Here is a 903,291-nt window from a genome sequence, read left to right on the forward strand (position 1 = left end):
AAAGATAATGTATATATTGATTCATTTGTTCACCATGCATTCGTCTATTAAGGTTCCAGGCCTCATAGCAGGAACAAATAAATGTCTTTAATCTTCAAGAAGGTTATGGTCTAGTTGAAAAATTGAGATGTGTACAGAGAAAATGACAAAGATGTGCTATAATAGCCAGTGCATTGAGTGTACACCAGTGAGGCACCTTCCTCTGACTGGGGAATGGAGTAGTCAGAAGAATGGAAGACTTCAGAGGAAAAAGACCATCTGAGGAGAATTTTAAAGGATAAATAATACTCAGATAAACAAGAGGTGGTTGACATTTTAGGCAACCGAACAGTTACGTGCAAAAGCCAGAAGGTGTTAACAAAGCACCATCAGGAATTTATAGTTTATTATGCATGAGCATAGGGTGGACAGGTGTGGGATGAAGATGGAAGGATGATCGAGTGCTGGATCATGATGTGCCTTTGGTTTTTTAAAGAATTTTGGATTTTATAATTTGGGTACAGGGAAAACCTTGTGGGATTTTTAAGCAGGAAATGGTGAGATTTACACTCTAGGGAGCTCACCAAATACTGTGTAAAGGATGAGTAAAGATCTAGGCAGGAAACCTACTGTGTAGACTAGATGAGATAGAATTTGCTAGTTGAATCAATGGCTATGTTGGTAGAGAGGAGACATTTGAGAAACACTTGGATGATACTTTTCAGAGTATGTTCTGTGGCACAGTGATCACAGAAGATAATCTTTGGAAAAAACCCTTCCAAGCTATTTGGGAAAAGCTTCATATTATGTCTATATTTGGGATTTGCAAGGCACTTCAGCTGTATATTGAAGATTCTTAGAAGTTTGCCTTAACCCAACATTTCCCAAACACATTTGCGCACTGAACTGCAATATTTAAACAACAAAAACAAAAACAAAGTCTCCAAGGAGTATAGTTTGGGAAACCCTTTTTTGGAAATGGAATAAGCAAGTTTGGGCCAACCAAATGAGAGGGAACAAGGGGAAAATCTGCAGCTAATGAAGATTATATTTATAATAATACAGACGGAAAAGAGCAAGTTTAAGGGGAGAAAGGAGATTACATACCTAGTTTTGACAACAAAGTTTAGGCACCTGCAGTATGGACATTTACATGGAGATATCCAGTAGATTGGTCAGGAGACATCGAGTCTACAGATAGTGGTTTAGGAGTTAGCTTGCAAATAGCTTTTGAAATCATAGATGCTCATGAGATTTCTTGGGAGTAAGAAGAATAAAGGGCAGAGGATGCAACACCTCTCTGGGGAATAACAAGTGTTTAAGGGGTGGGTAGAAGAAGAGGGTGTTAACAGAGAAGACTGAGAAGATGTGGGACAGAATATCAATGATGTCATATCCTATAGGGGGATCAAGAATGTTGAAGTTCCAAATGAATTCTTTAGAACTGATGTAAGAAAGTCATTGGGACCTTCCTTAGATAAGTTTGAGTGAAGAGGTCAGAAACTACTTTGCAATGAAAAAGACAGGAGGGTAGTTGAGAAGCTCTAGTAGAATTGTTCCAAAAATCTGGAGATGAAGGGGGTGATAACACCTTAATACAAGAGGGTCATTTAGTTAGGTTAATTTAATTAACATCATTAAGTATTGTAAGTATTGATTATTGAGGATGGAGTGGGGAATGAGGAACATGTGCTCCCCGTTACCAGTTTCCTAGCAGGAAGGGAACATTGAAAAAAAGAATCTGTTTGAAAAAATGTTCATCTTAGTTCCTTTCAACTTCTTTTTTTGCAGAGTTAGACCTCTCTTCTTGGAAATGCCTACAATAACCAAGGCCAAATAATTCTAGTCCCATTATAATGACAGGTAAAGATGGTGGCACCCTTATCTCACAAATGTGGAAAGTAAGCCATGGTGGCTCTGACTTGTCCAGTAACTCATAGCTATTAGTTGATATGGCTAAGACTAGACTCAAACTTTTTTTTTTGTATTTATCAATCATATAGCCATGGAGTAAAATTTAAAAGAATTTCTAATATGTAGGCAGCGTGATTAAACTAATCCCTAACTAAAATACAGAGTTACCAATTTATTATGAAACTTAAGATTTGCAAATTGACACTTAATACCTCTGTCAGCATCAGTTCTGAACTTTAGAATACTTTCTTCTGAAATGATTTAGAAGTTAGAGGGAAAAATTCTTCAAGATGACAAAATGGAGTACAGAATTAAATAACAGTACACGTTATTGAATAATTATTATGTGCCTGCCAGTATGCTACAGGCTTTAAATGTAATCCTCACAACAGACCAGCAAAATAGGTGGTATTATCTCTCATTTTACAGGTAAGAAACTTAATATACAAAATTTAAGAAATTTGTCCATCATACCATAACCATTAAGAGAGAGCCTATAGCCATACCCAAGTCTTGTTGACTCCAAAGCAAAAGGCTTTAGCAAGGGAAGGTTCTAACAAACTGTATCAATTTTCCTCCTCCCTCCCTCCCTTCCTTCCTTCCTTCCTTCCTTCCTCTCCCTCTCTCTTTCCCTCTCCTATCTTTCTTTCTTTTGGCCACACCTGGGGAATACAAAGTTCCTGGGCCAGGGATTGAACCCACACCACAGGAGTGACCTAAGCCATAGCAGTGACAATGCTGGATCCTTAACGCATTGAGCCACCGGGGAACTCCTTTTTTTTTTTTTTTTTTTAAACATGGAATCCAGTAAGACTGGTGGTGGTGATCTGGAAGATATGTCATCAATCCAATTTACCACGTGCTGTGGGTATTCCTGGAGACAAAGCAAGATTTTGGAGGGGCAGGGACTTGTTTGAAGTGTATGAGGAAAGTACCTCCCTCCAATGAGTGAAAGAGTTGGCAATTTTTTTTTTTTTTTTTTAGAGTTGCACTCACGGCATATGGAAGTTCCCAGGTTAGGGGGCAAGTCAGAGTTACAGCTGCTGGCCTATGCCACAGCCAGAGCAATGTGGGATCCGAGCCACGTCTGTGACCTACACCAGAGGTCACAGCAATGCTGGATCCTCAACTCACTGAGCTAGGCCAGGGATCAAACTTGTAACCTCATGGTTCCTACTCGAATTTGTTTCCACTGTGCCATGGGAACTCCAGAGTTGGCAATTTTAAATAACTCTCAAACATTCTTCCTTATATATCCACTAGTGTCTGAGGGCCTGGTTGACAAGAAAAACTTGGGGGTGGGGGCAAATGGTTAGGAGGAAGAGGTGTTTTTCTATCCTATGTTAGATAAGGTGACATCAACCTAGTAAACCATACCTCTATATGCCCTCAATTAGATGCTTTGCAAGTTGTTCTTTTCCAACAGCAGCTATCAGTATACATGATTTCTGAACTCTGTTTAGCTGGCTAGATATCATCCTTCCCCTTGGAGAGGAGGAGCCAGATGTATTATTTCTGTTGTGCATTTGGCCAGGAGTTATGGGCGTGTGTAGACATGCCTTTGGTGTATTTGTGTGTAATTCTCTTTCTTTGCCTTTGTGGGTCTGGACTTTGTAATAGGTAAGTTCATGAACGTATTCATAAGGAACTCAACATTTGAGATACATAAATATTCAAAGAATACATGGAAAAACAAGATGAAGCCCAGGCTTATTTTCAAAGTTTCGTGCTGTGTAGCAGAAATATACATGTTTTAATGAAATCATCTTTGTACTAGTGACATTTTTGAGAGGTGGAAAGAACACCTCTGAATTTTTTCAATAGCTTTTGGAAAAATCCATGTAGCATATTTGAGTTTGAGCCATTGTTTTTTTTTTTTAATAATGATTTTTATTTTTTCCATTACAGCTGGTTTACAGTGTTCTGTCAGTTGAATGATATAATAGGCCTTCAATATAAAAAGTGTATAAAATCTAATAGAAAGACTTATTTAGAAGATTATGTTGTGGTAGCCCAGGAAAGCTAGCTCTGTAGTGTCAGAATTTTATTTCCCCCTTGAACCGAATTAAAATTGGAAGGGGGAGGGGAAGGCAAGTCAGTGTTAAAGCCAGGAGGTTGAATCATCTAAGGAAATGAGTCAGTGGCTATGAACCATAACTTTCTTTTTTCTGAAGTTTTGACTTTGAGAGCTTAATGTTAAATTATTTTAAAAACCTTCCTTCCTTGCTACAAGTGAATTTAAAATAGTTTTTTAAAAACTTTTTTAATATTAGTATTTGGGATTCATTCATTATTTCAACACATATTTGGTAGAATACAGAGATATTAAAAGTAGTAGTTGTATATACTTCAAACTAAGAAAGTACATAGTGATCTGTTAACAGGGTGTTATGTCAGTATCTTTGTCTTTATATTTAGCTCTACGTAACCAATAGTGATTCTTAATCAGCTTTTAAAACAAAAAATTTTTTTGGTCTTTTTTGCCTTTTCTAGGGCCACACCTGGCATATGGAGATTCCTAGGCTAGGGGGCTAATTGGAGTGAGCTGAAGCCACCAGGCTACGCCAGAGCCACAGCAACACCAGATCCGAGCCACATCTGTGACCTACACCACAGCTCACGGCAATGCCAAATCCTTAACCCACTGAGGAAGGCCAGGGATCGAACCCGCGACCTCCTGGTTCCTAGTCGGATTCATTAACCACTGAGCCACGATGAGAACTCCTAAAACAAAATTTTTGAGGTCAATAACCAATGACTCATTTATAGACTTAGGACAAACCTGGGAGGCTGGTGTCTATTGTCACATCGTATTTCTATTTGATACACTAGAGTTTTTTCCTAAGCCATGAATTGTTTCTTAGGAACCTTCAGCCTGTAACTGAAATGGACATATTGCATTATGGCTCATTTTTGAAACTTTAAAAGTCTGACTGTATTATCAGATTTGAGAGTAAAGAGAGGTAGGTATCTTAAAGTAAACACTAATACTGGTGAATGGAAAATTCTTAGCCTTTTGTGGTTGATTGCTTCTCTTTATTATTTGAATTCTTTTATAAGATTGAATTACATTTTTCATTCTTTCCGATTCATAGATAATACCTGACTTAGGATAGCGATTGCATTTCACACAAGAACCTAATATTCAGAAACCTACTTGAGGAATCTTTAGCCCTATTTTTTTTTGTCATTGAGACAAACGAGTTATAGAACAAAACATTAAAAATTTTTTTTGGGGGGGGTCACACCCGCACCATATGGAGGTTCCCAGGCTAGGGGTCGAATCGGAGCTGTAGCTGCTGGCCTACACCGCAGACACAGCAACACCAGATCTGAGCTACGTCTGCTACTGACACCACAGCTCACTGCAATGCCAAATCCTTAACCCAGAGTGAGGCCAGGGATAGAACCTGCATCCTCATGGATACTAGTCAGATTTGTTTCTACTGAACCATGATGGGAACTCCTATATTTTTAATATATGCTAACGGGTACTCTTTTATCATTTGGATATCTCATTGAATAGAATATAGACTTTAGCACAGCAAAATTTCTAAATTACATCCTGGGTAACTAATCTTCCAGTTAGTATGATTGGCAGGGTTATTCCTTCCATAGGCTTGTTAATATTAATGTTAATGTTTCTTTTTCCACACCCATGATGATTTTTAGGCTGTTTTTGTTTGTTTGTTGTTTTTTTGGTTTTATTTATTTTGGTTTGTTTTTTTCTTGATGCATGTCCCATGCTAATAAAACCTAAAGTATGCTGCCTACCGGTATACCTCAAAGTCCATGTTGCTTTCCTGAGCTTCAGAAGAGAGAATTAGGAAACTGTGTGGCTTTTGGATTCTGGATTACAGTATTAGAAATACTAGAGGAATTAGGCTCTGGAAACATCCTGTGTATGATGTTTTGAATACCATTCTTAGCAGAGAGGGATGACATATGGAAGAGATCTCCCTCTTTTCAAATAGGTCACATAAGATAATTCCTACCTCTTCGCAGGCATTTTTAGGGCCCTGCCTGACAGGGTTGGTGTAGGAAAAGAGCATAGGGTTCTTGGTTTTTGTTTTTTTTTTTTTTTTTTTGTCTTTTTAGGGCTGCACCTGTGGCATATGGAAGTTCCCAGGCTAGGGATCGAATTCGAGCTATAACTACCGGCCTACACCACAGCCACAGCAACACAGGATCTGAGCTGTGCCTGCCACCTACAGCACAGCTCACAACAATGCCAGATCCTTAACCCACTGAGTGAGGCCAGGGGTCGAACCCACGTCCTCATGGATACTGCTCAGGTTTGTTACAGCTGAGCCATGATGGGAACCCCAAGAGCATAGGGTTTTGAGTCAGACAGACCTAGGTTGGAATCCCAGCCCTGCTACTCAATAGCTAAGTGACATTGGAAAGTTTATCTCTTTGACTGTTTTCTTTTCTAAACATGGGAATGGTAATGTTCACCCAGCAAGATTTTATCATTAAAAGTGGTAATTTTGGAGGAAGTCTCCGGCATAAACATCTGGCATGATAATCACTCAATGGATGTTAGTTCTATTTTCCTTCTTCCCTTGAATTTAATAATTAAAAAAATTAAAGCAGAAATAAAATTCAAAATTTATGCCAGCATCATTGAAATACATAAAGATGAAATTATGACTAGGATTTGTATTAAAATAATCTGGGTGTGAGGAGTGGATTTATAGCTGAAACCACATTGATCATGAGTTGGTAATTCTTTTTTTTAAAGTTACAGAAGTAACTCCTTTTTTTTTTTTTTTTTTTTTTGGTCTTTTTGCCTTTTCTAGGGCCACTCCCACGGCATATGGAGGTTCCCAGGCTAGGGGTCTAATTGGAGCTGTAGCCGCCAGCCTATGCCAGAGCCACAGCAACGCAGGATCCAAGCTGCGTCTGCAACCTACACCACAGTTTATGGCAACGCCAGATCCTTAATCGCCTGAGCGAGTCCAGGAATCGAACCCGCAACCTCATGGTTCCTAGTCGGATTCGTTAACCATTGAGCCACCACGGGAACTCTGAATTGGGAATTCTTTAAGTTGGGTGAATGGGTGTTCATCATTTGTATATTTGAAATTATCCATAATGCAAAGATTAAAAATTATGCAGGGAGTTCCCGTCGTGGCGCAGTGGTTAACGAATCCGACTAGGAACCATGAGGTCGCGGGTTTGGTCCCTGCCCTTGCTCAGCGGGTGAACGATCCGGCGTTGCCGTGAACTGTGGTGTAGGTTGCAGACGCGGCTCGGATCCCGCGTTGCTGTGGCCCTGGCATAGGCTGGCGGCTACAGCTCCTATTAGACCCCTAGCCTGGGAACCTCCATATGCCGCGGGAGCGGCCCAAGAAATAGCAAAAAGACAAAAAAAAAAAAAAAAAAAATATGCTGCACCTGAAAACTATCTAGTAAACAAAAACTTTCTCAAGGTGATGAGGAGCTGTTTGTTGTATTGTACCTTTTCAGAGATGATGACTGAGAATAGGTACTGCTGATTTATGAATGGTGGGAGTTTTTCCCCTTTAACTACACAAAATGTGTAGTCACCAATTCTTTGCCTAAGAGGAAGGAATGTCAAGAGGGAAGTCTGAAAAAAATCCTGGAGAGGTTTAAATGCTTTTGTCTAATTATCTGAGTCACTCCTCAGGGTGGAGGTTCTGTGGCATGGCTCTCAGCCAACATAATTTTCAGCTGGAAAAAGAGAGCAGTTGAACCAGAAAACACAGTAACCAAAATGACTGCTATGACATGCAGACATTTTCTCTGTTTTCTCAGGCTAATAATGGATATGTGCTAGTGGTTCCTATTCTACATCATGTTAAATTTTCTAAGAATGAATGTATACTGAGTTACAAACATAACTGAAAAAATTCCAAAGAGTGAGCAGTTTGACCACTTACTCATAGAGATGTGGGTGTTCTATACAGCATTGAGATGTAGAAGAAAAAAACATGGATGACTTTTTTGAGATGAATGAGTGATTAAATGCACATTCATTACTGCAGAAAGCAAAAGATCTATTTTTTAAAAATCTCTGCAAATCTTGTTGGGGGTGATTTCTGGAGATGAATGTTTTTGAGAAAATTTCCTGGAAAAAGGAATTTGCTGTCAATGGACTTAAACAACTGACATTCATAATACAGGAGCATAATTTGATTAATGTACTTTGTATCTCAGTCAAGTTTGGTATTCTTGATTGTTAATTGTAGACTTTTATTATTATTATTTTTACTTTGCTTTTTAGGGCTGCCCCTGTGGCATATGGAGGTTCCCAGGCTAGGGGTCGAATGGGAGCTGCAGCTGGCTGGTCTATGCCACAGCCACAGCAAGGAGGGATCTGAGCTGTGTCTATGACCTACACCACAGCTCACAGCAATGCCGGATCCTTAACCCACTGAGCAAGGCCAGGGATCGAACCTGAGTCCTCATGATGCTTGTCAAATTCATTTCCTCTGAGCCAGGACAGGAACTCCAATTGTAGACTTATTTTTAAAGAACAAAATTAGAAGTCAACGGTCAATTCAGGGAGAACAGGGACTTTCTCTTTTCTCTTCTACATGTATCAAGTAATTCTATCTTTCTGGAGGATGTTGGTATCCTTACCAGAACCTGGTGCAGTAAAGTGATATTGAAATAACTTTTCCTTAAAGTCTCAATTCAGGAATTATGACCATTCAAAAGTGACAACCTGTCTGTAGAATATTACTGTGAAAGAGGTATGAGCAAAATGCTAAAGGTACCCAAAGGGTTGCAGGTGGTGAGAGAAGGAGGCCAGGGAAGGAAGAGCCCTAAAAGGGAACTAACATTCATTGAAAACTTTCTAATGTGGGAACCAAGTTTTTAAATGTACTTAATTTATCTTGTGAGAACTGCTTAAAGTTACTAGTGATTGACAGTGGTTTTTCCAGAGTCAGACTGTCTGATTTCCCATCCTGGCACCTTCTAGCATATATGGCTATGAGACCTTGGGCAAGATGCATAGGACATAGTCATACTAAAAATATTCATTTGTAAATCTGAAATTTAAATTTCACAAAGTGTCCCTTATTCTAACGGACAACCCTATCACAGAGGATTAAATTACTAAAATCTTAGAAGTTACCTATAACTGTATAGGTACATGCAAGTGCTTCCCAAATGTTAGTCTTTAGTTTTGGAATTACCGCCCCTCTCCCCCTTTTGTTGGTCTTTTTAGGGCTGCACCTGTGGCATATGGAGGTTCCCAGGCTAGGGGTTGAATTGGAGCTACAGCTGCCAGCCTACACAGCAGCAACAGTAAGGCGGGATCCGAGCCACGTCTGCAACCTACACCACAGCTCACAGCAATGACGGATCCTTAACTCACTGAGAGAAGCCAGGGATTGAATTCTCATCCTCATGGATACCAGTCAGATTTGTTATCACTGAGCCATGACAGGAACTCCATGGAATCATCCCATTTTATACAGGATGGAAAACCCAGATTAAATAGTTTGCATTTTTCTCCATGGTAAAAAGTAGTCTATCTGAATTGTAAAATGCTGCAGTGACCTTGGAAAAATAGTTTGGCTGTTCCTAAAAATGGTAAACAAAGAGTTACTATATGACCTAGCAATTAAATCCAGCCCACACTCCAGGAGAGCAGATTAAAGAGAGATACAAATACCTGGAGATGGGGGACACTGAGGGCCACCTCAGAGGATGTCTACCATAGCATGGAGTGGTCATCTGTCCAGATCAGGACAGAGGGTATATCAGAGTTTACTCTGAGGGGGTCACACATCTCTTCTTTATTTTTTATTTTTATTTTTTTGTCTTTCTAGGGCTGTACCCAAAGCATATGGAGGTTCCAGGCTAGGAGTCCTACACCACAGCTCACAGCAAGGCTGGATTCTTAAACCACAGCTCACAGCAAGGCTGGATCCTTAAACCACAGCTCACAGCAAGGCTGGATCCTTAAACCACTGAGCGAGGTCAGGGATTGAACGTGTGTCCTCATGGATGCTAGTCAGATTTGTTTCCACTCAGCCATGATGGGAACTCCAAGCCATGATGGGAACTCTCCATCTCTTTTTAGAATGAAAGCAAAACATTAATATATAAAAATTTGCTAACAGACCTCTCTTTTTAGTTGCAGTAAAGGAGAACCAAATGCTTACAGAATAACTTAAACATACTGCTATGAAGAACTGAAACTCGCTCCTTAATGTTCAATGTTTTCATTTCCTAGACTCTCTGACCCTCAAAGAGACGAGCTTCTGCAAAAAGCTGTAACTGATGGGAGATAAGTGTCTACACATCTCAGCTGACTGTTTATTAGATGTATGTTGGAACTATCAAGTGAATGTTAATTTTTGTGCATAAAAAGTCTCACATGAATTTATTAGCTGTAAAGGGTATGTTACTGTTTGAAAATAAATAATGGAAGCATCTATGTATATTCATTTGGAATTTTTTTTTTCTGTAGCAAACAACAACAAACAAACAAGACAGGCAATTATAGCCTAAACAATTAAGGGCTTATTTTCTTCCATAGTTTAAGTCCAGAGATAGGAAATCCTGGCCTGGTATGGCCTAGGGATGTAATCAGGGACCTTGCAATCTGTGTTCTACCAGGCTGTAATCCTTAACGGGCTGACTTGTCTATGATCCCATGATGCTTGCTGCAGCTCTGGGTACTGTGCCCATCTTTAAGGCAAAAAGGAGAAGGTGCACAGCACTGTTGGCCAGACCTATATTACATGGCCTCTCCTAGTTCCAAAAGAGGCTCAGAAAATAGGCACTGAAATTTCTTCCTTTTTTTTTTTTTTTTTTTGCTTTTTAGGGCCTTATCTGCGGCATATGGAATTCCCCAGGCTAAGGATTGAATCAGAGCTGTGCCTACATCAAAGCCACAGCAACACAGAATCTGAGCCAAGTCTGAGACCGACACCACAGCTTACGGCAACTCCAGATCCTCTGAGCAAGGCCAGGGATCAAACCCACATTCTCTAGGATTCTAGTTGGTTTTGTAAACTGCTGAGCCAGCAGTTAATTTTTCTAGCCTTGCTAGTGGAGAGGACAAGGATAAAACAGGTTGAGAATGGGTTTTGAGTTAGTTTTGTCAAAGGGAAATAGTCAAAAAGTTGAGAAATACTGCTTTAAATGTTCAATAGGACTTGGAGAAGCTGAGAGGAGGAAATTAGATTAGCAGTACAACATACACAAAGGATGAAATGAACACTGTGGATTGCTTCATGGGACACTGAGGAGTCCAGACCTATAAGGTGGAGAATAATGTTGAGAAGTGATGGAAATTGAGTGTGGAGCTTAGCTTGGCTATAGTGATTAACAGGGCATTGCTAAAAAGTTCTGAGCAGGAGAATAATCTATGAAGAAAGGGATGAGAAATATTTGGCAATATGAATTATAAGGAAGTGAGCCGGGAGGTAAGAAAGCTAGGAAAGTGCTGTGATAATGCAGTTGTGAAATGCCAGTTACTAAGGTCGAAACATATGTCATTCTAATATTCAGCCATTTTTGACTTGTGTCATTAGATTCATTTATGCTTGAGGTGATGGCAGGATGTACAAGTGGAAAAGTCTGGTAATAAATAAAGAGAGAGGACACAGACTTTCTAAGAGTAGAGTATTGGAGAAAAATGTGAAGATCTAGGTAAACGAAGATACTTTTTTTTTTTTCCTCTTTTTTCTTTTCAGGGCTGCACCCATGCCATATGGAAGTTCCCAGGCAGCAATAGCAACATATGATATGAGCCACATCTGTGACCTACGCTGCAGCTCATGGCAACACCGAATCCTTAACCCATTAATCGAGGCCAGGGATTGAACACACATCCTCATGGACACTAGTTGGATTCTTAACCCTCTGAACCACAACAGGAACTCCTAAAAGTAGATACTTTTCATTCTATATTTCCTGGTTGATTTCATTTCTTTTTGATGCTTAAACTGACACTTGCCAATGGCTATAACCCCTACATTTCATTGAATATGAAACTCCACTCTTTCATATTCAACTGCTCACAGGACAACTGTGGACTCTTCCAACTCACTAGGTCAGAAATAGGTATTTTTTCCTTCATTTCCTTTGCCTTAGCTCTCTCACACTGGCCTCACATTCTTTGTCTCATTTAGTGCTAGCAATATCCCACTAGCTGATCATGCTAAAAGCTTTGAACTTGCCTTTGATGGATCTCTCTTTACTCTCTACATTCTTTTGCTTATAGGTCTGATCATTTCTGCCTCTTGAATCCATCTTTCCTCTCCATCTCCCACTGCCACTCTCTTAGTTTAGTTTCCCTTCTCACCTGGATGAAATGCTTTTTACCTGGTTGGATCTGAGCAAAGGAACATCCATATTGCTACCAAAGGGATAGTTTTGAAATTCAAATATGACCTTGTCTTTTTCTTGCTTAGCCCCTTTTAATGGCTTTCAATACATAATGAATAAAGTTGAAACTTGTTACCAGAGCTTAGAAGAACTCTCCACAGCCCTCACTTTATCTCCAGTCTCACTTCCTCACACCTCCTTGAGCTCCCCTAAGTTCCTCCACATCAAATGTCCTGTCCTTATCCAAACATGCTATGCTGTGTCCTTGCACTCACTGTCCCCTTAGCCTGAAATGGCCATGTCCACATGTGAACATTTTGGTCATCTTTTAGCAATATCTCCTTCTCTGAAAACTTCTCAGATGTCAGTCGTGCCCTTCTTTCTGCTCCCATAGTAATTTGCATTAACCTTTAGTAGAGCACTTAACACGGTATATGGTTGTTATGTAAGTGTTTTTCTTTGGACAATGTGTTCTTGGCAGGTCCTGGTGTAGAGTACAGTGCCTGGGTCATGGTTGGTGCTCAGTGCATTACTATGAATGGGGATAAGTTATCCTCAGGAAAAAGATTAGGATGAGGGAGAAAGGACCAATCCAAAGGGCATGCTCATAATTAGAGGAGGGGGAAAAAACCCAACAGAGGATGAATCAGAGAGCTGAAGCAAGACTCATTCATTTACCACGCTGTAGAGCACTGTATTGGGTGTAAGGAAGTAGGGTGATATGTTAAGCTAATGATGTGTTTGTTTTGGCTTAATTTTGTCTCTAGGTTACATCCAGTCCAGATAGCTAAAGCAGAACTTTTCTCTGTTGCTTTGGTTTATAGTTTCAAAACAACTCTTATAAGTACTGTCCTCTTTTCTTAGGATAGTACTTAGGTTTTTGTACAGAAGTATGAGTTAATTTTAATTTGGTGAGGATATCTACAGAGGGAAAATATCTGAATCTAAAAATCCCAGAGATACGTTCCTTCCTAGACCCTCACCAAGTTGACACAGGCCCATTGTCAAGTTTTGAAATTATACACACTTTTTGGGATGTTATTGCCCATGATCACTGTTGGTCTCCCAACTAAGCTCCTGGAGAGTGAAAGCGAGTACCAGACATGATATGTAATCTCTTCCATGCTCATCAACCACAGAAGTGACATTATTGCATAAAATCTAGAGGAAAACTAATAACCACTATGCTCCAAATATTAATTCCTGTTATAACTTAGTGTTCATACTTCACTATATATTTAAAAAAACCTTGATTTTTTGTGTGTGATTTTGTAGTCTATTGATTGACTTAAATATGCATCTACAGCAACACCTGCATTGAATGTTTACTTTAGTCTTCCTATTCCACCTGTTATTTAGGTAGTCACTATATCCATATATTCTGTTCTGTGTTTGATTTTTTTACTTCCTATTGGTCTTGACTCCTAGGACTCTATGAACTATTTCTTTTGGGGTTTGTACTATATGTGTTTGATTATTTCCTAATCCAATTTTCCAAGTCATAGCTTCATCAAACTACTTCTCCTTTCACTAGCCTATCTTACTGCCAACATCTGCTCTTGGTCAGTTGCCAAGTGACTCATGGTATCTCCTGGCTTATTCAACTTACCCAAAATCACCCTCTTGAACTTTTTTTCTTATTTTTTTCATTCTTTTGAATTTTTCTCTTTGAATTTTACCTTCTCCAGTTCCCCATTAAGTATCTCTTTAAAATTATGAAAGTGATCCGTGGATGTAAAATTTGGAAAACGCAAAAACAACAGGAGTGGGAAAGGAAAATAATCTCTAGTTTCACCACCCAAAGAAATCTACTGACATAGATATTTCTACTCTTTTTTCAATTTTTTCTTAGAATTAAAATGTATTTCTCAATGTTATAGACTCAAACATAATTTGTAATGGTACTATATGGTCCAATTTTAAGATTACAGTGTCACTTTTCAGCTAGAATATTAAATTAAAGAAAAAGATTACTAACACAAGGCTAAATTGCTTTCTAAGACTGTTAAACCAATTTATGTTCCCAACAATAGCATGTTAGTGCCAATAACCCTGCATTTCTCCCAGCAATAATTATTAATTCTTGATAAGCAAAATTTTCTCTTTAAAGATTATCAAGAGCCCTGAAAAACATCAGCAATGAATTCTCGTAGCTCAGAGTGAGAATTTAGGAGTTAAAGGGAGCTGAAGAAATCATTTAGTCTAGTTTCCTCATCATTCAAATGAAGAAAAGATTCTCCAGTTGATTTGCCCAATGTCATAGGCAAATAATGATAGAGTAGGGGCTAGAGTTTAGGTTTCTTGAGATGTGGTTCATTTTTCCCCCCATTCTGTTCCTTAAACTGGTATGAAATTAAGCCTCATTTTGTATTTGATATTGCTTTGAATACAGCTTTTAGGATGGATTAGCATAACAGAAACTTTTACAGTTGTTTTTTTCTCCCAAATTTCCAGGAGTAGTTTATCACTTAGAATTGTTTGGCTACAAATAGAAAGTTACCAAATAATACTGGCTTAAATTCATCTTAATGTCATGAGAATTCTAATATATTTGTTACTTAATGCTGCATAACAAATCATCCCTGAAACTTCATGGATTAAACAGCCATAATAATTTATTCTTGTCCATGATTTCAAGAATTCAGGAGCAGTTTGACTAGGTAATTCTTTCTTGAGGCCCTTGATAAGATTGCTGTCAGTTCCCATGGTTGTCATCATCTGAAAGCTTGACTGGGGCTGGAGGAGATACTCCCAAGGTGGTTTACTTTCATGATTGGCCAATTGGTGCCAGCTGTTGGAAGGAAGTCTTATTTTCTCTCTATATAGGCCTCTTCACAAAGCTCCCTGAATGTCTTCAAGGGATGGCTACTAGCTTTCCCCAGGGTGACCAAAATGAAACAGCAAAGCAGAAGCTGCAATGCCTCTTAAGATCCAGCGTCTAAAGTCACACAGCAACACTTCTGTTCTATTCTACTGATCACACAGGCCAGCCCTGATTCTCTATGGGAGGCACTACTCAAAGGTCTGAATACCAGGAGCTGACAACCAACCTGGATGCCGGCCACTACAGTAAGAAATCCATAGGTAATACGGAGATTCATGTATGTTATGGATCCAAGCTCTTTATCATCTTATCAGTCTACCATCCCTAGTCATGAACCTCTGTTCTATGGTTGAAATGTGGCTGTGGTACTGCCAAGTGTTACTTTCAGGTATCAGACTGGAAAATGGGGGAAAAGAAATAAGAAATACAGCACACTACATTCCCTCATACCATATACAAAAATAAACTCAAAATGGGTTAAGGACCTGAATGTAAGACCTGAAACCATAAAACACCTAAAAGAGAACATAGACAGAACACTCTGACATAAGTTGTAGCAATATTTTTTTGGAGACATCTCCAAAGGCAAAAGAAATAAGAGCAAAAATAAACACATGGGACCTAATTAAACTTAAGAGCTTTTGCACAGCAAAGGAAACTATTGACAAAACGAAAAGACAACTCATGGAATGGGTTTGCATTTTTGCAAAGGATGCAACTTGACAATGGGTTAATATCCAAAATACACAATGAGCTCATACAATTCAATATCAAAAAAACAAACAATCCAATAAAAAAAATGGGCAACACACTTGAACAGACATACAAATGGTGAATAGGCACATGAAAAGATGTTCAACTTTGCTAATTATTAGAGAAATTCAAAACCGCAGTGAGATATCACCTCACACCTTTCAGAATGGCAATCATCGAAAAGTCTACAAACAGCAAATGCTGGAGGGGGGTGGAGAAAAGGGAATCATTGTACACTGTTAATGGGATTGGAAAGTGGTAAGCCACTATGGAAAATAGTATATAGTTTCCTTAAGAAATTAAAAATAGAATGACCATATGATCCAGCAATTCTTGGACATATATCCAGAAAAAATGAAAACATGCATTTAAAAAGATATATGGCAACACTGAAAATCAACTATACTATAATAATTTTTTTTAATTAAAAAAATAAAAAGATACAAGAACCTGAATAGCGGCACTATTTACAATAGCCAAGACCTGGAAACGACCCAGGTGCCTATGAACAGACCAATGGATTAAGAAAATGTGGTATATACATGCATGCGTGTGCACGCGCGCACACACACACACACACACACACACTTTGGAATATTACTCAGCTATGGAAAAGAATAAAATGATGCCATTTGCAGCAATGTGGATAGACCTAGAGAATATTATGCTTAATAAGTCAGAAAAAGATAAATACTATGTATGACATCACTTATATGTGGAATATAAAAAAGAATACAAATGAATTTATATGCAAAATAGAGGCAGATGCACAGATATAGAAAAAAAAATTTGTGGTTACCAAAGGGGAGAGGGAAGGGGGAGAGGCAAGTTAAGGGTATGGGATTAATAGATACAAACCACTATATATAAAATAGATAAGCAACAAGGATATACTGCATAGCACTGGGAATTAGACCTAGTAACTTGTGATAACCTATAATGGAATATAATCTGCAAAAATTACTGAATTAATGTTTTGTACACCCGAAACTAACACAATATTGTAAGCCAACTATACTTCAAATTTAAAAAATACTGCACACTTCCTATTGTGTCCTATTGGTCAAGCTGTGTCATGTGATGTGACCACACCAAGCCACCAAGACAGCTAGGAAGTTGTTTTTAATTTTTATACTTTCTTTAGTAGAGACAGGCAAGTGAGAAGTGTGTTTGAAGTGTTGGCTGGTCAGCCAGCATGGAGGGAAATAACACAGAATTTCCCTCTTAGAACTGTTTAGAGTAAAGTGATTACAGGCCTAATTTGAAAAGAACTAAAAAGATTAAGGATATACAAAATAATGCTGACTTCTAAATGGTTTTATGTTTAGCTTTCTGCTATACTAGATTTATGGTATTCTACAGATGTTTTAGTTTTATCCTAGCATCATAAAAACATGATTTTTATTTTAATGTAGATGTCATGCTACATATGTATAACTGCATAATGCTTATATTTATGTCATATTTTCTTCTCTACCAGTAACAGTCAAAATTTACAGTTGACAGCAATATGAAAGTGCTTTGCACAGTTTCTTTTGTGGTTCAGCAATTAATGAACCCAACTAGAATCCTTGAGGATGTGAGTTCAATCCCTGGCTTCACCCAGTGGGTTAAGGATCCGGCGTTGCTGTGGCTGTGGTGTAGGTCGGAGGCTGCAGCTTTGATTGGACCCCTAGCCTGAGAGCATCCATATGGATGGGTTCGTCCCTAAAAAAAAAAAAAAAAGTCGTTGCCCTTGAGGAATTTATAATCTAGTTGGGGTGGTAATAGGATCACCCATGAAAATACATAAGCAAAGGAAACATACATACTATATATACATATAATATATAATATATATAAAAATAACAAACTTTTTGGAAAAGATAAGAGTATAATGTTTCAGGAAATAAATATGAATCATTTGAAATTAATTCTTTGAGTTAAAGGGACCAACTCAGGTAAGACAGAGATAATGAGTTACAGAAAAAGAAGCAGAAAGGTAATTTGCATGATTTCAGTTCCAGTAGGAGAGGCGATGGTCATATTTTTGCTGCACTTTATTTCTTGGTGTTGTTCTGGAGTCAAAAGCTCTTATGTGCCTTTGGATTGCACTGAAGGGTGTTATATTTAAATAGGAGATTTGACACACAATATACATTTATCATAGAACACATAGTTGAGAATATGTAATACAGAATCTCTAAGAGTCTTCCACGTGGGAACCTGCAGAAGATATTCCTATGCCCAGGGTCAGGCTAGGGGTCAAATTGGAGCTGCAACTGCCGGTCTACACCACAGCCAAAGCAACACAAGATCTGAGCTGTGTCTTTGACCTACACCACAGCTCATAGCAATTCTGGATCCTTGACCCAGTGAGTGAGGCCAGGGATTGAACCCGCCTCTTCATGGATACTAGTTGGGTTCATAACCCTCTGAGCCACAATGGGAAATCCAAAATGTTCCATATTTTGATGGGGGTCTGGGTTATGCAAGTGTATGTTCTTGTTAAAACAGCAAATATATGCATTGTCAAAATTCAGCAAATATTAAACATTGTATATACATTCTACATTAACAGCTGTAAATAAATCTTGAATTCCAGTTAATAACAGGCAGGAAATATTTAGGGGAAGTGTACAGATATCTACAATTTTTAAATGCATGAGAAATATAATGAATAATGATAGAGTGATGGATAGTGTGATACAACCAGTATAATAAAATGGAAATGATTGAATCAAGGCAGTATGTATACAGGTGTTCATCCAACAATTCTTTCAACTTTACTGTTCATTTAAAGTTTTTCAGGAGTTCCCATTGTGACTCAGCAGTTAATGGACCCAACTAGTATCCATGAGGATTCAGGTTTGATCCCTGGCTTCATTCAGTGGGTTAAGGATTGGGCGTTGCACTGAGCTGTGGTATAGGTCAAAGATGTGACTCAGATCCCACGTTGCTGTGGCTGTGGTACAGGCAGGCAGCTGCAGCTCCAATTCAACCCCTAGCCTGGGAACTTCCATATGCTGTGGGTGTGGCCCTAAAAAGACCAAAAAAAAAAAAAAAGTTTTTCATAGTGTGATATTGAGGGCAAATGCCCTTAAACCTTCTTTGATTTGCTCTGGCTGGGTGTATCCTTTCTTATTAATATCTCACATAAATGTTCAATCGTTTCCTCTCAGGGGAAGCTATGTCACATTTTTCAGAATTTATATAATGTCTAATCTATTTCACAGGAAATTAATGAATGGCCCTCAGCATAGATATAACTCACTTTAAATATTAGGAGAATGATGGTATATTTTGATACATTTTGTCTTGATATACTATGTTCATGGTGGAATATTCCCAGGGATATTGGGCACAAAGCCAGTTGCATGCCCTGCTCAGGATTCAGGATTTTTCATATCTCTTACGACACCAAAATAAACTGAGGCTTAATGACTTTTTTAAGACTGAGACCCAGCAATCCCACTCCTGGGCATATAGCCAGCCAGACAAAACACTCATTGAAAAAGATGTATGTACCTCTATGTTCATTGCAGCACTATTCACAATAGCCAAGACATAGAAACAATGTAAATTCCCATTGACAGATGAATGGATTGAGAAGATGTGGTCCATATATGCAATGGAATACTACTCAGCCATAAAAGGACAAAATCATGCCATTTGCAGCAACGTGGATGGAACTAGAGACTCTCATACCGAATGAAATAAGTTAGAAAGAGAAAGACACCGTACGATAACAGTTATATGTGGAGTCTAAAATATGACCCAAATGATGTATTTACAAAACAGAAACAGATCATGGACATGGAGGACAGACTTGTGTTTGCCAGGGGGAGGGGGAGGGAGTGGGATGTATTGGGAGTCTGGGGTTAGTAGATGAAAACTGTTGCATTTGGAGTGGATGGGCAATGGGATCCTGCTGTACAGCACAGGGAACTATATCCAATCACTTGTGATGGATAAGGATGGAGGATAATGTGAGAAAAATAATGTATATATATATATGTATAACTGGATCACTTTGCTGTACAGCAGAAGTTGGCAGAACATTGTAAATCAACTATAATAAAAATAAATAAAATTTAAAAAATTTTAAAAAGATTAAGAAAAATTCCTGTTATGTTAGCAGGAGACCTGGTACATCAATAACACTGGTATCAAGTGTTATTTCAGCATCAAAGTCTGCCCTCTTTTCACTTAACTAGTTTGGAATTCAGTAGCCTAATAGACCAGGAGTGTGGGTTGTGGGGCATCTTTATTCTAGGAAAAGCCAAGTTAAGCCAGGACCATCATTCCAATTCATTCCCTATCTGAGGTTCTGTGTTGATTTATTGTAAAATGACTGCCAAGGTTGGCGAACAGAAAGGCCAGTCAGTTGAGATGGCTGAGGTCCCCCTTGACTGGGTCTGGGAGGAAATGGATGATGGAGAAGAGAAACCAAAAGATGAAGGTTGGATTAAGGCAGACTCAGACTCTTTTATAAATCAGATTTAAACTCCTGTTTGGGCTACTTCCAAGGAGGGGAAAAGTAGCTAATGAAAAATCATACACTTCAAAGCAGGTGGACTTGGCCAAAAAAAAGAAACCCTTGGTGGTGGAGATGTAATGCATAATAAAGAATTGCTTTAAGTTGCAGATATTGCATTGACTAATTTTAAATGTTTTAAAAACCTCACAAACCATAGTATTTTATTTTTCATAAAAAGGCTTTTGCATTGGTCACCTATGCTTTGGGTTTAGTATTCCAAAAGGATTTGCTCTCTCTACCCACCTCCCTCTCCTCCCCACCTCTCTCTCTCTTTCTCCCTCTCTCTCCCTCCCTTCCTCCTTCCCTCTCCCTCTTTCCCTCTCTCTAAGTGTCTACTACAAGCCAGGCACTGATCCAGGAGCTGGCAATGTGTGGTGCCCAAACAGGCCAAATCCTTCTTGTCTGGAGTTTAATCTAATGAGAGAGGACAGTGAAGAAAGAAAAGAACAAATATTTCGGAAGAGTGAAATTCTTCCCCTGAATTGTTGTGAGAGGCCTTTCAGAGGAGGTACCATTTGAACTGAGACCCAAACATTGAGGAGGAATCAGCCTTGGGGTGACTTTGGAATAAAGAGTTTAATGAGGACACAGCCAGTGTAAAGACGCTAAGTGGGAAGAAGAGCCAACATGTTCCCAACATGTCTGAGATTGGGAGAGAGGTCATTTTTGCTGCATTAAGGAAGTGTCCATGTATTCCTATTCCAAGAAGAGTTTTTTGTTTTTGTTTTTGTTTTTTTTTGTTTTATGGGTTTTGTTTTGTTTTGTTTTGTTTTGTTTTTTGCTTTTTAGGGCCACACCTGTGGCATATATGGAGGTTCCCAGGCTAGGGGTTGAATCAGAGCTGCAGCTGCCAGCTTATGCTACAACCAGCAACACAGGATCCAAGCCGCATCTGCGACCTACACCACAGCTCATGGCAACACTTTATCTTTAACCCACTGAGTGAGGCCAGGATTGAACCCCCAACTGGTATTGGGTTCTTTAACCGCTGAGCTATGAAGGGAACTCCTCAGGGAGAGTTTTAGATCAAGAGGTGATATTGCATTTTTATCAAATCCTTTTATAGCATCTAGAGACATAGTCATACATATATAACTTTTCTCCTATCAATATGGTACATTATATTAATATGTTTGCTAAGATTAAACCAAACCAGCATTCCTAGAAGGAAACCAACTTGGTGTATTGTTATTTTAATATGATGCTGGGTTCTGTTTGCTGACAGTTTAGGCTTTTTGACATTGATAATCATCAATAATGTTGTTCTGTAGTTGTTTTGTGTGTGTGTGCTATCTTTGTCATATATTTTGGCATCAGTGTTTTATTTTTATTTTTTAAGGCCACATCCATGGCATATGGAAGTTTCTGGGCCAGAGACCTACACTGCAAGAGTGGCAATGATGGATCCTTTAACCCACTGTGCCAGCCGGGGATTGAAGCTATGTCTCCTCAGTGACCTGAGCAGCTGCAGTTGAATTCTTAACCCACTGACCAGTGGGAACTCCAGTATCAGTGTTATCAATCTATGTCATTACAGATGAGCACTATAAATAATATTATAAATTAATTATTATAGTTAATATAGTTACTATTATAAATTAATATACAAAATAGTGAGATTAGTAGTAATATTATAAAGAATTTACTTTGTAAATTATTAATAATAATTTCCTTTACCTTTCTATGCAAGGGAGCCGTTTAAATAGCATCTTTAATGTCTTTAATAATTTGATATTCTGGTTCTCAGCCTTGGTGAAATATTGGAGTCATTTGGGAGCTTAAAAACTTTTCTATCTTCCCTATTATCAAGAGTTTCAAATTTATGGAGTTCCCGTTGTGGCACAGTGGTTAATGAATCCGACTAGGAACCATGAGGTTGCGGGTTCGATCCCTGGCCTTGCTCAGTGGGTTAAGGATCTGGCGTTGACGTGAGCTGTGGTGTAGGTTGCAGATGGACCCCTAGCCTGGAACCTCCATATGCCGCGGGAGTGGCTCAAGAAAAGGCAAAAAGACAAAGTTTTAATTTCTTCTGTATCTGTGACTATTTTTCCATGTTTCATTTATTTTGTGTATTTAAGATTTCTCTTTTCCCCTTGATTTGTTAGACAACATTTTATTTGCCCTTTTTTTTTTTGTTTTTTAAAGCAACAGCTCTTGAGATTTATTTCTACCTTTTCTGTTTTTAAATTCATTAATCTCTACTTTTACCTTTACTGCTGTATTCTATTTTCCTTAGAAAAGAAACAAAAATAAACCTAACATAGTGAATGTCACAGTTTTCATTTTTTCTTTCATTTTTATTTAGGCATAATTATTATCTAAGACTATGAGATTCCCTGGGATCACTGTTTTAGTTGTACCCCTAAGATCTGATTTGTAGATTTTTTTTTTCCTTTTTAGGGCCACACTCGTGGCATGTGGAGATTTCCAGGCTAGGGGTCGAATCAGAGCTACATCTGCCAGCCTACACCAGAGCCACAGCAACACCAGATCTGAGCAGTGTCTCTGACCACAGCTCACAGCAACGCTGGATCCTTAACCCACTGAGTGAGGCCAGGGATCAAACCCGCAATGTCATGGTTCCTTGTCTGATTCATTTGCGCTGCGCCACAATGGCAACTCCTGATTTGTAGGGTTTTCATTAATGCTATATTTCAGATATTCTGAAATGTCAACTTTTATTTCTTCTTCTTTTTTTTTTTTTTTTTTTTTTTTGCCATCTCTAGGGCCCCTCCCGTGGCATATGGAGGTTCCCAGGCTAGGGGTTGAATCAGAGCTATAGCCACTGGCCTACGCCAGAGCCACAGCAACTCGGGATCCGAGCAGTGTCTGAGACCTACACCACAGCTCACGGCAACGCCGGATCCTTAACCCACTGAGCAAGGCCAGGGATCAAACCCCCAACCTCATGGTTCCTAGTTGGATTCGTTAAGACTGAGCCACGACGGGAACTCCTATTTCTTCTTTGATCCAAGAGTTTTCTCTTATGGATGGGATGGTTGATACTATACTTAATCCTCTATTTCTTTAGCCAATATCTATTAATTCTCTACTGTGAATACTGATAAGATTAGTACACATTATTCCTCTTTATCTCCCTTCCCTTTCCTTTACCACATCATCTTAGTTATATTATCTACATTATATTATTATAAAAAAGATTATAGTATGTTTTTTGTAACTTAACTATGCCTATATTCTCATTAATTGATTTCTCAGTTTAAAGAAGTCTGGAAACACTGTTCCCAAGAGCTCTTTCTGAAAAAACTATCAGAAAACAAATTTCAGGCAACCAAGACATGTATGGAAAAGCTACAGCAAAGATGTACCTGTGAACTATTTAATTGTGAGACTAGAACTAAACAAAAAAGTGGAAATGATGGTTATAGAACAAAATGTAAATGCTATAAACTCTGCCAAAGTGAAAACAATCTGAATTTTTAAAATTGTTAAGGAAATAGGGAAAGTAGAAGGTAAAGAATACTGATTTCTCTATCTTTCTAGCTGAGGGCCACCAGACTTCTTTAAAGAATCACGTTATTTATAAGGGAGAAAAATCAAATTAGCCCCAGATTTATCTATAACAGCATTCAATATTAGACAGAGAGTATAGCAGTATCTGGAAAATTCTCCCAAAACGAGTGTATTCCAAACCATCATTCACTTCTAAGGGCAGAAAGCAGTTTTGAACATGTGAAGAAGTCTGGTGGCCCTCAGCTAGAAAAGAAAAAAACAGAGAAAATAGAGAAATCAGTGTTCTTTACCTCCTCCTTTCCTTATTTCTGTAACAATTTTTAAAAATTCAGATTGTTTTCACTTTGGCAGAGTTTATAGCATTTACATTTTCTTCTGTAACCATAACTTCCACTTTTGTTTTAGTTCTAGTCTCACAATTAAATAGTTCACAGGTACTTCTTTGGTGTAGTTTTTCCATTCTTGTCTTGGTTGACTGAAATTTGTCTTCTGATAGTTTTTTCAGAAAGAGCCCTTGGGAAAAGTATTTCCTGGGTGTTTGTAAAATAGCTTCCTGCCTTTAGAAGTGAATGATGGTTTGGAATACATTCTTTCTGGGAGAATTTTCCAGATACTGCTATACTCTCTGTCTAATATTGAATGTTATAGAGAAATCTGGGGCTAATTTGATTTTTCTCCCTTATTAACGACATGATTTTTCCCTTCAACCCTTTCCACACCCTTGGGCACTAAAAGAATGTTTATTTTAAAGTCTTTTAATTTCAAAGTCTAGTAAACTGAGTATGACTATAATTGATCAAGATTTTTGTGGGTCATAGCATGTAATTTCCATTAGTAAATGCAAGTCTTGTCTTATTCCAGGAAAATTTTCTTGAAATATATCTTTCAATGTTTGTTCTCTTCCATTATTCACGTTATCTTCCTCAGGTCCCTTTATTTTGTGAATATTGAATTGCCTACTCTGGCTTTGATATTTACAAATTTCTCTCTGAACAATTTGGTCTTTGTTCACATTTCATTCTGTACCTTTTTCTCATTTCTGACCCCTATGTTCCATACTGTATTTTTTTTACCCTTACCCTGTTTCCAGTTTTGCATGCATCTCCTCATGATTTTACTTTTTTCTTTTTTCATTCCTTTTTCTGAGCTCTGTCAGCTTATGTTTCATCTCCTTCAGTCATCTCAGCCTCCCTTCTCTGAGTGTTATTTCTTTGTTTCATGCTCATTTTCTGGAAACAATTGCTCCATTACCTTCTTTTTTTTTAATTTAAGGCAAAATATGTGTTTAGAATTTTCATCTGCTCTGAGGTAACATTTTCATGGTGAGTGGTGGCTATGTTCATCAACATTTGTTTTTCTGTTCATTTTTCATTTTTTTCCTTGTATCTTTGTTGGTTCCCATTTCGTTCCTCATCTTTGAATGGGGAGAAATCTTCCTAGATTAAATATTTATTTACAGGAGGTTTGTGTTGTGAAGGGGCCAAGGACACCTCTTATATCATCAAGAATTTTTCCTTTGACCCAGGGTTTTGCCAGTGAGATATTTCAGCCTTTTCTTCTTCCTAGCCGCTGCAGATAGGCAGTGCAGAGCTGTTCACAATACAATCTCTTTTTTCTCCTTGTGAACCTGATTTGCTGTGAATGGCTTGTTTGTGGGGTTCTAGTTTAGCTCTACCTTTTCTGCTACTCAAAACCAAACTAGGTCCAGGGAAACTCATGCTACTTGACTACCCATCTGTACTAATCAGCTAGAGCTGTTATAACAAAATACCACCAATCAGGTGGCTTAAAATACAGAGATGTATTGTTTCACAGATCTGGAGGTTAGAAGTTGGAAATCAAGGTGTTGGCAGCGTTGGTTCCTTCTAGAGCCTGTGAGGGAGTATCCATCCCACACCTCCATTCTAGCTCCTGGTGCCTGCTGGCAACGCTGGGAAGTAAATGCATCACTGTTACATCTGTCTCCAACATCACATAGCATTCTCCTCTCTGTGTCAAATTTCCCTTTTATAAAGACATCAGCCATTGGATAAGGGCTCACCCTAATCTAGTATACCTTATTTTACCTTGAGTATGTCTGCAAACCCTATTTCCAGATGTACCAGAGGTTAGGAGTTCAACACATCATTTAGGGAGACACAATTCAACCCATAACACCACCTTTTTCCTGCTGCTGTACCAACAGAGCCACTGATGTTTCACCTCAGTGTGCGCATCTCATTGGCAGAGCTATTAAGCTCTTTCTGAGATATGCAGCCTTGGGTGCCCTCTCTCAGCTTCCTTTCATGTCTTTGTTCAGACTTCACTGCTTTTGGTACCTCTTCCACCCATTTTGTGGTTAAATTAAAAAGATTTTTTTTTTTTTGGTGTTCCTGTTGAGGTGCTGCAGAAAGAAAGCCAACTAGTAACCATGAGTTCACGGGTTTGATCCCTGGCCTGCCTCAGTAGGTTAAGGATCTGGTGTTGCCCTGAGCTGTGGTGTAGGTCACAGACGTGGCGTGGATCCTGCGAGGCTGTGGCTGTGGTGTAGGCTGGCAGCTATAGCTCCGATTTGACCCCTAGCCTGGGAAACTCCATATGCTGAGAGTGAGGCCCTAAAAAGAAAAAAAAAAAAAAAAAGATTTTATTTTTTTGAAAATGAGATTTTTATTCCTGCCTCTTTTTCCTTTGGTTTTCAAGAGATGACAGAAATGCCAATTTTATGTGACATCTCCCAACTGGGAATGCCTTTGTTCTCCCTCATTTTTAAGGAGTCACTGCTACATTGAATTGAAATAGAAAGGAATGTACACAATTTTTAGTACTTATTTCAGTAAATTATTCTTCTAGTCTCAACCTGGCATGCCAGTTCTAACCAACACTAATTCATAGGTAGGAACTAATAGAATTTACTACAGGGAGACTTAAAAATCTTTCATAAGGATCATATTGAGCTGATACACAATTGTAATGATTTTTTACATTTATATAACAATCAGTGTCATACTTCTTTATATGATAATTAGAAAGGTAATATTTATTTTTCTCAGTATTTAACAAGTCTGTGTTTCATCTTTAGAATTATGTAGAGTGGAACATTTTTTTTTTAAGGTTTAGATTATTTTTGCTCTAGTTGGACCTTTCTAAAAATAAACATTTTAAGAAATCTAAAACTATTCTGTCAACTTAACAGATTCATTTCCAGGAATAACCACCACTTCTTATGTATGAAATATTTAAAAAAAATTGTAGCCTCCAAATATTCCTGGAATCTGCTGATTTATTGAGATTTATTCTTACAATACTTTCTACTATGGCCTACTAAATACTTAATTTCATTAAATGCTAATAACAAGTCTGGCTTTTCAAGTCTCTCCAAGCTTGTCAATTTTGAATTATTACCACTTCAGTTGCACTGTGATTCTTCTGAATGGCAGAGTCAGCAGTTACATTCTGCTAAGTAATGGATGCATTCGACATACAGAACTGCTCAGAATTACAGAGCACACGAAGATGCTCATTTTAACCATTTCTTTGCTTAGGACAATGAGCAGTAAATTACAGTTGCGCAAATGATTTTTGCTGGGGTCGGCATTTGGGGAAAACATTTGTGTGCTTTTTAATTAATTAATTAATTTTCATTTTCAGCTGCCCCTTGGCATATGGAGTCCCCACGTCAGGTATCAGATCTGAGCTGCAGTCACAACCTAAGCCCCAGCTGAGGCAATGCTGGATCCTTAATCCACTGTGCTGGGCCCAGGATTGAACCTGCGACCCAGTGTTCCCTAGATGCCGCCAATCCTGTTGCACCACATCGGGAACTCCTTATGTGCTTTTAAAATAACAACATTCCTGGGCTACCACTAACCTAATCACACCAGAGCCAATGTGCACTGTGTTCAGATCTTGGTTCTACAAGCTGTGTGAGCTTGGGCAAGTTTCTTAACCTGTCTGTGCTTCAATTTCTTCAACTGGAAAATGAATGGGATCAAATGGTGTTGGATTAAATGGGTTAACATATATAAAGCATTCTGAACTCTGTCTGGTCCACCTGAAGCACTGTAGGAGTGTTAGCCATCATGACAAACATTAGTTATTTTGTTCATTTTCTCCCTGGACCTGCAGCCAAGCTAGCACAGAAGCAGCTACTGACTAACCACACTGAGAATTACTAGCCTAGTGCTTCGTAGGTATTTAGAAACCACTGTTAAAACAATGATTAGAGAAGTTGTGTAGTAGGAAGGACACCCAACTTGAATCCTCACCTCAATATCTACAAGACAGGAAGTTGCATTCAAGAGAGAAAAAGCCTCAAATCTCCAAGAACAGTGTCTGGCGTGTGGGTGCTCTGTAGCTCTTAGTGGAATCGGAGTAGTTCAGGAAGCTATTTCAGAGTGGGAATGTTTGCACCCCTTATTCCAACTACAGAGAAGGGAGGGTAAGGTACTGATCACCAAGGAATGGAGAGACTCTAAAAGGGAAAAGTCAACTTGTGACTCTGCAAGCAAATAAAAATTGCTGGTCGAGGAAATAAGCATGTGGCAAAAATGAAAGAGATTAATATGGGCAAGCTACTGTATCCGATCTCTTCTGTAAATATTTTCACTCTTGTGAGTAAAATTTCTCCCTTCTTTCTTAGGAAGAATTTAGGATTTTTTTAACAATTAGATGTTTGGCTTCCATCTCTGTCTGTGTGGAAAAGCCCATTGGGGTATTGTGGCCTTGTTTGTGTCTCCCCTCAAGCCCCAACCCCCTTCCTTTCCACAGACCTCAACTTGCTACTCCTTGTGAGCTATTTCAGTTTTCCTGTTGGGGAGGTGGGCAAGACTTATAAAGCTATTTTGTTTCAGGTAACAGGAAGCCTGGGGATTGGATGGAAAAATGAGAGCCCTGTTTAATAAGTCAGGTGGTGCTATGGAAAGAACAAAGGCTTTGGAGGTAAAGACCAATCTTTCAGTTAAGGTTCCAGGATTTACAAGCTGGGTGGTCTTAGGCAAGTTAGTTAACTGCTCTGAAGCACATTTTTCCTATCTGTAAAACGGGACTAATATTTTTCTAACCCTGTTGTAAGGATTAAAAATAATTTGTGTAAAATGCTGGGACGAAGTAGGCCCTAAACTAAGAGTTGTTTTTCTCACTGTTAACTGAAGACAGAAGCCTCTGACCTGATTCTTTTTAAGCCAGCTTGATATTTCCTGTCTCTAGCAGTGAGAGGAAAACTAGAAATAAAACATAATTTTATATACGAAGATTCTATTCAAGGTCTCTATGCATTATGGGATAACAGAGGATCTACATTTTTAGAAAATCATCTATTTTGTCAAATAATCAGAACACTATAGCCAATTGCTCATAAGAAAACAAATGGTTTGATGTTAGCTGAGTAGCAGCATAAAGTAAGATTTAGATGCTAAGGGCGGAAACTATCTTCTGTAGGTTTCCCGGAAACAGCTGCTCTGGTGTGGTGTACACAGGAAGTGCTGAAAGTGCTTGTGAAGTATTTTACTGAAGTGCACTTTACACATATTTATACACACATACATTTTTATAACTCATTTCTGGACAGTTGAGAATGAATCTTAAGAGGAAAAAAAATGTAGTCAAGCAAAGCCTTTCTTAGGGTTGTCAAGGCTAGGCTTGAATACTGATTCATCCTTTGTCATTGTCAAGACCTCCTGGTGCTGCACGAACAAGCAAGCCTGGGTAAGCAAAAAGATGGGAGGGAACTCAACACCAAGGCAACCTCCTGTTCTGCTAGGGCCTGGGCTTCAAGTAATTTTCTTCTACCTATGTTTTAATTTTCTTTAGTGAACATACTTTTATACTTTTAAACCCTGATCTTTCTCCTTCAGTCATGGATATGCAAGCGCATATGCATCCCCCACCTACGCCTTCAGGACACAGACATCCTATTACAGAGGCCAATATGACTAGGCTGAAGCTAAACTAAAACATTAAATGTAGGACTAAGGAGTTCCCTGGTGGTCCAGTGGTTAGGATTTGGCTTTTTCATGGTTTTGGCCTAGGTCAGTCTCTGGTCTGGGAACTGAGATTCCACATCAAGCTGCTACATGCCATGGCAAAAAAAAAAAAAAAAAAAAAGTAGAACTGAAAGACTGAACAAGAGAGTCCTCATTTCATCATTCTCTTGGGATTTAAGTACTGATATGTCAGAACAAGATCTAAAGAGTTCTGATTCTTTCACATACAAGCTGGATTTACAACTTTTGTTCACAGTCCTGAATTTTGGCATTGGTTAGGAATACCACAAAACATATGAAAATATTTTTATGCAACAGGTTTGGATTTTTTTTTTTTTTTTTTTTTTGTCTTTTTGCCATCTCTAGGGCCATTCCTGCGGCATATGGAGGTTCCCAGGCTAGGGGTCGAATCAGAGCTGTAGCCACCAGTCTACGCCAGAGCCACAGCAACTCAGGATCCGAGCCACATCTGCAACCTACACCACAGCTCACAGCAATGCCGGATCCTTAACCCACTGAGCAAGGCCAGGGATCGAACCTGCAACCTCATGGTTCCTAGTCGGATTCATTAACCACTGAGCCACGACGGGAACTCCAGGTTTGGATTTTTAAAATCAAAAGTTACATGAGCAGATCATGTAGAGTTACACAGTTTTTGTATTGATTATCTACTGCTGCATAACAAATTACCCTAAAATTCAGTGGCTTAAAACAAGGAGAAACATTTATTGTCTCATAGTCTGTGGGCCAAGAGTTTGGGAAAAACTTAGTTGGATGGTTCTGGGGTCTTTCTGGGTCATTCATGAAATTGCAGTCAAGATGTTGGCCAGGGCTGCAGACATCTGAAGGCTTAACTGAGCTGGAGGATCCACTTTCAAAGTGCAGCTTATTCTCATGGTTTGCAATTTGGTGCTGAATATTGGCAGGTGGCCTTGGTTCCCCACCACATGGGTGTCCCCATAGGGCTGCTTGTATATCTTCATGGCATAATAACTGGCCTCTCTTAGATCAACCAATTCTCAAAAGAGCAGGATGGAAACTGCAATGTCTTTAATAACTTAGCTTCAGAAACCCCATTCCATTCTTTCCATGTATGCTGTTGTTTACATGGGTCAGGGCTATTCACTGTGGGAGAGCACTACACAAGTGTGTGAATACCACCAGACAAGAATCAGAGGCTGGCTACCCAAGTACTGCAGAATTTGATACAAAAAAACATTGATTTTTACATCTGTGGAGTAGAGATGGGGGTGGTGTGTGTGTGTGTGTGTGTAGATTTCCTTCTCTCCTGAGATAACCATCTTCAACTTTCTTTGGGTATGCATACTTTTTTTTCTTTTTTTTTTCAGGGCCGCACCTTCGGCATAAGGAAGTTCCCAGGCTAGGGGTCCAGTCGGAGCTGCAGCTGCTGGCCTACACCACAGCCACAGCAACACGGGATCCAAGTCACATCTGAGACCTATACCACAGCTCATGGCAACACTGGATCCTTAACACATTGAGAGAGGCCAGGGATTGAACCAGCATCCTCATGGATACTAGTTGGGTTCATTAACTGCTGAGCCACGAAGGGAACTCCCAAGAAGTGTCTCTTTAAGAGGTAGATTCTGATCTGAGTTTAAAGGGCTGGAGGGGAGGATATGGAAAATTTTAGGCAAAGACTATAAAAGGAAGATAATTATCTAAAAAAGTTAGGCAGAAGCTGGGGATGGGATGGGGTTGGGTGTCTCTTAGGGAAGATTTCAGGGAAAGAACCACATCCTGTGTAGCTTAAGCAAAAAATGGGACCTGATTAGCTTGTAGAAGTGAAATCCAGGCTCCAGACGGGGCTGGATGCAAAGCTCTATGGTGTTGGAGGGGAAGGCCCTGCCTCCACGCGGTAGACAGATTCTCTACAAGGGGTGAGCAAGACCCACTTTCTTCTAGCTCAGTGACCAGAGAGAAAGTTTTATCTGAGAACTTGGATTTTAAGAGGTTTGGCTCAACCTGGGTCACACGTCCACTGTGGCCTTGGACGAATGGGGGATGCTCTGGCGGGGTGGGGGGAGGGGAGGGTCAGCTGACTGAACCACCTGGATGGGTTCGCCACCACCAGGAGGGCTTTCACTCCCTGCAAGCAGGGCAAAGGATGCTGGGCACAAGAGGGTCGTAGCTACAGGTCGTAATGCTCATCCTGTGGGCATCCATACCTTCTGTTCCAGCTTGACACCAGCCCTCCAAGCCCACAAGACCCTCTGCGGTGTTTGTGAAGTCACAAGAATTCCTGGAAGTCCCATCATACACCAGATAGTTGTCAAGGGGACAACGTATGGACAGTTTCTTTGTTCCCAGAGATTTGGAGCTATGACAGAATTCAGTGAATATGAGATTAACAGAACAAAGAGCAGGGTGAGGGTACTGCCCAGAAGGCAGTCAGTGAATGTGGTGACTGGAACCATGTGGGGTCTGGCTTCAAGTTGGAGGGAGTCCAGTGCTGGGCAGGTCACAGTGGACTAGTGGTTAGTTATCCCAGATAAAATGCTGACCTGCTAGTACTGAGTAACCTGTGTAGCCTCATTTCCAGTGTCTTTCCCATGTACCATATGTGGTCTTTAGCTCACTGGACTATTATTCTTTCTCTGTAGTAGAACAATCTCAGGGACATTTTTAGAGAGCTGTTTATTTACAGGGAGAATTAGCACACATCCTATTCTTGATGTGCAGGCTTCAAAGTCTTCTGGGTGAGGAGGCACCAGGGGCTGGGGCACGGACCAGAGGAAAAAATGAGCCAGGTTACTAGAATGCTTTAAAAATCCCTTTCTGCTCCAGATAAGTGGCTAATTAAATCTGGGGTTGGCTCTTGGAAAAATGCCAGTTATGGAAACGAGCATCTGTTGATCACACTTTGCCTCGGATGCTTGGCGCCTGCCTAGAGCCGTGATGGAGAGAAAGTGAGGAGCCGTGCTAGCACCACAAGCAGCCCTGGGAGGAGGAGTGATTCATCATATTTACTTTGAGGCATTCATCTTGTTACAAGATTAATTCAGTAGAATTCAACTTCCAGAGAAAAATGGACCGTTTATTGTTTTAGATTCAAGCTTATGCATAGCAGGTGGATTTTTTTTTTCCAAATTGCCTCATCTGACATTTCCTAGAAATGTAAGCTAACATGATTCCATTTTTTTTTTCTTTTTTTTTTTTGGCAACAGGAACGTTGTATTTGAACATTCTACGAGTCACTTGGCAGGACTGGGAATTTCGAACACTTAACTATCGTGCTTGAGCTTGAGCTTGATTTTGTCAAGTGATTTATAACTGTGTGACAGTCCTTTTTTAGATCTGGAAATCATCTCAGAAAATTTAAGTCTTTTGCCAAAGGTCACTGAATAGTGTACACATTAGAGCTGGAGACTAATGGATGTTGATTAGAATCCAGTTCTCTTGTATCTCAGTGTCACTTGGAGGAAGGGACGGTAATTTGCGATGTATGTAACTTTGTTTAGCACTGCGAATAAGTGTAGATTTTTGACACCCATCTTCTGCTGGCCTTTCCTCTGATGCTTCCAGGGCTTCCTTACTATGATGTCTGTTCCTACCATAAATGAGCATGGAAAGCTGCAAAACACCTTTACTTTCCTACTAGAAGCACAGGTTCCTGCCGTGTTGGGCATATCCAGCAGGCAAATCCACTCTGCTCACAGTAATACTATACTCCAGGTAATGATGTCCTTTGTTCTTTCCAACTGGAGTTGGGTAGGCCTAAGCAAATTAAATCCAAGTGAGTGCATTGGTTAATGACTTTTTAATTATTAGATGCCTGATTCCTATCAGTTGTCTCTAATATACCACTTTAATTCACTATTTTAATATATTTTTCTGTATTCCTCTGGGGATTTCTTTATTCAATAATCTTTTAGGTTACTCTTTAGTGTTTTGCTTGTTTGTTTTTATGTGTCATAGATTTTCCCCGTATTCCTCTATATCTTTGGGATTATTTCACGTATGCAGTCTTTTCTTTCTTTTTTAAGGGCTGCACCCGTGGCATATGGAGGTTCCCAGGCTAGGGGTCAAATCGGAGCTGTAGATGCTGGCCTATTCCACAGCCGCAGCAATACCAGATCTAGCTGAGTTTGCAACCTACACCACAGCTCATGGCAACGCTGGATCCTTAACCCACTGAACGAGGCCAGGGATTGAACCTGCGTCCTCATGGATCCTAGTTGGATTCATTACTGCTGAGCCACAATGGGAACTCCCAGTCTTTTCTTATGAAATTTCCGATACTTTAAAATAACTCTTAGGTTGATAAAATTTAGGCATTTACTAAGAGTATGGGTTTGAGAAGAGATGAGACAGTGGATGAGTTTGGATTTAGATTTATTTACTTAGGTGCCTCTAGTATACCTACATGGATATGACCTAGATGCACTTGGAAATGGCCTTTAACGTAGACAAAAGTTCAGAGCTAAATATAAATATTTGGAATTATCAGTTTAAAGTTATCTGTGAAACCATGAGAAGAGATGTAAATATGTGAAGGAGAAAGTGTAAGTTGAGAAAAGGCTGGTTTTCTAAGTGCAGCTAGTGAGGTGTGAATGGCAGTGGAGAGTCAGGAGGATATTGTATTCAAGGAGATTGGCAGTGAGAAGGTGGGAAGCAGAACTGAGAGTTTTTTCAGGATGGAGACCATTGGCCATGTTTCTCAAGGAGAAACAGGGTGGCTGGGGCAGGGGTGGGGGAGGAATTACTGGCAAGGGAGATAAAGAAGAAAGAGGATAGAGTCTTAGATGGTCTGAGGATGGAGTCTTAGATACCACCATGGATGCTAGTCAGATTCGTTTCCGTTGAGCCATGATGGGAACTTCTGGTCATGGCATCAGAAACACCCCGTGGGTCTTGGAAGTGGGTATACATTCCTTCAGCTGGAAGGAAGGAGGTGAGTGAAAATGTCAGTTAGGAAGGAGAATGGAGAGAAAGGGCAAGAGCTCTCAGTCCTGGTGTCTTTCCCTTCTTCATGAAGCAGGAGGTGTGCTCTTCTACTGAGTATGAGGGAACACTGGTCAAGTTTGGAAGCATCTTTATAAATTGAAATATGTGGTGTACATAGAGCCTGTGGAACTTATATGTTACATTTCCATTTTGGAATCAAAGTCATTTTTCAATTCCTTATGGAGCCTAAAACATCATGATAAAGAGTCAGCAACTCACACCAGAAGCCATGGAAGCATGAGGGTCCCCATCACTGTTTGTAAAATTCATCCTAGGAATTTTCTGACCAGCTGGTCTAATGTAGCAAATCTATGCAGATCTTCTGCAGATCTGATTGATGGCTGAGTAATTTGTGCCTTAACTAACCTGATGAATTGACTCACTCTTTGAGAAGGTTGTATCTTTGGAGATGCAGGAAAAACTCCTTGGGGTAGGGAGTTCCCCTGAGAAATGTTGGTGTTCCTGCAGTAATCATAGACTGGAAAGCCTTTTATTGTGGGGTGAGTGTGACAGCTAAGAAACGGAAAGAAATAAATATGAGTCACACAGAAACCACATTCCATGACCTTCAGGTGCTGTCAATCACATTCAAGAAAGTGTTGCAAGGAACTTCAATATCAGATATTTTATATTAATATTCACAATTGCTATATACCTTAGTTTCACCTCAGATGAAATGAAGCAAGTATGTAGTTTCCCTTTCCTTCTCTGATTCAACATACTTGCTGCTACACAAGGCAGAAAGCCCTTTAGCAGAGTAATCAGCCATGAGGGGAATGACGGGGGAGGAAACATAGGCTTCTGAATCTCAGTGGAGCCCTTGGAATTTTAAAACTTGCTCTATTTTCCTTTGGGACTTTTTACCTTTGCCCTGGGTTTTCCACCTCAGAGCCTAACTTGGAGTAAGCCTAGAGCAGGCTCCCCCACCCCCAATCACAGAATTTGCCTGTTCTTGTCTGGGTTTCACACCGCACCTCAGGGTTGGGTACAAAGTAGCTTGCCAAACCTCAGGAATGGCCTGCCACAACCTGTTTATTGTTGGCCAGTGGCCAACTTTGGAGCCACTGGTGCTGTAGCTCTCCAGGTCCTGTTCACTGGTCCATTCAGTTACACACAGGGTGGGGGAGGTGGAGGGGGCCCCGTCTGGGGTGACTCGGCCCTTCCTTTGGCCAAACTAACAACGCAAGACCCTTCCATATAGAGTGAACCATGTGAAAAAGTTATGGAAAATTATAGCAAGAAGCTGTAATAGGAAAATGTTGCCTTTACTTAAAATTTCCCAACTTTCCTTTTTAATTGATTTTTATTTATTTTTTATTTTTGTCCTTTTAGGGCCTCACCCATGGCATATGGAAGTTCCCAGGCTAGGGGTTGCATCAGAGCTATAGCTGCCCACCGATACCACAGACACAGCAACGCCAGATCTGAGCTGAGTCTGCAACCTACAACACAGCTCATGGTAACACTGGATTCTTAACCCAGTAAGCAAAGCCAGGGATTGGATCTGCATCGTCATGGATACTAGCGGGGTTCATTACTGCTGAGCCACGATGGGAACTCCCCAACTTTCCTTTTAAAAGAAAATCAACTAATTAGCATTTATGGGTGCTGGCCACTTATGGCCTCTAAATACCTTCTATGGCTTTGTAGTGCTCTTTGTAGTGTAGGTCTGAATGTGCCCTTGAACCTCATCTAGTTTTCCACTCGCTGTGGCATTTGTCTCCTCTGCCATGTCCTGAATCCTGATGAACCTCTAGAGAAAAGGAGATTCTCTTGCAGACGCAGATCCTGAGGATTTTTCCCTCTGGTGCTGACAGATGGGAAAGACCTCGGCCTCTAACAGACTCTGTCTACTCACTGTGTCCACCATCCAAGGCTGGAGAGGCAGCAAGCTGCTGTCACGGCTATGGTGACGATAAAATTCCATGGACAGCCTCTGCCTCCTGGGCATGTGCATCTTCCTTCCCATTTTTATTAAGTGCTGTTTTCTCCTGAAGCTTCAAACACCAGCAGTGTCTTACTTACTGTTGAACTTCTCAAGACTAGTACTTTCCTCCCTCTGAAGAACTTAAAAAGCAGGCCATTTTCCTCTTTTTCTGAGAATTTTGTTCAGCCTCTAAGCAGGCAGGTGAAAACAGCATACTAATTTTATGGTCTGTAAGCTGATCTCCCCCCTCTTAACCTGATCAGGTGGCTGACAGGACTCTTGTGCATCAGGGTGGAGGTATGGGGTTGAGAGCTTGAGTGGAAGTGCTGTTCTGAACATGGGTGTCTGGCGAGGGCTGGGGAATTGCTGCGGTAATCTAAAATCAACAGAAGAAGCCATCCAGGGCCAAGTACAGGGCAGAAATCAGGGTCATGGGTTACAAATTGATCAGGGAAGAAAATTATGAGCCTGCATAAAGCTTTTACAGAGCTCGATTCCAGGAAATAAGGCAAATGCCTTTCCAAAGTAGTTAATTTAAAGCTAAAGCTTTCAGAACTTTAGCAAATTTTGTTCTCCATTAAGTGGTTGGGAATGTGGTGGACATTTGTCCAGTGTGTTTCTTTTCTGCTCAACATGGAGGCAATTCCCCGTATGTGTCCTATTGGGGTGGTGCAGTGCTCCACCATGTATCAAGGTGACCCCCCCCTTTCCAACCCCGGACATTTAGGGTAGGACCCTGGCTTAGCCAGTCAGACCCTCCCCTTCTGGACTTTGAATATCAAGGCAGTAAAGCAAAGATTCAAAGATTGTTGAGAAACCATTTGTGGTGACAGTGTTGTGCTGTGGGCAGCAGTGGGGGTACTAGCAGGGGTACTAGCTGAGGCATGACCTTGGCTGTAGTCCCTACTGCTCCTCTTCTCTTGGTGTACAGACAATTTTCTGAGCCTTGTTCTCCAGCCCTCCCATTCATCCTATGAACTCTTCAATATCCTCCCAATACATTCCAGCTTGGATAAAATGAACAAGGCCATCTTCTGTTGCTTGCAACAAGAAGTAGATTGGGCCATCTGCTCTTCCTGTCTCAGATTTAAAGAGGTGTTTCCACAAAAATAAACTCAAAGTGGCTTAAAAACTTAAATATAAGACATGACACCATAAAACTCCTAGAAGAGAACATAGACAAAACATTTTCTGACATAAATCATACCAAGGTTTTCACAAGGCAATAGAAATAAAAGCAAATGTAAACAAATGGGACCTAATCAAACTTGCAAGCTTTTGCACAGCAAAAACCATACACAAAATGAAAAGACAATCTATGGAATGGGAGAAAATATTTGCAAATAATGTGATCAACAAGGGCTTTCCAAAATATACAAACGCTCATTCCAAAATATACAAAACTCAACAAACAAACAAACAACTCAATCAAAAAAACGGGTAGAAGAACTAAATAGACATTTCTCCAAAGAAGACATACAGATAGCCAACAGGCACGTGAAAAGACGTTCAGCATCACCGACGATTAGAGAAATGCAAATCAAAATGACAATAAAGTGTCACTTACTGTCAGAATGGCTATCATTAAAAAGTCTACAAATAATAAATGCTAGAGAGGGTGTGGAGAAAAGGCAACACTCCTACACTGCTGGTGAGAATGTAAATTGGTGCAGCCACTAAATGAAAGGTCCTAAAAAAGCTAGAATTGCTGTATGATCCAGCAATCCCACTCCTGGGCATATATCCAGACAAAATTTTCATTCAAAAAGATACATGCACCCCTCTGTTCATATTTACAGTAGCACTATTTACAATAGCCAAGACATGGAGACAACTTAAATGTCCATTGACAGATGAATGGATTAAGATGATGTGGTACATATATGCAATGGAATACTACTCCAGCCATAAAAACCCAGAAATAATGCCATTTGCAGCAACATGGATGGACCCAGAGATTATCATACTAAGTGAAGTAAGGCAGAAAAAGAAAGACAAACATCATATAATATCACTTATATGTGGAATTTAAAATATGGCACAAATGAACTTACCTATGAAACAGATAAAGACTCACAGATAGAGAGAACAGACTTGTGGTTGCCAAGTAGGAGGGGAATAGGGGAGGAATGGATTGAGAGTTTGGAGCTAGCAGATGCAAACTATCATGTATAGAATGGATAAACAACAAGGGCCTACTGTATAGCACAGGGAACTATATATTCAATATCCTGTGATTAAACTATAATGGAAAAGAATACAAAAAGATGTGTATAAATTTATATGTGTATATATATATATACATATATATAAAAAACTGAATCACTTTGTTGCACAGCAGAAATTAAAACAACATTGTCAATCAATTATATTTCAATAGGAAAAAAAAAAAAAAAGATGTTTCCCGTGCTGCTAGTTGGTCTCTATTTAGAATGGTCTGGCAAGCAAGCATGGTATGCCCCTTCACAGGACAGCAGCTGTATTTATTGATTTGAAGAGAAATCTAGAGTTAGGGTTTCTGGCATGTTCCCAAAGTGGACACAACTAGCTTCATGTAGAAAGAAATTTGAGTATGGGTCTTAAATAGTCAGTGTTTGCAGGCATGAATCCCAAGACACAGACCTTGGTGGCAAGGAAAACTGAGTTTTTTCACGTAGTTTTGTTCTGTTTTGTTTGTTTTGGCCATGCTTATGGCATGTGGAAGTCGCCGGGCCAGGGGTGAAACCTGCACCACAGCAGTGATCTGAGTCACAGCAGTGACAACACTTGATCCTTAACCCATTAGGCCATCGGGGAACTCCCTATGTATTTAAGTCAACTTAACTTCACCTCACTTTTTCATACACAGCAAGAGGGAAATGTATCCACAAGCATACCTGATCACCTACAGATCCTTCACACCTCAAGGGCTGTTTAGAAGCCCAGGATCCCATACTGCCAAGATACTGGGGAAGGCCCACTGGTCTTCAGTCCTTGGACTATATTGGTGACCTCTGAGACACCCACTGTCCTGGCCAGTACAAACCTGCAGACTCTTTCTCCTCCTGAAGCACTTGAAGCACAGGGACCTTTGGTAAGCCTGCTACCTAGAGGTCTATCTCCTTGGGTGTATCATAAAGCTAAGTCTTTGAAGATTTGTTCACCTCCTCAGGGCATACAGGGATGGCTCTCATCCCTGATTCTTGAGGAACCTGTAGACCTCTGTCCTTTTCTCCTGTCTCTGGGAATTGTTTATTTTGATGAACATTCTACTTTCTTCATCTTTCCTTTATAGGTTCCCCACAATCCCCCATTGCATACACACTCCACAAATTAATCTATGGCTTAAGGTTTTGAAAACAAAAGTCAAGAAGGAAAATACATTGCAGACAACTTGCGCTTTGCTCTCTGCCACAAGCGTCCTTTGAGACGGGGAAGAAAAGAACCTGTTCTTTGCTCAAATTGTAGAAGGGAGAGAGGGGGACACTGTGGGGTGGGAGAAAAATAAAAATAAATTCATAGGTTAAAAAAGTCTTGTCAATAGCATTTAAAATTAATGCGGGGGAAAAAGAAAACAAAAGCGCAGAAAGGCTATCATCTGCCAAATAGAAGGGTTAATTGGTTTTGTATTTGGTGTCACTACCTTCTGTGATTCCCTAGTTTCCCAAGTGATGCAGCTTCATCTCTAAGTTCTTCTGGTAAGAATAACGTCATCACCTCCTTTCCCACTCTAACGTTTTAGGGTGAGGAGTGAGGAGCGTTTCTTGTCTTTCTTCTGTACACCAAGTCAGCAATTCTAGCTCACATTAACATTAACATGGGACTTCTACTCCAGCTGGAAACAAATATTTGTGTTACAAATGAAAGAGCATATAATCCACAACTGAGCTTCTTCCTGAGCCCCATGCTCAAGCTGCTTCTCTGAATAGAGTGCACTCATTACAGACTCTCCAATCTTGAGTAGCAAGGCAGCTTAGTGGAGGTATCTCTGCTGGCATATGAGCCCTAATAATTAACTGATACATTAAAAACAGGCAGATGTTAAAAGTTTTTATTTGTTACAGATGCTAATTCTGAGAAGCTAAGACGTAACATTTTGAAAACTTACAGGTCTAATTCATTCCATACCTATGAAGGCTGGATTCTGGTAAAACTGATGAATCACTAGAGGAGGGAAGGTCAAGTCTTCATAAAGCCATAATCACAATTGACTTTGAGTCACAGAAACTCTGATTCAATGAGCTTAAACAATAGGCAGATTTACTGTTCCATTTATCTTTTTTTTTGGTCTTTTTAAGGCCTCACCTGTGGCATATGGAGGCTCCTAGGCTAGGGGTCAAATGGGAGCTATAACTGCTGGCCTATACCACAGTCACAGCAATGCCAGATCTTAGCTGCATCTGTGGCCTACACCACAGCTCACAACAGTGATGGATATTTAACCCACTGCTCGAGACTAAGGATCAAACCTGTGTCCTCATGGATACCAGTCAGAGTTGTTTCGGCTGAGCCATGGTAGGAACTCTCCATTTATCATTTTGCTTATTATTTTTTGGCTGCAACTGCGGCATGCAGAAGATCTGGGGCCAGGGATGGAACCCATACCACAGTAGCAACCCAAGCCACGGCAATGACAACACTGGTTCCTTAACCCACTGAGCCACCAGGATGCTCCCTGTTGTTCCATTTAAAAGGCCATAGATGGGTTGGTTCTAGCATCGGTTAATCCAGGGGCTCGGTGACGTCTTGGAAGAACCACACTCTGTCCATCTGTCCTCTCTGCCACCATCTATGTGCTGGCTCCTCCCTTATGGTCCCGCAACAACTGAAGCACTTCTGAGAACCAAATCCCAGCAGGATTTCCGGAGTCAGAGGAAAGGAATGGTTAACTGTTGCCTGTCACTCTTTGTGAGGCGACTGTGATAACCACTACACTACGGAAGTGGGGCCTGGCTTGTCCGTCACTCTTTAATAGCAAGAGAATTTCTCCCAGAATGGTGCCCCCCCACCCCACTGCCCCAGCAGATTTCTCCCCATGTCTCATTGGCTAGAAGTGAATCGAGAGGACTGCCTCAGGGCTTGACCCACTGGGCTCTTTCCATGGCACTTGGCCATGGGGACCAAATCCAGTGTTTCCCAAGGAAGGAAGGGGTAGATTTAGACAGGCAACCAGCAGTGTATGTACATCATGCCAGCTTATCCCCCATGCACTAATAAATGGGTTGTAAATGAATTTTCTGGAATGTAGGTCGAATGTATGATGTTAATGGCCAGATGTTTCATTTGAACCTTCATCAATCTTCAAAAGTAACAAAATAATGTAGAATGAGTTCCTTAATGATGTGGGTTTCTCTTAATCCAGATCATTTTCACCTATGTCAGAGACGTCTTAGGAGGTGAGGCCATGTTAAATAATTTGGAAGCTCCTACTTCTTGAGGGTCACCCCGATTCTCAGACATCTTCCCCAGCTTCTCTTTAGGCTCTTCCAGTCACTGTCTCAGCATCTTTGTCCTTTGCTCTTCACTGTGGTCTCTACACACTGACTCCTCTGGAGCGGGCAGCTACTTATGCGATGCTCCTATAGCAACCATGTGAATTACGCCCCAATATGCAGTTTGGTTCTTTCTTTCAGATTGATGGATATTTTCAATTGGGTATATTGCTAATAACCCAGATTCAGCACACTAAAGGCATCATACCTTCCCTCATACTCTCCAGCTTTATTCCCCTCACTTATTTATTTATCTTTTTTAGGGCCACACCTGCAGCATATGGAGGTTCCCAGGCTAGGGGTCCAATTGGAGCTATAGCCACCAGCCTACACCAGAGCCACAGTAACATCAGATCCAAGCCAAGTCTGTGACCTATACCGCAGATCATGGCAACGCAGGATCCTTAACCCACTGAGCAGGTACCAGGGATCGAAACTGCATCCTCATGGAGGCTAGTCGGAGTCATTACTGCTGAGCCACAACAGGAACTCCTATTTCCCATATTTAATCAAGACCACCAAACTCAAATCCTCTCTTCTTTGTGAAGCAATTTCTGATTGTCATTCACCCAATAAAATAATATGTATCAAGTGCCTGTTCTGGGCCTTAACTATCACAGACCAGAGTATAAGGTGTGTGCAAGCCGCCGAGTCCTGGTCCCCCTGGATCATGCATCCCTGTGGGGTGATGTATCAGGTAATGACGGACCATCTTGGCAGACGGCGGTCTCTTGTCTCTGCTCTTCTAAAACTTGCACTGTTTCTACAATAAATATACAGCAACAGCACAGGCTTACCTTGAAGACAGTTTGGCTATTTTAAGTACTTAACACGTAGTAACTCATGTAGCCTTCACAACAACCTTGTGAGGTGGCACTGTTTCCCCTACCACCCTTTATACAGAAGAGGAAACTAAGACACAGAGAGTTTAAGAAATTTGCAAAGCTAGTTTACAATGCTAGTAAGTGATGAGTTTGCTTCCTTGAAAGCCAGGAAAGTAAAATGATAATAAATACTATGTTGGGTAAAAATAAACTACTAAACTTAAAAGAATGTGATTTTTAGTAAACCTACTTTTAAATTTTCAATATTTTCTCAACTATATCAATGTCCCGGAAAAAAAAAGTTAGAAAATACAAGAAACATCTCTGTAAGGATGCACTTTTTTTTTTTTTTTTGCTCTGGGCACCAGGATAACTTGACACAGGATTGTTGGAGTTTAAACTTTTGCTATTTTGTCCATCATGAGTTTTTTTGCATTGATTTTGATTCTTTAAATATTGCATTAAAATATTAGGTATCTTAATTACCAAATTTTTGGCACCCTTTTAAGTTTTTTGCCCTCGGTGAGTGTCTCACTCTAATCCTTGCCTTAAGGTGTAGAGCTGGGGGTTCAAATTGAGGCAGTCTGGCTTCAGGTCTGTACTCTTGACCACTGCACAACTCATGTCCTAGATGTGTTGATTTTTATATCTACATCTACATATCACTGCTCATTCCAATTAAACTGAAAATGCCTTGAGGGCATGGACCATTTATCCTACTACCCTCTGTTCCTAAAGTATCCTGGCACATAGGGTGCTTGATAAAGTTTGGCTAAAAGGGAGTCAAAAGAGGCTTTTCTAGTGAGCTAAAATTTACATCCTCACTTAGGTACTTTCTTTTTTTTCTTTCTTTCTTTCTTTTTTTTTTTTTTTTTTTTTTTGTCTTTTTGCCATTTCTTGGGCCGCTCCCACAGCATTTGGAGGTTCCCAGGCTAGGGGTCTAATTGGAGCTGTAGCCACCAGCCTACACCAGAGCCACCGCAACGTGGGATCCGAGCCATGTCTGAGACCTACACCACAGCTCACGGCAACGCCAGATCCTTAACCCACTGAGCAAGGCCAGGGATCGAACCCGAAAACTCATGGTTCCTAGTCGGATTCGTTAACTGCTGCGCCACGACAGGAACTCCTTCCCTAGGTACTTTCACCACAGCATGTAGTTTTGCTTTCTTTACTACAATTTCCCTCTTACACACTGCATTTTAATTTTATAAAAATAATTACCTGAACAACCTATCTCATATAAAGATGATGAATGAACACGTATGAACAAAAACATTATGAAAATAATATGCTTTCTTCAACTCAGTGTTTTCTTTCCTTCTTTCTTTTTTACTTTATAGCCACACTTGAAGCATATGGAAGTTCCCCAGCCAGGGGCCAGGGATTGAATCCAAGCCACTATGACCTATTCTGGCAATGCAGGATCCTTTAACCCACTGTACCAGGTGGGGATTGAACTGTACCAGTCAGTAGGGAGGCTTGCCTTCACAGCGACTGGAGCCACTGCAATCAGGCTCTTAACCCACTGTGCCACAGCAGGAACTCCCCCAGTTTTCCTTTTTTTTTTTTTTGGTCTTTTGTCGTTGCTATTTCTTGGGCCGCTCCCGCGGCATATGGAGGTTCCCAGGCTAGGGGTTGAATCGGAGCTGTAGCCACCGGCCTACGCCAGAGCCACAGCAACGCGGGATCCGAGCCGCGTCTGCAACCTACACCACAGCTCACGGCAACGCCGGATCGTTAACCCACTGAGCAAGGGCAGGGACCGAACCCTCAACCTCATGGTTCCTAGTCGGATTCGTTAACCACTGCGCCACGACGGGAACTCCCCCAGTTTTCCTTTTAGTGAAACTTTTTACCTTTTGCAGAAATAGATAGCCTTTGGGAAGAACATCTAAAGTTTTATTTTTGGAAGTGAACATATAAGTGTAGTAAAGAGAAGGTAGAATGTTCATTGACATAATTATCAGCTCTTTCGTTACAATATAGCAGTTTCTGAAGTACAACACTTCCCCACAAACTGGAGCTCTGCTCATTACCTCCTACACCCTGCTGTGAATCCGTTTCACCTGTGGGTGTACCCGCTCAGTGCAGCAATGTCACCCCTTGTTGGTTATATTTTCTCTAGCACTCCTTCTGGGAATGACAGAAGGGGATGAATATTTTATTCTCCTGCCACTGAACTTAGAAATGTGGCTGTTTTGGGGGAATGGGATCAATGATGAATGCAGCAATGTCTTCATTATCTAAAAGCCTTTGGGAGCTCCTCAGGGTTGGAGTCTCAAAGGCAAATAAAGGAAATGCATAGCACCTGGGAACTCTCATAGCAGGTGGCTTCTGGCCGTGGGGGGCGGGGGGGGGGGTTCCTCTGGCCAAGCATCGACGTTGTCAAATTCCTACACCCTCTTGCCCATCCTTGGGCTAGATTGAAGAAAAATACAACTCACTCTGATTTTTCTGTGTGTTAACGTCCTCTGAGCAGATTTTAGTAGCTTTTGGATTTTATCTTTGAGTATTCTATAGTTACCAGAATTATTATTATTATTATTATTATTATTATTATTATTTTGTCTTTTAGGGCTGCACCTGTGGCATGTGGAAATTCTCAGGCTAGGGGTTGAATTGGAGCTGCAGCTGCCAGTCTACACCATAGCCATGGCAATGCCAAATCCGAACCCAGTCTTTGACCTACACTGCAGCTCACAGCAATGCCGGGCCAGGGTTTGAACTCTCATCCTCACGGATACTAGTTGGGTTCGTTAGTGCTGAGCCACAGTGGGAACTCCTAATTACCAGAATTCTATAACGTACTACACTACGTTATAGAATTGATTTCCAAAAGAGTCTTTAACAGAGTAGAGTCAGGCAAAGTGTCACTTGTTGGAAATTTAAGACTCATATGGGTGTCCCCTCAGGCTCAGAAGGGAATGCAGTACTGTACTCAGGCTAACGCAGAAATCACACTGTTACATGGCAAAATCTGAAAGGCTAAGGAATTACCGAAAGTCTATAGCTATTAGAATTTGCCTAATTTTGTGAGGAAACAAGGTGTAAGGAGAACTGGATAGAATCGCGAGTTTGCTCTAAAGGTGGTTTTCCTGAACATGATCCTCCCCATCAGATCTGTGCCCTGAACACCCTGCTCTATCTTTGGTGCAAACACATCCTCACATATTTAGGGGGGAGAAGATGCGCTCCTGAAAAGCATATTATTTTCGTGGCACAGCCCTTGGCCACTCTGGGGGCACATCTGTATTCATCACTTAAACCAGCATAGACTATGATGAACTTAAAGCTTAATCTTAATCAAGCTTAACCAAGACTCAAGACCACTGTAACTTCTAGTTTAACAACCTGAGCAGAGAAAATAGTTTAGTAGGTCATCTGAGTGAAAGTGGTGAGAGATGGTCTCCAAACACACAAAGGAGAATTAGCAAGAGGAGTCGGTACAAAGTGAGAGAAAAGGTAGCAAAGGGTGGGCAGTGGGAGGGTCTGGCGCTGAAGTCCTGATGTGGATGTGACCTCTCTGAGTTCTCAGGGAAGGCGGCAACATATTGAAAGTGAGGCAGCCAGAACTCCGTCTGAGGTAAGCCAAGATTGGACCAGGCACAGCCGAAATCAGCCAGTATCCTTCCTCCCGCACGGAGGCTCGTTCTGTGTACCATGGCAGGGCGCTTGAAATTTAGAGACAGAAGGGTTTAAAGTTCAATTCCAGCCTTAAATTTAGATATCAAAAGGCTAAGAAAGTAACAGAGGGGGCGGTCTGGAAGGATGCGATTCAAGAAACACGATCTGGGGAGCCCATCCCGGTGCCAGCCGTGGGGCCGGGGACGCAATGCGGCCCTCAGGGAGATGTGATGTGTCCAGGATCAGGTATCTTACACCCCAGTTCACTGGGTTTCCAAGATTGGACGGAGTTAGTAAATGGCAAGTACACTTTCAGAACCATGTGCTAATATATGCGGAAATAATAACTAGAAAAAGCTGCAGCAGTAGGACTCTGGTTTCTTCCTCTACTTTAGTGGCACTGCCCACACTTCAAGTTAACCTTCCATCTTTCAGGCGCTGCTTCCTTAGTACCTGCCTGACTTCTCTCCTGTTGAGTGAGCTCTGCTCTACCACAAATTTGCCTCCCTAGAGAGCTAATTATAAGCCTGTATTTTAGTGCCTACTTACAATAAGAGCTTATGTCAAATGCAACATATATCTATATCAAAATTGCAAACGGTGTAATTCTAAAACAGTGATGAAACAGTGCTCTTGGATATATTCACCAAGTAATGATTCAAGGGAGTTGAAATAGGTCTGGTCAGGTTAGTGCTAGCCAAGTGGATCTGAGTAAGTTTTTACTGACAATAAACATCACGATAGTGATGAAATGGCCTAGTGCAAGTTTATTTGGGACAATTTCTAGCTATATAAAGAGGCACACCTGTGCTCATTAAGATCGGAGCTTGGGCTACTGCAGCCTTGTAGGTAAGTTCACACCTTTGCAGGCCCATGGGGTTTTTGTTTTGTTTTGCTTTTGTCTTTTGTCTTTTTTAGGGCCACACCCACAGCATATGGAGGTTCCCAGGCTAGGAGTCAAATCGGAGCTACAAATGCTGGCCTTTGCCACAGCCACAGCAATGCAAGATCCGAGCTGTGTCTTCGAGCTATAGTACAGCTCACAGCAATGCCAGATCCTTAACCCACTAAGCGAGGCCAGGGATGGGACCCGAAACCTCATGGTCATTAGTCAGATTCGTTTCCGCTGCGCCACAATGGGAACTCCAGGCACAAAAAGTTTCTTCTCCATCTTGAGAAATAATGTTTCTGATATAATAGTAGCTAAGACTATTTGAATGTTAGGTCTTAAGGTTTTCATCACAAATTTTCTTGCTAATGTTACAATCTCTTTTAGGCCCTTTGGTCTCTTGAACCAGTTCTGAGTGGCTGGGATGCTATTATCACTTTCCCTTCTCTGTTTCAAGGGTCCGAGGTGTAAGGGGAATAGAAATAGAAATAAGAATAGTTGCAGTGTTTCCCTATATCTTGGATTTTGAAGAGAAAACTCAGATCTTCCAAAACATCTTTTATCACCTGCTCAAGGTCTAGAGCACTATAGAAATTCCCCTTTCCTTAGAACAAAACCCATAAAACCTCTGTTCAGAGCTCCCATGCACCCTTCCCTTGTGTTTATAGATGGGGACATCTGTGGGACCACATATCTTCAAGCCTAACTGCAGATCCCTAGTTTTGGTGGGATTGTATAAAACCCTGTATTGCTGATAACCCTCCTTCTGTCTTCCAACTCAAAGCAGGGTTGAAGTTTTTATCAAATTGATAGCCAGGGAATGTTTTACATACTCGACTTTTTCTTACCATTTTGTTCGGGTTTCAGCCTGGTGTTTCTACACCTGCTGGGTGAGGAGGCCGTGACTCACCTGGAGGGAGGATGTCATCCCATGGCCACGTCCAGGGTGCTGCAGGATGATTGAGGCATGTCTCCTTTGGGCTTGCTGCCATTTTGTTCCTTCCCTTGTTCTCCCTTGGTTATTTACTTGGCTACTTGCTCCCAAGAAGAACCAGTCAGTTGAGTATTCAAATATTAATTCCTCTTTCTACACAAGTGGCCAAGCGGGTTTTTACTGGCAATGGAGACTCCTGCCTGAGGAAAGATGGGGGTGGGGAAAAGGGAGACTGAGGTGAAAAGACAAAGGGACCTACAGAAAATAGCTTTTCTGTCTGGTGGCAATTTTTGTGACACTTTTCCATTGTCCATGACCTTTGTGTGCAAGTAGACTAAGAAAATAGAATAAACTCCTGTTCCTCAGTTTGTGCCAAGAAGCTTCCTCCTGCTGCTGCAGCACCATCCACTTGGCTCATTAGAGCTCAGAGAGGGACCTGACCCCTTGTCATCTGACTCCTGTGAGTCCCATTTCGTACATAACACCTCCTCCCTTCACCCTCTCTCAGGCTAAGCATTTGCCCAGAACTCTGGTGGCTACAGGCCATGTACGACTGTGGGAGGAGCTATCTGGAAGGAAGCAGCTGGAGTCAGGGGAAGGGTGGAAGCTGTACATCAGGCACCCAGTTCCTCCTGAGGCTGTCACTGCTCTGCCTGTTCTCAGGGGCTCGCTTAACCTGTCTCCTTCCTGTGGGCACCCCTGGAGCTGGGCGGCTTGAGTACATTTCTTACCGAAAACTTTTTGTCTCTTTTTGAATATAGTTACTAGTTTATCAAAAGTTATATCCAAGAGTAGTGTTAAAATCAGGTATTTGGAGTAGTTAGTCCTAAACTCAACCATACATTAAGGTCATGGGAACAGAGAAGGGGAGAAGTTGGCTTAGAAATACATATTCCAGGACCAGATGGCTTTATGGGTGCATTCTACCAAAATGTTAAAGAATTAACACCATTCTCCCCCACCACCACCAAAATCTTCCTGAAAATTGAAGAAAAGGGAATTCTTCTTAACTCATTCTATGAGGCCAGCATTACCCTGATACCAAAGCCAGGAAAAGATACTACAAGGAAAGAAAACTACAGAGCAGGCCTTGTTATGAATACAGATATAAAAAAATACTACCAAATTGAATTCCACCACATATTAAAAGAATTATGTACTGTGACCAAATGAGATTTATTCATGGAGTGCAAGGGTGGTTCAGCATATGAAAATCAATCAGTATAATATACTACATTAACAGAATGAAGAAAAACCCCATAGGATCATCTCAGCTGATGCATAGATGATCAGCTGTCAATCATTTGACAAATTCAACACTCAGTGACTAAAACATTTGATAAACTGGAATAGAAGGAAATTTCTCAACATGATAAAGGTCATATGTTAAAAACCGACAGCTAACCTCATACTCAATGGTGAAAGACTGAAAGCTTTTCTCTTAAGACCAAGAGTGAAACAAGCATGCCCACTTCTATTCAACATAATACTAGAAGTTTTAGCCAGTGCAATTAGGCAATAGAAAGAAAATACATTCAAGTTGGAAAGAAAACACTAAAATTATTTCTGTTCACTGGTGACACAATCTAATATGTAAAAAATCCTATGGATTACACCCCACACACACACACCCAGTTAGAGCTAATAAAAAATTCAACAGTTGCAGGGTACAAAGCAACATGCAAAAAAAAAAAAAAAATCATCTACGTTTCAATGCACTAGCAAAGAAAAATCTGAAATGGAAATTAAGAAAATCATTCCATTTACCAGGGTGTCAAAAAGAGTAAAATACTTAGAACTAAAATTTTAACTAAGGAGGCTAAAAACTTGAGCATTGAAAATTACACAATGTTGCTGAAAGAAATTAAAGACTTTAATTTAATAAATAAATAACATCTTTATCATCTTTAATAAATAACATCTTTTGTTAATGTACTGGGAGATTTTATATTAAGATGAAGATGCTATTCAAATTGCTATACATTCAATGCAATCTCTATTAAAATCCAAACAGCATTTTTTTCCAGAATAGAAAAATTCATTCTCACATTCATATGGCATCTCAAAGGACCTGGAATAGTCAAAACAATCTTTTAAAAGAAGAACAAGGAAGAACAAAGTTGGAGGTCATACACTTCCTGATTTCAAAACTTACTACAAAGCTCCAGTAATCAAAGAAGTGTGGTACTGACATAAGGACAGACATATAGATCACTGGGGTAGAATAGAGATCCTAGAAACAAGCCCTTGCATGTAAGATTAAAAGATTTTTGGCAAGGGTGCTAAGACCATTCTGTAGGGAAAAGACAGTCTTTTCTTTTGGAAAAATTGGATATCCACATGCTGGATTTTCTTATACCATATACAAAAATCAACTTTGTTTAGGAAAAAGGACCTAAACTTAAGAGCTAAACTATAAAACTCTTAGCAGAAAACATAGGAGAAAGTCTTCATGACACTGGACTTGGCAATAATTTCTTAGATATGACAACAAATGCATAGACAAGAAAAGAAAAAAATAGACAAACTTGGGCTCAACAAAATTAAAAACCTTAGTGCATCAAAGGACACTATCAAGATAGTAAATAGAACTGGGGAAAATATTGGAAAACCATATATCTGATAAGGGCTTAATATTTAGAATATATTAAAAACTCCTAAAACTCAATAGCATAAAAAACCAAAACAACTGAAATGAAAAATGGCAAAGGGCTTGAAGAGACATTTCTCCAGAGAAGGTATACATATGGCCAATAAGCACAGGAAAAGATGCTCAATATTAGTCATGAGGAAAATGCAAATCGAAACTACAAAGAGATATTACTACACACCCCTTAGGATGGCTATTGTCAAAACAAAGCAAAACAAAACGCCCCAAATGAAAAAACAAACAGAAAATTACAAGTGTTGCTAAAGATGTGGAGAAAGTGGAACTACCATGTTTTGCTGATGGGAACGTAAAATGATGCAGCTGTTGTAGAAACCAGTTTGATAGTTCCTCAAAAATTTAAACAGAGCATTATTATGTAATTCAGCAATTCCACTCCTTGGTATATACCCCCAAATAATTGAAAGCGGGCACTGAAGCAGAAACTTGTACACCAATGTTCATAGAAGAATTACTCACAATAGCCAAAAAGTAGAAATAACCCAACTGTTTACCAACAGGGGAATGGATAAACAAAATGTGGTAGGACACTATCACATAATGGACATTATTTAGTTATAAAAAGGAATGAAGTTCTAATACATGTTGTAATATAAACGAACCTTGAAAACATTATGCTAAGTGAAGTAAGCCAAACACAAAAGGACAAGTGTTGTATGAGTCAATTTATATACGGTACCTGGAAAGTAGCATATAGATTACCAGGAGATAGGGGTGGGGGAGGGAGAAATGTGGGGTGATTTTAAAGCAGTTACAGAGTTTCATTTTGGGATAATTAAAAAACTTTTGGGAAATGGACCGTGGTGATGATGGAATAACATTGTGAATGTACTTAATGCCCCTGAATTGTACCCATAAAAATGGTAAAATGGTCAGTTTTATATTAAGAATATTTTATCGTGGTAAGAAAATTTTTTTAATACACATACCAGAGCCTCACTCTTAAGGAGACTGAAAGGCTGATGCAGTAAATATGGGGTGGGAGCCTAGAATAGAGTCTGCTTCTTTATTTTGGAGGCATGAGAAAGTTCCCGGGCCCTGGATCAAATGTGAGGCACAGCAATAATGGTGCTGAATCCTTAACCGCTAGGCCATCAGGGAAATCCTGCATTTTCTTTTAAATACCTTCTTGTCTTTCTCAGGCCTTGGAAGTTTAGGATTTAATCTTTGTCAGCTTCTGCCAAGGAAACTGACACCAGCCTGTGAGGAAATGTTCACCAGTCAATGAGGAATACATTTTTATTTTATACATTTTTATTTTTATTAAGTGTATTAAATCTTATTTTTTCTTTTTTTACCTGTAGCATATGGAAGTTCCAGGAGAGAAGTCTAATCAAAACTGCAGTTGCAGGATTACAAACCACAGCCACGGCAACACTGTGGATCTGAGCCTCATCTGCGACCTAGACCACAGCTTGCAGCAACATGGGTCCTTAACCCACTGTTCAAGGCCAGGGATTGAACCCACATCTTCATGGACACTATGTCATGTTCTTAACCAACTGAGCCACAACAGGAACTCCTAAGTGTACTAAATTTAAATTGCTGTTTTTAAATCTGAGTTTTTCATGACCAACATTGTTTAGGTATTAAGGTGTCCACTCATTTATGGTGACAAGAGTCAGGTTGTTTTTTTTTAAAACATCTGTACTTGGCAAAATAACTCCCCCCAAACTATAAAATTTTACTAGTTTGTAAATCTCCAAAGGCTGGAAACCTTTGCTCCAGATGTCAACTGGCTGAAGATATGGTGACAGAGATGGCTGCTGCTATTTTTTTTTATTTGTGCAATAAGAAATTGAAAGGATCTCTGTGTATTTCTGTTGTTCCTAGGATCCTTGAGCAAAATATGGCAGAGTTGAATTGACAGTATTAGAATGTTATTTCTCTGACTGCCTGTTGCAATGTTCTTCCTCATAGGTGGAGGCAGGCCAGGAGGGTAGAGAACAGGATCTCTTCCTGGGGAACATGCGGAGAGAAGAAATGGCCATGAAGCCCCTCCCCCACTTCTTCCTGAGGTTAGGGGCTGAGGAAGGGCAGGGGCCAAAGAACAGCCATTGCTAAGGGATGCCTTTGCTGACTATAGGGTGAGCAGTCTGTGGGAGCCACACCCACCCCGCCCTTTAGGCGGATTAATTACTGAAAAGTGCTTGGGCAGCACAGAGGCCTGGAGCAACTCCATGGGCTGCTGCTCAGGCATGTGTGGGAGCTGGCATTTCTGAGACACTGAGGCGCTCCCTGGGAGGCTGTGGAACAAGAAACAGTTCTTTCCAGAATGTGGTGCCTTGTTTTCAGGATTTATCCCAGGAGCAGAGAGATGGTTCAGGGGATTCTCACACAGGACTTTTTACCTCCAGAGAGAAGTTAAGTTTATTTTGTCATAGGACTTGTAAGATGTCCTATGAGTTGCATCAGATTTAAGTTTTGCTTTGTTGTTTTAAAAGTTTCCATTCAGGTCATTTATACGTAAATAAGATCATATAACCTGTTCTGTGACTGCCTTTCTTTCTTTCTTTTTTAACCTAACAGTGTTCCCTGGAGTTCTTTCTGTGTTTGTACACAGAGGCTTTCCCCATTTTCTTTAACGACTATATTCTTTCCAGATTATATAGCTATATTACCACTTCTTTTTCTTTTTTTTTTTAGGGCCACACCCACCCACGGCACATGGAAGTTCCCAGGGTAGGGGTCTAATTGAGCTGTAGCTGCTGGCCTACACCACGGCCACAGCAACTAGGGATCTGATCCATGTCTTCGACCTACACCACAGCTCATGGCAATGCTGGATCCTTACCCATCGATCGAGGCCAGGGATCAAACCTGCATCCTCACATACACAAACTCGAGTTCTTAACTTGCTGAGTCACAACAGGAAATCCCTGTATTACAGTTTTTTTACCTATTGAAGGACACAGAGGTGGTTTGCCATTTTTCAGCATGACAAACAATACTGCAAAAAACATTCTTGTACACAAATTTGTGTGCTTATATATAAATATTCCTGAAGGATGTATTCCTAGAAGTAGCATTTCTGGGCCAAAAGGCATGCACATTTAAATTTTGGGTAAATAATATCAAAGCTTCTCCCTGAAAATTCTGTCCTAATTTATATAGCCACTAAAATATTCAGGATACTGGGACATTATTAATTTAAAAAATTGCCAAAATCATGTGCAGAAAAAGCTGTGACATTTAAAATTACATTTCTCTGATTTACCAGTTTCACTGGGCATCTTTTCATGTCTGTGGACAATTTGAATTTTTTTTTCTTTTTTGGCCACACCCCCAGCATGTGGAAGTTCCTGAGCCAGGGATCAAATCCGAGTTGTAACCTATGCCACAGCTGCGGCAACATTGGATCCTTAACCCACTGTGCCACAGTGGGGACTCCCCATTTGGATTTTTTGGAGCATTTTCTTGAAGGATAAAAATACAGAAATGTATTCAAGTCCTAAGTGTACTGCTGAAAGAATTAACACAGGTGAGCTCTTCTTGTAACCACACCCAGGTCAAGTAATAGAATATTGTCAGACTTTTCCCCCCTTCTCCCAAAGTAATTACATTCCTGTAACCTAACTCCTAAAGATTAGCCATGCCTGTTTTTGAAATTCATATAAATGGAATCATACAACATGCACTCTTACGTCTGGCTTCCTTCATTCAACATTATGAGTCATTCGTGTACTTGCCCATAACTATAATATATGCATTTACATTGCTTATTATATTCTATTATGTGAATATACCACAATTTATTTACTGATGGACATTTGGGTTCTTTCCAACTTTTAGCTATTAGCAAATAATGATGCTGTAAAGTTTCTTATGCATGTCTTTTATTTTATTTTATTTTATTTTTATTTTGCTTTTTCTAGGGCAGCCCTCTCGAAATATGGAGGTTCACAGGCTAGGGGTCGAATTGGAGCTGTAGCTGCAGGCCTACGCCAGAGCCACGGCAACTCGTTATCCGAGTCGCATCTGCAACCCACACCACAGCTCACTGCAACGCCAGATCCTCAACCCACGGAGCAAGGCCAGGGATCAAACCCGCAACCCCATGGCTCCTAGTTGGATACGTTAACCACTGCGCCACGACGGGAACTCTAGGCATGTCTTTTATAATACATGTGCATACATTTCTATTGGGTATATATCTGGGAATGAAATTTTGGGGTCATGAGGAAAGTTCTATGAACTTGGCCAGTTATCTTTGTAAATTTACTATGATTATTCCTTGCACATTAATTATGGTGTGGTTTTTATGTGTTCTTATTTACTCTGGATGTTAATTCTGTGCTATCGCTGTTTTAAATGTTTTCTCCTGGTCTTTATTTATATTGCCTCTTATTTCACCAAGTTTAAAACTTTTATGCAGTCAAATCTATGAATCTTTTTCTTTATAGCTTCTGGAGTTTATATCTTGCTTAGAAAGTCCTTTCCTATCTCAAGACTGTAAAATATTCTCTCATTTCCTTCTAATACTCATTCCAATTCTCACATTAGGGTTTTTAATCAGCATGGATTTTATGAGGGTGAGAGTCAGAGATTAATTATTATCCAATATTTAGAAGGTGAATGAAATTATACCATTTGCTGCCTATATTTTTAGATTTAATTAATTAATTAATTTTGCATTTTAGGGCCGCATATGCAGCATGTGGAGGTTCCTAGGCTAGAGGTCCAATCGGAGCTGCAGCTGCCAGCCTACACCACAGCCATAACAATGCAGGGTCTGAGCCACCTCTGCAACCTACACCACAGCTCACAGCAATGCTGAATCCTTAACCTACCGAGTGAGGCCAGGGATAGAGCCCACATCCTCATGGATACTCATTGGATTGGTTACTGCTGAGGCACAGCAGGAACTCCTGATATATTATTTTTTTAAATTTCAACATAGGTGATAACATCAAAGAGACAAGATTGTCACTGCCAAAAATTTTTTAAAAATGTTTTTTCTTTGGAAGAGTTCTCCCTAGCTTAAGCCTGAGTTAGGTTTTAAATGGGGCAAATATTCTATATCAGTTGTTGCTACCCCAAATGCCATGCTTACAAATGGTCAGTGACTATTTATTCATTTATTGTGTATTTATGGATCTTGTTTTTTTTGGGGGGGGGTTGTTGGGTGTTTTTTGTTTTGTTTTGTTTTGTTTTTTTGGCTGCCCTATAGCACATGGAGTTCCCAGGCCAGGGATCAGATCTGAGCTACAGTTGTGACCTAGGCCACAGCTGCAGAAATTCTGGATCTTTAACCCATTGCAGCAGGCCCGGGATCCAACCTGTGCCCTGGCACTGCATAGATGCCACCAATCCTGTTGCACCATAGTGAGAACTCCTATTTATGGATCTTTACAGTGTGGTTCCTATGGACTTCTGTGTCTAATGAAGAGGAAGACTACATTCTGGAATCTTCCAGGTAACCTGAAGCACATTGGTTCTGGGTTCTCAGGTCAGGAAAACCACAGCTGCTTCTTCCCTCCTGAGGCTCCAGATCCTTTCAATTGGAGTAGATGCTCCAAAGAGGTTATGTGCTCTGAGTCCATCCTCAGTACAGAAGGGGGTCTGGTATATACACTTTGTCACAAATCCCCTGGGTCACATTTTGTTTATAGACATGACTTCCTCAAATAAGGCTGCCCACTTAAGAGAAACAATTTCACTGACCACTTGGATGATGGGTATAGGGTCACATATGGAGAAGTGTGTTTGAACTCAGTCTGTTCTCCCCTTCTTGTCTGAAATGCTGCACTGGCTCATTGTGCCTATTAACTGGTGGTGCTCAGAATTGTCTGGCTATTCGCAGACTCTCCAGTTGCTCTCAGTGGGAGGTGCTTTTGTTCTGGAGGCCCATCCTCTTTGAAACCTTTTTCTTTACACGCTTTTGGGAAGGCTGATTACTTGCGATTGAGTGTTATAAGTCTGGATCTTGAGCTGGGATGAGGAGAAGAAACACACCTCACCCCCTTGCCTCAGTCTGACAAAGAGCTCGGTTTCAGGCTGGTGAGCTGCACATGCAACTGTGAACCCTCTGAGCTCGTTTGCTTGGAAATTGCTCTGCTGGCCACGCACCCAGAAATGTAAGCAAAAGTGGCCCGAAATCACTCATTTTGCTGCCTGCATTCTTAGTTTCACAATTTAAGGATTTGGTTGGTGCCTGTCCTAAAAGTATGGAATTTTCTCCTGTTTGTGACACATAGCATTGTGTGTGTGTGTGTGTGTGTGTGTGTGTGTGTGTGTGTGTGCATGCACGTGTGTGCACACGCGAGTGCAGAATACATGGGCTTGTCTGCACAGGTATGTTTTCAGCAGAACTATTTATACTTACAGGCTGGCAGTGATCAAAGATTGTGGTGTATGGCGGGTTTTGATTTCCAGAATTGTCTTTTTGTATATGTAGGTTGGCATCTTTGAAGAAACGTGATGGATCCATTTTGCATGTGTGTGTAGCTGATTCACTAAGTAGAGGATCCTGCCTCAGAAATATCAGAGGATCCTTTACTTTGAAGAGGTCAATGTGTCTTTTTTTTTTTTTTTTTTTTTTTGCAGGAACAGGTGTATTTGACCACACACTGGGGGAAGTGGGGGAAGTAAAGACCTGAGCTTTGAGGAAGTCAAGCTGGAGGCCCTCAGAGGTGGTTATTTATATCAGAGTGATGTGTATTGAAAGCCAAAGACTTTCATTCCCCCACCATCACGGAGCTGATTTAGAGAAGAGGAAGGGCGTGTATTTCGCCTTCTTAAATATCTGCTGCAAGAACTTCTGGTGTGGGTCAGACTGCTCATGATCCATGCACAGGCTTTATGGTAGATGAAAGGGCGTGTCATCAATCTTGTTTCAACTACTTTGTACATAAAATGGCTAACTTCTCATTGGTTGACAGACTGTGTGACTTCATTCTTATTTCCTTTCGCAAGATGCTCCCTATATACCCCCCATGTGAACAGCCTGTTGTGCATGTTTGGGGTGGGGGAGGAAGGACCTTACATTGTCTAAGCTCAAAATAAGAAAATCAGACTCTAACAACAACCCAAAACAATGCATTAGAAACTCTTGTGGTGCCACTAACATAAATGAAGTCTCACATAATTAGCTTTCATTTTATATCTCTTGCATTGTAAAATCCCTCCCTGCCCACACCCCACCCCCATTCAGGCTCTTTTGGTTATGAGAAATGAGTGTGTTTTAGGACCAACATGTCAGAATTATGAGGAAGAAACTTGGCAGTGGAACAAACTATGTGATACGCTTGACAAGAACTGAGAAACGACCCATTTCAGGTTTTCTGAGGCAGCCTTTCATTTTTGGTTCAGCAATATAGCCCAGAAGCCACAGAATGGGAAGCACCGTTGCCAGCACCATGAGGGTCATAAAGAGTAAGTCTTTACTAAGGAACCAACGCAGGAGATTTCTGTACAGAAAAATGAGGTGTCTGTAGGAGAAGAACTTAGTCCTGCGTCCACCAAGGGTAGGTGGAAATTGAAAAGAGAGCACTCATGATCGGTTGTTTCAAGTGAGAAGACCAAGATGCAGAACCCCCAGAAGGATGGAGCAGTAAGAAAATGTGAGGTGGTGGGAAACATGAGCACGTTGACACAAATGTTCAGCTCTTTCTGGGTTTGCCTAATCCCAGGCCTTTGGAGTTTGCCTTTTACGAGGGTAAACATGGTTTAATAGTGAGCAAATATTAGTTCACGTAATTCAAACCTGTTGAGCTGAACAGGAAACGTTCAAGGGAAATCTGCAGGTGCCTGCAAGCAAGGGTGATGTTGGAAGAATCTTAGCATATCAGTGCCTTCTCCCCCAAGAGGAGTGTCCCTGGAATGAAGCCACCAACGACAGGAGAGGAAACAGACAGCTTGTAAAAAAAAAAAACCAGGAGCAGTGGGAGAAGGTTCTGAACTGATTAATGAGCTGCTCACCCTGGGGAGGGTGTAAAAGGCATCTGGGATATTTGCATTTTTGTTTGTTGATGGGAGGAGGACATCTCATAACTCTCTCTCTCTCCCTAATTCATTCAGGACACGATATTTCCAAGACTACTGCCATCTCAGGGTTAGAATGTGTTTTCAGCTTCATTCCAGCTTTCATCACACAGGCATGTTTTTTAAAAAAGATGATTCCCATGTGATTTAAAAAAAGAAAAGCCAGCCTCCCTTCTAAAAATCCAGTTTTGTCCTGCAGATGCGTTTTTTTTTCCCTTGGAGGGGGCCATGTGATTGCTCCCCTCCTCACCATCCTGCATTCTCTTCATTCCAGGGCCCAGTCACATTGGGATGGAAGTCCTCATCCTCAGGCTCAGAGTGGTGAATGGGAGGCGTGCCTTGCTCAGCCCCAGAGTGGAGACAAATGGGTGTGGAATTCACCATAATCTATGGCAAGAAATGGTACGGTTCCATGAGGGAAAAATAAACAAAGAGCTGATGGAAAATTAATCTCATTAGGGAGATTTGTTTGTGGTGACATTTGAAATGAGGCAGAAAAATGAGTAGAATTTTGACAGATGGCAAAGAGTGTCGCTAGTGTTATTAGAGTATTAACTAACATTCAATAATATCTAAATGCTTTTGAATCTATTCAGAACTCTAATAAAAGGTTTTGTGAGTCCTCAACCCAAGTGGTTTGAATGGGGATCACCACAGACCCCTGGCTCCAGGCTCAGGTGTGTGACCCAGATTAGCCAATAAGAGAATCACATCCCCTTAGCACAGTTATTGGTTCAGAGGTGAGCATGTGACCCAAGTTGGGCCAATCCTGGAGCTTTTCTGGAACCACTGGGGAAAAGGCATCCTTTCTCTGCTGGGGTTGCTGAGCTGGTAGGATATTATTTAGGAGCTGCAAAAGACCTGTTTTGTTACCACAGAGGGAGAACCTGCAGGATGGAGAGATTTTTGAGTACCTGGAGCCAGTTGTGCCTCCTGAAACTCTACCTAGGACTTTTCAGTCACTTCAGCCATTAAATTCACTTTTTTAAAAAATTCACTTTTTAGTAAGTCATTTTGTGCTTAGCCCTTGAAAACACAAACATCCTAACCAATACGGAAGAATTTAAATAGTCTGCTTAAACAAACAAACAACCCCAGTGGGGCAATGGTGTCACAGATTTACAGAGCAGGTTCCTAGCACAAAGAGATCTTCCTGTTGCTAACATTTCTAGGTCTCAGTGACTAAAATATTGGAGACATTATTCTTAACCCCCCTGGTCTGAGGCCTCTCACCAATCTAGCTGACTCCCGTGTGCTGGATATTTTTCCATGAATCAGAAATGAAATATGTAGTGCTGTAGCCACAAAGCAATGGAAACAGCTCGTTTGCCTTTTGTGTCTCTCCAAGCTCTGTTTTTTCTGGGTCACACGTTGTAAGTGAAGAGTCATAAGGATAATCCTGTTTGGATACATTAACAGTTGAATAGACTATTGAGAAAAGATTTGTTAATCATCAGAAGCAAATTCACCCCAGAAGCATTGCAGACAAAGAGTGCTCCAATTGCCTTGAGCCAACTCATTCTCTGCCCCTTCAGGGAAAACTCTTGGATGTTTGAATTAACTGCCACATTTGGAAATGTGGAGGATAATTGCTTTAATTGACTGCTGACTATGTCCTTGGTACTAAGAATAATATTTCACCTACATTCTTTCTTAATTTCATCGACTCTATGAAGAAGGTCCTAATCCTATTTTACAGGTAGGGAATGAGACAGACACTACCAGGTGCTACCCAATATCCATCCTCTCCTTGGGGTTCCTTACTGAAAGATAACCCCATGTGGTTACTGCTTCTAGTTCGAAGTCTCTGCTTCATGCTTAGGTGATTACTGCAGACATTTATCATGTTGCAAACATCTTATCATGTCTCTCCTGCAGCTATGGATGGCCATGTGGTATGGTTCTGGCCAGTTAGACTTGAGTAGTCTTTTGGGGATTCCCAGGAAAAATATACTGATATGGACACTGCCCCTTCCTCCTGGTTTCTTCCTTCTCCCTGCATGGAATGTGGGTATGAGGCTGGTGGTGCTGCAGCCATCTTGTGACCTCTGGGCAACCATAAGGAAAACAGCCATATTCTGAGGGTGACAGGGCAAGAAGAGAGAAGGAAACTGGGATATTCTGACATTGCAAAACCACTGTTTCTGCCACAGGTGGCCTACTTTCAGATTTGTTATATGAAAAAAAAACATGATTTGGCAGCACAGTAACATTGGGTTTCTGCTACCGGCAACTAAATACCATCCCTTACTGATGCAGGGAAACTGAGCTAAAGGAGTTTAAGGGATTTGCTTGCATTTCTGTATAAAGTGGTGAGTCTAAGCTAAATGAGACATAGTACCCAGCCTTAAAGAGTTCAAGCCGAGTTTGGGAAGCAGATACATAAAGAAATAATTATAGTATAATGTCACTAGTATACCAATATGATTTGCTTAGGGTATCATGGATGCCAAAATAAAAACAAAAGACAGAGAGTCAAAAGTGGAACAAGAGTTAGCCAGGCAAAGCAGAGAGGTGGGAAAAGAGATTACAGCTTGAATAAAAGGTATGGAAGTGAGCTATAGCATATGCAGGGAGCTGCTATGAGTTGTTGGAGAATAAAGTATGAGGCAGGCAGTGGTGAAAATTGCAGCTGGGGGGATGTTCCATTTTGCTGTTGCTGCCTAATAAGCCATCCCCAAAACTTAGTGGCTTAAAACTATATTTTATCATTTCTGGTAATTCTGCAGTCTGAACTGAGTTCAGCTGGCTAGATATTCTGTTCATGGAATATCTGTTGGGGTTGGAACATCCAAAAAAATTTCTAACTTCCAAATCTGGGGCTTCCACTGGGATACATGGAAGAGATGGGGCTCTCTCTCTTTCTCTCACCTCTTCATGTGGATAGCTACAGGGATTCCTCCTAGCATTATGAAATCAGGGTACATGGCAAATGGCTTCCAACTGAGGGAAAGAGGAAGCTTCCAGTGCATTTAAGGTGTGGGTTCAGAAGTACCAGAATATCATTTCCATTGCACTCTGTTGATCAAAGCAAGTCACAGGCTAGGCCTGAGTAGGGGGAGGATGTAGCTTCTATTTCTTGATGGGAGGAGCAGTACACACACACAGGGAGAGATGAATTAACAGTGGTTCTCTTTGGCGGCTACCTATCACAGAGGTGAGAAGGATGCAGATGAAGGACAAACTGGTCCACTTGTCGGGTAGGTTGATGTGAACCCTGACCTGGGGGGTTTGCCTTGCTTCATATTTGGGATCAGAAAGGAAAATACCTCTCAAACTGCCCCGATTTATCAGAATATAACAGACAGAGTAGTGTGATTAGGGAGAGGAAGGGCTGGAGCTTGGTTTCTCTGAACCCCCTTCAGTTTCCATGTGGTTTAGACCAGATGCCGTGGTTCCCATGTCTTGCGGGAGATGGTTGAGTTGAGAATCAGAGGGGTCCACGGTGGTGGGGGGCAAGGAGAACTCCCAGCAATAGCTGGGTGGGCCTCTCAGGTCAGGAGCTGGAGGGGAGCATGGCAGAGTGCCCTTGGGGTCAGAATGGCAGGGAAGATGAGCAAGTTGAGTCCAGCCGCCTCACAGTGGGAATCAGTGAGAATCTGGAGGATGTGATAGGGATTTGAGCATTTTATCTTCTACCCTTCCAACTCTCACCTACCAGGGTCACAAAAGACAAAGCCCCTCCCACCCAGTGAACTACCCAGACATTGCATTGGAGAGCATCTAGGGGAAGCGTAGACTGTGCCTGAAGGGACAACTGTTTTTAAATGGTCTCCTCATAGCACTTCCTGGACATCACTGAAATTAACCAGCAAGAGAGGCTCTGGAGGAAGAATAAGTTATAATGAAATAAAGAACCACGTTCTGTAAAGTTACAAAGACATCATAGGAAAAGTGACAGATGCAGCAGGGCAGTTGCCTCTGTGGGAGAGATAGGGAAGGGGGGGATCTGTGGGGCGCTTTGGCTGTTTTAGAGATAAGGCTTTATCTCTAAAGTTAGGGGATAGGTATGGGTGTTGTTACATTTTTTATGCCTTTTTGTGGGTTTAAAATTGTCCATAATGTAACTTTTTGCAAAGCTGCCATTCTGAATAGAACTGTGAGCCGCCAATGCCAGGTTTAGGTCTTGAACATATTGCATGGGAATGGGAATATAGAAAGCGGCTTGAAGTGGAGTTAGATCTGATTGTTGGAAAAATCACCCAGGCTGGATATGAAGAGGACAAGAGTAGAGACAATGAGGTCAGTGAGCAGGCTGCCACACCAATCCCCTGAGGGGTGACAGTGACCTGACATCCCAGGTGACATCCCAGGTTAGGATGGCTTAGGAGTCAGGCTGGTAATTAGGACCTGGTAATTGACAAGATAAGGGCAGGAGGGTGGTGTGAGTGAGTGGGAACCCCACCCCCAGTGGCTGAGATAAGGGAATCCAAGTGGAGGACTTATTTAGATGAGGAGGTGAAAAGATCACTCTCAGGACAGGTTGGGCTTGAGATGCCTGTGGAATGTCCTGGGGGAGGATGGATGCCTGAGTCTGGACCCCAGGGAGGAGATCTGGGAAACCTCAGCACAGATGCAGATTGGAGCTGCAGAGGGAGGTGAGATCCTCTGAGGCAGAGCAGGTAGGAGAATAGCAAAGAGGAGGCTGGATAGACCAGGGTGGAGCATCCTGTCATGCAGAGAGAGAAGCTCCATCTTCTCCAGCTCTGCAGCACCCCCGGCCCTCCCCTCTGATGAGCAGAAAGAATGGCCAGCCCCAGCCACCTGCTGTGATGGGTTCCCCTCACTGGTCTCCCCACTGTATGGCCCAGTCCTTCCAGCCCTTGCCCATCCTGTTCTCTATTTGCTGTCCCGGTTGGCCTGTCTGATGGCTTGCTCTCCTTTGTCTCCAGAATTATTAAAAGGGCCAGAGAGAAAGGGTTTCTTCCACCACCAGATCTGAACTGAGATTCTCACTCATGAAGCAGAAGGCCCAGCAATTCCCCCAGGGCCTGTCTCCTTCAAGAACAGAGCACAATAAAGGCCAGTCCCAGAGCCCCCTCTGCACGAGCTGCCATGTGGAGGAAGAGTATATAAGGCAGTTAATTGTCTAGTTGGCCCCTTTGCCTCAGCCTCCCATCTCCCCCTTTTTTCTTAATAAATAAATGCAAGGCCATATCAGCTTTTGATTGTCCCCGTTGACAACTTAGGCATCCTCTTTTCTACCCAGTCCCTGGAAATCTCTTTGTTTCTCACATTTTGAATTTTGATGTGAAGTTTAGACTGATTTGGGCAGGAATGGCTCTGAGCTCTAGGGGGGGAAAAAGTGTTTCTGTCTCAAATTGGAATTGAGAATGTGAGAAAAGTCAAAACAACAAAGCTGCATTTCAGAAATATCAATTTCTCAAAGCATTTCTCCAAAAATGTAGATTTCAATTATGGAATGAAAATATATTGGAGGGAACATTAGAGCTATGAAATAAGATAAGCAAGAAAGGAAAGTATTCATACAGAAAGCATTTTAATGACTCATTCCAAACTGCTGTGGCATCTATCTCCTCTGAGATCTTAGAACTGCTTTTGGAGTGATTTACTTACCAGCCGCTTTGGAACTCGCCTGAATAAACCATAACCTTCTGCTCTAAAATATGTGCCAAGAAGAACAGGTATGTGCAAATGAGCAATCTCCATTCTCATGATCTTTCTTTTCACTCAGTTGTTCAGGAGAGAGCAAAACCTCCATTGGTTCATTCCCCTGCCTCCAGACTGAATATCCACCATCTCAGAAAGCAGGCAGCCATTCTCTATCAAGCACTCCTAGGGAAACTTGCTCACTGCTTTGGTATTTGGTTTCCTTTTCTTGAGCATCTGATCGTTTTTTGATGTGCCCTCTAGTTCTGGGGACCCCTCATTGCCACCACTTTTATTCTTGGCTTGCCCTTGTGGGATGGTAGCCCTGACCCAGTCCTTCTATCTGTCCTCATTTTGGGTCAGGTGACGGTTAGCTGATTGGATCAATAGCCTGGGGGAGGGATGTGTTAGCGAGGTCCTGAGTTGAATGTAGTGCTTTTCCCAAGTAACATACTTGCATTTTTAATAGGAGTCTCCTGGGGGAGGGGGAGTGTTCATTTCTAGACATTAAAACAAGCTGGTGTGTGCATGTGTGTGTGTGTGATGGGAGGGAGAGAGAAGAAGAGGAAGAGGAGGAGGAGGAAGAGCGTGGCTACCATTTGTCAATGCAGCAAGAAGAATGCAAGAGTAGCCTTTGTCCCTCCCATCCAGAGATGACCACTGCTAATATCTTGGCATATATCCTCCCAAGCACCCAGTGTTATAGATATGAACATCCTTATCTCTAGCAGTCAAATTTAGACACTTATAAAACTCAAAAGTTGTACACATAGTTTCTATATGTACCATTTAGTAACACTTACACTCCTGCTCCAGTAATCGCACTTGTAGGAATTTATGCTAAAGGAGAAACTAAAATGATAAGATATCATTAGCTATTATGTATTGAATTTTAATTGTGTACCAAGGGTTTTACATTGACTCATTCCTACACCAGGCCTACAAAGCAGATAACATTATCCTTCACTAAATAGGATGGAGAAGGGAAGGACCTTGTCCGGGTCATTCTGGAGCTGGGGCTCAGTGAGTGTGGAGGAAGGAAATCCCAGGAAAAAAGCATCCTCCACCTGGATCCTCTCAGAGATGAGCATACCCCTTGTCCCAGAGTCTCCTGTCCTCTCCAAAGGCATCAAAAACCCTGGGTGGGAAGCATGTGATCCAAAGTCTTGCCCTCACCTTTAGGGGTGGGTGATAGCAGATGACAATGCCTGTTGCGCCTCCTGCCTGTCCAGTTTCAGCTCTTCCTTGAAAGCACCTCTTCCAGGAAGCCTTCTCTCAAATCTCTCGGATCAGTTCTGCCTCTCTTTTCTTTCTTCCCTTGCAGGGCTGGAGCTACCTCATACAGTTTGGAAGAGAGTCTACCGCCTTCCAGCCTGCCTTAGTGTTTCTCAAAATATATTCTTAGGGTCCCAAGCAGAGGTCTCTGGGGAGCTGTTAAATGTGCAGACTGGCTCAGCAGGTTTAGAACCAGACAGTGTCCATGAGGATGAAGTTTGATCCCTGGCCTTGCTCAGTGGGTTAAGGATCTGGTGATGCTGTGGCTGTGGGTGTAGGTCACTGCTGAAGCTCTGATTCAACTCCTAGCATGGGAACTTCCATATGCCACAGGTGTGGATGTGAGAAAAGAAAAGAAAAAGTACAGCCCAATTGACTTAGATTGTCTGTTGGGGGCCCAGGAATCGGCATGTCACAAGCATTTAGTTGGGGGCAGGGACACTGCTCTGGTGCCTACACCTCCTCAGAGCAAGGACTGTCACATTCTCCTTGAGTTCCCCGGAGCACAGAGCACTGGGAGGTACAGCAGGCATTAGTGTTTGGTGGATTCCTGCAGAGATGTTTTTCTTTAGAAGGAAATGAAAGTGGAGGAGGTAGAAAACGTGGGTGTGGAATAACGGAAGAGGGTATAATTTGAGAGCTTCTGCCAGAGAGTAGATGAGATGGGAAATCTCGAGGGTGGTTTGGGATGCCCACTTTGGGGTCCTTTGAAGACGTATTCAGTCAGTATCTTTTTCCCTCCTTTTTATTCCCACAGATACATACTTGAGTCCCAGGATTTTTTTTTTTTTTTTTTTTTGAAATCTGGACTTTCAATGCCAGAATGAGTAATTGTGTATAAAGTGGGTCACAAGGAAGTGATAACTAATGCACAGACTATTTTAACTGCTGAATCAGAAATCTCTATGCTACATTATGAAATATGCGGGAAGGAAAAATAAGCAGATGATAGGAGTGGAAAGAATCCTAAAATAATATTTTCACAAACAAATTCTGGCCCAACGTACGCCGGAGGGGTGGGGGAACTGCAATAATCCGCACTTCTGAGAGTGGAAGAATTGAAATAGAATTGCCGAACTGGCTAACTTTCTGAATGACATCAGACCTTCTGAGGCACATGACCACACAAAGCCACAGCCTGAAAGGCTTGGGCAACGTCTTGGGTCATCTTAGTCACTCTGCTTCCTAGCACAGGCGGGCAGGGCTTAAAGAAAGCAAAGACAAAACGAAACCCAAATGGAATTTAAAGTTGTCTTCTGCTTGCTCCTCTTAAACAAACAAAACCTATCTTTTCAGTTTAACTTTGTTTCATAGATTTTTTTTCCCCTTGTGGCAAAATACGCACAACATAAATATTACCGTTTTTACCATGCCTAAGTGTACAATTCAGTGGCATTGAGTACATGTGTGGTGTTTTGCAACTATCACCACTATTTCTAGAACTTTTTCATCAACCCATACGGAAACTCTGTACCAAACAGGCAACAACTTGCCACTCTCGCTACCCCACCAGTCCTTGGTAAACATCCTTTTAATTTCTATCTTTAGGAATTTGCCTATTCCAGGAACCTCATACAATGGGAATAACATAATCTTTGTCCTTTGGGAGACAAAAAAAAAAAAAAAAATCTTTAGCCCTTTTCAATTATCATCCTGTTTTCAAGGTTCTCCCATGTTACAGCAAGTGTCAGAATTCTGTTCATCTTTATGGCTGAGTAACATTTTATACCCGTATTCATTTTTTTCTGGCTATACTTATGACATGCAGAAAGTTCCCAGGCCAGGGATGGAACCCACACCACAGCAGTAACCTGAGCCATACCAGTGACAACCTTGGATCCTTAACCCACTGAGCCACCAGAGAACTCCAGTATTACATTTTCTTTATCCCTTCATAGGCTGGTGGACAGTTGGGTTGTTCCACCTCTGGCCTTTGTAAATGATGCTGCTATGAGCACTTGTGTGCAAGTGTCTCGTTCAGTCCCTATTTTCAATTCTTTTGAGTATATACCTAGGAATGGGACTGCTGTATCGTATGCTAATTCTGTGTTTAATTTCTAAGGAATGACAAGCTGTTTTCCACAGCAGCTGTACCATTTTACAGTCCCACAAGCACATAGAAGGGTTCCAGTTTTTCCACATCCTGCCAACACTTGCCGTTTTCCATTTTTCAAAAATAATATCCATCCTGGAGTTCCCTGGTGGCCTAGTAGTTAAGGTCTTAGTGTTGTCACTGCAGCAGCTTTGGTCATTGCCGAGGTATGGTTTCGAACCCTGCCTCAGGAAATTCTGCGTGCCACAGGAGCAGCCAAAAAAAAAAAAAGCCATCCTAATGGTTGTGAAATGGTATTTCACTGTGGTCTGGATAGATTTTCAAACAGAAGTCATACCAAGGGCATGTATTTTAGGTAATTTCACATAATTTAGGTTTTGAACAGAAACTAAGAATCATAACATAGGCTGAAAATAATGATAAGGATGTTTGTAATTCATCTGAATGCTCACAGTATCTTTTTATTTATCCTGTTTTTGGTGTGAGGTTCTAAATTGCCCTCCCATAGACTCTTCTTGTGTATTACTTAATTTTTCTTCCTGATGTAAGTTTCAAATTTTATCTAGTGTTCTAAAAATAATTTGTGTACATGACATTCAGAGATGTGTTCATCTCTGATGACGACTGTTCTTACATATGGTGCCTTATTGCACCAATTCTCAAGGTTGAACACATTCTTTGCATTCCATTGTTAAGTTCTGCAGCATTTTATAGTCATAAGGAACAAAGATAAGAAGCTGTTTCTTTGAAGTTGACCTGTGTGGTCTTTTCTTAAAACATTTGTTATAGTCCAATGACAGACCTAATATATTGAAATACTCTGTTAAATCTTAATTTTCTTTAGGCATAATCGACACATTTGATAAAGAGAGATCTTTCAGGAGTTTCTGTCGTGGCTCATGGGTTATGAACCAGACTAGTTAGTATCCATGAGGATGTGTGTTTGATCCTTGGCCTTGCTCAGTGGGTTAAGGATCTGGCATTGCCTTGAGCTGTGGTGTAGGTTGCAGATGTGGCTTAGATCTGGCGTGGCTGTGGCTGTGGTATAGGCAGGCAGCTGCAGCTCTGATTTGACCCCTAGCCTGGGAACTTCCATATGTTGCAGGTGTGGCCATAAAAAGCATAAAAAAAAAAAAAAAGAGAGAGAGAGAGAGATTTCATGAACACTTGGTTAATAAGAATTTGAGTGCGTGCTATGAGCTAGCCATTGGACTAGTTGCTGGACACACACTGGTGACTAAACAGACCTCTTGGCATGTGGTGGACATTTCCAGAAAGGGATATGTCTATTGTTCTTACAGTCTTCTTGACTAATAAGTTAAAGGATAGCTCATAAAACTTCAGAGATAAATTTGGCCCAGGATCAGATTGTACTTATTGAATTGACTTTTACGTGATTGTCCTAAAAGGATTTGAGCTAGCTTATAAAAGATACATACAATATTGTTAATATATAGAAAGGTAGAATCCAGATCAAGTAAGAAAGGTAGAAACATGCTTGCCCTAATTGGCATATGTTTGACACAATTACTGTTATATAATTACTCTGTTTGACACAAATCTAGGGATTCCTTTGCTTGGAGAAAAAGAATTAATGTGGATTTCCACAGTAGAGAGAGGCTCATTTATCTCCTAGAACAAGAAGCCTGAAATTATGAGGCCCAGGGCTGGCTTGGTAATTCTCTATTAGGAATCCAGGTTCGTCATCTTTCTGCTCTACCATCCTTAGCATGTAGACCTTTGTCCTCATGCTCTCACCTCGTGGTCCCCAAATGGTTGCTGTACCTCAAGGCAGGAAGAAAGGAGAAGGGTCAAGGGGCAAGAGCTTCCTCCTACTTTTCTTTTTTATCCAGCCAAGGACAATGAAGGATCTAAGGTTTCATCCTGTTTGCCAGCTAAGAAGTTAGCCTGCTGTGCTTTCATGGTTGCTGGCAGAAGTCATGAGACTCCTGGGTGAGAGGCAGCCACCCTGGTTACTCAGCACGCAGCCAGTAGCACGATTTACCGTAGTTCTCCTTGCCCTCAAGTCCCATAAGGGCCATCCAGATAGGCCCACAGGAATGCCTGCACACCCACTGGGTTGCCTCATGGGAGAGGAGCCTGAACTCAGGGACCCTAGATCTTACGCAATGGGCAGCAGGCAAGCCTGCCCTTTGCTCTGGAAAGACCGTGTCTCTGTCTTCCAAGGCCTTGTGCTATTCAAGCATCCTTGGGAAGATAAGCCCTGGTGCTCAGTAAGTGCCTTTGCTTGCAAGGTATACAGAACTGAGAAAGACCATGGAGAACTATCTCCCAACCAGATCCTCCCCTGACTTCTGCCTATAAGTTACTGGCCAGAACTATATCATGGCACCATCTCTAACTGTTGGGAGGCTATGAAACTGAGTATTCTCCCAGGGCAATACTCTAAACAAAACAGTGGTCCTGTTCAGAAGGAAAGGAAAACAAGAGATGGAGCTTCTCACAAGCAGGGAGAGAACTGTGCCTCCCCCCCACTGTGTTTTTATCTGTGTAGCCAATGTCTTTTTTCCTGCTTTTTTATGATGCTTTATTGATCCTGCCGGAAGGAATTTGTACAACTTAGAAGAAAACTCCAGTCAAGTATCATTTTGCAAATTTCAAACGAACCATTGGTAGTTTAGTGCAGAACTGAAATGTCACAACTTATTGTAAGCCTGTGACTCCTTAGAACTTTCCCCATTAAAAAAAAAAAATTGTATTCGTTATTTTTATAGGTCTTTTTTAGGGGGGGTGAGGATAACAATTCTTTTCATTTAAGAAAATGCTTATGTCCTGAAATTTCTCCCAGTCTTTGAGTATCTATAGCTTAAGAGACAGGTTCTACTTTGCAAACAGATAAGTGTTTGGTAAGAGGTTTATAAATACACCTTTTCTGGTTTCATTTATTTTAAGAGAATTTTTTCACCTCATGACAGTCTTTTGGGGCTGACAACGTTACTATAGTAACCATGCTCCAAAATGCTGGTTGCCAGTGGATATTGATCCCTAGCACCTCTCCTAGGTGCTCACTCCCCTGTAGGATGGAGGCCCTGCTCAGAACCCAGGAACACATGCCGGGTGGCGCTTGGTATTATAACAGACACCTACTGGCTCTTCCTCCCAGGAACCAGTCTAAAGATTCCATTGAGAACCCTGGCCTGACCCCTGGCATCAAGGCTTAGGTTTCCACCGTTAGCAGACAGAGGCAAAACTTCTTTGTTTCCTTTTTAGCTGCACTCTGATAGCTCAGGAACTCAGTCCATGCCAACACCTAAGGCACTGAGGGAAAATTTTGAATGTGAATGGACATGCCTCCCCCAGAGGCAGAGAAGTTTGCAAATTACTTTTCAAAGCCCTTATGGTATGATTTTGACATAAAAATGCCTCTTTCCCGAGAAGGAAGAAGAGATTTTAATCTGGGCGGTGCCTTGGGAGTTTAATGACAGAGCAGAATCTGGGGGTGTTGTGGAGGTGACTGTCAAGGTTGTGGTGGGGTGACTGCAGATGGGTTGACTTCTCATCTCCACAAATGGGGGAGCGCCTCCCCTCTTAAGCAACATTCTGTGTGTGAGAAGGGGGTGGGGAGGGCTTGTTGGAGAAAGTAGCCCTGAAAACTCCATTCTCCTTGCCAAGAATTAATGGACTGTCTTCAACGTGCATGAGAATCTGTTCAGTGAGGGGACCAGGGGAGCCAAAATGAGGCCTCCACAGACCTGATTTGGCACCGACCTATCTCTGTGTGAGAAGCTCTGGATGTGTTTATTTTACTCTCTGCTGTGATTAAGGAAAAAACAAACAAAAACCCTGCAAAGGTTCATTGAGACAACAGTTGGTCACAAAAACGGAATTTGAACCAAGATAACGCTGGTTACATTTTAGCCACATGTTCCCGAAGCAGCCGGGGGCCCTAACAGTTGAACACATAGCCTTTCATAGATGTAAAAGTACTCAAATGATCATAGACTTTATATAAATAAAGGAATCTGCCTACACACACATGTGCACACAGTGATATCTTTGATATCTCAGGAACAACCGAAGGAATTAAAGGATGCCGAGACCAAGTGAGATATTTCACTTTCTTGTCCTCTTAGTCCTGTATTGTGAGGGCCAAACGTGTTGGTAGAGTGGAAATCCAGGGAGAAACTCCTCCCCAGTCACTTAAACTGACAGCCAGCCTTGATGGAGCTCTGTGAGCCAGGCACTCTTCCTCAGTGCTCTCTGCTAGGGTTGCCTCACAGTCCTTTCAGGTGAAATGCTAGCATTGGTCCCTGCTTTACTGTTGGGGCAAATGAAGCACAGAGAAGTTTGGTGACTTGCTCAGCATCACACAGCTAATTGTACAGGACCGATGCTTCTTCTGTAAAAAGATACACAGCCCCCCTCTAGCTTTGTGGCTCAGCGTTCTCAGGGTAAAATGCTACAGCAGGAAAGGGAGGGGAGATCTGGCTGGGATATACCAAAGGGAGAAAAACAAGGGAGGCTCTTAAAGTCCAGGCAAGGCAATGCCTCCCATGACAGGGCAATGGCTCATCAGTGAGATATCAGTCAGGCTCCCCAGCCTCAGAGGCCCGTCCAGGGTTTCTGTGCTGCCCAGAGCATGTTGCTTAATCGCCTGTGGGGGAGCTGCAGCCCTGGAAAGGAGCCTGGGCTGTGGGGCTGCCAGGACCTGGCTGGTCTTCTACTCCAAGACAGAGGAGAATATCATTCTTGGGTAAAATCTCCTTCAAATGACCTTTGTGAGAGAAGTCCTGTCTGCTTCAGCATCTGCCTTCCTCGGTATGTCCTCTGAGATGCAGCCTGCCGCCCTGACATCCTCAGGTTCTGGTAATGGTGCTTCTAGGGGAGTGAAGTCCCTCCCAGCATTGCTGGTCTGCAGGGATCCTGTCATGCTGACAGCAGTGTGACACCTGAGTACAGACTGGCTTTTCAGCCACATGCACCTCTTTTTAGTTTACACTGCCTCTTTCCCCTGGAGAATCAAGCTGTGTTTAATCCAAATAATAGGTATGAAATGTTTGGAATTGTGATGTCACTGTCTGCTGTTGGAAATTGAAAGGCAGAAGTAACATATGCCAACACATTCCCTCAGAATTTCTCTTTTTCTTTTCTTTCCTTTTTGCTTTTTAGGGCTACACCTGCAGCATATGGAAGTTCCCAGGCTAGGGGCTGAATCGAAGCTGCAGCTGCCGGCCTACACCATTGTTCACGGCAATGCTGAATCCGTAACCCACTGAGTGAGGCCAGGGATGGAACCCGTGTCCTCACGGAAATCAGTTGGATTTGTTTCCACTGCGCCACAATGGGAACTACCGCTTGGAATTTCTTTACCTGCCCTTTCAACATAGTAACAGAGCCTCTTAGATCTCAAAACTTGTCACCAATGAACATGTAGTGGTCCAAATGATGAATGCTTCTATCTTTAAAATATGCATTATTATATAATTATTTGGTTTAAAAAATATGGATAGATTTAGAAAAAGATGGCTAGATCATTTAACAAACTTTCTAAATCCAAAGTCAAGCCCTCCTGGTTAAACCTATATTATGTCTCATTGGTTTGGTTTTAAATGAATGATTTAAAGAATAATTTATCTGTTCCTCTAAAGACTTTAATTTTTAAAAAATCCAACTGGGGATAATTGTTCACATCTGCCTAATGATGTTTCTATTGGAAAAGACATAGGAGAATGTACATTTTTGAGTTACAATAGCTTTCAGTTTATAATTAAAATCAAAATGGGAAAATTCAAGTGAAAGACCTAGATATTTTTGAAAGGTGTCCTTTATGTGAGGATTCAAGGTAACGCTTTTTATAAGCATTATCAGATATTGATTTTTTTTCTTATTTTTTCTGCTTTTGTGCAGGCGAGGTAGGAAGAAGCAGATGTTTTGTCTCTGATGAGACAATAATTCACTTCTTTATTATTGATTTGCCTTATGTGTGCTGTTCATTGCTAACTGAGGCCTGCAATGCTGTCTGTGGGGTCCAAAATGTACAAGAAAGAGTCAGAAGGCCTTGGGAGAATTGAAAAAGAAGTCATTGCCCTGCCCTCACTCAGTCACCAAAAATCATGCCCTGTCATCCATGGAGATTTGGAGACTAGTCCTCATGAAATTGCTGTTTCTGACCCTCGTCCTTGTTGCCCCCCAGGCCCTTACCCATGGGATTGAGAATATTAATGCCAGGAAGAGGTCAGACATTGATATTGAAGAGCAGACCTGTGTTGGAATGAATGCAGTTCTAGGGCGAGACTGGTGAATGAAGAAGGGTAAGTATGAATGAGGGCTGACTAGAGCATGACAGAGAAGAAGGTCAAAAGTACCACATGTTAAGCTGAAGCCAAGGTTTTTGGGTTTTTTTTTCTCTTTTTTTGGCCATCCCCATGGCATATGGAGTTCCTGGGCCAGGGACCAGATCTCAGCCAGAGCTGCTGGACCCTTAACCCACTTAACTCATTGTGCCAGGCCAGGGATTGAACCTGAGTGCTAGGGCTCCAGAGACACTTCTGATCCTGCTGCACCATAGCAGGAACTCCTGAAGCCAAGAGTCTAATGAAAGATTAAGGTGTTCTAATAAAAGACAGCAAGTGCTCAGCAAATGCTTCTCAACTGGATAAATCAGAAGATGCTGGTCAGGGGATCCTTGGCGGGTGAAGGTGCAGAGGCAACCAGCTTGGGATGTTAAGGGTCTGCAGAGAGTGTAATTGCGGCTTGAACTGGGGGCATCCTTGGAAGAGTAGGTACCAAGCAACAGGAACAGAACACCGAAGCTGGGCTTGGTTAAGTGGGATGGGGCAGAAACTGCTAATGGCTTACCAGTATCTACTCTCCCCATTGTAACACAACCCAGATTTTAAACTAGATGACAAGGTGCCCAGTTGAAAGACAACATTAGTCAGTCATATTTGCAGCTGGGATGGCCACTAAGGTATAAACAGAAGTTGGAACTATATTCAATATCCTGTGATAAACCATAATGGAGAAGAATATGAAAAAGAATATATATGGTATACATATGCATAACTGAATCACTTTACTGTAGAGCAGAAATTAACATAGCATTGTAAATCAACTACATCTCAATAAATTTTTTTTAAAAAAGAGTTATAAGTGGAGGTTGTTGCACGGGGGGTGGGGGGCGCTCTTCTGTGAAGAGGTGATAGAATACTAACATACTTGTATTTTTCCCTTTTCCCTTCTTCCTGTGCCTTCCTAGAAACGAAAGATCAATGTGATGGTTAGATCTTCAGCTATTGAGTCATGTAGTGAATTTGAAAATGGAAGCCATATCCTAAGGACAGCAGAACAAAAAGATAGAGGAAACCTGGAACATTGATGACTCTGTAGCTCCCATACCACTCAGAATTCAGCCTTCCTTTGTATGAGAAATAAGATATTATCTTATTGAAGCTACTATTATTTCCTCCTTCACCTGGGACATCACAAGCCTAGGGATCTTTGGAAGGTTTCAAACAAAGAGTGAAGAATTAGGGATTTTATTTGTTTAGTTTTTGGTTGTTTATTTTTTAAGTTAAATAGGCTGTAAAATAAAAGTGTTTTAATTTGAAAAAATAGTCTCTGAGCTCTATCATAAAAGGAATCAAGGGGTTATATATTATTGTATTATGTATTTATTTGGCTTAAACAAAAAGAGGGTTTTATTTGCTTATGTAATTGAGAAATCCAGAAGTTGGGTGGGCTTAGGTAAGGCCATCTCTAGTAGCTGGATAAGCCAACCAAGATTCAGTGTCTTTCCATTTCTTCTGAGTCTCCCACGGTTTTTCTTAGATTGTCTCATCTACTGACCACAAAAGCCCAGAAGCCCTTGGCAAAGTCTCCTTATATCTGGACCAGGGGGCTCTCCCCAAACCAGTCACTGTGGCTAGGGTAGCTAGCACACTAGAATCTCTGGATGGTTTGTACTTACCAAACTCCACCCAGAAAACTTCGGTTAGGTTAATTCCTCTCAACTGCATGGCTGGGAAGGAGGGGGCCCTGTTAAGAAAGGGGAAAAGGAAATGCATATGGGGAGGCCACCAATGGCTCTACATCTCTCCTGGCCATTCTTACCATGTAGTGCTATTTCAACGGCTTCAGTTTTATAAAAGGCAAAGGTCTTTTGCTTCCAGATTCATTTGTATTAGCCTGAACGCCAATATTAGGCTTACTGGTTGGGAGTAAGGCATGGGATTGCCAGAGAAACTTTGCTACTCTTCCTTTCATTCATTAATTCAGAAGTAAGTGTTTCCTGAGTACTGGATATACATTCAGCAAGTCCTGCCTGAGGGGATGAGCACATATTAAGTCATGGGGATCAGTGGCTCTAGCACACAGGGACATACATACTCTTCATGAAGGTCAGGAAGCAAGTCTGAAGGCATGGCAACTAGGACAGGTAAGTCTTGCTATGACTAGGAGCTGGGCACTGGATGATGCCCAGAGAGAGTGAACCTGTGTGGGTCCCTAGACAGGGCCCCTGGGTAGGATACTGGTTCTATGCACCCAAGGAAGGGAAAGCAGGATGGGGGTGAAAATAGGGACCTCAAGTGGTGACTTACCAGTGCTGGATTTTATTTTATTTTTTATTTAAAAATTTTTTTAATTAATTAATTTTTTTTTTTTTTTTTTTTTTTTTTTTTTTTTTTTTTTTACAGCTGCACCTGCAGGTATGGAAGTGCCTGGGCCAGGGGTCAAATCAGAGCTGCAGCTGCAGGCCTATGCCACAGCCACAGTCACACCAGATCAGAGCTGCATCTGCAACCTACACTGCAGCTCATGGCAATACCTGATCCTTAATGCACTGAGGGAGCACAGGGATTGAAGTCATATCCTTGCGGATACTATGTCGGGTTCTTAACCACTGAGCCACAGTGGGAACTCCCCAGTGCTGGATTTTAACTAGGGTTCTGAATCCTTCTAGGTAAGGAGTCTCTGGGAGGAAGATAGGTAGAGTTAGTGGTGCTTAATTTGGGCTTTGGGAATGTTTAGGGGATAAAATGCCAGGAAATGAGGGAGAAGTTCCTGAAGCTCCCAGGGAGAATCTCTGCCAATACAGCATGTCTGCTGCTCTCCAGACCCTGGGATAGCTTCTTGGGGGTTTTCCATTTATCCTGACACAATTCTTTTTTCCTGTAAGAGTTAGAGAATAAGGGCTCCTTAACCCAAATAGTTCACAGCGTGGTATTGTCTCTATTTAAAATCATCTCCCGTGGGGTTCAATTAACAATGTACATGTCAAATTATGTCACATCCATTAGCTGCTCTAATTTGGTCAGGCTGGGTCAGGCAGTCCCTGAACTGACGGAGCTCTGGACCTCCCAGGAGACACAGCGGCGGTGCAGAGATGTCCTTGGCTTAAGCCCCATCGGCGCCTGATATCTTACTAGGAATTACCAGGCATTGCTACGTGGAAGGTCAGCCTCATGACGGAAGTGACCTGTCATCAGTCCCCTTTATCAGAGCTCTGCCGCTGGAGACTGGAGTTGGTGGGTCTGAATCCTGGCTCCATCACTTAGCAGCTACATGATCTTGGGCAAGTTCTTTCATTTTTCTGAGCCTCGTTTTCCACCTTTGTAAAATGAGAATACTCCTAATGCTTCATTTAGAGGGCCATAGTGAGTATTAAATGTGTGTAAAATGTTTGGCAGAATGGCTAGAAATTCATAACAACTCAAAGCTAGCTGTTTACCAGTAGTATTCGTAATTCACCTTTTGTCTTGTAAAAGTCCTTCAAAACTGGGGCTCCTCCCATGATCACCCACCAGGAATATTTCAGCAGCTCTCCAGAGACCAAGAGAGGCCAGGCAGCCCTTTCTGGAGGGTAGGAAGTGTAGCCTGAGGAGTCACAGTGGTATTTCAACATAAGCATTATTTAAAATGTGGCAAGAGCAGCTGTGACTTTGAGACTAGCTCTGTATGGGTACAGAAGGTTTCTTTCTGCCTAGGGGGTCACAGCATGCCCTTGTGTGGCCATGCAATGGGTCTGCCAAGTTCCAGTGAGGCAGACATAAGGGTGCCACCGTATTCTCCCTTTGTTATGGCAGTAAACTGAGGCACGGAGAAGCCTACACACTCGGGTGCAATTGTTTCCCTGACCTCTCAAAGGACAAGTGAAACTGGGCTAATTACAGAGCTGGAGAATCTCCTGCCCAGATGACGAGAGGCTGAGGCATTTGGGTCAGAAACCACAAAGGAAGCCAATACTGGGGAAGCCATCTGGGGTGACTTTATATGCACAGACTATGCTTTTCACTCTCTTCCTCATCAAAACCCTCAAGCAGGGTTGGTGGTGGTGTACCTTGGTGGGTACATCCAGGAGGCGGTGTATTACAGGAAAAGCCCTGGATTCTATTCAAGAGCCCTGTACTTTAACCCCAGTCCTGCCCAATCAGCACTTGTGACCTTGGACAAGTTACTTAACTTAGGATTGTACTTCAGAAACAGAAGCGAGGGGTTTGGATGATACCAGTGGTTCCCAAACCTGACTGCTCAGGAGAGCAGTGTGTTGGGGGTAGGGTGGGGAGGTGAGGTCTGGAGCCTCAGAATCTGTATTTTGAATGTGTTCAAGGTGATTGTCAAGACCAGTTACCGCTGGGAACCCTGGAGCAGATGCTAAGATGCTTCTTAGGGCTCTAGTGTTTTCTGACTCCAAATCTTCTTTTAGTATATTCTGCACAATTCCACACAATTCCACCCAGAGGAGATGTCAGCCCTCATAGTGAACTCCCATGGGAGACTCAGTGTGTAACCCCAGGGAGCAGCCAATGCAGCAGAGCATGTGGCTTGGTGTGTGAGAGAGGGTTCCAGGGCTAGGCCTGTTTCTTAGCTGGTTTTACCTTGGAGCCTGTGAACTGGGCTCCCCTGGAGCCTGAGGAATTTTGGCCCTGACTGCGATCATCCACTGCTTTGTTCCTGAGGGCCCAGGCCTTCTCGCCCCTGTGCTGTTGTCTGGGACATCCAACACAGCTGCCCCAAGTCCAAAGAGCAATCCCCTAAGGGCCCGCGACCTACATGTGAGCTTTTGAATTCTGTCATGAGTCTCCAACTGCCCCAGAGTCACAAAAATGCCTGTGTTTTAACGAGGAGTTATAGAATGCTAAGGCTAGAGCTGCCTTTAGCTCTTCTTTCAAAAGCTTCAATTAGGGGTTAATCCTGACATTCTTTGGCTTTAGTAAATGGAGAGGAGGTTCTTGTGTTTGGTGGGGGACCCTAGGAAGGAATAACTCGTGGCTCTCAGGGCTGTCTTTGATCCGGGAATGTGTGTCTAGATTGCCTTTGAGTGGCAGAGAGAGCAGGGGCGAGGTGGTCCTTGCAGAGCACCCAAGCAGGAGGCGGGCTGCGTGGCTGTGTGTTGGGGCGGGGGGAGGAGAGGGTGTGCTTTAGCCAGTGAGGTCAGCCACCACCTGCTCTTGCTGTCATTGCTATGCATGGATGCTGGCCTATTGTGGGCAACCCTTCTGATTCTTTAAAGAAGTCAGCAGCCTCCATTTTACCTGAAGTCTCCCAATTTTATTATTTTTTAAAATGTATTTATGTATGTATGTATGTACGTACGTATGTATGTATGTATGTTTACAGCCGCACCTGAAGCATATGGAAGTTCCCAGGCTAGGGACTGAATTGGAGCTGCAGCTTCTGACTTATGCCACATCAACACCAGACCCTTAACTCACTGAGTGAGGCCAGGGATTGAACCCACACCCTCAGTAACACTGTGTTGGGTTTTTAACTGAGCCACAACAGGAACTACTAAATTCTCCCAATTTTAAAATGATGACATCTTGAATTGAGAAAATCCCTTAGACCAAGGAAATATACCTTCTAGCCGTAGTCTGAGACTCTGAGTAGAAAACCTGGCCTCAAGGACTGGCCTGGGTGTGCTCTAATATTCTGCTTCCAAAGAATCAGAACCCCTTAAAGGAGGCTATTAAGTTTGAAGAGCTAAATCCCCCTCCTCGGTGATTTCCTTAGTGAAAGGCAAAGGAAGGCTCTGGTTTTCCAAGGCTCTAGAAATGCCCTTTCTCCACTGCTGTATAGATCCATCCCCTTTCCCACCCTCTCTGCCCCTTGTTCCCAACAACTCCTAATGACAACCTACTCCTGGACATCACTGGCCATGACACTCATCATACAGACCATCTCCTCTCCCACCGAGAAAAACATTCCAACCCAAAGAAAGCAAGAGTAACTTATAACATGAAAAGATAGCCTCAGCCTATCACTGAAGTAGTTTTTTTTTTTTTTAATTTATTTTTTATTTTTTTGGCCTTTTGCTTTTTAGGGCCACACCCAAGGCATGTGGAAGTTCCCAGGGTAGTAATCAGAGCTGCAGCTGCCAACCGCAGCCACAGCCACAGCCACAGCAACACGGGATCCTTAACCTACTGAGTGAGGCCAGGGATCGAACACACATCCTCATGGATACTAGTCAGGTTCATTTCCCCTGTGCCACAATGGGAACTCCCTCACCGAGCTTTTAAAGGTTAATCATTTATGTACTTTGGTACACCAGCAGAAAAAAATCATTCATGACACATATCCTATTGGGTAAGTAGTGGCTCCAGTGGGAAAATCTTGAGGTGGCATTTTTGTTTGGAAGCAAGGGAATAGCTAAGGCTACCTTGTATGTTAAACTCTCTTTATGCTTAAATTGCACGTTTATTTAAAAAACAAAGAAAACATCTGGAAGCGGGGCCTTGGCCCTGCCATTGTGATTGGTCAGGACGTGGGCAAGGACAGCAATATAGGTGGAGACCCCCCTTCTTCTAGCTGGGGAGGGGGATGGGCAGGAGGGAGTCCCAGGAAAAGCAGTGTGAATCCTAGTGCTCAAGAAAATATTCAATTTGTGGCTGTCATCAAAAGTACAAATAGCAAATGCTGGAAAGGATGTGAAGAAAAGGGAGCCCCCTTACACTGCTGGTGGGAATGTAAATTGGTGCAGCCACTATGGAAAACAGTATGAAGATTCCTTAAAAAACTGAATATAGAGCTACCACATGATCCAGCAATCTAACTCCTAGGTATATAAACAGAAAAGATGAAAACTTTAACTCAAAAAGATACATGCACTCCAATGTTCATAGCAGCACTATTTATGGTAGCCAAGACATAGAAGCAACTCAGGTGCCCATCAACAGACAGCTGGCTTAAGAAGACATGGTATAATTTCTCCACAGAAGACATATGGATGGCCAAGAGGCACATGAAAAAATGCTCAACATCACTAATTATTAGAGAAATGTAAATCAAAACTACAATGAGGTACCACCTCACACTGGTCAGAATGACTAACATTAATAAATGTACAAATAACAAATGCTGGAGAGGGTGTGGAGAAAAGGGAACCTTCTTATACTGTCGGGGGGAATGTAAATTGGTACATCCACTATGGAAAACAGTATGGAGGCTCCTCAGAAAACTGAATATAGAACTGCAATATAATCCAGAAATCCCACTCCAGGGCATATATTTTCATAAAACTATAATTAAAAAGATACATACACCTACATCTATGTTCACCATAGTACTATTCACAACAGTCAAGATATAGAAACAACCTAAATGTTCATCATCAGATAAATGGATTAAGATGTGGTATATACGCACATTGGAATACTACTCAGCCACAAAAAAACAAAGTAATGCCATTTGTAGCAACATGTATGCAACTAGATTTCATACTAAGCAAGCCAGAAAGAGAAAGACAAATGCTATATGATATCACTTATATGTGGAACCTAAAATATGGCACAGATGAACTTATCTACAGAACAGAGACAGACTCATGGACATGGAGAACAGACTTGGAACAGACATGGAGAACAGAGAGGGAGTGGGATAGACGGGGATTTAGGGGTTAGTAGATTCAAACTATTACGTTTAGAATGGATAAGCTATGAAGTCCTGCCATATAGCACAGGAAACTATATGAAATCACTTGTGATAGAACATGTTAGAAGATAATATGAAAAAAAGAATGTATATATATGTATGAATGGATCACTTTGCTGTACAGTAGAAATTGACAGAACACTGTAAATCAACTATAATAGTTAAAAAATATGGTATACATACACAATAGAAAGTTATTCAGCCATAAAAAAGAATGAAATATTGCCATTTGTAGCAACATGGATGAACCTACAGAATATTATGCTTAGTGAAGACAAATATTCTATGATATCACTTATATGTGGAATATAAAAAAACAAATGAATTTATGTACAAAACAGACCCACAGACATAGAAAACAAATGTTATGGTTACCAAAGGGGTCAGGAAGGGAGAGAGAGAAGGGCAAATTAGGAGTATGGGATTAGCAGGCACACACTACTATACATAAACCAGATAAGCAACAAGGATTGACTGCATAGCACAGGGAATTATAATGAATATTCTGTAGTAATTTATAATGGAATATAATCTGCAAACAACCACACTCAAATCACTTTGTTATACATCTGAAATGAATATAATATTGCAAATCAACTGTACTTCAGTTTAAAAATACTTAATTATAAAAAAATATTCAATTTGGAAGTTGAGGATCTTAAGTCTAATACCTGAAAGTGTCCTGGACCAAGAGGACGTATTCTTAGCACCAGGCTGAGCCATTCTAGATAAAACCAAACCTGTTCTTTGGCAAAGGTCAGTGGTAATGTCAGTAATGTCCTAGACACCTGCTCCCATGGGCTCCTTCCGACAGGCAGCCAGATGGCTCATTATGACCAATATTTAGCCCTCCAGGTCCCGTGACCTGGCTTGTTGGCCACAAATAGCCTGGGAGACAGGGACTTAACTCCACTGGTCAGAGTGGATCCCAGGGGAACATGCCTTTGAGTCCCTTCTTGGGATCAACACACTCAAGGAAACCTGGAGAAAAGTTTACTTTGAAGTGACTTCTAAACTAACTCTAGAAAGTAGAATCAAATGAAACATTTACTACTTGCCAGGAAGTAGTTGAATTTTTTTCTCCACCATCATGTTATTATTTGGTATTATTTTAAGTAAGGGATCCATGTGTAACTCAGGACGTTTCAATATTTAAAACTAAACAGCAAGTTCCTGTGTGGCACAGTTGGTTAAGGATTGGGTGTTGCCACAGCTGTGCTGCAGGTAGCAACTGCCATGCAGGTTTGATCCCTGGCTGGGGAACTTACACATGACATGGATGTGGCCAAACATAAATAAACAAATGAACAAACCTAACACTGACCCTTCACTAAGTTGGTGGTTGTCATCACCCTTAATAACTGTCTCCGCAGCCCATCATTCCTTTCCGGAACACCAGTCATCAGGAACTGGCAGGAACTCACAATGTTCTTGCTTAAATTTATCTGTTCACTGATGGTTTGACTGCCTTTTTTCCTTTGACTTTTTAAGCAGTAGTAATTCAACACTGAAAAGTCATGTGATGCTTGTAGCTTTTTATTAATTAATTAATTTTTGCCCTCACTGGCAGCATACAGAAGTTCTGGGGCCAGGGATTGAAACTGCACTACGTATGTGACAATGCCGGATCCTTAACCTGCTGAGCCACCAGGGAACTCCTGCTTGTAGGTTAAGTTTCTCCCCAGGAACAAAAGAATCTGGTAGGACATACACAAAGGTATAGACATACACACAGGTGTGGACCTGCCTTCAGAGGCATGCACAATTATTATTTGTTAGTTGGAGAGTATGTTTGGGGAATGAGGGGACCAGAAAGCCACTGCTGCAGAGGGGGTGGTCCTCACCGTGGTTTCACCTGTCCTAAGCCACCTCCTTGCAGTCACCGCTGGGTGTGCACCATGCTCCCCTGCCTGGCCTCACCCAGCTCACCCACAGTGCTTCCGCCTCCGCCCACCCCGGGCCTGGGTGGCCAGGAAGTCCAGCCACAGCTGAGCCTCTGAGCTGATCATCTTCAATGGCCCCAAAGGCGGGAGGCACTTGGTGACAACTAGGGCAGGCCTGAGGCTTGGGGCACTTCACGGCAGGATCATCTCTATGCTTTTCACTTGGGTTTAGAACTCCATTGGATTCTTTTGTCTCAAATGTCTGCAGGTCTCCTGAAGGCTGGTCTGTTCAGCCATGTCTTAGTCGGCTAGACACAGATGATAAGATGGTGGATGAGACAAGAGGTTTGGTAATGTCAGTTGTTGGTGGTATGAGATGTAGACGATATATGTGCAATTTCTCAACACGCACGTGGCCTCAACACTTGCATATGCAGCATCTTAGCATCTTGAGAACAGAGTGACTTCTTTAATCTTTTTTTTTTTTTTCAAGGAATGATAGTAATAAAACAAGACTCATGACGTCTGAGAACAGTTATTTTCCAGGCATTAGCGCAAGACCATGAGGTTCAATGTGAAAGAGTCTCTGCCCTCTACAGTTTTGGAGTTTCAGTGGAAAGAGATTCTTGCTGAAAATCCAAATGACTCTTGCTTCTCATATCAGGGTCCTTATATCTCCGGGTAAAGCAGCAGCCTTCCAAGGAGGGTAACAGTACAGAGCCACAGGCTTAGCACAGTCTGCAACTTCCTGGAATCAAAGATCCTCAAGGATTTGGAGGGAACATTAATTTTTTTTTCTTTTTTGGCCACACTTGTGGCATGTAGAAGTTTCTAGGCCAGGGACTCAACCCACACCACAGCAGTGACAATGCCGAATCCTTAACTTGCTGAGCTGCAGGAGAACTCCGATAATTATTTTCTTAATTAAAATAATCACAAACTTATCCTGGAGTAGTGTACAAACACCACATAGCCCTTCCAGCCCCAACTGCAACTCCTCCTCCACCCATGTCTCCTCAGTAGAAAAGGTGCTGCTTCTTAAGACAAGGATACAGGAGGGACAGAGGGCAGGTAGAGAAGAGGGAGGAAGCAGGGACAGCCAGAGGGCCAGGCAGAAAGAGGGCAGAGGCATCGAAGGGGTGTAAACCGCAAGGAGCACCCCTAACAAGGGGAGGTTACAGGCCTTCCTGTGCAGGCCCAGGGGTCCTTGGCTAGAGGGAGGGACAAAAAAAAAAATGTCTTTGGGGACCTTGAAAACCTCATCAGCTCTTCATTTAGTTTCAGAAATGGGGGTGAGACAGTCACTGAGAGCTCCAGACGGAGCAGAGCAAGCCAGCTCTTCTGCGGCCTTGCTGCTTTGAAGTTCTCGTCCGTCCACTCTTTGAAGGAAGCAGGGAGGCTCTCCAATGCCCGAAGCCGAGAAGAGAAGCCGGGCAGAATAGAAAGAGCCGAGGAGGCACGCCATGCCCTCTAGCATGTCAGCCTGGCAGGAAGCACCTCTGAGTAACTTTGGTTTTAGTTGGAAACCTTTGTCGTGTTCCCCCGTCACAGCAGCGGCAGCGGTGGGGGGGGACTGTGGTTAGCGCTCCTCCTTTCTTGCAGTGGACAGGACCAGGAGGCGGGTCGGGGGAGGGAAGAAGCCATGGATGACCTGAGAGGAGGTGGAGGTCACCACAGATGGCTTTCAGTTCACGAGAGCATTTCTGCTGTGGGGAGAGCAAGGGGCATTCGCTTGTGGAACAAGCGGCTGGAGGTTCCAGATGAGGGGGCCCGCCCAGGCCTCCTGACTTGTGGCTTTAATTATCCAGTTAGTCATTGGTTTACTGTCATCCAAGTTTAATAAGCTTGACTGTGACCTGTGAGCAAAAAAGTTGCCCAGGCCAAAAAAACAAAACAAAACAACACCCTGCCCCCCAAAAAAACAAACCCCAATCACTCTGTGTAATCCAGCAGGTAGGGCATTTGGAGCCCTGGAGAAGTGAGGGACTGCCTGCCTCTTCCTTTCATTTCTATTTTTAGTGCTGAGATCTTGAACAAGGGCCTCAGGCACAGGCCAGTCCAGTTAAACTGGCAACATGTTAGAGCTGAAGGCCTGTAACTGCTCAGACAGAAGGTTCACCAGCACAGAGCACCCACAGAAAGCGGAGCCCGGATCTCCAGGCCAGAGAGGCTGCGGCTGAGGTGCTGCTCACCCGGTTTTCCCTGGGGAAAAGGCAGGCCCCTGCTGGCCCTGGGCCCTGGGCCATGCCCTGGGGAGGAATGGGCATGCTTGGGTGGCATCCTCCTGGATGGGGACAGGCAGGGTTTTGTCCCCCCATCTTGGAGCACAGCCTGTAGCTCAGTGTACAGATCGGGCTTCCATTATGGGAAATCTGATCCTCAGGCCTGAACACTCTGCTCTTTGTGTTTTACACAACAGGATGGTCCTGCTTCTCGCTCAGCTCAGCTAGTCTCCTGGCTTCGGCTTCCTTCCTGGGCACCTGACGACTGGCGGTTTACTGTGACTCACGGCCGCTAGATCTGCTGGGCTTATATTTCCACCATCTCACCAGAGCAGCCGGGACCCATCTCCTGGGCACAGCTTTCCATACAGAGGCTGCCAGGCCAGCAGGAGAGGAGACCTCCATCCATCTGTCAGCATTTGAATCATTGCATCCACACACACTCCTCTTCCAACCACCTGGGCTGTTTTGGTTCCCCTGAACCATGCCAGCCCCAGGCACTGGGTGGCCTGCTCCCTCTGAGGCAGGGCACATCCCCTCGAGCACTCTGGGAGCCCCACCACGCTGGTTGCTTTATGGGGTCATCTTTGCAGGGGGTTCCAGATACTCTGGCCTCCTTCCTGGTAGCTTCACACGTCCTACGTTGCCTGAGTTCTGAAGGTGTTCAATTCAGTGAAAAATGCAAGGGTCTTCTGAGCACTCAGCTCTGTGCCTCACACTGTGGAGGAAGCATAAGTCCTGGCAGGGGGCGGGGGCAGGGGGGCAATTAAGAGTCATCCAAGATGGGTCTACCCAAAGGGAGACCCAAGAGAGAGAAGTCCTCTGTCAGTCAGACTGGGGAAACCCGGTCATTCAAAACACGTTTTTATATTAAAGCTGCTGAAAAATCCTGTCATAAAGAAATTCTGCCCCCTTTTTTAACCCACCATTTCCCAAACCCACCTCGATAATTGACCACAGCCCCTTACCATAGCATACAAACTGACATCTCAAGAACTAATGATCATCTTTGGAATACAGTTTAGGACATGATTTAACAGTGGTTTTTGACCTAACCAGGCATAATCTCTAAGGAGTATTTATTTGGACATAGGCGGTGGTGTTGGGCTGGTCACAAAGAGAGGGCGGTGCCATTGGCGGTTAATGCACAGGGGTGGGGGTGGGGTAGTCCTGCTACACTTCCTGCCCCGCAGCCCCAGCCTCACTAAGCCAAGAAGTCCTCCCCCAAAGGCCCAGGGCGCTCCCCATCCCACACACCAGCAGTGGTTGGACAACTGCTCAGCTCTGAGTCTCCAAATTCCATCTGCAGGTCCAAACACCTGGAGGATATCTTCTTGGTCCCCTGGTTCCTTGCTTCCTCTCATGGGCATGTCTGCATGGCCTTACTGGAGAGGGTTCACCCCTTTTCTGGGTCTGGCAAAAGCAAGCAGAGGGCAGGGCTCCACAGTTCTAGCTACTCTGGGGATAAAAAAGGGGGTGTTCAAGTGGATCTTGGGGGGATAAAGAGGAGGGAGCTCACTTTCCTGAAAATCTTTCTCCTCACCTCACGTGGCTGGGGTAAAGGTGCCCCATGGCCCAAGCCTCAGAGGAAACACCTGGCGCTTAGCCAAGATCAGGTGACTTGAAAAGGGAGGAGAGAAGGGCGGGTGCAGCCCTCCACCCTTCCGGCAGCACAAGGAGCAGAGACACCGCCCCCCACCTCCCCCGGGTCCCCAGTCTGCAACACAAAGTCAGGGGATTCGGCCTGTCCCTGCTTCTGTCAAAACAGAAAACGCCCATGGCAACCGGTTGGTGTTACCTGAAACGCAGAATGTATTTCACAAAAGTAGGGTGGCTGATTGACAGTCACCCCAGGAAGATTCTGGCCCTGGGCCCACGAGGCAGCAGGTCCTTCTTGGGGTTGGCGGGGCGGGTTTCTGCCGAGCTACGGGGGTTTTATGCAGGGAGGGGCCTCGGGGCTGGGCCCTGAGCCAAGGGCGGTGCCCCAGGGGGAGCAAAAGGGCAGTAGCCAGAGGGCGGCTGCCACTCCTGGGGGGATGGGGGACAGTTTGACTCAGTGAGGGAAGCAACGCCTGTAAATTTGCTCCTTGCAGGACAAGTCCCATTCCTGCATCTCTCACTGTAAATATGCATGATTGAATGGTGTTCTCTGAAGCAGTTCAAAATGATCCTCTTTCAGTCTCCGACAGTGCTGTAAATAAATTGCTTCTGTGCCTGTTTCTCCCCTTCCTTTTTTTCTCTTAGAATTAGTGTGCGTGATGGGTAGCGTGTTTTTAATTTCAAAAGTGACCTTTAGTGCAAAGTCCTGCCAAGTGTGCAGCCCAAGAGCCTCATTCTATGCACATGGACCGCGAGATCGAGTGAGGTCAAATTTGAGGTCACCCTGAGAATAAACTGCCAAGCCAGGGAGAGAACCCTGGTGCCCCATTCCTTGGGCATTCAGCCTCCCAATTCACTATTTAATACCCATTGAAGTAAAATGTTGATTTTTCTCCCTATTAAGAAGAATGATTAATTTGAGGTGGGGGCAAAAATGCCTTTTAATATTATTTTTATTTTGATTAATAATTTTATTTATATATGTATAATATTCATATTTATAAACACATTTCAATTTTTATTTTGATTAGTAATTTTATATATGTATATATTCATATTTATAAACACATTTCAATTTATTTTGATTAATAATTTTATTTATATATGTATATATTCATATTTAGGCCTTTCAATATTAAATGAAAGCAGTGTCTCAGGAGCATCTGGGGGTCACCTGGCTCTCTAGGGGAAGGAAACTTCGACTTACTATTTACTAGTTCTAGAGGAAGGTAACTTTATTCCAGGGGAAGGTAACTTCGTTCTAGGGGAAGGTAAATTTGACTTAACTATCTACTATTTATTCAAAGTCTAGATGTGCATAATTCTGTAAAATTAGATGAGACTATGTAGAAACTGTTAAAATGTAAATGACTTTTCTGTTGAGTAGAGATGCAAATGATTTCTATCTGGTAGAAAAAAATAACTCCCAAAGTTCTAGTTTTTAGTTCTAGTTTTGGTGTACAAGAGTAATATTTTGTATCTAACTTTGCATTCTTACTTCAGCATTCCTTTTTGTTCTCTGAGTGCCCCAGATTTTTGTTCTCATATCCTCTATAAGCCAGCTATGTCACCCCTTTACATTCTCTCTTAAAATAAATGAAATCATGGGCACATATTCACCATCTCTGTCAATGTGTTTGTATTCCTCTTCCTCTAGAGTCTCCATCAATCCACTTCCAGTTTGAAAAGTATACCAAACACCTATCGTTGATTCTCTGACCCAAGTGACATCAGGGGGATCTAGGGATATGTGCTCAGCAACTTTGCAGAGTAAAAGAAATCTCTATGATTGTCAGAAACACACCAGAACTGTCAAAATATATAAATAACACATTACTCCCAGTAATCTCCCTGCTTCCTCTCTCACAATTTAATCATGCTGCATCTTTGATCAGGGTCTGGGGGCTTGGACCTCAGGATACTTGCTACACCTTCAGTCCCTGCAACGCACTTCCGCCCACACACACAGAGTCATATCCATGACCCCACCACCCTGGGCCCTGAACCTAGTCCAAGCATTTGTCCACTTAGTTGTGGGCCAGCCAGTGAAGGCTCAGCCCAGACCACCAATAAGATGCCCTATCTTGGCGAACTTGACCAGGAGACTTAGAGCAAACACTTGCTAGTAGAGGAAACACAGACAAAGCGGATATGTGAGGTCCTGAAGCAGCAGACATGTCCTGACTTGCCCCAGTGACAAAGCATGAAGGTAAGGATGGATGGGACCTGCTGCTCAGCTGGCAAGATGACAAAGTGTCTGTTTTGTAGGGCTGTGCTTGATCTTGAAAGACCTCTTGGTTCCTGAACTATGTCTGTGGCTTTGTCAGGCTCCACACAGGTTCTGTGTGGTTTGTTTTGGGTTGCCATTACTGCTATCATTTGGTCTACGGCCCTTACTTCATTATCTATGTGTGGCCTTAAAATAAACCCTATAATGCTTAAGGAAACAATGGATCACTGCTCCTTCCAGTTTAAGACCTGACTTACCTTCTCAAATAAGTTAAATAATAATGCAGCACTTTTTATTACCTTTTGTTCAGTCAGCTCTCTCCAGGTTCATTAAGGGTCGTCTAGGAAAGAGTAAATTTCCCTGCTTAGAGCTTCCCTTCCCCTCTGCATCCCTCCACTCATTTCTGCTTGGTCATTCATTCACTCATTCATTCTCTTCGCAAGCACACATGAATTCTAAAATGAACAAGGCGGGGAGTTCCCGTCACGGCGCAGTGGTTAACGAATCCGACTAGGAACCATGAGGTTGAGGGTTCGATCCCTGCCCTTGCTCAGTGGGTTGACGATCCGGCGTTGCCGTGATCTGTGGTGTAGGTTGCAGACGCGGCTCGGATCTGGCGTTGCTGTGGCTCTGGGACCCCTAGCCTGGGAACCTCCATATGCCGCGGGAGCGGCCCAAGAAATAGCAAAAAAGACAAAATAAAATAAAATGAACAAGGCAATATCCATGCTTTGAAGGAGCTCACAATCTTGCAAGTAGAGTGTTAAGATTTGGGTTGGTTCAGGAAGAAGAGAAGGATGGGTGCTGATGAACCCTGGGGTGGGCAGGGGTGGAGAAGGCCATTCCCTGGCTCCATAGTCTGCACTGGCAGCTTTTCCTCCTGTCTCTCCCACCAATGCTGGCTTTCATGCCTCTGGCTTGGAATCACATGTAACTAAAGTCACATGTTCAAATTGTATTCATTAAATGGTGGCTTCAGCAAATTTCTGGTGCTGCTTCTGATGCTTTTCTATAACATATCGTTAATGTTTGTTACTATAGAGTGTTTGATATGTTTAACCCTGTGGCTCAGATTCTGTTAGTCTGTAAAGTTTTAATGTTGAGACCTCGGGTCTTGATTTTTTAAAATCAGGATTATTCTTTATTTATTCCAGGCCAACATATCTTTTCTCCTCTAGGTTGAACCCTGGAGGGTCCACAGTCCTGATTTTTCTGGGAGAGGACTATAATTTTAACTGACTTTAGAAAAATGTTGTAAGAAGTGTGCCGTGAATGCAAAGACCTGACCCTAAATTCTTAGCCCCACTGCAGAACAACTTAAATTCCCAACAAGCCTCTAAGCTCACGTGTCTAAGCACCCAAACTGGCAGGTGGAAGGGAAAAGGAGTCACCTTTTTCTAAGGGTTGGCCTCTCAGGCTTGGTGCAGAAGCTACTCTCTCGGGAGGTGGGGCACATTCAGCTGGCCAAGCGGCAGATAAGACAGGCAGCCTTGGCCAGGAGCATGTGTGGAAGTGAACCCACCTGTGTTCCGTAGATCACAGAAGTTTACAGAGGCAGTGGGGCTTTCACCCTGGCCATTTCCACTCTTCCATGAGGACCAGTGCCAGTGCTGGTGACTTCAGGGCAGATTTGGTCATTTTTCTTTGGGGGCAGGGGGTGGTTGTCACTGTGATGCCCTGTGCAAGTCCCTTAAATGGCAGGTCTAAGTCCCAGCTTGCTTCTTGAGAGAGAATGCCAGCTTCAGAAGGTGATGGTGACACAGAATGATGATGTGGATGATTTTCTTGGGGGATGGGGGTTGGGGAGGGGCAGGGGTTGCCTTTTTGATCCTGGGCTGGGATGACTTTCAGAGACTTCTGGCAGATGTGGCCCCAGCCTTTCCCTTGAGGTGGAGCATCTAGGCATTTCCCTGAGGCCTCCAAGCCCTGAGGCAGTTGTGGGGGTGGGGGTGAGGGGGTGCTGATGGCTGTGCTCCCCACCCAGCTATGCGGGAGACCTACCTGCCCATTTTGCTGATCCAGATCAGCAGGGAAGTGAGGTTCCCCTTGGACACATCTAGCCCAGGCCCCTCACCCCTGACTAACTGTTTTTTAAGTCAAGCTCACCGAGAGACTGGCCATGATTTCACATAAACCATGGAGATTCAGAAGGCAGGCTGAATGTAGCAGATTTAAAAACTTTGTCTGGGCTGCTTGATTGTTTTCTTTGGAGCATCACCCCTCCCAACTCAGTGTGAAGGCTGACCCCACCCAGGATAGGACCTGGTGACCCAGGCAGGCTGCTCAGCATAGACAATTCACCCTGTCAATCAGCTGTGCCTTCAGAGATAGGCCCAGGCGCCAGTCAAAGAAAATTAGTCCCCAGGATTTGTACTGAAACTATTGGAAAGGAGGTTCTGGCTTTCTACAGGGCTTCGTAGGCTGGAGCTGTGTGATCCTGTGGCTCCAGGAGGCCATCTGGGGACAGGGAGCAAAACGGAGAGACAGTGCTGATGGCTGTTCAGCTGTTTTACACCTGAATCCAGCTGTGTGCAGAGCCCCTGGATTTTCCAGTTAGATGAGCTAATAATTACTGTTTTGTGTTTAGGTCCATTTGAAATGGAATTTATATTACTTTCAATTAGAGACCTGAGTGCTGGCTGGCTGAGATTTACAGCAATTTCTATCCATCTAAGAAGATGTGTTTCTCTAGGTAAAGGAGAGAAAAGAAGGGTATGGGGAAAGAATAAAAGAGAAACCTGGCTGAAGAGGCAGGGGTCTGTAAAAGGCTGCTTGTTAAAACCTTTCCCCTTCCTCCATCATTACCATGTAATCTGGCTCTACTGTGCTTTTTGCAACACACTCTTGAAAAGGAGATCCTGAGAGGCGTGCTCTGGTCCTGCAGAATTTTTGGACCAGAGTGAGGTTTTCTCCCCAAGGATCCCTTGTATGAATCCTTCCAGAGATTGTTTGGAGCTGATGGCAGTGGCCATAGGGAATGGTGATCTGGATCCACACCTACAACTTGGAAAATAATTCTTGGAGTAAGTGTTCCACGACCAGAAGTTTTCAAATCCCCAGGGGAAAAAGCAGCCTTATGCTCTAACCAGGTGCCATGTGAGAATTAGATGTCATTTTTTTTGACGACCCCACCATCCACCCCCAAATGGTTAAAACCAGGCAGAAATCTATTTCTTTCTCATGTAAAGAAAGTCAGGGCTTTAGCTTCAGGAAGCTGTCAAGAACACATATCTTTTTCTCTCGTGTTCTCATCATTCTCAGCTTTTGGTGTATGCCTCCTGTTATCCCACTCCTGCCACTCTCCCTCCCACCCCTAAACACCACATTTGCTCACATCATTGGACAAACAGCCAGCAAGGGAGGCTGAAACATACCCTTTACTCTGTGTGCCCGCTAAATATCGGGGGTTCACTATTAAAGAGGAGAGGTCAAATGGATTCTGGGGGACACTAGGAGTCTCTGCCATATAGGTTACCCCATAAAGGGACACAGCCAAACTCCTCACAGGAACTGCTCTGCTGCTAGTGATGCCAGTGAGGGTGAAACCAAGTTCCCTAAAACCAAGTTCCCTTGCTGAATTTACAATTAGCCTCTTTATGCAAAACTTTATTCCCTTTTTGTCCCTCCCCTGTTCTCCTCAGGACTGAGGAGTAGTAAAGAAAAGGGGGGATTGAAACCTTGCAGGACCCTCTGGGGCCCTCCTGGATACAAAATCCCCTCTGTGCTCTTCCCCATTTCTTTTTTTTTAGAAAGACTTTATAATCTCCCAGGCTTTCCTGGAGTTCCAAAGAGCAGACTCAAGCAGTTACTAATTAGGGAAGTGAGGGCATGCAGACACAAAGGAAAAGCATTAAGTAGGAAAAGTAATGACAATAAATAGTTCAGAGATTAAAAAGAGTCCTAGCTTCACCTCGAGAGATATACATGAGATTCTGACACATATCTTTAAGTTGTTTTGCAGAAACTAAGACACCCCACCCCCAGGTGGAGGATGGTAACTACCTGCTGAAACCCCAGACTGGTTGGAACTAGAAGGTTGATGATTGAGATTCCTATTACCTCATCACAATCTGAAGAATGTCATCTACATTGCAGCCCTCCACACAAATGCCTAAAAAAACCCTTCCCTGAAAGCCATCAGGGAATTAGGTTCTCCTGAGCATGAGCTGCCCTTTCTCCTTGCTTGGTGCCTGCAATAAACGCTGTATGTTCCTTTACCACAATCCAGTGTCAGTAAATTGGGTTTGCTGCTTGGCCAGTGGAATCAAGTGCAGTTTGGTAACAAAGACCACTGAGAAAAAGAATAATTAATTCCACCTGCATCAATTGTATGTGTAATGCCCTCCTGTTATAAACACTAAGCAATGGCCTGGGACCACTGGGGGAAATATTCTCCCACTCATCACTATTTGTCCTGCTCATTCTGGGGTCTCTGCCCTTAGGGAGCAAGGCCTCAAATCTCATCTCAATTCCTTAAGGACAGCTGGACTTCCTGGAGCCGTAGAAATGTCTTAGGAAACTTCCAGGACACGAGGAAGCAGGCCAGGAGCTGTGTCCCTACTTGACCCCGTCTCAGCTGAGATCACACAATAGCAGGTTTCTTAATGAAAAAGTAAAGTGGGAAGAGTTTCTTGATGTGTTTCACCCCCAATTGATATGACTAAGTGGACCATGGAATTCCACACAAGTTGTTGGACCCCTCGGCTCCTCTGTAGCTTGGGAGAGATGTGGCCACATTGGCAGGTCATTCACAGTGAGGCAACTAACTGTCAGAAGGAACAAATCCAACCTCCTCACTCACTGCTTAATATTTGCAAAGTTCTTAAAAGACTGGGTGGAACTTAGGGGCTCAGTAAATATTAATAGAATATGGACTTGAGTATTTCTGGGTGAGAAAAACACTTATTAGTCATTATTATGATTTTGTCAAATACTTATTACACATCTACCATATAGAAAGGACCTCACTAAGATCCACAGAGGGTCACAGAGATGAAAAAAATAACATCCTTGCCCCCAAGGAATTTATTGTCTGGTAGTGAAGATAAGAAGTGCATCAAAAGACTGTTGATTTCATGTCAATTACCAAAAACAAAATAAAAAATAATCAAGAGAAGCCAGGATCCTACTTCCTGCATTTGTAATTTTAGGTGTCTTTGAAGAGGCTGGTTTCTAAATCCCAGTGTCTCTCTCTTGGAAGTGATAATGAAGATTGGAAGTATTTCACATGGACCAGGGCTTGGGGAGCTGCAGGTAGACACGTGGAAACAGTAGCAGTGGTGCCTTCTGTTCATCTGTCACCTTCCACTCCCTAGCTGAGCCTCTGCTTCCAAGGAGAGAACGAGGACCTTTGTGTCTTCCCAACCCCCTCCCTCCCTTGCACTCTGTGCTGATGAAAGCAGTGATAGCTTTGAGTTGTGTGGCCCTTCCTGAGAACTGGTTTTACATCCAGTCTTTCTTGGGAATGACAGAGTGGAACAACTGCCTTTTCAAAGTGGCTGGTTCAGGTTATATTAATCTTCACATGAGCTCTTCCTAGGAAATGTGATGAGGGAGAGGACAGAAGGCAGCATAAAATACCCATGGGAGAGTAAAACAAGATGCCAGAAGACCTGGGGAAAGGTCAACCATTTCCAGAGTCTGCTCCTCTGCCACCAGAGAGCCCTCTGATCTCTGGGGGCCATGTGCCCCAGGTCTATACATTGGGCAGCCCTCTCCCTTACCCCAGGGCCACGGCCCTCCTCACTGCACTGCAAGCGTGTGTGCTCAGCAAACTGTAACCTACATCCATGGGGGCTGCAAAATTGTCTGCATTTATGTCTCATTCATTCTTCGACTCATTTATGCATTCTCCATTTATTCAGTGTTTATTGAGTGCCTGTAGGTGCCACCTGGAAATCTTGCCTCCATTTGCTACCAGGAAGGGTATGCGTTTGCATTGACTTTTCTGTACAATTAGTTTCATCTCCCAAGAGTGGTTTTGAACTTGAAAGTAGATGTTACAACCTTTTTTGAAGGCTGTGTCTTGTGTTCTCAGGGAGGGGACCACTTCCCCAAAGAAGTTGTACACATCCTGGCCCCAAACACCCATTTCCATGCACCTCCTTGGAAGACCCAGAGGCATCTTTGCACAGCCCTGGGTTGTCCCCAGGGAATTTGGAACCACTTGGCTTCAACTAACAAGGGCTCTTTGTGTCCTTGGGGCTGAGTCACCTGACAGGTCTGAAATGTAACTTCCCCCTTTGGGGCCAGGGAAATAGAATCCGAAAAACTAGAAGGATGGGTCAAATTGAAGATAAGATTTTTTTTTTCTGTCTTTTTGCCATTTCTTGGGCCGCTCCTGCGGCATATGGAGGTTCCCAGGCTAGGGGTCGAATTGGAGCTGTAGCCACTGGCCTACACCACAGCCACAGCAACACGGGGATCCGAGCCCCATCTGCAACCTACACCACAGCTCATGGCAATGCCAGACCCTTAACCCACTGAGCAAGGCCAGGTGTCAAACCCACAACCTCATGGTTCCTAGTTGGATTCGTTAACCATTGAGCCACGATGGGAACTCCAAAGATAAGATTTTAAGGAATCAAAGTAGAGTGTTGTACTTGGTGATTAAAAGGGGGGAAACATGACAAAGAAGAAGGAATCCCGTCTCGATGATGTTGTGTGTGAAACAATCTAGAGAGTTCTTTTGGCGGTAAGCTCTGTGAATCACTGGCTGATCTAGCAGCTGGAAGCCTGAACAACACTTGACAATGTTGGCAGAGTCATGCGTGTTTAGCGAGGGAGGTGGGAGGCCTCTGGGCTTGTCACAGGAAAGGGCCATATCTGAAACGTTAAGGCTCAGTTCTGGGTCACACTTTAACTTATCAGAACAATCCCTCAGGAGGCTGGTGTTTGTGCAGAAATCACGCCCTGTGAGAAACCACTGATGTTCAGTCTATTTATGGACTTGAAAACTTCCTTCAAGCAGTTGATTTTGGTCAGGTGGAAAGGGATCCTGGATGGAAGAAGGGCTCCCTTTTTATCACATCACAACCTGCAGCCCCTTCTCATCAAAATGTGATCTGCATTTTCTGTGCCCTTTCATGTCCTCCTATCTCAGAAGCATTGTTCCTCCTTCTTTTTGGAAGTTGACCTCATCCCCTCCCATCTTCTCTAGGACATACCCTACCAGTTACCACCTCTGCCAAAATCTTTAACTTTTCCTTCTCCAACTATCTGATTCCCATGAGGCTGCAAATATGAGAAAAAGGATGATCTGGGTACTTACTATGTGCCAGGTGCACTGTGATTTACCTGCCGTGTCTTGATTAATCCCTGCACCAACCCAATGAAGCAGGAGATAAGCTTTCCACTTATGGATGAGGAAATGGAGGCTTGGAGCAATTCAGTGACATTCATTCCCAAGCCCATGCAGTTGCCAAGGGATAAAACTGGGATTCCAGGTCCACCTGCTTCTAAGACTCTGAACCTCACTTGCATTCAGGCTATTAAACACTCTCTTCCCCTTTCCAACCAAATTCCTTTAAAGAAGTTCCTTTTCATGTGTCTACTGCCTCACCTCTGTTTATTTGTCTGGCCATGCCTGCGGCATGCACAAGTTCCCAGTCCAAGGATCGAACCTGTGCCACAACAGCCACCCCAAACTGCTGCCGTGACAGTGCCGGATCCTTAACCCGCCGAGCCACAAGAGAACTCCTCCTCATCTCTCACTTACTCCTTGGCCTGCAGAAGTCTGCTTTCTGCAGTCAATCTCTGCAGAAACAGCCCCCCAAGGGTCGTCAGAGACACGAAGATCAATCCCAATAGCCTTTCCTCAGTTCTCATTCTGTGCAGCATTTGACATTTCTTTTTTTAAAATTATTACTCAGTGAATTTTATTGCATTTATAGCTGTACAATGATCATCAAAACCCAATTTTACAGCATTTCCATCCCAAAAGCCCAGTGCATTTCTGAACACACACCTCTTTCTCCCTTCTTCTGTGTCTGGCTATGCTCATCCATTCCCCCTACTTCACTGCTCATTTTTCTCATCTTCATCTTAGGTCCCTCCTTCCAAGTATCACTAGTCATTTTAAACGATATGAAGACTCAGCTGATACTGGAAACCAGGAATCTGTGTGTGAGAGTTCCCTGGTAAGGTAGGGGTAAGATATGGGGTGCAAAGAATTGAATGTTCTGGGAAGTACCATTCCAGTGGGCCAATGGTCCTCACACTATTATCAGGTGAAGTTAGAGGAGGTGGGGGAGTTATAGAACAGAAGCAAGAGGACCAGGAAGGGAAATTGGTATAGTCTCAAAAAGCAGAGGAAGATGGAAGGGCAGAGGCAGTGGTTAGGGAGTAAGATAGTGAAGTTCAAGGAGGAAGCAGGCTGAGATCCTTGGAAAAGGTGACCATGATACAGAGCAGGTGCATATTGCTAGAATTACAGGAGCACTGTGGAATGTCAAGGAATTAAGGGCCTAGGGTTTTAGCCGGTGGACATCATTAGGAGGTCCACCGAGACTCTGACATTCCCCCAAATCATGGCAGGAGGTGGGCTGAAATTCCCTGCCTCATGCCTGCAGCCCATGTGAAACTGTGTCCTCAGCAGCAGCAAGATTTTGTACCCCTGGGGCCCATCTTCAATTTTCCAGTTTGCCATAAGCTTGATGTTCCTGTTCCAGTTAAGGAGGGGCATAAATCCAGTGCTGTGCTGAGTGACACAACTCCAGGAGTGCCCTTTAGATGGAATCCCCAGTGGGGCCTGAAACCACTCCAACAGCACAGTGCTTAGCACACAGAGGCACTTAATGAACCAGCAGATGAACACATGAATTCCTTTCCTGGGCCTCTTACTCCAGTTCAGTTCAGCAGCATTCTGTGAGCATTTACTGAAGCTGGGCTTCATGGGAAGGATTTAGACAGATCAAGATGAGAGAAGGGAGCAGAAGAACAGCCTGCTGCCCAGAAGCTAATATTCTTGGTAGTTCTAAATTAGGGTAAAAACTCAGAGGGTTCCAAATGCAGCCGTAACTTCTCTCGTCTGGGCTCAAGCTTTGCACATCTCTTTCATAATCCCAGAAACTCTTTAGTTTGAAAAACGACAGGAAGTCAGCCTTGACAAGACCGCTCAAGAATATCTGGCCTCTTGCAGTTCCCGTTGGGGCTCAGCAGATTAAGAATCTGACTAGCATCCATGAAGATAAGAATTTGATCCCTGGCCTTGCTCCGTGGGTTAAAGGATCTGGTGCTGCCACAAGCTACAGTGTAGGTTGTAGATGTGGCTTGGATCTGGCATTGGTGTGGTGTAGGCCAGTAAACACAGCCCCCTGATTCGACCCCTAGCCCAGGAACGTCCAGGTGCCACAGGTGCAGCCGTAAAATGAAAAAAATAAAATAAAGCAGCCATTTCCCTTTATTCCATCTTGTTCTAAGGGGTGATGCCATAGTAGAGCAGGCCTGATGATGGGGCTTGACAGAGGCATGGAAGCCAAAGAGAAGCACTTAGGATAGTGGTGAAGAGTGGACTGATCTAACAGACTACAGGGAATCCTTTTACATAGACCCAGCCTCGGTGTGCAGGTGGAGGAGAGAAACCCAGAAACCTTCTGCTGGAGGTTGATCTGCAGCCCTGGAGCCCAAGGACTCCCCAGAGACCCTGGAACTGAGCTGCTACAGCCATAACTGGCATCCCTGGGACACGTTTTCTTGCAGACATGTTGGATGATATTGTAAAATAATTTGGGGTGGGGGGGCTGCATCCACAGTATATGGAAGTTCCCAGGCCAAGGATCAAACCTGAACCACCTCAGAGACAACTTGGGATGCTTAACCCACTGCGCCACAGTGGGAACTCCAATATTGTTAAAAAATTTTGACTTAGTGTTTATAGACTGAGAGAGCCACAGATTTGTAGCTTCTCTGGGGACTGGGGGGAACCCTGAGGTGCTCTAAACTGAGATATTGTAGCAAAATGGTCTGTGCTGGTTACACAGAGCTCGGGCCTGATCGTTCGCACCCCTCTCCACGCCCATGACATCCCTCACACTCAGCTACTTACACTGCACTTTCACTGCTGTTTTTCTTGCAGTAGAGAAAGTTGCCCTTAGCTATCAAAAGTGATTTTTTCCACGCTGGACTTCCTGGCATCTGCTGGCATTTGAATTTGTAATTGCAGACATGAGGCACCTAAGGACTCAGGAACCCCCAACTGCAGGACCCACCCCTGCTCCCCATCTGCTTGTCTTCTGTATCCTTGCATGTTGCCCACATTCTCTTCTCAAAAGCAGACACACCTTTGCCATGTGATGAAGATCATGACTATCAGAAGCCTCAATTTAAAAATCCTAGTAGAATTAAATATAAAACTACTGTATGATCCAGCAATCCCACTCCTGGGCATATAATTGGACAAAATTTTCATTCAAAAAGATACATGCACTCCTATGTTAATTGCAGCACTATTCACAATAGCTAAGACATGGAAACAAATTAAATGTTCATTGACAGATGAATGGATTAAGAAGATGTTGTACATATTCATATGAAATACTACTTAGCCATAAAAAAGAACAAAAAAATGTCATTTGCAGCAACATGGATGCAACTAAAGATTCTCACACTAAATGAAGTAAGTCAGAAAGAGAAAGACAAATGCCATATGATATCACTTATATGTGGAATCTCAAATATGGCATAAATGAACCTATTTATAGGAAGAAACAGACTCAGGGACATGGAGAACAGACTTGTGGTTTCCGAGGGGGAGGGGGAGGGAGTGGGATTGACTGGGAGTTTGGGGTTAGTAGGTGCAAACTATCGCATTCAGAGTCGATAAGCAATGAGGTCCTGCTGTATAGAACTGGGAACTATATCCAATCACTTGTGATGGAACATAATGGAAGATAATATGAGAAAAAGAATGTGTGTGTGTATATATATATATATATATATACACACACACATATATATGTATAACTGAGTCACTTTGTTGTGTAGCAGAAATTGACAGAACATTGTAAATCAACTATAATAAAAAAATGTTTAATCCTAGTAGAAAAAAAGAGTTTTTTTCTCTACCTCTGAAAATCAATCCCAGAAAAGGATGCTGGCCTCATGTGGGTCATGAGTCTTAGAGCTGAGAAATGTTTTCTTTTGAACCCAGCACTTAAATAGCTGGTCATTGTTTTAAGCAGGTCACAAATTGTAACTTATTTAATCTCTGTTTTTAAAAAAAACCAACCTATGGTTTACATTCCATCACAGTCTCCATTGCAAATGAAGAAACTGAGGTAAGTTAAGCTGCTTTCCCAAGGCCACACAGTTACTCATTGGTAGAACTGGAATTTGAACCCAGGCCTTCTGGCTCCAGAGTCCACACCTGTACCTCCATGCTATGACTGTACCCCCATGCTATGCTTGCACCCTTATCTCATGGCTGTACCCCCAAGCTATGCTTGTACCCTCATGCTATGGCTGTGCAGGCTTTCACTAGGGGAGAGATTTTCTCTAGAGGAGAAAATTCTGGAATTACACAGAGCATGATTCACATTGGCAACAAGGAAGGCTGGCATGTCCTTTGGGCCAATCACTGCTGTTGGGGTGCATGGGAGATTGCTGGTGGCTCATCTCTGGTGAGTTTGGGCTGGTATCATGACTGACAGAACCCCTGTACCACATCTACTGGTGGAGGAGAGGTTCAGGCAGACAGTGGTAATGTCTGACCGTCTCAGGGGCATTGAGAGCAGCCAAGGCTACAGCACAGCCTGTCTTCCTGCTCCTTAAACATGTCAGTTCTGAAACAGCCCCTGGGAGAGATATTCTGGCTCAAGGTCTCTTTTTAAAAAGAAATCACAGATTCAGGAGTTCCTGTTGTGGCACAGTGGTTGACGAATCCAACTAGGAACAATGAGGTTTCAGGTTTGATTCCTGGCCTTGCTCAGCGGGTTAAGGATCCAGCGTTGCCGTGAGCTGTGGTGTAGGTTGCAGACGAGGCTTGGATCCCTCACTGCTGTGGTTCTGGCATAGGCCGGTGACTACATCGCCAATTGGACCCCTAGCCTGGGAACCTCCATATGCTGCGGGAGCGGCCCTAGAAAAGGCAAAAAGACAAAAAGAAAAAAAAAAAGAAAAAGAAATCACAGATTCAATCAACTAAACAATAAAAGATTAACAGAAATAGCTCAATGTCAACAACACAAAATGATCTAAATCAGTGTCTATTCAATCTTCCCCCCCCCGCCACAATTCTCTGGGTCAGCCATTGGTGCTGAGCTCAGCAGGGGGACATCTCCCAGGGTGATTTATGTGGCTGCCTTCATCTGGGAACTTGGGTGGGGCTGGCCAGTCTAAGCCTCCTGATCGAATCGAATCTGGTGGTCAGTGCAGCCACTGGCTGGGCTTCTGCCTGTATGAGCTCTGTAGGAGCGTTCCTCCTAGGACAGCTGCTCTGAGACTCTCCCTCTGTGGCCCTGACTTCTAAGGGGGTGAGGATTAAAGCTGAAAGGCCTTTTGAGGTGTGAGCCAGGAAGTCACATGCCATCAATTTTGCCATATTCTACCTGTCAGGCAAGTCACAAGACCAGCTCAAGACTCATTGAAAAGAACTGAAAAAAATAAAAAAATAAAACAAACAAACCAGGAATTTCCACTGTGGCTCAACATGTTATGAGCCTGACTAGTATCCATGAGGATGCATGTTCAATCCCTGGCCTCACTCAGTGGGTTAAGGATCCAGCATTGCCGTGTAGCTGTAGTGTAGGTCATAGACATGGCCTCAGATCCTGAACAGCTGTGGCTATTGGGTAGGCCAGCAGCTACAGCTCTGATTCTACCCCTAGCCCAGGAAATTCCTTGCACCACAGGTGTGGCCATTAAAAAAAAAAAAAAAAAAAAAAAAAAGGATTGTACTGGAATGAGAGGAATTCTGGGCTATTTTTTTTTTTTTTTTGCAATCTACCAGATTTTATTTTCTATAACTTTTTTCTTCCCCCATAAACTTGGTATGTGTCTAGCACACAAAGAGGACAACTCATAGTATGTGTGGGAAAGTGTGGCAAACCCTGCTAGTTCCCTACTCATTATTCATTCGCCATTTCTCTCTTTTTTTTTCAGGGTGGCAATGTGCCCAGTTGTAAATATGCACCTTCCCAGATTCCCTAACAGCTGGGGTGAACATGTGACCCAGTATGGGCCAATGAAAGTAATGAGAAGTCACCCGGCAGGGCCTCTGGGAGAGTTGATATTTTCTTAATAAAAAGGGAACAGGCTCTGTGGCCCTTGCCTTTTGCTTTTCCCCTTTCCCACCTCCTTCCTTCCTGGATCCTGTACATAACCCTTAGGGGTGGACCATCGGTCTGGAAACCAGGCAGATGCTGTGAAGGATGGCAGGACAGGAACACAGAAGAAGCTGGATCTCTGATATTCACCACGGGCCTGGATTCCTGACTTCTGACCTCCTTGTTGCTTGAGAAAAATAACCCCTACTTGGTTACGTCACAGTTAGAGCTGTGGATTCTGCTACTGAAATGGGAAGCAAAGAGGAGATGACATTGGGAAGAGGGTGGCAGGCTGGCAGTGAAGGGCTATGACCTTGAAGCAGACACTGAAGCTGCTGTGAACCCTGAAATGCACTTCTGTCTTTTGTTACGTGTGTGTGTGTATCTGGAGGTGCGTGAGTTTGGATATATGTGTGTTTGGATATGGGGGTGAATATGTGCTTGGGAGAAAGTCCTAGAGATGTTGCAAGATTTAAAATCAAACCAGAGTCTCGATTTTGAAAGGCTGAAATCGTAATGTTGAAAGTGAAATGGCATGTTTAATGGTAGTGACTGTAAACCTTGTACTTAGATTTTTTTTTTAAAGGATATGTCAGGATAGGGGAGCACAGTTTCACCGCCTGGAGGTTCAAGTTGACCACAAAGGCTGAGCATGAGCTCACAGAGTGAGGTGTGAGTGCCGGGGGCTCTGGCTCACCCTCTGGCCTTGATGATTATCTAGGATCCAGAACAGAGAGCAGACAGTCCAGCCTCTGTGCACAGGCAGAGCACTGAGAGCCAGCCTTGTGTTCATCTCAGGACCGGTACATGAAGCCCATCCAGAGGAAGATCCAGAGATCTGGGAAAGATTGACTCAGACAAGAGAAGACATGGAGGGGCCCAGAACAGTCTTAACTGTAATAAGTCATCCATCACAGCGTATAAACCACACCTAAAACTTAATGTCTTAAACCGACAATAACCACACATTTGCTCACGATTCTGCAGCCTGAGCGAGAGAGATTTTCTTTTCTCTGCCCCACGTGGTGCAGTGGCATGGGCTGGGCTCATGGATGCATTTGCAGCCAGCTGGCAGGGTGATTGGGGCTGGGAGGCCATGATTGCTCCACTCACATGTCTGTTGCCTTAGCTGGGGTGGTTGGAATGGCTGTGGACTGGCCTCTTTTCTCTCATCCTGCTCTTTCTCCTTCTCCATATGGCCCCTCACTCTCAAGGAGACTAGGCTGGGCCACAAAGCCCAGGTCAGTCTTAGGACAGCAAGCCAGTGAAAGTAGATGCTGCCAGGCTTTTCAAGGCCACACTGGAATTTTTGTCACATTGTACTGAACCAAGCACATCAGAAGACCAGCCAAGATACAATGTGGAAAGGAGACCATGTAATAGTGTAAATTGAGGAGTGTGATTCACTGACAACTATTTTGTAACAGCCGATCAAAGTAACCAATATCTATTACTTCTACAGACTTTATAGTTCACACAGGTATTTTCTTGCACCAACTAATATGATTCTTACCACTAAGATGAGAGATGGTCAGTGGTGTGCTGATAAAACAAAAAAGTAAACCAACAAAAAACCCCAGTTGATAGCATTTGTCAATTTTCATGATGTCAATATGCCCACCACCATGGCTCATTTGAAGGGATCTATGTGAGATCACTGGGTGCAGAGATAAGAGGAGTCATGCTCATTACCTGGTTCCAGCACATCATCGTACACAGTAGACACCATCTCTGCATGCAGATAAGGTTAGGGGACTTCCTCAAAATCACACACATCCAATAGTGGCAGATTTGGGACTCAACCCAGATCCAGATCGTTTGCTTTGGCTACATCATCACCTTGTCTCATAGCAATTTTCTTCAAATATCTGAAAGACTGCTACAGAGAAGGAGCTATCACCTATTTTGCCCTAGAAGGCAAAACAAGAGTCAACGTAAGTTTTGGAGAGACAGACTTCAGTTTAAGCAAGTCTGTGAAAATGGATTCCCCCATAATAGAGTCATCCAAAGATAATGAATGGCTTTGTGCCACAGGCTTGTCCCTATCATAAAGTGCCTGCCAGAGGCCAAATCTTTGAAGTTTTCTGAATTAGAGGAGAGGGTGAACGAGATAACTGCTAAGACCTCATTTATGTCTTAGATTCTAGTTTTAAGAATGTCCTGAACTTCCAAATCTGGAATCACTTAATGTCCTTTTGAGAACAAAGAAGGCAAGGGAAGGGGGGTGGGGAGAGGGAGGGAGGGAGAGAGAATGAGTGTTAAACCTGGGAAGAGCTCGGCCAGATAAGGAGTCCCACTCCTGGAGAGCTATGTCCAGGGTTGGGAAATGGGCCTTCATACCCTGGTCCAAGTGACAAGACATATGACTCATGATATAGAAACACAATATTTGTTTTATCTCAAGACAATTCAAATGGCAGCAGACAGCCCCAGACTTGTGTCTGAAATGTTGGGATGGATGTTCTCAGTGTAGTAGAATGCAATCCCTAATATTGCCTGGCTGTTGAGATAATGCACTTTCTTTCCAAACAGGCTTCTCTAATTTTTCTCAGACAGAGAGCTTGCTGAGGATTTAGCATTTAGTCTCTTTGGCTCAAACCAGAACCCAACTGCCGCTCCTCCTGGCCCCGCTGCCCCAGCGCTGCAGGAGTCGAGAGGGTCTGCTTGAGGGTCTGACAGTCTTGGGCACTTCCCCCTCAGCCCTGGGGGCTTCCTGAAGCAATTAAAGTTTCTGGTTTTATAATGAGAACCACAAAACTGGAAGCTTTCCCAAAGGAACAGCTCAAAACTTGAGGAATAAATCTCGGCATTTGGGAATAAACACCTGGGACATTTCCTGGGATGACTCAGGCTTCACCAGCCATGCCAAGAAATTACACGGGTAATCATAAAGCCTGGGAGCTTCCAGAGAATGCCCGAGACGGTTACTGAGGGAGATAACTCATCTCTGAGAACATGTCTTTCAGCTCGAATTTTGCAGAAGTCCATGCAGCTCTGATTCTGAGGCGCTATTATTTCCCTATGCTGAACCCAAGAAAGGAAGGCAAGTTGACTGAGGCAAGGATGGCCCTGCTCTTTCAGCAGGCAGCTCCCCAAACTGCAGCCAGCCCCATCGAAGACTTTCAAGGACACATTCACCTCAAGGTTCCCATGTGCCTGGGTGACATGCTCCCTAAAGTTCATTCATACGCGGAAGTGTCTGGAACAGCTGGGATGGACGCGAAGTAAGAGGCAATGCTGGTCTCAAGAGCCACTCATAAGGAACCACCTTCTATTTATGCACAAACCAGCACCAGTTCTGGAGACCAGGGAGACCCTCTTAGTCTCAGAGCACCTTCAGGGTACCCACTGCTCTTCACAGGAGGAGGTCTGACAATCTCAGGGAAACAGAGTGACAGCCATTGCATTTGAGCTTCCCATTCCCATGTCCTCACTCCCTCAGTTCCAGGACCAGGCTGGAACTGAGACACAGACACCTTGGGCCTGGAGCCAGCTCAGGGCTTTGGCTGTGGGGCTGCTTCATGAGACCTAAGTTCCTTTTTCTCCCTGCTCATTCCCTTCTTCACTCCTCTCGTCACCAACCTCAAAAGACTAGAATCACAGTCCTTGTGGAACTTAAAGACCCTGAGAACTCCAACACTTGACTTTATAGGAGAAGCCCAGGGATGAGGATAGATGCTAATTTTTGAAGGACAGTCATCTAGTTGATAAAAGAGTTACTCATTAGCCACTTCATACCATGAACATTTTCAGTGCATGACCCTCTTCCCCCCTTCTTTCTTTCCCAACAGAGTGTGGAGGCCAGCCTCCAAGATCGCTCCTAGGTACCCTGCTCCCCTGGTATTCACACCCTGGCAGAGCCCCGTCTCCTCCGAGTCAACGTTGGTCTGTATGACCAATAGCATATAGCAGACATGTTAGGAGACTAAATCCTAAGAGTTCTCATCACAAGAAAAAAATTTTAATTTCTTAAATTTTGTACCTATGTGAGATGATGGGTGTTTATTAAATTTATTGTGTAATCACTTCATGATATATGTAAGTCAAATTATTATGCTGTACACCTTAGACTTATCAGTGTTGCATGTCAATTATATCTTAATAAAAGTGGAAGAAAAATAAAAGATTACAGCAGCTATGACGGGATGTCGCTCCTGGGATTAGGTTATATTTGAGACTGTGGCTTCCACCTCAGGCTTTCTCTCTCTACCTCTCTCTCTCATTACTTGTATTGGGGGAAACAGATGCCGCTTCATGGGGACACTCAGGCAGGCTATGAGATACTCACACTGGGAGGAACTGAAGTCTCTGGCCAGCAACGAGTGGGGAAGAAAGGCCTGCTGATAGCTATGTGGCTGAGCTTACAAGCAGACCCTTCCCCAGATGAGCCTTCAGATGATTGCAGCCCTGGCCAACAGCTTAGCTGCAGCCTCATGAGAGACCATGAGTCAGAACCACCACCTGAGCTGCTCCCAAATTTCTAACTCACAGAAACTGTGAGATGATAAATGTTTGTTGCTTCAGCTGTTAACTTTAAGAGTAATTTTTTACATAGGAGTAGATAAAAATCCTGGGTTGTTTTTTTTTTCTGTTTTTTTTTCTCTTTTTTCTTCACCTCTTAGGGAGAAATAGATGGAGACAAAAATCCCAGCTTAGCAATCAACAAGGCCTTGTCCTACACAAATTTAAGAGATGAAATTGTGGAGTTCCCTGGTGGCCTAGCAGTTAAGGACTCAGTGTTACCACTGCTGTGGCTGGGGTTACTGCTGTGGCCCGGGTTACCTCTATGCCTCAGGGTCTATCCTTGGCCTGGGACTTCTGCATAATGCAGGAGCAGCCAAAACAAAAGGGGGGGGGGGTATTTGTGAAATTGTGACAAATTAAAAGAAAAAAAGAAAGCTTCTTCAGAGGGCTGTGGTAAGAGCCTCATAGGCACAGAATCAAGTGTCTTTCCAGGCCTGAGTGAAAGAATTCCAGCCAGGGGGCTGCTAGAATGCACCCACTCCCTTTAGAGAAGTTATGAACATGTGGCCATTGCAAATGCTAACCACATATGATGCCTTATGTATAAACCTTACTGAGCTTTACAAGCAGAGTTTCTTGTTGGTGATTGCTCTGTGATTTAAGGGTTATGCCCCAATTTAAAGGTGATTTCCCATGAGTATAGCTTCCCAGTTGGGATGTGACATTTTCAGAGGCTGCAGCAAAGACAGGGGCTGCTCTCAGTTTCCCCTCCCCTCCTCTGTTCACCCTCAAGGGAGACCAGCCCAGCTCTGTCTACCGTATACACACCACCAAGAGAATAGGCTCTTTGAAAGGTGCCTGGGCAAAAAGCATGCTACAAATGCCTATATCCAACAGAATATGGTCACCCAAATGGTCCCTCTAATAGACTCATTCATTGGAGGATCCAAAACTGCAGGATCCTTAAGCAACAGCTCTACCCTAATGCATGCTAGCCTATGTGCTCAGAGGTGAGCTTTGTCTTGTGTTCTCTCCAGAAAACCTATAGCTCAAAGCAAAACAGGCTTTCAAGTGCCCAGCATTTGTTTCCTAAAATATAGCTAAACTAGGTTAATGCCTTTTTATTTTTATTTTTTTGTCCTTGAAGTATAGATTCAGAGCCTCTGGGAAACTTCCTAGCTTCTTATTTTAAAGATCCAACAAGAATACAGTTGCTACCTTCCTTTCGGGAGGGATTTCAGTTCCACACCCTGGAAGGAGACAAGCCAGAGAAGTGGGCCCAACTGGCTCTGCTGGGTCAGTTAGAGATGGTGAGTGTGGGCAGTGCTGGCTCTGCACCAAACTGGTGTCTTACTGCACAAGATAGCGCTTGGTTCATCTGGTACAGCTGGGGCAGGGCCGGAGGTGCTCTCGGGACCTATTGTGTGGGAGCCAACAACCTCATCGCTCCAGCTGTTCCTTGGTCTTCTAAAGGAGACCAGGAAGTAGAAGAAAATGAAGAAGTTGGAGCCAGAAGTCAACTTCCGCCAACAGAACAATGGGTGCCATTGTGCTTCTCACCCAGGCAGCAACTGCTCTCCAGGAGCATATAATAGAATTATGCACACACTGTGACCTCATGAGAACCGCCCCATGGGAACTTCTGGATGCAGTCTTTTGGAGTCTGAAGGATCTGGGAGACCATTCCAGTAAAAGAGAGATTCCGTAGAAAAGTTAGGGAGTGGCCAGTTCTTGGGTGACCTCTCTAAGAGAGAGAAAATGTAAATCTGTATTTTAGAAGTTTCCTCCAAATCAGTGCAAACCTTTCTTAATGCAAAAGCCATGCTTTCCCCTTAATATTAAGGGGAAAGCTTCCGGAAATCTTCCAAGGACAGAGGCTAAACAGCTACAAACCTCCCAGGAAAGGGGGAGCCCCTCAGAGCTGGGAAGCTGTTACTTGATGTGTGCTTTGAACTTGCCTGAACTGTGCTTTGAACTCTGCCAAATCTCCAAATGGGGGGTCCTGGGTGTGTGATGTGACCCTGGGGCTTCTCAGAGGGAGGCCAAGGACTAGTCACAGAGGCAATGTAGTATGCTAATAAGAGCATATCACTTGAGTCCTGCCTCAGAAAGTTCCTCAGCTTCTCCTAGCCTCTGTTTCATCTGCTTTACAGAGATAATATGTACTTTATGAAGTTTTTTTTTTTTTTTTTTTAGTGAGACATTAATGAGATAATATATGCTAATGAGGTTTGAAAACTGCAAAATAATCCATTTAATTGTGCCGGATCTACTACATCAATATTCCAGTGACTCGGGGTCAGTAGGGGTAGTCTTGTCATGTGCCCACACCAGGTTAAGACCTCATTGCCAGGCCTGAGAGAGCCCTGCCCTACCAAATGATGAGAAATCTCCAGTGGGCAGATTTACTAGTCCTGCAAAGCTGATGAGTGATGCTGCTAGATTCGGTTTTAGTGCCTTCTTTTCCCTCAGTCCATCTAGTCTTGCTTTCTCTCTACAAAGGTGGTATCTGTGTTCTGTTTCTCATAACCTGTGGTATTAACAGATCAAGAGACTGTTTTCCAAAAACTCACTGACCCAACTAGCCCTGACCCCAATCCCAAGTGCCTACTAGAAATTACTAACTAGATGTCCACCGTCCTTTAAATCAAATTTTTTAAAAAGGATATCTTTCTCTCAAAATAGTTCCAACTCTCCACTCTGATAAGTTAGTAAATAAAGTATTTATGTATTGATTTACCCTTTACTCTCCTTTAGTCCCTATTCCAACCTGTAACCAAAACCTCAAACATCTTCCTTCAAAATGGGAAGTCCCCTCATTCTTTCCAGGTCTTCTCCTGCTACCCTGCTTCAAATCTTCCTCCTCTGATACCTGGATTCCTGTCTCTACCTCTTACCACCTCTTCACCTCCAATTCTCTCTCACCCATGTATCTGAACACAATTTGATCTTTGTATCAGTTAAGATAGACTAGGCTATGCTGCAGTTACAAATGAGTCCACAATCTCAGAACCTTAACACTGAGGGCACTAAGAGGGTTACGTCTTATTTACACTATGTATATTATCCATCACAAACTTGCTCTGGCTCTGCCCCGAGTTGTTCTCATTTTGGGATCCAAGCTGATGAAGTGTGCCCTGTTTGGGACAGTGATATTTTCAAAGCAAAGGAAAAGGAGAACGTGGTGAGCCATGCTCTAGTTATTGAAATCTTTGCCTTCTTTTTCACATTTCATTGGCAAAAACATCACATCTCCAAGTCTGCTGTCCTCTGGGGAGGTATGTATAATCCTTCCAAAAGGAGGGGAAACATAACTGTGAATACCGCTACAATCTTCCACAGTGCTCACTTCATCTTTCTGTTTCCCTGCTATGACTCAAATGCCATGTGCTGAAACCCCAGCCATCGCACCACCCAGCCTAGTCTCTCTAGCTCAGAGAGATTTCTCTTTTCTGTGGCCTTTGGTTGACTCTATAACAAATAGCCCTCATCCTAGATTTGTTTTAGGTGTCTATCTGCCCATAGCCCTTTAGGTGACCTTGTGATTCACTATTCTGGCTGCAGCTGACTGGACTTTCAGGGATGGCAAGTGATCCAAGAACAGCCAAATCTAGGCTCAGAGAGGCCTGGGAACTGGGTCAATATATGTAGAAAGAACCACCAAATTACCACCAAATATAGAAAAATATACTGTTTAAGATGGCAGTTAAAGCTGAAAGGATGCCTTGAGGTGGAGTCACAGCAGGTGGAAGCCATGGGCAAATTGAGATTAGGAGAGAACTGAAACTCAGCTCATTAAAGAGAGGAGAAGGGGACAAAAGCACACAGAGAGAGGGGACTGGGCCTTCCATGAGAGTAGGAGAAAGCACTCCAGGCCTCAGTGCCATCTCAAGCCAGTGCCAACCACATGGACTCAGGATAAATTCCTATTTCCTTGAGACGATTTGGGGTGTCTCTGTCTTCATTATCAGGAAATCTTGAATAAAGCCACTTTGAGTCTAGAGAAACATCAGTTGTCAACTCATTTCCCACAACTTTAGTTTGACCTTCCTGATTAGACTGTAGGCCCCTCAAAAACAATGTGCCCTTGTGTTTTCCATGATCCTGGCACAGTGCAGGCCACCATATGAATTCTGCCAATGGCTTTCCATCAATTTCCACATAGTTTTGTATCATTATCACTGTCATCTTCTTTGTACCCAATGCTAGAAAATCAACCCAAAGCATTATTGTTGAAAGATGAGAAAGGAAATACAAATATCTTAGCCAGGAAGGAGTCTCTCTGCCCACGTGGCACAGACTTCTGGGACCTTAATCAGTATGCTGTGGACCATGGGCACAAAGTGGGCTTTTCAGAATTGCTGTAGCCCAGTCCCTAGCCTCACATTCAGGTCCCTTGGTGTGAACTGCTGGGCCCCAGATTCAGCCTCATAAAAATGGAGTTAACATCTAGTTATAGTAAGGGGTAAAGAGTGAAAATGAAGGCTTATGGGCAGAACAAGAAGCAACACAGATGCTTAGGAGCAAGAAGTCTTCACTCCACTCAACAAAATTCCCCAGGTGCTCCAAGCAGCCTCAGTCTGGAGCACGGTGATATGAGACAAATAGTGAGCAGACAAGAAGAGCCAGCTAACATGGCTTGGCTGGCCCACCTGCTTCTGCAGAGACTTTGGATGTCTTTTGTTCCTTTTCCCTGATCCCTTCTGCCTAATTTCTAGAGCAGAAAGCAAAGTGTTTGGGGAGACAGGGCCAGGAGAGACCACAGAGTTTTTTCATGTGTGTGTTTGCACATACACAAGAATCATTCAATAGAGAAAGGCTTTGACTGCACCACTCAAAGGATTCCTACCCATCTAGACATTGATTTTCTGCTGGAAACTGAAACAATGTAGAGATGGTAGGTAGGTAGGTAGATACTCACAAATAGGCCTTGTCAGTTAATGTCAGCCTGAAATGGAACGGGACCCTCTGGGGTCCTCCCAGGTACAAATCCTTTCTTATTAGTAGGAAGTAGGCTTCATTCAGCCTCCCTGACCTTCCCTGAGTTCCAAAAGGCAGATTCAAACAGTTGCCTATCAGGGAAGGGAGGGGAAGCAGAGACAAGGGATGAGCAATCACAAAACAATAGTGCGGCCATGGGGGCAGGGTCCTAGTTCCTCCCAAAGGAACACCCATAATAATATCTTTGAGTTCTTCTGCAGGATCTGAGGACCCCACCCAGATGGAGGATGGTAACTTCAGGATGAGCTGCAAGATTCTGGGAGCACCGCCCTGTTACCTCACCACCAACCCATCAGAAGAAAGCCTAAAACACCAGAAGTTAAGACTCTGACCCCCTCCCCAAATGATTCTCCTGTTTAAAACTTTTCATGGTTGAAGAGAATCTTTGAAATTGGTTTTTGGACATGAGTCCACCTTCTCTCCAGCATGTCAGCCTCCTAAAGAAAGCAATCTCTCCTTTCCAACCAGCCCTTGCCTCTTGTGTTTCAGCCTGCAAGCAGTGAGCAGCTGAACCCGAGTTCAATAATAAACCTATCACCCTTAGGAAAGGTCCTTGCTTAAATGACACTCAGGAGGAGAGCAGACATGCCCTTTCTTCAGCTCTCACTCCCTTTGCCACTGGTTGTCTGCCTTCAGGGGGAAAGAGGACTCCCTGGCTTCTCTGTTGAGAGCAATGACCAAGGGAGACTACAGCTGCTCCTAAAGTCTTCATACCCTGGCTGGAGCACAAGAGAAATTGTTTGAGACAAGTGGCTGTTACCAAATGCCTCTGACAGTCGAGGGACCTTTTATTAGTTGCTAGGGTTGCCCTAACAAAATACTATAAACTGTGTGGCTTAAGCAACACAAATTTTTTATCTCAAAGTTCTGGAAGCCAGAAGTCTGAGATCAAGGTGTCAGTGGGGTTGGTTCCTCCTGAAGGCTGTGAGAAGCTCTGCACAGTGGCCCATGAGGTTATCCAAGGTATGATTACTCCTTGTCAAAAAAATTGAGAGCTGGCAGGGAGAATGGGTCCCACACCTCTCTCCTAGCTTTGGTTGTGTGGCTGGCAATCTTTGGCATTCTGTGGCCTGGAGAAATTGCCCCCACCTCTGCCTTCATCTCCACATGGTGTCCTGCTTCCAAATCCCACCTCCCATTTTAAAAATAAGGACACAAATCATATTGGATTAGGGCCCGCTCCAATGACTTCCTTTCAATTTGATTACTTCTATAAAGAGTCTAACATCAAATAAGGTCACATTCTAATGCACCTGGGGTTTAGGACTTTAACATATATTTTGGTGGAAGGGACCTAATTCAACTCATATCAGGTGTCACTCTTCTGCCTCCGCATGCTGAGGGCCAAGATCTGCACTCAGCCTGGCCAGTCCCTGAGTTTTATAACCAGACACACTGACCTTCTCCCTTTGCATCTTGACTTCTTGGACTCAGCCAGAGTCTAAGGAGAGAAACCAATTAAAGTCTGCCCAGCTTGAATGCAGGGAGGGTCTCTTAATGATTCTTGTGGTTTCTCCAAGTTGGTGCACATTCTCAGCTTTGCCTGATTATTCTAACTCTTTGCACCTCCTTGGGAAGGGGAGAAGAAGCAAGGAAGGCTGGTTGCCTCCCCGGCCTTCCCTCGACTCTGCAGGGGGACTCTTGCCAGGAGCCACAAAGGGAAGGTAGAAAGAGCTCAGAGAACGTTTGGGCTATGAGCTTGTCATTCATGAAGGCAGAAACACTGAGGTCAGGCTTAGCTCTGGTGTGGGAGTCAGGAAATAGAGGAGGCCCAGGGAGCAAGGGCAGGATAAGGGGACAAGGGAGGGGACAAAGGAGGCTGGGAAAAGACAAATTATTATTATAGACTTTTCTATAAAATAGTTTGTGGATAGTACCTATAAATAATCTCTTCATTAGGCTAAAAGGAAGTTGGGTGTAATAGCTGGGGTTATATTTGGCTTTGTATAACAGAAAATCCCCAAATAATAGAGGCTTTGTGAAGATTGACCTTTATTTCTCAAGTCTGTAAAAGAAGTTTGGAGATAGGCAATACAAGGCTGGTGTGGCAATCCCGAAATCATCAGGAAACCAGGTTGCACTTACTACACTGCTCCCCCAGCTTCAGCCTGCCTCCTCACGGTTCATGATAGCAGCTCAGCCTCTAGCCATCATCACATCCAGATTCCAGATAACAGAAAAAAGACCTCTCAGAGACCCTACACATTACTTAGTAAGGTGACCATATAATCTTTTCACTGGGTAGCTACATACCTAGAAAAAACTGTGAATATATTGTTGAGAAAAGAAGAAAGAAGGTTGGAGGGCAAGCAGTGGTCTTCGCCATCTCACTGCATAGGAAGGGAAAATAATTATCATTTAAACTCCCAAACCCACCCTTGAGAAAAGGATGCTTCTGCAGCATAAATTCTTTGTGTCTTGGAGCATCTCCTTCCAACCTCACAGTTCACTGTGTTTGAATCATCCTTCAGGTCTCAGCTTCAACCTCAGTCCCTCAAAGAATCCGCCCCTTACCCCTTAGCCTGCATCAGCCTCCTTGCCTTATGTTCCCATTGCACCTCGTGCTTCTCCTTCAAAGCCCTTTGCACCCTAGTCATTACTGAATTAGCTGAAGTTAACTGTGCAAGGACTGGACCATAAACTAGACCGTAAGCTCTAGAAGGGTAGCGACTCTGCCCTGCATGCCATCATCTCTGTAGTTGATGTAGGGAAGGAATAACTTCCTTCTATCCCTTTAGGTTCTGTAGCTGAACCTAAGAACTAAACTGACATAAGACAGATTAACAGGGGAAAAGAAGACAATTTGTTGTAATATTTTTACACGTACATAGGAACCTTCAAAAGGGAAACAAAGGCCTGAAGAAGTCAACGGCTCCAAAGCATACTACTTTTTGAACAAAGAAGAAGACATGGTAGGGATGTAACAAGACAAAGGGGTTTGGGCTGGGGGCAGGAAACTGTGGGCCAGTAACTAGAAAATATATGGGCAAAATAGTGGAAGATAAGGGTCGTTTTAGTAGAATTGTTTGTACAGGTCCGTTCTGGCATCTTCTCCCAGTCTCTGGTAATAAGAATGTTCTTCTCGAGACTTGTGGCTGCCTGATGGGAGGGGGAGGGAGTAGGAGGGATCGGGAGTTTGGGCTTATCAGACACAACTTAGAATAGATTTACTAGGAGATCCTGCTGAATAGCATTGAGAACTTTGTCTAGATACTCATGTTGCAACAGAAGAAAGGGTGGGGAAAAAATGTAATGGTAATGTATACATGTAAGGATAACCTGACCCCCTTGCTGTACAGTGGGAAAATAAAAAAATTATATAAAAAAAAAGTTCTTTTTAATCCAGGACACAATAAAAATTTACACATTAAAAAAAAAAAAAAAAAAAAAAAAGAATGTTCTTCTCTTCCCGGAGCAAAGAGAGCACCTTTCTTGGGGGAAAATTTTGTGGCCTGCTTTTAGGGTAGGTCAGAGAGCCCTTCCTGCACTTGCTCTTTCTCAGGTGACTTCAGCTCAAAACAATCAATGCAAGCGGCATATTTTGGCGAGACATGTTCTGAACCCCTCCACAGACCCTCCATAAATATTTGTTAATTGACTGCCTTTGAGTGATTAGAATACAAGAGGGGCCCCAGATTCAAGTCCAATGAGACTTTCCCTTAATGGACTTTGGCTGAGACCAGGGAGGATTGGATCTTCCTGTGCTGCCCACCTGCCCGGGTCTGGGCAGCAGCCTGAGTGCCCACAGCCACATCAGGAAGGGATGTGATTGGGGATGTCAGACCAACCTCTCTGGGGAGACGTCCCATGCCCAAGTCCACTTTAAGAAGCCAGCCCTGGCCAGAAGTACACCCAGAAGGGCAGGGTAGCAGAAACTGCTGCAGTGCAGGTGAGCTTCGGATTTCAAAATGTAACCCGCTGCCCACTTACATTTGGGGAGAAGTAGACTGCTGTCTTCTCCTTGGTCTGATCCCACATCATCCCCAACTCTAAAGGGGAAGGAAGGGTTGTGTGGTGGCTGGCGTCCCGGGCTGCAGGCAAATTGGATCATACTCAGTTTTGTGAGAACTCTGCCACACCCTCACCATTTTCAAGACTTCCTAAAATCAAGAAGACATCAGCTCAGGCTTAGGGAGAGAGGTTTGGGGTGGGGAGTCTTCCTGAGGTCATCTTTTTGAGATGGAGTCTATTTCCACAGCACCCAAGCCAACGGGCAGGACCCTTTCTCCAGAAGGGCCCCCAAAGCCTCCCCTCTGAGGGAGGGGCAGTCTGTGCTCTGCCTGGGACCAGGGGGTTTCCAGGAAAGAGAGTGGGGGGCCCTGGGAGAGCCCTTACGGGTCATGATGCTGTTGGGCCCCCTCCAAGCACCCCCAGACCTGGGAGAGGTGGGGCGAGAGGGGAGAAGTGAAAACTTGGCTCCGAGCTGTCAGGCCAAAGGTCGCCCCTGTGCCCTGTCCTTCTCCAGCCACCGTGAAGAAATTAGTCATCACAAGCTGGACGTCCTCCAACCACTTCTTCTGACTAAGAAGCTAAAAGCAATGTTTGCCCTTGGTCTGACTCGGGGATTTTCTGGGGCAGGGCTGAGAGGATTACATGCTGGAGTTGTCTCCTCCTGGTTGGCAAGGGCTGAAGATGGAAGAATGTTTGAGTATGTTGTGAGCCTATTTTTAAAGCATGGGTGACTTGAAATCTGCCACGGTGGGTGTATTGACGCTGTGGAAATTGGCAAATACTATAAATTAAGGGTTTTTCTTTCTTCTTCCTGAGAGCTCTTTCCCAGCCACACACTCATGCAGGAGGAGCTCCGAGGGGGCTGGGGGAGGTGGCAAGGGGACCATAGCGTGAGCAGTGCTAAGGGTGCTGGTGCTTTCCCAACATCTCCATAACGTATGTCATCCTTGGCTTTCAGATATTTCTTTGGGGTCAGTGTTTTCACTGTGGAAACATCTATGGTTGCCTCTGCTGCTCCACCAGGCAATGTGAAGACATTTGCTTTCAGCTGCGCCTCTGCTAAAGGGCTCCAAAAGCACAGCTTCCAAGGGCAGCAGGCCCCTTTTAGAGCAGCAAGAGAAGGAAAACCTGGGGTGGTGCCTTTAATGGCAACAAGTCAATGGAAAAGTAGGTATGGGCATCCTGATCACCAAAGGTTGGCTTCCTTCAAATCCCCTGATAAAATCAGCAGTCCAGACCAGCCAGTTAAGGCCACAGGTGATGTTTCCTATGTAAGCAGATCCCTCTGCTTCAGATTTCATTTTCAGAGGTCACAAAACTTTGAAAAGGAAGCAAATTATTTTTCATGACTAGGATAATAAAGGAGACCAGGACTAGTAGAGAGAGGTTCTTAAATTTCACCTTATTGGTCAATCTGGAGAAGGGGGTGCTTCCAGAAAAAATGGGTTTCTAGAATTTGTCAGAGAAATTTGGATTCCAGAGGCCTGCAGAAGTGGTCAAGCACCAGCCTTTTAAATGGCCCCCACTTCTACTCCATGATTCTGCTGCTGGTAGCCTGAGGACCACATTTGAGAAAAACTGCTCTAAAGAGGGAGCTCAGGAGGCATTTTGTAGATGGACTGACCCCTAAGGGGGACCCTCCCCTCCACAATGGATTAGCCACCTGCAGCCAGAATGCCTCAGGGCCATGCCCAGCACAGGGGCAGACTCTGCACCCAGGCTTCTCCTCTGGGAATCTAGGGATGACAGTGAACTTGTCTCTGGGCACAGGTGCAAAGAAGTCCTCCCCGTGGACTCAGAGAACCCTCTGGGAACAACTGAAAGCCGTCAAATTGGTTGTGCTTCTTGAAAGCGCCTTAAGAGTTTAGATTTACAAGGCCTAGCAAAACTCGTCTCAGCAACTCAAATCTACTTGCAAAGATGAGGTGGCAAGGGGCTACAGCATCCCACAGAGAGGCTCACTCCTGCTCCACACATTCCCTCTTCTCCCTGTACCCTATCCCCAGGAAGACATCCCATTTTCCAGACAGTCCAGCCCTGCCGTGATACCAGAAAGACACAACATCAGGCTCCTCCTCTGACCACTGTACACATCTCCTCTGAGGAGACTTCTACTGTAGTCCTGCCTCAGCTGTGCTCTTCTACCTAAGCCCACTTCCTGTTTCCATTTCTAAGTCATAAGCTAGGCTTACAGTTGGTGTGATTCACTCACCCAGGAGGCCCAGCCCTGTCTCCTCTGAGAGACCATGGCTGCCTCTCAGGGAGATCTCAGAGGGTGCAACTTGGGACACACACATATTGTCCTTGGCTTTCCAGGAGGCCAAGGCCCAGAAGCTTGGCCTGCCTGGAAAAATCTGTGACTTGCTTGCATTTCTCTGCTGTGCTGATGCCCAGGCATTCAGTTCCTTGCAGGGACTGGACAAGGACACTCTTGGAAGACTCTTTGCAAAGGCCTCTTTGGAAACCTTGCTTTTCCAAGGGGCCAAGCCTGCCAGATAATCATCAGGCAATGGCTAGGACTCCTTGAAGAAAATGTGAACAAGACGCCATTCACAAGCATTCTCTCATGGAAACCAAATTTCACAACAAGGAGGAAACCACAGGAGCTCCCGTCGTGGTGCAGTGGTTAACGAATCCAACTAGGAACCATGAGGTTGTGAGTTCGATCCCTGCCCCTTGCTCAGTGGGTTAACAATCTGGCATTGCCGTGAGCTGTGGTGTAGGTTGCAGACGCGGCTCGGATCCTGTGTTGCTGTGGCTCTGGCGTAGGCTGGCAGCTACAGCTCTGATTAGACCCCTAGCCTGGGAACCTCCATATGCCACGGGAGCAGCCCAAGAAATGGCAAAAAGCCAAAAAAAAAAAAAAAAAAAAAAAAAAAGGAGGAAACCACAGCTTAGATGTGTGCTGGTGTTCAGCATCCTGGGTTCACTTGAAGATAGACAGGCACAGGACTTTGAACAATTTTATTGCCGTCTAAGCAGTTTGTTCATGATCTCCACCACTCAATGGAGAAATTACTCCAGTGAAACACTGAGTACTAAGGAGGAGCCGGAGAATGATTTAGTCAAGGTCAATGTGCCACGTCAGCATTGGACTGCTGTTTTTGCCTTTCGATTGCATTCTATAACCTTTTTTTTTTTTCCTGTGAAAATGTATCTTAAACTGGAACACACCTGAGATGGTACAGAAAATGCAGGGCTTCAATATTTGCCCCATGCCCCTGAGTGATCTGGGCATTAAGGGAAGATGCTGGGACCAGGGTCTTGGGGCAGGGTCACTGCAAGGGTCACCCATGTTGCAGACACCTGCACACCACATCTTCTACAGCAGGGGAGGGAAGAGGAGAGGGAAGAACAGGCAGAAAAAGATCCAAAGACTCCTGTAACTGAGCAGGACACTATGAGGCTTTCCTGGGACAGACCCCTCCCCATATACCCTGCCGAAGCTCCTCTCTGAAGTACCTAGATGACAATATCTGATACACATTTTTCTTTCTTTCTTTTTCTTCCTTTCTTTCTTTCTTTCTTTCTTTCTTTCTTTCTTTCTTTCTTTCTTTCTCTCTTTCTCTCTTTCTCTCTTTCTTTCTCTCCCTCGCTTTCTTTCTTTCTCTCTTTCTCTCTTTCTTTTTGGCTTTTTGGCTTTTCAGGGCCACACCTGTGGCATATGGAGGTTCCCAGTTTAGGGATCAAATCAGAGCTGTAGCCACTGGCCTACATCACAGCCACAGCAACACAGGATCCAAGCTGCATCTGCAACATACACCACAGCTCACAGCAATGCTAGATCCTTAACCCACTGAGAGAGGCCAGGGATCAAGCCCACCTCCTCATGGATGCTAGTCAGGTTCATCAACCACTGAGCCATGATGGGAACTACTGATACACATTTCTCGAGTTGTTTTATAGATGCTAAAACCCTCACCAAATGAAAGAAATTAACTATGTGATGACCATGAACACACCCAAGCCTACTGCTACCTAAGGATGGATAATGTTAACCCCTGTGACACTGCCCTGTGACCTCAGAATCAGCCAATCAGAACATTCTGCATGAGCTGATCCCATACTTTTGACTCTCCTCCCTACCTGGCCTTAAAAATTCTTTTCTGAAACCCATCAAGGAGTTTGGGCATTTTGAGAACTAGCTGCCTATTCTCCTTGTTTGGCACCCTGTGATAATCACTGCACTTTCCTTTGCCACAACCTAGTGTCAGTCGATTGGCTTTACTGCACATGGGTGAACAGATCCACCTGTGGTTTGGGAACCAACCTGCGAGACAGGGATGCGGGCTGCTCTCCTGAAAGCCCTCAGGAGGGCAGAGCCCTGGCTCTCCAGAGGGCATGGGCCTGATCACTATGAGATTATCTCCAAAAAGAGAAACAGGTACAGAGAAGCAACAATGTCACATGCAGATCTACAGAAAAGCAAATGCAAAAAACGTCATCCTCTTAATTATTGAGGCATAAGGAAATAGGACTACTCATAACCTGCTTATATTGTATTAAACAGGTTATAAACAGAATCTGTTTATATTTCCATGGAAATATAAACTAGAAACACTTGGTTGGCAAGTTGGTAGGGAATGTCTGAGGCTCTGTGTTCATCAAATTCTGGGCTTTCTTCCTGGACATACATGAAGACTACATTTCCCAGCCTCCTTTTCAGTTAGGGATGGTCATCTGACTGAGTTCAGAACAAAAACAAGGTAGCTGAGGAAGTGACATGCGTCACTTCCAAGTCTGGCCCTAAAACCACCCATGCAATTCTCCATGCTATGGCTAGCTCTCACCCTTTCTCCCTCATTTTCTCCTTCTCCCCCTGCCTATAGGCTGAAATCAGAGGATCCAGGAAAGAACTCCCAGGTGATGGGAAGTGGGGAGCCATCACAAGAACAAATCCTGATTCCAGATGACTCCACCTCCAACCACACCACCTGCATTGAACTGCAACTTAAGAGAGAAGTAAATCTTTACTGTGTTAAGCCACTGAGATTTGGGGGTGTTATCCTATTCTCACTGATGTAGTATCAACATCCTTAAACATATCTATAAGCTTTGACCTAGCAATTGCATTCTTTGGAACATTTCCTAAGGAAATAACTAAGATAGTCACTACAGTATTAATTATAACAGCAAAAAAAAAAAAAAAATTGTAAACAGCATTAATCATGAAGACCACAGCCTGGGAACCTAGTAGAAGATTCTTTAAATAAATAGTACAGCTCTGAATAGAAATATTAGACACTTAATATCATCGAAATGTATTTCTTGATATGAAAAACCTTCATGATAGAATATTAGGTGAAAACGAGCAAGTAACAACACAATATAACCATTTATATATGAATATATATGCATAGAAAAAGAGTCTGAAAATATACCAAAATAACAGTGATTATTTCTGGTATTAGGATTATAGATGGCTTCTTTATAAATGTCTCTTTTCTACAGTTTCATGTTTTTCTGCAATCAGCATATATTTCTTGAGTTCAAAAAGTTTTTTTTTAAGTACACTTTTGGAAATGGGTGGGTCTCCTTTGAACTTGAAGGCTGGCCTTGCTCTCTCTGGGTGTAAGTGTATTGTGTGCAAAGGAAATCTAGGTCCCTTGGATGCTCTACTGGTCAGGAGCTAAGGTTCAACATCTGTTTGATCTTTACCACAGGGAGCAGTGCTAAAGCCCTTCGCACTGTTTCCAGGCTCAATTCCACTCACAGAAAAAAAAAAAAATTTTTTTCTTCTTCTTCTTTTTGGCCATGTCCATAGCATACAGAAATTCCTGGGCCAGGGATCAAACCTGTGCCAAAGCAGTGACTTGAGCCACTACAATGGCCAACCAGGAGTTCCTGCTATGGTACTGCAGGTTAAGGATCTGGCATTGTCTCCATAACATGGGTTGGATACCTGTACTAGCAGGTTAAGGATCCAGCTTTGCCACAGCTATGGTGTAGGTTGCGGCTGCAACTCAGATTCGCTCCCTGGCCTGGGGAACTTCCACATGCCACAGGTGTGGCCAAAAATAAAAACGAAACCAAAAAACAAAAAACAAGGAATTCCAGACTTCTCTAGATTTACAGAAGAAGTTGCCTTTTCATTATAATGTTTTCTAGGTTTTCCGCAAAGAACCAATGGGCCCCAGAAATCTCTTCTTTTGAGGTCCTAATTTGGATGGTTTTGGAAAACCATGGTCACAGATGCTCCTTCTCTCCAGAGTTGCTGGGTGATACAGACCCTGCCCACACTGCACAGAACAGGGCAGGAAATTACACTCTAACCATAGGTCTTTATTCCGAAACCCAGCAGCCTCACCACAAAATGAACTCAAGAGCCCTGAGGCCTCTGTGCCCTGATACACAAGATCAAAGAGTCTCATGAAATCTCTCCTAGTGAACTTTGAGCAAAAAGTAGGACTGCAGGTTTTTGTTTTGACCTCCCAACCACACAATCATGCCAGAATTAAGTTGGGACTTCCAATTTTTTTCCTGCAAGATGACTCCCTGCCCTTTTCAACAGACCCTCACACAGAGAGAATAAGCCTCTGAGGTTTCCTGTTGTGGAAAATTCTTTGTGTTCTGTGACAGGACCATATATTAACACAACCCATGACTAAGCTTTGTGTGTAGTAGGCCAAGGCTGTTTTAGTGGAATGTAATGCCTTTTTGGCAAGTCATGTGTCCCCCAAATGAAGACATGTAAGGAAGGAATAACTTATTTTTGACATGAGATCCTGCTGGGCTGCCCATGTCAGAAAAGGGTGCTTCCCTGGAGCAAATGACTGAAGCCCAGGACCTGAGAGTGCTGACAAGATCACCTTCATAATTCTTTTCCATTCCTCCCTGCCTTGCAAGGTCCAGCCAAAGAAAGTATCCACAAAATCCTCCATGGGCAGAGCAGCCCACACCAATGTCTTTCTTGTCACCAAATCCCTCTCCACTGAAAAGGCTGCGTCATGCAATAGCCAACCCAAGAGCTGAAGGAACACTTTCTGGGCCAGTCAGTCTCATCAGTGCCCAGCTTACCACTGCTCGGGGGTCCCATCTACTCAGGTCTCAGCCCCTGAAGATTCCTCTTTCCCCAGGTATTGGGAACCCAACAGAGTAGAAGCTAAACACAGAGGCATCAGAGCTGCATGCTGTGTGATCTTCAGCAAGTCACTAGCTTCCTCAGAGTCTCGGTCTCCTCTGTACCCAGTTCCTCATGCATACAATGGTCTTAAGACTTGTGAGAATTAAATGAGGGAACTCATGTAATGCACTTGGCACTCAAAAAACTTAATGCTTCCATTTTCAAAGGTGACCCCCAAGTTCTTCAACATGCCTCCTATCTAGAAGAAGTGCTCCATGTCACCTTTCGGTGGATCTGGTCTCTGATCAGGAGAACATAGGTGAGAGATACCCCCAAACCTCCAGAAGCTTGGGCAGCACTTCAACCCTGCCTCACTCTTGGAAACCAGAGGCCACATTGTGAGGCAACCTGGCCACCGAAGGGCTGTGTTCTGGTGGAAGGGTAAGCCAACACTCAGCAGAAAAGCCAACTCCAGGCACAGCCACCATCTGACTGTAACCATAGAAATTGGAGATCAGAAGCCCTGAGAAGAACCACATCACTGATCCCAGTCAATCCCCAGAACCACCAGGGATAAGAATAAAATAATTTTTGTTTTAAGTTACTATTGTAGGAGTTCCTGTTGTGGCACAGCAGAAACAAATCCAACTAGGAACCAGGAGGTTGCGGGTTTGATTCCTGGCCTCGTTCAGTGGGTTAAGGATCTGGCGTTGCCATGAGCTGTGGTATAGGTCACAGACGTGGCTCAGATTTGACATTGCGGTGGCTGGAAGCTGTAGCTCCCACTGGACCCCTAACCTGGGAACCTCCATATGCCACGGGTGTGGTCTTAAAAGGCCAAAAAAAAAAAAAGAAAGTTACTATTGTAACTTAAAATTGTTGTTCCTGTGATTTGTTGCTCTGAAGTCTTTACTTGTTGCTTTCAGGAGTTTCATGCTCATCCAGGAGATCCTGGACCTCACTCACGAGCTGGACTCTCAGTCATGCTGCTTCTTCCTCCCAGCCGTGTATAGTCAGGTACCCTTCACCCCGATATGAGTGTAGGTCTCTGAATACAACTGTGGACCAAATTCAAGTTTTCTTTCCCGAAGGAACTTCTCAGCTCCCCAGTAGTATTCAAGTGCTTTCAATGAATCATTTGGGAGGACAAATTCTGTGACAGAACAGCCTCTTATAATCACATGCTTCCTTGTTCAGTTCACTATATTTTCCATTTATGTTAAATCTTATTTTTCCAAACAGAATGTCAGTTTCTTGAGGTCAGGGGCCCTGTTTTCATTTGAAACTTTTTTTGTTTTTTTGTCTTTGTCTTTTTGGGGCTGCACCTGCAGCATATGGAGGGTCCCAGGCTAGGGGTCTAGTCGGAGCTGTAGCCACCAGCATACACCAAAGCCACAGCAACACAGGATCCAAGCCCTGCCTGCAACCTACACCACAGCTCACGGCAACACCGGATCCCTAACCCACTGAGCGGGGCCAGGGATTGAACCCGAAACCTCAGGGTTCCTAGTTGGATTTGTTAACCACTGTGCCATAATGGGAACTCCTCATTTGAAACTTTTTGAGTGAATTGTAATTTTTTGGGAAAATAGTGATCATAACTAGCTGGAATATGATGAGTCTGTAAAAAGCCTAAGTCTGTAATGATTCTCAAAATGGACAAAGAGTCAGGTATGCTGGAGGAATGTCCCACGGCCCAATGTGAGTCAATTGGTGCCTGGACTCTCCGTAAAAGAAAGGAGTATATGGGAGTCAATTGTTTTTTTTTTTTTGTTAAAACACAGTCAAGATGGTTCATATATAAGAAGAGTTCAGGGGTTGGGGAGTTTCATTTTTTTCAATGTTGTCTCCTTACTGGATCATTCTAGCTGTTTACTAGAGTCTGCCTGAGATGTAAGAAATACTTTACCAACTGAGTTGATAACTGCAAAAATCTTGACACTCAGGTCTGTCATTAGATTGCAGGAATAATCAGGCCTGAAGGAGAGTCAGTGGCTGGGTTGGGGCTGAGGGAATCATTGGTGGTCCTGGGGAGTATGGTGCATCCCCCTCCAATGGCTCTTCCACAAGCTCCACCTGGAAGCATGTCACATGATGTCTCATGGTCTGTGGAACCATCTCCATGCAACTGCCAAGCAGGAGGCTTAACCTGCTCTGTGACTGTGGCTTCTGTTGGTCAATCACCCCCCGCCCCCTGACCCTGGCCCCACTGGGACAACAACAACTGTACCCACCTCCTGGCTGGGCAGTGGTGTCCCCTCAGTGCTCCAGAAGCTTTCTGTACTCATTTTTATCACAACCCTTATTCTCCTGTGCTATTAGCTGACTCTCAGCTTCCAGAGGGTATTTATTCCCTCATTCATTCATTCATTTTTGGCCACACCCTCAGCATATGGAAGATCCTGGGCCAGGGATGAATCCTGGTGGTAGCTACAACCTACAACACAGCTGTGGCAATGCTGGATCCTTAACCCACTGTGCCACAGCAGGAACTCTCTGGAGGGTCTTTAGAGTCATTTGTTTTCTTCTTCCTGCTCCTTAGAAGCAGCAGGACATCCTCAATAAAGTCTTAAATGAATAAGTAAGCGAATGAATGAATGAATGAATGAAGTTTTCACTATATCCTTATAGATTTCAATTAGCACAAACTATCTGTTTTTCCCCAAATGTGCCCTGTCTCCTTTACTCTAAGGGGACTGTGTCTTACAGCAGTGTAGCAGCAAGATCAGATGCATAATTTGTAGGATTCAGCGGAAAACGAAAAAATGTACAGTCACAGTCTCTACCAGGCCCCTACTTCAAAGCCACTCAGAAGTTCAAACTTATGACAGCAGAGCCCTCAAACCAAGCACAGGGTCCTTCCAAGCACTGGGCCCTGCATGACTACATAGACCACACATCTGTGAAGTTGGCCTGTGTTAGCAGCTACCTGCAGTTTGTCTCAGCCCTGCATGCCACGCCCCTCCTTGTGGTAATGGCAGCTTTTATTTCTACGCCACATGTTCGGGACCAAGGAGGAGGAGGGCATGTGATTCCTATCTGGCCAATGAGAGCACTGCATCCTCCTGGTCATGATTGGTTGGGGAAAGGCACGTGACCCAAGCACAGCGAATGAGACTGGTACCTCAGAATTGTGCTATAGGAGAAAAGGTATCTTTTTGCTGCTAAGTCTGCAGGAAGTAAGCTGAGAATCCCTGGGGGCTTGCTAATTGGGGAAATCCTGCCTACAATGAAGTGACAGTGAAAAATCAGAGCTGAGAGGATGAGGCACTGAAGGTAGAGCTTCTAGGCAGCATCATTGAAGCAGCTGATTGAGCTGACCCTCTGGACTTCTCCTTTTTTTATTTGTCTAAACCACTAAATTTCCATTTTGGCCTAAACCAGCTTACCTCGGGTTTCAGTCACTTGTAATCAAAACGGTCCTGACTAATGGGTCAGAGCTTAATAAATACCTTTCAGTTTGAGTAATAGACCTGCAGAGCTTGAAGGAATCCACTCTTTAGTTCTATTGCTCTTTTCGCTTGGTTCCATTTGACTTGAGAATCAGAGCAAGAAATAGAATAGCCCAGGGAGACTGTGACTGCATTATTAAAAGGAGAATTTAATAATAGGTTAAGAGTGTATCACTTGCTTGTGTTGTGTGTAAGGAGACAGGATGAGGAGCAGCGGGTGGAAGGCTTTTTTGCTCTGGAGATATGAAAACAAACTTTTTATGCTAAGAATTGTGACTTTTATAATTAGGAAAGAATAATAATAAAGTTTATGGTTTCAAAGGATTTGAAAAGACACCACTCAAGCCACTTCAACTTTCCAGAGACTGGGAGGGTGACTGACAGTTTCATACAGGTGACTGACCAGCCAGGCTAAGTCTTCCTGTAAAGCCAAGCCCTGCAAGGTACTTGCCTCCAGGTGAGCCCTGCTCTCCCCCAGCCAGGACTTAGCCTGCCTGCGGCCCTCTCTACTCAGAGGGGCTGTACCAAGGCCACTTGTGTTTAAATGACTTGGGCCTAACCATACCCCACCTGCATCCTTTCACATTTCTTTTGGAATCCTGAGCATATCCTCAGATGGCTGACTCTACTGCCAACAGCAAACATTATCTATCCTCTGGATATGTTGGCAGGAAAACCAGATTTGTATACCTCCAGGGGAGCCAAAATCTGGAAAGCAGTTAATTTCCTCATGATCTCATCACAGTCATCCTTCACCTCTGCCCAGAGTGAGAGCCTTGTCTGTGCTCTGCACAGCTCTCAGCCCATCTTTGCTCTCTCACCCCTCACCCCACCCCCACTGCTGCCACATGCTTGTCTCCCAGTGCAGCCTTTCCTGACAACCCCGTTCTCCTGAGAACTGCCTCTCCATCCTACTTCAGTGGGCAGATTCTTCACTGACTCCTTTTTGCCTTGGTTGAAACTAGATCTTTCCAAGGATACCACCCTTCCCTGTGGCCCTCCCACAATTCTCAAGTGGAAACTTCCTGTGCCTCTTCCCACTGCTACTCCTGCCAGCTTACTGGGGAAGTTGAATTTTCTTATGGGTGTCCTAGCCTAAAGTTGTTCACCTCCTCGACCTCAGGGACCCTTATACTCTCCCCACTTCAACCATGTCCACATCCTGTATGTTCTCCAAACCCAGAACTGAAATATTAAACCTAACCTCCCTAAAGTTGGTTATCAGCACTCACAAGGTCAAACATCAACATTTTACTTTATTGAGACTTTTGGCCAATGGTCCACTCCATTTTCCCCAAATTCTCGCATTCAACAAATATCTCCTGAGTCTAGCCATATGGCAGGTCCTGCCAGGCAAAGCCTATGAAGCTTCACTCAAGTAGGGAGATGCTTCAGTTACCTACTGCTGCATAACAAAGCTCCAAAACTTAGTGACTTCAGACAACAAAGACTTATTATGTCTCACAATCTGTGGTCAGAAATTGGACAGGGCGAGGTTACACAACTCTTCTGCCTTTCCAGGTGTCAGCTGGAGTCACTCGCTCATCTACATTCAGGAGGCATCACTATGTGACGATGTCAGGGCTCCTCCACAGGGAACCTTGGGCTTCCTCACAGCATCTGGCCTCAGGGTAGTCAGCCTTGTTACACAGGAGTGGAAGCTGACAGGCCTCTTAAAATTTAGGTCCAGAACTTGGACAGCATCATTCCTGCTGCATCCATCAGTCAAAGCAAGTAACAAGTCAAAGCCCAGTCCAGATTCAATGGAAGGAGAATCAGATCCCATCTCTTAATCAGTGGAGCAGCATAAACATACAGTGAAAGAAGGAATTTATGGTGGCCATTTGGAGAGGTTATCACCTACAGAGGAGGGAGATGGTAGACATAGAGACAGTAAACAGAAAAACGCCAGATAGTAATGAGAGCTGCTCAGAGAATTGAAACAAGTTGATTTGACAGAGAACCATTGAGTAGCTCTTGTAGATTGAGGGGGTTTTCAAGGAAAGTCTGTCTGAGGAAATGATTTTTTTTTTTAATTTTTATTTTTTGGCCATACCCATTATCATGCAAAAGTTCCCAGGTCAGGGATCAAACCTGTGCCACAGCTGCAACCCAGGCCATAGCAGTGACAACGCCAGATCCTTAACTCCCAGCACCACAGAGGAACTCTGGGGAAGAAATATTTAAATTCCAACTTGAAAGGCAAGAATTGCCAGCTGTGTGAGGACCAGGCAGGAGGAAGCTCTAAATGGGAAGGAGCTGGGTGTGTTGAAGGAAGAGAAAGTAGAGTCATGTGTTAGGAGTATAGACAATGACAGGGTGTGTGTGTGACTAGAAATGAAGTTGGACGAGTAGGAAGGGCCAGATTGAATGCACTGGGGTAAGAAGGTTGGATTTTATTCCAGGAGGAGTCGATGGAAAGCCATTGAAGGGTATTAAGCAGAGAAGGGACCTGATACAACTTACAAAAAGGTCCCTCTGGCTGCTATGTGGGAACAGGTGGTGAAGTGCAAGTGTGGAAGCAGCAAGACTGGTCAGGGGGCTACTGTGGAATCTGGGACCAGGAGATGGTGGCTTGTTTGGCTGCTGGATGTGGAGAGGAGAAGAATGGAGATATATTTGGGGGTTGGGCCATCAGCAAGAGCCTTCTCTGTCTTGGTTCAGGTCCTCTTCTTGACTGGGTGATCACTGCAAAAGCCTCCTGCCTGTTCCTCACCAATGCTCCCCACAGCCAGCTGTCATGGTTAGTGCCCCTCCCTAAACAGCACCTTAAAGTTTTTAAGGTTATTTTAAATTCTGAATCTTTGCATAAGAGCCAGCCCTTCATCACATGCTCTGCTCCTCTCCCCACTAAGACTTGTTCCCAGTCCCTGTTCCACATTCGCCTTTTGCTCCAGCCTTATCTGACCATTTGCTGCTCCCTGAATACATCCTAGTTGATGATTCTGTGCCTGGCACATGCTGTTTCTTCTCAGAATATTTCTTCTCACCCACCTCCATTTGTCATCCACCCAACTTTTATGCCACCTTCAATCTAACAGGTATCACCACTTCCAAGAAGCCTTCCCTAAAACCCCAATTTTATTTAGATTTCTGTGCACTTAGCACAGGGCACCACAGATGTCCACCTCCTTGTCTGTCTCTTCCAACTGAGTATGGGCGCCTTGAGGTCTGGAACCTAGCAGAGCGCTAGTGAAGTGAAGGGAGGGAGAAATTTAAGAGAGCTGATGCTATCGTGTTTGTCATGATCCCTTGGATCCGAAGACGGGCATTACAAGGTCAAATCACAGCAGAAAGATGGATATGATAGACCCTTTTGAAACCACATAACTCAGATTGGGACTTGAACCCATGGCTGGGACTTGAACCCAGCCAAAAGCCAGATTAGTGCTTGAACTCACTGTATTTTCATTGAAATCACACACCTGGTATCAGAGTTTACTGAAGTTCAGGGTTTTTGTTTTTTGTTTTTTGTTTTTGTTTGTTTGGTTGGTTTTTTGGTGTATTTTTTGTTTGTTTGTTTGTTTGTTTTTTGCTTTTTAGGGCCACACTTGTGGAGGTTCCCAGGCTAGGGGTCTAATCGGAGCTGTTGCCACTGGCCTACACCACAACCGCAGCAACACCAGATCCGAGCCATGTCTGTGACCTACACCACAGCTCACTGCAAAGCCGGATCCTTAACCCACTGAGCAAGGCCAGGGATTGAACCTGCATCCTTATGGATGCTAGTCAGATTCGTTAACTGCTGAGCCGTGATGGGAACTCCGAAGTTCAGCTTTTCAATGTCTCGGCGCAGAAGGAATTCAGGGAGAGGCACAGTGATAGGTAAGAAGTAGATTTATTGAGATGCAGACTCCAAAGGCAGAGTATGTTCCATCTCAAAAAGCAAGAGAGAGGCCCCCAAATATGAGGTTGTTAGTTTTAATGGACTGGGTAATTTCATAGGTTAAAGAGTGGGAGGATTATTCCAACTGTTTTGGTGAAGGGGTGGGGATTTTCAGGAATTGGGCCAGCTGCCGCCCACTCTTTGGCCTTTTATGGTCAGCCTCAGAACTGTCACAGTGCCACCGGGGTTGTGTCACTCAGCTAATGTGTTACAATGAGTGTGTAATGAGACTCAAGGTCCACTGGAGGTCAGATCTTCCGCCATCTTGGACCTAGTTGGTTCTACTCAGTTTTTGTTACATTCTCAATGGCTATTTAATTCTTTAAGGGTCATGTCCTGCCCCCTTTCCTCCTGCTTTACTTTTACAGAGTTCCCCCTTCTCCCAGGGCAATTCTGGGAGGTTAGACTCACCTCTTGAAAAAGGGAAGAACTCAGTTCCCCTGTGCTCATGATTCTCCAGGAGGGATCTGCCCTCTGTACACACAGTGTATCTACATCATTGTTGAGGAGGGTAGTGACTGCTGGGACAATTCAGGCTGCATTTCTGCTGGGAGAGTCTGAAATCCTACTGCTGCCAACATAAAGTTCACTGTAATGTTTAATGGTAAATATTACGAGCTGCTGACTTTCAAATCTATATCAAGTCCTGGTCCTTGCACTGAACTTCAGACTCAGAAATCTGAGTACCTGATGGACTTCTCTTCCTGGATGTCCCTCAAGCTTGGTAGGTCTAAAATCACTCATCATCTCTCTTATCATGTACATCAGTGACTGAACGAGTCACCCATAAGTATTTGAGTCCACTCTCTTCTTCATTCTTATTGCCAGGATCCTGGCCCAAGGCCTTGGCACCTCTTGCCTGTACAACCACATCAGCCCCTTCACCAGCCTCCCTGCTCTGGGCCTGTCCTTCTCTGGGTTCTAGGGGATCTGCCTGGAATGAAAATCTGATCTTGTCCCATCCCATCTGAAACTCTTCAACTTCCCAAACCAGGTTATCAAACTTTAGTTTGCATCTGAATCACCTTGAGAACTTCTTAAAAATGCAGCTTTAAGCTGCATTCCAGACCTGATAAATCCAGGATCTGTTGAATGAAGCAAAGGGATGCACATTCTTCACATTCTTAATTCTCCAGGGATTCAGGTAGCGTTGAGGTAGATCCACCCTAAGACACAGTTTGATTCCTGGGAGAATCCAAGCTCCTAATTCACTTTAACATATGTCCCCTTCCTTCATAGGTGTGGTCATGGCCACTTCCTTGCCTCACCCACCACCTCCCTCCCCACCCACCCTGCTGTGCAACGTATTTCTCGTCTTTGACCTTGGCTACGTCTTGCCTGTTTCCAGAACGTCCTCTCTGAATGATTCCTCTGGGTAACGAAACCACCGAATTCCTCTAAAACTGAGTTCCCCTGCTGAGTTTATGATTAGCCTCTCTATCCAAAACTTTATTCACTTTCTTATCCTGCTCCTGTTCTCCTCAGGACTAAGGAGTAGCAAACTGAGCAGGACCTTGTGGGGCCCTCCTGGATACAAAAGCCCCTCTGTTCTCATTTCTTGTTTGTAGAAAGACTTTATAATTTCCCAGGCCTTCCTGGAGTTCCAAAGAGCAGATTCAAGTAGTTACTAGTTAGGAAAGTGAGAGGATGTAGACTCAAAGGAAAAGCAGTCAAGCAAGAAAAGCAGTGATAGTTCAGAGTCCCAGTTCTTCCTCAAGAGATACACGTAACAATCTGACATGTATCTTTGAGTTGTTCTGCAGAAAGTAAGATATCTCCCATCACCACTCAGGTGGAAGATAGTGACTACGTGCTGACCACATACACATAGACCAGACTGATCAGATACCAAAGGTTGATGATCCAGATTTACAAATATCACTCTCACAACCAATCAGAACAAAGTCGTCCCTGAAAGCCATAAGGGAGTTTGCATCTTTTGAGCACCAGCTGCTTGTTCTCCTTGCTTGGCACCTGCATGAATGCCATAGTTTCCTTCACCACAGCCTAGTGTCAGAAAATTGGCTTTGCTCTGCAGCAGGCAAGCAGACCCAAGGTCAGCTCAGTACCAGTAAATCTTACTCAACTTGGCAACTTCCTACTCAAATCTTCAGCATTACCCGGCTTCTAAGAAATGCAGAATTGCAGGCTCCACCCCAGTCCTACTGGATCAGACCCCAGGTGATTTCTATGCACTTCACAGAAGAAGCGCAACTTTATAATTTGGCTCCAGAAGCACATCTTCCAGGAAATCTTCCTAGATTGAAACACCTCCATCACTCTTCCTCCAAACTAACTTGGGCATCACCATGATGCACTTGTAACAGTTCACAAGTTAGGATTCCCACAGTCCAGCTGCAGAGAACTTTCATATTTAAAGTACTGCTCAAAGAGAAATTTCAATTCCCAAGTGTCCCTAAAGTCAAGGGGACATCACTGTCTTTCTCATGGTCCCATTCCCTGTCTTGGTACTTCTCTCCCCTTTCTTCTCTGCCGGTGCTCAGCCCCACAGGAGGTGGTCCCAACCCATCTGGGTCCCCTGCCTCACCTGGCCTCTCAGGTGATGCAGTTCTTCTCCTGAGAACCTGGCCATGTGCCATGGTGTCCTCTGTCCTCAAAGAGTGGGCAGACAGAAGTGTGCCCTCGGTGGGTCAGAGCCCCAGGCTGCAGTCGAAATGCTTCTTGACGTGTCTGCCTCTCTAACTTTGAATGGCAAGGGTCCTGCTCATTGCTGACCACCTGATATTCTTCACAGTGTGGGGAGAGAGACAGCATGGGAGCCAGAGTACTGTTCCCATAAAAGGCTCTGCCACTCACTGCCATGTCACCTTGGGCATGTCCCTGAGCCTTTCTTAACCTCTAGTTCTTGGTCTGTAAAAGACAAATAGTAATACTTTCCTAGTCTACCTCACTCCTTCCATGAGACGTTTCTGCTGAGCCATGACTAGGCCCAGATATAGTGTGTGTGTACATACACACATAAATGCGCGCGCATGCGCGCGCGCACACACACACACGCTCCCTCTCGGTGCCATTCATTGGCCCAAACCAAACAGAGCAAGGCCTCAGTCTTTCCATCACCCTTCCATGTTGCCATAAAGGTGCCCACGAACGTTCAGGCTGACGCTCTCAAGAGCACTGACAATGCCAAAAAGAAAGGCAAACACCAGGTTCTTTTAAGGTCATACTTCACAGTCATTGCCCGGTTTCTAACTGTGATGATGAAGCATGGTTAGTTACATTGGCAAATTTGGTCACAGAACTGGAACATTTTTATGAGCCTCAAAGGCATGTTAAACAAGTGTAGGTGGAGCCCCAGATGTGATGTGTAAGCCAAAGATCTAGAACAAGTGAAACCAGGCAGGACCCTGTGGGGCCCCTCTGGATACAACAGCCTTCCCATGGCCCCCATTTCTTGTTTGTTGGAAAAAGGCTTCAGCCTCCTAAACCTTCCCTGAGTTCCAAAGGGCAGATTCAAACAGTTGCTAACTGGGGAAGGGAGGGATGCAGAAACAAAGAGTGAGCAGCCAAGAAACAATAGTGCAATAAAATGGAGTCCCAGTTCCTCTTCAAGGAATATATGGAAAAATATATCTCTGAGTTTTTTCTACAGGAACCTTGGTGCCCACCCAGGTGGAGGATGCAACTTCAAGCTGAGGGCGAGTCTAGGAGCACTGCCCTGTTACCCACCACCAACTAATCAGAGGGAGGTCACACACTCCGCAGCCCCACATAGAAACAAACGCAAGTGTGTACCTATAAAAACTTCTCCCTGAAAATCGTTGGGGAGTTCGCGGCTTTTGAGCAGGAGTCACCTGTTTTTCTTGCCTGACCCTGCAATAAACCTTTCTCTGCTCCAAACTCCAACTGTTTCTTTGGCCTCACTGTGTGTCAGGCATGCAAACTTGCATTGGGTAACAGCAGGACCATCTGCCACTATCCCTTTGGTTTCATTGTAGCAATGACTTCAGTTGGCATTATAGATGAAAGTACACAGGAGGGAGAATCCTGGGGTTCTTTTGTGAGGGATGTAACATGCAAATACAAATAAAATGTCCCGATGGACAAGTGAGATGGAGAAACAGAGAGGGGGGCCAAGTCCAGGTCCGCCGTCTGCCAGCGGCTAAAACAGCCAGAACAAGAAGGGTAATGCAGCTTTGCAGCCAGAGCTCTGAACGAGGGGGGACTCAGTCCCTCGGCATCCACATGAGTGTCTGCTCTGGCGATTGTCCTTCTGGGGCAGGCTGGGCCACGAGGAGTGTCCTGGAGCCATCAGCACGCACAGAGGGATGTTGCCCAGTGGAACCAGAGCTTCCTCTAGCAGAAGAGCAAGGGTCTGCAGGCCCTGGAGCTTGGGGGCTCGCCTAGGACATCTATGTGTCTATCTCATCTTTTTCCTGCTGGGCGCAGTGCTGGAAGGTGCTGGGAGCTTGTACGGGGCCAGAGAACACAGACTTTACTTCTGGAATGGTTAGAACTCCTAGGCGGAAGGGAGATCCTCTCCTCCTCCCCACCCTCATTTTATTAACCAGGATTTATGACACACTTCCTATGTGCCAGGCAGGAGAGAAGGCACTTGCCTTATGTAGTCTTCTCCCAGAGGTGAGAATGAGACTGAGGAGCTCATGCAGCTGTCAGAACCTCAAGCAGAACCCGAGCTTCTGACTTCCAGCCCCACGTCCCTCACCTCAGGGGCCTTTCCTACAGCATTCTCAGTAAGCGCCCATCAGAGGAACTGCCTGTGGTGGAAAGAATTTGAGAATATCTGCATGTTGTGTCCCTTTTGGCTTTAGGATGTTATGAGCTAAACAAACAAACAAACAAACACCACAGAATACCCATGGCCTGAACAAAGAAGAAACAAACCCAAAGAGTTAAAGCAGTGAGTTAATAATGCCTGGGATTGAGAACAGCATCTCTGGATGTTCCTCTGCTTTCCCCTCATGACCCCAACATGACTGCAGCAGCTCCAATGTCACGTCTACCCATGGTAATGTCCAAAGATAGGAAGATTCAAGTACTCATCTTATGTTTTGTTTTGAGAATGAGGAAGACCTTCCTGAAGTCCCCATGCCTTACATCCCTTCATAAAGCAAAGGGTCCAAGGGAATGGCTAAACCAGCACTCCTCCCAGGGCTGGGGAAGAGATCACAAAGCTCACAGGCAGGTATCTAACCAAACAAACTCCTGGTTATTTGAGCAAAGAAGTGGGATGGGAAGGGTACTGATTAGGAAATCAACCAGGTCTTCCAAACCCTTTTTGAAGAGCCACACAACACATTTGTATAATTAAGAGTAGAGAAACCCACTTTACTTCTTTGAACCCAATGCTTCCCAAACTTATTTTTCCTGGGAATTCTGATTCACTTCCTGCAGGCATGCTGAGAAAACCTGGATCCCACCTTGCTGTTTGTCCTCGGTGAAAGTGCTCTGTGTGAATGCCAGAGAATATGAGAACAGCTGCAATTTGAAAGGGAGAGTTTCCGTTAATCCAAATAAAGGCAGGCACTTTCCGTCTTCAGCAGGCTCCTTTTGTTTTTTGGCCATTCCAAATGAACAGGTTTAAAACATCACTTTTAGTTGCATTTCTTTCCACTAACCTTGCCACCAGAGAGAAATAAAATGATGGCTTTTAAAAATGGTTAAAGAGGGACCAGTGATATGAAACAGAAACTGACTCACAAACATAGAGAACAGACTTGTGGTTGCTAAGGGGGAAGCAGGGTGGAGGAGAGATGGACTAAGAGTTTGGGATTAGGAGATGCAAACTATTACATACATGATGCGTAAACAAGGTCTCACTATATAGCACAGGGAACTATATTCAATATCCTGTGATAAGCCATGATGGAAAAGAATAGAAAAAGAATATACATATGTATGACTGGATTACTTTTCGGTACAGCAGAAATTAACACTTTTTTTTTTTTTGGCTGCATCCATAGCGTGCAGAGGAAGTTCCAAGGTAGAGATTGAACCTGTGCCGCAGCAACAACCTGAGCCACAGCAGTGACAACACCAGATCTTTAACCCACTTGGCTTTCAGGGAACTCCAATAAAGCATTTTAAATCAACTATACCTCAATCAAATCAATTTTAAAATAAAGAGGGACTGATGGTGAGGTCAAGCCAGGACTGCGTTTCCTCCCATTCTGCATGCGCGTCAGAGCAGCAAAGCCCGTAAGGATGCTCTCCTTACTTCTCAAAGGCTTGTCAGAAGCCTGGACAGCTGGCAGGCAGCTCTCACAAGGCACTCAGCTCTGCCAGCCTTGATTTCCTCCTCTCCTCCCTCACCCTCAGGTTTTCCCACCCCCACTTCTCTTTTGTGCCTCCTCCCCTGTTGTTGGACAATTCTAACCAGTTTACAAAAAGGAGACCTTGAGGTTTCTTTGTTACAGATATTTGAATGAAAAGAGAAACCCAGCTTAGCCCTCTGCTTAGGAGAAAACGGGGCGTGGGGGGTGGGGGGTCCCGCATCCTGGCAGGTCCTCAGAATCACAAAGGGCAGGGGTTGGGCCAGCAGGAAGGCCACTCTTTCCATTTGAGGTGACCAAAGCTCAGGCTGGTCACAGACAGAAACAGAAACACAGTGTTTCACAGATACAAACACTGTTCTCTCTCCTGTTCATCCTTCGTCCTCCTGGGGGCTCACCATTTTTCCTGTTCTTGTACATGGGTTTTAAGAGGCAAGGCTGTTATGCAGGCATAGGAGGGAAGGCCAGTCACCCTCAGCCACTGCTGGCTTCCTCAGACAAGATGTCCTGCAAGCTGACAAGCTGAGGCCGCTGGGCTAGTGTCTGGTGGGACAGATTGGGTGGTGACGTCCATCTTGCTAGGATGACAGAGAAGAGCTCAGCTCATTCTACCTGATTCATCCAGATACAAGAACTATACCACCACCATGTGTACCATTTGCAAAACTGAGGTTCCCAGATACCAGGGTTGTAGGCAGGCCTGTGATGGACCTGGCACAGGCTTTAGTAGTCCCTCCTCCACCCCACAGTATGTCCTCCTTCTCTGTGGCTTCGATAGCTGCCTGGTTGAGCCTCTCCACACCCTGGATTCTCACTTCCCTCATCTCTGTCTCCCCTTTCTTTGACCCCCATGTCCAAAAAATGTCTGCTATCATCCACTTCTCTCCACTTCCATGGTCTTTGCCAGAATTTAACCCCCACCATCTCTTGCCTGGATGGTCAGCCACACTTCCACTCTTCACGGCCAGTCCACTCTTCACACCACAACTGGTGTGACCTTGAAATGTCATCTGCCTGGAACCCACTGGTGGTCTTCCATTGGCCGAAGACCAAATTCTGAAATCTGTACGGTGACCCATATATCCTAGCATTATCTGGCCCCTGCCTGTCATCTGCTTCCCACCGCTCACTATGCCCAGTCATGCTGGCCTCCCACCAGTTTTGAGAAGGGGTGGCTTCATGGGTCTGTGACCAGTGCAGACACAAAGGGCCCTGTACTCAGAAAGGGGGCCCTGGTGCTTGGGGATTAATGCTCTGTGGTCACCATCCTGACTTCTATGTCTGTTGTACCGCAAAGTAATTCAGTCATACATATGTATAGTCTTTTTCATAGTTTTTTCCATTGTGGCTTGTCACAGGATATTGAATATAGTTCCCTGTGCTATATAGTGAGACCTTGTTTACCCACCCTATATGTAATAGTTTGCATCTCCTAATCCCAAACTCCCAGTCCTTCCCTCGCCCACCCCGCTTCCCCCTCGGCAACCACAAGTCTGTTCTCTGTGTCTGCAAGTCTGTTTCCATTTCATACCCCATTATTAAAAACCATCATTTTCTCTTTTTTCGGCCACACCCATAGCATATGGAAGTTCCCAGGCCAGGGAAAGAATCTGCACCAGAGCTTCAACCTACATCACAGCTGTGGCAACGTGGATCCTTTACCCACTGTGCCACAATGGGAACTCCCTGAATTTCTTAGTTACTGTCTTTGAATTTGTCTTTTATAAATGAAGTCTGATGGGACAATAGAACACACCATCTGCACTGGGCTTAGAGCCTCAATGCTCCTCTGGTCCCAACCCCTGCTGCCTCCCTGCTCTGAGGGTCTCCAGGTCCCACCAGGCCTCCCCTTTGCTCCCCTTCTCCTCTTCCTCCCTGTGGCCATTGTCACCTTCTGCCAGAAGCAGTGATCAGTACAATGGCAGGTGAGGCCCACATTCTGCTGTCACCCTTCACCCTGAGCAGGACAATAGAGGGGGCTGGAGACAGGCTCCTAATGTGACAATGCAGCAGCCATCTCCACCAAGGCTGGCAGCCCCACAGCACATTTAACAGGTGATGACGGGTGTCTTGCCTCCAATCTGCATCCCTGTATAAAGCCTGTCCTGGGACAGAGGTAGCAGTTCTTTGGGGACCTCCCATCGCTGTGGGGTGGGGAGGGGAGCCTGTGGGAAGGGGAGATTGCCTGTCCCACCCCTGGCTGGGGGCCTGCATTTTCATTTGCACTAGGCTTACCACATTTCACAGCCAGCTCTGCCTCTGAGATTCCCTGAGCCGCTGCCTGGACCACTCTTTCCATGGGTGGTTCTTTCTCACCCTGCAGGTCTCAGCTCACAGATCACCCCTCAGATCATCCTGCCCTGCTCCCTCCCCAAAGTAGGTCTAAACTGTTCTTTTTGCTTTCTTCAGATCACACTTTGAAGGAATAGTTTTGTTCACAGGGCTTGTATATTTCTTAGAGTGACTGATACAGCCCTTTAAGTCACTCATTGGCACAGAGGGGACCTCCAGGGAGACAAGGTAAGTGAGCAGAAGAGTGTGGCTCTGAGCTGACTGACGCCCGAGTTCCTTCCCCAGCCTCACACTTGCTGTTGCCTCTCCTGCCCTCTCCGATCTCTCTCGGTGCACAGAGGGAAGGTCCTTGTCTCAAGAAGAAAAGAATGATTCCCTCTATGTTTCTGTTCAGTGACACACTTTCTCCTGGGGTGGGATGGGAGCAGGAAGGACTTGAGAAAAGATATAAGAAGTTCTTTGTTTTAAAATAGCAGAGAACTGCTGGTTGGTAGTCTCCCCAATTTTTATTTATTGAAATGTCTGCCTCTAGTTCCTCTTGAGTTCATGATGGACAATGGAAAGCCTTGCGGCCACTGTAGAATCAACCATGCATTCATTCAGTGAGTCTTTATGCAGCACCTCAGGGGCATAGCCTGGGAACTGATTAACTAGGAGGTCCTGACCCTACTGCACAAGCAGGATCCGGAAGCCCCCAACTGCATGAATCAATGCCTGTTCAGTTGGTGTCATGGACCGAATGCTTGTGTTCCCCCCAAATTCACATGTTGAGGCCCCAGTTTCCAATGTGATGGTATTTGGAGATGAGACCTTTGGGAGGAATGGGAATTAGGATTAGATGGGGTCCATTGAAATTAGCACCCTTATAAGAAAAGACATTGGAGAGTTTTCCCTTACTTTCTCTGTCTCTCCCTTCCTTCCATCCTCCGTGTGTGTGTGTGTGTGTGTGTGTGTGTGTGTGTGTGTGTGTGTCTGTGTCTGTGTACAAGAAGGCAGCCTCCTGCAAGCCAGGAAGAGAGGAAGAGCACCCTTTCCAGAAGCTCTCTCCAGGAACTGACTTGCCAGCACTGTGATATTGAACTTCTCAATGCTCCAGCACTGTGAGGAAATCAAATCTATGGGATTTTGCTGTGGCAGCCTGAGCAGACCAGACTGTGGGATACCTGGGAGGTGCCATGGGGGTACCTGGGGACTTGGCACTTGGGGCAGCGGCTACTCAAGTAACAGAAAGATTTCAGCATATTTTAACAACTGGTGCAAATATACTGTGATGTACCAGAACTGTTCATGGAATTTACATTACAAAGGAGGCAAACATGCAAAATAAATAGTATGTCAATGGTTTTATGTGCAATGAAGGAAAAAAAAGGGCAGAGGAGAGATGAGGTAACACCATGGAAGAGGGAGCTTGCTATTTCATGTTGTAGGAAGGAGTAAAGAGAAGGAAATGGCATGTTCTGCATTCTTTGAGGGCACTTTCCACAAGTTACACACTACACTTAAAGCCTATTGCTCAAAACTTAGTCACACAGCTGCCACACCTTGCCGCAAGAGAAGACGGGAAATGCAGGCATCATTCTGAAAAGCCATGTGCACAGCTACTTGTGGGGAAGTGAAGTCCGTTACTGAAGGTGCAGAGAATGGATACTGGGGAATAACCAGACACAGTATGGGAATAACATGATTGGATTGTGTGTAGAAAGATAATTTTAATAGATCTGTTGAGACTCCATGGGTCACTCATGTTTGTGGGTGTCCTATGAGCAGAGAAACCAGCTGCATTTTTTCTGGACTATCTTTGTAAGGATGCTGGTAAAGCGAATTTCCTGGAAGACAGAGTGTTTCCTTGTGGAGCAAAGTGCAGGGGTGTTGAGTGTCCAGGATAATAAAGATAACATTTCCATCTGTAGAAGAGGTCGGGACCTATGGACCATTATGAAATATGTGGGTTCCCTCCTGTAATATAACCCACCGCCTTCTCAGGTGTCACTGGCCCCCTTGACATTGACCTGTGGGAACTGGGGCCCAGGAAAGCAACATAAACATGCATATTTATTTCATTATTCCCAAGTATTGAAGGAAACTGCTAGCTTTATAATGAAGAAATCTGGCCAATACCATGTTCACTAAGGGGTCAACCTACGCAACCAATATGGGACAAAGTGACATCATGTGCCCTTAGTGTAAGGCCCTGAGAAGACTCAATACCATCTGTTTTCTTGTTTAAAAATATATAGCTTGGAGTTCCCATTGTGGCTCAGTGGTAACAAACCTGTCCAGTATCCGTAAGTATGCAGGTTTGATCCCTGGACTTGCTCAGTGGGTTAAGGATCCAGTGTTACCATGAGCTGTGGTGTAGGTCGCACATGTGGCTTGGATCTCGCAGTTGTTGTGGCTGTGGCAAAGGCCAGCAGCTGTGGCTCCGATTTGACCCCTAGCCTGGGAACTTCCATATGTTGTACATGAGGCCTTAAAAATCAGTAAAATAAAAAACATATAGCTTGATTCTAATGATGAGGAAAAACAAATCCAACCAAGGGCTATGCCATAAAAATACTAACCTCATGAAATCAGAAAAGGATGGGGGAACCCTTCTTCACTGCAGGGAACTAAACAGACGGGGAAGAGAGACCCTGGCTGGGTGTGAAGGCGCAGTGGCTTGGAGACGTTAAAAGTCACGCATCCACATTTCTGTTTAATGCCTCAGCCAGCAATGACTCAGTGAGGGCTACTCGTTACAAAGTACACTGAGACTTGCTGGGCAAATCCTTTAACAGCATTTCTGTCCTAAAACTCAAAGACCTGCGCACCCCCAGTTGCAGAGCCCCCTTCCCGAGGTAGGCACCCTCTCAACTTCTCCTTCAAGCCTCACTACAGCAGGGGCTGTCAAGCCACTTAAAGCTCAAGCCTGGCTTTCCAGAAACAGCCAGGGACCTAGAAATGTGTTACTGGAGGAAAGAAGGAAAGGGAAATATAACCAGAGGCCGGCCCACTGGCACCCTCTCCTCTCTTTCTCTCCTGAGAACAGAGGGCCCCCTTTCCTTACTCTGATCCTTTGTCATTCTCACTCTCTGTTCAGGGGAAGTTGAGTCTGTGGTTTATCTCTGAGTTCTGGAATGAGTCAGACATGGGTTTGGATTCCAGAGTCTGCATCTACCAAACAGGAAGAATAACACGTCTTCCTGAGAGTAAGTGAACATCGGTGAGATAACACACCGTGCTTAGCATGTGAGCAGCGGAGAAAAGGGTCAGCTCTTCTTCCGGAGGAGTGTCTGAACAAGGACGGGGACTGGGCATCTCCATTCCTGGTGCCTCTCGGGCCACCCTGGGGAGGTTTCCAGTCACAGAGCCGAAGGCCTGAATGCTGTGGGGAGGAGGCTGGAGGAGGGTCTCTGGGACTTCACTTGTGTAAGCTGCACACCTAAAATAAGCCCAGGAGGAAGACTTTGGGAATCTCCTACCATCTTCACTGTGAATGTCCTATTTATAAAGCTGAGTCACGGCAGCCGTTTTTTCACAGCCACCCAGCATGTGGAGACAGGCTGTAACAGGAAACAAGGAGCACGCCCAGGAACAGGGGCCTCACCCACCCGCAGGCCGGGGGGACGCCCTGGGTCCAGCCTGGCCCGGCTGCTCCGCTCTTGGAAGCACCTGGACAGGCTCAGGACACTGGCGTTTCTGGACCAGGTTTTCTTGCTCTCATCCCACTGACCCCGTTTCTGGCTTCTTTCCTCCAAAATAACCTGCTCTGTTTGGGGTTATAAACTTCCAAAGGAAGTCTGGCCTCTTCACTGCCTACTTACAAGCAGGGCCAGGCCCATCTCCCTCTGAGACCCAAGGGATCCAGCATCTGAATGGACTGAGGGCATCTGGCTACTTGTCCACATGAACACCCTGGCCTGCATGCCTCTGCTCACCCCAATCTCTGTGTGAACAAAGCAAGTCCTAGGAGTGATTCCTGAAGTTCACGTGTGTGGATGTGGAAAGGCAGGGAAGGGGCCAGTAGGAGCACAGAGGTCAGCCTAGCCCAGTGCCCTGGCCGTGCTGCTCAGCCTGTCCTGGGGAAGCCCTGGAAGGAGGGGGGCTTCCTCACTTGCCAACAACTGGAATCGGGGTCACTAAGCCCTGCCTGCCCCAGCAGCCTGTCAAATGCTGTGCGGGGCAGAAGGCAGCCCACTTTCCCCGCCTCTCAGGTGTGCGGAGAAGTTTCCAAACCAGAGTGACTTTAACAGGCGGCCACAGTTATTCATCAAACAAGGCAAACCAGCCGGGCTAAAACGTTCTCAACCCGACTCACCCTCTGTCAACTTCCTTTCAGGATCAAGTGTGGGGCCGTCACCCTGGCTGTGCCTTGTGGATCTACCTCTGACTCACAGGAGTCCTAGGGATCCTGGAGGTCCAGACCCCAGGAGTTCCTGGGCCCCCTTGCTTTGGGTGCTGGGGTTGCAGCAGCGTGGGTGATGAGGGTGGCATGGGGTTGGGTATCTACCACTTGGTCAGTGTGGGCCACTGCTGGGAAGGGCTGCTCCCAGGTGCTTGAGCTCCTCCCCCATCCTTTGTCAGGTGACCAGTGGTCCCCAGGGCTTTGGGCAATACTACTGGATGGTGGGGCTGTGGTCCAGCTACCCTTCTGGCACTGAAGACTCTGGCCATATACTGTCTCTGAGAATTTCTGGGCCCCTCACTGACCTCCTACCCCCTCAAAGTCCCCTTCAAAAGAGTCTTCCCCTTTCCGCTGTCTTCCTCCTCCTAAATCCCTCCCTCTCTCTTTGGGTAGAATCCCCTCCCCTCCCCTTTTTTGTCACCACAGAACATTCAGCCCCCTTTTCTCCCACCACAAGGGTCTGTGGCCTGACTCCAGGTCTGTGACGCTGTGGAGACCCAGATAGTCACCTCCTAGAGGCCCGACCCCGCCCCACAGTAGGAGGAAGAAACATTTTCCACTCCTACTGCATCATCCCCCCACTGCCCGTCATCCACCCACCCCAGATATTAAATGGGGGGGGGATTTCTTCTTATTGCAGCAATGGAAAAGCAAAAGGTCAACGTGAAAAAAAAAACAAAAAACGAAGGCTCCAACAAATTAGAACTGATAAGGATCAGTAAGTTTGCCAGATATAAAACGACCAGGTACAAATCGACAGGATCTCTCCCCAGCCATCCCTGCAAGGAAATATTACTGAAAAGGTACCATTTGTGACAGCAACAGGACTACAAAATATTCTATACAGGAACTTCCATACAGAAACTTTGAAAATTCTCATAAAGGAAATAGACAATGACCTGAGTAAATAGAGCCCATTCCATGTGTTTGAACTGGATGCCCTAAGATAGGCTGACCTCTCTTGGGTGACTATAAAGACCTAACTGAATTCACGATTAACCTATAAATTCAGCACAATCAAAATTCCAGTTGGATTTCTTTTTGAGGAATAACAAATAAATAAACTTTTAAAAAGAAGAGTAAAGAAGGGAGACTGGCTCAATCCAACAGGCTACAAACCCATCATAACAGAGCTGAGTACTGGCTCAGTGCCACAGAGACCAGTGGGACAGAATAAGAAACACTGCAACACACTTACAGACAGTATGTGTTATATATACATATCACAACATCACATAAAAACACACCTCAGCAGGTTTAGCCATGAGTTAAATTTTTTTGGGATATTCTGTGACCCCATTAACCATTGTAACAAGCACACCTGAGGAACAGCCTTGATAGCAGAAACCTGAGGTCCCTGCATGACTCAAAATGAACTATGTGAAAATGTCCCTGTGAAGAGAATAGCCCTTAATGTCCACAGGCTTAACTTTCTGGACCTGCCTCCCAAAGGCAGCAGCAACAACACAAGATGTAAGCTGTTGAGGCCCAGAAAGCTGAAGCAGTCCAGGACACAAAACCACAGGAGACCAGCCCTCTCCACATGAAAATCAGGCAGCTGATGAGAAGGTGAGCTCCACCTGCCAGAGGAGCTGGAGGGTGAGCCAAAAAGGAGAGGGACTGAGGCGGAAATGAAAGACAAAGATTCTACAAAGCAGCCCCATTCTAAGTGTCCAGCAACTTTTACTTCAACTAATCCATGCAGCTGTTCAACTCGCCTGAATTCGCAAAAGCATAAACAACTTTAAGAAAAATATGGCATAAAAAGAGAATCTCATAAATTGTGTTTCCATTCTCTTTACCCATCACTCATTTAGCACTTCTATGAAATAATATCTTTTCCCTCTGTTTTAGGCAGGATTAGTCTAGGTTGTGCTGTAGTAACAAACAAACCCCAGCTCAGAGTGGTTTTATCTTGATACCTGTTGAAGCTACAGTAAGGGGTGTGGCAGGTTCAACACACTATAGTCTCTGTTTTCATATGTTTGAAAATTTCTGTAATAATTTTTTTTTTAAATCTTCATGGCTTAGAACAACAAAATTTTGTTTCTTGTTCCTACTATATGCCCACCATAGAGATTCCCATTTGTCCTCTCTGAGAGGCACAGGCTAGTGAGCTTCTGCTGTCTGCTGCATTGCTGGTACACTGAAGAGGAAAAGAACCCTGGAAGTGTGGCGGGGAGAGGTGGCATGTGATGATACTTAATGCTTTTGCCTGGAAGCAAAACCTACCGTGCTACTAATGTTTCATTGCTAAAGCAAGTCACAGAACCACAATTCTGTGGCTCAGGAAAATATGGCTCACCTACATGCTCAGTAGGAGAACTGAAAATATTTGGTGAACAGCATTAATGACTGTCACAGCTTTGAAGACATGTGAATCTAGGAATTAAAGGCTAAGAGGTGCTCTGATACATCAAAGTTTTTATGAGTGGATTTCAATAGTACCCCACCCAAAGGCTCAGCTTTTGCCTTATGATAAAACACTCAACATTATACCAAGATTGGGAGTTCTACAATGTCAAGAACAATTTGTCTTTATCTTTCTTTCTTTTTTTTTTTCTGTCTTTTTATGTCTTCACCAGCGGCATATGGAGGTTCTCAGGCCAGGGGTCTAATCGGAGCTGTAGCCACCAGTCTACACCACGGCCACAGCAACGTGAGATCCAAGCTACATCCATGACCTACATCACAGCTCATGGCAACATCAGATCCCCAACCCACTGAGCAAGGCCAGGGATTGAACCTGCATCTTCATGGATACTAGTCAGATTCACTTCTGCTGAGCCATGATATGGGAACTCCTGTCTTTACCTTTCTAATGCAGAGCACCTGTTCTGTCCCTACCAGATACTAAATTCAGATCTGCTTGGAAGCAAGCAGTGTGACCCACCAGACATTTCTTACGTAACCCATTTCTCATCTTTGTTCCTTCCATTACCAAACTCTGTTTTAGGTCATTTCCAGGTAGAGTGGGGAGGGGCTGCTGCTTTCCTAAGCCATGGGGTTATTGAGGTGGTCCTACATGGCCAGTCTTTCTCAGCCGAGAGCCCTGAGCCTAAACTTACTAATGTCAGGGGCTCGAGAAGGGAACCTCCAGCCCAAAGCACACATCATACAGGTGAGGAAATGGAACCAAAGCGAAAGTAACAATTTCTATTTGCTTTAAGAGTCTATCACTGGCAGTGTGCCTGGTGGTGTCCTGGAACTGTCTCTTGCTTCAACAGTGTTAGGACAGATAAGATCCCATCAAGCCCCTTCTTTCAGCCTCCGACCAGCCTTCGATCTCTTTTCCAGTTGCAACCTTCAGAATCAACCAAATATACATCCTCTGCCCTCAGGACCAGACAGCACCATTTTTTGAGGTTAGTTCCTTATTGTCCATCGACCGTGAGCTCCCAAATTCATCAGAATTGTTCCACCGAGAAGAAAGCCGTCACCAACTGCCAACCGCCTGGTCAACGGGTATATGTGGGCCTCCCACACCTACCTCTCCATGGGCGTCTTTCCACCGCAATGATGTGGTGCTGGAGGGCCTGGGCCACTTCTTCCATGAGTGAGTCGAGGAGAAGCGTAAGGGCCCTGAGCGTCTCTCAAAGATGCAAAACCAGCACAGTGGCCTCACCCTCTTCCAGGACGTGCAGAAGCTGTCCCCAAGATGAGTGAGGTGAAAGCCTAGACAGCATGGAGCATGGAAGCCACCACAGTCGGGGAGAAGAACCTGAACCTGGCCATTTGGGTCTGCCTGCCCTGGGTCCTGCCTGTGCAGAGCCCCAGCTCTGACTTCCTGGAGAACCTCGTCCTAGATGAGCAGGTGAAACTCATCAAGAAGATGGGCGGCCAGGTGACTAATCTCCCAGACTGGCAGCATCCAGGTGGGGCTGAGCAAGGAGCTCTTTAAAGGCTCACCCTCAAGCATGACTGGCAGCCTCCTGAGCCCAGGGAGCTCTGGGGAGCCCCTGTGCACCCCAAACTCCTACCTCCCACCCCCCCATTCCAGTGTCAGGTCTTCTGCCTGTGCCTCATGCTGCAGCCACTGGGCAGCTTTTAAACTACCCTGGAGCCCTTGCCCAAGCCTTGGACCAAGTGGAAACAAATAAAAAGAAAAAAGTCTCTGACCTATGTCCCTTTGCCTTAGCATTCTCCAAAATGCTTGTGGCTGAACTGACTTTGCAACTCCAATCTGCAGCTCTATCTGCCATATTGTGTCCAGCCATGCTGTAAATTGCCATGTGTTCAACAAAAGTAAAATTAACAGAGAGAAAGAGTTGTTTATATCATGCCGACAATTCTGCCTGCTATTCCACTCAGTGAAGGGACATGAATCTGCTGTTCCTGGTGGGTCTTGGCTCCCGCCTCCTTCTCATCAAAGAACCAGCCAGACTTAGTGCAGCTCTAGCACAGCCCCTAAGACACAGGCCAGTCCTTCACCTGGGGATCCAGTGTAGAGACAAGACTCTGTGCTAACACTGGGGGCGGGGCTGGGGGAGGAGGGGCAGGAGTGAAGGTGGTCCTGGTAGAAATGGTGTCACGGTCTCTATGACATGCCAACTTCTGACTGGACTTCCAAGGGTCACTGGAACCATCCTCACAGTCCTTAGATCCTGAGCCTGGGTGTGATGCGATCTGCTGGAGTTGGGCTGCCAGGAAAGAATCCATTCAGAACAGCACATGTGTTCAGTTACCCTTTGGTGAGCTCTTGCTGAAGCATCTTACAGGCAAGGGAGCATGGAGAGAATGAAAACCTAAACAACTCTATTCATCACTAGACTACAAAAATCATTGAAATATTGATGAATTTAAAGGCTTAATGACCCAGCAAAGATGGGAAAAAATGCTTAAATGCAGATCTCAGTCACTAAAAATGCATTTTGCATGCCACATTTACCTCCAATGAAAATGGGGAGAAATTACATTCAGGGCCAGATTGCCGCAGCTCCCAGGGAGGGTGGGTTAGAAAAGCGAGGGACAGTCCTCACTGAGTGCCCAATGAGGTGAGAGTTCTCAGGGGCTTGGCTGGTCTTTCTGTGGAGCCTGGTGGCTGTCACCATTTAAAACTGCAGCCGATTCGCCACTCCAGAGACTCCCGAACTGTGCAAGATGGAGGAAGCACTTTCCCAAAAAACTTCTGCTCACAGGGTAAGATGCTAGAGAGTATCTGGCTTGGCGGAAGCATCAAGAGGTAGGGCAGCTGGAGAAAGGCATATGGTGAGAAACACTGAGGGGATCAGCTTACTGGAGAGACATTAGTCTCCTACCAAAGCATGTTTCTTCTCTCTCATCAGACCTCAGTACTGCATGAGCTTGCTAGGGCTACTGTAACAAGTACAGGAGACAGTGTCGCTTAAACAACAGAAGTTTATTCTCACAGTAATGGATGCTGGGAAGTCTGAGGTCAAGGCGCCGGCAGGGCTGGTGTCCTCTGAGGCCCCTCTCCTTGGCTTACAGACAGCCACCTTCTCCCTGCATCTTCACAGCATCTTGCTTCAGCCCATCTGTGTCCACACCTCATTCTGTAAAGACACTAGTCATACTGGATTAGACCTCATTTTAACTTAAGCATCTCTATAAACTCCCAGTTTCCAAACCAGTCATGTTCTCAGGTACCAGAAGTTAGGACTTCAACATATAAATTGGGGGAAGTCCATAATTCAGCCCACAACAGTTACTAAATGATTATAAGAATACCTCCAAAAATGTCTTGGGCGGTATTTTGTTTTATAGAGGAAAGTAAAAGTTCACAGGGTATGGAGTGGCTTCTGCTTTTCTAAGTTATTTGATTCAATAAAACTCCATTTCACAAGGACCCCCACTGGCCTGGAAGGTGAGGGGAAACACTGGAGCTGCTAGCCATGAACCAGTGCTGGGAGCCACAGCAAGGAACACAGCCCTCCCAAACCTCGATTTCCTCATGTGTGTAACGAAGGAATGAAGTGGGGAGCTGGATGTGGTGACTGGCACCCAGCCCACTTCTTCAAGCTGTCCTGTGTGGCAGCGACAAGAAAACGGAAAACTGCACTTCTCGGATTCCTTTCCAGCTGGAGTTCTGGTTAGGAATCAGGTCCCTGAGGTAAGCCGCTGTAGTGTGAGACTGGGGGACAAAAATGAAGCAAGGCCGCCTTCCTGTCGCCCTTTCTACAGGCCTGGCCAATCAATCCAATGGAAAGGAGGTATGGAGGCTGGAGTTAGCATTTCAGCATCTCATAGCCAGGCAGAGGGGCTCCAGAGCAGAAGTGAGGCCACAGAACAGAAGTGCACTAGGAATCTCTCCCAAAGATATGCTGGTAAAATATGAAAAACGTGCACAAGCACGTTCATTGCTGCCCTGCTGTAACAGAAAAGGGCTAATAACAACCCTAGTGGCCATGCATAGAGAACTAAGTGAATAAACTGCTATAACCACACACACAACTGCAGCTCTGTGGAGGAAGACAGATACTATTTCCAAACATTGCTATGGAGTCACAGTCAGGACATAAAGTTAAGTGGAAAAAGGAAAGTGGACAAAAGGTATAAAGTATACTTCCACTTGGAAAGGGGGATAGCTATGTATATTTAAAAGAAATCTTGGAAGAATAAAATAACAAAAAAGAAGGAGTCCCAAAGATCTTTAATAGCAAAAACAGTGTGACTAAGATGTTAGGTCCTGACCTCTGGTAGTGAAAGTAGAAACAAAGGGACAGCCCCCAGGCCTCTGTTTCTCCACGTCAGTTTGTCGGTTCGAGTGAGAGAATGAGGAGGAAACGAGCAGAAGGGCGATGAGCATAGGCTGAGTGTCTGTCATTTACAGCACCTGGGCCAGGCACTTAAACTCTATAGTTTTTCCTTTAATCTTATACAGTTTCACTTTGAGGTAGGTATTTTTATTACCCACATTTTACAGATAAGGAAAGCAGAGCCAAGAGAAGTGAAGCAACTTGATCAGATTCATGAAGCAAGTAAAGTGCCAGAAAGAGGTCTCTGCCCAGGCCTGTGGGAGCCCAGCTATAGACTCAGCCTCTTCCTGGGTCCTGGATGGCACTCTTAGGCTGTGGCCACAGGGCGATGATACTTCCTCAGGACCCCAGCTTCTGTATCCTTCCTTCCTGTGCTCCCAGAGTGGGGCGCGCCAGGCTGGGCTGTGAGAGAGGCATCTCTCCCAACTTCTCTTCTACCTCTGAGCCCCCTGAATGTCAATTCGATTGTGTATCAAAATTGCCTGAGGAGCTTTAAAAATTACTGATGCAGGAATTCCCATCATAGTTTAGTGGTAACGAACCTGATTAGTATCCATGAGGACATCGGTTCGATCCCTGGCCTCACTATGTGCTGTGGTGTAGGTCATAGATGTGGCTCAGATGCCACCTTGCTGTGGCTGTGGCGTAGGTTGGCAGCTGCAGCCATGATTCAACCCCTAGCCTGGGAACTACCATGTGCCACAGGTGTGGCCCTAAAAAGAAAAGAAAAGAAAGGGAAAAAATTACTGATGCTCAGGATCTACCTTCAGAGATTCTGATTTAATACACATGGGCCACAGCCCAGGCATGGGGTTTTTAGAAGCTGCCCAGGTCATCCCCATGTCTAGCAAAGTTTGAGAACCACGGCTCTGAGCTCTTACTGTTTTCAGGTGTAGTCAGGTCCAGAAGCATTGGCATCACCTGGGAGTCTGTTAGACCTGAGAGTTTCTGGCCCCAACCCAGACCTACTGAATCAGAAGCTAGTTGGGGGAGAGGGGAATGAAGCAAAGAGGGCCAGTGATCTGCATTTTCACAAGGCTTCCATGTGATTCTATGTGCCCTAAAGCTTGAGATTCACGCTCTAAGCAGCAAGCTAGGGAGGACAGATCCTCAGGCGCCCTGTTTGCCTGGTCAGCTATCACACATCTGTGGTGTTTATTACCAAGTAAGATCAATTTGATGGTTCCAGATAATGAGACTGTCCAGGCCTTTCCCTCAAGACCAAAACTTTGAAGCCTGTAAGAATGGGCTTAAATGTGATTTGGAATCAAGTGGAACTCACTGTAACTTCTTAGAAAGAGTGCAAAAACTGCCGAAGGCATCAGCAGAAGCTGAGGGAGACCTCGGCCCTCAGGGACAGATGGATGGGGGTGGACAGCCCAGGTGACTCAGCAAACTTACCTGCCAAGGCTTCTTGACTTGAACGGTTTATTAATTTCCTAGGGCTGGTGTAATAAATTAATAAACTTACTGACTTCTATACAACAACAGACATCTATTCTTCCACTGTTCTGGAGAACAGAAGTCTGAAATCAGGGTATCAGTGGGGCTGGTTCCTCCCGGAAGGTCTGAGGAAGAATCTGTTGCATGCTTCTCTCCTGGCTTCTAGTGACTCCGGACCACCTTTGGGGCTCCTAGGTTTGTAGACAAATTGCTCCAATCTCTGCCTCTCCTTTCCCTCATAAGGGCAGTCACTGGATCTTGGGCCCACCCTGGATCCAGGATGATTTTATCTCAAGATCCTTCACTTAATCACATTTGCAAGGATTCTATTTCCAAATAAGGTCGCGGGTTTGTGGAGCATAGGGGTGGGGATGATAGAATTTGGATGTATTTGGGTGGCGGGGCTGCAATTCAACCCACTGCGAATGGGAAAGAAATTCCACTTTCTCCCAGTAGCCTTCCCTACTGCTGATTCTGAGCAGAGGGATGACTCAGTTTCCCTCAGGGCAAACACGATGGGCCTGGAATTCAGCACTAATTACTGTCTTCACTGAGTTTCCCATCATACAGAATGCTTTCCTGTGGCTCACTGAGCCTTGCCACAAAGCTGGGCTATCTCTGTGCTGCTGTATAAAGGAGGAGACTGAGGCTCAGGGAGACTAACTTGCCTAGGAAGTGGTAGCCCTGCGCTCTAACTGGGCTGCCCCTTCTGTTGACATCAGCTGCTGTCAGGAGTCATGACTGAACCCGATTGTCTTCAAGGGAGTTGGCGGCTGGGGGATCTCTTACCTGAGACCAATGGTGTAATCAAGATCCAGCATCGTGCCAGCCAGCTTATCAGCAGAGGCTCCTGGGGGATGGTCTGGGCACTTCTTTCCCTCTCTCAGTTTCCCACGACCTCCTTCAATGCCGGTTCTCAAACATAGAGATGCCTGTGGGAGCCAGGTGCTTGGCCTCTGGGAGGAACCCACTAAATGAACAGAATGATTTTTTTGTTTCTGGCCCTAGCTCAGCAGGAAACCTGTTTGATATACACAACTGAATAAAATACACCTATTTCTGGGACTTAATCCAGGGGACCCACAGGCACACTTTGATGTGCAATGAAAGCAGAAGCAGTGGGTTTGGACCCTAGTCTCTTCATTCTTGTCAACTCAACAACAGATGGAGGGAGTTCCCACTCTGGCTCAGTTGGTTAAAAATTGGACTAGAATCCATGAGGATGCAGGTTCGATCCCTGGCCTCGCTCAGAGGAGTTAAGCATCCAGCTTTGCTGTGAGCTGTGGTGCAGGTTGCAGATGCAGCTCGGATCTGGCATTGCTGTGTCTGTGGCAGGTGTAGCTCCAATTCAACCCCTAGCCTGGGAACTTCCATATGCCTTGGGTGCGGCCCTAAAAAAATGAAAAACAAAACAAACAGAAAAAAAAAAAAAACAATGGATGGAAATCTGTAACCAAGCAGCCAGGAGAGTGGTGTGGTGCTGGTACCTTCAGCTGGGTGTCTAGTTTTCCATGGGTTCCGCAAGGTCTGGACTGTGATGCGATGTTGAGTTCCTCTTCAGGGTCTTCAAAGGTCTCAGGTTGGCTTGCTTACCTCAACCATGGCTGCTGCTGCCTCTTCTAGGAACTCAGAGACATGTGGGCTGAATGACCCTGGTGTCCCAGCTCAGGACTCCTGCATCCCTGTCCTCTGCTGCCAGCTCTCGGCCTTTGGGTTTCTAGCCATCAACATGACTATACCACCATCGCGTCAAACTCTGGAATTAAAAACATCAACCTAGCTCCCCCTTCTAAAGAGTTCCCCTTTCTAACCTTCTCCATCTGCTTAACAGAATCCCCTAGAAAGACGTCACTGCTTGGCCTCTATAGTCAATCTCTGAGCACAAGATCAGGGGTGGGGGGGAGTTATAGATCTGGATAGGTGAGGAAGGGAACACACATTTTTGAGCCCTCACAATGATGAGGCAGACCAGGGGCTGGATCCTAACTCACTGATCTTCTCAATAATCCAGTGAGTCAGGGAAAGTATTACTGTCTCAATTTCACAGCTGAAAAACCAAACTCAGAATGATCCAGGGCTGTGGGGCCACACAGCCGTAAGGCAGAGATCAGAACCAACCTGAGTTCTTTGCTCTTGGCGGTGCTGCTCAGCCTGATTTATGCTTCCTTTGGTGACTCCCAGGCTGCTGCTTCTCTGCTGCCTTAGGCTAGTGCTACCCTAGCCCAGGCCTTTGCCAGCTCCCTCCTGGGTAGGAGTAACAGCTTCCAAGCTATTCTCTGCATCTGCTCTTTTCTGCTGCAATTTGCCTGTGTCCAATACTTTATATTTCAGTGCCTGGCTCAGAATTGAACTTGGAGTAGACACAAAGCACATTTTGGTTTTGTTTTTTTGGTTTGGTTTGTTTTTTTTCGGCTGCACCTGTGACATGCATTAGCTCTTGGGCCAGGGATTGAACCCAAGCCACAGCAGTAGCAACACCAGGTCCTTAACCCACTGTGCCACCAGGGAACTCCTAGAACATTTTCTTAATAGAATGATATAGGTCTGGTGCAGTAGGAAATTATTTTCTAGCATCTAAATATGAGTTTTGATCAGTGTCACCTGCGGGCGCCTTGAGAGGATGCAGTAAAATCATACCAGGTCCAGAGTAGGTTGTAATGCGGTTGACTTGTTACCATTCATAGTAATGAAGGGTGAGGATGAAACTTCCACAGAAAGTTGAGAGCTAAGCTACAGCACTTACCACGGCCAACAGCTTTAATCTCCCATGACGAGTCTATAGCCAGTCTGTTTCCCTACTGCTGTACAACTTCAAGTGAGGACAGAAAGCCCCAGGGTGTTTATTACCTACGAGTCAATGGAATTGCTGGATTCTCAGGTGCCTTGGATGAAGAAAGTCAAGTAACTTCAGTCTAACCTGACCTAGGAATGCACACCTTAAGATGTACATTTCATGCAAATCAATATTACAGTGAGGTACTGCTTCACACCATTGTGAAAGTCAGAATGGCCATTATTAAAAAGCCTACAAATAGGAGTTCCCTGGCAACTCAGAGGGTTAAGTATCCGGCCTTGTCACTGCTGTGGCGTGGGTTCAATCCCTGGCCCCAAATACATACACACATACACGTATAACTGAATCACTCTGCTGCACACCTGAAACTAATACAATATTGTAAATTAACTATACTTCAATTTTAAAAATGCTTAAAAAAAGATGTGCATTTCTTTTTTTTTTCTGTGTGAAATAACCTTAGATATTTTATTTTATTTTATTTATTTATTTTTTTATTTTTATTTTCCCACTGTACAGCAAGGGGGTCAGGTTATCCTTATATGTATACATTGCAATTACAGCTTTTCCCCCACCCTTTCTTCTGTTGCAACATGAGTATCTAGACATAGTTCTCAATGCTATTCAGCAGGATCTCCTTGTAAATCTATTCTAGGTTGTGTCTGATACGCCCAAGCTCCCGATCCCTCCCACTCCCTCCCCCTCCCATCAGGCAGCCACAAGTCTCTTCTCCAAGTCCATGATTTTCTTTTCGGAGGAGATGTTCATTTGTGCTGGATATTAGATTCCAGTTATAAGTGATATCATATGGTATTTTTCTTTGTCTTTCTGGCTCATTTCACTCAGTATGAGATTCTCTAGTTCCATCCATGTTGCTACAAATGGCATTATGTCATCCTTTTTTATGGCTGAGTAGTATTCCATTGTGTATATATACCACCTCTTCCGAATCCAATCATCTGTCGATGGACATTTGGATTGTTTCCATGTCCTGGCTATTGTGAATAGTGCTGCAATGAACATGCGGGTGCAAGTGTCTCTTTTAAGTAGAGCTTTGTCCGGATAGATGCCCAAGAGTGGGATTGCAGGGTCATATGGAAGTTCTATGTATAGATTTCTAAGGTATCTCCAAACTGTTCTCCATAGTGGCTGTACCAGTTTACATTCCCACCAGCAGTGCAGGAGGGTTCCCTTTTCTCCACAGCCCCTCCAGCACTTATTGTTTGTGGATTTATTAATGATGGCCATTCTGACTGGTGTGAGGTGATATCTCATGGTAGTTTTGATTTGCATTTCTCTTATAATCAGCGATGTTGAGCATTTTTTCATGTGTTTGTTGGCCCTCTGTATAAGATGTGCATTTCAGAGGGGAAGGTGGAGTTCATAGAGATGAGTTCTGGGTGCTTATCTGACATAATCAGGAAAGTGTACAAGCTTGAATCATAGATATTCCCTTTACCAACCTGGGTGTAGATAGAAGAGTATGGCGTTAGGAGGTCTCAGTGAAACATGGTAAATGTCCTACACAAGTGACCAGTTGCCAGTTACCAGACACAAAAGCCACACCTGATTCTTCTCTTTGCAGGAGAGTGTCACTGCCAGGGGTCTACCAGACTCCCAGCCTTCAGCCCACAGAGCAATTCCAAAAATTCTGACAAATGCGTCCACTCCATTTCTGATTACTACTCATCATCACCTGACTTACCTGTCATACCACACAGCAAAGATCTGGGTTTTTTAAAATATGGAGGGCAAAGAGAGGAAAGAATAGATGTGCATGGCTATGAATGAGTATTTGGAAAAGCAATGAAATTTACAAGGGGACCACAAGTCTGATTTTCTTTTTCCTTTTTTGGGGTCTTTTTTGGCTTTTTAGGGCTGTACCCGCATCATATGGCAGTTCCCAGGCTAAGGGTCCAGTCGGAGCTGTTGCTGCTGGCCTACACCACAGCCACAGCAACTCCAGATCTGAGCCCTGTCTGTGACCTATACCACAGCTCATGGCAACTCCAGATCCTTACTTAACCCACTGAGCGAGGCCAGGGATCGAACCTGCAACCTCATGGTTCCTACTCAGATTCATTTCTGCTGCACCATGATGGGAAGTCTTTTTTTTTTTTTTCCCCCTTTCTTATGGCTGCACCTACAGCATACTAAAGTTCCTAGGCTAGTTGAATTGGAGATGCAGCTTTTGGTCTATGCCACATACACAGCAATGCCTGATCTGAGCTGCATCTGCAACCTACATCTCAGCAATGCTGGAGTGAGGTCAGGGATTGAACCCACATCCTCATGGATACTAACCGGGTTCTTAACCCACTGGGCCACAATAGGAACTCCCAAAGCTTTCATATTTTATATGAAAATCTAGTTGGATAACAAAGGTGCTAGACTCAGCCTTTCAAACTCCTTCTCATTGAAAACAAGCTGGTACAGCCTTTTTGTAGGATAGTTTGGAAACAGTGATTAAAATTTAAAAACAAATCTCTTTGACCTAACAGTTTCACTTCTAGGATTCCTCCCCCATGTATAATAATGTTAACAATAACAACAAAAAAGTGAAGCCAAAACAAAAATACACACATATATGTGTAAACATTTCTTTCAGCATCATTTGGAAGAGCACAGGACCTGACAATTAAAATGTTCTTTAACAGATGATAGTCAAATAAACTCTGATACAACCAAAATTTAGATTTTATAAAGTCATGAGAGAGAATGAGGTAAATCTGTACGTGATAATATTCAATACGGAATGTGTTACAAGATACCTTAAGTGAAAAAGGAGTGGGTACAGCCTGTACAGTATGTGTAGCATATAGTTGCTTCCTTGTATATAAAAAGGTATCAAAGCATTCACTCATTTATTCAAACTAAATTACTGGTAAGTGCCTCCTCTCCATGTATTTACTTTTATTGGGTTTATTATAGATTTTATCTATGTTGGTCTAAGAAGCGATGGTGCCATCATCTCCAAGTCAAAATAAAGAGAAAGGGGATTAAGATCTTGGTGCCTCCTTATACCCTCAGGAAAAAAAATGGAATAGAATTGCTACCATCGCGTCCCTTCATTATCCTCCTCACTGAAATATCCTACTCCCTTTAAGCTGGTACGGATGGCTTCTTGGGGATGGGTTGTATGCTTTTGAAAAATCTATAATACTGAGTTTGGTGCTGAGCTCTTAAGCCATTTGTGGGCTGAAAAACAGCTGGGTTCTAATTTTCATCCAGCAGTGTAAACTAAGGGGTGAATACGGGAGAGTATATAAAGAAAAAGATTCCACCTATGTTTCCAGGGAATTTCCAGACCAAGAGTATGGTGGAAGCAGCTGGACCAGTGCATTAGAGACCATGAGGTTCAGCTCCATACACTTAACCTTGGAACAGTAATGTGATGAAAAGCATATTCTCATGAGGGACGTCAAAATAGTTTCTAGTCTCTTGGGTTTGGTACCTTAACTCTCTCAAGGCGATAGAGCATAGTGAGTTAAGAGAAAGGCTCCACAGCCAGCTTCCAAGATTGGGTCTTGGTGATGATCATGTATTAGCTATTTGACTTTGACTAAGTTACTCTCTGGTCTTACTTTTCTAATCTGTGAAATGGACATAATTCCAGCACCTATCTCCTAAATTTGCCATGATGATGAAAAAAGTAAACAGACAAAATACATACCACTACTTAACCAATGTTACTATATCCTTAAAAGCTAATCTGTTTCAGAAAAAAAAATCATATTTCTGAACAGTGAGCATTAAAAGCTTTAAATCTCTCACTGCTCCTCCCTCTCCAAGCTCCCTGAGGCCGAGAATGAAAATAATGGACATGATCTTTGTCTCCTAAATTCAACAGAGCAGTTTTTCCTAGCCATGTTGTCTACTGCAATGCAAATTAATGTAAACTATTCATTTTATCTCAAAATCATTTCAGAATCCCACAGTCATTAATTTCAAACCCAGACTTGCCTTTGTACTTAATTACTCCCTCTTCTCTCAGGAGTTGAGAATGTAGCACTTTCACTCATTTACCTTGGTGGTGGCGGCAGTGGCAGTGCTTGAAAGAATCCAACAGAGCATTGGAATTGATGTGTCAGAAATTCCCATCTGCTCCTGCAGAAAAGAGATACCCTCTCAGTCGAGTTTCTAGGACATGGCAGTTTCCCTGCCTTGCTGGCAGGATATGGGGTTCCAGAAAAGGAGGTAGTTGGAGGATCCTGAGCAAGCCCTTACCTGTCTATACCTGAGTTTCATCAGCTCTAAAACAAAGGAATTGAATTAAATGGTGCAGTGGTTCTTTCCAAGCTAAAAGACTACAAAGATATGAACCCTGTCTCAGGAAGCTGGGCTCTTTTTTGTTTTGTTTTGTTTAACCTATGCTGAAATACTCCCCTCTGACCTTAACACTGCCACATGCCTAAATACAAAGACCTGGTGAAATAATAATAACAGATCCCAGTTACTAAGTACCAAGTGCTTTATATACATCGTTACATGAATGCTCACAATAAATCTTTGAGGTAGCTATTAATTTTTCAAATACCCAGAGAGAACCAAACGGAAGGCCAAAGTGGGAGCCTAGATTCTTCTCTGTAAAAGAGGAACCTGGACTGGATGGGTAAGGCCCCTTCCAGCTTTAAACCATCTGTAGTCTAGAGTCAATTGCATTTTCCCCCAAAGTCAGCCGCATTTGGGGTGGTGGTCCTGGAACTGAGCAATTCCTGTGGGGTTCTCCCTGATATACAAAGTATGAAATGGCAACATCATCCTTGGCCTTCTACTTTGCAAATTTGTTTTGTGTTGGCCATGCTGGTTTTATGAAGCAGCTTGTGAAGGTGCTTAGAGACCTTGAGAGCCTCCAGGGAACACATTCTGTACATTTGATTTAAACCTCCTCCCTTCCTCTAAAAAAAAAAAAAAAAAAAAAAAACTCAGCCCCCTCCACAGTTTCACTCAGGAGAGAGATTCAGCTGAGTTCCCCTCCTGTGGCTTTTCAGCTTGCGTCAGGCCGCTGGGCAAGGCTGAACCAGAGCTCGGAATGACGTGACCTCACTTTTGGTGTCTGGTTTCAAAGCACTTATTTAAGGCTCTGATTCTACTGCAGCTGCACATTTTCTGCGCCATTCTCTTCCATCCCTGCCTTAAACGTTTCAGTCTACCCAGCCAAGCTCTCTCTCTCTCCCCGTTTCTCTCCCACACATATTCTCATTCATTCCCCATCTCTTTGAAGATGTTTCATAGTTGAAAATAAACACATCAAAATTAAGACGGTTCCCTGTGACAATAAAGCATATACAGAAGTGAAAGCCAGAGTTCTTAAAACCTCAGTCATTAGGGAATGTCTTTGAAACCATCCTCCTCTTTACAAGGCTGAGAGCTACAATAAATACAACTCGTCAGAGACTCAGACATACTCAGAATGAGAAAGGCACACATTTATTATGAGCAGCTGCATTCATCTGAGTTCCTGGAGGGGTGTGGGGGAAGACTGGCATTCATTCACTGCTCTGGAAGAACCTGATGCCATCTGCACCCAGAGAAGCTTGTTCCCAGCACCATGTGTAGAACCCATCAGGCAGGGACATCTACACAGACATGACCAACTTCTCCAGGGAGCTGGGTGCACTGGGCCACCAGGGGCTGGACCCAACCCTGCATCCTGTTCTCTCCTTGGATCCACCAGCATCTCGGAGTGGGCGGGGCCGTGGAGGAGGGCTTCCAGAGCAGTTCTCCATCCTCCTACTCCACACCACTCCTCCCCCAACCCCAACCCTCCAAAGAAACATTTTAAGGGCCCTAAGTCTGCAGTCTGCCTTCCAGGTGGAAGAGGGGCAGGGCCCAGCCAAGCACCTTTAAACCCCTCATCCCTCAGGGATTAAAATCCTGCCATCTGTGAAAAGAAGGCACCACTTTATTTCCGTCTGGGCCATCACTTGGGTGGGGCTTTCCTTCTAGATAGTTTTTAACAAATAGAAATACAGACCACGCAGTTAAATTTGAATTTCAGATAACAAATATGTTTTGGTATAAATATGTCCCCAACACTGCAAGGGGCATGCTTATACTAAAACATTTTTTTGTTATTTATCTGAAATTCAAATAGAACTGGGTGTCCTGTAAGTTATCTGGCAACCATACTCCCCTTAGTCTTCTCTCCCCCCAGGCCTTTCCAGGGAGTGTTTATTTTTGCTGTGTGTGCTCATACAGAAAGTTTTCACTTCTGATTCTCCTGGGATTCCTGGCGAAAAGGCAAAGACTTCAGGCCACATCCACTGAATGTGGTAAGACCCAGAAATACACATTTTACCAAGAATCTAGGTGCTTCTGATGCATATTTGTATGTTATCTATTGCTTCCTAACAAATATCCCTAAAACACAGAAGCTAAAAACAACCAACACTGATTATCCCAAAGTTCCTATACATCAGGAAGGTGGGATTGACTTAGCTTTGGGATTCTGGCTAAGGGGTTCTCATGATGCTGTAATCAAGGTGTTGGTTCAGGCTGCAAACACTTCCAGACTGTGCCTGTGCTGGAGAAGCTGCTGTCAATCAGGTCTTTTTTGACTTTTAGCTGAAAACATTGGTTCCCCATCACATGGCTCTGCTGGATTTTCCCCCAAGCTAGGGTGTGTGTGTGTGTGTGTGTGTGTGTGTGTGAGAGAGAGAGAGAGAGAGAGAGAGAGAGAGAGAGAGAGAGGGAGAGAGAGAAAGAGAGACTGAGACTTTTTAAGACAAATCCAAATCCAGACTAAGAGAAATTATCCATATTGAGAGGCAGGAATCTTTGGGGGCTGTCTTAGAGGCTGTCCACCACCACTGTCAAGTTTGATAATGACTATTACAGATTAGTCCTCAACACACTGCAACCAAAACCACATTTTAGAAATAGGAGACAGTCCCCATTGTGGCCCAGAAGAAACAAATCTGACTAGAATCCATGAGGATGCAGGTTCAATCTGTGGCCTTGTGCAGCGGGTTAGAGATCCGGCATTGCCCTGAGCTGTGGTATAGGTCACAGAGGAGGCTTGGATCCTGAGTTGCTGTGGCCGTGGTGTAGGCTGGCAGCTGTAGCTCCGATTGGACCCCTAGCCTGGGAACCTCCATATGCCATAGGCACAGCCCTAAAAAGACCAAAAAAAAAAAAAAAAAAAAATTAAAAAATGGGAGGCAAAGCCTTTTTTTTTTTTTTTTAATTTATAGGGCCGCACTCAAGGGAGTGGCATATGGAGGTTCTCAGGCTAGGGGTCCAATCAGAGCTGTAGCCGCCGGCCTACACCAGAGCCACAGCAACTCGGGATCCGAGTCTCGTCTGCGACCTACATCACAGCTCACAATAACGCCGGATCCTTAACCCACTGAGCAAGGCCAGGGATCAAACCCGCAACCTCATGGTTCCTAGTCAGATTCGTTAACCACTGCGCCACGATGGGAACTCCGACTTTCTTATTTTGTTCTTATTTCCACCCCTCCTCCCCATGTACCAGTTGGGAATTTGAGACAACAATGAGGAAGTTAGAAAAAATGAGAAAGGAAAAATAGTCAAAATGACAATCTTTGGAGAAAAGCCAAACGTTAAATTTTAAAGTAACTGCAAATATTGAGTAGAAGAAAATTATATGCAAATCTCATGCACATATAGATGTGTCCTCTTTAAAAATCTTAGCACTCAATGTGACTCTTGAAGTGTCTCCTATGAGGACTTTTGGAAACATAATAACATAAGGTGACTAGTTTTCCCAGAACTCTCCCCTGTCCTGGAAAACCCTTCAGTCTCAAGCATATTGAGATGTCGGTCATCTTAACATAAGGCCAACAAGAAATCACATCAACCTTTAGACTGACAGGTCCACTTAGTGATGTAGTGGACAGAGTGTGGCCTTTGAGCTAGAAGCCCACTGGTGTGTGCCCTCAGCTGTGACCTTAAGTTATCTTACCTTGTAGGTAAGTTAGGCCCCATAAATCTGCTTTAGTGAAGCTTAAATACAATGATGCACATGGAAGTACTTTGTAAACTGAGAGGGGCTGCATAGATACTCTTCACTGCTCTTTTGAAGAGAAGACCCCTACCCTAGAGTGAAAGTTAGGCAAAAAATGTCACTCCTTTACACTTTTGCAATCAAATCTGACATTTTCTCTTTCAATTATGTGGCTGTGCTGACCTCCTGAAAATGTGAACACAGCACATAAAGCCACATGACACATTGTTTTTTGTGTGTGTGTGTGTCTTTTTAGGGTCGCACCCACAGCATATGGAAGCTCCCAGGCTAGGGGTCCAACTGGAGCCACAGCTGCTGGCCCATACCACAGCTACAGCAATGTCAGATCAGAGCTGTAACTTACACCACAGCTCATGGCAATGCCAGATCCTTAACCCACTGAGTGATGCCAGGGAGTGAACCTGCGTCCTCTTGGATACTAGTCAGATCCATTTCCGCTGAGCCACGATGGGAACTTACAACACATCTTTAATCTTCATTTTAATTTGCAATTTAATCCCAAAATTGATTTATACCATTCCCTCCAGAAAATGCTTTGCTATCAAAAAGGACAGTCATCTCTATCTTATCGTCAGTGACAAGCTTCCCAGAAAATCTGTGCAAAGCCTTGATAGGGAAGACATGATCATTTCTCACAACTCTGAGGGTGTGATTCCCTCTCTGGGGAGAAAACCTGTCACCAGCATCGCTCCTCCCCTCCCCCTCCTCTACTTCCATTGCTCCTGGCTCAGGAGATTTTTTTTTGTTGGTGGTGGTGAGAAAGGCAGCAGTCTGTAAATTGTGTTGAAGTGTTCATTCCTTCTCTTTTTCTCTTCTGTCTTTACCAGTTCTGGGCAGGCCTGCATAGTGATATGATGCCAATTCTTGAAATCAAAACAGGCAATGCCATTTTGAACTGACTAGTTTTCTTTGAAGTGGGCCAATTAGCAAGAATGGCCACAATTTGTGCTTTGTCCATCATTCTCCTCCACCCACCCCTGCATCCTGACTATGTGCCCCAGGCACCCACAAATATCCTAGATTGATGATGGTGCAGAAGAAAGCCCATCTGTCTGCTCTGTTCCCTGCCACTTTGCAGCCATATAACCTAGAACCTTTCTGGGCCTCAGGGGAGAACTGTTTCCTGCAGCATGGTGTGGTTTGCACAGATCAGATCAGGTTAATGTAAACAATAGATCTTTAAAAACCTTAGCGTGTCATGCAAACATAAGGTATTTCGTTTTTATTAGAGTCTTTCCTTTGACATGCTTCAGGTTATCTGGCCAGCTGAGCATTCCTAGAGTATTATTATTTACATCGTATACTAGATGAGAATTGCTACTGACTGACTTTAGCAAGCCTCCCTAATAATTATAATAATCTTTTTTTTTTTTTTGCTTTTTAGAGCCACACCCATAGCATATGGACATTCCCAGGCTAGGAGTCACATTGGAGCTGCAGCTGCTGGGCCTGCACCACAGCCATAGCAGTGTGGGATCCGAGCCACATCTGTGACCTACACCACAGCTCAGAGCAACACTGGATGCTGAACCCACTGAGCGGAGCCAGGGATCAAATCCAAGTCTTCATGAGTACTAGTAGTGTTCGTAACTCACTGAGCCACAACAGGAACTCCCATAATTATAATAATCTTAATACTGCCACAAAGCTGTTGCCTTACGGTTTCTGTTTTGTAGTTCTAACACTTAAGAGGCTGCTTTTTGCTCCTGTGCTTTAGACCAGTCTCCAAGGTGTGTCCTTTCCTTAATATTCAAGATGGTGATACTTCAGTTTATGAAGTATCTTTTCATATGATATCATCTCTACATAGAGTGTTTTAAAAAGTCTATTTTTGAAGTCATCAGTTCTACCACAATAAAACTGATTTTTTAAAAAAACGAGCTAGGCTTAAGCAAACCTTAAGCAAGTACCATAATTAAAGCGGGAATTATAAACACATTTTTCCCCAGTTAAGTTGCATGCAAGCTTATAGTTAATATACAATTAAAAATTGCAACCATATCAAAATGACAGAAGAAAAAAAAAAGTTCCCCTATCACCCTACCCACCTGATACAAGTGAACAGACTGAAAATAAAACTAAGCAACTCATTTCACCACAGCATTTTTCTTCTGAAGGAGAAAGGATGGGAGACTAGGGCTCAATGACACAACCTTATTTTGTGCATCTCAGGAGGGGTTAGGGTGAATGCTGTACACAAGCGCTCTCTTAAACATTCTTGATTTTTCTGGGCAGAGACATTGTGAGGGTTAATTTTATATGTCAGCTTGGCTGGGCCACCTTTTTCCTTGGATCTCACAGATGAGTCCAGGAAGTCATGGGACTCTCCTGGGCTTGGAGATGTGCTTCTGGGGCGACTGATGAACTGGAGCAATTTCATCCCCATTCCTACAAGGGAAGGCCAAGCAGGCCAGAGGCCTGGGCTCTCTCGTCACACTCTCCTTGCCCGGCTCCACATGGAAGGAGAGTCAATAGTGCCATTCTTTTTGTTACAGAATAACTGTCTCATTTTTCAAGGCTATCTGGCAAATTATACCTGTGCTCTAGAGACACTGGTAAGACAAAGTCGTAGAATTTCTCCAGCCTTTTATCAATTAATTACAAACCTACTTAACAGCCTTGACCCTGCCTTATGCACACACACACTATCCTACTCTCTGCTCACATTTCACAGGCCTTGGAACAGATCTTTATCTAAAGCAAAGCTCCAAGTGACAATATTAGCTATTAGCCTGGGTCTTATGTTAGCCCTGATCACATTAAGCATGATCACATAAGATAGAACTTGACATCAAATTTGATAGTCCTGAGCCCATCCATACGCAACCCCACCATTTAATCTGGTTTCCTCTTTGTTGCTAATTTAATTCTCCTACAACTACAGCCAATTTTCTGTCAATCAGGTCTTTAAAATTAACCTAGGTCTTGGAAGTTCCCATTGTGGCTCAGCAGGTTAAGAACCCAACATAGTGTCTTTGAGGATGTGGGTTTGATCCCTGGCCTCGCTCAGTGGGTTAAGGATCCAGTGTTACCACAAGCTGCAGTGTAGGTCACAGATGCAGCTCAGATCCAGTGTAGCTGTGGCTATGACATAGGCCTGCAGCTGCAGGTCCAATTTAAACCCCAGCCCCAGAACTTTCATATGCTGTACATGCAGTGGTAAAAAAATAAAATAAAATAAAATAAAATAAAATCAACCAAGGTCTCTATTGTGGGAGCAGTAAGTGAATGGTTGTCTTATATCTTTCATAAATTAGCCCCTGCAAGAGTCAGAGATCATTCTAGAAAATTTTAAAATTCATGGTCTTATTTTAGATTTTTTTTTCTCAACTTGGTTTTAGGATGCTATATAGTCACAACATAAGGACCTTGGATATCCCATACAAGAAGTCAAGAATTAATTTTAAAAATCTTATCCATTTATTTGGAATAATAGGATGTGAATATAAATTATAATTGACAATTTCAACTCTGGTGATTAAAAAAAAAAAAAACTAGGCTCACTTCAGTCTTTTAAAGTCCCTTACTGTCATGATGATTGCATCTAAAGTTCAGTAAAACGTGTATCTCGTATAAGGTCTGCACCCTTAGGGTCAGCTCTGTTCCATTTCAGAGCCCCCCTCTGCCACATGCCTGGAAGGGGAGGTTTTATTTTGCATTAGTATTACTCTCAGTGGCCCCTCCAGAGCTGGTACCCTCCCTGGCCTTTCCAGCTCTGCCCTATCTGCTGAGCTCTGCTGGGCCTTCCAGACCTGTCCCAGTGCAGAGGATGCTGCTCCCTTCCTGTGGGCAGGGTCAAAGTGGGGCAAGTATGTTTCTTACACTGGCCTCTTCACTTTCTGACGCATGTAGGCTAGACCCAGGTGTCAGGCTTTCCTGAAAGCTGTATAACTAAAGGGAATTACAATAGAAGAGGTCAAAGTTAAAATGCTACACTAAATGAAGGCTTTTCCCGGTACCCAAGGAAAGTAGCAAGGAAGTTTTTTAACCTTTCATAGATTACAACTTTTGTTCCTAATCTTGCTCTCAAGATCTCAGATCTCACCTAATACATACTGTAACTCCCCCTCCACTTTTCAGGCAGCCCCTTAACCGCAGGGGTCAGTCCTGCCCCAGAAACCACCTGCTCTCCTAAGCAATTAAATTTCTCAACAATTTGTCATCTCAACTCTAAATAACCCTATTATGGGGATGGAGAGGGGGAAGCCTGAACATTTTCCAGGTGCAAAGGTGGTGGGTCTGTGCTTCTGTAACACAGTGAAATCACTCCCACAATGGGTTTGTATTTCTTCATTTTAGCTTTCTGAGTGGTTTTATGATGTTTAGTAGTTTGATAAGCTGAGATTTCCATAGTATGATCAGCGACCAATATTATTCTAAGAAGCTTGTAAATCAACTGCTAAGATGATTTGGCTGTACTATGGGCAAAATCATGACTTAAAAAGCAGATTACTTCTTTGGAAAAGGAGTGGTTGAGAAGATCGTAAGATAGGGGTAGAGTGTGAAAGGCAGAAAAGTTTAATGGCTGTACCAGTTAGGACCTGCTCCACTGCAGGGAAGAGAACTCCAACCTCAAACTAGCAGAACAAAGGTAATTAGGTTATATAACTGGGGATATAACAGTCCAGGGGATGGAGTTGGCTTCAGGCACGGCTGGCTTCAGAGGCTCAAACTGAATCATCAGGACAGTGTTCCGATTTCTCTCTTTGCATCTAGATTCTGCTTGTCTGTGTTGATTTTATTCAGGGGCAGCTGAAGTCTTATTTTATCCTTGGCATTAATGACTCCAGAAAAGAGGAAGTGCCTCTTATCCAGGAGGGCTCTGTGACATCTACCCCTAAACTGCTGGTTTGGTCATGGGGCAGGCAGAGGGGTCAGTTCAGTGGGTTCTAAGAAATCTGGTCTTCATCACTGAGTTGGGAGAAGCATTTTAAAGAAAGGGAACCCTTTCTGATGTGCACAAGGGCACGATGTAGAGCCCTGACTCCACCAGGATGCTCCAGGAACACCTACATGACTATTTCTTGTTTATCCTGAGTCCACAATGGATCCTGAATCCATCCCTTCCTCTCCATTCTCACTGCTACTGCTTGAGTCCAGAACTCCCCGTGGCCCCTGCCCCCAATCTATCTAGCTTGGACTGTTGTTAATGCTTCCTTCCTGATCCCTTTGCCTTATGTTTTTCCCCCTCTGGACTGCTGCCAAAATCTTTCTAAAATGATTTGACCCAGTGACTTGTTTAATATCCTCTCCTTGCCTATAGACTATCAGTTGACTCATGGATGTGGCATCCAAGACTCTCCACGTCCTTCACTGCACACACCTTATGTTTCCACAACACAGAAACCACCACGTCTGAAGCAGTTGCATGTGTCTGTCTAGAACACCTGACAGGTTGTCCAATGGATTCCAATTCATCACTCAAATGTTAACTCAGTGGTTCCTTCATAAAATGTCCCCTGATCAACCCAGGCAGAGTTAACCGTACTGTCCTTTGTACTGCTGCTGTAAGTAATTGATACCTCTATTACTGCACTTTCCCCAGAGTTGCAGTTATTTCTGCATATGTCTACCACATTCTGGATGAATGAGCAGCTTAAGCATACAGACTGTATTTTGTTTGCTCCTAGCACCTAGTAGAGCACCACTGTAAATCTAGGACACCTGCCCTAGTACCTGTTTCTTAACTAAATTGAAAGAGTGAATAAACGTGTCAAATGTTTCAGTAGTCATGGAGGGTGGATTTGAGAGGGAAGTAAAGAGAATTTAAATGTACTAAGGCTCTTTTACATTAGGTGAGGTCACCTTACACATGTGACCTCAGCTTCAGGTTAAGTGTGGAAGAACTTTAAGAGCAACGAGCTCTATTTCATTTGCTGTCCCCTTTACAGTATCCTGAGGAGTCTCCAGGAACTTCTCTGCCAAGTTCTGTTCGTGCCTCTGTGGCCTCTGTTAGTCTGCTGCATGGGGACTCTTTTGAAGGGAGCTATTTCTCTGCTACGTTTGTTTGTTCTGTTTTGTTTTGGTATTACATTCTGCTGGGAAGTACCAAATCAGCGGTGCCTTTCATCTTACTAACATCTTACAGGGTATTTTTGGTAAGAGTAACCTTTCGTGTCTTTTCCCCTGTGACTTCTTACTCCCTTCCTGTAATGAAGGTGGAGTCTCAAGAGGAAGTGAACAAGTCAGAAGTAAATGCCAGGCATGCTGCTACACTGGGAATCCCTCCTTTCTGACAGTCAACACTTTCGTTTTTCCTGGACCACGTTATGTGTTGTTTATTCAGGATGACATCTTTTGCACCTCTAGTTTGCCAGTGTTTACCAGTCTGAACTTTCAGAGCCCAAAGTTGAGGCTTACTCTGGGGAGATCCTTCTTCCCTACCCTTGTCCGCATGTATTATCTGGTTTAACCATCACCACAGTGCTATCTAATAGATGGCCTTCTTGTCTTACAGAGAACACTAACACTCAGAGAATTTAACTTGCCCAAGGACATACAGTGAGATTAGAGGGCAGTCAAGTGGGCCATTTTCTCCTTGGGAGAAAAGCAGAATGTTCGAGTGGGAGCAGAAGGGAAGGTGAGTGGATTTAGAACAGATCTGGGGCTATCTTCTAGAGCTAACTGGGAATTTTGTTCCTACGGGCCATTCTAAACCTTTACTCTTCTCTCTTCCTTGGAATATCAGGTTAAAACTAGACACTTATTTCAGACAGAGTAACAGACTGAATGTGGGTGTCGGAGAGATGCTTGAGCATAAAAAAAGAGATCTGAACGACAGAATTAAAAAAAAAAATCCTCATGACAAGATTTAGAAAGATGACAGCTACTTTAGAAGTACATTGTACCTGTATTCATAAATGTTAATGAAATCCACTGAATTCTCTGGTTAAACATTTATTATCTGTGGGAGTGTAAAACTTGTTTTTCCTGTTTTTAAGTTTCAAGATGCCATGCCATGTTCAATGTCATTGTATGTGATGAGATTACTCTTTACACTTATTTGGAATGTAAATATAAAGCTTCTCATCTAAGTTTTGGATAAAACATGCTGGTTATATTTGGTGCCCCCCAGTCTGCAGCTGTACTGCACATGCAGTACAAGCAGGTTTTCAGGACACATTCCTAAAAGAACAAGGTCAGGTACTAAATGTAGATACGTGGACTGTTTGTATTGCACACACATAACTCTGGCAATGATTTATCAAAGCACTGGTGAGCCAACATGTGGACCTGGAACTCAGACTGTTAATGCCTGGACTTCAGTAGATTAAAACTGGAAATAAAAGTTAACTTTTTAAAAATTACTCAAAAGTGTTTAAAAGCACTGACCCATCAAAGGTTCAAGACTGCCAGTGATACTTCATTAGAGCTAATGACATGCAGGAAATGTGCTAAGTACTCAACATTTAACCCTGTAAAAAATGCATCTAGAACAGCTTTTTTAAAAGCCTTAGTTTTGTTTTGCAAAGAAGAAATATCATTGTTTCTATCCTTGTGAATATTAAAAAGTGTGAACCTATCCTTCGAAGTAAATTGGTGTATTGTAGGTAATAAATGTTTCTAAAAATTAAGACCAGCTACATAGTGTCCAAGACAATCTTTTCCATCAATTGCAAACAAAAAGCCCTTGAAAGTTTAATATAATGCAGTTAAGCACTTGTGCTGTTTTATGCTGATGGAGAAGCAGATACAATTTATGGTTCTGACTCATTCTTATCTGTTGATACAGACAGAGTCGGTCTGAAGGATTAGTTAAGCTAAGCTCCTGCATCCCACCATATATACTGATCATACAGTAAAAGATCATTTATCTAGGAGGCAGCTGTGACAGAAGTATTTATTTTATAGCCCCTTGCTCTTTTAGAGAGAATACATAAAAAACTCTGAAAGTAATTAGGCAGATACATCAAGCTCCAGACTTCAGAAAAATGACCTGGTGCTGTACATTACCTGCTACTTATCTGGTCTCAGCTTAACACAGGTAGGAACCACAGAAGGAAGAACTGGCTAAGGGTCCAGGATGGTGGAATTTTGGTGCTCCAGCCAGCAAACCCAGGTTCCTTATTTGGAAGTGAGTTTTTCCTGTTTCTGTTGGCCTCAATGCTCATGGCACTTGCTTTAGAACTGTAAAAAACGAACAGCAAAGGTTTTCCTCTACCTGTTTTCTTCTTTCTAGACGTGCTTGTTCAACTAACAGCACCCTGGAACAGTGTTCTCAGACTCCTCCCACCCCAGGGGCCATTCCCATCATGATGGGGCAGTGATGTTCACATGAGCCCTACCTATGCTATCAGAAATGTGCCCAGCTTTCCCACTGCAACACAGAGTTGCATTATTAATTACATTTTCCCAGTACTCACACATAAGTAATCCCATCTCTTCTATAATCACAACATTTATTGGAGGCTTACTGTGTGCCAGGTACCTAAGTATGTTGCATGTGTTAAATATGTATCGCATGTGTATTACATGGCAAACCATGAGGCAAACTATTATGATCCTCACCTCACCTAGGAGGAAATCGAGGCAGAGACGCACAGCTAAGGAAATGGCAGAATTTGGATTTAAATCCAGATAATCTGGTCTCAAAGTTTGTGTTCTGATACAGTTTTCAGAATGCCTGTGAGAAAAACATTATCATAGAGATTATTTGCTCTAACATGTTTTTAAATCTATTACTTGAAGGAGTTCCCGTCGTGGTGCAGTGGTTAACGAATCCGACTAGGAACCATGAGGTTGCGGGTTCGGTCCCTGTCCTTGCCCAGTGGGTTGACGATCTGGCATTGCCGTGAGCTGTGCTGCAGGTTGCAGATGCGGCTCGGATCACGCGTTGCTGTGGCTCTGGTGTAGGCTGGTGACTAGGGCTCTGATTAGACCCCTAGCCTGGGAATCTCCATATTCCGTGGGAGCGGCCCAAGAAATAGCAAAAAGACAAAAATAAATAAATAAATAAATAAATCTATTACTTGAAAACGATCCTGTTATTAATAATGAATTACATAAAATATTCTTCACAACTGATGGACTCACCAGGCCTTCACTAGAACTTCAACAACACATAAGGACCTAACACAATGTTGTAAATGACTCCAGATACCTAAGAGTTTTAACCGGGTTTCAGGATTTATGCTTTTCTACCCAAAATCATTTAAAGTGAAAAATTTGTTTTTCCATTACTTAATTTTCAGTAAAATTCTGTTCCACAAACTTTTTCTAATTAAAATATAGCCTGAAGATCACTATGGTATTATCAATGAATCAAAAATTCTCTCAAATCCTGATGTTCCTTGAGGAAAAAGTAAAACTGAAAGTTATAGAAGTGGCCTAAGCTATAGAACTGTGATATAGCCAAAGACAGAGCTTCAGTCTTTTGATAGGAAAGCTACTTACTACTCTAGCAAAGAAGGTATACTGGTTTGAAAAACTAATTAAAATTAATTAGAAGTTTCAAGTACTTCATGCATTACATAAAAGGCACTTTCAAGGTGAATTTAATTTTCAAAACTTGAACTAAATTCGCCTTCTAAATGTCTGTCTCTCACAGGACAATAGCAGAGAAATGGTTTATAAATTGCAATTTATGTAGCTTTATGAACAACATTCAAAAATTCAGGTGTATCAGAATTCAATAAACAGAAAGATAAATCAAATACACTTTTGTAAGAAAAAACAGTTTCACTAAGACTACTGATATGGTCTGAATATTTGTACCCACCCACCCTCCATTCATATATTGAAACCTATTCCCCCAATGTGATGGTATTTGGAGCTGGGGCACTGGGAGGTGAGTAGGGCATGAGGGTGAAGCTCTCATAAATGGGATTAGTGTCCTATGAAAAAGACCCCAGGGAGATTCCTTGTCACTTACTTACACCATGAGAGGTCACAATAAGACAGCTGCCCATGGGGAAGTGGGCACTTGATCTTGGACTGCCTAGCCTCCCAGAACTGTAAGAAATAAATTTTTGTTGTTTATAAGCCACCTAATCTATAGTATTCTGTTAGAGCAGCCCAAACGAACTGAGACGACTACGTTATATTCTCAAAGCAACTCATAACTAGGTTCATTCTTTAAAAATCTAATTTAGTTTGCCTTTAAAATTCAAGTGATTCCTTTTCAAAATATTGCTTTAACAACTTCCTGTCTATAAACTTTGAAGACGAAGTCAAGCAATGCCATCTACAGGGAACCTTTAGAACAACAGTCATTTCTATGACCCACACTCTTAAATGAATACAATACCTGTAGTCTGAGTTAATATTGTATTTGGCCACATTTAACAAAAAAACCTTTCTCAACAAGTTAAAAAGGTGCTGTGTAAAAAACCCCACTAACAATTATTCTGGATTGTTAATACTTCTTTAAAATAATTTAACCTAACTTCACTCCCAAATTCACCACACATATGATCCATGGACTTCTGGTTATGAACTGTAGCAGGTTAAAATTTAAAGCTATGTTACCTCAAACACCTTGAAAGATATAATTGATATAAAGGGGAGATTCATCATTGGAGGCTACACCAGTAACAATTTTCTTTTCCCAGCTCATGAATTTGCTTTTTTTTTTTTTTTTTTTGGCCACACTTGTGGCATGCTTAAGTTCCTGGGCCAGGGATCAAACCTGCACACCAGCAGTGACTTGAGCCACTGCAGTGACAAACCAGACCCTTAGCCCTTTGCACCACAAGGGAACTCCTTTCCTCTTGAGCAGCATTACCTTTACCTTCTTGGCCAGATTCTCAAAATTTTCAAGTATTTGATTTCTAATGCTCAGCCCTGCTTATTTTAAAACCTCTCATTTTGCAGACGATTTCACATCAGATTCAAAATCTCTTTCCCTCCCTTTATACTATAGACCCACTCTAACCACAGTTTGTTTTTGTATTTCTCCCACCTTTTCTTTGTTCTCTTCTTGGGAAGTAGATGCTAAAAGAGGTTTCCTTATTGCAACAGATCTCAATTTAGGCTAAATCATCCAGGGCCCTTTAACAAAAATAGCTTCTGATTTAACTGGACTGGATGGGGCCTGAACATGCTTTTTGTTTGCTTTTAATTTCCCATATGCAGCTAATTTGAGAAACACTGCCTTACTGGGGGTAGGGGAGCCTCTCTAATTAGCTATCACTGCATTGTGCTAAGTGGCTCATGGGTTTATTGTGTACACTGGCAACTCCTACTTGTCTGGGAGACCAGAGACTCATTCCTGAGCAGTCCCTCCTAGTACTGGCAGTCTCTTAAAATCTGTGAGTCAGCTATACTCTGGCTGACCTCCAACCAATGGCATCCCACCTCACTCATCTTCTCACCTGCCTTTCAACCTCCTCATGTTGCTGCAGAAGTTCTCTAGCCTCCAAATCATCTATCACTTCTCTGGATGGTAGGATCCATTTTTAACACCTCTCTGCCTGACAGTCTTACACTACTTCTCCAATTCCATTCCCACGCTCCTGAACTAAATGACAGATGTGTTTATCTGCTGGGTAAAGACAAACACTCTCAGGTGGAAAAAATGCTAGTCTTCTCTCTTGCAGGAATCCTGGATCTCGAATTATTTCCTTGGGCCTCCCTCCTGTGGTTTCTGAGTACAAGCGCACCTTGTTCCTTCCTTCAAAGGACTAAATCCCTTTCGCCAACACCGCATTTCTCCAAAAGACCACTTCCGGGCCTCACCAGCTGTCTCTGCGATGTTAGTTGGCGACAGGGTGTATAATATAACCTGGCACCCTCAGTAAGCCCTGCGTAGCTCTGGTCCTACCGATGTGGCTCTCTGATCTTATAATGTGGGAATTGGTACTTTTTAACCTCCAATTCAGCCTAATTCCAGAATAAGAAAAAAGTTACACTTGACTTTGTTAGAGATTACTTAATTCTATAGTCAGCAAAGTCAATTCCCCAGAAACAACGGTGATGCATGCATGCAAGTGACTGTGCACAGAGGCTGACCTCAGCCCAACTCCTCCACTGAGTTTTGAAGTATAAGGTGCTCCTGTCAAAGTGAGGGGCTGGGCATTCACTGCAGGAAAGTCAAGAGGCACTCCAGGCCAAAGACCTTCAGGTTCTGCATTTTAGAAGTACAGTGAAAAGGGGAGGAGGATGAAAGGGATCTGAGGAATCTGAATGGACTACTATAGCTGGTCAATGTCAAACTAATTTCTTGCAAGTTCTGTTATGAAACAAGCTAGACAATAATCATTTGTTCTAAGACTTCACTAATAATACCTGACATCATCTGTAACTAACAGTATCATATACTCAGGTTACACTAACTGCTTAGTAATATGCCGCTTTGTCAAAAGCTAAAGGCAGTTTGAAAAACAAACAAAAAACCAAAAACTAAAAACAACAACAACAAAAAGCCCCCAGCAGAACAAATTTTAAAGATTGAAGCAAGCTTGAAGGAAAAAAAGCTGTTCTCTTGATGTTAACCTTTAATTTCTCTAAGTAGGGCTGCTTTGCTCTTTCTGAAGAGCAGTCACTTGCTTTAAATGTTCATTTTCTCCAAAGCTATTTCTGAAATATTCACAAAGTCACAGGATCTCAAGAAACAATGTTTATTTTAACACATAGTATGTGCCACCTAGCACTAATGCCTGTAAGTATAAGAATTCCATCTGGTTATTATTATGCTTTGGAACCAGTCTTACTGAAATCTTGATAGATCAGTCTGTGATTAGATGATTATCACGAGAACATAAAACAGACTACACAGAATCAAAATCATTTGGTAAATGTATAAGAATTACACTTGTAGTTACTTAAAAACCTTTCTCGGTTTCACATACACAAGTTAACACTAGTGATTTGGGCCACATTTTCCTGGAAGGTATACATGAGAAAAAGTGCATAAGCCACAAAAGTGCAAGAGCCTGAAGATGGGCTTTTTATTCTCAAATAAAAAATTTTGTAAAGATACTGTCTCCTCCCTCTCAATCTCCTGATTTCTTATTTTCATCTTTTCCAACTGACTACAGTATAATTTACTAACTCACATAGACATGTATGGTGGAGGAAAGGAAAAGAACTTTGGCCAAAAATTTTTTTTTTTTTTTTTTTAAGTAAAAGAACACTTAAATATTAAAGCTATCTTAAAAGCAATGAAGTGGAAGACACATTTGATAAAAAGCATTGTATACATGTTTGAAAACCTTCTTTTAAATTTATTTTGAAGACAAACTAAAATTTACTGATTTGAATTTAAACATTATTAAATAGTACTAGATACCTCTCTTTAGAAACTGGATCAACTTATCTCTAGTTTCCTGAAAATATGCCAAGTCAACCATGCTATTTCACTGTCGATTTCTGGCAGACTTTAGGCTAACCTCAGTACCTATTTTTATTTGAGGAGTGGCTGACACACAATGTTTCTTTTAAACAGAACTTGATGCTGAGCTATTTCAGTCCCACTGGTAGGCAGGCAGGCAGGCAGTCATCTTTTGTATTGCAGGCAGCCCATGGTGGTTGTCTATGTATCAGATCCCTAAGGACATGCTGGAAAAATCTGTAAACACAATCTTCCCATGTTGTATTCACATGCTCCATTCAAATCGTTTGCTTACCAGAAGATTTCATGATGGAAATTTCTATAAGAAAAAGATGGAAACTTTAAAAGATTAATTTTTTTTAAACTGGGTACTTAATATTAGGTAATATGCCAAGTAATGGCTAAATGCAATTCAAAGACAGCCACGCAATGTGTTTAGAAATGTTTCTTTGCTAATGCCTAAAGTATGAGCAACCAAAGAAGAAACAGATACACTGGACAACATCAAAATCAAAAAGCTCTATGCTTCAAAGGACAGATAATAAAGAAAATAAAAGGAAAAGCCACAGAATGAGAGAAAGCATTCGGAAGTCATGTATCTGATAAGGGCCTAGTATCCAGAATACATAAAGAATGCTTACTACTCAACACTGAAAAGATAAATAACCCAATTTAAAAACAGGCAAGGGATGACGTATCTCCCGTGGCTCAGCAGGTTAAAATCTGGCATTGTCACTGCTTTGGTTCTGGTTAGAGCTATAGCACAGGTTCAATTCCTGGCTCAGAAACTTGCACATGCCATAGGTGTGGAAAAAAAAAAAAATACGCAAAGGCTTTTGGTAAAAATGTATAAGTGACCAATAAGTACGTGAAAAGGTACTCAACATCATTAGCCATTAGAGAAATAAAAACAATGAGATTACCACTTAGTACCTACTAAGGTAACTACAATAAAAAAGATGGATGATGATCAATGTTAGTGAGGATATGAAGTAACTGGAACCCTGAGACATTGCTGATGGGAACAGAATGTGTATAGCAGCTTTGGAATAGTTTGGCAATTCCTCAATAAGTTAAAAGTAGAGTTCCCTTGTAAGCTAGCAATTCTATTCTAGGTAAATATATATAAACCCAAGAGATTTGAAAATGTATCACACAAAAAAATTTTACATGAATATTCAGAGCAGCATTATTCATGAGAACCAAAAAGTAGAAACAATGGAAACTGCCCATGAACTGATGAATGGATGGATAAGATGAGGTAAATCCATACAAAAGAATATTATTCAACTAAAAAAGGAATAGGAAGTAACTGCTAACAGGTATGAAGTTTCTTTTTGGCGTGATGAAAATGTTTAAAATTAAAAAGTGCTAATGGGGAGTTCCCGTCATAGCGCAGTGGAAATGAATCTGACTAGGAACCATGAGGTTGCGGGTTCAATCCCTGGCCTCAATCAATGGGTTAAGGATCCAGCATTGCTGTGAGCTGTGGTGTAGGTCAGACATGGCTCAGATCCCACATTGCTGTGGCAGTGGCATAGACCAGCAGCTGTAGCTCCTGGGAACCTCCATATGCTGCAGGTTCGGCCCTAAAGAAACAAAAGCCAAAAAAAAAAAAAAAAAAAAAAAAAAAAAAAAAAAAAAAAAGTGCTAATGGCTGCCCAATTTTCTGAAGTGTAAACTTTTTTAAAAGAGTAGACCTTTTTTTCCCTTTTTCAGCTGCACCCTCAAATTCCTGGGCCAGGGATCAAATCTGAACCAGAGCTACAACCTATGCCACAGCTGCAGCAACACTGGATCCTTAAGCCAATGTGTTGGGCCAGGAATCAAACCGCATCTCCTCAGAGTCAAGCCAGATTATTAACCCACAGTTCCACAGGGGAACTCCTCAAAAGGTAAACTTTATGATATGTAAATTATATTAAGTTTTTTAAAAAGTAAATTACTCTTTGCAAGAAAAAAAAAAAGCCTTCGTTTTTAGGAAAAATAAAATCTTTATGCCTCAAAAAAAAAATTGCAACTTTTAAAACTACACAACAGCTTCAGCTAAAACTGACTCTTTTAAGACATGAAACATTTTAAATTTATCTTTTTATCTCTAGCACTATGCCACATAATGGCCGATTTGAATTACTAATCCCACAGCTCTTCGTTCCTTTGAGTCCCAGTATCTAATCTTTATTCCCAAAATTACACATTGTTTGCTTTTGGCTAGAATTCACGTAATCAGAAAATTTCATCACAAACAAATTCAACCAAAGGAAAGATAACAGAAACAAGCGGAACTTATTAAATTTAGTACTCTCAATTCATAAAATTGTTCTTGTCCCTGCCTTATACCAGTCACATATTCAGGAAGTGCTAGGATACAAAAATGGAGATAAAATTCTTTCAGCTTCAAACTCTAGGCATCAGAGATACAACATGCATAAAATGTAATTACTATAACAGGAAGCAACCAAAAAGGGGGACATATCAATTCTATTTAACTGAGTACATTTTTCTTTACTGGACAAATCTGCTTGTTATAGTTTACTTTGACTATTAAAAAATCTGGTTGGAGGAGTTTCCATCGTGGCTCAGTGGTTAACGAACCGACTAGGAACCACGAGGTTGCAGGTTCAATCCCTGGCCTTGTTCAGTGGGTTAAGGATCCAGTGTTGCCATGAGCTGTGGTGTAGGTCGAAAACATGGCTTGGATGCCGAGTTGCTGTGGCTGTGGTGTAGGCGGCAACTATAGCTCCAATTAGACCCCTAGCCTGGGAACCTCCAAATGCCACGGGTGAGGCCCTAGAAAAGGCAAAAAAACAAAAAACCAAACCAAAACAAAAAAATCTCGTTGGATAAAGTTCACAAAGGTCAGAAGTGGCATTTTAAAACCTCTAAGAGATAACAAAAACTTATAAATAGCTAAGTCACTTGTCTAAGGTAATGCTCAATTATAAAGCTGTATATATAATTTATAGCTGAAAAGGGCAAAACAGGGCTGCCTTATTTTAAAGGTAGAACCTAAAGCCAGGTAGGTTAGGCAATCTTAACCCTGAGACTTAGTGCCTGAGTTCAGGGAATCATCATAGCTATTTCCCCACATGAAAATTAACATCGAGGGAATTTCCCACTGTGGCTAGCAGTAACAAACCCAACTGGTATCCATGCGGATGCAGGTTCAATCCGTGGTCCTGCTCATTGGATTAAGGATCTGGCATTGCAGTGAGCTGTGGTGTAGGCCAGCAGCTCTAACTCCAATTCAACCCCTAGCCTGGGAACTTCCATGTGCCGCAGGTATGGCCTTTAAAAAAAAAAAGAAAGAAAGAAAAAGGAAAAAGGAAAAAACAAGAAAATTAACATCTAGATCACACATAAACTCAGAGACAGCATCCAGCATATGAAATCTTCTCAGAGGATGAAGAGCCAAAAATGTATTTACCGATTTTTTCTTTCTGATGTATAAAATGTGAATATCTTCACTTCGATATTCTTCATCATGTTTTTCCAAAGGAATTTTTTCAAAGTCAAAGTCTAATTGAAGGAGCTATAAATTTAAAAGAGATAAATTTCAAATTCAGTAACATAAACTATCTTGTGGTGCTAGAAATCAGAAGGGTGGTTACCTTTGGAGTACCGAGTGAGGAGGAGCACATGAAAAACTGAGCTAAGCACTTGATACATGTGCATTTTCCATGTTATAACTCAATTGAAACTGACTAATAATAAAAAGTTAAAATTATACACTGTTTCAAAAATTCATGAACATTCTTCATATTTAAGAAAAACATGAGAATAAAAATCCATTTCACCATATAATATGAAGAGTCACTTTACCCAAAGTAATTCTCTCACAGGATAAAACTGCAGGACTATACACATGGACCCTTAAAAGGAGTCACTTGTAATATGATGGATTTTTGCCCATAAAAAGGGTTTGAGTGACAACTGGAGGAAGATGAGTGAAAGATAAATGGGACTCTATATACTACTTCTGCAACTTCCTATGGGCCTTTAATTCAAAAGAAAAAAAAAGGAAAGAAAAACCCCGAAAGAGGTATAATATCTTGGGTAAAGCTATCATAAAAATACAGTGGAAAACACTGAAATAAAAACATAACATCTGTCATGTTTCTATGATGTAGTCTCCAAAAAAGTACATAGACATCAGTAATATGTTCCCAAAAGCCAACATCATGTTTAATAAAGAAATCCTGAAAACTTTCTCTGGAAAGACAAAGGTGTGGCCTTATTATTTTACATTGTTTTACAGATACAAGACCAACAAATTAGAAAAGAAAAATAAAAGGTCAGAAAAGGTGAGAAATGGGGAGGGAGGGTTATTAGAACAATGTGCTATGAAGAATCCTCTCATTGGGTTCATACAAACAGTATGAACCCTACTCAAAATTACCACAATATACCTGAACACAAAATCACATATAACCTCTCTGAAGGGTAATCGCTACAAAGATAGAACTAGTAGAATACTCACCTCAAAATACTTTTTCTCAATTTCTGGATTTTTTCCCATTGTTCGTTGTTCGTAACAACATATAATACAAGTATCGGATCCACTGAGATCTTTTAGGGTTTTCACAAGTGGCTCCAAAGACTGCTCAAAAGGAATGTAATATTTATGACTTTTAAAAATTTATATTACTTTAAAAGGGGTAGGGGAAGTGGAGGGGTAATTATAACTCCTCTACAATTTATCCAATTGTATCAATTTCAGTTTTCAGAGAAAGGATGCAAGTGACTGAATTTTGGAGTACCCATGGATAAACAAATGGAATTAACTGTACAGTTTTTTTTTTTTTTTTTTTTGTCTTTGTGCGGCATATAGAGGCTCCCAGGCTGGGAGTCAAATCTGAGCTGTAGCTGCCGACCCACACCACAGCCACAGCAACTCAGGATCTGAGCCTTGTCTGCAACCTACACCACAGCTCCCGGCAACACCAGATCCTTAACTCACTGAGCAAGGCCAGGGATAGAACCTGCATCCTCATGAATACTAGTGGGGTTCGTTAACCACTGAGCCGTGATGGGAACTCCTAATTGCACTCTTAAAAACTGTATTTACTAGAGTTCCCTTTGTGGCTCAGCAGGTTAAGGACCTGATATTGTCTCTGTGAGGATGTGGGTTCAACCCCTGGCCTCACTCAGTAGGTTAAGAATCCGGCATTGTCACAAGCTATGGCGCAGATCAAAGATATGGCTCGGATCTGGCACTGCTGTGCCTGTGGTGTAGGTTGGCAGCTGCATCCCCAGTTTGACTCCTAGCCTGGGAACTTCAATATGGTGCAGGTGGGGCCACTAAAAACAAAACAAAAAATTTTTTCTTTAATTTAACAATCAATAATTTCCCTATAATTCTGACCCTAATTTGAACATAAGTTGGCTCAATGCCCATTACTTAAAAAATGAGTGATGTCTACAATATACACAAACTGATATTTAAAAAAAAATCCTATAAATGTAATAAATTTTGCCACAGAACAATGAATTCTTTACAATACAACTTAACAGTTAAAATCACTAATGTCATATTAAATTTACTTGGAATAGCTAAATAAAAAAAAATAACAATAAAAAATCTTAGCCTTACATAGGAGATCCAAAAGGCAAAATCCTTTAAAAATTTTATAGAAGCCTCTAGTAAAATGCATATAACACTTTTCTCAAAATGCTTCATGGGCCTCTATGTTAAAATCATGAGTGTGTAAGTTGTAGTCCGTGGTGACTTTTATTTTCTCTTTACTGTATCATCAATTACAGAATAAATTTGCATTAAAAGATGTAAAAATGCTTAGACATGTGTGCTTTAGAACCCATGGAAAACGGTGTATGCAACCTCTAAACGAAGAAATTTCACTCATTACTCACCTCTTCGTAGTATATGCAGTCAGCCATCAGTATGTAGTCTGGTGGAGAAGGAAAGTCTTCTATTTCTTCCCCCCTTAAAAATGTCAACCAAATATTTTTCACTGTTGCTTTAATAACTTAAAATATTCTTGTTTTATAAACAAGACCCAGAAAATTCCCTTCGAATTAACCGTACTTACAGTGAAACACAATTTAAAGCAAACTACAAATCGTTATCTAAAAAAAGCTTAAAGGCCATACAAACCATTTCAGTACCTTGGCTTGAATAGAACCAGTGACAAGATGCTTGTTCATATTAATATTCATCTTCAGTAAGTCCTGCAATTCCTCAAGATCGGTGACTATGACATCTGCCCTATAAAATAACATTGATTGAGGTAGAGGCACAAGGTTGGGAAGCCGGTAATGGCGGTTTCTCCAACAAAGCGCCGTCCCTTCCCGCCAGCTCTTACCCGAGGGTAGCAGCCATGAGCCCCACCGCCCCGGTGCCAGAGCCCAGCTCCAGCACCGACCGCTGGCTCAGAGTGTGGGCCCCATCGCCGGAAAACCCGGGCGTTTCCAGGTATTTAGAAAGGACAATGGCAGCGTCCCAAACAACGCAACCCACGCCGCCGGAGCCATACTGCTGCAGTCGTAACACCGTGCCATCTCGCTTCTCCAAAACTCGCACAAAGTTCAGCAGCGTGTCCTCCTCGGATGACTCCAGAGTAGCCGCCATCGCTGCCTGGCAACAAGATGTGGCGCACACAGTGACATCACAACCATGCGCACAGCCCCGCTCCTCGACTGGCTTGGGGCCCCGCTTCTCCTGGCGGAGGTGTTGGCGCCAGAGCGCATGCGCGAAGGCAGAGAGCCCGGAAGGCAAGGCTCCACCAGAGTGCCTACCCCGTGGCCAGGGCTTCCCCTAGGAGCGGAACTGACACGTTCTTGCCAAAATTTCAAGTCTGGCTTCAAGAACTGACAGTTTAGATCAATTTTCCGGACAAAGCTAGTATTATAATCTGCTCTTAAAAAAAAAAAAAAGCCAACCTGAGTATTTTTACCTGGTTGGAGACTGATTCACACAGCATTTGCCGGCCTTAAATCCAGGCAGCTTCCAAGATTCTACCGAGGATAGCTATCATCCTACTAATTTTAAATTTAGGAGGATAAGATTTTCTAACATGCTAATTTTTCATCTGAATGCAGTAACAGTGAAGGTAAAGTTATCCCTCCAAAGTTTACATCACTTGAATTCTTTAGGATTATGGAATTTTAATTGCACAAAATAGGGAAAATAATTTATTTCTACAGAACTCAACAATCTTACCCCCTTGTTCCATATAATGAAAACACATATTTTAAAAGTCTTTAAAAAATTAAGACTTGGGTGATTTATTAATCTTGTTAGAAACTCTGATACAAAGCACAGTAAAAGGCCACTGACCAGTAAATAAACAACGTGGCTTCTGACTACTTTACAACTGCTGCTGTGGCACTGAGAGCAAAACACACTTTTTCATCACTTTGAGGGAAGGAGTCCAAATCAAATGGCAAATAAAAGTTTTACTCACTTTTCTGATTAAAAAGTTTAATAAAGCTTTAAGTATATGCTGGTTTAAATATTACCAATCTAAAAAAATATTTTAAAAAATTTTATTAACACAGGATTTACAGGGAAAGTTATTAGGTTTTCAAGGCAATGCAGTTGGTTCCTAGGCCATAAGAAACTTGTCCTCTGAATTCATGAATTAGTAAAGTAGCAGATTGTATTATAGGCCTTAAGTCACATAAACTTATATACATTATTAGCACTGTCTTTAAATATACAATATAAACAAAACTGTACATATATGGCATATTAACTTTACATCCCAAAACAATAGGCAACTCGTTAGCTAAAGACATCATAGTCTGCAAAAACAAAAAGGCACATCTGTATAAGATATATGCCCTTTTTCCCTCTATGATTGGGTTAGGTAGTCTGTTTACATTTTGACAAAATAATAAACACAGTGCATTCTATTATTTTCATTCTCTTTTTCATTTTTGTCTTCAGCAGCAAATTCTGGCATTTAAGACATGGCATTAAAGAGTTTAAGAACAGTGGGTGTTATTCACAATTTTCCTAAATGTAAAAACTAGATGTAAAAACTAGAAGATGGTCAAAGAGGCTTAAAAAATCAGTATCACTCACCCCCCCCATACGTGTGTAAATTCACTGCCTTAAAAAGTCATCTATTACTCAAATTTGAAAAATTCCACAAATGCACTATCCCCTTTCAGTGCAATCAATTATCACTTTAAACCATATTTTAGCAGAGTCTACAGTGCAAATATAATTTCTTTATACTGGCCTTTTGGCAGCACTGAGGATCTAAGACAAGGCAATGCTACTGATCACCTGAGGATAATGGTAAAGGACTTCTGTATTTTCATTTTTCCAATTTTTAAAAGCTTATTTGATCAGTAGCATTTTTGTAAGAGCATTATTTTTAAAAAGTACTAAAATACTATGCATTTTTGAATAAATTAAAAAAAAACTTTACAAATACCATTCCAGTGTCAATGACTACATATGGCTAAGGTCATTGAGGAGTTTCTGCATTTTCTAGCAAAGGCAGTCTATACAATGGGGGGTGCGAAAGCTCCCGTTTATAAGTCTTTGGTGGCAGTTTTGGTAGGTGAGGGCTTGAATTCTGCCTTGGTGGAATGGGGGGGGCTTGAGGATGAGCGAGATTATTTTGACTAGAACTGAGCACATAGCATCGACGTGGTACTCTTGGAGATGGTGTGCTTGGAGGAGTGTTTGGAGAATTTGGACACATACTAACATCTCTGAACCAGTCTGGATCTCTGTGAAGATGTCCCAGTGGAGGTGGCTGGAGAGTGAATGGACAGTTTATAAAGTGTTCTGGAGGCCGAAGGGGAACCGGTGGAGGGGTATCAGGAAGAGGATCTCTTGGCGGTGGTAGAGGTGGACTAGGCAGAGGTCCGTCAAACACACCAGTAGGAGCAGGAACTCTGGGTTTTACCTTTGGAGGAGGAGGTTGTCTTGGCGGAATAGCAGGGGGGTCATCATCGGATTTCATATTTCCCTCAAAAACAAAAATATTAAATTATACTTCTGTTCTCCTGAAAAATTTGTGAGAAAAAGTCTTAAAAAGATTGAAAAATTCTTGCAAGTTAAATCTAGAAAGTCCAAAATACATTAATCTGGTTTAATGTTCAGATTTATGAATAAATTACTCCCAGCCTCACTCAAGGCTCAGTTTACTATTTTTATATATGAGATGTTTTAATTGAAATCTTAGAACATAAAGCCTCAGATTACCTTGTTTTGCATACACAGTTTATAAGTTTATGTATTTTAATTATAATAATGGGCAAGTGAGTGAAAAGAATACATAGCTTTTTAGACATGAAAGGACATGATATCAAGAGGACTTAATATGTATCCAAATATACCTTATTTGGTATATCAAAAATATCTTAATATACCAAATTCTAGTTTTTGGTCACTGACTTCTACTATCCTCAGTGAGGCTGAAAGTGGGAGTTTTTTAGTTGTTTTTCTTTTTTTCTTTTTATGGCTGTACTCGCAGCATATGGAGGTTACCAGGCTAGGGGTCCAATCAGAGCTGCAGCCACTGGCCTATGCCACATCCATAGCAATGCGGGATTTGAGAGCTGCGTCTGCAACCTATACCACAGCTCATGGCAATGCCGGATCCTTAACCCACTGAGCAAGGCCAGGGATCCAACTCACAACCTCATGGTTCCTAGTCAGGTTTGTTAACCACTGAGCCATGACAGGAACTCCAAAGTGGGAGTTCTTAAAATATGATATGATCCAGGGATCAACAGCATCAGCACTAGAAGGGAACTTGTTACAAATGCAGGAATTCCCATGGTGGCTCAGTGGAAACGAATCCGACTAGTAACCATGAGGCCTCATTCAGTGGGTTAAAGATCTGGCACTGCCATGAGCTGTGGTGTAGGTCACAGACATGGCTCGGATCCTGCACTGCTGTGGCCAGCAGCTGTAGGTCCGATTAGACCCCTAGCCTGGGAACCTCAATATGCTGTAGGTGAGGCCCTAAAAAGCAAAAAAAAAAAAAAGGAAAGAAATGCAAATTCTTGAGCCCCAGATCTACTGAATCTGAAACTCTGGCCATCTGGTTTTAACAAGCCTTTCAGGTACTTCCGGTCAGACTAAAGTTTGGCGAACGCTCTGAATACTAAAATTCTTTCCATCTCTATCAGAAATAAATGGACTTCTGAGTATCTGTGAATCTTCCCAGCTTCTTTTTAAGAAAGAGTATTACGAGGATTAAACAATTATTTAAAGTATTTTTAAAATAAAACCACCTAAATGTTTAAAAACCATAAAGGGTGGCCAAAGTATAATCGACAGACTCTTTATAAGAACAAGCAAGTTCTGAGGATTCACAGCTTTGATTAAGTTAAGGCAAACCTAAGTCCTGTTGACTACCTTGGAATTTGAAGCATCATGATCAAACTTTTTTCGAGGAGGAAGCGGAGGAGGAATCAGTGGCTCTTCACTTAGTTTATGTAAACTACCACATGAACTGAAGAAAGACTCTGGAGGTAAAAAAAGATTAGTTTAACCACAATTCACAAAGCAGTTATAAGACAAAACTTTATTTCAATCTTTGATCAACCAACCTCCACTATGGCCAACCTCTGCTATGGCCTCAGTCAGGCTGTATTGCAGCTGACTATTGGTTTAGCCATCCTCTCCATTAAGCTGAAGGCTTGCTTTTTGAGGGCAGTGTGTACTTATTTTCATGTCTGTAGCATCCAGCACAGTGGTAGTGCATGTTAGGTACTAAGCTAAATGAAGATACACTATTTAATTAAGATCCAAATCTTTTTATAATCTAAAACAGACACAATAAGTATATTTGTCTATATAAACTGTAGTAAATCCCAGAGAAAGATCATTCATAAAGGGAGACCATGCATTTCTGAAGCAGCTATTATTGGATACATTTCTATACAGGTAATAAAACCTTCCATAGGGTAGGGTTGTACCACAGAACTTTTCTCTTTGCAAGTCTGTCACTGATAATATACAACCACATTAAAGGAAATTTACCAAACAATAAAAGCATTAGAGGAGATATCACCCCTAAATATGCCAATCAGACAAAGAATAAGAACTTTTTTTTGGCCACGCCTGAACCTGGAGAACTCCTTTTGATGATGATGAATCCATCCCATATGATTTAGTCAGCCAATTCCAGCAGAGTACTCCAATTCCAGTCAAGTGGACAAAGGACCTCTCACTTTCCTAACATGATCAGATGTTTATTTACCTCTCTTTCATGCATGCAGTCATGTGCTTCATTGAAAAGCTGACCTTACCCCTTAACTCCAGAGATGGGGCCTGATTAGCATTCCCTCAGCCAGAGTAATTGGTTTAGCTATGGGCATATAACCTAATTCAGACTACTGAAATCTGAAAGGAGGTTTGCTAGAAGCTGCTGAAAAGGAAGTTCCTTGCTCTTTCGGAAGTCTGTCAGTCTTTCTCTCTACCTCCCTCTTCTTTCTTACTTGACTGAACAAAGAAGTACATAATCTTTATTACTCCTGCCACCACTCTTACGATCCTGAGGAAACACAGCTTTAGATAAAGCTGATAACCTGGATAAAACAATGAAGAGTCAGAAAGAAACCTGGTCTTTAATATCATGGAACCAATGAATCAACCAGACTTAAAGAAGTCTTCCTCCAGAGTTCCAATTACCTGAGTTAGAATACTTTCTTAGTATTTAAGGCAGACTGAGTTGAGTCTTCTCTTCCTTAACAGAAGCACATACACTTGTGGAAATAGAAAATATCATAATGATAGTGGGACAGCTACAAACATTTCTGAATCTAAGCCTGACTCTACAGTCAGACCACTTAATCATTACATACGTTTCTCCATAGAAGGCACTCAATAACCCTTGTTCAAGTGTGAACTTCAACTTTATTTTTTATTAAATAGCCTTTCTCCACAAGATTATAAAAGTCTTGTGAACATTTAAAATAACTTCAGTATTCCAAACTAGTGAAAGTCATTTTAGCACACAATTTCTGTAATGTTAGGTAGCTGTGTAAGTTACTTTCAATATTTTACCATTCATTCATCCATCCATTCAACAAATATTTATTGGGACTCTGCTATAGTGCCTGCCACTAGTAATATGTAGGAAACAAGAAGCAAAAATTCATGTCGTAATGGAGCTTACATTCTAGGTTGATAAGAAAGAATAAGATAATTAAGGAAAAGCATAACTGCTATAATAAAGGAACAACTATTAGGTAGGAAAGGGGGAATAATTTTAAACAGGGTAATTAGGGAAGACTCACTCAGGTTACCCTGAGCAAGAGCCTGAAGAACGAGGGAGCATGCCATGAGGCCAGATGGGTAAAGAGCACTCTAAGCAGAGGGAATAGCAAGAGCAAAAGTCCTGATGTGGGAGTGTGTTTTGTTCAGGAGGCCAGAGAGCTGAAGCAGAGTGAGTGATGGGAGGGAACAGTAGGTGATGAAGTCTGAAAGATCAAAGGAGGCCAAACTGCATAGCACTTTATGAGTCCTTTTTGAAAGAACTTTGGCTTTTACTCAAAGTTGGTAAGCCACTGGCTTTAAGTATAGGTGCGACAAGTCTAACCTACATACTAAAAAGACCTATCTGCTGCACTGAAAACAGACTGAAGTGTGGAAGGTGGGAGGTCAGGATGCTACTATAATAAGCCAGGTAAATGATTATGGTTGCTCGGACCAGGACGGTAGCAGTTAAGATGGTTAGGTCTTGAATATATTTTGAAGGTAAATAAGACTTGCTCATGGATCACATCTGGGGTAAGAGAAAAAAAAAAGTAGTAAAGGAAAACTCTAATATTTCTGGCCTAAAAAATTAGACAAATATGATTACAACTGAGAAGAAGAGGCAACGGGAGGGACGACTTTAGAGGGGATGATATCCAAATAGAGATAGTGAATAGGTCATTGAATAGATAAGTCTCAAGGTAAAGAAAGAGGTTTAGGGTAGAGAAAAAAACTAGGGGATTATCATCATATAGATGATACAACACTGAATGAGACACCAAGTGAGTGAGAAGAAAAAGATTCAGGGGCTTAGGGCCTTCCAATATTAATAGGTTGGGAAAATGAAGAGGACCCAGCAAGAGAAACTAAGGAGCTAAAAGTAAAGTAGAAAAAAACCAAGAGAGTGGGATGAACAATGTGATCTTCATGTATACATTTTCTTCACAAAAATTTTTTGGCATTTGGTGTTAACAAAGGCAGAAGCTTTGTCTTTGTTGTTTGCCACTGAATCCTTAGTACTTAGCAGAGTAGCTGGTACAAAATAATCAATTTGCTATTGAATGAATAAGACCAAAGGGTGTCAACATATTTTGCTTTGTTATGTTGTTTTTAGATTTCTTTCCAAAAGGATCACACTATACATCAATCTGCAAGGGATAAGTAAGGTACCTTACTTATGAGAGCACCTTTTAACACAGGCTTGCTCATACTTAGATGTAAACTGTCTATTCACGTCCACTGTTAATGGAGTCTTGCTGTTTATCTCCTATGTGAGCACATCTCATACTTAGAGTTTCTTTCAGGTATTCAGAATCTTATACAGTTATTCTCAGTATTTTCTACTAAAATTCAAAATAAAATTTTCTTTATCACATGGCAAGTGTATTTTAATAATAACCGTTCAGAATAATGTCTAGAACTCCTGGTTCTAAAATGACATAGTGGAGGAGGAGGAGCAAGATGGTGGAGGAATAAGAGGTTGCGCTCATCTTCTCCCAAAAACACATCAAAAAAACACATCTACATATAAAATGACTCGTACAGAACATCAACTGAATGCTGGCAGAAGAACTTAAACCTCCAAAAAGGGCAAGAAACTCTTGACATAAATGGGTAGAACAAAAGAAAAAAGAGAGAGAGAGAGAAAAGCGATCAGGACAGGACTAGCATTCCTGAGAGGGAGCAGTGAAGGAGAAAAGGAACCCACATCCTGGGAAGCCACCTAACTGACGGAAAGATCAGCCAAATCAGAGGGACCTTAAAGTCCCCGAGAAAAGTGCAGCAGCTGGACTGAGAATGGCAAAGCAGAATGAGAGCCTCACAGATCATCTGAACCACTGGCCTAGGACCATAGCCTAAGATGCTCAGGTGGCACTGGGCACTGAGATTTAGGCTCTAGAGGTGAGTCCTGGGGAGAGGACTGGGGTTGGCGGTGTGGAGACAACCTAAGGGGCTAAGGAGCAATACACCACGGGTGGGGAAGTGGTGTGCTACTGGCTGGGGAGTAGAATGCCAGAGCAGAGGGAACTCGGGAGAAGGTCCACACCTGCAGGAGAGGAAAGGTGCCATTGCTGGGGAGAGCAAGAGGAGGAGGGGCAGACCGCCATAGGAAACTTCCTGCACCCAAGTGTGTGTGAGTGCACGTGCCGGAGGGATCTCAGAAGGTAGGGCAGCTCTGGCACAGGCTATGGGCGGCGAGAAGCCTCTTGCTCATTTATGGGAGACCAGGCACTACTTGAGCAGGGCACTGATGGCCAGGCACCTCTTGTGTGGGCTAAGGGCATCAGGGGGCTAAGTGCGACATGATGCCTCTTGATGATCTAAAGGCGGCAGGGACAAACTTCAGGAGTCGGCTCAAAGGCCAGAGGGAGGCGTGGCTTGCCACCACTGCAGGCCTGTCACCTCAGGGGTTGGCAAAAAAGAAAAAAAGAGGGCACTGCAACAAGCACCATACGATGTTGCTCTCACTCTCCTGGGAACACACCCGCCCTGCAGCTGCCACTGCCAAACGCTCTGGGTGGTGCCCAAATACTTGGTCACTGGACCCTACAACTAGGAGCAGCTGGTGCAACACCTCCTGTGGGGGCTAAGCAGGACGAGGTCCTTCTTGCATGGTCTACAGGAGGCGGGGGCAAACCACTGCAGTTATCTCTGGCTCCAGAGGTGGGAGTGGCTTGCTACCACTAGGGGTCCGTGAACAGACATCACTTGCAGCACCATTCACCTCAAGGGCACCAAAGAGGAGGGCATTGTGACCAAACACCTCCTGTTGATGCACTCAAACCCCTGGGAACATACCCTCCCTGCTGTTGCCACTGTCAAATACTATGGGCAGTACCCAAATGCCTGATCTCTGTCACTTTCCAGGATCCTGCAGCTAAGAGCAGCCTATGCAGCACCTTCTATGTGGGCTAAGTAAGATGGATTGCTTCATGCAAGGTCTACAGGTGGTGGGGGCAAACCACTACAGTTATCACTGACTCCAGGGAGTCATGGCCCGCTACCAACAGGGGTCCCTGGACAGGCACCACCTGCAGTTCTAATCACCTCAGAGGAGGGCACTGCAATTGAATACAAGCTGTTGTTGCTCTCACTCCCCTGGGAACTCAAACACCCTGCTGCTGCTACTGCCAAATGCTCTGGTCCTCGTAGATCTGCCTAGAGCTCATTACCACTTCCCAGGGCTCTGCAACTAGGAGTTGCCTATGCCAACTTCCTGAAGGTCCTTGTTGCTGGTAAGAGCCCAATGACCAGGCACTGACTGTTGGCCCTACCCATTGCCTCCTTCTCCTGAAAACACACTGAACATCCTGGGGATAACAGCCTGCTCACACCAAAGAAAGAGACAGCAAATATTCAAACTCCCACACCAAAAATAAATAGTAACACCCCCCAAAATACAAAGGGGTGCTCTTGCATAGAAGTAGCCTTACAAGACTACAGTTTGGCTTCCCCGAACTCACAGAAAAACACGAGCAAGATGAAGAAGCTCAGAAACCATTCCCAGTTAAAGGAACAGGAAAATTCACCTAAAGTAGTCAACAATGAAACAGACCTCTGCATCCTGAAAGACATTGAATTCAAAAGGGCGACAGTGAAAATACAGAAGGAATTAAGGCCGAATATCAAGGACTTAAGAGAGGATATGAATAGTAGTGCAGATTCCTTTAGAAAAAATAAGAAAATATAAGGAGGAGCCAAGAAAAACTAGAAAATTAATTTGCAGAGATGCAAACAAAGCTAAAGGCAATAAAGAGCAGAAGGAATAATGCAGAGAAATGAATTAGTGACGTGGAAGATAGAAAAATAGAAAACACCCAATCAGGACAGCAGACAGAAAACCAAATGAAAAAGCATGAAAGCAATATAAGAGATCTATGGGATAATATAAAACAGGCCAATATACGCACAATAGGAGTTCCAGAAGGAGAAGAAAAAGAAAAGGGGATAGAAAATATATTTGAAGAAAATATGGCTGAAAACTTTCCAAATCTAAAGGAAACTGATATCAGGATACAGGAAGCAGAGAGGGCCCCAAACAAGTTGAACCCAAACAGGCCCACACCAAGACATAATAAGAATGGCAAAAGTTACAAAGAGGATTCTAAAGGGAGCAAGAGAAAAGCAAAGCGTTAATTATAAGGGAACCCCCATATAGCTATCAGCTGATTTCTCTACAGAAACACTACAGGCCAGAGGGGAGTGGCAAGATATATTCAAAGTGCTGAAAGGAAAAAAATCTGTGGCCTAGAATACTCTATCCAGCAAGAATATCATTCAAAATAGAAGGGGAAATAAAGAATTTCTCCAACAAACAAAAGCTAAAAGAGTACAGCAACACTAAACCCATTCTAAAAGAAATACTGAAAGGGCTTCTCTAAACAAACAAACAAACAAACAAAAAACCAAAGAATTAGGATGGAGGAAACCACAAATGGAAAACAATCACTTAAATAAGGCAGCATGCAGATCTAAACATGAAGATATTTAAAAAAAAAATACATCAAAATCATAGAATGTGGGGAAGGAAAGTAAGATAATATAGACTCTTTTTTTTTTTTTCTTTAAATAATGTGTTTGAGCCTATATGACTATCAGGCTAAAGCAAGCAGATACAGGAAGGGGTTAACATACTTAAAAATCAGGACAACCACAAATCAAAACCAAACATTACATTCACAATAACTAAAAAGTACTCAAGCATAAAATAAATGGAAATCATCCAACCGAAAAATGAAGAGAAACACAGAATCAACTGGAAAACAAGGTTTAAAATGGCAATAAATACATATCTATCAATAATCACCTTAAATGTCAATGGACTAAATGCTCCAATCAAAAGACACAGAGTGGCAGACTGGATAAAGAAGGAAAAACCTTCAACCTGCTGCCTACAAGAGACTCACCTTAGGGCAAAGGACACATATAGATTGAAAGTGAGGGGATGGGAAAAGATATTTCATGCCAATGGACAAGACAGGAAAGAAGGAGTTGCAATACTCATTATCACACAAAATAGGCTGTAAAATGAAGGCCATAAAGAAAGACAAAGAAGGACACTATTTAATGGTTAAAGGATCCATTCAAGAAGAGGATATTACAGTCATCAATATATAGGCCCCTAATATAGGAGCACTCAGAAACCTACAATAAATACTAACACACGTAAAAGGAGAAATTGATGAGAATACAATCATAGTGGGAGACTTAACACCCCATGCACATCAATGGACAGATCCTCTAGATAGAAAATCAGTAAAGCAACAGAGATCTTAAAGGACACAACAGAAACGTTAGACTTAATCGACATTTTCAGGACATTACATCCAAAAAAGTCAGAATATACAGTCTTCTCAAGTGCACATGGAACATTCTCAGGGATCAATCACATACTGGGGCACAAAGCTAACCTCAACAAATTGAAGAATATAGAAATTATGCCAAGTATCTTCTCTGACCACAATGGCATGAAACTAGAAATCAACCACAGGAAAAGAACTGAGGAAAAACTTACTGCATAGAGACTAAACAACATGCTACTAAAAAACCCAACAGGTCAATGAGGAAATCAAGAAACAAATTAAAAAAATGCCTCGAGACAAATGATAATGAAGACACAACCACTCAAAATCTATGGGAAGCCACAAAGGCGGTGCTCAGAGGGAAATTCATAGCAAGACAGCCCTTCTTCAAAAAAGAAGAAAAATCACAAACAACAACTTAACCCACCACCAAAATGAATTAGAAAAAGAAAAACAAACAAAACCTAAAGTCAGCAGAAGGAAGGAAATCATAAAGATCAGAGAGGAAATCAATAAATTAGAGATTCAAAAAACAATAGAAAAAAAATCAGTAAAACCAAGAGCTGGTTCTTTGAAAAGGTAAACAAAGTTGACAAACCTCTGGCTAGACTCACACCAAGAAGAGGAGAGGAAAAAACCCAAATAAACAAAATAAGAAATGAAAAAGGAGAAGTCACAATGGATACTACAGAAACACTAAAAACCATGAGAGACTATTACAAACAACTGAATGCCAACAAATTTGACAACCTAGAAGAAATGGACAACTTTCTAGAGACTTACAGCCTGCCAAAACTGAATCGAGAAGAAACAGATCAACTGAACAGACCAATCACTAGAAATGAAATTGAATATGTCATAAAAACACTTCATGCAAATAAAAGTCCAGGACCAGATGGCTTCACAGGTGAATTCTACCAAACATACAAAGAGGAACTTATACCCATCCTCCTTAAACTTTTCCAAAAGGTGGAAGAAGAAGGAACACTCCCAAAGACATTCTGTGACACCACCATCACTCTAATTCCAAAACCAGACAAAGATACCTCCAAAAAAGAAAACTATAGGCCAATATCTTTGATGAGTATAGACGCAAAAATTCTCAACAAATTTTAGCCAACCGAATCCAACAACATATAAAAAAGATCAGACACCACGACCAAGTGGGCTTCTTCCCAGGTTCAGAAGGATAGTTCAACATATGCAAATCAATCAACATCATACACCACATTAACAAAAGAAAAGTCAAAAACCACATGGTCATCTCAATAGATGCAGAAAAAGCATTTGACTAAGTCCAACATCCATTCATGATAAAAACTCTTACCAAAGTGGGTAGAGAGGGAACATACCCTAATGTAATAAACGCCCATTTACAACAAACCCACAGCAAATGTAAAACTCAATGGAGAAAAGCTGAAAGCCTTCCCACTAAAATCTGGAACAAGACAAGGATGCCCACTCTCACCACTGTTATTCAACATAAGTATTTGAAGTCCTAGCCACAGCAATTAGAAAAACGAAAGAAATAAAAGGCACCCACATAGGAAGAGAAGACGTAAAACTGTCACTGTAAGCAGATGACATGATACTACATATAGAAAACCCTAAGGACTCAACCCAAAGACACTTGAAGTGATCAACAAACTCAGCAAAGTAGCAGGATATAAGATTAACATTCAGAAATCAGTCACGTTTCTGTATACTAACAGTGAAATATTAGAAAAGGAATACGAAAATACAATACCTTTTAAAATTGCACCCCCCAACAATCAAATACTTGGGAATACACCTGACCAAGGAGGTAAAAGACTTAAATGTTGAGAACTAAGAAACATTCATCAAGGAAATTAAAGAAGATATAAAGAAATGGAAAGATGAGAAAAAAGAATGTATACATATAAGTGTAACTAGGTCACCATGCTTCACCGTAGAAAATCGACAGAACATAGTAAACCAGCTACAATGGAAAAAAATAAAAATCATTATATTAAAAATAAAAAAAATTAAATTTAAATTTAAAAAAGAAATGGAAAGATATTCCATGCTACTGGGTGGGAAAAGTTAGTATTATGAAAATGGCCGTACTACCCAAAGCAATCAACAGATTCAATGCAATCCCTATCAAATTACCCATGACATTTTTCACAGAAATAGAAGGAACAACCCAAAAACTTATATGGAACCACGAAAGACCCAGAATTGCCAAAGCAATTCTGAGGAACAAAAACCAAGCAGGAGGCAAACCCTCCCAGACCTCAGGCAATATTACAAAGCTGCACTAATCAAGATAGTGTGCTACTGGCACCAAAACAGACATACAGACCAATGAAACAGAATAAATAACCCAGAAATAAACCCAAATACCCATGGTCAATTAATCTTTGATAAAGGAGGCAAGAACATAAAATGGGAAAAAGACAGTCTTTTCAGCAGGTGCAAATCAATGAAACTAGAACACATCCTCACACCATGCACAAACATAAACTCAAAATGGCTGAAAGACTTAAATATAAGACAACAAACCATCAAACTCCTGGAAGAGAGCATAGGCAAAACATTCTCTGACATCAACCTTACAAATGCTTGCTCAGGTCAGTCTCCCAAAGCAACAGAAATGAAAGCATAAATAAACCAATGGGACCTTATCAAACTGACAAGTTTTTGTACAGCAAAGGAAACCAAAAACAAAAAGATAACACACAGAATGGGAGAAAATAGTTTCAAACGATACAACGGACAAGGGCTTAATCTCTAAAACATACAAACAACTTAGACAACTCAACAGCAAAAAAAGCCAACAACCCAATGGAAAAATGGGCAAAAGACCTGAATAGACATTTCTCCAAGGAACATATACAGATGGCTAACAAGCACTTGAAACAATGCTCAACATCCCTGATGATTAGAGAAATGCAAATCAAAATTACCATGAGATACTACCTCACACCAGTCAGAATGGCCATCATTAATAAATCCACAAATAACAAATGCTGTAGGGGGTGTGGAGAAAAGGGAACCCTCCTGCACTGTTGGTGGGAATGCAAGCTGGTACAACCACTACGGAGAACAGTATGGAGGTACCTTAGAAAACTACACATAGAACTACCATATGACCCAACAATCCCACTCTTGGACATATATCTGGACAAAACTTTCCTTGAAAAAGACATATGCACCCTCATGTTCACTGTAGCACTATTCACAATAGCCAAGACACGGAAACAACCTAAATGTCTATCAACAGATAATTGGATTAGGAAGAGGTGGTGTATATACACAATGGACTACTACTCAGCCATTAAAAAGAACAAAATAATGCCATTTGGAGCCACCTGGATGGAACTAGAGACTCTCATACTGAGTGAAGTAAGTCAGAAAGAGAAAAACAGATACCATATGATATCCCTTATCTCTGGAATATAATACATGGCACAAATGAACTTTTCCACAGAAAAGAAAATCATAGACTTGGAGAATTGACTTGTGGTTGCCAAGGGGGAGAGGAAGGGAGTGGGATGGATTGGGAGCTTGGGATTAATAGAGGCAGACTATTGCCTTTGGAATGGATAAGCAATGAGATCCTGCTGTGTAGCACTGGGAACTATGTCTAGTCACTTATGATGGAGCATGATAATGTGAGAAGAAAGAATCTATACATGTATGTGTAACTGGGTCCCCTTGCTGTACAGCAGAAAATTGACAGAACACTGCAAACCAGGTATAATGGAAAAAAAAAAATCATTATATTTTCTAAAAAATTTAAAAAAACCTAAAAATAAAACGACATAGTGTTACGGGTTGAATTTTGTACGTCCCCTCTCCCCGCAACAAATCCTAACCCCAGTACTTATAAATGTGACTGTATTTGGAAATACAGTCTTTATAGATATGTAATCAAGTTAGGATGAAAGTGAGCCCTAATTCTGTATGATTGGGTCTTTAATAAAACAGAAGAGACAATGAGATACAAGAATAAGATGATCATGTGACAATAAAGGCAGAGATCAAAGTGATATATCTACAAACCAAAGGATGCCACAGATTGCCAGTAAATGCCAGAAGCCAGAAGAGGCAAGGAAAGATTCTATCTTACACACTGCTGAGGGAGTATGGCCCTGCCAATACCTTGATTTAGGGCTTCCAGCCACGAGAACTAGACTTTAAGCCACTCAGTTTGTGGTGCTTTGTTACAGAAACACTAGGAACTAACATATATAACAAAAATATTTCCACTGCTAAACAACAAGGGAAGTAAGAAACATACACAAACTTCAGTGAAGCCAGGAAATATCTGAATCCCAAAGCTTTAATACATGAATGTGGACTACAAGGTACATGAAGGAGACAAATGGAGGAAGATGAAGCCCAAATGTCTACAGTCAGTGGGGCCAACAAACAGCAGCATATTTACCCCCATAGAACCAAAAGAGGGATCAGGAATTAAAGGCACTTGGACAGTGGAAGGCATTGGTATGAAAAGGTAAGACATGATTAAGTCTATATAAGGGGCAAGTAGAACCCAAATCCATATTCTCTACTTAGGCCAGGAAACCACCATGTTTCTACCACTGCAGAAAGCTGGGGTTTTTATTCTCTGGACAATTGAAATTTTAGACTTGGGAATACTTGTTTGTGTTGAAAACACAGATTTTCAACTAAATGCAGACACCTCTCAGGCAGAAGATCCAGAGATCTTTCTTTGGAGAAACTAAATACTCTTAGAGAAAAGGTCTCATAGATTCTGACATTTGGGGATTACCTAAGTAAAAAAATTCTCATCACTGTATTACTCTACAGTGAAATGCACAAGTCAACAAGCTCTGCCCATGTATAGCACTTCCCATCAGTTTATACTGCCTCGCTCTAAAATATGAACAGAAAGCTAAGAATACCAAACAAGAAAGGAAGGCCTCCAATATGGAAGACAACAGACCATAACTAATAGAGAAAAGAAACTCAGAGAAGAAACAATACCAGAAACAAATTGTTTGTTTTTTTTTTAGGGCCGCACCCGTGGCATGTGGAAGTTTCCAGGCTAGGGATCCAATGGCAGCTGCAGCTGCTGGCCTACACCACAGCCACAGCAACATGAAATCCCAGCCGAGATTTCAACCTGTACTATAGCATGGCAACGTCAGATGCTTAACCCACTGGGTGGGGCCAGGGATCAAACCCACATCTTCGTGGATATTAGTTGGATTTGTTTCCGCTGAGCCATGACAGGAACTCCCCAGGAACAACATTTTTTCACAAACTGAAAAAGGGACTTTTTCTAGTTACCATCGTGGCCCAGCGGAAACGAATCCAACTAGGAAGCATCAAGTTGTGGGTTCGATCCCTGCCCTCGCTCAGCGGGTTAAGAATCTGGCGTTGCAGTGAGCTGTGGTGTAGGTCACAGATGCTGCTCAGATCTGGCATTACTGTGGCTGTGGGCTGTGGTGCAGGCTGGCAACTGCAGCTCCAATTTAACTCCTAGCCTTGGAACCTCCATGTGCCGCAGGTGTGGCCCTAAAAAGACAAAAGACAAAAAACAAACAAATAAACAAAAAACACCAAAAAACTGAAAAATGACACCAGAATAGGATGATATAATAACAGCATGGAGTTTCCTGCTGGCTCAACAGGTTAAGGATCTGGTGCTATCGCTATTGTAGTCTTCTAGAAATCTCCCAGAAAACAGAACAAAGAGATGGACAATAGGAGATAAGAAACAGACGATTAATCTAGGATGTACAGTAAGGAAAAGAAGCTCCAAAAAGGAAATCGGAGAAAATGGCAAGGAAGAAATTATTAACAAAACAATACAGGAACAATTTCTAGAAATTAAAGATGTGAATCTCTAAATATAAAAGGTTCATTAAGGAGTTTCCACTGTGGTGCAGTGGGTTAAGAATCTGACTGCAGTGGCTCAAGTCACTGCAAAGGTGTAGGTTCAATCCCCAGCCCAGTGAAGTGAGTTAAGGAACTGGCATTGCCTAGCCATGGCACAGGTCACAGCTGCAGAGCAGGTTGCGGCTGTAGCTTGGATTTGATCCCTAGTCTAGGAACTTCCATATGCCATGGGGCCAGCCATTAAATACATACATAAATACATACATACATAGTTCATTAAATAGGCAACAAAATGAAAAAAGACCCACATCAAAGTAGATCATTGTGAATATATATAGATCATTACAAATAAAGAAAAGATCCTAAAAGTTCCTTGAATATAATGTGGCAGAGACTTCTGTCCTCCAGCACACCCTTCTCTTTCTTCTTTTAGTAAGAGAATGCCATGAATTTTAGCAAGACAAAAAGGCCTCCCTTGTAGCAGTGCCCATGTGACTAAGTTTTACCCAATGGGATGAGAGCAAGAGTGATATGCACAACTCCCAGATCAAGTTTTTTTTAACAAAACTCCTTGCCCTCCATGTTCCTGATGGAAGGAAAAGGGTAATAACTTGAATCAGTTGCTTAAGACTCAGAGATGGAACTCACGTTTTGAGCATCCTGGATTGCCCTGCTAGCTTATAAAGCAGACTTGTCTACTTGCCCTGGCTATTCTGAGAAATAACCTTCTATTTCATTTAAGGCACTGTATTTTTGGGTCCCTTTACTACAGTAAGTAAACTCCAGTTTTCAAAAAAAGAGGATTAAGAATGTACGATTATACATATGATCCAGCAATCCCACTCCTGGGCATATATGTGGACAAAACAGTGATTCAAAGGGGCATATGTACCCCAATATTCACTGCAGTATTATTCACAACAGTCAAGACTTGGCAACGACCTAAATGTCCATTAATATGAACAGATTACATATACACAATGAATACTACTCAGCCATAAAAAAGAACAAAATAATGCCATCTGCAGCAACATGAATTCAACCAGAGATTCTCATACTAAGTGAAATAAATCAAGGAGAAAGATAACTACCATATGATATCACTTACGTGTGGAATCTAAAATATGGCACAAATGAACCCATCTGCAGAACAGAAACAGACTCACAGATACAGAGAACTGATTTGTGGTGGCTAAGGGGGAGAAAGGGAGGGACAGGGCTAAACAGAGTTTGAGGGTAGTAAATACAAACTATTTTATTTGGAATGGATAGGCAACGAGGTCCTGCTGTATAGCACAGGGAACTATATCCAATCTCCTAATATAAATCATAATGGAAAGGAATTTTTTTAAAAGTATACATATGTATAACTACGTCACACTGCTGTACAGCAAAAATTAGCACAATGATATAAATCTACTATAACTTTTTCTTCTTTTTAGGGCTGCACCTGCGGCATATGGAAGTTCCCTAGTCTGAGAATGAATCTGAGCCACAGCTGTGACTTACACCTGTGGCAACATCAGGTCCTTTAACCCACTACACGGGCCAGGGATCAAAATGGCAGCTCCACAGCAACTTGAGTCGCTGCAGTCAGATTCTTAACCCATTGTGCCCAAGAGAGAACTCCTATAATCTGAAAAAATAATTTAAAAAAGAATGTAAGGTTATTGACAAAAGGATTTTTGTCTATTTTGTTCAGTGCCATTTCTCTCATACCTATAACAGTGCCTGCATATAATAGGCATTTAAAATTATGCACGAACAGTTTATGAGTGAATGGTATCAGACTTTTTTTTTTTTTTTTTTTTTTTTTTGCCCTTATAGAGGATCCCAGGCTAGGGGTCAAATGAGAGCTGCAGATGCCAGCCTACACCACAGCCACAGCAACTCCAGATCCGAGCCACATCTGTGACCTACACCATAGCTCATGGCAATGCTGGATCCTTAACCACTGAGCAAGGCAAGGGATCAAATCTGCATCCTCACGGATACTAGTCATGTTCATTACTGCTGAGCCACGACGAGAACTCTGGTATCAGATTTCTAAACAGGAAGTATGGAAGGTAGAAGATGGCAGGAAAATGCCTTAAAGATTCTGAGTGAAAATGATTTAATATTCTATATCCAGCCAAACTATTAATAATTAAATGTGTAATTACAGTTTCAGAAATGTAAGAACTTAAAAACTTATATTCTATGTATCCTTTCTCAAGTAGCTACCGGAGGATGTACCTACCAAAATAAGGATCCAACACGAGAGAGAGAGATGAAGGGAATTTCTGGGATGACAACAAAAGAAAGTTCAAGGATTTCAGCTGGGTCAGAGGACAGGATAGCAACCAGTCCTAACTGGAGCAGGATGATAACACAGTATCAGCAAGGAAGTTTCCAAGTTAAAAAGCAAAAAAAAAAAAAATTCCTGCTAGCAGTTCCTGCTATGGGGCAATGGGATCATTGGCATCTCTGCAGCACCAAGATGAAGGTTTGATCCCTAGCCCACACAGTGGGTTAAAGGATCCGACACTGCCACAGCTGTGATGTAGGTTGCAACTGTATCTCAGATCTGATCCCTGGCCTGAGATCTCCATATGCTGAGGGGCATCCAAAAAAGAAAAAAAAAAAAAAAAAAATCTTGAAAACTTCCTTAAATGGTCTGACTTAATGGAAAACTGTGCTGTAAGAGGATGTGGAAGGACTTAGCAACAGAGGTTTAAAAAAAACTAACAAACAAAAATCCTAACGATTAATGAAGCTACTCTTAACTTCAGGAAACACAGCTGTATAAGAAATGAAGCATCATCATAATATACACTCTTTGACTGAGCAATGAATAATATTTTCCCCAAATGTGGTAAATATACTAAAGAGTGAAATACACATATACCACAGAAAGAAACAGGTAAATACTGCCTAAAATAAATGATTCAAGAGAAAGAGAAATATAAAAACATAATTTAAAAATGTGGAAGTATCACTGGAGAACAGGAAAAGTGGTGAGGAGACACGGGGTAGAAAACTCCTCTGTTAATTTCAAGTTTTTAGCAGTATTTGCCTTTTCAACACATATATCATCATGATAAACATTTTAAAATTAAAGAATTAAATATTTAGGAGTTCCCCTTGTGGCTCAGTGGTAATGAACCTGACTAGTATCCACGAGGATGCAGGTTTGATCCCTGGCCCTGCTCAGTGGGTAAAGCATCTGGCGTCACCATGAGCTGCGGTGTAGGTCTCAGATGTGGCTTGAATCTTGTATTGCTGTGGCTGTGGCATGGGCTGACAGCTGTAGCTCTGATTTGACCCCTTGCCTGGGAACTTCCATGTGCCTTGGGTGTGGCCCTAAAAAGGAAAAAAAAAAGAATTAAATATTTAAAAGAATAAACTTACTTTTCTCACAAAACAGGCACTCTCTTGATACTATCTAAATGATACACATTTTACTATGATAGAAGCAGAAGTTCTCCATGGGAATTATTCCTGAAGCTGCTGTGTCCCTTTGGGTTATTTTGTTTTAGATAAATGACCACAGGAAAAGAGGCGACAGTATTTTTTTTTTTTTTTTTTTCTGCTTTTTAGGGCCGCACCCACGGCACATGGAGGTTCCCAGGCTAGGGGTCGAATCATATCTACATCTGCCAGCCTACACCACAGCCACAGCAACACCAGACCCAAGCAGAGTTTTCGATCCACACCACTGCTCATGGCAATGCCGGATCCCCGACCCACTGAGCAGGGCAAGGGATTGAATTCACATCCTCATGGATACTAGCGGGATTTGTTTCCACTGTGCTACAATGGGAACTCTGAGGTGACGGTATTTATGTCATGATATAATTAAGAATGGCAGATAGTTAAAAGCAGAAATGCTGCTTTAATCTAAAAGGCTCATGAAAAGAAATAAGTAATCAAGGCTATCTTGGGAAATTGATTAACATAGTATTATCCATTCAGGAAAATGAATCAGAAGTAGTGGGGAAAAGGAGAGGCAACTGCTATGAAATCGCTGCTCATTCAGTATGCTAGGTGCTCTACATACTTGTCTCATTTGATTCTTAAATTAAGAGATGCTAAGGAATTTGTTCAATGTCATACAACCCCTGGAACATAGATAGGTTAGAAAATAATGAAAACAAACTACAGTAGAGTTTAAACAGTACCTAGTTGTAAGCAAATAATTCATTTGTAAGAATTTCATTTGTTTCTTAAATTTTTAAAATGTTGCTAAAATCAAAAATATTCACATACAATTTTAATCACTCAATTATTATCTTTATAGTCATTTCATTAGACTCAACTCAAATTCTTACTTACTTGAATGTGGCAAGAGGACTGGAGCAAAGATGCTATTGCTTCCTATTGGAATGAGAAAAATTAATTTGGTTTTATTTTTAAAATATTTGCTTTAAGTAACATATATATTAATATACAGAGTCCGGAATTTCATCAACATCTTTTGCTGTGTTAGTTTTTAAAGAATGAACTTGGTATACTTTGTACCAGGAATATTTTTCCTTTCTCAGCAGAAATAGTTCCCTATCAGTCTCTTTTTAAATTTCCTTCACAGAACTTACTGGTTTCATTCTCTTTTTCATTGTCTACTGCTCCCTTTAGAGTAGAAGTGGGGCCCCAAAAGGTTCTAAATAAATCTTTGTTGAATGAATTAGAAAACAAAGTGTAAAAACAATGCACAAATCATATTTACTCCCCTGTGTTAATCACTATTTTCATATTTAGATGTCGCTTTTCATACTAATATAGTCTGCAAAGGATAATACAATTTCCTCACTAAAATAATGAAAAGAATTATCTGAAACATGAGATTCCTTTTTTTTTTTTAGCCAAATAGTTTATATCAAATACATACCACAGGAACTGTTGAGATCCACATCTAAAAACACACTAAGGTCTGAAGAAGCAGATACTGGTGGAGTAGATGGTGTGTTTGGAGAGGTTGGTGCTGACACTGTTGATTCAAGGTCTGTTTCAGCAATCCGACTAAAGCTTATTTTACATGGTTCTCTTTCTAATGGTGTTGGATGGCCTCGTAAAGTACCTGAGGTAGAGCCATGTCGGCCTGTATTAGGCCTTATTCCAGGAGATTTTAAAGAGAAAGTTGATTTCCTAGGCTAGGAAAAGCAAATACAATTACCATTACTAATTTGCATGTACTTTATATTTTATGATTTAGCACTATCTTACTAATACTTAGCATATAGTTAAAAGAGTTACAATAAATGCCACTCTGCAAGGACCGTATGTAACATTCTACTAGAACACTTTGGATTTGATTGGCTTGATTTTAAGCTAGACTTGAATATAAGAAAACCTCTTTTCATACTGCAGAAAGAAAATCTGTTTGAAAACAACAGTCTGCTCCCCAAACACTTGAACCTAAACTTTAGGACAATGATATCAATTTTAAAATATTTACTGTGGGCATAATATATGCAACATATTATGGTAGGTGCTTTAGGGGAAAAAAAGACCTTTTCTTCTTCCTAATAATAAATGACCCACCTCTACAATGGCACTTTAAAGTCTTTGGAAAAAATTGCTATCATTGTCTCCCACCTTCAACTTTAGGTCCCTTTAAAAAATTCTCACAGTGGTAATAACCTAATGAAAATGCATAAAATTCAGACAACCTGAGCTAAAACCTCAAGCGTACCCATATCTAGCTAAGCAGCTTCGAAAAAGTTATCTCCTCTGAGCCTCAGTTTTTATGTTTGTAAAATGAAAGTAAGATCAATATCATACAGTTGTTGTGGAGATAAGATAACATGAAATTGCCTGGCCTAAAGTTGGTGGGTTATAAATGTTTTACCTCCTTCCACATCATGCTTGCTTTCAGCTACTTAGAAGTGCTCTTCTACTACTTCTGGTGTCACTGAAAACCCAAGAGCAGCAAGAAACTGCAGTGGAAAATTTTAGGGAAAGAAGTGGGTTCCAGTGGTAACTACGAAGAGTGGTGCTCAGAATCATGGTCAAGCCAGAAGAACCATAATATATCTCCTTATTCCTTCCCAGGTCTTTTCACTTTCTGTTCCATCAGCTACTTGTCATTTAGGTTCCCCTTTCGCACGGCTTTTCCCCATATACTAGGAAGAATTAAAAATGGACCAATAACTACAATGAGGTGCCACCTCACACTGGTCAGAATGGCCATAATTAATAAGTCTACAAATAACAAATGCTGGAGAGTGGGTGGAGAAAAGGGAACCCTCCTTCACTGTCAGAGGGAATATAAATTGTCACAACCACTACAGAAAACAGAGTATGGAGGTTCCTCAGAAAACTGAATACAGAACTACCATATGATCCATCACTCCCACTTCTGGGCATATATCCAGACAAAACTACAATTCAAAAAGATAGATGGGGGAATTCCTGCTGTGGCTCAGTGGTAACAAACCTGACATGAGGATGCAGGTTCAATCCCTAGCCCCATTCAGTGGATTAAGGATCTGGCGTTGCCATGAACTATGGTGTAGGTCACAGATACAGCTAGGATCTGGTGTTGCTGTGGTTGTGGTGTAGGCTAGCAGGTGCAGCTCCAATTTGACCCCTAGCCTGGGAACTTCCATATGCTGTAGGTGCAGCCCTAAAAAAAAAAAAAAAAAGATACATGCACCCCTATGTTCAAAGTGGCCCTATTCACAACAACCAAGACATGGAAACAACCTAAATGTCCATTAACAGATGAATGGACTAAGATGTGGTTCATATACACAAAGGACTACTACTCAGCCATGAAAAAGAAAGAAATAATGCCATTTGCAGCAACATGGGTGCAACTAGAGAGTCTCATACTAAATGAAGTTAAGTCAGAAAGAGAAAGACAAATACCATATGATATCCCTTATATGTGGAATCTAAATGAGGCACAAATAAACCTATCTACAAAACAGAAACAGAGTCACAGACATAGAGAACAGACTTGTGGTTGCCAAGCAGGAAGGGAATGGAGTGGAATGGACTGGGAGTTTGGGGTTAGTAGATGCAAACTATTGCATTTGGAGTGGATAAGCAATGAGGTCCTACTGCACAGCATGGGGAACTATATCCAATTTGTGATAGAACATGATGGAAGGTAATATGAGAAAAAGAATGTATATAAGAATGAATGGGTCACTTTGTCGTACAGCAGAAACTGACACAACATTGTAAATCGACTATACTTTAACAAAAAAATTTTCTAAAAAATGGATAGCTAAGTGGCATTAAGATAAAGGATAAACCAAATTTTTTTAAAATGCTGACATTTCCCCCCACCCTATATGTAACTTTAGAATAGTATAATAATGCAAACCAAAACATTTAAAAATAGCTATTCAAGTATATTACAATTTTAATGGAAATAAGTCTGTTGAACATTAAAGATAACATTTTTTTTTTTTTGGTCTTTTGGGGCCACACCTGCGGCATATGGAAGTTCCCAGGCTAGGGAATGGAAGCTACAGCTGCTGGCCTAAACCACAACCACTGCAATGCAGAATCCGACACCTATCTGTGACCTGCACCACAGCTCATGGCAATGCTGGATCCTTAACCCACTGAGTGAGGCCAAGGATCACACCCGCATTCTCATGGATACTGGTTGGGGTTGTTAATCACTGAGCCATCATGGGAACTCCCAACATTGTTTTAAAAAACAAATTTTTCCAAAACTGTAATGGACTTACAAATCGAGGTGGCTGTTTGCAATTTCGGGGTTCAATTTCTAGTGACTTGTTGAACAAATAATCTGTAAACTCTTTTTCAGAAGAATTTCCCATGGGGTTAAGGTTTTCAAAGAACCTCTGGAATGAAATATATATCCATAAGTACATATTTTAATTTTATTCAAACGTTTACTTCATCAGTTTAATTCATATCAACAGATTAACAGATAGATCCTAATGTCTGAAAAGTCCCCAAGGTTTACTGATTCCAAACTATTTTCAGATAAAACCATATCATTTCCATGAAACTTGTATATTCTAGTCTTAAAGTTCTAATAAGAAGATGAACAGGTTTTCATCATTACCATCTTAATGGCTCAGTATCACCCAGTTAACATTCTGATTCTTTGTAACAACAAAATGATCATCAGCAATAAGCTAGCTACCAAAAGTGCTTGCACAGTATTACAGGTATAATCCACAATGAAACTTTGATGATTAGAAAAAAAGTAGAGATAAATCGGGTTAAAGTCTATTGAAAAGTGATTTTAAGAATAATTTCAAACTTAAACATATTTGTGCTAGCCTCTAGCAAAGTAATTTTGTCTTTATTAAAAAATATTTTCTGGGAGTTCCCGTCATGGCACAATGGTTAACGAATCTGACTAGGAACCATGAGGTTGCAGGTTCAGTCCCTGCCCTTGCTCAGTGGGTTAATGATCCGGCGTTGCCGTGAGCTGTGGTGTAGGCTGCAGATGAGGCTCAGATCATGTGTTGCTGTGGCTCTGGGGTAGGCTGGTGGCTACAGCTCCGATTAGACCCCTAGCCTGGGAACCTCCATATGCCGCGGGAGCGGCCCAAAGAAATAGCAAAAAGACAAAATAAATAAATAAATAAATAAAAATAAAATAAAATAAAATAAACCGAATTGAAACAACAACGCTGTCAACTCAAAATTCTATGTGCAGCCAAACTAGTCTTAAACAAAAAAAAAAAGTAAAACAAAAAAAGATTTTCTAATTTAAGTATTTAAGTAGAAAACTTAGATCATTTAACAAGGTGCAATAAGAAAAATAAACAATATCTCCAACTAGAGATCTCACTATTAACATTTTATTATTGGAATATCTTTCCAATGTTTTAACCATATGTGTGAATACATTCACATATACATACACTGCAATTTTTTTCCTGCAAAATTGTGTTCACAAGATAGTTTCTAACCTTTTAAAAATATTCAGTTACTTTTTTCATATGGTTTATTTACTTTAACACAAATTTTAACTCTATAGTATTTCATTAAATGGGTGTTCTAGAATTTATTTCACAAAAAAAAAAGAAAAAAGAAAAAACAAATTGGAGTTCCCGTTGTGGCTCAGTGGTTAATGAATCCGACTAGGAACCATGAGGTTGCGGGTTCAATCCATGGCCTTGCTCAGTGGGCTAAGGATCCGGTGTTGCCGTGAGCTGTGGTATATATAGGTTGCAGACGCGGCTAGGATCTGGCGTTGCTGTGGCTGTGGCGTAGCTGTGCTCTGGCATAGGCTGGTGGCTACAGCTCCAATTAGACCCCTAGCCTGGGAACCTCCATATGCCACGGGAGCGGCCCTGGAAATGGCAAAAAGACAAAAATAAATAAATAAATAAATAAATAGAATTTATTTCACTAATCTCTATTTTAGGTGTGCATATAGGTTTTTTGTTTTGTTTTTGTTTTTGTTTTGTCTTTTTCTAGGGCCGCACCGGCAGCATATGGAGGTTCCCAGCTAGGGGTCGAATCGGAGCTGTAGCCGCTGGCCTACGCCAGAGCCACAGTAACGCCAGATCCGAGCTGCGCCTGCAACCTATACCACAGATCACAGCAACACCTGATCCCTAACCCACTGAGCAAGGCCAGGGATTGAACCCACAACCTCATGGTCCCTAGTTGGATTCGTTAACCACTGACCCACGATGGAAACTCCAACATATAGGTGCTTTCTAATTCTTTGCTATAATAATTATTGTTACTGTTATTATCACCTTTTTGTATATAAAATTTTTTGTACGTTTCTGATGACCTTCTTAGAAAAAATCCTTAGAAGCAAATTACTAGATTTAGCTTGATTAAATTTTGAAGTGGTTTAGAAGCACATATAAAAATAAGTTCTAGGCTTTAGCAGCAGAGGCAAAACGAGCTTTAGAACTTCTAGTATAAAATTCTTCCATTTTTCAGACATTCTGCCAATTCAAGAAAATTATATTACTTCTTTAATAATACTGCAACAATTTGTTCTAATATTCAGGTTAGCTAATTAAATCATATGAACCAAGAGTAACTGAAAGACTTTTTATAAAGTTATAATCTTGACTTTCTCATCCTTTGCTCTATTTTTAAACACTATTTAATTTGGTTAACTATGGTTTGAAAGTGAATAGCTAATTTATCTACATTTTAAACTTACTTTGGGTCAATCATAATGAAAGCATTCTCTACCCCTCACCCTCAAAAGAATGCTTTAAATGATGGTAGGAAGTCTATACCAGACCACAAAACCCTTAGGAATTACTGAGACATGAATGCTAAAAGAACTATTTCATTACACTTAACTACAATTTAACATTATTTCTGGGAGGAAGTACTGTGTGAACTCTAATCTGGGCTTTAAGAACATTTCTTAACGTTATGAAGCACCACATCCCAGAGGGCTGGCTAAATGGTGAGGGAAGGGGATGAAACAGGTGACCATTTTCTTTAGAAAAAGTATCTGTCTCTATTTTCATAATGGTGTATTTTGGGTCACTCTTTCTTAGGACTTTAGGGTTCTTTATTTTGAACTTGGAACAAAGAACAGTTACCATCTAACAATTTAGGAGGTGGGAGCAATGGTAACCATTTTCACTCAACATGCCCAACCTGCACACTACATCTCAAAGTGTAGCACCATTTTTAATGTAAAAAGTGAACTTATTCTAATATACTCTGAATTTCAAATAAGTATAATACAGTAAAATTCACTTACTACAAATATAACACCATAATGTACTCTAATTTAGAAGATATTTTACATCTTATAGTACCCACAGAACCAATAAAATATTGCTCAAAATAGAATATTGAGAATGTTAAAAAATCATTTTTACTAGCATACATTGATATATGATATATATGATATGATACACCACTCTCCCAATCCCTTCCCCTATTTAAACACAGTCTTATAAATGGATTAATTACCTAATGTATATATTGGGATATGAAAACGTCTAAAATGTCTATCAATCAGTGACAGTAGAGTTTCTTTTTCCTGCATGGTCATTAGAAAGCTTCTTTCATTCCATCTTGTCAATCACTTTTGGGAAGTGTTAGTTAAACCACTTGCACAAAGAAGCAATTGTGTCAAGACAAACTGCCTATACCACTGATAACTGCAGATTGTTAGTGCAAAATATCTAATTTTCAACATTTCTACCTATTATTAATTCATTACATTATTTTCATAGTAAAATACCACATAATGTGTGATTATGGTACTTCTTAGAGAGGGCAGAGTTTTTAACACATTTTCTTTTAAAGACAGGAAAGAAAATATTTACCCTCATTTCTGGTTCTATCCGTAAACAGTAAGGTTGATTCTGATACTGCTGAATTTCTCCAGTAATTTCAGCTACTTTCCTCCTCTTACTGAAATTGATTAAATCTTTCCCTTTCTTTTTTAAAAAATCATTATTCCCTTCTTCAGTCTTCAGAATATTTGTTAAATATATTCCTAGTAAAAAAAGTATTTAAAAAAATTTTTAAATTGGTTACTTAACCATTTGGGAAAACAACTGTTTGTAAAGTTGAAAGACATCCTATAACCCAGCAGTTCTACTACTAAAATCTGATACACTTAATAATTAATTCTACATTAAGAATATTTTTTTACACAGAAACAATTCAAAATTGAAAGAAAATTAGGGTTTATAAAGAGCTTAATTTGCCATTTCTTAGATTAATAGTATGAAATAAAAGGGATGACTCATTTGCAAAGCCTAATTTATGTGTTAAATCTAATCTGACCATTTTAATATTTACTTATAAATAGTTAATGCCAGTGATCTTAAATGATTACTCATCAATAAATTAATTTTAAGCCAATTCTAGTTAATAGGACCACAGGTTTATAAACTAATTCTGCTCTTCCGAAGTCTGAAATTCAGACTTAGAAAAAGAATTATTCTTCACTTTGAGACATGAAGAAAGTTTCTAGTTCCTCTTTCATAGTCACTGCCTTTTTTTTTTTTTTTTTCAGAGCTGCACCTGCGGCATTCAGAGGTACCCAGACTATGGGTTGAATCAGGGCTGCAGCTGCTGGCTTATGCCACAGCCATAGCAATGCCAGATCCGAGCCAATCTGCGACCCACACCACAGCTCATGGCAACAGTGGATCCTTAACCCACCGAGCAAGGCTACAGATTGAACCTGTGTCCTCCTGGTCACTAGTCAGATTTGTTTCCACTGAGCCACAGTGGGAATTCCTAATTGCTGCTTCTTTTAAATAAGTGGCTCTCAACTGGGGGCAATTTTGTCCCCAAGAGGACAGATATTTGGGACTGTCTGGAGACATTTTGGGGTGTATGCTTTGGCTGAATGTTTGAATGTTCAAAATTCATATGTTGAAATCCTAATGCCCAATGTGACAATTAGAAGGTGAAGCCTTTGAAAGGTGTTGACATCATGAGGGATAGCCCTCATGAATGAGATTATTGCTCCTACAGACGAGACCCCCACAGAGCTCTTTACAACTCCATGAGGTAATTACCATAATCTTCATTTTATAAAGTTTACACATAGAATTTAAGTTTCATTCATCAATATAGACAGCTATGATAAAAGTGGATGTGCTCAGATATTAAAATCAGGACAATTTGCTTCTAAAGGTTGGGATCTTTTGGCTATGTAACATACACTCCCTCAAAATATATATCTATATTTAGTAACTTACCAAAAAAAGGCACACAAGGTGGATTGATTGACTTAAGTTTCACTAGATATTTTTTAAAATGATCTTGACTTAATTCCACAGCTTCATCCAAAATTTTCCTTTTTCTTTCCTGCAATGCCTTTAAAATAATAAATTGAGTATAATTTTTTTAACAATTCAGTCATGTTTTAGAGATGCAGAGCTTTCAAATCTATTAAATTTTGCAAATACTTGAAAAATAATTTTTTAAAATTAAGAGATGAGTAGTATTCTTATCTGCATTTGCTAGAAATGATTTATCTATAAATATAAAACATTAAAACTTAGTTTTTTCTAATATAAATAAGAGATTAAATAATAAAAAATTCCTCAGAACCTTATTAGTTATAATCTTGATTAGCCAGAGTTTCAAGTTACAGCTATAGGAGTAAAACATAATCACAGGGCATTCAAATATTTTTCCACTTAAACACCTTTGGGGGCTAAGGATAATAAAGTTTTGGTAAAGAGTAGGCTTTTGGAGGGAGATAAGAACTGAACAAAAATTTAGTAAACCAAATAAGCATTTATTTTATCTTTCATTATTACATTTTCTTATTAAAATTATTATTTTAACCTGATAGCTACACACACACACACAAATTGACAGCATACATTATACTTGATAGAATTCATTTCCTCTAAGTTTTGGTGACTGCATTGTAACTTTTATTTAGCATGATACAGAAGACCTAACTATCATAGATAAAAAATAAATAAATAAATGTCTAGGGACTGAAATGAAAAACTGTCAATATGTGCAGAAGAAATCACTGTCCATGAAGAAACCTTAAAAAAAAATCAACATATAGAATGTTAATGAGAGAATTTAGCAATGTTGCTGGATATAAAACCAAAAGGCAAAAGCCAACTGCATTTCTACATATCAGCAATAAAGAAAACATTATAAAAACAGTATAATTCTAACAAAAGAGCTGTAAGATCTTTATCAAGAAAACCATAAAACTTTATTAAATGAATAAATAAATGGATGTACTATGGCCACAGTTAGGAAGGCTCATTATTGTAAATATGTCAGTTCATAAATGATTATGATCACTACAATTCCTATTAAAATTACAACTCAAAAAAACCCTAAACTTAAACTGATTCTAAAATTTATAAGAGCAAAGGGTCAAGAGCAAGTCACTCTTGAAAAAGAATGATTAGCGGAGACCTGCCTTATTATACCTTATCATGAACTAATGTAAAAATATGGTAATTTAAACATCTGGCACTAGCACAGGAATACTTGAATACATCAAAGGAACAGGACAGAGGGATCAGAAACAGGCCCACATATTCTGGACACTCAATTTATGACACAGCTAGCACTATAGCTCAATGGGGAAAGAATGGATCAATAAATGTGTGGGATCAATTGGCTAGCCAAATAGGACAAAAAATGAAATCAGACTCCAACTTCTCCCCATACTCAAAACTCAATTCCCGCTAGATTAAGGACTAAATGAAAAAGAGAAAATGTTAAGATAACAGAGGAGCATCTATTATACAAGACACAAAAAGTACAAATTACAAAGGAAAAAATAAGTAAATGTGACATTAAGAATGTTTTTATCAAAAGACATTATAAAAATGATGAAAACAGAAGCTTCAATCTGAAAAGATATTTACAACACCTATAACTAACTAGGAATTAAAATCCAAACTCACACAAATTCATGAGAAAAACTCAACCAAAAAAAGTTTTAAAACTTCCAAAATACAAAGAGACAATGTGTATCTTAAAAGAGGTTCAAACTCATTAGAAATCAAGGAATTATAACCCCAAACCATGAGACTGGAAAAATTAAAAGAACTGATAATATCAAGGGTTGAATGGAGAACAACTAAGAGCTCTCTCTCATGTTTCTGGAAGGAGTATAAACTGGTACAGTTGTTTGAGAAAACAACTTGACATTATCTAGATTATCATCCTATAATCGTACTTTTAGGTCTACAATTTAAGAGAAATTTGTGCACTTATATACTAAGATATATGCAGAAAATGTTCATGATAATATTCCTGATAACCACCCCACAATGGAAATAAGTCATATGATCATTAATTAATAGTAAATAAACTTTGGTAAGGTTATTTTTATAGTATGATATAGCTATGAAAAAGAATGAACTACAGTTGTAAGAAACAACATGGATAATTTTAGGAATATAATGTTGCATGAAAAAAGTCTTGGATGAATTATATTCATATATAATTAGGAAACATGCAGAATGAAACAACATACTGTTTAGAGATACTAAGAATAAAACTACAGAAAAATGTAAGAGAATGATAAGCACAAACTTAAGCACAGTAGTTGGTTCTGAAGTGGCAATGAAGGAGATGGAATTGGGAGTGGTTCTTAAACTGGATGGCAGATACTCAGGTGTTCTTTGTATTTCTATTCTTTATACCATCTACATATTTTTATATTGTCTTATATTTGACATTTTAAGAAATTAAAGCTTAACCTCTCAAAATGAATATATTCAGTTTTCTAAATGAGATGTGAAATTATTAGTCTATTAGACAATAATTAATATTTGACTATTAATATCTTTAATACATAAGTCCATACAAATCAATAAAATGCAAACACCCAAACAGAAAAATACATACATGAAAGTAATTTAACCCTCTACTCCCCTCTAATCACAATCCACTGTAAGAGCCAATGTTAAGGGAGTTCCCGTTGTGGTGCAGTGGATACGAATCTGACTAGTATCCATGAGTACGTGCGTTTGATCCCTGGCCTCAGTCAGTGGGTTGGGGATCGTGGTTGCCGTGAGCTGTGGTGTAGGTCACAGACACAGCTCGGATCCCGCATTGCTGTGGCTGTAGTATAAGCCAGCTGCTGTAGCTCTTGATTCAACTCCTAGCCTGGGAACTTTCATATGCTGTGGGTGTAGCCCTAAAAAGCAAAAAAAAAAGGAAAAAAAGAACAATGTTAAGAAAAGAATCCTTCCATACTCCTCTCCATGCTTGTTCAACTCTGTCTTGTTACATCAAAATGAAATTACATAATACTCATTATTCCAAAGATTTTTTAAATGACTTTCCCCCTAAATATCACAACTATTCTTTCCAGACAATACATATAAATCCTATTCACTTTTTTTCTGTAGCTGATCAATACTCTACACCATAGATACAGGATAACATAGTCACTCGTTCTATTTGTGAACATACAGCTTGCTTCTAGTTTTCTGCTACTACAATCAATGCTGCAGAAACTAGATCTCTGTGCCTTAACTTTACAGTGCAGTGCTTTTATTTCTGAGTCCAAAACTGTGTATTTTAATTTTAGACTGTCAGATTACTTTCCACTAAGATTTTAAAGTTCACATTCCCAAAGGCAATATATTTGTATGGCTAAGTCTCTAACTTTTCTATAATTTCTGTATCGTCTTAATTTTTGATAACAAATACTAAACAGAGACTACTTTATAATTTAAAAATCTTATTTAAGTTTTATCGAGGGTTCTCTCCATGTTACTCTTTCTTTGGCTATACATGAGAGGTGATTAAAGTATTTTGCATATTTATGTTTAAAATTCTTTGTAATTTATATGAAACTATCAACAAATGCACCATTGAGAAAATTCATTTGGAACTTCAGTACATTTAGATAAGCAAATTAAATAGTCACTAATCCATATTCTGTGATGAATTCTAGGCTTACTAGTATATAGTGATGTGTTTTTCTAACATGATGATGTCACTGTGTTTAAAGAATAAAATGAATTTATAAAGTACTTACTCAAAAAGATCTGTGGTAGAAGGAATCTCTTCCACAATAATTTTATTTCCCCCCGAAAGGATAAAATATTTAAGCCTAAAACTTACCTCAAAGGTATGATCTAGTCTATAAACTGACACTGAATTTACTGCACTGACGATCTCCAATACACCATTGAAATTATTCAAATCTTGAAAAACTTGCAGAATTTCTATAATTCTACTCAGTACTGCCACCCGTTCCTCAAAATTTTCTGCTTCCACAATGCACCTAACAAAACAAAAGTCACAGGTTAGAGAGCGATTTCCTTGCTTCACATAAAAAGAAGAATATATTTTCAGACAGAATTTTAGCTTATATATGACAATATTATAGAAGTATAATATTAAGTAATAAGACAAAGTAAAAACTTACTTTTCAAACCAGAGGGTGAGATTTGTGGTGTGACGAATCATTTTTAATAAATTTGGAGAATTTATTTCTTTATCTTCTTTGGTCCATACACTCCCTACAAGTTCAGAAGGTTGGACTTTCCTGTTGAACAAAAAATAAATAAATAAAAAATAAAAAATAAATCAATGCAACTTAACCTACAAGAGATAAGTATCAAAATTATTTAAAGGTCTCCTAAAATTTAATAAGAAAAAGACAATTAGCCTAAAAGATAAATGAACAAATATCCAAGCAGGTAATTCACAGAAGAAATGGAACTGAATAGCCCCGAACACAAAAAAATACTTAATCTCTTATTCAGGGAAAAGAACATTAAAACACAATGAAACCCCATTTTATTCCCTTTGGTCTAACAAAAGTATAACACCAAATGGATAAAACTGTGGAAAAAAAAGGGGTGTGCAAGAAAAACTGATACAACCACCTTGTAAAATAATTTGACCACATCTCGTAATACTGAAGGTACACAAACTAAATCATCCAGCAATTCTACATCTGGGTATACTCTAGATCACCAGGTTATAAAAAAATATTTACAAGAATATTCACATAAGCACTATTTGCAAGAGTGAAAAACCCCATATAACCTAAAGGTTAATCAACAAGAGACTAGATAAACTGTGGCGTATTCATAAAATGGAATACCATACAACAATTAAAATAAACAAACCAAGGGTTAGTTATACTCATCATCTCAAACAAATACCAGAAACAATTTAAGTAAAAAACAAGGTGCAGAATGATGCATAAGTATACACGGCTTTAAAATGTGCAAAATAATGTTACATATTGTTCATGAATGTGTACATGTATATACATTATAAAAAATATATAGGAACAGTAAATACTAAATACAAGATAGTGGCTATTCTTTGGGAAGAAGAAAAGGAATAGGATTGGAGAGAATTACACAAAGGATTTCAATTTTATTTATAATGCTTTTGTTGTTCATGAATCCTCATTATCATTTTCCACATTTTCTGAATATTTAAACATTTAATTAAAAAAATCAGACCAAGGAGCTCTCGTCGTGGCTCAGCAGAAATGAATCTGACTAGTATCCATGAGGACACAGGTTCGATCCCTGGCCTTGCTCAGTGGGTTAAGGATCTGGTGTTGCCATGAGCTGTGGTGTAGGTCGCAAACATGGCTCAGATCTGGTGTTGCTGTGGCTGTGGGGTAGGCCAGCAGCTACAGCTCCAATTGGACCACTAGCCTGGGAACGTCCATATGCTGCAGGTGCGACCCTAAAAAGACAAAAAAAAAAAAAATCAGATCAAAGAGCAGATTAAATTATTGTATACAGTGACTTGGGATAACATAATTTTTAAAAAAATTAACCAGTGGCATCGCCATCAATGTCCTAGAGACTTGGGTATTAATAATAATAACAGAGTTCAACAGATTTGAGTACAATGGGGACAGTTTTACTATTATTTCACTAAAAAATTTAGTTTACAAACAATGTCATGTTTTATGTATGGTGTGCTTCTTTCATAATACATTTACCACTTAACAAAGGTATATCTATGTTCTGAAAGTTTGTCCACATAGGGCTAAGTGCTTTTTTCCCCCCTAATGTCCATTCATGTAACACAATAAGGAAAAATTTTGATTCTGATTCGAACTAATAAGTTCCTTCATTCTCACCTATCGTAAATCCCACAACAGAGATACAACCTAAACGTCCATCAACAAATGAATGGATAAAGAATACGTGATATTTACATACAGTGGAATATTACCCAGCCATAAAAATGAATGAAATTCTGTCATTTGCAACATGGATGAAACTAGAGGGTATTATGCTTAGTGAAACAAGTCAGACAGAGAAAGACAAATACTGTTATTATTTGTATATGGTATCTAAAAAATATAACAAACAAATGAATACAGCAAAACAGAAACAGACTCATAGGTATAGATAGCCGACTAGTGGTTACCAGTAAGGAGAGAGAAGAGGGTAGGGCATGATAGGGTTAGTAAGGGATTAAGAGGTACAAATACTATGTATATTATAGATGGTCTACAGGCACATGAAAGGATGCTCCTCATCACTAATTATCAGTGAAATACAAATTAAAAACTACAATGAGGTACCACCTCACACTGGTCAGAATGGCCACCAACAAAAAGTCTACAAATAACAAATGCTGAAGAGGGTGTAGAGAAAAGAGACCCCTCCTACATTGTTGGTGGGAATGTAAGTTGAAGCAGCCATTATGGAAAACAGTATGGAAGCCCCTTAAAAAACTAAAAATAGGGAGTTCCCATTGTGGCGCAGTGGTTAACGAATCCGACTAGGAACCATGAGGTTGCGGGTTCGGTCCCTGCCCTTGCTCAGCGGGTTAAGGATCCAGTGTTGCCGAGAGCTGTGGTGTAGGTCACAGAGGATCCGGTGTTGCCATGAGCTGTGGTGTAGGTCACAGACGCGGCTCAGATCCCACGTTGCTGTGGCTCTGGCATAGGCCGGCAGCTACAGCTCCGATTTGACCCCTAGCCTGGGAACCTCCATATGCTGTGGGAGCGGCCCAAAGAAATAGCAAAAAAAAAGAGACCCAAAAAAAAAAAAAAAAAAACCTAAAAATAGAATTGTCATATGATCCAGCAATCCCACTCTTGGGCATATATCCAGACAAAACTATAATTCAAAAAGATACAGGTACCCAAATATTCATAGCAGCACTACACATAATATCCAAGACACGGAAACAACCTACATGTTCACTGACAGATGACTGGATAAAGAAGATGTGATGGATGAAATATATTTACACAAAATAGTACACTACCCAGCCACCAAAAAGGATGAAATATATACACAAAATAGTACACTACCCAGCCACCAAAAAGGATGAAATAATGTCATTTGTAGCAACATGGATAAACCTAGAGGTTATCAGAGTAAGCCAAATAAATCAGAACGAGAAAGACAAATACCATAAGATATCACCAATATGTGGAATCTAAAATAAAACACAAATGAACATATCTATGAAAAAGAAACAGACTCACAGATAGAAAGAACAGACTTGTGGTTGCCCAGGGAGAAGACAGGTGGTGGAGGGAAGGATTGGAAGTATGAGATTAGCAGATGCAAACGATTATATACAAGATGGATAAACAACAAGGTCCTACTTTGTACTACATGTAATATCCTGTGATAAGCCATAATGGAAAAGAATATGAAAAAGAACACACAGATACAAAATTGAATCACTTTGCCATATAGCAGAAAATAACACATCATTGTAAATCCACTATACTTCAATAAAAAGTTTTTAAAGTAATATGCATAAAATAAAAAAGCCACAAAGATATACTGTACAGCACAGGGGATACAGCCTGTATTTCATAATAACTTTAAATAAAATAGCCACAAAATACTGAATCACTATAACATATACCTGAAACTATATTGTTATCAACTATAATTAAGAAAACTGTTCTTGTCTTTTAAAAAAAAAAATCTAACCATACCAACGAAAAACACCTAAACTACAAATTATTTAAACTATAACATGAGGAGTTCCCGTCGTGGCGCAGTGGTTAACGAATCCGACTAGGAACCATGAGGTTGCGGGTTCTGTCCCTGCCCTTGCTCAGTGGGTTAACGATCCAGCTTTGCCGTGAGCTGTGGTGTAGGTCGCAGATGCAGCTCGGATCCCGCGTTGCTGTGGCTCTGGCGCAGGCTGGCAGCTACAGCTCTGATTAGGCCCCTAGCCTGGGAACCTCCATATGCTGCAGGAGCGACCCAAGAAATGGCAAAAAAAAAAAAAAAAAAAAAAGACAAAAAAAAATTAAAAAAAAAAAATACAACATGACACTGAATCAAATCCTGACAACCTATACCGTGTGTGCTAAATTCTGAATGGCACAGCCAGAGGAAATCAGAAACCCAATATTTATTTATTTATTTATTTATCTTTTTGTCTTTTTAGGGCCGCACCTGTGGCATATGGAAGTTCCCAGTCTAGGGGTCTAATTCAAGCTGTTGCCACCGGCCCATGCCAGAGCCACAGCAATGCCAGATCCAAGCCGAGTCTGTGACGACCTACACCACAGCTCATGGCCAATGCCAGATCCTTAACCCACTGAGGGAGGCCAGGGATCGAACCTGCAACCTCATGGTTCCTAGTCGGATTCGTTTCTGCTGTACCTCGACAGGAACTCAAGAAACCCAGTTTTAAAGAAGGTGAAGTTTTACATCTAGTGCCATCCTACAATCTCTGTTAACACTCAACTTTATTCTTGCTTTTCCCTGTGTTATCTCAACTCTAAAAGAAATGGATGCTAATCAGGATAACTTAAGGGTGTTTAATTTCTTTTTTTCTTTTTTCTGTCTTTTTAGGGCCTCACCCATGGCATATGTAAGCTCCCAGGTTAGGGGTCAAATCGGAGCTGCAGCTGCTGGCCTACACCACAGCCAAGCCAGATCGGAGCCGCATCTGCGACCTGTGCTGCATGCAGCAATGCCGGATCCTTAACCCACTGAGTGAGGCCAGGGATCAAACCCACCAGTTGGGTTTGTAACCCACTGAGCCACAAAGGGAACTCCCAGTGTTTTATTTTAAAAGGAGCTCCTGAATGCAGAAAAGTTTTTGGTAGAATGATAGTGTTACAGGTTTCTTTTTCGACCAGGGTTGACAGACGGTTATCTGCAAGGCTTGCCCTCTTTTTTTGCAAGGCTTCTACTCTTCACAGGAGCCTGGGTTGTAAATGAAAGAAGAAAGCTTAAGTTAGGAGGAAGGAGAGAATAGAAAGAGGCTAATGCACTGGGAAAGGAAAGTATTTAAAAAAAAAGACAAGCTGACAAAGCAAACTGAAAAGAGAGAAGACTGTGGTTAGAAAGGAATGAGATGTGTGAGTTAGCAATTTTGGAATAAAATTTAGCGTGATGGTAAGATTTAGAATATGACCACTTTTTGTGCCTGACTTGGAGTAGAGAATGTCACTGGAAGTGATAAACCCATGAAACTAAAAGATTAAGTTGTAAATGAGTGACCCATGTAGACACAGGGCAATGGCCAGAACTGCTTTATATATAAAGACAAATGATGGGATACAGATAAAAGTAAACAGCCAAGAGTATTTCTAGTGATCCTTACAAATAAAATAGTTCAGAAATTTTCAGTATTATGGTTTGTCATCATTCTACTTAAATGATGTAGAAAAAACATACTTTTCTTTAAAGTAGATATTGACTTCAAATAAAGTATTTGAGATTCCTTAAAATCTAAGAAATCTTACTCCTTTAAGAATTTTGTGGAATTCCCATCATGGCTCAGCAGAAACGAATCTGACTAGTATCCATGAGGACACAGGTTTGATCCCTGGCCTCTCTTAGTGAGTTAAGGATCTGGCGTTGCAGTGAGCTGTGGTGCAGCCTGCAGACGCGGCTCGGTTCTGGCATTGCTATGGCTGTGGTGTAGGCCAGTGGGCATAGCTCCAATTAGAGCCCTAGCCTGGGAACCTCCATATGCCGCGGGTGCAGCCCTAGAAAAGACAAAAAAAAACCCCAAAAACCAAAAACCAGAAAACCAACATGTGATAAGACTTTCACCTGCAGAACAGACAGTAGTTAAATACTATGCTATGAGCTTTCTTCTCAGCCCACAAGAAAGATATTTTTACTTATGAATTAAAAAAAAAAAGACTCATGAATAATTTTCAAAATGTTCTGAAAATAGAGGTGTTCAAGGTTTTTGAAAACAGAGCAGCAAATTAATGTTGTCTACCTGTAGAGATCAGATTCCAAAAGTGTTAGCTGACGTGCAATTTCTATTGGATGAAGTGTCATGAGATCAAATGTTTCAAACTGTCCTGGTCTACTGATATGCCATTCAATTGGGGGAGGTGGGCTTTCAAAGGTAATATTATGGCTTATTCCATTTGCCTGAGCTTGTTTCTTCCTCTTGATAATCTTAGCAATTGACTCTACCCATTTCTTCATAGCTTTCCCTAGAAAAAGACAGACAAAAATGCCTTTTATTTGACAGATGTAAATTCAAATCTTCACACAATCTTTAAATTTCATCCACATTCAAAAATTATCAACCCATGGCCACTTTTTGTTTCCTCTAACCCCACTCATAGCCTCCTTCCACTCCTTTTGTTATTTCAAAGCAAGTCTGAGATGTCACATCATTTCATTCACATTTAAGCATGAAATCTAAAAGTTAAAGACTTAAAAAAAAATATCACATATAAATATGATAACTTCTTAATATCATCAAATATCTAATTTAGTATTCACATTTCTCAGTCTGTCTCCTGTTTCGGTTTTTTTTTTTTTTTTTTTTTTTGGTCTTTTTGTCTTTTTTAGGGCATCTGGAGGTTGCCAGGCCAGGGGTCTAATTGAAACTGTAGCTGCTGGCCTACACCAGAGCCACAGCAACGCCAGATCCGCCAGATCCGAGCAGCGTCTGTGACCTACACCACAGCTCCCGGCAATTCTGGATCCTTAACCCACTGAGCGAAGCCAGGGATAGAACCCGCAACCTCATGGTTTCTAGTCGGATTCGTTTCCGCTGTGCCTCGACAGGAACTTCTGTTTTCTTATAGTTGGTTTATTTGAATTAGGTTCTGAACAAGATCTACACATTGCATTGAGTCAATGTGTCTCCAGGTCTCCTTTAATCTACAGGTTCCCCTTTTATCTCTCATTTGTGCTTGTAATCTTTTTGTCTTTTTTTTCTAGGGCCACATCTTAAAAAATGGCATACGGAAATTCCCTGACAAGTGGTCGAATTGGAGAAGCAGCTGCCAGCCTACCCCACAGCCACAGCAATGCAGGATCTGAGCTGTGTCTGTGACCTATACCACAGCTCATGGCAACACCAGATCCTTAACCCACTAAGCATGCCAGGGATCAACCCATGTCCATGTGGATACTAGTCAGGTTCATGATTGGCTGAGCCACAAATGGAACTCCTATGCTTGTAATTTATTTGCTGTAATTCAATCACTTGCGGTGTTTCCCATCTGAATTTTGCCAATTCCATCCCTATGAAGTCATCTGCCATGTTTCTCTGTCCTTGTATTTTCTGTAAATTAACACAGAGGGATTTGATCTGGCCCAGGATAAACTTTTAACATATTTGTAAGAATGTTTGTAAGAATGTTTCCAACCCAAGGTACAATGTCTCTCTTTTTACTAGAAGTTGAGAAATGGTAATATTCTATCATACCTTCTTCATTTATTAGCTGCAATACTTCTATAAAAACTTATCGACTATTTGGTTATCATGAGGTATAACTTGTATAAGACAGGCTTTTAAAAAAACATTTACTTGTTTTACTCTGTATTTTAGAAGCCTCTTAGACCACATATAGTGTTTTCAATAAGAATATTATTTAAAAATTAACTTAGTACTATAAACAATTAAAAATTAACTTAGTACTATAAACAATTTTAAAGGACACATGATAAAAATGTGTTTTAAACATCTCAAAATTGAAACAAAGGAATCACAATCTCTATGTTAAGTTAAATTCCCCTTAAAAACAAGCAGGAGATGAAATAAGCTAGACTTAATGATTTTTTTTTTTTTCTTTTTAGGGCTGCACCTGCAGCATATGGAAGTTCCCAGGCTAGGAGTCAAATTGGAGCTACAGCTGCTGGCCTATACCACAGCCACAGCAAAGTGGAATCTGAACCTGGTCTGTGACCTATACCACAACTCATGGCAATGCTGGATCCCCAACCCACTGAGCGAGGCCAGGGATCAAATCTGGATGCCCATGGATACTAGTGAGATTCGTTTCTGCTGAGCCACAATGGGAACTCCCAATAATGATATTCTTAATTAATGCACTATACTACCAGAGAAAACATGAACTTTCTTGATTCAACCACATACATTTGATAACATGTACATTTGTGTAATGTTCCCTGCCTACAGTTTCATCTCATGGGCTGTATTCTAGAATTTTAGGTAGAAAACTCCAAAAATACACCAAAAACTTTGTCCAAGGGAAATAAATATTATTTAAGACACTGTTAACCATTTAAAACTAAAGAATAAGATTAAGGTGGATAATAAAACATAAAATTACATAAATATTTAATTAAAGGAATGATAGTCATGAGATGAAAGAAAATTAAAAGGCTTAAATTTATTAAAGAGGAGTTTTTACTTCTTGAAAAGATTCTTCTAAAAAACCTGAAAGGGCAAGGTTCTAAGACTTCAGACTTACTTCATATGTAAGCTTCCTGGAGTTTATAAAAGCTATTCCAAATGTTATTTCTGCTTTTTAAAAGTGAAAAATAGAAGTTCCCATCATGGCTCAGTGGTTAATGAACCTGACTAGTATCCAAGAGGACATGGGTTCGATCCTTGGCCTCGCTCAGTGGATTAAGGATCCAGCGTTGTCGTGAGCTGTGGCATAGGCTGGCAGCTATAGCTCCGATTCGACCCCTAGTCTGGGGACCTCCACATGCCGCGGATGCAGCCCTAAAAAAAAGACCAAATAAATAAATAAGCAAATAAATAAATAAATAAAAGTGAAAAATAGTTTAGCTTCCTAAATTAAAAGTCACAAATTTTTTAAAAAACTCATGTGCAACAGAAGAGTTAATCAAACCTTTAAATAATATACCTCTTACACTTGAAATGAAGGATTCTAGTCTTTCAAGCAACTCCAAATCTCTTTCAAAGTCATAAAAATGATGTTCAACCCAGTGCCGAAACACATTTAAGATCCTGACAAAAAGGAAAGAAACACTTTTTAGAGAAACTCAAGCATTAGATTATATTTCTTTCACTTCTCTAATGCCGTGGTGATACCTTTACACACAAGGACGAACATAAAACTCAAGAGTCTCTAATTTGTATTAAATTAATACCTTAAGTTCTTCAATAATAGGAAGACAGCATGTCTCCAGACTTTAATATTCAAAAATTATACTTTCAAAAAAATTTATAAGCATAAAAATTGTGGCTTCTGTACTTAATTATCCATTTATGTTCCAGAAAAGTATTTTCTTTATTCATGTACAGAAAATTCATACTTTATTCAGTATAAAAGCTACTTTAAGTTCTTAAATTGTAAAAGGATTTTTTTAAAGATCTAAAATTTGATGTATTTCCCACATAAAATGGAAAACCAACTAAGATTCAGTGTACTTGGATCTAAATTCAAGTACTTTTATCAAATTTCTTTGTAATGTGAAGATAGGTTCAAATTATTTCAAAAGACAAAAATATTTCTGACATAGAGCTATTTGGTTCTGCAATGCCTCAAAAATAATGACTTATAACCTTGCAAACAGAGATTTAAGCAATCTAAACAAAACACTCCATTCTCCACCACATCAGTGTAAATGAATTATATTAGCATTTTTTTTCCTTCATTATTTCAAGGAATGATTATTTCTAGGTTAGCTTCCCATCACCCCCACAACTGTCAGACAAGTTTTTCTCCCAGACTAAAAAAAAATTTACATTACCAATGCTTTACTGTAATAAAACAAGTGCTTGGTTATCTCAGTGACATAGAGAATATTTCAAAGAAATCACAAAATTGTCTGCTTCTAGGCTAGCACTAGTTTTCAAATAACTTTGCTTCCACTTTCTCTACTTCCTAGTTTCTTGGAATCAAATTAAGTCCAATTAAATAAATTAAAAATCATGCAAAAGAAAAAATCTGATAATTAGATTTCATCAAAATCAAAACTTTCTGTTCATCAAAAGATATTGTTAAGAAAAGTAACAGACAGAGAGTTCCCTTAAACCACAGTGGATTAAGAATCCAACATTGTCACTGCAGTAGCCTGGGTTGCTGCTATGGACACGCTGCCGGCAGCTGTGATCAAGAATAAATAAATAGGAGTTCCTGTCATGGCACAACGAAACGAGTCCAACTAGGAACCATGAGGTTGCAGGTTCAATCCCTGGTTTCACTCAGGGGATCAAGGATCCAGCATTTCCAGGAGCTGTGGTATAGGTCACAGATGCGGCTTGGATCTGGTAGTTCTGTGGCTCTGGCGTACACCGGCGGAAACAGCTCCAATTCGACCCCTAGCCTGGGAACCTCCATATGCCATGGGTGCGGCCCTAAAAAGACAAAAGACAAAAAAATAATAATAAAAATAAAAGAATAAATAAATAAAAGTAACAGGGAGTTCCCGTTGTGGCTCAGCGGTAACAAACCCGACTAGAATCCATGAGAAAGTGGGTTTGATCCCTGGCCTCTCTTAGTGGGTTAAGGATTTGGTATTGCCATGAGATGCCCTGTTTCAACCCCTAGCCTAGGACCCTCCGTATGCCCCAGGTGCAGCCATAAAAAGACCACACACACACACACACCCCTGGAGTTCCCACTGTGGCTCAGCACAAACGAATATCACTAACATCCATGGAGGACACAGGTTTGATCCCTGGCCTTGCTCATTGGGTTAAGGATCCAGTGTTGCTGTGAGCTATGGTATAGGTTGAGATGTGGCTCAGATCCCGCATTGCTGTGGCTGTGGCACAGCTCGGATTCAACCTCCAGCCTGGGAACCTCCACATGCCGCTGGTGCAGCCCTAAAGAGATGAAAGACAAAAAAAAAAGGGGGGGGGGGAGTTCCCCTCGTGGAGCAGTGGTTGACGAATCTGACTAGGAACCATGAGGTTGTGGGTTCGATCCCTGCCCTTGCTCAGTGGGTTAACGATCCGGCGTTGCTGTGAGCTGTGGTGTAGGTCACAGATGTGCTCGGATCCTGTGTTGCTATGGCTCTGGTGTAGGCCGGCGGCTACAGTTCTGATTGGACCCCTAGCCTGGGAACCTCCTTTTGCCACAGGAGCGGCCCAAGAAATGGCAAAAAGCCAAAAAAAAAAAAAAAAAGGTAACAGACAAGCCAGAAAATGGGAGAAAATATACGCAAAACATTTATCTAACAAAAACTGGCATCCAATCCTACTCAACAAACTACTACAACTCAATAATGAAAACACAACTCAAAAATATAGGCAGAAGATTTCAGTAGATTCTTGACAAAATAAGTATGAACAACCAATAACAGACAATAAAAAGCTCTCAACTTCATTATTCATCAGAAAAACACAAATTAAGAAAGAGATACCACTATACCCTATACCCTACCTGTTTATCTAGGGTATAAAGATTGACATCACTAAATGCTGGTAAGGATGAAGAACAACTGCAACTCTCAAATATTGTTGATGAAAGTGTAATATATAGTATAATCACTTTGGGAAAAGATTTAGCAGTTTCTTTGAAAATGAAACATACACCCACCCTGTGACCCAGCCATCACACTCTAAGTTATTTACCTAAGATACATGAAAAATATTTTCATGAAAGACTTAAAAAAATAAAGTTTATAATGGCTTAATTCATAATAATCAAAACCTAAGAAGAATCCAGTGTCCTTCAGTAGGAAAGTGAATAAACGAACTGTGGTATATTCATAGGATACCACCTCAGCAATAAATAAAACAAATACTGATACAAGAAACAACATGCTCAAAAGCATGTTGAGTACAAGAAGTCAGATAACAAGAGTACATATGAATCCGTTTATACGAAATTCTAAAACAGGTAAACTAATCTACGTAGGAAGACGAAAGCTGTATTGGGCAATGAGAACAAAAATTGATTAGATTGGGCATGAGGGAACTTTCTGGGGTGATAGTAACATTTTATACCTTGACAGGACTTTGGATTGTAGAGATATATTTATTAAAAAATCAAAGTACACTTAAGGTGTGTGTTTCATTATATACACATTTTAGAACAAGAGAACAATAAAAAATACTGAAATATTTATTAACAGCAGATCTAGGTGGTATATTTATGAGTGTTTACTATAAAATTCTTTCAACTTTAAAATTTTGTAACACAACGTTGTAAAAAGTTACTATCATTATAAAAATTACTATCATTGCTAACAATTTAACAAATTTAACACCTTGGCTTGGATTTTAAAACCACTGTCAACTCTATCCATTCCATATAGTAATCTCATTCACTACTATTAGCAATACAGTGTCTGCATTCATCGAGTAATTTTCCTTACCTATTTCCTCTGCACTTATTCTCATTTCTGCCCTCTTGCCTTTGTTCATACTATTTCCCATGACCATGAAGATCAACAATCACCTTTCTGTCTATCTAAATCCCATATGTTCTTTGGGGGCAATTTTAGGTTTTACCTCTTCCAAAATGCTTTCCACAATTATGCTAGCCTAATCTTAGGTATTCCTGAAATTTTACAGGGATGTATTTTTCTAAGTCACTTAAACTTTTTTTTCTTTTTTTGGCCATTCTTACATGTGGAAGTTCCCAGGCCAAGGACTGAACCTATGCCACAACAGTGACCTGAGTTATAGCAGTGACACCAGAGCTTTAACCTGCCAAGCCACCAGGGACTCCCAAACACTTAAACTTTTAAAGTAAAATAATATATAACTATTCATGTACCCTTATCTCCAATAAAATCATAATATCACAGTGGCAAAGTGATATTCTGTTATTTTTGTATTCACCATAGTTATAAGTACAGAACTGAGAACACATAAAGTGCTTAGAAATAAAGAACATACATGGCTGAGAGTCTAAGATTATATTCTGCCCTAATATGCAAACTTGTAAATGTATGCCTCATGTTAAGGGGCTTAATTTGAGTGTAGAGTAGTACAAATGCATCATAGCTAACAGAAAAAAATTAATTACTTCTTTACTGCTCCTGGGTAAATAATGTCATCTTTCTATACAAAGAATGATATATTAAAAGATTTGGCTGAGAGACATATAGCTGGGAGCACTATCATTCCTCTAAAACTGCATTTGTGGAGTTTCCGTTGTGGCGCAGTGGTTAATGAATCTGACCAGGAACCATGTTGCGGGTTCGGTCCCTGCCCTTGCTCAGTGGGATGATGATCCGGCGTTGCCGTGAGCTGTGGTGTAGGTCGCAGATGCGGCTCAGATCCCGCGTTGCTGTGGCTCTGGCGTAGGCTGGCGGCTACAGCTCCGACTGGACCCCTAGCCCGGGAACCTCCATATGCCGCAGGAGAGGCCCAAGAAATGGCAAAAAGACAAAAATAAATAAATAAATAAATAAAAATTAAAAAAAAAAACAAAACTGCATTTGTTTGTAGCAATTATCCTGGAAAATAAATAATTAATATATGCAATTTCAAAATTGCAATTTATTGGACAAAATTAATTAACCTAACATTTACAGACAAAAAAACTGAGATCATATACAATTAATAAGATATCTCAGTTTTTCCATGGAAAAGGGTAGATAATATTTGGTTTTCACTAGGACTATAAATAAATTTAATCAAAGGAGCTTCCAAATTTCTTATTTTTTTATTTTTATTTTTTTGTCTTTTCAGAGCCACACCAACAGCATATGGAGGTTCTCAGGCTAGGCGTTGAATTTGAGCTGTAACTGCCAACCTACACCACAGCCACAGCAACTTGGGATCTGAGCTGTGTCTGCAACCTACACCACAGTCCATGGCAACACCAGGTCCTTAACCCACTGAGTGAGGCCAGGGATCAAACCTGAGTCCTCATGGATACTAGTCGGGTTCATTTCTGCTGAGCCACAAAGGGAACTCCAGCAGCATCCAACTTTCAATGCTTAGTGGTAAAACAAACAAACAAGCAGGCAAGCAAGCACTGGCTTAGGAAATTAGTTAAAGATTTGAATCCTACCTTACCATTCCCTTTATATGACCTACTTCAAATTACTTTATCCTGCTACATTTCGAGTCTTTTTTTTTTTCTTTTCTTTTTTTTCCTTTTTAGGGCCACACCCATGGCATTTGGAAGAGCCCTAGCAGGCTAATGCCACAGCAACTGAGGATCCGAGCAGCGTCTGCAAACCATACCACAACTCATGACAACACCTGATCCTTAATCCACTGAGCAAGGCCAGGGATTGAACTTACATCCTCATGGATACTAGTCAGGTTCTTAACCCAGTGAGCCACAACAGGAACTCCCTTTTCAAGTCTTTCTTATACAAGGTGGAAATGGTAATTGTGTTGTGAGGACAAGATAAAAAAGATAAAGCACTCTGACACACAGAAGAACTTAACAACTGGCAGCTGCTGTTACCAAATACATCTTTAGAAATTACTGAAATGACGTTTTAAATAAAATAACTAGTATATCTCTCTCTTATGGGAGAAGAGTAGGGAAAGAACTAGAACTTTCATAAATATTACAAACTGTAGAAAAGCCCAGGATTACTAGATGATCATAATTGGACACAAAGAAAAAAAGGGGAGGGGGGAGGTTGACCGTAGACAAATTCATATGAAATTTAAAAATTTTTACTTAATAGGCATCCTAGTCTGTAAGCATACCACCACATGCTAGAGAAATCTGATGCATAACACAGTATATTTTAATTATATTTCTTCAAGAAATTAAGAGTAGCTTCATTCAGAAAGAGTTTTGGAAGTTTAACTTAATTGCTATGAAATTAACAATAATACCTTCATGCGAATTAAGAGGTAAGAACTTTTATGCTAACTATATATTGAAAATTAAATGGTACACAAAAAATATAATATTCAGGCCAAACCTAAGTTGTACTGGTTGGACGTATTCCTTGCGAAATCTTTTAAGGTCTGCACTGATAGGCTGCTCGCCTTTCTCTACTGCCAATTTATCTGCTTCAGTAGGTTCTGGCTCTGGAATTTCAAATCTAAGAAGAAAAGCAAAATGAGAGAAATTTTTTTTTATATGTAGAAATGGGAAGGATTTTAAATACAGCAGGAAAAAACTTTAAGCAAACTTCCTACCACTTATGTGACAAATGCAATTACTGATAAATTTCTTTTAAAGCATTACATATTATAAAAAAAATCACCCTATGGCTATATAGTCCTAAGGCTTTATATTCTTACTTTTACGAGAAAAAACTTCGATAACTAACACTGACCAACACAGAAAAGGTCAGTGGCAAAGATTCAAGAAAAGAATCTATTAAGAGTATGATATTTTTAAAGAACCTAACAGAGATAGCTTATCTAATAATCTGTCCTTAATATTTATTAAAATGAAAGTAAATATACATTTATTTAAATAAATGAATATTAATCCATAAAGAAGACCCACACTGAATTTTAAATAATACTTTAAAAAGATAGCTAAGTGCATGGGTTAAAAAAAAAAAAATCAAAGTTTAAAAAAAAAAACCCTTTCCCAACTATAGAAAATATAGCTAAAATATAAGTCTACCATGTACTTTCCTTATTTTGGACATGGATAGGCAATGAAGTAAATCCTCATAACACATTATACTGACTCAGTCTGGTATACTTAGTTTCACTGAACAACAAACATAATGACATACGTCAAGATAAAATTCTGGTAGTCAGTTTTAAAATGTTCTTATTTTGAAGTCTGGATTTTGTATTTTGACACCTATAAAGCATTTAAAGTACCACTAATACACTCATTAAAAAGGAAAAACTCAAGCAGAAACTTAATTTTAAAAATAAAATCGAAATAAAAGAAATATTTTTTTTAGGTCTAATAATGATATTGTGACTATGCCTTTAATAAGAACACTTATTTTTTTAGAAATACAGATGAAAGAAATATGTTGTCAAAGGTTTACTTCAAAAGAATCCAGGGGTCAGGGTGTTCAAACCAGTAGGGAAACAGATGAAACATGAGTTGATAATTTTTTATTTTTTAAAGGCCACAAATGAGGCATATGGAAATTCCTGGGGCTAGGGGTCAAATTGGAGCTGCAGCAGCTGGCCCCATGCTATAGCAACACCTGATTCGAACTGCATCCATGACCTACCCAACACCTTGCAGCAACACCTGACCCTTAACCCACCAGGCAAGGCCAGCATTGAACCTGCATCGTCATGGACACTATGTCATGTTTTTAACCCGCTGAGCCACAAAAGGACTCCAAGCTGGTAATTACTGAAGCTAGATGATGGACAAATGGGATTTATTATATTTTTCTACTTACTCTTATGTATGTTTTGAAATTTTCCACAATAAAAAGTTTGTTTAAATAGTAAAAAGTCTCTTTTAAGGAAGTATTGTTTTATTCAAGGAAAAAGTTTCATTGAAATTATAGTTTTTTAATCCTCTAAAACTGGGTCTTTCTGATTACAACTATAAAAATTGCTAAGACCTGAAAAGATCTTTGTTATAAACAGGGATTTCAGTAAGTGAACTGTTTGAGGAGAAGAATAACTTGACTGCAAATTTAAAGTCAAATAAATTATGTTTAAAAACTGAGTATATATACTAGGTTCTTAGCACTTTGCAAGGTACAAAATAGTTAAATTTTAACCAAAAGCAAATAGATGTGACATATTCTTACCGTTCAATCAGTAAGCTTAGCAATTCCTGTGGTTTACAAAATGAACGATACGTAGTAAGAAAAGTACGAACAAAATTGGGATCTGAAAAGGCAGAACATAAAACAAGTTGCATGTTCAATTTATTTAGTTTAATTAATTCAAAGTAGCATATTTTGGAGGCCTTCCTTTTTCCTTTTATTCTGGCTCCTTCCACTGTTGTGCTTCCTGACAATTGTGGTATTTCTGGGTTTTTTTTGTCTTTTTAGGCTGTACCCATGGCACACAGAAGTTCCCAGTCTAGGGGTCGAATCAGAGCTGTAGATGGACCTACAGACATGACAACACCAGAACCGAGCTGCATCTGTGACCTACACCAGTTCATGGCAACAATGGCTCCTTAACCTACTGAGTGAGGCCAGAGATTAATTATGCATCCTCATGGACACTAGTTGGTTTCTTAACCTGCTAAGCCACAACAGGAACTCTCAATTGCGGTATTTCTCGATAAAGAATTTTTTTTTTTTTTTTTTTTTTTGTCTTTTTAGGGCCACACTTGTGGCATATGAAGGTTCCTAGGCTAAGGGTCTAATTGGAGCTGTTGCCGCCGGCCTATGCCAGAGCCACAGCAACACGAGATCCAAGCCACATCTGCAACCTACACCACAGCTCACAGCAACGCCAGATCCTTAACCCACTGAGTGAGGCCAGGGATTGAACCCGCAACCTCATGGTTCCTAGTTGGATTTGTCTCCGCTGGGAACTCTAGGATTGTTTCTTGGTAAAGGATTGTTTTCAAATTCAACATTCATGAAAATAAAATTTTTATATCTAATAATTAATGAATTTAACATTACAGAGATAACTACTTATTTCTTTTGATTCTGCAGCGTTCTTTTTATGTTTTAAAGGCAATCTTTTTTTTTTTTTTTAAGGCCTTAACATTTTTGAACATTCTTGAAAAGGTTTTAGATTCTCGGCCCTACATAATTACTTTCACATACCTGCATACATATGATAAGTTAACCTTTCAATTAATTTCACTACAGTTCCTCCTTTAATAATGGGGATTCCACTTCTACTTTGCAAGTTGTCTTCAAAAACAATGTTTTCTTCAGAGTCCTTTACCACAAAACGATACACTTCAGGACTTGGTAATCTCAGTGGTTGTTCATTTTCTTCCTTCAACAATACTGAATCTAGCATTCGATCCAGAGTACTACGATAATGAAGAGAAATAAGTGCTGCCATCCAATTACTTTTCTCTTCAGCAGACTTAGCAGCGAATATTATGCTGTTTTCATCTTTGGATACTAATTCAAAAGCATGTTTGTACTCACAAGTATCTTCTTTATCACATATTTGTATTTTCCTCATGACAAATTTTTCTTTTAATCTGTATTCTGCATTACTGTATCCTGGAAGGCGTGACTGGCTATGATTGGGTTTGCAACTAATCATTAAGCCATCAAAAAGAAAAATATGTCGTTCATGTTTAGCACCAACTCTTGTCAATGGGCCTTCCATAATAAATTCATTACAACACTGTCCAATATCTTTGCCTTCCCAGCCATCTATGTTTTTCTGAATTTCATTCATTTTTTTAATAGCCAGGTGTTTGCTTCTTAATTGACGATTATAAAAAGGGCAAACAGGATCCCTAAAAAAAAGAACAAGATAAATTTAGCTTATTCAATGGCTAAGCAATCTTAATTGCTTTAAGTATAAACTACTTCAAATCAAGTAAAAAAACATATTAAATAACCAAACACTAGATTTTGCATACAGCATTTACTTTCTTCTGATAACTTTCCCACTAAATGATACATGCCTCAATTTCATTACTGTGAAAGAGAAATAGTAGAGACTCTAGATGTCATTCCTAAAACTGATAAGCATGAGAATTACCGTCATGCCTCAGCAGAAACAAATCTGACTAGTATCCATGAGGACACAGGTTCAACCTCTGGCCTCACTCAGTGGATTAAGAATCTGGTGTTGCCATGAGCTGTGGTGTAAGTCGCAGATGCGGCTTGGATCTGGCATTGCTGTGGCTCTGGCGTAGGCCAGTGGCTACAGGTCCGATTCAGCCCCTAGCTTGGGAACCTCCATATGCCACAGGAGAGGCCCTAGAAAAGGCAAAAAAAACCCAAAAAACAAAGTCAGTTTTAAAAAACTAAAAGACCAAAAGAAAAATGTAAAACAAAAGTATAACTTTCAAGAATGCAACTATCACTATAAGTAACACTTCTTTAGAAAACTAGGTATCAGACGTAAATGAAGTATTGCAGAAGCATTATATTTTCAACAGTTTGCAATTACCCAGGTCGGCGTCTAGGTGAATGCTGCTTGTAAATTCGGTCCATACTACCTTGGAGGTTCAAGAGAGCTGTTATAGCTTGGTTCAAACACTCTCTGTCTTCCTGCTCTTCACTACATGCTTTCAATTGCTAAGAAAAATCAAAAAGAAAAATTAAACTTCCATTGTTCAAGTCTTTCCCTTTCTCATAATTAGAAGCAGCAACAAATAAACTTTAAATTCATTTTAAATATACTGACTAAAACAACTATAATTTATATAATTATGTATGCCTCCTGATCCTTCAAACCAACCCTCATTCTACATATGTAAATACAATAGAGATGTAAAGTATTATTATCATTGAAATCAGAAAAAAAAACCAACTGTGATAACCCTTTGGACATTTTTCGTGTATATAAAAATAGTTTAAAATATGTAAAACATAAAGCATTAAAATTACTTTTGTTAGGTAAAAATAGAGAAAGTAAGATAAACTATATTATTTCACATTCTCTAATATTTAAATTCTTAAGTTTTAGATATTTCTAAAGGTGTGCACATCTTTGTTATACAACACAATCAACTATGCTAACTTTAGCACTTCAATCTACCATAAACTTTTCTACAGGTAGCATCTAAGATTCAACTGATATTTTTTACAATATAAAATTCAACTATTCTAGTAAATATCAAAAAAAAATCATGAAAGTTAATATCTTATCTTACTGATCCTTACAAGTAAGATTTATAATTAAAAACTGCACTGTTGGAACTCCCATCATGGCTCAGTGGTAAGGAACCCAGACTAGTATCCATGAGGACTCGGGTTCGATCCCTGGCCTCTCTCAGTGGGTCAAGGATCTGGTGTTGCTATGAGCTGCAGTATAGGTCATGGACCCAGCTTGGATATGGCGTTGCTGTGGCTGTGGCATAGGCTGGCAGCTACAGCTCAAATTCGACTCCTAGCCTGGGAACTTCCATGTGCTGTGGGTGCAGCCCTAAAAAGACAAAAAAAAAAAAAAAAAGCACTATTAATTCTAACACCTCTGGCTTTATTTCATATATCCAAAAATTTCTCTTGTATCTCACTCTCAAAATGGAAGAAAACGTACCTTATAATAAATAATTTAGATTGGAGGATGCTCCAGTGTTTCATTTGAAAGAAGTGTTCAAAGTAGAGCATTATAGAGATTATACAGATATAATAACATTTATGTGAGAATATGAAAAAATTATAATTGCTTCAGAAAATTGTTTGAAATGTACTCTATTTCGTGATCTTGAGCTACCTTTCTAGAAATTCTGTGACAAATTTTCCTTATGTTCCAAGAACAATCTGAAAACCATTCAGCAACAGTTCTTCCTTAGCAAAGAAATCAATGGACATTGTTTAGGTACTAGGTCCATTACTTTTCTTTATATGTCTAGAAACTATTTTTCATATGGCACACAGAGCCATCTTACATTTTTCAAGATACTTGTAGAAGTCTTGCTATCAAAGATTTGCATATAAATAAAGTGACTACCATCAAAACTAAAACCTTCACCTTTTTTTGGGGGGGGTCCTTTTTTTTAGGGCCACTCTCATGGCATATGGAGGTTCCCAGACCAGGGGTCTAATCGGAGCTGTAGCTGCTGGCCTACACCACAGCCACAGCAACGCCAGATCCAAGCTGCGTCTATGACCTACACCACAGCTCACAGCAACACCGGATCCTTAACCCACTGAGCAAGGCCAGGGGTCGAACCCACAAACTCATGGTTCCTAGTCGGATTCGTTTCCACCGTGCCACAATGGGAACTCCCTTCATCTTTTAGATTTAAGAAATAAAAAATTGAAAGGATGAAAGAAAAAAGATAAAATACCACAGGAAATCTGAAAAGTAATCAGCGCTTGATCATTCTGAGTTCTAGAGGCAAAAATTACTACCAAATCATTTAGTTTGCTGTTTTAAAGATTTCTTACAAAAAGACTCTTTTTTGGCTCCATTCTAAAATACTTCCTTAGTAAATATGGGTATTGATGATATAAAATGCTTATTTAGTTACAGGTTTTTTATTCTTACTGCTTTTTTGATCCGAATTTCCAAATTACTCACCAATAATGAGGTTCTACCAAAATGAGAACTGCTTTTCAATTTAAGTGTAAGAGAATACTAAATTTTTACTGTCCACTTGTTCTTAAGGCTGTCAAATTCTTTCATATAAATGGCCATGTTATTTCTAAATATCCATGAATAATTACAGTCTTCAAAGAGAAATAAATTCAGGATATTTAAAGCATAGGACTTCCTAGTGATAAAAGTAAGTATACAGAGCAATGACCTTTAACATAAATGGCTCTCTACATATCTGCCTCTGTCCCTCCTTATCTACCTGGTGAATTTAGTCTCTATGATACAGTTCAAATGCCTTCTCCCTATGAAGTTTTTTCCTTCTTTCTCTCCCTTAATTTTTTCTTTTGAAATAATATCAAATTTGTAGAAAAGCTATAAAAATAATACAAGTAACTCCAGTATACTCTGAGTCACCAGTTTTTATTTGTTTTTCTTTTCACTGCCCCACCTGCCACATATGGAAGTTCCCAGGTTAGGGGTCCAATCGGAATCAGAACTGCAGCTGCTGGCCTACAGTCAGAGCAACATGGGATCCAAGCCATGTCTGGGACCTACACCACAGCTCACAGCAACGCTGGATCCTTTAACCCACTAAGTGAGACCAGAGATTGAACCAAAATCCTCGTGGATACAAGTAGGGCTTGTAACCAGCTAAGCCACAACAGGAACTCCCCGAGTCACCAGTTTTTAACACTTTGCCCCAAATGCTTCACTATTCTGTGTGTGACTGAATGTGCACTTCCTCCCTGAACTATCTGAGAGAGGCTGTGATACAATCCTTTCAGTTCCTTGCCGAGTAAGGAGAACCACTGCTAAACGGAGTTGTTTTTTGGACTATCAGAAAAATTCAAACATATCACAAACTATTCTCAAATAGTTTTTACTCCTTTACTCCTTTAGTATTTCAGCAGTGTGTCTTAGAGCAAAGATATTCTTCTATGATACAGTGATCAACTTCAGGAAATTTAATATTAGTAATGTTCTATAATCTAATTTACAGTACATACCCAATTCAGTTAACGTCCCAATACTGTCCTTTAGGGTAATCTTCCCCCCAATACAGGTTCCACAAAGTGCTGTACTTAGCTGTCATGCTTCTACTGTCTCTTTTAAGCTAAAGTAGTTCCTCAACACTTGTCTGTTATGGCTCTCCCAAATAAATAACACCTACATACCAGAATGGTAGGATAAACCATTGCATATCCACACCCATATAAGTTTTTTCCTAACTTTCCTAGTCAGAGTTAACTATTCTACCTCAGTAATCCCACAGTACTACTTCTGTTACGCACTTATTATAATGTAATTATCTGTCTGATGTTCATCTTCTTTACTAAACCACGAACTCCTTAAAGCTTGGGAATATATTTCAATCATTTTTAGCATAGTACCCACACAATGGTAGGTACCCAATAACGTAATCAGAATGAGTGAATAATTTTGTTAAGTATTTAGACAAATAGCAACAATGAACATTTATTAAGGTCTTGTTCTATGCATATTCTTTTTTTTTTTTTTAGGGCTGCACTTGGACATATGGAAGTTCCCAGGCTAGGAGTTGAATCAGAGCTGCATCTGCTGGCCTATGCCACAGAAACAGCAATGCAGGATCCCTGAGCCACTGATCAAGGCCAGGGATCGAACCCACATTCTCATGGATACTAGTGGGATTCATTTCCACTGTGCCACAACAGGAATTTGTGCAGATTCTTTTATGCCTTAGCTTATTTTAATATTTGTGACAACTCTGTAAGATAGGTACTACTATTCTATGCATGTTACAGATGAAAAAACTGAGGCACCCAAGATGAATGGCAGAATCTATAGTCAAACCCAGGAACTCTGACTTTAGGGTTCATATTCTTTGTACACTATTACACTAACTCTCTACAATGACACCAAACACAACTATGCAAAATACTACACTATACCAAAATCTGATGACCACCAGTTAAAGGGGTGAAAAACGAACTGGATAATTACATTGTTTAAGAACTAAAATGAAAGACAAAAAAAAAAAAAAAATGACATTAAAAAAGTAATAATTAAAAAAAAAAAAAAAAAAAAAAAAAAAGGAGTTCCTGTCGTGGTGCAGTGGCTAACGAATCCGACTAGGAACCATGAGGTTGTGGGTTCAGTCCCTGCCCTTGCTCAGTGGGTTAACGATCCGGCGTTGCCATGAGCTGTGGTGTAGGTCTCAGACGCGGCTCGGATCCAGCGTTGCTGTGGCTCTGGCGTAGGCCGGCGGCTGCAGCTCCGATTCGACCCCTATCCTGGGAACCTCCATATGCCGCGGGAGCGGCCCAATAAATAGCAAAAAGACAAAAAAAAAAAAAAAAAAAAAAAGACATTAAAAAAATAAATAAATAAAATAAAAAAGAACTAAAATGAAGTAAATGTGCTCTGGAAAAGACGCTGGAGAGAATAAATGCCCTTACAATATAAGCTTTATACTAAGTAATAAAGTGGAAGTGATCTTTCATTAATGTGTCGTATCTCACAAGCTTGACTGAAAAATATATTCCTTGCTTACTTGGTAATCATTATTCTCAGTTGTCTTTAAGTATATCTGGCCCAAGGTTTTACATTTCATCTAAGTTCTTAACTCTATGAGACTTCACTAAAATACTTAGATACTTCTCCTGAATTTCTTTTCTTTTCTTTGTCTTTTTGCTATTTCTTTGGGCCGCCTCTGTGGCACATGGAGGTTCCCAGGCTAGGGGGTCTAATCGGAGCTGTAGCCGCTGGCCTACACCAGAGCCACAGCAACGCAGGATCCGAGCCGCGTCTGCGACCTACACCACAGCTCACGGCAAAGCTGGATCGTTAACCCACTGAGCAAGGGCAGGGACAGAACCCGCAACCCCATGGTTCCTGGTTGGATTCGTTAACCACTGCGCCACGACGGGAACTCCTCTCCTGAATTTCTATAAAATGATGTTTCTATTATAGATATGTGTACCTAAAACAAGGGAAATTATAATAAATTATGAAGGAGTCTCTAATTCATTATGCTGGGAGTTCAGTCTAGATGTAAAGTAATATATGTGATCAACTCTTTTTTCAGGAATAATAAACTTCTCTTGGGAGTTCCTGTTGCAGCTCAGCAGTAACAAACCCAACCAGTATCCATGAGGACGTGGGTTTGATTCCTGGCCTCGCTCAGTGGGTTAAGGATCTGGTGTGGCCGTGAGCTGTAGTGTAGGTCACAGATGTGACTCATATCTGGCATTGCTGCGGCTGTGGTGTAGGCCAGCAGCTATAGCTCCGATTCGACCCCTAACCTGGGAACTTCCATATGCTGTGGGTACTGCCTTAAAAAAACAAAAAACAAAACAAACAAAAAACTTCTCTCTAGACTTTCATGAAAATAGAATTTTAGCAATTTGGTGGGAAATTCAACTCATCAAAACCTCACTTTTCTTTATGTGCTTTTAAAAAATGTACATTATCTTCCTCCAGATGTCCTTAAGTGATGTGTCAATAATGAAAGAGTAAATATTAGGTAGTAAAATATTCCTTGGAGTCTTTATCAAGAGTCAGAATATTTCTTTCAATAAACATTATCTCAAGATCTTGATGTTATGAATACACTTACACACATACACAAAAGAATACAAAGACAGGGACAAAGTAAATGTTACATAATGTTAACAGTTAGTCAATCTAGATGAAGGGAGCTCACTATACTATTCTTATAACTTTTTTCTGTGTTTCTCAAAGTAGGTTTTAAAAGTATTACCTAAAGAAACTCAACTGTCTCAATGAAATATTGGCTAATATTTCCCAATGAACCTCATTAAAGTTATTAATAATAGGTCTTCCTGTTAAGCTTTAAACTAAATTAAGATGGATTAAGCACTCTTAACAGGAGAATCTTTATTTTCATTACTAAATTTCCAAGGAATGACCAGATTTAGAGAATAAAAGAATGTTACTTGGTTTTAAATAAACCAATTCTAAAGTGAGAGTCAATATGTTCTTGGTAACAGAAGGATAAACACAGATTTTGTTGCTTAGAATATGAGAAGTATACTATAGAGATTTATAAATCAGTCTTTTTCCTCTTACATAAGGATTGAAATATATATTAAGAAAAATACTGAAATTTCCACCGCAGCACAGTGAGCTAAGAATATAACTGATGCATGCAACAGCTCAGGTCGCTGTGGAGGTGCAGGTTCAATCCCCATCCAGTTCATTGGGTTAAAGGATTTGGCACTGCCAAATGGCACTGCCAAACCCAATGGATTCGATCCCTGGCCTGGGAACTGCCATATGCCGTGGGTGTGGTCATTGAAAAAAAAAATCTAAAATTTAGCTGAGGAAAATAAGCAAATGAAAGCCGTTTATGATTAACCCCAGAGAGACTTAAATTGGAAAAGAACAAAAAAGAAACATATTACCTTTTAAAATACAAACTTTAAAATATTGCTACAAATAATAATAATCTAACAATGTACTGTAAAATAATTTAAGGCATACTACATATCAAATCCTATAATTTCTCACAATGTAGTTGTTTTTCTATCTTGCTAATCATAAATTCTAATTCTGGGAAAGAAAATTCAAGTAATACTTAAATACCATGTCCACAAATACATATCCCTTGGTATATGACTGAGGCAGACACCTCCAATTAAAACTACCATAAAACCACTCCAGGACTGTGTTATCTATTCCCAAAGGACATAACAGCCTTAAGTCACACTGGTCCAAACTGCCTTCTTATGGTTCTTGTCCCAAAACAAGCTTACATGAAATGAAATCTCTTTTGGATGAGTACTTAAGCCCAAACTGTATCACAAAAAGGCAATCTACAGAATGGAGAGAATATCTACAAATGATATAGATGATAAGGTATTAATATTCAGAATATATAAAGAACTCCTATAATACAATCACAAACTACAAACAAATTCACAAAAAAATGGCCAAAGGACCCGAACAGACATTTCTCCAAAGATATACAAGCAAATGAAAAGCAAATGAAAAGATGTCCATCTCATTAATCATTAGGGAAATGCAAATCAAAACCACAATCAGATACCACCTCGCATCCATAAGGATGGCTACTATCAAAATTAAAAATTTAGAAAATAATGAGTGTTGGCAAGGACATGGAGAAACTGAAACTCATGTGAGCTGTTGGTGAGAATGTAAAATGGTATAAAACTGCTATGGGTTATCATACACTGCTTTCTCAAAAAATTAAAAATAAAATTACCCTATGATCCAACAATTCCACTTCTGAGCATATATCCAAAATAACTGAAAGCAGAGTCTCAAGGCCATATTTGTTCATTGATATTCAAAGCAGCATTTTTTTTTAATAATGATTTTTATTTTTTCCATTAGAGTTGGTTTACACTGTTCTACTAATTGAGTCAGATGTCCAATCAGCAATATATGTTTCCAAATATGTGACAGTTGTGCTTATGGTGTAATTATGTAATTGCACCTTATATAAGTTAAAGAAATATAAAAAAGATATTTATAGGAAAACTCAATCAAGTAATTTTAAAGGCAAGTCTTTTTTTTTTTTTTTGGCTGCACCTGGGGCACATGAAAGTTCTCAAGCCAGGGATTGAATCCAAGCCGCAGCTGTAACAATGCCAGATCCTTAACCCACTGTGCTGGGCTGGGGACTGAACCCACACTGACATAGAGACAACACAGGATCCCTAACTTGCTATGCTACAGCAGAAACTCCTTTTTTTAAAAAAAGCAAGTTTTTTAAAAAAGGTATAGGGAAGATAATAGTAAAAGATTTGTAAAAATTATAAAAAACTTAGATTCTGCCCTCAGACTACTTTACGAGCATCTTCACGTTTATGTACCACCTAAAAGAAATGGATAATAGAAATCATAATGACAATTTTTATGACAAGCAAGATTTATACTCAAAGAAAAGGGTTTTTACCTTAAGTCAACCAATTAGCATATAAATACCTATAAATGTCCATTCGTATGGGTTTTATGTGTTTATTAAACTGTACATATTTCTTTCTGATGCTTTGATTTTTAATTAAATGATCAACCACTAGTCCCAATCACAGTGGCTAAGAGTACTTGGAGTACAGCAATTAACTGGTAGTAAACTGTGGCTTCAGGATGAGTCAGGTCATCCTGATTTTAAACGCAGACCTCAGGGACTTTAAAAACCAATCATCCAATAGGGGAAAAAAAAAAGCATCAATTGTAGTCAAGCCACAATTTTTTTTTTTTTTTTTCTATTTCTTGGGCCGCTCCCGCAGCATATGGAGGTTCCCAGGCGAGGGGTTGAATCAGAGCTGTCGCCACCGGCCTACACCCCTACACCACAGCTCACGGCAACGCCGGATCCTTAACCCACTGAGCAAGGGCAGGGACGGAACCCGCAACCTCACGGTTCCTAGTCGGATTCGTTAACCACTGCGCCACGACGGGAACTCCCACAATTTTTAAATATTGGTAACTGTTAGAAAGCAACTATAAGACTATAGATAGGATTTCCAATTAGACATGAACATAATCTAAAAAATTTTAGGAATCCAAATATACATCTGGAGGTGCAAATGTATTATTCATATGACGGCTACAGTCCTTTTTATGAGTTCTTTATGGATCCATTAGTCTCCATAGTGATATAATAAAATCAAATTGCCCATCTATATGGGCACAAAAGCTGGTGAACTCCAGCCTCACTCATTATGGGTAACAAGACTTCATAAAAACAGAATTCTTGAGGTAGGGATTCATTAGAAATCATCAAATGGGAGTTCCCGTCATGGCGCAGTGGTTAACGAATCCGACTAGGAACCATGAGGTTGCGGGTTCCGTCCCTGCCCTTGCTCAGTGGGTTAACGATCCGGCGTTGCCGTGAGCTGTGGTGTAGGTTGCAGACGCGGCTCAGATCCCGCGTTGCTGTGGCTGTGGTGTAGGCCGGTGGCTACAGCTCCGATTCAACCCCTAGCCTGGGAACCTCCATATGCCGCGGGAGCGGCCCAAGAAATAGCAACAACAACAACAACAACAAAAGACAAAAGACAAAAAAAAAAAAAAAAGAAAGAAATCATCAAATGAATTCTTTGCCTAGATGCCTACAAATTATTAGAGTTATTCTGGCTTTTATTTTAATTTTTACTAATGAGTGAGATGGAAAAAATTTTATAAATAGATAAAAGCCTTATAAAAGGTTATCCAAAAGACCAATAAACCTATTCTCAAGTTCATTAATAATCAATAAAATAGAAATTCAAAATACTATAAATACACCATACGACAGAAATTTAAAAATACGTAAATATGCATGGAGATATCACATACAATCTGGTAGGAGTGTAAACTGTATAACCCACTTTGGAAAACTGCCTGACATCATCTATTAAATTTGAAAATATGCACACCCTATGACCAGCAACTTCAATCCTGAGTATATGCTCTAGAGAAACAAAAGGCATGCACATGTGTGGACCATGAGATATAAAAAAGAATGTCCATAGTAAGAGTTATCATTATTAGCAAAAAACTGTTGTTCATCAACCAGAATAGGATAAACAAGTCATGATTTATTCAAACAATGCAAGAAAATTGAACTAGAAAACATACAATAACATCAATGAACCTTACGAATATAACATTCAGAGATACAAGACATAAAATAGTATATATATACTATGATCTAATTGATATAAAGTCCAAAAGCAGGCTACATATATTTTTAGTTATATATAGATAGGCAGCTAAACTGTAAAGAAAAGCAAAAAAGTAGCTGCTATTAAAGTCAGGGCAGTGGTTTCTTCTGGTGAGCTTACAAATTACATTTATTTATCATAAAACATATTTATATTTTTACACTTTTTTCTAAGTATGTTACATATCATAATAAAGTTAATACTATATAGTAGAACCTTTAGGAATTCAATATATTTTTATGTGTACTAACCTTTGCAAAAAAAAATCTGAACAGGCTGCCGAAACCAACAACTCAGTATAGTTATAGGATCTATATGTAGATAAAGATAGGAATGCTATAGACAGATACAATATCTATATATATAGACAGTAGTGCTTTAAGGCTTCAAAGGATGAATAATAAAGAGACCACATCACAGATCTTATCCGTGAAATGAAACTCTTTGATTTTACTGTAAATTTATTTTCTTGACAAGTTATAACAAGATGGAAATTCAGAACAATGCTATGTATAAAAGTTATTAATTACTTATATAAGAGTTAAAGTATTGTTACTGTGTGTCTCCAAAACCAAAATAACATTTAAGATACTTTATTTTTAGGAATAAAAAGTATTAAATATAACATTAGATAAAAAGTTGTAAGTTTCATAAATGCAAGTTTTTTTTTGGCTTAGGAAATTTTCACCTTACCTTTAATAATTCAAAATAGTGCCAACAATGATACACTGGCACCAACATTAGGCGGGGAAGAACATAGCGAACTGCCTCTTTAAAGCCATCAGCAATGGACTGCAAAGCAAAAAGACATAACAGTTTATCTCTGATATCAAGGCTATATAACAGCAGTGCCTAACACAAGTAGCTTTGCAGAATATAAGACCTAGGGAGTTCCCGTTGTGGCACAATGGGAGTTCCCCCTGTGCTAGGGCTATGCATTCATTATTCCATTTAATAATTCTCCCATGAAGGAGCCTCTGAAAACAAGTAGTATGTGTTACTTATTCTTGTATTGCTGTTGAAGGTAAGGTTTAGAGAAGTTAAATAACTTGTCAATATACAGAGTGACAGTTAAATCAGTACTATCCCATAGAACTTTCTGCATTGATGGAAGTATTTTGTATTTGCACCATCCAATCTGGCAGCCACTGGCCCCATGGGGCTCCTTCAGCATTTTGAAGTATGACTAGTTTTGGGAGTTCCTATTGTGGGTGCAGGGGAAATGAATCCAACTAGTATCCATAAGGATGTGGATTCGATTCCTGGCTTCACTTAGTGGACTAAGGGTCTGGCGTTTACATGAGTTGTGGTGTAGTTCACAGATGCGGCTTGGATCTGGCGTAGCTGTGGCTGTGGCTATGGGGCAGGCCGGCAGCTATAGCTCCAATTTTACCCCTGGTCTGGGAACTTCCATATGCCAACGGTGTGGCCCTAAAAAGCAAGAAGAAAAGGATACAAGATACAAATGCATCAAAACTAAAATGGAAAGCATGTTCCATACTGAAATTAAAGGGCTGTAAATCAAGCTTTTTCTTCCTTTAAGTTATTAAATAAATTTATAATACACTTCATCTTTCATAGCTAAAATAATTTTAACAACAGTCTTCTCAGCTTTTCTTCAAAAGCTTTGGCTTCCACATACCCTAAAGGAATGCTGAATGTAAGTACCTCACCACACATTTTTTATGTTACTTTTATTTGAAATGTTTTAAGTTTAAGTAGGTACAAAGAATGTGTTTTGGTGGATGTAGTACCTTGTAGATGTGATTTAAATATATTTCACCGAACAATGATTAAATTAATTTCAGATTTAAACTTAATCTATGAAAAACATGCCATGTAACTATATTGATAATAGTATTGTAATCTTCACTGTCAGAATAAAATAGCCAGATCAGACTTAATTTTTGCAGCAAGTCTGACTTCATTCTTAAATTCAAATACACATGTTAATGTCACAGTCTCAAGTATAGGAAGCATCTGGAAGAACCTCTAACTGCTTCTAATATAGTACATTCAGATATGAGAACTTCACAAGGCTCCTCGCTCCTTTATTACAATGTTCAATGAATGATGAAGTACTTTTTTTTTTTTTTGTCTTTTCTGTCTTTTTTTAAAGGGCTGCACCAAGGCATATGGAAGTTCCCAGGGTAGGGGTCTAATTGGAGCTGTTGCCGCCAGCCTACACCACAGCCACAGCAACACCAGATCTGAGCTGAGCTGTGTCTGCAACCTACACTACAGCTCATGGCAATGCTGGATCCTTAACCCACTGAGTTAGGCCAGGGATCCAACCTGCAACCTCATGGTTCCTAGTCAGATTCATTTCCAGTGCACCACAATGGGAACACCAAAGTATTTTTTTTTTTTTAAAAGGTAATATCCACCCTTGTTACACCACCTCATTTCTCTTTTTAAAATTTATTTAAAAAAAATTTTTAATTACTTTTTTGGCCATGCCCATGGCATGCGGGAGTTCCAAGGTCAGGGATTAGAACCCAAGCCAAAGCAGTGACAAGGCTAGATCCTTTTTACCTGTTGCAACACCAGGGAACTCAAACCTTCTCACCTCTTAATTCTTAGACATGACCAGACAAAACAAAGACAGATACGATATTTCGGCCACCAAGAGTTTTTATTTTTTTATTTTTTGTCTTTTTTTTGCCATTTCTAGGGCCATTCCTGTGGCATATGGAGGTTCCCAGGCTAGGGGTCCAGTGGGAGCTGTAGCTGCCGGCCTACACCACAGCCACAGCAACACAGGATCCGAGCCGCGTCTGCGACCTACACCACAGCTCATGGCAATGCTGGATTCTTAACCCACTGAGCAAGGCCAGGGATCGAACCCGCAACCTCATGGTTCCTAGTCAGATTTGTTAACCACTGCACCACAACAGGAACTCCAAAAGTTTTTAACATAATCACCCCACCCCCTGCTTTTGGAACCCTTTTTGCTTTGTATTCAATACATTTTTTTTCCCTAGATGGTGCCCTTTAGATCATTAGGTATTTAACTAATGTTTACTTTATGGTTTATATGAATATATAAGATTTAACTTAAAAACATTATTCCTGGAGTTCCCACTGTGGCTCAGTAGTTAAGGAATCTGACTAGCATCCACAAGGACACAGATTTGATCCCTGGCCTCGCTCAGTGGGTTAAGGATCCAGCATTGCCATGAGCTGTGGTATAGGTCGCACATGTGGCTTGGATCCAGGGTTGGTGCAGCCAGCAGCTACAGCTCCTATTTGGCCCCTAGGCCTGGGACCCTCCATATGCCACAGGTACAGTCCTAAAAAGCAAAAAAAAAAAAAAATTATTCCTTCATTTAAGTATATTTTTAGGAGTAATATATATTCCGAATTGACAAATTTTTGAATAGAGTAGAAGTAGAGGATGTTAAGAATGGAAATTCACAATAGAGTAGGCAGGGAGAAGATGCTAAGTTCAGTTTTTGAAGTCCCCATGGGATATCCGAGTGAATTACTTTAAAGGGCAGCTGGTTATATGAAAGTGTATACATACACACACGTTCAGTGCTCAAAACAGAGTTACGGCTTAAAAATACAAAAAGGAGGTCACCAGCATATAGGTAATAGTGAGAAATTAAAGGGTATGTATAAAGTTCCCAAGGACGGCACAGAGGAACAGAAAAGCAGGGGCTGAAAACAAATTACTATCTATAATCAGAGTAATACCTACAACTAGTAGTATCATAGGAGTCAACTGGACAAGAGGTCTACTAACAAATACTACAGTATAAATATGAAATCAAAATATCCATGGGATTTGGCAGTGAAGTTCACTGTCAAGGGCAATTTTTAGTGTTGTATCCTGATTAGAACACAGATGCAGCAGATTAATGGAAAATCATAAAATAAAAAGTAGTATGAAGACAACTGGTTACAAATGGGGAAAAAAAAAAGAAGGGGGAGCAGCTAGAGTGACAAAGGTTTGTTTATTTATTTGTTTGTTTTGGGACAATAACAATTTGACCATATTCACATGCTAAAGGAGAAGAGCCAGTCTAAATACAGGAAGTTTCTCAATAAGTAGTCAAGGGTCATCAATGCCAATGTAACCTTCATTAAATCTGAGAGAGTAAAAATATAACTTTGTCTCTCTCCACTTACTCCTGTTTTATCTAACTGCATTACTAAAGCAATTAACTTGCATACTCTCCACTGATATATCTATCTCCTTTAAATTACTGGCCTAATAGAGAAATCTGGATGAGACTATAGGAGGATATTCTCTACTCTGTGATTGCAGTTTTATCTCCTATAGGGAATAAGATCCTGAAATAGCTCTCCATATTAATATCTATATTTCAAATACAGAATGTACCAGATTTTTCTAGTCAACCAGTATCTGTGATGGAATCCTATAAAACAGTTCTACATTAAGGACAAATTACAAGTAAGTAAGACAGAAAAGAAAAAATGACCTAGAATAGGCTTACGATTAACTGATTTTGAAGGACTGGTGAAATATTTCTTTAGTTACTTTATAAAAAAAATAACATTCAATTTAAATTTACCTGAAAGTGTAGAGCCACTGCAGGTCTGGCCATCAACTTACTGAAATGTTCATTAAATTCTGGTGAAAGAATATCCTGTGATAACGTTTCATAAGGATCAAATGCTTGCTCCTATTTTTTTAAAAAGGAAAAACATGTTATATTTAAAAGAACAGCTTTTCTACTAATATGGCATATATTACTGGCAAATTTTTACTCAAGTCCTCCATCCATTTATATATATATTTTTTTTTTTAATTTTAGGGACAAATAATAACTATGGCTGTTACTTTGAAATTTTTTTTTAAATGTAAGTAATGACACCGAGCGACAGATGATATAAGGGAATGGTCTTAAAACAGGTCACTGACTTTGTGGTCACAAGGATCAAACTACTAAAATGCTTATGCACATTTACTCCAGGTAAACAAAAGGTGTATTTATAGTAAAAGAAGGCTAGGATTTGAAATTTCAGTAAAGGTTACTTAGGTTGAAAGGAGTTTACAATTAGAATACTTTCAAAGGAAACAAAAAGTGATACTACTGCTGCTTTATCCACTCTACATTTTTTCCAAATTAGAAAAAGAAAGCAAAGACTAATAAACAGTCAAATAACAAAACAGAAACTGCCCATATTTTGTCCGATGCTTATAGTAAAATAAATTCCTATTATTTTATAATAATCAATGTCCCCAATACTTAGAAGTAAGATTTTTCATTTTTGTATATTAAAAATAAGTATGTTTTCCAGAAAATAACAAATGTTGGCAAGGATAAAGAATTTGGAACTCTTATCCATTGCTGGTGGGAATGGAAAATGGCATAGCCCCTGTGAAAAATACAGCTTGGCAGTTCCTCAAAAGCTAAACAAAGAATTACCATACAACCTAGCATATATTTACTCCTAAGTATATACCCAAAAGAAATAAAAACAATGACTCAGATACTTGTTTGTTTACTGCAGCATTATTCATAACAGCCAAAAGGCTGGAAAAAACACAAGTGTCTATCAACAAATAAATGGATAAACAAAATGTACATACACAAAATGGAACATTATTCAGCCACAGAAATGGATGGAGTTCTGATAAATACTATGACATGGATGAACCTTGAAAACATTACACTAAATGAAATAAGCAGATAAAAAGAATATTGCAATGATTCTACCTTTATCAAATATCTAGAATCAGCAAATTCACAGAAATAGAAAGATTAGAGATTACCAGGGGTTGGGGAAGGGAAAAAAGGGGAGTTACTGCTTAATGAGTACAGAGTTTCTATGTGGGGTGATGAAAAAGTTCCGGAACTAGATAATGGTAGTGGGTATAACATATCATATTGTGAATTTAATTAATGCCATTAAATTGTATACTTTAAATGGTCAAAATGGCAAATTTTGTTGTACGTTTTACCACTAAAATAAAATAAAAATTAGAAAATATACTAAGTTTTTGAAACATGATTATCTTTAAGAGTACACAAGCAACCAGGCTATGAATATACAAAATATAAAAACTTTCTTATAAGAGCAAGCCTGAATATTCTGGTTAGGCATCAGTGACTGAATATTTCTACAATTATCAGTTTCACTCTCTACAAAATGGATACAATACAAGTGGATCTCTACCTATAGAAAAATTAGGAAGAGATCATAAAATTAAGAAATTTACATAAAATATAAAGAAAGCACTTTTAACACCTGTTTTCCAAAAGAAATAAAAATAGCCGATAAGTATGAAAAATATGTTCAATATCACTAATTTTTTTAAAAAAGCAAAATTAGGAGGCGTATCAAGATGGCAGAGGAGAAAGACATCACGTTCACCTTCTTCCAGAAGCACATCAAAAAAACCTCACAACTACATGTAAAACAACTTGCACAGAACATCTACTGAACACTGGCAGAAGAACTTAAACCTCCAAAAATGACAAGAAACTCTTGACATAACTGCATAGAACAAAAGGAAAAAGAGAGAGAAAAGGAATCAGGACAGGATTAACATTCCTGAGAGAGAGCTATGAAAGAGAAAACGACCTACATCCTTGGAGGCCACCTAACCGACTGGGAGATCAGCCAAGATGGAGGGACCTCAAAGTCACCAAGAAAAGTGCAGCAGATGAACTGAGGAGGGCAAAGTAGAGTGACAGCCACACAGATCATCTGCACCACCACTCCGGACACCGTAGCCTGAGATGCTCTGGTCGGGGCTGGACCCTGAGACTTAGGCTCCAGAGGTCAGTTCCAGGGAGAGGGGTAGGGTTGGCTGTGTGGGACAGCCTGAGAGGCTAAGGAGCAGTGTGCCACAGGTGTAGGAGTGGTGTGCTACGGGCTAGGAAGTGGAATGCCACAGCAGAGGAACCCAGGAGAAGGTCTGGGACCACAGGAGAGGAAAGGTGCCATTTCTGGGGAGGGCAAGAGGAGGAGGGGCAGACCACCATCGGAATCTCCCTGCCCATGCAGCTCTGATTCAGGCTACAGGTGGCAAGAAGCCACTTGCCTGGGCTATGGGATACTGGGAGCTTCTTGTGCAGGCTACAGGTGGCTGGGGACCTCTTGTGCGGGCTAAGGGCAGCAGGGGCAGGGGTTAAGTGTGACATGGTGCCTCTTGCGTGATCTACAGGTGGCAGGGACGGAACTCAATGGTTGACTCAGAGGCCAGAGGGAGGCATGGCCTGTCACCACTGGGGGCCTGTGAGTAGGCTCCACTTGCAGCCCCAGTAACCTCAAAGGTTGGCAAAAAAAAAGAGGGTACTGCAACCAAGCACCAAACGTTATTGCTCTCACCCCCCTGGGAACACAACCACCCTACAGCTGCCACTGCCAAATGCTCTGGGCAGAGCCCAGACGTTTGATCACTGTTCCTTCTCAAGACCCTACAACTAGTACCAGCTTGTGCAGTACCTTCTACATGAGCTAAACGGGATGGGGAATTTCATGCAGTGTCTGCAAGTGGGGGGGCAAATCACCACAGTTATCTCTGACTCCAGAGGTGAGCATGGCCCACTACCACTGGGGATCCCACTTGCAGCCCTAATCACCTCAAGGGCACCACAGAGGCAGGCATTGTGACTGAACACCATCTTGCACCCGTGGGAGCACAATGGCCCTGCTACTGCCACTGCCAAACCCTCTGGGCAGTGCCCACACGCTTGATCTCTGTCACTTCCCAGGATCTTGCAACTAGGACCACCATGGGCAGCACCTTCTGTGTGGGCTAAGTGAGACGGGGTGCTTCTTGGTGGTCTGCAGGCGGCGGGGGCAAACCACTGCAATTATCACTGACTCCAGAGGTGGGCGTGGCTTGCTACAGCTAAGGGTTCCTGAACAGGTAGCACTTGTGGCCCCAATCACCTCAGAAGAAGGCACTGCAATGGAACACTATCTGTTGTTGCTCTCACTCCCCTGGGAACTCACACACACTGCTGCTGCCACTGCTAAATCCTCTGGACACCTTGAAATCTGCCTAAGGCTCATTACCACTTCCCAGGACCCTGCAACTACGACTAGCCTGTGCCACCTTCCTGCAGGTCCTTGCTGCTGTTAAGAGCCCAGCAAGCAGGTACTGACTACCAGCCCTACCCATTGCCTCCTTCTCCCCAGAAACACACTCAGCACCCTGGGGATAAGAGCCTGCTCACACTGAAGAAAGAGACAGCAAATATTCAAACTCTCACACCAAAAATAAATAGTAACCCACTACATAATACAAAGGGGTGCTCTTGCATAGAAGTAGCCCTCCAAGACCACAGTTTAGCTTCTCTAAACTCACAGAAAAAGAAAAACACGAGCAAGATGAAGACGCTCAGAAACCATTCCCAGTTAAAGGAACAGGAGAATTCACATGAAGCAGCAAACAATGAAACAGACCTCGGCAGTCTGACAAACACTGAGTTCAAAAGAGAAGCAGTGACAATATGGAAGGAATTAAGGCTGAATATCAAGCAATTAAGAATGGATTGAGCATTTCTAAAGGAATGCAGGTTCCTTTAGAAAGGAACTGGAAAATATAAGGAGGAACATATAAAAATTAGAAAATTCATTTTCAGAGACACGAACTGAGCTAAAGGCACTGAAGAGCAGAATGAAGAAAGCAGAAGAATGAATTAGTGACTTGGAAGATAGAATAATGGAAATTACCCAATCAGACAGGAGGCAGAAAACCCAATGAAAAAGCATGAAAGCAATATAAAAGATCTATGGGATAATATAAAGTGTATAATATAAAAAGTGTTCTAGGCATAAAAGGAATTACAGAAGGAGAAGAAAAAGAAAAGGGGATTGAAAATATATTTGAAGAAATTATGGCTGAAAACTTTCCAAATCTGAAGGAAACTGATATCAGGATACAGGAAGCAGAGAGGGCCCCAAACAAGTTGAACCCAAATAGGACCACACCAAGACATATTATAATAAAAATGGGGGAGTTCCCATCATGGCTCGGTGGTTAACGAATCCAACTAGGAACCATGAGGCTGCGGGTTCAATCCCTGGCCCCACTCAGTGGGTCAAGGATCTGGCATTGCCGAGAGCTGTGGTATAGGTCACAGACACGGCTCGGATCTGGCAAGCCGTGCTGTGGCTGTGGCGTGGCTACAGCTCCGATTCGACCCCTAGCCTGGGAACCTCCATATGCTGTGGGTGCGGCCCTAAAAAGACAAAAAAATAAAAATAAAAAAAATAAAAATAAAAATGGCAAAAGTTAAAGAGAGGATTCTAAGACACCAAGAGGAAAAAAAAGCATTAATTATAAGGGAACCTCCATATACCTATCAGCTGATTTCTCTGCAGAAACACTACAGGCCAGAAGGGAGTGGCAAGATATATTCAAAGTGCTGAAAGGAAAAAAATCTGTGGCCTAGAATACTCTATCCAGCAAGAACATCATTCAAAATAGAAGGGGAAATAAAGGATTTCTCCAACAAACAAAAGCTAAGAGAGTACAGCAACACTAAACCCATTCTAAAAGAAATACTGAAAGGGCTTCTCTAAATAAAAAAAAAGACATAAGAAGAAATAGGATGGAAGAAACCACAAATGGAAAACAATCACTTAAATAAGGCAGCATGCAGATCTAAAAGGGGGGGGGGAACTACTGTAAAAGTGATGATAAACCCAAGGAACAGCAAAAGCACAAACATGACGATGTTAAAAAAGGACTTCAAAATCACAGAATGTGGGGAAGGAAAGTAAGATAATATAGACTCTTTTTTTTTTTTTTCTTTAAATAATGTGTTTGAGCCTATATGACTATCAGGCTAAAGCAAGCAGATACAGGAAGGGGTTAACATACTTAAAAATCAGGACAACCACAAATCAAAACCAAACATTACATTCACAATAACTAAAAAGTACTCAAGCATAAAATAAATGGAAATCATCCAACCGAAAAATGAAGAGAAACACAGAATCAACTGGAAAACAAGGTTTAAAATGGCAATAAATACATATCTATCAATAATCACCTTAAATGTCAATGGACTAAATGCTCCAATCAAAAGACACAGAGTGGCAGACTGGATAAAGAAGGAAAAACCTTCAACCTGCTGCCTACAAGAGACTCACCTTAGGGCAAAGGACACATATAGATTGAAAGTGAGGGGATGGGAAAAGATATTTCATGCCAATGGACAAGACAGGAAAGAAGGAGTTGCAATACTCATTATCACACAAAATAGGCTGTAAAATGAAGGCCATAAAGAAAGACAAAGAAGGACACTATTTAATGGTTAAAGGATCCATTCAAGAAGAGGATATTACAGTCATCAATATATAGGCCCCTAATATAGGAGCACTCAGAAACCTACAATAAATACTAACACACGTAAAAGGAGAAATTGATGAGAATACAATCATAGTGGGAGACTTAACACCCCATGCACATCAATGGACAGATCCTCTAGATAGAAAATCAGTAAAGCAACAGAGATCTTAAAGGACACAACAGAAACGTTAGACTTAATCGACATTTTCAGGACATTACATCCAAAAAAGTCAGAATATACAGTCTTCTCAAGTGCACATGGAACATTCTCAGGGATCAATCACATACTGGGGCACAAAGCTAACCTCAACAAATTGAAGAATATAGAAATTATGCCAAGTATCTTCTCTGACCACAATGGCATGAAACTAGAAATCAACCACAGGAAAAGAACTGAGGAAAAACTTACTGCATAGAGACTAAACAACATGCTACTAAAAAACCCAACAGGTCAATGAGGAAATCAAGAAACAAATTAAAAAAATGCCTCGAGACAAATGATAATGAAGACACAACCACTCAAAATCTATGGGAAGCCACAAAGGCGGTGCTCAGAGGGAAATTCATAGCAAGACAGCCCTTCTTCAAAAAAGAAGAAAAATCACAAACAACAACTTAACCCACCACCAAAATGAATTAGAAAAAGAAAAACAAACAAAACCTAAAGTCAGCAGAAGGAAGGAAATCATAAAGATCAGAGAGGAAATCAATAAATTAGAGATTCAAAAAACAATAGAAAAAAAATCAGTAAAACCAAGAGCTGGTTCTTTGAAAAGGTAAACAAAGTTGACAAACCTCTGGCTAGACTCACACCAAGAAGAGGAGAGGAAAAAACCCAAATAAACAAAATAAGAAATGAAAAAGGAGAAGTCACAATGGATACTACAGAAACACTAAAAACCATGAGAGACTATTACAAACAACTGAATGCCAACAAATTTGACAACCTAGAAGAAATGGACAACTTTCTAGAGACTTACAGCCTGCCAAAACTGAATCGAGAAGAAACAGATCAACTGAACAGACCAATCACTAGAAATGAAATTGAATATGTCATAAAAACACTTCATGCAAATAAAAGTCCAGGACCAGATGGCTTCACAGGTGAATTCTACCAAACATACAAAGAGGAACTTATACCCATCCTCCTTAAACTTTTCCAAAAGGTGGAAGAAGAAGGAACACTCCCAAAGACATTCTGTGACACCACCATCACTCTAATTCCAAAACCAGACAAAGATACCTCCAAAAAAGAAAACTATAGGCCAATATCTTTGATGAGTATAGACGCAAAAATTCTCAACAAATTTTAGCCAACCGAATCCAACAACATATAAAAAAGATCAGACACCACGACCAAGTGGGCTTCTTCCCAGGTTCAGAAGGATAGTTCAACATATGCAAATCAATCAACATCATACACCACATTAACAAAAGAAAAGTCAAAAACCACATGGTCATCTCAATAGATGCAGAAAAAGCATTTGACTAAGTCCAACATCCATTCATGATAAAAACTCTTACCAAAGTGGGTAGAGAGGGAACATACCCTAATGTAATAAACGCCCATTTACAACAAACCCACAGCAAATGTAAAACTCAATGGAGAAAAGCTGAAAGCCTTCCCACTAAAATCTGGAACAAGACAAGGATGCCCACTCTCACCACTGTTATTCAACATAAGTATTTGAAGTCCTAGCCACAGCAATTAGAAAAACGAAAGAAATAAAAGGCACCCACATAGGAAGAGAAGACGTAAAACTGTCACTGTAAGCAGATGACATGATACTACATATAGAAAACCCTAAGGACTCAACCCAAAGACACTTGAAGTGATCAACAAACTCAGCAAAGTAGCAGGATATAAGATTAACATTCAGAAATCAGTCACGTTTCTGTATACTAACAGTGAAATATTAGAAAAGGAATACGAAAATACAATACCTTTTAAAATTGCACCCCCCAACAATCAAATACCTGGGAATACACCTGACCAAGGAGGTAAAAGACTTAAATGTTGAGAACTAAGAAACATTCATCAAGGAAATTAAAGAGGATGCAAGGAAATGGAAAGATATTCCATGCTCCTGGGTGGGAAAAGTTAGTATTATGAAAATGGCCATACTACCCAAAGCAACCTACAGATTCAATACAATCCCTATCAAATTACCCATGACATTTTTCACAGAAGTAGAACAAATAATTCAAAAACTTATGTGGAACCACAAAGACAGAGAATTGCCAAAGCAATCCTGAGGAACAAAAACCAGGAGGCATAACTCTCCCAGACTTCAGGCAATATTACAGAGCCACAGTAATTAAGACAGTGGGGGTACGGTAACAACACAGACATAGAGACCAATGGAACGGAGCAGAGAACCCAGAAATAAACCCTGACACCTGTGGTCAATTAATCTTTGACAAAGGAGGCAAGAACATAAAATGGGAAAAAGACATTCTTTTCAGCAGGTGCAAATCAATGAAACTAGAACACATCCTCACGCAAAAATAAATTCAAAATGGCTTAAAGACAAATATAACAGAAGACACCATCAAACTACTAGAAGAGAACAAAGGCAAAACATTCTCCAACATCAACCTTAAAAATGTTTGCTCAGGTCAGTCTCCCAAAGCAACAGAAATAAAAGCAAAAATTAAGCAATGGGACATAATCAAACTGACAAGTTTTTGCACAGCAAAGGAAAGCCTTAAAAAAAACCCAAAAAGATAACACACAAAATAGGAAAAAATAGTTTCAAATGATGCAACGGACAAGGGCTTAATCTCTAAAATATACAAACAACTTAGACAACTCAACAGCAAAAAAGCCAACAACCCAATGGAAAAATGGGCAAAAGACCTGAACAGACATTTCTCCAAAGAAGATATACAGATGGCCAACAAATACATGGAAAGATCCTCAACATCAATGATGATTAGAGAAATGCAAATCAAAACTACTATGAGGTACCACCTTGCACCAGTCAGAATGGCCATCATTAATAAGTCCACAAACAACAAATGCTATAGGAGGTGTGGAGGAAAGGGAACCCTCCTGCACTATTGGTGGGAATGTAAATTGGTACAACCACTATGGAGCATAGTATGGAGGTACCTTAGAAAACTACACATAGAACTACCATATGACCTAGCAATCCCACTCTTGGGCATATATTCGGACAAAACTTTCCTGAAAGGACACATTCACCCACATGTTCACTGCAGCACTATTCACAATAGCCAAGACACGGAAACAACCTAAATGTCTATCGAAAGATGACTGGATTAGGAAGAGGTGGTGAATATACACAATGGACTATTACTCAGCCATTAGAAAGAACAAAATAATGCCATTTGCAGCAATATGGATGGAACTAGAGAGTCTCATACTAAGTGAAGTAGGTCAGAAAGACAAATACCATATGATATCACTTATCTGGAATCAAATATATGGCACTAATGAACCTTTCCACAGAAAAGAAAATCATGGACATGGAGAACTGACTTGTGGTTGTTGCCAAGTGGGTGTCACTGGGAATTGGGGGTTAAGAGATGGAAATTATTGCCTTTGGAATGGATAAGCAATGAGATACTGCTGTATAGCACTGAGAACTATGCCTGGTCACTTGTGATGGAGCATGATAATGTCAGAAATAAGAATGTATACATGTATGTGTGCCTGGGTCACCTTGCTGTGCAGTAGAAAATTGACAGGATACTGTAAACCAGCTATAATGGAAACAATAAAAATCATTATAAGAGAAATAAAAAATAAAAAAGCAAAATTTAAAAACAATGAAATGCTGGGTTTTTTTCCCCACTAGTGGGAATGCCCAGAGTTAGTGAAGATGTGAGAAAAATGGTGGTCTGCATATACTAGAACTTATCTGGAAGTAAATATGGCAAAATGTTTCAAATTCTAAAAATGTATCTTTTCTTTATTACTACCACAATTTCACTTCAAGGACTGTCCTAAAATTACTAGGCATGAAGGCATTATATACATTTTTTGCTACCGTGTTGTTTGCAATAGCAACAAAAAATTGAAACAACTTGCACACTCAATAATAGTAGATAGTTAAAATATGTCATAGGGTCTCCATATAACATGATATTTTCAGACTTTAAAAACCGTGTTGAGGAAGTTCATGCCATGGCACAGTGGGTTAAGAATCAGACTGAAGTGGTTTGGGCCACTGTGGAGGTATGGGTTCAATCCCTGGCCTGGGAACTTCCATATACCCTGGGTGCTGCCACGAAATTTAAAAAAATAAAAAACCCCAACTGTGTTGAAGTATATTTATCAACATGGAAAATGTTCATGATATTGAATGATAAAAAAGGTTATAAAATAGTAAGATCTTATTTTTGTAAATATACACAAGTTTGTATGTATGTATAGACAAATATTTATAAGGATAAATAAATCTCAGAAGGGTAACTAATCGACTACTGAAAAACAAAGTGATTTTTGACTTATTATACTTATCTATATTTTTCTAAATACTTTTACAATGAACTATATTATTTTTACAACCATTTGAAAGACAAAAATATGATTTTCACTTTGGGAAAAATATATAAACTTCCTTTTTCATTTTTAGAAATTAAAATCCACAAGAGCTAAACAGCTATGGTCAATAAAATTTCTTCTCTTTCACCTTAAATGCACCTATCATTAAAAAAAAAGACCCTAAACATTACTACTTTACAAAGCATAAATACACTATAAAGTATCAGTATAAATTCAATGTAATTTTAGTTTACTATTGGTTAAATCTTAGATATTTTTTATAGCAGCCAACAGTATCTTCTAATTTTCACAAAGAATGTCTTACTAAATGTCTTAATACAGCACTTAGGACTTTAATGCAAAAACATATTTGTAAACTTACTTCTGCCAAATCTTCAAAACAGCTGCCAGCTAAGGGATGAGGGCTGCTTTCATCAGTCATTTCAACTGTGTCTTCAACCAAACCTAAAAGTTTCACCGTCAATTCATGTATATCTAAAATGTTACTGAAAATCTTTTCAATATCCTAAAAAGAAAAAAACAAAAGGAAGGTTAAGATATGTGAGATTGAGAATTTCATTTAAAAATTACAATATAAGTTATAAATGGTAAGGGTATGTTTTCCCCCAACTGCATACCAGTATATTTCAAAACGTAAAATAAATTCTAAATTATAGCAAAAGGTCGATCATGAAGAAAGGGGAATAAAAAACCTCTTGGATTACACAGAGTAAATTTATTAGAAAATATAGATTCTAAATAATTTTGTTCAATAATTCTAAAATCTCATCTCGTGGATGATTCTAAGTAACTCTTTACATAAAGAATCTGGGCATTTGAGTATTTTTAAATTGCCTAAGTTACTAAAAGTCTTGATCAAGGTCTCATAGAGCTGATTAATGACAAAAGCTGGCCTTAAAATGAAGATCTGACTCCCAATCCAAACACAAATTAGTTTTGCAATTTGTGGCCTGTCTCTTAAATTTGAGGAGCTTGGTTTCATTCAAGATAAAAGTGTGAATTTTATCTGGGTTACAACACGTTAAGGCCTCTGGACACAAGAAGACCATATGACTAGAGTCCTGTGGTGCAGTGGGTTAAAGATCTGGCCTTGTCACTGCAGCAGCTCAGGTCCCTGCTATAGCATGGGCTCAATCCTTGACATCACAGATTGTGGACCCTGACAGACTTGAGTTTAGGTCCTGGCCCCACTACCTGCTAGATGAATGACCCTGGATTAGGACTGTAACAACAATAATGACAGCTAATATTTCTTTGTCACTTACTACATTCCAGGTACTACCGGTAAGTACTTGACATATAATTTCATAACAGGCTCATTAGATAGATACTACCATCATCCTTATTGCATGAATGAGGAAAGAGCACAGAGCAGTTAAGCAATTTGCCCAGGGTCACAGAGCTGGTTTATTAATACTGACCTCATAAGGTTCTTAGGAAGATTAAATGAGCTGATTTCTACACAATGGTCTTCGCATATATTAGGCCCTCCACAAATGTGAGCTTACTAAAGATAAAGCAGTAGCCCCCAAAGGAGTAAATTAAGATCAAGAGTCATTCATTCTTTTATCAAATATTTACTGAGTTCTACGCTCTGATCTTAGATGGTTTTATTTCAGAAATTTAGTCTCATTTACACTGAAAAAGCGTAGTATAGAGAAAAGACATTCTGTCTCTTGACCTTCCATATTATATTAAATTTTTTCTATCAAATCAGTACAAATTCAGTGAAAACAGACTCATAAAAATTAATTCCTGAGGAATGAAAACTGATAGGATGCAGAAAAGGCAAAGAGGATAGTATCAGCTACCAGCAATTGTTACTAACTAACAGCATTTGTTAAGTTTTTATTCTTCATACCAATTATACTGTGGTATTAAAAAAAACAAAATTCAAGTTCAACATGTATAACTAACTTATGTCAAAACTATTTTGTGTCAATTTCAATAGTAAGGTAGAAATGATAATACTTGTTCTACCTAGCTCAGAGAATTATTAAGGGTCACACAAAATAGGATAGTACTTTGAAAAACATAAAATGTTGAATACTTAAGGCAGTGTGTCCAGTAGGAGTTATTATTAAACATTAAAATAAACATGTGTTTTTTTAAAAAGGGATAAAAACCAATTAAAGCATTTTCATTTTCTGAAACTCATTCTTCTGGAAAAGAATGAAAAAGCTAAATCAGTTTCTAATCTTAAGCACTCAGCCAGCTTTGTATGAGCATCATTCCTTTTCACTCATGAAATAGTTACCTGGGTGAGTTCAAGAAGTAAAAGAAAGACTGACTATTTAAAGTGAAAGACAGCTACTCAGACATCTAAGGAAAAATAGATCATGTAAGAAAGGAAGGAAAGAAGTATCTAAAAATACATATATATATATATTTTTTATAAAACAGTATTTGTCTAGCTAGATTCCTTAGAGCTAACTTTAGGAACTACAGAGGTAATAAAAAGACAAGTCTCCCTGGATCCCATTCTACTCACCCCGTTCCTACCCTGTTTTCCAACAGTGTAGCTCTGCTTTTGTTTATATGACATTCTTTACAAACTTTTATTCTTAAAAAGTTCCACTGTTAAAACTTTAAACTATTGCCTTAAAGTCCGTACCAAAAGACAGGGAAAAGCAAAGTCTTTCTTTTCTAGGCCATACTTTATTTTACCATCCTCGAATGAATGATTATAAATCTCAAATACTCCTCAGCAGAAAAAGATTTTATTGCAGTTAATCTCCCTAGTTTTGGGTCTAATTTTCATTGTCACTGCACTTAATGTTAGTTTAACAATTCACATATTAAAAAACCCACAATTTCCCCAATGTTCATAGTAGTGTTATTTACAACTGCCAAGATATGAAAGCAACCTAAGTGTCTCTCAATAGATGAATGGATAAAGATGTGCTGTATATATATATGATAGAATACTACTCAGTCATAAAAAATAAAATTTTGTCATTTACAGCAACAAAGATGGACTTGGAGGACTAAGTGAAGTAAGTCAGACAAATACTGTATATCACTTGCACATGGAATCTATAAAACAAAAAACTAGTGACTATAACAAAAAAGGAGACTCAGACATATAGAACAAACTAGACACAAAGAACAAACTAGTGGTTACCAGTGGAATATAGCCAATATTTTATAATAACTATACATGAAGTATAACCTTTAAAAACTATGAATCATTATGTTGTACACCTATAATACATAATATTGTGTATCAACTATACTTCAATTTTAAAAATCTAAAAAAAAATTAAAAAATAAACAGACAAACAACCTTGCCCCACAGTACTATATAAAAAAATATTTTTGTTTTACATAAACTATATAAAGGTACTATTTATGATTTTAAGCTACTATCTGACTTTTTAGCATAAAAAGAACTTCAAACCCAAAACGGTACTCACAGAAGGTTTAAAAAGCTTTCTGTCAGAAAGAAAAGCTTCTCGAAACACTTTTATGATCATATTTAGTTCCCGTAGATACTGCCTTTCTTCTGCAATTTCAGTTCTGACAAGGTCGTAGTAGTTTAATTCACCTGAAGAACTAGGTTCATCTTCACAGAGAGAAACCAAGCCTATGTCATCCTGATCAAACATGTCCATCAATACCTAAGAAATATAAATCAATAATAAGCTTATTTTCCTTACTGTTATAAGACCATTTCAAAGCGCTCAGAATTAAAACATTATTAAACAATGAGGGAGTTCCCGCTGTGGCTCAGTGGTTAACAAACACAACTAGTATTCATGAGGATGTGGGTTTGATCCCTGGCCTCCCTCAGTGGGTTAGGGATCCGGGGTTGCCATGAGCTATGGTGTAGGTTGCAGACACGGCTCAGATCCCACATTGCTGTGGCTGTGGTGCAGCCTGGCAGCTGTAGCTCTGATTTGACCCCCTAGCCTGGGAACCTCCATATGCCATGGCTGTGGCCCTAAAAAAAAAGAAAAAAAAAAAAAAGAGTTGTATTATAGGCTAAATTTATAAGAGAAAATTCAAAATAATAAAAATATTAAAAGTTGAAGGGGGATAGTAGTAAAATAAAATTGGATATGAAAAAATAAATCTTCTAGTGAAATACACATATATACACATACATATGTATCTGTATATATAAACATATGCGTGTATGATATACATACATACACACACATAAACACCTCTATGTAACAGCAAAAAGAGTATTCCTTCAGAGAACAACAATTTGAGCCAAAATTCCAGTTGAACCACTTACTTGTGATTTCAGGCAAGTTATTTATTCTTTTGAAAGTCAGATCCATTATATATAAATTTAACTGATCAAAAGAATTCAATGAGGTAAGATTCATAAATTGTATACTATTAAGTCCGGCAAACAGTAGGCACTAGAATAGTATACCATTCAAAATGGTAGTTTTTTTGTTCTACCATAACTTTATGCACTTGAGTAGAGTTCAAAAGGAGAAAAACGATAATGATACACAAAGTATATTAATACTATGATGCTTTACTGATACATATTTACTATATCAACAACTGCTATTGAGTTCATTTCTTAAAATCAAGCATCCACAGGTGCTTATTAAACTTCTATACAATTTCCCATTTCAGAAAATAGTAAAAATTGCTATTATGGATTGAAGTCAACCAACAGACAAGAACTAGCTGTATATCAAAAGCAACAGGAAAAAAGGCGATCATACTTTTTAGAATTAAAAATAGTTTAAAAAGAAAAGAAAAATTGGACCTACTTAATTATATACTCAAGACTAGCAGAAAATCACTTTCTCAGAGTTTGGGAAAAAAAGAAACCCCAGAAGGTAGAGAGGCCTGATGGAAGACTGGTCACATACGGGAGGATTAATCAAATAAATATATTAAGAAAAACAAGAGCCATATTTCTCACCATCAGATAAGGGAGTTACAAATGTAAAAAAAGGGAGGCTGAAATGAATCCCGTGGTATTCAAACTGGATTGAAAGGATCTGTGAACGTATATAAAGATAGATAAGAAATAGATAAGCTATGAGATCCTGCTATATAGCACAAGGAACTGTATCTAGACACATATGACGGAACATGATAGAGGATAATGTGAGAAAAAGACTATGTATATGTGTGTGACTAGGTCACTATGCTTTTCAGTAGAAAGTGACAGAACACTGTAAACCAACTATAATGGAAAAAATAAAAATCATTAAAAAATGTACGGAGTTCCCTTTGTGGCTCAGTAGTTAACGAACCCGACTAGGATCCATGAAGATATGGGTTCAATCCCTGGCCTTGCTCAGTGGGTTAAGAATCCAGTGTTGCCATGAACTTGGTATAGGTCGCAGACGGGGCTCAGAGCCCACATTGCTGTGGCTGTGACAGAGGCCAGCAGCTGTAGCTCTGATTCGACCCCTAGCCTGGGAACCTCCATGTGCAGCCCTAAAAAGCAAAAAAAAAAAAAAAAAAATTAAAAAAAATAACATTTACAAAAGTAAAACAAAGAGAAATAAATATAGAGGTGTATGGATATATAATATGTGTATACATACACAAACACACAAATACACAACCCTGCCCCCCCCCATACACACAAACACACATGCTTTCCCTAATTCTGGCCTCTAAGAGATCAGAGCAGTTACATTCCAATAGCAATGTGCTCACGCAGCACCAAGATCTTAGTTTCTAAATACCATTCTCAGAGTTCCTGCCATGGAGGAATGGGTTAAGAATCTGAATGCAGTCGTTCAGGTCGCTGAAGAGATGTGGGTTTGATCCCTGGCCTGGCGCAGTGGGTTAAAAGACCAAGCATTGACAAAGCTGCCTGGCTCGGACTCAAACCTTGGCCCAGGAATTTCCATATGTTACAGGTGTGGCCATAATATTAAAAACAACAACAACAACAACAACAAATTACATTGAAAACAAATAAATACCATTCCCACCTAAGAGGAACCAGGACTTTTCAGAAAACAACTAATTTCAGTCAGACTTGAGCAGCAGGTAGAGAAAAAGTTGAACCTGGACTATCTTGTGTCAAAAGACAGTGTTCAGGAGTTCCCATCGTGGTGCAGTGATTAACAAATCCGACTAGGAATGATGAGGTTGCGGGTTTGATCCCTGGCCTTGCTCAGTGGGTTAAGGATCTGGCGTTGCTGTGAGCTGTGGTGTAGGTGGCAGACCTGGCTTGGATTCCGCGTTGCTATGGCTCTGGAGTAGGTCGGCGGCTACAGCTCCAATTAGACCCCTAGCCTGGAAACCTCCATATGCCGCAGGAGCAGCCCTAGAAAAGGCAAAAAGACAAAAAAAAAAAAAAAAAAAAAGAGTGTTCAAAGAATGACAGAGGCAGAGAAGCCAAATTGAAGGAGCTCCTGTTGGTCAAATCTGGGGCAATGTGAATATCAATATAAATAATGAAGTACTGGGTTATACCCCTTGAACAAGAATCAATGAATACATATTAAAATAAACAAATAAATAAATTTAAAGTGTGTGATGAAGAACGAGATATTTATACAGCCTTAAAACATTCCAAAAAGTATTTACTAATTACAAGAGGGAAAGGAGTCCTTTAAAGTAGAGAAGCCTAGAAAATAAGCTCTTAATCAAGTGATCAAGAATATCATCAGTAATGGGACACATCAAAATTGTGTCATGTGAGAAAATGCAATGAAAAAAACTTCTAACATATTCCTGCCACACATCCATAACCTGAATTTTATTGAGACAACATCAAAAAAAACTAAAGGAGCATTTTATTTTTTTTATTTTTTTTTTTTAAACTTCTTTTTTTTTTTTTTTTTTTTTTTGTCTTTTGGTCTTTTGTTGTTGTTGTTGCTATTTCTTGGGCCGCTCCCGCGGCACATGGAGGTTCCCAGGCCAGGGGTTGAATCGGAGCTGTAGCCACCGGCCTGCGCCAGAGGCACAGCAACGCAGGATCCGAGCCGCGTCTGCAACCTACACCACAGCTCACGGCAACGCCGGATCGTTAACCCACTGAGCAAGGGCAGGGACCGAACCCGAAACCTCATGGTTCCTAGTCGGATTCGTTAACCACTGCACCACGACGGGAACTCCTAAAGGAGCATTTTAAATGATAACCTGTATTATCCTTAAAAATTTCAAGATCATTCAAAATTGGGGAAGAATTAAGAACTGTTCTAGATTGAACAAGGAGAAAAAAGATACATGACAACTAAGCACAACACATGATTCTTAACTGGATCATGTTGCTATTAAAAAAAAAATCACTGGGACAAAGAGCAAAACTTGAATGGGGTCTGAGGATTAGATAATGTATCAGCATTCATTTCCTAGGCTTTGACTGTCATAGTGTGGTCATAAAGAATGTTTCTGTTTGTAGGATACACTAGATTATGTTGGCAAACTACTTACTCTCAAGTGGTTTAGGGCACAGGGGAGTACTTTCATCGTACTAGCAACTTTTCCAAAAGCCAGAGATAGAAACAAAGTCCACCCCTCACCCCCACCTCTGACCCCACCATGTAAACATAATTTCAGAAGTCAACATCACAATAACAAGGAATTTCTACTATAAAATTTAAGTGAAAAAATAATTTTTGAAACTATGGCATAGTACAATGGCTTTCAATCATAACTGCACATCAGAATACCTGGGACACCTTCACAAATTTTGAAAATACTGGTTTGGCCCCAACACAGGTCAAACAAATCAGAATCACTAGGGATGGAGTTCCCGTCGTGGCGCAGTGGTTAACGAATCCGACTAGGAACCATGAGGTTGCGGGTTCGATCCCTGGCCTTGCTCAGTGGGTTAAGGATCTGGCGTTGCCGTGAGCTGTGGTGTAGGTGGCAGACGCGGCTCAGATCCTGCATTGCTATGGCTCTGGCATAGGCTGGCAGCTACAGCTCCGATTAGACCCCTAGCCTGGGAACCTCCATATGCCGCAGGAGTGGTCCAAGAAATGGCAAAAAGACAAAAAAAAAAAAAAAAAAAAAAAGAATCACTAGGGATGAAATGCAGGCCATCAGTATCTTTGATGGTAATTCTGATGTGCAAAGTAGAGAACCACTGGCCTTGTCAGGTCCTTGGGGTCATTCACCCTTAGAGGTCTAGTTTAGGCACCTTCTCGATGAAATGTTCCTGGTCTCCCCCATGCCAGAATTAATCACTTTCTCCACTGCACCTATGATTTATTCATATAATGGTTCTAATTAATTGCGCAGCAATTATTTGTATATAATAGTTTTATTTCCCACTAAAATAATTCCCTCTAAAATAAGGATTGCTGATTTGTTCACTGCTGTACTGGCAATGCTCAGTGCAATGACTGGCACATAATAGATATTCAAAAATGTTGACTTAAAAAGTAAGAAGAAAAGGAGAGAGGAGTTCTCGTTGTGGCTCAGAGGTAACAATCTCCCAACTAGTATTCATGAGGATGTGGATTTGATCCCTGGCCATGCTCAGTAGGTTAAGGATCCGGCATTGCTATGAGCTGTGGTGTAGGTCACAGATGCGGCTTGGATCTGGTGCTGCCACAGCTGCAACAGCTCCAATTCAACTCCTAACCTGGAAATGTCCATATGCTGCAGGTGTGGCCCTAAAAAGCAAAAAAGAAAGAAAGAAAGAAAGGAGGAAAAATAGGGAAGAAAAGGAGAAGAGAGGAAAATGAAATATTCAATTTCTTTCTTCAGTAGCTTACAGTCAGGAAGAAAGAAGGTAAATAAAAAAATTATCAGAAGGAAGTAACTTTAGCATTGCAAATTCTTTTTCTACCTGTGCCCCGCTGAACTATTCTGTGAAACCAAACTATGTTTTTCAAAATTACCTCTTATACTTAAAAGTATCTACATGCTCTTGTACTTACTCTCCTTCTAAAAATACAAAACTCAAACCACCTTTCTTAAACTGGTTTGAGATTCTGGATGTTTTTCCCTATAGGTAAAAAATTCTTGATGTCTTGAAGAAAAAGAGACTCTCATCCTGTCATATGCTAAAAAACCTGAAAATATAGCCTGTAAATGGTAGCCTGTAAAGCCACCATTTTTCTGTCTTCCAACACCAGGAATTATAAAAGTCACTAATATAATCATGTATTATAAAAACGTATTATAAAAACCAGGGCTAAGTCACATATAGTCACTATCATTCAAGTTAAGTTTAAATACCTTTTAACACTTACCTTATCTGCACACATTGACACTTTAATGTCTTGTTGGGATATTTCATAATGTCGGATATTAAAAACATAATTACCAGCCAATTTCAAAATATCAGCTGAGATATACTCTAGTACAGCCACAATATACAGGGATACATGGTAGTCCACCTTGTACCCTAAAACTTCCTGTTGGAAAAAAAACAAAAACAATTTAATTCCAAAAAATGGCAGCACTGTCAACTAACAGTTAAGCACTTAAAATTTTTATTTAACATTCTTACTTAAAAAGAAATTTCTGTAAACCAAATATCTAAACTCATAGGTACCTCAGGATGTAAATCTGATCTGGCCCAGTGTCAGGATTTGATGTTGTTTTGTTTTAAAGAGACATCTAATCTAACAAATCTGCCTTTGGTATCAAACAAGAAGAGATAGTTGATTCTAAGACAGAAATCTTAGGCTGAACTTCACTGAAAACCTCTTGATACATTATCCAAAATCCATTTGTCAAATATCTGCTATGTTCAAGGGTTAATCTAGTTAATAGCCTCAAATTACAATGGTTTCTATTGAGGGAAGGGTCTTTTTTTTTAATTCTTTTTTTCCAAATAAATTTTATTGCAGTATAGTTGACTTAGAAAGTTGTGTAATTCTTTTTATTTTATGGCCACACCTGAAGCACATGGACATTCCAGGGACAGGGTTTGAATTTGAGCCACAGCTGAGACCTATGCCACAGGTATGGCAACTCCAGATCCTTTTAACCCACTGTGCCAGGCTGGCAATCAAACCTGTGCCATAGCAGAGACAATGCTGGATCCTTAACAACTAAGCCACCAGAGAACTCCCTTAGACAGGTCTTGAAATTATTCTCAAGAGGTATTCAAATCCATGCACACCAATTATTTTCTACAGACTAAATAATATTTCCTAGCTTACTTTTCCAATGTATGTAAGAATACCTGATACAGGAGTTTACATTGTGGCTGAGGGGTAACAAACTCTACCATCCAAGAGAACATAAGTTTGATCCCTGGCCTCGCTCAGTGGGTTAAGGATTCAGTGTTGCCGTGAGCTGTGGTGTAGGTAGGTCACAGACATGGCTCAGATATGGCATTGCTGTGGCTGTGGCATAGACTGGCAGCTGTAGCTGCAGCTCCTGTTCAAGCTCTAGCTTGGGAACTTCCATATGCTGCACATTCAGCCCTCAAAAGACACACACACACACAAAAAAGACTATCTGATACAGATTAATTTTAAAACATTTCTGAACTCAGTAGCTTTTGTATTATATATTTCCTTAATCAACAAAAAGTTGAAAGTGAAGGGTAAGCAGTCATCAGACTGCCACGAAGATGTGTTCTTATTGCTAACTTTTAATATTATTTGAAAAGCAATCTGGCTTTAGGAAAGTAAATTTATTTTTGTTTTATACACATATGAAGAAATCTTTCTATATATGTATGTGTATATACAAGTACACACACATTCAAGTGCACATGCACATATACAATAACACAGGCTATGTTATATATAAATATACAAATACTACATAAAGTATTATTTGTTATTAAGAACTTCCGCAATGGTATTTCTGTTGTTTTTTTGTTGTTGGTGGTGGTGGTTTTTTTGAATTTTTTTTTTTTTTTTTAACCTTCAATGAAGGATGGATTTTATCCACAGGCAGCAAGAGAGGATTTCTTCGTTTTCGTTTCTCTATGGCAGACTGTGCATCAGCAATAGCCCATTTATCAATTGGATGAGGAAAAGTCTTCTGAACTCGTTCCTGTTCAGATCACAGCAGAACAATTGTTAATACAGGTACTCATAAACAGAAAATTCATTTAAATTAAACTTTTACCATCTTTAACACTAGCAATTAATAGTAACATAACATGTTCTGATTATTGTAATAAATAAAATTTTTATAAAAAAAGATCAACCTATCAAGATTTTTCCACATAATTCCCATGGGTAAAGAAAAGGTAAAGTTTAAATAGAAAACTTTACATGTAAACATTATTAAGATAAAACTGGAAAAAGTAATAATATTAGAAGAGATTAAAGCAAGCATGTAATACTCTATCATTGATTTTAAGAACAAAGTTCCTAAGGTCAAAATTGTTTACCTTGCGGAAGTTAACTTGTTATTAACAATTATACAGTCACTCTCCTGCTAATCTCAGAGCTTCAAATATAGAAAAGAATTTTAAAAAGAAGAAATTTCATGTACCTCTTAGAGGACAAAGTGCATGGAAGAGCTCAGAATGGCTTAAGGAAATACATCTCCTGGCAAAAATAATCCAAGTCTTTTATGTTACTATCATGGTTCATCTAATTTAAAATATAACCAGTAATTGACACGAATAATGAAAAGTAATAACTGAATTAACCTCGAATTTACCAGGATTTCCTATTTTTAAAATTATATTCTCAGCTTCTGAAAAGTATGCTTTTATTATATTTATTTATATCCACTTACAGCAGAGAACAGGGAAACCAATGCTTTAATTAGCAGAGTCCCTGAAAATCTTAATAGATTTATTATTCTAAATTAAGATTTCCTTTTATATTGGAAGTTGCTGCCTAGTAAGGAACAACCTTCAAAAGAAAAATGATATAAACAATAAAATGTCAAAGTAACTTCTGAAAGCTATACTGACAGATATTTGTAAAAATCTAGAAATACTCTCATGTAACTGGGCCAAAACAGCTATTTCAGCACCAAATTACACAGGATCTCTTATATATATATATATATTTTTTTTAATCAATGAGTAAATTACCCTTATACTAGTCCTTTATTGAAGTAATATTTATATGGAGTAAAAATGCACTGATCTTAAGTGAACAACTGAACAAGTTTTAAAAAATGCTCACACCTGTGTAACCATAAGCCTAATCAATACTACAGAAAATTTCTATCAACTTAATCTCACAGGCAGCCTCCATCCTGATTTCTATCACCATTACTTTTAGCTATATCTGACTTTCCTCTAAATGATATTACACCATATATACTCTTCGGGGTATAACTTTTTTTGCTCTATGTGTTATCTGTGGATTGTAACTATGTTACTGTGTATATCAATAGCTTGCTCTTTAATTTTATTATTAAGTAGTATTCCATTTTATAAATCTACCACAATTTGTTTACCCATTTTCTTACAGATGGAAATTTTAGTTGTTTCCAATTTTCGCCTATTATGAATAAAACTGCTTGGACAATTATGTGTCAATCTCTTTGTGAAGCTATATTTTCATTTCTCTTGAGTTAAATAATCAGGGGTAAAACTGTTAGATCATAGGTTAGATATATTTTTAACTTTATAAGAAGCTGCAAACAATTTTCCAAGGTGGTTATGCCACTAGCAATGTATGAGACTTCTAGCTGCTCTACATCTCATCAACATTCTCTGTTATCAGTCTTTAATTTCATTCCTTTTAGTGAGTGTGAAATAGTATCTTATTGTTGTTTTAATTTCTATTTTCCAGATAAATTATGGGCTTGAGTACCTTAATATGCTTATTGGCCATAAGTATATACCCATTTATGAAGTGTCTGTTCAAGACTTTTGCCTATTTGGGTGAGCAGGGTATCTTTTTATTATCGATTTGTAGGAGTTTTTAACATATTCTGGATATAAGTTCTATGTAAGGAATACATATTGAAAACATGTTCTCCGAGTCAGTGACTTTCACCTTTTTTATTTTTGCACCAATTTTATTCTTTTATTCTTTGATACCATGTTTTGAGTCCTCTTTAAAAAAATATTTAACCCCAGCTTATAAAGATATTCTTTTGCATTTGCTTCCAGAAACTTTATAGTTTTAGCTTTTAAGATTATACATCTTGAATTAATTTTTTTTTTTTTTTTTTTTTTTTTTTTTTTTTGCTTTTTAGGGCTGCAGCTGTGGCATATGGAAGTTTCCAGGCTAGGGGTCAAACTGGAGCAGTAGCTGCTGGCCTACACCATAGCCACAGCAACATCAGATTCAAACCACATTTGCAACCTACATCACAGCTCACAGCAATGCCAGATCTTTAACCCACTGAGCAAGGCCAGGGATCGAATTCCTGTCCTCAGGGATACCAGTCAGGTTCTTAACCCGCTGAGCCACAACAGGAACTCCTGCCTTGACATTTTGACAAAAATGAACTAACCACAGGAGTTCCCTGGTTGCTCAGTGGGTTAAGGACCAGCATTGTCACTGCTATAGCTCTGGTTACTGTTGTGGCACAAGTTTGATCCCTGGCCCAGGAACTTCCACACGCCATGGGTGCAGCTAAAAAAAAAATAATAATGAACTGACCATATATCCCCCATATGACTTCAATGGTTTTAGTTTCCATAATAATTTAGAATAATATAGATTTAGATATAAAAATTACTTTGTACAGTAATTCAATGACTTTTTGAAGTAACAAAATAATTTTTACCTCCACATCTTGAACAGTCCTTGGTTGGGCCAGGCATAATTTATTAAGCAGCTGAAAAATCAGCTCTTCAATATAATAGAGAGACTCTTCATTTGCTGAGAGATTGGGATGTACTTGTTCCTGAACCTTAAAGAAAAAGTTCTCAATATAAGTACAGGCAAAAGGATATTTACTGAACAAAAATTAGAGAATATTATATATAATTAATAGTATTTTACCAGAATGGTTAAAAAGAATATACACACAAAATATTCTACACAATTTCAGAGGAATTATGGATACCCCTTGTTAATTAATAAACCTACTAGAAAATATGAACACTACGTCATGAATCCTAGCAACAGAGGTATCTCTGTAACCATACTACTTTACAAGTGACGGAGGATAATGTGAGAAAAAGAATGTATACATTATGTGTGACTGGGTCATTCTGCTGTACAGTAGAAAACTGACAGAACACTGTAAACCAGCTACAACGGAAAAAATTAAAATCACTTAACAAGTGACGAAGGTGCTCTATGAAGTAGGTGCTAGTCACACTGCTTTTATAGTGAAATATGCTCCTTTTTTCTCACCACATAGCTGTGCTGGGCTCTTTCATTGTTAAATTTCTTAAAGTTTGAACCTAGTAATACACCCTAAAAATAAGCTAGTCAAACTGAACATCAGGTACAAAAAGGTAAAAAATAGTGCCTAGCATTATCATAGGTATCATGTAAGTATTTATTGAAAGAATGATTAAGAGTATTTCCCATCACGGTTCAGCAGTAATGAACCCAACCAGTGTCAGTGAGGACGCAGGTTCAATCCCCAGCACTGCTCAGTGGGTTAAGGATCTGGCGTTGCCATGAGCTATAGTGTGGGTTGCAGACATGACTCGGATCTGTGTTGCTGTGGCTGTGGTGTAGGTGGGCACCTGCAGTTCCAATTCAACCCCTAGCCTGGGAACTTTCATATGCGGTGGGGTGCAACCCTTAAAACAAAAAAGAATGATCAAGACAAATAAGTACTGTTCTAACTTTTTATTCCATGGTCCAGTACCACTGACATAAAAAGTAATAAAAAATTTAAATAGTCTTACAGTTATTTTGGAAAACTGATGCAGTAATTAAAAATATTCCCACAAAGAAAAAAACAGCATGAAGTTGATCACTTCATCTAAGTTCTCAAAATTTAGCATAAAATTGTTCACTATAGTCTCTTGCATTTTCTAAGTTCATAGAATCTTTAGTGGAGTCCTTTTTTTCATCAATATCAGTTATTTTTGTGTGTTCTTTCTTTTCTTGATCAGTCTCTCATGGGTTTATTAATTTTATTAATCTTTTCAATAACCAACTTTTTTTGGCTTTGTTTGCTTTATATTTTATTTATATGTTTCATCTTCATTTTTTCTTCTGCTTTTTATTCTTTTTTTCTAACTTTTTGAGCTGGATACTTAGCCCATCATTTTCAACCTTTCTTCTTTTGTAATATTTACATTTTGTCTAAAAACTATATTTGTAAAAAATTCAGAAATCTTGATATGGGAAATTTTTGCAGTCATCCATTCAAAAATAACTTCTAATTTCCAAATGGTTTTTATCTTTAACTTTATTTATGTATTTACTTTATTTATCTTTTTATATGCCCATGGTATATGGAAGTTCCCCGGTCAGGGACTGATTCTAAGCTGTGACTGTAACCCACTCCAAAGTTGCAACTTAGGCCACAACTGTGGCAATGCTGGATCCTTTTAACCACTGTACCAGACCAGGGATTGAGCCCACACCTCTGAAGCGACCTAAGCCACTGGGTACCCAGATACTTGGTTAAATATTATTTCTGAGTGTCTGTGAGGGTATTTCTGGATGAGATTAACATTTGAATTGGTAGACTGAATAAACCAGACTGCCCTCCCCAATGTGGGTGGACCTCATGCAATCCACTGAAGTCCTGAAAAAGATTCTGATATGAAAAGTCATAAAACAACTATACAATGTTAAAATTCCTCCCATAAATATTAATAAGGACATTAATATGACAAAGAAAATTAGCCATACTTTGCACTTGCACAGAATTTATCTCAGCACCCTCAGACAGTAAAATAAAATTACCACATCAGAAGAAACCCACTTTTCATATTTTTCTGAAAGGTTAGAAAAAGAGCAATTAAAATAAATTTCAGTCTTTAACAGTAGATTAACAAGTCAGATCTATACTTTAGTTACAATGTATTTTCGCATTACCAGAATGTACTTTCTTACACATATGCTGTAAAAATAGTCATAATACTAATGATTCATGCACAGACACATATAAAAGCATAAAACTTTATTTTTTAAATTTATAAACACTAGATTTGACAAATTTTGGAAATGTTATTTCCCAATATATATATATTTCAGTTCCCTATATTCACAATCAAATAAAAAAATCATGCTAGTGTACTTGTTCAATCAACTAACATTAGAGTTTCTGGTACAATGTAGAAATACCTTTCAATACACAGTGTGTGCATTTATTTATGCCAAATTCTTTACTCCACTTCCAAGATTTCTGCAAGTGCCTCAACACCAGCTAAGAATAATGGAAGTTTTGTTTGTTACGAAAGAGTTAAAATTCAATTTAAAAAGAAAAAGCAATAAATTTCATTCTGAAGATATACACTAACAACTACAAAATATTGCTGACAGAAATTTTTAAAAACCTAAATAAATGAAAAGATCAACTTTATGAGTTGAAAGACAAATATTGTTGTCAATTCCCTTCAAATAATCTATAAATTCAACACAATCCCAATAAAAATTTCAACAGGTTTTTTTTTTCCCATAGAAATTGACAGGATAATTTTAAAATTCCTATGAAAATACAAAGGTCCTAGAATAACCAAAACAACTCTGAAAAAGAACAAGTCAAAAGGCTAAAGCTACCTAATTCCAAGATTTTTATAAAGTTTATAATAATCAAAATAGTGTGGTATTGATGTAAAGATAAGCAAAAAAGATCAATAGAACAAAACAGGGAATTCAGAAATAAAACCACACACAAATTATTTTGATAAAGGTGCAAGGGCCTTTAGCAAAGGAAAAGGGATAGCTTTCTCAATAAATGATGCAGATAACCATATGCAAAAAAACCCCATAATGTATGCAAAATTATCTCCTCATATATAAAAATTAACTCAAATAGATTATAGATCTAAATGTAAAACTCAGAACTAAAAAACTTCAGGAAGAAAAATATTGTAACCCTGGATTACCCAAAGACTGCTTAGATATGACACTAAAGAACAGTCTGTAAAAAAGCAAATGGATAAAATGGACCTCATAAAAATTTTAAACTTTTGCTCTTCAAAAGATAATACCAAGAATGAACTGAATATAATCGGCAAAACCGATGAATTAATAACATTTTATAGTAATAAAACAATGCATTTTGGTCTTTCAAGAACTGAGGCTTTTTTCCATATGAGTTATAACTTAATATCTTTAATTTTAAACTATATTAATGTGTATACTGAATCCTATAAATTGAAGCCATCATTTTTTAATAAATAACACTAGTATGACAATAGTTGAAGTAAATTTTATTTTTTTATTTATTTACTTATTTATTTTAAAGCTGCACCTCTGGCATATGGTAGTTCCCAAGCTAGGGGTCAAATCAGAGCTGTAGGTACCGAATGATGCCACAACCACAGCAACTCTGGGTCTGAGCTACATCTGCAACCTATGCCACAGTTTGTGGCAACACAGGATCTTTAACCTACTAAGCAAGTCCAGGACTTGAGCCCTCATCCTCACAGACACTATGTCAGGTTCTTAACCGCTGAGCTATAATGCAAACTCTGAAATAAATTTTTTAAAAAATAGCATTTTTTTTCTTGTCAAATAAACAGCTTTATCAGGAATTACTGCCTAAATATGTATTAATGTATTAGCTATACTTTTAAAGGTAAAGCTGCTATGGTATTTAATGCATATATAGAAAGCGAGAAGAAATAAATAGGCTGCAGACTAGTTAGAGAGAATTTAAAATTAAGTTAGTTTTGAAAAATGATGTTGTAGTATATGGGTTCTAGAATATTTCCTTATAAAAATTCTGGAGATCAGATAGTTGTAACCTACTTAATCTCAGATGACAGATATTTTGGACTAGTACTAACAACATAAACATGTTAGGACTAGTATATACGTTGCAGGTGGATTCATGGGAAGAATGAAAACCTAAACTATATATAGTTTATAATCCATAAACTGTTTTAGAGTATTCAAAGAAAAGCTTCCATTAATTACCCTCAACACTGCTGGATCAAAAATATTTTACAGAATTATGGAATGTTAACCCAGAATTCATTTTGATTCTTGGATGTATACTTTATACTTTCTTGTTTACATATGGGTTTTTTGTTTTTAAAAATTATTTTGTTAAAAAAAAAAAAAAGGAAAGAAACCATCCCAATTGGAGCTGCCATTGTGATGCAATGGAATCAGCAGCATCTTGGGAGTGCTGGGACACATAGGTTTGATCCCCAGCTCGGTACGGTGGGTTAAGGATCCAGTGTTGCCACAGCTGTGGCTTAGGTTGCAACTGCAGCTCAGATCTGATCCTGGCCTGGGAACTCCATGTGCCATGGGGTGGCCAAAAATGGAGACAAAAATCCCAATAAAGATTCACTGCTGTTAAAAAAAGAGACAATATTTTAAAAAAATAAAAAAGCTACAGACTAAAAGAAAATCTTTGTAGATCAATTATCTGATAGAGGATTTTATTCAGACTCATAAAGAACTCTCAAAACTCAGCAATAAAAAAACTAAACAGAGAGTTCCCACTGTGTCACAGCGGAGGCACAGGTTCAATCCTTGGCCCAGCACAGTGGGTTAAAGGATCTAGAGTTGCCAGAGCTGTGATGTAGCTTGCAGCTTCAGCTCAAGTTCAATCCTTGGCCCAGGAGCCATATTACGTGGGTGAGGCCATAAAAAAAACAAAACAACTCAACAAAAATGGGCAAGAGATCTAAACAAACAGTTCACCAAATATGACATACAGATGGCAAATAAAAATATGAGAAATGCTCAGTGTCATTAGTCATCAGGGAAATGCAAATTAAAACAATAAGATACTAGTATTCCCCATTAGAATGACTGAAAATAAATACCAAGTGTTGGCAGGAGGAACTGAAATTTTCATATATTGCTGTTGGGAATGTACAAGTGTACAACAGTTTGAACAGAAAACAGACTGATAGTTAAAAAGTTAAACAGCACATCTACTACCTGATCCAATTACTCTTTGGTAATTACCCAAGAGAAAAGGAAATATCTATCCTTACAAAGACTTGTACAGAAATGTTTAGAGCAGCTTTATTTGTTATAGCCAAGATATGAAAGTCAAATGTACATCACCACCTGAATGGACTTTAAAAACAAACAAATAAACCAAAAAAAACCAGCAATAGGAATTCCCATTATGGCACAATGGGATGGGAACACTGGGAAGCAGATTCAATCCCTGGCCCAGCACAATTAGGTTAAGCATCTGGCATTGCTGAGCTGCAGCGTAGGTCACAATTGTGGCGTGGATTTGATCCCTGGCCCAGAAACTCCATATGCCAAGGGGTGGCCAAAAAAAGAAAAAGAAAAAAAAAAAAAAAAAAAAAAGGTAGTATATCCACACACTGGAATGTTACTGAGCAATCAAAAGGAATGAACTATTGCTATATGCAACAACATGAACAGATCTCAAAAGAATTATGCTGAGTCAAAGGCAGCAAGCAAGAAAAGAATATATACTGTGTGATTCCATTACTTAAAAAGCTCTAGAAAAAAGCAATCTACAGTGATAGGATGAAAACCAGTGATTGCTTGTAGATAAGGGATCAGGAGGATGGGAAGAATTATAAACAGTCAAGAGAAAATTTATGGGGATGAAGGATATACTATCTTTATTATAAATATTTTACTGAAGTACACATACATAAAAACTTACCAAACTAAACACTTTAAATATGTGCAGCTATTGTATGTCAATTACATTCCCAATTAAGTTATTTAAAATAATATAAAAACATAATATCCTAAGCTGGCATTTTCCTGATAAAGGTATATAATCAAAAAATGAAACCACAGTTGTAAACCATAAACATATTTCTTATGTTTTTTTGTTTCTTCCTATTTCCACACTCCTTTATTCCTAACACACAGGTAATTTAGCACCATGCTTTGCATAAAGAAAGCACTGAGTAAATAGCTGCTAAATAATTCATGGTAACAAACAGATTTCTTAGACTTGCTGATACCTGCAGACTGAGAAAAATTAATAACTCCATAAAAGTTGTTTTTATTTCATTGGATATGTACCCAGAGACCCAGATATTCTATATAACATTAGAAATGAGGGTATTCCCACTCTACGTTCCTCTATTCCCACTGTCCGCTAACATTCACTTCTCACTTAGATTTAGTGTTCTTACATAGGTTCTTTCTTGACAAGCTTTCAAGGTAGGTTTATTTAAAATATAGAAAATACAAGTTAGGAATCTCATTCTGTTTAGCTTAATATCAGGTAAGGGCTTACCCTAAAATAATCAAAACATGCAGGAAAGACTATTAACTGAAACTTAAAGTTTTGTCATTAAAACTTTCCTTGATTGGAATGAAATGGTATATGATCTCTAAGAACCTTTCCATACAGTCAGGCCATTAGCCTGTAAAGCCAAGAAAGTACAGGCTAAATCAAAGGTTCCCAACTTGTTCTAGTGGCAGAGCATTTGGAAGTCACAGTGCTCCTAGAAGAATATGAAATATTAAGATAGTTATCCTTCATCACAGACAGCAAGAATATTAATAAAAATGACTATAAAACTTAAAACTATAGGCACATATTTCTAAGTAAACAAAAGTATCATAAGCTGTTTACCCCATAAAACCTGTATTATCTCTTGTTCCTTTATTTTATTTTATTTATTTATTTTGTTGTTGTTGTTGTTGTTGTTGTTGTTGCTATTTCTTGGGCCGCTCCCACGGCATATGGAGGTTCCCAGGCTAGGGGTTGAATCGGAGCCGTAGCCACTGGCCTACGCCAGAGCCACAGCAACGCGGGATCCGAGCCGCGTCTGCAACCTACACCACAGCTCACGGCAACGCCGGATCGTTAACCCACTGAGCAAGGGCAGGGACAGAACCCGCAACCTCATGGTTCCTAGTCGGATTCGTTAACCACTGCGCCACGACGGGAACTCCATTGTTCCTTTATTTTATAATTTTGCACTACTCATTAGCAAGTAAATTGCAGCAGGCACCACTGACTTAAGAAAAACCTGGGAGAAAAAAGTAAAATTTAAAAAAAAAATTAACACTGTTTTTTTTTTTTCCCCTGTGACCTGGGAAAAAGATCACTATTACTAAATATGTTTTATTCAGTCAAAGTTTTAGACTGCCTGGGAAAAATACCCATGACCTTTATTTAGCATACTTCTAAAACTACCACATGCACTCTTTCTTAAAGAACATCTGCTTGCAAAGTGCCTGTACTCAAGGAATAAATAAAGCACGTTCTCCTTGTCTACTTCTCCTTCACAACTGCCCTCCTCCCACTCTACTGAAGAAAGGCAGATCTCTTGCTTATCCTCAGTTTCATTGTCGTGTGCTACCCTCCAGTGCAATAAAAAGTAAATAAATAAATTCTAGGGCACAAAACAGACAATGATAAATATCTTTCATTTAAGTACCACCTTCCTTCTTCAATTCATTAGCCTACTGTCAAAAAATACACCGTAATGAAGGAAAAAGCTCAGGAGAATAAAGACTTTTTTTTCTCCACCTTTAAAAAATACTAAATAAAGGCAATATTACCTCATTTTATTCAGGAGAAAAAACTTAAAGCAAGTTTTCACACCTTATTTACCTTTCTATGTTATAATTAGAATTCAGAAGTGACATGGTTGGCATGTGACATGTATTAACATACTCATTTGAACTGAAAAATTAAGTCAGATTTTGTCTGAAAGAAGATAAATATGATAGGCTGGGTGGCTTGACAACTAAAACTGACCTTACCAATTAGGTTATGTGGGGATATTTCCCAGAAAATGAATGAGTTTGGTAGGCAGAATTCTAAGGTGGCTGGGTGGCTCCCAGATTCCCACACCAGGTATACATGCCCTGTATACTTCGCTTGCCTTGAATGTGGGCAGGACCTGTAAATATCATCAGATATCACTTCTATGATCATACTACCATATATGGCAAAGGTGACTAAGGTCTGTGATCAGCTGACTCTGAGCTAACCAAAAGGGAAATTTCTCTGGGTAGGCCTGACTTAAACCAGGTGAATCCTTTAAAAGAAGGTTTACAAGTGTGATACATTAACAGCAGCAGATGCACTCCTGTTGGTCTTGAAGAAGCAAACTAACAAGTTATAGGGAGGGAGGGTCATGTGTCAATGAATGGCAGCAGTCTCTGGAAACTGAAAGGAAACAAATTCCGCCAATAACCACATAAGCTTAGAAGAGGACCTTGAGCCTCAGATGAGTCTACGCCCAAGCTAGAACCTCGATTTCAGTCTATGGGACTCAAAACAAAGAATCCACCTAAGCCATATCTGGACTGCTAACTTACAGAAACTGTGACATAATAAATGTGTGCTGTAGTAAGCCATGAAGTTTTTGATAATCTGTTATGCAGCAGCAGAAAATTAATAAAATGAGCTAGTTCTTAAACTCCAAAGATTTAATAAAAATATATTTAAAGAATGAAATAAGGTAAAATACATTTTATGAATAAATACTGTCACACAGCTAAGGTATACTGACATTAATACTGTTTTTATTTTCCCAATCTTTCTTGGATATATTGGGCTAAAAAAGTACCTCTGAGTGGGATTTCCTGTCATAGCTCAGTAGTAACAAACCTGACTAGTACCCATGAGGATGTGGGTTCAATCTTTGGCTTTGCTCAGTGGCTTGCTGTGGCTGTGGTGTAGGCTGGCAGCTTCAGTTCCAATTCACCCCTAGCCTGGGAACTTCCATATGCCACAGGTGAAGCCCTAAAAAGAACAAATAAACCAACAAAAAATGTTTAAAAAAAAAAAAAAAGTACCTCTGAGTAAAAAAGTGAAAAAGTAAGAGGAATAATAACTACTCACATTTGACAAGTCCTGGAAAAGCTAGAAAATGAAAAAGTGAGTCCCTCTAAAGACCAGATAACAAATCATTTTCCAAGTTAGATGCTTTCCAACTTTTTGCCTTAAACAAAACTGAAGGAAAACCTAATTGAGTTTCTGGCTGAAAGATCATTAAGAGTAATTTTTTGATAGATCACAATACAATTTTGGCATATAATTTGAAGAAGTTTATAAAATGAGTTTGACTGCTTTAAAATTTTCAGGACTTTTATTTACAGAAACGGAAAACAGGAATGGAACTGATGCTGAACTGATTCACTACAGCAAGAATCTATCTAGTTTTAGCAGTATATAATATTTACCTATGAAACATAAACTAATTTAAACATAATGCAAACAGTACATAAACACTGTAAGTCAACTATAATGGAAAAAAATCTTAAAAGTGAAAAAAAAAAAAAAAAAAAAGAGGAGGCACTAAAGTCCTGGTTCCCCCAGACTGAAAAGAAAAAAAAAAAAAAAAAAAAGGCTATATAGATGTCACTGAGCAATGTGCTTCAATAAAGCCTTATGATTGTTTTTCAAAATTCATGATAATTTGTTATTTTGCTCAACTATGCACTACTAATAACCAAAAGGAAGGTTTTTTAAAAAGCTTTATGATCACTGGGGAATTTTTAAAAAAATCAACATATACACATTTTTGTTGTTGCAAATAAGTACAAATACAAAGGAGAGATCAAAGACTTTTAAACCTAAAGATATAATGAATATAATCAGGAGGGGGAAGTAGAAAGAAAAGTTCACAGAGAAGAAAGAACAATGTAAAATTTGCAACCATTAAAAATGCACACTGTCATGTATATTGTAAAAGGATGAACGGTGTGTATCAAATTGTTATAGTATTTAGATTTCATTGGGTACATTTAAAAGACCAATGGGGAGTGCCCATTGTGGCTTGGGTTAAGAACTCAATTAGTATCTATGAAGAGGTGGGTCTGATCACTGGCTTCACTCTCAGTGGGTTAAAGGATCCAGCATTGCCGTGAGCTGTGGTGGAGATGGCAGATGCAGCTCAGATCTCACACTGCTGTGGCTGTGGCATAGGCTAGCAGCTGCAGCTCGGATCAGACCCTTAGCCTGGTAACTTCCATAGGCCGCAAGTGCAGCCTAAAAACAACAAAAAATAAAGACTTTTATTTTAAAACATCAGTATTTAGAATACATACGAAAGTATATCCTCTGAAACTATTTGAACTTAGAGATGAAAATTTTTAAATATGTAAAAAATATGCTAATTTTTCAAAATTCTTTTGGGATACATAGCAAAAAAGTTAGATAATTCCTTTTAGGAGAAAGAAGCAAGACGATGTTGATTAGACATGAACCTGGTATGAGAGAGAAGGGACAGATGATGCCTAGGTTCTGGCTTGAGAACTGAATAGTGTATCATTTATACTGGAGACAAAGTTTTATAGAAGATGAAAATAAGTTTGAACTAGGACATGCCCTGAACATTTACATAGGAAAGTCCGGGAAGCAGGAGTAGCACCAGTTTTAGACAGGATGCAAGAGAAGGCCTCTTCGGGAAGATGTCTGAAAACTTAAAGGAGGTAAAAGGGCCACTCATGTTTTTAACAGCAGGAAAATTGTTCTAGGCAGAAGAAACACCAAGTATAAAAGCCCTGAGACTAGAGCACGTCCATGTGTTGCAGGTATGAAGAGGCTGGTGTGGGGGCAGGAGTAGAGCAAAAAAAAAAAAAAAAAGATCAGCAGTAAATGAGGTCAGTGAAGTAAAGTGGAGAGAAAGACAACATCAAATTGCAGAGGGCCTAGCAGGCCACTGAGAGAACTCTTATTTTGAGAAGCACTAAATGAAGTTTTGAACAAAGGAATGACATGATCCTCCTTATTTCTACTGTGTTGAGAAAGACTGAATGGAGCAAGAGTAGAAGAGAGGAGACCAGTTAAGAGGCTACTTTAATACTCCCAGAGGTTGGTGATAATGAATTGTTCCCAGCTGGTATAAGTGGGAGAGTAAGAAATGGTGACTGAATATTGCTATAGTGTGAAGTAGAGCTAAAAGGATTTGCTGACAGATTAGATATGGGTTATAGCAACTAGAATGATGCAGTAAGCCATTAACTAATGGGGGAAATATTACAACAGGACCAAGTTTTCAGGAGAAGAGAAGGAGCTCATTTTCAGTTGAGATGCCTATCCCCTATCTTTGTGGAAGTGTCAAGAAAAAAAGTGGACATCCAAGCTCAGGAGAGAGGTCTGAGCAAGAAATATAAACTGGAAACTGTCAGATACAGATGGCGTGTGAAGCAATGAGGCCTGGTGGTATTACCAAGACATCTACTAGCAATAGAAATAGAAACAGACACAGTAAATAGAAACAGAAGTCCAAAGACTAAACTCTGGGGAGGTCAGGATGATGTAGTCAGGAAGAGATCAACAAAGGAGGAGACCTAAAAGAAACAGGGAAAAAACTAGCAGAGTTTGGTGTCCTGAAAGCTAAATGAGGAAAGGATTTCAAGGAGGAAGGGATTAACTATCAACTGCTGCTAATGGGTCAATTTAGAAAGAATTACAAAGTGGTATTAAGTAACAGGTAGTATTTGAGTTCACAAAATGTTTTAATGAAGAAAACTGGAGTAATTAAAACTTGGAGGAGACAAGTGCATACATCTAGATCTCAATGTTATTTTCACTGTGCTACTTTATTTCTACACATTAAAATGTGAAGTGTATAACACCTTACATATTTCAAAAGCTTTCTACTTACTATACTGTGTTCTTATATATAAAAAAGGAAAAGAATTTTAGGTTGTTAATTTTTAACATGACTAAATGAGATAATGCTATATCCCTTAGTTCCATCAAACTTTCTCCCTGATTCAAATATGCAGGCTAACAGAGAATATAATCAAACTACTGTTCCCTTGAAAGAAAGGCCATAGTTAATATTAAAGATATATACTTGATTTATATCAAGTGGTAACACAGGTAATGCTTTGGATATTCTGCATAAAACACTTTAATGGAATATTATTGCTCCAAATATACCATACCAAATTAAACTGAAAACAAAAGACAACTACTAAATCATGGCTGACAGGAAGCTAAATGCAACAAGCTAAAATGCATTCCTATGCTCATCCAGTTTGGTTAAATGCCCTGGGTCAGTTTGGGTCATTATTAGTTTGGATAATTCCAAATAACTCCCTTGAGTTCTATTGTTATACTCAGTGGCTTTAGGAAATTCGGAAGAGGCCTTATGTCACAAAACTCATAGTTTCTCCTACTTCCTTCTGTTGGAGTCATGTTTTCAAAAAAGCAATTGTTACCAAGTTAATCTAATTAATTCGTAACATAAACAACCCTATAGGACTTCTATTCTCAGACAGAGAACTTAGCCTGGGTCTACACCATAGTCTCTAAACTAGCTGATCTTCTTTTCACTTAGTCTTGACTCTTTAAGTCATGTTCCTACCTGTCCCTAGGCCTTGTGAGTCCTTTCTCCCCTTTCCCTTGTTTCCTTAATTCCTTGATCTTTCAGATAATTGTTTACTGTCTATCTGCTCCAGGCCCCTCTGCCACAGCCATTTAGAACGGAAGCTTTATGAGAGCAGGGGCCTTGCTGGTACCTTAATATCAAGAATAAACATTTGAATATACCCTCCAGAACTCACAAGTGTTACTTCCTTAAAGATGACTTTCTTGACCTTCTTATGTCGGTGACACCAATTTCATTTTCTCAAAGGACCTCTATACTTTTCTTCTGGGCCCCAAGAAAAATCCAGTGCAATTCTCTAAAACAGTTCCAAGAGCTTTTAGCACTAAGGCATAAACACTAGAATCTTTAAGATCTCACAAGAGCATTTCCGAATCAAAATGCTCCACGCTATTTTTCCCTACCACACATCATTATTAATTAACCCAGACATTCTCTCACACCTCTTGAATTTTAACTGATACCTAAGAGCAAACTATAATGGTTGAGGTGTGAAGTTGGTATTTAATCTGAATCAAATTAGACTCAGGAACAAGGTAATTCTACCAATTCTCTCCAGCTCTCTATGACATTTGTAACTACAGATAAAAACAAACAAACAAACAAACAAACAAACAAAAACAAGCATTTTCTTTTCCATGGCTAGCCTGGTATCATTTACAGAAAAGGCATCTACAAGGGAAATATCAGGGACTAAAAAAACCTGCTGAAATGATTATAAGGGATGTTTCCCATAGGTAGAACGCTTACAATGATTTTTTTTTTAGCATACAATCAAATAGCACATGCCCAAAGTACCATAGGCATTTCAAAGACACACGTAAAAAGCTCCATTTACAATTACATCCCACACTCTTTTTTTCCTCCAAGTAATATGATAGCTTCAGTGTTCTTGGGGAGTAGTGATGAAGGCATTTACATCTCTGGCTCTTTTAGGTAAGATACATAATTTAGCAGTAAGGTTAACAATGCACATATAATCCATTAGTAACGTCATCTTGCTCTACTTTACCCTTTATAGTACTCTATGTATTTAAAAGCTCTACGTGAAGTCTGTTTTAAAAGTCAAAGAACAAAAGCATAACAAAACAACACATTTCTATTTCCAAAATTATTTTTCCTTAAATCTATTTCTCAATGTTCTACATAGTGAAATGAATATTTAATGCTGGTTTTAAAAAATCCCTTGCATTTTCAAAGTCAGCAACAGTAACTTTGTCAAATATATGTATTTTTTGGTTTAACTAGGTGTTCTTTGGTGCACCTATGCTTGAACATTTATTTGATTACTGTCTGTTGACTTAATTTCCAAATCTGTAAGATTAACTTAGAAATTTTTTTGTCTGGTATAGATGTAAAATTTAATCAGCAGGAAAGATAACCCAAAACTTACTGCTTATGTTCCTATAGGATATTAATAAATTTTGCATTCAACACAACAATCTTAATATTCTTTTATTAAATTGCCTTTAAATGCCTACCTCCTCCAATTTTCATATAAAGTGGCTTTAACATCTTCACTAATAAGCTGGGTCTAAAGAACTTAATACATGTTCATTTATACTGGCATAAAAGCCATGATTTTACCTTTCTGAAAATCATATTTTAATAGTTGTAGAGGTTATACCAAGATGTCCAAGTGAACTAAACCCAACAGAGCTAATTAAACAAGCTTGCTTTTTTCATACACACGGATATTCTTTACAGAACTTTGAGCTCATAATTACTATCTCATTTATATAAACCAAAACCTCAAAGTTTAGAATATTCAGTCTAGGTGATAATCACCTTTAGACAAGGCCTTTGCTTTTATTCATGTTTGTATTCTTAGGGTTCAGCTTGGGTGCCAAGTACCTAAATAAAATGTCTCCAATAAATGTTAAATGAAACTAGTGCACACATGTTCATGTTCAATGGCAACACCAACTGGAGGAGAAAAATCCTACTATTGCTGCTTCTACTATTAATTCTAATATGCCCTGTAACAATCTGGTCAGCTGAAAGAGAATCCAAATTCTAGATGCCTTGAATGTGAAGATAGTGACTCCACTTACGTGACAGGAATTCTCACGGTACAAAGACACAGGTGGCAGGTACATAACAGAATTTTATACAAAGAAAGAGTGAACCATGAGCTCCTTAAGAGCTACAACTCTTTTTTGTTTGTTTGTTGTTTTTTAAGGCCACATCCACTGCATAAGGAAGTTCTTAGGCTAGGGATTAAACCAGAGCTACAGCTGCCAGCCTATACCACAGCCACAGCAACTAGGGATCCGAGCCACATCTGTGACTTATACCACAGCTCACATCAACGCCAGATGCTTAACCCACTGAGCGAGGCCAGGGATCGAACTCTCAACCCCATGGATCCTAGCTAGGTTCATTAACCACTGAGCCATGAAGGGAATTCCAAGAGCTACAACTCTTAGCAAGCACTACAAACCTACCTGTTGCAATACCACAAAAACCACAAAACTGAACATAATCCGAACTACTGACATCAAAATTTTTCCAAAAATAAAAAGTCTTCCATGGTAATATACCTCCATTCTAGAATAACAGTAAATTAATAAATTAAATAGAAAATGCTTTTTGATTTCACCTTAAAAGACCAGATTTTCTTAGCTGTATCTATTCCAAAAGCAAAGGATATATAAGAACTGTGGACTAAAACAGTAGAGATCTACAAGGTATCTGAATTCCAAGAAAACAAGCACAACATATAAATGCAAATTAGACTCAAAGCAATAGATTAGGATTGGATTCTAGCCCTAGCCTTGTTTCCAGCCTAAACTGAAGATATAAATCTCTATCTGTGCATAAAGGATTAGGGTCAATGCTACTTACTAAATAAGTTATGCAACACATACTCAAACACTATTTGCTGCCAGAAAGCACTAGTAGGTAAAGACGGGCATCACACTGCCAATAATACAGGCCTACCTGATAACTGCACTCACACTTCTTTCTATGTGGGGGAAGGTTCAATTACCATTTAAGTATTTTCCCCTTTGCTTTTAATTCAGGCAGTGTTCATTATCACCACTCAGCACACTTTCCATTCTTTCCCTCTCCTTATAGAATCAGGCTGTCCAGAGGAAGTAGGTCAATTTAATACTTTAACACCTAGTATACCTTGAAATGATAACTGTCTAGCTGCTCCTAGCCACCTCCACCAAATTCTTTAAAAAGATATTAGTGTTTGGCCCAAGAAAGGCATTCTTTGCAAAAATTATGAAAATAATGGCAAATCTGAAACTCTGAATGCCTGAGGAAAATGTTTTTAACTTTAAAATATACTACTTACTTTATTTATTTATAAAAATTTAATGTTTAAAGATTTATTTTCCACGAGTTCCCATTGTCGCACACCCGGAAACGAATGTGACTAGTATTCACGTGGATGCAGGTTTGATCCCCGGCCTCGTTCAGTGAGTCAGGGATCCAGCATTGTCGTGAGCTGTGGTGTAGATCACAGACTGAGCTTGGATCTGGCATGGCTGTGGCAGGTGCAGCTCCAATTCGACCTCTAGCCTGGGAACGTCCATATGCCGTGGGTGTAGCCCTAAAAAAACAAAAAGAAAAGAAATTATTTTCCAAGGGCAGTCTTTTAAATTAATGTTTATTCTTTCCTTATTATTTTAAAATTTATTCTTAGTTATTTTGCACAAAAGGCATCTGCATCAATGGCACGGAAAACCCATGTTCAGCAGGTTTGGTATCTTTTCCTGCACTGATTTACAGTCTTTAATTTGTCTTGATCTTACAAAAGGTTTCAATATAAAAATGACAGTATGATTATTACCTAAATTCAGATGAAAACTGACATCATCTACAGGAGAGATGCACCCTAGCGATGCACCCAACCTTAAGACTAATTTTTAAGAGCTGCTCCTTTTCTGTCCCCTTAAAATGATTCTAAACTCTAAACTGCACTCAGTGAAGAAACTGACCGAATTTTATAGGGGAAATCGCTCGTAAACAGGTGGGATGCCTTTTGCAGGAACGGAGAAGGCACTTTAAACTTACCTCAAGAATTGTTTTTACAAATATCATGGCTCACTGACATTTCGCACTCCTGAAACGCATCCATCTTATTGTTAAAAAAAAAAAAAAAGGACTACCTCTTAAGTGAGAGGACACCCTTCACGAGCGAACTGCCGAAGGGAACAGCCCCAAAGAACTTAATTAAAAGTTAATTACCTGGCCTGAAAATGTGCTTTTGTTTTAGAAACTAAATACCAGCGGGACTTTCTCTTGCCCTGAATCCAGCCTGAGGACAACAAATTGGTCAACGGCGGAAGTTGCCTGACGAAATGACTGCAACATGAAATCCAGTTTTATGATCACAACAAAACCTTCCTTCCGGGGCCAGGCAAAAACTTGAGATAAACGTCCTTTTGGATGCAACAGGCAATCGCAAGCTCCCCCCGCCCCCCCCCGCCCCGCCACCGGCCGGGGAGGAAGCGCTCGGCCTCGGACCCGCAGAGAGGACGTACAGCTCCCCATCAGAGAGTCCGAGGGGCCGCGGCCCGCACCCCGCCCTCCAGGCGCCCTTCTCGGCCCCGTCACCTCCCTCGGTCCCCGCGGCCGATCGGACACCAGCACTGACCTTCCGCAGGGCCGAGACTAAGAGTCCCCGCCATTTCGGACTGTTCTCTTCGCTGAAGAACTCGTAGGGCTGCGGCGCCTGCTGCATGGCCCCGGCCGCAGAGCCTCCACATCGGGGTCGGCCCGCGGGCCGAAATGGGCCGGGCCGGTAGCCTGACAGGCAGGGCTCTGGCTGCGTCGCCTCGCCGGCCGCCGCCGCCGCCTCCCGCCCGGGCCGGGGCTACGGCCGAGGCTGCTCGGAGGCGGCGCCGGCGGGCGGGGGCTCCGGGGGCGGCTTCCTCGGCCCGGGCGGCCTCGCCTCGCGCCGCGTCCGCAGAGGAAGCGCGGCGGCCTCCTTTCCCGGCGGCGTTGGCCCGCTTCTCGGGCGGCTCCTCCTCCTTTGTCTGCGTTCGCAGCCCGGCGGGGGTTCAGCTGGCCTGGACCCTGCTCGGACTCCCGCTACGGCCGCGGCGGGCGGAGAACTACGGCGACAGCGGCGGCTTGTCTCCTCATCGCCTCTCCTCCGCCCTCCCAACCGGCAAACGCCGCCCGGCCCGGCCCGGCCCGGCCCGCCCGAGTCACCTCCAGAGGGCCCTGGGGACCGAGCGGGCGTGCGCGTCTAACGAGCGAGCTACACTGCAGCGCGCAGAGCGCTGACCGCCGCCGCCGCCCCTTCAGCAGCCGCGCACAGCGCCCCAGGGCCGCCGCGGAGCTCCGGATCCCAGCAGCGGCGGCTCGGCCCGCCCCCTCCGCCCGGCACTCATCCCTGGGAGCCGGAGTAGTCCTGCACGGAGCATGCGCGCCGCGAATGTGGCAGAGGCGCCGGCCAGGCGCGCGGGCCCTGCCCCAGGAGCGCCCCTGTCCTGGACGCTTAATGGGCGTCTGTTCCACATAGACTTCCCTGCTTGCTGACTGCGTTTTACACACACTCTCCCCCCTCTTGATCTTCCCCAGACAATCCTGAGTCGGTGCTACTCCTCGAGCCCAAGGACTCCAGTCGTGGGAAGCAGTAAAGGTATTTGTAAAGAAAAGGGCTTTCTGTCTGGACAGGATATTTAACGTACTTGTGTTCCACATGGCGTTTTTGTATATGGGCAATAGTAACTATATCATACGGTGGTGGTGTGGGGATTGAAGGAGGCGAGGCGTGGAAAGCCCTTAGCGCACAGTAGGGCCAAAAGGGGCAGATGACAACGTTAATTAGGCTTAATCCTTCACTTGCATGAGCCCCTATGTTCACAAAATTATCGTTTTTGTAAAACTTTTCATATTTTTGCATTGTTTTCTTCTCTCTTTTTTTTTTTTTTTCTTTTGTCTTTTCAGGGCCGCACCCGCGGCATATGGAGGTTCCCAGGCCAGCGGTCCAATCAGACCTGTAGCCGGCAACCTACACCACAGTCACAGCAACTTGGGTTCTGAGCCACGTCTGCGACCTACATCACAGCTCAGCGCAACGATGGATCCTTAACCCACTGAGTGAGCCCAGGGATCAAACACCGCAAATCAGGTTCGCTAACCGCTGAGCCACGAAGGGAACTCCTGCACTGTTTTCTTAATGGTGTCCTCCAAATTGCGTAGGTGTGGTGTCAGATCCCACAAAAGCTGTGTCCGCCCTTGGGGCCCAGCCATGCTCATTAGCAACCCCGAAAATGTCCCGACTTTCCTGCGATGAAGACTCTGGAAACTTGATCATTATTTTTTGTTTGTGCTTTTTTTTTTTTTTTTTTGTCTTTTTGCCACTTCTGGGCCGCTCCCTGGGCATATGGGGGTTCCCAGGCTAGGGGTCTAATCGGAGCTGTAGCCGCTGGCCTACACCACAGCCACAGCAACGCGGGATCCGAGCCACGTCTGAGACCTACACCACAGCTCAGGGCAATGCCGGATCCTTAACCCACTGAGCAAAGCCAGGGATCGAACCTGCAACCTCATGGTTCCTAGTCGGATTCGTTAACCACTGTGCCACGAAGGGAACTCCAAAACGTGATCATTAACATGAACGTTTCATCCCACTAAAGATGCTGAGCACATTCGTGAATTACAATAGACTGCTCCCAGCCACAGCAGTTAGGGAAAGGAAAAACAGGGTGCAAAAAAGGTCTGTGTTACACTTCAGTTCCAGGATCAGTAGCAGAGCAGTTATCTTTCCTTAAAACAGGCACCATTTGTTATTTTGTCAAAATCAGAATGGCAGCGTTGGAAAATTTAGATCATTTTTTCTAATCCAAGTATTCCCTGAATCAAGAATCTTTTCTAATAGATTAGCAACAAAGATACACTGTACAGCACAGGGAAATATAGCCATTGTTTGTAATATCTTTAAATGGGGTATATATAGTATATAAAAATATTGAATCATTATGTTGTACATTTGAAACCCATCATATACTGTAAATCAGATAAACTTCAATTTTTAAAAAAATCTCTTCTAATAAATGGCCCCGCCCACATTCCACTGTACTTAAGATAAAAGATAGGATAATGAAATGCTTGTATTTCTCGAGTTAATCTTTCAATCAGTGAGGGCAAAGACCTTGTCTTGTATAGAGTGTCTTTTCTCTCTATTCCTGAACTCCAGCCATAAAACTGCTAGGCTGTCAAACTACTAGACTGTCGTTGTGTTTTCTTATAGGAGAGTAAAGTTGTTAACAGGAAGTTTCTTTTCTTTCTTTTTTTTTTTTTTTGTCTTTTTGCCTTTTCTTGTGCCGTTCCCTTGGCCTATGGAGGTTCCCAGGCTAGGGGTCCAATCATAGCTATAGCCACTGGCCTACGCCAGAGCCAGAGCAATGCAGGATCCGAGCCGCGTCTGCGACCTACACCACAGCTCACGGCAACGCCGGATCGTTAACCCACTGAGCAAGGGCAGGGACCAAACCTGCAACCTATGGTTCCTAGTCGGATTCACCAACCACTGCGCCACGACGGGAACTCCAGGAAGTTTTATTCTTGGCTAAAGATATTACATGGCTTCTCTGGGCCAAATCTTGCCTGAAGACACATTTTGTTTAGCCAAAGTTATATTTAAAATTTAAAACTGCTGTTAATTTTTAAAATTAAGAGATTTTATATAAAAATCTGGATTTCCAGCTTCTCTGTGACAAAGATCTGGCAACACTGGGCCAGATCCCTTGCACTGCTTCCTGCAAAGAAATAATCAGCAGGCAGTCGGGTAGTGGCGGCTTCTTTAGAAAGATATGCCATCCCATATTTAGTTGGCTATACTCCCCACCTGGCACTCTTCACCCCTTTATGTAATCTGCCCAGTCTCTACAGGCATCTGAGTTGTGATCTCTGGGCTAGGCAAACAGAAATATGATACACATGCATTTGGAAGATAATTCAAGAATGACACCAGTAATAAGTTTCCCAACCAGACAAACAGGCCACCTAAAAAAAAATGTTCAATACCCTATGCTCTACACTAGGCTAAATTCCAGATGTGTCAAATCTTTAAATGTAAAAAATAAAACCATAAAATGTTATAACTTAAGGGTACAAAGACCTTTCTACTATTACATAAACTATAGATTAGTAAATTCTATTTTTTTTTTTTTTGTCTTTTTGCTATTTCTTTGGGCTGCTCACGTGGCATATGGAGGTTCCCAGGCTAGGGGTCGAATCGGAGCTGTGGCCACTGGCCTATGCTAGAGCCACAGCAACGCAGGATACGAGCCGCGTCTGCGACCTACACCACAGCTCATGGCAACGCCGGATTGTTAACCCACTGAGCAAGGGCAGGGACCTAACCCACAACCTCATGGTTCCTAGTCAGATTCGTTAACCACTGCGCCACGACGGGAACTCCAAATTCTATTTTTTAAAAATGAAGAAAAAAAAAAATCATCACAAGCCAAGACAAAATGCAAATAACAAACTGGAAAAGAATCTTTGCAATTCATTTCCTACAAGTCAATTTCCCTGATGTCTAAAGGAATTTCTACAAATTAATAAGACTAAAACTTAATAAGGAAAAAAAGGATAAAGGATAAGAAAAGCCAGAAAAGGAAATATAAATGTCTTAAACATTAAGGAAGCTCAACTTCCTTCATATTACAAAAAATGCAAATCTAAATTATACTGTTATTGGAGTACCTATCGTGGCTCACTGAAAACAAATCTGACTAGTATCCATGAGGATGCAGGTTAGATCCCTGGCCTCGCTCAGTGGGTTAAAATCCAGCATTGCTGTGGCTGTGGTGTAGGCTGGCTGCTACAGCTCTAATTAGACCCCTAGCCTGGGAACCTCCATATGCCATGGGCATGGCCCTAAATATATATATATGTATATATATATATAAATTAAATAAATAAATAATGCTGTTTATTAGTGTTCCCTTGTGGTACAGGAGGCTAAGGGTCAAGTATTGGCATTGCCAGCAGCTCAGGTAACTGATGTGGCACGGGTTCAATTCCTGGCCCAGGAATTTTTATGTGCCGTGGGCGTGGCACCCCCAAAATTGTACCGTTATCATTTTTCACTTACCGGAACAGCACGGATCAGGAAGTTTGATTATACATTATCTTGGTGAGAGTATGGGGCAACAGGTACTCTGATACATAATTGGTGAGACTGGTAAATTGGTTAAATCTCTGTCAAGAGCAACTTGACAATATCAGAGTTGCACAGGCACATAGCCTTTGAAACAGTAAATTCTAGGAATATGTCCTATATGTATATTTGCTCATATGTCAATGACTGTGTGCAAGATTATTCATTGTAGTTTTATGACAGCAAAACCAAAAGAAACGAAAAAAACCCTAGAAATAAACAATTTAAAGAATCATCAGTAGGAATAAGGGACTGGCTCAACAAATAATAAATCCAGAGAATGGAGCCTATAAAGTCATTTTTTTTTAAGTTTAGGGCCTCTGCCCGGGCATATATAAGTTCCCAGCCTAGGGGTCGAATTAGAGCTACAGCTGCCTGCCTACACCACCACAACCACAGCAACCCTGGATCTGAGACGAGTCTGCGAATGCCACAATGGGAACTCCTATAAAGTCATTTGAAAAGAACCAGGCCACTCTGTTCAGGCCACTTGAACATTATCCAAAATATGTCAAAAAGTGAAAAAGCAGGCTGTACAATCAGTATGCAGTGTATACTACTGCAAATGGAAGCAGAATATATTTTCTTATATATAAATACAGTATTTGTGCAAGGCCGCACAAGATATTGACAATTTTTGCTGCCTCAGAGATAGAACTGGGTGGCTGGAGGAGAGAGGGAGACTTTTCATTGTGCACTTTTTTATGACTTTTGAATTTTCAACTATATGAATGTTCTACTTATTCAAAATATTCATTAAAAGCCACTTTTAAGTGAAAAAAATCCAACCTCAGTGTAAATACTTGCTTAGAGTGTTAAAAAATAGAAATATTAAACACATTGATAACCCTAAGAGAGAGGGCCTATGGATATATCGCAAAAATTCAAAAATAAATTTGAGTTAAAATAAATATGCTACCATATTAATACTTTGATAATACTTTTACTTGTCTTTTTAGAATTCAGAACAGTTTTAGGGAGACAACTTGAATAACCAAAGCACATCTCAGATTTTAAAATGCAGTAAATTTATGCCCATCCAGGGATGCTAAAAAAAATAGGAAGGGGAGGAGGCAGTAAAAAATTAACCACTAATATTTTCCCACTGAAAAACATTTTCAAGAAGCACTTACTCAACATTTCTCTCATTTACCCTCTTCTACTTCCTCAATTTACTTAAAGCTACAAGTGCTGCCAGTCCGGAGCAAACCAAAGCAACACCATGGGAAATAATAAATATCTTACTCACTTTCATGGTTCATTGCCATAGCTAACTCTGGTCCTCTTACAGTCCACCTGCTGGAAAGAAGCTGGAACCCACTCAGATCATTTGTGCTACAACCCTATGGGAAGCTGATGCCCAGAAGCCCAACTCCCTATAAGAGGTACATACCAAAAAAGTCTTCCCAAGAGGAACTATAGTTCTGTGTGAAATTCCAAAAGAGTGATGTATCTATTGGACACCCTCCCCTGGCCTCAAAAAAGCACTGTTATATATATATGTTATAAATATATTCTGCTATGGAACAGAAATAATGTTCCCTCATGCTCTGGGGTATGAAAATGACACTGAGGTCAGCCAGATATTGCCATTACCAAATGGAAAGCCATTCTTGTAGGTAAGAAAGTGCTCCACTTTTTACCCCTAATATAAACTATTCTACCTCATTTTTATATTATATGCAAGTACAAGGGTTTTTTTTTTTTGATTGTTTGCTATCTAAAGCCTATGACAGTTCATGTTTCACACATAAAACTTATTTGAATCAGAGTTTATGAGACTAAAAATTATGTTCAAAACACCAAGGCTCATTAAATATTTTAATATTAGTATACATTTTTTTCTCTCTCAGAAATACACAAAACTTTTAAATAGTATATCACTATTCCACAACAAAACCTTACTGACATAAATACAAAATGTTTTACAAAAAGAATAATCGACACATTTAAAACACTTGCAATAATTTTTTCACTTGTATTTTTGGGAAATATAATAAAGACCCAAATGGAATGAGGGTTGCTTTAATTAAGACAATTATCTTTGTAATTGCAGTCTTTCACAGCTTATCATATATGCAGTCTTAATGCTGATGAAATAGAGAATTGTATATTTCCAATCTCTGAATAATCTTATAATGAAACAGAAAAATACCCTGTGTGTCATATTTCTTGGAGGAATCAGTTGTTATGAAGAACCATTAGGGCTTGTTTTCTAACGGCTTTCAGTATAATGCTCATCCCAAGTGTCAAATAACTGCCTAGTCTATTTACCTGGGATGTGCTATTCTTGAACATGAGCTCATGATGTGTAGCCTTTCAAATTAATTGATGAGGTAGCTCAATCACTGTAATCACAAAGGCTTGAAGTGAAAAGGAGGAAAATAGGAAAGTTTTCACATTAGCCAAAATGCACATCTTTCTAACTCATCCGTCACACATTTTTGGAGAGGTGAGAGAAAAGAAGAAAAAAATGAAGAGTGGAAGAATGAGTAATTCAGAGAGAGTATATGTGAGGGAATAGATGAAAGTGACTTACCTAAATGATGGTTCTGTAATAAGTTTCCCTGTATTCTATTACATGTTCATCTGTGTTTCTATTTTCCCACATTCTAAATTTCAAGAATCATTTCAACATATACCACATACACACACACACACACACACACACACACACACACAGAATACATAGTATACAGTATGGCACTGGGCAAAAATTTAAAATATTAGTGAAGTACACATGACTGTAAGGCACTTTTGCGGTTTACAAAAGTGAATGCCTCAAAATTAGGTATTTCCCCAAAATGAAGAAATAGCCTCATAAACATCTATAGGATTCTAGAAAAATCAAGTAGGCATGAATCATTAGTGATCTTGGCCAACATGTGAGAATGTTGGTGTAACTGAAGAACAGAGATATAAGAGTTAAATGCTATTTTAATTTACAGCATTCTGTATGTCAGTGTCAGGATTCTAAGTTCTTTTAGTTTCTCAACCACCGAGGACTAGAGAATAGGCAAAGCACTCATAGTGGACAGCTATTTAGATTTAGTGATGACACCAGACCAAGTCAGTTTTAAAGAAACTGGGAATAATAAAGGCTTTTGAGTTCCTTTTGCAAAGTTAATTTTTTACAAATACAGATAAGATAGAATCTTAAACTACTTCAAGATATTAAATTTCATGTATTTTTTAAATGAAGAATTTTAAATTCCCAAATACAGAAGTTGTTGCTCTAAATAATGTGAGCTTTTCTAAAACTCTTCAAAATTAAAAGGAGGTCTGTAATCTACAATATAATCTATTTTCTTGTATAGGAAAGACAAAAAGGCTTAGATATTACAAAGCCAAAACATTAAGGGAATAATCACTTTTTCATACTGTCACTCCCAGAAATTCCAAAAAAGCCAAATGTCTGGCTCATGGTTGGTGAGGACAAGCCATTAACAAAATCAGGAATTCAGGACAGATAACAACTGTATCTTTTAAAAGAGCATGGATTTAAAAAAATTATTACTTTCACTTTACATCACTTTAAAAATTGAGTGGTTATCTAAATGATATACCTAAAAATGATATTTTTAAATAATCTTTCTTAAAGAATGCAATTGGTACATTCTTATTACTGAATGTGGAGAATAAGATGCATACCTAGTTCCTTTCATTATTTACAGTTTAAATCTTTGTTGCACTTCATCTGCAATCATTCCAGAAATTGCAAGGGAAGAAGTGGCAGCAGGAGAAGGTGCATTTCTCACATGAAGAATGCGATTTCCAATATCCCCAACTCCTCCATCAAATACAAAATCTTCTATGAGATTTCCATCTCTATCCAGGGCTTGGGCTCGTACTCCAGCTGGACCTCTGCAAAAGCAAGAGTGGCAATCATCTGACTGGAAGAGACAAGACATTGGACATATGTGTCAGTGGTTTCAAAGTATTGTTTTTTTCTTTTTTTGGCTGCCCTGAAGCGTATGGAGTTCCCAGGCCGGGGATCAGATCCAAGCGGAAGTTGCAACCCACACTGTAGTTATGATCTATGCCACAACTGCAGTGATGCCAGATCCTCTAACCCACTGTGCCACACCAGGGATCGAACCTGTACCCTGGACTGCAGAGACGCTGCTGATTCCATTGTGCCAGAGTGGGAACTCCTCAAAGTATTGTTAAAGCAATAAAGCCTTCATGCTTCTAAATGCACAATTATGTGAAAACCTAGTAAGTTTGTGTTTAAACAAAGGCTGTCAGCTGTAGCTTGTCAAACTTAAATCCTTAGCCTAGAGCATAATGCCTGTCCCATAATGGTGCTAATAAATGCTTATCACTGAATACACAAATGGGTTTATTCTGAAGTAGTAGATAAATCTGTATTTAATCAGAATCATGTATTTTAATTTAAATTTATAAAGTGAATGTATTATAAAATCAATCAATGGAAATAATAAGGTTCTTTCTGATTAATACAAAACAAGGAAAGCAAGAGTTATGTGTTTCTTTTTTTTTTTTTTTTTTTGTCTTTTGTCTTTTTGTTGTTGTTGTTGTTGCTATTTCTTGGGCCGCTCCCGCGGCATATGGAGGTTCCCAGGCTAGGGGTTGAATCGGAGCTGTAGCCACCGGCCTACACCAGAGCCACAGCAACGCAGGATCCGAGCCGCGTCTGCAACCTACATCACAGCTCACGGCAACGCCACAGCTCACAGCAACGCCGGATCGTTAACCCACTGAGCAAGGGGCAGGGACCGAACCCACAACCTCATGGTTCCTAGTCGGATTCGTTAACCACTGCGCCACGACGGGAACTCCGAGAATTATGTGTTTCAATTGCATTCCTATATCTGCTACAGAATTCTATCTATTTTTGTGTTTTGTTTTGGTTGTACACTATTAACATTTATGGAGAAAAATATTTGCAAATAGCAGTAAATTCTTTTTTTTTTTTTTTTTTGTCTTTTTTGCCATTTCTTGGGCCGCTCCCGAGGCATGTGGAGGTACCCAGGCTAGGGGTCCAATCAGAGCTGTAGCCACTGGCCTACGCCACAGCCACAGCAACACAGGATCCAAGCTGCGTCTGCTACCTAACCACAGCTTATGGCAACGCCGGATCCTTAACCCACTGAGCAAGGCCAGGGATCGAACCTGCAACCTCATGGTTCCTAGTCGGATTTAGTTAACCACTGAGCCACAACGGGAACTCCAGTAAATTCTTTTGTAGTTTTTTATTTTTAAGAATTTTGCCTTCAATATGAAGATAACCTTCAATTAATTAAACAGAGATGACAGGAAAAGCACAAAAATGATAGCATGTTAATAATAGCATGTTAATACAGTAAGAGCCTTTAATACTAAAAGTTCTGTTTTGTAAACCTGAGTTTAAAAATTAGGTGTTTTTTTGTTTGTTTGTTTTGTTTTGTTTTTTAGTTTTTAAAATAGTTAAAGTTTACAGATGAAATCTGAACAGATATTTTTGGAGTCCCAAAGCACCTCCACTGAAACTATTTATTCAAGAAAACCCAGTTTGAAAACAGTTGCCTTATACACACAACCAAGACTCAAGAAATCAAGTAACAATATTAAACATTTTTTAAATTGATTCTGGGCCAATGTACATACATCCTTGAGGAAGATACAAAGAAAAATATGAAATATGAGACTTCAGCCAGGCTGAGGAGAGATCCACAACAACAGCTATTTTTTTTACCAAGTGCTTACTCCATGCTAGGTATTCTCTCATTTAATCCTTACAACAATTCTAAGAGGGTGATATTAGTTTATATTTAACAGCAAAGAAAATAGAGGGATTAAGTAACTTGCTGGAAGTTACATAGCTATAGAGAGACAAATAAGAATTACAACAAGGATGAAAGTTTCCATCCTAAAGGTAAGTAATCTGTTTATAGAAGTTTGCAGGGAATCTGGACAGATTTTTGAGCTCTAAGGATTTCCAAGTAAGAATCAAACCCAATACCTATAACACAAAAAGACAGAATGGGACTGAAGCTGAAATTCCTTAGGGTAAAGATACGTATTACAGCCTTTCAGCCAGTGTGTGGTCCATTTTGTATACTCCCTATCTGTAGCTTCTCTCAACTGGCCAAAGCAGCCTTCCTCCTCTCTTCCTGGGCAACATTCCTGTTGCTGCATCTCTATGAGTTGTGATCATCTCCACAAGTATTCTTGTCCCTCTCATTTTATCTGGCAGAAGGCCAATATGTAGGGGATACACAGTGGCATGACTAGCCACTGACGTTGAGTGTGCAAAATAAAAATTTTCCTCTCTGCAGAGGTTTAGCAGTACATTCTCCTTACTCCTTCTAAGCAAATGGATGCTGATGAACTACAGTTAAAGATGTGTCTGTACTTATTTATTCCTCTTACAAACACCAACTATGTTCCCAATGTCCTCTACACTCCTGTCCCAGTATTCAAAACCTATAATCCAAACTGTAAAAAACAATATACAATATTAAGTTTTTCTAAGGATCTCACTTTAGTTCAAACTAAAGTAACTTTTAACATGAAATGTTTAAACTATCAAATTCTTCATGTTCCCCATTTTTTCAGCACTAAATGCAACTCTAGGGGTTTTCTTTGCATGAATACACATAGGCATTCTCCCTCAGAATACCTCAGCTTGAGATGAAGACTATAATGCAAAATTTCAGGTAAGATAAGCCCTAAACATCTTGAGGGCCAGGACTCAATCTTGTATAACACCCCTAACTTTGCCCCCATGTCTAGATTTGTGCCTTATACATAGGAAGTATTCAATAGGGCTAGAAATTTTTAACTGTTTAAATTCTTTTAAATTTTATTTATTTATTTATTTATTTTTGGCTGCCCCACGGCATATGGAGTTCCTGGGCCAGGGATCAGATCCAAGCTGGAGTTGCGACCTATAGCATGCTGCAGCACCGCTGGACCCTTACCCCACTGCACGGAGGTGAGGGATTGAATCATTGAATCCGTGTCACAGTGCTCCAAAGATGTTGCCCATCACTGCGCCACAGCAGAAACTCCTAAATTCTATTTTAACAGCTAAAAGAACAAATGATTCAGCTAATTTAATATCCGTGAATTCGGCTATATTTAACCATTTATTGCTATTTGTATTTTGCCATATTTGTAGCTAAATTTAATGGGAATGCACACCCTAGACCCTTAAATACATCTAGAAACAACAGGTGAATATGTTAACTAATGGCATTCATTCATCTGAGAAGTGCTGTACTTACTGCTATGTAATTCTGTGGTACATATATTATCCTTCGGGCTGGAAAACAGCTATGACAGGCTACAACAGACACCGTTGGCCAGTTCCAAACAGGATAATTTAGGGCATTTTATAAAACTCACCATGGGATCTATTGTTAATCTAAAAATAGAAGTCACATGAGCATATTTAAATTGGGAGTGGTGATACAGGGCAAGCCAACCATTCCATCTCAATTTCCAAATGCACAGGAAGGGTATTTTTGTTACTAATATTCAACCAAACTGAACTTCAATAGAGAACATGATTTTTCTATGTCCAGTTTTTTAACTGTGTTGACAATTTGGTTTAAGGCGTAGATCATTTTGAGCCTTTGCAAACATCTTGGGAGGGTTTAAATTACATGACTATTCAGTAACGGGGACGGGGCAGGGGGTGGGGGGAGAGTTTTATGCCTCCATTAAATAACATAAGTGTTTTAACTGTGTTATTCAAATCTTCAAATTACCCTGATTTTTACTCTCTCTAATCTGTTTAAAGTGAGTGAGAGGGAGAAGTGTTAGTTTGAAGCAGGATCCAAACAAGACTGGATCTACATTTTAAGTTAATTTCTCAGCTTAAAGTCCCTATCAAACTGGTGGTACAAACTCAAACTCCACATACTTATGAGGGCAGGTCCAGGGTTCTAGATTTTTAGGAAAATTTTTTGAATAGACTTTTCACTGAGGACATAGCCCTTCCAGAGTCCCTGGTTTTACAAAGGGATCTCAGTTCCAACTTTTTACCTTTTACAGACCCACCAGCACTTGAGTGGCAATTACAATGTAAGTCCTGGAGTTCCTGCCATGGCACAGTGGGTTAAGAATCTGACTGTAGCAGCTTGGGTTGCTGTGGAGGTGTGGGTTTGATCCTTGGCCCAGCACAGTGGGTTAAAGGATCTGGCATTGCCACAGCTGCTGCATAGGTTGCAGCTATGGCTCAGATTCAATCTCTGGCCTCGGAACTTCCATATGCTGTGGGTGTGACCATAAAATTAAAAAAAAAAAAAGTCCCTAATGTTTGATATTTTGATTTGCATAGTGGATACATGAGTTTATACAATTGTCAAAAATTCACTGAGCAATTAAGATCTACATGTTTTATTGCATGTAAATCACATATCAATTAAAAATAAAACTCAGTTATATTTACATCAAAATCAGAAAATTCTCCCCACCCTTTCAGGTCAGCATCAGTACTAATGCTTCTTAGTACCTGGGTTTTCAATTTCCTCTTTGTTTTCATTTCTGGGATGCCTTTACTTTCTTGTACTCTCAGCTATAAGAATTTCAAAGGATTTTTATCATATTTTTTCCAGACTCTCTTACTATTTTTTAGTGTGAGGGTTATCAAATTCTCTACACCAGTGGCTCTCAATCAGGGGAGATTTTGCCCCCTAGAGGACATGGCAATGTCTGGAGACATTTTTGGTTGTCATACTAGGGAAGAACATCCTACAGTGAACTGGACAGTCCCCTACAACAAAGAATTATTTGGCCCCAAATGTCAACAGTACCAAGACTAAGAAACATTTTTTTGCAAAAGAGTCTAGATCACCTTTATTGCAGAACTGTTGGGCTTTCACCCTTGTGTTTCACAATGACATAGTGCAATCTTTAGCTATCACTTATGATGAAAATTTCAATAGGAATTCCCCCAAGATATTTTCAAATGAAGTGCGGGGAAAAAGGGGGATTTTGGCATATATGTCTTCGTGTTTTACATCTGTATAATGCTAACAGATACAAAATTCTGCTATATGATCATGTCAAAAATTAAGCACAGAACAAATCAATAAATAATGACATTTAATAATGATAAGTTTATACACCTAATACATATATTTGACAGGTTATAACTTTACATTCCAATGTAATATTTGCCAGTAAGTTATTGCTCAAGATGCTCTGGCTAGGCAATAAGAAGTCAAGCTGGTTTCCCTTTAGTGGTTACTGCTATTAAAGGACACCATTCTGAGCTAAACACCCCACTAAAAGTGCTGCTTTGGTTCTTTTTTACTCTCTATAATTGCTTAACATGCTCTGCCCCAATATTAATAATAGAGCGTTTATGGTGTTACTACACTGGTTGCAAGATAGGTAGGACTTGGGCTTTAAAATGTGGGCAAGCCTATTGATCTTATTATTATTTTTATTATCTAAGATTCTAGGCATATAGCAGAGAATATTAGTATTAGTATACAGAGAATAATAAAATGAATTTTTTACCAATTTTCTTACCAAGCAGCTTAAAAAATAAAGCATTACAGATCTGATAGAAACCCCTGTCACACTCTCTGGATTCTCATCTCTTCTCTCCCTGGAGAGAACCATTCTCCTCAATTAAGTGCCTCTCATTCCCAGTTCTGTTTTTATTTTCAATTACATGTGCAAGCCATAAAAATATGTGGTATTGCTGAAACTTGTATAAATGGTATCGAGCACAACTTCTAAACTTCCTTTTTTTTAAATTTCCTGCATTTAATAGCTATAGGGATCGAATGGAATTGCTGAATGTGTTCGGCTTCTCTGTCTCCAGAGAGAAACTTATCTGTGATTGGGTAGAATCTGTCCCCAAAGGCACCTGCCTACAGTGCCATATGCCCTTTTCTACTACATGTAATTGAAACTGGTAACTGAAATTCATATCCTTTCACCCAGAAAAAAGAGTATTCACCAAAACCCAGAAACCCCACATCCAGTTCTACCATATGAAATTCAATGATCTAAAGAGTTTTCCTCAGGCTTCTACAAAAGGGTGGTAATCAAATCTGGGTAGTGAATTCACTGCAGAATTCACTATGCCCACCTACTGTGTTTTCTAAGGAAATTAGTAGTAATAACAGACATTAGATTTGACCAATCTATTTTCAGACATTAAACATAACAAGTCTGCTAAAGCAGACCACTGACAACACAAAAGCCTTTATTTATAGGTGAGTGAAAGAACATAAAGCCTAGATATTTTTATACCTTCCATTTTAGAAAGTGAGTAGAGGGGTAGAGAAATAAGAGTAAAAACATGAGCTGGGTTTTAAAAGTCCTTCTAAGGATTCAAAGAGGCTGGTCTGAGAAAGATACGTGAGAGTCAGATTTAGACCAGGACGCTCCCTGAGGGAGACAGCTGATGTGATTCTGGCCTCTGCCCAGATAGAGTCAAGCGGCTGACATTTTATACCAGGCAAGTTCAGCAGCTGCTACTGAGGAGACAGACACTTAGTGCTCTAGAGATTCACAGAGGGATGAATTCAGGGAGGAGAGGATCTCAAAGACTACTGCTGATTAGGTCTAACCAATGCCTGGATCAGAGGAAAAGGTGAAATCCTAGAAATATAACCACAGAGAAAAGAAAATTGCTTGTGTGGTATTTAGGACAAGCTATACATAGATCAAGTTCAGAAAATTTTTTATCTGCAAGAAAAAATTTTTTTATATAAGTAATCCTTCCTTTTCCCCACCCTGGAACAAGGACTTACACTTTGTTACCATATACAATTTCCCATTTTGGTTCTGCAAATAGTCCTTCAGTGGAAGAGGACCCAGGAAAGAACATAAGAAGTATAAAGGAAGCAAGGTAAGATGCCAGATTAGTATAGCATGTTTCTAAAACTTTTTTGTCTTTTGTCTTTTTTAGGGCCGCACCCTTGGCATATGGAGGTTCCCAGACTAGGGGTCAAATCAGAGCTATAGCCGCCGGCCTACATCACAGCCACAGCAACGCAGGATCCAAGCCGCATCTTCGACCTACACCACAGCTCGTGGCAATGCCAGATCCTTAACCCACTGAGCAAGGCCAGGGATCAAACCTGTGTCCTCATGGATACTAGTTGAGTTTGTTAACCACTGAACCACAACGGGAACTCCATGTTTCTAAAACTTTTAAGAATCAATCAAAATATAGCGTCTTAATGTGTTTATGACCTAGTTAGGTAACATGGTGATCAATAATCTTAAACAAAATTAAAGTCTGAAGGCTTTGGAATCACAAGAATAAGTGACCAGGGAGATTTAAAAAAAGTTCAGGCGTGATGTTTTACCTTCAGACACCAAGTTGAAGGTAGCATCACGATACAACTACAATGGGGAGTTCCCTGGGGGTAGGAGCTTTCACTGCAGCCTACACTCAACCCCTCGTCTGGGAACTGAGATCCCACACCAAGCCACTGCATGCCTCAGCCAAACAAACAAACAAACAAACAAAAAATACAACTGCAATGGAGACTTCGGCTTAATGATGTAAAGTACCCTAGATAATTATAAATGGGCTTAGTTTAAGCACTGAGGGCCATGGTGCAGCAATGCCCTAGCTGCAAGGGGAATGAACAACTTATTGGGAGAGAGAGAGAGGGCACATACTCAGTGGACGCACTGATTCAAAGTATGCTTATGGGTCGCCGAGTTAGAACCACCTCCCAAGTTCCCTCAGGTCATGACTGTACTGACAACCTTTACAGATTTTCCTTACCTAAGTATGTCACTGATAGTAATTTCAGGGATAAACTTTTGAAGGTGCTTCACTGTTGCACTGAGAAAGCAAGCTTTGTACATTTCATTAACTCCATAGGAAAAATTCTGGAACACCAGTTTCATCAAGCCACTAAAAACAAAGAAAATAAAATCTCCATGAGAGAAGGGAATTCTTTATTTTATTATAAAACACTTTATACTATTAGATTGGGGGAGCAGCACAGAAATCTAGTAAAGTCAGAAAAACCACATATTAAAAGAAAATCAAATTTTGGCCAATGTAAGAAGAAAACTTCTTCCTTCCAACTCCACAAATAAACATCTTTCAAACTCAAATTCCCAGGGAATTCTGGTTTCAAACTAGGATTCAATAAAGCCTGCCAACATCAAAGCTTTCTAATGCAATGGTACATGCTTTCAAAACACACCTAAAAGGCATTACCGATCTTTAAATCCGGGCATTAAACATGTGGGACACTTAGCCTACTTTTCTTTAGTCAGCCAGAGGTAAGATACTCTAGTAAGAAGAGATTCTCCAATGGGACTCTGTAGGGCCTATGTATATATGCGTTTTCACAAGCACACATGCCAGAAGCCCCATCCCAAACCTGTTTCAGAATCTGCACAGGGTGAAACTAAGTATAGCTTCAAAAGCTTTCTAGTGATTTTGATGATGTGAAACCCTCTGGAAAACAAACTGCTAAAAGAACAAAATACTTCATTCTTTCTTTTTTTAATTTTTTTTTTTTTCTTTTAGGGCTCCACCTGTGGCATATGGAAGTTCCCAGGCTAGGGGTCGAATCAGAGCTACAGCTGCTGGCCTACACCACAGCCACAGCAACACCAGATCTGAGCAAAGTCTGCAACCCGCGCCATAGCTCACAGCAATGCCGGATCCTTAACCCACTAGCAAGGCCTGGGATCAAACCCGTTTCCTCAGGGATACTAGTTTGGACTGCTTCCGCTGCACCACAAAGGGAACCCCCTCCCCCTTTTTTTCTTTTCTTTCTTTTTTTTTTTTTTTTTTTTTTTTTGTCTTTTGTTCTTTTAGGGCCACACCTGCAGTATATGGAGGCTCCCAGGCTAGGGGTCTAATCGGAGCTGTAGCCACCAGCCTACGCCACAGCCACAGCAATGCCAGATCTGAGCCACATCTGTGACCTACACCACAGCTCATGGCAATGTTGGATCCTGAACCCACTGAGCAAGGCCAGGGATTGAACCTGCAACGTCATGGTTCCTAGTCAGATTTGTTTCCGCTGAGCCACAACAGGAACTCTGGAACGCCCCCCCCCCCCACCTTTTTTTAAATGGCTGTACGTTCCAAGCCACAGCTGAGACCTATGCTGCCACTGTGGAAATGCAGGATCCTTTAACGCAGTGTGCCAGGCCAGGGATCAAACCTGTACCTCCACAGTGACCCAAGCCGTTGGAGTCAGATTCTTTACCCACTGCACCACAGAAGGAGCTCCCCTCATTTCTTTAAAATAGCAAACAATCTGCACTCCAGGTGAACAAAATAGTATTTTAGTTTTTTACAAAAGGAAGTAACTTTAGTTATCAGCAGTTTCTCCAGAGGTTTTCACAATCATGGTGACTGGCCTGAAATAATCATATTAAAGTAAACTACTGACTTTTTTTTTTTCAAACTCAACTAGAAGGTTATCAAAACAAGATTTGGATTGTCAGATGTGTGATCACTCTTGGCTCTTGGTCTTGTTCTTTTTAACCAAGACATCACCCTGGCTCATCAAAATTGTCTTGAAGTAGTTAAAATGCTAGGTTTATTCCACAAAGCTCTTAATTTGGATTAATTAAAAAAACCAATATATCAATTACAAACTTGAGGATGTGCCCATTAAACAGAATATTAAGAAAGAAAAAATTTCCCATATTAAAAATATAAGCACATAAAATCATTTTTTTAAGGAAATAAAATTACCTCTTGAGAATTATATCCATAATATCTCTGGCACTGAAGTCAAAGGGTCTGTAGCCCTCGCGTTTAAAGGCAAGAACTGCATTCGGCCCTAGCCAAATACTGCCATCCATCCTTGGTGTGAAGTGAACTCCTAGGAAAGGAAATCGGCTATCGGGGACCTATGGATTTAACACAGCAAAGAACTATTAGCCCCATTTCATACTGCATTTAATTACATATGCCAATACTCAACTGCAACATAAAACACTTTCTTCCCATGCATTTAATTTGCATTACTTTTGATCTGAACTCAGATATACTTTTCTATTTACATGCTTCTGCCTAGAAATACCACACAGGAAACCTGATGCTATGACACTAATGCATTGTCCCATCTATTCCTCCTTCTGAGTAAAGAAAAAAAAAAAAACTGTCCTACTTCAGGTTATTTATTTCCTACCTCTGCCCACCCTCCACCCTCCACCCTCCCCCCAACTAGAGACATATGTGGCTGACAAGTAAAATCAGAACTGCCAGAAAAAAACACCTTCATAGCTCAGGCTTTTGTAAAGTGGGAATGTAACAGGGTGAAGCAGATGAAATGTAGGTTTTGGCAAGGTGAAAAATACTAAATAGCTGAATATTGGTACTTCAACCTAGTAGTTCCAGAACAAAAAATGAACTTTTCATTGACGTGGCCCTGTCTTCTTTTCCATGAAGCTAAAGAGTGGCCACATCTCTTTAGTTTTCTGCACTTACAGACAGTGAACTGAGAAAGAAGGCTGGGATCTGGGCATGATATAAGGGAAAGTTCTCTTACGAGTACCCCTTTCACCAGAGAGAAGGAAGAATTGGGTTCTTTCTGACAGACCTTCCCATGGTGCACTCAAGCCTTCATGTACTTGTGGGCAAGTAATTATAATTTAATGACTATGTTATCAGAATAAAGAGTTAGGGACTTAACCACAAAAGAAACAGGTGAAATGTTTACACCAAAAGCTCTTCAAAACGTCTCTTCTTTTTTAAATAAACTTTATTGGAGTATATTTGACTTACAATGCTGTGTTAGTTTCAGGTATACAGCAAAGTGAATCAGTTATACATATACATATATCCATTCTGTTTCTCCATATAGGTTGAGAAGATTATGGAGAATACTGACTAGAATGTTGAGTAGATTTCCCTGTGCTATACAGTAGGTCCTGGTTAGTTATCTATTTTATATACAGTAGTGTGTGTGTGTTAACTCCACCCTCCCAACTTATCCCTCCCCACTATGGTTTCTCCTTTGGTAATCATAAGTTTGATTTCAAAATCTGTGAGTTTGCTTCTGGGTTTTTTGGGGGGTGGGCTGCAGCTGCAGCATATGGAAGTTCCCAGGCCAGGGGTAGAACTGGAACTGCAGGTGCCAGCCTATACCACAGCCACAGCAACACCAGATCCAAGGTGTCTGTGCCAACTACATTGCAGCTCATGGCAACCCTGGATCCTTAACCCACTGAGTGAGGCTAGGGATTGAAATCATATCCTCATGGATATTAGTCGGGTTCATTATCCGCTGAGCCACAAGGGGAACTCCTGTTTCTGAACTATAAATAAGTTCTTTTGTATCATTTTTATTAGACTCCACATATAAGTTTTATCATATGAAAGTATCTCTTACGTCTAGCCCCAGGAAAAGTTTTTGTTTCATTCCCTTTTTGCCCACAACCATCTTGAGAAGGCAGAAGTATCATTACCTACCGGATAAATATTTCCTTTTACAAGATAACGTTTTTCTGGTTTCAAGAGCAGGTAATCTCCCCGGAATGGTACAATTCGAGGATTGGGATTGCAGCCACTCAGCTCTGAAATACGGTCCGAGTAAAGTCCTGCACATGTCACAACATACTGACAACGAACCTCCTCTCCCTAGTGCAAGGGAAAAGAAGTGTTACTTGTGGGAAAAAGAAAGAAAAGGGATAGAAAAGATGGTAAGGGTACAGATGCGGATTTTTGTTTTCTTTTTATTCCTTTTAAAAGAGGAAATTAAATACAAATATCAGCGAAGTAAATTCTCAAGCATTTAGATGGCAGCTAGATACTTAGGATCGTGCCACACAAGAGGATGTTACCTTAAATTGTGTACTTTAACCTAGAGATACAGTGGTTGACCTAGCAAGGATCTCTAACAGGACACACACACACACACACACACACACACACACTCACCTATTTTAGTAAGACTGAGCATGGAACTTCTTAACTACTTGTGGCATGAAGAAGCAAACTCAACTTAGGTAGCCCCCAACCATGCTGGCCTCCTTGGTATTTCAGACAGCTTCTCCTGTCTTATCTAGGAGTAACTATCCTGTTACTCTTAGGTTGCTTCACACTCAGTAATCTTGCTCAATTCCAACTGTAATCTACCCAACAACCAATTCCGCCTTCCTGATCATTATCTACTATTCAAACTGAGGCTATTTTTGAAAACTCATCCATTCAATCCACATTTACTGAGAACACACACTGGAGTCAAGGTTTGCTTTAATGACTTAGGACACTGTTAATCTTAGGCTGCTGTGTTTTCCCCAAAATTTTATTTTGTGATTATCATCTATATATTTTTAGCTTTATCCTGCCAAGTTTAACCAATTTGCAATTCTATTTCCTAAATAATTTCACTTAACCCTAATTCACTACCATACTCTAATTTCTATCACTTTATTTCTTCTACAGTAAACAACAAACACCTCTTGCTCCAGGTAATTTCTTGTTCCTAGATTTCCTTCCCAGAGGACCTGTTTCTGAAGTCTTGGCGTTTTCACCTGCCTCAATGTTCTCTTTCTCTCTAGCCCTTTCTGATTCAGCCTTATTCTGTCTCTGTACGCATCCTATTTTTGCCTACCTACAAAGGTAAGCCTCTTTTCAAGAGTTATACAAGTCATCCTCTGGCAAAAATCAGATGAAACTTCATTGTAGTGAATTCAAATTAGCTAGACTAACCCATGAAAGTTTTTAAAACACTTGAAGTCAAAAGGACTATGTCAACAAAAACAAAAATGCCTTCTTCTAAGGTGTTTAATATCTTTCCTGTTCATCTAGAGTTATATACCGGAAATACAAGAAGTATTTTTTTGTGATATAAATCTACCAGTTCCTGCTTGAGAGGCCAGCAATTCTTCTGTTCTTGGAACATAAAATGAAGAAAAGCCTCACAATAAATGTTAAGATAAGAGTATTTGTAGAATGGTACCAAAATGCAATAACCAAGAAGTTCTATTTTAAAAACTCAAAGAATAGTTTCAAAGAAAGAAATGATTAAAATTTGTCACAAGGAGTTTCTGTCATGGCTCAGCAGTTAAAGAACCTGAATAGCATCCATGAGGACGCAGGTTCACTTCCTGGCCTCGCTCAGTGGGTTAGGGACCTGGTGTTGCCATGAGCTGTGGAGTAGGTTGCAGATGTGGCTTGGATCCTACATTGCTGTGGCTGTGGCATAGGCCAGTGGCTACAGCTCAGATTCAACCCCCAGCCTGGGAACCTCCATATGCCAAAGGTGCAGCCCTAAAAAGACAAAAGACAAAAAAAAAAAAAAAAAAAAAAAAAACAAAAAACTGTCATAAGTCTCTGAAATTAGTTTATGCTATCCATGAAACAATAAATTCAGCAGCACATTAATTTCATGTCCAAAACGGAAATTTTGAATTTCCAATGAGTGATATATTTGTTCAATCATAATTTCTTCAAAAATAAACTATGTATCTCTATTGCCATTTCATAAGTGAAAAATACTTTCCCCATATGCAATCTATAAATCTTTAGTTTGCAATCCTCTCCCAAAAGTTTATCTTAAAAATTCCTTTTAACCTGTCATAAAAGCATATTCAACTTGGTAAGTTGACTCAAAATTTAAAATTCGATTATTTAACTGTACGAAGGGGAAAATGCCAAAATAAAAAGCAACTATAGCAACTGTGAGTTAAATATGTATCCAATGGTTTCCCATAGGCCCCTGCATACCTTGCCATACTCTAGTGAAAATATTCCTTAGATGAGGGCAGGGGCAGAAACAGGCTTTCAGTCCTTTTTTTTTTTTTTTTTTTAGCTTTATAAAAGTTTTTAGTAAATGTTTCCATCAGTTTATTTTAGGTATTCCTTAAAAAGAAAAAAATCACAGGTTTAATGCTAATACTTTAAAATAATGTACACCAAAGAAAGCCAACTCTCACTCATGCTACAAGTTGGTCTATATTCTCTTTACTTTTGTTCGACAGATAATCTTCAATAATTTCTACAAAGGGATTTCTCTTCGACAGAGTACATGCACAAAGTGAAAGTGGCCAGCAACTTTATGAAAATAATCCGAACCGTACCAAGAGAAGCCCATTGCTACTTAAGCCCCTCCCCTAGTCACATTCATCACTAACAAACTCCACAAAAGTCATTATTTCTTGAATGAGCAAAAGGTTTAATCTCTCCTCGTGACTTGGTGCTTAAATAATTGTCTGGAAAATTCTCTTGAAGTTGGTATCTGTTTTAGAGAGCTCTTTATATCCAATATCGTTTTAATCTACTGGGACAACCAAGCCTGCACCATGAAGTCTGTTATGGTTTTATCTCCATGTTTCAGCTTCATGGTTCTTTGTTCCAATGAGTAATCCAGTTCTCTGGCTACTTCCTTAAGCTTTTCATCTATATTTTTCAAGAGACTAGTTTTCTTTTTATCTGTTACTTAAGTTTTTTCATCAATAATAATTTGACTGCAGCAAACACTTTATCTCCATTTTGACCAATTACACAATTTTTCCTTGCTTCATCTATACAAAAATATACAGGAAGTTCATCAGGAGACTCCCTGAAATACATGGGGAACAGAGTTTTCTTAGCTCCAATATTAGTGGTCTGGAACTCAGGAGGGTCACAGTAAAATCTCCAGTGAAAGTTAAAATCAGGCTTGCTGATTTTTTGTTCATTATATTTTCTAGCAAGAGTATTGTAAAGGCCCACTCACTAATCGAAGCCCAGGCCTTGCAGAAAAGTGAAATCAGCTGCCTTCCCAGGATCAAATTCTTTACAGAAGTTTCAGAAGTGATAGATCTTCAGGCAGAGAAAGCTTATAATGAGTTTCAATTTTTTTTTCTTTCTAAAGTCACTGGAGACATCAGCTTCACAGGATTTACTCTTCACCTCAATTGTTTTTTCACACTGCTGCCCCTCCCCACCAGGTCTGCACTTCCACCGCTACTGACCATTCTGCTTTTTAATGCTTTTTTGAATGGAGACCTGGTTGCTCTGCTAGGTGACCCAGCAGCTCTGATGATAATCAAAGTGTGTGGCCAACAGCAATGTTTTATGGAGACTCTGATAGGTCCCTATAGGTGGAATCACAGCACAAAACCTTAGGATTTGGGAAGAAAGTCATACCACCCTCTGGAGGTAATTATCCTCCTTTTGAGAAAGTGCTTCTGCCTTTGACTCAACACTTGACTACAGGTCACCAAGTTACCATGTGAACTACTCATAATGAACCAGGTATTGTCTGAGACACCAAGCTGCAAAACTGGGTGTGTACACAAAGCACTCTGTCATCCAAAAGAAATAGAATATTCAAGATTAGGGTTGTATGGTCCTGCAGGCACATAAAAGTGGCTCAGATCCCCATGTCCTCTACTCCTGCTAAATGACCTCCTCCTCTCAAACTGCCCCATGAACATTCTCTATGATCAGCTGACCAAGAAGAAAAAAAATCAAGCCTGGTTTACAAATGGTTCTGCACAACATTCTGGCACTTCTAATGGCTATAGCACCAGATCTGCACTCAAGAGTGGCCTGAAGGACTGTGGTGAAAGGAAACCTTCCCAGTGGGCAGAACTCTGAATGTCATACTTGGTTATCCCCCCTAGAAGAAGGGATGGCTAGAGGGGTGGATCTACACTGCTTCATGTGCAGTGACTTAATGCTTTGGCTGGATGGTCAGAAAAAGGAGCTCTGGAGAAAAGACATGTGAATGGACCTCTCCAAAGAGGCTCAGATAAGAAAGATATCTGAGTTTCATGTGAATGCTCATGGCAGAGTGATCGTGGAAGAGGAAGATTTTAATAATCAGTAGACAGGATGACCTGCTCTGTGGATATTAGCTAGCCTCTTTCCCCGGGCACCTCTGTCCTCACCTGATGGCCTCATGAACAAAATGGTTATGGCAGTAAGAAAGTTCAGCAACATGGACTGACTAGAGCTGATCTGTTTACAGCCACTGCTGAATGCTCAATCTGCCAAGAGCACAGATCAACAGAGCCACTCATATGGTCCCTGGACCACTTCAATTAAAAACAAAAGGCAGCATTCAGTCCTTACTGGAACAGACTTGCTCTGCATATACATCTGTCTTTCCTGCCTACAATGTTTCTGTGAAAACTGCCATCCACGAACTTATGGGATGCCTTATTCACTCTTACTGTATTTTACCAGAAGCATTACTTCTGACCAGAGAATTTATTTTACAGGAAATGAAGTGTAACAATAGGTTCATGCTTGTGGAATGCACTGATTTTACCATTTTCCTCACCATCCCGAAGCTGCTGGGTGACCAAAAAGTAGAATGGGCTTTTGAAGATCCAATAAAAGCACTAGCTGCCTGGCAACATCTACAGGGCTGGAACAATGTCTTCTAGGGTTCTCTACATGCTCTAAACCAGTGACTAATCTATGGGGTTGTTTCTCCCATTGACAGGATTCACAGGGCTAGAAATCAAGAAGAAGAAATATGAGTAGCTCCTTACTGTTACAATAATCCACTAGTGAAACTTTTGTTTCCTATCCCTCCAACTTTCGGCTCTGATGGTCTAGAGGTTATAGTTCCCAAGGGGGAAATGCTTCCAGTAGAGAATAAGCAATGGTTCCATTAAGCTGGAAATTGATATGGACACACCTGACTATTTGGGGTTCCTCTTACCTGTGAATCAATAGGAGACGGGATTACTATACCAAATGGGGTCCTGACTCACAAGGAGAAATGGAGTTGCTAGCACACAGAAGGCGTGGGGATGAGGAAAAGGAGCATGTCTGGAATGCAGTTCTCCCAAGATACGTCTTAGTTTCCCCAAGTATTATTTATTTATTTTATTTTATTTTTTCATTATGCCTGGTTTACAGTGTTCTGCCACTTTTCTACTGTACAGCATGGTGACCCAGTTACACATACAGGTTACAATCTTTTTTCTCACATTATCATGCTCCATTGTAAGTGACTAGACATAGTTGCCAGTGCTATACAGCGGGATCTCATTGCTTATCCATTCCAAAGGCAATAGTCTGTACCTATTAACCCCAAGTTTCCAATTCATTCCACTCCCTTCACCTCAGCAACCACAAGTCTATTCTCCAAGTCCATGATTTTCTTTTCTGTGGAAAGGTTCATTTGTGCCGTGTATTAGATTCCAGACATAAGTGATATCATATAGTATTTGTCTTTCTCTTTCTGACTTACTTCACTCAGTATAAGAGTCTCTAGTTCCATCCATGTTGCTGTACATGGCATTATTTTATTCTTTTTATAGCTAAGTAGTATTCCATTGTGTATATATATACCACATCTTCCTGATTCAATAATCTGTCAATGGACATTTAGGCTGTTTCCATGTCTTGGCTATTGTGAATAGTGCTGCAGTGAACATGCAGGTGCACGTGTCTTTTTCAAGGAAAGTTTTGTCCAGATATATGCCCAGGAGTGGGATTGCTGAGTCATATAGTAGTTCTATGTATAGTTTTCTAAGGTATCGCCATACTGTTTTCCACAGTGGTTGTACCAATTTACATCACCACCAACAGTGCAGAAGGGTTCCCTTTTCTCCACACCCTCTCCAGCATTTGTTATTTGTAGACCCATGTATTATTATAAAAGTTAATGGAAACTACCACAGCCCCAAACAGGCAGGGATGCTAATGGCACAGACAGTTCAGGAAAGAAAGTCTGAGTTACCCCACCAGACTAGGAACCATGACCAGCTGAGATGCCTGCCAAGGGCAAAGGGACTATGGAATGAGTAGTGGAAGAAGTAAATTATAAATATCAGCTATGACCACATGATTGACAGAAATGAAGAGTGTAGTAGCTATCAGTACGTCCTCCTTACTTTGAAATAAATATACTTGTCTATATATTACCCAATTCTTTCTTTATCCTCATTGTTATGGACTGAATTGTGTCCTTCCCAAATTCACACATTGAAGCCCTAACTCCCAATGAGAATGTATTTGGAGACAGAGCCTTTAGGAAGGTAATTAAGGTTAAATGAGGTCACAAAAGTGGAGCCCTAATCTAATAGGGCTGGTGACCTTATAGGAAAAAGAGATACCAGGGATTGCTCTCTCCTGCCCTTTCTCTGCATGTGTACATACCTATGAGGGCAGAGGGAAAAGGCAGTCATCCACAAAGCCGAGAAGAGAGACCTCACTAGAAACCAACCCTGATGGTATCTTGATCTTAGATTTCTAGAACTGTGAAAAACTAAATTTCTGTAGTTCAAGTCACCCACACTATGGCACTCTGTTACGGCAGCCCAAGACCACCAGCACACCCGTCTCTGTCATGTCCCCATTAATTAACACAGGGTTTCTCAACTTCAGGACTATTGACATTTGGGCCAGATACCTCTTTGTTGCAGGGGCCTGTCTCTTGCATTGTAGGATGTTTATCAGCATCCCTGGCACCTACCCACCAAAGGCCAGGAGCACTGCCTGCTCCCATCAGTTGTGACAATAAAATTATCTCCAGGCATTGCCAAGTGTCTCCTAGGGGGCAAAATCACCTCCAGTTGAAAACTACTGATTTAATATAAGATGCTTAAATAGTGGTTAACTCATATCTCAGAATTTAAGTTATAGGATCTCCAAGGGAGAGTATGACTCAGCTAGGAAAGAAAGGAACATTAATGATCAATAACGTGGACTTCGTATCTTCTTCAGAGAGTAAGCACCCCTTCGGGTGTATGAAAGATTTGTCATACCTTGTGGATGGAAGCATAATTTTTCTATTGTCTTTATTTGGAAGTTAAATGCAGTTACAAGAGGTGTGAATGGATGCCAGGTTGAAAAGGGATAGATTGCAGAGGGTTATACTGTGTCAACTTGGTTAAGCTGGGAATAATGCTTCCCAAATATGGTTCCACCTTAAAGCTGACCAAACAGGAAGTGCATATGATTTTGGCAGACAGAAGTAAAGCAGCAGACACTGTTCTCTGAAGGTCATACTAGTCCAATGAAGTGACAAACACTCACTGCCAGGTAAATTATGGTTCCATATTCAGCTCGCTTCCTAACTACTGACCGCCACTAACCAAGTGCTGCCCCAGCCCACACTTGGGTATGGAGAGAAGCAAGAGCTCCCCATATCTCCTCATAAGCTTCCTGTTTGCAGCCCCACTTCAGCAGCTGGACACACTGGGCTTCTCAGACTGGCTGGAGATGCCTCCAATATATCAACTTCCCCAGATCCTTTCAAAATTGTGTAAGGCCTAATTCTTATAATAAATTCTACCACACTCATTAAACACCACCACACTCTGGACTAGACTCTAATGGTTCAGTGAACACAGAGCTAATGTAATGTCTCTATGCCATTCAATAATTCTTGTTTTAGACTATGAGACAATAAAGGAAAGCAGTCCACCTCTCTCTGCACAACCTGTTCCCCCCTGCCCCACAAAGTCTTCTAATTACTAGAGTTAATAAGTTAATGTAGAGAAGTAGACGGAGCAATAAGACATCTATCCATTTTTATTACTCCAAGTGCTTGCAGTCCTATTCTTTGCTGCCACAATCATTTTATGAAGACATTTCCAAGTTGAAACCCTCTTAGAATGAAAGTTGTTCCATTAACCTTAAAGAATTTCTCGCAAAATAACATTTACATTAGACAAACTTCATTCAGTGACATAATATACAAAACTATGGTTAATTCAACTTCTTAAGAAAGAAGACAAAATGACAGTAAAGTAGCTGAAAGTAGTTTTGCTTAAGAATCTTTACCTTAGTATTCCTTATAACAATCGGGTATTTCATCCCTGAAAGAAAATTAGTGAAATAATTACGGTTAGGAAAAAATGCCTCTATTAATTGCAATATTATACTAGTAATAAATTTAAAGGATTGTCTTCTGTGACATGATTGCCCCCCACTTTTCATTCTAAAGCTTTTTACCAAGTAACAAGATTGAACTAGGTCATATCTGACAATATATAAAACTCTGGCATGTTTTTTTAGCGTATTTTCTTTTAATTCATTTAATCTCCGCTTATAAAACATTCCCCATATCAGCTCTAACACAGGCAGTCCCACTTTTCTCTGAACTGCAATCCTAGAAAACATGTTGTAGGATGGATCATCATAAATCATTATGTATTTTTCCATAGACTAAAGCTATGGCACTTGTTGTCCAAGTGTTAGTTACATGAATCCTTGCAGATACTTGGTTGTGTAGAGAGGCAAGAGTTATGACAACACAAAATTTCCAATAATAAACCATTTATAAAATTAGTTTCCAATCAGACACATGGGATCTCAAGGACCTATAAAGCATATAGACAGCAGTAAGTAATATATTCTACTTGCTTATAAATTTGATTGATTATGCTACCTACTTAATCTCAATTATTTAACAATTTTGCTCATCTTAGAATTTAGAAGGACTCTGGGAGAATGACTCAGATAGCCCAGATCTCTTAAAAAATGTGTTATGAAGAATGAACTGAGCACTATTTTTTTCCCCTCCTCAAAGTTCCCAGTAGGAAATCTAAGGCTTACAAACTAATTCATTTGGTTTAAAAAAAAAAAAAAAATTGTCCCCAAAGCAAAACAAAACGCACTCTAAGTACAGGCATATGGGGGTATGGTAGTTCAGAATGGCTGAGTCATGTCCTATAGCCACACAGTTTGATTCAGTAAGATGGGTGATGCTAAAATCTGCATTTTTTTTTTTTTTTTGCTGTACCTGTGGCATATGGACGTTCCCAGGCCAGGGACTGAACCTGCGCTGCCGCAGAGACAATGCCATAACCTGCTGCATAACAGGTATTTTTTAATGAGCATCCCCAAGGGATTCTGACTCTAACCCACTGGATAGGGAAGTGTTTGGAGGCTACTTTGCCATGAACAGCCTTGGGGTTGTAGCACCAGTCAGAAGTGTCCCACCAGGACCTGATTCTATCAGCACAAGACTCACTAGCAGTCCCAGTTCTCCTATGTTCAGTCTCACCTTCAGCCCTTCTGCACCTGCCTCCCACTTTGCACCCTTCTCTAGTCTAGCTCCTGGTGGCCCTCTTATCAGCACTACCCTAGCCAAAAAACAGTCCCGTTTTTTCAGAAGTCGACTTGGAGTTCCTGCTGTGGCTCAGTGGTTAACAAACCCGAGCAGTATGCATGAGGATTCTGGTTTGATCCTGGCCTTGCTCAGTGGGTTAAGGATATGGTGTTGCCATGCTATGGCTGTAGTGTAGGCCAGCAGCTGCAGCTCCAATTTGACCCCTAGCCTGGGAACTTCCATATGCCATTGGTCTGGCCCTAAAAAGACCAAAAAAAAGAAAAAAAGAAAAAAAAGAAAAAAAGAAGTCAATTCAAATATTCAAAAGAAAAACAAGGAAAGCTTACCATCTTTATGTCTTGAAGGGCTTTCTTTAGCCATTTCAATATCTTCTACTTCAAAACTGGTCAAAACAGAGCCACCTGCTTCTTGGAAATCCTGGGCAAATGACAAAGCCACCTGCCGATAGTCCACAATGCCAGTATATGGACAATCAATAGCCATTAGACCCTAGGACAGGGTTGTGGAAAAGTCAAGACAATACAATTAAAATCACTGAGGATAGATTGTTCAATAAATTTGATTTTTGGCTGAATCTGTTTACTATTTATATTGATGGATAACACACATTAGCCTTTTCTGGCAAACATGATAGTCTTAAAGAAAAATGAAAGCTTGCTCCATTCAGTGCCTAAATTTGATATTGCATAAAGATACAATTTGTCTAACAGATAAAAGAAATAATACTAGCTAAATAAGAAACCCTCTACAGTTAGAAAACAATTTTCCTCCTTAGAGGAGTTAATTTTGCTAGGCTCTTCCAGCTGCTACAATGAGGTGTTTTTAAAAATACTTTTATTAAAGTATAATCGATTTGCAATGTGCCAATTTCTGCTTTACAGCAAAGTGACTCATACATATATATATATATATTTTTTAAATATGATTTTCCATCATGATCTATCCCAGGAGACTGGATATAATTCCCAGTGCTATACAGTAGGACCTCATTGTTTATCCATTCTAAATGTAATAGCTTGCATCTACTAACACCAAACTCCCAGTCCATCCCACTCCCTCTCCCTCCCCCTTGGCAACCATAAGTCTATTCTCTATGTCTGTGAGTGTGTTGGTGTTTTATAGATAGGTTTATTTGTGCCACATACAATGAGTTTTTCAGTTTTATTTATTCCTCACCAAATGTGATTCTGATTCATATTTGATTCTGAGTCAAATTCTGTTTCACCAATTATATTTTAAATAAACTGCACTGAGATTTTCCCAGTAGTATATATGTGTCATGCACACTCAATGAGAACTCAGACTTGTTCACAATGTTTGCAAAGTGTTGATTCGATTTGCTGCAGACTCCTATCTTTAAGGCTACAAATACTGAATGGAAATTTGATGTGTTTAATCAGACTTTCTCTTCAGGTAATATGAGAAATTAACAGTCTAGGTCTTTTATTGCTATGTTGGGGTGGGTGTGTGTTTTGCCACTCAAAACACATTTATTTATTTTTATTTTTTTATCTTTTTGCTATTTCTTTGGGCCGCTCCCATGGCATATGGAGGTTCCCAGGCTAGGGGTCCAATCAGAGCTGTAGCCCCCGGCCTACACCACAGCCACAGCAACGCAGGATCCAAGCCGCGTCTGCAACCTACACCACAGCTCATGGCAAGCCGGATCCTTAACCCACTGAGCAAGGGCAGGGACAGAACCCGCAACCTCATGGTTCCTAGTCGGATTCGTTAACCACTGCGCCACGACGGGAACTCCTCAAAACACATTTAAACTCTATAGATAAATGACTTACAACCATACCTATTTAATTTTTTAGAATAACACTGAATGTGCATTAGCTTTTTCTAATTCTGAAGAAAAAGATACAAGCAGAATTTCACACACTAGGTATTGACTATATTTTTGTGAATCCTTGGTAATGGCACCATTTTCTGTTGCCTTATTGTATGTAAGGGTATATTGGTTCTCCCATTCAATTTCCCCTAATGGGTAGTCTGGTTCCCAGGATAACTAATGCCCAGAAATCGAGTGCGACTGGTAAATGCTGCCATTCTTCTGTGTGGCCAGCCTAGCACTGCTGTTGAAGTTTTAAAATGACATCTTGTAATATTATCTTTTCCATTTCTTTCTACTTAAATTTTTTTTACTGAAATATACCATAATAAAGAATGCAGAGATTAAGTACAATGTGATGTATTTTGAAGTATTTAAATACAATGATGTATTTATGTACTCATGGTATGTTGATACTATTATTTTATTTTATTTTTATTTATTTATTTTTGCTTTTTAGGGCTGCACCTGCAGTATATGGAAGTTCCCAGGCTAGGGGTTGAATCAGAGCTTCAGCTGCTGGCCACAGCAACAGCAATGCAGGATCCCAGTTGGTCTGCAACCTACCCCAAAGCTCATGGCAACACTAGGTCATTAACCCACCTAGGAAGGCCAGGGATAGAACCTGCATCCTCATGGATTTTAATCAGGTTCATAACCTGCTGAACCACAACAGGAACTCTGATAATATTATTTTAAATATCTCATTCTAGAGTTCCCACTGTGGCACATGGGGATCGATGGTGTCTCTGCAGCGGCAGGGATGTAGGTTTGATCCCCTGCCTGGTGCAGTGGGTTAAGGATCCAGCACTGCCACAGCTGTGGCACAGGTTCAACTCCAGCTTGGATTTGATCCCTGGCCCAGATCTCCATATGCCACGGGTGAGCCAAAAATAAATAAATAAATACATAAATTCTCATTCTGAGTTTACTACTCCACCCTCACCCCAGTACATTTACATGTTTGGCCTTTAAAGCTTTTGACTCTGACTTTGCCACTCATCCCTGATCAGTGCTTCCAAATGGCCAGATGCCACTAAGGGTGAAGGCTCACAAAACTCCCCACAGTCTCTTTTCACAAATTGAATGCAGTATTTGGCAAACTTCCTCATTTTCCTGACAGCCTTGCTTCTAGAATATGAGAGCATTTGCCAAGAGGAGGAAATCATTCCTTCTGTTTCAATACAGTAGATACATATAAGATTCTATATTAGAACCTAAGAGTGTCTGAAATCCCCATATTCACAGATCACTAGATATAATTCAACTTCAACCTAGACATAGTATTTAGGGTACAATAACTTTGGAAGATAACTTAGGATAATACTAAGAGTTTAGTCATAAAAAAACTTTCTTTTTTAAAAATATTTTATTTATTTATTTTATTGTCTTTTAAGGGCCACATCTGTGGCATATAGAGGTTCCCAGCCTAGGGGTAGAATTGGAGCTGTAGCCACTGGCCTATACTACAGCCACAGCAATACAGGATCCGAGCCACATCTGCAACCTGCATCACAGCCCATGGCAATGCTGGATCCTTAACCCACTGAGTGAGGCCAGGAATCGAACCTGAGTCCCCATGGATGCTAGTCATATTCGTTTCCACTGAGCCACGGTGGGGAACTCCCAACAAAAAACTTTCTTACATACCATAAAACTGCGTGACAAGTATGATAACAGAGGGGTAAAAACATGCTGTAGAAATGCTTCCTATCAATAGTTTTTAAAATCCCAAGTATCCTCCTTATTCATCTTATACTCCTATAACCCAGCACATGCCTGACACACAGAAGGCATTCAAATATTTACTGACTGAACCTTTGGGGGCTGTCTTAAAACATACTAGATTTCCCCCACTCTAGACCTTCCCTAACAGGTCTCCCTTCTCCTTCCCTTTCTAGTCTTGGCTGTGACCTTCCTCACAATTTAGTGGTATGTGTACATGGGGGGAAGGTGAAGAGAGTCACTGCTGTTGAGCAGTCTCAATCCAATCCTCAGGTCCAGGGCAGGGCTGGGGGACAAGCTGGTGGCATGTCAGCCTGCAGGCTGGGCATGTACAGCCCAGGTTAGCAGGTCAGAGTTTGAAACCTGAGGTCATGGCAGATCAGGTAACTGGAAAAGAACCAGGCAAACAGGACACGGAAAGTCAGGGGTTACAAGTCAGTCAGGATAGAGGAACAGAGGAATGTGGGGCTGACCAACGCTGTTAAAGAAAAGGCATAGCTAAAGTTAGAGGAAGCAGTCAGGATTTAACCACAGAGAATGCTCTCAAGAGCTATCGTTAAAGGTCAAAGTTTATAGACACAGTTAAAATTTTTCCAACATGGGAGGAGAGGGAGTGGGATGGACTGGGAGTTTGGGGTTAGTAGATACAAACCATTACATTTAGAATGGATAAACAGTAAGGTCCTACTGTATAGCACAAGGAACTATATCCAATCTCTTGAGAAAAAGAATGTGCATATATATATTATATATAACTGAGTCACTTTGCTGTACAGCAGAAATTGACAGAACATTGTAAATTAACTAAAATAATTTTTTTTTTAATTTTCCAAGATACTCCCCTAGGGGCTCTTAATTTTCTTCTTAAAGAGATCTGATCCAAGAAGCCCTTTTAGAGTTCCCCTGATAAACTGTTTCTTTCTGGAGGGCCCGAAAGAAACAGAAGTGGTCCTGAACCATGGAAGTTTGGCCACCCATTCCTGGTAGTGGTGGTCAAGTTGGGGGAAAAGGGAGGAATTTACTCAAGGAACCTTTATGAAATAACGAGAGCATATTTTCCACTATATATTGCCACCCCTAAATAATCTAGATATTGATAATCATAATGTGATATTCTGTAAAGAAGATCACTACTGCAGAGGTCTCAGACAAAAACAGGAAAGTTACATGATTTATTTGTCTTTCAAGGGGAGGGGTCACCCCTGAGAAGAGTTTCCTAGATTCTTGGACTAAGCTAAAAGCTCTCCTTTACATAGGTACAAGATGGTATCAGTTCTATCAGCATTATTATCACTGTATTAAAATTCTATCTTGGAGTTCCCATCGTAGTGCTGTGGAAACGAATCTGACTAGGAACCATCAGGTTGCGGGTTGGATCCCTGGCCTTGCTCAGTGGGTTAAGGATCTGGCATTGCTGTGAGCTGTGGTGTAGGTCGAAGACGCAGCTCGGATCCCGTGTTGCTGTGTCTGTAGCTCCGATTAGACTCCTAGCCTGGGAACCTCCATATGCCACTGGTGCGGCCCTAAAAAGACAAAAAGACAAAAAAAAAAAATTATATCTTCTGCCACACTATAACTTCCTTCAGGATGATGGTCATGTCTTTCTCATCCTCATAACTGCAGCATTTGGCACAGAGTAAAGAAGAAAATGTTGGTCAAACTGAACAGAAAAAACAGTATCAGTTCTCTGTCAGATCTGGGAGGAAGCGACTCTTCAGGAGTTGTGTGACCTTGGGAAATTACTTTAACCAGTTTCTTCACTTATAAGACACAAAAATATATGTAGATACATAATCTGGTTATCTATATACACACACTTCATCTACCTCATTCTAATAGGTGTGAGGGTCTCATGGTCAGGTGCACAGAACAGTATCCAGCCTCATCCTTAACCTTTCTGGTGCATGGAAAGTTGTTCTCTTGTTTACTTTTTTCATTTTTGGCTGCACCCGTGGCATGTGGCAGTTCCCAGGCCAGGGATCAAACCTGAGCCATATCACTAACCAGAACCACAGCAGTGACAATGCCAGATCCTTAACCCACTGTACTACCATGGAACTCCTGTTGTTGTTGTTGTTTTTAACAGTAAGGCATGTTATAAAGAACCATAGATTCCTATTTCTACTTTTTTCTGTCTTTAAAACCCCTCACAAGGATACACAAAAGAAAATGATTATTGTTCCAACTGATTAGCTGGAATCTTTCAAATCCCCCAGATTTCAGTACCACCATGAAACCAATAATCCTCTTTTCCAAACTCCACAATCAATACTGTTTTTACATCATGACCAAATCTACAGTGGGGTCAGAGGCTCACATGTCCTGCTTTCATTTTGAACCAATCTTAAAGTTCAAAGAAGAAAAGCTTCTCATTAGCACATAAAAATAGAAATACACCTTTTGGAGGAGGTTATAAATTCTTTTATTCTCAAATGGCAAGGTAATACTTGATAGAGATCAATTAGATTCTGACATCTTAGCTTTATAACCAAATCCCATCAAAGTCACATAAAGCTATAAAACAGCAACATGTCCAGCTGTTTTATAGTTAGGAAGCACTCAATAGTTTTTGAAAGCACTTCATAGATAAGGGACGGGAAGTGAGTTTAAATTCTTCTTTTTTTTTTTTTAAGTAGACTTGATTTTTTTTTAGAGCAGTTTTGGATTCACAGAAAAATTGTCCAGAAGATACACAGATTTCCCATGTATTTCCTGCCCCCATATATGCACAGCCTCCTAATCTCTTTACTTGAATAGTATTATTTGTTCCCTTTAAGTATGGCATCAGTATAAACAATCAGTTCTGCTATAGACTGAATGTCTGTGTGGCCACAAAAATCCGTATTTGAAACCTAATCCCCAATGTGATGGTATTTGGAGGTGGGGTTTCTGAGAAACAATCAGGACACGAGGATGGATCCCTCATGAATGGGATTAGTGCCTTCACAGAAGAGACTCCAGAGAGCTCCCTCAGCCCAAATGCCATGTGAGCACACAGCTAGAAGATGGTTGTCTGTGAACCAGGAAGTAGGTCTTCACCGGACATAAAATCTTTCCGAATCTTGATCTCAGATGCCCAGCCTCTAGAACTGTGAGAAATAAACTTCTGACATTTAAAAGCTACCTGGTCTACAGTATTTGGTTGTATTAGCCCCAACTGACTAAGACAAGCTCTTATGAGTCATTCACAGCTCTGGTTTTAAGATATCCTAGGATACATCTATAAAATTTTTAAATAGCCTATTTTACTCAACCAAGGAATTGATACAGCTTAAAGGAAATAAACAGAGTAACATAATGAATTACAAGCAAAGCATGAGCAAAGAGGGAAAATATAAACCAGGAGGAAAAAAAAAAAAACAAACTGAGTTATATTAACAGAAAAGTTCCCAAGTATCTCAAATGAAACTAATTTGAATTCACTAGAATTTCTGCTTAAATAAGCACAAAATAATATCTACCAATTCTTGAGGAGTAGCATATGCTGGATTCCTTATACATACTACTGTATTTAATTCTCAGAACAACTTCATTTTACAAACGAGGAGTCTGAGGTTTAGAAAAATTTTAATCCACTCCAAGTCAGCAGCTGTTAAATAGGCAAATAAAAGATTTAAATTTATGGGAATTCCCATTGTGGCTCAGTGGAAATGAATACAACTAGTATCCATGAAGATACAGGTTCAATCCCTGGCCTCGCTCAGTGGGTTGGGGATTTGGCATTGTTGTGAGTTGTGGTGTAGGTCACAGACATGGCTCAGATCCAGTGTTGCTGTGGCTGTGGTGTAGGCCAGCAGCTGTAGCTTTCATTTGACCCCTAGCCTGGGAACTTCCATATGCTGAGGGAACACCCCTAAAAATAAAAAAGCAAAAAAAAAAATTTTTAATTTATGTCTGTTTTCTCAACCACCACATTCTGCTGGCTCACCTTATATCAGATTCTACTTTATGAGGAAAAAAAGACAATATAGTGAAATGGAACAAAGAATAGTATGTCAAAATTCCCTGAAGTCTAGAAATTACTGACCTACGACATACTAAAGTATCAGAAAGAAATCAAGTATTCTATACTTGGTGGTATAGTGGTGAACAAAGCTGCCTTCCAAAAATAAAGTATAGGAGTTCCTATTGTGGCACAGAGGAAACAAACCCAACTAGGAACCATGAAGTTGCAGGTTCAAAACCTGGCCTCGCTCAGTGGGTTAAGGATCCTGTGCTGCCGTGAGCTGTAGCATAGGTCGCAGATTAAGCCAATCCCTCGTTGCTGTGCCTGTGGCATAGGATGGCAGCTGTAGGTCTGATTTGACCCCTAGACTGGGAACCTCCATATGCCGCAGGTGTAGCCCCCCCAAAAATAAATAAAATAAAATGAAATATAACAGACTTTGGCCTCCTACCTTAAGGCTGCCCTCTCTCCCATGTTCAATTCCATCCTATGTACCAGAATTTGATAAGCTTTCCTAAATCAGCATATTTTGCATGTTATTTTCTTGCCCACATCCTTCAGTGGTTCCTACTGTTGAGATCGGGTGCAGGCAATCTTTTCTGTAAAAGGTCAGATAGTCAATATTTTTTCCATTTAAGGCTTAGAATCTTTGCAACTATTCAAGTCAGCTATTTGACATAAAAGCAGCCAGACAATACAGAAATGAATAAGTATGGCTGTATTCCAATAAAACCTTATTTGTAGACACTGAAATTTGAGTTTTATATAATTTTCATGTGTCACAAAATATTATTATTCTTTTAATTTTTTTCAACCATTTAAACTAGCTTATTGGTCATTAAAAACAGGTGGTGGGCTGGATTTGGTCCACAGGCCATAGTTTGCCAGTCTTAAGACCATGTAGCATTTGCCCAAAGCTTGAAAGGAATAACCAAAATCAGATAGTCAATGAATGCGTCTTCTTTTTAAAAAAATCATTCATTCACCATTTCAGAGAGATAAGAAATATATGGGGAGAGGAAAAGGGAGTAGAAGATCTATTCCCACAAGCAAAACACTTTGCTTATTCTGAGTCCCAGGGGAAGCAAAGGTGAGGTTTGCTGGAAGATGCCATGATTTTTTTCTGCAGGAAGAACTCATTCAACACTATCTGGATTCCTAAGTACCATCAGTCTCTTGGGAACTGTATACTAAGTTAGAAAACAAATATTTTAATCCAACTTTAACTGTACTACTAAAGATAACTTAAGGGAGAAAATCTCTATGTTGTCTTTTTGTGAAAGGATGTGAGGCGGCTTGTAAAAACAAACAAACAAAAAAGAAACACATATAAAACAATATATACTAGCATTAAACATTGAGCCAAATAGATATATGGATTAGAAGGGAAGAAATAAGTTACTATTTGGAGACAAAATGATTGTACATAGAAAATACAAATGAATTTATAGACAAACTATTAGAATCGATAAGTGAATATAACAATCAAGATGGATATATGGTCAAAAACCAATTTTATTTCCATATATCTGTAACATAAAAGGAAAAAGTTAACTTTAAATGACAATAATATTTGAGAGTATTAAAAAATCAAATACCTAGAAATAAATCTAAGACATGTAAGATCTCTACACTAAAAATTATAACACATTTTTTCAATAAAGATTCAGATAAATGGAGTAGTATGCCATGTTCATGGTTTGAAAGATTCAATATTGTAAAGATGCCAAATGTTTCCAATTACATTGACCTACATAGTCAGTAGGTCATGTTCATACAAATACCTACATAGTCACAACAGGTTATCTTGTAGACTTCAGCAAATTTATTATAAAATGTATACGGCAATGAAAAGATCTAAGAATAGATCTCAGAGCCAAGACAACATTGAAGAAGAACAAAATTGAAGGACTTACTGTACTAGATATCTAGCCCTATTGAAAAGCTATAGCAACTAAGACATTATGGTAGTGGTACAAGAGACAACAGAAGAGAACACACTGCAGACATGGAGATCACTCATAGTCACCTGATATCACAAAGGTAACACTGCAGTGCAGTGTGGAAATAATAGTCTTTAAATATTTATATATGAGGGGGGAAAAATGTACCATGACCCCTAACCTCATACAATAATCAATTCCAAATGGATAGTAGATTTAGATGCAAAGGTAAAATAATATAGCTTTTAGAAAAAAAGCATAGGAGGCTATCTTCCTGATGCTGAAATAGGCAAAGATTTCTCACAGTACAAAAACCACTAAGCATAAAAGAGAAATATATGCATAAATTGATAAAATGATTATTTATATTAAGACTAAGAACATCTATTTACCTAAAGACACTGTTAAGAATGAAAACACAGGAGTTCCCGTTGTGGCGCAGTGGTTAATGAATCCGACTAGGAACCATGAGATTGAAGGTTTGATCCCTGGCCTTGCTCAGTGGGTTAAGGATCCAGCATTGCCGTGAGCTGTGGTGTAGGTTGCAGACATGGCTCAGATCTCGCATTGTTGTGGCTCTAGCATAGGCTGGCAGCAACAGCTCCAATTCAACCCCTAGCCTGGGAACCTCCAAATGCCGAGGCAACGGCCCTAGAAAAGGCAAAAAGAAAAAAAAAAAAAAAAAAAAAAAAAAAAAGGAATGAAAACACAAACCACAGGAGTTCCTGTTGTGGCTCAGCGGAAACAAACCTGTGTAGCATACTTGAGGACGCAGGTTCAATCCCTGGCCTCGCTCAGTGGTTGAGGATCTGGTGTTGCCATGTGCTGTGGTGCAGGTCCCAGACATGGCTTGGATCCCACCTTGCTGTGGCTCTGGCGTAGGCCAGCGGCTACAGCTCCGATTTGACCCCTAGCCTGGGAACCTCCATATGCAGCAGGAGTGGCCCTAAAAAGATAAAAAAAAAAAACCCACAAACCACAGAGTTTTAGAAGATATCTACCACATATAAATATACATAGACAACAAAAGACACATATTCAGATTACATAATGAGCTTACCAAATTAATAAGAATTAATAATTATTAAAAAAGACAGCCAACCCAAGAGAAAAATGGGCAAAGGACTTAGCTCTTTCACAAAAGAAAATATCTAAATGGCCAATAAACATATGAAAATGTGTACAATTTTATGAGTCAACAGGGAAATGTAAATTAAAACTGTATTATACTATATACCCACAAGAATGGCTAAAATGAAAACAACAAAGAGTATCAAGTGTTGGTAAGGCTAAGGAGCAAATGAACTCTCATACACTGCTGATGAGAGTATAATTTCAGAAAAAATGCTATGGAAAACTCTTTGGCAGCACTTGCCAAAGGTAAACATACATATGAATTATGACCTAACATAACTTCCCTCCGAGGTATATACCCAATGGAAGTGTGTACGTGTATTCACCAAAATATATTACTACAATGTTCCTAGTAGCACTCTTCAGAATAGTGCCAAACTGAAAACCACTCAAAATGCCCAACAAAGGTATGAAAAACAAGCTATATTTATACAATGGGCAATTACACATCAATGACAACAAATGAATTACAACTATATGCAATACTATGGATGAATTTTATAAACAATACTGAAAAAAAGAAGTCTGGACACAAATGAGTGCATATTATATGATTCTACCTACATAACATTCAAAAATCTATGTTATAAAAGTCAGGACAGTGGTTATCCTTAAAGGAAAGGTAGTAACTAAGAGGGAGCATAAAGGGAATACTGGGAAGCTGATAATGTTCTGTTTCTTCATCTGGGTGCTGATCACAATGAAAATTCATCAAGCTTTCCATTTACGATTTTGGATGTATGTTATCATTCAATAAAAAGTTCAAAAAAAATCAGACAGAAAACAAGGGTGGAAAGATAAGGTGAAATGAAGAGGGAAGGTATACAGAAAAATAAAAATGTATACTTAAGGCACTAGATATTTGGCAAGAGTAGGGCACAAATGTGTCTCTGCTTAGAGACAAGGCAAATAGGATGATGCAATCAGTTAAATAATTCATAGTGTCCACAGATTAAAAACAAGCCAGTTGTGTCAAGAAGAACAAAATTATTCTTAGAACTGAGATCTGAGAGAAATTTCTCCTGAGCATTCTCAAAGAGATGTTGTTTGATAGTGAGCCTATGTCTTAAATCACATCCTTATAGTAGAGGCCTTAGTGAGTAACACCATGAATCTCTCCATAGGCTGGTGCCATAAAACCAAAACACAACTCAAGGAGAGTAATTTGGGGTCAAGGAATAGGATGGGGAGAGAAAAACCCTGGAAGGTAGGTATACCACAATTTGATGTTCTGGAGAGATGTACAGGAATGAATAATCTATATATAATCCAGGCTCTCTCCCTTAAATAGTGTTTCCCTGAAGCAAGTTTTTGATAAGCATTGCCTAACAGTGAGTTCAAGGTCACACTTGCTAAGACAGGTACCCAGAGTAAAGCTACTGTATTATATAACTAAACACTGGGGAATGGGGAAAAAGGAGATACATCAACTCACAGGGGCTGGATGGATAGCCTCTAAAAGACTATCAAGCAAAGTTGATATGCAGAGTAACTATTATGTTATTACTCATGTCTCTATCACAAATAAAAAAACAAAGATCTGATTTTCCCCACCACATGTTTTAAGCCAGACAGTCTGTAACTCACCCTTCACACATTCCTGAAACAGATCGATCACATAGTGTAGCCACCCTCCTCGAACAATTCCAGTGGCTCACCATGCCTAGTGGATAAACTTCAAAAGTTATTATCATGAATATCCGGCCCTTTATGTGGGCGTAATTCCACCTTTCCAGTCTCATCTATTATCTCTCGCTAAACACACAACGATCCAACCACATGTGATCACTCAGTGCTTTCCAAATATGCCATATAGTCTCAGACCACCTCTTGACTCTTCGGATCTGGTACTTTCTCATAGGGAAAGAAGAAATTAGGTATCCAGAGTTTATGACAGTGTGTCTTAGGCCTGTCACCTTAATGCTACTGTGAACTGGATTACCTGTTTCTATGATTCCTGCTTCCTGTAAAGGACCCTCAGCCTCCATGTCAAAGGACTGAGCCTTAACTGAAAATGTCCCTCTGAGTTTGTGTGTGAGGTTAGTGAATTGCTTACCCTACAATATGGTTCCTTCTTTTTTATATCCTCCTGCTGGATCAGCCTCAGGCCCTGAACACCATTCTGCAGGCCTCTCTCATATAACGCCTGAAGTCTGGGAATTTCTTCTTGTTCAACAGCTACTATAAGCTTAAAAAGAAAAAAACATAAAGAATATGAATAAACACATCATTAGCTATGAAAGATAAAGTCAATGGAAAATCATAAATTATTGCATGATAAAAATTGGTGTTTGTGGGGTTTTTTCTTTTTTTCTTATGCACCTACTGCATATGGATATTCCCTGGCTAGGGGTCGAACCGGAGCTTGTAGCTGCAGGCCCATACCACAGCCACAGCAATGTAGGATCAGAGCTACATCTGAGACCTACACCACAGCTCATGGCAATGTTGGATCCTTAACCCACTGAGCAAGACAAGGGATCGAACTCGTGTCCTCATGGATACTAGTTAGATTTATTTCCACTGAGCCATGACTGGAACTCCAAAATTGGGTTAATTTTTTTAAAACTGGGGTTTTTTCTTCATGTATCTATTTCTCCCTTTCTTCAAGACTTCACTTCTTCCTCCTTCCTTGTCTTAAGGCTGCTTTAAAACAGGCAAGCTATAGGCTCAATTTTCATACCTGCTATCACAGTCCCCACCTGCATCTTGGCCATAAGTATCACTATCACTCCCTCCATTCCAGAGGGGGAAAAAAGCACAGGTTGCTGAGTCTTCATATTTAAAAAGACCCAGTACATCAGAAAGACAGGCAGTATTCAGAATAATGGGATATCACTAACAGAAAACTATTTTATCTTTTGGAACAAAGTACATTACAAAGTATTTACTAATTGCTGCAAAGGAAAAAAACAGAAAATTCATCAACTTTACTCAAGACATTTTTTCTGTTTATTTCAGGGCAAAGAATCTGTTTATGGTAGTTTCCTTCTTACTCAACAGCTATCAGCCAAGGAAAGAACAGATGATATTCGTAAGTATATTAGAATTCAAAAATCACTATTTCATAGCAAGGAGTCAACCAAATTCCATGAAGTAATACTTTTAATTAAGGTGTAAAGGTTATTTAAATCAACAAATAATTTACCTTAAAAAGATGTGGAAGCTTAGGACACTATCAAGAAAGTGAAAACACAACCCACTGAATGGGAGAAAATATCTGCAAATCATACTGCTGATAAGGGTTTAGTATGCAGAATATATAAAGAACTCTTTCCAAACTCGTATAGACTTCCAAATATAAAACAAATAAGTCACAGCATGGTGACTATAGTTAATAGTACTGCATGGCATATTTGAAAGTTTTTAAGAAAGTAGATCTCAAAAGTCCTCTTTACAAGAAAAAATTTTTTTTACTTTGGTGACATGTGTTAACTAGACTTATTGTGTTGGTAATTTTGCAATAAATATCAAATCATTTATGTTGTACATCTGAAACTAATATACTGTCATATGCTAATAATACCTCAGTTTTAAAAAATAAAAGTGCTTCAAACTTGAAAAAAATAAAAAGAAGTTGGGAAAGGGCAGACACTCAAAGGCTCAAATAAATGACTGAACCAGGAAAACTGCGAAATCAGGTTGTAAGTCACACTGACACCACTATGGCCTGGAAGCAGCAATCTGTCAGTTAATATCTGGAGTTGAGCTGAGATGGGTTAAAAGCAATGATCTGAAAAGGAAATATGAAGTACCGTTCAAGGCTCAAGAAAGAAGTAGGCTCTACAGAACTCAAAGCATACTATGTGCAGGCATAGAGCCTGGTATATTTCTCAGAAGTGTTCAGTGGATGTTGGCTCATTCCCTTGGCTTAAAGGATGGGGGTAAAAAAAAAGAACTCATAACTCAACTATAAAAACTATAAATACAGTTTTATATCTTGCTTTTTTCACTTAACTACTATGTCAGGACCATTTTCCCACATTATTAAAAAAAAACCTTAATAGCATCTTTAATAGTGACAATGAACTCTAATTCTTAAAAATGACACAGAAAGATTTTTTGTTGTTGTTGGTCTTTTTAGGGCCACACCCTTGGCATATGGAGGTTCCTAGGCTAGGGGTTGAATTGGAGCTGTAGCCGCTGGCCTATGCCACAGCCACAGCAACCCCAGATCTGAGCCATGACTGTGACCTACACCACAGCTCATGGCAATGCCAGACCCTTAATTCACTGAGCAAGGCCAGGCATCGAAACTGCATTCTCATAGATACTAGTCAGATTTGTTTCCACTGAGCCATGATGGGAATTCCAGATATGAAAAGATTTTTAAGGGAATATTATGAACAACTATATGCCAACAAATTAGATAATCTATGTGAAAGGGGCAATTTCTTAGAAAGATACAAACTTTTGAAACTGACTCAAGAAGAAAAAGAATATCTGAATAGACCCGTAACAAGTAAACAAATTGAATCAGTAACTTTTAAACTTCCCACAAAGAACAGCTCAGGCCTCACAAATGCTACCAAGTGTTTAAAGAAGAATTAGTATCAATTTTTCATAAACTCTTCCAAAAAACAGACGAGAAGAGAATACCGTCAAATTCTCTGAGGCCAATTAATTCTCAAACCAAAGACATCAAAAGAAAATAAAACTGCAGATCAATATCCCTTATGAATACTGATGCAAAAATTCTGAACAAAATACTAGTTAAATTGAATGCAGCAAACATATAAAAAGGATTATATACCACAACAAAGTGGGATTTATTGCATAAATACAAGATCTATTTAATATCCCAGAGTCAAATGTAATATATTCATATTAACAGAATAAAGGACAAAAACCACATGACTGCCTCAATAGAAGTAGAAAAGGCATTTGAAAAATTCCAATGCCTTTTCATGATTAACAACACTCAACAAACTAGGGGTAAAAAGAACTTCCTCAGTCATATAAGGGGCATCTACAAAAAACACAGAGCCATCATCATACCTTAGTGAAAAACTAAATGCTTTCTCCCTAAAATCGGTAACAATACAAGGATAGTCACTTTCACTACTTCAACACTGTATCAGAGATTCTACCCAGAGAAATTAGGCCAGAAAAAAATTAATCAAGAGTTCCAGCTGTGGAGGAGTGGGTTAATGATCCGGCTTGTCTCTATGGCATTGCCAGTTCGATCCTCAGCCTGGCCCAGTAAGTTTAGGATCCAGCACCACCACAGCTGTGGCCCAAGTCACAGCTGTGGCTCGGATTTGACCCCTAGCCTGGGAACTTCCATATGCTATGGGTGCAGCTTAAGAAGGAAAAAAAAAAAAATCCAATTGAAGAGAAGTAAAACTACCTCATTTGCAGATGACATGATCCTGCATACAGAAAATCCTAAGGAATCCACACATACAAAATAACCTATTAGACTAATTAAAAAGTTCAGCAAAGTAGAAAGATAAAAAAAATCAATATACAAAAATCAACCATATTCTATACATTAGCAATTAATAAACCAAACTGAAATTAAGAAAACAACTCCCCCTCACAAAAGCATCAAAAAGAATAAAACATCAAGGAATAAAACTAATGAAAGAAGGGTAAGACCTGTACAAAGAAAAATATAAAACACTGTTGAAAGAAACCAAAGAAGATCTAAATAAATGGGAAGATATTCCAAGTTAACAGTTTGCAAAATTTAATACTGTTAAGATGGCAATACTGCCTAAATTGATCTATAGATTCAATATAATCTCTATTAAAAATTGCAACTGCCTCTTTGGAGAAACTGAAAAACTACCCTAAAATTCACATGGAAATGAAGGTGCCAGGAATAGCCAAAACAATCTGGAAAAGGAACAAATCTGGAGGACTCATACTTCCTGATTCCAAAAATAATAAAGAGCTACAAAAAAACAAGATAGTGTGGTACTGGCGTAAGAGCAGGCACGCATGAATGGGAAAGAATTGAGAATCCTAAACAAATCTTACATTTATGCTCAACTGATTTTTGATAAAGGTGCCAAAACAATGTAGAAAGCAGAGTCTTTTCAACAAATAGTGCTGAGACAATTGGACATCCACATGCAAAAGAATGAAGCTGGGCCCCTTCCTCACACCATACACCAAAATTAATTAAAAAGTGGTCCTAGGCTGGAGGGATATGTATAGGGGGTAAAGTGGGGAGCTCTACTTTCAGTGGCAGGGTCTGGGGAAGGGGCACTGGGCCAGCTGGGAAGGTAGTAAGAGGTGCCCAAAGCAGCCAAAGAAGCAGGCCAAGGAGATGCATGAGGAAGATAAGGTATTCAAGCAGAAACTAAAAGAAGAGCAGAGGTAACTTTAGGAGCTAAAAGCGAAGACTGCAGAGAAGACCCTCCTAGTGACAGCTAGAATTAAGAAATCTGGCAAAAAGTAAGCTGTTACTTGTGCTGGAGGTAATGGTGATCCTTAATTCCATTCCTGTTTAAACATCTGGATTCCCTGCCATAACATCTGTTGCCACCTATAGCTAGAAGGAAGTGCTGTCTTGGAGCTTGATATATATTTAAGAATAAATTTCTGGGAGTTCCCCTTATGGCTCAGAGGGTTAAGGACCCGACACAGTGTCTGTAAGGATTCTGGTTTGATCTCTGGCCTCGATCAGTGGATTAAGGATCCGGCGTTGCCACAAGCTGCAGTCTAGGTTGCAGATGCAGCTTGGATCTGGTGTTGCTATAGCTATGGCATAGGCCTTCAGCTGCAGCTCTGATTCAACCCCTAGCCCGGGAAATTCCATATGCCACAGATGCAGCCCTAAAAAGAAAAAAAAAAAAAAAAGAAGAAGAAGAAGAAGAAGAAACTTCTGTTAAAGTTAAAAAAAAAAAAAAAAAAAAAAAGAAAGAAATCATACAGTGGCTCATCTTCTCTTTAGTTCTCCTCATTCAGCCATTTCTACCTTAATCTGTGAGCTCAGAGTAAACCCAGCCCAGAATCCGGCTAAAATCTGTTCTGCAGTTTTTATTCTAGCTCCAGTTCTGCATCACTTAGAATTATTTTTATTTTTTAATTTAATTTTTATTTATTTATTTTTTTTGCCTTTTTTTTAGGCCCAAACCTGAGGCATACACAGGTTCCCAGGCTAGGGGTCAAATGGGAGCTGAGGCCCCCAGCCTACACCACAGCCACAGCAACGCAGGATCCGAACCTCGTCTGTGACCCACACCACAGCTCATAGCAATGCTGGATCCTTAACTCACTGAACAAGGCCAGGGACTAAACCCACGTTCTCATGGGTACTAGTGGGGTTCGTTGACTGCTGAGCCACGACAGGGACTCCTGCACCACTTAGAATTAAACCAACTACTTTGGGCAAAAAAAAAAAAAAAAAAAAAGGATCATAGATCTAAATGTCAGAGCTAAGGCTTTGACATTAGAAGAAATGTAGGAACAAATTTTCGTGATCTAAGGTTAGGCAGTGATTTCTTCAATATGACACTACAAGTATACATACAAAAAAAAGGGAAAAAAAAAAGATACACTTAACTTCATCAAAATTAAAAGCTTCTGGTGTTCCCACTGTAGCACTGTGGGTTAATGATCCAGCTTGTCTCTGTGGTGTTGACAGTTCAATCCCCAGCCCAGCAGTGTGTCAAGGATCTGGTGTTGCTGAAGCTCTGGTAGGTCACAGATGTAGCTTGGGTTCCATTTCTGGCTCAGGAACTTCCATATGCCTCGGGTGCAGCCAAAAAGGGGGAAAAAAGTTTCTGGGAGTTGTCTTGTGGCACAGCAGGTTGAAGATCCAGCATTGTTACAGCAGTGGCTTGGGTCACTGCTATGGCGCAGGTTTGATCCCTGGCCCAGGAATGTCCATATTGCCATGGGTATGGCTAAAAAAAATTAAAAGCTTCTGTGCTTCAAAGGATACCATCAGGAAAGTAAAAAAAGAGAAATTCCTCTGTGGCTCAACAAGTTAAGAACCCAACTAGCATCAATGAGGATGCAGGTTCAATCCTTGGCCTCACTCAGTGTGTTAAAGGATCCAGCGCTGCCACAAGCTGTGGTGTAGGCTGCAGATGCTGCTCAGATCCCATGTTCCCGTGGCTGTGGTATAGGCTGGCAGCTGCAGCTCTGATTCGACCCCTAGCCTGAGAACTTCCATATGGGCGCACATGCGACCCTGAAAAGAAAAAAAGAAAAAGAAAGTAAAAAAGAAAATCTGTAGATTAGGAGAAAATATTTAGTAATATGCAAAATATCATCATTACTATTATTTTATTTTAAAACAACACATTTTAATATTTTAGTATTATTTTAGTAAAAATCAAAAATCATAAAAAAAAATCATATAAATGATAAAGGACTATATCCAGAATATATAAAGACCAATACAACTCAACAATAAAAAGACAAATAACTCAATTTTAAAATGGGCAAAAGATCTGAATAGACATTTCTCCAAAGAAGGTAAATGATTGCCCAATATGTATATGAAAAGATGTTCAGGAGTTCCCAACGTGGCTCAGTGGTTAACAAATCCGACTAGGAACCATGAGGTTGCAGGTTCGATCCCTGGCCTCAGTCAGTAGGTTAAGGATCCTGTGCTGCTGTGAGCTGTGGTAGGTCGCAGATGTGGCTCGGATCTCATGTTGCTGTGGTTCTGGCATAGGCTGGTGGTTACAGCTCTGATTAGACCCCTAGCCTGGGAACCTCCACATGCTACAGGTGCGGCCCTAGGAAAGACAAAAAAAAAAAAAAAGAAAGAAAAGATGTTCAGCATTATTAATTACTAGGTTTAACTACATAAAAACCACAATGAGGAGTTCCCATTGTGGCTCAATGTAAATGAATCTGACTAGTATCCATGAGGATGCAGGTTCGATTCCTGGCCTTGCTTAGTGGGTTGAAGATCCAGTGTTGCCACAAGCTGTGGTGTAGGTTGCAGATGTGGCTTGGATCTAGCATTGTTGTGGTGGTGGCATAAGCCAGCGGTTACAGCTATGATTTGACCCCTAGCCTGGGAACCTCCATATGCCGCAGGTGAGGGCCTAAAAAGATAAAACAAAATTAAAAAACCACAATGATATAGCACTTCACACCCACAAAGATGGCTAAAATAAAACTGACAAAAATGGACAATAACTAGTGTTCATAAGGATGTGATAATAATGGAATCCTCATTAATTACTGATACGGATGTAAAATAGTACAACACTTTGGGAAACAGTTTGGCACTTGCTCAAAATGTTAAACATGTAATTACCATATAACCAAGCAATTCAACTCCTAAGAATATACCTAAGAGAAATGAAAACGTAGGTCTACACAAAAACTTTCACATCAATGTCCATAGCAGCATTATTCACAACAGCCAAAAAGTGGAAACAACTCAAATGTCCATCAACTGATAAATGGATAAACAAAATGTGTTATGCTGATACAATGGAATAAAAGCAATGAAGTACTGATTCATGCTGCAAGATAAATAAACCTTGAAAACATTATGCTAAGTGAAAGAAGCCAATCACAAGACAATATATTGTATGATTCCATTTATAGGAAAAGTCTAGTTTTTACAGACCTTATATATGGATACAAAGAAAGAAAAGCTGGGTATTTTTTTAATCAACATTAAACATTACTAAGAAAACTCTATAAATAATTCAAGGCCCTAGTAAAATGCCATACCTTGCCACATTGCTTGTAGGAAATCCCCTTTTGGTTACAGTACTCATAGATGAGGGCTGCACCTTGCACACATAATTTAGCTTTCAGAGATTCAGGTTTATAATAAATTCCACTATGTATGACACCACTGTTATGTCCAGTCTGATGAATAGCTATAGAACAAGAGAAAAAGGTTAACAGAAAGTACATGATTCACATAAAAACCTAATAAGTAGGGGAACTTAAACTTGCAGTTGAGGCTATTAGAAACCACTATTTAAAAATCTGCCTGAGTTTGTTCTTATAGTCAGAGGACTGGTAGCTTCCTCTGGCAACCAACCATGCTGTTTATATCACATTCAGCTACAGCTCTGGTGCACAAACTCCTCACTACTAGCAAAGCACTTCAAGAGCCGACTGTAAGCTGTCTGCCTTCTGCCTCAGAAGCTTTACTAATGTTTGCAAGCAGAAGGACTCAACATCCCTAGGGACATCTTTCAGCCAATAAGGACAGAAGCTAATGGATAAATGAGCCCAATCCTGGGAAAGATTAGGTAGCTCCTCGAAGGTCTCAGGGGAATCAAGCTGCCAACTGCAACCTGGAAAAGGCACTCTCAAGTGATCTTTCCTCCTTCCTGGTTTATTTTCCCCACTCCCTCACTCCTACTTCCTCGGAAAACTTTGCTAATAAATCACCTACACCCAAGTCCCAGTCTTAGGCTCTGTTTTCTGAAGAAGGCTGAGACACTACCACTGACATTTGGCATGAAAGATGCAGAACTGAGAAGAGGAGCAGATGCTGAGGTTGAGCAACACTGAAAACATACATACCTAAATCCTTCTCCTTTTCCAGAACACCAATGGAAAGTGCTGGATGTCGCAGGATGAGGGCTCTGGCAGAGGCAAGCCCCACAATTCCGCCACCGATAATGACTACATCAAATGAGCTTTAAGAGAATGCACCTTTAAGAGAATGCACCTTTAAAGTAATGCATGTTTACAAGAGACTTTATTTTCATCTCAGTGGACAATTAAACTATTAATTTGTAATCATTAAAATCAAATATTTATTGGCCTAAATGAAGAAACCTTAATAAGTTACATGCATAGATAATCAGCCACACCAGCAGACAGAGTGGCTAGTTGCCCAAGCTGCTCTAGGTCTCTATAATAAACACTCTGCCTAGGCAGAGTGATAAGTGATCACTCTGTGTTAAGTGTCATACTCTTCTCTACCACCTATTTTAAAATTCAAGTGCAGTATTCTTGAGGATAATTTAACATTAATTCATTAACACCTTAGTGCGCAAAAACTTATAATATTTTTTTCTGTTGAGGAGGAAACAATAAGAATACCAAGCCTTAAGGAAACAAGTGGTCCAGAAATGGGCTCAGGATGACAGTTTTAGCCATAATAACCCTAACTACACAACCATTTAAAAAATTAAAAAGGGTATGTGTGGTCTGTCTAACTCTTAAAAGATTACCATTAGCACCAATCTCATGGTCAACAAATCTAGTTCACAGGAACATGGCCAATCTGCATCTTTTTTTTTTTTCTTTTTAGGGCCACACTCATGGCATATGGAGGTTCCCAGGCTAGGGGTCCAATCGGAGCTACAACTGCTGGCCTACACCACAGCCACAGCAACACGGGATCCAAGCCACGTCTTCGACCTACACCATAGCTCACGGCAATCCTTAACCCCCGAACAAGACCAGGGACTGAACATGCATCCTTATGGATGCTAGTCAGATTCATTTCCACTGAGCCACGATGGGAACTTCCAATGTATTTCACCCTCTCCTGCATTATGTTATTTCAGTGTAAGTCCTAAACATCATCTGTAAATATTTCAATACATTATTTCCAAAAGGGCTCTTTAAAAGGCACACACAATGCTGTTACTTTTTTTTTTTCTTTCTTTCTTTTTACAGCTACACCTGCATCAGATGGAAGTTCCCCGGCCAAGGGTGGAATCAGAGCTGCAGCTGCAGGCCTACGCCACAGCCACAGCAACAGTGGATATGAGCTGCATTTGCGACCTATGTTGCATCTTGCGGCAACACAGGATCCTTAACCCACTGAGCGAGGTCAAGGATCAAACCCCGTATCCTCAAGGACGCTATGTCAGGTTCTTAACCTGCTGAACCATAATGGGAACTCCAATGTTGTTATTCTAACTAAAAAAAAATTATCAGTTTTTCATTATCATCAAACATTCACACTAAAAATTTGAGAAGAAAACAGGAGAAAATCTTTGGTATCTAGGGCTAGATGAAGTGTTCACACCAAAAGCATGATCCATAAAAGAAAAAAATTGATAAATTGCTCTGCAAATGACCCTGTTAAGAGGGTAAGAGGACAACAAATAAATTGTGAGAAAACACTTATTTGTGAACTATATAGCTGACAAAGGACTCATTTCTCATATACATAAAAAACAAACAAGTCATTTAGAGAACAGGCAAAAGATATAAGCAAACATTTCATCATAAAGAATAGATATGATGGCAATAAAGAACATGAAAATACGCTCAGTACCTTCAGTCATTAGGGAAATGCAAACTAAAACTACAATAAGGTATCACCAGACCCCTTTCAGAATGGCTTTTTTTTTTTTTTAAGTGATAACTAAACATTGATGAGGATGAGAGGAACTAGACCAACCACACATTGCTGGTAGGAATGTAAAACAGTACAGCCATTCTGGAAAAAGAGCATGGCAGTTTCCTCAGAAACTATACCTGTGCGTACTACACGTCTTAGCAATTGCACTCTTTGGAATTTATCGCAGAGAAATGAAAACTTAATGTGCCTACAAAAATCTGTACATGTGTTCATAGCAGCTTTATTCATAATAGTCAAAACTGGAAATAGCCCAGATACCATTCAACTGGTTAAGCAAAGTGTAATACATCTAACACCACAGAGTGCTACTCAACAATTAAATGGAACCCACTATCAACACAGGCAACACCTTGGATTGATTGCAAGGATATTACGCTGTGTGAAAAAAGCCAATCTCAAAAGGTTACGTATTGTGTAATTCCACTTACATAACATTCTCAAAATTACCAAACCATAGAGCTAAAAATTTGTGGTTGCCAATGGTGAGAAAAGGTGGAGAGATGAGGTGTGAACACAAAGGGGTGGGTAACAAAATCTCTGTACTGATGGAACATTTGTTTCTTAATTGTGGTGGCAGTTACCCAAATTAACACATGTGATTAAACTGCATAGAAACACACACAAATACACAAATGAGTGCATTTAAATGATGAAATCTGAACAAGGTCTATGGATTGTACCAACGTCAATTTCCTAGTTTTGATACTGTATTACAGTTATGTAAGATGTTATTATTGGGGTAAATTGGGTGAAAAAGGCTACATGAGTACTCTCTGCTCTTTTTAAACTTCCTATGGATCTTTAATTACCTCAAAATAAAAAGTATAAATGAAACTTCACTCACCTTACTTTTCTTCTCTTAAGAAAAAGTTCCTAAAAGAACTGTCTACATACCCACACGATGAATCACTAAATCCTATTCCACTCTAACCCCTCTCCAATCTACTAATACATAGCAGCCAGAGTCAACTTTTGAAACATCAACATTTAATCACTTCTTAGAAATCCTCTAAAAGACTCCTAGCGGTCTTAGAACAAGGTTTCATACATAGTTAACACAAAAACCCTGCTGTGGTGCAGCCCCTCTCCACACGGTCTCTGTTCCTCTAAGCTCCAGTCACACTGATCTTGCTCACATTCTAGTTCTCTCAACAACCAAAAACTTTCCAGCTTTGAAACCTTCGCATAAACCATTCCCTCTACAGATAGCAGAGAAAGTCTCCAAACTTCGAATCACAGGATGCTGAATTCTGCAGGGTTTGCCTAGCAACTAACTGAGCTGCTTCTCACAGGGGCAACTCTATGCAGCATGTGTGTGCCAAGAACTGATTTAAGACCGGTTTCAGACCTTCCAAGTAAAACCATGGAGGCCAGCGAATAAACAGCCTATTTGATTGTTTACAGTGTGCTAGGTCCTTTAATCCCGCAAACGACCACCTACGCAATAGACTAGGATCCTATTCACAGCTGAGCCTTTAAGGAGCTTAAGTAACCCTCCCAGAGTGGACTAGGAGGTGGTGGATTTGTATTCAAAGCCTCAAGTATTCTTGACCTCTACTCAACACTGCCTTTCTTACTCTTTTCCTCACAGACACTACGAACGATTCCAGCAGGTAGCTCCTGGGATCAGAGGTTGGAGCCCGGGCTGCACAAGATCTCGACCTTCTCTCGCGCCTAGGACAGGGAAACAGAGCAAGGGCAGAGGTCCAGCACCAGGCACTTCTGAGAGAAGCAGCGCAAGCGGCGGGGGCGGGCCAGCGGCTACTCACCTGGTGCTGGCTCTGCGGCCACCTTGGCACAACAGCCAGAGGTTCCCTGGCGCGGGCGCGCCAGCAGCGAGGAAGCCTCCGGAGAAAGCCCCGCGGGCACGTCCGTAGACGCTGCCCAGGTAACGCAGCGCCGGCACCATCACCGGTGCCCCACTCCTACCCTGCCTCAAGCCCCAGAAGCGGCCCTGGATCCCAGCACTGCCCAAGTCCCAGTGCTGTCTAGCCCCGCCTCTTGCGCAGGGGCCAATGAGAGGCGCGCCTTTGCCTCACGTGGGAGCCGCCATTAATGGCCAATGGGCGCGCGCGGCAAAGGGCGAAGGGCAGGCCGGCGCTACCGTAGACGCCAGGGACGCTCACTCGCTCCCTCCCTCCCTTCGACGCTGTGAGTAAGGAGCTAGGCCCCGAGCGGGGCGGGACTAGGGGGTGGTTACGCTCTGCCTTTTCCCTTCTGCCCTAGCTGGGCAGACTGAAAATCTGGCGTGCCGACTCTCGCGTCCTCGACTTCGCTGCCGAGTGGACTCGGGGCCGCGAGAGAAAGTCGGGGGATGATTATGGAAAAAATTTTGGTTTGGGCAGGCCCAACAACCTCCCTTTTCTAGGCCCCGCCTTCTCAACCTCCCTCTGTCTGCGACTCTCGAAGCCCAGCCCCGCGTCACTCAAGGCCCCGCCCCGCACCGGAGGCCCCACCCCCTCTCAACCCCTCTCCACGTCACTCAAGGCCCTTTGCTGGGCACCGCAGTCTCCCACCCACGTAGGGGCGCTCGCTGCCCCGCCCTAGCTTCATTCGAACCGAGGGTCTGTCATGGCAACGCCTGTTAGCCTGCAGTTTCCTGGACTTCTATATATGGGCCTCCTAGCGCGTCATTCTTTCAGTCATTTATTGGTCCTTTAAATATTAAGAGGCTTGGTGAACCAGAGGGCTTGGTCTCTATAATTATTTAGCAATCTGTTTCCTTTTCTTAAATCCTGGACCGAGATACAGTTTTAAATATGCTGTGCGGGGCTAAGAATAGCGACTCACCTGTGCAGGTCACTTCAGATCTGTTTATCTGTAAAATGAAGGAAGTGGACTATGTGATCTTTGAAAGACCTTTGTAAAACTACGTGATTCTGTATCGCTATGCCTGTTTATCGCTATGCTCCCTATGCTTGATGGAAGTTTTTAATCTTTAGGGTCAGGACAGCTGAAGGGAACGAAAATAGAATGATGTAGCCTTATTGCTGGAAGGGCTTGATACCTCTCTGAATTTGGCTCCACTTATTAATCAGGTAGCTTGGGGAAGTCATTTCACCTCTTCGCCTCAGAACCTCCTCTGTGAACTAGGAGTTCTCCCTCATAGGGCTTTTTTTGCAGATTATATGATATAAGGCTTATCAGATGTTTAGCACAGAAAAGTGTTCAATAAAATGATGGCTTTTGTTATGTTTAAATGGTTTTATCACCTGGACAGTTGTACATATTTTCTTTATTTGTGAAGACATTGTGGAATGTTACCTGCTCGTTCATCACAAATGAAAAAAAAAGAAATAGTTTTTAGTTCGATTTTTCATTTTGAGCTAATTGTAGATTCCCATGTAGTTGTAAGAAACAGTCAAGTGATAACATCTTCTAAAATGATCATACAATATCACAACCAGGAAAATGACATCGACACAGGCCATGGATCTTATTCAGGTACCCCTCGTTTTACATGTATGTATGTAGTTCTGAATACTTCTATGGCATATGTATGTAGATTCTTGTATCCACAAGTCAAGCTGTAGCACAGTGCCATCACCACCAGGATCCCTCTGCTGGCGGGACACCCTCTTCCCCTTTCTCTTCTCCCTCTAAAGTTTTGTTATGTCAGGAATGTTATAATAAATGGAATTATATAGTATGTAATTTTCTGGAATTGGCTTTTTCACTCGGTGTAATCCCTTGAGTTCCATCCAAATTGTTGCATGTATTGATAGTTTATTCTTTATTACTGAGTAGTAGTTCATGGTATGGACATAACACAGCATGTTTAACCATTCACCCATTGAAGCTCTTTTTCAGTTCACCCATTGAAGCTCACCACATGTGAGCTCTTTCTAGTTTTTAGCTATTTCGAATAAAGCTGCTGTGAAAATTAGTGTACAGCTTTTTCTGTGAGCCTGTTTTTTGTATCTCTGGGATAAATGCCCAAGAGTCTAATTACTGGGTCATATGATGAGCACATGTTTAGTTTTGTGAGAAACTGCCAAACTTTTCCAAAGCGGCTGTACCATTTTACATTTCCAGCAGCAATATTGAGTAATCCAGTTTCTCCTCAGTGTCACCAGCTTTCAGTACTTTCACTATTTTTAATTTTAACCATTGCACAGGATGTAGTTGATTTTGAAGTATACAATTTGAGGGTCTGTGGTCAGGCTTTCATGGGTCACCCCACAGTAGTGACTTTATTACTCTGTGATTTTTAGCATGTGCTTCATAGATTAGCAAAGTGAAATAATTCAAAATACGTATGTTCTTTTTATAAAATTTTCTCTGCTTACCTCTCCCCTAGGTTTGACTGTACATTAATTTGTTTTATTTAGATAACTCAAATCACAAGCTCACCTTATATTCATTCACCCTGTAATGTCTTTGGCTAGAGACATTTGTATCCCAGTCAACACTCTTCTCAGTAAGAATTCATGCTCACCTTCCATGTAGGTCAGAACCAACAAGAAGTTAGTTCAATGAGTGTCAAGCAAGATTGGCCTAGGAGTTGCTTTGGGGACTTTTGCTTCTAACTCCTAATGAATTGCTCTGTTGTTCTATTTTAGTAGATTCTACACACTTTAGGAATAAGAATTGGCATCAACAATAGATAATTTGCAGTGAAGTGGAGTTATAATTTTCGGGGGGGAACTCCCCAATTCTGATACTACCCCACCCCTCTTGCCACACTTTTACTGCGGTCAAGAACAAATTGACCAGTTCCACCTTTTCACCACTAAAATAGCCCAACTAATTACATTTAATATGTTAAAAAAAAAAAAAAAAAGAACCTCCACTTTAAAAAAAGATTTTGGTTTTATGCAAATGGGGGACTCTCAAACATACTCAGAAACACTTTGTACATAACCTATTTTGAGTCATAGATTAGAGGTCTGGCCTTCTCTCAGTCATAAACATAATAGCATCTTTTAGGAACATATGTTACAAACTTATGGCTCTAAGCTGTGTTATGATAGTAATAAAACTTTTTAAAATAATTTTAATTCCTGAATTATTTATCACAGCAGTTTAATTTTAGTGGTTATTTTTTAACTTGCTTTTAACTGGCGTCTTTTGATTCATTAGAGCAAAATTCACCAACTCACCACCAGAGGTCTCCTCTTTCCGGGTACAAAGCATTCCCAGAGGCAGCTGCTTGAATTCATCTGAAATTCCTGGTATCACTTAACAGAGACACAGTTGAGAAGCAAAAACCTACCATTTAGTTTTTTTCAGTTATTTCCAAGTAAAAACTTAATCTTCATATTTAAATATAATATCAAATTTTTTAGAGACCATATCTGGTCTCTGAATATGGGCCAAAATGAATCAGGTACTTCAGTTTTCACAGACCACTCTAATTTACCTGCTTAATGACCATTCTCTGGCTTTATCTCTCTGCCTGAAAATATATCAATCACTGAAGGTTATTAATTGCCAAGCATTTATTAAACTTGCATTAGGGGATAGCAGTGTGCTAGGTGATAAGGAAAATGGAAATAAGATGTGGTTCTTGCTCTTCTTTTGCTCTGCATACTTTCCTTTCTTCTGCCTAACTGGAAACTCTTAATCATCCTTTGAGACCAATCTCAAAAGACATCTCTAGCGTAAAGCCTTCCCCTCTTTTCTTTTTCTAGGTTCTCACAGAACTTGTCCACATGTCCATTGACATCTTATTCCATGTTATTTGTTTTTATGTCATCTATACACATATAGTACATATACTGTATATTCTCTGAGGACAGAAAACATGTCTTTCTGTCTTCTGTTGTTTTGTTTTTGTCTCACCATTGAATCTCTTGCACTAAGTGTAGCAGGCATTCAGTAAATATGTATTGCATGAATGAATAGGTGATGGAGCTGGCATTTGAGTCAGGTCTTGAGGTTGAGGAGGATTTCCACAGGATTCAGAGGGCAGGGAGGGGCAGTAAATGGGGAGAACAGCCTGAGTTGAAGCCGGAAAGCCCAGATTTGGAAATAAAGTTGGCAGCCAGTGGAGTACTGAGGTGGGCACAGCTGGAGAGAGATTTAACAAAAAGCTGGAAAGGGCTGAGAACATGGGAGGACATAGCAGGGGGAGACATTTGCAGTAATGGAGGCAGAGTGATAGTGGAAAAGGGATGACGAGACTAGTAGATGACTCCAGGGTTCTGTCCTAAGACCTCAGCTCACCGTTCCACATCCTTAGGCACTTCCTCAGCTCTAGGGATGTTCCCACTCAGATTTCCTTCTGGTCCTCCTTTTTCCTGTGTTCTAGAACCATCCAATGAATGAGAGAGCCCTGGACTAGTAAGAGAGAAAACTAGGTTCAACTTTCAGCACTGCTAACAATTAGCTGTGAAACATTGGGCAAGTCCTTTTAAACACGTGTTTATTAATACCCCCACCTTGTTCCAGAAAGGATTTAGGGTGTCAGCAAGTTACTTAATATCAGGGCTTCAGTTTCCTCATCTCTAAATGAGAGGTTTGGGCTAGGTAGTCTAAGTTCTTTTCTGGTCTATCATTTTGTGACTCTGATACCAATTATTTGTTGGTCATCTCCACCTAGAAACTCTGCCAAACTTCATATTTAAAATATGAAAAACTTGGGGGAAAACCCAAACCCACAACTTTGTCCTGACATTTTTATCTGTTAATGCCATCACATCCTACTAGGACCAAAACCTTAGTGTCATTGTCAACTCCGCTGGCCCTTGCCTCAACATCTCACTTACTGAGTCATGTGGGATCCAACTCTGTAATGTCATCCCCATTCTCCCCTCAACTTGGCCCTTTCCCATGGCCACATGTAGTTGAAGTTCTTGTTGGTTGTCTCTTTCTCATTCTATTGACTCTCAGTCTTAGTGCTGCTGAATAATATGCCTGAAGCATGGTTCTAACAATGCCAGTGCCCCATGCTAAAATCCCAGTGACCCCCAGCTACCTGCAGAAGACAAATTCTGGCTGATGGCAGGAGACCCTTCCCATGTGACTGTGTACATTGTCTGTCTCCTCTTCTCATGACCCCCACATGCTAAGCAAACTGAACTACAACATGCCTTGAGTTACTGCCTCAGCTAATCACCTGACCTAACTTTTCCTAGCATCTTTGCTGAAATCCTTGTCTGTAACTCTTGAGGTATTTTTCAGGTTCTATCATTTATTTTAACTACCTCGTAACTTGTTTTAGCTCACTCCACCCTGCATCAAGTTGTCAGCTCCTCAAAGGCAGGGACCTTGTTTCACTTATCTTTATGTTTTCCTCCACCTGGCACACTATTAAAACTTGGATTGAGATGAATCAGGTTCAGACTCAGGACCAAAATCACTTTCTGAACTCCTAGCTATGGATTTTTACAGCTGGAAATCATCTGAGCAAATCATTTCATTTTACAAATAAGAGAACCATGGGTCAGAGAGGTGAAGTTACCTGCCAGTCTCTCCCAGCTGCCCTGGCACAGTTTTTTTGTTTGTTTGTTTGCCTTTTCTAGGCTGCTCCCGTGGCATATGGAGGTTCCCAGGCTAGGGGTCTAATCGGAGAGCTCTAGCCACTGGCCTACGCCAGAGCCACAGCAATGCCAGATCCGAGCCGAGTCTGCTACCTACACCACAGCTCATGGCAACGCCGGATCCTTAACCCACAGAGCAAGGCCAGGGGTTGAACCTGCAACCTCAAGGTTCCTAGTCAGATTCGTTAACTACTTCGCCACGACGGGAACTCCACCCTGCCACAGTTTTGTTGCACTGTTCTGATACTGCCTTGCAGCCTTGTCATAGGAAGATGTTTCCATGACTCCTCTCCCTTTACAGACATAAGTGTCTTAATCTTGACACATTGCTTCTTAGGTGATTTTAGTTTGCCATTTTGATACTGGAAATGTCAACTGGGACTGGAGGTGGTTTCAATGAATTTGTAGGTGCACTGCCTGAATGGACACCAGGTGGCACCACTGCAGGAGGACTCCAATTGAGGCTTGAACAAATGGAACTTAATGGCAAGCCTGGAAGGAACCATAGAGACCATTCAATTCAGCATCTCGGTTTTTTGCAGCAAAAGAAACCAAGAAAGAAACAAACAGGAGTAACTTGTTCAGTAACTACCAAGTGGCAAGTGAGTCATCAGCTTTATCAGCACAAGCGCATTGGCTCTGACGTTGTGAAGTTGCTGTGTATATGGGGCTCTGATTGCCAAATGAAGATCTAATATAAATACTGTTTTCTGTGTCTAGATCAAATGATGTTGTTTGGAAAAGTTCCCCGGCAGTTGTGTGCCTTAAAGAAACTCCCATGGTCACGTGACTCCAGATATTTCTGGGGCTGGCTGAATGCAGTGTTTAATAAGTAAGTTACTCTAAGTAAAGAAAGGTGGGGATTGCTACAACTCAGTTCACAGTAGCTAGTTTGGTTATTTCTTGTATTTCAAATGCTTTTGTGTGGTGTTTGCAATACGGTCCTAATTTTCTTTTAACACAAAACGTACACACAAGCATTGAATAAAAACTAGAAAAAATAGATTACAGAATATTAACTGTGATTGTCTGGGTTACAGGACTTAAGTGATTGTTCTTGTTCATCCTTTCAGTGCTTTTCAAGTTTTCTAAAATGAACATTTATTACTTGTATAATCATTAAAGCTCAGTAAATGTAATTTTAGAATATTTTAATTCTATGGCTTCCTAAAGGCTCTAGTTAACCTTTTGAATACTATCAAGGGCCTCAAGTTTTTAAAAAGTTAATTGGTGACATGCTTAATATCATTTTGAAACTGATGGAACAAACCTCCTCATTGCTTAGTATAGCATTAATAGCACTAAACAAAGAAAAGGACATATTTTAAAAATAATACATATCACATAATGACATTAATTTGAACAAAGGTTCAAAAGTATTTCCTTTTAAGTCTTTTATCATTAATAAAAATGATAACCAAGTGTAGTCATTCATTTAATACATAGTTACTGAGTACCTCCTGGTGTCAAGTTACTGCGCTACATACGAATCAATGAAGACTCATGTCTGATAAATTCAGATAAAAATAATACGTCTCCCCTGACAGAGTTCACTGGGAAACAAAAACAAAAGCAAAAAAAAAGGTAGCAGGTAGAGCCATTGAATGTTTCCTTTCCTTTTTTTTTTTTTTTTTTTGGCTTTTTGGCTTTTTGAGGGCCATGCCCATGGCATATGGAGGTTCCCAGGCTAGGGGTCTAGTCGGAGCTATAGCCACCAACCTACACCAGAGCTACAGCAATGCGGGATCCTTAACCCACTGAGCAAGGCCAGGGATCGAACCCACAACCTCATCGTTCCTAGTCAGATTCGTTAAGAACTGAGCCACGACGGGAACTCCCATTGAATGTTTTCTTTACACGGATTCCACTAATATACTTATCTCCCTCCTCATCATTTGAAGTGAAAAGTGGCTGTTAGTCTATTTATGTTGAACATCATTAAAAGGCCAGCAATGACAGTCAAAACTACCAGCTTTTGTTCTCTTGCCAACAGAGTGGATCATGAACGCATCAGGGATGTGGGCCCTGACAGGGCGGCATCTGAGTGGCTGCTGCGCTGTGGGGCCATGGTGCGCTACCATGGCCAAGAGAGGTGGCAGAAGGACTACAACCACCTCCCAACAGGCCCTCTGGACAAGTACAAGATTCAGGCGATTGATGCCACTGATTCTTGTATTATGAGCATTGGATTTGATCACATGGGTAACTCCCCTATCATTTGCTATGGGAAATGTGGGTGATTTGCAGTGACACTGGTTGCAGCTGACTCACTATTATCATCATAGGTGTGTCCTTTTTGCCCTTTTCGGTCCAATCCAGTTTGTTTCTTCCTGCATATGAAATTTTTAAATTAAGCAGAGGTTACAAATACTCTCCCCTCGTTACGCTTGTCTCTACATGCCTTTATTCTGTGGTTTATTGACTTAAAATTCAAGACCTTGTTTGTCAAACTTCTGTCATTGAGAAACCCTCACTAAGGCAGAAATAATCATATCCACACAACTTCTGCTTGTGTGGGCAGTTCTTCCCTCCAGTGCATGAGCATCTGATTGCGGACTGGCCCTGTCCAGCAGCACAACCTGAATAGTGAGCACTTTGTATGGTTAATCAGGTGACTAACTGTTCCAATTTTCCTGGGTCTAATAAGTTTCCTAGGACTTAGGACTTACAGTCCTAAAACTAGAACAGTTCTGGGGAAACTAGACCAGTTGATTATTTTAATGGTAAAGCATATTGTTAAACTGTACTTTTTCCCCCCCAGAAGGCCTGCAATATGTTGAAAAAATAAGGTTCTGCAAGTGTCACTATATTGAGGATTACTGTTTGGAAAGACTTAGTCAAATTGAAAATTTACAAAAAAGCATGCTGGAAATGGAAATAATTTCATGTGGAAATATCACAGACAAAGGTATCATTGCTTTGCATCATTTAAGGTAGGTGGGCAGTGCTAAAGTAGAAACTTGATAATGATAAGGTGAATAACCAGAATTTAAAGAGAGGTGATGTCTTTTTGTAGATCTGAAGAATATAATTTAAGAAAATGATGACTTTCAGCTACAATACTTTAAAAATTTAAGTTATCGATCTTAATATATTATGGGCTTTTTTGCATTTTTAGGGAGCATCTTTTTAAGAAATTATCCACATAAGGCACTTAGCATGGTACCTGTTACAGTAAACTCTCAATAAGCATTAGCTATTCTTCTTCTTCCCCATATTTTAAAGCAGTTTCCCTCATGTTCTGCTAATAACCTCAGTATCAGAAGAAGTTTGAGAAACCCTTAAACATCAGAACCAAAAGTATTAGAGTATTAGATTGTTTGGGGTTTTTATTGGCCATACCCACAGTTCCCAGGCCAGGGATCAAACCTGTGCCACAGCAGTGACAATGCCAGATCCTCACTCAGCTGCACCACAAGAGAACACCAGTACTTAAGTGTCTATCTCTTACATCAGTTGAGGTTTAAGGCTTCATCTTTTAATAGAAAATTGGGTTCAAGAACTTACCCAGTTTCTTTTCCCTTCTAGGTTAAGATTCATATTTTAAAAATTCAATTTATCTAAACTAAAAATAAAAATATAAAATAGTTCACCCATTTCTCTCACTTCCTACTCTGCCTTTGGCAACCACCATTCTATTCTGTGTATCTATGAGCATGGTTATTTATTTTTAGCTTCTACATCAAAGAGATCATACAGTATTTATTTTTCTATGTCTGAGCAAAATACCCTCAAGGTCCATCCAGGTTGTCACCAATGGCAGAATTTCATTCTTCTTTATGGCTGAGTAGTAGTCCACTGTGTAAGTGTAGCACCTCTTCTTTATCCACTCATCTGTCCATGGAGACTTAGGTTGCTTTCATATTTTGATGACTGTAAATAGTGCTGCTATGAATATTGGGGTGCACATATCTTTTTGAGTTAGTGTTTTGGTTGGTATTCTTCAGATAAATGCTGAGAAGTAGACTTGCTGGATCATATGGTAGTTCCTTTTTTTTTTTTTTTTTTTTTTTTTTTTTGGCCTCAGCGTGCAGTGGCTAATGTGGTATCTCAGTTCCTAGACCAGGGATTGAACCTGCTCTATTGGGGAAAGTTTTGAGTTCTAACCACTAGACAACCAGGGAACTCATGGTAGTTCTATTATTAAGTTTCTTAGGAAACTGCATGCTGTTTTTCATGACTGCACCAATTTACAATCCCGCCAAAAATGCACAAGGATTCCCTTTTCTCCATATCCTCACCAACACCTTTTTCGAGTCTTTTTGATAATAGCCATTCTCACTTGTGTGAGGTGATATCTCATTGTGATTCTGATTTGTATTTCCCTGATAAGATGTAGAGTATCTTTTCTTGTACCTGTTTTCCATCTCTTCGTCTTCGTTGGGAAAATGTCTGTTCAGATCTTTTGCCCATTTTTTAAATTGGTTTGTTTGGGTTTTTACTGTTGAGTTGTATGAGTTCTTTATATATTTCTGATATTAGCCTCTTATCAGATATATGATTTGCAAATATTTTCTCCCATTCATTAGGCTGCCTTTTCATTTTGTTGATAGCTTCCTTTGCTATACAGAAACTTTTCAGTTTGATGTAGTGCCACTTGTTTATTTTTGCTTTAGTTATTTTTGCTTTTGGTGTCAGCTTCAAAAAATCATCACAACTGATGTCTATTTTATATTTAACAGGCAAAAGAGTTCTAGGCCATAATACACATATAGTATTTGTAAACATTCAGCAGAATTATTGATGTAATTCAGAACAACTACACTTTCCAAAGTCTGGCTTAGTTCCTAGCATGAATTTCATTTAAAGTGGTACTCTAAGACCACTATTCTAAAAGTAATATTGTGAATTCCTATTGTAGCTCAGTAGTAACAAACCTGACTAGTACCATGGTTCTATCCCTGGCCTTGATCAGTGGCTTAAGAATCCAGCATTGCCATGGGCTTTGGTGTAGGTTGCAGATGGGGCTTGGATCCTGTGTTGCTGTGGCTGTGGTGTAGGCTGGCAACTGCAGCTCTGATTTGACCCCTAGCCTGGGAACTCCCATATGCCGAGGGTGCAACCCTAAAAAGCAAAAATAAATAAATGAAAGTAATTTTGAAAGTATAGGGTGATTTGAACACATTCTGTGTGTAATATTTTTAAAAGTCAATAAAGCAAGTTCATTTTTAATGCTATAAGAGTCCAAATTAAAGTAAATTTTTAAAATTTCTCTTTTTGCAGAAACCTCAAGTATTTGTTTTTAAGTGATCTTCCTGGAGTAAAAGAAAAAGAAAAAATTGTCCAAGCCTTTAAGACATCACTGCCTTCTCTGGAACTAAAATTAGACTTGAAGTAAAATAATAATATTCAATAAGTGTCTTATTTCAATATAAAATATCGTTTTAAATTGTTGATCCTAAGAGCAACAAATATGTAATCATTAACAAAATTATAAGGATACTGTATCTTGACACTCTAGAAGCAGTCCATCATGTAGAAAATAAACATTCAGATGTGATTCACTGAAGTTACTAAGTTGGAAGTAAGAATTTATGTTTATTAAACCATTTTAATAATGCCAACCAGGTACCATTCTAATTCTAATATTTTCCTTATTTTATATCAATATCTATATTGATCTCTCTTGATGCAGATACTTAAGAGTTCTTTAAAATGATTTAAATGTACAACACAGTCATTATTTTTAACAGTAATTAATGTTACATTTTACTTTAAAGTTAGTGAAGCATGTTACTGTAATAGTACAGTTATGAAAAGGTGAAAGCTAAATTTCAAATTCATTGATAGCGTCAATTATGAAAAGTAGCCAGAGGATTCTTGGGCATTCCTATTGCTTTCCTGGATTTGCGTGCATTTCTTATGATCCCGCATTCTTATGTTCTTTATAACATACATACTTTCTCTGAATGAACAGTTTCTATTTTGTAAGCTTAGTCCGGTATGTTATTAAAACTGGACAATAAATACTTAGCTGGATTTAAATAGCTTTGCTGACTGCAATAGAACAGAGGAAACGATGAAGGCCAGCACAGCTATACTCACTTTTTGCTGTATATTTAAAAATTTCTTTAAACAGAAAAGTTGTTTAACCTGTTTTCCCTCCTAGATGTTGGATATTACTTCCCATGAGCTCAAGGGATATCATGAGGAAGTATAAGCACAAAACTCACTTTACGTTTAGAGAGCACTGATAAAGAATATCGTAAACAGATAAAAAAACAAACAAACAAACAAAAAACAGATGTTTGTTTTTGGCCTGCTTAAAACAGCCCTGATTTGGAATTACCATTGTGGCTTAGTGGAAACAAATCTGACTAGTACCCATGAGGATGAAGGTTCGATCTCTGGCCTCGTTCAGTGGGTTAAGGATCTGGCGTTGCCATGAGCTATGATGTACGCTGCAGATAGGGCTCAGCTCTGGCATTGCTACACCTCTGGTGTAGGCTGGTGGCTATAGCTCCGATTTGACCCCTAGCCTGGGAACCTCCATATGCCACAGGTTCGGCCCTAAAAAGACAAAAATAAATAAATAAAATAAAAATTTAAAAGGGCCCTAATTCTATTAATGTTAGTTACATGCAAAACCTGCTTGTAGATTTCTGTATGTTTGGTTTGAAGATCAATGTATTGCAATATAACCTTAATGGAAATAATTTAAAAATAAACACTTTCTGTGATGTAACATTAACGTAGAAAAATGAATTTTAGTTGTGTTTAGAAACCATCTTCTGTAAACAGCATGTACCATAAAGGGTATATTGTTTATTAATATAATTGCCATCGTCATTTAAAAAATCAGAAGATAGTAGATTTTAAAAAAGAAAAGAATGTACAATAGTCTCATGTGAAACAGTGGTGATTACATGCTGAAGAAGGGATCATAGTTTCGGTTAAATTAAGTATAAGTGTACATTTACTAGGACTCATTAGAAAAACATGACCACGTCTATCTCAGGCTTGCTTGATTACTATGTGGTAAAGTAACTGATTCACCACAGTTTAGTCTGGAGCTACTTTTCTATTCTGAATGGTGTTCTTTAAAACTGCTAGATAGGAGTTCCTGTCGTGGTGCAGTGGTTAACGAATCCGACTAGGAACCATGAGGTTGCGGGTTCGGTCCCTGCCCTTGCTCAGTGGGTTGATGATCCGGCATTGCCATGAGCTGTGGTGTGGGTTGCAGATGCGGCTCGGATCCCATGTTGCTGTGGCTCTTGCATAGGCCAGTGGCTACAGCTCCGATTTGACCCCCTAGCCTGGGAACCTCCATATGCTGCGGGAGCGGCCCAAGAAATGGCAAAGACAAAGACAAAAAAAAAACTGCTAGATAAATTAGGCAGATATAATCGTCTGCCTTGTCAAGTGCAGTATTTGGGATAAGGAAAAAGACCCCACAAAAGATAAACTATTCACAGAAGCTGGATGTCCTTCTTTGTCATTTGAATCACGTCTACATATTAAGAATTAGTTAATACTGTGACTAGCATTAAACCTGCTATCACCTCTATGCAATAAGCTGCATACATCAGGAGCCTCAGGATGTAATTAAACTGGCTAGGGGAGGAGTTTGCGTTGTGGCTCTGCCAAAACAAACATGACCAGGATCCATGAGGACGTGGGTTTGATCCCTGGCCTCGCTCAGTGGGTTAAGGATCTGGTGTTGCTGTTGAGCTGTGGTGTAGGTCACAGACACTGCTCGATCCCACGTGGCTGTGACACAGGCCAGCAGGTACAGCTCCTATTCAACCCCTAGCCTGGGAACTTCCATATAGCACAAGTGCGGCCCTAAAAAGAAATATATAAATAAATAAGTAAACTGGCTAGGGGAGCCAAAATTACAGAACAGATGCCAGAATTTGGCAGATTACTTAGCAGTAAGTGAATAAGGTAAAATGCTCTCATGAACAAAATTACCGTAGCAGTAAACTATGTTTTAATTTTGCTCTCATGAACAAAATTAAACCATAGCAGAAGAAATGTTTTCAAGATACAGTAAAATACGTCTTCAAAAATCAGGACTGAGGAATTCCCGCTATGGCACAGTAGGTTAAGGATCCAGCGTTGCTGCAGCTGTGGCTCAGATTTGATCCCTGGCCCAGAAACTTCCATATTGCAACAGGTGCAGCTGAAAAATGAAAAAAAAAATTATGGCTGAGAACTGCTAGGAAATAGCAGCATATCACCAAAAATGTGGTTGAGCTATAAGAGACAGACATCAGTTTCATACTGCCCTTGGGTCCAGGATCCAAAAGCTTTTGAATAGGAGCAATAGGCCAAATCAAAGCAATTATATGTCATCATTTTAAGTATGACTGTACAAAGCTTAGGAATCCTCAATAATAACCACTTTGGACTATTTTCTTACTAGCTGTTATTCTTTTAGTTGTTAGGTTGGTATATATACACATATATATGCATGTGTACTATATGTACCCACACACTATATATATACACAAGCACGTAGTATAAAAAGGTATTTCAGGAAAAACATCAGCTTATAACCTAATGTCTTTTATGACTCACATGAAAGCTCAGAAACAGTTTCTTCCAAAACCCAGATCAATGTATATAGATAGTCCTCCCTGTAGATCTGTCTCCAAGTCTGGGGCTGAGCTGGGAAGAAAGAAGTACTAATTACTTTCAGGCTGGCAGACCCAGGTACTGTGAAGCCTGTAAATCTTGTTCTACCCCTTGGTCAGCTGCCAAGCTTCAAGCCATTGTCTGCAAAGGAGAATTGGGTGAATGAGTGTAGATGGATTATAATAAATCTAACTTGCCTGCAAAAGTGACTAATATACATCCTTTACTAAAGGTAAAGACAAAAGTATAGGTAAGAAATGTCCATAAACATATCATTAAATATATAAGCACCTAAATTAGTCTTTTATGATAATCCACAGATTTTAAATATTTTGAACAACTCAAATATTCAAAAAATTTTTAAATATAAAAATCGTGGGCTAGAGCAAGGAGAAAATGGAATTTTAAGCACTTTGATTTCAAGAACTAAAGCTCTTCTTAAATATGATGAGACAATCTGAAAAGCAGGAGGAGACAGAACTCCAGGCAACAGAAGTCCAAGGAAATACACGGGCGTTCTGTAATCCATTTCTCAGTTGTTGCATATGGTACAATGAAGCAGAAATCTTTTCAAATTTGCATCTCTAATTTTGCCAAGGGTGTGGGCAATAGATACAGTTTGTACTCTGTCCATAAGCTCCGCTACTTAGATACAACAAAAATACAAGTGAAAATCCAAACAAGTTTTTCTTTTCTGTTCTGGACACCATCATTGCATGGAAGGCTGCCTCTGGAATTTCCCGTCACATCTTGCCAAGTGGCCTTCCCCAGTTAGTTACCTACGTTTTCTGCTGATATTTTTTCAACATTGTGAGTTTTTTCAATCAAATGTATGTTTTATTTTCTTCAAATTTTTGATCAATTCTTCATCATCAACCTCCAAGCTCTTCAAATGTTTGGAAAACGGTAGTTAAGTTTCTTGGTGTTACAGTAGTATTTCTTATTATCCAAAGCTGGAAGGATGCTGCTGCTAGTCAGCTGAGGTAGGTATTGCAACTGAAAAACGCAGAACAGAGAATTATGTTTAAGGCATATGATTTTTTGTTATTGATAATGCATCAAAAAAAAAAAAAAACTTCTTCAGCACAGAATCCAGGACCTGAGAGAAGACAAAATGTTTAGATTTGGTCTCTGCTTTTCCTTTTCAAGGTTTATTTTAATTAACTAATTAATTCTGCTTTTTATGGCTGCACCTGAAGCATATTGAAGTCCCAGCCTAGGAGGTGAATCGGAGCTGTGGCTGCTGGCCTATGCCACAGCCATAGCAATGCAGGATCCGAGCCATGTCTGCAACCCACACCGCAGTTCATGGCAGCACCGGATCCTTAACCTACTGAGTGAGCCAGAGATTGAACCCACATTCTCATGGACATTAATCAGATTCTTAACCCTCTGAGCCACAATGGGAACTCCCCCAAGGTTTAGTTTATATTACAAAGCAAAACATGCCACATTAAAGAAAATTAAAAGAGTATGAAAAGAAGGGGAAATCTACATGTTAACTTTACTGGAAAAAAGCATAGCTTCAAAGGAGTTATGAGCTTATTGGGACCTTAGGGACCATTTAAGCCAGTATCTTGTGTTTTAGCAAAGAAAACTGATATCCACAGCCCTTAGGTGATTACCTTAATTAAAAAGGCAAAACTGCTCCTTTCATGCTCCCAGAAAATGTTCAAATTTATCATCAATGTCAAAGGAAAGTAAAGAGAATGCATACTTTTTTTTTTTAACTGTGCTATTCAACCTTAGGTACCTGAAAAGCAAGTACTTTTTAGTACTTTTAATCAAACAGTTGAATCCTTTAAGACCTATAAACAATATACAAATTAGTGGGGTTCCCCTATTCTTTCAAGTAGGAATATTTTCATCAAGACCCTTTACCGTCTTTTGGCCGCACTGGCAGCATGTGGAAGTTCCTGGGCCAGGGATCAAACCTGCACCACGGCAGCAGCCCAAGCCGCTACAGTGACAATGCCAGATCCTTAACCCGTTGTGCCACAAGAACTTCAAGACCCTTTATTCTTGAACACAAAGAAGCAGCAAGATGAGGGGTAAATCTTAGGGGGAAGTCTATTTCCAGTCTGTTTTACATTAAAAGCATTCTCAATTTTTTTAACCCTTGTCTATCTTTAAGGCCCAGGGTTCATACCGTGCCTGTTCCTAATGGCCTGTTCACCCTCTTCTCTTCCTCCAAACCTCACACACACTAGCCAGCTGCCATTCAGCCTGCTAGGCAGTGGAGATGCAAAGGGACTAAGACTAAGGCACGGTAGTTTATAGCTTAAGGAGCACCTGGACAGATCCAGAAGCATCCAGGAACATTCAGCTCATCTTAGATGTGTTCCAACTATAGTCCATTCTAAATTATTATGGCTTTTGGCTCATAGCAAGATATTAATGTAAGGCCATTCTGCTACTTTATTCCAACCAGAGTGCTCCCTGGGCTCCTGGGGTGCCTCCTGGGTGCTGTGCTCTGGTTAAATATGCTACTGTCCCTGAAAGCACTCAGCACCACATTTACCCTAGCCAGCTCTGATGCTGAAAGGATCAGGGAGTTAAAGTTCCTTTTTTAGATAAGCTTGGAATGCCAATCAATACAGAAGGCAAACATAATGACAGAGAACTTCCTGGATAAATATGATTTCATTTTCCAAAGCACAAGCAGCATACTCTATTGGACTCACGCCTTTGTCCCTGGCTGAGACCTGAGCTCATGCACACCAAAAACCCTGACCCCTGGGTGGCAGCAGGGAGCTGCTGGGCAAGGTCACCCTTAGGATTCAGGGAGAAGGCCCTTAAGTAGGAAGCAGTCTCTGGGGATCCTGGTGGATAGATCGTGTGACCTGTGTCCTTATGCAGAAGTAAGGGTGCTGAAGTTGCAAGCCACAACTGCCACCCCAAGTATAGATTCGGACTCTGAATTGGTAGCAGGTGTGAGGTCATTTGAAACTGAAACCTTGGATGCTTGTGTAAAGCAGTGCCCCATTTTTACCCCTGGCAGGTGCTTTCGACTCTGTCTCAGGGTCTTCCTTGTTGGTTTCTCATGCTCTTTGGCCAAATCTCCTGATTCTCTGATGCTGTCAAAATATGGATGCTGCAACAGCTGCTCACATGTCAGTCTCTCAACAGGATTCATGTGTAGACAGCCCTAAAAGAACAGAAAATCCCCTCTTACTTCTTTAAAATTATATTAACTTCTTAATGTCATTTTTTCTTCTTTGAAAGATTAAACTCTTCATTTCAGAACAAAAGGGGGGAAAGAATAGGAAAAACACACCAATAATGATTTTAGTTCCTTCCATAATCATTCCTAAATGGATAACCACATGATGAATTAATACAGTTTCTAGGAATAGTAACCAAAAAAATAAAAAAATAAACTATATTTTCTCCTCCTTGTTCTGTTCTTGAGGCAGTTGTGCTCTGCCCTGAGGGAGTAGGATACAATTTTTCAGTTCACTTCAATGTCCCACTAAAATAATCCACTTAACCCATTCGGTCCTTTAAGTACTTTCTCAAAACTAGTTTTGCTTTTTTTTTTAATTAAAAAAATAATATCTATGCATGATAAAAATAAAATTCATACAAGAGGAAGCAAAGTCTCTCTACCACTCTAGTTCTTCCATTCTCCCTTCTAAAATCAGTTGGTTTTTTTTTTGGTATATTCTTCCAAAAATAGTCTATGCATTACAAGCATCCATGTGTCTGTAAGGAAGGAGAAGAATAATATGCATGTCTTTATCATCATTCCTAACTATTTGCTTTGCCAGTAAATAGGCCACAGGGCTCATACTTGAACAGATTAAATCTTACAACTATATACCCTAAGGAACTGTCCCATTTTTTTCAATTACATTATAAATGCATGAGTAAATGTTATAAATACTTTTTGGAATGTGTGGGACAGTGAGTGTAACTTGCAAGTATTTTAATTGGTACCTCATTTTACATAAAGGCTCTGTGTTTCTGAAAATGTGTATATAAATCAAACGTCAAAATCAAAACCTACTTCAAACATATTAGGGAGTTGGCTATTTAAAAGAATCCAATGGTTAAACATTTTTTGAAGGATCCTTTTGTAAAACAAGTATCACCATTCTGAAATTTCTATTTTGTGTAAATTTAGATTTCAAATACAATATGAGATTTAAAGCGAAAAATTCTTACAAATGTTTTCACTGTAATGTAACTCATTTTAAAAATGGAAACTATGTAAATGTTTCAAAGGAGAAGAAGAATTCTAAAGGGAACACTTTTCAGTCCATGGATCCACATAAAAATCATTCAGATTCCCCAGTGATACAGCTGTCATGTGCTTCCAGATCTGTTGGAAGCCATGATTTTACCTTTAAGAGCCCCAGGGCAGGATAAGAGATGTTTGGAAATTTTAATTCAAGTGGTTCCTGTTTAAAAAAAAAAGAAGAAGAAAGAAAGAAAAGGGGCTTTATTGACAGTAGGTATTCATCAAATATAAGGTTATCTCAGATTGAATTTCTTTTGAATGAGAGAAGCATCTTCCTGGCACTATCTCTGCCTCCTCCAACCTCTGCCCACTCTGCCTCCCATCCAAACCACCTCCTTATGCCTGTTTCATAAGCTCCTTCTCTCCCCACCTCCAAACTGCTTTTCCAAATTTTCTTCCTAACCACTCACTTCCTGAAGAACTGATCAGGGTAGCAAATTGTGAAGGAATACTCATGAAAGAAAAAAAAAGTGTTGAGCAATTGTTAATTCCTTTCCCCCCCCCCAATGTATATAACTTTTGGCATTTATATTGGCTGTACAGAAAGAGGCCCTGATTATTGCAGACATTGACATTTACATAAAGGGAGCTTCAAAATAGAAATTTTTTCCCCTACCCAGGTGAACAGATGTTTCTTGGTTTTCTGGAATAAATACTGTTCTCTTCTCCCACAAGAGCCTGTTGTTTCCCTGATCATCCTGCTGTTTAAAGAGTCTCAGGAGCAGACATTCATCAATCTCCCTTTGGCTATTTAAGGCTATTTTGGTCCAGTCACAGGCAGAAGACAATCAGGAATAATAAACACTATAAAGTGGAAGGAATGCTGTATGTCAGGCAAACAGGCCAGTTAAAGAGATAGACTGCTGATAAAGAGCCCAAGAGGAGGGGAGCTGAGAAATGAAGAGCTAGCCAAGCTGAGTAAAATAAATGACCAGGGTGTGTTGTGTGTGTAGGATGCTGCCTGGTCAAGCTTAAGAGCACATTCTTCTTGGGACAGGGAACCCAGCCAACGACCACCAACTCTTGAATGTGAGATTAAGAGCCTCGTGTTTGGTGTTTCTTAAGATCAACAGGGGGGAAAAAAAACCTAAAGTAGATCAGTATTAGTCTTTCAAAGGAGCCCCACTCCACCCTGCCCCCCATAGCTAAACCCTTTCTCTTGATATTTCGGTGTGTTGCATCTGAGCGCCATTGGGGATTGTCTTGACATTGCTGACATTGAGCTCTGCTGTCTCAGCAAGGATGCCTGGGATGAGGCCGGCTGGTTCCTGTGACAGGACAGGCCCATCCTGCCTGCTTGGCCTGTTTCCCGGCCCCAGAAGCCAGCAGGCCTCCCTCCTGCAGGGTTACTGACAGGCCGAGGGCCTGGGGCACAGATGTTCAACCAGCGCAGCCCCCGCACTGCTTCTTCCTGTGTTTCTGTCAACAGGAAATCCCCTGCAGGACAACCTCTGGGAAACCATGGGGAGACTTTTACATTGATGAAACCTGGCTGTTTCTGAGGCTTCACTGGTGGACAAGCAAGTAGGAAATCGCTAAGCGGTATTTAGTGCGACACTGGGAACATCCAGGTCACAAGGGAGCTGGCTGGGTCACCTCCCATATGCCAGGTGTCATTCCTGCTTCTGTGTTCCCACAGGCTCCTCCCACCCCCAACTTTTTGGAGAAGAGGGCACAGGCCAAGAGGTTGAGGGAACAGACAGCTCCAGTGGGACTGGACAGAATTTCCATCTGGAAACTGAGCAATGGAGGGTTAGTTTCAATTTGGAAGTACCTCCCATAGACAGCAGGAACTCAGGGTTTCACAGACCTTAGCTGTGCTCTGAACTGTTTTTGATTATAATACAGGCTCATTGGAAGACATTAGGAAATATTAAAAAAAAAACATAAAGAGACATCATCCCACCACAAAGAGATGTTCGCTATTAATATTTTGGGATATATCCTTACAGCCATTTATTTCACAAACATAAATATATGCATGATTTTCCAGAGGTTGTCATGATATTGTATATTTGTAAATATATGTATTTATTAAATATTTATACGTGTAAATATGTATATTTATTAAAACTGTCAAATTTTAAAACTGTCAAATTACATATATTGTTCCATAACTTTTTTTCATTTAGCAATATGCTGTGAACAAATTTTTAGGTAAGTGCATATAAATCAAATTATTTTTACTGGCCATGTGGTATTTCTACTGTAAGGACATAGCATAAGTTATTTAGTTAATTCCCTACTCATGGAACACTAAAGGAAATGATTTCTTTTAGGGAATGTCCTATCTTTATGCTTTTGCCTAATGGTTTCATTGGAATAAGTTCTTGAAATTTAGGATATGCACAATTTAAATTTTTTTCAATTTTTAAAAAGTGAGTGTTTTTCCTGCATTGGTCATAGCAGACAGGTAACAGAGTGAGGCTGGCCAAGCAAGTTCATTACCATTTTACCTCATGGTCTGGGAGTAAGAGGACAGCAGAATAGGAGGTTTGAGAGTTCCCACTGTGGCCCAGTGGAAACAAATCCAACTAGGAACCAGGTTCGATCCCTGGCCTCGCTCAATGGGTTAAGGATCCAGCGTTGCCATGAGCTGTGGTGTAGGTCATAGAACTGGCTCAGATCTGACATTGCTGCGGCTGTGGTGTAGGCTGGCAGCTGTAGCTCTGATTAGACCCCTAGCCAGGGAACCTCCACATGCCAAGGGTGCAGTCCTAAAAAGACAAAAGCCAAAGAAAGGGGGGGGGGTTTGGACAATGCTAGATTTTCCTGGATGAGTCACTGTCTAATAGCGTATTGGCTCTGAGCTTCAACTGCTGAAAATGATGGACAGATGAGGTGAGCAGGCTGCCCTGCATTCCTGTCTAATCTGCTGCCTAAGCTCTGCTATCAGCAGGCTCTAAATTAGCACAGAAGGCCAGGGTCTTGCTAACCAATTTGCCCCCATTTTCTTTTTCACTCTTAGGCTGATCTTCCAGTGCAGAGTGGGCCATGGGACTGAGGCAGGTGCATAACTACCAAAACCGAGTTAGCCTGCAACTGCCCATGTTTATCGAGTAAGAATGATCACTGCTTAACACTCTGGTAACGTTAGCTGTGACATGTGGAGCGCTTTCCAAAATGGGTCACTCACCATATCTTCGGGGTCTGGAATTTCTACCCCACTGAAGTACTGATTCATGCTAAACACCTGCTGGTGCCTAGGAATGAGGTCTCCTTTGGACAAGAAGAAAGAGGGAGGTAAAATTAGACTGATTGGCAAGCACTGTTTGATAGTTTCCTTCCAGTAGTGCTGTGTCTTTCAGTGTCTACACCTACAAAAGCTACAGCTTGCTTCTCCCATTAGAGGGAGAGGCACTGAGGGAACCCTTAATCACCCGTGCTGAGACCCACAGGGGCCAAAATACTGTGTTAGGCAGAGAGGCCAGAATGGAAACTGAAGGCTACAAGGTTCTCGCCCCTCAAGGGCTCACAATGTGCTGGAGGAGTCCAAAGCAAACCACGCAGAAGCACACACACACATAAAAATAATGTCCTTCTTCAAAAAAAAAAAATAGCAAAAGTGCAATAACCACAAATCAAAACTGTATTAACTGAATACTGACGGATCAAGATAAAAGCGTCTTGGCCTAGCACTGAGAACCATGCCTGACACAGAGCAAGCACTCAATAAATATGTGAGGAAGGAAGGGAGGGAGAGAAGGAGAAGGAAGAAGTATGGAGGGAGGGAGGGAGGCAGGCATGGAAGATCTTCTAGCTAGAAGAAACATGTTTCCAACTGGAACCACCTTTACTTGTTTCACCAAACAGAGGTCACTTGGAAATCCTATTTTATAGACTATTTAGAAGCACTGATGATGTGAAGCAAGGAGACAAAATGAGAATTTCTATATTCTGGGGGATTATATAAGGCTCATCCTGCCCACATTTCAGCCAAATCAGCTAAAATCACCCTTGTGTAAAATTCCAAGGACACTGCATTTGAAGAGGAATTTTGTACCAAGATTACACAGAGATATTCAAAAGGGCACCCTGGGGCCTGCCCAGGCCTACTTCCCACAGGAGAGTGAACAATAAAAACCTGCCAGCCGGGCCCTGGAAATGCTGCTGTTGGACTGAGCTGGAGTTCTGACCTCAGGGTATCAAGCTGTCTAATTTTACCAGTTTGTTTTGGAATGTTACGTCTCACTCAAATCGAAAAGCTGCTGTCCTAGCCCATTTTTGACAAGCAGCCAAAATATGCGAATACTTTGTCTTAAGTCTCAGTGAGCTTCCTCACAAGCACATGGCCTGTACCTTAAGAACCTTCTTCCATCAGAGAGCTGGGGGTGGGACATGGACAGGGTGCCCTAAAATCACCAGGAAAGCATTGTGAAGGCAGCCTGAGGGCCCTGGAAGAGCTCCAAGGTGACTTACATGTCACTCAACAAAAGTTACCAACAAATATTTATTGCCTACTATGTGCAGACACTGGTGGAGGATAAATAGAAATAAAAGACAGCATCTTAGAGAGTTCCCTGGTGGTCTAGTGGTTAGGACTTGATGCTGTCACCTCTGCAGCCTGGGTTCAATCCCTGGTCTGGGAACTGAGATCCCACAGCATGCTGATGGTTGCTGAGGCCATAAAAAGAAAAAAAGGAAAGAAAGAAAGAAAGACAGGATTTCACCCTTAGGCAGCTAACACTACCTTTGGAAAGATACAAGGTTCAACTACAAGACAAAACATGGTGACAATAGATGCTATAAGAATTTTGAGAACAAAAAGTGTGCTTTAAATTGGGAATCAAGCTTGACTGCCTGATTTCTGAAGGGGACAATCACTGATCATAGATCTTTCATCTGTCCCTTTCTTCCCCCCTCCTCCTTTCACCCCACAAGAACAGAAATAATGGAGTGGACTTCAGGGTGGGAAAGTAAAACAAGAAGGGTGACACTGGGAGAACCAGGCTTTCTTCCTGATACTCAGAAGGTTGAACATCTTCTCGAAAGCTTCTAAATGGTCCAAATGAGCCTGGCAGGCTGGAGTCAAGGATACCCAGAGACCGAATTACCACATCATAATAAACAAAACATAGCAGGACTCTTAAACTGCTAGCCCCTTATAGAAATGTATGTTTTTATTGTTTTAATAGTCATTCTTCAAAGTTTAACTTGATCCAAACCATGATGAAGAGAGAATCTTGCATCTTTTTGGACAACTAGAATATAGTCAAAATTGTAGATTCTTTTTTTGACATCAATCATGGATACCTTTCGTGAGACTTTGAGCCATTTCAATGAGACTTTAAAAGTTTCCCTCTTTTGCGGCTATGAGGGGCATTAGATGAGACTAGGACCTTTGCTCCACTCTGCACTGATGCAGGTAAAACTATCCAGGTTACCAAAAGGCAGGACAAAAACATCACTTACCCAAGGTTTTCCTAATCAGATAGAGCTGATCCACATCTGATTTTCCAGGCCACAGAGGCATCCCCGATAGCAGCTCAGCAAAGACACAGCCAATTGCCCAAACATCTACTGGGGGGCCATACTGGGTGTCCCCCACCAACAGCTCCGGGGAGCGGTACCACCTGGTAGCCACATAGTCGGTGTAGTAGTCACTTGGTCCAGCTGGCCAGTGATGGGACATGGAAGACAGAGAGAGCAGTGTAAGTGTGAATCAAACCCAGAGGGGACATTTAGGATGAATAAGCAATGAGGTCCTGCTGCACAGCACAGGGAACTATATCCAGTCTCTTGGGATAGACCATGATGGAAGATAATATAAGAAAGGGAATGCTTATATATGTATGACTATGTCACTTTGCTGTACAGCAGAAACTTGGCACAACACTGTAAATCAACTATACGTTACTAAAAAAATAAAAATTAATTCACGTTAAAGCTTCTTGAAAAGTTAACATCCTTGTACAAATAAGTTTTTAGTGTTTGCCTTTAACCATTAATCAGAAGTCTCTATGTTCCTTGACCTCCAAGTCTCTTAAGAAGGGGAAGAGGGCTTTATGGAGGAAAAGCAAATTCAGTGCTGAGTTATTCCAGGATTTGGTAGCCTTCTTGGTATTTATTAATTTGTTTAAAACTAACAATAATAAACACACTGCTGGTTAACATAAACATTTTAACAAACCATAATTATATTTTTTCAAAAAAATGAGAAGGGAAGACCTGAGAAATCAAGCTTGTGCCCCATGTGTGGCTTTTCCAAAGCAGTGGTTCACAGATGTGTGATTGCCAAAGGGGAAGGGAGGGTAGGGGAGTGAAGAATTGGGAGTTTGGTGGAGTTCCCATCATGGTGCAGTGGTTAACGAATCCAACCAGGAACCATGAGGTTTCGGGTTCGATCCCTGCCCTTGCTCAGTGGGTTAACAATCTGGCATTGCCGTGAGCTGTAGTGTAGGTTGCAGAGGTGGCTCAGATCCCGCGTTGCTGTGGCTCTGGCTTAGGCTGGCAGCTACAGCTCCGATTAGACCCCTAGCCTGGGAACCTCCATATGCCACCGGAGTGGCCCAAGAAATGGCAAAAAGACAAAAAAAAAAAAAAAAAAAAAAAGAACTGGGAGTTTGGGATTAGAAGAGGCAGACTGGTATATATAGAATGGATAAACAACACGGTCCTACTGCATAGCATAGGGAACTATATTTACTATTCTGTGATAAACCACAGTGGAAAAGAATACGAAAAAAAGTATATGTGTGTGTGTATGTATATGAATCACTGCAGTACAGCAGAAATTAACACAACATTGTAAATCAACTATGTTTCAATAAAATAAATTTTTAAAAAAACAGTGGTTTACAATACTGGGTACGCATTAAAATCCCTTAGAATACAGTATTTTTAAAAATCACTGATACTAGGAGTTCCTGTTGTGGCGCAGCAGAAACAAATCCAACTAGGAACCATGAGGTTGCGGGTTTGATCCCTGGCCTTGCTCAGTGGGTTAAGGATCCAGCGTTGCCGTGAGCTGTGGTGTAGGTCACAGACACAGCTCGGATCTGGTGTTACTACGGCTGTGGCATAGGCCAGCAGCTGTAGCTCCGATTAGACCCGTAGCCTGGGAACCTCCATATGCTGCAGGTGTGGCCCTCAAAAGGAAAAAAAAAAAAAAAAAAAATCACTGATGTTAGAGCTCCACCCCAGTCCAATTAAACCAGAACTCCTGGAGGGGTACCAGTATAGTTTTTATAGTTTCCCAGATGATTCTAATCTGTAGCCAAAGTTGAAAACTATTCTTCTAAAATAGAACTTCTGGACTCCCTTGGTGGCACAGCAGTTCAAAAATCAGGCATTGTCACTGCTGTGGCTTGGGCTACAGCTGTGGCGTAGTTTTGATCCCTGGCCTGGGAACTTCTGCAAGTCGGGGGAGCAGCCAAAAAAAAAAAAAAATACTTCTAAAAAGTACTGTTTTAGCAAAAAAAAGGTAAAAAACAGGAGGGAAATGCACTTTTTAATAAGCACTTTACAGTGGTAAAATTTACATACAATATACATTTTTAAACCACTATATGTCTACGTATTTTCAATAACTGCAGAATCATATACATATATTTTTTGGCTTTTTTCGGCCCCCACCTGCAGCATATGGAAGTTCCCAGGCTGGGGTTGAATCGGAGCTACAGCTGCTGACCTACACCACAGCCACAGCAACTGTGGAATCCAAGCTGCATCTGTGACCTACACCACAGCTCATAGCAATGTCGAATCCTTAACCCACTGAGTGAAGCCAGGGGTCGAACCTGCATTCTCATGGATAATAGTCCCATTTGTCAATGCTGAGCCACAACAGGAAGTCATGCAGAATTATAATTTATAGTAAGCTTATGCCCCAAGTATATAAGAACTAGTTTTCTATAGCATTTAAGTCCTTTATCACATAAGGAATCTTTCTGCCTCTGACATTTGCCTAAAGAATACTTCAATACTCACTCAAAAGCCGAGCAAATCCAAAGTCACAAAGCTTAATCACTGAATGTTTTGTGATGAGGATGTTTTCTGGCTTCACGTCTCTGTGTATGCACTAGTCATAAACATCAAACCAAAGCAGATTATAAAGGAACAACTATAATACATGAGATAAATAAAACATGAATATTTAATCAGATATTTGAGAAATCATCTGAATCTCAGTGGCCTTTTGGAAAACAGTCTACAAAACAGCAGCCTAAAATAAGCATCAAACCCATCACAGTATGAATCAGCCCAAATTCCTTAGGGCCCCAAAGGACCAACCAATGTGAAAGGAAAAATGAAAGTAGGGTAGCCAGATAAACAACAAACAATTTTTTTAATATAAGTCTGTCTAATATTTAATCTGGCTACTGTAGGTAACAGGGAAAATACTAAAAGGCTCTTGGTGAGGCCTGCATCATGGTTGCAAAAGCTGCAAGTCGGTGCATAAGCAGAATTCATGATCCAGTTGTTTAACTGAGAACAGAACACATTCCTCCTGGTAAACAGGACAAGCCCTGGGCCTGCAGAGATAAGCTGGGGAAAAGAAGGGGGAGGGAAGCAGGAGCTTGCCAAGAGACCTCCCTTCCAGCTCCGACATTCGTCCTCACAAGATAAACAAGGGTAGGCAGTGCTCACCCTCTGGGGAGTTGCTAGATGTCAGCTCCATCCCACATACATCAAGCTGGCTTACTGCCGCCTCCAGCCTGCCATAGTTTAGACACAAATCACCTGTGGTTTCCAAACCCCAGCTGACATTCTTCAACAGGATGGTGTTACAAGAATGCTTAAGAACTTCCACATGATTTTCTTATTAAATTACAAGGTTTTTTTGGCAAGGAACAAATCAACAACCTAATTAACAATTACATAAAAACAACCGTTGGATCAAAATACTGTTCAGGTTAATCTTCCCTTCCAACCGTCTTCCTCTCTGGAGAAGAATGCTGGATCTTTTTGCAATCTGAGAGACCCTCTTTGGCTTTTGGCTGAAACCCTGGGGTTATTCTTGACTTTCTAGAATCTGGACAGAGTACAGAGGTCCCTCTTGTGCCTGGCCTAGTTTTCACTCCAAAGGACCTTCCGGGTGACAGTTCAGTGTTAGTGTTTCCCCAAGAGTATTTTTTATTCTGGAAAAATGTGGGGAGACGATTTCAGAATTATTTTATTACTATCTATCTAGTTCTCAGCAAGTAATGGCCCTGAGAGCTCCACTTTTTTTTAAAAAAACCACTGGCTTCCTATATTACTATAAATGGATACACCCCTGAATATCATGACAGATGGCCAGAAGTACTTGTGAGCAAGAATGTGCTCCTATTCTGTTCTGGGAATTCTTGACAAGTTTCTAAACCCTCCCCACATGCACATGTGGCCAAACAGCTTCGGGGCTCTCCAGGGAACTGCAGTGTGCAGTTATATATATTTGTTCTTAGAGTCTGCTTTTCTCTACCAGGGCCTTTCTATGGCTCTCTTGCTCCCTCATCCTAAAACTTCGCTCTCAGGAAAGCTGCTAACCCTTACTTGCAGACAAGAGCAACACGTATAAGGTGTCCATGCTCCCTGGCATGTGTGCACTTGGATGAGGATGGTAGCTTTCAGTTAGGTGGCAGCTCAGTAGGAGCGGAGTCCTGGCTACTCTCAGGTTTTCTTCTTCTGGGAAAGCAGCTTTAGGGAAAAAAAAATCACTTAGGACAGCATAAGGAAGGGGATTCAGCACCACCTGTAAACTGCCCCTGGCAGTTGTTAGGATGACATACTGCAGTCAAATTGCCCTTGTGCCCAAAACGAAGCTCTGATACTGGAGTCTGGCTTCTGTGTGCAGGGAGTGGGCACTGTTGTACCGGGGAGAGCTGGAGGCTTCCCAGTATCTATGAAGCCGCACCACCTGGGCAAGGGGCTACCATGCCTCCCACCAGGCCTGGTATCAAAGAGGCTCCCACTGGTGGCTTTGTGGCAGATGTGGATCACCTATCTCACCAATGCAGACATGCGCATGTGTGTGTGACACTTGGGACTCCACCTACTGCAACTCAACAGGTGTGCATCACCCAGGGTCCCCTCCCCAGTTCCATAGTATCTGGACGGTATCAGATGAACACAGGCTCTGAGTGAATGGGATTCTGCCTTAAATCTGAACAATCTCTTATCAGTGCAAATATAACTACTGTCTTAAAATCATAAAAATACATCTTTAAAACCTAAACAGGAAGGAAACACTAGGTTGGCATTTTTGGCCTCCACTTATCCCAACCAGACTTAAGATTTGAGTGATTTTCTGTCCACAAAAGCATGATAAAAACTTTGTGCAAAGGCTCCACCTCAGCTGAAGGGCAGCCTTTTGATTTCTCAGAGGGAGATCATGAGACTTACATTGTGTTTATGGCAAAAATTTATAGCTTGCAATGTCTGCCAAGTTATGCTCTTCACGAGATGTTCTGGTACCCTAATAAAAAAAGAAGAAGAAGCAACAAAGACACATTCTTTAGTGTTGCCATGGAATTCAGCTCAATAATAGAAAGACGTAAACCAAGACAAGCCTAAATAGTGAAAAATCCTAGGTGAAGTGTACAGCCTTCTCACTCATGGGTCAGGCATCCCAGGAGTCCAAAGTGTAAAGAACGTGTGATCAGAACACTGCTGAATTCCAGGGACACAAGGTACCAACAGGTAGATCTACTTCTTCAGGGAGGGACCATGAAGACCCACAGGGATTTCAACAAGTACTTATGAACACCTACCTGGAACATCTGTGACACCACTGGGAACCTGCCTGGTAACCTGAGCTCCATTTCTACAAGGAGCTTTCTGTTGATGGCAAGTTATTGAATATCAAGCATAAAAGATGCTGTTTCTTTTTTCAACTTACCACAACTGGTGGCCTTGAAGCAGCATTCATCTTCCATAGGTGGGTACATGGTTCCTTCAGATTCCCTAGGCAGAACTTTTTTTTTTTTTTTTTTTTTAACAGTACTAGGGGATTTTACTGAAGGTAAGGAAGGGGTTCACACTGCACACCATGCAACAGAAGTTCATAATGATTAAACACGCACGTAGGCAGTTTGGTTATGCCTCACACCGCTCCTCTCTGGTAGCTGTTTACATCCTGCTCACCTCCTCCTCCCCTGTCCTCTATCACAGCATCTAAACCTTATGCCACTGGTCCCAGCCTCCTCCCTGACTGTAAGCCTACATACCCAGGGCAACTAGTAGCCCAGGCAGGTTCTTTGTGTGAATCAGAAAACAGTACCTCCTCCAAGAGCATTTTTTAAAAATATTAAGCAATAAAAAAAAAAAAAAGGAGTTCCCGTCGTGGCGCAGTGGTTGACGAATCCGACTAGGAACCATGAGGTTGCAGGTTCGATCCCTGCCCTTGCTCAGTGGGTTAAGGATCTGGCATTGCCGTGAGCTGTGGTGTAGGTCGCAGAGGTGGCCCGGATTCCGCGTTGCTGTGGCTCTGGCATAGGCCAGCAGCTACAGCTCCATTAGACCCCTAGCCTGGAAACCTCCATGTGCCGTGAGAGCGGCCCAAGAAATGGCAAAAAGACAAAAAATAAATTAAAAAATAAAAATAAAATATTAAGCAATGGATTACAGAGAGAGTATGTTTATTTTCAGAGACCCCCCCCCCCACCCAGCAGGTGCACTTGCTGTTTTTAATGCACCAAACATTAAACAATGAAGCTGTGTCCTCAGCTAGAACTAATAAGTATACCAGGGAGGAAACCCTTGAGTACTTGTGTCAAGGTGACCCAAAAAAGTCACTTCCAGCCTTTGGGAGGGGCTATGAGGCCCCTGCTGTCACAGGCCAGATGTTCAGGAAATCCTTTCATGCAGATAAGAGGATGCTGGAACAGTGGGACAATGTGGAGGAAGTGAAGAGGCCACTTCCACGAAGAAGAGCTGCGACATTCCTGGACTGGAGTAGCTTTTCTCCAAACTCTCCTCCTTATTCTAAGTGGCACAAAGGGACAGATGCCAGAAAAATGTCACCTGTCTAGAAAGAAGGCCTTGAAGAATACAACTCTCAGGGGGACTCAGGGAAGTGCTTTCCCTCAACCTCTACTTTTCATCCAGAAAAAACAGAATATATATTGATTTATTTAATGAATTAAGTATTAATATTAGCTTATTCAGTACCAGACAACTGTCGTTATTGAAGAACATTTCCCAAAAGAAATTATGCAAAAGGAACATTTAAAAATCAATTATAATAGCATATCACAAATGCTCCTCTGAGGCTGAGCAACTGTTATTACACAATTCTCAAATGTAAAAACTCTGCACGAGCCACCTAGTGTTGTCTTGGGTGGGCTGCTCATTCATCTCTTGATTATTCTGGGTGCCAGGGCCTCAGACTCTAAGATCTCTTTTACAATGATAGGAGCTAGGTTTTTCACTGCTGGAGAAGGGAGTTACAGACATGGAAAAGAAGGAAAGCAGAACCTACCCTGTAGTGTCGGATTGGAAGTGGATACACATATACATATACAGAGGGTGCTGTGTGGAAAGGGTGCTAGCTTATTACACAGGGGGCTCCAGAAAGCCACTCTGCTGAGAACAACATCTGACCTAGCAGTTAAGTGATGAGAGGTGGACTGATTTGGACTACATAGAGTCTTTAGGATTTTCTGAGAGAGTGGATGTGAGACACAGAGAGGAATCAAGGAAGGTTGAGATGCTGGTTAGCTTGAGTTGCTGGTCCATGGTGGGGCCCTTCCCTGCAGAGAACGCTGTGGGAGGGGCTGGTTCCAGGGAGGGAAGAGGGTGGATAGGGTAAGATGCTTCTTAGTCATACAAGGAAGACTCTAAGAAGGGGCTTTTGAATACAGAAGGAAGGTCTGGCTAGAAGCACAAATTTGGGAAGCATAAGTATGTGGATGGTATTTAAAGCCCTAGGACTAGATGAAGCCACTTAAGGAGTGAATACAGAAAAAAGAAGAGATGTTCAAGCCCGGAGGCCCTGTTCTATAGCAGAGTTCAGAAAGAAGAAGGGTACCCATCAAGAGCCTGGTGATGAACACTAAGTGAACTAAGATGACATGCAGGAGAACAGTCACTGAAGCCAGCTGAGAAAGGTGTTTCAAAGGAGTTCCCAGTTAAGACAGTGGATTGAACACACCCATTTGTTCTCACTCCCTCCTAAAACCTGATTAGAGCTACACTGAAGATAAAAGAAAAAAAAAAAAAAGACACAATCTCACCCTCAGGCAGCTTACAGTATCTTTGGGAAGATAAAAGAGTACAAGATAAGACATGCTGATGGCAGATGAAAGCTACAGCCAGCTGTTCCTCTGGAGCCCACTGGCTGTGGCCCTCCTTCCAGGAAGGGTGGAATGGAATCCATCCCTCACTAGTGGGAAGAGGTGGAGGAGAAGTGCACTCCTGGGTCCTTCACCAGTGTGACCTCAAGGCATTCTTCCTATCTGCTTTGGGACTTAGACCCCAAGAACATAAAAGGTGCCCAAGTGTTTGGCTCCAAGGAGGACTGAAGGCGACATTAGAAATGTCTGTGGTCTAGGAGTTCCCACTGTGACTCAGCAGAAATGAAACTGACTAGCATCCATGAGGACGAAGGTTTGATCCCTGGCCTCTCTCAGTGGGTTAAGGATCCAGTGTTGCTGCGAGTTGTGGTATAGGTTGGCGGCACAGATTCCACATTGCTGTGGCTGTGGTGTAGGCTGGCGGCTACAGCTCTGATTTGATCTCTAGCCTGGGAACCTCCATATGCTCTGAGTGCAACCCTAAAAACACACCCACACACAAAAAGTCTATGGTCTAGATTTCTGTGTGACTGTACCATCTTTTTAACCAATAGGAAATAGAGATACCTGGCCACAATAAGTAAGCAAACCCAGAAAGAGGAAAGCAGGATATTCAGGAAGTGGTGAGTCCAACTATACAGAAATTCCAAGAGGGGATTCCAAGGATGACAGCAAAGGGAAGTCCTAGGAGAACAGCTGGTCAGCAGGCTTGGAGAACAAGCCAGACAGATGGAGAATGCGGGTCTAAAGGCAGAACATCACCAAGAGGGAAAAAAAGAACTAATGAATTACCTGATGTGATTATCCTGTGTAAAAATATACTAAGAGATGATTAAAATGAGTGGGAAAAGTTTGCAATAGGGTTAGAGAATACTAAGCAAATTTAAAAAGCAAGGCATCTGAAAACTATAAGACACTGGTGAAAGAAATCAAAGAAGACATAAATAGATGGAAAAATATACCATGTTCTTGGATTGGAAAAATCAATATAATCAAAACGACAATACTACTTAAGGCAATTTAGAGTCAATGCAATCCCTACCAAATTATCAATGACACTCTTTACATAACTAGAACAAAATATTTTAAAATTTATAAGGGAACACAAAAGACCTCAAATAACCAAAGCAATATTGAAAAGAAAAAAACAGAACTGGAAGAATCAGGTCCCTGACTTCAGACTCTACTACAAAACTACAGTCATTAAAACAGTAAGGTACTGGCACAAAAAACAGAAATAAAGATCAATGGAACAGGATAGAAAGCCCAGAAATAAACCCAAGCACCTATGGTCAACTAGTCTATGACAAAGGAGGGAAGAATATACAGTGGAGGAAAGACAGTCTCTTCAATAAATGGTGCTGGGAAAACTGGACAACCACATGTAAAAGAATGAAATTAGAACATTCTCTAACACCATATAAAAAATAAACTCAAATTGGATTAAAGGTCTAAATGTAAAATCAGATACTTATAAAACTCCTAGAGGAAAACATAGGTTCAGCACTCTTTGACATAAATCACAGCAACATCTTATTTGACCCACCTCCTAGAATAAGGACAATAAAGACACAAATAAATCAAAGGGAACCATTAAAAAAGTGAAAAGACAACCCACAGAATGAGAGAAAATTTTTGCAAATGACTCAACCAATGAAGGTTTAATCTCCAAGATATACAAACAATACATACAACTCAACAACAAAAAAACAAACAACCCAATCAAAAAATGGCAGAAGACCTAAATTAGACCTTTCTTCAAAGAAGACATACAGATAGCCAGCAGGCACATGAAAAAATCCTCAACATCAGTAATTATTAGAGAAATGCAAATCAATGAGGTACCAACTCACAGGAGTTAGAATGGCCATTAACAACAAGTCAACGAATAACAAATGCTAACGAGGATGTGGAGAAAAGGGAACCCTCCTTCACTGTTGGTGGGAATGTTTATTGGACTATAGAAAACAGTATGGAAACACTTCAGAAAACTGAATACAAAACTACCATATGATCCAGCAGTCTCACTCCAGGTATATATCTGGACAAAACTTTCATTGAAAAAGACACATGCACCTGTATGTTCATAACAGCACTATTCACAATAGCCAAGACATGGAAACAACCTAAATGTCCATTCACAGATGAATGGATTAAGAAGATGTGATACATATACAATGGAATACTACTCAGCCATAAAAAAGGACAAAATAATGCTATTTGCAGCAACATGATATAACTAGAGATTCTCATACTAAGTGAAATAAGTCAGAAAGAGAAAGACAGACACCATATGATATCACATATATGTGGAGTCTAAAATATGGCACAAATGATTTATCTACAAAATAGAAACAGATCATGGACATGGAGGACAGACTTGTATTTGCCAGGAGGAAGGGGGAGGGAGTGGGAAAGATTGGGAGTTTGGGGTTAATAGATGCAAACTATTGCATTTGGAGTAGATAAACAATGGGATCCTGCTGTATAGCACAGATATCCAATCACTTGTGATGGAACAGGATGGAGGATGATGTGAGAAAAAGAATGTATCTATGTATAATTTGGTCATTTTACTGTATAGCAGAAAATGGCAGAACATTGTAAATCAACTATAGTAAAAAAATAAAATAAAATAAAAGCAAAGCAGGGAGTTCCTGTCATGGCTCAGCAGTAATAAACCCAACTAGTATCCATGAGGACATGGTTCTAATCCCTGGCCTCACTCAGTGGGTTAAGGATCCGGGGCGTTACTATGAGCTGTGGTGTAGGTCAGCAGCTGCAGCTCCAATTCAACCCCTAGCCTGGGAATTTCCATATGCCATGGTGTGGCCCTAAAAAAAGATAAATAAATAAATAAATAGCAAGGCAAATATTAATATGCAGAAAAAGTACAGATAGAAACCCTAGTATGGTAAAATGATTAGCTATACGTAATATTTTAATACACATAACAATAGGAATAGTGAATGCTGAATTAACAAAATTTTAATCTAACTATTTGAAGGGAGAAGAAAGGGGAAGCAGAGAAAATAATGGTATAAGAGAGTTCAATTCTCATCATTGTAATAGGAAGTCTGGGAGTTCTCTTACGGCACAGTGGGTTAATGATCCGGCAGTATCACTGCAGTGGCTTGGGTTACTTCTGTGGTGTGGGTTCAGTCCCTGGCCCAGGAACGTCTACATGCTGTGGGTGTGGCCAAAAAAATAATTAAAAAAATAAATACGAAGTCTGTAGATAATGTCTAAAAGTTAACAAATCAAGAAAGAACAATATACCACTTTTTATTACATATTACTAGATTTAATTTGCTAAGGATTTTTGCACCTAAGTTCATGCAGGATATTCATCTGTCATTTTCTTTCCTTGAAATGTCCTCATTTAGTTTTGGTATCAGGCTAGAGTGACCTCATAAAATGATTTGGGAAATGTTTCTTCTTGCTATAATTTTCTGAAAGAGTTTGTGTAGGGTTGCTACTATTTCCTCCTTTTATGTTTGATGAAATTCATTCATAAGATATTTAAATAGAAGAAACCAAAGTAGCATGACCATATAGAAAAAATACATACATCCATATCATTAGTGATAAGGTGAATTGGTTCAGTCTGGCAAACCTTATGAGTCAATAACCAATTTTGAGAACTTCTTTTTACTTTTTATTTTTTGCTTTTTAGGGCTGCACCCAAGGCATATGGAGGTTCCTAGGCCAGGGGTCGAATCAGAGCTATAGCCTCAGATCTACGCCACAGCCACAGCAACGCAGGATCCAAGATGCGTCTGTGAGATACGCCACAGCTCACAACGATGTGGGATCCTTAACCCACTGAGTGAGGGTGGGGATCGAACCCGCAACCTCATGGTTACTATTCAGATTCGCTTCCGCTGCACCATAACAAGAACTCCTCATTTTGAGAACTTCTAAATAAAAAGTGCGAAGGAAGAAAAATCTCTGTAGGAAGACTTTGATAGCAGAATCATTTGCCAGACAAAACACTGGAAACGGCCTCAACATTCAACAATAGAGGAATGGTGAGAGGGTAATATAACTGATGTAATATCTCATAGTTATAAGATATTGTATTGTATTGCACTGTATATAGCAACACGCATGAAAGAATATTAAGTGAAGAGGAGAACTGGGGGAGAAGAGACAGTCATCTCATTTCAGCAACACTAAGAATGAAGTGCCTTTTTGGAAGAGCGACCAGCAGCCCAGCTCCTTTCACAATGGTCTTCAGGCTTTCAGATACAGACACTTAATTTTGTCAGCACACGAAGACAGTATCCATTTCAAAGGGGCGGGTGAACATTAATCAAATTTACTAGCCTGATATATAAAGCCAGAAGGCTAGTTCACTCATCCATGTTCAAATTCTGGCTGCCATATTATGCTCTCCTTGTAGGCAATTCCAGAGAAAGTCAAGTTATAATCAGAATGGTGTTTGGTGAGCAAAGAGTTGGAATGAGTAAAAGTACACAATTTGACTGGTTATTATTGCCTTCAGGCTGAGATAGCTTAATTGCACCCAACTCCAAATGAAGAGGATCTTGTCCTTTTAAAACACATGCAAACAGTCAAATCTAACCAGCCAACCAGCCCAGCAGCTGTCTGGTCCTTGTTAAGGTTGCTTTGCCTATCTCTGCCCTGATGCATACTGTGTGGGTTCCACAAAATAACTTTCTGAAAGCAATCTTCTGTCCCTTCGAAGTTTTGGGAAGGATGGGCTGTCACCCTAATGTCCTCATAAGAAAGTTGAACAGAGAGAAACATAAACAACTGCGGCAAGAAAGTGAAGAAATCAAACTGAATTTTAAACATTTCTCCAGAAATAAGAGCTGGAGAGATGACACAGAAAGCACATGGATCCTTCCCTCTGTTCTCAACCCAGCAGTGGTCCTTTCCACCATGGCTCCTCTAGTACTGGTCACTTTACAAGAAGCCAGACAGTCAGCATCCATCAAAGCTTCATTTCTACACAAGACTACAATGACAATGAGGACAGGAGGGCTTCTTCAGAAATCATTCTATAGAAATATTTACTCAAGTGACTGTTTCCTGCAGCCTTGTTATTGTTCAAGAAAAACTAGAAACAATGTAAATATTTATCCCTGGGAAGCTGAATGAAGAAATCATGGGATCTTCACACAGTGGAATTCTATACTGTTTTAAAAATAGGGAGAAAGGCCACAAATACACCTAAAAAATCAAGAGTGTGGAGTACAACCTCTTTAAATATATATATATGCATAGAAAACAATTTCTCAAACTTAATTTTTTATTTTTGTTTTTTAGGGCCGCACCCAGGGCATATGGAAGTTCCCAGGCTAGGGGTCAAATGGGAGCTGCAGCTGCCGGCCTACACAACAGCCACAGCAATGCCAGATCAGAACTGAGTCTGTGACCTACATCATAGCTCACGGCAACACCAGATCCCCGATCCACTGAGTGAGGCCAGGGATTGAAACCCCATCTTCATGGATACTAGTTAGGTTTCTTACCACTGAGCCACACAATAGGAACTCCTTAATTTTATTTATTCTATATGTTTCTGAGTTGTTTGAAACATTTTTACAACAAACAATATATTTTTCCTTTTCTTTTTATGGCCTCACCTGCAGCATACAGCAGTTCCCTGGCTAGCAGTGGAATCTATGCCACAGCCAGGACAATAGCAGATCCGAGCTGCACCCAGGACCTATGCTGCTGCTTGCAGCAATAATGGATTCTTAACCCACTGAGCAAGGCCAGGGGTCAAACCCAATCCTCCCAGACACTATGTTGGGTGCTTAACCATCTGAGCCACAACAGGAACTTGAATATATCACTTTTTAAAAAGAGACAAAATAAATAATAATAATAATAATAAAGAGATTTTTTGGAGTTCCCGTCATTGTGCAGCAGAAACGAATCCAACTAGGAACCATGAGGCTACGGGTTCAATCCCTGGCCTCGCTCAGTGGGTTAAAGATCTGGCATTGCCCGAGCTGTGGTGTAGGCCACAGGTGTGGCTTGGATCTGGTGGTGTTGTGGCTTTGGTGTAGCTACAGGTCTGATTAGACACCTAGTCTGGGAACCTCCATGTGCCATGGGTGAGGCCCTAAAAAGACAAAATAAAAAATAAAAAAGAGATTTTTAGGGTTTTGTAAAAAGTTCTGAAATCTTGTAGTAATGCCCTTTACCCACCAGACAGTCTTTGAACAAACTATATGAGAATCGGAGGCGAAACTGGTGGTAATGGAATCTGCACAGGGAAAAACAGGTAAAGTATTGTGTTTGGCTGAATTTACGCCTTTATTTTCTCCTCGTAAATTATCAGAAGTAGACCCACTGCCCTCTGAGTAACAGTGTACTGGCAATTTCCTTTGACAATATTAGCTTTTAGAGGTTTTTTGTTTGTTTGTTTGTTTGTTTTGCTTTTTAGGGCCACGCTCGCGGCATATGGAAGTTTCCAGGCTAGGGGTCGAATTGGAACTATAGCTGCCAGCCTACACCACAGCCACAGCAACACGGGATCTGAGCCGTGTCTGCAACCTACACCACATCTCATAGCAATGCTGGATTCTTAACCCACTGAGTGAGGCCAGGGATCGAACCCGTAGCCTCATGGTTCCTAGTTGGATTGGTTTCCACTGTGCCACAATGGAAACTCTGAGCTTTTAGAAAGTTTTAATCAAAATAACTATTTTAAAATGAAAAAAAAATATGTGAGCTCCTTTCAAAATCTTTGGCTGAGAGAGTTTAATGACCTTTACTCCTTAATGATGACAAGAAAAATTTTGAACCAGCATTTAAAATAAATCAGAGAATTGCCAAAGAGTATAGTGGAAAGTTTATTTTTAATACAAACAAAAATTCTTATATTTCATGATAAATGGAGATGATCTGGCTTAGAACCTTATTTTTCAAACTCGCTCATTCACTAGTGTCCCTTGAGTCAGTTTTATATTTGACAAACCGTGGCACGTTATCATTTGGAAATGAAGTTGCTTGTACTTGACCACACACGTGTCTACTGGTCTTTTCCTTCTCTAACCCACCTCCATATTAAAGCATTTTCTGGAACATCTAACAGATTTTATCCAGTGGAGTTACAAAAAAATCTGCTTCCAAGACTGTAATCACTCCTTCTCTCTTTTTCTTCTACTTAAATTATATGCTAAAAAAGAACTGACTCCCAACTGACACTGATTGCTTTCAACCCCCAATAAATCAGTGTTTCTAGGTGACTCAATCTAACATAATTTAAACAGACTCCCTGTGACACCTCCCTAGTTCCACAGAGCCACTAGTAAGTTACACTAGTAGGTTCAATTGAAGTGTTGCTTGCAAGGTGTCAAAAAGCAAAATATCAACATACTAAGTGTTATCTCCCCTTGAACACATAATTTCTCCGTATCAGTGACTTTCTGAAGGAAGAGAGGTATCTGTTCCCTTGGCTCTCTCTTGCTGTGTAAATTAACAAGAAGAGCCTGTGCCAAGGTCACTGACAAACCACGAGCCACTTTAACCCCATCTGCCTGCTGGTCACGGCAGATCATATATAACCACCACCACATGGCAGAGCTAGCTCTCAGCCAAGACTTGAAAGCCTTGTTGAAAGAGCCTCAGCCTCAGCCCCTGGAGTGTGAATGTAAAATACCATGGGGCGCCCTTCCATAGCTCTGATCTACAATGCACTCTGCATACTGTCCCCAGCCAAAGCTGGGCTCCCAGGTACCCAGCAAAAGGAGAAGATGGGATATCCTTCCTTGCTTGACTTCTCTGAAGTCTCTTCTCCTTGCAAGTAGAAGGCCACCTCCTCCATGAAGTCTTCTTTGATTGACCCACTTTGAATTATATCTCCCAAGCCCTCCTAATCATTCTACCCTCTCCCTCTGGCACAGGGATAGTTGCAACACCTGAGCTGAGTCAATCAGTCTTCTACTGGACATTATATGCAGATACTACCTTCTTATAGAACTTCCTTTCTTCTAGAATGGCTGCACAGTTGATAAAAGCCTGTGGCAATGCCTTCTATATCCTAGTTTTCCTTTTCTAACTCTTTGCATCTCATAGCACACACACAAATACCCTCTAATATCCACCTTATAAGGGAAACTCACTTGCAAGGCAGAATGAAGCCAACATAGAGAAAGAGTTGAGAGACAATCACTACCTAAGGTGCTCTGCCTTAAAGACCCAGCTGAGGAGTGGGTGGGAGCCAAAATCCATCCTGCATTCTGCTCACCATGGCAAGAAGCTACCTTCAGAGGAAGGGATCCCTCCTTTTCTTTTCAAAGGCTCTGTCTCATCAAGCCGCCTTCTGCTGCACACAAAGGTGTTGCCTATGCTACAGATGTTGTAAGACCAGCAGAGCCTCCAGACCCACCATGCCATTCACAGCCACCACCGCATTCCTTTTCGTCACTACACATTCCTTTTTGTCACTCATAACAATAGAAGTCCTGACCCACACAGCAGACCTGATACCTGGATTGCTTCAGATAAAACATCATGTTTGTTTCTGCCTTAAACTTCCTATTAGCCACTGTCTTTGAACGCGTCCTTTCAATCTCCAAGTCCTTATGCTTCTCTAGACAGGCTTGGAATTCCCTAGTCAGGCCTGGAATAAATATCCTTCCTTTTCTTTCTTAGAGACCGAGAGAGCATCCATCAGAGATAATGTACCAAAGAAATCAAGTTTAACCTAATAATGGAGCTGCTACTTTCTTCCCGGAAACAATTAGTCACGATCTCTCTCCCACCATTTCTGGTAATCTCTCAGCGGCAGAGTACAATATTGCAGACACTGGCTGTCCTTGCCCAATCTGGAAACGGGTCGTCGCTCATTTTCCCTCGCAGACCCTGGGATTATTGGCTGCGTTTTGTGCATAAGGGGTGGAGCACTCACCCTCTTTGATGTCTGTCCAGCTCGTGGAGCACAGTGTGGTCACAGTACTCAAACACCAGGTGAAGCTTCTTCTTTCTCCTGAAGACTTCAATGAGGTTGACAAGGTTGGGATGCTTGAGTCGCTGAAAATACAGACAGCAGGGTGCTAAATTTGAGTTGGGAAAGACAGCTTTCCCTAATTTGGGCCCAATAAAAGAAAGCTGTTTGTTCTTTAGAAAATTTTTGTCTTGGATTGAAGGAGGCTGTAAACAGTCTTTTGATGAGCAGTCTCTTAGCAGCTTATAAGTGAAAAATAAGAGATATGAGAAGGCTGGGGGAAAAAAAGGAAAATGAAAAAGGGTGGGGGAGGCAGGAAGTTCCCATTGTGGCTCAGCAGAAACAAACCCGACTAGGAACCATGAGGATCCAGGTTCTATCCCTGGCCTTACTCAGTGGGTTAAGGATCTGGTGTTGCTGCAAGCTGCAGTGTAGGTCGCAGATGCCACTGGCATCTGGCATTGCTGTGGCTGTGGTGCAGCTGCAGCTCCAATTTGACCCCTAGCATGGGAACTTCCATATGCCACAGATTCAGCCCTGAAAAAAAAAAAAAAAGAGGGGGGTAGTTTTCAGTTAATACGAATTCGCCCTTTAAGGCTTAAATCAAATGTCCCTTCCTAAAGAGATCTCCCCAATCTCCTCAGATTGGTTCAGTGTCCCTTATAGCCTCCATGAAGTATGGACTCTTCAGAATCCTTCAAAACTACTAAGTAATCATTCTACTGATTATTTAATGTCCTCTGCTGTCAACAGATATAATAGATTCATTCCAAAGAATATAAGAACCACGAGAGACGTCAGGGTCTGTGTTGTCTTGTTTATTCCAAATAATGTTGTACCCCAGCGTAGGGCATTGCACATAATAGGTATTTGATAATTTTTTTGAATGAATGAGTTAATCGGGTTTCCTAGACTGATGAAACATCTTAAAACAGAAAAATGAGGAAAGCTCTCCAATCTGATGTGCCCGAAGGCAGGAATGACTGTTGGTGTTGGCAGAGATAAATCTTGTACTTAGTGTTCTGGCCCCTTCTGTCCATAATTCTACTGGAAATGCAAACTACTGTGAAGAGAGTCAAAAACTGTTAACTTTCTTCAGGGCGTGAAGGCCTCTGGGCCAGGGTCTGAGAGAGCATAAGAGGAAGCTGCAAGGGGCCTAGTCTCAGAAATCAGGAGACATAACTTCTCCCTCATTCTAGTGGTCAAAGCAAATCATGAGACCCACCAGATCCAGCCCTGAAGAAGTCCAGGAGGAAATACCACAAGGAGAGAGGAGCCCAGGAGTCCTAGCTGATATGTCCCCTGCTGACCCCCCTCCTAATTCAGCTACATGAGTGAACCCAGGGAAGACCCGTCGAAGGAGCTCTCAGCCAAGCCACACTGTGACAAGTAAGAAATCATTCTGGGAGTTCCCATTGTAGCTCAGCTGGTTATGAACCGAGTAGAATCCATGAGGATGTGGGTTTGATCCCTTGCCTTGCTCAGTGGGTTAAGGATTGGCATTGCCATGAGCTGTGGTGTAGGTCACAGTCACAGCTTGGATCTAGTGTTGCTGTGGCTGTGGCGTAGGCTGGCAGCTGTAGCTCTGATTTGACCCCTAGCCTGGGAACTTCCATGTGCTGCAGGTGCAGCCCTCAGAAAGAAAAGAAAAGAAAAGAAAAGAAGAAGGAAGGAAGGAAGAAAAATCTTTTTCAAGCTACTAAGTTTGGGGAGCTTTGGTAATGTAGCAATAGCTAACCCTGTATTAGAATCACCAGGGAAACTTCTGAGGCCCCACCCTCAAGGATCCTGAATTGGTCTTAGGCAGGGGCCATCTATTTTTTGTGTGTGCAGAATTCTCCAGGTAATTCAATATATAGACAGAGGCATTAATCACAGGCAAAGAGATACTTTGTAAAAGGTAAAAGGTTGAAGGAGGAAAACTGAAGTTATTGAGCTCCACACTATATACCACATTAGTATGCACAGTGAGGAGAGAAAGCAGCCAGCAAGGGAAATACTAAAAAAGACAATGATTTCTCATTTATGTTCCCATACCTACAAACATTTGGCCTGAACTAACATTTTCCAGATGTAGAAGGACAAAATTGATTACTCTTTTATTTTTTTCTTTTTTAAGGCTGCACCTGAAGTATATGGAAGTTCCTGGGCTAGGAGTTGAATCAGAGCTGCAGCTTCAGTCTATACCACAGCCATGGCGATACCAGATCCAAGCCACATCTGAGACCTACAGAGCAGCTTGCAGCAACACTGGATCCTCAACCCACTGAGTGAGGCCAGGGATCAAATCCATTTTCTCAGAGAGACGACATGGGTCCTTAAGCTGCTGAGCCACAATGGGAACTCCATGGTTAATCTTTTATTTTTTGTCTTTTTAGGGCCACATCCTCGGTATATGGAGGTTCCCAGCCTAGGGGTCGGATTGGAGCTGCAGCTGCCGGCCTACACCGCAGCCACAGCAACATGGGATCTGAGCTGTGTCTGTGGTCTACACCACAGCTCATGGCAACGCCAGATACCCGATCCACTGAGTGAGGCCAGGGATCGAGCCCATGTCCTTATGGAAACTAGTTGGGTTCGTTAACCACTGAGCCATGATGGGAACTCCCATGGTTACTCTTTTAAACCAAAGAACTGCATTGGCTCAAATGTCTCAAACAGAAAGCAAACAACCCAGTTAAAAGGGGGTAAAAAGCAGCTTTATAACCCTTAATAGAAAGCAGAGATTTTCTCACACTCTGAAAAATTACTGTTCGTAGGCCCAGACTGTGAATCTTAAAATTCTTTTCATTTTTCATGCTCCATACATAGTCCTCACATCTTCAGCCAACTTTTTAAAGGAAGAGTACAAATGTATCAATTCTACTGAAACAAATACCTGGACCATCTCTGATGCCAAGGCAGGCAGCTCCCACTTGTCACATCCATCCCTGCAATGACCACCGGGGGCACTGTTGCCCCAGGATAAAGCCCAAAGCCCCTCTCAACTTGAACTCTGCTCACCTTGCAGCCTCATCTCTTTTAACTTCCCCCTAGACACACTGAATTTCTCTCACTTCCTCAATGGCTCACGCTCCCTCGCTCTCACTCCAGGACTTGTTCACCCAGTCCTCTCTCTGAAACACTCCTGCTCTCCCCACCAGATGTCACTTTCTCTGTCTGGCTCCCCCTGCCCCATCCACCCCGACACACCTGCCATGAACAAAAAGAGCCATAACTGTGGAACCAAGCATGGGTACCATGACACAGGTAAAGAGCACTGTCATGGCAGGAGCCACTGAACCAAGGGGGACTATAAATATTACATTATACCCATCTTCCTGTTACTACCCACTTTTTGAAAACCTAGATTCTCGTAACTGTAGGATATTTACTCAGCTAACATATACACTCTCTCCAATTTTTGTCTAATATAAATAAGGTTTTGAGGAACAACCTACTAACTCTGAATAAGTTAACATCTCAAGGCCTCAGTTTTCCCATCTGTGAGAGCAGGAAGCTCATGGCTGCTGTGACAGCTTCACCACATATGCAGCAGTGTCAGAACACATTATCCCCTCCAGGAAGCTTAACTGTTAACATTGTTATTGGGGGTTCAACCTGATTCTATTTAGGATGACTTCTCAATTCATTATATTCAACAAAAGTTTATCTTAATGTGTATAAGGCTCTCTGCTAGTCCTAAGAATATAGAAAAAATAAAGCACATGTCGACCCTATTCTCTGGGTGCTTGGAAGCTCGGAGGGAAGACAGATGTTGAACAAGTAATTACAGATGTGATAAGTGTTACAAAAAGCCAGATAAAGGGTACGTGGCTCAAGGGTGGTGTGTGGTCCAGGGCAGAGCCTCTTGAGGAAGGTGGCCATTAAAGAAGTTAGCTGGGCACTATCTAGGGTCCCAGAAATACAACATAAAGGTCTGAATAGACATGGCCAAGTTAAACCACCTGTGTCTCCCCTCCCCCATGGCAAGATAACTTTTATGTAGTGGCAAAAGCTAATAACTTATTTCTCAAACTATTTTTATTATTGTTGTTTTTTTAAATTTCATATTTTTTAATTATAGCTGATTTGCAATGTTGTGCCATTTCTACTGTATGGCAAAGTTATTTCTCAAACTATTTTTACAACATTAAAAACATTTTTATTGGAGTATAGTTGACTTGCAATATTGTATTAGTTCCAAATGTAAAGCAAAGTGAATCAATTATACATATATCCATTCTTTTTTCCTGTTATTATAAACTATTGAGTAGATTTCCCTGTGCCAAATAGTAGGTTCTGGTTAAATATCTATTTTATACAGTAGTGTGTATATGTTATTCCCATCCCCCTAATTCCTCCCCCCACCCCTGCCACAGTTTCCCCTATGCTAACCGTAGTTTTTGTTTATTTTCTATTTATTTATTTTTTTTGTCTTTTTGTCTTTTTAGGGCTGCACCTGCAGCACATGGAGGTTCCTAGGCCAGAGATCTAATTGGAGCTCTAGCCGCCAGCCATAGACACAGCCACAGCAACAGCAACACCAGATCCAAGCCTTGTCTGTGACCTATACCATAGCTCACAGCAATGCCTGATCCTTGACCTGCTGAGCAAGGCCAGGGATCAAACCTGCAACCTCATGGTTCCTAGTAGGATTCGTTTCCACTGTGCCACAATGGAAACTCCTAACTGTAAGTTTTGTTTTGAAAATTGTGTTTATCTTTTATAAATAAGTTATTTTGTATCATTTTTATTAGACTCCATACATAAGTGATATCATATGATATTTGTCTTTCTCTAACTTCACTTAGCATGATAATCTCTAGGTCTATCCATGTTGTTGCAAACAGCATTATTTCATTCTTTTTTATATATATATGCAGCACATCTTTTTTCATTCTTTTTTATATATATATGCAGCACATCTTTTTTTTTTTTTTTTTTTTGTCTTTTTGCTATTTCTTTGGGCCGCTCCCGCGGCATGTGGAGGTTCCCAGGCTAGGGGTTGAATCGGAGCTGTAGCCACTGGCCTACGCCAGAGCCACAGCAACGCGGGATCCGAGCCGCGTCTGCAACCTACACCACAGCTCACGGCAATGCCAGATCGTTAACCCACTGAGCAAGGGCAGGGACTGAACCTGCAACCTCATGGTAGAAGGTGGCAGCTTTCCTGGCAGAGGCCTGGATCTGAGCCAGGAGGGAACTCAGGTCACTGAAGGAACTTCGAGAGAGTGTGGTTTAATGGTCAAGCACATGGACCCAGTGTCAGTGAGACAGTCAGAAGGCAGGTTCTACAGGGCCTTGCAGAACATGCTAAGAAATTTACACTTTATCCTAAGTGCAATGGGAAGCTACTGGGAGGAAATTTAAAAGATGTGATACCGGACCATTCAGATTTTTAAAAGCTCATGTGGGTGGCAGGATACAGAATGGCTCAGAGGAGGCAATATGATGAGAGGAGACCAATGAAGAGTCTGTTGATGGCCGAAAGCTTGGACCAGAGTAGAGGCAGGATATGGGGAGAAAGACGCTGTTCAGAGATAGACTCTGTTATTAGAATAATGAGAATATGCTGATGGACCGGACATGAAGGATGTAGGAGAGGGGTGTGTTGAGAATGATCAAAGGTTTGCAAAATGGGTGGATAGTGGTACTATCACTGAGGGGAGGGGCAGGTTTTAGAGGGAAGGAACTACTGTTTTGGCATCATGGGTTGACAGGGACTCTGAGATACCCAAGTGGAGGCAGCAGTTTGGCCAGAGTGTGAGCTGAAGATAAAAGCTGGGGAGCTGGCATGAGTATAAGTGAAGCCATGCATAGAAGGGGTTGGCCAGATGAGTGAGTGAGAAAGAAGAGTCCCGAGGAACCCCAGCTCCCTGATATGCAGTAGATGAGGAGGAAGCAGAGAAAGGGAAAGGGAAGAAGGTGCCCAAGGCGGGGGCGGATGACACTATGGAGACATTGCAGAAGGAGGAAGTGGTGACCGTGCTGCTGAAAATTCAAGTGGCCAGAAGACTGAGAAGGGCCTGAAGGCAGGAGCTTCCTAAAGGGGGATCGTGAGACCTGGGTGGAAGCAGTGTCGGTGCAATGGGTGAGAGCAGGAGCCAGGTGGTGTGGACGTAGCATTCCAATCCACCTTACCCCTCTCTCCTGACTTCAGAGGCAGAACTCCGAGGGAACCTATGGTCCTGAAACCAGTTTGCAACTAGTAGCCTGGAAGTCTACATCATGGCTCCAATATGGAGACTCTTGGTCAGGAAAGTTTGGGTGTTTCTACCTCAATCCTGAATGGGCTCTTTTATTGGCATTGGGAGGAATTAGATGAGAAGAGCCAAGCAACATGACAGATAAACTGTTCACAGGTGTACTCAACATGTTTGTTATACAGACAAGTAGTCTTGATAGAATAGACTAAATTGCCATATATACTACAAAGATGTATTTCAGAGCTCTTTTCATTATAATTCCTTTCTGTTTATGGGTATGTGAAGCCAAAGCTTCCAGCCCTGGTCTTTTAAAAAAATTTTTCTGGCCATGCTAGTGGCATATGGAGGTTTCCAGGCCAGGGATGGAACCACACCAAAGCAGCGACCCAAGCCGCTGCATTGACAATGCCAGATCCATAACCTACTGCTCCACAAGGGAACTCCATCAGGCCTGGTCTTATTCCTCAGCATTCTGACCAGTGCTGGCCCAATCTTGGATCTCAGTGCCTCTTCCCAGGCCAGTCACCATCCTTCAGTTATTCTATATCTAGAAGCCTGGGCTGGCTCAGACTCAGATTTAGTTTCTCTTATATAACATTCCTGACTTTGCTGCTGCTATTTTATTTTGGTCTCCTTTTTATTTTCTGTGTTTTGAATATGGTTATTTCCTATCATGCTGCAAAGTAAAGCGTTTTCTCTGATATTAAAAAAAGAACTCTGTCTTTACCTGATGAATTTAACCTGAGTTCTACTCGGTCCATCCCCCTCACCACCACCACCCACACAACTGAGATGGTACATACGCTTCACAAGCAGCTTCCTCCACATTGTCATCAAGCCTTCCTCACTGCCCACCTCTCCACTGTGATAAGCTCAGGCCTCAACATCCTCTAGGGTCAAGTGTTTCACCTTAGCATTTTGAAGAATTTTGACCTATGTGCCAACATTTCAGATCAGAAAACGTTACTTTAAAACCCGATTACTGGAGTTCCTGCAGTGGCTCAGTGGGTTAAGAAGCTGACTGCAGCAGCTTGAGTCACTGCAGAGGCTCTGGTTTGATTCCTAGCCAGCTCAGTGGGTTAAAGGATCTGGGGTCGACATAGCCGTAGCACAGGTCACAACTGTGGGTCAGATTCAATCCCTGGCCCAGGACCCTCCATATGCTTCGGGTGTGACCAGAAGAAACAAAACAAAACAAAACCCTGTTACCGAGTCTTCAAGTTCTCTCAAAGATGATGCCGCTCTAGCAATACTGGGCCTGTGATCTCCGTGGCACTGGTGAGCTGAGGTTGAGAAGCAGCTGTCCACTCTAGATAAGGCCTGAATACTTGAGTTCATCACAGTTCCCACCACACCCGACCACTCCCTGACACTAACGCCAAGTGAAAGTGGCCCTTTACCATCATTCTTTCACTATTTTAAAATTTTTATTTATTTTTATCGAAGTATAGCTGATTTACGAAATTGTGTTAACTTTTTTCTACAGCAAAGTGATTCAGTTACACACACACACACATTCTTTCTTTCTTTCTTTTTTTTTTTTTTAGGGCCTCAGGTGCAGCATATGGAAGTTCCCAGACTAGGGGGTCAAACGGGAGCTGCAGCTGCTGGTCTATGTCACAGCCACAACAATGCGGGATCTGAGCTGCATCTGCAACCTACACCACAGCTTATGGCAATGCCGGATCCTTAATCCACTAAGCAGAGCTAGGGATCAAACCTGAATCTTCAGGAATACTAGTGGGGTTCATTTCCACTGAACCACAACAGGAACTCCTATATATATACATATAAATGAGACTCAAGCCACTGCAGTTGGGTTCTTAACCTGCTAAGCCACAGTGGGAACTCCAGTACCCAGGGATTTAAAGTAACATTTTCTGATCTGAAATATATGTATTGTTATTCATATTCTTTTTCATTATTGTTTATCACAGGATACTGAATATAGTTCCTTGTATTACATACAGTAGGACCTTGTTGTTTATCCATCCTATATCACTCTTCCACTATTAATTTTCTCTTAAGTTTAAAATGAGATATTTAATATGCCCATGTTTCTATCAAAAGGGGGAAAATGGACCAGTAATATAAATAACTGCATGTTTTAAGACAAGTAAGAAAAAATGTATTCATTTATGGAAGTCCGTCATTTCTCCCACACCTGCCAGGCCCCTCTAGGTACTGGATATGATATTGCTACCCTAGTGCTCATGCGGTTCTGGACTGACCAGTGTACAGACCACTGTATCTGTGGTCTCTCCTATCCCTCAAGTGTCAAGGATTCTATAGTCTATGTTCTTTGTGGGTAGGATGGGGGATATTTATCCTGTCTGTGCTTTAGAGAAAAACAACAGACCATTTTCTCAAAGGTCATATCCTATTTTCCTTTTAAAAACATTCTTTTAAAAACTAATTTGCTGGAGTTCCCGTAGTGGCTCAGTGGTCAACGCACCCAACTGGTATCCACGAGGAAGCAGGTTCGATCCCTGGCCTCACTCAGTGGGTTAAGGATCTGGTGTTTTGGTGAGCTATGGTGTAGGTCACAGATGCGGCTTGGATCCCGCATTGCTGTGGCTGTGGCATAGGCAGGTGGCTGTGGCATAGGCCTGCAGCTGCAGCTCTGGACCCCTAGCCTGGGAACCTCCATATGCCTCGAGTGTGGCCCTAAAAAGACAAAAATAAATAAATAACAATAAAAACTAATTTGTGGTAAATAACAAAAGAACAGTGATTAAAGTTTAGAATGTGGGAGCTATCTTGATAAAACATTTTTCACGAGCCTTTACAACTTCTGAGCTTGACTCTTGGTCTCAGTTACATAGGTTCCTTTGCAGGAATCTTTTATTGGTTAACATTCACTCAGAATGGAGAAAAGTGATGCCCCTCTCCCTTGTAATAATTAATCCTGGCACTTCCCAAGGATTCCCAGGTCAGCATTATTATAACACTCTCAAGGGCTTGAGACCCAGCAAGGTTTAGAGCTTGCTTACAATAAGAGGTGGAGAAAAAATCAAGGTTCTTCAAATTTACTCTCATTCTTTCTTTTTAGTAGAGAGCCCTGATGAAGGCTCTCTACTAAATCATGCAATTCAATTTACATTGAATTGAGTCAATGGTAGCAGTCCCCAGTTTTGCTTTTGATTCAGAAAGCAAGCTCTAAATTCCTCTTTACCTCATTTAAGGACTTTGGAAGGACAAATTTGGTCCTGATAAAATGACACCAATGAAGAATTAATATTATAAAAGATTACTCCTTCTGAAAAATTATATGTAGATATAGTGCAATTTCAATCAGAACCCCCAAAGTTTTTTGTTTTTTTTTTTACTTAGATAAAATGGCTTTTACATTCATACAGTACTATAACTGCTTTTAAATCATCAAGGAAAAAAAACCAGTTGGGGCAACTTGCTTTATCAGACAGTTACATTTTCAATAAAGCACCTATAATCATCATCATTATCATTATTAGCCCAGCAGACTACAGACAGAGAAATAAACAAACAGAAGCAGTACCGAGTCTAGAATTAAATAAGGGAAATTAACATATGACAAAACTAGTACTTCAATATAGTTGAAAAAATGTACTTTATTTAATAATGATTCTGGGAAAACTGGCTATTCATCAGGAAAATTAGAACCATACCTTATCAATCCATATACAAAAATAAATTTTAGATATATTAAAGCATTTAATATAAAATAAGTACTAGAAAAAATTTAGGAGAAATGTGTAGGACCTTAGCCTGGGGAGAAGGCATCCTAAAAACACTACACGACATCCAGAAGGAAAAAGACAAGATAGATAAGTTTGGCCACATAAAAATAAAATAACATTGGAGTTCACCATCGTGGCACAGTGGAAACGAATCTGACTAGGAACCATGAGGTTGCGGGTTCGATCCCTGGCCTCGTTCAGTGAGTTAAGGATCCGGCGTTGCTATGACCTGTGGTATAGGTCACAGACGTGGCTGGGATCTGGCTTGGTTCTGGCGTAGGCCGGCAGCTGTAGCTCAGATTCAACCTCTAGCCTGGGAACCTCCATATGCTGTGGGTGCAGCCCTAAAAAGCAAAATAAATAAACAAATAAATAAAATAATGTTGGGAAGGTGACAAAAGTTCTGGAGATGAATGGTGGTGATGGCTGCACACTGATGTGAATTCACTTCATGCCACTGAATTGCACACTTCCAAATGATTTAAAGGGTAAATGTTATGTTTATGTATGTTTCACCATAATTAAAAAAATGTCGGTTTGGCAAGAAAACAAAACAAACACATATAAACAGTGTTGAAAGGCAAATATTTGGCAGGGAAATAACTGTTAAAGTTAATGAAAAATACAGAGTTTCAGCCCTTATACTACAAAGAAGCTTTATGTACTATGAAGAAAAATACAACCCAGTGGAAAAAATGGTCAAAAGATATAAACAGGTAACACATACACAGAAAAGGAAATATAAATGATCAAGAGACATGAAAAGATACTCAGTCTCACTAGTAGTAAGAGAAAGGCAAATTAGAACAACTCGATATGACTTTTTCCCTAACATACAGGCAAACATTTCAAAATTGGTAACATCCAGTGCTGCCAAGGGAATAGGGAAATGGATCTTCTCACACGTGACTGATGAAGTACAAAATACTACAACTTTGGGGGAAAGTTATTAGCAATTTTTAACAAAACAGCATACCAAGAAAAAAAACATGGGCAAAAGATCTGAGCAGACACCTCATCAAAGGAGATGTGCAAATGGGAAATAAATATATGAAAAGACGATCAACATCTTTTTTCATTAGAGAACCGCAAATTACAAAAACAATGAGATACCTTCACACACTGATTAGAATGGCTAAATTCTAAAAAAGCTGACACTCCAAATGCTAGTGATGATACTGAAAAACAGGAACTCTCATTCCTTGATGGTGGAAACACAAAATGGGACAGCCACTTTGGAAGATAGTTTGGCAGTTTCTCACAAAGCTAAACACAGTTGTACCATAACATCCAGCAATCACACTCCTAGGTATTTACCCAAATGATCTGAAAACTTATATTTGCCCTAAAACCTGAACACAAATGTTTGTAACAGCTTTATTTATAACTGCCAAAAACTGGAAGCAAACAAATTGTCTTCCTATAGGTTAGCGGATAAACAAATTGCCTTACATCCATAAAATGGAATATCACTTACTGATAAAAAAGTCATTAAGCTATCAAGCCATGAAGACATGTATGAAACAAATGTACACTGTAGGCAAAAGAAGCCAGTCTGAAAAGACTAAACACCATATGATTCCAATTATATAACATCTTGGGAAAGGCACATCTATGGAGACAGTAAAAATATCAGTGGGTGCCGGGAGTTCAAAGGATAAGTGGGAGAGCTGAATAGGTAAACAGGATTTTTTAGGGCAGTGACACTATTCTGTGTGATACCATAATGGGGATAATGCATACTGACATTATGCATTCGTCAAAACACACAGAACTTTACAGCACAGAGAGTGTACCTAATGTATGCAAATTAAAAAAATTATTTAGGAGGTGAGGAAATGTGGAGTGTGACAAAACAATCTAACAGTATTACAAATGAAACCACCCCCACTGAAGTGGGGGCTAGTGCTGGCCTAAGTATGTCTGGAAATTATGGGTAGAGGCTATAAGACTAAGATCAAAAGGAACTACACATTAGCACTGTCCTCTCGTTGATAAGGTTGTTTCCCATGGGAGTAGGAATGAACGATCCTAATAATGCTGTAAATGCATCCTAAAATTGAACAATGAAGTAAATCAATGCTGGACAATGGGAGCCAGGTTCTCCCTGTTAGGATGGGAGTTGAGAGCTAAGCAAGGAGAGGAGGCTAGTAGACTCCATGATCTAACCTGGAGATTAGAGTTGGAGGCATCAGTATGAAGTCATGGTTATTTTAATACAGATAGAGAAGGTCACATAGAGGAATAATTAAATCTAAGTGTGCATGCACAGGTCAGTGTGCACACACACACACACATTACCTTGCTCTGTCAGTTACCCCAGAGCTCACTCCAGCAGCAACAATTACACCTAGTGCTCGATCTTGGTTTCTGATACCATTCCAATAAAAGGAACCAGGGTTCCTTAAAGAAAATGAATGATTCCAGATAGGGTGGGGAAATATAAGATGAGGCTGGTGCATCCTGTAGTACCAGAAGGGAACGTGCTAAAACAAATCCAAAAATAAACCTTATGCTGATGGGAGTATGTCAAAGGAACACAAATATCCATGAGTCAATACTGATATGAATGAATGAATGAATGAATAGGGGAGAATAAATAAATCTATGTAAGAAAATTACAAATAATTTATGTAAATACTCTGCCTTCAAAGAGGGGAGCCTAGGTCCCCACTCCTTAAAGCATGGGCTGCACATGGTGACTTTCTTCTAGAAGGGTACAGTGTGGAGAAGCAGAGTAAGACTAACCTTAAAGTGAGAAAACTGACAAACAGGTGATTCTCAACCAGGTGTTTAAGGCTAACATCAATACTTATAGTATGTAGACTGGATGTGATGTGGTCTTCCTCCCCCCAGACCCATAACTCGAGTCCAACCATGAGAAAAACACCAGACAAATTCCAACAGTGGGCATCCTACAAAATACCAGACCAGTGCTGCTCCAAATTGTCATGGCCATCAAAAACAGCAAAACTCTGAAACTGTCAGGGCCAAGAGAAGCCTAGGGACACATGACAACTAAATGTAATGCAGCGTCCTAGACAGGATCCTGAAACAGAAAAAAAGGATGTTAGATACAAACGAAGGAAATGTGAATAAAGTATGGGTTTCAATTAATGATAATGTTATCAGCAGTGGTTTGTTAATTCTAACAAAGGTACCATACAAATAATGTAAGATGTTAACAACACGGAAACTGGGTGCAGGCTATAAGGCAACTTTCTGTATGACCTCAATTTTTCTGTAAATGTAAAACAGTTCTAAAAAGTAAAGTCTGTTGAAATACACACATACACACACATTTACCCAGCAAACCACTTCTGGGACTATAACTTAAATAAATAAAAGCATCACTGCATAAAGATATATGTATAAGGATATTTATTTATTTATTTATTTTTAGGGCTTTACTCACAGCATATGGGGGTTTCCAGTTTAGGGGTCAAACTGGAGCTACAGCTGCCAGCCTACACCATAGCTCACAGCGATGCTGGATCCTTAACCCACTGAGCAAGGCCAGAGATCAAACCCAAATCCAAATCCTCAGGGATACTAATTGGATTCATTTCTGCTGCACCACAACACAAGAACTCCCTGTATAAGGATATTTATTGCAGCATTGTTTATGGTGGAAACAAAACACTGGAGACAGCACAAACATTTTTGATCTTTTTTTTTTTTTTTTTGTCTTTTTTAGGGCTGCACAGGCAGCGTATGGAGGTTCCCGGGCTAAGGGTCCAATCAGAGTTGTAGCCGCCAGCCTACACCACAGCCACAGCAACGCAGGATCCGAGCTGAGTCTAAGATCCACACCACAGCTCATGGCAACGCTGGATCCCTAACCCACTGGGTGAGGTCAGGGATCGAACCTGAGTCCTCATGGATGCTAGTTGGGTTTACTAACCACTGAGCCACGACGGGAACTCTGCACAATATCTTTTGATAGAGGAAGATGGGTAATTTAATTGTGGTACATTTAAAGTATAAAATATTCAGTACTATGAAGCTATTTAAAATAATAAAATTTGAGTTCCCTGGTGGCCTAGGGGTCAAGGATTTGGCATTGTCACTGCTGTGGCACGGGTTCATTCCTTGCCCTGGGAACTTCCACATGCTATAGGCACAGCAAAAAATAAATAAAAGTATGAAATCAACAGAAGTCTATCTAACAATGATGTATTGCTGTTGTTTAGCATTCTGTATCTTTGGCTTTCTGCCCAGAGCTCTGGCATGATGGGGTGTGGGATGTTGGTGGGACAACTCTAAGCTACAGGAGTTAACCAATGGGGGGCAATCCTGGGGCTCCTTAGAGATACCTGGCAGGATAAGACCCTGTGGTCCCTTGCAGTGGCTCTTTGTCCTCCCCTATCTCCCTCTCCTGTCCTCTACCCCCGCTCCCTGGCATCACTTACCCAAATAAACCACTGACATGTAATCCTTCATCTGGTGATAAGCAGGGCAAGAGGAAGCTGGGGCAGCTGCAGCAACATAACCACTGAGACTTTCATCAAGGCTGCTTTAAAAAAATTTTTTTTAGATTATTATTTTAAAAAATTTTTATACTTATTTTTGCTTTTTAGGGCTGCCCCTGTGGCATACAGAAGTTCCCAGGCTAGGGGTCGAATTGGAGCTGTAGCTACCGACCTACACCACAGCCACAGCCACACCAGATCCAAGCCACATCTGCAATCTACACCACAGCTCACGGCAACACCGGATCCTTAACCCACTGGTCAGGGATTGAACCCGCGTCCTCATGGATACTAGCTGAGTTCATTACCACTGAGCTATGACAGGAATTCGCATCAGGGCTGCTTTTGAATGAGATTCAGGTTTGGCTTACACAACGGCAGTGGCACATGAGTGGTGCAGGGCAGTGGTGACTTCAGGGATTACTGAAGGAGCAGCCTTTTGTTAACACCTTTATGCTGCTGGAAAAAGAAGACAGAAAAATGACAGGTTTGAGGTAGGCCACTAGTCAAATGCAGGAATCAGGAAGCTCCTATGGCTGTTGTTTTTTTGGGGGTGGGGGGGCACACCTGTGGCATGCTGAAGTTCCTAGGCCAGGGACTGAACCTGTGCTACAACAGTAACCAGAGCCATAGCAGTGACAATGTCAGATCCTATGGCAGTATTTAAATAGACCTTTCTTTCCTCAGACACAGGGGAGATGGTGCTAAAACCAGGCTCAGGACCTTTACAATGGCAGAGATACAAAGGAGACAACATATAGCCTCAACAGGTTTTTTACATCAATGTCAAGGCTCTGGGGAGAAAAGAGAGGGACCTTCAGATCTGGAATAGGGACATTTAAGATGAGCCTGAGAATCATAAACTTTCAAATTTCCCTGAAACCCTCTGGGCGGGAAGAGGCGACTTCTACCCTTCTGCCAAATGAGAAACACTTCCTCTCACATAGAGACCTTGAAGATGCTTCACTAAGATAAACGTCTCTTTAGCAAGGTGACATGAGTCCTCCTTAGATTCCATCCCTATTTACCCCCAGAATGCACAGACCTCTAACTAGGATGAGGCTGTAACAGGTTCTTAACCCACTAAGCCACAGTGGGAACTCTCTCAATATTTTTATTAAAAGAAAATCCTCGGAGTTCCCATTGTGGCTCAGCAGGTTAGGAACCTGATTAATGTCCATGAAGATGTGGGTTCAATCTCTGGCCTCACTCAGTGGGTTAAGGATCCAGCATTGCCACAAGCTGCAGTGTAGCTCAAAGATGTAGCTTGGATCTAACATTGCTGTGGCTCTGGCGTAGTCTGGTAGCTGTAGCTCGGATTTGACCCCTAGCCTGGGAACCTCCAAATGCCATGAGAACGGCTCTAAAAAAAAAAAAAAAAAAAAAGGGAAAAGCAATCCATATATAAGTAGATTCAAACTCATACAATGAATTCACAGTTCAAACCCGTGTTGGTCAAGAGTCCACTGTCTTAAATGTAAAAAGGAAATTATAGAATAGTATATACAATGTGATACCATTTACATTTGTTTTTTATTTTTATTTTTATTTTTTTATTTTATTTTTATTTTTTATTTTTTTGTCTTTTTTTGCTATTTCTTGGGCCGCTCCCGCGGCATATGGAGGTTCCCAGGCTAGGGGTCCAATCGGAGCTGTAGCCACCTGCCTACACCAGAGCCACAGCAACGCAGGATCCGAGCCGCGTCTGCGACCTACACCACAGCTCACCGCAACGCCGGAACGCCGGATCGTTAACCCACTGAGCAAGGGCAGGGACCGAACCCGCAACCTCATGGTTCCTAGTCAGATTCATTAACCACTGCACCACGACGGGAACTCCACATTTGTTTTTTAAAACAGATTACATGTCTTTGTAAAAGCAGGGAAACCATCTAGAATGATAACACAAGAGACTGGTTGTTTGGGGGGTGAGAATGGAGAGCGAGGAGTGAGACAGATTTCCTTTTCACTTTACATTCTTCTGTACCTTCTGTTTTGTCTTCTTACATGAGCATATGTTACTTTACCATGGTCTTAGATGATTTGCATTAAGTCTCTTCACTATGTTGTAAAACCAAGATAAATATTGAAGTTAGTTTCAGAGAGCTAGTTAATACATCAGCTTTGTGGGCGGAAAAGCTATTTTCATGATTAAAAAAGCTATTTAACCATGAATTGTTCTCCAGCCCAGAGGAAAATATCCTGTACCCCTCAATGGTGAGGCATTCCTCTTTAACCCTCTCTTTTGGGAACATTAAGCTGCCCTGATCCCACATTTCCTCCAAATGTCAAGAACCCCACAGTAGACACTCTGACTAGTGGCTTAGTTTTGGCATTGCTACAAGAGGGCAGGAGGATTGAAAAAGCTGGAATCACAGGTGGGGAGGTGGAGAGGCAAAGTTAAGTTTATTTTAGGTCTGCTATAGACAACCTGGATGGAATGGAATGTGCCAGGCTAGTCCTCTGCCCAAAGACTGGGGCTGAGGTCTCCTGGATTCCTCTGGAGACCCAGCACAGGCTGAGGATGGGCATAGCAGAGACTCAAGCTGTTTTACTGACTCATAAAGTATATGAAAAGGACTAGGAAAGAAGCAGTAGCACAAACGCAATCAAAATGAGGATTAACAATGACACAGCCAAAAATTCATGCAGCAATGTACTGAGAATCATAGAATGAGTTATTGGTTTGGTTTTTAGGTACAGGTGATGGCGTCAATTGGTTTAGAAACTCACCTTTCATTATTCTAAAAAAAGAGCAATGAAGTTAAAAGATATTCAACCAGGCAACTCTATCCCAAAGCATTTTCACCATGGTGCATTTAAAGTTAATAAGTAATAAAGAAGATAAATAATTACCAAGAAAATATGCCTGTTGAAAGCAAATTTGAGGCCTGAAACATCAATCCTGCCAAATAAAAAGGTGAATTAAGACACTTAAAAAATTTCAAGTGAAAGACACACGCCTGGCCCATTAAAAATTTTTTTATCATTCCATATAGAAAATACTACTTTTTAGTGTAGTTTGAATGTTTGATAATACCTATATGTGACATAGTTGTCTACCTGTAAATTTTTTGCTGGAAATAATAAGTGGTAAAAAAGCAATACTGTAATTATATTTCTTATTAATGTGCATTATAAAATCACTTATTTGGCCCCCTCCTGCTCTATGATATTTTACTTTCTTGCGTAAGGTGTGTGGCTGGATGTGTGTGAGAACATTTGGGCACTGACAGATGGTGGTATGTGCTTAATCTCCTGGCAAACTTGGTATCTTTAAAGGTAACGAGCCAGCTTGTTGACTTCTGCTTCTTTTGTTCTTAAAGTGTGCATGGCAGCTTTATTACTTAGGAGTTCCCTACACAGCAGGAACACAATCTTTCTACACAAACATACTGTGAGCTAAGCCAAAAAAACTTCTAATATACAAACAAAACAGTCTGTTACTATTTGCAGTTAGCATGTCATCTTGCAAAAATAAAATCAAACAGGTCTCCACTTGTTGAACAAATAGGGAGAGGGGATGATAAGGGGGTTTGTTTGGTTTCTATCAGTGTGGGCAAGGGAATGCTTGGCTTTTTCCTCCATACTACTGACCACCAGTTTCCATAAACGCCCAACCTCTATATACATGAGCAATGAACATCCAGGGATCAGATCTGCCCGTCTCTAGTGAGAACACCTGCATATGGTGAAAGCTGTACAATTCAAGGTCCCCAAAGTGAGCCTGCAGGACAAATGGTGTTTGCAAATATGCTTTGTTTGACCTGAATGGTGTTTAAGATTTTTTAAATTACTTGTCAACATTTTAAAGTTAGATTTTATTCTTACTAAAAGAGGAGTTTCCATTGTGGCCTAATGGTAACACACCCGACTAGTATCCATAAAGATGTGGGTTCAATCCCTAGCCCCACTCAGAGGGTTAAGGATTCAGTGTTCCATGAGCTGAGGCGTAGGTCACAGATGTGGCTCAGATCCTGTGTTGCTGAAGCTGTGGTGTAGGCCGGCAGTTGTAGATCTGATTCAACTCCTAGCCTGGGAACTGCCATATGCTGCAGATGTGGCCCTAAAAAAAAAGGGGGGGGGGAACCGGGGCTCCTAGGAGAAATGGCTGATTCCAGAGCTGGGGCTAGATGAGAGGCATTTCACTTTGCTCCCACCGTAAAGAAGTACTTAAGGAATGGAGCACATCTGTTAGATAAAGGGGCTCAGTCCAAGGAGATAATCTGAGAAGCAAAAAGACTGACAGTGATGGTTTGTAATATGTTGAATTTTTTAAAAATCCAGAATTCACAGTGATACTAAAAAGTGTATGGATAGGGGGTGGGGTGGGTGAAAAAAGCTCTTCTTTTACAGAAAAATTATAACTAATGATGGTAGAAGGAACTGTTAAAAATCACCATTTTACAATATCTCTTATTGATTTAGGCAGGGATCATTGGGTGACAGTTGTTGGGAAACAAGGCAGTCACACTGTTTCCAAGTGTCACCCCACAGACTGCTTATTAATTATTAAAGGGAAAATGCTTCTTTACAAGTGAGAAATCTGAAAGACCCATCTTAACCAAGAGATTAAAACTGAGAGCACCAATTATGGGACAAACCAATGTCACATACTTCAAGATGAGAACTAGTGTGATGGACAGAGCCTCACTCATGTACATTCTTGCTAAAAACATTTACCTTGTATCGAATCATGAGACAGTCAGACCTCTGTTGAGTCATATTCTGCACAACAGTTGAACTGCACTCTTTTAAAATGCCAATACCATGAAAGACTGAAAAAAGAATTTGAGTAAAAGAACTGAAGAAACAAGGCAATTAAATGCAGTGTATGCTTACTGATAAGCTCCTGGATTAAAATATACATATATGAAATTTTACACAAAATTCTGATCTCTGGCTTTAAAAAAAAGACTCTGAAAAGTCTAGCTCCTGGGCTTAGAGTTTGTGAGCTGGGCAGTGGCCACCTAGTTTCCACAAGGCAGAGTCTCCATCGTGCTTTGGATTCAGCCTTCTTCACTCATTTATGTTACCAGTGTGCTTCCCCACAGACATCTGAGTTTGTAATCCCATATAAACCATAACAGAAAATGCTGAACAATTTTCAGAAACATGTTACTTAATATTGGGAAAATATTTCTTCAACAAATACTGGGGGAGCAAAAGCCTTTAGAATTTATTAAAACTAGATTAGATTTCATAAACGATATTAGATCTAATGCAGGGAGCACTGACGTGGTACTCTGCTAGCGTTCCGTGGAAAGCAGCCCTGGCACAAGAGCACGTGGGATGAAACATGGAATAAATGCTTTGAAAAGCAGGGAACCTTGACAGTCCTCTCACTGCAGCATGTTACCCTCACCAGGAAGGTAATCTACGCAGCAGTGTCTCTGGTCTGATATTTTACAACAGAAGAGACCAAGTGAAGCACTTCAGCTCCAGCAGCTCCCCTTGGTACCAGGACCCCACCTTTCTGCCTTGCCAACTCTGCCTTTGCTACTGCTCTTTTAGACCCTGTACTTTCCTGCCCTGGCATCCTTAAGGCTGCGTGACCACGGTCAGGTGTTTGTCCTAGGAGCACTCTGCTCCCCTTAGCAGTAAGTCAGCAAAGCAATGACAAACAGACATAAATCATGGCGATAAGGTGGGCTGGGTTCCAAGGAGGCACTGGAGCTTGCCCAAGGTCGCCCAACAGCTTCAAGCCAGCTTAGAAACTATAACTGCTAACTGTGGCTCCTGTCCCTGTGCAGTCACACAGCCCACAGGCTCACTGGAACTTATTGAAAGTGAGGAGACAGTAGGAGAAAAGGGAATGCTCTGAATATTCTGTAGGTTGTTACTGTTCATAATTAATTACAGTCAAGTGAGAACATGTTTCTGGCGTGTAATAACACTTAGCATCCTCTCCTCCCCACACCCCAATGGCCCTTTCTTTCATACTTGTCACCCAAAGGAGTCTTTTCACACAGTTTTTCCTTGTCATCTCCCAATGAAATTTTAATTCCACAAATACACTGTAGAGCTATATACGGACTGTTGCATATCTGTGATTTATACAACAGAAATGCTAGAACCCCCTACCCCTGCCCCAAATCCCAAGAACCAATTTTCATCCTCTTGCAGGAGACACTGTTCTCATGAATAACAAATGAACTTTATTGTCTTTATCATAATGCCTATAGTAAAGTTTTAAATGGACATTTCCCCCCATGCTTATCCTCACCTTTATTGGTAGCAATTCATAATTTTGTGTTTGCTAAAATAATCTATAGGGTTAAGGAAAAAGAAATGGAAAAAACTGACATTCTAGCAAGATAAAAGCTAAGTCTCAGAGCTAAGGCCTGCTGGAGGCAAAGGCAGGCTAAGTTCTGAGGTCCAGTCATTGGGAGGCTTAAGAGTACAGTGTCTGTGGAGATCCCTGGTGGCTCAGTGAGTTAAGGATTCAGCGTTGTCACTGCTGTGGCTCTGCTTACTGATGTGGCATGGGTTGGATCTCTGGCCCAGGAACTTCTACAGGCTGTGGGTGTGGCCAAAAAAAAAATATATGGTGTTTGGTTAAATATGATGTCTCTGATGTGTGGAAGCACCATAGCATGGATATGGGGACAGACAGAACTGTGTCTGCACCCCAGAATACAAACCAGAAGGCCATGACAAATCATCAACCATCCTAAATCCATCAGAAAAATGGGATAACAATACCTACCTTCTAAGGTGGTTTGTGTAGTTTGTGCGTTCTAGGCAATGATTTTGGCACTTCACTCAAGACCCACTGAGTCACCAAATGGCAATATGATTCCTTCTCCTTAGTACTGCTCATGATTTTCTCATCTTCTGGACGGAGGGGAGTCACAAACCTTGACTGATGTAGGTCTGATGTCCTCTGAGGCTGCTGCACCATTGACCATACTACCAACATCTGCCCAGGAACCACCTAGCTGCTGGTAGTAATTCTCTGATTCTACCATTTGCTTTCCAAAGAGAGATCTAACAGCATAGGGAACTTAGTCAAACAATTAATATGTGTTGATTGGCTTGTGTTTATTTTGAACCACACAGTTCTTTTCTTGATGGACACATAGATATTCCTCAGGGCACTGGTGTAAGTTCAAGGACAACCATCTGCTTTAGGCAAAACAGTGCCCACTTTCCAACACAGGTCTGTGAGGCCAGACTTATTTATTTATTTATTTATTTATTTATTTATTTATTTTTTGGTCTTTCTAGGGCCGCACCCTCACCATATGGAGGTTCCCAGACTAGGGGTGGAATCAGGAACTGCAATCACCAGCCTACGCCACAGCTAGAGCAACTCGGGATCCAAGCTGCATTTTCAACCTATACCACAGCTCACAGCAATGCCAGATCCTTTAAATCACTGAAGATGGCCAGGGATCAAACCTGCATCCTCATGGATACCAGTTATAGTCACTTCTGCTGAGCCAAGATGGGAACTCCTGATTTTTTTTTTTTTTTTTTTTTTTTTTTTTGTCTTTTTGTCTTTTTGTATCTTTAGGCTTCACCTGCAGCAGATGGAGGTTCCCAGGCTAGGGGCAGAATCAGAGCTGTTGCTGCTGGCCTACGATAGAGGATCTCGCAGCCAGATCCGAGCTGCGTCTGTGACCTACACCACAGCTCACGGCAACACCAGATCCTTAAATCACGGAGCTAGGCCAGGGATCTAACCCACAACCTCATGGTTCCTAGTTGGATCTGTTTCCGCTGTGCCACGATGGGAACTCCTGGACTTCTTGATTTAAGGTGATTTCCTTTCAGGGACTTTTGTCTCTTTCTACAACCTGGCTTCTGCCATGATCATCCTATCTCCTATCCAAAATAACTTTAGGAGTTCCATCACGGCTCAGTGGTTAACGAACCCAACAAACATCCTTGAGGACTCAGGTGTGATCCTTGGCCTTGCTCACTGGGTTAAGGATCTGGTGTTGCCATGAGCTGTGGTGTAGGTCACAAATGCAGCTTTCTTGGATCCCGCATTGCTGTGGCTGTGGCATAGGCAGGCAGCTGCAGCGCCAATTCAACCCCTAGCCTGGGAACTTCCATGTGCTATGGGTATGGCCCTAGAAAGACAAAAAAAAAAAAAAAAAAAAAAGCAGAAAAAAACAAAAAACTTTACATGCTTGAACCCTAGTTATGAGAAATGCGTTGACTTTTTCCCTAAAGGGTTCAAGAGTCATATGAAAATCAGATGTCATACAGCCTGGTGAAAGAAGTTCTACACCAATAGATTTAAGATCACATAAAGATTAAGGACAGTGTATGAAAAGAACCTAACAACATTCCAAATAAAAGAAGAGGGGAGAGACGGGATTAAGATGGTGGAACCTGAGCTCAACTTCTTCCATAAAAACAACAAAATTACAACCAAATGCTGAACAACCTTCAAACAAATGGAGTCGAAACTTTCAAAAAGATAACCTACTCCAGAAGACAAAGAGGACACCACATCAACAGGTAGGAGGGGTGATTACATGATATAAACAACCCCATACCTCCAGGGTGGGAAGCCCCACAGACTGTAACTATCACAGAGACTCACCTACAGGAGTGAGAGTTCTGAGCCCCATGTCAAGTCCCCATGCCTGGGGATCTGGCACTGGGAGAAAGAGCCCCTGGAGCATCTGGCATTGAAGGCCAGTGAGGCTTGTGCGCAGGAGCTCCACGGGACTGAGGGAAATGGAGATCCCCATTCTTGAAAGGTCCACACAGACTTTCACATGCACTTGGTCCCAGGGCAAAGCAAAGTCTCCATAGGAATCTGGGTCGGACCTGACTGCAGTTCTTGGTGGATCTCCAGGGAAAATGGGGTGAATGTGGCTTGTTGTAGGGAAAGGATATTGGTGGTAAAACCCTTGGGAATAATCATCGGCGTGCATTTCTCTGCAGGTGGCCATTTTGGGAAAATCTGGCCCCACCCACCAGCACTTAGAAGCGCTAGGCCAAACAACAATTCAGGGGGACCAGAGCCCCACCCATCAGTAAACAGGCTGCCCAAAGACCTCCCAGGCACAAAGCAGCCTCTATTCTCACCCAGAGACAAAGTCCCACCCACCAGAGGGATTAGAATCAGCTCCACCTACCAGTGGGCAGGCATCAGTCCCTCCCATCAGGAAGCCCACAGCAAGCCCCTGTACAAACTTCAGCTGCAAGGGGGGCAGGCATCAGAAATAAGAAAGGCTACAACACCATTGTCTACAAAAAGGTCACCACACCAAAAACCTATAAAAATGAAAAGACAGAGAACTATAGCTCAGATAAGGGAGAAAGAAAAAACCCCAGAAAATCAGCTAAGTGCTCAGGAGAGTCTCAGCCTCCAGGAAAAAGACTTTAGACTATTGATGCTGAGGATGATGCAAGACATTGGAAATAAACTAGAGGCAAAGATGGATAGTTTACAGGAAACACTGAGCAAAGAAATACAAGATATAAAACTTAAACAAGAAGAGATGCAAAATACAATAACTGAAGTAAAAAATTCATCCAACAGCAACAACAGCAGAATACAGGAGGCAGAAGAGTGAATAAGTAAGGTGGAGAACAGATTAGTAGAAATTACAGATGTGGAACAGAAAAGAGAGAAAAGATAGAAAACAAATAAAGAGAGTCTCAGAGAACTCTGGGACAACATTAAACACACAAACATCCATATTATAGGGGTGCCAGAAGGAGAAGAGAAAGGGACAGAAAAAATATTCCAAGAGACAATATCCAAAAACGTCCCTAACATGCGAAAGGAACCACTCACTCAAATCCAGGAAGTGCAATGAGTACCATATAAAATAAACCCAAGGAGGAATACCCCAAGATACATATAAATCAAACTGACCAAAATTAAAGACAAAGAGAAAATCTTGAAAGCAGCTAGGGAAAAGAAATAAATAACATACAAGGGAACCCCAATAAGGTTATTGGCATATTTCTCAGCAGAAACTCTGCAGGCCAGAAGGGAGTGGCATGATATACTTAACACGATGAAAGGTAAAAATCTCCAACCAAGATTACTTTACCCAGCAAGGCTCTCATTCAGATTTGAAGGAGAAATCAAAACCTTCACAGATAAGCAAAAGCTGAGAGAATTCAGCAACACTAAACCAGCCTTACAACAAATACTAAAGGAATTCCTCTAGGCAGAAAAGAAAAGACAGCAACAGGAAACAAAAATACCGCAAATGACAAGGCTCACCAATAAAGGTATATATACAGTAGAGATACAAAATCATCCATGCACAATCATGCCACCAAAATCAGAAATTGTGAGAAGAGGAGGGTACAAATGCAGGACATTGGAGATGCATTTGCAATTAAGAGAACAACAACTTAAAACAATCTTATATATATATGGGCTCTTATATCAAAACTTTAGAATAACTGCAAACCAAAAATCTACAATTGATACACAAACAAATAAGAAAAATCAACTCAAATACACCACTAAAGATAGTCATAAAACCACAAGAGGAGAGATCAAGAGAAGGCAAGAAATAAGAGCAACAACAACAACAAATCCAAAGTAATTAATACATGGCAATAAGAATATACATATCAACAATTACCTTAAATGTTAATGGATTAAACCCCCAAACCAAAAGACAGAGACTGGCTAAATGGATACAAAAACAAGACCCATATATATGCTGTCTTCAAAAGACCCACTTCACTTCTAGGGACACATACAAATGGAAGGGGAGAGGATGGAAGAAAATGGTCCATGAAAATGGGAATCAAAAGAAAGCTGGAGTAGCAATATTCATATCGGACAAAATAGACTTTAAAATGAAGACTATTTTAAGAGACAAGGAAGGACACTAAATAATGATCCAAGGACCAATCCAAGAAGATTTTAAATATCTACATACCCAACGTAGGTTCACTACAATATATAAGACAGCTGCTAACAAACTTAAAAGGACAAATCAACAATAACACAATCATAGTGGAGGACATTAACATCCCACTTACAGCAATGGACAGATCACCCAGACAGAAAATCAATAAGGAAACACAGGCCCTGAATGAAGCATTAAACCAGATGGACTTAATAGATATTTATAGGACACTCCATCCAAAAGCAACAGAATACACATTCTTCTCAAGTGCACATGGAACATTTCTCTAAGATTGATCACATCCTGGGCTACAAATCAAACCTCAGAAACTTTAAGAAAATTGAAATCATATCAAGCATCTTTTCTCACCACTACGCTATATGACTGGAAATCAACAACAAGAAAAAAATTACAAAAAACACAGACGCGTGGAGACTAAACAACATACTACTAAACAACCAATGGGTCACTGAAGAAATCAAAGAGGAAAGTAAAAAACACCTAGAAGCAAATGACAACAAAGATATGACATCCCAAAACCTATGGGATGCAGCAAACGCCATTCTAAGAGGAAAGTGTATAACAATACAAGCCCACCTCAGGAAACAAGAAAAAGCTCAAATAAACAATCTAATTTTACATCTACAGCAGCTAGAGAGAGAAGAACAGACAAGACCTAAAGTGAGTAGAAGGAAAGAAATCATAAAGATCAGAGCAGAAATCAATGAAATGGAAATGAAGAAAACCATAGAAAAGATCAATGAAATGAAAAGGTGGTTCTTTGAAAAGATCAACAAAATTGATAAACCCTTAGCCAGACTTATCAAGCAAAAAAGAGAGAGGACTCAAATCAATAAAATTAGAAATGAAAAAGGAGAAATAACAATGGACATCACAGAAATGCAGAGGATCATAAGAGACTACTAGATGCAACCATATGCCAATAAAATGGAAAACCCAGAAGAAATGGACTAATTCTTAGAAAAGTACAATCTTCCAAGACTAAACCAAGATGAAATAGAAAAGATGAATGGACCCATCACAAGAACTGAAATTTAAACTGTGATGAAAAAACTTCCAACAAACAAAAGTCCAGAACCAGATGGCTTCACAGGCAAATTCTATCAAACATTTAGAGATGAGCTAACACCTCTCCTTCTGAAACTGTTCCAAAACATTGCAGAGGAAGGGATACTCCCAAACTCATTCTATGAGGCCACCATCACCCTGAGTGCAAAAGCATACAAAGATACCACAAAAAAAGAAAACTACAGGCCAGTTTCACTGATGAACATAGACACAAAAATCCTCAACAAAATACTAGCAAACCGCATCCAACAATACATTAAAAGAACTGTACATCATGATCAAGAGGGATTTATCCCAGGGATGCACGGGTTCTTCAATGTCCACAAATTAATCAGTGTGATACACCACATTAACAAACTGAAGAATAAAAACCATATGATCTGCTCAATAGATGCAGAAAAAGCCTTTGACAAAATTCAATACCCATTTCTGATAAAAACCCTTCAGAAAGTGGCACAGAGGGAACCTACCTCAACATAATAAAGGCTGTATATAACAAACCCAGAGCTAACATCAAACTGAATGGTGAAAAGCTGAAAGAATTCCTGCTGAGATCAGGAACAAGACAAGGATGTCCCCTCTAGCTACTACTATTCAACATAGTTTTGGAAGTCCTAGCCAAGGCAATCAGATAAGTAAAAGAAATAAAAGGAATCCAAATTGGAAAGGAAGTAAAACTATCATTATTTGCAGATGACATGATACTATACCTAGAGAATCCTAAAGACGCTATCAGAAAGCTGTTAGAGCTCATCCATGCATTTGGCAAAGTTGCAGGATACAAAATTAATACACAGAAATAGATGGCATTTCTATATAATAACAATGAAAGTTCAGAAAGAGAAACTAGGGAAGCAATCCTGTTTACCATCGCATCCAAAAGAATAAAATACCTAGGAGTAAACCTACCTAAAGAGACAAAAGACCTGTACTCTGAAAAATATAAGACACTGATGAAAGAAATCAAAGTTGACACAAATAGATGGAAAGACATACCATGCTTGCAGATTAGAAGAGTTAATATTATCAAAATTACTATACTACCCAAGACAATCTACAGATTCAACGCAATCCCTATCAAATCATCAAGGACATTTTTCACAGAACTTTAACAAAATATTTTAAAATTTGTTTGGAAGCACAAAAGACCCAGAATAGCCAAGACATCCTGAAAAAGAAAAATGGAGCTCCCTGACTTCAGACTACACTACAATGCAACAATCATCAAAACTGTATGGTACTGGCATAAAGACAGAAATATAGATCAGTGGAACAGGATAGAAAGCCCAGAATGAAGCCCACGCACCTACACCCAACTAATTTATGAACAAAGGAGGCAAGAATATACAATGGAGAAAAGACAGCCTATTCAGTTAGTGGTGCTGGGAAAACTGGACAGCCACATGTAAAAGAATGAAATGAGAACATTCTCCAACACCATACATACAAATAAACTCAAAATGGATTAAAGACCTAGATATAAGGCCAGATACTATAAAACTCTTAGAGGAAAACATAGGCCAAACACTCTCTGACATAAACGACAGCAACATCTTCTCAGATCCACCTCTTAGAGTAACGACAGTAAAAACAAAAATAAACAAATGGGACCTAATTAAATTTAAAAGTTTCTGCACAGCAAAGGAAACCCTAAACAAAATAAAAAGACAGCCCACAGAATGGGAGAAAATCTTTGCAAATGAATCGACTGACAATTAACTGACAATCTCCAAAATTTATAAACTCCTCCTACTGCTCAATACCAAAAAAACAAACAACCCCATCAAGAAATGGGCAGAAGATCTAAACAGATAATTCTCCAAAGAAGACATACAGATGGCCAAAAAACACATGAAAAGATGTTCAACATCACTCATTATTAGAGAAACGCACATCAAAACCACAATGAGGTACCACCTTACACCAGCCAGAATGGCCATCATCCAAATGTCTACAGACAATAAGTGCTGGAGAGAGTGTAGAGAAAAAGGAACCCTAGTACACTGTTGGTGGGATTGTAAATTGGTGCAACCACTGTGGAAAACAGTATGGAGATTCCTCAGAAAACTAAAAATAGAACTCCCATTTGATCCAGCAATCCCACTCCTGGGCATCTACCCAGAGAACACCATGACTCGCAAAGACACATGTAGTCCAATGTTCACTGCAGCATTATTTACAATAGCCAAAACATGGAAACAACCTAAATGTCCATCTACAGAGGAGTGGATCAAGAAGATGTGGTACAGATACTCAATGGAATATTACTCAGCCATTAAAAGGAAGGAAATATTGGCATTTGTAGCAACATGGATGGACCTAGAAATTATCATGCTAAGTGAAGACAGACAATGAGCCACCAACATCAAATGCTATTACCTACATGTGGAATCTAAAAAAAGGACACAATGAACTTCTTTGCAAAACAGATACTGACTCACATACTTTGAAAAACTTATGGTTTCCAAATGAGACAGGTTGCAGGGTGGGGGGATGCACTGAGGGTTTGGGATAGAAATGCTGTAAAATTTGGTTGTGATGATTGCTGTACACTTATAAATGTAATAAAATTCATGAAGTAATAATAGTAATAATAAAAAAAAAAGAAGATGAAGAGGGAGCCTAATCTCCTAGCAGATCCATTACCTTGTCCTTTATTATGCTATAGTAGCTATTTTTGGTCATGGTCCAGTTTAGTAACTCAAGGTCATGGTTCCAGGAATTCTTTCCCTCCATTAGCAGATGAATATACTTATTTCTCCCTTATTAAAAACAACTTCAAATGTCTTGACATCACACCTTCCTAAGCATATTACCACATTTCTCAGCTTCCTTTTACAATAAAACTCCGCAGAAGGGTTGCCTCTATCACTACCTTCACTTCACCCTTCTCATCCTCTTTTGAATTCTCTGATGAAGCTTTCAATCCTCCCACTCTACCCAAACAGTTCTTGTCAAGAGCACCAATGACCCGCCTATCTTCAAAGCCAAAGGCTAATTCTAAATCAGTACTAATGGTGACCTTGACATCAATGACCTTCCCTCTCATTTCTGAAACATCTTCTTCCCTCAGCTTTTAAGAACATTGCTCTTGGGATTTTCCTACTGCAAAAATTACCCCTTCTTGCTTCAGTTGCTGGTTCCTCAGTGTCCTGGCCTCAGGATGCGGGAGCTCCAGAGCTCAGTCTTTGGTATTTGTCTCTCCATTCCCTATTGGCCTGGGGATATTTAAATCAGATGGCTTTAAATGCTATATGCTGATGTCTCCCAACTTGATAATCTCCAACCTGGAGGGTTCTCTGAATGCCAGGCTTGTGCATTTAATGGCCCACTTTACAGTGGATTTGTATCTCAAACATAACAAATCCAAAATAGAACTCTTGACTTTCTTTCCCCCAAATTTCCCTATCACAGTGAATGATCTCTTTGTTCTTCCAGTTATTCAAGTCAAGTACTTTGGAGTTGTTCTTGATTCCTCATCCAAAAATCAGATTCCTGCAAGCTCTTCTCTAAGGATAAATCTTGAGTCTGACTACCTCCACTGCTGCCCCTCTGACCCAAACACCATCACCTCACATCTGGACCACAACTGTAGTCTTCCAATAGATCTTCCTGCTCATGGGGCTGCAGCAAGCTGCAGCTAGATGAATCCTTCTAGAGCGTAGGTCATGCCAGGGCACTCCCCTGCTCAAAACCCTCTGATGGCTCCCATCTCGTTCAAAACAAAATCCATAGTCCCTACCATGGCCCCAAAGGCCCTCATGTCTGAATTTCTAGCCTCTAACTTCACCACCAGTGACTCTCCCCTCACTTACTCTGCTCCGATTATACTCATCTTTCGGCTCCTCCTAGAACACATCACTTGATTTTTGTTTGGGGGGGGGGGCTGTCTTACTCTTCTCCCCGTCTGGAATATTTTCCTACTGAATAGCTGCAGGAGTCACCTCTCCACATTTCTTCTGGAATGCCTTCAAATGTCATTCATCAGCAAGGCTTTTCCTAAACATTCTTTATAAAAAGCAAGCCCCTCCATCATCATTTACCCCCTTATTCTGCTTCATTTTTCACCACTTGCCATATAATCATTTGTTTACTGCTAGTCTCTCTGTATGTGTGAGGACAGGAGCCAAGAAGAGTGCCTGGGACATGGCAGTTCTGTAAAAACTTGCCAAAATAAACTCATGTCAACTATCTTACACACAGGTGTCACATCAAAAACACTGACCGAAAATATTGACTTTTTTTTCCCCCACAATGGAACACTAGCTTCAGAAAGGGTAAGATAGTTGCTTTGAGTCTCAGTACTGCAGAACAATTTTATTACTCTCACCAAGATAGTACTTAATTTTTTTTTTATGGCCACACCCATGGCACAGGAAAGTTCCCAGGCCAGAGACTGAATCCGAGCTGAGCCGCAGCTGCTGACCTACACCACAGCTGCAGCAATGCTGTATCCTTTAACCCACTGCTTCAGGCAGGGTATCAAACCCATGCTCCTGCTGTGACCTGAGCCTTAACAGTCGCATTCGTAACTAACTGTGCCACAGTGGGAACTCCTACTTAATTTGTTCTTAAAATAGAGTATGAGCTAACTGATTTTAACTGGAGCAGCTTTATTTTTCTAAAAGCCTAATTACGTAATCTGGAAAAAATAAGATTTATATGAAAACATTAAAGGGTTGACTGCAGTAGGACCTCTTGATGAAGGGTGAATTACATTTAACTTAGAAAGCAGTGTATTAGAACAAATACAGAGTTTATCTCATAAAAATGTGCCACACTGTTTTTTATCTCAAATGGTGTGAAATAATGCTATTTGAAAATTGTTTAAAGTTTTCAGAAAAACATGTTTTTTAAAAATATCAGCAAAATAGGTTTCTTGATAATAATTACCATCCTCAGAAGGATTTACTAATGGATAGTGACATCTTCACATATGATTTCGGATCAAGAATGGGAAGTGCTGTAGATGTGCTGCCTTGACAATTATGCAACTGACTGCTGGAAAATTCACCCCTCTGATCTTATCTGCTTAATGCAAACAGCTATCATTTTTAAAAGAGTCCAAAAGCAACTACTAGGAGTTGCTCTAAATGGTTAAATAAATGGTTTAAAAGACATATACAAGATATTGTCTGAGAATAGATACACACGGAATTCTATTACAATATAAAACCAAGGGACCATTCAGTTCTTTTGCAGCATTAGTATTTTGTTGTATCAGATATAGATCCTATAAGTAGAACATCATCTGATCTGGGGAGTCTTTTTGTTACCATAGTACTAATTTTTATGAGATTTAGGCTGCACAAAACAAGTGATAACTCCATTTTCATCAAAGGATAGCTAAGTGAGAAAAATAAGGGCAATAATATCTCACACACAATTACATTCATACACTTTCACACACCAAAGAAACATATGTGTGCATATATATGCTGTTTTTAGTTGTCAACTACTCTCTCAGGAAGACTGTGCTTTTTTTTCTAAAATTGTGTCTTTCCTAGTTTTTTTTTAAAAATATATTAAAATGTCCTTTCTTTTATGAGGTAATGGTGATAAACTGGTCTCTTAAAATGCTGACCACCCAATCTCTAAAAACAGTATTTTTCTGAAATTTTATTGGTCCATGAAATTCAAAAGTATGCAAATAAATGACAACTTTCTCATAAAAACATCCTAGCTGTCTTTCCTCTTTTCACAACACCAAACTCCTCAGCCTGGCATTTGAAGCCTTCTACATCTGATCCTAATCTACCTTTCTTGCTTTCCTTAATAGTAATTAGAGCAGTCTGGGGTCAGCTCCTGCCTACTCTCACCTGCTAAGGTCACTTCAGCCTCAGTCTTCCTAGTTCCTGATCTTAGCAGGGGTCATTAACTGCCCCAGCCCCATGAAGGGTGTGCAAGGAAAACCCTAGGAACTCACGCTCACTGAGCCCCTGAACCTTTGAGCCTGGGCCCACAGACTGTGCTTGGCTCCCAGTTTAGCACTCCCTTCCCATGGGCTTTGGATATCTGCCTTGAATCTCAGCTCGGATGAGGCCCTAAAACACGAGTCTAAATCTCACCAGTTTCCTGTTCTCAGGGATGACAGCATGTCCCCTGGAGGCAGGCTCCAAACCACAAAGGCAGCCTGGGACCAAGGGGCAGGTAGATGCTAACCAGCACTTATCCCAAGGCCAGACCTATATTCCAGGAAATTCCTCACACCCCATCTGAAAAGATGCAGGCTTTCTTTCCTTCTCTTGCCTCCCTGGCCCGTTAGTACCTAGCAGACATCCTGGCTAAGACTTCCGAGTTATTACCTGTGTTCCCTCAATATACTCCTTTCCATTAGGCACCTTTTTCCTCCCTAGGAGAGACTGTCTGCCCTGAATGCCTTACCTCTCATTCTATGCCTCCCTAAACATTGCAAAGCCTATTTTAAGCATGCATCCAAACACTTTATGAACAGGGTTCATGCCAGGCATGGGGACACAAGGTGAATGACACAGGTCCTGCCCGTTAGGAACCCAGTCTATTGGGATTGAAAACTGAAGGGAAATTCATCCTCTACCTGTTAAATGTCTGAAATGCAGGATGCACAACTTTGTATAAACATCATTTTAGGCACAATGGCTTCCACAAATATTTATTGAATAAATAAATAGAGAAAGCATGACTTCATTAACAAACTCTCAATTCACTAGCTTAGCAAATATTTAAGCATCCATTATGTGTTAGGCATATCGCAGAAATCTGAAAAGTTAGGGCTTGAAAGGACAGGCTCTACTGAGAATCCAGTCCCAACACTTCATACAGATCAGGGGACTCTACAGCTGCGCACTTGACTTTGGAGAATGGAGGGCTGTGTGCTTTGAAATCAGGTTCCCATGCATACACTTCTATCCTTCAGAGGACACCATTATTCAGTTGTTCAAGAGAACACATCTAACTTCCTAATTTTTGGCAACACCTACCCTTCCTAAGAGCTTATTTTGTTAGTATCTTTTTGCCAACCCAACAATAACATTTACTGGAGGCGTATTGTATGCCAAGTGGTTGATACAGAGACACAGAAGTGAGGTCCCCATCCTGGAGGAACTGAATTAATTCAGGGACTAAACCTGTAAACACGGTCTTGCTAAATAATAGCGAGATGTTTCAGAGTGGCACTGGCAGGTGACTTTCAGAATCAGAAACAGTCTCTCTCCACTAGAAACAGACTGGCTTTTCTTTGGAGTAAATGACCTCTGTGAAATACAGTTATCTTTATCACCTGCTCCTCTAGGGAAAGCCTGAGAAGGTGAAAAACACCCAAGGGCACCGGACAAACAGTGAGACCCTGTGGTAATGTGAGAGGGGACAGGGGGAAAGCATCCAGGTGATGGGAGGGACAAACACTGCAGGTCCGGCTCTTTCCTAGGGGAGCAGTTCTGGGGCTCTGGGAGTGTCTTCATAGAACTGACAACATCATACAAGAATGTCCTAAACTCAAACTGAGAAAGTCTCCCTATTATCCACCCATTTAAATTTATCCAAAGCCTGCTACTTCCCACTCAGGGTCCTTATACAGATATAACCCCACACACTCAATTCATGGGGAGCAGAAGACTTTTAGACAGGCCTGGAGAAAACAGAGAAGCAAAGGTAAGAGAAAATCCCCTGGATCTTCCACTCAGTTTCCACAAGGTTGCTCCTTCCTTTTCAGATACTAAGTTATACCTGTCAGAACACAGAGGCTCTAACTGTTTGAGGCCAACCCCCACTGTGAAAGTCTGTTGAAAGTTAACCCACACTGTGTTGATTATATGTCACATTCTACCCAGGTTTGGATTTGGGTTTCATCTTCACAGAAATTCAGAAAAGAAGGAACCATACTTTTCCTTCTTAATTTCCATTCCAGGAAAACAAACAAACAAACAAACAAGCAAAACTTTCAGCTTCAAATAAACAATACCCCTCCCTCCCATATCAGTCTCCCAGAATTAACTAAATAAACATTTTTTAAAGCCATCATTTCACTTCTTTGAGAAAAATCCTTCTTCTAGAGACAAGACATTATGATGCTCAACAGTAGATAAACTGAGGCATAAGGAAAATCTGTCCGCTTCCTAACAATCTGAAAACAGGTGCATGATGTATGCTTTTCATGGACTGAGAATACCCACAGAAGACAGCCTAGAAGTTTAAAAATCATGCATGCTGGCTGACTGGAGGTGTGGAAAATTCCAGTGCTATCAAAATTGATGGCTCTACAAGAACCAGATCTACAGGTGACATGGGGAAAAAAAGCTACTGGGAAGAAAAATAAACTATCCCATAGCCTCTCTGAAAGTGAATACCACCTTTCCCTGCACTTATGGCTCTGCTTTAATTCATTATATAATTTGTGACTCCTGCACAGACGTCCCATTTGTGTCATGGGGGACAAAAATCCATGAAGGAAGGAGGTGTAATGGCATCATAGGGCATTTATTTCATATAACATGACCCACTTTAATTTTTTTTTAAATTTTTTTTTAGTGTCTGAAAATTCAGAAGTCATTACCTTTAGCATGCGGATTTCTCGAAGGGCGATTTTCTTTATCACAGGGTCATCTTCGGATTCCAAAAACCTCTTGATGGCCACAATCTGACCCGTGTCTCTATTTCTGCATTTGAAAACAACTCCATAGGATCCTTCGCCTATTTTCCCAATTTTTTCATACTTCTCCATCACAGATAAATAAATCTTCTTAAAATGAATCTTCACATAGTTTGACAATGTCGCTGATAAAATATCAGCATGAAGCTTGCACTAGTGCCCCACTCAACGATGGGTCTTTGTCAAGGACCTAGAACAGAACAACAGCACTTACTAAAGAATTAAGAATTGACCCATTCCCTTAAAGCCTCTTCTCTCAGCCGTGGCCACTCGATCAAGGATGAGAGTTAGCGGCCTCCGGTAACCCAAAGTTTAATCGTCTGTTATATACCCTGCAAGTTAAAATGTAACCTGCCATCCCAAAACGAATCGAGTTGTAAGACAATCTATCTTTTTTAATGTTAAGTTTATCCGATCTAAGACACCTGAGCTGGCTGGAGGGCCAGGACCGCTAAGGGCTTCCCTGGTTCTAATATCGGGTCTCATTTCCCTTCGGCAAGAAGACACCTCCCTGCTCCCCGGGGGCGGGGGCGGGGTAAGTAGGACGGGGCGCGGCGAGGACGGGCGGGACGGGGGAGAGCCCGGCAAGGCGCTCGCCCCGCGCCCAACAGCCCCGCACCTCCCGGGGCTGGTCCGGAGCCCAGCGAGGAGCCGGGCCGCGCGGTCCCTCCGCCTCCCGGGCCACCTCTTCCGCCCCGCCGCAACTGAGAAAAGCCCCCAGCGCCTCCCGGCTTCCCACCCGCGTCCCGGCCCGCGCCGCGCAGCCTCGAACGGCGCCACGTGGCGCCCGGGCTCGCGTCTCCCTCCTCGCCCGGGACTCACAGCGCCGCGGCTGCCGGGCCTGACCTCGCTCCCGCCTCGCAGACTCTCCCCCGGCTGGGTGGCCGCCGGCCCGCCCGCGATCCCTATGGGAACGGGCCTCCGCCCCGGGCTGGCCTGTGCGGGACCGCCGCGCCCCGGCTTCCCTCCCGGAGCGGCCACGATCTTGGCCACGGCGGAGGGCCCGCGTGGACGGCCCTTGCCGCGCTGGAGGAGCTGTTCTGAACGTGGGCAGGGGTCCCTGCTAGTTCCTCAGCCGGGGAGAGAAGGCCTTCAGATTGCAAACTCCAGCAGGTTGTGGAGAAAGCAGCTCTGGCAAAGTCGGCTGGGAAGACGCCTGCGCCAGGAGGCCCCCCCCCCCCCCCCCCCCCCGCGGCCTGTACCTCGCTGCGGTGTAACTGATTACTCGCCGGTATTCTCTACCAGACTGTAAACGCCTTGAAGGCAGTTTCTACCTCAATGCGGTAGCCGCCAGAAAGGAATGAATGGAAAAAAGGGAGAGAGGAAAAGAGGAAGAGGGCGGTAAGATGAGTAAAACTGGTTAAAGTCAGAAATTATCCCCCACTAGCTTGGGTGGAGGAGTGGGGGCAGAGGGGATATGGTCCTTGACCGCTGACTTGCACTGTAGCTGAGATTTATAATGTGAGAAATAGAGGCTTACGGAGCCTGCCCTGTTTTCTGTTCCACATTTCCATCCTTCTCCCAACTGGCTTCTACTTGTCAGGTCTGAGCACAATGGTGGAAAGTTAATGGACCTGGGGAAATCGTGAAATAAGGTAATTTGTCTCTGGGCAGATTGCCTCAAAACTTTATCTTCTGTCTTGTTACATATGCCTAGCACTGAGATGATGTTAGCCCTAGAAGCAATACCTGAGGAGGGAAAATTAGCATACCGCCTATGACACAAGTACCAGTCCTGTGCCAAGCAGAATACCACTAAATGTAAATCAAGATAGGGTTCAGGATGAAGGTGGAAGGAGAGAGATTGGTGGCTGCTTTGAAAATGGAGTGGCATATAGATGGGGTCCAGGGATGGGCTAAAGGTGGTCTGTGAACCTCCCAGAAATTGTTTCTAAACAGCAACCACTCATGTGTTTTCTGTTTTTATGCCTCTTCCAGATGTCATATAAATGGAAATATATATTATGTAGCCTTTTGAGGCTAAGCAGCTTTCATTCAATATAATGTATTGGAGATTCATCCACGTTGCTGCATTTATCAGCAGTTTGTTACTTTTTATTAGTGAGTAGTATTCCACTGTATGGATAAGCCATAGTTTGTTAACCCCAATTGAAGAACATTTGAGTTGTTTCCAGCTTTGGAGAGTATAAACTAAGCCACTCTAAACATTCATGCATGGTCTTTGGTTTGAACATATGTTTTTGTTTCTCTTGGGAAGATAATACTTAGGAGGAGTACTGCTGGGTCATATGTTAAGTATATGTTATTGTAAATGACTGCTAAAATGTTTTCCAAAGTAACTACCATTTTACATTCCTGCCCACAATGTTCCAATTACTCTGTGTCTTTGCCAGCAATTGGTATTCAGTTTTTTTTTTTTTTTTTTTTTTTTTTGTCTTTTTGCTATTTCTTGGGCTGCTCCCACGGCATATGGAGGTTCCCAGCCTAGGGGTCGAATCGGAGCTGTAGCTGCCAGCCTACGCCAGAGCCACAGCAACGCGGGATACGAGCCGAGTCTGCGACCTACACCACAGCTCACAGCAACACCTGATCGTTAACCCACTGAGCAAGGGCAGGGACCGAACCCACAACCTCATGGTTCCTAGTCGGATTTGTTAACCACTGCGCCACTACAGGAACTCCGGTATTCAGTTCTTTTGATTCAGCCGTTCTAATAAGTGGATGATGGTCACTTGTGATTTTAATTTGCAGTTACCTAATGACTAACATTGAGCAGTTTTTCAAATGCTAATTTGCCACCTGTATGTTTTCTCACTTATAGATTCTAGAAGGGTTTTTTAAGTTCCTTGTGGTTTTTTTTTTTTTTTTTGGACAATCATGTCATCTGCAAATAGAAGCAGTTTTTGTTTTTCGTAACTGGAATGCTTTTTCTTTGTTTTTCCTGCCTTATTGCACTTGGTATGTCCTCCAGTGTAGTAGCAAATAGAAGTGGTGAGAGCAGACATCCTTATTAGTGATTTTAGGAGGAAAACATTCAGTCTTGCACCATTAGGTATGATGCTAACTAGATTTCTTCGTAGAGGTCGTGGTAGGCAACCTCTGAGATGGCCCTTAATGATCCCTACCTCATGGTAGTCATGCCTTTGTATACTCCACTGCCATTCAGTGTAGGCTTGACCTAGTGACTTGCTTCTAAGGAATAAAGTATGTTTAACATAATGGAATATCACTTCTGGGATTTGGTTATGAAGAGACTATGATTTCTGCCTTGAGTACTCTTGTACTCTCTCACTCACTTCCTCTGAGGGAATCCAGGTGCCATGTTGTGAGATGCCCTATGGCAAGGAATTGAGGAAGCCAAGAAGACTCAATCCAGTATTCTGTGAAGAATTGAGTCCTGCCAACAACCTTGTGTGTGAGCTTGGAAGTGGATCTCCCTATCACCATCTCTGTTTCCGTAAGTCTTTGTTTGGATGAGATTGTAGCCCCAGCTAACAATATAAATTCACTTTTGTGGGACACCTTGATTTAGAGATACCTAGATAAGTCATACCTAGATTTCCAGCCTCCAGAAATTGTGAGACAATAACTGCTTGACATTTATGTTTTGGGCTTGTTACACAGCAATATAGAACTAACACAGAAGCCCTTTATTACATTGAGAAAGTTCTCTTTAATTGTAATTTGCTGAAAGGTGGGTTTTTTGGTTTTGTTTTTAATAATGAATGCATGGTATATTTTGTTGAATACTTTTCTACATATATAGAGATAATAATATGACTTCTTGTTTAGTCTATTGATAAAATAAATTGATTTTAAAATTTTGAAACAAGCTTACATTCCTGGGATAAATCCAACTTGGTTATGATATTCTATCTTTTTGATACATTGCTGGAATTGATTAATAATATCTTATTGAGTATTTTTACATTGTTTCTGAGAGACATTCATCTATAGTTTTATTTTCATGTCTTTGTGTGGTTTAGGTATCAAGGTAATGTTGATTTCATAAAATGTGTCTGTAACTGCTTCTTTAACCTTTATCTTATGGAGAAGTTTAAATTAAATTGGTATTATGTATTCCTTAAATATTTGGTAGAATTTGCCAAAACAAATTCTTCCTGAAACTTTTATTATTGAAATGTTTTTAATTATAATTCTATTTATTTATCAAAATATAGGACTATTCATGATATCTGTTTTTTCTTGAGTGAGCTTTACTAGTTTGTGTCTAATGGAATTTGTATATTTCATCTAGCTATTTAAATTTATGGGCATTTTTTTTTTTTTTTTTTTTTTTTGTCTTTTGTCTTTTGTTGTTGCTGTTGTTGCTATTTCTTGGGCCGCTCCCACGGCATATGGAGGTTCCCAGGCTAGGGGTCCAATTGGAGCTGTAGCCACTGGCCTACGCCAGAGCCACAGCAATGCGGGATCCGAGCCGCATCTGCAACCTACACCACAGCTCACGGCAACGCCGGATCGTTAACCCACTGAGCAAGGGCAGGGACCGAACCCGCAACCTCATGGTTCCTAGTCATATTTGTTAACCACTGTGCCACGATGGGAACTCCTCAAAATATTTTTTAATTTCTCCTGTGACTTCCTGTTTGACCCATGGGTTATTTTGAACTATGTTGTTTAATTTCCAACTGTTTTTTTTTTTTGTTTTTTACAGATTTTCCAGGTATCTTTCTATTATTGATTTCTAGTTTAATTCCATTGTTTTCAAGATACTAACTCACATATTTTTCCTTTTATATTAAATTATCTGAATATTAAAAAAAAAACCTCACAGACTTTGAAAAACTTACGGTTTCCAAATGAGACAGGTTGGGGGGGTGGGGGGAATGCACTGAGGGTTTGGATGGAAGTGTTATAAAATTTGGTTGTGATGATTGTTGTACAACTATAAATGTAATAAAATTCATTGAGTAATTAAAGTAAACATAAAAAAATTCCATTATTTTCAGAGAAATCCTTTTGAGTGATTTAAATCCTCTGAAATGTGTTGAGGTTTGTTTTATGGCCTAGAATATGGTCTATGTTGGTGAATGTTTCTATTTGACAATTTAAAACATTATTTTTAAATAAGATGGGAAGTCAATGTGAATTTTTTTCCGCACTACCCTTTCTGAAGTTCATTCCAGGCTAAAGTTAGTCTGGAAAATTAACTTTATGGACTCCACAAGGTTCAGTACCCAAGGAGCCTGGAGCTGTGCCAAGTTCAGGGGTAAAGTAGGGAGCAAGTGTACAGTTATTTATGCTTAACTAAGCAGTAAACCAGAAAGCTGGCAGGATGTGCAGCTGCACCACTTGTTTTGTTTGGAGGAAATTGGAGCAAAATATGAGAGAACAACTTTGAAAGGGAGGCAAATATTTGATGTCACCATTTGGCCCCAAACAGAAAAGATACTATGGCCTCTACACCATTGAATCACTGGCAGTCCTTGCAGCTGGCAGGACTAAAATTGGTTTTGACATCAAAGAATTGTAACTCTTGGGAAGTAAAGTTCTTGGGAGACTGAGAAATGATCTGATATGTGGGGTTCTTTTTCTTAAGCAAGTGCAAAGAACAGTGAAACAACAATATTATTTTCCACTTACAGCGATTTTTGATTTGTACCTTTGCATAATTAGAACACTTCAGTGCCCCTGGAGAACACAAATAGTACTGTGGTATTTTAATCATTTAAGGAAGCAATAAATATTTAGTAGAGTAACACATGGTAAGAGAAAGAGCCTGGGATTTAGAGTCAGAGACCAGGATTTCTACCTTCTTACTGGTATTTGATCTCGTGCAGGAGAATTATTATTGCCTAAACAACAACAACTACAGTAATTATTTAACTAGTGCTTACTTCATGGCAGGCATTATGCTAAGAATATTTCATGTATGAGCCTTACAACAACCCTAGGAGATAGGCATCAGTATTGTCCTGAGTTTCAGATGAGGGAAGTGAGTTTTAGAATGGATAAGTAATGTGTCTAAGGACACAAAGCTAGTGAGTTTTGAAGTGGGGATTGGAACGAGGGCATTCTGAACTCCAGAACTTTTGCTCCTGTTTGCAAATACTGCCTAAAACAATAGGGTGGTTTTCAGAATTTTTGAGTTAATTATAGGACACTGGAGTTGACCCAGAGTACTTAAAATGCACAATATAGTACCCTTCTTCTTTTTTTTTAGGTTGCCAGGAGGGTAAGTCTTATCAGTATGCTTCCTTATTACAGTGGTACAGCAGTGTCATCTGTGTGCAGCTTCCACCTCTGAAGAGCAAACTTCTGTGAGGTTGGGCATAACACTGAGGCCTTATCTGAGTGCTGAACCCAGGGCAGTTCTTGAAGCTCCCCCCTACCCTATTATGTTTCCTGTAAGGATAAGGGAGCTTAGTCACTGTGATCTTAAAAGGACACTATTCAGCTGCTTGAGGAAATACTTTACTTTTGCTGCTTTAAGTGGATTTAGAAATTGTTTCCAGGGCACACAGAGAAAATAGTTAATAACTACCATCTAGGGGTATTTCTGTTTCAGGCTCAGTATCCACATTATCTCTAATCTTTATAACAGTCTTATACAGCCAGATTTGTTAATTGGTTAGAATTTTTAACTCCTCCATTTTATTAAAGAAGAAACTGAGCCTCTGAAAGTTTGGTCCATAGAGACATGACCACTCAGCTATCCAGGGCTGATAGCAGAGTTCACACCAATTCCACCTGTTTCCAAAGCTGTTTCTGGTGGTGGTGAATGGAGTTAGAACAACTAAGAACACCTTGTGAACAGCCTAAAGAGGAGCCAGGTTTCAAGTCAAGTTCTTCCTAACCAGTTACTGCTTACATGCTACAAAACTAGGCATGCAAATAACTTTCCCTCTTTATCTGGCCATATAAAAGGTACATTAATGGAAATAATGGAAAATCAGTTTAAATAAAATAAAAGCCTATTATCCTTTACATTGTATGTGGGCCCAGCTGAAAACAGAATAAAGTGTTTTTATCCCGAATTAACATAACCTTAGTTATTTTTTTGTGTATTTTTCCCTTTAAAGAAATAATACTCTTTGCATTTTATCTGCGGCAAGCCATTCTTTTAAAGCCCCTTTTCTAAAAGCTTTCTTTGTTTCTGAGCCTCCCTTTAACAACATCAATACTCTTTTGCTTTTTCAGATTTTAAAACAACCACCCATACTTTTGCCAATGAACCTAAATGCTTAGCAAATATTAGCACAAAACCCGAGGGGTTCTATGTTGTTGTCTCTGGGCCATCAGCTGGTGAGGCAGTGTATATGGTGATCCTTCTTTAGGAAATACGTCTCCAAACCTCAAAGTGTGTACATCTCTTACACTTTGGACAGAGGATTGCTAACCACACTTAAATCATAAGTGATCTGTGTACATTTCTGTGCACTTATGATTCCTGAATCATTATATTCTTGGGAAAAAGGAAAATTTCCTTAGGGGGAAGAAAAGGTAAATTTCCAAAAAAATGTATGAGACAATAAATGACATTAATTACTTTCTGAACTTCAACTTAAAGCTGTGACACAGAAAGAGCTGTTTGGAAAGCAGACATTTGCTGGGTGGTGACGTTGGTCAGATACCATGCTGGGTTCTGGGGACTGAGAGGAGACTTTCCTGAGATCAAACATGGTATCAACGTGCAGAGCCTGCTCTCATGCCTCTTCTCCCAGTGAGTGTATTCCCTGAAGGAAACTAGACAGGTGAACTTAGAGGGCTAGAGTTTACAATGTACTTGTTGCTTTTGAAAACACTCCAGAGGTTCTGTGAAGGAGAGAGGACACATCTGGCATTTGAGGGAACAGAGAAAATCAAAATGACTTTTTGAGAGTCAAAAACCAAATTCGTTCTAGGCAAAAAACAGGCCCAGAACCTCGATCTCAATTCTGAGTTGTATTCTTTCCACCTGTTGTACTGTAATGTGGCTTCCCATTAGATAGTTTTAATTACATGGTTAAAGAAATGTAAATCTGCCTTGAGAAAACCCAATATCAAAGCGAATAGTCACAGGTGTGACAAGGTGGAGGCAGAGGAGAGGAGGAGAGGACAGGAAATAGAAACTATGTACATTTTAAAAATATTCTTAAAAGTAAGATTCTTTTCATTCGGATTGTTTTAGAAATGCATACTTTTTTTTTTTCTGTCTGCTGAGAGACCCACAAGTGGCATATGGAGGTTCCCAGGCTAGGGGTCACATCGGAGCTGTAACCGCTGGCCTACACCACACCACAGCAACGCTAGATCCTTAGCTCACTGAGCCAGGTCAGGGATCGAACCCATATCCTCATGGTTACTAGCTGGGTTCGTTACCCACTGGACCACAACGGGAACTCCTAGAAATGCATACATTTCTTGAATGGAGTTAACACTCTCAGTCTTCTCAACTTTCCCCTCTTTATAGAAACTGTATGATGCTATTCATTGGGGTTGAAATAACTCTTTGTACAAAGAGAAACCTCTGTCACCCTAGATATATTTCCCATGCCAACCATTGTATTTTTAGGTGTCTGTTGATCCAAAAGCTCTAAATGGTTTCATAAAGTCATCTTTAAGCTGCATTCATGCAAAGGATTAAATGAAGATCATAGTTATGATCACATGGAGAAATCCTATTCTTGTAAATAGTTTTCATAAGAGTAGCTCATTGTCAGATATTAGTAGTGAGATACTGTGAGGCATCTAAAATGAACCCATGCATTGGTCCTTGTGAAAAATACAAATTTAAACAATATTCCCTCTAAATAATAGGTCCTTCCCCTTCAACAGCAACATATTTATTTTTCTACGGTATCATCTGACCTGATGTTCCCAGTAAGAGAATGAACTCTGGAGCCAGACTGCCTGGGATCAAATCCAGCTCTGCTATGAACCATCTGTGAGGCAAGTTACTCAGCTTCCCTAGGCTTCATTTGTGTCATCTGCAGCCTAGAAATTAACTGTCGCTTAAAGTTGTGAGGATTCAGTGAGTGTTATAACCGTAGTAGCTTTTATTGTTAGGATGCTAATCATCTCTGCACACTGTTTTCTGTTCAGGTGGGAATTTCATTTACACTAAGATGTATTCCATACTTTACTGACAACATATGTAAACATACAGATTCACTTAGCACCTACCAATCAAGGAAAAACATCTTTTTTTGTCACTCAGAGAACTAAAGAATACTTAACTAAATAACACTAAACAGCACTTCACACTGGCAGAGCACACTTTTCCATAACTTCATGCTGCCCAAGGGATGCTTTTCTGAGAAAGGAGACAGCTTGTGATGGAGGACCAGTCAGACCTGGTTTCATCTCTGGGTTCTACCCTTTTTGGTTGTGTAAAACCAGGGAAGTTACTTCATGTATTGGTCTGGGATTTTTTTTAAGGTCTTTTTTTAAAAAATGAATCTTTTTAATTTGAGGTTATTGTAGATTCACACACAGCTGTAAGAGAGAGCACATAGAAATCTCATAAACTTTTTTCCAAGTTTTGTCCAGTGATAATATCTTGCAGAACTAGAATACCGTATCACAGCTGTCAACCCAGGCTGCTGCAGTGACAATGCTAGATCCTTAACCCACTGTACCACAAGGGAACTCTGGTAATTTTATTATTAATTTTTGAGGACCCACCATGCTGTTTTCCATAGCAACTACATCATTTTATATTCCCACCAACAGTACACAGAGTTCCCACTTTCCCATATCCTTTTCTTACCAACATCTTCCTTCCTTCCTTTCTTCCATCCTTCCCTCCCTCCCTCTCTTTCCTTTTTTTTCTTCCTTGCCTCCCCCCTCCTCTTTCCCCTCTCTCTTTCTCTGTCTCTCTCTTTCATAGTAGTCTTACTGATGGGTGTGAGGTTATATCTCATTGTGGTTTTGATTTGTGGACTGGGATCTTACTTTCCAACCACAGAAGCCACTTCAGCTAATTGAAGGATTTATTAAGGGATGATTAAGCTGGATGATACAATTTTAGGAACCTCAGAAGAGCTCTGTGACCCTCTGTAATATCCTATTGAACATAAAATTCCATGTTAACATTTTATCTTAAGCTCTGACCTGGAGAGAAGGCAAATCTCTTAAAGAGGAGTGCTATTTAGGCTATAAATGGCATATTAATACAGGACCACAGCATATGTTAGAAAGAGTGCTCATTTGGACCTTAAGAGGTCTGAGTTCAAATCCCATATCCTTACAACTCACTGTATGATCCTGAGCAATTGATTACCTTCTCTCAGCCTCTCTTCTCTGCTAAAAGGAGAGTGAGGTGCATACTCACCATCTAGCTCTGTTAGTATCACATTGCCATAAATACTCTTGAGAGCAGGATTTGGTGAGGAATGGAAAGGAGAAGGCAGGAATGTCCTAGTCCTTTGAAGGAGTATAAAATAACACTTTGGGAAGAAAAGGACACCAAAGGACACCAGAGTGATGGGGGGAGAAGTGCTCTTTCCTGTATCACAAGGGCTGCCATTAAGCGGGGACTCAGTAAAATCATGACACAGTAAGTGACAGAAGAGTTAAGGTTTTGTGGATTACTTAAGTATTTTGATAGTCTCCCTTGGGAAATAGATAGTAATAGAAGTAGAAACAGTTATTGAGTAACTGTTTCCTGTAATATACTGTAGAAACAAATTTGAATTAACATGCAATCCTTGTTCTCAGACATTAATTCTAGAGGGGAAGAGAGAATATAATTAGAACACAGTGTGACAAGTTTTAATAGAAACAAGTAAAAAGTGTGGTACTATATTATTTTAAGTTATTTGCATTTTGAAGAGTTGTGGAAATGCCAAGAATTAAAAGATTTCTGCAAGTTTTTTGTGGTCTCTTTCCCATCATTACTATCTTAAAATCAAGAAGAGACAGTTTGATAAAGGAGAGTACATTTGTGTTAATTACACAAACACACACACACAGACACTCTATTTTTAGTTGGGAAAACAAGATTTAGCTTTTAATGTAATGGGAACCACAGTATGCTCGATAAAAATGAAGACTATTGAGATAACATTGGCAAAGCATTCTTCAGCTTGTCTCCAAAGGAAAAGTGGAACCAACTTTAAGAGTGAGGTCTAATGCCACATTGCACAAAAATCCTTACCAGATCTTCAGGCTGGAAGTGATCACCACTACACTGCCAGTTGGCCAGGTATTAGAGCCATTTGGCCTATTGTCTGTCTCAAATTAGGCTTTGTGCTCACTGAGCTGCTGACTTTGTTTTATTTCTGTTTGTATTGCTCCAAGTCTGCCATACCCATAGTAGGGGATTGAACATGCTGAGTTAAGCAGAATGTTGGAAGGCTTTCTCAAAGGATATGCCATGGGCAAGAAATCAGAATACATGTGCATTTTCAAAGGCTGAGAGCAGTTTATCATTCGAATTTATGGGTACCACAATGAAAGAGCAGACTATCTGAGTATTAGTATTTGGCTAATCAGAATGGATTAGGTGATATTTCATTAATTGCAAGATATATGTCAAGACTATTTATTGTTGCTTTACCAGATACTAAAACTTTCTCTTTGAGAAAGGAGACAAGACGTGGAGTAGAAGGACTTGAGCTCACCTCCTTTCACGAAAACACCAGAATCACAACTAACAGGTGAACGGTTTGGCAAAAAAAGCCTGGAACCTACCAAAAGAAGATATTCTACATCCAAAGACAAAGAAACCACAATAAGATGGTAAGAGGGGGTGCTTCTAAGATATAATCAAATCCCCCATCTTCTATGTGGATGACCCACAAGCTGGAAAGTAATTCTATGGCAGAGGTTCTCCCACAGGAGTGAGTTCTGAGCCCCACACCAGGCTCCCCAGCCTCTGGGGGTCTGGAATCAGTCAGGAGGAAGAGCCCTCAGAGCATTTGGCTTTGAAAATTTCTAACTTGCTATTCTAAAACTTAGTGGTATAGGATACAGAGAATTATGTGGAAATACAAGGAAAAACTAATCTGCAGAGAATTTATTTAGATGGAGTTCCCGTGGTAGCTCATTGGGTTAACGAATCCAACTAGGAACCATGAGGTTGCAGGTTCGATCCCTGGCCTTGCTCAGTGGGTTAAGGATCCGGCATTGCCGTGAGCTGTGGTGTAGGTGGCAGACACAACTCGGATCCCGTGTTGCTGTGTTTCTGGCACAGGCCAGTGGCTACAGCTCCGATTGGACCCCTAGCCTGGGAACCTCCATATGCCACGGGTGTGGCTGTAGAAAAGGCAAAAGACAAATAATAATATTAATGATAATTTATTTAGACATTAGTTGCCAGTAAATATCACATGAGACTTCCCTTATTAAGTCTTCCTAAAAAGTTCTGTTTAGATAAAGAGGCACAGCGAAATGGATGTAAAGCAGTTAGACATTTAGTGCCTTTAAAATTCCAACTTTAATGATATAAGAAAATAAGTCACTAAGGGAGTATGACACAGATATAATAAGTAACATTCTTGCCTTTTGCCTTGTTTTACATGGCATATTATTTATTCCCTCTTTAAGGACCATATTGAAAGGGTTCCTACATAACAATTTAGGTCAAACAATGAACTAGGTGTATTATTTGCCTAATTAATGTCTTTCAGCTCCAAATGAACCCTTTTTATCTTCTGGTTTGTTGTGCTGGGGCTAGAAGTCTGCACGCTGTATTTCCCAGCATCCATTCCAGTTCATTTGGACCGACTGGAGACACTGGGAGAATGGAGAGGAGGAGGAGAAAAAACTTCCTTCTTGTTTCTTGCTATTCCTTAACTATGGAAGTTCTCCCTAGATCCAGCTGCTTTTAGCCCTTCCAGAACCAGCCTTATTACATACCTTCAGAGGAGCCAGCAGCAGCTCCTCCTCAGGGTCTGAGCCCAGCTTCATGGGACCCTGCCCCTGATGAGCTGGTGGCAACTGTACAGAGGCATCTCCCCAAGGTCAGAGCTTCGGTATTGTGGATCTTCTCTGAGCCCCCAGGTTCTAATAATCCCCAAAGTTACCCTTTTATTTCTCTATCCCTATTGGTGGTAGCTGCTTCTTGCAGTTGTTCTGAGTTTTCTGAGTGTCCTAATTTGCTCTTTCTGTCCTCTGTGTAATATTTCCCTATGTTCATTGTTTTAATTCTCCCCAAGTAAAATGCCTACTCTGCTTTCCTGTTTTGTTGCCTAGACCCTGACTGATCCTAGATTCGGAGCCTAGATACCTAGGCTCGATGTTTTTAAATAATTTGCTGCTTAGACCCTGAGCCTAGATATCCAGGTTCAATATTCTAAAATAATTTACTCGCACTACTTTCCTCACTTTCAGAAACCTGGAAGGTTTTTGTAATGTATCTGCATTTTGCAAGGGCTGGACTCTTAAGAGTCAAAGAAAAGTTTTCTTAGAGTTATACTCATGAATAAATTACTTCATTACTGACTCACAATGTGCATCCTATTGTAGTTTGATTTAGCAAATATTTATTACCCACCTACTACATGTCAGGAACCGTTCAGTGCTGGGGATGCAAGCATAAGTGTTATTGTTCCTCATCCTTAAGAGATAATAGAAATACCTACCTATTATATAGTAACAGAAGCTTTAATCAAGGCTATGCAAGAGGCTGTGGCATCCTAGAGGAGACTGTGGAACTGGACTTTAAGGAATTTAAGTGGACATGGGTATCCAGTATGGGTTTTCAGAAACCTAAACTGAGAAATAGTTATGTTATTTGAATCTTGATTCAGAGTCAGTGCTTTATATGGAGCATTTAAACATCAAATGCCTGGGATGCCCTGGTTCTTGGTGGTTAACACGGATCACTGGATTCTGTGTCCTCTAGTCATCACAAGATAACCACAATGAAGTAACCAATCCAGGAAGATTTAGATTTGAGAAACATGACCAGAATGAAGTCATATACCCCCACTTTAATGTCATCTTTAGAATGGGCTAAATCTTACACTTACCAAAATTACTGAGGAAAGAACTTGTGGTTGATGATCATAATGACTTAATGAACCATTCCACTCACACGTGGTGAATTTTTTTTTTTTTTAAGCTTCACCAAGTGGCATTTTATAACTGTGCAGGACATCTGTTACTTTTATCAGCCCAGCATATTTTTCTCCTTCTTGTCAAAAGCCCGGCATCTATTCCTCCTCCTGCTTTGGGTTTCTGCTTCAGCGGGACTATCATTCAAGGTAACATACCCTCTGTGACTCAGGAATGACCAAACCTAGGTTAAGTGGGTTCCTTTCCCGGGAACTGAATCTTGCATGAAGGAACACAGTGCTTTTGGAGTAGATTCGAGTGCCCAGAGGGACTCTCCACTGACTGCTGCTCCTAGGTCTTCGCTGAGCCCAGTTCTTCAGCTTCTTTAATCCATCATAACCAAAGGACAGCCAAAGAACCCTGAGACAGGAGTTTAACCCTCAATTATGTTTATTTTGGATACAATTTCCTCTGCCTGGAATGCCCTCTCCTCCCATCTTTACATTTCCAAATACTGTGCTTTAGAGATGTGCGTTGTTTAATGGTTTTCTATATACTTAAGCTACACTTGATAGGTCTCCATATAAGCAGTCAGAAAGGGACTGTCTGGATTCAGACAGACAGATGGACCTGGGATTCATCCCAACTTTCCCACTAACTTCATGTGTGAGTGTGGCAGCTGTAGATGTGCGTTGGTCAGATCTCCCTTTGAGAGAGAACCTGCTACAAGAAATTAGTTAACTTTCAGAATTCACCTTAGCATTGGCCAAGCTTTCCCTGGGCCACTCCCAGCTCAGGACTGAGTTCTGCAGGGATTTGAAACCGAAGCCATTCCTTTCCAACAATGGATTCCTCTAGTGGGCAGTCTCTGCTCTGGAGTACCGCCCCCATCAACTGGCCAAGATGTTCTCAGAGCTGCACTGCAGCCTGTCGCTCTATCCAGTCCTCCTTCCTCCTTTTCTCATCTCACACGTGTCAGATCTGTGCTGAGTCTCCCTGCTTACCCTGCTCACTGATTCTTCACACAGGTATTTCCCCCAATAAATCTCCTGCACTTCTAATTCCATCTTGCTGTTTGCTTCTAGAGAACCCAGGGTATGACAATGACTAACCTTTCATCTTCTCATTTGTAAAATAGGATATCATAGGATAATTAGATAATATTTCTCCCCATTACTGGTCTTGGCCCAGATTCTAATAAATGTTTTAACTGAAGTATAAGTACATACAGAAAAAAAATGCATTAATCATGAGTGTGAAGTTTGCTGAGAAGTGAAAAAACACTTCTAGCACTTCAAAAGCATCCCCTCATGCTCCGTCTCAACCATATTCCTTCATTCCTCCTTAAAGGTAACCATCATCCTGATTTCTAACCATAGTTTGTCTGTCCTTGACTTCCTTTAGGTGAAATCTTACAGCATCCTTTGAATGTTTGGATTCTTACAAAGAACCTTATATTTCTTAAGGATTGAAATCCATGTTGTTGTCAGTAGTTTATTCTTCTGGATGGTTCTGTAATATTTTGAGCTATGAATATACCACAACTTATTTATCCTTTCTACTGTTGGTAGACATTTGGGTTATTTCTGAATTTTGGCAACTGTGAATAATGGTGTAGTGCACAGTCTTTTATGTCTATTGATGATCATGCCTTTTAGGTGCAGACCTATGATTGGAAACGCTAGCTTATAATGTATGTGTATGTTCACCTTTAGTTTTTCAAGGGTATTGTACCTATTTACACTCCAATAAACAGGTATGAGAGTTCTGGTTGGTCCATACCCCTCTCAAAACTTAAGATTGTCCTCTGGTTACATTTTAGTTTTTCTGGGGGATGTGTAATAGGACTGTATTATGGTTTTATTTTGTAGCAGCATTATTGTTTTAATTTGTATTTCCCTGGAACTAATGAAGTTATACTTTTTCAAGTGTTTACTGACCCTGTGGATGTTCTCTTTTCTGCTTGGTTTTACGAGGTCTGTCTTACATACCACAAAATTCAGTCATTTTAAGTGTGTAAATAAGTGATTTTTAGTAAGTTTACAGAGCAACTATCACTCACGATCTCATTTAAAAATATCTCTATCACCTCAAAAAGAAACTTTATGACCCTCTCCATTCTTCACCTCTGCCTTATGCAACCACTAGTCTACTTTCTCTCTCTGGAGGTTTACTTTTCTGGACAGTTCATATAAATGGAATGGTTACAATAGGTCATCTTTTTGTGACTGGTTTCTTTCACACTTAACATATTTGGGGGGTTCATCCACATTGTAGCATGGATCAGTACTTTTGTTCATTTTCATTGCTGAATAGTATTCCACACAAGGATATGCTGCATTTATTTAATTACCAGTTGGTGGATATTTTGGTTGCTTGCACTTTTAGGCCATTATGAATAATGATACTATAGAAACTTGTATACCAGTCTTTGTGTGAACATGTTTTCTCTTGGGCAAATACCTAGGAGTGGAATTGCTAGGTCAAATGATGAATCTATATTTAACATTTTTAAGAAACTGACAAACTCTTACAAAGTGTTGCACCATCCCTACTAGCAATGTGCAAGTGTTTCAGTTTCTCCACCCTCATTTATTGACTATTTGGTTATTACCTTTTGTGGAGAGCTTGTTCAGAATCCTTTGCCCACTTTTCCTTTGGGTTGTCTGCCTTAGTTCTTTAAATTTGGGCATGTCTTTTTGTGGATACATATAATGCAAGGCTCTTTTCTGTTTTGTGGCTTATCTTTTCATCTTGTATAAAGATGTCCCTAGATGAACAGAACATCTTAATTTTATTAAGTCAATTTTAACAACTTTTCCTTTTATAGTCAGAATCTTTGCTTACACTAAGTTCATGGAGATGTTTTATTTTAAAAGCATTAGTTTTATATATTTTTGATTTTTATAATCTATTTGGTATTTATTTTTGTTTGAGTAAAGTAGCAGTCTAGATTCATTTGATTTTCCACTATTGATTTATATAAATTTTCAATAGAATTTATGGAGTTCCCACAAGTGGCACAGTGGGTTAAAGCAGATTATTTTATTTTCATATCTCTAAATAAGCTATTTCTTGATTTTTAATTTTTAAGGTATTATCAGTTGATTTCCCACTGTAGAGATGAGGATTTAGATAGCTTTTCTACCTCAGCTCCACAACACTATACACTCTTTCAATATGATCATGTTGTCATTTTGATTATTATTTACTGTTCACATTATTATGGCATTCAACCACTGGTCCTAGCTTACCTTTTCTTTCCTATACAATATTTTGCTTTCCTGGAGTTAACAGTTTCCAGTTTTTTACTTGATTTCAACCATAGGTAAGTTTTTGCTTAGAAACAATATCATCACTAATTGAATCCTTCCACCCACCCAACCCCCCCTTTTTTTTTGCTTTTCAGGACCACACCTGCATCAGTTTCCCAAGTTAGGGGTCCAATTGGAGCTGTAGCTGCCAGCCTACACGACAGCCATAGCAACACGGGAACTAAGCCATGTCTGTGACCTACACCACAGCTCATGGCAATGCTGTATCCTTAACCTACTGAGTGGGGCCAGGGATTGAACCCATGTTCTCATGGATACTTAGGTGGGATTGTAACTTGCTGAGCCACAACAGGAACTCTGCTCCACCCACTTCCGATTTCAGCCATAGAGGCAGTGGATAGTTCTATTTGAGCTCATTTATTTCCCACTCTCTCAGCTTTGTGTCTTAGGATGTTCTCTGACACTTGGCCCAGGAGTAGGCTGCAACTTGGTGCTTTAGGAGGTAATGCCTCAGTGGCAGCTCAACCAGTGAGGAGTGAGCCTAGATAAAAGATCCAGCCATTTGTCTTTCAGGAGACAACTGTGGGAACTATCACAGAGCTTCTTAGAAGACCTGGTGGAATCAAGCTGCTATTGTCTACACAGCAAGGACTTCAATAACACAACTTTATGTTGACCCTTCCCCTTACTTCGTTTTAATATCACAAATCCCTCACTCCAATTCTTGGGGGTCTGGGAGGTGCATCAGGTCATTTATTAGTTTAATCTTTCTAAAAAATTTTCTCTGGGAGCTTCTGATATGCTTCACCACATTCTGTATGCTTGGTGTTATGTCATCCTTGGATATCTCATCACCGTCATCCGGGGAATTTCTTCATCTCTCTCCTATGCTGAATCTTAGTCTTTGCACTTTCGTCTTCATTTTGCTTGGTTTATGCCCTTATTTTTACGAAGCACATTCTCTAGTAGTTTATTGAGAAAGACCATATGGAGGTAAAGTTTGTGAGACCGTGTACAAATAAAAATGTCTTCATTTTACCCTTAGATTTGATTAGTAGTTTATTTGGACCCAGAATTTTATTTATTTATTTATTTTTTTGGTCTCTTGTCTTTTTTGTTGTTGTTTTGTTGTTGTTGCTATTTCTTGGGCCGCTCCCGCGGCATATGGAGGTTCCCAGGCTAGGGGTCGAATCGGAGCTGTAGCCACCGGCCTACACCAGAGCCACAGCAATGCTGGATCCGAGCCGCGTCTGCAACCTACACCACAGCTCACAGCAACGCCGGATCGTTAACCCACTGACCAAGGGCAGGGACCGAACCCGCAACCTCATGGTTCCTAGTCGGATTCGTTAACCACTGCGCCACGACGGGAACTCCTGGACCCAGAATTTTAGCTTGGAGATTGCTTTCAGAATTTCGGAGGCACTGTTTCTGCTGAAATGTGAAGCTATTCTGATTCTTATTCCTTTTGGTATATTATGTGCTCCTTTTCTTTGGAAACATAACAGATCTTCTCTTTGACCCCAACATCCCTGAAATTTCATAATGATGTGCTTTGGTATAGGTTTTTTTTTTTTTTCCCCCATTACTGTGTTCTTTCAATCTAGAATCTAAACTTCTTTAGTCTTGGAACTATTTCTTGAAATACTGTTTTCTGTTCTTTCTAGAACTCTGGGAGAATGGATATTGGGCCTCATGGGCTGTTAATTTTCTTAACTTTTTTCCCCCAATATCTCCATTTCTTTTTATTTTCTGAGAAATTTCATAAACATTATACTCTATATCATTTACTAAATTATTCAGCCATGCTATATTTTTTTAAGAGCTCTGTTTATTGAAAGGCCTTTTAAAAGTATCCTATTCTTGATTCATAGTTGCAACATCTTTTTAAAGATACTTTTTTTTTTCTTTTTTCTTTTTTTTTTGTCTTTTTGCTATTTCTTTGGGCCGCTCCCACGGCATATGGAGGTTCCCAGGCTAGGGATCGAATCGGAGCTGTAGCCGCCAGCCTACGCCAGAGCCACAGCAACGCGGGATCCAAGCCACGTCTGCAACCTACACCACAGCTCACAGCAACACCGGATCGTTAACCCACTGAGCAAGGGCAGGGACCGAACCTGCAACCTCATGGTTCCTAGTCGGATTCGTTAACCACTGTGCCACGACGGGAACTCCCAAAGATACTTTTCACATTTTCTTCATGCTGCATAGTCTGTTTCCTTTCAGTGCTTTCCTAACTGTTTTCCCTCTTTCATGTTAGAGGCTTTCCTCAGATATTTTATAACTCCTGGTTGTTTAATCATTTTTAATAGCACAAGACTAAAAGACTAATTCCAAGTCCTGGATTCATGCATGGGGTGGTGGGCACATTATGATTTTCACTGTAGAGTTATCTAGTTGAGCAGTTTAGAACACCCTTGATGTCAGGACCTCTTTAGGTCTTTCCACTTGCACTGGCCAGATGGCACAGAGAAGACTCTTCCAGTACTGTTAGGATGGGGAGAGCTGGCTGCCAAAATTCACTAAGAGGAGGAGGATACTGGTCTTTTGATCCAGAATGTAACTATTTCCTGTTTTGAGAATGGTCCCCTGCCATCTATTGTATTTAGTGTCCTTCAGTTCAGAGGCCCCATTTAAAATACCCAAAATGAACAGCGACACACTTACTGAAATCATGTGCATTTTTAAAGGACAATACTTTATATTTCATTTGTATAACATTTTATTGTTTGCATATTGCATAGTGAAAAGAACAGAGTCACAAGACTCATGGTCTGGCTCAACCACTAACTTGCTGTGTGAATTGGGTAACTCTCTTAACCTTGCTAACCCCCCTCTCTCCTTATCTGAAAAATGGAGATGATGATAATACCTACTATACAGGATCGCCAAAGATTGAATGAGATAGTTATACTGTCTTCCTCTGAAGGAATTGCTCAAAATGCCTCTACAGTTTGCTACTGCCAACCTGTGTTAATCATCTCAATAGTAACTGGTCTCAGTAAATGTTAAGACAAGAGGTACCAAAGTGACACTTTAATTTTGAATGCTAACAATAGCAGAAAGGAAGAAAACTCAACAATGGCCCTATCCTTTCTTATTTTTAAAATACTGGCTTTTATAATACTATCCCATCAGGAATTAAATTTCATTTAAAGATTTTTTTTCTTACAACTACTCAAAATGAATACTTATATATGTGAAAAACCCAAGAATACACGTGTAGTTACTTTACAGTTCCCCCTCTGGTATAGTATAAGTAAAATACATATCATGGGCAGTTAAGTACTTTTCCCTCCTACATTAGGGATGATAATATATATGAAGATTAATTTCTTAAGCATTATCCCTAATGTAAAGAAAAAAAAAATCACAGGTGTATTATACTGCTTGTCGAGAATACATACACACGATAGTAACATCTAGACATACATACTTCTTCTAACAATTTCAACCATCATCAATATTTTCTACATGACCCCCCCTAACAACTATGAGTAGTTGAAAACATGTAACTCCCTTTTAAGGCAATTCTGGATGATATTATATTACAAAATACTTGTGTTAAATAAAACTGCATGTATGTATTGAACCTCCAAACATAGCCTTTAACGCTTCAAAGTACTAGTCTTAAAAGGTAAACAAAGTTTTTATACATTATAAAAAAATTTAAGCTGCTCTGCAACCCTCCTTTACTAAAAGTTAGATACATTACACCACTCCAGCAAGAGATTAATAAATAAGGATTAAATATTCTATTTTACAAAAACATACAGAATGGCCAATGTAAAAGTGAAAGGCTTATCTGATAATTTCTTTATCAAATTATGTTCATTAAGAAGGAATAAAACATGGTATAAAATGAGAAAACTGTCACTAAATTCCTCTCTCTGAAGATAATCACGAGTTGCTACCTAAAAATATCATGGCACCCTTGTTACAAACATTATTTTTTTTTTTAAAAAGACTGTGTTTCCTAGAACTAGAGGACTATTTGTCTCATAGCTTTTATTAAGCAAACTTGATATAACCACCACACAGTGGCAAGAGATAGACTAGCTGTTTCCAGCTACAGAAAATATTGTAAAGTACAGATCATTTGAGATAAAACCCATAACAAATTAAAGCAAATGATACTGTAGTTTGTACTGAATTTCCTTAAGACATCTTTGCTTTCAATGGGGTGTGTATTGATTTTCCTGTCATTTGAGACCAGTTTCTGTTGCTTAGTAACTATTTTCATGTCCAGCCAAGATGTAAAGATTGCTGTGTGCAGTAGGATTTTCTGTTGGCCTGCTTTCCAAAACGACAACCCTGCAATTAAACCAAAACAAAAGTCTTGTTAAAGGAGTAAAATCAGAGATTTCATCTTCAAGCACTAACATCAAACCAGGAAGGAATATCATTGTTCACATTCACATGAGATTACACAGAGATCAGAGATGCACAAATTCAGCTCTACATTTTGTAGCTTAAAAACAGAACTGAATAAGAATTGATGAATTTATGAATATAAAATACTGAAGACTTTCAGGATAGTCTCATTCCAGCTAAAATTTACTTACTCATATTTGCCAGCAAAGATATAATAATAAGCTTTAGAATATACACTCACAGAAGGGGATGGAAGATAGAGTGAGAGAATAAAACAAGATTTTAAGAGACACCCACTTACACTGTTGTTCAAGGTATTTGAAAAGAAATAGTTTAAAAAAGTATGAAATGGGGCCATCTCCCTTGTCTCTGGAACAAGGGTGGGGAAAGAGTTCAATGAAAGGACCAATAGGAAGAAAAACCAAACAAGCGTCGTGTTATAGGATCTACATACTGGAGAAAACAGGTATGAGAACAAAATAAAAAAACAATATACCCATTCAGAGAAAAATGTCTAGAAGGGAAGTGGAGGTGGGGGCTGGAAGTTGCATAAATACTCTATACTCTTCTAGTGTATGAATTTCCTATGACAGCATATTACTTTTGAAATGAAAACAACAAAAAAGTAACAGACACTTAAGTTATGCATGACAGAAAAGACAAGGGGAAAATAAAATTACCCATATAATTCAACTGCCCAGAGTTTACCATTATTAATATTCTGACATACTTAGTTTTTTCTCCTAGACACTAATACTTATATTTAAACAATATGATTTTAAAAATCACTTTAAAAATTAAGACAGGAGTTCCCATCATAGCTCAGTGGTTAACAAATCTGACTAGTATCCATGAGGATGCAGGTTTGATCCCTGGCCTTGCTCAATGGGTTAAGGATCCGGTGTTGCCATGAGCTGTGGAGTAGGTTGCAGATGCGGCTTGGATCCTACGTTGCTGTGGATGTGGCATAGGCCGGCAGCTATCCCTAGCCTGGGAACCTCTATACACCACAGGTGCGGCCCTAAAAAGACAAAAACAGCAACAACAAAAGAGCCTGGAATATGCCATGGTAATAAGGACATAAACACCTATATTAACAAATTTTGTCTTGTCTGAGTTTAACTATCTCTGGAATCACGATCCTCACACTGAGAAAAATGTGTAATTGACTAAAATATTTCTCAATAAAGATATGGGGAAATTTCTCAATGATTTGGAGTTTTATTTGACACACACAAAAATAAATAAATGAACAAACCAAACAAAAACAAACACACAGATACTGAGTGGCTACCAAGGGGAAGAGGTAGGGGCAGAGGGAGAGCGAATGGGTAAAGGAGATTAATTTTACGGTGATGGAAGGAAACTAAATTTTTAGTGATGAGTACACTATGGGGAATACAGAAGTAGAAATATAATGTACATGTGAAACATAATGTTATAAACCAATGTTACGTTGATAAAACAAATATACTGAAAGAAGTTTTGTGTGAAACACAGTGAGAGGTTGACAGTACAATTAAAAATATAATCGCTGAGCTCCTTTGGTAATAAAATAACCAAACTATTACCTGTCTGATCCTAATAAGCGGAAAACTCTTGTTTCATCTGAAATCTCTTGGGTAACCTGTGAAAGAAAATAGCACCTTAGTCCCATATTATTTAAATAATAATTTAAAAATCATTTAGATAGAGAAATTATTAAACAGAATAACTGCTGACAGACTCAATTCCTCAGATAAAATAAACTTTAGTTTAAGTTTTTTTGGACTTCTTATTAGTAGAAACAAACCAACATTTATGAAACATGTGGTACAGGCCGGGCACTTTCCTTAGAAGAACTCTTTATGATAGTATTATCATCCCTATATTAAGAAAAAGCTAAGACCCACAGGGGTAAGTTAATTTGCTTGGGTCAAATCACTGGTAGATCCAAGATTTGAACACAGGTTTACTGTCCAGAACAGCTACTCTTTCTTTATATCACAGTGCAGATGCTTGAGGTGGTGTCCTGCAGCCCACCTGATTTCAGCAGAGCTGCAGCCGACTCTCACAGGCACCACTGTCTCCCATGTGTGTACCTGTGCTGTTCCTCTGCTCCGTCTTCTCCAAACCTACAGGAGGTACTTACCATGTGCAGGTACTCCCAAAGTGTGGGCTTTATACCCCTAGGGGCAACCCTTACTTAATGGGGACAACGGTTGGTGTATAAATGCACCAGCCTTTCCACCTTCAAATGAATCTATTCTGAAGTGTGTTCCACACTGTTCCTCAGCACTCCTACGAGAGAAGGCCCTGGTTGCCTATGGTGGGAACCGGCTTACTAATGCACTCTTCCCTGGCTTTCTGCCCCCTCTATCTTAACATTCCTCGCTCTTTCACTGGTTCTCTGGGATCTACTCTCCAACTATTTGTACTTGAGTCCTTTTCGTAGGGTCAGCTTTTAGTGTAGCTCAAACTATGATAGTGTGGATATAAAGTAAGTATAAAACAGTATTTTATCAGTGAGTTTACAGTCTAGCTGGGAAGATGGAATTAATAAACTTGAATCAAAAAATAAATTTTGGAGCTCCCACTGTGTTGCAGTGGGTTAGGAATCTGCCTGCAGTGGTTTGGGTTGCTGTGGAGGTACAGGCTTAATCCCTTGCCCAGGGGTTAAAGGATCCACGGTTGCTTGGATTCAATCCTTGGCCCAGGAACATCCATATGCCGTGGGTGTGTCCATAAAAAAATAAATAATATAAATCTGGTGTCATACTAAGTGGAGCTGATTTTCAGAGTATTAGATTCAGACATGTTTTAATCATTGTGAACTGGAGTGGCTGAATATTATTTAGGCTAGGCCCAAATTGAGGATGAGAACATAAGCAAAAAGAAATAGGTAAGAAAAATTACTTAAAAATTCCTAGGAAGTAGAATTCACATTTGATATGGTAAACAACAAGTATCTTAGATTTCCAACCACAGGAGTGATGTGACGGAAAAAGCCTTAAGGACAGTTAATCTTATGGCATTAAGTAGGGTTGTAGGCTTCATTAAGTGCATGGGGCTGGTGACATTAGTGACATAGGTCAGTAACTAGGTACACCGACACATTCAAAGACAGCTGATTTAAATTGTTTTCACTTGGAAGCATTCTAATTCCACATTCATATAAGAGGTGGAAATAATTATATGTAAATAATGGTGTAAAGGTAATTCAAATAAAAGATTTTAAGTTTCAGAATAAGTCCATAAGTTTGTACAAGAAGTACACAGGAACTCATACCAATGGGAAATGTTTCTGTTGGTACTCTCTTAACTATTAGGATCCATCCATCAAGGTGGGAGCCCAAGTCACATTCCCTACCTGAAATGTATCCTGATTATCTCAGTAGAAGTGATTTTTTTTGGAGACCCTTCACATACAGGCTCTTGCTTAAAGAGCTCCATACCTCTGGGTAAGTTACTTAACTACTCTGTGCCTGTAAAATCAGGAATATGAATAGTACTAACCTAACTGGATTATTTTGAATAGTACTGAAAACCTCACTATATTATTAGCCTTAATTAAGCTAATATTTGTAAAGCGCCTGGAACACAGACATCATAAAGATTTGATATTATTTATAATTATTTATCATTATGTCTTCAGTGCTTTTATAATAGTGTCTTGCATATAGTTGGTACTCAATATTTAGTAAATGAGTTTTCGTAGATTTTCCTTAGTCTTGTGATCCAATATATAAAAATTTAGAATTTTAAAATATAACATTAGAAAAGCTTTATAGCTTATGGAAAAGGCTCATTAAATTTAGAAAAGTTTAGTAAGCTTGGCAACCATATCCATAAATTAAAAATAAAAGGACTAAAATTGGGTAAACTCATGTTTGACAATTCCTGTGGCCACTGAGAATACAATAAAAACAAAACTGAACATTATTTGAAGGGAAAAATAATGGCAGTTTTTTCTACCAGTTCATAGCACTAAAGGCACTAAACATAGTAATACTGGTTCAGAGAGAAATGAATGTTTTCAAGATATAAAATCTTTTGTGGGTAACACTGGAGGTAATCTGAGAAACCTTACCTCATCCGATTTGAAGCTTTTACCCTGCATTCCATGTTTCCAGAAAGCCAACACACTGTCTTGAAGGCATACTAAAAAAGATAAGGGAGAATGGAACTAAAATAAAGCACTGGGTAGTGCATTACATGTTCTCCTTCACTGTTTTAAATAAATGGTAATATGAGTCTGTTTAAGTGCTTGGTACAAAATTCCACTATCTAGACCATTAGTTCCTCAAATTTTTGTGGCTAAGTCATGCCAAAGGTCACATAATTTACTGAGGCAGGGTCATGCAAGTTTTCAAAACAGGCATTTATTTTAAAAATGAGCTAATTTCTGATGAGCTGGATATCAGCATATTAATTTTTCTTTCACGTGCTATTTCGTTTTAGGTAAATTAAAGTAATAAAAAAATTTTTTTGGATAAAAAACATGATTATGACTATTCAAATACTGTCATATATTGAGAAGTAGCTATTAAGGAAGCATTTTTTATATTCACATTTCCCCTTTTACAAAATTAGTTTTTAAAAATAAACCTGTCTCATAATCTGGAATTTAACCACACATTGAGTATTTATGATCAGTCCGCCAACTCCTATTTAGAGGGGCTGGCTAGAGGCTCTCAGTTACACTATTCACAGATGCTGCCCGGGCCCCCATCAGGCCTCTGGAGCCCCAGGGCCTTTGCCCTGGCCTTGCAGGCCCCACCCCATAAAAGTGTTGATAGATTTGAGCCAAGCTTGCCTACCTTCCTGATGGCTTTAGATTCAGAAACAACCATGACCCCAAAGTGTGGCCATCTTGTGACATGCCCTGTCCCCTCTCACCTATGTCCCACAATCCCTGGGGTGGCCTGAAGGCCCTGGAGGGAAAGTGTGTTTTGTCCCTAATTACAGGCCTGGGCCCACTGAGGAACCCACATGGGGTTACTTAGTGGCTTATAAACAGAGCCACTTAGTGCCTGATTTTAGGGGGGGCAGCCTCTTGGCAGGAGGCTGGATCATTAAAAGCATAGTGAGAGAGGGAGGAAAAGTGAGGGAGAGGACCCATCTGATTGTTGGAAAGGTAGCCATATGCCCTATACCAGTAAAGGTGATAGGAAAAGTGACTGAAATTTATGATACTTCTTACGAGAATATTGATTTTATAAAAATAAGAATGTTCTGGAAATATAATTTAGCTCAATAAACACAGAAGTATTTTACAATAACAAATCACAAAAGTTTCAGTAACCATCAAATTAAAAAAACCAGTTACTGGCTTTATTTTTCAAAGGTAGCTTAAGGGACTCTTTTTATCCAGGAGGATCCTTGTAATTATTCCAAGGTTCACTTTTGGAAAAAAGAGATAGTAGCCTAGGAGGAAGATACTTTTGTATAACAATTAAAATTTCCTAAAAATTTTGGCATATATGAAAAAGTTATTAGTATGTTTCAGTTAAAATTAAGAGCATCTGGAGTTCCCATTGTGGCGCAGCAGAAATAAATCTGACTAGGAACCATGAGGTTGCAGGTTTAATCCCTGGCCTTGCTCAGTGGGTTAAGGATCTGGCATTGCCATGAGCTGTGGTGTAAGTTGCAGCCGCCGCTCCGATAAGACCCCGAGTCTAGGAACCTCCATCTGCCGCAGGTGCTGCCCTACAAAGACAAAAAAAAAAAAGACATAAAATTAAGAGGTTCTAAAGATCTGTATGTTGGAATCTCTATTGAAAGTATTAAATCTTAGGAACTGGCATGCAATATCTAGCATATAAAGGAATAAAAGAAGTAACTAGTTGCAAAATTCCTTTTGTTGTGGCAACTACAGAAAGTTTAGGTTTTCTGTTTGAATAAATTAAAATTTCCAATCAGGAGTTCCCGTTGTGGCGCAGTGGTTAACGAATCCGACTAGGAACCATGAGGTTGCAGGTTCGGTCCCTGCCCTTGCTCAGTGGGTTAACGATCCGATCCGATCCGGGCGTTGCCGTGAGATGTGGTGTAGGTTGCAGACGCAGCTCGGATCCCACATTGCTGTGGCTCTGGCGTAGGCCGGAGACTACAGCTCCAGTTTGACCCCTAGCCTGGGAACCTCCATGTGCCGCAGGAGCGAACCAAGAAATAGCAAAAAGACCAAAAAAAAAAAAAAAAAAAAAAAAAAATTTCCAATCATAGGTAAATTATTTCTATGTAGGATGTTTACTCGGAGGGATGAATGTACTTTGTATAGGGCAAAACTGCATGTGACGAACCATTAAAATACTGAAAAATAAAAATCTTTCTAAATAGTGTTATAAGTCTACATATTTAATTATAAAATACATACATATTTTATGGCCCAATTAAAATTGCCAATTTTGTTTTAACTGTTTTTGACTTATAGTAGGATCATATCATAAACTGTTCAAAATGTTTCCACCCACTGTACTTTTTCATAGATTCTATCACCACCAAGGAAAATACTTACTGACATATAAACAGTGAGGATGCAAACAATAATAAAATGTAGTAATTTTAATCATTACAGAGTAAAACACTCAATGACAAGGAACAGATTAAAATGTTCTGCTCCTATGGGAAACTAGTTATTTATATATAAAAAGACCAAGAGCAAAAACCATGAACACACACCAACCAGAATCTTACACAGCAAAGAATTCTAGCATATCTAACACCGTTAATCACATCACACAAATACCTTCATGATTTGGAAAGAATTGGAAGAAATATAATTCACTTGATGCAGCAAAGGGAACAATGAACAGAATTTTAAGAAATGATTTGATGTTTTGAACAGAAATAAACTCATGGACATAGAGAACAGACTTGTAGTTGTCAAGGGGGAGGGGGAGGAAGTGGGAGGGACTGGGAGTTTGGAGTTAGTAGATACAAACTATGGCATTTGGTGTGGACAAGCAATGAGGTCCTGCTATAGCACAGGGAACTATACTCAATTACCTGTGATGGAACATGATGGAAGATAATATGAGAAAAAGAACATATACATATATATAACAGCATATTCCTTTGCTGTACAGCAGAAATTGCCAGAACACTGTAAATCAACTATAATAAAAAATTTAAAAAAGAAATTTCATGTTTTAAATATTTAAGAAACAATAAAAGATTTATTATGTTCCAGACTGCACTGTACAAATACGACAGCAATTAAAAATGAAAATGAAAATGTAGCACTAGTCATGTTTCAAGTACTTAATAGGTGTAGTTAATGACTAGTGTATTTAAGAGCACAGAGAACATTTCTATATCAAAGAAACTTCTATCAGACAGTGCTGGTTTAGATAATCCTAAGTATACGATGAATAAAAACCCAAATTCTCTAAATGGATTATTTTTAAAAAGGGGGACTTACCTACAGATTCAATGCGAAAATCAAAACTTAGCTCAGAGGCCAGTTTCTTACTTGACTTTAGTTTTCCTTGTAGATTTACAATTTTTACAAATTCTTAAAAAAAAAGAAAAAAACAAGTGAAGACTGGAAATGCAAATCAGTTAAAACAAATGTAATTTGCTATATGGTTTTACATGGCTATAGAACTCTACTGTTCAATTATTTCTGATTCAAGAAAGCCCAATGAAAAATTGTCATTAATATGTTCTATAAGAGCACCTCCTTTGGTAAATGGCAATTACACTGCTTTTTTTTTTTTTTTTTTTTTTTTTTTGGTCTTTTTGCCATTTCTTGGGCCATTCCTGTGGCATATGGAGGTTCCCAGGCTAGGGGTCAAATCAGAGCTGTAGTCACCGGCCTACACCACAGCCATAGCAAGGCAGGATCCAAGCCGCATCTGCAACCTACACACAGTTCACCGCAACACCGGATACTTAACCCACTGAGCAAGGCCAGGGATCGAACCTGCAACCTCATGGTTCCTAGTCGGATTCATTAACCACTGAGCCACGACCGGAACTCCCACTGCTGTTTTTTATAAAATATATTTTAAAAAAAAGAATAAAAGAGAGAGGAAAAAAAAAGAATATATTCAATAAAGTCTCTCTCTCTCTCTCTCTTTTTTTTTTTTTTTTGTCTTTTTGCCTTTTTTTCCAGCAGCTTCCCACGGCATATGGAGGCTCCTAGGCTAGGGGTCGAATAAGAGCTGTAGCCACTGGCCTACACCAGAGCCACAGCAATGTGGGATCCGAGCCATGTCTACGACCGACACCACAGCTCACAGCAATGCCGGATCCTTAACCCACTGAGCGAGGCCAGGGATCGAACCCCTCAACCTCATGGTTCTTAGTCGGATTCGTTAACCACTGCGCCAAAAACGGGAACTGCAAAAGTCTCATTTTTTAAGTGCATTATTTCTTTAATAGTAGTTACCTAACTACTTAGCAATAATTTGATTTTTCCCCTTACAAATTATATAATGTACCATAGGTAATATTTGTAGTAATTCTTAATTTATATTATGTGACTAATATTCTAAAGAAGTACAAAGGAGGAAAAACAGTACTCTCAAGGATCATAATTTCTTTATAAGCAAATTGGGATAAAGAGTATATGTGAGTAATTCTATTTCCTTTTCATCCGTTTGTTTTTTTGTTTATTTTTTGCTTTTTAGGACCACACCTACAGCATATGGGAGTTCCCAGGCTAGGGGTTGAATCAGAGCTATAGCCGCAGGCCTACACCACATCTCATGGCAATGCCAGATCCTTACCCCACTGAGGGAGGCCAGGGATCAAACCCGCATCCTCATGGATACTAGTCTGATTTGTTTCCACTGAGCCATGATGGGAACTCCCCATTTGTTTTTTAATTTAACAATCTTATCTCTGACTTGGATGATATCTTCTCTCTGCATTACTCTCTCATCTGTCTATAATGATTTGTTATTTACAGGCCTATCTCCACTGCTGCCTAGTAAAACTGATTTATACCATGTAGTTGACAAATAATTTTTGAAGTCTTACACTGCTCCTTTAAAAAAAAAAAAAAACTCAAGAAATTCAACTTTCCATTTACCATGAATAACCGGGAAATATAGACCTAATTAATCAAAGGTTTAAAAATATTTTTGATAAAATACATAAGTCAACAAAATGAAAACTAAGTACAATTTATTTAGGGGTTTAATGTTAAAGGTTAAACTTATTAAAATTAAATTCTGATTATCTGGTTCATCAGTACTGAGTTTTCTACTTGTTTGGGTTAAGAATTTATCAAATTTGCTTAAGAGGACCCAAATAACACTCCAGTCTTATCAGTATTCAAAGTATCAAAAGAAGGAATAATGGGAAAATGAAACACTTTGGGGTTTGGTTTACTTATCTATAATATTAGATGATCTTTATAATTCTGTAAGGCAAATCTATTAGGGAACCCTTTGGAGAATAAAAATTAAGACAAAAACATAGGCAAATTCAGTAGTGGAATAATTTAACCCTAAAATCTATGGGCAACTTTTAAAATATTGGAGTGGGAGTTCCCATTGAGGCTCAGTGGAAACAATCTGACTAGCATCTGTGAGGATGCAGGTTTGATCCCTGGCCTCTCTCAGTGGGTTAAGGATCTGGTGTTGCTGGGGGCAGTGGTGCAGGTTGCAGATGTGGCTTGGATCCCACCTGGCTGTGGTGAAGACCGGCAGCTCTGATTCAACCCCTAGCCTGAAAACCTCCATATGCCGCACATGTGGCCCTAAAGAGAAAAAAAAATGCAATGAATGAAACCATAGCAAACACTGCCGTGTTTCAACTATAAGTGCAATCTTGTGCATTTCACTTGCAGGATTCATGCATAAAAGTAATATGGATTTTAAGAATTAGAGTGCACTGCTTGTAATGCTCAAACAGAGCAGGTGCTCTGTTTACCTGTTGTTAAAGTTTTTTGCCTCTGCACTGCACATATAGTACAATAATACATCTAGCAATAGCATCTCTCTTTGCATTGAAAGAATCACAACTACCAAGTGAAGGTGTCAAATCCATTTGTACATTAGAATATCACACTGACATGATCCCAAAAGTTCATGTTATATAGTGACCATATTAGTGTAACCTTCTATTTTTCATCATTTACAATGAATTATTTAAAAAACCCTCAGAATAGTTTATATGGAATAATTTTATACAGAATTTTTACCCCAAGATTACAGCAAACTGTTCTAATACAGTTGTCCCTCAGTATCCACAGGGGATTGGTTCCAGTACCCTTCACGGAAACCAAAATCTACAATGTTCAATTGTCTTATACAAAATAGCTTAGTATTTGTATACAACCTATACGCATCCTCCCATATACTTTAAATTGCCTCTAGATAGCCTTATAATACCTAATACAAAGTAAAAGCTATATAAATAGTTGCCAGGTATTCAGCAAATTCAAGCTATGCTTTTTTTAAACTTTCTGGAATTTTTTTCTGAATATTTTCTTTCTCTTTTTTTTTTGTCTTTTGTCTTTTTAGGGCCACCCCTGTGGCATATGTTAGTCTCCAGGCGAGGGGTCGAATCAGAGCCGTAATTTCCGGCCTACGTCACAGCCACAGCAACTCGGGATCCGAGCTGCTCTGTGACTTACACCACAGCTCACAGCAACGCCGGATCCTTAACCCACTGAGCAAGGCCAGGGATCAAGCCTGCATCCTCATGGTTACTAGTGAGTAACCACTGGGCTACAACAGGAATTCTATCTCAATATTTTCAATCCATAGTTAGTTGAATGGAGGATGTGGAACCCATGGATACAGAGGATTGACTGTGTATTTCCAAGTAGGTCAAAGAAAGACAAAGATCAAAGAGGACGGTACTGACAAAAAGATCAATAATTACTCTATCTTTAGATTTATATTTTTCATCAATAAAACAAGGCCACTTAAGGTGGAAAAGTGAAAATCTACTCTATTAATTCTATTAGAATCAATTCCATGAAAAGATATGTTATATCAAGTAGTATACTTAGAATAAACTTTAAAATAGTACTTACTATCTAAACATACTAAAACAGTATCTCTCTCCAATTGTGTTACATGAATGGAATCCAGCTGTTGGCTGCCTTGAGGGAAAAAATAGAAAGCTACAGTTATACGACATGCTTCAAAAACTAGAACTTAGAAAAGAAATACAAATTCTGACTTTTTTTCTGTGATTTTTAAACTATTCTTTGAAATTTAACACATAAATTATATTTTCTAATTATCCTCTCAAAAATGGATGTAAGTCAATTTAAAAGAAAAAAGGAAGTCCTAAGTAAGGCCAACTGGGCTGAGAAAGGTTCAATATTATATTTAATTAATATCTCAGCTAGTTCCAGAAAGGTGAGTTATAAAAATAAAATGAAGCAAAGGGTAAACATGGGGGGAAAAAAGTAATATGCGTGCTATACAGTGACAAGATTTTGTCCTGCATTTTACAGTAGACAATGGGAAAATGGAAACAAGATCAGTAAGGTGGATCACAGTGTCCCTGGGATAAAAATAAGTAATGTCAGTAATTCAAAAAAAGCAAAGGATTAATATGAAACTATGATCAAAGAGGAATTCTCCTGGTGTGCGTGTGTAAGTGGTGGGAGTTCCTTTATTAACAGGACACCAAGTAGTATAATGAACAATACTGTCAACAACATCTTTCCAGGAAGTAACTTTCATCACTTCGCTGATATTCATTAGGGCTACTTCTCTTAACATCTGCTCGTAGAAGTGATGACATTTTAGCCTCTCAGAACACTTGAATAGTCTAGCTGAAGCTAAGAAAAGATTTATTTAGAGCAGTTATTCTTAATTACGTCTTTTTGGGAAGCCCATAAAACCTCTCTCCCTTAAAAAATGCACATCCGAGCATAAACACAAAATCTTATACATTAATTCTGGGTGACTGTGGACCTTCCAAAGCCCACATACAGGGAAGAATCCAGATGTACAGAATTGGTAAACTCTTGTCCCTAAGGCAACATTGCAAAAAATAGCTGTTCTCAGTAAATCTACGTTTGTGCATTTATTCAACAAGCATTTACTGAGTGCTGATAATATTTGCAAATAACTAAGCACCATCCTTGGAGATAGGGATACTGCAATAATAAATCAAACTAAGACTAAAAGAGTCTTGGAATAAAATTTCATTTTAATTTTTAACAACTGTTGCCAATTCCAATGGAGGCCTCAACGATGAACATAGCTGAGAGGTAGATTCATAATCATTTGTGAAAAAGGAGAAGCCTAATAAGGACAATTTCTGCTTTAGGGTGATCTGAATGTTTACCCTTGGAGTTCTGGGTCTCCTCAGGAAGTAATTTGGGTCTGATTTAATTTTAGCCTAGATAATGTTAAAAGCTGGTAGAACAGTGTGCCTCTGGCATTAAAAAACAAAACAAACAACAAAAAACCCTAACTCCCTACTCTCTCCCCTAAATTCACAAGAAGACTCATTGAATGCCTAGCCTTACGCAATGTATCCTCCAAATACATCACAAGGAAAAAACAGTTGCAAATTCACAACTATTAGATAATATATGAAATGACTTTTCATATTAGATAATATACGAAATGACTTTTTCTACATTATTATTACACTAACCAGTTAAAAAAAATTAGGGCTTTCTGCCAAACATGGCCTTGGTTTTTAAACTAATCCTTATTTTTAGCAATAAGTACACGATTAGAAACATATTTCTATTTGGGCTGCTTGTATTTCATGATAATAAAACAATATCATTTGCATCTTTCTGTTAGCTATGCCAGGAGGGTATGCATCAAACTCAATCAAAAGCATTAAACTAAAAAGGAAGGTGGGTGCAACTGGGATTAGAGAGTAAAGAATACATTCCTATTTTATTCTACTATAAATTATGACTTGGTCCATAAAGACAGTGTAATAGTCCAGAGCATGATGGAACTGGCTTGTACTGAACTGATATATTTTCAGGAATTTTGTGAGCCAGTGACATCAAGTTGGTAGTGTGAAACTAGCTGTGGTGGGTATTTTTATAGCACAGAATTAGGCAACTGCTAACAAACCAGGCTTCTCTGCATCCCAAGAGTCTGTTGTTAAACATTTACGAGGACACCGCTAGTTCATAATTTCAATAGCTGGGCTGTATAAAGAGTTCTTGTAATTTAGCCTATAAATGATCAAAAGCCAAAGATATGATACTTCTAAGACACTTCTTCACAATGTGATAAAGAATATTAAAGTGGTCAGCAATGAAATAGTTATAGCTAAAGCTTGCTTGGCTTCACCTGAAAAAATGGCTTGGTAAATCTGCAGTGATAATACATTAGCACAACAAAAACAGTAAACTAGAATACCATTTTCATTTTACCTATTATCTAGATTTTTTTTCATGAATTCTTGATTGATTTGTTCCAATTTTAAAGCTTGAAAATAAACTTCCCAATCTTTGCAGAGCTTTCACTGAGACATGTTTGATAAAATCCTAGACTAACAAAACAATCTCAGAAAATGCAAGAAATATTTTCCTATATCTTAAATGGTAAAACGTGGAGGCCACACATGATAAGCTTCTTCAAGTGTGAAAAATACTACAACTCAATGATTTTAAGGAGTGTGTGTGTGGGGGGGGGAATGATAGGAAAACCCATACCACACCACAGAAGTGACCTAAGCTGTTGCAGTGACAATGCTGGATCCTTAACCTGCTGTGCTCCAAAAGAATTCCAAAAGCTGACTTTTAAATGTCAGGAGTCATTAAAATTTTCTTTGGTAAATACTTTGTATCAGTGCCTCTGTAAAGAAAGATCATAAACTACATTAAATGATCCTTTGTAGGCTTACTTGGGAAACTATGTTCTGAATCTTTATTTAGAAGAGCCATGAAGGTTGAACTCTTCTGCTTCTTTCATGGGCAAAAGCATCAATTTTGTAACATAAAGTAAAAGACACTTACCTGCACCAATTTCTGTAAACCATGAAGACGCAGAGTTCAAATTGATTGTCTCAAACTGAACTACCTGATTTGGTTCAGTGCCCTTGCTAATAGCTACACAGACCATAGGGTATTCCTGTTCTGGTATTACCAGCATTTCAAAAACATTCAAAGGACTTGGTAAAGGAAAATCAAAGTGCTGCAAAAAATAAACAGAAGTATAATTTAGAATATTTCCCAATTCACAGTATTGTTCAATAAATTCATCAGAAAAGCTTTCACTTTCTTGATTGATCTAATTCTAAAAAAGGACTACTTCTTATTAGCACAAAATCAGATATGGAGATCAGTGGGACAGAATAGAGCCCAGAAATAAACCTACACACCTATGGTCAATTAATCTATCACAAGAAAGGCAAAAACATACAATGGAGAAAAGGCAGTCTCTTTAATAAGAGGTGCTGGGAAAGCTGGACAGCCACATGTAAATTAATGAAATTAGAACACTCCCTCACATTATATACAGAAATAAAATCAAAATGGTTTGAAGATCTAAATATAAGACGAGATACCATAAAACTCCCAGAAGAGAACATAGGTGAGATTCTGACAAAAATCATAGAAATATTTGCTTAGATCAGTCTTCCCCAGCAAAATAAATGAATAAATAAATAAAAGCAAAAAATAAACAAATGGGACCTGATGAAACTTAAAAGTTTTTGCACAGTAAAGGAAACCATCAACAAATCAGACAACCTATGGAATGGGAGAAAATATTTGCAACTGACAAGGGGTCAATTTCCAAGTATACAAACAGCTCATACAACTCAGTATTTAAAAAAAAACAAAAAACAAAAAATGCGCAGAAGGCCTAAATGTACATTTCTCTGAAGAAGACATACAGTTGGCCAACAGATACATGAAAAGATGTTCAACACTGCTAATTATCAGAGAAACGTAAATTAAAACTACAATGAGGTATTTATTACCTCACAGTGTCAGAACAGCTGTCACTAAAAAGTCTACAAATAGTAAATGCTGGAGAGTGCAGAGAAAAGGGAATCCTCCTACGCTGTTGTTGGGAATGTAAACTGATGCAGCTACTATGCAAAATAGTATGGAGTTTTCTTAAAAAACTAAAAATAGGCCACTCTCACCTTCTGAGAGGGCCCACACTCTGTCAATGGAGTGTATATCTCTCTAAATAAATCCACTTCTTACTTTCACTTTGCCCCTTGCTGAATTCATCCTGTACTGGGACATTAAGAACCTGACTTAATGTCCTGAGACCAAGAGTGTAATCAGCTAGGAGACTGTTGGTTTGAGTCCCTTCCTAAACCGGAGAGTGTGGGTTCAAGTTCCAATCTGAGCTGTGCAGTTTCAAGAGGCAGGAGGCAAGCAACAGATTCCCTAGCCATTGAGGATGGAGACTGACTCTGTTACTAAAGAAAGGCATTAGGAATGTCCCATGATAGAGATGCTAAAGCACGATCAAATGGAAGAAATCAACTTCTGGATGATCATGAGTCCTCAGACCTACTGGCACCTAAAGATTGCTAATGCTAATTGTCCTGCTACTTCACCATCAGCCAATCAGAGAATTGTGCATTAGGTGATCACATACCCTGCAATCCCTCTCCTTCATCTAGCTTTTAAAAATGCTTTGCTGAGGGAGTTCCCGTCATGGCTCAGTGATTAACGAACCCAACTAGCATCCATGAGAACACGGGTTTGATCCCTGGCCTCGCTCAGTGGGTTACAGATCTGGTGTTGCTGTGGCTCTGGCGTAGGCCAGAGGCTGTAGCTCCGATTCGATTCCTAGCCTGGGAACATCTATGAACATCTATATGCCGCTGGTGCGGCCCTCAAAAACAAAAAGACAAAAAACAAAAAAAAAAACAAAACAAACAAACAAACAAACAAACAAAACTGCTTTGCTGAAACCCTTCAGGGAGTTTGCGGTTTTATAGCTACCTGTACTGACATCTTTACAATAAATGCTGCATTTTCCTTCAGACACACACACACACACACCCCAACCAAAAAGACAAACAAAACAACAACTAAAAACATAGTGCTAACATATGATTTCTCCTGGGTATACCTCCAGAAAAGGTAAAAACTCTAATTTGAAAAGATACATGCAGCTTAATGGTCACAGCAGCACTATTTACAATAGCCAAGACATGGAAACAATCCAAATGCCCATCAACAGATGACTGGCATAAGAAGATGTGAAATATATATATACAGTGTATATATAATTATAATATATATTATAGTGGAATATTATGAGCTATGAAATAATGCAATACAGCCATTTGCAGCAACATGGATAGACCCAAAGAATACTATGCTTAATGAAGTAGGTCAGAGAAAAACAAATATTATATAATATCACTTATATGTGGCATCTAAAAAATAATCAGAATGAATCTATATACAAAAGCGAAACAGACTCCGAGACAGAAAACAAGGGGGAAAGGGAGTGAAGGGAGGGATAAATTAGGAGTATGGGATTAACAGATATAAACTACTACACATAAAACAGATAAGCAATAAGAATTTACTATATAATATAGAGAATTATATTTAATATCTTGTAATAACCTATAATGAAAAATAATCTCAAAAATATAAATATATAACTGAATAATTTGCTATATACCTGAAACTAGCACAGTATAATACCTCAATGAAAAAAATGACTACCTCTAAATGATCATGATAAAGATCAGTTTTCCATAAAAATATGTTTTAGAGAATTGGCCATTGATCTTTATGGATGTGATGTTTCTGGAAGTCTATTAAGATAGGTTAAAGACAAAATCTTAAGAAGAACACAAAAACCAGAAAGCACCTATAAATAACTATAAACATGCTGACCAGAGATGGTAGCAATGGGATTTTATAATTTTAGGTTCAGTTACACATTAATGTTTTCTAAAGAAGAAAAATGTAAACAAAATATTATATACCTTTATCAACATGAATTTCTGCATTGGCTCATACCACTGAAGTAAAACAATTCCAGACTGTAAAGCTCCACAGAGGTATTTATGTCCCGTGTAAGGGTTTCTGACTGGAAAGAAATAAGACAAAATAGATACATCCAAAACACTAAATATTTTTATATAAAAACAAAGTTTAGCTAAAAGCAACAACTGAATTATACTCACCTAAAAGCTAACACAGATTTATTTATATAGGCAATGTTGATATATGGGAAAAAAACAATTAAATGCGACCCTCCACTAATACCAAAATATGAATGGAAGAAGAACCATTTGAAGTGTTAACTTAGCTAATAAAGGATAATTATTGTTTCTGTTCACCAGGATGATAAGAGTGAACAAAAAGTAAAGAAAGATGATGTCTTTTTCTTTCAGCTTTGTAATTCTTTCCTTTTTCACTTTCTCTCTCAATTTTAATTATATACATTTACTTCTAAACATCTTTAATATACTAGATTCTTAAATATAGGAACTTATTATAAGAACAAATTTTTAAGCAGTAAAACACCTAAATCATTATACCATCTAAAGAGCTGCTTCTTAAGTAAACTGACCACAACAGTGAATTCTGATAAGAAGGTAGAGGGAGGCAACTGAAATCTGAGATTTCATTTTTGATATGGTAGTTTATGGCTGTCTACTTAAGACAAGATGAAAATAATTACTTTACAACTTAAATAAAGATGTAACTTCCTTGACTCAAATCTTCAGAAATTCAATGGGTCTTCTCTTCTGTCCAGTTGGATTCCCTTCAACAATAATGTATTTGATTATAAGAGTAGTTATTTGCAGTAATCTCTATCTTAATATACTTATGAGCCTATATCTCTGATTGTAAATGCCTAGATCTTTCTTGAATTAGAGACCTTGGGAATCTGTTAACAGATATGGACCTCAATCTCCCTAAAAAAATGCTCATGAAATTTGCTTGTAACTAGAGAATGAGGCATGCAGATCAATGTATAAGCTCTCTGATTAAATGAAAAGAAAAAACAGAAAGTTAAGAGCCCAGGATCTGAAATCATAGATCAGACTTAGGTCTGATTGCAAGTTCTCCTACCAGCGACATGTGTCATGAGTTGTTTGAGGGTGAAGTTAGACAATTATAAAGCACAGAATTTAACCTTGCCCCTAAAGTTAGTTAAAGGTGTGGCCTTTGTTCTCCCTTTTGGGAGTCAATCTCTAAGCTCCAGGAATGTCATGGATGACAGGAGTGTCCTTGTCTGCCTGGGGCCTGTGGGTCACTGTGTACTCTTAACAGTATGATTTAGAATAGGGACTGGCAACACTGGAAAGTCTTAGGGTGGGGAATAGTGATGCCAGAATGACCAACCATGCAACTTAGGGTAGGGGCTTTGGGTCAGTATTACTTGACCTTCAGAGGGGCTGGATACTGAAATCAGCCATGTGGGCAATCAAGCATGCCTATGTCATAGAGTCCTAGTGAAAATTCTGTATGCTGAGGTTGCTAAGTGTCCCTGACTGGCAATGATCTGTTTATGTTGTCACACATCACTGCTGGAAAAGTAATGCTGTCACTATACCATGGAGAAAGAACAATAGAAGATCTAGATCTGGTATTTTTCCTGGACTCTGCTCTGTATACTTCTCCCTTGGCTGATTTTAATCCATATCCTTTCCCTGTAATAAACCATAACCAAGAGTATGACCGCTTTCAGTGAATTTTTTAATACAAAGGTAGTTTTGGGAATTTCCCAACTTGCAACTGGATTCAGGAGTGAGAGTGGTCTTATTTGCAAATGAAGCAACTGAAGAGGGATTAATCTCCAAGATTTACAAACACCTACTGCAGCTCCATACCAAAAGAACAACCCCATCAAAAAATGGGCAAAAGATCTAAACAGATGATTCTCCAAAGAAGACATATGGATGGCCAAAAAACACATGAAAAGATGTTCAACATCATTAATTATTAGAGAAATGCAAATCAAAACCACTATGAGGTACCACCTTACACCAGCTAGAATGGCCATCATCAGAAAGTCTACAAATAATACATTCTGGAGAGGATGTGGAGAAAAGGGAACCCTATTCCACTATTGGTGGGAATGTAAATTGGTGCAACCACTGTGGAAAACAGTATGGCGATTCCTCAGACAACTAAAAATAGAATTACCATTTGATCTAGAAAGCTCAGAAATAAACTCAAGCACCTATTTCAACTAATCTATGAAAAAGGGGGCAAGGACATACAGGGGAGGAAAGACAGTCTCTTCAATAACTAGTGCTTGGAAAACTGGACAATTACATGTAAAAGAATTAAATTAGAACATTCTTTAACATCATGCACAAAAATAAACTCAAAATGGACTAAAGACCTAGATGTAAGGCCAGATACCATAAAAATCCTAGAGGAAAACATACGCAAAACACTCTGAGATAAATCATAGCAATATCTTATTTAATCCACCTTCTAGAATAATAAAAACAAAAACAAAAATAAACCGAGACCTAATTAAACTTAAATCTTTTGCACAGCAAAGGAAACTATATTAAAAAAGGAAAAGACAACCCACAGAATGGGATAAAATCTTTGCAAACGAAGTGACCAACAAGGAATTAATCTCTAAAATATACAAACATCTTATGGAGCTTTATATCAAAAACAAACAACCCAATTAAAAATCGGGCAGGAGATCTAAATGGACATTTCTCCAAAGAAGAAAGACAGATAGTCAAAAAAAATGAAAAGATGCTTAGCATCACTAATTATTAGACAAAAGCAAGTCAAAATTACAATGAGGTATCACCAATCAGAATGGCCATCATCAAAAAGTCTACAAACAATAAATGATGGAAAAAGGGTGAAGAAAATGAACCTCCTTTACTGTGGGTGGGAATGAAAAATGGTGCAAACACTATGGAGGACAATATGGAAATTTCTTAAAAAATTAAATATAGGATTACTGTATGATTCAGCAATTCCACTGCTGGGCAGCTATCTGTAGAAAACTGTAATTTGAAAAGATACATGCACCCCAATGTTCACTGTAGCACTAGCAGTAATAGTCAAGACATGGAAAGAACTTAAATGTCCACTGACAGAGGAATGGATAAAGATGCCATACATATATACGATGGAATATTACTCAGCCATAAAAACCATGGAATAATCCCCCTTGTAGCAACATGGATGGACCTAGAATTTATCACACTAATTGAAGTCAGAAAGAGAAAGACAAGCATCATATGATATCACTTATATGTGGAATTTAATAAAAAATGACTCAAAAGACTTATTTATAAAATAGAAACAAACTCACAGATTTCAAAACCATCTTATGGTTACCACAGGTGACACTGCTGGGGGGAGGGAAGAACTGGGAGCATAGGAATAACATATACACACCTTTTTTTTTTCAGTCTTTTTCGGGCCACACCTGTGGCCTATGGAGGTTCCTATACTAGGGGTCAAATTAGAGCTGCAGCTGCTGGCCTACACCACAGCCGCTGGCCTACACCACAGCCACAGCAATGCAGGACACTTTACTCACTGAGGAAGGCCAGGGGTCGAACCCGTGTCCTCATGGATACGAGTCAGGTTCATTACCCCTGAGTCACGCCCAGAACTCCAACACACTACTTTATAAAATAGATGATTAACAAGAATGTACTGCATAGCACAGGAAAATCTACTCAATAGTTTGTAATAACCTATATGGGAAAATAAATGGATATATTTATATGTATGATTGATTCACTTTGCTATATACCTGAAACTAATACAACATTGTAATTCAACTATACTCCAATAAAATAAAATTTGAAAAAGAATAATGTTCATAAAGCACTAAGCATTTATGTTAAGTAAATGGTAAGTATTAAATGGAAGCTAGGATAGGATACGTTATTCTCTGAGAAATTCATCAGGGCAATTATTTTCAAGCATTTTTATGCCATGTCCCACTATACATTCTTGAGTTTCAATGGCCTCTTAACTCATTTAAAACAAATATAAAGGCTATCATCCATCATTTAATACTATAAAGACTCTTCAGAAAAATTTAAAAATGTTAAAAGTTCTAACTTTTGAGAACGGCATTTACTCACCTATGCAACATTTGTGGCAGCCTTTTGTATCAGGAATCTTTGTTGTTAAAGCAAACTTTCTGAAATCACAGGGCAATATACATCAGTGTTTCCCAAACAGTGATCTATGCATTTATTGCATCAGAAACCAGGCCAGGAGCTTTAAAGCAAATTATCTTAAAATCTGACCTCAAAATATCTGATTTTATAAACCTGAGGCAGGGCCTGGGAATCTGTATTATAAATTTCTATGGGTGATTCTTTTTTTGGTCTTTTGTCCTTTTAGGGCTGCACCCATGGCATATGGAGGTTCCCAGGCTAGGGTCTCTACTAGAAGTAAGCCTACACCAGAGCCACAGCAATGCCAGATCCGAGCCGCGTCTGTGACCTACACCACAGCTCACAGCAACACCGGATCCTTAACCCACAGAGAAAGGCCAGGGATCAAACCTACAACCTCATGGTTCCTAGTCGGATTCATTTCTGCTGCGCCACCAAGGGAACTCCCATGGTGATTCTTAGGAATGGTTAAGTCACAAAAATACTGATCTTTTGAATTCTAGATGACATTCACTTTAGTGTTAACAACCTTTCAAAGTTAAGACAAAGGAAGTATTTCAATGGGCAAGGAAAACTGGCTATTTTAATAGTAGACACTAATTTCCGTCATAACCCAAGCACAGTAAAATCAAAATGTTTTGTACCTTGGTAGTATGCGGTCTGGAAACCTATGAGTTTGAATATGGGCAGCTAATCCCGGTTTTTTGGCTTGTTCAAACAAAGCTATAAGATTATGAGAGTAGAGTTGAAAGGTTTTTCCTAAAAAAGAGAAATGTTATTTTTATTAGAATTATTTACAGCAGAGAAATACAATTTTCAAACAAAAGAAAAGATAATTACCTTCTAAAATCAGGAGTCCAAAAATGTTCAAAGAGCCAAGCAAAATAGAAAAACACAAACAAAAAACCCAGTTAATACTATTTTGAAAGACAGTAAGAAAAATGAATTTTTAAAAAGTAGATAATTGTGTTTCCCAATATATAAATTAGATATATTTTGACTAATAGGTGATCTGGTCAGAATTTATGTAAATCTTAATGAAGCCAACATAGAAACTGGTGAACAATGTTGTACAATGAACTGAGTTAGAATGATGCACATGTGATTATTTTAGTATAACACAGAAAATTGTATAATTATACTACATTATCTTTGATAGTCCTATTTATCAATAATTTATCACATTACTTTGGATTAAAACTGACTGTGAATGAAGTCTTAGAGATAGAATGAAATACTAAGAAAAATAAAGCAAACTAGTATTATATGCCATAATGCAAGGATTATAGGGCAACAATTTCCATATAATCAAAACCACAGCTGTGTTAAGAGGGGGAGATATGGCAAACATCTTTAGACTACTTATTATGCATAATATGATACTATAACAAATAATATTTATCCTTTTACTACTAGAAAACATAAAAAATATGGTCTTATCCTCAAAACAATTTTCTGTATTTTCTCAAAATGTAAACATTCTGCTTAACACTGTACTACACATCTTCTCTCCAATCCCGCATTATATATAGCTAGCTACCTAGGCAGCTGAACACATGTACATGTGCCATGCACACAAATGCAGACCCTTAAGTAGAATGTCTTCTCTTATTGAACACTGCTACCTACATTCAGTTTCAGGGGTCATCTTAACTAGAATTTGGAAAGAACTAATTTATATGCTAACTTTCCCCTACTTTTCTGTAGTTAATTTATAAACATATAAGATGTACTCTGTGTGGGTTTTGAGCTTACTTCCAAAGACAGGTATGAGTAGGGATAAAAGCAGTAAGAGAGTCAGAGGAAAGTGACTCTACAGGTATACAATTCAGAATCATTAACTCAAATAGAATTGGGCTTATTTTCATAATGGTAATATAATATGTTAATATATTGTTAATAAGTAAAAGTAAAAAATTGGGGGAAAGCATAATCAAAATCAAAGAGATTAAGTACTCTTTTCAGGGTTCCCAGTTTTTTAAAAGACATTTGTGCACAATCAAATATTATGTTCTTTGTAAACAATGTCATCCCATCAAATATACAAATTCCTGAAGAATCTCTACTAGGCAATGGTTTTTTTTTTTTTTTTTTTTTTTTTTACTAGGCAGTGGTTTAAAACATTTAAATTATATACATACGCACACAGTTAAAATTACGAATACAACATTTCTTAAATTAGGGCTCAATTCATAATCATCTACCTAACGCTGAGTTAAAACTATATCAGCACTGATGCTTTAAAGCAAAAGTAGCTGAAAGGTACATTTAGTAATCAAAAGCCTGATAGTATAGTAAATAAGAGCTGGGATATAATTATCACATATATATTGAGACATAGAGCATGAAAAGAATATCAAACATGAAAATAAAAAGAATTAAGAAGAGGTAAAATAATTGAATAATTCAAAGTGAAGAAAGGGGTGAATACTATTTGATTTTATTATGTTTCATTTAAAAATTTTTTGGCCACACCTATGGCATGCAGAAGTTCCTGAGCCAAAGATGAAATCTGTGCCACAGCAGTGACCTGAGCCACAGCACTGACAACACTGGATCCTTAACCCACTATGCCACCAGGGAACTCTGGGAGAATATATTATTTTAAAGACATGCTTATTGACTTTTTTTTTTTTTTTTGTCTTTTTAGGGCTGCACCTGTGGCATATGGAAGTTCCCAGGCTAGGGATCTAATTGGAACTGTAGCTGCCAGCCTATGCTGCAGGCATAGCAATGCCATATCTGAGCTGCAACTGCGACCTACACCACAACTCATGGCAACACCGGATCCTTAACCCACTGAGCAAGGCCAGGGATCGAACCCTCATGGATGCTAGTTGGGTTTGTTTACCACTGTGCTACAACAGAAACTCTGTAATACTATTTTATTTTTCTTTATGTTTTTTTAGGGCTGCACTCACGGCATATGGAGGTTCCCAGGCCAAGGGTCCAATCGGAGCTGTAGCTGCTGGCCTACAAGAGAGCCACAGCAATACCAGATCCGAGTCCTGTCTGCAACCTACACCACAGCCCATGGCAATGCCAGATCCTTAACCCACTGAGCGAAGCCAGGGATTGAACCCGCAACCTCATGGTTCCCAGTGGGATTTGTTTCTGCTGCGTGACAACAGGAACTCCCTGTAATACTATTTTAAAAGCTGATAGCATTACAATTAATTAAGGGGCAGAGGGAAATAATTAACTGTCTTGTACAGTGGTCCCTCTGCATCCACAGTGTATTGGTCCAGGACCCCCTGCAGAGACAAAACCCTGAGGATGTTCTAGTACCTTGTGTAAAATGGTGTCATATTTGCCTATAACCTATGCTCATTCTCCCATGTACTTTAAATCCTCTCTAGATTACATACAGTACCAGATATAATGTAATTGTCATATAAATAGTTGCCTAGTACCTGGCAAATTCGAGTTTGTTTTTTGGGAACTTTTCTAAGATTAAAAATTTCTATCTGCAATTGGTTGAATCTGTGGATGTGGATTCAAAAGGCTGACTGTACTCTCAGAATGAAAGGAAGCAGCAAACTTCTAGGTAGCCACTTAAATCTAAAACGTAAGAAAATAGGTGGTTAAGAAGTGAAGGGTAAGAAAAGCCTAAAACACCACCTACCCTCAGCAAAAACCAAAAAAAGAAAAACGCAAACAACAAAATTAGAATAGGTTGCTGTGGAACCTATTTGCTAATTTGTAAGACTTTAAAGCATTGGTCCAAGTTGGTTAATATGTGGTCCAGAATAACATGAATTCAACGAGCAAACATCTCTAAGTCTTCACAATTTACTAAGTACTCTGGGTATCCTCACTTAATCCTCAATTAAGAAACTCAGGCCAAGTGACAGTGACTGTGAAGGGGACTGGCTCTAGATCAAAGAGAAAGGAAGCAGCTGGATCCTCTTATTCTTTCCTTTCTTTTTCTTTCTTCTGTTGATTCTCAATGGAAAGCAGGGATGGTGATAGCAACAAAGTGCTGCCTTAACTGACGACAGGGTCCCTTCTCAAAGTTTCTTCCCAATCTAGATTGGTAACAAACATGTGCAAGTCTCGAAGTTAACTATACCAGACTGTAATTACCCAAAATAAAAAATAACATTTTAAAATAATGTATATTTTATTAATAATGTAAATTACACTTCTATGCTTGTCTATGGTTTATTTTTCATATTATTTTCATCATATACATACCTGACAATGACATTAAAGTATTATTGATGACATAGAGCCAAGTACATTTCCGTGGAAATAACTGTAAATATAGGGAAAAGAAGATTAATTAAACTCTTCAATTTTCATTCCCTACCCTTTAAGCTCCAAATTCCAACAGTCTGAGTACAAAAATAACTGTTTTCTACCTTTTAGTAAATTATCAAAACCTTATGGGAAAAAATCTTTCAACATGAACACATAAAGAGTATATTTTCACCTCTTTAAATATTTGAATCATAGAATTAAAATGGAAGACCATGTAAACTGGTTTAAAGTTAAGATATTACCTTTATTCAACTGACCCGAACTGATTTTTTGAGTTAAAATTTCTGAATTACCTGTTCCATTGTTGCCTCATGTAGCTCATTGAGATTCAATGTGTAAATACCATCTTCAGTCCCAAAAATAATGTACTGATCTATAACAGTTGAGATAAATCACCAGAATTTACTAACATTTTCTGAAATCATTCACTAAAATAATGGCTTTATATTTTAATATTGAGACAGCCACCCACCCATCCAAAGAAAAATTATTTCCTAAAATCCATGCCACCTTCTTTATCTCTTTCCCCAATTCTTTTTTTATGTTTAAAAGCAGATATATTCTCTGTTAGTAACTCACCCTGGCTTTACCTTACTATACAATCCTTTCTTTGAACATAATTTTCATTACATGTCCTTTTATTCAAACATACATGAATAAATGAGAAAAAAAGGAAACTGTTAATAGGAGTCAATGGATTGTCAATGGATGCTAAAACTGGTCAGTGAAAGTCTGATGAGCAAGAGGATATTTATAAAGTCTCAATGCATCCCCATACTAATTATTTATTAACGAGTTTGGGGAATTAAGCGATTATCTATTAATTAGAAAGGGAAAAATAGGAACTTAAGAGAAAGCTAGTGGACACTACCTTAACCAACTGGTGAATGTTAACATCACTAGTATCTGGACAAGTTAGTATCATGTGCCTTCTGACATGCTGAATTGAGAAGAGCACAATAACACTTCTGTGATATTCCTGCCAAAAATGCACAACCTGATCTAAACATCAGGGCTCATCAGGCAAACTCAAATTAAGGGACATTCTACAAAATAAACAGCCTTAAAAACGGCAAGATCAAGAGAGAAAGAAAGGTTGAGAAACCACTTCAGACTAAAGGGTACTAAAGAACTTGAAGTGGATGTTTTAATTGGGGAAAAAGAGGAGGGGGAGATGATAAAGGACAGTACTCGGCTAATTAATCAAATTTAAATATGGACTATGGATTAAAAACAGTATTATATCAATGATAAACTGCTGGATCTTTGTAATGTACTGTGGTTATGTAAGAGATGATCCTTCTTCCTAGGAAATACAAACTGATGTATAAGGGGAAGAGGAGTATGACGTCTACAACTTACTCTCAAGTGATTCAGAAAAAATACACATATAGATAGAAAATAGTAAAACAAGTGCAGCAAAAAGAAATAATTGACAATTCTGAGACACAGGAGTTTCTTACACTATTTGTACAACTTTTTTATAAGTTTAAACTTATATCAAAATTAAAAATTGGAGTTCCCATCGTGGCTCAGTGGTTAACGAATCTGACTAGGAACCATGAGGTTGCGAGTTCGATCCCTGGCCTTGCTCAGGGGGTTAAGGATCTGGCGTTGCCGTGAGCTGTGGTGTAGGTTGCAGATGCAGCTCGGATCCCGCGTTGCTGTGGCTCTGGCGTAGGCTGGTGGCTACAGCTCCGATTAGACCCCTAGCCTGGGAACCTCCATATGCCACAAGAGTGGCCCTAGAAAAGGCAAAAAGACAAAAAAAAAAAAAAAAAAAAAAAAAAAGTTATAAATATCAAAAAACCCATTTCCTTACTGTTAAAATTTTTTTTTCTCTGTTGTACTTTCTAAGAGTGGCATTTAAAGCAGATCTGTCTTTACGACTGTATTGAGGTAGAAACAAACATTTCTTCAACACCCTCTACTGCCTAACCTCTGCTCAATTCCAGACAAGCAGGTAGGCTCCTTTCTTCCCTACAACAAGGGTGAGTATTTATGTTAGAAATGATCACAATGAGAACCAGAGGAGTTTAGTATCATTTCCAAATCACACAGTAATGACAGAGAGGCAATTCCAACCCAGAACTATTTGATTTCAAATTTTTGCCTCTATGTATTAGGCTTCTACCTTACATACACAACCTACATTTTTAAAAACAGATTTTACTTTGCTATCATTTCAAACTTTCAGAAAACAAATTCATGAATATCCTTTATGCAGATTACACAAATGTTAACATTTACTACTTTTGCTTTTATTCTTTCTCTGTACACACATTTTTTTGGAACTGTTTGAGTTACAAGCATGATGTCCCTTTATTCCTAAATATTTCTGTGCATTTCTTAAAAAAAAAAAAGAAAAAAAAAAGTCTTACACAACCACAGTACAATGTTCAAAATCAAGATATTAACATTGACACAATACTATTAACTATTATCTTGACGTTACTGATTGTGATCATCAATTGTCCCAGTACTGCCTTTTACATAAAAGAAAATCCTAAATTATGGTTGCAATCAGTTGTAATTTTGCTTTAGTTTCCTTTAATCAGGAACTATTCCTGTATACTCAAATTCTATTAAACCAAAACTATTTACCTATTTGACCTGTTGCAGGTATCTATCTATACTATTTAGTTTCTAAGTTGTACTTTTAAAGTGAAAAGTCTTCAGTTCACTGATCATAAACATCCTTTCTGATAATAAACATTTTGTTGAAGGTAAATATAAAAGTTCAGAAACTTTACCTTTTGTATCAGGATGTATCCAGGATGTTGCACAATTAATTTTCAAAGGGCAGCCATCAAAAACTTTGGAAAAACATGCTCCCATCTTATTTATAAAGAAAGAAATGTTGATTTAATTGATGAGACAATTTTACATATTCTTAAAAAATAGCTAATATTATTATGAAATGCTAAACTGACTCTTATTTGCATATACTCATGGTCTCTTTACAAAACAAAATTCATAATTTGATATAATTTAACCCCTTCTACCAAGAGAATTTAATATTCTTTCTTTGTGTAATCCACTACTCTAGGGCAAAAATATCAAAATATCTACATATGTCAATGACATCCTAGGAATTTTCAGTCACTACTTATCTTTACAACTAACATTTAAAAATGTGAAATAATGATTTTATTGAGTAACATTACAGTGCTTACAATTAGAGTATGCCTCCATAATACTGATGAGACAAAAGGACTAATATTTAAACTTTTATTGTATAAAAAGGTACAATTTATGAAGCACCCATTCATATGACTGGCTGAACTACCTAACAGATAGGTTCTACTGAAGGGCCAGAGAACAAGTGTTAACAGAAGCTTTTTGCTACTTTTCTTTTTTGCTTTTTAGGGCCACACCCGTGGCATATGGTTGTTCTCAGGCTAGTGGTGAATCAGAGCTAGAGCCACCAGACTACACTACAGCCACAGCAACACAGGATCCAAGCCACATCTGTGACCTACACCACAGCTCACACCAACACCAGATCCTTAACCCACTGAGAGAGGCCAGGGATCAAACCCGTAACCTCATGTTTACTAGTCAGATTCGTTTCTGCTTCTTGTTACTTTTCACTGAGTATATTTCAATCTGAAAACCGCTTCAGGGGTAGAAAGATATTTAACCCACATGATGAAGAGGACATAGTTCTATTACTATCATCACATTACAATTAAACTGGCCTTTGTGGATGAATTCGAGAATCCAACGGTCCATATTTATAAAAAGTGAAATTCTGGTGTTCCCTGATGGTTCAGTGGGTTAAGGATGTGGTCATAGCTGTGGCTTGGGTTGCTGCTATGTAGGCTTGATCCCTGGCCTAGGAACTTGCATGTCACAGGTGTGGTCAAAAAAAAAAAAAAAAAAAGTGAAATTCTCTCAATTCTTATCAATTCACTCAAATTAATGTACATGATTGGATCTATGGCATAGCCAAATGCATTTAATGCCTTTTATTTTATGAATCCTTCCTTTCAATGACTCAAGATAGTTGGTAGCAAATAAACAATCGTTTTCTGCTTCTAAAGAGAGAAAAATAGACAAGCAGTTCACATAAAAATATTCCTTACCAGCACTTTTGGGGTGGGTGGAAGGCCATTGATGACTGGTTTCTGTGGAAAAAAATAATTTTAATACTGTAAGGCCTTGTTAACTCTTTTTTAAAAAACTTCATACATTTATAAATTCAGTTATTCAAATTCTTGCATTCAATGGACTATGCCCATTATATGATAAATATAGTATTAGTTACAAGTAATCACAAAATACCTGTTATACCTACAGGGAAATCTCTCTTGTCCTTTTTCCGTGGTAACTGTGGTGCCTGTGCTGATCCTTCTGTATTTTCACTAATCAGTTTGGAAATACCATCACCATTTCCTAAAAAGAATCATGGTTAAAAGCTGAATTACCATACAAATAAGTATTCTCCTTGAAAAATAATTTCTCCTTCCCTCTAATACTTGTTTTACACTTGGGTTATCCTTTATTGGAAAATAATCTCTACCGTCTGATGAATTAAAGTATCTTTGGTGCCTTTTTCTAGATTCTATAGAGTAGCATTGCATCTTTAGCAGTGATATTAACCATTAAAACAACAAATGTCTTTCCATATTGTGAGAAAAATGAAATCTGCCCTACTAATGCTGATATTCAAGGCCTTTCATAATTGAACTTCAAATCTATCTTTTTCGTTTTTGTTTTTTGGGTGCACCTGCAGCATATGGAAATTCCCAGGCCAGGGAGTGAATCCAAACCATAGCTGTGACCTACATATGCCACAGGTGCAGCAACATCAGATGCTTAAACCACTACACCACTGTGGGAACTCCCCAAATCTACCTTTCTAAATCCTATCTTCCAGTGTATACACCCTTCAAAAGCTCATATTTCTACCATACTACTGTACTTCCAACACAATCCAGATTTTCCTGCTTTAGTTCATGTGTTCATTCTTTCTTGTTCTCTAAGAATGCCTGACACATTCTTAAAGAACACAGCAGTTTAAGGGTCCAGTGTTGTCTCTGAGGTGGCGTGGGTTTGATCCCCGGCCCTGTGCAGTTGGTTAAGGAGTTGGCATTGCCACAGCTGTGATGTAGGTTGTAGCTGCAGCTGAGATTCCATCCCTGGCCTGGGGACTTCCATATGCTATGGGTGCAGCCAAAAACAACAACAAAAAGAATATCTGTCAGTACGGTTCCACCTAGTGAAGGCTCACCAAGCCCTTTTATACTCTTCAAGGACCTACCTCCTCTATTCCTTATCCTTATCTCCCTCAGAGATCTTTAGTCTTCTGTTACATATAGTTACTTATTGCAGGAGACACTTATATAAACTGTCTTGTCTGATGTTATGTGCACATGGGTATAACTTCTGTTATAGACTCTGAACTTCCAGAGGGCAGGGGCATCCATTCATCTTTCTAGATCCTACAATGTTTAGTTAAGAGATCAGATTAAAGTTGGATTGAATCTATATATAGCTCATCCACGTGGAGTCTTAAAGAAACTGCACAAAATTTACAAAGAAATAAGATTAAAGAAAAGAAATTCTTAAAATGTGAACAAACTGGCTTTCTTTTCAGTCTTCATTTTGATTTATTTACTGAGATCACAAGAGCTAGCTGTATGCACTTCAGAGCTGCTGATATTGCTAGCCATACCAATAGCTGAAGTCTCGGCTACTGGGCCACAACTCGGACTACTCTGTCTTCTGAGAACCTGGGGAGCTCTGTTCTCTGAATCAGGACAACGTTTTACAGTTGATGATTTTTCTTCCTCTGGGAGGTTGTCTTCTGGATAACTGTTTATCCTTGGCTAGTTGATAATAAGACACAAAAGTACTTTAATAAATTTGGATAGAACACATTAACACTTTGTTATTATGCATTAAAGACTTTAGAGGAAAGAGAATGTGCTTTTTTTTTTTTTCTTTCCTGTATTTACAGTTCAATCAGTGGGCCACGTAAAGCAAGGTAAGCAAGAGCTGAGTTACTGTCCCAACACAACTATGAACTTGCCATGTAACTTTTATTCAGCCCTAAGCCCAAAATGATAAAATTTTTATAACCAATAAAATTATATGTACAATCCACAAAACATTTAATAACCAGAAACAAGCAAGGAAAGTGATTTAACGAAGTATGACTCTAGTGAAATGTCCAACTGTAGTAGTAAATGAGGACTGTAAATTATGAATTCTCTCTCTCCTATCATGTTGTCAAGGATTTTCACAAATGAGTAATAATCTATCTTTGCATTTTTCTAATAGCTATAAAAGTGTATTTTCTCATAAAATCTTCTTTAATATATTTTTACATTTTCATAATATGCTCTTGAAGAAAACTATTTATCTAAAATATATTTAAGTAGCTCCTGATGTGGTGCAATAGGATCCTAATATCTCTGTACCGCCAGGACCCAGGTTCAATCCCCAGCCCAGCACAGTGGTTAAAGGATCCAGCATTGCTGCAGCAACGGGGCATAGATCACAACTGTGACTTGGATCTGATCTCTGATCTGGGAACTCTCTATGCCTTGGGGCAGCCAAAAAAAGCAAAAAAAAATTGGGGTGTTCCTGCTGTGATGCAGTGGGTTAATAAGAATCCTACTGCAGTGGCTCAGGTCAGTGCAGAGGCCTGGGTTTGAACCCCAGCCCAGTATAGTGGGTTAAAGGATCTGGCATTGCCACAGCTGCAGCTCAGATTCAATCCCTGGCTTGAGAACTTCCATGTCTCACATTAGGTCATAAAAGAAAAATATATATATATATGTGTGTGTGTACATATATATATATATTTAAGAAAATATTGAACTCAATAAAATTATTTTTAAAACTTATTTTATTATTTAAACAAGGATTTATTGTTGAAAAATCTTTAAGTAGCTCACCTTAGGAGGTAGGGGAGGTGGTACTGCACGTTTTGAGGTTGATCTAATGTAGAGAGAAAATGTAATTAAGATGGTGATAAATGATCATAACATAAAACAAAGAGATAGCATTAAATGTGCATAAAATATGCTTATGTTAAAAGACAACTTACAGCATGTTACAGAGTATTTTTAAAACCTACAGGAAGCTCTAAGATCTCAATTTTGTCAAACTGTATCAGTATGACCATAAAATAGTTATAAGGTGAATACAAAGTCTTTTTTTTTACTTCATGGATATGCTTTGCTACATTTAATACATAATAAAAACAAAATTAAACTTAGTAGTTAAAAGATTCAGAATTTTAGAGCTGGAACCCACAGTAAATCACAAACAGCTGTATCATCAAATGCTTTGCTACTCTAAATGGGGTCCATAGATCAGAAACATTGGCATCACTCAGAAACTTTTATAAATGCACCCTCTAGACCTATTTAATCAGAATCTGCATTTTACCAAGATCTCCAAGTTGGCAACCTTTTTCAAAATATTGTAGGCTTTATGAATCATAAAGTGGTCAAAACTACTTAATTCTTTTGTTGTAGTGTGAAAGCAGCCAGAGATAATTTTTTTTTTTTTTTTGTCTTTTTGCTATTTCTTGGGCCGCTCCTGTGGCATATGGAGGTTCCCAGGCTAAGGGTTGAATTGGAGCTGTAGCCGCTGGCCTACACCAGAGCTACAGCAACACGGGATCTGAGCTGTGTCTGCAACCTACGCCACAGGTCATGGCAACACCAGATAGGTAACCCACTGCGCAAGGGCAAGGATTGAACCCGCAACCTCATGGTTCCTAGTTGGATTCGTTAACCACTGCGCCACGACGGGAACTCCATCCAGGGATAATATTTAAACTAACATGTATATGTGTGTTCCAATTAACCTTCCTTTAGGGACACTGCATTTAAATTTCATTTAATTTTCACATGTAACAAAATATCACTTTTTTAAAATTTTGTTTTCAACCATTAAAAAAATGTAAATATCATTATAGTTTGTGGGATGTACAAAAAAATAGGCTTTGGGCTAGATTTGGCTTACAGGCCATACCTGGCCAATCCCAGATACAGAGGCCTAACGTGGGGGTCCAGGAATCTGTATTTCCAAAGAGCTCTCTAGGCACTGCAATGCACTACCAGGTTTGGAAAAACCCATCTAGGCCAGCCGCATCACTTACTGGTTGAGGACTAAGAGGTCTAGAATAGGATGTAACTCAGTGCAGAGTTGGAATTTGGGCTTCCTGACTCCTGCTACAGTATTATTTTCTCACAACATCATGTACCTCATGTTTAAATATATTAACATTACACATACTATGTTTTCATTTAAAGAACAAAACTCCCAAATCTTAATGATCAACACATGATACCTTTTGCCAATTAAAAACAGCCAGAAGCTTTTCACTGACAAGAAGCTTAGTACAATTTTTACAAGAGACTCTCATACTAAGTGAAGTAAGTCAGAAAGAAAAAAAACAAATACCATATGATATCACCTTTATCTGGAATCTAATATATAGCACAAATGAACCTTTCCATAGAAAAGAAACTCATGGACATGGAGGATAAACTTGTGGTTGCCAAGAGAGAGGGGGATGGACGGGGATGGACTGGGTATTTGTGGTTAACAGATGCAAACTATTGCCTTTGGAATGGATAAGCTATGAGATCCTGATGTGTAGCACTGGAAACTGTATCTGGTCACTTGTGATGGAGTATGATAATGTGAGAAGAAAGAATCTATACATGTATATGTGACTGGATCACCTTGCTATACAGCAGAAAATTGACAGACACTGTAAATTTGCTATTGGAAAAAATAAAAAACAATATAAATGAAAAAAAAGAATAAAAATTAAAGCTGATTTGAATAAGTCACTCTTCCACCAAATACTGTTCTTATATAACCAAGTAAAATAAAGTTATGCTAGAAAACAACTTACTTGCCAGTATTTGCACCATCAACAAAAGGATTCCAGCGTAACAAAAAGTTTGGGTCTGATGACAATCCCTGCAAAGGTAAAAAAAGAGTTTAAAATGTTACCTTATAATAGATATTAACTATTTAGTGTGATTGAAGAAAATATTCATTGTCATGAATATTAATCATCTTGGCTTTCAATTTCTTTTTCTTTCTTTTTTTTTTTAATACAGCCACACTTGTGGCACATGGAGGTTCCCAGGCTAAGGGTCTAATTGGAGCTACACTGCCAGCCTTTACCACAGCCACATCAATGCCAGATCTGAGCTGTGTCTGCAACCTACACTACAGCTCACAACATCAGATCCTTAATCCACTGAGTGAGACCAGGGATAGAACCTGCAACATCATGCTTCTGCTGTGCCATGATGGGAACTCCCAGCTTTCAATTTCTTAATCTCTAACTAAATTTATTGTCATTTGACATATTTAGGTCAATGACTTATTATCAGTGAATTTAAGAAATTCCATAAACATACTAAATATAGCTTAAATGTGACAAGCCCTTTTTACCAATATACTAGGATAATCCAAAACAAAATGGAAAAACCTAATTTTGAATTATGTATCACTACTACATTAGCATGGAGAACTAAACATCGTATTATTAAATTATCATTAATTTATTGGTGCTACTATTTTTTTCTGACATGGAAACTGACAATCTGTGCAGCAATATATACTCTAAGAAGAATATCAATTCCAAATGCTAAGAATAAAAGCAATCCATTAACAGAAGACAGTTATTCTAAAAATCATACTTTCACTGAAGGTGAAAAATAAGACATTAGGATAATATCTAGGCCGACTCTAATATATTTTGTTCCATCTACTGTTTATTTCCTTTTAGATAAGGAAAGGGTTAAACAAACAGTAATCTCAAAATAAGTGCAACGGTTAAAAAAAAAAGCTATATTAACAACAAAAAAATTAAGAAAAGTAAGGAATCAAAACTGTGCTACGAACCTAACAGAATTAATAAGAAAAAAAAGATCTTTGGAGCTTAAAACTGAGCATCAAATTCCACATATTTAATAACTTCATGTGAATTTTTCCAAAGACTCAGGAAGTATCAAAATGATTAAAATGGTATATTATACACAGTACCCTCATCAAAATACACCTAACCATAAGCTTTTTTCAAGCTTTAATGTGTGAAATACACTATCAAAATGAATGCTTTGAAGAGTATATTACTTTGTTTTTTAGTCAAAGTGCACCTAACTATAAGTTTCCTCAAACATTAATTTATAAAATAGTTTAAAAGTCATAATTCCTACCATTTCATCCCGTGCTTCTGTTTCTTTTCTCAGAGGGGGTTCAAATTGTAATTTGTCAACTGCAAAATATAACAGATATTCACAAATTCTATCTTGGATTAATCTTCAAAGATAAATGTAGTGAGAAACATGTATGTTGGGGAGGAGGGAAGGGAGAGAGGAGAGGAAACAACAAAACTCTTAATTTTTTACTACAGAAGTACCCCATCCCTCGAGTTTACCAAAAGAAAGTAACAATCTGGTATCTTACTAACAACTCTACAAAATTCGTTGGAGTCAGGCAATTAAAGAACACGTTTTGTGTATATGAGATTTTTAAAATTAATTAAAAGAAGGTGACTCAGTCATCAAAACAGTGTGGTACTGGTATCAAAACAGACAGACAGACCAATGGAACAGAATAGAGAACCCAGAAATAAACCCTGACACCTATGGTCAATTAATCTTTGACAAGGGAGGCAAGAACATAAAATGGGAAAAAGGAAGTCTATTCAGCAAGCATTGCTGGGAAACCTGGACAGCTGCATGCAAAGCAATGAAACTAGAACACACCCTCACACCATGCACAAAAATAAACTCCAAATGGCTGAAAGACTTAAATATAAGACAAGACACCATCAAACTCCTAGAAGAAAACATAGGCAAAACACTCTCTGACATCAACATCATGAATATTTTCTCAGGTCAGTCTCCCAAAGCAATAGAAATAAGAGCAAAAATAAACCCATGGGACCTCATCAAACTGAAAAGCTTTTGCACAGCAAAGGAAACCAAAAAGAAAACAAAAAGACAACTTACAGAATGGGAGAAAATAGTTTCAAACGATGCAACGGACAAGGGCTTAATCTCCAGAATATGTAAGCAACTTATACAACTCAACAGCAAAAAAGCCAATCAATCAATGGAAAAATGGGCAAAAGACCCGAATAGACTGTTCTCCAAGGAAGATATGCAGATGGCCAATAAACACATGAAAAAATGCTCAACATCCCTGATGATTAGAGAAATGCAAATCAAAACTACCATGAGATACCACCTCACACCAGTCAGAATGGCCATCATTCATAAGTCCACAAATAACAAGTGCCAGAGGGGGTGTGGAGAAAAGGGAACCCTCCTGCACTGTTGGTGGGAATGTAAACTGGTACAGCCACTATGGAGAACAGTTTGGAGATACCTTAGAAATCTATACATAGAACTTCCATATGACCCCGCAATCCCACTCTTGGGCATCTATCCGGACAAAGCTCTACTTAAAAGAGACACATGCACCCGCATGTTCATTGCAGCACTATTCACAATAGCCAGGACATGGAAACAACCCAAACGTCCATCAACAGACGATTGGATTCGGAAGATGTGGTATATATACACAATGGAATACTACTCAGCCATAATAAAGAATGACATAATGCCATTTTTAGCAACATGGATGGAACTAGAGACTCTCATACTGAGTGAAATAAATCAGAAAGACAAAGACAAATATCATGACATCACTTATAACTGGAATCTAATATCTAGCACAAATGAACATCTCCACAGAAAAGAAAATCACATGGACTTGGAGAATAGACTTGTGGCTGCCTGACAGGAGAGGGAGGGAGTGGGAGGGATCAGGAGCTTGGGGTTATCAGATACAACTTAGAATAGATTTACAAGGAGATCCTGCTGAGTAGTATTGAGAACTACGTCTAGATACTCATATTGCAAGAGAACAAAGGGTGGGGAAAAAAAATGTATACATGTAAAAGTAACTTGATCCCCATGTTGTACAGCGGGAAAAAAAATAATAATAAAAAAATTCTAATATTAAAAAAAAAGAAGGTGACTAATCAAACAGTTTAAGGATGTTTCTATCTAGGCTACAGACACTGTTTTGAGCACAATTTAAACTACAATTTTATTTATTTACTTTTGTCTTCTTGTCTTTTTTTTTTTTTTTTTTTTGGGCCACACCAGCAACATATGGAAGTTCCCAGGTTAGGGGGTCAAATCGGAGCTGTAACCACCAGCCTACACCACAGCCACAGCAATGCCAGATCTGAGTCAGGTCTGCGACCTACACCACAACTCACAGCAATACTGGATCCTTGACCCACTGAGCAAAGCTAGGGATTAAACCTGCAACCTCGTGGTTCCTTCATCGGATTCGTTTCTGCTGAGCCATGATGGGAACTTCTAAACTACAACTTTATGATAGGATGAATCCCCACCAAATTACGTATAACTATCTAAAAAGAACAAATAGTATTTGTCAAATTAAATATTTCTTTGGCATTCAGGTACCTAGTATTATATTTTGCTAAATGTGTATTTATTTGGCCTAATCAGACCAATTTTAGAATAGTCTTTGACTATTCCTAATATTTAATACTCTATAAGCCAGAGAATAGGAGGGCTTATTATCTACTCATAAAGAATACAGAATTTTAAAACTCTAAAATATGTGACTAAAAGACCAAAAAAAATTAAAATACACATATTTGCATTATAGAGACACAAGTTTCCTAAATACAATCTTAGTAAACAATATACACTAAAAAAGCACTTTCAAATAGGATCATGTTGTCTTTATCTCTAAAAACAAGATTTGTAAAGCAATACAGAGTATCTATGTAATTTATTACACTAAACAAAAACACTGACATAAAATTTTCAATGAAAGATATTCCATAGGGAGTTCCCGTTGTGGCGCAGTGGTTAACAAATCCGACTAGGAACCATGAGGTTGCGGGTTAGGTCCCTGCCCTTGCTCAGTGGGTTAACGATCCGGCGTTGCCATGAGCTGTGGTGTAGGTTGCAGACGCGGCTCGGATCCTGTGTTGCTGTGGCTCTGGTGTAGGCTGGGGACTACAGCTCCGATTAGACCCCTAGCCTGGGAACCTCCATATGCCGCGGGAGCGGCCCAAAGAAATAGCAAAAAGACAAAAAAAAAAAAAAAAAAAAAAAGTCTGAAAGATATTCCATAAAATATAGTATCTACATTACAAAGATAACCTAAAATAAAAAAATCCCACTTATTTATTAATCATTTACTTCTTAACATAATTTAAAGACATCTTAATTTAAGAACTTTTAACAATGGCCAAAAAAATGTCAATGAAGTTTTTGTTTCCTACCTGGGAAAAATGCTATCTGCTTCTCTAGTAAACTCACTTTTCTAGAACAGTTTCTACAGAGATTTGTTAAGACAATACATCTTCCTCAAAAATCTCCATTTCTCTTATCATTCTCAGTCTTTAGGTAAGATGAAAAACAGAACTTTCAAACTTAAATTGGGTAAACTTTCAGGAATTCTTAGATCTCCTTAGCCTATAGTGGGGTTTTCTGCTGTTATCTGCTTGTTTGGAGTAACAGTGAGGTCAATTTCCTTAGGAGCTCATTAACTCTTTCCTAGTGAACCCAAAACTGAGTATCTTTTACTGGGAATACTGCCTCCAACTCCAGTTTCTACATTATTACAGACTAATATAGTTGAATTGTACAATACACACAGTTTTATATTCACACAAGGAGTGTTTTCTCTGAAATAACCTTTTCTTAATTTAAAACTCAGAAACTGTCCTCTGGAAAACTGTTCTCTAACCTCAATAAATAGAATCTTGCCAGGTACTGTTAACAGCTAACACTATGTACAACAGAGTATACATCCTTATATCCACGTCTCTCCATTACAGAGACATTGGCCAATTTAAATCAATGCAAGACTGTCCTTGTAGGACATTTCAGCCTGGAGACAACAAAGAATCTCCAGAAGCAATTGATTGCAAAAAGAAGACAGTTTCAGGCAAGTCTGTTGAATCAAGCTGATGACAACATGAAATGTTTCACTTATCCAAGACCGATGGAACAAGATAAGCAGAGACACTGATGGTCTCTTTAATGTGCATACTATAGTTCTTTATATTCTTAGCTACATTTGCTATTGAAGGTTTTGGATTGTTGACAAACACAGAGACGTGTTACCTCCTAATTATGATGCCTGTAGAGGCCTTCTTCTTTCTTTCTTTTCTTTTTTTTTGGTCACACCCGTGGCATGTAGAAGTTCCCAGGCCAGGGATCACACCTGTACCACAGAAGCGACCTGTGCCACTGCAGTGACAATGTCAGATCCTTATCCCACTACTACAAGGGAACTCTTAAGTCCTTATTCTTGTTGCTTTTTTTTTTTCTTTTTTGGGTGCCCCATAGCATATGGAGCTCCCTGGCCAGAGATCAGATCCAAGCTGTACTTGACATACACCACAGATGCAGCAACGCTGGATCCTTTAACTCACTGTGTCGGGCCAGGGATTGAACCTGTGTCCTGGTGCTGCAGACACTGCTGATGCTGTTGCACCACAGCAGGAACTCCTTGCTCTTTGTAGCCTTAGTCAGTCTTTGATATGAGTCTGATGTCTGGCTAAAATTTACTTATGAGTCAGCTAGAATCATACACTTAAACCAACAGTGGGCAGTCATTTTCTTTGTGGATACCTCTCATTTCCCTTTGGTGCCAGTTCTTTGTAATCAGTTTGTTTACTACGTAACTGGAATCAACCACTAAGTAACTTTTCAGATGACAAAAATTTTTTAAATATAGGTAATTTAGGTAATGCACCCGTATCTGGATCAGAATGAGAAAGTAATCTGTCTTGCCATTTATCAGGTGGGGAGGACAGACACAAGTTCAAATGCAAAGTCAAGAAGAAACAGTGTTTCTCCCAAAGATATGCTACATATGTAAAGTACCACATGATGACCCCCCGCCCCTAGAATTACTACTGCTTTCTGAGAAACACATTCCTCTAAAATCTTAGACTGGCAGAAATGTTGCTGTATGAAATCACATTCATTAAAATATATAATTCTATTCTTGCCTGGAGGATTTAAGTCACTGACAGAGAGAAGCAGCCTTAATTTCCAACCTAGATACAGAGCTTCAAATAAAAGGGTTTCTGAATACAGCATTCCAAGTTTCTAAGGAAACAGCCCTCTGAATCTATTTTTACAATATAGACCTCATGTTCAACTTTTCATTTGCAATTCTACTTTGCTTTAAATTTTCACTTAAATTTCACCTGAACTCCACTTTTTCCAAAACTCTCTAACTCTTCTTTTCCTATTTAATGGATGTGCCGTGGTTCCTCTGGTTTTTGTTATCTCTCACCACAAAAAATGAATAAATCTGACTTCATTGAACTATACGTTCAACTCTGGAGGTCTTAGATTAGGCCAGGATCTTAGATTATTTATGTCTACTAAAAATATACAGTAAAGATGCCTATAGTAGTCATAACAGCTAAAAACTGGAAACAAAATGCCCATCAGGAGTTCCCGTTGTGGCGCAGTGGTTAACTAATCCGACTAGGAACCATGAGGTTGCAGGTTTGATCCCTGCCCTTGCTCAGTTAACGATCCGGCGTTGCCGTGAGCTGTGGTGTAGGTTGCAGACGCGGCTCGGATCCCGCGTTGCTGTGGCCCTGGTGTAGGCCGGTGGCTACAGCTCCCATTGGACCCCTAGCCTGGGAATCTCCATATGCCGCGGGAGTGGCCCAAGAAATAGCAAAAAGACAAAAAAAAAAAAAAAAAAAAAAAAAGCCCATCAAGTGAAGAATGGATAAACTGTGGTATAATCATACAATGAAATATTACATTTTAATGTAAATAATGAACTGTTGTTTCTATGCATGACATGAATGACTCTCACAGACATAATATTGAGCAAAAGAAACCAGGCAGAAAGGGTGCATACTGGTTGATCCCATTTATGTGAAGAGCAAGATCAAGTAAAAACCTGTCTATGGTGACAGAGATCAGAAGCGTAAATAGCCTGGACAATGGGAGAGAAGGGGGATATAGGGAGATGGAAGGGTATGATTGTGAAGGCACAAGAGGGAGACTTCAGAGATTCTGATAATGTTCTATAACCTGATCTAGGTGGTAGTTTCATGAGTATACACATATTTAAAATTCATCATGCCATATACTTAAGCATTTTACTACAGGTAAGTTATCAGCTCAATTTAAAAACCTGAAACAAAAAACTGAGAACTAACCAGGTATGTATAAAAGTTATTATACAAATAAAAATAGACAAAACTACAAAACACTCCCGAAGACACAAAAGACTTGGGAAAATTTAAAGATAAATCAATCAACTCTATGATCGTATATCTGGTACTTGAAGTACACATAACTCACTCCTTGAAGACTAGTACTATGGACACTTCTAAGTCTTGAACTTGTCTCTGAAAAAGCCTATTTTTGTTAAGAAAACAGAATATCATAAAGATATCAACTTTCCTAAAGTTAATGCATAAATTTATGAGATCTCGAAAAACAATGGTTTTTTAAAAATTAGATAAGCTGATTCTTACATTGGGTAAAATACGATAACCAAATATTGCAATAAAAAAGAACAGCAACAAGGTGTGTGTGTGTGTGTGTGTGTGTGTGTGTGTTTGTTCATGTGAAGGAGCTGAGGGGCAACAGAAGGAGGATTATTTCTAACATATTTTAACAGGTATTTTAAAGACATAATAATCACAAGTATGTGACTGGCACATAACTAGGTATATTAATGCAACAGAATAGAATTTCCAGAAAAAGCCCTAAAATATACGTGGCAGTTTAGCCCATAATAAAGCTGGCGTATCAGATCTATTAGTGAACATATTAAATTTTTAATAAATAGCAATGAGGCAAATGGGTAGTCATTTAGAGCTAAACTGAAGTTTAATGCATATTTCATACCTTCTACCAAATAAATACCTTTTATCAAATATTTAAATACTTAAAAAATGAAACTATAAAAATAGAAGAAGAAACAGTAGGAAAATTCTTTCACAACCTTAAAATCAGGAAGGCCTTACTAAATATGACATAAAAACCAAAAACTACACAAGAAAAGATAAATTTAGACTACATTAATTGAATACTATATAGCTGCATAAAGAAAATAGTTTTATAATGGACCATCAACTTTGCTACTTTTCTGTCTAATATTTGAAGCCCAGACAGTTCACAGCTTAAGTACATTATCAGTAATCTGGAACTAACAGAGAGAGAAGATCTTTGATTCAACTATCAAAAGGCCTGACTGAAACAACTGATATGAGAAGACATTCTAACTCTCCATCAGTCTAGATTTCTAAAGGTAGATCCAGAAAGCTAGAAATATTTGGTTTCAAGAAAAGTCAGATTTAAAATGCTCACCTGGAATAATTCTAATTACCCTAAATACTTAATAAATTATCTTCCTCCATTACTGTTTATAATTTTTATTTGCTGCTTATTTTACAGTAATCTACTTTAAATCTGTTTTGAAACAATTATGGCTTTAAGTCATTAACTCATACTTAAAAATTCTTTGTAAATTTGTTCTTCTAAATTAATGTGACTAAACTGACAAATACTGTTAATACAAAATTTTTATGTGAATGATTTATTGAATAAAAATCAATTTCCCCTTTTAAATATACATTTTAGAGAATATTCATCTTAATGTCAACTTGTCTTTTTTATTTTTTATTTCTTAATGAATTTTTATTACATTTATAGTTGTACCATTTGTCTTAAAAAACTGAAACCAATCCAAATGACCAACAATAAAGAACTATTTGACTATAATACATCAACTCAATAAAATAGGGTAAAGCCATTAAACATGGTTATAAAGGCTAGGCTAATGTATAGAAAATACTTCTATGTTAAAATTTCAGTACAGTATAAATTCAGTCATGTAAATATATACATGAAAAAACATGAAGGAAATTCAGCAAAATATTATCTGTGTGTGAATGGATGCTAGGTGATATGATTATGGGCAATGTTAATTTTCTACTTGTTTTTCCTCTTGCAAATTTTCTGCAAGGGACACATATTACCTTCATAATTAGAAAATAAAAACTAATTATAAATCAAGGGAATTTCATTATAAATTAATTTAATTATAAAAACTCCTTTATTTTAGAGGTAGCCCATTACTTTAAAATATGTAGCTGCAGTTAGTCTGAGATTTTATTACTCTAAAAAATCCCATAAGAAAACCCACCTCAACCCTCCAAAACCACCAAATGAAAGTGTATACCAAACACATACAATTTATTTCTGAAGCTGTCCGTTCAGCTCTGGCATTCCTGTTTGTAGATCTAATGGTATGACGAATGATTGCATGAGGCTGTGGATATAAACATAATATACATACTTTTGAAAATTTCAGTGACAAAGTAGGAAGGTCAAACTGTCTCTTTTAATTAATGATTATTTATTGACAAGCATGATTACCAACTAATAAATTATAGGATAAACATTTTTTAAATGAACAATAAGGTACTTTAAAATTTAATTCATTTATTCCATGTTCATATTGTATAAAATACTGAAGAGATTCAAATAAAGTTAGGTGGAAATCTTATCTTCAAAAGAGGTTATACTCTCAGAAGATTAAGACATAGAAATACTTGTAAGATTAGACAATTCTAAGTGCCATTCATTAAGATTACTTAATAACGCCCGCGAGAGGAAGGAGAAGTGACCTCCACCTGAAGGGGTAAAAAAATTCTTTATAAGAGAGCTGTAATCTGATCTGAGGCCTTGAAAGATAAGTAGGTATTGGACGTGCAGCAATGTGGGAAAAGCATTTCAGACAGCAGAAAGAATATGAACAAAGTGATGCAAGAAGAAAAGGAAACTGCGGAGTGTTTAGGGGAACTGGAGTTGGTTATTACTTGGCAGCAGTGAACATTAAGTGAAGAGATGACAAAGTTGGAAGGACAAACTTGAGACTGAGCCAGATCACGAAAGCCTCTGAATGTCAGGCTAGGGCTCTCAATTTTATCTTGGCAAAAGAACTTTTTGGAGATTTTATAGAAAGGGAAAGGCATCACAAGAGTCAGCTTTAAGAGTAGTGTGATTACGTATGTAAGAGGGAATAGAAGGAAGAAATACCGCTATGTAGGGAGACAGGTAATAAATTAAGCAAGAAGGCTTGCCACTTCCATCCTTTTGTATAAGCTTCTCATCTTTTGAAACAATGCCTTCAGCTCAACTCCTGTCCACCGAGTTTCTGATGGCTCACTCTCATTCACTGATGGCTTGGACAGTGGTTCATATATATGTCTTTGTTTCCACTTTAAGACTCACCATCAGAATTCCTGTTGTGGCTTGGGAGTAACGAACCCAACTAGTATCCATGAGGATGAGGGTTCAATTCCTGGCCCCATTCAGTGGGTTAATGATCCAGCACTGCCGTGAGCTGTGGTGTAGGTTGCAGATATGGCTTGGAGCATGTGTTGCTTGTAGCTGTGGTGTAGTGTAGGCCGGTGGCTACAGCTCCAATGCTACCCCTAGCCTGGGAACTTCCATATGCCACAGGCGAGGCTCTAAAAAGACCAAAAAAAAAAAGAAAAAAAAAAGGCCCACCATCATTCCAGAGGACTTCAAGAGCCCATTGCTCTGGACTTAAGTTTTCTGACATCATCTCTAAAGACATCCTACCACACTTCATTGTAGTCTGTATTACTAAGATCATACCCTGTCATCAGCTGTTATGTGAATTTACACAATACCCAAATTTCTCATCCTTTGAGCTTACTCTCTCATTTACTCCCATTATATTTTTAAAATGTTCACAATGAAATCTCAAGTCCATCAATCCATTACTTTCTCACTCTCCAGATGCATTTCTCCCATCTTCACTTTTCTTCCCATTCAGTTTAGATCTGATGGTCCATAATTTCAAGCAATCTCTTGCATATATCTTAAACTCCATTTGGCCCCTGTCCTTCAGTATACTGGCATACCAAAATTACAACCCAGAATGAACTAAACCTTTGGTTTACATCTAGGATACCAATCACTGTTGGAGGAAAATTACATAGGAGACACATTGAAAAGTCATCTCATCTGAGGCTTCAATTCTGCCTACAAATACTTCTCTCATCATTTAACTCATCTATTCTCTCAATTACTATTTCACAATTTCACCACATTCTTCAAACCCAACCTCTTCATATTTTCAGATGACACTGCCACCTCACTCATAAAGCAAACATAAATTATCAAATAGGAGACAACTTCCAGTTATACTCTCAACTACCCACCTCTCTCATGCAAGGAAAGAAGTATTTATTTTCTTTTTTAAAACTGAAATATAGTGAGTGTATAATATCATATTAGTTTCAGATGTACTAATGATGTGACATTTGCATTCATTATGATCACCACTGTAAGTGTAGTAACTATCAGTCCTCATAAAAATTGATGCAATGTTACTGACCATATTCCTTATGCTTTATATTACATCCATGTGATTTATTTATTATATAACTGAAGGTTGATACTTCTTAATCCCCTTAACCTATTTTGCCCACCCCACAAATTTCCCTTTTGTGAAACACATGTTTCTTTTCTGTATCTGTTTTCATTTTATTTTGGTTTCTTAAATCCCACACATACCACATAAGTGAGATCATGTGGTACTTGTCTTTGATTTATTTCACTTAGCATAATGGCCTCTAGATCCATCCATGTTGTCAAAAACAGGAAGATTTCATTAAAAAAAATCTTATAGTTATATCTGAGTTGAAGATAATTGATCATTTTACCTATTTAGGTGGCACCTGCAGCATGCAGAAGTTCCTGGGCCAGAGATCAAACCCATGCCACAGCAATGTCAACACCAGATCCTTAACCCACTGAGCCATGAGAGAACTGTAGGGAAGATTTTATTTTTTGTGGCTAAGTAATATTCCACTGTGCATATGCGTATCTGTGTGTGTGTGTGTGTGTATACACACACACACACAATATATATATCCTCTTTAATGATTTATCTATCGATGGATACTTGCAATGCTTCCATATGTTAGCTATTGAATGCAGTGAACACAGATGTACAAATACCTCTTTTTTGTTGTTTTTTAGGGCCACACCTGCAGCATGTGGATATTCCCAGGCGATGGGTTGAATTGGAGGTATAGCTGCCGGCTTATGCCACAGCCACGTGGGATCCGAGCCACATCTGCGACCTACACCACAGCTCACAGCAACACTGGATCCTTAACCCACTGAGTGAGGCCAGGGGTCAAACCCGCATCTTCATGGTTCCTAGTAGGGGTCGTTAACTGCTGAGCCATGAAAGGAACTCTGAGATGTACATACACCTTTTGATTAGTTTTTATTTTCTCCAGGTATATACCCAGAGGTGAAACTGCCAGATAATATGGCAGTTCTGTTTTTAACTTTTTCAGGAATCACCGTACTATTTTCCATAGTGGATACATCAATTTACAATCCTACTGAAAATGCACAAGGATTCCCTTTACTCCACATCCTTGCCAGCACTCATTTGCTGTCTTCTTGATGTTAGCCATTATGACAAGTATGAGGTGGTATCTCACTGTGGTTCTGATTTGCCTTTCCCTGATGCCTAGTGATGCTGAGCATCTTTTCATGTGTCTGTTGGCTATCTACATGACTTCTTTGGAAAAATGTCCACTCATGTCTTCTGCCCATTTTTTGATCAGGTTGGTTTTTTTGTTGTTGTTTTTTTGTTTTGTTTTGTTTTTTGGTGTTGAATTGTATGAGTTCTTTGTGTATTTTGGATATTAACCCCTAATCAGGATATATCATTTGCAAATATCTTCTCCCATTCAGCAGATGACCTTTTTGTTTTGAAAGTTTTCTTTGAGATGTGAAAGCTTTTTTGTTTGATGTAGTCCCATTCATTTATTTTTTTCCATTTTTATTTTTATTTTTTGCTTTTTAGGGCCACACCTGTGGGAAATGGAAGTTCCCAAGCTAGGGGTCAAATCAGAGCTACAGCTGTCAGCTTGCACCACAGCCACAGCAATGCAGGATCTGAGCCACATCTGTGACCTGCACACCAGCTCACATCAATGCCAGATCCCCGACCTGAGCAAGGCCAGGGATCAACCCCACATCTTCATGGATACTAGTCAGATTCGTTTCTGCTGCGCCACAGAGGGAACTCCCTATCTGTTTGTTTTTGCTTTTGTTTCCCTTACCTGAGGAGATACATCTAAAAAAATCATTGCTAAAACTGGTGTCAAAGACCATACTACATATGTTTTTTTCTAGGAGTTTTATGGTTTATTTTTCATTTAATTGTTCAGGCTTCTTTATTTTTGTATATAATGTGAAAAAGGAGTCTGGTGTGATTCTTTTGCACATAGCTGTACAGTTTTCCCAATACCATGTATTGAAGGGTTTGTCTTTTCCACACTGTATGTTCTTGTCTCTTTTGTCATAGATTAAATACCTATATTAGTGTGAGTTTATTTCTGAGCTCTCTCTTCTGTTCCATTGATCTTTATGTCCGTTGTAGTACCAGTACCATACTGTTTTGATTACTGTAGCTTTGTAGTAGAGTTTAAATCAGGGAGCATGATACCTCCAGTTTTATTCTTTTTTCTCAAGACTGTTTGGGCTATTTGGGTCTTCTTATTTCCATACAAGTTAAAGAATTGTTCATCCTAGTTCTGTAAAAAATGTCATTCGTATTTTAATAGTGATTGCATTAAATCTGTAGACTGCTTTGGATAATATGGTCATTTCAACAATATTAATTCTTCTGATCAATGAGCACAGAATATCTTTCCATTTGTGTCACTATCAATTTCTTTCACAAATATAGTGCACCTTTCCAAGTACCAGTCTTTTACTTCCTTGGATAGGTTTATTCTGAGGTATTTTATTCTTTTTGATGCAGTTGTAAATAAGATTGTTTTCTTAATTTCTCTAATAGTTCACTGTTAGTGTACATAAATGCAACAGATTTCTGTATATTAATTTTGTATCCTGCAACTTTACCAAATTGATTTATTAGTGCTAATGTTTTGCTATGTTTTATTTTCAGCATCTTTAGGGTTTTCTATATATAATATCATGTTGTCTGCAAATAGTGATAGCTTTACTTGTTACTTTCCAATTTGGATTACTTTTATATCTATTTCTTATCTGATTGCTATGGCTAGGACTTCTGATACAATGTTGAATAAAAGTGGCAAGAGTAGGCATACTTGTCTTGTTCTTGACCTTTGAGGAAATACTTTTAGCTTTTCATCACTGATTATGATGCTGGCTGTTAAGTTTGTCAAATAAGGTCTATATTACATTGAGGTATACTCCCTCTATACACACTTTGCTGAGAGTTTTTAATATAAATGTTCAATTTTGTCAAAAGCTTTTTCTGCTGATCAGAATTTTTAGCTCCAATTTGTTAATGTGGTGTCTCACAAGGACTGATTTGTGGATGTTGAAAATCCTTAAGGAACTCCTTAAGGAGTTCCTGTGGCTCAGCAGGTTAAGGACCTGATGTTGTCTCTGTGAGGATGTGGGTTCAAACCCCAGTCTCGTTCAATGGGTTAAGGATCCAGAGTTGCCACAGGTTGTGGTGTAGGTTGCAGAGGTGGCTTGGATCTGGTGTTGCCATGGTTGTGGCATATGTTGGTAGCTGCAGCTCTAATCTAATTCCTAGCCTGGGCACTTCTATATGCCACAGATGTGGCTTTAAAAAAAAAGGAAAAAAAGAGAGAATATCCTTGTATCCCTGTGATAAATCCCACTTGATTACCGTGTATAATCCTTTTAATGTATTAATTGGGTTTGCTCATATTTTGTTGAGAATTTCTGCATCTATGATCATCAGCAATATTGATATTGACCTGTAATTTTTCTTCTTCCTTTTTCTTCTTTTTTTTTTTGTGTGTGTGTGGGTGGTGTCCTTGTCAATTTTGTTATCAGGGTGATGCTGGCCTTGTACAAAGAGTTTGGAAGCATTCTTTCCTCTGCAATTTTTTGGAATAATTTGGGAAGAATAGTTATTTAACTCTTCTCTAAATGTTTGGTAGAATTCACCTGTGAAACTGCTATTAGATTTTTGTTCGTTATTTTATTTATTTTTTTGTCTTTTTGCCTTTTCTAGGGCTGCTTCTGTGCCATATGGAGTTCCCAGGCTAGGGGTCGAATTGGAGCTGTTGCTGCCGGCCTACACCACAGCCACAGCAATGTGGGATCTGAGCCACATCTGGACCTACTCCACAGCTCACAGCAACGTTGGATCCTTAACCCACTGAGCAAGGCCAAGGATCGAAGTTCGATGGCCTCTAATGGAGCCACAACAGGAACTCCATTAGAAGTTTATCTTATTACTGATCAATTTCATTACTAGAATCCATCAGTTCATATTTTGTATTTCTTCCTAATTCAGTCTTGGGAGATTGTATGTCTCCAGGAATTTATCCATTTCTTCTAGGTAGTCTATTTCATTGGCATATATTTGCTTGTAGTATTCTGTTATGACTTTTAAAATATATTTGTTGTGTCAATTGTGACTCCTTTTCTATCATTTCTGCTTTTATTTGGGTTCTATTTTTTTCCTGAAGAGTCTGGCAAAGGCTTATCAACCCTGTTTATCTTTTTTTAAAAAAAATTCCTGGTGGAGTTCCCATTGTGGCGCATCAGAAACAAATCAGACTAGGAACCATGAGGTTGCAGGTTTGATCCCTGGCCTTGCTCAGCAGGTTAAGGATCCAGCATTGCCGTGAGCTGCAGTGTAGGTCACAGACAGGGCTCGGATCTGGCATTACTATGGCTGTGGTGTAGGCCAGTAGCTACAGCTCCTATTAGACCCCTAGCCTGGGAACCTCCATATGCCATGGGTGTGGCCCTAGAAAAGAAAAAGACAAAAAAAAAAAAAAAAAAATCCTGGCATATAGGTGACTTACAATATTGTATTAGTTTCAGGTGTACAGCAAAGTGAATCAAATATACATAAACATATATCCATTCTTTTTCATATTCTTTCCCCATATACATTATTACAGGTATTGAGTAGTTTACTCTGTGCTATATGGTAGGTCCTTGTTACTCATCCATTTTATATGTAATAGTATATATGCGTATATATAGTGTGTCCAACCTCCTAATTTATCCGTTTGCCCCCTCCCATATCCCTTTTGGTAACCATATGTTTGACTGTGAAATCTTTGAGTCGGCTTCTGTTTTGTAAATAAGTTCGTTTGTATCATTCTCTATTAGATTCCACATATAAGTGATAATTTCATTCTTCAAAGAACCAGCTCAAAGTTTCATTGATCTTTTCCACTGTTTTTTGTTTTCATTTATTTCTGCTCTGCTCTTCATTATTTCTTTTCTTCTACTAATTTTTGGGGGTTTTTGTCCTACCTTTTCTAGTTCCTTTAGGTGTATGGTCAGATGTTTGAGATTTTTCTTATTTCACTAGGTAGACTTGTAACTCTATAAACTTCCTCTTTAGGACTACTTTTTCTCTATCTCATAAATTATAGATAGTTGTGTTTCCATTTGTCTTCAGGTATTTTTTTGATTCCCTCTTAATTTCTTCAGTGAAGCAGTGATTGATTAGTAACATACTGTTTAGCCTCTATTGGTTTGTGGGTTTTTTGGTAACTTTTTTCTTGCAGTTGATTTCTAGCTCCATACTGTTGTAGTGTGAAAAAATGCTTGATATGATTTCAATCTTAAATTTATTGAGACTTGTTCTGGGGCTTATCATATGATCTATCTTGGAGAATGTCAAAATTGAATAGCATACATATTTTGCTGGTTTTGGATGGAATGTTCCAAGTAAGTGCATCTGATCTAATGTGTTGTTGAAAGCCAGTGTTGCCTTCTTTCTGGATGATCTGTCCATTGATGTGGATGGTGCATTACAGTCCCCTACTATTACTGTGTTGTCAAAATCTCCTTTTACATTTGTTTATATTTGCTTTATATATTTAGGTGCATCTATTTGGTGTGTATATATTTACAACTGCTATATTTTTTTGGATCAATCTCTTGATCATTATGTAATGTCTATCTTTTGTTACAGTGTTTGTTTTAAGGTCTGTTTTGTCTGATACAAGTATTGTTACTCTAGCCTTCTACAGATATCCTTTGGCATGGAAAACCTCTTCCTATCCCTTTACTCAGTCTGTGTCTTTAGATCTGAAGTGAGGCTTTCATAGGCAGCACATTTATGGGTCTTGTTTTGTATGCATTCAACCACTCTATGTCTTTTGATTGGAACAGTCAGTTCATTTACACTTGAAGTAATTATTCATTTTGTTAATTGTTTTATGGTTATTTCTATATTTTATATTCTTTTTTGCTCCTTTCTTCTTTTGTTCTCTTACCTTGTGATTTAATAACTATCTTTAGTGTTATGTTTGGATTCCTTTCTCTTTCTTGAGGGTATATCTATTAAAGGTTTTTTGTGTGCGGTTATCATGAGGTTCATGGATTACAACGACACACACACGATTATTTTAACTTGATGATCGAAGTTCATACACATTCTAACAACCCTGAATTTTTATCCCCCACATCTGTCCCATGTTTAATAATCCTGACATAATGTTTTACATCTTTTTTTTTTGAATCCCTTAAATATTTATTACAGATGTAGACGATTTTAAGTAGTTTTAGTTTTTTAACTTTCCTACCAGCCTTATAGCTGATTGGTCTACTACCTCTACTGTATGTCTGCCTTTACCAGTGAGATTTTTCTTTTTTCTTTTTTGGTCTTCCTGTCCTTTTAGGGCTGCACCTGCGGCACATGGAAGTTCCTAGGCTAAGGGTCCAATCAGAACTGTAGCCACCAGCCTATACCACAGCCACAACAATGTGGGATCTGGGCTGTGTCTGTGACCTACACCACAGCTCATTTCAATGCCAGATCCTTAACCTGCTGAGCGAGGCCAGAGATCGAACCAGCACCCTCATAGATGCTAGTCGGGTTCATTAACCACTGAGCCACAACAGGAACTCCTTTTTTTTTTTTTTGTCTAATTTTGATATTTCTAACTGTGGTCCTTTCCATTTAGAGATGTCCCACTAACATTTTTTATAAAGCTAGTTTAGTGGTGTTGAACTCTTTATTTTTTACTTGCCTGTAAAACTCTTTATCTCCTTCAAAACTGAATGACTGCCTTGCTAAATAGAAAAATCTTGGCTATAGGTTTTCTTCCTTTTATCACCTTGAATATTATGTGACACACCCTTTGGGCCTGCAGAGTTTCTGCTAAAAAGTCAGCTGAGAATCTTATGGAAGTTCCCTTGTATATTACTAGTTGCTATTCCCTTGCTGCTAAGATTCTCTCTTTATCTTCAATTTCTGATATTTTAATTATAATGTATCTTGGTGTGGATTTTGCCTTCTGTTTCCTTTCCCAGACTAGGAATGTTTTCAGCTATTATTTCTTCAAATAAGTTTTCTGTCCCTTTCTCTCTTTTCTTCTGCTGGTATCCCTAGAATGCATATATTAGCATATTTGATATTGTCTCAGAGGTATCTTAAACCATCCTCCATTTTTAAAAATTCTTTTTTCTTTTTCCTCTTCAGCTTGAGTGATTTTTACTATCTTAAACCATCCTCCATTTTTAAAAATTCTTTTTTCTTTTTCCTCTTCAGCTTGAGTGATTTTTACTACTCAGTCTTATACTGATCCATTTCTCTATATACTCTAATCTACTGATGATTCCTTCTACTGTATTTTTAAATTTCAGTTATTGCATTCTTCAGCTCTCCTTTATATTTTCTACCTCTTTGTTAAAATGCTTACTGTGTTCTTCCACTCTTCTCTGCGTTCATTGAACATCTTTACGATAATTACCTTAAACTCTATCAAGTAGATTGTGTATCTTCACTTCATTTAATTCTTAAGAGGTTTTGTTTTGTTTTTCATTTGGAACATACTCCTCTGTCTCTGTCTGCCTAGTTCTCTGTGTTTATTTCTAAGTATTAGGTAGACTAGTTATATTTCCTGGTCCTGGAGGAGTAGCCTTATGTATAGAGGCATCCTAAGGGGCCTGGCAGCACATTCCTTTGGGTAGCAAGCTATATGCTCTAGGGATGGCCCCTGTGTTGGCTGTGTAGGTCCTTCTGTTGTGGCAAGGCCAACGACTCTGGGTGTAGTATTAGAGAGGCTTGGTCCCTGGCCCAGGTAGATGCTAGGCAGTGGCTGCCTACTGCAGTGGTTGTTGGCCTGCTAGTGGGCAGTGCTGGATTTGGGTGTGCTCCAGGGTCCCAGAATTTGTGTTGGTCTACTAGTGGGCAGAGCCATGTCCTAGGGTGGTTGTTTGTGAGGGCAGGAAGGGGCCTGGGTTGGTGCCAGGCTGTTGGGCTGCAAAGTCCCCAGCACTATTAGGTAGAGGAAGGACTTCAAAATGGTGCTTGCCACTACCAATATCCTACTGGTAGAACAAACTCCCCAAAATGGCTGTTGCCACTGTCTATATCTTTAGGGTGAGTACCAGTTGTCTCCTGTCTCCCAGGGAAGCTTTCCAAGATCAGCAGGTAGGTCTGACCAAGGGTCCTTTCAAATTACTACCTCTGCTAGGACTTGGTCTATGTGAGGTTTTGCGCATGCCCTGTAAGAATACAATCTCTATTTCCTAGAGCCCTCTAGCTCCCTGTACAGAAGCCAGGCTGGCTTTCAAAGCCAGACATTTGGGGTAGGGGGAGGGGCTTGTCTTTCAAGTACAGTCTCTCAGCTGGGGAGCCGGATATGGGCCTCGGATGACTTGTCCCTTGGGAAGACGCTATGCAATTGAAATTATTCTGTTTGTGGGTTACCTATCCAGAGGTATGGGTCTTGACTATACCATGTTTCTGCCTCTCCTACCCATTGCATTGTGGTTCCTTCTTTATATCTTCACTTATAGAAAATTTTTTCTGCTAGTCTTCAGATCATTCCCATAGATGGATGCAATGTGGTGTGCTCAATAGAAGATGAGAACTCAAGGTCCTCCAACTCCACCATCTTGGCCACTCTTCCCAAAAAAGCCTTTCAAGTGTTTCTTTAAGATCAAGTCCGGCATTATAGTTTAGATTCTATCCTCTCCTCCCTTTTTGGGGACTTTGCCTATACATCTTGCTTCTCTTGACTCTTCTATCTCTAAACATTTGATCCTTTTCATAAGTGTTTAATCCTGTTCAATTTTTTTTTGGCTCCACATAAAAAACAATCAATCAATAGTCAATAAACATATATATAGAGAGACAAACCCACTGCCAACTCTTTCCTCCAACTACTGCTCTATCTTATCCTCTCCTTTCACAACTAAATTTAATAAATGAATTATTATACTTATCTTTCAAACCACTCCAATCTAGCTTCACCTGTAGTATTTTAAGAGTAGCCTTTTAAAGTAATCAAACACCAACACCAAAATCCAAACATTTCTTTAATGTAACTACTAGGAAGTATCCTCACTGAAATTTTCTTTTAGCCTCTTAATGTTCTTTATTAATCCTCTGCAATTTCTTTTGGTCTACAGGATTTTTAAATTTTTGGAGGAGAAATCTCAAGAAGCTGTCTATGGCCCTCTCTTCTCATTCTACATGCTCCCTTGGATGATCACATTTATTCTTGAGGTATCAACTACAAGTATATCTAATGACTCTCAACTTTATATCTCTACTCCAAACTTTCCTCCCCAAGCTATAACGACATACCTAACTGCTTAGCATCTGCAAGTCTGGTGCAACATTCAAATTAACATATATAAAACTGAACCAATCTTTCTTCCCAAACCTGATTTTACACTAGTTATTTCTATCTCGATAAGTGGCACTTTTATATGCACCCAGCGATTGAAGTCAAAACCTAGGCCTGGTCCTTTTCTCATTCCTCACCCTCACATCTATATCCAGTCACCAACTTTCTCATATAATTCTTGAATTAGTTCACTTCTCTCCATCTGTGCTATACCACCTTAGTCTAAAACATGACTACCTCTATCCTGGGTAACTTCAATAGTCTCCTAAGAGGTTTTAAGGAATGAAATCACCAATCTGAAGTCATAGAGATCCTTTTTTTAAAAAAAAAAAACCATATCTTACATCACTCCCTGACCCCCCTTTCTTTTTATGGTGGCACTTGGGGTATATGGAAGTTCCCAGGCCAGGGGTCAAATGAGAGCTGCAGATGCAGCCTACATCACAGGACTAAGCCACATCTGTGACCTGTGCTGCAGCTTGCAGTAATGCTGGATCCTTAACCCACTGAGTGAAGCCAAGGATTGAACCCATATCCTCACAGAGACAAGGTTGAGTTCTTAACCCACTGAGCCACAACAGGAGTTCCTCCCTTACCCTTTAATGGTTTCTACTGTATCTAGACTAAAGCCTCCGATTTTTTTCATTTGAAACATCTAGCTTTGTAACCTCATCTTCCACAAATTCCTTCCTAGTTTTCTGCCTAACAGACTGACTTTTCTTCAGTTTCTCAAGTATACTCTCTTCTCTCCAGGCTTCTCTTTTCTGCTCAGAACACTTCTGCCTGCTCTTTTCTTCTAATTTCTATCTATTCTTCAGATTTTCAGCTTATGTATTGCTTCTACAGTGAGTCCTTTCCTGGACCTAAAATATGCCTGCAGAACCCCCTGTATTTCCCATTTCATAATAGTTATCAAACTTGTAAATTATTTGTTGGTATTTCTGAATTTCCTCTGAGACCATTCTCTGTAAGTCCTTTGAAGACAGAGTTCATGTCAATCGCAGCCACTACTGTATCCCCAGCTGTCTGGAACAAGGTTTTACATTTAGAGGAATAAAAAGTATGGCTATAACATTTAAGAGAAATAGAGAATTTCAAAGATAAGAGTGGATTTGAGAAACTCAGCAAAATAGTGTGGGGAATAAAAGAAGAGTTTGGGAACAAAAGAAGAGTTTTTTATTTACATAACCAATGAAACATTAATTAAAGAATCCAGTAATATATAATTCTAAATTTCACCTACAACAATTTTAATAATTTTGAATTTTCAAGGGATTAAAATCTTATTATTAGTTATTACAAGTCTAAAATGATGGTTAGAGAAAAAAATCTATATCTGGCTGGTTCATTTTATATCTTCAATTAGAGTTCATTTAACAGTCAACAAAATATTCACTGGTTACCTACTACAAGGTAAGAATATGCTATATACTAGGGAAGGGATTAGTTTACAAAGACTGTTTAATGATTATTTCTATTAAGTACATACATAGAAATAATGGTATATTAACTAAGAGTAGGTTCTAAAGTTAATTTGCCAGAATCAAAAGCCAGATTCTACTACTTGCTAGGCATATAATCTTGGGCAAATAAGATTACTTTTATTCTTTCTCCTTCATTTCTTATTTGTAAAATGGTGACGGTAATAGCACCAATTGCAAAGGATTGTTTTGAGTATTAGAAGAGTTAACACGGAAATTATTTGGCCTAATACTATCTACACAATGGCTACTCAATGAATATTAGTAGTTATCACAATACTTACACTGTATAATTTAAAACTTAAGTATATGAAGTAGAAAATTTTCTTGGATAAATAATAACATATAAAGTTTAGTTCTACATTCTTGTCAGAAGTATAAAGGAAAACAAAGGCTTAAAGAAAAATGAAGAGACAGATTCAGAGAAACACAGAAATAAAAAGAAATAAAAGGAGAGGAAGAGAGACAGGTAAAAAATACAGTTGTGGTATATATAACATATATGTTGTCTCTCTCTATACACACACACACACACACACACACATACACATATATACACACATGCATATATATATATAGGCATAAATAGGTGCCCAACAATGGGCAGGGAATTTCTTGTTCCTGATTTATAATTTGTGTTTTTAAGTATAATATAATCAAAATATTTCTACAATATTTTCAGAGAAAGCAAGCATAGTTAGAAATACCTCTATATGTAATTACATAGTTTTGAATAAGTATTGAAAAAGTACTGGAATTTATGTTAATTTTTAAAAATTATTTGTATTGTTAATGATCTGGATGAATAAAACAAAATGGCCAAATGGATTTCTAGGGAGTCTCTTTTGTGAAAAATAATATGTACATGTGCTCTGGCTAACTTTGTTCTTTTAGTCCAAAGCAATGTTCCTAAAACTTGCATTTCCTTGGAAATCAGATACCCTTTCTTTTTAGAGAAAGACCAAATTCTTACTACAGAAGTTGATGTCTCAAGGGAAGAAAAAACACTTCTGGATTTCTGAGAGGGGAAAGGCACATACCTGATTCTAATCTTAGCTACCTTTTAATAACTTTAAGTAAACCAACTAAGAAAATAAAATAATACAATGCTATGAAAAACAGTCATCCCGGTTTTGGAAAGAACTAGGATTAAGAAAAGTATCAATTGGTTATGTTACGTATATTATACTATAATTTTTTTAGTGTTAACTGGTAATTATATGCAGGACAAGTGTAGATTACATTGACAACTTTTGTTACTAAATCTGCTTTAACAAACTTAAAGAGTGAATTCAAAAACAAACTCTAAGGCCATATTAAACATGTATTAAACATGTACTTTCAAATATTAAACTACAGACATGTCTTACCTCAAAGTCATCATCATCTCCTTCAGTGTAATGTGTGTGGTTGTCTGGATTGTTCACTTTGTCCAACAGTTCAACTGCTAGGGCCCTAGAGAGACCTGGCTGCCCTACAAACGTATGCTGAGTAAAAACAAAACAAAACTTCATGAGAATGCTTTTCCACCTATGGCTTATAGAAATTGCTGTTTGTGTTTTTCTATTAACTATCAAACAAGCATATGGGAAACAATTAGACAATATATCAGCAAAAATATTAATCAGAGAATTCATAATTATATATTACAAAAGCTAAGGAACTAAAGAACCATCGTGGGGTAAGTTTATAACATGAATAACTTCTCTAGGTAAATAAATAATCTATATTAGATAATCAAATTACAAGCTTGGCTATAACAATGACATTCATTACTCATGTCATTATAATAATATGCAAATAAGTACTGTGGTACAGTTCATTGCACAATACGAAAAAACGTGTATTCTATAACTGCATATATTAAATTCAATAAAATTATGTTAATGTATAGACAATTAAATTTTATAACATTAAACAAAGTTTTCTTAGATTGTTGTAATCATCAGCTTTTTCTAATATAAAAGTATTTTACAAACACACACACAAGACCATTCTTTTTTTTTTTTTTTTTTTTTTTTTTTTTTTTTTTTTTTTTTTAATTTTATTTTCCCACTGTACAGCAAGGGGGTCAGGTTATCCTTACATGTATACATTGCAATTACAGTTTTTCCCCCATTCTATAAATTTACTTAAGAAACCAAGAAAAGAAGTTAATTTTAGATGAAAGCAACATTTTTAAGAGTTTTCTGTAAGGCAGGGGTTGGCAAACTACAGCCCACAGGCAAAATCTGGTGCACTGCCCCCTTTTATAAATAAAGCTTTATTGCGTATGAAAGCCATATCTTTCATGTGTACCATCTTTGGTTGCTTTTGTGTTACAATGGCAAAACGGAGTAGTTGCAACAGAGACCATATGGTTCACAAAGGCCTAAAATATTTACTCTTTGGCTCTTTATAGAATGTTTGCTGATCCCCGCTGTAAGCAATCACTAATATTTTTATATTAAAAATCTGAATACTGATGTTCTTGTGATATGCCTATTTATTGCATGACTACAGAAAAATCTCCTATAAATTGAATGACTTACAGTCAGAAGTCTTTCAGCAGTTGGTCTTTTTTTTGGGTTTTTGGTTAGTGCTATTTTGACAAAATTATGGAATGTTGATGACCTTCAAATAAAAAAAGACATGTACAAAAATATTTCACTAATATTAGTTTTTTGGTGTTACTAGATAAAATTAACTTACAAGCAGTTAGAAAGATTGAAACACATGATTTTTTTCCTTAGGCCTCTTAGCTCTACATAAGCCAAAAAAACTAAACTCAAAGCACAGTACATCCCTTGGAGACATTTGTCTGCTTCACCTCAAGTAAAATGCAATTAGTTAACAGAAGAGTAATATAACTTTTAAAACGTACACTGAAAACTAGAAATGGGTAGGTGTGTCACCCATAGGGTTTATAACCTTGTGTTCTAGGTACCACTTAAGAATCAAAATGACCTCTTCTCATTTCCTAATTTATATGCTTTTGTAAATGTTCTGCTATACCAAGAGTTGGATGGCGTGAAGGGAGGGTGGGTAATGTGAGAGATTATTTAAACCCTTAAAAGGTCAATGAATCTCTTAGGAATGAGGACAGAGAAGAGGGAGCAATCTTAGTAACCAGAAGAGTTTTCCTGCCACCTGCACTGATGAAATGGGGAAAGGAAGAAGACGTAAGTTAAAGGAATTATATTTTGATTATTAATTAATAACAAAAAGAGATAACTGCACCATTGCCAAGATTCCACTGGAGGAGGGACTGGGCAAGAACCAATGAGAATAACCTTAGTCATGACCAATGACATCAATGACAAAGCATTTCTCTTCAGAGATATCAAATCGCTGCATTACATCTGATGGCCTGTGTGCATTACGTTTCCTGCCCAAATCCTCCAGCTCCAGTTGCTTAGGAACTTTGGGTAACAAAGAACAGGGAGAAACACATGTCAATACCAAAGAATACAGCTAGAAGGAGGATATAAACTTCTTTATTTCCACCATGTGATATACCTTTCATTCCAGGCATTACCTCTAGAATGGCTTGGCTCCTAAATAATACTATGCATAGACAGGCTAATAAAACGTAAAAAAAAAAAATTGTTTAGAACCTGTTTTAGGGACAGGCCTCTTAGAATCTGAAATAAGGTATGCACTGTCTCCCCAGAAAAAAAGGAATATACGTACAGAATTTGGGGGCCAATGGATCTCTCAAGAGAGGTCATCTAATTCTAGATGAAGAATTACTGAATTTAAGAATTTTTTCCCCTAGAAACTAAATAGTTGTAATTGTAAAGGGAACTTCTGCATAGCTCTGAGTTAAACACCATTGAACAAATGCAGGTTTTGATTACTTCCAGCTTTTTGCATTTAAGTAGTGATTTTTTAGATAACTACTACCATATTATTAAAACATGACTTATGACCTCTAGCAGCTTTGATTATGGTAAACCAATTAAGAATATGGAACCTTTTGTTTGTATAGTTTCTTTTACTAAATGTATGGAAAGTTATTACCAGAAAAACAATTTTCAATTTTTTTTTTGTTTTTTTTTGGGCCGCACCTGCGGCATACGGAGGTTCCCAGGCTAGCAGTCTAATCGGAGCTACAGCAACATCAGATCCAAGCCATGTCTGGTCTGCAACCTACACCACAGCTCATGGCAACATCACATCCTTAACCAATGAGCGAGGCCAGGGTTCGAACCCATAACCTCATGGTTCCTAGTCAGATTCGTTTCTGTTGCGCCACAACGGGAACTCCAATTTTCAATTTTTATTACCTAATTAGGAAGACATTTTGCAGAATATAAGAATAGGCAAATTGCTTAACTTCATATGAGAAGGAAGAGATTATGCAAATAAGTAATGACCTTTTGAAATATTAGGGAAGAAAAGTAGAGAAAAGCCGTAGGGATTGATTTTAAGTGTCACTGCATCTCAGAAACCTTGTTCTATCATCTTCCATGAAAGTCAACATGTCATTAACAAAAGTAAAGGAATACAAGGCAAAATATGAATCTCCAAAATCTTATTTATTTCAAAACCTTTCCTCACCACACCTTTTATCGAAGCTGCCAAAACATTAATAAAATGCTCAGAGTTTTACCACTGCAGCACATTATAAAGGAACACTGACTAGAAAATAAACCTAGATCCTTGCTATAGCTCTGCAAGTAAAACAGACAAATAACTTCAGGGAAACTGTTCAATGCCTCCGGGCTTCAGTTTCACCACCTATAAAATAACAGAACTGAACCTGTGTCCCTCTCAACCATAAAATGCTATAAATCTATATATTCTGTAACTCACCATTTTGTTTTGTCCTTTAGTTTCGGAGGCTGAAAATTACTTTTTGACATTAAGAAGAGGGCCCTGGAATAAAAATTTTAGTTAAAGAGCAATATAAACTACTTTTATTACTACACCTAGTAATTATAATCAATATTCTGTAGTGAATTTATACAAGACTACTACATATGTAGGTACTGAAGAAAACTAGTATGGGGTATTGCAATTAGTATTTTGTACATTGTATACCCTATGGAATTTTCTCCTGGCTATATAGAGGATCTTCACATTTCAAACAAGCTCTTACTTACAAGGCAAAGTAACCAAATGTTAGAGAAGGTTTTATTACCACACTGTTACATATATAATTAGTATTATACCTTAAGTGCTAGCCTATATAATTGTATGTCATTCTGTAACACACAGAAATGATATATTACTCAAACATTGGGCTGTATGTTTAACTGAAGATTAGCCTCTATAATTATTTTGGGTGTACAGGCAAATTATACCCACTTTCGAGTCTGTTTCCCCTTTTGGACAATAATTTTTTCACATTCTCTTGTTATGAATGGAACAGAAGTCAACCTGCAAGAGGACTGACTTTCTCAATGAACTGACCTTTGACCCATTTTCTATGGATTATGGGGGTAGAAGGATGGAGGATTTAAGAAGGGAGTATTTTAGTATTTCTTAGAAAACTCCTTCCACATTTCCAAGAAAACTCTTTAGTCATTTTTTTAAATACCAAAAATATTCTCTTTTTAAAAATTAAATGATTCATATATAAGGGAAAATTGAAAAAAAGTCCATATTCCTCCCACTCCAAGACATTATTTTAAGTTTCTGTGCTTCTTTTTAATCTATTAACCAATCACTAATCATTATAATTGTAATAGGTAACGCTATGTTTTGCTTTTTATCACTAATAATCAGTTTTCCATGTTGTTTTGGTTTATACTTATGTAACTACCTCCCTTTACTGCTAAATAATTTCCTTAACAATTTACCAATGACTGGATATTCAGATTTTTCCCTGGTAATCTTGAACTAGATAATTTTTAGCTTTTTCTTTTCTTGGATTATTTCCTAAGTTTTTCCAGTAGTGGAATCAGTGCAATATTTGTATTGCCCATAACAAATAACATTTAAATTATTTTCCTAAAGGCCTGTACTTAGCATCATTCCAGCTAAAAGCAGGTATCTTTAATTTGTATATCTTTAGTTCTGAGGTTAAATAGTTTTTCATGTTTCTTTGGTATCTGGTTACTTGCTCATAAATAATTTATCTTTTGCCCTTAAGGGTCTTTGAATGAGTTATTCATGTAATATATATTAATCTGCTATCTGTCATAAGTTAGAATACTTTCCCTGTTCTGTTGATTTTCTTTTTAACTTCATACTATTTACCTTAAAAGTTTAAATTTTAGCCTAATTTATATTTTCCTTTAAAATATTAAAAATCACTTCATAGTCTCTCAAAAGTTCTTTTTTCAGAGACAATATACCCTAAAACGTAAATGATTATACTAAGCATCTACCTCTTCATTATCCCTAGACAAACGAAAAAGAAACAGAATCAAATGAGAATAGAAAAAACTCATCTGCATCCTATCATTGTTTATAACTCCATTTAGGACCAAAAAAAAAAAAAAAAAGAAAGAAAGAAACATTTTTAACTAATGGAGGAATGGATAAAGACTTAAAAAGACTTTTTTTTTTTTTTAAATGATAACTGTTAAATCCTAGTATGATTACCAAGGGAAATTTATTCTATGGAAAATCATCACAGTATTGATGATTCACTCCCCATTGTCTTAGGAACAGCAATAGAAGAGATCAGGTTTTAGCTGAGATTATTCTTAAGTCCCCCAGAACACTTTTACTCTTTTAATATACTTTAAAATGAGCTTGGAATACCCAGTTGTCAGTATTTCACTCTCCCTTTAGACCTTGATAATAACTATAATTGCAAATACTGAGAACACCTCATTGGATGAAGATCAAACATAGGTGGTTGAAGTTCTCCAAGTTCAATTGCTGTTATTCCTACTGCCCAGATATCACAGAGTTGGTTGTAGCCACCATTCTTTTCTACTGCTGCAACTTCTGGGGCCATCCTAGAAGGAATTAATAAATACAACATTTTTGTGTTTTTAAAAATGATATGAAATCTTTTTGTTATATTCACTAGACTTCTTGGAGGAAAAGAGGCTGAGAGGCATTTACTAGGAAAGAAGAAACTTCACTAGAAAAGACCTAATAAAGACCATATAAATACATAGACACACACTTTTTTTAACACTTATTATTTAAAAATCGTGAATCCTCTTCTCTGAATACTGTTGCTCCGAGGAAAGAGTGTTTTGCCTTACTTTAGTTTCTGTTTTTTGTTTTTTGTTTTTTTGTCTTTTAGGGCCGCACTGGTGGCATATGGAGGCTCCCAGGCTAGGAGTCGAATTGGAGCTGTAGCCACCAGCCTAGGCCAGAGCCACAGCTGTGAGACCTACATCACAGCTCACAGCAATGCCAGATCCTTAACCCACTGAGCGAGGCCAGGGATCGAACCCGTGTCCTCATGGATATTAGTTGGGTTTGTTAACTGCTGAGCCATGATGGGAACTCCACCTTACTTTAGTTTCTGTTTCGTGAATCTTGTTTACAACATGGGAAAAGAAAAGGAGCACCTAAATTGCTATGAAGGTCAGAGAAAAGCTCCTAAAGGAGGTAAGATTGACAGAATGAATTAGCAGGGTGCTAAGGAGGGTTGAGGAGCCTGGACAGAGGAAACAAGTACAAAAGCAAGGAGATAGGAAGGCATGGAACACGTGGAGAAGTGATAGGACAGCGCTACTCAGTGTATGATCTTCAGACGGATATGGGGCTGTAAATAGCATGTTATCAGTGTGTGATAAGTACAGAAATTTGAAGTATTTATTCTTATCCACATATATGATCTTTTAAAATTCATTTTAAGTTTCTTTTACAAAAGTAACAATCTGTAATGGATAGAAAATGAAAAAAACAAAAACAAAAACAAACACCTTTAGGTCATTCACCACAGACAGTCTGAGAAGACCTAGAAAGAATTTGGAAAAATAAAACTCAGAGAGACAGGCTAGATAATGAATGGCTTACTGATCATATAAGGAAGTTTAGACTTTACCATGAAAATGAAAGATTTAATTATGAAGCCAACATGAAGGATGGTGTGAGAAGAGGTGAAACCAGAGTCAAGTAGATGAGTTAGAAGACTATTTCAAAAATACAAGGGGAAAAAGAAAGGCCTTTCCAAAGGCAGTGGCAGAAGGGATAGGATGAAAGGGGTTGACTGAAGAGACTAATCTGAGTATAAAATGCTTGTGGATATCAAAGTAGTGCTATTATCAAACAACTGTGGAATATATATAAGATTGAAGGTCAACTGAGTAGCTGAGTTGGAATTATCTATTTGGGTGTCAGTGGTGTATAATGATGGCACCTGAAGTTACAAAGCATAGGTGATATTGCTCAGGAGAGATATATTCTTTTGTTTTTTCATGTTTGTTATTTTTAAATTGATTGTTTATATTGAATATGCACAAGTTAGAAGTTGCTTTTGTATACACTTCTGTATATACTTAGATTACAAAAAGATGTATGACACTGTCTCTCAACTTAAGTGTGGTTAAGGATATAAAATATATATGTAGACATATATGCTATATGCAAATACATAATAATGGATGTAGGAATAAAGAGAAGAAAATGATCACATGAAGCAAGATGACTGAAGGCAAGTTTCACAGAGTAAAGAAGCTGAGTTGGAATCTAGAGAAAACATGAAATTCATTGCCTATGTCCACCAGAATCAATGGTGGCTTAATGGCAAGCAGAGCTGTGATCAAGCAGTCTATCATGGTAAAGAAAGGGAATGTGGGTGTCATTTTTAAGACAGGGCAAGACTTCTGATAAACACAGATGATGGATATACTAGGGAAGATATAAACATTATCTGGTATAGCAGGGTATAAAGAACTGATCATTTTGACTACAGAAGAGCACAGAGTCACAGAAAGAGACTGAGGAAAAAGTAGGCATGCAACGAAGGGAATTCTATAGGTAATCTAACTCACCTATGTTTAATTTATATTTAATTGATATTTACTGGGGCTTTGTTTGTTTTTCTGTTGTTTAAAGTCAAGTGTGTTGGAGTTCCCCAGTGGCCTAGCAGGTTAAGGATCCAAATTGTCACTATGGTGGCTCAGGTCACTGCTGTCGTGTGAGTTTGATCCCTGACCTGAGAACTTGCGCATGGCTCAGGCGCAGCCAAAAAAAATTTAAAAAGTCATGTGTTTTGAAGGGAATTTGGGATATATGAAAAATATGGAAAAAGCAAGTCAAACATTACCCCATCCAAAGAGAACCACTGTTGTGCACACTTTCATCCATAAATTTTAAACACATACACATCTACAGAAAGGGATTATTTGTATATGTTACTTTTTATATTCTTTTTTTTTTTTTTTTTTTGTCTTTTTGCTATTTCTTGGGCCGCTCCCGTGGCATATGGAGGTTCCTAGGCCAGGGGTCGAATTGGAGCTGTAGCTGCCGGCCTATGCCAGAGCCACAGCATTGCTGGATCCAAGCCGCGCCTGCAACCTACACCACAGCTCACGGCAACACTAGATCATTAACCCACTGAGCAAGGGCAGGGACCGAACCCACAACCTCATGGTTCCTAGTCGGATTCATTAACCACTGTGCCACGCCGGGAACTCCATATTCTTTCTTTGATTCACGGTGTATCATGAACCCATCCACTGACCATTCACCTTTTACAACATGATTTTAAATATTGGCAACTTATTCCATTGGTCTGAATGACTGTACATAATTTCCTTAATCAATTCCTGTTGCATATGCATACGTTCTCTCAAATTTTAACTATTAAAGCACTGTGATAAGCTCTTCATTTATAAATTTTATGTCTCTCTGATAAATCACTACAAGTGGAATTGAGACTAAAGAACATAAACATTGCTTAAGGTTTTTTAAAAACACTGTTGCCAAATTATCCTTCAAAAATATTCTACTAATTTCCACTTCCACTGCCAAATATTCAGGGATAGTGAGAGGTATTACCCATGCTTCCAAATACTTCCCAATTTAATAGAAAAGAATACCATTGCTTATTTAATTTGCATTTCTGGCCATCATTGGGGAAAACAATTTTCTTATTTTATAAGATCTTATATATTTTGATAACTGCTTCTAGCAAAACCTGCTTTTATTTGGATATTAAGAACTTATACATTAAAGATATTAAAATCTACTTTGTCATATTTTATTTCTTGGTTTGTTACTTGCCGTTTATTTAAGTTGGTAGGCATATAAAAGTTTTATTTATTTATTTTTTACTTCCCTAATACATTATTTTCTTTTTCTACTGTTCAGTATGGTTACTCAGCTACACATAAATGTATACATTCTTTTTTCTCACATTATCATGCTCCATCATTAGTGCCCAGACATAGTTCCCAGTGCTACACAGCAGGATCTCACTGCTAATCCATTCCAAAGGCAATAGTCTGCATCTATTAATCCCACACTTCCCATCCATATCACTCCCTCTCCCTCCCTCTTGGCAACCACAAGTCTATTCTCCAAGTCCACAATTTTCTTTTCTGTGGAAAGGTTCATTTGTGCCGTATATCAGATTCCAGATATAAGTGATATCATATGGTGTTTTGTCTTTCTCTTTCTGACTTACTTCACTCAGTATGAGAGTCTCTAGTTCCATCCAGGTTGCTGCAAAATGGCATTATTTTGTGCTTTCTTATGGCTGAGTAGTATTCCATTGTGTATATATACCACCTCTTGCTAATTCAATCATCTGTCAATGGACATTTGGGTGTTTCCATGTCCCAGCTATTGCGAATAGTGTTGCAATGAACATGCAGGTGCATGTGTCTTTTTCAAGGAAAGATCTGTCTGGATATATGCCCAAGAGTGGGATTGCTGGGTCATATGGTAGTTCTATGTATAGATTTCTAAGGTATCTCCATACTGTTCTCCATAGTGGTTGTACCAGCTTACAGGCCCACCAACAGTGCAGGAGGGTTCCCTTTTCTCCCACACCCCCCCAGCATTTGCTGTTTGTGGACGTATTGATGATGGCCATTCTGACTGGTGTGAGGTGGTATCTCATGCTGGTTTTGATTTGCATTTCTCTAATCATCAGGGATGTTGAGCATTTTTTCATGTGCTTGTTGCCCATCTGCATATCTTCCTTGGAGAAATGTCTGCTCAGGTCTTTTGCCCATTTTCCCGTCGGGTTGTTGGCTTTTTTGCTGTTGAGTTGTTTAAATTGTTTGCATATTTTAGAGATGAAGCCCTTGTCAGTTGCATCATTTGAACCTATTTTCTCCCACTCTGTAAGCTGTTTTGTTTTCTTTTTGGTTTCCTTTGCTGTGCAAAAGCTTGTCTGTTTGATTAGGTCCCATGGGTTTATTTTTGCTCTTATTTCTATTGCTTTGGGAGACTGACCTGAGCAAACACTTGTAAGGTTGATGTCAGAGAATGTTTTGCCTGTGTTCTCTTCTAGGAGTTTGATGGTGTCTTGTCTTATATTTAAGCCTTTCAGCCATTTGGAGTTTATTTTTGTGCATGGTGTGAGGGTGTGTTCCAGTTTCATTGCTTTGCATACAGCTGTCCAGGTTTCCCAGCAATGCTTGCTGAAAAGACAGTCTTTTTCCCATTTTATGTTCTTGCCCCCTTTGTCAAAGATTAATTAACCATAGGTGTCGGAGTTTATTTCTGTTCTCTATTCTGTTCCATTGGTCTGTCTGTCTGTTTGGGTACCAGTAGCACCCTGTCTTGATGACTGTGGCTTTGTAATATTGCTTGAAGTCTGGAAGAGTTATGCCTTCTGCTTTTTGTTCCTCAGAATTGCTTTGGCAATTCTGGGTCTTTTGTGGTTCCATATAAATGTTTGGATTGTTTGTTCTAGTTCTGTGAAAAATGTCATGGGTAATTTGATAGGGATTGCATTGAATCTGTAGAATGTTTTGGGCAGTATGGCCATTTTTACAATATTAATTTTTCCAACTCAGGACATGGGATATCTTTCCATTTCTTTGTATCTTCTTTGATTTCCTTGATTAGTGTTTTATAGTTCTCAGCATATAAGTCTTTCACCTCCTTAGTCAGGTGTATTCCCAGGTATTTGATTTTTTAGGGCACAATTTTAAAAGGCATTGTATTTTTGCATTCCTTTTCTAATATTTCATTGTTAGTAAATGGAAATGTGACTGGTTTCTGAATGTTAATCTTATATCCTGCTACTTTGCTGAATTTGTTGATCAGTTCAAGTAGTCTTTGGATTGAGTCCTTAGGGTCTTCTATATATAGTATCATGTCATCTGCATACAGTCACAATTTTACCTTTTCCAATTTGGATACCTTTTATTTCTTTTGTTTGTCTGACTGCTGTGGCTAGCACTTCCAGTATCATATTGAATAGCAGTGGTGAGAGTGGGCATCCTGGTCTTGGTCCAGGTTTTAGTGGGAAGGCTTTCAGCTTTTCTCCATTGAGTATTAGATTTGCTGTGGGTTTGTCATAAATGACTTAATGTCAAGGTATGTTCCCTCTATACCCACTTTGGTAAGAGTTTTTATCATGAATGGATATTGAACTTTGTCAAATGCCTTTTCATTATCTATTGAGATGATCATGTGGTTTTTTACTTTTCTTTTGTTAATGTGGTGTATGACATTGATTTGCATATGTTGAACCACGCTTGTGAACCTGGGATGAATCCCACCTGGTCGTGGTGTATGATCTTTTTTTTTATATATTGTTGGATTCAGTTGGCTAAAATTTTGTTGAGAATTTTGGCATCTCTAATCATCTCACGCAGTTAAACCTACCAACAAATCTAGCAATGTTTTATGATTTATACCAGGAAAGGCTTACTCAGCTATTACTTACGGTCACTAATAGTTCTTTTGGTTTCATTTTTATATTAACTATTTGAATATGCAACTTTTTATCAAACTGAGCATTTTTATTATATAACTTGTGAATTTTATTTTTAAAGAAATTTAGCAATGTGCGTTTTAAAACTTTATATAAAAACTTTCTAATGAGATAAACAGTGAACGTTTCAAATCTAGTATAGTATCAGCCCTGACCAGTAACTATGAGGTTCCATATACAATTTATTTTGACAGTAGTTATGAGGTATGGAGCTACTTTAAAATTCTTTCCAAATAATAAACTATCCAAGCACTGCATATTAGAGCACCTAACCATTCATATAAACTTTAAATGCCACCTTTTATAATACATACTAAATTATTTTACATATTAAGGTTTATTACTAGGTTTTCTATAATATTTCGATTATTGAACTTTGGTAATGAAAGCAGTGTTTTAGAAAGATTATTTTGTCAGTAACTGGTAGGGTACATTAGAAGTAGGGTGGAGGTGATGATTAATGGCAGGGTAGGATACATGAGTTTAACAACCAGAAAGTGAAGTTATAGATCAAGATAGAAGAAATACTGTAAGAAAGGGTAACAAAATGACAAGTGATTGTAACATGATATTTTTTTGGAAAATCTTATACCTATGAGTCCTCTCAACACAAAATCCCAAGGATGGTAGGAATTATCAGAAGTTTAACACAGGGAAAGCTGGACAATGAAAAAGAGTATCAAAGTTCCCTACCCCAAGCATAACTATGGTAGTATCAAGGAGCACACAAGTTTTCAATCTCCAGTTAAGTATGAATTGTATAACTAGTATCGATGCTGATCACTAACATTGAAGAAATGAAAAAGCACAAAATTCAGTCAAAATAATATCTTACCAGTAAGGAGTGCCAATGAAAGATTTTCTTTTTGCAATGGTAGCTGTTATTTTTGCAGCCACGCCAAAGTCAGCTGGTGGGGAAAAAGCACAAAAGAAAATTTTAGTTTTCAATAAAACCACCAATATTTTTAAACTATACCCTTTGGCATGCCATTATTAATAATTCGGATAGCAATGCTAGAGAAATGTATATAAATTGAATACCTAAATCTCTTCTTACTTGGTTCATAAGATAATCATGAAGAGAAAAGAGCTTACTAGAATGAAAATATATTTTATTAAGAACAAAGTTAATGAAAATATTTTCATTACAAGCACCTGGAGTTAATTTGGGGGAAAAAAAGAGCAGAAAATAAAAGACCTACTTGGATTTCTTTTATTCTAACAGAACTAGGCTAGTATTTTGGTGCTATTTTTAAAAATCTCCTTTTCAATGAATAAGCCTTTTTATTGTTATTGTTAAATATAGTTGTAAAAGGCTGAAGATGCATAAAGTTGCCAGACACTACAGGATTTTACTCCTGTTCCTATTAATTTTGATGATGGAATAATATTCTCTAAATTGATTTATCACAGTTTAACAGTTTTTCTACTGCTAGACCTATATTCCCATTTTTTCTCTTATAGTAATGTTACAATTAATACTTTCATGATTATGGCTCTTTTTAATCTTTAGGGTTAATTTCCTTAAACAAAATCTTAGGAGTAAAATCACTGAGTCAAAAGATGAACATTATTATGGTTCTTCATAAGAACATTAAATATGTATAATGTAAATTCTCATTTAAAATTTTATGGTAATTTTTTTACAAAAAAATGTTAGGAAAAATAACATACCTAATTTTACATCACCATGATCTGTCAATAAAATATTTGCACCCTAAAACAAAAATATAAATAATATTAAATTGTCATCAAAAAACTCCATTCAATAGATTATCAATTCAAATAGAGTTTGAGTTAAATATACTTACTTTGATATCTCTATGCATTTTGCCTTTGGTATGCAAATAGGCAAGACCCTGAAGTTAAGAAAAAAAAGTGTGCGTTAGCAAAAGTGCAAACTTGACACCTAAATTTTCTACTTAAATTCTTACTAAATAAGCAAAACTAGAATTTCCTTTTGAGGAGAAAACCTAGATGAGTTTCTTTTTACTAATTAATATTTACCATATTTTAATATTTTTATTTCATTTTCTGCTAAAAATCAGAAATACTTTACTATAAAACCATCACCATAATCAAGATAATGAACATATCCACCACTCCCAAATGTCTTTCCCACATACAAACATTGATCTACTTTTTGTTCCTACAGATAATTATTAAATTTTCCAATTTTATGTAAATGGAATCATTCAGTGTATATACTTTTTTGTCTGGTTTCTTTCATTCACAGTAATTAATGTGACATTCCCTGTTAATGTTATCAAATTCCATTCTTTATTACCATGTAGTATTCCACTGTACAAATAATACAGAATTTGTTTATCCATTCACCTGACAACACACAGACATTTGGGTCACTGGGCTAGTTACTGCCAGTTTTTGGCTAGTGTATATAAACCTACTATGAAGACTGACATCAAGTGTTTGTATGATTTTTCCATCTTGGATAAATATCTAGGAGTACAATGGCTGGATCATATGGTGGTATAAGTTTAAATTTTTAGGAAACTGCCAGAGTGTTTTCCAAAGCAGCTGTTGCCATTTTACATTGAAACTGGCAGTGTATGAGTTCCAGTTAATCCACCTGCTCACCAAACTTCCCAAGGTTAAGGTTTTTCTTTTTCTTTTCTTTTTTTTTTTTTTGCTTTTTAGGGCCACATCTGCAGCTTATGAAAGTTCCCAGGCTAGGGATTGAATCAGAGCTATAGCTGCCAAGCTACACCACAGCCACAGCCACACCAGATCCGAGCTTGTCTGCGATCTATGCCAGAGCTCATGGTAATGCTGGATCCTTAATCCACTGAGCAAGGCCAGGGATCAAACCCACATCCTTGTGGATACTAGTTGGGTTCATTACTGTTAAGCCACAATGGAACCTCCCCAAGGTCAGTATTTTTAATTTTAGCCATTCTAATTGATGTGTAGCAGTATTTCATTATGGTTTTAATTAACACTTTTCTAATAACTACTGATATTGAACATCTTCTCTATGACTTATTTGCCATCTATATAGCTTCTTTGGTGAAGTGTCCAAACCTTTTGTCCATTTGTTTTTTTACATATGGTGTGAAATATGGTTCAAAATTCATTTTTTTGGATATGGATGTTCAATTATTTCAGAACCATTTATTGAAAAGCCTACCCTTTCTCCATTAAATTATCTTTTCAGCTCTGTAAAAAATTATTAGTTATATTTGTGTGGATTTTTTTTCTGATCTTTTCATTCTGTTCTACTGAACTATTTATCTGCCCTTATGCCAATCCCACTACACTTTGATTAGCGTAGCTTTTTAAGTCTTGAAATTGCTACTATTGGTCCTCAAATTTTTTTTTTTCACAACTCTTTGACTATTCCAGGTCCTTTGTGTTTCCTTAGGAATTTTAGAATTGGCTTGTCAGTTTATACAGGATTAAAAAAGCTTCCTTTGATTCTTTCTTTTTTTTTAATTTTAATTTTTATTTATTTATTTAGTCTTTTTGCCATTTCTTGGGCCGCTCCTGCGGCATATGGAGGTTCCCAGGCTAGGGGCTGAATCAGAGGTGTAGCCGCCGGCCTACGCCAGAGCCACAGCAACGCGGGATCCGAGCTGCATCTGTGACCCACACCACAGCTCACAGCAACACCGGATCCTTCACCCACTGAGCAAGGGCAGGGATCGAACCCGCAACCTCATGGTTCCCAGTCAGATTCGCCAACCACTGCGCCACGACAGGAACTCCTAAACAGCATTTTTTGATGTCACTTTGCTTTTGAGTTTTTACTGGTTTTTTTTGGCTGCACCTGAGGCATGCAGAAGTTCCCAGGCCAGGGATCATATCTGTTGCCATAGCAGTAACAACGCCAGATCCTTAACCCACTGAGGCACCAGGGAAATCCAAGTGGTATTTTTCTAAATTTTAATTTCTGTTGCCAGTGTATGGAAATCCAATTGATTTTGTATATAGAGCCTGAATCTTGAAATCTTCCTACTCTCACTTATTAGTTGTAGTAGTCCCTTTGTAGATTCTATTCCATTTTCTACATAGATGATTATGCAGTCTGTGAATAAAGCTTTACTTATTTGTAACTGAGATTTTTTTTTTTTGTCACTGCCTTCTCTTTTTGCACTGGCCTAAACCTCTAGTACAATGTTAAGAAAAAGTGGAACATTCTTACCTTGTTTGATTAACGTTGGTGGGAAAGCATCTAGTCTTTTACCATTAAGCATGATTTAGCTATAGGTTTTTCATAAATGCTCTTTATCTGGTTGAATAAGTTCCTTTCTATTCTCAGTACAGTAAGAATTTTTTTTTTTATCAGAAATGAATGTTGGATTTAGCTAAATGCTTCTTTTGTATCTATTTAGATGATAATGCAGTTTGTCTTTTCTTTTTGTTTGCTAATATTATCAATTACTTGAAATGATTTTTGAATGTTAAATCAACATCACATTCCAGAATAAACCCCATTTGTTTAAGATTTATTATCTTTTTAATGTATTATTCGATTACCTTTGCTTTTATATTCTTCTTTAATTTTTGTATCTACCTTGACAAAGGATGTTAGTCCATAGTTTTGTTCTCTTATAAAGTCTGATTTTGATTTCAAAGCAATGCTGGTCCATAAGATGATTTGGAAGGTATTCCCTATTCTTCAATTTTCTATAAGAGTGTGTTGGATTGGCATTATTTCTTCCTTAAATGTTTGGTAGAATTTATCCATGACATCATCTGGCTTGAAAGCGTCCTTTGTAGGGAATAGACAGAGGACTATTGAGATGATTTCTAATTGAGTGAGTAAAAAAGTTTATGTCTCTCAAGGAAAATGTCCCTTTTCATTCCATCTAAGTTGCAAGCTTTTTTGGAATAAAGCTATTCATAATATTTCTTAGTTATAGAATATCCATGTTATACCTTTAATATTTATAGATTTTGTCATAATGTTCTCTTATTTTCGTATCTTCTCTTATTCTTCCCTGATAATCTGGCTGAAAATTTATCAACTTTGTTGATCTTCTCAAAGAATCAATTTTAGTTTCATTGATTTTTCTGATATTTTTCTACTATACATTTCATTGATTTCCATTCTGAGCTTTATTATTTCCTTTTGCATCTTTTTCTAATTCCTTAAGGTGGAACTTGAGGATTGTATTCTGTGAGTTCAACTTTTTTAGAATCTCACAAATAAGTGAGAGTCTATTTAAAAGTGAGTATATATCTTCTGTGCCTAGCTTAGTTCACTTAGCATAGGATCCTCCAGGTTCATCCGTGCTGTCACAAATGACAGGGCTTCCTTCATTTTTATGGCTGAATAATATTCCATCATATATATAAACCATGACTCTTTGTCCATTCATCTGTCAATAGACACCAGATATGGAAATTTGTCAGCGCAGTAGAGTTTTAAAATTGGAACTGATATCTTAGAGGTCATTCCTTCCAAAGCCTTACTTGGGGAACCACAACCACAGCAGATGGTCATATACCAGGGCCAGAATGCAAATTCAAATTTTTGTTTCATTTTTTACTTCCATTCCATACTCTATCCATTATTTAACAATGCAATGAACTTTGGAAATTAAAATATAAAGAAAATTAATCTGTCAACAATTCTCTGCTATGAGTACATGATTAGTTTTCTGTTTTCTGTGGATACAAAAAGGTAGATTTCTGGAGTTCCTGCTGTGGTGCATTGGGTTAAGAATTCGACTGCAGTCGCTTGGGTTGCTGCAGAGGCACGGGTGTGATCCCAGGCCTGATACAGTATGTTATGATCCCAGGCCTGGTACAGTGTGTTAAAGGACCCAGCACTGCCACATCTGGGGCACAGGTCGCAGCTGTGGCTCAGATTCAATCCCTTGCCCAGGAACTTCCACATGCTGTGGGTGTGGCCATAAAAAAAAAAAAAAGGTTTCTATGTTATAGGATTATTACAGAAATATATGATACATTGAAGAAATTTATTTTACATATATCTAACAAACTTAGCATGGTATGTCTTTTAAAGTATGTGGAAGCCAACTCTTTTTGAAATTAGAGCTTTCTCTTAAATCAGATCAAACTCCCAATTTCTAAATATGGAAGAACAACATATAAAGCATCAATTTCACTTCTAAATAAACTACACAATCAAGGAAATGGACAAATAGAAGCATCAATTAACGATTATGTTATGAACTGCCAAGATAAAAAACACCAATCACTACTTCTTAATCCTGCTTCTAAATTAAATGCCTTAAAGTATGTAAACGACACTACTGCCAGTTTTTTCAGTGAGTAATCTTTCAAAGAACTAAAAAATAATTTGGAAGAAATGCTCCATACTCCCTAAAACTACTGAAAAGTCACAACCTACTTTAATACACTAAATGCTCGCAGAGGATCTGAATCAAAGAAATGAAGAAATTTCTACTTAATACAATGTTTACCAAACTTATAAAAAGGGATTCTGATATATCACACAGAACAGGGTTTCCAGATATCATTCTGGATTATTGCTATGCTACTTAACTCTCATTTCAGGAGAAATGGTAGAAGACCTCATCTCTTGTGCAAAAAAATTCTGCCATGAAACTTGAAGGGGAAGCATAGACAGCTTGTTATAAGTGAGAGGTCAAGTGATTCATTCATAAAAACCAATTCACACCTATGGATTTTTTTAGCTTTGTAGCAACTGAGGATCAAAAACTACAAAGTAGCACACCAGATATCACCACTGTGTATACCAGCATCAGCTTAAATGAATTCCTGAGACTCATTCACGGAGGAAATAACTAAGGCTTATAGAATTACAATCTGAGAGGTTAACAGAAAAATGTGGTTTACTCTTTTTCTTTTGGGCAGATCACATTTTATAGTTTTTGGTTTGTGAATCTAGAACTGCATTTATTTCAACATAAGCAAACGTAGTACCTGTAAAGTTTCTCTGCATACATAGGCTATTTGCAACTCTGATAATGGTCCAGTAACTAGAAAGAAAAAAAAGAGACCACATTGTATTACACATTGGAATACAACAAATTAAAAACAGTCTACTGTAACAAAGACAAACTATGGAGTTCCCATGGTTTCTCAGCAGGTTGCAAATCCAACTAGTATCCACGAGGATGCAGGTTCAATCTCTGGCCTCACTTAGTGGGTTAAGGACTATGGACGTGAAGCAGATCCTCTGTTGGTGTGGCTGTGGTGTAGGCCAGCAGCTGCAGCTCCAATTTGACTGCTAGCTTGGGAACTTCCATATGCTGGAGGTGTGGCCCTAAAAAGTAAAAAAAAAAAAAAGACAAACTATTATAAAACTTCTTCTGTATATATCATTGGATGACTTCTCGTCATAAGCATATATTATTCTTATAATCAGGAAAAAAAAGTAAAGTTCTAAAACTAAATGTACTTTAAAAATGGAAGATTTGCTCCAGAGCAACTCTGGTCAGTATTAAGCACCCATTATACATAGCAATGGATATGATCTCAACCCTGAACAATTAAAAAAAAAAATAAAGCTCCCAAATGAGAAAAGCATATATAATTAATTAGAGCTATATACACAAGTTAGATGACCATAAAGAGATCAACTGTTGAAATATACTGAAAGACATGATATATGCATTTAAAGGTTAGATATTTCTTTAGCATAATTCTTCATCATAGTTATCAAAACAGGGAACTAGATCTGTTACCTTATCTAAGAATCTAAAAAGTAATTGGGTCACTTCTGACAGATTTCTATTATGAAATATAAAATCCTTCTTTCCCACAGTAATCAGATGAAAAATAAATAAAAGGTATCTGAATTGGAAGAGAAATGGTAAAATTGTCACTATACAGAGAAGACATGAAGCTATATATAGAAAACCCTAAAGATTCCACACAAAAACTACTAAGCTGATAAATGAATTCAGCAAAGTTTAAGGGGATACAAGATTAACGTCCAGAAATCAGTTGCATTTATGTATACTAACAATGAAATATTAGGAAAGGAGTATTAAAAAGCAATGCCTTTAAAAATAACACCCTCCAAAATAAACCTAAGAAGGTGAAAGACTTATATGCTGAGAACCATAAAACATTAATAAAGGAAATTAAAGAGGATTCAAAGAAATGGAAAGATATTTCATACTCCTGGATTGGAAGAATTAATATTGTTAAAATGGCCACACTGCCCAAAGCAGTCTACGGATTTAAAACAATTGCTGTCGAATTACCCATGACATTTTTCACTAGGACAAATAACTCCAAAATTTATATGGAACCATAAAAGACCCAGAATTTCCAAAGCAATACTGAGGGGAAAAAAGCAAAGCAGGAAGCACAACTCACTCAGACTTCAGACAATATTACAAAGCTACAGTAACCAAGATACTATGGTAAAGGTACAACATAGACATAAGGATCAACAGAACAGAACAGAGAGCCCAGAAATAAACCCAGATACCAAAAGTCAATCTTTGACAAAGGAGACAATGATATAAAATGGGAAAAAGTCTCTTCAGCAAGTGGTGCTGGGAAAATTGGAACACACCCTCACACCATGCACAAAAATAAACTCGAAATGTCTTAAAGACTTTAATATAAGACATGATACCATAAAACTCCTAGAAGAGAACATAGATAAAACACACTCTGACATAAGCCATTCAAATACTTTCTTAGGTCAGTTTCTCAAGGCAATAGAAATAAAAATAAAAATAAAGAAATGGGACCCAAATCAAACGTACAAGTTTTTGCACAGCAAAGGAAACCATTAAAAAAAAATGAAAAGACAACCTATGAAATGGGAGTAAATAGCTGCAAACAATGTATCTGACAAAGGCTAAATCTCCAAAATATACAAACAACTCATTTATTCAACTTAACAACAAAGAAACAAACAACTCAATTGAAAAAATGGAACGAAGACAACCCTCCTACAATTTTGGTGGGAATGTAAATTGGTACAATCATTAAGGAAAACAGTATGGAGGGTCCTCAGAAAACTAAATACAGAACTATTATCATATAATTCCACTCCTGGGCATATATCCGGACAAAACTTTGCCATCACTTTAGGAAGAAATGTGGATCTTTAATGAATTACTGAACTGCTAAATAAAGTAACTATATTATTACTTAAAAAAAAAAAGATACATGCGCCCCTACGTTCCACTGCAGCACTATTCACAATAGCCAAGACATGGAAACAACCTAAATGTCCATCAACAGATGAACAGACTAAGAAGATATAGTACAAATATAAAATGGAAATATTACCTAGCCATAAAAAAATAATGCCATTTGTGGCAATATGCAACTACAGATTCCCAAACTAAGTGAAGTAGTCAGAAAGAGAAAGACAAATACCATATATCACTCATATGTGAATCTAAAATATGGCACAAATGAAGCTATCTATAAAACAGAAACAGACTCACAGACAGAGAGCAAAGCTGTGGTTGCCAAAGGAGAGAGGAGATGAGGAGGGAGTGGGATGGACTGGGAGTTTGTGGTTAGTGGATATAAACTATTACATTCAGAATGGATAAACAATAAGTTCCTACTGTATATAGCACAGGGAAATATTTCTAATCTCCTGGGATAGATCATAAAGGAAAACATATTTAAAAAGAATGTGTATATGTATATATGTATGTATATGACTGAGTCACTTTGCTGTAAAGCAGAAATTGGCACAACAGTGTAAATCAACTATGCTTTATGGAGTTCCCTTAGTAGCTCAGTGGTTAACGAATCTGACTAGGAACCATGAGGTTGCAGGTTCGATCCCTGGCCTTGCTCAGTGGGTTAAGGATCTGGCGTTGTTGTGAGCTGTGGTGTAGATCAAAGACGCGGCTTGGATCCAGCGTTGCTGTGGCTCTGGCATAGGCCGCCAGCTACAGCTCCGATTAGACCCCTAGCCTGGGAACCTCCATATGCCGAGGAAGCAGCCCTAGAAAAGACAAAAAGACAAAACAAAAAACAAACAAACAAACAAAAAACAGCAACCAAAAACTACACTTTAATTAAAAATAAAAGAAAATATTTACTGCATATTTTAATCACTGGTTCTCTACATCTACTCAGAAACATAAAATTTTGATTCTTAGTAGTTGGTGAAACAGTAGTTAAAAAAAAAAAGGGGGAAATCACTTTATTAACAGTTTATTATGGGAGTAGTTGTTCTTGACTAATATGCTATCTAGTATATTATTTAAAGGTTTGAATACTTTTTAGATTTAATTTAATTCAATAAATCATAGGCTTAATAATGGAAAGTAGAAATTTCATAAAAAAATAAAATTGATGTCTCAAAACAATAAGTTTAAGTTCTTAAGTTGTTCTTAAAGAATTCTTTAAGAAGTAGTAAAAAAAAAAAAAAAAAGCCAGCTGTATAGTTTTATTAATCCATATTCTTGAGTTCTCAGTCTATAAAAGTAAGGATAAAAATTATAAATATTGGATTAAAACTCTTCATAGAAAAGATCATAATTCATCATAAAAACATAGAAAAGAACTTTAAATTGAGTGGCATAGAGCTATTTCCTACCAATAATTCTTTAAAATCAACAACAGGGATAAAATGAAAGAGAACTGTTAATTCTAGTATGGTATAATACATAAGAAAGTAAAAAACTGCTAAAATAAGGGAATACACCTTGTTTTTAATAAATGGAATTAGTTCTAGCTTAAAAACTATCATATTTTATATATTTGAAATATTTATGTGGTATTAATATTTTTAAATAAAATGAGGCAGTGAACAGTATTTAGACATCAGTCATAACTTTTCTGTCATGAGTTATTTGCTGTGACAAAATTATTGACTAATTTATAATTAAATAGTAATACATTTTTAGAATAATTAAACTTTTCCTTGAGTCTCATTTCTCCTCCCCTAGAGGTAATGACTTACCAATTTGATATGCACCCTTTCATTTTGCTAAATATTTAGATTTATACGCATACTTTCAAAACATAAATTTTAGGAGTTCCCTTCATGGCTCAGCAGTTGGCTCAGCAGTTAACGAACCTGACTAGGATCCATAAAGATGCAGGTTTGACCCCTGGCCTCACTCAGTGGGCTAAGGATCTGGTGTTGCCATGAGCTGTGGTGTAGGTCTTGGCTGTGGCATAGGCCAGAAACTACAGCTCCGATTCGACCCCTAGCCTGGGAACTTTCATATGCTGCAGGAGCGGCCCTAAAAAGCCAAAAAAAAAAAAAAAAAGTTTAAAAAATCTAAGTGTATTTCATTATACGTATTTTTCCGTAATTCACTTTTTCCATTTAAAAAGAGGCTTTGGGAACATATACCCAGGTGGATATAAACAGAGTTACTTTATCTTTTGGTATGCTACACAGTATTTCATATTTTAAGTATAGTTTATTTAACCACTGCTTTATTGACATTTTAAAAATTTGACCTCTACAAACTACAAATATTATTTAAACTAGAATATCACCTGTCTTCACATCTACTATTGTAAACTACATGCCTGAAATTTGATAAGGCTTTCAATATAAAGATTTCAGTATAGGAATGAAAAATACTTCACATAATTCTTAATAAATTACATAATGAACAATTACAATGGGAGTTTTACTATCTTATATAGTCAGTTAAATTTTAAAAAGAAAAATTATTTTATAAGGATCTAGCCTTAGTCTCATAAATTCTAGAAGTTCAGCAAATTGTCAACAACAAAAGCTAAAATGTAGAGCTGAAATGAAAACTATTTTTAAATTATAAGTGAAAATCACATTCAACTCAGAAAACTCTTGAAATTAACACAATGTTAAAGTACTCCAAATTCTTAAAATTATATATCTTTAACACAAAAGTATTATAGAAACAATTAAATTGTTCTCCTAGTTCGCAGATTAAGTTACTAAGATAGATAAATAATCTGCTTTACCAGAGAATCACTCTTTTTGCATTTCAATTCTAATTTACAAGGAAGCCTAAGCAGTTTAGTTTCTAGATAAAATACTTCCCTAGAGACTAAATAAGATTTCCTAGAGTCTACATCTGAAAAGCAAAATCTGGATTGTTCAAGTACGTTTGGATATCTCAGTTCAGGCCTGAGCAATTTAACTGAATAACCAACAAAATATAAAACTTAGATTTCTTTTATGCAATAAAAACTCCAGAACCAGAAGAGAATAACATAAAACAGTTAATCTACTTGTTAGTAGCCCTTGTCAACTAGACATATCAAATAACTATCATTAAAGTCCAAGTCAATTTTATTATTATTATTATTTTTTCATCTTTTTAGGGCTGTACACTTGGCATGTGGAGGTTCATGCCAAATCAGAGCTATAGCTGCCGGTATGCACCACAGCCATGGCAACAAGGAATCCGAGTGGAGCCTTCAACCTACACCATAGCTCGTGGCAATGCTGGATCCTTAACCCACTGAGCAAGGCAGAGATTGAACCTGCATCCTCATTGATACTAATCAGGTTTGTAACCTGCTGAGCCACAACAGGAACTCTTAAAGTCAATTTTAAAATGTAGAGTCAGGAGTTCCTGCTATGGTACAGTGGCTTAAGGATCTGGCATTGCCACAGCTGTGGTGTAGGTTGCAGCTATGACTTGAATTTGCTCCCTGGCCTGGGAATTTCCACATGCTGTAAGTATGCCCTGTACCCCCCAAAAAAGTACAGTCAAATTAACAGTACCATGGTAAATATCTTGAAGTGATCCGCCACCACAGTATTCCATACAAATCCACAGCTTTTCCCGACTAATATGAAAGAGAAAGAAAATTATATTAGTAAGTAATTCTCAACCAGTCACACACTTTGAAATCTTTCACTCTTCAGCACATCAATGTTTAGGATAGAGTGCAACAAGAAACTGCCCTAGCAATCTTTCTTCAAGATACAGAAAAGAATATTAATTTCACCTTTGTTCCCACCTTAAATGGTTTGGAATATGATCCAAGTTTTATAAACTAAAACACTTACTTATAATCATTAATAATATTTCATTACTTTTGCCAGGTAAAGTATATATGCATAAATCATGCTGTCATTATTAATACAACAGGGGAGACAAGAAGACCTGAGAAATTTTATAAGTTTAGACAATTAATTTTAAAAATTTGTATATAAAACAACATTTACATGAAAGAGAAGAAGCGTGATAGCAAAGAAATATAAAATTCAAAGAGAGAAAGACGCTTTTGGTTTTTTACCTGAGATAGCTTCCAAAGTAGGCAACGATGTTGCAATGCTTACATTCTTTAACCATAAATATCTCCTGTTGAATCAAAGAAAAATCATCTCCTGAAAAACAAAATGATAACAATTTAGTCACCAATATTACATTTGCGTCTCTATGGGAAAAAAGGAAAACATCAAAATAAGTAGTATAGAGAGATGAGGAATCAGACATTCTCAATACTTTAATGCTCCAGATCTCAGCTAAACTATGAAGGTGCTGCCCTAGAAGATTACATTCAGAATCACTCAGCTCCACAGTTGCAATCACGGGCAGATGCTCCCAAAGATGGTTGGGAGGTGACTGCTGTACCACCACAATCTCCATAGGGAATGTAGGCAGTGCCAGCTAGAAAGCAGTGGAGACACTGCTCCAATGTACACTGGTGCATTCTTTCTACAGAGCCAGAAGCCTTAAAAATGCAGAAAATCTTAGAACTCATAATTTCACTTCAAAATTTATTTTCTTGAGATATGCAGATATTTCTTTACAGTAACACTGTAAAGAATAATGAAAGAATGGTTAAGTAACTTATGGTACAGCTACAGATATCATAAAAGTTACAAATGTTTTACTATGAAAATATGCTCATGATACATTAGGTAAAAAAGGGACTTTTATATATATATTATGTAAGTAGAAATGTACAGAGAAAAAGGCCTCAAAAGCATACACAATATTTACCTCTGGGTAGTAAAATTTAAAGTAATTCTGCTTTCTTCTTTTTTTAATCTGTATTTTCCAATTTGTCTATCAAAAACCTACTTGAGTTGTTTAACTAGAAAAAGTTATATTAAATTATTTGTTATTTACAAGAATTTTATGGTTCTTATGGGAATACTACCTAGAATGATATTGTTACTTTTAAACTTCATTTTGCATATTTTGCATTTCATTTTTGCATAAACAAAATCTCGTTCATTACAGTAAAAGACATTTAGTAATTGATAAAATGATTGCATTTGTATTATGCAAATGCAATAAAATATAGAAGAGCTTGAGGTCTGGATTAGACACACCTGGTTTTAAGACCTGACTTGGCCATTCACAGGCACTATAACCTTGGATAATCTTCTGAATCATAGCTGAATCCATTAAGTACCATCTGAATTCATTCTACCTATTTGGCTTCCTTATCTATCCCACTTTCCTAAACATTTCCTACATTTTAGTAATACCAGTTGCTGGCCATTTTTGTAACAGATTCTTATGCCCCCAAGTTTCTGTTTATATGAGTCCCCTCAATTGAGAATGTTGTGAGAGAGAGTATGTAGTGCAGTTAGCACAATGTCTGACACAGAATAAATGCAACAGCAATATTATTATATGCTAGAGACAAGAAAGATACAAACAAAAGTGTTCCTTGTTAGGATAACATCCTAAGATATTTTTCATTAGTTATGTTTTGCAATGGTCTTTTGTAAAACAACATCAGTTTTAAAACAAGTGGTATCCACAGACAGGCTCTAGCTCTAACTTATAATAAAGTCATTCTTAGAATAACATACAAGGCCAAGAAGGCTCAGAAATTTAGTCTTAGATAAATAAACAAAATCCTCACAAAAATCAGAGGTATTTTTCTCCTTTATATTACAACTTTTTTCCCCCTCCTTTTTCAGCTGTACTCACGGCATATGGAAGTTACCGGGCCAGAGATCCAATCTGTACCCTATCTGCAGCCTATGCTACAGCTGCAACAGCTGGATCCTTAACCTGCAGCACCAGGCCAGGGATCAAATCCGAAACACCACGGAGACAAGCTGGATCATTAACACACTGCATCACAGTGGGAACTCCTACAACTTCCAATTCAGAGCCAAAACAAAGCTTTAACTATTTTCTGTCATACCATAAAATACCTTATAAAAATCAATCATTACTGATGTGGTTTATACATAAATTTAATTTAGGTGTGAGACAGCATATTAATTTATAACCATTAAGGTATTCTTTTTAACACTCTTCATGTAAACATTTATTGATAATTAAGTTAAATAATTTAGTGTTAACAATTTTAAAGAACTAAATCAAAACAAGAAAATCTCTAAAAGTAAAAATCTTTAAAGAGGAGTTCTCGTCATGGCTCAGTGGTTAATGAATCCCACTAGGAACCATGATGTTGTGGGATTTCAATTCCTGGACTCTCTTAGTGGGTTAAGGATCCAGCATTGCTGTGAGCTGTGATGTAGGTCACAGACATGGCTCAGATCCAGTGTTGCTATGGCTCTGGTGTAGGCCGGCAGCTACAGCTCCGATTAGACCCCTAGCCTGGGAACCTCCATATGGTTCGGCCCTAGAAAAGGCAAAAAAACCAACCAACCAACCAAACAAAAAAACAACTTTAAAGAAAATTTAGCTTTTATTTGTAGTGGGAAATCACGTACTACATGAATAGTTATATATACCTTAAACATAAGTGCACAGTGGCAACTTTTTACAGTTAGAAATTTATTTTAGGGAGTTCTTGTCATGGCTCAGTAGAAAAAAATCTGACTAGCATCCATGAGGACGCATGTTCTATCCCTGGCCTCACTCAGTGGGTTGAGGATCCAGCACTGCCACGAGCTGTGGTGTGGGTTGCAGATGAGGCTCGGATCTGGCATTGATGTTGCCGTGGTGTAAGCCAGCAGCTACAGCTCTGATTTGACCCCTAGCCTGGAAACCTCCATATGACCCAGATGTAGCCCTAAAAAAAAAAAAAAAAAAAGAAAAAGAATTCATTCATTTTAGGAAGCACCAGGTAAAGTTTATAAAAAGGGAGAAAAAAAGAAAAAAAATTATTTCTTAATAGTCTGCCTCCTCCTGAGCTTTGTCCATTAGAGTATTTCTCACTCCTCCACCTAAACCTTTTCCATTACAGTATTACATCTTACTCTTTACACATGCCAGTTGCAACAAGCTGGCTAGATTCTAGCCCATCCTTCATTTTAACAAGAAGCCCTAACTTACAAAGGAAAGAATCTCTCAATTTTGTCAAAATATGTTTTGGATTTCTACCTATCCACTTTTAAATGTGTACAGAAGTCTTTTATCTGAGCTGTGCTTAATAATTCTTCAGTTGAGGAGTTCCCGTCGTGGCGCAGTGGTTAACGAATCCGACTAGGAACCATGAGGTTGCGGGTTCAGTCCCTGCCCTTGCTCAGTGGGTTAAAGATCCGGCATTGCCGTGAGCTGTGGTGTAGGTTGCAGACGCGGCTCAGATCCCGCGTTGCTGTGGCTCTGGCGTAGGCCGGTGGCTACAGCTCCAATTCAACCCCTAGCCTGGGAACCTCCATATGCCGCGGAAGCGGCCCAAGAAATAGCAACAACAACAACAACAACAAAAAAGACAAAAAAAAAAAAAAAAAAAAAGACAAAAAAAAAAAATAATTCTTCAGTTGAGACTGGGATTTGGAATATATTTTTTAATAGGAGTGATTTCACAAATGGTGCCTAACTGGCATTGCTGTGGTGTAGGCTGGCAGCTGCAGCTCTGATTCAACCCAGTGAACTTCCATATGTCGAGGGTGTGGCCCCCCAAAAAATAAATAAAAATAAAAGATGCCTTTTTTTTTTTTTGGTGCCTAACTTCTTAATGATGTCTAAGCTCTTAATCTGACCTGCAGAAGTCAGTAATAAAGCTGAATTAAAAGTATGAGTAATAAACCACTAATTCTTTAGGAAAATCAGCGGGGTTCCACACTACAACTGTGCTTCCAGTAGCAGCTTTGTGGGGTTTCTGCTGGGCAAGATAGGGTCTTGGTGAAACTGAGCAACAGTTTTTTATGACTGTATCTAGAGACTAGAACTCACAAGAGCAGGTCATTAATAACTCAGATGTTTGGGGGCTATGCCTTCTTTAATATACGTAACTTAGTGAACAAACTCTAGTTTTGAGTGTTATTCATTTATCTATTTCACAATATTGTCTTAAGTTTCAATGCTCTTAAGACTGGCTTGAGACTTGAGAGGTAGCTGTAAAAAAAAACTGAAAAGTGCAGATATTAGTTACAGCATTTTAGGTTATAGATGGTAATGACACAGGAACTTGTATTTGGAATTATTTGAAAAACTATAGTATTACGGTTTAAGTTTGGAATATTCAGTGATCCTAGCCTCCATCACAGAAAGATTTGCTAATAATAAGGATAACAAGCTCTGCAAGATTCTAAAGGCCAAGTTTTAAAAGTAGACAAACTCCCTTTTTCCTGACGTACCTCCTGTCTAGCAGCACACTGCAACTCTAAACTATAATTTTCACCTGAAGTAGGCAGCCCATTCCTCAAAACATGCTGCTCTATAAGACACAGCCTGAGAGTATGGGGTCACTCTGACTCTCTGTTTCTTAGCTCCGAGTACAATTAGCCAATGCCAATGTTTATTCAGCTACCAGCTGCTTCTGCTACAATCAGTCCACTAAAACAGGATTAAATTAGACTCTAATAATGCCACACTTAAGACATTTGTAAAACATAATAAGGAAGGAGTAGAAGTCTTGGAAGGCAAGAGAGCAGGACTGTAGAGCTTCTTAATATTCTTGGCATGTTGACATAAAGGGCTTAAGTGTTCACACTCTGAGAATGAACTGGAGTAAGCTGTTGCAATGCTTATATATTAAGGGTCTTCTAGATTACACTTGGATTCAATATCCTCTTAAAGGTTTTTGTAATCAAATGGAAACCCATCAAACAGTACTTGGGAAATAATGAAAAGCAATATATCCCTCAGATTTTAATACAACAACAATAAAAAGGGTCCTAACTATTAAAAATCTGATTGAAGCAAAATGAAAGGCAGCAATAAGACTCATCCTGTCCCTCCCTGAAAGAATATGGTAGTAGATCATGAATTTAATACTGAGGTAATTAATTAAACCAATATCTATAATTACATAGACAGCTAGTGACCTAGAGCAATTTAAAGGGCTTAAAGAATGAGCCACAGTATAAGAGAGTCACATAGTTGCTTCAAACAATAGGGCAGTGTACAGCAAGAAAAGGACAATACTAATTTCTAGAATGCCTCGCCCAACACACAAGGGAAAACAACATCATTATGAAGCCCTCAATCAGAAAGTGATCTCTGGAATTACTGCATCAGAACCCCCAGTTGACTTTCCAACTGTAGATGTGGTCTATTATTAAAATGCCATTTAGCAAGGGTTAAAACATAAAATCAAAGCAAGGAAGAGATTAAATCCAGAAAGAACTGATTTCTAGGGAATACAGTCAGGAAGTAGAGTACACTTTCTGCACATGCATTTTACAGATGTGAGACCAAGAGGAACTGGACGTAACAGCTGATACCAATGTCATATTCCCCATCTCTGAACTTTGCTGTAATTCTCTGAAAGAAATACTCTGGACTGTACCAAACACACCACAAAAATACTAAAAAACTGTCCTGAGATTAAGAATCTTGGAATTTCAGGGAGTTCCCATCGTGGTTCAGCGGTTAATGAATCCGACTAGGAACTATAAGGTTGTGGGTTCGATCCCTGGCCTTGCTCAGTGGGTTAAGGATCCGGCGTTGCCGTGAGCTGTGGTGTAGGTCACAGACACGGCTTGGATCCCGCGTTGCTGTGGCTCTGGTGTAGGCTGGCGGCTATAGCTCCGATTCGACCACTAGCCTGGGAACCTCTATATGCCGTGGGAGCGGCCCAAGAAATGGCAAAAAGACAAAAAAAAAAAAAAAAAAAAAAAGGATTCTTGGAATTTCAAAATCGACTTTGAAAACAACCCCACTCTTACACACACCTTCAAACAGCAGGCTAAGAAAAGAGGATGGATGAGTAATTGATAGTAAGGAAAATATAAATGCCAATAAACCTATAAAGGATGCCTGTCCTCAAATTAAAGAAGTGCAAATCAAAGCCACTTTTAAAATCTCATCAGATTGGGAAAAACTTCAAAGTTTGACAATACCCAGTTTTGAGACAGTACTGAGAAACATATTTTCAAATCTTGCACGTGAAAATGAAAAACCGATCGCCCTTTTTGGAAGTCATCTGGCACTACTAATCAAAATTTAGAGCATATATACTTAACAATACATATGAAGATGTTCACTGCAACACTGATTCCAACAGCAAAAAATGTGGAAATAACAAAAGAACACATCAATAAGGGATTAAATAAATTATGGTACCTCTGTACAATGAAATACTCTGGAGCTATTAACAAGAACAAATTAGAGCAATATATGCTGACATGGAAAGATGTTTAAACACTTGTAAAGACAGACAACAAAAAAAAAGGCATCTGCAGTACATTATACAGAAAATACCTAGAATCCCTGCCCCCCCCCCCAAAAAAATAGTAGTTACCTGTGAGTGCAAATAAGGGCATATACCCAGGAGGACTTATTTTCCACTCCAAACCATTCTGTGTGGTTTGATTTAAAAAAAAAAAAAACAAAAAACAAAGAACAAAAAACTATGAATGGTACTTTAACAAAACATAGTACTCTACTCTAGTCTGATAATCATTTTCTTTCAAGTAGGTCAATTATTATTATTATTAGTCTTTTTGCCATTTCTTGGGCCGCTCCCATGGCATATAGAGGTTCCCAGGCTAGTGGTTGAATCGGAGCTATAGCCGCCGGCTTACATCAGAGCCACAGCAACGCGGGCTCCGCCGCGCCTGAGCAGCATCTGCAACCTACACCACAGCTCATGGCAATGCCGGATCCTTAACCCACTGAGCAAGGCCAGGGATCGAACCTGCAACCTCATGGTTCCTAGTTGGATTTGTTAACCACTGAGCCATGATGGGAACTCCTATTGTTATTCTGATATTTTCTTCCAGTCATAAATTTATAATTACATGGTTTCTCCCACCATATACAGAAACTAGATTCATACTATAGTTTCACAACCTATTTTCACTCAATATTTTATAAATAAACACTATGTCATTAAAACAGCATCTCTTTAAAAGGCATCCAAATGTAAAGGAAGAATTAAAATTATCTGTTTGCAGATAAAAAACCTGTTAGAACTAATAAATAAATTCAGCAAAACTGTATAGGTGACCCCTGAACAACACAAGTTTGAACCATGCAGGCCGACTCGGATTTTTTTTTCAGTAAACATACAAAAAATATACATGTAGAACACCATGTGCAAGACTTGTAATGAAGTGGATAGCCTACCCTTATATAGGCATAAGATGAGGGATACTTAATATAAAATTAATAATGTGTTAGTTTTCCTCCTGTTTTATAATTTTGCTTTCAAAGGATTATATTTCCATACCCTATGCCCCTCTCTCTCATAACTGTAGAAAGTGTGTATCAGCTTATCATCACAGGTAAGCGGTTTTTTTTTTTTTTAAAGTAACAATGTTTTCAATTGTATTATATAACTGTATGTCATACAAATTTTATAATGATTCACTCATCAGTGTATAGGCTAGGCTACTATAAAACAACTGTATCAATTACACCAGGCTACCATAAAGCAATCATATTACTGCTTCTTTATTAACAATGTGTAAATAGTTACATCTATAAATAAAGATGAATTCTTTTTCATATTATCTTTTCTTTTTTTTTTTTTCCTGTCTTTTTAAGGCTGCACCCATGGCAATATGGAGGTTCCCAGACCAGAGGTCGAATCGGAGCTAGAGCTGCCAGCCTATGCCACAGCCACAGCCACACAGGATCCGAGCTGTGTCTGCAACCAACACTATAGCTCATGGCAATGGTGGATCTTTAACACACTGAGCGAGGCCAGGGATTGAACTTGCATCATCATGGATAGTCAGGTTGGTTACTGATGAGCCAGAACAGGAACTCCTATTTTTTCATTTTTGATGTCCAGTGTTAGAAATACACAGAACATCTGCAGTGTTTTATACCATATAAGACAATATTGATGTCATTACCAAAGATGGTTCATTTTACAAATAGACAATGTAAACTTACAGAGCTGATAAATACGGTACAATACTAGAAGTGTATTTTTCTCTTCCTTATAATTTCCTTAATAACATTTTCCTATCTCTAGCTTACTTCACTGTAAGAATATGGTATATAATACATGTAACATACAGATATGTGTTAACTGTTTATAAGTAAGGCTTCTTATCAATAGTAGGCCATTAGTAGTTAAGTTTTTGGATAGTTCAGTTATATTCAGATTTTTGATTGCACAGAGCATCAGGGTCCCAACCTCTACATTGTTTAAGATACAAAATTAATGTAAAAATCAGTTACATTTCTATACAATAACAATGAATAATCAGAAAAGGAAATTAAAAATACAATTCCATTTATAATAGTATAAAAAATACTTAGGAATAAACCTAACTGAAGAGGTAAAAGGTCTGTACACAAAAGTTAAAAACATTGCTGAAAGAAATTTAAGAAGACACAAATAGGAGAGTTCCCGTTGTGGCGCAGTGGTTAAAGAATCTGACTAAGAACCATAAGGTTTCAGGTTCGATCCCTGGCCTTGCTTAGTGGGTTAAGGATCTGGCGTTGCCGTGAGCTGTAGTGTAGGTTGCAGACGCGGCTCGGATCCCGCGTTGCTGTGGCTCTGGCGTAGGCCGGTGGCTACAGCTCTGATTCGACCCCTAGCCTGGGAATCTCCATATGCCACAGGAGTGGCCCAAGAAATGGCAAAAAGACAAAAAAAAAAAAAAAAAAAAAAGAAGACACAAATAAAAAGATATCCCATGTTCATGAATTAGAAGACTTAATACCATTAACGTGTTAGAATTCCCACTGTGGCTCAGTGGGTTAAGAACTCGACATAGTGTCTATGAAGATGCAGGTTTGATTCCTGGCTCTCAATGGGTTAAGGATCTCGCATTGCCACAAGCTGTGGAGTAGATCGTAGATGTGGCTCAGATCTAGTGCTACTGTGGCTGTGGCATAGGCCTGCAACTGTGGCTAGCCTGGGAACTTATGCCATGGGTGCAGCCTTAAAAAGAAAAATATGCATATACTGTTAACATGTTAATACTACCCAAAGTAATATACAGATCTGACACAATGTCTAAGATGGCATTTTTCGGATATAGAAAAAAAAAATCCTAAAATTCATATGGAATTTCAAAGGACCCCATACAGCTAAAACAATTTTGAAAAAGAGGAGCAGAGTTGGGAGAGTCACACTTCCTGATTTCAAAACATATTACAAGGCTAAAGAAATCAAAACGGGGTACCTCTACTGGTATAAAGACAGCCATAGGGACCAGTGGAACAGAACAGAAAGCCCAGAAATAAACCCATACATGTATGGTCAAATGATTTTCCATGTAAGTGCTAAGAAATTCAGTGCGTAAAAGAAGTCACTTCAACAAAAAGTGTTGGGAAAACTGAATATCCTCACATAAGAGAACGAAGTCGAACCTTCATCTTACACTATACACAAAATTTTACTCAAAATGGATGAAAGGTCTAAAATTTTAGACCAAAATTATACAACTCCTAGAAGAAAACACAGGGGGAAAAGCTTCATGACACTGGATTTGGCAACAGTTTCTTGGGTATGACACCAAAAGCACAGGTAAGAAAAAAAGAAAAATGGGACTATATTAAACTTAAACTTTTGTTCATCAAAGGACACAATCAAGAGAGTGAAAAATCAACCTATGGAATGGGAGATAATATGTGTAAACCATGTATCTGATATCCAGAATACGTGAAGAATTCCTGTAACTCAGAGTTCCCATCGTGGCGCAGCAGAAACGAATCTCACCAGGAACCATGAGGTTGCGGGTTCGATGCCTGGTCTTGCTCAGTGGGTTAAGGATTTGGTGTTGCTATGAGCTGTGGTGTAGGTCGCAGACACGGCTTGGATCCAACATTGCTGTGGCTGTGGTGCAGGCTGGCAGGTGGAGCTCCGATTTGACCCCTAGCCTGGGAACCTCCATATGCTGAGGGTGCAGCCCTAAAAAGCAAAAAAAATAAAAAATAAAAAATAATTCCTAAAACTCAACAACAAAAAATAGCCTTAAAAAGCCATTTCTCCAAAAAGAATATACATATACAAATGGTCAACAAATATATAAAAAGATACTCATATTACTCATCATCAGAGAAATGCAAATCAAAACCACAATGAGATACATTCATTAGGAAAGCTACTATCAAAAACCAAAACAAAATTAAAAACCAAACTCCAGAGAATAACAAGTGTTAGTAGGGTCATGGAGAAGTTGAAAGCCTGTTGCACTGCTGATAGTATTATAAAATGATACAACCGCTACGCAAACTGTATGGTAGTTCCTCAAAAAATTAAAAATAGAACTACCATATGATCCAGTAATCTTCTTTCTTGGTATATATTCAAAAGAACTAAAAGAAGATCTCAAAGAGATATCTGTATGCCCATGTAAGTGGACACTATTCACAGATACATATTCACAGAAGCCCTATTCACAATAGCCAAGAGGTAGAAACAACCCAAATCCTCACAGATAAATGAATAAATCAAATGTTGTATATTCATACAATGGAATAATATGCAGCCACTATAAAATCCTGTAACATTCTACAATATGGATGAACCTCGAGGACATTATGCTAAATAAAACAAACTACTCACAAAAAGACAAATACTGTATGATTCCACTTACATGAGGTATCTAAAGCAGTCAAATTTATAAATATAGAAAATATACTGTGGTACCCGGGGCTAGGGTGCGGGGCAGGGCAGGTACAAAGAGAAATAGCTGTTTAATGGATATAAAGTTTCAGCTCTATAAGATGAAGATCTGTTTCACAACCACGTAAATAGACTTAACACTACTAAAGTATGTGCTTTAAAATGGCTAAGATGGTAAAGCTTACATATTTTTTACTACAATAAAAATAATTTTAAATTATGTAAATACAGATTTATTTAACCATTGGATAATCCGATACTAAATATTCTGTCAATTAATTCTCAAATGTCCATGAAAAATACAGTGACACAATGGTGGCAATCTTGTCAATTTGACTGCTTTGGTTGCTATTAAGAAAATACAAATCTTTTCTATTGAACAAAATGAAGAATATAAATAAAACAGTCATTTCTAACATAATATTTTCTATGGGATATCTAACAGATTCCAGAAACTCACCCAGAATGAAATATCTCTATCAGTTTTTAAATTCAATAATTTAAAGTTCACTTTTTTACTACATAGTAACAAAAAAGTATCTTCATTTCAATTTTATCTTATGTTGAAAAGGAAACAGATATAAATGAAACAGAGTACTCTACCATGGCAAGTGATTTTTACCAATTAAATGACAAGAAAATGTCTAGTTAGCTATTAATAGCTTTCTATATCTATTATTAAAAACCACTAAAAGAACACTTGTGGTGAGCATGTGTGATCTCAAATTAACATTTTCCACAAATTCAGACTTCAACTTTTTAAAGAGTGAAGATAGGGTACCAATACTTAAATTTACAGATTATTTTCAAAAATTAAAATTGTTAGATTTTAAATAGAAGTAAATACTGAAAAGCAAGAACATACCAGTTAACCAGAATAGCTGATATTTGTCCTATTTGGCCAAAGCTCACACTTTGGGACTTCTTTTAAAAACAGTGGCAAGATAAACTAATAACTGCTTAAATCCTAATACACTTTCTGACTTGTAAAAAATTTATTCTACTTCCTCAGTTTATACTTCTAGGATACATGACATCATAAAGTAAAACTGAAAAAAATTTTAAGTATCTATTCCAAGATATTTAAACATTCCCACTTATTATATTCTAGCAACTGTCAAAACTAGGGAAATACATTTAATTTGTTATTTTATTTAAAAATACTGGACTATTTCATGAGTATTTCCAAGTGAGCATTTTAAAAAATAGACAAGGAAATTTAAAAAAAAGTATATTGCATTAATCACCTTGGACAATGATTTTATTAAATTCCATCCCTGTATGCAAGGCTCACACTTTTTAACAAATTACAATTTGCAAAATTTTTAAAGTAGTATGTAGTTTCACTATAAAAAGTGGACAACAGGAGAAGAGATGGGAGGGTAAAGTAGGATTCTAACAATCAGCTTTCCTAAGGAAGCTTGATCATGTTCTGGCTGTCAGCTGGCACTAGCTACATACTTGTTGAGCAAAACAGCATCTGTAAAATCAGTTAGTGGGTAGGCTGAAATTCAGACACAGACAGGAAAACATGGTGACATGCATCATCATAATAACTGCCTGCTCTTCTAGGGCAGTTCTGACGCCTGACCAAAGAGATGGAAAATACAAATAAAACTCAAAATGGTATCATTGGTATTATTCATTTTCAATACCACTCACTGGTAAGTCAAACTTAATTTAATGTCACGATTTGTAATAGAGTACCTATATTTAATAAGCATCTACTATAAAAATAAGATAAAGAAATGGTTAAATCATTCTTGAAAATAATCATTTGCTTGTGTTTATATACAAAGGGCAACAAAAAGATAGGGAGAAATGCGCATTTTCTTTATCGTTTATTTTTGTGGCTAATAAAAAAAAATTCTCTGTGCTAATCTATTTTTATTCTGAACCCTAAAGTTCACTTTAAGATTTCTGTAAGAATTGGGAAGAGCCTCAAAAGCAATCTGTTTTAGTGAAATTTTAAATATAACATTACAAAATTAAATTACCAGGAACAAGTCAATAAATCTGTAATAAAATTCAGGCCTCAAAATTACTATAAATTTCAACAATCTATTTTTTTACTGGGGTGAAAAGTGTGATTAAGTTCACAGCTGAGATACCATTTACTTTAAAAATTGTTTATGTTTCATCAGACAAAAGGCTTTTTTTCTAAGTCATACTGGCAAATAATTACCTTTTGGAGTTCCTGCCGTGGCGCTGTGGAAACGTATCTGACTAGGAACCATGAGGTTACAGGTTCAATTCTGGGCTTCACTCAGTGGGTTAAGGATCTAGCGTTGCTGTGGCTGTGGCCAGCAGCTATAGCTCTAATTAGACCCCAAGCCTGAGAACCTCCATATACTGTGGGTGCAGCCCTAAAGAGCAAAAAAAAAAAAAAAAAAAAATCTTTTCATTGTCTTTTCACGTTTAAATAAAATTCTAAACCAGCACATCTGCTACATCAATACAGGGAAGCACATCTGCATTATACTGACTTCAATGCGATTTTTAAAAAAGCTCCCAGGTACAGTCAAGAATTCATCTCTAAAATATAGCTTTCTCCAAAATTATTTGAAGTATCTGAACTTAATGTTGGGAAAATTCAATAGTGTAACACCACATTTTCATCTTAAACACTCCATTAAGTCTGTATCTAAAATGTGAAAAACACCACTACTTTGGCTTTACTGAAAGTGCTTAAAAAAAAATGGTGTAAAAGCCTACAGTCAACATAGAGAACACTTTTTTTAAGGAAAAAAAAAAAAAGAAAACAAATCCACAAACAAAATATAACAAAACAATTTGAATAGACTCAAACAGAAGATCAATTTCTCAAATTCTAAAACAAAGATTATGAAACTATTTACTATAAGAAAAATATACATACTTAAATATAAGAAAAACTTATTTTTCAGGTGACTAATTTTAGAGTTGTTATTTACTAAGTTTAATAAAACCACAATTACTATTAGTAATGAATTGAATTCTGAGACCTCTTAAACTGTCCTCATTTCTTTTCTTTCTTTTTTCCTTCTGTTTAGTGGCAGCGATTTCCACTACTCTTTCAGCTCATCAATCTGTTCCTCTGCATCATTTAGTCTACTGCTTATTACTTCTAGTATACTTTTCATTTCAGTTACCATATTTTCTATCTCTTCTTGGGTGTTCTTTATATTTTCTAACTCTTTGCTGGAAACTTCTAACTTCTCACTCTGTGTATCCATTCTTCTGCCTAATTAAATTTAAAAGCTTTTGCATAGCAAAGTAAATAACTGACAAAATGAAAAGACAATCTACTGAATGGGAGAAAATATTTGCAAATGATGCAACAGATAAAAGATTAATATCCAACATATATAAACACCTCATACAACATAAAAAAACTAACCTAATTAAAAAATGGGCAGAACTGAATAGACATTTATCCAAAGAAGACATGTAGATGACATATAGCTTGTTGGCCAAGAAGCACATGAAAAGATGCTCAACAATTATAATCATCAGGGAAATGCAAATCGAAACCCAAATGAGATACCACCTCACACCTGCCAAGATGGTTATCATAAAAAAGAACAAAAATAACAAGTGTTGGCAAGGAAGTAGAGAAAAGCAAACACCCATACACTGTTGCTGGGAATGTAAATTGGTGCAGCCACTATGGAAAACAGTATGGAGGTTTCTTAAAAAACTAAAAGTAGAAATGCCATATGACCCAGTAATTCCACTCCTGGGTATATATCTGAAAAAAACAAAAACAATAATTAAAAAAGATATGTGTACCTTGATGTTCATAGCAGCAAAATTTACAATTGTCAAGATATGGAAGCAACTGGAGTTCCCATCATGGCTCAGCAGAAACAAATATGAATAGTATCCAACGGAATGCAGGTTCAATCCCTGGCCTCACTCAGGAGGTTAAGGATTTGGCATTGCCATGAGCTGTGGTGTAGGTCACAGACACAGCTCGGATCCTGTGCTGCTGTTGCTATGGCTGTGGCGTAGGTCAGCAACTACAGCTTGATTCGACCCATAGCCTGGGAACCTCCATATGCTGTGGTTGTGGCCCTAAAAAAAGACCAAAAAATAAAATAAAAATTTAAATTAAAAAATAAAAAAATTTTAAAGATCAGTAACAAAAGACCAATAACATAAAAGAATTAAACAAAACATAGTAGAGGCAAGTAACAGTATTAAAATGGCCAAACGGTAAAGTCATATCATCATTTATTAGACTTCTATGTTATCTTTTTGGGAAGAAGCATTTAAACAGTAGTTAATATTTATATGTGGATGAACACTTTAAAAAGGAAGGCAGTGAGAAATTCCAACCATTCGAAAATTCTTAATTCATGGTCCCAGCAATGGGTTAAATGATAACATCGTATAATGATATACTTTTTTCTTTTTATGGCCACACCTGCAGCATATGCAGTTCCTGGGCTAGCGATTGAATTAGAGCTGCAGCTGAGGCTACAGCCACACCAGATTTGAGCCACATCTATGACCTATGCCTCAGCTTGTGGCAATGCCAGATCCTTAACCCACTAAGCAAGGATAGGGATCAAACCCACACCCTCACAGAGACAACACTGGGTTCTTAACCTGCTGGGCCACAATGGGAACTCCGATATACTTTCTTTTTTATGGTCTATTGAGAAGTCAGAATTTTAGGATTTTAAAAATATATTAATTCATTATATGAACTATAATCAAAAGTAAGTCACACTCTCAAGTCAGTAAGTGAAACTTGCTATGATGAGCGTAGTGTATTCACCGAAGGCAGAGAAGGGATAAATACCTTTCTTTCCTCTGTGAACCCAGCCCATTCATTATCTGGACCATAACAGTTTTCCTTGAACAGAATGGGAATATCTGCGCAAGTGACTCCAGGAGAGACAAATTCTTGCATAGTTCTGTTATATTCTCTTCTATGTATGTTAACAGAACACATACTGACCTTGTGGAGATCATTTTATACTTATTAGGCAGAACTTAATAAGAGGACACTAAAAGAGTATTATCAGGATTTTCCACTGTGCATCAGCGAGTTAAGAACCCAACGTAGTGTCTGTGAGGATGTGGGTTTGATCCCTGGTCTTGCTCAGCGGGTTAGGATCAGGTGTTCCTGTGGTGTAGGCCTACAGCTGCAGTGCCAATTCAACCCCTAACCTGGGAACTTCCATGGGCCACAGGTGCGACCATAAAAAAAAAAAGACAAAGAAAGAAAGAAAATAAAACAGTAAAAGACAATGTTAAAAACAAAAAAATAAAAATAAGAGTATTATAACAATTTCTATTATTCAGGAGAAAAGGATACTGTGCCATATATGAAAGCTTGTTTTTTATAGTGTTGCAGCATATGCTACCTTAGTAATCTCTCTCTAATGAAACTTACACATAATGATCAAAATATTGTATCTATAATGTAAAACCATTTTAACTGCGTAATTTAAAAAATTCTTTGCTACAATTATGGTCACACAATTACTCTACATGTCTAACTTTATGAAACAGTAAATGAACAGACCACCAAATATTCAGCCACCTGGTCAAAAATTACTACTCCTCATTCCAGTAACATTGTTTGCAGAAATAGAAAAACCCACCCTAAAATTTATCTGGAATCTCAAGGGACCTTGAACAGCCAAAAATATCTTCAAAAAGAAGTACAAAGATGATGACTCACGCATTCTGATTTCAAAACTTACTATAAAGCTACTAAAATCCAAAAAAGAATGTGATAACAGGCATTTTAAAGATATATTGACCAATGGAATAGAATAGAGAACCCAGAAATAAACTTTCACATATATGGACAAATGATTTTTGACAAGGATGCTAATAATAATAAGACCATTAAATGGGGAAAGGATAGTCTTTTCAACAAATGATATTGGGGAAAGTGGATATCCATAAGCCAAAGAATGAAGTTGGACCCTTATCTAACATCACATACAAAAATTAACTCAAATAGACCAAAGACGTAAAACTAAAAATCTTCAAGGAAAACACAGAGCAAAAGCTTCATGATACTGGAGTCAGTAACGACTTTTGGGTATGACACCAAAGGCACAGGCATTAAAATTAAAAACAAACTAGATGGCATGAAAAGTTTTTACATTTTGTGCACCAAAAGATACTATCAACATAGTAAAAAGGCAACCCATAGGATAAGAGAAAATATTTGCAAATCATTTTTCTGATATGGGATTAACATCCAGAACATAGAGAGAAACCCTAAACCTCAACAACAAAAAATTAACAACCCAACTTAAAAATGGGTGAAGAAGGGGTGCTCTTGTGGCACAGTGGGTTAAGGATCTGGCATTGTCACTGAAGCAGCTCTGGTCGCTCCTGTGGTGTGGGTTCAATCCCTGGCCCTAGAGTTTCCACATGCCGTCAAAAACAAAAAAAGCAAAAACAAAAATGGATGAAGGATTGAACAGACATTTCTCCAAAGCAGATATACTAATGGTCAGTTTACACATGAAAAGATGCTCAACATCACCAATCATTAGGAAAACAGAAAAAACAAAACAAAACAAAAAAAAAAAACAAAAAAAAACCTTAAAATGAGATATCTCCTCATATCCTTTAGGATGGCTGCTATAACAAATAAAGCAGAAAAATAATAAGTGTTGGGATGGATGTGGAAAAATTGTAACCCTTGTGCAGTACAGGTAAGAATATAAAATTGTAGTCACTGTGGGAAAAGGATACAGTATGGCAGTCCTTCAAGAAAATAAAAATTGAATTACCATATGATTTAGCAATTCCACTTGTGGGTATATACTAAAAAGACTGAAAGCAGGGTCTCAAGGAAATTTTTATATGCTCATGTTCATAGCAGAATTATTCACATAGCTAAAATGTGGAAGTAATCCATGTCCATCAACAGATGAATAAGCAAAATGTGGCATATACATTCAATGGAATGTTATTCAGCCTTGAAAAGGAAGAAAACTCTTATATATGTGACCAACATGGATGGACCCTGTGGACTACTTCACTTGGCTAAGTGAAATAAGCCAATTACAAAAAGACAAATAATGTTACAATTCCACTTTTATGGAGTACTTAAGAGTAGTCAAACTCAGAGAGACAAAAAGTAGAAAGGTGCTTGCCAGAGGCTGCTGAGAAGAGGGGAATGGGAAGCTACTCCTTAATGGGTACAGAGTTTCAGTTTTATAAGATGAAAAGAGTTCTGGAATGGATGGTAGTCATAGTAACACAACATCATGAACGCATTTTATGCCACTGAATTGTACACTTAAACATGTTCATATGGTAAATTTTATGCTAAGTGTACTTTACCATGGTTAAAAAAAAAAAAATGGAGGAAAAAGAACGCTACTACTGCTCTCAATAGAAACTTTTAGGATACCAAAAATATCCTAAAGACTTTAAATAGTAGTTTTCAGGTTTTATAGAGAAGTTTCTTTTTCCCAAGAAAAACACTCAGTGTGTTTTAAAACAGCTTTCTAATAGACATAGGTATAAAAAAATAAGTATTAGGCTATGACCAGAATTATTAAACTTCTATCAACCAGCCAGGGAATGGCTGACAAATAAAATATAATTATTCTGAATTTCATCAAATATTCCCAAGTAAGTGAATACTCAACTAATCAAATTCTCATAAAAGCTAAAACTGAAAATCAAGTATTTCACTATAATCTTAAATTATTTTAAGGAGTTCCCATTGTGGCTCAGTGGTTAATGAATCTGACTAGGAACCATGAGGTTGCGGGTTCAATTCTTGGCCTCGCTCAGTGGCTTAAGCGTCTGGCGTTGCCCATGAGCTGTGGTGGAGGTTGCAGACGCGGCTCATATCTGCGTTGCTGTGACTCTGCTGCAGGCTGGAGGCTACAGCTCTGATTAGACCCCTAGCCTCGGAACCCCCATATGCCATGGTTGCAGCCCTAGAAAAGGCAAAAAGACCAAAAAAAAAAAAATTATTTTAACATTGCCAATATGTCTGTCAATTTCTGAATGTACTATTTCAAACTTTATTTAACAACAAACTACTGCATCAAATTCTTCTTTAACCAATAACCTCCAATGAAATTTAATATAACTATATTGGAGATACCCTACTGCCCTAACATCATAAAAAAAAGATCTCTTTTGGAAGAAGGGAAACAAGGAAGGAAATATGGAAAATACTTTTAGGTTCTACATTTATGAACTGCACAAGAAAAGTGTTCAAAATTGTCTTGAGAGTTTTAATACATACCAGGCTCCAATTTGATAATTTTTACTGCAGCCAACTCTCCCGTATGTATATTTCTGGCCTAAAATAAAAATGAAAAATAAAAAATTTAAAAAATACATCAACTATACATAAGTTAATTAGCTTGTTAATTAGTTGCTTATCAATCATGCTTTTAACAAAGCTAAAAAAAACAAAACCTTTATTTCTAATGAAATGAGTACATTCATTTTCCCAGTAAACAAAAATACAAAAAAAAAAAAAATACATACACACAAAATTACTTTTAGTCCTACCACTAAAAAAACTACTACTTAAAATTTCAGTGTCCCTTCTCCTAGTCTTTTATTTATTTTCCTTAATTAAAAAATACTCATGGTTTTTATAATTTTATAAAAATAGTTACAGATCATTAAAAGAAAATTCAAAAAAATATCAACTCTTATCTTACTACCCAGAGGAAAAAAGTTAACACTTAGTGTATATATTTCCTTTTTTTTAAAGCCTGTATGTGTGCTCAGGTATGTATGTATGTGGATGTGCAATACAAGATTTGCAGTTCTGCCTAATTTTTCATTTACGGTATACATAATTTATTTAACTTATCTGCTATTGTTGGATACTTAGGATTTTAATATTATTTTAGAATTATAAAGAGGGATATATATATATATACATCAATCACATAGCTTTTATCTATCCACAGCCTTGATTGTTTCCTCCAAATAAATTCCTAGAAGAGAAACTTATTTGCTACATAACAAAATACCATGGATAGACTTAATATAATTAGTTCTGCAATGGTTATCACTGCAAACATTTTAACACATATAATTAGTTCTGCAATGGTCATCATTGCAAATATTTTAGCACATATCAAAGTTCATCAGTAAGGCAACCTATAAGTATTAAATGTTAGGTCAAAAGGTATGTGGAATTTTTTTTTTTTTTTGTCTTTTTGCTTTTTATGGCCACACACGAAGCATATGGAGGTTCCCAGGCTAGGAGTCCAATCAGATCTACAGCTGTCAGCCTACAGCAGAGCCACAGCAACACCAGATCTAAGCCACATCTGTGACTACACCACAGCTCACGGCAACGCCAGATCCTTAACCCACTGAGTGAGGCCAGGGATCGAACCTGCAACCTCATGGTTCCTAGTTGGATTTGTTTCCACTGTGCCACGATGGGAATTCCAAACGTATGTGGGCTTAAAATGGATATATTGCTATATTGCTCTGAAAAAGATTATGAGTATATATACTCTAACCAACCATGGATGTTAAGCCTACATCTGCCAAGTTTTAATGTAGGTACGAATTTTTATACTTTTTTTAAAAGTTATGTACTTTCTCCATGCTAACCATAATTTTAAATGGCTATACAATAGTTCACATAATCATTCTTCCTTACTGCTAGACAATAAGGATGTTATACACAGTCTTTTCATTATTTAAAATTATTTATTTCAAATGGATTCTAAGGTACAAAATTATTAGGCCAAGGGTATAAATGTGAACATTTAAAGCCATCAACAAATACTGCCAAAAATAATGTAAAAGTGCTGTACTTTATACTGGCATCACTAATATGAGTGCTGATTTTCATTGCACCCACTGGCTCATCATATGGTAGAAATGCAATTTAATAATTTTCAACATCTTTCAGTTTACTATATTAGATCTGAATGTGAATTTTCATACCTGGCATAAAAAATAAGAAGCATACGATAAAACAGAAAAGTATGATTATACTTGTTTTTTTTTTTTTTTGCTGGATTAAGTAGGTCATGTTACCAGAAGAAAGAACAAAGGAAAAAAGCAAGGGAACAGAAGAAGGGCAAAGAATTTAGGAAAGAGAATCTTCTAAGGGATACTTTTAGAAATGATATACAAGGAGAGAAAAGAATAGAATGGGGGCGAGGGATGCAGAGGGAAAGTCACAAACAGGTAAAAGAAAAAAAATGATTTTCTACAGCAGCAGTCTCAATATTTTGTGATGAGAAGTTCATATTTTTCTCATTTATCATGGTAAATAGGGTATGGAGGAGTTTGGGGAAGGGAAAACAAACATTTTAACTATCCCCATCCACAGTTTCCCCTCCCCCAACTGCAAACACATTTACAGAAATGGAAAAGGTCCACCAGAAGCCTCACACCATTCCTACCCTCTCCTCTTCCTGGCCCCTGAACAAGAGAATGGCCTCAGGTCTTTTCCCCGTTCCCAAAATCTTGCAGTACTTTATATCCATACAGTGGAATATTTTTCGGTGATAAAAAGAAACAAGTGACCAAGCCATGGAAAGATACAGACAAACTTTAAACGCATATTGCTAAGTGAAAGAAGCCAGTCAGAAAAAGCTACATACCATATGAGTCCAACTACAGGACATTTTAGAAAAGGAAAAACCATAGAAAGAGTAAAAAGAGCAATGGTTATAGAGACTGAATTTATGTTTATGTGAAGCTGTTTCTTCCCAGATCCTAAGGCACAAGCTGAACATTGGTATCTGTAGGCAAAACGGTGTTAAGCAGAATTAGCTGCAAGTTGAAGGGGTGGCTTGAGTCTTTGAGGTATCCAAATCAACTTTTTTTGTGAGTGATGAGTGACAAATATGTGAAGTACAGGGATTTTTTTTAGGATGGTAAAACTATGAAACTGTAATAGTGAATACAGGTCATTATATATCTGTCAAAATCCACAGAACTGTACAACACAAAGAGTCAACTTTCATGTAAACTATGAACAATAATAATATATCAATATTGGTACAATAATTGTAATAAATATACTACACAATGCAAGATATTAATAAAAGGGGAAACTGTGTGGGTGGGTAGGTATGGTGTGGATGAATGTAACTACATATGTGCTCACTTACTCTATACATCAAAAACTGTACTAAAATTAAGTCTATTAATTGTTTTTAAAAGAATACATAAAAATTAAATTTTAAGTACATAGCGATACTTTCAGACACACGGAGTCAAGTGTTAAGATTAGAATCAACACAAATACGTTGTATTTCAGTTTAACAGAACCAAAATGAAGACGCAAGAACCATGAACATCTTTTTTTGTTGTTGTTTTTTTAAAGAGATTCTAAAGCACTCAGAAATCCTCACTGGAGGATTTGAACAACAATCAGAGAACCATATAAAACTAAGACAGTATTTTAAAATTCAGCTACACCATGAGAAGCCAAAATATATGTCATTACAGAAAAAAAAAAGTAAAGAATATAAGGTATAACTCCCACTGGCAGGGTAAATACTTAAGTGTCAGTCTCCATTCTGAAGACATCCTTCTGTTCTTTCCAAATGAAGAACCGATGGGCAAATGTTCATAGTTTGTAATTTTCCAGCTGGATTTTTAAAACAGAAAGCAGTACCAGGCTCTTTTATAATGAAAGGCAAAGAGGCTTTCAGAAAAAAAGGTCTTCTAAACAGAGACTTTACAGATTCAATGTACTAAAGAGATCTTTCAGAAATTTAACTATACAATTTCACACTATAATCCAGTGGAGTCATACACAGTACTGGTTTTTGAAACCCATCATTTCCTTTCAACAAATTCAGTATGATATTCTCAAGTATTTTTGTTTTTAACATTAACACAAAGAATTTGAAGATCCTGCATTATGTTTACAAAAGGAACTAATACCACAGCACCTCCACAAAAGGCTCTAAGTATCTTTCTGACTCTGTTCATTTTAGCAGGTTATTACTATACACTAATATTCAGACTTAAGAGTATATTAAACACTCAAAGGTTCAATAAAACATTTTACTATAGTTTATCTCTTAAATTTAACTCTTTGTTCATCAGGAGTAAAAATTATTGGATGGAAAAGATAAACTAATAATAAATGGGATCAACATCACTATAGAATCCATAAAAGAACTTTTCCACTTAAATTTTAAGTTTCAATTCTCATCACCAAAGCATCTCCTTTAGCTCTTAATAGTTCCAAGTCAATTTACTACTGGAAAAGTAAATAGTAAATCCAAAACTTCTGCCTTGCATTTTTAAATCATTATAAAAAGTTCTATTTCCACTTGGCACCAAGAAAAAAAGATGCTCATCTTTCTAACTAAGCCATTTCTGTTTCAACAATACAATGCAGTTGCCAATTTTATATCCATGAACTTTCCCCACTTGCTATAAAATTTTTAATGTGACTAAAAAGAATTAAAGGAAAAGTCTTGAGTTATCAACAAAGAATAGGAAAGCATGATTTAAGGCACAATACACTTCAGTAGTGAGCAAGCTAAAAGGTTATTTTTTTAAAAGTGGGGTAAGAGATGTAACTGGCAAGTACTGACAGTCATCTAAAAGTTACAACAACCAAGATGGTCACCATGAAGATAAATGAGATGCATATGTGGAACTTACTTAATTTTTAAATGATACAAATGAACTTAATTAGAAAAATAGCACTGGGGGAAAAACTTACAAAACCGCACTAACTGGTCTTATTTTCCAATCATAACGCAAACCTCAAACTAGAACTTCTCCACTAGGTTTCCAGCCTTCATAAGGAATATTTTATACCTCTTTCTTAAAACCTTCAAAAATGCCTAAGCCTCTTTGTCTCTCACTCCTCTGTTACCTATACAAATATGGAATTTTACCTCACTTTACTTAATATTGTCCTGTGTAGTCCTATGGCTTTAACAACCATCTCCAGGACAAATCTCTCATGCAGCTCCAAGAATCCTACATAAGAGAAAAACGTGATCATGTCAAAGAAATGATCAGTCAAAATTATCAGAGCTAGTCCATGGAAACCCGACAGGCATGTCCAACCCTAGCATACCTAACACAGAACACTGTTACACCTGTACCACAAACCTAATTCATCCCCACATCTTCCCAATCTAAATAAAATTTACTGAAGCCAGCCTATTGCTTAAGTAAAAATCCAAGGTCATAATTCACTTCTTTCCTTCACATCATTCACATTTGATATCTTAGCAAACAGTGAGGGCTTACAAATACAAAACATATCCATTAATTTCCCTTTACCTTCTCTACCATGCTGTAGTCCAAGCTTGTCTCCATTAAGAATCAGCAAACCATTTAATGTGAAATGTAAAGAAAAACTAAGAATAACCCCTAGTTTCTAGATTGCAGAAGTATGTAGCTATTGCAATCCCAACTACTATGATAACAAATATAGGAAGATGAATACATTTTATGGGTGAAGGGGAAGAATAATGAAGGAACATAAATGAGGGGCTCAGATTTGAACATATTCAAACTTTAGGTTCCTATGGAAAACTAACTGGAGATATCCTGTAAGCCACTTAATAGCTTCTGGAACTCAGGAGCTAACCTGGATTGGAGACAGACCAGAATCATCAAGATTACTGAAGCCAGGCCAGAAGATGAGATAATCTAGGAAGAATATCTGGAGTTAGAAGAAAAGGGATTCAAAATCAGAATCCTGGGAGTTCCCTGTTGGCCTAGTGGGAGCCAGTGTTGTCACTGCTGTGGCTTGGGTTACTGCTGTGGTGCAGGTTTAATCTCTTGCCTGAGAACATCTGTATGCCATGGGTGCAGACCAAAAAAACAAAAAACAAAAAAAACAAAAACAAAAACAGAATCCTAAAATATTACCCACATTTAAAGGATAATGAAAAGAAACAAAACTCTCTAGGATAGATCAAAGGCTAGGCCGCAAAACTAGTCTCAATAAACATAAGAAGAATGAAATCATTAATGCATCTTTTCTAACCACAATGATATGAAACTAGAAATGAACTACAAAGAAGAAAACTGCAAAAAATACAAATATGTGAAGGCCAAATAATATGCTACCAACCAACCAATGGGTCACTGAAGAAACCAAAGAGGAAAGCAGAAAAATACCTTGAGACAAATGAAAATGAAAACACAGCCATCCAAAATTTATGGGATGCAGCAAAAGTAGTTCTAAAAGGGAAGTTTATAGAGATACAAGTCTACCTCAGAAAACAAGAAAAATCTGAAATAAACATCTGGCCATACATCTAAAGAAACAAACAAAACTGAAAGTTAGTAGAAGGAAAGAAATAATAAAAATCACTGCAGAGGAGTTCCTGCTGTGGTGCAGTGGGTTAAGAATCTGACTGCAGCAGCTTGGGTTTCTGAGGAGGTGTGTTAAATCCCCAGCTGACATAGAGGATTAAAGGATCTGGCACTGCCACAACTGTGGCATAGGTATCAGCTGTGGCTCATTCAATCCCTACCATGGGAACTTCCATATGCCGTGGGTGTAGCCATAAAATTTAAAAAAAGAAAAAAAATCACAGCAGAAATAAGTTAAATAGAAGCTTTAAAAAAAAAAAAAAGGAAAAGATCAATGAAACTAAGAGCTGGTACTGTGAAAATGTAAAAATTGATAAATCTTTAGCCAGACTCTTAAAAAAGAGAGAGGGCACAAATAAAATTAGAAATGAAACAAGTTGCAACTGACACCACATATATCAACGGATGATAAGAGAATATTACAAACAATTATATGCCAATAAAATAGAAACCTAGAAGAAATGTAAAAATTCCTAGAAATGTACAAACTCTCAAGACTGAATAAGGAAGAAATAGAATATATGAATAGATGGATTACCAGCAATGAAACTCAATCAGTAATACTATAACTGCTAACAAACAAAAGTCCAGGACCAGACAGCTTGAAAGGTGAATTCCATCAAACATTTAAAGAAAAGTTAATACCCATCCTTATCAAATTATTCCAAAAAATGGAAGAAGAAAAAATACTTCTGAACTGATTCTATGAGACCTGATACCAAAACCTGATACAAAGACACTAGGAAAAAAAAAGAAAATTAAACAGTATCACTGATGAACACAGATGCAAAAATTCTCAACAAAATATGAGCAAACTGATTCAACAATACACCAAAAATCATTGGGAATAACCGTCAATATCTGATAATAAACCATAACGGAAAAGAATATGAAAAAATTATATATATCAAATCGCTTTGTTGTACAGCAGATACTAACACAACATTGTAAATTAACTATACTTCAGTAAAACAAATTAAAAAAACAAAAAATACATTAAAAGGATCATAGTGATCAAATGAGATTTATTCCAGGAACACAAGGATGGTTCTATGTATGCAGATCAGTGTGCTACACCACATTAACTGAAGAATAAAAATGATATATTTCACCTCAATAGATTCAGAAAAAAATTTTGACAAAATTCAACATCCATTTATGATAGAAATTCTCAAAAAAGTGGGTATAAAAGGAATATACTTCAACAAAATAATAAGAGCCATGTATGACAAATCTACAGTCAACATCACCCTTAAGGGTGAAAAAATGAAAGCATTTCCTCTAAGATCAGGAACAAGACAAGGAGACTGACTATCACTACTTACAGTCAACATATTTTGGAAGTCCTAGCCATAGCAATCATACAATAAAAATAAATAAAAAGAATCCAAATGGTAAAGGAAGAAGTAAAACTGTCATTGTTTGTAGATAGCATTATATTATATACAGAAAACTGAAAAGTGAAGTCAGTAAGGCTGCGGAATACAAAATTAATACATTACTCTAACTTTGCATTATAGTTTGAAACCACGGATACCTTCACCTTTGTTTTTCAAGATTGTTTTGAAATTTATTGTGTTTCTATATACTAGTAATTAACTATCAGAAAGAGAAATTAAGAAAACAATCCCGTTTACATACAATTGCATCAAAAAGAATAAAATACTTAGGAATAAGTCTAACCAAGACCTGTACTAAGAAAACTGTAAGATGCTGATGAAAGAAACTGAAAACAACACAAACAAATGGAAGGATAGACCATGGTATTGAATTACAAGAATTGATATTGTTACAATAAACATACTATCCATGGCAATCTACAGATTCAATGCAATCCCTGTCAAAATACCAAAGGCATTTTTCATAGAATTAGAACTAAAAATTCTGAAATTTATATGGAAACACCAAACATTTCAAATAACCAAAACAATCCTGAGAAAGATCAAAGTTAGAAGCATCGCACTCTCAATTCATTTATACCATAAATCTACAGTAATCAAGATTTCCTGTTGTGGCACAACAGGATCAATTGGATCTCTGCAGCACTGGGATGCAGGTTTGATTTCCAGCCCAGTACAGTGAGTTAAGGATCCAGCATTGGTGCAAGTGCAGCATAGGTCACAATTGCAGCATAGGTTACAACTGCACCTTGGATCTGATCCCTGGTCTGGGAAATCCATATGCCATGGGAAATCCAATAAAGAAAAAAAACAAAAAACAAAAAAAAACTATAATAATCAAAATGGTATAGTACTGGTACCAAAAAAAAAAAAAAAAAAAAAAAAAAAAAAAAGATCCATAGACCAATGGCACAAAATAGAGAGCCCAGAAATAAACCCACACTTATATGGTCAATTAATCTATACCAAAAGACGCAAGAATACACAATGGGGAAAAGAGAGCTCTTCAAGAAATGGTGCTCAGAAAACTGAAAAGCTACATGCAAAAGAATCAAAGTAGACTACTTTTTCATGCCATATACATATACCTTAAACTCAAAATGGATCAAAGATTTAAATGTAAGACCTAAAATCATAAAACTCCTAATAAAAACACAGGCAGTACACCCTCTGACATTGATCTTAGCAATATTTTTTAGAATATGTCTCCTCAAGGGAAAAACAAAAATAAAATGAAGAGGGCTACTACAAACTAAAAAGCTCTTCACCACCAAGCAAACTACAAACAAAAACTACCTATTGAATAGGAGAAGACATATGCATAAGGGGTTAATATCTAAAATGCATAAGGATTTCATACAACTTAAAATAAAAAAAAAAAAAACCAAACAACCCAATTTAAAAAATGGACATAGGACCTGAGGTGACATTTTCCAGAGAAGACACACAGTCAGCCAACATATACATGAAAAAATGCTCTACTCCACTAATCACCAAGGAAATACAAGTCAAAAACCAATGTCACAGCTCTCAAAATGGCTATTATCAAAAAGACAACAAATAACAATTGATGGCAAGGATATGAAGAAAAGGAAACCCTCATGTACTGTTAGTGGGATATAAGCTGGTGCAGCCACTATGTAAAACAGTATGGATGTTCCCCAAAAAATCAAAAACAGAACTTCATATGATCCAGCAGTTTCTGGGCATTTATGTGAAGAAAACAAAAATACTAATTTGAAAAGATACATGAATGCCACTGTTTATTGCAGATTAATTTACAAGAGCCAAGATACGGAAGCAAAGCAAGTGTTAATCAATAAATGACTGAGTAAAGAAGATAGGGTAAACACACACATACGCACACACAGAAGAATATTACCCAGCCATAAAAAACAAAATCTTGCCATTTGTAATAACATGGATGGACCTCATGGGTATTATGCTAAGTGAAATGAGTCGAAGACAAATACTGTATAATTCCACTGATACGTGAAGTCTAAAGAACAAAATGAACAAACAGAACAAAAGAGAAACAGACTCATAGATCAGAGTCTGACTCTGGTGGCTTCCAGATTTGGGGGGGGCGGTGAGGGATGAGTAAAATAAGAGAGATTCAAGAGGTATAAACTTCTAATCATAATATAAACAATTCATGGCAATGTAATATAGGGAATATAATCAATGAGAGTGTAATAAATTTGTATGGTGAAAAAGTAACTAGACATATCATTATGATCATTTTGTAATGTATAAAAATATCAAATCACTCTTACTTATCTAAAACTAATGTAATATTGTAAGTCAATTATACCTTAATAAAAATAAGTAGGTAGGTAAATAGGAAGGAAGGAAGGAAGAAAATAGACAAAACTAAAACTACTCTAAAGACACTGTTCTATTAGAATCTCAGATTGGAGGAAATTTTAGAAATGATCTAATTCAATCTTTCTAAAAGGCAATTTTCTTCTACTTAGTCTATGGAGGTTATTTAGTCAATCTGATACATTCATTTCTAGGGTAAATTTATTTTTATAAAGACTTTTTTTTTTTTTTTTTTGGTCTTTTGCCTTTTCAAGGGCTGCTCCTGTGGCATATGGAGGTTCCCAGGCTAGGGGTCGAATCGGAGCTATAGCCGCCATCCTACACCAGAGCCACAGCAACGCAGGATCCAAGCCATGTCTGCAACCCACACCACAGCTCACTGCAACACCGGATCCTTAATCCACTGAGCAAGGCCAGAGATCGAACCTGCAACCTCATGGTTCCTAGTTAGATTCGTTAACCACTGCGCCACGACGGGAACTCCCTATAAAGACTTTTTTATGATAAGCAAAATCTACTTTCCTGTAACTTCTCCTTATTGGTTCCAGTTTGGGTCTCTGAGATAATGTTGATTTAAGACTATTCCACAGCTCTGGCTGTGGTGGAGGCCAGCAGCTGTAGCTCTGATTCAACCCTCAGCCTGGAAACTTCCATATGCCACAAGTGCAGCCTCAAGAGGGGGAAAAAAAAAAAAAAAAGCCATTACTCCTATGACAAATTTCAGATATCTCGATTCATTGCTTTATTCACTATGTATGTATTGAGTCCTTATGGCAGTCAGGGGCCTAGTTCTACCTTTAACCCTGCTCAGATGAGAATATAAAAGCTCCCTCTACCTATGGATGAAATATGCTCATTTCTTTAATATGCCACATGAAGATTCCAGACAATCACCACCATTCTTGTTTCTATGTACTTAGACTACGTGCTCCAAGTCTAATGTCCAACAAAAATGATAGTAGTTAAAACATGAGGTTCATTACAAAAGTGAATTTCTTCAAATTTCTATAAAGTTATGATATTTTTAAAATGTAAAAATAAATGTCAAAAGTGTTACTATTCAAAAGAGAATGCAGGGTGTGAAGGACCGAGTGCGTGAGCACTCTATTGGCTCCCATGAGCCAGTGAGACTAGACTCAGCACAGAGGACAAGAAACAAACAGGAGAGGAAGAACAATTTATTAGTCACTAATTCACAGCCAACAACGGCATCCTGTGAAAGACCATATGAACTTTATAACATGTGGACAGGACTGCAAGGGAACATGGGAAATTGAACATAATTGACAGAGACAAGATTCCAGAGTAGAAGGACTCAAGATCACCTCCTCTCACAAAAACACCAAAATTACAACTAACCGTTGAATGACCATCAACAACATAGACTGGAAGCTACCAAAAAAGATAACCTATATCCCAAGATAAAGAAGACGACACATCAAGATGGTAGGAGGGGTGCTTTCAAGATATAAGTCATCCTATAACTGCCCAGTGGGTGGCCACAGACTGGAAAATAACTACATTGCAGAGGCTTTCCCACAGGAGTGAGAGTTTGGAGCTCCACATCAGGTTCCCATGCCTAGGGGTCTGGCATTGGGAAGAGGACCCTCCGGAGCATTCGGCATTGAAGGCCAGTGAGGCTTAAGTCCCATAGGACTTGGGGAGACAGAGACTTCACTCTAGGAGGGCACACAGGGTTTCATGTGCACTGGATCACAGGGCAAACTAAGGACCCTATAAGAATCTGGATCAAGCCCACCAGGAGGTCTTGGAGGGTCTCCTGGGAAAGCAGGGATGGCCATGGCTCACTGTGGGGGCAGGTCATTGGAGGTGGGGGGGTCCCAGGAATAGCCATCTGTATGACCTCTCCTGAGGCTGCTATTTTGGAAAAATTTGGCCACACCCATCAGGGCTGAGAAGCCCCACACCAAATGACAAACAGGATGGGAACACAGCTCCACACACCAGCAAATAGGCTGCCCCTAATCATGCCCAAAGACAAAGCCCCACCCACCAAAGGGATAAAAATCAGCTCTACCTACCAGTGTGCAGGCACCAGTCCCTCCCATCAGGAAGCCTATAACAAGCCCCTGTATCAATTAACTTTACCCACAAAGAGGTAGACACCAGAAGAAAGAGAGGCTACAACCCTCTAGTCTGCAGAAGAGACCACACAAAAAGCTCTACAAAATGAAAAGTCAGAGAAACATGAGTCAGATGAAGGAACAAGACAAAACCCCAGAAGAACAGCTAAGTGAAGTGGAGATGGGAAACCTGTCTGAAAAATACTTTAGAGTAATGCTAGTAAGGATGATCCAAAATTTCGGAAAGAAAATGGAGGCAAAGATCGATGAATTAGAAGAAATGTTTAACAAAGGAACAGAAGATTTAAAGATTCAACAAGCAGAGATGATCAACACAATAGCTGAAATAAAAAATCCCCAGAAGGAAACAACGACATAATACAGGAGGCAGAAGAACAAAAAAGCGAGGTGGAAGACAGACTGGTGGAAATCACTGATGTGGAACAGAATAAAGAAAAAAGAATGAAAAGAATTGAGGACAGTCTAAAAGAACTCTGGGACAACTTTAAACGCACCAACATTTGCATTAGAGGGGTGCCAGAAGGAGAAGAGAGAGATAAAGGGCCAGAGAAAGTATTTGAAGAAATAATAGCTGAATACTTTCCTAACATGGGAAAGGACTCACTCACTCAAAGCACAACAAATACCATATAGAATAAACCCAAGGAGAAACACACATATTAATCAAACTGTCCAACATTAAAGTCAAAAAGCAAATATCGAAAGTAGCTAGAGAAAAGCAACAAATAATATACAAGGGAACCCCAATAAGGTTATCAGCTGATTTTTCAGGAGAAACTCTGTGGGCCAGAAGGGAGTGGCATGATAGACTTACAGTGATGAAAGGAAAAAACCTGCAACCAAGATTACTCTACCCAGCAAGGCTTTCTTTCAGATTTGAAGAAGAAATCAAAACCTTTACAGACAAGCAGAAGCTCAGAGAATTCAGCGCCACCAAACCAGCTTTACAACAAATACTAAAGGAACTTCTCTAGGCAGAAAGAAAAGGCCACAACTAGAAAGAAGAAAATTACAAATGAAGAGGCTCACCAGTAAAAGCAAACATTAGTAAAGGCAGGAAATCATCTACACACAAATATGCCACCAAAACCAACAACTGTGAGAAGAGGACGGTACAAATGCAGGATCCTGGAAATGTATTTGCAATCAAGAGACCAGCAACTTAAAGCAGTCTTGTGTGTATATATAGACTCCTATATCAAAACCTCATGGTTACCACAAACCAAAAATCTACAATAGATGCAATTCAAACACAATGCTGAAGATAGTTATCAAACCATAAGAGAAGAGAACAAAAGGGAAGAAAAGAGGCCAAGAGATAAAGGGCCAGAGAAAACCAACAAAAACAAATCCAAAGCAATTTACAAAAGGGCAATAAGAATGTACATATCAATAATTACGTTAAATGTAAATGGACTAAATGCTCCAACCAAAAGACATAGACTGGCTGAATGGATACAAAAACAAGACCCATATATATGCTGTATAAAGAAGATGTGGTGTGTGTATACACGCACGCACACACGCACGCGCACACACACACACACACACACACACAGGAATATTACTCAGCCACGAAAAGGAATAAAATAATGCCATTCGCAGCAACATGGATAGGACCTAGAGATACTAAGTGAAGTTAGACAGTGAAAAACAAATATCACATGATATCACTTACATGTGGAATCTAAAAAAAAGATACAAATGAACTTATTGCAGATCAGAAACAGACTCACAGACTTTGTAAAAAACTTATGGTTTCCAAAGGAGACAGGTAGGGTGGTGGTGGGGGGAACTGGGGATTTGAGATTGGCACATGCACACTGTATATTGAATGACTAGCCAATGTAGACCTGCTGTACAGCACAGGGAACTCTACCCAATCAATATTCTGTGATAATCTATATGGGAAAAGAATCTGAAAAAGAATGGATGTGTGTATATGTGTAACGTAACCACTTTGTTGTGTAGCAGAAATTATCACAACTTGTAAATCAACTATACTTCAATAAAATTTTTTAAAATGGGAAAACAAAAAAAACCAAAAAAACCCAGAATGCAGTATTTTGTCCTGTGACAAGAGCAAAGTAAAGTGCTTATTTTAACTTCTGTTACAAATCCTTTGGGGAAAAGGAGAGGTTATATAAGTCATGTAAATTTCAAGGAACCCATTTCCAATAAAATTATCAAATTCTGTGAGCAAAATACAATAAGGGAGGACCCACTGAGAGCATATCCTCCACATGAAAATTTAAAATAAAGATTAGTCATTCATTATTTTAACATTTATTCAAGGAATACCCCTGATGCACTGGGTATCTTAGGTATGAGGGTGGTATTGGGATGAAAGCAAAGAATTACAAAGATTTACCTGCCCTGTTTGAGCTTCAAGAGGACAGATTTTAGGAATCTAATACAGGAATCAATACAGGAAATGTTTTCTGTAACACTTCAAAAGGAAACAACTGCTTCTAAACATAGTATGTTCTTATTATCTAAGTAAGTTAAATGACCATCTGTCAAGGACAAGGTAGTGCATATACGTACTGTGTAAGAGGTTCCTACTAGCTCCCAAATTACTTAATTTTTGTGGAACAAGTCATTTCCAAGCTGTCTTCCACACAGGTATACATGTCTAGACAGGTACTCCTTCTCCCACAGAAGGCGGCTATATCGCAGGGTTTGCCCCACTACCAGGCAGACATATTTAGAGCCTGAGGCCAGCCTGTTAGGATGTCTACAATCTGTCCACTTGATTTATATCCCAGGACACACTAAACCTCTAGTCTGTTAGAACACTTGTCTCTGAAAAGAGTTTTCCTAGCCCTTACCTAAAACAGATTGATTTTATTAAAAGGAGAGAGATTGATTTTATTAAAAGGAGAGTTCCTTCCAGAGGATTACTTTAAATTGAATTAATTACCTGGAAGTCTTAATGGCAAAGGAAAGGGAGAAAAGGGCTTGAGTTAAGATTAAAAGAAGGGAGTTCCCACTGTGGCTCAGTGGGTTAAGAAACCGACTAGTATCCATGAGGATGCAGGTTCGATCCTTGGCCTTGCTCAGTGGGTTAAGGAAGCTGCAGCATAGGTCACAGATGCAGCTCAGATCTGGTGTTGCTGTGGCTGTGATGTAAGCTGGAGGCTATGTTTCAACCCCTAGCCTGGGAACTTCCATAGGCCTTGGATGTGGTTCTAAAAAGACTGTGTGTGTGTGGGTGTGTGGGGGTGTGTGTGAGTGTGTGTAAAAAGGTAGGGAAAAAACAAGCATGATAAATAGAAAACATAAGATAAGTGTAAAATAAGGTGGCAGAAATACATTAAACATACCAAAAATCAAAAAAAGAGGTAAGGAAGATGTAAACTCTCAGTCACTGCTGGGGAGGGGTACAACTTTTGAGGGGAATAAGTGGTCAAACTCACAAAAACCTTAACATAACTCAGAAAATTTAATTCTAGAAATTTACGTGAAGTAATTAAGGATATATGAAAAGAATTTATTCAAGGATACTGATTACAGCATGTTTACCCTAGGGAAATACTGGGGAAATCTGCTTGTTAAACAATAATAAATTAAAAATTATACAATCGTACAAGGAAATAATTACACAAATATTAAATGTTATATGAAAAGTGCTTGTGACACACTGTTAAATGAAAAAAGTACATTATCAAATATACATGCTAAATAATATGCTATATATAAGGTGTTATATATATGCTTCTATATAATATATATTATGATTTATGTGTATGTCCTTATTATGACTTTTTAAAAGTCTAGAAAGACATACAACAATGTTTATCTTGGAAATACATGCAATTTTTCATTTATTCCTATATCATAGTTTTCTAAAATGACTGCATATTACTAAAAATGTATTTTTTTTAAAGGGAAAGAAAGCAATCTATTCAGAGGCAAGGAAGAGACAGGGAAATGGGAAGCACATCCCACCCAAAGATCCACAAAAAGAACAGGAAATTATTATTTGTTGTTGTTGTTGCTGTTTGTCTTTTTCTCTTTTCTAGGGCCGCACCGGCAGCATATGGAGGTTCCCAGGCTAGGGGTCTAATCAGAGCTGTTGCTGCCGGCCTACACCACAGCCACAGCAACACCAGATCCGAGCTGCATCTGCAACCTACACCACAGCTCACGGCAATGCCAGATCCTTAACCCACTGAGCGAGGCCAGGGATCGAACCCGCAACCTCATGGTTCCTAGTCGGATTCATTAACCACTGCCAGGGATCAAACCCGCAACCTCATCGTCCTAGTCGGATTCATTAACCACTGAGCCACGACGGGAACTCCAGAACAGGAAATTATTGCTGGAAGAAAATATAGTAAGGGACTCAAGCATCCCCACTGTCTATTTCAATTAAGAGGTAAAAAGCTTAAAATGCAAAAGCTGTTAATAATTTATGTAATATCTACAAAAATATACTGTTACAGGTATGGATCAATGGATCAGAATAGAAAGCCCAGAAATTGACCCACACACCTACAATCAATCTTCAACAAAGGAGGCAAGAATATACAATGGAGTCTCTTCAGTAAGTGGTGTTGGGAAAGTTGGTCAGCCTCATGCAAATCAATGAAGTTGGAACACAACCTCACATACAAAAATAAACTCAAAATGATTTAGACTTAAATATATGACATGACACCATAAAACTCCTAGAAAAGAACATAGGCAAAATATTCTGACATAAATCACACCAATGTTTTCTTAGTTCAGTCTACCAAGGCAGTAGAAATAAAAGCAAAAATAAACAAATGGGATCTAATTGAACTTATAAGCATTTGCACAGCAAAGGAAACTACAAACAAAACAAAAAGACAACCTACAGAGTGGGAGAAAATATTTGCAAGTGATAGTGACCAACAAGGGCTTAATTTCCAAAATAAACGAACAGATCATACAACTCAATAACAAAAATACCGCAAACAACCCAAGCAAAAAACAAGCAGAAGATTTAAACAGATATTTCTCCAAAGAAGACATATAGATGGCCAAGAGGCACATGAAAAAAGATGCTCAAAACTGCTAATTATTAGAGAAATGCAAATCAAAACTACAATGAGGTATCACCTCATACGAGTCAGAATGGCCATCATCACAAAGTCTACAAATAAGAAATGTTAGAGAAGGTATGGAGAAAAGGGAACCCTCCTACACTGATGGTGGGAATGTAAATTGGTGCAGCTACCACAGAGAGCAATAGGTAGGCTCCTTAAAAAAGCTAAAACAACTACCGTATGAGCCAGCAATCTCACTCTTAGTCATACATCTGGAGAAAACCATAATTCAAAAAGACAGATGCACCCCAACATTCACAGCATCACTATTTACAATAGCCAAGACATGGAAGCAATCTAAATGTCCACAGACAGATAAATAGATAACAATGTGGTATTTACATAATAGAATATTATTCAGTCATAAAAAAGAATGAAATAATGCCATTTGCAGCAACATGGATGGACCTAGAGGTTACCATACTAAGTGAAGTCAGTCAGACAGAAAAAGACAAATATATCACTTACAGGTGAAATCTAAAATATGACATAAATGAACTACTTAAAAAATAGAAACAGACTCATAGATATAGAAATCAAACTCATGGTTATACAGGGAAAAGGAAAGGAGGATAAATTATGAGTTTGGGATTAGCAGACACAAACTACTATATATAAAGCATATAAACAACAAGGTCCTCCTACACAGGATAGGGAACTATACTCAATATCCTGTAATAACCTATAACGGAAAAGAATGTGAAAAAGAACATATATGTGTGTGTGTGTGTATGTATATTTACCAGAATCACTGCTGTACACCAGAAACTAACACTTTGTATATCAACTACACTTCAATTTTTAAAAATGATTTTAGCTTTAAAAAATTAAAATAGGAGTTCCCGTCGTGGCGCAGTGGTTAATGAATCCGACCAGGAACCATGAGGTCGCGGGTTCGGTCCCTGCCCTTGCTCAGTGGGTTAAGGATCCGGCGTTGCCGTGAGCTGTGGTGTAGGTTGCAGACGCGGCTCGGATCCCGTGTTGCTGTGGCTCTGGCGTAGGCCGGTGGCTACAGCTCCGATTCAACCCCTAGCCTGGGAACCTCCATATGCCGAGGGAGCGGCCCAAGAAATAGCAACAACAACAACGACAAAAGACAAAAAAAAAAAAAAAAAAAAAAAAAAAAAAAATTAAAATAAAATACAATGTCATGTTCACATTGGATTCTTCCTGATATTGATAAAAGGGTTAAAACAGAAGGGCAAGAAAGGCACAGAGCTCTTAAAAAAAGAGGGTGCTTGTGTGAGAGAAGTAACACATTGGTTTGCACAACATCCTTCTCAGGATGTGATAAATTTGACGCAAACAGAAGTAACCAGCTAATGCTACAGGAGGCAGGTTATTCTAGTGCCTGAAATGATTAGCATTTTGAGTTTAACTAAGAATAGCATTACCAAATCTAGTCTATGGGACTCAGTCTAGGTAATAATAAGTGTAAATTTCCAACACAATGAAAACAAGAGAAGGCACATCAGGAAGGGTGTCTAACAACCAAGAAAAAAAGACAGTTTCTTTAGTTATTAACAATGTAGGGTGACTATGACCTAAGTCTAAGTCCACAGTAAAAGCAAATCAAACCTGAGCTCCATTTTAGAAATTATTAAGAGTGAGGGGAGCGAGGGGTTATCAGGAAGAAGGGCTTCTGAAAATTGGCGCTAAGACCTGAAGCTTATATGCATATTCAAATCAACCCAAAAAGTTCCTCACTTCTCAGCAGAAGGGTGAGGCTGCCAAGTCTCATCTGACCATGATTTGTCTAGAGCTTATGTGTGCTAGATAATGTGTCAAGGGATTCGTACACAGCAATGAATTTAAAGATGCAGTCCCAGGGCAGCTTGGTATATAGTATAAGGAACAGAGAATATAGAGTCAGAAGGTCTGGATTCATGTCCCCACAGTACCACCTACTAACAGTAAGATACAGAGCAAATAGTAAGTTTCTTCTTGGTTCATCAACTACAGATGATAATGCACCTGTCTCACCTACTTCATAGAATTATTGAGAGAAAAATTAATATGCTGATTATGAAAGGGCTAAACAAACATTAGTCACTCTTAGTCACTTTAATCCAATTTCATTTTCATAAAATGTTAGGTGGGGGCCAGTGTGACTCAGGGCTCCAAACACCTCCAACAACAGACTGGGCTATCAGCCTGGCTTCCCACATCATCTTCTCAAAATCTCAGTGGGAGATTATGACATTTAACAGAAAGAGAGTTACATTAGACCTAAATTCATTTTGCCGTATTTCAGAGAGTTATCTACCCTAACTTAAACAGTACTTTACATAAATGGAAAGCAATAGCCTTCTAATAACACTCAAACATGTACAAATACTTAAATAGTCCAATGTAGCCAAGTGAAAGTGCCTGCTCCAATTAATCAGATCTAGGACTAAGTTCTCAAATTGACAACAAAGCCCTAAAAACACAAGTATCACTTGTTAATAAGCCTCATGTTTCTCTTCCTGTGTATTTGGTCTGAAACCACAATTTAAAGTTTAGAGAGAAACTTTTACCAATTCTGAAAGGAAAACTAGAATTAAGAAATCTAAGCATCTAAAAGTCAATTTTGGTGGAGTTCCCGTCGTGGCGCAGTGGTTAACGAATCCGACTAGGAACCATGAGGTTGCGGGTTCGGTCCCTGCCCTCGCTCAGTGGGTTAACGATCTGGCGTTGCCGTGAGCTGTGGTGTAGGTTGCAGACGCGGCTCGGATCCCGCGTTGCTGTGGCTCTGGCGTAGGCTGGTGGCTACAGCTCCGATTCAACCCCTAGCCTGGGAACCTCCATATGCCGTGGGAGCGGCCCAAGAAATAGCAACAACAACAAAAAGACAAAAAAAAAAAAAGTCAATTTTGGAATTAAAATTTTTATATCTTGCAGCAGTGATGGCACTGTTTCATGTCTATTTTCATAAAGTTGAAAGTATTTTAAAGACTTTAATAGTTTTCACAACATTTCTATGAAAGTATAAAGGAGCTTTTAACTAATTTGCCTCTAATCATGATCCAAAGCTAAACATCCACCAGAATCATGTTCTTTATCATTATTAAAGTATAGTTGATGTACAATGCTCTGCCAATTTTGACTGTACAGCAAAGTGACTCAGTCATACATACATATATATATTATTTTTTTATATTATTTTCCATCATGGTCTATCCCAGGAGACTGAATATAGTTCTCTGTGCTGTACAGTAGGACCTTACTGTTTATCCATTCTAAATATAATAGTTTACATCGACTAACCCCAAACTCCTATCCATCTCACTCCTCTCCCCTCTTCCCCTTGGCAATCACAAGTCTGTTTCCTACGTCTGTGAGCCTGTTTTTGTTTAGTAGATAGAGAACCATGTTCTTTTTTAAGGCAGTCATAATATATCTTTCACACAGTAAGAAAAATAAATACAAAATCAGAGTGTAACCAGATGATTTATAAAATAATAAACATCTGTAACAGCATACTTCATCCTAATAAAACATGTTTTTTTTTTTTTTTTTGTCTTTTTGTTGTTGTTGTTGTTGCTATTTCTTGGGCCGCTCCCACGGCATATGGAGGTTCCCAGGCTAAGGGTCTAATTGGAGCTGTAGCCACTGGCCTACACCAGAGCCACAGCAACGCGGGATCCGAGCCGCGTCTGCAACCTACACCACAGCTCACAGCAACGCCGGATTGTTAACCCACTGAGCAAGGGGCAGGGACCGAACCCGCAACCTCATGGTTCCTAGTCGGATTCGTTAACCAGTGCGCCACGACGGGAACTCCAAAACATGTTTTATTTTCACAGTAACTTTACACAATAATTAACATAACATCTAGGAGTTCCCGTCGTGGAACAGTGGTTAACGAATCCGACTGGGATCCATGGGATTACGGGTTCGATCCCTGGCCTTTCTCAGTGGGTTAGGGATCCGGCGTTGCCATGAGCTGTGGTGTAGGTGGCAGAGGTGGCTCGGAACTGGCATTGCTGTGGCTCTGGTGTAGGTTGGCAGCAACAGCTCCAATTAGACCCCTAGCCTGGGAACCTCCTTATGCCACAGGAGTGGCCTAGAAAAAGCAAAAAGACAAAAAACAAACAAACAGGTAACATCTAATCAAATAACATTTAATAAGCTATCCACTAGATTAATAAAAATGTAATTTTAAATAAGATTCTTATTTCCTCCTATTAACATATTTTTGCAAGTTATTTACTTTCTCTCACCCTAACACAAGAACCCAAAAGTTTCTTATCTTATGTCAGACTACCAAGACACAGAAAGGATAGAACAGTCATGCAAACTGTGCTACTATTAAAAAAAGAAAAAAAAGGAGTTCCCGTCGTGGCGCAGTGGTTAACGAATCTGACTAGGAACCATGAGGTTGTGGGTTCGGTCCCTGCCCTCGCTCAGTGGGTTAACGATCCGGCGTTGCCGTGAGCTGTGGTGTAGGTTGCAGACGCGGCTCGGATCCCGCGTTGCTGTGGCTCTGGTGTAGGCCGGTGGCTACAGCTCCGATTCAACCCCTAGCCTGGGAACCTCCATATGCCGCGGGAGCGGCCCAAGAAATAGCAACAACAACAACAAAAGACAAAAAAAAAAAAAAAAAAGAAAGAAAGAAAAAACAAAGAAAAAAAAAAGGGTGATATTTTGATAACGAATATCAGAGAAATAACAACCAGAACATATCTCCATCTTTTATCACCTTCAAATTTGGGACCATTAGACATGTCTATTTTATTATATTTAAAGATTAGAGAACACCAGTGGACAAAAACATAGTTGAAGCAGCTACATATCCTTTGTTTTTTTGCAAAATCCATGCTATTAAAATATGACAGAAGTGGGTAACTTACATACAACTGCTGAACTAACTTTAAGTAAAATCACAATGACTTATACTCCTGCACCAGCCAATGAGATGCAATGATGGCAATGATTGTGTTTCAGTTCTAATTCCTAATCCTAAACTTATAATTGAGCTGTAGAGATAGGCTCAGGTGATTCAGTAAAGGTAGATATTTAAGACTTTCTCTGATCACCCAGATATCCTCTTGGCTAATTCCACACTTGCTTCAAGTCTTTGCTCAAATCTAACCTTCTCAATGAGGCCTACCTTGTCCATCCAAATATAATCCCTCAATCTGCCTTCCCCATCCTACCCTGGAAATCCTGAACCCCTTAACTTGGTCAGCTTTTTCTTCTTTCCATATCTTTTTTTTTTTTAATTTTCATGGCCATAGCTGTGGCATATGGAAGTTCCCAGGCTAGGGGTCGAATTGGAACTGCAGCTGAGGCCTGCACCACAGCCATGGCAACACTGGATCTGAGCTGCATCTGCAACCTACAGCAGAGCTTGTGGCAACTCTAGATCTTAAACCACTGAGTGAGGCCAAGGATCGATCCCATATCCTTCAGAGACTACAATGGGTCCTTAACCCACTGAGCCACTACAGGAACTCCTTTTCATATTTTTAATCATCTTCTAGTATATCATAAAATGTATTTATTATGTTTATTCTCTCTCTTCCTCCTAGAATTTAAGTTCCATGGCAAGTTCCATGTGGACAAGAAGAAAGGGAGAGGAGTTTTTAAATTTATCCCCGCTTTGGTCCCTAACAATCCCATCCTGTTTTTGCATTTAATCTTTCTAAATTTTCAATCCTTCCCAAATTATTTATCTTGATCTCCTTCCCCGTGGAATTCCTTCTCCAAACTCAGCAACACTCCTGGTCAATAGGGTGATGAGAAAATTTTAAAGAAAAACTGTAATCAGTCTCAATGGAAGAAAAAGCAGTAACAGTGTAAGAAAGTCTCATTTCTTTTTCCTGTCATGGCAAAGCTGCTTCAAAATTTCCCCACTTCTATATTCCTCCTATTTCTTTACTGACCATTCACATCTCAACTCTTTTGCTCTTAAGGAATCCTTTCAACTCCTTACTACTATGTTGGTAAAAACATTTTTTAAGCACTTATGTGCTAGGCACTATGCTAGGCTAGCTGATTCAAAGGTAAACCCAAGTCCCTGGTCTTGCAATTTGAGCAAAGGAATACTGATAGCAACAATGATGAGTGACAAATGATGAGTATTATGTAAAAAATCAAACAGCAAACTGATACGACCTTATCTAAGGGAGAGAAAAGGCCTCCCTGAAAGTGCAATGTTTAAAGAGAAACACAAAGAGTAGAAGATAAACAAATGAAGAAGAGGAACAGTGTTCTAGGAAAAGGAAAAAGTATCTGCAAAAACCTCAAGGACAGAAAACATATGAAGAAAGGCATATAAAGAACTGATGGGAGAGTTCCCCGGTGGCTTAGGAGTCAAGGATTCGACATTGTCACTGCTATGGCTCAGGTTCAGTCCCAGGCCCCCGGAACTTTTGTATGCCTCACTCAGCATTGCCAAAAAAAAAAAACCAAAAAACAAACCAAAAAAAAACTGAGGGAAATTCAGTAAGCCTAGTTTCAGGATAGGCAGGGCCTTAAAAGGCATATTATTCTAAGACTTTATCCTATGGACAAGAAGAATAAAAGAGAATGACACAAACCCTCATATTTATCGTTTTTTAGAAGATGAAAACATTTTTCTTAACACGGAGTGGAAGGAAACAAGAATGGATGCGAGAGATGGGTTCTTGAAGTGCTAGATTTCTGTGGAAGGAACTTCGTCATAGATTTTTGCTTCTTCTCAGACATCTTCAATATATTCTTCTATTCTGCTACTGCCTTTCCTCAGCTCTACAAATGTACTCTCCAGGGTGACCTCACCTATCCTGCAGAGGTACCACCCCATAAAGTGATAATGACTCCCAAACCTGTATCCCCGGTCCAGCTCTCTCAAGGCCAGCGCCGCATGTCCTAACAGCTACTGGACATAACCATCCACGCAGTCATAATCCAAAACCAAACACAAGACCCAGATCTCACAAATTTGGTATTTCCTAATTCTGTTGATGGTACCAATGTAGTTACCCAAGGCAGAAATTCTAAATGCCACTGACTACTTGTTTTTCCCCCATTGATCACCAGGTAATTTTGATCATTTTCCAAATATGACTCAAATCCATCATTTCCTTTCATCTCTAATACCAGTACCTAAAGTTAGGTTTGCATAAACTCTCATCTGGATTACTCTGTAACTGGTCTCTATACATCCAGAAACTGTCTAATCCATCCTCTATACGATGAGAGATTCCCCCCTAAAGTATTTCTTCAGTTTACAGGAAGAAATCCAAATTCTTTGCTATGACATACAAGGTCTATTATCTCGTCCTCTTCTGTCAAAAGCTTTAATCCCTCTAAGGAATCTCTGCCAGGTGTGGTCACACAAAATTTGGAAAGTTGATGTAGATCCCTCAAGTCTCTTCATCGTTTCTCAAGCCACCAAGTATTTGCACACACTCTTCCCACAGCCTGAAATATCTTTCCCATCTTGTTCACCTGGAAATCACTCTGCATTCTTCTAAAATCCAGTTAATGTCCTCTCCTCTTTTAATCTTCCCTGCTTACATCACAGTTCTCTCTCCTCTCCTCCCTTCTCCTATCCTCACAAAAAAACAGAGTTGGGCATTTCTTCCATTTCACTTCTATTCTGGCACTTAGCAAATTATGGCTGTTGACATGTCTGTTTTCCTGGCTAAATTATATGTTCTTTGTTGATAGTGTACTTTCTCTTTCCTGTATCTGCATTCCTATATCTGACCACACAGCTGGCACTCAATATGTATTTCTTGAATAAATGAATGTTTACAAAAGTGTTGTGATGTTTCAAGCTTTACCTCGACACAAAAGGATCCTGGGGTCAGCTTTCAAGTATCTAAAGCCATCCTAGAATTGTGACCTCTGGCTTGGGGGAGAGAAAGGGAGGGCATATATAAAAGAGGGATTCATTTCAGTGGACTCAGTTCATCCAGCACTCAGAGAACCCACAGAAGTAGTAAGACTATATGACAAAGATTTCTACACAAATTATAATATTATTTAAAATTACAAAAAAAAATTGGAAACAAAAAATATGAAACTTAGAATGATTAGCTGAGGTCTTGTTCAATGGATCCTTTAAAAATGGTATTTCCAAAGACTATTTAAAGACCAGGGAAAATGCTGGCCATTTCAATCAAGTATAAAAAAAGATACATCATGATCCCCATTTTATAAAAGCTATGTTTGAAAGCACATTGGTTTAAAAACATTTAGGAAAAAAGCCTGATATAAACAATATTAAATTATTAACAGTATTGGAGTTTCCTTGAGGCACACTGGGTTAACAATCCGGCATTATCACTGCAACAGCTTGGGTTGCTGCTGTGGCGTTCGTTTGATCCCTAACCAGGGAACTTTCACATGCTATAGGAAGCAGCCAAAAAAAAAAATTATTAACAGTATTTATCTCTCAGTAATTTTCTACAACGAATATCCTTGAACAAATATTTACTGACCATCTACCTGTCTGCCATTGGACAGTGATGAGCAGGAGACATCTGCTCCTGTCTTCCTTGAGCTAAACATGTCACACTTTTATAATCAATCAGAAAAAGCAATATATGTTAGAAAAAAAAAATATGAGATTGCCTGCCCTAAATTTATAGTCCATGAAAAAAAAAAAACAACTAAAACTCTGGAATCTAAGGTGAGAACAACTTTGTTACAAACATTTGGATAAAGACCACCCAAAAAGGTAGTTTCCTTATAGTACAGCAGGTCAAGGATCTGGTGTTGTCACTGCAGCAGCTTAGGTCTCTGCTGTGGCTGTGGTTTGATCCCTGGACTAGAACTTCCATATGCTGTGGACGTGGCCAGAAAAAACAACAACAAAAAACAAACACCCAAATGGCTTGTTCTGCTGTGAATTGTATCAGGATACTGTAATAGTCTAGATCACTATGGGCAGAGGGAAGAAAGTAGTAGAGACACTAAACCTCCACACTTTCTCTTCCTGTTAGCAGATTTTAAAATTAATGGTAATTATAAAGAAAATCTGCTCAGTTAAAATTTAATCCTTCATCCATCTTCTACCGTATTTCTTTCATGTTTCTTTCCCCTCCACTATCTCCTGCTCCCAACCACAATGATTTACCCCATTGATCTGGAAGAATCTTTACAGTAGTTTCTTTCAACTAGAGAATCGCCAGCCAAAGAATGAGCTCTCCCTTCTTGGGATTCTCAGGAAACCAAACAGAAACTTCAGAGGGGATCTGTGTTTTTGAACCACATGAAAATACTTCACAAAAAAATCTCAAAGCTGTGGTACTTTTAAAGCTCTTGATCCATACGATTTTTTTTTTTTTTTTTTTTGTCTTTTGTCTTTTGGTTGTTGTTGTTGCTATTTCTTGGGCCGCTCCCGCGGCATATGGAGGTTCCCAGGCTAGGGGTTGAATCGGAGCTGTAGCTGCCAGCCTACGCCAGAGCCACAGCAACGCGGGATCCGAGCCGCGTCTGCAACCTACACCACAGCTCACGGCAACGCCAGATCGTTAACCCACTGAGCGAGGGCAGGGACCGAACCCACAACCTCATGGTTCCTAGTCGGATTCGTTAACCACTGCGCCACGACGGGAACTCCCGATTTTTTTTTTAAGTAGTATGATATCTGACTAAAACAGCAACTAGTTTACCTTCATTAGTCTTCACTGTAATTATTTTGCTAGTTTACCTCAAAGATTGAAACTCTTCTAAAACATTCTATGATTTTCAGTTAATCCAAAACACAGTGATAAATAACAAAATTACCCTAAGTGCTCCAAGTTAAAAATTTCAGCACCACAGTCTGATTATTACATGTTTTTAGGCACATTAAAGAGTAAACATAAGCTGACAAAATTCTGTAGGTCTTAAGAGTGTTGAAAATGGGTATGCTATGAAATAGTTTTCCAAAACATTTTCCCTAGAGAACTCAAATAATTGAAATGTGTAATAAAAATACATATGCTGGCTATCATAATAGGCATAAGGAATACATAGAATATTAAATGCTAACTTAGTGTTGTGATGTCAAATGCATATATCCAGAGAACTAGGGGAGAAAATTACTAATATTCATTCATTCATTTATTCATCAAATTTTCAGAAAGTTCTTATTCTGTGCCAGGCGTAACTCTAGGTGCTAATAGAGACAGAGCACTGGACTAAAGAGATAAAACCCCTGCCCTCAGGAAGTATGTTAGTGGATTGAGAAAGATAGTAAGAAAAAAACAGAAGTTCCGGCTGTGGTACAGTAGGCTAAGAATCTGACTGCAGCAGCTCTGGTCGCTGAGGAGGAGCAGGTTCCATCCTGGGCCCAGCACAATAGGTTAAAGGATCCAGCACTGCCACATCTACAGCATAGGTCACAGGTGTAGCCTGGACTCAATCGTTGGCCCAGGAACATCCACATGCCATGAGTGCAGCCATAAAATTAAAAAATTAAAAAAAATTTTTTTAAAGTAAAACATTACATTAGATGGTAACAAGTGCATAGAAAGACAAAGTAGAAAAAAGACTGAAAGGATACAAAAGCAAAGAGAAAAGGGAGCAAGCCCTGTGGCTGAGGAGAAATATTCTGAGCAGAAGGAATAGCCAGAGCAAAAACCCAAAGGTAGGAAGATGAGGATTATGTTTAAGGAAGAGCAAGCAGACCAGTGTGGGTAGAAGAGAATGAAGGAGGGGGAACAGCAGTAAATGAGGTAGGAGAGAAAAGGAGAGAGGCTGGGGCCTCCCAGAGGAGCACTTGAGTAAGGCTTTCCTGGACAGGAAAGATAGCAACAGTTGGAAATGGGAGTAGGAGGTGATTCTAGGTAATTAGAACAAAGGAAAACGGAAGACAAGGGACCAGAGTTTTGAGAATGTTTAGGAATCAGAAGCTGTTCTGGTGTGGAATGAGTATACAAGTAAATGTGAGGAAGCATGAATATGAGGGAAGGGAACTGTCTGGGGATGGGTGATAGTGGTGTATGATAAATATTTAGTCTTTGATCCTCGGTGAAGGAGCTATGAAAGAGAAAAGATAGGGCAGGGAGGCACCAGAGTAAAAGGCAAGCATTAGCTGCCCCTTTAATATAACCCTTTGCTTTCTGTGAAAGAATAAAACCCTGCTCCAGACACTTGCTTCAGTTATTATATTTATAAAGAAAAAAGGTGGAGTTCTTGGGATTTTTATGGAGAAAACACTTTAAATTTTCTTGCAGTGGGGAGGAGAGAAAAATACAAGAACTAAAATTCAGACTATTATGTTATTAACATGAAATGAATTGAGCCAGTCTAACACATAGTGAATCATAAGACGAAGATGACTAAAAAGTGGGACTGAGAAAGCAGACAGGAATTTCAATTTTTTAAAGAGCATTCCACAAAATGACTAATCCATGGATAAACAAGTAAGAGTTAACTACCTCTAATTTTATATAAAGAAGATTATTGTAATTACCCACTCTGAATTAAAATTATTCACACGGCAAAAACTGGAACCTTCCTCTCACAATTCAGCATCCCATACTAGAACAGTGTCTAGTACAGAAGATTCAAATGCTGTTTTAAAGGATAAAAAGCCTATCCATTACAGTGCATCTCAACAGACTCAAACAGTGCTAGAGCTGTCATAACCCAACCTTGAATTGTTACTATTAACAGAGAGGATATTAAAAATAGAAGTTAGGAAGAAGGGATATTTTCCTTCCATATTACCACCTGTACAAAAACAACATACCCCAGAGGAGTGTTCTGGTTAATTACCCAAGGCTATTTCAGCTATATGCAGGAGTGTTGTTTAGAATAATGGGATACATGACATGATCAAATACAATAAACAAAGCTTTTGCAAAATCAAAGGCAAGTTCCCTTAACATACCCATATGAGTTACATTAATGCTCCCTTTTTGGAACAGAGAACAAAAAAGCATAAGGCAATCTGAAACAATCTCTTTCCTCTTGATCCTTCAAGAACTCGGTGGATTTCGGGAACTGGGTTTGCTTGCCTGTGACTTTTTTTTTTTTTTTTTTTCAAACTAAGAGTAACTCATTCCCATCATTTGTCTCAAATAAAGCAAAAGAGCACAATTAAAAAGACAGCTGCTCTTAACTATTCTGGGTCATGGGATGTTATCAATCCCAGAGAGAGGAATTGCCAAAGAAGAATTAGAAAATCATCATCAGATACAAATGCCAAAACTTCTACCAGGAAAAGCATTGTTCTGCATAGGATAATGTTTGTGCACACATCACTTTGACCCAGCATTAGACTACTTACAGTTAAAATTGAGAGACTGGGGTTTCAAAGGACTTTTTAAAACAGCATCATCCATCAAAAAGTTTTTTGTGAAAATGTGAGAACGTCAATATATTTCCTTGTCTACTGTCTTCCAGGAAGCATTTTTTCCATGTTAAGACAAGAATATCCTCAAGCGCAACTCCATAAGCAGATTCGAACTTTCTTGGATACCATAAATAAGCATTAAAAAGCCTTTATACCACACACACGCACAAAAAAAGTACAACGGTGGTTCGCAAAGGTGTAGTTAGTTCTGCTTGTTGGAGCGATCAGTGCAAGCATGGATTAGAAGGTGCTCCGAATGGAGTAAATGGGACCCGGCCGCGGCATCTCCAAGATGCAACAACAAAAGCATCCTCCTTCCTTCTCACACTTCCTCAGAAAGTGGCCCTATTCCCGGGAGCCAGCGGACCGCAGGAAAAGAGCCTGGCCTGCCTCACCTTATAGACGTCCCCGTAGGTGCCGCTGCCGACCCTCTGAACGAGCTCGTAGTCTTGCTGCGGGTTCCGCCTCAGGATGTCCGCGGCAGGCCGCAGAGGGGCCTCCATCTTCGTTCAGGGCCCGGCCCCCGCCGGCTGTGCCCGCGGCGCCCCGATTCCCGCTAACGAGGACGAGCGGCGCCGCTTCCCAACATGGAGCCTCTGCCCGCAGCTCCGCCTGCACGAGGGACGAGCAGAGGCTGCAACCCCGAGCGGCCCAGTCCCGTCCTTTCCGCCCCAGCGGGAGCCGCTACCAGCGGGCCTGGAAGGGGTCCCCAGCGCCCCGCCGCTGCCGTGTTCCGGCCGCGGCCCTTCCCCCTCCCTGACCGCCCGCGAACTGTCGGGCCGGATTCTGCCCGCCCGCCGGGGCCCGGGGCCGGCTCGGTACCTGAGGGGGGCGGCCCCGCTCTTTGTTGAGCGCCGCGCCCAGGACCTACTTCCCCGCCGGCGCCTGCGTCTTGATTCCCGGCGCCCGCCGGCCCTCCAAGTCCAGCTGTGCTGCCGCCGCTGCCTTTCGCTGCACCGCACGTCCTCTCGCGGGCGGCGGAGGCGCGTACCGTCGCCGCCGCCGCCGCACCACGTTCCCCACCCGGGGCTGCGTCACCGGGAGACACGTTCCCGGCCAGCGTGGGTCGGCGCCCAGCGTCCCGCCCGAGCGCGCCGGCCGCGAGACCAGAGTGCCGCCCTGAGGCCTGCTCGGGACACGACACTCTCCCGGCCGGGCCGCCGCGCCCCCCTGGCCCGGAGCGTCCTTTCCTGACCCGGGCTCTGCTCCCCACTCTGGGGGTCACGGACGCCCCCGGGCATTCTTGGGCTGACGCGCCTCCGCTAAACCGCTCCCAGCTTTGTCAGGTAAACCTGGAGGGTGGCGGGTAGAGTAGTAGGGTGGGCACGAGGGCGATGGGAACGCAGCCCTCCCAGTTGAGAAAATGGTTCGTTGAGGGCACTGAGCCAGAAGTAATCTGGCAATGGGGCGCCCGGGAGGGAGGTGGGGGAGTGCCAGATTAACTAAGTCGCGGCACACCCAACTGCACCTTCCTGTTTTGCAAACCATTCCCAGTGGTACCAGTTTGAGGCTGCACTGCACACCTGCGCAACCTGTCTTCCACTAAGTTTTCCCAAGACATTTCCGAAAGTCGGAATTCCTAGGAAGTCTATGTGGTTCTTATCCCTGTTGGGCACACGCAGTGTCTCAGCGCAGGTATTGTTCCTTTAATTGGGTCGGGAGTTCTGCAGCAGCTGAAAATCAGGGACCACAACCTGGTTCTGACTCTACCACTTACTCAGTATGTGATCTGGGACAAAAAAGACATCCTATTTGGCAATATCTCCACATCCTTATCTGCAGCTTGAAGAGGGTAGGGTTTTGCATCCGACACCTGAGAAAGTGTTTATAAGGCATTTTACAAGATTGTAAAGGGCGTTATCAAATATAAAAGGCTTTTTAACATACTTCACAATGCACAGAATATGAAACAGGAGTTTAGGGAAGTAATTTGGCTGAATATTTCACAAGCTGTTTTGTAGTTTCACTTCCAGTCTTGTTCCAAGGTAGAAATAAGGTTGCCAGATTGATTTTGTTTGTAGAGCCCAATGAAGGTTTTGAACAAAAAAATTCAGCTAACACTTGACCAATCCATTTAGTGACTGAAAAATCACAAAAGAGCAAGTCACAGATGCTGGCCTGTAGCTTTGAACATCCAATTCATTCCATTCTCGGGCAATATATCCCTTATTGTTGATCATTGTAATCAGTTTGGTAATGTACAAATTAACTTCACACCTTAGCTGTACAGGGAATATATGTATTTTTTTGTGTTCCATGCACAAAGAGCACTTATTTAGGGAACATAAGTAAGCTCAGACTTACATGCTCTATGGACAAAGCCTATGTGTTTGCTGCATTGAAAAAATTGTTGAAGAACAGTTCCTTCTTTCAAAGCTTCTTGGCACTTGTTTTGGTGGGCAAATACTTTTGGCTTCAATGACTCAAAATCTTTTCAAATGTTCTATTGGTATCCTAGTACTTGTTTACTGTCATAGACTCTTTTTTTCCTCCTTTGACCATATAGGTATTGATCCTTTTTCTAGTCTGAAATTTACTTATTCTTATTTATATCTCCATTATTCCTCAGAGAATTTGAGGCAACATACAGAAAATGCATACTACAACATAAGATAAAAATAAGTAAATGAGGAAATAGGTATGATGTTAAAGAGAGAAAAATAGGATACCAGAACAGTGTAGCAAATTGGCCAAAGCAGAACATTTTACAGTGTTTTGAGGATCACAGTAAACCAGTTGATTGAGAGAGAGGCATATCTTTTCCTGATACTAAGACTTTAGAAAAACTTATTTCACAAGTCTTCATAAAGTGGAAAATGTGAATTCCCAATTTGAAACAAGGATACATGTCTTTCTGAAGCATGTTTTCCTTTAAGCATGTTATTCTCGAAACACAATTTTGGTATGAGTTAGGCCATAAAAAGTTTGAGGTCCTAGGCTTCAACAAGACCCGGGAGTGCAGATGTTTTATGTTGCCAGTAATTGCATATCCACATGCTTTGACCATCAGCCCACAGGTGGATAGCATGGAAAAAGTCGAGATTCTATGTGGTGGTTAAAAAATGTCAACCATAATTATTATTTTACTTATACCACAGTGCAAAGAAAAAAACAGTTGCTTTATACTAACTCCAAGAGAATCTTTAGAATTTTTAAATACTTGTTGAGTTAATTTTATCAAGATCAGTGAAGTCATGGTTTGTGTGTTAAATATTGTTGGTAAAGAAATTCAAATTCAGTTTCCATAAAATAAACATACAGTGCATAAATCTAATTTTACCTCCAAAACAATTAAGCACTTGGTTTCAGGGTTGAAGGTTACGTAACAATAAAAAAAGTACAGCTAACAGGAGTTTACATCGTGGCATATTGGGTTAAGAATTCCAGCTGCACCAGCTCAGGTCTCTATGGAGGTGCGGGTTCCATCTCCAGCCTGGTACAACGGATTAAAAAGGATTCGGTGGTGTTGCAGCTTGGGGCTGGGGTTCAGTCCCTGGCCTGAGAACTTCTATATGCCATGGGTACAGCCATAACAACAACAGCAAAAAAAATTTATAGCTAATGGAAGAATTTCTTACAAACTACCCAATTTTATAATGCCAAGGTATTGAATAAGAATAAATATGGCTTGATAGGGCCTTCGTGTTAACCTAATTGTCATATTCTTTGTTTTCATAATACCTGGCAAGTAAATATTTTCCATGTTTTACAACTATGATGGTTTGCTCTGTGCTTTATAGTGATTTTCCCTTCTTTCAAAGTACTTTAGTAAAATGCTAGTTATAATCTGTGGCCTCTGGTTTCAATTTTGGCCAAGGCTAATTTTTTAAAATTTGGGGACATAAAATTTTTAAACTTCTACCTGTGTAAGTTTCACAATTTACTAATCAATATAGAATGGCTAATTAAGACCCTCAAGTGTGGCAAAACAGAGCATGAGGGCAAAAGTTTTTGCATGGAACTTATAGGCTTGAGGAATATAATCTTCTGATGACTCTTGCAATATAAACTAGTTGCAAAATGTAATTTTATGTGATTGGGCCTCATAGGTTTGTTCAATATAAATCAAGTAAATATTGGAAGACATTTGCTGCAGTTATGATTTGGACTTTCAAATAGTTAAACTATTCTTTCTGTTACTAATGAAGGTCAGTTGTCTGTTGAGACCAAAACTTTTTTTTAAAATGTAGGAGAATTCTGTTTTGTTCTAGAGAGCAGTAGAACAGGTTTCTCATTCAGAATCGGTATCAGGGGGTATGATGAGAGAGTTTTAAAACACAGAGTTGTGAAGGGCAGTGCAACCCCCTTTTTTTAGCCAGCTTGAATTGATCGTCTGATATGTAACCTTGATTCCCTGGGTTTTTTTTTTAAAGTTTATATGAGAATTGAAAGGAGGGTTCCTGTTTTCAGCTCACAAATTGTTCCTGTCTACAAACTTACTTACTTTTTTACTTTTTATTATTTTATTTATTTATTTATTTAGCTTTTCGATTTTTTAGGGCCGTACCTGCAGCATATGGATGTTTCCAGGCTAGGGGGTTGAATCAGAGCTGCAGCTGCTGGTGTACTCCACAGCAATAGCAACGCTAGTCCCAAGCCGAATCTGCAGCCTACATCACAGCTCACAGCAATGCCAAATCCTTAACCCACTGAGCAAGGCCAGGGACCGAACCTGCATCCTCCTGGATAACAATCGTGATCGTTTCCACTGAGCCATAACAGGAGCTCCTCTGTCTACAAATTTAATACCTAAGAAAAATACAAATTACAAAGAATCTAACATTGTTCTTTATTGATCGCCCCACAAAATAGTAATAGTGTTCAAAAAGAGTGCCTATGTTTGCCTACACTTGATGTTGAACTAGTGTTCTAAAAAGCCCCAATGTGCAGAAGAAGCTGTAGACCCCCATCCTAAGCTATAGAGTTCTTGCAGAATCCTAATACTCTTTCTCCTTGACCCTTTAGTGCAGGGATAATAATGGCTTCTCACTGTAGCTAGCCTGAAGGTACTTCACTATTCCCTTTTGGCTCCTTTAACCATGTCCATATTGTTATAATTGTTCTTTTGTTAAATTCTCTTTCTGTGCTCTTTCTTGCCAGAACCCTGATTAATAGTTATGGAAATTGGAAGTAGCCTCAGGAAAGAAACGCTTGCAAAGTTCTTTAGTAAAATGCTAATTATGTGACTTCACAAATCTGATGATTACTTGTATAAACTACTTGCCACAGAAAATGAACCAATGGTATTCCCTAGCATGGAGTGACATCATGATTATTTAAATCACCACCAACAGTGGTGTGAGATGGAGTGCTGATGGAAGGCATAGCATCGGAAGACCAATCTCTAGCACTGCTACGACAGTGATAATTGTTAAAATTTTGGTGTTATTTGCTCTGATTGCTTCTGTGAGAATATGTGGGAAAAAAGACAAATAGAGAGCCTTGAATTCCAAACTTAAGGCGTGAGTAGAAAAATCAGAAAGTTTCCTTGACAGCTTTGAAGAAACCTTTCTCTTGAAACTGCAGGGCAGATGTACCTGGGGATCAAGCCCTAGTAGTAAAGGCTACAGAGTTACAAGGACAATTAAATGTGAGAAGCAGATCTTTTATGTTAAGGTAAGAGCACTATTGAAGAAGGACTGGGACCCTGTGATGTGGAATTGGGGGCATTCAGGCAGGTATGAATAAAATTGAGAATTTTGAACAAGAGTTAGATTTCAGCATAATCCTGAGGGAAGACAAGACCTGTTCTTGGAAGAGAGTGCTTATATACTAAAGGAATTACAGTATCTTGCCAGAGATTTACCTCTGATTCAGATTTTGTTGATGTTAGCAGCTGGTCTATATGATGAGCTGCCAGAATTTCCCTGCCATACTGTAGAAGAAGGAATGTGACATTTTAGGGAAATGGGAATTTTGGACTTGCTTTATTATGTGCATCCTGGTTAGTCATGCTCTATCCAGAGGATCCCTAGAAGGGCCCATAAAATTTACCTTTATCGAGGCATTGAGTAAAGGGCCACAGATTTCCTTAAAATATTTTTCGGTGTCTGTCCTCGGTTGGAGATGATGATGGAGATGCCACAGTGAAATTGGGATCCATGATTTCAGTAGGAATATTGAGATCCTTAAGAGAGAATAGGGAATAGATGCCAGGTGGGAGATTTCTAACTGTTAAAGACATGTTCAGCACAATTATCTTGGTAACCCTCAGGGAGAAGTGATAATCAGAGTGTTTGACTACAAGGATCCTTGGTGGTGGCTTATGAACACCAAGTCTAGGAGTGAATGAAACTAGCAGCCTACTTAAGGGCTCCATGACATAAGTAAACAGAAAATTCTAGGTCTGTTGAGCAGAAATCTAAGTCAAGTCACTGTAGTGGAGATTCAGGACCTATCATCTGATTCATAAACTAAAGCCAGTTCACAAACCTAAAGTTCCTTAATTAAGGGGGATACCAGCTTTCTTTGAGGAAGGATTCTGCAGTGCAGCCAGGTGTAAATAACAAATATTTCCTGAGGCAATTCCAAGAGAGACTTAAGTCCTTTTACTAGGGGATTGTGAACTGAGGAATGGGAAACTCCCACATTTTCTAAAGGTTAATAAATTTTGGCCCTGAATGTTAATCATTGCAGTCTCAAAACACAACTAAAATTCCATTGATCAAAGTAGAGACTTAAAATCAAGTGATATATAAACAAGTCATACAACTTTATGTTAAAAAACAAACAGCCCATGAGAGTTGCCATCGTGGTGTGTTGGAAAGGAATCCAACTAGGAACCATGAGGATACGGGTTCGATCCCTGGCCTTGTTCAGTGGGTTAAGGATTGGGTTGTTGTGAGCTGTGGTGTAGATCGCAGACACGGTTCAGATCTGGATCTGGCGTTGCTGTGCTCTGGTGTAGGCTGGCAGCCATAGCTCTGATTGGATCCCTAGACTGGGAACCTCCATATGCGCTGGGTGTGGCCCTAAAAAGCAAAACAAACAGCCCAATCAAAAAAATGGGCAGAAGACCTAAATAGCTATTTGTCCAGAGTAGGCATACACATAGTTAACAGGCACATGAAAAGATGCTCTACATTGCTAATTATTAGAGAGATGAAAATGAAAACAGTAATAAGCTATCACCTCACACTTGTCACAAGGGCCGTCATCAAAAAGTCTACAAGTAACAAGTGTGGGAGAGGATGTGAAGAAAAGGGAACCCTTGTACACTGTTGGTGGGAATGTAAATTGTTGTAGCTGCTGTTAAAAACAGTATGGAGCTTCCTCAAAAAACTGAAAAGAGAACTGCTATATTATCCAACAATTGTTGGGTATAAACATGGAAAAAATGAAAACACAAATTCAGAAAGATATATTTACCCCATTGTTCATAGCAGCACAATTTACAGTACCCAAGACATGGAAGCAAGTGCCTATCAATAGATGAATGGATAAAGAAGATGTCACACACACACACACACACACACACACACACACACACACACACACACAATGGAATATTACTCAGCCATTAAAAAGAATGAAATTTTAGAGTTCCAATTGTGGCCCAGCAGAAAAGAATCTGACTAATATCCATGAGGGTGCGGGTTTTTTGTTTTTTGTTTGTTTGTTTTGTTTTTGTGTGTGTGTGTGTGTGTCTTTTTGTCTTTTTAGGGCCACGCATATGGAGGTTCCCAGGCTAGGGGTCAAATCAGAGCTGTAGTTGCCAGCCTACACCACAGCCACAGAAACATGGTATCTGAGCCTCATATGTGACCTACACCACAGCTCAGGGCAATGCCAGATCTTTAACCCACTGAGAGAGGCCAGAGATCATGGATGCTAGTTGGGTTTGTGAACTACTGAACCACGACGGGAGAACTCTGAGGGTGTGAGTTTGATCCCCAGCCTCACCCAGTGAGTCGGGAATCCAGCATTTCCATGAGCTGTGGTGTAGGCTGACAGATGTAGCTCTTAAACCACCCCCTAACCTGGGAACATCCATATACCACGGATGCGGCCCTAAAAAGCAAAAATCAATCAATCAATCAAAATCAAAGCTATGAAATTCTGCCTTTTGCAGTAATGTGGAAGGACCTAGAGAATAATATGCTTAGTGAAGTTAAGTCAGACAAGGAAAAACAAATATTATATATTACTTACATGTGGAATCTAAAACAGTTATACAAATGAAAGTATATGCAGAACAGAAAGGGACTCTCAGTTATAGAAAACAAACTAATTGTTACCAGCGGGGAAAGGAAAGGAGGGAAGGGAAAATTAGAGGTCCAGGATTAAGGGATACAAACTACTATGTAAAAAATAGATAAGCAGCAAGTATATAAGTATCACACAAGGAATTATATTAATTATTTTGTAATAACTTTTAATGGCAAATAATCTGCAAAATACTGACTCACTATGATAAACACCTGGAACTAATATTGTAAATTAACTGTACTTCAATTAAGAAATTTTTTTTAAAAAGAAAAGAAACAAAATGTAATGTTGTTTCAGGTCCATTTCATAGTGGGTACAGTGGACTTGAAGACCTTCATAGGATTATTTTTGTAGTCCCAAAATGTATGTGAGAATAGCTCTATCGGATAGGAGAATAGCCTACATATATTTATGTGGAGTAAAGGGTAATAATTGGAAGGGCGAAGTAAAACCTCCCTAGCTGACCTCTCTCCTGTGCCAAAGTAGAAAATCAAAATCAAACTTTTTAGTGGGGAAATTACAGATATTAGTTCCACAATGAACAATCTGAAAGCTATCTTTCCCTTTTAACTCATCTATTTCACTCATGTAATAGCCAAATTAGTTTTGGAAAATGTCTATTAAAAATTTAATCAGTTCTTTTTTTTTTTTTTTTTTTTTTGTCTTTTTGCTATTTCTTGGGCCGCTCCCGCGGCATATGGAGGTTCCCAGGATAGGGGTTGAATCAGAGCTGTAGCCACCAGCCTATGCCAGAGCCACAGCAACGCGGGATCCGAGCTGCGTCTGCAACCTACACCACAGCTCACGGCAACGCCGGATTGTTAACCCACTGAGCAAGGGCAGGGACCGAACCCGCCACCTCATGGTTCCTAGTCGTATTCGTTAACAACTGCGCCACGATGGGAACTCCTAATCAGTTCTTGATGTCAGTCATAGTTGTAGGCCACATGTAGAATCTTTACTAGAATAAAAGAGCGTAGCCCTTGGAACCTAGAATATAACTATTGACTTGAAATACAGAATGTAGCTTTTTCTTCAATTCCTATCAACAGAAATAATCAGAAGCACTTTGCCTTCAGATGACTGGGACAGCACTGTCACTGTCTTACTTCAGGGCTGTTTAAGCACCTCAGTTTTAATATGGTATTATTCCAAAAGGACTTTTGTTTCCTTGACATCTAGTAGAAGATCACACTAGTCTATTTTATCTTGATGACTTTGTGCAAATTGGATTGGTGAGCAGAAAAGTAGCTAACCTTAAAAAAGACCCTTATATCAGAGAATGCGAAATAAACCCAGTTCAGAGAGCTGCATCTTCGTGAAATTTCTAACAACCCAGTGGAGGTACTCCACCTTGCATTATCCACCTCAACGAAAGATACACAGTTTGAATCTTGGCGCCACCATATTGCATTTGCTACTTACTGACCCTTTACCATGTAATCTATATGACTACCAGTTTTTTATGTGACTTGGGAAACAGAATCCCCTACAGAAGGCCCAGATTATGGCACAAGCTTCACTGATACTTCAAATTTAGGATTCAGCAGACTCCATAATAAGAAAGGATACTATATGGAGTTTCTTGCCTGCCCAATAGGAGAATCCCAGTGCACAGCCCTAGGGTTTTAGAATAAGAACGTCCCGTTATCTGTTAACACCTGTTCTCATTTGTCTCGCTATCAGGGCTTGGCAGATAATAAACACCTGACCACAAGATTGTAAATGATTTTGTGACATGAACTGCTTTTTAGGCACAGTGTTATCTAATTTACTGAATCATAAACTGAATATGGGTAGCACAATTCCGTTGTCAAATGGAAAGCTATATACTTGGGCAGCCTGAGCGAATCTGGAATGCCACAAGTGAAGTACATGGACTAACTTTTATTGTACCTACCCCTACTTCTTTGCCACATTTATTTTGGAACCATATCTGTGGGCTTATGGTCATTTAGCAGAAGAAGCAAAAGCTTGGGCCTGGTTTATTAATGGTCTAGATGACATACTGGCACCAACCAGAAGCATAGAGCCACTGAATTATGGCTCTACTTCATAAGTAGAAGTAGTCCTAAATTTAGAAGTAGTCCTAAAAAATAGTGATGAAGAGGAATTCTTCCAGGGGGTGTAATTTTGACTAGAGCATCTGGTTGTCCTCTTTGTTAAGAATGAGACACAGGCTGAGGTATGGTTCTGTACTGATTTATGCACAGTAGTTAATAGGTTAGCAATAACTGGGAAAGAAGGTCAGAATAAGGAATCCAGTGGGAGATGTACTGTGGATGGGTTCTCAAAATTGGTCCAGAATATGAAAGTATCTGTGAAGCATTTGACTGTCCACAAGAGGGCATGCATCCCAATAAATAGGTTTAAAAGATGATCTGCCCTATAATGTCATTCAGCCTCTACCCAGTCACCCTAGTATTAGTTCGGTGGTGCCACATGGCAGTAGGAATAGAGGTTAAACGTGGATTCAGTGACATGGCCTTCCACTTGCCAGGGATAATACAGTTATGGCCAGTGTGCAGTATTTAATCTGCTTATAAAGCAGAGGCCACTGTGGAGACCCTAGTATACTATTCCCTAGACAGTCCAGTCAATCACCTGGACTGGTGGCAGGCTAATTAAACTAGATCCCTTTGATTATGGAAGGAAGAGCTGTTTGTCCTCATAGAAATAGATACATATTCCAGATACAGGTTAACCTTCCTTGCTTGGAAAGCTTCTACCAGTACCACAATTCATGGACTTACAGAATACCTATTTCATCTCCAAGCAACATTAATTTTGAGCAAGAAACTCATTTTACTCTGAAGGCAGTATGGCAATGGAGTCTTGCCCATGGTATTAACTGATATTAACTCAAACCCATCACTTAGAAGCATCTAGTATGATAGAAGGGAGGAAAGGCCTGCTGAAGGATCAGTTGCCTGAGAGATAACCTCTGTGAGAACATGATACAGGATTTAACTCCGTGGTCAATATATGTTGCCATCTATTTGCGGGGGTGGAGATAGGAGTGGCTCTTCTATTATTCCTAATTATTCACTTTTTGGTTCCTACAGCATGGTCTGTGAAACATTGGGTTTGGTGGATCTGAAAGCCCTAGTGCCCAAGGGACAGATACTGTCCCCAGATAACCCAGTCACTGTTCCTTTAAATTGGAAGCTGACACTACCTGGCTTATATGAGATCTTCAGACGACTGAGCCAGTAGTTGCAGATGGTGTCATTATACTGGTTGGGATGATTGGTCTTAATTACCAAGGAGAAATCGGTTGTTTATCCACAGAGAATAAGAAGGACTATGTCTGAGAGAACAGACTTGTTGCCCAAGAGGAGGGGGCAGGGAGAGAGATGGACTGGGAGTTTGGGGATAGTAGATGCAAACTGTTACATCTAGGATAGATAGACAATGAGGTCCTACTGTATAGCGTGAGGAGCTATATCCAGCCTCCTGGGATAAACCATAATGGAAAGGAATATTAAAAAAGAATGTGTGTATGTGTATAACTAAGTCATTTTGCTGTATTGTACAAATTAGCACACCATTTTAAATCAACTATATACTTAAATAAGAAGAAGAAGAGGTCTTCTGGAACCCCAGGTATACGCTAGGGTAACTCTTGGTTTTCATATATCCAAAATTACTGAACAATGGGAAACTTCAGCAGTCTGGTAAAGATAAGACCATTAATGGAGTTTTTGCTGTGGTGCAGTGGGTTAAGAATCCAACTGCAGTGGCTCAGGACTCTATAGAGGTGCGGGTTCAATCCCTGTCCCTGGTGCAGTGGGTTAAAGGATCTGGCATTGCCACAGCTGTGACATAAGTTGCAGCTGGGGCTCAGATTCAGTCCCTGGCCTGGGAACTTCCATATGCTGTGGATGCAGCCATCAATCAATCAATCAATAAAAGGTCTTAGAGCCTATGGGTGTAAAGTTTGGATAACCCACCAGCTAAGATGCTAGTAGAGAGTAAGGGGAAATGGATCTTGGACATTATGCTCAAAAGTAATCCTCTCTCCTCTTTCCTTAATATCAGAACCACAATTTTATGGGCGTTTTCCTAGTGGCTATGTCCATCAAAGGAAATTTGAGACCCTCTCAGGTTCTAGGGGATAAATATTGATTGGCCTAGCCTTATTCCTTTGTTAAGGGGATGGTTTAGGCTTAGACAATTCTGTACAAGACAAATGAGGAGAAGTCTGTTGGAGTGCTTTTAGAAGGTTTTCCTTTTAACAAAATGCCCAAGACATGGAGCTGCCTTTTTCTGTTTCTGGGTATGGCTATCTGCCTCTCATGACTGGAATGGCAGATGCTATTTTGGAACTGTTGAGAGGAACCCACTTTAGAAAATAAGTTCACACACAGGATGATGGAATGCAACCTGGGTCCTTGTGAAAAAATCTGGTGGTGTCCTCCAATACCTATCTCTCTTCTTTCTGTAACATCAGAGTCCCCAAATTTTAGTTAAATACATGATATTTTTATCAACTAGGTGGGACATATATTGGTCAGTGACATTTGTGTCGAGATGATAATGTGAAACTTCTGGGTTGTACCCTTAGAATGGATGTATCCACTTTTTCCTTTCCTTCCCTTCTGTCTGGCTGGAATGAGGATGTAAATGTCCAAGCAGCCATCTTGGATTGCATGCTGGAGTCCGAAGTTAATGATAGAAGAAAGTGTAAAGAGCTTGGTTTCCTTGATATTTTGAGGCTGCCGAATTAGCCCTGAATGTTTTATACTCAGATATTTCATGAGAGAGAAATAAGTATCTGTCTTAAGCCACTATAAATTTTAATAGCAGCCACATTTTTATCCTAATATAATCAATGATGATGTTAAACTGATGACTGAACCACCATAGAACTAACGTGTCTTTAAAAATATTATATGATGATAAATGTCCTTTTTGTTTAAGCCATTATGCTATACAGCCAAAAGCATTCAAACTGATATACTTTTCTAAGATTGCTAGTTATAGAAGGAAGGAGCAAGTTGGATCATCAATTATTGAGAAACTCCTGATTGAGAGTGTTATTTTCTTATGATTGGGGAAAATGAGTGTGGGGAAGGAACTCATAGAAGAAATAGTTGAGGATACAGGAGGGAGAGAATAATTTATGGAGTAATATCCCAAAGGAGTCAGGGAGAAAGAGGATCTAGCGTACTAAAGTACAAATACCTTTTCTTCTTTTTTTCTGTGATTTAAAATAAACTTGACTTTGACTTAAAAAAAAAAACTTATTGAGATATAATTCACCAGTTTAAATTATATAACTTAGTGATTTTTACTGTTTTCACAGTTGACCAGAATTAATTTCACCATCAGTTTTCAAATATTTTATCACCCCCAGAAAAACCTCATATTCAATAGCAGTCACTCCCCAATTTCTCCCCAATCTCATACCCACCCTCTCTAGCCTTGAGCAACCTTTAATCTACTTTCTGTCTCTATAGATTTGCTAGTTCTGGGCATTTCGTATAAATGGAATCATAGTATGGGTCTTTGTGGTTTGCTTCTTTCAATTAACATAATGTTTTCAAGGTCTGTCCATGGTGTAGCATTTATCAGCACCTCATTTATTTTTATAGCTAAATAATATTACATTGGTATATGTGTGTGTGTATACACAGACACACACACATACCACATTTTGGGGGGGGCATGCCTACAGCATATGAAAGTTACTAGTCGAGGAATTGAACCTGTGCCACAGCTGCTGTAGGGACTCTGGATCCTTAACCCGTTGAGCCACAAGAGAACTCCTGGATATACCACATTTTGTTCATCTCTTCATTAGTTATTGGCCTGTAGGTTGTTCCACCTTTTGGCTACTATAAACAATGCTGTTTCGAACATTCCTAAACAAGTTTTTATGTGAACATATGTTTTCATTTGAGTATATATCTATGAGTGGAATTCTGGGCCATATGGTAACTCTATGTTTAACTTTTTGAGAGGCTGCCACACTGTTTTCCAAAGAGGCTGTACCACTTTATACTCCCACTAGAAGTGTCAATTTTTCCATATCCACACCAACACTTTTTATTGTCTTTTTTTTTTTTTTTTTTTTTGGTCTTTTTTTTTAGGGCCGTGCCCACGGCATATGGAGGTTCCCAGGCTAGGGGTCAAATCAGAGCTGTAGCTGCCAGCCTATGCCACAACCACAGAAACACGAGATCCAAGCCATGTCTACAACATACACCACAGCTCAGGGCAATGCCGGATTCTTAACCCACTGAACGAGGCCAAGGATGGAACCTGTGTCCTCATGAATGTTAGTCAGATTCGTTTCCGCTGAGCCATAATGGGAACTCTAGTTGTCTTTCTTTTTTATTATAGTCATACTAGTAAGTCTGAAATGGTATCTTGTAGTTTTTAAAAATTTTTGCTTTGCATTTCCCTTGTGACTAAAAATGTTAAATCATCTTTTCATGTGCTTATTGAACATTTGTTTATCTTCTATGGAGAAATGTCAGTTTAGATCTACTGCCTATTTTTAAAATTCACTTATTTACATTTTTACTCTATCATGCTGATACCTCAGATTCCAGTTCAACACCACAGGGTTCATTCTATCCTTCCCCTTTCCTTATTATAACTTTATCTCCAACAGCAAGAAATCTGGTTCTGATTGTGTACCACATATTTATTCAATATTAGTGAATACATAAATAATTTTAGAATTGCTAACCTATGTCCTGGGAGAAAAATAAATTATGAACTAAAGAATAATAGCTGTGTGTACAGTTTTTGTCTTTAGTCTTAGAGTATACGATCAAAATGCTATTTTCTAAAGCTCCTCAGCTTATTCAGCTGTAATACAGTTAGGTTCATTCCTTTTTTTTCAACTGTTTGTAATTCCATTTTAAGTTCCTCTCTCCAACCCCTGTACCCTGATTGATTTTGGTTATTTATTTTGGAGAATGTAAAACACTACCACGGCTCTAACAGTCAGGGCTATATAAAAAGGTTATACTCAAAGAAGTATCAGTCTTCCTAACCCTTCCTACCCTGTTCCAGTTCTTCCATAGCTTTCATCCTTTTCCTGTTCTTCCATAGCTTTCATCCTTTTCCTGCCCATCTCCCAGGTGACTGATCTCATTGGTTTCTGGTTTATTATGCCTGTATTTCTTTTGCACCAATGAGTAGGTACATTTATTTTTTGATATTCTTTTCTTTCTTGCAGGATAGATAAAGTATCTATACTTTGGGTGTTTTTTTCTGTGTAACAGTTTATTCTGGAAATCAGTATGTGTCAGTTCATAAAGATCTTCTGTATTCTTTTTGTGGCTGCATATTATTCCATTGTGCAGATGTATTATAGTGTATTCAACCACTTTCCTATATGGGCATTTAGGTGATTTCCAATACTTTGCATTTACCAAAAATGCTGCAACAAATTACTCCGTATGTATTATCATATTGTCAGAGGTGTTTCATTAGAATTGATTAAACTTATGATTAAAAAAATACGTTCTAACAGTGTCCACTGAAAGAATAAACAGTGAAACTCCATTCAAGCAAAGAGCACAGCTAGCACTCAGATCTTGGTTTCTGAATTCCTTTTCACATCAAAAGCAGAACTTCTTGGAGGAGTGGTTAATCCTAGTTCTGAGGCAGAGAAAATAGAGGGGAAACTCGAAACATTTTCTTACTCCAGAAAACAAGAAAAATAATTACAGACAAATAGGACATCTTAAAAGGACAGGGCTACCATTGACTTAAATTTAGGACAATTTGAACATTGGAAAGAATAGTGATGGTGAATAATACAATAAAAATTTTTTTAGATTTCATGAATCCATGATAGTACTCAACAAAAAAAGGCAGGAGAGGAAATGCCAGCTACTAAATGTGAAATGTAAAAGAAATGGTATAATTATTTTTAAATCATCATTTTAAAATCACTACTGTAAAGGATACCAGGGGATGCTAAAAACCATTGGATTGAAAGTTCTTGGCCAAGATATTCATAGTCTTAAATATTATCTCACAGATTGCTTATTTATTACACAGGGAAAAGTTTTTTAAAATAAATTTCTTTTTTTAATTAGGGATAGATATTGAATTATGTATATAAATTTGGGGGCTAGAATCTACTGTACTTTTTTTTAATGGGATTCATCTGAAAGGGATTATCAGGCTGGCATAGGAGCCAAAAATTACAGGAAAAAAGTACAAGAGGACTGGCGTAGGCTGGTGGCCCTAGCCTGGGAACTTCCATATGCCACGGGAATGGCCCAAGAAATAAAAAATAATAATGATGATAATAATAAAAAAAAAAAAGAGAGGAGTCTGGAGTTCCCATCATGGCTCAGTGGTTAATGAATCTGACTAGGAACCATGAGGTTGCGGGTTCAATCCCTGGCCTTGCTCAGTGGGTTAAGGATCCAGCGTTGCAGTGAGCTATGGTGTAGGTTGCAGACGTGGCTTGGATCCTGCGTTGCTGTGGCTGTGGCGTAGGCCAGCGACTACAGCTCCAATTAGACCTCTAGCCTGGGAACCTCCATATGCCACGAGAGCAGCCCTGGAAAAGACCGGAAAAAAAAAAAAATACAAGAGGAGCAGAACACACTTCTTTTTGTTCTGTTAATTTGATCTGTAGGTACGGGGTAAGATAATTTCTGTTTTCCAGTATTGTCTCATTAGTGTTTAGGGAATGCAGCTCTATTGAACACAGTCCCCTCTTTAAAACCGTAATGTAAACCTGGTTTACAGTGTTCTGAGGTCGTAGTACCATTAACTGAAATATTGAATGCATTGAATTTGGCAGTGATGAGTGAGAGAAGTGCCAGTAGGAAAACAAAGTGAAGATGACCTCGGGCAGTTTTGAATTCAGCTCTGGAATGATGATTTTTCTCTCCTTAAGAGAGCTTACAACTAGAAGAATAGATTTGGGAATCAACAGCATGGAAGTCCTGTCTGAAGCCATCATAATAAATTACATTGAGGGAACAGGGAGTGAAGAGTTGCTTATGATGAGGAATAAACAGAGACCAAGAATATGGTAATTAAGAGCCTAGCAGTAATCTCCTAGGCAGAAATGATCTGTGTAGAGTGTGTGGGCAACAACCAAATGCAGGAGAAAACTGTATGAGGATGTGAGGAATGGGATAATGGTATCTTGAGAATCCAGTAGTGTGAAGGGACAGGGTTTCTAGGACACTAAAAATTAGCTTTATAGGTAAAGAGCAAGAAACCAGTAAAAAATGAGATTGAGAATGTTTTTTAAAATATTTATTGCCTTTTGGTTTACTATTCGAAATTGTCTACAACCTTTGTTATTGCCAACACTCTTCCAAACTGTGTAGTATGACTTTACTTAGAATATTTGCCAGTATGACTCCAGGCTATATTCCTGCAAATCTTGTGGGAAATTTTGCCTACTAAACATGGAGTTAGAGATTATGATGAATCTCCAGCTTTTGTTCATCTGTTCTTAATTTAAACTGGCTATCCTAAATTGAAAGGACGGGCCTGTTCAGGATACATGTGCAAAAATACATGATACCCTCTTTATTAAATAGACTTGCTTTTAAATTAGGGAGAAAATTGTGCCCTTGTAGATAAATGCAGATTATTTTAACTTCTTTGTCTATATAAATATTGCCAGCATGTTTGTACTAATATGTAACTGTTCTAAGAAACAGGTATCTGAACATCCAGTATTTTGCAGTATATTGGTTTGTGTATTTCTGACAGTGTAATACTGTTAAGTTCTTTGAGAGTGTGTAAAGGGGTGCTGTTTATTTCTATGTATTTTCCATTGAAAATGTTGCAGTACATCGTCTGTCACTGTCTTCAGGCCCTGGGGGTGGGCAGAGGTAGGGAGGGTGTGACGCTGGTATTTGTTTGAACTAGGGCTTGTGATGCTGAGCTTGGTTCATCCGCTTTCTCCTCCCTTCTCCCCACTCCTTCGCACCAGCGCCACAGCAACATCCTCAGAGCCTGTGCGAACTGCGCCCAGCGCGGGCACAGAGCCTCCCACCTCCAGGAACCTACGCCCGGGAGAAGAGCGAGCGCAGTGACAGCGCCTCGCCGCCACCAGTCCCCAGACCACCATGGCGAAGAGCCGCAAGGACAGAAACAGTTGGGGTGAGTAGCATACGGTGACTTCCGCAGCCTGCTTTGGAGCCGAGGAGGGTTAAGGGCTGTTCGGCACCAGCATCCAGGGCTGGGAGATGGCCATAGCCGAGCTGCTCCCTGCCCGGTAGGAGGAACCATAGCCCAGCGGTACTTGTGAAACCGGCATCGCGCCATGGGGCGAGGGCTGCAGCTACACACAGGCCGGAGACTCCTGATTCCCCCCCAAACCCCCACCTCCCGCCCCAGTCCTCCTCCTCCCAGCATTTGGACAGCACCCGCCCGGTTACCGCTGTGGGACTCGTTGGTTCCGCTTTAGGGATAGGTTGGCAGGAGGGCGATGAAAGTATGCAGGGGACTGTTGTTACTTGGCCAAAAGGGCGAGGGTCGGAGATCCGCAGCCCTTTTCCTCAGCAACTGCGAGTTCGCCCGGCCTGGCAGGGCGCGGACTCCTGACGGGCGGCGGGCGGTGTTGGAACAATGAGGCGGAGCACGCTGGGCCCAGGTCCCAGCGTCGCAGACCCAAACAACCCCGGTAAAGGGGCGCCCGCTTGGGAATTCCCTAGCGCTGCAGTACTTGTTTTAATTTCGGGGTTAGGTGGGGAATTTGGAAAGAAGGGAAGCAAAGTTGTTTTCAGCCTTCTGCCCCACCCCGACCTGGCACTCCATTCAGGCCAGCCCTAAGGGTGGCATTGTTCTTAGATTTTACCTTTTGGAGATATTGGGCTCATGATTCAGCACCAGGCCGAGGGGAGGGGGAAGGAGAGGCTAGGCCCAGTGGGTTCACGCCGCGAGTGGGTGGGCGGTGCTCACGCAGGCGGAGAATTGAGAGCTCGGTGATGCAGGAGAAATCGCAGCCCCGCCTGCTCCGCTGCTCCAGACTTGGTTGAGGACGGTTAGTGTGGGCAGGTTGGGCGTCTTTTTCCTCTTTGGGCTCACCGGACTTCTAGTCATAGTGCCAAATTCACTGCCATCTTAGGGCATTTTATTTTCTGCTTCATAGGAGATCTCGGACCATTGTGGCCTAATGGGTAGGGAAACATTTTGTTCATTATCTTCGAATTGTTATTTGGAAAGTTTATATCCACTAGGACTTCAGAGCTCCTTGGTTGATTCTCTTCCGTGTCTCAGTGACATTCCTTCTATAACTGGCTATGTAAAAGGTATACATTTAAATTTTATTGGTTACTTTGGTTATTTTTAATGAAAATTTGTTGTCTTTTATCAAAATATCATATTTTTCTTTGCCTCTGTTTGGTCACAGGACCAACTTAACTCCCAAGTAGGCAAAATCTACATTTGAGAGACTATCCAAGGTTTGTGGTAGATGTGAGGAGCTGGATCAGGGAGGTCTGTCTTTAGTTGTCTTGAATTTAAGAGAAAGACGTTCTATTTTATTTTATTTTATTTTATTTTATTTTATTTTATTTTATTTATTTTGTCTTTTTGTCCTTTTAGTGCCGCACCAGAGGCATATGGAGGTACCCAAGCTAGGGGTCTAATCAGAGCTGTTCCTGCTGGCCTACTCCACAGCCACAGCAATACCAGATCCAAGCCGTGTCTGCGAGCTACACCACAGCTCGAGGCAACTCCGAATCCTTAACCCACTGAGCAAGGCTAGGGATCGAACCTGCAACCTCATGGTTCCTAGTCAGATTCATTTCTGCTGGGCCAAGACAGGAACTCCAGCCATTCGATTTTATGATATTACCAAATCCCATTTTCCGTAGGAGTGAATATTGCAATAACACTGTTTCCTTTGCCTCTTCTAAAATATGTGTAAACTTTTTCAGTGTCCCCTTTCCATCCTTTCCCTTGGCTTCCAGAATAGGAATTTCTTAAACACTCACAGTTAAGGTGTGTGTGTTCAAATCATTTTTGTTTTTAATTTCTGTGTACGTTGACTCAACCCTGTTAAAAACAGGCATGTGAAAATTTATTCTGATGATTAAAATTTTTCTCATTCATTAAGCTTTGTATCATTATTTTCAAAATTTCCTTTTGTTACAGATTTCTTATGTAGTGGAGATTTTTTTCTTTCCTGGAGATGTTGGTCTCAGATTTACATAAAAATCACATTTGGAACTTACTAGAAATGCAGTCTCATGTCTTCTAGCCAGAGCTTTTGAATCAGTAGGTCTGAAATAAGATCTAAGAATCCACCTTTTATTTATTTTTATTTTTTCTGGTTTTTAGTGCCACACCCGCACTAAAGGAGGTTCCCAAGCTAGGGGTCCAAGTGCAGTTACAGCTGCTGGACTACGCTGCAGCCACAGCAACACCAAATCCAAGCTTCATCTGTGACCTACACCACAGCTCACAAAACGCCGGGTCCTTAACCCACTGAGCAAGGCCAGGGATCAAACCTGCAACCTCAAGGTTTCTAGTTGGACTTGTTCCCACTGTGGCACAGTGGGAACTCCTAGGAATCTGCCTTTTAATTAGCATTTTAGGTGATTAAGAAGTAGATTGTCTTTGGATGTTACTGAAAAACACTCTCTTAGATTATTCACATTCGATAGAAACATATTCTAGATGGTTTACCCAGAAGTCAATATAAAAGGTTTGAGTCAAATGATGAATAAAGAAAAGTACCACAGTCACTACATGTTCACTGGAAATTTCGCAGAAAAGAAATAGTGGAATTGTGGAGTCTTCTTTTGATGCTCTATGGAAATGCTTTACTATTCAGATTTTTCTTTGCTGTAAAGTATATATGACATAAATGACTTAGCAAATGTAGCATATGGGGTAGGATATAGAGGTGTTTGGCAAAGATGTTAGCCATGTCTATCTAGATTCCATTTTATTACTAGTATCATGTATAATACCTAGCATGTAATAATAATAATTAATATCATTGAGCTAATATCCTGTTAAATAGGTATTATAATCCTCATTTTACATATTAAAAGGTAAATAATAGAGCGAGGACTCCAACTCCAGCACTTTGACTTCAGATTCTTTTATCATAACCAGTATTTTGTTGATGGATATTTTATCATAACTTACTGCATTGTATACAGCTATAGTTTTCAAGACACATTTGCCTGAGTTATTGCATTTGATCTTTAGCCTCTTAAGTTGTCAGGACATATTCCCTGTTTGCAGATGAAAAAACTGAACCTCAGGTTAAATAACTTGGTGAAAGTCACGTGGTATTTAGTAAGTTAAGAGACTGAGATTAGAACCTAGAATTATCTTCTAAATTATTTTCTATAGTGTAATGCTGTGGAATGTTTTAGTAAGATAATGGGGCATGGTGTGAAGTTAATAGAGAAAACAGGCCCTCATTGAAGGCAGAAGTTTCTGATGAGAAAAAAACTCAGGTGAGAGCTTAGAAAAGAAGGCAGTGAACTGACTTTATCATTGAACTAAATAAATATTTTTTCAGATGACTTAGAAATCAAAGGGCAGAGAGGAAAGATATATTATCCAGAATTGGAAAATGTAGGATTTCCAAGAAAAGGGCAAGAGAGATATTTGCAAAATCTGTACAGGGGATCTAAATTCACATAAGAATCCTGTAGGACCAATTAACAGGTATTATCTTTATCTGATGGTCAGAGACATAATAGGTCCTATAGGAGCCACGAAAGTGAGAAAATAGAAGAGCATCTCTGCTGACACCAGAGTTGGGGGTGGTATTTGAGAGTCATACCCCGACTACAACGAGAAGCAAGTCTGTGCTTCTAAAACTGAGAATCCCACCACCTGTGTCTGTATCTACGCTGACCTAGAAGTCTGAATGAATTGCATTTAAAGGCAGTTATTCAAAGGTAGGCATTATTGTCTTTATTTCAATATGTAATGATTCTGAGACTCAGAGAGCATAACTTCCCAGAGGTTTGATAACTTATAGATCTAGGATTTAAATTTAGGGTTGTTTACTTCGTCCATGTGATAAGGACAAGGAGTTAAAATATAGGATGTGAATAGGTGCCACAAAAAGCCTGTCTAGGTCTCAGGTGGTATAAGAAAACAGTGCTCTACAAACTCGATCACCTAGAAAAGAAGGCTAGTGTAGAAAATAAAGGAGACAGATGAATATCAGAAACAGTAGCCCAGAAAGCAGCCTTTCAATATTGGACTTAGAGCTTACCTACTCCCAGAAACAAAACAGAAGTGCACCTCTTTTTATTACTTGTTTTTGTTAATTACAGTTGCTTAAAAACTTGGAATACCACTTGGGAATTTGAGTTTTCTACAATGTAACAGAAACTGTCAGTCCAATATTGCCTTAGAAAAATAATATTTGCCCTAAAGTGTCAACTTTTCCTGCCCCTGTCTTAATTTCACAATTAGTATAGGAATTTGTTGAAAATTAATTTTTAGATTTTTATTTTGTTTCTTGTGGAAAGATTAAAAATAATCTTCAGTATAATTACCTCTTGATCTTTCTTTTCCACTTGGCTGTATTCTGTTTGTCCCTTTTTACTTGCCTTACTTTCTGTATGTCTGTTCCTCCTGAAGCAAAATAAAATTTCTAGTAAGTCATCCATGTACTTCTCCTACAGACTCACCCCTCCATGTTACTCTGCTTTAATTTGCCTTCTCTACATCTTTTTTCATATAGATATATCTTTTTTATACTTTATATCTACTTACTTTGTCTTGATAACTCCTGGTTATCTTTGCTCCATTTCAAACTCTGCAGCCTTTGTTGTCTTTAGAACCAGTGAGTAGACTGTCAGTGTAACCTGTGATCATCAGGAAAATGATTTACTGTAAGATACTTTAGTCATAAAAAATAGCTGCTGTTTTTTAACTTGAAGGCTCTTACATAAAAATCATACTGAAAAAATATTTACATATATACAAAAGAAAAATAAAGCATAGATGTTCAGTTTTTAAAAGTATAGTAATAAGCACCTGTATCCTCCCTTCCCAGCTGAAGAAATAGAGCTTTATCAGTATTTTGACATTGCTTGTGTGCCTCTCCTTAGTGGCAGTGTCTCCTTATAAATATTTTCAAAAATTGTACAATTCATTGGCACAAAATACATCCATGTTGTTGTACAACCATCATCATCATCATCCAGCTCCAGAATTCTTTTAATCTTGCAAAGCACCATTTCCTCCTCCCACCAACCACTGGCAACCACTGTTCTACTTTCTGCTTCTATGATGTTGAGTACTGTAGGTATATAAGTGGAATCATGCAATATTTATCTTTTTGTTACTGGCTTATTTCACTTAGCATAAAGTCCTCAAGTTTCATCTATGTTGTAGCATATGTCAGGATCTTCTTCCTGTTTAAGACTGAATAACATTTCATTGACTATATACACCACAATTTGCTTATCTTCATCTGTCAATAAACTTGTGTTGCTGCCACATTTTAGCATCTGTAAATAATGCTTTATACACATGGGTGTACAAATATCTCTTTGATACCCTGCTTTCAATTTGTTGGGTATATACCTAGAAGAAGAATTGCTGAGTCATATAGTAGTTACACTTTTAATTTTTGAGGAACTCCCATACCATATTCCACAGTGGCTATACTATTCTACATTCTCATTAACAGTGCACAAGGGTTGTAGTTCCTCTGCAGTCTCACTAACACTTGTTTTTTTCTGTTATTTATTTATTTATTTATTTATTTATTTATTTATTTATTTTAGAGCCATACCCATGGCATACAAAAGTTCCCAGGCTAGGGGTCGAATCAGACCTACAGCTGCCAGCCTATGCCATAACCACAGCAACTCCAAGTCCGAGCCACGTCTATGACTTACACTGCAGCTCATGGTGATGTCGGATCCTTTAACCCATTGAGGAAGGTCAGAGATTGAACCTACATCCTCATGGATACTCATTGGGTTTGTTTCCGCTGAGCCACATGGGAAGTCTGTGATTTTTTTTTTTTAATTAGTAGCCATCCTGATAGGTCTGAGGTGTTATTTCATTATTTTTGATTTGCATTTCATTTTCTAATCACTTTACATATTTTGATGGCCTGTTATTAGGTGCATAAGTGTTTGTAATTTTTTTCTTATTATATTGAAACTTTTGTTAATATATAATGCCCCTCTTTTTTCTTTCTTTTTTTTTTTTTTTGTCTTTTGTCTTTTTTTTTGTCTGTTGTTGTTGTTGTTGCTGTTGTTGCTACTTCTTGGGCCGCTCCCGCGGCATATGGAGGTTCCCAGGCTAGGGGTTGAATCGGAGCTGTAGCCACCGGCCTACGCCATAGCCACAGCAACTCGGGATCCGAGCCGCGTCTGCGACCTACACCACAGCTCACGGCAACGCCGGATTGTTAACCCACTGAGCAAGGGCAGGGACCGAACCCGCAACCTCATGGTTCCTAGTCGGATTCGTTAACCACTGCGCCACGACGGGAACTCCCCTCTTTTTTCTTTTAAACCTGTTTTCTTTTGCTTACCATTAGCATTGAATATCTTTTTCCATCCTTTCACTTTCAACCTATTTGTGTCTTTGGATCTAAAGTGAATCTCTTATAGACAACATGTAGATGGATCATTTTTTAAATCCATTATTCCAGTCTCTGTCTTTTTTTTTTTTTTTTTTTTTTTTGCTTTTTAGGGCTGCACCCATGGCATATGGTGGTTCCCAGACTAGGGGTCTAATCGGAGCTACAGCTGCAGGCCTACACCACAGCCATAGGCAACACCAGACCCGAGCCACCTCTGCAACCTACACCATAGCTCACGGCAACACTGGAATCTTAACCCACAACCTCATGGTTCCTAGTCGGATTGGTTTCTGCTGTGCCACAATAGGAACTCCTATTCTCTGTCTTTTGATTGGAGAGTTTAGTCCATTTACATTTAATGTAACTACTGATAAGAAGAGATTTACTTCTGTCATTTTGCTATTTGTTTCCTATATGCTTTTTGATGTTGTTGTTCTTTATTCTTGGCTTTTTGCTCTTGTATAAAACTTTGGGATCAGGTTTTCAAGTTATTTGGAAAGCCCAGTTAGAATTTTTAAAATTAAAATTGCATCAGGAGTTCCCATTGTAGCTCAAAAGTAGCAAACCTGACTAATATCCATGAGGATGCAGCTTTGATCCCTATCCCCACTCAGTGGGTTAAGGATCCAGCATTACCATGAGCTACAGTGTAGCTGGAAGAAGTGGCCTGGATCTGGTGTTGCTGTGGCTGTGGCTGTGGCATAGGCCAGCAGCTGAAGCTCTGATTCAACCCCTAGCCTGAGAACTTCCATGTTCTGCAGGTGCGGGCTTTTAAAAAATGAAATAAAATTGCATCCAATTTATAGATTAGTTTGATAGAATCAAGGCTTTTGCTATATTAAAAATTCTTATCTATGTACATGGTATATTCCTTCATTTATTTAGCTCTTGTTTCTTGTTGTCTTTCAATAGTTTAAATTTTTATTGAAGGGCTCGCTTGTCATTTGTTATATTTATTCTTATGTTCCTTACATTTTTTTTTGTTGTTGTTGTTTGTTGTTGTTGTTTGTTCCTTACATTTTTTGTTGTTATGATTTTTTTTTCTATAACAGTCATCCCTCAGTATCTGCAGGAAATTGTTTCTAGGACTTTCCACAGATGCCACAATCCACAGATGCTCAAGTCCCATTGTCTACCCTTCCTGTTTGTGGTTTCTGCTTAGGCAGAGTCAACAAATCAGATTATAAACATAGTATATGATCCACAATTGGTTGAATCCAACAATGCAGAGTCCACTAATACAGAGGGCCAATTGTGTGTTAGAAGCAAAACAAAAACAAAACCTGTGTAAGTAATCCTGCACAGTTCAAACCTGTGTTGTTCAAGTGTCAGTTGTAGGTACATAGTTGACTGTTAGTAGTATATAAAGTGCAATCAACTTTTACATATTTATCTTATAGCTAGCAGCCTTGCTAAACTCTTTCATTAACTCTTCTTAATTGCCCTTTGAATTTTTAGGGTTTTCTGTGTAAAGAAACCTATCACCTACAATAGTTACTACTTCATTCCTTTTTAATCTTAGTCTTTTATGTCTTTAACTTGACTGCTTAATCAGATTAAGAATGTTCCCCTTTATTCCTAAATAATATTTTTTAAAGTATCACTAGATATTGAATTATAATGAATGTTTTTTCTATAATTATTGAAATAACAATATGGTTTTTTAATTTTTTAAATATACTTAACTACATTTAAAGATCTGTGCTTAAGTGATTGTGCATCCCTTAGAGTAAACCCAGGCTAGGCATATTGTATTACCTTTTAAAATACATTGCTCTATTTGCTAATCTTTGAAAGACATTTCCAAGCATGTTTATAACTAATTTTCTTTTTTTATACTTTCCTTGTCTGATTTTGGTAACAATGTTGTATTAACTTTATAAAATGAGTAGGAGAAATTTTTTTCTTTTCTTTTTGATTTTCTGAAGTGTTTATGTGAGATTAGAATGATCCAGCTTAAAAAAATTTTTTTTAAAAAGAGTTACTTTGTGGCTCAGAGGAAATGAATCTGATTAGTATCCATGTGGATGCAGGTTCGATCCCTGGCCTCACTCAGTGGGTTGAGGATCTGGTGTTGCTGAGAGCTGTGGTGTAGATCACAGACGTGGCTCAGATCCCACGTTGCTGTAGCTGTGGCTGGCAGCTGTAGCTCTGATTTGACCCCTAGCCTGGGAATTTGCATATGCCGCATGTGTGGCCTCAAAAAGCAAAAAAAGAATGATCCAGTTTGGGAAAATCAGTCTATTAAAGCATCTGGATATGCTATCCTCTTTATAGTAAGATTTTGAACTATTAATTCAACTTCTGTATTGGTTATAGAAAGTTAAAGCTATCTCTTCTTGAGTTAGTTTTAGTAATTTATATTTTTTCTTGGAATTTTTCCATTTCATCCAATCAGCATGAGATTTTTCTTAATTTTTGGTTATTTTCTCTGCTTAATTTTGTTAATTTGTACATTTCTTATTATATATTTTATTGTTAATCTCTCCTTTGTTTCTTTTATATTTACTTAATTTCTGTGCATCTTTATTATTTCCTTCTTGTATTTCTTTGGTTTCATTCTATATTCTTTTTTTAACCTAAAAAGTAGATACTGAGCTCATTTATTTTGAGCTTAGTCCTCTATTTCTAATATATGGGCCATAGGTTTTTCTCTTAATATCAGTTTTTGCTGTGTCCTGTATGTGTTGATATGCAGTAGATTCATTCTCAAGCTGTTTTAAGTATGTAAATGTCCACAATTATTTCTTTCTTTACCTTTATTAATATAAAGAATAAATTTCTTTATTAATATACAAAAACTATGGATTTTTCTAAATCATATTTTTATTACTGATTTCATGCTTAATTTTATTCTAGTCAGAGTGTGTGTTGTACAACAGCCACTTTCTGTGGTGATAAAAATGTTCTCTATCTATATTGTCCAATATGGTAGCCTCTAGCCATATGTGTCTTTTGAGCATTTGAAGTATGGTCAGCGTGAATGAGGACCAAACATTTACTTTAATTCTACTTAATTTAATTTAAACAGCCATGTGTAGCTAGTGGCTACAATATTGGGCCACCAGCCACATGTAGCTAGTACAGGTTTATGGAATACCTGGTATGAACTTTGTTGAAACTTGTTTTATATCCTCCTGCATGTTTAATTTTTATAAATATTCCATGTAAGTTGAAAAGCATTTTTAGTTTACTCATTTTTATGCAGTATGAAATATGTTTAATTAGCTTGTTTTTTAAGTGTATTGTCCATATCTTCCAGACAGTAACTGATTTCTGCACTGTTTGATCCACTAGATACTGATATCTTATAGATACTTTAAAATTCTGAGAGATGTTTTAAAACATGACAGTAGATTTGTCAATTTTCCCTTCATCTTCCATTAAGCTTTGTTTTTGGACCTTTGAGCTAAGTCATTAGGTGCCCACAAATCTTATTACATCTTCCTGATGAATTAAGCCTTTTATTTTTATATAGTGAGCCTCTTTCTCTTAGGTAATGCTTTTTTCCCAAAGTCTATTTTGTCTGGTATTAATATAGATGCTTCATATGTCTTCTGCTGATTTAGTTTATGGGCCTACTGAGAAGGAGTGGCTGGAGTTGGAGGCTGACTGATGGCCACAAAATGAGTCAGTTACTTTGTCTATCTGGTTTTTGAGATCCTCCTTCACAGTAAATGGTAAGCATTCACGTGGGGACTAAATATTCTTATACTCTGTATCCACTCCAAAGGTCCAGGTACATACTTTTTAAAAGTACCTTACCATCTGGCCAAATGTTGTCTAGTGTCTGCAGTTCAGTATCTTTGGCATGTGCTACAAGCCTTATAGGTGCTATCTTCTTACATACCTGTCCACTCTGGTAGAAGACAGTATCTTCTTCACTCTTGCCTCCAAATGCCATGGGTGCCTTTCATGGGCAAAATCTAAACCAGAACTCTACTAAGAGGGGATTATAAGAATTGTAGTATTGTAATTTTTCACACTTTTATTTTCTGCAATATAGAGAAGAGCTTAGAATGGTGGGGATAGACCTGAGCATGACATAGACAGTAACAATATTTAGCAGAAAGAGTAACTACCCATTTTCAAAATCACTGACTCCAAGATAGTTAAAGGATAAGACAATTCCTTAGAAACCAAATACTTCTAAAATTTGACTTTTTTTTACTAACTATAACTGCTTGAGGATTTGTTTGTTTTCCTTGATGGGAATTACACTTCCCAATCTGCTTTTTTTCTTAAAATGTATGAACATATTTTCTCATGATTAGGTATTTTTCTGTAACATGCTTTCTAATGGCTCCATGTTTTGCATAATATAGTTGTGATATAATTTATTTATAATACCCTACAGTTAGGGATTTAGATTGTTTCCAGATTTTTGTTGTTGTATAAAGAATGGGAGTTCCCATCGTGGCTCAGTGCTTAACGAATCCGACTGTAAACCATGAGGTTGCAGGTTCAATCCCTGACCTTGCTCAGTGGGTTAAAGATCTGGTGTTGCCATGAGCTGTGGTGTAAATTGCAGACACGGCTTGGATCTGGCGTTGCTGTGGCTGTGGAGTAGGCTGGCAGCTACAGCTCCGATTAGACCCCTAGCCTGGGACCCTCCATATGCTGCAGGAGTGGTCCGTAAAAGGCAAAAGGCAAAAGGCAAAAAAAAAAAAAAAAAAAAAAAAAAAGCTATAATGGACCTTTATGTAGATAAACATATGTGTTATTAGATAGATAAACACAGTCCTGATAATTTCCTTAGGATAAATTTCTGAGAATGGAATGGGTATGTATATTTTTCAGTGTTTTTGAGTGTTTCCAACTCTGAATATATATATATATTTTTTTTTTTTTTTTTGAGGGGGCCATACCCATGGCATGTGAAAGTTCCCGGGCCAGGGATTGAACCCATGCCACAGCAGCAACCTGAGCCACTGCAGTGACAACACCAGATCCTTAGCCTGAGTTACATGGGAACTCCTTCTGAGTATATATATATTTTAACCCTTGCAAGTTAAAAAAAGCCAAAAAGTTTATCTTCTTTAATTAGCATTTCTCTAATTACTGGCAAGACTGAGCTTTTCCCTCTGTGTCTATTAATCATTAGTATTTCTTCTTTTTAATCAGTTATTTATCATTCTATTGAGGTCTTGTCATGTATGCACATGAATATATATGAAATGTGTGTGTGTGTGTATATATATATGTGTGTGTATATATAAAGTGTGTGTGTGTGTGTGTGTATTCATTGATATAGTTATACACACAGTGGCCTAATCATGATAGCATTGTTTTTCTAGAGACATCCCTTAACAATTTATGGAATGCTTTTGTATTCAATATAAGTAGCCTGTTAAATTATTTACTTGTTTCTTCCTAGGCTCTGAAGTTGCAGGACCTGCTAATTCCTTTTAACCCTCTTCCTCAAGGGTATTGTTAAATAGCAGAACAATCTGAGAATCCACACGGCAGTGTTTTCTGATCTGTTATATATAATCATCTCGTTGTAACTTACAACTCTGCTCTTGCTCAAAAATTCATTTTTATGAGTTAATATTTTGATTTAGTTTCCAACTTCATTTTTCCCTTTCTGTAGAAACTCCCTTTTGCTTGTTTTTGGAAGTCATTCTCAATTCCTCATTCAAATGTTTTCTCTGCCATTCTTCAACTTCTACGGTTACAAAGAGATGTAATAGTTTAAGAAGAAATAATATTTCCTTTTAATTTCAGTTGCCAGGAGACACTTTCTGGAGTGCTCTGTTTTTTCTCTATAATGACTTTAATATACTCAGAGTTAGTCATCTGTGGGATTTAATTTTTTCTGGAGAGTTGAAGTATAGTTTGTTTTTTTTTTTTTACAGAGTTTACAATTAAAATTAGAAACACAGGAGTTCCTGCCGTGGCTCAGTGGTTAACCAACCCAGCTAGCATCCATGAGGATGCGGGTTGGATTCCTGGCCTCGCTTAGTGGGTTAAGGATCCAGTGTGCTATGGTATAGGTCGCAGACGTGGCTCAGATCCCACGTTGCTGTGACTGTGGCACTGGCCAGCGGCTATAGCTCTGATTCGACCCCTAGCCGTATGCTGCCAGTGCAGCCCTAAAACACAAAAAGACAACAACAGCAACAACAACAAAAAAAAAAGAAAGAAAGAAAGAAAGAAATACAGGAGTTCTCGAGTGGCTCAGTAGATTAAGGACCTAGCATTGTCACTGCAGTGGCTCAGGTTGCTTGCTGTGGCAAAGGTTTGATCCCTGGCCCCAGAACTTCTGCATCCTATGGGAGCAGGGCCAAAAAAAAAAAAAAAAAAAAAAAAAAAAATCGTAGAAATAAATACAGCACGTACAGCATTTCTAGTATATTAAAATGATTATTCTCCATATATAAATTTTTGAAGTTTTCAACATGTCTTAATTCAGTAGCTGAGTGGCCAGCTTTCAGTGATTTAAAATACTACATAGAATGGAAAAGTCCTCCAGACTCTTTTACTGAGTATAAGATTCAGTATATAAAATGGTGAGGTGGGAGTTTCCATCGTGGCGCAGTGGTTAACGAATCCGACTAGGAACCATGAGGTTGCGGGTTCGGTCCCTGCCCTTGCTCAGTGGGTTAACGATCCGGCATTGCCGTGAGCTGTGGTGTAGGTTGCAGACGCTGCTTGGATCCCACGTTGCTGTGGCTCTGGCGTAGGCTAGTGGCTACAGCTCCGATTCGACCCCTATCCTGGGAACCTCCATATGCCACAGAAGCGGCCCAAGAAATAGCAAAAAAAAGACAAAAAAAAAAAAAATGGTGAGGTGGTATATATTTTTGAGTTCTTTCCTTGTGCGCTATACATTTGTAATCTGTAGTAAAATGTTAATTCCCATCTGATTTGCTTCTGACCTGTTTCATACTTTTTGAAGATTTACATAGTGCTCTGGGAATTGAAACTAAATTTAGGTTAGTAAAACATATTTAAGAAGGTAGAAATCTGGTGCTAAAGAGACCTGGTGTGCGTTCCAAAGAACTTTTGGATTCTTTTAGAACAAGGATAATATTTATTGCTTAGATAAAATGTAGTTATGAGTCAAGCCAAAAAATTTGTTCTTTTTTTTGGTGTCATTTTGCCTTTTCTAGGGCCGCACCTGCAGCATATGGAGGTTCCCAGGCTAGGGGTCTAATCGGAGCTGTAGCTGCCGGCCTACACCACAGCCACAGCAACGCCATATCTGAGCCTCATCTGCGACCTACACCACAGCTCACGGTAACGCTGGGTCCTTAACCCACTGAGCAAGGCCAGGGATCGAACCGGCAACCTCATGGTTCCTAGTTGGATTCGTTAATCACTGCGCCACGATGGGAACTCCAAAAAATTTGTTCTTAATTATACTGTATTCTAATACTTTTCCATCATTTTCTATTAAATTCACGTAAATATTTATTGAGTACCTACTGTGTAAACTTCTGTTACAAGTTTGTTTGTTTGTTTGTCTTTTATCGCTTTAGGGCTGTACCCTCAGCATATGGAGTTTTCCAGGCTGGGGGTCAAATTAGATCTATAGCTGCTGGCCTACGCTGGAGCCACAGCAAAGCCAGATCCAAGCCTCCTCGGCAATGCTGGATCCTTAATCCACTGAGCAAGGCCAGGAATTGAACCCACAACCTCATGGTTCCTATTCAGATTTGTTTCCACTGCACCACGATGGGAACTCCTGTTACACGTTTTTGGTGGTTGTTGTTACAAATTTTTAAGAAATGCAAACATGAATGAGGTGGTCTCTGCTCTCAAGATATTTCAGGGCCACACCCATAGCATATGGAAGTTTCTAGGGTAGTGGTCAAATCAGAGCTGTAGCTGTCAGCCTACACCACAGCAATGCAGGATCCTAGCTGTGTCTGCGGCCTACACCACAGCTCACAGCAGTGCAGGATCCTTTAACCCACTGAGTGAGGCCAGGGGTCAAACCCACATCCTCATGAATACTGGTCAGGTTCATTACTGCTGAACCACGATGGGAACTCCAGTCTTTGTTTTCAATTTCGACCTTTTTTAAAAACAGAAATGGAAGTTTTTATAAATCGTTTTTTAACAGCTTTATTTAGGTAAAATTCATATACCATATAATTAAATTCAGTGGCTTTTAGTGTATTCAGAGTTGACCACTCATCAACACAATTTTAGAGTATTTCATTAACCCTCAAAAGAAAATTTGTACCTCTTATCTATCACCCCCTAATCCCCTCCTATTCCCCCATCCTAGGCAACCACTAATCCACTTTCTTTCTCTATAGATTTGCCTATTGTGAACGTTTCATGGAAATGGATTCATATAGGTGTATTGTCCTTTGTGATTGGCTTCTTTCACTTAACATTGTGTTTTCAAGGTTGATCCACATTTTAGCATGTTTTGGTTCTACGTTTTTTATTGCTGAATAATATTTCATTGTATGAGTATACCACAGTTTGTTGATACATTTATCAGATAACAGACAATTGGGTTGTGGCTTATCTAAATAGTTTTATATGTAAATGTTATCATAAATGTATGTATAGATTGATGGTAACAGTACGCTTCAGATAGGAAACCTTTCTTATCTTTAGATGAGGCATAAACTAATGGTTAAATATTTATAACAATTCCACAGAGTTGTTCTATTTTGTTTTTCATTCTGTTACTTAATAACAAAGTATTTCTGTATTCATAAAAGTTTCCCGGGATTTCCCATCGTAGCACAATGGAAACAAATCTGACTAGGAACCATGAGGTTGTGGGTACAATCCCTGGCCTTGCTCAATGGGTTAAGGATCCTACGTTGCCATGAGCTGTGGTGTAAGTCACAGACACGGCTCAGATCTGGCGTTGCTGTGGCTGTGGGGCAGGCCGGCAGCTCCAGCTCCAATTCAACCCCTAGCCTGGGATCTTCCACATGCCATGGGTGAGGCCCTAAAAAGCAAAAAAGAAAGTTTCCTTACCAAAAAGGAATGTTTAATATGGTAATTTGCTTATGTAATAATGAGACTTCTTCCCATAAAGAATCTCATTATTTTAAAGTTGCAACTCAGGTATTTGTTTTATAGCATACTTATATCATAATGTATAATCTCCTTCCTCTTCATTAAGCCTATTGGTAGCTCTTCAATGCCCTTAAACATATAAACTAAAAGTTCAAAGTTATATATCTCATCCATATCTACTATATAAAGGTAGATTAGGAAAGGATAATAATGCACAAACATCCATTGATGTCTTTTCTCTCACTTGTCGTACTTTGCATATCTGGCCCCTCATAAACTTCCCAACCTGCTCCGTCTGTGCCATACTCCTTGTGGGTTCCTCAGACATACCAAACACATCTCCTACATATTTTTTTCTCCCAGCACTACAATACTATACACACTGTTTTATACCTTGAATTATTTTCTCATTCTTTATAACTACCTTGGATTTTATAGGTGAATGATCCATGGTTTATTAATCAGCCCTTGGTTGATGGGCATTAACATTGTTTTCAGTATTTTACATGTGTATGAGTCTGTCTACAGGATGAATTCTCTGAAATAGCATTGTTGGGTCAGGGAGTATGTATATTTGATTATTATTTGCTAATTGCTGCCTGAAGATGGTATATCCATTTAAATTCCTACCTGCAGTGCCTGAGTGTACACATTCCCCTCCCAACTAATAAAAGGAATTATCACACTTCTGATCTTTGTAAATTTGATATTTAAAAATGTATATCAATATAATTTTCATTTTTTATTTATGTAAGAGTAAATATCTTCTCCTATGTATGGAACCATTTGATATTGTCAGTTACTTATTTATATCCTGTGTCTACTTTTCCTATTTCACATTTAGATCTAAGATTTATTTGAAATTGATTTCTATTTATGGTGAGAGCTAGGGATGAAGGTTCATTTTTTTTCTCCTATATGAATATCCAGTTGAATTAGCATCATTTATTGAAGGTCATCCTTTCATCATTTACTGCAGAGGCAACTTGTTGTAAGTCAGATGATTGTGTATATGCGGGTCTGTTTCTGAACTCTCTAGTCTTCTATTTGTGTACCTGTCTGTCTTTGTGACATTATCACCCTGCCTTAATTACCGTAGCTTTTAAACGTCTGTTTGTGTTTTTTATTGTAAATCCCCCAACTTTGTTCTTCCTTAAGATTCTTTGTGTTCTCAGCTCTTCACCTTTCCATTTGAGCTAGTTAATCATCATAAAAAGGATTTATACAAGAAAGAAATAAACTTGTTAATTTTTACTAGAAAGATTGCTGAGAATTTGGTATTATAACCAACCTAAGAGTCTGGGGGGAGCATTGACGCATTTATAATAGAGAGCCTTCTAATCTGAGAACATGTATATACCTAATTCAGTAATGTCTTATATCTTTCTGTACAAATCTTAATTGTATTTCATTAGATTTCAGTGGTACATTGGAGCCAGCTCATACTAGCTCATGAGCGCTGGTCAGGAGCATCTTCTCCAGATCCACACCCAGTGAGTCACACTGGTAGTTTGAAATACGCCACAGTGGTGGTATTTATATCACAGAAATTGGCAGATACTACAAATGAAGACTTTTCCATACCTACTACCTCTAAGAACTGGTTATTAAATATTTACCAGCACATGATTTAGATTTATTACTAGATGTATCAGGTTGTATAATGATGTGTAAATATGTTTTTATTGTTTAAAAATTGAGGTGTAATATACATTCAGTTAAATATCCATCCATATATTTTCCTTAGTTAAGGAAATTTAAGTTTTAATTAGTTAAAAATATTTTAAATTTAGTTATTTTCCTTACTTTTTAAAAGATTTTTATTTATTCTATTCTAGTTGATTTACAGTGTTCTGTCAATTTCTGCTGTACAAGCAAAGTGACCCAGACATACGTATATACACACATATACATATACATTATTTTTCTCATATTATCCTACATCGTGTTCCATCAGGAATGACTAGACAGAGTTCCCTGTGCTATACAGCAGGATCTCATTGCTTACACACTCCAAATGCAATAATTTGCATCTACTAACCCCAAACTCAGACTTCCAGCCTCTAGAACTGTGATAAATAAATTTCTGTTGTTTATAAGCTACCCCAGTCTGTGGTACTTGTTATAGCCACCTGAAGAGACTAAAACAATGGGTCTGTTTTTTGGCATCATATCTAAGAACTCATCACCTAATCTGAGGTCATAAACCTTTTCCTTTACTAATAATAAAATATTAATAATTTTAATTATTAATAATATTAATAATTTTTGTTTGCCTTTAGTTTATGAACCATTTTGAGTTAATATTTTGTACAGGGTATGCTATATTGAGGGTTTTTTTTTTTTGCATTTGGATATCCAATTGTTCCAGCACCATTTGTTGTGAATACAATTATGTCTTCATTGAATTGCCTTAGCATTTTTGTCACAAATCAATTCACCATCCTAGAGAAATGAAAACATATGTCTACACACAATAAAACCTTGTATGTAAATGTCCATAACAGCATTATTTGTTATAGCCAAAAAGTGTAAACAAATGCCCATCACTGGATGAATGGATAAACAATGTGGTATATCCATACAATGGAATATTATTTGACCATTAAAAATGAAGTACTGATACATACTACAGCATATATAAACCTTGAAAAAATTGTTAAGTGGATGAAAACATTTACAAAAAAATCACATATTACATGACCCCATTTATATAAAACATCCAGAATGAACAAATCTTTGATTTGCTGGTAATTGCCTAGGGCTGGTAGTGGGTGAAGGATTATGGGGATGACTGCTAAAGGTATGGATATTTTGGGGGGGGTGATCATAATGTTATAAAATTAATTATGGTGATGGTTGCACAACTCGGAATATATTAAAAACTATCAAATGGATTTTTTACTTTAAATGGGTAAATTATACGGTATGTGAATTATATCCCAATTATACTGTTATGAAAAGTCAGCTGACCAAGAAAAAGTCAATTTATAATATATTCGTGAGTTTTTTTCCTAAACTTCATTTTGCTACAAGTATATAAAAATAAAATCTATTTAAAAATCAGTATATCTAGAAGCATTGCTAAATTCATTAATAGTTATTTGTATATTCTTTTGGATTTTCTACATACCTAATCATGTCATCTGTGGATAATGATACTTGGTTTCTTGTTACCAATCCTTTTATTTTTGGTTATTTTTCTTGCCTATTGCACTGGCTAAGACTTCCATTATAATGCTAATTAGAAGTAGTAATAGTTGACATCCATGTCAGATCCCTAATTTCGAGTAAACTATCAGTATTTCAAAAATAAGTGTAATATTAGGGTCACTGAAGAAATCAAAGAGAAAATCAAAGAGTGTCTAGAGAAGAATGAAAACAAAGGCTATGGTACAGTGGGTTAAGGATCTGGCTTGACTATGTTGGGGCAGCAGTTGGATCCCTGGCCTGCTGCAGTAGGTTAAGGATCTGGAATTGCTATAGCTGTGGCATAGGTCACAGCTCCAGCTTGGATTCAGTGTCTGGCTTGGGAACTTACATATGCCATGGGTGCAGCTGAAAAAGAAAAAAAAAAAAAGAAAGGAAGAAAGAAAACGTAATAATCCAAAACCTGTGAGATGCAGCAAAAATAGTTCTAAGAGGGAAGTTTATAGCAATCCAAGTTTACCTCAGTAATCAAGAAAAATCTCAAATAAACAACCTAACCTTATACCTAAAGCAACTAGAGAAAGAAGAACAAACAAAACCCAAAGTTAGTAGAAGGAAAGAATTCATAAAAACCAGATCAGAAATAAGTGAAATAGAAACAAAGAAAACTATAGAAAAGATCAATGAATTTAAAAGCTGATACTTTGAACAGATCAACAAAATTGATGAATACTTACCCAGACTCATCAAGAAAAGAAGGAAGAGGGCTGCAATCAATAAAACTAGAAATGAAAAAGGAGAAGTTACGGAAATACATCACGGAAATACAAAGGATCACAAGAGACTACTCTAAGTAATTATATGCCAATAAAATGCACATATTCTTAGAAAGGTACAATCTTCCAAGACTAAACCAGGAAGAAGAAAAAATGACTGGACCAGTCACAAGTACTGAACTTGAAACTGTAATTTAAACACTTCCAAAAAACAAAAGTCCAGAACTGGATGGGTTCGCAGGTGAATTCTATCAAACATTTAGAGAAGGATTAACACTTATCCTTCTGAAACTATTCAGACACTTGCAGAGAAAGGAACACCACCAACACCACCAAACTCATTCTCCGAGGCCACCATCACCCTGATAACAAAACCAAAGATACCACAAAAAAAGAAAATTACACGCCAATATCACTGATGAACATAGATGCAAAAATCCCTAACAAATCACTAGCTAACTGAATCCAACAATACATTAAAAGGATCATATACCATGATCAAGTGTGATGAACAGATCTTTCATTATCTGCAAATCAATTGGTGTGATACACCTCATTAACAAACTGAAGAATAAAAACTGTATTATCATCTTAATAGATGCATAAAAAGCTTTTGACAAAATCCAACATCCATTTATGATTTAAAAAACCCTCTAGAAAGTGGACCTGATGAGAACCTGTCTCAACATAATAAAGACCATTTATGATAAATCACAGCTAACTTTATTCTCAACAGTGAAAAGCTGAAAGAATTTTTGCTAAGATCAGGAACAAGACAAGGATGTCCACTCCTATCACTTTTATTCAACATAGTTTTGGAAGCCTAGCCACAACAATCAAATAAGAAAAAGAAATAAAAGGGGTCCCAATTGGAAGAGAAGAAGTAAAACTGTTGGTATTTGCAGATGACATGATGCTATACACAGAAAAGCCTAAAGATGCTATCAGAAAACTACTAGCTCATCAGTGAGTTTGGTAAAGTTGCAGGATACAAAATTAATACACAAAAGTCTCTCTCATTTCTATACACTAACAATGAAGATCAGAAAGAAAATGAAGGAAATAATTCCATTTACCATCACATCAAAAAGAATAAAATATCTAGGAGGTTTTTTTTTTTTTTTTAGAGCCTTGTTTTAGAGTGAGTTTGAAGTAGGTAGTTCTCTCTATAAATTACTTCAGTGTAGAGGCCCTTCTTAAGTGAGAAATATAAATTTCAGTGTTAATTTTGTTCACTTTCTTTGTGTATATGGCACATAAGAATTCTTGGTAAGAAACCCCTTATCTAGACTGGAGACAGACCTTTAAATGATACTTTTTCCAGAATGTATAGTCCCCTGGTTATCATGGGACATCTGATATATGTCCAGAGACAGAGTACAGCAAGCAGCTTCAGAAACAAGCTTATATTATTTTTTAAAATAATGTAGTTAAATTTTACAATAATGTAACGTAGCAACGAACTGTTTGGGAGGTGAGTTTTAGACAGTAAACGTTAACCTCAATACACAGAACTAGAATATGAATCAAAACAATCTTTCTTTTTAAAATTACCTCATTTTTGCCAAATAGAGCCAAATTAGGAATGTAGAAAATACACTCCAAATGGAAAACATTTTTTTTTTTTTTTGTCTTTTTAGGACTGTACCCACGGCACATAGAGGTTCCAAGACTAGGAATCGAATTGGAGCTGTAGCCACTGGCCAATGCCACAGCAATGCCAGATCCAAGCTGTGTCTGTGACCTACACCACAGCTCATGGCAAAGCAGGATCTGCAACCCACTGAGCGAGGCCAGGGGTCAAACCTGAGCCCTCATGGATACTAGTCAGGCTCATTACCGCTGAGCCACGATGGGAACTCCCCTGTAATTTATACTTAGGAAATTTGTAAAAAAAAAAAAAAAACACGGAAAAGTTTAAAAATACCTGGTGAAATAGAATCATAGATTATTATCATAAGTTTAACGTTACTTATCCATTTAACCAAAGTAACAAAGGATTTTAAAAGCAAATACATAGTATCATGTCATCTGCATACAGTGACAATTTTACTTCTTCTTTTCCAATTTGGATGCCTTTTATTTCTTTTGTTTCTCTGATTGCTGTGGCTAGGACTTCCAGTACTGTGTTGAATAACAATGGTGAGAGTGGGCATCTTTGTCTTGTTCCAGTTTTTAGTGGGAAGGCTTTCAGCTTGTCTCCATTGAGTATTAGATTTGCTGTGGGTTTGTCATAAATGGCTTTTATTATGTTAAGGTATGTTCCCTCTATACGCAGTTTGGTAAGAGTTCTTATAATGAATGGGTGTTGGACTCTGTCAAATACTTTTTCTTCATCTATTGAGATGATCATGTGGTATTTGACTTTTGTTAATGTGGTGTATGATGTTGATTGATTTGCATATATTGAACCATCCTTGTGAACCTGGGATGAATCCCACCTGGTCGTGGTGTATAATCTTTTTTATATGTTGTAGGATTCAGTTGGCTAAAATTTTGTTGAGAATTTTTGCATCTCTATTCATCAAAGATATTGGCCTTTAGTTTTCTTTTTTGGTGGTATCTTTGTCTGGTTTTGGAATTAGGGTGATGGTGGTGTCATAGAATGTCTTTGGGGGTGTTCCTTCTTCAACTTTTTGAAAAAGTTTAAGGAAGATGGATATCAGTTCCTCTCTATGTTTGGTAGGATTCGCCTGTGAAGCCATCTGGTCCTGGACTTTTATTTGTAGGGAGTGTTTCTATGACATATTCAATTTCATTTCTACTGATTGGTCTGTTCAGTTGATCTGTTTCTTCTTGATTCAGTTTTGGCAGGCCGTCAGTCTCTAGAAAGTTGTCCATTTCTCTTCTAGGTTGTCAAATTTGTTGGCATTCAACTGCTCGTAATATTCTGTCACGGTTTTCAGTATTTCTGTAGTATCCATTGTGACTTCTCCTTTTTCATTTCGTATTTTGTTTATTTGGGTTTCTCTCTCCTCTTCTTGGTGAGTCTAGCCAGAGGTTTGTCAATTTTGTTTACCTTTTCAAAGAACCAGCTCTTGGTCTTATTGATTTTTTTTTCTATTGTTTTTTGAATCTCTCTTTTATTGATTTCCTCTCTGATCTTTATGATTTCCTCCTTCTGCTGACTTTAGGTTTTGTTTGTTCTTCTTTTTCTAATTCATTTAGGTGGTGGGTTAAATTGTGGATTTGACCCCAATTCTTGAACTGATCAACAAATTCAACAAAATAGCAGGATATAAGAATAACATTCAGAAATCAGTCACATTTATGTATACTGACAATGAAATATTAGAAAAGGAATACAAAAATACAATACCTTTAAAATTGCACCCCCAAAAATCAAATATCTGGGAATAAACTCGACCAAGGAGGTAAAAGACTTATATGCTGAGAACTATAAAACACTAATCAAGGAAATCAAAGAATATACAAAGAAATGGAAAGATGTCCCATGTCCTGAGTTGGAAAAATTAATATTGTAAAAATGGCCATACTGCCCAAAACATTCTACAGATGCAATGCAATCCCTATCAAATTACCCATGACATTTTTCACAGAACTAGAACAAACCAAAAATTTATATGGAACCACAAAAGACCCAGAATTGCCAAAGCAATTCTGAGGAACAAAAAGCAGAAGGCATAACTCTTCCAGACTTCAAGCAATATTACAAAGCCACAGTCATCAAGACAGGGTGCTACTGGTACCCAAACAGACAGACAGACCAATGGAACAGAATAGAGAACAGAAATAAACTCCGACACCTATGGTTAATTAATCTTTGACAAAGGGGGCAAGAACATAAAATGGGAAAAAGACTGTCTTTTCAGCAAGCATTGCTGGGAAACCTGGACAGCTGTATGCAAAGCAATGAAACTGGAACACACCCTCACACCATGCACAAAAATAAACTCAAAATGGCTGAAAGGCTTAAATATAAGACAAGACACCATCAAACTCCTAGAAGAGAACACAGGCAAAACATTCTCTGACATCAACCTTACAAGTGTTTGCTCAGGTCAGTCTCCCAAAGCAATAGAAATAAGAGCAAAAATAAACCCATGGGACCTAATCAAACAGACAAGCTTTTGCACAGCAAAGGAAACCAAAAAGAAAACAAAACAGCTTACAGAGTGGGAGAAAATAGGTTCAAATGATGCAACTGACAAGGGCTTCATCTCTAAAATATGCAAACAATTTAAACAACTCAACAGCAAAAAAGCCAACAACCCGACGGGAAAATGGGCAAAAGACCTGAGCAGACATTTCTCCAAGGAAGATATGCAGATGGGCAACAAGCACATGAAAAAATGCTCAATATCCCTGATGATTAGAGAAATGCAAATCAAAACCAGCATGAGATACCACCTCACGCCAGTCAGAATGGCCATCATCAATACGTCCACACACAGCAAATGCTGGAGAGGGTGTGGGAGAAAAGGGAACCCTCCTGCACTGTTGGTGGGCATGTAAGCTGGTACAACCACAATGGAGAACAGTATGGAGCTACCTTACAGATCTATACATAGAACTACCATATGACCCAGCAATCCCACTCTTGGGCATATATCCAGACAAAACTTTCCTTGAAAAAGACACATGCACCCGCATGTTCATTGCAGCATTATTCACAATAGCCAAGACATGGAAACAACCCAAATGTCCATTGACAGATGATTGGATTAGCAAGAGGTGGTATATATACACAATGGAATACTACTCAGCCATAAGAAAGCACAAAATAATGCCATTTTGCAGCAACCTGGATGGAACTAGAGACTCTCATACTGAGTGAAGTAAGTCAGAAAGAGAAAGACAAAACACCATATGTTATCGCTTATATCTGGAATCTGATATATGGCGCAAATGAACCTTTCCACAGAAAAGAAAATTGTGGACTTGGAGAATAGACTTGTGGTTGCCAAGAGGGAGGGAGAGGGAGTGGAATGGATGGGAAGCGTGGGATTAATAGATGCAGACTATTGCCTTTGGAATGGATTAGCAATGAGATCCTGCTGTGTAGCACTGGGAACTATGTTTAGTCACTTATGCTGGAGCATGAAAACGTGAGAAAAAAAGTATACATGTATCTGTAACTGGGTCATCATGCTATACAGTAGAAAATCGACAGAACACTGTAAACCAGCTATAATAGAAAAAAATAAAAATCATTATATTAAAAAAAAACCCACAAAAAAGCAAATACAAATATAAGGCAAAGAAATTCACATAATATGTTATCAAAAACAGCATTTTAATAAAACCTTCTTTTGTCAGAGACAGAATCCAAATTCAAGTTTTGCACTAGCTTACTTTTAAAATTAGTTTACTCAGTAATTTTAATTTTTAACTTAGTCCTGACCATGAATAAAATTCTTTTTTTCAGTGTCCACTTCCTGCACACCTTGTATCACTTTCTGTATCCATACTAGTCTGTCCCTTATTTTTTTTATCCAGAGCAACAAGCTACAAGAGAGACTATCTTTCTTTTTCCTTAATAAAATGCAATTCCATTCTTTATTCCTTCTTTACTGAAAACACACACATTCTACTTTTCTAAAGCAACCATGGACTGCCTTTTATAATTTTAAAAACATGTGTTTTTCTTATAGAGACCATTTCAGGGTGGCACTGGGTATACTGATTAGTAGTCTTAAAGGGCTTTAGTTTCTCTGTTTAGTAACTGAAGTCTAGGGATCTCATTTGACTTCTGTTAAACCTAGGTACAATAAGGTATTATACTTAATGTTGATAACTTTATTTTTTTTAATTTTTAAAAATTTTTCTTTTCTCTTTTTTTTTTTTTTTTTTTGCTCTTAGAGCCTCACCTGAGGCATATGCAGATTCCAAGGCTAGGGGTCTAATCAGAGCTGTAGCCACCAGCCTATGCCACAGGCACAGCAACACAGGATCCAAGCCACGTCTGCAACCTACACCACAGCTCACGGCAACACCAGATCCTTAACCCACTGAGCGACGCTAGGGATTGAACCCTTGATCTCATGGTTCCTAGTTGGATTTGTTTCCTTGGGGCCACAATTGGAACTCCAATGTTAATAACTTTAAAAATACCTCTAGGAGTTCCCGTCGTGGCGCAGTGGTTAACGAATCCGACTAGGAACCATGAGGTTGCGGGTTCGATCCCTGCCCTTGCTCAGTGGGTCAAGGATCCGGCATTGCTGTGAGCTGTGGTGTAGGTCGCAGACGCGGCTCGAATCCCACGTTGCTGTGGTTGTAGCATAGGCCGGTGTCTACAGCTCCGATTCAACCCCTAGCCTGGGAACCTCCATATGTCGTGAGTGCGGCCATAGAAAAAGACAAAAAAAAAAAAAAAATATATATATATATATATATATATATATATATGTCTATATTAATTAGGTCAACAAACTTTACCTTTGATACAAGATATTAATTTAGTACTGAATATTTCCCAGTTCACGTGAACCTAAAATTAATTCTGGCCAATTAGTCCCCTTTCATATTTTGAGAATTTATGTATTTGCTTAATTTCCTTTAAGTTAATTAAGTAGGGCTCATTTACATTTAATTTTCGGTAATACCATCCCAAAGTTAAGACAGATAATGCACATACAAACTCATAGACAGACACAGAGATCTCATAGCTTCCTTTTTTAACTTAGTCATGAATCAGATATTACAAATAGAACCCACTAGTTTATAAATAAATTTGTGAAAGACTTCTTTCTCCATTTATTTTTTCACTGTCTAGATTTAGGGTAGTATCCTCACTAATAGCCTCTATAAGCCTGAACATAAAAAGGGCTGGATTTTCTTAGGGTTTTTGTATTATTTCTCTGATTTTATCATAATTAACTATTTTCAATGAGGACATCTTTATCCCTTCTATTAGGCAAGAGATCAAGTGGCCTCTTTTGTGTCTATCTGGGGAGTCCACCTGATAGTTCCAATTAGGGTCCAGACAAGGGACAGCTAGAGTTCCAACAAGATTGTTAGTGGGGTCTTGAGTATGTAGGGTGTCTGCATGGGCTTGGGCTGCCAGCCAAATTTGTTCCCTTTCTTTGGGGGAGAGAGTAGAGTTAAGGATAACATAGATATCTTGCCAGGTTAAATTATAAAAGTGGATAAGATATTGGAATTCTTTTGTGTAAGTGGCTGGGTCCATGGTAGAAGAACCTAAGTGCTTTTCTGTTTGGGATAAATCTCCCAGGGAAAAAGGTATGTGAACTCTGACTCTTCCTTCTACTCCTGCAACCTCTCTTAGTGCTTTTCTGTTTGGGATAAATCTCCCAGGGAAAAAGGTATGTGAACTCTGACTCTTCCTTCTACTCCTGCAACCTCTCTTAGGGGGAGGATTGGAGCTTGAGACCTGGTTAAAAATGGAAATAAAAGGGGTTGTTATTTGGAAAAGAGTCACCACTTTTGGAGTGAGAATTGGCACTCTGGGAGCATGGAAGGGGAGGATAAATAGAAGGAGAATTAGTAGAGGGGGAAGAAGAAGGTGTAGGGGCTATAGGGGTGGGAGGATAAGGAGGAAGGGGGCTGTGGGAGCAGGGAGTGCAGGGGTTCCTGATGAGAGTTGACGGGGGAGCTGAGGCATCCATAGGATCAAAGTCTGAGGTGGAAGATAGATAAGGGGGGAATGTTTCTGTCTTAGTTTGTGGGAGGGTGAGATGAGAGGAGGGGTCATTTGTTTAGTAAAAGAATCTGGTATATGTTACAGCCAGAACAAAGAGAGCTTTGGGATCTTAGATAAAGGCATGAAGATATAGAACTTCTGACATTTCCCATTATGTTGGAGAAAATTTTTAAGATTGCATTGAATTTGGAAATAAAATGTACCATTTTAAAAATAGAGATGCTTGGGCTTAATATCTGGGTAGAGTCTCAGGTGGAAAGGTTTTGAGAGGTGTATCGCGTGGGGGGTAAGAAGAGGAGGAGCCCATGTGTTACTTTGGGAGTGAAGGTTTTGAAGTAAGGGGTTAAAAGCCCACTTAGGCGCTCGGAGAGACGTTCCCCTGAGAGGGCCTAGGATCTGAATGAGAAAAACCATCTAGACATTCAGAGGGGCGTCCATCTGTGAAGTCAAGGATCTGAACCTGAATGAGGCTCTCCTCTGATCAGGAACCATCTTTCCAGAGGAGGGGGAGCATGTGAATGGCCCCTGGGGCCAGATGAGAACTGGCTGACTGGGCACCTAGATTTTTTGGTGAGGAGATCAAATGGTCCCTGGGGTCAGATGAACAAAATCAGATCAGTTGTGTGAATGAGAGAGAGAGAGAAGTGGGGGAACCGGAAGACTCTGTTCACCTTCCACTCGTGAGTTGGAGACCAGTGTGGGATGCAGCATGGCAGGAATTGTCAGAGAGCACTTGCAGTTTCAGAACTCTGTCAGCTGAAAGTGAAGAAAAATGAGTTATGGAAGACTGGTTTAGGGTGAGGGGGGCTATTTGTCCATCTCTGACCATCTCCCTTGCAGGAAATTCCAGAATAGGTGCTTTTTAGCTACTGGCAGGTTGGTATAAACCCCCAACTAGGTCTTTTGGCCCATTTGGGCCAAAAGCACTGCCTCAGACCTTATGAAGTTACCAAGGGATATTAACTCCACACTCGCTTCGTGTCTGGGACACGTCGCATTCACACAGGCACTCTTAGGGTGGGGAGGGAGAAGAGGTTAGAGGGGGCAGGTAGGGGAGTCTTCCACCCTTTTGGGCTGAAACTATTTGCCCCTAGGACTTAGAGGGACCTTCAGAACACCCCAGAGAGTAGCCCTTGCCAGTCTTTTCAAATGTCCCTTCAAGCCTGGGAGTGTTTGTGGAGGCAGAGGGATTGAAAAGGAGGGCCAGGTAACCCTCCCACGTTTTAGCACCAAAAATGTTATGCGGCTGGGAAGAAGGAGGCAGAGGCTGGAGCTATGAGACTGCAGGCAGGATTTATTGACTGACAGAGTGGTCGGGAGCTCTGAGCAAGCCAGACTCGGGCTCTCCCACCACAGGAGAGTGCTTGTTTTTTTACAGATAGGGGTCATTTTGTTGAGCCATGTAGTCTGTGGCCTTGAGGCAGTCTTTGTCTTTGGGAACTCATTAGTTACATGGGCCTGTTGGATAAGAAGGAGTGTGCAATTCTGGATTCTTCTGGGTTATGTTGATTTTTTTTGTCCTTTTAGGCCTTATTTCATTTTCCACCTAAAAAAAACCTACCTAAGGAGACAAAAGATCTGTACTCTGAAAACTATAAGATGCTGTTAAAAGAAATTGAAGATGACACAAATGAATAGGAAGATATACCATGGTTTTGGATTGGAAGAATCAATATTGTCAAAATGACTATATTACCCAAGGAAATCTTACAGATTCAACACAATCCCTATCAAATCATCAATGGCATTTTTCACAAAACTGAAAAAAATTTCTAAATTTATATGGGAACACAAAAGAGCCTGAATAACCAAAGCAATCCTGAAAAAGAAAAATGCCCTGAGGGGAGTTCCCATTGTGGCTCAGAGGTAACGAATCCAACACTGGTTCAATCCCTGGCCTCTCTCAGTGGGTTAAGGATCTGGTGTTTCTATGAGCTGTGGTGTAGGTCACACATGCAGCTCAGATCTGGCGTTGCTGTGGCTGTGGGGTTGGCTGGTGGCTACAGCTCTGATTCCACCCCTAGCCTGGGTACTTCCACATGCCACAGATGTGGCCCTAAAAAGCTAAAAAAAAAAAAGAAAAAAAATGCCCTGGGAAGTTATATATACTACAGACAATGGCCAAAAAAAAAAAAAAAAAAAATTGTGTTTTCATACCTACTTTTCTGAATCTATTGAAGTTATCTGATTTTCTTTTGTTTAATGTAGCCAATTATTATTGCTTTCTTTGAATGTTAAATTAACTTTGAATTCCTATAGTAAATACCATGTAGTTGTGATGTATTTTTTATTATCTCTGAATTTGAATTGCTGTATTTTCTTTAGAACTTTTTGATTTTATCTTCATGAGAGACCACTAGCTTATAATTTTCCTTTTGTTAATGTTCTTGTTAGCTTTTATATGATAGTTATTCTGATAACACAAAACAAGATGAGAATGGTCTCTCACTTTCTGTTTTCTTTGAAGAGTTTGTGTAAAATGCCTATTTTTTTTCTCTCTAAATACTTGGAAGAGTTCACTGTGGAAACCAACTGAGCATGGAGTTTTATTTTGTTTTGTTCTTGCATGAAGTTTTAATGTATGTATTTAACTTATTTTCCAGGTATAAGATTATTAACATTTTCTATTTATTCTTCAGTGATTGGTTTTTTTTTTGTTTTTTGGTTTTTTTTTTCTTTTTCAGCCTCCCCTGTGGCATATGGAAGTTCCTGGGCCAGGGATTGAATCTGAACCAGAGCTGTGACCTATGCCACAGCAATGCCAGTTCCTTAACCCACTGTGCTGGGCTAGGTATCAAATTGACGCCTCCACAGAGATAAGCTGGATCTTTAGCCCAGTGTGCCATAGCAGGAACTCCTATTGCTCTGATTTTTTAAAAAAATGATATTTTTCCTTTAATTTGTCCACTTCATTAAAGTTATCAAATTTATTGTCATGAAATTACTCATAATATCCTCATATTATCTTTTCTATATCAATAGGATCTCTTTTTCATAGCTGGTATTGTAATTCATGTTCTTTTCTGTGTTATTTTCTTTGAGTAGTCTTAGATTATTAATCTTGTTGATCTGTATTCTGACATTATCTTTATTATTTCCTACTTTTTTCTTTTCATTTAGTTTGCAATTCTTTATTTCACTTCTTGAGGTGGATATTAGATTATGATTTTTTTTTTTTTTGTCTTTTGTCTTTTGCTGCTGTTGTTGTTGTTGCTATTTCTTGAGCCGCTCCCGCGGCATATGGAGGTTCCCAGGCTAGAATCGGAGCTGTAGCCACCGGCCTATGCCAGAGCCACAGCAACGCGGGATCCGAGCCACGTCTGCAACCTACACCACAGCTCACGGCAACGCCAGATCGTTAACCCGCTGAGCAAGGGCAGGGACCGAACCCGCAACCTCATGGTTCCTAGTCGGATTCGTTAACCACTGCGCCACGACGGGAAGTCCTAGATTATGATTTTTGAAAGCGCTTTTCTACTAAATGCGTTTCATGTGTAAATTTCCTCTAAACAGTTCTCCTGCATGTCATATTTCCACTTTTTCTGTATAAATATTACACTCTAACATATTAATTTTAGTTTTTATGTGGAAAAGATCAAAACAGCCACAACCAATAGTAATTAGAAGATAAAAGAGAGCCTTGCCGACTATATATAGTACCTTTTCTTTTCATATAGCTATTTTGATTGAGAGTATAGTATTGCTACATCAATTTATAGATAGATTTATGAATGGATCAGGACATTCATTAGATCATTTAGTTTACAACATTTTCTAATTTGTTATTATTTTTGTCTTTTACTTATAGGTTATTTAGAAATTTGCTGCTATATTTCCAAACATTTAGGAATTTTCTAAATATCCTTTTTTATTGATTTCTAGTTTGATTTCTCTATTGTCAGAGGAAATATTTTGTATTATTTTAATACTTTGAAGTTTTCTGAGATCTGGTTTATGAACCAACACATGATGTATTTGGTAAATGTCCCATATGAATTTATCTCACAAAGATAATACCAGACCCAGATAGTTTTATAGGCAAGATCTATCAATTAAAAAAAAAAACTATTTAGGAGTTCCCGTCGTGGCGCAGTGGTTAAGGAATCTGACTAGGAACCATGAGGTTGCGTGCGGGTCTGATCCATGCCCTTGCTCAGTGGGTTAACGATCCGGCGTTGCCGTGAGCTGTGGTGTAGGTCGCAGACGTGGCTCAGATCTGGCGTTGCTGTGACTCTGGTGTAGGCTGGCAGCTACAGCTCCGATTACACCCCTAGTCTGGGAACCTCCGTATGCTGCAGGAGTGGCCCAAGAAATGGCAAAAAGACAAAATAAATAAATAAAAGGTATTTAATCATTTACTATAAAATCTTTCTGAAGATAGAAAGGAAGAATTTGCTAATTAATTTTATAAAGCTAATGCAACTTTGATAATAAAACCAGCCAAAGACAAAAATGAGAGAGGAAAGTCATAGACCCAACTCATGTATGAACATAGATATGCAGTTCCTAAATAAATTTTAACAAACTGAATCCAGTAGTGTATAATTAAGATACTACACTCTGAAAATAGTAGGTTGGTATAAAAGTAAAAAGATACATTACTCGCTACATTACCAGATTAGAGATGAAAAACCATATGATTATCTCAGTAGATGTAGAAAAGATATTTGAGAAAATTCATTTTCCACTTATGATCTTTAAAAGTTAATAGTAAACTGGAAATGGAAGAGAACCTGCTTAACCTGATAAGATAAAGTATATCTATCAAATCAAACCAAATATAAGAAGTAGGATGTCCAGTATTGAGAACACTCACAGTAAAATCAGAAAGCTGTGCCCAACTCAAATCAGAAGTTATGCCCAGTATTACCTCTTTTATTCAACATTGTATTGAATGTCCAATAACATAAAAGCAGAAAAGAAATACGTAAGGATCAAAAAGATGGAAATAAAACTCATTATTTGTAAAAATGATTCTTGTTTCTGCATTAAAGAAACCCCAGTGTCTCTACAAAATTTATATAAAATAATGGTTTAACAGATATTTCAATATGAGACTGATAAAGTCAATTATATTTCTTTACCTAAGCAACAACTATAAAACATAATACAAAAAACAACAGTATGATTAGCAACAGAAACCAATGTACTTAGCAATAAATGTAACAAATCTCTCTCTACCATTCCAAATTATAAAAACTTTATTGAAGGGGATAAAAGACCAAATACAGATGGAGAGATGGCTCATGTTTATTGACTGGAAGACAATACCATAACAATATTGATTCCTTCCAAAAATTATCTATAAATGTATTGTAGCTTCAAAAAATTCAACTAACATATTGATTCATACACACACACACACACACACACACACACGAGGGTCAAAATAGCCAAGACCAATAACTAGATGAATAAGAGGCTTGTGTGTTTGTGTGTGACTCATATATGACAAAGATGATATGACGAAACTAGAGGAAAAACGGGACTTTGATAAAAGAAGTCCGAAAATTTTGTTACTCATATGGAAAAAATCAAATTGGAATTCTGTTTCACATCTTATAAAAATAGCAGTTCTTGGATTAAGAACTTAAGTATCAAAAGCAAAGTTTAAAAACTAGAAGAATGTATATGAATGTCTTTTATGCTTATAAAAGCAATAATTTCTTAAAAATTATGTACAAAGTTCTAACAATAAAATTAATTATTAGTAATATATATTACCTCAAAATTAAGAATTGCTGCTCATCTGTAATAGTTTAAGGAAAATGAAAAGGCAAGCTCTAGAGGATTTTTACCATACACATAACAAACAACTAGCATTTAAAATATATAAAGAACCACTATAAATCAGTAAGAAAAAGACAAACAATATAATAGGAAAAAATGATCTGCTTACTTCATTAACATTTAGGTAAATGTACATCAAGACCACAGTGAGATACCTCTCACTTATTTTATGCCTGTCCAATTGAGAAAAAATAAAAAGTCAGATAGAACCAAGCATTGAAAAGAACATGGATCAGTTACATAATAAACTGCCAGGAATGGGTGGGGAGTGAAAATTTACTACATTCTGAGCATGTTGTGAAGTTGAATATTTGAAAAAAATATAACCCAGAAATTCCATTCAGAGTACCTCTTGTATATGTATAATTTGCTACAAGCCATCTTAAGAGAATTATTCCAGTCTGAAAAAGTTGTGATCTAGTTTTCAGCTCTGAAGATGTTTTTCTATCCAAAATTTATCTAGCCAGGGTTCCTGATTCACATCAGTTGTGTCCTCAGATTATAGCTACACCATAGGTAAGAAAGTTCATCAAAGAAAGTGTGTTATTTGATATCCTCTAAAAGGGCCTTTTGCTGAGGCTGAAATTAGGTAGGCAAGTAGTACTGGAATCAAATATGAATAGATAATAATAAATAATAACAGTATTAATATGGTCACCATGATTTAGCACATACTATTTGTCAGGCTCTTGGTCTTTAATGAATATTACTTCATTTAATCATCACAAAGCCTCTGATGTAGATACCATTCTTTTTTTTTTTTTTTTTTTTGTCTTTTTGCCATTTCTAGGGCCACTCCCGCGGCATATGGAGATTCCCAGGCTAGGGGTTGAATCGGAGCCATAGCCACCGGCCTACACCAGGATCTGAGCCGCGTCTGCAGCCTACACCACAGCTCACAGCAACACTAGATCCCCAACCCACTGAGCACGGGCAGGGATCAAACCTGCACGGGATCTGAGCCGCGTCTGCAGCCTACACCACAGCTCACGGCAACACTGGATCCCCAACCCACTGAGCAAGGGCAGGGATTGAACCTGCACGCAACCTCACAGTTCCTAGTCAGATTCCCTAACCACTGTGCCACGATGGGAACTCCTAGATACCATTCTTTATCTTATTTCTCATGTTAAGGATAGTGAGCCACTGGGAGTTTAAATAATTTCCACAACTTCATGTATGTGTAAGTTGTGAAGGTGAAATTTAAATGAAGACTCTCTGACTCCAGCATTTGTGATATGGCAATATAGAAGCTATTATCTATTGGATATAAAATCTATTTTTCTTAATTTTCAGAACAACACTTATTTGTGGCTGATGCAATGGTTTTGTTGTCTCCAGATGCATTTATTGTTCAGAAAGTACAGGTGTATATCTGTCTCCACTAATGAAAACCTAAAATTATACACTAGATTTGCAATAATTCAGTAACACTATCTTATAGATGAAAAGCAATATATATAATTATCAGTGTGATATATATATGTACACATTCAACAGTATGATCTGAAGACTCATTTAAAATTATGCTGAGAGATAATTGCCTTGTTTTTCTCTAGTTAATAAGACTTTGTATCAAATAGACATACTGAAGAATGTTTAAATTTATTTTCAAAAATTAGATGAAAGATTATGAGCCCAGTTTGATTCAAACTTCATATTATTAAGTGTTGATTTAAGGTTACATCATATATCCTAACTGAGAATATAATTGGTGTATGCTTTAACTGTTTGCTTTTCTGACTAAAGCAAATGAGCCCATTTATGTGCTGTCCAAGAGTTATTTGATATCTGTTAAAGAGGCAGATTATTATAGTAGAAAGATCTGAGATAAAAGTTTAGTTACTTGGGATCTAATCCCAAATTGACAGTTACTATGTGAACTCTAGTGGGTGTGATCTTGGGAAAGTTACTTAATCTAATTCTTAATTACTTCATGTGTCAAAAAGACAGATAATAATAAGTACCTTGCTGAAATATTAAAGAAATAATAAATGAAAGCACCAATGATAGATTGCCTGATACAGAAATTCCATGTATTTTTTGGGGGCGGTGGCAAGGTCAGTTACATATTTAGCTTTAGTTTCCTCAATCTATAATAATACTAATAGCATTAACTATATACTAGACAGTTTTCTAAGTGTGTTATATGCTGTCTTTATATTAATTCACAACAACTTTATAAGGTAGACACAAAGATATTAAACAACTTGTCTCAGGTTACTAACCTAAAAAATGGGGAAGTCTTACAGGGAACTATATTCAATATTCTATGATAAACAATAATGGAAAATAATACTTAAGAATGTAGGGGAGTTCCCGTCGTGGTGCAGTGGTTAACGAATCCGACTAGGAACCATGAGGTTGCGGGTTCGGTCCCTGCCCTTGCTCAGTGGGTTAACGATCCGGCGTTGCCGTGAGCTGTGGTGTAGGTTGCAGACACAGCTCGGATCCCTCGTTGCTGTGGCTCTGGCGTAGGCCGGTGGCTCCAGCTCCGATTCAACCCCTAGCCTGGGAACCTCCACATGCCGCGGGAGCGGCCCAAGAAATAGCAACAACAACAACAACAAAAAGACAAAAGACAAAAAAAAAAAAAAAGAATGTAGGGACTTCCCACTGTGTCACAGTGGTTTAAGGATCCATTGTTGTCTCTGCAGCTATGGTGTAGGTTGCAGCTCGGATTTGATCCCTGGCCTGGGAAATTCCATAAGCTGTGTGTGTGGCCAAAAAGAAAAGAGTGTCTATATATATATATGTATGTATATACACACACCTGAGTCACTTTGCTATACAGTGGAAGTTAACACAGCACTGTAAATCAACTATACAAAAGTTAAATTAAAAAAAAAGAAAGAAATGGAGAAGTCTTGATTGGAATCTCAGCAGTCTGGTTCCAGAACCTGTGGGGTTTTTTGTGTTTGTTTGTTTTTTTTTTTGTCTCTCTCTCTCTTTTTTTTTTAGGGCCACACCTGCAGCATATGGAAGTTCCCAGGCTAGGGGTCGGATTGGAGCTGTAGCTATTGTCCTATGCCACAGCCATGACAATGCCAGATCCAAGCTGCATATGTGACCTACTCACCACAGCTCCTGGCAACACTGGATCTTTAACCCACTGAGTGAGACCAGGGATCAAGCCCATATCCTCATGAACACTATGTCAGGTTCTTAACCCTTTGAGACCGAACCCCTACTCCAGAACCTGTGTTTTTAACCACTGCCCTATTCTGCCTCTCTAAAGGGAAGAGTTGTAGGCTATACCTGTTATGCTGCATAATAAACAATCACAAAACCTCAGGGGACATAGAGCAGTGGTATTCATTGATCACATGTTGAAACGGTTGTTAGGCAACTCTTTTTATCTTGGCTGGGCTCCCTCACAGGGCTGGAGTTTGACTTGCTGTGGGCTTTGACTGGAACTGTGGTTTGCTTCTGCTCCAAGTATCTCTCATCCTACAGTAGACTAGTCTGAGAATAGTTTCATGATGAATGGCAGAGGCCGAAGAGCAAAATGGGAACACACATGTGCTTTTTCAAGCTTCTGCTGTGTCACCTCTGCTCAAAGCAAATCACATGGCTGGCCCAGGAGTCAAAGTAGGAGGATATCACAAAATTACATTCAAAAGGCTGTGAGTATAAAAATGTGTCACTTGACACATTGAAGTTGTTTTGTAAAATATTACAAATGCCAAGGTCTAGGGTCCTAAAATTTTTATATGTTAGGGATGATTGCTAAAAGTGGATTTCTATCAGAAACAGCATTTCTGATAATTAAATAGAAAACTCTGAAAGCATGCACATGTGTACACACACATACATGTACACACATAAACTTATAGAAAATAGGCAGAAACTTCTTCCTTGAATGCATAATTCATTTTATAATCCCAGGTAGTGATGATGATGATGAGAGCTAATCTTTATGAGCTTGCTGTGTACCAAGCACTGTTCTCAATGCTTTACATATACCAACTCCCTTAATCTTTCCGACAGCCCCCCTATTAAATAGGTTCTAATAATAGTTTGTTTTACAGATGAAGAAACAGAGATTTATTAATTTCCCAGAATCCCACACAGCTTTTTTATAGGAACTTCACACAGAGTAACTTTAAAAGCGTCTTATTTTTTAATTGAATTATATCCAGGTCTCTTTGCCAGGGATTTGAAGGTCTTCTTAAATTTGCCCCTACCCAATTTAATTATCTATAACTTCCATTGTTACAAGGCATAATTTTAGACAGGAGTCTAGAGTTTTATAGATGGGTTGCATACATGGGAAGGAGCTCACCTAGGTGCTTTAGAGATTTATTTCACTTTCAAGAATATGTGGGACTCCCCACTGTGGCTCAGCGGCTTAAGAACTCAACATAGTGTCCATGAGAATGCAGATTCAATCCCTGGTCTCACTCAGTGGGTTAAGGATCTGGTGTTGCCATGGCTGTGGCGTAGGCTAGCAGCTGCAGCTCTGATTCAACCCCTAGCCTGGGAACTTCCATATGCTGCAGGTGCGGCCATAAAAAGAAAAAAAAAAAAAAACCAATATGTGATTCTGAGTCCCTCTGTGCATTTCCTCCTACACATGTTCAGTTTTAGAAAGTGTTGCAAGGATCCTTAATGTGAATAACTAAACTTATTTCTAAAGGATGAAGTGTAAACCAAAGACATTTTATTCTTCTGTTCCGAAAGTAGAGTCCTTCGCTTTGTTTTTTTTTTTCTCTCATTCAGCGGACAGAGATCTCTACACTGACTTAGAGCTTTCTTAAAAATAAAATTCTTTTTGATTTGGCCACATGATCAGAAAGCTCAGATGTAAGTCCTTCTGAGATACGGTGTAGATGACACCAGTCTATGACATTAAAATGAGCATTTCTAATCCTGCTGCACTCCTGTTTCAGATGCTTGAGATTTGAGAGGTCCATGTACATTTCCTGGTATTTTGAAATAATTTGCTGGATAAATTCTTGTTTTATTGAACAGGTGGGTTTTCAGAAAAGGGATATGAATGGAGCTCAGAAGAGGAAGAGTCAGTGAAAAAGGCAGGACCAGTCCAAGTCCTCATTGTCAAAGATGACCATTCCTTTGAATTAGATGAAACTGCACTAAATCGGATCCTTCTTTCGGAGGCTGTCAGGGACAAGGAGGTCGTTGCAGTATCTGTGGCTGGAGCATTTAGAAAAGGAAAATCATTCCTGATGGATTTCATGTTGAGATACATGTACAACCAGGTAGGGAAGTGGTGCTTTAAAAGTTTTCTGGTTTCTGTGCTTTTGTCATTTTGTGTTTTTGTTTAATAGTATCCAGTATTTCCATTCCCATTGTTATGTTTCCTAAAGATGAATTAATTTAAAAATGCTATGGTGTAACCATTCCAACTTTGGCACTTTGAGCATCAAGCAGTATAGGCCACTTTGTCTGAAGCCCTTAGAATGTAGGGTTTTTTAAAAGCTCTTTTGTAAATAGAGGAAAACAGTGACACGGTTATAAACTTTACATGATACATAATGTTTAAAATGTCAGATAACTTTTCTATTATAATCATTTCTGCCCAGCATTTATTATGACATTTTTTTTGGTCTTTTTTGCCTTTTTCTAGAGCCACTCCTGCGGCATGTGCAGGTTCCCAGGCTAGGGGTGTAAACAGAGCTGTAGCCACTGGCCTATGCCAGAGCCACAGGAACGTGGGATCCGAGCCACGTCTCTGATCTACACCACAGCTCATGGCAATGCCAGATCCTTAAACCACTGAGCAAGGCCAGGGATCGAACCTGCAACCTCATGGTTCCTAGTTGGATTCGTTAACCACTGTGCCACAACAGGAACTCCATGACATTTTTCATGCATGCAGCAAAGTTAAAAGAATTTTTATGGTAAACACCTGGAAATCCACTGCCTACATTCTACCATTAATATTAATATTCTTGCTTTATCACGTATGTCTCCAGCTATTCTTCCCTGGTTTTATCCATTGCTCTGTCTTACTTTTTTATTCATTTCAAAGTAAATTTCTGATTTCAGTATGCTTCCCTATAAATATTTCAATATATCTCACTATTATATATTTCAGTATTTTCTTAGTTTTCGTTTTTTGTTGTAAAATTTACATATAGTTACATGCACAAAACTTAAGTGTTAATTTGCTTATTGTTTTTGGAAAATATAAATCTCTGGGTAGCCCCAAATCCTTTCAAGTAGATTTTGCTGTCACTGCACAAAGTTTTTATCTTTTCCCACTCAGTTCTTACCCTTACCCCACCACCAGTGTCATAATATTTGAGACAATAGTGTGGCATAGAAAAGAGACTTTAAGGGACCTAGGATAAACCTAAACCAGAAGGATAAATAGGAGGTTAGAGTTGGGGAAAATGGGATGGGAAGCGCGTATGAGCCGACCCGGCTAATTTGAACATGCCGCATGGGCAGGAGGTTGGCGCGGGTGGAATGTGTGGGGCGAAGGGGGGTCTCTCTGCAGTGATCCGCGTTGTGTCTGCTGCGGCAGGACCCAGCAGCGAGTGGCAACACCAGTGACAGGGAACAACGAAGGGGTCTATGCTCAGACGGTATGATGGTGTCAAGTCCAGGAACCCACTGCAGTGATGCAGTACGTAAACAGCAATCTGATGGCTTTTGAGGCCAAATGATGTCAAAGCACCATCCTGAAAGGATGCTGGACCAATTGAATGAACTGAGAGAGGGAGGACCGATTTTGCAACCTCACCCCTTTTGCTGTCAGAAACACCATCTCTAGGCCCAGAAGCCTCTTTTGACTGCTTGAGAAACTTTAAAAAAGATACCCTACTCCAGAAGACAAAGAGGAGGCCACATCAAGAGGTAGGAGGGGCGATTATGCCATATAAACAACCCCATACCTCCCGGGTGGGAAGCCCCACAGACTGGAAACTAACTGGTTCACAGAGACTCACCTACAGGAGTGAGAGTTCTAAGCCCCACATCAAACTCCCACGTGTGGGGAACTGGCACTGGAAGAAAGAGCCTCTGGAGCATCTGGCATCGAAGGCCAGTGGGGCTTGTGTGCAGGAGCTCCATGGGACTGGGGGAAATGGAGACCCCATTCTTAAAAGGTGCACATAGACTTTCAAGTGCACTGGGTCCCAGGGCAAAGCAAAGTCTCCATAGGAATCTGGGTCAAACCTGACTGCAGTTCTTGGAGGACCTCCTGGGAAAACAGGAGTGAATGTGGCTTGTTGTGAGGGAAGGCCATTGGAAGCAGAGCTCTCTGGAATATTCAACAGCGTGCCTTTCTCTGGAGGTGGCCATTTTGGGAAGATCTGGCCCCACCCATCAACTCTGAGTAGCCCCAGGGCAAGCAACAATCCAAGCAGGATCACAGCCCTGCCCCTCAGTAAATAGGCTATCTAAAGACACCTCAGGCACACAGCTGCCTCTAACATCACCCAGAGACAAAGCCCCACCCACCAGAGGGATTAGAATCAGTACCACCTAGGGGTGGGCAGGCATCAGCCCCTCCCATCAGGAAGACTACAGCAAGCCCCCATACCAACTTCAGCCACAAGGGGGCAGATGCCAGAAGTAAGAGAGGCTACAACTCTATTCTCTGTAAAAAGGTCACCACACCAAAAACGTATAAAAATGAAAAGACAGAGAACTATAACTCAGATGATGGAGAAAGAAAAAAACCCCAGAAAATCAGCTAAGTGATGAGATTCTCAGCATCTAGGAAAAAGACTTTAGACTGTTGATGCTGAAGATGATGCAAGACATTGGAAATAAACTGGAGGCAAAGATGGATAACTTACAGGAAAAACTGAGCAAAGAGATACAAGATATAAAACTTCAACAAGAAGAGATGCAAAATACAATAACTGAAATAAAAAAATTCACTAGAAGCAGCTAACAGCAGAATACAGGAGGCAGAAGAACAAATAAGCTAGGTGGAGGACATGTTAGAAAAAATTATAAAAGTGGAACAGAAAAGAGAAAAAAGATTGAAAACAAATAGAGTCTCAGAGAACTCTGGGACAACGTGAAACACACCAACATCCATATTACAGGGGTGCCAGAAGGAAAAGAGACAAAGAAGGGGACAAAAAAAATACAGGAAGTGCAATGAGTACCATATAAAATAAACCCAAGGAGGAATACCCCAAGATACATATTAATCAAACTGACCAAAATTAAAGACAAAGAGAAAATCTTGAAAGCAGCTAGGGAAAAGAAATAAATAACATACAAGGGAACCCCGATAAGGTTATTGGCAGATTTCTCAGCAGAAACTCTGCAGGCCAGAAGGGAGTGGCATGATATACTTAACACGATGAAAGGAAAAAACCTCCAACCAAGATTACTTTACCCAGCAAGGCTCTCATTCAGATTTGAAGGAGAAATCAAAACCTTCACAGATAAACAAAAGCTGAGAGAATTCAGCGACACTAAACCAGCTTTACAACAAATACTAAAGGAACTTCTCTAGGCAGAAAAGAAAAGGCAGCAACCAGAAACAAAAATACCACAAATGACAAGGCTCACCAGTAAAGGTATATATACAGTAAAGATATGGAATCATCCAGGCACAATCATGCCAACAAAATGAGAAATCATGAGAAGAGGTGGGTACAAATGCAGGACACTGGAGATACACTTGCAATTAAGAGAACAACAAGTTAAAACAATCTCGTGTGTATATATATATATATATACACACACACACACATAGACATATCAAAAGTTCAGAGTTAACTGCAAACCAAAAATCTACAATTGATACACAAACTAATAAGAAAAATCAACTCAAATACACCACTAAAGATAGTCATCAAACCACAAGAGGAGAGAACAAGAGAAGGGAAGAAAAAAAAGCAACAAAAACAAATCCAAAGCAATTAATAAAATGGCAATAAGAACACGTCTATCAAAAATTAACTTAAATATTAATGCACTAAACCCCCCAACCAAAAGACAGAGACTGGCTGAATGGATACAAAAACAAGATCCATAGATATGCTGTCTTCAAGAGACCCACTTCAATTCTAGGGACACATACAAATTGAAAGGGAGCGGATGGAAGAAAATAGTCCATGCAAACAGGAATCAAAAGAAAGGGGGAGTATCAGTACCCGTATCAGACAAAATAAAACTTTAAAATGAAGAATATTTTAAGAGACAAGGAAGGACACTCCATAATGCTCCAAGGATCAATCCAAGAAGAAGGTATAACAATTTTAAATATCTATGCACCCAACATAGGATCACCTCAATATATAAGGCAACTGCTAACAACCTTAAAAGGACAAATCAACAATAACACAATCATAGTGGGGGACATTAACACCCCACTTACAGCAATGGACAGATCATCCAGACAGAAAATCTAATAAGGAAGCACAGGCCCTGAATGAAGCATTAAACCAGATGGACTTAATAGATATTTATAGGACATTCCCTCCAAAAACAACAGAATACACCTTCTTCTCAAGTGCACATGGAACATTCTCTAAGACTGATCACATCCGGGGCTATAAATCCAACCTCAGTAAAACTTTAAGAAAATTGAAATCATATCAAACATCTTTTCTGAGCACAATACTATACGACTGCAAATCAGCAAGGAAAAAATTGCAAAAAAAACACAGACGTGTGGAGACTAAACAACATACTACTAAACAACCAGTGGGTCACTGAAGAAACCAATGAGGAAATTAAAAAACACCTAGAAGCAAATGACAACAAAGATATGACATCCCAAAACCTATGGGATGCAGCAAACGCCATTCTAAGAGGAAAGTTTATAGCAATACAAGCCCACCTCAGGAAACAAGAAAAAGCTCAAATAAACAAGCTAACTTCACACCTAAAGCAGCTCAAGAGAGAACAGACAAGACCTAATGTTAGAAGAAGGAAAGAAATCATAATATCAGAGCAGAAATCAATGAAATAGAAACGAAGAAAACATAGAAGAGATCAATGAAACGCAAAGGTGGTTCTTTGAAAAGATCAACAAAATTGATAAACCCTTAGCCAGACTTATCAAGAAAAAAGGAGAGAGGACTCAAATCAATAATATTAGAACTGAAAAAGGAGAAGTAACATCAGAGAAATACAGAGGATCATAAGAGACTACTGTATGCAACTATACACCAATAAAACGGAAAACCTAGAAGAAATGGACAAATTCTTAGAAAAGTACAATCTTCCAAGACTAAACCAAAATGAAATAGAAAAGATGAATGGACCAATCACAAGAACTGAAATTGAAACTGTGGTGAAAAGAACTTCCAACAAACAAAAGTCCAGGACCAGATGGCTTCACAGGCAAATTCTATCAAACATTTAGAGAAGAGCTAACACCTATCCTTCTGAAACTATTCCAAAACATTGCAGAGGAAGGGATACTCCCAAACTCATTCTATGAGGCCACCATCACCCTCTATACCAAAACCAAACAAAGATACCACAAAACAAACAAACAAACAAACAAACTACAGGCCAACTTCACTGATGAACATAGACGCAAAAATCCTCAACAAAATACTAGCAAAGCGCATCGAACAATACATTAAAAGGATTGTACATCATGATCAAGTGGGATTTATCCCAGGGATGCACAGGTTCTTCAAAATCCACAAATCAATCAGTGTGTTGCATCACATTAACAAACTGAAGAATGAAAACCATATGATCCACTCAATAGACGCGGAAAAAGCCTTTAGCAAAATCCAACACCCATTTCTGATTAAAAAAAAAAAAAAACCTTCAGAACGTGGGCATAGCGGGAGCCTACCTCAACATAATAAAGGCCACATACTGCAAACCCACAGCTAACATCATTCTCAATGGTGAAAAGCTGAAAGAATTCCCACTGAGACCAGGAACAAGACAAGGATGTCCCCTCTAGCCACTACTCTTCAACATAGTTTTGGATGTTCTGGCCACAGCAATCAGAGAAGTAAAAGAAATAAAAGGAATCCAAATTGGAAAGGAAGAAGTAAAACTATCACTATTTGCAGATAACATGATACTGTATCTAGAGAATCCTAAAGACTCTACCAGAAAACTATTAGAGCTCATCCATGAATTTGGCAAAGTTGCAGGATACAAAACTAATACATAGAAATTGATGGCATTTCTATACACTAACAATGAAAGATCAGAAAGAGAAATTAGGGAAGCAATCCCATTTACCATCCAAAAGAATAAAATACCTAGGAGTAAACCTACCTAAAGAGACAAAAGACCTGTACTCTGAAAACTATAAGACACTGATGAAAGAAATCAAACATGATACAAATAGATGGAAAGACACACCATGCTTATGGATTGAAACAGTTAAGATTATCAAAATGACTAACTACCTAAGGCAATATACAGATTCAATGCAATCCCTATCAAATTACCAAGGAAATTCTTCACAGAACTTGAACAAAATATTTTAAAGTTTGTTTGGAAGCACAGAAGACCCAGAATAGCCAAATACATCCTGAAAAAGAAAAATGGAGATGGAGGAATCAGGCTCCCTGACTTCAGACTATACTACAACACAACAATCATCAAAACCATATGGTACTGGCACAAAGACAGAAATATAGATCAGTGGAACAGGATAGAAATCCCAGAATTAAACCCACACAGCTACAGCCAACTAATTTATGAACAAAGGAGGCAAGAATATACAATGCAGAGAGGACAGTTTGTTCAGTAAGTGGTGCTGGAGAAACTGAACAGCCACATGGAAAAAAAGAATGAAATGAGAACACTCTCTAACACCATACACAAAAACAAACTCAAAATGGATTAAAGACCTAGATATAAGACCAGATACTATAAAACTCTTAGAGGAAAACATAGGCCAAACACTCTCCGACATAAACGACAGCACCATTTTCTCAGATTCATCTCTTAGAGTGTTGACAATAAAAACAAAAATAAACAAATGGGACCTAATCGGACTTAAAAGTTTCTGCACAGCAAAGGAAACCCTAAGCAAAACGAAAAGACAACCCACAAAATGGGAGAAAATCTTTGCAAATGAATCGACTGACAAGGGATTAATCTCCAAAATTTATAAACACCTTCTGCAGCTCCATACCAAAAAAGCAAACAACCCCATCAAAAAGTGGACAGAAGATCTAAACAGAAAATTCTCCAAAGAAGACGTACGGATGGCCAAAAAACACATGAAAAGATGTTCAACATCACTCATTATTAGAGAAATGCAAATCAAAACCACTGTGAGGTACCACCTTACACCAGCCAGAATGACCATCATCAAAAAGTCTACAAACAGTAAGTGCTGGAGAGGGTGTGGAGTAAAAGGAACCCTCACTGTTGGTGGGATTGTGAATTGGTGCAACCACTGTGGAAAACAGCATGGAGATTCTGCAGAAAACTAAACATAGAACTCCCATTTGATCCAGCAATCCCACTTCTGGGCATCTATCCAGAGAAAACCATAACTCGAAAAGATACATGTATTCCGATGTTCATGGCAGAACTCTTTTCAACAGCCAAGACATGGAAGCAACCTAAATGTCCATCAACAGAGGAGTGGATCAAGAAGACGTTGTACATATACACAATAGAATATTACTCAGCCATTAAAAGGAATGAAATACCAGCATTTTTCGCAACCTGGATGGACCTAGAAATTATCATGCTAAGTGAAGTCAGCCGTACAATGAGACACCAATATCAGATGCTTTCACTGACATGTGGAATCTGAGCAAAGGACAGACTGAACTTCTTTGCAGAACAGAAGCTGACTCACAGACACTGAAAAACTTACAGTCTCCGGAGGAGACAGTTTGGGGGGTGGGGGGATGTGCTTGGTTTGTGGGATGGAAATCCTGTGAAACTGGACTGTGATGATCATTATACAACTATAGATGTTATAAATTCATTTGAGTAATAATAGAAAAAAGAGTTGGGGAACATGTGAGGAATGGAGAGCATACCAGTATTTTTCTCTACCCTTTTACCCATAGCAATTCTGATGGAAACATGGATGTTGAGGCAAAACAGACATACCACCCAAAGAAACTTTGATTTATGCATTTATATAGTAATTATCCATTTTTTATTGATCTTTTATAGATGGCATTTTTTAAACAATTTTATAATGTTAACTTTAACATTTTCTGTCTCTAGCCTCAGTCCAAACAAATTAAGAAAAGAACTACTAAAATACTTGCAAGATTTGAAAGCAAACAAAACTCTTACATTTTCTATTTCTAGCATACCAACATTAGTATGTTACTTAACATGGGTGGGAAAATTGAGAGAACAAAATCAGTATGCTTTTCATTCTTTAGGATTGTATATTTTAGGCATATTCATAATTTGTTAAATAAACATTAGAATGAAATACTCAGTAACACTTGTTATGTTGCTTGTGTTAAATAGCATTTGCTCAGATTAAAGTGTAACAATTTGTTTTGTTTTTGTTGTTCTGCACCTACTATTAGGTGCCTCTCCTCCTGATATTCAGTCCCTCCTTCCCTTATAGCAAAGCATTTGTGTATATTATTATGTATATGATTTCTCACACCTTTATTTCTTTATTTCTTGTCTGCCCCTCCTGAGTGTGCTCACCTGGAGAATTCCTAAAAACATCCTTCAAGTCTAAGTTCTAACATCAGTTCTATTATGAAGTCTTAATTGACCAAGAGTTAATTGCTTATTTCCCTATGCTTCCATTTATGTCTAGTATACACACCCATTTTGGCGTGCATATATTGCATCATAATTGTTTATTAGCATGTCTGTGCCCCTGTTAGGCTGTGAGCTTCCTCTTATCTGGAATATCTTTGTATCCCCAGCACCTAGCATAAATGTGACAGATGGTTCTTCCTCTGTAATTATTTTTTGGATGAGTAAATAATGTAATTGTATCAATGTAACAGATGTGCATATGTTATTTCCTTTTGACTAGAGTCTAAGACAGATATAAACTCACATGGATGAATGGAAGAACCTATGCTACATATTTAGTTCAATATCAGACTTTCTTAATTTATAGGAGTCTGTTGATTGGGTTGGAGATTACAATGAGCCATTGACTGGTTTTTCATGGAGAGGTGGATCTGAACGAGAGACCACAGGAATCCAGATATGGAGTGAAGTCTTCCTTATCAATAAACCTGATGGTAAAAAGGTATGATGCGAACTTCTTAAAGAAAATTGAGTTTTCACTTGCCACTTTTGAAGATCCTCAAAAATGGTCTTTTGAAAATTCATTTTGACCATTCGACATGAAGTTTAAAAAGGGAAGTTAGTAACATCCTATTTCATGTTCCCTGTTTCCCTTTCTAGTGATCACAGTAGGCCAAATCATAGGTACAGTAGAACAACAGACCAGCCAGCTAACATCTGTATTTTGTTTCAGTGCTATTCCTGTTATGTTGGATTACCATTGAAAATTAATCATTATAGTATTCAGCAACTAATTAATATTTTTATTTTCTGTGATATTCATGGTCTGTGTAAAAACTTACCTATTAAGTATTCATTGCTAATGGTTTTCTTTAGTTCTTATGGTATTAACTCTGTGGTAACCCTAATACCCTGCATGTTCTATAAAATATCAGTAATGTGCTCTTCTTGTCTATAGGTTGCAGTGCTGTTGATGGATACTCAGGGAACCTTTGACAGTCAGTCAACTTTGAGAGATTCGGCCACAGTATTTGCCCTTAGCACAATGATCAGCTCAATACAGGTATGGAATAAAATATATTCATTTTGATGGATGTTTCTTTAACTAAAAATTATGAATATATATATTTCTATATACATGCGATAGAGACAAGCAACAGAAATGGTAAATATATATGTTGACTCAGTTACATACCAGTTTATGATTTCTATAAGAGTAGAATTGTTTTTATTACTGTACTCTAACTTCTGATCAGTTTTCAAACTGCCTACTTTAGTCAGAAAATGTTGTCTTATTGATAATTTTTTCTGTTTAAAGCCTACAATAAACTCAATAAATCTTATAATTTATGTGGGTATATTGGGACTGCCTGTTATATTTAATGAAAAAAAGATTTATCAAGGCCAAGTTTGTTTTACATGGCCAATGAAAACCTTTCCATGTATAAAAATATTTATATATGTTAACAACTTTTTATCATACTTTACTTTGCATTTAAGAAAGTAAATTTTTTCTTTCTGTTTTTCGCTCTCTTTTTTTTAAGTTTTTTTTTTTCTGTTTTTGGCCTCAACCTCTGTATGTGGAAGTTCCCAGACCAGGGGTCAAACCCACACCACAGCAGCAACCTGAGCTGCTGTAGTCACAATGCCAGATCCTTAACTCGCTGCACCACAAGGGAAATTCCTAAGTATTGTTTTTGAGTTTATTGTAGACTTTATAAAATTTCCTGAACATCCTTGAGAGTTTTACTATGATCATAGAACATGTAGCATAAAAATCTTAAGACAATTTTTAGATATTTTCTATTCACTGGAAAGAACAAGAAGAGATAGTGACCAAGAAACAGACCATTAAAGAAAGCTACTTTAAAAAGGTAGAAAAGGCAAAGTGGTTAGAATGAGTAAGTCAAGGCTGAAATTATAAGCCAGAAGAAAGAATGGAGCTAATTAATTGACAACCCAGGGCATCACTGGTAGTTAGGGCAGCGAGAGGTTGGATAGCAGGAAGACTGATTTTTTTTTTTTGATAAAAGATATTAAAATACAAGTCATGATTATAACCTGTGGTTGATTAGCCTTATAAAAAGTTATTGTATAGGTTTCAGGTGTACAGCATTATAGTTCAACATCTCTATACATTACAGAGTGGTCACCACAAGTGTAGTTACCATCTGTCACCATATAATTACCCACTTCACCCATTTCTTCCAGTCCCCAGCTCCCTTCCCCCCAGGTAACCACTAATCTGATCTCTGTACCTACGAATTCATTTTCATTTTATTTTGTTCATTTTGTTTTTGTTTTTAGATTCCATATATGAATAAAATCACATGATATTCATCTTCATCCATCTAACCTATTTCTCTTAGCATAATACCCTCAAGATCTATCCATGCTGTCACAAAGGCAGAGCGTCCTTTTTATGGCTGAGTAGTGTTCTTGTGTGTGTGTTACATCTTCTTATCCATTCCTCCATTGTTGGACACTTAGGGTGTTTCCATAGCTCAGCTATTGTAAATAATGATGCATGGAATATACAGGTGCATATATCTTTTCAAAAAGTGTTTTTCTGTTCCTCAAATAAATACCCAGAAGTGGAATTTGCTGGCTCATGTGCTGGCTCTGTTCTTAACTTTTTGAGGACTTTCCATACTGTTTTCCTTAGTGGCTGCACAAATTTACAATCCCACCACCAGTGTACAAAGGGTGCTTTTTCTCTACATCCTTTCCAACATTTCTTATTCCTTATATTTACAATATTAGCCATTCTAACAGATGGGAAGTGGTATCTCATTGTGGTTTTGATTTGCATTTCCCTGATTATTGGTAATGTTGAACATCTTTCCATGTGCCTGCTGGCCATCTCTACATCTTCTTTGGGATGTCTATTCAGGTCCTCTTCCCATTTTTTAAATTGGATTTTGGGGGTTTTTTGATGCTTGGTTGTACAAACTCTTTATATATTTTGGATATTAGCACCTTATTGGATATATGGTTTACAAATATCTTCTCCCATTCAGTAGGTTGCCTTTATATATATTTTTTAATGAGAGTTGCAGCATTTACTTCATTCTTTCTTGTTTTTTAGTTTTTGTTTTTGTTTTGATTTTATTTTGCCACACAGGCAGTATGTGGAAATTCCCAGGCTGGGGATCAAACCTGTGCCACACAGCAGCAACCAGAGCCACAGTGGTGAGAATGCAGGAGCCTCAACCCACTAGGCCATCAGAGAACTCTCTGTTGCCTTTACATTTTGATGATGGTTTCCTTTACTATGCAAAGCTTTTTGATTTGATGTAGCCCCATTTGTTTACTTTAGCTTTTGTTTCCCTTGCCTTTCAAATCAGGTCCACAAAACATTGCTGAGACAAATATAGATGCCAGTGAGGTTACCACCTGTGTTTTCTTCTAGAAGTTTTATGGTTTCAGTTCTTACATTCAAGTTGATTTTTGGGTATGATCTTGTTTCATTCTTTTGCTTGTGGCTGTCCAGCACCATTTATTGAAAAGACTATCCTTTCTCCATTGTATGTTCTTTGCTCCCTTGCCATAGATTAATTGTTCATATATGAATAGGTTTATTTCTGGGTTCTCAGTTCCATTCCATTGATTTAGGTGTCTTATTTTTGTGCCTGAATCATAGAGTTTTGATTACTGTAGCTTTGCAGTATAGTTTGAAATCAAGGAGTGCAATACCTCCAGCTTTGTTCTTCTTACTCAAGATTGTTTTGGCTATTCAGGGGCTTTTTGGTTCCATACAAATGTTAGAATTATTTGTTCTAGTTCTTTAAAATATGCAGTTGGAATTTTGATAGGGATTTCATTAAATCTGTAGGTTGCTTTGGGTAGTATGGACATTTTAATGATTTTAAATCCATAAGCAACAACTATTTTCCTATTTTTTGGTGTCTTTTTTTTTTTTTTTTGTCTTTTTGCCTTTTTCTAGAGCCACACCTGCAGCATATGGAGGTTCCCAGGCTAGGGGTCTAATTGGAGCTGTAGCCACCAGCCTACACCACAGCTCACAGCAACGCCAGGCCCCTAACCCACTGAGCAAGGGCAGGGATCGAACCCGCAACCTCATGGTTCCTAGTCGGATTTGTTAACCGCTATGCCATGATGGGAACTCCTATTTTTTGGTGTCTTCTTTAATATTTTATCTTTTTAGCCTTATAAGTTTCAGTGTACATGTCTTTCATCTTCTTGGTTGAGTTTATTCCTAGGTATTTTATTCTTTTGATGCAATTATAAGTGAGATTGTTTTATTAATTTCTCTTTTTGATAGTTTATTATTAGTATATAGAAATGCCAATGGGTTGCTTTATATGGATTTTATATCTTGTGACTTTACTAAATTCATTTATTAGCCCTAACAGTTTTTTGTTTTGATGGAGTCTTTAGGGCTTTCTATATGTAGTATCATGAAATACCAAATAGTGACAGTTTTACTTCTCCTTTTCCAATTTGGATGCCATTTATTTTTCTTGCCTAATTGTTATAGTTAGTCTTCAAATACAATGTTAAATAAAAGTGATGAGAGTAGGCATTCCTGTTCCTGATCTTAGAAAGCTTTCAGTTTTTTATCATTGAATATGATGTTAGCTCTGTGTTTGTCATATATGGCCTTTATTATGTAGTGCTACATGCCCTCTGTGTCCATTTTGTTGAGAGTTTTTATTATAAATGGATGTTGAATTTTGTCAGGTGCTTTTTCTGCCGTCTATTGAGATGATCATATGACTTTTAACCTTCATTTTGTTAATTGATGAAGTTTTTGATTGATTTGCAGATGTTAAACCATCCTTGCATTTCTGGAATAAATCCTACTTGACTGTGTGTGGTGTATGACCCTTTTAATGTATTGTTGAATTCAGTTTGCTAATATGTTGCAGGGGATCTTTGCTCATCAGGGATATTGACCTGTAATTTTCTTTCTTTCTTTCTTTTTCTTTTTTTTTTTTCTCTCTCTCTCTCTCTTTTTTTTTTTTTTTTTTTTTTTTTTTTTTGGTGTCCTTCTCTGGTCTTAGTATCAGGACAATGCTAGTGTAAAATGTGTTTGGAAGATTTTACCCCTATTCAATTTTTTGGACTATTTTTAGAAAGATAGGTATTTGGAGTTCCCGTCATGGCGCAGTGGTTAACGAATCCAACTAGGAACCATGAGGTTGTGGGTTCAGTCCCTGCCCTTGCTCAGTGGGTTAAGGATCCGGTGTTGCCGTGAGCTGTGGTGTAGGTTGCAGATGCGGCTCGGATCCCGTGTTGCTGTGGCTCTGGTGTAGGCCAGTGGCTACGGCTCCAATTGGACCCCTAGCATGGGAACCTCCATATGCCGTGGGAGCGGCCCAAGAAATAGCAAAAAGACCAAAAAAAAAAAAGAAAGATAGGTATTAAATCTTCTCTGGAAGTTTTATAGAATTTGCTAATGAAGCCATCTGTTCCTGGGCTTTTGTTTGTCAGGGGCTTTTTGATTCCTGTTTCAATCTCCTTATTTGTAATGAGTTTATCAGATTTTTTAATTCATGATTCAGTCTTGGTGAAGATTGCATGTTTCTAGAAATTTATCCATTTCTTCTATGTTGTCCAATTTTCTGTTCATAGTAGTCTCCTATGATCTTTTGTATTTCTGTGATATAGGTTGTAATTTCTCCTTTTCATTTCTTTATTTTTCAGATTCAAATCATTCTTTTTAAAGTTTTATTATAGTTTATTTACAGTGGTCTCTAAATTTCTGCTGCACAGCAAAGTGACCCAGCCATACATCCATGTACATTCTTTTTTTCGTATTATTTTCAATGATGTTCCATCACGAGTGACTAGACATAGTTCCCTGTGCTATACAGCAGGATCTCAATGCTTATCCACTCCAAACACGATAGTTTGCATCTACTAACCCCAAACTCCCAGTACCTCCCACTCTCTCCCCCCTACCCCCCCTCCCCCTCCCTCTTGGCAGCCATGAGTCTGTTCACCATGTCCATGAGTTTCTTTTCTGTATATAGGTTCAGTTGTGCCATATATTAGACTCCAGATATAAGTGATATCATATGGTATTTGTCTTTCTCCTTCTGACTTACTTCACTTAGTATGACAATCTCTAGTTCCATTCATGTTGTTCCAAATGGCATTATTATGTTCTTTTTAATGACTGAGTAGTATTCCATTGTGTATATGTACCAAAAAATTGTTGAATAAAAGTGGTGAGAGTGGGCATCCTGTCATGTTACAGATTTTAGCAGAAAGGCTTTCAGCTTTTCTCCATTGAGATTATATTGGCTGTGGGTTTGTCATTAGTGGCTTTGATTATGTTAAGGTATATTCCTTCTATACCCACTTTGATAAGAGTTTTTATCATGAATGGATGTTGGATTTTGTCAAATGCTTTTTCTGCATCTATCGAGATGATCATGTCATTTTTGACTTTCCTTTTGTTAATGTGGTTTTATGATATTGATTGATTTGTATATTTATGTTGAGCCATCTTTGTGAGCTTGGGATGAATCCCACTTGGTCATGGTGAATGATCTTTTTTATATGTTGCTGGATTCAGTTGGCTAAAATTTTGTTGAGAATTTTTGTGTCTATATTCATTTTGATAGTGTCTTTGGTTTTGGTTAAGGTGATGGTAGCTTCATAAAATGTCTTTGGGAGTGTTCCTTCTTCCTCAGCCTTTTGGAAAAGTTGAAGAAGGATGGGTGCAAGTTCTCCTTTGTGTGTTTGATAGAATTTGCCTGTGAGGCCATCTGTTCCTGGGCTTTTATTTATTGGGAGATTTTTGATTCATGTTTCAATCTCCTTATTAGTAATCAGTTTATCAGATTTTTTAAATTCATGATTCAGTCTTGGAAGATTGCATGTTTATAGAAATTTATCCATTTCTTCTTCGTTGTCCAGTTTTTTTGATATATAACAGTTCATAGTAGTCTCTTATGATATTTTGTATTTCTGTGGTATTAGTTGTAATTTCTCCGTTTCATTTCTGATTTTATTTATTTGAGCCCTCACTCTTTTTTCTTGGCGAGTCTAGGTAATAGACTGTTAATTTTGTCAATCTTTTCAAAGAACCAGCTCTTAGCTCCACTGATATTTTCTATTTTTTGTTTCTATTTATTTCCATTTTTATATTTATTATGTCCTTTTTTCTACTAACGTTAGGCTTCATTTTTCTTTTTTCTAGTCTCCTTATGTGTAGTTAGATTGTTTGAGATATTTTCCTTTTGGGGGGGGTAGGCCTGCTTATATGATATCAACTTGCTTCTCAGAGCGTTTTTGCTGCATCTCATGGATTTTGGTATGTCACATTTCTGTTCTTATTTGTCTTTAGGTGTAATTTAGCTTCTCCTTTGATTTCTTTGATGACTCATTGGTTATTCACTATCACATTGTTTAATATACACGTTTTTGTTCTTGTGGTTGATTTCTAGTCCTATACCATTGTGGTTGGAGAAGTGCCTGAAATGATTTCATTCTTCTTTGAATTTATTAAGATTTGTGGAGTTCCCGTCATGACTCAGTGGAAGTGAATCTGACTAGTATCCATGAAAACTAAGGTTCAGTACCTGGCCTCACTCAGTGGGTCATGAATTTGGTGTTGCCATGAGCTGTGGTGTAGGTCACAGTCGAATCCTGTATGGCTGTGGCTGTGGTGTAGGCTGGCAGCTACAGCTCCAATTTGATCCGTAGCCTAGGAACCTCCATATGCTATGGGTGCAGCTCTAAAAAGACAAAAAAAAAAAGTAAAAAAGATTTGTTTTGTGACCTAACACACATGGTCTATCCTAGAGAATGTTCCTTGTGCCCTTGGGAAGTATGTATATTCTGCTGCTTTTCAATGGAATGATCTGTATATATCTATTAAATCAATATGATTTAATTAAATTTTTTGTCTCATTATTGATTTTCTGTATAGATGATCTTTTTGTTAATATAAGTGTATGACTGACTAGCTTTTAAAAATATACTTTTAAAGTTAATTAGCCTTTAAAATACTGACTTAATATCTAACTTATTTATAATCAACAGTATATGCCATTTACACAAGTCAATTAAAACCAGATTTATTTTGGAGTTCTCATCATGGTGCGTATCTGACTAGGAACCATGAGGTTGTGTGTTCTATCCCTGGCCTTGCTCAATGGGTTAAGGATCCGGCATTGCCATGAGCTGTGGTGTAGGTCGCAGATGAGGCTCAGATCTGGCATGGCTGTAGCTATGGCATAGGCCAGCAGCTGTACCTCCAATAAGACTACTAGCCTGGGAATCTCCATATGCCATGGGTGCGGCCCTAAAAGGACAAAGACAAAAAAATAAATAAATAAATAAAAAAGCAGATTTATTTCGCCTTTTAAATATTTATTATTTACTATTTACATTTTACCTGAAGACATCAAATATTTTCTCTGGAAAATCTTCTGCATCCTTAGCAACGACTATTTTTTATTATCATGTTAGAAATAACCTGTTATTTAAATAAGTACACAAAGTATACTATTTGTATCAGTGCATAAACATATAAATATCATTAAATTCTCTTTGAAGCTACTGATACTTATCTTCCTCCTCAGAAAAAAAGAATTTCATCTTAATGGTGTGAACATTCATGAGGCAATAATGCATATTATAAGGATTATAAGCATGATATTCAGAACGTAACTTCCATGTGATAGAACTTTCTATAGACCTAAATAATTGACTGTGAAGAAGTCAAGATAATTTTTCAGGATGAAGTTTTATATGAAATTTTATTTTATTTTAGGTTATTAAAATATAGATTGCTATTATTTTGGTGTGCTTGTAAGAATGATTGTTTTATTACTAATTGCTGAATTAGGGTCACAACACAATTTTAATATTCTTCCTCCAAAACAGGTGGCTACTGTATTTCTGGAACAATTTTGTGATCATTTTACATTGTTTATTTTCTCTCAGGCTTTCTTTTCTCCTCTCTCAAGGTCTTATAAATATCATTATAAAAGAATATATATAAGAGAGTTTGGTTTTGTGATAATTGATATTGAGAAAAATAAAGAATGACCAAAAAAGGGCTTAGTATGCTGCTAATTATTTTCTCATTTTGACTTTCTCAATCAAGGTATATAACTTATCACAAAATGTCCAGGAGGATGATCTTCAGCACCTTCAGGTAACAGTATTTACAGTCTCTTTTGTGTATCTATTAATTGTTGGGGCATGTGTAGCAGAACTTTATAATTTTGTTGGGTCTTCTTCTACTTGGAAAAAGTAGCAGTTTCAGAAAGACTTAAAAACATAGCCATATGGAAGTTGCTCCATTTCCAAATTCTTGTTCTAGCCCTGTATGATTATGCTCTTTCTGGTTCAGTTTTCAGAATCCATTGTTTCTCACCCCCCTCCTCGATGTTTTCCCTTTGGATTCCTCAAGTTTGGTTTTGAAATCTTTGAGTCTGTTTCTGTTTTATGAATAAGTTCTTTTGTATCATTATGTCCATTTTTTTCCCTGCGGACTATTTTATAGCTAAGAATTATGAGTGAATACTTGATAATAACTCAGACAATTCTATTTTAAATTTTAAAAAGACCTCAATGATACCTAATTTAGCCTTAATATTTTATGGATGAGAAATTTTTTCTGGGAAAAAAAAAAACAGATAACTTTCCTAAACTCATATGGCTGATTTTTGGCAGAGTGGGAATAGAAATATGATCATCTGATTGGGCTTAGTGCTTCTTCTACTCTCTAAGCAGCATTTAAATCTCAAATAAGGAGATTATATATTTCCTAGATATAGTTCACATCTCTGTCACACTCTCTGCTGTCTTTCAGTTCATTTCATGTTATTCTTGGCTACATAGCAAAACCTATTATTTCTCTGATAGTTTCCTTCTACATATTTTGAAGAAAATTTTGCTTTCAGTATATTATTTTGTTTTGGCAATAAGAGCTCTGTGCAGTCTAACAGATAACAAAGGATGATAGAGCAAGGTGATCTGTGATGCTTAGAAATATCATTTGGAGTTCATATCTAGCATTATTCCCAAATATGTTTCTAGTACATCCCACTTACCATTTATGACAAGGAGGCATAATAATTTTATATTATTGTAATTTTATGTGTTTCTTATAGTAAATACAATTGCTTCTTTAGGTATGGGTCATAATGTAGCCAATTACTTTCCAAGTTAATGACATGGCACTGTTCAGTACCAGTTTGGGATTTCTAAAAAAGGACTAAGGATTTCGCTGGTGGCCTTGTGGTTATAGATCTGGTGTTGTCACATCTGTGACTTGGGTTATTGCTGTGGCACAAGTTGGATTCCTAGCTGAGGAACTTCTCCATGCCATGTGCATGGCCAAAAAAAATATTTACTTTTGTCTTTTTAGGGCTGCACCTAGGCATATGGAGGTTCCCAGGCTAGGAACCTGGGCATTGGAGGTTCCCAAGCTAGGGGTCAAATCAAAGCTGTAGTTGCTGACCTATGCCACAGCCACAGCCATGCCAGATCTGAGCCACATCTGCAACCTACACCACAGCTCATGGCAATGCTGGATCCTTAACCCACTGAGCAAGGCCAGGGATTGAACCTAAGTCCTCATGGTTACTAGTTAGATTTCTTTCTGCTGAACCACAATGGGAACTTCCCCCTCCAATTTTTTTATTTAAATTTTTAAGAAATTTTTAAATAAAAATTTAAAAGGACTGATTTTGGACTTTGATATTGAGTAAGCAATCTTTTTTTTTTTTTTTGTCTTTTTGTCTTTTTGCCTTTTCTAGGGCTGCTCCCGCAGCATATGGAGGTTCCCAGGCTAGAGGTCGAATCAGAGCTGTAGCCACCAGCCTACACCAGAGCCACAGCACCACGGGATCTGAGCCGCATCTGCAACCTACACCACAGCTCACGGCAATGCTGGGTCCTTAACCCACTGAGCAAGGCCAGGGATCGAACCCTCAACCTCATGGTTCCTCGTCGGATTCATTAGCCACTGAGCCACGATGGGAACTCCTGAGTAAGTAATCTATTTTTTGGGATCATTTAAAAAATTTCCTGTTGGAGTTCTCCTGTGGTGCACCAGGTTAAGGATCCAGCATTGACACTGCAGTGGCTCAGTGGCCTGGGAATGTCGACATGCCTCAGGTGCAGCCAAAAAAAAAAATTCCTGTAAATGACAACGTGTCATCCTTCCTCAAAAAAGATTGTGAATTTAAATTATGTTAGTAAATGATTGTAATGAGAGCATCTAATCTCTGGACCAGCTGTCTTTTAGGCAATGATATTGCAGAATTTTATTTAATCACTCTAATCAGATGCCTAGTTATTACCTTTTCCTTTCTAGATTTCCATAATTTTTGCAGGAAAAGGCAGTGTGGTACTTTGGGGGCTATTCTAAATGGGCAAAGGATGGGAATCCTCTGTGTCAACATTCTTTCCCTGCTCTGAGAAGAAAGCCTCTACGGCTTGGTACTCTTATGTGATGAAGTGGCATTTCCTGTGTACATTGGGGAAACACATTCGGCCACTCTGGATGAAAATCTCACCCAAGGCCCAATCATAGTCACCCCCTCAAGTCTGTGTTCTCCAAAACCTTACATTTATGGTAATAAAAAATGAGACAGGTTGCAGACGTGGCTCAGATCCCGCGTTGGTGTGGCTCTGGCGTAGGCCAGTGGCTACAGCTCCAATTCGACCCCTAGCCTGGGAACCTCCATATGCCGCGGGAGCGGCCCAGGAAATAGCAAAAAGTCCAAAAAATAAATAAATAAATAAATAAATAAAATAAAATGCGCTTTATATCTTTTTAGATGTGTAATTATTGTAGCTATGTTTTATCTAATACTTAGCTCCTTAAAATGATTATTATAATCTTATTTATATAGTATTATGTTACAGCTAGGGGAAAAAAGAATGGCAGAAGGTCAAGAAGTAAAACTTTGCAGATACTGAAGTTTTCTTTGTGTGTGTGTGTGTGATTTTCCTTCTAGCTTTTCACTGAGTATGGCAGACTGGCAATGGAGGAAACATTCCTGAAGCCATTTCAGGTGAGTGGGTATAGGATGGTGATAAATTCTTTTTAGGGCCTCCTGAAGACTGTATTAACTGAGGTATATTAGTTAGAGTCATGTTTCTTTCTCTTCTTTTTTTCATTCAAGAAGCACTTTTGAAATACCTATTTAATGCTGTTTGATGCAAGGAGGAGATAGAAAGGAAGAAATAAAAATTTAACATTATTTTTTAGTGGGAAAACAAAAATATGAATTAGATATTTTGGTTTCTGCAAGAATTTTTTCCCCCAAACCCAACTCTAGAGATGTCACAGAAACCAAAAAAAAAAAAAAAAAAAAAAAAATGTAAAATATACAAGCTAAAAACAAACAAGACTCTTGCGACAATAGAAGGTAGTTCCAAATCACAGCAAAATGGGATGAGCACTAGAGACAGGATGTTGGTTAGTGGCAAGTTTTTTGCAGGTGCACTTTTCTTTCCTGTATGAACCATTTACCTGCTCCATTGCACTGAGTGCCAGTAGTGTGGCAGCCAGCTCAGCCTCTGCTGGGGACAGCAGGATAATATCAGGACAACATCTGAACTTGGACTGGGTGGTATAAGCAGACTCTCTTGCCTTTTAGTGCTGCCTCCTGCCCATACCTCTTTTTATATACCAAGAATTAGGAAATTTTCAATAAGTCTAATAACCCTTGGAAACAGTAACTGGAGGAGGTATAGATTTAAACACCAAAGACTATCTATCTGAAGCTTGATGGGTTCAGCCCAGCCTTATCAGAGGGGCTCAAGGTGAGCCCTAGAATTCAGCCCCTCCCTGCAGATACATATCACCAGCCCAGATGGATCATACCTGGAGGGGAGTGAGAACACACAAGGACCCTGAACAACTGATAAAGGACAGAGTAGAATTAATGGCTCAGATGGCAAGTAATTTTACATGAGCTATATTAGTTATCTATTGCTATATATCAAATCATCCTAAAACTATACACGTTCATTATTTCAAGCAGTTTTTGTGGGTCAGGAAATCTGGAGAGGCTTAGCCTGGGTGCTTTTGGCTCACAGTCTCTCATGAAGTTGTGTCAAGATGTTGTCTATGGAGACATTCTCTTAAAATTTGACTGGAGGAACCACTTTAAAGCTCTTTCACACGGTGTTGGCAGGAGGCTTCAGTTCTTCACTGCATGGACCTCTTCGTAGGGCTGCTCACAACAGGCTTCCCCCCAGAGCAAATGATCCCATAACCAGAGAGAGCAGCCAAGAGAGGAACTGCAGAGAGAAATAGCTTAATCTTGGCAGTGAAGACACCATCAGTTCTGCCAAATTCTTTCGTTCATGCACACCAACCCTGGCGTAATGTGGGAGGGTGGGAATACCAGCATGCAGGGATCTTGGGAACTGTCTCAGAGACATGCTACCATATGAGCATATTAAATATTCTTAAAGAAATAAAGGATGAATGTCTTCTGTTTTCAGTAATAGAATATTTGATAATTTGGACTTCCTTTTTGATAACAATCAAAAAAACCAACAGAAAGTTAAAAATTTGTTTGAATGAATAACAAGATAGTAAAAAATTGTTGAGGTCTGAGAGAAGATGGAAGCAATGAGAGGAAAGGTATTATCGGGTAAACTCAAAGCTATTTAGTAGTATTTAAGATTAATGCAACTAATTCAAAACAAAAAGTACTACATATCATGAAATAGAAAAGAATGCGGCGTTGCAGTGAGCCGTAGTGTAGGTCGCAGACGTGGCTCGGATCCTTCTTTGCTGTGGCTATGGTATAAGTTGGCAGCTATAAGCTAAGATTTGACCCCTAGCCTGAGAACCTCCATAAGCCATGGATGTGTCGCTAAAATAATAATAATAATTTGTAGTAAAATTAAACAGTTTTAAAATAGAACAATTCTTAACTATGAAACAAAGTGAAATTACAAATAATAAACAAGTCACAGACTTCCCATCGTGGCTCAGTGGTTAATGATTCTGACTAGGAACCATGAGGTTTCAGGTTCGATCCCTGGCCTCGCCCAGTGGGTTAAGGATTCGGCATTGCCATGAGCTGTGGTGTAGGTTGCAGACGTGGCTCAGTTCCCACGTTGCTGTGGCTCTGGCATAGGCCGGCAGCTACAGCTCCGATTGGACCCGTAGCCTGGAAACCTCCATATGCCACAGGAGTGGCCCTAGAAAAGGCAAAAAGACAAAAAAAATAAATAAGTAAATTAATTTAAAAAAAAAAACCAAGATCTACCTCAGGTGGTGAAAGTGAAGGTGATTACCCAATGAAGTGATTAGCTGAATTAACAGATTAATTTGATTCTTAAACCAAAAGCCCATTTATACCAAGCAAATGAAATATCTTTCACTGTTTTAAAACTTACGTTTTTAAAAAGAGAACTAAAAGCTAAGTGAATTCAGTTTAAAAGCAGTTTTGAAGAGTAAAGTTTAGCCATTGGTGTGCTGGTGAATATTTACCACTGCCTTGGGAGGAGGGAGAGGTGGGTCTGATTTGTAGCATTTGCTGATTTCTGTGGTGTAAATTTTTTTACCATCACCATTTCAAGCTGCTAAAATACCGTTACCTGACTTGTAAAATTCCTTACATTTTAAGAACTGTTCCTTGTGAGGCTATAAGAGGCAGCTCTTAACTGTTTAGTACATTCAAGATGTATAATCTGTATTAAGACATAATATTAGCATTCTCTGAGTGACATTATTTTCTCACTTGTTTTGCACACTGTGAGCACTTGAATCTTAAGTACAATAATCCAGCAGGCGCTGCTTCACCAGTACAACTCTTTAAAAATAACTAGGTTCTTTAGCTTCTCTGCCTTAGAATTTCAAGAGCTTTGGTTGAGAATGAATACATTTCCATTAATTTAAACGTGGTAGTATATAATATGAATGCATACTTGACACGGAATTTAGATAACAATTTCCAATATACTCTAAGGACCTGGTGAAAATAAATCATCAGGTGTGGTAGGATATTTGTCTCTGTTTGGGACTATGAATTTTTCTTCCTTGCACTTGGACTTGTATAAGGCATACCTGACCTCATAAAGCTCTGCAGTGAGCTTATTACATCCTTGGATCAGAATCCTTATCACTAACTGTAGGAATCTTTCAGATTGTTAGACATTATTAGAAGTGCACTTTAAATGAACTCTTTCCTTTATGGATGTTTTTCAGTACCAAGCAAGACTGTCTTCCTCTAATGCTCTGTGCTAAGTGGTTGGCCATTAGCTACTTATTACTCCAGGAAAGGCTCATTTTCCATTTGCCCAGCTCTACAGCTTTCTTTTTATGTGCTTGTTATTCATGTCCTCTCAACTCTGCTGGGCTGAGGTGGTGGAGGAGGTTTTCACTTGTTCTGTAATGAGGTGATAACAGTGAGTTTGCTGTTGGGCCTGAGCTGGAAAGGATTCTCCAATATGCTGGAAAGTGAACTCTAAGAAGCCTTTATGTTACACCATTAAATACGCTCTTTGGCTATAGCAGCCATTTAACTACTTTGTGTCCTCTAATTATATAGGCCACGAACAAATGGAAACATCTCTGAATTTACTAAAAGTGTATTCTCAAGATTCACTTAAGCTAATTTTGTGGATGTCAGTATATTTCCCAGTGGCATATCTATATGGTGGGTGTCTTTATGAGCCAGTGTACAAAATATTTAATCTATAGTATGTTTAAATACTAGCCACAATATTCCTTAACCCTGATCCCTTTAAGCCAGAGCCCTGTGTATATCCAGTTATTCATGGACCCCTCTGGGGCATATACCCCTGAGACAGATCACTGAGAGTGCTGACCATATTTAGGTTGCGTGGCTAACGCAGAAGAGATGGGTTTTAATGAGATCTGTAGCCTTGGTGGTAGACATGGAGCAAGATTTTATAAGCACCTAAGCTGGAAATAACAAGAATTTTATTAGTTAAATTTCTGAGCTATATCCCAGTTCTGTTTAATTGAATTCTTGTGTTGGGGCCAGGAGATCAGTGCTCTCCAGGACATTTCTTAACCAAGTAATATTTGCGGACTGAATTACCAACTGGATACACCCCAGCAGAAGGCATCTGTGGTAGGGAAGGTTCTGGTAGCAGGGAGATGGGATGACAGTACAGGTAGTTAGTAAATTAAGATTTACCTTTAGGAGTTCCCGTTGTGGCTCAGTGGTTAACGAATACAACTAGGAACCACAAGGTTGTGGGTTCGATCCCTGGCCTTGCTCAGTGGATTAAGGATCCGGTGTTGCTGTGAGCTGTGGTGTAGGTTGCAGACACGGCTTGGATCCCGCGTTGCTGTGGCTCTAGCATAGGCTGGTGGCTACAGCTCCGATTCGACCCCCAGCCTGGGAACCTCCATGTGCTGCAGATGCAGTCCTAGAAAAGACAAAAAGACAAAAAAAAAAAAAAAAAAAAAAAAAAAAAGATTTACCTGTAACAGGAAGAAGGATAAGCCCTAAAAAAATTTTCCTGCACTAGAATTCCCTTATATTAGAAGCCTTATTTCATTCTTGAGCATATGTTTTAGGACTATTTATATTTATTCTCTTTCATTTCCTCTGTATTAGGTACTCCACCTTCTGAATTCATCCCAGTTTTCTCCCATAGCATTTTTACTATTTTTATCCACTGAAAGGCCCACCTACACCCTAGACCTTAGAAATAGATTTGACTCACCATGTACACATACACAGATGGTAATTATGTGAGGTGATAGAGGTGTTTGCTAACCTGATTGTGGTTATAATTTCACAATGTATACATATATTGAATCATCATGTCACAGATCTTAAATGTACACAGTGTGTTATATGTCAGTGTTGTCTCAATAAAACTGGGGAAAAAAGATATGAATTCTCTTTGTGAGATAAGAGTGAAACTCAGTTCTTCATGTTCCTTGCAGTGGAGATGTAATTGTTAGTGAGCAGATAAGTCCATACCAGGTTTAAGGTTAAACTGAAGATTACTAGAAAATAATAGTAGAGGAAGCATATGATAATACTATTATATTGGGATAAATCTTCCTGTGTGTGTGTGTGTGTGTGTGTTTTAGGACCACACCCGTGGCATATGGAGGTTCCCAGGATAAGGGTCGAATCGGAGCTATAACTGCCAGCCTATGCCACAGCCACAGCCACGCCAGATCTGAGCCACATCTGTGACCTACACCACAGCTCACGGCAACGCCGGATCCTTAACCCACTGAGTGAGGCCAGGGATCGAACCGCAACCTCATGCTTCCTAGTCAGGTTCGTTTCCTCTGCGCCACGACAGGAACTCCATATTGGGATAAACCTTCTGTTTCTCACAATTTCCTTTTCAAATTGGGCCTACATATGGCAAATTAGAAATTATTTTACACTGGCTTACTTAATTATATTTAAGGACACTTTACTCCCATTATTTAAGAATGTTCATCTACATAATAAAATTATCTGATAGTGATTTCAGCTACTTTGAAACAAAATATCCTCGATCAAATATCTATAAAAACTGTAACTGCCAAGTCATACCAGAGAAATCCATGATTTCACTGAGAAAATGAGAAACTGTTGTTTGGTTCTTGGGCTATAAATGAAAGGAAAAGGTATGTTGTTGGGGCTGAGTAAAAGGACAGCTGTCTGAGAAAGCTTCCTTATCCCATGTTCTGTCCAGAGGGCAATGTAGGTAATCTGAGAGTTGTGTGAAATCAGAATAAAATAGTCATTTGGCTATACAAAATGAAGTCAGTGGTTTGGGCCAGGATTCTCCAGCGTCCATATATAGGACATGAAATGTCTAGAAAACCTACATAAAAAAATAACAATTTATTGATCACTTATTTTTGTGCTTGGCACTGTGCTGGATATATATGTTTCATGCTTCAAATGAATAATGGTTATAGTCGCATAAAATAAGTAATGTTGTTACTCCTTCTTTATTCTTTTATTGCTATTTTCTAACTAATGAGGAAACAACAAGGCTTAGAGTAGTTAAGAAACTTGTCCGTGGGAGGTATATCTTTAACTTGCAGAGCAGGCCTTCAACCCAGGCCACAGGCTCAAAGCCCTTGCACTTCACCACCACCCCCTAATGCCTCTCTTCTTCCTCTTAATCCTAGGCACTTATTGAGCTATGGTTTGTGACCCTGTATTTGAATGTGCACATCCCTTCCCACTAACTACATTATATCTTAAGAGCTTCGTAGTTTACTTCTTCTAGTTTAGAGTACCTACTTTTTTACAGCAGAGGTTCAATTAATGTTTGCTAACTGTGGTGTTATATGCATATTTAGGTATTATGTGCATATGTATATGCATATTTTGTATACAGTTTGTGTACAAGTAAACTCTTTGTACTCAAAATTGGAAGACCTGGATTTAAGGTTTAGTATAGCTATCCAGCCTAGTATTACCTGTTTACATGTTTAAGGTAAGACTAATAAACAAACACTATTAAGTCATAAATTGGTGTGAGAGTGTCCAAAATATTTATACTGGGCATGGCCCTTTCTTGAACTACAGAAACACCATCATGAAATTCTTTTTCAGTGGATACAGGTGGTAGAGCTTCTGATTTGAAAATATTACATTATTCGGGAGTTAAAAAAAAACCCACCTTGCATTACTTAAGACTAACCAAAAAAAAAAAAAATGTGAGGCATTTTCAGTTAGCAATACTGTTTGTGTGTGGTGCCATAGAATTTGAAGGTTGTCTTAATACACAGCCTGTAGATGCTTCAAATAGTTAGACAAGGCTGCAACTGCTCTGAGGCAAGGAGGATAAGCCTTGGCTACTGGATCAAGGAATAGGCCATAAAAAGCAACGAGTCTATGATGTAGACCTGTTGTTGTTTTAATATGTGCCATGACCTAATCTTATATATATATAAGATCTTTTATATATTGATATACAGTAATTTGGAAGGGTTTAATCTGGACTCTTATAGATTCCTCCCTAATTTTTATGTTTATATTCCTTGAAGACTTTCTCTAAAAGATACTCTTCAGTCTCTTCTTTTTGAATCATATACACTGTAGGTATCTTTAGCTAATATGAAACTTTGGTTCTTCCAGTGGATTTTCTGCTTGCAGTATCCAAAAGGCCCATAATTTTTAGAAATTTCTACCTTGTTAACTATCCAGGCCCCTCTGAAAAGACAACCATAAAGTGGAAATTTTTAAGTTGATAATTTCTCATGCAAGTTTTTTTTTCTGATTCCTGTATTTTACGTCAGAGCCCATTTTAAAAAGAGAAGACAAGGTTCCCTTTATGTCAGCACTAATATTTCCTATTTATTTCAGAACTAAAGTTCCCTGGAGTATTGTTTAAAATTTTCCTGGTCTATTTTTAAAGTTTCCTATTGATTCATCCTTATTTTGGTCATAATTTGGAATCAATGTCCAATTCATCTCAAAGGGAAAGTCTTCTGAAGTGGCCTCTGTGGTATATTTTCTATTTTTCTTGCCCTTGAAAGACCATTAAAACTTTATTATTTTTTTATGATGAGCTGGGTTATTTCAATGTTATTCTGGTCTTTGTTATCCTACTGCTTTTTAAATTTTTTTTTTTCTTTTTAGGGCTGCACCTGCGGCATATGGAAGTTCCCAGGCCAGGGGTCAAATTGGAACTGCCAGCCGCCAGCCTACATCACAACTGCAGCAATGCGGGATCCAAGCCGTGTCTGCAACCTACACCACAGCTCATGGCAACACCAGATCCTTAATTCAGTAGGTTTGTAACCCACTGACCCACAATGGGAACTCCCTTAAATTTATTTAAAAAATTTTTTAAATTTATTTTAATTTATTTATTTTTAATTTAATTTAATTTCACAGCAAAGTGACCCGTGTATTCTTTTTCTCATATTATCTTCTATCATGTTCTGTCACAAGTCATTGGATATAGTTCCCTATGCTATACAGAGGGACCTCATTGCTTATCCATTCTAAATGTAATAGTTTGCATCTACTAACCGTAAATTCCCAATCCATCCCATTCTGTCCCTCTCCCCCTTGGCAACCAAAAGTCTGTTCTCTGTGTCTGAGTCTGTTTCTGTTTTATAGACAGGTTCACTTGTGCCATATTTTAGATTACACACATACATAATATAACATGGTATTTGTCTTCCTCTTTCTCACTTATTTCACTTAGTATGAGAATCTCTAGTTGCATCCATGTTGCTGTGAATGGCATTATTTTGTTCTTTTTTATGGCTGAGTAGTATTCCATTGTGTATATGTACCACAACTTCTTAATCCATTCATCTTTCGATGGCCATTTAGGTTGTTTCCATGTCTTGGCTATTGTGAATAGTGCTGCTATGAACATACAGGCACATGTATCTTTTCGAATTGTAGTTTTGTCCAGATATATGCCCAAGAGTGGGATTACTATGTCATATGGTAGTTCTATATTCAGTTTTCTGAGGAACCTCCATGCTGTTCTTCATAGTTGTACCAATTTACATTCCCATCAACACTATAGGAGGATTCCCTTTTCTCCACACCCTCTTCCAGCATTTTTTATTTGTTGATTTATTAATGATGCCCATTCTAGCAGGTGTGAGGTGGTACCTCATTGTAGTTTGTCATTTGCATTTCTCTAATAATTGTGTCTAATAATAATAATCTCTAATAAGTGATGTTGAACATATTTTCATGTGCCTACTGGCTGTTTGTATGTCTTCTTTGGAGAAATGTCTTTTCAGGTCTTCTGCCCGTTTTCCATTTGGGTTGTTTTTGTTGGTGGTGTTGAATTGTATGAGTTGTTTATATATTTTGGAGATTAAGCCCTTGTCAGTAGTATCATTTGCAACTATTTTCTCCTAATGGTTTTTTGTTGTTGTTGTGCAGAAGCTTGTAAGTTTGATTAGATCACATTTGTTTATTTTTGGTTTTGTTTCTATTTCCTTGGGAGACTGACCAAGAAAATATTTGTACCATTTGTATCAGAGACTGTTTTGCCTACATTCTCATCTAGGAGTTTAATGGTGTCTTGTCTTATGTTTAAGTCTTTAAGCCATTTTGAATTTATTTTTTGTGCATGGTGTGAGGGTGTGTTTTAGTTTCATTGCTTTACATGCAGCTCTCCAGTTTTCCCAGCACCACTTGCTGAAGAAACTATCTTGTTCCCATTTTATAATCTTGTCTCCTTTATCAAAGATTAATTGACCATAGGTGTCCAGGGTTTTGTTGTTTCTTGTTTTTGTTTTTAATATTTTGAATATTTTTTAATCCAATGAATTTTATTATATCTATAGTTGTACAATCATCATCATAACCTAATTTTAGAACATTTCCATCCCAACCCCCAGTCCTTCCCTCTCCCCCCAACCTGTCCCCTTTGGTAACCATGTTTTTCAAAGTCTGTGAATCTGTTTCTGTTCTGCAAATAAGTTCACTTGTATCCTTTTTGGGGGGTTCTACGTATAAGCGATAGCATAGGATGTTTGTCTTTCACTGTTTGACTAACTTCATTTAGCAGGATAATTTCTAGGTCCATCCATGTTGCTGCAAATAGGCTCTCTAGTCTGTTCCCATTGATCCATATGTCTGTTTTGTGCCAAAACCACACTCTCTTGATTACTGTAACTTTGTAATATTGTGTGAAGTCTGGGAGAGTTGTGCTTTCTGCTTTCTTTTTTCCCCTCAGGCTTATCCTACTGCTTTTAACCATTTTTTTTCCCACCTAAGAGACTAACAATTAAGTGACCTAGCTAGAAAATAACTGATAGTTCAGGACAGTAAGTATCTAACAAAATCCCAAATTCTGCAGCAAATTTTTATCTTCCTGGGCTAAAAGAAACTCCTTAAAACTGATCTCTAGACTATGGTTTAAATTCAGCTTCTATACAATGGCCTTCTGGTCTAGCAATTTTTTTTTTTTTTTTTTTTTTTTTTTTTTTTTTGTCTTTTTGCTATTTCTTGGGCCACTTCTGCGGCATATGGAGGTTCCCAGGCTAGGGGTCTAATCGGAGCTGTAGCCACCGGCCTACGCCAGAGCCACAGCAACGCGGGATCCGAGCCGCGTCGGCAACCTACACCACAGCTCACGGCAACGCCGGATCGTTAACCCACTGAGCAAGGGCAGGGATCGAACCCGCAACCTCATGGTTCCTAGTCGGATTCGTCAACCACTGCGCCACGAAGGGAACTCCTGGTCTAGCAATTTTAAGTAGTTTGGGGCAATGTGACTACTTTTTTTTCTGCAAAAATCCCTAAGGAAATGGTTTAGGAAGTCAAAGGAAGCAGCAGAAGGAATCGAAGGAGTGAAGTGATTGGTGAAGATAAAATTGTGTGGAGAGATACAGGAAGGTAAGTTTCAGAAGGTTAGAGAGTCAAATTGAGAGGCTTTTGGAGTCAACCTCAGTTTACTAATTAAAGAAGCTAACCAATGACCATTTGATATTTTCTCTTCATTTTTATAGAGTACCTCTGAACTGTTAATAATTATTTTGCCATGTCCAAAGCTCAACACAATGTTATTCTAAAAATAAAAGTGTTATTTTTAAAAGGTCATTCATAATTGTGAGTGCAAATATTAGGATTATAGTGCAATAAAAATAGAAAGCAGAAATTCTTCCAGGGGGAGGTTGCAATTTTGATATACACAAAACTGTAACAAAGTTGGTCAGATTGAGTGCTTATGAAAAGTATCTGGTTCCCCAAGCAAGCAGAGTTTAGAATAGTGCTGTATAATCAATAAGCTGACAATCATTGATCCTGCATTATAGGACTAAACAAAGTGACTCATAAATTGATAAGACTGAGAGTGTCCTCTTTAAAGTTTTGTAGAGGACCCAAGGCAAAATTTGACTAATTACTTCTGCATAAATTTGTTGCCAGTTTAACAGACCTCCAACTGTTGGTCTTTGGGACATCTTGATTAATCTGAGGACTTCTTAGGCCTTTGCCTCTGTCCTTTATAGAGCACTTCTTTATACATTGGGTGACACAATTCAAGACAAAGCAAAAATACAGGAGTTCCCATTGTGGCGCAGTGGTTAACGAATTCGACTAGGAACCATGAGGTTGCAGGTTCGATCCCTGCCCTTGCTCAGTGGGTTAACGATCCAGCGTTGCTGTGAGGTGTGGTGTAGGCTGCAGACGTGGCTCGGATCCTGCGTTGCTGTGGCTCTGGCATAGGCTGGTGGCTACAGCTCCGATTAGACCCCTAGCCTGGGAACCTCCATATGCCGCAGGAGCGGCCCAAGAAATGCCAAAAAGACAAAAAAAAAAAAAAAAAATGAGACAAGAGTTTGTACGAATTTTCCAAAAAAGAAGGCAAAGCAAGCAGCAAAACCATGAACTGATTAGTGACAAAAATATTTACTGAATATTATACCTCTAAACCAGAAGGTCTACTAACCTTGTCCAAAAATTAGTTATAATTATTTATCAAATGAGTACACTTCCAAACCTAAAGGTTGAATTACCCTATAAAGATTTAGAACTGATGACCCCTATAAAGATCCATGGAGTCTTTATAACAAAAATCCAAGGATAACAAATTAATCAGCAACAAGAGCTCAGTGAAACAAATCAAAACTCAGGTCAAATCATTGTTGAGACAGATTCACCCAGAAGTAAATTTGAAGGACAGGTGGATGGAGCTCCCGTCATGGCTCAGTGGTTAACGAATCTGACTAGGAACCATGAGGTTGCGGGTTTGATCCCTGCCCTTGCTCAGGGGGTTAATGATCCAGTGTTGCCCTGAGCGGTGGTGCAGGTTGCAGATGCAGCCCGGATCCCCCGTTGCTGTGACTGTGGTGTAGGCCAGCAGCTACAGCTCCAATTAGACCCCTAGCCTGGGAACCTCCATATACTGTGGGAGCAGCCTTAGAAAAGGCAAAAAAAAAAGACAAAAAAAAAAAAGGACAGGTGGAATTTGGAGCCAAGGAGAGTGCACATGTTAGTCTGAGGGTCCTAGGGAAGGCTGCCCAGTGAGGGCATTCAAAACTATCTCAGTGGGACTTCCAGAATTGTTGAAGTATGAGACCATCACTCAAAATCTGATACAAAAACCAAACAATTTATTGGTTAACTAAAGAGTTATACTTGTGAGGCATAATCTTATTGAATAAAGCAAACTAATGATTATATGTAGGGTACAGGGGCCTGTTTGTTTTGGATTTGCATGGTTTACAGAGATTAAGAGTGGGTTGACATCAGTTTTTTAAATGATTTTTTGTTGAATACAGAAGCCATGTTTTGTGTTGGTTATAAAGGCGAGAAATGGATTAACACCAGCCTCAGTTAATTTTCCACAGTGAGTCTTCTGCTACTTGACTGACTTGTAAAGTATGAAGCTGTCTCCGGTGGCTTTCAGTTGGCTCTTGGTTGAAGCTGCTATTTAATTATTAGATGAGTTGTTAATTTATTATATGGGTTTAAAACAAGTTCTAGTATTTACTTATTACATAGAACTAAAATTAAAACTGAAATTGATAGATGAAATAGGTTAAAACCATTTCAGGTATTTACTGGCTGCATGGCTTTAGAACAGTTTTTTCTTGGGAGTTTGGGAGTACTTTCATATATTTATAAAGGATGTGCACATAAATTTAGCATTTTATTTCAAATAATATTATTTCATACAAGCTTTTCTATGCTGACATAATCAATACATGTTATTGATATATTCCACATATTTTTAATATTAATAGTTATGTAATATATTATTATATTAATATGCCATAATTTATATAGCCATTTCCAATTGTTGAACATTTGGATTTTTTCCATTTTTCACTATTACTAATAGTAGTGCTATAGCACTCCTTTTAATAACTTTTTAAAAGATATAGTACCCAAAGGGAAAATAACAAAGATTATAATATTTTTCATGATTTGAAAAATATGATCATTTGTAGGATATGCACACTGTAGGTCCATCATTTGCCCCAGTTTCCATGTTGTCTTTGGAGAACTAGTTTACACGACCACATCACTGGATGAGAGCATTAGTTAGAGAACTTGGAACTTGATGCTATAGGTAGATAGAATCTGGATTGTCAGCTTAAGTAAATAAGACTTCATATTTGATCCTATTCTACACATGCTCCTCATTATGTTGACTTGGAAGAGGGCTAGTGAAAAAGGGCAAGGAATGAGAATAAACTCTCCTAGAAAAATGCAAAAAATAGCTAAATCCACATACTTGTTTTTATTTATCCTGGTTCATGAACCTCTATTTTGCAAAAGTTGCTTCTTAGCTAACCTTTATTTTCAAAATGCACGTTTTAGGTAGAAATGTTCTAAATACAAATTATCATATTTTGACAAAAATGTTGATAAGAATGGACATCTATCTTAAGATAGTGGACTGTTTAAAGATAGTGTATATGTATATTTTTAAATTCTCTCAAGAATCTCTCATCTCCCCATAGGAATCCACAGAAAACACACACATACGGAGGGGCAAAGGGGAGGGAGGGGAGGGCTTCTACCATAGTGAAACAAGAAATATTCATGATGCAGACTAAGAAATATACCTGTCTAAGGAAAGAAGATAGGAGCCAAGGATTTTTATATCCAGCAAAATTGACTTTCATGTGTAAAAGGCTCAAACTAAGCAGCATGTAAGAATGCAAAGGATATTTGTTCCCATGACCTCTTAATGAGAAATCTACTGAAGAATGAGCTTCAGTTAAGCAAAGATGACAGCTTAATCAAAGGAGAAATAATCATGTAGTATGTCCCTCCTGATAAAAGAACACTCTCCTTCCTATAGTCTTGCCAAAAGAATAAAACCAAAGTCGGATCAAGCCGCTGTATCCAGTTGCCAATTTGTAGGGAATCCAAAGGATAGAAAACCATGTGGAGCTGTCCTGTGAATATGTAATCAGCAAGGTCCAGGTTATGGGAATCTCTACAGGTCAGCCTCCTAGGTTCTTCAACAGATAAACTGTAAGGGGGGAAAGGGATGGAAAAGGAACCTGTGGTTTAAAAGAGCATTAAGAGATATCAATAAATTTTAATGGGCAAGTCTAGAAGATTCAGTTAGAAACCCAGAGATGTAAACTCCTAGAACATTTAAAGATACCTAATTGAATAAAAGTAGTGATTTTTTTCTCAACTTCCTATGTTTTTTCAGAAACTAAAATTTGAAGTATAACAATATAACATAAAAGAATGCTTTAATGCCTCAGATTATAAACTATGTTTTACACATAACTTTGAAGCAGTGCAGCAGGGATTTTTAATAAGTCCCCAGTTTAAACTCTAGCTTTTCCACTCTGGCTGTGTGGCTTTGGGCAAATTGCTTCATGTCTGATGGGGGTGGAGGTGACTTTTATATATCTCTTTTAAAATGAATAATAAATTATAACCTCTCAGGATTGTTGCAGGAGTGCATGAAATATCATATGTATAATTACTGGTCTTGTGGCCAGCTTGTAATAGGCACTCAATAAATGAAAGCTACTCTTAGTTTGGTTTCCATAGGTGTGGAGTGGAGCCCAAGAATTCTATGCTTTTAAAAGCCTTTCAAATGACTCTAATGATTGTTCTAATTTCAGAAACAGTCCCTGATAAAAATCCTTCTGAAGTGAGCACATATTCGGCTTCAAGGAGGCTTATCAATGCATTTCTTAGAATAATAGAAAAACTGGAAAACATCTAGGAGAATGGTAAAATAAACTCTGATCTATTCATGTGCTAAAATACTATGTGGCCATTAAAATCAAAATCAAGTAGCTTACATAGCATTAAGCTATTCAAAATGCCTTATATAATATATATAAGTAGTCCTCTGAGGTAGGTTCCAGCATTATCTCTATTTGACAGATGAAGAAACTAAAAATGTACATGATATTACAAATAACAAGTTGTGGAGCTGAAACATTTCTAACTATTAATAGTAAAAACATTTTCATAATAAATTTTGGCCTTGTTAGAAGAAAGACTGAATTAGCTTTCTAACAGAAAACATTTCAGAATTGTCAAATGAGAAGTGATCAAAGCATTTGCAGCCAAAAACTGGGGGGAAAAAGGATAACAAAAGTATGTTAGTTATTTTTCTGGATTTTTAGAAAATGTGTGTGTGGTATTTGTCGGTTTTCTAGAATTTGTTATTTTTCTCATTCTAAATAATTTTTAACTTTCAAGCCCATTTTTGTACCTTCTTCCTATTGAGCCTTCCCCACACACAGATTATGTAACTTTTAGGCCACAGAACCTGGATTCTCACCCCACTGCCTACCATGTATGCTTAATGGGACTCCTGAAGAAGAACATGGGACAAATGCTATAGAGGAAAAATACTCAGACAGATGAAAAGGGGAAACTTTCCTCAAATAAAACTTGAATCTACATAAAAATCTTCCCAAAAACTAGCAGAGATAGCCCTCACTGGCTGAATGGCACCATGTTAACTTTTAATTAGTTTTGGGACAGGTATCCTTCTGTTGACACTTAATGTAAACAGGATGATCTCAGAGGGGAAAGACTTCTCAGAAACAACTTTCCCATGTTTTTTGTTTGCTTTTTAATTCTGCTCTGTGGAGAAGAACACTATTCAAATGACAGTAATATCATTGAATTGGTTTCGGTGAAAATCTGAGAGAGAAAAATCCGCTTATCAATCCTTTCTTCTTATTGTTTCTTAGAGTCTGATATTTCTTGTTCGAGATTGGAGTTTCCCATACGAATTTTCATATGGAGCTGACGGGGGCTCCAAATTCTTGGAAAAACGCCTCAAGGTTTGTTGGCTATTTATATGCATGAAATTGCCCAATTAGTAATCTAAAATTACTTTTGCTGAATAGATACTTAGTTGCAACAATCTCATTTGACCTTCATAGTATCTCTATGAATAAAATAATATTGATTCTTAATAAAGTACTGTCAAAGTTATAATTTTAAATATTGTCAATAATTATGATACAGAATAAGTTCTTTTGTAGATATCTATAAAACAATGATTTATTCCTAAAGATAAAACTTTTAATTGGAAAAATTAAATCAGTTCAAGATTGACAGAACTATCTGGATTCATGTTTTAGTAGAGGTTTAAAGTTAATTAAACAGAAATATTTAGTTTTTGAAATCCCCAAAGTTTAGTTTAGTTTTGGTTTTTTTGGTTTGTTTTATGGCGGTACTGGCGCGGCATATGGAGGTTCCCAGACTAGGGGTCTAATCAGAGCTACAGCTGCCAGGCTACATCATAGCCACAGCAACACCAGGTCCAAGGTGAATCTGTGACCTATGCCACAGCTCACAGCAACGCTGGATCCTTAACCCCCTGAGCGAGGCCAGGGATCAAACCTGCATCCTCATTGTTCCTAGTCGGATTCATTTCCACTGTGTCACCATGGGAACTCCTTAGTTTAGTTTTTGATTATCCCCCTGATAATCAGGATCCCTAAGCTTACCTTTTTAGGTTTATGGTTCTTTTTAGTGTAGTTTATTTGTACTATTAACTTTCAAATGACATGTGTAAAAAAAGGGTGCACTTTAGCTTTAAGTAAACACCCAACTTTCCAGATGCCTTTCTAGAATTTAAATATATACATACCAGGTGACAAGAGGCTGTCAAGTTCTTCCTAAAAAGAAGGTAGGAATATCTTACGATCTATTCGTGTCTCCTGTGAGCACTTTGAATGAAAATTTGAATTTGTAGAAACTAGCTAGAATAAAATTCCACTGATTTGTTAAAAAAAAAAAATGGGAAGGCTCATCTGAGTCAGCATGAGTCGACATTTGTTAATTGTAATAATAATGCCATATTATTGCTCTATTTAGATATGGCTGTGTGGCAAATTTACCTGAAACTTTATTTAGTATCAGTCCTGTCATAACATTTTTTATCATTGTGACCAGATAGGCATAGCAAATGTCAATGCCACAGAATTCTTTTGGAGTTCAATTTATGTTGAAAGTAGTTTAAACTTCAGAATGATTTACCGCAGGTCTCAGGGAACCAGCATGAAGAACTACAGAATGTTCGAAAACACATACATTCCTGTTTCACCAAAATTTCCTGTTTTCTGCTACCTCATCCTGGCTTAAAAGTAGCTACCAATCCAAACTTCGATGGAAAACTGAAAGGTTTGTCTTTTAATATGTTTGTGACTTAGTCTCTTCCAGTCTCATTACAAAAATGTCCTTTTACCCCCTGGGCTTACAGCTGCTAGTTTAATTTATCCACTGATGTGAAGCTGATTATTAGAAATTGTCAAGAGGATTGGGAATCCCAGGCTCATGCTAGAGCACCTCCTTGGTGAACTGTGGACTCTATGGGTGCTGAATATATACACTGAGAAAAAAGGCTAAATCCTGTGTTCACCTGAAAGGCAGTAACCCTCACACTTTCTGAAGTTCCTGCTCACCTCTGTGCATTGAGAAATGTTCCTTTATATCTTCCTGTTTAATTTCCCCTATTTACATTAAAGGAAAAAATAGATGTCTATATTATTGGAATGTTATATTGTTATACAATTAGAGAGAAATATTGCATAGTACTGAAGTGAAGCTCTTCAAAACCACAACTAAAGAATTTAATTATAAATTATGAGTTCCTATTGTGGCTCAGTACGATAAGGGCCTAATGTTTTCTCTCTGAGGTTGTGGGTCTGAGCCCTGGCCTCACTCAGTGGGTTAAGGATACAGCCTTGCCGCAACTATGGTGTAGGTTGCAGATGTGGCTCAGATCCATTGTTCCTGTGGCTGTGGTGTAGGGCCTCAGCTGCAGCTCCAATTCAACCCCTAGCCTAAGAACTTCCATATGCTGCAGGTGCAGCTGTAAAAAGAAAAAAAATTAATTATAAATTATTAAAAACTTTAGTAATAATGAAATCCTCTTCTGAATGAGGAACCAGTTTCTAAAAATACTGAAAGCACCAGAATGTTTTCAAACACTATAAACTAATAGTATGTAATTATCTCTTAAACAGAGGTATGACTAACGTTTTAAGATTCCAAAGCTACTCATATTGTTAAAAGGGGCGGGGGTGGGGGGGGCAGGTGGGGGGGGGGAGGTAGAGACAGGGATCTCCAGAAGCAGAAGCTAGTAGATATTCTTTCCTAATAGATAATCACCAGGTCTTTAGGTATTTGCTTTGTAGTTAACACAAAGTAGTATGAAGACATTTCCGACTTTTTTACTTATAAGCCTAGCATTGAGTACACCACCGAGTCTAGACATTTGCTTGATTTACTGTGGCTTTTCTGCATTGTGCCTGGGGTGATGAGATGGCGACGACGTGTAACAAGCTTTTCAACATAGTTGTTCTCAAAGGGCTTTAAAATTACTTTTTAAAAGGATAACATAACTTGTATCCAGTTTTATGGAACTGGCAAGTTTGAAAAGCAAATTAAGAGTTCCCATCATGGCTCAGCAGAAACGTATCTGACTAGTTTCCATGAGGACGCAGGTTCAATCCCTGGCCTTGATGAGTGGGTAGAGTTATCTGGTGTTGCTATGAGCTGTGGTGTGGGTCGCAGAGGTGGCTTGGATCCCACACTGCTGTGGCTGTGGTGTAGGCCAGCAGCTTTGGCTCCAAATAGCTCTAATTTGACCCCTAGCCTTGAAACCTCCATATGCCACAGGTGCAGGCCTTAAAAAAAAGAAAAAAGAAAAGCAAACTATTTTTCCCCCTGTATCTATGGCATTTAATCTCAGATACCTTTTATTTAACTATGGGAGTTAATATCGTAAATGGAATCCCAAATTTCTCAATCATCAACATTGTTTTTAATATATGTTTTAAATTGTCTTTTCTTTATACAACAGAACAGACAGCTGCAGGCACGTATTAATACATGGATTCCAGAATCCTGTAATTTCACTGTTACTTATGAATTTCAACCCAATAGTGAGCACACAGACCTCTTCATATTGTGCAATTACCTAATGGCTTCAATGTGTTTTGAATAAATTCTGTGAAGACAGGGCTCCCACAAGGCCTTTCTTTCTTCTCTGGAGTTGAGGAGCCATAACAGCCAGAGCAGAGGGCAGGCCTTCAACAGAAGCCCTTTATTGGGACAAAAAAGTACTCTGCCTTCTTCCATTCTGGTACTATACAGCTCTCGTTCTTTAACGATACATTTTGCAATGAAAGAACTAAGGGAGAGAGTTTAAGAGAAATCATGCAGATATAGAATGGCACTTTTTAACAGATTTGTTCTCTGTCACATTTTACTCAAATGTCTAAACATGTATTGACTCGTGTAACTGGTTTACAGTTACCCATAAGTTGCGAGTTTGCCAAAGTGGCTAGCCTGAAAGAAAGAGAAATGAAAGGTGGCATCTTTGAGTTGCCCATCAAAAGCTCCATTTTCATGAGGCATTGTAGGACTGTGGCTAAATCCTTCTGTGTGCCAAAATGTTCTACTTTGCCTCAGTGTTTCCTTAGGCAGTTTTGAAAGTTGGCTCTCTGTATTATTTTTCCATTCCAACCTGAATCTTATAATTTGATGTGCCTTCAGTCTGGGATGTCTGTCTGCTGGCCATGCTGTTCTCCAGACGGCTGGCATCAGAGCGGTTGCCTCTGGGGAAGAAATGTCTTTGAATAAAACAGTTGTGCAAACATTGTTCTTATATGATAGTTTCTTACATACTCTTCTAACACATTTATAGAAATAATTTTCTAGCTCATTATCAATAGTAGTAATTGTTATAACTGCTATTTGTTCATGGTCCTTCACATTACTGAAATTATCTTACTATTTCCAGGATTATTTAAAACTTACAATGCTAAGATTAAACTTAATTGCTGTTAGTTTAATAGCTTCCCATTTAGGAAATCGAAAGGACCAAAAGTGCAGAATCACATTCATTCACGCTGCATTCAACCACCTCTTACCAAATGCCTACCAAATACTTCCCCTAGCACACCAGTCTTTTAATTAGCAAGGAGTCACCTTTTTATGAGGTGGTTCTGTGTTATAGTACCACATGTAGAATGACCACATCCTAAACTAGACTTCAGAAAGCACAGCCAAACACCAGCACAAGGTTATTATTTTTAAAAAGGTATTTCCAGTGACTTGTCAGAGTCATATAGTCCTGAGAAAATATCTGCGTTGGCTAGTTTACACAGCAGTTCTACACTGGTGCATCTGCCCTGCAAGATTCTTAAAGAACATGTATCACATCCTCAATTATTGTGACAGATAACCACACTGGCCTACCTCCTGAATTCCTGGCAAGGGTTTTTTGTTTTGTTTTGTTTCGTCTTTTTAGGGCCACTTCCATGGCCCATGGAAGTTACCAGGCTAGGTGTCTAATCAGAGCTACAGCCGCTGGCCTATGCCACAGCTACAGCAACACCAGATCCGAGCCACATCTGCGACCTACAACACAGCTCATGGCAACACCAGATCCTTAACCCACTGAGCGAGGCCAGGGATCAAACCTGTAACCTCATGGTTCTTAGATTCATTTCTGCTATGCCACGATGGGAACTCCCCCTGGCAAGGTTTTATTCTTGTGGCAAAAATTGTTAAATAAATTATGAAAACAGAACATCCTGAATGATCATCCACTCGCACATATTACTGAACATCTGTAGTGAGCCAAAGTTGATGCACAAACCTCCGCAGGTGGATCTGAGCTGGTCTGCAGACGTTCTGTGTCAAGTATTGCAATCCACTAATATTGTTAGCAAGAGCGTCCCACTTACGTATGTCATGAATGTATTGTTCATATTTTCTGAATCCAAAATTAGAATACCTGGCATTGGTGAGAACAAAGTTAGACTATGGCTAATGCCACCTTCAGAACACATTTTTAATGCAAATGTGTGGCGCTATTCTCCTTACTTTGATGGTAATTACCACACTTGCTGGTGCATTAGAAACACAGGGTTTATCTCATTACATTACAGTTTTAAAAATAAATTTTTTTTGGAGGGGCAGAATTTAAGTACATGTTTTGAAAGTGATTTTAAAGTGGTTTCATAGGGAGAAACCTTTGTTGTTTTATACAGAAATTCAGGAAGAATTCATATATTCTAGAAATATAGTAATATTCTACTAATGTTGAAAAAGGCATAAAATCAGATGGCAAAAAAGAAACCTATTATCATCAGTGAATAGATATATAGCAGGCGACAAAACACAACAAAGGAACATAACATAATACAAATATCAGTATTTCAGTGAAAATTGATGACTAAAAAGCAAGCCACAATAGTAAATATATTTAAATAAACCTATAATAATACAAAGCACAATTATCAATAAAATTTGGTATGATGCAAACAGATAAATTTGAAAAACTCCTATCCAAGTACTCATGAAGTATGGACACAAATTTCAAAGCTGTAAACACGAAGCAAAATAAGTTGGAAGGATTTCCAGGATCATGCTCATACATGCCATAAAAGCAGTAAACAAGAGAAGAGAAACATAAATTCTTATATAAACTAGTTATTTTAATGTATGTTGAGTTATAATAACAAGCAGGGAACGTGCAAACACCATCATAAGGTTTGAATCTTTATCCTTAAGTCCTCAGAAATCACCAATCCCCCTGCCTGAAAACTCATTCACTCTGCTGAAATTCAGAGATACATAATTTTAAAAATTATAGGCGGTCACTGCATTTACATAGATACCAAGTCTCTGGACATCTCTTGCTTTTTATATATATATTTTTTGTTTTGAAATAATGATTTAAAAAATTATCACTGTTCAAAGGACTTCCCTGAAGATGTTTCTGTGTTACTTTGCTAAATCTGTAATGTTGAGATTGAACCTAATGCTATGAGTTTTATGTAATCACTTGTACCATATAACTCAGATTACCTCTGAGATACTTTTCTTACAATGTTATTTTGTGTGCTGAGTTTCACCACTAGAGGCAGCAGCATCCTCACTACCACACTCTACCCAGTTCTATACACTTTTCATAAGGTGGGCACATTAAACAAAACAACTTTTGGATACATCTTCTGGAGGGAACACTGATAAGGTAGTAAATGTCTATCCTTTCCACATCTATGGGCCTGTAAATATAAAACCATGAACAAGACTTAAAGGCACCAGTACATGAAATGGTTGTGTGAATGGGATGTAAAACATCTATATAGCATTTAATAGCAAGAAATCTTTTATAGTAGATGGAAGACAAGATATATATGTAAGTAGAATGGAGATAAGAAAGACAAACAATAGGAGTTTGGGCAAGGAGGATCATTAACCTTTAGAGAAGTAGGTTGCAGGAGTAATTTAGATGATGGGAAAGTGAGTGATAGCTTTATCACTGGGGGAGAAATACGAAGAAATGAAAGGATGTTTCATTGTATGACATGGAGGACTGGATAGGATTTTTAAAATAATGATGAATTTGCTTTTTATTTGTAGAAATAGATGAAGAATTCATCAAAAACTTGAAAATACTCATTCCTTGGCTACTTAGTCCTGAGAGCCTAGATATTAAAGAAATCAATGGGAACAAAATCACTTGCCGAGGTCTGGTGGAGTACTTCAAGGTATCACTCTCATTTCTAGAGCATTTGTGAATACTTAGATTTGACATGTTTGGGAATGCAGCTCCTACTTGAAATGCCAAAAAATATATAGACTCTGTAATGTGTGTGGGGGCAAAGGGACAAGGAATTATAAAAATGATTTTAAAAAATTATTAGACTCCCCAGAGGAGCTTGCTTTCTGATATTATTTTTTTGGGAAACTCTTTGAGGTAACTTTATTGTCTCCTTTTATCTTGAGGAAAATATATTTGCAATATAAATGTATCTAAGAGTTGGAAAAGTCTATTTCTTTTTAGGGGGAAGAAGTGTTTCCCAGGATCCATACCACGTAGTCCTCAGTTATTACCTATACTGAATGTTACCTTCATTCTAAAGAGTTTCCTTAAGGGGCCATACTTCTCTTCCAACTGGAGAAAATTCTTACGCATTTCCTGCTACACATTTCCGAAGGCCAATCTGAAGTAGAACTGTTTTAAATTTGCATTTACCTGTTTATCTCAGGTAGATCCAAACACAACACTTTTTTTTTTTAACCAATGCACATATATATTGGAAGATTTCAGTTGCCAATCTAATTTGTGGATTGGTGCTTCAAAGACTAAAATATTTTTTAAAATTCACATTTTGTCATTTAACGTGGTTCATATACCTCCTATGTGATGATTATTTGCCTCAGCAATAGATGACATGTTATTTATCTACAGTTTAAATTCTTACTGTGTATAAAACACTGTGGAGGAGCTTAGAATTTAGTAGGAAACTCAGGGCCCTTGCACAGATCTGCTCCAAAAAGCTTGTGACAGCAGCAGGTGCAGATTCCAGTGGGTAACTGAAAAAGAAATGGTGCCCCTAGCAGAGGGATCTGAGAAAGTTTTAAAGGCAGTGGCAGTGATTTAAGCCTTTAAGAAGGGTAGGATTGGCAAATGGAGATGTCTCAAAAGGCCTTTCAGGAAAAGGGAACAAGAACTAAGAGGGAATTAAAATATGAGGAAAAGATAACAGTTCCTGAAACAGCCAGGACCTTAGAATACAATTAAAAAAAAAAAAAAAAGAATACAGTTTAACAGAGAGAAATATTGAATGGAATTACTTGAACATAAGTCCTTTTTTTTCTTTTTTTTTTTTTTTAGGCTTATATAAAGATTTATCAAGGTGAAGAATTACCACATCCCAAATCCATGTTACAGGTATTTATTCATCAGGAGGCCTGATATTCTAAAACATACTGTCAACTAAAGCTAAACTAAATATACGCTCTAATCAACTGTCAGAAATCACACAATAAAAATAGTCGAAATGATTTATTGGAAGATTATTTTTCTAATAACTACCCATTTGTATGTTCGTCTAAACATTTTCACACACACACATATAGCAGCCTCACTACCCTCACTTGTGCTGACATACAAACACTTTATACCAAAGAATCTTCTCTTTGTATACTAAATTTGTTTAGAAGACAGACTCCTACTATAGATGAGATTCACACATGTAACAAGAAATAGAAAAGCAAGTCCAAGTTTTAAACAAGTGGTCGTTACAAATTAACATTTAAATAAAAGAAACTCGCTTTTTTTAAAAATTTCTGTAAGGTCTTGGTGGTTCCTTTTTGTTATCAGTGATATTATTCTATCAGTAGTAATCCTTAAAGCTTTAGTCTATATAAAATGTACTATGTATTATTTCCCTGTATTTGGATTTATAAATTTCCCCCCATATTCAGTAAAAGGCTTTTAAGAAAAATTTTTAAGAGGAATAATCTTCCAAATGAAAATTCATTTTAGAACTATGGTCTATTGAATAAACTTCTATGTTTTATGCATTTTGAAATTTTAACATTACCAAATTTAAAAGATATAGTGGAAGTATTTCACTTTACATATTATTTGATGACTGGGTTCTTACACATTTCCTGCACATGATGCTCATATATGAGAACTGCCTGTGGAAGTTTAATAAATATGAATTGCATTTTACATCTTACTTTGTACTTTGTCCAAAGGCCACAGCAGAAGCTAACAATTTAGCAGCCGTGGCAACTGCCAAGGATACATACAATAAAAAAATGGAAGAGGTAAGAAATGATATTTTAAATGATGTTTTAAGTAAAATTAGTATTTCTTCCATGAGCTCATTCTCCAGGTTACACTGTATACACATGCAAAGTGGCTTTGCCTTATTCTTTCTCACTCTATGTGTATCACATTTCTTTTTACTGTATTTCTAAAATATTTTTAAAACAAAAAACAACTATGATTTATGCACAATTTAAATGTGTTTTAAATGAGTTTCTCTTTTTATAACAAAGACACATTGTTTTTTAAATTCACATTTCAGGGGTGAGGAGTACAGATTTTCCCATTATTTATAAGCTCTAGTGGCTAAAATAACATGTACCCTCTCCGCTATACCTTCCTACGTTCTGCAATTCAAATATTTCTATCTTAAATTAAAAAAAAAAAAACTGTTAGAAAAAGTAAATTAAACCTCAAGGCCAGTATTTCTAAATATTGTATTCCTCTTTTGAACATTCTGAATTAGGATGCATCTAATGACTGATGTGTATAACTGCTATGATGTTTTCCACTGAAAATGTTATAAAATCAAAATTACATCCAAAATTAGATCTTAAGAGTCAAAATGAATATTAGTAAATGTAATGGTGTTTACAACTTAATTAAAGGGGAAGTGGAATGAGGGTCTCCTTTACAAAAGTTAAATCTTAAGTAACTATGCTGAATGGTATCTGTACCTGGGATTTCCCTTACAACTTTTGAAAATACTGAAAATGTAGCCCATTGAAATGAAAATTTCCCTTACAACTTTTGAAAAATGAAAATTGAAAATTAAGAACACTTAATATGCTTCCATTTAGTCTCTTGAAGAAAACACTGAATGGGCTCCATTCAAACAAAAATCAGTGAAACTGCCAAAGAAAATGTTTTTCACAATTTACTTTAGAGCTTTATAGCATTGTTCATTGTTTTAAACTAAACTTTATTGGTCAAAATTAGTTCAGTGTAGTTAGAATAAATTTCCTTTTTGGTGTGTCTTTTTAGGGCAGCACCCACGGCATACTGAAGTTCCCAGGCTAGGGGTCTAATCGGAGCTACCAACTGCCAGCCTATGCCACAGCTCACAGCAACGCCGGATCCTTAGCCCACTGAGTAAGGCCAGGGATCGAACCCGCAACCTCATGGTTCCTAGTCGGATTCGTTTCCACTGCGCCAAGAAAGGAGCTCCACATATAGGTAGTTTTCTAAAATTTGGATGAATGAACTGTGTGCAGTTCGCCTTTTCATCTTGAAGAAATTAAGTCAAGGATATTCCTTCCTGTGTGGAAAAAATAAAAATTAAGACTTTATATAAGTCACCTATAAAGTACCAGTCACATTTATGGAGTGTGGAGAGATGTGGGTTGACAAAACATAATGCAGGCTCTTTCTGATTATTCTAGCAAATTAAGCTAGCTAAGTGAACATTTTTTATATAGTTGCTAGTTTTACTTTGCACTGCATGAACAAGTACTTCTCTATCTGGTACAGATTTGTGGTGGTGACAAACCATTTCTGGCACCTAATGACCTGCAGACCAAACATCTGGAGCTTAAGGAAGAATCTGTGAAGCTATTCCGAGGGGTGAAGAAGATGGGTGGAGAGGAATTTAGCCGGCGTTACCTCCAGCAGTTGGAGAGTGAAATAGATGAACTTTACATCCAGTACATCAAGCACAATGATAGCAAAAACATCTTCCATGCAGCTCGTACCCCAGCCACACTGTTTGTTGTCATCTTTATCACATATGTGATTGCTGGTGTGACTGGATTCATTGGTTTGGACATCATAGCTAGCCTCTGCAATATGATAATGGGACTGACCCTCATCACTCTGTGCACCTGGGCATACATCCGGTACTCCGGAGAATACCGAGAGCTGGGTGCCGTAATAGACCAAGTGGCTGCAGCCTTATGGGACCAGGTAGGAGCACTTAATTCTCTTAATTCCTAATTTTCAAATGCAGCACACATATGAATGCAAAATATACAGATGAACATGATGACTTGGGCTCTACAAGAATTTTTTAGACTCTGTCAAGATGGCAGATACAAACAGCTAACTGTAATATAACATGTGAAGTCCTATACAACTGTTTTCTAGTCAACATTTTAATATTTTCACGAATACATGGGTTAGGCAGTGTTTTTACTTTTTCTTATCCTAAAAGTTAAAGCTGTTAAAAGAAGTGAGAAAACACAATGGAGTTTTTATTTAGCTGACTGTGACTCAATTATGTGTTAATTCATACTTACTACCTATCAAATGACCAGCATTGGCTTTGTTAAGAGAATATATAAACCACCATCATAAAGCGAGTAACTGTCTCTTTTAGTAAAACCCCTAATGCAATATCTGATTACTTCAGATTATCTCTATCTGGTGGTGATTGTTGTTGTTTTCATGGCTGCAATCACGGCATATGGAAGTTCTCGGGCCAGATTGAATCCAAAATGAAGCTGCAACCTATGCCACATCTGCAACAAAGCCGCAAAGCTGGATCCTTTAACCCACTGCCCTGGGCCGGGGAAAGAACCCACACATCTGTAGCAACCCAAGCTGCTGCAGTCAGGATTCTTAACCTACTACACCACAGCAGAAACTCCAGTTGTCTCTATTTGAACTGTACATTTGCATAGGCCCTAAGCATGAGTCCAGGCCAATCTCTGGATCAGCTGCTTATGGGTCAGTTGTCCTTTATGGTCCAGTTAACCTACCCAAGGTCACCAGGGTCCATTGTTCAAATCGATATTGGCAGAGTAGACAATTATAAACACACCTGGAATAATAATCAAATCACTATATGTCATTCTGGAAGTGTATTCAGTTACCTCATGAAAATCTAGGAGAAAATTTAGTAAAGCTAAAATTGAGATTCTTCATAAAATTTTGGAGCTAGGACTTATGAATATTTATGGTCTGCAGGTAGCAAGTAATAGCTACAATTCTTCCAGCTTCAGTACATTTATGCACACTCTTTAAGATTAGAATTATAACTAATAGATTTGCCATGTGTCTTTAATGAATCTAGCTGAGTTAACTATATAGTAGCACAATAGATAAAGAATGAATTGGAGTTCCCGTCGTGGCTCAGTTCTTAACGAATCCGACTAGGAACCATGAGGTTGTGGGTTCGATCCCTGGCCTTGCTCAGTGGGTTAAGGATCTGGCGTTGCCGTGAGCTGTGGTGTAGGTCGCAGACATGGCTCGGATCCTGCGTCACTGTGGCTTTGGCATAGGCCGGCAGCTACAGCTCCAATTAGACCCCTAGCCTGGGAATCTCCATATGCCGTGGGAGCAGCCCTAGAAAAGACAAAAAAAAAAAAACAAAAAAAAAGAATGAATTAAAACTGGAGCCTGAGCCACTGCCTCAAATAGTCCCTCAACCTCTAAAGTTAAAGAGGAGCTATTTGAGGTAAATCCAAAAGCTGTCCTAGAATATGATGCTGAGCCTATAAGGAATAATTTGGTTCTTCAAAAGATTTCTGACTAAATATGTAATTTAAACTGAAAAAATTTTCAGGGTTATTTGTTCTTAAATGTTCATAAATCACCATGAAGAAAACTGAATATCATAATGCTATTAATGAAGCAGGATATATACTTTTCTTTTCTCTCTTTTAAACTGCCTTTGCCACAGGGAAGTACAAATGAGGTAAGTTAAATTTTTTTAAATTAAGATAAAACATTATGATATTGTTTTATAACCAAGTTGCCATTAAAGGATGTCACAGTGTAGATTATAAAATCTTTGCTGACTACCGCTCCAGGGTTCCTCTAGCATTTAACAATTTCAGTTGTGAATTTTGGCCATGGTTTTAAAATATTTAATTTATTCTGGACATGATGTGTGATTTGATCTGCATAGGAAACAGGAATTGATTATCATGAATATTTTATGTTTTGTTTCTTAAATGTTTAGAAAATTTCAAAGTTCTTAAGCTCCAACATTGTGCATTTTGCTCTACTGCATAGTGAAACAAGTAGTTATGAAACTTCAGAAGGCTTAAATACTGGAGAGTAAATGGAGCTACAACCTTTAGAAGTTGTTTTTAACTTTGGCTTGTGAGTTATCTGTACCACTTCAAGTAGGTTCCAGGCCAATGTGTAGTGTCACTTTCTTGGCGTACCTTAGACCTGATCTATAAACTGGTATTCATTTCTCCCACTGCACATCTGCAAAACTCTGTATCTGAGGAAGAAGCTAAGCTTCCAGAAAGGAATCATGTGTTACATAAGAAAAATTATCTTTGTGGAGTCATTTAGGTCATTATCCTCAGGAAGCAAAAATCTTCAGCAGCTGCAAAGACAGCAAGTTAACAGTAATTCTTTCCTCTTTTCTGCTGTTACATATAATTAGATTATGTCCTCCAGTCGAATACCAAGGATACACTTACTATTTATAAGTCAATAAGGAATCATTTTATATAAAATTCAGTAAGACGAATTGAGTAAAAAAGTAAAAACTATTTTCAACTTTGTAAATCAAAACTTAAAGTATAAACTTTTAAGAGACCATGGATTAAAATGAATGTGTTAGAATCAGACTATAATAGATCTAGACTTAGCATGTTGCACCAATATGCACCTGTAGAATTGAAGATGGTTACCATTCAGACTTCAGAAAATCAAAAGAAAATAGCCGTAGAGGTAAAAATGAATGGAATTTCCTTGGAATTGATTACACTTTTGTCCAACTTTTAAAAATATTCTAACTTTATATAGACTCCAGAATTACATCGGATAAGCTGGTCTTAGTGTTCACAGGTTCAGGAAACCCTGATAGCAAGTGGTCTACCTGTGTATAGTAAAGTAGCTATTGGCAGTCGGAAGTTATGAGCGTCTCTGAAATTGATAATATTCACATAAGAGTTTTCAACACAGCACTGGGGCACAGTTAGGAAGCTCTGCTTCAAGAGGTGTGAAAGGTAAAAGAAAATGCATTCTGAGGATAGAACATTTACCATGAAAACATCAACCCACACAAGTAATGACATGAACATAGTGGAGAGCTGAAAATACTTTTGAGTTCTAAGATATTAGTTATTAATTTATACAGAAGGATTCCAAATTTAGAATGCTGAATTTTATATAGTACCATAAACTAATTACACTAAAAAGGAAAAAGTTTACATCTGTATATTTAATAAAATGTTTTATAATCTTTTTTTGATTCTTATATTTCTAGGCTTTATACAAGCTTTACAGTGCAGCAGCAACCCACAGACATTTGTATCATCAAGCTTTTCCTGCACCAAAGTCAGAATCTACCGAACAATCAGAAAAGAAGAAAATTTAATCCAAACTTTAAAGATACAGGTGCATGACCAAAATGTCAGTTAAATATTGTTTTATGTCTCCATGCAAACATTCAAAGTGCTTCCATCAGAACAGAGTAAAACACCAAGCACCTCTGAAGACTGCAAAAGGGTTTTAGTTCTTTTACTTCAGTGTTTAATAAGCAGATGTATATATGCATGGTTATATCATTTGGTTAACATGTACAGTTTCCTGATTTAGTCTTCAAATATGCTGTTATAATTTAAAGAGTTTGTCTATTTATGGTAACAGTACCTGTGTTCTGCTTGAATTTACTAAATTCTAATATCAGGTTATAGTTAAACCATGTAGTAATACTACTCCACATTTGGATATGCTCATTTTATTTCTATAGAAGAATTTTTAAATTATTCACATTGTCATTTGTTAAAGAATTGCATAACTCCCGTAGGCTTGATTCAACCTATACCATCTTACATATCCCATTGGCTTTTATTTTAAAAGACATTTAAAAGAGCTTTTCAGTTGCTTTATCAAAAACTATATATTGCTTCTTCTTTTATATTATGATTTAATATAGCATATAAACCTCTTGATCAAAAAATGCACAAAAAAATCACTCTGTATATGTATTTGAGTTTCACTGCATTGTATATTTTTTCATTTGGTACACAGAGAAATGTATTCATTATAGGTTTATTCTTTTAACATGTGAACTATTATTAAAGTTTACTCTGGTTCCTAAGATTAAAAACAACTGAATTTGGAAATGCTTGGGAGGCACTGATAGAGAAGGATGGTTTTGCTCTTTTTTAAAAAAATTTCAAAATGCATTTTCTTTAATGTTGACACCATTACAAATTTAGATATCCATTTTAAAAGGTACCCTTTTAAGTACCTTCCAGTTCTTTTAAACCAGTGATTCTGTATTGTCTTTCTAAGTACTAAAATCTGTGGTGGAATTTCATTGAGTGTACTTTTTAGAGAAAAAAAAAAAAGTGATGTCACCTATCTGAGAGCTCTAAAACACTAATTTCTACCTTTCTTAGAAAAGGCTAAATTGTAATTAAATTAAGCAGTAATATTAAGTAAGGAGTAAAGAATGATTAAGATGGAAGAGTGTGTGAGAATTCCTAAGATATATAAACTCCTATCTTAAAAAAAGGCTAGTCACATGCCTGCAAAATAACTTTTCTCACTGATAAAATTCTGCTAGCCCATTTTCATTTTCCAGTACCCCTTTCATTATATACTCTTTCCTTTGTCTCTAGGCCTTCTGAATAGAAAAATCAAATATTTCTAAGCACTATGCACAAAACATGGACTCAAATGCAACACATTTAGTTTCCACAAAAATATATTTAATAAGCTTGTTATATAAAATCAAACATTTAACACTTTCAACATTTTATCAATAATTCAAACTTACTGGTATCTAAATCTGGGAGTTTATATTTTGGAAGGTAACCTAAATGAAGAATTTATTTACATATTTACAACACATGTAAATATAACTAGAGCTATTTCAACAAGTGTTGAAATTCACAGAATTTTGTAGGCTACATGTGCCATAAATTTGCCTGCAATCAAATGTACTATGCTAATTATGAACAATGTCTTAATAACTACTAAACCAAAAGGGAAAAAATGAGGGGGAAATACTGGGGTTTTAAAGTTGTGTGACAAACTCTTACAAGATAAAAGATCTGTAAATCAATTTAATGACCAAGATTTCTTAATGAATCCCTGATTGTCATTTTTGGCAGCTCAACCCAGTCCATCAGGATGGCAACGTGCTATGCTGTTGGGAACCCTCCAGTGTCTCATCAGAATCACGTTACTAAATGCCATAAGAGCCCTGGCACAAAGTAAGGAAGTTATATTAGGAACTGTGACTGCTGTACACACCTTCCCACACAGGCTTGGGCCTTATGCCTAATTTAATTCCTGAAAGATTACAGGTCCTTCACCCTTTCAGACCAAAAAATACTTTTTCAACATGTTTTAAAAGGGTTCTTTACATTTGGGGGCAGAGGAACTTCATACATTATATACAAAAATTTATCACCCAAATCCCATTTTATGTTTTGAATGGTAATATTTAAACCATCCAATTCCAGGCAATATTCCACATGAAAGCAGTAGACATCTTTTTTTAAATACTGCATAGGTTATCTCTCTGCTTTTTTTTTTTTTTTCTCTGCCTTTTCTAGGGCCGCTCCCTCAGCATATGGAGGTTCCCAGGCTAGGAGTCTAATTGGAGCTGTAGCCACCAGCCTACACCACAGCCACAGCAACGTGGGATCCGAGCTGCGTCTGCAACCTACACCACAGCTCATGGCAACACCAGATCCTTAATCCACTGAGCAAGGCCAGGGATCGAACCTAAAACCTCATGGTTCCTACTCAGATTCGTTAACCCCTGCGCCACAATGGGAACTCCCTCTCTGCTTTTTAAAGAAAGGTACTGCTACTATAAGAGTTTACTGACTGATAATTTCCTACTTAATATCTGGTTAAATGACATTTCTTGCTACATTTGTTGCCATCAAGAATATTCAAAGCAGTTTCCAAATATACAGCATTTAGAAGTGTTTGCCAGGTTGGCTCTTAAAATGATAAACTCACTTTTTTCTTAATAAAAGAATATTTTTAATAACAAAATATATGTAAAATTAGATTTATGATGTCCAAAAAAGTAAGCTGCCTTTTTAACCAAAGTACTTGTTTGCAGTTTTTCATTTGTGAAAAGATTTTAAAGCCCTTAAATTTTATTTATAAAAATTAACTTAAAAATTCTTGCCATGTTGCTGGGCATACCACTGTTGTCTCTGCTTGCGATTTTCCAACTCTGTGAGAAGAGCCTGTCTGTAGGCTTCATACATTTTAACAATCTGTTCCAGTTCTTTCATGAAAAGCAACTTCAGCATTCCCTGGTATGTATCCAGGTCAGCCAGCTGGAAGAGTTCCCACTTGAGAATGTGGTCATATCTGTTTTAAAACACAATCAAACATATTCACAATGTATTCATAAATATGTATTTATAGTAGTAAACTGGTCTGTTTTTATAAATATCAATTTTACTAAAACTAAATATATCATAAACCTTAAAATAACTGAGTTATTAACTGCTAGTTAAATAGACTATTTTTTAGGGAAAGGAGAAAACTGCTAATATTACTTCATTTCAATTGAAGTTAAAAAATACCCATTTCTATTCATCTTAAATGTCAGTTATTCTAATATTAACACTAGACAATGAACACAGATTTCCAACCACTGTGGTTCTATAATTTCTAAAGAACACATTCCACTCTATACATAAGCTCATTCAAAGTTAACTGTCAGGAACTTAAGAATACTTTAGACAACACTGCTCTTGTAAAGAACAATACACAAAAATGGGCAAGATCATTTGTGTCATTAGTGTTGAGACCTGCTGTTCACTACAGGAAACAAGGAGCTAAACAGAGAAAGGAAAAGGAATTATCATTTGTGGGCTACATTTTCCTGAGGTTGAGTATACAGTATTATAAACTGAACAGAACAACACAAGCAGAAAGGAAAGAATAAGCTCTTTACGAAATGAGAAAACAAACTACACAATGTGGGATGGACTCACCTAAGATTATATTTATATACATTTCCAAAGTCCTTCTTCAGTGGTAAGCTGAGATGGAAGTATGCAACAGACTACTAAAGCAGTAATTTTCACTTTGGAATGAAAGGGGTCTGAGGACAGGACTCTAATCCAGTCTTCTCACTTTATACATGAAACCTAGAGAAGCTATATACATCTCTCTTGCAAAACTGTTTAGTGACTAAAAGATCAGAAAGAGAATTATGGACCAAGATGCATCGGAGTAATAGTTCTGATGTTAATACCTACCAAGACTAGAGAAAGAACTTGACCTACAGCAAGGCATATATTTATATAATATTAAAGTTATACTTCTCAAATCATATTGCAGAATGGACATAACAGGAAGACCTTCAATTGTAAATTCTAATAAATTTATTCTTAGTAATTATTGACAAGATTTCCTACCTGATTGATGATCCTCTGATGGGGAACTCATTTACCATCTTATTCCCAAAGGAACATCTAACATTTTTTAAAAATGGACAAAGTAAACAAATACAGAGCTTGGCGTGCTGCCATACCTCTCTGTACAACTTGGGTATGTGTACTAGGAATACCAGAAGCACAAAACACAAGATCAAAAAGTAAACATTTTGTTGGATACCAAATTTACTAATTACTTAATGAGCACTGAAAATTTACTAATAGAAATATCTCTTTAGTGAGAAACTCCAACTACTTGCGGACATAAATTGGAGAACTAGCATGAGAAATACTCAATGAGCCCCTGTGAAAAAAGTTTTAAGATGTTTCCTAGAACTTCTGCCATTCATGTACCTTAAGATTTCACTTATTTGTTTGAAACAAATTCATAATTCCTAACAAAAACCTTCATCTTTCTAAGTCTGAACTACATTAACTAAGGAGCATTTCAGCAGTGTCCACAGATTCAAGATGCTTAAATTTATGCCAGGTGAACTCTAAAAATGTTAAAGCTCATTTATTGCCTATGTACTTTCTAGCAAGGGAGAAAAAAAAAAAAAGAGAGAATTAATAGGGTAATCTTGGTAAATACCGTGCTTATTCCCAATCACAGCATTTAGCATCAAGAATAGGATTCTGAGTAGAAGCAACAAAATCAGGATAATTAGTGAAAATACTTTGGGAAGAAGAAAAAGCACTTTAAGGAAAAGCATAAATGAGCAAAGTATGCAATGTGCCAATTTCCATTCCAAATTCTTGTCCCTGCTGTTTCTATGCAGTTACTTCCCTTCTGCCTATGCTTGCTTTTATTTTTTTAGAAAAGTATGTAATTCCCATTCTTCTTCACAAGCCAAATGATCTGCTTCAGTTTACCTTTTAGCCACTATGCTCTAAATACACAGGTAAATCATTCAGAAAATAGGCTGTAAACTACTCCAATATCCTTCCTTTTCTTATAGCACCTCTTTTGCTGTTTTTTCTTAGGGCAGTATTCTATCCAAACAGTACTTATAAATAACACATATATATATATATTCAAACAATAATTGCTGTAATGCTACCAAAAAAACCATGTGCACACTCCAGTGGATGCTGCCCTCAGGAGCCAAAAGCTGCTGTTCCCAGCCCTGGTTATTATAGTGTAGCCCCAGTTCCCTGTGCCTGTCTTATGTAACAGTGTACCCACTCCTTTCCTCCTACACCCAGAAATGAGTCAACAGTCATACAGCAGGAACACCAAGTCACAGGAATAAAATAAGGGTCTGTGCCACAATGCTGTTGGGTGTGTGTGTGTGTATGTGAAGAATAATGGAAAGTAAACATGTCCCTAATGGTCTTTTTCCTGTTAATGATTAAATCTTATAAATTTACCCTGTAGTTCAACTAGAATTACAGTTATATGATACATGACAGGCTTCTGTGAACAAATTTAGAAGCATAACTAAAATTAATAAAAATTTAAAACATCTGTTCTAAAGGTACATGTGCAAAAATTACTTTGCTAAATTATTGCTAAAGACAAAATTAAGGCATTTTTAGGAAATAAGATGTCAACTGTTTAACAAAAGGAAGAAACACGCTAATTTTTGGCTAAAACCTCTTTTTTATTAAGTAACTGATTCTCCATTATCTACTTCAAAGAACAGTTCACCTTTTGTTGACAAGACAATAGTAACCATTTCCATCCTCTTCAGAGATAAAAATTTAGGATCAACTAAAAGGTAACAGGTCTCTAGACCTCTTGTTTTAAGCAGTAAAATACATACTCTCTATTCTTACCGGCCAATTTTTGGAAAGTTCTGATCTATTTGGGGAAAAAAAAAAAAAAAAAAAAAAAAAAAGTTGATAGTTTCCTAAAGTTTTATAACTAGCTCATAGAACCTGAGTTGAAAGGGATTATAATCTTTGAGTTATTTTTTCTCATAAGAAGCAAAGAATTCCATTTTAGTACTATTTTTTCCCCAAAAAGGAAAAGCTTTCTATGTTATTTCTTTCTACAATGGCTATAGAGTAGCAATAACATAAAGTAGAAAGAATAACCCTCCTCAATCTTATCAGCTTCCAGAAGTGACAAATGTTTAACAGACACACATTCCTCCAGACTTAAGGAAATATATGAATATATTATATATGACTTAGGATCAGCATATGAACAAGAGCTATGTACAATACAAGGTCAGTGGTATCATGATTGAAAGAAGAGGGGAGAAAGGAAAAAAAGTCCATCTGGTATGATTCCTCATCCTATTCCTATACTATATGGATATTATCAGATAAAGAGGCTTCTGTAGGTTAGCTCAGACACCAAACTATGCTTAATTTCTGTGAATATGTACATAATTTCAAGTAAACTAAAGCCAAACTGCTGACAAGCTCTGTTTACACCTTGCAGGATAATATTTATAACTAAAACGTTAAAAAATACACTGACAAGGCCTAAATTTGACTTATGGGAAAAAAAATCCTAATGCTTTCAGATCAGAGTCCTCAAATACCATCTTGTCTTTCTGCACCAGGCCACAGAGATCAATAGCTGTGAGTTTATAGCACCTGGCCACAGAGATCAATAGCTGTGAGTTTATAAACTGAGAAGATCGGGGAAAGTGTAAGGGAATGTTTATGTTGGCCAATAATTAACAAATATTTCATAGTAAATGACCAATAACTTTATGATATTTAATTATTCTAAGTTCACTGTACAACCATCTTTCTAAAATTCTTCTGTGGGCTATTTTATGCTGATAATTTTGGTTTTTGAAACACAAAAGGAGTACTGAGAATAAACGTACAAAACATCACTTTATATAGTTGTTAACAGTACTGTACATGTAATTATTATGTGTAAAATACAAAGTACCAGGAATTTGATACTCAGTAAATGGTAATTAGTATTAAGAAAGTAGTGGGGGCTGAGGCGGCGGCGGCTGAGAAGGTAGTGGTGGCGGCGGCGGCCACGGCGGCTTTGGAGGCCGCGCTCCCGGTCCTGGCTTCGGCCCCAGCCCCACCATGGTGACGCTCGCTGAGCTGCTGGTGCTCTTGGCCGCCCTCCTGGCCACGGCCTCGGGCTACTTCGTCAGCATCGACGCACATGCCGAGGAGTGCTTCTTCGAGCGGGTCACCTCGGGCACCAAGATGGGCCTCATCTTCGAGGTGGCCGAGGGCGGCTTCCTGGACATCGACGTGGAGATTACAGGGCCTGATAATAAAGGAATTTATAAAGGAGACCGGGAGTCCAGTGGGAAATACACATTTGCTGCTCACATGGATGGAACATATAAGTTTTGTTTTAGCAATAGGATGTCCACCATGACTCCAAAGATAGTGATGTTCACCATTGATATTGGGGAGGCCCCAAAAGGACAAGACATGGAAACAGAAGCTCATCAGAACAAGCTAGAAGAAATGATTAATGAGCTTGCAGTGGCAATGACAGCTGTAAAACATGAACAGGAATACATGGAAGTTCGGGAGAGAATACACAGAGCAATCAATGACAACACAAACAGCAGAGTGGTCCTTTGGTCCTTCTTTGAAGCTCTTGTTCTAGTTGCCATGACATTGGGACAGATCTACTACCTGAAGAGATTTTTTGAAGTCCGGAGGGTTGTTTAAAAGGCCTTTTCCTAATGATCCCAAGCGCATAATTTCACTGTTTACCAAACGTCTTGGTCATAATAATGCATCAGTTTCTACATTTTTATTTTTTGAACTGTACATTCACAGCTTATGTTTCTTTGTGATTAATAGATTTGGGGGAAACACCTTTTTAGGAAAGTTATAGTGAGAAATTTATGTTTGATTGGCATAGTTTCATATTTGAATTCTGCCTCCATTACACAGATCCTTCCAGAACTCAAACACTGTAAGTGGAATATAGGTGTATAGTCCTTATATCTTCTCCTTTTGTTTTCATAATAAAATGCAGTTTGTTCAGGATAGTACTTTATTGATAGTACTTTACTAAAATGACTGCATTCTTGTGATCCCTTATCCTGCAGTTCAAGTCATTAAAGATTCAGTTTGTTGAGTCCCTATGAGAAACAACTGTCTGAATCTTGACGTTTTCTCTCCAGCCTGAAGGTTGGTACTTTTATCCTTTGTCTATCTTGTTTTTGCTTTAAAGATAAGACTTATTAATCCAACAACATTTTTCCTCCTAAAGTTTTACTTTGAACCTTGCTTTGAATTCAGTCACCTCCACTTAAAATTATTGACACAAACAGCTAATCACCATTTTTTGGTTTCTGCCTAACCTTTTAAGAAGGCTCTATTAGAGCCATTTCTCTGGGTGTTTCAGCGAATGGTAACACTTATTCTTTCTCTGCTGGCACATCCCCTTTCTCCACTTTTGGCATGTTGGAGGTATGCATTCACTTAATTGGAAAAATCTGGGTTTCTGATGCCAAAGGATTAAGCCTCTTGAATTTCTTTGCAGTGATATACAGCCACTATTTTATTTTTATCAGTGGCATTTTGGCCACTGTTTAATTAGGGTACTGAGCAGCATTGTCAGTACTAGGGTTTTTGTTTTCCTTGGGTCTTTCTTTTTTGGCACATGTGAATTTTGTTTTGTATAAAACGAAATGACTTTCTCTTGGTCGCTGATGATGGGTGTAAAATTAAAAGAGCATCTGGTTTTGGCGTGGGGATGATCCAGGATTATGTTGTGACTAATGTATATTAGTCACTTGTACAATTTTTTTGGATCTTTGCAAGGGGACAACTTCAAGTAACGAGTTTTATATAATTAATTTAAATTTGTTAAAGGTTTTCATGTTCAGGATAAACAATTTTTCAACCTTGGGTGAAAATACTTGCAACAGTTTAAGGTAACCATTTTACCTTAGGACAACTGTTGCATGCCAATTTCTGTGTGTCTGTGTGAAAACACTTCAAAATTGAGTTAAAAGATGTAAATTTAAAATTGGTTGTGTATCTAATCTTCCCCAGGTTCAGTAAATAAACAATTCTTTTTAAAAAAAAAAAAAAAAAAAAAAAAAAAAAAAAAAAAAAAAAAGAAAGTAGTAATGACAAAAATTAAGAGTATGAAGAGTATGAACTTTGAAGTTAAAGGTTTAAAATCCACCACTTAACAGTTGTGTGATCTGGGAAGAAACAAAATTTTTTTCAACTATAAAACAGACTGAGGAAGGTTCTATGAGATAACCTACCTAAAGGTTTATAGTACAATATGGAACACAGGTAGCAACAGCTATTTACTTTTAAACCCCCACCCCCTTTTTTTAGTTCCCTTTTTGGTTGCACCCATAGCATATGGAAATCCCAGGCCAGGAATCGAATCTGAGCTGCAGCTATGACCTATGCCACAGCTGTGGCAACATCAGCCACACCAACCCCACTGAGCTGGGCTGGGGATCACACCCACCCCTCAGCAGCAACCCAGGCCACTGCAGAGACAACGCTGGATCTGAAACCTGCTGCACCACAGTGAGGACTCCCAAAAACCCCCTTTTCTGAAATCACAGCACTCTGTATATACCACTGATACTAATCCTTATCACATTGGGTTATTAATCTGAGTAGCTACTTCTGCTTTCCCAGAAGAGAAGCTCTTTGAGGCAAATATTTCATTTATTCATGAATACATTCTAAGAACAGTGCCTATTATGGCACCCAACAAATATCCTCAATGAGCTTCGCAAACTCGGAGCCATCTATAAAAACTAGCTCATGTATTTTCCTCTTTTAGTGCAGCTTTCCTTGCTCACTCACTATAATAATAAGAAACCATAACTAAGGGACTTACCCAAGTCACCCACTATGCCCATTTGCTTTAAAATGCATGATTGCTTTTAAGCCTCACCAGGAGTAAGGTAGGTAAGGTAACTAAGATTACCCGCTGTGTTTCAGTAGAGGAAAAACACTGAGAACTAAGTTCAGTAACTTGCCCAAGGTCATTCACTAAGTAGGTGATGGAAACAGAAATCACGCTTTCCTTCCAACCAGTTTCCCTCACAAGCAATATTAACCACTATTCTGTACCTTCACCCCTAATAATAACAATCATTTACTAAGCTTTCTCAATGTTCAAGACACTGTTATACATGTTTTAGATGCATTGTTTTATTGAGTACTTAATAGGCTTAAGAATAGGTACTATTTACTATCTCCAGTTTATAGAAGACAAAACTAAGTTAAGCACCCTGTCCAGGGTAACAATGTGTCAGTGAACACAGAACATCTCAGAACTTTAGCCACCATGCACAGTATTTCCTCAACACCCTTGTGTCCTTAAGTTATGCTCTTTTTCACATGTGCATCTAGGACTTCTCTGGGTCCCTCCTTTTATCACAAGAGATTGTATCACTAATTTACAAGTTATTCTACCCCTATGAGAATGTAAGCCTTTTACTGAATCCATGTAATAGCACAAGTTGGCACACAAAGAAAGTGAAGATTCAATAAAACTTTGTAAAACTTCTGTTTCTAATCAATAACTTTTCAACTTTACAAACTCTGATAGCCTTTCTTCAAATAAAATATCATTTAAAAGCCCAGTATTATTAAGAGAAAAAACATGGTGCTACACAGGTAAAACAGCCCAGAGACTCCATTCCGCTCTCCATTCACTTTTCAACAAAAATTTGTGCTATAAATTCACTTACTTCACAGGGGCTCGAGCATAAACCTGAAGCCAGTCAGGAATTTCTGCAGCATGATACGGATTTGCAGGTACCAGAAGGGACTGATTTCTTTCAGTTTGCTGTGGCTGGTATGTAACAGGAGGAGGTTGATCATATCGAGGTACGCTAAGAATAAAGAACATTCATTAGGATAAAGGCCCTCAATGAAACAAGAAATAGTAATAAGTGTTTTTCAATATGCCTCTTGCCCCAAATTCTACCACCTAAAAAACATAAAAATCTTGGCTTTTTAAAAAAAGGGAAGTAAAATCCACCTTCTCTTGGAAAATTGTAGGTCATTAATGATGGATATAAAACTAAACTAAATCTTAACATATTTTTAAGAGATTTCTCTGGTTGGTATTTATTCTTTTCAAGGGCAACTTCAAAAAAGGCCATAAAAAAAGTCAGAGCTAAGTTATAACCTTTAGACAGAGGCTTAAAACTAGAATCATAAATTTTAGTAACAGTAGTAATTAGCTGTAAATTTATATTGGAAGGCTTGATAATTTTTCTCAAGATAAAAATGGATATTTTCTTCCTCCTTTAGGCTGAAAAGGGGGTTTGGAGTAGGTACTATAGCAGGAGTGAGTACTATGCTTGAAATGCCCACATTAGCTGTACTATTTTTTTCTGCTTTTAATAACTTTAAGAAAGTATATGGGAATTAGAATTGTTCAGAACCTGTTTTAAATCAGAGACTTAAAAAAGCCAACTCTTGGAGTTCCCGTCGTGGCACAGTGGTTAACGAATCCGACTAGGAACCATGAGGTTGAGGGTTCGGTCCCTGCCCTTGCTCAGTGGGTTAACGATCCGGCGTTGCCGTGAGCTGTGGTGTAGGTTGCAGACGTGGCTCGGATCCAGCGTTGCTGTGGCTCTGGCGTAGGCTGGCAGCTACAGCTCCGATTCAACCCCTAGCCTGGGAACCTCCATATGCCGCGGGAGCGGCCCAAGAAATAGCAACAACAACAACAACAACAAAAAAAAAAGACAAAAAAAAAAAAAAAAAGCCAACTCTTTTAACTAGTTCTAACAGGTCTGTGTATATTGGGGAGGAAAGAGAACAGCAAGGTGGGCTGGGGGCTGTTATAAATGGAAAATCTTAAGGAAAGCACTGGGCCACTTGAAGGTTAAAGACTGAATTGTGGGAGACCAAAAACGGCCTATCCTTAACTTGGATACTAAGTTGGAAATTGCCTCCAAACATAAAGATTTATGTGTATATCAGAAAAGGTCATTTGATAACTAAACTAGGACAAAGTAAGTGCTGGGTTAGACTATGGTTAACAATTTAAAGATCAATGTGCAAATGGCACTGAATTTTATCTTCATTTCTTTTTTCATAGATAGGTACAAAGTGAAATATCCCTTGATGTCACAAATGGAAGGTGGGAAAGAACTAAGGCTTTGAAGTCAGATACCCCCTGAGGGGGGGGCGGTGTTGGGTTGGGGCAGTTAACCTCAGTTTGGCCACTTATAGGTTGTATGAATGTAGGCAAAACTGCTTCACTTCTCTTATCCTCAGCCTCCTTATTTGTAAAACTGGAGCTAAACAGTAAATGACCTAATATATGTCAAGAGTTCTATATACTGACTGGCATAATATAGATAGTTAAATGGCTACTAATTAATTCTACTTGAGCCTAAGACATTTATTCTCTCTTTAAAGTTTAAAGTTGATTTGCGGAGAGACACAAATTAAATTATTGTGAAAATTCTTCATAAACTATAAAAATTCCGTAATAAAATTAATGACGGTAAACAGAAAACTAAGTTCCATATACTCTCAAATCTGGTTATAAGGAACAGAAAGCCTCTGCCACCTAGTGATAGCAAACTGTAACCACATGTTTTTGTTGTTTTTTTTTCCTGCATTTCTATCATTTACTCATTCAACAAACATCTACCTATGTGTGTCTCTATATTGGGTGCTGGGGACACAGAAGGAATTAGTGGGACTTACTATGCCCTTCGGTGGGGACTGTGACCAGGTGGGAGTGAAGCTACAAATTACTCACATGTCACAGGCCTGAAAATGGAAGCCAGGGAAAGTGCAGTTTGCTTGCAATGGTAAAAAGAATAGGCAAAGGGGCCTGAGCTTAACACAGGCAGAGCAGTTGACTTGGTTCTTTTGAAGGGATGACAACTTCAGTTGTTTAATAAATATTGACTGAGTGCCACTAAATGGAATCCATGAAAAAAATGCTTTTCAAAGTTGAATTAATAAATCCAAATGTGTAAAACTGTTAAAACAATACAGCAATGATAAAGCTTAGTTTTCTGGATGATAATGTGAAAATTTATTTTCATAATGATATTAATGGTTCTAAAAAACACAAATGCTTGCTCTAACCAAGTATCTATATTATGCTAGATATACTAAGCAACACCTATCAAAATGCTGATGATATTCTACCCATTTTTAATTTTATGGCTCAGTTCTTGAGAGCTCAAATATAGTTAACTAGAAATGTTGCAATTTCCATACTAGACTTTCTATATACTTTGAAGTCCAATGTGTACATGTATAACACACTTCAATTTGGCTTAGTCATATTTCAAGTGCTCAATAGCCATATATGACAACTGGCTAAAGAATTCATAGTAGAAGTTTGGCCATAAAAGAGATCTACTGATAAGGCCAACATCATCAAAACAGCCCAAAGGATCATTGGTTGCATTTATCAAACAGATTTGAGATGTTCTGTGCATTTCCAATTTTTGCTTTCTTGCCTGGCAAATAGCAAGACATGTAATTCAAAACATATATTCTGGCACATTATAAGGCAGGTCTGTATTTTTTATAAAAATTTAAATGTAAGGAGATAGATGTTTTATTTACTTGCTTCAATTTCCAGGTATCTTTAACAAAAAGCAGAATCTGATCACAAGAATGTAGATCTTGTTTTTGAGGCTATTTAAAAAGTTTTTAACTATTAAAGTAATTCACTACTAAATATAAGTCCAGAGAAAAATCTCATAAACTTTGAAAAACATAGTTTTCAAATTAAACTTCAGGATGCCTTTCTCTTTAATGAAAATATGAATTTACAGCTTAACATTATACAATCTCAAAACAAAGAGATAAAATAAAGTTGATATTTTACCTAGGAGCACAGGGATGCCTATATTGAGCCTTTTTATTTGTGTGATCTACATAATAGGTTCCAAATTCTGATGACTCAACTCGCTCCCATCCTGGAGGAAGTCCTTCTCGCTCAAGAGGATGGCTCCAATGAGTTGTATTTGTGTTGTGATCTATATAGTATTTCCTCCCTCTCATTGTCCAGTCCACAGACCAGCCAGGAGGAAGGGGTAAATCTTCAGAACCATGGTTTGTTAAATTTCCTAAAGATGTAGCAGCAATTCTCCCAATACCTGAAAAGAAAGAAAAAGAGAATAGAACAATTATTCATAGCTAAAAAAAAAATGACATATGAGAAACACAAAATTAACTATCTCAATCATACCCTTCTGTTAAAAGCCATGATTTTACATTAATAGATTTTTCATAAAACTAGCCAGTATTCCTATTATTTAATTACAAAAGGGAGGAACCAGACTTCCTCTTTGAAATTAGGCTTTTTTGGTTGATGCTTCCATCACCAGGTTATACAAATGTTTAACTACTAACAAAGCTTCTTAAGTATGTATACTGCTAAAGGAAAAGTGAAGGAAAAAAAAATTCACCTTATTCAAGATTTAAGATGTGACATTTCATCTGAAACAGCAAAAATAAACTTGTAAAACTATTCCTAGTTGGTAATTTCTTAAAAATAACTTAGCTGTACCATAATAAATTCATCAAGGTAGCACAGTATAAGGTCAACATACAAAAATCAACTAAATACCTACATACTAACAAATGGAAACAAATTATAACAGCTCCAAAAAATCAAATATTTACATACCAATCTAACCAAAAAATTGCAGGATCTGTATGCTGACAACACAAAACATTGATGAAAGAAATGAAAGAAGGTAAGTGTGGCCAAGATGGTGGATTAGACAGACCTTGAACTTGCCTCCTCCCACAGGAGCATCAAAATTATAACTATTTGCAGAGCAACTACTAATGAAAAAAGACCAGAATCTAGCAGAAAAGATCTACAACTAAAAATATAAAGAAGGAACCACAATGAGGTGAGTAGGAAAGGTGGAAACACAGTATATAGTTAAGACCCTTATCCCTATGTGGGCAATCCACAAAGAGAAGAATAATTAAAGACATGTTGTCCTCAAGGAGCGAGAGGACCTAGCCCCACACTGGGCTCCCCAGCCCAGGGATCCTGCACCAGGAAGACAAGTCTCCAGAACTTTTGGCTTTGAAGGCCAGCAGGGCTTACTTTCAGGAGAGTCAAAAGGCTGTCTGAAAGAAAAACTCCACTCTTAAAGGGTACACACAAAATCTCATACACTTTGGGACCCAGGGCAGAAGCAGTAATTTGAAAGGAACCTGGGTCAGACCAACCATAGAGAGCCTCCTGGAGAGGCAGGAAACCGGAGCTGACACTGGGGACACAGATTCTTGTGAGAGATATTTCAGGAGTTTATTCTACCACAAAGATACTGGTGCCAGCAAGATCCATTTTGGAATCCTTCCTCTAGCTTTTTAGCACCAGGACCTTGCTGTGCCCACCAACCTATGGTCACCAGTATGGGACACATCAGGCTAAGGCAAGCAACGAATCCAGCTGGGGCAAAGCCCCACCTACCAGCAGGCCAGCTGCCTTAAAACCCCAAGACCACAGCCACCCTAGAACATGGTCCTTCCGCAAGACGAGGACCAATACTGCACACCAGTGCACTAGCCCTAGCCCTGGAATCCCCAAGGCACTGCAGCTAGACACCTTGGGACCCACTTCACCCATGAGTGGGGCTGGCACTGGCTCTGGGACTACCCTCGCCCACCAGTGGGCAGGCACCAGCCTCAGGAACTCCTGGGCCCTGGACCTATGTACCAGCAAGCTGGCAAACCACCTTTATGACCCACATGGCCCTGCAGAGACCCCAGAACCCAGCTCCACCCACCAATGAGCTGGCACTAGCTCCTGGATCCCCTGGGCCCTAGCCCCATCCACCAGTGGACAGATACCAGCGCTAGGATCACTGTAGCCGGCTAAGTCAGGACCCACTAGCAGGATGGAATCAGCCACAAGACCCCATAGTCCCTGGCACCATCAACCTGCAGGCCAAAAACAGATGTGGAACATCTCAAGCTACAGAGCCAGCTATCCTGGGATCCAGTCCCATCAACCAGTGGACCAACACAAGCTTTGGGAACACCCTGGACTCTGCCAACAATGGACCAACACAGCTCTGGGACACCCTGGATTCTCCAGTGGCAGGAACTAGCCCTGACCACTTGCAGGCCAACACGAGTTCCAGGACTCCAAAGGGCCCTGTAGCCAGAGACCCTGGGACATGGCTCTGCCCAACAGAGAACCATGTAGGAAGGTTAAAACATAAAAGTAAAATTGCTTATATCCACAATAAGAAGCTAAGGGATACACAAGACAAAAAGATGTTAAATATGATGTCAAAAACAGTAAACGTGGTGGGGAGGGGTCAAATGCAGTGTTACTAAAATTCATTTGAACTTAAGAGTTCACCAGCTTGACATAATCATATATATAAACACATATATCTATATAAATCTGTAATAAATATACATGCAAAAAAGAAATCCTAGTCATCATAAGAGCAAAAGAAGAAGGAACAAAAAGAACTACAAACACAACCCCGAAAAATTTAACAAAAGAGGAACAAGTACATATATCAGAAATTATCATAGGGGTTACTGCTGTGGAGCAGTGGGTTAAGGATCCAGTATTGTCTCTGAGGAGGTGTGGGTACTATCCCTGGCCCAGCACAGTGAGTTAAGGATCTGGTATTGCTCAGTGTCAACCTGGCCTGAGAACTTCCATATGCTGTGAGTGCGGCTGAAAAAGAAAAAAGAAAATCACTATAAATGTAAATGTACTAAATACTCCAAGCAAAAGACACATAGTAGCTAAATGGATACCAACAAAGATACCATGTATATGGATGCTATTATACATGTTGCCTACAAGAGACTCACTTCAGATCTTTTCCAACCACTATGCGATGAGACTACAAATAAAATAAAAAGAAAAAACAGCAAAAAACAAGTATAGGCTAAACAACACACTAATAAACAACCAATGGATCACTGAAGAATTTTTTTTTAATTTTTAAAATATCTGAAGACAAATGAAAATGAAAACACAATGATCCAATATCTATGCTTTGCAGTAAAAGCAGTCTAAATGGAAGTTTACAGCAATACAAGCCTACCTCAAGAAACAAGAAAAATCTCAAATAAACAAACTAACCTTACACCTAAGGGAACTTGAAAAAGAATAAAACCCAAAGTTAGTAGAAGAAAAGAAATCATAAAGATATGAATGAAGAAATAAATGAAATAAAGATGAAAACAGCAATAAGAAAGATCACTGAAACTAACAGCTGGTTCTTTGAAAAGGTAAGCAAAACTGATAAACCTTTAGCCAGATTCATCAAGAAAAAAAGAGCCCACATCAGTAAAATCAGAAATGAAAAAGGGAAAGTTACAATAAATAGCAGAGAAACACAAAGGATCATAAAAGATTAATATGAATAATTATATGCCAATAAAATAGACAACCTAAAGGAAATGTACAAATTCTGAAAAAAGTATAATCTCCCAACACTGAACTAAGAAAAAATAGAAGATATGACCAGACCGATTACCAGTAATGAAACTGAATCAGTAATAAAAACACTCCCAAAAAAACAAAAGTCCAGGACCAGAAGCTACACAGGTGAATTCTACCAAACATTTATAGTAAACATCTACCCTTCTCAAACTATTCCAAAAAACTAAAGATGAAGGAACACTTGTGAACTCACCTACAATATCAGCATCACCCAGAAAAGAAAACCAAAGACATCACAAAAAAATGACAGACCAATCACTGATGAATATAGATGCAAAAATCCTAACAAAGTAATAGCAAACCCAATCCAACTACATAGTAAAAGGATCATATACTGTGATCAAGTGAGATTCATCCCAGGGATGCAAGGATTCTTCAAAATCTGCAAATTAATGTAATATACCACATTAACCAAATGAGGAATAAAAATCATATAATATCAATAAGATGCAGAAAAAAATTTCCCACAAAATTCCATATCCATTTATGATAAAAACTCAGCAGAGAAGGTATAGAGGGAAAATAGCTCAACAGCAACAACAACAAAAAAAAGCCATTTACAACAAACCTACAGACAACCTAACATTACACAGTGAAAAGCTGAAAGCCAACCTATTAAATTCAGGAACAAGGCAAGGATGCCCACTCTCCTTTCTCCCCAATCCTATATAACAGAGTACTGGAAGCCCTAAACACAGCAATGAGACAAGAAAAAGAAATAAAAGGTATCCAAATTGGAAGTTTTTAAAGATAAAACTGCCACTCTTTGCAGATGATGTAACATTTTTATAAAGAACCCTAAAGTCTCCATACAAAAGCTATTAGCACTAATAAATGAGTTTAGCAAGATAGGATATAAGATTAAAATATACAGAAATCTGTTGCATTTCTATACACTAATAATGAAATATGAGAAAGAGAATGAATAAAAGCAACTCCATTTAAAATCACATCCAAAAAAAAAAAAAAAAAATCCCAAGGAGGTGAAAGATCTACATGCTGAAAATTATAAAACACTGAAGAAGAGTCAAAGAAATGGAAAGATATTACATATTCTTATATTGGAAGAATTAATATTTTTAAAATGGCCATATTACCCAAAGAAATCTCTAGATTTCATGCAACCCCTATCAAAATATCCATGACACTTTTCATAGAACTAGTATAATCCTAAAATTTATATGGAACCCAGACCTGCCAAAGCAACTTTGAGAAAAAAGAATAAAGGTGAAGATATAATCCTCTAAGACTTCAGACTATAAGACAAAGGGTACAGTAATCAAACAGCATGGTATTGGCACAAAGAGAGACATTTATCAATGGCAGAATAGCACAGAAATAAACCCACACACCTGTGGTCAATTAACTTACAACAGAAGAGGCAAGAATATACAACGGAGAAGAGATGATCTCTTTCAACAAGCAGCATTGGGAAATCTGGACAGCTACATGTAAAACAATGAAATCAAAACATTCCCTCATACCATATACAAAAATAAACGCAAAATGGTTTAAAGAACTAAATTTAAGACATGACACCACAAAACTCCTAGAAGATGACACAGGCAAAATATTCTTTGACATAAATTGCAGCAATATGTTCTTAGATCAATCTCACAAGGCAAAAAATAAAATAAAAATAAAAGCAGGAATAAACAAATGCGACCTAATCAAACTTAAAAAGTTTTTGCACAGCAAAGGAAACTATCAATAAAATGAAAAGACAACATACAGATTTGAAAAAAAAAGATTTGCAAACAATGCAATTGACAAGGGGTTAATATCCAAAATATACAAACAGTTCATACAACTCAGTATCAAAAAAAAAAAAAAAAAACAATTAAAAAAAATGGACAGAGGAGTTCCCATCATGGCTCAGTGGCTAATGAACTTGGCTAGCATCCATGAGGACACAGGTTCAATCCCTGGCATTGCTCAGTGGGTTAGGGATCCGGCGTTGCCATGAGCTGTGATGTGGGTCGCAGACGTAGCTCAGATCCTGCATTGCTGTGGCTGTGGCATAGGCCAGCAGCTACAGCTCTAATTCAACCCCTAGCCTGAGAACCTCCATATGGTTCAGGTGCGGCCCTAAAAAAGGACACACACAACAAATAGACAGAAAACATAAATAGACATTTTTCCCAAAGAAGACATCCAGGTGGCTAACAGGCACATGAAAAGATGCTCAACACTGCTAATTTTAAGAAAAATGTAAATCAAAACCACCATGAAGTACCACCTCACACAGGTCAGAATGGCCATCATCATAAATCTACAAATAATAAATGCTGGAGAGTGTATGGAGAAAAGGTGGACAAAAAAAAAAAAAAAAAAAAAAAGGAGTTCCCATCGTGGCGCAGTGGTTAAGGAATCTGACTAGGAACCATGAGGTTTCGGGTTCGATCCCTGGCCTTGCTCAGTGGGTTAAGGATCTGGCATTGCCGTGAGCTGTGGTGTAGGTCGCAGACGCGGCTCGGATCCTGTGTTGCTGTGGCTCTGGTGTAGGCTGGCAGCTACAGCTCCGATTCGACCCCTAGGCCAGGAACCTCCATATGCCGCAGGAGCAGCCCAAGAAATGGCAAAAAGACAAAAAAAAAAAAAAAAAAAAGAAAAGGCAACCCTCCTACACTGTTGATGGGAGTGTAAAATGAAATTAAATATTCTGCTACTGCCATAAATAAAAAGGGAAAAAAGAATTAGCAAGCAATTCCCTGAAGGAAGACTGCAAAGAAAAGCAAGAACCCCAAAAAATAGATATAAAGACAACAGAGATAATAGCTGTGCTCAGGAAAGTAATAAAAATGAAGACAAAAACTGGAAGAACAAACATGCAGTGTTTTTTATGGTGGAAAAACCTGGCAAACTTCGCCAAGTGCTGAAGGTTAACATCATCAACAATGCCCTATAGAGATCATGTATCTTCTTTATATAATACCATGAAGAGACTTCATGTCTATGGTATTCTTTTCATAAACAAATAAGCCCATTCAAATCATGAGAAAAACATCAGACAAAATCCAAATTGAGGGACAGTCTACAAAATCTCTGACAAATATTCCTCACAACTGTCAAGGTCATGAAGAACAAGACTAACAAATTGTCATACACCAAAGAACACTAAGGACACATGACAACTAAATTCAATGTGATACTCTGTATTGTATCCTGTAACAGAAAATGAACATAAATGAAAAAAAATGGCGAAATTCCAATAAATCTTGGTTTTCAATTTTTTTAAAAAAAAATCCTTGAGTTCATATACTAAAAATAAAAACTCACTGGTTACCTCTGGAGGTGGCAAGGGTACCAACTCACTCTGAAAAATGGTCAGTAAAGGAAAAGTTCTAGCATTTAACCTGTATTATATGAACAGCAATCAAATAATTGATAAAAGAAAGCTCTTCATTATAGAATTCCAACTAATAAATAAAAAAATTAAGAGTATCAATATTAGCAGCACCTAATGAAATACTGATCTAGGCAATAATCATTAATGGTTTCCAAACCAATACGTGAAAAGCTGCTGGAGAACATCATGATAGATGAACTGGGATGACATCTGATTCCATGATCAATTTTAATATCACAAAAAGAGAAACCAGTCGTTATGTGTCTCTTGAACTGACGCAATAGAATGTATATAACACTACCTATGTTTTTTTTGGAATAAAAAAATGCAAGAAAGAAAACAAAATCACTCTTACTCAATACTCCTTGGGAAGAAAGGCGTATTATATATCTCTAAACATATGGTGACTAGAGAACAAAACAAAGCTAACAAGCTTTTTTGGTGAAATTAACCTTGGCTTCTGTCACCTGCAATTGAACATTTATTTGTTAATTGTTCAGTACTCACAGAGAAAATATTTAAATAGAAAAGAAATAAGCCAATGTATTAAAAATACGCACATAGCAAATAACTAAAATCACAATGCATATGCAAGCAATGGCTTTATACTTTCTCATACTTCCATCACTAAAAATGTTGTAGTACCAGCCACAACCAAAGATAGTAATCGGTTTTTATTTTATTTTATTTTATTTTATTTTATTTTATTTTATTTGTCTTTTTAGCTATTTCTTGGGCCGCTCCCGCGGCATATGGAGGTTCCCAGGCTAGGGGTCGAATCGGAGCTGTAGCCACTGGCCTACACCAGAGCCACAGCAATGCGGGATCCGAGCCACGTCTGCAACCTACACCACAGCTCATGGCAACGCCGGATCCTTAACCCACTGAGCAAGGGCAGGGACCAAACCCTCAACCTCATGGTTCCTAGTCGGATTCGTTAACCACTGCGCCACGACGGGAACTCCGATAGTAATTGTTTAAAAGAATTACAGTCAGTGTATTAAAAGTGAGTTATTGATAAGAACCACAAAATTTTGCCTCAAAAGAGGTCCCCCTAGAAAAACAGATTTCCAAATGCAGCACTGAAAACAAAAAACTATTATAGTATTTAAAACCATACAAGCTAGGGAGTATTAAAGTTTATGATAATATCATTTTATCTGCTTAGAAAATCCAAATTTCCATATACTGAACTTGCCTAAATCTAGAAACACATGTAACTTTACATTTAATCAATAGTAGATATCAAACACCAGATTTTAAACCAGGATAAACGAAATTCATATTTAGAGGAAACACAAAGACTTCTCTGTAAAATCTCATGTCCAGGAACTAAACCCTGACAAACTGATAAGGGCCGCCATGAAATCCACAAAGTTCCAGATAGGCTCATCAGCTTTATCAATGTCATGTGAAATCATGATTTGTAACCTTTTTAGAGCTATCTAGAAGCAGTTTCATTTCATGACAAACTCCACCTGTACTTTCTGAAACTGTCATGTGCACTAAGTTTTTTTCAAACTATTATTTTGGACAATTCTATAAAACTTAATCAGAGATGAATGTACAGTACAAAAAGACTGGAAACTGATCTAAAACAAAAAACATCAGAAAGTCTAGCAGACTGAAAAAAAAAAGCTCTATCAAGCTCTAACACACTAGACCTCCACTCTTAAATTACGCTACAAAGTTGAAACTTTAATAACCAAACATTCCAAATCTGGAAAAAAACAAGGAAAAAGCACATAACACTCCTACAAAGAACATAAGTACTAACAATTATGAGTATCTATTCCGTCCACGGCCCTTTCCATATTTCATACTCAATCAGCTTTGTGAGGTGGTATCATTACCAATTTACAGATGAGTAAACAAAGGTTCAAGGAAGTTATTTTAGGAGTTCCTTCTGTGACACAGTGGGTTAAGAATCCGACTGCAGCAGCCTGGGTCGCTGTAGAGTTGAGATTTCAATCCTTGGCCCAGTACAGTGGGTTAAAGGATCCAGCACTGCCACAGCTGAGGTGTAGGTCACAGCTGAGGCTTGGAATGGATCCCTGGCCTGGAATTCCATATGCCACAGGTGCAGCCATTAATAAAAATAAAAAATACAAAAAAGTTATTCTAGGAGTTTCCACAGTGGTGCAGCAGAAATGAATCCGACTAGGAACCATGAGGTTGCAGGTTCGACCCCTGCCCTCGCTCAGTGGGTTAAGGATCAGGTGTTGCTGTGGCTGTGGTGTAGGCCAGCAGCTGTAGCTCCGATTAGACCCCTAGTCTGGGAACCTCCATATGCCGCAGGTGCAGCCCTAAAAAGACAAAAAAGTTATTCTACCAAAAGCCACACAGATGGTGTAAGACCACGTTACAAATTTATTACCTACCACGTAATCTTACCAGAAAAGGTCAAGTGTAATTCTTTAAAGAAAAATATGATTGCCACTAATAACAAGAGATCTATAAATTCTGAACTCAATAAGAAAAATGAGAACTTATTTCTGAGCTACAAGGAAAAATACAGTTTTCCATAATTTCAGTTAGTCCCAGAAAAGAATGAGTGGCATTTATAAACTTTAAATTAACTCCCATTTGAGAATTAACTGCAAAGCACCTTCCACTTAAATTAAAACATTAATAAGCTAAATACCTGATTTCGCAAAGACACAGATGAAAGTATTACTTTGTCTTTCTGCTAAGCTTTCACTAGATATGCTTCCGAAGAACTAACGTTATAAAACTGGGCAGGTATCTACAAGGTCCACCCTTACAGACAACTCAAAAATTCTGGTTTACCAATGTTTTAGTGGCTACAGAAAATAAAATGGAATATGGAACTCAAATAAAGGCTACAAGCTCCAGGGTAATACTAAACATGTTTAGTGTCCATGTTATAATCAAGATGCTGACAAAAAGATATAAGGATTAAACAAAGCCAACTGCCTTCTTTCCTCCTCTTCAAAATAATAACAAAGTTGTGCCCCTAAGGATTAGTAACACTCAAAAAAAAAATTCTGGTTAACTATATTTTTTTCAAATTATAGCTGACTTACAAAGTTGTGCTAATTTCTGTTGTACAGCAGAGTGACTCAGTCATACATATATACATACATACACACACACACACACACACACACATTCTTTCTTTAAAAATACTGTTTTCCATCACGGTCTATCCTAGGAGATTGGATATAGGTCCCCAGCAGGACTTTATTGTCTACCCATTTTAAATGTAATAGTTTGCATCTACTAACCCCAAATTTCCAGTCCATCCCACTCCCTCCCCCTCCCCCTTGGCAACCACAGATCTGTTCTCCTGGTTAACTAAATATTCATGCATTTCCTGGAGTAAACACAACTCCAGTATTTTTTAGGACTTTCGATTTTTATAACTTGATTTCTTTAGCCATCTTTAAAAATAAAAATTAAAAGTTTGTTACTTGAAATTGCACAAAACCAAATTACTTAGGTGCAAAACAAAGGAATTCAATCTGCCTTTAGTATTCCAACTAAAGACTTCCTTCCTGTTAACAGAATTCCTTCCTTTGGCACATACAGTAAGTGCCTCACTGGTATGTAGGCCAAAATGTTAAAGGTCAAATTTCACAGCTAAATGTAGAACTTGCTAGGCCCTAAAATCCTTTAGGATATTATACAACTTGTTTTTTTGGTACTTCTGCTAAAATAGTAAGATGAAATTAACCCTTGAGACAAGGTGTTTCCTAAAAGCCTAAGTGACAACTCATTGACAGGCTCTACTACTCTCAAGTCATCACAAAACTATTTTCTTCCACACCTTTTTTGATGCTTATTACATTAGTAACAGCAATCAAAATTTAAACCTTGTGAAAATAAATGTGTCCTCAGCACATCCTCATTCTCCCACAAACTTACCTTCTTTCCATTCATTCATGTTCCTTAACTCTTTACAGCATAAATCTTGAAAATTTAATAAGTTTCAAGTCTTTTCAAGATGAATTTAAGAAACTTCCAGCTATTTTCTCATATTCAGATTTTTCCCTCCTGGAAATAATAGCTGTTAGGCTTTTCTGTTTAGTTAATAATTGGTTTTTAGTCCTCCCCTGCCACTTAGGAGCCTCCTAGAAAAAAGTATTTTTTTTTTTTCTGAAAGGCATTAATCTTATTGCCCTGATATAAACTAATGTTAAGTGAAATTTCTCAAACATGTATAACTGCCATAATAAAAGCAAGTGTTTTTTAAAATGATACTCTTGAATTTGTAAAAGTATCCAATTAACTTCTATTTTATTTACTTCTAAAACATGTTTGGAGAGGGAGTTCCCATCAGGGCTCAGTGGTTAACAAATCCAACTAGGAACCATGAGGTTGTGGGTTCGATCCCTGGCCTCGCTCAGTTGGGTTAAGTATGCTCAGTTGGGTTAAGTAAGTTGGGTTAAGTATCCGGCGTTGCCGTGAGCTGTGGTGTAGGTTGCAGACACGGCTCAGATCCCATGTTGCTGTGGCTCTGGTGTAGGCCAGCGACTACAGCTTCGATTGGACCCCTAGCCTGGGAACTTCCATATGCCCCCGGTTCAGCCCTAGAAAAGGCAAAAAGACAAAAAATAAAACATGATTGGAGAAAGTTATTTTTTTAAAGTCTGTCATTAGGAGTTCTTGCTGGGTTAAGGATCTGACTGCAATGGCTTGGGATGCCATGGAAGCTCAAGTTTGATCCTTGGCCTGGTGCAGCGGGTTAAGAATCCAGTGTTGCCAGAGCTGAGAAGAAATAAGTCACAGCTGTGGCTCAGATTAAATCCTTGGCCCGGTGGATTCCATATGGCACAGGTATGGCAAAAATAAAATAAAATAAAATAAAGTATGTTATTTAAATTATAAAAGCTATGTCAGGAATTTCCGTTGTGGCTCAGCAATAACGAACCCAACTAGTATCCATGAGGATGCAGGTTCCGTCCCTGGCCTTGATCAGTAGGTTAAGGATCAAGCCTCAGCTGTGGTTGTGGTGTAGACCTGTAGCCTGGGAACTTCTATATGCTATGGATATGGCCCTAAAAAGACAAAAACACAAAAACTACGTCAAACTGCATAAGCAGGGTTCTAAGAGAGGATCAGTAGAAATTTAGTTTTTACAATATTTCCTCAATGATATTTTGTGAATCAGGATTTTTTTTTTTTTTTTGCCTTTTTCTTATGGCCGTACCCGTGGTATATGGAGGTTTCCAGGCTAGGGGTCCAATTGGAGCCGTAGCTGCCGGCCTACACCACAGCCACAGCCACGCAGGATCCGAGGCATGTCTTCAAGCTACACCACAGCTCATGGCAACGCCGGATCCTTAACCCACTGAGAGAGGCCAGGGATCGAATAGTTGTCTTCATGAATGCTAGTCGGATTCATTAACTGCTGAGCCACAACGGGAACTACAACGAATCAGGATTTTAACACAAGATTTTATCTTGGTGTCATTAAATCTGCATACTTCAGGTATAAAAGTGTCATAAGCTATCAGTGATGTTTGGAATATAAACAATCGGTATTAATGGCAAACACTGTTATAAGCTATTATTCCCGATACTCTTCAGCTACCAAAATTGTCTTAAGACTCCAAACTTGAAATCTGTGGATCCATTCACTTACTCAACCATTTGTTTTTAGAGTACCTCCTATATAGCCAGGTGCTTTGGTAATCCTATCTGACTCTTCTCTTTCTCTCATCCCTCAATCCCCATTAGTGGTCAAGGCCCATTAATGCAGATGTGTCTCACTTCCCCCCTTTCCAAACATCCCCAGCCTGATAGGTCATTTAAAATATTACCCATCAAATGTGTACTGAATGGAAGATCACTGAAAGTACTTATAAATAGTGTATAACAGTAAGAAACTCATTCATATAAAAAGGCAGGGATATGAAAATGGACAAACTATAATCACAGTTTTAAAAAGAATGCCATGGAAAAAGATGAAAGAAATAACTAAATACATCTTGTTAAAATATATAAAAATGAACTTGTGTGTGTGTGTGTGTGTGTGTGTCTTTTTGCCTTTTCTAGGGCTGCTCTCGAGGCATATGGCGGTTCCCAGGCTAGGGGTTGAATCGGAGCTGTAGCTGCCAGCCTACGCCACAGCATTGCAGGATCTGAGCCGTGTCTGCAACCTACACCACAGCTCACAGCAACACCGGATCCTCAACCCACTGAGCAAGGCCAGGGATCAAACCGGCAACCTCATGGTTCCTAGTCGGATTCATTAACCACTGAGCCACAAGGGGAACCCCCAAAATGAACTTTATTTTTAAAACTTACTATTCTGATTAGAAAACAAATTATTTCAGTTTAAAAATACATGATTACTAGAAACAGCCAAAATACACAATAAAGTATCCAACTATCTAATCCTTTAACCTAGAAGTTCTTTAAAAACAAAAAAGACACGCACCTATTCTCATGACAGTACTTCTATATGCCTCTAGACATTTTATGTTATGTATTCATAGACTTCTAGATGAATCTCTTCTCTTCAATGTCCCAATGAGACTTGAATGTCAGCTTTCACAAAATAAGCTACTCTTGCCAACTACTCCATACTTTTAATTTTCAAAACTTCAGTGATTTACTTTCTCCCAAACCCATAATTAGGTCTCATTTTTCCTTCAAAAGTATCATAGATTTGCACTTTCCTCTCCACTGCAGTCCTCTTTTCTCTAGCAATCTATCTTAACTGGTAAGCTAATCTTGAAATAGTCCTTTCATAAAATGAACATCTTGTCCTTTTGAAATCTTCAATGGCCTCTGCTTGACTCAAATTTAAATCCTGCAAGCTCTTGCTGCACCACTAATCTCCATTTCACCTTACAACTTATTTCTCCAAACTATGCAGAAGTGCACAACTCCTTGGATTTATATCATCTCTGCTCTTTTCACTGGCCTAATCCTAATTTTCTAACTAAAATGTTCTTCCCATGTCCCCTGTCATTCTAAAGTCTAAGCTAAAAGCAAAAGCAAAGTTCAGGACCAACCTCTTCCACAAACCATTCTCCAAGTATTCTAGCCTACCCCGATCTCTTTCTCTTCTGACTCTTTACTGCACTTAACAGTCAATACCACAAAGTTTAATGACTACCTGTTTTTTGATCATCTTGAATATATTAGTTTCATCCTCCCAAATAGGTCCCAGAAGGCAGATACTACCAAGAGGGTCGGGGAAAATGCTAGACACATAAATGACTACTACGAAAACAGTTCTGTTAAAAGAAACAGTGCCAGTTCTAGCTAAGTAATGATGTAGTTGCCCATGGTGTCACCCATCATGCCCAATTCTTCCTATTTGCCTTTCTTTTCCCAGGTTGAGGTCCAGTTTCTCTGAAATCCTAACCTTCCCATTTTACCAAATCTAAACCTAGACGCAGTCCAACTATAGACATTAAAATCTCTAGGTTTTCCAGCTTCGAAATGTTAACAGTCTACATAGCCTTTAGCTACGTACCAAGCTTTTATAAAATAAGGTAATTAAATGGCTTAATAGACATGAAATTCCTTCCCTCAGTTCAGATTAATAATTATTTGCAAACTGACTTAGCAAATTGGCAAAATGTAGAAGTAGTTCTTTAGGAGTATCTGTTGCCTTCCCAAGAAAATCCAGAAAAGAACATTTTTTTAATGAGGTGTTAATAAATCAAACTCACGTAGTATTTATAATTTTAAGTTACCTGAAGCATGCCTCCCCTGATTTTGTGGCACTCTTTGGAAGAGATCGTGGTTGTAGTCATAATATCTATAGTCTTCATGTGTGCGATCTCCAAGCTGGCGCCTCCTCTGACCATCAAAATAATTATCGGAATAATAATATCGGGAACCAGAGTCTCCATTTTCAACAGCAAAATTAACTTCTGTTAAAAATGACTGAGAAGAGCCATATTCCCTAGGGACATCTGCTAGACTCCTGGCAAGATAAGAAGGTGCAGATAATCTGTTGCTTTCTCTTCTCATTATTTCATGAGGTGTTCTTTGAATTGGAGTTCTAAGGAAACTCTGGTTTCTTGAAACTATTCCATCTCCAGAAGCTGAAAAGGCATTAGAGCTGGAATCTGGAAGACAGATATCAGTTCGTCTTGGAATTGTGGGACCGTGCCGGATGAATGAAGGCATGAGATCTATGACAAAACAAAGGGTAAAAGGACCAATAAGTAATGCACTTTTCAGAAGTTGTTCATTTACATGTATCACCCCAAAATGAAAAACTTCAACAGATTTAAGAAAACATAATTAAAAATTTTAGGACAGTATTTGGGTATTTTAAAATTGAGGCTGGAGTTCCCACGTAACTCAGAGGGTTAAGGATCCAACGGTGGCTCTGGTTACAGCTGTGACACAAGTTCAGTCCCTGGCCAGGGAATTTGCACGTCATGAGCGTGGCCAAAAATAAAATTTGAGCTGACATCTTTCCACCCGAGTGAATTTATAATTTGTATGAATGTGTTATGTGTAAGCTCTGCCAGAATCAAATGTATTTTGCATCTTACCATACATAACATGATGAAATGTCAATAAGTTTAACTATTAAATATGTTATTAATGAAATACTCATGAAATGTATAAAAACAGTAAACAATCTAACAAATGGATACACAGTTACCAGCATAAGTTAACATTTTAGTGTGTTTTGTTGATTTTTCTTCATTTTCAAAATTCCTCAAATCCTTCAAGCAAACACAATTTAGAAAAAAGAAAACAAAATAATTTATAATTCTATTCGCAAACACATAAAAGTGATTTCCTTTAAAAAGATTTTAAAATGAATAACCTGGCCTTCCTACTTGTCGAATTGTGTAGCAGTAGTACATAAAAAGCTGTAATCAAAAAGTAGTAATCAAAAGCTGGAAAAGCTAACAATTTAGCTACAAAAATTAAAAAATAAGAAGATCTCATTTCAAAAAGGCACACAAATGTCGGATCTGTTCAAGAAAATGCCAAGACTGAAACTACGGCTCCTTTAAGAACAATTATAATTCAAAACAGAAGATAACAGAAGAACAATGGCTTTAAGGATACAGTACTTCTGAATACAGAATTTAATAGCTTAGGCATTCCCGGTTAGAAAGCAAATACCTTTAAAACAAGAAGAAAACTGGATTTGGCGACCGTTTTATAAGTTCATTAAGTAAACTATCAGAGAGCACTCACATTAATAAGCAACAGAAGCTAACTCTAGACAAAAATTAATATCAGAATAAACAAGGCTCAACATTTGATAAAACCAAAATATAAAATACTCTATCAAGTTATTTACTTAAAAGGCAAATATATCTCATTATTTCAAGTAATGTTCAATAAACTTTATTTGCAGCAAACTGCATGTTATCATTAACTCAACCAAAATACTAATATGTAACTGAAAAACTGATTAAAAAAAAAAGGTTTAAAAATCAAGTTTCACGTTACTGATGTACCCATCTAATATGCTCTGTTTTATAAGAAAGCACTGCAAACACATGGATAAATCTGCAAGTCTGATGTGGTTATAACGGAAAAACATGCTCTCCACCCCTTTCTGTGTGATCTTGGGCAAGTATTACTAGGAATCTCTATGAAAAGCTTTCTCAATTACAATATGAGGTAATGCTTAAGTCACAAGGTTAGGAGCCTCCCAGAAGAAAACTTACACAAAGGGCTCAGCCTGTAGAATGAGCACCAACAAATTAGCTCCTTACCTCACAGATGTTCTGAACACACGAAAATTAAAAATTCAATAGATTCAGCTGGAAAATTAGAATCAAATACTTAAAGTGAAGAGAAGAAAAGTGCCAGGGTAGGGTGGGAGAAAAATGCATTCTATTAGAGTTAAAAAAAAAAAAAGTTTTTGGTAACTTCCTGTAAAATATGAAATTATTTTGAGTACTTTGCCTTTTTGATTCTCGGCGGCGGGGGAGCTGGTATTTGAAGCAATTCTCACGAACACAGCCAAATACATATTTTGGCTCCTCTTCGCTAAGATCTACGATTGATGAGGCTTTAGGTAGCGGCTACAATAGCAATGATCACCTTTCATCTCCTTAAGTCTGCACCCAACAGCTGGGCTAAGGAATTCTACCCGAGAGTTCGCCCAATTTGCAGAACGGGCTAGTGACATCCGCAATGTTTGCAAACATACAGCAAATCTCGACGTAACTAGAAGAAAAAGTGTGCCCCAGTCTAATCACTTTAATTCCTATAAGCCCAGGGGATAAGCAATTTAAGTGTTTCCCAAAGAGCCTCTTTCTTCCAGTTAATCAAAACCAACAACACTGACGAAAGTAGACAGAGAAGTCTGTGGTTATTTGGGGGGGAGGGGGTCGGAGGTGGACGAATATAAGTTTCTTACTCTTCATCAGCTTTCATACAACCAACACCACTTTAAGCACAAGAAAATTTTAAAAACGAGTATTTCACAGATACCAAGGAGGAAAAGAAGCCGCGGAGAGAGGCGGCAGGCACTCTGCCCGGGTCCCCGTGGGCACCCCGGCCAGGTGTGGGCGCGCCCCGCCCGACACTCACTCCGCAGCAGAGGCGACGTCTCCTTCTTCACGTACTTCCCCTGCACCTCGGCCGGCTTGGACACTTCATTTTTGGTTTTCTTTCGGGACAGCATCCTTGTCCACAAGGCCTCAGGCCACGCCAAGAAGCCTCCCTAAGGCTCCGCGCCCGGCGCCGGGATTCCCCGCCGCCACCTCCGTCGGCGCCGCCGCCTCCTTCCCTCCGGAGCAGCCGCCGTCGCCTCCGCCTCCTCCTCCTCCTCCTCCTCCTCTCTGCAGCCCCGGGTCGCCCACAGGTACTGCCGCATGTTCGGGGCGCTACGCGCGCCGACCGCCGCTCAGTCGCTTCTCAGTTCCTTCCCGGAAGTCTGCCCGCTCCCCGACGCTGCCCGAGTACTCCGAGAGGAGAGGCCAGGGACGCCCGGCCAGGGCCATGGTCCGCCGCGGGCCGCCTAGTAACCGCTACGGCTGCTGCCGCCGCCGCCGCCGCCGCCGCCTACGTCCTGTAAACTTTCCCCGCGGCCGCTGGGAATTCTGGGAAACTCGACGCGGCGCGAGCGCCGCTGCCCTACCCCCACTCCAGCTCCTGGGAGCGGTGGCGCTACAGAACCGCTGGCCGAACTCTCCGCTAGCGGGCCGGCCCTGTAGCTGCAGCCACCTTCACTTCCCCCTCGGCGAGAAGCGGGTACCTCGGGCACTAGAGGTCTGAGGACAAAGCCTGCCAGACTGAGCGCCGGAGGCCGTGGCGCGCTCCTGCAACGGAGCCCCTTTTTACCCACAGATTTTTCTTCCCGGACCCTGAGGGAGCGGGTGGCGCGGGACAGCCGCATTCCTGTCCTCCTCCACGGCAGAGGACGCCCCTCTTAGAGTTTTTTGGGCTGGTGAATTCAGGTCCGTGTTCACACAGAACGCCAGTAGAGTTGAAGGGACACCACCCTTAGCTTAGCGCCGCACCAAAAAATAATCTAGATCCCTGATTTTGCGAAAGCATTAGGCCGTCCAACACTAATTAAACAGATATGAATCTGTCTCCTGAGTGCCAGGGAGTGCATCTTTCTGATGAGAAAACGGAGGAAAAAGCCAAATGTGATTTCTACTGTTTCCTATTTAAGACAATTTTGATGTTAGCATAATTTAATTATGACTGTCCTTACTTCCTAGCCACATTATTTCTTCTTAGAGTTGTCATGGAAATAACAATTATTCTACAATACGAGTAGAGAATAGTTTTCTTTGAGCCAAACTGAGAACTATAAACCCAGAAGACAGCTTCTCAGATAACTCTGGGAAGGTGCTCCAGAGAAAATGATTTTCTTAGTTTTGTAGCTTGATGTAATGAAGAACATTAAACCAGTCAGGAATATATTCCTTCAAGGTTTCAAAAAAAAAAAAAAAAAATCAGCTAGGAACACAGGAGTCAGTATGGCCTTGGCACTTGGGAAGTGAGGCTTACCATTGAAGGTATACCAACACTGGCAGTTCCCAGAAAGTTACTTTTTTTTTTCTCTAAATGTTGTAGTTGTTGCTGTTCCCTTGTTCTTGCCCAAGTGTTGCTGAGTTGCCTGATTGATGTCGTTTGGTTGAGCCTCTGAAACGTACATGGCCAGATTTATGTCCTGCTCTGTAGCTCAAAAACAAGCCGTAACCCTTCAGCATCATTGGTGTCTAGCGTTGGACGCTTGGTTGGAGGCTTTGCAAGTGTTGCATCTATCTCATATTCAGAAATCCTGGACAGTTGTTCCTTTGTTGATTTATAATCACTGAAAGTGAATCAGCTTTTTGTTTCCTTGTGTTAACTTTACAACGATTAGGAAAATTTACAGGGGCTAACATCTCGTTCCCTAGAAGCCTAAGAGCCTTAATGTACGGAAATATTCCTTGGCCATGTAGATCAATCAAGTATTTCTCAGCGTCAACAAATCGTGTAATCTCACTTTCAACACGGGGGGAAATGCAGCATGAAGAGTCCATCCTCTATGAATGATTTAATGGTAATGTAGGGAGTCATCTCGGCAAAGGTTGCAATCAACTTTGGCCGATAAACGCTTCTCCCGTTGGGCCAACTGTTAGGTGGTCTGCCAGCTCAAATAGCTTCTTGAGTGTGATGATATCTAGCCGCCTACCCAGTAATCACGCAGAGGCCTCCCTCAGTTGGAGGTTGGTATGGAGATCCACCACCGGTGCGGTGACCCCAGGGCAAACGGTCGCAAACATGGCGTTAAACCGCTTCTTTTGTTTCAAAGGATTCTACTGCGGTAGACGAGAGCAAGTGCACATTTAACAAATTTTATCATGAAGATCGTATGTTAGACTGATCCCTGCAAGAATCCACGGTGCCTCGTTTCCTTCTACATTGGAAATGCCTCTACCTTGAGTGATCACCTCCTTAACATCAGGTATGATGTCATACGCTGCGGAAACACAGCCAGAAGCATAGTGAATAACAATGGATTATTGTTGCCTCCCAGCGTCCAGTGTAGAGTGCGGGTTGGATTGGCCACGGAAGTTGCTGCTGCTGCTGCTAACATTTGGTCAGGGGGCGGCGGCTGGGTATTGAGTCCACCAAGCTCTAGCGTTAGAGCCATTGTGTCAAAATTAGTTACTTCTAACATGGACATTCTTTACTTCTGGTCAGTGAGCCCTTTTCTTTAATAGTTAAAGCAGATGTACAATGTGTGTTTCATAGGCCACAAACAGGCTACTTTAGCATAAAATTCAAGTTAACTCATGTATAATCTAAAATGACTTTCTTATATCTCAATATGTGAACATTTCTTTCATCAGAGTTAACTATTCCAGTCAGATTTTTTTGAGAATTTTGAGCACTAAAGGTCAAGACCTCGGATTTTGAATCTAAAATAGACTTTATTTTCTTTTATATAACTTAGCAGAGGTGCAAAGTGTACAGAATAACATTTAGAAAATAAGATGAGATCCACCCTGTAGTGGCCAAATTAAGGCTTTGACAATGGAAAGTGCTATAGGAAATACCTTACGAGAAATGTAAACAATTAACAAAAGGCAAGGAATTTTTTTCTATACAAAGTTAAGACGGTCAATTTTTTTTTGCCATGAACAAATAAGACATTTTGTCAAAGTTCTTGTCTCCATTGCTGCTTACTGTTATGGTCCCTTGGCACAGGTCTCCCATAACTCTGTCAATGATCAACAAATATTTATTGAGCACTCACTATGCTAGGTACTGTTCTAGATGCTTGGGATATAGCAATAAGCAAAGAATCCCTACTCTCATGGGAAAGAGAGACAATAAAGAAAAATAAACATACTACAATATATAGTGATAAGTGCTAGGTGAAAATAAAACAAGAAAAAGAGGGTTCATGATTTTAGACAGTGTGATAGAATGACCAGAGAAGGCTCGTGGAAAGGAGGCATTGGAATTAAGTGACAAAGGAAATTGGCAATGCACCTATCTGGAGAAATAGTATTTGGGGCTGAAAGAACAGCAAGTCACCATGTTCTTGGCAGTTTGGAGGGATGTAAGAAGGTCTTTGTAGCTGTAACAGTGGAGGAGAATAGTGAGAAATGAAGTTAGAGTGGTGACAATTGCACCTTGGGCCTTGTAGGTCATTGTAAGGAATTTCACTTTGAGCATAGGATTGACATGATCTAACTTAAATAGGATCTCTTTGGATGTTGTGTTGAAAATAGACTGAATGGGAACAAGGGTAAAAGAAGAGAGCTTAGAAGCTTTGAACCTGGGTAACAGCAGTGAAGATGATAAGAAGTGATCAAGACTTTGGATATATTTTAGAGACAGAGCCAATAGAATTTGCTCACAGATTGAATACTGAGTATGTGAGAAACCAAGGAACCCTCTCTATGGGTATGTAAATCTTAACAATAGAACAGTACTGTAGGGAGTTCCCTTGTAGCCTAGCTGTTAAGGATCCAGCATTGTCACTGCTGGGGCATGGATTTGATTCCTGGCCTGGAAACTTTCATGTCGCAGGTGCAGCCAAAAAAAAGTTGGACTAGTTGATTCCAAGATGTCTTTCAGCCCTACAGTTTGTGCCCAATAAGCAGAAAGAAATAAACAAAAACATTTATCCTAGTAGTGCAATAGGGGATTTCTCTTTAAAAATATTTATCTCGGAGTTCCCGTCGTGGCGCAGTGGTTAACGAATCCGACTAGGAACCATGAGGTTGAGGGTTCAGTCCCTGGCCTTGCTCAGTGGGTTAACGATCCGGCGTTGCCATGAGCTGTGGTGTAGGTTGCAGACGCGGCTCGGATCCCGCGTTGCTGTGGCTCTGGCGTAGGCTGGTGGCTACAGCTCCGATTCGACCCCTAGCCTGGGAATTTCCATATGCCCCGGGAGCGGCCCAAGAAATAGCAACAATAACAACAACAACAACAAAAAAGACAAAAAGACAAAAAAGAAAAAATATATATATTTATCTTCACTGCTGTGTTTTTATTAAAAAACTGTTAAAGCAAGTTTTAAAAGATCAGCATTATACAAAAGCATAAGTTACTACTTTCAAAGAGAGCCAAAGTTGTTATGCTATTTTTACTTTCTTTTACTAGATGCATGTAAAATTTAAAAGGGTGAACTAATAGAGGATTTTCCAAGAAAGAACCAAATGGAAAGAAGCGCTACCTATGGAACTTAAAAAAAAAAAATAATAGATCTTCTATTCTGCAGCCCACCCTTCCTGATCACATACCAGGATAAGCTTAATCTGTCTCAGTAAAAAGTAATAATTATGCTACAATCTAGGGCTCTTCAAGCCTCCAAAGTTGTGCTCTTAAAATCTGGGAGCATAAATTCCTGAGTACCCTTTTTTTTTTTTTTTTTTTTCTGAGTACCCTTTTAAGCAGAAGTTTTAGTTGTTTCCTATGAAGAAGAGGATATGTAGTTTATGCAGCTCTGAAAATACTTAGTATTAGCAACTAAGTTGGGTCCCCAAACTTCTCTAGTATCTGATGAATCATCCCTAACCCCAAATAATGTAGAAAATTAGTATCACAAGCCTGATCAAAAGGAATCAAGCCAGGAAATTTGGCGTTACTAAGCTTAGCTCTGGTTCCTGTATACTGTTATTGCCTGGATTTAGAGGCCCTCTAAAACTGTGATAGCTAGCCAGAAGAAAGAGTCTTCTATTCTTGCCAATGCTAGCCTTTGACTTTAGTTGTCTCTTCTTACAGGCTTTTCTGTCTCTTGGCCCCTCTAACCCTAAAAACTTTATCTTTCTTCCAACATTAGACTTTATCTTTAGTCATATTCAGCTTATTTTTAACTAATCTTTGCAATGATTAATATTTACTTGGCTTTTATTAAGTTTGTTTTGGGTTTTTTTTTTTTTTTTGAGAACTCATTAAAAATTTACCAAGGGTTCTCATTATGAGAGGTCTGCTGATGTGTATCTACTTTGGAAACACCTGCATCCCTTCTGCACCACATGGGAGTTAAGGGATAGTCGGAAACACCATCTAATAAGACACACCACTATTTCTTTTTTGCTGTGGACACTCCATGCTGATGCAGAGGCCCCCTGAAAAATGATTTTCCAGAGTCCCAAATGGAAATAGAGATAAAGCATTTCTCTGTCTTCAATAGCTGTATGGATTTCACTAGTCTTTTAACATTACCATCTCTTACTCACTCAAGCCTGGTACGTACTCTTTCTGAGACTTCTTTTCCCTGCCAAGATCTCCCTCTCTCTCTCTTTTTCCTTTCTTTGGCCACCTCACAGCGTATGGAGTTCCTGGGCCAGGGATCAGAGCCGAGCTGCAGTTGCAACCTAAGCTGCAGCTTCAGGGATGCCAGATCCTTAACCCACTGTGACCGGCCAGGATCAACCCTGCAACCCAGTGCTCCCAAGATGTTGCACCACAGTGGGAACTCCCCCAAACCTCTGCTTCCATTTCATGTATTTTGGAAACTTGTTCTGTTTCACTGCTTCCCTATCTTTTGGACTGCTTTCTTGAAGGATCCACTGACATTATTCTCTGAGGCAAAAAGCTTTGGCCTTAGGGTACAAGATGAACATATTTATGAGGAAGAATGAAATGAAAAATACATTTGTTTGAAATATTTTCAAGAAAGCAATTTAAGTAGCATACTTGCAGTTAAAGCCAGAATGCAAAGCTTTAAGTGAAAAAATGGAACTGTCCTGTTCCATATGGAGACTGGCTACATAAATTTATCTTCTTTCCCTCCTGAAACCCCACTTAGTTAATAATAAAAAAATAAAAGGGAAAAGATTCACAATTATTATGAGAACACAAGATGAGCCATCTATGACATCAATGAATTTCAACTAGAAAGTGATGGAATTGAGGCAAAGTGGAAAGGAGGTGAAGAGAACAGATGAAGTGTGACAGAGGAAGCCACAGCCTAAATTACTTGTGAAAGCATACAGCCAAAGATCTAAGAGAGACTTAGGACTCGCACCTGATTCAGTTAAGGAAATTAGGAAAGAAATGTGGAGCTAGAAAAAGGCATTGAAAGTCAGGAGTTCCCGTTGTGGCACAGTGGTTAACGAATCTGACTAGGAACCATGAGGTTTCAGGTTTGATTTCTGGCCTTGCTCAGTGGGTTAAGGACCTGGTGTTGCTGCAAGCTGTAGTGTAGGTCACAGACGTGGCTCGGATCCCGCATTGCTGTGGCTCTGGCATAGGCCGGCCACTACAGCTCTGATTAGACCTCTAGCCTGGGAACCTCCATGTGGCCTTGGTGTGGCCCTAGAAAAGACCAAAAAAAAAAAAAAAAAGAAAAGAAAAGAGAGTCAAACTTCCACTCTCCATCCTCTATAGAATTTCAGGCAGCTAAGCACCTATCCCCCCAACAGGGGATCTTAGGGTTCTTCTCTGGAGAAATCAAATGTCCCTAGAACAAAGTTCTTGGCATTCTAACATTTGTATGACCTGCAATAAAAGCACCAACTATCTCACAGGGAAGTCTGCCAGGCAATGGGCCCAATTCCCTCACACAGACTCACAAATGTGTGTGTGTGTTTTTTTTTAATGTGTCATTCTTAAATATAAGTGCACAACTCAGGATTACTAGAGATTTCAGGAAAATTTGCCATGTTAAGAGATAATGAGATAAAATGAAAAAGAGACCCCCCCCCAAAATAAATAATTCAGAGGATAGGTGAGTACTGTAAGATAAGTACTTTAAGTACTTATTGACCATCAATAGAGATATTTGAGAAAAGATATTGGATCCATAAGTCAACAACAACAGATACGATGAAAAAGAAATAATCAGGTGTCCTTTTGTGGCACAGTGGGTTAAGGATCTGGTATTGTCACTGCTGCAGCTTGGGTTGCTGCTGTGGTGCCAGTTCAATTCCTGGCCTGGGAACTTCCTGTGCCACAGGCATGGCCAAAAAACAAACAAACCCAACAAAACAAACAAACAAAAATTAGAAAGCAATAGAGCTCTTAGAAATTAAAGATGGGGTTGCCAAGTAAAATATTAAGAAGTTAGGAAAATAGGTTGAGCAAATCTTCCAGAACACAGAATAAATAAAAAGAGTTGTGAAATATAAAGGAAAAGATATGAGAAATAAGCTCTATATAAGATGCCCAATATGCTGAAAAATGTGAATTCTGGAAAGAGAAAATCATCAAAAACTAATACAAGGCAGTGGATTAAGGATCCAGTGTTCCCATAGCTGTGGTATAAGTCTGTAGGTTGCAGCTGCAGCTCAGAGTCCATCCCTGGCCCATAAATTTCCACATGTCATGAATGCAACCAAAACAACAAAATTAATACAAGATATTTTTTCAAAGATAAAGGAAAGGAATTCCCTAATTGAAAGTTTCCCACGTGCCGTACAAAATTAATGAAAAAAAGATTCATGTCTCAGTGTGATACTGTGAAATTTCAGAACATCAAGAGTAAAGATCCTAAAAGCTTCCAGGGAAAATAAGTGTTAATTAGAATAAGAATCAGACTAGCATCAGATTTTTGATCATCAAGGACTGCTATAAGACAATAGAACAAAGCCTGCTAATAAATGAGGGAAAATCAGTTTTAGTTTACAATTCCATGTCTACCCAAAATGTCAATCAAAAGTGAGGGAGAATAAAGACATTTTAGGGAATGAAGGTACTCAGAAAGCATGCTTCCCGTATATCCTATCCTAGTAAGTTACCAAAAGCTAAGTTCTAACAAAATGAGAGAATAAACTCTCACACCCACAAAGAACAAACAAAACAAAAAGAAGAAAATAGAGATTACTGAAATAGTGGCTTTAACTCAGGAGAGAAATCAGCTTAAGTCTCCGTATCAGAGCTGTACGGCTAGAACTCAATCCAGTTTGGAATTGGATTTAAGAGGACTCTGAGATGAGGTACCTAGGAAAAGATGCAACTTAATCGGGCAATGAAACAGGCAAAACTTGGGAGGGATACTACATTGTGACCCTCTGAAAAGACCTGCTTGAGGATGAAATCCAACAAACCAAGAGATTAGTCAAAATTTAAAACTTGGGCTTGGAGTAGTTGAAAATGGACTGGTAAATATTAAAAACACTTTAATAAAGAAAAGCCTAAACAATTGTGGGAATCAGGATTTTTAAAGGAATCAATCTTTGCCTTGGGTTCCCCATGGCAATACATCTTTAAATTTTTTTACTTTAAAGAGCTTGATATCTTTAAAAATTTAACCTAGGAAGTTTCTGTTGTGGAGCAGCAGAAACAAACCTGACTAGTACACACTCAGTGGGTCTGGGATCCCGTGTTTCCATGAGCTGTGGTGTAGGTCACAGACATGGCCGATCCCAAGTTGCTGCAGCTGTGGTATAGGCCATCAGCTGTAGCTCCGATTTAACCCCTAGCCTGGAAACGTCCATATGCCATGGGTGTGGCCCTAAAAAGCAAAAAAAAAAAAAAAAAGTAACCTAAATCATGCATTTGGTCAAAATAGGTCTGAATAGGACATTAAATATCAAGATCCTCTGCCTTTGGCTAGTGATGCTGTTTACCTCATGCTGATCAGGATTGAGGAACGAACAATACCATAGACAAAGAGTAGATTCAGTGGAGTGAGGAAATTGGAGGGCATGAACAGGAGGTTGTGGTCAGAGAGGAATTTCAAGAGTTTTAAATGATAGTTACCAAGTATGACCACATTAGCTAGTAGTTGTAGTAGACATGTAAGTGATGTAAATGAGAAAGTTAAGGAATGTGAAGGCAGCATGTCAGAAGACATGGAAAATGGTAAAACAAAACAAAACAAAACTATGAGCCGTTGAAAAAGGATGGGAATATCCCAGATACCAGTAGAAAAGGAAGGCTAAAGGATAGTATAAGAGGCATAAAAACAACATATTTCTTCCTTATGATTCATGTGTTACTCAGAAGCCCTGTGAATTCCTAGAACTTCTATTAAGTTTTTTTTTTAATTTCTATTCCAAATAACTTAATAGTACCATTCAAATATTGTATTTCACTGATGGGTTTCACTGTTAAATTCACAGTGCTATTAGGCCTATAAACAAATTGATGTTCTGGATTTTCATAATAGTCTCCTCCAAATTTAGAGCATGTATGCACTTGCCAAACAGGACCTGATTATCTCATATATGGTTAGTAGAACTGAATGATCATATCTGGCAGTCAAGACAATTTTCTTAATTATAGTATCATCAGTCTTTCCAGTGACAACTTTTACAGTATTTTTCATGTAGGATTACAATGACTGAGAATGTAGGGTGAAAAAAAGAAATATCAACCTACTTTCTATACTGTCTCCATTTATTTCACTCCATAAACACATCATTCCTCACAAAACTGCTTCCATATAAATCCTAAACTTTATTGGATTCTAATAGTAATATTAACTAATATTTGAAGTACTAACAGTACTGATTATAATATGAGGAGCCATGGTTAGAATAGTTCAGATAAAGTACAAACACTGTAGCTTTTGCTACAGATATGGAAAAATTCCTTTTTCTAGGATCAAATCAAGGATTGGTCAGTCCCTCATGTAAATATTCTTGTAATTGAAGTCCTGTGCACATTTCCTTTGGATTAAACTCTTAGAGACAGAATTTCTGGATCAAAGGGTACGGTAGGCTGCTAAATAATAGCATTCCAAAGATGTCCAGACCCTCATCCCTAGAACCTGTGAATATTTTCACATAATAAAAGGGCCTTCACAGGTGTAACTAATCTCAAAATGGGGAAAGCAGCTTAGATTTTCCAGGTGATCTTGTAATCACAGGGACCTTATGTTACCAAATTAAGTCATATGGACTGTGCTCAGTCTCCACCTTAGTTCAAGCTCTCTGCCTAGGCAAGGAAGAGTTCTGTTTCTGTTCTGGTTTGAGCAGCCAATAGTAAAACTGTAGCTAAGAGCAGCAACACAGCTTTATTCAGTGGCCAAAGAATGGAGAAGTGGGAACCAAGTTCACAGATCAACTCTCTCACTCACTCGGTGAGAGGGATTTAATTTTAAAGACAAAGGGAGGAGGAGCGAGGCCTAAGATGGGGAGGCATAGTCTTAGGCTACCAGGGAAGGGACAGTGCTTTTTCTGAGGCAGTAAGGTGCCAGCCTCTTTTTTATCATTGTTTGGTCCTTAATTCCAGACTGGCTGTCAGTTGATGTGTCATTTAATATGCTGATGTATGTAGTAAAATCAACGTGTAATGAAATTTAGAGTCAATTGGAGGTCAGATTTCTCACCATCTTGGTCCCAGGTTCAACAAAAACCTGGTTCCATCAGGTGTGTCTTCTTGTTGTTGTTGTCATTAGCTTCCTGTCTTATCTCTGGACCCTTTAACTTAAAGATTTTTGTTTACATCTGCTAAAGGTGGGGGTTGGGAGGTTTTGAGCAAGGACAGTCCTGCTAAAGACGGAGTTGGAGAGTCGTGAGCACAGACTTGGAGCAGCTCTGGCCAGGTAGGTGATGTGATGATAGAAGCAAGAGATTAGAGTGATTCGAGGAAGCAGTCATGACCTAAGGAGTGCAAGTAGCCTCGAGAAGCTGAAAAATCAAGGAAATTAATTCTCCCCTCAGAGCCTCCAGAAGGAACCAGCCCTCCTGACACCTGGACTTGGGCCCAGTGAGACTGGTTTTGAGTTCTAACCTCCAGAACTGTAAGTAATAAATTTATGCTGTTTTATGCCACTAAATTTGCAGTAATTTGTTACAGCAGCAGTAAGAAACTAATGTAAAGAATTTTCAAATAGTTTCGAGGTTTTAATTGCAAAATTTCCCAACATCAGTATATGAAAGTATCTTTTTTTTTGGCCATACCCACACCACGTGGAAATTCCTGGCCCTGGGATCAAACCAGTGCCACAGTTGCAGCCTTCACCACAGCTTTGGCAGTGCCAGATTCTTAACCCACTGCACCAAAAGGGCACTTCCAAGAATCTCTTTCTCTCTTATTTTAATGGCTGAAATTGCAGCACATAGAAGTTCCTGGGCCAGGAATTTAATCCAAGCCACACCTGTGGCAGTACCGGATCCTTTAACCCACTGCACCCAGCCAGGGATCAAACCTGCACCTCTGCAGTGACCCGAGCTGCATATCGAGTAAAGTAGTCAGACAGAGGAAGACAAATATCATATGAGGTCACTAATATGTGGAGTCTAATAAAGAATGATACAATAGCCAAGACATGGAAACAAGCTAAATGTCCATCAACAGATGAATTGATTAAGAACATGTGGCATATATACATAATGGAATACTACTCAGCCATAAAAAAGAACAAAATAATGCCATTTGCAGCAACATGGATGGAACTAGAGACTCTCCTACTAAGTGAAGTAAGTCAGAAAGACAAATACCATATGGTGTTGCTTATATCTAGAATCTAGTATACGGCACAAATTAACCTTTCTACAGAAAAGAAAATCATGGACATGGAGAACAGACTTGTGGTTTCCAAGGGGGCAGGGGAGGGAGTGGGATGGACTGGGAATTTGGGGTTAGTAGATGCAAACGATTGCATTTGGAATGGATAAGCAATGAGATCCTGCTATACAGTACCTGGAACTATATCTATTCACTTATGATGGAGCATGATAATGTGAGAAAAAGAATGTATATAAGTGTATGTGTGACTGGGTCACCTTGCTGTACAGTAGAAAATTGGCAAAACACTGTAAAACAAAACAGAATCAGATTTAAAGATTTCAAATCCAAACTTAAGTTTACCAAAGGGAAAACGTTAGGGGGAGGGACATAATGGGAGGCATGGACTGACGTACACACAGTACTATGTATAAAATAGATAATCAACAAAAACATATTGTATAGCACAAAGAACTTTACTTAGTATTCTGTAATATCCTATATGGGAAAAGAATCTGAAAAGGAATGGCGATAAATATAACTGATTCATCTTGTTATACACCTGAAACTAACACAACATTGTAAATCAACTATACTCCAATAAAATTTAATTAAAAAAAGGAAATACTAGATAGGTCTATATACACCTGAGCATAGATCACGATTAATGCATTCTTTCACATTCTTTTTTCATCTGCAGTCTAACACAAGTGTGTATCAGGTTTCCTCTTCATTTTTTTCCTAATGGCTTTATTGAGGTATAATTTACATAAAATAAAATGCATGTGTTTAAAATGTACAATTTTGAGTTCCCTGGTGGCCGAGCAGTTAAGGATCTGGCACTGTCACTGCTATGGCTCTGGTCACTGCTATAGGGCTCAGGTTTGATCTCTGGAGGAGGGTGTGGCCAAAAAAAGTATACAGTTTTATAAGTTTTGACATATACATAAAACCTGAGAAATCACACTGCAAAGAAGACAATGAACATATCCATCACCTAAAAAGTTTCCTTGTCCTTTTTTGTATTCCCCCTTTCCACTCCTTCCCACAATCCTCTGACCTGTCTGCTTTATGTCGTTACAGATTAGTTTGCAGGTGAATGAAGTTTATGTAAATGAAATTAAACATATACACTCTTTTTTTAATTTCCTTTTTTGGCCACTCCAAGGCACATGAAGTTCCCAGGTCAGGGATCGGATCCAAGCTGCTGTCGCAACCCACACTGAAGCTGTGGTGATCCCACCGCTGTGCATGGCCAGAGATCAAACCAGCATCCTAGCTCTCCCGACATGCCACTGATCCCATTGCACCACAGCAGAAACTCCCATATATACTCTTTTATTCTCTAGTTTTTTTTAAACTCAAAATAATTATTCGGGAGTTCCCGTCGTGGCACAGTGGTTAACGAATCCAACTAGGAACCATGAGGTTGAGGGTTCGATCCTTGCTCTTGCTCAGTGGGTTAAGGATCTGGCGTTGCCGTGAGCTGTGGTGTAGGTCGCAGACGTGGCTTGGATCTGCTGTTGCTGTGGCTCTGGCGTAGGCAGGCGGCTACAGCACCAGTTCGACCCCTAACCTGGGAACCTCCATATGCCGCGGGAGCGGCCCAAGAAATGAAAAAAAAAAAAATTATTCGGATAGTGATCCATGTTGCTGTGTGCACAATAACCCATTTTATTGAAATTGCACTTCATTCTCTGGACATACCACAGCTTGTTTATCCATTCATCTATTGATAGAAAATAGGGCTGTTTTCAGTTTTTGGCCATCAAAAATAAAGCTGCTATGAACACTTTTATACATGCCTTAGCATGAATATGTGCTTTCATTTTTCACGGTTGAAAATTAAGAAAGCAGTGATACAAATACAATGTATATTTTTAACAATTTTTTTAAGAAACTGCCAAACTGTTTTCCAAAGTAGTTGTTCCATTTTACAGTCTCACTGTTAGTGTATTTGAGAATTCCAGTTACACTACATCCTCACCCATACTTGTTTTGTTCCATTATTTTTTGTTAGTCATTCCATGTATGTAGTGATATCTAATTGTGGTTTTAATTAGTTTTTCTCTGATGACGTTGAAATTTTTTTCATTCCTTATTTGCCATTTTTGTATCTTATTTGATGCCTGTTGAAATCTTTGTCAGTTTTTATTGGGTTTATTTATTGCTAAGTTTTTGAGAGTTCAGCATACTTAATAAAAGTGTTTTAAAAGAGAATTTATTTGACTTGAATCCTTTTAAATGTATTGAGATTTATTATATGGTTCAGAACATGGTCTATTTTGGTAAATTTGTTCTACATGCACTTGAAAAGAATGTGTATTCTGCAGCCGTTGGGTGGAATGTTCTATGTCAGTTCAAATTTGTTAATGATCAAGTCTTCTACATTAGCAGGCAAACTTAAAATGTTCATATATTAATTCCCAGAATTTGTGAATGTTACTTTGTGTGTGGCAGAACAGATTCTGCAGACATGATTATGTTGAGTATTAAGATGGGGAGACCATCCTGGATTGTTCACGTGAATCCAATGTAATCGCAAGTGCTTAACAGCAGAGAACTTTTCCAGCTGTAATCATATTACCAAATCCAAGCTCCTACTACTCACTATGTGACAGGCCAGTAAATGGAGAGATGAGCTGTTGGGGCAAGGAATAGTGACTTTATTTGGAGAGCCAGAAGACAGAGAAGATGGTGGACTAATTTCCCAAAGAACCATCTTTCCAGGCTTTGGATACGAGGAGGTAAAGTAAAAATGGCAATAAGTTGTTGCAAATATTTCTTGGTTCCAGTTAGATTCCGGAAAGTGTGTGTTAATTTCATTTTTTAATGCAGCCATTCACAGGTGGGCCTGGTCAGGATGTTTCCTATGGGCTAAAAAGAAATATTTTAGCTTAAGCTCAGGCATGGGAGGCAGGATTCCTAGAGATGGGTCATTATGTATACTTTAAGCTATGGGCAATATCCCTTTAGTGATTAACTTGCAGCAAAAGCAATAAAATACAAAGGTTGAAATAAAAGAAACAGATCTGGGAGTTCCCACTGTGGCTCAGCGGAAACAAATCTGACTAGTATCCATGAGTATGCAGGTTCAATCCCTGGCCTCGCTCAGTGGGTTAAGGATCTGGTGTCACTGTAAGCTGTGTGTAAGTCTCAGATGCAGCTCAGATCTGGCATTGCTATGGCTGTGGTATAGGCCAGCGGCTATGTCTCCAATTCGACTCCTAGCTTTCACACTTCCACATGCTGCTGCTGTGGCCCTAAAAATTAAAAGAAAAAGATCCAATAAGGAGTCAGATTTTTTTCTTCCCTGTTAGAATCAGAAGGAGACATGATCTGAAAAAAATGGTAAGAGAAATTCAACATTGCTAGCTTTAAAGATGGAAGAAGAGATCTGACCAAAAAATGTAGGTGACCACTGGAAGCTGGAAAAGAAATAGATTCTTTCCTAGAAACTTCAGAAAGTAATGCAGCCCTGGTGACATTTTTGATTTAGACCAATGAGACCTGTGTTGGGCTCTTGACTCATAGAACTATAAGATAATATATATGCATCATGTAAGCTCTTTAAATTTGTGCTAATTTGCTACAGCAGCAAGAGAAAAATAATACATTTGTTTGTGTAGTTGGTATTTCCAGTGTGCTCTTCTTCTTTCCATTTAGATCAAGATTTCCAGTTGGTATCATATTCTATCTATGTAAAAATTTTAGTGAAAGTCTACAGGTAATATTTCAGCTTGTCTATATCTGAAGTCCTTCTTTAACATTTAACAAATTTTTTATATTACTCAATGAATTTATTACATTTATGATACTCACAATGATCATCACAACCCAATTTTGTAGCATTTCCATCCCAAACCCACAGTGCATCCTCCCACCCCCCCAACCTTTCTCATTTGGAAATCATAAGTTTTTCAAAGTCTGTGAGTCAGTATCTGCTCTGCAAAGAAGTTCATTCTGTCCTTTTTTTCAGATTCCAGATGTAAGTGATAGCATTTGATGTTTGTGGCTCATTGTCCGACTGACTTCACTTAACATGGTAATTTCTACGTCCATCCATGTTGCTAAAAATGCCGTTATTTCCTTCCTTTTTTTTTTTGGTCTTTTTGCTATTTCTTTGGGCCGCTCCCACGGCATATGGAGGTTCCCAAGCTAGGGGTTGAATCGGAGCTGTAGCTTCCAGCCTACGCCAGAGCCACAGCAATGCAGGATCCGAGCCGCGTCTGCAACCTACACCACAGCTCACGGCAACGCCGGATCGTTAACCCACTAAGCAAGGGCAGGGATCGAACCCACAACCTCATGGTTCCTAGTCGGATTTGTCAACCACTGTGCCACGACGGGAACTCCTATTTCCTTCCTCTTAATGGCTTAGTAATATTCCATTGAGTATATGTACCACATCTTCTTGATCCACTCCTCTGCCCATGGACATTTAGGGCTGTTTCCACGTCTTGGCTATTGAAAATAGTGCTGCAATGAACATTGGAGTACATGTGTCTTTTCGAATTATGGTTTTCTCTGGATAGATGCCCAGGAATGGGATTGCTGGATCAAATGCGAGTTCTATATTTAGTTTTCTGAGGAATCTCCATACTGTTTTCCACAGTAGTTGCACCAATTTACAATCCCACCAACAGTGTAACAGTTCCTTTTTCTCCACCCCTTCTCCAGCACTTATTGTTTGTAGACTTTTTGATGATGGCCATTCTGGCAGGTGTAAGGTGGTACCTCACAGTGGTTTTGATTTGCATTTCTCTAATGATGAGTGATGTTGAATATCTTTTCATGTGTTTTTTGGCCATCTGTATGTCTTCTTTGGAGAATTGTCTGTTTAGATTTTCTGTCCATTTTCTGATGGAGTCGTTTGTTTTTTTGGTATGGAGCTGCAGAAGGTGTTTATAAATTTTGGAGATGAATCCCTTGTCAATCAATTCATTTGCAAAGATTTTCTCCCATTTTTTGGGTTTTCTTTTCATTTTGTTTAGGGTTTCCTTTGCTGTGCAGAAACTATTAAGTTTAATTAGGTCCCATTGGTTTATTTTTGTTTTTATTGTCAATACTCTAAGAGGTGGATCTGAGAAGATGTTGCTGTCGTTTGTCAGAGAGTGTTTGGCATATGATTTCCTCCGAGTTTTGTAGTATCTGGTCTTATATCTAGATCTTTAATCCATTTTGAGTTTGTTTTTGTGTATGGTGTTAGGTAGTGTTGTAATTTCATTCTTTTCCATGTGGTTGTCCAGTTTTAAGGCACCACTTATTGAAGGGGCTGTCTTTTCTCCATTGCATATTCTTCCCTCCTTTGCCATAGATTAGTTGACTTGCGTGGGTTTAATTCTGGGCTTTCTGTCCTATCCACTGATCTGTATTTCTGTCTTTGTGCCAGTACCATATGGTTTTGATGACTGTTGCTTTGTTGTATAGTGTGAAGTCAGGGAGCCTGATTCCTCCAACTCCATTTTTCTTTTTCAGGATGTCTTTGGCCATTCTGGGTCTTTTGTGCTTCCAAACAAACTTTAAAATATTTTGTTTGAGTTCTGTGAAAAATGTCCTTGGTAATTTGATAGGGATTGCATTGAATCTGTATATTGCCTTAGGTAGTATAGTCATTTTGATAATATTAACTCTTCCAATCCATGAGCATGGTATGTCTTTCCATCTATTTGTGTCATGTTTGATTTCTTTCATCAGTGTCTTATAGTTTTCAGAGTACAGGTCTTTTGTCTCTTTAGGTAGGTTTACTCCTAGGTATTTTATTCATTCAGATGCAATAGTAAACGGATTGCTTCCCTAATTTCTCTTTCTGATCTTTCATTGTTAGTAAATAGAAATGCAGTTGATTTCTGTGTATTAGTTTTGTATCCTGCAACTTTGCCATATTCATGGATGAGCTCTAACAGTTTTCTGGTAGAGTCTTTTTATTTTATTTTATTTTGGCTTTTTAGGGCCGCACCCACAGCACATGGAGGTTCTCAGGCTAGGGGTCCAATCAGGGCTGCAGCTGCTGGCCTACACCACAGCCACAGCAACATGGAATCTGAGCGTGTCTGTGAACTACACCACAGCTCATGGCAACGCTGGATCCTTAACCCACTGAGCGAGGCCAGGGATCAAACCCACAACCTCATGATTCCTTGTCAGATTCGTTTCTGCTGCACCATGATGGGAGCTCCTGGCAGAGTCTTTAGGTCTCTCAAGGTATAGTATCATGTCATCTGCAAATAGTGATAGTTTTACTTCTTCCTTTCCAATTTGGATTCCTTTTATCTCTTTAACTTCTCTGATTGCTGTGGCCAGAACTTCCAAAATTCTGTTGAATACTAATGGCGAGAGTGGACATCCTTGTCTTCTTCTTGATCTCAGTAGGAATACTTTCAGCTTCTCCCCATTGAGTTTGATGTTAGCTCTGGGTTTGTCATATACGGCCTTTATTATGTTGAGGTAGGCTCCTGCTATGCCCACTTTCTGAAGGGTTTTTATCAGAAATGGGTATTGAATTTTGTCAAAGGCTTTTTCTGCATCTATTGAGCAGATCATATGGTTTTTATTCTTCAGTTTGTTAATGTGGTGTATCACACTGATTAGTTTGTGGACATTGAAGAACCTGTGCATCCCTGGGATAAATCCCACTTGGTCATGATGTACAGTTCTTTTAATGTATTGTTGGATGCGGTTTGCTAGTATTTTGTTGAGGATTTTTGCGTCTATGTTCATCAGTAAAACTGGCCTGTAGTTTTCTTTTTTTGTGGTATCTTTGTATGCTTTTGCACTCAAGGTGATGGTGGCCTCATAGAATGAGTTTGGGAGTATCCCTTCCTCTGCAATGTTTTGGAATAGTTTCAGAAGGATAGGTGTTAGCTCTTCTCTAAATGTTTGATAGAATTTGCCTGTGAAGCCATCTGGTCCTGGACTTTTGTTTGTTGGAAGTTTTTTCATCACAGTTTCGATTTCAGTTCTTGTGATTGGTCCATTCATCTTTTCTATTTCATCTTGGTTTAGTCTTGGAAGATTGTACTTTTCTAAGAATTTGTCCATTTCTTCTAGGTTTTCCATTTTATTGGTGTATAGTTGCATATAGTAGTCTCTTATGATCCTCTGTATTTCTCTGATGTTACTTCTCCTTTTTCAGTTCTAATATTATTGATTTGAGTCCTCTCTCCTTTTTTCTTGATAAGTCTGGCTAAGGGTTTATCAATTTTGTTGATCTTTTCAAAGAACCACCTTTGCATTTCATTGATCTTTTCTATGGTTATCTTCATTTCCATTTCATTGATTTCTGCTCTGATATTATGATTTCTTTCCTTCTACTAACATTAGGTCTTGTTTCTTTCTCTCTCTAGCTGCTTTGACGTAAAATTAGCTTGTTTATTTTGAGCTTTTTCTTGTTTCCTGAGGTGGGCTTGTATTGCTATAAACTTTCCTCTTAGAATGGCGTTTGCTGCATCCCATAGGTTTTGGGATGGCATATCTTTGTTGTCATTTGCTTCTAGGTGTTTTTTAATTTCCTCTTTGATTTCTTCAGTGACCCACTGGTTGTTTAGTAGCATGATGTTGAGTCTTCACGTGTCTGTGTTTTTTTGCAATTTTTTTCTTGTTGATTTGCAGTCATATAGCATTGTGCTCAGGAAAGATGTTTGATATGATTTCAATTTTCTTAAAGTTTTACTGAGGTTGGATTTATAGCCCCGGATGTGATCAGTCTTAGAGAATGTTCCATGTGCACTTGAGAAGAAGGTGTATTCTGTTGCTTTTGGGTGGAATGTCCTATAAATATCTATTAAGTCCATCTGGTTTAATGCTTCATTCAGGGCCTGTGTTTCCTTATTGATTTTCTGTCTGGATGATCTGTCCATTGCTGTAAGTGGGGTGTTTATGTCCCCCACTATGATTGTGTTATTGTTGATTTGTCCTTTTAAGGTTGTTAGCAGTTGCCTTATATATTGAGGTGATCCTATGTTGGGTGCATAGATATTTAAAATTGTTATATCTTCTTCTTGGATTGATCCTTGGAGCAATTTAGAGTGTCCTTCCTTGTCTCTTAAAATATTCTTCATTTTAAAGTCTTATTTTGTCTGATACGGGTACTGATACTCCCCCTTTCTTTTGATTCCTGTTTGCATGGACTATTTTCTTCCATCCGCTCCCTTTCAATTTGTATGTGTCCCTAGAAGTGAAGTGGGTCTCTTGAAGACAGCATATATATGGGTCTTGTTTTTGTATCCATTCAGCCAGTCTCTGTCTTTTGGTTGGGGGGTTTAGTGCATTAATATTTAAGGTAATTTTTGATAGATGTGTTCTTATTGCCATTTTATTAATTGCTTTGGATTTGTTTTTGTTGCTTTTTTTTCTTCCCTTCTTCTCTTGTTCTCTCCTCTTGTGGTTTGATGACTATCTTTAGTGGTGTATTTGAGTTGATTTTTCTTATTAGTTTGTGTATCAATTGTAGATTTTTGGTTTGCAGTTAACTCTGAACTTTTGATATGTCTATGTGTGTGTGTGTGTATATATATATATATACACACGAGATTGTTTTAACTTGTTGTTCTCTTAATTGCAAGTGTATCTCCAGTGTCCTGCATTTGTACCCACCTCTTCTCATGATTTCTCATTTTGTTGGCATGATTGTGCCTGGATGATTCCATATCTTTACTGTATATATACCTTTACCGGTGAGCCTTGTCATTTGTGGTATTTTTGTTTCTGGTTGCTGCCTTTTCTTTTCTGCCTAGAGAAGTTCCTTTAGTATTTGTTGTAAAGCTGGTTTAGTGTTGCTGAATTCTCTCAACTTTTGCTTATCTGTGAAGGTTTTGATTTCTCCTTCAAATCTGAATGAGAGCCTTGCTGGGTAAAGTAATCTTGGTTGGGGGTTTTTTCCTTTCATCACCTTGAGTATATCATGCCACTCCCTTCTGGCCTGCAGAGTTTCTGCTGAGAAATCTGCCAATAACCTTATCGGGGTTCCCTTGTGTGTTGTTTGTTACTTTTCCCTAGCTGCTTTCAAGATTTTCTCTTTGTCTTTAATTTTGGTCAGTTTGATTAATATGTATCTCGGGGTGTTCCTCCTTGGGTTTATTTTATATGGTACTCATTGCACCTTCTGGATTTGAGTGAGTCGTTCCTTTCCTATGTTGGGGCAGTTTTCGGCTGTTATCTCTTCAAATATTTTTTCTGTCCCTTTCTGTCTCTCCTCCTTCTGGCACCCCTATAATATGGATGTTGGTGCGTTCAGCATTGTCCCAGAGTTCTCTGAGACTCTCTTCATTTCTTTTCAATCTTTTTTCTCTTTTCTGTTCCACATCCTTGATTTCCACTAATCTGTCCTCCACCTTGCTTATTCGTTCTTCTGCCTCCTGTATTCTGCTGTTGGCTGCTTCTGATGGATTTTTTACTTCAGTTATTGTATTTTGCATCTCTTCTTGCTGAAGTTTTTATGTCTTGTATCTCTTTGCTCAGTTTTTCCTGTAAGTTATCCATCTTTGCCTCCAGTTTATTTCCAATGTCTTGCATTATCTTCAGAATAAATAGTCTAAAGTCTTTTTCCTGGAGGCTGAGAATCTCCTCATCACTTAACTGTTCTTCTGAGGTTTTTTCTTTCTCCCTCATCTGAGTTATAGTGCTCTGTCTTTTCATTTTTGTAGATTTTTGGTGCAGTGACCTTTTTGTAGATAATAGTGTTGGAGCCTCTCTTACTTCTGGTGTCTGTTCCTCACGTGGCTGACGTTGGTACAGGGGCTTGCTGTGGGCTTCCTGATGGGAGGGACTGGTGCCTGCCCACTGATAGGTGGAGCTGATTCCTATCCCTATGGTGGATAGGGCTTTGTCTCTGGGTGAGATTAGAGGTGGCTGTGTGCCTGGGGGGTCTTGAGGCAGTCTGTTTACTGATGAGCAGGGCTGTGATCCCACCTGGATTGTTGTTGGGCCTGGGGCTTCTAAGTGCTGGTGGGTGGGGCCAGATTTTCCCAAAATGGCCACCTTCAGAGAAACACATGCTGATGAATATTGCCAGAGCTTTGACTCCAATGCCCTTCCCCCACAATAAGCCACATTCACCCCTGTTTTCCCAGGATGTCCTCCAAGAACTGCAGTCAGGGTTGACCCAGATTCCTATGGAGACTTTGGTTTGCCCTGGGACCCAGTACACTTGAAAGTCTGTGTGTGCCTTTTAAGAATGAGGTCTCCATTTCCCTCAGTCCCATGGAGCTCCTGTGCATAAGCCCTACTGGCCTTCAATGCCAGATATTCCAGGGGCTCTTTCTCCCAGTGCCAGATCTCCAGGCATGGGGACTTGACATGGGGCTCAGAACTCTCACTCCTGTAGGTGAGTCTCTGTGATGCAGTTACTTTGCAGTCTGTGGGGCTTCCCACCTAGGAGGTATGGGGTTGCTTATATCACATAATCACCCGTCCTTCCTACCTCTTGATGTGGCCTCCTCTTTGTCTTCTGGAGTAGGATATCTTATTGAAAGTTTCCGATCCATTTGTTTGAAGATTGCTCAGCGTTTGGTTGTAATTTTGTTGTTTTTAGGAGAGAAGTTGAGCTCCAGTCCTTCTATTCTGCCATCTTAATCCCGTTTCCAAAACCCCATTGACTTGCATTCAGGGTTCTTCTAATCTGAATCACGTGATGAGGTTGCCCAGAGGCTTCAGACATGGGTATCTGGTCATGGTGATTTTATTCTCCAAGCAGATTTCTCAGTATCTGTCCTCAGGTTCACATTTTTTTTTTTTAATAAATGTTTTGTTTTGTTTTTGTTGTTGTTTTTTTTTTTTTGTATTTTCATTAGGTAAAGAATTCTAGTCTAGCAATTTTATTTTCTTTCAGTACTTTATAGATGTTATCCGGTATCTTCTTGCTTACATTCTGGAAAAATCTGCTGTCATTTTAGTTTTTGTTACTCTCTATGTAATATACATCATTTTCTCTGGCTGCAGAAAAGTGAGTGGGACATAGATTACAATCTATGGTTTATGATACTACATAAATGTATTCTTTGATGAAAAATGGATTAAATAATACCACATTGGCAAAATTAGATTTGTAAGCTAACTGTATATAACATATAGTAATGATTCTTAAACATTTTGACCTCAGCACTACTTCAAACTCAAGAATTATTGAGGCCCTCAAAGAAATTTTATTTATATCTATCAATATTTCCTATGTTAGACTTTCACATTGAGAAAAAAAATTTAAGTATTATTTAAGATACAATAAGTCCATTACCTATTAACACAAATAACATATTTTTGTAAAATAACCATATTTTCCAAAAAAAATCTGTTAAGGACAACCATAAACAAATATCTTTGGGAGTTCCTATTGTGGCTCAGCAGTAAAGAACCCAACTAGTATCCATGAGGATGAGGGATTTTAAAAAAATTATTATAGTTGATTTATCATATTCTGTCAATTTCTGCTATACAGCAAGGAGATCCAGTTTTATATATATTTTTCTCACATCATCCTCCATCAGGTTCCATCACATTATCTTCCATCAAGTTCCATCACAAGTAATTGGGTATAGTTCCCTGTGCTACGCAGCAGGATCACATTGCTTATCCAGAGGTTGCAGGTTTGATCCCTGGCCCCGCTGTGTGGGTTAAGAATTCATCATTGCCAAGAGCTCTGGTGTAGGTTGCAGACACAGCTCAGATCTGGTGTTGCTGTGACTGTGGCATAGGCTGGCAGCTGCAGCTCCAATTCGACCCTTAGCCTGGGAACTTCCATATACCATGGGTGTGGCCCTGAAAAAAGAAAATCTCTTCAGCTTAGTAGAGAATAGCCAAATTATCTCACCTGCTTCTGCATTCAGTCTGTTGTATATACGTATTGTTTTGGTTGAAGAATGTGAAGAAAACCTGGCCTCACAAAGGTAAGTAGTTGGAAAAGGGAGGAATATATTAATATCTTTTTCAGTTAATTATAGATATTATTTATTGATTCTAAACTAAATTCAGCAAATAGTAGTTTCTCAGAGGTAAGTTGTAAGTTGGGATCTGAAATAATACCAATTACCTTTTTCTAATCTGGTACGTTAATACCAACTGATGTGTCTTGGACTTTGTATCTTTATCTATGAATCATTTTATAACATCAAGCACTGGCCATTTGGAAAATACTGGTTTCTGAGTTATGTAAATCTTCCAATTGCTGATATGTATCATTATACAGTATCTTAAAATCACATTCCTAAACATCACCAGTGATTTAACCTAAAATGTCTAAATATTCAGATACACGTTTTTCAAAATACTAACTTTCTCTTGAAGGCTTAAATTTGGTCCCTGATAACAAATATAGTCAGTTGTTCTGGAAAAAATAGGTTCATTTCATTCATTTTCAAGAAAATGTCAGATATCAAATCTGAATATAGTTTTCCTATCATTCTTTCAGTTTTATTGAGATATAAACAAGATATATAAATGATGTTATAAGTGTACCCATCCATTCTCTTTCAGATTCTTTTCCCACTTAGATTATCACAGAATATTAGGTAGAGCTCTCTGTGCTATACAACAGGTCCCCATGGACCAATCATTCCATATACCTCAGTGTGCATATACCTGTCCCAAACCCCAAGTCCATCCCTCCCCAACAACCACCTATCCACTTTGGTAACCATAAGTTTGTTTTCAAAGATGGAGAGCTGGTTTCTGTTCAGGAAATAAGTTCATATGTATCTATTTTTTTTTTGATTGCATATATAAGTGAATCTATATGATAACGATAATCTATCATATGATGTTTGTCTTTCACTATCTAACTTCACTTAGAATGATAATCTCTATGTCCATACATATTGCTGCAAATGGCATTATTTCATTCTTTTGTTTTCCTTTTTAGGGACACACCTGTGGCATTATGAAAGTTCCCAGGTGAGGGGTCAAATTAGGGCTGCAGCTGATGGCCTATGCCACAGTCACAGAAATGCCAGATCAAGCCACCTCTGTGACCTACTCCTCGGCTTACAGAAAGCCAGGTCATTAACCCACTGAGCAAAGCCAGATGTCAAACCCGCATCCTCATGGATACTGGATGGATTCTTAATCTGTTGAGCCACAACAGAAACTCCCATTATTTCATTCTTTTTAGGGCTAATGTACCAGTGCATATATGTACTACATCTTCTTGATCCATTCCTCTGTTGATGGACATTTAGGTGGCTTCCATGTTTGGTTGTTGTGAACAGTGCTCCAATGAACACTGGGGTGCATGTATCTTTTCAAATTATGGTTCTCTCCAGATAGACATATGCCCCAGAGTGATATTGCTAGATCATAAAGAGTTCTGTTTTTAGTTTTTTGAGGAATTTCCATACTGTTTTACAGTGGTTGTACTGTTTTACATTCCCACCAGCTGTGTCAGAAGGTTCCCTTTTCTCTGCACCCTCTCCAGCATTTATTGTTTGTAGACTTTTTTTGATAATGGCCATTCTGGCTGGTATAAGGTGGTGCCTCACAGTAGTTTCTTTAAAAAAATTTTTATTATGGTTGATTTACAATGTTCTGTTCATTTCTGCTGTTCAGCAGTGACCCAGTTTATCTATATATACATTCTTTTTTTCATATTAACTTCCATCATGTTCCAACACAAGTGATTAGATATAGTTCCCTGTGCTATACAGCAGGATCTCATTGCTTATCCACTCCAAATGCAATAGTTTACATCTACTAATGCCAAACTCCCAGTCCTTCCCTCTTCCACTTAACAAGCACAAGTCTGTTCTCTATGTCCATGAGTTTGTTTCTTTTCTGTAGATAGGTTCATTTGTGCCATATATTAGATTCCAGATAGAAGTGATATCATATAGTATTTGTCTGTCTCTTTCTGACTGACTTCTCTTAGTATGAGAGTCTCTAGTTCCATCCATGTCATTGCAAATGGCATTATTTTGTTCTTTTTTATGACTCAGTAGTATTCCATTGTATATATGTACCATGTCTTCTTAATCCATTCATCTGTCAATGGACGTTTAAGTTGTATCCATGTCTTGGCTATTGTAAATAGTAATGCAATGAACATAGGGGTGCATGTATCTTTTTCAGTGAGAGTTTTGTCTGGATATATGCCCTGGAGTGGGATAACTGGATCATATGGTAGTTCTATATTTAGTTTTCTGAGGAACCTCCATGCTGTTTTTGATAGTGGTTGTACCAATTTACATTCCCATGAAACAGTGTAGGAGGGTTGCCTTTTCTCCATACCCTCTCCAGCATTTGTTATTTGTGGACTTATTAATGATGGCCATTCTGACTGGTGTGAGGTGGTTTCTCCTGGTAGTTTTGATTTGCATTTCTCTGATAATTAGTGATGCTGAGCATCTTTTCACGTGCCTGTAGGCCATCCATATGTCTTTTTTGGACAAATGTCTGTTTAGGTCTTCTGCCCATTTGTCAATTGGACTGTTTTGTTGTTGTTGAGTTGTATGTATTGTTTGTATATTTTGGAGATTAAGCCCTTGTTGGTTGCATCATTTGAAACTATTTTCAACCATTCTGTAAGTTGTCTTGTTGTTTGCTTTTTGGTTTCCTTTGCTGTGCAAAAGCTTGTAAGTTTGGTTAGGTCCCATTGGTTTATTTATTTTTTTTATCTTGATTGCTTTGGAAGACTGACCTAAGAAAACATTTGTAAGGTTGATGTCAGAGAACATTTTGCCCATATTCTCTTCTAGGAGTTTGATGGTGTCTTGTCTTATGTTTAAGTCTTTAAGCCATTTAGAGTTTATTTTTGAATTTATTTTTGTGCATGGTGTGAGGCTGTGTTCTAGTTTCATTGATTTACATGCAGCTGTCCAGTTTTCCCATTATCACTTGTTGAAGAGACTTTTTCCAATCTTATATTCTTGCCTCCTTTGTCAAAGATTAATTGACCATGGGTTTGTTTCTGGGTTCTCCATTCTTTCCATTGGTCTTTTTTTTTTTTTTTTTTTTTTTTTTTTGTCTTTTTGGCATTTCTAGGGCCCCTCCCATGACATATGGAGGTTCCCAGGGTAGGGGTCTAATTGGAGCTGTAGCCACCAGCCGACGCCAGAGCCACAGCAACGCGGGATCCGAGCCACATCTGCAACCTACACCACAACTCAGGGCAGTGTCGGATCCTTAACCCACTGAGCAAGGCCAGGGAACGAACCTGCAACCTCATGGTTCCTAGTCAGTTTCGTTAACCACTGCGCCACAACGGAAACTCCTCCATTGGTCTTTATGTCTGTTTTTGTACCAGTACCACACTGTCTTGATGACTGTGGCTTTGTAATATTACCTGAAGTCTGGGAGAGTTATGCCTCCTGCTTGGTTTTTGTTCCTCAGTATTGCTTTGGCAATTCTGGCTGTTTTATGGTTCCATCTAAATTTTTGGATTGTTTGTTGTAGTTCTACAAAAAATGTCATTGGTAATTAAAAAATTTTTTTTCCCATTATAGTTGAATTACAGCATTCTGTCAATTTCTGCTGTACAGCAAAGCAACCCAGTCACACATATATATTCATTCTTCTTCTCATATTATCTTCCATCTTCATGTTCCATCATAAGTGACTAGATATAGTTTCCTGTGCTTACACACTCCAAATGCAATCTCATTGCTTATTTGGAGTGAGTAACCTTATTGCTTACCTACTCCAAATGCAGTAGTTTGCATCTATAAACCCCAGAATCCCAGTCCATCTATCATGGGTAATTTGATAGGGATCACATTGAATCTGTAGATGGCTTTGGTTAGTATGGCCATTTTAATGGTATTAATTCTTGCAATCCAGGAGCATGGAATATCTTTCCATTTCTTTGAATTCTCTTTAACTTCCTTAACTAATGTTTTATAGTTCTCAGCATATAAGTCTTTCACCTCCTTGGTCAGGTTTATTTCTAGGTATTTATTTTTGGGGGTGTGATTTTAAAAGGTATTGTATTTTTAATTTCCTTTTCTCATATTTCATTGCTAGTATACAGAAATGCAACTGATTTCTGAATGTTAGTATTATATCCTGCTACTTTGCTGAATTCATAGAGCAGTTTGAGTAGTTTTTGTGTGGAGTCCTTAGGGTTTTCTATATTTAGTATCATGTCATCTGCATGACATCTCTTCTCTTCCAATTTGAATACTTTTTATTTCTTTTTTTTTGTCTGATGGCTGTGGCTAGGATTTCCAATACTTTGTTGAATAAAGTGGTGAGAGTGGGCATCCTTACCTTGTTTCAGATTTTGGTGGAAAGGCTTTCAGCTTTTCTCTGTTGAGTATTATATTGGCTGTGGGTTTGTCATAAATAGCTTTTATTATGTTAAGGATGTTCTGGATGTTCCCTCTAGACCCATTTTGGTAAGAGTTTTTATCATGAATGGATGTTGGATTTTGTCAAATGCTTTTTCTGCATCTATTGAGATGATCATGAGGTTTTTGACTTTTCTTTTGTTAATGTGATGTATGACATTGATTGATTTGAATATGTTGAACTTGGGATGAATCCCACTTGGTCGTGGGGTATGATCTTTTTTATATGTTGTTGGATTCAGTTGGCTAATATTTTGTTGAGAATTTTTGTGTCTATATTCGTCAAAGATGTTGGCCTATAATATCTTTCCTTTTTAGTAGTACCTTTGGCTGGTTTTGTTATTAGGGTGATAGTGGCTTCATAGAAAGTCATTGAGATTATTCTTTCTTCTTCAAACTTTCGGAAAAGATTAAGAAGGATGGGTACAAGTTCTTCTTTGTATGTTTGGTAGAATTTTTTCTGTGAAACAATCTGGTCCTGGACTTTTGTTTGTAGGGAGTATTTTTATTATATATTCAATTTTATTTCTAGTGATGGGAATGTTCAGTGGATCTGTTTCTTCTTGATTCAGTCTTGGTGAGCTGTATGTCTCTAGAAAGTTGTCCATTTCTTTCAGGTTGTCAGATTTGTTGGCATATAATTGTTTATAGTATTCTCTTATGGTTTTATGTATTTCTGTGTATTTGTTGAGGTTTCTCCTTTTTCCTTTCTTATTTTGTTTATTTGAGTTCTTACTCTCCTCTTCTCGATGAGTCTGGCCAGAGGTTTGTCAATTTTGTTTATGTTTTCAAAGAACCAGCTCTTAGTTTTATTTAATTTTTCTATTGCTTTTTGAATCTCTATTTTATTGATTTTTCTCTCTGAGCTTTATGATTTCCTTCCTTCTTCTGACTTTATGTTTAGTTTGTTTTTCTTTTTCTAATTCTTTTAGGTGGTGGGTTAAGTTGTTGATGGGAGATTTTTCTTCTTTTTTGAGGAAGGCCTATATCACTATGAACTTCCCTCTAAGAACTGCTTTTGCAGCATCCCATAGGTTTTGAATGGCTGTGTTTTCAATCATTTGTCTTGAGGTATTTTTTAATTTCTCTTTTGATTTCCTTGTTGACCCATTGGTTTTTTAGTAGCATGTAGTTTAGTCTCCAGGTAGTCAGTTTTTTCTCATTTCTTTTCCTGTGGTTGATTTCTAGTTTCCTGCCATTGTGGTCAGAGATGATACTTGAAATGATTTCTATACTCTTAAATTTGTTGAGGTCAGTTTTGTGCCAGAGTATGTGGGCAATCCTTAATAATGTTCCATGGGCACTTGAAAGAATATATATTCTTATTTTGGGGGGATGTAATGTTCTGAAAATTTTGATTAAGTCTAACTTTTCAATTGTGGCATTAGGATCTCTGTTGCCTTACAGTTTTTCTGTACAGAGGATCTGTCCACTGATGTGAGTGGGGTGTTAAAGTCTCCTGCAATTATTGTATTCCCATCAGGTTCTCCTATTATGTGTATTAGTATTTGTTGTATGTATTTGGGTGCTCCTGTATTAGAGGCATATATATTGCCAAGTATAATATCCTTTTCTTGAATTGATCCTTTTATCATTAAATAGTGTCTTTCTTTGTGGCCTTTGTTTTAAAGTATATTTTGTCTGATATCAGCATTGCAGCTCCAGCTTTCCTGTCTTTTCCATTCACATGAAACGTCTTTCTCCATCCCCTCACTTTCAATTTATATGTGTCCTTTGCCCTAAGGTGAGTCTCTTATAGGCAACATATTGTAGGCTCTTGTTTTTTTAATCCAGTCTGCCACTCTATATCTTTTTTTTTAATATTGGACAAACATTTAATTTTATTTTTATATAATGATTTTTATTTTTTTCCATTATAGCTGGTTCACAGTGTTCTGTCAATTTTCTACTGTACAGCATGGTGACCCAGTTACACAAACATGTATACATTCTTTTTTCTCACATTGTCATGCCCCATAAGTGACCAGACATAGTTCCCAGTGCTACACAGCAGCATCTCATTGCTAATCCATTCCAAAGGCAACTCTATTTTTTGATTGGAGCATCCAGTCCACTGACATTTAAAATAATTACTGATAAATATGTATTTATTGCCATTTTAAACCTTGTTTTCCAGTTGATTCTATGTTTCTCCTTTGTTCATTTCCTTTTTTGGTTGGATGATTTCCTTTTATTTTATGCTTGTGTCCTCTTCTTTGTAGTTTTTGTGAATGTATTATTTGGTTTTTATTTGTGGTTGCCCTGTTTTTCAAGTATGTTAACCTCTTCCTATATCTGCTTGCTTTGCCCTGATAGCTATATAGGCTCAAACACCTGCTATAAAAAAAAATCTAGATTTTCTTACTTTCCTTCCCTACATTTTATGATTTGATTTCCTTTTTAAAAGATCTTCATGTTTATCCTTTTGTTGTTTCTTGTGTTTATTGTTGCTTTTGCAATACTTATTTTTCTTCCTTTTAGATCTGTATACTGGCTTATTTAAGTGATAACTTTCCAATTGTGATTTCCTCCATCATATTTCCTCTTCTTTTTTATTTAGAAGATCCCTTTCAGTATTTCATTTAGAATGGGTTTAGTATTGCTGTTCTCTTTTGGTTTTTGTTTGTTAGAGAAATTCTTTATTTATCTTTCTATTTTAAATGATATTCTTGCTGGCTAGAGTATCCTAGGTTGCAAATTTTTCCCTTTTAGAACTTCGAATATATCTTGCCACTCTCTTCTGGCCTGCACTGTTTCTGTAGAGAAATCAGCTGATAGCCTTATTGGGGTTCCGTTGTAATTAACTTTTTGTTTTTCTCTTGCTGCATTTAGAGTTCTATTTTTATCTTTAGCTTTTGCCATTTTTACTATAATATGTCTTGGTGTGGGCTTGTTTGAGTTCAACTTGTTTGGGGCCCTCTGTACTTCCCTTATCTTGACAACTGTTTCCTTTAGATTTGGAACTTTGCCAGCCATAATTCCTTAAAATATATTTTCAATTCCCTTTTTTTTTTTTTGGTCTTTTTGCTATTTCTGGGGCCGCTCCTGCGGCATATGGAGGTTCCCAGGCTAGGGGTTGAATCGGAGCTGTAGCCGCCGGCCTACGCCAGAGCCACAGCAACGCGGGATCCGAGCCGCGTCTGTGACCTACACCACAGCTCACGGCAACGCCGGATCGTTAACCCACTGAGCAAGGGCAGGAACCGAACCCGCAACCTCATGGTTCCTAGTCGGATTCGTTAACCACTGCGCCACAACGGGAACTCCTCAATTCCCTTTTTTTTTTTCTTCTTCCTCTAGAATCCTTTTATGCATAGATTGGCCTGCTTTATGTTATCCCATAGATTTCATATATTGCTTTCATGTTTTTTTCATTTGCTTCTCTTTCTGTTGTCCTGATTGGGTGATTTCTATTATTCTGTCTTCCAGGTCACTAATTCCTCTGTTCCTCTGCAGCTCTTCAGTGCCTTTAACTCAGCTGTGTCTCAGAAAATGAATCTTCTAGTTTTTCTTGGCTCCTCCTTATATTTTTTAGTTATTTTCTGAAATAATATGTATTACTGTTCATATTCATTCTTAATTCCTAAAATATTTTCACTGTGTCCTTTTCGTTTGAACTCAGTGGCTATTAGACTGCAGAGGTCTGTTTCATTGTTTGCTCCTTCAGGGGAATTCTCCTGTTCTTTTAAGTGGGAATGGTTAAAACAGCTTTTTTATTTTGCTTATATTTTTCTTATTCTGTGATTTTAGGGGAAAAAACTACTGTATTCTTGGAGGGCTATTTATATGCAAGAGCACCTGTGGGTATTTTGTGAGGGCTTATTATTTATTTTTGATGTGAGAGCTCCTTGGTTTGGATGCTTGCTGACTCTTTCCTCAGTGTGTACAGGCTGTTATACTCTTGATAGTGTGTTGCATGTGCTTCCAGGGATATGGAGGCAGTGGGCAGGGCTAGTAGCCCGTAACTGGTTACTGGGCCCATGACAGTGGCAAAGACCCACAGGAAGGTGATGCAGGCTTATCCTTCTTGCAGAGCTCTGGGAAGTGCCAATGACCCTCAGGCAGGTGTATTTGGTCCCTGGAGCATTTGGCAGTGGCAGCTGCATGGTGTGTGCATTCCCAGGGGAGTGAGAGCAACAGTGGGTGGTGCTCAACTCCAGTGCCTTCCTCTGTGCCAACATCTGAGGTGACTGGTGCTGCAGTGGTGCCTCTTCTCAGACCCCTAGTCATGGTGGTTCATGCCCACCTCCGGAGTTTGAGTTGACTGCAGTGGTTTGCCCTTGCTACCTGAGGACGAGGCAAGAGGCACCTGGTTGGGCCTCGCTGCCCATAGCTCCATCCGCCAAGGGTCCCCATATCACAAGAAAAGATATTCCTATTGTGGTCCTCCCTTCTCCTCTTGCCCTCCCCAAAAATGGCATCTTTCTTCTCCTATGGGCCCAGACCTCCTCCTGGGTTCTCTCAGCTCTGGTGCTCTGCTCCCCAGCCCTTGACACACTGTCCCCTAGCCCCTCAGACTGTCCCCACATAGCCAACCCTAGTCCTCTCCCCAGAACTGACTTCCGGAACCTGAGTCTCAGTGCCCAGCCCTCTTCCGAGTGTCTCAGGCTGTGGTATCGAGGGTGGTAGTACTGATGGTCTGTGCAGCTCTCTCTCTGCTTTGCCCTTTTCAGTCCAGCTGCTATGCTTTTCTCTGAGGCTTTGAGGTCCCTCTCACTCGGCTGACCTCCTTGTCAGGTGGCTTCCAAGGTGTGGGTTCCTTTCCTCTTTTGCAGCTTGCTCTCAGGAGTGCCAATTCCATCCTGATTCCTTTTCTCTCTTTTTTTCCTTTTGTTCTACGCAGTTATGTGGAGGGTTTCTTGCCATCTGGGGAGGTTTAAGGTCTTCTGCCAGTGTTCAGTAGATGTTCCATGCATATTTTTCTACATATAGATTTTTTATTGTCTTTGTGGGAGAAGGTGAGTGCCATGTCTTTCTCCTCCACCACCTTGATATCACCCCTCACCTCATAGTAGTTTTGATTTCCATTGCCCTAATAATTAGTGATTTTGAACATCTTTTCTTGTGTTTGTTTGGGCCATCTATATGTCTACTTTGTCTTTTGTTTTGTTTTGTGTTTGCTTTTTAGGGCTGCACCTGCGGCATGTGGAGGTTCCCAGGCTAGAGGTCAAATCAGAGCTACACCTGCCTGCCTATGCCATAGCCACAGCAATGCAGGATCTGAGCTGCATCTGTGACCTACACACAGCTCACAGCAATGCCCTATCCTTAACCCACTGATCGAGGCCAGGGATCGAACCCACAACCTCATGGTTCCTAGTTTGGTTTGCCATGGGTTGTGCCATGATGAGAATTCCTATATGTCTACTTTGGATCATGTCTATATAGATCTTCTACTTATTTTTTTATTAGATTATTTGTTTTTTTTATATTAAGCTGCATGAGCTTTTTGTATATTTTGGATATTGATCCCTTATGAGTTGCTTCATTTGCAAATACTGTCTCCTATTCTGTGTGTTGTATTTTCATTTTGTTTATGGTTTCCTTTACTGTGAAAAAGTTTTTAGGTTTAATTAGGTCCCATTTGTTTATTTTTGTTTTTATTTTCATTTTTATAGGAGGTGGATCTGAGAAGATATTGCTGCAGTTTATGACAGAGTGTGTTCTGCCTATGTTCTCATCTAAGAGTTATATAGTATCTACTCTTATATTTAGGTCTTTAATCCATGGTGAGTTTATTTTTGTGTATGGTGTTACAGAGTGTTGTAATTTCATTTTCTTGCATGTAGTTATCCAGTTTTTCCAGAACCACTTATTGAAGAGACAGTCTTTTATCTGTTGTGTATTCTTGCCTCCTTTGTCATAGATTAGTTGACCATAAGTGTATGGGTTTATTTCTGGCCTTCTGTCATATTCCATTAATCTATATTTTTGTGCCAGTTCCATACTGTTTTTATGACTGTAGTTTTGTAGTATAGTCTGAAATCAGGGCACCTAATTCGTTCAGCTGCATCTTTCTTTCTCATGGTTGCTTTGGCTACTCAGGGTATTTTGTGTTTGCATGCAAATTTAAATTTTTTTTTTTTTGTCTTTTCTTGGGCCGCTCCCGTGGCATATGGAGGTTCCCAGGCTAGGGGTCCAATCAGAGCTGCAGCTACCAGCCTACGCCAGAGCCACAGCAACGCAGGATCCGAGCCACGTCTGCAACCTACACCACAGCTCACGGCAACGCCAGATCGTTAACCCACTGAGTGAGGCCAGGGATCGAACCCGCAACCTCGTGGTTCCTAGTCGGATTCGTTAACCACTGCGCCACGACGGGAACTCCTAAAAATTTTTTGATCTGTGAAAAATGTAATTGGTAATTGATAGGGATTGCATTGAATCTGTAGATTGCCTTGGGGCATGTAGTCATTTTGACAGTATTGATTCTTTCAAAACAAGAGCATAGTATATCTTTCTATCTGTTTTTATCATCTTTGATTTCTTTCACCAGTGTTTTGTAGTTTTCAGAGCACAGGTCTTTTTCCTTTTTAGGTAGGTTTATGTACCTTTTTAGGTAGGTTGATGGGATTGTTACCTTGATTTCTGTTTGTTCTTTAAATCTCCCAACTCTTTGTTAAACATTTCTTGTATCTTCTTGGTCTGTGTCTCCATTCTTTTAGAGATTTTGGATCGTCTTTACTGTTATTACTCTGAATTCTTTTTTGGGTAGATTGCCTATTTCTGCTTTATTTAGTTGTTCTTCTGAGGTTTTATCCTGTTCCTTCATCTGGAACATACTTCTCTGTGGTCTCATTTTGTCTGACTTTCTCTATTTATGTTCTCTGTTCTGTAGCCTGCAGGATCACAGTTACTCTTGCTTCTGGTGTCTGTACCTACTGGATGAGCTTGGTCCAGGGGATTGTGCAGGCTTCCTGGTGGAAGAGACTGTTGCCATCCCCTGATGGGTGGAGCTGGGTCTTATCCCTCTAGTGGGCAGGGCCTGTCGTGTTGGTTGTTTAGCCTGAGGTTTCCCAGCACCAGAACCACAGGCTGTTGGATGGATCCAGATCTCAGTGCCAAAATAGTGATCGCTGAGAGAGCTCATTCATACTGATGAATTTTCCCTGGGGCCTCTGCCCCCAGTGTCCTTGCCCCTACAGTGAACCATAGCCAACCCCCCCACACCCCCCCAGGAGACCTTCTAAGTACCAAAGGTGGGTACTAGAGGTACCCACCATAGAGGCACGGGCTGCTGTGGAGTTACCTCCTTACCCTGGGTACCAGTGCTAAGCCAAATGCTCTGGGGGCTCTTCATTCCAATGACAGACTCCCAGGCTGTGGAGCCTGACAAAGGGCTCAGAACTCCTGAGTCTCCAATATAATTATTTTCTAGTTTGTGTGTCACCCACCTGGTATGTATTGGATTTGATTGCATTGTAAATGCACCTTCCTACCATTTCATTCTGGTGCTCTTTTTTTTTCTTTGTCTTTGGATATAGAATATCTTTTTTGTAGTTTCTAGTCTTTTTTTTCTTCATGAGAGGAGAAGAGCTCAGGTCCTTCTACTCTGCTTTCTTGTGTCCTTTTAAGTCAGTTTTATAATTCCCTTTTTCAAGTTTTAATTTTTTAACACATCCATTTGTCAAAAATAGCCATTTTACTTGATTTGCAAATGAGGCAAAACTAAACAATGAATAAACATTTTTGTGACTTATATTTTATATATTAAATTTAACTTTTCAATCCACAGGTTATAGACATTGTGCATTTAGGTCAAAATTCTGTCTTAGATATCAGATAAAATGGATATCAGGTATATATTAGAAAAATAAGACTTTATTCAATGCAAAATGAATAAAAGAGGGTATGAAACTAACAGTTTACACTAATCTCAGTTAAGTGCAGGATCATATTTAATACTTGGTTAAGAACTTCTCCATTTTTTGTATTAAAGCACTTATGGACACTAATCTTCCTTATCTTAGTGCCCAGTGTGGTTTTTTACTTTTCTTTTTTAAAGTTTTATTGAAATATGGTTAATTTACAAGGTTGTGATAATTTCTGGTGTACAACAGAGTAACCAAGTCATACATATAAATATATCCATTCTCTCTCAGATTCTTTTCCAACATAGATTATCAAAGAATGCTGGGTAGACTTCTTTGTGCTATACGGCTAGGTCCCCATTGGCCAATCATTCCATATACTTCAGTGTGCATATGCCTCTCCCAAATGCTCAGTCCCTCCCTCCCAGCCTCTCACCTGTTCCCTTTGGTAACCATACGTTTTTCAAAGTCTGTGAGTCCCAGTGCTCCTAAGACACTGCCAAACCCATTGCTTCTCACCAGGATCTCCTGTATAGTTTTTATTATTATTATTATTATTCCATATATAGGTGATATTATGAGATATTTGTCTTTCATTGCTTGACTAACTTTACTTAGCATGATAGTTTCTAGGTCTATCCATGTTGCTGCAAATGGCATTATTCTTTTTTATGCCTGAGTAATATTCCATTACATATATGTACCACTTCTTCTTTACCCATTCCTCTGTTGACGGATATTTAGGTTGCTTCCATTGTCTTAGCTATTGTAAATAGTGCTACAATGAACAATGGAGTGCATTGTGTATGGTGTTAGAGAATATTCTACTTTCATTCTTTTGCTTGTAGCTGTCCAGTTTTCTCAGCACCATTTACTGAAGAGACTATCTTTTCTCCATTGTATATTTTTGCCTCCTTTGTCATATTGACCACAGATGCTTGGGTTTATTTCTGGGCTTTCTGTCCTGTTCCATTGATCTACTGTTTTTGTGCCAGTGCCATACTTTTTTGTTGACTGTAGCTTGGTAGTATAGTCTGAGCTCAGGGAGCCTGATTCCTCCAGCTGCATTTTTCTTTCTCAGGATTGCTTTGGCTATTTGGGGTATTTCAAGTTTCTATACAAATTAAAAATTTTTTTGACCTACTTCTGTGAAAAATGCCGTTGGTAATGATAGGGATTGAGTTGAATTTGTAGATTGCCTTGGGTCATATACTCATTTTGACAATATTGATTCTTCCAATCCATGAACACAGTATATTTTTCCATCTGTTTGTGTCTGCTTTGATTTTTTAAATCAGCATCTTACAGTTTTCAGAGTACAGGTGTTTTGGCTCTTCAGGTAGGTTTATTCCTAGGTATTTTATTCTTTTTAATGCAATGGCAAGTGGGATTTTTTCCCCTAATTTCTCCTTCTGACATTTCATTGTTAGTATATAGAAGTACAGTCAATTTCTTTTTATTAATTTTGTATCCTGCAACTTTACCAAATTCATTAATGGGCTCTAACAGTTTCGTGGTAGCATCTTTTGGATTTTCTAGGTACAGTATCATGTCATCTGCAAATAGTGATAGTTTTATTTCTTCCTTTCCATTTTGGATTTCTTTTATTTCTTTTTCTTCTCTGATTGTTGTGGCTAGGACTTGACTAGAAGTGGAAAGAGCAGTATTCTTTGTTTTGTTCCTGATCTTAGTAGGAATTCTTTCAGCGTTTCACCATTGACAAAATGATGTTAGCTGTGGGTTTGTCATACATGGCCTTTATTATGTTGAGTTAGTTTCCCTCTGTGCCTACTTTATGGAGGATTTTTATCAGAAATGGGTGCTGGATTTTGTCAAAAGCTTTTTCTTCATCTATTGGGAGAATCATATGGCTTTTTTTTTTTTTTTTTTTTTTTTTTTGTCATTTCTTGGGCCGCTCCCATGGCATATGCAGGTTACCAGGCTGGGGTCAAATCGGAGTCGTAGCCACCAGCCTACGCCAGAGCCACAGCAACATGGGATCTGAGCTGCATCTGTGACCTACACCACAGCTCATGGCAACACCGGATCCTTAACCCACTGAGCAAGGCCAGGGATCGAACCTGCAACCTCATGGTTTTTAGTGGGATTCGTTAATCACTAAGCCAGGACAGGAACTCCTCATATGGTTTTTTATTCTTCAGTTTGTTAATGTGGTGTCTCACACTGATTGATTTGCTGATATTGAAAAATCCTCACATCTGTGGGATAAATCCCACTTGATTGTCATGTACAATCCTTTTACTCTATTGCTGGATTCAGTTTGCCAGTATTTTGTTGATGATTTTTGCATCTGTGTTCATCAGTGATATTGGCCTGTAATTTTCTTTTTTTGTGGTTTCTTTGGTTTTGGTATCAGGGTAAGGGTGGCCTCAGAGAATAAGTATGGAAGTGTTCCTTCCTCTGCAGTTTATTTGGAAAAGTTTCAGAAGTATAAGTGTTAACTCGTCTCTAAACGTTTGTTAGAATTCAACTGTGAAGCTGTCTGGTCCTGGAGTTTTGTTTGTGGGAAGTTTTTAAATCACAGTTTCAATTTCAGTACTTATAATTAATCCATTTATGTTTTCTGTTTCTTTCTGGTTTAGTGTTGGAAGACTGTATCTTTCTAAGAATTTGTCTGTTTCTTTTAGGAGTAGTCTCATATTATCCTTTGATTTCTGTGATGTTTGTTGTAATTTCTTTTTTCATTTCTAATTTTATTGATTTGAGTCCTCTCTCTTTTTTTCTTGATGAGTCTGGCTAAGGGTTTATCAATTTTGTTGATCTCTTTAAAGAACCAGCTTTAGTTTAATTGATCTTTTCTGTGGTTTTTTTCATTTGTTTCATTTATTCCTTTTCTGATCTTTATTATTTCTTTATTACTATTCCCTTTGGGTTTTGTTGCTTCTTCTTTTTCTAGTTGCTTTAGGTGTAAGGTTAGGGTTGTTTATTTGAGAGTTTTTCTTTTTTCCTGAGATAGGCATTTGTATTGCCATAAACTTTCTTCTTAGAACTTCTTTTGCTGCTTCCCATAGGTTTTTTTTTTTTAAATGATTTTTATTTTTTCCATCATAGTTGGTTTATGGTGTTCTGTCAATTTTCTACTGTACAGCAAGGTGACCCAGTGACACATACACTTATATGCATTCTTTTTCTCACATTATCATGCTCCATCATGAATGACGAGATACAGCAGGATCTCATTGCTTATCCATTCCAAATGCAATCGTTTGCATCTACTAACCCCAAATTCCCAGTCCATCCCACGCCCTCCCCCACCCCCTTGGTAAGCACAAGTCTGTTCTCCATGTCCATGATTTTCTTTTCTGTGGAAAGGTTAATTTGTGCCGTATACTAGATTCTAGATATAAGCAACACCATATGGTATTTGTCTTTCTATTTCTGACTTACTTCACTTAGTAGGAGAGTCTCTAGTTCCATCCATGTTGCTGCAAATGGCATTATTTTGTTCTTTATGGCTGAGTAGTATTCCATAATGTATATATGCCACATCTTAATCCATTCATTTGTCAATGGACATTTAGGTCATTTCCATGTCTTGGCTATTGTGAATAGTGCTGCTATGAACATAGAGGTGTATGTATCTTTTTTCAAGGAAAGTTTTGTCTGGATATATGCCCAAGAGTAGGATTGCTGGGTCATATGGTGGTTCTATATTTAGTTTTCTGGGGTACCTCCATACAGTATTCCACAGTGGGTATACCAATTTACATTCCCACCAACAGTGTAGGAGAGTTCCCTTTTCTCCACACCCTCTCCAGCATTTGTTATTTGTGGGCTTATTAATGATTGCCATTCTGACTGGTGTGAGGTGGTATCTCATAGTAGTTTTGACTTGCATTTCTCTAATAATCAGTGATTTAGGGCATTTTTTTCATGTGCTTATTGGCTATCTGTATATCTTCTTTGGAGAAATGTCTATTCACGTCTTTTGCCCATTTTTCAATTGGATTGCTGGTTTTTTTTGCTGTTGACTTGTATAAGTTGTTTGTCTATTTAGAAATTAAGCCCTTGTCAGTTGCATCATTTGAAACTCCATTCTGTAGATTGTCTTTTTTTTTTTTTTATGTTTTCTTTTGCTGTGTAAAACCTTCCCATAGGTTTTGGATTGTTGAGTGTTTGATGTCATTTGCTTCTAGATATTTTTTAATTTCCCATTTGATTTCTTCAGTGATCCATTGGTTGTTTAGTAGTAGCATGTTGTTTAGTCTTCATGTGTTTGTTTTTTGCAGTTTTTTCTTGTTGTTGATTTCTAGCCTTATAGTATGGTCAGAAAAGATGCTTGATATGATTGCAATTTTTAAAAAAATTACAGAGGCTCGATTTGTGGCCCAGTATATGATCTGTTCTAGAGAATGTTCCATTTGTGCTTGAGGAGAATGTGTATTCTGCTGCTTTGGGGTGGAATATTCTGTAAATATCTATTAAGTTCATCTGGTCTAATGCATCATTTAAGGCCTGTGTTTCCTTGTTGATTATCTGTCTGAATGATCTGTCCATTGCTATAAATGGAGTGTTTGTTGTAAAGCTGGTTTAGTGGTGCTGAATTCTCTTAATCTTTTGCTTATGTGTAAAGCTTTTGACTTATCTTTCAAATCTGAATGAGAACCTTGCTATGTAGCCTTAATTGGAGGATTTTTCCTTTCATCACTTTAAGTATATCATGCGACTGCCTTCTGGGCTGTAGTTTGTCAACTGAAAAATCAGTGACAACCTAATGGGCTTTCCTTGTATGTTTGTTGCTTTTCCCTTGATGCTTTCATATTTTCTCTCTTAATTTTGGTCAATCTGATTACTCTGTGTGTCTGGGTGTTCCTCCTTGGGTTTATTTTGTGTGGTATTCATTTGTTTCCTGGATTTGAGTGAGTGATTCCTTTCCCATGTTAGGGAATTTTTAAGCTACTATTTCTTCAAATAGTTTCTCTAGCCTTTTCTATCTTATTTCAATAGTTATAAAATCTTTTAGTAGATTTTTTTACTGAATTTTGGATCTCTACTTGTTTTGTCTTTAAATCTTTGTTCAACATATCTTCTGTCAATCCCTGCCTCCATTTTTTTCTCCCTAGATCTTAGCTCATCTTGACTATTATTATTCTAAAGGCTTTTTCATGGAGGCTGCTAATCTCCAGTTCACTTTGCTGTTTTTCTGAGCTGTTGTCTAATTCCTTCATCTGGTTTATATTCCTCTGCCCTTTCATTTTGTATAGCTTTTCGTCTGGACTATTTTTGCAGGCTAGAGGGTTGTAGCCTTTCTTGCTTCTGCTGTCTGCCCCTGTGGGGGAAGTTGATACAGGGGCTTGTTACGGGCTTGTTACAGGCTTGTAGTTGAGAGGGACTGGTTCCTGACCACTGGTGGGTAGTGCTGAGTCTTGTCACTCTTATGGGTGGGGCTTTGTCTCTGGGTGTGATTAGAGGCAGCTCTGTGCCTAAGGGGACTTTAAGTAGTCTGTTTGCTGATGGGTGGGGCTGTGTTCTCTGCCTCTTTGTTGTTTGGACTGGGGCTTTTCCATCCTGATGTGGAGGGCCAGGTTTTTCCAAAATGATAGCCTCCAGGGGACCTCTACCTCCAATGTCCTGCCCCTACAATAAGCCACTGCTGCCCCCTCCTTTCCTAGGATACTCTTCAAGACCCACGGGTACGTTTGATGCAGAGTCCCTGCTTTGCCCTGTGACCCAGTGCACATGTAATCCTGTGTGTGCCCTTCAAGAGCGTAGTCTCTATTTCCCCCAGTCCTGTGGCGCTCCTGTGCTCATGCCCCACTGGCCTTCAATCCCAAATGCTTTGGGGGCTTCTCCCAATGCCATATCCTCGGGCTTGGTAACCTGATGTGGGGTTTGGAATGCTCGCTCCTGTGGGAGAACCTCTGTGACATAGTTGTTTTCTGAAAGTGCCCCTCCTACTGTCTCGATGTGGCTTGTTTTTGGATGTAGGGTATCTTTTTTGGTAGTTTCTAGTCTATTTTATTGATGGTTGTTCAGTGTCTAGTTGTAATTTTGGTGTTTCCATGAGAGAAGCTGAGCTTAAGTCCTACTCTGCTGTCTTGTCCCAGTCCTCGTGATGTATTTTTTTCTAATTTGTTGTACATAAATCTTAATACTCTACCCTGGATTATAAATAGAAAACAACTTTTTTTCTATTTTTTGTTTTTTTGTCTTCCTCTCTTTTTAGGGCCGCACCTGCAGCATATGGAGGTTCCCAGGCTAGGGGTCAAATCTGAGCTGTAGCCACCACAGCGCACAGCAATGCTGGATCCTTAACTGAGGTCAGGGATCGAACCTGCATCCTCATGGATGCCAGTGAGGTTCGTTAACTGCTGAGCCACGATGGGAAGTCCTCTATTTTCCTTTTGAGTGCAGTGCACATGGTAGGTATTCAATTGAGGCTAATTAAATGTTGCTTGCCAAAAGGAGAAATTGATACCTATTGCAACATACTAATACAAATCTGCATAGTGAGTCCTAAGTCACCTCCCTATGTAGCTGGCTCTGTGGCCTTGAGTAAGGCATAACTTTGCTAAGTTTCAGTTTTCTCATCTGTAAATTGGGGATAATAATAGTTCCTGACTCACAGGCAGTTTGAGATTCATATAAAAATCTTTACAAATAAAATAGGGCTTGTGAGACTAGTTTGGCCAGTATTTCCATTCTCCATTTTGGTACACAGCATATTAACCTAATGTGCTTTCAGATTAAATTTTTGTGCCAGTAGTTACATATATCACATCATTCATAAGCAGCTGAACTAAAAAAGTCTGAGTCACCCATAAATGTAGCTTAATAAAATAAAGCCACCTCTGCAGCACTCAAAATTCTAACCAGGTCCTTACCTGAGGCTCTCAAGATTTTAGAAGTAAATTATGAACCACCACAGGATACAGGGATCTCAAACTGGCCAGTGTGAAAGTCATCCATTCTGCAACAGAATTTGATTTGAGTCCCAGTGTTCTAACCTGCATACAAATCATTTGGGGATTAAAAAAAAAAAATGCAGACTTTGATTCTGTAGGAGTGGGGTAGGGGTGGGGGGTTGAGAGTCTGCATTTGTAGAATGTGTTTAGTGCAGTGTTTTGGTACTTTCACTTTAAAGACCTATGGTAAACATACTGAAACTGTTTATAACAGTTCAGGGTGCACAGAAAACAAGAGCCATGTTTGCAAAATCATTTATTTACATCTTAGGCTCATGGTAAAATCTTTCTAAGATAGTATAGCTAAGATGAAATACACAAAGTCAATATAAACACATACACATTAATCTTTATATAAAAAGAATCCTAGCAGTGGCTTTAGATGAACTCAGTTTTCCTTCACAAAACCAATGTTCTCTTAAATCATGCTGTGATAATGTCTTCCCATAAGGACAGATTTAACTTACATCATTAAAAAAAAAAAACTGACAAACAAAAAGCTAACTTGGGTTTACTATTAAATAGCTATCCATATGTCATAAACCAAAACTATTTTGCAGTGCTGAAATGTTCAGATAGGTCCAAATATGATATAATGAGGGATACTTTGGTTATCAGGTTTTGACTTAGTTTTGGCATTACTTCTGTAGTTAATTATATCATTCCAGTGAGTCATTAGGTAATCCATTCAAAACAAGACTTGCTTAATACTGTCATGAAGCACTTAGCCTTGGCTTGAGTGGGAATACCTTTAAGATGCTGATGATTGCAACATGTCTCTCTTTTCCTTCTTTCAGAAAAAAATAAATCACAAAAATTAAAAAAAAAATTCATTTTCACATGTTAAAGTCCACCATAAAGTCTTTTTCATTCTTCAGAAAATATAAGTTCCTCATTATAATACCTGCCCTGGGTATTGGTATATTATTGAAATATATTGGTATATTATTGTGAGAACTAAACCTAAAACCTGAAAGCCTATATAACTTTGTGACCTATTTTACGTAAAATATGTTTAAGGTTAATATATACAATGCATTTGAAGCTTCTGGGAAGAATTGACATGTAAAATAGTTTTAAAATCTGGGTTTAGTAAGTCTTAAAAAAATAAATAAAATACTGTGGTTGGTTCTACCTCTCCCCTCCTACTTCTCTCCTTTTACAAATGTGAGCTTAAGAGTTCAGGCTTCTGAAAAGCAGAAGAAAGCAAATAGAACAATCTAAGTTTTATTATCCAAATTTTCCTTTTCTAAGGGCAATATATTATTACAAAGGCAAATTTAAATTTTGATTTTTTTTGCTTTTTAGGGCCGCACCCATGGCATATGGAGGTTCCCAGGCTAGGGATCCAGTCAGAGCTACAGCTGTTGGCCTACGCCACAGCCACGCCAGATCCAAGCCACGTCTGCAACCACAGCTCACAACAATGCTGGATCCTTAACCCGCTGAGCAAGGCCAGGGATCAAACCCGCAACCTCATGGTTCCTAATCAGATTCATTTCTGCTGTACCACAATGGGAACTCCTACAAAGGCAAATTTGATTCTGTTTGGTTGAAATAAAGATCCTATATTCTAAGCCTAATTTAAGTAACTGTTCTTAAGAAATCAAGAGAATTTAACAACCAGACTTCATAAACAAGAAGCTAAATGCCAATAAAATAATACATTATATGACTTTAAAGAGTTCCCTTAAAAGTCTGAAAGCAAATCTAAGCATTTAATAGTCTAATCTCTTTAAAAGGTCTTTTAAAAGCTATAAGCTATGTTATAAACTGCCAGTTAAATTCCCACTCTAGTCTACAAAAATAATCTGCTGCACAAATATATAAAATTAAGGTAATTATATATTTCACATGTTGATTTTTTTCTTCCCAATCTTAGGCTTGCAGTAAAGCAAGAAGTAAGCACCTAGACGTTAACTTTCATCTGAGCAGCATTTTGATTTTGGATAAAGGGATTCTAAATGTAGTCTAAAACTTTCCAGAAGTCATATTTACATTTCATTGTACAGCATTTTATATACACATAAATACAGATTTATAAGAAATAAACAAATTAACCTATACTATTCATAATGTAAAAAATAAAAAGAAATTCATATGCCAAGCCATCTATTTGAGAAATATACATGGTGTTCAGTTCTATGGCAAAAACCTTAAAGCATATCACATAAATATACCTAGGCCTATCCACTGTTTTGTTAAAGTCAATGCCATAAAAGTAGTTGAGTTTACCAGTAATGTTTGCACTGGAAAAGATAGATAAGGGAGGGCATGATTGCAAGTATCAAATGTTTTGAAGTGTAATTATAGGGAAGGATTAAAATTTATTATTTTCCAGAGGAAAATAAGAAATTTTGACAATAGAGCTGTCCAAAAATGAAAAAGTCTGCTTCTTGAGTGTGAACTTCTCTGTTCCCACAAATGAGCTTGCCTTCTCAGGGCTTGCTGTAGCAAGGATTCCTGTGTTGGCACGTGGACCTAATAGTAAATGGTAAAGCCCAAGGAACTCCATAAAGTTCCTTAATGCAAATTATCTTGTTGAAATTGAGTTTCTGACTTTTTTTTTTTTTTTTTTTTTAATGGTCTTACTCGTGGTATATGGAAGTTCCAAGGCTCGGGATTGAATCTGATCCACAGCTGCATGAACCCTGCACCAGATCGGCTCAAACCCAGGCTTTCATGGTGACCTAAGCCACTGCAGTCAGATTTTTTTTTTTTTTTAATGGTCATCTGTGGGATATGGAATTTCCCGAGCTAGGGGTTGAATTGGAGCTGCAGCTGTGGGCCTAGGCCACAGCTATAGCAATACCAGATCAAGCAGCATCTATGACCTGCACTGCAGCTTGCAGCAATGTAGGATCCTTAACCCACTGAGCAAGGCCAGGGATTGGAACTCACATCCTCACAGAGATTACATCAGGTCCTCAACCCGCTGAGCCACATTGAGATCTCCCTGCAAGTCGGATTCTTAACCCACTGTACCAAAGCAGGAACTCCTGACATGTTCTCTTAAGGAATTTGCTTCATCTTTTGTTCCTGCCCATAAAGCAGTGTTTGATTTTGTTGTCATACCTCTTAAAACTCAATGGACTTGGCTTTTCTTGAATTCATCAAAGTGTATTTTCTGATCTAATTACTCTTCCACAAAAGCAAACAGGTGGCTGTGATTAGCTTTGTGTCCCAAACATAGTAAGTACTCTACCCACAGGCTGAAATATGCTAGCAGCAGAGATTTTACTTGGGGGGAGGGAAGTTATCCAAAATGTTTATTACTATTCTATAATGCTCTATCTAGTCTTGAGACTGAATGGAAAATCCTGTTTGGCACTCCTTTACCTCAGATGGCATGCCAATTCTTATCACAATAAGAAATTCTTAAGATCAGGATTTGCCGTGCAGAGGAAGAGGAAGCATAGACATTTTGACCTATATCAAACAAACTAGCAAATAAGTCTTCCTTATGTTAGAAGTCTTTAACTCTAAAATTAAGGCCTTTTTTCAGAAGGTAAAATTCACTGAAAAGGTAGAAATAAAAATCCCACTATGGCTCTAAATGTAAGACAAATAAATAAGGTCACATAATTTATATGTTTCAAATTCTTAAAGAGGCCCTATGATATTTGAGAAAAACGGCTTAAAGTATTGTTCCCTGAGTTCTTGAGGCAACCCCAAATATAAGTTCATGAACTCCAAGTCTTTAAGAGAATCTGCTTCTCTTTCTTTTCTAAGAGTAGCTGTTTACTCCAAAACAGTTTGTTCAGTGCTTACCCTATAGTTCAAATGTGGCTTTATCCATTCCTTAAACAAGCTCCAAAATGAAACTTCTAAGAAGGACAAAAAACAAAAAAACCCACGACTGTTTAAAGAGAGTAATAGGTAGCATTAGGTAGCAGTGTAGTTGAGTAAATCAGTTTTAAATCTGTGATACATCAAGAGTCATAATACTGTCACAGGTGGAGAAGATAGAGTTCTAAGGACTCTAAGGCTTCTCTGACCTCAGTGGCTACCGAGTCCAGCTTCTGCTACCGAACAGTAAGTCTACCAATTAGTTCAAAAACCCAAACCCGTTAGAAACAGAATGACTTTTCCATATTTAAATGTGTAAGAAAACATGCATTTGGTTTTAAAATAAAAATAAAAACTCATAATATCTCAAATTTAAAATATCTGCAATTTACATATAAACATATATAATAACGATTTTTTAAACTCATTCAAAATTGGGGTTTTAATTTTTTTTTTTGTTGCTGTTTTGTATTATGGCCATGCCCACAGCATGAGGAAGTTTCCAGGCCAGAAAGTCTTCAGTTGTTTTCCCATTACCTTCTTGGTGGCTGTTAGAATTTTTTTTTTTAATCGAAGTAGGGAATAATTTAGACAGCAAAATATGTATTTGTTTGCAATACCCATTACAGTCTATTTCGAAAACCTAATTACAATAAATTAAGATTTTAATTATGTTGCTACATGTTTTAGGTTAGGCTTATTAACTTTAAGCCATCAAAGGTTTTGTTTTGTTTTTTAAAAAAGGTTGAGAGAACAAACTGAAATGTTTCATTCATGTCAGTAAAGTGCACAACTATGAGTTTTTCTTTGGCTTGGCTATGACCTCAGGGGAGGTGTAGAAGTCAGTGGTGCTGGTGTCAGATTCCTGACTATGTTACTGAGGCTGGCAATCTTCTCTTCTAGGAGGTAATTTTTCTTCTCTGCTGTTTTTTGTCGCTGTTCAGTCATTTCCAGAGCTTTTAATAACTGGGCATTTTCAACATACAAATCCTTCACCATTGCATCTGCTTTAGTATTCTTGCAGAGCTAGAAACAGAACCAGAAACATCTTGACTTCATTTCTGTAATTTTTTAAAATTCAAGTTCTGGCATAAGGACAGTTGTTTATAAAAAAGTTATTAGTAAAAAGGACAAATTGATATTTGAGGGCTTAAAAAGGAAGGTGGTTTTTTCCTTTATTCATTCTCTAAAAATATCAAAACAACTTTTATAATTTAAATTTCTGAGGTGTAGGGCATGAATTGTGTTTAACCCTGTTCTTAACTATATACAACCTACTGATTATTTTTAAATTTGGCTTATATAACAAAGAGATATGATTTGGGCAATTACTTTTCCTTAACTCTTCCTCTTTGTATAAAACTTTGTCTAAGAGATATATTCTAATCCTTGTAGTTAGAATAAATAGTCAGGGTTGGGATGGGAAAACTTGTCAGCAGTCTTGGGATAATATTATTGCTCCTATTAGTTAATATCTTCCAATATCCCTTCCCTCTTTATACCTTTAACTCATTTTATACCCAATTTCAAGTGAGGCATCTACAACTATCATTGTTTAAAGGAATAAAGAAAATTAAGGAGTGGCTAAATAACTTACACAATAGCATTTCAGAGGGTAATGATAAAGACTATTACAAAGAAGCCCAGACCTTAGATGACAGGCAAGTTTAACATTATACTAATTTACTCTTTACTGAACTAGGTTTTTTTGTTTGTTTTGTTTTTGTCTTTTTAGGGCCACACCCTACGCCACAGTGGGATCCAAGCCATGTCTTCGTCCTACACCACAGCTCAGGACAATGTGGATCCTTAAGCCACTCAGTGAGACCAAGGATCAAACCCTAGTCCTCATGGATACTAGTCGGGTTTGTTAGTGCTGAGGCACAACAGGAACTCCTTTACTAAACAGTTTCAATACAACGATTCCTCCTTCATTTCCTCCCTGTCATTAAAAACAACAATAACAACACTTTGATGACTTCTACTACAGAATGAAATTCAGACTCTGTGGCTTAGCACATAAGACCGTGACTGCTCCTCTCTATCTCTCATTTCTTTTTTTTTTTTTTTTTTTGTCTTTTTGTTGTTGTTGTTGCTATTTCTTGGGCCGCTCCCGCGGCATATGGAGGTTCCCAGGCTAGGGGTCGAATCGGAGCTGTAGCCACCAGCCTACGCCAGAGCCACACCAACGCGGGATCCGAGCCGCGTCTGCAACCTACACCACAGCTCACGGCAATGCCGGATCGTTAACCCACTGAGCAAGGGCAGGGACCGAACCCGCAACCTCATGGTTCCTAGTCAGATTCGTTAACCACTGCGCCACGACGGGAACTCCTCTATCTCTCATTTCTTTTGCTTCTCTCAGAACAGGATGAATTGCTAACGACAAAGTGTTTGTTGATGTCCATACCCTATGTGTTACCCATTTTCCTTAATTTTGAAACTGCTACCTGGCCAAATGCTTAGTACCTTGTAGGTGAATTATTCTCCATCTAGGCAGGGATTTTTGTTTTGTTCACTGATGTATCTCTGGTGCTTAGAACAGGACCTGGCTTGCAGTAAATAACTATGTGTTGAATAATATAAATGCTTATTGTACAGGGCTTTTTTCCATCCTGTATATTAAGATACAGGGCAAAGGAAAGTTCCTGTCTACCTTTGCATTAAGTCTTTCTCTTGGGATTATTCTTAGATTTTATGTATTTAGAAAAGCAGGTTGGGCGTTTTCCACCTTCCCACCCCCTGCCACAGTTCTATTCAATGTTAGATTCCAGAGAAGTTGTAGAACTTTCCCAGAAAGTAGTCCTTTTTGGATATCTCTTCAGCAGATGCACAAATAATTTTTAAACACTGAGGCCACACCTGCTGCCATTAGGAAAAAGGATCAGGCTACTCAGTGGTCCTGGAATTCAAAGTTTGGATTCTTACGTGAAACATAGCCTTTTGGGAGTTCCCGTCGTAGCTCAGTGGTTAACGCATCTGACTAGGAACCATGAGGTTGTGGGTTTTTGTGTCCTCGCTCAGTGGGTTAAGGATCCGGTGTTGCCGTGAGTTATGGTGTAGATCGCAGATGTGGCTCGGATCCCGTGTTGCTGTGGCTGTGGCATAGGCCAGTGGCTACAGCTCCGATTAGACCCCTAGCCTGGGAACCTCCATATGCCTTGGGTACGGCCCTGGGAAAAAAAAAAAGAAAAAAAAAAAAAAAAAGCCTTTGGAATCTGGTCACAGCCATAGGTAGTTTTTGAAGTTGTCATAGTTGTTCCAAAAAGGAAAGCTAAAGGTACATTTATCATCCCCCAATTTTTTCTTGACCAATATGTATTTTCTTTTTATTTAAATTTAGCAATATTTCCTCTCTTGGGCAAAAAAAATTTTTTTTGATAAAAATTTGAGTTGAACATCATTAGAAATGCTTTAGGTCCATGTGAGTTACAATTAGCAAATACACATTTTTAAAACTGTAGACAAACATATGACTCAAAAGAGCTTTGGAAAAAAATGGATATACAGAATTCATATTTTTGAAATGGTATGGGAGAGTGAATCCTAAATTCTTCTAAACATTTATAATAGAATTTGCCTCTACTAGATAACAAAAGTTAACAAGTTAATAGCAATAAAGGAATGTGAAACTGAACTTAAAAGTGGAATGTGAGTGGGTAGGTAGAGATGACCTGGGAGGCTCACTTGTTCTTTGAGCTGATTCACTTTCTCCTGAAGAAGCCTTTTCACCAGTTTCAATTTCTGTTCAACTTCCATCATTCTTTCCTCCATCACAGTTACCAGGTGTTCCTGGTTTTCCTGAAGGAAAGAAAAAAAAAAGTATATTATCATTTGAAAATGATGGTAGTTAATATTCCCATAAGATGCCTAGAGAAAGGCCAGCACATGTTTGCCTTTGTAACAAGAAGGGTGGATTTGTGATGAAATGGGAGTTCTGAACACTGTATGGGCTGCACATGTTAGGAAAGTAAACCTATCAGAGAAAGAATCAAAGATAAAAAAAAAAGAATCTTACCTGTGTTACCATCTTCCCCTGAGATAAAGCAAAATTCTTAAAACCCATAATTTAAGACCTGGGTGTACTTCTTTTACTAAAATAGGTATCCAAAGTAAATTAAAAGATGGTTATTGGTCTTTGTTTTGTAATTTGGATTTTTGCCATACTGTGGGCCTCTCAACAACAAAATAAAAACTGAGTTTATTCAGTATTGCTTAACATTTCCAGTCAACTTGTAATATGTGTGTCTGTTTTTCCTTTGACATGGGTGATTACTGTGAGCGTGTATTTCTAATAACCTCTTCCTGCTAATTATGTTAGTTAATTGGTTTCACATTTTGACTTGTCAAAGTAAAGGAAATATTGGGGTTTGGAGGGGTTTATCATTAGAACAGATTTAAAATTGAAAATTTTCTCCCTATAAAGAACTCCTAGATAAAATAGTAAGACAGAAAAAGAACCCTGGCTTCTCCTCTCCTCATACAACAGTGATGGAATAAGGAGTATGTGGGTTTTAGAGAGCAGAGGGAACTAGAAAGATTTTATTTAGAGTGCAACTGAATGCCCCTTCTCCCAGTCCACCAAAATGTTCACATAAAGCATTTCAGATATTAAAAAGTTCTTTAAATGTTTGAGAAAACCTCAGGTGTTAATGGCTGATATCATAATCTGTCCTTAAAAATACTCCCAAAAAGGCATCCTTTAAAAGCACACAAATGACCAAACGTGAGTTGGAAAGCCAACATTTGTTTGAATATTAAATACTAGCATTTATCCAAACAGAAAAGAAACAAAAAAGCCATGCAATTAATTTAAAGACAAAAACTGTAGTAGGCAAAATGCCAGTACAGAAATTTCAAGAAACCAGGTCCTAAGAACACCTAATTATTTTCATTTTTTGCCGCTCTGTGGCATATGGAGCTTGCAGGCCAGCGATCAGATCCGAGCTGCAGTCATGACCCCAGTCACAAATGCGGCAATGCTGGGTCCTTAACCCACTGTGCTAGACCAGGGATGGAACCTGCACCCCAGCAATCCCAAGACACTGCCCATCCCATTGCACCATACTAGGAGCTCCCTAAAATCTGATATTTTAGGGGAGTTCCTTGGTGACTCAGCAGGTTAAGGATCTGGCATTAATCACTGCTGTGGTACAGGTTTGATCCCTGTCCCAAGAACATCTGCATGCTGTGAGCATGGCCAAAAATAATAAGTAAAATCCTACATTTAAAAAGATACAATGGCTTTTTAAAGTTCAAACACAAATGTAAAACGCCTGATTTCCACCTGTCTTAAAAAAACAACCCCCCCCTCCTTAATTGGAAGAACATGGGGCATGGCAAAAAAGTGGGGAAAGAGGAAAAACAAAAGCAGTCCTATATTTAAAATTTATTTTATTTCATCAAAAATTTTTTTCCTGTCAAAAAAGTATTATACATCTTATACAAAAGAGTATAAATAACCCTGATTTTCTTCAAATTCCATATATAAAAGTAGTACCTTCTGTTAAAAATAGTTACAACATATGGAATGAGAAAATATATAGAATATATCCTTTCAAGAATCTCAAATCCACACTCTTTAAAGGTATAAATAATTATTTGTAACAAACTGAAATTTGTGAATTTGATTCACAAAATCTGTCATTTCTACATAAATAAGAAACATAATACTGCAAAGGCTTAACAATAAATAATAATAAACTTAGAAGAGCACTTGATTCCAAAACATTTCTCAGCTTTGTCTCTGTGTTTGTGTGGTGTGTGTGGGTGTGTGCATTTGAGTATCTGCCATGGTAAGAAATGCCATCAATAACAGCCCAGTTTTCACAGGTGCCCAATCCTTCTGTAGGAATCTGCATGCACTGCTTGCTGCTCCGGTAGCAAGGCCTAGAGAAAGAAGGCAAGTGGTACACTTCACCCTGATGTCAAAATTAGGTTTTATGGGAGGAGTCTAAATTCACACATTTATAATGCAAACAATTTTTAAAAGCACACATCATTTCTACATATGCAGGTGAAGCAACACAAAGCAGAAGAAATCACATCACTCCACACACAGAGACAACATGCAGATTCTAATATTCTGTAATCTTAAAAGTAATGTCAGTTCAGTTACCAGAAACAGGAGAGCCTTCATGGCATTCTAAATGAGAGCAGTAAGCAGTCCACCCTGCCATCTGGCTGAATTTATTTATTTTTTGGGTACAAAAGTCTTTTTTTTTAATTTTTTAAATTTTTTATTATTATTATTTTTTTTTTGTCTTTTGGTTGTTGTTGCTATTTCTTGGGCTGCTCCCACGGCATATGGAGGTTCCCAGGCTAGGGGTTGAATCGGAGCTGTAGCCACCAGCCTACGCCAGAGCCACAGCAACGCGGGATCCAAGCCGCGTCTGCAACCTACACCACAGCTCACGGCAACGCCGGATCGTTAACCCACTGAGCAAGGGCAGGGATCGAACCCGCAACCTCATGGTTCCTAGTCGGATTCGTTAACCACTGCGCCACGACGGGAACTCCTGGGTACAAAAGTCTTAATTTTTGTCTACCAGCCTTTTTTTTTTTTTTTTCCCCGTCTTTTTAGGGCCGAACCCACGGCATATGTTGGTTCAGGCTAGGGGTTGAATCGGAGCTGTAGCTGCCGGCCTACACCACAGTCACAGCCACGCCAGATCTGAGCCGCATCTGTGACCTATACCACAGCACATGACAAAGCTGGGCCCTTAACCCACTGAGCAAGGCCAGGGATCAAACCCACAACCTCATGCTTCCTAGTGGATGCACTTCCACTGCACCATGATGGGAACTCCTGTCTATCTAATCTTGAAGTAATTGGAGTAAAAGGGTATTTTTTACTTTTACACATTGGTGGGTGGGTTGGGAAGAGCAAGCTTTGAAAATAGTGTGTATGAGAGGGCAGGGAGTAGGATCTTAGCCTAATCATTTGGATAATGTCCATTAAAAACTGTGGTCAAGTTTAATAATTCAGTTCTTTAATGAAGAGTGGAAGCATCTGTCCAGCACCCACCATCACAGTTTTAATTTGTGAATTAAATTTTAGTATTTGGAAATTGAAATGGAATGTAGAAAGCCTCCAAAAACATGGATTTTAAGCTTTTATTAAAAAGAATAGATGACAAGAGTATGTCACACAAAAGCTTAGATATATACTAGTAGCAGAAGAAAACAGAAATACACCAACGTTTAATTATGGTGCTAATGTGACTTTGCAAAGCCACTTCGAGCCAATTTGATTACAGATAAAGAATTGGGAAATTCCTTGTCAGATGTCAACAGAGAGGAAGGGTATTTGAAACAGAAGAAGAGCATCCAAACTAGAATGAACTAATTTAGATTACGACAAACTGAATATTTGAAATTTTATTCCTAATTCTGAATAAACTAAATGGGAAAGACCAAACAGTTAAGAGACTTCTGAAAGAGGAGGATAATGAACAAAGTACTAAAGAGAAATAATTATTAGAAAACCTAGGTAATATGTGTCTGGCAGTGAGCTGGAATAATGCTAATTCAAAGGGAAGGGGAAGATAATCTTCATTTTCTTAGATTTTTTTTTTTTTTTTTTTAAGTGCTGTAGCCATGGCACATGGAAGTGTTCAGGCTAGGGGGCAAATCAGAGCTGCAGCTGCTGGCCTACACCACAGCCACAGCAACACAGGATCCAAGCTGCATCTGCAACCTATGCCACAGCTTGCAGCAGCACTAGATCCTTAACCCACTGAGCGAGGCCAGGGATCAAACCTGCATCCTCATGGATACTAGTTGTTTTTAACCCACTGAGCCACAATGGGAACTCCAAACAAAATGAACTATGTCAACGAAAGAAAAGTCACTGATAATACATTCTACTTCATTATTTGTGATAAATCTCCATTTGTGAATTCCATGGAACTCAGCAGGCAGCATCGCTCTGGTACAGGAAAGCCTAGGATGCTTTGTTCATAATACGTATCTTAGAGTTGCACTTGAAATCTGTAACATTTTTTGGCATTAGGTAAGAATGTTAGGTCAATTGTGCAGTATGTTCAAGTGATCCTTATACTTCATCATCGACTACAGGTGTGCAAAGGGAGACGCAGAATACCTAATCAACACAGTAGATACCGACAGCTCAAAAGAAGCACTGCAGGAGTTCCCGTCGTGGCGCAGTGGTTAACGAATCCGACTAGGAACCATGAGGTTGCGGGTTCGATCCCTGCCCTTGCTCAGTGGGTTAACGATCCGGCGTTGCCGTGAGCTGTGGTGTAGGTTGCAGACGCGGCTCGGATCCCGCGTTGCTGTGGCTCTGGCGTAGGCCGGTGGCTACAGCTCCGATTCAACCCTAGCCTGGGAACCTCCATATGCCGTGGGAGCGGCCCAAGAAATAGCAACAACAACAACAACAATATAACAACAACAACAACAAAAAAAGACCAAAAAAAAAAATAAATAAAAAAAAAAAAAAAAAAAAGAAGCACTGCAAAAAACAAAACAGCACTGCAGTTCTGTGGATTTGTAATACATGTAAGGTGTAACTGACAGAAGATTTAGACTCTTCATCCCCACCTTTGAACTGTTATAACTTTCAAATAAACAGGTAAAAGTAGGTGATCTGAGTTTACTATTAGAAAATGATTCTCATACCTGTGGTGTGTTGGTTTCGGAAGTCCTGTGTTCAAGTTCCTCCTGCAGGCACTGGTTTATCCTTTCTGCCTGCAGCAGCTGGTGTTGAAGCTGCAGAAACTGCTCCCTGGGAACCATCGGACAAGCTTGCTGCTGGAGCAACTGCAGATCCCAAGCATTAGGGGAGGGGCTAAACATAGTGGACCTCAGATGCTGCATCTGGGGAATAAGAGCAAAGCCCTGGTCAGTTGCAATGCCTTCAGTCACAGAGCTGCCCTTGAAAGTGGCAAGCAGAGAGTAATGAAGTCTATGAATTCATTAATGGCCTCTCAGGCTTATTGATAACTTGAAAACAGGACAACACCTGATACTGAGTAAGGAACTGCTTTGCTTAGAAAATAACATATTTAATGAATAAGCAAGCCTTCTTAAGTTTTAGACTTAAAAAATTGTACTTCCAGAGTTCCCTGGTGACCTAGCAGTTAAGGATTCAGCATTGTCACTGCTGTGGCTTGGATTCAATCCCTGGCCTGGGAACTTCCACACGCCACAGGCCTGGCGCCCCACCTCCCCGCTAAATTATACTTCCTTACTCTTGAGTGACTTTAAGGACATGAGGTACATGATGTACATATATCTGGATTCTTTTTTGTTTTTGTCTTTGTCTTTTTCCAGCACTGCACCCATGGCATATGGAGGTGCCCAGGCTAGGGGTAGAATCGGAGCTGCAGCTGCTGGCCTACACCAGAGCCACAGCAACACGGGATCCGAGCCTCGTCTGCGACCTACACCACAGCTCACGGCAATGCCGGATCCTTAACCCACTGAGCGAGGCCAGGGATCGAACCCGCAACCTCATGGTTCCTAGTTGGATTTGTTAACCACTGAGCCCGTATGGGAACTCCGTATCTGGATTCTATTTCTTTTTTTTACTCTTATATTAGAACATTTAATTATCCCTAAAAAAAAAACCAGGGTTGGAATAGGCAAAGGGGAGAAAGTGGTTATGGTTTAGAGTTTTGCCGCTTTACTTACCATTCAGATTCTTTAAAGCAAATGTTCAATGACATTTTTTCCAGTTAGCAATTTTTGTTGAAGAATCTCATCTTGCAAATAAAATTATTTTAAGCTATCTTGGTTTATCAGGCAATTCTGGGGCATAAGGTGAAGCCCCAGAATAAGTGGAAATTGAAGTCCATGGAAATGAAAGTATTTATTCAAGACAGTGAGGAAACAGTATGCATGCCAATCAAAACTGGGGTAAAGCAAAGGAGAATGCACTGCACTTGGCAAGTGAAGCAGCCACTTCACATCTGTCGACACATTCAGCAGACACGGGGCTCAATGGAATACATGCAACACATATGACCCAGTACTAAGCTCAAGAAGGATCACTCCCAGGCTTGTGAGATGGGGCAAAGACCCTCTAAGACACAACTATAATTAAATGTTATCAATGAAACTTCAGAGCCACTATCCATTTCCTTAATTAAATCTAAATTTCTGAGGTGGGTTGTTACCCATTTCAAAATATTTCTAGTTATGATTTCAGAAAACCCACACTTTAAAGAGTAAAGAATATGGAGAATTATGATCCCCTCATTTTATATCAACAGGATGATTTTTCTTCACATGTATCTTCATGTACTGGGGAAAATCCTGATATCAATGTAAACAGCGACATATTCCACAGTTAAAGCAAAATGAAAATGAATATTGGCTCTTACCTTAAGTAAATATTAACTGTTATAGTCAGTAGAAAGGATTACATGAACAAGGAGTTTAATGAGATGTCTCCATGCTATGAAATTCATTGAAAGAGAATGTTCTACCTTCACACACTATCTCAGGCAGAGAACTGCACCCTTCTCTGCTAGTTCCAACCACAGAGTTCTAGGTACAGGTTAGCCACAGATAAAACAAAAACAAAAGAAAATTACAGGAGTTATAAAAAGAGGAAGAAAAGTATGAGTTATAAAAAGAAAGAAGAGTACATATTCTGTATATTATATATCTGAACACATGTGCTCTGGCAAGTAGTAACTTATAAAGGACCAATATTTTACATTTCTCTGTATATAAATTTTATAGATATTAAAATGTCTTACAGCTCTAATTCTGCACCCACTTCTTCACTTATTGCAATTTTGTTGGTTTATGAGCTTGCTGCCTTTACCTCTATTAATCCCAATATAATTATTCAGTAGATTCTAAGTCCAGTATGGAATGGATCAGATGTTAAGTACCTTGCCATGTGGAGATGCAGGATATAAGCTCTAAAACATTTTTGTTGTTCAAGCATCTGAACGTTGGCTATCAGAGGTACATAGCTGACTTTGAAAACTGCTGTAACCCTTTTTTCATTCATTTCAAAATGACTTGTTTATAAAATGTTACCTCATACAGTTGAAATAATGCTGGAGTAGGAGTCAGATTCTTCTATTTCCTTGTCTAGTGATTTGGGATCTTTAGTTACACTGGGGTAGGGCTATGTATTATATTACATCAGTGACTTCTAAACCTGCATATAGAGGAGAAACCCCTTCCCCCAAGGGAGTGCATACATTAGAGTAGAATCACCTAGAAAGCACTTCCTAAATTCCTTGATCCCAAAGATTCTGATATAGGAACATCTCCGTGCCTGCCTACTGCACTCCCCCACCCCCTCCGGGAGAATACATGCCAAAGCAAGAGGAATGTACCTATCCCTCAGGTGAGCTGGGCACAAAAAAAAAATGGAGTGAAAACCACTGTATATCCCCCAAATTTGCCTAATCCATTGATATCATAACATAAATAAAAATCCAATTTATAGGGTTGGTGGGAAGAGGGAACAGAAGGTTACTGCTTAATGGTCAGGGTTTCTGTTTGGGCTAAAGAAAAAGTTTCAGAGGTAATGGTGATGGTTATAGAACACTGTGAATGTAATTAATGCCACTTAACAAAATCTACCATTTTAACCAAATTTATATATATATAGATAGATAGATAGATTTAGCATACTTTTTAAAATAATGTAATATACCACAAACCACTGAATTAGAACACTTATAGGTGAATTGCATAGTATGTAAATTACATTCAATAAAACCGCTAAATAATTGAATCTGTATGTCTGTACAGCTCAGTCTTATTTCCTAATGAAAGTTTCATTAGAATAATGTATGAGATGTTCTTTCCAATGTGCCAATGAATTCAATTCCAATGAATTCAGCTCCAGTGCTAAGAACACTCAACTTCCCTCATCCATAAGCAAATATTTACCACTAGATCAGGGAGAAAAGTAATGAGAGTAAATTGCTTATGATGACCAATAAAGTAGGACTAGGAGAAAAGGGGGCTTCCGAGGCCAGAGAGAACATGTGGCAGAACTGGCCTGTTGGCAGATCATTTGGAAAGGATCCTACAATGATTAAGTCTACCAAGTTACTTTTCAGCTGGGTACTAGACATGTCACACTTAGCTTCAGGTAATGTAATTATTCCAACAGAAAAGCATATCTATATCTAAACATAGCCTACAGCTCAAAGTTTTAAACACATTTATTACAGGCTGTCAGAGAAGGTAAAATGGTTCAAACTTCGCTCTTCGTAGTTTCTCTAACTCTCCCATTAGTGGATAAATAAGAGAACATAAAATTGACCAAAACTTCAGTGGTCATTTATATGTTGACGTGATATGTTTGCCCATATTTAAAAACCAAGCATTTATTGAAACTTACCTTTGCATGTGTCCAGTTTCATGAAAGGAAATAGTTAAAAATCTCTCTTCCTTCCTATAATTCTGGCTTAAATTATTTGTACACATTGTATTTTTAAGAGCACAAAAAGACATTTTCTACCCATGCCTCTCTACCTTATATAGATTTTGCAGGTCACTAAGTATTGGATTAACTGATATTTTCATTACCCAAAGCAAAGTATCTCAATGAAATTTTTACTTCTTACAGAGAATTTTACATAAGTTGTTTTTATACTGTATAATTGTACTCAGTATTCAGAAAGCAATCTATTAGACTGGAGACTCAATGTCCAAGCTGACAAGTTTTAAAAATCCATTTTCACGTTTAAGAGACATACCTCTCCCAAGGCAGTGCTAAGTTACAAATGTATTAGTGAACAACGGCAACACTTGAAAATTAAGCCTTTTCTAAATGCTCTTAAATCTCCTGCATGCATTTCCTAACTGAACAGATTGTTAGAGAGTAATTATATCTATAAAACACTACATTATGAAAGGTATCAGTTAACTATTCTAATCATAGCAACGGTGAGAGAGCTCAGAGCCTCTTGGTCAGTAATGGACAGAATCCCTCCCACTTGAATTTGCCGAGGTGCAGGTCCTTGCATTTTAGGTTAATCAACATTATTCCTTCCTCTGTGAAGCAATATGTATTACAATGACTGTGTAATTAGCAAAAATATCTATCAAACTTGGTAAGACAGACCAAAGAATCTGGCTTGACAGCATGTTTATATTTTCACCGTTTTCATAATAGGTATTTAATGCTAGTCTAGTCTGTCTCAACAAATGGTTTATTCCTGGATTAAAATATTCTTCATAGCTGAAGCCATTTACTTAAAACTTACCTCCATTAGCTGCTCATCCAGTTTTACTTGTTTCTTTTTCAGGCCTTCATTTTCTAAATGAATTGTTTCTAATTCTCGTTCAAGGGAATTCATCTGACTAACCTGTTAAAGAACAAAAAACCTCCCTTAATTAAAAAAACCCAAAAAGCGTTCCCATCATGGTTCGGCAGAAACAAATCCAACTAGGAACCATGAGATTGTGGGTTCGTTCCCTGGCCTTGCTCAGTGGGTTAAGGATGTGGAGTTGCCATTAGCTGTGATGCAGGTCGCAGACGTGGCTTGGATCCTGTGTTGCTGTGGCTGTGGTGTAGGCCGGTTAGACCCCTAGCCTGGGAACCTCCATATGCCATGAGCACGGCTCTAAAAAGCAAAAAAACAAACAAGAAAATAAAAAGCAAAAAAACTGAGTTGCTCTACTTTATTTTGACAACTTTACACTAATCAGAAATCTCAACTCTTGGAGGAAAGCTGAGTTCATTCATCGAGGGAAAACAACAAACAGTATAATTCAATGCCTTGATGACTTTTAAGTATTCTAGTTTTAATTGCCACTCCTCACATAGAACAGATTTAAGGCAGGTGGCTTTCAAACGTCAATGCCACTCCTTGTAAGAAATACATTTTATCTTTCAACCCATTACATAGACCCATACCAATATGAACATGTCATGATCAGTTATAAGTACGTATCTCTAAAAGAAAATTTTCATGAAATAATACTTATCCTTACCATGAGCCATGTACTCTGATCTTTTCTAGTATATTTTATTAATTAAAAATGCCAGTATTTCAGGAGTTCCTGTTGTGGCTCAGCAGTTAATGAATCCAACTAGGAACCATGAGGTTGCAGGTTCGATCCCTGCCCTTGCTCAGTGGGTTAAGGATCCGGTGTTGCTGTGAGCTGTGGTGTATGTTGCAGATGCGGCTCGGATCCCGTGTTGCTATGGCTCTGGCGTAGGCCGGCAGCTACAGCTCTGATTAGACCCCTAGCCTGGGAACCTCCATATGCTGTGGGTACAGCCCTAGAAATGGCAAAAAGACAAGAAAAAAAAAAAAAAAAGCCAGTATTTCACTAAATTGATTACATGTTCCTCTACTATGGATCTGCAGTGGGGAAAAACATTTTCTTAAGGCAAAGCTTAAAACTGAGCGTACATAAAACCTGATTTACATAACTCCTTTCTCAATTTTAAAGATGAAATTTGGAGATTTTATGAATATCTGTTTTTTAAAAATTCTCTTTATTACAGAATCTCATGAGAATCTAATGAGCTAGAGGATACTGGGGTTCAGAATATTGCTAGGTGGAAAACATGACACCATTATAGAATGTTGTTCTTTGCCTCTATCAGAAACTGCTGAGAAGAGAAGCAAGAATGTTAAACAGAAGTGAAACCTTTCCAGGTACATTTATTTATCTTTTATTTTTTTAGCTGCAGCATTTGATGTGAGATTTTAGTTCCCAGACCAAGAACTGAACTTGGGCTGCAGTGTTGAAAGCACCAAATCCTAACCACCAGACCACCTAGGAACTCCCTCCAGGTACATTTATTTATTTATTTTAATTTGTTTTTTTTGTCTTTTTAGGGCCACACCCACGGCACATGGAGGTTCCCAGGCTAGGGGTCCAATTGGAGCTGAAGCCGCTGGTCTAGCCAGCCACAGCCACAGCAACGCAAGGTCCCATCTGTGTCTGCAACCTACACCACAGCTCACGGTGACACCAGATCCTTAACCCACAGAGTGAGGCCAGGGATCGAACCTGTGTCCTCATGGATACCAGTCAGATTTGTCTCCACTGAGCCATGACGGGAACTCCCTCTCCATGTATATTTTAATTCATTTTTACTTTAAAACTTGTCATTAGACTTTTCCCTTGGTGAGCAGCTGGATGAAACCCAATGTCTTTCTGAAAAGTTCACTTGAATGTACCTAAATTTAAATGACATTTCAACTTTAGAGCATGACCAGTCTCCTTACTGTAATGGTCATAACTTTCACAAACTTAAAAAAATTTTTATGAAATTTTTATAACGTATGTAAATGATTATCATTCTTCTCACATTTTTAAACCATAATTTTCAAAAGAGGAAAGTAATATAGGCATACCTTGTTTTATTGTATTTCACTTTTATTGTGCTTCACAAAGTTTTTTTTTTTTTTGACAAATTGAAGGTTTGTACAGAAAAAATTAAAATGATAAAAATAAAGGAAAAGAAGGTCTGTGGCAACCCTGTGTCAAGCAAGTCTCTTGGTGTCATTTTTCCAGCAGTATTTGTTCAGCTTATGTCTCTGTGTCACATTTTCACAATTCTCACAATATTTCAAACTTTTTAATCATTACATTTGTTGTGGTGATCTGTGATTGGTGATCTGTCATCAGTGATCAATGTTACTACTACAACTTGCTGAAGATGATGGTTAGGGCACTTTTTAGCAGTGAATTGTGTTTTATAAATCTTTGAAATCCTTATTTTAAATTATACTTGTTAATATCAGAATAACAAGGAGACTAACAACAAAAACTCATTATCTAGATTTAACAAATGCAAACCTTTAGTCATATCTGCTCCAAAAAAATTTTTTTATTAAAGCATAGTTGATTTATAATGTTGTGCCAAAGCGGTAAATATTTTTAAATTCAAGTATGTACATTGTTTTTTAGATATAATGCTATTGCACGCCTAATAGACTACAGTATAGTGGAAACATGACTTTTTTATATGCACTAGAAAACCAATAAACACACTTTATTGTGGTGGCCTAGAACTGAACCTCCAATATCTCTAAGGTATGCGTGCAGTGAAAACTCTGAGTTTTAATTTAGAAAAACAAGTAAGAACAAGAACTTCCAGAGTAACAGTGGTCTAGAAGTCTACTTTTGTGGAACAAAGAGTAGGAAGCAAAATGAGTCATGCTGCAGAGGTTTAACCATGTGGTAGCCAGGCTCCAAGAGGGTTTCCAGGGATCCCTATCTCTTGGTATTCACACCCCTGCACTGTCCCCAGGGTTAGTCAGTGTGACTAACAGAATGCAGCAGAAACGATGGTGTGTCACTTCTGGGATTAGCTTATAAAACACACTACCGCTTCCATCTTGGTCTTTTGAGATCTCTCTCATATCACTCATTGCCACATCCTGAGAAAAAGCCCAGGTGGTGAGACTCTGAGCCTCTGGCAATCATCCAGAAAGGGACAGACGCCTCCTCCTAGCAGTTACATAAATGAAGGTTGCAGTGAATTCTCTAGTACCAGTGAAGCTTTCAGGTAAATGCAGCTGGTATCTGAACTGCAGCCTAAGAAGAGACCCTGAACCAAAACCACTAAGTTGCTTCCAAATTCCTGACCCATATAAACTGAGACAAGAAATGATTGTTGTTTTAATTTGTTACACAGCATAAATAGTTAATATAGACCACACTAAGATGTTTCTAATATTCGGGCTATATATTTATTTTACCATCTTAGATAGGTTTATGGGAGTTCCTTGGTAGCCTAGCGGTTAAGAATCTGGGGTTGTCACCACTGTGGCTTGGGTAACTGTTGTGGCACAGGTTCAGTCCCTGGCCGGGAAACTCCCACAAGCTGTGGGCACAGCCAAAAAATAAATAAATAAAGGCTATGAGTGAAGATAATTAACCATCTTTATGCAAACTTAAGTTGCTTGTTTTTAGTGAACACTCAATCAGCAAGAATTGTGATACCATTCTGAGAGGATTACAAAAGCAGAGATATAAGGAAGAACCAAAAATATGCCATTGTAATCATTTCCTTGGAAGCAGACAGGGGATGAAACATACACTTAGGGATGCATCATAGTCAGAACATCACCACTTGGTAAAAACTCTCAAAAACTTACCTTCCTATTAGTAGGAGATCGTTCCTTTTGAACCTGTTCACATTCTCTCTTTAGGCTCAACTTCTCTTGCTCTGGGGGCTTCATGGTACCTGATGAGCTTAGATGTTTTTGGTGCTTAGGAAGAAGAAGGTTGGATTCCAGTTGACGTACCTAACAGGAACAAATTTAAGAGGAAGAAATGCTAATATAATCAATCACCTAGCCAGGAAAAACAGAAGCAAACATAAGCAAAGTTTTTATTCAGTGCTTGGGTTTTGTTACATTAAAAAAAGACTTTTTCCAGTTAAGTCTGCCCATTCTTAAAGCCTACTTTTTTGGATTTTAAAAAATCCTTTCTAAGTAAATCTATTTTTAGTTTGATCCAACACTGTAAGGATCAGATAGAGAAGAGGGGAATTCCGGCTCAACCAAACTATTGGGAGTCAATAGTGTGATGTGGCTGCCAAGAAAATAGACATGGCCCAAGGCACAGCTCTTAGGAGTGAAAGGGATGACAGTTTCATTGACTTCGGACTGTTCACACCTGAAACAGTGCATTTATATCAACTAAGTTCCGTGAGTACAGCAACCGTTTAGTCTTGCTCCACACTGCAGCTTCGGTGATACAGAGTTTCTGGCACAGGGTAGGTGTTCTAAATGAGTATCTGTGACTCTTAAGAGAGTTCCTCCTCAAAAGAGATATTTAAGCAGAGATTAAACATGGTTGACTACTCAGCAGAAGTAAAGAATTTAAATATCAACTTAGTGGTTGGAAAAGATGATCTTTAAAGTCCAGTCTAACCTTGAATTATTGGGTCTTTTAAAAGGGGCACATTTTCTCTTACAAGGAGTTAGACCAACAAGATTTGAGTCTAGTTTTGCCAATTTTACTACCAGTCTTCATGACTAGCCTATTTGAATGAGAAATATGTGGTTAACATAGTTTTAATTCATAAAATCAGAGATTTTATTATAGAATGGCTTATACATAATGAAAACTATTGTAAAAGCCTATCATAATAAAATTATAAGTAAATGATAATTATACATTCTGCCACAGCAGAATACTCAAATCCATATCCTAGAATCATTGCAATCATAGCAAACATTCATTTTCAAACATATGCCATCATGTGCAACTTTTCAAGTTACCTTCTCCCGGGAGTGAATGAGTTCTGCTTTGGTGTTCTGTACCACGGTCTGGAGTCTCTCATTCTCTTGCCAAAGCAGCTGTTGTTCCTCATTCATCAGTTGATCCAACTTGTCCCAGGACAGCCTTTGCTGTTGGTTAGGGAATCCTGATGGGTGGGTAGCTACTTCGGGGGCCCAGTTCTTAAGAGGCAATTGCAGAATTAAGCCTTAAAAACAAGCTGATTTCTGTTTTGAGTGTCTTCTAATAAGAGTGAGAACATGTACGTATAGATATAAAGTAATATTCTTAGGTTTTGGTTTTTAAAAAAGGTTTGGAAATTCTCTGTTTAAAAATAGTCTTTGGCAAAACAGTCCTGTCAAATCTAATATCAATGATGACTATATCGCAAGTCCCAGTTCCAAACAGGACCCAAGTGCATAGAGACTGGTGACCTTAAAATTTACTTCATTCTTATGAAGCTATGCTTTGAACCCAAATAACTATTCTTTTGAACAGAGGACACAAAGAGAACTCTGAAAGGCACTGCTAACTTGAAAGCTTTCAAATGCTAAACTCTACTTTCATTTTCACATATGCAATTCCTTCTTTTTTTAGAATCCAAAGCACATATCATCTGTATAATTGAGGCCTGAACTCAGGAATGTGCTTGAAACTACCACAGTGATTTTTCTGGATCTTGAAAAATGCTGTAGAAATTTTTAAAAAGGTAACACAACTAGCTAAGCCTTGGCCTTTTAAGCCAAAACATGGAAAAGAAAAAAAGGTACAGTTCTCGTTCCAAGAAAAATGTCAGTCCAGAAGTAATTTTTTTGTTGCTGTTGTTTGTCTTTTTGCCATTTCTTGGGCCGCTCCCACAGCATATGGAGGTTCCCAGGCAAGGGGTCTAATCGGAGCTGTAGCTGCCGGCCTACGCCAGAGCCATAGCAACACGGGATCTGAGCCGCATCTGCAACCTATACCACGCCTCTCGGCAATGCCAGATCCTTAACCCACTGAGCAAGGCCAGGGACCAAACCCGCAACCTCATGGTTCCTAGTCGCTAATTTTTTAAAATGGAAACAACTATTATGTTTTTCCTTTTAAAAAAATCATGATTAAAAAATATCACCAAGAGATAAAGTAGCTGAATTTAATGTCTACTTTTATGGTAGGACAGAATCTTAATATCTACCCAAGGCTGACATCCATACATTATTCTTAATTTATTTCCATACAGATTAAGCAGCACCGTGACATAGTAAAACAAGACATATTTTCTATAACATCAAAATGTTTTAGTTTTACTACTACAAAGCAACTCAGCCATGGCCTTCTGACTTGCACAATACAAAAAATTACCTTGTCACTGTGGTTCAATTTATATGAAGTTCAAAATAAGCATCCCCAACCTGGGTGCCGGAAATGTTCTTTATTTTGAGCGAGTTCACAATTACACAAACATACATACACACATACATAGCTAAAATATCATACATTTATGTATAAATGTGTATAAAAATAATCAAGTTATAGTCTTAAAATGGGTGCATTTTACTGTATACCTCAATAAAGAAGAAAAGAAGTTACCTTGTCACCAGCATTCTGAAGCTGCTTGTGTAAAGACATTACTTCTTGTTTTAAAGCTTCCTTTTCCTGCTGAGTCATGCGTAGGTCAGATTTAATCTGGGACATTTGCAGGTTTACATTCTGCAGGGTGTCTTCTAAATTCTGAACCTGCATCATGAGAATATTCTTATACTGTGACAAGAGTCCTCATGAGCTAAGAGGTGAGAATCCCAAGGTCCCTTCTGCTGCTTCTTACTATAACCAGCTCTTTTCAGTGACTGTGGAAATCCAGGATACTATGTATCTTTACAGGATGTTAAGTTATACTTAAGACAATAATGAACAATGCGTAGAGCAAGGTATCCCTGATGAAGTCATCTGGTATATTACTAAGTGTTATCTTACAGAACCAATGAGTACCAACCCACATCACAAAAGATGGTTTTACTGAATTTTATAGAAATTATGTTTTAGACTATGGTGTTAGTTTGTAAAGGACCTCTTAGTTGAAAATAAAAACCTATCTTTGTAGAACCCTACTCCATGCTAACGTCTCATATATACGTCTTCTTCTTCTTTTTTTTTTTTTTTGCTTTTTAGGGCTGCACCCATGGCATACATTAGTTCCCAGGCTAGCGGATCAAACTGGAGCTACAGCTGCCGGCCTATACCACAGCAACACCAACTGGGGATCCGAGCTGTGTCTGAGACCTACACCACAGCTCACAGCAACGCTGGATCCTTAACCCACTGAGCGAGGTCAGGGATCAAACCCACATCCTCATGGATCCTAGTTGGGTTCGTTAACCACTGAGCATGAAGGGAACTCTCATATATATTTCAATTTTAAAAAATTTAATTGGTAAAAGGAATGTTAATAGAGATATTTAACTATCATATGGCATGAATCTGCCTTAGAAATCCTAATTTGGAATTAGAAACAAGCAGTTATTTTTACATACTATTCTCAAGCTTTCATAAATAAGTAATCTTATAATGACAATTCTCATAATTATTTCATCATAATGAACTTTGAGGGAAATACTGTTCATATTATTTCACTATACTATAAGCATTTGTCAAATATTAGTTAAATTGAAATCATTCTGAGCCCTCTTAGACCACTTCCACCTGGAACATTCTTTCCACTAGGAGGTCTGTTGGGGGATACAGGAAAATATTAATTGTGCAGGCGAAACAAGAATTTTCAAAATACCTTTTCCTGTGAAGCCACTAGCTGTGACTTTAAGCTTTCATTCTGGTGTTCCCAAGACTTCTGTTCTTGCTTCATAGCAGCAATTCTGTGCTCTAAAAGACTTGATTTTGCCAACTGTTTCAGGAAAAGAAAAGAGGTAACAGGGCATTTTTTATAAATATATCTAGCCTTAATTCATATGCCTTCACTTATACTGAAAATATTAAATACCATCTCTTTATGTGGGAGATCAGGGCAAGGTAAAATAGACATTTTCTTGACTTCTTTTTCTAACTTTAATATGGGGAGTCTCTATTTTGGGGGGATTTCCATTTTTCTTTCTCACTGCCTCATGATGGGCTGGAAGGCAGTTAGAAATCTCAGGAGTGTGCCACAATAGGAAAATGCGGAATGTCTATTAAGGCAGAGGTTTTTGGATTTGCTAGGGAAAATACAGTAGGAAAAAAAGTGTCTAATGAATTTCAGGTTATTAAAATCATATTTATTTAAGTAGAAGAGTGATCTATTTATATTATATATTAAGTAGCATAGTTATTAAAATGAAACTTTATATTGCTATATTTAATAATTATTAAACAACCAATCTAGACTCCTGTTAAAATCACTGCCTCAGCAATCTATAGATTTAATGTGATCCCTATCAAATTATCCATGACATTTTTTACAGAACTAGAACAAATAATCCTAAAACTTACATGGAACCAAAAATGACCCAGAATTGCCAAAGCAATCTTACAGGAAAAAAAGTCTATAGGCATAACCTCCAGACTTGAGACAATATTACAAAGCTACAACAGTCAAAATAGTGTGGTACTGGCACAAAAACAGACATATAGGTCAATGGAATAAAAGAGAAAGCCTAGAAATAAACCCACACACCTACAGTCATTTAATCTTCAACAAAGGAGGCAAGAATACATAATAGATAAAAGACAGTTTCTTCCACAAATGGTATTGGGAAAGCTGAACAGCCATATATAAATCAATGAAGTTAGAACACTCCCTCACACATCATAAACAAAAATAAACTAAAAATGGCTTAAAGATGTAAAACATAAGACAGCACAACACAAAACTCTTAGAAAAGAACAAAGGCAAAACATTCTCTGAGATAAACTGTACCAGTACTTTCTTAGGTCAGTTTCCCAAGGCAGAAGAAATAAAAGCAAAAATAAACAAATGAGACCTAATCAAACTTATAAACATTTGCACAGCAAAGGAAACTAAACAATACAAAAGGACAACCTACAGACGGGGAGAAAATTATGCACAAATGCTGCGACCCACAAGGGATTAATTTCCAATTTACACAAACAGCTCAACATAAAAAAAAAAAAAATCCAATCAAAAAATAGGCTTAAGACCTAAATAGACATGTCTCCAAAGAAGACATACAGATGGCCAACAGGGACATGAAAAGATGCTCAATATCACTAATTATTAGAGAAATGCAAATCAAAACTACAGTGGAGTATGACCTGACACTAGTCAGAATGGCTATCATTACAAAGTCTATAAATAATAAATGCTGGGGACAGTGTGGAGAAAAGGGAACCCTCCTACACTGTTGGTGGGAATGTAAATTGGTGCAGCCACTGTGAAGAATATTATGGAGATTTCTTAAAAAACTAAAAACAGAGTTAACATACAATCCAGCAATCCCACTCCTCAGTATATATCCAGAAAAGGTGAAAACCCTATTTCGAAAAGATACATGCACCCTAATGTTCACTGCAGCACTATTTATAATAGCCAAGACATGGAAGCAACCTAAATGTCCATCGACAGATGAATGGATAAAGAAGATGTGGTATACATATACAATGGAATATTATTCAACCATAAAAGAGAACGAAATAATGCCATTTGCAGCAACGTGGATGGACCTAGAGATTATCATACTAAGTGAAGTCATTCAAAGACAAATATTACATAACTTTTATGTGGAATCTAAAAAATAGTACAAATGAATTTATTCACAAAAACAGAAACACACTCACAGACATAGAAAACAAACCCACAGTTTCCAAACGGAAAGGAGGGAGGGATGAATTAGGAGTTTGGGATACTATACTGTATATAAAATAGATAACCAACAGGCTCCTATTGTATAGCACAGGGAACTACACTCAATGTCTTACAATAACCTATAATGGAAAAGAATGGGAAAAAAGTATAAACACAAAAATAAACTAAAAATGGCTTAAAGATGTAAAACATAAGACAGGACAGCACAAAACTCTTAGAAACATACATATAACAAAATCACTTTGCTGTATACCTGAAACTAATACAATATTGTAAATCGACTATACTTCAATAAAAGAAAAAAAAAGCATGGCTTCAGGAGCTCTAAGGTCACACAATGCCAGCTGAAATGCTGTTCCAGGAGACTTTTAGGCTAACATGATAGGCCCATGTGACACTGTGCATCAAAGAAACAAATGCTCTTTGTGGCACATATTGTACAATGATGGTAAAAAGTCTTATTTTCACTACCTTATCAACACAGATATTTAATTCTTCACTTAGTGCTTCCTTTTCTTTAAGCAGTTTTTCATTGTAGCTTAGAACACTAGAAACTTTTTGCTGGAAGTCAGAGAGATCAGGACATCTGTGCAGCTGTAAGAGATAAACAAGCCCACCCATCATATCTCATGATGTATTTATAAAGAGGTGTTTATAAACAGGACATTTTCATGGCTGCTGCTAGTTCCGTATCTGTAGATATTTCTGAGGACATATGAAATCTAGGGGAATTAACTTTAAACAAGAGATTCCTTGCTGACTTCTCCCCATTATCCAATTGACTGTCGAAATGTCTGCTAGGACAAAATCAACCGGACATTATTAAGTAATGGTCCTAGCTTTCTGTTTTACCTTCAAGACAAAATAAATAACATATTACCATTTCATCATCAATTTAACTTACATAACATATGGCACAAAACATTTTCCTCATGCTTTTTTTTTTTTTTTTAAATTTAAATTTTTGGCCATATCCATGGCATGTGGAAGTTCCTGGGCCAGGGACTGAACCCAAGCCACAGCAGCAACCCTAGCAGCAGCAGTGACAATGCCAGATCCTTAACCTGCTGAATCACACAGGGACTCCTCCTTATGCTTTTTTAACTAGAAAAAAAAAAAAAAAAAACCTTTGGAAATCTCAGTCAAGACTGTGGAATTGCTATCAACCAAGTATAATGTATCAATACAAGGGCAAGTTCAAAGATAAATCAATCAGTGTTTTTCAGCTGGTCCCATGTACCCCTTCCCTTTCCAAGATGCCTAAATTGACTGACTTAGTAAAATGTTCCTAGTATGGACACACTGGATTTTTCATCTCCACTTGATGGAATCAAGACAAATCAAAGACTCTCCTTTTCATCATCAACCTTAGCACTACTGACATTTTGGGCCAGGTAATCCCTTGTTGTAGGGGGCTGTCCTATGCACTGTAGACTAGTTAGCAGCATCTCTCGCATTACCTGTTAGATTCCAGTAGCACCTGCCTACCCCCTGCCCCGATACATTGGATTTGAAAACCAAAAATGTCCTCAGATATTGCTAAATGTCTAGGAGTGGGGGAACAATCCTATCCCACCACAACCGCTGTTTTAAAGAAACTGACTATTTCTTACACTTCTTAACCCTTTCCCATAGTTTATATATTTTCTTTCTCTCTCTCTCTCTCTCTTTTTTTTTTTTTTTTCTGCTTTTTAGGGCCATACTTGCTGCATATGGAGGTTCCCAGGCTAGGGGTTGAATTGGAGCTGTAGCTGCAGGCCTACACCACAGCCAAAGCAAAGCAGGATCCAAGCTGCGTCTGCAACATACACCACAGCTCTCAGCAACACCGGATCCTTAACCCACTGAGCGAGGCCAGGGATCGAACCTACGACCTCATGTTTACTAGTCGGATTCATTTCTGATGAGCCACAACAGGAACTCCAGTTCACATATTTTCAATTTCCCTCCATTTCACTTGGTTTTCTTTTTCCTTTTTAGGGCTGTACCTGTGGCATATGAAGTTTCCAGGCTAGGAGTCAAATTGGAGCTGCAGCTGCAGGCCTACACCACAGCCACGGCAACACCAGATCCTTAACCCACTGAGCGAGGCCAGGGTTCAAACCAGCATCCTCATGGATACAATTTGGGTTCTTAACCTGCTGAGCCCCAATGGAAATGCCAGTTTTCAAATTCTTAATTATTTGCTATCATTGTGATTTTATGACCATCTTTCAAATTTCTACCTTAGGTTCTTTTACATTTAGCTTTAGAGATAGTGGGACAAAATAGACTTTAAGGATTGAATTTTGTCTCCAACTGGCAGCAAATTAGCATAATTTAAAAATCCAAACAAGTCAGAAGGACATAGGACAATGTATTGTAGAGCACTTGGGCTACGGTTTAATAAAACACTCTTTGCTCACTACCTTGCCTTCCTATCCCCAGACCCTCACAAAGCCTGGTACCATTTTGGGTGTCTACTGACTGGCATGTGACTGCTGCTGATGCTATTCGTGTTTCTCTTCAGTGCAACAGATAATACAAGTACAAGGGTTTTGTGAAGGAGAAATAATGGCATACAGAGAAGCACACGCATTCTAGGTCCAAGCTGTATGGCATCAACGGTGGGTTGACACCATCCTACTCCTATGATCTAAACAAAGGCAGACAGTGCTCGCTGTTTTTCCATCTCACTGTTCATATCAGTGCTTCTAGAATATATGCAACACAGATGTGCCAAATCACGTCCTCCCTCATCACGCTATTTTTACTCCCAACTCTGCTCCTTGTCTTCTGATTCCTAGCCTGGCAAAATCACAAAGTGCACATTTCCCATGATATGGATTTGGAACCCATCATTATCATCTGAAAGGCTGAACGAAAGACAGAAAAAGGTAGAGGAGAAAAGCATGCCCAAGTTACCTAGGATAAATTTGGTAATTACAGCTGTGGAATAGTTATATACCACAGAAGGGCCTTTTAACTTCTGGAATGTTTATATGGACAGACAGCTTCTGCTACAAGAGCTCAGATATACTTGGTATAGTAGCATGTGACTTGGAAAGGTTCTTATAAAGCACTTATTGGGTACCAGTACTGTATTAGGCACTGTGAGAGAGACAAACCCCCTGAGAGTCTTACAATCCTATTAGGAAATCGAGACTTAACAGGAGTCAATTAGGGATCAATAGAAACACAACACATTCAGTGGGAGAGACTCTATTTCAGCATTCAGAGAAGGATACCTTTATGCTCATAGGCTAAATAGACAAAGAGAGAATTTTATAAGAATATCATATTAAAGTAATCCTTTGGTAAAGCAAATAAAATGGAACTAAATTCTATTATAAATCAGGATTGCTCAAAAAACTGAGAGATTCCTGTACTCACTGAAAAGTTAATAAATAATAAAATTGGACAACATTCAGAATATAACTTTAAGGTGAACCCCTTTTATACTTAAAATTAGGTCTTTAAAACTGTGCAATACATATCTCATTTCACAAATTCATGGGTGAGACTGCATCCCTGATAATGCTCCAGAATCTACTCTGCTGCCCAAGATGGATGCCTCAGACTCATTATGAGAAAAAGCGATGATGAGGGACCAGTTTCTTCTGTGTCTAATAAATCTGGGTGAATAGTTATTAAAGTTGTGAGCAAGGAAGTCACCATCTTTTTAGACAAACTTATATCTAACACCTAGCTGGGAGGAAGCAGAACAACAAATTTCTTAAAGAGGTTGTGATTCACTTATACTAAGAAAGTCAGTTTACAACATAATGTAAGTTACATAACTAGAACAACATTTAGAGAATTAGCTATAGAACCCCTCATAAGTACATTTGCACTGCAGGCCCTCAACTTTACTAACCAATAAGCTAGATAACAGGAGCCAGTATAACGAACATTTGGTGGCTAGAAAAGACAGACCGTCAAGTACCTATTATTCTATGATCACCCTCTCCCACTCCCACCCCTGCCCCCACCTAAGCAGCCCACTGTCTTACTTGTTTCATTTTCTCCAGTTCATCTTTGAGAAGGAGGTTTTCCTGTTCTACAATATGAGTCTGTATTTTAACTTCAGAAAGTTCTGCCTCCAGAGAAGACACGAGAGTGGAGGACTAAGAAAAAAATTAAAAATTCAAATAATACACATATTCATTTAGTCTGGGGACACTTAATAGTTTCACAAAAGGCAGCATTAAGGAAACACTAGTACAGATTCAATGACACACTGTTTCATGACCATTTGTCCTATACTCAATGGAACTAACCAAAACTATCTTTTAAAAGAGTTTCCACTGAAATGGCATGAACATGATTTCTAAGTTTGTTTTTGTGGATTTCTCACTGTAAAGTTATTATCTTTCTCTTGGGGGAGATGCTTTGAGACCATCCAAATTGTGTTTTTCCTTAGGCTTAATTTTAGTGTATCAGGGAATTTTGTCTACAATTATTACTCTGATGTTTGCCTAATGAAGACTTCCTATTTCCTTCTTTCTATATTTATTAATTGGAATTCTATTGTAAGGAAGAGCTTTTATTTCTCCCTCCTTATTTACTTATTCAGTGTTTTATAATGGTATGGACCTATAGATATTTATTTTATTCTATATTTTTTATTTATTTTATACTCTATTCTGTTCATCAAATTATTCCAGCTTTGGCCATTAAGAGCTTCTTCAGGCTGTGTGCCCTGTGTCCTTTTGACACGCCCCATCTTTTGGGGTCCACCTTTTTCTTTCTGGTAACCATGAGATGTTCCAGATTCATCTTGTATGGACCTTGCCCCAGCCTTGGAATCAATCCTTTTTCCAAGGATCCCTAGTTCCTCTTATAGAAGAATCTTGGCTTCAAACCAAGATCTGGGCACTCCATCCACATACACACATCTACATCTCTGTATCTGTCTATATTTAGAAATGTGAGTTTATACTAATATCTCAAATTCCAGTCCACAGGAATTTTGTACACAGATTCCTGTATTTCCTTTACATAGTTTGTGTGTACTGTCTAATGTCCCTTCTTTCTTACATGGACAGAGACATACTAGAGATACCCTTAGATACTCTTTTGTGCTTTTCTTTTTTCCACATAACAGTGTGTCCTAGAAATCATTTCATATCAGTAAAGATCTTTCTCATTCATCCGTTCTCCTTTTTTTAAAAAAAAAAAAACTGTATATTACTCCATGGAGTGGCTATACCCACCACACACACTTATCCAACAACTGTCCTTTGTATGAGCATCTAGGTTGTTTCCGGTATTTTACAGTTACAAACAATGCTGCATTGAATAACCAATCTATGCATATGCATTTTCATATTTTTGGAGGAGCATCTTTAGGGTAAATTCCTAGAAGTCAAATTGCTGGGACAAAAGGTTAAGGACATAACGTAATTTTGTTAGGTATTGCCAAATTTCCTTCTGGAAGAACAATAGCAGTTTATATCCCTACCAGCAATGTATGAAAGGGCCTGTTTTCCCAAAGCCTTGCCAATACAATATGTTGAACATTTTTAAATTGTTTCTAATCTCATAGGAGAAAAATGATATATGTGTTGTTTTATTTTCATTTCTCTAATTATGAATAATTTTTGAACTTTTTTTCATAGTTTTGAGGGTCACTTTTATCTCGTGTGTGTGAATTTTTTTGTTCATCTATTTTTCCTATTTTGTTATCAGATTTTGGTCGTAAGTACTTTGATTTTTTAAAAGTTCTTTACAGTAGGGATATTAGCCCCACTCTTTGTGGTATACGACATAAATATTTTCTCCCAATTTGTAAGTTGTTTTGTTTTGTTTTGTTTTTAGGGCTGTACCTGTGGCATATAAAAGTTCCCGGGCTAGAGGTCGAATCAGAGCTGCAGGTGCCAGCCTACACCACAGCCACAATACTGTGAGATCCAAGCTGTCTTCAACCTATACCACAGCTCACGGCAACACCAGATCCTTAACCCACTGAGCAAGGCTAGGTATTGAAACCACAACCTCATGGATACTAGTCGGGTTCTTAACCCACTGAGCCACGACAGGAACTCCTCTGAGTTGTTTTTTGACTTTGTTTATGGCTTTTTGGGGGGTTTTTTGGCAATGCAAAAAAAAAATTCTTTAAAAATTTCATCAGTTCTCTTTTTGTCTCTAGTTTATGAGTCAAAGTTACACAGCCTCTCTCTACACCAAGGCTAAAGACATATTTGCTCATTTTCTTCTAGTACATGTATGTTTTACATTTAGACTCTTAATCCAATTAGAGTTTACCCTTATATATGGTATAAAATATGGATCTAATTTTATCTATTTCTAAATGTCTACCAATTGTCCAGGCACCATTTATTAAAAAGTCCATCTTGGGAGTTCCCATCGTGGCGCAGTGGTTAACGAATCCGATTAGGAACCATGAGGTTGCGGGTTCGGTCCCTGCCGTTGCTCAGTGGGTTAACAATCCGGCGTTGCCGTGAGCTGTGGTGTAGGTCGCAGACGTGGCTCGGATCCAGCGTTGCTGTGGCTCTGGCGTAGGCCGGTGGCTACAGCTCCGATTTGACCCCTAGCCTGGGAACCTCCATATGCCGCGGGAGCGGCCCAAGAAATAGCAAAAAAAAAAAAAAATAATAATGATAATAAAATAAAAAAAATAAAAAATAATAAAATAATAAAATAAAAAGTCCATCTTTACCCAAGATTTGAGATGCTACCTTTGTTATACACCAAGTTTCCATTTGTATTTGGGTCTAATTCTACACTTTCAATTCCACTTATCTGCCTAGTCATGTGCCAGTACCACATTGTTTTAATTATTAAGACTTTATGTAAAGAAATTAAATATAAGCATTTATTTTATTTGGGGGGGGGGAGTGCCTCCAAAAAGGCTGTAGACTATACCTTCACTTTACAGTGTTCCAGTTCTTCTTCCAGATTAGATTTTTCTTGTTCCCATTCCTCATATGTACTGTGTCCTGGCTCTTTATCTTTCTGGCATAGCATTTCTGCCAGACGTTGCTTAAGTTCTTGCAGTTCTTTCTGATTTTGAGAATTCTTTTGGCTAAGCTCTGTATTTTCCAGATCCAACTGTTGGTTTTTGGTTTTTAATTCTGAAATCTAATTAAAATTGAAATAAGTTTTTAAAACAAGTTATCCTACTTCTGCTAAAAAAAAAAAAAATATGTAGAGACTATTTTTTTTCCCTCTCTGCGGAGATAAAATTATACACATACGACACACACATCTAATAGTAGAAATAATACACACTCATTATTACAAGGTCAGTTAATTCAGAAGTGTATTAAGGAAGTGACAGACACTCTGTCCAACCACACAGGAGTGGCCACCATGGAAGTGGCTGGATATGTATCCCTCCAGATTATTTTCTATGCATTTACAAAATCCATATACAGTTTTGTTCTTCTTTATAACAAAGATTTGTCTCATTTTAGATGTTTGGATAGTCTGCTTTTTCCACTTACAATATCATACAGACTTTTTTATTTTTTGCTTTTTAGGGTCTCGCCTGCGGCATATTGAAGTTCCCAGGTGAGGAGTCAAATTGGAGCTGCAGCTGCCGGCCACAGCCACGGCAATGCGGTATCTGATCCACATCTGAGACCTACACTACACCGCAGCTCACGGCAATGCTGGATTCTTAATCCACTGACAGAGGCCAAGGATTAAATCTGCCTCCTCAAGGATACTAGTTGGGTTCTTAACCCCCTGAGCCAGGGGAACTCCCTACTATCTTACAACAGACTCTTATCTTTCCAAATCAGTATATTCAAAAACATACTATATTTTTTTAGTGGCTGTAGAATATTTCATGTATTGAGACATTCCATACTGCATTTATCCATTCCCATACTGAGAGCCATATAGGTCTGTCATTATTCTTTATTATAAAGAAACAAAACAACCTTTTGGAAAAATCATTTGCACATGGTAGCACTCTGTATTTAGGATTTTTTTTAAGAAGTGGGGCTTGCTGGGTTAGAAGGTGTGCATATACGTTACTGTTTTGAGTGATATCCCCCAAATGTCTTCCCCACAGTGCTACCAACCTATAGTCTTACCAACAATGTATGAGTATATTCATTTCCTCATTCCCTTTTTAATGCAAGATAAGATCAATCTTTATTTTTTGCTAATCTGATAGGTGAAAAAAAGAAACTCATTTAATGTTGCCCTTTCCTAATTACTAAGGAGGCTAGCCACTTTTTATATGTTCTCTTTTTTCCAGACTTGACCATTCATATCATTTATCCATTTTTTAGCCAAGTTTTGCTACTGGTTTGTAAGAGTACAAAATATATTTTGGATGTTAACACCTTGTCTATTTCAAGTGCCAGAAATACTCTTTTCTCAGGATGTCCTTCTCTCTTGACTGTTTCAGACAAATTCTCAAATGGCCTTCCCCCGCACAATTGCGTGTTGTTGAAGTTATACAAACTGGACATTGAAGGGTGCAAGCTAACTAAAGAAATCATAATTCTGTGAAACTATATACCAACTAACTAATTTTATATATCTATAATTCTATTCTCAACTTTCTGCTTTTAATCATGGTGAGGAAAAATTAAGGAGCTAAGTAACATTAATCAAAACCACATGAACAGTTCCCATCGTGGCTCAGTGGTTAATGAATCCAACTAGGAACCATGAGGCTGCGAGTTTGATCCCTGGCCTCACTCAATGGGCCGGAGATCCGGCATTACAGTGAGCTGTGATACAGGTTGCAGGTGCGGCTCAGACCTCACGTTGCTATGGCTGTGGTGTTTGCCGGTGGCTACAGCTCCAATTAGACCCTTAGCCTGGGAACCTCTATATGCCGTGGGTGTGGCCCTAGAAAAGACAAAAAAGACAACAAAAAAAAAATAAAAAAACCACACGAGAGCTAGTATTGCATAGGTTCAGTTTTAGAAGTATCATCCTTCCACTCCCACTGAATATAAAGCTTGTATTAAGCCCTGAGAGTCTAGAAATTATACATCATTAGATTCAAAAAAAAAGAAACAGTTTTTTTTTTTTTTTTCCGCAAAAATATTTACCTATTCTCACAAAAAAAGAAACTAGTTTAGAATTACCATGAGGTCAGAGTTTCCTTCATGGCTCAGCAGTTAATGAACCAACTAGCATCCATGAGGATGCAGGTTCGATCCCTGGCCTCGAAGAGTGGGTTAAGGATCTGGCGTTGCTGTGAGCTGTGGTCTATGTCAGACTCAGCTTGGATCCCACATTGCTGTGGTTCTGGTGCAGGCCAGCATCTACAGCTCCAATTGGACCCCTAACCTGGGAACCTCCATATGCCATGGGTGTGGTCCTAAAAAGACAAAAAAAAAAAAAAAAAAAAAAAAGAATTAACATGAGGTGAATTTCATTTTGAAAATCAGAATCTATAAACTTACTATTATTGTCTTCATTTCCAGTGGCTTGTGCTATAAATTTCAAATACAAAAAAGAAAATTTTAGAATCAGGAAATATTGGGAAATATTCTCTCCTTACCTGTTTCTTTAAACTTTCAACTATCTTCTGAACTGCAGCTTTTTCTTGTTTTACGGTTTCTATTTTTTGGCTAAAGAGACAATGAAAATATAGCTTATGCGTCAGGCTTTAAAAGTTGAAGTAAAATAGTTTTAGTCCTTGCAAAAATGTCTTAAGAACATTTAAGTATATGTCTCACCGTATTTCTTCCTGAGATCCATTTAATTTTCCTAATTGCAGGTTAGAAATGCTGTCTTCTTCATTTAGAGTAGTAATTTCATTTCTCAAAATAGAATTTTCCTCTTGAAGCTTCTCAGATTCATATCTGAAGTACAGAGATTTTTTTTTTTAAATAGTTAAAAGGCAGTCATCCGGCATCTTCAGAAAATACTTTCTAGTAACTTCCAATTAAACAAGTATTCCATGCCAGTTAAGAAGAAAAGTCTAACTTAGCAGTCTCTAGGTACTTTGAAATCAAGCTATGACATATTGACTCATTTCTTTGGGGAAGTAAGAATTTCACTAGAGACATTAGGCAATTACGACCAAAACACTTGAGCCTGGAGACAGAAATGGAGACTCAGTGCCCATCCTGCTGGCTGGCTTTCTCAATGGCAAGCATACTGCTCTGAGCAAATAACTTTATTTCAGTCCCACATGCTGCCTGCTCCTCAAAGACAAAAGCCATGTTACTAAGCTGTATGAGCTTTAGTTTTAAGCCCTGGGTACCTGGAGAAAGAAAATTCACTATGTGAATGAAAGGGCTACAATGAAATAACTAATGCAATATTTTTCATCTCATTATGATTTTTAGAACTAAAAATGATCTGAAATAAGAAAAACTATACCCAGAATTCTTTTGGTTTTCTTTTTCATATCATTAAGATATTTCAGACATGCTGTAATATTTTCATGGGGTTTTCTGACCCAAATTTGTTAGAAGCCTATATTTCAACCATATTTTAAAGGTCAAGTGAGCAATGGTTCAAATTAGTATCATTTTTGTCTTTATTCCTCAAGCACATTTAATAGAACCTGATAGGTCCTCAATAAAGTTATATATTCTCAGATAAATTTCCACTGTTTACAGAATATCAGCATGTACTTTAGCTGATATGTAAGTGAAAAAACTCTAAGCCACAAAACACATTTTCCTGTATTAGTATAAAAAAAGAGTTCATATCTGCCAAGTGAGTTAATAATATACAAAAGGCATTCATTCTCATATAATGTGTTTCATCAAAATGAGGAAAATAACATTTAACCAAAAAAAAAAAAAAAATTCTACCCCTCCAAATGAACTGCTAGAAAAGAGTTAAAGACTTGACATACACTGATGATGCACATGGTTAAACAACAATCACTCTCCATTATGAACTCTCACACCCTAAGTGAACAACATTTATTTCCTACAGAGGAAGGGAATGCCTCCTAGGCAGGGTTATTCTATTTGTTAATATGACACAGAAGCAGAGGGAAGTCTAAAGTTTTGCTCTCTTCTTGAAGACTAGCAAGTTAGTTTCTCTAGCACAGCAAGCAGCAGAAGTTAGATTTGGTGAGGTGCTCTGTGGGATTCCGTGAAGTTTAGAAGGTACATACGTTACCTCAGAAGCTCAACTTTTTGCTGCATCTCACTGCACGTGATTTGCAAGTCATGCATCATTGCCTTCAGCTCTTCCTCCTTTTCTCCTTGAGCAAGTACATCTTTTTGCTTAACTAAAGCAGTGACTCTTTCCCTCAACTTTCTAGTCAGCTCCTGCAGCTTTTTTTTCTCTAGTTCTAACTCTGCGATTGTGGCCTGGCGCTGAAAATGTTTGTCTTGAAGGCTGAGGAGAGCAGTGTTTTCTTCCAGGATAACTTGGTTCTGTACTCCAGGCTTTTCTTGATGCATATGGAGTGTTCCATGTAGCCAGGCAATTTCGTGTGCTTTTACTTTTTCTAAGAGCTGCGTATTCTCCTGCTCAAGGCCCTGGTTTTCTTGATAATGTTCTTCTATAAAGTGGTGCACATTCATAAGCTTTGGCCCATGCTCCTTCAGTGTCTGATCGAGTTCAAGGACCTTTTCATCAGGTAAGACTTCCAGGTTATCTAAACGGGTTTCCCATACGGAAAAGCAGTCACACTGCAGCACTGCTCTTTCTTGCAGCTTCTCAATCTTGCCTTGAAGTCTTAAAACCAGAATGTGCAGTTCCTCATTTTCTCTTTTGACCTCATCATAACTCTTTTCCAGGCTAAGGAATGTTTCAGTCACTTCTTCAACTTTCTTAAGCTCATCCTGTAATCTGAACATTTCTGAAGTGAGTTCTTTGTTATTTTCTAGTGCTTCATCATAGCGTGTCTCTATCACTCTCAGCTCTTCCTGAAGACACTCATTTTCTCTGCTGGCATCTTCATATAACAATTTATACCTGGGAGAAGCTTCAGGGAGTCTTTCAAGCATCTTTAATTTCTTCTTTAGCACAGAAACATCAAAAAGTAGGTCCTGTTTCTTTTCAGAAGCTCGATCACAGTCTGCACGTAAGGTCATTAGCTGTTTCTGAAGCTCGCTAATCTGATTCTTCAGTTCCCAGGTCTCAGTCCTGGTCTCCTCGCTATTTTCGAGCTCGGAAAAACTCTCTATTGATGCTTCTGACTCCTCTATTCTGACCTCCTGTCTCTGACCAGAGCTCGTCTCTGTACTTTCTAGGTCCTGGATTTCACTGCCTTGCTGGTCACTTGGGACGTGCTTCATGGTCCCACCTTCTACGTGGCTTACTTGGTTGTGCAGTAAAATTGGCTCTGTTTGTTCCACAGAATTTTGAAAAAACCCAGTAGTTGGCTCATCTAAACAAGTAGACATTATTGACTCTGGCTCTAATTTCTGCAGCCTCTGTTGCAACCTAGAAATTTCAGCAGCCATTTTCACATTTTCCTTCACTGCTCGTTCATGAGCTCTTTGCAGGCTTAAGAGGACATCTCCATTCTCCTCTAACAGCTGCTCTCCTTGCTGGAGCAGGGACATGGCTCCACTTCCTTCTGCCTCCTCCCCTTCCATTGCCTGGCAGCCATTCTGAAGCCTGGAGGGAGGGGATGCCACCTGCTCCATTTCCTTAATTTTATTTTGGAGCCTGGAGATTTCTACGCTCATCTGAGCCCTTTCTTGTTCTGCTTTCTCACAGGTGGCTTTGTGGATGCTCTCCATGGCCAGAAGCTTGGACATCATTTCCTGCCTCTCCTGGTCACGTTCCATTTCTAGCCTTTCAAGCCTCTGGCTGGCCTGCTGCTTGGAGGCACCTGCCTGGCACAGGACCTGCTCATGGGCTTTTAGCTCTCTTTCATGACTGCTCTTTAGCTCAAGTATCTGGTTGGACAGTAGACTTTGCTGATTTTCAGACACACTTCTTAGATCTTCTAGGTCTTTGAGTAGCCGCTCTCTCTCAACAACCATGCTGTTCAGATGTTCTTTGTATGTTTTCTCTAGCATCTCTCTCTCCTGGGTCAGGACCAGAGAAGCTGCTTTCTCTCTTTGGAGAGCCACTTTAAGCTGCTCCTGGGCTTCTGCACACTCCTGAGTGAGCTCGTCCTTCTCAAACTCCCATTGGGATCTCTCCTCATGTTGTTGTTCCAGGAGCTCTTTCAGCTCTTGGCGGTAGTACCCCTCCAGACTTCGCAGGGCATTTTCACATCTCTCAGTGACTTTCTGACAATCAGCCTGAAACTGGGCTTCTATCTGAGAGGTTCTTCTATTACACTCAGTTTCCATTTTTTCCCTAAATGTGGTCAACATACAGCATTACTGAAACTGCCATCAACTCCAGAAGCAAAACAAAAAACCATTTCCCCATATGCACTGAAGAAGCAGCTAAGTAAACAATTTAAATATGTTCTAAAAATGGACTTCTTTGTTTACTGCTATGTGATTCATTTATACTGAGAATGGATCTCATTTCTGAGAGCCAATACTGGCAGTCATAATTAATTAAAAGAGTTACTTACCTCTCTCTGCATTTAAAACAAAAATTTAGATATCAAACTTTTTGGCATACTCCTAGATGTATTTGTTTATGGATTTTTAGCCAATAACTTAGACTGATATGTCACATTAAATGCTCAAGTGCAGGAATTCCCTTTGTGGCTCAGTGGAAACGAACCCAACTAGTATATCCTTGAGGATGTGGGTTTGATCCCTGGCCCCACTTAGTGGGTTAAGAATCCAGTGCTGCCATGAACTATGGTGTAGGTCACAGATACGGCTCAGATCTGTGTTGCTGTGGCTGTGGCACAGGCCAGCAGCTGTAGCTCTGATTCAATGCCTAACCTGGGAATTTTTATATGCTGTGGGTGCGGCCCTAATAATAATAATAACAAAATGCTCAAGTACATATTAGCCTAAACCCTAACTTGGGAATACATAAAATTCTTTAATTTTAATTAAGTACATATTGGTGGACATAGTCATATAAACCACATATATTAGCCAATTCATTATGTTTTACTTCTTATTTAATAAAGTAGCACCAAGTTAAAGTATGAAGCACCAAAGCTCTCAAAAGTACTTGAGATTTCAAGTGAAGAAAGTTAGCACAAAATGGAGTTTCATAACTCTGGGAGGAAATGTAACTCTGCCCAGAATCTAGCTTATATATGGCCTTTCTCAGGAAACAACAGGACTGGACTAGGAAGAAATCATGTTTGCAGAAATCTCATCATCTGAAACCTTAAAATGTACAAGCCTGATATAAAAAATAATTTCCTCTTAAAAAAAAAAAAAAGGAGTTCCCACTGTGGTGCAGTGGAAACAAATTCGACATGAGGATGCAGGTTTGATCCCTGGCCTCACCTAGTGGGTTAAGGATCCGGCCTTGCCGTGAGCTGTGGTGTAGGCCGCAGATGCAGCTCGGATCCTGAGCTGCTTTGGTTGTGGTGTAGGGGAGCGGCTGTGGCTCCAATTTGACCCCTAGCCTGAGAACTTTTGTAAGCCACAGGTGCAGCCTTTAAAAAAAAAAAATAAAAATAAAAAAAAGTTTCAATAACCCCAAGGTAGGCTAATATCTAAACAATGGCAAAACAGGTTGAAAAACTACAAAAGAATCTAGTAAACCAATGGGCTATTATGTCTTCTGATATTTCACAGTCTCCTTAATCAACTGGAACTTCTGGTGCCCCGAGGAACAGTGCCCCAGGTTGCTCCATTTCCCCCATTTTCTTACCTTCCCTCTTGTAGTTCGCTTTGGTATTTTTCCAAGAGCTCTTTTTGCAATTCCTTTTTCTCAAGATTGTGCTTCTCCACCAGGCTTTTCAGTTGTTCCTGGTGAACTTGTTCTAGTTCCTGAGTCAAGTTTCTCACCTTCTCATCTGTCCAGGTCCCATTTTGAATGAGTTTTTCCCTCTCTCCATTAAAGCTTTCTTCCACCTGCTCCAGCTTAGCCTTGAGCTCCAGCTCGTGTTTCAGCCTCAGCTCCTCCTGTAGGAGAGCCTTTTCCTCCTCCCACTTCATTTGCAATTGTTTTTTCTCCTCCTCATGTCTACAGATAGTTGTATGTTGTGTCTCCTTGAGTACCATTGTCTGGCCCTGAAGTTCTGCAATTTCACTTTTAAGGTCGTTTATTTGTTCTTCCAAGATGTGCACTTCATTCTCATACTTTTGCTTCATGTTCTCCTGCTCCTTTTTACAGGCAAGCTTGGTTTCATCTAGCTGTTTTTCATAATGGTGCACCTAAAGTCAGAAAGTGAAACCCTCACAATATTATTCAACTCAAGGCCATGGGGGCATTAAGTACTTTTTTCCTACAAGACATTCCTCAGTTTTCCCATTTTCTTTTAGAGGAACAATTCAAAAACACATTAAGTAAGATAATTTTAAGTCATGCATGGTTTGATTTCCTTTTTAACTTGGTTCAATTTTATTAGCTTCTGAGCAGCTCTATTCAAACTGAATAAACCTTCACATGGATACCATCTGTCTTTGTAGGCATCCTTTCCCCCTGCAGACTTAGGGTCTTCTCCTTAATTACATTCAAATATTTATTTAATACCTGTCAGGTACTCTGTAGGCCTTGTGAGGACACAAATTTGAGTAAGACATAGTCCTTGTCATTAAAGAAAAACTACTCTAGGCATAGTTATAACAAATACAAGAATGTATATGACAAGTCAGAAAAAAACATATAAACGGCATAGGAAAAATAGCTACAGTGTAATCTGGGGATTCAAATGAGTGGTAAATCATATTTGGTTGGGAGAATTCAGGAATGCAAGGAGTAGGATTTGATGTAAACTCTGAAGGGTAACTAGACTGAAGACGTGGAAAGAAATAATAACATACTATGTAATAGCATAAGCAAAAGAGGAAAGTTTGTTCAAGAACAGCAAACTACCTGGTTTGGCTGGAGGCTGAGGTAACTCAAAGGAATGATAAAAAATGAAGACTGCAAGTATAAGCTGAAGCAACATGGTGACGGGATTTGAAGGCTTTAGAACTTATACCTAATTTAGGAGGTAATGCTATATTAAAGGGCTTTTTTGGTTTTATTAAGATTATTTTTAATGAGTTGGAAGTAATGTAACGGCCTTCAAGTTTCATGCTTGCTAGGACTGAAGATACTACATTTTTTTTTTTTTTTGTCTTTGTTGTTGTTGTTGTTGTTGTTATGGTTGCTATTTCTTGGGCCGCTCCCGCGGCATATGGAGGTTCCCAGGCTAGGGGTTGAATCGGAGCTGTAGCCACCGGCCTACACCAGAGCCACAGCAACACAGGATCTGAGCCGCGTCTGCAACCTACACCACAGCTCGTGGCAACGCCGGATCGTTAACCCACTGAACAAGGGCAGGGACCGAACCCGCAACCTCATGGTTCCTAGTCGGATTCGTTAACCACTGCGCCATGATGGGAACTCCCAGATACTACATTTTTAAGAAACTTTCTCCTATGAGGAAAAAGCCTCACCCTTGGCCTATGAAACCATCTTGAGGAAATGAGTTCCTGGTAGCCACCAAGACACAAGAGGAAACGTATAAAAAGTGCTATACTTTGAGAAAAAAGAATTGAGGAGTTCCCGTCATGATGTAGTGGTTAATGAATCCGACTAGGAACCACGAGGTTTCAGGTTTGATCCCTGCTCTTGCTCAGTGGGTTAAGGATCCAGCGTTGCCATGAGCTATGGTGTAGGTCGCAGACGCGGCTTGGATCCCGAGTTGCTGTGGCTCTGGTGTAGGCCGGCGGTTACAGCTCTGATTCAACCCCTAGCCTGGGAACCTCCATATGCTGCACAAGAGTGGCCCTAGAAAAGGCAAAAAGACAAAAAAAAAAAAAAAAACAAAAAGAATTGAGTATGTCCTACATGTAAAAGCTTGTCAGAGCTCAGAGAAATTAGAAAACAGGATTGAAAAGGTCTTACTTTATCTTCAAGCTCCAATCTTAGGTGACCCAAGTCCCTGTGATGTTGTTCTTTCATCTGTTCGATGACCAGCTCTGCCTCGATACTCATATTCAATGGATTGCATTCTTCAGAACCAAGCCCTGAAAACACATGGGATCTGTTGACCTTGCGAGCAGGTTCTTTCAATAACACAACTGGCATCAGAGGGAGGACATCCAGTTTAATTAAGGAATCATTTTAGAGGTTCCTGTGTGGCTCAGTGGTAACAAATCTGACTAGTATCCATCTGGATGCTGGTTAGATCCCTGGCCTTGCTCAGTGGGTTAAGGATCAGGTGGTGCCATGAGCTGTGGCATAGGCAGATGTGGCTCAGATCTGGTGTGGCTGTGGCTGGCAGGTGAAGCTCTGATTCACCCCCTAGCCTGGGAACTTCCATGTGCATGGGTGCAGCCCTAAAAAGCAAAAAAAAAAAAGGAATAATTTTACCCTAAACTCATACCGATGAGATCTACTAGGAAACAACAGAAGCCAAGAGAAGTCTCTTGTTCTCAAGCACTAGGAAAATAAGAAAAAATGAAGGCAAACAGATTCTTTCATGTACAGGCAGAGTACCAAAGCTTAATAGAATCCCATAAAACAGTAGATGGAAGTAGATGTGGAAATTGTTGCTTAAACAATCCTCCTAACAAAAATGCTGAACAGAAAGATAGTTTGGTCAAACCAACTAAGCTTCTATTTCATCCAACAAATACAGAGCAATAAACTAGCAGAGGGGCAACCTGGCAGGAGAATGAACTTCCAGCGTACTTGCTATGCCTTGAGGTGTTAACTTTGTGCATCGAGATATCCAACCCACCACTCAACATTACAGAAGACTGAGTATTATAATATTAATTTCCTATAGTGCAGGTGGGGCCTCATCCTCAATTATCAGCTAAAATTGTTAAATAGGGCAGAGGTTAGGGACTTAGATATAAGCAGTTTGGGTGGACAACTCTCAACTCATTCCTATGAGTTCACCTCTGCAACTGCCCGTGATGATGACTGGGAAAGACACTGAAATGCAAAGCGTAAGCTGAGGGCTGAGCTAGTACCCAAACAAAATGATTACATCTAATGCCACAGAGAAATTTCTCAAGGCAGAGGACTCAAAAGAGTTTTTAGTGTAGAGGTTCATAGGCAGATGCCAGAAAGAGTCTAGCATCTGGAACTGACAGTCTGGCTTTGGGCTTTCTCTTCACATATTAGGGCATATCTCCAACTGAGAAGTGATACCTGGGGTATAAACCACCCCAAGATGGCACAGCCTCATGCACCCATGAGGAGAACTCCCAACACTTGGTCATCTACGGAAAAGCTCAGGAAAGCCTCTGAGATATATCAGATCAGTTGGGCTCCATCCTTATACCACAGTAAGACTATAGAGTGCAGACTCAGAATCAGAGGAGAGATGTTCAAGCCTCTTCCTGTCCCCTCCCCAACCCCTCATTTATTCTGGACTAACCAACCCTTATAAGAACCTGTACTCCTGTTCCAGTAAAAGTGGGGAAACCTACTAGTAGATCTCAACTACTATTATAAACTCTTTCTGAAATTAAATTTCAATACACTGGAGGAAAGAAGTAGTATATCCAAAGGGAGAAAAACAGCTAAAATGAATGTAGGCAAACAACAATGCCTTCCAACCTTGCTACTCAAAATCCCCCTCAAAGGCACAGGCAACCCGCACTCATTTATCTTATTATTTTGGAGACGTTTAGCACAGCAAGCATAAGGAAATCAAATTCTGTAGTTTCTGGCTGGCTCACTCTCCAAAACATTGTCATTCCAGTTAGGCACTCTTTTAAAAAGGTTCAGCAATAGCTCAGTGACTGAATTCTAATACTCCCAAGGCCTGGATTCTCAGACTTGTGGCCAGCATTTTTTTTTTTTTAATGAAGCGAATATCCTTGTGGTTTGATATTTCCATTTCTTTGTTGATGCATATCAAAATTAGATGGGAATATTCTCATAACGGACAAAAAAAAAAAAAACAAAAAAAAACCCAACAAACCACAAGTGAAACAGTTCAATAAAACAGCATTACCAAAGTCTTTTCTCTTGGTGAGGGGGAGTTGCCAACATTTTGCAATTTTACATTCAACCATGGTTCTAAAAACAAAAGTCAAAGGGAGAGACTCTGAAAAGATGGTGTCTGAATGACTTACCCTGGTCAGGCTCAATGCAACCACTGTTAATATCAAGTTCTTCTGACAGTGAGTTCTTCAAGGGAAGTCTGAACACTTTGCCTTGTGTACGATATTCTTCCAGTTCAGACTGGAGTTCATCTACTTGGTCTTGTAATAGCTGGAGTTAAAAAACAACACAAGCCTTAGATGTGATGCCAGCACAAGCAGCAAAAGGAAAAAATAATTGTACATCATCAAAATGAAAAACTCTTGTGTTAGAGTTCCCATTGTGGTTCAGTAGGTTAAGAACCTGACTAGTATCCATGAGGATTCAGGTTCAATCCCTGGCCTCTCTCAGTGGGTTAAGGATCCTGCGCTGCCATGAGCAGTGGTGTAGGTTGCATATGTGGTTCGGATCCCACACTACTGTGGCTGTGGTGTAGGCGTTTATCTTCAGCTCTGATTTGACTCCTAGCCCGAGAACTTCCATATGCCACAGGTGCAGCCCTAAAAAGAAAAAACAATAAGCAAATAAAACTCTTGTGCTAGTAAAAAGACAACCCACAGAATGGGAGAAAAGTTTTTGCAAATTACATATCTGATAAGGAACTTGTATGTAGAATATATAAAGAACTACTACAACTCAATAATAAAAAGACAAATAACAAATATTAAGCAAAGGATCTGAAGACACATTTTTCCAAAGAAGACATACCACATGAAAAGATACTCAATGTTATTAGCCATGAGAGAAACACAAATCAAACACACAATGAGAACCACTTCATATCCACTAGAATGGCTAAAATAAAAAAAGACATACAATAATGACTATTGGCAAGGATGTGGAGATACTGGAACTTTTATACTGGTGGGAATGTAAAATGGTGCCTATTATCTTGGAAAAAATTTGGCAGCTGCTCAAAAGGTTAAACATATAGTTATCCTAAGACCCAGCAATTCCACTCCTAGGTATATATGAAATGAAAGAGAAATTAAAGCATATCTCCACACAAAAACTTGAACACAAATATTCATAGCATCGTTATTCATAATATTCAAAACAACCCAAATGTCATCAATGAACAAATAAAATGTGGTATAGCTATATAACGGAATATTATGCAGCAATTAAAAGAAATGAAATACTGATACATGCTACAACATGGATGAACCTTGAAAATGTTATGCTAAATGAAGGTAGCCAGTCGCAAAGGACAATGTATTATATAATTTCATTTATGGGAAATGTAAAAAATAGGCAAAACCAAAGAGACAGCAAGCAGATTACGAGTTGCCTAGGGCTGGAGGTCACTGTAGAGATTATAGCTAGGTGGAGTAGGATTTTCCTTTCAGGTGATGAAAATGTTCTAAAATTTACTGTGGTAACTGCTGCACAATTCTGTGAATATATTATAAGAGATGTAACTGTGCACCTTAAATGGGTGAATTGTATGGTTATGAAAAACTATTAAAAAAATTAAGAGGTTTGAGTTCCCTTGTGGTGCAGCAGGTTAAGGATCTGGCACTGCCACTGTGGTGGCTCGGGTTCGATTCCTGACTGGGGAACTTCCACATGCTGCAGGCACAGCCAAGAAACAAGTGGACACATTTGAGGAATTTTTGGAGGTAGAGCTAACAGATTTTACTGATAAAAAGTTAAAAACATAAGAAAACACCTCTACCTGATTAGAGCTAAAAGTCAAAACTTACCTGTAAGAGTGGCACAGATGTTTCATTTCTTTTCTCAAAAAGTGCCTATGTATTTCCTGAGAAGGCAGGCTATGAGCAACCTCACAAGGAGGTGATTGTTTTCCCTCATTTTTGCACAATTACAATGTTCGTTTAAAGCAGTTAGAACTCAGTTATTCTTACCTTGTTAAAATAAACAAGTCTTTCTGGATTAAGGGAAAAAAAATCCCAAATCCCTGAGCTTAAGAGAGGTAACTTAAAAAAAAAAAAAAATCCTAGATTCCTATTATTTGTAAGGATGCTTTTGTGTCCTCTGGTAGGAATTTGTAATGATTTACTACCTAAAGACTTGAATAGTTTCTGCTCAATTTGCATTTTGTAAACAAAGTAAGAAATATATTCAGGAAAAATCTCCACAGGACAAAAGTAAATTAAATCAGATTCGGTCTGCACTGATCACTCAGGAAAGCCTAGTTTTTAAATTAAGCACATCAACATGACCACATTTTTCTCCTCTTAGAGTAAAACTTTATTTTCCTCTAATTACTAGCAATTTCTGACCCAGATAAGCAGACTTAAATGCAGTTTGCATGGTTATCTCATATTTCAGGATACTAAATAATATTAATAGCTAGCACTTGGGTTAAGTGTTTTCTGTGTCCCAGGCTCTAAGCACTTTACGTATATATTTACTCACTGATGCTCCGCAATAACCCTATTCAGTGGGTACTCTTATTTTTGCCATTTTATAGGGGAGGAATTGAGACGCCCACAGATCAAAGGAGGTGCTCATGGACACACAGCTAGTAAAAGGTAAAGCAGGATTTGAACCCAGGCACTCCTCCACTTACTAAGTTCTCTTCAGCCACTCACCCTGCACTGCTGCTCATACTCATTTTTCATCTGTGTCAGCCTTTCTTCTTGCAAAAAGAATTCAGCACTGCTGGGATCAAGATCACCAAACTAGAAAAGGAAAAGGGCAAAGTTGTCATTTTTCCCAAGTGTCCTTCTTTGACCTATAACAAGCCAAAGGCCCCAGTTTCTGGCATTCACCCAATCTCTTAAGTATGAAAGGAATGTGACATTTAAGCAGAAACAGCATCAACTGAATGAAGGGGAGAACATTTTAGAGTGATGTGCTCAACTAAAGCAGAGGTTGTTTCTTAGTGCCAGGCAATGTTTCCCTTATATTCAACCTGCTAACTTATATCCCTGCAAAACTGAAGCTTCCTTCAGTCACATAGATAATCCCACAACAGAAATTTTCTTGGTGGCATTGTTTCTGCTCTTTTGAGTAAACTACACTTTGGGGGTACATCTCAGGAAATCAAATTTAAACAGATTTACCTTTTCTGCCAAAACATTTTCCAAATTTCGCTGAAGTTTGTTTGTCAGATTCTCATACTCTGCCAACTTCTCTGCATTTTCCAGAAGCTCGTTTTCCAGACGACTGTTTTCCTGAAGAAATTTGGGGGATTAAGTGGGCACAGATTTAAAAAATAAACTGTTGTACCATTTTATATCATGCATAAAGCAATGCTCTAGATTGAGAAAAATGTGTTCATCTTGAAAGTTTCAGTACATTAAAACAGAAAAAAGAATATTAAAAGACTGGTATTTATCTTAAAACCTCAAAGTCTGCCTCCTCTTTTTCTTCCCCCACTCCATCGGTTCAGCTTGGTTTTTTTTTTTTAATTTTTTATTTAAGTTTTATTGAAGTAAGCCTCCTCTTTTTCTTTTTTTTTTTTTTTTTTGTATTTTGCTGTTGCTATTTCTTGGGCCGCTCCAGCGGCCTATGGAGGTTCCCAGGCTAGGGGTTGAATCGGAGCTGTAGCCACCGGCCTACGCCAGAGCCACAGCAACGCGGGATCCAAGCCGCGTCTGCAACCTACACCACAGCTCACGGCAACGCCGGATCGTTAACCCACTGAGCAAGGGCAGGGACCGAACCCGCAACCTCATGGTTCCTAGTCGGATTCGTTAACCACTGCGCCACGACGGGAACTCCCTCTTTTTCTTGATTGTACAGAACCATGCTGTCCACTGGCAGGCACATGAAGCTATTGAGCACTTGAAATATATACACTAAAAAATGAGATGTGCTGTTAAGTATAAAATACTCAGCAGATGAGAGTTCCCATTATGGTATAGCGGAAACAAATCCAACTAGGAAACATGAGGTTGAGGGTTTGATCTCTGGCCTCATTCAGTAGGTTAAGGATCTGGCATTGCTGTGAGCTACGGTGTGGGCCAGCAGCTGTAGCTCCGATTCAACCCCTAGCCTGGGAACCTCCATATGCCCCAGGTGTGGCCCTTAAAAAAAAAAAAAAAAAAATTCATTAACTTTGAAGAGTTAGAACAAAAATGTAAAAAGTACAATAATGTTTTTAATATATTAATTACAAGTCAAAATGATAAATTTTTTGGAGATCTCAGATTAAATAAAGTGACTTAGGATTAAATTCACCTGTTTATTTTTATTTTTATTTTATTTTTTTGTCTTTTTGCCATTTCTTGGACCAATCCCACGGCATATGGAGGTTCCCAGGCTAGGGGTAGAATCGGAGCTGTAGCTGCAGGCCTACGCCAGAGCCACAGCAACGCGGGATCTGAGCCGCGTCTGAGACCTACACCACAGCTCACGGCAATGCCGGATCCTTAACCCACTGAGCGAGGCCAGGGACCCAACCCGCAACCTCATGGTTCCTAGTCGGACTTGTTAACCACTGAGCCACAACGGGAACTCCTTTCTTTTTACCTTTTAATATGGCTGTTTGAAAATTTGAAATTGTATATATGGCTTGCATTATATTTCTGTTAAACGGCATTGCAGCAGAAAATTTAAGGACATGAAAAACATTTTAATAGATTGTCAAATGAAAGAAAACTGGTTGACGAATACTTTATTCATCTGACAGCAAAAGAGAACTCAGAAAAACTATAAAAAGTAAAATAACTCTAATAATTTTCATTTAGTGATGATACCAATGGTTAATATGTAATTTATAGTTTTATTTTTGTTTAAAGATGTAAAAACTACACATGCATGTTTTTTATAATGTGTATGTTTAAGTTTTTATAATATCAACTGAAGTACACTAAAGATGGCTTTTTTTCCTCTGTATATAAAATACCTTTTAGCTTTTTACCCACATTAAAAAAACAAAACAAAACCACATGGATGTGTCATTTCACATACTTTCTATTCCAATACTAAAGGCTGACTGGAAGAATTTTGTTTCTGAAGTATATTTTGCCAAAAGAATATAGAGCCCAATATATTTTTAATACAGTCTTATTCACACCCTCACACAGAAACATGGATTGAAAAAGAATGTGCTTGAAGTGTTTTTTTTTCCCAGAAAACTACCTTCTCCCAAAATGCCAAATCTACAATTCTAATATTTCAAAGTATGTCTAAATTTGATGTTAAAACAATCAAGAGCAATCCCTGTGCATCAGGCCTTTGTTGATGCTCTGGAAACTGACAAATCAGATTCCGTTGCCAACCACAGGGAACACACAGTCAGGACCATGGCAGAGAAGACAGATGTGGATACAACAATCTGTGAGGTGACAGAAAATGTGCTATCTTCTGGCAAGAAAAAAACTAAGTGTAATAGCAACAAAAAAGTCATTTGGCCTGCAGTGTTGGAAAAAGCAGTGAAGGAACCTAAAAGCCCATTGAGGAACTGAGACAGCTGCTGGCAGGTGCAGCAGGGGTGGTGGCAAGGCACTGAGAGTTGCTGGCAGGACCCAAGGTTAGAAAGGTATGAGGACAGGCCCCTCTTCAAGGCCCTTCAGTGCTGCCATGTTGTGCTTTTACAAAGGGTACCGTGTTCTTTAGTAAGTAACTCTGGTGGCGATATGGACATTGCATAGATGCAAAAAAAAAAAAAACAAAAAAAAACAAAGGGGGGGTTCGGATAAGTTAGCTGAGAAATCATAATGAAGTAATCTATTCAGAAGCTGTGGACATGGAGAGATGGGATAAATCTCAGAAGCATTTCAAACCATCAACAGGACTCAGAAACTGATAAGTGAGGTTGACTGAGGACTTAGCTTCTATGACTTACAGCATAGAATGATGAGACCTTGATCAAGGTTTTCTGTAAGTACTGGTATCCAGATTGGAACCAGACAGTCTTGAGTCCAGACCTCCCCCTAACCCTGACTACTCTTCATCTCCAGACGACACTGTACCATATGATCAGGTGTCAGAGTCTAATAAAGGGAAGGATCACTTCCTCTGCTGAGGCACAGGGAAGGAGAGGAGAATGGATAAGGGCAACAATACATCTGGAAGCAGAGAAAGAAAGCTGATGGCCTCTGTGTGGCAGGAAATAAAGCCAGCTGAGAATGAGGAAGTTGGAGGGCACAAGGAAGGGAGAGAGCCACAGCCAAGTGCCAAACAGCCCTGAGAACCCAGTGCAACTTCAAGGAGTAAGAACAAGACATGCTGTTGGCAAACCAGAAGCTTGGACACCCCTGAAAACTAGATCCCAGTGGGGGCTCTACCATGTCTGGGTCATGACCCAGCCAGGCAGACCGAGAAACCCAGGGCAGACCTGTGGTTTTCCATGTGGTATTCCCAGCAGGGACACGGACCACAGAACCAATTGGATAATTACCTTTAAAGAGAGGGCAAGGCGGTCCCGGATGTAATTTTCTTCTGTTTTTGCTTTTTCAATTTCCTGTTCAAGTTCCAAACGCTGCTTGCCCACCTGCTGCAGAATCTGCTCTCTCTCCTTTCGCAGCTCGTTCTTTAAGGCTGCTATTCGCTCTTTGTACTCTTCATCCAGTTTCCTGTGAGGAAGAAAGACTGACAAGCTGCCACCAAATCCCTCAGAGATGCCTATGTGGGTCCACCAAGAATGGAAACACAGAGTCACAGAGATGGGAAACTCCTTGATTAAAGTGTCTAGGGAGTCCTGTTTTCCTTCAGGCTTGGCCACACCCAAGTCATTCCAGCCGGGAGTGGCCAAGGAGGCAGGCAGGCTGGCTGAGCCCCACTGCCCTGGGCCAGGGTGATGGGAAAGAAGGGACCTGGCCCTACCGTCACACCTGAGGTTGTACTCATTCCGCCGCTCTATGGCTGCATGGTGATCATCCACCTCTGAGGCCATTAGAGACTTGAGCTTCTCAGCTTTGTCCAGATCTGACCGTAGCTTCTCTTTTTCTCTGACCACTTGATCAACTCGCTCCCTAGAAATAGATATTAACCAAGTATAAGGGAAACTGTTTCTAAGCAACAGGTAGACCCAAAAAGCTCTCATCTGGCTTGCTTCAATACAAAAACAAAACCAAGACAACCAAAACCCGTCCAAAGCACAAAGACATTCCACAGCCCTCTTCAAAAGCCTACATGCAAATCTAAGCTCTGCCTCGTTCTCACACAAGTGAGAAGACAGATCAGCCTCCTTTGCGTACAGATTGGAAGCATGTATGTCACAGGTATGGGAATGGCTTGCTCCCCAAGTAGGAAAGGGAATGGAACAAGTGAACTTTCTGTTCAACTCACAGCAAATGCCGGATCTCAGCCTTAAAGCTGGCCAGAGCCGCCTGGTGAATGTTGTTCTTGGTAACCAAAAGCTCATTTTCAAGAGCCAGCGTCAATTCTGTCAAGTTGACATTTCCATCAAGGCTGAAATCCAAGGCCTAGAAATCAGAACAAGTTCAAGATAATCACAAGTTCTATCCTCTCAAAGCAGAAAGTATTACAAAAAAGCAGAAAGTTATACAAACTCAGAGGACTGAATTTATAGTCTAAAAGTTGGATGATTATATTTCTTGAGTGATTCCTTAGCAAAAATATTCAATCCAGAACATAACTAAGCTCTAAGGAAAACATGATTGTAAGCATGCTTTTTAAAAACTGGTATCTGGCACTGTAAAAAAACACAACAGTAAAACTCTAATCCTTACCAATGAGAAATCAGTTAAGAAATTTCTTTGTCAATAATTTAGAGGTTCAAACCACTGAAAGAAGTTAAAGGGAATAGGAAAAGTTCCTCTTATGTCTGAGAGCTTGTGAATAGAAGAATCAAAGAGAAACCAAATTAAATCACCATTTCAAAAAAAAAAAAAGGGGAGGAGAGGACAAGATGGCGGAGGAGTAGGGGGACACGCTCGCCCTCTCCCACAAACACAACAAAAAAAGCACATCTACAGAATAAATGACTCGCACAAAAAAAAGGGGGGGGATTTTTTCAACCTTCCCCAACTTGTCATTTTTCTCCCATTTTAGCTGCCACACCTTCAGGATCTCCTGGCTGTTCTCAATGCCCTCTTCTTGCCAGGTATCAAGTATTCTCTCCACTGATGCATAGCCCATCCCATCATCCAGGCAGGAGAAGACCCGAAAGCCAATGGTACTCATCATTGCAGATGGGGTTGTGGTCCGTCGTCCACTCTCATCGAAAGACTGGAAGAAAGAGAGACTTGAGCAAGCTCAGGAATTACAACTGGATGTTGGTCAACACTGAAATTGGTCAGTCAGTCCTGACCACAAGGAACAGAAGGCATGCTTCTCTAATTTGTACTGCCCCTTTGCTATCCCTTTTCCAAGCGAGTCAAGAAGGCAAAGCTTATACAGCTGACCTGACAGAGAGTACCTTCATATAGACGAGATGCGTCTATCCCTAACACCATGTTTCTTAGGACCCACAGTTAACACTAAGTGCATCATTAGTGGTTTTCCCACTCTGTAATTCATGGTCATTCTCAAACCCAACTTTTCCTTCCGCAATGGTTTGGTCTTTCTTTATTAGGCTTCTTCTGCTTCTCCCTTTCTCCTAAGCATTTTCCTTCAGATGGTAGATGAATTCCATTAGAAATTATTCAAATGGATTTAAACTTCTACTCACAAAGAAACCACTTCCTGTTTATTTCTTACCTGCATAGAGAGGTGCCTTTTCAATTGTCTGTATGGGGTAGATGCTGAAGGTGTAAGGGACTTTCCGTTTTTGAATAAGCCATAGAAAAAATCTTCTACACTCATTGTACCATCGGGATCAAGATTATGGAAGACTTCTTCAAGCATCTAGAAAAGGGTAACCATATATATCAACTTTTCACTCAAAAAAAAACCAAAAAAAACCCCACAAGGCCCAAGGTGCACTCCTGACCAAAAGAAATTGGTACCACTCTTGATCCCAGGGCTCCAGAAATATAACATATCCCTTTATTCTCATTTCATTAAATTTATTTTCCTTTCTAGCAATATGTCCTTCACCCCACACAAGTTAAATTTCATTTTCGGCATCTTCATAATTTTATCCAAGGTAGCAATCAACTGTTTTTTCTTTTGCTCATACTTTTAGAACAGGTAATTTTTAATGTTACTACACATTATTCTTATGAATTAAAAAATTACTTAAAAATATGAAGACACTTGGCAGTTTCCATCGTGGCTCAGCGGAAATGAATCTGACTAGTATCCATGAGGACACGGATTTGATCCCTGGCCTCGCTCAGTAGGTTAAGGATCCAGTGCTGCCGTGAGCTGGGGTGTAGGCTGCAGATGTAGCTTGGATCTGGTGTTGCTGTGGCTCTGGTGTAGGCAGACAGCTGACCCCTACTCTGGGAACTTCCCTATGCTGCAAGTGCAGCCCTAAAAAAAATACACACACACAGTGAGAGAGAGAGACATTAAAAAATACAAAGATATAGCTTCCCAGTGTCATATAATAGAAAATAGTTGGATATTCATTAAGCTATTATATTGTGGTGACGCCACATAATATTTTGCCTATATTAAATTTTGAAAATTAGTACGTTAGCCCAGCAGAATTGAATCTGTGACAGATTGCAATGACCTAAGAGTTTGGGTCTGAAACTCATGACTTAGGATTTAGAACATTACTTTGAACAACACTGCATGTTTGGGGTTTTTCTTTCTTTTCATGTTTTAGCATAGGAGGAATGAAGACTGGATAGGAAGGATTTCATGTGTGTGCAACAGAAAGATTCCGAGAGATGTAAAGAAAATGCAATTTGCCTGACTACTCTGCACCCTCTCACAGTGATCAGGTAGTCCTCATCCTATAACTGGGGAAGGGGAGACTGGACTACAGCCCCTTCTAGAGGCTTGCTTAGGATGTAGTTTGCTCCCTAGCATAACAGAGGAATGGAAAAGGGAATAAAGCAGCATGAGTCATAGACACCACGAAACAGGGGAGGAAGGCAAAGACCTCCGTCATCCTCTAAATTAGACTTCTCTTTATTTTGGGGACTCGTATTTTTCCATAGGGACATGACCCCAGTATATACAACAGAAATCTCCTGAGGATCTTGTTAAAATGTAGACTCTGATATAATTAAATCTGGGAGTGGGGCCTGAGATTCTGCATTTCTAACAAGCTCTCAGGTGATGTCCAATTTCCTGAGTAGCAAGGAACAGAATAAACAACTAAATTCTTGTTGCATTAGAGCCTACAATTGGGTCCATTCTAGTAAAGGTCTCTTTGTAATAAACCCTCAAATTTTCAATATTCACTTCATAATCTGGACTATTGCTAGGATTCCTGTCATCTCATAATTGTTGATTTTATCCAAGTGCGCGAGGCATTTATTTTATCTTGAATGCTTTTTTCTAATTCATATCCAATAGGCAACATCTGTCCCTATTCTTGTTTTTATACTTCCTCTGGAGAGGACACGAAACAAGAAAACCATTCTAAAGAGTAGAAATCTTTGGAAGAAGCAACTATTCCTAATAGAGAATCATATGGTGAAACAGATGGAAAGGTATTTTGGGCAAAACTCTGAGGTTGCCAAGCTTCCTTAGCTTCTCTGTCTTATTCCTATCAACCAAAAGAACATTTTCTTAGAGGTCTAGGCTTTCAGGACTGTCAAACTAGAAGCCACAGTAAAGTTCAGTGCTGACTGAAGTTAACCGGCACATTTTAGCTCTAACCTTAGCTCCACACTGGCTGGCCTTGGGATCTTGACCAAATCAAAGCATGGCTTCCTGACTGCCTAAAATCCCATCACCTGACCTGTTCAAAGTGATGTAGCAAGTGAGTCCTGCCAATCACTGTACTTGGGAGAGTGGGCAAGAGGTGAATAAAAGCGGGTGGGTTCAGAAGAGGGTGGGCAGGCTGGGCTGGGCTTGAAGGCATGCAGGTCAAATGGACACCTGGAGAACCCCTGCCACCTGTGCGGAGCTGAATCTAGAACCCTGAGGACATTCTTACTCCCCATGACCAGCCAGGTCTTTGGATGGTTGATCTCCCAGTGTTTAATTTGGGAATAAGGATCACAAACCCAAATACCCAGAGGGGCCAGGAGGGTGATATAAATGAATGAGGCAAGATGGTCTTGAGACATTCGAAAGTCATGCCATTTAAAGCAGTGAACTGAAGGACTTCTCTTATAGCTCAGCAGGTTAAGGATCCAGTGTTGTCACTGCAGCAGCTTGGGCCACTGCTGTGGAGCAGGTTCGGTTCTTGGCCTGAGAAGTTCCACATGCCATGGGCGTGGCCAAAAAAAGTAATACATAAAGCAGTGAACTGAAAACATGAGGGCATGCCCTGTCCAAAGGGGCTAGCTGCTTCTCACTGCCAGCAAAATGGAGCCAGATGTTATATTTTTTTCGTTTTTATTTTTGTCTTTTTAGGGCCACACCTGCACCATAGGGAAATTCCCAGGCTAGGGGTAGAATCACAGCTGCAGCTGCTGGCCTATGCCACAGCCACAGCAATGCCAGATCTGAGCCTCGTCTACAACCTACACCACAGCTCATGGCCATGCTGGATCCTTAACCCACTGGGCGAGGCCAGGAATCAAACCCACACCCTCATGGACAGTAGTTGTGTTCATTACCACTGAGCCCCAATGGGAACTCCCCAGATCTTCTGATTTTTAGAAAAATCTCCCAATTTTAAAAAGCATAGCAAGTTCGATTTTTCAACACTGGGAAGGCCAAATAGGCTTCAGGTCTTATTTGGCATCTGGGAAGATAGTTTGCCATCCCTGCCCTGCAGCTGTCCTTGCTACCAGAAGGCAGGGAACTAGCTTCAGTCATAAGACAGTGAATCTAGTTTCCCTTCATGATTATGGCAACAAGCAGCAGTGGTCTCACTTTATTTATAAAATGAGGGGTGACTAAATCTAAAATTGCTTTCAGTTGTAAAATTCTAGGATTCCAAATTGTATGCTGATGAGATCATCTTGAACTTTCAGCCTCCCTGTGGTCTAGAGCTAGTAATACAAAGTACTACAGTATTTCATGACTTTGGTGGGGAAGGAAACACCATGTAAAAGCCATGTTCAACAAGCAATCCTTTACTCATCCCCTCAGATCAGAGGAAAAGAATTTATGCCACTTCTTTTCCCAGGTTGTGGAAACTCCACCACTGGAGAAAATCCATCTCCCTGCAAATGGCTTCAGTTTACTCCAAGAGTTGTTCTTAGATAAATAATCCCAGTTTGTGCAACATTTCTTGACAAAAACAACCCAAGGTTCTGCATACTGCACTGGTTTATAATTTAGGAGGATGAATTTAATTTTATGACTCAACAGCCACCACTGAAAAATAAATGACCACTGAGCCACTAAAAGGTAGTTAGGGGGTGTGTGACGGTCACATATTCAACAAAGAAGGGGGAAAGAACTTTTCTGCAAGCTAGGCTACTTGGAAGCTTTTGATAATAAATCTCTCTCTGGTTTAGGAAAATATCATCTGAGCAAGCATATAATATGGTTTAAAATATTATATTCCAAGATTCCCAAAACCATAACTGCAGCCCTAACCTCTGAATCTCTCCAATCCTAATTTTCAGCTCTTTGAAAGACGTATCTTGGAATTTTTATGTTGTTATGTTTCATGGCTGTTCATGCACCCACTCCTACCACCCCTCTTATTTTTCAGACAAGATCGGGCGTGTTCAGGGGTGGTATGGCCATAGATCCTCTTATTTTTCACATAACACAAAGCTCAGAATTTTACCAAGCAAGAGTCTTTTGGGAGCTCCTTTGGGACTCTTTTGTTGTGTATTTTCAAAACCACTAACCTACTCTTTCCCATCCCCTCATAGGCAGATTATTATAATGGATCCTGGCTGGTCTCCTAATCTAAGGTGCCCTTTACACCAATATACCCCATAAAAGAGGTTCAGACTACCACGGCAATTCAGTTTTTCCTGTATATTGCTTAATCTGCTCAGGGGTGATACTGAGATCTTCTCTCCAAGAAACTACACTTATCAGCCTGGCCTTCAAAGTATTCCCCCAACTCAAATCTCCCGAACCCCCCAACTAATTCTTCCTTTCCACCGTTCCCACACTTTCTCTGTGAACACCACACTACACCATATTGACATCATGGCTACAATGAGCTGTGTCTGAGAACACTGTAGGGTAATAATGTGCTTAGCACAGCGAGGAGCACATAGTATGGGTTCAGTGTCAGCTATTGTCAGTTTTTCTTTTCCACAACACAACTTAGCTCCCCGTAGACAGAATCTTCACGGCCAGCTTGCCAGGAAAAAAAAAAAAGAGAGAACAGAGTCTCTGTAATGTGCTGCAGGAAACCAAAAATATGGCTGTTCTGGCCTGTGGCCAATTTAGCCTTTATCATGATTATTATTTCTGAATAAAAATATGATGCAAGGCTTACCTCTCCATCGACATTCTGTAAACCATACTGCTCGCAGATGGAGACCAGCTTCTTTCGGTTCAGGTGACCATCACGGGTAATCCCCAAATCTTCACAAACCTCCTGTAGTTTCTCTTCTATCCAGTCTTGGGGAGGGGAAGACCCACTCTGTGAGGCATTTAAATCATCTGGGTTCCAAAATCTTAACTGACCTGAAATAAAAGCATACATGGTTTTATCCCAAAAGGAATTTCAAAGAGAGTGAGTGAGTGGGTTCAAATGAAGGGAACCACTGGTTCTTAGGTGCAACTGGGGCCAACCGGCAGTTTTTTGTTCACTGGCAGTCGTACCCATGTAAGAAATATCTCCTGTGCAGTCATGCCAAGGTTCTAAGGCTGTTTTATTCCAAAGGAAAACATGCACTGGCTTAGGCTTTGGTGTGATCAGAAGAGAGGGCTGGCTGAGAGCCATTCTAAAGAGCTCTATATGCCCTATCTCAACTATAGCTACCAGACTTTATTATTTCCACTTTCTTTCCAGTCTAAGCACTAGAACTGCTTTGCTGAGCAAGAAATAATATAATTATAAAATCTCAAGATTAGCCCAAATCTTTACACATATAAATATTCTGACCTATAAGCAACCTAACTTGGAAGAATAAATGGTTGCAAGGGCAAGTTATTATGATATATTATGGATAAGTTCTACTGGAAGATTTAAGGATCAAACTACTTATTAAAAAATAAAAATGTATTTATCCTCTACTAAAAGTTCTCACTTCTAGTTACAATTTCTATTCCATATTAGAGGTTCTGTAGAGTCATTACACCTGAGCTCATTACTGGCATGATTTTGTGTTCCTGGAAGAACCTTAGAGGGCTAAGAGCATTAAGTGCTATCCCTACTATTTATCAAAGAAATGAAGCCCGTTACTGCTCCGTCTACAGTCTGGAGACCTAGAGAACCTGTAATTACACTCAAGTGCAGTTAACCCAGGGTAGGCTGTGAAGCGGCTGGGATTCCATCAGCTGAACCACAGTGCCATCTGCTGGCCACAAGGCCAATGTGTTTTTTTTTTGTTTGTTTGTTTTAGTTTTAGTCTTTCTGCCTTTTCTGGGGCCACTCCCTTTGCATATGGAGGTTCCCAGGCTAGGGGTCTAATCAGAGCTATAGCCGCCAGCCTACGCCAGAGCCACAGCAATGCGGGATCTGAGGCGTGTCTGTGACCTACACCACAGCTCATGGCAATGCCAGATCCTTAACCCACTGAGCAAGGGCAGGGATCAAACCCACAACCTCATGGTTCCTAGTCAGATTCATTAACCACTGAGCCACGACGGGAACTCCCAGGTCAATTTGTTTTGATGCTTCTTAGATACATCTGAAACTTGTCAAAGGATGTATTTTAATAGGTGATAATTTAGCTTAGGACTATTCATAGATTACTGTGAGAGCCTATTTAAGAGAGTAATTAACCCTCAAGTGAAATTCTACATTTTAGTTGCCATATCTTGCATGATGTTAAACATATTTAAAAACTATGAGCTATCAACTGGAAATGAGTATTTTTTGCTGTTCTTCAGGTTACATCTTAGCTGGCCTCCAGCAGGCCAGGATGTTAGGAAGAAGGCTAAGGGATGCAGGAAGCGGAGTGTGGAGAGCGCCCCATGAGTGGCAGCCCCATCCTTCCCGAGCAGTTCTGACACACACTCAGTGCCCACCTTCTGCTTCATACTCTTCGCTGCGCTGCGTCTTCCAGTGCTAGAGAAGGCAAGAGAAGATAATTAGTGTGCTTTAGAACGAATTCCATTCTTCCAAGACTAGGTCACTCTGGCTCTGAAATCGTCATCTGAGTGAGTCACATGATTCGGGACCCTCAGGTGCTTTCATCCAGGTGAGCTCTCCTCAGTCAACCAGCCATTCAAGAGGAGATGCCAGATGCATAAGAAATCCCGCACAGTCTTCTACAGCATCTCATCAAGGATTTGCCTTCATTTTTGTGAGGTGCTGTCATTTATGTATTTAAAAAAAAAACAACCAAACCTATCACAACCAATAAAATCAGGCCAAAGCAAATATTCAGAATCCATCAACCAACAAGCATTTCTACAAATGCTTTTATAAATTTGTTCATCAATAAATGTTTATTGGGTGTCAGGTATTATGCTGCATCTTTGCAATACAAGTATGAACAGGACAAGAAAATTTCTTATCTCAAGAAGTTTATATGCTGATGAAGACATACAGACTAAAAAAGAGAAAGTACAGTGTTGTATTAAGTGCTCTCATGGGCAGTTCAAGAAGGGGTACCTAAGTGGTATCCATCAGCCTTGGGAGTTCTGGGTATACTTCCTGAAAGAAGCAAGGTCTACCCGAGCCCTGAGGGATGAGTTCAAGACAGCCAGGTGAAAAGAAAGGAACAGCAACTATTTGCTGCCACATGGAGCCAAGAATGATCCTGGTGTGTTTGAGGCAATGAGGAGAATAAGATGCAACATGAAACAGGTAGGCTAAGAAAGCTCAATTTAAATAAAATTACATTACTGGTAAATTACCACAGAAAAAGAAGTGAAATTGATCTGAACTGGATCAATTTTCCTCCTTATCATACTGTGTTAACTACTGGGTCTTTCCCAGATCACATGATACAGTTGTAGCTTGTGTACAGCACAGAAGCACCCAGCCCCTACTCCACTGGCCAAGAAGGGCACAGATCTGCTTCCGACCAGTGGCAACAAGTAGGTCTGCAGTGGCCTTTGGCCTCACCAGCAAGCTTCCTAGTCATACCTATTGGGAGGTTCTACAACCATCGCAGGAAACCCTGTTAAGAAAAGGGGTATCCCCCTGTAAAACCCCCTGCTGTGTCAGGAAAGACCCACCTTTATGAATAAAGCTGCTTTGATAACAAATAACGAGCCCAGTGTCTGTGGGGACTGAACTGTACAAGATGAACCGATTTCTTAGACCCCTAAAATGAACTCAACAAGAAAACAAGCCTATTCAACTTCTGACTCCAGCTCTTAGATTCCACATGGCAGACAGCATGCCACCTAAAGTGCTTAGATTAAACGTTGATTTTTGGTGGCTTATTTAAGTTGCTGTGAGTTGAAGTTCTTTCAGGCAACCTGGGCACATCTATTTTGCTCCTCTACACATTCATTTATGCCAGTCTTCTTCTCTTAACTGAAAGACAACCATCTACGAGGATTTCACAGTTTCGTATTTCACTCAGAAAGATACTGAATAGAGCACCAGTTCAAGGAGTTCACCAAAATTTGCCACCCTAACTCGAAACTGCAAACTGACAGTGCTGAGATAAATTGTTCTTGCCATAGAGAGATATCAAAAGGCTTAATTTAGGGAGTTGGTGGCTCAGTGGGTTAAGGATCCAGCATCATCACTGCAGTGGCTCTGGTTATAGCTGTGGTGCAGGTTCCATCCCTGACCCTAGAACTTTCACATGTTGTAGGCACAGCCAAAAAAAGAAAAAGGTGATAATTTAAAATATATAAACTCACTACAACACATTTAGGTGACAACCTAAAGTCACTGATATACATGGTACATCTATGGAAGCTGAACTAGGGCACAGTGTGATTTTTACTTTGATTACAATTTTATCAGCTTACATTCCACATCAAGACATATCTCAAACCTGATGGGTGGATGAGGTGTGGTGGGGGTGCGTAGGAACCAATGGACGAATGAGCCCTCCATAGATTTTTCCTTTTTCTCTTTTTTTTTTTTTTTGTTTTTCTTTTTTTGGCTTTTTAGGGCTATACCCAAAACATATGGAAGTTCCCAGGCTAGGGGTCGAACTGGAGCTGCACCTGCTAACCTACACCACAGCCACAGCCACACCAGATCCGTGTCTGCGACCTACACCACAGCTCACACCAAAACAAATAAAATAGGTTTCCATGATCTAAGACCCATTGATCAAAATAAAACCTACCAGATCACAAATAGGAGATGATTTCTAACAGCACAAACTGACATGAGAAATAGCAGGAGAACATCTATCCCTGGACAGGCCTCTGCTGGGATACACAGTTGGAAAAATACACACACATATTTCAAAAATCCTTGGTAACAATTCCTAGAGCAACAAGGAGAATATCTTGCTACATAACAATTTCTTAGATTTGCTCTCTTCTCAATTCATTTGAAACTCATGAGCAATCAATTAGTTTAGAGGAGAAAGAGGCTCCAATATACTATTTCCAACTCCTCCTGAGTCTGTGCAACTGGGTGCACACATATGATTCACTCTTTCCTGCTGCCCTCTTTCCCTGATTTTACCCCTAACTATGAAGAGATGGAGGCTGGGAGCTAGACTGCCCGATCTGAATCCTGGCTTACCTCCTGGGTTGAGCTTGGACAAGTTTCTTAACCTCTTTTGCCTCATTTTCTCCATCTACAAAGTGGGAATAAAGTAATGCATATTTCACAGAGCTGGGGAGAATGCTTAGAATTGTGCTTGGCACCTAACAAGCACTATAAAATTTGTTATTTTTTTTGCACATATGTTTATATAGTACATATTAGATGTACATATTAAACATATATTTTCAGTTTTTTCATTACCATGTTTAAACTTAAAACATTAATTTGAGTGAACCTGGAGAGGTATCAATTATTTATCTAAATGTGTAAGAAATATGCCGAGTCCCCAGCAGAAATCCAAGTAATACAGACAGTTCCCATAAGAGGCAACACAAACAAGTTTGGGGAAAGGTTCATTTCAAAAGCAATCAAAGAAGTAAAACCAAGGAATCATTATGTTCCCATTAAACTAGCAAAGTATTTATGATATGACTCCTATTATCAATAAGGTTATGATTTAAAATAGGCCTGTGGGAGTTCCCCTTGCGGCTCAGTAGTAACAAATCCAACTCATATCCATGAAGACTCAGGTTCAATCCCTGGCCTCAATCGTGCGTTAAGGATTCGGCATTGCCATGAACTGTGGCGTAGATCACAGATGCAGCTCAGATCTGGCATTGCTGTGGCTGTGGCGTAGGCTGGCAGCTGCAGCTCCAATTAGACCCCTAGTCTGGGAACTTCCATATTCTGTGGGTTCAGCCCTAAAAAAGACAAAAAATAAATAAAAACTAAAAATAAAATTGGCCAGTTTATATGTTGCTGGCATCAATGTAAATGGATATTACTGTTTTAGTGAAGAAAATGGCTTTACGTATCAAAAGTCTTGGAAATGTTCATAATCCTTGACACAATTTCGTATGATTTCTGATAGCAATAAAATCAAAGAAAGAAAGGGAAAAAAGCATACGTGTAAACATGTGCATTTAGCATTTTTTTGCAAAAGGAAAGTATCGGAAATGATTTAAATATTCAACAATGGGCCATAAAGTATAATGATACATTATAATGTGGTTGTTAAAAGTATAATTATAAAACCATGCAGGAACATGGAAAAACATCTTATGAAACGTTAAATGAAAGACCATGACAAAAATGCTGTCAACGCTATGATTACCTCTGGAAAAAAATCTTCATACAATTAGACAAGACTGAAAGGAAGCAGGGATAATAAAAACAGATACATTTGGTTGGAAGAACATGGGAAATAATTTTATTTCCTTTATTGCTATAGATGTTGTTTATACCATACAAATAGGTACAACTTCACCATTTCTTTTGCCCAACTGCCTGTGAATCCTCACTAAATGAATTCCCTGTGACCTGGGGGTAGAGAAAGTTCTGTACCCTGGGCATGTACCCCTCTGCTCCTCTTGCCCTGTGACCTATGACCTGAAAGCCTGGGAGAGAGGCCCAGGTGCTTTCAGGAGGGTGAAAGCTGTTGGTGCCAATGCCTCCTGAACTTAACAGTGTGGAAAGATCAGGGACGCTCATCTGAGACCTGCCTTGGGGACTGGGACCACAGCCATCCAAAGAGGCATTCTTCAGACAGCCGTACCCAACGGCATTGGTACAGCAGCTTAAGTGATTTCACACAAACTCCTAGGACAAGGGGTGGTGGGGTAAGGGATAATTTGTTTTACAATCTCCAGGGGTGATGATTTCTCAAGCATTTCTCCGTGGCCCTGTATAAGAAGCACAGATACAGCTAAGACCAGCCCTGCTAGAAGGAGAAGCAAGCTTATGCTAAATGGTTTCATTTTCATTCCAAGACCACTTCAACTGGAGACTGAGTAGCCCATGGGCTTCTCTCCTGTCTCCATCAAGGGTCTGTGCCTTTACTAAAGAGTAAGCACATGGCAGCTTACTGCTATTAAATTGCAACTTGGGGAGATCCCATCCTGAGTGCAGTGGAAACTAATCCGACTGGGAATCATGAGGGTGTGGGTTTGATCCCTGGCCCTGCTCAGTAGGTTAAGGATCCGGTATTGCCACGAGCTGTGGTGTAGGTCACAGATGTGGCTCGGATCTGGCTGTGGCTGGCGACGGTGGCTCCGATTAGACCCCTAACCTGGGACCCTCCATAGGCCTTGGGCGCTACTTCAAATTGGGTTGTGATGATCGTTGTACAACTATAGATGTAATACAGTTCATTAAGTAATAAAAAAAATAAAAAAATTAAAAATAAAAATAATAAATTGCAACTTGGGGGGGATGGGCAGTGAGAGCAGACTCACCTCAATCACAGCTTATTTATTTTCATTCTCATTGTCTGGAGCCACGCATTCCAATTAAAAAGCAGGGGGAGAGGAAGGCAGATCGGAAGGTTAGGGAATAAGATCATTCAGCTACTGGAACACCACCCACACATGGAGGCATCTTTCTGGAACAAGACCGTGTCATTGCCAATGGTTTACTCAGCACAGTGAAAGCCTAGCAGGTGGCCTCTAGGCACCAATCAGCCATGAAGACTGGAAGGGAGGTGATCACAAACATCTCTGGCAAAGTGGGAGTCGGGGGGGGTGACAATTGCTGGGGTGGGTGTGTCCTCCATACCAATTCTAGAGAAAAGAAGCTCCCTTTCTCCCTGTGAAATCTTATGTAGCCTCTCACTAATAAAGAGTGGATATTAATAAATCTGTACAAGCCATTCTGTGGGCCTCCAGCGGTTCCTGACTCTGGATGCAAAATGGGAGCTGAGGGAGACTGCCGGGTTGCTCCGCCGCTGGGTGACCCTTGGCACCTTACTTCATCTGCAAGCTGGGGATGACCCACCTCATAGGGGACATGGAGGCATACACCTGGCTCTTAAGAAACGTTAGCTCTTATTATTTCAGCTGGAACAATGATTTGGTTAAAGATCTAGACTCTGGAGGCAGCTCTTCACTTACTGGCTGTACAGGCTCAGGCAAGTCACTTGACCCCATGTGCCTTGCTTCCTTCATGGTGAGGGACTACCACCACCTACGAGGCTGTGCTAGTATTTGCAAAGCACTTAAAACTGTGCCTGCTACAAATTAAGAGTTAAGTGTCTGTTAAGTAAATAAATACTATAATTACTATTCCCACTACCTGAGTGTTTACCACTAAGACAAGGACAGAGGAAAGAAACAGCAGACAGACCAGTGTCAGCTTTAAGAACAAACCCAGAAGAGGCTTTCTAGAAACTATGGCTTTGAGTGTGTTAGTTGTGATGATGCAATCAACTTTTGATTGAGCTGAGAGCAGGCCTCCCTGGCAGCTCTCCCCGCTATGGGCAGTGTCCCATGGGTGGCCACAGCTGGCAGGGCTCACCATGCCATGTGTGCTGGCCTACAGCTCCCATGAGAGAGGACAGAGCGAAGAGGTCAGAGGTTTGCCCAGCCCCAAAATGGCTGCTACAGAAAGCAATCCCCACCCCACTCAAGCAGACAAAAGGAGTCCCGTACCCAGCCTCTGGGCTGTGCATGCAGTCATGCTGGCCATTGGGGTCAGCTCTGACTTGTCCTACAGCTGGACGGGATGCCCTGCACATGTGGGCTGCCCAGGTGGCACTGCTTTCAGGGAGCCTTTCTTCGGAGGGACACCTGCTTTGCTGGCCTGTGGAGCAGATGGCCTGAGCCTCTTGGATCCTGGGGCTGGAAGCCTGGAGGCCCGGCCAGCATCTGCAGCCTGCAGGCCTGGCGAGGCCCCTGCCCACAATAGCCCAGCCACAGCCCCCACCAGCCATCTGCTCCAGCACAGACCTTTGTGCCCCTCAGAATGTATGGCTAATTAAAACGATTATGGGGCACACACGGGGCTATTCTTTCCCAGCAGAGGTGGCAGGGCTGAGCTCAGCAGCCTTAAGCAGTTTGTTTCTTTTCTTCCTTTCTTCCTCTCCCTTCCGTTTCTTTTCTTTTCTTTTTTCGAAAGGGGAAAGCCTTGCAAGCCCAGAGGGAAGGGAAAGGAAATGTATTAAAGTGACAAAGCTCCCTCAACAAACTGAGCCCTGAGCCACAGTGTCCATCTTATAAGAGCAGCACACAGAAGTAAGTACAGGAAGTCTCTGAAGAAAAACAGGACCCGTTCAGGAGAATATTTATGATACAAACCTTAGGACTTTTAAAAACACAGCATCAATGGCATATTTAACTAACAGTTCTAAATATTTACAAGTCCTGTGCTCTGCACAGGTACTAGAAGCCATTTGCACCCAGCAAGGCTGTTCCTTGCAAGGACATGCTTCCTAGGACTTCATCTCTGGCCATCCTACCTCTGAAGGCCAATGGGTGGTGAAGGGGGGTCTGACAGCCCAGCTCCCAGTCTCTCTGTTCTGAGCACAGGGACAAGCTCCTCAGCTGCACGCCTGTCAGGACTAGAATGCAAATCTGCTCCTTTATCTTTAAAAGCAATTAAAAGCTACAAGTAAGTACTGAGGATAAGGGGAATTAATGTGTGATTTTTAAATGCGCACACATTTAGATGAGTCCTGCCACACTGCCAAACAGTCTTCAGTACTGCCAGTGTGAAGAAATGCTGAATTTAAAGGAGCCTGAGCCTTAAACCTCTTCCACCAAGGTTAGGGACAGGTTTTGGTTCACTGGATTTTAAAGTCCTTAAAGGAAAGAGGTGTTTTTTTTTTGTTGTTGTTGTTGTTTTTTAATACCAGATCTGCCCATGGTAGCCTCATGAGAGTTTCTCTCAACAGATAGTGAATATTGCCTTTGTATTTGGAAAATACTTAACGGTGTAGTTGGAAAATGTTACTATTATCATTAAAATCAACTTTTTAATGTTTGATGTGTTATCTGCTCTATTTTCTACTTAGAAGATAAATATCAGAAATTGTTGTCCTGGAGGTCTGGACTCCAAGGGAATTTCCTCTGGGATCAAGTCAGGAAGATCTACCAGAAGAGCAAAGCCTGCAAGTCTGAAAGCTACATCTGCGTCAGAGTGAAAGACATCTTATTAGCTTTGAAGGGGCTTCTTTATATCACTTTCAAGTGATCTACAATTGCACCCTGAATGAGTTTTCCATCTCTAAGAATAGTCAGATGATCTAATAATAGTTGAGAAATATAAAAGAAAACACCAGAATTTCATTAATAAAAAATCCTAACCCTATGATGTCATATCATTTGATGGAAACAAATGGCATCAGTAATGAAACTGCTTACTTTGTCAAAGACTAAAACAAAAAAAAATGTAACGAGAGAGTAATTGGAAAATAAGTACATTTCAACTACAAAAGCTCTTAGCAGAACTGCTCTCAGTTATTAAGACGTTTGGTCCAGAATTAAATCTTTACTCTATAAAGTGTAAATGAATAAATCATGGAGTTCAACTGCAAAGTTATACAGATATGAAAATGAACAGAGGGGAATGTAAGTTTCATGCTTCTTAAAGAAGTTTGATTTGATGAAGAGTAGAAAAATCAGGTTGGGGGAGGTGTTTCTGTTTTTAAACAACCCCCCCCCCCGCCCAATCCTTACACAAAGGCCTGACTTGCTTGTCCATCTCGGGTGAATGAAGCAACTGGCTTTGACTTTTCTCTTAGGTCTGCACTTAAACTGCACGGTTTTGGCTTACATGACTATTGTCTAAAGTTGAAGAAATCATTGTTTAAAGCCTCTGGCTCTTGATAAGAATCTTACTAGACCCAATTTATTCCCTGTGGAGGAAAACAGTTAACAAGGTGTCCCCTGTTTTCAACGAGGGCAGAAAGCAAAGTGGCCCTGTCCCAATTGTATTAATTGTCAACCTTTCCTACCACGTCTGAGCAATACAGAACAGAGTCAAGAATTCGGTCTGTTTTTCTCCCCTGCTTCCAGCTACCCTCAGGAGAAACATGAGTATAAAATTCAAGGTCAGTTCAGTAGCCATTGCATCTACTCATACATATGGGGGAAAAAATAGGTACTCTTCAGAATCAAAAACTCACCTCTGTTTCTTCACAAAGCAAAGCAAAAACAACCACCATCAATGCATTCTCATTAATCATACCTTACTCTGGAATCAAGAATGTGCCCTTTGTTAGTCTGGATTAATTCAGACTAGAATGTCCAATCAAATTGCCTTGAGTGAAAATGATCCCGTGAACAAAGAAAAATCACCACTTTTCTTTCAATACCACCCCAGAGGAGGGGTCAGACTCCCAAGGGATCCATTCGCCAGATAAACACACTCAAATGGAAGGTGAATGCACATTTCAGTCTGATGGTGGAACCTACCTTGTCTCTTGTGAACTGGGACTTTTTCCCTCATGGTTTCTAAATGAAATTCTGCCATACACATTTTAGTGCTGAAAATTTAGCAAGATTACAATGGTCTTCCCCTATGGAATGGCTTTATGGACTTGTAAAGTAAACTTGGAAATAGGTTAGATATTTTCTGTTTCAGGAGGAAAAAATCAAATTCCCCAAATAAAGCTGGGGTGGAGGGAGGATGGAGATGATTAAAATGTTCACACTTTGATAGGGCTTTAACATATGTGAACCAAGACAAAAGTCGAACATAATCAAAACACCTCATCCCAAGGTTAACACTCATACACCCTATTCAGGGGATAAGGCCAAAGTCTGAAGCACTTGCGGCCCCATAGGGACAACATGGGTTCTCCACCAAGGCTCCACATCACAGTGGGGCACTGTGGATATCATGGGAGGACTTCCAAATGGCAGTAACCAAAGAAGCTTGAAGCTTCACATGGGACTTACATTAAAAATAAACTTAGGCACTGGAAAGCAACTCTACGGCAGCATCACTCTCACTTGCCTGCATTGCTGTTCTCTTGGGTGGAAGAGAAATGATGTGGAGATACAGGTAGACTAGAGAGATTATGACTACTGAGAACTACCTGTAATTTTGTTGTACATAGGGGAGAATGCCTTCTACTTAAGGATGCAGAAAGAACACTGTGAACCACCAGTCCAGGAGCAGAGGAATGATTGTCCACTTGCAGTAACTGCCCTCCCATCGAATAACCCTAGAGGGGAGTGGGGAAGGGATTATTGTTTTATCCCCTCAGATGACCATTTGTCCACATATCCCTACAGGATGGGTGCCTAGAAGAAAGCCAGCCACCTTGAAGACAGCTTTTACAGGTGGCTTGTGACACCATTCCATTCCACAGACCACCCCTCCCTAAGTCCTCAGATAAATGAGATAATCACGTGATTCATTCTAGAGCTGAAATTAGTCTCCTCTTGGGTGGTGACAAGTGGCCTTTCCCTCCTCTGAGCTTCTGACAACAGACTTGGGTCCTTTGGTGTTTTTGTTTTGTTTTGTTTGTTTGTTTGTTTTTGCTTTTTAGGGCTGCTCCTGCAGCATATGGAAGTTCCCAGGCTAGGGGTCGAACTGGAGCTACAGCTGCTGACCTATGACACAGCCACAGCAACACCAGATCCAAACCACGTCTGTGACCTACACCACAGCCCATGGTCATGCCGGATCCTTAACCCACTGATCGAGGCCAGGGATGGTCCTCATGGATACAAGTTAGATACCTAACTGTTGAGCCACAATGGGAACTCCATCAGGTTCTTTGGTCTTTGTCAAAAAAACCTCTCGAGTCACTTTAGGAAAATGAGACCTATCTGAGAACAGGAGAAATTGTACACTAAGGAAAAAAAAAGCTAGGAACCCAGAACCCAAGTGTCAAAGGAAATCCACAACCAAACCAAGAAGGCCTGTCTCCAGCTCCCCATCTAACTCCTCCTCATGAAATATTTGCATCATGGGAGACCTAGACCTGCTGCTCCCTCCTTCAATATTGCCCAGTGGCACTGAGATGAGTTATGAGTCACTGGTAACAAACACACCCAAGGAAGAAATTCTTTACACCCAAGGGCAGGAGACAAAAGGCCTGAGGCAACCAATGGGACATAAAAGAAGCTAGCAGTATAATAAAGAACTCCTGTCAGGTTCTGAACTCCCGAATATGAAAAAATAAATAAATATAATAAATTAATAATAAAATAAATTAAAAATACAATAAAATACAGTTCATTGAGAATCCTGCCCTCCCCCTAGTCCCCATCTGAGGGCCACTCTAGAACAGGGAGGATGACCTGGCCCTCTGCAGAGCCCTAGACAGCCCCTGAGGAAGGGACAAGGGTTTCGAGAGCACACCCATCCTGCCCGGAGGATGAATCGTGTGAGCCACCTGAGTAGCCCTCAGGTGCTGAGGCTATTACTGAAACTGGCCAGGAAACAGGCGTGTTAGCTTGACACAACAGGATGCAACGAGACCGACACTGACAAAATTACTCCACAGACCACATGCACCCACGGGGGCAAGGCGACTGACCTATAGCCAAGCTTACTGAAGGAAGCTGGGAGCAGCCCTTCTTACTAACAAGAGGAACATCAAAAACATCACACATCGAGCTATTAACTGTGTTGGTTTGGTTTTTGTTTTTGTCTTTTTAGGGGCTGGACCTGCAGCATGATGGAAGCTCCCAGGCCAGGGATCAAATCAGAGCTACAGCTGCCGGCCTACACCACAGCCACAGCAGTGCAAAATCTGAGCTGTGTCTTCAGCCTACACCACAAGTCACCACAATGCCAGATCCCTGACCCACTGAGTGAGGCAAGGGATCAAACCTGCATCCTCATGGATACTAGTCGTGTTTGTAACTGCTGAGCCACAACAGGAACTCCTGAAGCTATTAGCTTTTTAGAGTGATGAATTGATTTCAAAACTGACAGGCTCCATTCAGCTCACAAAACACTTCATTTTTAGGCAAGAAAGCAAGTGTATGAACCTTGGTTTGAGTCCACTTTTGGCAATTAAGAAAAAAAAAGACAGAGTTAAAACATGTTATCTTGTTCTTCTAGAGGCTTTCTGGTTAGGATGTTACAGACTTTGGAAGTCAAGTCAGTAAAGTCCTCTGGGAGAACAGACACAGAGCAATGACTCCAGACCTCTATTGATGGTGAATAGTTACCGCAAAGCTTCCATATGAAAGGTCGCACCTAAGATGATTCTGGAGGAGTTGGGGAAGATGAAGTTCATTGGGGGGTAAGATGATTCTTCCAACATACCTTCTTACTAAGACACATACATGCATTAAGATTTTGCCCAGATTCAGGCCTCAACATTTAAATTTACACTTGAAACCGAAGTCTCACCATTTTTTTTTTTTAAATCTTTTTTAAAAAATCTGATACCACACTTTACCTTTTTTTTAAAAATACTATTTCTCATCATTGTCTATCCCAGGAGATTGGATATAGTTCCCTGTGCTATAAAACAGGACCTTGTGATTTATCCAGAGTCTCACTTTTTAAGCAGTAAATCTCACTGGAAATCAGTAGATAAGATAAAACAATGATAAAAGGAATACATCTGCCAGCAACAAAATAAGCTCTGCCCAGGAACTTTCTGGGTATCCCCAGGTGGTAACTAGAAACTCTCTTCTCCAAAAACCATTTAATCTCTCAGCATTGAATAACAATGCCTCAGGTACTGAAAACACTTGGAGAAAGGAGACATTAGACTTAAAAGTATATTCTAAATAAGAAAAGCTTCTCCCCATAGTGTTGAGACCTATTTTAGCCATTTTTTTTCATTGAGAAATGTCTCAGATACATTCCACACTGTTCAGGGTTATTTAAGAGATTTTATGTTATAAAATGATACCTTTCCTGACAGCAAGATAAATATTACAAACACAGACAAAACTGAAGTATACAAATTATCTGCCTTCCTGAAATAGTATATGCAACATTTTTGTGCACATTGAGTCTATATGTTTCACTGGGGAAATGGCCGCAGCTAAATTCTCAAAGGGACCCAAGCAAGAGTGTGAAACTGACTGAACAAGAAGGAAAGTGGTCTCTGCTCCAGATCCCCTGGGCCCGGTGCTGTGATGTTCTAGGCAGTGTTTTCCTTCTTGCTTCTCGTGGTCTTTCTGTTTTCAGCCATCACTTCTCACTAGCACTACTCACACTATTTCTGTGGTTTCTATCTTTCATCCCCTCTAGCTGCATGTCTCTCTCTCTTCTCACTCATCTTTCTGCCACTGCTCTTTCACTTCTATTGTGAGGACAGGTATCATTCTTTTTTTTTTTTTTTTTTTTTTCTTTTAATGGTATAACCTTCTTCTGATCAACAGACCAGTCATGTCATGTGTCTTCCTAAATTGCAGTACTTGTGGCCGGTTTCATTTCTGCTCAATACTTGGGCTCTTTTCAGTTACCTTTGGGTTTGTGGGTAATCTGGAAAGTTGAAGATGTCAGATGCTGCACTGCTGGAGATCTTACCAGAGCGAGCTTCTTATAGATTTCAGGAAGCTGAACACAGACATTAGACAGCAACACACATCCACCACTTCATCAACTTATGATCTATAGACTACTCTAAGACAGTTGAGACGCTCTCTTTTCCAGCTTATATGTGCATCTGAAATATGTGCATTCTCAGCTCGAGCTAGGATTTGCAAGAAATATTTAAAGCTTGCTCAGCATGGTACTTTCAATCATGTTCTATAAATGGATGCTGGTAAGTGAGGCATAAAGAAAGAGAAAAATAAAATGTTACTGCTTCTCCTTGATTGGTAGATAACGGCAATGTGTGAGATGAGAAGAAGGGCAATGAGAGAGGTGGGGGGAAGCTCTGATGGCTGGGGAGCCAGGCATGCCTGGAGCCACAGAGCCAGTAAGATCCCTGCCAAGTGCTGAGCGCTGCAACAAGGACGAAGTCGCAAAGCTGCTTTACTCCACCACAAGATGAGATGCTGGCTCTCAAAATGCCTAAACACAGTGCTTTCATTTCCTACCTGTAACGGACCTGTATTATAGTTCAGGGGGAGGGAGCTGGTTAGCTTCGTCCGTAATTTAAAATGACAGTGCCATGGAGGAGAGAGAGATTTCCAAGAGGCAGAAGTGGCAGACCCCAGATAACATAAAACTGACTGAACTCAAAATGTACAAACATAAAGCAGGCACAGAAAATGTCATGTCGGCTCTCCAAAAGTTGAAACAGAAATGAAACTCTCCCTTCCTACAATGGGATCAGTAGTCCTACATGTCCAAAAAGCAAGTCATCAGATTAGCAAGTAGTTGAAAAAAAGGGTTGAGAAAAGCTACATAGTCCCTTACTTCTCCTGCCTCTGCTCCACAGTGATGCGGGTACCCATGGGTAGCCACGTCTGTGGTCCAGGTGGATGCACTGCCCAAGGTCTTACCTCACTTCGGTCGCTGGCTGGGATGTGTGAAGGCCGTGCTTCCTCATCTAGTGGCTCAATCACTGTCACCTCTGCAAACTCCTCCACGGATTCTTGAAACTCGGGTAAGGATCTCCGTCCATAGCGCTTCCCACCTCTAACATATTTGGGTTGAGCTTCTAGAGTGCAGTCTGGGCAAGGAGACAAGAGTTGAGGCCACATCACATTACATGAAAAATCCCCTAACTGACCCTCACAGCCTTCGGACACAGCCTCTTATACCAGCCCCAAAATAAACCGCCACCGCCTGCCAGCTGTGGTAGATGTGGGCATTTGTGGTCCACCAGGTCAGAAACAGAGCACAGCTACTAATTCCAAATGATTTCTAGCATCCCAAGCATTTCAGCAGAAGATGGGAGAGATGCAAAGCCAGCAGCGAGGGATGGTGCTCAAAAGTACAGAATTAAGATCAGGAGAAGGCAAGGAGTCAGATTTGTTCTCTTTATTGAAGCTCTGTTTTGCAGAGAGAGGGAACAGGGGAGGGAGAGATCGTACTACCCCAGAGACACACTGGAGGAAGTCTTGGAAATTGTTGATAGAATGCAACCCCTCTCAGCACTATGAAGTGAGTGCTCACCCCAATTAATCTGCAACACACCCCTCCCATCCAACCCTCAGTGACTCCTCTGTTAACCATCCCACTTTCTGATCCTTCAGACAAGCAGGAGGACAGAACAAAGATGCTGACTCAGTGGATCCTAATCAATTAATGATAGTTCATCATTTATATGAAACTTGGAATCAAGATCTCATTATAAAATTAAAGGCAGTGGAGTAAAAGAGCAAATGTGAAACTGCATTAAGAAAATGGTGTATGTACCATGTTCTTTTCTCTTCATGAGCTTCGGAGCTGTACAAAAATAAAAAGGAATGTGCATGAGGGGAGAGTCAGCTCTTGACCTTGAAGAAGGACTTGAGCATTCTGCATAACATGTCTTGGGTTCAGCCTTCACCACTTTCACCACCAGCACCATCACGAGCAGCAGCAGCAGCACCACCACCACCACCTTCTCCCCTACCACCACTACATACTAAGTCTTCTCTGCAATGGTAGCTTTAAAGTAATAAAATAAATACTTCACTCATTATAACTGTCAGTTTAGATACATATTTTTTAGCACCTTGCATAGAAATAGAATAAAATATTCCATTAAAATATAAGATTGGCAATGCTTTGATTTCAGTTCTTATCACCCACACAGACAGACATACTGTCTCTCTGGAAAACATAATATGTGTTCTGTTTGAACATGACAGTCTTAACAAGATATATCTGAACTCGGACATAGGTTTTTTTTTAGATGAGGTCTGTACACATATCATCAAAACAAGGGTAGCTGATTAGATAAGAACTAAAGGAATAAATCCTTCCTTTATCCCCTGTGAAGCCATGTTGGGGGGAGCTATTAGTTTGCAGTCTCTCCCCTGGGAGGATCCCGTGTGACTAATAGCGCCCCAACCCCCACCCCATTGCCCTTCCTCTGAATAAGCTCAGATTTCACAAATGTGGTCATAAACATCCGGAAAATGCTCAGAGTGAAGTATTTATGTTTACTCTATAATTTCCAGAGATATTTATATCCAGCTTTTTCAAAGTCTCAACCAAGTCACTTTATTAGGTCAAGTGATTCTCTTACAGGGAGTGTTCAAGCATACAAAATTTATTATTGAAAGTCGCATGCATATTTGAAGGTACCTTTTATCAGAAGAGAGTGTGTCAGCATGTGAGCATTCAGGAGCGGCCCAGACACCCGAGCTACTTGTTGGCAGCTGACACCCACAGATGCTAGTCAGATAAGAGGCAATGTAGAACCATTCTTAATTTATGACATATTCTTAAATTTTAGTGGCAGATAACAAGATACATTGTTAGTGATGGGGACTTGGAAAAGACTAAAGGGAAAACGTGTAACATCAGAAAATGGAACGTGGGATTTTCCCAGTGTGAGAACACAGCCGGGGCCTGGGGAAGGAAGTGGCAAAGGAACTCTTAAATGCATGCTGTATTTTTTCAGAGGAAAAAAGCCGTGGGACGAAGCAATTGTTTAAAAAACAAAACAAAATAAATCACCCACTGTGATTTAATCTAATACCCACCTGTGGATGAAATGGCTTCCTAGTTATTTACTACTAAATACCCCATGCCGTGTAGGGAGCAGTGGTGGATGTGAAACAGCTCCTTTTCTACACAATCAAAAGACAAATAGACTGTGGCACATTAGGGATCCTGTGGGGTTTTGGTTTATTTATATACTTACTTATCTTTGCCTTGCCAAGAACTTAAATTTTAAAATTAACTTTACTTTTTAATTATAAAAAGAAATTTTGAATAAATCAGGAGTTAATATCTTTTGCAAAATGTGCATACATCACACAATTTCTAGAGAAATCTAAGAAAATGTAGAATCTTTTCGGAACAAAGATGTGACCATACACAAAGGAAAAATGGGATATTCAAGTTTTCTTGTATGAAATCTCACAAACCATCCAGATGACCAATAGAGAATTAGACTAGTTGCACCAATTAAAAATAGTTACATTTTGGACTTATACACTCACACATCCTTCTTTTGTTTAGAGTAGCAGCCCCATGGTCCCTTCAAGGTAAGGGGGAGAAGGACGGCAAAAGTAAGGAGGTCCTGGTCAATAGACACTGTTGTGTTAAGTGTTTGAAAACTCCAAAGTTCTCCTTTTTGGCCTCAAGCAGGGCTTTAGAAGTGCACAGCATGGGGGAGTTCCTGCTGTGGTGCTGGGATGGGCGGTCTTAGGAGTACTGGGATGAAAGTTCCATCCCCAGCCCACAGTGGGTTAGGGATCCGGTATTGCTGCAGCTGTGGCTTAGGTTGCAACTGCAGCTCAGATCTGATCCCTGGCCTGGGAATTCCACATATTGCAGAGAGGCCAAAAAAGAAAAAGGAAGTGCACAGCAGCAGTCCACCAGAGGGGAGGTCTCCATGGAGATCCTAAGACACCCTTGCCCACCCAAAGTACAGAATGCCTTATCTTTCCCCTACTGTGCCGAACAAAGACCTGCTGAACCACAGCCCTGGGGCGAAGTTTCTGTACTTTGTGAGTGCTTTCAGATGTAAAACATTTCAGGACTTTATCCTGGCACAATTTTTATCTGTGCCAGATAATGTAGGGTTATTTATTAAAAAATGAAATTATTTACCTATAGCTTCCTTGAATTTAAGTATAAGTAATAGCTCCAATCATGAGCTCCAGAAGGGTCATGAAATGCCAGTGGAAAAAAACTAAATTATAGGGAGTTCTCTGTCTGGTAGCTGAGTAGGTTAAATATCTGGCATTGTTACTGCTGTGGCTCAGGTTCAATCCCTGGCCTAGAAACTTCCACGTGCCATGGATGCAGCCAAAAAAACCCCCCAAAATATAAAGGACGCTGTACTTTCAGTGTTTTATTTTTTTTGAATGTATATTTATGATTCTACCTGGATTGTCAAGCTTCTGAGCCATTTTCCCTTCTTTCCTGCTTTTCATTTTCCCTCTTTGGCGTCACTACATACAATACAAATGAGCTTTGAAGGAAAGCAGACAAGCCCAGCCTGCCGACAGGAGTCTTGGACTCCTGGAGCCCATGGAGAGCTGACTGTGAGATGCACCAAGAAGAGAAACTCCAGAGCTGAGATAATGTTCACTTTCCAGAATCAGGATGAACCACAGAGCGTGGGCATGGCTTTCGACCAGAAGGTCTTGCACTTATAATGAAAGAAAAATTAAAATACAAAGTCAATGAGAATGACCACTCTGAACAGGCCAGCTGCCGGCAGGGAAAACAACAGCTGTCCCCTGCCCCCAGTCTCTCCCAGGACTGACCCAGCCACCTGTGTGATGCATGACCACTTGGCACACTCAGTTCTCCCAATGGCCAAGGGCAAAGCAATAAGGACCCAAGAGGAGGCTGAAATGGTTACCCGAAAGCCTAAACCCATCAATGGTTTTTTTTGTTGTTGTCGTTGTTTTTTGTTTGCTTTTTAAAAAAAAAAAACAAAAGTTTTGGACCTGGGATGCAGGGCCACCCACAGCACATACATGGCAAGTTAAAGGAGCGTTTCAGTGATGTTCTCCATTAATACGTGATTTCATTTAACATACATTTATTGGACACCAGCCATGGGCAAAGCACTATGCTGTACTTGTTGAGGGATAAGATGGATATTGCATCATTTTTTGACTCAAACTCCCCTGTTTCCCAAAATGACATGAGGCTATTTCCAGGATGAAGAAGAAAGCCCTGCCTTTATGGTGCTGATGTTCTTATTTTGGAATCGCTTGTGCAGACCCTAGTTTTCAACTTGCATTCCTGTCCCCCTGAGTTAGCCTGGGAATCATTTCCAGAGATCCCACCCCCTTTCAGAGCACCTTGGCCCACAGGGAAACGTCAGTCTGAAGCCCTCCATGTTGCATGTCCTCTGCTCATGGGATTCCGGAAAACCCTTTGCAGATCAAGTCAAAAATTAAGCATGTGAAACCTCAGGAAAAGCCCCCTGACGAAGCTTCCCTGGGAAGAGGCAGTCACACAGCAGACAAGCACCACCAGCCCCACCGCACACCCACCTCCTTGCCTGCTCTCAATGCACCATTACACAGGGATCACAGTCAGCAGGCAGACCCACACCTGATACTAAATAAAAGGGAAGAAAAGAATCAAATGGGAGAGACAGGGAAAGAGAGAAAGACACAGAGAGACAGAAAGAGATGGAGGAGTTCCCGTTTGGCTCAGCAGTAATGAACCCGACTGGTATCCATGAGGATGGGGGTTCGATCCCTGGCTTCGATCAGTGGGTTAAGGATCCAGCATTGCCATGAGCTGTGGTGTAGGTTACAGATGTGGCTCGGATCTGGTGGTGTAGCTCTGATTCGACCCCTAGCCTGGGAACTTTCACATGCTGCATAAAAAAAGGGTGGGGAGAGGGAAGGAAGAAGGAAGGGAAGAGGAAGGAAAGAAGTAAAAAAGAGATGGAGACCTACTGAGAGAGGAGGGGTGAGGACAGAAGGTGGCAGAGAGCTAGAGGCCTGGTTGGCGGGGGGAGGGGGCGGGAGGAACAGATGGGTTGGGGACCAAGAGGTAGGGAAGAATGGAGGAAAGGGCCAAGGAAGAGAGGAGAGGAGGGTAAAGGTGAGTTGGAGAGATGGAAAGGAGAACAGGTGAGGAGAGAGATGTCCCAAGGAGGGGGCAGAAGAGGAGAAGCCAAGAGAGAATGAACAACATAAAAGTGACACTTGAAAGTTTCAGACTTTACAGGCCATTCCTTCCACCTCTCAGCACACTCCTGCCTCCATGGGAGACCATCAGCAGGCAGGGTTCTCACTGCACACTCTTGTGGGCGTACAGCCCTTTCCAAGGCAGCTGCTTCCCAGTCACCAGCACCCTGTTCCCCAAACATGCCTCCCTTCCAGAATTTTCACCTAAGTTGCAGGTGTCAACAGGAGCTTTGGGTCCTCCCTGGATGCAATGACGGAATTCTGGGAGCAGTCTCCACATGAGTTCTTATCCATCAGACTCATGCTTCCTGCTGGAACACAGGGCCTTCTGGGCACAAGGTTATAGGGTGGCTCTGGTTAGCCTTGCTGAGAGGGGCTCTTGGAGGGGAAGGTTAGCACCCACAAGGGTGCTCAGGACAGAGGACATGTGTGGCCTGGCAACTCCCAGGCTGACCAGTGTGACTAGAGGGTCTCTCTAAGCCCTTAAGCAGGTTGGAAATCCATCACCAGGAGACACTCTTCCAGCTGATGGTGATGTGACTGCTCCCCAGCCCTCTCAGGGGAGGATCAGCCTGCCATTCCCTGTTAGAAGGCCCTGCATCTTGAGCCATTTGGGGGAAGAAGGTAAAAATTCACTCATCACCAAAACAGATCCTCCTCACTCTTCAAGGTGCAACTCAAAACTCATTTCTTTGGAGTAACTGCTTGGAACAACTTTCATGGAAACTTTTTTTCTATTAATTCAGTGCAACTTGTAGGGCTGATAGCTCCTGATTTAATCATGATCATGGTCATATTTTTCTATAAGTGTTTTACATGTTAAAATCACCTACACAGCTGGTCTGAATGGTTTCCAGGGCAGCAGCGCTTCATAAAAAGAGCCTGTGGGCTGTGGACTCAAACAGACCAGGACCCTCAGTCCTTACCAAGATGAGAAGCGCCCATGAAGCTCGGTCTCTTCATCTGGATGAAGGAAAAACAACAGGAGCTCCGTGGGGCCAGGTCGCTATTCTGTCAGGTAGCTCCTGTCCTGGAAGCTCCAGCTGCCCCCTACTGGGTCCTTCCACCCAGACTCAGTGCCAATGGTGCAGAGTCAGGGACAGCCTCACAGTTCCAGGCTCCCTGACCCCATCTGTTGTGATGGATGAGGTTACTGGCAAAGGCAGTGATGCTACCCAGCCCTTCATCTCAGAAAATGAAGCTGCCTCCATCTCATTCTTGCCCTAATTTTCTCTTCCTTGTCATCGCCATTCCCTTCATCAAAAGGCCAGTATGAGAGGACACACCAATTCCTAAGACCCCCAGTAGGAGGCTTTCACTTTCATGTCCTTGGTTTGGAAATCTTCACATATGCTGGAATTGAAATAAACATACACTGGCACAACTTGCAAACAATTTTGCTATCAAAATTCTTACCAGCCTGGGGAATCCCTGTCGTGGCTCAGCCATTAACGAACCCGACTAGCATCCATGAGGATGTGGGTTCGATCCCTGGTCTTGCTCAGTGGGTTAAGGATCCAGCTTTGCTGTAAGCTGTGCTGTAGGTCGCAGATGCAGCTTGGATCTGGCATTACTGTGGCTGTGGTGTAGGCCGGCAGCTACAGCTCCAATTAGACCCCTAGCCTGGGAACCTCCATATGCCACGGGTGGGGCCCTTGAAAGATCAAAGAAAAAAAAAAAAAGCCACACACACAAAATCCTTACCAGCCCTATTTAATGTTAAATAACAGGAGTATCTTTTTTTGTACACTTCTTACTCTTTATAAAATTATCATCACAATAAGTATTCTTATCTAGAGCACAGTTGAATAGTTGCTTAGTCTACATACATCATAATTTGCCTAATCAAGTCATTGTCAAATATTTATGCTTTATCTATTACTATTTTAAAGGACTATCTTTAAACACACATCTTTGTGCACATCTACAATTATTTCCAGAGCCTAAAATCTGAAAGTGGCATCGATTGGCCAAGAGCATTTTTATAGTTTTGGGTGCTTACGGTTTTGCAAAATTCCAGCAAGGTCCTATCATTTCACATGACCACCAGTGAGTATGAGTGTTTCCAACTCCCTCTGACCTTAGGAAATAGTCCTCACACCGTCTTTTGATGGTGGTGGTTGTTAACAATAGTGATTTTACCTTGGCTTTAACTTTTGAAGCAATGTTCTGGTCCTTACTGTTAGCATCTTATATATACCAAGGGAACCACAGACTAAGTTCTTACTTATCTTACTCAACCAGAGACAGGATAAGAGAACACGCCTGTTGGGCCAACTGCAACTGTGTGTATCTCCTAAAAACAAGGCCTCTCAGCCAGAGTTCAGGGCTGGGTCTAAGGCCCCTCAATACAATCACAAACACAAATCCTCAATCACTGCAAACCAGGATCTAGTCTGCTGCCTGACCGTAAGATCTGCTGCAATGCATACTTGCTGAGTGAATGGAGAGATGGCCATTGATTATATTTAGAACGTCTTCAAAACAGAAGGAAAATAATTAGAAGTAGGGCAGTTTCTAGAATTAGCAATGTTTCTTACTCCCAAAAGCCCAATCATGGGCACCCAAACCATGCCTTGCTTTATTTTTTCAGTGATTTGGCTTTTCCTAACCTGAGTTTTTCCCTCACCAGATAAACAAAGATGTTTTATATTAACCACATCAGGAAAGTGCTTCCTGCATTATGCTAACATCTACTACAGAACAGAAATCTAATGCAAGATGCATCAGACAAGGACAAAACCTCTGGGGAGCAGATCTAGACAGCGTGTTGGTGCCATGCAGCTTAGAGCCTGTGCCAGCATTTCCATTACAAAAACCCTATAATCCAAAGCCTTGGCAAACTGAGTAATTAAGTCCCTGTCTCTCCTTTATTTTTGGAAAATAATTTAAAAATTAAATTGCACACAGAGATGTGAAGGGGCTAGGAACCAGTGATGCAAATCAGTTTGGAGTTTCCGGAGGATTCCTTATATCCCCAATCCACTATGCTGGCCTTATCTGAATCTCATATTTTTCATTGCACTGCTGTCACTATTGTTGTTGTTATTGCTTTTTAGGAGAAACATTCTCTCCTATGTCTTAGAATCATCAACATGAGAGATTAAAAAAAAGATGCCAAAAATCACCTAGTCCATTCCCTCTAATTTTAAAAATAAACTGTACCTCATAGACGTTATGAATGGCGGACCCCAAGACTATGGAAATAATGACCTACTTCCATCTCCTTTCATATTCTATTATACCTTTGTTTGTGTACTGTTTATATATAACTGCTTTTTATTAGAAGAATATGAATGCATAAAATATACTGGGCATTTGTCACTAGGAAGCGGAATCTCATAGTGTTGATTCATGTTGGTTGAAATCTTCCAGAAACCGAGCTAGCTTTTCCGTAAATGTAGGTGTCATTTAGATAGTAGGAGACAACACAATTCAATCTTGGAACTGGATGGACTGTATTTTCCAGTACAACTACTGTCACATATGAAGTAACCAAAGCACAGAGGTTGTGATGGATAAGGCCACCCATTTAGAGGGGCAGAGCTGGTATTTCCTAACTCCTGGTTCCAGGGTCTTTCGACCACATCAGGCTGGATTTTCTTTGTTATAGTCAGGGGCAGCATCTGATACTCTGAACTTGTAAAATCCTGGATATTATATAATACCATAGTTTAGGGTAATCTTTTCTCCCAAAGTCCAGTCTGTCCACTGATTTCAGAAAGCAAGACAAAAAGAGCACAGCCCTGTTGCCTTAGGGCAGAAGATGAATTAAGTACCGAGCAGTCAAATAATGCTGAGTACTTGGGCGTCCCTGTCGCTAATAATCAGGGGAAACCTGCTCCTACTCCTCCTGCCTCTGGCCACTTGTCAGAATCTCTCTGGCCAGGCTGCACTGATGCAGGGCTGGGCTGCCTCCAGGTCACCCATCTGAGGGTGAACATCCTCACAGGAAAGCCTGCTGGAGCCCCATCCCTTGGTGAGAGAGGACCAGCCTTCTCCTCTGCTACTCTCAAAGAGTCTCAGTGTGCTCATGGATAAAATGGCAGCATTCACTCCAGCCCCACAATCATGTGGTCTAGGATTTAAGGGATGGTTATTTTCTTAAAGGGGAAGGAGGGGCTGAACCTAAGTGGCCTCTTGCTCTACAGCATTTGAGTCCTGGCTCTTCTTTATCTCTTGCCAGCCAAGCGAGGCAGCCTGTGGGAGTGGAATCACATTTTACCAGTGGGTGGGAGAATGTGTGAGTGGAAAGAAATCTATGACCCCTAGAAACCACTGGAAGGGCCGGGGAGCGATGGGCAAAGGCAGAAAAGGCAGAGATGCTCAGGAACAAATAAGGAACAACTCCTAGCCTCATATGAGGTAACACATTCTTGGGAGTTCCCTGGGGGTCTAGTGATGAGGACTCAATGCTGTCACCACTGTGGCCAGGTTCAACCCCTAGTCTGGGAACTGAGATCCCACATCAAGCCGCTGCAGGCCTCATCCCCAAACAAACAAACAAAAAACCACTCCTAAGGCACAGGCTCAATCGTAGTTTTTATCCTACCAGACCAAGTGTAGGAAAGTCACATACATACTGGGTGACCTTCTATCAATAAGTACTTTGAGGTTTCCTTGCACTGACTTGGGGCAGCAATGTAACAAAGATTGCTGCAGCCCACCCAAAGGATGGAGCACACAGCGAACTATAAAAATCCCCCTACGTGTTGCCATGGAAGACTTGTCGAAATGACGGCCTTGGCTGCCCAGCAGTGAGGCACACACACAACTCTGAAGCCACTGTCTGGAGATGGATTCATAAACCTTCCCTCCAAACTATTACCAAGCTCAGCCAGCCACTCCCTGTCTACCTCCTCATCCTATTATTCAGATGCCAACACTGCACAGCTCTCTGGGACACGCTTCATATTTGTGGTCACCATCAACCTATGTACTTAATATGACAATTTTCTGGCAGGTGACTGGACAGGTTTTGAAAAAAGGGCAGCAAAAGGACTAGTGGCAGAGCTGCCCATTCCAAACCTACCCAAACACCCTTTATGAGCACAGAGAAGAACACTGAACCTAAGCTTACATTGCCTTTGCTCATAGTCACTAAAATGGATGAGGTGATGGTCAGGGGCCCTGAATCTCACACTACTGTTAGGAGACAACCTTAGAAAAGTAAAACCACCAGCAAAATGTGAGATGCCCTAAGAACAAAAGTCCATGGTCACCTACAGCAATTATATTTTTCGCTGGAAAAAATCTCTACAATGCAACCACCTCCCTCCAGGCCACATTGGGGGCATGCAGAGAGCTCTGGCAAGCCTCAAAGTTGACAATGACCTTAGCAAAAAGGGGGAGTCTCAATCTGGAATCCAAAATGCTGCTAAGTGCAGAGTTCATGCATAGGGCTCAAATCTGGAGCATTCCAGAATCACAGTGAAAAACTAGATCACCAGTGAGGATAAGACATGTATTCCCATCTCTGCTTCTTCAAAACAGGTCACACTGAATGACTCCTTATGGTGACAAAACATTGATGATTTTTCCTCAGTCTCAAAACTGGACTGTATCTTCAATGTTCTCTTTTTAAGAATCAGGTTTATTGAGGTCTAATTTTTTTTTTTCTTCTTTTCAGTGAAGCACCTGTGGCATATGGAGGTTCCCAGGCCAGGGGTCAAATCGGAGTTGCAGCTGCTGGCCCACAGCCACAGCCACAGCCACGCCAGATCTGAGCTGCATCTGCAACCTACACCACAGCTAACAGCAACACCAGATCCTTAACCCACTAGGAAAGAACAGGGATAGAATTTGCATCCTCATGGATACTAGTTGGGTTTGTAACCCACTGAGCCGCAACGGGAGTTCCTATTGAGATACACTTTACATAGAACAAATTCCACCATTTTAGTGAGCAATTCTATGTGTTAGAAAAACTGGTAAAATCTGTAATTATCACCACGATCAAGATTTAAAACAGTACCAGCAATCCCCAAATTCCCTTGTGTCTCTTTATAGTCAACTTCTAACCCTAGCCCCTGATAACAATGGATTTCTTTTCTTTTTAAAAAACTGGACTGTGGAGTTCCCATTGTGGCTCAGTGGAAACGAAACCAACTAGTATCCATGAGCACACAGGTTCAATCCCTGGGCTCACTTAATGGGTTAAGGATTCCTGTGCTACCATGAGCTGTGGTGCAGGTCACAGATGTGGCTCAGATCTGATGTCCCAGTGGCTGTGGTGTAGGCTAGCAGCTATAGCTCTGATCCAACCCCTAGCCTGGGACCCTCCATATGCTGCAGGTGCGGCCCTAAAGAGCGAAATAAAAAATAAATAAAACCGGACTGTATTATAAATGTCAGCACTGTTTAGACTTCCCCTTAAATATTTATCATATTTTGTTGATTCTGAGACATAACCTCCCCCTCCACCACACACACCCTGGGATTTGAACATTCTTAAATTATGATGTGTCTTATGATCATGGCATTTTACCATTACCATTGGGAATCATTTTTCTTCATGGAGATATCTAAGATAATGGTGTGTCATAATCTATGGTGCCTTTAAAAAATTGATGAAATATAATATTAAGTCATTTCACTACATTCATTGAATACTTACTATGGGCTAAGCATTCTACTAGGCACTGAAAATACAAATATGAACAATTTGGTTCATCAGGAAGCATCGCTTGAGAGGAGGAGATGGAAAAACAACTGTAATGTGATCGTGTCTATAACAGAGGGTTGGTTATCCACACACTGAGACTGAATAAAATTCTCTCTACATTGGCCAGCCTTCTTCTTTCACACCAAATTCCCACCCTGCCCCCGCTCAGTTCAGATGGGTGCAGATTCACAGGAAGTGAGGAAGGAGGAAGGACCATTCCACTCCACTCTGCTTATTCCACACATGAGTTATGGCCACACCATCTGACCTAGCGCCTCGGAACAATCCACTAATTACTTCCATAATTCACTGTTGTGGGAGAGAAGTCTCATTTTAGGGTGCAACAGCTGCAAGGCTTTTATGACAATGTCAAAAGGCAAGTCACTGAAAATAACTGCTCCGTCTGAGGGAGGCAGATGCCCCAAATCTTTCACAGACATGCTTCAAAGTCTCCAAATTCTTCCCTGGACAACTTGTAAAGCAGAGTGAAGAGATGTTAGTGTCCTTACCTGGTTCTTGAAAGTGTTCTTCATTTGATAGAGTTCTAGACAAGATAAGTATTAATGCTTCTTTAAATTGGTCAAAATGCACCTAAAAATAAACAATCCAAGATAAATTCATATTAGTTTCCACAGCCTTAAGGAGCAAACCCATCCAAAATCACTTGTTAAGAGTCCTGACAGTCTGGAAGGGAGTCACAGACCCTGTTTTTTGTTCCCTTCTACCTTCATTTTTCTAAAGCACTGAAGGGAAAATGGGCTGATTGTTCTTTTTCTTTTTTCTTTTCTTTTTTTTTTTTTTAGGGCTACACCAGGTGCATATGGAAGTTCCCAGGCTAGGGGTCGAATCAGAGCTACAGCTGCCAGCCTGCGCCACGGCCACAGCAACACCAGATCCAAGCCCCATCTTTGATCTACATCATAGCTCACAGCAACGCTGGATCCTTGATCCACTGGGCAAGGTCAGAGATCAAACCCACATCCTCAAGGATACTAGTCAGATTGGTTTCCGCTGAGCCACAATGGGAACTCCGGGGCTGGGCTGATTTTTTGACACACCAGTGTCACCAATACTAACATCAAAATCAATATTTATACACCTTGAGGGGGAAAATTACACAGCAAAACTCTCTTTATAGACTCAGAAAAATATAGATTTTGAATTCTTAGTTCCTTTTATTTCTCCAGAAAAGAAAGATGTTAGGTTAGATAATAGGAAAAACTTCCCAAGTAAACGATCTTTTTTTTTTTTTAACCAGTTTTTTATTTTTATTTTTTTACAGAATAAAATACATATATTTAAATGCAATTTCATTCACACAGATTATTATATCATGGACCTTAAGAAACAGATTAAGTGACTCCCTCTGAAGAAATAGAATGGAAAATATGCTGAGACAAATAGAAAATTTATTCTATACTTTATCCCATTTTGTATGGCTTTCATCTTTACTATTTAGTATTACCTATTACATTTCAATTTTTCTTTAGAAATTAGCATTATATTAAAATTGTGTATATTATACAACTAAAATTTATAAAGAAGAAAGCCTTATATACCATTAAATATTTTATATAGCATAATAAAAAGAATAACTTAACTGGTAAGAATAACAAAAATAGGAGTTCCCATCGTGGCGCAGTGGTTAACGAATCCGACTAGGAACCATGAGGTTGCGGGTTCGGTCCCTGCCCTTGCTCAGTGGGTTAACATTCCGGCGTTGCTGTGAGCTGTGGTGTAGGTTGCAGACGCGGCTTGGATCCCTTGTTGCTGTGGCTCTGGTGTAGGCCGGTGGCTGCAGCTGCGATTTGACCCCTAGCCTGGGAATCTCCATATGCCGTGGGAGCGGCCCAAGAAATAGCAAAAAGACAACCCCCCCGCCAAAAAAAAAAAGAATAACAAAAATAATACACCCTCTGAAAATAAGTAAAATATAAAATGCATAAATTGGTTAAAAAATAGTGTAACTATATAAATATGTCCTAACAATTTGTTACATCTTATTGATTCTTCAATATAGGCTTTACACCATTCTAAGTGATTTGATAAGACATTACAGACCTTACATTGTACCATGGAGAGAAATGGTTATTAATAATACAATTGTAGAACTGTATTACTTAATTGTACAGTTGCATTATTTAATTATAATTATCATAAATTCTTTGATGGAGAAGAAATCAGAATCAGATCTAAGAAGACTTCAGCATTCCAAGAATGATGTCAAATGACCCCCTTCATGGTGGATTATGCACTTATTTACTATGAGATATATTTCTCCTCCAGAAATTCCTTGTTTGTGTGTCAATTGTAGATTTTTGGTTTGCAGTTATTCTGAAGTTTTGATATAAGAGTCTATATGTATATGAGATTGTTTTAAGTTGTTGGTCTCTTAACTGCAAGTTCATTTCCAGTGTCCTGCATTTGTACCCACCTCTTCTCATGATTTCTGATTTTGGTGGTATAATTGTGCATGGATGATTTCATATCTTTACTGTATACGAGCCTTTCCTGGTGAGCCTTGTCATTTGTGGCATTTTTGTTTCCTGTTGCTGTCTTTTCTGCCTAGAGAAGTTCCTTTAGTATTTGTTGTAAGGCTGGTTTAGTGTTGCTGAATTCTCTCAACTTTTGCTTATCTGTGAAGGTTTTGATTTCTCCTTCAAATCTGAACAAGAGCCTTGCTGGGTAAAATAATCTTGGTTGGAGGTGTTTCCCTTTCATCACCTTAAGTATACCATGCCACTCCCTTCTGGCCTGCAGAGTTTCTGCTGAAAAATCTGCCGATAACCTTATTGGGGTTCCCTTGTATGTTACTTGTTTCTTTTCCCTAGCTGCTTTCAAGATTTTCTCTTTGTCTTTAATTTTGGTCAGTTTGATTAATATGTATCTCGGTATATTCCTCCTTGGGTTTATTTTATATGGTACTTGTTGTGCTTCCTGGATTTGAGTGAGTGGTTCCTTTCCCATGTGAAGGAAGTTTTCGGCTATTATCTCTTGGAATATTTTTTCTGTCCCTTTCTGCCTCTCCTCCTTCTGGCACCCCTATAATATGGATGTTGATGCATTTAACATCATCCCAGAGTTCTCTGAGACTCTCTTCATTTGTTTTCAATCTTTTTTCTCTCTTCTGTTCCACGTTCATAATTTTTTCTAACATGTCCTCCACCTCGCTTATTCATTCTTCTGCCTCCTGTACTCTGCTGTTAGCTGCTTCTAGTGAGTTTTTTATTTCAGTTACTGTATTTTGCATCTCTTCTTGTTGAAGTTTTATATCTTGTATCTTTTTGGTCAGTGTTTCCTGTAAGTTATCTATCTTTGCCTCCAGTTTATTTCCAATGTCTTGCACCATCTTCAGCATCAACAATTTAAAGTCTTTTTCCTGGAGGCTGAGAATCTCCTCATCACTTAGCTGATTTTCTGGGGTTTTTTTCTTTCTCCATCATCTGAGTTATAGTTCTCTGTCTTTTCACTTTTATACGTTTTTGGTGTGGTGACCTTTTTACAGATAATAGAGTTGTAGCCTCTCTTACTTGTGGTGTCTGCCTCCCTTGTGGCTGAAGGCGATATGGGGGTTTGCTGTAGGCTTCCTGATGGGGGGGTGTGATGCCTGCCCACTGGTAGGTGGAGCTGATTCTAATCCTTCTGGTGGGTGGGGCTAAGTCTCTGGATGGGATTAGAGGTGGCTGTGTGCCTGAGGGGGTCTTTAGGTAGCATGTTTACACAGGGGTGGGGCTATGATCCCACCTGGATTGTTGTTTGCCCTGGTGCTGCTCAGCACTGACTGATGGGTGGGGCCAGATTTTCCCAAAATGGCCACCTCCAAAGAAAGGCAGCTGTTGAATATTCCTAAGAGCTTTGCTTTCAATGTCCGTCCCTCACAACAAGCCACATTCACCCCTGTTTTCCCAGGAGGTCCTCCAAGAACTGCAGTCAGGTTTGACCCAGATTCCTATGGGGACCTCACCCTGCCCAGGGACCCAGTGCACGTGAAAGTCCGTGTGTGCCTTTTAAGAATGGGGTCTCTGTTTCCCCCAGTCTTGTGGAGCTCCTGCGCACAAGCCCCACTGGCCTTCAATGCCAGATGCTCCAGGGGCTCTTTCTCCCAGTACCAGGTCCCTGCACGTGAGGGTTTGATGTGGGGCTCAGAACTCTCACTCCTATAGGTGAGTCTCTGTGAACCAGTTAGTTTTCAGTCTGTGGAGCTTCCCACCCCAGAAGTGTGGGGTTGTTTATATCGCAAAATCACCCCTCCTACCTCTTGATGTGGCCTTCTCTTTTTCTTCTGGAGTAGGGTATTTTTTTAAGGTTTCTGGTCCATTTGGGTGGAGACTGCTCAGCCTTTAGTTGTGAATTTTGTTATTTTTTAGGAGAGAAGTTGAGCTCCAGTCCTTCTATTACACCATCTTAACCCTCTCTCCCCAAGTAATCGATCTGTAACAAATGCTCCAAAGACTTGCATCTCTTAAGATATTCTAGAAGAGAGCACACTACCTTTGGAGGATGACTTGAATATAGTCTTGAGGAGGTATATGATAGTTATCTCCCAAGGCCCTTATAGTTTTATAAACAAGCAGAAATCAAGAGCAAACACAAAGGATAAAAGAACCTTGGGAAGTATTCTCCTGAATTCTTAAAAATACAATTACCTCAACTGAAGTAGAAAAGAATCTGAGTTTTATTCAAGTAACTACTCAGAATTGGGGTATTACTTTGGTTAAAGGGGTAAAATGGTTGTCTTTATGGCCAAGTATACTCTTCTATAACTTAAATTTATGTGATCTCACCATGGAGGAGAAAGAAGAGATGGTATTTCTTCTCAAAATAATACTAGTTTGATAATGTGGTGCCTATTTATACAGAAGCCCATATGTAAATATGAAGTTGGTAAATTTATAATGTGTGCTGCTATAGGTCTCTTTGGACATCATTACAAAACATTGCCTAAGAGTTTAAATATAGGTGACAGAAAAAAAAATTCTGAATTGAATTTGGAGAAGCAGCAAATCTCAATAGTTATCTAAACAATAAAGGAAAGAAATCATATGTCTTATTCATGCAAATCGATGCAAAGGAGAAGAATTTATTGAGATTCATATGTCATAAAATTGTATATGCTTGCAATTTACCACCCTCTCCCAAAATATATGTGATTCCTCTACCACATTCATTTTGATTACTTGAAATTGCTTTCCAAAATCATATTCCTTTAGATCACACAGACTAAAAAATCAGCATATTTATGGAGCCAAAGCAGAAGTCTGTTAAGGGATGGAGGGCATCTGCTAAAGAGCCAGGGTGGTATAATAAATGAAGGATTAAAAGATCATAGAATTTTAAGATTTCATAGCTGACAAATCACAGAAAATCCTGGGGAAGAACCAGGTCCTGCCAGAATCAGAGATGGGCTTCAGGCACTGTGGCATCCAGCTTTGGTCACCAGGGGCAAGGCCATCTTCCCAACCAGCCAACCCACAAACATCACATACCCAAGCCTCTCTCTCTCAGGGGCATCTCACACCCCAGCATCTATTACTTCCTACCAGAATCATGGCTTCCTCTCAGGGTGGGTAGCTAAGAGGAGAGTGAGCAGCAAAGGCTCTACTCTGGAATCTGCTAGATCTAGGTTCTGACTCTGGCTCAGCTACTCACTTGCTCCTGTGAAGTGGTTCAATTACTAAACCCCTTCAAGCATTAGTTTGCTCATCTCTAAAAATGGGAATATCTAACAACTAATCTTTATGATTAATTCAACAGATATTTATTGGACATCTGCTATGTGCCAGGCCCTATGCTGGGCCCTGGTGATTAAGAGCCACCATGGAGCTCCTGTTCCCAGGGACCATCACAGGGGGTCAGGCAGGTACTGTGCTAAGGGCATCCCACGTATCTTATGTTCCTTATACTACCACCTCGCCCACACCACCTTTAGGGAGATGAGAGTTGTATAATGAGACTTGTTAGGTATTCAACAAGTGGTAGTTAACACCACTAACAGGAACAGTAATGGGGTGACTGTTCTCACCACTTTCGCAAAGAAATAGAGCCGTATTTTCAAGCAAAGCAACTGGCTGTGAGAGTGATGGAGCCAGCCAAGTGGGTAGTGCTGCTGCAGTGACGGTAGGAGGCCCAGGAGCCTATCTCCCCCGGGGATCTGTGCAGCAGCTCAGTGGCAGAGAAATGGATTGAGTCTGCTGCATTTAGAGACTCAACTCTTTTTTTTTTTTTTTTTTTTTTTTTTTTGTCTTTTTAGGTCCATGCTCGTGCATATGGAAGTTCCCTAGCTAGAGGTCGAACCAGAGCTGCAGGTTCTGGCCTACACCACAGCAACTTGGGATCCCAGACACATCTGCGACCTACCCCATAGCTCACGGCAACGCCGGATCCTTAAGCCACTGAACGAGGCTAGGGATTGAACACAAATCCTGGTGAATACTAGTCAGGGAGTTCTGTCATGGCTCAGTGGTTAACGAACCCGGCTAGTATCCATGAGAATGTGGGTTTGATCCTTGGCCTCACTCAGTGGGTTAAGGATCTGACATTGCTGTGAGCCATGGTATAGGTCACAGACGAGGCGAGGATCTGGCGTTGCTGTGGCTGTGGCATAGGCCGGTGGCTATAGCTCCGATTGGACTCCTAGCCTGGGAACCTCCACATGCCATGGATGCAGCCCTAAGATGACAAAAAAAGAAAAAAAAAAAAAATACTAGTCAGGTTCTTAACTCCCTGAGCCACAACGGGAACTTCTAGGGATCCAACTGCCATTTTTCTCTCTCTTAGGGAATCAGTGGATGACCTGAATGAAATGGGAGTCCCTCGCTGCCACAGCTAATGAGTTGAACAGAAGGAAGCGCCTATTTCAAAAGGGAGGTGCTTGTCTTGAGACTTTCACATCCTTTATACTTGACGCTGCCATCTCTGCTGGGTCTTCTTGAGGTATCAGTTTTGATACAGGTCACTGGAAAGAGCCCTTCGGAATTTACTTCTAACAGAGGTCAACTCGGTGAGGATTACCCACACAGGTCACTCAGGGTTGGGGGGGGGGGGTCCTCTGCATCTCAATTTTACTCTCCCCTGAACAGTGACAAAGATATCTATGGTCTGGAATTTAACCAACTTCTAAGACTTTACTGCACCAGATTCAAGGGACACTGAGACCTCATACAAACACACCCACTTCAGAGATAGCACGAGCCTCACTGACAAGGAGGTTCCTTCTCTCTTGGCCTCAGTGATCTACAGCCCAGAAGACAATCAGGCTACAGGCAAGTGCCCAAAGCTGAGGAAAGCATCCTAAAGCTCATGAACTCCTCTTATAGAAATGCTACCAACCCAATTCAGGAGTTATTCTCAAAGGCCTGATTTATTATAAGCTGCATTTTCCTGCTTCCCAACCCACTACAGATTAGAGGCAGCAACTAAACAACAGGGGCACTTCAAGCTAAGTCCAAAAAGGATTGAGAAAAGACATTAATTATCTTCCCTGAAACAAAGAACAGTGTAACTTTTTGCACTTAAAAAAACTTTTTTAAAAACTACATAATTTTTTTGGAGTTCCCATCGTGGCACAGTGGAAACAAATCCGACTAGGAACCATGAGGTTGTGGGTTCAATCCCTGGCCTTGCTCAATGGGTTAAGGATCTGGCATTGCCATGAACTGTGGTGTAGGTCACAGACGTGGCTTGGATCCTGCTTTGCTGTGGCTGTGGTGTAAGCTGGCAGATGTAGCTCCGATGTGACCCTTAGCCTGGTAACCTCCATATGCCATGGGTGCAGCCCTGTAAAGCAAAATAAATAAATAAATAAAATAAAATAAATTTTTTAAATTTTAAATAAGGAGTTCCCGTCGTGGCGCAGTGGTTAACGAATCAGACTAGGAACCATGAGGTTGCGGGTTCGGTCCCTGCCCTTGCTCAGTGGGTTAATGATCCGGCGTTGCCATGAGCTGGTGTAGACTGCAGACATGGCTCGGATCCCGCGTTGCTGTGGCTCTGGCGTAGGCCTGTGCCTACAGCTCTGATTCGACCCCCAGCCTGGGAACCTCCATATGCCTCGGGAGTGGCCCAAGAAATAGCAAAAAAAAAAAAGACAAAAAATAAATAAATAAATGAAAAATAAAATAAATAAAAATAAAAAAATAAAAATTTGAAATGAAAACCGTATAATTTTTAAAAAAGACCTATGTACTCCAAATCTAACAGACCGGGGTTATTTAGTGTTAAGGCATTGGGTAAAGCACATTGATCTATGTGTTGCTAAATAAATCCTGAGGGCACGGCTCTTATGACACAGAATAGCTGACAGACCAAGAAGATTTTAAATGATCAAGAACAACTATAGGACTTCCTGTTGTGCCTCGGAGGTAAGGAACCCGACTAGTATCCATGAGGACTCGGGTTTGATCCCTGGCCTTGCTCAGTGGATTAAGGATCTGTGTTGCATAAGCTGCAGTGTAGGTCGAAGATGTGACTTGGATCTGGAGTTGCTGTGGCGTAGGCCGGCAGCCATAGTTTCGATCTAACCCCTAGCTGGGAACTTCCATATGCTGTGGGTGAAGCTCAAAAAAAAAAAAAAGAAAGAACGGCCTTATAATGTTTACTATACTCTTTGATAGGGTAAAACTTTAATAAAATTTTTTCAATCCCCAATGATTAAACTCTTCTTTTTCTTTTAAGTTTGCCACTAAGTGGGGTATGAGACTCAGGTATTAGGAAATATACTAATGCAGGTTCTGGGTAATACTGGATAAATGGGGTATCATTGTAGTTTGTTCTTTCCTGGACAAGTGGCCATTTGAATCACACAACATCATGAGAAATGGTCAAGGCAGGCATCCCTCCTTAGAACTGAGGGAAGAAGGCTCAGAGAAGGCATGTGCCTTGCCCCAGGCTACCCGTCTTGAAGTGACATACTGACTTGGAGAATTCAGGCCTACTGATTGGACACATCAAAGTCCAGTCACCCTGATGGACTCATCAGACAGCCCGCTTCACTCCTGGTCTGACCTCCCAGGGAAATCCCCCTGCTGCTCCAGGTCAAATCCTCAACTTTACACAATACCACCAGGTGTAAAGCAGGGCCCTGGGATGGCCAGGGACACAGCTAGAACATATATACCCTCTGCCCTCAAGTGGTTCATCAGCTACACACATGGGAGAGTTGGATGGGAACAGAGAGGGGAAACTTGACTAGTAATTACAAAGCAGAATCTGGCAAATGCTTTTGAGAGGGACAAAAAGAAGCTGGAAAGGGCTTCTGCTAAGTGAGCATGTTCTACAGGTCAGCAGAGAGGAAGAGAGGGATAGTTTTGTGACATTTGACCTCTTCAAGATAGTGACAGGCAGAACTTTAAGCTTTCTAAAATAGACTCAGCATGTATTAAATCAGCCACATTTTAGAAGGAAAAAAACTGTAAAAGACTAGACGTGATTATTGTCTCAGAGGTCCTTCATAATCCAGCAATGTCTATCTGAGTGACCCCTTCTCCCCTCAAAAAGGAATCTAAAAATCCAAAACAAAAACCTGGCAAGTTGATCATCAAAATGAATCTCCAAAAAGCAGCTTTAAGGCTTTTTTTTTTTTTTTTAACTTTACTGAAATATAGCCGATTTACAATGTTGTGTTAAATTCTGCTGTAAAGTAATTCACTTACACATGTCTATTCTTTTTCATATTCTTTTCCATTATGTTTTATTACAGGATAGTGAATATAGTTCTTTGTTCTATACAGTAGGACCTTGTTGTTTATTCATTTTCCATACACTAGTCTGGCCCTGCTAATCCCAAACCCAATCCTTCCTCCCCCTGCACAACTCAAGTCTTAAATTGATCTTTATTTTCCTTCTTGTGAGGGCGCAGACACTAGACCCTTAGCTTTAAATAGCGGTAAATTCCTTGTCTTTCAAGAGAGTGCACTAAAGAAGTAGGTGATTGCTATTTTCCATCAATGCTCATGAATACTGATGTGGCGGAAAAGCCCCTCAGGGCACAACTCAGAACCAAATGTGAATAAAACGCCCTCTATTGTGAAGAAACGGGCATCAGTGGGCTCGCTTGGTTCAGTCCCTGTCATTTTAAGTACAATTTTTCACCTCCGAGGGAGCTTTCTATTGTATTCAGTTAAAATTTAGAAATCTTTACAAATATACAATGCAATTAAATCTCACAACGTAACCAGATTTTTAGAGCCCTGCATACCTTGGTTGGTACCCTCTCATTTAAATAATAATTGCTGCCATTCATTTTACAAGCCTTCCTATGTCCTGTATGCCTTGAAGGGCAGTCTGCAGCAATGGGAAAATTACATGACTGACATAAAACACACATGACATTTAAACTAAATTAATAGGAAGGCTAGTCAAGTCTGATATTTTCTGTCATGTGTCACCACTGCTTAATAGAAATCGACCTCATCACGTTCCCTCTCCAAATTTCATATGAATCCTTTTTGAGAAACACAGTTTGCCTTTCTGAAAAAAGAATTTAAGCACGGCCTAAGAAACAAATGCTATTTCAAACCACAAAATACACGCAAGCACAAAACAACACACACCAAAAAACCCAACCCTGCAACCGGAAATAGAAAAAGGAACTTAACATTGCATAAAGTCATGTCCTGTCATCACAGAGATCAGATGCATACTGTTTCCCCATGTGTGCAGGCCACACTTCAAACAGAGCTGAGATGAGAGGGCTCAAACAAAGTGAGCTCATTAGACCAGACAAAGACCTGCCTAGCTATCATCAACACATCAGAGGAGGGTTATATCTATTAATACAAAGGGAAATCAAAGAATGGACATGCAGGAGTTCCCGTCAAGGCTCAGCGGAAACAAATCTGACTAGTATCTGAGGACGCAGGTTCGATCCTAGCCTCACTCGGGGGTTAAGGATCCAGCATTGCCATAAGCTGTGGTGCAGGTCACAGATGTGGCTTGGATCCCGAGTTGCTATGACTGTGGCGTAGGCCGGTGGCTACAGCCAGGATTCAACCTCTGCCCTGGGAAACTCCATATGCTGTGGGTTTGGCTCTGAAAAGCCAAAAAGAAAAAAAAAAAAAAAAAAGAAAAAGAAAGACATTCAAAACATGAAGTGTTAGCTCAAATGGCTACAGAAATATGGACTCACCAGACGGTTGATGAAGAGGAAAATAGGGTTGACAGCATTATGCAAAGAGACGTGGTTTTAGAATGAAAGACGCTGTTACAAAATGTTTTCTTCTAAATACAGCATTTGGGTAACTGTAGCTTAGCAGTCATGTACTGCAGACAATGTGGAGAGAGGCCAAGGCCATTTTAAAAGGTGGGTCTATAAAACCTGAAGAAACTGTATGAAGCTGGCTCCAAGATGGATCCAAGGAACCCTGCCTACAGATGGAAATAGGTGCAAACCACAGCCACACAAGAGAGTTTCTAGCAAATCCATTCTCCACTCTAAGGAGCTTTTTCAGAAAATCATCCCTGGGGAGTTCCCACTTATCAAAAGCCTAACCTTTTGGTGCATAAGGGATGGAGGAGGGGAGGGTATAGGGAGACAAAGAGCATGGTAATTAACCGAACACCTGGCTCTGTGATAAGCCCTTGATAAGGCTTATACACAATCTAAGTCACCCTCCTCACAATCTTACAAAAAGGGTATTATTTTTCCCATTATACAGATGAAGAAACTGAGGCTCAGGGTATTTAAGACAATAGGCACACTCGGTTAAAAAGTACCTGAATCCAGGTCTGACTTCAAAGACTGCTCCAAGAGCATAAAATCCCAAGGTGGTGGAGGAAGGGGGTGGGTTGCAGTGGATGGAGAAAGATCCACTTTTGCATATGTGGAGTCTGAGGAGGCTGCGGAGAGATACAAACTCAGGGACTGGAACATGTGGGCTCCCATCCTGGTGCTGTTTCAAATGAGTTGCCTGACTTCAGACAAGTCACCATACTTTTCCAAGATCTGGGTTCTAAGTTTCTCTGACATACAGATGAACAGTAAGGTCTAAAAACTACGCTAAACCCTGAAGAACTTTAAGTCCCCACCATCAAAACAAGAAGCTCCTCAGAGTTCCCGTTGTGGTGCAGCGGAAACGAATTTAACCAGTATCCATGAGGTTTCAGATTTGATCCCTGGCCTCACTCAGTGGGTTGGGGATCTGGCATTGCCGTGAGCTGTAGTGTAGATCACAGACGTGGCTCAGATCTGGCATTGCTGTGGCTGTGGTGTAGGCTGACAGCTGTGGCTCTGATTCAACACCTAGCCTGGGAACCTCCATATGCCCCAGATGTGGCCCTAAAAAAAAATAATAAATTTTTTAAAAAGGGAAAACAAGAAGCTACTCATAAAAGTATAAAAGAATACTGCAGAAATCTAAAGAGTGTTCCTGATCATTGTTTCTCTGGTGAGAGAGACGGTCACTTCTGAAATAAAGTAGGTAGAAGAGAACAGCCATCTAGCATTGTTCCTACCTCTTGTTGAGAGTACAAGGCCTTCTCAACAGCCTTCTGCCAGACTAAATCCTCTGAGGGACTCAAGGTTCACAGGTCGCAACACTCAAGTCAAGTTTGCAATGAGTTTGACAAGAGACAAATAAAGAAAAGAAGCGAGTCTTACAGCTTCTTAATCAGAAGGTCTTCTTGTCTGTAAATGTGAACTACAGACCCTTAGGAGTTCTAACAGACCCCAGATGACACTGTTGTAAAGGCACTGAGTGATGGTTTACAGAGTCAAGAGACCCATACAGAATTAGAAAATACCCCTTACCGTTTAGGTTCAATCCCTTTACAGCAAAAGTTTAGACATATAAGATATGCAATGAGAAATGTTCCCACCTTCCCTTTCAACACATTCAAAAAGCCCTGATGAATGATATGAGACAGGAGCATGAACACGGGGTAGTTACAAACAGGCGGTTTGATGATTAAGGCTAATTTTGCTTGTAGACAGAGAACAAGTCCAAATAGTCACCGCCAGAAAGTACTTGTGTATTTCTGAGTCACTTTTCACTTGGTCCAAACATGTATAAGAGAAAGAAAACTTAAGAAGCTTAATGAAGTGGAAACAAATCAGCAAATCACCATATAAAATTAATCATGATGTTTATAAAAGAACTCCAAGCATTTGAAAACGAAAGTGGGAAAGCTGAGTTGAATTATATATTTGTGCAGTTATCAAATTTTAACACAAAAAATTCCAAAGTTCCTTTGATGTCCAAAGTCCCCATATCCAGGGAACTCACTGGAAGCCAATGGGAAGTTCCGCTACCATGTGGCTTGTTCTGACTCTGAAGAGAGCCAAGAACATAAGGTACTTCAGCACCCAGATTCATATTGAAGATTACCGCAAGGAAATTCAGAGGGCAGCCTTATCTCAAAGTTAGTATACCCCATTAGGAAAGGAAAATGTATTTTTAAAACTGGATCTAACTAAAGGCTTCAACAAAATCAAAGTAAATTATTATCTTTATGTTCTGATTTCTAATAAAAGAGATAGAGAGGCATGTGGAAACACTTCATTTAAAAGACACAATAAACAAGAAGCACCTATGATTGGTATCAATTACTTGGATGATTCATTAAGGGAGCTAACACGGTTCCCTTTCTTAAATTTTTGTAGTATTTACTCCCTGTACTTTTCTTTTTTTTTTTTTTTTGTCTTTTTGCTATCTCTTTGGGCCGCTCCCGCAGCATATGGAGGTTCCCAGGCTAGGGGTCGAATCAGAGCTGTAGCCACCAGCCTACGCCAGAGCCACGGCAACGGTGGATCCGAGCCGCGTCTGCAACCTACACCACAGCTCACGGCAACGCAGGATTGTTAACCCACTGAGCAAGGGCAGGGACCGAACCTGCAACCTCATGGTTCCTAGTCGGATTCATTAACCACTGCGCCACGACGGGAACTCCTACTCCCTGTACTTTTCATCTGTCAGGAATGTTACCTTACTAGACCACAAGTTCCTCAGTGTCAGTCCTGAGGAATTCCTTGTCTTGAGGTCTGACCCACCTGACAGGGGCTTAACTGATAACAAAGATATGAAAGGAGCTCTTTTGAAAATCTAATAGGAAACACCTATCAGCAATGTCCTCTTTCCTTCAAATCAGTGATCCCCAAGCTTCAGGCACTTCAAACATTTATAAAGTAACCACCATGCCCAGAGGAACATGGCTTCAAGTTATAAAGCATGAGCGGACAGATTAATTGAAACATAATTTGACAGTAAACGACCTATTAGGAACATGCATAAAAAGAGAAAGTTGATTTACTTTCCTTAACAACTATCAAAAGAAACATTAGGGTTAAAAAAAAAACAGGAAGTTATGAATGATGGATTTTAAAATAGAAAATAGATAATATTAATATTCTTAGTTGGAGGGACAATGCCTTTTCTCTTATTTTTCTATTGAGGTAGAGTTAATTCACAATGTTGTATTAGTTTCAGGTATACAGCAAAGTGATTCAGTTATATATATATATATATATATATACACACACACACACACACACATGGTTTCAGATTCTTTTCCGTTATGTGTTATTATATGATATTGAGCATAGTTCTCTGTGCTAAACAGTACATTTTTGTCATTTATCTGTTTTATATATAGGAGTGTGTATCTGTTAATTCCAAACTCTTAAATTATCTTTTCCCTGCCCCCCATCCCCTTTGGTAACCATATTTTTTTTTCTATGCCTGTGAGTCTATGTCTATTTTGTAAATAAGTTCATTTGTATCATTTTTTTTTGCATTCCACTAAGTGATATCATATGATATTTATCTTTCTGTGTCTCACTTAGTTCACTTAGTAGGATAACCTCTAGGTCTATCTCTCTTGCTACAAATGGCATTACTGTTTCATATTGGAGTATAGTTGATTTACAATGTTAGTTTCAGATGTACAACAAAATGATTCAGTTATACATACACATATATCCATTATTTTTCCAATTCTTTTCCCATACAGGTTATTACAGAATACTGAGTAGAGTTCTTTGTGCTGTACAGTAGGTCCTTGTGGATTATCTACTTTACATATAGTAGTGTGTATACATTAATCTGAAAACTCCTAATTTATCCCCCTCCCAATCTCCCCTTTGGTAACCCTAAGTTTGTTTTCAAAGTCTGTGAGTCTTTCTATTTTGGAAATAAGTTCATCTGTATCATTTTTAAGTTTCCACATATAAGTGATATCATATATTTGTAGTTCATTCTTATATCTGAGTAACATTCCATTGTGTAAGTATATATACATATTCGCTTCCATGTCGTGGCTATTGTAAATAGTGATGCTATGAACATTTGAGTGCATGTATTTTTTTAAATTAGAGTTTCCCCTGGATATATGCCCAGGAGTAAGATTGCTGGATCATATGGTAACTCTATTTTTAGTTTTTTAAGGAACCTCCATACTGTTCTCCATAGTGGCTGCACTGATGTACATACCCACCAACAGGGTAAGTGGGTTCCCTTGTCTCTATACCCTCTCCAGTATTTATTATTTCTAGACTTTTTAATGATGGTTTACTGTAGTTTTGATTTGCATTTCTCTGATAATTAGTGATATTGAGCATATTTTCATGTGTCTATTGGCCATCTGTATGTATTCTTTGGAGAAATGTCTATTAAGTCTTCTGCTCATTTTTTTGATTGGGTCATTATTTTGATATTAAGCTCTGTGAGCTATTTGAAAAATTTTGGAAATTAATCCCTTGTCGGTCACATCATTTGCACATATTTTATCCCAGTCTGTAGGCTTCCTCTGCTATGCAAAAGCTTTTAAGTTTAATTTGGTCCCATTTGTTTATTTTTGTTTTTATTTTCATTACTCTGGGAAACAGATCCAAAAAAATATTGCTGTGATTTATGTCAGAGAGTTCTGCCTCTGTTTTCCTTGGGAGTTTTATAGTATCCAGTCTTACATTTAGGTTTTTAATCCACCTTGAGTTTATTTTTATACATGGTATTAAAGAATGTTCTAATTTCATTCTTTTACATGTAGCTGTCTAGTTTTCCCAGCATCACCTATTGAAGAGACTGTTTTTTCTCCATTGTATATTATTACCTCCTTTGTTATAGGTTATTCGCCATAACTTGTGGGTTTATTTCTAGGCTTTCTATCCTGTTCCATTGATTATACTTCTGTTTTTGTGCCAGTATCATCTTTTTTTTTTGGCCACACCCACAGCACATGGAAGTTTCTGGCTGGGCCAGGAATTGAATCCGAGCCACAGCTGCAAACTAACTACACCACAGCTGTAGCAACACCAGACCCTTAACACACTGTGCCACAGTGAGAACTCTAGTATCATCTTATTTTGATGACTGTAGCTTTGTAGTATAGTCTGAAGTTAGGAAGCCTGATTGCTCTTGCTTCATTCTTTCTCAATATTGTTTTGGCTATCTGGGGTGTTTCGTCTTTCTATACAACTTTTACAATTTGAGGATGGAAGGATTTTTCAATATCTGCAAATCAATCACCATGATACAGCACATTAACAAACTGAATAAAAAAAACCATATGATCATCTCAACAGATGCAGAAAAAACTTAATAAAATTCAACATCCGTTTATAATACAAACACTTCAGAAAGTGGGCAAAGAGGGGGCACATCTTCCCATAATAATGCCCATATATGATAAACCCACAGCTAACAGCATACTCAATGGTGAAAAGCTGAAAGCATTTTCTCTAAGATCAGGAATAAGATAAGAATGCCCACTCTCACCACTTTTATTCAATATAGTTTTGGAAGTCCTAGCCACAGCAATCAGAGAAGAAAAAGAAATAAAAAGAATATAAATTGGAAAAGAAGTAAAACTATCACTCTTTGCAGATGACATGATGCTATACTAAAGATGTTACCAGAAAACTACCAGAGCTCAGCAGTGATTTCAGTAAACTTGTGATATACAAGATTAATATACAGAAATCTGTTGCATTTCTTTACACTGACAACAAAATATCCAAAAGAGAAATAAAGGAAACAATCTCTACCATTTCACCAAAAAGAATAAAATACCCAGGAATAAACCTACCTGAGGAAGGGAAAAACCTGTACTCCAATTGAAAACATTTTCATAAAAATCAGTGTTTCATAAAAATCAGTGTACAGTGTTTTCAACATTGTTGAAAAGAACTGAAGACAACACGAACAGATGGAAAGGTTTACCAGGTTCTTGGGCTGGAAGAATCAATACCATACTACCCAAGGCAATCTACAGATTCAATGCAATCCCTATCGAATTACCAATGACATTTTTCACAGAAAAAAAATAATTAATTCAGCTAATTCTAATGGAGGTAAGACTTAGAGGTTTTACTGTATTTAAAAATTATACATGTTAAGATAAAAAAGACAAAATTAAAACCCCAAACATCTAGGAAGCTGATGGGTACTAATGTATCCAAAAGCCAATTTAATAGAAAACTTTAGTTTACAATAAACGTAAGTTACACCCATACCACAAGACCAGGAGAATGTCTGATGCCGGACACACACAATACGTATTTGCTCAATTAATAAATAAATGGATATGTTTAGATTGTCACGCTGTTATTTCTTTTTCCTTTTTTATTAAACTAAACTGCTACCCTTTAAACATTTTTCTGTAAATACCATCTAAAGAAAAGAAAGGTGGCTGGTAGCAGAAATAACTTATAATTTTAAAACTTTGGATCCCTATTCACGAGGTGATAGAAACTAGAAATCTCCAGTGAAGTCTAAGGAATTTTTTTCATTTAAAAGTGTAGACCATTTAGAGTATCTTAACAGCATCTGGCTAAGTTTACATGATCATCTGAGGAGAATAATTCAGTTTCATTAAAAATGCAAATCTAACAGTAGTGCATTAATTCATGCCAACCCCACTCTCAAGACAACCACCAGGGACCTTCCCCATGAAATCAATATGCATACCTCATTTAACTTTTATCACTGGCTCAAAAAGTAAATATCACACTACAGACCACTTAGGCATTCATTATTCACAGGCAAAGAGCAAATGTAGAAGTGGGCTGGTAGTGTCAAGTCGTCAACGAATCAATCGATAACTGTTAACCTGTTTCAGTTTGCCTAATGAGGGCAAAGATATGCAACATCTGGAGAGCAAACTGCCCATCTACTGCCAACAAGCAATCTCTTTACAGCAGAGGGTTCCACATTTCCTAATAACCCCTTACAGCAGAGGGTTCCTTGGGTTGCCTTTCAAGGAAGTTGTATTATGTCTTCTCAGGCTTTAATAGGCATGAAAATATGCCCCCTTTGGTACTGTTCCTCAGATACCAAAAGGCCAGAGATACCCCTGGGACCACAGTGGGCAATCCTAGTCTGCAGCTCCCTGAAGTATCTGAGATTGAGGCAGAACTCAGAAACATTTGAGTGGTTATGTGTTTTGAAGCACAACTTTAAGTATTTTTTAGGGCTCATATGAATTCACGAGCAGCTAATCCCCCAAAGTATCCAAAAATGGTTCTATTTTTGCAAAAAAACCCTCACACTTTCTTTAAACACAAGCCCTGTTAAACACCAGCTTCATGGTGCCAAGCCCCTGAAAATATCATTTCCTGTATTTTAACTTCAGAATGATCACCAATCTGTCCATCTCATAAACAGCCAATACTATACCTGAGGTCACTTGCCTAATGTTCCAGAGAAGAGACCGAAAATGAAGTGAAGGAAAGGAAGTCTGGTCGTTGGAATAAAGTTGAGCTTCACAGCTGCTTCCTCAATTTAACACCACATAATCAAAACCAGTGTATACAGGGAGTCAGCAATGGCAGCAGAAGAGCTCAAAAAGTACTGCCCATTTTTCCTCCTCATCCATTCAAAAACGACAGCAGCAAGATTCAACCCAAAGTCATACAAACGATGCTCTTAATTTTAATGATGAGAACTGAAGACTCTATGAGGTTGTGACAGCCTTCCCACTAACAGCAAGAAGAAAAAAAGGACCCCTTCTCACCTTACTCATCTCTCTGACTAGATCTACCGGGAGAGCATGACTATTTGTTTTCTTATGTAAAACTTAACATCAGTACACACGCACATCACTGCTGGAAGCAAGCCGTGCTGGGGTTTAAATAAACCTGCACAGTATTTACTTACCCTCCTGTCTTATTTCCTGGGTGAAAGATTTAATTAATACTTTACTCTAGAAACAACCCACCTAAGAAAGCGTTATGGGGAGTAAAAGTCCTAACAGCAAGCTGCTCTGCCTGGGAATGGCTGTTTTCTTACTGTACTTGACTTTCCTTCCCTGGAGATCTCCATCTCCTTCCTTCATGAAAGTGAGTCCATAAAATGATTCACGAAGGAAAAGGAAAGAGTTGGAAAACACCCTCTTGTTACCTTTTTCTCTTTTCATCTAAGGCACCCAGTGTACACCTTCATGCCAGAGCACAGATTAAAGCAGGCCCTCATCACTGGAGCATGGTACTGCTATGGCATGCCCCTTACTTTTATTTATTTATTTTTTTCTTCTGTTCATCAGGTTAACAGCTAAGAGCACACACCACCAGGATATTACAAACCAATTGCAACACATTCAGTTCCCCTGCCCCAACCCAGAAACCGCACCCACTTCCCACCCCCCACCCCTTCCTAGGCCTTACCCTGCCCAAGAGGTTGTCCTGAAGCAGCGTCTCTTGCAGCACCGGGGCCACCTCCTCCAAGCTCAACATGTGGCAAAGGTCAGTGAGTTCCTCCTGTCCCAGGGATCCAGTGCCCGTTGTGTCAAAACTGTCAAACAGCTCCTTGAGTCGGGCCTCATGCTGGTCCTGCTCTGCCTCATCCATCCCATAGCCCACAGCACTCACCTGTACAGACAGAGACAAGCATGGGTCTTGGGAGTGCTCTGTGCCTGTCCTGGCCCCCTCCTGCAGATCCACTGGGACTGTGTGAGGATCAGCAGAGAAGGTAATACCACACCACACCTCCTGGCAGGATCACGGGTCCCTCCAGGATCTGGCCGGCGAAGGGAGCTCCCGTGCACATACACTCACACCAGGCGCTCATCCACAAGATTCGACCTGGTAGGGGCAAGGCAACGTTACCAGAATGAGGGCTTCAGGTAAGCAGAAAGGTGTCCTCCTCTCCTCCCTGGCCCTCAGGCAGGCAGCCAACGTGTCAAACTCAAGACTGAAAATGGTTCTCTATCAGTCCATTGGTCCAGGACTCTCAGAAGGTGAAAAACCACTTCTGACATCCAGTCCTTCCAAAGGAACTGACTATTAGCACAACGGAGCCTATTCAGTGCTAGTCAGAGCTCCGGAAGACCTGCCAGACCTTGAAGTCTGCCATGTTGCTCTCTCGGTTCAGCCCAGACGCCCCTCTTTGCAGTCAGAACACAAGGTTGCAGCAAAGACCTGGTGAACACATCTGATACAAAACCGCCTGTTTACAGGAAACCAAATGCCTCTTCCATGAGTTCCTTAAAAAGCAACTCAATTAACTTCACTGGTGCAACTACATGAGGTACAACAGGAAGAGTATTCCCTGAAGCTTGCTTAAGCCCAAGGGAGTTTTAGGTAATGCTTAGTTGCCTAGAGACAGGGGTAAACACTACTCCAGCCTTTCAGACAGTGAAGTTCCCAGGAGCCACAGACCACATGTGAAACACAGAATCTCAGGACCCTCCACTATCTAGACCTACTTGCTTTTGTACTCCTGGTTAAGGGGTCTTCCGTCTCTCTGACCCACCCTAATGCTAGGCTTTTTCTCTCTTTGATGGAACATGTGAAAACACGGATTTATCAATAACTCTCATAATCATTTTTGCTAAGATTATCATAAAATTCTAGCTCCCTCATATTTGAAGAATGATTTTTTGCTTGCACAATATTCACTTTTTTTTTTTTTTCTTTTTAGAGCCACACCCATGGCATATGGAAGTTCCCAGGCTAGGGGTCCAATTGGAGCTGTAGCTGCCAGCCTACACCACAGCCACAGCAACTCAGGATCCAAGCCGTGTCTGCGACCTACACCATAGCTCATGGCAACGCCAGATCCTTAACTCACTGAGCGAGGCCAGGGATCGAACCTGCGTTCTCATGGACACTAGTCAGATTCATTTCCGCTGAGCCACAACAGGAATTCCCCCAATAATTCACTTTTAATGTGTTGGGTTTTCCAACTAAAGCCTGAAACCTTCACATTTGAATGTACCTCCACCATGATGCAATGGAAGCCAGACGAGACATATACCCTTGAGAGGGTGACCTCAGCCTTCTCAAACAAGGCTCACAGAACCACCCCCCTGACTATAAAAAGCAGCACCTTAAAAAAGTATTGATCTTGCCAACAATTTTTGATTGTGGTAAAAAAAAACGCATAACATGGAGTCCACCCTCTTAACAACATTTTAAGTGTGCAATTCTGTACTATTCACTCTATGCACACTGCTGTACAGGTCTCTAGAACTTCTCCATCTTGCCTGACTGCAACTCTGTACCCACTGCTCAGCAACTCCCCATTCCCACTCCCTCAGTCCCTAGCAACCAACATCCTACATTTACAAGCACACCTTTAACTAAACCAAGTCCTGGGTCAGAAAACTCTAACTTAGAGGTGATGTCACAAGGCAAGTCATTACAACATGGGAAACACGTATGTTAGGATGATGAACATGGCCAGACCTGAAAATAAATGAGCCTTCCATAACACAGCAGGGCTGCTCTAGGCTGCTTTGCTTTCTTTCCACAGACAACTGTTCAAAACAAGACAAGTTGAAACAGAGCCAACAACCATCCCAAGGGTTTCAGCAGAACTAGACAGGCTCAGAAGATGGATCCAAACAGCTGGGCCACAGACCTCGATTTTTACTGGGGCCACTCACTACAGGGAAATGGAAACGTTCTGGTCCAGGTTCCCAGTCTCCAGGGTCTTTTCTCCTAATTATCAGTTTTTCTATTAAGGTGCTGCTGGCTCTGGCTGCCTTCCCAGGGTTGGTCTGTTGGGTTAACTAATCACCATGTAAATGTTTACAAAATAACTTGAGAGTGCTAGAATAAACATCAAAGCATCAGAAAAGAAAAACCAAGGTGGTAAGCAAAGCCACAAGAGAAATTTAGACAAGGCCAAGGCTTAGCTAATGAGATTCACTTAGAGTCCACCCAGTCATCGTCAGCTCAGATCTGCTGAGAATTGACAGGATGATCTGGGATTTTCAGGGTTGCCACAGCTCTCAGACTCACTCTCGGAGTTCTCTAGTCCCCTGGACTGGAATCTAACTTCATAAAACCTAGACTATTCTGATTCTGCCTGATTTTGCATAAAAAAAAAAAAACCCTCAAAAGTGAAAGAACTCTAACACTTCCCCTTTTAAAAATTATTATTATTTTATTTTATTTTATTTTTTGGTCTTTTTGCCATTTCTTGGGCCGCTCCCACGGCATATGGAAATTCCCAGGCTAGGGGTCGAATCAGAGCTGTAGCCACCAGCCTATGCCAAAGCCACAGCAACACGGGATCCAAGCCGCAACTGCAACCTACCCCACAGCTCACGGCAACGCCAGATCGTTAACCCACTGAGCAAGGGCAGGGACCAAACCCACAACCTCATGGTTCCTAGTCGGATTCGTTAACCACTGCGCCACGACGGGAACTCCCTTAAAAATTATTTTTAAGGGCTGGGGATTTGTCCATCTAAACCAACAAAAGAGGACCATAAAACTCACAATGGTAATGTGTATCTGTTAATCCCAACCTCTCAATTTATCTCTCCTCCTCCCCTTTGGTAACCCTAAATTTGTTTTCTATGTCTGTATGTTTCTGTTCTGTAAATAAATTTGAAATAAACTATAAGAGAAAACAAAAAGCTCTCAATGCACTGAGAAGTCCTGATCTTTTTTTGAGGCTTTGAATCTGATAAGCTATCATACCCTGCTCTTTGGGAGGTCACTGATTTTTTTCACTAAACCAAACCTCATTTATTTTACAGTAACTTTCATTTTTTCTCTCTTTATTACATCTCTCTCCTTCCCAAGAACTGCACTTAGGAGATTATTCTTTTGACTGAAGGGGGAAAATTGCTCCACCCCTGTAGAAACAAATGATCATATGGAAACATCCAAAAGATGTTTCATATGGTGACAAGTTGTCAGTACTCTTCTGGCACAGAAGGCATTTTTACTGGTTGATATTACTCCCCAAATGTTCATCAGTAATTTCATGTGCAGGAATTATTTTTCTCCCCACTTGGCAGAAATCTCTTTAAAGGAAAGGTCCACAATTTCTATTTCTTTTATAGCTTCCCCCAAATGTTTAGTACAGTCTGTTCTTCACACCAGGAACTCAGGAAACATCATGGTCTTATTTAGTATATGGAGACTCCTTTCGAGGAAACGTACCCAGAATGAAAGCTATAGAAATGAGCAGAGGAAGACTCTGAAATGCCTATTTCTTCCATAAGTATACTTCTACTCCTCCCCCTCAATGACTTTTCAAAAGCATTTCCAGTCTTAGACACAACCGAGCCTAAGTAGAGAGCCAGTACCCACTGCCAAACTGTATGTATCATGTAGTGCCGTCTGAGGTTTGATTCTACGCGTTAGTAATTAAATCAACAGATTTACAAACTTCAGCTGCATTTTTGTTGTGCTGTTTCTATAGGGGAGAATCTACACTAAAATACTTTCCCAAGTCCCCTTGTTTATAGAAGAGAACAGCAATATCCATCTGGAAAGTTGTTCTGATGGTTAAATACAGTAAGCAAAGCAGCTAATCCCAGAGAAAGTGGATACAAAAGGGAAATTGAAATAGCAACCAAGCAAATACCTGCAATTTACAAAGAAGGGGGTAAACTGAAGAGGGGTAACTTACACAAGTCAACTGGCCATAGATCTGCCTTCAAAGAACCAAAACAGTAGCTGTGGAATGCCTTATCCCAGAAAGCAAGAATGGGTGGGGGGTTGTATGATGCATATAAGCAATATCATAGCACTAAATGGTAACAGCAGCAGGTCATATTCAGTGCTTCCTTGATCTTAAAAAGCAGATTATTGATCACTTTAATATCAAAAAAAAAAAAAAAGCAGAAAGGCTGACATACAGTTGAGAGTTCAGAAGAAACTTTTTTTTTTTTAACTTTGAGCATTCACTCTAAGTCTGGCCTGTGCTGAGTACTCTACATAAATTACCTCATTTAATCCCCCTAATTTTTTGAAGTAGGTATCATATTCCCATTTAAGATGTAGAATTGGGGCTTGGCAGAGTTAAGCAACTTGTCCAGTGACACAACACTAATAATGGTCATGGACCTGGGATCTGAACTCTGGTTTGATTCTAAATTATACTGTCTCTCAATCCTACACATACATGCACACAGAACCCATGAATGGGACCACTGAAATGGTAGCAATGACAAAGCACTTCTCTCCACTTTCATGTGTTAACCAACTGAACAGCACCGTGTACTAAAAACCACCATGAACACCTGGTGGCCACAAACTCCTGCAAAGTGAAGTGAGAAGGACTGAGGTTCCTTCCTCCCTACCTTCCTTGATTCCTTTGTTGAATAATCATAACCCATGAGGCACTAGGGATACACAGAATAAGCCTTCTCTTTTTCCTAAAGTAGCTTTGGGATTTAGGGCAAAGAAAATATACATATTCATACAAAAATGACCTTGCAGAATTCCATGTCTTCAGTAACAGACACAGTCAAGAACCTGGTAATTGTTCAAATACTTCCCCCTAAATACTTAAGTGTGTCGAATCTGTGCAGTTTCAATGCTTTCTAGTCAGAGCCTAGTGGACACTCACCAGGGCCAGGAATCTTTCTTGGAGATGAAGGAAGCTGGGTTTGGAGTGACAAATCGTTCTTCAAATTGTCAAGGACAATTCCAGTTCTATAAACCCTGCCACAAACCTGGGCCTCACATCACTATCTACCTTCCCAATCCAACTGTGTGAAACCTTTAGGAGTCCTTTGCAATGAAAGGGCCAATGTGGGCAATATTTTGGAGTTCTAACAAGGGATGGTTAAATAAGAGGCAGATGCACAGAGCCATTAATCAAAACATTTACCACCCAACAACCACCCAAGATGAGGACTATTCAGAGCATTTTTCTTCCAAATAACTCAAAACAAAGCTGCCAGAATGTGTAGACCCTGACACGGACGTCCATTAGAGACCCATGTCACTGTGCTCCCCTTGGCAACCCTGGCTGATGAAATCACAGTGCCAGTCAGGGTTGGAGAAGACTGAGGTGGAAGTGTGGCTGGAATAATGAAGTCCCCAACATAAGGCCAGCATGAAGTAGATCTGTGAACTTGTGAACTCTCCAGGGTCCAAGGTATAGAAAGGAGCTTGTAAGAATGGCAAAGGGGACGTCTGCTCTGGGACAGAGGGAATGAAAAGGGGACAAAGTCTGGCAAGGGAAAAAACAAGTAATAAATGAGCACAATGCCAGATCCCCTAGCCCAGGCCTTTTATTTCCCCTCCAGATGGTCCAGCAGCTGAACAGCTACAAGGAATGTCTGGATGCCCCTCTTGGCTCAGCCACTTTTCCTGGCTGTCATAATAGATGCTTTTGGATCTGTGTTCAGACAGAGCTGGTGGGGGTCCACAGTCCAGGCAGTGACCACCAAGTGACTAATTCAGTTACTTTATAACTAAAGAGATGGACATGGACAAACTATTTTGGCAAAGCTTTTCATTCATGCCTTTATCCTTCACTATTTGGCAAGTCAGAGCCAATGGTCAAAATAAAATATTTCTTTTTCTTCTCTCTTTTCTGCAAACACTTTAATTTGCTGCAAAGATTTCCAGGTTTACCATCTTGGATTAATTTCAGCATAAAATGAAATAATGACAGAAATAAATTCAAGTTTACCAAAAGCTTAACAGAAAAAGCAACTGTCTCCATTCACCTGTTGCTATAGAATATTTCTCCCCCAAATGGCTATGCATCAAATTGATTATTGTCAGATACTCCTCTCTGCTAAAATAGCACCTCACTTCCAGCTGGATACTAAAAGCACAGTTATCAGCAAGAATAAAATCTGAGTGTAAAAATGTAACACAAAAGCTTAAGCACTGCCTCACAGAGGGAAAAAAAAAATCACATTACATTTGAAAGAAAATAACAACCACTGCTAACTACAAAAAAAAAATTTTAATTTAACTAAGCATATCCTACTAGCATTTATCCTAAAACATAACTAAGCTTCAGCATTTTACTATCCTGAATGATGTAGCAAACGCAAGCTTTTGTTAAATCTGTTAGGTGGATTACCCAATCAAGTTGTTAACTCAGGATAGCTGGAGCAATAAAATCATTAGCCTTGCACATGGTAGATTCAATCACTGTAATCACTACTAAGTAAAATTACTGAAGCCAAAACAGGGCTGCATGTTTGTTACTTTCTTAAAAGAGACAGCTTTTTCACAACTTTCACTTCTTGAGCCATATTTATTCAAATTAATTTAGAATACCTGCAGTGCTGAATACACAGTTCCCTGGGGTATAAAAGCAAAAAGCTTCTCTTCTCACATCTATGAAAAATATTTTCCCAACTTTGTTTTTTAAGAGTATTAGATCGTAATTTTTCCATTCAAAAGCTTGAATAAATGGTTAATTACTGATATAAATCACAATAAAATGTCCTGATTTTCAAATAAAGTTGCTCACTTGCATATTCCCATAATCTTTTAAAAACTCCATTTGTCAATAGGATAAAAATATCTTTCTGTAAGCTTCGGTAAATCTCACAAGCCCCTGCCCAGCAGATGTAAATTCAATAGCTAGAATTCAAACCACATCATTTATTGGCTTACAAATGAATTGGCATCTATAAAAATAAAGTTCCTGAAAAGACTTTAGGCTGCTTTGAATCCCTCTAAAATGGTGTGGCTAATCTTGCCATCCCTTTATCAATGTTAGACTGATAAAATGTATTTTCATTATAGACATAAAATGGAAGCATCAAGACTGGTAAAATGTTACTTTAGAAAGTCATTTGCAGTGACATTTAAAACAACTGATTTGAACAACATTTGACTTATTGATAAGAACATTGCTTATTAAATTAAGATTGGCTGTTCAGAATTCACTGGAGCTCTATTCTCCCCCTCTGTGACAGTTAACATCTTTTGATATTAAGGGTCATCACACATCAGAAATGAAAAAAGACAAGAAAAAAAAAGATACCCAGGCCATTCCGAGCAAGTGCCTATAAAATGACTGATCCTTGACATTTTAATGCAAAGACAGTGCCTGTGATGGCTGCCTTTCCGTTGCCCTTTGGAAAGCCTTTTCCTGCCTTAGCAGTATCTTTACTGATGTCTAACCCATTTAGAACATCCATAACTCTTACACTTTATCTATACTGTCGGTCAGAATGCGTTTCTCCAAGGAATCACCAGAGACCAGATGAAAATAAACAAACCTGCAAACAAACTTCACAGTTCTCTTCACCGCCTTAAGTACACTGACAACAGCAGAGGAGACCCTAACAAATTGTTTTATCAGCCAGCCTGTAATGCAACTGTTACACAGTCTGGGAATTTTCACAGCCCCTTTCAACTCCACAGCAAGACCTTTCAATATTTCAGGTCAGTACACTAGCTACTAAGGAAGACTCTAGATAAAATTAACATGACACAGAAAAAAAAAAAAAATCCTTGCAGACTGTCAAGCCTCAGGAAACAAGTAAACAGATATAAATTTATGTTAATGTATTTAAGGGAGCCACAGTGAAAATCATCCATGGTTTCAGAGGCTTAGCCTGTGTACCTTGGTGAACTTTATTAGGATTCTAATCGTAAAAAGCTACCACATCTGTCATAAAAGACTACCATGCAATCTATTTTGATTTCACAAATTCAGGAGTTAAGTTGCATGGCAAGGCTGTCTTAGGAATTCAACACCAGGAGGGGATCTGTCCCAGTTAAGTAAAGAAAGCAGAAGATCTCATAATAGCTAAGTTGTCTAGAAACAAGGTTGACGGTAGGACGATTTTTCCAGTTCCCATTTTATTGGCACCCTAGCCCTGGTTTGTCAGGGCTGAGGCTGGGAAATTGCCTCTTCCCATTGCTCCCTCTCTTTCAACTTCACAGAAAGAGCTCTGAGCAGTAAACTGTTTCCATCAGCTCTGTCCTTTTGTCAAGGACCGGTTTGGTAGCTGCAGAATCCCAGCCCCTGGAACCCAAGAAGCTACTCCCTCAATATTTCCATTCTGCGGGTCTGGCGGTCCAGGCTTTCAAGCAATAATGGAGTGTCTTTCCGTTCTTCTCCTTTTCTTAGTAATTGCACTGGGGAAATCCTTCTCTCTGCAATGATTCCGCACACCTTCTATAATTCCCACTTAACTGACGGCCATCAGCTCTCCGCTACTCAGCCTAGGCTAACACCTCAGGGTTCCCTAGACAGGTTTCACTTCAGTTTCTCAGCCACAGGGCTGCCCGGGTGGCACAAGGCAACCGAATAACCGCCCCTTCTGCTCCCTCCCGGACTCAAGTCCGCTCCTCGACCATCACACAGCAGCTGCTTTCAGCTGGCAGCTGCGGGCCGGGACCACGCAGGCAGCGAAGGTGCCCAGACCCCGCTGCGCTGCAGACCCGGGAGGTGAGGTGCGGCCGGTGCGGGGGCGCGTCGCCCAGGTCCCCGGCAGCCTGCGAAGCGGATGCGCCCCCGACTCGCCTGCCCTTCACCACCCCCAGAAACCTCACTGGGTCCCCAGGAAGCAGGTCTCTCGGCCCCCGCCATCCTCGCCTACCTTCTGTCGGCCTCTCCGTCGCGTCCGCACAGCCGGCCGCCTGCCTCCAGTGCTCTGCAAAGCGGGGGAGGACGCTTTGTTAGGGCTCGGGGAGCGGGACAATACTTCGCAGCCGACGCCGGGGTTCCGGGCGGGCGTCCTTCAAAAGGACGCGAATGGGGACCCGCACGAGCGTCATTTCCATATGTAAGGAGCCAGCGCTCACAAAAGCGCGGCTCCCGGAGGCTGCGGCGCGCATCCTCCACGCCCGCCCGCTCGCCCCCCGCCCGCGCAGCCCGCGCTCCTTGACCTGCCCCTCCTCCGCCGCCCACGCCGCCCCCTCCCCGCCTCGTCCCGCGGGAGCGCCCCGGACCGAGTCGGCCGCCACCCCCTGCTCCCGGCCCGCGGGGACAGCCACCGCCGAGCCCTGGCCTCAGAGGGGAAACCCCAGCCTGTCACGGTGCCGGGGCCGCCCCGGAGCACAGGGCCTCGCCGAAGCGCGGGGGCAGCCCGAGGCCTCTGCACACCCCCAGGCCGCGGGGCGGGGGTCCCCGGGAGAGAGCTCTGCGCTTACCGCGTCCCGGGGCTCAGGCGCCCGGCGCCGCCGCGGGGACCATGACCGCGGGAGCACTCGAGCTCGGACGCGGCGGCGGTGGCAGCGGGATAGCCGCGCCCAGCGCGCTCGGCTACCCGCTCGGCTGCGGCCACCCGAAGCTTTGGACGCCGGGGAGGAAGGGCCAGGCCCCGCGCGGGGAGGAGGAGCTAGGGCGACGCCGGCCAGGGCGCGGCTCCTCCTCCGCGGCCCGCGCAGCTGGGGCCGCTGAGGGAGGAGCGCCGGGCGCCGCCCTGACACTTGCAGGGGTCCGTCTCCCACGCGCTCCACCACCTCTGCGACTCGGGTGGCCGGAGCACCGCGGAGCCCGGTCCCGTTTTGTCTGGGACGCTGGGGCTGTCGCCTGGGAGATTTGAATTTGAAAACGCCGCGGCTCGCGGGAGCCCAGGCGGAGGAGGTCAGCGCCCTGAGGTCGACCCCCCTGCCCAATAGCCTCTCCTTTCTTCCAAAGGGAGCGCACACACCCCTCTGCGCCTACAACACCTGGCTGGCGACGTCTCCGGGTCGGGGAATGGTCCCTACCTCCAGCCCGTGGAACCTCAGGGTGGAGATTCAGGTGCCTCTCTTGCCCCCAGGAGGCCTTGGATTACTCAGCCCTCGAGCGTCCATTGGCGGTCATTGGAAGAGGGGTCCAGGAGGTGGAAGAGCTCCGGACTTGACTCTGAACCTTATGGAGCAAATGCGACCCTCTTACCAGGTTTAGACTGGCTTCCTTACCTGCCACCTGTCCTTTTAGGCTCCCTCCCTCCCGCTATCCAGCCTTCCCCGGGTACATCCAACCCTCGGTCGGTCAATAGCCACAGAGGACAGAAACTCCTTGGCGTTGCTCAGCATTTACTGGCTCCTCCCTCCTATCCCTACTCCTCTGGCTCCCCGAGTCTCTGCTTCTCACTCCCCTCATCCCTACACCCCTGACCTGGATGCAGACAGGATCCCAGTCCAAGCCTAGAGGTGTCAGCGGTGGGCCGGAGGTGACACCACTGTTCTCTCTTTAGGCTGCGGGATTGAATGTGTTGCCCTTGAAGAAGGAGACACCTGATTTATTATAATACACAAGCCTGGTTAGCTCAGCAAGAAACTAGAGAATGCTCCCCTGCTACTGAAAGAACAAGGGATAGACAGGAAAGAAACTACCAGTTATTGAGAATCCAGTGTGCTGCAAACTCTACAGGATGAACTTACCTAGTCCTCACACCACCCTTAGGTGGCAGACGTTTTTATATCCATTTTGCAAATGAGGAAATTGGGCCTCAGAGAAGTGAAGGAATTTGCTCAGGACCACATAGCTAGTTGGCAGAGCTGAGATTCAAAAGCAGATCACACGTGACAAAATTGCATAGATCTAAATATATACTCACACAAATGAGGAGTGAATGTAAAACTGGTGACATTTGAATAAACCCCTAGGATTGTACTGATGTCAATGTCGTGGTTGTGATATTATACTACAATTATGCAAAATGTTATCATGGGGGGAAATAGGGCAAAAGGTCTATAAGGGGTCTTTCTGCATTATTTCTTACAAATTAATGTGAATCTACAGTTAACTTGAAGTTTTAGAGGAGTTCCCTGGTGGTCTAGTGGTCAGGATTTGATTTTAGTGCTTTCACTGCTACTGCCCAGGTTCAATCCCTGAACCTGGGAACTGAAATTCCACATCAAGCCACTGCATGCCACCAAAAAAAAAAAAAAAAAAGTAAGAGGAAAAGAAAATAAAAATGAAAAACAAAGTTCTGTGAGTTCCCCCTGTGGTGAAGTGGAAATGAATCCGACTAGGAACTATGAGATTGTGGGATTGATCTGGCCTCGATCAGTGGGTTAAGGATTTGGCACTGCCGTGAGCTGTGGTGTAGGTCACAGATGCGGCTTGGATCCCACACTCATGCACTTTATGTGTGGATGTTCAGTCCAGTAATAATTACACAACACACATGCATGCCATTTGTTATGGGAATAGCTAACCTGTTATCAGATTCCTTATGTAGACATCATCTTATAAGAGAGTATATTCACTGAGGGCTTAAACAGCCAACAGTCTTAGAAGGTAAGAAAGAAGAGATGTTTTTTCTTATTAGAGACCCAATCTTGCCATGGGAGCTCATCCTACAAGTTCTCCAAGTTGTTTTTTGTTTTTTGTTTTTTGGTTTTGTTTTGTTTTTTTTTTTTGCCACATCCACAGCATACTGAGGATCCTGAGCCAGGGATTGAATCCAGGCTGCAGCTGTGATCTATGCCATAGCTGTGGCAACACTGGATCCTGCTGCACTGGGCCCAGGATCAAACACGTGCCTCCTCACTGACTGGAGCCACTGTAGTCAAATACTTAACCCACTACAGAAAGAACTCCAAGCATACCTTTCTAAACTGCAAGAATCCTTAAGGATGGAAATGCTCATTAGTTTAAAGCAGTAATTTTGGGGGGCCAGGAGATGTTCCCTATGGAGAAAGAACAGAATTGGTGAGGGTTCTGTAATTTCAAAATCAGAAGATACTCTTTCATGATGGGAGTGAATGGAGCAGAGTTAATGGTGAGACTAAGAACTGGAAATTCCATATAACTTCCAGCTACACAAAGGAGAGGAACATGTGGAGAATGGCTACTTCATGGTGTAGCTTTGCAAGAACAATCCTGCCAAGGCAGATAACTTGACACACTATGTCTGCAATTAGGTTGCACAGAGTGAAAGGTTAATCTAAGTCCAGACTGAGTCACTGGAAGAAAGTATTTTCCTTAGAAGCTATCACTTGAGGAGTTTCCTTCGTGGCTCAGCAGAAATGAATTTGACTAGTATCCATGAGGACACAGGTTCGATACCTGGCCTTGCTCAGTGGGTTAAGGATCTGGTGTTGCAATGAGCTGTGGTGTAGTCACAGACACAGCTCAAATCTAGTATGGCTGTGGCATAGGCCAGCGCATACAGCTCTGATTCAACCCTTAGCCTGGAAACTTCCATATGCCACAAGTGTGGCCCTCAAAAGAAAAAAAAAAAAAAAAGAAGAATAAGAAGAAGCTATCACTCGAGCTTTTCTCTGTTAAACAAAAACAAAGGTAACCAAAGAAATAGTGGCCAAGTTCCAATACTATATATTATGCAATATAAGAAAAAAAAGTGAGAAGAGAAATAGTAGCCAAGCTCCAATCCAACATTATCTGCAACATAAGAAAAAAGAAAAGAAATGTAAACGTTTACCTAGAGTTAATACCCTTTACAAACCACATTTATTATCTTTTGCAGTTTATCTGCCTCTGATATCAGCTCTCACTTTAAAAAGAGCCTTGTTCAGGGACCCAGTGTCCTTAAAATATTTTAGACAACATTTTTCAATGGCTTTCTGCTACATTTATCAGTTTCAGATTGGCTTTTGTAGATTGTTAAAGAGCTGTAAAAAGTTAACTAAAAAATAATCTAGGGAAAAGAAAGTTATTCTTTGCTTTTTCCTGAAGCAACTTTCTAATGGTTAATTTAGAGTCAGGACAACAGAAGTGAATTAAAAGAGAGGGAAAGAGAGGTAGAAAAGGGATGGAGGCAGGATTCAGCTCTGTAAATGTTCTGGGATCTACAGAGTTATGTTTTTCCAGTTAAAAGGCTATGGCTCTAACCAAACTCAGTGTAATTTCTCTCAAAGTCATAGTTGGGTATATGTCATTTCTTAGTCACAGAATAGTTTAAGAAACTCTCCTATCACTCTGTGCTAACTCCCAACTGTTTCTACACTTCTCTAATGATGTCTTTCTTACTTCTTGGATGATTTTAACTAATCAGAACAGTGTTCCTGTAAGTGGTAGAGCTGCCTCAGGAAGGGCCAAATAGATAAAGCTGATTATCAGGAATGATCCAACCCAGGGACTGTCTGGGTTAAGGGATCATCACACTCTCCCCAAGCCCTAAAGAAATGGGTAGTGAAAAGAGGAAGGGGAAAACTTGGTTCCCAACATGTAAGTCAAAGAGTAGGAGTTTCAGGGACAAAATGTTGATGATAAGAACACAAGAAGATGCCAAAAAAAGAAAGTAGAAAAAGACAAAAGAGAGATGAGAAAAAGACAACCTATTTACACTTTTGCCCTGAAGGACCCCCGTGAGGAATTAGGATTCTCTTCTCATTTTCTTTCAAGAAGTATATGAATGAAGAGGAAACAGGAATTCAATACAATTTAATTTTTTTTACAATTAAAAATTTTTTTTAGCTTTTTTAGGGCCACACGCACGGCATATGGAAGTTCCCAGGCTAGAGGTCAAATCAGAGCTATAGCTGCCAGCCTACGCCACAGCCACAGCAACATTAGATCCAAGCCGTCTTCAACCTACACCACAGCTCACAGCAACACCAGATCTTTAACCCACTGAAGGAGACCAGAGATTGAACCTACATCCTCATGGATCCTAGTTGGGTTTGTTAACTGCTGAGCCATGACAGGAATTCCTAATTAATTCATTCATTTTTTTCTTTCTTTTAGTCTTTTTAGGGCTGCACTTGAGGCATATGGAGGTTCCCAGGCTAGGAGTCTATTTGGAGCTGTAGTTGCCAGCCTATGCCACAGTCACAGCAATGACAGATCTGAGCTATGTCTATGACCTATACCACAGCTCATGGCAATGTCAGGTGCTTAACCCAACTGATCGAGGCCAGGGATTGATCCTGCAACCTCACAGTTCCCAGTTGGATTCATTTTCACTGCACCATGACAGGAATTCCTGATTTTTTTTTTTTTTTTTTTTTTTTGCCTTTTCTAGGGCCGCTTCCATGGCACATGGAGATTCCCAGGCTAGGGGTTTAATCGGAGCTGTAGCCACCGGCCTACGCCAGAGCCACAGCAGTGTGGGATCCGAGCCGAATCTGCAACCTACACCACAGCTCACGGCAACGCCGGATCCTTAACCCACTGAGCAAGGCCAGGGATCGAACCTGCAACCTCGTGGTTCCTAGTTGGATTTGTTAACAACTGTGCCACGATGGGAACTCCAGGAACTCCTGATTTTTAAACTAAGCATTAAATACCTATTCTGTGCCTACTGCTGTCTTGCACAAAATGGCATGTTCCAAAGAAGCGTCAGCCTTGGCCTTTGCCCTCGAGAAATGTGTTACTCTCCTTTGGGGATGCAAAAATATGCACCCAGGAGAGGGAGGGAACATGGGGATGTGGCATTGGGTTCTAGTCAGGTCTTCCAGTTGGGGGACACACACATTTACAACATGACAGAGAAGAGAGGGATGATTTCTCTAAAACATGGCTTCTATCAAGTCATCAAGCCCATTGCCTTTCACGTCAGGCCCTAGATCACCCTCCTGACATTCAAGGCCCTAATTGATCCATGCAAATGTGTGTATCCTCAGTGTCTCCAGACAAGCTACCTGCCTCCCACTGTGCTCCTAAGTGCCTCTCAGCTTCCCTCTGCTGCTCTTTCCACCCAGGTCAGTGGTCTGAAGGCATTTTGATGTCCTGCCTCCATCCAATGGTCTCTATTTGCCCCAGCAGTTAATGTACAGCAGGAAGTGGTTATTGGCCATGTGCATTTTGGAGCTCATGGACTGACCTTTGAGATGCTTTCCAAGTACTTGACTCTCACATGGAGAAGAGATGTCATATGTGTTTGCTTGGTGGGGCTGGGAGGCTGATATTCACTTTGTGGTTTTTTGTTTTGTTTTGTTTTTTTGTCTTTTGTCTTTTTAGGGCCACACCCATGGCATATGGAAATTCCTGCGCTAGGGGTTGAATTGGAGCTGTGGCTGCCGGCCTAAGCCACAGCCACAACGCAAGATCCAAGCCATGTCTGCGACCTATACCAGAGCTCATGGCAAAGCTGCATCCTTAACCCACTCAGCGAGGCCGGGGATCAAACCTGCATCCTTCTGTATGCTACTCAGATTCATTTCCACTGAGCCACGATGGAGCTTCCCTGATCGTCACTTTTGGAAATATCTCTTTTTTTTTTTTTTTTTTTTTTTTGGCCAGTGGTATGCAGTGGCTTGATGAGGAACCCCAGTCCCCAGACCAAGGATTAAGCCTGGGCTGCAGCAGTGAAAGCACTGAATCCTAACCTCGAGACAACCAGGGATCTCCTGGTAATACCTTTTTTCATGTGTCTGGAATCTGGAAATGTTCTACTGTTCTAAAGACTTTAAGTGATAAAGACTGATACTTAGAGCTTCCTTCAATGTAGAAGAAAATAAAATTCTAATTGAAACAAAACATTGGTATTCCTTCACCTCACACTGAAAACACTCAACCAATGTGACATGAACTGTTTTTTAAAAAAAGAAAGATCTTTGAATGGAAAATAATGTAACATTCTTTTCCTCAAGCAACACTACTTTAAGTTTTCTAGAATTTGATGCACACATGAAAGAAACTGGAACCCAAAACCATGTATTTTCTTTTCTTTTTTTTAGGTCCACACCTGTGGCATGTGGAAGTTCCAGGGCTAAGTGTCAAACTGGAACTGCAGCTGAGGCCTACACCACAGCCACAGCAATGTCAGATCTGAGCCGCATCTGTGACCTACATGCAGCTTGTGGCAACACCAGATCCTTAACCTATTGAGTGAGGCAAGGAATTGAACCTGCATCCTCACAGACACTGTTGGATTCTTGACAGGCTGAGCCAAAATAGGAACACTCAGAAACATGTATTTTAAAATAGTTCTTCAAATAAACAAATATATGAATGAATAAATAAATAAATAAATAAAACCATCATCTCCAATAGAAATATAGTGTGAACCACTTGTGCAATTCAAAAATTTCTAGCTGTTCCTGTAGTGGCTCAGTGGAAACAAATCTGACTAGCATCCATGAGGACGAAGGTTTAATCCCTGGCCTCATTCAGTGGGTTAAGGATCCGGCGTTGCCATGAGCTGTGGTGTAGTGGCAGGCATGGCTCGGATCTAGGTTTTCTGTGGCTGTGGTGTAGGCTGACAACTGTAGCTCCGATTCATTCCCTAGCCTGGGAACCCCCCGTATGCTATGGGTGTGGCCCTAACAGGACAAAAAAAATTTCTAGTAGTCACATTTTAAAAAGTAAAAGTGAATAATTAAAGTGTGTGTATTTTATTTAACCCAATATATCCCCAAATATTGTTATTTCAACATTCAGTCAATTAGTATTAATGATATGATTTGCATGAGAGTTTGTGCTAAGTCTGAAATCTGTATTTTGTATGTGTAGCTCAGCTCCATTCAGACTAGCTGCCAATGGCCTGTGGCTGCTGTATCAGGGGGTGAAATGTTAGAACAAGAAGTGGGTTCTTACTTTATCTAATCTGAATCCTTGCTGTGGCAGGGCACCTAGGTTCAGGAGGTTTTGGTCCTTTGCTCAAGATCACACAGCAGACCCCTGGCTTGGGCTTGTCTACACCGGCACCTGCCTCCCATGCAGGTTCATGGGTGATGCAAACAGCCTTCTTGGAACAAAACATAGTGCTTTAAAATATTTTTTAAAACCACCACCCTCTAAAACTTTTGGATCTCCCAAAGTATTTTGAGAAATAAAATTTCAGAAACAAATAGCTCACTATATACTATTTTAATACTTAGACGTGACAAGCCTGTAGGCCCTTTGTTAATACTGGCTGCACAGCTGCACAGCCTACCTATTTTCTGTTCCTCTCTATGTGCACCTGCAGGGGACCCAGAGAGAGAGGGCTGGAGGCCCAGAAGGCAGTCACTGCTGTGCATACCTGTCCAATAGGGATGAGTGGGAGGGGTGCTGCTTCATTCTCAATCCTCCATCCTCCATCCTCCATCCTCCAACCAGCCCACATCAGCTCCCGCCAGCCTCCTAAGGAGCTGTATTGTTTTCCATGATTAATCTCAAAGGCCTTGAAATAACTGGGTGACTTTTTGTCTTCCACTCTGCACATTTTCCACTGCTTTATGTTTGGAACCAAGCCAAAATTGAATGCAGGGGAAATGACCATTCCAAAAACAGAAAATGAGACCAAGAGGAGGAGAGCATTTTCTCTAATACTAAGGACATTTGGGAGTGCATCTTTGCACCTGGATGATGAGAATGAAATTTGATCTTTCATTACCAAAAGCAACATAAATCTGTGATTTGCATTTTGTTTTCAGTTTGGACAGAATGGGCATGTTTTCTGATGATCTAATCAAGACCTCTTTATACCAAAATACTGAGGTCAAAGTGATGATAAATCTTACAGCGCTGAGCTCTGTGAGTCATATTTCAATCTGCAAGAAATACCACCCTGAAGATGAGATTTGGGGGCTATGCTGAGATGCTCAGAGGCCATATTCAGACTTTAACAAAAAAAATTTTTTTTTGGTCTGATTCTTGATTATTGAGGTCCCTCCCCCCAACATCAAGAAGCCTATCTCTGGATCCTTCTGAAATACAAATAAGATGAAAGGGGGAAAAAATCAGCAGAGAGAAAAATTAATGCCTATTTACAGATATCTGGTCACAGAGCAAAGACAAGATAAGGCCAAGTGTGCGTGTGCGTGTGTGTGTGTGTGTGAGAGAGAGAGAGAGAGAGAGAGAGAACAAGTAGGTAAGTATACTCATGTGTCCCTCCAGATGCCCTTCCTGCCCTCCTCCCCCTGCTCAATTCTCTAAGAGGCCAAACTAGATGTACTGCATTAAGAGACCCCTTTGTAGCTGGCATCCCATTAGATTTGGCCGATGGAATCATGGGCAAAAGATTGGAAAGGGGAAGGAGCATGAGGTTGGGGGTATTTACTCAGCCAGCTGCCCCCTCTAGGGCCTCTGTAGGCTGGCTGTGTCCCTTAAGGTCACAGCTTCTGTGGCATAGCCCTCTCCACACAGAACTCTCTGTCACCAGTTCTGCCAGTGAGGCCTGGGGTTGGGAACAGCATCCCCTGTTATCAGCTTCCAGGCAGGCCCTATCCTTGTTTCTCTGCACTGGGCCCACTTCTTTATTAACTATTCTCCAAGTGCCTAATTTGAGTTTATCCATTATTTCCTTTTGAGACCTTGACCGGTAAAGGAGGTTGCATACATTCTTTGCTCCAGAGAAAATTGTCTTCTCTCTATTAGCATAGAATGCCTTGAGGTTTTCTATTGCCCAGAATTTTAGGTCAGTTCCCCAAAAGCAAACCCTGAGATGAGGATTTGTGTAATGAGACTTTTACTTTTTTTTTAATTTTTAAAAATTTTAACTTTTTTTTTTTTGGCCACCCCACAGCATATGGAGTTTCCAGGCCAGGGATCAGATCCAAGCTTCAGTGGCAACCTAGGCCTCAACTGCAGCAACGCTGGATTCTTAACCCACTGGATCAAACTTGCATCCTAGTGCTCTCAAGACACTGCCAATCCCATTGTGCCACAGCAGGAACTCTGAGACTTTTATTAGAGGATTCTTCAGAGGAACCCAAAGGGGAAAGTAGCAGTAGAGAAGGAGGGGGAGAGCAAGATAGGGAAAACAAGAGAAGAAGCCAGCCAAGAGTACAATTTCAAGTAAAGTCCCAGCCTCAGCCTCACCCTGAGTGGGACTAAGAGGCATAATCTACATGTCAGAGTAGTTTGAGTCAGAGGAGCTGGGCCTTCGATCTCATATACCCGTAAGTCAGGGACCTAAGGGCATCCAGGCAGAGCACCACCAATTTATACTTCAAATGCATCCCTTGTAATTTGAAAATATTGGAAGTTCCCACTGTGGCTCAGTGGTAATGAGCCTGACTCGGATTCATGAGGATGTGGTTTGGATACCTGGCCTTGCTCAGTGGCTTGAGGATCTGGGATTGCCATGAGCTGTGTAGGTCACAGATGCATCTCAGATTCTAAGTTGCTGTGGCTGTGGTGTAGGCTGGCAGCTACAGCCCAGATTGGACCCCTAGCCTGGGAACTTCCATATGCTTCAGGTAGGGCCCTAAAAAAGCAAATAAGTACTTAGAGAGTATTTAGGGAGCTATTGGTGAAGAGGAAAGAATTATCTCCAGATACCAAAAAAAGCTCATAGCAGATGCTAAAGGATGCATCCTTTGAAAAATGCTGCAAGCAAATAGTATTTCCTTCTAATGGATTTAGTTACTATACTTTAATATTAGTAAAAAAAAATCATTCAAATCTGGGCTGATAGTCTTCTTAAAAAGCAAAGGCATTTTTGTAGCTACCAGATGCAGGTAGTAGTTCTATGGTATGTGTGCATGTGGTTGGGGGGTGGGCGAGGTATATCAACACTTGCCACTTCCCTCTGAAGCTTCTAAAACTTGGAAATTTGTCATAGAAGCTTTTCTCATCTGCAGTTCAAACACTTTTTTCAGCAGGAATTTAGCTGAAGTTGAAATCACCATCTGGCATCTCATATTGAACCAGATTTTTTGTGTGCCAAGAACTTCTTCTCTTGGCAATGATGTTGACTGTGATCTTTCAGAAACGTTTCTTGGGCTGGCAGTCTTGACTGAACAGAGCAAGCAGCCTGTCTTGGAATTTAGGGAGAGATGTGCTGAGCAAGTTGTTGCCCCAAGAAGAAAAGCACAAGGTGAAAAGTTGAACCTTAGGTTTTGAAATTTCAGAAGCCATATCTTCTATTATTGAGCTGAAACCAGCTAGAGAAAAAATTCTCAGCAATATGATTAGTAGCAGCAAAATGTTGCAAGAGACCTATGAAAGAAGCATTCGATTCAAACCAACAAATAGCAGTTAGGCACTTTCCAGTTACAAGGCAATACCATCCCTGCTGGGGATATAGCGGTGACAAAGAAGGGCTCTCAGCTCCCAAGCAGTTCACCGTCCTGGGGCTGGGAGATGCTTAGGTGGAAACAAGGCAGACCACACTAAGGAGCAGAGCTGACAATGTCTGCCTCCTCCCAGGTTTTGGGGGATCCCTCTTACCATTTCTGGGTGCCCTTCTATCAGCTGATGTGCTTTTGCTTCCACTAGGCTGTACCTATGACTCTTCAGTGCCTGCCACTGGGGGCTGTGCACATATTTGCAGAGCAAGAAGTGCTTGGGAGCTTAATTCCTAGCCAGTGAGCACTCAAGGTGAGAGTGAAAAGGCCCAGCTCCCTTTGCCTGAGAGCAAAACGTAACTTCCAGGCTTTCCCTATCAGCTCGGGCTGAGCTCCTCTGCCTGGGACTTGGCCCAGGGTCACCCTCGCTCAGTCCCTTTCCCTTCCCTGTCCTATTTTCCTCACTCACTTGTAGTCGATTCTGGGAACATTTCCTTAGTAACATCCTTCTTTACAAACCTTCCTCTCAGGATCATCTTCTGGGAACCTAACTCAAGGCAAGGGGTGTAATAAGAACATAAGCAAAGTGCTATGAGAGCAGGAAGGAGTGATTAATTCTGCCTGGCCATCAAGGACCTTTCCATAAAAGGAAGGATATTTGAACTAGGCCTTGAAAAAAGGTTATTTGCATTTTGCCAGATAGATGGAATCAAGGAATATCATAATAAATCTGGGGAGTGTACTTATTTATGCCAGGATAATGAAGGTAATGGTGGGGAGTGAACAGTGAGGCTGCCACAACACCACAAACAAGAACCTTGACTGTCGCTAAAGAGTTTGGACTTTTTTTTTTTTTTTTTTTTTTTTTTTTTTGTCTTTTTAGGGCCACACTTGCAGCAAATGGAGGTTCCCAGGTCATGGGTCCAATCAGAGCTGTAGTTCCTGGCCTACACCACAACCACAGCAATGCAGGATCCGAGTCACATCTGCAACCTACACCACAGCTCCACAGCTCACAGCAATGCTGGATCCTCAACCCACTAAGCGAGGCCAGGGATCAAACCTGCGTCCTCATGGATGCTAGTCAGATTCGTTTCTGCTGAGCCATGACAGGAACTCCAAGAGTTTGGACTTTTTAACACTTGTCAAGAGTGAGCCACTTTAGATTTCTGAGCAGGGGAGAGATGATATATTTCTCTTTTGAAAAATAACTGAATGGAAATATAAAGGGAGGGATAAGAGACAAACAATGGAAGCTAATTTGGGGATCACTGAAATATTCTGAATGAGGATGATGGGAGAGTGACTTAGGGCAATGGGTATGAGAATGAAAAGGAAAGGATGGATCTAGAGATCAAACTTGTCAACTAACTGGATGTAAGTGGGAAAATGAGACAGAAGTGGCCAAAATGTTGGGTTGGATCAGAGAGTGAAGGATGGTGCCATCAGACCGACACTTCAGATATGGTGAAATTGAAAGAAATACCAGGAAAAAAAAATCCCCAATAATGCAAAGAAATCTGAATGAAATCAGAAAATAATCTGAGAACAAAGAACAAACAAACAGGTTTTGGGATATTCAGAAACACATGAAGTTCTAGGTCAAGGGTCAAGGTTACAATGAAGAGACACATCAAAATCAGCTATCAAGAAACTTGGACACCCTTTGTAATAAAAACACTTAAAATTCAGTAGGATTTTACTTTGCTGATTAAAACTAGAGTGGGGAGTCTATATGATCTAAAGATTAGAACTGATATATTACATTTATATGACTATTTTTATGGATTATGAAATACTACGGACAATGAAAACAGAGCCCTATGACAATTGCGCTAAAAGAAGAAAAATGGCGCTTTTAGCGTTCAAAGCCTAATATAACATGTTGCTGGTGGAAGGATTGCTGGAGTCACAGTTCCATCAACTGACAGTGGTCATTTCCTGGCTCTTAATTATTGCTATTCATTTGCTTATGGCCTTGCATTGATTTCTAAAAAATAAATCAATATGTCCATGTGGGAACTGGCATCACGACATTGCATTGACATTTCAAGCAGCATACAATGAGAAGAAAAAGTGCAAGCCTAGATTCTTTAAAAATGTTTCAGTTTGAGGAAAAGTCTACTCTATATAAGATACATTATTTCAAAAGCCAAATTGAATTGTAGCCCCTCCCCCAGAGGCCTGAGTCCTCTGTAACAATGTTACATCTAAACTCTTCTTTTTGAGAATCTTTAATACTTAGAAACAATACTTCCCCCCATTTTAGATAGGGTAGAGATTTCAGAAGCCAAGTTCCCCATGGAAAGAATAGAGGAAAAGAAGGTAGAAAATATAGAGGGAGGAGACCGTAAGTTGAGTTTATTCATTCAATCTTTCTCTCTCCTTCTCTCCTTCTCTTCCTCCCTAGCTCAGTTGCTCCTTTCCTCGCTCCCCAACTTCCAGAAATACCTGAGGACCTACTGTGTGCCAGGCCTGTACTGGGAGTGAGAGATACCACACTGTGCAAGAGTTAAACATGCATGTCTCCACCCTCCGGGAATTTATATCCACCAGATTCTACATGTAAATAAAAGACAATATCACTTGTTTTCACTCCTGTTCTCTCTCACCTTCACACTGCATATTCAAGCATATCAGGTTCACCCATTTGTCTAGCAAATGTGCAAGGCATAACCCAGCTAGGCTGCCTTCATTTGAAATCCAACTCTCTCAATAGTTGTGTACATTTGGTCAAGTGACTTAACCTTTTGACCCTTCGTTCCTTCATCTATAAAACACAGATAATAGCATCACATACCCCATAAGACAGTTGTGAGCATTACAAGAATTAATTCATTTAGAAATTAGAATGGGCTCAGGAACACAGTGAGCAATCAACTGATATTACCCGTTGTTATTTTTAGCACACACGAGAAAAAAATAGATGAAAAGGACCATATCTTTCAAAGAGCTTACAGGTTTGCAGGTGGAGACAGACAGGTACACAGATAAAGGCAATAACATGTGGGGAGGGAAATGATGAAGAATGTGTGCTTAGGCTATGATGGGGGATCACAAAGATGGGAGAGGTGAATTCTTTTGGTCAACTCTTTTGAGACGGATGTAATATCAATCCAAAGTAGTTTCTTATTTCCCTGACCCTTAGGTAAATGATCCTTCCCTATTAAATGCCTGTTTTGCTTGCTTTATTTGCCCATAGTTATTCCACTGTGGATAATTACGTAAGCACAAGTGAAGGCTTTTCATGAAGGGCCATTGTGGTCCCTCTTTATTTACACTCTGAATAAAGGAACTTTCCATAGATGGTGAAACTGGGTTACATTTTCCTGATTTCTTATGTTCAGTGGCATTTTTCTTATAGAAATCAGAGTCGTTTGTGCAAAGGAAAAGCAGGCCTTTTTTAGGCCAGGAAGTGGTTTAATTCTTTTTGCCAGTGATTGTCTAAGTCACGGCCATATGGAACCCCAAGGTAAGCTGGGGTTCTGGAAAAGATTTTCTCAGATAATATGAGGCTAATGAGAGGCTTCCTCAGATGTTGTTGATGTGTGTGATGGCTGGTACTGCTGCAGTGGTTTTGTGACCATGAAGGGGATACTGCTGACAGAGTAAGGATGACAAAGTAGAGAGATGGAAATAAAGTATGTCCCTAAAGACTTTTACAGAGTTCGTCCTTGATCCACTTTTAGACTCTTGTTGGGTAAGAAAATCACCCCCTACCTTTTACTGTTTCAGCCACTTTTAGATGAATTTTTTGTTAACTTTCAGTTAACTCTTTGTAGTAGCTTGACCCCAAGTATTTGGGGGCACCTCCCTGCAGGAAGATTGTACATGTTCTCCCTTTTAAGTCCAACTATAGCCATATGGCTTGCTTTGACAATGAAACATGATAAGCATGCTGGGTTACTTCTGGGCAGAAGCTTCAAGAGCCAGCATTTGGCTTGCTATGCTCCCTCTCCCCTGTCCCCATGACTGGGGAAGCATATTGACATGGAGCCTCCTCCAGCCTGGTTCCTCAGTGACTACAATAAGTAGACCCCTGGTTCCTTCCTGATGGACTTGTGGCATCAACAAGAAATAAACCTTATCACTGAAGAGCTGAAATGTGTTGTTATTGCTGTGACTCCAGATAAATCCAGTCTGCTTTGGCTGGTAAACATCTTAAACATTGCAGTGAATAAAAACAATGATGTGAAGGCAAGGGCTTGCGATGTAGACTCTTAACCTCAGGTAACTTCACAGTGACTGGAAAGAACAGGCTCCTCTTCACCTACTCCACACACTTCCTGGTTAGTGAGATGAGCCTCGGCATGGAAAGTAACTTAATCCAAATGATGCTTTAAAAATGTCTTCGCTTCAATGCATTATTCAGAGTAAATTAATCACAACTTATTAAGTGTCTCTTTAGCACCTATGACACTTGCCTCATCACTCTGTCCATCAAGTTTTTTTTTTTTTTTTAATACTGACCTCACTATGCACTCTCCTAACAACTCCCCTACCTAGACACCTACCTAGGGGGCTTTTGGTAATAGCCTGATGATCATATAGCTGAAGCTTTATTGAAATGAAGGTGACGTGTCAGTGGGGAGACATGTCAGGAGAATGATAACAATGATAGCTCATATTTACAGAGCACCTGTTCAATACCAGATGTCATTCTAAGTACTTGATACATAGTAACTCACCTATTCCTCACCTTATGAAGTAGGTATTATCATTAGCTCTTCTTGACAGATGAGGAAACAGAGGCACAGAGAAGTTAAGTGTCTTGTCCAAGGTCATGCAACTAAAATGTAGTGACTCAGGTTCTATGCCAGACAATCTGACCACAGAGTCATGTTCTAACTATGATGCTTAACCAAGAGGGGGTGGGGAAAAATATTGTTTTGGAGCAGCAGTTCTTGGAGAAGCATGAGGTTAAAAGCCCAACTGAGCCTTGCCTGACTCAATTCCTAGTTGGGTGTTATTTCACAATCTGCAAAACATGTCTCCATCCTGGTTTCCTCAGCTGTAAGATGGTAGCTCTGTTCTCAGTGAGCTAACTGGGGCATGCAAAGACCCTAGTGTTGAGCTTACCTGGAAAACCACCCACTGGATGTGGTTGGGGCTGCTGTCCCATTCTAGGACAGACCCCCAGAGGGTGCAGAAGTTTTGGGTATGTAGAAAGTCATGTAAACATAGGAAATGGTCATTTGGGAATATCTCTAGGAGTCCACTGGAGGGTTTGGATTTTAAGATGACAGGACCTGGAGAGGCTGTCAGAGAATTACTTCTGGCATCTGCAGGCAGGACAGCAGCTAGGGTGCCCTGGGAGCACTGGAATGGAAGGCTGGCTAAGCTGTGGGAACCAACTGCGATTTAAGAGGGTTGAGGGGGCATTTTTCTGAGGCTTGAAAAGGGTGCACAGATGCGCAGAGGAGTGGGGAGGTATGGACAAGGGGCTGGGACCTAAAATTGTTTCAAAGAGCTTTGGAAATGTAGCTCAAGAGAGATCTTGGTTTGGGCAGCTGCAAATAACTACCAGAAAGTCCCTTAGGTTGTATCTCTATAATACATTTCAAACATGAACATTCTCAGCATCCCCGCATGGTCACTGCCAGCACCCTAGCAAGGACCTTCTAGTTGTGCCTCCCCTAGACCCCAAGGAGGCTAAGTGGTTTCCCTGCCTCCACTATGGTCCCTGCCTCTCCATTTGCCTCACAGGAGACAGAGTGATCTTTTTAAAAATGTGGCTCAATTCCTGTGGTTTCCTCTCTCTGTGACCACCACCCCTGCTCCCCTGCCCAACCCTGCTGGTAGCCGCATTTCTGATCTACAAGCACATTGAGTTCCTTCCTGCATCAGCCATTCCCTTTGCCTGCAATGCTTTCCTCTGCCCTTTGCACAGCTGGCTCCTTTGGCTCCTCTGGTCTTGATCCAAACACGACCTTCTCTGATCTCCTGGCCGCCCTGTCCCCTGGCCCTCACCCTCCATGCCTTTAGCAGATTCCCTCTCCTTCCCAGGACTCATCACTTGCTAATGGTCTTGTCTGTTCATTTGCTTGTTTAAAGGGCTATTGCCTGTCTCCCCTATTAGCCTGAATGGGCTTTGTTTGCTTCCTTCGTGGCTGTATCCCCCACACTAGATCAGTTCTGTGCACTGAAGATCCATAAATTAAGAAATAAGTCATTTACATTTAATTTCCATCTGAAATACATTTCAAACAATTTACTTACATTCCCAGTGGAAAACAGAAGGGGAAAATTAATTTTATTTACATTTAATCGAATGCTGATATATTCTTTGGATGTTGGCAATGGGACAGTGATATTTGAACACAATTTTGTGGTGAAAATTTACCACTAGAAAATCTGAAGTTATATATGGCTCAGAATAAATTAGTTTTACATGGAAAATTTAAAATCCAGGAGCCACAATTGATAGGTTTCTGTTTTAAATATTATGAAAATATAAAATTTAAATATTATGAAAATGTAAAATATAAGCTACAATGTTTCAATAATAAAGGACATAGTTAAAAAGGGTAAATAACACAATGTCATAATCTAGCTAACCATATCGCACTTACTGGTTTCTTTGAATAATGTAGTTGTACTGAATGTTTATTCAGAATCTGTTAAAATATTAACATTATACCTGTGCATTAATTGCATTTGACTATTTGTCTTATTTCTGGATTTGATTGAACATTCTTACATCTAAAGATTGTTAATGGAGAGTCCTCTGGTATATAATCATTTTCAATCCACATGTGACTAAATTTGGTCATATCGGCTGATTGTATAAAGAGCTCTTTCTGAAAAGTAAATATTAATGCTGACTGGTTTTGAAAAAAGAGCCCTTTGGAGCACCTCTTCTTCTTTCCATTTTTAGACACATCTGTTAGCTGCTTTAGCACTTGGATGGAAGTGTTTTTAAAGGAGCTTGTGAAGATTGGAAAAGATTTTATTTTTAATATCCCAGATTGCATCCTCTGCATTGGGTTGGTTTTGTTACATGCGCTCCATCTGTCTTAGAGATATGGAAAACTCAGTGGAGGAAAAATGGAAAGGGCAAAACTGTTTCCCTAGCTTTATAAAATGTCTTAAAATGACTTCCCACATAAAATCTACCCCATGGAGTCCTTAACTTTGAACTTCCCAATACTACCCAAGTACCTGGCAATCTGCCTCCCCAAGCAAGGAAAGGAGAAATTGTTTAGTTACTCTCTGGTTAGAAAGTCTGCAAAGTCAGGAGTTCCCAATGCGGCTCAGTGGTTAACGAATCCGACTAGGAACCATGAGGTTGCGGGTTTGAGCCCTGGCCTCGCTCAATGGGTTAAGGATTTGGCATTGCTGTGAGCTTTGGTGTAGGTTGCAGATGAGGCTTGGATCTTGCCTTGCTGTGGCTGTGGTGTAGGCCGGTGGCTACAGCTCCAATTAGACCCCAGCCTGGGAACCTCCATATGCCACAGGTGCAGCCTTAGAAAAGACCAAAAAAAAAAAAAAAAAAAGAGAGAAACAACAAAGAAAAAAGAAAAAAAGAAAGTCTGCAAGGTCAAACGCCTTTTACACAACTTTGGTAATTTTTTTTTTAATCATTCCAAGCATTTAATGAAACTCAGATTGGCTCTTTTATTATGAATATCCTTTAAAAAATAATATAATCAAATTACTTTCTGGCTACAGGTGATCTGGAATTTCTGATATCTTTTTTTTAATGTTTCAGTCTAAACAGTGGATTAAAAAAATCTGAAAAATAAGACAAAATAAAACAAAATATTTATTCGCCTATCCCCAGCTGCACCTGACAGAGAAAGAAGCTGAAATCTTACTCTTCACTGGACACTACATCCAATTTCAAGCTTCTGTTATCTTTTTTTTAAAAAGCCATTAGAGAATACTTAGTAAAGATTTTATTTCTCTGAAAATCACCCCTGTTACATTTGTAAAAGGAGCACTTCATGGATTGGGTGTCTGGGAGATCTAAGTCCTTTTATCCAACCTACCATTGTTTAACATGATATTCATGTGTTTACTGAGTGTCTTGTAGCCTTAGAATGTGAACTTCTGGAAACTAAAGATCTTTAATGATGTGTGTAGTACCAAATAAAATATGATGGAGTCTTCAGTATCATCTCAAAAGGGACTTTAATCTGGAGCTACAAAGTGACACTCTTTTGGTGTGTGTTTATTGGAAATTTATTCTTTAAACAGAATCAAACCTTCAGCAAGCAAAATTCACAGCCCCCAACATTTTGAACTTTCTGAATTGAAATGATGCTAGAATCCTGGTTTGTTAATTCGGGGAGGATTGTTATTTCAGAATTATTATGAGTAATGTATTTTCAAGCAAAAGTTGACTGTTGGAGAAGGTGATATTTAAACATCATGTGATATTTAAAGCTAGCTCCACAGTTTCTAAATCATTGCCCAAGATGATAAATGTACACATCAGTGCCTAACCTACAAAATATCAAATTTTCTCATGTCTCATGACTTGTCTGAGAGCTCTACTCTCTTGCCATCAATATCTCCTATCTTGTTACAAGACCTTGTCATCACCTAGAACTACTTCACCTTTGAAACCTTGAACTTTGAAATTCCACTCAGACATCAACCCTATGCCCTTCTCTCCCTTCTGCTTCCATCCCACCCATCTTCATTCTCACCAAGGCACTGGCCTTCAATCTCCCCAACTAAGCACCCCCAGCCCTCTTGGATTTAAGGACACTTTAAGGGCACTCTCCCCATCAGACAAAGCTCTGCTACTCCTCTGACATTCTGGCACAGCCAGTCAACAAATCCTTAATCTGGGATCCACCCATCTGTCTGTTTTATTTAGGCTGTGAGCATTACAGGAGAAATCCACACGACACATGATTATGCAGTCAGGTGCCAAGACAAATTTTGATTTCAAACCTCAACTGGGCACATCAGACCATTTAAAGTTCTTTGATCATTCTTAGGTGGTTCCCTGTATAATCTACCTGATCTGAGACATGTGGGACCAGGTAACATGAATTATAGACAATTAGGACAGTGCTAACTTCTTATTTAAAAGATATAAAGTTCATTTTCTCACCTTGAATTTCATGTGAACCTATTTCCCCTATTTTTTGTGTTTCCCCTTATTTTCATTTTCTCTTGCAGCTTTCCAAATAGATCACTTCTTGGGGTAATTAAAGAGTTTAAAGGAGTATTAAAGAGATTGAGCTGATCATAAAATATTTACTACCATGTGCCAAGCACTTAGTTTTAGGTGATGGGGATACAGCAGTGAACAAAATAAACAACTCTGTCTTCACAGAGTTATATTTTAGTAGCAAGGAATAGAAAATAGGCAAGTCAGTAAAATATATACTATGCCAGAAAATGGCAGGTAGGACTGCAGAGCCCTGGAGTGGTGGTGCAGTCTGGGAGGTGCACTGTGGTGAGGCTGCACCGTGCATGAGGTGCAAGCATGAGCCAGACTCCCTGGGTTCAAATCCTAGATCTGGCACTTAGTACATGTGTGACCCTGGGCAAGTTACCTCTCTGTGACTTAGGTTCCCTACCTATAAAATGAAGAATTTCATAGTGCAAACATCATGTGTTTTTAGGAGAATTAAAGGACTTCAGACACACATAGCATTTCCCCTGGTAAGCATTACATGATTGCCAATGATTTTACATTAAATAGTTGTTTCATCATTGCCCCTACTCTCACATTCACAGTCCATGGCCAAGAGGTAGAAATGGTGTCATCGTGAAAGGAAAGCCCTCGCTGGGAGGAGTCCCTCACTTCCTGGGCCCTGAGATAGGCCTGAGCAATGTGTTCATGTGCTGCTTCTGTCAGGTTTGCAAAAGTAGTTCGAATCACAATTGGTTAAGATGCCGTCTCATTTCCAAAGGTTCCCCTTGTGTCAGGTTAGCATGGAGGCAGCTGTGGACATTTGGGGGTCCATCAGAGAGGAAGGTGAAGATATTCGTTTGGGTTTAGTGGGGATCGTTTATGTGGTTTGGTTGCTTCCATGTTGGTTTCAGTTATTGTTGGTCATCGAGGTGTTGAAACAGCTCCCAGGATTCCTACTACCCGCTGTGCCATCAGTGTGGATCAGGACACGGTGATAGGAATGTGTCCCCAGAGGGTGGCAGCAGGGGCAGGGGGACAGAATGGGAGACAGCGTTTGAAATGTACGGAGCCAGGAGTGAGTCTGTAGAAAGTTTTTATAATCCTTTGATGTATAAAACTGTAAGTAGGAGATGTAGTTCTTAGGATATATTCAAAACAGAAGACTTTCCCTGTCAGGGACATACTAGACTATGCGGCATTCATAATTAGTAATGCATTGTTATGAATTGAATGTTTGTCCATGCCCTCTCCCCTGCCCCAATTCATATGCTGAAGCCCAACCCGCAATGTGGTGGTATTTGGGCCTTTGAAGAGTAACTGGGTTTAGATGAGGTCAGGAGGATGGGGTCCTCATGATGGAATTAGTGATCTTATAAGAAGAGATCAGAGTTTGCCCTCCTTCCCTCAACCTTGAGGACACAGCAAGAAGGCCATCATCGCTAAGCAGGGAGAGGGCTCTCACCAGAACCAACTATGCTAGCAGTTGGATCTCCGAACACTCAGCCCCCAGAACTGCGAGAAATAAATGTCTGTTGTTTCAGCCACCGAATCTATACTATTGTGTTATGGTAGCCTGAGTTGACTAAGACATACATTACATATCCTTTTTTGGCCGCTCCGAGTCACATGGACCTCCCTGGCTAGGGATCAGATCTGAGCAGCAGCTTCAAACAAAGCCGCAGCTGTGGCAACACCATATCCTTAACCCACTGTGCTGGGGCATGGATTGAACCTGCATCCCAGCACTCCCAAGACACTGCTGATCCCAGTGAGCCACAGTGGGAGCTCCACAGCTTTTTCTCTTTTAATGGGAATTCTGTTAGATAGATTTATAATCCCTGCATTTGCAGACCAGAACCCTAATAAGCAGTACTGCAAATCAGAAGTAGGTTTGTATGAAGATACATCCCACCAGTCAATATTAAAAAACAAATTTCAACCAACCACCTTAAAAGAAATATTGAATTATATGTCTACCCTCTCCTTAGTATTACAAAATAATTATCATAGAGTTGATCAGAGTTTATAGCCAAATATATAGGGGCATAAACTATTCTAGAGGTGTACCAGTTAAAAAATACGTCATATTGTTTTCTGAACTGTTATTTATTGTAAAAAAAAAATAATTTGTGTGATTTCTTTTCTCATTCTAAGTAAATATTTACTCTGTCCCTAATTTTTTTTTGCTTTTCAGGCCCACACCCATGGTGTTTGGAGATTTCCAGGCTAGGTGTTGAATCAGAGCTACAGCTGCCGGCCTACACTACAGCCACAGCAATGCCATATCCAAGCCGCATCTACAACCTACACCACAGCTCATGGCAACACCAGATCCTTAACTCACTGAGGGAGGCCAGGGATCGAACCCACAACCTCATGGTTCCTAATTGGATTCTTTTCCGCTGCGCCACGATGGGAACTCCCCTGCCCCCAGTTTTGATTTGGTGAATTTTGTGTTCTTTTTCTTAAACATGACCCCTCCCCCACCCCTGCAACTGTACATATTTCAGGCCCACCAGCCCTGGATCCCCTTCTGTCTGGAAGAAACAGGAATGAGGGAATGCCTTCATTTCTTCTCATCTCATTCAGACAGCTGTTTGTTCTATCACACTCATACAGTATCTCCTCTCATGGTAAAGGAACAGATGGCCCTACTCCTTCCCTCCAACCATGCCCTTGGGGCCCCCGATCCCCTTCCCCCACCCTCTCCCCCTCCCCCCTCAGGACTCTGTCCACTGACCTCCCCACACTTGCTCTTCACTGGCCCCTCCCTGTCAGACTACAGACAGGCTCAAAAATGTCATCTCTCGAGTTCTCGTTATGGCTCAGCAGGTTATGAACCCAACTAGTATCTGTGAAGATGCAGGTTCAATCCCCGGCCTTGCTCAGTGGGTTAAGGATCTGGTGTTGCGGTGAGCTGCAGTGTAGGTCACAGACATGGCTAGAATTTGGCAATGCTGTGCCTGTGGCATAGGCAGACAGCTGTAGCTCCAATTCAACCCCTAGCCTGCAAACTTCCAAATGCCACACATGCCACCTTAAAAAGCACAATAAATAAATAAATACAAATAAAAGGTCATCCCTTGATTCTGGTCACACCGCACTCTGCCTACCTCTTCTTCAGAGGCTTTCTGACTCTTCTCTGTGACCAAATGTCTGGAAAGAGAAGCCCATGTACATGGCCAGTCTGCCCCCATTCCTCAATTCCCTGAGGTCTGGTTTCTCGAAGCTTTGGGGAAGTGTCCCTGTGACATCACCACTTCTTGACTTTGCGGCCTCTGAATGGTCCTCTGATCTGGCCTCTCACTGCATCTGATAGTGCTGAGACCACGCTCCCCTGCATCCTTCTCCCCAAGCCAGTTCTCCTCCCTCCCCTCTGACTCAATCTTGTTTTCTTTTGCTGTCCTCCTCCCTCCTCAGTTCCCTTAGATACTGGTGTCGCTCAAGCTCCAGCTCTGACCGCTTATCTTCCCATCTCATACACAGTCTTCCTGGATCTGCTTGTTTACTCCGTAATGAGTATATGCCGTTGACTCTGAAATGAGATTTCTGTTCCCGTGGTGACTCCTGAATGGGACAGTTGTATTTTTCACTTTCTACCTGACATGTCTGGCTGCTTGTTCTCCAGCATCTTCATAAATGAAGACCTTCAGCACCGCCCTCCCCAGAGTCTCCTCTGTCCTTGTTCTCTGTGTTGGGAGGTGTCAATCACCCAGTCACTTAGCCAGCTACTCTTGGAGTTTCCTAGTTTTCTTCCTTCCTCCTCACTCGTCATCTCTGATCATTAACAAGAATTATTTTACCTTTAAGTCAGTTTTTCTTAACCTTTTTGTTGTTGTTGTTGTTGTTTAGGGCCGCACCCATGGCATATGGATGTACCCAGGCTAGGGGTCCAATTGGAGCTACAGCTACCGGTCACAGCCACAGAAACACAGGATCTGAGTCATGTCTGCAACCTATACCACAGCTCATGGCAATGCCAGATCCTTAATCTACTGAGTGAGGACAGGGTTGGAACCCACAACCTCATGGTTCTTAGTTGGGATTCATTTCTGCTGCACCACGACAGGAACTCCAGTTTTTCTTAACTTGTTGAAAAATATCATTAATCCTCTTGACAGTATGGTAAAGACTTTGGATTGCTTCTCTGAGTAATGCTTTTCAATGCATAACCAAGAGGAAAAAGAACAAAGCTGGAGGCATAACCCTTCTAGACTTCACACTATAGTACAAAGCTACAGTCATAAAAAAAGCATGGTACTTTTACAGACATATAGATCAATGGAGCAGAATAAAGAGTCCAGAAATAACCCACACACCTACCATTACTTAATCTATGACAAAGGAGGCAAGAATATGCAATGGAGAAAATAAAGTCTTTTCAGTAAGTGGTTGTGGGAAAACTGGACAGCTACATGTAGAAAATTGAAATTTGAACACATTCTCATATCATATACAAATATAAACTCAAAATGGTTTAAAGATCTACATACAAGACATGACACCATAAAACTCCTAGAAGAGAAGAGATGCAAAACATTCCCTGACATAAATCATAGCAATATTTTCTTAGACCAGTCTCCCAAGGTAAAAGAAATAAAAGCAAAAATAGACAAATGGGACCTATTCAAATGTAAACACTTTTGCACAGCAAAGAAAACCATCAACAAAATGAAAAGACAACCTACAAAAAATATCTGCAAATGATGTTAAATAGGGTTAATATACAAAACATACAAACAGTTCATACAACTCAATATTGAAAAAAACAAACAACCTAATCAAAAAATGGGCAGAAGACCTAAACAGACATTTCTCCAAAGAAGACATCAAGATGGCCAACAGGCCCACAAAAACATGCTCAACATCACTAATTATTAGAGAAATGCAAATAAAAACTATAATGAAGTATCAGCTTTGAAGTAACAAAATGATGATGGCCATCACCAAAAAGTCTACCCAGGCATTCCCGTTGTGGCTCAGAGGAAACAAATCTGACTAGTATCCATGAAGCTCAAATCTGGTATTGCTGTGGCTGTGGCATAGGTCGGCAGCTGTAGTTCCAATTCGACCCCTAGCCTGGGAACCTCCAGATGCCAAGGGTATGACTCTAAAAAAAAAAGACCAAAAAAAAAAAAAAAGTTTACCCATAATAAATGCTGGAGAGAGGGTGGAGAAAGGGGAACCTTCCTACACTTTTGATGAAAATGTAAATTGGTGCAGCCACTGAGGAAAACAGTATGGAGATTCCTTAAAAAACTAAAAACAAAATCACCATGTGAGGAGTTCCCATTGTGGCTCAGTGGAAACAAATCCAATTAGTATCCATGAGGATGCAGGTTCAATCCCTAGCCTCACTCAGTGGGTCAGGGATCTGGTGTTGCCATGAGCTGAACTGTAGATTGCAGATGCATCTTAGATCCTGCATTACTGTGGCTGTGGTGTAGGCTGGCAGCTGTAGCTCTGATTCAACTCCTAGCCTGGGAACTTCCATATGCCAGGAGTGTGGTCCTAAAAAGCAAAAAAAAAAAAAACACCATGTTATCCAGGAATCCCACTCCTGTGTATATATCCAAAAAGGATGGAAATTCTAATTCAAAAAGATACTTGTACTTCAATATTCATAGTAGCACTATTTACAATAGCCAAGACGTGGAAGTAACCCAAGTGCCCATTGATAGATAATGGGCTTAGGAAAATATGGTACATACACAATATGGAATATTACTCAGCCATAAAAAATGAATTTTTGCCATTTGTAGATAGACCTAGAAAATATTATACGTAGTGAAGTACATCAAAGACAAATATTATATAATATTTATAGGTGGAGTCTAATAAACAATATAAATGAATCTATGTACAAAACAGAAACAGACTCATGACACAGAAAACAAACTTATGGTTACAACAGAGGAAAAGGAGGAAGGAGGAATAAATTAGGAGTACAGGATTAACAGATAAAAACTACTTTCTATGCATAAAATAGAGAAGCAACAAAGATTTACTGTATAGCACAGGGCATTGTATTCAATATCTTATAATAACCTATAATGGAAAATATTCTGAAAAAATGTTTTTAAAAATGTTTTAATAAAAGGATATAATTTTTTGAAATAGTTTCCAAAATTATGAAAGTTTTGATATAATAGTACGTGTAACAATGCACTAATAACTATTTCAATGCACTGTCAGACCTAATTACCATCATTTTAAAGTAGCGGTAGATTTTTGTGTGCGTGTCTTTTTAGGTCTGCAGCCAAGATATATGGAGGTGCCCAGGCTAGGAGTCAAATAGGAGATGCAGCTGCTGGCCTACATCACAGCCACAGCAACATGGGATCCAAGCCACGCCTGCGATCTACACCACAGCTCATGGCAACACCAGATCCTTAACCCACTGAGCAGGGGCGGGCAGGGATCGAACCTACGTTCTCAGGGATAGTAGTTGGATTTGTTTCTGCTGAGCCAGCATGGGAACTCCATTAAAGTAGTGATAGATTTAATGATACTCAGAGAAATCTTCAATAACTAAAATGTGATGTGAAAAATCAGTGATGTCTACTGGGGACAAAGCCACAGACAATGCTGTTACTAGAGCAATTTTCTCACATTAATAATTGAGGAATGTGATACATTTTAGCAAGAAAAAAGCCAAGATAAAGATGTAATATTTTTCCCATAAAAGTTTACAGACCGCTTGAGTTCCATCTGGGTTAAGAACACCCACTTTAAAATGACGTCTCCCTTTTCCACTTCTGCCACTGACTTAATTGTGACCCATGGGCTCCTGAGCTCACTCCTTCCCTTCCAGGCCTGCACTTCCTGCAGTGTGCCCCACACACTCAGGAAGGGCCAGCCTTTACACAGTCACCTAAGCTGGGTGCTCAGCATCATGCCTCCTCCCTCCACACTCCATGGACCTGGCCCATCTGCTCAGTAGAGCTCAGCTTTCTTCCCCCCGACTCCTACCTCGCCCTCTTCACTTCTCCATTGAATTACTACAAGCGCCACCTCACTGCTCTCCTAGCCTGGCCTCATCAATCCTTCCAGAGGCATAGATCTACCCAGAATCCAAGTCTGACCCTTAGTATCATGAGATGTCTGCCCATCCTTCCAGCGCTGTTCCTGCAACTCTGTAACAGGCTTGCCTCACTTCTTGAGTTACCCAAGTACAGGACAACCAATGTTTGGAGGGGAGGACTCTGGAGCCAGACTGCCTCAGCTCAAATCCTGGCTCCTCCACTGGCCACTACATGGCCTTTGAAAATGCCCTCCACCCTTCTGAGCCTCAGGGATGTCAACTTTAAAATGGGGCCACAAGAGCACTTGCCCAGCAGGGTTGTGAGAACCAGGTGATACATGGAAAAGCTCAGCAGAAGAAAGACCTTGTTATTATTTCATGTTTCCTTTGCAGGGAATGGCCTTTCTCCTGTTCTCAGCTCCACCAACTAGTCCTTGAAGACTCAGCTCAGGCATCTCCTCTTCCAGGAACCTTCTGCCACCTGCACTGGGTGGGGCTGGGCTCTGGGTTCAATGGCACGCCCACCTGTTCATGTCCCCCAAACTCACTACCTAGCTGGGTCCTGCTCCAGGAGGTGGTCCTTCCTTCCTTCTAACCAGGAACTGTCTAGATCCAGGCCCAGGGCCAGCGTTCAGCAAATTTTGGAGGTTGACGGATTAAAGAGAGAATACAGATCAAAGGACAAAGTGTTAAAATAGAGGAGCCAGCACTCTTTCCCTCTCCTGACAATTTGCTTTTCAAAGTATCGCATAATACACTTACTTATCTTACTGTTTTTCTGAGTGGTCCTGTCTGTGTTGAGCCCTTTCCTGGCCAATTCTTGGGCCTGATAGCATCGAGTTTCTGAAAAGAGAAAGGGAAAAAAGAAGTGTGGGTGTGGGTGTGTGGAGGGGCAGGATGCTGGGCGGAGGAAGGAAGCCCTCAGCCTGCTCTCAGGAAACGGGTATCAAGAGACACCAGGGCTGTTTAACACTCTGAACAAAGGGATCTTCAACAGTAGGAGCAAGGACAGAAGAGAAAACCCTGCTGTGTGGGGTCCTGGCTCAAGGCATGGCCAACATGCCAGTGGCCCTGACTATAGTTAGAGCTGTCCTCATTCCTCTCTTTTTAAACATTACAAAACAATTCATCTCCTGGGAAAAGATTAAACAAAACCGAGCGGTAGAAAGTAAAAAAGCAAAGCAGCATCAACTGACCCAGTCCTACTCCCCACAGGTAACCTCTGCTTTGGTGCAGATGTCAAAATACACACAGGGACCTACAGGCATATCTCATAGGGCTGCAACCACACTCAGAAAAGCAGAATCATAAAATAAGTCTAGATTTCTCCAGAGAAACACTAGATAGAAATACTGCAATAAACACACTGTTTAAAAAATAATAATAATTATGGAAAAAGAAACTATTTCAAATAGAACACATCCAAGGAACGGTGGGAGCAGAGGGGAGGGCAGGCTTTGGAGTCTGGGCTCCACTCTTCAGGTTGGCTTCTCAGCAGGTGAGTGCCCAGTGAAAATGAGACTGCCTTTCCTGAGCCAGGATCCTTCGGTTTAGAAATGCTCAGACAGGGAGTTCTTGTTGTGGCTCAGTGAGTTAACCCAACTAGTATCCATGAGGATACAGACTGGATCCCTGGCCTCACTCAATAGGATCCAGTGTTGCTGTGAGCTGTGGTGTTGCCAGGCAGCTGTAGCTCTGATTCGACTCCTAGCCTGGGAACTTCCATACACCACAGGTGTGCCCCTAAGAAAAAAAAAAAAGAAAGAAAGAAAAAAGAAATGCTCGGATTGGAGGTCTGTGAAGGGAGGATGAAGGACAGAGGGACAGAGGGCTGGCTGCGGCAGGGGAGGACTCTAAGCCCCTGGCAACCTCCCCAATCCCCTCTCTTTAAAGCTACTATTACTCTTATAACTTGTAACGGCCAAAGGCAGAGGGAGGCAGAGCACCTGTAGGCTTGGGCTTTGGAAAGCAGAAGAAACAGCTGCGCATCGACGGGCAAGCCCAGGAGCAGGAGGGCAGCCCCGGCTGAGCCTGAAAATAATACCCAGCCACACAGCTTGACAAAGGCCTCCGGTCGTGCGGAGCGGGAGGGTCTGGCCCAGTGGCTCCTTGCCAGGCAGTTCTGGGGCCACGTGGGGAAGAGCCCAGACCCTCCCTGCCTCCCTCCTCCAGATCCTACACCACCTTCGGGAGGACCAGCCTGCCCTCAGTGAACACCCACCGCAGCAATCACCAGCTTTGCTTCTAGGCCTGTCTCACTGCCGTCTCATTTCCGGGTGTGAAGATGGATTGGCTGTGTACCTCTGTTTACAGCATCTCTTCCTGCAGTGAAAGCGAACCCCCTACGGGTCTGCGGGTCTGAGGGTCTGCGGAGTTCTTCAGTTTTCAGATGGGCGGGAATGAAATGAATAGTCTCTGGAGAGGAAGAGGAAGAGGAAGTGCCGCTGTGTCCTCCCCCCACCGCTCCTCCGCCCCCATTTAAAAAGAGAGCCCCAGGCACTGGCTTGCTACTCTTAACAATGTTGTCAGCTCCGAGTTAGAGTGGGCTCCCCACAAAAGTGGTGCTAGCTGCCCGGGTTTGCTTCCTTTGTCCCTGGTGCTGGGATATCTTGCCCTGCCCCGGGCTTCAACTTGGATTGGTCAGGAAAAAGTGTCTCAGCTTTAAAATGATCAAACTCCTGGAGCTCCCGTTGTGGCTCAGCCTTAACCAAGCCGACTAGTATCCACGAAGACGAAGGTTCAATCCCTGGCCTCGCTCAGTTGGGTTAAGAATCCTACGTTGCAGTGAGCTCTGGTGTAGGTCACAGACACGGCTGGGATCCAGCTTTGCTGGGGCTGTGGTGTAGGCCGACAGCTGCAGCTCAGATAGACCCCTAGCCTGGGAACTTCCTTATGGCACAGGTGGGACCCTAGAAAGATAGACAGATAGACAGACAGATAGATAGATAGATAAATAAATAAGATTTAAATAGATTGAAAAAATAATTGTCAATAGAAAAAAACATTTAGGAAGTAAGGATATTAAGCACTCATGGAGAGCAGAAAACATGCCAGAACAGTAAATTCTTCTAAAATTTAATTTTAGAGTTGAAGAAATGTTTCTCTTTGGTTTAAATGATTTTAAATAGAGCTTGGCCAGCATCTCAATGTCTAGAGTCAAGCTTTCTGCTTCAAAAGTGTCACCATTCTTCTATCTCCTGGTCAGCTCACTGCTGCCCCCGTGTGTCTCATCTAAACATCACAACACAGTTTTCTGTTTGGCAAATAAAAGTGTAGAAAACCTCTACCAGTCTGTTGGCTCCCGTGGCAATAAACAGTATAGAATTAAAGCAATGTTCTGGCTTATTAGTGAGAGCTATGAAACCCAGGTGAATGTTCAACAAGTCTTTTACTTTGGAAAACATCATTATACGGTCCTTTCTCTTTCTCTCTCTTGTTTTTTTCAATTCATTGTCTCCTTCCTGAAAGGATAAATTTAATCCCTAGAGGAAGTGGTAATGAGCATAGTGATGTAAGTCCTATTAATGATACCCCTTCAAGAGAAACCACATGATTTATTCATCGATGTGCATTAGATTTTATTTTATAGCTTTGATTAAAAAGCTTATGTTCAGGATGATTGAAAGTTTGCATAGTCTCTGATGTGAGATAATTTCTTTCTTTTTCTTGCTTTTTTTTTTTCCTTTTTTTTTTTTTTTTTTACTTTTTAGGGCTGCACCTGCGGCAGATGGAGGTTCCCAGGATAGGGGTCAAATTGGAGCTACAGATACCGGCCTACACCACAGCCACAGTAACATCAGATCCTTAACCCACTGAGCAAGGCCAGGGATCCAATCCACAGCCTCATAGTTCCTAGTTGGATTTGTTTCTGCTGAGCCATGATGGGAACTCCAAGATAATTTCTGAGGTGTGGCTCAAACACACACACTTTCCTGTGCTCACCTTATACCTTTGTCTCCAGTGGGGAGATTAGATCCCCATTTTGATATGAACTAGACCAACTCTGTGGGTTTGTATTAAGCACCAACTCTTCCTGTTTCTTGCTCATCCATGTAGTTTATCTGAATTGCTTCTTGCTCTACAGAAACTGAGACCACATAGAATATCATGTTTTCCTGGATGGAATTTGGAAAACACCTTCCATTTTGAATAGATCAAGATGCTGATCCCTTATGCACAAAGGTTGCAGCAGTCTCCTCTTCCACATGGCCTGCCTGGAGTTGATGGCTACTTGCTCCCCATACTCATCCTGGAATCTCCCTATACTGCAATGGCAGCTTTGAATTCACTTCCCACAGCCACCTGCTAAAGTAACCTTCAGTGCTTCCTGAGTGCTTACTGACTGCTCATTGTTTAATCCAGGAGAGGGAGAGGGCTCAAGTTTCACCTCCTCAAGGCAATCAAACAATTTTGGTTAAATTCAGTGCCCACATGGACCTATTGGGTATCTTAGACCCACACCCCATACTTATTCCCAAAGGAGAGTTGTGAAGAGCATGGTGTGAATTGGCAGCCAGCATTACTAAAGAAGACCTCTTGGTGGAACATTTGTCATGTTTTCTAATTCCTTCAGTCACTGATCTGAGCCTCCTGGGAACGAAGGTCAAGACCAGCTTTACCTCCCTGGAGGGGAAGGCAGAAACTATGGGAAACAAACTCAGATACAAGTCCAGCATTTCTGGCTGTTTAAAATGCTCTGACCAAAGTCTTCCCTGTATCTCTGTGGTATCCAGTTTTGGCACATCTGTGGATATTTAATTCTAAGAGACGATGCCAGGCAACATCTGCAAAGGCAGCTGAAAACCTGGGCATCAGGGACTCCAGAATCTCTATAGAAGGAGTTTGGGGGTAACTATCTGATTGAATGTGGGTGCTGGAGGGAATGTGCTGAGGTTGCACTGGCATTTAAGCACACTGTTTTCATTGTGTCTTTACTGGAGGTAGCTCTGAGGGCTATTGGTAGAGCTGCCTATTGGTCAGTCTTCCAGTTCTTCAAATAATAGAATCTTTCTAGGTATAGAGACCTGGTGTGAAGTGTTCACCTTAATCAGTCTAGGTTGAAATCTCTTCAACAGAGCAGGAGATCTGTTTAACAATTTTAGATGTTTTAGAGTTGGGGTGGGGAACCAATGCCACTGAGACTTGAGGCTCAGCAGTTCAGCCTGGAGGGGTCCATTTCCCCAAGTGCCAGCAGAAGAGAAGCAACAGAAGACCTGGAGCTCGTGTGGACTTGTAGATTTGTGCCCTTGCCTCTGCCACTGACCACTGCTGTGTCCACCCTCCCTGTCACTGTCCAGCTGGGACCATGCTGCTTCGTTTGTGTATGAGTGTTGGGGGTAGGTTAGGGCTTAGTGGGAGTTATTTAAAGCTACAGGATAAATATGGCATGTCTTCTTGGATTGCTGATTTTACTTAAAGGTAGGGGGAAATGTACAGATCTACAAGAGAAATCATGATATAGAGTGTGAATTACTTGGGATTGAGTTCATCTGGAAGTAACAGAAAAATCCAAATTATTGGTGGCCTAAAAAAAATGGACATTTCTTTTTTCCTCATATTCAGGAGTCTGACAGTCAGTTCAGGCTGGGTAAGGCCTCTTGGAGGGAGGGACACAGGCTCTCTGCTTGCTGTTTGGCCTTGAGTAGCTTCCATCCTCAAAGACAATTCATGGTCCAAGATAACAGCTGGAGAAGCACCCTTTAAATTTGTATTCCAGAGAATAGGAAAGAGGAAAGTACATCCTTCAGTGACACTTCTAGGAAGTCACATCTATGACTCCCTTTATGTCACATGGCCACAACTATCTGCAGGGGAGATTTGGAAAAGTGGTCTTTTTTTTTAAAATTGAAATAGAGTTGATTTACAACATTGTGTTAATTTCTGCCGTACGGCAAAGCGATTGAGATACACACACATATTTTTGTATATCTTTTCCATTATGGTTTATCACACACAGGCTATTAAATCTAGTTCCTTGTGCTACATGGTAGGACCTTATCCATTCTATATATAATACTTGCATCTGCTAATTATGAACTCTCAGTCCCTCCCTCCCCCAACTCCCCCCCTCCCTGACCCCCCAGCAACCACAGATCTGTTCTCTATGTCTGTGAGTCCGTTTCTGTTTCATAAATTCAGTTTTGTCATATTTTAGATTGTACATATAAATGATGTCATATGATACTTGTCTTTCTCTTTCTGACTTACAGAATTAGTTTGGTAATCTCTAGGTCCATCCACATTGCTGCAAATGGTATTATTTCATTCTTTTTTATGGCTGAAGAGTATTTTCTTGTTTATGTGTACTGCATCATCTTTATCCAGGAGAAGTGGTCTTTACTGAAGACAGATGTATGCCATCTGAAATTTGTCTGCTTTCACAGACACCTTTAGCTGTGAAAGCAGGAAAATCAAGATTGGGAGTCATTTTAAACAAACTCTCAGGTACTGCTGATGCTGTTAGTCATGTACCACATCTTGAGAGGCAAGAGACATAAACCTGTGTAAGTGAGCCCTTGCCTACTTCTCCCACCTTGCCTCCTATCCCATCCCATTGTCCCTGGCTTCTTGCTGGGTCTTGAACACATCAAGCCTGTGTTCTCAACTGGGTGACTTTTTTTTCTTTGCTTTTTTAGGGCTACACCCATGGAATACGGAGGTTCCCAAATAGGGGTCAAATCGAGCTACAGCTGCCAGCCTGCACCACAGCCACAGCAACGCAGGACCTGAGCTGTGTCTGACAGGAACTCCCACACCTGGGTGACTTTGAACTTACTATTCCTTCTGGTTGGAAGTCTACTTTCAAGTCTTTATCATTAAGATCTCAGATAAGGGAGTTTCCCCGTTGTGGTGCAGTGGAAACAAATCTGAATAGTATCCATGAGGATGTGGGTTCGATCCTTGGCCTCGCTCAGTGGGTTAAGGATTTGGTGATACTGAGTGCTGTGGTGTAGGTCTCAGATGTGGCTTGGATCTGGTGTTGCTCTGGCTGTGGTGTAGGTGGGCAGATGTAGCTCTAATTCAATCCCTACCTACAAACTCATATGCCTCAGTACAGCAGCCCTAAAAGGAAAAAACAAAAAACAAACAAACAAACAAACAAAACACTCAGATAAAATAGTTTCTCTATGACATGATTTTATTTTGATAGCACTTATCTGAGTTTTTATTATGTATGTATTTGTTTGTATGATTTTTTTTTTTTTTTTGTCTTCCCCTTCTTCCCCTTGCAAATGAGACCAAGGAAGGTATTTGTCTTTTTCAACACCAAATCCCAGGCACTTAGAGCAGTACTAACCACAAATGCACAATATGTTTGTAGAATAAATGAAGAATAATGAAGAGTCTCCCTAACTATAATGTTAATTCTTGAGATCAGGGGCCTTATCTTATATTTCTGCTCTCTCTCACAGTACCTAGCAGGGTGCGAAATGCGCAGGTGGCATTTGATAAATGCTGATTGAGTGGGCTCACAGGAGAAGGAACATCCGTCATATCCTCAGATGGGTTAAAGGTAGAACCTTCACACAGGGAGTGATGGCTACATTGAGCTGGGAAGTGGGCTGTGGGTGGGGAACAAGGCAATGGACCCTGTGACATCTTCCACAGTAGAACTTCCAGTCTTAGGATTTTCCTTCCCATCATCAAGTAGTTTAGGACGTTCTACATGTAAATCAGAGGGTGCCAGAATGTATGTGATTGAGAGATTGGAATTATATGACTACTGGACACTTGAACAATTTTCACACTTTCGATTATTCAATCATTCATTTGTATACTTATGAGCACATGCTTTGTGCCAGGTGTTCTGCTAGGTGCTGGGGTACATATATCCAGCAGGCATGAGATTTTGCTGCAAACTGGAAAAGAAACATCAAACACAACAAGCATTCCTGATTCCTGTAGGTCAGGACTATAGGGTTGCCTGTCAACACTATAGCCTTTCTGCTTAAAAATTGTTTAGCGGGTCACCTCACAATGCTACTCATACTTACCTCTGGATTACTGAGCTGGTATTTGCTAAGTCATTTGTGACTGCTGGGTTGGTTGGCTCCTTTAGGAGTTCCTATCCTCTTAGCAGGTAAGAGAGGGAAGAGCACCCCCACCCCCACCCTCACACATTCCTTTGTCACACACACTGGAAGGTAAGGAGCGAGTCTCCTGCTGGCATCAATTTTTAATTCCTTTTGGTTGGCGGTGAAGTAGAAGAGAGAAGCTGCCTGGACTCCTCAGTGTGTACATTTGTGTATATACTATTTGTTAGTAATTAAACTTCTGTGTTGGTCTATAA

General features: G+C 39.6%; 11 protein-coding genes, 7 long non-coding RNA genes and 1 pseudogene across 108 annotated transcripts; 7 read left to right on the forward strand and 12 right to left on the reverse strand.

The window, feature by feature from the left end:
* The first annotated feature begins 64,563 nt into the window (after positions 1-64,563).
* LOC102159522 (uncharacterized) lies at positions 64,564-75,544 on the forward strand. 2 transcript variants are annotated; one of them, XR_014818216.1, is made up of 3 exons: positions 64,564-64,676; positions 74,124-74,241; positions 75,189-75,544. It is a non-coding gene; the product is annotated as an uncharacterized LOC102159522 (long non-coding RNA). The 2 variants fall into 2 exon arrangements; XR_301182.4 differs by lacking the exon at positions 64,564-64,676 and adding an exon at positions 72,606-72,748.
* A 7,836-nt stretch (positions 75,545-83,380) lies between these two features.
* On the reverse strand, positions 83,381-87,885 carry LOC146406922 (uncharacterized). Of its 2 annotated transcripts, none has more exons than XR_014818220.1 (3): positions 87,766-87,885; positions 87,225-87,380; positions 83,381-86,685 (listed from the first exon to the last, which is right to left on the reverse strand). It is a non-coding gene; the product is annotated as an uncharacterized LOC146406922 (long non-coding RNA). The 2 variants fall into 2 exon arrangements; XR_014818219.1 differs by having other exon boundaries at positions 83,381-86,705.
* A 61,260-nt stretch (positions 87,886-149,145) lies between these two features.
* Positions 149,146-182,618, reverse strand: VCPKMT (valosin containing protein lysine methyltransferase). Of its 5 annotated transcripts, XR_014818636.1 has the most exons (10): positions 182,345-182,618; positions 182,148-182,247; positions 181,893-181,965; positions 180,502-180,621; positions 179,449-179,553; positions 176,317-176,340; positions 171,260-171,374; positions 170,705-170,878; positions 158,785-158,865; positions 149,146-153,720 (listed from the first exon to the last, which is right to left on the reverse strand). XR_014818636.1 is itself a non-coding variant. In XM_084981006.1 (6 exons), the coding sequence occupies exons 2-6, from the start codon at positions 182,196-182,198 to the stop codon at positions 176,326-176,328; spliced, it is 375 nt and encodes a 124-aa protein (XP_084837132.1). In that variant the 5' UTR covers positions 182,199-182,242; positions 182,345-182,618; the 3' UTR covers positions 175,295-176,325. The 5 variants fall into 5 exon arrangements, 2 of the variants coding, with proteins under 2 accessions (XP_084837132.1, XP_020957178.1); XR_014818635.1 differs by lacking the exon at positions 171,260-171,374; XR_014818630.1 differs by lacking the exons at positions 149,146-153,720; positions 158,785-158,865; positions 170,705-170,878; positions 171,260-171,374 and having other exon boundaries at positions 175,295-176,340.
* A 623-nt stretch (positions 182,619-183,241) lies between these two features.
* On the reverse strand, positions 183,242-290,908 carry SOS2 (SOS Ras/Rho guanine nucleotide exchange factor 2). 3 transcript variants are annotated; one of them, XM_084980926.1, is made up of 24 exons: positions 290,768-290,908; positions 290,208-290,359; positions 272,974-273,099; positions 270,187-270,318; positions 268,554-268,718; positions 262,824-263,027; positions 259,769-259,912; positions 249,130-249,240; positions 245,282-245,380; positions 234,816-234,943; positions 233,498-234,153; positions 232,517-232,598; positions 230,747-230,869; positions 224,797-224,900; positions 221,934-222,156; positions 216,157-216,276; positions 215,850-216,012; positions 211,982-212,099; positions 210,590-210,762; positions 207,035-207,151; positions 204,217-204,478; positions 203,664-203,705; positions 186,367-186,476; positions 183,242-184,969 (listed from the first exon to the last, which is right to left on the reverse strand). In XM_084980926.1, the coding sequence occupies exons 2-24, from the start codon at positions 290,292-290,294 to the stop codon at positions 184,460-184,462; spliced, it is 3,999 nt and encodes a 1,332-aa protein (XP_084837052.1). In that variant the 5' UTR covers positions 290,295-290,359; positions 290,768-290,908; the 3' UTR covers positions 183,242-184,459. The 3 variants fall into 3 exon arrangements, with proteins under 3 accessions (XP_084837052.1, XP_084837063.1, XP_020957098.1); XM_084980937.1 differs by having other exon boundaries at positions 290,759-290,908; XM_021101439.2 differs by having other exon boundaries at positions 290,208-290,908.
* L2HGDH (L-2-hydroxyglutarate dehydrogenase) lies at positions 273,065-344,469 on the reverse strand. Of its 11 annotated transcripts, none has more exons than XM_084980960.1 (11): positions 344,289-344,469; positions 340,719-340,834; positions 339,909-340,060; positions 332,308-332,439; positions 319,993-320,155; positions 318,376-318,410; positions 310,111-310,278; positions 308,389-308,546; positions 306,445-306,576; positions 298,383-298,595; positions 273,065-273,099 (listed from the first exon to the last, which is right to left on the reverse strand). In XM_084980960.1, exons 1-10 carry the CDS (start codon positions 344,426-344,428, stop codon positions 298,400-298,402), a joined length of 1,392 nt encoding a protein of 463 aa, XP_084837086.1. In that variant the 5' UTR covers positions 344,429-344,469; the 3' UTR covers positions 273,065-273,099; positions 298,383-298,399. The 11 variants fall into 11 exon arrangements, 9 of the variants coding, with proteins under 9 accessions (XP_084837086.1, XP_084837091.1, XP_084837107.1 ...); XR_014818365.1 differs by lacking the exon at positions 273,065-273,099 and adding an exon at positions 312,370-312,504 and having other exon boundaries at positions 296,539-298,595; XR_014818366.1 differs by lacking the exon at positions 273,065-273,099 and adding an exon at positions 312,370-312,504 and having other exon boundaries at positions 296,539-298,624.
* LOC102160041 (histone PARylation factor 1 pseudogene) lies at positions 312,511-317,737 on the reverse strand (annotated as a pseudogene).
* A 50-nt stretch (positions 344,470-344,519) lies between the features above and the next one.
* Positions 344,520-356,688, forward strand: DMAC2L (distal membrane arm assembly component 2 like). Of its 13 annotated transcripts, none has more exons than XR_014818603.1 (6): positions 344,520-344,670; positions 350,412-350,605; positions 350,724-350,835; positions 351,997-352,205; positions 352,765-352,911; positions 355,227-356,688. XR_014818603.1 is itself a non-coding variant. In XM_084981004.1 (6 exons), exons 3-6 carry the CDS (start codon positions 350,729-350,731, stop codon positions 355,339-355,341), a joined length of 603 nt encoding a protein of 200 aa, XP_084837130.1. In that variant the 5' UTR covers positions 344,571-344,670; positions 350,412-350,605; positions 350,724-350,728; the 3' UTR covers positions 355,342-356,688. The 13 variants fall into 13 exon arrangements, 10 of the variants coding, with proteins under 10 accessions (XP_084837130.1, XP_001926371.4, XP_020957171.2 ...); XR_014818597.1 differs by having other exon boundaries at positions 352,768-352,936; XR_014818609.1 differs by having other exon boundaries at positions 352,768-352,911.
* On the reverse strand, positions 355,522-421,278 carry CDKL1 (cyclin dependent kinase like 1). 12 transcript variants are annotated; one of them, XR_014818446.1, is made up of 11 exons: positions 420,733-421,052; positions 419,815-420,100; positions 384,934-385,055; positions 373,150-373,222; positions 370,756-370,846; positions 368,239-368,439; positions 365,963-366,045; positions 362,930-362,986; positions 361,576-361,731; positions 357,260-359,579; positions 355,522-356,482 (listed from the first exon to the last, which is right to left on the reverse strand). XR_014818446.1 is itself a non-coding variant. In XM_021101475.2 (10 exons), exons 2-10 carry the CDS (start codon positions 419,980-419,982, stop codon positions 359,472-359,474), a joined length of 1,059 nt encoding a protein of 352 aa, XP_020957134.1. In that variant the 5' UTR covers positions 419,983-420,100; positions 421,113-421,278; the 3' UTR covers positions 355,522-359,471. The 12 variants fall into 12 exon arrangements, 10 of the variants coding, with proteins under 10 accessions (XP_020957134.1, XP_020957138.1, XP_020957118.1 ...); XR_014818452.1 differs by lacking the exon at positions 420,733-421,052 and adding an exon at positions 420,336-420,384; XM_021101475.2 differs by lacking the exon at positions 420,733-421,052 and adding an exon at positions 421,113-421,278 and having other exon boundaries at positions 355,522-359,579.
* On the reverse strand, positions 394,730-399,804 carry LOC146406923 (uncharacterized). The gene is made up of 3 exons (XR_014818667.1): positions 399,720-399,804; positions 399,289-399,389; positions 394,730-397,925 (listed from the first exon to the last, which is right to left on the reverse strand). It is a non-coding gene; the product is annotated as an uncharacterized LOC146406923 (long non-coding RNA).
* On the forward strand, positions 420,191-438,134 carry LOC110262146 (uncharacterized). Its single transcript, XM_085014036.1, has 5 exons — positions 420,191-420,196; positions 420,317-423,328; positions 428,632-428,763; positions 431,378-431,556; positions 437,664-438,134. The coding sequence occupies exons 1-2, from the start codon at positions 420,191-420,193 to the stop codon at positions 421,160-421,162; spliced, it is 852 nt and encodes a 283-aa protein (XP_084870162.1). The 3' UTR covers positions 421,163-423,328; positions 428,632-428,763; positions 431,378-431,556; positions 437,664-438,134.
* A 1,660-nt stretch (positions 438,135-439,794) lies between these two features.
* On the reverse strand, positions 439,795-572,972 carry MAP4K5 (mitogen-activated protein kinase kinase kinase kinase 5). 2 transcript variants are annotated; one of them, XM_084980951.1, is made up of 32 exons: positions 572,826-572,972; positions 572,350-572,566; positions 542,738-542,795; positions 523,891-523,981; positions 523,373-523,437; positions 517,630-517,685; positions 512,544-512,591; positions 512,407-512,449; positions 511,568-511,640; positions 504,701-504,832; positions 502,734-502,796; positions 500,468-500,549; positions 499,307-499,423; positions 485,009-485,087; positions 476,924-476,982; positions 475,606-475,673; positions 473,627-473,669; positions 472,399-472,552; positions 471,019-471,116; positions 470,807-470,848; positions 469,472-469,556; positions 467,012-467,091; positions 466,653-466,713; positions 463,100-463,214; positions 462,417-462,475; positions 458,310-458,413; positions 455,353-455,530; positions 452,437-452,505; positions 448,864-448,956; positions 445,534-445,604; positions 443,036-443,091; positions 439,795-441,404 (listed from the first exon to the last, which is right to left on the reverse strand). In XM_084980951.1, exons 2-32 carry the CDS (start codon positions 572,455-572,457, stop codon positions 441,317-441,319), a joined length of 2,538 nt encoding a protein of 845 aa, XP_084837077.1. In that variant the 5' UTR covers positions 572,458-572,566; positions 572,826-572,972; the 3' UTR covers positions 439,795-441,316. The 2 variants fall into 2 exon arrangements, with proteins under 2 accessions (XP_084837077.1, XP_084837078.1); XM_084980952.1 differs by lacking the exons at positions 572,350-572,566; positions 572,826-572,972 and adding an exon at positions 545,987-546,053.
* A 17,191-nt stretch (positions 572,973-590,163) lies between these two features.
* On the forward strand, positions 590,164-679,137 carry ATL1 (atlastin GTPase 1). Of its 2 annotated transcripts, XM_013993393.3 has the most exons (14): positions 590,164-590,266; positions 628,002-628,249; positions 637,015-637,149; positions 637,606-637,710; positions 645,736-645,786; positions 648,602-648,658; positions 664,222-664,314; positions 665,524-665,662; positions 670,922-671,049; positions 672,180-672,236; positions 673,052-673,123; positions 674,595-675,026; positions 676,744-676,758; positions 678,292-679,137. In XM_013993393.3, exons 1-14 carry the CDS (start codon positions 590,233-590,235, stop codon positions 678,400-678,402), a joined length of 1,677 nt encoding a protein of 558 aa, XP_013848847.1. In that variant the 5' UTR covers positions 590,164-590,232; the 3' UTR covers positions 678,403-679,137. The 2 variants fall into 2 exon arrangements, with proteins under 2 accessions (XP_013848847.1, XP_013848848.1); XM_013993394.3 differs by lacking the exon at positions 676,744-676,758.
* Positions 667,734-669,287, reverse strand: LOC146406924 (uncharacterized). Its single transcript, XR_014818678.1, has 2 exons — positions 669,150-669,287; positions 667,734-668,103 (listed from the first exon to the last, which is right to left on the reverse strand). It is a non-coding gene; the product is annotated as an uncharacterized LOC146406924 (long non-coding RNA).
* A 585-nt stretch (positions 679,138-679,722) lies between the features above and the next one.
* SAV1 (salvador family WW domain containing protein 1) lies at positions 679,723-710,156 on the reverse strand. The gene is made up of 5 exons (XM_001927720.8): positions 709,663-710,156; positions 706,839-707,282; positions 692,202-692,472; positions 689,077-689,220; positions 679,723-681,374 (listed from the first exon to the last, which is right to left on the reverse strand). Exons 1-5 carry the CDS (start codon positions 709,754-709,756, stop codon positions 681,173-681,175), a joined length of 1,155 nt encoding a protein of 384 aa, XP_001927755.3. The 5' UTR covers positions 709,757-710,156; the 3' UTR covers positions 679,723-681,172.
* On the forward strand, positions 685,358-687,471 carry LOC146406925 (transmembrane emp24 domain-containing protein 2). Its single transcript, XM_084981007.1, has one exon. It carries the CDS (start codon positions 685,457-685,459, stop codon positions 686,060-686,062), a length of 606 nt encoding a protein of 201 aa, XP_084837133.1. The 5' UTR covers positions 685,358-685,456; the 3' UTR covers positions 686,063-687,471.
* Positions 710,157-724,049: 13,893 nt separating the features above from the next.
* Positions 724,050-758,075, forward strand: LOC146406926 (uncharacterized). 2 transcript variants are annotated; one of them, XR_014818689.1, is made up of 4 exons: positions 724,050-724,175; positions 725,408-725,473; positions 743,315-743,425; positions 757,958-758,075. It is a non-coding gene; the product is annotated as an uncharacterized LOC146406926 (long non-coding RNA). The 2 variants fall into 2 exon arrangements; XR_014818695.1 differs by lacking the exon at positions 743,315-743,425 and having other exon boundaries at positions 757,958-758,024.
* On the reverse strand, positions 752,675-897,402 carry NIN (ninein). 47 transcript variants are annotated; one of them, XR_014818281.1, is made up of 35 exons: positions 868,195-868,359; positions 867,642-867,695; positions 858,856-858,951; positions 858,535-858,738; positions 839,453-839,534; positions 828,753-828,842; positions 827,877-827,906; positions 827,018-827,187; positions 813,206-813,245; positions 811,506-811,696; positions 806,780-806,926; positions 806,141-806,308; positions 805,406-805,542; positions 804,949-805,089; positions 804,516-804,690; positions 801,232-801,342; positions 800,758-800,847; positions 798,232-798,370; positions 796,043-796,164; positions 793,856-794,361; positions 790,271-792,415; positions 788,866-788,991; positions 788,688-788,757; positions 786,080-786,295; positions 783,205-783,318; positions 779,684-779,806; positions 777,185-777,298; positions 775,990-776,136; positions 774,423-774,602; positions 773,292-773,441; positions 769,434-769,535; positions 766,677-766,737; positions 764,866-765,063; positions 759,910-760,023; positions 752,675-757,248 (listed from the first exon to the last, which is right to left on the reverse strand). XR_014818281.1 is itself a non-coding variant. In XM_021101592.2 (35 exons), exons 5-35 carry the CDS (start codon positions 858,715-858,717, stop codon positions 757,039-757,041), a joined length of 6,531 nt encoding a protein of 2,176 aa, XP_020957251.2. In that variant the 5' UTR covers positions 858,718-858,738; positions 858,856-858,951; positions 867,642-867,695; positions 895,764-895,844; positions 897,223-897,402; the 3' UTR covers positions 752,675-757,038. The 47 variants fall into 47 exon arrangements, 31 of the variants coding, with proteins under 31 accessions (XP_020957251.2, XP_020957265.2, XP_020957298.2 ...); XM_021101592.2 differs by lacking the exons at positions 766,677-766,737; positions 868,195-868,359 and adding exons at positions 895,764-895,844; positions 897,223-897,402; XR_014818280.1 differs by lacking the exon at positions 858,856-858,951.
* On the reverse strand, positions 842,225-846,884 carry LOC146406927 (uncharacterized). The gene is made up of 2 exons (XR_014818706.1): positions 845,700-846,884; positions 842,225-845,389 (listed from the first exon to the last, which is right to left on the reverse strand). It is a non-coding gene; the product is annotated as an uncharacterized LOC146406927 (long non-coding RNA).
* Positions 845,152-849,952, forward strand: LOC146406928 (uncharacterized). The gene is made up of 2 exons (XR_014818717.1): positions 845,152-845,215; positions 847,001-849,952. It is a non-coding gene; the product is annotated as an uncharacterized LOC146406928 (long non-coding RNA).
* Positions 897,403-903,291: the final 5,889 nt, after the last annotated feature.

The sequence above is a fragment of the Sus scrofa genome, chromosome 1, assembly GCF_054392235.1.
Source record: "Sus scrofa isolate SSC_HxYL_T2T_F1_AM1 chromosome 1, Sscrofa_HxYL_maternal_Yorkshire_Landrace_v2.0, whole genome shotgun sequence".
NCBI classification, from domain to species: Eukaryota; Metazoa; Chordata; class Mammalia; order Artiodactyla; family Suidae; genus Sus; species Sus scrofa.

Bases quoted from the DNA above. Each gene is read 5' to 3' on its own strand.
- VCPKMT (XM_021101519.2), bottom strand. From the start codon at position 182,610: ATGGCGGCTACTCTGGAGTCATCCGAGGAGGACACGCTGCTGAACTTT. The intron at 181,966-182,136 runs GTTTGTATGGCC...GACATTTTTAAG, and splicing joins CAAGCCAAGGTACTGAAATG to GGGGGAAGAAATAGAAGACT. The intron at 180,622-181,892 runs GTGAGTAATGAG...CCTTTTGAGCAG, and splicing joins ACTGCATATACTACGAAGAG to TCTTTGGAGCCACTTGTGAA.
- SOS2 (XM_084980926.1), bottom strand. From the start codon at position 290,294: ATGCAGCAGGCGCCGCAGCCCTACGAGTTCTTCAGCGAAGAGAACAGT. The intron at 224,901-230,746 runs GTTTGGCCTGAA...CCTTTTTGTCAG, and splicing joins GTCCAACCAGTACAACTTAG to GATCTTAAATGTGTTTCGGC. The intron at 216,013-216,156 runs GTAAGTTTTTAC...TTGTTTTGTTAG, and splicing joins CTCACCCTCTGGTTTGAAAA to GTGCATTGTGGAAGCAGAAA.
- L2HGDH (XM_084980960.1), bottom strand. From the start codon at position 344,428: ATGGTGCCGGCGCTGCGTTACCTGGGCAGCGTCTACGGACGTGCCCGC. The intron at 306,577-308,388 runs GTAATTTTATTT...CTTTGTTTTTAG, and splicing joins ATGGATATAATTCTCAAGAG to TGGCTTGATGAAACTGGTGT. The intron at 298,596-306,444 runs GTAAGGAAAATC...TTGCTTTTGCAG, and splicing joins ACTATCAGTGACATACTTAG to AGGTCCAGCTGGAGTACGAG.
- DMAC2L (XM_084981000.1), top strand. From the start codon at position 345,777: ATGTTACCTGCTCGTTCATCACAAATGAAAAAAAAAGAAATAGTTTTT. The intron at 350,606-350,723 runs GTGAGTCATCAG...TTCTGTGTCTAG, and splicing joins CAGTAACTACCAAGTGGCAA to ATCAAATGATGTTGTTTGGA. The intron at 352,206-352,764 runs GTAACTCCCCTA...TTTCCCCCCCAG, and splicing joins CATTGGATTTGATCACATGG to AAGGCCTGCAATATGTTGAA.
- CDKL1 (XM_021101475.2), bottom strand. From the start codon at position 419,982: ATGGAGAAGTATGAAAAAATTGGGAAAATAGGCGAAGGATCCTATGGA. The intron at 385,056-419,814 runs GTAATGACTTCT...CTGTATTTTCAG, and splicing joins GAGAAATCCGCATGCTAAAG to CGACTCAAGCATCCCAACCT. The intron at 361,732-362,929 runs GTAAAATCATGG...CTGTTCTTTTAG, and splicing joins CTGCCCTGGGGCTCTTAAAG to GGCTGTCTACACATGAATCC.
- MAP4K5 (XM_084980951.1), bottom strand. From the start codon at position 572,457: ATGGAGGCCCCTCTGCGGCCTGCCGCGGACATCCTGAGGCGGAACCCG. The intron at 500,550-502,733 runs GTGAGTTACAGA...TTTTATTTGAAG, and splicing joins CTAAAGGACAAAACAAAATG to GTCATCAACATTCCATAATT. The intron at 458,414-462,416 runs GTGAGTAAATGC...ATTTCTTTCCAG, and splicing joins CTGCCACAAATGTTGCATAG to TCAGAAACCCTTACACGGGA.
- ATL1 (XM_013993393.3), top strand. From the start codon at position 590,233: ATGGCGAAGAGCCGCAAGGACAGAAACAGTTGGG. The intron at 672,237-673,051 runs GTATTTATTCAT...CTTTGTCCAAAG, and splicing joins ATCCCAAATCCATGTTACAG to GCCACAGCAGAAGCTAACAA. The intron at 673,124-674,594 runs GTAAGAAATGAT...TATCTGGTACAG, and splicing joins ACAATAAAAAAATGGAAGAG to ATTTGTGGTGGTGACAAACC.
- LOC146406925 (XM_084981007.1), top strand. From the start codon at position 685,457: ATGGTGACGCTCGCTGAGCTGCTGGTGCTCTTGGCCGCCCTCCTGGCC.
- SAV1 (XM_001927720.8), bottom strand. From the start codon at position 709,756: ATGCTGTCCCGAAAGAAAACCAAAAATGAAGTGTCCAAGCCGGCCGAG. The intron at 692,473-706,838 runs GTAACTTAAAAT...CTTTCTTTTCAG, and splicing joins TCAGGGGAGGCATGCTTCAG to GTATTGGGAGAATTGCTGCT. The intron at 681,375-689,076 runs GTAAGTGAATTT...GTTTTAAAACAG, and splicing joins TATGCTCGAGCCCCTGTGAA to ATATGACCACATTCTCAAGT.
- NIN (XM_021101606.2), bottom strand. From the start codon at position 858,717: ATGGATGAGGCAGAGCAGGACCAGCATGAGGCCCGACTCAAGGAGCTG. The intron at 813,246-827,017 runs GTAAGACCTTGG...TGCCTTCTCTAG, and splicing joins CAGCCAGCGACCGAAGTGAG to CACTGGAAGACGCAGCGCAG. The intron at 800,848-801,231 runs GTAAATCTGTTT...TTCCTTTTCTAG, and splicing joins AAAATGTTTTGGCAGAAAAG to TTTGGTGATCTTGATCCCAG.